Source organism: Mesoplodon bidens (genome assembly GCF_964165515.1).
Source record: "Mesoplodon bidens genome assembly, chromosome: 3".
Classification (NCBI taxonomy): domain Eukaryota; kingdom Metazoa; phylum Chordata; class Mammalia; order Artiodactyla; family Ziphiidae; genus Mesoplodon; species Mesoplodon bidens.
The window spans coordinates 20,344,249-21,497,681 of record NC_138178.1 but is presented as its reverse complement, the minus strand read 5'-3'; the positions used below and the strand labels follow the sequence as shown (position 1 = coordinate 21,497,681).

Sequence of the window (1,153,433 nt, the reverse complement as noted above, 5' to 3'; positions counted from 1 at the left end):
GTAGATTCAGTAATAAATGATAGACTGTCAGTCTCTTGAGACTTCAATTAAATATCACTTTTCATCCATATTGTTTAATTCATTCAATAAACGTATATTGAAGTGCAAGTTCCAGGCAATGAGCTCAGCATAAGAGTTACAGAGATGTATGATGTGGTTCCTGCCTTGGATAACCCTGTAGTCTAATGAGGAAAACAAAGAAGCAAAAGACAGAGCTCACAGCCTGGAGGAGTCAGGGAACATTTCTTGGGAAGAGATGATGTTGGAATGACCACGTGTGTGTGTGGAGGGGAGCAGGAGTGGTTAAAGCCCAGTGGGTAAGCTATCACGAAGGATTTTGCACATTATGCTGTGAAGTTATAACCATTGGTCATGTTTCAGGAGGGAATTACTTTTTCACATTTGCTCTTTAAAAAGAGGACCGTGGTGCTATTATGGAGTGTGGATTTGAGGTGAGCAAAAACAGTCAGGTTAGGAAACCATTGTTATCATCTGAGTGAAAATCATAGGGCTCTGAATCAAATCAGTAACAGCAGGCACAGAAAGAAGAGGAGGTATATGGCAGCCATGGAAGTGCCACTTGTGTTTGCCTTTAAGAGAGAACTTGATTGCACATCAGCTGTAAGATGTGCAATTAGCCAACTTCCTCTAGTTGCAGTGTCTCTTGAGATCTGCTGCAGGATTTGAATGGAGACCATCCTGAGTAGCCCCAGCCAGTGACCAACATGGCTACAGCACTAGTATTTGGCCATTTCTGCCCATCATGAGACTCTTCTAATGGTCAGTCCCTAGTGCTGAGTTCCCTGCTGGGTTGACTTTAATTTTGTAAGATCTGCCATGTTGTCTGAAACTTCCTGCCCAATCCTGTTTCCCCTGCCCTTTCCTTTTGTGATGTCCGATCTGCAGCACAATCCAATGGCTCTTCCCGTCCAATTCCGCTTCCTTCCCTCTATCTTTCCTAGGTGTTGCCCCTGAATAAACTGCTTACACTCAGGTCTCCAGCTCAGCATCTACTTCTAGAAAAATGCAATTGCCACGGGGTATTTGAGAAATAACTGGGAGATGGAATTGACAGGAACTTTCATTGATTGGTCATAAAATAAGTCAGAAGGATGATTCAAAGGCAAACTCAGGATCTTTGCTTGGATGGCACTTCAGTTCACTGAAACATGGTTACAGGAAGATAAGCAGGTCTGGATGTGGTAGGGTTTAGAGATGGTGAAATTGAGATTCCTTTGCGACATGCAATAGTTTGGCCACATAAGTAATTATATATAAGTTTAGAGCTCAGAAAAGAGCTCCTAAGTCTGTCTGTCTGCATTAAGGATGCATATCTTGTAGTCATAGGATTTTGTTTACCAACACTGATTGATTAATGAAGATACAACTCTAGAATGCAGTAGTTGTACAATTCTACCATTAATTTGAGTAGTTGTGATGAAAATTTGTAATTATATTGTATCACACATACCCACACAGAGAAATATATGACTTCTACAAAAGAGAGAATTATGTAGTAGTTAGCACACAGGATTTTCTACTCATTGATTGTGTGAATTAGGGTAAATATTTTCATGACTCTTTTTAATTGTAAAATAGGATCAAAATAGTACTAACTTCACAGGGTTCCTAAGAAGATTGAATGAGAAAACAGATGATAAGCCCTTAAAATAGCTTATCTAAGCTCCCATAGTGCTAGCATGGTAATTTATATAGTTCACATGTAATATACACTTGCTAAGACAGTTAATGAGGTATGAGTGAAAAGAAAAATAAGTATTTGCTGAATTCTGTGGACACAATACCCTAAATAACAAGAACTGACTTGTTAAAGTCAAAGTCTTACCTGGTTCATTTCCAAGCCAGTCTCTGCCATATCCTCTTCTGGTTGTCTAGAATTCATAGCAAGAAATGGTTCAAGGTGCTAAATCTCCCCACCTCTGCCTAAAAACGTTATTGTCAGAGAACCCATCTGCGCCCTCCCAAACAAACCCCTTAGAAATATTAAGGTCATGCACTCCATCAGTAATCTTAGGCTTCAAAGGAAATAAAAAGGTATACTTTTCAAAAAGATTAGTGGTGACATTCTTATAGAAATAATGAATGAGTCACTATCAGCTCAAACACCATTTTTACCTATAAGTTTTTATTTCTGTCACAGTTAATTAACTGAACTGTACCTATGAGTATTTTTGCAAATCAGCACCAATTATAAGGTCTTAATTTTCCTTCTAGGTCCTGTATTAGGGATCATAATTTGAATGCCAAGAAGCCTTGTGCATTTGCCTCTTTGTCCCTCTCTTAAAAGTCCAGTCTAATCACTGATGCTATCAAGATTATATCTGTGTTGCTAAATTGAGATATAATTGACATATAACATTACATTAGTTTTGGGTGTACAATATAATGATTCAATATATGTATATATTGTCAATCCATCACCACACATAGTTACAATTTTTTCCTTCTAATAAGAACTTTTAAGATTTACTCTCTCAGCAACTTTCATTATGCAATAGAGTATTATTAACTATAGTCACCACCCTGTACATTACATCCCTAGAACTTATTTGTCTTATAAGTGAAAGTTTGGACCTTTTGATCACCTGCACCCAGCTCTGATAACCACCAATCTTTTCTTCATGTCCATGAGTTCATATTTCGTTTTTTAGATTCCATATTTAAGTGAGACCACATGGTATTTGTCTTTATCTGTTTGACATTTCTCTTAGCATAGTACCATCAAGTTCTGTCCATGTTGTAAATGCCAGGATTTTTTATGGCTGAATAATATTTCATTATAGATAGACAGATAGATAACACTTTCTTTATTCATCCATCAATAGACACTTAGGTTGCTTCCATATCTTGGCTATTGTAAATAATGCTACAATGAATATGGGGGAAGAAGTATCTTTTTAAGTTATTGTTTTTGTTTCCTTTGGATAAGTATCCAGAAGTAGAATTGCTGGATCATATGGTGCTTCTGTTTTAATTTTTTCAGGAACCTCCATATCATTTTCCATAGTGGCTACACAAATTATATTCCTACCAACAGTGCACAAGGGCTCCCTTTTCTCCATATCCCCCTCAACACTTGTCATTAGTTGTTTTTTTGATAATAACCATTCTGACAGGTGTGATAGCTTATTGTGATTTTGATATGCATTTTCCTGAAGATTAGTGATGTTGAGCACTTTTTCATGTACCTGTTCGTCATCTGTATGTCTTCTTTGGAAATATGTCTATTCAGATCCTCTGCCCATTAAAAAAAATTTTTTTTTACATCTTTATTGGAGTATAATTGCTTTACAATGGTGTGTTAGTTTCTGCTTTATAACAAAGTGAATCAGTTATACATATACATATGTTCCCATATCTCTTCCCTCTCCTCTGCACATTTTTAAATTGGATTGTTGGCTTTTTTGCTGCTGAGTTGTATGAGTCCTTTATATATTTTGGATATTAATCCCTTATCAAATAGATGATTTGCAAATATCTTCTCCCATTCGGTAGGTTGCTTCTTCATTTTGTTGATGGTTTCCTTTGCTGTATAGAAGCTTTTTAGTTTGGTGTACTCACATTTATTTACTTTTCCTTTTGTTGTCTTTGTTTTTGGTGTCAAGTCCAAAAAAATCATTGCTGTTCTGATGTCAAGGTGGTCACTGCCTTGGTTTTCTCCAAGGATTTTTATGGTTTCAGGTCTTATATTCAAGTCTTTAATCCATACTGAATTAACTTTTGTTAATTAGTGTAAAATAGTGGTTCAGTTTTCCCAAAACAATGTGTTGAGGAGACTTGTCCTTTCCCCATGGTATATTCTTGGCTTCTTTGTCATAAATTAATTGACCATAAAAGCTTGGGTTTATTTCTGGGCTCTCTATTCTGTTCTGTTGATCTAAGTCTCTGTCTTCATGCCAATACCATATTGTTTTGATAACTATAGCTTGGTAATATAGTTTGAATTCAGGAAGCTTTATGCCTCCAGCTTTGTTCTTCTTTCTCAAAATTCCTTTAACTCTTTGGGGTCTTTTGTGGTTCCATACAAATGTTAGGATTGCTTGTTCTATTTCTGTGAAAATTATTGTTGGTATTTTGATGGGGATTGCATTGAATCTGCACATTGCTTTGGGTAGTTTGGACACTTTAACAATATTGATTCTTCCAGTCCATGAGCATGAAATATTTTTTCATTTACTTGAGTCCTCAATTTCTTTAATCAATGTCTTATAGTTTCAGTGTACAGATCTTTCACTTCTCTGGTTAAATTTATTCCTAGATATTTTATTATTTTGATGCAATTGTAAATGGGATAGTTTTCTTAATTTCTCTTTCTAATAGTTTGTTATTAGTGTATAGTACTACAACTGATTTTTGTATATTTATCTTGTATCCTGAAACTTTAGTGAATTATTAGTCTAACATTTTTTAAAATTTATTTATTTTGTTTATTTTTGGTCTGCGTTGCTGTGCACGGGCTTTTTCTCTAGTTGCAGCAAGCAGGGGCTACTCTTTATTGCAGGGTGTGGGCTTCTCATTGCAGTGGCTTCTCTTGTTGTGGAGCACGGGCTCTAGGCATTCAGGCTTCAGTAGTTGTGGCTCATGGGCTCTAGAGTGCAGGCTCAGTAGTTGTGGCACACAGGATTAGTTGCTCCATGGCATGTGGGATCTTCCTGGGCCAGGGCTCAAACCTGTGTCCCCTGCATTGGCAGGCAGATTCTTAACCACTGTGCCACCAGGGAAGCCCTAGTCTAACATTTTCTGGTAGAGCCTTTAGATTTTATATACATAATAGCATGTCATCTGCCAATAAAGACAGTTTTACTTCTTCCTTCCCAATTTGGATGTCTTTTATTTCTTTTTCTTGCCTAATTGCTTTGGCTAGGACTTCCAATACTGAATAAAAGTGGCAAGAGTGGGCATCTTTAACCTGTTACTGATCTTAGAGGAAAAGCTTTCAGCTTTCACTATTGAATATGATGTTAGCTATGGGCTTGTCATATATGGCCTTTACTATATTGAGGCATGTTCCCTCTGTACCCTCTATATCCTCTTTTTGAGAGTTTTTTTTTTATCATAAATGACTATTGTAAGATCATGTTTTCTAAACCCTCTGTTAGAACACATGACCTGATAACAGTATTTTGTTCCATTTAAAATGCCTATTGATAGTCTAGAAAAAGCAGTGAGTATGCTAACATATTGGAGTTTTGTGACATTCCAATTTTTAATAAATTAATAAAATAGGATATTTGAATTGAAGCCTATTCCAGTAATTCTAGAGTAAGTGGTTGTCCTAAGTATGGGGTCGATTCACTATCAATGATCCTACAATATTAAATCATTTTATGTAAATGAACTTAGAGCCTGAGTAAAAGAAATTCATGTTGTCAGAGCCCAGTGAATAATATATAAAGACACTAGTAGCAGAAAATAAGGGCTTTAATGTTGCTCATGTTGCATATTCTCTTCAAGGTAGCCCAAGTTTATTCATATTCCAATGCTGGCTGATTATTTTTTTAGTGTATATATAATTTAGACTGTAACTTAGCATTAACCTCTGCATTGCTTTGTTTCAGACAGTAGGAGCATTACAAGTTCAAATGCAAAGTTATTATATATTCTGAATGAAATACTATATCTGTTTAGCAATTCAGTTTATAGGATATTAACTACAAGTATATTCTGTGTTAGAGTGTTTCCCTCTAGCATTCAGAGGCATTAAGTTCATTCTATATGTAATTTCAGATCAATGCAGCTGCTTAATTAGCAACTAGTTGAACTAGTAGAATTGCAAAGCAATTCCATTTTGATAGTTTTAACAACTATAATAATATTTCCTACATGATTGGCTCATAGAAATGACAACTGATAGTATCTAGCTCAACTTTCCACCTATTGCAAAAATTCATTGGCAATTAGCCATTCAGCTTTCACCTCACCTCAGTGATGGGGACTTCACTATCTGATGAGGTCGTAGATTTTATGGTTTGACAGCTCCATGTTCTGGACAGTCCTACAGCATTTAAATATTCACAGTTCAGCAAATTTCTTGGCCATTAACTCTTATGGCAGAGATAAAATAACTGATGGTATTAAAATGACAATAATTTATATTAACTTAATTCCCTTTACATGTAGAGTGAATTTTATAAGAGAGAACATAAGCTGTATAAACAAAGGTTACCCTGTTTGTCTCATTCAGAAGGAAAAGGCCCCGGTAATTGCCCGAAGTATTAAAACCAACAGGCACTGCCTTCTCTACCCTATTTCAATGTCCTGTGCTTAAATCTCAGTACTTCACGCCTTTAGCTCCTTGCCTCACCCCAAAATCTGTGTCCCCAGTTTGGTGACATAACCTCTTTTGGATTGTTCTTATTTCAGGATTTGAATTTACCATTCTTGACATTATAATGTATTCTGGTTTTAATCGACCCAGCTCCTGCTTCTGCATGAGAAACTTAGGCCTTTTTCTGACCACCCTTGTAGGTAGCCTACTAATGACTTTACAAACAGAGAAAAAATTTCAAGAAATATCCAGCAAGCATATTGAAGGCAACAAGGGAAAAGGGTACATCAGCTGACTAGTCCCATGGATTATGCGTGGTGAGAGAGAGCCAATCTCACTGTTTTCATTTAAATTTGCCTCTTTTCTCTTTAAATGAGCCAACTTTAGATTGGAATTATGTAAAAGAAAGAAGTGGAAGGTGATATGTGTTTCTCATGTAATTCGATGCCCTTTATCTTTCTTAGCTGGAACTTCAGTCTCAGAAATAAAGATCAAGCACACAGCACCTTCCAACAAGTCCCACTGAGGCATGGGTGGCCCTGGAGCAGGTGGATGTCTCAGGAGATCATTATCTGGATGTAAGTACTTGAAGAAGAATGTCTGTGGCAGAGATCTAAGGAGCTCACAAATTTCAAAGTAAAGTGTTTGGATCTCTATTTGAAAATTTTTGACAAATGCTGCAAGGTGCAGAGGCAAGAATTACAAAGATCCCATTTCTCAGCTTCCCTTGCTCCCCTGCAGAGCTCTCATTGATTTCAAAGACACGTCAGGCTTGGATCAGCTCTGTGGGGCCTGGACCCAGGCGAGGAATGGGCCAAAGATAGGAAGAAAGAAAGGCTGAATAGGAGAAAAGGAAAGTTCTGTGGATGAATTTTAGTACAAAAGAATACCCCCTTCTTCTGACCCACATGAATGCTCATACAGGCGATATAAGCATCCATCATGTATTTATAAAACATGTTTCTAACAGAAACTATATCATATACAAATTCAGGTACACATGATTATGTAACACATACAGAATAGGTAAGATACATATGTTCTTTATTCAGAAAAAAGTTAACCTGAGAGAAACTTGGATAGGGGCAGTAAGGTTACTAGAGAATGCCACCATAAATCCTCGTTTGGTTTTTTTCTTTCTTACCAATGAATCATTGATTACTGTTTTTCATTAGAGAGACCATAGTGAGAGATACTATTTTATTCAAGTCAATTTAGAGCCTGGGTAATGAAAGCTCAGGAAGAGAGAGATTCTTCTGGGAAAAATGTATTCATATGAAGACTTTGGAAAATAGGTATATCTCTATTTCTTCTGTAGGTCTTAAGTTTTTAGTTTTTTACATTTAGGTTTTTTATCCATGTGGCATTTATTCTTGTATATGCTGTGGCATGGGAATCTATTTTTTTTTTTTTAGAAGATGTTGGGGTAGGAGTTTATTAATTTATTTATTTACTTTTGCTGTGTTGGGTCTTCGTTTCTGTGCGAGGGCTTTCTCTAGTTGTGGCAAGCGGGGGCCACTCTTCATCGCGCTGCATGGGCCTCTCACTATCGCGGCCTCTCTTATTGAGGAGCACAGGCTCCAGACGCGCAGGCTCAGTAGTTGTGGCTCATGGGCCTAGTTGCTCCGCGGCATGTGGGATCCTCCCAGACCAGGGCTCAAACCTGTGTCCCCTGCATTAGCAGGCAGATTCTCAACCACTGCACCACCAGGGAAGCCCCGGGAATCTATTTTTAAGTATTTTTTTATAGGTGACCTTTTATCCCAAATCATTTATGAAATAATTTCCTTCTCCCAGTAATGCACAGTAGTACCTATATCATATTCAATTACCATATAAACTTGGGTCCATTTTTCCACCAAGTGTCATTTGTCTGTTTGTCCACTCCTATGCAAATACCAAACTATCTTAATTTTTATAGCATTAAAATAAATGTTGATACATGGTAGTAAAACACACTCTCTCTCTCTCTCTCTCACACACACACACACACACACACACCTACACCTTTCTCTTCTTCAAAATTGGCTGGTATTTTGTCAAGTAAATTTAGGATCAAATGGTCGAATTCTACTAAAACTCTTTAAGGATTTTACCTTAGATTACATTTAAATTATGGAATAATTTAGAATGAGTTTTCATCTACACACTATTTAGTATTCCCACCTATTAGTATAGAATCAGAGAGACTTTTCATAGATTCCAAACAGCACATCTCCTCTGCTACCGATGTCTGCATCAGTGCACTCTTTGTGCTACTGTCGATAAGCAATCCATGTTTCCATCTAAAGTCAATCCTGCTGGTTTTTCACTCTCTTTTGCTTCATCAAACACATCTCTAGTAATTCTGTCCTTTTCCCTTACATCTCTACCAGATTATTCCCTCCAGTGTACAAATATGATGCTATTTCTGGAATCTTAAAAAGTACCTTTTCTTGACCTCATTTCTCCCTGCGCCTACCCATTTTCCCTATGCCACAAAATTATTCAAAGCATTTTTATGCCAATTCCTCTCCTTCTAATCCCCCTTAAACTCCTTTGAATCAAGATTTCTTACCAACCCACTAAAACTGATCTTGTCAGTATAATACAATGACGTCCACAATGCTACATCCAGTTGGAGTTCTATTTTTCAAGGAAAACAGTCCAATTCACCTGATTTTCAAATGGTTTGGCAAATAATTATTTATTACATGATAGTATAATCTTTTTAATGTTCCCAGCATCTGTAGAGAGTGGTTTTGTCTTTTATTTCCACTCTTCTTGTTTTTTTTTCCTTTTTTTTCAAAGAATTAGTATTTTCTTGTTGTTGATTTATTTTATCAGTTTCTGTCCTTCAATATTTTTGTTTGTTCGTTTTGCTTTCTCTGGACTCACTTTGCTATTCTTTTTCTACCTTGTTGAGTGTGAGACTTAGATTGGTCATTTTTAATCTTTATTTTTTCTAATGAAAATATTTCTATTTCTAAAAGTTGTACGTGGAACATTTTATTACTGTTAACTTCAAAATATATTCTAATTTTCAGTGTGATTTTTTTTCTACAACTCATGAGTTACTTAGACATGTGTCTCTCAATTTCCAAACATAATTTTTTTGTTATCATTTAGAAATCTACTTAATTGCATTGAAGTCAGAAGATATGCTCTATCTTACTTAATTCCTTTAAAATTTATTGAGACATGCTTTATAACCCAGCATATGATCAGATTCCTTACATCATTTATGTGAACTTGAAAGGAATGTGTATTCTGCAGTTTTTATGTACAGAACTCCATTTAGTCACCAGATCAAGTTTGATAATTATGATGTTCAAATTTTCTATATTCTTGCTTATTTTTGTCTCCTGTTCTGTTAATTACTAAGAGAGTTGTATTAAAATTTCCACTTGTGACTGTGAATTTCTCTTTTTATCTTTGTCGTCTTGTCTATTTTCGTTTTACATATTTCGAGTCTGTGTATTAGATGCCTACAAATATTATAGTTTTCTGGTAAATCAAACTTTTTATCGCTATGAACTAATCCTTTTATGCCTAATAATGCCTTTGCCTACAACTAGTTTCTTTTGGAAAAAATTAATCTATTATGTCTTTCTCCATCCTTTTAATTCAGCCTTTCTGTATATTTTACATATGTCTCTGGTAAGGAGCATGTAGTCAGATTTTATTTATTTTCACTTTGTTTTTCAGCCTGAAGAATTCATTTAAATTCTTTCAGTGCTCAATTCATTTCCATTTAATATAATTACTGACATATTTGGATTTATTTGTGCTTCTTTTTCTTTCCCCCACCTGTTCAATGTTTCCTCTTTTATTTTCCTTTTTCTTCTACCTTCTTTATAATCTATTGAGTACTTTTTTCTCTTTTTTCTGTTTTTAGTATCTACTACGTTGGAATTTTACACTTTCTTTTTAAAGAACTAACTTTTTCAGTTCATTTAGTGTTATAGGCAGAGTTCTAAGATGACCCCAATGACTTATGCCTTTGTGTAACCCCCTCGCCTTCAGGGTGAGCAGGATTTGTGAATATGATGTGACATCATTCCCATGATTATGGTACTTCATATGGCAATAGAGATTTTGCAAATGTCATGAGGGTCCCTAATCATCTGACTTTGAGTTGCTCAAAAGGGAGATTATCTTGGAGGGGAGGGAGGTGCTGATGTAATGAGTTGAGCTCTTAAAAGAGAAAAGAAGCAGCAACAAAGAAAAACATGTGTTAATAGGAAAAGGATTTAAAAGGCAGATTACTGGCTGACCTCACAACAGCAACAATGAAAATCAGTTTATTGGATTCATGTCTTCAATGTGCTGAAAAAAAGTCCATCTAGAATTCTATACAAGACAAAAATACCTTTCAAGAATGAGAAAATGATAAAGAAAAGAGATTTTTCCAGGCAAGCAAAAAGTGAGTTTTTCACTAAATTAAGTCATGAAAAAAATTCTACAGTATAAATACGGATCAGAAGTGATATGTTCCAGGTGACTAGTATGAGGTATAAAAAGGAATAAAGAATAAAGAAAATGGTAAGTTTGCAAGTAAATCTCAATAAGCATTGGTGGTATAAACCATGAAAACCACACCTTATGGCACACTAAAAATGTAACAAAACAGACTTAAAATTTATTAAAAGTTTAAAAGGTATTAAAATTGCATTATCTCATTGAGGGTAAATATATTAATCTTAAAATAGAAAAAAAGTGCATTAAACTTTTTAAGGTAATCACTAAATGTATTGGTGTTTTTTCCCTGCATAGCAAATTAGCAGGAACTTAGGACCTTAAAATAAGACAAATTAATTATTTCACAGTTTCTGTAGGTCAGGAGTCCAGCAGGTGTTAACTGGGTCCTCTTCTCAGGCTGAAATCTAAGTTTTGGCCAGGGCTGCAAGATGTGAGAGGCTCAGGGTCCTCTTTCAAGCTCACTGTCTTTGGAAGAATTCAGTTCTTGTGGATGTAGGACTGAGCACTCAGCTCCTAGAGACCACCTGCCATTCCCTGACATAACACATTCATGCCAAGCCAGGCTGCCTAACAGTCCCATCACTATTTAGCTACTAAAAGAATTGTAAACAAATGTAAAATAAACATGCAAAGAGTGGGGAAATTTAAATGATTTTTAAAACATTTTATTAACCCAATTAATAGAAATGTAAATGAACTGTTCAAATTTCTAGAAAACCCAATTCACAAAATTGGCACACAAAAATAGAAAATCTGAGTAGATGTGTATCTGTATTAAAGATAGTAAATCTGTAATTAAAATCCTTCACAAATTCAGATTTTTTTTTTTTTTTTTTTTTTTTCTTTTTTTTTTTTGTGGTATGCGGGCCTCTCACTGTTGTGGCCTCTCCCGTTGCGGAGCACAGGCTCCGGACGCGCAGGCCCAGCGGCCACGGCTCACGGGCCCAGCCGCTCCGCGGCATATGGGATCCTCCCAGACCGGGGCACGAACCCGTATCCCCTGCATCGGCAGGCGGACTCTCAACCACTGCGCCACCAGGGAGGCCCAATTCAGATTTTTTAACCAGTGAATTCTTTCAAACACTGAAGGGAGAAGTTATGCCAAAGTCTTCCAGAGACTGTAAAGAGAAAATACCATCTTGATTTCATTTTATGACGCCAGTAGAACTCTACTGGATTCTATGGCACACTGAATTCTTGACTGAGTCACTGATTGCCTTGTTGATTTGAGTGTCGGCAGCTAATAGTTCTTAGTTGAGTTCCTCTATAGGAATTCCTAGCGGCCAAAGAGAGCTACATTCCCCAAGGGCTCACCCCTCCAGGCAACTTCATGCAAGGACTGGGTTATTGAGGGGTATAGGTGCCCAGGCCCCAGACCTTAAGGAAGAATAATGCTGACAGGCCATCCTGGCCCATGAACCCCTCTGGGCTGACTGAGGTCTCTGTCATAGTGTACTCTATAACACAGTAAAATCCTCCTTTTCCCCACTCCTATTTCCTCACTCTCCCATAGGAGTTGTTTGTCTGCATGCAAATCTCTGTTTCAGAACCCTTTTCCTGGGGAATCCAATCTAAAACAATAATTTCAATATCAAAACATTAAAATGACAGAATCAGAAAGGAATCACAAGCCATTACCTCTCGTAAGTGTGAATGTAAAAATCCTAAATAAAATATTAGAAAATAGTTCCAACAACATGTAATGGGGATAATACACCTTGACAAAGCTGAGCTTCAGAAATTCGCAGTTAGGTGTTTACTATTTGAAAATAATTGATGTAATTCACTACCTTGACACGAGAAAAATTATGTGATTGTTTCAATAAATGAAGAACAATAAAGAAAAAGCCTTTGATGAAATTCAGCATTTATTTAGACCAAAATCCTCTTAGCTAACCAGTAATAGAAGTGGAGTTCCTTACTCTGATGGATAGAACCTAGAAAATTCCTGTAGCAAACATATGATTAATGGTGAAATATTAATTGTGGTTGGGAATGAGACAAAGACAGCCTTTATAACCAGTTTCATCCATCATTATACTCTGGGCCCTAGCAAGTGTAATAAGACAAGAAAGAGAAATTAAAAATATAAGAATAGGAAAAAAAAAAGAACAGGGAACATAAAATTGTATATATAAAAAAATACAGGGCCTCCCTGGTGGCGCAGTGGTTGAGAGTCCGCCTGCCGATGCAGGGGATACGGGTTCGTGCCCCGGTCTGGGAGGATCCCATATGCCGCGGAGCGGCTGGGCCCGTGAGCCATGGCCTCTGGGCCTGCGCGTCCGGAGCCTGTGCTCCGCAACGGGAGAGGCCACAACAGTGAGAGGCCCGCATACCGCAAAAAGAAAAAAAAAAAAAAATACAAAAATCTACAGATGATGTGTTAGGATTAATAAGTGAAATTGGCAAGTTTATCAGATATGAGGACTATATACAAAAATTAATTGTATTTTTATATAGAGGCAAAACAAAACAATTTTTTAAAGATTCAATTTGTAACAACTACAAAAACATTAAATAAACATATACAAGAATTCTCCACTAAAATTAGAAAACATTGCTGAGTAAATTAAAGAAAATCTAAATAAGTACCTTCTGTACCATCTTCATGAATCGGCAGACTAAATATCTCAAATTCTTCCCAAATTTATCTATAGATTTAATGCAATCCCAGTAACTCCCAGAGTATTTCTTTCTTTTCTCTTTCTTCTTTCTTTTTTCATATGGAAATTGATAAGCATATTCTAAAATTTATGTGGAAGTGCAAACAACCAAGAATTTCTAAGACAATCTTGAAGAAGAAAGACAAATAAAAAAGTGTTATGCTAACAGCTGCCAATACTTATTTTTAACTACAGTATTTAAATTACAGTGTACTACTTGGGCAAGGACACATACCTAGACACATGAAACAGAAGAGAGTTCACAAGCTGAGGCATATATATAGTCAATTAATTTATGGCAAATTGTCACTGTAGTGTGATAGGGGAAGGATAATCTTTACAATAAGTGTATGGGTCAATTGGATATTTCCTATCTGAGAAAAATATTATGAGCCCTACCTCCTATCGTAAACAAAAAATCAGTTCCAGATAGATTATACATCTAAATATGAAAGAAAATATTACCATTCTAGAAGAAAATATGAGAGATTCTCTTCATTATCCTGAGGTTGGCAAAGATTTCTTAAACAGGATGCATAAACATGAATCATGAGGGGAAAAGATTGATAAAAACGGATTGTATTAAAATTAATAGTTTCTCAAGTTGGCAGAGGAGTAAGACGTGGAGATCACCTTCCTCCCCACAAATATATCAAAAATACATCTACATGTGGAACAACTCCTAGAGAACACCTACTGAACGCTAGCAGGAGACCTCAGACTTCCCCAAAGGCAAGAAACTTCCCACGTACCTGGGTAGGGCAAAATAAAAAAGGAAAAACAGAGACAAAAGAATAGGGATGGGACCTGCACCTCTGGGAGAGAGCTCTAAAGGAGGAAAAGTTTCCACACACTAGGGAGCCCGTTCATTGGTGGAGACGGGGTGGGCAGTGGGGTAAGGTTCGGAGCCATGGCGGAGAGCACAGCAAAAGGGATGCAGAGGGCAAAGCTGAGAGATTCCTGCACAGAGGATGAGTGCTGACCAGCACTCACAAGCCTGAGAGGCTTGTCTGCTCACCCACCGGGGCAGGTGGGGGCTGGGAGCTGAGGCTTGGCTTCAGAGGTCAGATCCCAGGGAGAGGACAGGGGTTGGCTGCATGAACACAGCCTGAAGGGGACTAGTGTGCCACAGCAAACCAGCAGGGAGTCCAGGAAAAAGTCTGGAACTGCCTAAGAGTCAAGAGACCATTGTTTCAGGGTGCATGAGGAGAGGAGATTCAGAGTACTGCTTCAACGAGATTCAGAGTTGGGCGCAAGCCATGGCTATCAGCGCAGACACCAGAGATGGGCATGAAACTCTAAGGCTGCTGCTGCAGCCACCAAGAATCCTGTGTGCAAGCACAGGTTACTATCCACAGCTCCCCTCCTGGGAGCCTGTGCAGCCTGCCACTGCCAGGGTCCCGTGATCCAGGGACAACTTCCCTGGGAGAACACAGGGTGAGCCTCAGGCTGGTGCAATGTCACGCCAGCCTCTGCCACTGCAGGCTTGCCCTGCATTCCATACCCCTCCCTCCCCACAGCCTGAGTGAGCAGGAGCCCCCAAATCTACTGCTCCTTTCAGCCCCTCCTGTCTGGGTGAAGAACAGATGCCAGAGGGTGAAACACGCAGAGGGGGTGCCAAATCCAAAGCTGAACCCCAGGAGCTGTGCGAACAAAGAAGAGAAAGGGAAATCTCTCCCAGCAGCCTCAGGAGCAGCAGATTAAATCCCCACTATCAACTTGATGCACCCAGCGTCTGTGGAATACCTGAGTAGACAACGCATAATCCCAAAACTGAGGCAGTGGACTTTTGGAGCAACTGTAGACTTGGGGTTTGCTTTCTGAGTCTAATTTGTCTCCAGTTTTATGTTTATCTTAGTTTAGTATTTAGAGCTTACTATCACTGGTAGATTTGTTTATTGATTTGGTTGCTCTTTTCGTTTTTTCATATATATATATATTTTTTCCTTTTTCTCTTTTTGTGAGTGTGTATGTTTCTTTGTGTGATTTTGTCTTTATAGGTTTGCTTTTACCATTTGTCCCAGCGTTCTGTTTTTTTTTTTTAGTATAGATTTTAGTGCTACTTATCATTGGTGGATTTATTGGTTTGAGTGCTCTCTTATTTTTTTAAAAAATTATTTATTTATTTATTTATTTATTTTAACAACTTTTTATTATTTATTTTAATAACTTTATTTCATTTTCTTTTCTTTCTTTCTCTCTCTTTTTCTCTTTCTCTCTTTCTTTCTCTCTCTCTCTCTCTCTCTCTCTCTCTCTCTCTCTCTCTCTCTCTCTCTCTCTCTTTCTCACTTTCTTTCTTTCTTTTCTTTCTTTTTTCTTTTGTCCCCTCTGAGCTGTGTGGCTGACAGGGTCTTGGTGCTCTGGCTGGGTGTCAGGCCTGAGCCTCTGAGGTAGGAGAGCCAAGTTCAGGACAATGGTCCACCAGAGACCTCCCGGCCCCTCGTAATATCAGTTGGCGAGAGCTCTCCCAGAGATCTCTTTCTGTACGCTAAGACCCAGCTCCACTCAACGACCAGCAATGTCCACTACTGGACACCCCATGCCAAACAACTAGCAAGAAAGGAAAACAACCCCACCCATTAGCAGAGAGGATGCCTACAATCATAATAATTTCACAGACACCCCAAGGCACATCACCAGATGTGGACCTGCCCGCCAGAAAAACAAGATCCAGCTTCATCCACCAGAACACTGGCACCAGTCCCCTCCATCAGGAAGCCTACACAACCCACTGAAACCTTACCCACTGGGGGCAGACACCAAAATCAATGGGAACTATGAACCCGCAGCCTGTGAAAAGGAGACCCCAAACGCAGTAATTTAAGCAAAATGAGAAGACAGAGAAATACACAGCACATGAAGGAGCAAGGTAAAAACCCACCAGACCAAACAAATGAAGAGGAAATAGGCAGTCTACCTGAAAAAGAATTCAGAGTAATGATAGTAAGGATGATCCAAAATCAATTGAAAAAATTGAAATTGAAAAAAACAATTGAAAAAATGCTAACAGGAAACATATCGATCCTTCCCTTAAATGTAAATGGATCAAATGCTCCAACCAAACGACATAGACTGGCTGAATTGATACAAAAACAAGACCCGTATATATGATGTATACAAGAGACCCACTTCAGACCTAGGACACATACAGGCTGGAAGTGAGGAGTTGGAAATAGATATTCCCTGCAAATGGACATCAAAAGAAAGCTGCATTAACAATTCTCATATCAGACAAAATAGAGTTTAAAATAAAGACTATTACTAGAGACAAAGAAGGAAACTACATAATGATCAAAGGATCAATCCAAGAAGAATATATAACAGTTGTAAATATTTATGCACCCAACATAGGAGTACCTCAATACATAAGGCAAATGCTAACAGTCATGAAAGGGGAAATCGACAGTAGCACAATAATAGTAGGGGACTTTAACACCCCACCCTGCCAATAGACAGATCATCCAAATTGAAAATAATTAAGGAAACACAAGCTTTAAATGACACATTATACAAGATGGACTTAATTCATATTTATAAGACATTCCATCCAAAAACAACAGAATACACTTTCTTCTCAAGTGCTCATGGAACATTCTCCAGGATAGATCATATCTTGGGTCACAAATCAAGCCTTGTTAAATTTAAGAAAATTGAAATCCTATCAAGTATCTTTTCCGACCACAACGCTATGAGACTGTATATCAATTACAGGGAAAAAACTGTAAAAAATACACAAACACATGGAGGCTAGACAATATGCTACTAAATAAGCAAGAGATCAGTGAAGAAATCAAAGAGGAAATCAAAAAATACCTAGAAACAGATGACAATGTAAATATGATGACCCAAAACCTATGGGATGCAGCAAAAGCAGTTCTAAGAGGGAAGTTTATAGCAATACAATCCTACCTCAAGAAACAAGAAACATCTCAAATAAACAACCGAACCTTACACCTAAAGCAACTAGAGAAAGAAGAAAAAAGAAAGCCAAAGTTAGCAAAGGAAATAAATCATAAAGGTCAGGTCAGAAATAAATGAAAAAGAAATGAAGAAAACAATAGCCAAGATCAATAAAACTAAAAGCTGGTTCTTTGAGAAGATAAACAAAATTGATAAACCATAAGCCAGACTCATCAAGAAAAAAAGAGAGAAGACTCAAATCAATAGAATTAGAAATGAAAAAGAAGTAACAACTGACACTTCAGAAATACAAAAGATCATGAGAGATTACTACAAGCAACTATATGCCAATAAAATGCACAACCTGGTAGAAATGGACAATTTCTTAGAAAAGCACAACCTTCTGAGACTGAACCAGGAAGAAATAGAAAATATAAACAGACTGATCATAAGCACTGAAATTGAAACTGTGATTAAAAATCTTCCAGCAAACAAAAGCCCGGGATCAGATGGCTTCACAGGGGAATTCTAACAAACATTAGGGGAAGAGCTAACACCTATCCTTCTCAAAGTCTTCCAAAATATAACAGAGGGGGGAACACTCCCAAACTCATTCGACAAGACCACCATCCCCCTGATACCAAAACCAGACAAAGATGTCACAAAAAAAGAAAACTACAGACCAATATCACTGTTGAACATAGATGCAAAAATCCTCAACAAAATACTAGCAAACAGAATCCAACAGCACATTAAAAGGATCATACACCATGATCAAGTGAGGTTTATCACAGGAATACAAGGATTCTTCAGTATATGCAAATCAATCAATGTGATACACCATATTAACAAATTGAAGGAGAAGAACCATATGATCATCTCAATAGATGCAGAAAATTCTTTTGACAAAATTCAATACCATTTATGTTAAATACTCTCCAGAAGTAGCCATAGAGGGAACCTACCTCAACATAATAAAGGCCATATTTGACAAACCCACAGCCAACATCATTCACAATGGTGAAAATCTGAAACTATTTCCTCTAAGATCAGGAACAAGACAAGGTTGCCCACTCTCACCACTATTACTCAACATAGTTTTGGAAGTTTTAGCCACAGAAATCAGAGAAGAAAAGGAAATAAAAGGAATCCAAATCGGAAAAGAAGAAGTAAAGCTGTCACTGTTTGCAGATGACATGATACTATACATAGAGAATCTTAAAGATGCCGCCCGAAAACTACTAGAGCTAATCAATGAATCTGGTAAAATTGCAGGATACAAAATTAATGCACAGGGCTTCCCTGGTGGCGCAGTGGTTGAGAGTCCGCCTGCCGAGGCAGGGGACACGGGTTTGTGCCCTGGTCCGGGAAGATCCCACATGCCGCGGAGCGGCTGGGCCCGTGAGCCATGGCTGCTGAGCCTGCGCGTCCGGAGCCTGTGCTCTGCAACGGGAGAGGCCACAACAGTGAGAGGCCCGCGTACCGCAAAAAAAAAAAAAAAAAAAAATTAATGCACAGAAATCTCTTGCATTCCTATACACTAATGATGAAAAATCTGAAAGAGAAATTAAGGAAACACTCCCATTTACCACTGCAACAAAAAGAATAAAATATCTAGGAATAAACCTACCTAAGGAGGCAAAAGACCTGTATGCAGAAAACTATAAGACACTGATGAAGGAAATTAAAGATGATACAAACACATGGAGAGATATAGCATGTTCTTGGATTGGAAGAATCAATATTGTGAAAATGACTATACTACCCAAAGCAATCTACAGATTCAATGCAATCCCTATCAAACTACCAATGACATTTTTCACAGAACTAGAACAAGAAATTGCACTATTTGTATGGAAACACAAAAGGCCCTGAATAGCTGATGCAATCTTGAGAAAGTAAAATGGAGTTGGAGGAATCAGGCTCCCTGGCTTCAGACTATACTATAAAGTTACAGTAATCAAGACAGTATGGTACTGGCACAAAAACAGAAATACACATCATTGGAACAGGATAGAAATCCCAGAGATAAACCCACGCACATATGGTCACCTTATTGTTGATAAAGGAGGTAAGAATATACAGTGGAGAAAATCAGCCTCTACAATAAGTGGCTGGGAAAACTGGACAGCTACATGTAAAATAATGAATTTATAACACCATACACAAAAATAAACTCAAAATGGATTAAAGACCTAAATGTAAGGCCAAACACTATAGAACTCTTTGAGGAAAACATAGGCAGAACACTGTATGACATAAATCACAGCAAGATCCTTTTTAACCCACCTCCTAGAGAAATGGAAATAAAACCAAAAATAAATAAATGGGACCTAATGAAGCTTTAAAGCTTTTGCACAGCAAAGGAAACCATAAACAAGACGAAAAGAGAACCCTCAGAATGGGAGAAAATACTTGCAATGAAGCAACTGTCATAGGATTAATCTTCAAAATTTACAAGCAGCTCATGCAGTTCAGTATCCAAAAAACAAACAACCGAATCCAAAGATCACCAAAGACCTAAATAGACATTTCTCTAAAGAATTACAGATTGCCAACAAACACATGAAAGCATGTTCAATATCACTCATCATTAGAGAAATGCAAATCAAAACTACAATGAGGTATCACCTCACACCAGTCAGAATGGCCATCATCAAAAAATCTACGAACAATAAATGCTGTAGAGGGTGTGGAGAAAAGAGAACCCTCTTGGTCTGTTGGTGGGAATGTAAATTGATACAGCCACTATGGAGAACAGTATGGAGGTTCCTTAAAAACTAAACATAGAACTACCATATGACCCAGCAATCCCACTACTGGGCATATACCCTGAGAAAACCATAATTCAAAGAGTCATGTATCATAATGTTCATTGCAGCTCTATTTACAATAACCAGGGCATGGAAGCAACCTAAGTGTCCATCGACAGATGAATAGATAAAGAAGATGTGGCACATATATATAGTGGACTATTACTCAGCCATAAAAAGAAATGAAATTGAGTTATTTGTAGTGAGGTGGATGGACTTAAGAGTCTGTCATACAGAGTGACGTTAGAGAAAAACAAATACTGTATGCTAACACATATATATGGAATTTTTATTTTATTTTATTATTTTTATTATTATTATTTTTTTTTTGCGGTACGCGGGCCTCTCACTGTTGTGGCCTCTCCCGTTGCGGAGCACAGGCTCCGGACGCACAGGCTCAGTGGCCATGGCTCATGGGCCCAGCCGCTCTGCGGCATGTGGGATCTTCCCACACCGGGGCACAAACCCGTGTCCCCTGCATCTGCAGGCGGATTCTCAACCACTGCGCCACCAGGGAAGCCCGGAATTTTTTTTTTTTAAATGGTTCTGAAGAACCTAGAGGCAGGACAGGAATAAAGACCCAAACGTAGAAAATGGACTTGAGGACTCGGGGAGGGGGAAGGGTAAGCTGGGAAGAAGTGAGAGAGTGGCATGGACATATATACACTACCAAATGTAAAATAGATAGCTGGTGGGAAGTAGCTGCATAGCACATGGAGATCAGCTCGGTGCTTTGTGTCCACCTAGAGGGGTGGGATAGGGAGTGTGGGAGGGAGATGCAAAAGGGAGGGGATATGGGGTTATATGTATATGTATAGCTGATTCACTTTGTTATACAGCAGAAACTAATACACCATTGTAAAGCAATTATACTCCAAAACAGATGTTTAAAAAAATTAATAGTTTCTGTTCAAAAGACAACAATAAGAGTAAAATAGCAAACTCCAGAATGAGTAAGGTACAGTCTATACTTGTTCATGGATTTCACATTCGTGAATTTGCTTAACGCTAGGAATTATTTGTAATCCCCCAAATCAGTACACCCTGTGCTTTCATTCACAGACATGTGCAGGATGGCAGAAAGCTTAAGTCACCCGATGTGGGGATGTTCCCAATTGAGGTCAAACAAACTGTCACTGGCCTTCTTGTTTCAGCTCTCGTACTGAAATGAGTGTCCTTTTTGCAGCATATTTAGTGCCACTTTTTTTGCATTTTTGAGATTTTTCAGGTTATTTCACTGTTTTCCATGGTACCCAAGCCTAGTGTTGAAGTGCTATTAAGTGTACCTGAGCATGAGAAGGCTGTTCTATGCCTTATAGAGAAAATATGTGTTAGAGAAGCTTCACAGGCATGAGTTACAGTACTGACAGCTGTGAGTTTAATGTTAATGAAACAACAGTATATATCAAATGAGGGTCTTTTTTTAATTGAAATATAGTTGAGTTACCATGTTATATTAGTTTCAGGTGTGCAGCATAGTGATTCCATATTTTTTAGATTATACTCCTTTAAAATTATCATAAAATATTGGCTGCATTCCCTATGTTGTACATTATGTCCTTGTATCTTATTTATTTTATACCTAGTAGTATAAGAGGTAGTTTGTACCTCTTAATCCCCTTTCCCTATCTTGTCCTTACCTTTACCCCTGTCCCCATTGGTAACCATTAGTTTGTTCTCTGTATCTGTGAGTCTGTTTCCGTTTTGTTATATTCAGTTGTTTTATTTTTTAGATTCAACATGTAAATGAAAACGTATGGTATTTGTCTTTCTCCGTTTAACTTATTTTACTAAGCATAATACCCTCCAGGCCCATCTGTGTTGTTGCAAATGGCAAAATTTCATTCCTTTATGTGGCTGAGTAATATTCCATTGTGTGTGTGTGTGTGTGTGTATGTATATATATATACACGTGTGTGTGTGTGTGTATATGCCATATCTTCTTTTATTTATTTATTTATTTGTTTGTTTGTTTATTTATTTATTTATTTATTTATTTTAGGGCTGTGTTGGGTCTTCATTTCTGTGCGAAGGCTTTCTCTAGTTGTGGCAAGTGGGGGCCACTCTTCATCGCAGTGCACAGGCCTCTCACTGTCGTGGCCTCTCTTGTTGCGGAGCACAGGCTCCAGACGTGCAGGCTCAGTAGTTGTGGCTCACGGGCCTAGTTGCTCCGCGGCATGTGGGATCCTCCCAGCCCAGGGCTCAAACCCGTGTCCCCTGCATTAGCAGGCAGATTCTCAACCACTGTGCCACCAGGGAAGCCCATGCCATATCTTCTTTATCCATCAGATGATGTGTCTTTAAATAAAAAACACGTAAAATAAGGTGATGTACTAATCAGTTGACAAAAATTTTGTTACCAGAGGCCTGCAGGAACCTAACCCCATATTTCTCCCAGGAGAGGTGGTTCAGTGTTCACTAATCCAGTGCTCACAGTGACTTTACAGAGCATAATTATTACAAATAATAAGAATTAACAGTACCTGCAATACATATGCTTTAAATAGGACTCATGTACAGAATATATAAAGAAGTTTTATAAAACAATAAGAAAATGACAGGCAGCCCAATATAAACATAGGCAAAGAACTATGATAATGAAGAACAGGAACTTCATGAAGAGGGGTATCCTAATGATCAGTAAACTTATGGAATGGTAGACTGGGATATGTATGCCTTATCTCTGCTCTCTGTCCCTTAATTTTACCCACAATGATAATAATCTACAGTTTTAAATAATGTGATTGTAATTTGGTGGACTCCTAATGCAAACATACTGTGTTGTCATCACAGTAGTTTCCTTTATAAACAGTAGAAGACCATGTCTAATAAAGTCTCAACCAATATAGCAAAAGAATAAACATATAACTATAATTATCTGAAGTCAATCAAATATCACTTGATTTGCAAAGCTTAAAATTTATATAATAACTAAATATATAGGGGTTTAGTTGAGTGTCTCAGTATTTTCTCAGAAAATAATGGGAATGATAAAGTTAAATTCTTGTGCAAAAATAAATAAATAAATAAAAGAACTGGAAGATTTTAAGATTAGCAAATTCTACTCAGACCATTTTGTCAGGATTTCTTTAAATCTGCTATTTGCTTTGCTACTAATGGGTCTTTGCTTATGCATTTCCTTGTATGGCTCTGCCTATTGCAATAATAACCATAATTCACTGCCCAGCTAAAAATGTTCTCACTCCTTTGACATTTTTTTCTGGTTTCTCCTCTAGGAGTAATTCCTTCTGCTTCTGAGTTTCCATTGTACTTTTCAGACATTTAGCTCTTTCCAATCTGCTTGGTAATGTGGTTATGTACGTCTATATTCTATCTTCCACACTAGATTATAAATTCCACCCAGGGTAGAGACAATGCACATTACCTGTTTGAATCCACATAGCCCTGATCTCATACAGCAACTTAAAAACTTGAGATGTGTTCAGTAAATGTTTAACAACTTAAAGAAAATGTACTTAAATGTACAAATGTACATAAAATAACTTTTAATCATCATTTTCTAGGGAATGAAAAATAAGGTAAAGGAGGTAGGGAATAAGTAGGACAAAAGCAAACAAACAAAAATCCCAACAGCAACAGAGAATAAGCAGAACAAAGTCGACAATAGCAGTTAAGGGCAATGTGGGACCAGGTAAAGGAAATTCCTTTTTATTACACCTTTTTCTTCTATATCCAGTTCTTACCATCTCTCCTGTGTTTCTGGTTTCCCTGTTTGGCTTCCAGTTTTCACTCTGCCTTTGACTACTGAGTTCTGCTTTCCCCACTCCTCACCACCCACCTGGTTTAGGCTGATGCCTGACTGTGGCCATGGCCAGACCTCTGAATCTCTGTGCTTTCATCGTTCTCCCCAGCCATAAAGTTTACAGCCATAAAATTTACAGCCATGTTAGCTCCTTGTGTGCCCAACCATTGTGCCATGAGACAAGACACTTCCTGGCTACCTTCAGTGAGATGTTCTTTCTAAATTTTGATAGCCAACTGCCTGAAAAACAATTCTAGGTGCCATATTACTACCTGATGAAGCTATCTAATTTGGTGAAGTCAGTTGATTGTTTACCAGTAAGAATAGTCTGCCTGAAACACTGTTGGGCATTCAGAGCAATTTGAATCAATTTTCTTATGTTTATCCCAATAGATTAATACTTTTATGTTCAGCACATAGCAATAAACATTCTTGGAAGTGTTACATTTTGAACTGGATGGGTCACTGGTCTGCTTGAATAGAGAAAAAAGTACATAACACAGCACCTGGTAGAGTGCCTGAAGCAGAGGATGATTAATGCTAGTGGATGATGATGTTTAAAGCAATGTTTTTCTTTCCCCTCAATCTTGAGAAAATACAATAGCCCAATGCACTGGAAACAGCTGTTTTTTTCATGGCAACAGCTGGAGCAATGGTACCCCATGGGCAGCATCAGATCACTCCATGGACCCTGGGTTTCCCAGAAGATACTAGTTAGAGTCTCTGGCTACAAACAAAAGAAACAACATCAAAGGAAACAACACAATAGAGAGAGAGAATAATTTAATGGAGCCATCCAAATTGTTTCAAGCCCAACCTCAGAAAAATTCAGCCTTACCTAAAAACTGTGTCATACACTGATAAAGTACACATCTTATTAAAGATTCATCATCATTAGCACCATAATTACTCCCATCATCAAAGACCTGGAATGAATAGATGTGGTGCCAGGGCCAGGTGGTAAGCTTGGGGGACACACAGAGGAAGAGACACACACTAGCCTTCTTCCTGGAGCTCCAGAATCTACGCTTCTGATTGCCTTTTGTGCAGTTGCCTCAGGTTATCCCAGGAGTAGAAATGCACAAAATTTTAACTTAAAAGGTCCCAAGCAAACTTCTTGTTTTCCTTTCCATAAAGTTTCTCTACCTCCTATTTCATTATTATCCTTGTGAGCGGTACCAGCATTCACCAAGGTACCCAAAGTAGAAATGATTCTAGATGCCTCCCCATCCCCACCACTCTCATTCATCACGTTCTTTAGGTTATGTCACCGAAATAGTTCTTCTTTATGTCCAGTTGGTGCCTCCATCATTTCTTACCATTTCATGCAAATATACACTGTCTTAACCCATTCAGGCTGCTGTAACAAAAGTACCATAGGCTGAGTGGCTTAAATAGCAAACATTATTTCCCACAGTTCTTGAGCTGAGAAGTCTAAGACCAAGGTGCTAGCAGAGTCTGTGTCTGATGAGGACCCACTTCCTGGTTCATAGACATCTTCTTGCTTTGTCCTCACCTGGCAGAAGGGGTGAGAGTGCACCCTCGGGTCTCTTTTTCACTAATCTTATTTATGAGGACTCCACACTTGTGACCTAATCACCTCCCAAAGGCCCCATCTCCTAATAGAACCACGGTGGGGGTTAGGATTTCAACATATAAATGTGTGGGGACATAAACCTTCATTCTACAACATACACTTTCATCCTCATCCTCCTCCAATCCACACTTTACCAAAAAATAATAATTTCTGTTGCTAACCTATATAAACCATTGCATAAATTCCTTTGGCCTTAGGATAACATCCAAGCTCTTTTTTTTGTTTTTAACTTTTGTTTTATATCGTAGTATGGTTGATTAACAATGTTGTGTTAGTTTCAGTTGTACAACAAGATGATTCAGTTATACATATACATGTATCTATTCTTTTTCAAATTCTTTTCCCAGTTAGGTTGTTACAGAATATTGAGCAGAGTTCCCTATGCTATACAGTAGGTCCTGGTTGGTTATCTATTTTAAGTATAGCAGTGTGTACATGTCAATCCCAAACTCCCTAGCTATCCATCCTGCCTATGCTTCACCCCTGGCAACCATAATTCATTCTCTAAGTCTCTGAGTCTGTTTCTGTTTTGTAAATAAGTTCATTTGTATCATTTTTTTTTAGTTCCCACATATAAGTTATATCATATGATATTTCTCTTTCTCTGTCAGACTACTTCACTCAGAAGGACAGTCTCTGAAGTCCATCCGTGTTGCTGCAAATGGCATTACTTCATTCTTTTTAACGGCTGAGTAATATTCTATTGTATATCTGTACCACATCATCTTTATCTGTTCCTCTGTTGATGGACATTTAGGTTACTTCCATGTCTTGGCTATTGTAAACAGCACTGCAGTGAACATTGGGTTGCATGTATCCTTTCAGACCATTTTTTTCTCTGGGTATATGCCCAGGAGTGGGACTGCAGGATCGTGTGGTAGCTCTATTTTTAGTTTCTTAAGGGACCTCCATACTGTTCTCTATAGTGGCTGTACCAATTTACATTCCCACCAATAGCATAGGAGGGTTCCCTTCTCTCCACACCCTCTCCAGCATTTGCTGTTTGTGGATTTTTTGATGATAGCAATCCTGACTGGTGTGAGGTGATATCTCATGATAGTTTTGATTTGCATTTCTCTAATAATTAGCGATGCTGAGCATCTTTTCATGTGCTTCTTGGCCATCAGTATGTCTTCTTTGGAGAAATGTCTATTTAGGTCTTCTTCCCATTTTTGATTGGGTTGGGTTTTTTTGTTTTTTGTTTGTTTGTTTGTTTGTTTTTGCGGTACGCGGGCCTCTCACTGTTGTGGCCTCTCCCGTTGCGGAGCACAGGCTCCGGACGCGCAGGCTCAGCGGCCATGGCTCACGGGCCCAGCCGCTCTGCGGCATGTGGGACCTTCCCAGACTGGGGCACGAACCCATGTCCCCTGCATCGGCAGGTGGACTCTCAACCAGTGCGCCACCAGGGAAGCCCGGGTTGTTTGTTTTGATGATACTAAGCAACATGAGCTGTTTGTAAATTTTGGAGACTAATCCCTTGTTGGTCACATCATTTGCAAATATTTTCTCCCATTCTGTCAGTTTTCTTTTTGTTGTTTTTTTTTATGGTTTCCTTTGCTGTCCAAATCTTTAGCATAGTATATGAAATCTTTAATCATCTGAGTCCAAGTATCATCTCCTGCTGATCTCCACTGATTTAAATGTTATGCTCTTTTGGTGCTGAACTACTTTCATTTCCCCAAATGTTACATGTTCCAATCCTTTGCACATGCTTCACTTCTGCCTGAAATACATTCTTCCTTCCCTCACCTTTGCCCGAGGAACATCAGCTCATCTCTGAACCGATCACAGATCACATCTCTGAGGACCATTTCCTGATACCTCCGCTTCGTCCCTGTACCTTCCTGCCCCTCTACCTGTTATTTTCCACACCTCTGTGCTTGCACTTTCCCCACTCTACTTGAGTCATGCGCCAGCCTCCTCATCTATATTCTAAACTGTTTACTTGGATATTTATCACTAGCACCTCACACAGTCCCTGACATGTAATAGGTACAGAAAAAATATTTTAAACTGAATGGGATTGAATTACAATCTGATGCTAAGGGAGTGTGTACAAATAAAAAGATTCAAATGCAAAGTGCCAGATGAGGGCTGAGAGCTGCTCAGAAGAGTGATTATTCCAGACTGGGGAGACTTGGATGAGGGAAAGCATTTGATAATATCAGTGTTGTATTTCATGGGCACATATGTTCATTTCAGTCTTCACAGACATGGCAGTAAATGTGGAAGGGGCTGATTCAGAAATGCTGGGATAGTATCAGCCATGCTTCTGGTGTGTAATGTGTTCCTTAAAGCACATGGAAAGTCAAACAGTAGAGATGTCCGTGTATGCTTCTAGTGAGAAAGAAAGGTGGAAAACTAGATATTCTCCTCACAATAATTTCTCTTCTATTGTAATAACCAGTGCTCCATCCCCACCATGGACCACAGTCTTGCTCAGAGTAAACACAAACAAACTCCATGGAAGGCCATAGAGTTTCCTAGTCAGCAGTCAAGTAGATCTCTAAAGAGTAATACAGGGTAAGATATTGGGTGGGCCAAAAAGTGCCTTCAGTTTTTTAAGTAAAAATAAAAGGCACGTTTTTCATTTTCACCAAGAACTTTATTGAACAACATATTCACCCTTTTGTTCCACTACCTTCTGCCATTTTTCAGGCAGCTTCATAATTCCATCTTCCCAAATCTTTTTATCTTTTTGAGTAAAGAATGGTCCCAGGTGCCTTTTACAGTCTTCCAGGGAATTGAATTTTTTTCCATGAAAAGAATTTTGAAAAGACTGAAATAAATGGAAATCCAAAGATGCAATGTCTGGTGAATACAGCGAATGAATCAGAACTTCCCAACCAAGCTGTAACAGTTTTTGCCTGGTCGGCAAAGAAACGTGGTCTTGCATTATCCTGATGGAAGATTATGAGTTTTCTGTTGACTACTTCTGGATGCTTTTCATCGAGTGCTGCTTTCCGTTGGTCTAACTGGGAGCAGTAGTTGTTGGAATTAACCATTTAGTTTTCCAGAATGAGCTCATAACAGAGGACTCCTCCCTTCCAATCCCACCACATACACAACATCACCTTCTTTGGATGAAGACTGGCCTTTGGTGTGGTTGGTGGTGGTTCATTTCGCTTGACCCGTGATCTCTTCCATACCACGTTTTTGTACAGTGTCCACTTTTCATCATCTGTCACAACTGTTTTAAAAACAGAACGTTTTCATTACGTTTGAGGAGAGAATGGCATGCGGAAATATGGTCAAGAAGTTTTTTTTGCTTAACTTATGTGGAACCCAAACATCAAAGTGATGAACATAACCAAGCTGGTGCAAATGATTTTCAGAGCCTGATTTGGATATTTTGAGTATGTCAGCTATCTCCCGCATGGTATAGCACTGATTGTTCTCAATTATTGTTTAGATTTGATAGCTATCAACTTCAACTCATCTACCTGACTGTGGAGCATCGTCCAGCAAGAAATCTCCAGCACGAAACTTCACCACCCACTTTTGACATGTTCAGTCAGTCACAGGATCTTCTCCATACACTGCACAAATCTTTTTGTGCGTTTCAGTTGCGTTTTTACCTTTCTTGAAATAATAAGCATAATATGCCAAAAATTTCGCTTTTTTTCTTTCATCTTCAATATTAAAATGGCTACACAAAAATTCACCAATTTTGATGTCTTTTTTTAAATACACGCTGAAATGACAGCTGTCACATGCAATCTAACAAAATTGTTTCGAATGAAGTTAAAGACAACTAAGTGCTACTAGAGCCATCTTATGGAAAAAAATGAACCTTTTGGCCCACCCGATATGAATAACTTATATAAAATTAATGCACATGTGTATTATTCTATATACATATACAGTCCTCTTAGTTCAGGCTGCTTTAACAAAGTACCATAGACTGGGTAGCTTATAAACAATGGAAATGTATTTCTCACACTCCTGGAGGCTGGAAGTCTGAGATCTGGGTGTCGGCACAGTCAGGTCTGCTAAGGACATACTTCTGAGTTTCAGATAGTTGTCTTCTTGTTGTGTCCTCGCAGAGCAGAAAGAGGGTGAAAGAGCTATCTGGGGCCTCTTTCATGAGGACACTAATTCCATTCATGAGAGCTCCACCTTCATGACTTAAGCACCTCCCAAAGGCCCCACCTCCAAATACCATCGCCTTTGGAGTTAGGATTTCAACATATAAATTTGGGGGGAATACAGTCAGTCCACAACAATAGTTATTTATATTTTTTAGCTCAAAAAGCTGTATTCAGTTTATTTATTTTTTTCTACCAAGCATCGGAAGGCACTCATACAGAGTTAGGCTTTGTAAGAAAGCTGTCCCCTTCTTAGATCCATGGAAGGATGAGCATAAATGCTCCTCCTTTCCACCCAGACCCTTTTTCCCTCTACCCCTCAGACTTCTGCCTTACAGAGCTGAGTTGTCATTTGTGCTCTCCAGGTCTTACTGAAGCAAGCCTGATGCTAATTCACTCCTTAGCTGACCTAGGGAGCCAGTGTGCCTCAGCAAAGCCAGGGATATATTTCTCCAGAGACAGCACAGTCTGGTCTCACTTGAGACAAGTCTATCCCCCCTTTAGCATGACCTCAGCTTCTTCAAAACAAAAAGAACAACAGTTTAATTCTAAGGAGCATTGATTCTTTTCTGGACCTGCCTAACTTGAAAGAACCACCACGTAGCTGTCAGTAGCTTTTCTGTTGACATCAGGATTGGAGCTATGGGCTCTGATGAGATTATTTCTATTCCATATACGACTCACCTGCATTTCCATCCATCTCCAATTAAAGGGGAGTGTTTAGATTATTCCACCACATTAATTTAGTATGGAAATATATTATTAAACATTTTTATGACTATGTCTAAAGAATATACGCAGGGAGTGACTATATTTGAGATTGCATGCATGAGTCATGTAATGAATACCATTTTCACCTTGTTAAAAAGCCATGTAGGACTGGAAGTTTTAGCTAAGACTCCTACCCAGTATAGTATGTTGCATTCCCATAGTCATAGACGTATGGAGAAGCTACTTTAGAAGAGCTCAAAATAGAGAGTCTGTAAGGTGGGATGTATCCGTGCCCAAGGGGAGAGGTGGTCTGCAGATCAGGACATGAGGGACATTAGTGTCATTTAGTCATTAATGTCATTTAAGAGTTAAGAGAGGTGGACATCCAGTCTGACTCAGAATTTGCTCTTATGAACTGGGAGATGCTGCTGAAATATGTAACACACAGGGAGAGCAAGTTTCAGGAGGTAGGTGATATTTGGTTTAGAAAATGAATGGTTTGATTAGCAAAATAAATTATACCCATTTCCTAACAAAATTTATGGTTTTACAGTTAGTGTTCAAAAGACAATTGGCATTAGCTCAACGACAGTTTCATGGTAAGAGCTGACATCCAGTTATTGGCCTGGTATTGACTTCCTACTAGGGTATACACATCATGTGAAAGTAATAAAAAATACAGTTAATTGAGTCTGTTTTGTGGCCATTACATAGAATAATAAGTGTTGGAAAATATCAGAATACTTTTTATCTTGACCATAGGTTTATGAATATTTATTACCATAGTTGCATCAATCCCTATAGCTTAAAAAAATCATGTTACTGACTCAATTTATTAAGTATTTAATGATATACATAGGAATGATATATACTAGTGGCTGTTATAGGTACTTTTTTTTTTTTTGCGGTATGTGGGCCTCTCTCACTGTTGTGGCCTCTCCTGTTGTGGAGCACAGGCTCTGGACGCACAGGCTCAGCGGCCATGGCTCACGGGCCCAGCTGCTCCGCGGCATGTGGGATCTTCCCTGACCGGGGCACGAACTCGTGTCCCCTGCATCGGCAGGCAGACTCTCAACCACTGCGCCACCAGGGAAGACCCTGTTATAGGTACTTTTAAAGGTGTTGAGGGGGTGCAAAAAAAGTAAAACGTTGTCCTAAAACTTAAGTAACTGTAGTTTGGTTAGGGTTGTTAGAAGTAAATACAAGCACTGGTTTCCCATCGACACAACACTGTTTATCTAAACCTAAAGTGCTAAAAGACTTGTAAAATATGCATATCCCTTTTGTTCTTCCCTTGAAAATGGTTTTACTCTGGTAGAATTTGGAGGCTGGTAACAATCAGCTAAAAAGTCAAAAAACAAGCCTTGTCACTATAGATTAGGAAGGAACACCTGCGAACTTGAACCCTCACCTCCATAAAGTTGATGGTAGCCTTTGGCTGCCAGAGTCAAAAATCAAGTTTCAGCTTCTGGGTATATCTTCTGAGTTTCAACAGTAATCCAATATGGATTGTTCTAGCATCTGATTATTGTAGGTCTCCATCTGTGCAAACACAGAAGTCTTGACATGTTCCCTCCACCTGAAACTCTCTAATTTCTGTTCTATGTGAAAGGCACACTTCTTCAATTTTCTTGAATTTCTACTTTAGTTCATCTCTCTCTCTGTCTGTTCTCTCAAACTTTTTCACCTTCCTGTCCTGTTGGCTATACAAGTTGTACTTTTCTTGCAGTTAGACTTTTGTTAAGGTCAGGATGAAACAGAATGATTCACAATGAAAAGATAAAGCCAGGACACACGCCAGTTACTGAGCGCTCTCCTCCCACCATGCCTTTTGTCCTCCTGCAGGCTGCAGGCTTCTCTGAAGAGGTCCAAGCCTTTGTTTGAAATGCTAGAGTTCTGGACCAGCAGCTGGCATGTGTCATAATTACTTTAGAGTTGGACTATTCTGCAAGCATTGAGAAATAATGAGATTTTCCAGAAAAATTATTATTAGCACATCTTAAAGATTTAGATCAAGGTTTGCCTCTCCTTATTCTAAAGTGTTAAATATGTGAATGGTGTGGCCTGCCATAAAAATAGAATACTCTTCCTGCCAGTGTGAATGGCCCAGAAATAGATGGCTGGAAGTAAGAGCATCTGAACTGTGACTACATGCAAGTGCTGTTACCAGCAAGTGGAGTTGTTTGGGGAGTGGAAACAACCAGTCCCTGGTAGCTGAACTGAGAATAGAGGGACATGTCTCAGGGGACTCAATGAGCTTTAGAAGTCAATCATTCCTGAAGCTGTGTAGATCAACCCCTGGACTTCAGCCTCCCATCTTAATGAGGTTTTTCCAGTAGAGCTGTGGGTGGTGAAGGCTTTCCTTCATAGGTACAGTGAGGCCTACCAGAAGCAGCTTGGCCAATCTGAAGGCAGTGGAATATGATTGCTAAAAAAGTTAGTGCTCTGGAGTGAGATGGTTTGAACTTGAATCAAACTTCACTTGTCACCTACTAGCTGTGTGATCTTTTCTTGGAGTATAGTTGATTTACAATGTTGTGTTAGTTTCAGGTGTACAGCAAAGTGATATATCACATGAAAGTAACCATAGACAACATGTAAATGGTGTGCATGGCTGCGTTCAAATAAAACTCTGCTTACAAAAACAGGCATCAAGAGTTGGCCTATGGGTGGGCGGCAGTATGCCAGTCTCTGGTCCACAGCATAAGCTTACTGATGTATCAGTCCAAAGAAAATATTTCTGTTACCTGATGTTCATAGGAATGGTACCATAACAGGTAGGGAATCAGCATTCCTACTAGGCTATGTAGCCAACTGTTAAGAGTAGTAAAGGGTCTGGGGATTTTACTCTACTTGCAAGTGGTAAGTTAGCCTGACACTGTTTCAAGGATGCTAGCATAAGACACAAGATTCCTGGATCAGAAACAAAGGAAAATTTATTACTCACGATAACAGCAGAGTCAGAGCATCAACATTTCTTGTGCTGGCTCCCCAAGCCCTAATTCCCACAAAGCAATGCAAGATGAGTTAGGTAATAACTGCACATGTAGTGCATTGTATTATAGGGAAAAAATCCTGAGTTTAGAGAACACGAATCTTTTATAACAGGCAATAAACCTGCCTGACATTTGCCACTGTGAGAAACAATCACTTTTATTATACTAGACAGTAAGTATGCCTGCCCATTGCTCTGGAAAGAGACACCATCTCTATTTCCTAAGGCTGTTCACCATACAAACATCATGGATAGATAATGCAGAACAAAAGCAGATAGTGCTTCTGCCTGTAAGATGCGTGGAAATGCCAGAGACTCAAAAACTGTCTCCCAACCCCAGCCTCCCAAACCATCCTCATGTTCTTGCTGGTCTGAAATGCCTTGAGAGAAATGCAGGGTTAAAACATACATTTAAGATACACTTACAGAATTTACCAAAACAAGTATGGAAAGAATCTAGGAAATGGGCAGAAGCACTCCATACCTTTTTAATTCGAGACCCCAACTAATCAACAGAGATGAACATCAGCCCTCATTCAGTCCCGTCTCTGGAACCATATTCCTTTAAACAAGATTATGTGAATACCAAACTATTTCAATGCCACTTATTCATTCTATGTTTTTTTAAAAGTTTTACACATGTGTATACATGTTCGTATATGTGTGCACAGGTATAGAAAAGTGCCTTTTGTTTGCTTATCAAAGTTTACAAGGAAAAGGGGAAAAAATTGATATTGACCTGAAAATAGTTGAGAGGCTTCAAGTTTTAAATAAACTGACCAAAATTTCAGATATTTTTAAGAGAGTCACCTTCTCAGAGTTTTAAAATTTGGAGTCTCTAAGAATTCGAGTGATCTTGAATCACATTTATTTTTTTTCATTACTCTTAACTGTATTCCACACTCTGTATATTTCATCACTGTGACTCATTGACTTTGTAAATGGAAGTTTATAACTCTTGATCTCCCTCAACTATTTTACTCATCCCTCACCCACCTCCCCTCTGGCAACCATCTGTTTGTTCTCTGCATCTATGACTCTGTTTTTGTTTTGTTATGTTTATTCATTTGTTTTATTTCTTAGATTCCACATGTAAAATCATACAGTATGTCTTTCTTTGTCTGACTTGTTTCACTTAGCATAATATCCTCCAGGTCCATCTATGTTGTTGCAAATGGCATGAGTTCATCCTTCTTTATGGCTGAGTTATATTCCATGGTATATACATATACCACATCTTCTTTATCCATTCATCTATCCATGGGCACTTAGGTTGCTTCCATATCTTGGCTATTGTGAATAATGCTGCAATGAACATAGGGGCGCATATATCTTTTTGAATTAGTGTTTTTGTTTTCTTTGGAAAAATACCCCAAAATGGAATTACTGAATCATTTGGTAGTTCTATTTTTAATTTTTTGAGGATCCTTCTTACTGTTTTCCATAGTTGCTGCAGCAATTTACATTCCCACCAACAGTGCACAAGGGTTCCCTTTTCACCATATCCTCTCTAACACTTGTTATTTGTTGTCTTTTTGATGATAATCATTCTGACAGGTGTGAGGTGGTATTTCATTGTGGTTTTTATTTGCATTTCTTTGATGATGAGTGATGTTGAGCATCTTTTCATGTGTCTGCTGGCCATATAAATGTATTCTTTGGAAAAATGTCTATTTAGATCCTCTGCTCATTTTTAAATCAGGTGGTTTGGGGTTTTTTTTGATATTGAGTTATATGAGTTCTTTGTATATTTTTGGATATTAACCGTGATTCAGTTATATTGTTTGCAAATATCTTCTCCCATTTAGTAGTTGGCCTTTTCATTTTGTTGATAGTTTCCTTTGCTGTGCAGAAGCTTTTTAGCTTGATTAGGTTCCATGTGTTTATTCTTCCTTTAGTCTCCCTTGCCTGAGGAGACATATCCAAAAACATATTTCTCAGACCAGTGTCAAAGACTGTACTGCCGATGTTTTCTTCTAGGAGTTTTAGGATTCCAGGTGTTCCATTCAAATCTTTAATCCATTTTAAGTTTATTTTTGTATATCGTGTGAGAAAGTAGTCCAGTTTGATTCTTTTTTTGTTTTGTTTTGTTTTGTTTTTGTTTTTGTTTTGTTTGTTTGTTTTGTTTTGTTTTTTTTTGCAGTACGCGGGCCCCTCACTGTTGTGGCCTCTCCCGTTGCGGTGCACAGGCTCCGGATGCGCAGGCTCAGCGGCCATGGCTCACGGGCCCAGCGGCTCCACGGCATGTGGGATCTTCCCGAACCGGGGCACAAACCCGCGTCCCCTGCATCGACAGGCGGACTCTCAACCACTGCGCCACCAGGGAAGCCCCAGTTTGATTCTTTTGCATGTAGCTGTACAGTTTTCTCAGCACCATTTATTGAAGAGGCTCTCTTTTTCCCATTGTATATTCTTGCCTCCTTTGTCACAGGTTAATGATATAATCATATTAATTATAAGAGATGACCTATGCTATTCCCAATCTGCAATATTTGGAAATAGAGTTTTCTGTAGATAAAACTATTTGACCTAAACCAATAGTCAGAATTGGAACAAAGCCCACATTTTACATCTTCTGTTTTCAAAAAAAAATCTCACATATTTATTGCTGAACTAACCTACTAGCAAGGAGGCATAAAAACAAAGAAAAAGATAATATTTTTCCAGTGAAACATGTCCAACTGTCCAGATAGTGGTGGCTTTTTCAGTTTGATATGGTAAGATGCTAGTGACCTTGGTACAGCATGATTATGAGCCATCAAATGTGCTATTCCTTGTAAACCCACCTTGGTTCTTCTCCAGTGTCTCCTTTGGTGTTGTGCTTGATTTTATTACCAGTTTTCACTCAAATCCATGCAGAAATGGGCTGATTCTTTTTTTGGTTCTTGGCCAGGAGTTGTTTAATCCCGAAAGTCTTGTGAGAAGAGATGGCAAGGAAGGGGGCCAACCACACACTCCATGATGGCAGATGAAGGGAGAGAGGTTCAATCATTTTCTAACAGACAACTGTAAATTTTTGAAGTGCAATGCCCAAGATATTTTATTGAAGTGAAAGATGTGTTAATTTTGCTCTTGCAGTCACTTTTTAGGCCTTCATATATTGCTACTTCAGTAGCGCAGGTTCTGTGGGGGAAGCAGGATGTAGGATCACAGTCAGTCTTTTTAAAGGCACTGTGTAATTGACATCAGGGCACATATGCTATACACATGTGTAAGCAGAATGCATAAACATGAGGGCAGCCTGGTCATGGCAAGCAGAATGCTAATGGCTAAGAGCTGAAAGCAAGATGCCCTGTGCTATACCACTCCCTCCCAAGAATACATTTGTGCCTTTCTGAACAATTCACTGAATATGAGAGGGAAGGTGTATGTGTGCAAATGACAGACAGATGTAGGTACATGTGTGTTTTCACTTCAGAAGACTTTTTCCTTTCTTTTACCCATTGGCCCTTTTGGAATTGTATATCTAGAACTGGGTCATTTTTAACTTGGACTTCTGGAACTAAAGACGGCTGATTCAGTTGACAGATATTGAATTATGTTCTTTCTTCAGCCTAGACGTTTTTCAAGTGTGTCCCTCTTTATAGATGTGGACTCAAGATTCCTGGAAAATGCTATTGATATGTCTCTCTCATGCCTCATGGAAATGGGAGGGATGATTTGGCGGTGAGAATATAAAGCTGTGGCAGGCATCAGGTTTTACATTTTATTTTTACCCTGCTTGTACTTTGTTTCGCTCTTGGTAGCAGCATGATGTCAGTCACATTTAAATCAGATGAAAACCTGAATTTTTCATATTAATTAAAGTTCAATGGATTCTTTATAAAGAATACATGAAAAGATCAGCAGTGATGGGGGTGGGAGGAAAGTCACGTGGGGTGGATTTGCTGCAGATTAACTGTGGCTGACTTGAACTTCCTCCTGGGTTTTCTGGACGGATTCCAAATGTAGAAAGAGATTGACAAACAATGTTACTTTATCCTGCATGATTTTCTTCCCTGGTGAAGAGGACTGCAAAGGAAGAGGGAGAAGAAATACTTTAAATGAGTAGGGATGTAGACAAATTCATGTGTGGGTGTGGGTGCGGGTGTGTGTGTTTGTGTGTGTGTGTACTGTGGTTCTCCCCTGAAATAACACAGAACTGTGCAGGAAAAAATAGACTAACAAAGCTTCTCTCTGTGCATGTATCTCTAGCAGCATAAGACAGGCAACATGTTAAGGCCTGTGCCCCCAAACTCCCTATTCCAGCTATAACAGGTGCCCATAATGGCATCTGAAGATTGAACTAAAGTGTTACCTGCCCAAGTCCCTAGATCATCAGCATGTAACCAGTCGAATCCATCTGAGTTCAGTTGTTTATCTTCTAACTCATAAATGCAGATTTGTAAAGTATCATTTGACAAAGACATAGATAAGAGAAAAAGCAACACTGTGGAGGCATATATAGCCTTAGTAAACTAAATTCAACCTCAGAAGAAATGTGTAGACATCACTCTAATGGAACTACCTGTTACACATGCTGAAGGTTCATAAAATCTGTCCCTCTGGGTGGGAGAGATAGGCTTTGTCCCTTTTCTGGTCTCCTCCTTTCCTCATCCTGTCAGGTGTCTTCTTCCCATAGGGTTTCTGAAAAGATCATGACTATAGAATGTTCCCAGATTCTCTGTGCCCTTATAAGCTTCAGATTCCTAATGCCTAGGGCTTCCCGCTGGAACAGTTACTGCTGTTACAGTTACTGCTATGTTATTACTATTAATGTGCCTGCTTTATCTATCTGTCTTTATATTTGCCTCTAGTTAGGAAAACCTAAGTTATTCTTTTAATCTTTCACACTTTGCTTTTGGTGCACTGCATCCATCTGTGATGGTGCCCATTTCCCCACATGGAATTAATGCTTCACGTGATCCCATGATTTTGAAATCTCCTTTCTCAAGGCTTCGCTTGTTTGATCAGTTGGCCTAGCCAAAGTGGAGTTTAGGATATTCAGCCCTGAGGACACAATATATCTCTTGACAGTGATTCTCCAATTATGGGACATGCACTGGTAATAGTACACAAAAGTATGACAGAATTTACTTAGCCATTATTGAGGCATTAACAAAAATATCATAAATATACAATTATACTAATCATTTTTTAAAAAACAAAAACATAGGTTTCTGTCGTGGTGGGACTGAGATTCTTTGATATAGTAATTTGTTGATATAAGGCCTATAAAAGTTAAGAACCACAGCTCTGGTCACTGAGCAATGTGGTTTCTCTAGACCCATCCACCTCCCTTACTTAGACCATCGCATCCTCCATTTCCATTGTCCTTTTGCTGTCATATACTAGGAGGAACAATTTACCCTGTCCTTGTGTTTTTGATAAAAATGAATAACTTCCAAGGACAATGCCTCTGTGAAGTGTCTCTCCCCTGGAAACCACATACATTTACCTCTGATGCTTTTTGCTTTTTTTAATGCCCCAAACCTCCATGCAGTGGGGCAAAGGGTAAAATGACCATAGCTCTCATAATAACAAAAAATTGCCTTTTAAATACTTTATGTTTTTCATGCCTCTGTGTTGTTATAATAACACATAGTTGAATTACCAACGGCAAATAAGTCAACTATTGGTCATGTTTAATGTAGCATGCTGATATCCACAAGATCATTAAATTTGTGAGAGAGGGTTTTTTAAAAAACAAAATGAAACATGCTGTCATGTTGTATAAGTAGAGAAAACAAAAAGAAATAAAGAAAGGGAAAGTGCAATAAAGTAGGAATGTAGCTTGGTAGGGGACATGAGGAAAAAATGAGTGGCATAAATACTCTACAATCATCAACTTGGTTGAGATTAATTTTAAAGAAGTCCAATAAAAAAATCACCTGATATAAAATTTTATACATTAAATGAATAGAAAAAAAATAAAATTTTATGGTGTTTTATCACTGGCATATATTATTTGAAAAATAATATGCAAACGTATTTATTCTCTCCTTCCCTTGGTTGCATCTAACTTTTGTGCACTGCCCTCTTGGTTAGAACTTAGCGAAGCAGGCAAGTGAATAATCATAACTAAACCAACTGATACATTCTGTGGAGATAAAACGTTTTCAAATGCTGCAGGTCAAAATATATATTTCTAAGATAAAAATAAATTTAACTCAATAAATGGTTTTGTACGCTTGCTCTGTGCCTTGTCACTGTTCTAGACCAGTGTGCTCTTAGTGAGCAAAATAAGGGTTAACTTTCCAGTGAATAGTAAAATTAAAATGTGCAGAATGGATATTCAAAATGAATGTTTGAGACTTTAAAAATCATGATGGTTTGTTTGTACTGATTTATAATAAGAAATAGAAAATTTGTTTTCAAAATTGTTTTTGAATGCTCAATGATAAATTTGAATAAAGCCAGCCATCATGAATCTGCTAAACTTGCTATGAATCACAACGGGACACCAATGCCTCCCTTGACTTTCATAGTGAAAGACATGACTCACATGTTTTATTTGATAATAATTGAAGACCTTGGTATTGAGCAATTTTATTTTCTACCGTGAGACTATTTTTATGGAACGAATGCAATACATTTTATAATCCATCATTCAAAGGCTATTTTCATTTATCAATTTGAAATGTACTTTCTTTTTTAACATCACTTTTTTTTTTTTGGTAAGGAAAAAGATAGAATAGAAAAGTCTTCTTTAAAATTGCATATGCATCTTTCTACTTTCTGATTGACCAAATGAAAACATGATTTTTTATATCTTTCATTCTTTGAAAAGGGAAAAAAAGCTAACTCCTTCTCTCTTGTTTCTCTCCTACTATAGACGGAATGTTATGTCCCCTCAAAATTCATATGTTGAAATGCTACCCACCCCCTAAGGTGATGGTAATGGGAGGTAGGCCTTTAGGAGGTGATTAGGTCTTGAGGGTGAAGCTGTCATGGGAATGGGATTAGTGCCCTTATGTAAGAGACCCCACAGAGTTCCCCTCCCCTTCCATCATGTGATGACACAGGGAAAGGACACTGTCTCTGAACCAGGAGAAACCAAATTTGCTGGAGCTTTGATCTTGGACTTCCAGCCTGCAGAACTGTGAGAAATAAATGTCTGTTGTTTATAAGCCACCCAGTCTATGGTATTATATTATGGCAGCCTGAATGGACTAAGATACTTCCATTTATATATATATATATATTATATATTATATATATATATATATATAAATAGAAAGTCAAGACAGGTAATAAATTGAAGAATTCAACCCTGCTGACAGAGTACATTATTAAAAGAAAACCAAGTATTTGGGTGATTTCCAGCAAATCTACAGGAAGCCAGAAGATGGGACCCTTTTTGACGAAGCCTTCTTTACTGGCACAACTTTAAAAAGGAAAGGCTCCATCTCTCTACATCCTCTGCTCTCAGAGTGAATGATAAGCATAAAAAGACAATCACTAATAATGCAAATCACTGATTCAATGGAAATACCTGGGAAAGGAGAAAAAATTTCTTCCATTTTCACTGAAGGAGCAGTGCTCTTGGCTATTAAGAATGGAATGAACCAATTCGTTTATGAAAACTTCGGTGAGGGCCAAGGAGAAATACCTATTCTGGTTGAGGATACCACTGAATAATAATTGCAACTGTTTATTTATTGCCTACTGTGTAACCAGTGTTTTGCGCCTTTGTCTTTAATTCCACAACCACCTTTCAAATCAAATTTTACTCTCATCATGTTCGAGATGAGCAAAATAAGATTTGAAGAGGTTAAGTGATACACCCAAAGATAAACAAACAGTAATTTCTTAAGTCTGAATTCCAAAACAAAGCTTTATCTCAAAAGATGGAGACCCTTCATTGCATCATACTGACTCCTCAGTGAATGAAATCCTGGGTTAACTCATCTGGGAAAGGCCATGTTCCCTGAAAGGGCTCTACAATTTAAAATAAGGCAAATTTAATGAAATGAAAAACAGAAGAAAATTTGAATAAAGGCATTAAAAATCACTAAGCTTATTTTAAACTTATTTCTCAAAACATTCTTTGCAGTTCATGCTGAATTTTGTGGTGGGTTTTTCTGTTACACAAAATGATAGCTATAATGAGTCTTTTGAGTAAAAGTAACCCGTACGACTTGTAAGATTCTTTTAAGAAAGTTTAACATTAGTTTATATTAAAGCAGGAAAGAATCAATTGCTACCAATCTTATCCAATGAAATGTTAAAAGTCCAGTTTAAAGATGCAAATATTTTCCATGATTCAGTCTCCAGAATCTAGATATATGGAAAATATGTACTGTTTAGACAACAGGTAAATTATGAAAGTGGCCATCATTTGAATAACTGATCCTAAAAAAAGAACAAACCTCCAGATGATTCACATTTTATTGTTTAATCTGGATTTTTTCACCATAATTAATATATGAGTCAAGCCTCCCTCATACTGACTGGAAAAATACTAAATTTTTTCCCGGTTTATATACATTAATATTTAGTTTGCAAATGATATGACTTGCTTATGCAAAGAAAGGGAATGGTTTATTTTTGAAATAGTTTGATAGCTCATGGAATTTGAGAAGAGAAATGTGGTTGAACTCAGGAAAAAGTAGAATCACAAAGGATATCAGAAGTCTGTTTTTATCTTACCATTTCTGCTCCTGTCTATTTTTCCTTCTATCCCTTTCTCTCCATTGCTCTTTCCCCCTCCCTCCTTCCCCATCCATCTTTCTCTCTCCCTCTTTCCCGCCCTCCCTCCAGTAATCAGAATGCTACCTTTCATTTTCTAGTCCCTATGACAAACTCATGATGACCTGTAACACCCGAGCTGTTTTTCCTATAGACACCATCTGGGTTCTGCACCCACCTACCTCATGGAAAGGCTGAGCTTGAGCCAGCATGAGTCAGATACCCTCTTCAGAACCAGTCAGCTGTGTCTCTGTGTGCACAGGGTTATGTGTACAAAAGGTATCATAGTGGTACTTACGTGGATAGAGGTTATAAATCCCAAAATTGAGGCATAGACCTCTGAGAATGAAGTCTCATAAATGTCACTATTCTATAAGCTTCAATAACCTCTTCATTATTAATCAGGGATCGTTATCACATTAACTCATCCTTCCACTCTTCCAGACTTTAAGATGTATAGTCCAGCACTTCTTGACTCACCACAAATTAACCATCAGTTTAAGGTGAACACTGCTCGGTTCAGTTGTTTTCAGAGTTTGGACTCATGAAGCATTCCAACTGTACTTGGCAGGAGTTACTGAGTACACTTGGGGAAGCTGCCAAAATGTGCAGTGTCTTTGGCAGAAGAAAAAAACAGATGGTCCCATCAAATGGATCACGTTCATGGGCATTAAATTAGACTCAGAGAGAAAAAAAGTGATATCTGCCCGGGGAATATGTTTAAAGGGTTAAGTAGCTCAGTTATCATAAGCTTGGACATGAAGCTTCAGGAAACTGACTGTGAATTTGAGGATACCGGCCAGATTCCAGATATTAAAATGGTGGCAGGGAAGGATGTTTCATGATCTGAAACTCTACAGCAGAGTTGCTAGGGGCTAGGAAATGCTTGATAGTTCACACTGGCCAACAGAGTTAGACATGAGCAGAGTCAGTGTGAAAAAAAATCAGTGTGAATGACCACAAGACAGGAGAGCAGAATTTCTAAGGCCTAAGGTGTGCAAGCAATACAATAGGTTTCCATCAAACTCTTCAGCAATTTTAGAGCATAAAGAAAACTTGGAGATCATTCAGTCTAAACTCTTCACTTTGCAATTAGGAAACTGAAGTCAAAAAAGGGAAGCGTTCAGGGCTAGGTCTCTTAGTGACAAGGAGAGTGCTCTTCTGTCCAGTATTAAACAGGGACTTTGAGTCAGCAATCAAAAATGGAAAAAATCTGCTGAGAAAGACTGTTTTCATATAAGTTCACCCAGGACTACTTTGTCTAATAACCACTTTGCTTCTGGCATGCCTTCCTATGTTAGCAATGACAGTCATACGAGTCACAAATGGAGGAATACAACTGTCAAGCTTGGGACAGGACTCGGCCAAAAATTCAGTTTATGGTTTAATGAAGTTGGTAAAAGTTCATGTGGGGTGGTCACTTAATAAAGACACACAGTGACCTGAGCTTTAAAGGACAGACCTAACACAAGCCTCCTAAGATTAATTGATATATTGGGTTGGGCAGAGATAGCTGTCAACATCCATGCTTTTCCTCCATAGTAAAGTCACTCTGGAAAGTAACTGCCCAGCCAGGGACTGCATTTCCCCTTCATTTTGACCAGAATGAGAACAGAAATGATGTGTGTGCCTGCAGTCCAAGAAACGATGTGCTTTCTCCATACTCTTTCCCCCTGCCTGTTGGCTGGAAGCAGAGAGCTCTACAACCCTGAAGACTGATGGAACTATGAGTGGGAAAGTGTGTAGGTCCCTACTTCATAGCATGGAGGAAAGTTTTCCGTAGTCCAGAAACATCCACATTCTACTCTTACTTGAGCAAGAAATAAACCTCAATAGGACTGAACTACTGAAAAGTTGTTATTCATTAAAGCAGCTAAAATTATCCCAGTTAATACAGTAGACTATTTCCTTATGTAGATGCCATGTTGCATATGTCTGAAAATGTGTGATATTAGGTCATGTTCCTAAAGGGATATACTTGAATGAAGTAGGTCTATTAGAAATACATAACGTACAGGAGTTTCCAGTCTGAGAACCTTTTAGCTCCACCAGCATTTCTTTAGAGCTTCAGAGCTGATCTTTCTCTTTGTATAATAGAAGATAAAGTTTTATGCTAAAATAATGACATATAATTTAATGCCATGGCTTGATTCAAAGAAAATTATTCGAGTGAAATTTCCAAAGATCTATTGGGTATTACATAAGCTGCAATTTCTAACATACTTCTCTAAGTTATCACTGTTACGGCCAAAACAGCCTAATTTATTTGTGCCAACAAGAAAATCTCAAAGAAGATGACCAGGGAACTTAAATATCCCAACAAATAGAACACAGCCTCAAGGAGTATTAATATAGTAAAAGGCACACAGAATATCATAACAGGGCAGAACTCTAACAATCATCTGGACAAATTTCTTCATTTTACATAGGAGAAAACTGGCTCTACTTTTTTTTTTTTTTTTTTTTTTTGGCAGTATGCGGGCCTCCCGCTGCTGTGGCCTCTCCCGTTGCGGAGCACAGGCTCCGGACGCGCAGGCTCAGCAGCCATGGCTCACGGACCCAGCCGCTCCGCGGCATGTGGGATCTTCCCGGACTGGGGCACGAACCCGTGTCCCCTGCATCGGCAGGCGGACTCTCAACCACTGCGCCACCAGGGAAGCCCCTGGCTCTACTTTTTAATATCACTCAGCTAACAAATGATTTAAGAATTCTGAGAGCTTTGACTTTTTCTAGAAAACTATAGCTTCCACTAAGAAGCATTATATGCAATATGAATTTATCACAAATCCATATTTTCTTTTAGTTATCTCTTATCTCCTTTGCATCTCAAACTCTTTTCTTCTGCTGATCTATGTATGCAAGACACTTAAACTCACCCAACATTGACATCTTTTCTAGGGATATAAGCTTTGCATAGCAATGTTTACCTCTTAGAGTCTTCGAAGCCATTATTGGGAAGTATAACTTTCCTTTCCGCTAAATATTCCTGTGAATAATGTAAAAGCATGACTTTAGTATCCACATCACATCATAACCAAGAAAAAATGTAATGATAACACAAGAATGTGGGAGAAACTTCTGCCAGTTTCTTCTAATACACACTCTATGAGAAATGGGGTGACTTGTGCAAAAGAATTTTCCAGTGGGGCAATTGGCATTGGCATCCAGAATTCTTGATTCCATATCCTATACTTAGTTTCTTAAGTTAGAAAGAACACTAGCTACTTGAGTTCTAACCATATCATTCAATAAGTTTTTTGTTAAATAGAATGTGTTTGAGAACTGATGGTATCACTTTTTGCATTGAAGGCTCAAAATTAGTTGTAGTGGAAAAAATACTCAGTTTTGTTTAACTTCTCAAGTGAAAGATAACAAGTTCTTAACATGATCCCATGGAGAAGTAAGAGAAATCAGAGTTGTGCTTTCTTCCTCTTGATTGCTTTTCTAATGTGTTTTTTGGGGTTTTGGGGTGGGGGTTTGCAGTACACAGGCCTCTCACTGCTGTGGCCTCTCCCGTTGTAGAGCACAGGCTCGGATGCGCAGGCTCAGCGGCCATGGCTCACAGGCCCAGCCGCTCCGTGGCATGTGGGGTCCTCCCAGACTGGGGCACGAACCCGTGTCTCCTGCATCGGCAGGTGGACTCTCAACCACTGCACCGCCAGGGAAGCCCCTAATCATTTTTCTTTAAAGATTAAGCAAAGATGACTGCAGTGCTAATGCATTAAAATCTGGAGGATTTTTGTCTCTCAGGGGAAAAAAATCTGCAGTAAATTTTATGCTGGATAATTTTATTGTGTAGACACTGTGTGACACCCCTTAGGGCATGACCACATGCATGGCAGAAATAAATTACTCCATTGGCAAAACGCTGGAAAAGAATGAAGATTTATAATCTCGGTTATTGATCACTAAAATGATAGGAGTATCATTCTGTGCCAAGAGAAATTGTGAAAGAGGAGAGAAACTGACAAGAGAGAAAAGAAACTCTCAGTAATGGGAGTCACAGAAGACATAATCAGGTCTTCTTCCTCTATACAAATAAAGAAATGAAGATCATATTGAGGCAAAAAATAATTAATTCACATGACCTATTGTGGAAGCCAAATAACCCAAGAGAAAACCCCCAGACATATAGTTTAGGGTCGATAAAATCACATACACCAAAAACACATGCAGCTCTTTGTGTGTATAAGTATGATTATGTGTAGTGATTCTTAAATAGACTAAAAAGTGGTTTAAATAATAACCCCCACTCATGGTCACATCACAAAAATCACCCTTCAGGTTTACATGTATGGAAATAATGCTCTTAACTTTAAATAACAAGATGAGAGACCAGTGAAAAAGAATTTTAAAACAACATTAAGTAATGATACAAATTGAAAAGATTATAAATCATCCAAAGAACTCTGATTATTTTATAAACTCTGGTCCTAAAACTTTCTAAATTTGTATCCAAATTTTAAAAGTTTATTTAAAATACCTAGTATTGGGGCTTCCCTGGTGGCACAGTGGTTGAGAATCTGCCTGCCAATGCAGGGGACACAGGTTCGAGCCCTGGTCTGGGAAGATCCCACATGCTGCGGAGCAACTGGGCCCATGAGCCACAACTACTGAGCCTGCGCGTCTGGAGCCTGTGCTCCACAACAAGAGAGGCTGAGATAGTGAGAGGCCCACGCACCGCAATGAAGAGTGGCCCCTGCTCACCACAACTAGAGAAAGCCCTCGCACAGAAACGAAGACCCAACACAGCCAAAAATAAATAAATTTATAAAAAAAATATATATATATGGGTTTCCCTGGTGGCGCAGTGGTTGAGAGTCCGCCTGCCGATGCAGGGGACATGGGTTTGTGCCCCAATCTGGGAAGATCCCACATGCCGCGGAGCGGCTGGGCCCGTGAGCCATGGCCACTGAGCCTGCGCATCCGGAGCCTGTGCTCTGCAACGGGAGAGGCCACAACAGTGAGAGGCCTGCGTACTGCAAAATAAATAAATAAATAAATAAAACAAAAAAATTAAAATAAAATAAAATAAAATACCTAGTATTATTTTCACCTATATAATGGAAAAGAGACAGTAAGATAAAAGTGTCAGTAATTACGGTAATTATGCCATTCAATCTTCAGGAGTATCTCTCATTCATTGCTGGACCCAATCATATTCTGTTTAGGAATTTATGTTAAAGAAATTATTTGAGAGGCAGACGAAGATTTACAAACAAGGAAGTCAATTACATTGTTATTTAAGTGATAGTAGTAGTAAAAATAAGAAACTACTAAACATGTAATTGAAGGGAATAGGTAATAGCGTAACATATATAGACTATAATTCTAGTTTTGATTTAAAAAACATTTTTTAAAGCTATAATATGCACATGGTTAAAAACAAATTAAAGCAGTAAAAAACAAACCAAAACAAAACAAAAACAACGAGGTGTGTCCAGAGTGAAAAGTTAGCTTTATTTTCACTCTCACCTACCAATTATCCTCTCTAGAGGCAACTACATTCTAGAGATATTTTATTTATATACCAGAATATATATATATATATATATATATATCTCCACCTTTTGATTTTTATAAAAATCATTCTCTAGATTGCTTTTTTCTCTTAACAGTCCATCTTGAAAATCATTCATTACAAGTACATGTAAACATTACTAATTTCTCTAAGTCTTTTGAAGTACTACAATGTGCAAAAGAAAAACTAAGAAATCATAAAGAATTTGATGAACTTTCAAATGTAAACACTTCCAGTAGAGCCTGCATGTAAATCAAGAATCAGAATATAACAGTAATCAAAGAACCTTCTTTGTGGCCTCCTCCAGTCACTGCCCCCAAAGGTCTACCACTACCCTGACTTCAAATATCATAGAGGAGTTTTGTCTATGTGTGAACTTTATAAAATTAAAATCACACAGTGTATCTACTAGCTGTTGCAACATTAATGCTGCATAACAAATCATCCCCAAATTCAGTGGCTTAGAAAAACAAACAAATAATTATTCTTATTACTAATTAGTTAGGGGCTACATTGGATTTCAGACATTTTTGTTCATTTTATATCATGATAGAATAGGTTATCAGGGTCAACAAACATCTGTAAAGGGCCAGATAGTAAATATTTTAGGCTTTAGGAACCATAGGGGCCATTCTCAATTCTGACACTATAGCATTAAAGCAACGAAAGATAATACATATATAAATGGGTGTGTCTGAATACCAATAAAACTTTGTTAATAAAAACAGACAGTGGGCCAGGTTTGGCCTGTGGGCCATTGTTTGCCAGTCTCTGGATATATTAAGATTCCCCATAACCTCAAAATTACAGTGGCTTAACACAATCAAAGTTTTATTTCTTGCTCACCTGGACATACCCAATCCAGGTTCTTTGAAGCATGAAGTATGCTCATGGGCAGATTGCAAATCATCATTTTTACTATCACCATGGCAATGGGAAGCAAACATGGCTACTAGCACACTGGCTTAAAGTTACTAGCCAGAAGTGATGCACACAACTTCCGTTCATATTTCACTGGCCGAAACAAGTCACATAGCTTTGCTTCACTTCAGAAGGGGCAGAGAAATGTAATCCTCTTCTGTACCTAGATGGAGATAACGTCCAGAATATTGATGAACATACTTCATGACAACTATAGCTGTTGTTGCATCTGAAAATATGGTGAACTAAGACCCTGGGGAACCCTCACACTGTGAAACATTGGTATACATTTCTGAGTGTTGCAAATGCTTGTAACTTACCATGCCAGTGCCTATCAGTCTACATTATCTCCGCATAGTATGCCTGCATCATTATGACCCAGCATGGAGCCAGCCCCCCTCACAAAGACCTTGCTGGGGGATCTTAGCTTTGCAGCCTCAGGTCTTCTTCCAAAGCCACAGAAGGAGGCTCCTCAACTGTTCAGAAGCAAACCCCCAAAATGTGGGGGTGTAAATGTTCTCAGGGCAACCTAGGGGATAATTCTAATGTGTGTTGTGCATGGTCCCTCTGAGAGTTTCCAAAAGGATTGAACCCCTGTGGCCCATGGCCATAAAACAGCTACTTAGTGTATCCTTTATTAATGAACTCCTTCCCCTATCTCATGTTTCTTCTTCCTATTTCTGCTTCCTGGGAACACTTCTCAAATTATCTACATGCATTCAAGTAACTGTTTCATGTTCTGCTTTCATGGGAATAGAAACTAAGCCAATTAGAAGCTTACGCTCAAGACGAGATTCTAGAATTGGATCGCTTACCAGTCTAATGGCCCCCAATATATCCCTATTCTATTCATCTCTAAGGCCTATGCAAAAGAAAAATTATATGCATTATAACGAGTAATGGTGGACTACTGTAAAGTAACCAAACTGTAGCTCCAGTCTTTGCTGTTGTGACAGATAGATCACAGATTCTGGTACTTTGTATATGTGGCTATTTATATGGTGAGTGTCAACTGATATGGTGAATTATTTTCAGTATCCATAGGTAAAGACGATCAAAGCTATTTGCTTTTACATGAGGAGACTAGCAGTATGCGTTCATTGGCTTGCCCCAAGGCTATGTCAATACTCCAGCTCTCTGTTACCATACATTCTAAAAATGTTGATGAACTCGTCATTCTATAAAACATCCTTTTGGGTCACCATATTGATCATATCATATTAAAATGCCCTGTTGGGTAGATCATCAGGATCTGGATGCCCTGGAAAAGTACATAACTTTCCAGAGGGGCACAATGTACGCTACAGGATTTAGACAATTACCACTTTCTTAATGGTCATAAAATTCCATTAATCTGGGACATGCTCTGATACCTACATAAGGAAAAGGTCTAGTCATCGAAACTTAAAAAACCCTTTATCACTGAAAGAAAGAGACACCAACACAGGCTTGGTGTTTTTCTTTGGATTTTAAAGGCAACACATACCATATTTGTACCCAGTGCTCAAATCTGTGTATTGAGTAAATCAAAAGGCTGCCTATTTTAATTGCACGAAACAAGAGAGAACTTTGCCACAGGTCCAGATGATATGACCTGATAGTGCTAGAGGTATCTGTGGTGGATCAGGTACTACATAAAGCCTCTGGCTGTCTCCAGTAGGTGAGTCTTGTTTTATAATACTACAGAGTTGGTGTGAAAATGGACACCAGTTTTCACGGATGGATGGATCTATTTTAAGCTCTTTATGTTGTTCCCTTGATCAATTTCTCTATCCCTGGACCAGTGCTACACTGTCTACTGCTTAATGATAGGTCTTGCTACCTGGAAAAGCAACACTACACACATATACACATCTTATTCTTCAGCAGAAATTTCTTGGCAGACTTTGGGCTTTGAGTGTTCTATATAAATTTAAGAATCAATGTATAAGTTCCCACATCATTTCCTTTTGAAATACAGATCGAAATATCATTGAATCTATAGATCAATTTGAGGAAGAATTAAATATTTATAATACTGAGCCTTCCAACTCATGAACATATATCTCTTTATTTAGATTGTATTTTAACAAATCTCTCAGTAAAATTATCTAATTTTCTCCATTCTTATTTTGCAAAATTTTGTTTGACACTTCTTTTCCAAACATACATATTGTTGATAATAATAAATAGGGGCTTCCCTGGTGGTTCAGTGGTTAAGAATCCATCTGCCAATGCAGGGGACATGGGTTCGAGCCCTGGTCCAGGAAGATCCCACATGCCGCGGAACAACTAAGCCTGTGCGCCACAACTACTGAGCCTGCACTCTAGAGCCCGTGCTCCGCAACAAGAGAAGCCACCGCAGTGAGAAGCCCGTGCACCACAACAAAGGGTAGCCCCCGCTCACTGTAACTAGAGAAAGCCCATATGCAGCAAATAAGACCCAATGCAGCCATTAATAATAAAATAAATAAATTTATATAAAAAATTAATGGATTCATTTCCATTGTCTTCATAGACAATCATGACTTCTGTGAATAAGGGAATTTGTTTCTTTCTCATTCTTATACCTCTACATCTACTTTCTTTTCAATTTTTATGGTCTAAAGCAGCCAATACAAGCTGAAAAGATCTGGTGAGATTAGACATTTCTTAGGGATTTTTTTGAAGGTTTCACTGCTAAGAATGATATTTTGTAAAAGTGCTCTAGGTTTCTAAGAATTTTAAACATGAACCAGTGTCAAAATTAATTTTTACATTTATTAAGGTGATCATATAGATGTCTTTTTAAATCTATTAGTATGATGATTAGATTCCTCATATAAATTTAAGTTGGTCTTTTTTTTTTATACATTTTGGGCTAGGCTGTTTTAAATTGTTTTGGATATTTAATCACAGTTGAGGTTGTCTTCAAGTTTATGCTTGAAGAGTATTTTCACTTTTTACCATTTTCTGGAGGAGGTAGAATAAAAGTGGAATGATATTTTCCTTCAAAGTTTTATAGAATTCACTGGCAAAATCATTTGAGCTGGTGGCTTTTCATGAGTTTATTTTTAATACTAATTTTACTCCAATGATTATTATAAAGCCATTTATGTTTGCTATCTCTTCTTGAGCATTCTGTAATAATTTATATTTTTTAAATAATTTGTCTTTTTGGTCTACGTTTTCTAATGTAATGGCATCAAGTTGCTCGTAGTATTCTCAAATTATAGTTTAAATCTTTCCTCTATCTCTAATTATGTCATTCTGGTTACGAATCTTGCTAATTTGTAGGAGGTTTGCTTTATTCTTTTGAAGAAAAACTATTGATTTTTGAACATATGAAATATCTTCATCTTCTATTCCCTTGCTGGTTCATATGGTAGTTCTATTTTTAGTTTTTTGAGAAACCTCCAGACTGTTTTCCACAATGGCAGCACCAATTTACGTTCCCACCAACAGTGTTCAAGGGTTCCCTTTTCTCCACATTCTCGCCAACATTTGTTACTTGTGTTCTTTCTGATGATAGCCATTCTGACAGGTATGAGGTGATATCTCATTGTGGTTTTTATTTGCACTTCCCTGATGATTGGCAATGTTAAGCATCTTTTCATATGCCTATTGGCCATCTGCATTTCTCTTTGGAAGAATGTCTATTCAGTTCTTCTGCTCATTTTTAAATTGGATTGTTTGTTTCCTTTGGTTTCTAATTTTTGGTTTATTTATTGCCCTTTTTATACTTTCTTTTGGTTTATTATCTCCTACTATAGACATTCATGATTCTCAACTTCCCTCAATTTACTCTTATCCCTCAACCAAACATGTTTTGATGTATAATCTCACTTTATTTATAATTTCCTTTTACTCAATTCTAATTTTTATATTTTTATTATGATATTTTACTTAAATATGAGTTACTTAGGTGTATGTTTAATATGCAAGCATAGAAATATATGAAAATCATTACATAATCTTGCAATGGCAAAAGATTTTTTCAACATGGTAGAGAAAAAACATAAAGGAAGAAATAATAGATTTGAGTACATCAAACTTCTACATTTTTTAGTAATAAAAAGAATTCATCTATAAGAACACTAAAGTTATCTGAAAACTTGAAATATCTGAAAACTTAAAATACAAATTACAGTATATTTAATATATGAAACTCTTACAAGTCAAAAAGCACATGAACATCCTAACAGAAAATTGTGCAAAAAGGAAAACAAACTCCCTACAATATATATAAATGAGTGAAAAAAAGTCTTATTTAAATAATCTAGAAATCAGTGCTTTCACTGTATTTTATCTACCAAATTGGTAAAGCCTTTTAAAAGTAAAAATATCTAAAGAATTCTCATATATCAATATTTGAATGAATACTAGTTTAATTTTTCTGGAAGTAAATTTAGTGATATATGTAATGTATGGCAAAATCTTGAGAATTGTGTGCAACTTCTAAATCTGTAACCTTTCCTTATAAGTTTACTTGACGGCAGAAATAATACTAATGAGGAAAGATCTTACTGGCAGGAATGTCCATTACCATATTTTAAAATAATTGTAATTTATATATACAATTAATATTAAAAACATATTAAAATATTGAGCATAAATTCCCCCAAGCTGATTCTCAAAGTCCCATATGAATGAGTTCATCAACATTTACTCATAGGCTAAGCCATAAAGCTGTGGTGTACATATTGCATATAAAATGATTAAACTGTGTCTGGGTTTTGGGAATCACTATATGAGTATCAGTTACAGTTACAATTACAATTATTTCTATTTTACAGCCTTTTCATTTTGTTTATTTGCCTGTTTTATTTTCATATTTTCCCTCTACTTATTTGAAATTTAAGCTATGTATTTCCTTTTTTTTTAGTGAATATTATTGAAATTTTTCCATGAATATTTAACTTATAGAGGTAAAAGTCAAAATAAAGCCTTTCTAGAAAACAAGATTTGTTTCTAGAAAACAAGATTCTAAGAAGATTTAACTTTAATCACCTTTCTTCAGACATACATTACTATTTTTGTATAACATTTAAATTTTCACTCTTGATAAAAATTTCAGTTATTGGACATTAATAATATTTTATACAGATAGGATTTAAATTTACATATTTGTTTAGAATATTCTTTTCTTTCTGTGTTTTAAAGTTAATATCCCATTTTCTTCTGAATTAACATTGTTTTATTTAAAATGTATAGTTATTTCAATTGTTTTTCTTTTGTAACAATTCTATTCTGTTTTCCACAACTTTATTATAAATAAACTTTACATACAAAACATAGAATAATATGCATAGATTAAATGTACAGCTCAACAAATGTTGACAAGTAAATATGCCCATGTAACAATCACTCCCCAAATTTTCTTCTCCCCAGAAAGTTTTCTTCACAACTGTGGATTCTGTCATTCCAACCCCACCCCATGTAAGCACTGATCTGATTTCTATCAGCATCAGTTAGTTTGGACTGTTATAAAACTTTATATTTACAGAATTAAACTCTATGTATTATTTTATTTTGGACTCCTTTCACTAAATATAATACCTATAAGAAACATCTGTGCTCTTGAGTGTATCTTCAGTTTGCTGGGTTTTTTTTTTTTTACTGCTAAGTAGTATTCCATTGTATGAATCACCAAAATTTGATTATCCATCAGGTGTTAAACATGTTCTTATTTCTAGTTTCTGGCTATTGTGAATAAATCAGTTATTAACATCAGGTACAATTATTTTGGGGACATATGTTTTTATTTCTTTCAGTTAAATTCCTGGGAATTCAACTGCAGGGCAATTGGGTATATATTAATATATCTTTAAGTCATAGTAGAATTTGGACTGTACATTTCTTTTCTTGTAATGTCCATGTCAGACTTTTTATTACATTTATGATAGCCTAGTAAAGTTAATTGGGGGAGTGTTTTGTCCTCCTCCATTTTCAAATCTAGTTGTTTTAATAAATAAATAGTTTTCAGGTGTTCTATTTCTTCTGATGTCAGATAAATAGAATTTTTCAAAAAATGTGTAAATTTCTACCTGATTTGTTACTGACATTGAGTTTTAGATAATATTTCCTTATTCTTATAAGGTCTGGAGAGTATATAGTAATACCTCCTCTTCTGTTCCTGATATTGGTCATTTGTTTCTATTTTTTTCTACCTTTTGAAATTTATTAATGCTTGTTTTATGGCCCAATATACTATATATCTGTGACTACTTCATGTGCACTTGAAAAAAAAAGTATATTCTTCAGTTACTGGGTATAATGTTCTGAGGACAGATCTTCTATATCCTTATTGATTTCTTGTCTACTTGTTCAAACCATTTCTGTAAGAAGAGTCAGAATCTCCAGCTATATCCTTGAATTTGGTCTCTTTCTTTCTTTAGCTCTCTCAGTTTTGGTTCATTATTTGGAAGTTCTATTATTAGGCACATACACATTTAAGATTATATGTTGTCCTGTTGAGATAACCCTTTTATCAGTATAAAATTCCGCCTTCTATCTTTCTAGTACTTCCTATCTGAAAATCTACTTAGTTTTATATAAATTTAGCCTGTTATATGCTTATGTGTTTCATGGTTTTCATATGCTTAATGTTTATATCATATACCTCTGTCATCATTTTACTTCAAACCTGTTGTGTCTTATATTTTAAAGTGAATCTCATAGATTGCATTTTGTTGGTTCTTACTTTTTTATACAGCCTGATAATCTCTGCTTTTTAATTGGAATGTTTGATTCATTTACAGTTATTGTAGTTATTAATATATTTGCGTTAATTCTACCACCTTTCTACTTGATTTCTACTTGTTTCATTTATTGTTGTGCTATTGTTTTCTCTTTTCATGCCTTCTTTTGGGTAAAATACATATATATACACATATATATAATATGTATATATTATACATATATATGTATATACATATGGCCTATTCTAATGTCTAGAGAATATGCAAGAATGCTGGTTAGTATGGATGATCAGTTGTAATAAGTGTGGATTAATGTATTTTTTTTTAAGTGTTAAATTTTGTTACAACATGAAGCTAATTTACCGTTATCTCTAACTTGATTTTGTTGAAGCTCAGTTTTGGGCTTTGTTAAGGAACATTACAGTAATTTTTGGACATGGTGTTACGTCTGAGGTGTAACCATGCTAGTGTATCAGCTGAATTCCCATGGTGTTAACAAGGTTCTTCCATTATGATTAGGTCAGAACACCAGCCTTTCCTAGAACTGTGCAGTCTCTTTTTTTTTTTAATGTATTTTTAAAACATCTTTATTGGAGTATAATTGCTTAACAATGGTGTGTTAGTTTCTGCTTTATAACAAAGTGAATCAGTTATACATATACATATGTTCCCATATCCCCTCCCTCTTGCGTCTTGGTTCCACTGTCAACCTTGCAGCAGCCACTCTCTGCTAGGCAATATGGAATTTCTCCCTCACCTTAAACAAGGAACACATACTCAGGAGTCCCTCTCTCTATTCCTTCCTCCTTTTTGGCAAACTGTCATGCAAATCTGAGCTGCTTCCATAGCCTTGAACTCTGTTCTCAGCCTTCTCCTGTCAGTGAGACCAAGATATTCTGCTTTAGCTCTACTTTTCTCTGTTGCATTTGGGAGTATCTCCCTAGGTGGAGAGCTGGGGTGAATATGATGCTCTCCTCATGTGTTTCTGTTTTCTCAGATTGACAGTCCTGAGCTGCCTATGGTTTAATATCTGTGCACGGTTGTTTCATATATTTTACCTGGTTTTATAGTTACTCATGGCAGGAAAGTAAGTCCAATGGTTAGTTCTTGCATTGTGGCTAGAAATTGAAGCCTTTTTTAACAGTGTTTTCTCTTTTTGTCTCCCTTATGTATCATTGTAGATTTCTTTTTATTCATTTTTTGGATACTTCCTGAAGCTGTGGTCTCATGTTTTTCATCATGAATTAATGGGGAATTTTCATTTAAATATTGCCCCTCTAAATACTGATTCTCTTTATTCTTACCTTCTGGAACTCTTCTGATACATTTATTAAAATTCCCTACTCTCATCCAATATTTCAGCTGATCTAGGTTGATTGCTAGGTGAGGGAATACCAATACTTTCATTCCTGAGGGATCTGGGGCTTTTATTTCCTTGCCCTTGTCTTGCTGTGATTGCTGAAATGATCTCTTTACTCTCTTGTAGGCATGGAAGTATATACTTATGAGATTTGTATCCAACAATATAATCCTTGGTATATAATGTTTATAAACTAAAAGAAATATGTAACAGAGAGTATGTTCTTTTCATAAAAGCAAAATAACCAGAAATGTTCAACAGATGGTGTATGATATATACACTTTTTTTTTTTTTTTTGGTGGTACGCAAGCCTCTCACTGTTGTGGCCTCTCCCGTTGCGGAACACAGGCTCCGGATGCGCAGGCTCAGCGGCCATGGCTTACGGGCCCAGCCGCTCCGCGGCATGTGGGATCTTCCTGGACCAGGGCACGAACCCATGTCCCCTGCATCGGCAGGCAGACTCTCAACCACTGCGCCACCAGGGAAGCCCATGATATATACACTTTTTATAGTAACCAAACAAACAAAAATCTAGAAACAACCCAAATACCTACCAACAGAAGAGTGGAAAAATAATTTATGTTGTATTAACAATGGAATATTGCACATGAGTGACTCTGCATTATCTACAGCTACAACATCTACATACTTAATAGAAATATAATAGCAAGTGAAACAACAAATTTCAGAAGACCAAGTACAGCATATCATTTATATAAAACTCAAAAATAAGCAGAAATAACATTATATTCAGGAAGGACAGGATAGAAATGTTCATAGCACACCAAGCTCCCATTAAGAAGAATGTGAAGAGCCAGATACATTATAAAAATAAAATATTTAAACACACCATAGAGCTGTAGAAGCAATAAGGACTAAAGAGGGTCAAATTCTAAAGAGGAGACAAACTTTGGGGGTGAAATGAGAAGCTGAGCTTTCCGTGGAGGTAGTTTTCCATCCTGAGCATGTAAATACTAAGAATCTGGTCTTGGTCCAGACAGAGCACTACTCCTGGGAAAGGGGAAATATGCAGATTTTGGTTATTTGAGGGTTGTCCTCATACTTTCTTTTACTACTCTATGGTTTTGAATATATTTGTTTAAATGTTTACTATATTGATTGTAGTACTCTCTGTTTAAATAAATTTTGACAGTTTTGAAACTGTCAGTTGATAATATTACTTCATCTATTTAATGTGCATAATTTTCCCCCTTAATTAATTTAAATGTGATAAAATGATTTCAAGATTCTGAAATTGAGATCTCTACTTTCTAGAGGAGATTTAGTATACAGCTGAAGCAGAGGATTTTGGATCTTCCCTGGGTTCTAATATATCACATTTTGATTGAAATTGCTTCTCATTTATAGATTAATTTGAGGAAAATTTGCTCTCTATAACATTATGTCACTCAGATAGTCATCTCCTATATTATATAATTCAGTAATATTCAATAAATTTTACAATTTTGTCCAAGCAGATCTTGCACATCTTTTGTTAAGTCTATTCCTCAAGGCTTCACAGTTTTGTTCCTAGTATATAGAGGGTTGTGTTTTCCACTGGATTTTTATTGCTTAAATATAGAGATATTCTTGACTTTTGTGTATTTGTTTTGTATCAGTATCCTTAATGATCTATTAATTATAACCATTTATATGAAGAGTCTCTTGAATTTTCTATATAGATAAGTATATCATCTGAAAAAAGAAAAAGATTATTGAATTTGTCTCTTCCTTCTCAAAATATACATTGCTTAAATTTTTTCCTCTTGTCTTATTATATTGGCTAGAATCTTTTAAGTACTTGGGATACAGTTGCTAACTCATTTGAAGAAAGTTTTTCCTTTTGAGTGTGGCAATTTCATCTATTTCCATTTCCCTAGTCCCTTCTTAGTCAGTTTCTTCTTCCTCTTCAGGATGCTACATAGATGCCACTTCACGTTGGAAGTCATGTCTGATCCCTCAAGTCTCAGTTGGAACTCTCCTTTCTTTGTCCTTTCCCATATTGTGCTATACTTTCCTCATCCTTACACTCATCACTCAGGACTGCAGTTGTCTGTTAACTTGTCTTCATCCACAACAGCCTGCACGTAAACACTGAGTCTTGTTCCCAGTTGTATCTTTAGCGACTAGGTCAGTACCTGGCATAAATTCGGTGCTTAATATTTGCTTAATTGATTAGTTAATTCCTTACTATATTTTCCTAGCTTTTTTAAGGGCTGAGGTGGAACATTGGATTATTTTTTAGCCTAAAATTATAATCATTTTGAGGTTTGGTATAAGAAGTTTGGCTTATTTGTGCATAAAATCAGACCCATTGTATATAAAATATAAATATTTGCGTTGAGAAAGTTGTTTAATACACCATGCTGGGACCTCTCTGCGAGAACCTATGAGAGAAATGCCTCTCTAGTTTCTCATCGCAAAGATCTGTATTTCTCCTAAACAACTGGTTTGTTTTTATCTCACAGACAGGATGACACATGAGGCTGACTGTGTTTTCTATTGCACATTCTTTGGAAAACTTAGAAACAAATCGCAGCTTACTTCTACCAAGGGTATAGAACATTGTAGTATCTTCTTTTTCATTTAATTTCTAGTTTTTCTTTTGTATTTGTACCCTTATTTTTCCCTCACCTGGATATCATTAAATTGTATTTTATGTGGTCGAAGTATATGTTTCCCTGTAAACTACCTTACATCCTTTTTCAACCAAGCAAGGTAAAACATTATCAATAATATATTATTGAAGGCATTCTCACTACTTTAACCTGTTTTAAGTGGTGCTAGTAGATTTGTCTTTCAGCAATAAGTATATCAGTATGTCTTGCTCCTGTGTAAAATACTTTCAGTGACTTCCCATTGCTTCTAAGATGAGACAAAATTCTTAGAAAGTTGCACATGGATCTTCATGCCACCTTTTCTCAGTGCAGTCTTGACATATGATCATTTAAGCGCATCATGTCTGTATTTGACAGAACCATTCTGAAAATAAAATAGACAAATAAATGTCTATGACAATACACCAGCTAATTTTTCCATCAAAATTATAGAGTAAAACATTTTATTTTCACAATAGTGAGCATGGGGATAGTTAGTTTTATTATTGTTTATTTTATTTTGTTTTTTCCCCAATGATATGTATTGGACTATACTTGGCAAGAAATGGAAATTCTAGAAAGTGTATGTGATATTGCAGAAAATGAAGAAGGAGCAAGAGAGGGCATAAGTATCTATTGTTCAACTGTTGTCTAAATAAATAATAAAATCTTAACATTCTACACCCAATGGAACAAACTGCTATATATAAATTAACTCTAAGTTCAGGAAAACTTGTACCTGCAATCACCAAGTTTGAAGTGGCTTTAAATTAAATGAAAGTGGTAGATTATTTCAGAAAAAAAAACTAAAGAATATTTTCAGGATTCAAATCTATTTCCCCACTGTATCATCCATCCCCTTTGTTTTTCTTCCTACCGCTGAAGCAGAAGAATACTGTCAATTCTGATAAATGCAGAAAATCATGATTTGGGAAAAATAACTCTGCCCTAAAAAAGACTTTCTCACCGGTGCTTGGGAAGAAATTATGAGTTTTGTAGTGAAATGCTATATCCCTTTGCTAAAGTGCAAAAAGAACAAGTTATTTAATTCTGCCTTTGTAATGATATCAGAAAACAGAAATGTATTGAAGAGGATTTTGCAGAGCAAAATAGATGGTAGGGCTAAACTTCCTTATAAATCGATTGATAAAGATTATAATTTGAGAAAACTCAAGCAACAACTAAAACTAGTAGCCTGAAACAGGGGTGGAGTTATCCCAGTTCAGACTGGTATGAACAATTGCTTAAGCTCACCATTTGAAGCAACATTGTACATATACACTTATGTGAATTCCAGGATGTTTAATTATAAGGTACATTATACTGTACTTCATATTTACGTACTTAGTTATCCAACAAATATTTCCTCGACCTATGAAACGTGCCATAAAATCATTTCCTTTGAAATTTTATATATATATATATATGGTCCCTGCCATAATTGAACACCATGTATTGGTAGCATAGTTACATATTTTATGCATTTACATTTCTTGTCTTCTCATACAAGTTTCTCTATATGAGACAGTTTTCTAGTAAAGCTTAAAACGCAATTGTATATTTTCCAAATACATTGTCATATATTACAAACAGATTGAGAATAGGAACCTTGAAGTCTAGTTCCTTTGTATCCCTTACTACTATCTAAAACCTAAATTAAACTACATTGCCAGATAGCACCTCAGTAAGATGGCTAATAAGTTGTAATTAAATTTAATTGTGTTGTGGTTAACACCATGAGATTTTGCCTTTGGCAATTCCCTTTTTTCACCAGTGCTATCTGGCAACGGACTCCACCACTGCAATGAAATCGCTTTGCCAATAGCCTTCAACTTGCTATGTCAAATTAACAATTTCTAGTCTCTTCCAGTCCAGATAATAAATATTTGGAATCTTTGCAGAATCTGATGCCCTGGAGTAATCCAAATTGTCTTGCTTGAATTCTTTTATCCCCTCTTGTTCCATATTCCTTCTCATCTCTCATGCCACTTCTCAATCTGTCACTTAAGCTCCTCTTCTTTTGCCATCCCTGGAATTCTTCTTATTTCTTGACTTTCTCTTGAAGAGCTCATCATTCTGTGGTTTCTGTTACTGCTTCTGACTCTCATCATTATCATCTCTCCACTGATCACTTTCCTGAAAGCTAGACCAGGTCCTGGCCCTCTCCTCTACTTTGTCCAACTAAGTTCTCAAATAAACATGTCCCAAACCAACCACACCATCACTCACTGTGCAAAACTTGTACCTCCCTGCATCCCCCACAGGATGAGTTGTGCTACTCTCCACTCTGGTACCCAAGCAAGAAGTCACCCCTCCTTTCAAGCACAGAATGTTTTCTACTGATCCCATTCTCTAAATTCTGTGTCATTCTTTTCTCTCCTTGGTCAGTGTACGGATTAGAATTTCCTTGGGCTTTCATCTTTGCTCAAACTTTCTCAAAATACCAACTCTTATCCACTGATTTGTAAGGAAGATTTGCTCCTTTCCAATGTGCTCTGCAAAATCTAGCTGCCAGTTTAACCAGGTAATGTGCATTTCTGAAAAATGCACATTGTTTTTGTACATGTCTCTCTAACTTGGGTGTTCTCTGTATTTTCTGTGGCTTACAGTGTTCTTTGCTTGTATCTTGTATGCTTACTGTGCCTATCAGAGGAGCAATGTATATTTTCCATTTAGAAATAGAAATTAATATTGTCTCCCATTATAAAGTGCCATGATCCTTGATGTATCTCCTGTTCCCGGCACCACTAGTACAAGGACATTGTGTTTAATCATTTGAACCTACTGTCTTCTGGGCTCCCTTACACTTCAGAACTGAATTCAGTCTAAAAGCATAGTTCATTTTTAGCATGTTTGCCCATCTAGGTAAGAATATGGCAGCAAGATAGAAATGGCCTATGGAAGTTTAAGGCATCCTAATAGACTTTGTTCTATCCTAGGCCAAATATCAGTTTCTGAGTAGATCCCCTTGTAATCTAAATACCCAGACTAAACTGTCCACAACTCTGTGTATACTTGGTCCCAAAGAAATGATTATGAAAATCCCCTTAAAGCCAGGAATTCTGTGTTTCTGTGTGTGTGTACATTTAGAAACTCAAGTTAAACTTCATAAATTAGATAAACTTGATTTAACAATAGGAACCTGGTTCAAAAGACAACCCAAGGACAGTAGACCATTTTTATGACAGTGGAGAGACAGTTTCTGGTTATTCAGGTTTAAAGGGGTTAATTATGGTAGTTAAGTGTTACAGTAAATGTGAGCAATTTCTCAGAATTCTATTGAAATTTCTTAAAAAACATTATTGGCTATTGTAGTCATTAATACATCAGGGTCATGATATATCATTCATTAGGGAGTGTTTTGCTACCCCAAAGACAAAACAGTAAAATCACACTGAATATCATTCATTAGGGAGTCTTTTGCTGCCCCAGATTCAGAATGAGGGAGACATTTACCAAAAAGTAATAAAGTAATTTTAGTGATTTTTTAAAAATTTATTTATTTTATTTATTTAGTTTTGGCTGTGTTGGATCTTCGTTGCTATGTGTGGGCTTTTCTCTAGTTGTGGTGAGCGGAGGCTACTCTTTGTTGCGGTGCATGGGCTTCTCATTGTGGTGGCTTCTCTTGTTGTGGAGCACAGGCTCTAGGCACGTGGGCTTCACTAGTTGTGGCACGCAGGCTTGGTAGTTGTGGCTTGCTGGCTGTAAAGCACAGGCTCAGTAGTTGTGGCGCACAGGCTTAGTTGTTCCGCGGCATGTGGGACCTTCCCGGACCAGGGATCGAACCCGTGTACCCTGCAATGGCAGGTGGATTCTTAACCACTGCACCACCAGGGAAGTCCCAGTAATTTTAAAATATGCAATAAGTTCGAAAAATATTTTATTGTCATTTGTAAGTGAGAAGATAAAAATGTATTAATTTGATGCACATTAAAAAAATAAACTAACATTTCCCCTCCTGATGTTAAGTATCTACGGACATGAACATTCAAATAGTATATAACATTAAACCTATTCAAAGAATTTCTTTAAAACACATTTCTAGTAAACCGTTCAGCATATTTCTTTAAGACACATTTCCATGATTTGAAAGCCATATAAATATATATCCTTTTACAGAATTCCCTACCAATTCTTTAGGATATTTATGAAATTTATGAAGTGCTTTTTTTCCAGGATGGCTGTGAGATACGCAATAAGCTAGTACTTGGTCCCCCAGCACCAAGTAGAAACTTCTAAAGTAACAGGCTAAAGGTCTAGTGGAAACATGGGACTCAAACATTACCTGAGGCCTGTTCCTGCTCCAAAGTTGAATGTCAGGATTTTTTATTTAAGGCTAATATTCTGCTAATTGTACTCAGGTTGCACTGGCAACCATAAAAATATGCTCTCTTCTTCATTTAAAGCAGAGGTATTTAGAATACAAACCAACATGTGCTAATCTGTGCATATTTGTATTTTACCTCACATGTTCTCAGTGTGTTCTGTTATCCACAGTGATACCAAAGTATTTCATGTTGGCATATTAGTCATAAAAATGTGTAACTTTAAAATAAGATACCAAATTAAAAAAAAAAAATTATCATTCCTTTTTTTCCAGTTCTACATGTTTGTCCCTCCCATGTGTATCTTCAGCTCTACACAGCTTTCATGAACTCTTCTTTAAAAGGAAAGGATTGAGAAAAATCTCTTGAATTTAAAGAATGATTCAGGAAAATAAAATCTCTCTTCAATTAAATCTTTTGAAAAATCCATGCATGACACTTTTCAAGCCAAAGCATGGGTTGGTTTTATTGCATTTGATGCTGTAACAAAGTACCCTAATTAGCACATTGGTGTAATTTACCACTCTTCCATTAAAGCTGATTGCCTAACTACCTGGGAAGTTAACATGGCTTCTTGAATACTTGACCTGCCTTATTTTTCTCCACTACAGCTGTTTGTGGGAATGGAGCAAAAAGCATTCATTACTGATGGAAAAAAAAATTCTGGTAAAGGTTTTCATACAAGAAAATGATGTCGTTTTGCTTTGTACCTCCTCAGTCTTTTCCATTTTTAATTGGTTTGGACTTATGATGAGACCTCAAATGACAGCATGGATTCCTGGCATTCAGCTAAATTCTTACGAGTTTGGAAAGCTAAATCATGTTCATTTAATTTATATTGTTATTCATTTTGGTTTTGAAAATCTGACCTTAAAAAGTGAAGTGCATTAAAGTCCGTGAAATTAAGCTCGTAGTTGGCTTTTGGGGATTCTACAAGTTATGCAGAAATAGTGAAATCCATTGAAACGGCTTGAGGTAGGGATAAGGAGGAAATGTTTTGACAAATATAAAAACAGACAAGCAAGGGTAGATTAAATGCTATTGCATTGGTAAGAGTAATTTTCTTTAGTGTTTTGAGCCACTGGCGAAAATCCATGTACATTTTATCTTTTACTCCTTAATCACCCCACCCTGACTATGTGACATGACACATTCATCAGCATGGTACTCTTATGTTAGAGCAGTAGGATGATCTAAGGAAAATCCATACTTTAACAGGAGAAATAATGCTATCTTCCATGACAGAAGCAATGATTCATATCAAGAAGCAAACATGCAGATAATCCATACTCCATGCAGACTTGTAATATCTACATACCAAAGTAGCCCATAAAGGCCTCATGTGAAAAGAACATTTAGAAAACAAGAACAAAGAAGCTTGTTGTAAATTCTGGGTAAGCCATTTACATCCTGACAGGAGAAGGATGGGCTTAATTATCTTTCATAACTCCTCTGCTACTGACTGAGGGTCTGCTGTGCTTTAAGTAACCATTTTATTTTTGTTGCTAAAATTAAAGTGGTTTGCTATAGGAGATACCTTAGGTGAAGTTTGCAGTGGAGACCAAATTTATCTCTACGATTTTTAGCTCTTTGCCCAGTTCATGAACATGAAAAGGAACTTTTTGGTTTTGGCTGCAGAGACTTTTTACATTAATATTTCATCCTTCTTAGAAGTTTCTGGTGCTTATGGAATCTTCTTCCTGGGCCCTTCTGTCCCTTGGATTATTCTCAACACTACACCCCCCACAAAAAATGTATCAAAGGAAAAGTGGAAGCCCTGGTAATCTTGGTATTGCTATCATTCCTAGAAATTTCAGTGTTGATGAGTTAAAGGAAACGACAGGAGAGAGTGTGTCTCAGAGAGGAGGGCAGGACAGTAGGAGATGCAGATACAGTAAAAATATAAACAATAATCATAACTCTTATGGTTTTACAGATTTAGAAAAAGAAAGAAGGAAACGAAAAAAACCCAAACAGTAATCAAACCCCATCATGGTGTATCAATTAAAATGGAAGGGAATTACATGCAAATGCTTCAAATAGAAAATGCAGAATACCTTTCCACTGATGATTTTTAGTTGTCAGGACAAGTGAGACCCAAACAGCAGACAGAATGGTCCCAGCATGCTTGTTGCCTTTTTTTGTTTGCACAGTAGCTGTCAATTTCAGCCTTGCAGGTAGTGGAACCCAGCGGGAGGCAGGGGCGGGACCCAACCACGAAGCCTGAACTGAGAGCAAATTTAAATTACTGAGCCTTTTTTTTCCTTTTTTATTTTTCTACTCTGCGACAAACTGAAAAGATTCCAGCACGCTAATTTAACCACCCTGCTTCTTCTTTGCCTTTTTTTTTTTTCTTTTTTTTTTGTCTCCCTGCTTCCAGGATAATTAAAAGAGAAACCTGTAAAGGCAACATTCCTGTGACCGAGTTGGTGCTGCAACGTGCTGGTAAGAAAACACATTTAATTTTTTTTTATCTTTTTCTTTTTTTTTTTTTGCTTTTCCTTTTTAAAAAAAAAAAAAGAGCTGAAGGCTTTGTCTGTCTAATGCAGTCATAAGTGTGGCTTCCCTGCCGTGAAGGGTTAGCATGTAATGAAAAGGTGAAATTGCCTGATATGTGACCTTCGCGTCATACTTATAATGGGTAATGACAGCATCCCTATGTACCTTGATGATGCTTCTCTCTGCAAATTGATGAGTCGCCCAGTTGCAACAGGGCTAAGACTGTCGCACTATGGCAATTAGTTGTTGATTGTTTAAGGTTGGTGTTTCAGTGTCCTGTCAGGGAGAATTCTCGAGTTCTCCAAGTTACTGGCTTACAAGGGTGTCATGGGTTTTAATAGGTCCCTTACAGACCGTAACTGTTTTGTTATTTACTCGCGAAACAGGAAGTACAATAATGAAACTTTTTTTTAAGTAACACTGTAATCCTATACTTCCTTAGTCCAGATAATGAAACAGCCTAAAGTGAGCTCTGAGTAGCGTTATTTTAATCCCTTTCATCTACAACGTGTCAGGAGTTCATTAGACAGTTAACTGTGGACAGCCTAGATCATCAGGGGACCTTGAACTTGAGATGCCAACTTTATTCTCTAAAAGGACAAATTTTACTTCAGCCCAATTATATTCAACAAGTACTTCTTTATATGCTGCCTGGGACTGGTACTGAGAATGTTCTTGCCTGTTACTCTGTTATGGGGAGAGACTGAACCTAGATGGTGTGACTTTTCAGCAATCAGCTCTTCATTCTACTGTTAGGACTGATCAGATCACTTAAGCCACATTTCAAAATGCATGACTGTTGACTCTGAGATAAAGTTCCCAAGGTTAAGTCTCCTACAATCAATTCCTCCTGTGCATGTAAATTTTGTTTATGTCAGTTTGCAACTATGGTCAGTACGTTTTAGATTGCATTTGCATATTATAAAGAAAGAAGAAAACATAGAAATCTTACCTGTCTTGCAAACCAAATATGTCCTTTGAGCATATATCCATGTGGCAAACTTTGAGCTTACCCAGATGCTAGCCTCAGAAGCTGGAAGACACAGGAAAGATTGAGGTTGGTCAGTGAGTGTGCTTGGATTTGGGTCAAGAAACTTAGGAAGAAATTTTCTTTTATTGCCTTTAAAAACACATGGAAAATATCGAGGGATATTTTTGTCTGTTCTCCTTGGTTGTTTGTAGACTGTGGTAGTTTTTGTTTTTGTGCTGTTGTTTTCGGTTTTTAATAGATAAGTAAACATGTAGTGGGGAGATCGTCAAAAAAGAGAATGTAGTTTCCAAATGTCCATTAAGACCTTTTTCTAAAGAAAAACTATCCTGTGAAAGTTGGAAGATTGTATGCCATTTGCATCCGGTAAGGAATGTGGCATTCCATACACTGGTAACATTTGGTCCCTAGTCTCTATAGCTATCCTACCTAATTGTGTCATTTCCACATTTAATAGCTCTGAACCGTGCCGCCCTGTGGGTCCTCACCGATGCCCCCCAGATCACTTGAAATGTCTAAAAAGACCTTAGAACGTTAGAAAATGCCAAGTATTAGAATAATTTCTGCCTCTTACAACAAGAGAAAATACTATGGATTTAATAGTTCATTTTTAAAATCTGATTTTACCCACCAGTAACTGTCTACTAGGAACATTTCAGTTATAATTGGAATAAATTGTTGCCCGGTAACAAGCAACTAACTCTGAAGCTACTTTCCATAGAAATCAGTGACTGGAAATAGCTACAAAGAGCTAAATGCAAGTCAAACCGCAGCACTTGCATTTCTTAGTTTTTTAAGAAAATATTCATTTCTGAGTAGTTTTACTGTTCTACTTAAATTCTTGATTTTTTTTAATCAAGGTGCCTCTTCTAAGAAAATTTCTAATTGACCAAAATCCCTGATATGAAAAATAAAGGCCAGTAGACCTTTGAAAAAATTTTTCTTTCTGATTCAAAATAAGGAAGGATAAGCACAACCTCTCAGACTATGAGTGTTAACAAGATTCTGGGCTAGCAATACCATTATATGTGAAGAACTGCTCTCATCTCTTGCAGAACGTAATGTAAAATTATGGGTTTCACTGTAGGACTCTGTCATTTGAACTAGTAATCAGTCCATAATTCTACAGATTGCTGCAGTTAAAATGATGCTTCCCCGCATTAAAAAAATATTGAATAACACTGAAATTACTTTAGCGTTTCACCCGATCCATTTTTTTCCAAGAGAAACAGAACGAGTAATAATCCCAAATCCTGATATCTAAGTATACATATCAGAATGTCTTTTCTTCTTCCCTGGTTGAAGTGCTATGACATTATAATTTCAAGAGCAAAATTCTTCAGCAACGTTTCTGCATTTCCCATTTAGCTCTTGTGGCGATTGGGAATAGTTTTCACCTTCTAATTGTGCAGGTGTTGAAATAGAAAATACCTTAGGGAGAGGGTAAACACTGTCATTTTACGCACAGACATACAAACAGACAAAATTACATATGACGCTAGAATGAAAATATCCAGGCAATATGAAAGCATAAGTAATGCTTTCTGAAAATACGACGTTTGACATTTGCTCAATTCACTATAAATGTTTACTAAGTATCAACAATGTTAGAATATATGGGAAGTTGAACAATGACAAAGCCATATCTTGGTCATCCAGGGAATTACAATATAGTAGAAATTTAACTGGTGTTAAAAAAATGTAATTTGATTAATTAGCCTACAACGAACTTGACATTGTGTTAGTTTCTCGGGATCAAGGAAAATTATAACTTACTGTTTCTGACCTTTTAGAACCAGCATATTCTTCACTTCCCACTTTTGCTTCAGTTCTTCTTCTATAGTCACGTATGTTTTCTGTTTCTTGTGTTTTTATAAGATTATTACTATACGTATAGTCAATATCTGTATTTTTTCCACTGTATTAGAAGAAGCACGAAACACTAAACTGGATATCAGGAGGTAGCCATCCTAATCCCTAATTACCCACTGACTTTGTTACTGAATCTTCTTAGGCCTCTGTCTCCTCATCTTTACAGAGAGGAAGTGGCCACATCCAACAGTAAACATTTTTCAATTCTACCAAGATAAAGATGGGTAACTTCTAAGGAAGAGAAAGAGGAATGCCAGTTATGGAAGGCATTGTGGTCCAGTGGTTTAAACAAAGTACAAGAGAATTATCAATGAGTAAACCACAAGTCCTAGCCTCTGCATTTGGGCTGAGTTGATGTGCGGTTATTCCAACCCCTTGATTTCATACTGTCTGCTCTCTTCACTGACATGATAATGCCTGCAGGACTAGAGAGAAACACTGCAACAGAACAAAGGTATATAAAAAACACTGTTCCAGCCCCTATTGAAATGCTTCCTACATGGGACCCAAGAAAATAAAGACAATATCTCTCTCCTTAAAAGTAAAATATAGATCAATGCTTCTCTTAAACACATTAAAAAATTGTTATATGTACATTAGTATCCATCCCTAACACTTTAGAGTAATGAAATAATTTTTGAAAAAGTCATAGTTTACAACCTATACATTAATAATAGAAAACATATTATAAGAGTAAAATTAGAATATTTTCTAAAGCCTATTTCTAAAATATCTATCTTATATTTCCTGAGTAAATACATAAATGCTTAGGTATACTAGATACCATAATCCTCTTATTTTCTTCCCGCCTCCCTGGTTTCCTATTGTTTTTACAAAAAGAAGATGAAGAAATACATGAGATATATACATATTAGAAACTAGTTTAATTTTTTTCTTTATTCCCATCCAACTATGAATTAATCTTTAAGAAACTCAGGTTTGGAAGGAGGTAAAGAGAAGACGAGTTGTTCTTAGATTATTTCTGTCGGGAGAGTAACAAGACAAAAGGGCTTGTGATTTCTTCATTCATTCAAAATTTGTTCTTAAAGGCATTGATAGACCCTGGTTAAAGAAATAAATACAGTTCCTGTCCTCAAGAAGCTTAAAATATAAGACATTTTAAAACAAATGAACATAAAATACATCATTACAAAAGTGCTATGAAAGAAAATTTCAAGTGCTCTGACAGAAACTATGCAGGAGGCAAGTAAGATTGGCGGGCTCAGGGAAAACTGTTCTAACCCAAAGATAGAGATACTCTTTCTAAAGTGAAAAAAAAAATACTTATTCCTGTTTCCTCATGTCTTTGGGTAGTGGAATTAAGCAAGTTCTTCGCTTACCTGGAATTTTGCAATTACTCCCTGACTGGTCCCTGGTCATTTTAACACAGCAGCCTGAGTGGCCCATTAGAGATGTGATTCGTATTGTATTACTCCTCTATTCAAAACACTGCAATAAAGATACCTTGGAAACTGATAACAATGGTTGCGTCCAAGAGGGAAACATAAGGGTGGAAGGAAGGGCACAGGGATGAAAGCAAGGCTTACATTTACTGTGCACCCTTTTGCACCTTATGAGCTTTCATGTCATATCCATGTCTTACCAGTCTGATTAAATCATTTTAATTTAATTACCATTTTACAAAAATCTCTCCATGCTCTTCATGTCATTCAGTAAAAGTCCATTCCTTACAAGGGCCTATACTAGGATGAGTATATGATTTTTCATTTGAACCTGGACATTTTTGTGAGTAAAAGGTGATAATATTCATAATTACCATGGGACAACAAGCATAAAATAGAGCTGTCCAGGGCCAACAAGGGTAAACCTAACCCTACACATCTCCATGACTCTCTCACCTTCTTCTCCTGCCCTGTGTACTCCAGGCACATTCATGGACTTATACACAGAGCACACCAGGTATGCTCTGATCTCAGGACCTTTGCACTTGCTCTTCTCTAGTGCTGATCATTCTTCTTCTAGATGTCCATATCAGTTGTCTGCTCACTTCATGTTTTGCCCGAATATCACCCTCTCTGATCACCCTATTTATAAGTACAACTCACCCTCACCTTCCCTATTCTCCTTCACTGCTTTATTTCTCTCCATAGAATGTATCACCAACTACTATAGTATATCATATATTTTGCAATTTATTATTGGACTCTCTCCATTAAAATAGATGTTTTATAAAGGCAGACATTTTGTTCTGTTTTGTTTACTGCTGAATCCCTAACATCTAGATATACCTGGCATATAACAGGCACTCAATAAATATTTGTTTAATGAATGTTGGATGTTATCAAAACTGTCAATATCATCCTAATCAGTAGACTTAGGGCTATGTTCCAGGCTGAGTTCCAGAAGCTGTGTCTGAGTACAGAAGAGCAGGAGACTGGCTCAGAGATGTGGAGAATGGAGTCAGGGAGGCTCAGAAAGACAGATTCAGGAATAGAGAAGGTCAAAAACTAAAATAGAAGAGCCGAATAAGTATCAAATCCAAGGGTTCAGATGAAGATACAAAGACAGGTGGAGACATAAGACATAATCAGAGGTGACAAGAGGCAACAAGTAGGTTTCATAAGACAGATGGCAGGTGGGGGCAGTAATAGATTTCTGGTATTCTATATATGTGCAGAATTTACTAGAATGTGGACTAGATCATCTGGAATAAGTTAGATATTTCTCACACTGTACCTATGGCTTTGCTTGGATCTCCAGAGGACTTTCTTAAGGAACATCTGTAGTTGACTTGAATAGTAATGAACTGATCTGGTGATAGGCATCTAAAAGAAAGCCAAGTTTGAAGGAAGTGGGAAACATTTTACTGAGGTTGTTTTCATAACCGCATCATTCAGTCTGACATTTTCTGTGTACTTTTTAAGTAGCCCTTGAGCAGTATGAATAGCGTACCTGAGAATCTACCAGTTACAGGCTGATGTAAGCAGGTCACAGAGAAATGCACAAAACAAGTTCTTTTGTTCAATTTTGTTTGAAGCTACCATATTTGTATATTAAAACAGTCCTGTGTTCTGCAGGTGATGTTATAGGGGTATAATGCTCTCCGAATGTTCATCTTTTTAAAGGTTATTATTAAAAAGATTAAAATGTGATAGCATGCTTTTCTAGCAAGGAGATAATTTTCCAATATATGATTTTCTGAGTATTTTTATCATGCTATGCCTATTATCTAGAGGACCTATGTAATTGAGGGGTTGGGAGTAAATTCCAAAAATTCCATCTATATAAAAGTTTCCTGAGTCCCTTTGCATCAGTCCTATCCTCCACACCTAGCCTTTAGGCAACCACTGATTTGCTTTCTGTCACTATAGAGTAATCTACATTATATTAAGTTTTATGTAAGTGGAATCACATAACATGTACTCTTGTGTCTGGCTTCTTTCAGCATCATGCCTTTGAGAGCCATACATATTGTTATGTACATCAGTAGATTTTTAACTGGTGAGTGCTATTTCATTGTACGAATATATCACATTTTGTTTATCCATTTACCTGTTGATGGACATTTGGGTAGTTTCCATTTGGAAGCTCTTATAAACAAAGCTGCTTGAACATTCATATACAAGTCTTTATGTTCACTTCTCTCAGGTAAATAGTTAAAAGTGAAAATGCTGGGTCTTAGGATAGGTGTATATTTAACTTTATAAGGAAAAAACAAAGTTTTCCAAAGTGGTGAAAAAATTTTATGCTTCTATCAGGAATATATGAGCGTTCCAGTTGCTGGACATCTTTGCCAACTTTTGGTATTGCCAAGTCTTTTTCAATTTTAGTCATTTTAATGGTGTTTGGTGGTATCTTACTGTGGTTTTAATCAGCATTCCCCTGAAGAGTAATAGTGTTGAGCATCTTCTCATACGCTCATTGGCTTATTGTAAAGTGTCTGTTCAAATCTTTTATTTGTTTTTTTATTGTGCTGTGTGTTCCATTAATCCTGAGTTGTAGGAATTCTTTTCATATTTTGAGTAAAATATCTACATGGAAAATATTTTCTCCCAGTATGTGACTTTTCTTTCTACATTTTTTAATGGTGTCTTTCAAGAAGCAACATTTTTAAATTTGGATTAATCCAAATTTAACCAACGTACCATTTTTTTTTCTTTTATGGTTCATACTTTTTGTGGTTTCTCTAAGAAATCCTTGCCTGTTAGAAGATGACAAAGATTTTTCTTCTATGCTTTCCTCTATATGTTTTAGAATTTTACCTTTTACATATAGATCTATGATCCATCTTTATTTTTATGTTTGATATAAGGTAAAAATCAAGGTTCAATTTTTTTATATAGATATCCAATTGTTCCAGCACCATTACAGAAAAACTTACTCTTTCCACCATTTAATTACCTTGGACCATTGCCAAAAATCATTTAACCATGTATGCACTGAAAACAGGTAATGTAATTTCTCCAGCTTTGTTTTTCTTTTTCAAATTGTTTTGATTTTTCTAAGTTGTTAACATTTTCATATAAATTTTAGAAGTAACTTATAAAATTTTTCCTTAAATAAAAAGCCTGCTGAAATTTTTATTGGAGTTGCACTGAATATATAGTTCAATTTGTAGAAACGGCATTTCAACTACATTGAGTCTTAAATCTATAAACATTTATTTAGTTGTTTTCCATGTATTTAGTTATTCTTTAGTTTCAGCAAGGATTATAGTTTTGAGCATACAGGTATTTCTCCAGTTGTTAAATTTATCCCTGATTATATAATATTTTTGGATATTATTGAAGTGGTATTGTATTTCATTTTTAAACTTCTGTTGCTCTTATATATAAATACTATTGATGTTTGTATGCTGGCCTCCTATACTGCTATCTTCACAAGTTCACTTTTAGTTTTAGTGGATATTTTTTGCATATATATTTCTTAGGATTTTCTAAATACACTATCAACTTTTGACCAAAACACTTCATCCTTTCCAATTTGTATTTCCTTTATCCCTTTTCTTAATTGAAATAGCTAGGATTTCCAGTGAAGTGTTGACTAGAAATAGTGAGAGTGAACACCCTTCATTTGTTCCCAATCTTAGAAGGGGAAACATTCAGTCTTTCACCACAAAGTATGATTTTAATTGAGGTTTATTCATGCATACCCTTTATCATATAAGGAACTCACATTCTATTCCTAGTTGGCTGAGAGTTTTTACAGTGAAAGGGTGTTGTCCTTTTATATACTGGACATTTGATTTGCTAATATTTTATTACGGATTTTTTTGTCTCTATTCATAGAAATACTTGGCATCTTTCTTTTCTTGTAACGTCTTTGTCTAGTGTGCTCTTAGAAGGACACTGATCTCATAAAGTAGGTTGGGGAGTATTCTTTCCTCCTTTATTTTCTGAAAGATCTTGTGTAGGATTAGTATTATTTTTCTTCCCTAAATGTTTGGTAGAATTTATCAGTAAGCTACATGGGCCTGGAGTTTTCTTTGTGGGGAGACTTTTAGTTAAAAATTCAATTTCGTTCATAGATACAGAGTTATTTAAATTTTCCATTTCCTCTTAGGTTAACTTTGGTCATTTATGTTATTTATGGAATTTATATATTTCATCTATGCTATCACAATTATTGCCATAAAATGTTCTTCGTATTCCCTCATCCTCTGAATGTTGTAGTATCTGTAATAGTACCTCCTCTATCGTTCTTAATAGTAGTTTATGTTTTCTCTTTTTCAAAAATCAATCTACTAGTTTTTACTTCTGCTATAGCAAATTACCACAAACTTAGTGACTTACACAATACAAGTTTACCACTTTTTAGTTCTGTATATCAGAAGTCTGACACAAATCTCACCAGGCTAAAATCAAAGTGTCAGTAGGAGCCGCGTTCCTTTCAGGAGGCTCTAAAGGAAGATCCATTTTCTCACTCATTTGGATTGTTGACAAAATTCAATTCCTTGTGGTTATAGGACTGACATCTCCATTTCTTTGCTGATGACCAGCTGAGGGTCATTTTCAGCGTCTAAAAGTAATGCACATTCCTTGGTTTGTGGACTACATCTTCAATCTTCAAAGCCAGCAAGTGTCAGGTCCCTGTCACACTTCAAATCTCCCTTTCTTCTTCCGTCTCATCTCTTTAACCCAACTGGGAAAGGTTCCCCTCTTTTAGGGACCCATGTGATGATCCTAGACCCACCCAGATATTCCAGGACAATCTCCCCATCTCAAGATCCATACCATTAATCACATTTGCAAAGCTTCTCTTGCCATCTAAGGTCACATATTTACATGTTCCAGGGATTAGAGCATAGACATTTTTCTACCTTCTATGGCAGAAGCTTATGTATTGATTTTAGCCTTTTTTTTTCTTTTTCTAATATATACCTTTAAAGCTATAAACTCCCCTTAACCACCATAGTAACTGTATCCCACAAATTTTAACTTATTTGTTTTCATTATTTATTCAAAATAATTTTAGTTGTTTTGGTAATTGCTTCTTTTTCCCATGGTTATTTAGAAGTGTGTTATTTAATTTCCAGATACTTGGACTTTTTCTACATGTATTCTTGCTGCTGAATTCTAATTTAATTCTATTCTCATCAGAGAACTAAATAATATCATAATTTTTAAATTTTTGTGGCAAAATATGGCTTACTTTGGTGAAAATTACAAGTGTTCATAAAAAGAATGTATATTATGCAGTTATTGGGTATAGTGTTCTATAATTGCCATTTCGGTTGGTAGTATCTTTCTCATCTTTTATTTTCTTAATTATTTTTTTGTCTATTTGTTCTATCAATTACTGAGAGTACTGTAAAGTCTCCCTCCATGACTGTAGATTTGTCTATTTCTCCCCTTTAGTGTCTCTTAGATTTTGTTCCACGTATTTTGAAGCTTTATTATTAGGTGTATATATATTTATAATTGTTATCTACCACTGTTGTAAATAGTAACTTTTTTCATTTTTTTTTTTTTTTTTTTCTTTTTGCGGTATGCGGGCCTCTCACTGTTGTGGCCTCTCCCGTTGCGGAGCACAGGCTCTGGACGCGCAGGCCCAGAGGCCATGGCTCACGGGCCCAGCCGCTCCGCGGCATATGGGATCCTCCCAGACCGGGGCACGAACCCGTATCCCCTGCATCGGCAGGCGGACTCTCAACCACTGCGCCACCAGGGAGGCCCACTTTTTTCATTATTAAGTGCCCCCTTTTCTCTAGAAGTCCTTACTCTATTTTGGTTAATTTTTTCTTTCTTCTCTTCTTTTGTATTAATCTGATGTTTTTGAAAATTAAGAAAAATTTTAACTTCTGTTTATTGGTTTTCTAGCTATATCTCTCTGAATTATTTTCCCATGGTTGCTTAATTACAGTGTACATTTTAAAGTTAATATTGTTAATACTCCCATAGTACGTTTTTATTTACCTTCCTTCTTTTGAGTTATTGTTGTCCTATATATTATATTTACATACATTATAAACTCATCAATAAGTTGCATTTTTTTTGCTTTAAACAGTCATTTCTCTTTTAAAGATATTGAGAATGAAATAAGTTTATATAGTCTGAACACCTTCCTTTATATTATTTGTAGAGCAGTCCTCCTGGTAACAGATTTTCTCACTTTCTATTTATCTAAAAATATTTTAATTTTATCTTTATTTTTTAAGATAGCTTCACTAAACATAGAATTTATTATTGACAGTTTTATTTTTCTTTCAGCACTTTTATTGTATCATTGCAATATCTTCGGCTTCTGTAGTTTCTTAGTGGAAGCCGTAAACCATAGCATTCTTCACTTATTATTACTGTGTATGTTTTCTCTGGCCGAGTTCAAAATTTTGTTTGCTATCTTTGGATTTCAGCAGTTTAACTACAATATGTTTTTAAATTCTTTTCTTTGTTTTAATCCTGTTTGAAGTTTATTCAGTTTCTTGTACCTGAAATTAATGTTTTCTACCAAATTTGAGGGAGATTCTGCCATTATTTATCCAATTTTTTTTGTTTATTACTCTCTTCTTTCTTTTGGGAACTCCAATTACATATATTATAGTTTGATTTTTCTTAAATTGTTTTTCTCTCTGATCTTAAAATTGGGTAATTTGTATTTTTCAATCTTCACATTTACTGATAATTTATTCTGCCATCTCCAATCTGCTGTTGAGCCCATCTAGTTAATTTTTGAAGTTTATCAAATGTTTTAGTTGTCAGATTTCCATTTTTCTATGGATCTATTTCTCTTTTGAGATTTTCTTATCTTTTCACTCATTGATATTATACTTTCTTTAATTGTTTGAACATATTTGTAATCACTGATTTAAAGTTTTGATTTGCTAAATTCAACACCTGGGACCACTGGGAGTCAATTTCTATTGACTGTCTTTGTTCCTGTTTATGAGTCACACTTTCCTGTGTCTTTGCATGTCTAGTAATTTTTGGTTGTAAACTGAACATTTAAGATGATACATTGTTGTGACAGTGCATTCTATAGTGTTCTGAAAATTGTGCTTTTTTATTCTAATATTCAGTTAATCCACCTGGACATGAACTGCAGTATTTGCTTTCACTGTAGTATTTAGCTACTGATATCTCTGGTCAGTTCTTATGGCTTCCAAATGCTACTTTTATTAGTTTGACCTCCTGGAAGTCTCCCCGGTGCCTGTGTAATTTGGTAGCTAGGGATTTTGGCAAAGATTTTACTCATATTTTGGAGCATACCCTTTCAATGGTTTCTTTGCTTCTAGGAATTTCCTTCTAAATCTAGCTTCTATAGCCTTAGGATCACTGTTCTGACACTTTAAATCCCTGCGGCTTCAGCTTTCTCCTGGCTATGTTGTAACTGGAAAATGTATTAAGCTTAAAGAGTAGCAAAAATATATACTTTGCACCATGCATCTTTCATCTTTCAGTAGTAGGTTCCTCTCTGACCTCTTCTTGCTTTGTTGTCAGGCCCTATAGAATTTCTCCTCACCATGCATAGTTTGTCAGCCAGACACTACGGGTTTTTGGTTTCATTTCTCTGCAATTATCTTGCTTTCAGGACTTCATCTTTACATTTCCAGGTGCTTTTCCAGTGTTAAACTATAATCTCTGGGAATATTTGCCAACAAGTCTGTGTTTTACCACCACTGTTTTCTTCTGCAGTAGCCACAGCGATTAAGAACTACCTTACAGTTCTTACCTTTTATAATTATGAGGTCTTGTTTCCGAGAATAAACAATCTCCAGCTTTTGTATACTTGTAGACACATCCCAGTATCATTAAACTATTAGAGTCTTTTTGAGTTTATCCAGCTTTTATAATTTTATCTGGGAAGGGTTTGCACAACCCCTTACTCCCCCACCATGACTGTAAATTCTTTTTGTAGGCATATTAATGTATTTTCTCTGTCTGATGTCACAGGGACTACAGTATTTAAAAGGTGAGAAACTAATCCAAAGAGTAAACTGTTTGGCTTTCTCATGTATGTTAATTTAAACCTGCCCTACAGTCATTACACTCTCTTATTAAATGGCTAATACATAAACATTTCACTCATTTTAAGAGTTGGAAACATTGAATCTTATAAAAAGGTCTATAAATGAACAGCATTTAATGATATATTTTTTCTACTTTAGAACAAACTGACAAGATTCCAGCACACTAATCTATTGACTTCAAGGTCTTGTTGTAGCTGACTGTGGGGCTTCCAGTGAGGGTAGTAAGTATATTAGCTTCATATGGAAGGCAGACAATTAAGTTATCAGTTGTTTATTCTCAGGCTTCAATTTGGACCTTAAACACTGCCTATCAGAATAAAGCCAATACCACTGAAAGAAACTGGGCAATCTCAGTATCAATTTGTTAATATTCTCCCCAAAATAGATGCTATTTACAATAATTAACAAACACACATAAAAGAATATGCATTGGAGAGAACAAACAGTTCACTTGTGTCTATGAAGGTATGTATTAAAGTGGAGATCCTTGCCATTGCACTTTGAGGTACTGTTGTGTCTTGTATTGTGTCCCCCCAAAAGAGTTATATTGAAGTCTTAATCCTTAGTACCTCACAATGTGATCTTACTGGAAATAGAGTCATTGCAGATGGAATTGGTGAAGTTAAGATGAGATCATCCTGGCATAAAGTGGGCCCCCAGTCCAGTATGACTGATGTCTATAAGAATATAGCCATGTGACAACAGAGACACATGGGTAGAACACCTTGTGACAGTGAAATCAGAGATTAGATTTATGTAGCTGCAACCCAAGAAACATCAAAGATGCTGGCAAACCACCAGAAGCTGGAAGGAGGCAAGAAAGAATTACATTATACATTTCAGAAGGAACATGGCCCTGCCAACACCTTGATTTTGAACTTTTAGCCTCCAGAACTGTGAGACAATAAATTTCTGCTGTTTTAAGCCACCCAGTTTGTGGTACTTTTTAATGACAGACCTAGGATACTAATAAAGGTTCCATTGCTAGATATGTACTTTGCAAGTTTTAGTAAAGACAGTCAATTTTCTAAGGAAAAATCTTAAGAAGGAAATCCTGGTAAGGAAGGTATATGACATTGTATGATGAAGAGATGTTTGGTTGTTCCTGGTGCTCTTGAGGCTTTTTTTGGATGTAATAGTTATATGTCTATGTTTATTCATCATATTTGTTTTACAGCTCAAGGAGAATAATCATTAAGTCATTGAAGGGAAAACTGAGATTCCTTATGCTAAATTATTTGTCCAGAGTCACATACAGCAGTCACATACTGCTCTGGAAGAGCAGAAAAATAAGAGAAGCATGGCATTTTTCACTCCCAGTTTGTCCTCTAAACTATATCTGAGCCATTCAATATTAAATATCTGATATTTAATACTAACTTTTAATCATTAAAAAAGTGAACATCTAAAAGGGAAAGAGTATGAACTCAGAAAAAACAGGGATTATAACTTAAAAACAAATTTCTTGTATGCTGTTTTTAATTTTATAATAGTGCTATGTTCTGTAAGATTATCTAGGAAGATCTCTTTGAGAAGGTAACAGATTCTAGAGTGGTGTGAGAGAGGAAAGCATAGGATACTGAGGGTAATAGTATCCAAGGGCAAAAGCGCTAAAATAGCGCTGTAGCAAGAACAAGTGTAAACGAGTAAGCTATCAGCATGACTGGAGCAGAATAGCAATGAGAAGAATGGTAGGAGGGGAGAGAGGTCATACCCTGTGAGCAGAGGTTGGCAAACTTTTTCTGTAAATTGCTAGATAGTGAACATTTTATGCTTTGCAGACCATAACGTTTATGTAACAACTCAACTCTGTGCTGTAGAATGAATGAAAGCAACCATAGACAGTATGTAAATAAATCAACATGGCTGTGTCCCAATAAAACTTTATTCATGAATACTGAAATTTGAATTATATATAATGTCCATGTGGCAACCGTTTAAAAATATAAAAGCCATTCTTAGCTCACAGGTTGAACAAAAGCAATAGTTTGCCACCCCCTACTCTGGGGCATTGTAAGACATGGTGAGAACTTGTGATAAAATTCTCTGCATGAGAGGAAGTCTTCAGGAGGGCTTTGAACTGAGGAGTGACAAGATTTGATTTTTATTTTTAAAGGATCACTGTGGCTACTCTATGGATAATAGACTGTTGGCAGAAAACTCATGGCAGCAGGAGAACAGTTGGGCTAGTCCTGTAAGAGATGATGAGACCAGGACTAGGATGTTAGCTGTGGAAGTGATAAGAAGGAGGAAGCCTTAGGACAGAATTCAAAAGAAGATCTGACAGATTCTCTGATGAATTGGGAATGTTGTCCCTAACATAGAGGTCAACAGGAAAGATGGAGAGGAGGATTGACAAGATCTCAGGGTCAGAGTTTCCCAAGTAGCATTCCAAAATATAATTCAGGAGCTTTCATGTTGGAAAGGATAGCAATGGGCTACATTTTGAACAACTCCCCCCAGTTACATTTCTAGAGCCCTTTTCTGTGAACACATGTAATGACTTCCCTCTGCCTCTCTCTGATTTGGCTAGAGCAGTTATTGTTATGATCACTGTAAAAATGAAGCAGGTGGGCAGAAAGGGAGTACAGAACTCATGCAGAAGCACTCAGTGGGTTCCTCCTGGACGGTCTCATTCTCCAGTCCTCCAGTCTCATGTTCTCTGACACCTTGACCAGGACCCATACCAACTTCCCACTGCCTCACTCATATGGATGTAGATGTATCAAAAAAGGCAACATACTGAGTTACCAATGTTGCAAGTCAATTATTGGCAGAATTATTCAAGTTCTTGTGCTTGGCCAGTCCAAGAAAAAACAGTTGAAAAGTAATTTCTCTTTCTGCTTCCAGATCAACTTTTCAGGGTGGCAGCATTATCTAGGAAGAAACAAAAATGCAATTATATGATTTGAAGACCCCTTTCTGGGGAACAAGTGTAATTCAGTCAATCGGTAGAACAAGAACCAAAAACCCAATGTCCCATAAAGAAAACATTTTGCCCCCTAACTCATATGCTCAATGTACATTGTTCTCACAGGTAATTTAAGGCTAGCAAAAAATCCTCCTGCTTACTTGATAACACTTTGTTCAGATCCTGTCTGTAATTTCATAGAGAAGAAGGCTTAACTTTTAAGTAATGAACCCTTAAACTTCCAATTTTGAGCAATTAAGATCAGGGAGTGCATTTTTCTGTGAGTGGGCAGACATTTGCTTCCTTTTCTTCTTTTGTATGTTCCACTTTTAAACTGTTTAGCTCTTTGCTTTGTAGTGGTTGTTGACAATTCCCTTTCATTGTGTATACTGTAGCTTCTGAGTCACGCTGGCACCTGTTCTACTAAAGTTATCTGTGGATTGCTGCTTTCCAATACCAAGACTGATGGGGTTTTGTGCTCGCGTGAATACCTATTCCAAGGCAGAGAGTTAGTTAGCAGAGATTAGCAAGAAGCAATTGAAAAAATAACTTGGTAAATTTCTGCAAACACAAGAATGCCCTTGGCAAAGTCCCATCAACTTGATTCAATTTCATGCCATTCATGTTTGCAAGAAAAGGTTTTTTTTTAATCACTCTACATCTCTCCTTTGTGATGTAACTAATCATCCAGCCCTTCCACTCTGCTTCACCCACATAGGTCCACTCACATGGTAGGAATTATTCAACTTCATGTTTACTGTCAAGAAGGTATTTGACTTGAGAAAGAAAAATGGAGCTGGAGGAATCAGGCTCCTGGACTTCAGACTATACCCACAAAGCTACAGTAATCAAGACAATATGGTACTGGCACAAAAACAGAAATATAGATCAATGGAACAGGATAGAAAACCCAGAGGTAAACCCATGCACATATGGTCACCTAATTTTTGATAAAGGAGGCAACAATATACAATGGAAGAAAGATAGCCTCTTCAATAAGTGGTGCTGGGAAAACTGGAGAGCCACATGTAAAAGAATGAAATTAGAACACTCCCTAACACCATACACAAAAATAAACTTAAAATGGATTAAAGACCTAAATGTAAGGCCAGACACTATAAAACTCTTAGAGGAAAATATAGGCAGAACATTCTATGACATAAATCACAACAAGATCTTTTTTCACCCACCTCCTAGAAAAGAAATAAAAACAAAAATAAACAAATGGGACCTAATGAAACTTAAAAGCTTTTGCACAGCAAAGAAAAACATAAACAAGATGAAAAGACAGCCCTCAGAATGGGAGAAAATATTTGCAAATGAAGCAACTGACAAAGAATTAATCTCCAAAATTTACAAGCAGCTCATGCAGCTCAATATCAAAAAAACAAACAACCCAATCCAAAAATGGGCAGAAGACCTAAATAGACATTTCTCTAAAGAAGATACACAGATTGCCAACAAACACTTGAAAGGATGCTCAACATCACTAATCATTAGAGAAATGCAATCAAAACTACAATGAGATATCACCTCACACCAGTCAGAATGGCCCTCATCAAAAATTCTACAATCAATAAATGCTGGAGAGGGTGTGGAGAAAAGGAAAACCTCTTGCACTGTTGTGGGAATGAAAATTGATACAGCCACTCTGGAGAACAGTATGGAGGTTCCTTAAAAAACTAAAAATAGAACTACCATAAGACCCAGCAATCCCACTACTGGGCATATACCCCTGAGAAAACCATAATTCAAAAAGACTCATGTACCACAATGTTCATTGCAGCTCTATTTACAATCGCCAGGACATGGAAGCAACCTAAGGGCCCACTGACAGATGAATGCATAAAGAAGATGTCCCATATACATACAGTGGAACATTACTCAGCCATAAAAAGAAATGAAACTGAGTTATTTGTAGTTAGTCTGTCATACAGAGTGAAGTAAGTCAGAAAGAGAAAAACAAATACCGTATGCTAACACATATATATGGAATCTAAAAAAAAAAAAAAAAAAAAAGGTTTTGAAGAACCTCGGGGCAGGACAGGAATAAAGACGCAGACATACAGAATGGACTTGAGGACACAGGGAGGGGGAAGTGTAAGCTGACGAAGTGAGAGAGTGGCATGGACATATATACACTACCAAATGTAAAACAGATAGCTAGTGGGAAGCAGCCACATAGCACAGAGAGATCAGCTCGATGCTTTGTGACCACCTAGAGGGGTAGGATAGGGAGGGTGGGAGGAAAACACGAGAGGGATGAGAAATGGGGATATTTGTATATGTGTAGCTGATTCACTTTGTTATAAAGCAGAAACTAACACACCATTGTAAAGCAATTATACTCCAATAAAGATGTTTAAAAAAATAAAAAATAAAATAGGGATTGAAAAATTCTAGCCTGTGGGACAAATTCAACCCGCAGCCTATTTTGATAAGTAAAGTTTTATTGGAAAACAATCATGCCTGTTTGCTTAAAAAAAAAAAAAAAAGAAGGTATTTGAGAAGTAAGTTTGCTGCTGAAGCCAAGGACTAATCGTATGTGAAGATTGTCTTTTATTACCAAGTTGAGAACATTCATAGTGTTATGATATCAATAAACATCTCCTCTGGGAAAAGGCCATTAGCTTCAGAATCCAGGAAGAGGGGGTATAAAAGTAATCCTATCTTGCTGGTGGCCTGACATCAGTGTTTGAATGGGTATCTATGCTTTCATCCTACTGTCAAATATCTTTAACCTAAAAATTTTTATAGCAAGTAAAAATCTGCACTAAATATATTTGCTGGCATGCAAGTTTTGAAAAATAAAAGCATTAAATGCCCTAATACATAACCAACTTCATGGTGGGAAAGTATTTATTTCTCATCAGAGTGTTAACAGATTATAAAATATTTTTTTTAAATGAGTATCTTTGGATTTTCTTCAATCACACTATTTTTGCTGTGTTTTTTTTTTCTTTTAAGAGCTATGATTTCATACATTCCTCATTTTCTTTTTCATAAGGTTAGTAAACTGTGGTTGCCCCGATTTTGGCCTTTAATGTTCAGGTTCTCTTAGACCATGTTAAAAGCCCAATATCCACCCCTACCTCTGTTCTAAGTAAGGATCTTAGCTGTTCTTGCTTTTTGACCCCATTGGGAGACCAATATATTTTTTAATATATATTCCTTTAATAAATCAGAATATTTTGAGGATAAAATAATGTAATTGAAATTATTCTCAAAAAAAGAAGAAACTCCAGAAATTTAGGTAATTTAAACAAATATATTATTTTTATTTAATTTCCATAACAGCCAACTCAAATATCTGCACACATGCAGAAGTTTAGAGAAATAAATAATTTAAAATAATTACACTCATGTTATACTTTAAAATGGTGAACTACACTGTGAATTAAACCATCATGCTGAGAACAGTGACCACTCCACAGTCTTAGGGCAGCCCCCTGATTGGACATTTCTATAGCATATCCCATAACATTGAAAAATAAAAGCATAAATTCAACAAATTTAAAAATAAGATTGTTGATTCAGCAATAGTTCTCCTTGGTATTTACCCAAAGGAGTTGAAAACTTATGTCCACACAAAAATCTGCACATAGGTGTTTATAGCAGCTTTATTCATAATTGAAAAAACTTGGAAGTAATCAAGATGTTCCTCAGTAGGCGAATGGATAAATAAAGAGTGGTAGATCCAGACAATGAAATAGTATTCAGCATTCAAAAGAAATGAGCTATCAAGACATGAAAAGACATGGAGCAACCTTAAATGCATATTATTAAGTGAAAGAAGCCAAGCTGAAAAGGCTACATACGGTATGATTCCAACTACCGGGTCAGCCAAAATTTTGTTCGTTTTTTTCTGTAAGATGGCTCTAGTAGCACTTAGTTGTCTTTAACTTCATTCTAAACAATTTTGTTAGATTGTATGTGACAGCTGTCATCAGCATGCATTTAAAAAAAGACATCAAAATTGGTGAATTTTTGTGTAGCCACTTTAATATTGAAGATTAAAGAAAAAAAGCAACATTTTTGGCATATTATGCTTTATTATTTCAAGAAAGGTAAAAACGCACTGAAACACAAAAAAAGATTTGTGCAGTATATGGAGAAGGTGCTGTGACTGATCAAACATGTCAAAAGTGGTTTGCAAAGTTTTGTGCTGGAGCTTTCTCGCTGGATGATGCTGCACAGTCAGGTAGACCAGTTGAAGTTGATAGCAATCAAATCGAGACATTAATTGAGAACAATCAACGTATACCACGTGGGAGATAGCTGACATACTCAAAATATCCAAATCAAGCATTGAAAATAATTTGCTCCAGCTTGGTTATGTTCATCGCTTTGATGTTTGGGTTCCACATAAGTTAAGTGAAAGAAACCTTCTTGACCGCATTTCTGCATGCCATTCTCTACTTAAACGTAATGAAACGTTCCATTTTTAAAACAAATTGTGACGGGCGATGAAAAGTAGATACTGTACAGTAATGTGAAACAGAAGAGATTGTGGGGCAAGTGAAATGAACCCCCACCAGCCACACCAAAGGCCAGTCTTCATCCAAAGAAGGTGATGTGTATATGGTGGGATTGAAAGGGAGTCCTCTATTATGAGCTCCTTCTGGAAAACCAAACGATTAATTCCAGCAAGTACTGCTCCCAGTTAGACCAACGGAAAGCAGCACTTGACAAAAGCATCCAGAATTAGTCAACAGAAAACGCATAGTCTTCCATCAGGGTAACACAAGACCACATGTTTCTTTGATGACGAGGCAAAGACTGTTACAACTTGGCCGGGAAGTTCTGATTCATCCACAGTATTCACCAGACACTGCACCTTCGGATTTCCATTTATTTCGGTCTTTACAAAATTCCCTTCATGGAAAATATTTCAATTCCCTGGAAGACTGCAAAAGGCACCTGGAACAGTTCTTTACTCAAAAAGATAAAAAGTTTTGGGAAGATGGAATTATGAAGTTGCCTGAAAAATGGCAGAAGGTAGTGGAACAAAAGGGTGAATACGTTGTTCAATAAAGTTCTTGGTGATAATGGAAAACGTGTCTTTTATTTTTACTTAAAGACTAAAGGCACTTTTTGGCCACCCCAATATATGATATTCTGAAAAAGGCAAAACTACAGAGAGAGCAAAAACACCAGTGGTTGCCAAGGGTTGGAGAAGGGGTGATTAGACAGATCACAGAATGTTATTTAGGACAGTGAAACTACTCTGTATAATGCTATAATGATGGATACATGTCATTATACACTTGTCCAAACTCATAGAATGTACAACACCAAGAGTGGACCTTGAGTGATGATGATGTGTCAGAGTAGGTTCATCGATTGTACACATCTACCACCCTGATGGGGGAGGTCAATAATGCAGGAGGCTATGCATGTATGTGTGGCAGGGCAGCAGGGGTTATATAGGAAATCATTGTTCCTTCCTTTCTATTTTGCTGTGAACCTAAACCTACTCTAAAAAAAGTTAAGTTTATGGAAAAATAAGGTTGTTGAAGATAATGGACAATTAAAATTATAGGTAGTTTTCTTACCTATCCTTCAAGAAAAAAAGAGTCATCTGCTTTTCTCCCTTTTATCTGATAGAAGATTATGTTTCCTGGCATATAAATTGCTTTTGTCAGCAGGTAAGCAAGACTTGGATGGGAAAAACTATAGACCCAATGCTGTTTAGTCCTCAGTTACATAACGGGTTTCCACCCATCAAAAACTGAAATCAGGCCAGTGTTAGGCTCTTTTATTTATTGAAGCTTGCAACCCCAGTTATACTTTCTCCTCTTAATGTATATTACACATTTTGTACTTTTGATTTGTACCTACTGAGACTCAAACATTTACCAGAAAATTCTTAATTCAGAAGGAAGGGCCTAATGTACACATTTCTCTTTATAGCACCCAGGGCAGTTGGGACATTGTTACTATCTAATTTTAGATTAGAAAAAAGAATTGTTCTAGGAGACAAAGCCCTCTCTAAATTTACCCAAATATAAAAATTGAGTTACAGTCATTAAAGGAAAATATTTTTCAGTTTTATTTGGACTTACCATGGATATAGTGCATGAGAGAGAATTCTAAATAAATTATTAAATCCAAATGACAGAAGTGTCTGCCAGGCAAGGACTGGGGCCGTAAGAAGTCAGTAACTCATGAACACCATTGGCCATGCCTTTCCTTAGCCCCAGACATTTCTCGAAACAGACCTCCATCATTTCTTGCTGGGACGATTTCAGCTTTAATAGCATTCACAGTAAAGTGTAAATTACTGGCAGCAGCTGAGTATTTTATCTGGTTTGGGAGCAATAGGAGGGTAAAAGCACAAAGAATAGGTTAAAGTGATTGATTTTGTTTGGCATGGTTTAGTAAAACTGGAATGATTTCTTAATCTTTCTTTCTACCATACAGAGAATTATTTGGGATAAGAAAGGAAAAATTCTTTCAGCAACAATTTACTCCAGAGCTGAGGTTATTAACTTTTCCAATTTCCCTTTCCCTTCTTTTGAGTTGGTTGTTTTAGACTTGAAGTTATTGTCCCAGTCACAGTTATTCTGAAAAGGCTAAAAGTTTTGACCAGTACCTTTTCCATTTGGGTTAATATGATATTATTAAAAAATTTATCATTGGGTGAGCAAGACATAGGAAGATAAAGAAGGGAAACAATATCATTCCTTTGTTTTCAGAGCTCACGATTGTATATGATGATTTTTCCCCCTTTTAATTGTAAATTGTCAACTCAAATCTCTTGTATGGAGGAAATCATGCAAATGTTATGCTTCATTTTCCTTTTAATAACTCAAAATAATTATTCACTGGCAGAAACATGGGCTTAGCAGTACATGAAATAATACAGAATCAGGCCTCATTGCATATGTAGAAGGTCCAATTTAGGCAAAAGTTATTTCTAGCCATGAATGATTCTGAATTATGAATGGCCATGTTTTAGATGTCCTTAAACTTATTAATGTTAAGGAATCATTTTCCTATCTTTTTTAAGCAGATATAGGAGTTAGCATTATAGGAATTACTATAAGTGGGTAAATGATACAGATTTGCACGTATACTTAGTGTCTGTGAAAAAGCACTGTAAATGGTTTGCATAGTGGTTAAGTTTTTAAGGAGATGATTCCATTTTGGAAATTTTTGGTTATATTAATACCTTTCATTGCATGGGGAAAAATTCTATTTAGAAGGATAATTGTTCCTCAGTATCCCAATGCATATGGTAATTTTGGGGAACCTTATAAATTACTGCCAGTACACAAAGTGTGTGAAATGTATGTTGTGATTAATGTTCAACAGCAGACTGATAAAAACCACTCAATTTAAAGTATGAAAAAAGTTGGTTAAAAAACCATGTTTTTGTAACATTAATGTTCTGCTAAATGTTAATAAGTGTTGGCTGCAAAGGGTCAAATCAATTTAAGGAACTCTGGGTTAAACAGTGTTAAAAAGGTTACTCTACTGCAGGACTTCATGCAAACTTAAATATGGTAATAGGCATTGTGAATATTCATACCAAGTAAAAAGTTTGCGTTATTTACCACATTTACACCAAAGACAATTTCCTTCTTCAAACAACAGTGTCTTTTTTTTTTTCTATATTATGGTACTTTGACATCTTGAGGGCCTTGCTAATCCTTGACAGACTACCCCTCCAAGGGCTAGCTAATTCCTAAAGGCGGTAAATGTTCCTCCTGAATTAATTCATTCAGCTGCTATAATAAAATACTACAAACCAGGTGGTTTATAAACAACAGAAATTTATTTCACACAGCCCTGGAGGCTGGGAAGTCCAGATGAAAGGCACCAGCCTGGTCCCATTCTGGTAAGGGCCCTCTTCCTTGTTCATAGCTGGCAGTTTCTCCTTGTGTCCTTAAGTCTGGGAACTGGTGAGGGAGCTCTCTGTGGTCTCTTTTGTAAGAAGACGAATTCCATTCATGAAGGCTCCACGCTTTTTGGGCAGATGCCCAAGCATCTCCTAAAGGCCTTTCCTCCTAATTCCATAATACTGGGGGTTATGATTTCAACATACAGTCATCCCTCGGTATCCATGGAGGATTGGCTACATGACCCACCATGGATACCAAAATCCTCAGATGATTAAGTCCTATAGTGGGCCCTCCTATCCATGGATTTTGTATCTACAGATTAAGATAGCGATCTTAAAATCCCACAGATACAATCCAGATAAACAGTTTAGTAAACAGTTTGGTCAACGCTGGTAGAGTAGAAATGAGCATAAACTTTGGAGTCAAACTTGGGATCAAAGCCAGCTCTGTTTCTTACTACCTAAAATAACAGGGGACAACTTCTCCAAACATCTATTTCCTCATCCATAAAATGGAGACAATAGTAATAATCTCTCAGAAAGTTCTTTGAAGGTTTAATAAGATAGGATATGTAAAACCCAGTTCCCAGTACCAGAGAGTTCAGTGTCTATGTATGTATATACATTCAGTCTATAAATAGAGGAATGCCCATACCTAAGAGTGAGTAAAGTTTTATATCAGCCAGTTATTATCCTCAAGGTATGAAGTCATATTTATTTGCCTGTAAATAAAATCAACCAGTTAAGACAGTTTTAAGATTGCTGTCTGTGTCTTTGTTCTTGCTTCACCTTACTTTGGTAGTGAAATGAAAACAGAAGTCAAATCTTCCTAATATCAATTTCATTTTTTATACATTCCACCTACTAGGCTAGTCTCTGGACTTGTGTTTGCCCAACAAAAGAATGAAAGGAAGACTACAAAAATACAGCAAATTAAGTGATTCAAAGTATTCTATTTTAAAAAAATGTTTCTCTTGAACTCTACAAGTTGTAAAATTGTATTCCTATCAAGATAGCTTTCAACTAATATACTTGTGACTTCTGGGTGTGTCAGGAATACAAGCCATTTTGTCTATATGCAACTAACCACGTTTGTACATCTTAATGATCAAAAATTAAGTCAACTTCCAACAGGTGAAGAATCTAAAAATTAAACATACCAAATAAAATATTGTCATAAATCATACAATGCTATTCTTAAGTAGTACACCTAATAATTAGGGAGGCAGTATATCTGCTTTTCTGGATATGGGTTTTATTTTTAAATCGTGAATTCCAAATCAGTTATGAGGAAGAGGGTATTTTCCAATGGAAATATGATCCCTTTTGTTGAATTTTTCTTTTTAGATCGTTGCTTGATGATGCTTTACGGGCAGCCTATACTTTAGATCTCTTTATGTACTTTCTGATGCTACCAGGAATTGCCCTCTAGGGACACTATGACATTTCACTGGGGCATTCGAGTAATAATTTTTACATCTCTGCTAAGGGGACTGGCCTCACTAAGAGTCAACTTCTTACTCAGTCATTGATAATAGGTTTAATTACATTGACTGCCATTTCTGAGCCTTATTGCCAAGATAAAATTCATGCTGTTACAGCATAATCTTTATTAAAATATTAAAAGCAATGATGAGTAACACCAAGGACCTGCATTTATAAGGCATGAATTTACACAGGTAACATGTATTCATTTCCTCATTCAGCAGATGCTATTCCCTATAAACAGTTCTACACATTTTTATTTCAGTATACCATGTTAACCTCTTCCAATTTGGCTTGAACTGAGAAGCACCTGCATATGTATAGACTTTTAAGCTTGGGATATTGCTTTTCTACCAAACGAGTCTTTAGGTCACATTTGTGAGCAATCAGATACACAGACGTAGAGCAATCAGATACACACACGTAGGCTGGCATTCACAAAGCAATCCAATGGATAATTCCCCTTAAGAAATGAGAAGAAAAATTGTCATCCCTCATGCAGTGAGAGAAAATCATCTCTGTTGTATGTGTGGCACTGGCAGCTTTGTATTAACAATGTTCACAGTGCATCCACCTTGAGATGTTATGAGGATGAATGTGACCGTCTTTGCAGAGGGCTTTGTGTTTCTTTAGCACCTCTTCCCAGAATACTCCCAGGAGTGGTGCGGTAATTGTCACTGAACTTAACTGTCTAGGTCCTGTCCATCTCCAAAAGAGGCATAAAAGTACAAAGCCAAATTTCAGAACATCAGTATAATCAAGATGAATAGGAAGCTTATTCGTGCCAAAAAAAAAGAAAAAAGAAGTCTGAAGATTCCAATGTAGAGAAATACAGGAGAGTAAGTGAAATCACCCACATCATCATCAGTGTTTATGATCAGAAACTTTTAGATTCTATACTTGGCAGTCATGTGAAGAAGGACACCATTTTAAAATGAGTTAATTGCATCCATTAGATAATGGAATAAAATTTGAATCATAGAAATGTAGAATAACAGCATCTGGAAATTGAAGAAACCTAGCTTCTGTGGGATTATCCTCTTTATTCTCCTGGAAAGGTCAGAGAGACTCTAAGAGCTGGTAGTGGGGAATGAGGGTCCTAATCCTCTTGCAGCTAAATTGGGACTAGACAAAGCAATAAGAAAAACAAAGAACAGTAACTATGAACACAGAAGCAAAGAACCCAGGTCTTGTCATTTTCCCACTGATTAATTAAACGCAAATAAACACGGACATACATACACAGAAAAGCTTAGTACTGGCCCCTAAAATGATCTTTTAATACAATAATTTTGTTATTTATGATTTAGAGACCACAGCCACTAAACATCAGAACTTAAGTCTTTCATAATAAATTGTATTTTCTGTCTTCTGTACAAAAATAACTTACACATTTCATACCACCGCAATACTATTTTATTTATTGTTTACTCTCCTTATACTATTGTATTTTTTTTAATAATCTAGGTAAACACCCCCAGGTTTGTTGTCCTGGAGTTAGTACATTAATTTAGGAAGGAGTTGCCAGGAGGTTAAAAAACAAAAGGATTGAACAATGATGGGGAAGAATTAGTCAGCTGAAGGTCAGTTAAATTGGAAAAAGGGAGCAGAGAGGAATTATTACAAAGAACTCAAGGCACCAAGTTGATAACTAGATTGACTATGCTTTTCTGCCCCATCCTCTCCTATTCCCCCCAATATAAAATGAAATTTCCCTTTCCATGGTATATGTCCAGGATGTTCTTCATTTGGCTAGGGAATGTGTAAGCATTTTACAGTTAGAGCCATCATGGTGGTACTATTTCAGAAGCAGAGATGATTTCTCTTGTGATTTCTGGAATGGCTCTCAGAGGGCCACATGTGGGGTGCTGCAAAGTCTTATTTTGTCCACTCAAGACACCTCTTCCTGGTTTGAATTTTTAGTTTCTTTATCATTATTATGCATAGGTTGTCAGTGTCTCACGCATAGCACAGATGTAAAATCTAAATTTTAGAAGGGCCAAGTGACCATGTCAGAAATCAGAGCCTCATTAAAGCTCAGTGGTTATTTATAGTCAAAACTTCCTCTCTGATGTCTCAGCTTTAAAAACCCAAACTTCAGCCTGATTGGTTTGAGTTCCCATGGATTGGATTGGCTCTGAAGGTTTGTACGTTAGTTATCCCCTAGAAATTTCAAATCAAACACAGCAGAGTACGTTTGTTTGGGTTACTATCTGTGGGTCGTTTTTGACTGTTTTTTTCATGATTTCTATGATCCCATCCTTCTATTGGATATTATGCTACTATCCTTGAAGAAATGAAAATGCTTTGGTTCTTCCCTTAACACTGGCTGTTTCATAAAAAAACAAAATGTTATACTTTGATACATATTTGAGAAGATACTGAAATAACAATAGACTCTTTAACTAGTAAATTATAATGGAATCATTTAGAAATTATATATTATATCCACATTTATACCAAATTTATACATCATGATTAAAGGTCTTATAATGAATACCAAATGAATTAGTAATGATGGTCTTTATGCATAACCCTTTAAATTATACAAAAGTATATTTTCAGCAAATAGTCCAACATAAGAATGAGAAATTGAAATTAAGTTGTATTTGTAATACAAAAATTGCAAAATTTTTTAATTTTTTTTCATTGAAGTATAGTTGATTTACAATGTTGTGTTCATTTCTGGTGTACGGCAAAGTGATTCAGATATACACACACACATATATATATATATATGAAAAAGAATATGAAAATATATATGAAAAAGAATATATATATATATATTCTTTTTCATGTTCTTTTCCATTATGGTTTATTACAGGATACTAAATATAGTTCCCTGTGCTATAAAGTAGGACCTTGTTGTTTATCTATTTTATGTATAGTAGTTTGCATCCACTAATCCCAAACTCCTAATTTATCCCTCCCCCCTCCCTTTCCCCTTTGGTAACCATAAGTTTGTTTTCTATGTCTGTGAGTCTATTTCTGTTTTATAAATAAGTTCATTTGTATCATATTTTATATTCCACATATAAATGATATATGATATTCTTCATCTTTTTCTTTCTGACTTTTCACTTAGTACGATAATCTCTAGGTTCATCTATGTTACTGAAAATGGCATTATTTCATTCATTTTTATGGCTTACTAGTATTTCATTGTGTGTGTGTATATATATATAGCACATCTTCTTTATCCATTCATCTGCCAGTGGACACTTAGGTTGCTTCCGTGTCTTGGCTGCTGTACATAGTGCAGCTATGAACATTGGGGTGTATGTATCTTTTCAAATTAGAGTTTTCTCTGGATATATGCCCAGGTATGGGGTTGCTGGATCATATGGCAACTCTATTTTTAGTTTTTTGAGGAACATCCATACTGTTTTCCATAGTGGCTGCACCAATTTACATTCCCACTAACAGTGTAGGAGGGTTCCCTTTTCTCCATACCCTCTCCAGCATTTTTTTTTTTAGACTTTTTAATGATGGCCATTCTGACCAATATGAGGTGATACCTCATTTTAGTTTTGATTTGCATTTCTCTAATAATTAGCAACACTGAGTATCTTTTCATGTGCCTGTTGGCCATCTGTATGTCTTCTTTGGAAAAATGTCTATTTAAGTCTTCTGCCCATTTTTGATTGGGTTGTTTGGGTTTTTTTTTTTATTGAGTTGTATGAGCTGTTTATGTATTTTGGAAATTAATCTCTTGTCAGTCGCATCCTTTGGAAATATTTTCTCTCATTCTGTATTTTCTCCCATTCTGTAGGCTGTCTTTTCATTTTGTTTATTGTTTCCTTTGCTTTGCAAAAGTTCATAAGTTTGATTAGGTCCCATTTGTCTATTTTTGCTTTTATTTCTATTGCCATGAGAGACTGACCTAAGAAAACATTGCTACAATTTATGTCAGAGGCTGTTTTGCCTATGTTCTCTTCTAGGAATTTTATGGTGTCATGTCTTATATTTAAGTCTTTAAGCCATTTTGAGTTTATGTTTGTGTATGGTGTGAAGGAGTGTTCAAACTTCATTGATTTACGTGCGGCTGTACAACTTTCCCAACACCACTTGCTGAAGAGACTATCTTTTCTCCATGGTATATATTCTTGCCTCCTTGGTCGAAGATTAATTAACTGCAGGTGTGTGGGTTTATTTCTGAGCTCTCTATTCTGTTCCATTGATCCATATGTCTGTTTTTGTGCCAATACCACGCTGTTTTGATCACTTTGTAGTATTACTTTTGTAGCTTTGTAGTATTGTCTGAAATCTGGAAGGGTTATGCGTCCAGCTTTGTTCTTTTTCCTTAGGATTGCTTTGGAAATTCTGGGTGTTTTATAGTTCCATATAAATTCTAGGATTATTTGTTCTAGTGCTGTGAAAAATGTCATAGGTAATTTGATAAAGATTGCATTAACTCTGTAGATTACTTTGGGTAGTATGGCCATTTTTACAATATTAATTCTTCCAATCCAAAAGCATGGGATATCTTTCCATTTCTTTAAGTCATCTTCAGTTTCCTTTATCAATGCTTTATAGTCCTCAGCGTATAAGTCTTTCACCTCCTTGGTCAGGTTTATTCCTAGGTATTTCATTTTTTGGATGCGATTTTTAAAAGGATTATTTTTTTTACTTTCCCTTTCTCTTATCTCATTGTTAGTGTAAAGAAATGCAACAGATTTCTCTATGTTAATCTTGTATCCTGCTACCTTGCTGAATTCGTTTATCAGTTCTAGTACGTTTTGTGTGGAGTCTTTAGGGTTTTCTATATATAGTATCATGTCATCTGCATATAATGACAATTTTACCGCTTCCCTTCCAATCTGGATACCACAAACTTTTATTTATGATCTTTTTAGGATTCTATTTCTGTTTAACAGTTTTTCAATGCATGAGTAATTTTATGTAACAATGAAAATCAGAGTGCTATTAATAAAATAAGCAAATTCCAATAAATAGTTTGTGGGGAAACAGGAATCCCCAAAGTGGAAATAAACCTGTTACATTCTACTGTAATGAAACATCCATTTTGGTAAGCCAACTTGATTTATTTGTTTTTAAAAGCATTTGATAGGAGTATTTTCTTATTATATTGCCTATCAATACAATAAAGTCCTCATCCTGAAAGAATCATACAGCAACCAAAATAAATGACTAAACTAGTTAATAGTTGAAAAATGTGGGTCTAGTCTCAGACAAACTTTGCTTCAGATTCTAGGAGAGTAATTCATTCTCAGTGTGACCTCGTCGGGTTATGTAACTTCCCAGTGCCTCAGTTTTCTCACCTGAAAGAAAAATACTTGCCCCATAGACTTGGATTCAGAAGAAAATATGATGATTTGTGAAGAATGTTTAGCCTGGTGCCTGGTATCTAGATTTATTGAAACTTTATTGATTTCCTTGGCCATGTTATTATGCATTTACATGTATTTTCTCATTTAATCATCATATAGTTACTAATATCCTCGTTTTATAATTAAGAAATTGAAACACAGATTAATTGCTCCTTAAGTGACAGGTGTTATTAGTATTCCTATATTTTTACATGTTTCCAATTTTTTTTTCACTGCCTCAACATAGAGATTTATTTCTATGGGGGTACAGTATAAAGAAACTAAACATATATTTTAGAAATAGGTAATATTAATTTGAACTAGCAAATTAAAGTAGATGTTAAACAAAGGATTGCATTTAGTTCCTAATCTTTCAGTTCTTCTCCTTCGAGGCTTGGAAAAGCTACATAATAGAGAGAAAAGAGGTTTGGGGTCAAAATCCCCAACAAAGACACAGAGATGATGCATCTAAACCCCTCCCCTCCTGCAAGTGGCAAAATTGAGAGTAAGGAATGGGGATGGTAACTGACTTAACTTCCAAGCAAAGCTCTGGGAAAAATCTTCTGTTAAATCTTTATTTAATCATCAGGGAATACAGTTCAGATGCACCCCAAACACCCAGTTGTGTAAAATGCCTTCTAGGAACTCCATAATATCTCAGTGATGTGTAACTTATTTTCAAACCAGCTTTTTCACCAGAAACCCCCTTCACATAACCCACAATCTGCAGAATGTGACTATTAAAGGATAATAATAATTCAACCTAGTAAGAATGATACCTCAGCTCTACAAAGTTCCTTTCTTACAAAGAGTCTAGATCATATTCTTTATCCAGAGTGATGAACAGCCCTAGGATTTCAGAATTTTAATTATAACAGTCTAGGGTATACTTTATAGTGTAATAAGAATCCTCTCCACTGATAATTTAAAAATTAGACACATTTTCCAGTGTCTTCTCAGTCTAGGATTTATTGTGTTGATAGCATCCTATCATATTGTATTTTTTGTTAATTGTTAATTGTACTCATTTGTTAATTCACATTATTTAATCATTTCAATGACAGCCCCCCAAATACATAGTTCAGTGAGTATATAGTATATATTAGAAGTGCCCTCAATTTCATTAAATTTTGAGTTTTATATAAGCCAGTCAAGTAAAAATAACAATTGTAGTTAAAGATTATCACCTAAGCATGAGAGACCAAAACTTTCTACTAATTTTTTGGTAGTGCTTGGAATTTTCAATATTCAAAAGAAATTTTGTCATAAAATAGCCCATGAACTATTTGAGAATGATTGGCATTCATGTGTTTTCTATGGCTTGCCCTTAAAAACAAAATATGGGGAAAGTCAGCAAAATGGCGAGATTTTAGGGGCAAAGCTAACAATTTCAGTAAAATAACCTCATGAGCTCTATAATTTTAGCAAAATAACTCTCTTCCATCCATTTTTCTTACTTAAAAAAATTAATCTACATGAGTATATCATAGACTTGGAGGGGAAGTGTAGCTATATATATATTTATATAGGACATGCCATTATTTAGAGGAAACACTCATTTCTGTAAATATTTGGTACCAAGATTCATATGCCTGGGAGGAGTACAGAGTTGTTTTATGACATGATTAATGTCTTATAAACCTTTATTGGTTATCTGAAAAATCACATTTGATGATTCTTCGAATAAAATTCTCTGGCATGTCAAGGCAAAAATCACTCCTGACATATTATCAAAAAACAAAAACTATTAAAACACTTGACTTTAAATAAATTGTTCACCATTTCTTAGGCTGAAGTCCATTTGATATGAAGATGTGGGTAAGATGAGCCTTTTGTCTTGCCTAATTACCGTATATTAGAGTAGGTCAATTTTGCCTAAATTGGAAGCAATCCTATCATTCAAAGATATGGGGGGGGTGGGAGTCTATAGTTGGAAAGTTGGATTTTAAGACTTGCAAAATTATCACAAGCAGAAATCATTTTAATCCTTTATCACATGACATCTGCCAGTTATTCTAATAAGGCTGTTCTCTGGAAAATGACCTTGTCTACACTGGAAAATTTAATTATGTTTACTTTTTTGGACTTTATTCAGCCAAACACACTAGTGGATATTTACCATGGAGTCGAACCTGTCTGATGATTTTGGAAAAGTATTTTTAAAGAAATGAAAGCACCTTCCCTGTCAATCCAGAGATTATTATCTGTGTTCCGTCTACTCAGGGTGGGAGCATGCACACAGTAACTTAGGAATTATTCATACACACATACACACATTAATGTAAGAAAAAGCATATTACATGGAATAAAGTGGAAGAGGAGGAAGGGAAGGATGTAGGAATAGGTGGGCAGGTTATGAGTTAGCCCTGTGCAAGGCTCTGGGCTGAGAATGCTCATCCCTTTCCCATCTGAATACTGTCAGGTAAATAGGTTTGTCATCATGTGGAAACTGAAAAGCAAAAATTGACACAATTTGCCCAAGAAAATTAATTTTAAGAAAAGCCTACTTGGGAGTAAAGATAAATTTCAATTTAAAAGAAAGAATCTTAGAGCCCAAGATATTTCACCTCCAAAAGATGACCTCCCAAACTGAAAATGAGAAGGTCACATAAAAATACAGCATTAGTTGGGCAGATGGTTTGAAATTTTCACAAAATTAGTCGTTATTTGCTCCCTGGTGACTATTGTAAGAAAACCAATACTATTTAAATGTCTGTAGGGGGACAGGCTAAAGAAAACTTAAATCTCATCACAGCTGGAAAACCACTTGATTCCTCCTTCTCTGAGGCAGTTTATCTCCCAAGGTCTAGGTCAGAGAAACTTGCTTGGCAATGAGGCTTCCCCAGTGGAGCAAACAAATGCATCTAGGTCCTTCAATCCAGCCCCTTTCACTCACATTAAAATCTATTCAATATATTTTATTCAGTGTATTTCAAAAATTTCATGCAGACATTCAATAAATGCAGAATTGTCTTGCACAGAAATTATACTTGTTTGCATAGCCTATCCGTTCTAAAATATGACTAAATGAGGTTTTGAGCAGCGTCTGCACTGGAAATAGTTTTGAATTCATTTGGTGCTGTTTAGCTCTTAGTCTTCAATATCTTCAGGAATATAATCTTCATTCTAATCACTCTTAAAAACATAAGCTCACAGTCCTGTGTTTCCCTGAGTATGGAAGGCTGCTGGACCTTATTTCTACTCTTAGGATTTTCTCAGCTGAACTGTAAGAAGTTCATTGCCCCAAACTGCTTATAGTGATTTTCTTACTTTCCTTATGGGGTATTTGTAAATTCTTTTGGAATGTGAATTCCTATCTCTAATCTCTAAAACCAAAATGTGTTTCACAGTCGTACACAAAACTGGTGTGATCGTTTTGTTGGTTACGTAGGCAATCCAGTGAAGCCACAGTGATAAAAGTGATTGAACTAGAATTGTCTCATTCATATTTGAAAAAAACATTTGTACCTTTTTTTGTATGTTGTTTTGCCCACCACTTCTCAAGTACATCTTAATAATTTAAAACTTTTTCTCAGTTGCATATAAACCCGTACGAGCATCTTTTCATAAACATATTCAGAAGGTCGTTTTCTTCAAGCCTCTTTTCCTTTTTCCTTGTATTCCCCCATCCCACTCTTTCATCATTTTCTTATCTCCTCTCTTCCTTCCTCTCACTTCTTGTGCTATTCCATTCTCCATCCCTTCCCAGGTAATTCATTGAATAACTGAGGATTTATTCTTTCCTTTTGGAAAAGAAGTCCCCCATGGCAGGGACTGATTATCGGTGATGCCATCATGCCAGAACTTCATTAAGCACTTGATTGCCTGTCTCTAAAAAGCTCTACAACTTATCATCCATCATCACCCCCACAGGGTCAGCCTTAGTTCACCTCTTCCTCATCTCTAAGCTGTTTACACGACAGTCTAACTCCAACCTTGCTTCTTCTCATCCATTCTCCACACAGCAGGGAGGCAGGGAGCTCTCTCAACCAAACCGATCAAGCCCTCACTAGCTTAAAATCCTTTAAAAATCAAACCTCATTCGGGCATGTAAAAGGGTACACCTGCTGTGGAAAACAGGATGGCAGTTCCTCAAAAAATTAAACATAGAATTGCCATATCATCCAGCAATTCCACTCCCGATTATCTATCCAAAGGAAACGGAATCACTATCTTGAAGAGATATCTGTACTCCCGTGTTCATTGCAGCGTTATTCACAATGGCCAAAAGATGAAAGCAACCCAAGTGTCCATCAACAGAACAGTGGATAAACAAAATGGGGTATATGCATACAATGGGATATTAGTTACCCTTTAAAAGAAAGGAAATTATGACACATGCTACAACATGGATGAATCTTGAAGACATTGTACTAAGTGAAATAAGCCAGTCACAAAAGGACAAATATTGTATGATTCCATGTATACAAGAAAACTAGAGTAGTCAAAATCATGGAGACAAGAAAATACAATGGTGGTTGTCAGGGGCTGGGGAAAGGGGGAGTGGAGAGTTATTGTTTAATGGGTACAGAGTCTCAGTTTTGCATGATGAAAAAAGTTTTGGAGATGGATGGTAGTGATGGTTGCACAAAAATGTATTTAATATCATCAAACTAATACTTAAAAATGGTTAAAATGGTAAATTTTATGTTATGTATATTTGACCACAATAAAATAAATCAAACCTCACTGCCTTTAGCATAAAGCCCAAATTCCTTAACGTCCATTGGCTACTCTGTGCCCCGATTCCTCCAAGCCTTGGTCGTGATGTTCCTTCTGTCTAGAAAGTGCCACTTTGCCAACCTACCTCTGACCTTTCCCTGACAAGCCAAAACAGAACAGATTGCTGTCTCCTTGGGGACCCAATGTTCTTTGTTCTCTCAGGCCCTACAGCATTGCTACAGTAAAACCTCTGAGGGGTTCATGCTGGTATCTCCCCCAAGAGAGAATGAATGTCTCAGAAGCAGAGCAGTCTACCTGGCATAGAGTGGATGCCTCATATACATTGAACTAATGAGTGAATTTCGAACCTGTGCCATGTAGACCATTCTGTAAGAATCACTATATGTCCAGTTTACCATTTTTCCTTCAAAGGAAAGGGTTTTTAAAAAGTAGCTGTCACAAGAGAAATGGAACAGGATTTTGAAATACTGGGATTTAAAATGTTTTCCTTTAAAGTTGAATTGGGTTGATGTGAGCACTTCCATTCCTAACAATATATGGACTTTTTCTTTTGGTAGATTTTGTTACTGATCAGTAAAATATTGAGAGTGAGTAACCCAATGTCTTGACCATTGTTAAGGAAATGATCTTTCTGAGATACCACAGAATATTCCAAGTTCTCTTAATGTTGGGGCCACTTTCCAATAACTCATCGTACAAATGGGAAGATTGATACATAGAAAACCTGATAGATTTGTTCTAATTAACATCAAAAGAAGGCAATAGGTATATGATTGGGAGATTTGACATTTCTTTCTTCAGCCCGTTATTTTGTACACATGTAAAACTTCTCACCGTGATATCCTATAGTAAAGTTGTTCTCATAGACACTCAGCCAATCAAAGAGGGTTTGTTGAGTACCTATTATGTGGTCAGCTCTGCACTTGACCCTGGGGAAAGGAGGGAGGGGTACATAAAATATGTAAAAGTTCTCAATATGAGTCCATGTTCTGAAAGATTTATCATCTAAATGTCACAACCACTATCAAAGGCATCCAAGAAAAGCATCTATGAATAATCTCTGGGCTTTTGATATCCCAGACGAACATTAACATGAATCTATACATACAACACAATATGTAAGTAAACTGAACAACAGAGAAAATCAAGCTAGCGTGGGTTAGAATACCATCTGCTTGAATTATTTTAAGTTAATATTAGTCTACAAGCAATGAAAGATTGTGTGTAAAGTCTACCTTGCCCCATTAATATATATATGATATATCCCTTTGTAAACAAGAAAATAAAAAATAAAATTCACATTATGTCTGGAACATTAGATAACTATGGGCCATGTTAGTAAACAGCTGTTTGGCTTTAATATATTGCATAATGAAAGGAAAATTACCCTTTCCACTCTGTATCTCAAAATAGCCCCTGAACTAAGAACTGGTATAGAACTTAAGGTTACTAAAGTAGTTATTATCTGTTGAGGACCTCAAGGGTGCCTTGAAAATCATCCATATTTAATGCACGTTCCCTGTACTTGAGCAGGCAGCATAGTCCATGGACAAACAGAATTTCTCCACTGAATGCCTTTTGCTTTGTTCCCTTCCTTTAAAATAACAAACAATAAAAAAGATCAAAACTTCTGGCAGAGGAAATAATTATCTGCTGCTATCTGACAGCAATTAGAGGACACTACAAATGACCTTTAATTGCCCAATGTTTAAAGCAACAGGGTCCCAGTGGTGGGGGGAGGGGTGGGTGGCAGGGGAGAGTTAGTTCAGTGTTTCTATTTGCTGTGTTCTGCAGTGATTTCTTCTGTCCCAGCAGAGAAGATCACCAGTTATTTTACTTGATCCATTTTCTGACGACTGTAGGCATTTTCTCCTTATATCCACATGTACCAAGAAACAGTGGATGTGATTTAACTGAAATACAAGGGATTGTTTTTTCATTTCTGTATCTTAATAGAGTGATATTTCAGCCTGTTGGAAATATTCATTTGTCACTCCTTAAATAATAACATTTAACATTTATTATAATGTAAATAGTAACGTATTGATCACTTAGTAACAATAACAATACTTAATAGTAACATTGATCACTTAGTTTGTGCCCACCTCGTACTAATCTCTTTTCATGCATTGTCTCATTCAATCTTTGGAAAAAGCCCTATGAAGTGAATTTTGCCCAGATCTCCAATTTACAGCTAAGGAAAATGAGGCTAGAAGAGTTTAAGTAATTTGCCTAAAGCCATGCAGCTAGTAAACAGAAGAGTTACAGGGATTCAAACTCAAATCTGTACAATTCCAAATCCTGCAAACTTATAAGCCACTCCTTTCTTCTGTGACAAATGAAGTTGCTTCATCTATTTAGTAAATGCTATTGAAAGGCTATTCTATGTAAGCCTTTCATTGGCTATCTCCCACGTCTGCCTACTTATTTCCATCCATAGTACCTTCCTTTAGATTCTACCTAAGTTCCTACCTCTACTACAATAGCAGTCTCCTCATTGGTCTCTTCTTAGCTGCATGCCTGATTTTCATAACTTGAAACCTGCAAGTTGTTCTGGCTGCAATTAATGTGTTTTCACCAAGGCTTCACATTCCCAGGGCCACAGCATGGGCCCTGGCATATGGTGGGTACTGCACAAATATCTGTTGGTGAATGCAAGCATGGATGATAGATGGAAGGAAGAGTGGGTAAATACAAGCAAAATTAATGTATGGTTCTTGCCTCTAAGAAGGTTACCAGACAAAAGGAAAGAGAACACATACACTTATTCCTATAGCCCAAGGTAGAAATGAAAGGTCTTTATGATAAATACTGAAATTGTCTCATGTGAATGCCATCTGTTCCCTTTCTCTGCTTGCCCTGCAGGATCTGGAGTGTATAACACCCCTAACCACAGTCAGAGGGCTGTGATAAGAGCAAGAGGGGAGAGGGGGTGGTTGTTCATTGGAGGCAGGGGTCAATGGTGAAGGGAAGGGAGACGGAAAAAGAAAGGAACAGGGGAAGGAAAGTAATAAAGAACAGATGACGGCACCAAGGAGAAACTCTTGGGACATACCTACATTTGTGAAGCGAAGTCATGAACAGAAAGGATACAACAAAGGGACAGAGAGACAGAAATGGGAAGACACAAGGATGGAGAAAGAAAATCATCATTCATTCAGTTCGTACAAAAATATTTACTGCAAGTCTCCTAGGTGTCAGGCACTAGTCTAGGTGCTGAAAATAGAGCAATGAAGAAACAAAAACCAAAACATCTGCCCATGGAACTTACAGCCCAATGGAGGGAAGAGACACTGCACAAGATTGTTGAGTCAAATATGTCCTATGTGAAATAGTGCAAAGTGCTACAGATGAAAAATAAACCAGGAATGGGAGAGGTGAAGTGTCAGGGATGAGGGTTCTCAGCTTCTTTACAGGTGTCAGGGGAAGACCTCAGGGAACCACTGAAGCCTGGCAGGATGAAGTCAGCCATGGTGCTCTCTGTGAAAGAGCACTTCAGATAGAGGGAGCCATTGGCAGGTAGGAGACTCTGAAGCGAGAGTCACCTTGGCATGTTCTAGAAGAGCCAGGAGGCCAGTGTGGTGTGGATGGATCAGAGTGAAGGATGATGGAATAAAGGTGGGAGGGCTTCCCTGGTGGCGCAGTGGTTGAGAGTCCGCCTGCCGATGCAGGGGACACGGGTTCGTGCCCTGGTCCGGGAAGATCCCGCATGCCGCAAGACAGGAAGCTGATGGAGGGGTTTGAGCAGAGGGGTTTGCCCTGCCTTACAATTACTATTGTAATTCCGGCGACTATGATGACTATTGCAATAAATCAGGCAAGAGGTGAAGGCATGTATGAGGGTCGTGATGATGGGGGTGCTAAGAAGTGCTCCAATTCTAGATATATACTGAGGAAAAACAAGCAAGATTTTTTATGTACCAGATGTGAGGAGGGGGGATAGAGAGGGGACAAGGAGCAGGTTTGTGATATTATCAGCAGCTCATTTATGGACATGTTTGAAATGCCAATGACCTATCCAAAGGCACATTCCAACTGTACCGTTTGCAGCCCTATATTTAGGAGAACCAGGGGAGGGCAGCATTGCTGAGATTGGGGATGGAGAATGTCATAAGTTAGGAGGTGGGTGGTCAGGGCTAAAAGCTGCAGATTGGCTAACAAGGGTGAAACTGGGCCAGGTCTTTTGGTTTTGATTATGAGAGAACAATGTGAGCTCAGTTACTGAGGGCGGAACTCTGGCTGCCAGGGGTTGGGAAAAGAGGAAGAAGAGGGGAAGAAAGCACAGCCTAAGAAGACTGTAGTTGGATGAAAGGGACTAGATAGACATAGTGCGTGATGCCTTCCAATTCATGAGTCAAGACCTTTGTGGCCAGTGTTATTTTGCAGCGTGTTGCCAAGCTTCCCTCTCCTATCCCCTCTGGTTCATCACAGAGTTAATGGCTAATGCAGAGGCACACTGCTGGAAAACACCATGTAACAACAAGCCATGCAAGTGAGAGCATTCCATCCATGAAAAATAAGGAGGTAGGGATTTGCAGCTAAAATTTGATTAACTGATTTTATTAAAAAGGACATTTACACAGACAGTTATGTAACATAGTTAATGGCCTCATTTAAATATTTACTCACAAATTAGAGAAGGACTGCAGGGAAGTGGGGGAGAGTTGGAGACAGAAGAAAGGGCGGGACAAGCATACACTTTGGTTTTTTTCTAGCCCTTCCTCATTTCCCTTCACTAAAATCCAGGTGGGAGAATTCACACAGAGGCTGTGTGTCCCTTCCCAGCTCCTTTATAACCACCCCCCCCATATGAACAGCTGGCTCTTCCCCAAGCATTTTACCAATAGGAGAATAATTTAAATTAGTTTTGCTTCTTTTGAAATAGAAGACATCAGGAAGGAGGGTTAAAATTTGCTGGTAATTCATACCTGATTGTATATGGCTAAGATGAATTTGCTTAGTAGCTTGGATAGGCAGGTTAGTTTGGGGCAAAAGTGGGAACAGAGGGAAAGAATGGTAATGTAGGTCTTCTAAGGCAAAAGGGCTGGGGTGATGCTTTGCAGAAATGGAGATTCTTGATACGGTCATACTAGGCACCAGAAACCAGCACCTAGGGCAAGAGATATACATGGAAATAAGGTAAGTCAGTTATCTTTTCACTTTTGCTCTAAGTGTCAGCTCCATAAAACATGAGGATGAAAGACAACCTCACCATGTAAACTAGAAAAGGAAACAGTGTTTCAATAATATTTACTTGAGTCATGGAAACTAAACCCTGTAAATTGAAGCTTCTGACTGTCTCAAGTCTTCTCTGGGCACTACATAATAGTGATGTGTCATTCTGGGGTAGGATGCATTTTACTTTGTTGTCTGAAGTATTATTATGTACTGTATTCACTTAGTTTTTTTATAATTTAATTAAACTTTTCATTGAGATGGTTGTGGATTTACTTACAGTTGTAAGAAATAATACAGAGAGATTCCATGTATCCGTTACTCAGTCTATCCCAATGGTAACATCTTGCAAAACTACAGTATAGTATCCCAGCCAGGGTGCTGACATTTCATCACCACCAGAATCTCTCACAATGCCCTCTTAGCCACACCCACTTCCCACTGTCCCCTCCTTAACCCCAGACAACCATTAATCTCTTTCCATTTCAATAATTTTGTCAGTTCAAATAAACTTAGATAAATGATGTCACGTAGTATGTAACCTTTGGGGATTGATTTTTTTCACTAGCCTAAGTCTCTGAAGATTCTTTCAGGTTGTTGCACCTATCAATAGTTCATCCCTTTTTTTATTGCCGTGTAGTATTCCATGCCTCATACCTAACTGTATCCCAGTTTGTTGAATCATTCACTCACGGAAGAATATCTGGATAGCTTCCAGTTTGGAGCTATTATGAATGAAGCTGCTGTAAACATTTCTATACAGGTTTTTGAGTGATAATTTTTCTCTATGATAAATGCCTGGGAATGCAACTTCAGGGTTGTATGGTATTTACGTGTTTAGTTTTTTTAAAGAAACAGCCTAACTTTTCCAGATTGGCTGTACTATTTTACATTCCCACCAGCAGAAAGAGTGATCCAGTTTCTCTGCATCCTTACCAAAATTTGGTTTTGTTGTTATCTATTTATTTCAATCACTCTGGTAGGTGTGAAATGATATCCCCTGTGGTTGTAATTTGCATTTTCCTACTGGCTAATGATGAACATCTTTTCATGTGCTTACTTGACATCTGTCTATCCTCTTCCATGAAATGTCTCTTCACATTTTTTGCCCACTTTAAAATTTTTCGATTTTTGAGTTGACTTTTTCTTTTTATTGTTGAGTTGTGAGAGTTCTTTATATATTCTAGATACTAGTTCTTTGTTGGCTATGTGGTTTGCAAAGATTTTCTCCCACACTGTATAGCTTCTCTTCTCATCCTCTTAATAGGATCTCCTACAGAACAGAAGTTGTTAATTTTGATAAAGTCCAGTATATGAGTTTTCCCTTTTATGGATCATGCTTTTGGTGTCAAATCTACAAGTTCTTTGCCTAACCCTAGATCCTGAATATTTTCTACTATGCTTTTCTATGGAAGTTTTAAAGTTTTATGTGTTACATTTAAGCCTGTCATCTATTTTGAGTTAATATTTGTACAGGGTGGGACACTTAGGTCAGGATCCTTTTTTTTTTCTTTGCCTATGAATGTCAATTACTCTAACACAATTTGTTGAAAAAGATATATTTTTCCTCCATTGAATAGTGTTGCATCTCTGTCAAAAATCAATTGTGCAGATATGTGTGGGTCTACTTTGGGGTTCACTGTTCTGTTCCATTGATCAATGTGTCTATTCTTCCACCAATGTCACATAGTCCTGATTACCATAGCTGTGTAATAAACGGTATAATCAGTTAGACTTATTCTTCCCACTGAATTCTTTTTCAGAATTGTTTTAGGTATTAAAGTTCCTTTACCTTTCCACATAAATTTTATAATAATATTATCTATACGTATAAAATTTTGAAAAAAAAAACCTGTAGTTTTGATAGGAATTCCATTAAGCCTATATACCAACTTGGAGAGAACTGAGATTTTTACTCTGCTGAGTCATCCAATCCTTGATCATAATATGTCTCTCCATTTATTTAGATTTTTTATAAAAAATATTATTTTTATTTCTAATTTCAGTATTTTCTGCTCTTATCCTTATTATTTCCTTCCTTTTGCTTGATTTTGGTTTATTTTGCTCTGTTATTTTTAGGTTCTTAAGATGAAAATTTAGATTGTTGATTTCAGGCTTTTCTTCTTTTCTGATACATGCATTTAGTGTTATAAATTTTCCTTTTAGCATTCCTTTAACTGTGTCCCACAAATTGTGATGTGTTGTATATTAATTATCATTCAATTCAGAATTTTTCTTATTTCTCTTGAGAGTTCCTTATGACCTATGGATTATTTAGAAGTGGGCTGTTTAACTTCAGTGTGTTTAGGTATTTTCTTATTATCTTTTTGAAGTTGATTGTAGTTTGATTGCATTGTGATTGGAGAACACACACTGTATAATTTTAGTTCATTTATATTTATTGAGATTTGTATTATCCACATGATATGGACATCTTGGTATATGTTCCATGGATACTTGAAATGAATTTGTATTTTGCTGTGTTGAGTGGAATGTTCTATAAATGTCTATTAGGTCCTGTTGATGGATGGTGTTGTTGAGTTCTTCTATACCCTTGCTGTTTTTCTGTCTAGTTATTCTATCAGAGTCTTCTTATGTTTACTTTATATATAATGCCCAGGGATTCTAGCAGGAGGAAAAAAAAGGTACACCTGCTCCATCTACCTAGAAGCAGAAGTCAGTATTGGCTTATATCTTTTTAAAATATTTAATGTGTGAGTCAATTGTTATACCTCTTGCCACAGTAAAGTCCAGAAGAAAAGCTTCCTTAGGTTGTCCATTCTGGTAGGAAATTATCGGTTCTTTACTCTTGAGTTCTGTGGGGTTTTTTGCTTTTCACCCATCTCTTACCAAATCCTCAGGGTGTTAATGCTGGGTAGGAGTGTGTGTGTGTGTGTGTGTGTGATAATAAATAACTCAAACTCATCCTGAATCTCTACCACCAACTGATTTTGCAAAGAGTGGGGGTCCTTAATAGCCTAATATTTGATGCTCTTCAAATAATACCAAAAATGCTACCAGAAATCACTTGGTGGAGCTTGAATTCCAGAGACAGCCATCATATTCACACACTCATTCCCTACCCCATCCTAGTTTCCATTGAGGAAGAGAAGAGGCTCTAGAACTTGAAGGAATTTAGCCTTGGGAAGGACAAGTTCTAACCCTGGGCTCTGGAAAAGTGCATGCAGAGCACACTATCATTCCCCACTATACTCCACATCTTGTATGGATTAAAGTCATGTCCCGTGGTGCACAGACAAGGGATGTGCTTTGTAGACTGGACGATGGAGGTTTTTGGATGTTTGGTTTTTAGTTCATAGAATTGAACTAAAGGACTTCACTTTGAACCAGAAGGAATTCACTTCCTAACTTCAGCTGCTCCTGCCTCAAGTTTCAAGGACTTCAACATTACACTAAAATGAACCCTTTTCTTTTCTTTCTTTTTCTTGTTTCAATAACCTAGCTGTAGCTGTATCCTGATTCTATAGCTCTCTAAGTCAGAAACACGAAAGGCAACAACTAAGCCTGTCTCATACTAACATCCAGAAATGTGTCAGGGAAACCACAATTTTGAGAAGCAAAATATCCACCAGGTTTTCTCTTACACCACCACCAGTTTCACAGGCTTATTTGTTTGTTTTGTGTCTTTCCTTCCAAGTAGCACTGTGCTAAGTAGAGGAGTCACTTTCCCTGCCCTCCCATCCTTCCAGCATCCCACCCCTACTGGGAAGGAGAACATGGAAACCATTTGGCCAGATGCACAGGCCAAGCATTGTATGTTTTGCAGGACCTGCTTCACAATTGCCAAGATGAGAGAGAATAAGCAGCTACTTCATCTTCTTAAATCAATCCCTGTTTCTGCTATAACCCATTTCAGTATATGTTATAAGAAACACAGGGCATTCCTGGTTATCATCTTTTGGCAAATTTAGACCCTGAGTCTAAATGAGATAACATAAATAAAACAAGCTGGGAAAAACCAATAAATTCTGGTCCAGGACCCCTCTTTGCCTAATGGGAGTAGGTTGCTCTCAGAGTTTTAAGAGATCAGATGCAAATGCAAAAAAGTCCACAAAATGTTAGGGATTAGGCCTGGGAGTTGAACGTTCTCATAACTGCATAATCCAGAAGGTATGATATGCCTTAACATAATCCCACGTAGCAGATAGGGAGCAGTTACAGAGGAAGGGGAGATAGAAAATTTCCAAATAAGTGCATCCCAAACCCTGCATTGAAAACTTATGGCAAACTGAGGGAGTAGGGTGAAAAAGAGAGGAAGTTGTGGGAAGGGAAAGATGTACAACATTAATGTGGAATTCTTCTGAACGTCTTTTTTTTTTTTTTTTTTTTTTTTTGCGGTACGCGGGCCTCTCACTGCTGTGGCCTCTCCTGTTGCAGAGCACAGGCTCCGGACGCGCAGGCTCAGCGGCCATGGCTCACGTGAACGTCTTTGAATTGAATTTTCCTCCATCCAAATGAAGGCTGACAGTATAAAATAGCACTCTGGGGAGAAAGAGAATAGCACTAAAAATTAGCACATTCTAAGAGATCAGATATGATCTTTAATATTAAGAGCCCTCAAATTTAGCCGAAGTTTGAAGGAGTCAAGCCCTCTTCCAAGGATATTACTTAATATATTCTATAGCTTTCTGAATCAATATTAGACAGGCAAGGAAATAAAATGGAAATAACTAGCTCTCCATAGCATTTACCTTTGGTTTTATGTGTTATATAAGGCTCCAGGGGAAAGAACACTTGCAAAAAAAAAAAAAAAAAAAAAAATATATATATATATATATATATATATATATATATATATATATATATAAGCCCTGAGCAACTTAGAAATACATCCTTAAGTCTTGAACTGGTCTAAACTGGAACTCCTAGGAGGTGTCTGTGCTGTCTCACACAGACAAATCAAAAATTCATGTACTTTGCAAGAGGCAGCCAAATTGTGCATCATGTCTCCAGCAGATAAGCCTTGATGGTTGTGCAATGCAAGTAAAAGGAAAACCACTGACCCCACCAAGCAATGCACAACACTACTTGAACATGAAAATACCAGATGGATTGAAACTGACGGTCCTAATAAGCAACTTCCAGAATCTGCATGAACCTAATTGCAGAAAATCCTTAGTGCAGCTGCTTCCATTTGCTTCCTCAAATCCTTAAGCCAAACAACCTAGAGCAGAAAGCCTCGCCATGTTCTTGCACTGCCCAAGCCAGCTTTAATGTACTGTTGGATTTATCTGAACCATGGCTCCAATATTTCATGGGGAGGAATGTCAGTTAGGGATCTTAGTTGTGTTGGGGTCTAATTGCTTATATATTCAACACTTCCTTCACCCGCATGTCTTAAAAGGAAGGGAAGAAATTTTTCAATTAATGAAATAATAATGATCAAATGTCTTGAATCCTAAAGTAGCTATATGGTTGGGTAAGCCTAGAACATTCTTTCAACTGAGAAATGTGTAGTTTCTCAGCATTAAGACACTCAAGAATTAGAGGAACTGTTTAACTATATTTTCTACTGTTTTTGCCTTTGTGTTTGATTTCCCTTTCATAAATAACTTCAGGTACTGGAAGAATCAGGAGGTGGTTACACTGAGGTGGAAAGCATCGGATATCACTCCGTCTTTTTTGAGTAAACTGTTCTATTTCCATCATGCCTGCTTGTGATAGTCTACTACAGAATAATCCCTAGCCTGCTCCAGAGAATAATCTCTGAGACTCCCCTGCCTTTCTTAGACAGAGTTCATTTAAGATTAACCACATGTCCTGCCAAGCCACTATTTCAGCTTTGGTGCAATCTTGGGAAAGTGGGACAGTGACCACTGCAGTCCCACTGCAGAAAATCTCCATGATTCCTTAAAAACAAATTCCTAGAGGACTCAGAGAATTAGGTATCTTTCTCCATTTCCCCATCAGCATGCACACTGATAAGTTAGGAGATGGAAGGGACACCAGTGACCCTGCATGGATCTTGATTTGTGCTCTTTCTACAGACGAGGTCTAGCATCTGCATAGGCATTTCTACTGACCAAGGGAGAAGGTGGCTTCTGAACCCATCTGCCCTTGCCCATGCATTATACTCCTAGATGTTTTTCCCCTTTTCTGGAAAAGTAATTATACTTATCTGAACCATAATTGCCTTTAATATTAGTTCATTTACTCTTTCTTGGTTGAGGCTTGATTTAATGATGGTCCCTTTGGATGCATATTTCATCATGATATTTACTTTTTATTCACACACCACTAAGTACTATTATCATGAATGAAACTTAGACATTTTCATGGATGACAAGTCATCCTTTAATACTTGATTCAGGAAGGCAGTGGCTTCTAGTCCCTCATGCAACTATCCATCTAGGAAAAGGAGCTCTTAGCAGTGTTTCTTTTAGGTTGTGTTGTTTAGAAATGTGGTTCTGAACAACAGGAGAGTGAGGGGAGAGAGAAGTAAAATATCAAAATCTTTTTGCATTTACTTTTCCCTTGACAGAAAGTTTATCTTCCCTGAGGTGATATTTCATCCATTTGTTCATTCATTCATTCATTTACCAAATACTTATCATCACTGATAATATGCTGGCTGTGTTCTTGTCACTGGGGTTGTAGCAGTGAACAAAAAGGATGTAATCCCTCCCCCATGGGGATTATATTCTAATAGCAGTGACAGACAGGAAATAAATACATAAATAATAAATTGTCAGATAATGATAAGTTTCATAAGAAAATACAGCAATGGGGGAGTGGAGAGGGCTAAGCGGTGGGATGACCATTGTAGGTTCTGTCCAGGGAGGTGGTATCTGAGCAGAGATCTGAATAAAATAGGAGGGAGCCATGCACAGAGCTGGGGGGGTCAAACCTTCTCGAGAGAGGGAGTGGAACATGCACAAGACTTGAAGAGAGAAGGAGCAAGAGACATTCTCAGAATAGAAAGGCCAGCAGCACTTGGTGGAAAAGGGGCAGGAGAGGAGAGAGGAGCCCTGGGAGGGGGCAGCAGCAGAACATGGGGACAAACCTAAGCCTGCAGGGGAGTTTAGACCGGATTCTGCCTGAGATGAGAAGCCAAGCAAGGGTTTGAACCAGTGCGTTGAATGATCTGTTCTATGTTTTAAAGAAAATATCGCTCTGCTGTTTGGAGAATGTACTGTAAAGGAGAAAAGTAAAAACAAGAAGAGAGTCTGATAATTACATAAATAAACTCAGCATTTAAAGCCCCTGTAGCGTAGGGCTTTTTGTCTAGGGAGTGGTACATGGAATGGCAGTCAATACAGATGTGGAGCTTTCCTCCTGAGCTGGGATGCTTGTTCTGCCAGGAGACCTTGAGTAAGGTGTTTCAACCTATCTGCGCCTCAGTTCCCTTATCTATGGAAAATGAATAATAATATCACCTACTTCATAGGTTGTTGTAAGAACCTGTGAGTAAATATAAGTAAACCACTGAGAACAGACTACAGCACACAGAAAGAACCATAGAAAGCTTGCTGTTATTAACTCTATTTATTGAGGCTAATGCTTTGCACTAATAGTTTCTCTTCTCAGATTGACTGAAAGATTTTGGAAAGCAAGAACCATGTCTTTTCCTCTGACTGTTTTTTATAGAGCCAGCAGGAGATTGCAAGGGTTAGGCCTTCAATACGTAGCTATCTGTTGAGTTGAATTACCGGAACCTCAAAACAGAGGGATATCGAAATGGGTATATTCCTGAGGACCATGGGAATCTGGCAAAGTTACCCTAATTTTTCTTTTTGGTTATCCAATTTTTTATAAACTGACAAGGTCCTTGCTCCAGGGTATAAACAAAACAATCAATTTAGGAAGTTTCTGTGATCAAAGAGCACGCCTCCTCTTCATCCTCTATTCCCATGGTAAGAACTTGGCAAATCTTTGCACTTCTGATGGCAACATCTATAATGACAGGATTTGGTCCCATACCGGGAAATAGAAAACAATTTCTCTACTGCCAGTGTACACCTAACATGAGACCTTGCTTCTTCAGAAAAGCCCGGTGTAGACACCTCTGGGAACTCTTAACAGGATCAATTAAAGACAGTTTGATTTCTGCTGTTTGGCCATTCCTACCCTCCTTTAAACCACAGTTGTTTCTCTAGTTGCTTTTTGAATTTTCTTTGGCACCAGAAGATGGAAAGTTCAGCTCTCAGTCTTCCTGGGTGGTCAAATCAACACTCTGGCCTCCATCTCAGGTTTAAAAGAAATAATCTCCTGATGGTTTTAGCCTATTCCTTTATATGATGTTGCCTGTTGTCTAAAGTTGAAATCCAAGAGTTTAGCGATTGATCTGACACAATAAAAAGGGCGTGAAGGTGGTTGATGTTTTGAAGATACATCAGGTCATCCACAACACCCACTCTTTCATTTACTATTCTTTCTGTGTATGGCACAACGATAATAATCAGTGGCCATTAAACGATTCAAGTTAAGCATTCATAATGGACCAAATTCTCTGTTACCTTAACGGTTCACAGGGCACTGGAGAATTTTGTCCCTTTTTTTCCTCATAAATTGCAATGACATACCTAAGAAATGATAGCACCCTATCGACCCTAGTAATCCAAAGGCAATGGATGTCACAGCCAGATCATCCCCACAGCTAGTCCTACTAGTCCTGCTCTGTCGAAAGAGCAACATTTCCTTTATCCTGATATGATCAACTTATTAGGCCCAGAGATTTCCCTCTTCCACTTTCTGTTTCAAAGCTTTTTTAAGAGAAAGATGAAGTCAGTCCATAAGAGCAAATACTTTTGTCTGATTAAGTGAATCCTCCTTTTTCACTTAATATAAAGTAGGAGAGAGAAAAATAAAATGAAACACCAAAAATAAAAGTAACACGGAAACCTCAGTTTATCCTATGGTTTCAAGATGGTTTTAGCAGAGCTACTCACATGTAATATTTAGAAAGTTCAAATTACAGTGAAATAGTCAAGATGATAGTATCAAAAGATGTGTCATAAATCTAAATCATAAAGTATTTACCTTCTTTGAAGATTTTTCATTTTTAAAAATACAAACACTCCGATTGTACTTTGGGACAGACCCTGCCGCCTTCTAAATTAACTCCAAACAAGGGGCAAAAGTAATATATGTAAGCAGAACCTAGAATCCTTCCCTAAACAAAGCCTAGATTCTTTCTCTTGCCAGCAGGGCTCCTACTTTCCATCACCTATTCCAACACCCTAAAGCCATCCACTCCTGATGGCTGCCGTCCTGACAGCCTCATTCTTATTCTTTGCCAAGTACACAGAACCCCTGAGGGTCTTAGAAGATGTTATCCCTAGATCCTCCGGGGATGCACACAAATATAAAGTTCTTGATTGTAAGTATTCCAGAATGTGAGATGGTAAAACTCAGTTTGGAAGAGTGGGAAAGGGGACAGTTCCAGAGAGAAATGACCCTGGGTGATAGCTGTAGTCTGATCCATCCATGGAATTGGTTTTCAATCAGTTGGTCAAGGACACAACTGACCTACTGATGGGTGATGAGCAACTGGATCAAACATGCTTTTTGTTATGAATTAATAGTTGTTGAGCATCTGTATGTACAGCATCACTTAAGTGAGGTAGAGGATACAGAAAAATGACAGATAGGGTCCCCGCTCCTCCGGAACTTATGTAAAGAACATCAACCCATGAAGAAACAAGCACAGGAAGAGAGGATGGTCAAGTTCTGGAAATCTCATGGCCCAGAAAACTTCCTGAGGGCAGTGCCTTGAGCCTCAGCTGAGAGGACAAGCCTAAGCTGAGCCCCAGGAGAGAATGGGATGAACTTGTGGATTCACTGCATGGTAAGGAGAGTAGCTGGTGTGGATGGGAGTCGTTGGGGGGTGGTCAGCAGAGCTGCACTAGCAACAGAGGTACCTTTTGGGTCCCTTTCCAAAGAGAACAAATAGCCAGAGATGGCTGTATGGCTTAAACAGAAAACTAGCAAATCAAAAATATAAGTGCTGGGCTTCCCTGGTGGCGCAGTGGTTGAGAGTCCGCCTGCCGATGCAGTGGACGCGGGCTCGTGTCCCGGTCTGGGAAGATCCCACATGCTGTGGAGCGGCTGGGCCCGTGAGCCGTGGTTGCTGAGCCTGCACATCCAGAGCCTGTGCTCCGCAACGGGAGAGGCCACAACAGTGAGAGGCCCGCGTACTGCAAAAAAAAAAAAAAAAAAAAAAATAAGTGCTAATTCTGAAACTTCCATTGGGTCACCATTTGGTATGATTCAAATTATTGCTCCCCAGTAAATTTTACATTCCATTTCCTCATCAGCCAAATCACGATAACCTCTGGATGCCTGGCCAAACACAGCTAATCAACATTTATTTACAAAGACTTACAGAAGAGGTTATGTGAATGTGTAATAGCAGCAAGGACCAAAATGCTTTGCCTGTGGCATTTTGACTTGAAAGGAGATCTGAATATACAAAAAATAAAACAAAACCCACCAGGAATAGTAAGAGCTACAGAGGACAGCAGATACTGAACACGTGAAACCCCCTCTGAGCTCTGCGCAGGGATGATGAACCCTACAACAGCATCTGGTCACCTTTTCTAAACCTTGAGCTGAGGTCTTACAATTGGATTCCATATATGTAAGGAAGCTGACGTACACTATCTGTGCCGACTCATGAAATCACACGTTATGATACATACTAAAACTAGTCATTTACATACAATGACATCTTGAAAATGCTTCAACTGGAGTCACATGATTTATTGTCTAATTTCTTTGACTAAAGATCACTCATTTGAGCTGTAATCTCCTACTACTCTTGTTTTCAAACAATAATCAATAGCAGTTGAACATTTATATTTAATAATTAGGAAAAAATGAACATCATTCAAACTGGGAAAAAAATAGAAATCAAGTGACCTTGAAGGGAGCAAAGAGGATCATTTGAATTCAAAGAATTCTTTTCAGCCCAGTATCCCACTGTGCCTCCCTGATACACTATTATTATCGCTGTTCACTTCACCTGAAACAAAGAAGGAAAAAAGGGTAGCACAGAGAGAATTCATGACTACTCAAGGTCACAATGCTGAACAAGCAAGGTTGGAAAGATTTCTGAAGTCAGAAACCAGAGACTAGAGTTTCCTGGCTTTGCCACTTAGTAGCTATGTGAACTCTGATTGGTCACTTGGCCAGTTTCTCCTCTGGAAAGTGGAGATGTCATATTTTATTGATTCTGAGATAACAATCTTTTCTCATTGAACATCTGAAATGGGGAAGCATCTTACCAATCTATGGTCTGGTACAGTTTAGGGGGCAATGCTTTTTCTTACTTAGTAGTAAATGAAATATCAGTGTGCTTTAACATCCCTGGAGCTTAGATTTGACACAAGACAGTCATAATAACCAACTCTGATGAGAATCTGTGAGGGGGCTAGTAATATGGTAAGTGCATGCCTGTGGATTAGTAGACTAGGAAGGTCATGGCAACCAAGGAAACACATTTGGAGACTGGAATTTGCTAGGTGAAATATAAGTTAACTTAAAAAAAAAATCCTCACATCTTGGTCTAGTACTAACTTTTGGAACTATTAAATCTGACACCCTTCAGATACCCAGCCGCGAGTAAGGAATAGCCATTGCTCCGTCAGTGCAAACAAAACCAGTAGAAATTTCATGGAATATTTCTGTATAGTCGATTATTTAAATCTGAATTCCATATTAACTTGTCATCTTGATATTTTTGACAAGTGCACGTAAGGATTTTGACCCTAAGGAAGTTTCCAATATACTTTTACGATATAAAAAAAAAAGAAATGTAAAATACACAACTGTGTATCTAAATTGCTACTGTTTATTTTAAGAAATAAAACATTCATCATCTTAAAATTCTGTACTTCTGTACACTGATTGCTATGTGGTAAGGGTGAGGGTAGCAGCAAATTATAGTCAATTCGGCAGCACAGATAAACTGCAGCTGTTTTTGGTTCTGTTTCTGCAATATCCATAGTGGAATTCAGCATTTACTGAGAGCTGGCTTTTCTCATTTTACTGGCAAAGGAATTGCTGGCTTAATTACCCTCGGGGGTCCCATGTAAATTATGTCCATAGATCTGGAGAGAGAAGATGGCAGAAAATAAATATTCAGCTGCATAAGAGAGAGAGAGAGAGAGAGAGAGAGAGAGAAATTCACCTCTGCTGAGTATGCGTTCTCTCCCGAGTCCTCTGAAGTTTGGAAGGAGACAGTCCCCTCCCAGTCCCAGATGAATCATTAGTTCTGCCACACCCTACTCATCTCAGAACCATCTCTCTTAGCCTAGAATCTTCATTCACCAAGACCAAATAAGCCTGGGCTTGGAAGGCAGTGTTTACCTCTCCATTAATCTACCAGGCTGCCAATGTTTCCACCCTTTGATAGAACCCTTGATCTTATACACCACTCTCGCTCATTGTTTAATGCTAAAACTACTGGGAGAAATGCATGGACACATTCATGAATTAATTAAAGTGTGAATTAATTAATGTCTTCCCATGAAACAAAGACCAATCACATAATATCTAACATTTATTGAGAGTTGCCGCTTTGCCCTTGATCTCCTCCAAGGCTCACAATCACTGGGTCACAGGTAGGCGTTATTGGGAGTATTCTTAATTCAGTGACTGAATTTTGGTATAGCTTGAGGAGAATCGCACTTAGATTCAGGCATCCCAGGCTGAGTGGTAAGTAACTAGCCTGAAGGAGTAAGAGACGGAGCCAGTTTTATCCAAACGCAGGCTGACTGATCCTTGAGCCCACGCTTTTAGCCAATTGACTCATTTTTTGCGTTCCTGATATAAGAATTCTGGGCATGGAGGAGGGAAGGAGAGTCTCGTAAGAAAAACAGGAAGGCTGTCAAGGCTTTTCCATCCTGACCTCGGTCAGCTCAGCTTGTATACTAAGAAATATGAGATTGTGATATGTGACACTCTCCTGGAGTTCAGGCTGACACCCTGAGTCTGTATTTTACGTCTGAAACCTGGGTCCCTTCCTCAACTGCATTGAATGCGTCAGCAAGTGCTCATGTCAGCTTAGTCTCATGAAATTAGCCCAGTTTTAGGAAGCAATTTGGATTGGCAGCATTAAAAAGAAAATAGGTGGAAAGAGAAGTGTTGAAGGTGTGGTCTCGCTGGGTGCTGAACTGCTCAACAAGAGCTTTGAGGCTTTTCCAAAAGCGACCCCACTATGGTAATTATGGGGGAGAGGTCTGCACTGTGCCCAGAGCTCGATCCTGCTGAGGAATTATGCAGTTAATGTGCTAGAAAAACCTTTAGGAAACAGCATTTCCTTTACCAGCTTCCCAGCTGCCCACACCTGGGGTGTGCCCGTTTCTTGTGTAAATGAAACGACCTCCTTGGCACTATTGTATTTCATTTCCATTGAAAAGGTAACAAACTGTGTCATAACCACCCACTATCTCCTTGAAACCCACCCAGCAATCCAGACACCCCATCACACCTAGCATCTCTTTCATGTCACTAATAGACTAGGTAGGCTCTCAGCGACAGCACCCAGACCAACTGCTACCTTCTGCCCAAAAATGATGCTTCACCTTGTTGTACCTTCTTTATCTCTCTCTCTAATCTGATTGAAACTGTTGTGAGCAGTTGTGAGAATGTGATTCTTTCCCCTAGGCCCAGCTCTATAGCTAGAAATGGTCCTAAAACAAATATTGGGCTTTCTCCAGCCCAGGTTTCACATGGACATGTGTGCACATTATTTGTGTGTGACTGAACTATGATAAAAGGAAAATACAGGGCTTCCCTGGTGGCGCAGTGGTTGAGAGTCTTCCTGCCGATGCAGACAACACGGGTTTGTGCCCCGGTCCGGGAAGATCCCACATGCCGGGGAGCGGCTGGGACCATGAGCCATGGCTGCTGGGCCTGCGTGTCCGGAGCCTGTGGTCCGCAACGGGAGAGGCCACAACAGTGAGAGGCCCGCGTACCGCAAAAAAAAAAAAAAAAAAAAAAGGAAAATACAATAGAAAGCAGAATGGTACATTTCCATTTTTGGGGTCTGCCACTGTGTGACCTCAGAGAAGTTACTTAACTTCTCTGGGTTCTGGTCTCCTGAATATTGAGAGAGAATTGTACTGGAGAATGTTTATGCGCTCTTCTAGTATAATGATTCTATAACTCCAAACATTACAAGAGTAGGAATTCTCTCTTATTATCTTGAGCTACAAAGTATTAACCGAGACTCAGTAAAACTATTAATTAAGTACTAAGTGGTGATGCACAGAATCTAAAAGAAGCTGAATGTTTGCACCTAGTGTTTCATGGACGTTTATCTGGTGGACCTCAGAGTAGATAGAGCATGCCACAAAAAGGTAAGAGACAAACAGTGCTGTACTCAAAAGAGAAGTAGCCACTTTTAAGGACCATCCTATTAGTGACCCAAACTCCAAAGGTTCAGAAGAGGACAGTTTGGCTGAGAGGCTACCATCAAAGAAAATCAGTTTCTCCACATAGGTGGAGAAGTACCTTGCTGGCAGCCGGGCACCAGAGGTAAGCCCATCAGAGCTTTCCAAGTAAACAAAAATTTGTCAGGAGTTCAAACCAAAGAGAGTCAGGAAAGGGATGACTAAGAACCAAGTTTTAGAAAAAATAAGCAGAATTCCAGGAAACCCATCAAGAAATAAAATAACATAAAACAGGGCGATCTGAGGCTCCATATGAATACCCACCTGAGGGCAGCCTGGCATGGATTTGGGGGAGTCACGACAAGCAGCAAGCTAGGAACAGAATTTAGCAAAGTGGGATTTGCTAAAGTGTCAGGAAAGGAGTTGGGAAAGTTATTTGGCTCTTTTGGGGCAGGTTTTATGTGTTCATGAAGCAGGGCCTCTACTGATCTCTGAAGACAATTGCCTTTTAAAGGGTCAGGCTCAAGAAGTCCTATTCAAATAGGGACAAATGAATACTTGGAATAAATATTCTATAAAATTAAGATAGCCTAGTATTAGGCTAAATTTTTTTTAAAAAAAGAATTCAGACCATGAGTGAATAAGTTGGAATTTTAATAAATGAAATGACCCGCGCCATTACTTTTGACAGTCTTTGTTCTGGTACGTAAGATGTGTCTGCATTATGACCATTTAGGATAACTATAGAAGCTTTGAAACTTCACAAGTCAACACCTAATTTAAGTTCTTAGTCGTAGAAAAAGAAAAGAAAAATAATCCTGACAGACGTATCCCATAAAGCCAAGTGCTGAAAATTAAAGAATGCCTGCAATGTTCCTGTCAGGTCCCATTCTCCTCAGGAAAGCCTTTTCACAGGTGAACAATTTCAGGTTTTTCCATTGGTGAAAACCACCTCCCAGATGCTGAGTTAGGCCAGACCACAAGGCCAGTCCCGGCTTCAAAGATAAGTGAGAATGGTGAGTTGGACCCAGTTGGGTTACTTTCACTTCTGCTTACAATTAAAGCAGCAAACACTCAGTTCAAGAGATGCACATGAGGTAGGTGAGGGGGTGAGGCTCTCCTGCCCTGGTGACTCCAGAGGGTTAGAGGTGGTCTCTACAGAGCAAGGGGTATAAGGAGTCCTTCAGTGTAGATAAACCCAGAACCTCTGGCTCCTTAATACAGGTAAGAAGGTAAAGCAGGAGAGAGCCCTTCTTATCACCAGATGAGGAAGTCTGCACCCCAGTTACTGTTTTCCACTTTATAATTGGGTCATCTAAACGGTTTAGTGCACCAGGCCAGGCAACGGGCCACCAAAGTTTTGAGCCCACTTCACATTTTTAAAACAGCATGATAACATTGAACTGTCCCCGACTTGTTAAGCATTTGTTTAAAGACCTAGAGAGAAAGCTGAAATTTCTGCCAATTTTCACAGGAGCAGGAAATGGCAAGAAGAACCAGTATCTAAGCCCCTTTCGTGCCTGACGCCTGGTCCAACTTTCACTGAAGTCAACCAAGGCTACCACTGACTATCGTAGAATCCCCAGACCATGACATAACCTCATGGCAAGATTTCCAGCCTGCTGGGTCGGGGTAGGTCGACTTTCCAGAACATACTGGAATATTTTAGATTTGGTGTTAAGCACTAGCTGCCATAGAGCCAAATATTCCTATTTTCCAGTGCTTAAGATATGTCCTGAAGCTTTCACCCAGCCAGTGATTGTATGGAAGGCAAAACCCACGCTGGGTTTTAAGCTGCCAGGATAAAATGACATGCAGGGGAAAATGAAGGCACTCTGCTAAAGGCAAGGGGAAGGGAACAGGGTGTGTGTAATATGGGAACAGCAGCCGGAAAGCCAGAGCATGAGATGAGATGCAACCAGCAAGAGAAACAAAGGGCAGCCAGACAATATTTCACAAATACATTAGGAGCAAGACAAAGAAGAATGTAGACCCGCTAATTAGTGGAGAGGGAAAACAAATAGCAGATGCATCAGAAGGCCTGAGCTTTTAATACCTATTATGCTCTAGGCTTCACAAAAATGGTTAGTTCTCACCAGAAGCTGAATATAAACCACAGTAATGAGCACGTGGCAGGGAAAGGGAAGTTTAAATGGAAACCAAACAGATTAGTAACTACTTAGTCAAGCTGGATGGTTTCAAATCAGACCCTGACAAGAGCCAAAGTGCTAGGGTAACAAAACTAGCTTCTGAAATGCAAGTTCCTATGAAAAAATGCTATCGAACGAGTGGGGAGATTTCAGGTGGCTGAGTCTGAGGCAAATGCAGGGTCAGCATTGAGCAAGAGGAAGTAAGAAGTGGCTGGAAAGGAGGAGAGGAACACAGGTATCCCCACTGTGTGACGGTCAAGGTGAGTTAAAGAGATAGAGTCATCCTCCCAGACCAAGTGCAGAGGGAAAGGAAACTCAACCATCAAGGGAGTTTGGGATGAGGCCCTGGAAGTTCATGTTCCAAAACAGACCTTCCATGTCTGCAGAAAATGGCAGGCACTTGATCAAAGAAAGCAAAAGTTGAAGCCTAGGATGGACCCTGGGAAGCTGCAGGCAGAGAGTATAACATGGAAGGCAAAGGCCTGGGAAGCCAAGTTAAGGTTCAGGGCCTTTAATTTTTGAATTTATAATAGGTAAAAGAGTCGGCATCCCTATCCTGTACTATGCACTGTGCTACGTAGTGTGTATGCATTTTTAAAAATTTAATATTCTCAATAACCTGATAGGATAGGTAGTCTAATGATCTGTGTTTTATAAACTCTTAACTTCCCTGGCTCTCAGATCCTTCATGTAAATGACCTGAAGAGGTGGAGCTAGGATGGTGTGAGAAAGGGAAGTGGCCCCATTTATCTGTTTATTTGCTCACCCTAAACTGCATAATCTATACAACCTCTTTGATTTGTTAGCTAAAGCAAAGTACATGAAATTTAGTTTATTAAATGATTTTGTTATCTGTATGTAACTCACAGTGTTCTGTCAGGATGTCTATGCTACTTTTTTTTTTAAGCCATAAACAGATGTGTTACTTTAATAAAAAAAAAAAATTGAGGCTCTCCATACTTACCACATCCTTCTCTAACTAACGAAGAAGAAATGAACAGGGTAACTGGGCAGTGATGGTTCACCCTTGTCTGGGGTTAATGGAAGAGAATGGCCACAGTCCAGCCAGGGTCTCACAAGCTGGCATCATCTTAGTGAGGTCACTTTTATCTGAAACAAGGATGACAAAAATGAACAAGCCCCTCACAATTGCTGTACCATTGGCAAATATTGCTAAATCATCTCAGCAATCTCTCTTTTCAGGCCTGTCTTGGACCCTAAGAATTCTTCTCCACACACAATGCAAGATTCTGTTTGCCAAAATACTTACAGGTACTCTATGGAGTAATTCTTGGTATCATGTGTCTGGGACATCACATTAACTGTCAGTAGGATGCTTGGTGAACACGGATCCAGGAAGTAGCACTTCGTGGCTTGTTTTTTTTTTAATTAATTTATTTATTTATTCATTCAAGAAATATTGGAAATGTTGTACTCAAACAGGAAAAATAGATTTCTTTGCTGTATCACTTCTTAATCTTTGACATGCTGATTTGAATTATAAGCCTATATAAATTGGATATGGTACACAGCATTTCCCAAACTTAGGAATCATTGGAACCAGGATTGGAACCGTCTTCCCACAAAACATGGAACATCCAATAGGGCACTGCACAGTCCATATTTTTGGAAGGTCAGTAGCATATTCCTGTTGGGGAACCAGAAGTAATATGTTTCTTCCTTGGATGACATTAGCACAATGGACAGAACTACATTAAGTTTAGGACAGAGTCAGGCAAACAGAAAAGGTGCTCAATATTGAGGCCCAGACTAAAGGGTTGAAATTCATTCAGTTTCCCCTGCTGAGAATAAGAATGGATTCTAGGCTCATGGAAGGTCAAACAAGTCCACCCCTGGGAGATGAGTCAGGGAGGAGCTGGCAGTCAACAATGATCTGGGAGATAAACCCTGATAGATCCCTGCTGTCCAATTCCCCTTTTTATATGTACCATCCAGTTATTTTAGGCCACTGAGTTGTAATGCAGTTTAGTAGGTTACAACATTCTTTAGTAACACTCAAGGCTTGACTATACATACATTTTTCAATGGATATCTGGGAACATTTTTGATACTTCATTTAAACTATATCCAATAGTTGGTTTGTTTGCAGATGGCCACTTACATCCATGGTACTTCAGCTTTTATTGATTTAATAGTCAGAAGCTGGCTTGTCCCCAGAATTTGGAGGCATCTTACTATAGTGCTGTATACAGTTAACTGTATATTGCCGGGGAGCTGGTGAAATATTAACTTAGCATAAAACCAGGATAGGAGCCCCCCTCAGCCTCTACCAGCAAAGCTGCCATTTCCCAGAGGCAAAATAAGAAGTTGTTCCTTGTGGTGGGGCTGGGGACATCATGCATCCCCTTGACCTCCATCCAGCACTTATTCACGTCACAAGTATTTCTTGAACACAATTCTTCATTGACACTAGGGATGCAATCAAAGGAGACATAGCACACCTCTGCCTTCCACTGCTGGTGGTCCAGGTGCAATCTGGATGGTGGAGTGATGCAGACGTGAGATCAGAGCCTCCAACACAGCAGCTCAGGAATTATCCATAGTTTCCATTTAGCAAGTGAAAGACTTAATATTTCAATCTGGTTGGACACTCAAAACAACAAGAGCGTCTTACACCTATGAATGGCACCATCCAGTGCACGTCCTTCAGCCAGAAAAGTTGCTACAGCCCCAGAATTCTAAAGATAAACTATATGTGATAATGACTAAGGCAGATTTAGTTTCAGTTTTGCACAAATAAAAGTCATACACAAGGGCTTCCCTGGTGGCGCAGTGGTTGAGGGTCCGCCTGCCGATGCAGGGGACGCGGGTTCGTGCCCCGGTCCGGGAGGATCCCACATGCCGCGGAGCAGCTGGGCCCGTGAGCCATGGCCGCTGAGCCTGCGCATCCGGAGCCTGTGCTCCTCAACGGGAGAGGCCACAGCAGTGAGAGGCCCACGTACCGCAAAAAAAAAAAAAAAAAAAAAAAGTCGTACACAATAGTCCCGAAAGGCTTTCAAAGAATGAAGTCGTCTACAGACAGCTAGTACTTAAAATAATAAGAAATGTGGAAAGATCAAAGTAAAATAAAATGGAAGGAATAAGAAAGAACTAGAGTGCCAAAGAGTATGGGGACTCTTGGGAGACATTTTGCTTTTGAGCTAAATAGGTTTTTCAGAGAGCAAAGTTCATCATAGGCGTTTGAAAGAGTATGTTTCTTCTGGGTGTATGTGTGTGTATATGTGCCTCTGTGTGTGTGTGTCTGTGTGTGTGTACATAACTCTAAAAGAAAAATAATCTTCTCCTAGGAGATTCAGAGACCTTGAGGCTGCCATCAGTCCCTGATTAGTATGAGCACAGGGTGGACAGACTCTTGAATAGATGCGCAATTATTATTAACACAGGATTGAGATACGGGGACTGTGGCCATTGCTATACTTTGACCACACAAAACTGCCAAGTGCATTGAAGGCAATCCATGACCTTAATTTTAACTTGCTTCACAGAAGATTTTTGCGTTCAGAAATAACGATTTATGAGACAGTCCTTAGAAGTGATAGGATTTCTCTCCCTGAAAGCTTCAGGAATCGGTAAGTGGCTTTTTAACGAGATTTCAAACACTCCTTTCTATTTTCTACCACAGCAGTATTCAAATGATGCCTCACACTCTGAGAATGTGAGCATATTCCTTTGAGCTAATAAATTACTAGGATAGTTTTGAAACTTTGGATGAAACTTTAGAGTTTTTGTTCAGAAGTATAGGCTGCGTATTTCTCAAGGAGAGGGGCAATGCCTACCACTTATTTACTGCCTAGAGGCCTAGGAAAGTCTCATATGGACAACAATGTTCAGTCCTTGTGTGTGTATGTATGTTTGTGTGACTATGTGTCTAATGTCTCTGTAATGTCATTGTCCTGCCCCTAATAATGATGTGTTAGGAAAAGGTACTATACTTCTTTGTTGCTTGTCTCTTTAAAAAAAAATTTTTTTAAAGCTTTTAAAGATTTGCTTAATGGACTTATTAGGTTTTTAATCTTGTTATTAACCAAGTATACTCCCCTTTCTCCTCCAACTATCACTGCAAAGACATTATAGATTCAAAAATAATAGGCTGTCACATGCAAAACAATATTCTAATCAAACATCACTGTGATTCAATATATAAAAATTTCCCTAAAGATCTCTTTTCTGGAATTAAAACTTCAGATAGAGTTATATGGAGAAACACCACAAGCAATGTTACAAAAGAACAAGTGGGACTGGTCCTCTTACCTTTCCGATGATTCCTTGGTAAGCTCCTCTGTACACCTCTAATTATTGCTGTTTGATAGGCTTCTCTCTGTCATCTTTATTTGTCTCTCCCCCCATAATCTTTTGGGGTGACTTCATACAAAGCAGATACTGATGGCTTCTAAGCCAGCCCTTAGATCCAAACATGTATGTCCAGAGGCCTGTTGGACACATCCATTTGGATGACCAACACACCTCTCACACCACAAGTGCATTCGGAGCTCATCACCCAAAAACCCTACTCTTTGCCACTTGCTATTTTTCTTTTTACTCAGTAAATGTTTGCTGAATAATTGAATGGATGATCTTCATTAATTGCTAAATGAATGTCATATAGAAGAGAAGTACTTACTTCTACATATAATGACATAAAGAGGATGGATCCTTTCTAAATAGAGTTGGTTCTTCTACTCTTTGTGGAAATCACAGGCTAGACAAGCACTTGGGAGCCAGAATTCTGGTCCCCCAGGCAAAGAAGCAAGTCCTAAGCTAGGACCAGAGGAGGCTGTGTTAAACTTGCACCACAGTTTATAAATCATCTGTGGCATTTTGTTTTGAACCCTCCAAGCAAAATGTTATGGTTTCATCACAAACTAAAAGAGATCCAGATGTGTTTCTTTGCACACACACTTAGATCAAAGGAAAACAAATTGGTTAATATTTGGCTGATCATCTTCTACCACTGTGATACTCAATGATGTCACAGTCCAGTGATGTTTGAGGCTGTGACTCTGGCCTACTCTTAATTAACCAAGCTACAGGGTAGAATAATGTGTTAATGCATGATGCTCCTTTTAAAGAGAATATACACCATAGAGAATGTGGAATTTCTTTGATTTTTCCAAGTGAGTCCAATACTTGAGTTCTTCTAAATGATGCTTGTATTTCTTTTATGAGTCTTGAACTTCTTACATGGCTGGGGCCACAGAGGGTATTCTGGTGAACATCCAAGGAATCTCGAACAAGTGATTGAGGGCCCAATTATTGCTTCCAATGCATGACAACAGTTCTTTACAGACAGAAAAATACTGTTGCTTACATAGCTGTTCTTCTCAGGGGTTTAGACACCCTTGGGAGTAAGTACGTGGGTGAAACTGTCATGAAGGAGTCACTAGGAAGAGTCCTAAATGGCTGACCCTTCTGTGACTTGTCTCTGTAATCTTCACTCAAGAAAAGCTTTCATATCAGGGAAAGTAGCAAATTGAGTCTATGACAAATATGCAGAGCTTTTCCACTAAGTTTTGATGGGATTTTTCCTGCATTATCTTATTCAGTCTCCAGAGAAGTTAAATGACTTGCCCAAGATCACACAGTTAGTTAGTGGATGCTCTCCAATTAGAGCCTAGGCCTTCACACATGTATCTCATTGTGCAACCTCCTTAAACAAACCACCTCATTGGGTTATTTTTTTCTCCACGTACGCTATTCACTTTTTTTTAAAACATCTTTATTGGAGTATAATAGCTTTACAATGGTGTGTTAGTTTCTGCTGTATAACAAAGTGAACCAGCTATACATATACATATATTCCCATATCTCCTCCCTCTTGCGTCTCCCTCCCACCCTCCCTATCCCACCCCTCTAGGTGGTCACAAAGCACCGAGCTGATCTCCCTGTGCTATGTGGCTACTTCCCACTAGCTATCTATTTTACATTTGGTAGTATATATAAGTCCATGCCACTCTCTCACTTCGTCCCAGCTTACCCTTCACCCTCCCTGTGTCCTCAAGTCCATTCTCTATGTCTGCGTCTTTATGTCTGTCCTGCCCCTAGGTTCTTCATAACCTTTTTTTTTTTTTTAGATTCCATATATATGTGTTAGCATATGGTATTTGTTTTTCTCTTTCTGAGTTACTTCACTCTGTATGATAGTCTCTAGGTCCATCCACCTCACTACAAATAACTCAATTTCATTTCTTTTTATGGCTGAGTCACATTCCATTGTATATATGTGCCACATCTTCTTTACCCATTCATCTGTCGATGAACACTTAGGTTGCTTCCATGTCCTGGCTATTGTAAATAGAGCTGCAATGAACATTGTGGTACATGACTTTTTGAATTATGATTTTCTCAGGGTATATGCCCAGTAGTGGGATTGCTGGGTCCTATGGTAGTTCTATTTTTAGTTTTTTAAGGAACCTCCATACTGTTCTCCATAGTGGCTGTATCAATTTACATTCCCACCAACAGTGCAAGAGGATTCCCTTTTCTCCACACCCTCTCCAGCATTTATTCTTTGTAGATTTTTTGGTGATGGCCATTCTGACTGTTGTGATGTGATACCTCATTGTAGTTTTGATTTGCATTTCTCTAATGATTAGTGATGTTGTGCATCCTTTCATGTGTTTGTTGGCAACCTGTATATCTTCTTTGGAGAAATGTCTATTTAGGTCTTCTGCCCATTTTTGGATTGGGTTGTTTGTTTTTTTGATATTAAGCTGCATGAGCTGCTTGTAAATTTTGGAGATTAACCCTTTGTCAGTTGCTTCATTTGCAAATATTTTCTGCCATTCTGAGGGCTGTCTTTTCGTCTTGTTTATGGTTTCCTTTGCTGTGCAAAAGCTTTTAAGTTTCATTAGGTCCCATTTGTTTATTTTTGTTTTTATTTCCATTTCTCTAGAAGGTGGGTCAAAAAGGATCTTGCTGTGATTTATTTCATAGAATGTTCTGCCTGTGTTTTCCTCTAAGGGTTTTATAGTGTCTGGGCTTACATTTAGGTCTTTAATCCACTTTGAGTTTATTTTTGTATATGGTGTTAGGGAGTGTTCTAATTTCATTCTCTTACACTTCACTGGGTTTGATTTCAACTCACAGGTGCTTGAATTTTCACAATTTGAGACATGTCCCCTTTTTTTTATGGTCACAAAGCAAATACACCAGGAAGGGTAAATAAATTCAGGGTCTCTGGGAGTAGATGATGATAAGATGGAAGATATAAAAATAAAAGGCACACATTGTCTGGAGGGCAAAAAGAAGGCAGGAGTGAAGAGTTCATAACGTGCTCCTGGGATAGTAGACACCTTAGCCTTCCTTGCTATTGTGTGGGCAGCTAGTAGATATTGACATCTAATATTAACATGGAAGGTTTCCTGTGAAGCAAACAATATTTGCATATCAAGAGTGAAGTCTCGGGCCTCCCTGGTGGCGCAGTGGTTGAGAGTCCGCCTGCCGATGCAGGGGATACGGGTTTGTGCCCCGGTCCGGGAGGATCCCACATGCCGCGGAGCGGCTGGGCCCGTGAGCCATGGCCGCTGAGCCTGCACATCCGGAGCCTGTGCTCCGCAACGGGAGAGGCCACAACAGTGAGAGGCCCGCGTACTGCAAAAAAAAAAAAAAAAAAGAGTGAAGTCTCAAGCTTAGAGAATTGACTCTTGAGCTGAAGAAATTAATATTCTAATCTACCCCTCTTAAATAGCAGGAGACCTTGGGGATGAAGAATTCCATAACACACACCCCATGCAGGAGTCTTCAGTACTGGCCTGTGTCAGTGCTGAATTGATGTTCAGGGCACACTGGTTGTGATTCATTCCCTTTATGTACTGAGTGATGATCATTACTATGGCATCACACTCTGAAAAGACTTTTGTGCTATTGCACTTGGCAGCATTTGTTTAAGATCCTTTTTCACCAAACAAGGGAAACAAGAACACAGTACTTCACTTTTGACTCATTGGCATGGGGGGTACTTAATGAGACGAGTATATTTTGATCTTAAAAGGAAGATTTTATCCTCAAAAACTTTATCACGATTATTATTAGTTTTATTTTGATACAAGTATTTACCCAGGAGTATCTGTCATAGTTCAGCCAAGAACGGTAATTGAATGAAGAATTGATTTTTATTGCAGCTAATAAAAAGCAAGTCATTATCATTACAAATTGCCTATAATTACAATTGTCTGGGGACTGTCTTATCAGCCTGAGTGTGGTAGAAAGAAGCTAAGATGTACAATAACACATCCTCATCTATGAGTTAAACTTGTGTGCTCGTTAATGGCATGTAAATTAGCATTATAGCAAATTTAGTTCATTTCACCCTCCTGGACAGAGCCTGTCACTGGTAATGAGTGATATTTAGTAGACATGTCATTTATTAGTACACAGAGGTGCGTATAGAGTATGCCTGGTGTTGTGTTCTTTCTAGTGAGTGGAGATTCTGTCAGTCTTTCACATCAGGGCTTGGTTCATAAAATTTTAAGCAGCTGTCTTATTTTGTAACAGTCTTGAAGATTAGTAAACTATTTGCTAGCCATATTTTGGAGACCCTATATTTCTAAGAACCTGTCTTCCAACCACCGTTCTCATCTGGTTCCTTGGTGGACAGTTAATGTGAATGAAATCTACCCCTGTCCCTGCTGGAACACTAAATAATTCCAATGCAAGGATAATAAAGGCTCTTTATTCCCAGAGTCGTCCTCACTGGCTCTGAACCAGACACCAAGGCTATGCCAACATCTCCAAGCTGTGGCATAGCTCATATCTCAGGACTAGTCTCCATTCTCAACACAATGTCCAAGGCCTGTAGAAGCTGAACAATTTCTAGAGCTGCTTATCTGCCTTGATGGGAGAAGAGAGGGATGTTTCTTTTCTTTCCCTACTCACCACCCTCCCCTCCATACACACACACACACACACACACACACACACAAAGGCATATAATCCAGGGCAACTCTTTCTTTGAGTGTCGAGGGGCCCTCTCTGCCAGGCAGGTTGAGAATGCAGGAAAGGTTAAGACAGATGGGGAGGGGACCATTCTCAGTTACTGTACAACCATCACATTTTGATACCTGGTTACTTACGAAGTTGTTTGAAAACAGTGAGTGCTGAGATGGGCTAGTTGTATTGGATGAGGAAAGGTTTCTGAAACAGCAAATACAGCATGCTATTCACTAATTCTTATTAAAAGCTATTTTCAGTGTTGAATTGGTACTGTTCTTTTATCCCAGATGCAGACTAGAATGGTCTCTTTAATGTAATGTCTTCAAATTACATAGGAGTGAACCAGAGGGTGGACCTACACCTGCAGCTGATGACTGCTCTTGGTATTTATAATGCAAAATAGCTAATTAAGATTATGGTCAAGTGGTAGTTTTCTGCTGATATTAGCACAGAAAATCATGGTTGTGTCTCTATGTGCTTTTACCCTGTACAGTATCATCAAGCTAAAAACTAATGGTCAATTTCAACACCAGATCTTTCAAAAATAAGCTAGCCTTATCTTCTAAAAAAACAAATCTATAAATCTACAGGGACAGAAAATAAATTAGTAGTTGCTTTGGGATGGGAGTGGGATTGAGAGTAGGGGAGTGGAGGGAACAATAAGTGACAGCTAATGAATATGGGGTTTCTCTTAGCGGATGATGGTTAAACTGTGGTGATGATTCTACAACACTGCAAATATACTACGAATCATTGAATTGTACACTTTAAGTTAGTAATTTATATGATATATGAATTATATCTCAATAAAGCTATTAAAAATGTTTTATCAAAAGCAAACAAAAAATGCATTTGGCTTGACATCACCTACGATCATAAGTCATCTCGTAAACTGGTACTCCTTTAAGCCACAGTCTCTCAAAGTAGGATATCAGGATTATATACATCAAAATCAACTGGGGACACCTTTTTAATATACAGATTCCTTGACATTACTCTGGACCTACTGGGCTTAATTCCAGGAATCTGCATTTTACCCATGATCCCCAGGTGATTTTTGATCAACGCTGCGATTAAGAATCACTCTCTAAAACAAAATGGAGCAATTGACCAAAGTCTTTTAATGTTTTTATGATGATGAAATAACCAACACACACAACATTGTAAAACAACTATACTCCAATAAAAATTAATTTAAAAAAATTTTGTATCTATATGAGATAATGGCTGTTCACTAAACACATGGTAACCATTTCATGATGTATGCAAGTCAGATCATTATGCTGTACACCTTAAACATATACAGTGCTACGTCAACTATATCTCAATAAAACTGGAAGAAAAAATCTAAACAAAAATAATAAAATTAAAAAAAAATAACCAACACAAATAGTCCTATGAAAGGAACATGCTGTTTACCAGGCTCTGATATCTGACCTCAGATCCTGTTCTGAACCACTCTTTCTGGCACCTCTTTAGGCAGCTCTGGACTCTGACATGAGCTACTCCTGAATCTCCCACACTCGGCCAGCTCTGCCCAGTCCATAGGGCACTAGGCAGGGCTGGCTTCTCATGTAGGGTTGAAGTATCCTTATCTGTGAATTTTGCAGGAGTAGGAGGCTAGTGATTATGTTCCTTGAGTTCAATTTCTTTCTCATTTTTTGTAATAAATTTTGAATCAAAGAATTTTAATCACCGATACTGAGGTTTCCTGTTACACATTGTTTAATTGGAAGTTAATCATTTTTAGAAAGAAAATAAGGTATCAACTGTGATAATAGTTAGCACCCTTTGGTCCCATAGCAAGCCAGAAACAACTGGTGGTCACAGGAGGCCCCCAGCACGTCACGATGCCCCAACCCCTCTCATGGCATTGCAGTTGCATGAATGGCTCCACCTGCCCTTCCTCTGGAGGAAAGCAGGCAAGCAGAGAGTTGACTGAGTGTTTGGAGATCCATGCATAAAGATGGCTAAGAGTGTAGAAAGGGCACAACATTCTAAGTCTTAAGTATTCTGAATTTGCCTAATAGCCAATGCGGTAAAGGGTACTCAAGTTCCTTAAAAGACAGGCAGCATCTTTTCAACCCTCACTGTCACAACCATGATTGAGAAGTACTGGAATGGGTAAGGTCTTCTCAATAAAGTCCAGTTGATGCTACTCTATAACTCCCTGGCCATACATTTGGAAAGTTTTTAGAAATCATTTGTTCCAATCATTTAATTAAAATTAAGCCACATATCTGTTTGAAAAAAATATAGGCAGATGTCAAAAAAGTTACTGCCTATCTTTTCTTCTAGGAGTTCTATGGTTTCAGGTCTTACATTTAAGTCTTTAATCCATTTCAAGTTTATTTTGGGGTATGGTATAAGAAAAGGGTCCAGTTTCATTCTTTTGCATGTATCTATTCAGTTTTCCCAAAATCATTTATTGAAGAGACTGTCTTTTCCCCATTGCATAATCTTGCCTCCTTATCATAGATTAATTGACCATATGAGCATGGGTTTATTTCTTGATTCTCTATTCTGTTCCATTGATCCATATATATGTTTTTGTTCCAGTACCATACTGTTTTGATTACTATAGCTTTATATATAGTTTTAAGTATGGGACCATACCTCCAGCTTTGTTCTTCTTTCTCAAGATAGCTTTGGCTATTTGGGGTCTTTTGCACTTCCATACAAATTTTAGGATTATTTGTTCTATTTCTGTGAAAAATGCCATTAGTATTCGGATAGGGATTGCACTGAACCTGTAGATTGCTCTGGGTAATATGGACATTTTAACAATATTAATTCTTCCAATTCATGAGTATGGTATATCTTTCCATTTATTTATATCATCTTCAGTTTCTTTCCTCAATGCCTTATAGTTTTCAGAGTACAGATCTTTCACCTCCTTAGTTAAATTTTTTCCTAGGTATTTTATCCTTTTTGAGGCAGTTATAAGTGGGATTGTTTTCTTCTTTTCTCTTTATGATAGTTCATAATTAGTGCAGAAAAATGCAACAGCTTTCTGTGTATTACTTTTGTATCCTACAACTTTACTGAATTCATTTATTAGTTGTAATAGTATTTTTATGGAATTTGGGGGGTTTTCTATATATAGTAGCATGTCATCTGCAAACAGTTTTACTTCTTCCTTTCCAGCTTGGATACCTTTTGTTTCTTTTTCTTGCCTAACTGCTATGGCTAGGACTTCAAATACAATCTTGAATAAAAGTAGCGAGAGTGGGCATCCTTGTCTTGTTTCTGATCCTAGAGGAAAAGCTTTCAGCTTTTCACCATTGAGAATGATGTCAGCTCTGTATTTATCATATATGGCCTTTATTATGTGGAGGTATGTTCCTCCATACCTGAGGCAAAGACAACAAAACCAAAAATAAACAAATGGGACTACAGAAAGCTTTTGCACAGTGAAGGAAACTAACAAAACTAAAATGCAACCTACTGAATGGGACCTACTGAATGGGAGAAGATATTTGCATTGGTATATTCAATAAGGAGTTGATATCCAAAATAAAAAGAACTCATACAGCTCAATATCAAAAAAAACCCAATGTAATTAAAAAATGAGCAGAGGGGGCTTCCCTGGTGGTGCAGTGGTTGAGAGTCCGCCTGCCGATGCAGGGGTCACGGGTTCGTGCCCCGGTCTGGGAAGATCCCACATGCTGCGGAGTGGCTGGGCCCATGAGCCATGGCCGCTGAGCCTGTGCGTCTGGAGCCTGTGCTCCACAACGGGAGAGGCCACAGCAGTGAGAGGCCCGCGTACCGCAAAAAAACAAAAAAGAGCAGAGGCCCTGAATAGACATTTTTCCAAAGAAGACACACAGATGGCCAAAAGGCACATGAAAGGGTGCTCAACATCACTAATCATTAAAGAAATGCAAGTCAATACCACAATGAGATATCACCTCACACCTGTCAGACCGGCTGTTATCCAAAAGACAAGAAACAGTGAGAGTTAGCAAGGATGTGAAGTAAAGGGAACCACTGTGTACTCTTGATGGGAATATAAATTGGTGCTGCCACTATGGAAAATAGTATGAAAGTTGCTCAAAAAACTAAAAATACTATCCAGCAATTCAACTTCTGGGTATTTATCCAAAGAAAATGAAAACACTATTCTGGAAAGATATATGTACCCCTGTGTTCATTGCAGCACTATTTACAGTAGCCAAGATATGGAAGCAACTTAAGTGTACATCAATAGATGAATGGATAAAGAAGATGTGGTATATACTTATATATACAATGGACTATTACTCAGCCATAAAAAAGAATGAAATCTTGCCATTTCTGGCAACTTGGATCAATATTATACTAAGGGAAATAAGTCAAACAGAGAAAAAAATACCGTATGATTTCACTTATGTGTGGAATCTAAAAACCAAACCAAAACAAAACAAAACCCCAGAAATAGACTCATAGATACAGAGAACTAACTGGCAGTTGCCAAAGGGAAGGGAGTGGAGGGAAAGATGAAATAAGGGAACAGGATTAAGAAGTACAAACTTCCAGCTATAAGATAATAAGTCATGAGGATGTAAAGTAGACATAGGAAATATAGTCAATACTATTATAACAACTTTATATGATGATGGATGGTAGTTGGTCTTATTTCAGTGATCATTTCATAATGTATAAAAGTATCAAATCACTATATTGTACACCTGAAACTAATATAATATTGTATGTTAATTATAACTCAATTAAACAAAAAAGAAAAGTAAACACATCAGCAAAGATAGAGAGCCTTGTTCTTGGGATGATGATTGACAGGGAGGAACAGATTGATTTGGCATATATGTAGAACTCATTAATCTTCTTCAAGTACATTCTGGGGAAACATGGAGTTCTCTCAACAAGCTGTTACCAAACAGCACTTTTATTTACACAGTTGGAATCCTAACAGTTTAAGTGGAAATCACAAGTTAAGGGAGAGAGGCATACTCTCCTGTGATAAAGTTTTCTGTGATTATACAACTTGATATTATAAGCAGGATTTAAACAATTTAACTCTGTTGTTCCAGTTGCTGCTGTCTTAATATCTAAATAGATACTTAATAACTAAATAAGGTCAGTCTTAGCTATCACTTGTTAAATGTTGATCCTTGTCGGTTAGTAAATTTCATATCTCCTTTAGGTATCACATGTTTGTATTTCAGAAAGAAATCATTTACTTGCTAGAGATCTGAGAGCTTTCTGAGCTATCTTGGTACATCACTGTGAGATTAGATGCTACAATAATACAAAAGGCAAAAAGGTAAAATGGAGGTTTCATTTTCTTGAAGAAAGAAAGAAATCAGTCAAAATAAAACATAAATTTAGAGCAGCCACCCTCAAGTAGACACCCTCCAAATATTGATGGGAGATTCGGGCTGATGGGAATTTTCATGAACTTAGCATTTCTGGCTTTGTTCTTTCTCTGAATGCTGTCTCTGCAGATTTAAATCCATCTCATTTCAGAATGCTGGATTTGTAACTGAGAAGAAATAGTGCAGATGGCTAAATTATCCTTACTTGTTTGAAACCATGACAACTTACCATAATATAGCTTTAAACACCTGAAATTAATTAGAGAGGTTACATTTGAATGTGGAGAGTATGATTTACAGTATGGGCTTAAATACGGAGACATGTTTTGATTTTAGGTTGTCATTTATTATCTTAGCTATAAATGTTGATCAAACAAACTTTGTTTTATCTTTTGATGAAGACTATTTTAAGGGGCAGTGGAAAGGGCAGACTGTCCAGTATTTAGAGCATATAAATTTTTGAAGAACCAGAAAATTTTTTCTTATAATCATTATATAAACCTTTACTGATTATTATGGGGAGATAGGAAAGTACACTAATAATTGTTAAGTACCTTCTAAGGATCATTATTTTATTTACAATAATACTCTCTGAACTTTATTATAGGTCCTTCAAGAGCTGAGGCTAGGTCTTGTTAACTCTTCACCTCAGAGTAACTTATAAAGAAAGCACAGTCTTGTGGAGTCAGCTTGAATCCTAAGTTCACAGCTGACTAGCTGTGTGACCTTGGGAAAATGGCTTAACCACTCTGATACAGAGGGCAGATCCACAAATGAGGGAGAAATAGAATCAGAAATAATGGGACACAGACTATGCCCAGAGAGGGATAGCTCTTGGAGGAAATAAATAATTGGTTAGGGTTTAGGTGTTTTGAATCTGAGATGCTGGTGGGCCATCCAGTAAAAGATGTATGGCAGGTGGTGGGAAATTGAGGTCCAGGAAAGAACTGGAGTATACAGATATATACTTGGATGTTACTGACATATAATACTTGGATTTTTGAAAGTGAATGAGATCATGAAATTTCATTCCCCTTCTTTCAAGTATAAAGAAACAGAATAACTCTAAGGATATCTTTGGAGAGTTGAAAGATCAGTGGCAATGAAAGAAACCAAGAAAAGACAATCTGAAAATAGAAGGAAAATCAAGATACTACCATTTCACAGAGTGTTTGAATAGGAGAAAGTAGATCAGAAGATCAAATGCTTTAGAGTGATCAAAAAAGATCAGGACTGGAAAAATAAAAGGTAAAAGGTTAGGAGTAATCATAATAAGAAAAAGCAGACACTAAGTATAGACACACTTCTAAGAAGTTTAGGGGGAAAGGAGAGGTAAAAGAATAGCACCATGATTTGAGGCAATCTAGAGAACTTCTTTTAAAGTTGGGAAACCAGAATATGTTTGTTGATGGGGCAAAGAGCTCAGTGAGAAAAAAGAAATTGATTGAGAGAGTTTCTAACAAACTCAGTAGGAAATAAGGTGAGGGACACAGAGTTAGGTTAACCTTGGAAAGGAGAGAGTCTTCATCTGAGCCAGAAGGAGAAGGGATAAAGGGAAATACAGATAAATTTTATGACATTCACTAAATTGAAAATATGGACCTTATGCTTCAACTCAATTTCTCTTTCCTCACATATCTGTTGTTCTGTGCCTGTCTCCCACCCCCCCACACCTCCCCACACACACTTACCAGATATCAAGTAAAATCCTATCTTTGGGGAAAAAAATGTGTTCATTTTTAAAGAAATGGTTAACTTCAGGACACTGACGTGTCTCTTAGAAAGAATCCAGAGGTTATCCTGATACATAATTATGGTCTGAAAGAAATGATGCACTCAGAAATGGGGGCAACTTAATTCTTCCCATAGTAGGATTAGGCATCATATAGAATACTTAAAACTTGAAAGGACCTTTAAAGGTCTTCTTTATAAACAGTACAGTGTTAAACAAATCTGTAACTATATATGCACATATTATAAATGAATTAGTTTAATACCACAGAACTCCTTACTAAGGAAAGTTTTAGGAGAAGGAAAAAAAATCTATTTTCTGTAAACCAAATCTGTGATATCAGCCCTAGCATATGTTTGGAGAGATCCATTTTACCCACTTTTTCTTTTTTTGGCCACACCTCACAGCTTGCAGGATTTTAGTTCCCCAACTGGAGATTGAACCCAGGCCACAGCAGTGAAAGCGCCAAGTCCTAACCACTGGACCACCAGGGAATTCCCCCATTTTACCCATTTTTTTTTTTTTTTTTTTTTTTTTTTTTTCTTTTTGCGGTATGCGGGCCTCTCACTCCTGTGGCCTCCCCCGTTGCGGAGCACAGGCTCCGGACGCGCAGGCCCAGCGGCCATGGCTCACGGGCCCAGCCGCTCCGCGGCATATGGGATCCTCCCAGACCGGGGCACGAACCCGTATCCCCTGCATCGGCAGGCGGACTCTCAACCACTGCGCCACCAGGGAGGCCCTACCCATTTTTTAATCACTTCCTGTTCACTTCATTGGTGAGCTAAGGACTTCTGCCCTAGGGTTACAATGGTGGCTCTGGACACAGGATGCCTGATACTGGACAGAGGAGATCAACTGCAGTTTGTTAGTCACATATACTCAAAGCCTGGAGGAAGAAGACACTGCATGCCACACAGGGCCACATGGCAGTTACATTTGGGAAGAGAAAATTAGGGGCTGTGGGAGCCAGGCTTTGTAGTATCAAAAGGGTGAGGTGCCCCTGGTTCCCATGGGAGGACCTGATTGGCTTGTTTGAATAATTCCGTGGGCTGGCGGGGAACTGAAATGCACTAGTACTCAAGGATGAGCAAGAATTGCCCCTGGTCCCTTTGCTAAGGAGGGTTGTTTGGCTAGGGGACCTCATCCATAGAAGCAGGGTGGGGAGGGGAACTTGTGGGTAGGCCATTTGAGGCCCTCCTGATTTTACCAAATGTAAAGGCAGCACATAATTTTGAGCCTTACTTTTATGCCTTATGCCACACCTACAACATAAGCAAATCCGTGGAATAGTCATGTTATAATGGGATTTTGTTGGAATTTGTGGTAGCTTAATCGTTATGCTGGAGGAGGGAGGTGGGGGGACATCAGGGATGCTTTTGGAGTCTTACTGGAGTGATTCCTATGAATGATAACACTTCATGTACTTTTGGCATACATGGTTTGAGAGAACCTCCAAAGAGAATTGGCCATATAAATACCTACTAATGCTTTTGGTCTATTTTGAAATAGACCAAAGCATATCTGTAAGCATATCTTTTTTCTCTAAATGAAGTCTTCCTTGCTGAGGAGAATTTAATGAATCTCAAGCCACTGATTAGATATCAAGTCGGTTTTGTGGCTGGTAACACTCATTATTTGCTCTAATTGTGACTCCAGAAACAGGATTCCTGGTTTAACTCATGGCTAAGAGTATCATTCAGGGTCCCAGCAGGTAACACATGCCACAGTCCAGCAGGGCCATTGAAAAGCGTTTGATGGTGGATGCCATCAGAGACAGAAACCACGCCAGTTACTTTACAGAAAGAATTTAATATAAGGATGTGTTTACTGGATAGCTAAAAGAGTAAAAAGGGAACACAAATAATCACAGAGGACAAATGAGCTGCATGAAGCAGCTTGGGCAGAGGGACTATGGGAAGCAATTGAAATTATTAGAACACAGAAAATTAGAGAAGGGACCTCATGGGGCAGGAACCAGACCTCCGAGGAGGGAGCTTCCCTGGTTGGTGCTGATGGCTCTTGAGGGGGTGTGATGATGCTGGATCTGGAAGTTTTGAAAAACAAACTGGATTCTATTTTTGCTGCTACTGAAACAAAATGCCGCTGCCATAGTGAAAAAGTGAAGGTGCCATGATGCTGATAGGAACAAGAGGCAAAAACAAGAGAGAAAATTCCTTCTTCTTCTTCCAGGCTCACGTCTCCCTCAGCACAGAAGAACCTAACAAATAGCTGTGGCTCTCTCAGAGATGCACATCAGGCCCTGTGTCACAAAGCAGGATACGGGGGTGGGAGTGGGGGTGAGTTTTGACACAGAGTCAAGAGCCTTACAAGCAGCACGGGAGTAGTCAGAAAGGTTGGACAGCATTAAGGGAAACTAATGCGGTGTTTGAAGAATCTCAGGGATGGCAACAACTGGGGGAGTCATCAGGCCAATCACAACATTTGAGAGGCTCATGGAGACCCACCTACCATATGTCTATACATATTTCAAAGTTATACATTAAGCAAACAAACTATGAAATAAAATATATTCTATCCTCTTACCTTAAAAATATCATTTCATGATAACCTGGAAGCTGGCTTTGAGTTTATAATCTTGGAGTTCTGTTGGAAATTTTTGGCCTAGGGAGAGCCAGCAATCCTTGCCCCCTCAGCCATCAGCCTGTCCCCTCACTTTTCTTCCCACCCCCAGCTCTGTACTGACTCATGAAGCGGTCCCACATGCATGAGTCTGGACAACCCCACCCACATAACCTAGCTCACTTCACTCCCCCATAAGCAACTGAGCCTTAACCACTCCTTGAACCTATGGGTGAAAACACTGAGTGCATGATCGACCCAGAAATGAGGCCAGCAGAACCTGCAGCTAGGCTTGGAGCCATTTGTGCAGAAGTAATTGGAGTCCGTCGTACTCGGATCTTGATTGAGAAGGGAGCAGTGCATGCACTCCAGGTGGCATGGCGCCTTGTCCCTAAGGGACAAGGAGAGGGGATGAGGAGGGTTATAACCAAGAGGGGCAAAGCAACACCCTCTAAACCCTAATGACAATGCCCACAAGCCCTAATGACAGAACAGGAAGCCTTATCATCAGTAGGCAAGAAGGGGCAAGGAAGAGAGTGGTCACCAGAAACTAAGAGAGTCATCGCAGGAAGGGGTCATCTGACAGAGGCTGTGGCCTTCAGAGAGGACCGCTGCCAGGGCCAACCAACGCTTTGCCTAATAGGGAGGTAAGCAGAATATAAATACCCCCATCTTCACCTCCTCCTTCCCTCTGCTCTCCAGCCATCATCTCCTATTGGCTGAAAACCCAACTGGAAGCCAAAGGGTGAGAGTCCAGACAATGCAGCTCACAGAGGTCAACGTCCTGGGAAAAAAGGGAGATGGAGAAAGGCAGAGAGTGGATCTGGAGGGGCGAGCGGAGGCAATGCAGTACATCTGGTACACCAATCTCTCCAATATTAGTTTCTTCCTATGCCCAGTCCCAACTGTGTATGGTTGAACCCTCTACATCTCCCTCTCTCTCTGCCCTCCTGGCTTTCATCCATCATCTGTCACTGGAGTCTCCTGATGTCAATCTTGTGTGCCCCCTAAAGAGCCTAGCCTAGTCATGATGTAGTCAGGGGTCAAATTTCTAGCCCTGAACATTCTGAAGAAAAGAAGAGAGATGAGTAACCGTTTGGTTTTGAGACGAGATAACCTTGAAAGAGCGATGCGTGCTGAGCACAGGGGAATTATTCAAGGAAATAAAAAATGTCCAGGGAAGGAAGTTGATCATGATTACAATATACCACTGCCCTTCGTCCTACTAACTAGAAAAAAGCACATTTTTCTCTTGGTCTCTTCATCTCCTTATTAGTTCTGATTTCCATTTGTATTTTGTTTTAACCTTTTTGTTTGGGTGACATCCTTTTTTCAAGCTTTCCCAGATCTTTTTAAGACAGAAGTAGCATATAAATGTATATAATAAATAGTAGCAGGACAGTGAATGGTAATTTTGTGCAATGCTTCTCAGAGGTCTCATGGCCACTGATTCATAGCAGAATCATCCTTATAAAAAGACATGGATTTCGGGCTTCCCTGGTGGCGCAGTGGTTGGGAGTCCGCCTGCGAAGCAGGGGACACAGGTTCGTGCCCCGGTCCGGGAGGATCCCACGTGCCGCGGAGCAGCTGGGCCCGTGAGCCATGGCTGCTGAGCCTGCGCATCCGGAGCCTGTGCTCTGCGGCGGGAGAGGCCACAACAGTGAGAGGCCCGCGTACTGCAAAAAAAAAAAAAAAAAAAAAAAAGATGTGGATTTCTGGTGCAAATTCTGGGTTTCTGGGATTTGGCCCAAAGTTGATTCTCAAGAATCACTGATGACGTGGTTAAGAGTAGAGATCCCAGGGTTATAGAGTAGCTATGAGATCTAGGGAAGGTTTCTTTACCTCTATGAGCCTTATTTTCTTATTTCTTATTTAGAAAAAGAAAAAGTAACAGCAGCTCTTCTGTAGGGTTTCAGTAAATATCAAAAGAGACAGTACATGTAAAGGGCCTTAGTACCATCTTCATCTATCACCATTAGGGACCAGGGTTTAGTCTTTGCCCTGAGTTTCTGTGGAGTTGGCCACTGTGGAAGGTAGCCCTTTGCTTGACTAAATATAGAGGGAATCTCAATGGCTCTGTCAACTGAAAAAATAAATGCACAACCTAAAAGTTGAGAATTATGTTTTATTTGGCAGACAAAACTGAGGACTTAAGTCCAGGACACAGCATCTCAGATAGCTCTGAGGGACTGCTCCAAAGAGGGAAGGGAGGAGCCAGGATATACAGGAGTTTTTACAACAAAGACCAGGTGTCGGAACATCAAAAGATTACAGTTAAAGAAAACAAGATATCTCAAGTTAAGGACTATAGCACTCTTCTATGTGTGGGAAGACGCAAGAGTCTGGGCTCACTGAAATCATTCCTTTGATGTGCACCTCAGCTATCCGGGGCCAGTGTCCTGTGCTTTCTCATCCTGAGTCTCCTCAGGGTGAACCATCGGGGGTGGCTGTAATGTAATGGCTCAATGGCTGCAGCATCCTTTGTTTACTGATATGGCAGGCAACATTTTTTTCATTGAGAGTTTTCAAAAAGATAGGATCCTCCCATGCTGTGCTAATTTGGGAATTGACTCACCCATTAGGGTTTCACTCATCATAATTGCAACAGAAAAAAGTTGGGACAGGCATTTCAGCCCCACTCTGCAGATGGCAAAGGCAAGGCATGGAAGGGTACACTGCCTAATCCAGGGCTGTGTGATGCTTGGCTGCTGTAGCTATACAGAAAACTCTGGAACTGCAAGCCTTGAGAGATTATTTTTATTATTGCATTGTGCCACTGCTTTTACTCAGCTTGCATTGAGAATGCCTCCTAGTTAGAAATTGTACCACCAGGCATTAGAACTCTGTGCAAAGTCCATCACTGAAAAAGGCTGAGGCATAATAGAACACATTTGAAATAGCTCAGCAAATACACATGTTCAGTTACAGAGCATTCAAAGTAAATGACTTGGCTACTTGAAGCGGAAAGTAAGAAAATAAGCCTAGCTAAATAAGGGAATCTTTTCTAGATTTTTCTTTCTTTTCCCTGAGGTACTCAGGGATGACTGCCAGGTGTAGTTCTAGCAAATTTTAGGAAACAGATTATTTCAAGAGGTAAAGGGAGAACTTGTCTGGCTCCCTTGTGTTTTGGGGTTTTCTTTTTTGGTTTGGTTTGGTTTGGTTTTTAAGTAATATTGATACTCCATCTCTTTCCAAAAATCATTGAAACAGCAATCATTCCTCCTGCTCCAGTGTCTCAATTTTGAACAGAGTTGGTTTAAGAACCCTGCAGCTTCTCTTGCTGAAGGGTGAAGAAAGACTTCGAGGTGAGGTTTTAATTCTGTGTCACAGCCTAAATTGTTTCATTGCAAAGTCTGGGAGCGTGCGTGTCAGCACACACAGCATAATACATTGCCCCCAAAACCAAAAACCCAAGGAATGGGTTCAGTCTAATGTGAGACAAGGATGGCAGGTGTCTGGCTCTTAACACCCACATTATCCTTATCTCCTGCACGCAGTTCCAGGCTCAGGGCTCAGAAACTGAGATCCTCTCAGGAACTACTTGCTTCGGGGGATGTTCACAATAGCCATCAAGAGAAATCTCACGGCTTGCCTATTTTCCAGCAAAACATCTAAGCCAGGTATGCCTTTTGACAGAGGAAAAGGGCATTTTAACATTCCTAAAATCTAGGAGATCTGCCTCCCCGCACAGTGATTCATGACTAAAGAGGAGATTGTGGAACAGCAGGGAAGGAAAGGTTGATCCTCTCCATCCAAATTGGTGAATGTTACAAGTGGTAAACTCTTCAGATAACTTCCTGATGAACAGAATCTTCAGATAACTTCCTGATGAACAGAAAAAGAACATCTGCACAGGGAGTGCTGGGTTCCTTCCGGGGAAGGAAGAAAGTGTCCGTCTACTTCCACCCATAATTAAAACAGATGAGGCTACCAGGACTGCGGCCACTGTGAGAATCCTGGCCTCAGTTAAGTGGATGGAAATTCGTGGTACTGATGTCCATTTTCATGATTCCTCCCCCCACAATCACATACACATCCTAAGGAATTCAGTGTCTTACTCTTCTAGCCCCTTTGTGTTTATCCAATGCCCGCTGAAGTTCCCTGTTGCCCACTTAATTACCTATCCACTTCACTACCCCAAAAGACCCACACATGTGAGGCCTTTCTCAAGCCTTGCTGATGCCAGATTTATTTCCAGGACTCTTCCTAGGTTCATAAATCTTACATGCTAATTTGGGTTAATTTGTGAATAAATGTCAGTGGTTTCAAGTGCTACCTCTGCAGATCGGATTTACATCTTACTAGGATGTATACCTGCTGATGCAGGTTAACGGAAGGAGTAATGGGACAATGAACTTCACTGGAACAGGGCTGTTAAAAATAGCCACCACTAGCACTTTGCATTGATAATACTCTGGGTGATTTAATGTGTATCAAGTCATCAAACTCCCATCTACCCTATGAGGCAAATCCAGTTATCATTCCCATCTTACAGATGAGGAAACTGAAGCAGAGTGTTAAGTGACTTACTAAAAACCACACAGCCAGCAAGTGTTGACACCTGAATTCACTACAAAGCTACAGTCATCAAAACAGTATGGCAGCAGTCCCCAACCTTTTTGGCACCAGGGACCGGTTTCATGGAAGACAACTCTTCCAACGGGGAGGGGGGCATGGTTCAATGGTTCGGGCGGTAACGCGAGCGATAGGTCAGGTGGTAATGCAAGTGATGGGTAGCGATGGGGAGCTGCAGATGAAGGTTCGCTCGCTCGCCCACCACTCACCTCCTGCTGTGTGGCCCAGTTCCTAACAGGCCACAGCCCAGGTGTTGGGGACCCCTATGACACAAAAACAGACACAGAGATCAATGGAACAGGATAGAAAGCCCAGAAATAAATCCAGGCACTTATGGTCAATTAACCTATGACAAAGGAGGCAAGAATATACAATGGAGAAAAGACAGTCTCTTCAACAAGTGGTGCTGGGAAAACTGGACAGCTACATGTAGAAGAATGAAATTAGAACATTCTCTAACACCATACACAAAAGTAAACTCCAAATGGATTAAAGACCTAAATGTAAGACTGGATACTATCAAATGCCTAGGGGAAAACGTAGGCAGAACACACTTTGATGTAAATAACAGCAATGATTTTTGGATCCAACTCCTAGAGTGATGGAAATAAAAACCAAAATAACTAAACACAGGTAAGCATGGTTCCAGGGCCCCATGCTTAACTGCTCTGCAACACAATGGAAAAAGAAATTGAGGGGCATGTGGCAATAAATGAAGATCAGGCAAATGAGAACAAAGGCTATATATTCAAAGTTTTCTATAGTAAAAGAGTCAGCCATCATTTCTCATGGTTTTGCTGAAACTCAAGGGCAGGGAGAGGAGTGGAAAAGCTTTATAGAGGGAAAAAAAAAAGGGCTTCAGAGATGGAGGCTGCTTGGGAGCTGCTGTCAAGGAGAAGCTACTAGAAGTCATCCTATGTGATTGTTCAGAGGTTCATACTTGTCTTTCCCTGGTTGGTCCCAAGTTGGAAGCAGAGACAAAAATTAGAAAAGCTGTCAACCGTTGATCAAGTCCTGGTCATTTTAGGCTAATTGTTATCAGGGCTTTTTGTTTGTTTGTTTCCTGGACCATTTACTAGAAATAGTGGTCTGACTTTTTTTTTTAACGAGACTGACATGAATAGGTGGTCACTCAAGAGAGTGAGTTGGATTCCTGGACAGGTTGCTGCAGATAGGGGGTCAGGGTTCTATTTTTCACATGGTCTGGCCATTGTCGGTTTATATATTCAGTCTCTCAGGCAGAAGAATCTTGTGGAATCATTCTTTTGTCCCCAGCATGGAAGGAGGCCTCCCTCTGGAAAGGAGCCCTCTGGCTGACAGCAGATTCTTTCACCAAGGCAAGTTTGTGAATTAGGTTGGAGTCTTGATTTCTGGCAACAAGATGTCTGTTGAGTTCCCTGGTGCTGGTCTTCCCTCTAATCCTTAGTATTTGCCTGGTGGTGAGGAGCCAAGGGTCAGAGAAACTGTTGGTCTCATCCCTAATAAACTTCAGAGGTTCAAGGTCTTAGCTGGTGAAAAAGGAGGGAACAATATTCCCTTTCCACTTCCTCTAAGTTAAGACACAGATCTTAAAAGTACCACACAAGGAAACTGGAGGTATACCAACCTGGTCAACTTGCTTGGAGGACTGAGGCCCTTGTCAATCGCTGGTCACCTGCACAGCAGCCTACAGCCTTTCACGATGTTGATAGATGGCTCTGTTTTCAAGAGGACCAGGCATGTCCCAGAGAAACTCAAGTGTAAACAGCACAAGTATAAACAGCACAGCCAGCCAGTAAATATTTCTTAAGAACTAAGTCTCTGTTCATGGTGATAAAGGAAGTAGAACAGAATGATCCTGCCTTCAGAAGGTCCTCCAGTCTTTTGTGTGAGATGCCATTTTCCATTGACTAGAGCAGATGACAAACAAATTCAACACCAAGCATTCAGTGAGTTCTGCCTTGAGAAATACACAAGCCCCTAATGAGGTATGACTCTAGCTGTGATCTTATTGGCCCTTTCTAACACGAAGTGAATATGAAAGTGCTTGCACTGGGGGACCTGAATCGATTATGTACCCACACTGGATGGAAGAGCTGCCAGCATTCCACCTGGGAACGTCCCGACGTAACGAATGCCAGTGAGCAGTGTTAAAACTGGGATCTAACACGGAACAAAACAAAGGCTCCTCCTAGCCACCAAGTGAGCACAAACCCAGAAGCACATTGGCCACTAGCAATGTAAGTGAAAGGCTGATGAAGGCATGGAGTGTTTGGCCAAGGCCGTGATCTTACTACTCCTTCCAGCAGGGAGCAATTTGGGACCAGGGAAAAGGTCGCAGGAGAGCGGATGTGAGGACTCTTCTGTTACAGAGGGCACAGCAAGGACAGAGTCAGTTTGATGAAGCTGGTTCTAACCTGATTCAGTTACTACTTAGAGGAGTGGCTGGGCAATTACTTCCCTCTCTGGGCTTCAGTGGACCTTAAGCCTGACGGAGCTACATTGGTAATACAGCTGTGATATTTTTGTATAGATTTGTGTATAGACATAAAAATTGTTTTAAAATAAATTAAAAATAGTTCATGTAAAAAACTATCAGCATAACACGACTAGCATACACTAAAATGATAGCTACATAGAAGAAATATGAGCAGATGATTAAACAAATAAGAAAAAAAAAGCCTAAAATTTTGCAAACCCTTCTCACCATTAACTATGGAGATAGAGATAAAAGAGCATTTTCCTTTAGGAAGATGCACATGGAACAGAAAAGGAAGTGTAAGAGATTGCCCACCAACCAGGACTGACCTAATCTGAATATCCCTTCCAATAGCATATGTAAAATAATTATCTAATTTGAAACTCAGCTGGCAAAAAAGTGGCACAATGAACTTAGTAGTCTTTCCAGGACCCTTGGATGAGTGTCTAGGCTTCTACATCTAAAGGAAAATATTTTGTTCCAAGTCATCTTTAAGATTCTTAAGCCTGAAGTGCCTGGATTCCTAATCACTGTAATACACACACTTCTATGGGTTTTCTGTTTCTCTTTGATACACACACGGAACTAAGCAATCAACCCACGCAATTCCTCAGCTCTTCTCCAATACTTGATGAAGAGAATGAGAGACCGCAATAAAACCTGTAAGATTATGCTTTCTATTTTTAACGTAAGGATGCCCATTTCTACCTTAAACTATTCCTTTGTGATTTAGTTTGAAAACCAGACATGATCTCTGGAGATGCGTATAGGCAAGTCGTGCACGTGTGTGTGCATGTGTGTGTGTGTGTATAAAAAATGCAATTACACATCTCCACTCAGGTTACAGCGACTATTCTTAGATATAAACTTTCCACTTAATCTAGTATGGCTAGTAATCCTATAACTGGATCAAGTGGATTTCTGCCTACAATCCAAAGAAACCCAAACAAGGCTCACTTCAAAGAAATGACACCAAGTACTCTTCTCTCAACAAGAAAAAGGATGTTTTAATTAATGAAAACGATGTCCTATCATATTAAAAATTAGGCGATCACCTCCTGCAATCTTCTCAACAGTGAGCCAGGAAACACACATACACACACACACACATGCACACACACACACACAAAAGGCCACAAATAAAATGATGCTTTTGTTACATTTCTTAACTTCTAATTTTCTATCATAATTTTTTATTGGGTTCCTATTATCCTCAGAATAGAAAAAAATATATGTATGTATGTGTGTGTGTGTGTATATATCTTTTTTTTTTTTGCGGTATGCGGGCCTCTCACTGTTGCGGCCTCTCCCGTTGCGGAGCACAGGCTCCGGATACGCAGGCTCAGCGGCCATGGCTCACGGGCCCAGCCGCTCCGCGGCATGTGGGATCTTCCCGGACCAGGGCATGAACCCGTGTCCCCTGCATTGGCAGGCGGACTCTCAACCACTGTGCCACCAAGGAAGCCCTATATATATCTTTTTATGTTAAGGAAAAGTAAACTTTGAAATAGAAGACAGTGTTTTAAAAAAGAAAAAAAATGAAGTTCAGTACTTTTAGGATGAGAAAAGTAACAAAGCCACTTGAAGAGATGTTTTGCAGTGCACTGAGAAATATTAGCAGCAGATGCCTGAGTTCTGGCAGAAGCAGCCTTTAAATGAAGTGCATATCAAAATAAGGCCATGTCTGTGGTTAAAAGCATGGAGCCAAGTGGGAATACATCCGAGGAGGAGGTGTGTAATTTTGGCTCGGTTCCTGGAGGAAAGTAACAATCCCGTGAGAGGTTCAGAGAACAGACCTTGTGCTGAAAACCCTTCAGGATATAGGATGACACTGATAACAATCAGGGAAAGAAATTTGACAAGCACTTTAAAAAACGTATTCCTGTCTAAGGTACCTGGCACCAATAATCCATTCAAAATAGCTTTAGAAGCACTGGGGCTCTGTATCCAATGGCGGTTATCTATGAAATTGCCACTAAACACTAAAACCATCCCTACAGATTGTCATGCATGGGTGTTACGCACATTCGTACATTGCAGGATAATGTGGCAGTCATCCCCAAATAATCCCTATACTGCTAATTATACCCACCGAAATTTGACAAAATACAAATAGCATAAGGGATGCTTTTGTTGGCAAAGTTCAGGTAAATATCTTTTTCAAGAGTTCATTCTGATTTTGGGTACATACGGACTGGTTGGTGCAGGTTTCAGGGAGGGAGTTTTCATGGTCATTGGTGAGTTTAAGTCTAAGACACTTAGGTAGATGAACCCTGTATTTTTTAAAAAAATTTTAATTGCAGTATAGTTGATTTATAATGTTATATTAGTTTCAGGTGTATAACAAAGTGATTTAGCTATGTATATATTATATATAGTTCTTTGTCAGATTCTTTTCCATTATAAGTTATTACAAGATATTGAATATAGTTCCCTATGCTATATAATAGGTCCTTGTTGTTTAACTACTTTATGTATAGTAGGTTGTATCTGTTCATCCCAAACTCCTAGTTTATCGCTAATGAACCCTGTATTTTTTAATGGCAAACTGACCACATTATAAATAAACTGGCTATCAGCGTTTGCACGAGTCAGAGTGCCTGCTCCTCTACCCCAGCTGGCTCCATCCTACAGGGTAATGAACCAGCTCATCGGGCAGTTACACACCATGATTACTCTCTAGTCAAAAACACTGTACAGGGCCTCCCTGGTGGCGCAGTGGTTGAGAGTCCGCCTGCCGATGCAGGGGATGCGGGTTCGTGCCCCGGTCTGGGAGGATCCCATATGCCGCGGAGCGGCTGGGCCCGTGAGCCATGGCCGCTGGGCCTGCGCGTCCGGAGCCTGTGCTCCGCAACGGGAGAGGCCACAACAGTGAGAGGCCCGCATACCGCAAAAAGAAAAAAAAAAAAAAAAAAAAAAAAAACACTGTACATTAGCACAGATTTATATGTTGTAAGTAGATTATTTTCCTGACTTCTGTCATAAAAGAACACTTGACACAATCCTCCCCAAAAAAGTGAGAAATAAGAAACAAGTACCTGATAGACACTTTTTTTCCTTAATGGTTTCTTGAGACTTGATTTTCAAGGAGGCACTTATGAATAGAAATTATTTTGCGTGTACACGGGTCGGTGGGGGGGGAGAGAAACTACTTGGAGACACAAGGTTTTTGAATCCTGACTCGACTCAAACACTAGCCTATCAAGAAGTGTCCATTACAAGCTTGTCAGTGTTTTACCAAAGGTGCAGCCCCACCTGAGGCTGTGTGACCAGGCGAGCTGTGCACAGGGCAACCACAGCACATAGTAATTACCTTAATTGGTTCGACAACCATCAGAAATATGTTTGGGACAGCAGGGGATTTTATTTCTACCAACTTTCCCAGCAGAAGAGTTAACAGGAGATAAATGGTGGCTTTATAGATTTCTCACAAATAGATTCCACAGGATACACAGAAGCAAAGCACAGAAATAGGAGGTGCTACGCCTTGTATCTCAGTGTCTTTTCATTATGCATTTTATTCTTTAAGTGTATAGAGCAGTTGCCTGTCTTGTCACCAGGAGTCACTTACCCACGTGTGTGTCATATTTCTCTGCGGAAATCTCACCACTGTCGAGATTTCTCCCAGGAAATATCACTGTCTTTGTTCTTAAAACACCAAAGAGTGCAAGTAAGCTTCTAATGCAATGATTTTTTTTTTAACCCCAGCAGAAAGTTCTTGCCATGTCCATTTTTCTGAACACCGGATTCACCAAAGTGGTGAAATTATCAGGCCTGTGGTTCTCTAACCTTTATTGTTGAATAAGTTTTGTTCTGTCCTCTGTCAAGCATCTGTCATCCCACCCTCCAAGAGCTAATATTATATTATGTGGCATAGAATACAAGCATAGTGCTTAGATTATTCCCATTTACAACATATGGTGATGAAAACCATTCACAAAAGGTGTGGCTCTATTTTAAATATTACTTTTGGATTTCATTTAACTTGATTACATTTGTATTTGAAGTTCAGCTTCTGTAGAAAGAAAGGCAGCAAGTCATAGGGCAAAGAACCCCTGACCAGTAGCTGGGGGCCATTGGTTCCAGGCCTGGTTCCAGCAATAATGAGCCTATGACTGTGGACACATCATTTAATCTTTCTGGCCCCAGTTCCCTCATCTATTAAACAGACTACAGTATCTCTAAGATCCCTCCCAGCCTAACATACAACCCCAAATCATTCACTGTCCACCTCCTTGTTTATAATTCCAAATGCAAGCATGCATTTGCTGTTGTTTCTTCCTGAAGAGGATTTGTCATAACTTCATCTTTATATTTCAACTTTCCTCTTCCTAAACCCCAAGATAACCATTCAGTTTTTCCCAGTACAGAGAGTAATGCTAGTTGGAGAGATGAACTTTTCAGCTATTCTAATAAGGTTTTATTTTTAATTATGAATATATAGTCTAATAAAACCCTGACAGTAGAAATAATTTGGTATGTTTGACATTAAACTTTAAAGACTCAAACTGCAGTTATTATTATTTTATGGTTATGGGAATCACAATATTTTATAAAATTAAATATAAATAGTTTCTACCTCCCAGGGTAGATCAATAATTTTCCCTTAGCTAAAATTAGGTTATGTTTTCTCACTTCTTAGAAAAGTCATAGAAGTTTAGAAACCTAGAAAGTTTTCTTAATCTCACTTTTGAGATTGGTTTGAAGTTAGTATAGTTTTCATAAGTAAATTATATATTCCATAAGTATTGCTCATGCCGTATATTGCCTTGAATTTTATAAGTATGTTTGGGGTGGAAGGGAACATGCTATTTGTGATAATTAGTAAAGTAAATAAACAGAAATTTGTAGCTTGTACCTCTTTTTTTTTTTTTTTTTTGCGGTATGTGGGCCTCTCACTGTTGTGGCCTCTCCCGTTGTGGAGCACAGTCTCCGGACGCGCAGGCTCAGCGGCCATGGCTCACGGACCCAGCCACTCCGTGACACGTGAGATCCTCCCGGGCCGGGGCACGAACCTGTGTCCCCTGCATCAGCAGGCAGACGCTCAACCACTGCGCCACCAGGGAAGCCCTGTAGCTTGTACCTCTTGATCAACCTCATTAGAAGGTGCCATCATTCTGGACAGGGGTGAAATGCCATTGTATATTAATTTTTAGTATTTGTAGTAAGGGTTAATAGTGTTTACAAAGGGAAAAGCAGGTAGCAGTAGGAAGCTTAGATTTCATCTCATGTAGTAGAAAGACATGGACTGCATGAGGACTCCTGCTTTCTGGCTCTGTGACTTTAGGCTAATTCTATAACCTCTCTGACCCTCAGGTTCTTGTTTCTAAAATGGAGAGCTAGAGACAGAGAAGATGTCTTTTTTTGTTGTTTTCTGTTTGTTTGCTTTTCCCATGCCTGTGGGTCCTCTCTTGTTTTTTTTGTTGTTTAATTTTTATTGGAGTATAGTTTATTTACAATATTGTGTTAGTTTCAGATGTAAAGCAAAGTGAATCAGTTATACATATACATATATCCACTCTTTTTTAGTCTCTTTTCCCATATAGGCCATTACAGAGAATTGAGTAGCGTTCCCTGTGCTATACAGCAGGTCCTTATTAGTTATCTATTTTATATATAGTATTACGTATATGTAGAGATGTCTTAGGTTGTATATTGATTGGCTAGGGCTGCCATAACAAAATACCACAGACTGGGTGGCTTAAACAACAGAGATTTATTTTCTCAAGATTCTGGAGGCTGGAAGTCCAAGATCAAGGTGTGGGCAGAGTTGATTTTCTCTGAGGCCTCTCTTCTTGGCTTGCAGAAGGCTGCCTTCTCTCTGTATCTTCATGGTCATCCCTCTGTGTGCACATATGTGTCTGGTATCTCTAAAGACACAATTCATATTGGATTGGGGTCACCCCAAAGACCTCATTTTAACTTCATCATCTCTTATCTCCAAATACAGTCACATTTTGGGGGTGAGGACTTCAACATATGAATTTTGGGGGAACACAACTCATAACAAGTAGGAAACAGATTCTGATATGGCTCTCTGCATGCAGCACATTTACAGGGGGGAAAGGGAAGGTCTCAGGGACAAACCTATAAAGAAGTGAGGAAGTAGGATTGGGGGATGGGAGAAGCTAAACCATGACAGAGTCATAACAGAGACCTCTACTGACCCACAGAGAGCCCTGGAGTTAGGGTGCCCTTCAGAGGTGCCCCAAATTGAGGCAAGGGGGCTGGTTCTTTGTACTCTGATACTGACCAGGTACCCCAGGGAAGGGAAGGAGGTGTTTCTTGAACTGGGAGACTCCCTAGAGTTGAAGATCGTTCATGTGAGCCTTCAGCTTGGCAGCTAGGGGTTGAATGCCTTGGTCCTGAAAGGCAGGTAGGTAGCTAGGGTACTGCCTCCAGCTCCCACTGGAGAAGTAAATGCCAATTTCACCATCTTACAGGATTTTGATAAGGACTGACTGGGATGAGATATGCACTAATACTTAGTCCCTGGAATGTAGGAGGGGCTCTGTTGGCTTTCATTCCCTCCCATGGCCTCAGTCTGTGCATGTCCACATGCCCTTCCTTAACAACCAGATCCTGAAACAGTGTGGGGGGGGGGGTCCTGGCCTCCCACACAACTCTACTGAGTTTTTCTTTTTTCTTTATTATTTTTAAATACCTTGCATTTACAGTTTCACATCTGCAGAGCCACAGAGAAGAGCATGGAGGACATAATGCACAGTGAGCACTGGAGGAAAACAAAGGAGGAGTGAGTGGTTTCAGACAAAGAGGTTGCCTTGTATCTCTGACAGCAGGCTTTTCTTATTGGTTGATCAGTGCAAATGAAAGGCCATTGGGGAGAGCCATGTGCCTCTCCACACTGTAAAATAATACTTCATGGCGGTGAGTCCTTGGCTTGAGGACCGGTTAGGCTTAGGGAGAGAAACTAAATGGCAGCCCATTGTTACAGAAAATGTAACCTAGAAATGAATGGATGGGAAGAAATAAAGAATTTTAAGTAAAGAAAGGCCACGTGAGGAAGCAAAAGAAATACACAGTATCCTTCTGGTCTGCAGCTTTTCCTAATGGAGACCAGGAGAAAATAAATGGGGGTTTGCCCAAATATAGTTTTTCTCCCAAGGACAAAACCTCCTGTGGCCTGTCCTTCCATAGTGTCCAGAGGTGGATGCTATTTCCAGGTGTAAACTCACACCCATCATGGAAGGAAGGATAGAGTCACAAAATGCTTCAGGCAATGAAATGAAACAGTTCCTTCTGACCTGAAATGAGCCTTTGGAGTGTGGTGGGCGCAAAACAGAGTCACACCCTACGTAATGGCTGGAGAGGATAAAAGGTCACCCTAAATGGGACCAGAGATGGATCCCAACGGGAGCATTTGGCTTATTGAGCTGCCATTTCCTGTCTGACAGTCTCCATTCATTCATTCTTCATTTACTCTGTACCTCCCGTTTTAGTCAGCTCAGGCTGCCATAACAAAATACCACAGACTGGATGGCTTAAAAAACAGTTTCAGAGGCTGGGGGTTCAAGATCAAGGTACCAGCAGATTCGAGTCCCTGGTGCAGCTTCTATTCCTGGCTGACAGACGGCCACCTTCTCCTCGCATGGTAGAGAGAGAGAGAAAGCAAGGTCCCCTTGTCTCTTCTTCTAAGGGCACTGATCCCATCCTGAGGGCTCCATCCTCATGACCTCATCTAAACCTCATTACTTCTGAAAGGCCCCACCTCCTAATACCATCACAGTGAGGCTGAGGGCTTCAACATATGAATTTTGAGGGAACATAATCCAGTTCATAGCATCGCACCCCTTGCCCTCCAAAATTCAAGTTCTTCTCACATGCAAAATACATCCATTCCACTCAGACAACCCCAAAAGTCTTAAGTCATTCTAGCATCAACTCTAAAGCCCAAAGTGTCATCTAGATATCACCTAAAATCAGATAGGGGTGAGACTTGAGAGTAGTGGTTATCCAACAGCTCCCAATCTCTGGGTTATCTCACCATCCCCTGTTTGGCTTCTTAGCCCTTCCATTGTCTGTGTAAGTATTGCCCTGAATTAAGTTCCCTCTGATTATCTGGTTTGACCTTGACTCATGGCATCCTCAAAGTCACTGAGTCCAGAAATGCATCCCTGCCAACCACATATCAATGTCTGAAACTCATTTGTTACCCTCCAACATGAAATAGAAGGCTTAAATACAAGTCATACAAGGAGACCTTACAAATTAAATTATACATATGACATGCCCCCCAGCTCCCCCAGAGAACAGAATGTAGGTATTTGGTACAAGAAAAAAACAAGATGCAGTGGAGTGGGGGCGGAGGAGCACTGAAAAGAATCACAAGGAAAAGGTCAAGGAATGAAGGGGTTAGAAAAAGAAAGTGAGACATACTAAAGATTGACTTGCTTCAGAATGTGTCAAGGGCAAACTGTAGGGTGACACCACTGTTGTACAGATGTATGAAGCAATATGGCCCAAAGGTTAGGTAGGCTATATCAAAGGGTTGTAACAATTAGACAACTAAAAGTAGAATCTCAAGAGGAACAATTATAAATCTGCAGTAGCAAAAAGAAGCCTGGGAGACCAAATAGTCTGCCCTGCTTTTTGCTTTATCTATGGGGAAATTAAAATATTTTCCACCTGAAGTCTGCAGCAAGCTATGATAGCCATCCTGTCTCCATTCTGTATTGAATGCCATTTACAAAAAAAAAATTGCATTTTATAGCTTACATATCACTGCTAAGGACATGCCTAATGTACTGGGGCAGGAAGCAAAAGCATGAAGTTTTTAAACTCATGAGGGTAATTCTAATGTAATACAAAATTGGATTTGCTCGGTTGTAAATATAACCTACATATTAGCAATCTGTGCTGTGAATGACCCAGATTATGGCTTTTATAAATAGCCCTCACTGTTTGATATAGAGTATACCCTGCACCGTTTAGTACATTGAACAAGTTGAATTCTGCAACCTTTCCACCTCCCCATGTGGGTACACACATGTGCGCGCATGCACTCACACACATACACGTTCTTACATCCATCTTGAAATGCTCTTAAATGAAGATTTGCAAGTAAAGTTCAGGAAACTACAACAGTATCTTACACACTGAAATGAGAGCCTCACCTGGCTCTCCATGGTTGCTCAGACCCTAGTTTTTCCATTTCCAGACCTTCCGAGATTTACGTGATTGTGTACAGTTTCTTCTGTCTTGGTAGAGATAGAGCGATAGAAGTTAGCAGATGGCTGGAGGTAGAGCCGTGGAGATATACATATAAGTATATAAGCATTTTACTACATATGTATATTTTTTACTACATGTATATAATACATATAAGCATTTTACTACATATATATGTTGTAAATATGTGTATATAAGTACATATATACACACATACATATATAGTAGTTGACTACAGTTCAGTAGTAGTCTGTACTTAAATGTGCCAAGTAAAAGACCTGAATAAATAATCTTCAAACTACGCAGATTTTTCATGGGTCACATCATTAATAATGTAAATTTCCATGCATTCATTTTGTGTCAGTTTTTATTTTCATTTATTGATTCATTCATTCATAAAGTATTCACATGCCCAGTATGGATTGGATACCTACTGGATGGCTGCACTTGGTGCTAGTCCTCACCTTTGTGGCATTTACAGTCTGTATCTGTGCTGTCAGGTGGTATCACAGGCCACATGTGGTTACTGAGCACTTTAAATGTGAATAGTCCAAACTGAGATGTGCTGTATGTGTAAAATACACCCTGGATTTCCAAGACTTGGTACAAAAATAATATAAAATATCTCATTAATAATTTTTGTGTTGAATTGATGTTGAAGCAATAATATTTTAGATAAATTAAATTACATAGACTTCTAAAATTAATCTTAACTGTTTCCTTTTACTCTTTTAATGTGGCAACTAGAAAAGTTAAAAATACACGTGGTGCTGATGTTTAAATAATCACCCATCTAATGGCAAATTGTAATAAGTACCATGAAATTCAAATCCCCTTCCACCGCCCTCATTAAGCACGTCCAACCCCTGTCATTGGTGATTTGGGGAAGTCAGTGTCTCCTCCAGGAGATATGAAGTGCAGCGAAATAAAATGAGATTACTAGCCAGAGAAATCTGGCTTTAAATCTAGTACTCACTTGTCATGTGGACAAATTTTTAAACTCTCTGAGTCTTGATTTCCTCATCAGTTACACACCCCCCAGGATGTTAGAAGGATTAAAGATAACGAATAAATGAGTACCTAGCTCAGAATTTGATATATACTAACTGCTCGAAAATAATCCAAATTATTTTGTGTGTGTGTGTTTCATCAAGTATGCTTGGGAACAGGTGGGTAGCAGAGGACTGACTTTGTATCAGTATCACCACTGTCAACTCAGGTGGCATCGGTGGTGATAATAAGCAGTGGAAATAGTACACTGATGCAGATTAAAGGAAGGCTCTCACCAGCAAAGTTTTTTTTGCTAAGGGCTCTCTTTACCCTTCCTTGATTACACACCGTATAAATCTCCAACCCATTTAAATGGTCTACCTGGGAATTCCAAGGTAGCAGGTATGCCAATGGCATAAGAGAGATGAGAAAGGCATGAGTCCCTTTGCTGTCTACTGCCTGCCACATTCTCCCCATGTGACCAAGTCTTCCACAACCTTAGCCATAATCTTTGGTAAGTAGTTCTAGGAGTATAAAAATGTGCACTGAAATAGTTATTGAATGCAAATTTGCCATTTGATGAAGCGTTAGAAGTCTCTGATAGAGCTCTGTACTTGTAAAAAGTATACTACAAAGCCAACGTCACACTGCTTAAGGTTGACTTACCAACCAACTAATCAAGTAAAAGAGGAAATCTTGAATGAAGGCTCAATGTCATGAAATCCTCAATCTGATTTATACCTCTAATGACCCTGGACAGGCTTCCCAAAATTCAGGTTAACTTACCAAGAATAGCTTCCCTTTCATTGTAGCCTACAGCCTATCCAAAAGGGAATTTTATTCTGAATCCATTCTTTCTAAGGTATGAGACTCTCCTCTTCCTCCCTACCTTCCTCCCCTCCAAAAAGAATGAGAGGTAGGCATGAATCAAATATAGGCATAAAAATATACATGCATATTATTTTTTGAAACACAATTATTTTCCACAATATTTCCACAATATTGTACGTGCCTCTGAAACACAGTAAACTATTAATAGCAGAGAGACTAACCACCTAATGTTCTCATGGGAAAATGAGTCCAGAGGTGAACTTTCCTCCAGTGTAGACTTCTTTCTGCCCTCATGGAATTGGGGATAATGTTCTTTCAGTCAGCAGGCCCTTCTTTGATTCTCTCAATTGTTCCCTCCACTTGTGAAGAAATGGTCAGCCTCCTCTCTCTCCCACAGCCCCACATCTCCTTGTTCTCTCCCCTTCCCTGCTACCCTGGGACCCAATCCTGTGACAGACTTGCTGATCCTATTGGTGAGCATCCCAGGACATTTACCAAGCGAGGGTTTACTGGTTGCACGGGCTACCATCTGTTAAGAAGTACACAGGACACGTTGGCGTTCCTTTTTCCCTTTTATTCAGTCAACAAATACGTGTTGAATGCCTTCTTTAACCCAAGCACTGTTTCCATTGCTGAGATAAAGCAGACCCAAATCCCTTTCTTCATGGAATTTACATTTTCCCTGGGAGTGATCCTCATCTACACGGTAAATAATGAAAACACTAAGAATCTCAGATGATAAGCACTGAAGAGGAAAATAGAGCAGGAAATGGGGGCGTTGTAGGTGTTGCATTTTAAGACAGGACAGATGAGGTCAGTGTCACTGAGAGGTGGCATGAAGACCTGGACCTGGATGCAAAGGCAACCATCTTGCTCCCTCCTTCTCCTTGATTTTATTCCTTCATGAGACTGGCTAGAGAGTGATACAACCTCAAGGTTAAATCCTGCAGAGAACATCTAAGCTGCATGCTCCAGTTCCAGCATTTACCAGAGGGCTCCAAACCTACCAACATGACAAATTCAGTTCTGCTACTCATTGCCTACAATTCCCTTGGAATTTCCCCAATGTAGAGGTTATTAGCAGGGCAGGATTTGAGAATTGCTGGATTTCCAGCTCTAATAGTTCTAAAATAGCATGAAAACAACACTCTCACCCTCAGGCATCACTTTTCTCTCCATCTCCCCTAAACCCTTTTTGAGGTAGGGAGGGAGAGCAGATTCCTAATATAAAACTGTGAATTGTGACTTCTGCAGCCGGGCCTGGGTTTCTAATTCAGTAAAGCATAAAAAGGAGCAGTTCTGTGCAATTAGAGATGAATAATAATAATAATCACTTACTTTTATTGATCACTAATTTTTTTTACTGAAAGTGCTATGCTTTAGCGCTTTTCTAAAAATCTACATAGATCATCTTATTTAATCTTTACAATAATTTTGTTGGGTCTGTGCATAATTGTCTACTTCTTACTTTTGAGGAAGGAAGCATAAAGAAGTGAAGTAACTTGCAGCTGGTCATGGCAGATCTAAGACCCACACCAGGCAGTATTTTGCCTGGAATACTGGAAAGTGGTGACTTAAAAGGAAAGGTTCTCATTGGTTAAGTTACCCACACAAGCTTTGACCCCTCAAAGTTCCCGTGGCATTATTCCTTTCCCTTCTTTCTCTTCCATTCCCTTCCCATTTATCTCTTTTCCCTTCATTTCTGGGTCAGATGTTGACTTCACATCCTTGCCCGCCGCTGCCACGTTCCTTCCAGCCCAGGACCCTCTCCTTCTCAGACCCTCCAGAGAACAATAGCTACTTCTCTAAGCAGCATGGAACCTTTGGGAAGTCTTTCTCATGCTTTTTCTAAACACTAGTAACAAAGATAAAGAGACAGAACATAGAGACCTCTTCCTAGGGCCCTTCCTCCTCATCACCTTCTCTTTTCTCTCTTAAATCCTGTTGAGAAAAAGTTACCCCTATAGATAGGTATAGGGGAGGGATGGAAAATTATTTTTCCTTCTACCTTCCTAGGTTCTCCAGGTGAGGCCCTGGAAATTGGACTGACAACAGACAGGTTAACAAGAGAAAAACAACCAGAGAAATTTTAACACGTGCATCCTGCATTCACGTGGTATCTGGTGATCAGTCACTCAAAGGGAGAGTTAGCTTGGGGTCTCTCCACCCAACTTAGTCAAGGTGGTGAGGGTGGTAAGGGGGAGAAAGGGCACTTATGGAAAAGCAAGTGACTTTCTGGAAAATAAATGGGCCTTAAGAGAGCAGGTGGGAGACATGATCGTCTGTGATGGGGTCTGGTGGGGCGCCAGAGGAGGAGGTTATAGAGTTGCCCCAGGAGGGGATTTAGGAGAGTTGCGTTCTTTGGGGGTGCGGGGGGGTGGCGCTCTGCTTTTAGGCAGATAAGGGATTTCAGGAACTCAAATGCCTTCAGCTCAAAAATCGTTTTTATGCCAAATGGCATATTTTGGGGTGACGGGTCCTGGTCCCCTTCACCATGTAAATGTTCACGAAGAAGCTTCTATCCAGTAACCCAGGTGTGTGCCGCAGTGTCTCTGGATGAGGGAGAGTGCTGGTGGGCAGTCCCTCGGCCACTGGGAGAGAGAAAGGCTTACCTACTGGCCTTTTATCTCTCATTTTCTGTCTCCTCAGAGGCTACTATCCACCAGTCCTGCCTGGAGGGCACCCAGCCTGAAAAGGTCTTGGTTGAGAGATGAGGTGTCAGGATTTGTGAAAAGGAAAGAGAAGAGAGATGCTAGTAAATTGCTGATGGCCGGGTGCGCTCCCTCAGTTACTGGTCATTCCTAGATCTGTAGGTACCTTCTATAAAGGTACATTCTCAGCCCTCCCCTTCAAGGATCTCACAATCCAGATAAACCTAATCATTAATTGCCTTGAAAATATTTAACCTTCTCACTTATTGAGGTTTGTGGGAGGTGAACTGAAATTGTTGATTTCAGTGGAAACATATTACAATTACACTTTGTTCTCTAGACAAGAGTTGCTCAAGACTCGGGGCTCGATGCTATACATCTTTGGTGTTTTTACATTAAAAAGTGCTAGTAGAGGCCTTCCCTGGTGGTGCAGTGGCTAAGAATCCACCTGCCAGTGCAGGGGACACGGGTTCGAGCCCTGGGCTGGGAAGATCCCACGTGCTGCGGAGCAACTAAGCCTGTGTGCCACAACTACTGAGCCTGCACTCTAGAGCCCACGAACCACAACTACTGAGCCTGCGTGCCACAACTACTGAAACCCATGCACCTAGAGCCAGTGCTCCACAACAAGAGAAGCCACTGCAATGAGAAGCCCACACACCGCAAAGAAGACTAGCTCCCCTCGCCGCAACTAGGGAAAGCCCACCCACAGTAACGAAGACCCAATGCAGCCAAAAATAAATAAAATAAAAAATAAATAAATTTACCAAAAAAAGTGCCAGTAGAAGTGTAATGTGATATTAGGCCAGTTTATCTGAATTTTTGTTTTAAAAAAGAAACTTTCTCTCTGCCATCCTTTGTCCCCTACATTTTGCCTCCGGTATCTCAGTGTGAGATATGAACAACTTCCAAACAAGTTAAACTTGAAGGCCTACTTAGTTTCTCAGGCTCATTACCAAGGATTTAAAACCTCTCTATTCATTTGACAACAATGGTTTCCATGGCAATTACTGCAACACATGACATTCCCTGCAGCTCTGCTTAAAATGCACCAGCAGAAATGGCTACACATCAACACAGTCCTCAGGAAAAGCTAGACTAGGCGGATTTTCTTCTCACCAATGCTGGCCTTAAGAAATTAATAATAAAGGCAATCGATCATTTTGATTTCCTTGTGCAATACTGATCTTCTCCTCCTTTTATTTCAACCCATCACACCTGTGAAGACATAATTTCTTGTAGCAAATCATTTGAAGTGCATTTATTTGAAAGTGGCCAGGGGTGAAGACAAAGTGCTGACCATAATTTCCATCACCCCATTACCCTTTTCATCTGTTTGTGACTCTTTCGTCATTTCCCCTAGCCCTTTCCCCTTCTAAGGGAGACATAAATTCTGAAAGAATAAGTAGAGTGCCGAAGTGGAAACCCAGACGGAGCAGAGAATCACCCTCTACACGATCTGCCCTTCCTACCTTCCACCAAGGAAGCAAGCAGAAGGTGCACTTAAAACACACTCAAGAAATAACTAGTCAAATGAATACACAAGTCAGCGAGGGTCCCTTTTGTTGAGCACAGGTGATGTGCAGGTACCATGTTAAGAGCTTTGCAATAATCATTCCATCACAATCCTATGAGATCAGTATTTTCACCTCTGTACAAATTCAGAAATGCATGCTCAGAGAGAGAAAGAAATTTGCTTGAGATCATGCAGCCACATGAGTCAGAACTGGGATTTTTAATCCAAATTGGCCTGGCTCCAGAGCCTATGATCTTGAATTAATTGATAAAGAGACTTATTTTCTCAGGTTTGAGAGAAGATAGAGTGGGGAGAGGAGGACAATCAAGAGGTCCAGGCCATTATCTGGGTTCTGGCATAGGTCCCTGTACACTGGCTGGGACAATTCTAAGCTTGTCTCTGCAGCCTTATTCCCTCATTTTCTTGGGAAATGTTAATAGCAATGTTGACCTGCCTCCCTGGGTTATGTAACAAGAGGCTGTGAAATAAACAATAAGTGAGAGTTTTGAAATGCTAAGTGGTAGTGATGGTGATCATAAACCCACAGGGAGAGACTTATGCAAGGGGAAGACAGAGGGGAAACATACATAACAAGAATGCTTTAAAATAAATGAGAAATGCAGCTCCTGAGTCTAGCTTCTGCAAGACCTGGCTCTAGAAGAGACTATGTACGTCATTCCTGGCTGTTTCTAGTCCGGGAATATATAAGACCCTGAAAGATTTTATGCATGTGTGTTCATTTCACTGCAAGGAAGAATTGCAGAGGTTGAGGTTTCCTTTTAACAAGCATGGTAGTGATGCAAATATCAGTATCTTCAGCTTGGGAGCCCATTTGTGTAATCATTAAATAAGGAGGCACATTAGCGTCATATTAAGGTAATAGATATGCTTATCTAATTTTGCATTTACTTTACTTAGGCTAAGTCCTTAATGATGGATGATACCTCTAATTAAGGGTCGGAAATTAATGAGGCAGTTGAGGTTACCATGCTTGACTTTATGTTTAGTTAACAGAAATTAAACATGGTTGTACCTTTGCTTCGTCTTCTCCTTTTCCTACACTTTAGAAGCTATCTAAAAGAGAACTTTGGAAATAATACAGAACTGTGTCCCAGCACGTACTCACCCATGTATTTATCTGAAAAGCACTTATTCCGTACTAAGGATATAAAACAGAACCTGCATGGTTGCTACCCTCAAGGAGCTCAGAGTCTAGGCATAACCATGTAAGACTTCAACAGACATCATTTACAAGAAGGGCCCTGGGAAAATGTGAACTGTAATCTATAGAGATGTGATCAAGCTGAGACCCAAGGACTGGGGGATTTTTCAGGGCTTCCCATTCATTTATACAGAAAATAGGTAGGAAAAATGTTTCTCAATTTCCAATGACTGTGCCAAACTCTTCTAAGGACCTTCTGTGACAGTATAAAATACAGGCACTTGGGAATTTTAGCCTTCAGAAAAAAGAAGGTTAAGCAACCACATTTGTAAACTTTCAGATTGATCATTTTTGTCCCTAACTTATATAAATGGATTATAGCTGAACTCTATGTTGTCTCCAGAAGACTTTAGATTTTCCAGGGCTATTATTTTGGGATATTTTAAAAAATGCTCCTGAAAATTGATTTAGCCTCTTGGAAATAAATAACTCTTCTAGAATATATCTCTTCCACATATCCCTACTTCAGTCTTTAGTTTTTCTCAGATTATACAAGCTATAACTGAAGAACATATATGGTTATTTTGGCTTTCAGAGACCTATCTACTTAAATATACATCTTTAAATACTGGTCACATCTACTACTAAAGTAAGGAGGATCATTACAAAGAGAAGGACAGTGATCATTTAAGAGAAGATAATCTGAATGATATATGAAGGAGTACAATCTCTAGATAGATTTATTCTAAACTAAATAATAGATGCAAATAGATTTGATGAGTAAAATAAACATTCCCTCTACTGCTCTAAGGCAGTTTGAATGGAAAAGACAACTCAAGAAAAAAAAGAGGTGGGGGAGGGAGTTTATTTTAAAACTAGAGAATCATGTAATACTTCCAACAAGCAGATGAAGAAAAGTGCATTGACTTTAAAATTCGATAAAATTGTTTGAATCCCGAGTTGCCATTTACAGATCAATTAAACTTTGGCAAATGTCGCTGTTTGGGTTCCCTGGGGACGCCAACTCTAAAATAGAGATTGGCATACAGATTCATCTGGGGATGCAGTTGGTACGTACACCCACGGAAAGGAAGGGAAGGGAAAAGACAGCAGCAGGATTGGGCGGCAGAGAGAGAAGCTGAGATTTCCTGCAATCTCAGCAGGGGCTTCAGCTGGGTCTCCAAGGAGCGCTGAATCTGGGATGACCGTTCAGAATGGTCCTGAGTTTAGGTGAGGGGACCAGGCCCTTGTCATTCCCACATTGATTATCGTTGATTATTCATTGGATGGGGCCTCCCCAGAAGGGGGCCATGACTTTGGGCAGTGGAATTCCTTTCAGCAGGGGCACTAGCAGTGATCCACCTGCCAGAAGCACTTTCAGCACCTGGGGAAGTCAATTCTGGGAAAGGGGACCTGGACAGCACATCACAGTGTCTGAAACAATACACTGTATCCATTCATTCATTTATCCAACAGATAGCTATGGACCTTCTACAGTCTGCAGTTAGGGTGCCCAGTGATTAAGTGACAAACAAACCAGACCAGGTTCCTACCCTCATGGAACTTTCACTGTGGAGGATGCAGAAAGGGTTTTACAAAAAGAAAACAAACAAATGAAATAATTACAGAGTGTTAGTACTATAAAGAAAATACAGAGTGATAAGTTAGGGATTAATGAGAGATGAGACCACTTTAAATAGAGCCCCTTCAAAAAGAAAAGATTGAAGAATACATAGAAGGTAAGGGAATAGGGAGAATGAGAGCAAGCAATTCATTTGAAACTATTGACCATGAGGTAAAGGAGAGAAATGGAACCATAGCTGCAGGACATGGTGTCAAAAAAAGTCACTGATATTTTCTTGAGATGTTTGAAAGGCAAATGAGTAGAGAGGAAGGAAAAAATCAGTCAGGAGAGAAAAGATAACTGAAGAAGCAATGTCCCAAAGCAGGAATTAGTGAACTAGGGCCTGAAATCCAAACCAGCATCTGTTTCTGTAAATAAAGTTTTACAAGCCATACCCACTTGGCTACTTCCTGTTTACCACTGCTTTCATGCTACAACATCAACCTTGAGAAGTTGTGACAAAGAACTCATGGCCCACATAGTCTAGAATTTTTGCTCTCTGGATCTTTACCAAAAAAGTCTGCTGACTTCTGGTTTAGAGGAAGCAAGACAGAAGGGGATCCAGTGCAGATCTGAAGAGGCTCGCCTTTGGGTAGAGCAGGTGCCTTTCTTGGGATGTGTTGGGAGGAAACATAAAGAAAATCCACACACAGGAAGTTAGGTTGTGGGTTCAGTGATGGAGAAGAGAAAGGAGTTGCATTTTGACAGCCCCTGTTTTCTCAGTGACAAATTAAATAAGAATCTGAGAAGTTGAGAGTATTTGTAAAGAAAAGAGAGGTTTTGAAGTTCTTGATTTGGTGAATGAAAAAGCTAATTTACTACAGAAGTATAGTAGAATTTAAAGAGATAGAGTTGATTGTCCACTGGATCTTCTGGCCATAAATTTTATTTTATTTATTTTTTAAAATAAATTTAATTAATTAACTTATTTATTAATTTTTGGCTGCGCTGGGTCTTCGTTGCTGCCTGCAGGCTTTTTCTAGTTGCGGCGAGCGGGGGATACTCTTCATTGCAGTGCACGGGCTTCTCATTGCAGTGGCTTCTCTTATTGCAGATCACGGGCTCTAGGCACACAGGCTTCAGTAGTTGCGACATTCAGGCTCAGTAGTTGTGGCTCGCAGGCTCCAGAGCGCAGGCTCAGTAGTTGTGGCGCACGGGCTTAGTTGCTCCATGGCATGTGGGATCTTCCCAGGCCAGGGCTCGAACCTGTGTCCCCTGCAGTGGCAGGTGGATTCTTAACCACTGCGCCACCAGGGAAGCCCCTGGCCATAAATTTTAAGTAAACCCAATTTAAAGAAGGGACAACCAGTTAAGATGTTATAATAAGTTTATGCTTTGACATCACTTCCTCTCTTCCAACCCATAGCAGTGATAAATAACATATGAAAAGAAAAAAGACTTGGTTGAGCTTAGAAAGAAAATAATCCTCTCCATGTACTCAAAACAGAGCAGAAATGTAAGACAGTAAGTGCAGTTGAAGCTATGAGGCTACTGGTAACTGGTCTAGAATCAGGCATTGATGGTTATGAATGTGTATTTCTCAGGTTAGGGGATAAAATATGTTTCATTTCAGGCTCTCTTAAAGCTGAGGTCTGGGTGTGTGCATCAGTCAGGTTTAACAGAAGAAACAAAAAGCACTCTAGAAATTTGAAGCATAGAGGAATTTAATACAAAGAAAATACAAAATCATTGGGTTGGTTGAAGAAACAAGGTTCTTAGGCTGGATATCTTGGAATGACTTCCAGAACACCATGGAACCAGCCACTAGAGGGCTACAGCTTCAGCAGTTTTGGGAGATGTCCTAGGTCAGCAGCTGCACCAAACCCTGGACATCAGGAGAATGTTAACCAGAAACTGCTTCAGGAAAATACTGCCCTTGCTACCCAGCAGAGACAAACAGAAGCTTCAGGAAGATTGCTTCTACCTCACTTGCACTTTCCAAATCTAGCATGGGTGTACTTAATTGGCAGAATCTAAATCACATCTGAAAAAGAGTTTATAGCTTTCCAACCTCTCCAGATAAAAGGACAAAGCAATGGCAGGTGAGAAGCCAATCTAGTAGTAACCACAGTGAGGTATCATAATATGAAGGATTGCTGACCTGAGGCCTGGGGTCTTGCATTATAGAGAATTATGAATTTGTTGAGGTAACCAGGGGGAGGACAAAGTCCTCAGGGCCAGAAACTGAGTCAGATCACTTTCTGGGTCCATGAATGACCTGGTGAGATCTGAAACACCACTGTAAGACTTGGTTCTAAATTTTGCATCCAGGGAGCAGGGTAGAGGCAACTGTTAGCTTGGAACTAGTGAAGAAAAAGTGAAAAAGAAGAAAAAGAGAAAACAGAAAACCTCAACTCAAAGTGATCTTAACCTAAATTTCTTCTAAGAAAGTTAGCAACAAAATTATCAATTAGAATGCAAATTCACTCCAGGTAAATTAATTTTTTAAATGTTTAAAATATTCAAAGAGATGAATGAAAGAAATATATCAATTTTAAAAGAATAATAACTTGTGAAAGAAAAACTGGCCAAAAATAGGTAGATGTGAAAGAGATCCACTTAAAATCTAGAATATAAAAATATGGTAACTAATTTTTTAATTAATGCCCTAAATTCAAAGTTAGCACTAGTTAAGGAGAGAATTGGTAGATTGGAAGATAGTACTGAGAAATTCACCTGGAACACTGGTAGAGATTTTTTAAATGTAAACAAGAAATTAGGAAATGTAGAAGATAGCTTGAGATGCTTGGATATACAGATATCTAAAGGGAGTTCCAGAAAAAGAGAAGGCAAGAAATAATGGAAAATTAGTATTTGGAGACTTCTGAGATTTTTGCAAGAGGAAAAAAGATAAGCAGTTTTTCACAGATTGGAAGTGCACTGTGAGTATTAAGTAGCTCAAATAAAAAATAAACTCACACTGAGATGAGTAGTAATTAAACTAAATCACATCAAGGATAATGTTAAAATCTTAATAGGTTCTAGAGAGAAAAGAAAGATGACTTAAAAGAAACAGACAAGTACACTACCATCAGAATTCTCAATAGCAATAATATAATGTAGCAATAATATAATGTTTTCAGAAGTAAATGTCATGCTAGTTTCAGAGGATTGGAAAAAATAAATGGCATCAAGAATTATATGCCTAGATTGACAAGAGTTTTTTAAAAGTGACAGTATTTTAAAAATATTCAGACACATACACATAGTGTTTACCACCCACAGACCTATACCAAAACTATTATTAAAGGATGTACTTCAGCAAGAACAAAAAGTGAAGATATTCAGTTGGCGTGGGACAAAAAAAAATTCAAGTAACACATTGATGAAAATCTTGGTAAATATCATTTAGTGTTGACAGCAATAAAATAATAATAACTTAAATCCAATCACCCAAATAATGTCTTTTTTCTCCAAAACCTAGGCATATAAGCAACTCAAGTGTTGGCGTAAAAAATGCAAGTAGCTGGGCTTTTACCACATGAATTCAAGAGCAGGCAAGAGAGGCAAGGTTGGTAAGAGCATATACCAAGGAGTAATAATAATAATAGATCATGAGTGGAGTTATAAAGAGTTATTTTTAAAAATGAAGACATCTGAGCAATGGTAAATAGTGTAAAAATGGTGGGATCATTGGGAGGTCTCAACAAGGTCAAGGAAGTGTTGCGGTCAGGATGCTGGTATGGTAGGATATCAGGTTGTGTCAAAGAGTGAGTCCTTGCAATAGATTTCAGAGGCATTGTTCTGATGGGGTGATCATGGGTATGAGTCATGAGGTGAGGCCGAGGAAAATAAATTAGAAGCAAGATGTAGGAAGTGAGAGAATTCTACCATTCCTCAGAATGAGATGGGAGCGAGAATGCAGGAAAACCCAGAGGGTCAGGAATCCATCTTCAGTGAGTGAAGAGAGTGACAATGTGATCTGTAAATGAGAGGAATAAGGGGGAGAAGGAGGTGGAGTAGCCTGATGGAGTGGGGTGTCTTGAAAGAACTTGGGTGTAGCCTTGAGGAGCAGCTCCTAAAAATAATATGTTCTATTTTACACCTAAATAGTGACAACATGTACAGTGTGTTGCTGAGGTAGCGTCTGAGCCAATGAACCACACTGCTGAATGAGTCTTCTAAGAGTTCCTACTTGTAAGGCTTAAGTTATATATAAAGGGAATCCAGAAATTTATTTTTTATTATTAAGGGCAGTTTAGTGTTTATTGAAGTCCCTTGCTTTTTTTTGTTTTCTGTTTTTTTGTTTTTCTGGATGTCACTAGATTAAATCTTATGACTAAATTTTGGGATTCTTGGAAGGGATTTTATGCCTTATCTGCATTGCCTTACAATTCCATGAGTGTCCAAGAGTTTTATGTAACTATATATATTATTCTTTAAGGAAGTAATCTGTACCAAAGAGATTTGGGATTCTCTTTATCAAGGAATCTACACTCCAATGAAATAATAACAGGAAATAGATCATTATGAGTACATACACTTGAATTTTTCATTGCTTATATTGATTATATATTGATTGTAAATAAATATGCAAACATCCTGCAGTATACAGATAAAATCTATCTGTAATATAAATTTAAATCTCTAAATAAGGCTCAGATTAAACAAGGAATAGAGTATTCTGATTAATAAAGTATTTTCGATTTCACATGCTTAAAAAGTAAAGCCCTGTCTCATTCCTATAGGGGGATAGAGACCAAATCAGGGGCTTCAAGCTGTAAGAGAAGTTAAAGAACTTGGAAGGGTCAGATGACTACATATAGCTAACTGAAAATTTCCTGCCCATCGCCCCTTTCTTTAAAGTTTGTGGTTAATATGGTGGGAGAGACTACCCAGATTGATTTTTAGGTTCTTTTCTTTAGCAAGAAGCGTGATAAACACAAGTATTTGCTTTTTCAGGCCATTTTTTGACATTGTATACACTAGTGAAAGAAGAAATCAACCCCAGAAAAGGCTTCGATGCTCTTAATTAGCTAGTCAATGTCTTATTAACTATGAATTCATGTGGATAGGTAAGGGAGGCTGTGCATCTTCAAAACAAGCATGTGGTCTCCCCTGAGTCAAACTATCTGAGTTTGCATCCTGGGTCTGCTACTTATGAACGTGTGACCTTGAGCAAATTGTTTCAACACCATAGGTCTGGGTTCCTCATCTGTACAATGTAAATAAGAAAAGGGCCTACTCCTCAGGGTTCTGAAAGTGAAATGAGCTAATTACATATAAAGCATTTAGCCCAGTGGTTCTCTCCTACTTGGTGCTCCGTAGGAGTCAACTATTGGGATGTAGTTGCTTGGAGAGCCTACTTTGACTCACAATGAAAACTTGATAGCACCACAGTAATACTCTCCTTTTGTTAAATTGCCTAGTTTTCCTGGGATGCCTTGTATATTCCACCATTGTGCCCTTACCACACTATTTCCCTTATCTGGATTAACCATTGACCCTCCCTCCACTGAACTATAAAATTGACACAAAATTCAAGACGCTTTCTCTGTCTCACCCAATTCTATCCACTCTGATCCTTTCTCTCATTCCTCTTCCTCCTAACAGATTCTTATGCGACATGTACTACATTATCCTGAATAACCTACATAAAGTAAATAAACCAACACTGGAGTTACTCTTGCTGGTGGAATGTTTGTGTTGTACAGAAAACATAGTGTTGCTTAAGCATATCTGGATGAGAGATATGTTTTCATTTTAGAAACCAAATAGGAAGAGGCTATTCTATCCCCAAAGGGGTTTACAAACCCATTCCCATTACCATAGCAACAAGGAAAACTCTAATCACACCAGGAGAAGGCAACCATCAAAGCAAAGGTCTCCAATCACAGCAGAGAGAAACTCAGAGGCAGAATACTGTACTTGGAGCAAGTGCATAAGCAAAGACTAAAACAGGGGCCCTGAAGCAAGAAGAAAACTGCCTTGGGCCAAAAGTGAATGATGACAATATCATAGGACACACAGAAGAACATCTAGACTGAACTAGATCTATTCACTGAGGCTCCATGGCCGTGGGTTATTTTTTTCTTAGTCGAGAGGAACTGGAGGTGGAAAAATCACTTGGTCAACTCTTCAGGTGTTTCCAGTAGGAATAAAAAACTGTATGTTGTTCTTATCATGAAGTTTGTGTTCAGCTGTTCTCAACAAATCAATTTATCAACTTTCATGAGGTCTTCGACTTTCATACATGAGAGAAATAATCCAATGTGAGCATGTATCTGGGGTTTGCTCTACAAGACTATTTCCAGTGGAATATTGATTTACAAAGTGGGCAAAGTACCATCGAGCATACTCTAACCACAGAATACAATTGTCTTAACCAGATATTTCTCTCTGGATGTTCTTTCATTGCCTTTGCGCTTTTCACTAGAATAACTTAGGTGGCTCATGATTTGTGCATATATTTGGTCCTTCCGTGTGTCCAGACACTCTTTAGGCATTCAAATCTTTATATTAATTCTTCCTATCAAAACTGAGAATAATTTCATTCTACACTGATCATTCCAATGCTCGGTATTTTATATGTTGTTAAGGTTAATAACTTTTACATTCATTAGCTATTTATCTTATATGTGTCTTGCTTCTTCAGCTACTTTATCATCTCCAGGTCTAGGACATAGGAATTATTTTTCCTCCTTTTGAAAACTTCAAAATGCCTGCTGGTTCTCTGTACATCATAGGATATACATTTTAGTTTACTAAATGACTGAAGAAACAAATATATGAAAGAACAAACGAGTGTTGTAAGGGGATAACAAGTTTCCTCTAGGCTCTTGGAATTTCAAACTGGGCAACTAGGAGAATTCAAATCCCAACAAAATGCAGAGTGTCATGGATTTTGGGTTTGGGGTTCAAGAAGGCTGAAAATATGTAATCTAAATTTGTGAAGAAACATACATGTAAGAGCTGTTTTACTTACTGTCTTTCAATGCTCTTCACATCATTGCTTTTCTCCATGGGATGGAGGCTCTGCGGTAAAGAGGGAACGGAAGCCTCATTTTGGCTTGGTCTGCACAGATGCTCAAAGATCAATATAGGTTGTTAAATGGTTACTTAAAATAAATGTTTCATTGTGTCACATTTGTTATTGGCCTTAGAACCTCTGGCTGTTGCATAGCTTTGGGATTAGGATAAAAAGAAAACCTATAACCTAGAATCATCTTTTCCCCCCACCTTGAAGAGGCAGCATCTTTAAGAGAGGGTAAACATAAGTAGTCTCTTAACAGAGGCAGTGCTACCCCAGAATAATAAGAATATTCATCTTTTGGTGTCATATTGTTCCCTTCAGTACTATTTTTTATCTCCTCTGGGAAACATTAACTAGCTGATACTACAGAATACTTAAAATTTCCAAATATCTGAGGAAGAAACAAAATTGTTTTTGAGTGGGAGCTGCAGGGTAAAAAAGATATGCCCCAAACACAATGAGGTATTGATGGAAGGGCTTATAAATAGAATGCTGGTGGAAGAAAAAAAAAAGAGATTTGAATTACAGGAACAGATAACAAAGAATGTGAGATACGGATTGACATCTGGGGATTCAAGAATGTGTTGGAAAAGGTTACCATAAATTATGTTCTCCTGCTACACAGCAATAATAGTTGCCACACAAGAAAAGTGTATTTAAATTAGAATTTTCCCTTAAAACACTGCATCACAAAATATGTTTTCATATGAACTTTAAAATGAGAGAATGAATTGGCAAGTTTGAGGCATTTGAGAAGCTTATAATCATTCTTGGATTCATCAATATGCGGACAACCTTATGCAGAGGAAAAGAGAGAGGAGGGGCCTATTCCTTTCCCAGATTCATCCTTGTACTTTGCAAAGGTTGGTTTATTTAGTTTTACTGTTAATCTCTTTATCATGTTGGTATCTGGAGCTACTCATTGAAAAGAAGACTCCAGGTCCTATTCGTTCCATGGATTCACTCAGGAAAGACTCTAGGAAATCCTTTTTCTAATCTTCAGAGCTCATAACCTGCTCTCTAGTGAAAACAATTTGCATTTTGTCCACTTTACCAAGAAGACCACTAGGCTGAGCATTCTGGCCCCATCACTAACAAACTGTGTGACCTTGGGCAAGCTTCTTAACTTCTCTGGGCTTCAGTTTCTAAATATTTAAAATAGAGTGATGGAACCTAAGAATTTTCAAAGTCCCTGGCCATTCTGCAACTCTGATGTTAATGGCTTAATACGTGGCACAGATCATAATACACGCAAGAAAATAGAATCTAGACCCTTGTCTTTCCCAGTTTCAAGCTTTCTCCTCTTCACAGTTCTGTCTCCTGAGAGTCAGAGACAAGGCAGTGGAGATGGCTTAACAGACTGTATTCCATTTACTGTAAATATTTACTGTATGGTTGAGTCAATGGTGAATTGATCTCATAGTGACTACATAAATGCTATAGAAGTCAATAGAATTATCTGAAAATATATTGCAATTAGTAGGGAATGATTTCCATTTATCAATTTCTCTTCCTTGTGCTAACATTCATGGAAAGGTTCTAATTCTAGAGAAATGGATTTTTTTCAGGTCGCAATTACACTTCCACAGTTACAGCTCTGTGTTGGGCCTCTCAGCCTGGTGTGGTCATTCCTGCCTCTATGTCAGAAAAAATGTTTTTATAGTTTAAATGTTGGTGAATTACACATATTTTGAATTTCCTGACAAAGATGTCAGTACTTGCACATAATGATTGCCGTGGAAGATAGGTGATATTTACAAGCTAACAAATGGGTAATATTCACAAACAGAACCAAGGATGTGGATGTATTCATTCAATTTGCTAATCCTTGCTCCCCAGATATTAGTTTAAGTATAATCTTTAGCTGTAATTTGTATATTTAAAATAGTTTTAGAAGTAGCCAATTGTTTGAGTCAAGAAGCAATCTATGAAAGCTGAGTTGGAGAGAGTGCCAATTTTGATCCATTTACTGTCAAGAGGGTACCTTGAAGGAAAAGCCCGAAGCACTGGAACTTGGATTGCCCGTTGTAAATAGGAGATGACAGTCAGGATGAGAGGTGATGAGAAGACTTTGGCAGGGGTGAAAATTGCGTCAGTAGTACTCAGAAAAGCTGACACACTGACACAAAGAACAGAAAGAGACCCCTCTGTCTCCCTCCCACATTTAGGCAAACCAGTCTTTTAGTCACGCAAGGCTTCAACAAGAACCTAGGGGCAGGACAGACATAAAGACGCAGACATAGAGAATGGACTTGAGGACATGGGGAGGGGGAAGGGTAAGCTGGGACAAAGTGAGAGAGTGGCATGGACATATATACACTACCAAATGTAAAATAGCTAGTGGGAAGCAGCCGCATAGCACAGGGAGATCAGCTCCGTGCTTTGTGACCACCTAGACGGGTGGGATAAGGGAGGGTGGGAGGGAGACGCAAGAGGGAGGAGATATGGGAATATATGTATATGTATAGCTGGTTCACTTTGTTATACAGCAGAAACTAACACACCATTGTAAAGCTATTATACTCCAATAAAGATGTTAAAAAAAAAAAAGCATTGCAATGGAGACAGAAAGTTGGCAATATCAGCCATGGGCATTTCAGAGACTAATGCTGCAAAGCCATCTCCAAATTCTTTTGAAAATCAAGAAACTCTCTAGCCTGAAGATTTGGTAATTATTAAGATACCCTCACATCCTTTCACGAAGGAGGAAAGAGTCATGTATTCCAATCAGCAGAGATCCACTTATCCCTGTGAACATTTCCCTGATTCTCTATAGAACCCCTTGAAGGTCCTTTACCAATCAAATTTCATTTCTACTTGACCCAGTTTTTTTGCACACTACCCTGTGCTTGTGAATCCCAGCTCAGGTACTAAAGATATTTTAACTAGTTGGGGTAACTGTTTCTACAGCAAATTCCTGGTAAGACTTTAAATGTTTTATCAAAATGTAAATATATGGATGAAATCCATTGTTAGATACCATTTGGTTATGTGTCTTTAGTGAGGCTCTTAGTCATTCTTAGATAACCTAGGTATTAGAAAAGCTGGGGGTATTTTTGCTAATGCCTTTGAGATCTTCTTGGGCTTCAAAGCGAGATACAGGCATGGACATATATACACTACCAAACGTAAGGTAGATAGATAGTGGGAAGCAGCCGCATAGCACAGGGAGATCAGCTCGATGCTTTGTGACCACCTGGAGGGGTGGGATAGGGAGGGTGGGAGGGAGGGAGATGCAAGAGGGAAGGGTTGTGGGATCAGATGTATATGTATTACTGATTCACTTTGTTATAAAGCAGAAACTAATTTTTTTTTAAATGGTAAAATTTTATGTATGTGTTACCTCAGTAAAAAAAGAAATGGAAAAAAAAAAGAAATACATAAACTGACAATAGACAGGAAACTTAGTGATTATGGAGTTCAGGCTTCTCATTCCATAGATGATTAAACTTCATTACCTAGAATTTTTTTCCCAATCAGCTCTCCTAATCCTTTCCAATTTCAAGTAACAACCATGTTATTGTATTTATTTTGTAATTTCATCAGTATGCATATTTTCTCTTAGACTTTCAAGCAATCAATAGCATTTTGTTGAGTACTCCTCATCCTCTCTGATCTATACTAGCTGATCTAGGAGATGGAGTAGAACTATTTATATCATGGTATTTCCTAAAAACCATTAAAAACAGAAAACAACGTAAAATAAATGAAAGAACGGGGACCAGCTGATCCTGAGCTGTATTCAGCCAGTCTTTGCCTTCAACATAGAAGTATAGGATTTGGAAAGAAGAAAAGTGATGGTTTCTTTCTGTTTAAGGGTGATCAACCCACATCTGGAATAAAAGGTTCCCTCCTGGACTCTGCAGTTTAAGAGAAGTTAGACAAGCTATGTGCTCAGAGGATAATGAAAAAATCCAAGACCTTGTAACATAAAGACAGACTGAAGAATAATATAGACTTTAAAGAAGAAGAGATATAAGGGGATAGTGAAAGCTGTCTTCAAATATTGGAAGGTCTTGCAGTGCAATTGTGTGAAAGAGGATCATGCTCCTATAGAAATCTGTAAAACCTCAGTGTCTCTAAAAGCAGCAACCTGAGGGTATAAAGGAGGTCCCATCAATGCCTGGATTTTATTTCAGTGCCCCCCTTACTTGGATAACTTCAGGGTTTGGTTCCACCCTGTTTATGTCTGTGTGTCCTCAGAGTACTTTCTTTTTTTTTGCGGTACGTGGGCCTCTCACTGCTGTGGCCTCTCCCGTTGCAGAGCACAGGCTCCGGACGCGCAGGCTCAGCGGCCATGGCTCACGGGCCCAGCCGCTCCGCGGCATGTGGGATCTTCCCAGACCGGGGCACGAACCCGTGTCCCCTGCATCGGCAGGCGGACTCTCAACCACTGCGCCACCAGGGAAGCCCCAGAGTACTTTCTTAGTACTCCCCTCCTTTTTGTTTCTGCTGTTACCTCCATTGCCCACAAGCCCCATGAGGGAAGGACTTCACATCTACCAATGCTGCTGGTGGAAACGCTGTTTCTCTGCGAAGCTTGTGGTCTCTCCGTGCCCCAAAGCTTCAAACCCATTGAAATGCAAACATCAATGTGTCCTTTAGGCTTAACTGATGTTGGTTCTGTGTTGTTCTCAGTGAGGACACCATCTCCTCTCCCAATAAAGCCCAAGACCTGGTTACTGGGGTAAAACTGGAGACCCGATTCCTTTCCATCACACCCAAGGCAGCTCACCCCAAATTTCTCTTTTCCAAAAGCCCTTTCCATCCATAAAACATATATTCCTAGAGCCTAACACCTGGATCAGAGGGGCTGAGGCCAGCATCAGTTTCACACATTCAAAGTCAGGATTGAACTCTGACCAGAGCAAGCTGGGACAGATGAAGGAAGCTTCTGGAGATGCTTCAATATAAGGGAAGACTAGTTAATAATTAGGGCTTTCATCAGCTCAAATGTGCTATCTGGAGAATTGTTCCCCTGTAACTGTTCCCGTTCAAGTGTATATTTTGTGAGCATTTGTTGGAAAGAGGCCTGGAGAAGATACAAGCAGCAAATGAGTGTTTGGACTAGATAACCTTAAAGGTTCCTTCCAAGTCCAAGCTGTAGGAGTCTAACCTTAACTACTCACCTTGGACAGTGAACTGGGATGTTGGTGATGGAGACTGAGCAGCAGGGCGGTAATAACACAGGCATTACAACAAATACCAAAGGATATCACTTATATGTGGAATCTAAAATATGACACAAATGAACTTATCTATGAAACAGAAACAGACTCACAGACATAGACAATAGATTTGTGGTTGCCAGGGGCAGGGGAGAGGGGTTGGATTGTGAGTTTGGGATTAGCGGATGCAAACTACTGTATAAAGAATGGATAAACAACAAGGTCCTACTGTATAGCACAGGGAACTATATTCAGTTTACTGTAATAAACCATAATGGAAACGAATACGAAAAAGAATATATGTATATATAACTGAGTCTCTTTGCTGTACAGCAGAAATTAGCACAACATTGTAAGTCAAGTATACGTCAATAAAATAAATTTTTAAAAAAGTAACACAGAGGCTTCCCTGGTGGTGCAGTGGTTAAGAATCCTTCTGCCAATGCAGGGGACACAGGTTCGAGCCCTGGTCTGGGAAGATTCCACCTGCCGCAGAGCAACTAAGCCCGTGAGCCACAACTACTGAGACCACCTGCCACAACTACTGAGACCATGTGCCACAACTACTGAAGCCTGCATGCCTAGAGCCCGTGCTCCACAGCAAAAGAAGCCACCTCAATGAGAAGCCCACGCACCACAACGAAGAGTAGCTCCCACTCACCGCAACTAGAGAAAGCCCACGAGCAGCAACGAAGAACTAAAAGCAGCCTAAAATAAATAAATAAATAAATTTATTTAAAAAAAAAAAAGTAACACAGGCATTACCCTTTAAAAAAAAAGTGGAAAACAAGGGGTCAGGATGTCTGTAGGTCCTCTTAGTGCTGTTTCTCCAAGTGCAATGTGTGGACACTCTGCATTAGAATCACCTAGGGAGCATATTAAAATTTTAGATATGGGGGATGAGAGCTTAGAAACCACTCTTTCTTTTGGAAAGCAATGCTCTCCAATAGAACCTTCTGCAGTGATGGCAATGTTCTGTTATCTATGCTGTCCGGCACAGTAACCACAAGCCACACGAGCCTATGGAGTATTTCAAATGTGGCTGGTGTGACTAAGGAACTGAAATTTTAAGTTTAGTTAATTTTAATCAATTTAAATAGCCATGCATGGCTGGAGGCTGTCCTGTGGAACAGCACAGTTCTGAAGCCTTAGAAGAAGGAAGCTTAGAGAAAAGTAAGTTTGAGTTGCATAGGAGTAACAGTGGGCAACTGAAGCAAAAACATGAGATCAGAGCCAGGATGCAGCAAAAGTTAAAGAGAATTATAGCAGGAAGCGACCTAAAAGATCCTCTAGTACAATAGCTCATAACCTTTCTGAGGTTCGGGAACCCTTTGAGAATTGCTGAAACCAATGGATATTCAGAGTCAGTAATATATACACATACTAATTCATAGATAAATTTATATGAGTTTTCAGGGCAAGAGAGTTAGTAATCCCTAAAGCTCATCCATTGTCCCCTTTCCAAACCACAAATCCCTGTTTGGGAATTCCTGATATAGTAAAACACCCCTCCATCTATAGACAAGAAAACTAAAACACAGAGCCTCAGGACTGGCTCAAAGCCATTCATTTATCATCAAACTTGGCTTCTATTGTCTCCCTGTCTGGTCCTCTGTACATCTTTCTTTACCCGGAGTCACGTAAGCTTGTGTTTTATATGTATAGTAGAACTAGCTAAGATTTATACACAAAAGTCAGGAGTTGGAGTAAGCCCACTTGGATTATTTGGAAGTGCAGTGTTTTTTGCAGCACTTAAACATGTTCTCCTGTTTTGGGAAATGAAGGAACCATTAGTTTGATACTCGAAATGCAGGAAGAACAAGGTACATTTGATTATTTTTCCTTTCTCTTATAAGAATAAAATGTGGTTAAGATGCATCAATAAAGAGATGTCTTGCTCCTCGGTGTTTGATTAGGAGAGCGTTTTTGCAATTGATTTTCCAAGCTCTTAGTCATATAGCAGAAAGGTCCCCATACATTTCAGGAGTATTAACTGTTAAAAATAGTTTTTGGTTACTGGGTAAATACCAATTTGCCGCAATTGGAACGAAAAATTTCGCAAGACTGTTTACATACGTTGTGGAGAGAATATTAACATCATCTTGAGCTGTCTGTTGTTTGCTTGTATGTGCAAGGGGAGAAAAGCCAATGCTTAATACAACACTTAGAACTCACATCTGCTATTGTATGTTCATAAATATTAATCTAGAGAGATAATTCGCTCCATAAATTTTACAATTAGCCTTCCATAAAAGAAGTGGTTGCTAATAAAAGTAAGGCATGCTTTTAAGCGTCTCCACTGCAAGTATTTTCACTCTAACAGCTCTGAGTCAGGTCAGTCTTTGTTTAATCTCTTCCTGAAATAGACATGCTTTACACTTATTCCATCTTCTCCTTTGGGACCATAGCCTTGCAACAGGGAAAATAGGTTTCTATTCTTAAAATCTAGTTACCACCTACTTTAAAAGCTTTTTTTTTTTTCTTTTTTTCTCTAAAATACCCGGGATGACAAAAAAGCTATGCTTCACCCCCTTGGAGATGGCTCCAATTCAGGCCAACAGAAATCTACATAAGCATGTTGTCCAGGTGAAACCAACATGTTTACGTTTGCATGCTCTTCTGCATGTATTGATTTGAAGCAGTGCTCTAGTCCTTAAATCTAAGAGTTAAATCACTACCATTTAATGTCAGTCGCAAATTAGGGAAACGTTGGTCCCGAAGACTTGGACAATGCCCTCTTCTAGGAACTGTGCAGTGTTGCAGGGAAACTATTCCATTGGAAGTCAGCAGTTCTAAGTCCTAGTCTAATTGATATTAACTGGCTGTGTAAACTTGGGCAAGTCACATAATTTCTTTTTCTTTGAAATTAAGAGTTCAGCTGGATCAGTATCCACTGTATACTGGATACAGATGATACTGGATCAGTATCATCTGTCTATATAGTAGAGTCTGTTAAATGCAGATTCCTGGGCCTCTCTCCAGCACTATTAAGTCAGAATTTCCAAGGAGTAGGGCCCATGCATCTATTTTTTTTAAACAAGCTCCTCTAGTGATTCTCATATACCCAAAGGAACCAAGTGAATTTTCTATGGCAGCTGGTGAATTCAGTGGTCTTTACTATTCCTTCATTTTCTCAATGTCTGTGGTTGAAATGTTCCCATGGATTCCTGAAGGGGACAGGAAGGAGATTTCTGGAAGAAAGGGGTTGCTTGTCTGGATCATGCAAATAAAATACAAAAATGTGAGCAGAACCAGAGGTGGGCTGTGATCGTGCCTATTCACTCAAGGCTAATTCTTCACTGTGCAATGAAAATGGCTGTAAGACCGGTCAAAATTTTCTCTTGAGGCAGCCTGGAATATTCCCAGGATAGGAACTAATTTCCCTCTCTCATGCCAGCCATAGTTGATTGGTGGTGGAGCCTGGATCCCTCTGTTGTGAAGGACAGCAAGGTCAAGTCCAGGGCCAGCTAAGAAAGAGTGCCAGGATGAATGGTTGATGCATAATCAACCCCTGCTCTGCCCTTAGACCCTGTAAGAAGTCTGACACCTGCCAACTTCAGAGACCTGGATTCACAGCCATGTCACCCTGAGGTGGCCTCCTCCTCTGTCTCCACATTCACTAAAAAATAGGGACAATAAGACTTATCTCCTAAAGGAGTCCAAAGACTAAATCAATGATGTTTGAAAAGCTCATAACTTAAAAGGTAAAAAATATTAGTTCTTTATTCCCCTACTTCCCTGGAGCAAAGGATTCATATCTGATCTATCGACAGGATCTATCGACAGAGCTTCCAGTTAAGCCAGTGCCATACCTGGAAGATGAGAGGTGCTAAATAGTTACAAATGGATAATGAGTGAATAATAAAAGAAAACACACACATAATGCTTTGTGTGTCCCTGGCACTGATGTAAGCCCTTGAAAAACTCATTTATTCACATTTGCCCTTTTTATAGATGAATCATCCTAGGGCACAAAGAGGTGAAATACCTGACCCAGAGTGACCAGGTCAATAATTGGTGTTCGAGCATCCATGCTCTTAAACACTCTGCCGAAAAGCTACTGTTGGAATGGAGTAGGGGAGGGAAAGAGGAAGGAAAGGGAGTTCACATCAGCGTCAGCGAGTAGAATGAGAAGGCCACAGACCCCACAGTGGGCAAAATGCACATTTTATGTGGCCTGCGTGGGATTTAGTAAAAATTCACGGTGACGGCTGTAGGTAGGACATGCACACACCAGTTGCTTTAATCTCCCCACTCTATTGTTTTGTAACCAACCAGCTTTACTCACTTCATTCATACGTGTCCCTCCCTGATCCCAAAAGTGTCTGAGCTCGAGACCACTCAATGCAAGTAGGCAGGGCCCATGGAACCCTTGCCTAACAAGTGCCCATAGACGGTGGGGGTGAGTCCCTGTTACTCAACCCAAGGGTTCAAAACCTTCCAAATTATTTTGACTCCTGTTACTTGTGATCCTCTTCTTAAAATTTCAAGATAAAATAAAAACAAACAAAGAAAGCAAATGCTAGGGATTTATTTCCTTGTCTTGTTTCAGGTTAAGTTTCTAGGAGCTCGAAATACCCATGTATCATTTGAGTCCCAGTGTTGCATCCTGAGATTTCCAGCTCAGTTCTTTTCTTGTTCTTTTTGTTGGTGGTAGTGGTTTTCCCCTTCATTATTTTCCTGCTGAAGAGCCTGACATAGCTAAATTCAAGAGGAGAAATGAGGGCTCAGCTGATAAGGAAAAGTAGCTTCTGCCTCTCTGTGCTTTGTAGGGAAGATCCCAGGGCATGTTAGGAAGAGACATTCTCAGCCCGGAGAAAGTTCACAAGACATTGCAGCCCAAGCTCATGTTAACTGGCCCCCACTCACCCTGAGGAGGAGGAACTGGCAAGAGAGATACAGATTTCATTTTTTGTTTTGACCCAACATAAAATTTTAACTGTTGAAGATAAAGCTGTGACCCCCTTCTAACAGATTACATGTTAAAGAAGAACAAAGTATTTCCACCAGCTGAACCATCAGGTCTGCAATTGTACATGTTTTGCAGCTGGCAGTCTCTTCAGCTGCAAAACATGTACTGGTGGCCCTGTGACCCATTCATTCCCCCAAATCTCAGGGAGGCTGGAAACCCACCCCTTCACCCTGGGTCCTCTGAGTATTGCTACTGGAACTTGGAGCCACAGGAGGAAATTCGCTTCAACCTTGAAAGCTTTTCACTAAAAGGAAAAAGCCAGTCAGTGAGACAAATGACCTTGGTCTGATCTTGCATTGTACCTGACTGCTGTGGAGGCATAGGGACTCCAGCCCTGTCATTCACTCCCCCCAAACCTCAGAGGAACCTCGCAGCTCTGCAGTTCTGTGATTGGGAGGTTGGTCCAGAGGCACCACTGCTCTGTCCTGGGACACCCAAAAGCATCTGGGGGAACCGGGGCTGTCATCTTAGGATTTCCCCCAGAGCAGTGAGGGCCAGTACAGTGGTGGGGTGAGGGGGACACGCAAGGGGAAGCTCTTTGAGGGGTTGTAGGTGACTTAAGTTTGGTCTTGATAATTAATTTTGACATTTCAAACAGCATAAAAGAAGTACATCAGACACATTTTTATCAAAAGAAGTCATGGATTATGAAGGCAGAGCAGTATCACCTGTAAACCATTAATGGAACCAGGAACCCTCTGGCTGTTCTCAGGGTACTCCAGGCTTTATCACATGATTCTGAAACAGACCGCCCACCCCATTCTGGTGTGGATGCACTCCTCCTTACCTTGAAATGCCAGTTTAAACTCTCCCTGATGCTTTCAAGTTCATCAGTTTACACTGCCCCTAGTGCTTTCATCCTCAGTAACTTACTAGATCCCTACACCATTCCACCACTCATGTTAGGTAGCTGTGGCTGGTGCCTTTCACCCCCACTTGATAGGACATGAAAACTAAGGCTCGTGAATGCTTAGTGAGGACTCCAGGGCCTGGCCCAGCTGGGGAAGGGAAAGTGTCCTTTCCACCACACCAGAGGACATGAGTCACTGTCCTCACTCACTGTTCACATAAGAAAAGTTAAGACCCAGAGAAATTAGGTGAGTTATCAAGTCATTTAGCCTGTCAGTGGCAGAGAGCAGCAGGACTTCAATCCAGGTTTCCTGACTCAGAGTTTTATATTGTTTTCTCCACATCTTACTGCTTCTATAACGTTGGCTAAAGTCTTAGACCTCCCTCAGACACTAGGGAAAATGTCCTTAAGACCCTAAGAGTAGTGGGTTTGAGATGTCCCGCCTCTGGCTAGGCGGCCTTTCAGTGTGGCAGGAAATTATAGGCAGCTGAGTGCAAGCCTTCGTGGGCAGTTCAGGAACCCTTCCACACCCCCATGGAGGTGAGCTTGTGTGAGGCCACTGTACCGGGTGTTTGGTCACCTCCAGGGCTATAAAAATGCTCTTGGACTCAAAGCGTGACACACAAGGGAGACATGCAAACACTCACACACACACACACACACACACACACATATCACATACACACATCACATACACACATACCCTTCTAGAAACTCTTGTCTGGGGTGAAGGAATAGGGAGAAAAATCTTCTGAAGGTTAATTTGCTTTTTTTTTTTTGGTGGCAACAAGGGTCAAGAAAAGATTGGCTATTTGGAATCCACAGATAATCCCCAGCCCTCCCTTTTAGTCATTATTTGTTAACATTTCACAGAGGGGCTTAGGAGTGAGGCAGTGCCTAAAACCCACCCAGGAGCAAGAAAAACCAGGAACCAGAACAATTTACAAGCTGGATTATCAACCCCAACTGGAGAGTAAGTTGTGTAATAAAAGGCAGAATTATCAGCCCCAAATGGAGCTGATGAGTGGTATAATGCAAGGCAGAGTTGTGCTGAGCTATTTCATCTCTGATTCTGTCTTGATAACTTCCTTGCACTGTTACCACCACCAGCCCTGCAGGACCCCAGTGCCTTCATGCTGCTCCACTTTCACCCTTTCTTGGAATCCCAGCATAGCACCCTGGACTCTTCCTGCAAAGATCCAGCCCACCCCTAATTCCACTGTGTGCTCACAGCTTTTAGAAAACACCAAGGCATGGCCTCTCCATAATCAGTTAATTCAAAATCTTCATAAATTCCTCAGGTGGTTCTTTCATGCAGCTATATCTAAGCTCTGCACACTTCTTTTTTTTCTTGCCTTTTTCTGTTGAAACATTCATCTGCAACCCATTCTTTCACACCCCATTCCCTTCTAGGGCAAAATGCATAAGTTAAATTGTTATTGTAGACAAATAAAATTGTTTAGCCCTACTAGGAGCAAAAGAAATGCAAATTAAAACAATGAAGTAGATAAACCTTTTCATTTATCACAGGAATGATATCTTAGAATATTTTAATTCCTACTGTTCACAGGTATACAGTAAAACAAGTAGTCTCATATACCTTTAAGTGGGTATAAACTGGTGCAATGTTTCTAAAAAATCAGTTTCATCATCTGTATTAAGACCTACAAGAGCTCAAACCTCTTGACCCATACATTTTATTTCTTTGAATTTACCCATAGGGACTAGTGAAAACTGTGCAGAAATGATTAATTGTGGGAATGTTCAATATTGTGTTATTTATAATATCAGAAATGATAAATAAATGAAGTGAGACATGAAATAATAATAACGGGATGGTTCTAAAGATACCACAATCTACCCATGCTATGGAATAATAGCTAATCATTAAAAGTTATATTCATTACTTTAAAGGTGCATAACATGGGGATATGCTTTTGCTATATTAACAGGAATAAAGAAACAAGATAGAGTTGTGCATATGAGCATATATATATATACATAAATACACATATATGGAGATTTTTTAAAATATATGAAATGTTTAGTGGTTATTTCTGGGTGGTGGAATTATAGATAATTTTCATGATTCTTCTCCCTTGCATTCTTCATTTTCTAAATGTTCTGACCAAAAAAAAAAAAATCATTACTATGATAACCAGAAAACAAAAAATGCATATTTTATGAAATATTGCTGTGGAATTGGCAGTTTGATCTCTTGCCTTTCCCAGATAACATATTTGCACTTTCTCAGGAAGCTGCCTTTCATTGGGACAGAGGGTTTCCATGAGTAGAAATCTCTCTGTTCAGAGGGAAAATTTCCCAGCCTCTGGACTCCCACGGCCAGGAGTGGCTGCTTTCGCCAGCAACTCCAACACGCCTAACCCAGCATCACAACAAAAGTCTCTTCTGCACTCACTGTCAGACATAGGATTCTGACTTATTGTGTGTTTGCTAACTGTGGTCCTGTGTGTGCCCTCACGTGCGCGTGCACACACACACACCCACACACACTCTCTTGTAATTGGACATGTATTTGTTTCATTAAATTCACTCCGTCAGCAGTTTCTGCTCTAAACCGTCCCTGAGGCCAAGAGAAAAAAAAGAAAGTCAGTAATCAACAGACTACTTTGAAGTATAGAGTACCGACCTATTTATAAAAGGAAATTAAGTAAAACCGGTAATTATAACTAGCGTACAACCTTTCAACATAGTCGATGAGAAATTCAATTTGCTTAAAATAATGAGATCCTCTGGCAGGAACAATCTGTTCGTGTGCTGTTCCCAAGAGCCTGGGGATGGAAACAAACCCTGCCTGACATTTGATACTATCTGTCAGTTTATCAACTCATCTGGGGTGAGTTTTACCATGGCACTAGGAGGTTTGGCATGGAGAAAGGAAAGAAAAAAGCTCTTTTCTCTTTTCTACCCAGTGATAGGAAACCTGTTAGAAAATGGATTCAGATTTCTATTTTGAACCCTTGAACAGGTTAAATAATCTACCTCAGACCTACTTTCAGTGGGTTTAATTTAGCTACTTTCTACCCTTCTGTACCATCACCCAAACCAAATGATTGAAGTTTCTGAAGTCTCTGCTCTACTGGCTACTCACATGTTCTTTGTCTAAAATTTATCTCTTTGTTTTGTTTTGTTTTTGTTTTTCTGCTAAGTTCCTATCTTATTGAGGTAAGACAAAGATATATAAAAGTTGAATTAAACAGTGTCAACACAAACCAATATCTACTGATTTGGGGGCCTTTCCCCAGCTAGCTTAAGACTGCCTTCTGGATTTCCTACCCTCCTTCATTCCTTCATTGGCTCCAAAAGTTTTATTGGCTACTACTAAGTGTCAGCCCCTCTGCTAGATGTTGGCAGGAAAAAAGAAAGAATAAAACACAGACTGTGTCTTCATAAATCCCGACAGCTAGCAGGGAAGTAGACTCATAAGCAGGCCATTGTAAAAGCATTTGGAAGCGTGGTGATAGGGATTTTTTGGAAAGTTTAGAAGAGGTGCCTACCTAACCTAGCCTGAAGGGCCATAGGAAATTAGGATAGAAGTGTCAAGGAAGGAATAAGAAGATAAAATCCAAACTAAGTAGGAAAGAGTGAGTCAAGGTTAACCAGGCTGAGAAGAAGCACATTCCCAGTAGAAGGCTGAGCACAAGTGAAGGCAGAGAGGCAAGAATCCCAGGCCAGCAAGCAGAATGCTGTTGTTAGCCAATGCATGGCAGGCAAGGAATGGTGAGAGATGAAGGTGGGAGAGGAGGCAGGTGTATCAGTTGGCTTTTGCTGTGTAACAAACCACCCGAAAACTTGATGGCTTAAAATAACCACCATTATATTTACTCATGACTCTGTGGATCACCTAGGCAGTTCTTTGGGTCTGGGTCAGCTCAGCTAGGGATGGATGGTCTGGGATGACCTGACTCTCACATCTGAGGTGTCCACTAGGATGCTTGGGATGTTGCCTCTCATCCTGAAGGGAGTTCACTTTGTATTCTTCATGTAATGCCAAGGTGTTCCCACAGGGCCACAAGAGTGCAAGCCCCAGTGTGCAAGCATTTTTCAAGCCTTCACTTGGAATGCACTTGCTAAAATCCAACTGGCCAAGCCCGCAGTCAGTGTGGGAGAGGACCATCCAGGACATGAGAGGTGTGATATATTGCAGGCTGATATGTTAACAATCTCCCACAGAAAGGAGGACGATAATGGGTCTTGAGTGATATGACATGCTAAAGAAATAGAAGGCCATTTAAGGCTTTGAAACAGAGAAAAATTTTATATATATATTTAAATATATATATAAGCTTATAAAATTTATATTAATTATTTATATTTATTGAGGTATAATTGACATATGAGATTACATTTGTGAGATTATATTTGTTTTAAGCGTACTACATAATGATTTGATATTTGAAAATATTGTGAAATGATCACCACAATAAGTCTAGTTAACATATGTCACGAAATATAGTTACAGATTTTTTCCTGTGATGAGAGCTTTTAAGACCTCTTCTCTTAGAAACTTTCAAGTATACTATACAGTATTATTAACTATAGTCACCATGCCATACATTTCATCCTCATGACTTACTTATCTTATATCTGAAAGTTTGTACCTTTTGAATCTCTTCACCCATTTTGCCCATCCCCCACTGCCCTACCTCTGGCAAATTCTCTGTTATTGATGAGCTCAGTTTATTATTTATTCATTTTTTTAGGTTCCACACATAAGTGAGATCACACAGTATCTGTCTTTCTCTGTCTGACTTATTTCACTTAGCATAATGTCCTCATGTTCCATCCATGTTGTCACAAATGGCAAGATTTCTTTCTTTTTTATGGCTGAATAATATTCCATTGTGTAGATATACCACATTTTCTTTATTCATTCATCCTTCAATGAACAATGAGGTTGTTTCCATATCTTGACTTTTGCGATAAATAATGCTGCAATGATCATAGGGGTGCATAAATATTTCTAAATTAATATTTTCGTCCTTTTTTGGATAAGTACCCAGAAGTGGAATTGCTGGATCCGCTTGGTACTTGGTAGTTCCATTTTTAACTTTTTGAGGAAACTCCATACTGTTTTCCATAGTGACTGCATCAATTTATATTTCCACCAACAGTGCACAACGGTTCCCTTTTCTCCATATCCTTACCAATATTGCTATTTCTTGTTTTTTTGATAATAGCCATTCTGACAGGTGTGAGGTGGAATTTCATTGTGGTTTTGATTTGCATTTCCCTGATGATTAGAGATGTTGAGTATCTTTTCATGTGCCTGTTGGCCATCTGTATGTCTTCTTTGAAAAAATGTCTATTCAGATCCTCTGCCTATTTTTTAATTTCATTGTTTGTTTTTGTTTTCTGATGTTGAGTTAAATGAGTTCTTTATATATTTTGGATATTGACTCCTTATCAGATATATGAGTTACAAATATTTTCTCCCACTCTGTAGGTTGCTTTTTCATTTTTGTTGATGTTTTCCTTCACTGTGCAGAGCTTTTTGGTTTGACATAATCCCACATGTTAATTTTTGCTTTTGTTGCCTTTGCTTTTGGTGTCAAATCCAAAAATCATCACTGAGACCAATGTCAAGGAGTTTACTGCCTATGTTTTCTTCTAGGAGTTTTACAGTTTCAGGCCTTATGTTGAAGTATTTAATCCATTTTGAGTTAGTTTTTGTGTATGGTGTGAGATAGTGGTCCAGCTTCACTATTTTGCATGTGGCTGTCCAGTTTTCCCAGCACCACTTATTGAAAATACTGTCTTTTCTCCCATTGTTTAGCCTTGCCTCCTTTATTATAAATTAATTGACCATATATACTTGGGTTTATTTCTGGATTCTCTATTCTGTTCCATTGATCTAGATGTCAGTTTCTATTGTAATACCAGACTGTTTTGATGACTGTAGCTTTGTAATATAGCTTGAAATCAGGGAGAACCATGCCTCTAGCTTTGTTCTTTCTCAAGATTGCTTTGGCAATTCAGGGTCTTTCATGGTTCTTAGGATTCTTTGTTCAATTTCTGTGAAAAATGCCATTGGTATCTTGATAGGACTGCATTGAATCTGTATATTGCTTTGGATAGTATGGACATTTTAACAATATTGATTCTTAGAATCCATGAGCAGAGAATATCTTTCCATTTATTTGTGTCTTCTACAGTTACTTTCATCAATGTCTTATAGTTTTCAGTGTATAGGCATTTCACCTCCTTGGTTAATTTTTTCCTAGATATTTTATTATTTTTAATGCAATTGTAAATGGGATTCTGATAGTTCACTATTAGTATAGAAATGCAACAGATTTTTGCATATTGATTTTGTATCCTGCAACTTAACTTAATTCATTTATTAGTTCTAACAGTCTTTAGGGTTTTCTATAAATAATATCATGTCATCTGAATATAGTGACAGTTTTACTTACTCCTTTCTGATTTGGATGCCTTTTATTTCTTTTTCTTGTCTGATTGTTCTGGCTAGGACTTCCAATACTATGTTGAATGAGAGTGTCAAGAGTAGGCATCCTCCTCTTGTTCCTGGTCTTAGAGGAAAAGCTTTCAGCTTTTCACCACTGAATACAATATTAGCTATGGACTTTTCATATTTATATTTTGCTTTTATTGTAAATGGGCCAACTAGGAAACTGTGATTTCAGGGAAATCATAGACTCTGTCATAAAAGCTCATTCTCTGAAGACAGAAAGACCTGGATATGCATCTTGTCTCCACCACATTCTAAATATATGACTTTGAGAAAGTTCCTTGACCTTTGCAAGCCCCAGTTTTCTCATCTTTCAAAAGAGAGATAAAAATACCAAATGCTAGGGCTTCCCTGGTGGCGTAGTGGTTGAGAGTCCGCCTACCGATGCAGGGGACGCGGGTTCGTGCCCTGGTCCGGGAGGAGCCCACGTGCCGCGGAGCGGCTGGGCCCGTGGGCCATGGCCGCTGGGCCTGCGCATCCGGAGCCTGTGCTCCGCAGCGGGAGAGGCCGCGGCAGTGAGGGGCCCACGTACTGCAAAAAAACAAAAAACAAAAAAAAACCCAAATGCCTACCCCATAGGGTTACAGTGAGGATTATATGAAATAAGACATACAAAGCACATCACCAAAGTCTAAACTTGTGACAAGAACCCATTAAGCATTAGCCATCACTACTTTATTATTATCATTATTATAGGTTTTAAGGAGGCTCAATTGAGAGATGATCACCTAAAAGCCTGAAATGGGAATAGTAGATAAGATGGAGATGAGAGGACTGCCTTTAGAAATATTTGGGACTTAACAATGGAAGAAGAAGGAAATTGATTGTATGTGGAACTCTAAGAAGAAGAAAGACTCAAGAGAAATCTCTAGGTTTTTTTTAGCTTAAGTTACTGAGTAGACTGCTTCTAACTGGTACAGCTAATATAGGAGGAAAAGCTCATTTAGAAGGAAAAATAATGAATTGTATGTGAGGCGAATTTGAGACACCTGTGGGAGTTAGGCTGATGGGCACCCATTGGACAGATATGGTGAGTTTAGTTTCAAGCCTATGTATAGCCAGCCTTGAGATTTCATAATGTGAAAAGAAACTGCCTATATACTCTAATTATGTTTGCAGGCAAAGGGTCTTATTTTTAGAAGTGAATAGAGCCTTATTCCTCCATAAAATCCAAGCCCAAACAAACAAATGTAAGTGGCTGGAATTCCTTGTCTTGTTCACTGTTGTTCACTGTTATGACTGCAGCTTCCCTGAAGGGTAATGCAGTGCTTACTTTGTCATCCCATCAGGAGTCTCCATTGGGAGGGAGGGGCTAAGCTAGGGAAAATGCCCAGAAGCAGAGAAGACCAAAACAAGGGAAGGGGGACTTTCCTGGTGGCACAGTGGTTAAGAATCTGCCTGCCAATGCAGGGGACACGGGTTCGATACCTGGTCAGGAAGATCCCACGTGCCACAGAGCAACTAAGTCTGTGAGCTACAACTACTGAGCCTGCGAGCCACAGCTACTGAGCCCACGTGCCCCAACTGCTGAAGCCCACGTGCCTAGAGCCCATGCTCCGCAAAAAGAGAAGCCACTGCAATGAGAGTAGCCTGCACGCAGCAATGAAGACCAAATGCAGCCAAAAAAAATTTTTTAATTAAAAAAAAAGCAAAACAAGGGAAGGGAAGCAGGAATCTGGGGAGAAAGGGAGAGAATTTTCCTCCTCTAAGAGGAAAGAGCAGTTCAAGACCGATCCAAACAAGGGCATTGCAAATTCCCAATCAAATGATGAACATCAAGTGTCACCAGGTGGGAAGAAAACAAAGATGCAGCTTCGTTTAAGAACCATAGAACTTTTACTGGAAGAGTATTGGGTACCAAGTCAATTCTCTTAGGAATTCTCTCAACCCTTAATCCTTAGAACTCTGGTACAACTAGAAAAGCTCTATCTCTTCCCCGAAGGAGGCTATAAAGTCTTCCAGGCGGAAGAGATTTCAGAGGGTGAGCTGGTTGTGCTACTTTGATATCTAGAGGGCTGCCCCCAAACAGCATGTACTTCTTCCATTGGACTTAGAGCAGAGAGAAACCAGTTTCTAAGCATGCTAGTGTACAGGGCAAAGGATCTGGAAATATTGACCTACTAGGTCATTAGCTCTTAAACTGATGAAAACCATGGACATCTTACCATAAAAATTCACATTCACACACAGTTATTCGTAGGATTTGAGGACTTGTTCAAGCCTCTCAAAGGTTATCCATGGAAAAGCGAAGATCTGAGGACCCAAAGCTAACAACCTGACTCTTTTGGAAGAGTTGTTCAGGGACTGCATCAGGGCAAGGATGGGCAAGGAATGCACAGTTTCACCAGGATGTTAGCGGGAATGGCTGAGAGATTTGATAATGGCATGTTGAAAGTGGTTCCTGGAAACCATCATTCCTGCTCCATTCCAGTGTCTTGGGTGCTGAGGCTAAAAGGACTGAGCTTGGTGATAAAGCAAGGAGTTTTTTGGAACTTGAGAAAGGATCATAACGTCTACCTATAAAAAAAGAAAAAGAAAACAAAAAACAAAAAAAAACTAGCAATGCCAAATTCACATATTCATTATAATGTTTGCTTTGAAAGAGGCATTTAAGAAAATTAATTTTCACTTTTTTTGGTGGGGGGTAGATTATTGTTCCAGGGCCATCCTCCCACTCTGCCTTTGTCTCAGATTTGCACACATGGCTTGGTGTCCTTTCAGGGAACGCAGCATGCCTGGGGCTTGGGCTTGCTTTGCTGTGGTGGGTGGACAGCAATCTGTGCATGAGGAGCCCCAGTTGCTACTGCAAAAAGCGCTGGTGTCCCAGAATATCAGACAGTTCTGTGTTACAAAACAAATAGGAGCAGAGAGGATGGAGCTTATGTCCTCTCCAGCCACATCACCGCTTCCTGTTTGAAAGAGTTTGAAGTTCTCTGGTTTGGGCTCCTGGTCAGCCTCTCCATGTATGTACATTTGTCAGCTTATCATTTACCCAGTTCTCAGAGGAGAGGAAAGCCATAGTTGTAGAAGAAGTTGTGTGACTTCTTCCTCTTGTGCATTTCCCATCTTTTCTCTCTTCTGGTTGAAGTACAGCATTAAAAGTTGTGGTAATGGCAAAGGATTCGGGGATGAGGGTTTCAGCCTCTCTTGTGAGTGTAGACTTCCTCTTCCTGTGCTTCCTAACTTCTCTCAAATCCCTTCCACTAGTATTTATTCCTCCTCAGCCCACTGAAACACAGTGGTTCCTTGACGTTCATGCAAGAGACCAACTCTTTCCAAACATCAACTATTACTAAACACCAAAGCTGTGCCCCAACCCTTCCCATGTTGCAGTCACCTGTTTTGTTACCCCAGAACATCTTCTATTCAGATTAAGAGAGTATAAAGCTTAATCTCCCTCAAATCATATCTGAGTGTCTTGAATGGGTTAATCAAGTATAGAAAGATACATGTCTCCAGTATCTTACATGTTGGAGATAGATGATTTCATCTAAGGGAATGAGGGGCCCAATGACAGAATTTGCAGGCAGAAATTCAGTGAACTGTAATCATTCACACTGAACTCTGAATGATGGTATGTTTGGCAATTCCATTCTGAACAACAGGAATATGTTTAAATAAGCTGTGAGAATAGAATTTCTTTTTGTCTTAAATACCAAAAGCTCCTAGAAAGTAAACTCAAACATCACACTTTAGCATACTATGGCAAGAGTACTCAGAACTTTGGGTTTATTGAGTAATAATGATAAAGTACGCTTCCAAATCCTTTCCAGGAAGGCATAAATGTGACAGAGACAAAATCAGCCCTAAGAGCCAAGCGAACATTTTGTCTAATAACCGTTTGATATTACATGGTAATTATAATTAACTTTAAAGGACTAGTGTGTGATACACAGTCCTCTAAAGAATCCTCGTAGTTGATTCCAAGTTAATGGTAAGATTGGACAAATGGATGCAGTGAGGTGCAGCAACATTAACGGAAATGACATTTCAAGTGGCCTGATCCCTGGCCCTCTTCCACCACAATGCTCAGTGTTTTCCAATCTTTCTCGAGTGCCTGTTCTAATGACCCTGACACTTGACTGTAGATAAAGCAACAAGTTTTGCCCAATTAAATATTTTCTCTTAAATATTCCCCAGTGCACTCAAAAGAAAATGGTGTCCAGGATTAACACAAATATTCTTTTTCAATAAAACCCAGGGATGAGTTTTTTATTTTAATGAATCTAGTCTAAGGAGACTACCTTTTTGTGCAAGGTGGATATCATTTACCAATACAGTGCTTTCTAGTTAAAAAGGAACCCCTGTGTGCATGGGCGGAAAAGCATTTCAAATAATACTTTCTCCTAAACTGATGAAAACTTTGTGTCCAGAGAGAGTAGGGGTCTGAACGAATGGAGCTCTTCTAGAGCATTTCACTTCAAATCTTATATTTAGTATGAGACACTGATATGGCCAAAGATTGTGTTCTGGAACCTCAGATAGGCATGAATGAAATATGAACATATTTATTACATGGGGTCTCAGTGCCTTCTTAGGAAAGGTCCTTTATAGATTTATATCAGTCATTATTCTTTCAGAGGAGATTTTTGTATTTTTGCCACAGTTCTTCAGGGATGTGGCAGTGGGTTCTGTACAATGGCCGTGACTCATGTTGGACAGTTGTAATAATCAATATTGAAACATGAAACTGCAACACTGCAGCTAATGCCTTGCCGCATGCAGTTGGGATGTGGTGAGCGGCCCAAGTCCCTGTCCCGACAGCACATTGGTCAGGGGCCACCTGGTTCCAGTTACAGAGTCATAATGCATATGGTTATGAGGGTATCCATATCTGTGTAAATGATCATGAATGTCTGTCGATATTCAGAGCACACCATTTGGATGAACTCAACTGCAACTAAAGAATTTAGACATGCTGAATAATTTGTGGGATTTTGTCCATTTTTGACAACTTTTGAAAATCAAGGGCTGATTTTCTAAATTGTGCATCATTCAGCATTTTGCTTCTCTTCCTTCCCTGTGCCCACTTTTGGCATGGATTTTTAAGCTGATGGATGTGTTGATGAAAATCATTAACTAATATAATTTGGAAGAACAGTTGCTGTGATCTGAATATTTGTGTCCCCCCCCACCCCGCCCCAGAGTTCATATGTTGAAATCCTAACCACGAAGGTGATGGTTTTTGGAGGTGGGGCCTTTAGGAGATTAGGTCATTAGGTCATGAAGGTGGAGACTTGATGAATGGGATTCGTGCCCTTATAAAGGAGACCCCAGAGAGCTCCCTCACTCCTTCCACCCCTTCCATTGCAAATTGAGGCTGCAATGAGAAGTTGACAGTCTGCAGTCCAGAAGAGAGCTCTCACCAGGGTCCAATCATGTTGATATCCTAATCTGACTTCCAACCTCCCAAAATGTGAGCAATAAATTCCTTCTGTTTATGAGACACCCAGTCTCTGTGGTATTTTGTCATAGTGGCCCCAATGACTAAGACAACAGCACAGAGAAGTCATTAAGAACAATGGCTTTTGATGAGATTTGAATTGAAATCTTGGCTTCACCCCTTGTTCACTGTAACAGGAGCCTGTCATAGGCTCTTAACTTCTCTGAGGTTCAAGTTCCTTACCTGTAAAATGGAGATAAGGGTAGTATACCCCTCTAGAGTTATTGAGAAGACTAAATGAAATAAAGTGAAAGCACTTAGCTCAGAATATGAACTCAATACAGATTAGCAGTTTTTATGTTTACTAGCAGTAGACAGTGTCATATCACAAAGAATTTATTCTGTTTCTAAATTCCAGTTGACATCCTTAAGTGTGTCCCTCAAGAATGTAAAACCATGGGAAGGAGACAGTAGGAGAAACATGAGCTTTGAAGCTGGTAGGCATGCAAAGGAGGAAATAAAAGCCATGCCTTAAAAGGGTGAAAAGATTGTCACTATCCTCTTGGCTGCCAAACCACCTGTGACATGTCTTAATATTTTTTTCTGTTGTCTTTATTGTATAGTCTCTGCCCCTTTTCTTTGTATGCCTTAATGCTGACCTCCTGCATAAAATATACTATTAAATCCTTAACAGTTATGACCGGCTAATGTGATGTGGGCTAGTGGACACTGGCAACTTTGTCATAAGGAAAATGTAGAGTAATTCATGCCTACCAGGAGGGGGATGTGAGGAAAGAGGAAGGTGTTTCATGGTTTGAAGATATAGGATTTTGAATAGTAAGTGTTCATTTTTTTTTGTTTTGTTTTGTTTTGTTTTTGTTTTTTTTTGGTGGTACGCGGGCCTCTCACTGTTGTGGCCTCTCCCGTTGTGGAGCACAGGCTCCAGACGCACAGGCTCAGCGGCCATGGCTCACGGGCCCAGCCGCTCCGCGGCATGTGGGATCTTCCCGGACGGGAGCACGAACCCGTGTCCCCTGCATCGGCAGGCGGACTCTCAACCACTGCGCCACCAGGGAAGCCCGTAAGTGTTCATTTAAAAGTTATTTTCTCAGTCGGCATTCACAGAGAGTCAATTACCAAAATCCATTTTTAAAACTTCTTCATAGGAGCCTGGCCTATCTCCAAAGTCATTTTGAAGACCACAGTGTTGTTCACAATGTATGCAGTTACCATTCTGCTTTGTATTCTTTTAATTGGGAGCATTAAAAGGATTTTTGCTTATAGTATTTTTTAAAGAAATATTTGGATAAAAGCAGAAATGTGGAAGTTGCCTGCATGGTGATGATATTTGTAGCCATAGAAACAAATAAAATCCCAAAGTGGAAGAGGAAGCATGAAATCTGAGTGCAGACCTTTGGGAAAAACCTTCATTCAGATGATGGATAGAGAAAGAGGAGACAAAACAAATAGTCTGAGAGGGAGAAGAACCAGTATATTTATTTGACACATTATGCAAGGAATGGGGCAAAACTTGAGCAGGGGTTTTCAAACTTTTTTTTGACCCAGGTCCTTATTCTCAAAGGATTGTACTTCAAGTTCAATAAATAAACTAACAAGAGCAAACTGGAAGGACTTACTATGTGGCATTTGTAAGAACTCAAAGTCACTCGTTTAAATCTTATACAAGCCTAGAAAATAGGTACTATGATTACTCCCTTATATTTGCTTATTTTACAGATAAGCAAACTGAAGCACAGAAAGGTTAAGCAATCTGCCCAAGGTCACACAGCCAGTAAGGGGTAGATCCAGCATTTGGATCCAGAAAGAATGACTCCAGGGTTAGAAAGTTCTCTTGAAGGAGGAGGAATGGGCCTTAAAGGGGACAGAGTAGCAGCTAGACTAAGAGAAATGAGAAAGGAACAGTACAGAAAGTGATCTCCCAGCTCCAAAAAGTTCAGCCAACATCCTAGCTTTTGGAACTCCCTTTCCTCTTCATTCTTCACAACTAAATGGAGTTTTAATTTCCCTGCTGAAATCCTGTGAAAAATAATCCCACCCTTTTCATAGTGCTTCAACCCAAATTTCAAAACAAAAAAGTTCCAAGGGGGAACAGAGGGAAATGAAGACACTTCAAGTTATTGCTGCCTTGGCAGAGGGTGTAGGGATGGGGAGTGACAACAAAGGAGATGAGTGGAAGACTTTAATGATGCTGTAAACATTGTAGTGCATTTCCAGTCGGGGTGATAGGATTTAATCAGGAAGCATAAATAACTTTTGATAGCCCAAGACTCCGCTGCACAAAATGTATATATTTAAGTGGAAAACAGACACCACTCCTTAAACTTTGGGCCAGGAAAGCCCATACTGAAATGAGGCACATTTAAACTGCAGTTGATTCCTCTTCAAACCATTTTGTCTACAAGCTTTTCAATGTCTAATTTATTGCATTGTAAATCTAAGGAATGGCCCATCTGTGCTCTTTTCCCTCTTACAAACAAAAAACAAACTGATCTCCTATATTTGCTTTCTCTTAATAGCAATTTGGCTTAAGCCTTGGGTTTCTTGATTCTTGAGAGGGGCGGCTCCACCCACTGTGAGGGGCTGTGTACCTGGATTTTCTCTGAACTTCTCAAGGCATGGCTGACCGTGTACAATTTCACAGAGTCCCTGACCCCTGGCTTCAAGTCTGGACTCCTTAAATACAGGCACTCTTACTCAGGTCTGTTTACCCCCACCCCCCACTCCAAAAAAGATAATACATATATGCACCCAGGTGGTTTTCAATCATTCTAAAAACAGAATAGGACTGAATTGCTTTGAGGAGTATTATGACCCCAGTTAACCAAAAGCAGCAGGTGTTGTGACTTGAAAATCCTTTATATTTAGGTCAATTTATTTCCATTTCACAAATATTTACTGAGTGTCTACTGTGTACCAAATTTGAGATTTGGTGATGAGATTTCAAAAATTAATAAAGATATTATAATTTGGGCAATGAGTCCCCTACCAAAGCTGGAGGGAGATAAGAGAACTTTATTTCCTAACCTGATTTTCAGCTATTTTTTGATGGATTGACACTTGGTGAACACATCCATTTAAGAAAAAAATAGGCAGGCATCACAAAAGTATCCATGATGGCAATAAGAAGCTGGTCTTCTGTTTTCAACAACTTGTCACAAATGTGCCACAAAATAGATAACCCATAGACAGATAATTCACAGATTAAGTTTTCCTTTCTTTTTGTGACGAATATTGTTTGGGGGATTTGGAGCTGTCTCTAAACCACCAGACTGTACATATCAAAGAGGTTCACAAAGAAGGCATGTACATTTATATTTGAAAATAGTTTGGATCTCATTTGTATCTTTGCCAAGTAGTCATCATGCTGCTCTTAGACCAGTAGTTTCATCAAATCACACTGTAACCATGAATCTTCAACTTCATCTTCTATTATTTCTAACCAAAAGGAGCATGAGATAAATGTGTGCATATTGAAACACCTGGTAGATCTTTAATAGTGCACTGCTCGTTGGATGGAGAGTTGGAGATTGTCTTGTAGGGGGACTTAAATCTGCTTTAAAGCAATGTTAAGTGTACTGGGAAGGCCCAAAATAGTTCCATGCATCTTCTAAATGAGAAAAATAGCCAAGAGGACAATGAACAGGAGGTAGAGTTATTTTCCATATATTTTGCAAATCTAGGTAATGCATTCTTCATTCAAGCCACAAAATGACTGAACAGCTAAAGGAGTAAGACTCAGATGAAGGTGCAAATTGCTTTTCCCTTGGGGCCACTGTCATCTGTCTCTTGGGATGCATTTCAATCTAAACTATTTTGGGAGAAAGGGGAGGAAAGAAGGCCAATTATCACAAAAGCAGACTTCATCGCTAATCTTATTACCAGGAATGAACCACTAACTTCAAAAAAACTTGGAATATGTTACTGTAAAAAAAAAAAAAATCCATTCTCTGAATAAAATAAGCGTAAATGGGGCTTCCCTGGTGGCGCAGTGGTTGAGAGTCTGCCTGCCGATGCAGGGGACACGGGTTCGTGCCCTGGTCCAGGAAGATCCCACATGCTGCGGAGCGGCTGGGCCCGTGAGCCATGGCCGCTGAGCCTGCGCGTCCGGAGCCTGTGCTCCGCAACGGGAGAGGCCACAACAGTGAGAGGCCCGCGTACCACACACACACACACAAAAAGCGTAAATGGCTTTTTTTCTAATAGTCTGCTAATAAATCTCTAAGTCTTTAGTGTTACTACAGAAAGTGGTCAGATCTCTTGTTGTCTAAAGATACACAAAGTGAGAAAGCCATGTCTGGGGTATTTTCATGCCACTCCCCCCCAAAAAAATCCTGAAAAAAACTTTAACTTATAAAATTAATTTTTTTCACAATATAAATGATAAAGGTTGGAATGCTTCAGAGAGGGATAAAATTAGAATGTTGTTTAGAAGATTCACAAATACTAGCTAACTCTCATATGGTAAAACAAATTAGCTTAAGGTTCTATAGATTTAGTAGTTTTGCTAGGAAATAATGAGTCAAAAAGAAGTTTGGTCAAAAAGAAGTTTGATGGTTATGAAGCCTTGACCAAAAGGCTAAAAACTGCTGACATTTTTAGATTCAGTGGATTTACCTTCTATAGACAGAGTAAAATGACCTTTAAGAATCTTCATAGTAGTAATAATAGTAATAATAATAATTCAGTGAATCATTATAGAAGTTATGGTAAGTAAACTGAGGAGCAAACATAAGACTTATTGAATTTATTCAACTGTTCTTTCTACAAAGAGCTACTCTAGTAAATTTGGCTAGAATTACTTGTTATAGTGGGCGTCCAATCAGCAGCACAGAAGTCTTGATCAGATAATAGAAAAAAAAGATCAATTAAGTACATCTAACTTCATTATTAATACAAATGTTTTGTTCAAATTAATAACTACTGAAGAAGATACCTTTACCCTTGTATTAAAAAAAAGAAAATACCCTTGTGTCTATCCTTGAATATGTATATTTTATATCACCATTCCATTACTATCTTCCTAAAAATATTGTCACAAATAAAAACACATAATTCCAACTCTAGAATGAAGTTTTGGATTTTCCATATGATCAAGAAAACAGCTGTCTTAACAGCTGAATCACCCCTAATATGATTACTCTTTTGGCTGGCTTATTGATCAAATCTGAGTGCATGTGTTGACCCTGTGGTTTACCACATCATCAAACACGAAATCAGCTTAAAGCATTGACTGGACCACACCCCGGCCAACTTGAGCACATTGTACAAGCATGTTTACTCTGAGAAGTGTCCAGGAAATGGAGGTCATGTGTGTTCGCACAAATGTTCTGTAAAACTCTGTGCAAGAACATAGGGTCACATCAGCCACAGGAGAAACAACAAAGCCATACAGCAAGTGGAAGATCAGCTTTGGGGAGGTTTCCTTCAATCAGTCTAAAGGGCTTAGTGCAGAAAGCAAATACAATGAATTATTTGGAAGGGAACTAGAGCCTCAGGAATTGCCTGTAATCAAGAGCCAAAAGGCAAATATTTACATCATATGCTTGAAATGCATGATCTATGCTGAGAGTTCTGCCAGCGTTTTCAGGGCTATAAGTCATTTTACAATGCTGCATGTGACTCAGAACTGGAAAGCGCGGGTGTTTTGTTGTGCTCATGGCTCCTTCCCCGTTCCCCTCCCATCTCTTTCTGTCCCAACCCTTCTCTTCCCTTTAAAGGAAGTAGACATGGCTTTGGTTTTCACAGGTAAACAAAAGGGGCTACTGGGATTCACTGCCTGCGTTCAGTCCTGCAGGTTAAGACACATTTAATGGACTCTCTGCTGTACTGAGATATCTGTGTTTCAGTCAGAAAAATATGACTAGGGAGGCTTGGCCAGCTTCACTAGTCTAGGAGACCTTGGGAGGATTCAGACTGCGATGGAAAATCCACTGGACAGAGAATAAAAGACCTGAGTTTTAGTCCCCATCCTGAAACTAAAGGCAACCGCATTAAGTTTTTGAGCATGAATACCCTTTGTAAATCAACACAGTGATACTGACACGTGGTTAGTTGAGAATGAGCTTTGAACTGGACTGATTTACTAATGATAAATTGAGTAGAAGCAGACACCACGACCACTCTTCAGTCATGTGCGTGAACTTTCACAAGATGCAATATCTGTATGGCCATGAAACAGTAACCAGCATCGTATGGGGTTCCAATCAACAAGCTGGGTTCCTTGTAACATGTTCTAACCAACTTGTAAAATAAATTCTTGAGAATCTTGTACAATAAATTCCATGGGTCCCTTTTGAGCCTTTTATCATTTATTTGATAAAATGGGGTTGGGCCAACAACAACAAAGACCGGAAAAGTCTGGTTCTTCATTTGCCTACAGATGCGTGCCTTTGTTGAAGGATGTTCAGACTGGAAGATAACCGATTAGGGGTTTAGACTAGGTCTGTTAAGGATCAACTGTGTAAACTAGGGAAAGGGTTATCTCCATTTGATTTTGAAGTTCTTTCTAGACCTGAAATTGCATAGTTATTTTCATCAAAGGAGAAACCAAGGAAAAATATTACTGAGAACGTCTTTAAACACCACTATGATATTACATGCTCTCCACAAATATTCAGAAGCTATTTAATGCTGGAAGATGTTCCTTGACCAAGAACAATTTTATTTCCTTACTCAGTTTATAACCCTGTTAATACTCCTAACACTGAGATATGCAGTGAAGATCACACATCAACCCACTGCTTGAGATGAGTAATGTATGTGCTCTTGGGTGCACCTCATCATGCGTTTTTGTTCAGGTGTTTCATTTTTCACAGTGTTACATTTTATTTATGTAAAGAGAATGTTAAAAATAGGAAATGGCAGCAAAATGAGCTACCTGACAGCCTAAAAAAAATGCCTGCCACAGGAATTTTGACTTCCATTTGTAACTTGTAGGTTCAAACTACAAGTATTGAAAATACAGGTTTATTCTTTGATAGATCTCAAAGCCAAGCATGGGTAGAAGCCCCGTTCTGAAAGGCAGCAGGTGTTTTTCATTCATCCCGGTTTGGAGCCCCCAAAACACAAAGGTGTGGAAAGAAAACCATCATAAAGAAAGACAGGGGGATGCCTTAGTGACTGTTTCTCTGTTAATTTTAGAACAAGACCATCAGGTAAATTTTCTTCCTGATGTCTGCAAGACATCAGGGCAGAAGTATAAAAGGTAGGGTACTTTAAACGTAGTGAGTGACTCATTTTCAATCAGATTCAACTACTTGCCCAAGATCATTGAAAATGAGAGTGCAGGCATTTTAAAGTGACACAAGATTCTGTTTTCTTGGATACCAACAAAGGAAAGTTCTAGATGTCAGTCAAATAAGGAAAAGGATTTCTTATAACTCTGGTGACATCCTGGAAATCCATGAAATTCCACAAAAGATATTTAGTTGGGAGATTTCCAAGTTAAAGTAGCTGTTTGATTTAGAAGAAAGAGAGTATTTTTTGAACACCAGATGTGTTTACCCTAAGACAACCAGATTAATACTGGCCTGGGAACCTAAAATCATTCATCCTTAGTGACTGTCCATTACTTTAGGCAAAATAACATCCTGGACTCAGTGTCTCCCACAGGATACTTCATTAGCCCCAAAGACAAAATTAGACACTGCGGATGCCTCTGTTATTTCATCTCCAAGCTGGAGGGGTTGAATGGATCTGGAAGCCAGACTACTTCATCATCTTTAATGGGTGTCTGTGAAGGAAAGATTTAAATCTCTATCCAGGTTGAATTGGAGGCAAGAGAAAAAGATCTGGGTGAAAGGAGAGAAAATGAGGCCCAGTCTCACAGACAAAACTAACTTTTGTCCTACAGTCAGTGTTTTTCCAGCTCTTCCAAACTCTCCCTTGCCCAACCACTTGCCTAGTGGGTAGGTCTAGACTCACACCGAAACCAAAGAGATAGTATGAGTTAAGGAGTCTTGGGAAAGCCTTGATTCTCTTCCAAATATCTTCCCCTATTTTCTGGAATTCCTCAGAATCTAGCAGTGATTCCTAACTAGAACTATGTATGTATAAGTGCCTATCGGAAACACCTCAGTATCTTTTTAAAAACATAGATACAGGTACCCAGGGGGCCTCCTGAATCAACAAGCTCAGTATTAGAAATTTCAAATGCTCTGGGGATGAGGGATGGCTATGATTTATGGCCAATATTGAGAACACTGTCTGAAATGAACCAGGATTGAAAGGCATCCTTCTTGCAAATGTGATCTCCCCTGAGAGAACCATTGATCTTTCTCACCTTAATTGAACCATTTCAATCACATTCCCCTATAATTTTAGAATTGGCACAGAGTGTTCATCTAGTCCACTGTGCCCTGCCTATATCCCTGGCGAAAGAATGAAGTCCAGAGAGGGAAAATATGTATTAACCAAAGTCACACAGGTTATGTGGCAACAGCTAAAGCCAGAATCCAGGTATTTTAGTTCTGATTCAGTAAACATTCTACTTTGCCACCACCAGTACCATCTTCATCAGCGTGTTTCTGTAGCATCTATCATATGCATTATGAAATACGGTCCCTCTCCAATAAGTTCTGGTGAGGCTGGACTGAGAAAATGGTGCCAATTCCCAGAGCTGTGTTTGGGACATAGAAAATGATTCATAAACGTTTCCTTTATCAAAGACCACCGTTTACCACCTGCGTACAGAGGCCCTCTCCAGAAGCATCACAGCAGAAGGCTCTGAAGAGCTGATGAGAAGTCTGTGGTTGGAAGCCAAGAGGGCAGCCAAGAGGGGTGGGGACAAGAAGAAGAAGACGTGCAGGAGTGGGGAAGTCTAGGCAAACTCTGCCAGGGCCAGCTCTATCCCTACTGACAGAATCAGTAGATTCTTCTTACAAAAGGACAGATAGTTGGCTCCCAAAGTCTCTTTAAAGAACAGATGGGAAGTGGGAGTCGAGAACTCTATTCTAGGATGGCAGTAATCACTGTAGATGCTATGGTTTTAGCCAAATCACCCAACTGGCTTGTGACTCAGTTCTCTCCATCTGCTAATGTGCTAAAATAATGGGCCACACCATCTTCTGCACCTACTTGCCTCACAGATATGCTTTGAGGAACATTACAAAGTCAGAGACTTCAGATTAATTCGTAACAACTCAAGGTACAAGGAACCCAACTAATTGCTATTGTTAAGGGGAAATTCATTTTAACCTTTGTATTCGTTGAGTTTCTGAGGTCCTTTCTAAATGTAAATATTGCTTTCAAAGTACAATTGATCTGGGACCAATTCCTGTGGATCAATACATTTTGCTGTGCATCGTATCAATTAAGATAACTATTTCAGGCTGAAATACCCTTTGATATTTCGATCAAAACCAAAAGGCAGCAACCTTGCTTTTCTTCGGGCAGTTAGATAAGATCTATCAAAATGAATATGCTACGCACTTGACTGAGTATGCCACAACACCCAGCATTACTAATCAGAGCTGTATGTTTAAGATATTCATGGTTTAAAAAAATGAAAATATTCTTCCCAAACAAGCAAGGATACATCTTCACATTTCCTCTCCCTCAATGCTTCCTTAAAGTGGTGCCAAACAAAATTTCTCATTCTAAATTTCAGAACATGTGTGAATATGATTTTATTATGTAAGTGGCTGGGAATTTTTTTTCAGAGTTGACAATTTTTGACAGTTCATTTCAAACGATTATTGCTCCAAGTTGTTTTCACTAATGTGAAATAACTTTAAAATCTTAAATTTATCTTTAGACCGACTTACACATTCTTTGAGATGGAAGTTAAAAGTTTGAAGAAAGGAATTTTTCTTTGATTCAACTCTACTTAACTTTTAAAAAACTGCTCTTTCCTGTCAATAAAGACTTTTGTCTATATGATGCCAAAAGAGCCAACAATGGATTCAGAAAGGTCAATAAAAAATAGTCAAAGTTGGGCTTCCCTGGTGGCGCAGTGGTTGAGAGTCCGCCTGCCAATGCAGGGGACATGGGTTCGTGCCCCGGTCCGGGAAGATCCCACATGCCACGGAGCAGCTAGGCCTGTGAGCCATGGCCGCTGAACCTGCACGTCCAGAGCCTGTGCTCCGCAACGGGAGAGGCCACAACAGTGAGAGGCCCATGTACCGTAAAAAAAAAAAAAATATATATATATATATATATATATATATATATATATATATATATATATATATATATATATATATATATACACATATATATATATATATAGTCAAAGTCATAATTTAATAGGTACAAAGAGAACAAGTTAACTGGCTCACTTTTAGACCAGTTATAGTGCTTGAGAGAACTAAATTGTAAAATTCTGGGTTGAGAAAAGAGAGACGAAATTGACAACAAAGCCAACCTAGAGATTTTTGCAAGTCACTCTTGGTCCAAATAAGGCAAGCTAGAAGTAAAATCACCACCCAGCACCTTAGGACTGTATTACTTTCTTTTTTTCTTTTAATTTTAATTTTAATTTTTTTTTTTTTTTTTTGCTGCACTTGTGGCTTGCGAGATATTAGTTCCCCAACCAAGGATCGAACCTAGGCCCAGCTGTGAAAGCGCAGAGTCCTAACCACTGGAGCACCAGGGAATTTCCAGGACTGCATTACTTCCTATCTCTCAGGAATGGAAGAGTAGCAGTGAGGGTGATGAGTTTGGAAGAGGCACTCTGAATGCTCCGCCATGTTTGACTATGATCCAACTATAATGGGAGTTAGAAGGGAGAGTTTGGAAATACCCTTTAGTGGGGCCGAGTCCAGGTGTGTTTCTCTGTACCCCCTGAGTTATGGTGTACAGCAGGAGGGCACCTCACTGGCCTCATGTTGACAGGGTCAGAGCCAAGAAGGGCCCCCTACCCTACTGCACGATTTCCAATGCAGCAGGAGTCCTTCTAGGGGGCTGATCCTATAGTTGGCAATGGAGGCCCTTTGAGAGTCCTGAGCACATTGACTTATCCTAACTTCCTGCACTGAGGGACTTTAAGGAAACGCTGTGTCATCTCATTTGACATTTCCTATTTGAACTGCGAGGATGCCACCCCCAATAAACTTACCTTGGCAAAACGCTTGAAAAACATGTACCATGATTGCATTAGTAATGCCTTCTAGAATCCATAAGTCACAGACACCTGAAATGAAGACACAGATGTCATAAACAAAATTTGTAACAAAATGTCACTGAGATCACCTCAAATGACTGCCCCTAAAAATCCAACATGATTGTAAAGCCCTTTGCCTGAAAGAAGGATACTGAAAATCAGCACCATCTCTGTCCACATCTAACTTGATTTCCTGGCTTGGTTAGAGATTAATGACAATAGGGCCGGAGACACATGAGGCCCTTAAATTATATAGAAACACTCAAGCACACACACACATACACCTCTTTCCATATATGTGTGTGTATATATATATATATATATGTGTGTGTATATGTGTATGCATATATATTATATACATATATAATATATACATATATACATATAGTATAATATACATATTAATATAATATAATATCAATATAACATATTATATGCATATATACATATATAGTATAATAAAATCTCTTTATATTTCTATTTTATGATTAGCTGACTATTTTGTAAAGGCAAGCTATTTGTCAGAAGGCAGACCAGGCACAAATTCAGTGCAACCCATCATAACTGGAGGGAGGGAAGAAGTTGGGGTTCTGTATTCATCTGTAGCATCATCTAAACATGACTTCAAGGAGATCTGTTATTTCAGTCTAAAGTGAAGTTAATTTGAGGAAAAAAGAATCACCCTATTTACTTGTTATGATATTGTGTAGCAGGAACAATCTGTTGGAAAAATGAAACTTTCCCTTCAAGCCTAGTTATTGCCATATTAGGTAAACCCACCCATAAAAATGTGGCAGTGGCTTTTACCCAAAGTACCATCAGTGGTGTTTCCACAAAAGAAATAGCTGCAAAAATGACCCATTATACATACTGTATTATTCCAATGATATGACATTCTAAAAAAGGCAAAACTGTGGAGACAGTAAAAAAAAAAATCAATGCTTGCCAGGGGTTAAGGGGAAGGGACTGATGAATAAGTGGAGCACAGAGGATTTTTAGGGCAGTGAAGCTACTCTGTATGATACTATAATGATGGATACATGTCATTATACATTTGTCCGAACCCATAGAATGTACACCACCAAGAGTGAACTCTGATATAAATTATGGACTCTGGGTGATTATGATATGTCAACATAGGTTCATTAATTGTAACAAACGTACCACTCTGGTAGGGGAAGCTGTCTGGGGGAGTGGGGGACAGGGGGTAAATGGGAAACCTCTGTACCTTCTGCTCAATTTTGCTGTAAACCTAAAACTGCTCTAAAAAAATAGTCTTTTTTTAAGGCCCCATTGGCCAAAAAAAAAAAAAAGCCCCAATTTGCTTTATGGGTAAATCAAATCCAACCATACATTTCATCTTTCACTTCTTGTACATTCCCCAGAAAACAATGAAATGGTAAACTTTTCTATAGATTGTGTGCAGAGAAGAAAGAACAAAGTAATAGGGGAAAAACACACTCACAAATAAATGTGAGTTCTAATCTCAGATCTGTCACTAATTAGCTGTGTGACCTTAAGCATCCTATCTCCAAACAATTATTAAGAATTTTATGTACCAAGAACTCTGTTAGATGATAGGACGTACAAGCCAGAGAGAGAAAAGGGCAAATAAATCATTCTGATTAACAGAGACAAATCTCTGATAGAAGCAAATGACTTATTCTTCCTGGATGGAGGGGACAACGTGTGGAAAGATATAGAAGTTCTGCAACAGAAGATACTAGCAGGGGGATAGAAGGAGGTTGAGTTATGATGAGCCAACATCTCAATTCCTCAGACCTCAATTACAACATCTTTAAAGTAATTGATTTGTATCGGATGCCCTTCTTCCATGAACCCTATGATACCCTTGGTTGCTCTCATCTGGGGCCTCTGCGTCTGACCAGTTTCCATGTACTTTCAAAGCCAGATTCTTGTATTGGGTCCTCTTGACTTAGCACTTCATCCTGATGAAAAGCCTTGTTTTCTGCAAATAGAAAGGTCTTGTTGATGTCTGAGTTTCAAGGACAGAGTCCTAGGTGGACATTTCAGTCAGATGAGTGCAATTGTTTTAATTATATCATTAACATGAAGTGACACATTTAGGGGAAGATCAAATTAAAATGAGGAGAAGTAAAGCAGTGTAATGAAACCTATGGCAGATAGCCATTCAAGGCATCAACATCAGAAATCAAACTTTCTTAGCTGTTAAACTCTTAGCTCTGTAACTTTTAAAAGCAGATATTTTGGGGGGTATTTTCTTTCCCACAAATCATGAAACAAATGTCAAGTGGAATTACAAATGGTGTCCCCTCTCTCGGTACTGGAAGTAAGGGTGGGCTGCATGGGGGTGAAGAATATTACTGTTCCTTGACAACATTATGCTCAGAAAATATCAAAAAGCAAAGAGAGTTTAAAATGGGTATTTACACATAATATCCATGCATATTTACATTTAATACCATATTGGATTTAATTTTATTACTTTCTGGAAGGCAATTGGGAGAAAAATAAGCACAGTGGAATGCTATCTCTTTGGCATGCAGGATCAATGTGATAATCACATGACTGATATAAACTCATAAGAAAATGCTTCTGACATTTCATCGGAGCTTCTTAATTTAGTATTTACAATGTCTGTGTGAAATGATATAGTAGTTTATTGTTTAATTATGGAGATGGCAGAATGTAGCAGATTCCTGACTTTCCCCCCTTAATTACTATTAGCCTTCTTTCAAACTGTTGAATGTGGTATATAAGTTGGTCTAGTGTTAGGTTTTCTATTGCTTGGATTTCATATAATTTCTAATCCTCCCTGAAACTGCTTTTTAAAAAAACCTTTTCCTCTCCAATATGTGGACTTTTATTATGAGCAATAATGTAACACAGGGGTATGATTATGGTGAGATAATCACAATGCAAAATAGAAATGATGCTTTGGAGTACAATAACCTGCCCAAAATGATTATTCATCTTGCTGCTGTCCCTCAGATTTATTGCTCCTTCCTGTAAGGTGATCAGCTCTTTTGGAAATGAGGGCTGGATTTTTTTTTATTACACTCGATGTGCATAATTTTTAAATGTCATTATTTCCACCAGCAAATGTGTAATAAAGGATAAGTCAGAATGAGGGAATAAACAAATGTCTTGGCCCTCTCCCCAACTAATATAGAATTCATGAGCATGAGCTATAACCCAGAGTAATATTTGTAGAAAGGAGACTGAGTTTGTTTCTAGAGTAATATGGATTTGAGGATGTGAGTTAACTGATCTCTAGGGTTGATGAGGTTGACCAGATGTCTCCTTTCTCCTCCATTGTCCCTTAGGCAATTTTAACAATTCTTATTATGCCTTTGGATTTAACACCAGTTAGATGTCTGTTAGCATTCCTGCTCTGCTGTAGAAGGACCACCCCCCAACACACCGTTTTCCTCCAAATAAGCTGTTTCCCCATTCCTGGGACACAGGACCCCACAGTGAAGCCAGTGTGAAATATGTCTGTCCCCCAGCAGCAACTTCCATAAGGCCATCTCCCCAGAAGTTGTTTTTCTGATTTTAAAGGCAGATTTATCTTATGGGAAATTGCTCCATTTAAACAAAAGGAAACAAAAGTTATAAAATCCCACTCTCTCCAGAACTGATAGTGAGTGATTAACATTCCCCACAACTTCACAGAGGCTGCCACAAGGAACTCAGCAAGGGAGAATTGATTGAGTCACTTATTCAAGAATAAAAATGAACAGGGTGCCAGGCCTGTTGACAGGGAGAGATATGAGTCCAGCCTTATCTTCATGTTATTGCCCTTGCCAGTTGCTATCACACTATTAAGATAAAGCAGGTGACCCAGGTTTATAAGCCACTGACTGGAAGTTGGATAGTGAATTCAGGATTTTTTCACTCTGCACTGTTGGCCAGAGCCCAGAAGACAAAGGTGAATTGGTAAATGAAAAATCCACTCTCTAGGAAACAGACATAAGGCACAAATCACAGCACTTACATAGCCAGACAGATCTTTTACTATAAAGTAGTGGGTAGCCAGTGATGGGAACAGATGAAGAGGGAAGCTCTGAGAGCTTGATGATATCTCTAGGCTCAATTAGATAAGGGTTCAACTTGATCATCCTGGCTCAACCCCTGGGAGCCATCTCCCCACCAATAAATGAGGTCTGCTAAGTTCTAGTCCCTGTTATATGAGTGTGACCTATTCACTATTCTCTGTTGTAATTTTTAAAACCAATGAAGTAGAGATAAAGTATTTAATGCAATTATTGGAGACATAAGATATGGATCAAAGTACCACTGATCTCATTAATCATCGATTCCATGTTTGCCAACTGGCCTGATCACTAAAATGTATTTGTAACCCCAAAATCAATGCAGCACTTTTGCAATCATTTGTGGACATGTATAGAGCAGCAAAAAAACTTGAATCATCAGATGCATGTGTTCCCAGCTGAGGTTAAACAAGTCCCATGCCATAAACAAGTGTCCTCCTCCCAGTCTGTTTTGTGCTACATTTTTATGCTTTTCATTTAAAATGTGTCTAAAATGGCCTTCAAGCATAGTGCTGAAGTGCTATCTAGGGTTCCTAAGGGCAAGAAGGCTGTAATATGTCTATGCATATGTTAGATAAACATCATTTAAGAATGAGTTATAGTGTTCTTGGCCATGAGTGCAATGTTAATGAATCAACGGTATACAGTTAGGTCCCCTACATTCGAACCTTCAAGTTGCGTAGTTTCAAAGATGCAAACATGTGTTCACATGTCCATTCACTTAAGTTAGTTCACGTGTCTGGCATACATTGTCATGTGCGTGCATCCTCTACAAGTGGTTGTGCTTTTATGTACTTTACTGTACAGTACTGTATAGAGTACAGTAGTACAGTATCTTTATTTCAAGCCCAGGATGTCCAGAAGCAAGCATAAAAGCAGCAACAATGTAGCGAGTTTTACTGTACTTCTCAAGGTACTGTATATAAGATTAAAAATGTTTTCTTTATTTTTTGTGTCTGTTTGTTTTTTATGTATTATTTGTGTGAAAAGTATTATAAACCTATTACAGCACAGTACTATACAGACTATGTTTGTTGGGTACCTAGGCTAACTTTGTTGGACTTACAAACAAATTGGACTTACGAAGGTGCTCTCAGAATAGAACTTGTTCATATGCAGGGGACTTACTATATACTATAGGAGGTGTCTTTAAACTTTAAACACGTAACACAAGGTTATGTATTGATTGGTTGATGGAAATGTTCTGCCAAGAGTCTCCCGAGAACCTAACCTTGTATTTCCCTTAGGAACTGTGGCTCGGTGTTTGCTAATTCAGTGTTTGCAGTGACTTTTATAGAACATAACTACCACAAATAAGCCTCAACTGTATTTTGAAAAGTAAAAAGTACTAGGTAGATTCAAAGCATTTTTTTTTTCATTTCCTGTTAAGTTCTAGAGAGCAAATTCAGAACCTATTACTCAGAGGAAATCAGAGGATTCTAAGGCCACCTGTCCTAGAAATGACTCTGTCATTACATAGTGTTGATCTTTAGAAAGTCTCTCAATCTTTCTGGGCTCAGCTTGGTATATAAAATAAAGGAGTTACATAAAGGTTGCTTCCAAGTGTCAGGTTCTGCAGAAAGGCTTAATAAATGTTTGTTGAATGAATGAATGGGATTCTATAGTAATCCTAACACGGAAAATTATTCTATGTTGGTAGTGTCATAATGCAGCCAAGTCACACTCTCTTTCGGCAGAAAGAGGCTGTTATCTACCCAATGCCCTCCAAGAGAATGAGAGAAAAAATACTGCTTCTTCTTCTCCAAACTTCTCTTTTAAATTGGAAGAATCCTGGATGGGCCAATATCAATTCATATCCATCAAATAATTTCTCAGATCTCTGGCAGCTATATCTGCTAAAAGAATGAGAGGTTTGGAGATGATAGGATGAAATTATAACTTTGGGACTATGGGTTTACAAAAATGTGGAGGAGAGAAAGTTATGCTTACATAGATGGCAAAATAATAGCTAACATTTATTGGTCGCTCACTCTGTGCCAGGCACACTCTTGCAGGTTTTAACTCACTGAATACTCCCAACAGTACTATATGGGAGAAACTGTTACCCCGCCAAAACTTGGGTCTTGAGTCTGCTTGCCTGTGTGCAGTAAAGCCAATCTACTGACACCAGGTTGTGGTGAAGGAAAGTGCAGCACTTATTGTAAGGCGCCAGACAAGGGGTCCAGGACAACTAGTGCTCAAAAAGCCCAAGCTCCTGGATGGATTTCAGGAAAGCATTTTTTTTTTTTATCAGCTGTTATTCTTTTTTTTTAGATGTTGGGAAGGGGTTTATTTATTTATTTATTTATTTATTTATTTATTTATTTATTTGCTGTGTTAGGTCTTCGTTTCTGTGCGAGGGCTTTCTCTAGTTGTGGCAAGCGGGGGCCACTCTTCATCGCGGTGCGTGGGCCTCTCACTATCGTGGCCTCTCTTGTTGCGGAGCACAGGCTCCAGACGCGCAGGCTCAGTAGTCATGGCTCACGGGTCCAGTTGCTCCGTGGCATGTGGGATCTTCCCAGACCAGGGCTCGAACCCGTGTCCCCTGCATTGGCAGGCAGACTCCCAACCACTGCGCCACCAGGGAAGCCCCTCAGGGAAGCATTTTAAAGGCAAGGTGAGGGACTAGAGTCCAAGGGTATGCGATCAGTGCACAATTCTCTGATTGGTTGATGGTGAGGTAACAGGGTGGGGTCACAGAGGTTAACATAATCAATCCTCAGGCTCCAGTATATCTTGGGGCTCATGATCACCAAGTAGTTAATTTCTTCCACTTGGTGAGGATTTTAGCATCTGTAAAACAACTCAAGAAATGTGCATCAGATACTGTTATCTAGGAACTTCAGAGAGGAGCTAAAGCAGAGGATACGGGGGAGGGGTCTGTCCCAGGAAAGCCCCATAGGCTCCTGCTCGGTTACAAACTATTGTTAACGCTATTTTAGTTATTTATTTTTCTTAAGCCCTTGACTTTAATTACCTGTTAATAAAGGATAGTTTTTAAGTATTTTAGAAAATTATTATCATATCACCAATTACCATATTGGTGTGCTTTGGGCTTAGTTCTGGGCCCTATCTTATTCCCACCCCACACTGTTTCTTTTTTTTTTTTTTTAGCATTTTTGGAGTATAGTTGATTTACAATGTGTTAGTTTCAGGTGTACAGCAAAGTGACTCAGCTATATATCTCCATTCTTTTTCAGATTCTTTTCTCATATAGGTTATTAAAGAATGTTGAGTAGTTCCCAGTGCTGTACAGTAGGTCCTTGTTTGTTATCTATTTTATATATAGTAGTGTGTACATGTATATCCCAGTCTCCTAATTTATCACTTCCCCCCATATTTCCCCTTTGGTAACCATAAGTGTGATTTTGAGATCTGTGAGTCTGCTTCTGTTTTGTAAATAAGTCATTTGTGTTATTTTTTATTAGATTCCACATATAAGTGATATCATATATTTGTCTTTCTCTGTCTGACTTACATCATTTAGTATGATAATCTCTAGGTACATCCGTATTACTGCAAATGGTATTATTTCATTCTTTTTTATGGCTGAGTAATATTCCATTGTATATATGTACCACATCCTCTTTAACCATTCCTCCAACAGTGGACATTTAGTTTGCTTCCATGTCTTGGCTATTGTAAATAAGTGCTGCAATGAGCATTGGGGTGCATGTATCTTTTCGAATTATAGTTTTCTCTGGATATATGCCCAGGAGTGGTATTGTTGGATTATATGGCAGTTCTATATTTCATTTCTTAAGGAACCTCCATACTGTTCTCCATAGTGGCTGTACCAATTTACATTCCCACCAACAGTGTAGGAGGGTTCCCTTTTCTCCACATCCTCTCCAGCAATTTTTTTTTTTGGTAGGCTTTTTAATTATGGTCATTCTGACTGGTGTGAGGTGATACCTCATTGTTGTTTTGATTTGCATTTCTTTAATAGTTAGTGATGTTGGGTATCTTTTCATGTGCTTTTTGGCCATCTATATGTCTTCTTTGGAGAAATGTCTATTTAGATCTTCTGCCCATTTTTTGATTGGGTTGCTTGTTTTTTTCATATTGAGCTGCATGAGCTATTTGTATATTTTGTAGATTAATCCCTTGTTGGTTGCTTCATTTGCAAATATTTTCTCCCATTCTGTGGGTTGACTTTTCGTTTTGTTTTGTTTATGGTTTCTGTTAATGCTATTTTAAAGTGAGGCAGGTGAAGCAGAAAGAGGTTAAGTAACTTTCTGCTGAAGGTTACACAGACATTAAGTGGCTACACTGAACCTCAGTCTTCTGATCGCAGATTCTTGAGGAAGCTTAATGCTTTGTTGGGACTAAGTAACCATGTAACATGTTGGTAACCAAGTAACCATGAGTCAGAGTGCAGTAGCATCACCAAAAAGGGCACATATCTAATTTACATTAATATTCCAGTTCTATAGCAGGCCGTTCTTTCCTAACTGGTACTCAGTTTTTGTGTTGGAACCAGAAAGCATGAGGTGCAGAAAGGACCCTGGTCATTACTCTTGACTTCCATTCCCTGACTCCTTCTGTAAATCAAAGCAATCTTGAACTCTGACCAACTTACTGTCTTAATATTTCTTGATTCTGACTAGCCCTCTCAACCCTCCCACCTTCATTTAACCCCCCACCATCTCATGCTTGGGTTTCTGCCACAGCCCATGCTGGCTTCCAGGCTTGCATCTTTCCAGCCCATTATCTGTAATCCAGCTTGAGGAATCTTTTCAAAATGTAAATTTGGTACTTACAACCTTTTGATGACTCTCCAGTGTCCCTAGGCATAAACCCATTTCAAGATGCAGGACAATCTGGGCCTGTCTTTCCACCCACCCTCTTCACCTACAGCTTTGGTTCAGTGTCCCATGTTTTGCCTGGAAAGAGACTCCTTTGCACCTCAAGGCCTTTGCATTTGCTGGACCCTTGGCCTCCTGGCTCAATAGGAAATTTGCCTCATGAGATTCCACTTGCCTTTGCATATCAAGTGAACTATTGCATCACCCAGGGAGCCAACCACACATATGATTCAGTTCAGTGACCCTACCATATAAATGCAAAGCCCCCCAACCAATCCCCATCAATATAATAATTACTATTATTATGATGATGATTTAACCCATTTTCACCCTTCACTTTGTAGTAGAAAAAAAATGAAGAACAGAAACAAGGAGCAACTCCTCTAAGAATTTGAAGAAACTCGCAATGAAATAGATACCAAATATATTTATGAGAGATAGTAAAACTGAATCAAAAAAGAGGAGATCCAATATCCTTGCCATGAGAGCTAAGACGACTTTTGTCATTGAATCTTAAATTTACTCTAAGCTTCCTGACATCAGGTATAATAAGAAATAAAGTGTATTATACAAGTCACTCTATGTAGGAGAAGAAAGAAAATTGAGTCATTATTACAAAAAAACAAAACAAAGCAAAAAACACATTTTCTCAGCCCTAAATTCTAAAAGACATTTCTCACATTAGACCTGGAGGGTACTCAGAGTGGCAAAGTGAAAAGCAGAGTGCTTCCCAGGCTGACTGCATGTTGTAAGCCCTGTGGAGGTTTCCAGAAGTGCCCATTCCTAGGCCTTGCCCCCACTATTGACAGTCTCTGGGACTGAGGCCCGGGGGTCCCCATAAAATCACCGCAGGCTAGTGCATTCTCTGATTTAGATCACTCTTACAGCAGATTTCAAATGAATGTATTTTTGGTTTTGAGACTTACCATACTAACTTTTTAGTGTAACTCAGTGAAGGATTAAGCGCCTGAAAGGTGGAGTGATTCTTGAAAGACGCCAAGTTTAGGGCCATGGATTGGGAAAATAACTGAGCATTTTCAAGTTGACATAAAGATTGGTAATAGGGCAAAGGAGTGGACTCCTGGCAGGACGTGTGTTTGTGTACCTGGTTTCGAAGTAGGTGGTTGGAGCCCTCTGTATGGCTATAAGCAACCTTGGTCTAAACAGTACGACAGTTTGATGAACTGCCTTCTTTCATTCACACGGGCAACGTAGCCTGTGGAATCCCTGTGAATTATAGCACGGTTGTCTCTATTCACTGGAATTCAAAACCCATCTGCAGAGAGCATCCAGAGAAGCCCCTTCTTATTCTCCAGAGGGCAGCAAATGTGGTAATCTCTGCCGTAAACACGCATCGGAAAAGAGCTCCATATTTTGCTAAAAGTAAAAGGGCAGTTTGCAAGTTGTTACAGAGTAATCATTTAATTTACTCTGAATTATTCCTACTAATACTGTATTCTGATTCTGCAAAGAGGCTAATCTTAGCAGTGGGGAATTATGTCAGGCTGGCAGTATTTCGATGGCATCCGAGCCTCTTTCCCTTAGGCAGAGTTGGCTCTCACTCCACTTTCCCTGACCACGACTTAACCTAAAGCCACTGCAACAGGAAGTTCCCCTTGGAAACAGCACACCAGCCCCAGTGTCTTCTGGTTCTGGGAGGAAGCTTACCTGAGCCCAGGTATTAAGAAGCTGGGGGAGTCAAGACCAACCAGATATGGTGAAGGGGGAAGACATCTTGGAAAAAGAATGATGAGGAGGATAAAATAGAGCTTAAATATAAGGATTTATAATGTGTCAGACACTGTACTAAGTGCTTTACATAATTTTATCTCATCGAACGCTTAACACAACTCTATGGGATAGGGTCTATTCTACCCAATTTACTGATCAGGAAGTTGGCATGCAGAGAAGTTCAGGGAACTAACTGCCCTATGTCAGCCAAGGAGTGAAACTGACAAGCTTAGCCCAGAATCCAGGGAGGTTGACTGCAGGGTGATGTACTTAACCCCCACACCGCACCGAGAAGGTGGAGTGCCCATCTGATAAGACTCTGATAAAACTGGACTCAGCAAGTCTTTCTGGGTTGTACTCTTATCTCTGCATTTCCACTGACTATTTATCCAGTGCTTTGTGTTGTTGTTGTTTTTTTTTAACTTAACTCTGTGACTTGGAATGAGAATGAGCAGTATGTACTAGGCAGCAGCACTAGAAGAATGCCCCATGGGTGACACACAGGTCCCTTCTTCATGGGCTTTGCTTCATTTTTACCATCTCTTCTGCTTTAGAGACAACTGACATGGATCATAGCTGAGCTTGTGCACAGATTTCTACAATCCATACCAGAAATCTGCTCCCTATCACTTTCTAAATCAGAAAGGCCTTTCAGCACCTTTAATCTTTCACCTTTGCTCCAGTACGCGTGAGCCACAGAAAGTCACTGCATGTGCTTAATAGCTCTGTAATGCATTGCATTTTTCCAGTCACCTAAAAGCTTGGGTCTGCATCTACACGGTCAAAACAATTTTTGTTTCAGAACAGTCAATTAGTAAGTCTGGCTACCTTAATCAATTCACATCACATTCAGCTAATTTGGTCAATCGATGCATAATGGCTTGTAAAAATGACCCAAATTAGTGCTGCATCATGTTTTCAGCATATAAACCTAGTCCTGATGCTATTATATATGTTGATTGCAGAAAACCCTGGGGGATAGTCTCAAATCCCAATAGGTCTAGAAATCTGTGAATAACGTGCTACACTCAGATATTTTCCAGGAATTTGACAAATTAAGACAATCATTCTGGGCCAGGAGACTTTTGAGAGAAACTCCGCACCACTGAAATCACTAGTGGATGATCATTTCCCTCCAGGGAATGAGGGGAGAAAGAGCTAATTCAGGGACACAAGGAGGCAGATGGCAGGAGAAAAGGTCCTGGTTCTGCTGCTTTTGTTGTTAATAATAAAATAAGACGTCACAAGTAGCCCCATTGCCAAGTCTAAGTGGGTGACAATATTTCTTCAAGTTTATCAAAAAAAAAAAACAAAATAAAATAAACAAAATAATTTTTTAAAAGTCTTTGAACTGCCCTTTTGTCACTTTTTCCCCCCTTAAAGTTTTCCATGATTGGTTTTCAGTTTAATTAGATAGCCACTGAATAAAAATGTAAGGAAGGTGGGAGATTTTCCCTAACCCTGTAGGTACAGTATTAATAGAAGTGACAAATTAAAAATTTCCCCCATTTGGGCTTTCATCCACTTGCTGTGTTACTATTTGCCTGCCTTCTATGTATCATGACTGAGGGCAATTCTTACTATGGAAATATGGTCATAATATCCACAAGAATAGCAATAACAGCCGCTAAAGTTCATTGACCTTGTACTATGTGAGGCTGCCATTATGAATTAACTCATTTAATGCTCATGGCAACCTTTTATACGGTACTTTAGTGGGTACTAATATTAATCCCATTTTACACATGAGGCAACATTGCGTATGTTAGAAGCACAGTAATAATGTCCTATAACTTCGTAGAACAAAGCGCATCATGCTTTTCTGGGTCAGCTGGGAAGGTAGAGAAGTTTCAAAACTTCAAATCTTGAAGCTCTGAAAAGCAAGGTTTTCCCCGTAATGAAATAGCCTCAGGAAAACACCTTACTTGATCATGTATAACTCAGGCTGGGTTTAGAGAGCATCCTTGTAGAGCCAGAATCCTTGAGCTTCCCTTTCTTCACTGCATCCTTCCCTTCAGTCCTTAGCCCAAGCTCTCTGTTTGAACTTCTTATCCACTCTGTATTGAAGAAGTGCAAAAGGCACAAGGCACACACAGCACCATCCTAAGCCCCAAAGAGGACAGGAGGGTGGATCCAAGTGTATGGGTGTCACTGACCCAGCACGATTTTCTTCATTCGCTTCATTCATTTGTTTGAAGTTTCTAGCCATAGCATCGATTTTATGTGATTTTTTCTTTTCTCTAAAAATATCAAGTTGTCTGCTAACATGATTCAAGCCTGGGACAGTGCAGTTACATGTGGTTTCACCTGCCACTGGAGATATGCTTTCACCTAGAAAAAGAAGAACATTTTGGTCCTTGCTCCCAACTTGAACCACAATAAAAAGCTAATATAGACTTTTTCTCACCTTGAACTTCTTTTCCTTAAGCTGATCGTCTTGCGTGCCTGCACCCAATTGTGAAGCATGTTAGTTGCTTTATTGATTTACTGCATATTCCTAGGTTGGAGCTGCAGAATCACACCTTCTCCTAACAGCTCAGGAATTGCATCTGGGCTGTCATTCACACAAAAGGAAAGGGTTATTGTCAAGTCAAGCCTCACATATTCATATTAGGATGAATTTGTATTAGTGATAAGTATAGAGTAAATGAAATAAGACTGATCTGGGGTAGTAAATCTGCCCGATTTAAGTGAGTTTCATATGCAGTTAACAGCATGTAAATTTCCTAAATGTGATTAACAACTTCATGCATGTAAGACCCATCAGCTACTGACAAAGCTTTCATAAGGGAATGAAAAAATAAGATCACAAATAAACAGATTTTCTCGAATTCTCCCTCTAGGTTTTTGTCTTTTTGCTATAGATTTTTATTCTTTCTACTTTTTTTCCCTTATTTTAGAATTTGATATTTAATGCTGTTAAGGATTCCTATATTATTGAGTTGAAGCAGAATAATTCTTCAGCTGGCTAGCTCTGATAGCAGACGGCAGTATATTTTCTATTTGGTTTACTTCATTGACAGCTTATTAAAATGTGCTGTCTCTTGTATATTAATTTTGGAGTCCTCAAATCCTGAAAAATCAATCCTTCATCACATGTTTACAATAGAATTCTTGAGTATTTTTCTCCATCAACATCACTGATACACTGATGCCATATCAAGTGTTACAGGGCTCAGGGGGGTTTGGGGTTTTTTGATTTTTTGTTTTTTGGTTTTTTAGCATTCCCCAAACCCTAGCATGGGACTCTGAAATAAGCATGAGTTTATTAGAATCCCTCTAAGTCCAAACTCTAGGTCTCTGGCATTTAAGAAGCTACTGCTAAGTGGCTGTTATAACTGAACGAAGAATTGATCAGAGGAATACAAGTGCCAGGGACACCCAGTAAAAGTGTGTAGCTTTCCTGTACAGCCCCCCAAAAGAGCCTCATTTTATGCCTAAAAGGAGGTAAACAAATTTGCTTTCATAGGAAAATTGGTAGAGTTAGGTCTATAGGACTTCACACCTCTGGACCTTAGCACTTTCCAATAAAACCTAGGAACAAATGCATATACCTTTGAAGGGAAAGGGTAGAGTGTAGATTTTGGAGGGCTCTTTAAGGATGGTTAGAGAAGGCAGCTATGTTTCAGCCTCACTGATGTTTTTAGCTGCCGCTGTTCGGCTAATATTCCGTGAGTAGTCTCAGAATGGCCTCTTGGAGCCTCACTTTGCCCAGGGAATTTACATCCAAGAGCAGAGCAGGGGGAGAGACTGCAGGAGGTCCCTAGGGTGCGGGCCTGCAGAGAGCCCTAAACTAAAGAGCCCGTTTCGGTCTGGCACCTCACAGAGCCTCAAACCCTTTCACAGATGCCTTCTCATTTGAGCTTCACCACCTATCTCCAGGCAATCCATGATTTCAGTGGACAGTGACACTGGGTTAGGTGTCACATGTGCAAGTAGACCAGGTAGCATGAGAAGAATGTGTATAATGCAACACAGATCTGCCCTGAACCCAGCAGACACAGTCCTCTCCCTGCCTCCTTGGGTCTTTTGAGGTCTTGGAACCCTTTAGCTTCTACCCTTTGAAGGAACCTTACCTCATAACCTCTTCAAAATGGGATCCTTTTCTACTTTCTACAAGAATATAAGCTCCAGAATGATAGAACCATGGGTATGGAATTTCTTTATCACTATATTCCCAGTGTCTAACATATTATTTGGGATGTCGTGGAGGCCTAATTCTTTGTCTAACCCTCTTAAAATCAGCAAGTGCCACTTGGCACAGTCAAAAACTTTTATCACGATTCTTGTGTCTACAGAACCAAATATTTTATTATCATGTAGACTGAGCTGTTCCCATTCCAGAAAAGGAAACAGAAGGAAGGCAGAGAGAGAATCTCATTTATGGAGCACCTACCATATGCCAACCACTCTGCTAGGTCCTTTCTGTGTGTTTCACCATCCTTCCAAAAAAATGTATGAAGCACGGAGCATAATCTCCATTTTGGAGATGAATAAATCAAGTCTTGGAGATGTTAGGTAGCTTATCCAAGTCACTGGGCTAAAAATGGCAGATACTCATACTTATGTGTCTGACTATGAAACTTTCCCCTTTACCAGGCAGCCTTCTCATAAATTTGGGGTCGTAGAGAAGAAGATCCCCAGAAAAGGATTATGACTATAAGTAAGAGAATCACCTTCTAATTTTAAAGCTTCAAGAGAGTAGAGAGGACCCACATTTTTAATCCAATGGCATTAATAGGTTGTGATATGAAGATAGAATATCCCGTTTTCCCAAAGGAGTTGGTTAATGCTGAATCTCCCAATTCCTGGATTCTGGTAGGTAATTGCCCCAAACTACTTCACTACCTTAGACCTCTACCCCAAACATTCCCTGTTGATGACTTTTCTTGTCCTCTTACCCTGGTTATTTTCCCATCTGCTGAAAGTAAGCCTCAATCATTAATTCCCCACCCCTTCCCCATGGTTTTAGAAGGAAACTGTGCTCACAAATGGCACTCTTATTCCTCAGTTTACATGTATTGGGCTAATGGGTGCATTTGCTTTTCAACGTTGAAGTCCTCATATCCCCTAGAAAATCTGCAAACTGTTGTTTACTCTCCTTTTAAAAATTTGATTTCCTTAAGTTTAATTAAGGCTCCCTTCATATCATCCTAGATAAATGTCTCACTAGCATGCTTTCTGCAACATAAACTTCAAAATCATTATTACTTGAGCTGCATTCTTTTTGGATGACATAGACCAAGATACTTTGGGAATAAAAATCTCTCCAACAAAAGAACTAGTGTGTTTAAAGGTAGCAGAACTCTTCCAGTGAAATGTTTTCTAGAGGGAATGTTGGAGTGCCCAGCTTACTCCATTTCAAAATACTAATTTGAGGCATTTGTTCTAAGAATCTGGATGCACTGTGGACAATGTCACGTATGCAGTAGCTCTTTGCATAAGTGAATCATTGCAAAGCACAAATGAAGACAAAAAAATCAAGCTTTTGTAAAGCTATTAAACAATAGCCTGTTAGTTGTCTTGGCCCTGAAGGAGTTTTACCTGATGTTTTATTACTGACAAATCTGTACCGGCTATTATTCTATGTTCTCCCATTTCAAAAGTTAGATAATAAAAGAATAATGAAATAATATCTTGCCAAGCAAGATACTCCATCTGCTTTTGTTTGTTATTTTTTTTTCCCAACCCGTCGCCCACTTTCCCCAAATGCTTCCTCTAATGCAATAATTTTCCTTTAACACAGACCTGTGATTTTAATCAGCCCATCTGTGTGGCTCCATCTGGGGGAAGGGATTGAGGATTTAACGTTCATGTTCAATTCACATTTTGAATGTAAGGGCAGTCACAAGCACACAGTCACCTTCTGGAACTCAGAGCCAGCAACTGTAAAGACAAACAGTCCGCAATTCTCACCAACTTTTTTTTTTTTTTTTTTTTTTTGATCAGTAGGGGTTGTGCTAAATACTAAGCAAGCAATTGTGTATCATCTGGGAAGAAAGTGAATCCATGCACCCAGTGTCTGGATCAGAGGTCACTTGGATCTCTGTTCTACACTGACTGGTCCCCTAGCTGTAGAAAGACAGAAGCCAAGATCATGAGTGAATGTGACAGGACTCTAGTGACTAGCTGAAATCAGATCCACTCGGTAGAGACGTCATGAGATGCTATAAAACATTTTGTAGCCATTAAACTAACAGCTCATAAAATGAGTGAGATTTGGACAAGTGTAAATGTAGAATCTGTTAATTGCTCCAGAAGATCATATGGATTAGGAGGGAAGTTAATGAGAGTGGGATAAATGGAACTGGAAAAGGAATTGACTGAATATCTCTATAACACTTAAATCATATGCAATGCATTAGAATTACTGAATTGTAAGAAATGCAGAAAATATAGCTGCAAATAAAGTAACTGCAGAGATGAAGCATTGCAGCTAAGATTTCAAAGAGATGGCTCCCACTCTCCCCTTAACCCTTATTCCCCTGCACGTGAATTTGCTCTGGAGTACACAAAGTGTACATTTTTATGCCTCGTTAGATAAAATGTGTTGTCACAGAGTGACAGTTGCCGGGGAGCTCTAATTTGGAATTGCCAGTGTTATACACCTTAAAATTCTCAACTATAACGCAGAATTAAAACTCTTCTCACTGAATTTCTTTAATAAAAAACACAGCTGTGAGCATTCATTCAAATACGTACTTATCATGTTTTATTCCTACAAGTAATGACTTCCAGATCCAGCCCGACATTTGGAACTCTGTTTCTAAATGGAAGACAGAATTTAAAAAGGTACCTTTCCTCATTAGAAGCAAAGCCAAACTCATGGCAAGTCTGAACAAACTAAACTAGGCTAAAGAAAAAAAATAGTTTCAGAAGCATGTACACATATTTGGAAATTGTCATTTGGACCAGATACTCTTCTGTTTGTGCACAGAAGTGACCGGAAGTGCTCGGGACGAACCTATCGTCTCCAACCCACAAATATACTTCATATCTGTCTCTAGAGGTCATGTCAGTCTGAAGAATGTTAGCTTTAGAAAGTTCCAGAAGCTCTCAAAAAGCGAGGATACCAAACAGTCATCCCAGCACCAACCATTCCATTGAGAAATGACTTACAACTTAACAACAAGCTTAGTTAAGTTGCTTCAAAATGAAAAACATAAAATCATACTTTCTTTGAGGAGAAGATGAGGGAAGCTATAAATTCCCAGAATGTGAATGAGTGGAGATTTTGGTGAATCACCAAACTTCTTCTTTCTTGGAAGAACAACCATATTTGTCATTCAGCTCCTCTTCTAAGTTCTTAGGATCAAAATTTTCCCTCACATAGGTGAAATTCTATTAGTGAAGGAAAAATGATGTCCTACAAAATGTGAGATAAGGAAGTGGGAAAGTACCGAACAAAGATACTAAATAATGGCCAACGCTCTGGTGCAGTGCAAGTTGTGGGAAGTGGGTAGGGAACCTGGTTTGCCTCTTACCAGCTTCAAAATGCACAAAATGATATTAATGATACATACCTCTTCGTGTTCTTGTGAGGCATAAATGAAATATCTGTGTGAAACACTTACCACGATGCCCACCACCCAGCAGGTGTTCTTATTAGTTCTGTTTGTTCCCACATACCAACCCATACTCGTTCTCTTCTCCCCTTCTGCTGTATTTTCCAAAGCCAAATGTTTTAGGCTATATTCTCCTAACTAAAAACAAAGCAAGAGCAGTTATTATTTCTGAATTTATTTCAAGACAGAAATCTGATCCATACCTTCTACATGCCGGAGCAGGGCAGATGGCACACTCTTCCTTGTGGGAGATGTAGATACACAGGGTGGGGTTACAGCGAGGGATGAAATGGGTTTTACTTTCATCATCTGACCTTGTAAGTCATCACCTGGCTCATCCTGTGATTTCTTTGATATTCACAACTAGTTCTTAGGAGCCTCACATTGTACATTCTGCAAACAGAACTCCATTTCCAAATTTTCCAATAATTTTTTTTTTAAGTATAAGCTTCTACTACATGGAAGAATAGATAATCTAGACATGCTAGGAAAGGTGAGAGTAAAGGGGAGGTGATCTGCCATCTGGCAATTAGATCATTGTGAACAACGAGACCTCAAGTGCAATTTGTCTTTTCTATCAATAGTTCTGTTAGGATTGCTAACACTTAGTGAGGCTGCACTTGCCACAAAATCTCTAAACCTTCTTTTTGTTTACCTTTGTTTGTTGATCTTTCTTTTTTATTTATTTATGTATTTATTTATGTATTTATTTATTTATATGGCTGTGCTGGGTCTTAGTTGCGATACATGAGACCTTTGTTGCGGCATGTGGGATTTTTTTTTTTATCTTTCTTTTAAAAATTATTTCAGTTGAAATGAAAAAGGTATGTAGTTTGAAATTCACAAGGTGGAAAGGAGGTCTTCTTCCTGCCTCTGAGCCTAGTGTTCCAAGACCGGCCTCTACAGACAACCATTATTGCCAAAGCTCTAGGATATTTTTCCAGAATTATGCTCTGTGCACACAAAGGTACAAATATATACACCAATAAGAGCATAAGATACACACCGTTCTGTGCCTGAACCTTGCATTTCTCACTTAACAATATACCTTGTAGCTTACTCCGTATTAGCCATACAGAGATGCCTCATTCTTTATAAGGGCTGCATAATAAATATCCATTGTATGAATGTACCATGCTTTCCCCTAAACTATTTCTCTCTATGAGCATTGAAGTCATTCTTCAATCTTTATTATCATCATCATTATTATTATTCTTTACTATAGGTACTGTTTGGGGGACTATACTTGGGCCTAACTCATTTCACACTAGTGTGAGTATATCTGTAAGATAAATTTATGAAAGTTAAACTAATGGTTCAAAGACTATGGGAAATTCTTCTTGAAGGGTAGATATTACCAAGTTAATCCTATAGAGGGTTTATCAGTTACACCATCAGAAATGCAGGTGAGTTCCTATTTCCCTACATCCTTATCAACACTGTCTGTAGGCTGTTTTGGTATTTGCCAATCTGTGAAAATAATGTCTCAGTATAGTGATTGCTTGCATTTCTCTGGCTTGGTATCTTTTTGTATGTTTCTAATCCTTTGTATGTACTTTATTTCATATCTATTGCTCATGTTTCTCTTGGATTGTTGGTGTTTATGATGATTTATATCTTTTTATATTAAGTATAATAATTCTTCATCATATGGGTTGCAAATTTTTTAATGTTTGTCATTTACTATTTGTATTTGATTTTTTTAGTCACATAGAAAATCTTTTTATTTTTATGTAACTAAAATTTTCATTTTCATGTCTTATATTTTCTGAGGTTTTTGTCACATTATAAAAACCTTCCATACTCTGAGATTATTGTTTTTTCTAGTATTTTAATTTTAGGATTTTTTTTTTTTTTTTTTTTTTGTGGTACACGGGCCTCTCACTGTTGTGGCCTCTCCCGTTGCGGAACACAGGCTCCGGACGCGCAGGCTCAACAGCCATGGCTCACGGGCCCAGCCGCTCCACAGCATGTGAGATCTTCCCGGACCGGGGCACAAACCCATGTCCCCTGCATCGGCAGGCGGACTCTCAACCGCTGCGCCACCAGGGAAGCCCCTAATTTTAGTTTTTTAACCTTCAAAAATTTGACTGCTTTACTGTGTACATTTGTGCAAAGAGTGAGATAGAGGTGTGATATTTTCATGATACCTATCCACTTGTTATTTAATGAACATTACATCTTTTCCCACTGACTTAAAATACCATTTTATCATATATTAAGTCCTTACATCATTTGGGCTTATTTCTACTCTGTTCCAATTATCTGTCTGCCTATTTTAACTGTCTGCCAGAAACAACAGTTTTTAATTATTATAGCTTTATAATACATTAGTAAGTGCTAAGTCTAGCGTACTCCCCATTTCCCTGCGTTTCTAGAATTTTTTTGGCATTCTTATGTTTATTTTACTGTAAGTACTCTGTAATAAGCTTGTCTTGATATTTAATTAGATCACATGGAATTTACAAATTAACATCAGATTCTTAAATCTCTGTAATACCATCTTTTCTTATCTAAGAACATGACATGCTTTTATATTCATTCAAGTTTTCTTCTGAGTTCTTTAGTAATGTCTTAAAATTTTCTTTATATATATTAGGCATGTCTCATTAATTTCATTCCTAAGCATGTTCTGAATTTTGGGATGTGAATGTAAATAACAAGTGTTCTTCTACCATACATTTGTATTTATTGTTCATTGTATATTTGGTTATTCATTTTGTATATTAATTGTCCAGCAGACATCTTATTGAATTATCATACTGTTTGTAGTAGTTTGTCAGCTGATTCCCTGCGTTTTACAAGTAAATAATGTACCAACTGCAAATATTCCTTCTTAATGTTAGCTCCTGTTAGTCACAATAAGATAGGTTTTGCTGCAGTACTAAACATCCTCAAATTCTTAGAGGTTTAGCACAATCAAAGTATATTTCCAGCCCAGCCAAAGTCTGCTGTGGATCCAGGTCATTCTACAGGACAGCAGTCCTCCATGTGTAGCTCGGCACTCCAGGTGGTATGACCCTTATAGCACTTTGACATTAACGCATGTTTCCATGGAGATCATGCAGCAGAAGAGAGAGACAAAGAGTGGGGTATTGGCAATTAAACCCAGTAGGCACATGTATCACTTCTGCTTACATTTCATTGTTCAAAGCAAATTCAAATCCAAGGGGTAGGGAAGGTTAATCCTGTTGCACCCCAGGAAGTAGAGGCGATTTGAATACAATGCAATGTGCCTTCTCTCTTAATTCCCTTGGCTCAGTTAGCAAATTGTTTTTCCAGTTGCCCCCAGCAGAATTAGCTCTTCATTTATTTATCACCCTGAATGTTAAACAATTTACATGTGAATGATTCAAAAAATCATTTTAAATCTTGCTGAAAGAATCATTATTGAAGTCCAGTTCTCAAATATATTTGAGGAATGATCCCAAATATGTTTGAGAACATATTCCCTTTTTCTGTGGAAGGTCTCCTGTATCAGTTTATCAGTGTTTCTTCCAGGAGGTTATGACACATTCTAATCTTATCCACTGTAGGGTTTATATCCTTGAACGTTCCTTCCATGGTTTATCCCTTTAATTCTAGATTAATTCTGTACCTCTGGGAGGAGGAGAGAGACTTCTTTCCTTTAAGTACCATGTGTTATATAAAAACTTTGTTTTTAAAAGATGTGCATAGAAGGGGAATGAATGTATGTGTATAAATATATGTATCTTTACCTTCTCCATCTGCTGGCCTCAAAAGCCACAACATCAAAAGTAAACATATTCAAGTTGTCTCTAATCAGCAAAATAAAAAATGTTGGCATAGGAGAGTAGCTATACTGCATGCCTATGAAAAGATTTTTAGCCATTATTTTCTTCAAAGTCTATCCCAAAACTAGGTAATCACTTGATTGGTAAACAAGAATACCATCCCTGTGACTTGCAAATCCTTCCTACTGGTTGGGGTGGTGACTAAGATAATATAATTTCTAATAACTCATGTTTTCTTAAAAAGCCTATTATCTTTTTGGAAAAAGCTTTCCATCTTCCCCAGACCCATTTGGGTCCATCTAAACAGAAATATATTGTGACAAATATCCTGAAGAAAAGATTATTGGGCAGAAATCTTTTTCAGATAAGAAATATATCAAAGAACCTAAAGGAATTAATTTTTAACATTTCCAAAGTATCATCTTTTTTAAATTTTATTTTATTATTTTTTATACAGCAGGTTCTTATTAGTTATCTATTTTATACATATTAGTGTATATTTGTCAATCCCAATCTCCCAGTTCATCCCACCACCACCACGACCACCGCTCCCCCGCTTTCCCCCCTTGGTGTCCATACGTTTGTTCTCTACAACTGTGTCTCCATTTCTGCCTTGCAAGCCGGTTCACCTGTAACATTTTTCTACATTCCACATACAGGCGTTAATATTCGATATTTGCTTTTCTCTTTCTGACTTACTTCATTCTGTATGACAGTCTCTAGGTCCATCCACATCTCTACAAATGATCCAATTTCATTCCTTTTTAAGGAAGAGTAATATTCCATTGTATATATTTACCACATCTCCTTTATCCATTCGTCTGTCGATGGGCATTTAGGTTGCCTGCATGACCTGGCTATTGTAAATAGTGCTGCAAAGAACATTTGGGTGCATGTGTCTTTTTGAATTATAGTTTTCTCTGGGAATATACTCAGTAGTGGGATTGTTGGGCCATATGGTAATTCTATTTTTAGTTTTTTAAGGACCCTCCATACTGTTCTCCATATTGGCTATTATCAATTTACATTCCCACCAACAGTGCAAGAGGGTTCCCTTTTCTCCACACCCTCTCCAGCATTTGTTGTTTGTAGATTTTCTGATGATGCCCATTCTAACTGGTGTGAGGTGATACCTCACTGTGGTTTTGATTTGCATTTCTCTAATAATGAGTGATGTTGAGCAGCTTTTTATATGCCTCTTGTCCATCTGTATGTCTTCTTCAGAGAAATGTCTATTTAGGTCTTCTGTCCATTTTTTGATTGGGATTTTTGTTTTTTCATATCGAGCTGCATGAGCTGTTTGTATATTTTGGAGATTAATCCTTTGTCCATTGATTCATTGGCAAATATTTTCTCCCATTCTGAGGGTTGTCTTTTTGTCTTGTTTATAGTTTCCTTTGCTGTGCAAAAGCTTTTAAGTTTCATTAGGTCTCATTTGTTTATTTTTGTTTTTATTTTCATTACTCTAGGAGGTGAGTCAAAAAAGATGTTGCTGTGATTTATGTCAAAGGGTGTTCTGCCTATGTTTTCCTCTAAGAGTTTTATAGTGTCCAATCTTACATTTAGGTCCTTAATCCATTTTGAGTTTATTTTTGTGTATGGTGTTAGGGAGTGTTCTAATTTCATTCTTTTACATGTGGCTGTCCAGTTTTCCTAGCATCACTTATTGAAGAGACTGTCTTTTCTCCATTGTATATCCTTGCCTCCTTTGTCATAGATTATTGACCATAGGTACTTGGCTTGATCTCTGGGTTTTCTATCCTGTTCCATTGATCTATATTTCTGTTTTTATGCCAGTACCATATTGTCTTGATTACTGTAACTTTGTAATATAGTCTGAAGTCAGGGAGCCTGATTCCTCCAGCTCCATTTTTTCCCCTCAAGATTGCTTTGACTATTCGGGATCTTTTTTGTCTCCATACAAATTTTAAGATTTTTTGTTCTAGCTCTGTAAAAAATGCCATTGGTAATTTGATAAGGATTGCATTGAATCTGTAGATTGCTTTGGGTAGTATAGTCATTTTCATAATATTGATTCTTTCAATCCAAGAACATGGTATATCTCTCCATCTGTTTGTGTCATCTTTGATTTCTTTCATCAGTGTCTTATAGTTTTCTGAGTACAGGTGTTTTACCTCCTTAGGTAGGTTTATTCCTAGGTATTTTTTTGTTGCAACGATGAATGGGATTGTTTCCTTAATTACTCTTTCTGATCTTTCATTGTTAGTGTATAGAAATGCAAGAGATTTCTGGGCATTAATTTTGTATCCTGAAACTTTACCAAATGCATTGATTAGCTCTAGTAGTTTTCTGGTGGCATCTTTAGGATTATCTGTGTATAGTATCATGTCATCTGCAAACAATGACTGTTTTACTTCCTCTTTTCCAATTTGTATTCCTTTTGTTTCTTTTTCTTACCTGATTGCCATGGCTAGCACTTCAAGAACCATGCTGAATAATAGTGGCAAGAGTGGGCATCCTTGTCTTGTTCTTGATATTAGAGGAAATGCTTTCAGTTTTTCACCATTGAGAATGATGTTTGCTGTGGGTTTGTCGTACATGGCCTTTATTATGTTGAGTTAGGTTCTCTCTATGCCCATTTTCTGGAGAGTTTTTTTTTTTATCATAAATGGGTGTTGAATTTTGTCAAAAGCTTCTTCTGCACCTATTGAGATGATCATATGGTTTTTATTCTTCAATTTGTTAATATGGTGTATCACATTGATTTGCGTATCTTGAAGAATCTTTGCGTCCCTGGGATGAATCCCACTTGAGCATGGTGTATGATCCTTTTAATGTGCTGTTAGATTCTGTTTGATAGTATTTTGTTGAAGAATTTTGCATCTATATTCATCAGTGATATTGGTCTGTAATTTTCTTTTTTTGTAGTATCTTTGTTGGTTTTGGTATCAGGGTGATGGTGGCCTCATAGAATGAGTTTGGGAGTGTTCCTTCCTCTACAATTTTTTGGAAGAGTTTGAGAAGGATGGGTGCTAGCTCTTCTCTAAATGTCTGATAGAATTCACCTGTGAAGCCATCTGGTCCTGGGCTTTTGTTTGTTGGGAGATTTTTAATCACAGTTTCAATTTCATTACTTGTGATTGGTCTGTTCATATTTTCTATTTCTTCCTGGTTCAGTCTCAGAAGGTTGTACCTTTCTAAGAATTTGTGCATTTCTTCCAGGTTGTCCATTTTATTGGCATAGAGTTGCTTGTAGTAGTCTCTTATGCTGCTTTGTATTTCTGTGGTGTCCATTGTAACTTCTCCTTTTTCATTTCTGATTTTATTGATTTGAAGCCTCTCCCTCTTTTTCTTGATGAGTCTGGCTAAAGTTTTATCAATTTTGTTTATTTTCTTAAAGAACCAGCTTTTAGTTTTATTGATCTTTGCTATTGTTTTCTTCATTTTGATTTCATTTATTTCTGCTCTGATCTTTATGATTTCTTTCCTTCTACTAACTTTGGGTTTTGTTTGTTCTTTCTCTGGTTCCTTTAGGTATAAGGTTAGATTGTTTATTTTAGATTTTTTTTGCTTCTTGAGGTAGGATTGGATTGCTATAAACTTCCTTCTTAGAATTGCTTTTGCTGCATCCCATAGGTTTTGGATCATTGTGTTTTCTTTGTCATTTGTCTCTAGGTATTTTTTGATTTCCTCTTTGATTTCTTCAGTGATCTCTTGGTTATTTAGCAATGTATTGTTTAGCCTCCATGTGTTTGTGTTTTTTATGTTTTTTCCCCTTTAATTTATTTCTAATCTCATAGTGTTGTGGTTGGAAAAGATGCTTGATATGATTTCAGTTTTCTTAAATTTACTGGGGCTTGATTTGTGACCCAGGATGTGATCTATCCTGGAGAATGTTCCATGTGCACTTGAGAAGAAAGTGTAATCTGCTGTTTTTGGATGGAATATCCTATAAATATCAGTTGAATCTATCAGGTCTATGGTGTCATTTAAAGCTTGTGTTTCCTTATTAATTTTCTGTCTGGATGATCTGTCATTGGTGAAAGTGGGGTGTTAAAGTCCCCACTATTATTGTGTTACTGTCGATTTCCCCTTTTATGGCTGTTAGCTTTTGTCTTATGTATTGAGGTGCTTCTATGTTGGGTGCATATATATTTATAATCGTTTTATCTTCTTCTTGGATTGATCCCTTGATCATTATGTAGTGTCCTTCTTTGTCTCTTGTAACATTCTTTATTTTAAAGTCTATTTTATCTGATATGAGTATTGCTACTTCAGCTTTCTTTTGATTTCCATTTGCGTGGAATATCTTTTTCCATCCCCTCACTTTCAGTATATATGTGTCCCTACTAACACATACATACTGAATGTGTTATGAATGTGTGGGTCTCTTGTAGACAGCATATATATGGGTCTTGTTTTTGTGTCCATTCAGCAAGCCTGTGTCTTTTGGTTGGAGCATTTAATCCATTCACATTTAAGCTAATTATCGATATCTATGTTCCTATTACCATTTTCTTAATTGTTTTGGGTTTGTTTTTGTAGGTCCTTTTCTCCTCTTGTGTTTCCCAGTTAGAGAAGTTCCTTTAGCATTTGTTGTAGAGCTGGTTTGGTGGTGCTGAATTTTCTTAGCTTTTGCTTATCTGTAAAGCTTTTGATTTCTCCATTGAATCTGAATGAAATCCTTGCCAGGTAGAGTAATCTTGGTTGTAGGTTTTTGCCCTTCATCAGTTTAAATATATCATGCCACTCCCTTCTGGCTTGTAGAGTTTGTGCTGAGAAATCAGCTGTTAACCTTATGGGAGTTCTCTTGTATGTTATTTGTCATTTTTCCCTTGTTGCTTTTAATAATTTTTCTTTGTCTTTAATTTTTGTCAATTTGATTACTATGTGTCTTGACATGTTTCTCCTTGGGTTTATCCTGCCTGGGACTCTGTGCTTTGTGGACTTGGCTGGCTATTTCCTTTCCCGTATTAGGGCAGTTTTCAACTATAATCTCTTCAAATATTTTCTTGGGTGCTTTCTCTCTCTCTTCTCCTTCTGAGACCCCTATAATGTGAATGTTGGTGCATTTAATGTTGTCCCAGAGGTCTCTTAGACTGTCTTCATTTCTTTTCATTCTTTTTTTGGTGTGTGTGTTCTGAGGCAGTGAATTCCCCATTCTGTCTTCCAGGTCACTTATCCATTCTTCTGACTCGGTTATTCTGCTATTGATTCCTTCTAGTGTATTTTTCATTTCAGTTATTGTATTGTTCATCTGTGTTGTTTGTTCTTTAATTCTTCTAGGTCTTTGTTCTTTAATTCTTCTAGGTCTTTGTTAAACATTTCTTGCATCTTCTCGATCTTTGCCTCCATTCTTTTTCCAAGGTCCTGGATCATCTTCACTATCATTATTCTGAATTCTTTTTCTGGAAGGTTGCCTATCTCCACTTCATTTAGTTATTTTTCTGGGGTTTCATCTTTTCCTTCATCTGGTTCATAGTCCTCTGCCTTCTCATTTTGTCTATCTTTCTGTGAATGTGGTTTTGCTTCCACAGGCTGCAGGATTGTAGTTCTTCTTTCTTCTGCCCTCTGCCCTCTGGTGGATGAGGCTGTCTAAGAGGCTTGTGCAGCTTCTTGATGGGAGGGACTGGTAGAGTAGAGCTGGGTGTTGTTCTGGTGGGCAGAGCTCAGTAAAACTTTAATCCTCTTGTCTGCTGATGGGTGAGGCTGAGTTCCCTCCCTGTTGGTTGTTTGGCCTAAGGCAACCCAGCACTAGAAGCTACAGGCTCTTTGGTGGGGGCGAATGGTGGACTCCAGGAGGGCTCATGCCAAGGAGTACTTCCCAGAGCTTCTGCTGCCAGTGTCCTTGTCCCAGCAGTGAGCCACAGCCACCCCTGCCTCTGCAGCAGACCCTGCAACACTACTTGATGTCTGGTTCAGTCTCCTGTGGGGTCACTGCTCCTTCCTCCTGGGTCCTGATGCACACACTACTTTGTATGTGCCCTCCAAGAGTGGAATCTCTGTTTCCCCCAGTCCTGTCGAAGTCCTGCAATCAAATCCTGCTAGCCTTCAGAGTCTGATTCTCTGAGAATTCCTCCTCCTGTTGCCAGACCCCCACACTGGGAAGCCTGACGTGGGGCTCAGAACCTTCACTCCAGTGCGTGGACTTCCATGGTATAAACGTTCTCCGGTCTGTGAGTCACCCACCCAGCTGTTATGGGATTTGATTTTATTGTGATTGCACCCCTCCTACCATCTCAATGCAGCTTCTCCTTTGTCTTTGGATGTGGGGTATCTTTTTTGGTGAGTTCCAGTGTCTTCCTGTCGATGATTGTTCAGCAGTTAGTTGTGATTCTGGTGCTCTCACAAGAGGGAGTGAGCACTCATCCGTCTACTCCACCATCTTGAACCAGTTTCCCAACATACCATCTTAATGGCCAATTAGTCAGAATTTTTATTCGAGTTATTCCCTTCTGATCAAGAATATATACACAAGAAAATATCTGTTTTTAAAAACTCCGTGCATGATCAAAACAACATGTAATTGCTACTTCACTTGACTTACGTTGTAATAGAGCTAATATTTGGCTTTTCAACCTGAAATAAATACCTTCCTCTCTCTTCTCTTCTGGTTGTGCCATAATTAACACCAGGGAAGCACACATTTAACTATATATGACAGATATTTATTTAAAATACCTCCTGCTGCATATATTAACATTTTTCTTTCTACTTTTTAAAGTAGCCTTGAGTTCAGCAATAAAATCAGATTACATTTCTATTATGTTAATAGCTTCATGCTAGTGCAGAATATATCAGTTCAGAGGAAGTCAGTGAGTTACATTACAATAATTGTGTTTACCGCATGGGGCAATTTAAATAGGAAAAAATGCTATGGAAACATGGCATCCTCAGTCTCCCCTACCATCACTAAGCATCAACATAGAAGTCATATCCAAGCCCATTAGCAATAATCCATTAGATGCATGCCCAACAGTCAGTTGCTTTCTGATTTTTGAGAAAATGGAAATCGCCATTGCTTGAGTCTTAACCCTAACATCATGGGGTGAATAATTTAAGCAAGTCTATGGTTAAAAAGACCTCCCAGGTGAAGATAATCTGTAAGAGAGATTATGAGGGTGAATGGTTCAGCAAATCCTGAAAAGCTAATGATACATTTGCATGTATGGCAATGAAATCATTAGAATAAGGAGAAATAAGGGCTATTTTCATATTAGTATATAAGTTTGAAAATACATCTTTCCCTAGGGATTATATAGGTGGAATGCATAAATAAAATGTGCAAATCAAAATATTTTTCAAGTTAGGAAGTACGTCAGATATGATAATTGCATAGGTGAGCCCCTCTGGGGCTCAGAGAGGTCCAATAGTCACACAGCTCGTAGGCAATTGCACTTGCATTAGACCCCGGTGTCCTGGCCCACCTAGATCCCCACCCCTGGTAAATTATTAAGGGAAAGGTATGACTGTTGAAGTAAAGTCTGCATCCTATAGGGATTTACTATGTTCCCTCAAAACATAGTTTCCCAGAATCCCAGGCACAGAGACATTCAGGTGGAGGTCACATATTTGTCCAGTGAGGACTGGGACTAGAACCCCATCTGGGCTTTCTAGATCCCAGAACAGTGCAATTTCCCCAGGACTGTACTATCCCCCTTAGTGGGGATAAGTGACCTTATGGGGGGATGAGTGATGTTATGGGGTCACGGCTTCTTCCCCCTGGGTCCTGATGTGCACACTACCTTGTGTGTGCCCCCCAAGAGTGGAGTCTCTGTTTCCCTCAGTCCTGTCAAAGTCCTGCAGTCAAATCCTACTAGCCTTCAAAGTCATTCTCTGGGAATTCCCCCTCCCATTGCAGCAGTGTTTCTCAGAGCAGGAGGAAACACTGGCTGTGGTAACAGGTGGTCAGAGAAGAACCTGGTAGCCATCACCCCAAAATCAAAGAACATATTACTTTTAGAACCCTGATACATCATCATTTCAATGCGCCAAACACCCAGCAAATATAGCTTGTAAAACTATCCTATTCCTCAGTGGGCATGTGATCACAGCGGTTATCTGAAACTTTCCGAATTCACCTTTCATCTGAACACTGAGTCTCAAATGATTTGAACTTGTCGTGGGATCTGTGCTCTGCTCATATTAACCTGAGTAGAACATTCCTGGTCTTTCTTAGTCTTTTGCATCAGAAGCTTCTTTGTTGCAGCTGCATTAAATTTCACAGCCTGAATAGGGGTAAGCAGAATTTCTGGGGTCCTGAAAATAAGCATCATATTTATAAAGTTTAATAATACTTAAAAATCATACTTCTTTAAAAAGAAAAGAAAACTCATAAGATTATTATGTATGGTTTCCCCTTTAGTCCAATTGATGAATAGTTCATCATACACAGAATCTTGAGAAATATTCAGTTTAATTAAGGGCACTGATATGGATAGACTGGAGTATCTTTAAATATTGTAAGCAATGTTGCCAGTGACTTTCTGGTACCCAGAATAAAACACCACCATCAGGCTGTTTCTTTTATTTATATAAATTAATGGAAGCAGATGAATATCATTGACACCTGATTACTAAAGGGCCCGGGCTTCTATAAATCCATGGATCCTCTTGGTTTCTGTATCTGAAGTTCTGCTGTAAGTATCCTCTGCTCCAAACCTATAGTTAATCTGACCAACAAAGGCTTCATTCATTAGCAGGTTCCTATATGAACCCATTCATTCACTCATCCATCTGTCTATTCATTTATACATGAGGGGAAATGGTAATATTGTGGTGTAATAAGAGCTTGGAACTGTGAAATAATCTGTACAGTATCTACTGGAAGTTCATGCATATCATGAGTAAGATTAGTTCTAGATTCTCTGAGTCATTAATGGGAAAACTTTTTATGGAAATGCCTGTTTGGGCATGAATGGTCATTGCATTCACCTCATTTGGGAGGGCATCCATTGCTACTATGACACATAGTGTTCTGGAAGTAGGTACTCACTAAAGAAGTTGTAGTAGAAGTGTATGATGAAGAGCACAGTTGCCTAATTATAGCATCTGCCCCAGAGCAAGTCAAGACCTACTGGCAAAGGAGCAAATTCTCCACTCTTTCTGGACCAAATCGTTTCTCCAAATGCAGAACTTACCTCAAGACCATGAAGAGTTGATTCCTCTGCCGACTGAATTTCTTCTCGAACTTTTCAACCTCACCCTGACTAGCAAAGCAGAAATCCCTTCATGACACTCAGCGAAAACAGAGCTTTGCTAGTCCCACAGTCAGGGAGGCCCTGAACTGTCCAGACCCTGTTTCCTCACCTCAGAGTTTGAATTATTGCATACATTTAATTAACATTTCTTCCTCCAGGATTCTATTTGTTTCTTGGTTTTGTTATTTCTTTTGAAAAAAAATCCAAAAGAAAGCTTTTAATATCCAACTGTAGCTACAACTTTATGATCATAAGAAAACAAACTAAGACATATCCTAGAAAACTGTGCAGTTGTTCTGGATTGTGTGATTAGCATGGACATTATGAAATTCTTTCTAAGTAATTGAATACCCTAAGTGTCTTGAGTATTTTTAATAGCAAATATTACCATCAGCTTATGGCATATGGTCCTGTTAATTATGACAAAATAAATATTTTCAAATCTGGACTATACCACAAATTGCACTATACCTCTTGTGATTTCCCTCTTTGGGTACTGAAATAGTGGTTGCAATTTACAGGGCTTATGCCTTTTTGCAAACATTCCTATTTTTTAAAAAATTAAATATAAAATGTAAAACATACAAGGGCTTTTATAAATGTCAGAGGAGACATCTATTTTCACAAAGCATTGATGCAAATCATAAGTTCACTCTTTTTTATCTTTACCATTTCCACTTGGGCCTTGTTCAAACTATACATTGCAAAAGTCTTTAGCATAGATGAATTTTAATTGCTGTGATACATAGCCTTTAAAATCCTTCGGAAACATTATTGAAGTGATGAAAGAGCTCTGGGCAGTCTCCAGCCTACATGTCACAATGTTTTCTGTTAGTATAGTTACTTGTTGGGGCATATAATGACCAAATTTTAAAATAAATCTATTTTGTTGGGGCAACTAATTTTCCAGGAGTTAACTTCCAAATATGAGGACATTCCTGTTGCCTAGACCAAGCCAGTAAGATTCACTACAGACAATTATTGAAAGTAAGACTGGGGGAAGAGATGGGGTTAACGTGATCAGACTCATCTCTTATTAATCCTCCTGTGGATGCCACACTCCCACAGGAACAGCTTCCATCCCTGGAGTAGGACACACCTTTGTCTTTGTGCACCTTCTTCTTGCTACCTGTGATACCTTCTGCCTCCTTTTTGTCCATTGGCCAAAGCTTGCTCATTGTTGAAGCCCCAATTTAAATGTCACCTCATCCAAAAAACCTTTCCCGATCCCTTAATTAATTGCCCCTTCTTCTGGACTCTCAGTGTGCCATTTCCACCCCAATTTCACACTGTTTTCATTACGCCTTTATTTATTTTATTTTTGCCATTATTTGTATATCTTTCTCTCCAGTGAGATACAAAACATACTGAGAAGAAAGACCTTGTCATATCTTTGTATCTCTGTGCCCCTAACAACATTTTGACCATATCAGGTGTTCAATCAATGCTTGGCTTCAATTGTTTTTGCAGTTCTGTGAAGATATTGTTCTCTTTCTCATCTCTCTGCCTTTGTCCATATTGCTGTTCCCTCTGCCTGGGATACCTTCTCCCAAGTCCTACTTCCTTCTCAACCCAAATCTCTTACTCAAGCATCAAGACTTCTCCAGTTGTCAGGTCCCTGTAGTAAGCTTTCTCAGATTATCATCACCCTCCCCTATACCAACAATCAAGAGAGATCTGGGTCTCTGCTCTGCACTTCTCAGATTATCAGATTATCATCACCCTCCCCTATACCAACAATCAAGAGAGATCTGGGTCTCTCCTCTGCACTTCTATAGGAATCTCTATTTCCTCAGTCATGGCAGGGGTTGCGTGATTCTGTAATGACTTGTTTATAGGATGGTCTTAGTAGTCTTGTAAGTTTCTTGAGGACAGGAATCATTTCTTGTATCTCTGAATTTCCAAGATCAGCTTAGTAGGCACTCAGTAAATATTTGCAGAATGAATTTGGCAGATAAATCAAAGCATCTTACTGTCATTCTTGTGTTATTTTCTAAAAATGAAAGGAAGGAAGGAAGGAATGGAGGGAGGGAGAGAGAGAGAAAGAAAGAAAAAGGAAGGAAGAAAGAAAGAAAGAAAGAAAGAAAGAAAGAAAGAAAGAAAGAAAGAAAGAAAGAAAGAAAAAATATATTTAATTGACTTAGGCATACTACAAAATCCTTTGTTTTCCTTCTACTGCTGCTATTCATTACATAAGTATATTGACCCAGTTATGGCAATAGACAGCCCACCTAGGAGTCATCTGTGTTTTCTTCCACACTTTGCCTGCCATCCAGTCCATCTACTTGGCTTTGAGGAGCAAAGAGATTCCAACTGGCTAGAAGTCAATTGCATGAATATGATATACCTTCTTTAAGGAGAAAGAAAAGTTTAAAAATCTCTAAATAGAATGTAAACTATACTGTGGAGAACTTGTGATGCATTAGTCATAGTCATATCTTACTGGATATTCTGGATAAATATAAAATTTCACCAGCTTCCCATAGTCTGAGCTCATCAACAACACTAATAATATTTTTATTGGGAAAGAAGCTTGGAGTAGTGGGCACAAGCATATGTTTTGTAAACAGACAGACCAAGGTTTAGATTGTATAACTCTATTTCCTGGTATGGCCTTAGGCAAGTTACTTAGCCTCAGTTTCTTCATCTGTAAAATGGAAATAATATACTACTTGATTACATTGTTCCTAAGAAGTAAACTTCAAAATATATGTCTATACTTGGCACAGTGTCTAGATTATACTAAATATTCTTTTCCTTCTCCCTCTTGGTAGAGTGCTAAAGAATTTTTAAAACATATTTCTCATTATCTAAGTTTTCTCTCTCACATCCCTCACTTCAACCCCCTGTTATCATTTTTAGGTAAAAGTGGGCAAAAATACATCACAGTTCAGCTTGGTAACCCTCAGGCTGTACTAGGTGGGTCTCTCTCCTTGTTCTCCCAAAGCACCCTGTGTTTTTTGCTGTCATGTCATTTTTCACACTGTTTAAGCTTTCAAACTAGATCATAAACCCCTTGAGAGGAAGGATCCTGCTTTTATTTCTGATTCTGAGTGCCTTGTAAAGACCTGACAGGATATGGTCAGTAAATGATTGAGTCCTTCCTTTATTCAATAGTCAATCAAGACCATCCTGGAATAAACAAGGAAACAGGAAGTCAGCTGCACACAGACTGAGAAGCAGAAAGGGGTGACTCCCTTTGCCTTGGCAGGGATATTGGTGAGAGTCCCAGGATCATTGGTCTTTCTATTTATTACCTAAGCCAAGTTTTTCTCCCTTTCACACAATTATTGCCCCGTCTCTTGTCACTATAGCGGTAGAGTGAAAAGGGCTTCGGACAGGTCACACCAACCATCCTACTCAGACTCATTTCTCCCACAAAGCTCCAAAGCCTAACTCAGATGACCTTACAATTCACATTACCCAACAGACAGAGTGTTCTATGGTCGCCTGCATTAAATCATGATGTCACAACCAGACTGAGGATGTCTTTCTAGCAAGGAGCAATAGGAAAAATGAAACAAGGGAGAGAAACTGTTTATTGAAATGCAAATGAATCCTTTGTGCCTGTACTTTAGCTCTTTTGAAAAAGAAAATCTGTTAGAAGATAGCAGTATTGCCTCCCCTCATCCCCCACTTGCTTATCTCTACAATGTTATAGGGCACAAATACTATGAAAATATGTAAGAATTTTGGAGAGGAAATACTTATCTTGAAAATGCGTACTTTCTTTAAAAATAGCAAATGGAACAGTAAAAGGGCCCAGAAGAGTAAATTAAGATTGGCTCAAAAATCATTCTTTTTTCCCAATGGGTCCGTGGACAGCAGGGGTGCAGGTGGAGCCCTGCCCTGTCCTGGATTCCACAGGAAGCCAGTGGCAGGGGTGCAAGATATGGTCCCCAGGCCTGGCAGGCCATCTGACCCTGCGGCTGTCACTCCACATGGATTGCCTCTCAGCCAGCCTGGCAGCTGCTGGCCGTCTTAAAGAACAAGGACATTCCTCATCTGCATCCCTGGTAAACAGCAGTTGTGAGAATTGGAGCTGGCACAGCCCTTTGAGTTCTGCAGATAAGAAAGTTCTCTTGAAATGTAAAATATCAGAAAATGTTTTAACCATCACAAGGCTACATCCACTGCAGTGCTGAAGAGGGCGAGCAGAGGACATATGTGCGTTTCAACATCCCATTTGAGCACTTTGCACAGTCAGATTTCTGACACTTACATAATCCTGTAAATGTAAATTTTTGGAAAATTGGACCATAGAGTTTTAAAAATATTTTCATGGTTTATACCTGACCCCTTTGTCTAATGCTCTCTTTTATTAATCCTGGATCTTAAGGAATAACATGTAAGTATTGATCCCCATGGAGTCCCTTCTTTTAGAAAAGTGAACACCGGGAGTTTCCTGTAAACCTACCCAAATTCTCCTGGACCTGAAATTGAATATCACTATTTTACTTTATGACTTTATGTTGTCTCTGAAAACTCTAAATTACATCAGTCTTAAGTGGCAATTTTTCCATTTGCATTTTGAACATTTGACACAGTTACAATTTAATGGGTAAACTCATGTAGTCCATAGTCAGAAATAATCTCTCTCCCCTGTCTTCCAAAAGATCGTTGCATGGACATTGTCTTAGCCTGGAGGTAAAAAGTTAGGATTATGGACATCCTCCCCTCACTGCCCCCCAAGCCCAGGCCTTGCTTTGTTTTCTACCAGGTGACAGAAGAGGTTTACCTATGGCTGAAAACACGATGCTGCAATTTAGGCTTTCTTTACAAAATCATGTCTCCTCTCTACCACCCCATGATAAATAGAATCTGTACTGCCTGACACTTGTGAACAATGGGTGAAATGGATATTAGAAAAATCTCATTTATCTTCTGCTTTATTTCTTGATAGGGGTCCTTGTCACTAGGGCTATTGTGTGACCAGCCCTGGAAAGGGCATCTCATTAGTTTTTCTTATCAAGATAGCAAGGTCCTTTTAAACTGCAAAGCACTTACATTTTAGATTCAATTAGGAAACCGCCAAGTGTGTGTGTGTGTGCACGCGTGTGCTCACGTGTGTGCGTGTGTGCACTTTAGAGCTTCTGCTTTGAGACACAGCAGTGTTGGATTTATTCTTATGGACTAATGTGCACCACGCTTGAAGCCAGCAGCCTGGCACAGTGAACCATGCACTGAAACTCCAGGTCCACCTGCACAAATGCAGGCTGATCAACTCATCTTCATCTGGTCCCACGGTTTTGCATGAGACAGGATCCATCTGAGCCAGGTACAGGGAGCAGAGAAGCCATCTGGTTATGGAGGGATGCTCGTGGATTTCTGTTCTGAGATGATTTGTTTCAAAAATCAAACAAAAGCCCTTTTTCAGCTCCATAAGCTTCCAAAGGGTTCACCTTGGTTGTCCCGGCCCCTCTCACACCGCAGGCTCTTCTGACAAGTGCATTTTGGAAAGTCTCACAGTTACCACCCGGACAACTGGGAGAATGTCAACAAATCAGCCGTGATTTCGAATATGTCACATGGAATTCAACTTTTTCACATCATTTCAAAAATCCTAGTGACAGGCAGATGAAGTGGGACAACTGGACATCAGGGCACTGTTGGGTAAATTTAGCTGACAGACTAAGAGAGCACTCCTCCCCACCAGCAGCTGTGAAAACAAACCGAAAATGAAAAATCCCGGCAGGGTTGTGAACGGTCTCCTGGGGATATTGGCCTCTTTTGAAAGCACAGTGATCCTTTTGGGACAGTAGGATGCCATGTAGCTCACTTGTTATGTGCATATGGGAAGCTATTGGCTGGCAATTGAATCCCGCCCTCCTGGTCGAGTGCTATTGAATCCCCTCTTGTTGAATGGATGTTTCGGGGAGAAGGTCCATTCACCTGCCTTGGAATACGGTCACCATGCATGATTTAGGCTCATCACAATTGTGACAAAGAAATGATTTGCTTATATGATATCACTTCTATGTGGAATCTAAAAAATAGTACAAATGAACTTATTTACAAAACAGAAACAGACTCACAGACATAGAAAACAAATTTATGATTACCAAAGGGGAAGGGGGGGAAAGGGATAAATTGGGAGTATAGGATTAACAGATGCACACTCCCCTATATAAAACAGATACACAACAAGGATTTATTGTGTAGCACAGGGAACTATATTCAATATCTTGTAATAAACTATAATGGAAAATAATTTTTTAAAAAGAATTTGGATATATACATATATATGTATAACTGAATCACTTTGCTGTACACCTGAAACTAACACAATATTGTAAGTCAACTCTACTTCAATTAAAACAGAACCATATTAAGAAATTACTATCAATTACTCAGATGCATATTAGTACATGTTTAATTTTCTGATTTGTTTAAGCTGGGGAAGGGCAGAATATTAAGTGATAGCCTGGAAGAGAAATTAATAATATTAATAAAATTAATGATATTAAATCCTCTGAAAATTAAAAAAAAAAGAAAAGAAAGAAATGATTTGCTTGATGGTGGATAAGTTTCTGGAGTAGCCTGTTCACTGTAGATCTCCTGACAAAGAACAGGCACTCCATACATTTCTTTTTGAATGGATGAGTGACTACTGAATGGACACTTTCTTTCCCTGATTGAGGCAACTCCAGTCTGAGATTCCAGGAGTGCGCCATGTAGGTTACAAAGTCCTGGTCCTGGCTTTGTGCCCTGCTGGCTGGGACGGGTGGTGGGACCCTGGCGGGGCCTTAGTTCATTCTCCTGTGATGAAGGGTGTGAACCAAAATCTCTCTATGAGATGCTCCCATCCTAGTCCCCTGGTTAAGGATCCTAAGAGCGTGACCTCTTACTTCCCTCTCAATGTGCAAATTCTAAGATAAGAGCTAATACATGCCATTGCTAACAATTTATTAGGCTTGTGTTGGTCCACTTTTCCCTACTAGACAGGGCATGTGAGGCCACCTGAGTGTTCTGAGCACCCACAGATAAAGGACCACAAAAAGTGGGAGTCTTGAGTGAGGACAAAAACAGAAGTAGAAAACCACCGAAACCAAAATTCACCTACTTCATTAGCCCAATGGCCAATCAGTAAACACCCACAAGTAAAGGCAAAGTACATTCCTGGGAACAATGAAAACCACAAACCCAAAGGAAAGCCACATGAAATTGATGCAAATTCCACAATTTTCCCATAAAACATGGGTCTCTCACTTGTCACCCCTCCTGAAGAGTACTGGGTCTCCTGCACATTGACACTGGGCCCCTTACCTTACTCCTACACTATTTAACCAAGTCTCTTTCGATTGCTACAACACTTGATAGTGTTAAATATTATAGGAGTCACATCCATCTTCATGCATAATTAAGACATGGATTAGATGCTTTGAAAATGAAAATCGCTGCTACGACTTCCGAGGCTAGAAAAAAAAATTATCCAAATCCAGTATTACTTCCTGAGTTTTTTTTCATGGAATATTTATGACAAGCTGTGATAAAATATTGAACCAGGATGTTCTGACTAGAAACAGGTGCCATGGAGGGGCCACATCATTATGTGGGACTTGGCTAGCATGCGCTTGCCAAGAGCCTGTCTCTAATACTTTAGATTTGCTTTGCATCTGTTTTGGCAGCTCTGCTCTTTGAGTGCTAAGAGCAAAGATGCAGGGCCCAGAAAGGTGAGCTATGTGCCCCACATCAATGATTTCTCCCTGTCCTTCAGGGAGCTACACGTGTCCATCCTGGCCAGTCCACTTCAGACTCCTCGTTGGTGGGAGCAATGATGAACTGAAGAACCTATCACGTTTCCGGCCGTTTACTATCTCTGGGACTTTACAAATAGGGCCATGGGGATATGACTGACTCTCCTCTCCCTCCTGGATTCAACTGTCATTTCTGAGTTTGACCTGGCTGCTCCTTCTGTATCTCACAGCTCAGCCCCTACCCCTTCCCACCTGTCATGGCCAACTCCTCTGGCCCCATTTCCCCTTCAATCTAAACCCTAAACTTCCTTCAGGGCATGGCTCAAGCGTCAGCTGCTGTGACACCTTTCTTGCTAACTAACGCTGGTCTCTGAGGTTCCCTGTCCTTTGAACCCACTCTTGACCCCACCGGTAAGCATGTTATGACTGCCTTTACCTAAAGGCTGCCTTTTTTTTTTTTTTTTTTTTTTTTTTTTTTAATTTTCCTTAACTCTCAGTACTTAGAGATGCAGGATGGTGATAGTGTTTTTTTTGTTGTTGTTTTTTTAATTTATTTATTTTTGCTGTGTTGGGTCTCCATCTCTGTGCAAGGGCCCTCCCCAGTTGCGGCAAGCGGGGGCCACCCCTCACCACGGCACGCGGGCCCCCCACCACCGCGGCCTCTCCTGCCGCGGAGCACAGGCCCCAGACGCGCAGGCTCAGCAGCCGTGGCTCACGGGCCCAGTCACTTCGCGGCACGTGGGATCCCCCCAGACCAGGGCTCGAACCCGTGTCCCCTGCATTAGCAGGCAGACTCTCAACCACTGCGCCACCAGGGAAGCCCCAAAGGCTGCCTTTTGATTGGAATGCTTCTGTGTGTTTTTAACAAGTTTAGAACTATTTGTAAATGCAAATATAAATGTGGGTAGGTGTATATACGCTGTCTACAAGAGACCCACTTCAGACCTAGGGGCACATACAGACAGAAAGTGAGGGGATGGAAAAAGATATTCCATGCAAATGGAAATCAAAAGAAAGCTGGAGTAGCAATTCGGGCTTCCCTGGTGGCACAGTGGTTGAGAGTCCGCCTGCCGATGCAGGGGAGGCGGGTTCGTGCCCCAGTCTGGGAAGATCCCACATGCCGCAGAGAGGCTGGGCCTGTGATCCATGGCCGCTGAGCCTCTGCGTCTGGAGCCTTGCTCCTCAACGGGAGAGGCCACAACAGCGAGAGGCCCGTGTACCACAAAAAAAAAAAAAAAAAAAAGGAAAAAGAAAGCTGGAGTAGCAATTCTCATATCAGACAAAATAGACTTTAAAATAAAGACTATTACAAGAGACAAAGAAGGACACTACATAATGATCAAAGAATCAATCCAAGAAGAAGATATAAGAATTGTAAATATTTATGCACGCAACATAGGAGCATCTCAATACCAAGGCAAATGCTAACAGCCATAAAAGGGGAAATCGACAGTAACACAATCACAGTAGGGGACTTTAACACCCCACTTTCACCAATGGACAGATCATCCAAAATGAAAATAAATAAGGAAACACAAGTTTTAAGTGATACATTAAACAAGATGGACTTAATATTTATAGGACATTCCATCCAAAAACAACAGAATGCACTTTCTTCTCAAGTGCTCATGGAACATTCTCCAGGATAGATCATACTTTGGGTCACAAATCAAGCCTTGGTAAATTTAAGAAAATTGAAATCATATCAAGTATCTTTTCTGACAACAGTGCTATGAGACTAGATATAAATTACAGGAAAAAAGCTGTAAAAAATACAAATATATGGAGGCTAAACAATACACTACTAAATAACCAAGAGATCACTGAGGAAATCAAAGAGGAAATCAAAAAATACATAGAAACAAATGACAATGAAAACACAATGACCCAAAACCTATGGGATGCAGCAAAAGAAGTTCTAAGAGGGAAGATTATAACAATACAATCCTACCTCAAGAAACAAGAAACAAGTCAAATAAGCAACCTAACCTTACACCTAAAGCAATTAGAGAAAGAAGAAGAACAACAACAGAAAACCCCCAAAGTTAGCAGAAGGAAAGAAATCATAAAGATCAGATCAGAAATAAATGAAAAAGAAATGAAGGAAACGATAACAAAGATCAATAAAACTAAAAGCTGGTTCTTTGAGAAGATAAACAAAATTGATAAACCATTAGCCAGACTCATCAAGAAAAGAAGGGAGAAGACTCAAATCAATAGAATTAAAAATGAAAAAGGAGAAGTAAAAACTGACACTGCAAAATACAAATGATCATGAGAGATTACTAAAAGCAACTATATGCCAATAAAATGGACAACCTGGAAGAAATGGACAAATTCTTAGAAAAGCACAACCTTCCAAGACTGAACCAGGAAGAAATAGAAAATATAAACAGACCAATCACAAGCACTGAAATTAAAACTGTGATTAAAAATCTTCCAACAAACAAAAGCCCAGGAGCAGATGGCTTCACAGGCAAATTCTGTCAAACATTTAGAGAAGAGCTAACACCTGTCCTTCTCAAACTCTTCCAAAGCATAGCAGAGGGAGGAACACTCCCAAACTCATTCTACAAGGCCACCATCCCCGTGATACCAAAACCAGACAAAGATGTCACACAAAAAAAACTATAGGCCAATATCACTGATGAACATAGATGCAAAAATCCTCAACAAAATACTAGCAAACAGAATCCAACAGCACATTAAGAGGATTGTACACCATGATCAAGTGGGGTTTATCCCAGGAATGCAAGAATTCTTCAATATACGCAAATCAATCAATGTGATAAACCATATTAACAAATTGAAGGAGAAAAATCATATGATCATCTCAATAGATGCAGAAAACGCTTTCGACAAATTCAATACCCATTTATTTTTTAAAAAAACCCAGAAAGTAGGCATAGATGTAACTTACCTCAACATAATAAAGGCCATATATGACAAACCCACAGCCAACCTTATTCTCAATGGTGAAAAACTGAAACGATTTCCACTAAGATCAGGAACAAGACAAGGTTGCCCACTCTCACCACTGTTATTCAAGATAGTTTTGGAAGTTTTAGCCACAGCAATCAGAGAAGAAAAGGAAATAAAAGGAATCCAAATCAGAAAAGAAGAAGTAAAGCTGTCACTGTTTGCAGATGACATGATACTATACATAGAGAATCCTAAAGATGCTACCAGAAAACTACTAGAGGTAATCAATGAATTTGGTAAAGTAGCAGGATGATACAAAATTAATGCACAGAAATCTCTGGCATTCCTATACACTACTGATGAAAAATCTGAAAGTGAAATCAAGAAAACACTCCCATTTACCACTGCAACAAAAAGAATAAAATACCTAGGCATAAACCTACCTAAGGAGGCAAAAGACCTGTATGCAGAAAACTATAAGACACTGATGAAAGAAATTAAAGATGATACAAACAGATGGAGAGATATACCATGTTCTTGGATTGGAAGAATCAACATTGTGAAAATGACTCTACTACCCAAAGCAATCTACAGATTCAATGCAATCCCTATCAAACTACCACTGGCATTTTTCACAGAACTAGAGCAAAAACTTGCACAATTTGTATGGAAACATGAAAGACCCCGAATAGCCAAAGCAATCTTGAGAAAGATAAACGGAGGTGGAGGAATCAGGCTCCCTGAATTCAGACTATACTACAAAGCTACAGTAATCAAGACAATATGGTACTAGCACAAAAACAGAAAAATAGATCAATGGAACAGGATAGAAAGCCCAGAGATAAACCCACGCACCTATGTTCACCTTATCTTTGATAAAGGAGGCAAGGATATACAATGGAGAAAAGACAGCCTCTTCAATAAGTGGTGCTGGGAAAACTGGACAGCTACATGGAAAAGAATGAAATTAGAACACTCCCTAACACCATACACACAAAAAAAACCTCAAAATGAATTTAAGACCTAAAGGTAAGACCAGATACTCTTAGGGGAAAACATAGGCAGAACACTCTATGACATAAATCACAGCAAGATCTTTTTGACCCACCTCCTAGAGTAATGGAAATAAAATCAAAAATAAACAAATGGGACCTAATGACACTTAAAAGTTTTGCACAGCTAAGGAAAACAGAAACAAGATGAAAAATACAACCCTCAGAATGGGATACAATATTTACAAATGAAGCAACTGACAAAGGATTAATCTCCAAAATTTACAAGCAGCTCATGCAGCTCAATATCAAAAAAACAAACAACCCACTCCAAAAATGGGCAGAAGACCTAAATAAACATTTCTCCAAAGAAGATTTACAGATTGCCAGCAAACACATGAAAGGATGCTCAACATCAGTAATCATTAGAGATTTGCACATCAAAACTACAATGAGGTATCACCTCACACCAGTCAGAATAGCCATCATCAAAAAATCTACAAACGATAAATGCTGGAGAGGGTGTGGAGAAAAGGGAACCCTCTTGCACTGTTGGTTGAAATGTAAATTTTTACAGCCACTATGGAGAACAGTATGGAGGTTCCTTAATACTAAAAATAGAACTACCATATGACCCAGCAATCCCACTACTGGGCATATACCCTGAGAAAACCATAATTCAAAAAGAGTCATGTACCAAAATGTTCATTGTAGCTCTATTTACAGTAGCCCAGACATGGAAGCAACCTATGTGTCCATCAACAGATGAATGGATAAAGAAGATGTGGCACATATATACAATGGAATATTACTCAGCCATAAAAAGAAACGAAATTGAGTTATTTGTAGTGAGGTGGATGGACCTAGAGTCTGTCATACAGAGTGAAGTAAGTCAGAAGAGAAAAACAAATACCATATGCTAACACGTATATATGGAATCTAAAAAAAAAAAAAAACAATGGTTCTGAAGACCCTAGGGGCAGGACAGGAATAAAGACACAGACGTAGAGAATGGACTTGAGGACACAGGGAGGGGGAAGTGTATGCTGGGACGAAGTGAGAGAGTGGCATAGACATATATATACACTACCAAACGTAAGGTAGATAGCTAGTGGGAAGCAACCGCATAGCACAGGGAGAGCAGCTCAGTGCTTTGTGACCACCCAGAGGGGTGGGATAGGGAGGGTGGGAGGGAGACGCAAAAGGGAGGGGATATGGGGATATATGTATACTTGTAGCTGATTCACTCTGTTATAAAGCAGAAACTAACACACCATTGTAAAGCAATTATACTCCAATAAAGATGTTAAATAAATGAATGAATGAATGAATGAATGAATGTGGGTAGGGTTTAGCCACCACATTCCAAAGCCATATTTCTATAGCTGGCGTGAGCTCTTGCTTATGAGAAGTTAGATGACCTATCAATAAACAATGATAACACATCATTACGACCAGCATTTGGACAGTGCCCTGCATTCACTCAGTGCCTCCATCAATAACGCTTCTCACACTTCTCCCCCGACAAGACGGATGGATGTCTCAAGGGCATGGGAGTACATCCACAAAAGGGAGGCAAGCATAAAATATTTTAAGTCTCTTGCTTTGCTTTAAGATTTCATGTGAATTTTTTGTCTTCCATGATAAAGCTTCCTGTTTTCTATTTTATTTTTTTAACCATTTTTTTAATTGAAGAATAGTTAATTTACAATATTGTATTAGTTTCAGGTGTACAGCAAAGTGATTTAGTTATTGAATATACTTCCCTGTTCTATACTGGAGGTCCTTGTTTTTTATTTATTTTATATATAGTAACGTGTATCTGTTAATCCAAAACTCTAAATTAGGAGTTTGTTTTCTATTTTAAAACGTTTTAAATCACCATTTAGTAAAAGTGCTAGTTCCAAAACATCCCATGGGTCTGCAATACCAGTTTGCAAAAAACTAGAATGCCATTGAACTCGATCCCTGTCGTTACTCTGTAAAGAGGTGACACATTTGTTATTAATTCATTGTTAGAGGAGAGAAAATTGATCCTCAGCTTGATTCACTTCCCTGGGTCACAAATTAGTGACAGACAAGGATTTAAGTCCAGATGTATTAACTCCAAACCTCATGTAAAAATGTCTTTGCCCCTGAAGAAGCTTGCAGTTTCACTGCCCTAATGATATATGAAAGTGTGTTTTATCCATCCCCAGCTACCTAGAAGCAATGAAGGAAACCACCCACTGCCCAGGCACTGCTCCCCCAGGCCCATGTTGATTTTCTCTGCTGGAAACCTTGCACCCAGCTCTCACTCTTCTGCAGCCACATCCAGCATGCAATATAAAAACCCAGGGGAAGCTCAGCATCCTCCCTGTATACTCATGTATCATAGCTCGCTGGAGCTCTTTATTGTCCTCCTTATTATCATACATCTGCCCTTTTTTTTACTAAACTATAAAGTCCTTGGACATAGGGGACCCCTTTTCTGCATCTTGGTGCATTTCCTCACTCTGCTCAGTGTCCGGCCTCTCATAAGCTCTCTTCTGTCCTTATTTACCAAATGAATGGACTACCTTCCTAGTTTCCTGAAGCTGGATGGGGAGAGTTGGAGTGGGTAAAAAATGTACCATTTCCCCAAAAGCCAAAGCCCAAGAATAACTGTGACAAGATGCCAGTCTACAGCCTTCCCTCTCTCCTGTATGTAGTGGTAGATCGCGTTCTGGAAGTAGCGTTCTGTAGCTTAAATGGGTCAGGTGTGTATTTTGATTTCCTCTTACTGCCTACTGAAAATTATTTTACGCTTTTGTAATTTGTTTCTTAATATCCAAGATGATTGACCATGCTACCCAGCAGCCTGAAGGAAAACATTCTTAAATGTCATGATTATTTATCCGGAAATACTTGAACAATAGTATTTGAAATTTGATGTTCTCAAACATATTACTATAACTGCTTTCCATTTTGATTCAATGAGTGAAATAAGGGGAGGGAATTGAGCTGCTTACAGGCTATTCTCTTTCGTATTACTCCTCTTTTCTCCCCCAAGAGCCCTGGAATTGAAATGTTGTTATGTGTTCCTCTCCTTGTCTTATGATATATGGAGACTTCTCAAGGCTTGAGATTTCAATCCTGGATTTTCTGCTGGTAAGCTAAGACTGATTTCCCATCTCTTTCTCTTTGAAAGAGGTACTGTGTCTAAAGAAACCATTATCCTCTGACATTTTCACTCTGGTGAAACCATGGATCATTGTAGATAGTCCTACACATACTTACACACTCTTCATAGCCATGTCTTTCATTTTCTAAATGACCTAACAAATAAAAGGTAACTACATATTCTGAATACACTCACCTTCACAATCTTAGAATAAAAAAGCAGGTCCATTTTTCTATTGGAAAGGTTGGAAACAGCTCTTAGATGGCAGGGTGTGTCTTCTCTTTTATATTGACTCAAGTCAATATTACCAACTATTTTCTCTGGAAAAAAAAATTAGCTGGACCATCCCCAAGATTGTTTTTACATGTTTATATGTTTCATATACAGATATATCCTATAGAGAGGGATATATCACCAGATACCACACAACTTGTCTTAGACAACAGTTTACATTCTCAAGCATCACCTCTGTGTAATAACAGACTTGCAAAGCAGATCCTAAATTTAATCTACAGGTGTAATGATTCACGCTTCCAGAAGACGTGAGCAGATTCCCATAACCTCAGGTATCTCTGGTGTTCCCAAAACACTGGGTCCTGACTGTACACTTCCCAGCACTGTAAAAGCCCCAGCATATAGTGTAGATAAACCCAAAATCTGGGATCATGCGCACTTCCTTTCAGAGATCCTCTGACACCTGAGACTGTGCCTTCAAATTCCCCCACACTGTGGTAGTCCATCAGCTCACTTCTGCCACCTCCACATCGATCTCTGCAGGGGAATGATTTAAGGGACCATTTAGATCAATGCCTCAGACAGCCCAACAAAGATATCCGCCCAGCCATAATCTACTCATTCTGTATGGAAAGACTTGGGCTTAGCTCCAAGAACTCCAATTGCATTGCAAGCTGCCGAAAACTTTCAGGCTGTTTAATGCTCAGCAAATGCTGTTCCCGAATCCAAGGAATAATAAAGAACAATGCAAAGTACAGCCTTCTCCCTTCATAGCATCTTATTAAAGTCTCAATTTGAGGCAATAAAAGGAAACTGAAAACAAAAATATAACAAACAAAGCAAAACAAAAGCCCCCCATTGAAAGCATTGTGAGTGTTCAAAGCATTCCCTTGTGTAGAAAGAGCATGCAAAGAGCATGCAAAGAGCAAGGCATCTCAGTAAGAGAATCAAAATTATTTTCATTGAGCACTTTCAAACTTTTGCTATCCACCTTACTTCCAGATTAGTAAATCTATTCATTTTGCTCAAACTCATAGTTAAAAAATAATTACCATAATTTTTCATAACGTTGAATATATGCACATCCTATGCCCCAGAAATTCCAATCCTGGATATAGTCCTAAAAGTACACACAGCAGACCATGTAAAAATATACATACAGCATTACTGATAAGAGAGAAAAAAAGGAACATCAGTATCCACTAACAGGAGAATGAATTTTTTAACAAAATGGAATACGATACAGCATTTAAAAATGAAATAGCCCCTCACACTCTCTAGGATTGCTGTAATCAAAAAGACAGAAAATAATTAATGTTGGCAAAGATGTAGAGAAATGGGAATCCTCATACATTGTTGATAGGAATGTAAAAAGGTACAGCCACTTTGGAAAACAGTCTGGGAGTTTCTCGAAATGTTTAACATAGAATTACCATCTGACCCAGAAATTCCACTCCTAGGTAAATACCCAAGAGAAATAAAAACATAGGTCCACACAAATAGCTTATACATGAAGGTTCATAGCATTATTTGTAATAGCAAAAAGTGGAAACCATCCAAATGTCCATCAACTGATGAATGGATGAATAAAATGTGGTATATCCATACAACAGAATTATTATTCAGACAGAACAAGGAATAAAATAACTGATATTGATACATGCTACAACATGAGTGAGACTTGAAAATGTTAAATGAAAGAAGTCAGACACAAAAGGCCAAATAATATGTAAGTCCATTTATTTGAAATGTCCTGAATAGGCAAATCTATACAGACAAAAATTAGGTTTGTGGTTGCCTATGGCTTGGTGATGAGGAAGAGTGATTGTTAATGGGTACGGAGTTTTTTTCAGGGAGGAATGAAAGAGTTCTAAATTTAGACTGTGGTTGTAGAACACTGTGAATATAGTATAAAAAAATGGAATTTTATACTTTAAATGGGTGAATTGTCTGGTATGTTAATTATATCTCAATAAAGCTATTTTTAATTACAAAGGAAAATATGAAATAGAGGTGAAGTTATCACCATAATTAATTCCCACAGCATAATGTTGAGTAAGAAAAACAAAAAGATGCATGTAATATGATTCTAATTACATAAGGTTTAAATATAGGCCAAACAATCCTACATTAATATTAAGGACATATCTACATAAATAATAAAAGAAGGGCAGGAGAAGGAAAGTAGAACGTGATACAAGATATTCATTATAATATCCTTTTGTCTTTTTAATTTTTTTGTGCAATTTTGTAACAAAGATATTGATAACTAGCAATGAGCACATTCATCCAGAAGCGTCAGCTAAATTGTTTTAGGCTATGCTTTGCCCTATTATAACCTTCTGCTCCCATCAGGTTTACATTGAGTTGTAAAATCATAGAAAAATTAAATTTCCCATGATTTTTTGGTTGCAACCTTGATATCCCACTTTGGGAGGAAATTAGCAATGTATTCCCACACTTGCCCCATAAGATGTCCAGACTTCAAATTATTAGCAATATTCCCCTGTTGAGAAAGGTTACTTAACAATTCCTCTCTGATGATGTCTTTTCTAAATTCCAAATATTGGGTCTTTAAAAAAACCCTAATACATGGTTAGCTTGTGGGCCACTGGGATCATTGTGCCCTCTTTTTTGCTCATTTATTTATCCCAATCTTCTGCTGCTTAGAGCCTTAGGAGTGTTGAAATATATGTTCCATTATAGTTTGTCAAACAATTGCCTTATCTTTTATCTTTTGACCATACCTCCACTCTGAGATTATCTTACATTTCAAATCTGGAATCAAAGATAACATTGACATTTTTATAAGTACTATCATCCATTAAGCTATTTAATGAATATGCTTTCTTTTTATTAAGAAAATCAGTATAAATCTGGACATTCTAGATCTAGGACCAGATCTCCTACAGACTATCTAAGCAACTTTGTGCATCCATCCAATAGAAAACCAAAGTCTTGGCCTGCTGGCCAATTTTTATAAATGTTTTTTCATCAAAGTATTTTTGATCAGCTCAGTGCTTTGTGACCGCCTGGAGGGGTGGGATAGGGAGGGTGGGAGGGAGGGAGACGCAAGAGGGAAGGGATGTGGGAACAGATGTATATGTATGACTGATTCACTTTGTTATAAAGCAGAAACTAATTTTAAAAAAGTATTTTTGACCTATTTTCTGCATTTTCTCAAATTTTCTGCATAGAGAAAGACAAATTCAGAGAGTTTGACCTTCTAAAAGATATTCTCTATTGTTACAGCTTCTGAATATATGAGTATATTCCGTATAGATCTTTTTGCTTCTTTTTCAAGTATTTAACCTTTTAACTGGCCTGATAGAATTTGCTCTTCACAAAGTCTAGATAGTTATTATCCAGATTGTGTCATGTTCTAGGACTTTGTACATCTTGCCAAGGTAATACAGAGAAAAGGCCAAGGTCTTTTTGAGAATGGTAGGATCTTCAAGGGAGATGAGGTTTGAGCAGCATCACCCCTAGCATCTTCCCTAGGGGTGATGTTGAACTCATACATCGATGTTGAACTCATACATCAATCTGCATTACTGTTTGAGGTGCTCAAAGTAATGAAAGTTCACCAGAATCATGCTTAAAAATGAAGTTTGTCTTCTGATTATCAGGAAAACCAAGCATAAGCTACCTTGTCTCTTGTTGCAAAATGCTGTTCAAATTATTTTTATTGAATATAAAATGACCTCAAGTGCTTGATAATAAGGGTTTTTGTTCTTTAAGATCTTCTTGACCCATCTAATCCCTCAATTCATGAAGAAAACAGGAGCATATTAAGGAGATCGTGGCCTGTATACAAATAATCTGTCACTGTTTTCATAATGAGGGAACCTTCTCCCAGCCAGGTTAGTCAGTGAATTGTTTGCTCTTTAATAAAATATTTATGTTTCCAAGTCTAAACTGCCCTCAGTGTTGCAATATTTAAAGGAATTTCAAAGTGAGTAATTACAAGTAAGTCCCATGAAAGTAATTTTCCTTTAGCGATTACCTATTCTGTCAAAACTCTGAAAATAAGAAATCCATGCTCTCCCTCCCCCTCTCCTTCCCTTCTTTATCTTCTCTCCAAATCCCCTCCCTTGTAATGGTGATTAAGGATAGAATCCATCTTGGGCAAGATTAAGAAACTGGTGAACTTCCTAGTTCAGACCTCGCTGGGACCCTTGCAATGACTTCAAGGTTATGGCCTCACCTCCAGTTCTCAATCCTTCCAGCCATCCTCCCCGCTAACCAGAGCTCGTTCCCTGAAGCTCAGACCTAAGCCTGTCAGTGTGAAGCTTCTTGTGCCTTCAGCTCCAGATGCCTCTCAGTGCAAGACTTTTCCCTCCTCCCAACCAGCTTCTCATCAGCTCAGTCCCAGCAACCTGGCCTTTCAACTACACTCAGATTCACCAGAATGGTCTCTAGGTAGCTCACATATCATCTGAGGTAGGCTGAATAATGCCCCCTCCCCAAAGAAATCCACAGGCAACTCCTCAGAACCTGGAATATATTATTTGACATGTCAAAGGGCACTTTGCAGGAATGATGAAGTTAAGGATCTTGAGATGGGGAGATTTTCCTGGATTATCTGAGTGTACTCAATGTTATCACTAGAATGCTTCTAAGAGGGAGAGGCAGGAAGGCCAGAGGGAGAGAAGGCGGTGTGATGACAAAAGCAGAGAGAAACTAGGAGACATGACAATGGAAGCTCAGGTCAGAGACTGAGAGATTTGAAGATGCTACCCTGCTGGTTTTGAAAATGGAGGAAGGGGCTATGAGTCAAGGAAAGTAGGCGGCCTCTAGAAGCTGGAGAAGACAAGGAAATGAATTTGATCTTTGACTCACAAAATCAGATTTCACCGGTAATTGTTGTATCCTATTATACTGGGTTGCTAATCTGATAAAGGAAAGTGGTAATGGATGATCCTGACTTAAATGTATCACCCCTCCCAGATAATAATAACAGTAGCAAAGTATGATGTTACAGCAACACTGCAAAGTAAGTATTGTTATCCCAAATTAGAAATAATGACGTGGAGGCTCCAGAAAGATGAGCAAATTGCCCAAAGTGATAGAACGTGTCTGAGGTTTGCGTAAACCCAGAGTCCTCATACTGTCTCTTGCCCTCATCCTGCAGGACCACACTGTCTCTTGTGGTTTTCTAAGGACTTGGTGTCTTATTTCAGGCATCACCTCCTTTGGGGGGAAGCTGTTCTTAGCACCCCAGATGGATTTCCCCATCCCATCCATTCAGCATCCCCTGTGCCTGGTACAGTACTTAGTTCTACCACTGTCCATCCATCTATCACTGCAATAGCTACAATCAATTCCTTTAACATATTCCTCGAGGCTGAGAAAATGCCTTATCTTTCTTTATATTCCTCGCATCTAATTCAGTGCCTGTGATGCTGCAAACTACAAATGTTTGATAGAATAAAATGAATGAACGATGGAACTTCTTATAGATTTGCTAATAAAATGTCATCAAAGTATGACCCATTGACATTCATTTTTAAAAAGCAATCTAGTGAGTCAATTCTCCCCCACCCCACCCCAATCCCAAATACACCTAAAGTACATTGAACCCAAATGCAACACTCTGTAGAAAAGACACATAGAGATGCTAAAATATTACAACCAATCACTCTGGTCCGTCTCTGGGCTAACTTTGTCATAGTCCCTGTGTTCAACACAAGTTCATGATCAAAGTAAACAAGACAGAAAAAGATGTGTTTTTCACATCTGCTCTTTTTTAAATTGAGGTATAATTTACATACAGTAAAATGCTCAGCTCTTCAGTGTGTTCTTCCATCAGTTGTTTTTTTTTTTTTTTTTTTTTTTGCGTTACGCGGGCCTCTCACTGTTGTGGCCTCTCCCGTTGCGGAGCACAGGCTCCGGACGTGCAGGCTCAGCAGCCATGGCTCACGGGCCCAGCCGCTCCGCGGCATGTGGGATCTTCCTGAACCGGGGCACGAATCCGCGTCCCCTGCATCGGCAGGCGGACTCTCAACCACTGCGCCACCAGGGAAGCCTCTTCCATCAGTTTTGATGACTGCAAATCAAGGCACAATGTTTCTATCACCCCAGCAATTCCTTCCTGCCCCTTGTCAGTCACTTTCCTGTTCTCCTCCAAAGTAACCACTGCTCTGATTTCTATCCTTCTGGATTAGTTTTGTCTACTCTAGACTTTCACTTAAATTGAATCATATAGTGTATACTTTCTGAACCCGGAATCTTTCACTCAGCTTAGTAGTATTTTTGAGATTCACCTGTGTTGTTGCATGTAGCAGTAGTTTATACTCTTTATTGCTGGGTTGGATTTCATTTTAGGAACACACCCCAGTTTATGTTTCTACTCTTCTGTTGATGGACATCTGGGTTGTTTCCAGGTTTGGGCTTTTATGAATAACTTTGCTATGAATGTTCTTGTCCAAGGCTTTTTGTGGACATATGTTTTCATTTCTTTTGGATAAATACCTAGGAGTGGAATAGCGGGTTCACACTGTAAATGCGTATCTGTGTTTTACCTGATGGATTATATATATATAAATATTAGAGTGTTCAAGATATGTATAAATTGTTGTAATTGTCCTGTGAATGTTAGTGTGTTGCAATAGCAGACTTAGTTACCATGTGTCTTGGGTCACATTCTCTGGCAGTAGAGGCCGAGACAGGGATTCTTGTGGATGTGATCTGTTGAGATAATGCTTGTGGGAGAAGCATGTTAGGGAGTGAGGGAAGCAGGGTGTCACAGGGAAGAAGCTAAGCAAAGAGGTGGTTTCAGTGAAGCCCAGCGTCATCTTTATCCCACAGAAAGCTCTGGAGCATCTCATGTTAAGGTAGGAGAGCTGGGCCTTTGTATCCACACTTCAGACAGTCTTTAGCTGAAGACAGCCCTCTTCCAGGGGGCAGAGTTTACCTCCCAGGCATTTCTTAGTGGAGGTAAAATGGTGAAGGGGACCTGGTCGGGGTCCCAAGCATCCTCTCTCCCAGGCCAGCCACTAGAATACATGAATTCTCTCCATCCCACAATTTACTGGCAACTTGTTTAGGATGGGGCAATCCATACAAAGAAATGCATTCAGACATTACTCCAAAAGACTCACCTCTGTGGCCCAGATCAGATGATTCTAGATGAGGGTTATCTGCCCAGGCTTAGAAGACTTGCATGACTTCTCAAGGAGTAAAATGCCAACAGTGGCTGCCACTGTTAACCTTGTAACCTTGCACTTCAGGGATGGTGTGGCTGCTCTCTGAGGTCTTCCAGCCCTGACCTCGCTCTTAGTGGTAGCTGCCCACCCCTGCATCCTGGTGCTTCGGTCACCACTTGATATCATAGATTTGTAGACTCGGCAGGCTTGGCAGGAGTATGAGGAAAGACAGGTTCCTCTGTGACCTGAAGGAAATTTCTGTGACTAAGGAGTCTCATTTCACACTAAAAGCTGACCCCTCCTCCATACACCTGGTCTTTTGAACAAGTGGTATCTCCCTTTGAGGGACATTTTAATCCTAAGTTGACAGAATGAGTATACAAATGAAGGACCTACTGTACAGCACAGGGAACTCGGTTCAATATTATGTAACAACCTAAATGGGAAAAGAATTTGAAAAAGAATAGATACATGTATATGTATAACTGAGTCACTTTGCTGTATACCTGAAACTAACACAACATTGTTAATCAGCTACACTCCAATATAAAATAAAAAGTTTTTAAAAAATGAAACAGAATAGGTCACAAAATGGCCAAAAAAATAATTTCTCTTCTTTCTGGCCAAACCAGCAATGGTGGGGGAATTGATGGGTAAAGGGGACTCAGGAACCACAGAACCACAGGTGATCTTTTGACACAATAGCCTTGCTTTCCGATGTGTCAATTGGAGTATTAACCACTTGTCAGCATATTAACCACTTGCTGGCAGAGAGAAGCATCACTACAACATCATAATGCATCCATGGCAACTTGATGTCAAGATGTCTTTCCGTGACCCTCGTGGCACTTTGTGTGAAGAAAGCCCCATTCCAGCTTCTCAGTCTGCAACAATGCTGTTCTGGAGGGGCTCATTCTCAGCAATGTAAGGAGCTATTGTTCCACTTTTTGGAAATAAGATGGTGGTGGGAACAAGAGCTGTTATTGCAAACTCATTGTAGTTTATTATTTCCATCAAAGAGAGAAAGCAAGGAAGTCCTCAGGCAGGCTTAGCTGAAATATTACAGGGGCTAAGAGGTGAACTTGAAAAACCTTTCATTTTAAGCTTGCAGCTGCTGTGTGCACTGAAAATCCAGCGAGGAAGAACTTCCCCAAAAACAACCACCACGAAATTGAGCAATGTTTATTAATCTTTGGTTATTTCTCTCTGGTTGTTTGATAGCAAGCGGCCATAAGTTCATATCTAAGGGAAGAGTCTTGTAGGTTACAACTCCTCCTCAGCCTCCCCCCAAAAATAAAAACACAAGAAAAATCTAGAGGATCGTATGGTGATGAAGAAAAAGCCATCTTCAAGAACCCACTCACAACTCCTTAAATGTTGGTCCTTCTTGGAGTCCTATGATGCTGATTTTGGCTACTAAAGCCATTCAATTCATTTGATAACTGTGACCCAAAGAATATCTATGTCAGCAGCTGACCCAAGGGGAAAACAGACAGGAAAAATACCTAAAGTTCATTATTTCTCATGTGATGCACAGTTATCAGAAAAGAGAGTACTACAGTTTGTGGATACAGGAAATTACATGGTAAGATGATAAGAAAAGTGTGCGTTGGCTAGCCCATTGAAAAGCTGACATTATGTTTGAAATTACTTATTACTGATGTCATGGACTCATGTGCCTGGCCCTGGATATCTATCCTTTCCCTCAGAGAGGAATCCCCAACATGCGGCAGAAATATGATTACATTTCCAACTCTACAGTAGCGACCTGTTATGGAATTAGAGCACAAAAAGATTCTTCAGCATGTCATCTTCAGTTTACTACCACTAGTTAACCTATTGGAACAAAAGAAATCCATTTTGTTAGAATTAACATTTTGAAAGCAATATTGACTTTGAAAACTTACATTTGTTGAGCCTTCTGGAGCTTATCTCAAAGGACGTTGAACTCTTAAAACAAATTAGGTTAAGGATAAAAAGCCATTGAAGATAGATGCCTATTAACATCCTTGAAGTTTCTGAACTCGCTCAAAATCTGGGTAAAAGAGAGGTAGGCAAAAGCACAAAAACAGTTTTGGTGGTCCTAGCCAATTGCAAGCTGAAGATAAATTTTCAGCAGCTCAAAGGGGTAGACACGTTGATATAATGAGGGTAACAACAACAGTTACCTCTTGAGAATGAGTTGAGGCCAGAAGTGAAACGATGACTCAATTTCAATATTCATCATAACACATTTTATTGCAACCAGTTTGGGGCTCAAGTTTTAAAAAAAAATTGAGTGCAGAAATATAAACACAATATGATGTAAAACAAGTTCTGTGATGAAAGGGGAAAGATAATAGAGGTGATTTACCCTGGGGAAGTGAAGCTAAAAAACTACCCTCAGAGCAATCCTTGGGTGTCTGAAGCAATAGTACAAAGAAGATACAAAGGAGATTTTCTCTATGTTTGCAAAAGATCTAGCAAAGTGAATGTGCAGAATTAGAGTCTGGCTAGAAATTGCTGCGGGTCCTTTTTACTTTAGCACTGGGATGGGCTATCAAGGAAAAGCGTGGAATCTTAGACATCTTTGAGAAGAGCTAGAGAGAAAACAAACCAGGATAGAAAATCATCTGAACCGTCTGCCTTCAATTCTGGTAAACACAAGAAAATGATGACAATTCTTTTTTTAAAACTTTTTATTTTATATTAGAGTATAGTTGACTAACAATGTTGTGTTAGTTTCAGGTGTACAGCAGAGTGATTCAGTTATACATATACACGTACCTATTCTTTTTCAAATTCTTTTCCCATTTAGGTTGTTACATAATACTGAGTAGAGTTCCCTGTGCTATACAATAGGCACTTGTTGGTTATCCATTTTAAATATAGCAGTGTGTACATGTCAATCCCAAACTCCCTAACTATCCCTCCTTCCCACACTTCCCCTCTGGTAACCATAAGTTCGTTTTCTAAGTCTGTGAGTCTATTTGTTTTGTAAATAAGTTCATTTGTATCATTTTTTTTAGATTACTCATATAACGATATCATATATTTCTCTTTCTCTGTCTGACTTACTTCACTCAGTATGACAATCTCTAGGTCCATCCATGTTGCTGCAAATGGCATTATTTCATTCTTTTTAATGGCTGAGTAATATTCCATTATATACATGTACCACATCTGCTTTATCCATTCCTTCATCGATGGACATTTAGGTCACTTCCATGTCTTTGCTATTGTAAACAGTGCTGCAATGAACATTGGGGTGCATGTATCCTTTTGGACCATGTTTTTCTCCGGATGTATGCCCCGGAGTGGGATTTCAGGATCATATGGTAGCTCTATTTTTAGTTTTTTAAGGAACGCAATTCTTGCCTCGTCTTCATGGTAGCCGCCACATGTGTGTGGTTTAGGGGAATCTATCTCCATATGCATATCTTACACTTGCATTCTTTTCCTTCCAAAGTTGGATGTGAGTAGTTTTAAAAATGATTGAAATAGTTCAGACATTTTTGCAATTGCAGAGAAGGGTCCACGTTAACTGCACAAACTAAAGTCATCATCATTCCAACAATCTGATTTAACCAAGGAAAGTAACAATGCCAACAAATGAAGCCAGTGTGAAGCCACTCAGCACTGTGGTACTGGATTAATCATGTTGCTCTTTGAGAATGTAAAGCTTTTAATCATGTAGGGCTGCAGTCTTTGGTGAAAATTCATGGGCACTTTATGGGTTTATTTTGGGCCCCAGGGCCCCTGTGCATTTCTTTGTACTAAGTACAATGAAAACCTGTTAAGGGTAAAGGATAAAAATTAATGTCAAAGTGAATAAAGGAACTGAAAAGGTCAAAACTTGTTCCTAGGGCCAAGGAATACGCCTGCCAGTGGAAAAGACCATGGAAATAAAAATTAAATAAAGAGCTTATGCCCATAAATTTGTGGAAGTAGCAAAATTGCTGCAAATTGGCTTTCCAATGGCTCTGCATTACAAACACATAATATGCATAAGAATATATTATGGCTATATGTAAACATATGTATAAGCAGGAGATAAATTTTTATTTTGTTCTTGTAATCCAAATACTTGAAATATCTATTTAATTATCTGGCCTGAAGAAGACAACAGCAGTCCCTCTCAGAAGGCCCATGTCAACCCTGGATACATATAAATGCCTCCCAGTAAGTATATATATATATATATATATAGAGAGAGAGAGAGAGAGAGAGAGAGAGCGAGAGAGAGCGAGAGAGAGAGAGAGAGAGCGCATGTAAGCTGGAGTTACTGAATGCATTCCCCAAATTTCCAGGAGCCTTTTTATTTTTATCTGCAGGAGCCGTATTATCCTTATGGATGAATGGTTTATATCTATATGTATGTACATGTGTGTGTATATATATGTATATATATAAGTATATACATACATATATAAACCTACCAGCAGACACTAAAATTTTGATATCTAATCAGCACCCATTTTGTAGTGGAAAATACATGTAATACTGATATAAAATATATATATATGATTCTATTTATTTGTTTAATCCCAACTTCAATGCATCACAAATTGGTTTTAAAAGAGGGGTGATGCTATAATTTCACACATCATTTATCATTGAACACTAGGATTTAGGATAGTTCGAGAGATAGGGTAGGATACATCAACATCTCGCAAACTATTCCTAAATATTAAGGTCCACAGATAGCTCATTTGATAGAAAAAGGTCATAAAATTCTAAGAAAAGAGGGAAAAAAAAGGTTCTACAAAAACTGCGTGTGCAGTTTGTCTCATATAATCACCAGTGATCAGTGGTCCACAAATGCAGCCATTGTCTGTGAAACCTAGAATAGTGTTTTGCCCATCCTGCCAGGTCCGCATGATATTAATGGTGGGGTGGTTTTCTCAGTAGGCTCCCTCCTGCTCCCTGCTTACACAGGGGAGAAAATTCTTCCATTGGCTCTGTTGCCTCCCTGGCTGGGCTTTCAGGCATCTTAGCTTTCGTTTCTTCCATAGTCATTACCTGCATTTCCAAATCTACTCGTCAACCTGACAGTACAAACCCATTCTCTCCAATGGGGCCCTCAGAGCATTTACCTTGCCCTGTTCCAGGTGAAAAGTCCCAGCCAAGCACCAAGGACTGGGTGCTATCTGTAGATTCCAATAGTCAAGTCAGTTCTGGGTTGAAGGGCCTACATTGGCTCAGTGTCTCCCCGGCGGGGAATGAGTCAGGGGAGGACTGTTCAGTGGTCAGTGCCCAGCACAGCTCCAGGCAGCCAAACACTGGCAGAAGCTCTGCCTGCAACCTGTACATGACCTCTGGCAATCTTCACCACGTCTGCCCCTTGAGCATCATAGAAGAAACCAGGATGGGTCTCAGGTCGTGATGGGAATAACAGATGAGGAGGAAAGGAAAGCCTTGAAATGACTTACTTCAGAAACAGCCAAAATTCCCCCTTGAGGGGGAGGGTTATGTGCCAGCAGGAAAGAGTCTAATTCACTCTGTAGCCTATTCTTGGGGTTTTTTGTGTGTACATGTGTGCACATTACGCCACAGCGTACATTGATAAGCCAGCCACCCTCCAAACTAAATCTGATGGAGGGATGAATAACAGGAGGGAAAATGAATACCCATTCTGGGCAATCAAAAAGGTCCCTGTTCATTTGAAAATGTTTTAAGATGTCAGGTTGAAAGGCGCCAGGCTAGTTGAATAAATGAATTGGTCCACAGGCATTACGGCTATGGCAGTTCTGGTTATTATTCCTCAAAGAGGAATTTTGACTTTTTTTTTTAAGTAATGCAATAGAATCAGGAAAAGTGTCTGGGAGTCAGCTCCCTATTTTAGTGACAGCCTATATCAGGGCATGTTGTGAAAATAGACCAAGCATTTGTTTTAGAAAAAAATAATACATTCATAATGTGTTACTGCATTTAGTTCCTTCCAAATAAATAAAAGCGTACGTGTGAGTGGCTGTAGGCTAGTGTGCTCAGGTGTTGACATATTGAAATGGAGATGTTTTTCAGCACCGAAGCCCACAGGAATAGTTGCCAACCTGGTCACAACTCTAAATGGGTGTTGAAATATTTCCTGTAACTTAAAGAGCATATAAGCTGAGTTATTGAATGCGTTCCCCAAATTTCCAGGCGCGTTTTTGTTTTTACCTGCAGGACGCATATTATACTTATGGATGGATGTTTTAAACACTCTGCCATGTGTGGGTTTATGCAAATTCGATTTTTTCAAAGGTGCCTCTGTTAGGTGCACATGCGTTAGCCCCCCATCTGCTGGAACACCTGGGATCAGGGCGCAAGGTGGGATCAGGTCAGAATGAAATAAAATTGAGCCTTTCTGCTCTCTAGGGGCATAGCTCTTACCATTTTCCAGTCGGAACTATTCCGGGCATCTCAGAATGGCAGTTCATTTTAGCTTTTTACTCTTAAACCAACCCCGTGATTCTCTGCACACCCTCACCCCTGAAAAGACATTAACTGCTCAAATAATGTGCCCCAAAGAGACACAGATCAAAATGGCATCCATGCCAGTTCTTTACTTTTCTCTACCATATGAAAGGATGAATGGACAATTCAAGCAAAGCACCAGCTTAGAGGGAGAGGCTGAGATACCCAGAGATTTAGAAGGAGCATTTCTATAGTTCTGTGGATAGTTTCCACCATTAACATTTTTATCAGTTTTATTGTAGTATAGCTGACATCCCATAAACTGTACAATTTGGTAAGTTTCATCATGTGTAATCATCTCTGAGATCATCCCCTCAATCAAAGAAGCACCCCAGATTCTCCTTGGGTCGCTTTTTAGTCCTTCCCTCCGACCCCTCCCTGCATTCCCCAACCCCATCCTACAACTTATAACCTTTATCTGTTAAGGAAGCCAAGCCAGTTGTCCTATCAGGATGGTTTTGATTGGTTTCTTCTTCCTGGTGTCATTTAGCTTATTCCTCTCTCTCTCATGTTTCCTATAAAGTGGAAGGTGTATTTAGAGGCTTCATGGATGCCTGTTAAGCATTTTTGGCTAAAAATAACATATGTATTTCATGAAGCATCGTATCAAAGGCACTTAATATCTGATTGACCCAAATATTTCTATTTTACTCTCCTGATACCAGCTTTTATTTGTTGTTGTTTTGTTATTTTTTTGCTTTGCTTTTAATGATATATTTTCTTCCTTAGAAGTTACATTTAAGAAAATTTAGGTTAGGTTTAAGATGAATCTTAGTTGAGTTATAGTTAAGGGAGTTTTAATGTTGCCTCTATTACAAAATATGTTTATATCCACCCTTATTCACTCCTCACTGTGAAGAGAGGCAGCTTAGTAGTGATTTGACAGCAAGAGGTGTGGATTTGACTTGTGGCTCTCTCATTGAAAGCAGTGTGGCCTTAGACAATTTGTTTTTTTTTTTTCTTTCTCTGAGCTTCAGTTTCCTCACCTGCAAAATAGAGATGAAAATGTCAGCACCAAATACATGAAAGGTACATTATATTAACCAAAAGAGATAATATATGGGTTGATGTTCTGTGAAGAATAGAGTTCTAATCAAATAAAAGTTATTATTATTCTGATGTTTCTTTGAGATAAGAAGAAATCCTAAGTAATATATTGCACACCTAGAGAAATTGAGACACAGAGAGAGCAAATGACTTACAAAGCTAGGGAACGGAGCATCATATTCTTGGCTCCTACCATGGCAGTGGATCCTGGATTTGAAATTAGTGATGCCTCACTAGAGCCAGGACCCCAAGACATAGAAGGATAATAGCCTACAGCCCATCACATGCTATCACTCTCAAAATGCAATCTGCTGGATTATGTATTTTCTCAGGAACCCCCACCTAACTACCATTGCTAATGCCAACGCTTCCAAGACATCTTCACTTATCCTCACAAGATATAATTTTCTTTCCCTCTCCACCCTAGACAATTTCACCTAAACTCCTCTGAGAGATTCTACACATTTTTCACAGTATTATTGCTACTTAAGATTGCATGCCTCTTGCAGGCAAGGACTGAGTCATCTACATGCCTTAAACATAGCATATACTCAACATATGTTTGTGAAACTAAATTAAACCTTAAAGAGTTTGAAGTTAGAGTAATAATGCCCTAACTGATTGGTCAGCCCAGCTGTGACTATTAGACAAAACAGGTCACTTACCCGAAAGCAAAATTCTGATTAAAAATTGATAAACATTAAAATAAGTTGTTTATAATTTAGCCCTTAGACTTTTAATAACTACAAATGCCAAATTTAAACTTGAGGAATAAAATTGAACCTGCCTTTATAATCTGTCATTATTCTAAGGGCTAGATGAGCTAAATATTTAACCTTAATTGCCTTCATTTATTAACAGTATAAAGTATTTTAATATAGTCTGAAAAGAAAAGAAAAAGCAGACTAGCTCAGCTGTTCATGGTTTTATTTGACAGCTGTAAGGTAATGATGACTATGACAATGTATGGTCTGGGGAAAAAATCTGCCAAAATTATTCTCTGGGGATATTAGAATATACATTGACACGATGTTAATCAAATGCTTTGACAGGTCACATCATTTACATCCTCAAAATTAAATAGGAGCCAAGTAAGTACCATTTATACGATGGCCAAATAGGTCCTATGGCTTGTGGACAAGGTCACTGGGTGCAGTCTTTTCTACTGGGTCACAGAATGTGTGCTGCTCAAGGTTCCTGGCATTAAGCACATGAATTATATGGAGACAGTGGAAACCAACTGCCCCTTTTGGAAGCTTAGAAGCAGTTCTGACTGATTAGGACTGGGCTACAGGACAAAGAGAAAATTAGTGTCTCTCGAAGATTCTCCGAGACCATCAATCAGAATGACTTGGGTAGTTCTTGAAAATGCGTATCACTGGGGCCCCAACACAGAATACTGAATCAGTATCCCTGGAGAGGGACCTGCCTAGGAATCAGAGTTTCTAGACAAGTTCCACTGAATGGTTGTTACACATGCGGAAATTTAAGAGCTGCCAATAGTGCGTCCAATGGATGTAACAGGAGGTGATGACAGCACCCCCCCGCCCAGTGGTTTCTTCCCTTCAATCACGATCTTTGCTTGGAAGCTACCTGGCATTTAGTGCTTTATTTAAATGGCCCGAATAAGGCTCACTCCTCCGGCTTTGGGGGAATCCTAACTGCTATCTGCTAAACAATGAAACTGGTTGCCACGAGGTCAATTTGATTGAGTTGCTCAGTTGGCCAGAACAAGCCACTAATCGATGAGACTGGCCTGATTATTTAGGGCCATATGAACAATGGAATCAGATGAAGCCAGGTAATGCAATTACCAGGAATTGACTTGTGACAGTCGATCTGGGTGACTTTTAAAAGGCAGTTACTTTAGAAGACGACCCAGTAAGTTCCTGTCTTCGGTCTCTACATATCCCTCTGTCTGAGCAGACCACTGATGGAGGAATGTATCGAATAGCAAGATTCTGCTACTTTGGTGTACTTTGACTATTCTACTGAGCTAGTGGCCAGCCAGCTTTATAATCTTTTTCCCTTTGTGATCTATAACTGTATTATTTTGGGAGAGATAACCATGTTCCCAAGAGCTAGCAAAAATTTTTCCAAACTGTGTTGATTTTTAGGTTATTTTCAAAGGTCAGTAAATTATATCTGATACTTTAAGAAGTTAAGTGAATATTTAAAATTGTTTTACCTTGCTGTGACCACATTATATGTCTATTTTCAAGCTATAATCAGCTTTGTCAGACACTAGGCAGTGACGACTGCTAAAGAAGTTCAGTGATCTGGCTCTAAGGAGGCACGAGCTTTGGTCTTTCTGTGTGGCAGTGATCTTTCTACGTGACAATGTTGCATCCATTGTGTCGGCAGGCGATGACTGCAAAAAGGACAGAAACTGGGGCTGAATGGATCTCGATGGGTGCAGGGGACTGACTGTTGATGGCTTTGAATCTGCCTTGTTATCAACGAGTTTAGAATTTTTTACCTAGGCACACATTAGTCCCAGAACTGGAGAGGTGCTGAAAAGGGGAGAGAAATCCCAGTGCTCATCTTTAAAGGAAGTTACAATTCACTGTTATGATCATATGTGGCTCTACTGAGTAGCTGAGATTTTAGTCCTTTGATCTAACCTATGCAGATGGGGTTTGTTCTACTACAACTAAGTAGAACAAACAAGATACATCACATACCCCATTCCAACATACACATGTAAGCAGTGGGACAGAATTTTCAAGACTCCAGAAAATGGCAACTAAAACAAATTAAGATCCATATTCTATTACAAGACCACAAGAATTGTGATCCTTGAACAACTAAGTGACTTATTTCTTCATGAAAAATAAATAATAGTCCTTGAGTAACAACTCTAAGGACAAAATGGCAATCTTTTCTTTAGCTGAATGCTTTAGCTGTTAAGCTGGACCTGGGGATGGTTCTATAATTTGCTGGAAGGAGTCACAGAACTTGTGAAAGCTGTTACACTCACAATTATGGTTTATTACAGTGAAAGGACAGAGATTAAACTCAGCTTAGGGGAGAGGCCCATGGGGCAGGATCCAGGAGGGTTCCAAGTGCAGAGCTTTCAGCCGTGCTCTCCCAGTGGAGTTGTGTGGACAGTGCTTACTTCTCCCAGAAATAGTGTGCAACAAAACGTACACAGTGAACAACTGTGAAAGCCCACCCAAGCCTTGGAGTCCAGAGGTTTAACCGGGGCTCAGTCATGTAAGCAAAGTTGGTCACCTGCTGAGCTAACCTTTGTCTCCAGCCTCTCCAGAGGCTGAGTTTCTACTGCATGGTCCAAGCTCCCCATGGGCTAGAAATCAATTGGCAGCATAGATTATCTGGAGCAAACCAAGGCCCCCAGGTAAACGATGACACTCTTATCAGGCAGGATATCCCAAGAGCTGAGGGCAAAGGCCAGACCTCTCTTTGGGCAAGGTTAATCCTTTACTGTACATATGTGAATATATATATGTTATGTGTATATATCTTTTCATTAAAAATATAGTTTGGGTATGTCTGTTTTTGAACCTCATAGAAATGCTTCATATAAATCGTTATATGTATATACTTATATGTTGTGTTTCATTTCTTTCAAGATTTCTTTTTTGATTTATTCCATATTGAGTTAATGTTCTAGATATTCTTATCAAATATTAAGGAGAGTCTTGAAATCTTACTATAAAATAAAATGTGGATTTGATAGGTAACTAAAATCCAGCAATGAAGCCAGCCTAGAACTTACTGCACAAACAACTGACTCCATTTGTTCATGACTTTCCCCCACATAGTCTGTGTCCTAGAGGACCCCAGAATGAAATACAGTCACTTTTATTATTTATTTATTTATTTATTTATTTTTGCGGTACGCGGGCCTCTCACGTTTGGTACTGTATATATGTCCATGCCTCTCTTTCGCTTTGTCACAGCTTACCCTTCCCCCTCCCCATATCCTCAAGTCCATTCTCAAGTAGGTCTGTGTCTTTATTCCTGTTTTACCCATAGGTTCTTCATGAAATTTTTTTTCTTAAATTCCATATATATGTGTTAGCATACGGTATTTGTCTTTCTCTTTCTGACTTACTTCACTCTGTATGACAGACTCTAGGTCTATCCACCTCATTACAAATGGCTCAATTTTGTTTCTTTTTATGGCTGAGTAATATTACATTGTATATATGTGCCACATCTTCTTTATCCATTCATCCGATGATGGACACTTAGGTTGTTTCCATCTCTGGGCTATTGTAAATAGAGCTGCAATGAACATTTTGGTACATGACTCTGTTTGAATTATGGTTTTCTCAGGGTATATGCCCAGTAGTGGGATTGCTGGGTCATATGGTAGTTCTGTTTGTAGTTTTTTAAGGAACCTCCATACTGTTCTCCATAGTGGCTGTATCAATTTACATTCCCACCAACAGTGCAAGAGTGTTCCCCTTTCTCCACACCCTCTCCAGCATTTATTGTTTGTAGATTTTTTGATGATGGCCATTCTGACTGGTGTGAGATGATATCTCATTGTAGTTTTGATTTGCATTTCTCTAATGATTAATGATGTTGAGCATTCTTTCATGTGTTTGTTGGCAGTCTGTATATCTTCCTTGGAGAAATGTCAATTTAGGTCTTCTGCCCATTTTTAGATTGGGTTGTTTGTTTTTTTGTTATTGAGCTGCATGAGCTGCTTGTAAATTTTGGAGATTAATCCTTTGTCAGTTGCTTCATTTGCAAATATTTTCTCCCATTCTGAGGGTTGTCTTTTGGTCTTGTTTATGGTTTCCTTTGCTGTGCAAAAGCTTTTAAGTTTCATTAGGTCCCATTTGTTTATTTTTGTTTTTATTTCCATGTCTCTAGGAGGTGGGTCAAAAAGGATCTTGCTGTGATTTATGTCATAGAGTGTTCTGCCTATGTTTTCCTCTAAGAGTTTGATAGTGTCTGGCCTTACATTTAGGTCTTTAATCCATTTTGAGCTTATTTTTGTGTATGGTGTTAGGGAGTGATCTGATCTCATACTTTTACATGTCCCTGTCCAGTTTTCCCAACACCACTTATTGAAGAGGCTGTCCTTTCTCCACTGTACATTCCTGCTTCCTTTAACAAAGATAAGGTGACCATATGTGCGTGGGTTTATCTCTGGGCTTTCTATCCTGTTCCATTGATCTATCTTTCTGTTTTTGTGCCAGTACCATACTGTCTTGATTACTGTAGCTTTGTAGTATAGTCTGAATTCAGGGAGCCTGATTCCTCCAGCTCCGTTTTTCGTTCTCAAGATTGCTTTGGCTATCCGGGGTCTTTTGTGTTTCCATACAAATTGTGCAAGTTTTTGCTCTAGTTCTGTGAAAAATGCCAGTGGTAGTTTGATAGGGATTGCATTGAATCTGTAGATTGCTTTGGGTAGTAGAGTCATTTTCACAATGTTGATTCTTCCAATCCAAGAACATGGTATATCTCTCCATCTGTTTGTATCATCTTTAATTTCTTTCATCAGTGTCTTATAGTTTTCTGCATACAGGTCTTTTGTCTCCTTAGGTAGGTTTATTCCTAGATATTTTATTCTTTTTGTTGCAGTGGTAAATGGGAGTGTTTTCTTGATTTCACTTTCAGATTTTTCATCAGTAGTGTATAGGAATGCCAGAGATTTCTGTGCATTAATTTTGTATCATCCTGCTACTTTACCAAATTCATTGATTACCTCTAGTAGTTTTCTGGTAGCATCTTTAGGATTCTCTATGTATAGTATCATGTCATCTGCAAACAGTGACAGCTTTACTTCTTCTTTTCTGATTTGGATTCCTTTTATTTCCTTTTCTTCTCTGATTGCTGTGGCTAAAACTTCCAAAACTATCTTGAATAACAGTGGTGAGAGTGGGCAACCTTGTCTTGTTCCTGATCTTAGTGGAAATCGTTTCAGTTTTTCACCATTGAGAATAAGGTTGGCTGTGGGTTTATCATATGTGGCCTTTATTATGTTGAGGAAAGTTCCCTCTATGCCTACTTTCTGCGAGGTTTTTATCATAAATGGGTGTTGAATTTTGTCGAAAGCTTTCTCTGCATCTATTGAGATGATCATATGGTTTTTCTCCTTCAATTTGTTAATATGGGGTATCACGTTGATTGATTTGCATATATTGAAGAATCCTTGCATTCCTGGAATAAACCCCACTTGATCATGGTGTATGATCCTTTAATGTGCTGTTGGATTCTGCTTGCTAGTATTTCGTTGAGGATTTTTGCATCTATGTTCATCAGTGATATTGGCCCATAGTTTTCTTTCTTTGTGACATCCTTGTCTGGTTTTGGTATCAAGGTGATGGTGGCCTCGTAGAATGAGTTTGGGAGTGTTCCTCCCTCTGCTATATTTTGGAAGAGTTTGAGAAGGATAGGTGTTAGCTCTTCTCTAAGTGTTTGATAGAATTCGCGTGTGAAGCCATCTGGTCCTGGGCTTTTGTTTGTTGGAAGATTTTTAATCACAGTTTCAATTTCAGTGCTTGTGATTGGTCTGTTCATATTTTCTATTTCTTCCTGATTCAGTCTTGGCAGGTTGTGCCTTTCTAAGAATTTGTCCATTTCTTCCAGGTTGTCCATTTTATTGGCCTAGAGTTGCTTGTAGTAATCTCTCATGATCTTTTGTATTTCTGCAGTGTCAGTTGTTACTTCTCCTTTTTCATTTCTAATTCTATTGATTTGAGTCTAATCCCTTTTATTCTTGATGGGTCTGGCTAATGGTTTTTCAATTTTGTTTATCTTCTCAAAGAACCAGCTTTTAGTTTTATTGATCTTTGCTATTGTTTCCTTCATTTCTTCTTCATTTATTTCTGATCTGATTTTTATGATTTCTTTCCTCCTGCTAACTTTGGGGCGTTTTTTGTTCTTCTTTCTCTAATTGCCTTAGGTTCAAGGTCAGGTTGTTTATTCGAGATGTTTCCTGTTTCTTAAGGTGGGATTGTATTGCTATAAACTTCCCTCTTAGAACTGCTTTTGCTGCATCCCATAGGTTTTGGGTCGTCGTGTCTCCATTGTCATTTGCTTCTAGGTATTTTTTGATTTCCTCTTTGATTTCTTCAGTGATCACTTCATTATTAAGTAGTGTATTGTTTAGCCTCCATATGTTTGTATTTTTTACAGATCTTTTCCTGTAATTGACATCTAGTCTCATAGCGTTGTGGTCGGAAAAGATACTTCATACAATTTCAGTTTTCTTAAATTTACCAAGGCTTGATTTGTGACCCAAGTTATGATCTATCCTGGAGAATGTTCCATGAGCACTTGAGAAAAATGTGTATTTTGTTGTTTTTGGATGGAATGTCCTATAAATATCAATTAAGTCTATCTTGTTTAATGTGTCATTTAAAGCTTGTGTTTCCTTACTTATTTTCATTTTGGATGATCTGTCCATTGATGAAAGTGGGGTGTTAAAGTCCCCTACTATGAGTGTGTTACTGTCGATTTCCCCTTTTATGGCTGTTAGTATTTGCCTTATGTATTGAGGTGCTCCTATGTTGGGTGCATAAATATTTACAATTGTTATATCTTCTTCTTGGATCGATCCCTTGATCATTATGTAGTGTCCTTCTTTGTCTCTTGTAACATTCTTTATTTTAAAGTCTATTTTATCTGATATGAGTATTGCTACTCCAGCTTTCTTTTGATTTCCATTTGCATGGAATATCTTTTTCCATCCCCTCACTTTCAGTCTGTATGTGTCTCTAGGTCTGAAGTGGGTCTCTTGTAGACAGCATATATATGGGTCTTGTTTTTGTATCCATTCAGCCAATCTGTGTCTTTTGGTGGGAGCGTTTAGTCCATTTACATTTAAGGTAATTATCGATAGGTATGTTCCTATTCCCATTTTCTTAATTGTTTTGGGTTCGTTATTGTAGGTCTTTTCCTTCTGTTGTGTTTCTTGCCTAGAGAAGTTCCTTTAGCATTTGTTGTAAAGCTGGTTTGGTGGTGCTGAACTCGCTCAGCTTTTGCTTGTCTGTAAACGTTTTAATTTCTCCATCAAATCTGAATGTGATCCCTGCTGGGTAGAGTAATCTTGGTTGCAGGTTTTTCTCCTTCATCACTTTAAATATGTCCTGCCAGTCTCTTCTGGCTTGCAGAATTTCTGCTGAAAGATCAGCTGTTAACCTTATGGGGATTCCCTTGTGTGTTATTTGTTGTTTTTCCCTTGCTGCTTTTAATATGTTTTCTTTGTATTTAATTTTTGACAGTTTGATTAATATGTGTCTTGGTGTATTTCTCCTTGGATTTATTCTGTATGGGACTCTCTGTGCCTCCTGGACTTGACTATTTCCTTTCCCATATTAGGGAAGTTTTCAACTATAATCTATTCAAATATTTTCTCAGTTCCTTTCTTTTTCTCTTCTTCTTCCGGAACCCCTATAATTCGAATGTTGGTGCATTTAGTGTTGTCCCAGAGGTCTCTGAGACTGTCCTCAGTTCTTTTCATTCTTTTTTCTTTATTCTGCTCTGCAGTAGTTATTTCCACTATTTTATCTTCCAGGTCACTTATCCGTTCTTCTGCCTCAGTTATTCTGCTATTGATCCCATCTAGAGTATTTTTAATTTCATTTATTGTGTTGTTCATCATTGCTTGTTTCATCTTTAGTTCTTCTAGGTCCTTGTTAAGTGTTTCTTGCATTTTGTCTATTCTATTTCCAAGATTTGGGATCATCTTTACTATCATTATTCTGAATTCTTTTTCAGGTAGACTGCCTATTTCCTCTTCATTTGTTAGGTCTGGTGGGTTTTTATCTTGCTCATTCATCTGCTGTGTGTTTTTCTGTCTTCTCATTTTGCTTATCTTACTGTGTTTGGGGTCTCCTTTTTGCAGGCTGCAGGTTCATAGTTCCCATTGTTTTTGGTGTCTGTCCCCTGTGGCTAAGGTTGTTTCAGTGGGTTGTGTAGGCTTCCTGGTGGAGGGGACTAGTGCCTGTGTTCTGGTGGATGAGGCTGGATCTTGTCTTTCTGGGGGGCAGGTCCACGTCTGGTGGTGTGTTTTGGGGTGTCTGTGGCCTTATTATGATTTGAGGCAGCCTCTCTGCTAATGGGTGGGGTTGTGTTCCTGTCTTGCTAGTTGTTTGGCATAGGGTGTCCAGCACTGTAGCTTGCTGGTCATTGAGTGAAGCTGGGTGCTGGTGTTGAGATGGAGATCTCTGGGAGATTTTCGCCATTTGATATTATGTGGAGCTGGGAGGTCTCTTGTGGACCAGTGTCCTGAAGTTGGCTCTCCCACCTCAGAGGCACAGCACTGATTCCTGGCTGCAGCACCAAGAGCCTTTCATCCACACGGCTCAGAATAAAAAGGAGAAAAATTAGGAAGAAAGAATTAGTAGAAGAAGAAAGAAAGAAAGAAAGAAAGGAGGGAGGGAGGTAGGGAGGAAGGAGAGAAGGAAGGAGGGAAGGAACGGTAAAAAGAAAGAGAGAAGATAAAGTAAAATACAATAAAGTATGATAAAATATAATAAAGTTATTAAAATAAAAATAATTATTAAGAAAAAAAACGGATGGATAGAACCCTGGGACAAATGGTGGAAGCAAAGCTATACAGACAAAATCTCACACAGAAGCATACACATACACACTCAGAAAAAGAGGAAAAGGGGAAAAAATCATAAATCTTGCTCTCAGAGTCCACCGTCTCAATTTGGGATGATTGGTTGTCTATTCATGTATTCCACAGATGCAGGGTACATCAAGTTGATTGTGAAGCTTTAATCCACTGCTTCTGAGGCTGCTGAGAGAGATTTCCCTTTCACTTCTTTGTTCGCACAGCTCCCGGGTCTCAGCTTTGAATTTGGCCCCGCCTCTGCATGTAGATTGCCGGAAGGCATCTGTTCTTCTCTCAGACAGGACGGGGTTAAAGGAGCAGCCGCTTAGGGGACGCTGGCTCACTCAGGCCGGGAGGAAGGGAGGGGCACGGAGGGCGGGGCACGCCTGCAGCGGAAGAGGACGGCGTGACGTTGCACCAGCCCGAGGCGCGCCGTGCGCTCTCCCGTGGAAGCCATCCCTGGATCCCGAGACCCTGGCAGTGGCGGGCTGCACAGGCTCCCCGGAAAGGGGGCGTGGACAGTGACCTGCGCTCGCACACAGGCCTCGTGGCGGCGGCAGCAGCCCCAGCGTCCCACGCCCGTCTCTGGGGTCCGCGCTTTTAGCCGCGGCTCGCGCCCGTCACTGGAGCCCCTTTAAGCAGCGCTCTTAATCCCCTCTCCTCGTGCACCAGGAAACCAAGAGGGAAGAAAAAGTCTCTTGCCTCTTCGGCAGCTCCAGACTTTTTCCCGGACTCCCTCCCGGCCAGCCGTGGCGCACTAACCCCTTCAGGCTGTGTTCTCGCCGCCAACCCCGGTCCTCTCCCTGCACTCCGACCGAAGCCCGAGCCTCAGCTCCCAGCCCCGCCCGCCCCAGCGACCGAGCAGACAAGCCTCTCGGGCTGGTGAGTGCCGGTCAGCACCGATCCTCTGTGCGGGAATCTCTCCGCGTTGTCCTCCGCACCCCTTTTGCTGCGCTGTCCTCTGCGGCTCCGAAGCTTTCCCCCTCCGCCACCCGCAGTCTCCGCCTGCGAAGGGGCTTCCTAGTGTGTGGAAACCTTTCCTCCTTCACGGTTCCCTCTCACTGGTGCAGGTCCCGTCCCTATCCTTTTGTGTCTGTTTATTCTTTTTTCTTTTGCCCTACCCAGGTACGTGGGGAGTATCTTGCCTTTTGGGAGGTCTGAGGTCTTCTGCCAGCGTTCAGTAGATGTTCTGTAGGAGTCGTTCCACGTGTAGATGTATTTCTGGTGTATCTGTGGGGAGGAAGGTGATCTCCGCGTCGTTCTCTTCCGCCATCTTAAGAGCAAGTTTTTAAAATAATGTTTGCATAGAGTATCTTTCTCAAATTAAAGGACTGAACCTAATTACCTGTGTTTTTTTCATCTTTAGATCTGCAGAGCTTGAGAAGGAGTGATCGAGCCACACAGGTAAGAGCTTGCCTCTTTTGCAGACTTAAGATGGACAGCTTCAAGATACCTGCTGAAAAGGTAGTGATGGTGGTTAACTCACGTGAATTTATTTTCAGGTTTTCTGCTTTTTCTGCTTTTTGGTGTATGAACATTTCTGTTGTTTCTCTTTGGATTTTTCTCTTCTGGATTGTGTTTACTGTTGAGTGTGCTCCATCACCTGTTTGGAGCACATTTATATCAAAGCTTAGTTGTTGTTGAATATTGACATTCCTGTATGACTGTCTGATTTCGGATTCCTATACCGCTATTACTTTTGGTTGTTTGCAATGTGTTTTATTTTGTTTATCCAAAACATCAGCTTCTTTTGAAAAAAAATTGCTTTGAATAAGGTTATTGGAAGAATATATAGAAAATTAGGGCTATGAGGATAGTTTTGAGGTTGGAAGCAACCAACAGTATGCCAACGCCATCACTCTTGAATTGACAAAATGGCATACCACACCCAGTGACTCTCAGTGTCACATTACACCTGTTCATACCACTCAGCAAGAATTTGTGGAAAGAGATTATAATCATCTTTTTCTTATCTGTGATTTTAAGGATCAAAATAACAATACTCAAATTTAAAAGGATAATTAATTCTCCTTCTTAAATAATTGAACACAGGGGCGCTGTCCCCACTGTAGCGTTCCTATATCCAGACCTCGTGAAGATTTATGCACTGCCCATTTTTCAAGACAGCCTGGGAGATGCACTGAATGAAACTAATCATTCTCAAGTCATCCTCATAGAAAGGCTATTCAGCATCCTTTTCCTTCTTCTCTTAGGTTTTAAAATATCATTGCAATTGAATATTGATAAACTCTGGAGCATTGTTACTGATAAATGATTTCTACAAATAGCAGTTTCATTCATTGGAGCTTTTTAATTTGTTTTGGCTTTGTTGGTTTTCATGCTTGTGTCTTTCATTTTTTTAATACATTCCATTTTTCTGTTTCTTTTCGAAATTTTAATCCAATTACCAGCCCTGTAAACAAGCATTTGCTGCATCTCCAGTAGGTGCACTGAACTGTGAGTGGAAGTGATTTCTGATTAAAGACAGGCTAATTTTCAAGGGACAAGAGGAGCAAAATGCAGTGAACTGAATAAAAGAAAAATGGATAATACCTTGTTAGGAGACATATGGCACAGAGTTAGAACACAGATGGAAAAGGGAAAACTTACTTATTAATCCTCGAGTACATATGCATTGCATGGATAGTAGTTGTGATCTGGGTCACATATGTATCTGCTTGGTTATGAGAGGGAAGCTATTTCCCACACTTTATTGCTTGGGAGTGTTCAATAACATTAGATTAGCTTCTCTAATTGAGAGGGTGACAAAAAGCAATTTAGAACCTGTAAAGCCCTTGAGTTTTGTCAGTGGGGCCAAAAGCATATGCCCTTAGGCAAGAGCATCTCCAGGATTTCTGGATTTTTGATTTCTTATCCTTCTCCTCCTTTCTTGGTTCCCTTTCTCCACCCTTTTTTTTAGAACTTCTGCCTTCATGGCCTTCTACTCCCACAAAATAATCTCACGAATTTCCTGCGCCTTGAAGTATGATTAATAACATCTTGGGAGTTATCTGTTACAACCTTCACGCTGTAACAGGCTGTCATGTCTGAGGATCAAAAGAGGCACCACTGATGATGGAAAATTATGTTTGTTTTAATATGAGACAAGTTGGGCAAACATAGGGAGTCACTGGATCATCACAAAGCCCCTAAAAAGTGGGGGTCACACTACAGAGTGGCTTGATCCTCCATCAGTGTGAAGGCTGACCATGATTATTACCTATTCAAAGCAGAGGCAAGGCAAAGTGAGTTTGGAAACTAGACGTCACTGTTTTCTGGCCCTATTCTTGCCAGGCATCTGAGTGATGGTGTGAGGGGCGGGGATAGTAAGCCCTTTGCATTGGCAGAGGGTTCAGTAGAATAAAGTTTAAAAATCACAGCTAATGAGTACTTCGTCATGTTAAGCCACCTTCCATCACAAGAAGAGAGCATCCTGTTTTGAAGCTCCTAAATCGGAGAAACAAGATTTATAGGCTACAGAGTCTTCAAGAAAACCGGCAGGCACATAATAATCAAAGCACTGGAAGCTACTTCACTGAGAATTTAACCACTACAAGTTAAGATTCCTCCATAATAATGAATTCTCTTTTGTCAAAGCAAAGCTCATAAAGGCAGGAGACTAAATACAAATGGCCACCAGAGACCAAAATATCAATTTTTCGAAGAAAAGAAGAGCTTGAAAGGGCTGTCAGAGCAAGTTAAATATAATGGTGCAAAAATAGTAAACTCTTAATTTGCTCCATGTGTCGTGTGGATTTGAAGAGCCTCTGGAAATGGGGAGTCCAGAGGTAGATAGATCAGCTCAAACTTTGGCCCTGGCCTCCTCTTCTCAGAGGCCAAAGGATACTGTATCAAACATCTGCCTTCTGATGGTTTCATGAAGCATAGTCTGCCTCTACTTAGTAATGCAGCTTAACATATTTCTTTCGGTGCTTTGGGCAAACATTAAATCATAAAACCTTGCACAGTATTTAAAAGACATTTAGCTGCCAAATGATGAATAAAATGGGTGATTTAGACACTGAAATCCAAAGCTTGATGTCATTTTTATCATCTCATTTCATTATACTATAAAATACAAAGCTGTAATTAATAATGACAATGACAATCATACACCATATATTCTGTAGATTCACTTCTAACACTAGCAGAATGCATTTCAGACAGACTGTATAGCCCCTATATAACTAACAAATAGGGCTTTTGTCTCAGGGGCCAAACCTAAAAAATCAAATGGTCGTTTAAATCCTGACTTAAATATATGAGGCTGACTTTGTAACTCAGGACCCCTGTTGATAAAGCAGACTTTTGGAAACAGTCTGTTTCCTAATAGACCAGGGGCACTTGCAAGAGCTAGATAAAGAGAATAAACACAAATAAGACTTTAGTAAATAAAAACTGACTTTTAGAGGGTGAATAATCTAGTTTGGTTTTCTACATTGATCAAATTCACTGAATAATTGCTTAGTAGACCTCTTTCTTTACTTGAAGAGTCAGAGGAAAGAGACCACTTCAGAATGGAAATATCAGGGCAAGGAGTCAATTACCTTCTATGGTCTTTGTCACCCATAATTGTCACAGGATTCGTTGTACACCGTGGCTGAGTCATCAGGACCCTGATGTGACGGGGAATTTTATTTGCATTTCTTCCGTCAGCATGGTGACCGTATTGTGAGAAGTTGGACTTCATTGTTGACAATAGAATTTGATTCTTTCAATCTGTTGATAAGATTGGGGGAGTGTTTTACTTTGCATGGTCCTATGCTATTTGCAGATTAGCTGGCAAGGAGTTTGAAGTTATCACCATGAAAATCTAAGTCAGATAACTTAAAAAGGAAACTTAACTGCTGAAAAAATCTTAACTTTCTGGGGGTGTGTATGTGTGTTTCGTAACCTCTTGTTAACTCATCCCTTCTCCAGTCAAGCAGGGCCAACTCCTCATCGTATCATCAGGGCTGGTCTGTCCTCTGATGACTGGTCCTGTGATGTGACTTTCTCATCTTCCTGTATCTGTGGCTCTGAGTCCGCCCTCATTTCACATTCTTCATTAAAGCTTAAGTAATGGTTTTCCTGCCTAAATTCTTGACCTCTCATAATTGTATACTCCTTAATCCTTATTTCAGAAACCTGGAACACTCACCTCTCATCTATCTTGGTTTTATTTTCCTAGATCTGATCTGTGCCTGAGGACCACTGCTCCCTTCCTATCCTCAGCCCATGAAAGCACCCTGTGCTTAAACCCCATGGCACCTCTTCCATATCAGTATTTCACAAGAGTCTATTATAAGGTCACTGCACAGATGGGCATAATTGCAAAGCACTGATGCTGTGGATCTGAGAGGATTTTTAAATGGATACCATAGTCTATGCCCAAAAGGACTGCCATAGAAATACTAAAGGTTAACTTTCCTCCACCTCAGATTTGCTACTGAAATTAGCAGAGCTCATTTGAGAGATAAATTTGCTCTTTAAAAATTTATTTCCTCTGCATTCATTTTCTTTTCCTATAAATGGGAACCTGAGATCTCATAAAACTGAATTAAAATTATCAAATACTATTGAACCAACCTAATGAAAATTTTAACCAAAAGTCATTGTAAATTACGTATGTGCTGTACTGAGAACACAAGCCTTTGTAAAGTAGATATTGTTCTTATGTAAACTCCTAAATGGAGACTTTCTTGAGTAAATTGCTTCCTAATAACATCAGAGAGTCATTGGCTGGGTAAATATCTCCCTGGGGCATTCACTGAGATTCTTGAATTTAAATGTTCAATAGAACTTCATATTTGTCACCTTTACTAACGAGTTTTTCTTTATGAAATCATTAGAATGAAAAAGTTAAATTTTGTGTCTAATTTCTAGAATTAATGCTCTTTAAAAGACCTCAAGGGCTTGAAATTTGTCTTGCTGGAATGCAACATTTACATAATTTCTATTGCCCCAACATTTACACTCCCCAACCCACTGTCAATTTGCTACCTGAAGCAGGAGGGAAAAAATGATCAGAACAGCCAGAATGTCTGGGAATTTCTGCTAAGAAGACCAATGGACCTTCTCAAAGGACCAGATAGTAAAATCATTTCTTCCATTCTAACTTGTGATCCAAGCATCTAAAATCTTTATAGTGGTTATTTCTAAGCCACACATTCCCAACAAGTCCTACTGTGGAATTGTTGAAACACCCCATTCTGCAGAACCCTTTAACATAGAAAATGAAATGCGTGCTTATAGACCAACCTGAACTGTTCTTCCACATATGGAGCAGCACAGCAATGCCAAGAGGTCTCAAAGATGCCACTCCCATGACCATACTCAGAAAGAAAGATGCAAATAGATTATAATAATTGTTTTCCTGCCTGGTCCAGATCCTGCCCAGGCTACTCCTGTTTGTGCCTAAATACATTCCCAAATTTACAGGTGATTTCCTGCCACTAAGCCAATAGTATATTTGCTGCATGGCAATACAGAGGACATCCTGAGTGCAACATGGGGAATTCAGTGCATTGCTCCCCGACCACTAAGTGATCACGACACCCCTGTAAGATTTATAGCATTTAGCTGCCCTCAAAATTGAACCAACACTGTAAGACTAATTGATGATGATACAATTGGTACCCTTCTGAGTGCCATAATTTTATATCACCTTTGCAATATATCCAGTCAAAAAAGTGTTTTTAACAAAATCTTAACATGAAAAATTAAAAAGAGTACTTGAATAAACTTCATATTACTGTGAAATGTTTTTAAACATAGAGGCTAAAGATACTAACCAAAGTTACTCAAGGATGGTTTTATGCCAGTGAATTTGCTCCTGAGCCAACACCCAAGAAGACATGCAAATCACCACGACACAAGACAGACTTGCCGAAGACCCCAGATTAGCAAATAATTGAGCACGTACCCCAGCCTCTACAAAGAAAACCTTATGTTCAGCCAAATATTTTAAACAGAACTGAAAGTTGCTTCCACATTATGCTACAGAGTCATTGAAATACATGTATTCTAACAAAATTCTATATATATATGTAACATTTTTCTGCTGAATTTCAAATCAAATCAAATATGAATGAAATCAAATATGAAATCCCACAGAAAATAGTTCCCAGGTCAATTCACTCAACAAGTATAAGTTGAGAACAGATTCTAGTGGCAGGAGTCTGAGAAGACAAGATTGAGAATGAGGATTAAAGAGTGACCAGTTCTGTGGAGCGGTAGGTGTGATACGCACACATAGGAACCATAGTCATATCATTTCTCCACTTTCTAAACTCTCTCTTCTTCTTCCAATAAGAAGAGACCACAGGGATTTCCTCTAAGACCACAGGGATTTCCTCCAAGACCACAGGGATTTCCTCCAAGACCACAGGGATTTCCTCCATGCCAAAAGATTCTCTGACCTCACATGAAGTTTCCAGAACTTTGCAACTTTCCCTCTTTTGACTGGTTCATTGCAGAGTCTGAGTTGCAGGTGTCACCTTCTAGTGTATCATGTACCCTTATGTCTGTAAATCCCCTTACAGGATTGAGGCTTAAATTATACAAAGCCAGTATGTTTCCTGCCTATTAATTGTGTATGACTCGAATTATCTATATATCTTATTTATTGAGTTATCCATATCTGTGCTAAAGCAGTACACTACATATGATGTACTGAGTTGCCAAAATAAAGGTAGAAAAATAAGTCAAGAATGCCCACCTGTTCCCATCAAGCATCCCATCCGTACATTCTGGTTGGCAATCGTGCAGGCCTTAAAGAGAGAACACCTGGATGCAATATCCCAGCTCAACCTCCTTCAAGCTCTGTGCCTTTGGAGAAATTTTCTTTTGTTTCAGTTTCCTTTTCAGAAAAATGGAGAATCACAATATTTCCTATCTTTCAGTGTGATTTTATGAATTGGATAATAAAATATATTTAAGATGCTTGATATCACGACTGGGACATGCTATCATGACATCCTGACTTAGAACAAGGTGAAAGAAGTAATTGTGCACCTGGAGCAAGCATCCAAGCTGAGTTTGGGGGGGAGTTGAGTATAACACATGTTTGTAGAGCGTCCTAAATAACAAGACGGGAACACCAAGGACAAGGCCTGGGAATTGCCAACATGGTAGTGACTTTTTGAAGGATATTTCTGATGGGACAGAGGTGTGGAGAATCGGTGATAAATCACCAAAGCAGCTCTTGGATGACAGCTGTCCACTACAAATAAGGAGGACCATGGCAAACCCATCTTATTAAAAGTGCTCCCAAGCACTGCTTAGGGCAAGGTGTGAGAATAAGGAGTTATATACAGACCGTCTCTGTAGGCATCCACAGAGGGTTGACATGGCAACCCCAAGCCCTTGCAGCATTATCAGTCATTTCATTTCATAGATCCTAGAAACTCAGCTACTAGGACAGTCAATTTATGGTGGAATATTCAATTTAACTGGAAAATGGCTCCAGGAGAAGATCTTAAGCCCATGGAATTGATTCGTGGAGCTCGGAGTGGTAGAACAGATCTCCGAAGCAGGATGCTCCTGTGACACGATGCATTTAACTGACTTCTCTGCTATAACATGTCAATAATAATACCTCCATCTCTCAGTGTGTGGGGAGGATTAAATAAGAAAGACAAAACATTTGAAATTGCTGAGCAAAGTCTTTGTTGCAAAGTAAATGATACACACATGTAACTTTCCATTTTTTGTTCTTCCTAATTCCTTCTACTTTATAAAGCAGAAATCCTACATTTCCCCCAAATTATATATCCGTTAGTTTTCAGGATAACCCATGCAAAATATGAAGCAGTCTTCTCAGTAAACTGCAGGTCTGGGCTCTGGTCCAGGAACATGCTTGTCAACAAAACCATTTTGGGCACGACTGCTTCCCAACTTCTGTTTTATTCTCTCTCACTTAACAGAAAAGTCTGCGATGAAAGACTTCTCATAGCATCCATCTATTGATTATCATGAGCAAGCAGCCAAAGACGATACAAAAATTAAAGAGCCATTTGCACACATACCAACACGGAAGGAAGGGTTGTCTGGAGTCATTCTTTTCAACAATACTGACATAGAGTAATCATCATCTTAATCATCACTCTGGATTATAAAATTCAGTAATGAATTCTGTCTTTGCAACTAGCTTGCAGGGTGGCTTTAGGTAAATATATGTAATATGCTGGTTAATTGGTTTATATTAACATATGTAATAACTATTATGTATATATAATATACAATTACATACTAGTAAATTAGTATATATGTTATATATATTATACATCTACCATGTAGTATATAAGATATAGTATATACATTATATATTAGGGTATTATATACACTAGTATATATCTACTACATATTATAGTAGATGTCTGCTATACTGTATTATATATCTACTATATACTATAGTAGATATATACTATTACATAATATATAGTATGTAATATATATAGTATATATGTATATATAGTATATATATATGTATATATATGTATATCTTATTTTCTTCACAATACAATGCCTCACTTTCCTCACAGAGACTTTTTTTTTTTTTTTTTTTTTTTTTTCTTTTTGCGGTATGCGGGCCTCCCACTGTTGTGGCCTCTCCCGTTGCGGAGCACAGGCTCCGGATGCGCAGGCCCAGTGGCCATGGCTCACGGGCCCAGCCGCTCCGCGGCATATGGGATCCTCCCAGACCGGGGCACGAACCCGTATCCCCTGCATCGGCAGGCGGACTCTCAACCACTGCGCCACCAGGGAGGCCCTCACAGAGACTTTTTAATGAGCAAATATGCTAGAAGATGCAAAAGGTCCTTTGAAAAATTAATATCCCAATTAATTATCCCAATTATGCTGCACATTTACTTATGTATGAACATGTACACATACACATCAAACTTACCAAAGAAAATAATACATGTTTTGACGACAACTCCATTTAAGTTTCTAATCACTAAATGAACTAACATGATCATAATTATTCAATCACGGTAAAAGAGAATTTCTATAAAACTTCAGGGTTTCAGTACAATTTGTCAGTCCCGTAGATAAGCTCATTGATAGCATACTTCGTTCTGACTGAGGCCTGTGAGCCGGGCAGTGTGCTAGGGATGGGATGGAAGCAAGGGTGAGTGATTCACATGCAGCCCTGTCCTTGTGGAGATGGACAGTTAAACGTTTGGTAAATAATGGCACAAATAGATGTATAATTGCAAATTGGCTCAGTGCACTAATGGATAAGGATAGAGCAAATAACACGGGCATGGGACCTAATCATCAAAGTATTCCCTGAGGAACAGACATGTTTCCAGTATCTGAAGGGTGATTTGCAGTTATCTAGACAGACAGCATGGGGTGGAGGATGGAGAGAAAGGGAGAGGGTGGTCTTTTCCAGGAGAGGGGGTCTCCGATGTCCTGGCTGAGAGGAGGGAGCATTCTACCCAAGGCAGGAGGGCTTGCCTGGCTGAGGGACTGTGAGAAGGTCTGTGTGAGGGGCGCTCAGGAAGCAGGAGGGACCAGAGCTGCCAGACAAGCTGGGATCTCCTGGGGCCTTGCTGACTCTGTCAGGGATGTTGGTCTTTGTTCTAAGAGCCATGGTACACTTGGGGTGTATTTCAATTGGAGTGAAGAGATTTGTGTTTTCTAAGTGACCACTCTGGTGACCAATTGTGAAGAAGAGAATGGGGTCTTCAGAATATCTTCCAGACTTCATACCCCTACCTTCATCTTAGGGGAAACTGGTCTTATACAGAGAGAAATGGCATCTCTATACCTAAATGTTGACTTTTTCCTTTTTTTAAAATTTTTGTGGAAATATAGTTGATTTACAATGTTGTGTTAGTTTTAGGTGTACAGAAAAGTGATTCAGTTATACATATACATCTTTTGTACATTCTCTTCCATTATAAGTTATTACAAGATATTGAGAAGAGTTCCCTGTGCTACACAGTAGGTCCTTGTTGGTTATCTATTTTATATACAGTAGTGTGTATATTTTAATCCCAAGCTCCTAATTTATTCCTCCTCCCCCTCCTTTCCCCTTTGGTAACCATAAGTTTATTTTCCATGTCTGTGAGTCAAATGTTGGCGTTTTAATAATTCCAGAAAAAAAAAACTCCAGTCTTTACCTTAAGCTGGAAATATGGTGCCCACAAGAGATCTGAAATTCCCAGACAAAAGGTTTACTCCTTTGGCTTAAAGTCTTTATCCCTATTAAAATGCTAAAAAAAAAAAAAAGAGAGAAAGAAAAAGAAAAAAGAAAGGAAAAGAAAAAACAGCCTAAGAAGTAGCACATAAACCCCATCTGTATGATAGTATGAATCAATCATTGAATCTTTTCAAGGGAAGAGGTTTTGTTTAGGAAGAGATGGAATAAAACCCAAATATAGGAAGATGGGTGGGATGAAATGGGTAACACCAGGGAGACAAAGAGAACCCCAAAAACCACATTCACAGACTTTACAATTTAATCTAATCACTCCCTTGTGTGAGAAAAGTTTGCATGAAACCCCCAAATCCCAAGTTCCAGCTTCATCATGGCTTCTGTTGTACCTCAACTTGAGGATCCAATCCTGATGCCTCCCTTTTTGCTACTATGATGAATAGCAATTGTGAGGCCTAAACTTGGATTTATCAGTGGCACTCAGGTATAGCAACTCATAAAAGCTCAAAGTAGTATTTGCATTTTTCCTGGAATAGAAAACACCAGGCTTCCAGTTGGAAGCCCCAGCCAGAGAGGAAGAAGGCAGGCTGCAGTAAGCATGTGAGGAGGAGGGCGTCTGTGAGCCTCCTGCCAACGCAGAGGCAGATGCTGCATCCCAGCCCGCTCAGAGGGATTAGACAGACAAAACCCAAACACAGAAAGAGATGCAAATATCCCCAGGAACTGGGATAACTCGGAGCCTCAGCTCCAAATGGCAATTACTGGAAGTCTCCAGAGCCTGGTTAAAAATAGATATGCAGGTTTCTTTGTTCACATGTCAGAAAGGGTCATCCCATCAAATCAGATTCCCTTCACCCTCTTTTCACCCAATAGCTGAGTTGTCAACCGTTTGCAACTGTAAATCTTGGTTACAGTACTGTCACAGGGTCTAAATTAGCATGCGCCCTTTCAATTCTATTCAAATACCATGGTTTCCAGGTTTTCACAGGACGTGCATGATATGGGGATGCACATACACATAATAAGTGTAAACATTGCTATACCCAGGTTCCTCCCCCACCCCACCTCCAAATAGCCTCTTTGTGTGCAGAGAGAGAGAGAAAGAGAGAGAGAGAGAGAGAGAGAGAGAGAGAGAGAGGGAGAGAGGGAGAGAAGGGGCAGGGAGCAGTCTCATGTTGCCGGCAGGCAGTTAAGGCAAACCAGGAGTTAGGACTGGCTGGAGGTGAGGACAGCCGCATCTGATCTTCCTCTTCTGCGGCCACCTCACTTAGGGAGCTTTAGAAAGTCCCTCACACTGCAGCTTTCCTCGTCTCCATACTTAGGCAAATCCCTCACTACCCACCTTTGCCCAAGAAATACTGTACAAATGAATTAGATTTAGTCTGAATGACTCATGAACTTCTGCTAAAAGTGCTTAAATTTGCAGTCAACTCCAAATTAGACTTGGTAATTGAAGGAGCCGCGGTACAAATATGCCCAAGCAACAGACAGTCTAAAAAGTCATTTTGACTTGATTCTGGTAGGCAGTGTTTGATTTTTGAGGGGAGCAGTGGATTTGCTTCCCTAATTAGTTTTCGCTTGAGCAGGTATCCAACTTGATTCTCTTCCGTGAGCCCTGCCTGGCTTAACACAAAAGGATACAGAACAAAAAGGAAAAGACCAAAATGTAAATTTTGCCATTGAAAGAGGACATATGTCCATGCCACTCTCTCACTTTGTCCCAGCTTACCCTTCCCCCCTCCCCGTGTCCTCAAGTCCATTCTCTAGTAGGTCTGTGTCTTTATTCCTGTCTTACCCCTAGGTTCTTCATGACATTTTTTTCCCTTAGATTCCATATACATGTGTTAGCATATGGTATTTGTTTTTCTCCTTCTGACTTACTTCACTTTGTATGACAGGCTCTAGGTCTATCCACCTCACTACAAATAACTCAATTAAAAAGCAAATATTAAAAAAAAAAGAGGGCATAGCCACAAAATAAACAATTTGCAAATTCTTAGTTAAGTCTAGGTTTATCTCTACAGAGAGGGGTAGTGGTATGCTTAACTTCTTATGCTTGCCAGAAATTTCCTTTTCACTTGACTCACCCCTTTATGTGTCTCTCAGCTCTTGAGTCTTTAAAATTTAACCTGGCCGAGGAGCCTCCACGCCACCCCCAACCAACCCAAATGCACCCCTGTAATTGTGTTCATGTTTAGGACATCTTAACCAAGCATATTACATCTCTGCAGTAGTTCCTTCCACAGATAAGCGAGCATTTCAGGAACTAGTCTACCCTCTAAAGACTGGTCCAGATCTTTTTTTTTTTTTTTTTTTTTTGGCTGTGTTGGATCTTTGTTGCTGAGTGCAGGCTTTCGCTAGTTGTGGTGAGTGGGAGGCTACTGTTTGTTGTGGTGCACGGGCTTCTCATTGCGGTGGCTTCTCTTTTTGCAGAGCACAGGCTCTAGGCACTTGGGCTTCAGTAGTTGTGGCTCTCGGGCTCTAGAGCGTAGGCTCGGTAGTTGTGGTTCACGGGCTTAGTTGCTCCACAGCACGTGGGATCTTCCCGGACCAGGGCTCGAACCCGTGTTCCCTGCATTGGCAGGTGGATTCCTAACCACTGCGCCACCAGGGAAGCCCCAGATCTATTTTTGGTGACGAACAGAATTTCTTAGAGCTCAGGTAGACCTTTCTTTAAATGTAAGCAATTTTATTCCCCTGGCCCTTTTCTAGCATAAGTTTTCTTCCCCGAAATAGGTACAAAATAAAAGCTCCTGTAAAACCGACTCTGCTGCAAACCGTTTATGGTGTTTCCCCAAACGGGCCATCCTGTCCTTTCTGATAGCTCTCAGCAACTCTTCTGTCCCTGGTGGGCCCCAGCCTAACCTCCTCGGAACCTACAGGCATATTGTAAAGCAATGTCTTTTGTTTCCTCACTCTTTGCCCTCCAGATCCCTTTGAATGGCAACTCAAAATTTACATTTCTTGATATGTTTTGAAAACTGTTCTTAACCTTTCATGTATGTTAACACATTTAATTACACATCTATGGATGGATACCTTTATTAACCACATTTTACCTAGTAAGTGGTAGAGTGAGAATTCAAACCCAGCAGGCTGATTCCAAGACCCATGTTTCTACTGCACACCTCCATCTAACAGTGAGACGGTCCCCTGTCCTGGAATCTACACTTATCCTAACTGCTGTGGCTCTACTAAGGACACAGTATAATACTGACAAGTCAACACAAAAACACAGCTGTACGTGGGTCCTTTCAACTCTCAGTGGTCTCCCAATGGCTCTCTATCATCAATTAAGGCAGAATGTCTGCACATGGGGTTTGGTGTGTTCAAATAGCTCCCCAGGTGGCTCGGTGGACAGCCAAGGTTGAGAACCATTCATCAGGATTAATAGAAAGAAGAGGAGGAGGAGATGATGGGAAAATGATGGGTAATAAAAATCTAGGTGCATTAGATTCTGAATCCCAACATTACCCCTGGGCCTGGGTACCATTCCACACATAAAAATGTGTAGCCATTTCTCAGACAAGAGAGACTTGCATGTAATTAAGTTGGCCCTCCTTCTTTCTTGAAGGGAAAATCGTAAAATCCTAATCAATTCATCAGTAGGGTAAATGAGGAGGTTGGATAAAAGAACATACATGAGCTCTTTTCTACCTTGAAAGATCTGTGATTGCAGAGAAAAACGTGAGAGTAACGCTAAATGGCAACCTTAAAATGTCTTTTTACCTCTGTTCCTCATTTTGCATGTACAGTAGACCTTCCATCGTCCTCACTTCAGTACTCTGTAAGCCAGATAATTATTTGCAACCCCCTGCAGTCCCAAAGCTATCTCTGAGCAAAGATGTAATGTCTGAGTTCTATAGTAAGATTTCTGATTATCAAGACTTCATTATTTTTGTGAAACGAGCGACGATACGTTTATACCGAGGTACTGGAAAGGTTTATCATAGACTGTTAAGTCTGAACGACCACTGTCAAAACAAAGGGATGCAGCATAGTGTGTGATTTTACTTTCCTTGACTCTTGTCTGTCTGTTTGCATACCCACTCATCTGAAAAACTTGGTAATTCACAATGGGGCTCTCTGTCATTAGTCTGAATTAGGAAGTTTCTACTGTGTTTTAGAAACCGAGTTGAAGTCCTCAGGAGGTGAAATGCTTGAATATACCTAAATGATTTTCATTATTGTAACTCAGATTTTTATTAAACATGTATTACTCTTCAGAAATAATGAACAATAATATAATAATTAATAACCAAACCTACATCAAGGGGTACTTTATGTCAAAGTAGAAACTTAAAAGACTAAACCATCAGCCTCTCTGGCAGTGGAGGATAGTTTCTGGTCTCTCTGAGACCTTTTTTGCTGCAAAGTTTGGGCTGAGTTTACTCCCAGGGAGGCACACTGCTTTCTCCTTCATCTTGCCATCTGCATTGATGTCCTGCCGTATCATGTCTATTGGATCCCAATGTATGCTCTTAACCATAGAAGTAGAAGTTTTAATGATGTTCTTAGTAGTATTTAAGGGTGAGAGAGTGCCAGTATTCCCGTTAAAATATCCCCCCCGACCATCCCAGCAGACATGAAGCAACTTGTATAAGAATTTTTTTTCTCTTTTCTTTCTCCTCCTATGCATCCAACCCACTTCCCTTTAGACACTTCCACAAATGAACATAAAGTCACAAGATACATTTGTGAAGCTCTCAAACTGTGTGAATGTGTGAGACCCATTTTCCTCTCCCTTCTCTGGCTCAGCATCCCTGAACTCACAACAGTGCAGAAGTCTGGCTCCCTCTCGTAGGAAGCTGGAAGAGATCAGGGTGAGACATTTCTTTACCAACGGGGTGACTCTCAGAAGCATTTGTATTTAAAACATTTGATTCCAATTTTGGAATGAAAGGCTGTGTTTGAACTTTAAGGTGAGACCAGGGGAGTAAGCGTCCTTCTGGGTAAAGAAACACCACCTGAAACTGCACACCAAAATGTAAAGTGGAGCCTCAAAATCTCACTTACTCATTTAGCACTTAGGAGGTCAGAAAAGAATATGAGTTTGGGCTCATTTCTTTCCCCCAAAAGCTTCTTGGATTTCTCTTGTCACCCACCTCCCTGTGGAAATCAGAATGAACTACTTTTTTTTTTATTTTAATAAATCTATTTATTTATTTATTTTTATTTTTGGCTGTGTTGGGTCTTTGTTGCTGCGTGTGGGCTTTCTCTAGTTGCGGCAAGCAGGGACTACTCTTCATTGTGGTGCACGGGCTTCTCATTGCAATGGCTTCTCTTGTTGTGGAGCACGGGCTCTAGGCACATGGGCTTCAGTAGTTCCAGCGCGCGGGCTCAGTAATTGTGGCTCTCGGGCTCTAGAGTGCAGGCTCAGTAGTTGTGGCACATGGGCTTAGTAGCTCCGGGGCATGTGGGATCTTCCCGGACCAGGCATCGAACCCATGTCCCCTGCATTGGCAAGCAGATTCTTAACCACTGCACCACCAGGGAAATCCCGAACTACATTTTTTTAGTAACATTTTATTGGAACAGAGTCATTCACTTATATATTACCTATGGCTGCTTTTGGACTGATATAGTAGAGTTAATTAGTGGGTCAGAGACCATATGGTTCACAACACCAAAAATATTTACTCTCTGGTCCTTTATAGAAAAAGTTTGCCCTCCCTTAGAGCTTTTTTAAATTTTTTAAAATTTTTATACAATTTTTAAAAGTTACTTTCTGTTTACAGGTATTACAAAATATTCCCCATGCTGTACAGTACATGCCTGTAGCCTGTCTTACGCCCAGTAGTTTGTACCTCCCACTCCCCACCCCTGTCTTGCCCTAGTTTGTTCCCTATATCTGTGAGTCTGCTTCTTTTATGTTATATTAACTACTTTGCTGTATTTTTTTTTTTTTTTTTTGAGGTACACGAGCCTCTCACTGTTGTGGCCTCTCCTGTTGCGGAGCACAGGCTCCGGACTCACAGGCTCAGCGGCCATGGCTCACGGGCCCAGCCGCTCCGCGGCATGTGGGATCCTCCCGGACCAGGGCACGAACCCGTGTCCCCTGCATCAGCAGGCGGACTCTCAACCACTGTGCCACCAGGGAAGCCGTGTTGTATTTTTTAAATGCCACATATAAACAATATCACACAGTATTTATCTTTCTCTGTCTGACTTATTTCACCTAGCATGAAGGATGAACTACTTTTAACTATTGGAAATTTCCTTCATTTGCTAATCATTCTAGGTGTTCTCTCAGTCTGGAGCTGTCTCGTCTCCTCTGTCCCTCCCTCCCCACAGCATCCCTGACTCTTTCAGCCTCATCTTTCAGGGCTCAGGTCAGGTGACTCTTCCTCCAGGAAGCCAAGCCTGGGTTGGAGTCCCTTCTATGTGTACTTTTCCCAGTAGTACTTAACAAATCATGTTGCTTTGATGGAATCCTCCATGTAGACCGTACAGTCAATGAGGGCGGGAACGATGTTTGCTTATTCACCTTTGTTCCTAGTACCTAGCATAGTACCTGGCACAAAATGCTTGTTTAATGAAAGAGTGGGTGAATGAATGAGCAGATGGATGTCAGTGATGCAGGGTATGTTTGCATCATTTTCTCTCCCTGTTCATATCACTACCCTTGGTCCAGACATCTCTCCAGCCCATCTCACCATCCTTGGATCCATCCATCAATGTCCACCTTTCACAGTATCTTAACTCAGAGTGTCTACTGTATGAAGGAAGGCCCCCAGCCTTCAGAACACTTGAGGATGAGAAGGAAAAGGGTGTGTAGAAATAAAAACGATTTGCCAAATAGGAGAATCTGGTAGGATGCATGCATAGGCCCTCATATTGTAAAAGGGAAAGCAAGACCCGAGGGTTTCCAAAGAGCCAGATGTGAGTGTCAAGTGGTAATAATGATGTTGGGGGAGGGGAAGGGGAAAGGAAAAGAAGGGGAACTAGCCCATGGAATTAGGGAATCAAGAGAAAGTAGTGACATTGGCACTGATTAGAGATATAGGAAAACTGAGCCAGTGAAAAAATTATATATTAAAAACTTGGATTGGCTGGGTGGATGTAACACAGATCGCATTGATCTGTATAAATTGCTTATAAATTTTGCCTAAACATGATGCAGGACAAGCATAATTTTATTTATCAAAAGGTACAAGTCAGTGTTTATCCTTATGGTCAGTCTTCTCTTGTTAGAATGACAAACCCAACACATACAGTTTTTTCTTCTTTAATTATTTGTGCATTTAGCTTGGTCAACTCACAACTTTAAAAATCTTGGGAGAGCTCTGTGACTATCTATGCATATGTCAAATTCTCTACATCATTAAATGTTTTAAATAACTGAAATTGGCCTTATCTAACTAGATTACCCCTTGAGGAAGACAGTAATAGTAGCAACCAGCCAAACTTGTCTCTCAGGATTTACCTTTAATTCATCTGAATTCAGTTCAACCAAAACTGAATGAGTACCTTCCATGTAACCAATCGCGGAAATAGCAGAGAGGAAACTCTTTTCTCAAGTCTCCTTCTCCAACTAGATCTTTTAGGAAAACTGAGCCCAAACTTAGTTAGGGCCAATCACGTAACCAAGATGTCAAAGAAATTATCAACCTATCATCAACCTCAACCCATCTATCTCACCGGACTGGACTCACAGACTTTGGAACACTGCCCTCTTTCTCAGCTTCTACTTTGACAGTAATAAAAGTCCTGGGCCTCAGTGTGGACCCAAAAGTGGAAAGAAGGTGCCTAAGTCATATTAGCAGGTTCTCAACCAAATGTAACTAACCTTTAGTGACTTCTGACAAGAGGAAGCAAGAGGGCAGATGTGTTAAAATTCTCAAGCAGTCCAGAATCTTTTCTTAGGAAGATTACTGTTGAGCAGGAAAAGATCTTAAAGATACTCAATTAGATCCTGTCCGATTAGGTATTAGGAAACTAAGATCCGAAAACTCAAGTGAATGGTCACACTACTTAATGGTGGAGTCAAGAATAATACTCAAGTTTCCAGATATATAGTCCTGTGATCTTTCTTTATCTAGATTTTATAACTTTAAACTTTGTCTTACCAAAACTTTAGGCAGATAGATTTGCCAGTCACCCAAAGATTCCTTCTCTGTATATCTCCTACTGATTTGAAGGAGAGAAGATAAAACAGAGGAAAATACCAAAGCTCAGAAAGTCTTTAATATTAAAAGTAGGAGAACAACTATTCCACTGAGACTGGCCTACAACTCAGACTTTTATCTTCTAAAAACAAGCCAGTTTTTCAATAGAATTCAGTCCTTGAAATAAACACTAAAATCATGAGCTCTGACTTTTGGGGTGGTTGGCTTTCCCCCAGTTTGTCAATCTGGGTTAAATATTCAAATTCACTTGAAATGCTGGCTCTTTGAGTACAATTCTCTAGTGGAAATACAAATAATAACTCAATATTAAGGGTGCTAATTACAGAACCCAGACTCTATAATCAGTGAACAATTTGGTCTAGAAATTCTCCAATGGAGTGTGTAACCTCAATCTCCAGACACTTTATTAAATGTCAGCAAACGCCTAGCCATCTGATAGTATCCGGGGCTTTTGATTCCATAGGCGGGGTGAAAATAGATTTCTTTGCTTTATTTAAGGTAGGAAATATTGGTCAGTCAAATGAAGTTAATATCCGATAATGGAGAAATGATAGTTATCATTAAATACTTCAATGGTGACAATGTTAGATGCATTCCTTATTAATCTAGAGGCAAAATTAGAAAACTTGTGTAAGTACAGGAAGACAGAGTTTTGGTTCATGTAAAGAAAACAGTCCCCATCAGAGCTGGTCAACAGTATAAATGACCACCTATAAGAATCTGTGAGCGATTGGTCACTGTTGAAGCAGAAGCAGACCAGTTAACCATCTGTCAGTGGTAGTGTATGTGGGATTCCTGCATTGGGTAGAGAGCTGAACAAGTGACCTCCTTTACAATAATTTCCTTCTATTAGCAGACATGGTCCAATTCAGACTTTATAGATTGATTTTAGTAAGTTTTACATTATTAGTTTAAATCAGCTATTACTAAGCCTCTAAATATGTACTTTGCTAGACCCTTTACAGAGAGAACTTCAGGAACATGGACCTTATGAACTTAAATACACACACACAAACAGGGAAATAGGTAGGATTCCACATTTTATGCTTTTGGAGCTGATTTGTGGGAGAGAAGTCATGACAACACTGAGTAGTTGAGGCAGGAAGCAAAATCAAAAGGCATACAAGAGGAAACATCCATTGTTAAATAAAAATTTTCCTGTTGCACAAAAATATTTCGTAGCACTGCTTCAGTCCACAAGCTGAGAAACACAGGATCATGTTTAGGTACTATAATTGTAGACTGAAAAAAAGAAAAGCACAACGTGAGAGTTGTGAGTTAAGTTGTATTTGGGGCAAAATGAGGACTATAGCCCGGGAGACAGCTTCTCAGACAGCTCTGAGGAATTGCTCTGAAGAGGTGAGGGGGAAGTCAGTATATATGTGATTTTATGGAGGGGGTACATGCAGTCAAGCACACATTGTGGCAGAAGGTTACTGCTAGTCACAGGAAGGTTGTTGGTCACAAAGAGCAGATGTCTCCGTTAATGACCTTGGTGCTTTTCTAGATATAAGAAAATGCAAGAATTTGAGCTCCTAAAATCTTCTCCTGAAAATATCTGAAGGCTTGTTCTGCCAGTTTTCCCAGAGCACAGAGGGCCTGATTCCTGATTTCCGCCCTGAACTCCTTTTAGGGTGTGTTGAAGGTCAGCGACTGCAGTGGCTTGTGACTTCATCCTTGTAGAGGCAGATGGCAAGTGCCAATTTTTGGTTGGCATAATGTGTAGTTGGCATATTTTTGGTTGGCATAATGTATAGTTAGTTAAATAACTATATAAATAAAATCTCAGAACTAGAAGTCAGTCTAGAATCCCATCATCTTGTTTTACAGATGAGGAGATTGAGGCCCAGGAAGGTAAAGGACTTGCCCACAGCTCATGGGATGATCGTGGTGCTGAGGGATTTGGGCACTGTTTCTAGCCAAACTAATTCATGTATGTAAGGGTTGATGTCTTGGGACACAAGACAATGACACTAAATGAACCTGTAGAAGGAAATGCAAACAAATGACTTGGCACATATAAAATACCTCCAAATGAAAACAACAAAAGCTATGTCAGTGTGTGTGTCTCCAATATTCCCGGAGAGACAACAAAAGCTATGTCAGTGTGTGTGTCTCCAATATTCCCGGAGAGACAAGAACTATTTATTGTAGAACCCCGTGATAAGAAAAGTCATTGACTCAAGAAAGAAAAGGAAATCATAGGAAAAGGGCTATAGATTATTCCATTTTAGAGCTATTTCTCTTGTTTTCCTCTCTTTTTATTAACTCTATCTCATTGTGAGATCTTGCCTTGGAGTCTGATATAAATGGTATTATTGAGCCAAGAATAATGTCAAACATATATGATTGAAATAATATACTGAGAATGGTTGAACATTATATTTAAGCTAAGAAATAATAGTCCTATTAGCTTATCGGTATTCACCTTGACCCTTACACACACACACAAACACACACACACACACACAGGCTAAATTTTTCTCTAAAAAATGAAGTCATCATTACATAAACTCTGTAAAGGCAAAGGCTATTTCTGGCCTGTGGTCTTTAAGCTGCCTGCCCTTGCAAGGTATTATATATGCAATATATGCTTAATAAATACTCGTATGTGAAAAGGATGATGATGATAACAACCTTTGCCGAATGCCAATTACAAGACATACAGTCAAAGTTTCATGGGTCAATACATCAGCAGAAAGGAAGCAGCAAATGGAATTAAAATAATGTATCTGTTTGTTCATTGTTAATGGCTGCTATGAATTTGAATTAGGCCAGTAATTGCTTCCCTGATATGAGAGCAAAATGCCAAGGTAAAGACTGTAATTAACATTCAGAAGGAATATAGGCCCAGAGTGTGGGGACTCTTTTGAAAAGAAATCTCTAGTTTCCTCTGTTCCTCTTCCAAATCTCCTCCTAATTTCTTAGCATTCTTTTCCCTCAGTTCTGTTTTTGTTATTTTTGATCCCTCCTCGCTTTTAACTCTTGTCTCCAGTTTTGAAGCTAGAAAAATTCCTATGTTTAAAGACTGCTACTTCTTTTCCATGAAAAGTTAGGAATAAGAAGTAACTGCCTCACCAACAATAATGGGGGGGTCTTGATGAGGAGAACATGGAAAGGCCTCTGAGATACTCAATTTTAAAAATAATGCTTATTATCCAAGCTCCTCTGTATCCAAGGGGAGGTGAGCTGTTTCCTTTTGTCCTATCTGATCATCATTCTATAGGGAAAGGACAAGAATATGGCCAAACATCTTATGTCCAAAGAAAACCAATTGTCTCAGTTACATCCATCGAGAATCAAACAATAGCTATTATAATAAATTTTAAAAATCAAGCACTCAAGGGTTTTTTTTTTTTTTAAATTCCTATCAGTTGAGATCAATTAGTGATCTTGTACTCCTTGGAATGTGATTGCTTGATATGTCTTAGAATGTCCTCCATTTTTCCTACAAATCTCAGGGTTCTAAAAGGCAGATCAGCCTTTCCAAGGGAAGCTGATGGCTTGGTGCTTGGGTAACACAGCTCAGAATATTTGCTTTGTCCATTTCCTCCCCTATGGCTCCTCACTTTGTGTTGGATTCCTCAACCTCATAATGATGTTTCGACTCAGGATTCCATAATACACTTAGGAAAACTCACAGAACCCCGCCTGCCACTTTGCAAGGACTCAAACTCCTGTGGCACTAAAAGAATGTTTTAAATAACAAACCAAAACCAGTTTTCCTCTCTAAGAGATGGAACATAAGAGCAGTATTTTTGAAACAGAACAGTGGGAAGAAAAATGCATTTCTCAAAGTAAAATCTTCAGGCAGGTTGACATTGTTACAATCATAAAGTGGGGTAAAGAAATGGATTTGAAGCAAGAGACTTCATCATCTGGGGATAATTAGTGTCCCAGGCAAAAATTTGCTAAGGCCAGGATTTCATATCACTAAGTAGGAATAATTACAGGGAAGCAGGAAGCACAGCCTAATCATTGAGCATCTCTGATTCAAGATGCATATACTGAGTTTATACTGCACGGGTACCACTGTCTTATAAGCATCACAGGGTCCAGCAGAAGTATGGTATTGATCTGATAATATGATTAAGGAAATAATTGTCTGGTTGAAAATCAATTACACTGGCTACCTACTAGCCAGTGAGCCTAGAATCTGAAATTTTTTTTTCATTTTTGTTCCTCTCTCAGAATGACTTTAAAATGTCAAGTTTGTCTTAGGAGCAGTAGGGGTTTCATTTGCAATATCAGCACCATGAAAACTTCACAAGAAATGCTAAAATGCATTAATGGAATCAGTAGAAAGCTATGGGCATTTTATGTACTTCTTCTAATGGAATACCTTTCTCATTTTCTTTTCACAAAAGTGAGACAAATGGCATGAAACCGACACACTGATGTTGTTATATAATGGTAAAACAGTCAGGAAAATGAACTCACAAGATGGTACACTCAATTCATTTGAAAATTAAGTCTAAGGCTGAGAATTAACTATGGTTTTTTAGAGTTTTCTTTATATGAGAGTTTCTCAACCTCGACAGTATTGATATTTTGGGTCAGATAATTCTTTGCTGCGGGGGACTGTCCTGTGGATTGTGAGATGGTTAGCAGCATCCCTGGCCTCTACCCACTAATTGCAGCAGTAGCCCTCAGTGTGACAACCCAAACTGCCTCTGTCTCCAGATGTTGCCAAAGGCCCCCTGCTTTATATGGAAACCTCCTCATTGAGAACCTCTGCTTTGTATTGACACCTAAGAAACAGCAAGTTGTGTGAGTTGCTGCTGGCCATGAGAGCAAATTTTGGATTCATTGCAACACAGTTGCTCTAAGTTAAACCAAGAAATGACATAGTCCAGGAACTATAACATTACAGAATTTATATATTTTTTTATTGCGGTCTAGTTGATGTCCAATATTATGCAAGTTTCAGGTGTACAACAGTGATTCACAATTTTTAAAGGTTGTACTCCATTTATAGTTACTATAAAAGATTGGCCAAATTCCCTGTGCTGTATAATAATATCCTTGTAGCTTATTTATTTTATACAGAGTAGCTTGTATTTCTTAATCTCCTACACCTATTCTGCCCCTCCCTGCTAGAATTTATATTTTTATTGTGTGACTCATGAGTTTCTTTTCTTAAAAAAAAAAGATGCATGGTGTTGTGATATCCTGGTCCCAGGGTTGCCTTTCTGAGTCACAGTGTAGCCTCTGCCACCTGTATGCCGACTTCACACCTGAACTTCGCTGAGCAGAGACCACCTGGAGCTTTTGCTCCAACTTGTACTCCTGGGGGTTAGTTATAATGACAAACCGTGTGCACCGTGAGAATAGAGGGAAAGATGAATGTGTTTATTCTACCACTGGTTTACCTCCTGGGAGGATGTTTACCTCTGGATTTTCAAGGAAGAGGCCACAAGGGGAGTATGGAGCCCAAGTAGTCCTCAGCTTTTCAAGACCTTTATTTCCCTGTTTATAAAAAGTTTGGGGATCTTTTTCCCTTGGACTTCTCTTGTCTCAAAAGATTTGAGCATGTCTCTGTAGTTTGATGGAGTTCCTTGGAGATTGGTAGTACATAAACACGAAGAACTGGAATTTGTCAGAACAGGAAAAGTGCATCCGTCACCTTCAATAGCAGGTCAGCTCAGGCTTACGTTGTAGGTCATCACCCAAGTGAATCCATCAGGGAAGATTTGCATCCTCACAAGATACAGGAATTTTCAGAGTGAATCATTCTTCCCTAATGTTTCAGTAGCACTTGCCATGATGGACTACATTCTTTTTCTCTAACTATTTATTGTCTTGACTTCCGTAATATATATTTGCCTAATTTTCCTACTATATCATAGGCCCTTTTTTTCTAAGCTCCTTTACTGGATCCTTCTTTCTACAAAACCTATAAATAGATCAGTGTTTACAAGACCCTGTCCTCAGCCCTCTTCTCGTTCTGCTCACTCCTCCTGTGTGATCTCATCCAATTGCACAGTTTCAAATGCAATTCATGTATCAGTGATGTATCCCACAGCCAAGATCACTCCACTGAGTTCTGTCTTCTTTCATCCAACTTGTACTTAGCATCTTCTTCTCAATACACATGAGCATCTCAAAATTAACATGGCCAAGGGACAACCACTGACTTCTATTTTCTCTCCCTCAACCCCCCAATCCTCTCCAGAATATTCTCCAATCCAACCACTGCTCACATTCTCCACTCTTATATCCTAGTGCAAACCACCGGCATCTCTCACCTGGATCAATGCAGTCATCTTTGAATTGTCGCTCTGTCAACAAAGTATTTCTAAAGCTTTCAATTCTTTGCTTTCCATTATACTTGGGGTGAAATCCAACCCTTATTGAAACCCAAAAGACCTCCAAATCCTGGCCATCACCTCCCACCACCCCTTGCCTCGCCTACAGCACAATTGTCACACCGACCTCACTTCCGCCACACAGCACTTCCGGTGTGTTTTGATGAAAAGGTCTTTTTGCCTGTTTTCCTTTGTGTTCGTGACACTCCTTCCCCATATCTCTGTAAGGCGCCCTCCAGTTATCATTAAGGTCCCAACTCCAGTGATACCTCCTCAAAAGGCCTTCATAGCCTGTTCAAACAGCCCCACCTCCTGTCAACCAAATAATACATTTACCTTTTTTATCTTATCCATACTGTCTATTCCTGAAATTAACTTGTTTGTTACATGCCTATTATCTATTCTTATGGCTAGAATATATGCCCCTTGCAGACAATGACTCTGTTTTGTTCATTACTGTATCCCTGGAACCTAGAGAGGTACCTGACACAGAGAAAAAGCTAAATAAACACTTGTGGGCTGGCTAATCCAAACAGAAGGGAAAACCCATGAAAAGTTAAATGCTTTCTAATAAGCCAACTACTTGGTTCTGTCATGTGCCTGCCGACCAACAGAGTATCTTTATCCATCTTGAGATCTGCAGAGAATCCCAAATTGCCCTTCAGTGATTTTAAAGCCCAAATATGAACTAATCAGGAGAACTTCTGTTTCTGGGTAGCTTGCTTCAAATTCTGGTATGTCATGCAATTCTGCTTTCACATTTTTGCTTACCGCTTAGACCCAATGATGCCAGAATTCTTTCTTTCTTTTTTTTTTTTTTTTTTACAGTAGGTCCTTGTTGGTTGTCTGTTTTAAATATAGCAGTGTGTATAGGGATTGGGATGCCAGAATTCCTAAGCAACTTAATCAAGAACAGAATGAGTCATTGTGAATGAATCGAACTAGCACCGAAAGGAAATAAGGGTATAGATGCTTTCAGAGCAATGGGATCAATACAGGACTCTTCTTTCAGGCAGTGTTTAGATGGTGATTAAAATTGTAACCCCTCCCAAAATATTAAACATCTTTTGGCCACTAGAAAATATGAAATTTCCTTCAAGAGTAACCTTTAAAATCGAAGCAACTCTCTGAAGCTCTTCTTTTTTTGCATTTACACCACTATTATTTTATCTATAATTACTTTGTTATTACCCACATCATCAGAATTATCACTGGTAAAAGAAATTTCCATCTGGAAAAACAAAGCAAGCACGCAATACAGTGACCAATATTGACCTGAAATATAAAACAAGATGGTAGCTGAATGATAACTAATTAGAGACAAGCCATCAGAATTAGGGAGCCCTGCTAGTTAGACATATTCAGCTTCAAAAGGAAAAAAAAGGTGTGAACTAGGAGGGAAAGAAATCTCAGAATCTACCTTGCATCTTTCCGCAGTTCCGCGATTAAATGAAATTCACACCAATTGAGATCAAGGATGCCTGTAGGCTGACACAATAAAAGAAGGTTATATGTGCCCCTATGACATGCTGACAGAATTACAATCATTTCACTGCTAGAAGGACAGGGAATTTTTGATGAGTTCTTACAAGCGATATCTTTTAATCATAGGGAATATGACTTCTCCAAAATATAAAAGAGGGCATGTTAAAATGCTTTTTTTTTTTTTTTGCATCCCCATGCTTATATTTTAATTGACAAATAATTATGTTGGCTTAGCCCTACAGTGTGCTCATCCTTTTCTCATTCCCACACCATACAAACATAAATATATAAAAAGTCATATAAAACATAAGAAACTCTATCTTATTAAAAATATAGCTTATATTACAAAGGGGTTTTATTTCCTCCATGTAAAAGATTCATTATTGGGTGACTTTATAAAGAGCTCTCCTGTGTTTTTAATTGTTTGCTTAAGAGATTATTATTAGACCTAGATGATAAAAAGAAGGAATTTTAAAGTTCACATTCCAGAAGCCATAACCAATTGAAGAGCTATCAGAAATAAAAATAAAGCATCTCTAAAATCATTAAAGATGTCGATAGGAAAGTTAACATTTTAAGAATTTTATGAATCATTTTAAAGAACAAAAACATGATATAAACAGGACAATTGGTAGTTAACCAAAAGCCATGAAGGAAAGAAAATAGACCCTTTGCTTTTTCAGTAACTGGAACGAAATAATCCTTGATCAACACCATCTCCATAGAATTTTCAACCCTCCAGCCTCCAACCCATAAGCTAGATTATCAAATTGCATATAAGAAATAAGTTTACAGGGCTTCCCTGGTGGCGCAGTGGTTGAGAGTCCGCCTGCCGATGCAGGGGACACAGGTTCGTGCCCCAGTCTGGGAAGATCCCACATGCCGCGGAGCGGCTGGGCCCATGAGCCGTGGCCGCTGAGCCTGCGCATCCGGAGCCCATGCTCCGCAACGGGAGAGGCCACAATAGTGAGAGGCCCGCGTACCGGGAAAAAAAAAAAAAAAAAAAGAAAGAAGTTTACATATATCAAAACTCTTTGGTCAGTATTCAGTAACCTCCTTTTACTTTCAAATTGCTAAATTATGTTCTTGAACAAAGGTGATTTAATATTCTTTTATGAAAGCAGCTTTTTCAATGTTTACTGCTTACTACATTTATAACAAAAAGGCTTAAATCATCGTTCCCTTTATTAATCTATGTTATGTAACATTGTGGGTTCAGATAGCGGGTATAAATCACCGTCATGTTGTTCTCTGAAACCAAACATAACTGACACATTAGCCAAAAAACTCTGGTAGAAAACTTGGGGCCTGGGACTGTATTTTGGTTCCATTACAAAACCATCATTTTCCTTAGCAGTGAAATAATTCATCCATCTGCTTGTCTTAAGGAGTTGCTATAAGGATAAGATGAGCTGAGTTATCTGAAAACTCTCTGAGAAGTATAAATAGCTGTACACACAGCCAATAGAAATAATGATATAACACTAGTATGTCATTTGCATTTATCAGCCACAGATGATTAGAAAGTTACCCCATGGTGTCCCTGAAAGATGAAACCTTCTGGCAGGACCTTCTGAAATGTCCCCATCTGTGGTAAAGGGTTACTTCTCTTCCATGTGACCTGTTCTTTTGATATCAGCAAGAGTTGATATAGTTCAGATATAGTTTGCTCTGTACTTTAAAAAACAAACTTCATTCCCCATTAGTTAGAAAAATTCTACTTGAACATCAACAGAAATCATGTGGAAGGAAACAAGAATATACCAAGCTGATTTTCCTAGCTGACCCACAGATATCATCATGGATAAAAATTCTGTCATCCACGGCACTCGAGAGCAATTTTGATCAATGATGTTCTACTACTGTTCCAAAGGTCAAATGGTTCGTGAAAGTTCCATCGTAGTATCCATGCTTACGCTTTGTAAAAGTTTTGAGACTGATCTCTTAAAAACCAGTTCTTTTTTGTTATGGTTACTGTTGTGTTAGTAACACTAACTGATTGGGTCAGTTAGTGTTACTTTCAGTTTATTGCCATGCTCTTGTCCCTGTCTTCATTTGAACCCCAGGTGGGCACCATATCTGAGTATCAGAAGGCAAAGTGGTCAGTGCCAACCAAAGCATAGGCAAAGATGACCTGTTGCTGGAGTAGTCCTATCCACGGCAATGTTTTTTACTTTTTTTGTTTTTATTACCACACCCAAAGTTCGTACCTAAATCTCATGACCCAGATGCTTTAATTATGCTGAACATAACTAATCAATACCAGCCAAATGCTCCCATAATTTAATAGAGCAGATAAAGCCTGGATGTCTAACAGATAAGGATAAATCATGTGGGCATGTGAATCACAGTTTTTATCAGAGACTCAGTAGGATCATAATGTATTCTTTCAATCTGCACCAAAGGTAGTAGCAGGAAGCTATTTTATAGATTTCTTGGTAATCTGAGCTGATGCTATACCTGTTACAGGACTCTTCCAATAAAATAGAAACACAGCAGGATAAAAAAAAGATACAAATGGTGATTTTATAACCGTCAATAAAAGCATGACTCTGTAGTAATGGAAAATTTGTTCATGAATTGTGAAGTATCGGTGGCTCAGTTGGTGTGGTAATAAAATAATTTGTGTTCTGCCATTGGAACTTTTTTTAGTGTGCCAGGATACACCTTTATTTACTGGTTTTTTTCTTCCCTTTGAGAGAGGAGTCACCAAAGGCAATGAAACTTATTAAGAAAATAATGTATCTTAGTCAAATACAGGCGCCTAATCAAAACAGCCTCTTGAATGGCTTTTTAAACCACTTTATAGGCCATTACTTTTATTCATGAAAGAAAATTTCAGGCCATTATGTGAAAAATAAATTTATGTTTAGTTCTCTCCTCTCATGCACATGGGAATGAACCATTTTATGTATAAAATAGTTAAGCTCAGGCCTCCCAAATTAAGAGCTTTCACTACTTGTTAAGTCATGTGTTAACCTACAGGAAGCAAAATGCAAAAAGATTGAATCACCATTTTATGTGATAATTTAAGTGGGAAAAAAAAGAAGGCAAAGAAAAAGGAACCAGAGTCATTTGAGGGACGAGGGCAGAAATGATATAGTCTCTTTGATCCATCAGAATATGTTCTATCCACAAGATTCATCCCCAATCCTCTCCAAAGGGAATTCTGTGCTATTTTATATGTTTCTGTTAGTGTCTTTGTGGATATTACTTGGCTTGGAAACTTTCCTCACCCTCACCTCTCCTCAGGGTTCCTAAATTATTATAAATAATTAAAATAATGGCAGAATCCTGTTTCCTAGTGAAGCTATACTGTCAAATTTGTGAATTATGATTATTCTCCCTCAGTGACAAGGTGTATTTGTTTAAATTATATGACTTCATAGTTGGTATTAAAGACAGGGAGATAAGATCTTTATTATCTCAAGAATATGGGAAATGAACCCTCAAAGGGTAAAGAAGCCACTTATAAATGATTTCTTGCCTAACAAAACCAATCCAATTTTCTTTAAATTTCTCAGATTTTAAATAAACACTCCTGAGAGCCATATTTGAGAAAGTAGGTTCTATGTTGTTCTTAACAGGAAGCAAAAGAACACTAGGAAATTTGAACCCAGGACACATCTATTCTGTCCTCTCTCTTGCCCTTCTGGTGACTTCCCATGAGTCTAGGATGGCTCACCCATCATTTTTATGAGATGGAAAAGCTTGGCGTACCCAGGGGCACAGATCACGACGATGCTCCTATCAAACCGCTTTGCATTCTATGGGGCTGGTCAATATCACGTTCCCGTTAAACTGTTTGCTTAGCTCTTCTTCTTTTCTGTTGGCAATTCCCCCTCTTCTTTCACTGGGCTGGTCTCAGAGTGAGGTTCGCCACGCAGATCCAGCCCGGCCAAGGGCATAGGAACAAGATAAAAAGCCCTGCAGCGCAGCTGGTGTTTGCAGGGCCCTTGGAAGTGGAGCAGGAGCAGCCCTGCCTTACTACGTCTGCACAATGCACATAGTGTTAAATGTGCAAATAGCACCAGAGTGCAGGCCCCGTGCTGCTGCCTGCTAACGTTGTCAGGCCAGAACTCACCGGTTCTCGCTCAAGGGAAACCCTTGGTTCATTTTCCCTCCCTCAATTCATTGAGTGGAAAAACTGCTTTATGGGGGGCTTGCCATACCCCTGCTGAAAAGTTGGGCTGAAACCTAACTGTCACAGGGGTGTCTCTTCCAGGAAGCCAACCGAGGTTAGGCCACCAAACACCAAACCTGCGTACCGATTGCTGTGTCCTCCACGCACTTGGGGAAAGAGCCAGGCCAGCAGGCTTCCCGGAAGCACATGGCAGTGAACGTGTCACCCCGTGGCAGTGAACCTGAGCACCCTCTGCACCAACTCCTCAGACTTCTTCAGCCCAAACATTTTAAGAAGCAAAGATAAATAATTATTTAAACATTCTCATTGATTCTGAGGAAGCCCAACTTTGTTCCAGAATAATTAGTTACTGGAAACTTGATATTGCTTTTGTATGTTGTAAGGCAGTGGTCAAGGGCTTCCTTCAACGCTGTGAACTACGTGGTAGCACTAGATCCAAATTATCTGGGCTTCTTTCCTGACCTTATTATCTAGCTATGTGACCTGCCCTCTCTGTACCTCATCTGATCTGTAAAGGAGGAATTAAAGCAGTACCTACCTCATAGGGCGATTTGAAGGATTGTTAGAGGTAAAATAGTTACCATAGCTCCCAGCACGTAGTAAGCGCTCAATAAATGTTAGCTGTTGATTCTGCTTGGATGGTGGGGATTACAGCAATCCATAACCTAATTTGAAAAGGACAGAAGCGGTTGTTTTCAGTCCCACGATAGACATCAAATTACTCACAGGTTACAGACTTATTATTGGCCCTTTCACCTGCCTGAATTTCATCATTTCTTGGTATCTTGTTCAGTCCTAAAAGGATACAGTTTAACACAGTCAAGTGGATCCAGTCAGGCTGCTTTTCATGAATGGGGGGAGGAAATGTCAGATGGGAAGTACTGGTTTATAGTCAGAGGCCCTTGGGACTCTGGTTTACCGCTGAGTAGGACATGTGGCAAAAACACATTAATAAATAGGAATCATCAAAATTCTATGAAGCTCATAGCCTTAGTTTAACAAACAAATTTTTAAATGTAATTATATTAACTATAGAATACCAGGCAAATATAAGGGACTGTTACCATCTTCAATAGCATGTTCCTTGCCCACAGGTAATTTGTCTGCTTCCCCCTTGCTTTTTTGAAGCTGCCGTCAACACCCTTTGTCTTGAGAGAGTCCCCATTGCCAGCACCATCTCTCGGAAACCTCACAAAATGATATCAGAAATGATTACATGAGAGCACATATATAAAGCTGTTAATAAACAATAGGACAGCTTCCTTAGATGCTAGATCCCTTCCCTAATTCTTGTCTCCACCTACAGCTGTTCCCCTATGTAGGGAGAAGGAATGGCACAGAATCTGGAGTGCAAGGATTTTGAGAAGAAAGGGGCAGTGCCAAGGATTAGATCATCCTAGCTATAGTCAATGTTGACTGGATGTTCTTGGTTCAAAAAATAGAGAATTCAGAGATACCATGAGAAGCTTAAGAGTACCACTGGGGTCTGTTTATCTAAACTTCTTTATCTAAAGTAACCTTTGTTAATCATGAGTCCAGTCATGTGATCGGGACTCAAGTGATCTTTCTTCTTCTTTTACTGGTTATAATGTATTGAGAGCCTCCCATGAGCCAGGCACCATACAAGACACTCTGTATATGCTAGTTCTCATCCTCACACTTGCACTTGGGGTTACCTGTGGTCCTTGGCATAGAGATGAGGGAAGGGCCTTGGAGGGGTTCAACAGCCACCCAAGCTCACACAGGTGGTGAGTAGCAGAGTCTGGGTTTGAACCTGGGGCACAGAAACCGAAGCTCTTCCCCCTTGCCACAGCGCCTCCACTGACGGACTGCTAGCTGTTGTTGGACCCATACAGTCTTGGTGGGCACCCATTGTGCGTAACCTGGTTGGGTTCCTGCCTGAGATCAGTTTGCGGCCCCCTCCCACAACTGAATTCAGCATCAAATGCACGGCAAAGTCAGCAGATATCATACCTTAGGAAAGTCAGTTGGAGAAAAAAAAAATGAATGCAAATTCTAAAACTATCATTTAAAACCCTGCCAGATGTAACACAAAAATATTCTGCCTGGTAACACAGATTAATATAATAATTAAGCCGTGTTACACATGTAATGTTTTAGTCAGTTTAGTGTAGGTAAAGCACTCCTGCACAGATTGCAACTTCTGCTCAGAGACTATAAACATTTGCCTTTTATGAGTTTTTAAAAGCATATCTTATTTTAAATTCAAGACCTTAGTGTCACATACAACTGCATTTGATGAAAAGTTATTTCTGCACCGTTTGCAAAGGGAAGCCTAACACTGGGTTTTGGCAGAGGTTTGGAAGTAGGGCGAGGTCAGTCTTTCAAAGTAGCCAAGTAGATCGAGCTTGAAATATTAATCATCTGTTTACCCATACTTAATGCATTTTACTCCTGTTCATCTACACAGAAATCTCACTTGGAGTTTAACAGCAGTCTATACCCAACCATCAAATATTTAGTGTCTGTTTAGGAAAAGTAATTGGTAGAACTCAAAGCTACTATTTGTTCTGTTTGATTAAAGTTTACCAAGTGGAAATTTTGGAACAAAATAATACATCAGCATTCCATACCTTCCTCCGTTTATCAATACCGCACCTCCTTCTGATCCTTCTTTGCATAGTCCTTTGAAAGTGGAACACAATGAATATTTTCTTGAATTAAATCTTAATTTCTGTAAAGAATTTGCATTTCCCTGCAGTGGCAGATGTATCCTTCTCAAAATTCACTCTAGATAAACTAATAGTATATCCACTTCTCACTACATATTTGCTTTCTCTACAGAGTCACTAACCATCATCAGTTATAGCCAAGAGCAGCATTCCTCCTATTCTTAACACATGCTGTAGGTTCAGAGTTTGATGAATGAAATAATGAGCATCCTCATACGTACAGTGAGGATAATGGAATCCACCCCACCCATTCAACAGGCTGTTTCAATGATTAAACAAGTCATAGTCTAGGGAAGCATTTAAAATAGTAAAATGACATATAAACATATATTCTTATTACTATGCCAGCCTTTGAATAGTGGTGCATAGTAAGAAATATTTGAAAGAAGTTGAAGGGTAGGAAATACCTGTAGGCTCATAAAAATTTGCATAGCTTCAATAACCTTGTTCCGTAAAATAAATTAAACATTGGCATGGTTTTCTCAAAGCCTGAACTGACAAACTGAAAACAAAGAAATGCCCTTTATTTTCTCCTCTCAACTCTGACTCAGAGCCCAGCTCTCTTAACAGAAATGTGTTTCTAGTTAAACGTTATTTTTTCAAGAATAGCATTTTGTAGCCTATTGCTTAAAAGGCATCAGTGTAACGAGTTTCAAAGGGGAAAAATTCTGCTATGTATGAACCATGAATGACACCTGATTTACAACAAGCAGCCATCCAGTGATGACCAGAAAAATTAAGAATAACTCGTATGAGTGAATCAAAAGTGCTCACTCTATTTCCAGAAGCAAGCTTTAGCATATCTTTTTATAACTATCTTGATTATCTTGACTTGGGCAAGGTGAAGGCAGCAGTGAGATTTTGGGACTGGACAAGCTAAGAGATAATGAAGCAAGGCACTTCCTGTTCTGACCGGGAAATGATCATTCTCTTCCTCGATGGTGGGTCCTGATATTAAACTGATTTCTATTCTTCTAAAAGGAAATGCTATAGTGTTAACTGCAAAATTGATTCCTTCCTCATAAATCTTTATGCACTATGATATTCATGGGTTTTGTCTTTTCTCTGAATTTTAATTCAGTGGTATCTATGAGGAACAAGACCTTAGATCCAGTTGTCGTCAACTGAAAGCACTAAACATTCCCTAATTTTTTTTTTTTTTTTTTTATGTGACCATGGGCCTGTGTCTGTGCTTTCCTCAGGATGGCTGTTCTTAGAGTTGTTACAATGGAAAGCATTCCACGATGAGTATATAAAAATGAGTATCGCTGTCTCAAAAAAAGGTCAAATATTTCTTGACTTTTGGTAAGCTGAAATAAGAGAGATTTTGGTCTAAAAGATTTTCTAAGCAATGTCCCCAGCATCCTAGAAAGGAAATTCTCAGTGGCTACTCAAACAGATCCAGTAAAAGAGAGAGGATCGGTCTGAGACTGGTAAAGACAGCGTTTGTGCAAGTGTGTCTTCAGCTCTTAGTTAATTATTATTTGAATAATGTTTGAGCTGCTGGAAATTCTTCCAGGGATTCCAAACAACTCACCAATTAGCACTTACCTTGAAATGTGAGCTATTTCTCTGAAGCTTACTTAAGCCATCTAAAGTACTGCTACATCTTATGTAGTCCCTCGTTTTTTTATAAGCACAAAACCTGACTTCTAACCTGGAAAATAAAATTAATGACATTAAGGAGGATACCAGAATCGAGCTTAGAGAACTCAGGGAAGCACCACCAGTGTGTCTTTCTGGGAGGAAGAGGAAGGGAATTCTAAAGGAGGGGAAAATTAAAAGCAGTAACACATATTCCACCAACAGCCAATACATTTGAAAATGATTTATTGTAATTACTTAAACTCACATCTCATTGGCAGTATTCTTCACATCTTGGTCGGATAGTTGCTCTAAATACCACTGGAAGGGTAGTGAGAAGACTAAGGGTTGTTTTTTTCTTCTTAAAGCAAACACGATATTTGATTCTTAAAGGACCAGTAACATCACCTATTGATCTGTTAAAGCAATGTAAAATCAATACACTGATATATTCAGTAAATGAAAATCTGCATTCCTCCCATTTGTGTCCCAAGCTCAGCCCCAGGGTGGCTGACTTAGCACTGCAGAAAAATCAAGGCCCCATCCTTGAACTTTACAACCATGGTAAATCACCTCGTCTCTGTGTATTTTCACTATAAGTTCTATCCCTTTTATTTTGAGTGAAAACAAATCAAAAACAAAGATAAAAATGTCTGGATAGTAATGGTGACATGTTTTTAACCCCAGGGTCATCTCTTCTAGGATGTACAAATTTGCAGGAGTCATTTCACCTCTCCAGAGGCCTCAACTGCCTCAACTAAAAGTTAGATTTATAGTTTAATCATGGATTGTTTAACTCCTTTGTGCTTTAAAAGTGCAAGGTTACACTACAACCTTAATTATGTGGATTTTGTCATTTACACTCTTCAGCATGATGTTCATACTGAAAAGGTATTAATTGTTCATATCTTTCTCTCAAATCCTTCCCTCCTATAGATGTTTCTAGCCCATAAGTTTCTGTATAAATGGCTCCAATAGGCCCTATGGAGTTGATTTAATGGTTGATTCTGTCGGGATATTTATAAGTGACAATGCTTTTGATATAAATTCAGAAAGCTCTGAGGGAGTATGATTTTTTTTTTTTTTTTTTTTTTTGCGGTACATGGGCCTCTCACTGCCGTGGCCTCCCCCGTTGCAGAGCACAGGCTCCGGACACGCAGGCCCAGCGGCCATGGCTCACGGGCCCAGCCGCTCCGCGGCATGTGGGATCTTCCCGGACCGGGGCACGAACCCGCGTCCCCTGCATCGGCAGGCGGACTCTCAACCACTGCGCCACCAGGGAAGCCCCCAGGAGTATGATTTTTAATTTAATCCTAAAATGTACAAGACGGCAGTTCTACTTAAAACATATGATCCTGATTAGTACAACTAGTTTTCAACTCCTGTTTTCTCCTGCTTTGGAAACATGTTCAATTTCAGCACTAACTTCTGTGGATTATGCTTGGGTTTCTTTTTGCTTTTACCAGAATTTCAATTCTTAGCTCAATTATCGACTGTAATTTCCCTAAGGGTGGATTTCTTTCTGTATTACTGAAAAATCAATTTTTTGCTTCTGGATATGAATTGAAAAGTGACTCTAATTAGCTGCCACTAGCAAGAATAATAATAATAACTACATTGGTAAGTGCTTACATTTATATAGGGTATTCTTTCTATCAGAGTAGCATAGAGTACTTGTCTGATGGGGTGATAAACAAACTGAAACAAACTGAATCAAAGTGATTGATTCCATCACCTGGGGTGAAATGTAGTAACTATTAAATAGTCTACAGCAGTACAGGATTGAAGGTTGAAACACAAAAAAGATTTCCTTCTTTATCGTCTCATGGAATGTATCTCTGCTGTTAGTAGTCCATCTTAGACTGCCAGAGAAAATCCCAACTTGCTTGTAATAAATTTCATTTCCAGTCATTTGTGTTCCCACCTTGGATACACTATTAAGACAGAGTGTTGAAATGGGACAAGCGTGGGAATAGAGCCAGATAGACCTGTTCTCTGATTCTGTTTCTTCCACTTATGAGCTTCCCAACTTGGGCCAATCATACAACTTCGGTGAGCAGCATTTACCATCCCCATGTGGTAAATGCAGGATGTCATGATGACTCTCTTGGCAGAAGTTATAACCATGAAGTGTTATACAATATTCCGGTCGCCTAGTATATACTTCAGTACTCCACACATGATAATTCCTCAGAGAGGAAAGTACAGGATCGGCATCCAAGACAGAGTGGGACTGTGGAGTGTTTTTACACTTTGATTGGCAGGTCATTGTCTACACATTTTCTGTCTTACTAGTTGGTCCCTTTCTTGGTCTCTTAGTTAGAGAAGAGACTTTTCTTCTGACATTTTTTGTCTACTCGCATTGTAGTTTCGGGGTTGTCACTTTCTACAGTTCCCAGTTGGGGATATTTGACGCATGAAGAAAACCCAGGGGACTTGCCGCCATAGTGTTGATCAGGTTCCAAGGAGCCTAGCTGGGCTTTCTCCACCTGTTACTCTTCTTATGTCTATTTCATAAACTTAATGGCCTAGTGTTTGGCTGTACTTAGCAGGAGAAATGGAGAGAAATGTGTCTACACCATCTTGGTCATGAACGTGGAATGCAGATTTTCTGAATTAATGTTTTTTTAAAAAGATTTTTTTGATGTGGACCACTTTTAAAGTCTTTATTGAATTTGTTACAATATCGATTCCGTTTCATATTTTTGGTTTTTTGGCCGCATGTGGGATCTTAGCTCCCCGACCAGGGATTGAACCCGCACCCCCTGCATTGGAAGGTGAAGTCTCAACCACTGGACTGCCAGGGAAGTCCCCAATGTTTATTTTTGTCTTTTTTTTTTTTTTTTTTTTTGTGGTACGCGGGCCTCTCACTGTTGTGGCCTCTCCCGTTGAGGAGCACAGGCTCCGGACGCGCAGGCTCAGCGGCCATGGCTCACGGGCCCAGCCGCTCCGTGGCATGTGGGATCTTCCCGGACCGGGGCACGAACCTGTGTCCCCTGCATCGGCAGGCGGACTGTCAACCACTGCGCCACCAGGGAAGCCCCCCAATGTTTATTTTTGAAAATACATCTCTAAAATATTTCCCTAGCTTCCTACCTTTATAAGCATCCTATATAAAACATAATTGAATCTTTTATCATTAAGAATAATGCTATGTTGACTATCATAACTGCATAGTATCGTAGATGTAGATGCTGTAGGGGATTCTCCCCCCACTATAAGATAAATCCTAAAAATTGCTTTCAGACAAAAATAAGGTCCCTATAATAGTTAAATCAGTTGCTTCCATTGTCCTAAGCTACTGTTTTAATGCAGCCACCTATCCAACATTATTAGACTTTTGTACCTCCTTCCCAATATTCCCCACATCGTTTCCAAACCACTCCGCCTTGTATTGATATTGAACTAAAGTCCTAGCTGGCTTTATAAATCCTCATCATCAACAACAGAGAACACCTGCCCTTGATGGCTTAATAAAGAAAAACAGGGTGCCATCTTAAAGGTTCCTTTATGGTATACAATGACCTGGTCAAATAGAAAGCATTTTCTGTTTAATCCAATTCATTTTTATCGAGCACTATAATAAGCCAGGCACTGAGCTTCTAGGGACACAAAGATGAATAAGATCCTCCCTCCCCAGGTTGCTTATAGCAGGGGGAGGAGGAGGTCCCACCCAGTAAGGACAGGTAGAGATGGCGTGAGTAATGCTGATGGGCTGGGAGAAGGGGGATGGGGAGAGCCTCTGACTAGAGGTGACCTTTGAGTTGGATTTTGAAGTATGAGAAGAATGTTTTTGTTTCAGTAAAGGGAGAGAGAAGAAAATACAAGCAGGAGCACAGGGGCTTGAAAACACCCAGAGGAGCCCAGTGCTTGGCCCAGTGGCTGCTGCGCTGGGGACTCCCAGCAGATACTCACAGAGCTTTTGATTTAAGTTTGCATGGTGAATAGGAGAGATAGGAGAAAGTTAAAGGACTTTTGTGAAACATTTCTTCCATGTCATTTTCTATTTTATTAAGTGCCTTTGCTGTTTGATTTCTTTTTGCCTGCCTCTGGTATGCAGTGATAATATATGCACGTTGCAAACTCCACAATGTGAGAATTGACTCTTTTAGGAAAGCATCCCATCAGTAGGCTTCTTTCTCTTTTTAAACAAAACAATCATAAGAACACGAACTGGTTAAATTACTTTGCCGCCTCTAAATGTGGAATCTAGTTGAGTTCTGGAGGGGAAAAATAATTGATTGCCATAACAAGGTCTACTGCTAAAATGAACATATGTTGTTCATAATGTCACTTTCTAAATCAATGAAATTATCATTATAGAACATGTCGACAAATTAGACATGTAAAGTGCCGGCTGTATGTGGGAGAGATGTAATTTGGCTCCATAAAAAGAAAATTAAACAATAAAATATCAATGACAGATGTAGTTAGCTAAAGGTTTTGAGGTTTAAATACCAATTTGTGGGGAAAAAATTGTGCAGACAAACTGAGGGTACCAGATAAAAATACCAGTCTTCACAGGAGAGGAAAATTCAGTCTTTTGATCAGATGTTCTAAGACCTTAGCTGTGCCCTTTATTTAACAGATGAGTCTACAGACAAATTCCTAACTTTTCCAAATTCAAATAAAGTAGGCTAGTGATGATAAAAGAAACAAAGCTAATCAAATAATTAATTCATGTCTCTGATTTGAAAGATATAGTAGATTAGGTTAGATTGGTGAAGCCATGTTCTCCAAACCAGGGCTTCTTCAAGTGGAATTTGTCTTATGTTTCATTCCTTAGAAAGCAACATGTCAAAAAACCCCCACAGGTTCCAATGTATTTCTAGTTGTGGTTAATTATTTCTAACAGCATCATGGAATTATATGAGTCTTAAAGATAAGTATGAAAAATAATCAACACAATTATTGATGATAAGCTTACTGTTATTACTATTACAATAGTAATAATAGTAAAATAAGTGAAAATTAATCATCTTTTATACTCCAATTAATCATCTTTTATACATTGGTTATTCCTAGTGGGTCTCAGACTTTCAATGTCTGTAGCTGGAAAAGTAGATAGACCCAAACTTTTCTCAGCATTGAAACCTGGGACAGAGTAATGACATATAAACCGTAGAAAACACTTGATGACGGGCTTTACAAGTCTTCAGCATCCTGTATAGATTAAGACAGGAAACATGACATATACCAAGATTATAGAAATATTTTAAAATTTCAACATCAGTGAAATTTACTAAGGGCCTTCTCCAATCTCTTGTGAATCCTCTACTTTTTCCCTCCTCTATGTCCCCAATCTTAGGAATCAAGAGTGGGTTCATTATTCTCTCTCCTAGTGTTTAGCACAGTACTCTGCACATAGTAATAATTAAATAAATACACGTTGAAACAATGTACAGATGATTAGATGCAGAAATGAAAGAAGAAAGTTTAAAATATTTCCCAAGTGAAAGCCATTCATCCTGTCCATAAAATAATTCTGCCTCTGCATGTGTGAGGGTTGTAATCCTGGCCCCCACACAGTTGAGAGGGGCCACCTGGATGGTAATTCCACCAATCAGTTGTAAGGGGACGTGGCCTTGGTCACTACCAGGCTGGCCCAACTGGTTGCTATTGTGAGACACAGCAGAGCGTTCTTTTGCTCTCTCAGCTGCTCTATCAGCCTGAATCCCAGGTTAATTATAATAAGCAGAGTCCCCAGCTAACTTGCAGACATAACACATGAGTGAGAAACAATCTTGTCTTATTCCAAGTCCCTGAGATGATCCTGGTTGGTACAACAGGCAAAGATATAATATTAGGCTACTAATATTTCCCAGGAAATGTTGCTGCTCCTATTAAAATGCCACATGGTATACATCTTTGCAATCATCTCAACTTCACTCCCAATCTCCATCACATTCCCAAAGGGACAAGTTTGATTAAACTTTAAACATTGCAGTAGTCCATACCTGAAGATCTTCCTCCAGAGGAAAAACTCTTTTCAGAGTGGGCTACTACTAAGGAGACAAGGATGACTCCACAGAAAATTACACACACACACACACACACACACACACACACACACACACACACACACACACACACACACACACACACACACACACACACACACACACACACACACACACACACACACACACACACACACACACACACACACACACACACACACACACACACACACACACACACACACACACATCTAAGCAACTTCATTCACTATCTTCTTAGCCAAAATAGAAAAATAAGATGATATACATAGCTGGATTACCATGGTCATTCAGGTAGATATTATTTTCTGGAATTTTCATGTCTAATGTTATTGGATGGATGGTTCCATTATATTGCACACAATATAATTAATAGAAAAAATGGCAGTTATATAAAGTAGGAAGAAACGAGGATCTAACATAAATGACATTCCCTTCTGAAAGTTGTGGATAGAAAACTTCCCCAGCATCTGTTATGGAAATATGGAAACTGGTATTTTTAAATGCAGTGTGAAATGTAAAATAAGAGATAAAATGTGGTGAGTCCATATTTGAGGATCCATGCTTGTCAAAATAACACTTCCAAAAAGAAAATCATTTAGAAAGGTTACCCCTCGGAATACGGCCACCAACAGTGCTACTTTCAATAACTGGTGTATTTAGTATATCCATACAACATTCAACCCTACCAACCTACAACCCCAGGAGGAAAAGAAGAAGAAATGTACCAATACAAATAGGTAACCTTCAGACTGAGTGAAAGGAAGCATATTTCTGCAGGCAGTTTGGTATTGGGGAGCCCACCCCCAAACTCACCATAGAGAGAAAGAAGTTATAATGGGGATCAATTAGCTGGCAATGGAAATTAAGAAGGAGTCATCAAGCAATAAGAAATGTGATGTTGCATCAAGTAGCTGTCTCCTGGAAGTTAACTCTAGGACCATTTTCTTTATTTTAAAGAGTAGTGGGAGTTCCCTGGTGGTCTAATGGTTAGGATTCGGTGCTTTCACCCGGGCTTCAATCCCTGATCGGGGAACTGAGATCCCGCAAGCCATGGAACGTGGCCAGAATTTTTAAAAAATAGCATTACAATACAATCCACTAACAGTTCATCAAGCGATGAAGACCACACTCTTCAGGGAGAAGAAGTGGGCCTAAAGGATGCTTCAGAACCTGCATTCTACTCGCTCACAAGTACAGTCGAAGCCTAGGCTTATTCCACCTGTCAATTTCTCTTAAGAGATTTACTATTCTTGTTTAGATCTGCCTATAACACGGCCATAATCACATCCATAATTTATATTTTTTTCTTCAAACTTTCCCTCCTTCTACCTGTCAACAGAGATAAATCTTCCATCTGCAGTCATCAAAGAAACAAACTTTAAACATGTAAAGAAAGTGTGCCCAGAAGAGGCAGCAGAAAGGGGACAGCCTGTGGAATCCTTCACACCTGAGACTTTAAATCCATCCAGGGATGGCCCCAGATTTGATGGGACCTACAATTTAAATTGGTAGACACTTTTTAAGAATGATACAAAATTACAAAAAACAAAAGTCTCTCTTGAGAATGAGAAATCACAGGAAATTAGAAATTTTATAAAACCTTAAAAATCCAGAAAAACAACATGCATATATTTATTAATAGCTGTTTAACATATCTCAGTAATACCCTTTTTCCTATATGTTTTTTGGCTGCATAGACTTTAATCACCTTTGATAGGATAAATAATCTTGTGTTCTTTTTAATGAAAAAAATGGAAGGGTAATTCCATCTTCCAGAATGACTGACCAGACACTGATGGTGATTGTTATTATTACTGTGAGATCTTCCAACTTCACAACTTGTCATCGGTAATAGCATACACACGTTTAGGATTGTTGTTAAATTTGGGGGAAACTCTTCAAGCTTCTTTCCTATATGAACTGTGAGATTTGGAAGAATTTTCTATAGCAGAGCTTCACAACTCTACATTTCACATTTTGTTTTTCTCCCCACCTCCCACACAATTCCGGTGCAGGGTGCTATCAGGACATATTTGTGTCACAACTGGACCTCTGCACCAGTATCATCATGTCACAGTGCTGGCTGGCTTGGCCAGGTGGGCATAGGAGCAGCCCTGGAAGCCATTCCTAATCCAGAGCCGCTGGCAGACTTTTAACCCATCACAGAAGTAACCATCCACATAAATGTATAAACCGCAACATAACGTCCCCTTAGCTAGAACCCAAAAATCTGTGGGGAAATATAATGGAATACCATTATCAGGAGGGGAGGGAGGTATGACAAATGAGAAGGGAATATGAGTGGGGAAAATGCAGCTATCTTAATCCATTGGGATCATAATATCTCACTTTTCCAATTTTTTACAAACTTAGGACACTTTGTAATAGGGTGACCAACCATCCCAGCTTGCCCAGCACAGTCCCAGTTTTAGCACTGAAAGCCCTGCATCCCAATAAACTCATTAGTCTCAGGGCAACCAGAACAGTCTGTCACCCTATCTTATAAACACATTTCTGGGGCACCTACCAGGGCCTTGGAGGGGCCGTGTGAGGGAGGGCCATGGAGCTCAGCCTCATGGTCCACCCGCCTCGTGGTCAATCTAACTCTAGTTCTACACCTTATCCTGAGAGTTATTAGGGTGTGACATTCGGCCATTCTTTATATTCTGAGTTTCTTTCTCTTTTAACAGTTGTAAAATACGGTTGCTTGAGAGGATTGTATGAAATTATAAGCGTCCTGCACAAAGTGGGAAATCAACCCTTGGGAATTATTGTTACAGACTATTTTTAACATCAGGACCCAGATGATTTCCATGGTTACTTGTCTTCAATATTTTAATGTAAAATCAGTGATGAAATATTAAAAGTTAAATTCTGAATTTAACTTTAAGCCAACTTTTCAGAATCTCATCCATGTCATATTTTATGAACTATTTCTATGAAGCCGTATGTTATGAAAAAAAAGTCACAATTAATTTTCTATGAATTAGCAACTCAGAGAGAGGAACAGTGATATGCGTTATACCAAAAACAACTTTGCAACTAAAACCCGTGGAATTAGTAGTTTGAAACGGGACCTCATGAGAAACAGAAAGAATTATCTGGAAGAAAACTAGAGTTGAAGACAGAAGAATATCTATTTCATTTTACACTATCAACATATTCCCTTGATAATTTCAGTGTTTAATCACCATGGCATCCAAGAAGTTTTTTTCTTATTTTTAACTGAACTCTATTCTGCCCTAACATGGACCCACTTGTCTTATTTGCATCTTTATGGTGATAAAAATAAAAAGGTCATCATTTTCCTCAGAATATTTCACATCGTTTTGGACAATTATTGTCCCTTAGCCTTTCCTAGTCAACGTTAAACAACATTGTGTCTTTACAGCATTTATGAGAGAGAAGCAGTATGTCAGCTGCAGAATAGCTTACTTTACACTCTCTCTTCTGTGCCTAATATTCAATAATACTCAATACATACTCAACCGATAGCCAATAAACACCTTCTAAATGAATACGCCAATAGCTCAATGTGTGAATTGAGAGAGGTCACCAACTTCAATGGACTTCATCATTCTCCTCTTGAAAATAAGGAAATTAGATTGTCTTGAGCACTCAGTCCAGCCCTGAAATTCTGCCATCTTAGAATCTATTTTTTATTCTTCATCCTGGATTCTTTCTGAGCAGCCAAAACAAGATATGGTTTGTATGTTTGTATAAAATAGGATCTGGCCCAATATACTGGCGAGGCTTTATCCTTGCCTCTTTTGTTATTTTCCTATAAATGTTCAACAGACCTGCTTGCTTTTGAAATAAAAGTGCTAGGAATGTAGTCCACTCGAGCTCAGAATTTTTGCTGCTGAGATAATTTCTATTCATTTTTACCCATCTCCTGTTTTTTGCATACCTGGTTACAGAGATGTATTAAGAATGTCAAATTGGCAAAGTTTGAATATGTGTAGATCAGCCCCTGATAACAGTTCCAAATAATACAACTTAAGAGAAATATATTGGGGGTTTTGTTTGCTTGCTTGCTTGTTTGTTTTGGTTCACAAAGCCATACCTATATGGTGAGATGATGGAGTTGGCAGCTGCGGGAGACGGCGGGGGCGGGGGGGCGGGTAGAAGAAAAGAAAAAGAAAAACTTCAGGCCCAGTCTTGTCAGCCCTCTTAGTAGCCAAAATATGCTGACCATCAATTTTGCAGGATTCAGTTAGTAAGATTGATTCAATCATTTTTAATAGGAGATCACCAAGACCAGTCTGTTCAGTAGTTTCACATGCGTGTTGACCAATAATTTCAATCATGATGACGTGGCACCCTGACATACCAGTTTCTAATACTCTATGAATTGAAACAATCACTGTGCCTTCCAAATGGCACAACTTAATCCCGCAGAGAAAATGGCTCAAGTGGGATGAGCGGCCCCTATCTGTGTAATTATAAATTATAAATAAGTAATTAAAGATTAATTCTAAATCTCAGTAGGCCCTAAGATGGATGGGCCATCTGGTTATTCCTGAGATGCTTAAAAAGCATTGGTGCTCATGTGTCCCAATCAATGATAAGACCTTGTAGAGAGGAAAAATGCAAGAAATCTCAGGGTTTGTCCTTTAATATATTTATTTATTGGTCCCATCTAACTATTCCCTAAACGTTTAAAAAGTTTTCTGATGGGTCTGTTTAATGGCTCATATACTGTTCCTATAATTCTTCTTAATGCTCATTTTTGAAAAGCTATGAAGATTTAGGAGATTCTACTACTTTATATCAGCCCTTTGTCATCCCAAGTGTGATAAACATCTTTGTATGAAGAATTACTAAGTCACACACCAAAAGATAGATCTAGTCTCTCCCAAAGAGTGATCTCTGAACAGCTCTATCCGATGTTCCCTTATTTTCTCCTTATCCTGGGTAACGTATTTGCTGCCAGGATTCAAAACCAGCAGAAAGCTGTCAGCTGTCTGGGAGCTGTTACTTTCATCTCCCCACTGCCCTTCATTTCAATGCGGTCCATTGTGTACAGCAGACAAGTCTGGGTTCATTAGCAGAGTCATTCAGAAAGCCTTCAGCAGCGGGGAGGTTCTTCCCATCCTCTGCCCCTTCCATCTGCCACCAAGCACCCACCTCCCCACCCCCCAAATAAATCATCCTGGCACTCCCTCTTCTCTTTCCAGTCCCAAATTCTGCATTTCCCCACCTGATGGCAAGTCAGATTAGCATAAGAAAGAATGGTAGATCATCTGTCAAATCACCTTTTGATGTGGATGACCTCAAGCCAAGGTCAATAGAGAAAGAGTCAGCTCTAATCTAATGGACCATTTTCAGAAATGAAATATGGCACCCATCACATGAAGCAGATCAGGCCTCTCCCCTGCAAACCAGTTTCCAGGGGCTCCCATGACACTGGGAAGAAAAAGTGAGCTCTTCACACCCTGCACAGTTGGTCCTCTGCCCACCCCACCAACATCCTCTTAGACCACACTCCCTCACCCTGGCTACGCACAAGTGGTATAAAGAAACGGCACGCTCTCGCTGATACAGGCTGGTTGCACTCGGAGTTGCCACAGATATTCTGGAGATCTGATTTGCACTATGTGTCAAAAGCCTTGCTGTACATATTCTTTGACCCAGCAATTTCACTTCTTGCTTTTTATCCTAAAGAAACAATCGGGCTTCCCTGGTGGCGCAGTGGTTGAGGGTCCGCCTGCCGATGTAGGGCACACGGGTTCGTGCCCTGGTCCAGGATGATCCCACATGCCGCGGAGCGGCTGGGCCCATGAGCCATGGCCGCTGAGCCTGTGCGTCCGGAGCCTGTGCTCCGCGGTGGGAGAGGCCACAGCGGTGAGAGGCCCGCGTACCGCAAAAAAAAAAAAAAAAAAAAGAAAAAAAAAGAAACAATCAGTACACATGAACAGATCAATGTTCTAGGTTAGAATGCATTGCAAGATTCTTTACAGTGATTAAAAGTTGAAAACCCTCTCTACGTCTACCAAAAAAGAAGTTGGTTAAATATACAGAAATTCATTCATATTTCTGAACCCATTAAAATTTGTCTCCTTAAATGTGGAATGTGCATTGTGACTTCCTTCTAAAGAGTATAGTATGGAAAAATGGGGAAAAGAATACTTTTACAGTGGAGAATCCTGATAACACCCTAGCCAGGTGATAAATGTCGGTATCAACATGTTGATTTAATCATGTTGGTGCTGGTGCTGGTGCTGGTGGTGTATATATATATATATATATATATATATATATATATATATATATACACACACACACACACACACACACACCCTTGACATGGTGGTATGAGGATGGCACTTTACCTCTATAACCTTCCTCCCAAAAGTCCATTACCTCAATCTTATCTTGAGAACAATATCAAATTCCAATTGAGGGGCATCCTACAACGTACCTGAATAGTACTTCTCCAAATTGTCAAGGTCATCCAAAATAAGGAAAGTCTGAGAAACTGTCAGTGTAGAGGAGCCTGAGACATGACAAGTAAACGTAATGTGTCCTGAATGGCATCTTGAAACAGAAAAAGGAAATTGGGTAAAATCTTAAAAAATCTGAATAAAGTATGGACTTTAATAATAATGTATCAATATTGGTTCATTAATTTTGACACAGGTATCGTACTAATGTTAATAGTAGGAGATGTTAATAGTGAGAGAAACTGGTTGTAGAGTATATGAGAAATTCTCTGTATTCTTTTCTCAATTTTCCATAAATCTAAAACTCTTCCAAAAATTAAAGTCTATTTAAAAGGGAAAGAAAAATGAGGCTGTAGATGTATATGTAGTTACACGAAGTGTGTTAATAATTTAATTTTAAGTGAAAAAAGTAGATCATCAAACAGATCTAGTGATTATAACAAAAATTATATATACATGCACATGTATCCATAGTTTATATATCTATAGAAAAATCTGAACAAATGAACATTAACATATTAACAGTGGGGTGACAGGTAATTTTTTTTTTCTTTTTTACTTATTTTCCAATTTTTGACAATGAATTCTTGAGTATTAAAAATTTTTTAGGTTGGTTTTTGTTTATTGCTTTATTCAAATCTTCTGAATGTTTAGATATGCCAATGTTAGCTAATGATCAATGCAACTTCCTGAAAATTGCACCATACTGGGGACGTGGAAATAGGAATAAATTTTGTTGTAACTTGTATTGCTTTTTAAAAATCTTTTTAATTTTAAATAATTGTAGACTTACAGAAAAGTTGCAAAAATAGAATTCCCATATACCTACCTACATCATTCAGCTTCCCCTAAAGTTGACATGTTTTATAATCATAGTAAAATGATCAAAACTGGGAAATTAACATTGATACAGTACTGTTAACAAAACTCTAGACCATACTCAAATTTCACCAATTTTTTCACTGTTTCCCTTTTTCTCTTCTGGGAATCAATCTGTGACCTCAGGCTGCATTTCGCTGTTAAATCTCCTTAGTTCACTCCAGTCTGTAAACGCTTCTTAATCTTTCCTTGTTGGTCTCTGAACTTGACATTTTTGAAGAGAACTCTAGTTATTTTGTAGTATGTACCTCATTTTGGGTTTGTCTGATGCACTTTGGAGGTTATGCACTTTGGCAAGAACATCACAGAAATGACCTTGCCCTCCTCAGTGCTTCATATCAGAGTGTCCATGAGGCTGATATGCCTTTTTACTGGGGAGGTTAACTTTGACCACTTGGTTAAGGTGTGTCTGCTAGATATTTCCACTTGTAAAGTTACTGTTTTCCTCTTGAAATTCCTTATCTTAGGGAAGACACTTTGATACTATTCAAATATCCAGATACCTCCTTAAGCTTTTGCCCCCTAATTTTAGCATCCCTTTTGTGTCTCTTGTCTGCAACAACTATTACTGTGTCATCTGATGGTGATTTTTCTTTCATTCTTTCTGTATTTATTAATTGGAATTCTTAAGGAAAAGACATTTCTTCTTCTTTATATAAGTATTTATATCAGTATGAACTCATGCCATTCTATGGGTTATTATCAAATACTATCATTATTTATTTTAAAATAAAATATAAAAAAGATAAACATATCAAATTGTTCAAGACTTTGCCATTAGGAACTTCTTTGGGTTGACGTGTCTGTCCTTTAAATGTGCCCTCCTGTCTTTTGGAGCCATTGCTACTTTATGGCATCACAAGATGTTCCAGGCTCCTCTTGTATTTCTCTGTGCCAACTCTAGGATCAACCATGTCTCCAAGGAGCCCTGGTCCCCTTTGTTGGAAAATGTTGTTTAGAAACAAAATCTAGACCCAAGGTATGCTATTAATACTGGAAAACCATTGCCTCTAGGACCTCTGAGCAGACAGAGCTAGGAAATACATGTGTGTATACCAACCCACACATATACACAAACACCTACTTTTCTATTAATATAGCCATCTATCTGTGTAGATAGATAGGTAGATAGAGAGATAGATTCCAACCCAACACCACAGATTCATTTTCGCCTTCCTTGTTTATAACTTCTCTCTAACAATGTAAAAACCTAGTCCTCATTATCTACAACGTAGGTACTTATTTATTCAGTCCTAATATACACATGTAAAGCAGTTTCAGAATTGCTAACCCATACCTCTGTAACAAATTTAATAACTGAATTAAACTCTAAACATATTAATGTTTTCTCATATGTTTAAGAGCCTTTTTATATATATTTTACAAATGTTCTTTTTGAATCTTTTCCCATTTTTCTATTGTGTTTTGATCCTTTGTCTCTAAGTTTTGGGGTTTTTTTTAACATCTTTATTGGTGTCTCTAACTGTTTAAGAGTTCCGTGTACAGTAGGGATGTTCGCCCTTTGTCTGTGATATATGTTGAAATATTGTCTCCCAGTTCATTCGTTGTCTTTTGATATTGTTTATGAAGTGTTTTTGCCATGTGAAATATTTTAATTACATCATCAAATTTATCAATCTTTTATTACCTCTGGATTTTAAGATAGTTATATAGCCTTTTCCTACCCCGAGGTTAAGGAGGAATTCACCCATATTTTCTTCCAATGCTTGTATGGTTTCACTCTTAGATTTATAACCCTAATCAAGTTAAGGTTTATTCCTGTGTATGGCCACACATCCCTTTCTCCATCATCTCTTTACAAGAATATGTTCACTCGGGTGAAATCAAATTGGAAGAAATCAAGCTAACAGAAAGGTGTAGCATTAAATTAGCTATGGAGAAAGAGCAAAGCTTTAACTTGAAATGGTTAGAGCCAAAGCCACTGCTTATTGTGGCTTACAGGATGGCTTGGTCTCTACCTGCCTCCCTAGCTTCATCTCTCCATGACCGGGACAATGTCTTCCACCACAGCCAAGCTCTTGTTCCTCCCTGGAAATGTACATAAAGGCAAGATCTATGATCTCTATTAGCAAAAACTAAGAGTGGCAGCTTCCATCAAAGGAGGGATTCAAGTTTGTAGTCTTTGAGGTTGGAATCTTAACTTCGGGGTGAAACATTCTGAGTTACATAATACGTGTTTCTGCCTTTGCTCTCATGGTATCCATTGCTACGTTCAACTTCACAAATACTTTTCTGTGCCCAAGACTGTTTCCATTTCTGGGTAAATGGTGAAGAAAATGATCTTGCCTCCCAGGAATTTTACCTCCTTGTTTAGAAGATATTTCCACAGTTCACAGATTCTTCTGATCCCAAAGTAATGTTGACAGTCTTTACCCAAAAAAAGTCCCTCCAAACCTAGAGAGTTCTTAAGGATACCCCTGTGATTTAGTGTGTGAATGCAGCTAGAAGTCTCCATTGGAATGAGAGATGGCCTTTAGAGGCAAAGCAAGCTTCCTTAGATTGGAAGAAATGGGAGCATTTTTGATGAAAACCAAAAAAGACAAGTTACAGGTACCCACAATAATATAGTTTTTCTGCAAAGTGTTTCATGTTCTGCAACCAGCTCAAGGACTGCCCTTTGAGAAACTGAGAATAGCTCTAATCTCTAAACGGCTACATAGCGTTGGGCCATTTTCTCCCCTGATGAGAAGACACCATCTGCCCAAACTCACATTTGAGGATTCCCTCTGACAGGCAACTTAGAAGTGCAATGAATTTTTAATTGGAAAATACTGCTGTTCCATTTTGTCTATTTCCCACTCATTTATTTAGTGCCCAAGCAGTATCTTTGTCTTAGTGATGTTTCATTCCTGTTGTTTATTCCACACCTGAAGTCATAATCTTCTTTGTGACATCTTAAACCATAAATGGTTGCTATGGAAATGATTAGAATATCACACAAAGGATTATTACCTTTGGTTGGGTACTATCCAGACCATATAAACTCTTAAAGACATTATTTAAGACAAATGTTCCAGCGAGAAATTTGGGAGAAAATAGATTTCTGGAAGCATAAACCTAGCGATACAAGTGAAATGATTCCAGTTCAGCAAACTTGGTCATCTCTAGTAATTCCAGAATGTGGAATATCGAGGGGAAATTTTTCTTAGTAACCCGTTTTCCTTCTTCACATTAATTGTTTTTGACACAGTTTTTATAATGTATTTGTTTGTAAGTGGATCTTTTCTCCAAATTATTCAGATAAGACTATATCACAAATATCTGAAAGAACAAAAATGAGCCAACGCTGCTCAAAGAAACTCTAAAATCTCAAGTGCAGATAAATAAGTACAAAACATCAGCTCTCTCCACCAACTATATATTGGGAATGGCATTAGAAGCCACAATCTCTTCTAAACACATAGTTTTTACACTATGTGTAAAAGAAGGCACATAGTGTTCTTCTCTTTGAGTTTAAAAAATATCAATGCTATTTTGCATCCTAAATCATTCAAATGCATATAATTTCAGTGCCTAGAGATGTTAGGTGTAACTATTCATATTTGCAAGAAACAAGAAGACATCTTTTGGTTATAAATTAGCAATAATAGTACATGCAATTTAGTACTTGATATACTAGTGCATTTCCAAAGTGTTTAAAGAGTACTTTTCAAAGCATTTCCCTAGGATATATATTTGTTCCCAATTAAGGAAAAGTTGGCATAAGTGATTATATTGACCCTATGGTACAATAGCCATCTCTAGCCATGGACCATCTCTGTGGGTGGCACACATACCCCGTCCCATCCAACCACGTATGTCCTATGCTCCATGTTAATTCCCAAAAGCCTATGTAATGAGAAGACGTTGCATTTTTTTACTTCAAAATATGCGTTTATATCTATTATGCTAGTAAAAATGATTCCACTCTTTTTATTTAGCAAGCATTTGTTTTTTTTGTTTGTTTGTTTTTTAAATTGTTTATTTATTTATTTATGGCTGTGTTGGCTCCTCGTTTCTGTGGGAGGGCTTTCTCTAGTTGCGGCAAGTGGGGGCCACTCCTCATCACGGTGCGCGGGCCTCTCACTATCGCGGCCTCTCCTGTTGCGGAGCACAGGCTCCGGACGCGCAGGCTCAGCGGCCATGGCTCACGGGCCCAGCCACTCCGCGGCATGTGGGATCTTCCCGGACCGGGGCACGAACCTGTGTCCCCTGCGTCGGCAGGCGGACTCTCAACCACTGCGCCACCAGGGAAGCCCTTAGCAAGCATTTGTTGAGTGGAGGTGTACCCTTTCTAGTTTGACATTTAATTGGCCAACACTGCCATGATTTTCTTTTTCCCTTGTACTCTGACTATAAGATCAAGATTTGTAAGTCACAGAGAGGCTTTCTACCAAGAGGAGGGATCTTTTCCTACCTGAGTGAATTCTCTACCTAAATTGGAAGCCAATTAGCGGCCTTTCCTAGTTCCATTTTACCAACCTTTCCTGGTATACAGGGTTCATACATTGGGGCTCCCAAAACAGCCCACTAATAGCCAGACTTCCAGGAAGATAAACAGAGCAGCAAGGCTCAGAAAAGCCGACTCAGAGTCATGAATATGAGTTTATTCCTGTGGGAAAAGCTTCTTCCATAAAAGATAGGCAGAATGTGCTTGCTGTCAAATCCATCAAAACCATGCCACGTAAAGCTATAGAAAAAAAAAACTCTGGTAAAAACTGAAGAGACATTTGCAAAGAGACCTGTTTTACAGGCATGGCCTATTTGTGATTTTTTTTTTTTCAATCATCACTCAGCAAGCACAGAAAATTTACAGAATGGGGGTTAGAACTGGTGCCAGATAACACTCTAGTGGTCAAAGCTGCTCCATCATCACCTTAATTTCTTACTAAATTATTTTCCTTTTTTTGACTCACATCTCTTTTTATAGTATTCAAGGCAATTTTCTAGTCCATGTGAATTTGTTCAATCTTTTCTCCTATGTAAACATTTTACATAGGAGAAACATTACATATCCATGTAAACATTTTTACATGTTCATCCAAATTTTTCCCTTCGCCTGCACCCCTACAGAGCTCTCTTTGAAGTGGAGAACTTGGCAGGTCCTTGCTAGCAAAGCAGCATGCTTCCTCCTGGGGTTGGAGATGTGTGTTGTGTTTAACCTCCTCCTAACTGGCCTGTCTGCCAACAGTATAATTTTAAACCAGTTCCGTTTTCCTCCAGTGGGTATATTTATCTCCACAAAGACCACCCATCTTTGTTCTGCTTCACTATTTATGGTTTATTTTCTGCTGGCCTCTGTCTGATGGAGGATGATCCCTCTAAAAGGACCATGGAACTAGCCAGCTGTCAATATTCCCTGTCTTTGACATTGATGTAGGGATCTTTAGGTGAGTCGTGTAACCCTTGGTAATTTCTCACTGCTTCTGTACTCAAACAGGGGTGATCGCCTGGTCTGCCCACCTATTTTGTGCTATCAGAGGGCAAAACATTTTTTTAATATTGTCTGCATCATGTTGATATTATTTCCTGCCCGTTGTTTGGATTGGATGACATAGAGACGGAAATGAACACTCTAAAAAATAGTGTCCTTATTTTGCATCTGTGCCTGATTATTAATTCCCCCAACTGCTTAACTTTTGCCTGTGCCATTTCTCATTTTAACTTGATGGCCTGTCCAGGGCATGAATCCTGCTTCACCTAAATCTTACCCATTCATCTACGGCCAATCAGCTGCCTTACCTTTCATGCTTTCTTTCACTCTCTTACTTTTAAATCTTGCAGCAGGATTTGTTATTAGGAAAACTTAATATTCTGTGTTCTCTGAGGGCAACAGGCAAATCTGCAGAAAACATAGATAACAGATAACAGTACTGAACACTATTTATCCAGACTTTAAAAATCAGATGTTTATTGTTAAATTATGCATTTATTTATCAAAATGTGCTATCATCATTCTTTTGGTGGATGGAGAATATAAGAATTTGACTAATGCTGGCAGCCTCTTGGAAAGATGCTGCATCAAATAAGCCAAAAATGAGACCTAACCTAGATTGGGGATTGATTAGCTACAGGATGCAGAGTTCTAATTCAAAATTTTAGAAGTTTAAGTGAGTCATTTTAACTTTAACTTCTGAATGAGGCCAAACCCAAAAAATAAGTTCCAATGCATGTTGTTAAAGAGGGAATTCTCATTATCCTTCAGCTATCTCTCTCCCTAAAGCTGAACAGAAGCCAACAATCACGATGAAGCAGTTTCTTGATGTTTTTAAACCTGTTACTAAATCTTTTAGACTTCAGAATTGAAAATGTGGATGATACTGGTTTTAGAGTTGCTATTCTTAATAAGAATTAATAAAATAAAATTATTATATTATGAAATTATTCAAATAATAATTTAAATATCTCAAACGTACCCAAAATGGGTAACTGCTATATCACCACTGAATCATAATTCTTAGTAGTCTTACAAAGCATCACCATGTGTGAAACAGAAGTGCAAGAGAAGTAATGGTTGTGTTAATTTCCATGTGAGAGCTGGGTAGCATCAGAGTGTAGCACCTCCAGAGGCTATGGTTACCTTGAAGTAGACCTGCTTAGAAGCCGTTTGAATTTATCAAACAGTAATCAAGATTTTTTCAGAAGTAGAATTATTTCAGGAAGCTTTGAAAAAAAATACTGAAACAGTTCCTGATGTTGCCCAACTAGGAAAAGATCCGTCCTTTGGGAGTCCATAAGCTGGTGGACCTATAGATGGAGACTATTCTAAGTTATCCCTACACCACCCTGGGGTGATAGAGCCTAAGGTCGTGTCTCTTTCAACAAATATTCCTGAAGGGTCCACTATGTGCCATGCACTGTACTGGGCATTGAGTAAAACACTGTAAGTAAAATAGATAGGGTGGTCCTTGCTTTCTTATAGTTTTCTGTCTAGTGAGGGAGACAAAGAATAAACAAATAAGCAATTAATAAATGTATTTGCAAATTATGGTAAGTGCAGTGAAGAAAATGAAAAAGGCACATTGGGAGAGAGTGATGGGTGTCATAAAACGTAGCAGATGATTAGACCTGAAGTCCGAGAGACATCCAGCTTTGTGAAGGGCAACAGAGAAGGGGGGAGGGATACAGAACAAAAAACTACAGCCTAGATGGGTGCTTGGAGAACAAGAAATATTGGTATAGTCACAGAACTTACAGAAGGACCTGTGGCAGGAGACAAATCAAGTAGTGCCTTGTAAGCCACAATACGAAGTCTGAGTTTGTATTTACAATATTTAAAGTGCTAAGTGCAAAAGGCAGTGTTGTTTTCAAAAGAGAAGTAGCAGGATCCTTAAATGCGTTTTAAAAGTCTGTCTGAAAGCAGTCGACAGTAGAGGTAAGAAGACCAGAAAGAAGGACTTAAGGTGAGCTGACGGAGGGTTGGACCATGGTGGCTGTGGCAATGGAGGGAAGTGGACGGATTGGAAGTGGTTCTGTCAAGGAAGCATCAGGACTTGCTTAGTAGGGTGAGGGAGATGAGTGTCAAGGGCGATTCCCAGCTTTCTGGTTTGACACAACATGTGAATTATGGCCCAACTTGCTGAGATGGGAAGGAGAGAGAGAGACAGGTGATTTTTTAATCTGCTCTATGAGAGATTCATGACAGTTATTAAGAGTTCAGCATGCCGGCATGTTAGGTTTGAAATGCCCATAAGACAGTTGAGTGAAATGTTAAGTACATACTTGGATATTCAGTTAGCAAATTTTTATTTAATACCTACTATGTGTCATACACTATTCTATTATGACAGAAGATAAGTGATTCTGGATCTAGAGGAAGTTTGGGCTGGGTATAAAATCAACTTAGAGCTGCTATGAGCACTGGCTTCATTACAGAAGGCATGTTCTGTAATGAAGCCAGAACATGCCTTCCCTTCTCTGCCTCCCTAATAGACCATCTCCTGAGACACATCAAGATAAGCTGAGAGTTACCAAGTACTCCTAAAGAAGGAACAAATCCAACAAATTGTGGATTAAATGGCACCTGAGTGACTGGAATCAGTTGACTTTTTTTTTTTAATAATCAGTGTGCAAAGAATATTACCATGTATTTATAATAACGAGATATTGATACAATCTAAATGACTAACACAGAAGGAGAGATTTATAATAACGAGATATTGATACCATCTAAATGACTAACACAGAAGGAGAGATTAAATGGCATACATTTGTAAAAAGGAATGTTAAGCAGCCATTGTAAATAATAGTGGTTTTTTTGTTTGTTTGTTTGTTTGCGGTACGCGGGCCTCCCACTGCTGCAGCCTCTCCCGTTGCAGAGCACAGGCTCCGGACGCGCAGGCTCAGCAGCCATGGCTCACGGGCCCAGCCGCTCCGCAGCATGTGGGATCCCCCCGGACCAGGGCACGAACCCGTGTCCCCTGCACTGGCAGGTGGACTCTCAACCACTGCGCCACCAGGGAAGCCCGTAAATAATAGTTTTGAAACATATTAAATGGCATGAGATAATATTTCAAATGTATAAGTGAAAAGTAGGCTAGTGGAACACACTTAGAGCATATCTCAGTCTTCTTTAAAGATTGAAAGTAATATATGCATAGAAGAAATAAAAAGGAAATGAGTCAAAATGTCAATTAGACTTATCAATATGTGGTAAGATTTAAAGCGGCTTTCATGTTTTCTCTATGCTTTTAAGTATTTTTTAAATGTTTTTATAATGAACCTACCCTCAATTATTGGTAAGAAGGAGGACCATGATGGGAGGCACTTTGGGGAAATAGGTGGAATAAGTAGATACGACCCCTACCCTTAAGTTAAATGTATGGAATAGGTATATGAAAAACAGGCTTGTTACTTCCCCTTAAGTCACTGAAAGGATCAGTGCTCCCGTTATTTATAACCAGTGTTTCATATGGAGAGAATTCATGGGGAAAACGAACCAGAGATCTGGGATATTCTCAACAAGGGAAGACAAATAAGAGAACGTGAGAAATTGTCACTGTTAATTAACATCTATGGCGCACTAAATGTGCGTCAGGCACTCTTTTTTTTTTTTTTTTTTTTTTGCGGTTTGTGGCCCTCTCACCGCCGTGGCCTCTCCCATCGCGAAGCACAGGCTCCGGACGCGCAGGCTCAGCGGCCATGGCTCACGGGCCCAGCCGCTCCGTGGCATGTGGGATCTTCCCGGACCAGGGCACGAACCCGTGTCCCCTGCATCGGCAGGCGGACTCTTAACCACTGCACCACCAGGGAAGCCCTATGCCTTTTTTAACATTTAACTAGAAAAGCATAAGAAGTTACCTATTTCAATGATGAAGCAGAAGCACTCTTTTTCTGTTCTTTAAGATACTAGAGGAGAAATGAAGCCACTAGACTGGATTCAAGTGATAAATACAAGTAAGCATGATCATTAAAAAAAATGGCTTTAGAACAAACTCTGCTGTCTTAGAATTTGATGATTTAAGAGTGCTTAGCCCCAGGTCTGTTTTCATTGTTCATGGGTTTACATCCAGATTCTTTAGATCTCTTTTCTTAGGCTTCAACTATTTTTACCAAACTTAATCTCTTACTACTTTGCAGCCCCAGCTCTCTTTGCAGATCTGAGTCCTACTGGTTCTTTGAAGCCCCAAACCAGTCTCCCTGTGACTCCAAAGCCTCTCCTGGTTACCAAAGCCTTAAATAACACCCTCTTGAATTCCTAAGCCACAAGCTATCTGCTTCAATCAACTGACAATAAGAATATACTTTGTGTATTGTTAGTTATTATTGCTTTTTAAAATTTAGAGGCTTTTAAAAATAGATTATTTGCTTCCTGTGAGCAGAGACCATCTTCACTGGGTTCAGAGATGTTACTAATCAGTAACTTCAAATATATTCCAAAGTTATGTCTACAAAAGACCAATAATGAGATGAAAACTTAAAAGAGAACAAGGAAAAAATGAGTGATAAACTATAGGCTTATAATCTCAAAATATCATAAAAATCCTCATATTAAGATCTATCATGAGTAACATAATTAATTAATATAGCATTTTATCATTTTACACCAGATATCTGGAGTTAGAACATGAGGGGTTTTTTTTTCCATTCTCCTATTTGTCTTCTATTGCCTCTTCTATATAGTATACCAATATTCCAATTATTTAGGTATTATTTAGGATGACTCTGGCTGCACGTAACAGAAAACCCAGCTGAAATTGGCATCAACGATAAGGGCATTTATTGGCTTAAAACATTGGAAACCTAGGGGTTGGACGGGTTTTATATTTTTCTTAATGTGCTGGCTCTGCTCCATTTGCCTGTAATTCATCTGGCTCTGCCCTCTCGTGTGTGCTGGCTTCCTCCTTGGATTAGTCTTGATAGAGCAACCATAGCTTCATGACCAATGTTTGCACAGGACAAATCGTCCAAAGGGAAAAGAGGAAGGGGCATTTTCATAACCTTTCCCAAAACATCAAGAAAGCCCTCTCCTAGGATGATTCTGCAGTGATGTCTATGCACCATTTTGCCAAGTTAGGTTAGGTGACTCTTCCTGCAAACACAACTGAACCAATCCCTCTTGGAGCTGTGAGTGTGTTCAAATTCACCTGAGACACCTGAGCTGAGTGGGAAATAAGAAGGGACCTCAGCAAAACTGGAGTTCTCTTGGGAAGAAGAAATGAGAGAAAAGATGCTAAATAGACAATCAACAACCTTCACTCCAATTTTCAAAAAAAAAATCTCTTCTTCCCAAGTAGATCCAAAGCATACCTTTCTAATGACCAACTCTGTTGTTTAGTATGAATATATATTGACTTTGTTAAATATAAATTTCTCCCTGGGCAGAGTCTGTGTTTCCCACAGTAAGTTCATAGGTATATTAATGGGGGAAACTAACTAGTAAATATTTAATTATTTTGGAAGAATCCATTTCATATGACATCAAAAATAATTTTTCCTCTGTATTCTGCAAACCTAAAATAGTTCCAGGAACATAGTGATTCACCAAGAATACTGATGCTGATTCTCTCCATTTCTATATATTTTCTTTTAGAAAAAGGCTATACTTTGCAGGTCATTTAATATTCTGATGCAGAAGACCTTTCAGAGGTGCTCTATATTTAAAAGTGTTAAAGAAAATTTAGCTCACTGATTACTAATGGTGAGGTTATCTCTCACTATTGCCATGATGGCTTTTGGTAGTAAGGAAATTTCATTTTTATCATTTTATTCATAATGAATACAATAAGAAAATACCTCTGCTTGTAAGCATTGGCTTAAAATATCTAATATTCCCATTATTAGATATTTGAGTTAGAATTATTATGTTTGGGGTAGAGTTTATTTTTTTCTCCTGGTAATAAAAGCACTCTCATAGTTTTCAGCTAGAGATTTTATCTTCACTTCTCCTAAAATAATACTACAGTATATTAAATCTTGATTTATAAAGTCTATCCTATGTCACATAGATTTATTCCATATTTGTTTAGTAATTTTTCCCTGAACATCAGAGGCACCTCAAAGGAAGTAGATTCCTATTGAATATTCTCTCTGATATGTTGACTTTCAATGGCTTAGTTATATTGATTCAATTAAGTTAACTGGTGACAATAATCATATTTCTATTGATTCCTTCATTTTTCTTTTCTTGAATTACCACTTTATTAAAATTCATTTGTGATTAGTAATTTTCTAAGAATCATTGTCCTAGAATAATGTGAATATCAAGACCCTATAAATCAGATTGACTTAAAGAATCAATAGTTTTTGTTAATCACTAGACAAAAGGTCAATACACATAACTTAAAAAAAAACACTTCTATGAGGGCTTCCCTGGTGGCGCAGTGGTTGGGAGTCTCTCTGCCGATACAGGGGACACGGGTTCGTGCCCCGGTCCAGGAAGATCCCACATGCCGCGGAGCGGCTGGGCCCATGAGCCATGGCCACTGAGCCTGCACGTCCGGAGCCTGTGCTCCGCAATGGGAGAGGCCACAACAGTGAGAGGCCCGCGTACCACAAAAAAAGAAAAAAACTTCTATGAATTCACTGAATTCAACAATGGCAATAGTAAATACACATACATACATGCAAACATGCGTGTGTGTGTGTATATGTAAACCAAATAGACAAATGTATGGAAAAGAGAGAGGAATGATTAAGAAACATATGAAAAGATATTCAACAGCCTAACAATAAAAAGTAATAGCAATGAAATCAACTATGAGCTATTTTCTAAAAGTGTAAGAATAATCTGTCCTTAAACATATAGTTTGAAGAGATTGACTATATGCCTGTGATATGAAACAGTAATACACTATGGCAAATACTCCTCCTTTTAAATATTTTATTTATTTATTTATTTATTTTAATAGATCTTTATTGGAGTATAACTGCTTCACAGTACTGTGTTAGTTTCTGTTGTACACCAAAGTGAACCAGTCATATGCATACATATGTCTCCATATCCCCTCCCTCTTGAGCATCTCTTCCACCCTCCCTATCCCACCCCTCTAGGTCGTCGCAAAGCACTGAGCTGATGTCCCTGTGCTATGCTGCCGCTTCCCACTAGCTGTCTGTTTCACATTCGGTCGTGTACCTACGTCCATGCCACTCTCAGTTCGCCCCAGCTTCCCCCTCCCACCCCATGGCCTCAAGTCCATTCTCTATGTCTACCTCTTTATTCCTGCCCTGCAACTAGGTTCATCCGTACCTTGTTTTTATTTTAGATTCCACGTATATGCATCAACATACACCATACACAAAAATAAACTCCAAATGGATTAAAGACCTAAATATAAGACCAGATACTATAAAGCTCTTAGAGGAAAACATAGTAAAAACACTCTTTGACATAAACCACAGAAAGATCTTTTTTGACCCACCTCCTAGAGTAATGGTAATAAAAATCAACAAATGGGACTTAATTAAACTTAAAAGCTTTGCACAGCAAAGGAAACCATAAACAAGATGAAAAGACAACCCTCAGAGTGGGAGAAAATATTTGCAAATGAAACAACGGATAAAGGATTAATACTCCTCCTTTTTTAAGCATAAAATGAAAGCAGTACAGAGCAAAATAGAAGGTAGGATTCTTGTCCTTATTTTCCTGCCATTGAATCTGTTACAAGATGGTACATTTTATATAGTTGAAAACTTGTAAATAATTCCTCCATAATGAAGAAGCAAAGTTTGTAAACTTGGCCCCTTGTAGAATGGAATTGTTGGAGCCCCAGGACTTTCTCTCCATTTATTGATGGATTCAGATGCCTACACTCTACCTGTAAGCACCTCCAATAAAGTGTTGTTAGCCGCTGAATGATATTGACACAGCCATCAGCAATCTGAAGATTTTCATTTTGAACTGTGGCATCCTGAAATAAGTTGAAGCAGAAATAATATCTCTGTGTTGAAAGATTTCAAATTCCTTTTATTGATAGGTGAAGTACAGGACTAGAGATGAGTGACTGAAGGATGATTTGAGAGGGCAGAAATAACCAGTGGACTGCTGCCTGCGATTGTGGAAGGGAAAAACAAGAGGAGGGAAGAGAAGCCAGCCGTGCTCTATGCTGTTTTGGTGTATTAAGCTTCAATTCACCTTAGGCTCTTTATCTACTTTTCATCAGGTTTGCCTTTCTGCTTTATTCTCTTCAGAGCTCTAGGAGGAATTATCAGTAGCACAACCCTCTGGCAACACTTAGTGGGAAACCCTGGGAGGTCGGCAATCTGAGCCAGTGATTACAGTGACATCTTCCTGCCTGGACCAAAGATAGCATTCATCATCATTTAAGTAGACACACGATGCTGCTAGACAAAACCTCAGCCATGGATTACATCAGTGTCCCATAGGGAGCCAGCCTTTGTCCCAATGTCTACATGGAGTAGGAATCTCAAAGCTGGATCGTAAGACTCTTGCTAGAACTTCCAGGAAAATTAATGCACTAAATCAATTGGTTAATTATCCGTGTCACTGACCTTGGTGCCTTAATGAGAAAAGAGAACTCATATACTGCATGGCTGTAAACAATTATAACATGGCATTCGTTGTGTAACTGGCAAACTTTGCTACATCTAAGTAGTGTGGAATGAAATAAGCCACCCCATTCAGAACAAGTGCCTCCCCTTTTTCTTCCTTTATTTCCTACATTTCTTATTCCCCTGACATTTGCCTCACTCAGTTTCCCTAAGATCAGTACAATGTGTCTTCTAACTTCGTCTTTTGATTAAAACTGCCTTCGTTGAACAAAGCTACTCAGATAGCGTTCTCTGTCTCCTGATTGGCAGACAGTCCTCTGAATGTTTATAAACTTCCTAAAAGCTGAAGTTCTCTTTGGTTGGCACGGATCTTTGCTTCACAGTGATACGAGCTAGCTAATTTCTGATTGCTTCGTAACACAGTTCCTGCCATCCTTTGTCTCAATCTGAGCATAATATACAAATTCATCACTGAAGTCAGATCCCAAAGGCATAATACTCCATGAAACCAGATGAAATAAGAGCATATAGATAATGATGCCACACCCAACACACCCAGCCTACAATAAAGCAGGTATCAGTGAGTGTTGGCTGAACTCAGGGACCTCACTGGGCAGCCAACCACGGCTCACCCTGGGCCTCACCCCCAGCTCAGCCACAGGGCCCACCAACACACAGGAGAATTGCCATTGTCATAGAAGTTTCTTCCAGTGGTTGCATAAATCTCCATGTTTATCTTCCCGTCCTCACCAAAAATAAGATTATCAATATCAGACGCCAAGTGTTTTCCTAGCTATAAATGTCCATTGGAAAACCACACAGAGAGAACAAATTATATTCTTGAAAAGAAAGTACTATTTTTATTAGGAATAGCCAGGTTTGTATCATCTTAACCATTGCTCTCCTAATTCTTAGCCTTTTTGCTCTGGCACATCCAGACCTCCTCTTTATCCCTGCAAACATGGGATTCTAGGAGAAAATCTGCTACTGTCCTTCGGATTCTCCACAGGGTACAGACTGACACTTAGGGAAGAGATTCTGCTACTGTTACTTGGTTTGGTATCTGATTGTGTAGGAAGAGGCAGCCATTTCATGTGGTCCTTCACTGCATCCATTCGTTTGATAGATCATTATTTATGTATTCACTAAATAGCCCATACCTTGTATGAGCCATGCGTAACTTACAAGATGCAAGGAATTCAGATGGATAAAATTTACAGTCTGATATGGGAGATGGTCATTAAATATAATTACAAAAGCAGAGAATTTATGATGCCTATGATTCGAGCTGTAATGGAGAAGCACAGGGTGCTGTGAGCACACAGCCACCTCATCGCAGGACTCAGGAAGATTTCCCAGGGGAACTGACATGTAAGCTGAGTCCTGAGGCTCTATAGAACTTGTCCAGGCAAAGGCAGTAAAAGGCCAAGAGTGTTTGTAGCAGAAAGAACAGTGTCTGTAACAGTGTTGAGGAGGGAAAGGGCTCTATGTGTGGGAGGAACAGAAAAAAAAATTCCGGCAATGCATCTTGAATAAGAAAGATCGACAAGATAAGGCTAATGATGTTGGCAAAGGTCACATCATGCATGACTTTGTAGGGCTTGTTAAGGAGTTTGGATTTATCGTGACAGCCATGGGAAGTCATAGAGGAATTTGAAGCTGGGTGTAACACAGTATAATGAGCATTGTAAAAGATCGCTCAGTGCTTTATGGAGTATGAGTTGGGGTGGTGGGAATTAGAAGGCTGCAGACCAGTTCTGTCAATAGTGTTAGTATTGTGATGATCTGAATTAAATAACAATAGAAATGAAAAGAAGTAGAGAGCTTCCACAAATATCTACAGGAATTGGAATTGATTGGCTGAAATTGATGATTTGGGGATATGGGCAGGGAGGTGTAAAAGATGGCTCTCAGGTTCTGACATAAGCAGTTGAAGGAGTGGTGGTGTCATTTTTATTTTATTTTATTTATTTATTTATTTTTGCGTTACACGGGCCTCTCACTGTTGTGGCCTCTCCCGTTGCGGAGCACAGGCTCCGGACGCGCAGGCCCAGCGGCCATGGCTCACAGGCCCAGCCGCTCCGCGGCATGTGGGATCCTCCCAGACCAGGGCACAAACCCACGTCCCCTGCATCGGCAGGCGGACTCTCAACCACTGCGTCACCAGGGAGGCCCGTGGTGGTGTCATTTTATAGTTTCAGGAATACATGAGAAGGAATGAATCTGAAGAAAAAGATTATACATTAATTTTTTGATAGGATAAATCTGAAGGACTTGTGTGAATTCAAAGTGGACTTGACACTAGGTAGTCAGAGGTATATGTTGCGATGGTTAATTTTACGTGTCCATTTCTCTGGGCCACAGGATGCCCAGATATTTGGTCAAACGTTATTCTGGGTGTGTCTGTGAGGATGTTTTTGGATGAGGTTAACACTTGAATTGGTAAACTGAGCAAAGCAGATTCCCCTCTTGAATGTGAATGGGCCTCATACAATCAGTTGAAAGTCTGAGTAGAACAAAAAGGCTGACTCTCCCACAAGTAAGAGGGAACTCCTCCTGACTGTTGAGCTGGAAATGGGTCTTTTCCTGCCTTTAGACTCAAACTAAAACATCAGATCTTCTTGGCTCTGGAAACTGTTGGCTTTCAAACTAGACCATTGGCTCTTCTGGTGTTCAGGCCTTCAGCCTTGGACTGGAACAAAAAGAACAGGAGAAACATCCCATCAGTTCTCCTGGGTCTCCAGTATCAACTGCAGATTGTGGGACTCCTCAGACTCCATAATTGCATGAGCCAATTCCTTATTTTAAAAAAATCTCTGTCTTCAATATAGATATAGATATAGATGGCTGTATTTCTCTGGAGAACCCTAATACAAAAAATATCTGATTGGTGATGTGAATTTGAAAAGTCTGGGCATATAAGTAAAAAATGAAGCCGTTGAAACTGATGAGATGACCTAAAATTGGGAGAGAGAAAAGAGATTGTGAAACTGAGCTCTGCGATCCAAACTTAGAGGTTGGGTAGTGAAAAATGGTCCAACAAAGGAGACAGAGAAGGAATGACTAGAGAGGTAGGAGGCAAACTAGGAGACTAGGGCATCATGGAAAGTAGGAGGATGCTGCAAGAAAGGGGTGAACAGGTGTATTCGGTGAATTTAAGGAGGTGACCGGGCAATACTCACTGGGTTGAGTACTCTGAAAGTCAGTGCTTGTAATGGTGTCTACTCATGAGTTGTGCTAGCAGTGGCCAAATGGAAGTTCAAGGCATGGCTTAGAGGTGACGAAGGAGAGACATTGAGCAGGAAATTCATCTGAGAATTTGGTGTAAGAGAGAGAATTTGAAAAAAGAGGAAGAGGACGGTAGAGGAGGAAAAATAATTTCCCCTCTACCCTTCTAGGTTCTTGGCTGGGACCTTTGTAAGAAAAAGACAGATTAACAGGAGGAAATCAAATTTAGTGACATGTATACCTCCTGTATGCATGGGAGAGGCCCAGGAAAACTGAGTAACTCCCCCAAATAGTCCAAGCCATCATCTTAAATACTATCTTTAAGTAACGACAAAGGAAAGATGTTGTGGGGTGGAGGAGGCCTATTAATGGGTGGTGACCGGGAACAGCACAGTAACAAGTAAGAAGGGCAGACCTAGGTCATTGCCTTCTCCATTGACAAGAGTTTCTAGAGATTTGTTCATCTTTCTCTTCCCACTACAGAGAGGAAGACACGCTTACAAACTGAGATTTCCCTTATCAATGTAGATGTTTCCCACAAAAGGATAACTTCTACTCACTTTTCAAAGCCTTCCCTGTTTCTGCTATTTCTTTAAAATAATCACCCTAAAATAATCCTTATGCCAAAAAAGGCATTTTCTAGGATGATGAATTCTGCTCCCCTTCAAAGAAAGGCAGCTAATAGCAGGAGAAAGTGACACATAAAAACCATTTCCCTTCTGCGCATGGTTTCTGCCATTGTGTGGTTAGTCAAACTGTGTGACTATTTTTTGTGTGTGTGTGTGTGTGGTACGCGGGCCTCTCACTCTTGTGGCCTCTCCCATTGTGGAGCACAGACTCCGGATGCACAGGCTCAGCGGCCATGGCCCACGGGCCCAGCTGCTCTGCAGCATGTGGGATCCTCCTGGACTGGGGCACGAACCCGTGTCCCCTGCATCGGCAGGCGGACTCTCAACCACTGCGCCACTAGGGAAGCCCTGTGTAACTATTTTAAATAGAAATAGGCATGAGCCTGCCAACAGAGGGTCAGCGTGTCTTTACTAGGCAAAATATAAGATCCAGCTGGAAGGGAGAAGGAGGAGGATGATTAAAAATGTCAAACAGAAGGAGACTGTCTCGTATAATACTTATTTGTGACAGGTAAGTCAGTCCTTCATATCACCTGAACCATGGAGAATTGTGCTATTGTATTAATTACTCTCTTTAGTGACTCTCTGAGCTTTGGACTATTTAAATTCCAGCATGAGAGGCACCGATCGATCTGGTATTGTGGATGTAATGAATTAGTATTTCACGCTGTGAGGCCGCCTGAAAGAGTTCTAAATGGTACACCACAGACGAGCAGCACCCCATGCTTTTAGAGTTTATTCAGCCATTCTTTCCCATTAGTAACGCAGCAACTCTGGGGTCATATAAAAATTCAGAGAGGAAGAAAAGGAAAGTGGGTGTCAGTGGGACACTTCAGGAAGATGAATGTGTTTTGCTGTAAGACTGTTTGTGATATACTTTTTTTGTGCACATTGACAATACAACCCCACTAGTTCACATCTGAAAGGGAAATCATGTGTCCTTTAAAAATTTCAAATCAAAGCTGCTTTGAATGGGATTTTTTTAAAGCCGTAGTTTCCACAGAAACTCTGTTTGGCAAATTGACAGGGATCTCATCAGGTACCTTCATACTTGGTCATGTCTGCCCGCCTGACCCGGGGTCCCACATACATAAGAGGTATAAACAACACGCTCATGGCAAAACATTTCAAAGCTCCAACACAATTGTTCATGAAAACCTAATCAAAGAACAGAAGGACACTGTATGCTGCATGATGTATCCTCCTAGAAGAGGCAAAGCCAAGTTCTCCAACAAGAGGAATGAGCCTGGTGATCAGTCTCTGAAGGGGAAGGCACCAGACCAGGAGTTGATGTCAAAAAAAAACACACATCACAGGGCCCCCTTTTTTACATGTCTCAAAACCTTACTTTTCCAATCCTTCTAATTTCTTTTTAATAATATTATAAATCATCATGCCAATACTTTACTTGAAAATTTCTTGAGTTGGAAAACACAGTCAAGAAGAAAGAGTGTCTCTGGGCACATCTACCCCAACCCCACTGCATCCTAAACATCTGTTTCCAGATCTTTGTACAAACTAACCCTACGTCAAATCTCTGCATTCTTACTTAAATTCTGCCTGGGCTAGACTTCCAAGAAAGCAGGGCCTGAGGCGAAAACTTCTATGTAATATTTTATTAAGGAGTACAATTCCAGGAAAGCAGGATTAAGGGGAAAAAAGGAATGACAAGGGAGAGAAGTGAGACCCCATCCAAAGGAAGCTTATCATTACCAAGCTGACCACTCCTGGGGATCCAGTGTCACTGATGGCTTGATCTCGTGGGAATGACATCCAAGGAGCTTATACGAACCTCAGACCATGTGTCTGGGGAAGGAGGAAGGTAGAATTTATCTACCAGCTCCCACTTCCCATTGGTGAAAACTCCCTTTATGGGATAACTGCCCACACTTCTGAGTTGCACAAACGTGGCACTGGGCAGCTCTCAAGGCCTCTCTTGATTCCATTCTTAGAAAAATAAAAGGCCAAGGGCACCAGGCAAGAGTGCCGGTGCAATGGCAGAAGGTGAAGCTGGGTTGTGCCTGTGTGAAACTGGCCAGAACCCAGGCAGGGCTGGTTACACAGCAGTGGGTAGGTCAGAGCCAGTGGCCCAGGTCCCAGAAACAGTGACTGTCAGACTCGTCACTCATGCCCTTGTATTGTGTTGAATTCTGCATTACAGCTGGGGCTTCATTGCTGTAAAACAGGGTGCCCTGAGAGGGGATATAAAACCAGTCAGTCTCAGAGTTCCCTTCAAGGTAGTAGCCAGACTCAATCTCTGAGGACTTAAAGTTAAAAAGGTGGATAAAACATAGTACCAGCCCCTCTCCTGCGGTTGGTTTTGAAGCCATGGCTGCTACTCATCCTCCACCACCCCTTCTAGATTGCCCTTCTGCTTGGCCAGCCCTGGGGCTCACCTGTGTTGCTTACCAGAAGGGCTGACCAGACCTGCATCCCTGAGGGGCTGGTTGTCTTCTCCTTGTTGTCCATTTCTCATTGTCACTCAACACCAAAGCACCAAGAGACTCCAGAAAATGCCCTGGATCCCAGACACGTTCTCCCTGCCTCTTCATGCAGCAGTCTCCACCTCCTGATGACAGGATCGAGCTGCCAGTTGACAATAACTGCTTTATTGGCCTCTGGCCCATGGACCTGAGAGACCAAGTGCCCCTGCAGAGGTGTCCCACTCCCCAGTCCTGGAAACCAGAACTTCTAATCTGGTAGAAACTAAGAGTGCAGGGACAGGAAACACAAATTCCGGAACTTGGTCATTGAGTGATGGTGCGAGGGGCCAATCCCATTTCATCCCTTTGGTTCCCAGGCTCATGTATTTTAGCTATTGAGAATGTATCAGACTCTTAGTATGAAAGACACGTATACTAACATATAGGATCACACGCTGACTCGTAGGATGTCCTCCATGAGCTGGTGCCTTAACTGAGCCTCTACCAGGCCTATCTGTTGCTCCATAGGACCAGCTCTTTCTGGGTGATGAGTCGTGTGGAAAAATGAGAGGACTCTCTTGCCATGGGCCCATTACTGCACTTCCTTTGTTGTAAAATGTGTCTGAGATGATTGTATGGGCTAGATCAACAGGTTGAGGCCTTGAGAAGAGGGAAGGTGGACCATAGATGGAGAATGTCTGGGTTCCGAGGAGAACAACCTGCAGTCTCCATCTTGATGGAGAGGGTCTGGTGTAAGTGACCTGCACAAGTGTCCAATGGGGCTCCTTGGGGAACAGTGCATGTGAGGGCTCAGCCTTGGTCTCTGCTTCTGGGAGGCTTGGGTATTCAGCAGTAGCCATGGATCAGTCTAGTCCTCCTGCCCCTCTGGTGAATGAGAGCCTCCACTTCAAAGATCTTCATGCTTTGTGCCCACTCATGTACTCATCCATATGTGTCTCCACCAGACCGTCTTGTCCTTTCTTCCAGTCTTTTTCCTTCTAAACCCCAGACCAGCCAACTAATTCACTTGTCACTACCAAAAGTCCATAGATATCTGTATCTCAGGCCACTTCTCCACCAGTACAACAGGAACAACTAAGTGTACTGCCAGAAGTTCTGTCTTTTGGGGTTACACTTGATTGGGGCTGAAATGTAGCACTGGCCCAATTTTGGCCAACACCAATATATAGTACTCACCTATCAATGAACTATAAACAAGTCCCAACACATTCAGCTGATCACAAGCAATCCCCTCCCCACCCACCATGATGATACCTGATGTTATAGGTGTACACTGAAGGACAGACATCAGTCCTTCAGAACCAGACGACAAGGTAGACTGGGCCACCTGTTCATGTAATTTATTCATGTCTTCTGGATCTGCTTAGGCCTGATTCCAAATCAAGAGGCTTCCAAAATGCCATCATGAGGGTGTGTTTTCAAGGGTCGCTACCAACTGTCTCATCCTGGGTCCTCCAGAAAGCAGAACCTGGAATTGAAACAGTAATAATAAAATAAATAAAAACATATATGTTACTACTGTATTTGGGAGTACAGTGCAAGGGAAGCAAGATGAGGGAAGGAGGGGGGAAGCAGAGAAAAAGAGAGCACCTCTCCAGAATGTGTTAGCAAGGAGACCACTGTTCAGTATTCAGCATGATTCATTACTCAGTCTCCTGGGAGTGTCTTTCAAAGGGCTGCGTGAATAGTTTCCTCTTTGGACAATCCATCTGTTTGGAGTAGGGGGTAAGAATTTATCTGCCAGCTCTCATATCTAGTTGATCAAAGATTTGCCCCATAAGGCAGTTTCTCCCAGTCTTCTGGGGTTGCATGTGCTGATCCTTGAATGGATGTCGTGGGCATCTCTCACCTCAGCATCAAAATCAAAGCCCCAGGATGGGGGATAAAAGGTGATGTGGTAGGGACATGGGGCAAAGTGCTGGTGGTTGAAGCTCCATGAATTTGGTTGGAGCTCATGAAGAGTTGTTTGTTGAAGCAACTGCTGGGGAGCGACAGGTGACCAAAGACCCTGGAAACCAGCAAGGTCAAGAGGATCCCAAGAAGGGGCCTCTTTCCACCTGTCATTTCCCTTCTCCAGATCTTGCTTTTTCATTCCTGATTTTTGTTTTCTACTAGAGTCTGTATTCTTACCAATAGCCATCATCTGTAGTGATAGCAACGCACTCTTCCCTCCATCCTTCCTTCCACCCACCAAATATATGCTCTACCGTAGACAAAGGGAATGTTTGTATTTTTTTTTGGCAAAGGGAATGTTTGTATTTTTTTTTTTTGGCTGTGTCGGGTCTTAGTTGCGGCACATGGGCTCTTTGTTGTGGTGTGCGGGCCCTCTAACTGCGGTGTGCAGGCTCCAGAGTGTGCAGGCTTAGTTGCCCTGGGGCATATGGGATCCCAGCTCCCCACCCAGGGCTCAAACCCGCATCCCCTGCATTGGAAGGTGGATTCTTTTTTTTTTTTTTTTGCGGTACGCGGGCCTCTCACTGTTGTGGCCTCTCCCGTTGCGGAGCACAGGCTCCGGACGCGCAGGCTCAGCAGCCATGGCTCATGGGCCCAGCCGCTCCGCGGCATGTGGGATCTTCCCGGACCGGGGCACGAACCCATGTCCCCTGGCATCGGCAGGCGGACTCTCAACTACTGCGCCACCAGGGAAGCCCTGGAAGGTGAATTCTTAACCACTGGACCACCAGGGAAGTCCCAGCAAAGGGAATTTTGGACTTCTTCTCACTTCCCGATTTTTCTGTATTTTCTCTTTTCCTTTTGAGATTGTCTCCCCAAGGTATCCTTCAGTTCAGTAAAACAGATATTTATTTTAAGCTTATTAAGAGTTTGGCACTGTGCTATAGAATAAGAATATAGGGATTAAAGATGTACTTCTTGTCCTGCTAAGCTTACCTTCTATCAGCAGGGACAAGACACAAAAGTGGGACACTTCTCCTAACCTGGAGGACCAACCAAAGTTTCCTGGAAAAGATGACTCCTGAGCTGAGTTGTAAAGGATGGGTAGGAGGTCAATTCAGCAAAGAACAGTAGGAGAGAGTATCAGCTGATCAAGGCACAGAGTCTGAAACGAAGTGCAATCTGCTCGGTCTCACTTTCCCATAAAATGTGATGCAGTGACTGGCTGGTGGGTAGCAGATCGTGGGAGAGCTTTCACATCATGACAAGGGAACAGGCGTTTATTCAGTAAGTGACGTCAATCCATAGTAAAATCTTAAGCCGAAAGGGCAGCAATCAGAGTTACTTCTTAGATACATTATTCTGGCTGAAGAGTAAAGGATCAATTTATAGCAGCAGGGAGATTAATACTAGTGTTACTACAGTTGACCAAGCAAAGGATGATGCAGGTCTGAATCAGTAATGTAGTTACAGAGGGTTAGAAGGAAAGAATTAGGTTAGAATACATTTAAGTGGTAACATCAGCAAGATTTCATAATCAGTTATAGAGACGGAGGTAAGCACAGTTATGCTGGATAACTTGAAGGTTTCAGACTTGGGTTTCTAAGAGGACATGGTACAATTAGCTGGGATTGAGAATATAGGAAGAGATATAGGTTTGGCAGAAAGATTATGCAATTAGTTGTGGATAGAGTAAGATTGACAGGACCATGGAACATCCAAGTGAACGTATAGAAGGAAGCTAGGGCTAGAAATGTTGGGAATCATCTGTATGGGTTTGGTGGTTAAAAATATAAGGATATATGCTTTCACCTAAGGTAATTCTCTGAATTGAGGGGGTGAATGGACCACAGATATATTCTTAACTAGGTCAAATGTATAAGGAATGGGCAGACAAAAAGAAACTCACAAAGAGAAAAAGATGGAATATGGAGAGAAATAAAAACAGGACCCACCAAAGAGTTTTGAAGGTCAGGAGAGAGTAGAGATGCTGATCATGTACAAGAAGAGAAATGCTTGGTTCTCTGAAAAGAAAGGAAGATAAGTAGGGGCCCAAGTCCAGATGTGGATAAATTTGATGTTGGGGTTGTCGGCTGGATGGCCCCAATTTTCTGCATGAAGTAGGGAGTAGTGAAGGTTCTGAGGGACGTGAGGGTTGAGTGGGTGGCTTGATGAGAGCAGGGCAGGTGTGGTTTAGTCTCTATGTTAATAGGACAAAGAGGGAGCAGGGTAAATCAAAGGTTGATGAACAGTCTTGAGATCAAGCTGCTGTTGTAAATCCTGACTTAGGGTGCCATTGCACCATTTCCGCAGCGGTGCACAGCAGCTGGCAAACAGGAGGGATGAAATCAAAACATGAGGCAGATCCCACGCTGAGATCTGGCAGGCAAGGGGCACTAGAGAATGAGGTTACAAAGTAGTTGAAGCAGTTGGTCCAGGTTAGTAAGGAAGGAGTTTGAGGCCAGTATGAATTTAGGAAAGAACTAAGAAACTATGAAATAAAAGTATGAGACCAAAGAGAAGTTGTAATAGGCGTGAGGTTGTGAGAGAATTGGAATTTTAGATTGTGGTCAGAAAATCAAATAAGAGTTTAAGATCATTCTTAACTGGACATGCTCCCCCTGTAATGCCACACCCCTCTTCCCTTACCACACCCCACCCCCAGCCCCATTAGTCCCAGCCCAGATTCCTCTTTTTTTCTTCATGAAGTTGTATTCATCCTGTATCTCATGCTTCTGAAACCCAGCGAAATGAATTAGGCTAATCTGCTGAACTAATTCATGATAAGATATTGATGGCTGATGACTGCTTGATATGTTATCCATCCCAGAAAATACTCTCCTGATGCTAATGACTTAAAACAATGGGTCTAAACTAGGGAAGTAACAGAGTCACCTGTCGTGCTATTTCAGTAATAAGTGCCCTCTGGGCTCCATCCTAAGAGATTCTGATTCAATTGCTCTGTCATGAGAACGAGCGGGGGAGCATCTGAATTTTTGCAAACACCTCCAGTAAAGAGGTAGGTCAGTGGAAAAGTGAGGAATAGATGAGCCTTTTTCTAGCTCTTCAAATTGATAACTTCTATATGTAATTAACTTTGGCAGTTACTCTTTCTGTCTCTCCAGTAAGCTTTGCTGTGCCCCATCTTCCAGTTTTGTATCCACCCCTCGCCCAATTTGTAGTAACCTAGGCAACTCTGTCCTTTTCTTCTGGACACAATGAAACGTGAACTAAGCAGAGCAAATCAAAGTCTTTTTCTGAGATTCAGAAATAGATTGGAAGCCGTTGTTTACAGTGGTGTTGCTAATTTGGTGTAAATCTCAGGTCATTGATGGCCATCTTCCCAGGTGTTGGTAGGACTCTGCCTACAGAATGAAACCAAGCAGAGGTAAGCAAAAATGACATTTGAGTCCCTATTCCTGTCACTGATTTTGGCTCCTGAAATTCTTCCTTCAATCCTGTGTGCTACCCAGTATCCTTCCCAGCTATGGGATCCAAAAATATCAATTTCAGTCACTTGCAACTTAAAAAGCCCTTGTTGATTCATATATGGAAGGGAAATTCTTCCTCATATTTACATCAACCTGTCATTCATTTCTCGGGGTTCATCTGTATTAGGAGGAAAGACTCTTACAATTACATGACTTACACAAGAGCAGGACAGAGCGGCCCCTCATTAATGTGACTGACCAGCAAGAGGGAAATTAGGGAGAAGGTCTAGATTTGTAGAATGTATTTTATGAGAAGTATTATTATGTTCAAGAACAAAACCAACTGGAACTAGCATAAGAGTGCCCTGCGGACCTGTTTTTAATGAATGAATAGGAAGGCTGTGTGGCATTATAGTGAATCTAGAAACTTGCCTTTTTTTTTTTTAACATCTTTATTGGAGTATAGTTGCTCTACAGTGGTGTGTTATTTCTGCTTTATAACAAGGTAAATCAGCCGTGAATATACATATATCCCCATATCTCTTCCCCCTTGCCTTTCCCTCCCACCCTCCCTATCCCACCCTTCTAGGTGGTCACAAAGCTCTGAGCTGATCTCCCTGTGCTATGCAGCTGCTTCCCACTAGCTATCTATTCTACATTTGGTAATGTATATATGTCCATGCCACTCTCTCACTTCGTCCCAGCTTACCCTTCCTCCTCCCCATGTCCTCAAGTCTATCCTCTATGTCTGTGTCTTTATTCCTGTCCTTCCCCTAGGTTCTTCAGAACCTTTTTTTTTTTTTTTTTTTTGAAACTTGCCTTCTTAATCTTGGTTTTGCCACTATCCAGAGACATGATCTTGGATAAACCTTCTGAACTCTCTATATTTAGTTTCAGCTGTAAAATATAAAATATGTGATTCTAGATTTTTTAAAAAATCAGCTTTAAATTGTTAAATATAAATTATATAAACATTAAATAATTTTTAAATGTTTAAAGTTGCATAATAGTTTGGTCCCCATGCGAATGCTATCTCTTTTATCTTTTTATATTTTTTTAATTTGCTAAGCAAACCTTTGTGATACACATGCCATACACTTCAGCCTGGTTCCAGTCTGAATGTTCACAAATTAGGGTCTGAATCAGTGAGCTTGGGATGGACCCAAGTGAACAGGTGGGACTAGCACTGTCACAGGGGGAACTGGGAGAAATCTCTATCAACAGCCAAAAGCTGTAAACTCACCATTGCTTCTTATTCTTCCTTAGGGCAGAGCTATAGAGGAGACGCTCTGGATTTCCCTTTAAATTGTCCCTGTGAGATAATTAAACACAGATCCTTTATTTCCTAGGAAGTCTCCCATATGGGTAAAAGATGTGAAAGATCAAGGCAACATATGTGAAAATGTGTCAAGTAAAAAAGAAAACTCGCATATTTGAACATCTTAAAAAATCAAGATAAAAAAGAGAGTGCCAAGGGAGTCATGAAAAGTTAGCTCTAGGCCAGAGACATGTTGCTTTTAATTTCTATACAGTAGAAGAAATTTTAGCGCATGAATCACATTTCATTAAAAGGTATACCTTTAAAGATTTATATTATCAAATTTGAATGGGGGAGACAACAGAAGGTAGTTTAAACTGTCTGAGACATGCTGATTTAGCACTTATTCAGTAAACAGGATCGACTACTGGCTGCAATATATAGAGAGAGCATCTCTTTAAACACAAATATGATGTAGATTTCAAAGGAATATAAAACAAAGGAGAGAAAAATAACTCCCCATTTTTTTATAGTCACCCACCTTTTAAGACTATTCTCAGTCAAGCCTTATTTTGTGGCGTATGCCTAAGCAAATGTCTCTAAGCAAGTCACTTGAGGCATTCATATGTATGCAAGTAAAGGCATAAAACCTGAAAGTGAGAAATTCTCCTGTAACTTTTTTTTTAACTTACTCTATATTTAAAAAATTTTTTTGTTGAAGTATAGCTGATTTACAATATTGTGTTAGTTTCAGGTGTACAGCACAGTGATTCAGATATATATACATATATGTTCTTTTTCAGATTCTTTCCCATTGTACCCCATTTTTGGGAAAGAGCCCAGCACAGTAGCAGCAAAACTAGAGAAGGGTCAAGAAGTTTGGGGCATGGAGGATGTACCCCACTTACTTGGGCACAGTGATAGTTGGGGTCAAATTCACAGGGAAGATTTGCAAGGAATCTTAAGTAAATACACTGACCTGAGAGAGGAAACCATCCCACCTGGAAGGGCCAGGGAGGTGAGAATGAGAGGTGTCTCAGTGCCTCTCTGCACGATGTCCAAGCACACACATGCATGGACAGACAGCTCAAGCATCAGGGGACTGTCCTGCTTCCAAAACCTTAGTCAATCGTAAGCTTCCAGAACTTAAACCAAGGCTTAGAAAAGGGAGAGAAATTATGAGTTAATTGAGATTTAAATGAGAGCTGCCCTGGCAAAATGGGAGCTTAAAAAAAAGCAAGTTAAAGAACAATAAAGACATATTTCTTGCACACTTGAGTTATGAACTGAAATTTATATTGTCCCACTTATTCCTCTGAATACTAATCACCTATTTCCTTGTTTGTCTGTCTAACTAGATTATAAGTGCCTTGACTAGAGCATAGGATCTGGCTAATAATGAGTGATAAATTTATGGGAAAAGAATAAATAAATGAATACATGTTTCTGAACCAAAAATGAGTCATCATTAAGAATCCTGAGAATTTCAGTCAGTTGGGGAGAGAGACAATGATTCAAGTCACTATGGAGCAGTGTGTTCTAGTGGAGACACATATACAGGGCAATGGGAACACCAGAGGGAACAAGTAAAATTCTTGCTAGGAATCCAGGAAGGCTTAATGGAGGAGGTGACATCTGAGCTTAGATGTGAAGGTAGAAAACAGGTCTTACCAATAGGATCTCACACCTGGCTTAGTTCATGAAATCGCCCAATTGTAATTTGGATAGACACCATCTCTGCTGAGGGTCAACGAGAAAAAAAAAAGATGGATGGAGGAGGGCACTGAGTGTGGATCCCAGGAAGAGGCATTTGGAAACTGCCTTACAAGATAGTGTACATTTGACCGAGTATGAGTTGTTCTGTCTTCGTTCACCTTTTTATCACTACCTCCACTGGGTCATCCCTTTAAAACCTACATCTGTATCTGGGTGACAGTTCACAAACTGTGTTCCTGTGACCCTCCCATGTCATAAAATGTTGTAAAGTTAAAGGAGTAGGTTAGATATTCAGTTGCCAGAAGTATTTAGGCTAGTTTTGCCCTATTTTCTCTGCCATTGTCTTTTCCTACATAGTCAGTTAAGCAACTACTACGTATGATTAGTGTGGAGTGAAGAATAAAAATTCTTACTCTACTCAGGGTCTGTCTATCTGTCCTTTGGTTTCGCTCTTTCCTTTCTCTCCTTCCTGTCCTTCCTCCTGCCTGTGTCCCCCTTGCTTTGTGTGGCACCATGAAGCTTTCAACTAGCAAGCATGACTCCCAGCTCTGCTGGTCCAAAGAGAATGATCAGGACCACCCAGCCCAGTGGTTCTCACACTTCAGTGTTCATCACATTCATCTGAGATTTTTTTTTTTAAAGTAGAGACTCATGGCTTCATCTCAAGGCTTCATTGAATTCAAATACTTGGGGGTGGGACCCAGGCATTAGTATTTTTAAATGTTTCCCTAAGAGATTCTAAAGTACAATCAAGCTGAGAATCACTGATCTAAACTTTCTCTTCATACCTTAATTCCTTCTGTAAAATGCAGTCATGGGTCTGAATGATATTTAAGAAAACGGTCAACTTCCCAGTGTATGACATCCCTTCCAAAGGCCCATATTGGTGGATCCCTGGGGGAAGATCTGGTCAGGACTGGGAGTTACAGAGGACGAGAGGGTGAAGCTGGTTGCCAATAAGATGGGAAGGGAGGGAGGGGTGGATTCTGACAACTTTTCCATCCACCTTTAGGCCTGATATTTCTGATAGCAGAGAATTTTGTGTTTCTGTTCTGCTTTGTCTTCTGGGTTTGTTTTTTTTTTTTAATGGTTCCAACACATGCATTTTATTTTTGTTTTTTTTTAATTTTTATTTTATATTGGAGTATAGTTGATTTACAATGTGTTAGTTTTAGATGTACAGCAAAGTGATTTAGTTATACATATACATATATCTATTCTTTTTCAGATTCTTTTCCCATATAGGTTATTACAGACTGTTGAGTAGAGTTCCCTGTGCTTTTGTTTTTCTCAAGAAGGGTAACCCACACTTCCTTTGATGAAAGTGACTTTTAAGTCATATATTTGGACATCTGATATGACAAATCTCTGGACCTTTTGCTTATTGTTTGTTTTATCTTAATATAGAGTCTAGAACAAAACAGCCATTCTGTAGCACTTCCTGATCCCACCCCAATTCTGTGCATGTGAATATCTGGCAAGAATAAGATAGAAGATTCTTGAAGGCACTTATTCTGGACATTTTTAATAAGAGGATAAAGCCGCAGTGCTTCTCGATGTTGCCAGATCAGCAGTACAGCTTGGTGACTCTACAGATCTATTCCTTTCCTGACCTAAGTACGTGTTTTTTTTTGAAAACGGAGGGAAACACTTCAGAAACCAAGGAGCTCAAACATCTGTGGCCTCCACTATTTGCAAGGGTTTCTGTGCCTGACACCCTTATCTAGAACCTACACATCAACACAGCTCTAATTAGTTTCACTTGTCAATGGGCATGAAGTTGGGGTTATCACAGACTCCGAGTAACTGTTCCACGTGGGGCTTTGCGGGTCTCAAGAAGCAACACGTCTTCTTAATCCAACTCTACTCTTCTTGAGTCACAGCAGAAACACCAAGAAATCAAGTGAATCCATCGAAGAAAGCATTTTGGAAAAATTTACCTACTTACCAAAAAAGCCAGTCTTCCGTGTTCTCCCTTTGCCAATAAACAGTACCGATTATTGGCAATAAACGGGAAGCCCACATAGTGGTAGTGTTAAGTTTTACTCAGCATCTCATCTTGAATGTTCTACTTTCTGGGGGAGAATGTATTCACCTTCCTTTGCCTTCTTGCGGCCACACCATTCACGTTCTTCGTGACGTCAGCTCAGTAAATCTGAGGTTTCCCAGTCATCACGCCTCATCATCTGTGATGAATCGGGCTGGACCCCTAATTTATTTGGGGAGAGAGCAGCAGTCATGGGTGGAGATGGATGACAGAACTCGAACCACGACTCCCCCTAGGTTGTGTGGCCCCAAAGTGTGTCATTAAACACTCTGATTTTAAATTTATTTAGTAAATCTAAAGGGCCACTGTGAGGATCGTGAGTGAGAGTCTCTGGATATGTTTTATCAACTTATATATATATATCCTACACATGTTTAAGGTACAGTTCTTATCTTTTTTCAGAAAAACTAAGAAATCTCCTTTTATGAGGGGTTTTCACAATTTCTGATTAGTAAGAACTTCTTTCAGTTGGCAGAAAGTACATGTTATGGGCTAAATTGTGTCCCTCTAAAAGATACTGAAGTGGTAACCCGCCATATCTGTGGAAATAGGGTTTTTGTAGGTGAACATGTTAAGAGGAGGACATTAGGGTGAACCCTCATCCAAAAGAACTGTGTTCTTATAAAAGAGGGAAACTTAAATGCAGAGACACGACATAAAGAGAGAAGACAACATGAAGACACAGGGAGATGACAGCCGCCTACAAGCCAAGAAATGCCTGAGGCCACCAGAAGCTGGGGCGACACCAGGTGTTCCCTCTCAGTCCTCAGGAGAAACCAACCTCGCCGACACTGTGATCTCAGACTTCCAGCCTCCAGAACTGTGAGACAATAAATTTCTGTTGTTTAAGCTGCTCTGCTTGTGGTATTTTGTTACGGCAGCCCCAGGAAACTAATACGTTATTATTTCCGGAAGACTTGAAGTGCCCTGCAGCTGAAGTTCTAAGCGAGAGTCTTTTCAGTCTCCGGCAGGGGTTGTATCTCAAGCAAAATAAGAACTGGAGGTCATGATCTCAAACTTGCTGCCTTTGGATCAATGTTTCTGGGGTCTTAAAGCTCCCAGCTAAGGTTGAGAACCATTGGGAAAGTGTAGGTTCTGAAGTCAGCCATAAGTGAGCTGAAACCACTGCTCCACCATTTAATGGTCGTGCTACTTTGGGCTTGAATTTATTTCCTCATTTGTAAAACAAGATCAGTAATACTACGTGCTTCATAGTGTTTTCTGTGAACATTAAAAGAGATAAATGCATGTAAAATGTTTGTACCATGTTGTTATCAAGAATAAAAATGTCGTTTGAACAGGGATCTACTGTATAGCACAGGGAACTATATTCAATATCTTGTAATAACCTATAATGGAAAAGAATCTGAAAAAGTATATATATATATATATACAAACATATATACACATGTATATGTGTGTGCGTATATATATATTTATATGTATACATAAAACTGAATAACTTTGCTGTACACCTGAAACTAACACAACATTATAAATAAACTATACTTCAATTTAAAAAATTTCCCTTCAGACTGTCTACTTAGGGATTTCTGGTTATGTTGGGTGTTTAGAAGGGGCAATATAAAGGACCCTAAGCTATCACATGACAAAAGCACACAGTTGGCCAATATAAAACTTAGGTCTTTACGATGAGAAGTCTTTAATCACACCTTGTGACTCATCTGGGAGGGAAAAAAAATCCCTATAAAGGGTTGCTTCATCTAAAAAGAAGTTACAGAGCAGAAACCCTTGAAATATTTCTGCATTTTTCGGTCTGCTATGACAAGTGTTTTATACTCTGTGATTCAACTCAAAGAATGGAAATCAAGTTAGCAGAAAACAAATGGCCTAACCTTGTTTTCAAGAGGTCACAAGGAAGTAAGGAGAGGATTGGGGAAATGCATTTCCGTACTGATCAGGGAGTCTGCCAGCTCACTTGAAAGGTGCTACAGGAATAAGCAACATTCTACGATTAAGCAAAGTGAAATCATAAACATAGTGAATTTAACCCATCTGCACCCTCTGCCCCTACAGGGAATATTTTCTACCTCTTTTGGTCTTTATTTGCGTATAAGGATTATGTTATTAAAACACACACAGACACACACACACACACATTAAAAGAAAGGCTATAGAGTAATCTACCCCCATTTTCATAGCAAACTCGTCATCTCAGAAAACCATTTTCGAGTTTTCAAGTGAGTGATTTGTGACACCTATTTTGTAGAGAGAAAGCACGGACAAAACGGGGCAAGAAATACATTATGTGGATTGTGTTATAACTTTAACATGTGTTAAATATTCAGTTATAAAAAGTTCCCCCTTGCATTTGTAATTATAAACTGACATATTCATTTAAACACTGTCAACAAGAAGTCAGAATTCTCACTTTTTAATGCTTCAGTGGGAAGAAAGCCCTTAAGGTTTGATATCACACATTTAAAAAAAATTCTCATTTTAAAGGTTATAGCAAGCCTTTCTTTGAAAATGAATTACACTATTACACTATTTCCTGGTCCAATAATGTCAGCCTAATAGCTAGGATACACTTGTTTTTATGCTATACTAATTTGAACAATTTTCATTTTCTCTTTTTATTTAATACTTTACAAAATACAACATGCTTCCAATAAAATAGAGGAATTAGAAAAAAACAATAGCTGGTTAAAAATGAAATCCATATCTTTCTGTTTTCCCAATTTTCATAAAATTCAAGCTTTATAAACAAGACAAATGGTCAAACAAGCTTGTTTCCAAGAAGCCTCACCCTTTAAACATAAGATACCCGGACAGGGAGGTGTATAAAGATTACTGTGTGTGTGCAGCAGTGATTCTGTAATTAATTTGTTTTGAGCTTTGTGAAAAGCATTCTTTGTCCTTATATAAAGAGAGGGCTTTGTAGTTGTTGACAGTTATTTTATCATAACCCTCAATCTACTGAGCCTATTATATTCTTTTTTCCTAGATTGAGTACTGAACTTAGTGCTACATTCCTTTTGCTTTTTTTAACCCCCTTTTGTAAGGTGACTATCCAGAAAAGCATGTGCTGAGAGATGGCACGGCAGTGCTAACAAACCTTAGAGCTTTCTTTTCTGTTTTAAAAGCCATGCCTCTCCAAACAGTTATGGACTGTCCTAATATTTGAAATAATAAGACACTTTGGCCAGTGAACTGCCAAAATTGGACCATCGATGGTCTCTACCACTAGATTAGAAAATTGCTTAACATTGCCTAACTGTAATTGAAAAGGATGGATATGATTTAAAGGAGAAAAGAACGCAGTTGAAATTATGCCAAAAATGATTAGGGTAAGCCACAAGAGAGTGAAAAATGAGACAAATTTTTAGACCCCTGTTTTTGAAAGAATTTTCCAGCAGCTTACAAATAATGATTTAAAAAAAAAAGAAAGGAAGGAAATAATGATTTCATAAATAAGGGCATTATCTATAACCATGTAGATAGGTGGACATATTTAGACATACAAGATCAGAGACAAACTTCAAAATAGGACCCTTCATTTGTTTTTTTTAACTATATCTCCTAAAAGGATTACTAAAGGGATAAAATAACATGAGGAGGTCATAGTTTACTGATTATAAAAAAAATACATGGAGAGAACTTAGAAAATAGAAAAGGTATGAAGAAAATAAAATTAAAATGATTGAAATTATGCTAATAACTGTATTTTTGTGTATTTCTTTCCAGCTTTTGCATTCCTGTACATAAGTGTGATTGTTGGTAGTCACAAACCTGAAGCTTCTCAATGTGTTTTGTCTGGTCCTCACAGTGTGTTATGAAACATACATGAAATCTTATACACTGTGTGTGTGTATAATCTTAAGTCAAATGAAGTTTAAGAACTGACATTTGGGCTCAACTCTGCCATGGCAAGAATAGATTGGGTGGGACTCCTGCCCTCAGAGGGCTCCTCTCTCCTGCTAGCCACACTCCCCACTCTGAGTGCTCTTCCTTAATGTGATGCTGAATTTCCATCGCCGGTAACTACACATCCTTACAGTAGAGATATATTGTTCTGTGCCTGGTCTTCAATAAGAGTGGGAAAAAAGAAAGATGGACGACAGAGGAAGGAAAGATAATTGCAAAAGAAAAAGCTAGACCAAGTAGGCTGAATGTTTTCGGAAAATCTGGAGAAAGAAAGATTGTTGCATTTTCGTAGGGGTCTTCTTTTCTAGCTTTACTCACTGTGATACTTCTGTGGACTTTTGGCAATTAAGTTTACAATCCCTGGTAGCAAAACAAAATATTGATAATACATGATAGACAACATGCTATGCCCTGCCTTTTTCTCTTATTTTATTTTTAAAGTCTTTCAAAGTTATTCCACCAAAACATGGTTTTAATGGCTTCATAATATACCACCTTATAGTTATAACATTGTATGCATATATATATTTTAATGTACCTTAAATTGCTGGACATTTAGGTTGCCTCTAATAGTTTATTAATATAATTAGTACTGCAATGAATATCCTTCTATGTAAATCATAAAAACAAAAACTTTTAGAAGTGAAATTTCTGAGTCAAATGGTAGGAATATTTTTAAAATTTTTGACACGTAATTCCAAATTGCCTTCTGGACAACAATTTAAACATTCACCAGCCATATAGCTATATATAAGTGGGCTCTTTTAATTATACCTCATTTGGCCATTACATATAGTCATTTAAAGGTATTTACCAGTTTGATGGGTAAAGCACTGTATTTTATTTTACCTTACATTTCTTTGATTCTTTCAGAAATTTTATATGCATATTTTCAGTTGAATTTCTTCTTTGGTACATTTTCTGTTTGGGCATTTGCCCACATTTTTTTCTATCATTGTATCTACAGAGTTTTGCTCTGTTATAAATGCATATATGTTTCTTAACACATTTTTTTTTTTTTTTTTTTTTTTTTTTTTTTTTGCGGTACGTGGGCCTCTCACTGTTGTGGCCTCTCCCATTGCGGAGCACAGGCTCTGGACGCGCAGGCTCAGCGGCCATGGCTCACGGGCCCAGCCGCTCTGCGGCATGTGGGATCTTCCCGGACCGGGGCACGAACCCGTGTCCCCTGCATCGGCAGGCGGACTCTCAACCACTGCGCCACCAGGGAAGCCCTCTTAACACATTTTTGACTGGAGATATATTACAGCCACAGGCGTTAGTTTCTGCAGAAACCCCCAGTCAATAATGTGTTAATTTGTCTTTCATATTCTAATGTTACGTATGATGTTTTTGATAAATGGATTTTTATGGACTCAAATGTAAAACTTTAATTCATATTTTTTATAACTGCTTTTACTTAAAATTTTTCCTTTATAATTACCTAAAAACAGAGAAATTATCAAGACAAAGATTCGTCTCCCCTATATTTTCCTCTAATTTTCTGTGGTTTCACTTTTTATATCTAGTTCTTCAATCTGTCTGGTATTTATTTTGGTTTCTGATACAAATTGAGGGTCTGATATTTTTACCTCCATAGAGGTCCCACTGTTTTTTCAAAAGACATTACTTCAGTAATTATTCCAGTCTCTCTGTTACATTTTCACCATCATCTATTAGTTTTTCTATTCAAGGAATAATATAATACTGAGGGCCAAATTCTGTTCCAGTGATGCCTTTGTTAAATTTTGTGCCATTGTTTGTGCCATTCTATCATTGTTGTTGTCTAGATATGTTTTCTTTCCTTCCTACATTTTCCCCTTTGGGAATATCTCCTTCATAATTGTACTTACATGCATGTAGGTTTTGATTTATACATGGCAAACAATAATTCCCCTCTGGACTCTGGAAATGCTTGTATGGTTTTTGTTGCCTACACACTCAGAGACTTTTGATCCTTTTGTAAGCTCTTGTAGAGTATGTATAAATGATCCATAGATGAGGGTTAGAGCTGGGGTTGTCTTCTCCTATAAAGGAGCAATTCAGGGTGGATGTTTACAAAGGAAAGTACAAAGGCAACTGAGTGGTCATTAGTTATATTACTATAGAGTTATTTAGAAAGGACACTGAAAGAAGTGGTTTCTAAAGGGAGGTGAATGGATATTCAGTGAATCTTCAGTGATCTAAGAATAAAATGATGGTTTCCACCTTCTGTCTTGATCTATAAATTAAATATGTTCACGGGAGAGTTTTATTTAAATCACAATGCTCATTAATTGTCCAGTTGAATTACATTTATGATTTGAAAAATGCTTTGCCCTTCTTTCTGATGGTCCATTAGAAGATGCCCCTTAGGTTTGGAATGAGAGGGTGACTGGAAAACCAGACCACTTGGTTTCAAATTTTGCTTCTGCCGGCTACTCGCTACAGTCATCATTTACCCTCTCTGAGCTTTAGTTTCCTCATCTGTAAAACGAAGATAAAAATAGAGTTTGCCTCATAGGTTGTTATGAGGATTGAGTGACTTAATTTTTGTACATCCTTTAGAACAGTGGCTAGGACATAGTAAGTGCTATGTGTTTATTAAATTAATATTCTTTTCCATTTTCACTTCTAAGCCCTTCTACTTATAGCTATGCCAACTGTTTAGTGATTTAAAACACTGCTCAAGCACACTAGGGGAAATTAACTACATTAGGAACCCTTCAAAATATTTTATAATCTAAATGATCTTTTGGGGAATACATTTGGATTTTCATATACTGAGATATCTTAAATTGTAGCAAATCGACAGTGGTGATTTGTTTTCCTTTCGCTATCGTAGAATAAAATAGGAACTAGAGGAAGCAATTAGAAAGGTGTCACAGGCAAGGACTAATTTCCAAACCTGGCAGTCAACAAAGAATTATTTTCAATGAAATCGAGTCCCACTTTTTAAAGCATGAGTGTAATTATAAATGATTTTTTAAATTTCTCATTAAATGGTGACTTTAAGAATGTTTGGCATCCGGTGGCTAAGTTAATTGATTTTAATTTTTTATGTTTTACTAGAATAGCTTATTTTTTATTAATTAATTAATTAATTTTTGGCTGTATTGGGTCTTCGTTGCTGTGCGTGGGCTTTCTCTAGTTGTGGCGAGTGGGGGCTACTCTTTGTTGCGGTGCACAGGCTTCTCATTGCAGTGGCTTCTCTTGTTGTGGAGCACGGGCTCTAGGCATGTGGGCTCCAGCAGTTGTGGCACGCAGGCTCAGTAGTTGTGGCTCATGGGCTTAGTTGCTCCGCGGCATGTGGGATCTTCCTGGACCAGGGCTCGAACCTGTATCCCCTGCATTGGCAGGTGGATTCTTAACCACTGTGCCACCAGGAAAGTCCCAAATAGCTTATTTTTTATCTTTTCATCAACAGTATAAATGGACATAATTTCCATTTGCCTTAGATCATATATGGCTTGGTTCAGTACAGGTCCTAAAACTATTCTTTGAAAGTCTGTAGATTTTGTTTTTTATTGTTGTTGAATACTTTTCACCAGTATTCCTCAGACTGTGAAAAGCAGACCAACGCAGGTCTGTGGCTTGTTTGTTTTTTAACAATTAGGAGTAAGAGTTTGGATATGCATAGCAATTTTACAGAGTAATTTTATATCTATTAATCCAATAATTTTTAAAATTGGGGTTTATACTTTGTATGATTCTGCTTTATTTTTTTCTAGTTGTTCAATTTTATTGTATTTTACAAAAATACTGGTCTACAACATATTGGAAATTAAAAAAGAAAAAGAAAGGAACATGGTGCTTCAGCATGGTGAAAAGCCTTACCTAGTTAGAAAAATGGGAAAGTGCTTTGGCATGCTAATGGATCATTTGATTGCCAAATAAACACTTTATGCAATCAATCAATTATCAATCAGTATTTTTTGTAGTTACTACTTTGAATTAAATTAACAAGTTATTAAGTATTTAAATCTGTGTCTTCAAGTAAATTTGTTGCACACTTAATTCCACGTAGGTCTGCTGTTTTTAAGTTGGGGATAATACTGGGCAGCTTATCTTTTTCTCTGATCCCTAGGCGGAATTCCTGGTTAGGCAGTCCTTCATAAGCAGAAGTTGACATTGTTTCATTGACTGGAAACTTGACACTTGTGTTTGACTTTCTTCTAAAACTCAGTTTTGCCTCTTAAAAAGCAGTGAGGAGTCCTGTCTTGAAGCACACAAACACCAGAGTAATCTGAAATTGCCATTGAAAGAAAAAACAAAACCGAAAAAAAGATAATAGGATCAACGCTGCAGGTTTTATTTCCTGGCCTGAGCTACAGGGACTGTCTGAACAATACATCTTTTTTCTGGGCATCCCTTTGTCCCGCTTGCTGGGAGCCGTGAGTGCTAACAAAGCAGACTGGAAATTAAAAGAAGGACATTACACAGCTTTAAAAATCACATCTTCTGTGGCAGTACAGGAGTTAAAGCTTGAATTTTTTTTTTTTTTTTTTTTCCCCACTCTATGGCCAAATTTGGCCTGTGATGCCTTTGAATGGCATGAAAAGCTGCTGGCTGGGTGTGAGTCTTCTCCCCTCTCTTCCTTTCTCACTTTTAAAATATGCCTGGCAGAGAGTCAGCCCTCCCCTCCCCCTGCTTTAATCCATTTTGCCCTCCTGTTCAGCTGACTAAGAAAGACTCCAAATGAGAAAAAGCATTACTTCCCAATTTTTAAGAGGACTTTTACACCACTAGAAAATATTCAGTACATATGTAGACCCTGAATAACACATTTGGTCTTTCCCTCTACTTAGCAGGTTTTGTAGCTCTCTCTTCAGAGACCCTTTAGAATTTTTTTAGTTTCCATAATAGCAATTTTTTTTTAGTGTCCCATAATAGCAATTCTCCAATCATTGATGAGGGACCAAAACACATATCTTTGTTCATAGACTTTTCATTGTATCAGGTGTTCGGAGCTAAACACAAAAGCACTTGAAATTCCATTAAAGTTACATTCATTTCTTAAAAAAAAAAGAAACCCCCACCATCTTTGGAAGTTGGTCTCTGTAGACCTTGCTAATGTAAGGATATGTACAAGACACATTTTACGTAACTGAAGATTAATAGTTAACTGTTTCAGGTGCAGATTTTGTACAGTAGGAGCTGATGCTTGCTGGGTGCAAAAACAAGAGGACACAGCAACTGTGTTATCTGCCAAGTCACTCTGTATAAAATAAATATAATATAGAGATGCTCCCAAATTTTACAAAATGTCAGCTTTGGTGCTTCTGAACATATCAATGTTACCAACACTTAAAAGTGTAGTCAACTTGCCAGTCTTGAGACAAGAAGGGTGCCTGGCACTTTCTAATTTCCAACATTGGAAGATACAGGCATTCTCGCATCATATCACTGCTTTGTTGAGAAAGCAACCTCAAATGGGGCTTTTTATGTTTGACTTATAATACATAAGACAGTAAAGATGCTTTAAGAACATTTCAGTAAATGCATTTTGATGCCTGGTTGTCAGGGAGGAAGAAAACTTTCCTCCACCCTTCTAGGTTCTTCTGGCTGGTCCAAGAATTTAATTAACATGAAACAGATTAACAGGAGAAAATAGAATTTAATTCTGCATGTATGGGAATTACATGTACATGAGAGGGTCAGAGACAGAAAAGTAAAATGAGGCTTATATGCCATCCTGAGCTAGGGAATGGGATGGGGCCTGGGGCTTCCAAGGACAGGAGGGCCATTCACAGGATGATAAGAAGAGCACATGTCTGGTAATTAGATGTTTGCCCTGCCATATAGATGAGGCCACTTAGATAAAATGTATCTCTGGTAATAATTATTTTTCTAGGAAAAATCCCCAATTTAAATTCTTCTAGGTAGTTGAAGGATGGGCAGTAGTGTCTCCTTAGCTTGTGGGGTCTTGATTGCCTTTAACTCAAAATAATCCACATCCTAGGGAGGCCTGTTCTGAACCCCGACATAGCCAATGACATCAGGGTGCCTTTACAGACCTCATAAATGAAAACTAATCATCACAGTGATGTTGCTCTTTTTATTTAAAAGTCAAATCAATAGCTAGTGGCAAGCAGCCACATAGCACAGGGAGATCAGCTCGGTGCTTTGTGACCAACTAGAGGGGTGGGATAGGGAGGGTGGGAGGGAGGGAGGCACAAGAGGGAAGAGATATGGGGATATATGTATATGTATAGCTGATTCACTTTGTTATAAAGCAGAAACTAACCCACCATTGTGAAACAATTATACACCAATAAAGATGTTTTTAAAAAAAGTCAATCTAGCATACGGTTGCCAGATTTAGCAAGTAAAAAGGACTTATTTGCTAAATAAATCGTGAACTGACACAGGACTTAAAATGTCAGTTCAGATAAAAAGCAAATATTTTTTAGTATATGTATGTCCCATGCAATATTTGGAGGGGGCATACTTATGCTAAAAATTTCATCCTTGTGTCTCAAATCCAAATTTAACAAAGAGTACGGCATTTATCTGGTGACCCCTGTCTATCATCATTGCTATGAAAACAGTGCAAAGCTGGATCCAGTTTCCAGGGTCAAGAACAAGAGCTAGAGTCTCTGAGTTCATTGCATCCGCCAACTTGAAAACTCTGGCACATCACCAAGACCATGGAAGCTTCTTCTACAGAAGTAGAATGTATTTCCAATCAGTCATTTCAGTTTCTTAAAGGGAGAGAGAGCACCAACATCCGAATTACAGGGGTCCCAGAAGAAGAAGAGAAAAAGAAAGGGACTGAGAAAATATTTGAAGAGATTATAGTTGAAAACTTCCCTAATATGGGAAGGAAATACTCAAGTCCAGGAAGCACAGAGAGTCCCATACAGGAAAAATCCAAGGAGAAACACGCCAAGACACATATTAATCAAACTATCAAAAATTAAATACAAAGAAAAAATATTAAAAGCAGCAAGGGAAAAACAACAAATAACATACAAGGGAATCCCCATAAGGTTAACAGCAGATCTTTCAGCAGAAACTCTGCAAGCCAGAAGGGAGCGGTAGGACATATTTAAAGTGATGAAAGGGAAAAACGTACAACCAAGATTAACCACCAAGGATCTCATTCAGATTTGAGGGAAAATTAAAACCTTTACAGACGAGCAAAAGCTAAGAGAATTCAGCACCACCAAACCAGCTTTACAACAAATGCTAAGGGATCTTCTCTAGGCAGGAAACACAAGAGAAGGAGAAGACCTACAATAACAAACGCAAAACAATTACGAAAATGGTAATAGGAACATACATATCGATAATTACCTTGAATGTAAATGGATTAAATGCTGCAACTGAAAGACATAGACTGGCTGAATGGATACAAAAACAAGATTTGTACATATGCTGTCTACAAGACACCCACTTCAGACCTAGGGACATATACAGACTGAAAGTGAGGGGATGGAAAAAGATATTCCATGCAAATGGAAATCAAAAGAAATCTGGAGTAGCAATTCTCATATCAGACAAAATAGACTTTAAAATAAAGACTATTACAAGAGACAAAGAAGGACACTACATAATGATCAAGGGATCAATCCAAGAAGAAAATATAAAAATTATAAATATATATGCACCCAACATAGGAGCACCTCAATACATAAGGCAAATGCTAACAGCCATAAAAGGGGAAATCGACAGTAACACACTCATAGTAGGAGACTTTAACACCCCACTTTCAGCAATGGACAGATCATCCAAAATGAAAATAAATAAGGAAACACAAGCTTTAAATGATACATTAAACAAGATGGACTTAATTGATATTTATAGGACATTCCATCCAAAAACAACAGAATACACTTCCTTCTCAAGTGCTCATGGAACATTCTCCAGGATAGATCATATCTTGGTTCACAAATCAAGCCTTGGTAAATTTAGGAAAATTGAAATCGTATCAAGTATCTTTTCCAGCCACAATGCTATGAGACTAGATATCAATTACAGGAAAAAATCTGTAAAAAAAAAAAAAAAACACATGGAGGCTAAACAATACACTACTTAATAACCAAGAGATCACTGAAGAAATCAAAGAGGAAATCAAAAATACCTAGAAACAAATGACAGTGAAAACACAACGACCCAAAACCTATGGGATGCAGCAAAAGCAGTTCTAAGAGGGAAGTTTATAGCAATACAACCCTACCTTAAGAAACAAGAAACATCTCAAATAAACAACCTAACCGTATACCTAAAGCAATTAGAGAAAGAAGAACAAAAAAAACCCAAAGTTAGCAGAAGGAAAGAAATCATAAAGATTGGCTCAGAAATAAATGAAAAAGAAATGAAGAAAACAATAGCAAAGATCAATAAAACTAAAAGCTGGTTCTTTTTTTCTTTTTTCTCTTTTTTTGTGTGGTACGTGGGCCTCTCACTCTTGTGGCCTCTCCCATTGTGGAGCACAGGCTCCAGACGTGCAGGCTCAGCGGCTATGGCTCACGGGCCCAGCCGCTCCGCAGCATGTGGGATCTTCCCAGACCAGGGCACGAACCCGCATCACCTTCATCGGCAGGTGGACTCTCAACCACTGCGCCACCAGGGAAGCCCAAAGCTGGTTCTTTGAGAAGGTAAACAAAATTGATAAACCACTAGCCAGACTCATCAAGAAAAAAAAGGGAGAAGACTCAAATCAATAGAATTAGAAATGAAAAAGGAGAAGTAACAACTAACACTGAAGAAATAGAAAGGATCATAAGAGATTACTACAAACAACTATATGACAATGAAATGTAGAACCTGGAAGAAATGGACAAATTCTTAGGAAAGCACAACCTTCTGAGACTGAACCAGGAAAAAATAAAAAATATAAACAGACCAATCACAAACACTGAAATTGAAACTGTGATTAAAAATCTTCCAACAAACAAAAGTCCAGGAGCAGATAGCTTCACAGGCGAATACTAACAAACATTTAGAGAAGAGTTAACACCTATCCTTCTCAAACTCTTCCAAAATATGGCAGAGGGAGGAACACTCCAAAACTCATTCTATGAGGCCACCATCACCCTGATACCAAAACCAGACAAAGATGTCACAAAGAAGGAGAACTACAGGCCAATATCACTGATGAACATAGATGCAAAAATCCTCAACAAAATACTAGCAAACAGAATCCAGCAGCACATTAAAAGGATCAAACACCATGAGCAAGTGGGGTTTATCCTAGGAATGCAAGGATTCTTCAATATATGCAAATCAATGAATGTAATACACCATATTAACAAGCTGAAGAATAAAAACCACTTGATCATCTCAATAGATGCAGAAAAAGCTTTCGACAAAATTCAATACCCATTTATGATAAAAACCCTACAGAAAGTAGGCGTAGAGGGAACTTTTCTCAACATAATAAAGGCCACATATGACAATCCCACAGCCCACACCGTCCTTAATGGTGAAAAACTGAAACCATTTCCACTAAGATCAGGAACAAGACAAGGTTGCCCACTCTCACCACTATTATTCAACATTGTTTTCGAAGTTTTAGCCACAGCAGTCAGAGAAGAAAAAGAAATAAAAGGAATCCAAATTGGAAAAGAAGTAAAGCTGTCACTGTTTGCAGATGATATGATACTATACATAGAGAATCCTAAAGATGCTACCAGAAAACTACTAGAGCTAATCAATGAATTTGGTAAAGGAGCAGGATACAAAATTAATGCACAGAAATCTCTTGCATTCCTATACACTAATGATGAACAATTTGAAAGAGAAATTAAGGCAACACTCCCATTTACCATTGCAACAAAAGAATAAAATACCTAGGAATAAACCTATCTAAGGAGACAAAGGACCTGTATGCAGAAAATTATAAGACACTGATGAAAGAAATTAAAGATGATACAAACAGCTGGAGATATACCATGTTCTTGGATTGGAAGAATCAACATTGTGAAAATGACTATACTACCCAAAGCAATCTACAGATTCAGTGCAATCCCTATCAAACTACCACTGGTATTTTTCACAGAACGAGAACAAAAAATTTCACAATTTGTATGGAAACACAAAAGACCCCGAATAGCCAAAGCAATCTTGAGAAAGAAAAATGGAGCTGGAGGAATCAGGCTCCTGGACTTCAGACTATACTACAAAGCTACAGTAATCAAGACAGTATGGTACTGGCACAAAAACAGAAATATAGATCAATGGAACAGGATAGAAAGCCAAGAGATAAACCCATGCACACATATGGTCAGCTTATTTTTGATAAAGGAGGCAAGAATATACAATGGAGAAAAGACAGCCTCTTCAATAAGTGGTGCTGGGAAAACTGGACAGCTACATGTAAAAGAATGAAATTAGAACACTCCCTAACACCATACACAAAAATAAACTCAAAATGGATTAAAGACTTAAATGTAAGGCCAGACACTATCAAACTCTTAGAGGAAAACATAGGCAGAACACTCTATGACATAAATCACAGCAAGATCCTTTTTGACCCACCTCCTAGAGTAATGAAAATAAAATCAGAAGTAAACAAATGGGACCTAATGAAACTTAAAAGCTTTTGCACAGCAAAGGAAACCATAAACAAGACAAAAAGACAGCCCTCAGAATGGGAGAAAATATTTGCAAATGAAGCAACTGACAAAGGATTAATCTCCAAAATTTACAAGCAGCTCATGCAGCTCAATAGCCAAAAAACAAACAACCCAATCCAAAAATAGGCAGAAGACCTAAATAGACATTTCTCCAAAGAAGATATACAGATTGCCAACAAACACATGAAAGGATGCTCAACATCACTAATCATTAGAGAAATGTAAATCCTAACTACAATGAGGTATCACCTCACACCCATCCAAGTGGCCATCATCAAAAAATCTACAAACAATAAATACTGGAGAGGGTGTGGAGAAAAGGGAACCCTCTTGCACTGTTGGTGGGAATGTAAATTGATACAGCCACTCTGGAGAACAGTATGGAGGTTCCTTAAAAAACTAAAAATAGAAATACCATAGGACCCAGCAATCCCACTACTGGGCATATACCCTGAGAAAACTATAATTCAAAAAGAGTCATGTACCACAATGTTCACTGCAGCTGTATTTACAATAGCCAGGACATGGAAGCAAACTAACTGTTCATTGACAAATGAATGGATAAAGAAGATGTGGCACATATATACAATGGAATATTACTTGGCCATAAAAAGAAACAAAATTGCATTATTTATAGTGAGGTGGACGGACCTATAGTCTGTCATACAGAGTGAAGTAAGTCAGAAGGAGAAAAACAAATACAGTATGTTAACACATATATATGGAATCTAAAAATAAACAACAAAAAAAAATGGTTCTGAAGAACCTAGGGGCAGGATGGGAATAAAGGCGCAGACCTACTAGAGAATGGACTTGAGGACATGGGGAGGGGGAAGGGTAAGCTGGGATGAAGTGAGAGAATGGCATGCACATATATACACTACCAAATATAAAATTGATTGCTAGTGGGAAGCAGCCACATAGCACAGGGAGATCAGCTTGGTGCTTTGTGACCACCTAGAAGGGTGGGATAGGGAGGGTGGGAGGGAGGGAGGGAGATGCAAGAGGGAAGAGATGTGGAGATATAGGTATATGTATAGCTGATTCACTTTGTTATAAGTCAGAAACTAACCCACTATTGTAAAACAATTATACTCCAATAAAGATGTTTAAAAAAAAAAAAAAGGGAGAGAGAGACCTTACCGGCTTGAGGAGAAGGAAAGAGCTGGCAAATAAGAAAAAGAAAAATCTGTAACAAGCAGAAGGGGAAAGAATCTTTATCAGGAAGTAACAGAATTAGGACTGAGTAAGCTTGAAACAAAATTTTCTAAAATAAAAAATAAAAAAACCATGATAATTGGATTCCTAGGAATCAGAAATTAGACAAACATAGAATGAAAAAAGAACATAAAATGTTATTTTTTTCCTTAGCAAGGTTGTGTTATTTCTGTTTGTTTTTTTTTTTTAATTCCTGACTATCAGGAAATTAGACATTTTCTTGGGAGTTGAATTTCCTGAGACATCATACGTGTCTTTCTGAAGCTCTGTTCAGTAGTTGGTCTAACTTCTGACTGATGGAGAATGCTTGTTTTCTTTCTTTGGCTACTTCACACCCAGGTGCTTCTTGTTTCTCTATAACATAAGATCTTCACCTTTGGCTTCTAGGTCATGGCCCTCAACCCATGAAAAGTCACCCGGGATGCTATATGACTGGGGTAAATTAGACACTTGCTGACTATCAGCATTTCCTGCCTAGGTCTGGTGTGAAATGCAGATTCTTTGGCTCCTGCTCTTGTCTCTTCACTGGGATTCTGTGGTTCAATTTCTTCGCAGGTGACTCTAATCACCATACTCATGGAAACCACAGTCTCATAAGGTTTGGGGCTGGAGGTTTTATTTGTTTGGATGGAAGAGGTCCAAAGGGGGGGTTGCTTTTTGTTTGGATTTGGATTTTGGTTTTAGTTTCTGTATCTAAGAAGAGGGAAGGATATTGCAGAAATTTTAGTTATATGAAAAGAAAAACTACGAGTCTTGTCCCTGGTAATAGTGGGACAGTTTAAGAATGTTGCTTTATATAGATGACGTTCTTTTTTAACACATAGGGACCATTCAGAAGAGCCAACCATTGAAGAGTCATTATAAGCAATAAAAAAATAATTTCATTTTTTAAAGGCATCAGTTTATCAAAATACGAGGAAAAGAACCCAAAATTAGGGCTTCCCTGGTGGCACAGTGGTTGAGAGTCCGCCTGCCGATGAAGGGGACACGGGTGCCCCGGTCCGGGAGGATCCCACATGCTGCTGAGCGGCTGGGGCTGTGAGCCATGGCCGCTGGGCCTGTGCTGTCCGGAGCCTGTACTCTGTAACGGGAGAGGCCACAACACTGAGAGGCCCGCGTACCGCAAAAAAAAAAAGAACCCGAAACCAAATCTTGTAATTCATACAGTGACATGGAGGAAAATTATATTTGGGGGCAAAGTTTCTCAACACTAAATTTAACCTTTGAGTTTTACATATAGAAAGTTTATTGTTGCTTTTCTTGAGCTAAAGATGAATAGTTGGCCAAGTTTTGAACAGGGCAGTATCTTGTTTGTTCATTTTTACTGGTCTCCCTCATAGCTGAAGGTGAATGAATCTTTCTGATGGCCTTTTTCTTAGTAGGCAATGGATCCATTTGATGTAAAGCTGTTCAGAATCAGGAACAGAATGCTTAGGGGAGAGAGGAAAAGAAAATTCGCACTATATACAGCATGGAATTAATCTCCAGTGTATGTAAGAAAACACTTGTTCCTCACAATTAGGAAGATAAGAGCAAAATCTTCAGCCTGTATTGGACTCAACACAGCCTTTCAAAAGATTGTCTATCACCAAATACTTTCAGGAAGTGTATTTCAAAGCATGTCCTCCTGAACGCTACGGTTTCCTAGGGGCGTCTTAGAAGAGGAAGCAGGAGCCTCATGCAAACAGTCTTATCCACCCCTAACCTGATCCCAAACCTAGTCCCACCCCAATACAGATGCACCCTACTTGTGTATTCCTCTCTGCTGGAGGAAAGGAGTGCCCTGTGTGGTTGATCACGTGGGGTCCACGTGGGGGCGTGGCTTCTGGGTACCACACCTCCCCCTGCTGAGGACTAGCCCTGTGAACCCAAATTTGCATGCCCAAATGTCCTCACCTGCATTAACAAAACAGTGGTGCTTCTGGTAACTTACTTTGTAAACAACTTAGTCACAAGGGCTGAACAAGCTAACACACCTAAAGAAATTAGTCCCAGTAATAAACTTTCACTAGTATCTGTTTCTGCACTTGGACTTGGGACACGGTTTCATCCAAAGGAAAGTTTCTACTGCCTTTAAAAAGTTTTTGGAAGGACTACTGCTTTAAAACATGATTTAATAATTGAGGAGCATGCTTTTGTCCTTTTGTCCTTTTGTCCTTTGGCAAAAGCCAAGTCCCTCCTCCTTTTCACCCATTAACCCTGAACTCCAAGGGTTAAGGGTCCATTCCCCCTTCTTCTCCAGATCTGAATCTCAGCAGCAGAGCAGTGGGTTAATATATAAAAATGATGTCATTGTAGTCACAGAAACTATTTCATTATAATCTTTTGTTTTTTCCTGCTAACTTTCTAAAGGGAGAAACAGCTTATTAATTATCTAAGCATTTGGAACCCTTTGCAGGTACATGTCCCACAAATGCTATTATTATCACCCACATTTGGTGAAGTACTTGGGGATTACAAGTGTCATGTAAATGTTTACGCATTATTATACTGCGACCCAAGATCCACAGTGGGACAGCAAAGACAGCCCAGGAAGGAGCATGAAGCCCCAGAGAGGCAATGTTTTTTGTAAAAAGTATGAAATTCTTCTCTTTGTTTAGCATAAGGAGAGTTGTACTTCTGCGGAGAGTCATTTACAGCCATTAGGGAAACTATGTATGACTGTAAAAGAGACAGCTGAGGGTTTGCTGCATATTTTCAAATAGAAGGGGGTCCTTCAAGAAAAGGGTAACAGGGAAAGGATTTAAAATGCTGTGAGGGGCATTTCGAGTTGACTGAAAGAACTTCCTGACAGTAAAAGCAGCATGCTTCCAACAGCTGTCACCACATCTTTCCCTCTGGAGACTCTCAGGAAAGAAGAGATTCTTTTTCTTGGTAAGCTCAGCCTAAAGGCAAGAAATTGGAACCCATCCTCCTGGCTGACCATTTTAAGTAGTAAGGTCACTGCAGAACATTGAATGGCACTATGTTCTCTTTAAATCTGGACTCAGCTTGTGGGGAGTGTCTTGGTTGGTGCCAGTGTGTCCTTAACATCCCCTAACACTCACTCTCTACACTCTTTTCAACCGAGACAAAAAGATCTAGAACCGGCCATGTGTCCAGGCACAACAATCATTGTTTTGTTAGACCAGGGAGGCTGATTTCCATTTATGGTGATGGTCTTAAAATTACCTTCTAAAGTAAGTGCAGGAAAAAGAGGAATTGGATATAAAGAGAGTAAAGGTCCTATCAAGTAAAGGTCCTATCATGTAAAGCTCATGTGGCATGCAGGTGTCAGGAAAATCTGAATGACCTGGGAGGTCATGGAGACCCCTATGCTAGGTGATTTCAAGGTCTTCTAATGCCAGGATCCTGGGAGGACAGGGTGGGGAGGGGTTTCAGTAGTGGAGTCTTACCTAGAACCTCAGAAAGCAGGAAAGCATATGCTATGAGGCAGTGCTTACAAAAATAAACCCGTACAGTCACAAAAAACCTACATCAGCACACAGACCAGTCTAGAGGAAAACAGTTCTGCTCTGGATATTGTTTTCAACATCTGCTGTGCACGGTTTCAGACGATTGTTGAAAGGATGTTCAGTTTTAAATAAAGGACAAAAGATATACAAGTTGAGGGAGAAAAGCCCACGCCCTTTTCTCTTAATGCTTGGAGAGATTCTACATTTCCCCCTCTTCACATTCTTTTAAAACACGAGAAAGAAAGAAAGGAGGAGGGGAAAACAGTGTAACAAATTCCTGCCAGAAAGCACACAGTAAATTCTAGCTTGTTAGCAGGCCGGTTCCAAATGATTTCTAAAAAACAAATCCTCACAGTCATGTAGTTACAGCCTCTGAGGGAAGCTGTAAGCCCAACGCTGGTGTCCCAGAACCCAAGCCACCAAAAAAAAAAAAAAAAAAAAAGGGAAAAAAGAAACCTAACCGGTCTTCTGACAGGAATATGAAAGCAAAATCTCACGAGGATGCCCCAGAGGAGGAGAAAGCTGCAGCTTGCAGTAATCTGTAAATGATTGCTGTTAAAGTCTAGAGGCTTCAGGCTTGATCTGTTTGTTCCAAAAGCAAGCCAAGGAGGACGGTGTTAATAAAGAGAGATTTAACTGAGAGCTGTGCTTGGAATAAAGTGGGCTACAAAAAGGTCAAATGTGATCAGTTGGCGCAGATTACAAGGGCTTTAAAAGGTGGTGTGGAGAAATGAGCCAGGGCTGGGGAGTAATCTAGCGCAAGATTGATTAGGCCGTGGGCGTGGAGAAAAGCCAGGACAAGTGCTTATCAATCCTAGAAGGAGGAAGAGCCGAGCGTGCAGGCGCCCGGTCGCTCCGGGCCTGAGCCGAGCAGCCGGCGGCCGCTTCCTTCCCCCGCATCCTCTCCCCGCGCCCCCTCCTCTCGGGACTGGATCTGCCTTCGGCCGCCCTTTAGACAATGGTCTCCTTAATCTCTGACTTGGATCCACTCAAAGACTGGAAAGTTTTAAGGTAGGCCTGCTTTTCTTTCTCTCTCGTCGCTGTTACCGTTCACGGCCAAGTGCTTCCCCCGCCCGCACCCCGATTACGGCGCGTGGGATGCTGCGTGCAGTGCCAGGGGTGGGTGGCAGGGACCGCCGGGTCTGCTTAGCGGGATGCTCCGTGGTGATGCGGAAACAACTTCCAGCGGATGTGGAAAGAGGGGCGGGAGAAGTCCTCAGTTTCACTCCCTCAGGGGAAGGCGGTGCATTTTAATGAGAGTTTGTCTTACTGGAATGATTCCTGACATTGGCTGACTCAGGGAGCCAGTTATACTTAGTATTGCGTTCCATGGGGCGCTGAATCCGTCAGAGGGGATGTGGGAAACTTTCTGGGACTTCAGATAAAAAACCGAACTTTCCAGAAGACTATTCCTTCACCTCTTTTAAGAGGGTCTGTGGAAACGCCGTTTCCTCCTGTGACCTCTCCTCCCCACCCCCAGGCCTAATTTGGAAAAGCCGGTCGTATAAAAACTCAGCTGACCTCGGAACGGAATGAGTAGAGTTTCTGAAACAAGGTCGTTCTCTGAATGCACCTGAAAAGGTGAACTCAGACCTCTTCATGAGTCAGAGACCCAGAGAAATGAGAACCCAAGGACCTCAAAGCGGCGAAAGTTATTGCATTTCCTCCACTTGGGTCTAAGCTGACTCCTTCCGAGTTCACAATGCCTTCCTAGGTCTAAGTTAATACTGAAGGGTATTTCCCAGCCAAAAGCACTTTGGGCAATTTTTAAAATACAAAAATGTTAAATGGAGGAGTTTCTATGAAAAGTGGTTTAACAACAATGGCATGTTGTCCTGAATACCTACTCCCAAACATGATTCCATTGGAACTAAACCAAAACCCAAAACGTCACCTCTTTTTCCTGACATCTTGTATTAATTGCCAATTACTTATTTTCCTGAGCCTGCCTTAGTTTTTTTTCAAATTGTATTATTTTTTAAATTTATTTTATTGAAGTATAGTTGATTTACAATGTGTTAATTTCTATGGTACAGCAAAGTGATTCAGTTATACATACATATATACACATATATATTCACATTCTTTTTCATATTCTTTTCCATTATGGTTTAACACAGATACTGAATATAGTGCCCTGTGCTAGACAGTAGGACCTTGTAGTTTATCCATCCTATATATACTAGTTTGCATCTGGTAATCCCAAACTCCCAATCCCCCCCTCTCCCACTCCCCCTCGGCAACCCCAAGTCTATTCTCTATGTCTGTGAGTCTGTTTCTGTTTTGCAGGTCAGTTCATTTGTGTCATATTTTAGATTCCACATATAAGTGATATCATATGGTATTTGTCTTTCTCTTTCTGACTTCATAGTAAGATAATCTCTAGGCCCATCCATGTTGCTGCAAGTAGCATTATTTTATTCCTTTTTAGGGCTGAGTAGTATTTCATTGTATATATGTACCACATCTTCTTTATCCATTTATCTGTTGATGGGCATTTAGGTTGTTTCCATGTCTTGGCTATTGAAAATAGTGCTGCAGTGAACTAATTTGAACTAATTTGATTATTTTTAAAAGCAACCACATGATACAAAAGAGCAAATAAAAGAAAAATTGGCCACTATCCATCTTATTTTCTTTTAAAAAATTCTTGCATCTTGCTTTCTAGAACTTCACGTGTATACATGTTATATAATATGTGTCATTTTATAATCTGCTCTTCTTCCAGTTAAATATCAAACACATTTCCATGTTTCTGCCTCCCCTTCATAACTATAATTTTAATGACTAAAACAGCATCATGATGTTGATGTACATTGTTTTACTAAATTACCCTGTTGGTTGAAAATTTAGATTGTTTCCAGTCCTTGGTTTATATGAACGACGACTCAGAGAGCTATACCTTTCTGCTTTCATTAAATAATTCCCAGGATTTCTAGATGAAAAGGCATGAATGTTTTATGGGCCTGTCAGTGATACTTTCTTCTTTTTGTAGGTTTAAATTTTATTTTTAATTGAGAGATGCTAAAGTACTTCTGTACATGTCCTTATGATGCAGCTATTATAATAAATTTCATTCTTTAACTGGATTACTAACCTGTTTCTAAAATTGAAATATTTCTTAAGCATGCTTTTTAAAAAATTGTTTTGGGTGATTAACTTATTATTGCACAAGTGGATAAGGTGGGCCCCAGCTCTAAGAACGTGTGTAAGATTACAAATCTTTAAAAATGTTGCCTTCAAAGGCCTTTTCAGATAATGATCCCTAGTCTTAACACACTTAGAAGCCAGTGGTAATGTTGCCTTTCCCCTAAATGTGTCTCTAACATAAGTGAAGGTTATTTTATGGCTGGAGTAAATAAAGCTTCACAAACTTGGACTGGGAAGACCTGGGAAAGAGAAACATCTTCCCATTGACCTCTGGGTACACTAAGTTCGTTCTCGCCACACCTCTTCTTGGCAAGTGTTATTCCATCATCATTTTAACTGTGTAATTCTTTCCTGCAATAAGGAATTATGAAGTATGTAGTGTTTAGGTGTCGCATTTTAAATTCCTTAATTGTTTATAAATCGGGCATCAGCTTGGCTAATTCTGATTCATGGAACCATTCACTCACCAACACTAATGCTCTGTCCGTTACAGACACACCTTGTTTTAATGCTTTGCTTTATTGTGCTTGGAAGATATTGCCTTTTTTTTTTTTTTTTTTTAAACAGACTGAAGGTTTGGGGCAACCCCGTGTCGAGCAAGCCTTTTGGTGACATTTTTCCAACAGCATTTGCTCACTTCATGTCTCTGTGTCCCATTTTGGTAATTCTTAGAATGTCTCAATTTTTTCATCATTATTATACTTATTCTGGTGATCTGTGATCAGTGATCTTTGATGCTACCATTGCAAAAAGATGATGACTCGCTGAAGGCTCAGATGATGGTTAGCATTTTTTAGCAATTAAATATGTATATTTTTTAACGTCTTTATTGGAGTATAATTGCTTTACAATGGTGTGTTAGTTTCTGCCTTATAAAAAAGTGAATCAGCTATACATATACATATGTCCCCATATCTCTTCCCCCTTGCCTCTCCCTCCCACCCTCTCTATCCCACCCCTCTAGGTGGTCACAAAGCACCGAGCTGACCTCCTTGTGCTATGTGGCTGCTTCCCACTAGTAGCAATAAAATATTTTTAATTAGGTATGTACCTTGGTTTTTTTTTTATAAATTGATTTATTTATTTTTGGCTGTGTTTGGTCTTAGTTGCTGCGCGGGGCTTTCTCTAGCTGCGGTGAGCGGGAGCTACTCTTTGTTGCGGTGCGCGGGCGTCTCATCACAGTGCCTCTCCCATCATGGTGGTCTCTCCCGTTGCAGAGCACAGGCTCCAGGCACACAGGCTTCAGTAGTGTGGCACGCAGACCCAGCAGCTGTGGCTTGCAGGCTCAGTAGTTGTGGCGCACGGGGTTGCTCCAGTTGCTCCATGGCATGTGGGATCCTCCTGGACCAGGGATCGAACCTGTGTCCCCTGCATTGGCAGGCAGATTCTTAACCACTGCACCACCAGGGAAGTCCCTGTACATTGTTTTTTTTAGACATAATGCTATTGCACACTTAATAGATGACAGTATAGTGTAAACATACCTTTTATATGCACTGGGAAACCAAAAAATGTGACTCAATTTATTGCAATTTTCACTTTATTGTAGCGGTCTGGAATCAAAACCGTAATATCTCTGAGGTGAGCCTGTGTATGTGGGAGAAGGAAAGATATAACATGATCTTCTAAGTGGGATAATCTAGCAGGAGACTGAAGATGTGTATGCTGATGGCATACAGGGTTGTATGTGATATGATTTACGTCAATAAGATGCTTTTCAGGGCTTCCCTGGTGGCGCAGTGGTTGAGAGTCCGCCTGCCAATGCAGGGGACACGGGTTCATGCCCCAGTCTGGGAAGATCCCACATGCTGCGGAGCAGCAAGGCCGGTGAGCCATGGCCGCTGAGCCTGCACGTCCGGAGCCTGTGCTCTGCAATGGGAGAGGCCACAACGGTGAGAGGCCCGCATACCGCAAAAGAAAAAAAAAAATGCTTTTCAAATCCAGAGGTGGGAGATCCTATTATAATACTGCTACTGCCTTTGTCTGATAACAGGTGAACAGAATGCTTGGTGTATAACACGGAAAGGCTTTCAAACCTGCCTACCCTGGAATATTTTCAGATGTTTGCTCCAGTTATGCAGCCTGGAGTTCTGCCAAATCTGCTGCTCTTGAAAAGTGATTGCAAGGCACATTTTTTGAATCTGCTTACACCCTAATTTAGTGTTTTAAGATATGATCTGAGGGTGGGATACAAGTTCCGGTCCTAAACCTTTGTCGGGCACTGTATATTTAGCATCACTCCCTCCTAGGTCCATTTTGTCAAATGGAAAAAAAAATCCAGGTTGGGAATCCTGCTGTTGGCTGTTTTAATTCCTGTCTACCTCAAGGGGCATAAAAGAAACAATTTCCACCAAAAGACATGCCAACAAACTTGCAACTGTAAGACTCCCCTCTTGACCGTTGGGAAAGCACAAACACAAAAGCTTCACTCAAGAGAATCAAAATCAGCTAAATCAAGAAAAAATAGTCTTAGTACATAGAAGATGAAAAAGGAAATGACAAGGTAGTAGATGTATGATTAAAAGAATAAAACAAACCTGCCAATCTGATTCATATAAGATTTCATGTTCATCGATACCACTTGAGGGAAAGCAAGTCATAAAGATGACTCAAGTTCAACAGGTTGAAAACGGTACCTGTTCTCTCCCCTAAAACCTGCTTCTTTTTTGGTGTTCACAGGCTTATAAAACACACCACGTAGGTATCTGGCCAGGTACTCAAATTGGAAAGTTGGCATCCTCCCTCATCCCTCATTTTCCCTCCTAATTACATCTAAACTATCACCAGCTCCTGATGATTTCAACTCCTAAACATCTCCTGCCTCCCCACTTTTCTCCACCTTTCCTTGCTGTGTAGTCTTGTTTTGCTCAGAACTCCGTACTACCGCCTAAATCTCCCTGCTTCAGTTCTAGCTATCATAGTCTACTTCTCACAGAAGAGGAATGAAAACACTTAAAAGCCATAAATTGGATCATGTGATGTTCCTTTTTAAAAGCCCTCCCTTTACTCTTCAAGTAAAAGCCAAGATCCTTATCCTAACCCACAAGACCCCGTCTGACCTTGCCCTTGACTACCTCTTCAACCTTATTTCCTCCTTCTTTCCCCAGAGCCCACGTTGCTTCAGCCCCTCTGGTCGGCTTTCTCTTCCTCGAGTGATCCAAGCTTACTTTGGCTATAGAGTATTTGCAAGGGGCTCTCCCTCTCCCTGCCTGGAAATCTTCTCCCTCGATGTTTGCAGGGCAAGATGCTGCTGTCATTCAAGTCTTAGCTCAGATGTCACCTCCTCAGTGAAGCCTTCCTTGATCCCTCAATTTATTAAAAAAAACTTTTTGTTGTTGATGTGTAGTTAATTTACAATTAGTGTTAGTTTCAAGGGTACAGAAGTGATTCAGTTATACATATATGCTCTTTTTCAGATTCTTCTCCATTATAGGTTTTTACGAGATACTGAGTATAGTTCCTTGTGCTATATAGTAGGACCTTATTGTTTATCTGTTTTATATTCAGTAGGGTGTATATGTTAATCCCAACCTCCTAATTTATCCCTCCCTCCCAGATCCCTTAATTTAAGGCCATCCAAAAATCACTCTTCAGCATTTCTCACTGATAGGTTGAATCATATAAAATTGTCAATATTCAACTACTGTAGACCTATAAAAATTACAGTTTCATATGGTTGAACTAATATTCTCATTATAGCACTTATCAGTACTTGCTATTTTTATATGTGCTTATTATTTCTCTTCACCATTAGAATGTATAATTGGTGTGGTTAACTGGTATGGTTAACTGGTGCCTAAAATATTTCCTGGCACATTACAGAGAATGAATGAATGAAGGATGAATGAATGAATGACGTGGTCACCGTTTGTCTCCCTCATTGACTTTATACTCTATGAGGCCAGATTGTTCATACTCTAATGCCAGTATTTACCACAGGAATGGTGGTGGTGTCTTATGTGGAATGAATAAATGGATGAATGAATGAGTGACTTGTAACTCCCCGTTCAGTAGTTCTCTGTTCACTTCCTCCTTTCTGTTCCAGTCAGCAAAGTGTCTGGATTTGATAACATGGGAAAGTTTTAAATTCTCTGGGGATCTGATAGATGACTGTTATTCAAGCAGAATTCTTTCTCCCTAAGACAGTGATCTAGATCAGGGGTTGGCAAACTTCTATAAAGGGCCAGATAGTACATAGGTCAGTTTTCGCTGCCCACACAGTCTCTGCTGCAGCTACTTAGGTCTGCCATCCTAGCATGAAAGTAGCCACAGGTAATATGTAAATGACTAAGGTTGAGTGTGAACCAATAAAACTTTATTTACAAAAACAGGAAGTGGGTGGGATTTGGCCCAAGGGCCATAGCCTACCTTTCATCTGTTATCTAGGCTAATGATTTGACCAACAAGAAATCGTTTTGACAGATAGCTGGAAGGATGTTGTCAAATCTCATGGCAAAGTACATAATCATGAACTTACCTCCTTATTGGGAAAAAATATTTTAAAGAGCCTTGGTCATATTTCACAGATCAGAGATGTTTTCGGTCATGAGCACTTGATCTCACAAAGATGATTATAGTCTGGAGGAAATTTATGGCTCCCCAAATTCTTTAAATGTTTGGGTGAGCCTTCAGGCTATAACAAAATACACTTTTGCCTGTTCCCTTACTGTGTGTGTGAGAAACTCCCATTAATGAGAACAGCACATGTTGATGGAAAAAAATTGACCAAATCCTGACATGTTTAAAGTCAGTGCTTGGCCTCGTTTCTTTCTGTTTCGTTGCTTTCTCCAGCTCAGTTAGGAGATGTTTCCCTTTCACGTGCCTGATAAATCTCCCAAGATGAATTCCAAACTCACGGAGGAAAGCATGCTGTGTGATTTTGAATGAATGCCATGTATAGATACTCTTCAGCTCACGTTACATGACATCTTGGAGGCGCTCGGAGTGAGGAGAGTTTACGTGGAACTCTCTTGGTGTCCAGTGAGAGCAGGCTGGCCATCTGAAGATCAGAGATTAGTCTTCTTAGAGGATGATAGAAGAATTATTAATGCTTTCTGTGTGCCAGGCATTATGCTAAGAGCTCTGTATTTAATATCTCATTTAATCTTTGCAACAACCTTATGAAGTAGGTGCTGTCTGGTCATGGCACCTTTCCTTGGTATGTTGGTAACTTAATGAAGCATCTTGCCTTAACTATGCCTCAGATGGGAAAAATTTGCACCGTATCATTTTCTCCCCCCACTGGAAAGTTTGAAGAATCATGACCCAGTTACTACTGGGTTCTTTAGAAAACCTTTGCAGAGCAGGGGGGACGTAGGCTATGAAAACAGAGTTATATCCAGTAATAATTCTTTTTTTTTTTTTTTTTTTTTTTTGCGGTACGTGGGCCTCTCACTGTTGTGGCCTCTCCCATTGCGGAGCACAGGCTCCGGACGCGCAGGCTCAGCGGCCATGGCTCACGGGCCCAGCCGCTCCGCGGCACGTGGGATCTTCCCGGACCGGGGCACGAACCCGTGTCCCCTGCATCGGCAGGCGGACTCTCAACCACTGCGCCACCAGGGAAGCCCCAGTAATAATTCTTTAAGTAGAGAATTATATGTTTATAAAAATGAATACAAGACCTGGGCCTTTTAAATAATGTATTATATCAGAATAATCTACTCTTTTTCACAAAGGGTGACTAATGTAGCACATTACCTTAATAATAACAGAGTATTATAAGATCACATAAAAATGTAAAGTAGAGAAATCCTGTTATCTATAGGTTGGAATGCTACTGCCAAGGCTTTTACATCTCCTTCCAGCACTCAAAAGAAAGCAAAACACTAAAACACCCTCAGGAGTTGTTTCCACTCCACTGACTCCAATAATCAGCAGAAAAATATTCACTTGACAATTATTTTGTTCCCCATCCTGAACGGGTCTGTTTCCCTAGTGGGCTGGACCAGCAAGGACAAACCCAACACATCCAGATCCTGTGAAATATCTGTTAGGAGAAACACAAGAGGAAATCCCTGTAATTGGGGGAACGTCTCCCACGGGTCAGAGACCACAGGGAAGTTATTTTCCCAAAATAGAGGAGAATCACCTGGCACTTTTATTCCACTCTTTGGGAAGAGAATCTGACACTTACCTCTCTACACTCCCCAAATATGTGTTCAGACTCAGAGTTCCCGAATACTGGCATCATATGCTATAGATTATAGTATAAGGAGCGGACTCAGTGTGTAGGTTTCACGTCTGTTCCCACATGGAGTCCCTGTGTTTACCTCCCCTTTCTGTTTTAGTGCAACAGGAGAAGGCACCTCAGTAGATCAACTAATCACTCTCCTTTCTGCATCTCTGTGTTAAAAAATCTCCACTACCCAAACACCATATTATTCACGAGGACATGGTTTGTCTCTCTTGTTTACCACTGTGTCTCCAGCAGTGCCCAGCCCTGATGCAGGTTTGATACTTATTTCCAGCAAGGATGTCTCACTAACCCTCTCTCCCTGGCTTCCACCCACCCATCTCCCACCAGGAAGGAAGGTTTTCTTCCCCTAAATGCTCATAGCCCTGAATCTAAACCTTAGATGCTCCAATGCAAGTGCAGATTTTCTACTTTGTAATATTTATGTATATCTTAGTTCCATTCCTAGACTGTGAACTCTCAAAAGATAAAGGCCATGCCCCATTCATCTTTGCATCCACTTGCATCCTTAGTATTACCCGACACCGCATTTTGCCCAGCCAGGATTTGAACAGACATCCACACATTCCTCATTTGTAAGATGAGAGATTGAACCAGATTATATCTAAGGATCCCTTTCTATAAAATTATGTGATCAATGTGAGATAGAACGAAGCACTCTCCCCCAGGACCCTGAGTCCCACCTCTGAGCCATACCGTGCATCCTTTCCCTATATTGTTGAATGTTTCTCCCAGCAAAACAATTCTCTTTCTATTGATCCACATATTCTTTCAAGGCTCTTTTACTCCCAGTCCTTCTGTAGAGTTGACAGACTAAAGTACAAACCTGTTTTCAGATGTTCTGTCTCGAACTAGGGCAATAATGTAAATCAGCTGTTCCAGGGATGAGTTTTGCTGACACGTAGACATTAGCAATCATAGGACCAGTCCTGTGGGGCTGAGTATTGCAATTAATCTGGGTTGCAGGTGTTTCAGTTACCCATGGCTTTGGCACGCCCTTTGTTTTTCATTGCATTAGTTTTTCATTCTTATAGAGACACAAATGTCTAAGCCAGAAAGAATTGTAAGAGGCCCCTGGAAACAGCAGTTTTCTCTATTTTGTCATGTTTCCCGGTGAGTAAGTGAAAGATTTTGTAAACTGGAAAAATGTTGCCCTCATTTAAGTTTGGTATTTACAAATGGAACTTAATGCTTCTTCTGAGGCTTGGCACATGATATTTTTTCCCACCATCATTATCATGATCGTTACTGACCACAACAACCATTACTGAGTCCCCGAAAGCTGGGCTGTTCTTTCCTTCCCCATGAAAACACATGTGCTTCAAAGGTTTGTTAACCTAAGCTTCTGAAGGTAACTTTGCCTGATAACCCTATTCACATCGACCGACCACTTGCTTCATTAGAACTTCCTTAACATTTAGTTACCACTCTACAGAGATGTAGTTTATTTGTTTATTTATTTTTGGCTATGTTGGGTCTTCGTTTCTGTGCGAGGGCTTTCTCTAGTTGCAGCAAGCGGGGGCCACTCTTAATTGCGGTGCGCGGGCCTCTCACTATCGCGGCCTCTCTTGTTACGACGGAGCACAGGCTCCAGACGCGCAGGCTCAGTAGTTGTGGCTCACGGGCCTAGTTGCTCTGCGGCATGTGGGATCTTCCCAGACCAGGGCTCAAACCTGTGTCCCCTGCACTGGCAGGCGGACTCTCAACCACTGCGCCACCAGGGAAGCCCCCAGAGATGTAGTTTAAATAACTATTTGGAATGTGGGGTTTTTTTGTCAGGTATCACTGACATATAACATTATATTAGTTTCTGGTGTACAACATAATGATTCCCTGTTTGCGTAGATTGCAAAATGATCACCACAATAAATCTAGTTAACATCGATCACCAAACATAGTTACAAAATTTTTTTCTTATGGTGAGAATTTTTAAGATCTACTCTCTTAGTAGTTTTCAAATATGCAATACAGTATTATTAGCTATAGTCATCATGCTGTAGTTTCATCCTCGTGACTTATACATTTTATAGCTGGAAGTTTGTACCTTTTGGCTCACTTCATCTATTTGGCCACCAAGCCCCCACCTCTGGCAACCACCAATCTGTTCTCTGCATCTATAAGCAGTTTGAGTTGTGGGCTGAGGTGTTTGTTCTTTTAAGATTCTACATATGAGATAATACAGTATTTGTCTTTCTCTGTCTTATTTCACTGAGCATAATGCCCTCAGGGTCCATCCATGCTGTTGCAAATGGCAGGATTTTATTCTTCTTTCTGGCTGAGAATATTCCATTGTGTTTATATACCACATCTTCTTATCCATTCATCTACTGATGGATGTTTAGGTAGTTACCATGTCTTGGCTGTTGTAAATAAGGCTGTCATGACATGGGGGTGCATGTATCTTTTCCAGCTAATGTTTTCATTTTCTTCAGATAAATACCTAGGAGTGGAATTGCCGGATCATGTGGTAGTTCTATTTTTTATTTTTTGAAGAACCTCCATACTGTTCTCCATAGTGGCTGCACCAATTTACGTTCCCACCCACAGTGCACAACGATTCCCTTTTCTCCACACCCTCGCCAACACTTGTTATTTCTTGCCTTTTTGAAAATAGCCATTCTAACAGGTGTGGGATGATACTGCGTTGTGGGTTTGATTGGCATTTCCCTGATGATTAGTGATGTTGAGCACCTTTTTATGTACCTGTTGGCCATCTGTATGTCTTCTTTGGAAAACTGTCTTTTCAGATTCTCTGCCCACTTTTAGATTAGGTGAACTTCCTCAACACTGAGGCCCACTATGGTGGGTATTTAGGTGTTTATGAAATCTACACATTTGAATGACATAACAAATGTAGTTCTTTTACACAAAGATGGAAAGCGAGATTGGGTACTATTAAATGACAGTATGCCTAGGGAACCCAAGAATATTTGGATCCTGATGTAGATGACAGCCACCTCTCGTGTACAAGTTTCCAGAGGGCCTGAGGATAGAGGGACCAAGATGAGGCCCATCAGTTTCTCAACCAAGGATTTTAAAAACCATTTGTTTGGGAATCCTGGGGTTGAGAGAGGGGAGCTGGAACATTCTATGATACTTAGGGAGCCTCCCCTACTGCCAATTCTGCCAAACCCAAACCCTCGTGGCCTGAGAGAAACAATGACAAACTGAAGCAAAAGCAATAGTTTGTAATTAAATGTAGCATTGGCTCAAAACTCCTATGTATATATTTACATAAACCTAATGAGTTGGGTTGGACTATGTAGAACACCCATTTTTCTTCCCTGATGTAATCTAGCTTCTTCCATGTAACTTCTGCTCTGTTTCTCATTGAAACCGCAACTTTAGTTAGGAATGTTTCTGCTGCAGGTTAATCAAACACTGAATATTTCGTCTCCATTTTACAGGGGTCTAAACCAAGGGTTGGCAAACTTCTTTCGCAAAGGGCCAGTTAGTAAATACTTTTGGCTTTGCTGACAAACCATATGGTATCTGTTACAACTATCCAGCTTTACCATGGTAGCACAAAAACAGCCAGAGACAATATAGAAATGAACGGGCATGGCAGTATTCTGATAAAACTCTATTTACAAAAACAGGCGGTGGGTTGGATTTGGCCCACAGGCCATAGTTTGCCAGTGGCCCATGTATGCTACACTGAGTTTTGGACCTTTCAGAGCCAAGGCAGCCTGCACAGCAGTAGGGAAATTAAACCAGAGAAAGCAGCAAGAGAGAGTATGTTTCCCCAAATGCTATGTGCTGAGCTGGCTTAAGCTGTGCTTGTCTTTCTTCCCTGGGAAGAAGAGAAAGTATATGAGGAGTGAGGGAGGGGTGGCTGAACTGTCTCAGACCCAGGGTCACGTTTTACTTTTGCTACATTGAGGCAAGAAGCAAAGCATCCTTTACCTTTAAAGGAAGGTCCAGCACTCTTACCCACCTGTCCTTTATAATGACCCGGAATCTCATCATCCAAAGGAACTCATCCCTTTGGGGAAGGGGGCCAGATGATGAAATGACACCAAGGAAGGGAAGAAAAGAAAAGAGGATCTTGAAAAACCTGCCCAACAAGCATTATAGGAATCTGGGGAAAGAAGGCAGCTGGGATAATTGATTGCCCAAAGCCCAAGAGAGTCAGTCAGAAAGTGACTTCTGGAGAAATCTAACATGACGCCTGGTGCCTTTGGTCTGTATCCACTGTTGCTGTCTTCATCACCACGGAATTGCCCTCTTCTTTAGGATGTGGCTATGCATTTTATTATTAAACAAAAGTAAAGCTCTCTTACACACTGAAGGCAGGTTGAATACATGCGTGATCATAGCAAGCAGAGAGATTTAGCATCTCATAGAAGCCCACGTTTCCTGCTTATGATGGATACCTCTTTGCCCCCACCATGATGGGCCATTCATCACAATCACTGCAGAACACACATAGCATTTTTCAAGAGATTTAGGATTAAGAACTGGCCCCAGGGGCTTCCCTGGTGGCGCAGTGGTTGAGAGTCCACCTGCCGATGCAGGGGACACGGGTTCGTGCCCCGGTCCGGGAAGATCCCACATGCCGCGGAGCGGCTGGGCCCGTGAGCCATGGCTGCTGAGCCTGCACGTCCGGAGCCTGTGCTCCGCAATGGCAGAGGCCACAGCAGTGAGAGGCCCTCGTACCGCAAAAAAAACAAACAACAACAAAAAAAAGAACTGGCCCCAGGCCAAATGAAGTACCACAGCTTCCTCTAGCGTGGGAAGCCTCTTCAGAGAGATCAATCGGTTATAGCTTACTCTGAATTTAGATTAATATGATATGACATCCAGGAATTTATGTTTTAAGACTTACTTCCAGTTATGCAGCATGGGGAGTGGGGTGGGAGTGGGGACAGGAGTATTCAGGAATTAGAAGTTTGTTGAGGATTTCTGTGCCCCAGGGGTTCTGTCTAGAAGACCTGAGCCGGGAGCACTGGAGGGTGAATTGAGTCCCTTCCTGGTTCTGAGAGCTCTCTCCACTCTTGAATCTCACTTAATAAATTACCACTTCACAATAAATTGCCCTTAAATGACTAGATCGAAAGTGTCAGTTCCTCTTGGCAAAGAGCTAGAATGATACGAGAGAAGACCACTGGAGAGGGACGTGGTTTGAGGCAGAATTTCTTTCTTAAAGACTTTAATTACATTTATAACTTCTTCTCAATAGGCAGGAAACCCTCTTGAGTGCCGGCCCTGCCCGGGATCGAATCAGGCTCCCTCCCAGCACGTTGGCTTTGTCTTTCCTCCTCCCCGCCTCCCAACTGTCCCCTCCTGGAGCAGGAGGCAGATTTTACCTGTGGGCACCTGGCATTGGTGATGACAGACAGAAAGTGGCAGGAAGGAACAAGCGCTACGCAAGGCATCATTTGCTCAATTAATATTTCCGAAGGAAAGGAAGGGAGGGTCGTTATTTTCATTTTTGAAAGAGGGGTGAGTATGTTTGAGGAAAACAGTGCCTGAGAACTTGGATTTTTATCTAAAATTTAAAAACCAGTAACTGAGTTGGAGAGTAAAGCCCTTTTCCCTGCTTTCCAAACTAGTTTTTGCCTTTCTGTCTTCTCTCATGACAAAAGGCAGGTGGTAAAGGTGGTTTTCCATTTATTGAACATATCTTAAGCAGAGCTCTCAAAACAGAACTAGCGTGTTGTGCTTTTGAATCCTGTTTTTAAGCTCTGTCTGCAATCAGGCAAAGCTCTCTGGAGGATAAAGCTATATTAAGCTTTAAATCTCTAGTTAATTTTTTTTTTTTTTTTTTTTTTTTTGCGGTATGCGGGCCTCTCACTGCTGTGGCCTCTCCCGTTGCGGAGCACAGGCTCCGGACTCGCAGGCTCAGCGGCCATGGCTCACGGGCCCAGTCGCTCCGCGGCATGTGGGATCTTCCCGGACCGGGGCACGAACCCATGTCCCCTGCATCGGCAAGTGGACTCTCAACCACTGCGCCACCAGGGAAGCCCTCTAGTTAATTTTTGTTTGTTTGTTTCCATAAAATTGGTTTCCTTGTCTTTTGCTTTTTCTCTGCAGGTCACCATTCAGTAAATCAGCAGAATCACCAGTCCTCTCAATGAGCCCATTAGTTAGATGGGGATCAGAGAGAAATATTTTGCATATAAACTTCAAACACCATAAAGCAGAGAAAGAGAGAGTAAGAAGATTTGGAGCCCTTGACTCCAAGTTTCATAGCATGGGTATTTCGTCCTGGTAATTAGTTGAAGTCCCTTTTGATCATCATTTCTAATTTTTTGGCAATGTTTTTTCTTTATAAAGACTGTGAATGTTTTTTTAACTTGTCCTAACACCCTTCTCCCATGTAGATCTTTTACTTTCATTGACCCCTGCAACTGAATTTGATCTGAACTTTAACCTCCAAACTGTAAAATAAAAGTTTGAACCTAATCTTGAGGAGATAAATTTCTGCATTTGCCATTGGTAGGCACAATGGCTTTTGTTAATGAGAGTTCAGATGAGGAAAAAATAAACCCGTTCTAGAAGGTCGTGGAAAATGCCCTCATGTTTCACAAATCCATTGATTTACTTTTTTTTTTTTTTTTTTTTTGCGGTATGCGGGCCTCTCACTGTTGTGGCCTCTCCCGTTGCGGAGCACAGGCTCCGGATGCGCAGGCCCAGCGGCCATGGCTCACGGGCCCAGCCGCTCCGCGGCATGTGGGATCTTCCCAGACCGGGGCACGAACCCGTATCCCCTGCATCGGCAGGCGGACTCTCAACCACTGCGCCACCAGGGAGGCCCCTGATTTACATTTTGATTTCTCTTTATATCTGATTTTTTTAAAGAAAATAATTGGAGACAAATGGTAATTAATTTTGTGTTACAAGGTGATTCTGAGAGCTGCCTCTCTGTTTCTGACTTTAGATAAAACTCTGTTTTTAAAAGTATTTGCTGAAAACCTAATCTACCTGATTATAGCAATCAAGATGTTTCGGGTATATTGAGTGTATTTTGTAAATGCACAGTTTAATTATGATATTCTTTGTGTCCCTTTCCTGTAATTATTTTTCTCTGCATTATGCACATACTGAATAGCCATTGAGCTGTCTGTAAGGGGAAAAATGAATAAGTGGAAAATTAAATGTCCAGTTAAGTAGCAACAAGCCTCCATGCAGATATGGAAAACAAGTCATATCTTAAAAATACGGTCCATTCTTCTGAAGAACCTTGGATAAACAAACTTAGTATGATGCTAATCATCTGGTACTAATTTGCTGCCTTGCTTTTCCATTAAACTCTCCCCAGGTGACTCCATATAACAATTGGGTTTAGTAGATTCCAGATTCAGGTAATGGATTAAAGTTAAGCAGATATTCTTTTAAAAAGACAGCATGTAACAAAAGTCTGTACTAGAGTCTTCAATGTGAAAACCTCTAGTGGAGGAAAGATAAGCTCTGTTAATTGGCACTCTTCTGCCCTTCCTTAAGAAAGACAATTGGGAGTTGAAAAAGGAAATTGGAAGTCTGTAGGTCAGAGTTATGTGGCATCAGGAAATCAAACAGGCAACTTGGAAACTGGTTCCGGAAGTTTCTGGATGGTACACAACAAACATGGCAGGCGGTCGAGGAGGAGAGGTTGTATGAAGTGAATGGATGCTTGTCGTGAGTCAGAGCTGAAGAGAAGGAATAGACACATCTGTCTATATTAGGTTTTCTTTATCCTGAATTATGGGCATGAACACTGTTCTGGAGTGAGATCATGAGGTTGCTGAGCTTGCTCCACTCCTCAGCATTTCTTGTTCTCATTTGTTCCTGGGGCCTAACATGTAGGGGGAGAGAGGGCTTCAAAGCAAAATAGACCCGAGTTCAAATCCAGTCTGCCACTTAATAGCTCTGTGACCTTAGGTAGGTACTGACTCTCTGAGGTAGTATTACCCAAGCAAAGTTCATGTGCCCCACACACAGTGAGGCCAAAGAAACAGAAATGTCAGAGTTTGGGGCAGAGAAATGTTTATTGCAGGGCCAAGCAAGGAAAACAGGTGGCTCATGTTCAAACACCCCAAACTCCCCAATGGTTTTGTGGGAATAGTTTTTATATGCAAATTTGGGGTGAGGGCTACAGGGTATGTGACTTTCTTCTGATTGGTTGGTGGTGACGTAGCAAGGTGGTGCCCCAGGAATCTTGTGCTCAGCCAGAAGTTGCCATCCTCCACCTGGGTGGAGGTTTTAGTTCTGCAGAAGAACTCAAAGATATTGTTATATATATTCCTTGAAGAGGAACCAGGACCCTGCCCCATGGTGCACTGTTGTTTCTTGACTGCTCCTCCCTTGTTCCTGCATTCCCTCCCTTCCCTGATTAGCAACTGTTTGAATCTGCCCTTTGGAACTCAGAGAAGGTCAAGGAGGCTGAATGAAACCTATTTCCTACAAAGAAGAAGCAGGGGACACAGAAGGAAAGGCTTTTGTGCCAGAAGGGCCCCACAGGGTCCTGCTGGGTTTCAGTAGCCTACCTTGAAGGTCTGCTGTTAAACTCACAGGTCATCTTTACAAAACCTCTGGCACCTAGTTCTCACTCACTCAATCAACTAACAAGCTAGTGTGCCTATGAATCTCACTTATACAGAAAACCAGACACTTCTGATCTTTCTGGTGTTTACTTAGGGGCAAAAAGAATTGCTTAGATAGCATCTGTTCTGAAGTTATATTTTGAGACTGTTAGAAGAGAGCAAAATTTGCCACCCTAAAATGTATCTCTTTGGCACTCAAGATTGAGCTGAAAACAATCAAGGCCCAAGAGACTCGGGAAGAAACTCTGACCTTCCCCCTAACTGCCTAGAAGAATTTAGATGGAAGGTCTGTTCCCAGAATAGAGCTCTCACCAGAGTTATCTGCAAAGAATATGGGTGAGGTATGGTGGGGGAAACTCTGCAGGCTCTAGAGATCAGAGCCCACCCTGTGTCCCGTTTTCGGTGCAGGCCCAGCAAACATTTGTTTACCAAACATTTGCTTTTCCTCTCCTTGTGAATTGCCTTCCTCCCCTTTGAAGTCTCAAAGCCCCACCCCCAACATCCTCTTTTGCCTTTAGCTAAAGATGGTATTTAAGGTGAGGGCTTGGGCCATTTTGGTGAGTTGCTCATTTTTCCTGGGTCTCTCTGGTGCATACATGTTATTAAACCTTTGTTTTATCTTCTCCTGTCAACCTGTCTTCATGTCAATTTAATTTTTAGACCATCTGGAAGAACCTAGAAGGGTGGAGGAAAATTTCTTCCTCCCCAACAGTATCAAGCAAAATTCTAAGAGGCAATCGTATGTCATTGGTTTTGTGTAAATAAGCATTCTTGAGACCTGTAGAAACGCATTCAGTGACCCTCACCTCTGTTCTTCCAGAACGCAGCAGCCATGTTGCTGGCATGGGCGGACTGATTATCGGTACCAGGTGCCAAGAGCAGAGGACTCACGCAGCCCCAGCTTCCCAACTGCTAAAGGTGTACATCCAGAAGGAAGGGTTTCTCCCTAGATGGCACCAAACTCAGGTTTGGCCATTTGCCATTTGAAAGCCAATACTCGAGAGACAGGTGATGATAGAAACGGAAAGATTGCTTTATTCAGCAGGCTGGCAACCTGGGGAGATGGTAGACTGGTGTCCAAAAGCCAACTACAAAGATTCTGCTTGACCATGAAAGTGTTTAAAGAGACAGTCATTTGGGGAGGGGGTCCGAGTCTTCATTATCTTTTACTGTGTGCAGACTTTATTTTGACTGGTTGGTGGTGAGGTGCTCCAGGAATCCTGTGCTCAGCCGGAAGTTACCATCTTCTCCCTGGGTGGGGGCCCTTGTTCCTACAGAAGAACTCAATGATATTATTATATATATTCCTTGAGGAGGAACCGGGACCCTGCCCCATGGCTGCACTGTTGTTCCTGACTACTCCTCCTTAGTTTCTGCATTTCCTCCCTTCCCTGATAAGCAACTGTTTGAATCTGCCCTTTCGAACTCAGGGAAAGTCAAGGAGGCTGAAAGAAACCTATTTCCTACAAACAAGAAATTTGTACCCAGAAAGGACTTGTACCCAGAGGGCCCCACAGGGTCCTGCTCCATTTCATAGAGATGAGGTTCATCTTCCATTGAAGACATGATCATAGAAGATACTTACTTACAGAGGTAGCCTATTTCCTGGGGTCTGCGGAAGGTCCCAGCCTTCATGGAAGGCTTCTTCCATGTGGAGAGTTGAACTTCTTCTGAACCAGGGTCAGCTTGGCCTGCTGGGTAACTGTTTCCTGTGGTAGAGGTGTGCTTGGCTGATACTGTTAATACCATATCACCAGACAGACAAAACAGGAAGCATCCAGCACAGTCACATGGGAGGAGCCCAAATTTGGGCTACTTGTGATTGGGTTGTTGAAGTGGTTGCATAATCCCCGCTAAATCCTTGACCTCCCTAAGCTTCTGTATTCTCATCTATAAAATGGAGGTAAGACCCCTCCTATATACCTCTCCAGGCTGTTGGTTATTCACTTTATAATAGTACGAAGTATATTCAAAATTACTCCTGCTTTGACTTACTTTTGGTTCTATTTTAAATTTTATTTGGATTTCTAAAATTACATTAAAAGGAGAATGTGAGATACTTACGTTTATCAAAAGGGAACATTTTGTTTTGATCTGATTTGGTGCAGAGCGTGCATTCTCCAGTTCACACCCACTGTCCTTGGTCTCTTAGTTGACTAGTTGACGCCACCTTTTCTGGGTCATTCCTGGACATATTTGAACTTGCACTTCTTCTTTATACCCACCCCCTTAACACTGCAAATTTACAAGTACCTATGCGTGGTGACTCCCAGTGTCAACTTCTCTCTTGAAAGTATTTTGTATATTCCACAACCCACCGGGGTATGCTATAGAAATCTAAAAAAGGAAAGTCTATACCTTATCCCTAACTGGATTCATTTGTCCAGCTCTATTCTCAACTTTAATCAACGACTTTATCCGTCTCACTGTTCTTTCACATTAGGAACCATGGGCTTATTTTTTATTCACTTAGTCTGTTGTTATTCAAATGTTTATTACCTAACACGTACCAGGTTTTCTGCTGGAGGAAGAGAATTCAGTGGTGAGAAGAAACAGACCTGGCCCCTGCCTCGTGGAGTTTAATGTCTAGTCAGAGAGGAAAACATGAATGAGATAACATGAAAATAAACACAAAATGGCGCTTGTGTGGATACAGAGATATGGAGAGCTATGAGAATTATATAGGGGTCTCTGACCTGGTTAGGGACATCAGGAAAGGCACTCCTATGGAGTACTTAAGGTGAGATCAGAACATGCTGTAGGACTTAACTAGCAGCAAAAGGTGCTAAGATACATTCTAGGCTACGTTGAGGGTTTTGTTCTTTCAACCTCAGCGTAGTGGAAACCCCTGAGATTTTTCAACAGAGACAGTGCCAGGAAGAGATGTACATTTCCAAAAGTTCAAGAGGAGAACAAGTATGGATGTGGGAAGAGCACTTTGGAGGCTGTTGGAGATGCTCAGGGCAGAGATGACAGCAGCTAGAGCTAAGACAATAGCAGTGGGAATGGAGATGAGTGGCAAATTCAAATGAGCTTTAGGAAGTCAAATCTAAGGATTTGGAGTGATCTTGCATATAGGGGTGAGGGGGGAAAAATATCAAGGATGACGTGTAGATTTGTGGCATGGTGGGGGTGTTTTACTGAAGTTGAATCTTGCAAGAGAACCAGATTTGTGGTTGGTTTTGGACAGCTTTGGTCCAACAGTGCCTCTAAGATACCTAAGAAGACATCTCAAGCAGTGAGTTGACCCTATGTATCTGGAATTCCAAGGAGACTAGTGGAGAGATCTATATATAGTTCATTTGTGTAGAGGGGGTAATTGGATACATCTGTGATGGTTGAATGCCTATATGTGACATTGGCATGGAAGGAAAGAGGACCTAGGACCGAGGCTTGACAAATGCCAGTCGTCAATGGCTTAGCTCCTGACCCCACCACACATCTTTAATTGTCATTAATTATTTCACTTTCTCCTCGGAAGCATCTCCTGAGGTAAGGTCCTTCTCAACTTCCTTAGTGCTTTGGCCATAAGTGAGGTCTTCAGTCTTCTTTTCTAATGCTTTAGATTCCAGCAGGGCTCACTGCCACTTTCCTTCCTGACTGGAGCTTCTCACGGAGCTACTGCGGTTATCTTCTTAGACAAGTGTGATCTTGTTTCTCCCCTACTCAGAAACCTCAGGGGCTTTCTGTTCTCTCCCAGCACCCTGTTTTTATGTCTGCTGAGCAAGAATCACATTGTATTGTCACTACTTATTCCAAAATCTGTTTCCTTGCTGGCTGGGATGCAATAGACTTTCTGGTAGAGGGGACCAGACTTCACCCACATTTGCATCTCCAAAGCCTGGGAAAGCATTTGGCATCTAGGAAGCGTGCAGTGATGTGAACCCTGCTGCCATCCGACCTTCATTTCCTTCTGTACAAATGTAGATACAGCTCTTTGCCACTTACCTGCCTCGGAGGCACGTTTTTCTACAAGGGAAGGAATCTCCTTACTTTAAGGAGAGGAGTTATAAACAATGCTTAAAAGAAGTGCTAGGTTCCACATATATGTGTTAGCATACGGTATTAGGATAGGGAGGGTAGGAGGGAGGGAGACGCAAGAGGGAAGAGATATGGGGATATATGTATATGTATAACTGATTCACTTTGTTATAAAGCAGAAACTAACACACCATTGTAAAGCAATTATACTCCAATGAAGATGTTAAAAAATTTTTTTTAAAAAACGAGTGCTAGTAACACATGCAATCATGTGTTTTGAAGTCAATAGGCAAAGTTGCTTTACTGGTTTAGGCATGACATTATTTTTACTCAAAATAAAATGCTCTAAAAACCCCATTGGAGGGCTTTCCTGGTGGCGCAGTGGTTGAGAGTCCGCCTGCCGATGCAGGGGACGCGGGTTCGTGCTCCGGTCCGGGAAGATCCCACATGCCACGGAGCGGCTGGGCCCGTGAGCCATGGCCGCTGAGCCTGTGCGTCTGGAGCTTGTGCTCCGCAACGGGAGAGGCCACAACAGTGAGAGGCCCACGTACCACAAAACAAACAAACAAACAAACAAAAAAAAACCATTGGATTACATTCCATAGATTAGTTATGTGTGTTCAGTGAGGAAAAGTTCAAACGTCCATTTGAAGAACCTCAGGGGAAAAAATGTCTCTTTAAGGAATTAACTACCTATACTTGTATGTAGACCTGATTTACTATTTTATTGTTTTTCTGCAAATGCATGTTCTTTTCCTACTCTCTCTTCATATGAGAGAGAGAGAGGGAAAGAGAGAGAGAGAGAGAACATGTTTTTGAATAAGTTTGGAAACTGAGTCATTTGGAGTTAAGAAAATTAGATATTTACTTATTACAGATTTTTATTTTTCATCTTGATTGGAGAGCAACTGGCTGGCCCTAACAGCTTGCCTAGGATTGATGCATTCCAAAGAATCTACTTCTAATGAAAATTTCTGTACATTTCAAAGATTTTCACTTGTAAGGCAATGATGGATGCAGATAAATCCAAAATGAAATTTTTAGTAATTATTTACTTATTTTGATAAGAGCCTGGATACACTGGGCTCTTAAAAATAGGATGTTTTCTTGAGATGGAGCAAAAAGTCATTAAAAATAACATATGTAATTCTATTCTTCTGTTGTTTCCTTGGGGAAAAAAAAATACCACAATCCAGAAAGCACTTTTTAAAGCTTTTTTTTTTTGTCATAGAAACATAGAGAAAAAATATATAGGTATGACCTGTACCCTCTAGAGTTCTAGTTAAAAATAAATGTAGAATGAGCCTGTAGTTTAAATTACATATCATTAAGTCAAAATCCAATATCTGAGCCCTGTCTCCAAGCATTTTAGTTGCGCTAATTCTGCATTTACAGACTTTCCCAGCACAGTCTTATGGGATGAGTGGGGAAGAGTAAGGATCAGAGCTCTTGCAGGGATGGAAATTGGTTATAGGACTATAATCCCACCTGGGTAATAGGAATGGGGAGTCGTGATCCATCTCATGCTTTGACCGTTCAGATTTAGATCTCTCTTCTCTGCGCCTAATGCTTTTTAGTCTATAAGCAAAAGAAATAAAGTGAGGGACTTAGTTAACTGAGCTGTGTATATATATGTGTGTGCATGCGTGCGTGTGTGTGTATTTTCCTGCAGACAAAAGAGTGGAGTGCTTGAGTTACGTTAAATGTATGTGAAAACCATCAAACAGTTTTATTCATTTGAAAATACTGAATGAAATGTGGTGGAGATCATAGAATTAATAATAAATCTTTTTCTAAGTATAGTATCAGCTGCCATTCGAATAATCATACACCAAGCCCTATCCTAAACATTTCACAGCTGTTCTCTCGTTTCATCCTTGCAACAACCCTATGAAGCCTAGGAAGCAGATATCATTACCATCCCCATTTTATTAATGAGAAAAACAAGGCACAAAACTTCCCCAAACTCATACCATTAGCGTGCACCCTTATTTCAGATCTTTTGACAAATGACGATAATTACATTAAGAAAAAAAGCATATTTTGATATAAATTAAATTATATATATTTATATTTTTTATGTATTAAATTACGTATAATTATATATAACTAGATAGCTAGATAGATATAGATACAGAGTATTACTAGAGGGATCTAGATCTAGATGTAGGTCTTATACAGAGAGAGGCGGGTAGCATCGAGGTCCACCACAGCTAAGAGGTAAAAGTTCATTTTCCTTTCAAATACTATTTTGAATTTGTTCCTCTTATACAAATAATCGCAGTTATTAAAGTTTAAAAGTAGAAAGCTAGCATATTAAAACCCATGTAAGAATTTTATTAAAACACTCTTTTATCACCTAAATAACAAGCTGTGTTATACAGGTCAAGCACACTCGGGAATGCTATTAATAGCGTGCAATGGTTATTATTTATTTATGTATGTATTTGGATAGACAAGACAGAGTTTTCTAGAATTTTCCATCTGCCTCATCTCACAGTATTTGTGACCTCTCAGTCATATCCACAGCCCCCTCCCTTGAAGTTCAAACGCATATCTGGAACCTGAGATAGTCCCCCAAAACTCTGAAAAAGAATAAAAGTGAACTGAACTGGAGGCGTATTTGAAATCCCCGTCAAACCAGCTTGAGCACACACCTCAGATATTCCCGTTTCCTTAACCCCACGTGCCTTTGGGATCATAATTATGCACAGATCATAATTATGCACAGTGTCTAATTGGAGCATTAACACTCTTAATGTTAAGCCTTACTTTTTAATAAGAATGCCAGTGTAAACCCACTTAAAATAACTCCTTTTTAAAGCCATGTCAGAAATATTTAGTCTCTGTTGCCCAACAGACTGGGAGGGGACCTCAGCCATAGGAGGTCAGCTCAGATCTGTGCCTCTATGGTCAGGCTGCCAAAATCCATAAGAAAACGTTGAGAACAATGAATTGTAAGTTGAAAGTTTTAACGCTCATGGAAAGTTGTCTCCAGCACTCACCCACACCTCTTTTAGCCTCTGATTACAAGGGAAGAATCAGGGGAAGAGCCTGGCCTGGGCCACCTAATGGAAACATTTCATCAGGCGGTGACCTTTGCATGTGTCATTGTTTGTCCTCTCCGCTTTCTTGGGCATACTGTTTTAATAAGTGTTTGTAATTTTAATCTGCACAAGCATCTTAATAGTTTCCAAAGAGACTCGGATACTCATTTGAGCTGTTTTACAATTGGAAATTGGCATTTATTTGGAGATGGCTCTAATAGGATCATTGGCTTCAACCTCCCTGGGGTTCCCCCTGTATGATTTCAGTGGGTCTCTTTCAGGAAAGATGCCAATGTTTGAAGCTTTCAACGGTGATAGGAAGATTTCTGCGTTCCTATGAAGTTTCATAGTGGTACAGTTAATATTTGCACATGTGTTTAAATATGCCTGGTATTTTTGCTTTGTGGCAGTAAATCCTTTATGAATTATGTCACCTATTTAGATATCGAGAGCATTTGTGTACCTCTCCACTAAGTCATTTGACATAACAACAAAGAACACAGAGGACATTTACCTAGCTAGAGATTTCATGTAAGTCACTCAATCTATCTAAGCTCCAGTTTCCTTATCTGTAAAATGGTAAACTTAGACCATATCATCTCTGATACCTGAAGCTCTGATTATATGATGCTTGTAAACCCATCTTCAGGTTATGAAGTAGGTTATTGATACAAAGATATTTTAGTAACGATAATATTATCTACCTCAAATGAGCCATTCTCAACACCAGGAGCCATACTCAGAACTTGAGGTACAGTCTCAAGTACAGTCTCTAATATTAAACCTTACAGATTCAGATTGAGGGGCCGTATAGGCAAACAGATGCCAAGGTCATCACACCATAAAAGGTTTGGTTTCTAATAAATTAAAACCTCTCATTTGAACACTCATTTATTATTAAAATAAAACAGCTTACTCCTACTTTCACTGAATAAATTTCATGCAGATGTTTCACTAATACTAATTGGATGGGGGAAAAAATCGGTAGTCTTTCCAGGGTACCCATTTATCTTGAGCTGGTCCTCCTTTGAGGAAAATGATTATTATTGACACTCGACAGGTAAGGAAACCAAAGAGCATGGAGGCTGTGTAACCTGCTCAGTTATTCATCCAGCTGGGGCCAAGATGGACTTCACACTGAGAGGACTCATGTTCTCAGTGTTGTGACATTTAGCAAATAAAAATATAGGACATCCAGTTACATTTGAATTCCAGAGAGCATCAAATAAGTTTTTAGTATTAGTATGTCACAAATGATGCATGGGACACACATATACAGAAAAAATTATTAGTCATTTATCTGAATTTCCATTTTAACTGGGTGTCCTGTATTTTGATTAGGCAGCCCTACCTAAGGACAAAATTCCGTAACAGAATCTGGGTCTCTATGCTTTGGTAGATGTATTGGGGATGAGCAGAAGACCCCATTGCTGAGAAGTTTGAAATCCAGATGATGAAACTGATAAAAGAAATAGAGTGAAAATCCACAAGGGCACCCGAGTAGCCTTAGGAAATAAAGGACTCTTGTTTTTTTCCTTCTTTTGGATTTTTATCTTTGAGATCTAGAATTTGCCCTGCTGTTGGCACAAGGGCAATTTGTGTAAAGTAATCAAGAGAAGCAGAGTTACAGAATTTCAGTCTTGGGAAGTGGATGGCTTTAGAATCCATAGATTCAGATCTCTTGTTTTATTGATGAGAACAAACTCTTCACAGTCACAGCTAGTGTGGACTAAAATAAAATGACCTAACACCCTTCCCGAGGACCTTCCAGGGAATGGCGAGTGAAGGAACATTCCAGGTGACATAGAACTAATCAGACAGGACTAAATAATCCTCTGGCTTCCTGGAAATTTTAGTGTGATCGAACTGTTTTTGTAGATAATTAAGTAGGGAATCCTACTATCCTGACCCATATCCCTGGACCATGTGGCATTTTCTTCTCTATTTTACAAACATTTTTATCTTCTCATGAACAGGTGCTACTGTCCACCCATGAGTGTTCAGAAGCTAAATGCCTAAATAGTGGCTTATCCAGGGATTTTTGCCCTTCTTCCCTCATTTTACTAACCTGCTAAGAATTATTTCATAACTAACACTCCTCTCATTAATGCCTTTTTCTGAAGATAGGGAAAAAAGAAAAAAATAAATAGAATGTAAATCATTTATCTTTGCAATCTGACAACAGACCACTTTGGAAAAGCATTAAAGAATAAAAAATGTTTGAAGAAATAGCTAAACAGGGTTTATCCGTTAATTTACTAATTTATCATGTCCTTGACCCTAGTACCAAGGATGATCTAGAATAGATGTGGATATGCTAGGCCTTCCTTTAGGTATGGAAGTTATTCATGTAATTACAGTAATTATTTACTTATTAAAACAGAATTGTTTAACAGTACTTTTAATTGCAAGTCAGTCTCTATTCCAGGAAACCTGCATCTTTGTTCCTACCTAATCATTGACAAGCCATAGACATTGATTGGATATATCACATTCTCTCTGAGACTCATTTTAAGATCTATAACATCCTTAGACTTCTAGAGAAGGTTCTTTCCAGAGATGACTTTCTATGAGTTAATGATTTTGAAATTTTGAGTGATTGTAATCAACTTGTGTACTAGAAGCATGGATAGATAGGTAGATAGGTAAGTAGATAGATAGATAGATATAATTTTTTTAATCCTTAATCATTTTATAGAATCTGGATTTAAATATCTTCCAGATTAATTTACCAGAAGTTAATCCAAGGGAATTGTTTTGTCAGACTTGTAGGTACAGCAGGCTTTGGGGTGTAAAGTATGAGGACTTGTTCAGGTACCTTTCCAAGGAAGGCTTTCAAAATGTACTTCTGCATCTCAGCCTTCACCAGCCAACATCCCCAGAGATAAGAAGCAAAAGGGAGACACCAAGGGGACTGGGACACAGGTGAAGGGCCCATGGTGACCCTGGCAGAGCTGAGGCGGTTGACTCTTGGCCCTGCAGAAGTTGATTTCTGTGGATGTGATACATCTGTTCTCATGGAGTCCCCCAGCATTTTCAGTAGTTGGTTAATCGTTGGAACTGATGTCACAGCATTTTAAACATACAACTGCATTTTCTAAAATCCAGCAGGAACCACCTGTATCCATTGGCCAAGTTCTATTTGTTTCTCTCCAGCAACACTTGTGTGGTGTTCTATCATATTAATAGACTTCTTTGTCTGCCTTGCTTCAGTGTAGAAAGTTTATTGAACTAAAGTCAGTTGAGGGTCAAAATACAGAAATTTCTGTTGAGTTTTATAAGACCCCTTTCTTAACAATGCATGGGTGATGTACAATAATGAAAGTCTCTGCACTTGGATACATAAAAGCAATTGTTTAGCCTAGGCTGTGAAAAGATTTCCAAAGGGCAATACAAATTGTGGACTACTACAGCCGTGGATTAAAAAAAAAAAGGTCAACAGGAAGTTATTGTAGAATTACAGTAATAATACAAACAGTATGTATAGCAGATTGTTGGAATCTGCGTTACAATGTTATCATAGCTATGTTATAGCAATAGTCTTTACTTCAATGCCAGTCTGTTTCCTGAAAACTTAAAAGATATATATAACATAGTTCATGTAATATGTCACTCCATAATGAAGCCAAGATTGACTCCTCATTTTATGGTATTCTTCCTTGGGTCCTTGAAGGACTTTTTTAGTTTAATAGCTTACAATCCACTCCCTTCTTTCCTTTTTACAGAACTTCCCACTCCTGACGCCCTGTGGGAAAAACTAAGGAAAGAAAATAAAAGGACTGTGGGAGAAAATCAGTAGAAAACAAGCCCTCTAAACCCAAGAGGCTTTCTTTTCTTTTTTTTTTTTCTTTTACATAGAGAATATTCACATAAAGAAAATAAGAGATTTACAATTCCCATAATTTGGCTAGAAGAAGCACACAAGTACATACTTCCTGTGTGTTAGTCATTTGGGGTTGCCTAGCTGCAAAACACAAATATATTGCAAAACTGTTTTTTCATCGCTATCATCCACATCTGTCAAGGAATCCACTCCCTTAATTTGTTTCTCAATGTGTTAAAAACAGTAGACGTCATCATATCAAATTCCAAATTTCTGATGACTCCAACCTTGTTTAACTCTACGTTTGATCCCCTATCTAGCTTCAATATTGGGCTTGTCTGAGGCTGCATGAGAGAAAATTGCCTAAAATAAACTAAAAGTACTAGAAATGGGCACTGGTGATATACAGGAAAAAAGAAACAAGTTCTTCCAGAAGCCAATAGAACAAAGAAAGAAATGTTGTTCTATGCAGAGATGAATTAAATTCCCAATTGCAAATTTCAAGTATGTTAGCATTATTCTAGAACAAACTGCTCCAGTGTTGACTTCTGATGGTATAATGAGTATTCTGAGATACTTGAATATGATCCCAGATTCCCTGGTGTTTACATCCTGAGGGTTGGCTAAGGGTCATGGCTAACACAAAGGGTAGTAAAGGCACTTCTGGAACGGGGTTCACAGAGCCACTTCTGTCTTCCTGTGCCATGTGGTTGGCACAGGCCGATGTGCACAGCTCCCTGCAAAGGCCCTCAGCCCAAAGAGGTGATTCAGTACATCCTAAAGGGAGGCGTTGAAAGAGAATGAGAATGTGATAAGCTTAGTTTTCTTGGTTGTTTCCTGTCCGCAGGATAGGGATATGGAGAAGCTCTTCATTCCACCATGTATAAGGGCACCCCTGATGTTGCACTTGAAGTCTGACATCTACCTGGGCAACCTGTCCTGTATCAGTCACCCCAAGAAAAGTTAGCACAGTGCCTGGCACATGGTGGGTATTTAATGAATATTTGCTGAGCGAGCAGCACCTGGGGGTGATTTGTACAAATGGGTTCAGCACAGGGATTCTAGAGCTACTGGCACATAGATGCGAATGTGCTTGGGGCCTCTTGTAAGATCCCCAGACATGGGGATCACCCCTAGCACAAGAATCTTTGCAGAAACGAGGAAATAGTCAAGGTTCTTCTTTTTCAGTTTCTCCTTGGACCTCAACATCTTCTTCTTCTTCTTTTTTTTTTTTATATTTATTCATTTGGCTGCATTGGGTCTTAGTTGCGGCACACGGGATCTTGTGGCGCGCAGGCTCTTCCTTGCAGCGTGCTGCGGGCTTCTTTCTAGTTGTGGCTCACAGGCTCCAGAGCATGCGGGCTTAGTTGCCCTGCGGCACGTGGGACCTTAGTTCCCTGACCAGGGATCAAACCCGTGTCCCCTGCATTGGAAGGTAGATTCTTAACCGCTGAACCACCATGGAAGTTCTGGACCTCAACTTCTTGATGAATGCCATTTTAAGAGTAGAATAAAGCAGAGGGTAACCCTTTCTAGAGTAATTATAGCATTGTGATGGGCGTGTGGGTGAATCAGTTCAATAAAACATTTATGACCAATGAGCTGACTAAACATAGTATGATTCAAGATCAAGGACCCAACCTGATTTCAGTATCTTCTCCCTAGTTTCCTTGATTATAGTCTTAAAGTTACTTCTCTCCTCCCCGATGCCTTGTTTCTAAAGTGGAAATACCATAAATAAACAATCTCTGAAAACCTGCATTCAATGCCCTAAAATTGGAGGGAAAAGAAGGCGCAATTCAAATTTAGCCTGTCACTAAAAACAGTAAAAAATGAGATGCCTCGGTTATAAAAACTAGGTTTCTCAACTATCTGGGAATCACCCCAGGACACCATTTTGCAGTTCTGTATGTCAGGTGTATCAACTGGCAATTTTTGAAGTTTTTGAGCCTAATACACACACAGAAGGGTATAAATGGATATTTTAAAATGTGAGTTCTATGAGGCAAAAGTTTTAGCAGACAGAAAAAAATGAAGTCCCTTCGTGCTTTGAGGATCTGTCCTCATGCATAAAACTTTTGTGTGATGCTTTATGTTTACGGTTTGTCTTTTCTCCAAAGAGCATTATGTCTTTTCAGAATTATGGCATGTAGCCTATTCTAATCAACCTCGTTAATGTAAATGAAGCAATAGCAGACATAATTCAAAACCACCAATAATTTCAAAGGGCATTTGTGCTTGATTTTGGAATGTACATGGTATTTTCCCTTACCAGTTGTGTTCATTAGACTGATGTTCAATTTGAACTCCTTTTCCAGAGCACACAGCAACCGACAGTATAAAGAAACTGCCAGGATATCTCCTAGGGCCAGGATGAGGCCAAACCAAAAGAAAGAACTCTCTGTAAATAAGCTAAGAAGTGGGTAATTAGAAGCAGGAAGCATTATCTCATTTATTTTCATACTGTCCCTTGAAACTAGGTAGGAATATAATCAAGGATTTTGAATCATGAAGATCAAGGGACACATAGGAACAGAGCTGTATTAGAAAGGCTGAGGGGTAGGTTGGGATGTACAGGACCACCTGGCAGGTGCCATGCCCATGCCATGCAATGTGTGTTACCTGATTTTAATTCTTACAACAACATGAAGTTATTATCCTCATTTTACAGAGGATTCCAAGAACTGGAGAGGTTGATCAATATGCCAAGCACACACACCTAGGGAGTGGCAGGGCTAGGAGTTATACCCAATTTTTTACTTGACCCCCAAGCCTTTCCTCTTTCCATAGGAACCAAGAAGCTCACTGGACATCTTAAACATCACATGGAAGACAAAGGTTTAGTTTTATGTGGATTCAAATAAAATTATAGCATTCATTAGCAGCACAAAAGGAAACCTAATATATTTATGGTGCAGATTCCTAATAGGCAGACTGTTCAGGATGCTTTTATCCTGCTTCCTCTCCAGAAGCCTTGTCTCCATGATTAGCCAACGTGTCTGCCCAGACTTGACGCCTTAGAATCACCTTTGTTCCTTCTCCTCTCTCGTCTCCAACTACATCAAATCAGTAACAAAATAGTGTCTCTCTTACCTTCTTAATGTCTCTCACATTTGCATTTCCCCACCCTTTGTTTCCCTTGTATAGGAGGCTGGAGTATAAGTCAAAGATGAGATGCCTGGTCTATTGCATCATCCTCCTGACTTTGCTTTGTATCTTGAAACTACATATACCTTGTAACAAGGTTCATTTTTAAATTCTTGAGTCCTTACCAGGCATCAGACCCTGAGGTTGTATGCCAGGGTAGGCAAAACAGGTGTAGCCCCATCCTTTTGGAACTTATGATCTAGTGGGGGAAATAAACAAAGATATGCAAACAAATTCATAATTATAAGACCATAGAGCTTTAAAGGATATAAATAGGGTGCTGGGATAGAGAACAGTGAGGAACCTACTTCAATAAGGTGGCCTGGGAAGACCTCTCTTAAGAGGTGATATCTAAGCTGAGATGGAGCTGATCTTGTAAAAGGTCAATGGTGAGATTGCCAGGAAAGTCAACAACAGGTGAAAAGTCCCAAGAAGTAAATGAACTTGTCTGGCTGCAGAATGACATGAGGTAGAAAAAGTGAGCATGCATCCAGTCCTACAAGGCCTTCTAGTTCATGTCAGAGAGTTTGTGTTTTTCTTCCATGTGAGATGGAGGCCATTGCCAATAAAGGTGGTTGTATGATGAGATTTATATTTTAGGTTCTGAAAGAAAATCAGGTGTGATTGAAGTGTAAAGAGCAAGGAAAAATGTGAAGCAAGGTGAGGCCAGAGGTGGAGATGGGGCAAGAACGTGCAGGGTGCATTAAATTGTTGGACTTTTATCCTCAGAGCCACAGGAAGCCACAAAAGTATTTTAAATAGAAGGTGACTTGAAAAGATTTGCTATGACAGAGAAAAAGGACAGAGGTAGATAAGAGAGGAAGGATAGACAGACCAGTTAGGAGGCTGCTTCGGGGGTTCATGCAAGAGATAACAATGGCTTAGACTAAGGCAGTGGAGAAAAGGGGACAAATTTAAGGTAATTAAACTTTAAAATTTGTATTTATTTTTAATATTTTTTTCTTTTGTAATCAGAGAACTTACAGTAATATCTACCCTCTTAGCAAAATTTTTCCAACTTTACTGAGATTTAATTGTCATATAACATAGTGTAAGTTTAAGGTGTACCATGTGTTGATTTGATACAGTTTTATACTACAAAATGATTACCACTGTAGCTAGCTAACACCTGCATCATGTCACATAATTACCATTTCTTTTTTGTGGTGAGAACATTTAAGATCTACTCTCATAGCAACTTGCAAGCATATAATACAATATTATTAATTGTAATCACCGTGCTGTGCATTAGATCCCCAGAACTTACTCAGCTTATAACCAGATAGTATTGTTACATATGGGCCCTGTATTGTGCAGTAAATCTCCGTCATCTTGCATAACTGAAACTTTGTACCTTTTGACTGATACCTCCCCCCCACCCCCCGCCCCTGGTAACCATCATTCTACTCTCCTGTTCTATTATTTTAACTATTTTAGATTCCACATGTAAGTGGGATCATGCAGTATTTGTCTTTCTGTATCTGGTTTATTTCACTTAACATAATACCTTCTGGGTCCCTTATGATTGTGCAAGAAATGGCAGGATTTCCTTCCTTTTTAAATTGAAGTCTAGTTGATTTACAATGTTGTGTCAGTTTCAGGTGTACAGCAAAGTGATTAGGTTCTTTTTTTTCAGATTTTTTTTCTGTTATAGATTATTACAAGATATTGAATATAGTTCCTTGTGCTATATAGCAGGACCTTGTTGTTAATCTATTTTTATATATATACAGTAGTGTGTATGTGTTAATCCCAAACTCCTAATTTATCCCTCCCCACCTTTCCCCTTTGGTAACCATAAGTTTGTTTTCTATGTCTGTGAGTCTCTTTCTGTTTTGTAAATAAGTTCACTTGTATCATTCTTTTAGATTCCACATATAAGTGATATCATATGATATTTGTCTTTCTCTGTCTGACTTACTACACTTAGTAGGATAATATCTGGGTCCATCAATGTCGCTGCAAATGGCATTATTTCATTCTTTTTCATGGCTGAGCAGTACTACACCTTCTGTATCCATTCATCTGTCGATGGACATTTAAGTTGCTTCCATGTTATGGCTATTGTAAATAGCGCTGCTGTGAACATTTGGGTGCATGTATCTTTTCAAATTAGAGTTTTTGTCTTTTCTGGATATATGTCCAGGAGTGGGATTGCTGGATCAAATGGCAACTCTATTTTTAGTTTTTTCAGGAAGCGCTGTACTGTGCTCCACAGTGGCTGTATCAATTTACTTTCCCACCAGCAGTGTAGGAGGGTTCCCTTTTCTCCACACACTCTCCAGCATTTATGATTGTAGACTTCTGACCAGTGTGAGGTAGTACCTCATCATCATTTTGATTTGCCTTTCTCAGTTAGTGCTGTTGAGCATCTTTTCATGTGCCTGTCGGCCATCTGTATCTCTTCTTTGAAGAAATGTCTCTTAGGACTTCCTTCTTTTTTAAGGCTTAACAATATTCCATTGTATGCATACACCACATTTTCTTTAAGGTAATTTTAAAAAGTAAAATGGACAGAACCAGCTAATGGGTTGAATGGGGCAGGGAGAGGAGGAGGTGAGGAAAAGGGCAGAATCAAGGATGACCTCTAGGTTTCTGTACAGAATTAAGAACAGGATAGTGCTGTTTATGAAGATGTGAAAAACTGGGGCATGATTTGAGGAGGATGCATGGAAGATCAAGAGAACAACTTTGGACATGTTAAATTTGAGGTAGCTCTTACATAACTCAGGCATCCACACAGACGTGTCATCTATACAGCGGTATTCATAAGAGTGGAACTCAAAGAAGAATTCTGGGCTAGAGATATAGATTGTGAAAGAAAAATCAAGCAGAAGGAAATAAACCAAGCCATGGGAATGCATGGGGTCAAGTAAGGTGAGCCTACAGAGAAAGAAGAAAAGGGAGAGAGAGGTAACTGGAAGAGCCCCATCACTTAGAGGTTGGATAGAGAACGAAGAACCAGCAGAGGAAAGTAGCCAGAGAGACAAGGAGAAAATCAGGAAAGGGTGGAGGTCCAGAAACTGATAGAACACATTGTTTCAAGGGGGAGTAATCAATACCAGAGTTAAATGCTGCTGAGGAACTAGAGCTGAAACTAGCAGTGTGACCATTAGATGTGACAGCTCTGAGGCAGATAGTGCCCAGGGGAGTGGTGGCTGGGAGAAGCCGTTCGGGGCTGGACTGAAATGGGGGGAGAGGACAGAAACACAATGTGTGCAGGCAAAGCACTGCTTAAAATCCCTATTTAATTCTGTTACTTCTTTTTTTTTTTTTTTTTTTTTTTGCGGTACGTGGGCCTCTCACTGTTGTGGCCTCTCCCATTGCGGAGCACAGGCTCCGGACGCGCAGGCTCAGCGGCCATGGCTCACAGGCCCAGCCGCTCCGCGGCATGTGGGATCTTCCCGGACCGGGGCACGAACCCCTGTCCCCTGCATCGGCAGGCAGACTCTCAACCACCGCGCCACCAGGGAAGCCCTAATTCTGTTACTTCTTTAGTGAGAAACTTTGCATGGCTCCCTACGTACTGCCTGTAACATAAACCCCACATTTTCTAGCCTCTTTGCCAACTTGTCTTCCATCTGAATACTCCTTTCTGGTCAAATTGAACTAATCCTATTACTTTTTTTCCTCTCCACCTCTGCCCACATATATTCCTTCGCCAGGAATTCCCTGCTCACTTCTTTGTGTCCCAGCTCCTACATGGAGGTTTTCATGATTGCCCTGATCTTTCCATCCTCTGAATTCTCATAGCACATTCTGTCTGTAACCCCTGGTGTGACATTTATCAAATACTGCTTTTATTCATTTTATCTTTCATGTCTTCTCTTACCAAAGGGTCAGGACTGCAATGGACATTGCTTTTAGCATTTTCCCAACACAAAATCTTACATGCACTGGTACACGGTATTAACTATCTGAGTGGTGGGGACATTTTCCATTCACTTCTTCCTAACTTTGGAGTTGGCATCAAGGAGAACACACTTACCCACACACCTCCCTAGATGCCTTCTGGAGGAAAATTACTGACAGTGTGGTTTTCCTACACTGGAGTGTAATGACAAGACCCTGATCCAGTGACTACGTTGTGTTTTGCTGTTAATAACTTATTTTTTTACTTTAGAATAGTTTTAGATTTATAGAAAAATTGCAAAGATAGTACAGTACAGAGTTGCCATATACCCCACATCTAGTTTCCACTATTATTAACATTTTATATTAGTAAGGCACATTTGTTACAATTCATGAACCAATATTGATACATACTATTATTATTATTATTATTATTATTGCCTAATGTTCATACTTTATTTAGATTTCCTTAGTTTTTGCCTAATGTCCTTTCTCTGGTCCAGGGCCCAATCCAGGATGTCATATTACATTCAATCATCATGTCTAAGGAGACTAAGGAGTCTTTTCTTGGCTATGAAAGTTTCTCAAATGTTCTTGTTTTTGTTGACCTTGATAGTGTTGAGGGGTACTGGTCAGGTATTCTGTAGAATGTCCCTCAATTTGGATTTGTCTCATATTTTTCTCATGACTGGGCTTGTGGGGTTTGGGAGGACGAACAGAGAGATAAAGTGCCACCATTCTCATCATATCATATCAAGGGTGCATACTGTCCACATGGCTTGTCACTGTTGATGTTGACCTTGATCTCTTGGTGTCTGTCATGTTTCTCCACTGAAAAGTTGTTTATTTTCCCCCCTTTCCATACTTGTGCTCTTTGAAAAGAAGTCACAATGTGCAGCCCACACTTAAGGAGTGGAGGAGATCTCTGCTCCACCTACTTGAGGGCAGAGTAGCGACAAAAATTATTTGAAATAGCAGATTTGTCTCTTGTTCCCATTTAATTAGCTCTTAAACCATTTTTTTCTATCAGGATGGACTCATGGATATTTATTTGTTTGTTTGTTTGTTTATTTAGCTAGCGGTACGCAGACCTCTCACTGCTGTGGCCCTCTCCTGTTGCGGAGCACAGGCTCCGGACGCGCAGGCTCAGTGGCCATGGCTCACGGGCCCAGCCGCTCCGCGGCATGTGGGATCTTCCCGGACTGAGGCACGAACCCGTGTCCCCTGCATTGGTAGGCAGACTCTCAACCACTGCACCACCAGGGAAGCCCATGGATATTTATTTTATACTTTAGATTATAATCCAATACTAACTTCTTTATTTTGTTGCTCAAATCGTTTCCGCTTTCACCATTGGGAGCTCTTTCAGTTATCTCCTGTATCTCTTTGACATACCCCATCCTTGCAGGCTTTTTGGTTTGTTTGTTATCTTTTGAGTACTTTCTTGCTCAAAAACAAGATGCTCCATGTGCATCTTGTATATTTTCTGCCCGAGTCCTAGAAACACCCTTTTCTCTAAGGAGCCCCAGTTCCATTTATTGGAGAATGGTATTAGAAACCAAGATCAGTGTACTAGGTATGCTCAATACCGTTGGGTTGTCATTGCATTTAGACCCTCTCAGGTGACAGAGCAAGGAAGTATGTGCATGTGTATTAATCTCTAATATTTATATACAAACTATTGATATGAATAGTGAGCTAAGCATAAATTCATACTGATATCTCCAACTCTAATCCATTACCTCCTCCCCTTGTTTATCTGCAAATTCTCACTCTAAACAGTGAGATACCTGGCTCTCAGCTTATGCCATCCATTTACTAAGGTGTTCAATTTCACAAGTATAGTGATTTCAGCATGTTAACCCATACTCATATCCCATTGGGAAGCAACTCTATCAACTAGAGTACAGTGCCTATGGGTACTTTCTTTGCCTCTAGTCTTACAGACTCCACTCATTTCCAGAGTTACTTGGATCAAAATCTTTTCCCCCCGTCCCCTTTGGTGAAGCTGTTTCATATGTTTGAACTCTCAACTCCATCCTGGGATCCTAAATGAGCTTTTTTGAACTTTGCATAAATTTTGGTTCACTCTTTGTGCTGTAAAGTTCTAAGGGTTGTGACAAATCCAGCATCATGTATCCACCATCACAGTATCATACAGAATAGTTTCACCACCCTAACATTTTCCTGTATTTCATCTATTCAACCTATCCACTCCAATCCCTGGGCAACTACTGATATGTTTAATATCTCTAGTTTTGGCTTTTCCACAATGTCATATACATAGAATAATATGTATGTATGTAGCCTTTCTAGAATGGCTTCTTTCACTTCCAAATAGGCAGTTAAGATTCATCCATGTATTTCTATACCAACTTGATAGCTCATTCCTCCCTATCACTGAATAGTATTCCAGTATATAGGTGCACCACAGTTAGTCTATGAATTCACCTGCTGAAGGACATCTTGGTTGCTTCCAGTTTGAGGCAATTACAAATAAAGCTGCTGTAAACATTCATGTGCAGGTTTTTGTGTGGGTGTAAATTTTCATGTCAGTTGTATAAATACCTAGGAGCATGACTGTTAGGTCATAAGCTAATTAGCTTTGTAAGAAACTGCCAAACAGTCTTTCAAAGTTACTATACCATTTTTTATTCCCATCAGCAATGAATGAGAGTTTCTGTTGCTTCACATCCCACCAGGAATTGGAATCTTCAGTTCTTTAGATTTTAGTCATTCTAAAATATGTGTAGTGGTATCTCATATTTTTTCAATTGGTATTTCCCAAATGACAAATGATATTGGGCATCTTTTCATATACTTATTTGCCATATGTATATCTCCTTCGATAAGGTGTCTATTCAGATCTTTTGCCTGTTTTTTAATAGTGTTGCTTGTTTTGTTGCTGAATTGTAAGAGTTCTTTGTGTATTTTGATTACAAGTTCTTTATCAGATATATGTTCTGCAAATATTTTTTCCCAGCCGGTGGCTTGCCTGTTCATTCTCTTAATAATATCTTTCTCAAGCCAGAAGTTTTTAATTCTAATAAAGTCAAAATTATCCACTTTTTCTCTCAGATTGTGATTTTCATGTTGTATCAAAAAAAAATCCTCATCAACAAACCTAAAGTCGTATAGATTTTCTTCTGTTTTCTTTTAGAAGTTTCATAGTTTTGTATTTGAGTTAATTTTTAATGGAAGGTATAGGTTTGTGTCTAGATTCATTTTTGTGTATATGAATATCCAAATTTTCCAGCACCATTTGTTGAAAAAGTTATTCTTTCCCCATTAAATTGCCTTTGCATCTTAAAAAAAAAAAAAGAACAGTCTGTTAACTATATGTTTATGGATCTATGTCTGGGCTTTCTATTCTGTTTCATTGATCTATATGTCTGTTTTTTCACCAGTGCTGTACTATCTTGATTATTGTAGCTTAATTATAAGTCTTGACATTGGGTAGTATGAATCTTCCAACTTTGTTTTTCTTTTTCAATATTATTTTGGCTATTAAAGAACTTTTGCCTTTCATTATAAATTTTAGAATCAGTTTGTTGATATTCACAAAATAACTTGCTGGGATTCTGACTGAAATTGCATTAAATCTGTAGATCAATTTGCTAGCAATTTATGTCATAACAATATTGAGACTTTCAAACCATGGATACAGACTGGTGATTTAAAACTTTGATTTCTTTTATCAGTGTTTTGTATACAGGCCTATATTTGTTTTGTTAGGTCTATACTGAAGTATTTCATTCTGTTTGGTGCTATTGCAAATAATTTTTTTTTATTTCAAATGTTCATCATTCATTGCTGGTATAGAGGGAAAAATGACTTTTGTGTACTGATCTTGTGTACTGCAATCTTCCATACTTTTTGATTGGCTCCAGGAAATTTTTGTAGATGCTTTTTGATTTTTCTACATGGACAATCATGTCATCTGTGAATAGGGATGGTTTTATTTCTTCCCTTCTATTCTGTATACCTTTTATTTCTTTTTATTTTCTTTTTCCATTAGCTGATACTTGTAGTATCATGTTGAATTGGAATGGTGAGAGAGGATATCCTTGCCTTGTTTCTAATCTTAGGGGAAAGGTATCCAGTATTTCACAATTAAGAGTAATGTTAACTGTAGGGGGTTTTTTTGGTAGATGTTCTTTATCGAGTTGAGGAAGTTTTCCTGCATTTATATTTTCCGAGAGTTTTTTTTTTAAATCATGAATGGGTGTTAGAACTTTGAAATGCTTTTTCTGCATCAGTTGATATGATCATATGATTCTCCTGCTTTAGCTTGTTGAAATGGTAGAATACATTGATTATTTATTTATTTTTAAAATGTTGAACCAGCCTTGCATAACTGGAATGAGTCCACTTAGTCATGGTGTATAGTATTTTTATACATTGTTGGTTTCAATTTACTAATAATTTTGTTAAGGATTTTTGCCTTTGTATTCATGAGGAATACTGATCTGCAGTATTCCTTTCTTATACTGTGTTTTTCTGGCTTAGATATTAGGATACTGCTGACCTCCTGGAATGAGTTAGGAAGTGTTTCCTCTGTTTCTATTTTCTGGAAGATAATTGAAGAATTGGCATTATTTCTGTCATAAATACTCGGTAGAATTCACCTGTGGAGTTGCCTGGACCTAATTTTTTTTAAAGATTTTAAATTGATTAAATTTCACAAATGATGACCCATCTTTAACTTCTGATATTGGCAATTTGTGTCCTCTCTTTTAATTCTTACCTGGCTAGAGGTTTATGAATTTTATTGATCTTTTCAGAGAACCAGCTTTGGTTTCATTGATTTTCTTTATTGTTTTTCCTATTTTCAATTATTGATTTCTGCCCTATTTTTTTTTATTATTTCTTTTCTTCTCCTTGCTTAAATTGTTCTTTATTTAGTATCATAAGGTATAAACCAGTTATTGATTTTTAGATCTTTCTTCTTTTCTATTATATGCATATACTGCTATAAATCTCCCTCTCAGCACTGCTTTTGCTGCATACCACAAATTTTGTTAAATTGTATCTTTATTTTCATTTAGATCAGATTATTTTATATTTTTATACATATATTTTTTAAGTTTATGTATTTATTTCTTTTTGGCTGCGTTGGGTCTTCATTGCTGCTTGCTGGTTTTCTCTAGTTGTGGCGAGTGGGGGCTGTTCTTCATTGTAGTGCGCAGGCTTCTCATTGCGGTGGCTTCTCTTGTTGTGGAGCACGGGCTCTAGGCACGCAGGCTTCAGTAGTTGTGCCACACAGGCTCAGTAGTTGTAGCTCGCGGTTTCTAGAGTGCAGGCTAAGTAGTTGTGGCTTGCGGGCTCTAGAGTGCAGGCTCAGTAGTTGTGGTGCACAAGCCTAGCTGCTCTGCAGCATTTGGGATCTTCCCAGACCAGGGCTGAAACCTGTGTCCCTGCATTGTCAGGTGGATTCTTAACCACTGCACCACCAGGGAAATCCGAGATCAGATTATTTTAAAGTACTCTTGAGACTTCTATTCAACCCATGGCTTACTTAGAAGTGTGTTGTTTAATTTCCAAATATTTGAGGATGTTATGGCTATCTTTTTTTATTTTATTTTTATTTTATTTTATTTTTTTATTTTATTTTATTTTTTGCAGTTATGGCTATCTTTTTTTATTTTATTTTTATTTTATTTTATTTTTTTATTTTATTTTATTTTTTGCAGTACGCGGGCCTCTCACTGCCGTGGCCTCTCCCGTTGCGGAGCACAGGCTCCGGACGCGCAGGCCCAGCGGCCACGGCCCACGGGCCCAGCCACTCCACGGCACGTGGGATCCTCCCAGACCGGGGCACGAACCCTCGTCCCCTGCATCGGCAGGCGGACTCTCAACCACTGCGCCACCAGGGAAGCCCCATGGCTATCTTTTGATTACTGATTTAGTTTAATTCTGTTGTGGTCTGAGAACATACTTGGTATGAATTCTGTTCATCTAAATTTGTGATGGTGTATTTTATGGCCCAGAATATGGTCTATTTTGATGGCTGTTCCATTCGAACGAGGCAAGGAAGTGTCTTCTGCTCTTGTTGGATGAAGTAGTCTTCTTTCTGTCTTTCTGTCTTCTTCATCTATCAGTTACTGACAGAGGGGTGTGAGGCATTGACCATGTCTTGATCTCTGAAACAAAATCACTTCCCAACACTGAAGATCCAAGTTCTCTCTGGTCTACCCCAGTCGTCTTTCCATGAATTATGAAAATGAGTATCCTTGGCATTAGATTTATGAGAAAATAGGCTAACAACAACTTGTGGAGGATATTGTAGAAGGGAATCATGAATCATGGCAAAATTGAATTAGAAGATTTCTAAGATCCTTCCTACTCTGGGATTCTGGATTCTCTTAGTGATATTTTGACTTGAGTTTTCTACTTCTTTGTTCCCATTTTTTTTTTTTTTTTTGCGGTACGCGGGCCTCTCACTGTTGTGGCCTCTCCCGTTGCAGAGCACAGGCTCCGGACGCACAGGCTCAGTGGCCATGGCTCATGGCCCAGCCGCTCTGCGGCATGTGGGATCCTCCTGGACCGGGGCACGAACCCGCGTCCCCTGAATCGGCAGGCGGACTCTCAACCACTGCGCCACCAGGGAAGCCCCCCATTCTTATACGTGCCTCACAGTCCTGGTATTTTTGTCCTCAGTAATGAAAGTTCTCTGTTAAATGAAACCTCATCTGTGACTTCTGACCAACATATAAAAGTATATTCATTGAGGGACCTAGTGGGTCAAATATCTTTCTAATTTTTTCCCTGAGATCATTCTTTAATAAGAAGTGTTTGTCTTAAAACATTCAAACCAAGGGTAAAACAGTTTATACCACCCTGTGAACCAGATAAAGTGATAAGTCTGAAAAAGCTGAAGAAAAATAAGGAGTCTTTATCAATGCTTCTAGCCAAAACAGTGATCCTCTTGCTACCTTCCCCTGATATAAAATCATTAAAAAAAAAAAATAGAACTCTCTACAACACCTGAACTTGGAGACACCTGAACTTGGAGACACCTGAAATTGTATAGTAAAGAAGATTTTGCTAAGTGGGGAAAAGTAGTGCAGGGAGGACTTGCTCTACTGCTGTTTGCACTTTTACCCCCAGAAAAATGATAAGCCTGAGGAAACTTTGACAAATGACTCTTTTGTGATATTTGTAAATCAGTTGTGCAAATTAGCATATGTCTTATACCTAATATTAGAGAAGTTTCCCAAGCTTCTCTCTAGGTACTCTTTGTTGGGTTTTCTTGGGATTCTCTGACCTTAGGAAATTTTAAGTATGTTTTAGGTCCATGAGGAAGGGGAGTTTTATTATGTTTAATGGAAAAATCTGGCACAGAGCCTGATCTGTGTCCTGACAAAGGGACAGAAAATTTGCAATCAGAATTGTCTTGGAAACTCAGGAAAGCACAGCTGCTATTTATTGCTCACCTCTCCCACAAGGACTTCCCTTTGAGAAAGAGCCTTGTAACTATTCATTAGTTCTCAGAGCTTCGTGTTAGATGGATGAATGACCAGAATTTTCATTCCATTTTTGTAGACAAGAGTGAGAAACAGCAAGGTTTTAATTATTTGCTCAAGGACAGGATTGGGTCTTCTAATTCCAGTTCCTTTTCACTGCCTATGCAGTTTCATAGCCTGTAATATTTAAATTACTGCTTAAATGTTTTATTTAATGATGAGTGGCTTTTGCCATCATAGATGGGAAATAGCTTTGGCCACTTTCTTGCCTGACTAACTGGAGTCTCTGAGAGGGTAGGCTTATTCTTAGAGGGCCTCAAATGAGAAATCTGTTCTAAACATGTTTCCAAGTGTAAATGAGCTTTCATAAAAGGAGAAAGAAGGGACTTCCCTGGTGGCGCAGTGGTTGGGAGTCCGCCTGCCGGTGCAGGGGACGCGGGTTCGTGCCCCGGTCTGGGAAGATCCCACATGCCGCAGAGCGACTGGGCCCGTGTGCCATGGCCGCTGAGCCTGTGCGTCCGGAGCCTGTGCTCCGCCACAGGAGAGGCCACAGCAGTGAGAGGCCTGCGTACTGCAAAAAAAAAAAAAAAAAAGGAGAAAGAAGGAAAACACAGCCCCCATTTCCTGTCCATTAGCCTTCAGCTCATTGCTCCAAAGAAAATGGGAGCTGTTTTTGTAAATAAACCTATGTTATCGTGATAATATCTGTGGAAACTCCCTAAAATTTTTAAATAAAATAACAAAACACAACACACACACACACACACAGAGTTGTAGCTAAAAGCTTGCCGTGCATCTGTGAGCTGTTTCTTCCAAAAGAAAGGCAGTGCCTTGGGAAGAGGTGTCAAAGAGGAATTCTAAAAGCAGAAGATAAAACTGGATACCATCTATGCATTTGGTTCAGAGATGAGCAAATCATTAATTCAACAGAGCAAGTCAAGATGTCAGTGCATCCATGTGTCTCAGTTTTCCCATCTGTAAAATGGTTCATTGACCTCTGAGTCCCCTTTTATTGTAGACTTTTGTGATTTGAACTATCCTTCCATGATTCCTGAGTTCAAACAAGAGCAGACATTTCCCCTGACAATATTCGGGACCATTTACAGCAAGGACTTCGTCCCTCCTCCTCTTCTGTGCAGACCTGGCATTTTCATGATTAATTATATGTAGCATGGCCCTTTCCTTTCCCAGTGTTTCAGTATTGTTTGCCAGCTTCTTCATGCTTTCCAGGACCTGGTTGTTCCTGGAGCTTTTTTGCTGACAGTGAGATTTTTCCATTCACTGCCCAGACTCTTTCACAGATGTTCCCTGTATCAACAGAGCAGCAGCTGATGCCTGGTCAGTGAGAGTCTACGGAATTTGCTGGTGTCTTTTCATCTTGGCAAATATCATTCAGATAAGCAAATAACTTTCCAAAAAAATCCCAGAAGAATTTGTGTATGTGATAGTTTCCCTGTCACCTTCTTTTCAAGAACTTGTCTTCCCTTTGATGTTTTTATCACTGGGGATAAAGATTTAGAAGGGATCCATAAATTGCAAGAGAAAGCAGTAATTGCCTTCTGAGTTGAGTGTAATATGTGAAGCCAGTGTGAAACCCTGAATGGTCCAGATCTGTAATGGATGCTTTAGACCTTGAGTTTACACTTAACGCAAAGGAGAGAGACCCCCTTGTAGGCATGCCTGCAAGCAGAGTGCGGTATATTATGAATCTCAAGATCAAGCTCTGTTTTGCTGAAATGAGTTTTGAAAACAATCTAAAGAAAAGTTATGTTTTCCTAAAATAAAAATTGAGTTTGGGCACCAAACTGTTGTACATGCTGGTTAAATGAGATTTGAGCACTTCCAAGTGATTGCAGGTTTTGGTTTTCTCTTTGTAATTCCCTCTTGCAATTTCCCATACCTGCTCGCCTAAGGTTAAGAAAGATATATCTGATGTGATTTCTTTTATTACCTATGTATTGGATGTACAATTTTGATAGCTAAGTCCATTATTAACCTTGAAGAAGGTGGTCTAAAAAAACTAAGCAGTACCTTAATATTTTTATTTGCATGAGAGGTACATATATTATATATAAACAAAAGTGGAAGATATAGTAATATGTAATAATCTGTTACATATAAAAATATAGTTATATATTATATAGAAGTATATATTGTATAAATTTACTTACATATAAATTTATATATATGTGTATAAATATACCTATATATAGATACATAAATACATATGTAATGCATATAGATATGCATAAACTTATATTTAAATAAATGTGTATATAAGTAAATTTATATAGCATATACCCCTATATAATAATATGTAATTATATTTATATAGCATTTTATTACATATATCTTCTATATAGATAGAGATAAATTCATCTATATATAGATATATTGTATCTTCTACTACCGATATCTATATTTATATCAATATAGATAAGGATATAAAAATGGAAGAAGCAAAGCATTGCATGAAGTGCAAAGAAAACTGTATGCTAGTCCTGTCACAAGGATAATTTTAAAATGTCATTTCAGTTCTCCCTGATTTCTCATCAGTCTGTAAAATAGCAATGATACCATCTGACCTACTTACTTTTTAAGCTCAAATGAGAAACTGTTCTAGGAAAAAAATACAAATGAGAAGTCCAGGTGTGTCCCTCTGATGCGTGTGCGTGAAGAAATGCACCTTTGTTCTACTACAAGCACCTCTATCTGTTAACATTCACATGATTCGAAGCAAATAGAATGTAAAAAACAAAAATCGATTCACATTTCTAAAAGGGAGGATGGCTTTCATGTTGGAAAAGCATCATTATAGAATGACTTTCAATATCAAGTTCAAGTGAATGCAAAAAGGTTTCCATTTTCAGGAGCGTGTTGACTGTAGAAAGCTGAGTGTGTAGTTTAAAGCAGTGCCCCCCCCCACTGTGCAGCAGAAACACCTGGGCCCCACCCCCAGAGATTCTGACTTACTGGGTCTCAGCTGACACCCAGGTATGGTGTAGTTTTATGCATCTTTGGAATTCTAATGGGCAGCCAGATTTTATAGCGTGGTTTCTGAATTTGAAGATACAATATTTAACATACATCCAGGAAAAAGTGACTCCGTTAAAATGAATACAGTCAAGTAAATGTTATAAGCATTCAATTTTAACCAGAAGGTAACTATCATAGAACATATATATAGGACAGTCTCTTTCCCTCCCACCTCCTTTATCTCTCTCACTCTCTCTCATTTCTCTTACCCTCAAGGTATACAAGTCCATCAGATAACTGGAGATTACAATTTCCTGCTATATTGTGCATATCAGTTCAGATTAAATCCTTTGGAGGAAATTTCATTTCCCTTTCCTATATGAAATTGCCCTTTTAAACAAGTGCGTTTTAGGTAAAAGCTTTTCTATTTGATCTGTTCAGTACCTCTTTATTGCAATAAAACTAGCGTGGTCCTGAATACGTTTGAATGCTCTTGAGTTATAGGGAGTGAAACCATTTTGTGCATCTCATGTTCGTGCTGATACGCCTTTCCCCTTTCTATACTGCAAGCTTTAAAATTAGCAACATTGCCTTGAATATTGAGGCGGGATTGTTTTATGTAGCACTCTCTTTAAAAGCATGACACGTGAAACTGAAAAACTGCTAAAAATTAAGAATGTTGCTTTTCACCAGAAGATGCTTCATGGAAAATTAAAGTTTGGCTTCAGTTTATGAATGGGATTAAGACAGAAGTCTTTAATTAAAGCAGTTCAGAGCCACGCATAACAGAAGGCAGGCTGTGGCAGGAGTTCTGTTTTTTCCTGCTCCCAGGGAGGCTCCCATAGTGTTGCAGGATTTTGCTGGTCTCTTCCCTGTAGGGTAGAAGGGGAAGTGTTTGTTTTGGCTTTCGTGTGCCCTGGGTCATCCTCCCAAGCCAGCTGGGGAGGCCAGGAAGGGACATCAAAAGATTCCCTATTCCTATTCTTGCCTCTATCAACCAAGTAAACTGAAAAAGCCACTTCGTTTGTCTCTGTCCAGTTTCTTCAACCATCTAGAAAATGGTGATTATAGCCCGGGTCTGAGGGGGAGTTGGAAAGGGGATGCCGCCATGTTTTCGGTGGCGTCTGAGTCCCATGTGTAAGGAGTACCCCCCTTCTGCAAGTCCATGCCTGTGGCCTGCTCTCACATAGTCTCAAAGAGTGATTGCCCAGGGGTGGGGGGGGGAGGGGAAAAATCATGAAAATAACCTGTCTGCTATAGACTGAATGTTTGTGTCCCCCACCCAAGTCATATGTTGAAGCCCTAATCTCCAATGTGATGATATTTGGAGGCAGGGCCTTTGGGAGGTGAGTAGGCTTCAGTGTGGTCATGAGGGTGGACCCCCATGATGGGGTTAGTGCCTTTATAAGAAAGGGAAGAGACCAGAGCTTGCTCTCTTTCCACTAAGTGAGGACACAGCAAGAAAGGAGCTATGAGAGGCTCTCACCAGACACTGAATCTGCTGGTGCCTCGATCTTGGACTTCCAGCCTCCAGAACCGTGAGAAGTAAATTTCTGTAATTTGTAAGCCACCCAGTCTCTTTACAGCAGCCTGAGCTGCCTGAGACAGTCTCTATCCTTGATAGAGACTCTATCCTCTATCCTTGACTCGCCATTATTCTTCTGTATTACTGTATTACAGTCCTTAATTACAAACAAAATCTGCTTTGGCTAATTTTTTTACCCTGTATTTTTTTTGAATAATTTCAAACTTGCAGAAAAATCCTAAGACTAGTTCAAATAATATCATATATCCTTTCCCCAGATTTCCTCTCTCTTAACATTTTGCCATATTTGTTTTATTGTTCTTTCCATACATATTTCTTTCCTGAATCATTTGAGAATAAATTACAAATCTGATGCCCTTTACTCCTGAGTTCTTCAGTGTATATTTCCTAAAGATAAGAATATTCCGATACAAAAAAAACCCAAGAATATTCTGTTGCTTAATCATAGTACAGTTATCAAAATCAGGAAATTATTGTGAAACAGTATTATAATACAATCCACCTCATCCAGGGTTGTCTAATTCCTCAAATTGTCCACTATATATATAAATATATATATTATATATATTATTAAATATATATTTATACATGTTTATATACACATCTAAAGAAATTGATCTATTTAAGCTATACACACACGTGCGTGCACGCGCACACACACAGCTTTTTAATTTTTATTATTGTCTTTTTAAAATTTTTTTTGAATTTTATTTTATTTTATTTTTTATACACCAGGTTCTTATTAGTTATCCATTTTATACATATTAGTGTATATATGTCAATCCCAATCTCCCAATTCATCCCACCACCACCCCAACCTGCCACTTTCCCCCCTTGGTGTCCATACGTTTGTTCTGTACATCTGTGTCTCTATTTCTGCCCTGCAGACAGGTTCATCTGTGTCTTTTTTCTAGGTTCCACATATATGCGTTAATATGCAATATTTGTTTTTCCTTTTCTGACTTACTTCACTCTGTATGACAGTCTCTAGATCCATCCACATCTCTACAAATGACCCAATTTCGTTCCTTTTTATGGCTGAGTAATATTCCATTGTATATATGTTCCACATCTTCTTTATCCATTCGTCTGTCGATGGGCATTTAGGATGCTTCCATGACCTGGCTATTGTAAGTAGTGCTGCAATGAACATTGGGGTGCATGTGTCTTTTTGAATTATAGTTTTCTCTGGGTATATGCCCAGTAGTGGGATTGCTGGATCATATGGTAATTCTATTTTTAGTTTTTTAAGGAACCCCCATACTGTTCTCCATAGTGGCTGTATCAATTTACAGTCCCACCAACAGTGCAACAGGGTTCCCTTTTCTCCACACCCTCTCCAGCATTTGTTGTTTGTAGATTTTCTGATGATGCCCATTCTAACTGGTGTGAGGTGATACCTCATTGTAGTTTTGATTTGTGTTTCTCTAATAATTAGTGATGCTGAGCAACTTTTCATGTGCTTCTTGGCCATCTGTATCTCTTCTTTGGAGAAATGTCTACTTAGGTCTTCTGCCCACTTTTAGATTGGGTTGTTTGTTTTTTTAATATTGAGCTGCATGAGCTGTTTATATATTTTGGAGATTGATCCTTTGTCCATTGATTCGTTTGCAAATATTTTCTCCCATTCTGAGGATTGTCTTTTCATCTTGTTAATGGATTCCTTTGCTGTACAAAAGCTTTTAAGTTTCATTAGATCCCATTTGTTTATTTTTGTTTTTATTTCCATTACTCTAGGAAGTGGGTCAAATAAGATCTTGCTGTGATTTATGTCAAAGAGTGTTCTACCTATGTTTTTCTCTAAGAGTTTTATAGTGTCTGGCCTTACATTTAGGTCTTTAATCCATTTTGAGTTTATTTTTGTGCATGGTGTTAGGGAGTGTTCTAATTTCATTCTTTCACATGTAGCTGTCCAGTTTTCCCAGCTCCACTTATTGAAGAGGTTGTCTTTTCTCCATTGTATATTCTTGCCTCCTTTGTCAAAGATAAGGTGACCATATATGCATGGGTTTATCTCTGGGCTTTCTATCCTGTTCCATTGATCTATATGTCTGTTTTTGTGCCAGTACCATACTGTCTTGATTACTGTAGCTTTGTAGTATAGTTTGAGGTCTGGGAACTTGATTCCTCCAGCTCTGTTTTTCTTTCTCAAGATTACATTGGCTAAACACAAACACATTTGTGTTTCCATATAATTTGTAAAATATTTTGTCCTAATTCTGTGAAAAATGCCATTGGTAATTTTATAGGGATTGCACTGAATCTGTAGATTGCTTTGAGTAGTATAGTCATTTTCACAATGTTGATTCTTACAATCCAAGAACATGGTATATCTTTCCATCTGTTTGTATCATCTTTGATTGCTTTCATCAGTGTCTTATAGTTTTCTGCATACAGATATTTTGCCTCCTTAGGTAGGTTATTCCTAGGCATTTTATTCTTTTTGTCGCAGTGGTGAATGGGAGTGTTTCCTTGATTTCTCTTTCGGATTTTTCATCATTAGTGTATAGGAATGCAAGAGATTTCTGTGCATTAATTTTGTATCCTGCTCCTTTACCAAATTCATTGATTAGTTCTGTAGTTTTCTGGTGCCATCTTTAGGATTGTCTATGTATAGTATCATGTCATTTGCAAACAGTGACAGTTTTACTTCTTTTCAATCTGGATTCCTTTTATTTCCTTTTCTTCTCTGATTGCCATGGCTAAAACTTCCAAAACTATGTTGAATAATAGTGGTGAGAGTGGGCAATCTTGTCTTGTTCCTGATCTTAGAGGAAATGCTTTCAAGTTTTCACCATTGAGAATGATGTTGGCTGTGGATCTGTCATATATGTCTTTTATTATTGTTGAGGTTGGTTCCCTCTATGCCCACTTTCTGGAGAGTTTTTATTATAAATGTGTATTGAATTTTGTCTAAAGATTTTTCTGCATCTATTGAAATTATCATATGGTTTTTATCCTTCAGTTTGTTAATATGGTGTATCAGATTGATTGAGTTGCATATATTGAAGAATCCTTGCATTTCTGGGATAAACCCCACTTGATCATGGTGTATGATCCTTTTAATGTGCTCTTGGATTCTTTTTGCTAGTATTTTGTCGAGGATTTTTGCATCTATGTTCATCAGTGATATTTGCCTGTAATTTTCTTTTTTTGGTGACATCTTTGTCTGGTTTTGGTATCAGGGTGATGGTGACCTCATAGAATGAGTTTGGAGGGTTTCTCTCTCTCCTATATTTTGGAAGAGTTTGAGAGGGATAGGTGTTAGCTCTTCTCTAAATGTGTGATAGAATTTGCCTGTGAAGCCACCTGGCCCTGGGCTTTTGTTTGTTGGAAGATTTTTAATCACAGTTTCAATTTCAGTTCTTGTGATTGGTCTGCTCATGTTTTCTCTTCTTCCTGATTCAGTCTTGGAAGGTTGTACTCTTTGAAGTATTCGTGCATTTCTTCCAGTTTGTCCATTGTATTGGCATATAGTTGCTTGTAGTAGTCTGTCATGATCCTTTGCATTTCTGTGGTGTCAGTTGTTACTTCTTTTTCATTTGTAATTCTATCGATTTGAGTCTTCTCCCTTCTTTTCCTGATGAGTCTGGCTAATGGTTTATCAATTTGGTTTATCTTCTCAAAGAATCAGCCTTTAGTTTTATTGATCTTTACTATTGTTTCCTTCATTTCTTTTTCATTTATTTCTCATCTGATCTTCATGATCTCTTTCCTTCTGCTAAGTGTGGGGGGTTTTTTTGTCGTTCTTTCTCTAGTTGCTTTAGGTGTAAGATTAGGTTGTTTATTTGACATTTTTCTTGTTTCTTCAGGTAGGATTTTATTGCTATAAACTTCCCTCTTAGAATGCCTTTTTTTTTTGTAAAAAAAGTTTTTATTGGGATATATTTTATTTACAATGTTGTGTTAGTTTCAGGTGTACAGCAAAGTGAATCTGTTATACATATATCCACTGTTTTTTAGATTATTTTCCCATATAGGCTATTACAGAGTATTGAGTAGAGTTCCCTGTGCTATATATAGTAGGTCCTTATTAGTTTTCTACTTTATATATATAGTAATGTGTATATATCAATCCCAATCTCCTAATTTATCTCTCATCCCCCACCCCATTACCCCCTGGTAACCATAAGTTTATTTTCTACATCTGTTACTCTATTTCTGTTTTGTAGATAAGTTCATTTGTAGCCTTTTTGTAGATTCCTCATATAAGCGATATCATATGATATTTGTCTTTCTCTGTCTGAGTTACCTCACTCAGTAAGACAATCTCTAGGTTCATCCATGTTGCTGTAAATGGCGTTATTTTGTTCTTTTTCGTAGCTGAGTAATATTTCATTGTATATATGTACCACATCTTCTTTATCCATTCCTCTGTTGATGGACATTTAGGTTGCTTCCATATCCTGGCTATTATAAATAGTGCTGCAGTGAACACTGGGGTGAATGTATCTTTTCAAATTATGGTTTTCGATGGATATATGGCTTTTAAAAATTGGATAACTTAAGTAGCAAGGGAAATTATTAAATAATATTAGGTAGTATGATCATCTCCAAAAAAGGCTAGACAGTCACACTCTGAAGCTACATAACTAGGAAAAAAAGCCCAAGCAAAACACAGGGCAAAAAGAAAAACCAACAGTGCAGCACTGCTCAGTACGTATACTACTTGGGGCTGAGTTCTAGAATGCTGCTATGGCTGCCCATAGAAATTCTTTGAAAAGTGAATTGCTGATACATGACCATCTGCTTTGATTGTTCACCTCTGAAACTGAGGCCTTCAGAGCCATGTCTGATTGGTAGAACCTGAGTCACATGCCTTTACCCCAGCTGCAAGGAAAGATGGGAATGCAAGTTTTCTGGTTCTTTATGGGGATTTCATAATGTGGAAAATTATCGAAGTGTAGGCAGGGTATTTGGGGGTGTTGGACAGCCACAAAAGATGATAGTAGCAACACCATTTACAAAGAGTAACAGTTAACATTACTGATTATGCTTTATGTGCTAGACATTCTTAATTTTTTAAGTTTTTTGTAAAGAATGTGGCATGCATACCTTAGCATCAGAGAATTTACACTGGGGAGAAAGCATACAAATATGCAGAATGCGGCAAAGCCTTTACTCCATGTTCACGTCTTAAGCAGCATCAGATAATTCATACTACAGAGAAGCCTTACAGATGTACAGAATGTGGCAAAGCTTTTAAATGGCACAAAAGGTTTACTCGACACCATAGAATTTATACTTGTGAGAAAACATACAAATGTGGCAAAGCCTTTTAGACATTCTTTTAAATACTTTGCTTTTTATTGCACTGAATCCTCACAGCAACCCAGTGAGGAGGGCAGTATTATTGTCCCTAGCTTATAAATAGGGAAACCAAGGCACGGAGATATTTAGTAAGTTGCGCAGGATTACTAACAGGGAAGAAGCAGGAGCCAAATTCATTCCATTCTTAACCTTTATGTCTTCCTTTTTCAAATACATACTGGAAAATAGTTTGGCAGATTTTAATAAAATTCAGCAATTGCATTCTTGGGCATCTATCCCAGAGAAATGAAAACTTAAGTTCACACAACACATGTTCGTAGCAGCTTTTGGGTACCAGACTTTCCCTCCCACCATAAACAACAAATGATGATGGAACAATTAGATGTGTGTATGCAAAAAATGAACTTTGATCCTCATGCTATATTTTTAAAAATTAACTCAAAATATCACAGGTCTAAATATAAAACTTAAAACTACAAAACTTCCAGAGAAGACATCAGAATAAGTCTTTGTGGCCCTGTGTAGGCAAAGGTGTCTTTTTTTTTTTTTTTTTGTCGTATGCGGGCCTCTCACTGTTGTGGCCTCTCCTGTTGCGGAGCACAGGCTTTGGACGCGCAGGCTCAGCGGCCATGGCTCACGGGCCCAGCCGCTCCGCGGTCTGTGGGATCTTCCCGGACTGGGGCACGAACCCGTGTCCTCTGCATCGGCAGGCGGACTCTCAACCACTGCACCACCAGGGAAGCCCAGCAAAGGTGTCTTAGCTATGACTCTCAAACACTGATCCAAAAGTTGATAAATTGGACTTCATTAAAACAAAACAAAACAAGACAAAATTCTTCTCTTTGAAAGATATCATTAAGAGAATGAAAAGACAAGCCACAGACTGGGAGAAAATACTCACAAATCATATCTTTGGTAAATGAATTATATCCAGAATATATAAAGAACTCTCAAAATTCAACAATAAGAAAACAACCCAATTTTTAAAAATAAGCAAAAGATTTGAACAGGCACATCCCCAAGGAAGATATGTGGATGAATAACAAGCACAGAAAAGATTCTCAACATCATTAGTCATTAGAGAAATTAAAACTAGAATGAGCTACCCCTGTACATAGATTAGAATAGCTACAGTTAGACAACTGACAATCTCAAGTGTGGGTGAGGATGTGGAGGAACTGGTATGTTCTTATACCACCGGTGGGAATGTAAAATAATACAGTCATTTTAGAAAACAGTTTGGTAGTCTCTTAAAAAAGTTAAATGTATAGCTGCCATCCGATGCAACAGTTCTACTCCTAGGTGTTTACTCAAAAGAAGGGAATTCGCATTTCTGTGCAAAAATGTTCATGGCAGCTTTATCTGTAATACCTCAAACTGGAAACAACCTGGATGTCTTTCAACAGGTGAATGTTTAAACCAACTGAGGTACATCCATACCATGGAATACTCCTCAGTAACAAAAAGAAACTAACTGTTGATTTACACAACTTGGATGGATCTCAAGGAAATTATGCTGAGTGAAAAAAATCAGTTCCAAGAAGTTACAAGCTATATGACTCCATGAATATAAAATTCTTGAGTTGATAAAATTATAGAAATGGAGAACAGATTATTGGTTGCCGGAGCTAGGGACCGGAAGGGGGAACAAGAGAGGTTTGTGATTATAAAAGGACAACACAATGAACCCTTGTAGCGATGGAACTCTCTGTATCTTGACTGTGGTGGTGGATACACAACCCTGGACACATGTGATAAAATTGCATAAAACTAAATATACATATATAACAAGTGCATAAAAAATTGGTGAAATCTGAATAAGATCCATGGATTGTATCTGGATCTATACCATGATTGTGATACCATACTATAAGTTTTGCAAGATGTTAATGTTGGGGGAAAATAGTTAAAGGGTAAAGGATCTCTGTATTAGTTCTTTATTTATTTATTTATTTATATTTTTGGTTGTGTTGGGTCTTCGTTGCTGCACGCAGGCTTTCTCTAGTTGCGGCGAGCAGGAGCTACTCTTCGTTGCAGCGCGTGGGCTTCTCATTGCAGTGCCTTCTCTTGTTGTGGAGCAGGGGCTCTAGGCGCGCAGGCTTCAGTAGTTGCGGCACATGGGCCCTAGAGTGTGCGGGCTTCAGTAGTAGTGGCGCATGGGCTCAGTAGTTGTGGCACACGGGCTCAGCTGCTCCGCGGCATGCGGGATCCTCCTGGGCCAGAGATCGAACCCGTGTCCCTTGCATTGGCAGGTGGATTCTTAACCACTGGGCCACCAGGGAAGTCCCTCTGTATTAGTTCTTATAGCTAAATATATCTACAATTATTTCAAAATGAAAAGTTTAATTAAATTAAAAGATACACATGTATCTCAAGACAACAGCATAAGATGAAATCCCCTTATTCAGGTCTTCAATTTCCAAAAGCTGACATTGGAGGCAGGACAGGAGACATATAATTTATTTTTATGGATCCTTTTTTAGGACATGGGATTAACATTTCCATTTTACTTGGGCACAGGAGGGTTTGTGCACATATGTTACAACTGTTCATCATTATTTTAACTTTGTCTTTTCTCTGTTTATCAGTCCTGGATTCTTAGTTGCAATAATAAGAACAGACTTAAATTATCAGGCTATTATAAGCAAAAAAAAAAGAAATTTAGTGAAAGGATCTGGGGAGCTCAGAGAATCTACTAGAAGGCTACAGAACAAGTTTTGGAAATGAGCAGAAACAGAAGCAGCTCTGGAGGTCTAGGAAAGGGAACCACATAAATAGAGTGGTCTCATGGTAGGAACAGGTGGTTGGAGGCCTGGTGGCTGGGAAGAATGCATGCCAACCTTTTTTAAAATAAGAAATGATGAGAGATTACATCTATTTATTTATTTATTTTTGGCTGCATTGGGTCTTCGCTGTGGTGCGCAGGCTTCCCATTGCAGGAGGCCTTTCCTGTTGCGGAGCCCGGGTTCCAGGCATGTGGGCTCAGTAGTTGTGCCACGCGAGCTCTAGAGTGCAGGCTCAGCAGCTGTGGTGCACGGGCTTAGTTGCTCCACGGCATGTGGGATCCTCCCAGACCAGGGCTCGAACCCGTGTCCCCCCGCACTGGCAGGTGGATTCCCAACCACTGCACCACAAGGAAAGCCCACGCCAAGTATCTTTCAGTCGTAAGATCACTTGCTTATGGGCCAAAGTCCAGCCTACAAGGTCTCTCACTGAAGGACTTATGTCGCTTCCTCCTGGCCATACAGAGACAATGAGAGCAAGGATCTGGCCTTCTTGGTCTCCTCAGTGAGGGGCAGACCCCTGAACTTAACATTACAGTCAATTTCCCGCAGTGTAGGAGGGGAAGCTCCCCTAGAGGAAATCAGGAAGCCACTGGGGAGGAGAAATGAATGCTGGGTGACCAGATGGTGATAAACGTCAGTCTCAACAAGGGTGTTACAAGGGAGAACAAGACTTACACATGTGCAGAAGTCAAGGGGGAGTGGTATTTCAGAAGGCCTGGGAAGGCAGCTTTTCTACCTTCGCAATTCCTTCTTTGTATACTTTCTAAAATCCCATCATTTGGGAATATGTTTGTGTTAATCATTAACCCTCATTTGATAGCTCTTTTAAAATGTGCTTTCTCCTGGTAGAGCCAAAATGCCAAATCACTGAAATATTAGTATCAGATTTGTCTGGGGACACTTAGAAGGGCTCTGTGTCAACAAAAGGGGAGAACCTGGAATGGGGAAGTTAAAAAAGAAGCTTATGTCTGCTCTGATTTTGTCCAGAGCTGTCCCCACCTAAGGAACGATTTAGGGGCAGTGTACCTGTTTTAGGTGCTGTCAGACCCAGGATGTGAAAAACTACAAAGCAAGGCAGAATCAGGAGTCAAATTATGTACATGCTGTGACTACTAGCAAAATGCTCAGCGAAACCTGCAAAGGGCTCCACCTGCATGACCACTTTCTCTAGAAATGAGTGTACAGGGACCAGTCAGCTAAAAGGCCCCAGGTAAATGGATTCAGTTCAAACATAACCCAAATAAACCCCAGAGTCCATGTGGCCTGTTTCTAGCACAATAGCTCATTCAGAAAAACATAGTCCAGGAACCAAAGATATTTGCTGGCAAAAAGAATTCTAGTTCTATTTGCCTTTCCCTCGAAAATATTAAATGGACTGTGTTTGGTTCATAACCCACATTTCCCAGAACCTCTTTCCACATTGCTCTGTCCTCTCCTTCTTTACTACACACCAGACCTGAGGACACTGTCTTCCTCTTTCAACTCTCAATCAAAAACCCACTCTCACCCTTTTATATATAAACATAAAAACATCTGAATGCAAATCAGATACCACCACCCCTCTCCTCACGCCCACCCTAATCTCCTACCTGATTGCCTTGATCTGCTGAAGGTACTTGGAGGACAAGAAGAATAAAGTGCCTTTTTCACCCATAATAATGTTTGGCCGTGTTACAGAAGGATTGAATCACACGTGAGTGGGCAGGAAGTGGATTCCAGGTGAAGAATTATAGACAGAGTCCAACTGTTAAGCATTGGTGAGTAAGTTCATGTCCCCAACACAACGAGCATGTAACTCGTCCAAGCAGACAAAAGTCCATCTTCACCTGCCTGGAAACTTCACCTTTGGGTCCTAAGTGTAGGTCCACCTGCCTCTCTCTGGTTCCTGAATTGTTCCCACTTTGTGCCCCTGGATTCCAGTCCCGGTGAGAGTCTGTGCGTGATGCGCAAGCTTTCTCTCTTTCCCCAGCACTCACATGGAGGGTCTTTGGGCCCCTCTGCACATCAAGATGTCCATTAGGCATCTAGTCTCCCAGTCACTTCCTCCAGCCTTGTAACTCCGAGGTGCTTTTGGCATCCCCATCTGCAAGTGTGATCAGGTGTAAAAGAGGATGTGATACCAAAGTGACACTGCTGTCACCTAGGATGGACTTCCTGCAGCTGACATGAGTACACACAACAGCAGTGCACAGCCTGCTCATCTAAATCCATTGGCACCTGGGGGGAGAGCAGAGGATCGGGGCTCTGATAACAGCAAATACAGTGCCCTGTCACCAAAGTCTAGCAGAGCATAGAGAGATTTAATCCTTTCAATATCCCTGGCACATAAATCCTACACAGATTGTGACTTTAAAAGGTTTAGCTACCAGACTAGGTTACAGCCTAAGTTTCTCACACACACAAAGAAAGCAAGCTTCCCATTCATTGTGCTCCAGAAGGTCTCAACAGAAACGAATCACGGTGATTAACTTAGACTGAATTATTCTCCATGACAGCCGTTCCCAAAATTTGTTCCACAGAATACTGGGATCACTGGAGGTATTCACAGGCACTGATATTCAGCATTAATTCCAACTTTATATTTACTGAGTTCCTACTATGTGCTAGGCATGATTCTAGCCTAGGAGATCCATTAATGAACAAGAGGGACAAAAATCAGGAAAAGTGGTAAGGAGATCTCAGTTTGGGAAAACTAAATCTAAGAGTAATTCTAGTAAGAGAATTTGGAGGAAAAAGGAACTAAATTATTAGACTTCTTTGGTGAGTGATATCTAATGTTGGCTTCCTAGTTAGTTAATCTTTCCAGAGAATTTAAAATTTCTAAGTTCAAGACAGAGCTATATGAGCCAGGATTCCCACTACCTAGAAGGAGAGAAGGATAAATTTAGTATTTCAGTGACAACTAAGGTTAGCATATTAATTATATTTTATTTTAATCCTCACATTAACCCTATCAGGTCTATTATGTGGGTATTAATCCCATTTTATATACAAAAATTCCATTGGGTTTTCTAACTAGGAAAAAAAAAAACAGAATAGTAATGTTTTCTTTTTAAAAGCAACCATCTGACCGGCACCAAAACCCAGAATTCATCCACAAGTCATGCACACGTATTTTTGAAAAATCTTTTCTTTGGTTCCTCTGGATACAGAGATCCTCAAAAGAAAGTATCTGCATAGTGGAACAGAGAGATTAAATGTTTAAAGGCTTGTAATTTAGGAAGAAAAAAATGACTCCCTTTTGACCAAAGATAAAGAACAAATGCTTTATCATATTTACTGTTCCGCTCATTCAAAGCATTTGATCAGACAATAAATAATGAAAATAGTCATTCCATTACATACTAATTTTTACTTTATTATTCTGACTTTATTAGCATTCTTACTTTAACTCTGAATTAATAGATAAAATTCCCCTTCTCCTTATTAAGGCTAACCCCTCTACTTATGCACTGAGTATGAGTTTACATGTATTCTCACTTTCTCAAAGAATTTGCCTCTGAAATATCATTCTCTGAAGCATCACCAGATTCCCCCTCTTAATTGGATCATTCCTGTTGGCATATAACATTGCTATACTATCTTCCATCTTCAAACAAATGAACAAATAAATAACAGTCGTCTGGACTTCTAGTTTCACACATGATTGGGAAATTAGTATTGGACTTGCCTCCCCCCCATCATAAACAATTAGAATATTGGGGAAAAATCTATAAATCAAATTTGTTTGGATATTGGACAACAGGCATCACAGGATTCTAATCCCTTAGAGAAGGGAAACAAGTGAGGTAAGTCCCATGATTACCCCAGATTTCTACCTGGTGGCACTTTCTGAACTGCAACACAGGAAGGGATACCCAAGCAGAGAAAAGCAGTATCAATGAATGGAGCACAAAAAGATTTGAGTTTGAAGAGGCTTAGGAAGCTGGAATTGAGCTCCAGAAATCCATGAAGTTGCCTTGAGTCTTTGGCTGAATTCTAAGCTTCTCATGCGCTGGGTGAATCTCCACAAGGCTGGAATAAGAACAACCAGGGATTCCACAAACTAAAAAATTTACAGAGCTCTCAGAGGATGGGAGATGTTTGAACTCCAACCAGATAGAATGGAGAGACTTTGTTGAACACCCAAACCATTCGAAAGAGATCCCAAAAGGGTTATTTCTTAGTAGCAGCTCTAAACTGGCCCTGAAGTAAAAGCTACTGTACATTCACCCTAATAAAGCTAAAAAGCAAATCTCAGAAGGATTAAGCTGCCCCACAAGTAACTTAGCTGCCTGCCAAAACACACTTAATGGAAGACAACAGTGTAATATTAAAAATGTCCAACATCCCATCAAAAATTACTAAGTGTACTAAGAGGCAGAAAAATGTAGCCAAAAGAAAAATCAGTCAATAAAAAAAGACTCAGAAATAACAGTGATGATGAAATTATCAGGGAAGGACTTTAAAACAGCTATTATAAATATTCTCAAGGATTTAAAGGGAAACATGAATGTAATGAGCAGAGAAATAGAATATATAAAATACAACGAAAGGGAATTTCTAGATTTGAAAAATACTCTTTCTAAGTTTTTTTAAAAATCACTAAATGGGCTTATCAACAGATTAGAAACAATAAAAGAAATATTAATGAACTTAAAGACATAGCAACAGAAATTATCCAATCAGAAAGAAACTCAGAATAAATGCTGAAAAAAAATGAACAGAGCCCCATTGAGCCACAGACAGATTTCAAGTGGCCTTAAATGTAATTTGGAGTTCCAGAAGGGAATGAGGGCAGAATAAGTAATTGGTGAAATAATGACTGAAATTGTTCAAAACATGATGAAAACTACAAGCCCACGGATTCAAGAAAATCACAAACACGAAGCAGGGTTGGGAGGGATGTGTGAGGTCTCTCATCATCCAGTAGGGTAGCCCTGGCTTGTTTAAATGATACAAGGAGTTACAAGAGAGGGAAAACCCCAATGTACAACTACTCTCAAGATTCTGCTTATGTCCCATTTTCTAATGGCCCACTGGCACATCAAGTCACATGACCTGGGCCAGATTCAAAGGCTAGAGAAATATACCCTATTTTTCAATAGAGTCATTTCAAACAGACAGGCATAGTGAGATGGAAAGAATGTGTGGCCATTTGCAATCTACCCATCACTCCATCAGAGAAGCCTTCCTGACCATCCTGTTTAAATATGTTTCCTTCCATATCCTATCGCACTCTATATTCTTGTTTTATTTTTCTGCCTAGCACTTATAAGTAATCAAAATTATATTAAATATTAATTTATCCATTCCATTATAATGGAGTATTCTGACATTTTTTCTTTTCCAGTGCATAGTACTTGGTCAATAAATAGTTGTTGAATTAATGGGAAAATGCAGGAATATATGTATTTTCTGAAAAGTACATAGGATATACCATCTCTGCTTTTCAGTAAGTCGTTTAAATAACATTATCTTTTTAATTCAATTAAAAGATTCAGAAAGCCAGAGAGTTTATAAACTAAGAAGGAATGTACTTTTGTCTCACAACTCTTGCTAAAGCACTATGTGTATAGGTATAATTTAATATTAGGTTTGGGAAACAGCTTTCTTTGTCTTTTGTGCAATTTTTATATACCTGAAAGGTGCTCAATAACTAACAGATAATAAGTAAATATTTATTTTTCTTTGAAGGACTGATTTTCACACAGCAAATTCAAAATCATGAGCAGATACTGTAAGAACTGGACTTTCCAAGGAGTTGTGAAAATTATGTGACTTTTTTTCTTTTCATCCTTTTTTATTAGGGAGGGACACAGCTATTCATTTATTCACTTGGCTTTTTTTTTTTTTTTAAGATGTTGGGGATAGGAGTTTATTAATTTATTTATTTTTGCTGTGTTGGGTCTTCGTTTCTGTGCGAGGGCTTTCTCTAGTTGTGGCAAGCGGGGGCCACTCTTCATTGCAGTGCGTGAGCCTCTCACCATCGTGGCCTCACTTGTTGCGGAGCACAGGCTCCAGACGCGCAGGCTCAGTAGTTGTGGCTCACGGGCCTAGTTGCTCCGCAGCATGTGGGATCCTCCCAGACCAGGGCACGAACCCGTGTCCCCTGCATTAGCAGGCAGATTTTCAACCACTGCGCCACCAGGGAAGCCCTATTCACTTGGTTTTGACTGCAAATGTGACTTTAAAGACCTGAAAGCAAGTCATTAAACAATAAAAAACAAATTGCACATTCCCTTAAAACGTAATCCTCAGACCAGGGCTTGGTTGAAGGCTCAGGTTGGTCAGAGTGGTTGATTTTTATTACCCTAATTATAATCTAATTTTCGGATTTATTGAAAGTGATTCAATGTTCTTAATTCTGTTGGTCAAGAGGCTAAATGGAGGGAGTGTTAAGAATCCTTCAGAACAGAAGGATCTGACCATTTTTCATATTATCTACTTTGCTAAGCAAACACGAGAATGATGAGTAGCCTCCATGGTATGACCTGTTATCTGGTCTGACAAGAGAAGAGGAGAGAGATTTAGAGAGAAGATAACCCAATTCTTCAATTTATAGTATTTCACACAGAACATTTTTTCTGGTTAATCCACCATTCTGTCAAATAATCACACACATACACCTTTTTGAACTAGCCAGAATCTTTGATTCAGAGAGCTCTAAATACCTGCCTGGCCTACTTAGGTCTATTAGTTAGACCGTATATTACACTCAGATATTTCTGATTCTTATAAGAATTTTTGAGATTTTCAGCATAACATAGAGGTTTAAGGTTTCGATTTACCTAGGAGTATAAATGTTATTATCTATTGTCAGTAAAATAATGTTTGTTTCCTCAGATAAATTCCTAACTCAGTAGTTCTCAAACATTTTGGTTCCCATCCTTTTTTACCTTTTTAAAAAATTTTGGTGATCTCAGAGAGTATTTTTTAATATGTGTTATGTCTATCAATATTTACATTAGAGATTAAAACTGAGAAAATTTTAAATTATTCATTCAATATAATAATAAATCCATTACATATTAATACTTTTAAAGGAAAATGTATTATTCTTTGTTAATTTTGTAAAATAATTTTACTTTCAAAAAAGTTATAAAATGGCATTATTTTACGTTTTTGCAAATCTCTTTAATATCTTATATAATAAGACAACTGAGTTCTCATGTATAGCCCTGCATTCAGTCTGTTGCAATATCACACACCATGCAGCCTCCAGAAAATGCCAACAGTGTACTCATGAGAGAATTAGATGAAAAATAGCAAATAAAGTCTCAACATCATTATGAAAACAGTTTGATTTCACAGACCTCCTGATAAGGCCTCTGGGACCCACAGCCATCCCCAGGCCATACTTTGAGAATGTGTGTCCTAACCAGTTCAAAGAACTTCTGTCTCTGACCAGAGTCTCCTGATGACAATTGTATGACTCATAAAAAAGAAATGAAAAGTTATCAAAAGTATGAGAAAGAAGTAAATTTTATTCCTGTGGTTTCTTTGGCAACCATTCCTTTGGCAAAACTTGATTTTAATTCAGTTGATAAATTTTATATGATGAGACTTTTACATTTTGTAAACGAAAAATATATTTGCATGGTCTTGTAAAAATAAATGATCCCTAGAATGTTTCTCCGCTTCAAAAGGCGCTGTAGGTAAATCCATCAAAAGAGTTAGCCTCTATAGCCGCTTTAACCACCAGCCAACAACTCTGCTCTCCCAATCTCTCTTCTTACCTATAATCCTGATATCTTGCAAGAATTGGAATTTTTTTTTTTTTTTTTTTTTTTTTTTTTTGTGGTACACGGGTCTCTCAGTGTTGTGGCCTCTCCCGTTGCGGAGCACAGGCTCTGGATGCGCAGGCCCAGCGGCCATGGCTCACGGGCCCAGCTGCTCCACGGCATGGGGGATCTTCCCGGACCGGGGCATGAACCCATGTCCCCTGCATCAGCAGGTAGACTCTCAACCACTGCGCCACCAGGGAAGCCCAAGAATTGGAACTTTTTGCTTTCAAAATTATTTTCTAAAATATTTTAAAGTGAAAAGTGTTCACTGGAAGACATGATCAAGGCAGATAAAAATTACTTACATCCTTGAGTTTGTGAAACTAAGATGGAAGATAATTAACATGCTCAAAGGTAGACAAAGGCCCTTGACTCCATAACCATTAAATAATTAGAAATAATATTTAAAACACAAGAGGTCTAATAAAAGGAATTAGCAGCGTGAACCTATTTTCTTTTTTACCTTCATTGTGGCCAGCTCTCCAAAATGCTTACAGTTCGAGTTCTTGAGCCCTTTTAATAAAAATAAAACTAGCCCTTTGTATTAACATATGACTTCTGTCTGTGAAAGTATACTTCTTTGGAAATGTTAATATATAGCTTGCAAGGCTGTAAGACCAGATGGCAGTGAGTAGGGGACATTTAAGCATGTAATGGCTCTAATATCTGTGCGTTCTGGTTACTAGCTGTGAACAAATTATCCCCAAGCTTAGCAGCTTAAAACAGTCATTTTATTTTTCTCACAGTTTTGTAGGTCAGGAATTTAAGAAGGACTTGTCATTGCAGTTTTCACTTAGGGTCTCTTGTGTTGGCTGGGCTGTAACATGATCTGAAGGCTCGACTGGGTTGTATTTCCCATTTGGTTCCATCATTTGCCTGGGACTTGTTGTAGGTGGTTAACTGGAACTCAGCTGGGCTGTCAATCAGAATGCCTGTACATGGACTTTCTACTATGACAGTTTCAAACTTCTCATGTGGCACCTGGCTGGTTTACCCCAGAACAAGCATCTTAAGAGAATTAGGCCAAAGCTTCTCACTCAGCCTTTACTGACACAGCCCAAGAAGTCACTCAGCATCACTTCCATTGTAGTCTGATGGTTACAAGAGAGTCATTATGGTCAACCCAGATTCAAGAGAAGGGCATATGGACCCTACCTTTCAATGGGCAATGTGTTCAACAGTTTTCAGACATGCTTTAAAAATCAACACACCATGTAAGGTTGAGAGTGCCTGCTTTAATATTTCGAATGACGAAAAATATTTCCCATGGTGACTATGTAATATTGGTAAAATTCATTATATCTTTACTGTAATTAAAAATATTCATGATCACATGAAAACAACTTATGTTCAGAATTCTTATTTTAACTCTGTTGAAATTGCTGTAGTCTGTGTAAAGGAAGCAACCTTTTTCAGAAAACAAATTCTAAGTAATTCTTTTATTCCAAAGTTAATTTGTTAAAAGCTGAAGATTGCTAAGCTGTTGATAGAGTTACTGTTAAATTAAATATTGTTGTATTAGAAATTGTTCAGATAAGCTCTGAGTCTGGAAACTATTGAGAGAGGGATGGTTTCACTCTTTTGATTGGTGAAAATGTGAACATAAAGGAAAGATTTGTATATTCTCAACAAAGCATTGACAAATAGAACTGTACTTTCTATATGAAAGTAAAAAGGGACAGAGAAGAAAACTAAAAAGAAATCTATACAGACTCACAAGCATTTCAATAGTGGGCAATAAATGAGGGAGGCAAAAACCTGGTTCCCAAAACTAAAAACGTCTATCCTGTAAGGACTTTGGATACTGGTTTGGCCTAACAGCAAGAGTTGAACCAGATTCAGGGCAGTTTAACTACTGAGACAGAATTTAGGGTGAGTTAAAATGGAACATTCTAATTTAAGACTGAGAATTAGAACAAAGTTAAATTAAGTTGAAATTCATAGTAATTTATAGAGACAATATGATACTTCTCTTTTATTTTAGATGCAAAGATTTTATGTCATAAGGAAAAGCTAGAAAACAAAACCCTATATGAACTTCAGATTAAAAGTCCCCCTTTACCTTTTGCCTGGGTTAGGGCTGTCTGTCACCTGTCACCTCCTGTCTACTCTCCATGCCTTTATCCTTGGTAGCAAAACTATTCTTTTAAAGCCTAAGTCAGTCTCAGAAATTTCCAGGTAGAAAGCAAAGGCCTTATGATGACCTCTGAGGCTGAAAAAGGTCCACGTGTTCTGCCGCCCCTCCCACCACTTGCCTCCTTGACATGTTCACCCACCTGCTCAGCCCCTCCCTGCAAAGTTCTCCTGGGACACTCTTTCCCTCCCTTCCTTCGGAGAATGCCATAACAAGTTTGTCCGACAGACGGTTGAACACTTAGGTCTAGAGATCAAAAGAGAGTTCTCATATGGAGATCCAGACCTGGAAGTTGTGAGAACTGGTTTCATAAAAGTAGAGATCCATGGAGAGAGGGCATCATTAGAAGAGAAAAATTTATAAAGATAGAACCTTGAGGAGGAGCTCTGGTTTAAGGGGTCAGTAGAAAAGAAAGAAATAATATATGAAGAGATCTGAAGAAATGAGAGAATCATGGCAGTCAAAGAAATACAAAATTCTAAGAAATAGTAGTGACTGGGCAACAGTATCAAGTTTTTCTCTGCTTAAACTGGGGAAGACGAAGAATAGGACATTGACTTGGTAGATGAGCAACTGGAAAGTTATCCATGGAGTTTGAGATCATTTCAGTAGAGCCAGTTACTGAGACCACCCAGTTGGGGTGTTCGTTATACATATTATAATGATAATAATATCCGAGTTAGTGTTATTTTTCTCAGGTATTATTCAGCTATTCCTATCAAGACCTAAAGAAGGAGAGAGACTAAACCAATCTAGAGTTGGGATTTTCTTGTCAAAGAACAAAACATATAACACCAAGGCTTTAAAAAGATACAAGGCCAACTTTATTTCTTCCAGGCAAGAAAACATACACCAGTGGAGAACACTCTGAGTAGTTAGCTAGAAAAAAAGAGGTCATTAAATATTGGTAGTGGGATGATTTGTAATTATTATGCTAATTAAAGGATTAAAAACTAGCACTCTAGATAGAATGGAATGAGCCCATAGGTCTGTACAGGGTTAATTTTTTAAAGTTTCACTGCATTATTAGTCAGGAAAGAGATTTCAAGTAGGTCCAGTAAAAGTCTGGTATTCCAGGCCACTCAAAGTTTGTTATCAGCCCCTGACGTTAGAACCAGTTGTGATAAAACACAGCACTCCATTTTGATACCTCTAAGGCAAGGGTTTCTGTAAGTAGAGAATTTTCCCTTTGTGCCATGGAGATGAGAAGGAAGGAGGGAAAGACAAAAAAAATGACACCGGTGGGGGACCATGGAATCTAAGCAGAGTAAACAGGGAAGTGAAGACTAGCTGAAAGAGAATGCATCCCATGTGTTGGGAATTAGTTCTTCATCCACTTGAAGGGCGATTTCAATGGGGCTCTTTAAGCAAGCAAGCTGGAAGGAGAGGAGGCTGTGATTAGAGAGTGTGGTGCATGAACTTGTGATTTCAGATGTGATGGCAAAGTCAAGGATGTGATGGCAGGGTGAGTGCGGGTCACTAAAGGCGATGGTCAGAGCAGACCTGAGAGCCAGAGTGCTGGATGTGTCATCTGCATAGACTTTAGAGGTCCTTACGATGATGGCAACAGTTAGGGCAATAAGGAATGTTGGCACCAGCTATGGTGAGAGGTTGGTGTAGCCAGATGCCCTGAGCCTCAAAGTGGCAGTGGTTTTGCAATGGTCTGGAGAGAGCATGGGTGAGCAAGGAGGACTCCATACCCCCTCCCAGCTAGGGAGAGAGAAACGTTTTCATTAGAGTCGCATTAACACTCACATTAGCCTTCCGAGGAAGGCTTTACGCCAATTTTACTGATGGGAAGATGATATAATTTGTGTTACTTTCATGTATGTTAATAGCATGTGCGAAAGTGCTAGGCATCTACTAATCGGCATCAGTTTATGATTTAATTTCTTCCAAGTCATTTTACATTTCTTACCTTCCAAAACCCTTGATGTTTCAAGTGTCCTGGTTCAAAGCCCAGCTCTGATGTTATTAGCTATGTGACCTTGGGCAGGTACTAACTTTACTAAAGTTAGTACTTTACTAAAGGCAAGTACTTGACTAAAATCTCTCTCAACCTCAGTTTTCTCATCTGTCAAATGGGGCTTGTGAGTGAGAAGTAGATATTTGTGTAAACATGTATTGTAGTTAGCACACAATAAAAATTCACTGAGTGAAAGGGTAAAAAAATGTATTTATTAATCTAAATATACATGCATGTGCGTGCATGTACACACACACACACACACACACACACACACACAAAATCTCAGTATTCTGGCTCTGCCACCAACCATTTTTTTGACCCTGGGCAAGTCATCTTAAATCTGGGCAGTTTCTTCACCTTGTCACCTGTTAGGTCTCAGAGGAGAACTAAGTCGTTTCTCAGTGTAGTGCATGAGCACATCATGCACACTGCTGCCATAGGACTTACTACAATCATTTTTGTACTTCTTGTCTCCTCTAGACTGAGTTCTTTGGGAGCACAGACTATATATTACTTAGCTCAGGCTGCCATAACAAAATACCATAGACTGGGGGGCTTAACAGAAATTCATTTTCTCATAGTCTTGGAAGCTGGGAAGTACAGGATCAAGGTTCTGGCCAATTCAGTTCCTGGTGAGAGCTTTCCTCCTGGTTTGCAGACGGCTGTCTTCTCACTGTGCCCTTGCATGATGGAGAGAAAGATAGTGAGCAAACTCTCTGCTGTCTCTTCTTATAAGGATGCTAATCCCATCATGAGGGTCCCATCCTCATGACCTCATCTAAACCTGATCACCCCCCTCAAAGGCCCCATCGCAAAACACCATCACTTTGGGGGCTAGAACTTCAACATATGGATTTGGGGAAGAAACAAACATTCAGTTCATCACAGACGCTTTCATCTCCAGGTCCACAGGATTCCACATGTCATTTTTCCCTTGGGGAATGCTTGTTGAAATTTTAAAGCCTCTTCTTCTCCCCAAATTCTATCATCTAGAAGTAATGGAAAAAAATACATATCCACAATAAAGTAGTTTCCCCTTATATAAAAATTTTAAAACTTGCATATTTTCAAAATCTCATAGTGTGTTGTTGTTTTGATATAGCAAGCTTAAATTGCTGGGTCATGGCATATTCATTTTTAAAATCCATTTTAATAAGTGCCCTTGGAGGGAAAAATGAGGAAAATTATTTTTCCCTGTTAGGTAATTCTCATTCACTCAACAGAGTAACTGTTAAACAGAATTCACCACCTACCTCACTTTTCATCTGGTCTCAGTAGGAAATACGGTCTGTTTCCTACTGTATTCAAGGGAAAGTATGGAAGGAAGCTGTCTAGTGACTAACATAACACCTGCAAATGCCTGATGGGATTATCATTGAAGCCCCCAGATAAAGAATGTCACCAACCAGAGTTCAAGTAGAATGGAGGTTTTGTTAGTGCTTTTCTTCTGTCTCAAAAATATCACTCCGCATGTTAACGCTAGTTATTACATATTCATCTCTTCTAATTCTCCCCCAACTAAAATATGTTCAATAGAAACAGAATAATCTAACATACTTCTAATTTTAATGAAACTTTTCAAGTCTATATAACAATTCTGAAAGCGAGTCACGAAGAGCTTTATTACCCTTATAGTCACATCTTAGTCATTCTCAATACGTTTTTATTGCATGAATGGAAAAAAATATTTATCTAGTTTAGCATACTAAGTAACAGCTCAAAATTCCCAGGTTTGCTTTGCCTAGCAGATAAAATTTTTGTGTCTTATTTCAAACTTACTAGGCTGAAATCCTTTGAGGGTTGTGTCTTCATTCATATTCCCAGTAACCTTTTCTTTCTTATTGTGCTAATTTATTAATTTTGTTACTATAAAGCAAAATGAGGGAGAAAGAAAAGTGCAGGCAGTATTTGAAAACTGAACTGAAAAAAATCCCAAATAGATAAAGTAGGAGGCTAACCCTATTTTGGCCCTAGATTGTAATATATCAGCTATATCATTGGGCAAATTGGGGTGGTTAATAACCTTTTTTTTTGAGTGATTAGTTTATTTAGCATTCCTTTCAGTGCCAGTATTATAGTGTTTGCAAATTGAAGGCAGAAGGAACATGTACACTTGGGGGTGGATTTCTGGTGAGTAGCATGGGTAGCTGGGCATATTTTCAGGGGCCATGGGGAGTTCTTATCCTGACTTCAATTGCTCTTCACCACAAGCTCACTGAGAAGGAAGATTAAACTATGCCAGTTTTCCCCTTCTGAAAATAATCTTTTCACAGTTAATCCTTTTTCCAATTCCATAGCCGTTATAGGACCTACATCTTCACATGGCTGAACTTTGCTTACTTCAGCTTGTTTTGTTGCCTTTTCCCTTCAGTCTTGGAATGTTCTGGCATCGGAAAGAGGGAAACGTGTGTCTTCACATGTAATAAATTACTTATCCTGAATCCAACAGTTGTGCTTCATGCATACAATAAAAGTAGGATGAAATAATCTTCCACTCATGCCCTTTGCAGGATAAGGCATAAATTCGGAGACATTGACAAGAAATGCACAAAATTAAATTCTCTTTCTCGTGGAAACTGTGTATAGGGACAGCATGGGTGGGTAGTTGTGTGCTGGTAAATATTTAATACCCACTTTCTGGGAAACAAAGGCTGCAAGTTTCTATACTGTAAATATTCCAGCATGGCCAATGTCAAGCTACAATGTGATGTCACTGAGCAGAAATATAGAAAGATGTACACGGTCAGCTCTCATGGGTGGGTGTAAGTAGGCTCCCCACACCTGGATATGGGCAAATAAACCTCAGTCTAACCCTCCCCTGTGAATCAGCTTCCCATCCAGGGATACTTACAAATGACTGCCAACTGGAAATATTAATTGGTTTGGATTTTTAAATGTATTAGTTTTTAAATATTTCATAAATAAAAGCTTTCATTACTAGTGAGGTTATTAAAAAATACAAGCACAGCAAATAATTCAATAATATTCTATTTTTGGGTCAGAACTTACCTCTCCAGCTTCCTTAATCCCTTCTCTTGCATGGTAATCTTTTAGACCTCAAATGTCTGCATCTTCTTTCACTCCTATTATCAGCTCCCTCCCCATTTCACTTCTTTTCCCTGCACAGGCTAAAATCCATGGTCCATTGGTTCAAATAATACCTACCAAAACCCACAGCTATCTTGCTCTGTCTTCCTTCCTCACTTGCTGTTTAAAATTGCAATCCAAGATCAATCCGGTCAGAGGATTTTTCTTCTCTTAACTGGACAACTGAGTACAGATGGGGAAAATCCCAGCCCCTGGCAAATGGTATTCTTCAAATTGATAGCTTACAACATCAGCTTGGCCTTCAGACATGTCCGTGAACTTCCATTGGATTCTGTCTCCAGTTACATGTATCTGATATTCCAAATGTGTATCCCTTTCTTAAACCTGCTACCTCATCTTCTTCTCTTTCTTATCAAATGATATTGCTTCCAAACTCTCACCTCTCATTTCTTACCCATTCAGTCTGGAAACTTATCTATCATCTCACTTATTTTTTGGTCTCTTTTCTGCCTTCTTCCTGTCAAAGCCAAATTCCTGTATCTGTGTTTTGGTACCTGTTCCAGTTATCTGTTCCTAGTTAGCATACCACCCCCAAAAGTAGTGGCTTTAAAACCATGCATTGTTATTTCTCGTGGTTCTGTGGGTTGACTGGGCTCAGCTGGGCATCTCTCGCTGGGCCGTCTCATGTAACTGAAGTCAGGTGTTGGCTGGAGTGACCATCATCTGAGGTCCTGATGGTGTGAGGTATCCAAGATGGCATACTTGTGTGGCTGGGAGCTCAGCTGGGGTGTGACTAAGGCACCCACATGTGGCCACTCCATGGGGCTTGGGCTTCTTACAGCCCAACCTTGGGTTCTGAGAGAGAACATACCAGGGGCAGATACTCCAGAAGGCACGAAGTTAAAGCTACCAAACCAGTTAAAGGTCGTGCCCAGAAATGACACAGTGTCCTGTCTGCTGTGTTCTGTGGGTCAGAGCAGTCACAGAGCCGACCAGATGCAAGTGAGAAGAGAAATAAGCTCTACCTCTTGATGGAGGAGTAGAAGGGCCACATTGCAGGAGAGCTTAAGGGATGGGAGGTATTACTGTGGCCATCTTTGGAACCTACAATCTGCCATAATACCAAAGCTCCTAGTTTTCATTTTCTTCCTTCCCGCTGGCTCCTCTACTGCCTTGACCTGTAAGCAATCTCATATCTCTATATTGTCCAAAAAAAAAAAAAGTGTACAGATCAACACACTTACGATATGTGTACTTTGTGTACATTATACTTCAATAAAACATTTAGAAAATGGTAAGAATTTGTGGCTCACTGCTGGCAAAGACATCATATGCATTTTTGGTACTAAATTCATTATATGTATTTTGAGTACTACATCCAGTGCTTGGTATTGCCCCAAGCTTAGCACCTTTCTTTCTAGACTAGAGAACTAATTAATGTTTACCACACATACCAAAGTCAGAATGTAATAATAACACATATTAATATCAGAATAAATAAAACTACCACATATATCTCTACCTGTATCTCTACATCTTTAACCCATCTATCTAGCAAGGAAGGCAAAAATTTTCCATTTTTCCATGCCTTACTTTCTTTTTTTTTTTTTTTTTTGCGGTACACGGGCCTCTCACTGTTGTGGCCTCTCCCATTGCGGAGCACAGGCTCCAACCGCGCAGGCTCAGGGCCCTGGCTCACGGGCCCAGCCGCTCCGCGGCATGTGGGATCTTCCCACACCAGGGCACGAACCCGTGTCCCCTGCATCGGCAGGCGGACTCTCAACCACTGCGCCACCAGGGAAGCCCTTGCCTTACTTTCTTTAAGAGTAAAATGAGATAATAAAGTGGTCTCTTAACTTGGATGTGGAGAGATTAGATCAGGTGTAGAAAAGGTTTTATGGTCTAGGAAGAGAGAAAGTTCATGTAAATATAAGATATTCAATTTCTATTTTACTTTCAATGAAGTTAGCTAAAATAATATCCCTTACAAGTTGACATAATGGTCCTGTATATACATTTTAGGATAAAATTTCTCTTTGGCCAGACAAGTAGGAAAAATCACTTTCTAAACCCTGGTTTTAGGAAAATGACAGACCATGCAGTCCTTGGCACCCTCCATCTTTCCTTCTGTGTGGTGTTCATTCTCTCTGACCCCTCCTCCACACTGCATTCTTTCACCATGCCTTATTACATAATGTATCCCTTAAAAAATCAACTATTAGTTATCGAGATAATTTTACCTTGATGCCTAAATATATTAGTTGTCCCAGGATATGTGAATTTAAAATTTCTCTATAATTATAAGGTAGGTTTTTAAAATTCATGTTAAAGCAGTTAGGGCATCAGGGCACAAGGAATAAGGGTCCACAGGAAAGGCTCATCTAATGGAAACACCAGTGAAGCCCTCCGTGTGACTCTGCTTCTGTGATTTCCAAACTACCAGTAAATCACTGAGAAGCTTTAAGGAACTCATCCAAACCACCCTTATAGGAACCAGTCAGGTGTACTGATTCTCAAGGTAAACCCATTTCAACAGTGAGTTTGTATAGATATATACCATATATATATCAAAGCTCGGAAGCCGAAGTCAAATTAGCAAAATCCCTTTTACAAATTTTTGAGTTTCTTCTTATTTCCATTTTGAAAACTGCAACCCTGACTCCATGGGGTCCTTTAGCCCATTACCTGCCCAGCCTTCCCCAGCCAGGCATCAGCAGACATCTGCTGTATCCCAGGTAAGAACCAGAGTGAAGTGGCAGCCATGCCAGCCCGAAAGCAGTCTCCAAACTGAAAAGTGATTTACTGCCTCTTTTTCGTTAATGTATCTTGGCTGCCTCCAGCTCAGTTATTTTTCTGTAGACATTACTGAATTCAGGAGAACAGTGGCCTGCCGTCGACAAAAGGCAGGGTACACTCTACCCCACCCCCAACTTGCAGGGAAGAGCAACTCCCTGCTATTGTGCCATAAATAATTTAAAAATCTCTTCCAGGCAACACAGTCAAGATGCAGATTTAATTTATTCCCTGGGAGGACTAAAAGTGGCTCTATAAACCTAGTTCACAGTCAAGCTGAGTTGGGGACACTAGTTCCTTTCAAGATGTGTCACACTTACAGAGCACATGCCCTTGGGTCTTGCACTGAACTCCTTGCAAAGAATGGTTGTGTTGTTTGGTTGATTTCTTTTTCTTTTTTCTTTCTTTTTTTTTTTTTTTTTTTGCTTTCTTTTGTTTTTCCTGGGTACTCACCACTAAAGAAAGAAACTTCATTCCACAACAGAAAGGGAAATAATACTGATGGAAATGCATGGCATTCTGCAGATCTCTCAGTTCACAGGAAAATGTAGGCACAAATTCTAATGTTGTTGATTGGTGATTGTTTTGTCTTTAGACTTTCTTTAGAAGGTTTCTTTTTTGAAACCTACCTGTGACCTGACGTCTGGAGTTGTTGTTTCACATTACACAACCTGTGAAGCACACCTAGTAGGAGCTACACCTTCTTGGCTTTTGTTAGTCTTAATCCTAGCAGGAAAAGACAGACAGACAGAAAGAAAGAAATACAAACTCAGATGGTTCAAAGGATTTCTCATGAAGGACTGTTGGGTGTGCAGCCAGCAAGGGATGTGGAGAAACCCAAAGACCAGAAGCAGAAGGAGGCGCCAGGAGCAAGGAGAGGAAAGAGGTTCCAGAGAGGCAAACACGCCAGAAACTTGATAACTCAGCCCAAAGCTGGGAGCGGCAGGAAGCAATCCCTCCATCTCCCTCTCCTTCCGTCCTTAGATCTGCTGTCTCATTGGCCCAGCCCAACAGGGAGCAGCTGCCAAGGGCCCCTGGGTGGGGTGCAGTCTTGGGATTCAACCTCCCAGAGCCCAGAGGGACATTTGGATTGGGAGGATGGAGAAGAGGGACATACACAGCTGAAACATACTGGGGTCACTAGTAACTACAAAATTGAGTATATAAAATATATGTAATATTTAATAGATATATAAATAAAAATTTAAATTTTATTGACATATAGTTGATTTACAATGCTGTGTTAGTTTCAGGTGTACAGCAAAGTGATTCAGTTATACATATACATATATCCATTCTTTTTCAGATTCTTTTCTCATATAGGTTATCCCAGAATATTGAGTAGAGTTCACTGTGCTCTACAGTAGGTCCTTGTTGGTTATCTATCTTGTATATAGTAGTGTGTATATGTTAATCCCAAGCTCCTGGCATATCCCCTCTTCCCCCACTTCCCCTTTGGTAACCATAAGTTTGTTTTCTATATCTGTAAGTCTGTTTCTGTTTTGTAAATAAGTTCATTTGTAACATTTTTTAAAATCAGATTCCACATATGAGTGATTTCATATGATAGTGTATATTTTAAAGATCTTTTGGCCTGCCTTTTAATTCCACATTTTAGAAAATGCTTCATGTTTTTCGTGTGAAGTATTTCCTTTTGGAAAGCATTTTTCTGCTCTTCCTCCCTCCCTCACCTTTCAGGATCAGGGTATTTGCAAACTATGCAGAGTATGGCTGGAACCTTTTTGACAAGTACTTAGTAATACTCAAGCTTTGTTTCGCAAGCCTGGGTTGCTTGTGAGTGTATTCCTAAGGAAGTTTGTGAAGTTTTGCTAAGACTGTATAATTCAGAGTCCTGGCCTGTCCCTCTGACTTCTGAGGTGATTTGAGGAAGTAACTTAACTTCTCAATTGTTTCTAAATGTCTGAAACACTGAGAGAAGAAAGTCACTGCAGAAGTTCAAAGTCATAGTCATGTTCTGCTAAACGCTTTGCAAAATTTTAAGTAAAAATTTCCAAATACTGAAAAAACCATTCCAAATAATGTGTCATCTGATTCACTTCCCACAGCTGTCAGCTGACTCCAAACATTTATGGTTCCCATTAAGAGCTTAGAGGAACAAGATAAGGGTTACTTCTGGTCCATCTAGACTGATAAAGGCCTGAGGCTGTACTGACTCTACCATAAACATGGGAAATAAACCCACAGAAACAACAACAAAAAAATGCTAACAACATTCTAAAGGCTTTTCCTTAACCTGGTAGACTTTTTTGGCTTTAGAGGCACATGGGATGAGAAAAGGAGAATTTCGTCCTTTTGGTGAAACCTCTTGCTATGGAGGATTTGTAACATGTAAAATTACGTCATTTCTGGGGTGATGTTTTGTGCTTGGTATTACACACACAGAATTTGGGGAGACAGCACCCTCAGTTATAAGGATTCTGAGGTCCCATCTCACAGAGTGCCTGTTCCAAGAGTTTCTGGGTGACCCTTCTTGGTGGTTAAAATAAACCACACACTTAAACCTTTCAGGTTTCTCCCTTGCTCATGTTAAGTCAGCTCTCCTAACTCAGTGGGTATTTGGGTAAATGTGCACACATTGACTCGTTGGCTTATGTACACACATAGATTGTAGCAAGCTGGCCAGTGTAATATTTATGCTTGTACTTTGAGCTGCCTAAGATTTTGTCATAAAACCTAAGGCTGCTGTAGGGGAGAGGGCAAATAAAACTTTCATGACTTGTATACAAAATACAAAATGTTATCATGAATATTTAATAAAATTTGCAGCAGTCAATGAGCAAAATCAATGTTTTTTAATTAAGTTATTCATTTGTAATACAACCTGTACCTTGTTGGGTATTAGCATGGAATTTAGCAGGTTGAACTTAAAATAAATAAATAAACTTCATTTGAGCCCTCGGAGGCAATGGTATTAGTAATAAAACTATTAATTGGTTGCCTTTTCTTTGATAAGCAAACAGGGTTTCTTCGGGGACAGTATCTTGTATTCCACAGTGTTTTATGAGTCTCAAGCTGGATGCTGTCCAAGGTGTTTCGGAAGATGAATTGCGGTTCAGAGTGTTTACAGCAGGTACCTGCCTGCTTCTAGCCTATTGTCTGTTCTCACTAGGTCTCTTTTATTAGGAATTGGGGCAGCTGAGGGGTGGAAGTGTATACAACCTGAGTGCGTTTTTGTTTTTGTTTTTTTTGTTTGTTTGTTTGTTTTTTTTGCGGTATGTGGGCCTCTCATTGTTGTGGTCTCTCCCGTTGCGAAGCACAGGCTCCGGACGCGCAGGCCCAGCAGCCATGGCTCACGGGCCCAGCCGCTCCGCGGTATGTGGGATCCTCCCGGACCGGGGCACGAACCCGTGTCCCCTGCATCGGCAGGCGGACTCTCAACCACTGCGCCACCAGGGAAGCCCTGTTTTTGTTTTTGTTTTTGTTTTTTGCGGTACGCGGGCCTCTCACTGTTGTGGCCTCTCCCGCTGCGGAGCACAGGCTCCGGACACACAGGCTCAGTGGCCATGGCTCACGGGCCCAGCCGCTCCGCGGCATGTGGGATCTTCCCGGACCAGGGCACGAACCCGTGTCCCCTGCATCGGCAGGCGGACTCTCAACCACTGCACCACCAGGGAAGCCCCTGAGTGGGTTTTTAACCAAGGTTTGAAGAGTCATCAGATGTTAAAGAAATTAGCAGTAAACCAAAGGCTTGGGAATCCAGCCTCCTCCACCTTGCTCTGGAATATTCATTTTTCTGATCTGTCATCTCTGTCCTGGTCTCCTTTCCCTGAGCCCTCATTGCTGGTTGTCAGAACCTCCCTCCTTTGTCCAGCCTTCCTCTGAGGGTGTAGAAGAAAGTTTGCTAGAAGCCAAGTTCCATGCACGTGCTATGCTGTTTTTCCTTATGGCCATTCAAAATACAGCTTGGTTGGCATGATGTTAACCTCTAGCCTCTGTACATCCCCTACACCTAGCTGGCATCAATAACACATTGAAATTGCATATTAAAAATCCGCTGTGTTTACAATACCTTTTACCCAGACTACAGAGAAAACACCTTGTCTATATTGTACAACTGTGTCCTTACTTGTTAACCATGAGTTGAAAAATACACAGACCTCTGAGGACTTGTGACAGCAGCTTTTTGCAGTTTAGAGCAGAAAGGGACATTTTTTTCCATTTACCATAATCATTAAATAAATACAAATTATTGATGTAGTTTCTAAATGCAAAAGGAAATTAAGTACATATTATTATTTATTATACTGTTGGTTAAATTTGCCTGATAGGGACATCATAAAATCCCTGAAATAAATAAAATAACTGAAAATGAATAAAAAGTAATATATATTGGTAAACTGTAGTGTATAGAATTTGAGGTTAATTTAGTAACTTCTAAGGAATAAGCCAAATGAGATATGCATCTTGATATATGTTCAGATTCATTAATAATAATAAATTGATGGTGCAAGGGACACAGTAGATTTAGCAAGACAGCCACAGGAAAAGGATTTAATTTTGATTTGTTTTAAGAATGTTGAGAAGTAAATATCAGATATAAACTGGATTTAATTAGAATAGATCTAAGATGATTTCCTTTTTAGAATTATCAAGAACAGTTGATATAGACCCTTTGGGGGTAAGGAAAGTATGGGAAGAAAGTGTGCTAGCTTATATTATGCTCAACTTTTTTAGTTGTTTATTGAAATTGTCAACTTTATTGCTAATATTTCACTGATGGTTGATTCTTTATTTCTTCAATAGAGAATTCAATTTAAAATAAAACCCGATATTTCATCTGAAAATTTCAATTCCCACCACAAATATAATTCAATTAAGCTCCAAATATTTCTCTTAAAAACACAAAATAAAATCATTCTTTCTACATATGATATTTCTGCTCGGTTCCAAAAGGATAAAAAACTGCATTTGCTTAGTTTTGGTTCATCTATCACTTTGTACATTTTTATGGATTTTTATGTGTAATCACATTTTCAGGGGGGATTTTTATATAGTCTGCTCCATTTCTGCAGAGTTATTATCTTTCAGCCTTAAAATTATAAAAATTGATACACAATCTGGTTTCTCTCTCCTTGGGAAAGTGATGGGGAGACATTCATCATTCACTGTGACAAGCTAAACTCACTTTGTTTACTGTAGTGAAAGATGACTTTTATTCTTGTTTCTATTTTTTTCCCCTTCTTACTAACAATGGTGGTGGTGATCAGAGTGGCTCTGATGTGTATGCTGAATGGGAGTTTGGGGATAGGCTCTGTATTTCTAAGCCTTGGAAAGAATCAGCATTTTTTTCCCCTAAAAGCTCAATAAAATATGTGACTTAAAAGGAATTTATAAAAGAATTCAGACTTCCATCTGCCTTTCCTGTTGAAGCCACTCTCCATATATCTCTTCCCCCTGCCTCTCTCTACCAATTTGCTCTTTACAAGATGACTGCTCTATCTGACATAAAATGCTGCCTTTTTCACTTAACTATGCAATAGCCGCTCTCTGTACTTCTGGGGCAGATTTAATGGTGCATTTATATTCCATCCATACTTGAACACAGCAAGAGCAAACCTACCCACAGGAATCATAAGTACTGGTGGCATTTGTGAGGATCTGAAAGCTTTGCATACAGCATTATATTTATATTTACCTGAGCCATTTCAAAGTGTTATCATTAAAACACAGCTGTGCTTCACAGTATCAGCTGGCCATCGGTGAGGTTTAGAATCATTTTTATGCCTCTTCCCTATGGTTTATGTTGAGGCTCATTTTAATCTCTAGGATGGAGCAAAGGGCCATATAAAAAAACCTCACTTACATCAATCTCTTAGAAGAGAACAAATGTCAGTTTCCATTTGATTACCAACTGGAGAAATGCCTTCTTCTAAATTGAGGCAGGGGAAATGCCAAGTGGTAAGAAGCAGGGTGATGTTTTGGAAGAGAACCCTCACAATGGGCCAGTCTGGTGAGATTTTATCCAACCTTACAGTTAAATGCTTGGAGACAGGGTCCCCAACTTGCCCGAAAGAGTCCTGCTACTGATTAGAACGTAGGTGCATAGTAAGAGGCCTCTCTGACTCTTTCCTTTCACATAGAGCAGACTCTCACGTGCATGGACAAGTACGCCCACCACTAATGAGATGTGGCGAAAGGTGCTGCATCTGTTGAGGCTGATCAGTTTTTTTTTTTAAGATTATTTATTTATTTATTTATTTGTTTGTTTATTTTTGGCTGCATCGGGTCTTAGTTGTAGCACGTGGGCTCTTTGTTGCAGCGCGGGCTTCTTTCTAGTTGTGGCGGTGCTCAGTCTTCTCTCTTGTTTTGGTGTGCGAGTTTTATCCCTCTACTTGTGGCATGGGCTCCAGAGCACATGGGCTCTGTAATTTGTAGCTCGAGGGCTCTCTAGTTGAGGCGCGTGAGCCTAGTATTTGTGGCACGTGGGTGTAGTTGCCCCACAGCATGTGAGATCTTAGTTCCCTGACCAGGGATTGAACCCACGTCCTCTGCATTGTAAGACAGATTCTTTACCACTGGACCACCAGGGAAGTCCCAAGGCTGATCAGTTTTAACGCAGTTTGACCACTCTGATTTTCTGATGGTGGCAAGACGAACTTGTGAAATACGCACATGGCTCTTCACGGACCCCCGCCCTCCATGTGTATGTTGGGTTTCCTGCTCTATGGAATGCACCTCCACTCAAAGGATTCATTCTCTTACATGCTCCTGTGTTTCCTTCCTCCTGCTGAAACTTGCTGCCAGGAAAGAATCACCATCCTACAGTTCTTTATACGAAGATGAAATTTCAGATGTAAATTAAGAGACACTTTGTAAAGCATAGCAATGTTTGGTCACTGTGCGTATGTGTGTGTGTTTGTGTGTGCCTGTGTGGTAGTCCTTACCTAAAATTCCTGAACTCATATTTCCTCTGCTATGAATGGTATCTGGAATGTTTCTTTCCACTACTCTTATCTAGAGCAGTTTTACATTCCTTTTAGAAGATTCCTAATCTAGTATGTGTCTAAAAAGTCTCAGATATGGCTCCGTGAAGGTGAGCAACTAAATGTAGACTGTGGATAGGTCAAGAAGAGGCCACTTGGGTGATCTGGGCAGGCAGTAATTCAACATTCCTTCATCCCAATCTTCAAGACAGTGACTAAAAATTTTTTGAATGGATGGAAGAAACTCTCAGCTACCAGGAATTTGGGGAAGGAGAGTTGGTAAGGCTGGGAGATAATGAGGGAAATGGAAGGGTTAGATAGGAGGGAGCCAGTTTACTTCTATCCTTAGTGGCAGTTGGATAGATCCTTCATTCATTCACTCATTCATTCATTCACCAATTCTGCTTCATTCATTCATTTACCAATTCTGCCTATTACATTCAGCAGGCCTGGCATAACCTCTGGCATGCATCTCTTTTATTCCTTCAACTAGAAAAGACCTAATTTTCTTGCAGGCTGAGCCAAAACATGCCAATAAAGAAGCACTCTTCCAAGATAGAAAATTCATAGACCAGAGGGGATGGCTATGTAGAAATAAGACCAACAATGCGTCACTGGGCTGCCCTGCCTTCACAGGAAGCTGAGGCCATCCAAAAGCTTGAGATGGCTGCCATGCCAGTGGGAATTTCCCCACTGTACACAGAAATGACTACCACCCCCTCCACCTTCCAATGGGAGGAGCCCAGAAGCCTCCCCCCACACCCAGGGTGACTATACTGGGATCCTTTGTCCCTAAACTAGAGGGAAGAATATTAATTCCGATGTTAACATCAATCATCGTGGACCCAAGTGTCGCCCTTTCCTCTCACTTTGAGGGTTCATTCTCCTGGGCTAATTTGGTGGCCAGCCAGAGATGGGATATAAACCACAGAGCTTTCTGTGGGTCTCTGAGCCCTGAGAGTTACTGTCCTGAAGGGGGAAGACGTGGACCAACACGCCCTGTGTGAACCAGTTCCCTTCACTGAAATGTCGCATCTAACCTGTACTTTTGTGCTACACGTCTGTCTGCTCACCTCTGCAATGCTGAGATTTGGGGCTTTTGTGCCCTCTTTGAGTAAAATGGTACTTAACGATCTTGTAGTCAAATGTCCAACGGACAGACTAGACAAGCAGCTCTGCCCTTGAAAGCACCTCCCACGGCTGTGCGGATGCCCTCAGCTCTGCCTGAATCCTCTCAAGACGGTGGTGCTTGCTACCAGACCCTCCCCATCTTGGGAGAGAGCGGGCTTTCTGAGTAACAGTATGTAACTGCTTCTGGAGAAGAGAGTGTTTGTTTCCAATTAGGATCGAGATCACACAATTGTTTATGACAGAAATACGATTTTCTTTTCCATAAATACACAGATGAAAGGCATTGTACTGACTACAGCTTTATCCTAGCATCTCCTGGTCTCTGTCATGCTCTGGGTGAAGGTCAAGGTTGAGGGAAGTGAAGAGCTCTGACCACCCTCGAAGGCATGGCCTAGAAAAACCAATGAAGATTTTACCTTTACTTTTCACATGCCGGACTCTCAGGGCATTCCTCTTTGTTTTGGCAAGGCTGCACACGGGGCCGTTAATTACTTCTCTCTTTATATATAGGGGAATAACTGGGAAGAGTGTACCCACAGGTAGTTATCCTTTAGGTAATCAAATGGGAAGAGTTAATTCCAAGCCTGCACAGCAGTGGACTCCCTCGTAATGGAAAGTAAACAGTGTGTCACTTTTCTAAACAGCCGAACATCTGGAGAAGAGGCCTGGGGAATCCAAGTCCGTGCATCTAGCAAGGAGAGAAGGGCGATGCCGGCAGCTCCTGTTTCTCTCCAAGCACCCACCCTTCAACACTTCTCCTGTGTGTAGAAGGAGCCGTGCCACACTCTGGCTAATAGTCTTAAATGCAACCTGCTTAAACCCAGACTAGGAACTGCATTTAGAACTTCACTTTGGCCCATGCATTTAAAAAGGAAGTTTAATTGTTTAGATCTGGGTTGTCGCAAAATTCATTCTTGACGTTGTTCGGTATTGTAGATTCTCAGGATTGTACATAAAATATGGTGCTTAATTGACCAGTACCCTCCAAGGAAGTCCTGTATTTAAAGTGTTCTGAATGGGTAGGTAGCAGTTCTATTTGAAAAGCTCTCTAGGAAGAGTCTACAGGGTGACTGTCTAAATCTTTTGATACTGAGTTCAGGAATCTCTCCTTCTGCCTGATCTGAACTCTTCTCCATCAAACGTTACCCCATTACCTTGTGTCCTTACTGCCTTCTACGTGGCAGTAAATGCTGTCTCTCTCCAATTCTCCTTCATAACCGGTAATCCTGTTCCTAAGCCTCCTCTTCACCAGAAGAATAGTTCTGATGTTTTCAAATAGTTGTGCTCCCCCTGCCCGCTGCCTGCCACCTCGCCACACACGCATTTTGTGGACTTTCTTGTCTAGTCTGACAGTAATGGCACCGCAGAGATGACCATCTCCCTAATTAGAAAACCTGACATCTAACCTCCTGAGAAATCTGACACAGGGTGAATGTGAGCAGTTCAATTTTCCTTTTTAAATCCATTTAGCACATATTTATTCAGCCTGCTAAGTAGAAAAAAAATGTGCTCGATCTAATGGGAGTCAGGAAGGGTAAGGTAAGGTTCCTATCTTCAAGGACCATAAATCTGAAGTCTGTGAACAGCCAAATAAAAGAGCATAGCAATGAGTGAAGGGGTGGCCCAAGGCAAGGCAGTTCCTTGGATTGGTTCCTACATGTTCTGTGGAAACTGTCAGGGGCTGGGCAGATCAGGGAGGATCAACATGGAATTTAGGTTTGGAAAAAGTCAGATTTTCTTCCATAGCTCCTGTTAATGGGGCATACGTTGTGGTTTGTGCTATCTTTACAAGCAGCTGGAAAGATAAATGCACTTAGATTCTAGGCCTGAATATTCAGATCAGAGAGACAGTAGGGGTAAGAAATGTAGTCTAGAAATTCTCTGGCTTCATTGCTTCGGATGGTCAAATAAAGAAGGATGCTGGGGAACACATCTCCTATCCACATCCTTTTAGGAAACTATGGCACTAACCTGAGAGGCCCTTCGAATGGGATTTGGGGTTAAAAAGACACTGGTCGTACTCTCTACTACTGAAATATGTGGGGCATCTGGATATAGAGGGGTGCAATTTCTGAAGCGTAAACAGCAGACGGAGGGAGAAATAAAGGAAGACGTATAATGTTATACAGTGACGTTATCATTCAGAGAAGCTGCAAGCAGGCTGAAGCCGACAGAAGTAGAAATAAGTGTCTCTGTTTCATGAAGGTGGTGAGGAAACAGATGCCTTGGAAAAGGACGAAGTGACATTTGCTCCCTACCTGCCTCACACAGATCTGAATAACACCTCCTGTCCAAAGGGTGACGGTCAGGGAATAAACTGGGGCAAAACAATGTGTCTTTGGGGCCTGAGAGGGTTGTGTGGCTTTTCAGGACTGAGAGACAATTCTCACACAATACTAATTTCAATCACAGTACTTCTGGTGTTTTTAACCTAGTTTATCCAGTATTAGATCAACCAGGTGATGATCGTTGGTTTAAGATATACAGATAGATATTTTTCATCATTACTTTTGATCCCATTTTACCTAAAGCATTTTTTACACCTGTTTATATAATCTATGAATTAATAGATTATGAAATATATAAGCATCCTTACCTCTTGGTGGCAAACCCTGTGAATTCTTGACTTCGGATTCTTTTCATATATAGTCAATGTGATTTCCCGTGATTTTACTTAGAATATTTTCACGTCTCTCCTCGTAAGGGAAATGTCTTTACATTTTTGTCCTTCTCTTTTAGATTCTGATAGTAGAGTTTTGCTACCTTCACCAAGTATACTAGTTATATTTTGCATTTTTCTGTATTGTGGAACAAATCATAGATAGAATCTGATCTGTTCCTAAAAGCGTTTTTTTCTTTGTTTGTTTGTTTTTAAGGTGGCGGGTATAAGGAAAAAAAAAACAACAAAAACCTCACCAGTAAAACTGTTATGAGAGTCCAAGGTTGTTTTTTCCTACTTCTTTTTAGTTTTCATTCCCTTTTTTTCCAGCTTTATTGAGGTATAATTAATAAATAAAATGGTAAGATATTTAAAGTGCACAGCCTGATGATTTGATACATGTCTACATTGTGAAAGGATTCCCCACACTGAGTTAATTAACACATTCATCACCTCACATATTTACCTTTTGTTTGTTTTTTGGTGAGGACATTAAAGTTCTACTCGCTTAGCAAATTTCTGTTACACAGTACAGTAATATCAACTATGTCCCCATGTTATATATTAGATCCTTAGACCTTATTCATCTTATAATTGAAAGTTTATTCTGTTTTACCCATCTCTCCCTATTTTCTCCACCCACCCCAGCCCCTGGCAACTACTTTTCCACTTTCTGTTTCTAAGAGTTCAACTTCTTTTCTTTTTTCTTTTTTAGAAAAGGAGTATTTTATTTATTTATTTATTTATTTATTTATTATTATTTTTTGGTTGTGTTGGGTCTTCGTTGCTGCACGCAGGCTTTCTCTAGTTGTGGTGAGTGGAGGCTACCCTCGCTGCGGTGCGCGAGCTTCTCATTGTGGTGGCTTCTCGTTGTGGAGCACGGGCACATGGGCTTCAGTAGTTGTGGCACGCAGGCTCAGTAGTTGTGGTTCGTGGGCTCTAGAGCACAGGCTCAGTAGTTGTGGCGCACGGGCTTAGTTGCTCCCCAGCATGTGGGATCTTACCGGACCAGGGCTCAAACCCATGTCCCCTGCATTGGCAGGCAGATTCTTAACCACTGTACCACCAGGGAAGTCCCTAAGTTATTTTTTTAGATTCCTCATATAAGTGATACCGTGCAGTATTTGTCTTTCTCTGTCTGGCTTATTTCACTTTGCATAATGCTCTAAAGTTTCATCTATATTGTTGCAAATGATCGCATTTCCCTCTTTTTATTTTATTTAAAAAAATTTTTAAACATTTTTATCCCTCTTTTTAAAGGCTGAATAATACTCCTGTGTGTGTGCATGTGTGTGTGTAATATCATCGTTATCCATTCATCCATCAAGGGACACTACTTAGGTTGCTTATAAATCTTGACTATTGTAAATATGCTGCAGTGAACATAGTGGTACATATACCTTTTCAGATTAGCATTTTCATTTTCTTCAGATAAATACCCAGAAGTAGAATTCCTGGATCATATGGTACTTCTATTTTTAGTTTTTTGAGGAACTTCTGTACTGTTTCTCATAGTGGCTACATGAATTTACGTCCCACCAACAGTGTGCTAGGGTTCCCTTTTCTCCACATCCTCACCAGCATTTGTCATCTCTTGACTTTTTGATAATAGACAACCTGACAGGTATGAGGTGGTATCTCATTGTGGTTTTGATTTGCATTTCTCTGATGAACAATGATGTTGAGCAACTTTTCATATACCTTTTGGCCATTTGTATGTCTTCTTTGGGAAAATATCTATTTAGGTACTTTGCCCATTTTTAAAAATTGGGTTATTTGTTGATAATTGAATTGTATATATTCCTTATATATTTTGGATATTAACCCTTATCAGATACGTGGCTTGCAAATATACTTTCTCTCATTCAGTAGATTCCATTTTTATTTTGTTGATTGTTTCCATTACTGTGCAAGAAGCTTTTTAGTTTGATGTAGTCCCACTTCTTTATTTTTGCTTTTGCTGCATTTGCTTTTGGTGTCAAATCCAAAAAATCACTGCCAAGACCAAGTTCAAGGATCTTAACCCTGTGTTTCCCTCTGGGAGTTTTATGGTATCAGGTCTTCAGTTTAAGTATTAATCTATTTTTGAGTTAATTTTTGTGTATGGTATAAGATAGGAGTCCAGTTTCATTCCTCTACATGTGACTGTTGATGGTTTCTTTTGCTCTGCAGGTGCTTTTTAGTTAGATACAGCCCCACTTGTTTATTTTTGCTTTTGTTGCCTTTGTGGTTTTCATTTCCTCGATTTACTTTTCTCCCCCAAACAATCAGTTCATTAATTGATTTCTGAATTTGTTTTCGTTTTTGCTTGCTATAATTTCTGCTATTCTCTTTTCTATCCTTCTCCTGTTTTCTCATCTTTTTCTTACTCTCATAATTTATTTTCATTCATTGTTTAATAAATCTATCCCATTTGTAAAATTTTATATCTTGTATTTTAAAATTTTTATTCTCTAATAGTTTGTAAAATTAAAAAATTTTTCTCTTTAATCTAATGTTACTTAGACTTTTTTGTTTTATTTTGTTTTAGATTTCCAAGTGATCTGGTATATTTGCTTAAATTTTCTCACTTCTGGTTTTATTGCATTATGGTCAGAATCTAGGGCATTTACAATTCCTTTTTTTTTAAAGGAATTTTTTAAACGTTTTGATAGCCTTTTATTGGATCATGATTTTTGCAACATTTCCTGTGGCTGCTTTGTGCAATATAAAGCTGGAAAGAGATATATTTATTCAATTTTATGATATTGAAATCTTTTATCTTCTTGATTTTTAAATTTTTTTACCTTTAAAAGACTGAGAGAGATATAATTCTCACAGAATTTTGTTTTTGTCCATTTCTCTTATTTCTAAGTTTTTTGTTTATTGAAATGCTGTATGAATTGTCATCTATGTGTGATAATTTCTTAAAGGATTTTAACTTTTAGTAATGAAAATGATGATCTTTTTCATTTAAAGTTTTTTGTACTGAATTCAGATTTACCTTCAATTATTATTGCCACCACTGCTTTCTTTTGATTTGTGGTTGCCTGATATGTATCAGCTCATTTTTCTTTCTTTCTTGTTAGCATTTACCTGTTGTTTTGTTTCCCTTTAAAACAGCTTATAGTTGGATTTTGCTTTTAACACATTCTTACAGAGGATTTTAAACTTTGTTCAAACATTGATTTTCTGTCTTAACCAAAATGTTTAAACAAAATTCTGTCATATTATTTTAAACACTCCATGTTTATATACCTTACCCTTTCTATAATTATATTTCTTTTTTGCTTTTATTTTTTTTCTAGTGGCGAGAAAGGCCCATTTCTGAAAGGTAGAAGAGCTTTACTTACTGATTCAAGAACCATTATTTTAATTCCTCCTTAGGTATACTGAGAAATTTAGAGTGATTTTTACTTCTCCCCATCACCTTCTGGCTAATATTATATGATACAGAATTCCAGATCCTGATTATTACTACTTTATAATTTTCACTACTCAATTGTTAATTGTTACTGTAAATAGATTTTTCTTTCAAAAATTATTTTCAACATTCATGTTTAATTCTGTAGCTTTATTTATAACTATTATTTGAGTGTAATTCTGTTGGTTTCACTTGTTTGTTTACTCACCACAGTCCTTTTACACCTTGACTTTCTCATGCTTAAATTCTTGCCTTTGATTCCTCTCACTTATAACTGGAATAGATTTGCATAAATTTTTAGAACTGGTACATGGATTATATATTTTCAGAGACATTGCATATCCAAGCAAGACTTACTGTTGCCTTAAAATCTGAAAACCATCTGGCTGTGTACAGAATTCATGAGTAATCACTTATTTCCTTCAGAAAAGAAGTTCGGCTTAATTTTTTTTTCTAGAATTTGCAGTTTAGAAAGAGAAGTTTGAGCAAGGGAGGCCCTCTTTTATTAAAATATCAAATATTTTAAACCACTGTCCAAAGATTAGTAAATTAGACAAAGGTAAATCCGCCATCCAGATTTAATATAATGAAATACTTTTTCATATATACTTCAGATCTATTTCCTTTTGTTAAAGAAAAAAACGTTGAGTTAGCTAAATTCCCAATCTAACTTTTGATTAGAACATTTTTCTTTAGTCTTTACATTTTAAAAGTCTTGGTATATGTATAGGTATGTGTCTCTTTACATTTAATATTCTTTTCTGGAACACAGATGAGTTTTTCCTATTGACTCATTTTTCTTAGTTCAAGAAAATGTTTAGTGAATTTTTGGTCTATTTTTAGATGCTACCAATTGTAATATACATTGTTGATTTAATTATATGTGTATGTATATACATATATGTGTATACCCATATATGCATTTATGTTTATATACATATGTTTGTATAAATATTACACATCAATAAGATGATAACCTCCTGCTTTCACAGCTATTAAAAAGTCTGTGGAAGAGGGGAAACTGTCTTGGCATCTTGGAGATGTGGCATTATGTATCCTTTTTTTCTTCCTTTCAGGTTTCTTTCTTGGGAAGGTGAATTTGCTGTATACAGCATTATCAGTTTTTTTTATTTGATCTTTTTTACTTATTTGATCTTTTTTACTTATCATATATAGGATCATTTTCCTATATATGATCTGGTATTCTTTTCTCAACATCAGTGTGCTTTTCTACATACTGTTAATTCTCTTTGTTCGTTGCCTTGAATACACATTTTCATTTATTCTGGCATTTGTGTTTCTTACATGAATGTCTTCTCTGTCAGTTGCCTTGTCACACCTTGACCAGATCCCCTCCCCTCTAATATTTTAATCTCTTATTACATAAAATCCAGGCTTCCTTGATATTTTAAGAAAACACAGAGGTCCATAGTCTCTAGTTTCACATAGTGATAATGCTGATGGTGATGATGATGATGATGACAGTGACAGCAAACAATGGACATCTACTTCGTCAAGGGTGTCATGTGTATAAATTCATCTAATCTTCATACCACTTGGTGTTGTTATCCTCATTTCATAGTTGAGGAATCTGAGTCCCAAGAGACTAAATAACTAATAGATGGGAAAGCTAGGATTTTAGGCCAGAAATTTGGCTTTCAAACCCCTACTGTTAGCCATGAAATGGTCCTATGGGCACATGCTGTATTAAGGTATACATCCATTGCGTCTACAGGACAGTGGATCCTTTCTTCTATGCTAGTGCTTCTTTCCACAGAGCCCCCGCCCCCATTACATATTTGTTTTGGTTTATTGTACTGATTTTCGAACAAAGAAAATATTTTCTGTACCCAGTGCTTGCCTGCTGACAGATTCATCTCTCAGAGTCCACCTGGTGCTGCCACAGTTCCCTTCTCAGATCTGAAGCTTGGAAGTGTGTTGTTAGGTATATGCCTCATAACATTTCTGCTGCTTAACAGTCATTTATCCAGTATGATTCTACTTTATTGAGTTTCAGAAGTCTAGGCACAACTGGATATTATTCCTTCTTCAATATGATCCGCCTATTTTGCAGTTGGGGCCAGTTTCTCCCAAAGCTTAGTGATGTTTCAGTTGGTAGCTTTCTTTGCTAGTCCTGCTGCACTTTTGCCTCTTTCAATGTGTTTTGAAGAACATTGCAGAAGAAACATGTAAAGTGAATCAGGCACAGCTGGCAGATCACCATCGTACCTCTGAAGAATACAGTCACTGTTACCGTATCCATTTATTTGGCTGGATTTCCCATTTCCCCCAGAATGTTCATCAATATGGAGGACTATCTATAGCCCTTAGAGGATAGTCTATAGAGGACTATCTATAGATCGGCTTGCATCTTCTAATTCGTGCTTTCAGTCTTGTCTCTTAAAACGAAACCATTAGCAAGAAAAGGAGAGTTGAAAAACTCAAATGAAGAGGAGAAGAGAGAGAAGGAAGAAAGAAAGCACAGAATCTGTGAAGTGACCCCACTGCTGCTTAAACTGCTCTAGAAGAGCAGAGTTGAAATGTGGTTTCCTTCAGAGTTTGTTTTCTTAAATCCATCCCCACTCTCATTACTTGACCACAAAGGGAAAGTGTTTTGTTGTCACTCAATTACTTGCCTGAAGAAGGAAGAAAGTTTATATTGGCTTAATCCTCATTTATTGCTAGGAAAATGTGGCCTCTCTTTCTCAAGAAATTCAATTCGTTATTGGAAAATCCCACTGCTGACACAAACAAATTGAATTATTCCATTGGGTTTTATTGCTCTAAAAAGCAATTCATTCATTGATGAGAGAAACTGTATTACTAAAAGGAAAAAATTATACTTAATGGCGAGGATGCCCTATGTGAATTCTCTCCCCAAAGATTTTCTTGTGATTTGGGCTCTTGATAAATAAATAAAATGCATTTTATTATGCTGCTGTTATTATTTATTATTCCAAAATTTGAAACAGTGAATAATACCCATCATGTTCTGGATGTGAGGTTAAGTTTTGGACCCTTTGCTTGCCCCTTCAATGCAAGCACAGGCTAAGTATACTCTGATACATGATCTTGTCATGACTTTAGTATAAAGCTCATTTCCCCCCTAGTTTATAAGCTCTGGTTATTGGAGGATGACAAAAGTGCTTATTGTCATTCTCCCTGACTCTTGAATTGTTAGTTTTACACTTTTTAATTAAGATAAGATAACACTGGGAGTAAAAGATAGTTTACTTTCATTTTTATGATATTTTAATAGGCCATTGTAAGATACCCACCAATACGCTGTCATTTGCTAACCTAGTAACAGACACATTCAGCCTTCCAGAGATAGCAAGCATGTCTGTCACTTTCTGTAGGAATGCCTTCAGAAAGCTTTGCAAACCTAAATACTGACTAGAGGAGCAAAGGTATATTAAAAACAAACAAACAAAAAAATACTAACAATAAATGAGACTATGTTAACTGAACTTCATTCTGTTTATTTCTGGCTTTAAAATTTCCCCAAGAGGGCTTCTCTGGTGGCGCAGTGGTTGAGGGTCCGCCTGCTGATGCAGGGGACACGGGTTCATGCCCCGGTCCGGGAGGATCCCACATGCCGCGGAGCAGCTGGGCCCGTGAGCCATGGCCCCTGAGCCTGCGCGTCTGGAGCCTGTACTCCGCAACGGGAGAGGCCACAACAGTAAGAGGCCCGTGTACCGCAAAAAAAAAAGTTCTCCTAGAAATTGGGCATTTAAGAAATAAAATTTGAGAAGTACAGCATTTTTCATGATCCAAAATTTCATGTCCTCCTTTATAAGAAAAAGAAAAATGTTTTCTTCAAGCGATAATGTTGAGAGCCCCTGGCATCTCTGCGGGGATTTCTGTTTTAAATGTGTGTTCTGTATACAAAGTGGCCTTCTTTGTTCTTTCCTCTCTGTAACCATTAGTCACCATGGATGCTGCTGCCAAGAGTAGCATTTTGAGGTGCTGCTGAGATGAACTGTATGCTCCTTGTCTTGCATCATTCACAGGGGTCCCTGGTAGGCTAGCGACACTGTGACTGGAGGCCATGGAGCGCCTGCCTCCACGGGGCTGGTACCATTTCTGGCCCTGGCCGCTGTGGTCGAGGTGACATAAGCCCAGAGGCATCTAGAGAAGACGCATGGGGGCTAGGGGGAGTGGAGGAGATGGATAGGTTAAACCATATCAAATTGTTTATATTTGACCATTCTTTTTACCTACAAAAATGGCTATTTCATATGGTTTAACCTAATACATTCCCCTCCTACTGCTGGTGTTAAAGAGATGACAGGGGCTAGGCGCTCTCATGATTTCCCTCCCCCTCCCCCTCCCCCTCCTCTTCCTCCTTTTCTTCCTGTCTGGAGTCATTTGGGATTGTGATTTAGGAATTGGCAAGGAACTCCAATCTTTCTCTCCTTTTTCTTTCCATTATATTTTTTAAACAAACAAGCCTGGAAAAAACAGCCAAAATTGAATAAACAATCATCTTAAAGGTCCTCTCCAAACTTTAAAACTCTGTAACAGTGACTCCACAAAAAATAACTGTAGCTAAGTTGGATTTTACTGAGAGCTGGAGCCGTGTATTTCCCAGCGGCTGGCTTTGGGTGGGACCCGTGCATGCCTGCCATGGGCAGAAGGGAATGTGGCCACCCAGAAGGTGACGAGTGAAGTTTTCCACCCCAGTTCTGTACGTGACCCCTGCCCATTGCTAACGCCACCTTCTCTCACTCTGAATCTCCCATCTCCCTCTTTCTCTTATAATGACCCTTGTGATGACACTGGACCCACCTGGATAATCCAGGATATTCTCCCACCTAAAAACTCTTAATTAAGGTTTTAATTGGCAAGGTCCCTTTTGCCATATAAAGTAACATGTTCACAGGGATCAGGGCATGGAGATCTTTGGAGGGTTATCATTCTACCTACCATATCTTATGATACCAGAAAGAATTCAATCTTCCCAGGTATTCTAATGATCTGGACAGATGGTCTCTTTTATATATATATATATATATATTTATTTATATATATATATATATATATATATTTTTTTTTTTTTTTTTTTTTTTTTTTTTTTTTTGTGGTACGCGGGCCTCTCACTGTTGTGGCCTCTCCCGTTGCGGAGCACAGGCTCCGGACGCGCAGGCTCAGCGACCGTGGCTCACAGGCCGAGCCGCTCTGCAGCATGTGGGATCCTCCCGGACCGGGGCACGCATCGGCAGGTGGACTCTCAACCACTGCGCCACCAGGGAAGCCCCTCTTATATTTTTAAATCAGCATTCTGTCCAGGATCATTTACCTGCCTTCCCTTCTTTCTTTAGGTGTTTACTGAGTCCCTGCTAAGTGTCAGGCACCCGTTTTAGCCCAGGTTAGTGATACCAAGATAAATCAGGCAACCATCCATCTCCCCTTTGACTGGTCCTTCAAGACAGAACTGTTAGAATGTGTTTGTCACCCCACTTGGTATTCCGTGGATGAGCCTTCCATCAACACATTGGAGTATCATTATGATAGGACACTTATGGAACATTTCAAAATCCCGAATTCTGGCATAGTGCTGGCAGAGGGGCTGCCCTCCTGATACTTACACTTTCTGGCAGATGAGACTGTTGCAAAGAGATGCTCAGGTTAGGGTCTGACAACCAAATGAGCGTGAAACATTTCCGTGCATTAAAAAAAGAAATGAGTAATGTGTTGACATTATTTATAAGTTGTTTGTGGCATGCCAAGCAAGGAGCTGTCACAGGAGTTGCATTTCTAGACTGGGTGGGATTTGGGGGGCGGGGTGGGGAGGGCACAGATTTTTGTCTGGGTGTCACAGCTTCCTGAATTTTCAGTTGAGAACGGATGCCTCAGCAACCTCTCTTAAGCCTTAAAGCTCCCTCTCGCCAGGTCTAAAATAACCAGGCACTGGCAGAAGCCTAGAGCTATTCCTTTCCAGATTGGTAGCATTGTTATTTTTCCTAAACTCCACTTGTGGAATGTTTAATGCCAATCCAACTTGCAAAGCCATCTGATAAGAGCACATCATCCTGTAAGCATTTCTGACAGCCAGTGTCACTGCATCTTTTTTATCACCCTCCTTTTTGCAAGGTATCGCACGCTAGGTTCAACTGTGATTAATCGGGCTCTCTCACCATTGACTTCACTGGGCTCCAAGAAGATTGTGGCTGCTGATAGATCTCATGTGATAAGAGCTGTGTTATGCAAGGCAGGCATTTCACTGCATATTATTATGATGGCCTGGTAATTTGCAAAGTTTAATTGAATTGACTAGGCCTCTTGTCTCATTGATTTTGCTAGGCTTCTGTAGAGTGAGCAAAACAAATACTTATGGGACTGAAAGCCATGTGTACATGATAGAAATGCAACTGTTTGGCTGCTCATATATATATGTGGAGCAACTTCCAGAGTATTATACACACTTTGAAACGGTTTTTCTAGGTGACTTATTTTTTTTTCTTAGAAATTAATACATCAAAGTTTCTGGTGGAACATGAAGTTGAAAAATTAAAAATTGTCTAGGAACAGTCTTGGAGCAAAGACAAAAGTGCAGTACTTCCTCTGTTGCAACTTGTGATGCCCCAGTATGTATATGGGAGACTGTCGTCAAGTTGTATATGTGTGTGAGACTTATGGATGAAATGGCAAATAATTTGGGTTACTCAATTTCTAAATGGCAAGAGAGTTAAGTGGTAAAAAATAAAAAAAAAAACACCTTGGGTTTGATGGGAGCCTAAACAACATTCTTTCAAGGCGTGAGTTGCTTACTGGAAACATTCCGAAGGAAATTTAATTGTGCACACACGGTATTAAGGGGCGCGGAGAAGGCTTTCCTTTGAATTGAAGTCTGTTGGGAAAAAATTGGGGGGGAGCAGTTTCAATTCAAAGCCTAACTTCCAGCAAAGCTAAAAATTATCATTTGTTTATAGAGCAGCATGCAATCTTAAGGACCAGTTAGATAAATGAATTCTGATGTTTATGAGGGTAACAAGTGAAGAGCAGAGCCTTTTATTTTAAAGAAAATTTTCTTCCAGGTAAAGAGAGAAACAAAGCTCACCGACCACCCTCCTTCAGCAGCTTTTATCTGTGTTCCTTGAATGCGTGACTTAAACTACACTGCAAAGCCTACAACCCTCAAACTTGACCTTTTTCATGCTTCCATGTCTTTGCTTGAGCTTTCCCTCCACCTGAAATACTCTCTTACCTAAACAATAAGACCTAGAACAAAGAGTCATCACCACCTCCCGTCAAAATCGGGATCTCTTTTCTGAGGTCCACCAGCACGTTGCACATACTTCTTTTCTAACCAATTCATTGTTATTTATCTACAACATGGTCGGTCTCCCAGCACCCCCATAGATCGTGAGCTGTGACCATGTGACATTGACCTTTGTATTCCTGCCCTGTCCAAGCAGATCAGAGCCTCTCAGTGAGTGCTGGTTCTGTGATTGAATGTATTTGTGCCCAGAGAAGAAACACTAGCCAGTCAAAGGGACAGCCCATCACCCTCCTCTACTTCTTATCTACGTCAAGAATGTAAAACTCTTGAAGTAAAATCTCTCTGATGAAGAAAGCAGAAGGTTGTGGACCTTAAAATCCTCTAATATAACATGTTCATGTGGGAAGATCCAACAGAGAAGAAACTAAACCGAGGGGATTTTCACTCTGAAATCCATGGATTTGCTTTTTTGTTGTTTTCACCTCTTCCCAGTAATTCCATGTGATGGAGGCATTTTGCAAGGGTTAATCTACACGTTATGAAGTTTCAAAGAAATCATATACTATACTCTCCTTACAGGGCCCTGGGGTCTTTCTTTTCTAGGCAGCATGGTACAAAACAGGGATAAATAAGCTGATGCTTACCACTGTAGGTAATTCTTCTTTTTTTTTTCCTTTCCTTACTTTTCCCTCCCTCCCTCCCTAACTCCCTTCCTTCCTTTCTTCTTTTTCTTTACTTTCTGGCCATACCCAAAGCAAGGGTGCGTTACTGTGAGTGGTTTCTTCATTAAAATCAGGTTAGAACATACTCTGACATAACGGGAGAATCTCTGGAAACCAGAAACGTGCAAGATCCAGGTGATAAGTTTTATTTCAAAAGACCTCCAGTGTTCTCTGGCCCATATCCATCTGACCTTGGCTTTCTAATAAAAGTAATGGGCAGATGTCCAGATCTAGTCTGCACTTGAGCCCTGATATTAGGAACTCAGTTTTGCCACCTCCAACCATCTAACTGCTGGGCAAGAAAGCATAAAGCACCCCGTGGATTTGCAGCGCAATAGAATAACAGAGAGAGTTCCAAAGTGACTGGTTCTGATTCTGAGAGAAATAGCCCACCCTCAATAATGGCTTGAAGAGACTAGAGTCTTTCTTGTGTGTGATAAATTTGGGACAGTGACAGCTAGGAGAGTCCTACATAAATGTTGATCAATCTTGAACTTCATCTTCTAGCCTGAACTCAGAAGTATGCAGATGAGTGAGATGTGAAGTATGGGGTCAAAGTAATGAAAAGGAGGGTTTATTTTTTTTTCTAAATCTCAGCTTAGAGAATTTTAGTGACTTACAGATGTGCTTAATTCTCATGACTTTTTTTTTTCTCCTGTTTCAAAATGAGAGTAAAATTAATAGCCAAAGAGAATGAGATAAGGACATACCAAGATGGAAGAGGATCCAATTCACTATTGTCCAAATTTCTGGAAATCAGTGGTATTTCCGGGAGCTTTATTGCTAGGTCTGGAGTGCTGAAGGGTGCATTGTCCCCATCACAGAGTGTGAGGTAGGGAGGAGGGATTACAGATTCAGAGTCTGAGGCCATGGAACTGCCCATCCCCTCTGCCGCTCATCAGCCGCGTTCTACTAGGTCAACTCACAAGACTGGGGGAGCTCCGGGGGTGGCACGGAGAACGTGCTTTGAAAACTGAACAGCACAGTAGTATGACATTCAGTTGCTCGTTATCACAACTAATCCTTGAAAATGTTGCTTTATAATTTATGGACGTTTCCACCCGCGCTGATTCCCACAGATGCGATTTTGTTTACTCTCTGTCCATTGGTGGAAAGAAAATGCCTTCTGAAGCCCTAAGTAGCTCTCTGCCTGGGAAGGTAGGATGTTTACGGAGAGCTGTGCACTTTGGTTTTGGTTGCTTTGCCTGTCAGTGTGCAAGGCGGTATTTTCTGTTTCCACAATGGAAATGAGAGAGGAAAGCGACGCAAGAAAAGAGCATCGTGGGAAAGCTCAAGGCTCAGTGATTTTCTCTTTTGTTTAAAGTTATTTCCAGAAGATTAGACCTACATGCTTTAAGTCCAAAGAAATGTAAATAATTGGGGGATGATCTGTTTGGAATTATTCATACTGCTTTTCCTACACATTAGTGTGAACAACTGGGAGTTAATTTTGTTCTTAGCCCTCTTCTGATATAAATCCTTGGCCAAAGCAGGTCCCTGGGGTGAGAAGCAAGCAGCCCTTAACTAACCCTGAGTGTCAAACTCCATGGAAGAATTTCTATTCCTTCCTCTAAAAGAGGATTGCAAGAATAGCTGATAGTGATAAGTTTAAAGTAGAGTTAAACTTTTGTTCTTAATAAATGTTTTGGTTGCAAAAAAAAGAAGAAGAAAAGAAAAGAGTAGCTGGTAGTGTTGGAAATTGAAAACCGGAAATGGCAAAATCCAAAAATTCATCATCAATCATAATAATAATAGGCAACTTTTTTTGAATTTCTTGTACGTGCCAGATGCAGTACTAGGTAGTCACATATATCAGCTCATGTAATTTCACCCTTACAACAACCCTGAAGGTATCTATCATACTTCCCATTTTTCAGATGAATCAATATCAGCTCAGATTGTTGACATAACTTGGACAGCTTTTAAGAGACAGAGGTGGGACTCCAACCCAGATCCGACTTCAGGCCTTAGTTCCCTCCACTCTTCTGGGTGCTGCTTCGCTATTTATTAGCTAGATGAGCCGGATGGATGGATTTACAGAGCTCCAGGCCTCAAGGTCAGATAACCTCTGGCTTCATGTCTCAACTCTGTCACTTATTACTCCAGAGCTCTTAGAAGAGTCCGTTAATCATACTAAGCCTGTTGTTTCATCTGTAAAGTATTGTTAATATTGGGCCTTCAATCCTCATAGGATCGTTGGGGAGACCAAATGACATCAGCATTCTGAGTGCCACACAGACATCTGGGCTTCTTACGACTCTTGCCTGTTGAGCGCTATCATTAGCAAGGCTTGTTCTTAAAGATGTGTTTTTTGTTGAAGGTTTTATATTATTCGAAGACATGGACATTTATCAAGTAGTCCAAGCCATGACAGGCAATAAAAGCTTTATGTAATTAGAGCCCAAGTACTTATAAACTCTGTGATCTTCATTGCTTTTTACTGTTTTCTTGAACTCCACTTGTGAGAGCAAGGCACATCAGTAAGAAAGTAAGTGAATAGCCAGGATTTGCTAAAAATCCAAACAGCTTCTAAGGTATTTCTAGGGTCGCAATCAGAGGCTGTTAGAGCAGGAAGTCTCCCTGGGGACCACAGACGTCAAATCAGACCCTGACCACAGACGTCAGGTTGCTTCCCCAATGAGAAGCCTTGAACCCAGGTTCCTGGAGCTCAGCCCTTTCAGTCGCGTCCCCCCATGTTTCTGTCTAGACCTCATCATCTTCTTCATGTCATGTTGAGTGCACACTGGCTTTCAGAGTAAGAGCTCTTCACATCTCCGTCCACATGGCAAGGCACACTTCTTTGTTCCTCTGGATGGTGTTTACTTACAGTAAATGGATTCATTTTTAAAAGACTTCCAGCCATTGGACTTCCCTGGTGGTGCATTTGTTGAGAGTCCACCTGCCAATGCAGGAGACGTGGGTTCAAGCCCTCGTCTGGGAGGATCCCACGTGCCGCGGAGCCACTAAGCCTGTGCGCCATGACTACTGAACCTGCGCCCTGGTCTGGGAGGATCCCACGTGCCGCGGAGCCACTAAGCCTGTGCGCCACGACTACTGAGCCTGCGCTCTAGAGCCCACAAGCCACAACTACTGAGCCCACGTGCCGCAACTACTGAAGCCCATGCACCTAGAGCCGGTGCTCCGCAACAAGAGAAGCCACCGCAATAAGAAGCCCGCGCACCGCAACGAAGAGTAGCACCCGCTCGCCGCAGCTGGAGAAAGGCCCACGCAGCAACAGAGACCCAACACAGCCCAAAATCAATCAATTAATTAATTAATTTTTTAAAAAGTTAAATAAATAAAAGGCTCCCAGCCACAAAGGCTGGAAATAGAAATTTCAGATTGTTTCAAAATGTTCCCCAAACAACCTCATTCATGGGTTTTTTTTCTCTTTTTCTCTTTTTTTCTTTTTTTTTTTTTTTTTTACTGTTGTCATTTGCCTTCTTGCGTAACGGCAACATAAGTCACAAGGAGACCTGAACCATCTAGGACGCATAGTGAACTTGAATTAGCCATTCCCTTGAGCCACCTTCAGGCTCTGCAGATTGCCCCAATTCGCCCGAAAACTGCCAATCTCACTATTAAGTTTTGTCTGGCCGCCAGGGAGGAAGGCATTGTGTAGCAACATGGAAGATTGAAAGCACAGAAAGAGGACTTTTATGGTTACCGTTGAAGGAAAATGTTGTGTTTATGGAGGGTTAGGACTGATCCTAATCTAGTTCCTTACTCTCAGGAGGAGGTAATCATACTTGGAAGGGGAACAGAGGACATGCCAGGAAGTAAGATGGAGATATCATTTTCATGGTCTGTCTTTTCTTAGGATTGTTTCCTCTTGATTGTTTCCTTTCTAGCAGTGGCTCCTTTGGGGGCATTGTGGATACACGAGAACAGAACATTCTAAAGTCCTGCTTTGAAGCGAGGATTAGAATGAACTGCCCTTTAAATACAGCAACAAATTAATCCAGCCCAAATCCCAATGAGAGGGGTCAGTCAAATTCTTCTTACTTCCCAGATGTGGGGCATTTCACACAGAGACACAAGAGAGGATAAATTACTTGCTCAAGGCCACACAGCAAGTTACTGAGCGGCTTGGAAGCAATTACACACAGAGAAAAATCTTAATTATTGGAGGCCTAAGATGATAGAAGTGTCATGATACCTGAGGCATCCAGCAGTTCCTCTGCAGTCCGAGTGGTTGCCATATCAACTGCCATGAGTTGGGGAGCAACCCGCTTAAAGCCCAGAGTTAGGCAGGAGCAGAATGTAAGATTTATGAGTGCAGAGCCGCGTCTGCCTTCCTGTAAAAGGCTGCAGGACCTAAAACTGTGGCCTGGGTCTACTACGCAGGGTTCCCAGAGCAAACCGAGTCTGCGAAGGTAAGCACCAGACGTGCTTTATGATTTCTAGAACCAAAGTCCTTGGACCAGAATGGCTGTGTTAACTGTAACAGTAATGAATGTGGGTCAGAACCTTCAAGATAATTCGAACAAAAAATGTTTTTAACCTGATTCACACAGGGCAGAGAAAGTCCAAGTGATAGATTTTTCACTTGGGGCCAGGAAGAATTGGAGGTAATCTCAGAAGTATACCTCTTTGGGCCCGGAGGCCAAAACTTGCAGCTCAAAGAAGAGGTATAATGTGAGCTTTAAAATGGATTATAAAGAGCCAAATAGAATAAAATTGGGGTCTGAGTAGAAGAGTTGATAACATGTTACTGGATTTCCTGAGATGAATCATCTGCCCAGTCCAATAGCACCAACATGATGGTTTTAATGTAACGTCTAAAATTGCTAAGCTTTGATATTGTAAGTAGCCTGACCACATAGTGAGTTGCTAAGAGTAACTTGATTTTGCTGCTATTGTTCTAAAGTGGATCCTCTTTATCAAAGTCACAGATACACGGGGCAGTTTCAAAGATAATGTGAAAATTCCTCTTTGCAGTTACTGGTTTATATCATCAACTTTCAGTCATTCCAATAGGTCTGGTTATAAGCAGTTGGTTATAACTTAAGAAACAGATGATTAACTAGAAAGCGTAATCTACTGTGATCACCTATAAAATGCACCACCTGAAAAAAAAATCTGTGTTAAAAGCAGGCAGTCTATGAGGCTTAATGTTTTTAAATGACACTAAGTCAATTCCCAAACTTATTCTACATGCTACCCTACGGTGAGTCCCCTTATCCTACCATGTGGTGAATCCACTCGGAGGATGAATCCACTGGAAATAGACTATGATTTCATACTCTCTCAAGTTAGAAGCTGGAAAATGTCTGTCCATTGAGAAACACAAAGCTCCATTTTTAAAGAATGTCTCCTACATTGCTCACCCTTATAGTCCCCTGGCAGTATCGTGAAATAGAAGTAAAAACACTAGCTAACATTTATTGAGAAATGAAGGCTAGTTGCTGTGTGCCTGGCACTGTGCTGAATGTACTGACATCTGATACCGAATTTAATCCTCACAAGAGTCCAGATTTATCTACATGTTTCAGGTGAGGACACTGAGGTGACAAGGTGAGGTAACTTGCCAAGGTCCCATGCGGATGGGGACAGAACCAAGATTTGAACCCAGGTGGTCTAACTTTTGACCCACATTCTTTTTTTAAAATTTATTTATTGAAGTATAGTTGATTTACAATGTTGTGTCCATTCTACTGTACAGTGAAGTGATTTAGTTATACATATATATACATTCTTTTCATATTCTTTTCCATTGTGGTTTATCACAGGATATTGAATATAGTTCCCTGTGCTATACAGTAGGACCTTGATGTTTATCCATTTTATATATAATAGGTTTTCTTAATTATTTTTATTTTTGGCTGCATTGGGTCTTCATTGCTGCATGCAGGCTTTCTCTAGTTGCGGTCAGTGGGGGCTACTCTGTTGCAGTGCGCGGGCTTCTCATTGCGGTGGCTTCTCTTTTTGCGGAGCACAGGCTCTAGGTGCGCAGGCTTCAGTAGTTGTGGCTCGCCGGCTCTAGAGCACAGGCTCAGTCGTTGTGGTGCAAAGGGTTAGTTGCTCCGTGGCATGTGGGATCCTCCCGGACCAGGATTCGAACCTGTGTCCCCTGCATTGGCAGGCGGATTTTTAACCACTGCACCACCAGGGAAGTCCCTATATGTAATAGTTTGCATCTACTAACCCCAAACTCCCAATCCATCCCTCTGCCAGCCCCACTTTGGCAACTGCAAGTCTGTTCTCTATGTCTGTGAGTCTGCTTCTGTTTTGTAGATAAGTTTATTTTGTGTCATATTTTAGATTCCACATATAAATGATATCGTATAATCTTTCTCTTTCTGAGTTACTTCACTTAGTATGATAATCTCTAGGTCCATCCACGTTGCTGCAAATGGCATTATTTCATTCTTTTTTTTTTTTTTTGCGGTACGCAGGCCTCTCACTGTTGCGGCCTCTCCTGTTTCGGAGCACAGGCTCTGGACACGCAGGCTCAGCGGCCATGGCTCACGGGCCTAGCTGCTCCGTGGCATGTGGGATCTTCCCGGACCGGGGCACGAACCCGTGTCTCCTGCATCGGCAGGTGGACTCTCAGCCACTGCGCCACCAGGGAAGCCCTTCATTCTCTTTTTATGGCTGAGTAGAATTCCATTGTATATATGAACCATATCTTCTTTATCCATTCATCTGTGGACATTTAGGTTGTTTCCGTGTCTTGGATGTTGTAAATAGTGCTGCAGTGAACATTGGGGTGCATGTATCTTTTCAAATTATAGTTTTGTCTGGATATATTCCCAGGAGTGGGATTGCAGGCAACTCTATTTTTAGTTTTTTAAGGAACCTTCATACAGTTTTCCATAGTGGCTGCACCAATTTACAAGTGTAGATGGTTCCCTTTTCTCCACTCCCTCTCCAGCATTTGTTATTTGTAGACTTTTTAATGATGGCCATTCTGACTGGTGTGAGGTGATACCTCATTGTAGTTTTTTTATTTGTTTGTTTGTTTGTTTTTTCCGGTACACGGGCCTCTCACTGTTGTGGCCTCTCCCGTTGCGGAGCACAGGCTCTGGACACGCAGGCTCAGTGGCCATGGCTCATGGGCCCAGCCGCTCCGCGGCATGTGGGATCTTCCCAGACCGGGGCACGAACCCATGTCCCCTGCATCGGCAGGCGGACTCTCAACCACTGCACCACCAGGGAATCCCTCATTGTAGTTTTGATTTGCATTTCTCTAATAATTGGTGACACTGAGCATTTTTTTCATGTGCCTGTTGGCCATCTGTATGCCTTTGGAGAAATGTCTACTTAGATCTTCTGCCCATTTTTTGATTGGGTTGTTTTTTTGTTATTGAGTTATGTGGTGACCCACGTTCTTGTGCTGTCTCCTAACATCTTTCGTGGACTTCCTCTGTAAAGCTATTTTCTTAAGAAAGAGATACTAGTCATTTCGCTGTGAATTTTATAATATTACCCACCCTACAGATTTTAATCTTAACTGTAATTGTGACATTGAAAGTTTATTTTCCAATTCAAGAAAATTCAGCTGGAGGGTTTCAGCTTCTGACCAAGATGGAGTAATAGGGTAGGTTTACCTTCCTCTCTAATGAAACTATTTTTTAAAAGGCAAAACATTTTTTATAAATAGAGTAAAAAATTAAATGTATTTGGGGGGAAAAATCTGTCTGCAAAGCACTGGACACCAGACAGTGAAAGACAGTGATCCTTAAGAAATGGGAGGCAAATAAGGTAAACTCTGAATTGTCCTGGCTTACTATCTGGAGAGATTTTTCAAGCCATGGCTCAGGGTATGGGGCTAGGAGGAGCCTAGTGGACTCTCTGTGTTGAGGAGACAAAGCTGAGAGCCTAGGAAAACCAAGGTGGCTAGAATTCACATGAGTACTGGAAAGCAGAGAGCTATGTAGAGAAAAAAGTACAGACATCACCAGAAGGTTCCTCTTGAGTATCAGCTGAGTACTGATCAGCTTATGTATATGAAAAAACTACTGGAGGCTGGGGAAAGAACCACCTAAGTGGTTTAGCAATAATAGTGCCTGGCATTCACTCTTGGCTGAAAATAGTGCCTTTTCCCATCAGCCAGGCAGAAACCCTCAAGATTCACAGGGCAATGGATACAGTACATAAAAAGGTCTTAATGGGAAAAATAAGCTGTAAGCACAGGGAATATGGCCAATATTCTACAATAACATTAAATGGAATATAATCTATAAAAATATGGAATCACTATGTTGTACACCTGACATTAATTAATATTTTAAATAAACTATACTTCAATAAAAAATAAACTGTAAATTGAGCAAGACCCAACTATATGCTGCCTGCAAGACATGCACTGCCTATATAAAGATATAAATAGGTTAAAAGTAAAAGGGTGAAAAATGATACACTATGTGTACTGGGTTGAATAGTGTCCTTCCCTCCCCAAATTCATATACACCCAGAATCTCACAATGAGACCTTATTTGGAAAGAGGATCTTTGCAGATAAAATTAGTAAGATGAGAGCATCCTGGATTAGGGTGGGCCTAATAAGAGGGAAGGAGACACAGAAACACAGACACACACAGGGAAGAAGGACATGTGACAGCAGAGACAGAGACTGGGATGATGTCGATGCAAGCCACAGAGTACCAAACATTGTCCACAGCCACCAGAAGCTGGGAAGAGGCAAGAGGTTCTTCCCTAGAGACTGCAGAGGAAACACAGTCCTGCCAACCCCTTGATCTCAGACTTCTGGCCTCCAGAACTGTGAGAGGATAAAATTCTATTGTTTTAAGTCACCTAGTTTCTGGTAATTAGTTATGGAAGCCCTAGGAAATGAGTACAGATTTTGGTACTGGGAAATGGGGTATTATTGTAACAAATACCTAATAATCTGGAATTAGCTTTGGAATTGGGTCATTAGTAGAGGGTGGAAGAATTTTGAGGTGCATGACAGAAAAGGCCTAGATTGTCTTGAAGAGATTGTTAGTAGGAATATGGACATTAAAGGTGATTTTGGTAAAGGCTCAGAAGGAAGTGAAGGCATGTAGAGAAAGCTTCTATCATCTTAGATAATCCGTATATCATCATGAACAAATATGGGTAGAAATACAAAAACTCAGGTGCTTCTGGTGAAGTCTCAGAATAAACATGTTATTGGACACTGGACGAGAGATAGTCCTTGTTATGAAGTGGTAGAAAACTTAGCTGAATTGTACTCTAGTGTTTGGTAGAAAGTAGAATTTGTAAGCAATGAACTTGGTTATTCAGCTGAAGAGACTTCCAACCGAAGTGTGGAAAGTGTGGCCTGATTTCTTCTGTTGCTTATGGTAAAATGAGAGAGGAAAGAGATACATTGAAGAAGGAACTCTTAAGCAAAAAAGAACCATCATTTGATGATTAGAAAGTTCTCAGCTTGTCTAGAGTGTGCTCTGGAAACAAGGCCAAGGCTGTGGTTGGACACACCTTCACTGACTATACTAAGTGTGTGACTCATGGATCCAACCAACCATCCCAGCAGAATCCAGGAATAGAGATGGGGTTATCTAGGAAGGATCTGTAGAGAACCCTCCTGTGTAATGGTTTAGATACCTATGGCATACGTAGGAGACCAGCAAGGTTTTTAAGAATGTTGTATTAGCAGAAACACTGACAGCTTGGACTGAAAGGAACAAAGACAGAATGAAATGGAAGAAGGCTGTCAGATGTCCTGGATTCTATAACAGAAAACAGGCTGATAGAACTACTCAGCTAGAAACATGCCCTGCTCCTCAAGAATATGGACGGATTCCTCAGACTCCAAGGATGGAACTGCAGACACAGAGGTCAGAGAGGCAGACCCAGAGGAGGGGCCAGTGGGGCCTCTGTGGGCTCAGAGACAGAGGTTGATGAGATCTCTGCCAGCCCAGAGGTAGGAGCTGGCTCAGTCTTCATGGGCCCAGAAGGTACATTATTTTTGCCCTGCTGGAATACAAACTTGTTTAGACAATAATGACCCTTTATTCCTTTTTTTTTTTTTAATGGAAATGTCTATCTTATGCCTGACCCACAACTGTACTTTGAAAGCAGATAACTTATTCTCTAGCATCATAGGCCTACGTATAGATAGGAATTTTCCCAGGATGGATCATGCACAGGATCTCACCCATACCTAATTTAGATATTTACATATAAATATATGATGATATTTGGAACTTTTTTGAAACGATGATATTTAGCGGGGATTTTGGATTTAAAGTTAATGTTGGCATGGGTTAAGAATTTGGGGTATGTTGAGATGAGATGAATGTATTTTGCATTCATGGAAGTGTATGGATGTGAATTGGGGGGGTCCAGAGAGCAAACTGTAATGGGTTGAATAGTGCCCCCCCCACGAAAGCATGTCTACCCAGAACCTCAGAATGTGACTTATTTGGAAATAGGATCTTTGCAGGTGTAAGTAGTTGAGATGAGAGCATACTGGATTAAGGTGGACCCTAAATCCAATATGACTGGTGTCCTTGTAAGAAGAGAGGAGACAGAGACACAGACACAAATGGGAAAGATGGACATGTGACAATAGAGGCAGAGACTGGAGGGATGCAACTATAAGCCAGGGTCACCAGGATTGTTGGCAACTACTAGAAGCTAGGAAGAGGCAAGGAGCGTTCTTTGCTAGAGAGTTCAGAGAATGCATGGCCCTGCTGACATCTTTATTTTGGACTTCCAGCTTCCAGAATTGTGAGAGAATAAATTTCTGGTTTTTTAAGCCCCCCATTTTCTGGTATTTTGTTACAACACCCCTAAGAAACGAATACACCATGGTAACACTAATCAAAAGAAAGTTGGAGTGCCTCTATTAATAATGAGGATATTACCAGAGAAAAATAGGGTCATTTGTTGATAAAGGGGTCAATTATCAGTTTATCAAGAGGATATAGAAATCCTAAACTTTTATGCATCTAATAACAGAGATTCAAAATACATGAAGCAAAAACATAGAAGAAATAGACAAATCCACAATAGTCAGAGATTTCAGCACTCCTCTCAAGAAATGATAAAAACAAGTAAACAAGAAATCAGCGAGAGTTTAAAAGATTTGAACAACACTTGAACCAACTTGGCCTAATTGACATTTATAGAACATTACACCCAACAACAACATTCATATTCTTTTCAAGTGCATATGGAACATTTATAAAATAGACCACACTCTGGGCCAGAAAACAAGTCTCAATGAGTTTAAAAGCATTCAAGTGGTACAAAGTACACACTTTGACAAAATAGTATTGAATTAGAAATCAATAACAGAAAATCTCTAAATATTTGAAATGAAAATAACATACTTATAAATAATCCATTGGTCAGGTAAATCAAATGGAAAATCAGAAAGTATTTTGAACTGAATAAAAATAGAAACACACCCTATGAATATTTGTGGAATGCCATTAAAGTGGTATTATGAAGACTTTTCAGCACTAAATTCTTATATTGGAAACAAAGTCTCAAATCCATGAATTCAATTTCCACATTAAGAAACTACAAAAAGAAGAGCTAACTAAGCACAAAATATGTAGGATAAAAGAAATAATAAAGATGAGAATGGAATAGAAAATAGAAAAACAACAGAAAAAGTTAATGAAACCAAATGCTGGTTCTTTCAGAAGATTAATAGAATTGCTAAACCTTTAGATAGATGGATTAGGGGAAAAAAGGAGACTTAATTTACTAATACCAAAAATGAAAGATGTGACGTGATTTGAGTTTCTACAAATATTTAAAGGAAGAATAATGAATACTATGAGCAAAATTATGCCAATAAATTCAAAACTTAGATTAGGGATCTACAAACTTTTTCTGGAAAGTGTCAATGAGTAAAAACTTTAGGCTTTGAGGACCACATATGGTCTTGGTCACATTTTTTTCAATCTTGAAAAATGTGAAAAAAAATTAGCTTGCAGGCTGTGGGCCAACTGCTGACTTAGATGAAATAGACATATTCCTTGAAACACACAAATTATTAAAGCTCACTCGAGGAGAAATAAATACAGTGGGCCCCCCATATCCAGAGATGTGGAACCTGTGGATATGGAGAGCCAACTGTACTGTGCCATTTTATATAAGGAACTTGAGCATCCACACATTTTGGCATCTGAAGTGGGGGGTCCTGGAACTAATGCCTCATGGATACCGAGGGACGACTATAGCCTGAATAGCCCTATATCTAATAAGAAATTGAATTTGAGGTTAAACACTTTCTCACAAAGAAAACTCCAAATCCAGAAGGGCTTACTGGTAAATTCTACCAAATATTTAAGGAAGAAATAGTAAAATCCTACCCAAAATCTCCCAGAAAATTATGAAGGAGGGAATACTTCCCAACTCATTCTACAGACTAGCATCACCCTATTACCAAAACCAGACAAAGACACTACAAGAAAACTACAGATCAGTACCCATTGTGAACATAGATGTATAAATTTTAAACAAACTTTTAGCGTATTGAATCCAACAATGTATAAAAAGGAAAATTCATGATAACCACGTGACTTTTATGTCAGGAATGCAAACTTGTTGCATCATCTGAAAATCAACTGATGTAATTTTCCATATTAACAAACTAAAACCATCTAATGCATAAAAGGATTTGACAGAATTCAACATCTATTCCTGGGTAAAAACATCTCAGCAAACTAGGACTAGACAGGAACTGCCTCAATCTGATATGAAAAATTAACTGCTATTATCATACTTCATGGGGAAAGACTTAATGATTTTCGTCTAAGCTCAGGATCAAGACAATGATGTCTGCGTCTCCACTTTCATTCAACATTATACTGGAGATTCTAGCCAGTGCCATCAAAACTGATATAAAAGTGCAGTATAAAGGACATCTATATTGAAAAGGAAGAAGTAAAGCTGTCTATTTAGAAATGATATGGTTGTCTATGTAGAAAATTCTATGGCATTTACATAAAACTACTAGAACTAATGAATAAGCTTAGCAAGTTGACAGGATATAAGATCTGTATATGGGACTTCCTTGGTGGCCCAGTGGTTAAGAGTCTGCCTTCCAATGCAGGGGACATGGGTTCAATCCCTGGTTGGGGAACTAAGATCCCACATGCTGCAGCGCAACTAAGTCCCTGTGCTGCAACTACTGAGCCCGCATGCCTCAACTAAGACCCGAGGCAGCCAAATAAATAAATTAATTTAAAAAAAAATAAGATCTGTATATGAAAGTAAGTCATATTTCTGTATACTACTGTTTATTTTTTACTGAAGTATAGTTGATTTACAATACTGTGTTTCAGATGTACAGCAAAGTGATTCAGTTATATATATATATATATATATATATATATGTATTTTTTCCAGATTATTTTCCATTATAGATTATTATAAGATATTGAGTATTGTTCCCTGTGTTATATAGTAAATCTTTGTTGCTTATCTGTTTTATATATAGTAGTGTGTATTGTTAATCCCATACTTCTAATTTATCCCCCCCCCCACTTTCTCCCTTGGTAACTATCAGTTTGTTTTCTATGTCTGTGAATCTATTTCTGTTTTATAAATAGATTCATTTGTATTATTTTTCAGATTCCACATATAAGTAATGTCATATAATATTTGTCTTTTTCTGTTGGACTTACTTCACTTAGTATGATATTCTCTAGATCCATCCTTTTGCTGCAAATAGCAATATTTCATTCTTTTTAATGGCTGAGTAATATTCCATTGTGTATATATACCACATCTTCTTTATTCATTCATCTTTGATGGACACTTACGTTGCTTCCATGTCTTGGCTACTGTAAATAGTGCTGTTATGAACATTGGAGTGCATATATCTTTTCAAATTAGAGTTTTTGCCTTTTCTGGATATGTTCCCAGGAGTGGGATTGCTGGATCATGTGGTAACTCTATTTTTAGTTTTGTAAGGAACCTCCATACTGTTTTCCATAGTGGCTGCACCAATGTACATTCCCACCAACATTGTAGGAGGGTTCCCTTTTCTCCACACCCTCTCCAGCATTTGTTAATTGTAGACTTTTTAACAATGGTTATTCTGACCGGTGTGGGGTAGTACCTCATTGTAGTTCTGATTTGCATTTCTCTAATAATTAGTGACATTGAGCATCTTTTCATGTGCCTGTTTGCCATCTGTATGTCTTCTTTGGAGAAATGTCTACTTAGGTCTTCTGCACATTTTTTGATTGAGTTTCATGAGCTGTTTGTATATACTACCATTTATGATACCATCAAAAATATTAAGTGCTTTGGAGTAAATCTGATAGAAGAGGTGAAAATCTATACAGTGAAAACCACCAGACATGCAGAGAGAAATTGGAGAAGACCTAAGTAAGTGGAGAGAAGTAATACCAATTCATGTGTCAGAAGACTCAATATTGTTAAGATGTCAATTCTCTCCAAATGGATCTATAGTTTTAATGCAATACCAATCAAAATCCCAGCAGGCTTTTAAAAATAGAAATCAACTGACATTCATGTGGAAACGTGAAGGGCCTACAATAACCAAAATAACTGTGAAAAATAAAGAACAAAGTTGGAAGGCTAATACTGCATGGTTTCAAGACTTATTATCAAGCTGCAGTGATCAAAACAGTGTGATATTGACAAAAAGACAGATAAAGGCAACAAAATACACAGCCCAGAAGGAGATCTATACATATATGGACAACTGGTTTTCAACAAAGATGCAAAGACAATTCAGTAAGAAAATGATAGGTTTCTCAACACATGGTGCTGGATCAATTAGATATCCACATGCAAAACATTAATAAATAAACTTTAATCCTTGCATTGTACAAAAAGAATTAACTCACAATTATCATAGGACTAAATACAAAATTTAAAACTATAAGTCTTCTAGAAGAAAACATTAGAGACAAATCTTTGTGACTTTGGATAGGCAAAGATTTCTTAGATACAACTCTAAAAAGAGTGATCTAAAAGTTAGTGATTGCATATATACAATGGAATATTACTCAGCCATAAAAAGAAATGAAATTGAGTTATTTGTAGTGAGGTGGATGGACCTACATTCTGTCATACAGAGTGAAGTAAGTCAGAAAGAGAAAAACAAGTACTGTATGCTAATACATATATATGGAACGTAAAAAAAAAAAAGAAAAAAATGGTTCTGAAGAACCTAAGGGCAGAACAGGAATAAAGACGCAGACGTAGAGAATGGAGTTGAGGACACGGGAGTGGGAAGGGTAAGCTGGGACAAAGTGAGAGAGTGGCATGGACATGTATACACTACCAAACGTAAAATGGATAGCTAGTGGGAAGCAGCCACATAGCACAGGGAGATAAGCTCGGTGCTTTGTGACCACCTAGAGGGGTGGGATAGGGAGGGTGGGAGGGAGACGCAAGAGGGAGGAGATATGGGGATATATGTATATGTATAGCTGATTCACTTTGTTATAAAGCAGAAATTAACACACCATTGTAAAGCAATTACACTCCAATAAAGATGTTAAAAAAAATAAAAATAAAAAAATAAAAGTTAGTGATTGGACTTTAAAAAAAATCCTTCTGTTTGAGGGAAACCATGAAGAGAAAGAAAAGAGAAGTCACAGACTAGGAGAAGACATTTGTAAATTATGGATCTGATAAAGAACCCTGAAAATGCAACAAGAAAACAAATAACTAAATTTTTAAAAAACTGGACAGAAGATTTGAACAGGCACTTCTCCAAAGAAGGTATAAAGATGTCAAATAAGTATGAGAAAAGATGATCAGTGTCATTAGTTTTTAGGGAAAACCAGATTAAATCTACATTGAACTACCACTATACGCCTATTAGAATTTCTAGGCTAAAATTAAAAAGACTGATCATACCAAATCATGGTAGACGGAACTTCTGGGACTGTCATATACTCCTACGCTCCTGGTGGGTATGTAAAATGAGACAGTCACCCTAGAAAACCGTTTGGCAGTTTTCCTAAAAAAATTAGATATACACCTACCATATGATACAGCCATTCCACTCCTAGATGTTTACCCGGAGAAAGGAAATCATACAATGTCCATATTAAGATGTGTACATGAATGTTTTTAGCAGCTTTATCTGTGATAGTCAAAAGACGGAAACAACCCACGTGTCCATCAAGAAAAGAATGGATAAACAAACCGTGGCACATTCAGGGTATTGTGCTCAGCAATAAAGAAAGAGTTACTGATACAGGCTACAACACGTCTGAATCTCAAAATAATTACGCTGAGTAAAAGAAGCCAGACTAAAAAAAGTAATAGTGTATGATTCTGTTTATAGAAAATTCTAGGAAATGCCAGCTAATGTGGAGTGATAGAGAGCAGATCAGCGGTTACTTGGAGATGGAAGGAGGGACGGGAGGAAGCAATTACAATGGGGCGGAAGGAAACTCCTGGGGTGGATGGGTATGCTCACTGTCTTGTTTGTGGGAACAGTTTCATGGGTATATACATAAGTCTGCTGTTACCAAATCCCACACTTTAAGTATACTCAATTTATTGTGCATAATTATACGTTAGTAAAGCAGAGATGAACTCTTCCTAAAGGAGGAGGAGAAGAAAGGAAAGGAAAGGGAAGGAAGAGGGGGAGGGAGGGAGGAAGGAAGGAGAGGGGGAGGGAGGGAGGAAGGAAGGAGAGAGGGAGGGAGGGAAATTTCGGCTCTCAGGGAAGCAGTCTGGGAGGCCAGGTTACTGAGAGGAAAGAATTTCCTTGAAGCTCCCCAATATTTCCCAATCTGAGTAAGACTGGCCCTGATTTGCCATATGAGCTACCAGACATGTTCCACTGGGATGTTTGTTCAGATGGTTCCAGTAACATTTACTTTCTGCAACTTGTCTGTGATATCTGTGGAATATCAGGGTCGCACCTGTCCACCCTCTTAGAAATAGCTAAAAACTTTCTTCTCCCAGATGTTAGATGAAAAAGTGAAGGACTCCACATAGAACCCAGGCCACAGTTATCATCTCGGACTTATTTTTTCTATTAGCAGAAATACCTCCTCACTTTCTACTTAACCCTTACCGCAGAGAATTCTGTTCATTACAGAACTTTCCAATAAGCAAGCCCGATTTAGGAAGATGCCAAGTTATAAGGCAAGCGAGAGATGGATCATATTCTTTACCCAGCGTCCCCAAAGGGCTCTTTTAAATAGGAAAGCTTTCGGAGGACTTATAAAGTTGATTTAATACATGCAAAATTGGCTTTGCATGCATTTCACGAATCTCTCTACATGCTCTTAAGCCAGCCTGACCGGGTGGAAGTAGTTTTTGCATAAGCAGCCTTTTCTGTGGATGGGCCCCTCTGGTCCTACGTGTCCCCACCGCATCACCCCAGGCACCCCCTGGCGGCCGGTGATGAGGGCGACCTGGACCCGAGGCGCCGAATTGCGCCTGCGTGCTGCGGAGTCGCGCCTGCGTGCTGCCGAGCCGCGCGCATAGGGGCCTTGGGGACTTTCCTGGCGCCCCTAGCGGACCGGAGTCTCGCTGTTGGTAGGCGACGTGGGCTCCTTGTCTCCCTTCTCCGGGCGGGTAGATCGCCAGGCCCGTGAACGCCCAACTCCATGAGCGACCCGCTGGCGCTGTGGCTGAACCTGGCCCAGAGGCAAGCGGGGTAAGTGTTCCCTGTTGGCCCGGCGGGCGGGCGTCACGAGTGGGATCACGTGCAGAGCCTGGTGCGCTCCCGCTCTCCCCTCTCAGACCGACCCTGCACCCTCGCTTGCCCGGGAGCTGCTGCCCAGGAAAGGGCCCTCCACCCTCGGGGCCCTCGGGTTGGCTGCACGGCCCTTAAAAAGAAAAAAAAAAAAAGTTTCGTGTGTAGAAGTTCTTTGCCCACCTCTCCTTTTTCTTCAGAGGTCACCACTTTTACACCTCCCGTGCGTCCTCCCAGGCCTATTTCTATGCCTTTCCATTCTCAAACGGACCCATGGAACGTCTTGTTCTGTTTGTTTTTAAAATCAGCAGCGTTAAAACCCAACGTGTTTTTCTGCAGCTTATTCTTTTTATCCTTCGATATACATTGGAATTCTATACATTTTAGAACTTACAAGGCTTCCTGGTTCTTTCTAAAGGCTCCATGTTCGGTCCACAGTGTGGATATAGCACAGTTATTCCATTGCCTTATTTGTGGGCATTTGGATTATTTGGGTAGCACACAGTGCTATGATGAATTTCCAAGGCCTTATTGTGCATTGGGCGGGGGGCGGTGGATGCCCAGAAGTAGTTTAACCTTCAGCCCTAGACCTGACCCTGAGAAGTACCGTTTGACCCTCTTATTTACTCTCAAAACCTCCAGTGCATTCAAATCTTTTCCACAGAAAGTACCTGTCTAGAACCAGTAAGATAAAAGTTGATCTATTAATAAAGTTGGGGAGTGAAACTTTTTTCCTAGATCCCCGTTTCTCTCACTTCGGCCATTAGATTACTATAGAGATCCACCCAGATTATCATCCTATTTTTGGTGTCTTTTGACCATGATTAGCCATGTGTTGTTTTGTTTTCTTGTCTTAATCATTTATTATAGGGTTGGACAGGCCTGGGTTCAAATTTACTTGACTTCTCTGAGCCTCAGTTTCCTTCTGAAAAATGGATATAATGATAACTAACAGTTGTGGAGAATAGAAGGAGGAATTTATGTAAAGTGCTAAGTGTTCAAAACTATAGTAAGAACGTGGTCATTGCTGGCTGTTGTGGAATAAATGATAAACTCTGAAGTGTTAGTTGCGTCTAAATCTATCTCAGTATTTTGAATACTGAGGGGATTTTTAACAAGAGCCATGTCTCAATGTATTAGCATCTTTGATACTAATAGTGTGTCTCAAGGATGTGATTGCTATTTATTTACCTCCACACAACTACACTTGCCCTATTTAGGCTTATGTTAATTGCCTTTAAGTTGGTCTAAGTTTCGTAAGGTGTTAGATAATCTCAAGGTTGTAAAGGACCTTAAAAGATCTGTTCCCACTCTCCGCTCCTGATTCCCAGGGGCACAGACTTTGTCTAACAGTTTATTTCCCAGGACAGCTAATTCAGCCAGATAAGTGGTGAAAATATCCTTAATTTCCAGCATGGTATTACCTAATTTTCTTCTAGCGTCAAAGTCATTCAGGTGATTAATTTTCAATTATTCCCTACATAAATGGGAAGGAACTGCATCTTCATTGATTCAACGTATTCAGTTTATTGAGCACTTTATAAGAGCCACTGTCCATTCTGGGTGCTGGTGATAGAGATGGACAGGAGCCTGTCAGTCTAGCGGGGGAGGCAGTGATAAAGTGTGTTTGAGTTGGAGTCTAGATTTATGAAAAGGTAGCATTTCACTGATAGTAATTAGTCACTGATTCTGTTTGGCTGATATTGACCTTGTGCCTCATGATTTACTAAACCAAGAGACAGATTTGTCACAATCCAGGGACTTCTTAGTTTGGGCACTGCATAGTTGAGGCACTGTGTAAATATGCCATAAATAAACAAAGAGACAGTGTTCTGTCATATAGAACTAGTGAACGTATCTTTCTAACATAAGCAACTATTTTTTTCCAAAAATCCTGAGCAAGAAAACAGACTCTACAAAGCTAGCATTTCTTTTTTTTTTTTTTTTTTTTTTAATTAAAGGACACACACACACACAACTAAAAGGGGAAATTGTTATCTAGCTTGGAGCAGGCCCTAGAGCTTTAAATCCTAAAACCTTCCATTTATACCAATAATACATATACAGCTATATGGGGTGAAAAAGGTTAATGATGGAATTTTTTAAAAAGTATGTTCCATTGACTATAAATGGCAGATCTGACAGTTAAAATGAAAATTGTTCCAGAAGAAACTTTAGTCAGATGAATTATTTGAGATGTTATAAGGATGTATAATTATATTCTTCACCTTGTAAAAAAAAGTTTTATTACACATGTACTTTTAAAGAACAAGTAGAGAAATAAAAGCTGTAATTGTTCTTAATTATAGCTAACTGTAATTGCACTCGATTGCAATATGCTGAATATCACCAATGGCTAAAGAAATCCTGGCATACAGACAGTGCACCCACATTCATGAGATGAGGTATAGATTTATGAATATTCTCTTATCTATAATTTAGCTCTTTTACTGTTGATTCCGTTTCTGTTGGTTTTATTTTATTTTATTTTTTTAGTGATTGTAGAGATATAATTGTCATCTGTGAATGTGTTGAAGGTTGGAGATTTCACATCTGTGAATGTGTTGAAGGTTGGAGATTTCAAAATCCCCATCGCCACAAAAAAGGCATATTGGCAATTGTTAAAGGAGACATTTGGACATGAGCCACCACGATTGAATACACAGATTTGAATTTCCAGAGGTAGTGATGAATACCACATTTAATTTACCCAGCAGGGTCCACGAAGCGACCTGGAAGATGTGAGGGATCTAAAACAGCCTGAACTACCCCTCTGTGGACAGCTCTCAGAGTCATGTTATTTCAAATGGGTACATTTAAGAAGGGTGAACGCATCCTGTGAACGGGAGAATTTTCCTCTCACTCCTCCCTTTGTGCTCAGAACTCAGATGGAGTTCTGTGTTTCTGCCCAGACCTCCCTGCTTGCCTTTATAGTCAGAAGGGCCGGGCAGGAGCCCCTGAGTTGACTGTTTGATCACAAACTCTTGAACCTCTTAGAGCCTCACTTTACTTGTCTGCAAAATGAGGGGTTGTAGCACCATCCTGTTCCTCATCCACGACTGTATCAGGGCAGATTGAAAAACAAAATGCAGGGAGATCAGCTCGGTGCTTTGTGACCGCCTGGAGGGGTGGGATAGGGAGGGTGGGAGGGAGGGAGACGCAAGAGGGAAGGGATGTGGGAACAGATGTATATGTATGACTGATTCACTTTGTTATAAAGCAGAAACTAATTTAAAAAAAAAGAAAAACAAAATGAATACACCCTTGGACACTACTGGAGAGAAGAAGTGAGTTCTTTAGCTTCAGGAGAAACAGGCATTTTATTATGTACTTACTATGGCTACTGTTCTGAAAAGTAAAAAAAATAGAAAACCAACAAAAAACCAAGATTCCCCCAAATCACATCAAAACAACCCTTAGTACTTTTCAGTGTCCATGGATGGCTGCTGCGAGCCTTCCACCCTATAGCCAGAGTAAGCTTTGACAGAATTTCTGGTATATTTTTTTAATTAAAAAATTACTTATTCTAATTTAATTTAAAACTTTAAAATTACTAATTAAAAAAAATTTTTAATGCCTTGGCCTTAGACCTATTCCTGACAGCAGGTTGGAGGCCAGGTCCATGTAGAAGCACCCTCTGAGGTGCTGGCCTTTTGGACACTCTGCACCCCAAACAGAAGCCTGTCTATCTGGTCCTTACTCGGGCTATTGGGTGGAAACAAACAAAGCCAAGAGGCCTGAGCTCCAGCTTGCGTTCCTCAAAGCCCGATAGCCCCCAGTGCCTGGCACGGCTTGCGGGGCCTGTCTGTAAAGCGGGGGAGGAAGTAATTGGACTCCTAGCCAGTCTCCAGCCAGGGGTCCAAGAGCTGGTGTAACCCATCTCTCCCCCTTTTTTCAGTACGTTGCTCCATCCACCATGGAGTTTGACTATGGCTGTCAGAATCCGCCACCTTCTCCTTCTTCTCCCTCCCTCCCCCCATCCTCCCTGTGTCCTTGGTCCTCTGCTGCCCTCCCCCAGCCCAGGACCCATTCTGGGCAAGCCCACAGTGTCCTCCTGCAATCTCTCACATCTTTCTCTGACTGGGCAGTGGCTTTTGTATTTCAGATTCTTGGAAAGGACAGCATCTGTAAGACAAAATATCCTTTCTCTTGCTAAAGTCTGTTTCATCAGGCAGGACTTTGGTGTAATTATACTGATGAAGTCGCTCTGGATTTGTTTTCCCAAAAACCTCCGCAGAAGGGGATCATCATGGAATAGGGGCGGATAAAATCTCATCCTGCTCTTGACACGTAGGCATGCCTGCTTGTGAGAGTTTGTTGCGATGGCTTCCTCACTGGATGGTCAGCCTTGTGAGGGAGGGGTCCATGTTTATTCATTTCACACTTCATCCCCAGCACATAGTAGGAACTGTAGAAATATTTGTTGAACCAATTAATAAATAAAAGCTAATGATAAATGCTAATGAACTCAGTGCCCATACATGTCAATTGATGGATTAGGCCATTAGTCAGACATTACAGTGCAGGCCAGTATTTGCAAATCCCTCTTTGATCCAGAAATTATCAGGAGTGGGGATGATTTTCTCTCATTAAGAGGACTTATTGGTGATATTATGTCTCTGGGAGCTAAGAGAGAAAAATTAGGCTTTTTGTGCACAATGGGCCTCCTTTTAAACTGATTTATCAAAGGAAAAAACATTTTCAATTAATAATGTGGGGGGCATATTTTCCCTTAAGAAGCTCACTTACGAACTGCAGTACAGCTTCGGGCCCAATGATAAAGCAATATTAAAGGCAAAGGTCTTGTAGTAACCTGACACCCTCTTCCCCTGGTAGAAGCTGAGTGTTTGAAGTATGGCTGATTCAGGTTCTTACTGGATCATAACATTTAACCGTGGTGGATTCACAGAGCAGAAAGAGTATGATGATTAAGAGGTAAACCTGTGAGTGTGGAGACATAATTCTCCTCCTAATTCCACCAACAAAGTCCAGGACAGGCCTCTTCTTCTCAGGTGCATTCCTGAGCTAAGTGTCAAGATGACATTTTTGAAAGAAGAGAAGACAAAAGCCCTTTACACCATCACCCAATGACAGAAGGGATGGCGGTGCTGTTTGAACAGTGGCCCGACTCACGGGGGTGACAGTTGGAGCGCCACGGTATCTGTGGCAGATTTGATTAAGAGAAACCTTGGGTGATTGTGTTCTCAAGGCCCCGTGAGCACAAGAGCACAGCCAGAGGCACACATTTGTGGCTGTTTTATATGAAGAATACTAAAATAATCTGAGGAAATCTGGAGCCAAATCCAGTCTTAGCAAGGACTCTACATAGGACTGGCCTATCCAGAAAGAGGCTGGATATATCAGTGATTAGATGAAGTTAATCTTTGTGCAGCAAGTCTTCTGACAACCCACATGGCATGTGTGCCTGCTGCCAGGTGCTAGTTCCCCATAACCTCCCCGTATGACCCTGTTTCCTAAGGATTCGGTGGGCAGAAGTCCCATCTCCCCTGCCCTCAGCCTGAGCTAAATACCAAAGTGAAATAAAGAGAAACTCTACCTGGTGGACTTAATTCTTTAAAACTCAGGCATGGAAACTAAAAAAAAAAAAAAAAAAAAAAAAAAACTCAGGCATGGGAGGTTTAACCCCTGGGAGTGCAGGCTTGGCAGAAGGAGCTTGGAGTGGTACCGCTCATGACGTTGGTCTGCAGGCGGGACCACTCCTGTGGATGCTGCCGGCTGACATTTCATTCATTTCCACGCCGGAGTGGATTTGAGAGGCTGGCTGGCCTCTCTAGTGATGTGAAGTGTCTCTTGTCGAAACCTGCAGTTTTCTAAGTGACTGGCTGAGTTTCTGTAAGGGTCTCGTCTCCCCTTTTAGTTTGTCAGTATTTGGAATGTACAGGTCCATACTGTCTATCATTTTTTTAAAACCACAGCATCATCTTGTATTGCCTGCTCCATGCACTGGGTGCCAGTGAATATTTGCCGAAAAGAAGAATGAAATGCAGTAGTGCAAAGGAAAGAAAGGGACTTAAGAAGGGAAGGTGGGGATAGAAGTGGTTGTGTTTCACGCCTTCACATATTCCTCAGAGAGCCCTCTCTATAGAAATAGCCCCCCTACAACGCTTACTGTCAGGTACCATCTCCTACCTTGACTCATTCTTCTTCATGGCATATGCTATGTAAGACAGTGATACATATTTATTTGCTCATTTGTTTTTTGTCTGTCTCCCCCTTCCAGATTGTAGTTTCCAACAGTGGGGCCATTTTTTGTGGCTGTTCTTTGTTCTAGTGCAGAATCCAGAACAAATGAATGTATGTAAAATATAGATATATCAGGTCTGGTAGATACTGAGCAGCAGTGTAGCATAGTGACCACAAGCATGGGCTTTGGGGCCAGAATGCCTGGGTTCAAATCCTGGCTCTGTCTGTCACTAGCTGTGTGGCCTTGGGAAGCTGTTTAATGTTTTTCTGTCTCACTTTCCTCATCTCTGTTGTAGTTGAATCATAGTAATGACTTCATGAGGCTTTTAGAAGGGTTAAGTGAGTGAATGCATGTAAATGACCTAGAATAGGGGCTGGTATTAAATAAGTGCCCAATTAATGTGAGCTATGGGCTCTGTGTGTGTGTGTGTGTGTGTGTGTGTGTGTGTGTAGATTTCACCATGGGAGAGTAATTGCTTGGGTTTACACACACACACACACACATATTTTAATCATGGGAGTGAAAATTGAGGAAGGATAAAAGTGGAAGGGAAGAAATGAAGGACCAAACAAAAGAGAAGAGAAATTCAGAGAAAGGACTGGAAAGAAAGAAGCTGGGGCAGAGGGAAGGAGCAGTGTCTTTGGGCTTTCTTTACCCAAAGAAACGAGAGAAGTAACGTTAATCTCTAAGGTGTTTTAAATTTCCCAGACCTAAGGTTTACCATATAGGAAAAAAGTTAACTGTTCTAAAATGATATATGAATATTTAATGATGCCTTGAAGCTAATCTTTTTATCTATGTATTATTTGGAATTAGGTGCAACTTTAAAGACCCACAATTTGCCCCAAGCACCGGGTGACCAAAAAAAAAAAAAAAATGAAGAAGAAGAAGAAAAATAACAAAATCTGCTTGATTGTGATACTTTCACCCTTAATTGAAGTAAAGAAAACCTCACTCCTCCTACAATCAGAACATTAAATCATTTATTTGTAGGACAGGCAATAAAAAATAAGGTATTTTAACATTTTTTTTTAAAGTCTTTGTACTTTTAGAAGAATTGGAGGTACCATTGGAGACAGATATTCCAGGTCTTAAAAATATTTATCATGCTGACACACAATGAACAGGGGGGCTCTCATGTCCTCTGTTTTATAGTTGTCAGCTAATTTTGGAAACTGGCAAACTGCACAGAAATAGATAGCTCTTGCTTCAACACATCCTAAAAAAAGAACTGTTTGCATAGCTCAGGAGTGGGATGGGATAGGAGAGCATGAGGAAGAGCACTTTCAGACAGCTAAGAAAAGTTGGTATCATTCTGTGCGCCCTGGCAAATGTTCTGCACATTTAAAATTAAAGTTGTTTTTAAGGAATGCTAAATAATCTACAGAAACTGTGTAATACACACGGGACACTTGTCTGCTTTTGAAAAGTACTTGTCTCTTCTGGTTTTTGTTTTTGTTTTTTCCTTTGATAAAATGGAATGTATAGCCCAACGTCAAATTTGCAGAAAGCCTTCCTGTTTGTTCACATCGATGATTGATCCAGCAACTCTAGATCAAAGGGAAGCATTATTATTCCATTCTGGGACTTAGAGACCCCACGAGGCAGAAGGAATTGCTCAAGGATATGCAACCTATCAGAAACCCACGCCCTCCATCATTTTGGTCTATTTCTTAGCCCCTAGGTCAATTCTGTTTCTCGAAACATATGACTTTGCTTTGTCATCTTTTTCATCACTGTTTTCATTCAGTTTTTAGCATTCCGCTCTCTTCTTGAAATCAGATTATCTTGGTAATGACAACTAAGGAAAGAAAATTAGAGCAATTAAACTCCAGATATTGCTGTAACAAAACAGGCATTTTAGAAAATTAAGAGACTGGAATTACCTGCCAGTAGACAATGTTTTGGGGTTTTTTTACTTTCTGTTTATTTATTTATTTGTTTTTAAACATCTTTATTGGAGTATAATTGCTTTACAATGATGTGTTAGTTTCTGCTTTATAACAAAGTGAATCAGTTATACATATACATACGTTCCCATATCTCCTCCCTCTTGCGTCTCCTTCCCACCCTCCCTATCCCACCCCTCTAGGTGGTCACAAAGCACCGAGCTGATCTCCCTGTGCTATGCAGCTGCTTCCCACTAGCTATCTGTTTTACATTTGGTAGTGTATATATGTCCATGCCACTCTCTCATTTTGTCCCACCTTACCCTTCCCTGTCCCTGTGTCCTCAAGTCCATTCTCTATGTCTGTGTCTTTATTCCTGTCCTGCCCCTAGGTTCTTCAGAACCTTTTTTTTTTTAAGATTCCATATATATGTGTTAGCATATGGTATTTGTTTTTCTCTTTCTGACTTACTTCACTCTGTATGACAGACTCTAGGTCCATCCACCTCACTACAAATAACTCAATTTCGTTTCTTTTTATGGCTGAGTAATATTCCATTGTGTATATCTTTGTGCCACATCTTTATCCATTCATCTGGCAATGGACACTTAGGTTGCTTCCATGAGACAATGTTTTATGGTTCTCTTGCTCTCGGTATTTATTGCGTGTCTGGTATGTGCCAGGCACTGAGTATTCAAAATCTTGAGTAAGACGTGACCTTTGACTTTGAGGAGCTTTCACCAGTAGAAAATTGAAAAGTATTCACCACTTTATACTTTACATAATATCCTTTATTGGGGTGTAAACACTTGGAAAGAAGGATCAGGATTTAATTTTTCTTGGTGCCTCTGAAAGAACCCGGCACAGTTCGTATTGAAAGTATTATAAGTGTTTGGTGAATATGTTGGATAAATAAATATCAGTGATGCAGATGATTTATGCTTAGAAAGTAATGTTATTAATGGACATTGCAATCTATATAAGTTCATTGGAAAAAGCATGGTCTTTATGGCATCTTTTTTTCAGTGGACTTTATTTTTTAGAGCAGTTTTAGGTTTATAGCAAAACTGGGGGGAAGGTAGAGCAATTTCCCATATGCCCCCTGCCCCCCACCCCACGCATGGCCCCCTACATTATCAACATGCCCACCAGATGGTGCATTTGTTACGACTGATGAACCTACATTGACACGTCCTCATCACCCAGAGTCCATAGTTTACATTAGGGTTCACTGTTGGTGCTGTACGTTCTTTGGGCTTGGATAAATGTTTAATAACGTGTGTCTACCAGTATGGTATCATAAGAGTAGTTTTACTGCCCTAAAATTTTTTCGTACAGTATCTTTAAGTCCTCTCAATTGGGTTATGAAGGAACATTATCTAGATGAAGCATAGCGTATTATATGCTACGTTTATTTTCCTCAAGGGTTTCTTTATAAAAGGTATAAATTCATGAAAATGTGAATAATTCAGATGATTTGTTAGCAATAATAAAGAGGTAAAAATGATCAAGTTATTATTTTAAAAACTCTGTGTTCTGATGATCTCAAAAGTGGCAATTGGTTGGTGCATCCTTGCCTCATTGCTGCTGCCAAATACAGTGGTTCTTTCTTTGTATTTTTTTTTAAATCGTGGAGCTACGTGTTCTAATGGAATCATCAGGTTTTTTTGGTAACATCTTGTAATTTAAACTGTATTCACTCATTCATTTATGTTCACCAAAAATTACTTTTCCTATGAAGTAATGTCTGTCATTGTAATGTAAATTTTTGAGAGCGTGGTTGTATAAAACATAAATTTTCCCACGCTGGTACTAAATATGTGGAAAGCATAACTTTTTTTCTAGCATTTGTCTTTTACTGTAAAGGCAAGGACGATGCCTTGAGTCTGTGGATGAGAGGAATTCTGCATTGTCTTTTGTGTATAAATCACACCTATAATTCACCATCTAGTAATTTCTATTTACTTTTTTTTTTAATAAACTTATTTCTTTATTTTTGGCTGCATTGGATCTTTGTTACTGCATGCGGGCTTTCTCCAGTTGCAGTGAGCAGGGGCTACTCTTCATTGCGGTGTGCGGGCTTCTCATTGCGGTGGCTTCTCTTGTTGTGGAGCATGGGCTCTAGGTGTGCGGGCTTCAGTAGTTGTGGCACGCGGGCTCAGTAGTTGTGGCTCGTGGGCTCTAGAGTGCAGGCTCGGTAGTTGTGACGCACGGGCTTAGTTGCTCCACGGCATGTGGGATCTTCCCGGACCAGGGATCAAACCTGTGTCACCTGCATTGGTAGGTGGATTCTTAATCACTGTGCCACCAGGAAAGTCCCTCTAGTTTACTTTTTAAGAGGAACAAGAACTTGGAGAAACTTGTAACAACCACGTCATTTTTCTCCCCAATATTTATAGTTGTCTTGTCCCTAGACCTAATCTACCATCAGTTTTTCTTAAGCTTGTTGACTGAAAAAAAATGCACAACCTAAAAGTTGAGAATTGTGTTTTATTCGGCAGACAAAACTGAGGACTTAAGCCCAGGACACAACCTCTCAGATAGCTCTGAGGGACTGCTCCAAAGAGGTAAAGGAGGAGCCAGGGTATATAGGAGTTTTCACAACAAAGACCAGGTGTCGGAACATCAAAAGATTGCTGTTAAGGGCTTCCCTGGTGGCGCAGTGGTTGAGAGTCCGCCTGCCGATGCAGGGGACACGGGTTCGTGCCCCTATCCCGGAAGATCCCACATGCCGCGGAGCGGCTGGGCCCGCGAGCCATGGCCGCGGAGCCTGTGTGTCCGGAGCCTGTGCTCCGCAACGGGAGAGGCCACAGCAGTGAGAGGCCCGCGTACAGCAAAAAAAAAAAAAAAAAAAAAAAAAAAAAAAAAGATTGCTGTTAATTAAAGAAAACCAGATATGTCAAGTTAAGGAAGTTAGCGCTTTTCTGTGTATGGGAAGACGCAAGAGTCTGGGCTCACTGAATTCCTTTGATGTGCACCTCAGCTATCCGGGGCCAGTGTCCCGTGCTTTCTCATCCTGAGTCTCCTCTGGGTATATCACCGGGGGTGGCTGCAGCTGGCTGACTGCTAGATGGTGGGCATTCTGTTTCTCCTGAGTTCCGTGAGGGCGGCTGTAACGTGATGGCTTGATGGCTGCAACATCCTTTGTTTACTGATATGGCAGGCAACATTTTTTCACTGATAAGCTACTTGTCATTTTTAGTTTTTCCAAAGAACCCAACTTAGTTTTCATAGAAACGAGAACTTTTCCGTACTCCTATTTCATTGGTTTCACATCATGTTTAATTAAAGAGTAGAATGAGTCCTAACGTAAACGGGTGGGGGAACAAACACAACATACTCCTGGTGAGTGTGCAAACTTGGGTGATGGGAGCAAAGTGAAACAGGCGCTCTTGAGGGGGCTCAGCCACTGTGTTTTTCCAAGAGAATGGAGATTGTTGGTTAATCCAGGACGGTTTTAAAACGGAGGTCAGTTGCACACCCTTGGGCTCTGTTGCTCTGTTGCAGTGGTTCCCCACCGAGGGCAGTTTAGCCCCCAGAGGACATTTAGCAATGTCTGGAGACATTTTGATTGTCACAGTCTGGGAGGGGGGATACCACTGGCATCTAGTGGGTAGAGGCCAGGGACGCTGCTAAACATCTGCAAAGCACAGGACAGTTCCTCACTAGAAAGGATTATTTGGCCTAAAATGTCATGATAGTGCCCAGATTGAGAAGTACTGCCTTACTGTGGTTTAATTGGATTTATTATAATATAAGTCCAACGTAGTTTTAAAAGATACCAGGGGGACCCATAATATTTAAATATGTACAGTCTGGGGACAAAAATAAAGAGTTAGAACATTAGAAAGAAGGGAAGGTCATTGTACTTTAACTCTGGGATGCTGCTGTTACTGTGATCAAGCTCTAAATATAGATCTAACCCTCGAGGTCAACAAGAAGGTCAGAATAGTTCATTAATTCATTCCTTACAATCTGAACAAATACTGATTGAGTCCTCATGTGTGTTGGTCTCAAGTGATGAAGTGATAAATAATAATATAGAATTCAAAAGGTATTTCTGTTGTGATCCATGTTATAAAGGAAGACTAGAGGGAGGGGTGCTTCTTAGCTGGGGGGTACCCACAATTCCAGATTCTGTTTTGAAAGAGAAATTTCTTAGGCAGGTACTAAATTCTTAGAAGAGTTGAATACATGTGAGGCCTTCAGCTGTGTAGTGGACAATGCTTTCAAGTACGGTTTTGTTGAAGGAATGGAAACATTCTCTCGAAAGCCAATAGCAATGAAGGCTGAAGGTTTAATATCATGTGGTTATTTAGGAAAGAACATTTCTATGGGAGCTGAAATTATAATCACTTATATTTTTAAGGCAGCATGGCTCCAGGGGAACCAGCATGTCCCTAAAGTACCCAGGTGCTGTCACAGACAATAGGTGAGGGGGAGTTCTAGAAACCGGGAGGAAGTCCTCTATTTGGATCGACAAGATGAGTATGTAAAGACAATGTGAGTTTCAAGGTGAGATTCTTAACCCAGGGTTGACATATGAGCTTTCAGAGGTCCACGACAATTATAACTGTACACCACATTTTGTGTATATGTGTATGTGTGTATCTTTTTTTCTATGTAAGATGTTTCTATCTTTAATGAGATTCTTTTTTTTCTTTTCTGTTATAGTTTATTACAAGATTTTGAATATAGCTCCCTGTGCTATACATGGGACCTTGTTGTATATCTGTTTTATATATAGTAGTGTGTATCTGCTAATCCCAAACTCCTAATTTATCTCTCCCCACCCCTTTCCCCTTTGGTAATCATAAGTTTGTTTTCTATGTCTGTGAGTCTGTTTCTGTTTTGTAAATAAGTTCATTTGTGTCATATTTTAGATTCCACATATAAGTGATATCATATGATATTTGTCTTTGTCTGACTTACTCAGTATGACTATCTCTAGGCCCATCCATGTTGCTGCAAATGACATTATTTCATTCTTTTTTACAGCTGAGTAGTATTCCTTTGTATAGGTATATATCACCTCTTCTTATGAGATTCTTAAAGCGATTACATGACATGAAGAATATTATGCACCACTGTTCCTAAGAATTATACCTTGCGTCCCTCAGTCTCAAGTTAAGCCCTCCTCCACTTTTAGAATATCTCAGCAGTAAGGCCCCATCTCCTCTTCCTCCTCCTTGCTTCCCATTCCTTCCAAGAACACATCTGTAATCGAAAGATAAGATACTGCAATTAGGAAAAAGTAAGCTCTGAAATGTATCTCTGGTCGCTCTTACTCACGTGCTGCAGAGCTTCCCTCAGTGACATATCATTTGTGCCGTTTGAATTGTCATAGCATCTGCCTTCAACCATACCAACTGGTCTGACGTTACAACAAAGAAATGAAGAACAGCAATTTGCTACTAAAATAATTGGATTTTGTGTTGTACGTGTTCCTTCATAAACCTCAGGTGACAGAGATCAACAGGAAGACACACCCTCCAATGAATTCCTTCTTAAATGATTCTTGGAAAGAGAGTACAGTGTGCTTTGTTTCAGTGGAAAACATCCAAATGCAGTTTGCGACTCTTTTCCCTCCTATTTTCCTTCTGTATGTCGTACATTTTAAAATTTGAATGTTTTAAACTCAGTTGAGCTCTACCACCAGAAAGCAGAGGCAGATATTTTGCATGTGTATAAAATTTCCTCGGGAAGTAACCTTTGAAACATTTATGGGAATTAATCAGAAATGTGATGAGTCAATTTTAAATTTCTAAACAGCTGCATATACAGTGTCCTCTGGACCCATATGATTCCAGAATGCCCTGGCGCATTGGATTATGGTTTTATTAAACACATTTTTATAATTTACCAAAATAAGCTAATCATGCTTATCTTCTTTTTCTTCCAGAGAGACAACCACAGAATTAGCTGGAAGTCTACCAAGGTAAGCAGCACACTTTGCTTATTCTGTACATGAGTTCTGATGCACCCCCTGACAGAAGACCTGTGTCGCCTTGGAGAGGTCTTCTTCACTTTCTCTTCCTCATGTTAGATTTTAAGACCTCATGCTTCACCATATAGATGCCAGAAATGGTGTATGAGTCGCATATAAGTGATGTAACCAAGAGGTAATGAGGTTGATGTCCACATATGACTTAGAAATCATTCTCATTCCTTGGAAGTTATATCACATGTACCCATAAGTATATTGGAGCTATTTTCTCCGCAGAACTCATAAACATGCCACTTCCTTTATTGTATTCATGGTTATTGGTAATCTAAAGGCACATTGAATCGTTTTTTTCTTCAGTATATTCATTAGTAGTATTGTGTTCAAGTATTTATAGATGTGTGAAAATTTTGAGCTTCCTCTAGAGAACTTACATCATAGTTTTGATGATATATAAATGCATTTGTAATTCATATCATCATTTAAATACCTGGTTACTGTCTCACCAGGGAAAGAAATCAATATATAAATTGATCGATGTCTTTAACATATTTTGGATATCTTATGTCACTATATGAAATAAGAGATGATTGCAGGATGCCAATTATAGACAACTAGCCATCAGAAATGATTACCACTGTTTATTAGAAGAAAGGAAAAAAAGAAAGAAAGGAAGTGGAAATGTTTTAAGAGATATTTTCCTGGGCATCACATACAGCACCTAGTATTGCGCCTGAGTCCTTGAAGGTGTTTGGTAACTGTCTGTGAATGAATTAATAGGGCATAGGGTTTTGCCTGGGAAGTGTTGGAAACAGAAGTCAAGAGAATCTCAAGAACCAGAAAAAGAAGAGCTTACAGAATATGATGATGAACAGCACTAGGGAATCGGGGGAGGGTACATATTGTCACCATCTGTTCCAAGGGATAACATCCCAAAGAAGCATTTCAACCACGTGCTAGTTTACAGGGTTAAAAGTGTGCCTGTGTTCTGGTGTACGTGTCCCAGCTGAGTTCGTTTGTTGTGGTGCTTTCACTCTGGAGAGAGTCCAGTGTGAAGACCGAGGCGCCTTGTCATTTTCTGGAAGAGAGAGAGTTGTGTATCTGCCCATGTTTGTGGTGCAGAAGTTAATCCCCAAATAATGGAATGAAGGATGACTTTTAAACTTTTCTAGAATGGCTAAGGAGTGGGCCACTCGTGTGTTGTCAGATGAGACCCACACGGAGCTGTAATCACGCAGATAAAAATTACTGAGATGTCCGCGAAATCTGGTGTGCACCCTGAGTTCTATTAAGTACTGTTCTGTTGTGAATACCAAGTGGCAATTCCCACAGTCACCTCGAATGATCTTCTGTTGTAGCTGGTTTATTACTGGAGGGAGTCCGCTCCCTTCTTGAGTTTTGTGGGAGGTATTTTAGGAATGAGCCTACTTACTGTTTTTTTCCATGAATTTTTGTTACTCTAATATTGCATTGTGTTGAGAATAAACACGACACCAATCCCAGTCTAACTGCAGTGTGCATTCATTGAAATATATGGTGGCAAGGGCGTGAATATGTCAGTTATTTCTCAGTTATTCTTCTAATGTAGCTTCAGGTATTCTTTTGACTTCCTCTGGGGGCAGTTTGGGACATTATCCATTGACAATTCTTTCCCTTCTTCACATTACCATGAATGTGATTATTTGATGATGAAAACTTCTCTTGCCATCCAGACTATTTCTTCTGTTAGCGTTTGTTTGTTTTACAGTCTTGTAGAATTCAATCAGTTGTTCAACTTTCAGCCTTTTTTTTTTTTTTTCTGATTTCTTCAGCCTGTCGCTGGGAAAGTGCAAATGAACCCTGGAAAACCTTGGTGCATTTAGAGCAAGGCACCTGTCATTAACTCGGTTTGTTTGTTGGCTAATGATTAGTGGAACATGACACATTGGGGTTTTTATCCTTTTAGTTATAAAAGTGTGCTTATGCGGTGACATCTAGGAAAAATGGAAAATTGCAATTCAGCCAACTGCCAACTTGTGATATGTGGCTGGAAAGGAAGACAGTGGTGTTTTATAGCAAGTTTATGCTTCGGTTTTCCTTGGCTTTGACTGTCTTGAAATTTTCTGAAAGGCCATTTATAAATATTGCACAGAGATGGGGTATTTCAACTTTAGTTGCTTTACATAGCTGGCCACTGGATGATACTATTCTGTGAATATGTACAAATCATACAGAAGTGGATTATGTATTGGTTGTTAAAAATGCATCGAGGTTGAGATGAGATATATGTACAAGGTACTTGAACAGACACCTGGTTTGTCTTTCATTACGATTGGACCTAAATGTGTCTATGAATTCTTGCCATTGCTGAAATTAAAGCCTGGTAATAATATGTCACCAGAAAAAAATTAGATTATATGAACAATTTGTAAAGCATTGTAATTATATTATAAATATTAAAACCGATGATCTTGTCAGGAGTAAAACAAATATTTAAGCTGGCTACATGTTCCGCTCATGCTGTCCTGTTAATCATGAAGTGTTCTGGCAAAGGGATGTATGGGTCCATTTTCTTGAGCTGTGGAGAGGATCATTTTTAATCTTACATATGACTCCGTGCTTTATTTTGCTGTAGCAAAGGACAATTGTTTTTCTCCATTGCAAGCATGCCTTTCAAGACCTTTTTCAATGGTGCAAAGTTTTTAGTTTAGGTAGATGTGTTTTAATTAAATCATGGTAAAATCCCAATTGTTCAAATGGAATGGAGGCACTAAATTAGTTATGATAAGCTGGGGTTTTAATATAAAGGATGACTATACAGAGGAAAACTTTATTTTGGATAGCAGAGTAAAGGTGTAAACAAGGTGTATATTAACAGAGGTTTTACTGTTATCCTGCAATGTTAGTGGCTGTTTTTGAAAAAGAGAGAGCATTTTAATTCCTTAAACATAGTCTACTGTTTCTCAACATAAACAATATAGAAAATACAGCTATTTAACAGACCTTAATAGGAGCATCTTACAGACTACAGTGGAGATTCATGAGCAGTTTTTAAAGCTAAACACACAGAAGTCAGGATGCTCTTTGAAAAACATTAAGTATTGGTAAATGAAGCTTACAATAATTAAATATGTAAATAAGATGTGATTTTTTACTGGATTTTAGCAGAAACCAGTGGAGGCAGGGGCCAAAGATTAAAGTTATAAAAGAAACACTTAACCTTTTTTCTTCTATTTTAATCCAATAAGTTGATCTTTTTTCTATGCCTCCTCAGAGGGGGTTAGGAAACAAGTATTCATTGGAAGCAGTGGAATACCCAAGGCCTAGAAATCACTGTACACCATCAGATTATTATTTGAGCTTCTCTACCAAGAAGTTAGAGCTACTTGGTTGGTGTGACTCTCAGAGAGAAAAGTCATGACGTGGCAGTTTCACTTACGGAGTTTTGGTCTTCAGTTATTGGTCTTTGTTATCTGAAATTTGAACTCAACAGATTCCATGCAGTGGGAGGGCAAGACTGAACTCTCTGATTGACCAGATTTCTCAGTCATGGTTATCACTGGTCAGGTAGCAGCAAGGGGAAAATGTGGAGACGAAGAGAATCAAAGCAATCTCTGCCAGCTCAGCTCTCCGTTTGTGCTCTGTGGGTTTTCAGCTAGGTGTTCACTCCCCTGTGGGGGGCTTTCGTAGGTGACAGAATCTCGTATTTTTCGTTGTCCTCAATTAAGGTGCTATCTTCTGAAAGAACTTTAGAAATTAGAAGATGAGAATGTTGGTGACACCAAAAGCAAAGGCAACAAAGCAAAAATAAACAAGTGGGACTACATCAAACTAAAGAGCTTCTGTACAGCAAAGGAAACCATCAACAAAATGAAAAGGCAGCCTATGGAATGGGAGAAAATACTTGCAAATTATATGTCTAATAAGGGCCTAATACCCAAAAATATGTAAAGAACTCACACAACTCAATAGCAAAAAATCCAACAATCTGATTTTTTGAATGGACAGAGGACCTGAATAGACATTTTTCTAAAGAAGACAGACAGGTGGCCAACGAACGGGTACATGAAAAGATGCTCAACGTCACAAATCACTGGGGAAACGTGAACCAAGACCACAGTGAGCTACACGTCATATCTCTTAGAATGGCTCTTATCAGAAGGGCAAGATGTAACAAGTGTTGGCGAGGATGTGGAGAAAGGGAATCTTCATGCCCTGTTGGTGGGAATGCAAATTGGTGCAGCCACTATGGAAAACAGTATGGAGGTTGCTCAAAAAATTAAAAGTAGAACTACCATATGATCCAGTGTTACCACTTCTGAGTATTTATCCAAAGGAAGTGAAAACAGGATCTCAAAAAGATATCTGCACTCCCATCTTCATCGAAGCAGCATTCTCAATAGTCAAGACATGGAAACAACCTAAGTGTCTGTCAGTGGATGAATGGATAAAGAAGTTGTGGTGTATACATACCCTGGAATATTATTCGACCATGGGAAAGAAGGACTTCTGCCATTTGTGACACCATGGAGAGAGCTTGAGGGCATTGTGCTAACTGAAATAAGTCAGACAGAGAAAGACAAATACCGCATGGTATCACTTCTGTGCAGAATCTGAAAGTCAAACTCATAGAAGTAGAGAGTGGAAAAGTGGTTGCCAGGGCCTGGGGCTGGAGGAAATAGGAAAAAAAAATGTTGGTATATCCAGGCCAACCTTTTACTAAGTAATCTAGAACTGATGAACATTTCCTATCTTCTTTATAATCCCTAAGAAAGAACAAGTTTCTCAAATTCCTGGGACCCAGGTCTGGTGCAGTTTGATATTTACAACATCTGTCATTTATTCATTAATTCAACAAAGGTGCATCGAACGCTAGCTGTATGCCAAAAATGGTTATAGGCTCTGTGGTGGAAAACAAACTGATCATCATCTCTTCTCCTAAGTAGTGTAGTCTAGTGTAGCAGATACAGATAATCACAGTGCTAGGTGAACAGTGTCTAATGCCATAAGAGAGGTTGCAAGTCATATAAATAAACAAAAGGCGCCAAGGGATTTCAGCAGCAAGATGGGATACCCCTGATTGGAGGAAGCGAGGACAGCACCCTGAGTCAACCTCCTGAGCAGGACTTGGACAGACAGGTCAGGTTTGAGCATGTGGAGGCGGAGGGGACTGTGTGCTCCACACAGAGAGAACATCGTCACCCAAGGGGAGGTATGCAGGGACTGTGTGCAGGGAACAGGAAGTGGTGCCATCTTGTTGGATGGAATGCAGAGGCAAGAAGAGGTGCTTGGAGGATCACTGGTTGATGGGAAGGCTTTAGACACCAGTTTGAGGAGCTATTATTCTCTTTGATACTGTTCATCCAGGGAGTGTTCAAAGCTGTTGCTTACAAAGAGTCATCTCGGCAAATTGATGGAATGGATTTGGGGAAAGAAAAAAAGGGTTGACATTCTCCACATGGGACCCCGTGGTACTCCCAGAACTTATAATTCCTAGAGCTCCCCGTCTCAGATTCACTATTTGGCTAACAACAGAAAACAAGCCTTCTGGTTTAAGTGATTATTTTCCAAACCTTACACTGCCCAGTTTCCTGCTTCCAGCACCCACCATCGTACTGCACACCGACCCTGAGGCCACACTTGCAGTTGGTAAGAAGTATTCTTCCTTGCTCCAACCCCCACCTCCTAATCTTTTACAGTGTATCCCCCACTCATAGTCTATGACTAAATTCTTTCCTGCATGAATCTTTCTCTTACAGTATCTTTATTATTTTTCCCAGGTTGAATCCATTTAATAAAAGGCACTGTAGCAGTATCAGGGTGGAAACTGCATATTGAGTTTGTAGCTATAGTTCAAGAGATCTGAGAAGACCCAAGGTTAATGTGGTGCCCTGGCGTATTCTCTTCCTCCTCTGCCATCCTCAGCATCTTGGGTATGATGTGCCTCATGCTCACAAGATGACTGCCACAGCTCCAGCCATCACATGGAGACACAGCTCCAGCCATCACATGGAGACATGACCACATCTAGTGAAGAAGGGCATTTTTTTTTCTCATGTATTTCTATTTTAGGAAAGAATTTCTTGCCTATGCCTAAGCTCTTATGGAGGGGAAATTGGGTTTCTGGTATTGGCAGCCTTTATAATGGGAGTCATGTTCTGCCATCAAGAAGAGAGGAAGGAGTCAGGGTAGGGGGAAAATGGCTTTATGTATGTAAGGAGTGGTATCTGCCACAAGAACTCTTCTCTCACTTAACCCTCAGCCTATTCCAGCTGGGCTTCTGACCCTTTCATACAGTCCCGGTCAAGGTCAACAGCAACCTCCATCTAACAAAATCCATTGGCCGGTTATCTGTTTTCTTATTTGGTCTCTCAGCTGCACTCAAAGTAGGGACTTCTTCCTTCTCCATGAAACACCTTCTTAGTTTCTGACAACAAATTCTTCCAGTTTTCTCCCTCTCTTGCTGGCCGGCCTTTCCCAGTCTGCCTGCCTGTTCTTCCTCCTCTGCTGGACTCCACGTGCTGAGCTTCCCAGGGCTTCCTTTGGCCATTTCTCTCTTCACTTGTAGAGAGGGTGTGGAGAGAGATGTCACCAAGTCATCTTTATGAGGATAGTTCCCATTTTCACATCTCCAGCCTCAACTGCTCCCTTGAGCTTCAAATCTGAATACCCAGCTGTCAATTTAACATCTCTTCTTGGATATATAATCTTAATTTGATGTGACCAAAGAGAACTCTTGAATCCTACCCCCACCCACCTTACCACCATGCACCCAACTGTTCAGACAAGAACTCTTGAGTCATTTATATTGCCTCTTTTTCTCATACTTAGCAGACCATCCATCAGTAAAGCCTATTGTCTCAACCTCCAAAATTCATCTTTAATTTGGCCACTTTCTCCATCTCTTTCTAAGCCATCATAGACACCCACCTGCACTATTAAAATGGCCCCTAACTGGTCTCCCCCTTCCTCGTTCGCAAACCATGCTCCACACGGTAGCCCAAGAGATCTTTGAAAAGTCATCAATCAAACCACATTGTTTTTGGCTTCAAATTGGGTAATAGTTTCCTCTTGCTGGGAATAAAGTCAAACAGCATATTTCGGCTTACAGGGGCCTCCGTAGGCTGCCTCTGTCTACCTCTGCAGCCTCATTTCCTCCTGCTCACCCTCTCCTTTACTTTGTTCTTGACATACTGGCCTTTCTTCCCTCTTACTTCCTCAGAGATCCCACCTCTTACCACCCTGTTCTGTGTAGTCCTCTCTACAGCACAGTTACTCACGGTCACATCACCATATCGTATTGTTCATACAGCACTTGTCGTTGTGTGTTCATTTATTTGTCCATTTATCTATCTTCTGTTCCCCTCCCTTCATCCCCAGAACAGAGTCTCCTTTGGCTTTCTTGTTTATTCCTCCATTCACAGGACTCCCAGCAGAGCTGGCAGCCAATAGATGTTTGAATGACTGTGTGAACCCCCATTTTAGAAGAAAGTTGAGGACCAGTCTCTCAGTCTTTGCATTTCTTCCTCTCTCTACTGGGAAGTCTCTTGTCATCTCCCAGTTCTTTTTCTCCCTCCCCAAACTGTCTCTCACTCATTCTTCTAGACCAGGGTTGGCAAATTATAGCCCACAGACCACATCCAGCCTGTGGCCTGTTCTTATAAATATTTTTATTGGAACGCAGCCAAACCCCTCTATTTACACATTGCCAGTGTCTGGTTTTGTGCTACAAAGGCAGAGTTGAGTAGTTATGGCAAAGACTGTATGACCCGGCAAACCAAAACTATTCATTATTTACTCTCCGGACACATCTTAGATGCCTTTTCTCCTCTGAAGGTTTCTCTGTCCTGAAGGGCTTCATGACTCTTCTATTAGTGTCCAGAGTCTCCAGTGCTAACTCCTATCCTAGTATCTGTATCATTGATAACAGAGTTCAGTGGAGGACTTTTAGACCTTCTCCACTAAGTAGGACATGCGTTGAGATCTTACCAGTATTCATAGTCTTCCCTCAGTGTCTAGCAGTGCCTGGAACATAGTAAGCCCTTAGTAAATATTTACATAAGTCTTTGAGTGAATGGATGTTTGGATGCATGAATCAACGTTTGAATCGGGAAGTGTCCTAGTCTGCTGGGGCTGCTATAACAAAATACCATAGACTGGGTGACTTAAACATTTATTTCTCACAGTTCTGGAAACTGGGATGTCCAAGATTAAGGTGCTGGCAGATTCAGTGTCTGGGTGAGGTCCAGCTTCCTGCTTTACTGTCTGCTGCCTTCCTTCTGTATCTTCACCGGGTTGGGGTGGGAGGAGGGGAGGAGGGGAGAAGGGGAGAGAGAGCCAGCTCACTGGTCTCTTCTTGTAAGGGGTCCCCATCATGAGGACCCTAATGACCTCATCCAAACCTAATCACCTCCCAAAGGCTTCACCTCCTGATTCCATCACACTGGGCATTAGGGCTTCAACATATGAATTTTGGGGGGACGCATTCAGTCCCTAAGAGGAAAGGAAGGAAGGAAGCATTGAAGAAACCTCCCAAAGTAACAGTCTTAGACCAGATATATGATTTCGGCCTTCCATCACCCTTCCCACTCTGCTCACTGCATTATACGCTTGGCACTCAGAAAAATGCATCTTATTGGCTGGGAAGTTATTAACCTAAGTTTGACTGTTACCAGGCTGTTCAGAGATGTTGCTGTTGAGTCTCTGTTAGCACAACGGTTAAGAGATTGGGCTTTGGGCTCAGACATGCTTCAATCTTTTGTCTGCCATTTCTTAATCGTGTGACCTTGAGTGAGTGAATTAATATCTCTGTCTCAGTTTTTCACTTGAAAATTTGGAAAAATTACAATACCCATCATAGCGTCCCTGTGAAAAGATAATCTATATAAAGTGTTTAGCCTGACACCCAGGGAGTAATCAATACATGGTAGCTCTTAGAGTGGTGCATTCAAAGGGAGCTTTGTGCTCGTTATTTGGGTAGTGCCTCTGTCAAGACAAGATGCCTTGTTGCATTATAAGAATCAGCCTAGTGAAGTGATTCAGCACATATGCTCTGGAGACAAACTCCAGAGTGTATTCAAATCTCTGTTCGGGGGCTTCCCTGGTGGCGCAGTGGTTGAGAGTCCGCCTGCAGATGCAGGGGACACGGGTTCATGCCCTGGTCCGGGAGGATCCCACGTGCCGTGGAGCGGCTGGGCCTGTGAGCCATGGCCGCTGAGCCTGCATGTCCGGAGCCTGTGCTCCGCAGCGGGAGAGGCCACAACAGTGAGAGGCCCACGTACCACAAAAAAAAAAAAAAAGAAAAAGAAAAAAAAAAATCTCTGTTCAGCTCCTTACTAGGTCTGTGATCTTGGGTAAATTTCTACACCTCTCTGTGCCTCATTTTCTTTATCTGTAAATTGGGAGTCATAATAGGACCAGTTGTTCTGAGAATAAACTGAAGTGATAGGTGTAAAGTGCTCAAAACAATGCTTATTTTATTTTATTGTAAGGAGATTAGAGTGGCATCCTAGTCGAAATTTGTGATGGGGAATATGAAGGAATATTAAGCCATAGGCCATAGAAACCTCTAATTCAGATATTAATTATTCAGTGGCTAGATTTTTGCCATGCTATGGATGATTATTGATTTAAAGCAAAATGTCCCAAGTATTAAATATAAATTAATTAAATTAAATATAAAGTTCCCCTGACCTTGCTATAATGTATGAAAATAACAATTACCCAATGAAGTATATATGCAGATATTGCCCATGTGTCTTGGGCAGCTCTATCAGGAACATGGTTTTCATTAATTCTCCAAATAACCTAAATCAAAACATTTCATTCTTTATGGATGTAAATAAGAGTCTATAGTGAGTGAATTAAATTACATTTGTTTTATAATACAGTGTTCTGATGTGTAGCAGACTATCGAAGGAACGATCTTTACAAGGAAAACTTTAGAATATTGTTAAGTTACTCACTGCATGACCTATTTAAATGGCTCAGATTCTTCTTGTTGTAGACTGCATAATTAAATTTTAAATGGAACATGATAAAGAAGTTATACTGGTGATCTCAAGAGACTTCGATACCCTATTTGGCTTTTTATAAGAGTATAGCAAAGGCATACTTTAAAATTTAATAAAGGCCTGCCCTAATTTTTTTCCCTTTTTGATTTTCTTTATCTGCTCAGGAATCCAAAGCTGTGCTACATTATCCACAAGTGTTACCTGAAATAAATGATGAAAATAAAAATTCTTTAAAGCACATTTATCCCAATTTGAGAATTCCATTATTTGCGCATGAGAGCTTTTGTGTAGCCATTGAACTCCTTGAAGATAAAACCTGCCATTTCCCGAATTTGTCACCATAGAGAATTGGGGCTTTATTCATTCTTGGAAGCATTCATATCTTCAGAGCTTCCAGAGCAAAGGGGTACAAAATGGATTCCGTGGAAGCTATAATTTTGCAATTGGAATTCCTTATTTGCTATGTAGAAGTTGCACTTCTTGAGAGAGTTGAAGGGAAAACACACACACACACACACACAAACACAAACAAACACACACAGCCTGTTGGAAGAAGGGCTAATGCAGAGTAAAGGAGAATTCCTGGGTTGAGCATCCTAAGAGCTATTGGAGCCTCTTGGGTAAAGAATTTTGTTTCATAACCTTCCATAGTTCATTTTCTTTTGTATTAAAAGGGATGCTGCCAAGATAAAATTATATGTTAAATAAATTTTTCTCATATTTACTTAATACTTCTTTGTCGTATAAAGCATATTAGGAGAAACGCTTCTCTGTCTTCCCTAAAGGATTTCAGATTTTGCTATCCACTGAGCTTTGACAAAACACCAGGTGCGAGCCTTTCTCTTCCCACCTGAAGAAGGTATAAGGTTTTTATTATACCTTCTTAAACATTTGCCTCCATCAGTGTTTGGAATGTTCAAGCTCCTAAGGTCACGTAAATTAATAAAATTGATTCTCATTTATACATGCATATTCTTAAACCTTGTAAACCTTTCTTTTCAGATTAGGTTTTGTAAATGTTTCTATTATGTATTTCCCTTTGCCTTCTTTCTGGTAAATATACAGATTTCCTTTTGGGCCCAAACTACTCACGCATCTGATGTTGTTTTCATTTTTCAAATAAGCGACATTAAACTCACATATCGCTATATAAAACCAAACTGAGGCAGTGACACAGGCCATCCTTAACCCTCTGCTTCTCATGCTTTTGGTGGGGGAGGAAGGATGGAACGTCAAGGAATAATGCTGAGCTACATAAAGGATGCTAAAGAGAAATCCTTATCAGGAGCATGATTACCCAGTGAATAAGTGGAAATTCTGCTTTACCAACACAGTACAACATTTGAGACCCTCTCTCAGTCAGATTCAGACCTATGAAAATCAGGTGAGCATCTCCAAGAGTGACACCTGGTGGCCTGTAACTCATTATAATGCACCAAGTTCCCTTTCCAAAGCAAAGGGAAATCACTCCCAAAATAGGCTTTCAGTGAAATAGGTTTCTGTGAATAGTTCACAATTAAAAAAATATATTTAATGAACAATGAAGATGCTTATGGACATAATAAATTATGAAACTTTAAAATTAATCTGTCGATATTTAACAATATTGTTATTTCTAGTTGCATCACCGAGCACCCATATGAACAGTGAACAGGGTCCTATGGAGGATGCAAGGTACGATGCATCCCGCTTTTAAGGGGTCGTACAATGACCCCTGCTTTTAAGAACAAAAAAATTCTAAAAGTGGAAATTTGATTTATAGTAGGAGCAAGTATGTTCTTCACTAGCTCTCCATGCCTAGGACAAAGTCTGTCACGTGATAAGATGAAAAAATTTCTCCTGAATGCATTAAGTATCATATAAATTGACCAAATATTTAAGTTTGGAGGAGAGCGAGAACATTTTTTGGTAAGGCAATTAGAAAAATCTCACCATGAAGGATGTAGATCTGGGAAAAGACACAGCAGTAACAAAGCAAAGAGCGAGGAATGTGGAGTTTTGAAATAGGGATTCAGCCAGCTGGTTTCACCTGGGTGGTTTTGTTGAGAGAGTAATGAAATATGAGAGAAGTAGGTAGAAGCCAGCTTGCACACTTTAAAGGGATAGAAGAGTTTTCCTTTTGCTTTGTTTTGTTTTCAGTGAGCCATTGGAGGTATTTGAACAGGGTGAATGTATGATTCAAAGAGTATGTGAGCACGGTGACTCTGATGGTGTCCTGCAAAATGTATTATTCTGGAAAGAGCAACACCAACCCATAAGCTCCGTGACGACTAGGACCAAGTCCATTTTGTTCATCTCTTTTATCCTCAGCACCTAGAACAGTGCCTACAGGTGCTCAAATATCTGCCAAATGAATTAATGGTAAATGGGAAATGAGGATTTTTCCAGGTAGTTCAAATGAGGATAATAAATACATGAACTAGACTGGTCTTTGTAGAAAGAAAAAAAGCAGTGATTGATTACAGAAAATATTGGGAAAAACAAATCAGTATTACTTGCTGAAACTCAGGCAATGAAGGAGAAGTTTCCGGTTTGTCTTGCTTCCGGTTTGGGCATGTCATTGGTGTCACCCATCAAACCCAGTGAGAGAGGTCTGGAGAAGGCTTGTTGGGAAATGCAGGGCTAGAAAAAGGGTTGCTTCACATTGAGTTTGAGATAAAAGCCAAATATTTAGATGAGCATTTCTGGTAGAGGGTGAGGGACACTTGTGGATGTGGAACCGCAGGTTTGAGCGTTGAGTAATAAAGCGTCTAGGGAGTTGCTTGCATAGAAGTGTAATTGAAGTCATTTTGTGCACACATGGGTTTTGTGGTTGTCTGTCACAGTGACATCCTTTGCCATATTAGGCAAGATGCAAATTTGATTTGGAGTCCTTGAGGGCAAATGATGCTGAAGCAGAGATGAGTGTAATACTCAAATTGTTCCTAATTCATTCTGGAAATTTCTCAAGAGAATGAAAAAAGGAAGTTCTCTGGGGGGTGACTTACGTATAGACTATGCTTTCCCTTTAAATGCCTACCTCAGTTGCCATCTTGGTCCTGACACTCACTATGAAAATTCGGTACCTGGCACTCCTGGAGGGGTTGTGTTGGTGGCAGAATCCTATATGCTGCCTGCTCCCATTTGGCCTTTCTCATCTTGGCCTGGTGTTTCTGGACTAATTCCATCGTGTCTGGAGTTTGATCCTCTCTAGGTTCTTGCCTGAAGCCCTGGCAGTTGACCATGTTCAGTTGAGAAAGTCCTATCCAAGTTCAACTTCCGTGATGGGGGATTCGTTTAGGGATGCTTTGGGACAACTTTAGGGACAACTGTTAAGGGAAAATAGGTCATAAAGGCAACCTGGGAGCTGGTACAGCAGATCAGCCCAGGGGTTGTTGAATCTTGTAGATTTTAAATTTTGTCTATGAATGTGTGTGGCCATTCAAGCATCCTACAGAGATGCTTGTGAAGGTGAAAAAGTTATGTTTCTGTTTCGAACTAGAGTAAAGGACAGTAGTACTTTAGAAAATTGGGAAATGAAACCCTGAAAGGAACTAAGGATGGGAGAGCAAGATAAAGTCAGAGTAGCTGTTGTGAATTTTCAACCCAGTGACTGCAAACGTTTATGTATTTTATTCTTCTCTCTTCCTCTTCCAAGCTCTCAGTGGATCCTTTCCCTTCTCTGACCTATGTGTGCATTGTAGTTGACTTTGGTGAAGTAGAAGGCAGCAATAAGACCTTTAGAAGGAACAAAGGTAAAGAATTGGTTGCTCTCACTCAAGCAAAAAAAACTAATTTTCCAAAAACTTTTTTAAAATAAATAAATGTCTTTCCTAAAAAAAAGAAGAAGAAGAAATTACTCTCAGTGGAGCAATAATCACATTTTAACATAAAAATTGTCCAAGGTCCCAAAGTAATATCTGCATAAGAATTGTGCAGATATTCCTATGTGAATGTTCTCCCCCACCCACCACCAGCCCTGTTAGTTTTTGTACATCCAATGGGAGGACTTTTGAGTAGATGGAACTTATCTTGTGTCACCTCCTGGCTTTACAGATGAATAGACTTGGGCATCAGAAAGCTGGAAGCTAGCTCTCACGACCATGCTGTCTGGGCTTGCTGGACAAGTCGATATTCGCTTGGTATGGATGGGGTCCATGTTCATTTCAGGGTCTGTTCTTGGGACCATAGACCTGGAACCCCTCTAACTACTTTCTGAGACCTTTTTCCTCTCACTTCTCTAGTAAGTTCTCTCTGCTTCCACTATCTGCCCCTGGGGACAAAATCTTCATTTCCAGTATCTTCATCATAGCCTTGTTCTAACTAGATGAAAGCCAAGTGCTGAGACCTGGTTGATGCTGGTTATATAGGGTGAACAATAGTGATTCTCAGATTTTAATGTGCATGTAAATTACCAGGGAATTTTTATTTAAATGCATATTCTGATTTAGTTAGCCTGAGATAAGACCTGGAATTCTGCATTTCAAATAAGCTCTCATAAGAGATCTGCTAATTCTGGTCTTCAGACCACCCTGTGAGTAGCAAGGGACTACACACCCACCGGCCACATCTTGTTTGAAAGAAGTACCAGTCACTTTTCAAGTTCTACATCTGTATCTTTAGGAATATGATGCTTTTATTTATATTATTCTCCCTTATGTCTGGTTGGTTTGTTTCCTTTTTGAGAAGATGCTACAGAGCATTTTGCAGACTGCCACTGCAGGAGTAATTTCTTTTCAAACTCTGAGATACTATAAAACCACTGTAGAAGCCTGTGGATTGAACTATATAAAGGTAATCTTATGTTATCGAGCCCATGTGAGTTTAGGATACAATATCAATCAAGATTTGACTTTCAGTTCTGGGTTTACGACAAGCAGCTCTCGTTGAAGGAGAAACCAGAAGTTTGACTATTAGAAAGTTTTTATTTTACAAACATGAAGTCTTATTTATGTCAAGTAATTGAGTTCCCAGATGTTGTCATTCTGTATCAGTGACTGTATAGAGTGTCAGCCTAGGTAATATGAGAGAATGAATATATACGTATTCATGTTCAAGCGTCAGCCTCAAAACTACAGTCAATTCACAGGTTATCAAGCTTATTGCTGGAAACTGACATTTATTGACTGTGCCAATGTTAAAATTGTCTTTGTTTTATTTATTCCATGTGAAACTGCGAAGTGCTCTAGAGGCAATATTACTTACTTCTCTTCTTTCCCCTCTATCCCCATCCATCCTATCCACTTTACTAAAGTAAACTGAGGTGTCTGGATATAGCAAGCTAATTTGGGATGACTCGAGAGAGATACAGAGAGAGAGAGATAGGTAACACTGAATATTCAGAATTCAATAATGAAAAATAATCACTTTAGTGAAAAGCCAGCTGTTCTTTCTTTCCTAATAAGCATGTGATGTTGATGAAAAATAGCATTCACGTAAAGTTTACCAAGTAAGATTGGTTTGATTCAGGCAGGGTATTACATGATTTTGCAGAATAGGAAATGTTATTTAGGTTGAGCGAAAAGCTGAACAGTCCAGCCAGTCCCAAAGACCCAAATACCAAAGGATTATCTTTAGAGAATGAAAAATGCTAGTGCATTATATGTATGGCAGCACATGATAATTCATTCAGAGAATATGCCTATGTTTTCTATGTCCTTCAAATTTCATTTGAATGAATGCTTTATGGATTTCTGTGACGCTTGGGGACATGTTAAAATACCACTGCAAACATACCAGGCAACTTAGGTTTAGATAATTCTCGATTTGAATTATTATAGCATGCTGCTATTTTCCTACTTGGAAAAAAATAGGAGTTTCGTGACAATTTGGAGTTACCTTTCTGTGTCTCCCCTATGAGTTTGTACAAAGCAGACCCTTGAGACATGGATTGGAGTCCAAGGACATGAGGGAGTAAGGAGGGGAGGCGGGAGGGGAGACAGGAGGGGAGGACAGCCAGTGGACATATGTCCAGGAGTGTGTTGCTGCCTGGGCAGCGGGGACTCAGGCCCACTGGGGCCCTATGGAGCATTATCCCACCGAGGGGCAAGCAACCTGCTGTATGTTCCATAATGCCTTGTCCTTCATTGGTTGTCCTTCAATGGTTGATGCCCCTCAGGGAGAATTTATTCGTGGGCACTTCTCTCTTCCCCACCCTCAGGCCAAGCACTCCTAAGGCCAGAGAAGACACACTCTGAAAGGCAGAAATAGGAGGAATCCATAGGCTTCTACACAGGATCTGCAGGTGACCCTCAGGACAAATTAAAAGCAGGGCATTGACAGTATCTGTCTTATCAGTGTGGTCACTGTTGTATGCCCAGCACCTTTTCCAGTGTGAGGTACCTAGCAGATGCTTACTAAGTATTTATTCAATGAAGGAAGGAAGCTAGGGAGGGAGGAAAATGCTTGACTCAAATAGGATGGGAGGTATCTCCCTTCTGACTTAGGTCTCCAAGCTAATATCGAAACGTCATGCTTGCCAGATTTATCATGCATGAGGAGATGGGATAAGAAAAGGTAAGCATGAGAGAGCAGACAGCGCTGTGTATCGACTACCTCAATTCCAAAGGCTGGCACTCAGGGACTTCGACTTTTAACAACAGTAGTTATGTTATATCCACTTAACTTTTTAAAAGATTAACAGTGTGTTTATCTTTGATTGTTCAGTATATATGCATTCCTAGTTATGGGTGAATCATCGAAGAGCTGCGTGGATTATCCGTGCTACGTCCTAGATGAATAAACAGGGGAAATGACTTACTTCTTGGTTGTGGGGTGACCGGGGGACCCCAGGTTTGAGGTAGGACAGCATATGCCCAACATCCAGACAAAAATGGAAGAATTACCTTGGTCACCTGGATGTTTGCAGATAGCCAGCGGCTTTGTTTACATTCTGCTAACATATTTGAACGAAGAGTACAGCATTCAGTAAATCACACAGATATTTCCAATACATGGCAGTAAGCATAGGAATATCTAGAAATAGCATGTGATTACTTGCATTTATTATTCTAATCATTTTCATTATGCAAATAGATAGTTATCACCTGAGAGTGTTTCTCTTTAGCTAAGCGTGGACCTGAATGTGTATATGTGAATGTAGTGTGTACATGTTGGGAGGAAAGTTAGAGGGAGGGACTTCTCCCAAAAATAAGTGGAGCGGTTTTGGGGGTTTTCTTGTTTGTGTTTTTTGTTTGTTTGTTTGTTTTTAGCTTATTTGGTGGTTTGGATCATCTGTAACTTTTGTAACACTCATGATTGTTCCTTGATTCGGTGAGTGTCAAAACCTCAAAAGGCCATATTCTCTACCAAACAGCCCTCTCTAACTATGACAAGCGTGTGAACTTGATAACTTAGAGTCAGAGTGCTCTTTTGTCCCTTTTTCTGGGCCCTGAGTGATGTTGTTCTAGATAAATCACATTAAAGGAAAAAGGGACCCTTGGGAGAGTGGCATCAAGCATGCAGAGCTTCACTATCAGCAAAGGGTTAATGAGTTAGAAATACTTAATTCCTTGCCAGAAACATGAGCAGAAAGCGCTTGGCAATGATTCCTTTCTTTTTTCCCGGAGTCATGGGAAAACGGGCTACAGAGACACTGGAGCCAGCGTGGACCCAGAGTACTGAAGCATCTTCCTGCCCCCAGGAGCTTGAGGCTGCCTCTCTCTCCGGGCCTCCCATGGCCCTGGAACTGGGTGGCAGGCCAGTTACCGAGTGGTGTGGGAATTCAGCCCATAAACACTCGCCGCCTTCTAGCAGGACGCCTAGCTCCTCCTGACAATTTTCCTCATACTGATGAATTGGTTTAATTTTTGGTTGGCAATGGTGGTAGTTACAAAGTAAATTCACCCCAGAAAAAAAAGGGTATTTGGGGAATTCATTAATGCTAACACTGCACTTGGATGCTAGATTCACTTTCCATCTGCCCAAAACAGCCAAATAAAACAAGGAAGTGACACCAAGCAAATGACAACTAATTATCTCCTCCAATTATTCTGCTGGGATGGTGGGAATTGAAGGATTCTGAAGGTTGTTTTCCTCGTACCGTTAACCTCAGAAATCAAAAGTCAAGTGACCATCACTAACACCACATGTGTCATTGTGTTTGAATTTCAGCAATGTATTTCTCTATCTTCATTCTGATTTAGGAATGAGAAAAAGAAATTGTCTTGGATGTGTTTCTTTCCTACTCTTGAGCCTGTTTTGATGTAACAAATTTCCCTATAATTTAGCAGCTTAAAGCAACAGACATTTGTTATCTCAATTTCTCGAGGCAGGAATCTGGGCCTGGCTTAGCCGAGGGCTCACATTTCAAGATTTTCTCACAAAGCTATAATCAAGGTTTTGGCTGGGGCTGCAATCTCATACAAAAACCCAACTGGGGAAGGACCCACTTTCTAGCTTTCTTACGTGGTTGTTGGAAGGATTCAGTTCTTCCAGCCCTTTGGACTGAGGGCTTAGTTCCTGGTTTGCTGTTGACAGGGGCCTCCCCCCGCTTTCTTGCCATGTGGGTCTCTTCGTAGGGGAGCTGACGTCCATGGCGGTGAACAAGAGCGAGAGTAAGATATGGCCAGCAAGATGGAAGTTGCAGTCTTTTTATAACCTAGTATCATAAGTGATCTCCTATCACTGTTACTGTGTTCTCTTCCTTGTAAATGAGCCGTAAGACCCAGCCTGTGCTCAAAAGAGGGATTATACAGGGGCAGAAATAGCAAGAGGTGGGGATCATTGGGGGCCATGATAGAAGCCGCTTACACAGATATGATTCCAAATTGCAGTTTGATGGAGAGTTATGTTTGCTGCAGTTACATGCTGTTGACAAAGTCAGTTATTTGTGGTGATGTGGATTGATGCCTTGAGGGTAAAGAAGAAAGAAATCATAGGGCTAAGCAAAATGTGATAGTTATTTCTTTGGTAACTGAAAATTGTCCCACTATGGCTAAGAAGGAACCAGGGTTCAGGCCCAGGGTAAACTCAGGGTAGGACCCTATGTCTGCTCTAGTGCATTATGAGACAGGTATCACTGTCGAATGACTACCTGTGAGGGCAGAACTCCCACATGGGCTCAAGGAGAAGTTGTTTGAGCTCTGATAGGAGAAGGGCCCGTGGATCTGAGACATAGAGAGATGGTGGGAGCGGAACCCTAAATGTGCACTTCGTACTGGAATAAGCAGATTGTGAAAGGGAGAAAGCGTCACTTATTTAGGACTGGATGTGGAAAGATTGGGGGTGCTCTGGAAAGACTTTAGAGACCTGGAAAAAACAGTTCTCAGAACACTAGTCTGTCACCTACCCAGGATGGCTCCTGAATGGGTTGACTCTGCAGCCCGACCACCTGAGGGTGAGTGGGCCGTGGCCTGAAGGGTAGTGTTCTGTCTACACAGGAGAAGGGGAGCTTGGTCTCTACTCACCATACAATAACATAACAGCATGTCTTGGGCACACATTGAACTGGATGTCAGGAGTCCCTGTTCTAGTACTGGATCTGTGTAGGTGTTAGTGGATCTGTCTGGGTGTTCCTGGGTCGGTCCAGGTGTTACTGGATCTGTGTAGGTGTTACCGGATCCATCTAGGTGTGTGATTTTGAGTGTCTTTAGTCACTTTGCCTCTCTGGGTTTAGGAAGCTGATTTGCAGAATCAGGTAGAGATTTGCCCTCCCCCACCCCGCCCTGACCTACCAAACCTTAAAGGGGTTGCCAGAGACTTATGAGTAGCTCAATCCAATTCCATGTGAAGACACTCCCGTGCACGTAGCGCTTAGTCTCTCCACAGTATTTGATACCGTTGACCACTTCCTTCTCCTTGAAAAACTTCTTCCCTCAGTGTAGATATAATTTCGGAAGTCATTACCAAACAGTTTATCTTTGAAGCACGGGGGCATATTTGACCCGGGGGAGGCGTGTTGCAAGCAGAGAGTGGAGGGCTGCATTAGCACCTCAGTAATTACGTGCACCAGGGAACAGGTGAAGAAGGTGTATCCAGCAGAAGTACTGACCTAAGAGGTAAGAAGGTGGCCAGATTGGAGTGGATTTAGCAGTGAGTTGCAAGTGAGCAAGTCCAGAAGATTCATTCAAGAAGCTCAGCTTCAGAGGGGACCAGAGAGAGGTGGTGGTAGCTGGTGGGAAATAATGAACTTGAGGTAGGATGTTTCTTAAAGATAGAAGAGACTTACACATGTTTAAACGCATAGAAGACGTCAGTAGAGAGGGTGGGGGAAAGGGGTGCAGTCCCTGGGGAAGTAAGAGGGCGTGGGACCCAAAGCACAGGTGGAGGGTTAGCCTAAGAGAAGACAGCCAATGCCTCCATTTAAACAGGATGGAAGGAAGAAAAGGTGTGTGTGGATTCAGATCAACCTGTGGGACTGGTGGCATCACTGGGTCTCCTAGACATTCAACCCAAGAGCAGACAGGAGCTGTAGGGACATGGCCAGTGGCCCAGGAGCAGGGGATGCTGTTAATGAGCCTGCCAAGGGGCAGGAAGAACAAGGTTGGAGGGTGGTGGATGGAGACAGCCGACGGCATTTGCCTCCGCCCGCCCTGCCACCGGTACTTCGGCAGAGGGAGGAGGAGTTGTGTGTGGCCGTACAGACAAGAGAAGAGGGAGGGGATGAGGGGAAGGAGTTCCTCGGGCGGCCAGGAAGGGAGCAGTGCAGGCGGGCAAGTCAGGGAAGGCTTCCTGGAGGAGGTGGGACTCGGAGCCTGCCCCTTGGAGGATGGTCAGGACTCAGGTGTTCAGGGGAGGGAGGAAGGCAGGTAGCCATGTGTGCTGAGAACCTGCTCCCTGTCTCATGCTGTCACCTGTCACCTGTGTTCCCGCAACCTTCTGTCAGAGAAGTGCCAAGACTTTCCTGAGGTCTTTGGGCTGGTAGAGGAGCAGCCAGGCCCTGACCTGAGGACGTGTGTCTCCGGTTTATACCGCGCGCTGCGTCCCGAGGGCTGTGTGGGCAAGGGGAGAGCGTGGCCGGGCTGGCCAGAGCAGCTCTGACGCTGGAGAAATCCCAGCCCAGGTGACAAAGCACCGCTGGTGAGCCTGGGAAGCTGCCGATCAGAGGTGGCAGAGCTCCGGGAGCTGCTGTGTGCATCTGAGTGGCAAACAGTGTTGGTGGTGGTCACTGGCACTCAACCCCGCAGGGCCGTGGGCACCGCACACCTGACATCCCCGAGGAGGCGACGCAAGGACCTGTCAGCAGCCTCAGCAGCTGCTCCAGGATGCGAGCCCAGGAAGGTGGCAGTTAGCTCTGCCAACAAATCTCTGACGGGGCTGTTACAGTATGTTAATGTGCTTCTCCAACAATGTATTTCCAGCACCACTTTTTCCCCCTGCTGGTTTGATTGAGAAAATCATAGCAACAGAAAGTGCAAGATTTATCCAGAGAGCATAGCAGGGGGTTGGGGCGTGAGCAGGGAGCCCCCCTTGGGAGGAATTTACCTTTTAAAACTAGAGGGGGAACAGGTGCTCTGGAAATGGCTCGTAACTGCATGAGGGTGGGCACGGCCTTCCTGGAGGGGAAGGTTACTCAGATTAACAACACTGGGCTGAAAATGATGGCATCCTGGCTGTCATTAGAACAGGTGGCTGTCATTATGGCCACACGCTCCTAGTGGGAAGATAATACAGGGGGAGAAAGATTTATACCGGCCCCAGAAAGATGAAATTGCACATAAAGGAGGAAAAAGGCAAAAAGAGGGCCGACTGGGGGAATTTCTCACCCCACAAGACAGCACGTGATTCTCATTAATGGTGTAGCATTTCTGGCTCTTTATCCAGAGGGTTATATTACCTACAGCGCTTTCATTTCTTTGGGCTTATTCAAGTTTCATTTGGGAAAGATTTTTGGGGGGGATGTTTTTCTTCATTTAAGAGAGTAGTGAGTATAAAAATGTACTGTATATGACAAAATGTACCCCCTTCCTTTTCTGACAAATAACGTTGGCTGCCCAGTAGACAGTGGGAAATCCAGAGTCGGCTCCAAATAATGATGAGGCCATACAGGGGTGCTGTGTGAGGTTACTGATGGGTCCACGAGTCCTATTTTCTTCTGAAAAAGATGAAGTTTGTTTTTTTTTTAACGGTGAAGACTAAAAAATTGTTTTAATGTAATAAACACTTATATGGTGCTGATTATTGCCCGGCACTGTCCTAAGCATCTTATAAATATTCACTCTTTTAATATTCACAATAACACTTTTAAGGAGTGTTATTATCTCCATTGAGAGGTGAAGCATGAGGAGGCTAAGTGACTCATCCAAGGTCACACAGTTAGGAAGTGTGGAGTTGGGGTTCCTGCCCGAGCAGACTTGCTCCAAAGGCTACTGACCACTGCTATACCCTGACTACCCTTCACACATTTTTTGTTCATTTTCAATTTCAAGGGACATTTAAACTACTCGTTTGTCCCATCTTTCTGGGTGAGAATACATTTTAAAATCTCAGCGTGTTAGACATTGATGGTCTAACATAGCTACATTGACGGTGGGAAAGATATCAGAATGGCACTCGAACTTGAGCAGACAGTGGTGTTTTCCATTTCACGAGGCGTCTTTAAAATGTGCAGTACGTGTCGCAGGCAGACCTTCAGAACCCTGCTCTGGTAGCTGTGTACAGTCGGGAGAGGTAAGGTACCCATTGAAATCCACCAGAAGTGCACAAGCTCTTTCTCAAAAACAAAAGATCAACACAGAGTTTCAGATATGCATACATGCTTATCATAGCCAGCCCCTTATGTATGGCTTAAAACCCTACTTTTGGATGCACGGTTGGAAGGATCTTTCTTTGGAGATCCTGAGCACATCCTTCCTGGAGATTTAGAGCTGATTGGGCACAGATGGGAGGCAGGGTAATTCACCCTTTTCCTCCCCGCTCCCTGTCCACTAGTTGACACAAGACATGAACACCTCTTTTGCCTTACAAGGCTTAGCCAGATTGCCAGGCAATTACCTTGATTTATGAGGGCAGGAGGAGAAGGAAGCGGGAAACATAATTGTTAAGTGAGGATAGTCAGATTACCACGCCTGTAATTTGTAAGTTATTTCATGTTGCCTGGCATAGCTAACAAGCACATTGTTAGGTATCTTATTGCCTTTGTGTCCTTGGTGCCTTTCTTAGAACAGTGCCTGGCTTTCAGTGTTTAAGGAATAAAGAAAGTAATGAATAAATGAGCCGTTAGCACCTAGGTACCTAACACTTAGCACTTAGAATACTCCCTTTAGATACCTGAAGTCATTCAAGAATGTCTTCAACTTTCTGCTTTCAAGGTCATAAGTAATACAATGGGACAAATATACACATCTGTAGCACAGATGCATAAGAGAAATATGGCATTTAGAGGAGAGAGAAAATGGGGGAATAAGAAAATCTTTGTGAAGAGGGTATTGGAGAAAGCTGGGAGAGGCTTGGTGGGAGTCTAAGGGCAGGAGGCAGGGATGAGCAGGATGTGGTAGAAAGTTCACAAGTCCCCTGCCTTCGAGTGTTAGGTGTATACAGGTTACAAAGGGAATAATAAAGCTAAGATAGGTATGACATACAGTGGGACGTGTGACTGCCAAGCTGCAGCATTTGTGTCCGGTACCCCAGGCAGTGAGGGACGGTTGAAGATTTTGCAGCAGAGCTCACAGCTTGCCTTTGGCAGGGTTGAGCTCTAAGAGTCCATAGCGAGGGGCAAACCTGGGAACAGAGTGAGCTGTTGAGAGGCCATCAGAATTGTCCAGAGGAAGGGAGCCAAACAAAGGTGGCGGCAGTGGGACTACAAAGAAAAGATGTCTCAGGGGCGTCATTTAGAGGAATCAGAATTAATTTGGAGGAGAGCAAAAAACAAAGGAAGAATGAGTTACAACTAAAAATCTGAACCAGGAGAACTGGGGGTCAGGAGGAAGAGTGGGTGTGGGAGGGGAGCTGCCCAGTTGAGTTTGCTGGGATAGGACATAGGGGATTGTAAGTTGCACACTTGGGAGTTGGAGAGGTGCGGGCGGGAGGGACCGAGCTCAGGGTCACCTCCATGGAAGTGACGGTGGAAGAAACGACAATGAAACAGAACCCCGAGGGAAAGTAAGTGAGATGAGGTATTCGGGGATGGCTTGGACACAGTCAGGTCAGCAAGAACATGAGTCATTAATGTTTTGTGAGCACAAGACGGCCAAGAACGGAAACTCGTATTTCCTCATTGGTGACCAGGATTGATCCCCACCCTCTCCAGCCCCTGCAGCCCGGGGGGACACGTCCAGGCAGCCTTCAGAATGACTTCTGGTGGGACAGTGGCGCCTGCTGACCCCCCACTGCTCAGTGCCAGTAGAGTCCGTTTTGGGGTTGTTGGAATTCAACGATCCTCTAGCTGGTTTCCCTGCTTCCAGCCCAGAACTCCTTAGCCTCTTTCCAACACAGCAACAAGAATGATGTTTTTAATATAAAATGCATATCATGCCACTCCACCCCTCAGACTCGCCAGACTAAACGCCACAGCCCTTCTGAGCATTTCCAGCCCTCTGCCCGGAAGCTTTGCCTCAATGCAGCTCCGTCTCTGGGGTCTTCTAGTCACTGGACTGCCTCCCACTTCTCAGAACAGCATTCTGTGTGTGATGCAAAAGGCCCTTTGGTTTAAGTTCCGGCCCTTTGACTTTCTGGTTCATGAACTTCCCAAACGCCATGTCTCCGTTCCCAGTGCTCCCCAGTGGCTCAGGGAAGCAGTGGACCTATCCGTTGACTTGTCCATTCATGGGGCCGCACAGGCTGCTGAGTGGCTTAGGAATCGTCTTGGACAACACCCACGGAGCCCCCAGAGCTCGGTCAGTTCCCCAGGGTCAGTGGGGTGGGCCCGTATTCAGGGCAGAAGTAGATTTTGGATCCATGATTTCCTTTGTGAGTATACACTGTGTCCTGCGTCATTCACTAAGGGCCACAAAATTGACACACGTCAAAAGGCAGCATCAGACATACCCCCGAGGGAGAGTTCAGTACCTGGTTGAGGAACTGATAATAATGATTCATGCTCCGCTAAAATCCTTCTAAACACAGTGTTTTGCCAGAGACGCTGGTACCTCCCAATAGTTCATTTTCCTGACTGCCTTCTTCATTAGATGCTGATGTGTGATGGGACATGGGGTCCATGGAGTCCTCCTCTCCAACTGGAGAAGCTTCACGTGAAGAGAGCTCATCTCTTTTCCTTATTCTTCTCTGCCCTCCCCACCCCTTAACACAGCACAGAAGACCACTGACTGCACAGTCTAAGTGCCTGGTGCACGAGGCCCTTTGTGGCCAGTCTCCGCCGGGCTGTAGGTGAAGGCACATGGCATATACAGTGGAAATTAGCCAGATGCCTGTCTCTGACTTGATTCTGCTCACACCAGGCTGATGCTCCGAAGGGACGAGATTTAGTATGGAGCCAGGATTCTGGCTGCTGCAGTGCCCACTTCTCTCAAGTCTACCTGGGGGTGGACCTCTGCTTTTTACCAGAAACCTAGACCCATCAGACCGTGTAAAGAGAAAGTGGGCCAGTTAACACACACAGAAGGACTTTTGGGAACCAGTTCCAGAGCATAGTCTGTCTGTGCCTTCTTTGGTCCGCTGGTCCTATAATTCCACGTTCTAGAGCAGGCCTGCAACAGACCTTCCCCCCAACTAAGGCTGTGTGCTCTCAGCTTCTCCACCACCAGGAAGTGAGCTTCTGGGCGTTTACATCTTGCCCTTAAATGTATCCAGAGTAGAAGCAGGAAATGGAGTAGCCTCAGGAGGATGCTCTGTGAACTGGGCCCAGAGCTCCTTGCCCTTGAAGGGAAGGTTTGAAGGTCCCTAGACTTTGGGGCTGCTGCCAGAACCTCATGCTGTCTTGTGCTGGCACAGAACTTGATGTTCGGTTTTATCAAATTTCTTATACATTGTAGGCTCCAATCTTTTCTTCCTCCCACTGAAATAGCTGTTTTCAGAACATTTCAGAGGACCTTGAGGATGTTCGGGAAACCAGGGCTAAGTGTGGCTACTAAGTCTTCGGTGGGAGAAGCTCATTCTCTGTCCCAGACTCCACAGCTTCCTTTCTGCCCTTTCCTGCACACATCCCTAAGACAAGCAGACTCCCTTGCACAGAGGCCATCCGTTTTTTCCCTTCTAAATCATGGACTCTTGCAAACTCTCCGTGGTCCTTCTTACTGGGGTCAAACCCCTGTTCAAACTCACTTCCGCCTCAGGCATTGGCTGGCTCTGGCTTCCAGCACATATCCTTAGTGGCCTCTATACTCATCTTAAAGATGCAGGGCCTGCTTATGGACAGAGCAAAGAAGGAGCAAGTCCTTTGTGTGTCCCAGATACTACCTTGACCTGAGTGCCCCAGAATGAACACGCGCACACATAGTAGGTGGAGCTGGTATTTATTCAGAGAATTAGAGGGGGAGGGGGGACAATCTTGGGGGAGGAGAAGGAAACCAGGCTGAAAAGTATTTGGCATGTGCTGTATGGACTGAATGCCTCTGTCCCCCAAATTTTACATATTGAAATCGTAACCCCCAAAGGTGATGGTATTCGGAGGTGGGGCCTTTGGGAGCTGCTTGAGTCGTGAAGGCGCGGCCCTCATGAATGGGATTAGTGCTCTTATAAAAGAGGCTTCAGAGAGCACCCCGCCCCCACCAGCCTGTGAGGACAGAGGGACAGGTGCCAGCTATGAGCCAGGGAGAGGCCCTTCATGAGAACGTGGCGTTGGCACCTTGATCTTGGACTTCCAGTCTCCAGAACTGTGAGATACAAGTTCCCATTTCTTGTGAGCCACCCCGTCTGTGACTTTTTGTTACAACAGCCCAAGCAGACTAAGACAGCATGAGAAGCCCCCCCTCCCAGAACTTGAGGGTCCCCCCAGGGTGTCCCCTCCTTCTAGAAGCCTGCCCTGTCCAGCCTTCTCCAACTTCATCTCCTCCCATGTTCTCGCTCGCTCTCCTTTAAGCTCTCTCCCACTCCCAGAGCCCCTGCCTTTTCTGGAACAGCCTACCAGTCCCCAAACCCTGCCTGTGTCATGTTGACTACACAGCTTCCCAAGCAGGCTGTGACTCCACAGGGTCTCTCCCAAGCCTCGTTTCACCGTGTGGACAGAGGGGGGATGCTGGGGGACAAAGTGGAGGACAGGACAGTGTGGATAGGGGGATGGCAGGAGGACCCTCCCTCAGAGTTGCAGAAAGCTTATTGTGTGTGTGTGTGTGTGTGTGTTCTTAAGTCCCATATAGAAATTCAGACTCAGTTCATGCTACAAGGATCCGTTTCTAGCTGAAAACCCTTGCCTAGTCTGTGGAAGAGAATCACATTCTTTAGGTTGACAGATCTTTGAGTTTTTTTTAATGCCCAAAGAGCATTTGTCCCCTTTCTCACCCTGGCTTGCTTGAGAGTCTTCTCTGATTGCCTCCCTCCCCTCACCCCTGAGTTCATCCCATGGCTATGGGAGGGGGTTGGGTCTCTGGCCACACTTGTGCCACTTAATTGGTTTGCAGGCAGTGTGCCTCTGCCTGGCTTTTGTGTTCTTGGGCAGGGAGGAAAGCTTGAGCTGGGAAGGGCCATGATTTGGATGTTACTAGGAGGACACAGGTCACGAGTGGGAGAATGGTGACTTTAGCCCTTTAGGACCGGCTGTTCTGTCTGGGGTCCCAGTAAACACTGGATCTGAGCCAGTGGGGCGAGTGCCTTAAACTAGTCAGGATTTCAGATAGCGGCCTGGACAAAAGGCCAAAGGAACCATGCGATGTTCCCTTCAACAGCAGCCACTGCAAGAGGAGATGGGGGTGGTCTTTAATATTCTCTACATTTTATGGGGGAGGGGTAGATGTATGATTCCTTTAATCGTAGGATGCTCCCGGGGGCTGCCCTGCTCAGGGGAGAACGGGAGAAGTACAGGGGTCTCAGAGGGGATACGAAGAGTGACTCTTTCTGTGGTTTTTCTACCGCTGCCACCCTCTTTGGGAAACTGGAGACCACTTATTTATTTATCACTGTTGCGTATAAAATCGTAATTCTTGTGATTACATTGCCTCAGGGCACAAGTACAAAGCATAAAAGTTCTGTTAAAGTCCGTAAGACAGAACAGCAGCAGCTATCAGCACGTATTAAAATATCTACTGTTGAATGTGTCGTATGAAGGTAGGTCACATGTGGCGTCCTACCATCCAGGCCTGTCCCAAACAAAAGCAGGATTTCCTTGAAAAACACCTTGTAAGTGAAATTTGAGACTGGTTAGGTTTTAGCTTGGTGGGGTGTGTACGTTGCAGGGGTTACTTTTGCAATAGTGTCATGGTAACTCGTGAACATGGCTCATGTCCCATTGGCGACCCTCTCTGTTTCCTGATCTACTGTTTAGTGAGATCCTTGGTGTCTATAAAAGCCAGTTACCAAAGCCATCAGAACAAGCCGACTGGAACTCATCTTCAGTACCAGCCTCCTGTCTCATAGCTCCAAATAGTCAAGCCTGACGTTAATAAGTTTCTGTTCAGTGAATAGCCATCAGCTAAAGAGAAGGGTGATTGGGTGGGTGAGCGTGGCTCCATGCTATTTTATTCCTCCGAGGACACTAGCTTTTTTTTTTTTTTGCGGTACGTGGGCCTCTCACTGTTGTGGCCTCTCCCGTTGCGGAGCACAGGCTCCAGATGCTCAGGCTCAGCAGCCATGGCTCACGGGCCCAGCAGCTCCGCGGCATGTGGGATCCCCCCGGACCGGGGCACGAACCCGTGTCCCCTGCATCGGCAGGCAGACTCTCAACCACTGCACCACCAGGGAAGCCCAGGACACTAAGCTTTGAAGGGTGAAGACCACAGCCCTCCCCAGTCCCATGCCTTCTGTTCAGTGTTTCTAGTTCAGCTAATGTCCCCTGCTCAACAACAGCCCTTTCATTTTACCTCCTGGACAAAGAGGAAAGAAGGCAGCTCCTGCTTTTCCATTTCAATCACACCCCAGTCACCTAAAGAGAAGGGGGGGTGGATGAAGAGATTATCTCCCATTCTGTCACACACACCTCCAAATCCCGTACCTTTTCCCAGCAACCCAGATGTGATAAAGCCATGGCCAAGCCAACAGACTAGCACCAGAGAGGAAGGGTGTTCTGCATGAAGAGGTATCTAGGGCCAATCTCCAAAATGCTGTGGGCTTCTTCCAGTGACAGTCTTCCCCTTGCTCTTTCGCGCTTTGGGCTTCTGGAGTCGTCCCACCGGCCACAAGGAGCCTTCAGCCCTACCGTCCAAGGAAAGGAGCAAGAGCAGAGGGCAAATAGAGCCAGGTGGCCCCAAGCCAGAGTGGTATCGTGGTCGTGCAGGGAGTGTGGCTGCCCTCAGCCATGGGAGTGGAGGCCCCAGAGCTGCTCTGTGGGCATCCAAGGGGAATGTCTTCGGACCTATTCAAATGTCAGGAGATAGCAACAGGGAATCTACCCTGCCAGAATTACTGTCTTGGTTGTACGTTCTGAGGGAAGAGCCATGTCATAACAAATTTTAATCCTCACCTGTTGAAGTTCTGCAGCTATTAGGTACTTTTCTCATCACAGTTGTGTGCTCAGGACCAACTTGGAAAAGAGCCAAACTCCCATCCCTTTGAAAAATTTGGTGTTGGACTATATACCCCTGTTGGGAAGGAAGAAATTTTCCTCTACCCTTCTAGGTTCTTCTGGCTGGTCTGAAAATTAAACTGACATGAGACAAATTAACAGGAAAAAGTCAAACAAAAGTTTAATAACATATATACATGGGAGAGACCCAGGAAAACTGAGTCAGTCACCAAAATGGCTGAAACCCTCACCTTAAATATCATCTTCAGCTAAAGACAAAAGAGCATGTTGTGGGTAGGGGCTTGGGACTTCATACAGGAGGAAGGCAAATCACATAGAGATGGAAAAGCAAATGCTTGGTAAACAAATGTTTGCTGGGCCCTGCAGAGACAATGGGACACAGAGTAGAATTTTAACCGACTTTGCTAGATCCTTCCCTGTCTGCACACCTAGTTTATACTATAGTGATCTATGGTGATGCTCCATGCCTGGACCAGGTCCTCTGTCTACATTGTTTTAGGTGGTTAGAGGGGAGGTTGAAGGTTCTTCCTGAGTCTTTTGAGCCTTGACTGTTTTCAGATTGAAATAATCCACACGCCAAAGAGACATTTAGGTGTGGCACATTTTGCTTCCGTACACTCTCCAAGAAGGAGCTACCATTGCACACAGCTTTGTGGAGAAGGAACTCATTAACAGAGAAGGAAGACAGTGAGGGAAGGAAAAGACAGGAGTTGGACTCAGGGGGATAAAGGTGGCAGGGCATGAACCCCTGGGAAGAGGCCTTCACAGAGGAGTCCCAGAGTCTCTGCATACTGTTCCTTTTTCTACATAAATATTTGAACACTTATCTATATATCTATATCTAGCTACCTCTATTTATAAAGAATTAATGAGTGTGAGGTGGTCCAGAAAAAAAAAGGAGTACAGTTATTTAAGTGGCTAATTTAAAGTTAGTTTTAATCAGACAATTATATAATGTAATTGTGGCCCATGGCTTTATGAGAGAAAAGTATAGTTTAAAAAATTAAGCCAAGATAGAGTGGAGAAGGGATGCTCTGATGCTTGTTCCCCATTTGGTCCACGTGTAATTAAGTTGGCTCATTCTTCCTGTAATCAGGCATCCAGAATGATCTTTAGATTTTTAAAGGGCTCAGGTTTGGTGGTCGTAAACGATGATGCTGGAGAAAAACAGATGGGCGAGTGGGTTTAGATTGTCTACATAATAGAAAAACAGTAATAAAAATGCCATCACCTACATATTGTGGGAAGATAAATGCAATGCTCATCACAGATGAGTGGGTAGTCTCATTCTGTCCTCCAGCCATAATCAATTATACATCATTAACAAGACACAAAATCTTTACTGATTAGCCTTTATGATTATACTGTTATTGCACAGAGGCATTTAAAGCATTGGCGATAAAGGAGATTTGATGCCCCAAAAGAAGAATCCTCTGGAAGGAGGGAAAATATGACCCCACGGCTCGTGCATCTTCAGAGATTTTCACCCACTGTTACCATCTGTAATTTTTAACTCAATTCACTGTGAAGATTAATATTTTTAGCAAGTGAGTGACAACTGTTGAAAAGAGGAGAAGAATATTGAACTTTCACACCAGGAAAACTGGAAGAAAGTCAGCTGTTGCAGTTATCGAACAAGAATAATTGTTCATTTTCTCTTTGCTTCAAATCTTCAAGGCTGTTTTTTTCTTACCCTACATATCATGTCTTATAAATTGTTCTTCTCTCAATGTAAGAAATAGAATTCAGCCAATTAAAAAAAGAGATCCATACCTTACACCGGGATACATTTCAAAGGGATCCAAGATTTAAATACAAAATATAAAACAATAAATATATCAGAAGAAACCGTGGGGGAATTCTTTGATAACATCAGTGTGGGGAAGCCTTTTTGAAACCATGATACAAAACCCAGAAGCTATCAAAGAAATGTTAGATAAATTCAACTCTGAAAAAAAAAATTCTGCATGGCATACTGACAAAAACAGACCAAAATAGCAATAAGCAAAGTCAAAAAATAAGTGACAAGCTAGAAAAAAAAAATTTGCAATTCATATCACAGACCAAGGCCTGCTATCTCAAATATGTAAAGAGCTGCTATAAATCAAAATGACGAAGTCCAACCAACCAATGGAGAAATAGGCAAGGATATGAATAATCATTTCCCAGAAAAGGGTATTCACATTTTCCTAAAACGTATAAAAATATGTCCAACTCTACTCATAAGGTAAATGCCAGTTAAACTACAATGAGATAATACTTTTTGATTATCAGATTGGCAAGATCAGAAAGTTTGACAGGAGGTTTTGTTGATGAGGGCATGAGAAACAGGCTCTCTCCCATTGCCAGTGAGAGTATAAATTGGTACAAAAATCTGTAGAGGACAGTTTGGCAATTTCTAGCAAAATGACAAATGTACAAACCTTCTGATCCACCAATTCCACCACTAGAAGTTTATCCTACAGATACATTTGCATGAGGAGATTTATTTAAAAGTTATTCATTCCTGCATTGTTTGTAAAAGAAAATGCAAGAAAACAACCTAAATGCCCCTCAGTGAGGAGCAGGTTAAATTATGAGACATCAATCCAGTGGAACACTGTGTTTCTCTAGAATAAAAATGAGGATGTTCTTTACGTACTGATTTGGAAAAATCCCCAAGTTATATTGTTAAGTTGTTTTTTTTTAAAGCAGTAATATGTAGCAAAGAATACATAAATGTTTTGTTCAAAAGGGAAAAAAACAGATGTATTCATTATTTTAAAAAGATAAATCATCATTCTTAGTTCTTAGAAGATTAACTGCTGTTCCAAAGGCTCCAAATATGCAGCACTTCTCCTCTTTCTATTATATTTCCTTCTGGTTTGAGCAATCTCTGTAAGAGTAAGGCTACATTTTTTAAAGCATCATTTATCAGTTGCCTCTGGAACTTCCATAGATTCTCTTTAAACCTCAGAGCAACAGTTTCAGAAAGATGGTATTGTCTCTATTTTACAGATGAGAAAACTGAGACTCAGTAAAGATCAGTAACTCACTCAAGGTCATATGGCTAGGAAATTGCAAAGCTAGGGTTTGAACCTAAGTCTGTCTGGGCCTACAGCTTGTGTGCTTCTCGCTCAGCCAGGCTGAGCAAGCGTGCCTTGCCTTTTGCATTTCACGTGAAATGATGAAATTCTGGCTGTGTATGAGGATCCCCCACGGACTTTGCAGCTTCCTAGGCCCCATCCTAAATCTGTTGATCCAACCCTCTGGAATAGAGCCTTTACACGTGGGCTTTTCACAGCTCCTTGGATGAGCCTGATAACACGGAGCTTCAGAACCACTGCCCGCATTCACTCATTTCATCCCCAGATGACCATATGAAGTAGGTACTGTCAGTTTCCCCATTTCACAGATACGGAAGCTCAGGCTTAGAGCAAGAGGTTAAGTAATCTGCCCTGATCACAGGGCTAGTGATGGGGTGGGGGCTGAGATTTAAGGCCAAGAAGTCTGGCTCCTGGACTCTGATCCATTACACTACATTCTCAGCCACACACCATGCTCGTATCCAGTAATTGCCGTCATAAGACAAGACATTGGGATATTGTTATGGGGCCGTGCTGGTGTATGTGTGGGCTGAGGCGAACCGGACCACGGGGCTTCCTTCCTGTTACTCCTCAAGAAACCGAAAGTGAGAGAGGCAAAGAATCATGATAGTTTAAAGTCTCAACAGAAGTCCCTGCTTCCTTCTGTGTCCATCACTGCAAATCAAGTCATCATTTGGAATTGCCCAGACCTAAGTTAGGAAAGATTACACTTGTTAGAAAGAGATGGGGAAGAAAGGGCAACTGATAATCCATTTGCCCTGGCTTTTAACGTTGTCTTCTGTGGGTGAATCAGTTTACAGATATTTTTATAGCAACATCCTTCTTCCTTTTTTTCTTCCCCTCTCTGTTTGATGGGGAGCTTACCAAACATCAATACTGAGTTATTTTACTTTATCGCCGCCACAAAACTGCCCTTAATAAAAAGTGAAAGAAAGAAGAGTGAAAGCTTATGGTTTTTCCACTCTATTTCTTCAAGAGAAGCCTGTCATCAAAGTTTTAGGGTTTTAAAATTTTAAACCCCAAAGTTTTAAAATTCTTTTTGGAGAAAATGGTTTCCTGTCATGAGCAGAAAATGGTTCTGGTGCTCTTTTTACTTGTATTTCTCTCCCTTTTTAGCAGTTCCCTGCCCCCCCAGATGGTGGCCATCAAGTGGGCACAACCTTGGGAGTAGCCCACACTTGGATCACATCCTACTTCTGCCTCTTCTACGCAGTGTGACTGGAAGCCAGTGTCTTAATCTCTCTGAACCTTGGTTGTTAAACTTCTGTACCACAGTGTTAAATAATACCTACTGGACAGGACTGCGAGGCAGGTGGTTCAGTGAACCACCATTGTGAAAGCGCTCACCAGAGTGGCCCACACGTACTAGATGCCTCTTACACCTCAGATCCTCTTATAATGAAACAAACTGCTTCCTTATATCTCGACGACCAGCCCCAGCTCTGTTCTCTGAGCACTCAGGATCAAGTGCAGAACCCTCCGCAGGGCCGCTCCCAAAACATTTAAAAGCAGCCACCTTCTCCCCCGAATCCTCCCCTTGCTTCAGTACTCTGGAGTTTTGGCTTCTCCCCATATGATAATTCTTGATCTCTTTATTATTTAACCAATTTTTCCACCCATTCACTCAAACTGGTTTATTATGTATTTGCTATGATCTGAGGTCCTGGTTAATTTATTGAAAGAAGGGTACTACTAGTAATGGTACATTAGTGCTGGGATAGAATTAGCATTCTTTTTGTGTGTATGTATCCTCAGGGACTCACTCACTCACTGAAATATCCCAGAATGCCTTTTGTTTGAATGTAAAAGGATGGATTGATTCACCTATGCAGCGATGTGAGTTAAAGCCAGAAGAAACCCACTGGAATTAACCAGGTTGTGCTTTCAACAACTGCTCAGGCCTAGTGGATTGTGGAATAGTCCTTGTTGTGTGTGTCTCTTACCAGAAAGGAACGAGACAGATCACAGGTCAAAGTCAGTGAGTGACCCCTTACCTGAGGAATACTTTACGTGATGATTTCTGCTCTCCCTGCCTCAGTAAAATGACTGATGATTGCCTGAGTTTTCCAGCTTTTCACTATTCTAAATATTATGATTCAGCAAAAGAGTTCATAGCTGGTGGATAGAAACTGGTTTGGAGGTCCAGAGCAGACAAAAATAAGCTCTTTACTCACAAACGGACTACATTTTCCTTTAGCCTTCCACATGTTTCTCAATGGAATCATGTTCGTCACACCATGCTGGGGTGATGTTACCTGAAGCTAAACACTAGAATCACTTCCGATTGTTCAGAAGAAAATAATTTCATCACAGTCCTCCCTCAGTGTCCTTGGGGGACTGGTTCCAGGACTGCCCCCCTACCCTGCGGGTACCAAAATCCACAGATGCTCAAGTTCCTTATAGAAAAAGTATTTGCATATAACCTATGCAACCCTCCTGTATACTTTAAATCATCTCTAGGTTGCTTATAATACCTAATACAATGTAAATGCCATATAAATAGTTGCTAGCGTGTGACAAGTTCAAGTTTTATTTTATGGAATGTTCTGGAAAAAATTTTTTCCTAGTATTTTCCATCCATGTTTGGTCAAATCTGCAGATGAGGAACCTGAGAATACAGAGGATACAGTTGGAGGGCCCACTGTATTGTTAGTGTTGCTGTTTTGGTTTTCTGTTTCAGAGGAGTGTTAGGACTTCAGGAATGTTTATGAAGTGTTCGGTAGGCTGGAATGAAGTAGACAGATTAAATGAGAATGATTCTTTAGGAGTCAGTAATTGAGCCTGGCTGGAAGCTCTCCTTCATCAAAGAAATGTGTAGACCAAAAGAAGCATGTGTCTGTCTCTTTGTCCATCTGTCTAGAGAGGAGGGTGTATAGAGGGAATTGAACCAGTTCAGCAAGAAAGGAAAACTTGTTCAAGCATGAGGGAAATGTCTCACTGAAATCTGTGCTTGGCTTCTTCCCAGAGATAGTGCTTCTCTTGGGCTTTGCAGCTGAATTCTCAGGGATTTATCCTCAGAAGTGCCGTGCGTACCAGTTCATCTGCTTCTAGAAGGAACCACATTTTAAAGGGGGAAAATAGAACAGACAGTGGAGGCAGGGTGACAGAAGTGAGAAACCCAGCCATCTGCCCGAGATATTTTACACCCTAACCCAAGGCTCTCTGGAGCAAGCACATGGAACGTGGACCATCCTGGCAAAACTGGGCGAGAGGGCCTCTGTTTCGGAACTGCCCTGTCCACCATTTTGAAGAGTCATTTCACTGCGCTGCCTTTCAAATCTGTTAGAAAACAAACAAAGAAGAGAGGGCCACAGTATCACCACTGTGTATGTATGTACTGTGCTTTGTTGGCCTACCAAAGACAAAGCCAACACATCTTTCTAGTACCAAGAAGTCCCCAATGCAGTTTAATACTGCCCTGGACTGAATGTTTGTGTTCCCCTCCAAAATTTGTATGTTGAAGCCCTAACCCCCAATGTGATAGTACATGGGGGTGGGGCCTTTGGGAAGAGATTAGGTCGTGAGGGTGGAGCCCTCATGAATGAGATTAGTGCCCTTATAAGAAGAGACCAGAGAGCGAGGATCTTGCTCAGCCATGTGAGGACACAGTAAGAAGACAGCCCTCTGCAAACCAGGAAGAGAGCCCTCACCATGAACTGGGCCCCGTGGGCACCCTGATCTCAGACTCCCAGCCTCCAGAACTGTGAGAAATAAATGCTTGCTTAAGCCACTCAGTCTATGGTATCTTTGTAATAGCAGCCCAAGCTGCCTAAGACAGATGGACTTCACAACTATGCCCTTTTGTATATCAGTCATCCAAGTCATCCATTTCATCATGGCCCACTAGTTTCTATACGACATAGTACTTTTCATCGGAGTTGGGAGTCTCTGTTCACCTTCCAAAAATATTTACCAAGCATTTAAAATACTTTGAGTTCTGCTCAGAAGAAAACAAATGTTAAAAAAAAATTATTACATGCATTTTACAAAGGGAGACAGATAAGGCTCCAAGCAGGTAGTTTGTCCAGCATGGAGAACCAAGCTGGGATTATAGGAATCTCCTTGAATTTCCAGCATGTGTTATTTCAGGGCAATTCTACCATCTTCCTAAGATCGAATATTACATTTTTCCCCCTCGGGTATTTCTGGTCCATCTGCAGAAAGTGCTGTCATCACATAGGTATTGCCTGGCCTTTTCAGAGACATAGAATGACCCCAAACCCCAGGGGAAGTTACCTTAGATTATTTTCCTCTGTAAAAAGATGTTTCCTGGATGAAAAAGCATGAGGTGAGGCAAACTGTTGTAGCATTGAATTATCGTTTTCCTTTTCAGTTAGCACCAGGAGCTGTCACCTTGTGTGACCCAAACTGAAAAAGGATTAGCATCAACACACTTTTATTCCAACGCAGTGGTCATCAACGTGCGCATGAAGCTGGTCAGGATTCCGGCTACAGGCTCCAAAACTCTCCAGCCACTCAGGATAGCTTTAAACTGCAGTTGGATTTCATAGCCAGATACTGAACTTCTTAGCAGACTTTTCAGCTGGTGGCATGCTCCTCCTTGAGGATCCTGGGGCTCTGGAAACGTGAGAATTTTACAACTGGAAAGCTTTCTGGTAAGAGGGCTGCAAGAACAGTGGTGGAAGAGCGAACGGAAGGAACTTGTCCTTCTCTCTCCATTTCTCCCCATGTGTAACGTCTGAGTCTTCTTTCCCCAAACCGTTATCATTCAAACCAGTGGAAGCCAGCACCTCTTGAGGCATTGAACCAATGGACCACCATGCAATGCAAAAAATCCAGCTGATTGGAATTCATGTTTTGCCTAGTACCTACCCAGTAGAAACAGTATACAGGCAGACCTTGTTTTTTGCATGTCGCTTTATTCTGCAGTCTTTTATAGAATGAAGGTTTGTGGCAAGTTGTCAGATGATGGTAAGTGTTTTTTTAGCAATAAAGTATTTTTAAATTAAGGTATGTGCATTTTTTAGACATAATGCTATTATACACTTAATAGACCACTGTAGTGTAAACATAACTTTTATATGCCCTGGGAAACCAAAAAATTCGTGGGACTCGCATTATTGCAGTATTCGCTTTATTGCAGTCGTCTGGAACCGAACCCTCAATATCTCTGAGATATGCCTATGTTGTTAAAGCTAGTTGTTAGAACATCCTGTCAGGTGGAAACCTCTATTAATTGATATAACCATGCTTCACTGGGCATAGTGAAAATTGAGGTTCAGAATGCTGACCTAGAGGCAATGAAATATTCTGAAACACCTTGAACCGTCAGAGAAAGATTAAAATATGTTCAGTGTTGTTTTAGCGTTAAGTGTATTTTATTGTGTTCCATTATCTTGCAAATTGGTAATGCATACCTAGTATTTTTGGTAATACTCTATTAAACTGAGTGCTTGACACAATCCCATTTCCTAGCAGAGACTTCTTGTTACATGTCGCTGGTTGTTTTGCTCAAGGCAGAGTTAGGTGGTTGTTATTTTTTATAGGGAACCTAATAGGCATGAGCTAGAAGCTGCCTCCTTTTTCTTTTTAATTGGGCATTAGCTTTATAGATTTAAATACAGTAGGCACATTTTAGAGAGAGATATTGTAACTAGTTGTGCCCTCAGCCAGACAACTAGCTGCTCCTAATTTCTGAAAGTTTGGCATCCTCTTTGGCTAATGGGATTAAAGGAATCTCTTTCATTGCTCTAATATCTCTACCTATTTCTTGAGCAGCTGCTCAATGGGATTTGAATTCCAAAATGATCCTTCTTACAAGCAATTTTTTAAGGCCTGAGGAAGGCCAAAGAGTTAATTTGGAATTGAAAGGGCTCTGTTCTTTTCCCTAAAAAAAAAAAAAAGAGAGAGAAGAGGTAAGTTCTTTAAGTAGGTGAGGGGATTTGGAGTAGGGAGATAATGATCTCCAGGTTTAAAGGAGACCCAAAGGAAAGCTGACCTCATTTTATTGGCAGAAGATTACACTGTGTATTTATAGTTTGTGATATTGACTTCTTGAAGAGAAAAACTAAAAATATATTGGGGGATGTTAGTGTATTAAAGAAGGAATGTGTGACATTCCCATCCAGGTAAGTTTCTTCATATGACTAATTAAACAATGGTGCCAGTAACACCAAAGATTTAGTTTTAGTTTTGGGTTTTTTTTTTTTTTAAAGATGTTTGAAGTTTTTTCCACATTATTCAACTTGGGCCTTTTAAGTTAATGTTTCACTGCCTTCCTGCGTATACTTTTTCTCTTTTTTTCCCCTCAGATCCTTTTTTTTTTTCAATCAGATATGGATGAAAAACAAAAATTTAATCTAAAATTAGAAAAGGCTCTTTCTTCTCCCCCATTCTTAACCCACAAGCCCCATGGAACCACATGATGGAGGTTTCAGAAGAAACAAGATGGGGTGCTGGGTACCGCTCCCACCGGCCCACTCTGCCTCTCCTTTCTATTGTCACACACAAGGCTTTGAAGAGCTCTCAGAACCACTGATTGCTGTAGGATAGGCCCATCATTCTGCCCAAAGAGGCTGCCGTGCTTGAAGTAGCAGAGAAAATATACCTTGACAGGAAATCTTTTTTTCAACAACTAGAAAATGAGGAGGTGGAGGGAGGAGGGAGATGATAGGGGAAGAGGAGGAGACAAAATTTACCATTTCTTCCAAGCCCTCCAGAGGTCATGCAAAGCCTTGGCTCATGCCAAAGGCAGCTCCACGCTGTTGCCTGGCCTTCTGATCCCTGCATTCCAAGTGTCACATCTAAATCAAATGTGAAACACCATCTTTGTCAGTCAAGTGGATTAAACTTCCCGATAAGTAAATTCTGTTTTAAGTCTACACTGAAAACCAGTGTCCTTTCTTTTCCACACTTGAAGTTGTCATCTTTTCCTCTGTCCCCTTTATGGGGTCTTTAACATTTTCTTGCCATTGAGGGTTAGAGCTTTTCCTTGAAATTTGTCAGATGTGTACGTACAAGCAGTCCACGAAGCTGAAAACGGGAGAAATTGATGTGAAGGATTGTTGGAGGGCCTACCCTGGCGAGCTTTTGCCTGACAGTGTGAGGTCTCTGCATAGTTTCCTCTAGGTATGGATCTCTAATTACAAGTCCATTATGTCCTATGTGTGTTTTTAGCGATGAATTAATTACTCTTGGGAAAGCGTTTAGTCACTGGTTTTTTAAGAAAATGATAAGGTAGCTCGTGACCTGGACTTACGTTATGACTTTTGGGTAAGAGTGCTAAACTGAAGTCAGAGTGAAGCTTGCATGAAGAGGTAAAGGTGCCCACTGAAGGTGAAGAAAGGGGTTTGTCCTCCTGATGCTATCACCCTGACCACGGTGAGCGCAACCTCAGTGCAGCAGCGAATTCTCAACCTTTCCCATTCTAGTACACACACCCCCCCCTGCAGACTTCTCATGAGCAAGGCTCTTGACTTCCCACCATGTTGACAATTGTCAAAAAAAAAATTCAGCAAGATTCTCCCCTAGACCAAAATCTAAATTCTAATACCATATGCTCCCACTCAGCCTGAAAGCATAAATCAGAATCAAGGGGATATTAGACTAGACATCTTCCTTAGCATCCTAAAGCACAGTCAGTAAAAAAAGAAATAGCAACATTTGGATAATATGACTTGGCAGTTATTGGACAAATATATAATTAAAAAGTTTGAAAACTGTAACATTCCTTTACCTTACTAGGGAAATTCTAAAATCTTTCTTTGGGGCTTCTCTTCCCCCACCCTAACTACAGATGTTAAGGGTGAATTTAATAATGTCTGTAAAAGTGATTTATGTTTATCAGACTCTAGCACTAAAGAAATTGAAGCTATTTGGACTGATGTTATCAGTGATTGGGGGTAAAGTGACCACTTTTTGAAGGTGATTTAACATTTCAAACCTTTATGATGTCATTTGGTGCCCTGGAAAAGGTAATTTACTAAATGGTACTTTTGTAACTTAAAAGAATTAATGATCATCAAAAGTGAGAAAATTATTCCTTTTTCAGTTTTAGGATCAGGTCTATAGCATTGTATGTGAGGCCATCCACCTTTCAAAGGGATTTGATTTTATGTCATTTCAGTGACTTAAAAAATATATCATCTGAAGAGCAAAAGAAAGCCTGGGGCTTTTGATTTGTCTGTTGTACATTTTCAGACACGTCTACAGAAGGAATAAGAAAACAGACTTTTTAAAATTTTAAACTGAATGTGAACCTTCCCTTCTCTTATTGTCATTTGAGAATCAACAAAACCATTAAGCCTCTCATGCAAAAGCTGATGCAGCTCTTTACATCAAACAATAATAATAATTACAATAATAACAGGTATCTACCTTTCGTATAACATTTCAGACTTTACAAAATACTTTGCCATCCCACTATCTCGCGGTGTCACTTGCGAATTAGCTATGAAGAGCTTTTTTATCTTTCTGGTCAATAAGGAAAGATTTTTAGCTGGGCATGAAAAAACTCTCAGCTTTCACAGAGGTAGGATGCTGGCATGGTTTACTGAGAAAGGCTGTGGAGCCATCATTATCTCTGATGATGAAAGCAAAGCACATTTAGAGACATGATTAAATTTGCCTCTAACCCAATTCTTGGGGTCGAGGAAAAAGGCTTTCGCTACTTTTTTCTCTTTACTCAAAGAACAATCCACCTTTCCATCAATATTAATTATATACTCATAAGGCAAATATTGAATCATATCCAAAATAAAGTACAATAAATATGGTCCCACTCTCTTTTTTTAGATTTATTTTATTGAAGTACAGTTGATTTACAATGTTGTGTTAATTTCTGCTATACAGCAGTGATTCAGTTATACGTATATATATAATATATACACATTCTTTTTCATATTCTTTTCCATTATGGTTTATTACAGGATATTGAATATAGTTCCCTGTGCTATACAGTAGGACCTCGTTGTTTATCCATTCTATATACACTAGTTTGCATCTGCTAATCCCAAACTCCCAGTCAGTCCCTCTCCCACCCCACCTCCCCCTTGGCAACCACAAGTCTGTTTTTTTTTAAATTTATTTTATTGAAGTATAGTTTATTTACAATGTTGTGTTAATTTCCTGTCCTCCTGTCTTTTTTTCGTTTTTGCTTTTTTTTTGGCTGTACGCGGGCCTCTCACTGTTGTGGCCTCTCCCGTTGCGGAGCACAGGCTCCGGACGCTCAGGCTCAGCGGCCATGGCTCACCGGCCCAGCCGCTCCGTGGCATGTGGGATCCTCCCGGACAGGGGCACGAACCCGTGTCCCCTGCATCGGCAGGCGGACTCTCAACCACTGCGCCACCAGGGAAGCCCCTGGTCCCCCGTCTTGATAGCCTTTTGTACCATTTGATTTGCACACATTTAATTATTTATTGTCCTATTAGTTTTCTGTTAATTTCATGTTTGTAAATTTCCCCGACTTGACTGAAAACTCTTAAAAGACAAGACTCATTCTTGGAGCTATTTTTGTACTCTCCACAGGATTGTTACATACAGGACACTTAAAACAGTATAATTGACCCATGATTGATATAATCCCAGCCTAAAGATAGTAGATAGAGAAGATCAATGGTTTCCAAACTTGAACATGGATCAGAATCACCTGGAGGGCTTGTTAAAACACAATTCTGGGCCCACTCCTGGAGAGTCTGATTTAGGAGGCATGGAGTCAGGCTGATAATTTACGTTTCTAATCATTCCTAGATGATGCTGATGCTACAGGTCCTGAGACCACACTTTGAGGATCGTTGCATTAGATTCATGTTTAGTCTCCTCCAAATTGTATTTGATGATATTTAAGATCTCTACCAATGTCTAATTGGGATTTAAGAGCACAAAGCAACATTATTCATAGAAACAAATGTAGTCAAGGAACTCACTGCTAAACCCATAAGTTAAAAGACCTAAAAGAAATCAAGCTGAGCTCCCAATATATCAGGCTATGAATGAGTAACTCTAACTGATTAATGATAATGATAATTTTCTAAATGAGGATGTATCCCACATCATTAGCACAGCTATTACCCAACTTATGAGTGGATCATATCCCACAGTTTATTTGGAGTCTGTTGTTTGGAACTCAGAATGTGTTTTGCCATAGAAGAATTGTGAGAAGCAATGGTAACAAATGTCTAGCTCATAATTCACCCAGAGATAGTTGTAAGAGTACCACGGGTCCTAATCCTGGGTTTCTAAAGGGACAAGTTTAGGATGTACAGCTTTCTATTACCACCAACTGAATAGGGTACCCGGATAGAAGAGCGAGGAAGGAGGTGGACATTCCATTTTGGACATGTTGAGTTTTCTTTGGCCCAGCCAGGTGATGGCCACTATGCACAGCATGATGGGTATATCCCCACCTCCACTGCAGGCACTCACAGATTCCATTTGCCCTCCTCCTTTTGTCAGTCAGACAGTGATTGTTGCAGGGGCACGGGGGACTGATGGTGCCTTTCTTCCCCAGCTGGGTCAATGAGCACAGCACAGTGGGGCTGAAGAGTCCAGGGAGAGCTCCACGTCCATCTGTGGTATAAACCACTGAGGATACTTCCCGGCCTTTTTTTCATAATCCCTGTCTTTGCTTCTGGAGGTTCAGCAGTGGACAGGTCTGCTTAGATATTTCAGCACCTTCCTCTATAGCTCCGCCCCCTCTCTCTCCTTCTCCTGTAGGCTTCCTGATCTACCCCCAATGCTTCCCTTTCCCTTTTCTTATTCAGATTTACAAAGGATGTACAGCTGATAAAGATGTTTGGGGGAACACCCATTCACCGACATTTCAGGGGAAAACCCACATCACCTGGAACTGGGCAGGTGTTCTACGTGAAGAAAGCAAAAGTCTGGGATTAGGGAATTGAGGAAGTGGGCAGAGGACAGGACCAGGTGACCAGAGGTCCAGATAGTGCGTCTGTGAGTTACCATCAGTCCTGTAGCCCCGTATCACTGCGTGAATCGCCTCAAAACCTGCGTGGGACCCCAGGGGACAGCGGGTTTGGTTCTCTGTCATCTGGGGGGTAATGGAAAGGAGCAGAAGAAAGTCATCATTACTGGCAAATCAGACAGAAAGAGTATTTCCTCTAGCCACCTGACTGGCATTGTTTGGGGTGAAGCAGAACAGATATTCCAGTTGGCCATTTGTGAACCAGGGAATTCCCGAGTAAACACACACACACACACACAGTGTAATGTCTGAATGGATTTCATTGATGACCAATTCATACTTCCTTACACCTGATTTTGCATAGAAGTATAGACTGTAGGAGAGTCGGGATACTTTGAGAAGGAGGCACCAAGAGGGAAATAAATGTGCCAGGATTTCATTAGGAGAAAATGGGACGGAGCCAGAAAAGGCTGAGAGAGTGGCTAAACTGCAATGCATGTCTGACCCGGAGGGAAGGCAAGGTTGGTGGAAGCGTCCCAGACCTAAGTGGAAATGCTGGGGAGTCCTTGAGTGAACCTGACCCCCAGAGCCATCCCGTGTCTCCCAGGAACAGACCTGCCTTAACATCCCTCCTGTGCTCAGTCTGTGGCTGGGAGCAGTCAGTGGGACATGTGATCTGGAGCACACGTGCTGATGGATTTCAGAGCCTGGCGGCTGGAGACCCTTGGTCACGTGTGGCCCCTGTCGTGGGCGTTCTGCCAGGTGGGTTTCCTCCACATAAACCAATAGAGCGTCCAGGGTCAATGAAAATTGTGCTTTGCAGTGGAAATGGTGTGATATTGGTTATTTAAGCCCCCCTCCCCAAAAAAAAGAAAGGAAAGAAAAGAAAAATGCTTCATTATCTTCAGTACTTCGAAAGTAGAGAGTGGAGACCATTAAAATCTGCCATGATCTGAAACTTTTACTTTAAGCCTACAGCTTCAGCCTGTCTGTCCCTCTGGACTGGTCTTAAGAGCTGGTAACAGGAGCAAAATGATCTGCCTTGGCCTCATTTTTCTCTCAGTGCTTAATGAAAGGGCAACAAAATGCCATGGAGCTGGCAGCTGGAGGGGTGGTGGGGGGAGGGGAGGGCTGGAAAAAGCACCAACTGAATAATTGCTGCTTCATAGTTAAGAATTGCAATGCATTCTTTTTTTGATTGCTAAAATTTTCATTCTTTTGACCTAGAAAAAAAATCTTGGCCTTTAAATGTGGAGCACCTAATTTTTCATTTTATAAATAATCTGTGTTCCATTCCACTGGGTGGAATGCATGATGTTTAGAATACCAGCTGCCACCTAGCAGTGTTCCCAAAGTTAAATATACACGTATCATGCTGTATTTAAAATTATGTAAATAATTTGCTTTCTGTGTCCTCTGATGTCGAACTGGAGAAATAAGAAGCCACTATTTTTAAAACCCGACAGGTATTGGGGGTTTTTTTGTCTTTTATTTATTATTTATTTATTTTTTAACATCTTTATTGGGGTATAATTGCTTTACAGTGTTCTGTTAGTTTCTGCTGTATAACAAAGTGAGTCAGCTATATGTATACATATATCCCCATGGGTATTGTATTTTTGATGCTGTTTGTGAGAGGTGTGGGTGCAGAGAGAGCAGGATTTCTTTTTAGATAACTTTTGAAAAGCTTAACTAATGCAAAGCTTCCCGTGATGGTGCAGCCATATTGTATTCTAACTGTAGGGCACTTCACTCCCTGTTCTTTTAGGCTGAAAATAATGTGTCACAAAATGACAACCTATCCATGGACTTTGCTTAAAAAGTGATTAAAAACCATTCCAGCATCAGAGTGGGGCAGTTGCTTACTGTTCAATATTACTTTTCTTAGTAAAGAATACATAGACTAGGGCTTCCCTGGTGGCGCAGTGGTTGAGAGTCCGCCTGCCGATGCAGGGGGACACGGGTTCGTGCCCCAGTCCGGGAGGATCCCACGTGCCGCGGAGCACCTGGGCCCGTGAGCCATGGCCGCTGAGCCTGCGCATCTGGAGCCTGTGCTCCGCAACGGGAGAGGCCACAGCAGGGAGAGGCCCGCGTACCACACACACACAAAAAATTGAATACATAGACTAAAAGTCAGACCCTATGGTTACTTATAAAGTTGCTTATTGTATGGTTAAGGAGATACAGTTCTAATGACTGGAGTTCGAATTAATAGCAAGATAATGATTCTAAGAATAAAAGACCTTTTTTTTTCTTGTTCAGAGTGAAAACACATTAGCCAGCTCTAGTAATACACAAAGGAGATGGACAAAGAGCTTGGTTTCTCTGAGAGGAAGAACAGCTAAGATTATGATTATGATGACAGGTGGATTCAGGGACAGTTTCAAAATGGGGGACTCGGGTGAACCCCAAAAGGCATGAAGTGAATTCCAGTAAGTTGTAGGCTAGGGGTGGGCATTCAAGGGAACAGAAACAGTGAGGTGTTTCAAAGAACTGTGACTCGGAGGGGCTTCCAGTATTTCAGGAAGGTGCCTTATCTTATGTGAAATGGAGATTTAGCCGTTAAGATGAGCAAATGGTGGCCTGTAGATCAACCAGTCTATACTCTTGGTTTACGTAATAATAATGAACAAACTACAAACATTCCTATTTTGCTACACACACAAAAACACATGCAGTATTTCATGCTGTCTGTCTCTCTCACACACGCATACACACGTGCACACACACACTTATAGGCATGTTCTTTCCTTCACTTTGTACAAAAAGGACGGAATGGCCTCTCTAGTTCTGTGCTTCAGAATACATATCAGAGATGCATTTCCTACAGTTATATATCTGAAGTAGTATGTAGTTACTTGAGGTCTGTTTATATAAGCTTTTCCCACATAAGTGGAGACATTATCCTTAGATGAGCTTAATTGTGGCAATGAAAGATATATACGTTTAATGGTCCTGTTTTCAATAGGGTGTTGGCTGATGTTTGTGTCATGGGTTACCAATTTGTCGCCTAATAATTGTCATTTAAATACTTCTTTGGGGTCTTCCCTGGTGGTCCAGTGGTTAAGAATCCATCTTGCAATGCAGGGGATGCAGGATCGATACTCCACCTGGGAACTGAGATCCCACGTGCTGCAGAGCAACTAAGTTCACACCACAATAGAGAGTCCTTGTGCTGCAACTTAGGAGCCTGTGCACCACAACTAGAGAGGAGCCCACGCACCGCAATGAAAGATCCCGTGTGCCGCAACTAAGACCCAATGCAGCCAAAAATAAATAAATAAATAGATAGATATTTAAATACATGTTTGGGGCCGGGAGCAACTTTCCCCAGCTGCTGACACAGACTAACAATGAGATTTCATCAGGCAACTGAGTGGGGCAACCTTCTGATTAAAGCAACATCTCTAGAACAGAATAATTTCTATTTCTGTTATTATTTTTAATATGACTTTAGCTAAAGAATTGAAATGTAATGTTTAGAGGAAAACAGCTGAGAAGTTTCTGTTTATGCCATCTGCTTAGAACAAAAATGTTTTGCCGAAATGTCTTCTGAATACATCCAAACCCTAGTATTCATGCCTTCTCTAAAAACAGGAGATAGCTAGCGAGTTCTTAGTTCGAACTGCACAGAAAAGAAAACCTCCTAAAATACGTAATTGTTTTTCAGACTATGACCCCAAATACTGATTATTTCATACTTTTTCGTGGTAAACAGTAATCACCAAGAACACACCCACTTTCTTATCTAGAAAAAGATGTCATTCCAACAAGATGGAAACTATAATTTGTTCAGGTCTATGACACACTTCTCGTTCCAGATTCTGTTTTTTTTTTCCCCAATAAATTTATTTATTTATGGCTGCGTTGGGTCTTCATTGCTACGTGCGGGCTTTCTCTAGTTGCGACAAGTGGAGGCTATTCTTCATTGCGGTGCGCGGGCTTCTGATTGTAGCGGCTTCTCTTGTTGTGGAGCACGGGCTGTAGGAGCACGGGCTTCAGTAGTTGTGGCACGTGTGCTCAGTAGTTGTGGTTCGCAGGCTTCAGAACGCAGACTCAGTAGTTGTGGCGCATGGGCTTAGTTGCTCTGCGGCATGTGGGATCTTCCCGGACCAGGGCTAGAACCCACGTCCCCGCATTGGCAAGAAGATTCTTAACCACTGTGCCACCAGGGAAGTCCCCCAGATTCTGTTTTTGCATCAGCCATTTGACTCAACTCTTAGTTCCAGATTAGCAAAATGAACCACATGCAGTTTTTCCACTCACGAGATTTTCGTTGGTTTTGTCTACTTACACTTTTCAGTTCACTGAAAGTCAACTGTGTGTTTCTTCACTCTCCTTTTCTTTTTTTTTTTTTTTTTTTTGCGGTACGCGGGCCTCTCACTGTTGTGGCCTCTCCCGTTGCGGAGCACAGGCTCAGTGGCCATGGCTCACGGGCCTAGCCGTTCCGCGGCATGTGGGATCTTCCCGGACCGGGGCATGAACCCGTGTCCCCTGCATCGGCAGGCGGACTCTCAACCACTGCGCCACCAGGGAAGCCCTCCTTTTCTTTTTAATAGAACATTTGAGGTATGTGACTTTAGAGCTCAGGAATCAAATAATAAAATGGGCCCCAAATTACAGGTGAACAGATGGACGGAGCAGGTAGTCATTAAGGATCCTGTAGTCAATTAGACATCCCATTACATGGAACCACTGACATCCAATGAGAAGAGAATTAGCTGAAAATGAGGAGTGCTAGAATTCCAGTCCCAAATGACCTTGCTTGGGCACACTCTGTCCTCTAGTGTCGCCACACCTTTTATTCGGGCTCCTTGGAATGGCTTTCATTTCCTGCTGCTTCCAGCCCCAAGTCAAAGGCCACCTCTTGTAAGGAGTCTTGCCCAGTCTTTGTCCTCCCACTTAGTACTGAGCCCTTCCTCCTCTGCCTTCCCTGAGATGGTTACTTTTATGTGAACCCTTCCCATATTCTATCTTACGTCTGGTTCCTTTCCAGATCTTCAGTCCCATGCTCCAGCTCATCCCTTTTACCTCATTCTCACATCCCATGTATTTTTGGCTTCTCTCTCTCTCTGGTTTTGTTTCCTTTCAGCCTATAAATTTGTACAAAGCTCACTCATCCTGAAATGTCCTATTGATGCTACATTGCTATCCTGTGTGTCTTTCCTTTCAAACCCAAGTCTCTTGAAAGAGTCATCAACATGCACTGTTTTTACATCCTCACATCTTCTTTATTAGTTAATCCTTGTCCTGCCCCTGTCCTTACTGCTGCACTAAAATTGCTCTGATAAACGTAATCAGTGACTTGCTACTTGCTAAAATGTAGCCTTTATTGAGTCCTCACATATTGGATCTCTCTGTGGTACTGATATCACAGGCAATTTCTTGTTTGGGGAAACTTACTCCAGGTTTCCTCAAAGTATGCTCCAAGGAACATTAGTTTTTGGGAATCTGAATAGGTTTTATGTAAAATGAAGAGTTCCATGGTCAAATAATTTTAGGAAGCTCTACATACTATTATCTTCTTTAAAGACTCCCACTGAAAATTAGCAAGCCAGTGTTAATCTGTAAAACTCATCTTGGTATAATACCAGGAATACCCTTTGGGAAATGGTGCCCCTCAAACTTGATTCCCCCCATTACTGTTCTTTCCTGGTTCTCTCTCTCCCTCTGTCTCTCTCTCTTTTTTTGCATTTCCTAACATTCTACTTGGACCCTCTACTCTTCTTTCTAAATGTTCTCTCCTTGGTGAGCTTGTTCTCTCTGTGGTTTTAAATATCTCCTACATATGGATGAGTCCCGGTCTAGGTCTCCAGTTATGAACTTCCCATGTTACTTCAGACCCACATATCCAAATTTCTACCCGGCATTTCCACCTGGGTGTTTCTAGATAACTTTCTTCACCTTCATGCTACTCGGGCAATTCAAACTCAACATGTCTCCAACTGATACGAGTATTCCCACTCCTACTCCTCATTTTTGACCTGTTTCTGTCCCCGAGTATATGGTATCCGTGAATGGCACCAGTAGAGCCCCCCTCACTGGAAAACGTGGGAGCAGAGCTGACCTTCCCTGTGGCTTTCTCCCAGTTCAGTCGGCACTACAAGACTGTCCCAGCAGGGTGGTCATGGGATGGAAAGCTGTGAACAGAGAACGGAGAGTTCCTTTAATGGCAAAGAATATAGGAACCTAGGGAGGGGGTTGGACAAAGAAGAAGACAACAGACTTCTGCCAACCAGCGGATGGGGATATGACTTCTGGGCCCCAGCACCCCAGGCCATGCATCTCAGCAGGGCGTCATTCCACTAAGTGGAAGAATTTTGCCTGTGACATTTTTAAAGGGTATTAAATCCTGGCACCCACTCACGCTGGGCTCTTCTGGAGACCGTGCCTATGAGCCTGCCTACTCACCATGTGGAAGAGGCCCAGCATGAGTGGGAAGATCCGTCACCAGCTCTTTAAGGACAATCTTGATATAAAATTAGGACAGTTTGACCCAAGTTTTCTTCTTGAGTCCCTGGGTCCTGCTGCCTTCCTGATTTGGGCTTTCACTTTTCAACTCCATTTTTAGTGCCTTCCACACATGTCATTCTTATTTTCTAATGAGGCGTACAGGGATTATAGGGCAGGCTAGATAAATGCAACTTCATGGACTTGGGATCAGACACACCTGTGTTTAAATCCCAGCTCTCCTATTTCAGCTCATGAGACTTTGGATAGGGCACTGAGAATGCTCTGTCAACTGCATATAAAAATAACCTACCTTGTAGGGGAGCCATGAGGACTGAATGAGATGATTCACATTCAGTGCCGTGCACATGGCGGCCATTCACTAAACGGTGGTCACTCTCGCTTCATATGTTGCACTCGCCTTTGTTTTTCCGACTGGGTTTCTCCTGCATATGCATTCCTTCACCAGTACTGGCAGCTCATATATAAATAATATAGCTCGTGACTCCACGAAAATATTCTCATCTGCATTAAAAGTTTTCACATAATTTCCTAAGTGCTGGGAAGGTGTTAAGAGCGAGCAAGCCTGAAATTCAATACTTAGATAAATAAAAAGTACAAGGTATTTAGAGTCTCCCTAAGATAAACCAGATTTGGGTTATAAAGCCTTATTTGAGTCTCTCAGATAATAAAAATCTATGAAATGTAATTGATCAAACTCAAGGAGATGAAGAGTCCTATAGACTCCCCTGGGATTTGAACTTCATGCTTTAAGCAGCCTAGGCATAGCAAACCTGAGGCTTAGTGTACTAAGCTCTGCCCTCTGGCTATGTGATTATATATAGCAATTTTCTATCATTGAAAGGAGAAGAAATGCTTTCTGAATTGCTGTTTTCCGTGGTCCCACCTCTCAACTGTGGTAACTAAGTTGAGTTAGTTATAACTAATTTAGTTATAACTAAGTTATACCGTCTTAAAGGAACAGTGGGCCCTGCCTAGTCAAATGCTCATGAACCAAGACTGAAATTAATTTCCAGATCACAGTGTAGTCGAACTTTGTTTTTACCATAAAGGCAAAGCGGGTAGTGATTTTACAGTGCTCTGACTCAAAAATTTATCTTCCCCTATTGGCAGAACTCTGTCTAGATATTCATTTGAAAATGAATAATAGTCACTTGTAATCAACAGTGGATAGAGGGTGAAGAAGAAAGCCAGCAATTTTTAGTTTAAATGGTTACTAAAAGCACGATGGTGTCTCTCACCTCCTTTCTAGCTGTGTGACATGGTACACATTGTTTTTTATTTTCCCCAAGGAAAACATTCAGGGATCAGAAGTTCAAAGACTTGTTCTCTAATGGCAGGTCCACAAACTGAGCAATCAGTTTCAATATTCCTTACCTGTAGAGTGGGAACAAGTATCTAACTCATGGAGATCTCAGACATGAATTTGTTGTGAGGAGAAACATTCATAGGTGATTGACTAAGAGGCATCTGATGTCATTTTAAGCTAACATTTTTGCATGCTTCCTAAAAATGCCAAGCAATACCATACATGCATTCGAGTATATGGCAGAAGGCAGATCCCATATACTCTGTTTTGCAGATAAGGAAACATGGGCTCCTGGTGGTAAATGATATGCCCAAAGGTACCCAGTTGCCTACTGAGTGAGCCAAGTCTAGAATGTGGGTCTTCTGCCTACCGTCTAATGCTTCTTCTGAACATTGCAAGGCAATGTGGAAGATGGAGTTTGTGTCTGCATTTGTCTTCATGGTGTCTTATCTCATGTCAGGCTTGGGGATTCTTTTTTACTTTGAGCTGTTTTACCCTTCTCCTTTCCCACGCCTTTAGTTTCAGGGAGGAGGACTTGAAATCACCTTTCATTTGTTCCCTTTTCCTTCTTTTCTCTTTTCTGGGTTCAAGACCTGGTTCCACTTTCTAGTCCCAAGTTCCTAATCGGTCAAATGACATAATGCCTTTAGTGAAGCTTTGGAAATTGCAAAGCGCTTGTAGACATAAGGTCTTGAATGTCATCAGCACAATGACTAACCTTGCATTTCAAGCCACAGTTCCATGTTTATTTATATGGAATGTCATTTTCCCTTGCCTTGTAGGATCTGGCTTCTAGAAATGTCCCCTCTCTTCCCCCCTTGAGGGAATTCCAGATGCAACCCTGGGTCTCTCTCTGGACCCCCATCATGTATGTGCCAATTCTTATCATTTGCTGTGCATTTTCTAGAAAATTGTTCTTCTGCCTGCTCTGCTCAGCCATAGTCCTTCCTGCGATCCCCATCATTGAGTGATTTTTGAGTGCAGATCCCACCTACATATCTGTGTCCCGGAAAGGTATGCCAGTTAATTGTCTTCTGTCAGAGCATTGCCCTGATTTGGACCAACTCTTGACAGCTTCCAAGGGCAAACACCTGCAGAAACCTGCCGGGAGCCAGAGGTGGATTCCAGAACCTGCACAGTGTCTAATGCTCCTTTTGGAAGTTGAAGTAAGGAGGAAAACTCATCGATCCTTCCGGAAACTGTTGTGGAAAAGTGAGGGGAACCGCAGCTCCCCCCAAGTGATTTTTTTTATTCAAAGGGGACAGCAAGAGCCTAGAACATCTGTTGTTTCAGATGCACTGACACAGATACTTAGGGATGCGACAGGTCCAATGGTGTTTGTGTGGTATTTCCAAATGCTCTGTCAGCAAGGACTACTTTTAGTCTCCAGGGAATATTGTACATGGTAGACTCATCGTTGGCATCTGGCTGGTTCATATGTAACCACCGAAATCTTTCAAAACAAAACTGTTGCAAAGGATATTTAAACCCAGAATGTCACTTGGGAATAAAATGTTCCCTTCTCTAACTATCTTTCCTAGTGTGAAAATGTACAAATTTTAAAGATTAGGAGTCGATTTGGATATTCTGAAGCCCCAAAATGGAAAGAAAGCCTTATACTGAATGTCATCCCCTTCCGAAATTATTGGGGGAAAACTTTGCCATTTTTTTAAAGGAAATGTAAGAATTTTGTCCACTCTCTTTGCTGAGCTTATTTGGGTACCTCATTGCCTACTTGACAGTTCATTGTCATGCGCCCTGGAATTAGATTGGGTTCAAACTCTGCCCCCTCTGCTTCATAGCTGTATGACCTTGAACATGGTATCTGACTTCTCTGGGCTCAGAGTCTTCCTCTGTAAAATGGAGGTATCAGTAGTTCCTCATCTGCTAGGATTTTTGTAGGAATAAATATCTTGCCTATAAAGAGTTAAAACCAATGCCTGTGCAGTAAATGTTTGATAAATGTTGGCTGCTATTTTGTTATTACATGGAAGTAGATGTACCAAAAGAAAGTATAACTGTTTTTTGTGGGGGGGCGGGTTTCCAGAGAAAGGTGGTTAACATCAAATGAGTCTTTTCTGAAGTTGATAGTAGATTTACAAAAATGTTTCTATGAAATCACTGTACTTGACTCCTATTGAAATTATATGACTCAAGAATCAAAAGGGGGCCTTCCCTGGTGGCGCAGTAGTTGAGAGTCCGCCTGCCGATGCAGGGGACACGGGTTTGTGCCCTGATCCGGGAAGATCCCACATGCTGCGGAGCGGCTGGGCCCGTGAGCCATGGCCGCTGAGCCTGCGCGTCCGGAGCCTGTGCTCCACAGCGGGAGAGGCCACAACAGTGAGAGGCCCGTGTACCTCAAAAAAAAAAAAAAAAAAGAAAAAATCAAAACAAATATTTCCAGGCTTCCTAAGATACCGGTTTTACACGACTATTCAGTTATTCAGAAAACGAATATCCAGTTGGAACCTAATGCTTTGCCAAAATCCATCTGTGTCATACTTTAACCATTTCACCTCCTTGTTGCAGTTCTGAGAATGTAAGTGTTGGGGGAGAAATGGTCCAATGCTAATCAGACATGATTTGCTTCTTTTCAAAAAGCTGTGTTAAAAAGTAGACTAGCTCAGGATTTTTTTGTTTATATTTATACTTTTTTTGATGACCTCGATTAGTGGCAAATTAGGAAGGCAAGCACTGAAGCATTCTTGATAGCTTTTCTCATAGGTCTCTGAGATAGTTTGTGTATTTTCAAGACATAAAGGTGATAGGTGATTGGCAACTACAAGCTAATCAGCATCCAGAATGACTGACTGAATTTGAGCTCAAAAGTTGTACCCTGGGCTTCCCTGGTGGCGCAGTGGTTGAGAGTCCGCCTGCCAATGCAGGGGACACGGGTTCGTGCCCCGGTCCAGGAAGATCCCACATGCTGTGGAGCGGCTAGGCCCGTGAGCCATGGCCGCTGAGCCTGCGCGTCCGGGGCCTGTGCTCCACAACGGGAGAGGCCACAACAGTGAGAGGCCCGCGTACCGCAAAAAAAAAAAAAAAAAAAAAAAAAAAAGTTGTACCCTGCATGCCCAGAATGCAGTCAAAACAATTGGGAATATTATAGTAGCTTGTGAATGGAATACCAGAGGGATATTTAGCAACTGTCTAAGAAGAGGGGGGCAGGAAGAAATTGGCAAGACTCAACAGCTACCAGTGATGTTGGAGACTGTTACCCTAAGCCTGGAAGCTGAATATGAAGAGAGGAGAAAAAGATTGATGAAAACAGAAAGGGACCATTTGAAAAGCCTAGTGTCCAAACAGTGTCATTATTGCTGATGCACACGAGGAAAATTGACAGAGATATTCATGAGCAAAGAGAGACTCATGTAAGCATATTTCATGCCTTTCGAGAAGTCAGGAACGAAATAGTTCTGGCTCCTTGGCAGGACGCAGTTCCTGATGACCGTGTAGCCCGTATCCAGGAGTCCAGGCTTCTTGTTTTCCAAACCTGGAAACTGTCCTTCAGCGTGCAAGTTGTAGCCAGTTCTCTGCCTTTGAAGTTTTTCCGTTCACTTTCTGGCCCCAGGTTTGGCCACCATTTTCCAGGAGGAAAAGTGGCTGAAACACAGCAGCCTGAGAGCAAGCAAAGACCAGGATGGAGCATATTTGGGGTCCCGCCTCCACACCCATGTTTTGCTACAGTGATCGTTTCTCTTCTCTTGGCTCCAGGCAGGCACCTTCCATCTGTCCAGATAAGATGAGGCCCAGAGAGTCACTGATCAGCAAACTGCAAATTGTAAATCCAAGAAGGCACTTCAGGGGAGAACCATTGGAATTGCTTAAATAATCATTGATGATAATAACAATTATCATAAAAGTCATGTTGGATTGTAACTTTACAGTTTGCCAAGTTGTCAGCTGAAGAACAAGTCAAACTTTGTGATGCCTGGAAATGCACAAGTACATCAGAATGTATTTGGTAAAGCTACTGAAATGGGGCAAAATGGAGGATTGATAATAATAAACAGAAAGAGGAAAATTGTGCAATTGTAAAGATTTTAGTAACTATGTTTTGGTCCTTTTTTGATAAAAAGAGATTATTTTTTGGTGGCCTGGTGGTTTTAAGAAAGTGAAAGAGCATTGTTTTTAGGGAGAACATTGGAAGCATTTGTAGAGGCAAAGCAAAAGGTGATAACTAAGTAAGCCCTTGGCAAACCAGGACCCTAGTTCCATAATTCAACAAAAAGGCATCTGACTTTTTTTTCTGATAAGTTGCTAAAAACAGAGGAAAGACAGAAGAATACAAGGAGAGAGAGAGAGAGGGAAATTGTTATAGCTTCAAATGTCAAAGAACAGTAAAGTAGTGGAGCAATCCAGATTACACTTAACAGAGTTTTAGGTGTGCATACAGTGTTGATAAGTACAGGCACCATAATGTACAGCAGATTTTTAGAAGTTATTCATCTTGCACGACTGAAACGACACCCTTCGGGCGACTCTCCATTCCCTCCTCCCCTGAGTCCCTGGCAGCCACCATTCTGCTCTCTCCTTCCATGAGTCTGAATATCTTAGACACCTCTACCTGTAAGTGTAATCACACAGTATTTGCCCTTCTGTGACTGGCTTATTTCACTTAGCATAATGTCCTCAAGATTCCTCTGTGTTGTCACATATTGCAGGATTCTTTTTAGGCTGAATTGTGCATGTATGTATTGTGTGTGTGTGTGTATACTCACACATTTTCTTTACCCATTCATCTATCAATGGACATTTAGGGTGTTTCCGCACCTTGGCTATTGTGAATAATGCTGCAGTGAACCTGGGAGTGCAGATATTTCATTGAAGTCCTGATTTCAGTTCTTTTGGATACATACCCAGAAGTGGGCTTGTTGGATCATATGGTAGTTCTATTTTTAATTTCTTTAGGAACCCCTGTTTTTCATAGCTGCTGTGCCTTTTTCCATTCCCAGCTCTAGTGTACACGGATTCCAGTTTCTCCACATCCTTACCATCCCCTGTCTTTTGTTTTCATGATAATAGCCTCCTAAAAGGTGTGAGGTGATACCTCATTTTTTGATTTGCATTGTCCTGATGATTAGTGACGCTGAGCACTTTTTTTTTTTTGCGGTACGCGGGCCTCTCACTGTTGTGGCCTCTCCCGTTGCGGAGCACAGGCTCCGGACGCACAGGCCCATCGGCCATGGCCCACGGGCCCAGCCACTCCGCGGCATGCAGGATCTTCCCGGACCAGGGCACGAACCCGTGTCCCCCGCATCGGCAGGCGGCCTCCCAACCACTGCGCCACCAGGGAAGCCGTGACGCTGAGCACTTTTTATGTACCTGTTGACCATTTGTTCTATGTCTTCTTTGGAGAAACGGCTATTCAACTCCTTAGCCCATGTTTTAATCCAGTTATTCATTTTTGGTTTGCTATTGAGTTGTAGGACTTCCTTCTGTATTTTGGAAACTAACTCCTTATCAGGTATATGGTTTGCAAATATTTTCTCCCATTGTGTAGGTTGCTTTTTCATTCTGTTGACTGTGTGCTTGGCCGTGCAGAAGTTTGGGGGCTTTTATCTTACACCACACACAAAAGCCAACTCAAAATGGCTTGCAGACTTAAACATGGGGCCTGAAATTGTAAAACTCCTGGAAGTAAACGTAGGGGAAAAACTTCATGACATTGGTCTTGGCGATGATTTCATGGACCTGACACCAAAAGCACAGGCAACGAAAGCAACAATAGACACAGGGGACTGCATCAAGCCTGGTTTCCATTTTATTTTCTACTTTTTCCAGTGTCTCTGCTGGTGGCCCTATTTTGTTGCACTTTCCAGTTTCTCTTCCCAAATCATTGAGTTTTACCTTTACAGGTGTGCCTGTTTATTTAAAAGAAGCTGTGTTTTTTTTCCTTTTGCTCCCAAGACAGTATCCATCTTGTTTTACAAGGAATGTTTTCTTCAAAGGCCTTCTTGGATCTTTGACTCTGGTGTGCCTCTATTTGGACTCTGTCCTATAAAGTCTACATTCTCTGTGACCTCACTCTCTTACTTATTACTTAGCTTCCTCTGCTCAGCTGCACTCGCCATCTGGATGGTTCTCAAAAACCACCCACTAGACTCAGGAACCTGCATTTGCTCTTCTAATGGCTCATATTCTCTCTCTCTCTCTCCCTCTGTTTTTACAACAAAGATGGTCACAAAACCCTGAACTACTAGTGCATGGGGACTGTGGGTTTGTGGCACACCAGGGCCCTCATGACACGTCCACTGAATTCCCAGAGCTGATATATATCAGGTGTCCAGTAAGTATTGTTGAATGAATGAATGCTCCCCACGTGTTTTATTTCCTTCTTCTCATTGGGTTTCCACTTTATGATATAGACTTCTATAAAATACCTCTCATCAAAGGTCTTTTCTCTGTAGTCATTGTAGCTGTTGGAACAGTGGAGTATGTTGGAAGGCTGAACAGAGAATGAGCTCCCTAAATTTCACCCACCTGTCAAAATATTTATTGGCTTTTACCAGGCACTTAGCAATCCTCTATTGGTGCTGCATTTTGAGAGCACTGAAAAGTAATAGCTGGAGGAAGTAGGATGCATATAGTCTAATATATTCAAGGTTGGAGAATTGGCACCTACAGTAATTTGCACAAGTTCATGAGTACTTCAGAGGTTGGCCTCTGTGTTTTTTAAATACCAAGTTTCTCTACCTGTTTTATAAATAACAGAGGTATATGCATAGTGGTCTGTTGTTCATGCCTGCATTATCTTCACAGAGACTTTTAGAAAAAGTAGGTATTTTGAACAGTGCTGGCCATGGCTACTCCCCTTTCTAAGTCATCACTGATTTTACTACACTAACCCTTTCCCACTGAGATATTATAGAAATAATAAGAATAGCTAACGTTTGGGTGCATGTTCTCTGTGCCAGGCATTGTGCCAAGGCCTTTTGCATGAATTTCCTCATTTAATCCTCTCTGTTAGGCAGGTAAAATTATATTTTTCTCATCTTAGAAGTGAGAAAACTGCGATCTAGGGGGACCACTCAGGCTTTGAACTGTGGTCTGTCATATCTGTAAGCCTGTGCTCCTAACTGCTTTGTAGGTGACCTCCTCTACTTCCTGGTACCCTGGCCACCCCAAATTCTCTGGCAGCTGGGGTCACATAGAAATCGTAGGTGGAGGTGTAGGAGGTCTTACAGTGACCCAGATTCCCCCCTTCTCATGCGTGTGCCCGATGTTACATTTCTAAACTGACAAAGGAAAACCAGCACCCAAGCTCACTTGGGAAATGAGTCATTAGCTGCTACAGAAATGTATGAACCTGGCCCTCTTGGGGGCACAGCGGAGATTAATCAAGCATATGTGGGTCCCCTGGAGAAGAGGTGGGCAGACAGAACCCAGCCCTGCCAGCTTAGAGGCCCAAGAGGAGGGGGGTGAGGCCAGAGCAAGAAGGAATGAAGGCCAGGCAAGAGCTTCTCATCAAATCAGTGGATAAGTAAAGCTTATGTAACACTTCTTTACTGCCCTGTGCTTTCAGCTTTGATCGGAAGGGAGGAAATCAGTTCTGTGTCCAGACCAGATTCCTTTTATGACTTCAGGCATATTTATCCAGGCAACTTGAGGATTACATTTTCCCACAGCTATTTGAAAGCTAATTAATTCATCAAGCACTTGCCACTTTTCCCATTCTTGTTGGGAACTACCCCACAGCTTCAATTTCTAAAATACTTTTGGTTTTGAAGTGACTTTCATTTCTCTTGGTCCACGAGAGCTTTCCTCAATTTTTTTCATATTTGAAATTTATGGGAATACTGTGCTTCTAGATTTATTCATTTAAACTGTCAGAAAGTATGTTGTCATATGCTGAAGAAGTCCCTTACCCCATCAGTTTGGCTGTATTGATGGGGTTATTAACCCTTTACTGACTTGAGGACTGCATCATAACCCAGCAGGTTAGCTCAGGGATTAATTTTTTTAAGTGATTTAAGCCCTTTTTTAAATTACTTTTTTCCGGTTTTTCAGAAGGCATATTCAGACACATGGGCAGCTTGTACGAGATGAATTTATTAAATAAAATTAGTGATACATTTGAATGATGTTCTTTTTACTTAAATATCATGCATTCCCACATAGTATTATGTATACACATCATAGCAAAATAAACTATGGTGTGGTTTATTAATAAACTATGGGTGTGGTATTCAGTACGTACTTAACCTGTACCTAAGTTGACACATCCTCCCTAACCTAATGGTTTACGTGGTTGACTTGATTAGGGACTATGAAAAAATGAAATTAGCCTTGAGAACCAAAGGACAAACACATGGTTCTTCTACTGGACCCAACAATTCAGTCTCCAATTTTTGCTGAGTTTCTGTGGAAGCCTTATGCTGTGGTAGGTATTATTGAAGATACATACGTTTTAATGCAGGTTTTGAATCTTGGCCTCAGTGATTTAAAAACCAGCATTTCAGTTGCATGTAACCGCTAAGCTCAATTACTGAACTCAGGTGGAAAATGGAATACTCGCTTATGGGAGTTTGATTCTTTTTTGAGACCTCAGGGTGGAAGAGATCATGATAAGGAACAATAACACTTATGGAGTATATTATGTGATAGGTTCTTAACATCTGTTCAATTATTTTATCTTGCAAACGTTCTTTATCCCCAATTTACAGATGAGGAAATAGGTTCAGATAAGAAATTTGCTCAAGGAAACAGACAGATGGTCATTGAGGCAGAATTTGACTCCAAGCTGATGTCTTACTCTAAAACCTGTCTTCGGGGCTTCCCTGGTGGCACAGTGGTTAAGAATCCACCTGCCACTGCAGGGAACACAGGTTTGAGCCCGGGTCCAGGAAGATCCCACGTGGCGCGGAGCAACTAAGCCCGTGTGCCACAACTACTGAGCCTGCACTCTAGAGCTCACAAGCTACAACCACTGAGCCCACGTGCCACAACTGCTGAGCCTGCACGCCACAACTGCTGAAGCCTGCACACCTAAAGCCCATGCTCCGCAACAAGAGAAGCCACCGCAATGAGAAGCCCGCACACCTCAACGAAGAGTAGCCCCCGGTCGCGGCAACTACAGAAAGCCAGCATGCAGCAATGAAGACCCAATGCAGCCAAAAATTTAATGATTAATTTATTAATTTAAAAAAATAAAATAAAACCTGTCTTCTAACTGGTACATTTCATGTCCAATCATAAAATATAAAATTAAATAAAGTTTTGATAGCTTTTTAATATGATCAATGCAGGCAGCCAAATAGAATAATTAAGAGTCTAAAATAGCTATTTTGCGTTGACTGTTTGGCTTCTTTAATTGTCTACAGTTATGAGTTAAATGGATAATTGTAAAATCTCTAAATTACTTCAGGTTATTTGGACATAAGCCTGACATGGTTTTATTCTGACTCTAATTATATTTAATTTCATATCCCTGATAGCTCCTGTCTGGTGGGTATCCTGGAGGAGAGGGAAAGGTACATTTTGAGGATGTCTTAGGATGTGTGTGTTTAGTAGTCCTTAGAGCAGGACAGGTGTGTCACCCTTTAAAGAAATTTTGTTCAGAAAAGTCAGGCTTACAAACAAATACACTAGGAAGTAATTATTTGCTTATATAAAACAACTCTTCTCAAAGAAATTAACCACAAATTTCATCTAATTAGTAAGTATATTTAAAATATTATTTTATAAACAACAAGATGCTACTGTATAGCACCGGGAACTATATTCAATATCCTGTGATAAACCGTAATGGAAAAGAATATAAAAAAGAATGTATGTGTGTATATATATAAATATAAAACTGAATCACTTTGCTGTACAAGCAGAAACTAACACAACGTTGTAAATCAACTATGCTTCAATTTTTAAAAATCTAAAAAAATATTACTTTAGGGCTTCCCTGGTGGCGCAGTGGTTGAGAGTCCGCCTGCCGATGCAGAGGACACGGGTTCGTGCCCCGGTTGGGGAAGATCCCACATGCCGCGGAGCGGCTGGGCCCGTGAGGCATGGCCGCTGAGCCTGCGCGTCCGGAGCCTGTGCTCCGCAATGGGAGAGGCCACAGCAGTGAGAGGCCCGCGTACCACAAAAAAAAAAAAATATATTACTTTAATATATGAGTGTGAATTGCACTTCTTTTTAGAAATGTATCTTTTCTCCTAAGGGAGGCACATCTGTATCTTGAATTGATCGAATGTTTGTCCTTCCATAAAGCACAAGACACTTCTCTTATGTGATCTTGTGCATCCTTTTAATAATTTTAAAAGCAAATGGGGGACTCCCCTGGTGACGCAGTGGTTAAGAATCCACCTGCCAATGCAGGGGACACGGGTTTGATCCCTGGTCCAGGAGGATCCCCCATGCTGTGGAGCAACTAAGCCCATAACTACTGAGCCTGCACTCTAGAGCCTGCGAGCCACAACTACTGAGCCCATGCACTGCAACTACTGAAGCCCACGTGCCTAGAGCCCATGCTCCGCAGCAAGAGACGCTGCCGCAATGAGAAGCCCACTCACTGCAAGGAAGAGTAGACCCCGCTCGCCGCAACTAGAGAAAGCCCGCGCGCAGCAACAAAAACCCAATGCAGCCTAAATAAATAATAAATAACTTAACAAAAAAAAAAAGGCAAGTAGGGACTGGTACAGAGATGAAGAAAGATACGGGTGTAAGTTCACCGAGGTTTATCCTAATGGCTGATATTTCAAATCTTCTATCACTTCCGGAGGAAATATGATAATATGTTGCCCCCACTCCTTTCCCAACTTCTGAAGAAGCATTTTGACTGGGAATTAGGTAAAATTTATTCTCCATATAAGTGAAGATGTTTAAACTGTAATTGTGTGCAATTTGAAAGAAATATTCTTTCAGTGGCATGAAGACTGACCTACTCAGGAACATTAAAACGTACAGAGGTTCACACTTTTGTGATAATATTTTATCATTTTGAAAACTTATTCTTAATAGACCCTCACTTTGCATTTCAGTAGTTTCATTTTCTTTAACAACCATTAATAGCTATTAGAGATAAAAAAAATAAGGCTTTATATAGATCATTAAAGTACACGTAAGTAATTTGTAATTGACAATTAAATCAGCATGGCAATGCATTATCGTAAGTTTGATAGATCTGCCTTTTTTAATGTACTAAGAAGAAAGGGCTCCTTTGTAAGGCATCCCATTACAGACTATTCTTGAGTTTTAATTGATCACAAAGAACACATTGTCTCCATATATGTGCTTGGTAATCATCTTGTACAAGTTTCCTTTTGTGAGGATTTGGAGGCTGTGTGTGGGAGTTTGGTTCATGCTAGAGGCAGTGTCCTTGGTGAAATTTGGAATTAGCAGTGACCTTTAAACCTTTCTCTTTGCCATTGTCCTAGTAAGTAAGATAAAAGAGTTAGAGCTTTCCACTTGGAAAGTCCAAATTCCTCATTTTCTCTTTCCTTCTCCTTTTCCTTCATCTCCCTAAGGACAGATGAATGAATGTGTCATGAGGCTGGATCTCAGTGTTACCATGACGATGGCCACAGAGATGTTGGGGGGTTCCTGGGCAGCCAATGGGCATTGACCTTACCCTGTCAAACCATAGAGGAAGCATGTGGGCTATGTTTGTGTGTAAAATTTGGACTCTTCTCCCCTTCCCCCACCCCCAGGAAATTTGTGGACTTATTCCTAGGAAATTTGTGGACCATCCAGAAATTCCAGTTAAAAGAGTTTCTATGTTTAGATTAAAATACGGAAACATAACTACATTTGAGAGGGAATTCTAATCATTGATATATTTTTTTTCTCAGATGGGCCTTATTATCATAGATAATTGATTAATTCCCGCTTTTCTTTATTTCCTTATACCATACAATAACAATGAAATTTATCCATTTAGTGTAAACCTTAAAAAACAGGGCACGTTCTCTATATTTTAAACTATGAGAAAAACAAACAATCAAAAGATTCCTCTCTATACAATTTGCTAGATTCTGAGATAGGTCAAGATACCAATAGGGTTTTTTCCCTGTAATATCTAAGAAAGATATCTTATAATATGGACGTAGTCAAGTTTTATGTGGGTCTGATTAATCTTGTAGAGATTTATCTGCTTCCTACTATTATTTAATTCATAAATTTTGTAGGATTTCATGTGAGATAAATGCATCACATTAGAAGTGAAAGAGAATGATGGGTGCTTTTTAAGTAATTTTAAAATTATTGAAATTACTTAGATATTGGTACCCAAATGGTAGAAATTAAAATTTTAATTTAACTAGGAAGGAGAAAACTGTCTTGTGTAATCAGATTGAGTATCTTTACACTATAGAATAGCTCCATGCACACAACAGATACTCAGTGTTTTTTAAAAATTAAATTGAATTAATGAATTAGAGGAGTTCAAACCACAGCTGAAGTGACCATGGCACAACTGTAAGTCAACCAATCTCTCCAACTTCCCTGCAGACTCTCAGGGAGGAATGTGGGAAGTGTCAGCATCAGAATCACAATGGTTGTGCTCTCCTATTGACAAATATAATGGGTCTATATGAGTGTATTGAAGAGGGAACAGTGCACTCAGAGAAGACCCCCCCCCTGCGGACTCTCCCCAGTAGTAGGAAGGCACAAACCCAAAGCGTAATGGATGAAAATGTTAAGAGAATGCTGTAGAAGTGTATAAATTGTTTATTTTATGGGAAGAAGCTGAAAGTCACGGAGAGATTTTCTGAAGGTCAGCCATGGACAGCCTTCTTGGCAGCGGTGATCTTTAATTTTCAGATCCCGCCACCTCAGTTTGATTCTGCTATTTGAAACATGTTTCAAGGTATTAATGAAAGAATTAAGATTGGCAAAGCCATAGAGACTCCTGATTGCAGAAAGCAGGCAGCAAAATGGCTGATAACTTTAAAATGTGTGGTCAGTCAGTAGTGAAAATGTAACTGATCTTCAGAGATATTTTTTTCCATTTCTGGTAGTGTGCTAAAACCTCACTAATTCAAAACAGTCTTTCCTAAAATTGGAGAATTTCCCAAATAAACTATATTTGTAAATATTATACTTAAACTAAGGCATACATATACTACTTAGTTGAATTAAGTATGTTAAATGAAAACAAATGTTGTCACAACAGGGCTAGAGTACACGTATTTCCTAAACTTTAAAATATCAAGTTACGTCATTTACTTTTTAAAATTGTATACAAAAGAATTACGTATTCTTTGGGATTTCTAGTTAAGATGGTGTTTTGACTTAACGGCCCTTGACGTAATTCAAAGATACGAGTACACGAAAAACAAAAATCCATCCTCCACAAGCAATTATGGTTTTATGCCAGGAATAAAAAGATGTTTTCATTTGAGAAAAATCTGTTAATATAATACAAGATCTCAGTAGGTCAGTAAGAAAAAAATGATCTCAGAAGATAGTCAGTAAAATTAAACCTTTATTCCTGAGGTTGGGGGTGGGAGTGGGGGAGTGTGAGAAAACCAGGAACGCAGAGGAACTTTTAAAACTTAATAAAAGACAACTATCTTAAACCAGCCCTTGAATGAGAGGTGAGCAAGGGTGCAAATTATCATCACTCATTAAATAATGTTTTGGAAGGTTGGATCATAGCAATAAGATGTGGAACTGAAATACTGATATGCCAATTCCAGTTAGGAACACAAAGATAAAAAGTATGTCATTTGCTCATGAAATGCATGTTTATGACTCTGATCATGAAACAAGATAATCAACTAAAAATCTCTGAGAATTTAAGGAGAATGTAGTAACAAATGTTTTAACTCAATAACTTTACGAAAAGTCGGTAGTAACACATGTGGAAACTATTTGAAGAAAACATTAATTCTCCCTGATAGAGAAAGAAATTAAGATTTGAGTAAATTTAGAGTTTACCCGCGTTTCCAAGTGGAAGGAGCAAGTTCTGTAAAGATGTTAAGTTTTCCCAAAGAAATCTAAGGTTTCAATTCAGATACACATCAAAATCTCAGTAGAGGGCTTCCGTGGTGGCGCAGTGGTTGAGAGTCCTCCTGCCGATGTAGGGGACACGGGTTCGTGCCCCGGTCCTGGAAGATCCCACATGCCGCGGAGCGGCTGGGCCCGTGAGCCATGGCTGCTGAGCCTGCGCGTCCGGAGCCTGTGCTCCGCAATGGGAGAGGCCACAGCGGTGAGAGGCCCGCGTACCGCAAAAAAAAAAAAAAAAAATCTCAGTAGAAAATGTTTTTGAATGGACAAGATTATTCTAAAGTTCAACTTGAATTTCCCTTTGCAAGAAAAGAGTACTAATTAGGGTAATTGGCATTCCAGCTGTTATAAAACACATCTACCAAGTGTTCCAACTTAAAACAATGAGGTACCAATGTAAGAAATGAGAGAGAGATTCAGTAGCACTTAACCTAATACGTCAACACATGCATCATACCCCAAAAACCACTGGGAAAAGAATGAATCACATAATAAATGATAGAGGTAAAACTGCCTATTTGTAAAAGAGGGAAAACTCAGGTTGAAGTTTATTCTTCAAAATAATTCTAGATGAATAAAAGTAAAAATAAAAACCAACAGAATACAAAGGTAAAAAGCTTAACCTACTTTCAGGGCAAGGAAAACTTTTTATGTAAAAAATAAAAGTTTAAGGGAAATTATTGAAATAATTATGTAAAAATTTTAACTCAGTACCCCCAATTTTTTTAATTGAAAGCAAGGTAAATGATGATCTGGGACAAATTTTTTTTTTTTTTAATTTATTTTTTTTTTACGTGGGCCTCTCACTGTTGTGGCCTCTCCCATTGCGGAGCACAGGCTCCGGACGCACAGGCCCAGCGGCCATGGCTCACGGGCCCAGCCGCTCCGCGGCATGTGGGATCCTCCCAGACCGGGGCACGAACCCGCATCCTCTGCATCGGCAGGCGGACTCTCAACCACTGCGCCACCAGGGAAGCCCTGGGACAAATTTTTAAATCCTTTTTTAAAAGAATTAAAATAGAGAAATATATAGAGAAGTGCTACAGCTCTATTCAGAAATCACCAGTTTATGACTGAGGCACAGAAACTGATCTTTCAGAAAAGAAGACAAATGACAATAAACTTTGGGGAAAATATTTATCTTCATTAGAAAGAAACACAAATCAAACAGTGACATAATCTGCTTCACTCATCATGTTTACCGACTTAAATGAGAGTCAGTGTGTTTGAGAGATTGGCAAACCAAGAACTCTGGTCTTCTGGGCAAGTATCAACTGTTGCAAATCTTCTGCAAAACAATTTGGTAATTTGTGTTAAGACTTAACTTAGTTTTCGTCTCTCAGAAGAAAATCAGAAGTGCCCACAAACATTCATGTTTCAGAATTTTCATCTCAGTGTTATGTATAAAAGTGAAAACTTAGAAACACTGCTAATATCTAATCTTACGGAAGTGGTTAAATAAGTTGTGAGACATCAGTAAAATGAAATAACATGCAATCCTTGGAAAACATTTTTTCAAATATTGTTGGGGAATTCCCTGGCAGTCCATTGGTTACGACTTAGTGCTCTCACTGCCAGGGACCCAGGTTCGATCCCTGGTCGGGGAACTAGGATCCCACAGGCCACATGGTGTACCAAAAAAAAAAAAAAAATTACTTATGGGAGAAAAATAGCTCATATTTTAAAAAAAGGATTAAAAATTATATGATCAATACACCCCCATTTGTATATAAAGAGATGAAGTATATGTATTGAAAATAACTAAAAGGAAATGTACCAAAAGTTAAACAATTATTTTTTTCTAGTCAGATTTAGGTGACAATTTTTCTTCTTTATACTTTTCTATATTTCTGGGCAATATTGTGAACATGAATTGCTTTTATAATTATTAAAAAAAATAAACATTATTTTTAGGAGAGTCACATTCGATGTCCAAGTTATCCCTAAATCTGAGTTAATGGCATCTAAATTAAGAACATTTTAATAGTAAAGTTTTAATGGTATAATGTTATACGCTCAGTGGGAATTCAGTATATTGATAAGTATCATTTGTAGCAATATGCTAAATATAGGCTCAAAAAAAGGCAATTATTTCCCAGAGATAGTTAGATAAATAATTGTTATAAAACAAGTTTGGCTTCAGCCTGAAATAGCCTGGAAGTAGGATTCAGTAAGTTGCTCACAGATGACACGACTGACAGGCTTTTCTCTGTATGTCAACGTGGTTTGGGTATTATTTGGGGCAGCTTGTGTTACCAGTGGCTTTGTACAACCCTAATGGGCTTGCAGATGTTCTGGCATTGAGCCTTCATTTATAGAAATGGGGGTGAAGTGCATTCAGGTGCTTACGGCATCTTTTTGAGGTTCATATGTGTTGTCTGGTTGTGCGTGTGTGTTGTTTTGGTGTGTGTGCGTGTTTTCCTATGAAATATTCCTTTTGAAGTTCAGAGCTTAGGCAGAGAAGCATGAGTTTAGCGGGTGTAACTTTTGAATGAATTAAATGGCAGCTTTAATCTCACGTTCTGATTGACACGAAACAAAATGCAGACTAGCTCTTTGTTCTCCAAAACACAGTGGAATGTATGCATGTGTTTCTGTGTTGGATGTGCATGAGTGCACACGTGTGCACACATGCACATGTGTATATGTGTGTGCACGTCTGTGGGTGTGGTTTGTTCAAAGGAAGAAAAAAATTTGAAAAGTGCAACCACAGACTAATGCATTTGGCATCCTTCAAACTGTGTCTTGCAAGGAGCAATTCTGATGGCAGGCCCATGCCACACACGTTAAGGGAATGTGACAGTGGTCTCTGTTGGGAGGACTGCTGTTGTGCAGACCTGCTTACATCTCCCAGGTGTGCTGGCCCAGGCTGCATAGACCTCTGGTGACCAGCCTGAGAGCTTCAGATATGGTATCACACCAGTCTTTCAACAATAACAAAAACCAAAAATGATCAACGGGCCAGGGGTCTGTAAACTGACCGCATCAGGTTAGATGATTACACAGAAACAAGTTTACCTGAAGGAAGAATAAGAAAGTTTTATTTCCCAGTAATTTTGTTTTCTTGATTTTTTTTTTTTTGGAGGTGGTTCAGGCTTTTCATCTTTTGTCAATTTCCCTACTATACATGGCTACAGACAGGCACTGTGGCTTTTATTGCCAGCTGCCCCCAGAGAGTCATGAGAGTTCAGAGTAGGAAAAAATACTCTTCAAAGATACTGGAGTCACATGGAACCTTTGATCATCTGAAAATTAAAGGCAGCTAACTTTGTATCGCATGATTGTGCATGGACCACGTTAGGCTGACACTTGCTTCCACACTCACTCCCTCCTTTCCATCCTGTCCACTTCTGTTAGTTTCTCCTTACACGGCACACCCCTTGTGCCATGCGTCTCCCCATTCTGGTTCTTTGATCATTTGGTCATTTATTTATTCTAGGATACAAAGAACATTTATTGAGCACCTACTATCTATCAGGCGTCTTAGCAGGCACCGGAGAAATGGAAATTATCATAATGGTCCCTAGTCTCAAGGAACCAATGAAAAGTAATTTACTAGTCTGTTGCCGCAACAAGGCTGCATACAGATGATTCTGCAGTACAGTGGTTTGCAACAATACACATTTACTCTTACTCTATGAGTCTGTAGGTCAACTGTAGCTTGGCAGATGTTGGTTGGGTGACTCTCTTTCAGGCTGTGATTCAGCTGTGCTTGGCTCCAGACTGTGGGTTGGGTTCAGATCTTCTCCATGTATATTCGTTCTGAGGCCCAGATGGAAGGGGCAGCAGATTCCCTGGGGCATGCTTTTCTCATGGCAGGCCACAGAGCGTCAACACCCAAACTACACCACACACGCACATTTAATATAATGCTGGCTAAAGTTTCAATAGCTGAGGCAAGTCACATTGTCAAGCTGAATGTTAGTGGAGTGGGGAAATATATTTTACCCACTGTAGTGCACTGAAAGGTCACATGATAAAGGGAGGGCATGAAGAATTTGCAAGATAATCTTATCTACCGCACAAATTGTGACATTAAAGTAATATCTTAAATGGTACAAGGTGTAGAGGAAGTATAGAGAAGTATCTCAGAGGAGGGGCACATCAGTCAGGGTTCAACTAGAGAAGAAGAGCCAGTAGGATGGATAGTTAGACGATAGATAGATAGACAGGTAGGTGGATGATGGATGGATGGATGGAAAGATGGATGGATAGATAGATGATGGGTGGAAAGATAGATAGATAGATAAATAGACTATAGATAGAGTTTAGATGATAGAAGATACATGATAGAAGGTGGATAATGGATGGATAGATAGATGATAAATGATGGAAGGATGGATGGGTGGATGGAAGGAAGGAAAGAAAGGAAAAAGATGGATAGATTGATTGATAAGTACATAAATAGACGATACATAGATGGCAGATAGATACATAGTTGTTACAGGGATTTGACTTTAGTAGTTGTGGCAGTAGGTTAAGCAGTCTCTATAAGGCTTTTCTGCATCGGGTGCTGGAACTTGACATCCACAGCCAAAGAGTCAAGGAGGAAAAATGGGTGTAAAGTTGGAGCAACCAAGGGCAGGCTAGAATGCACAAACACTACATACTACATGTTTGTATTCAAGGATGGACTAAAACACATCAGTTCTTGTTGCCTCTGCCTTGGGGACCTTGGGGACAGAGGTAAACACACACACCTGGCACAGAGGTCAGGGACACTCAGGAGGATCGGGAAGGCAGAGCTACTGCTTCTCACCAAGGAGGCGAGTCAGTACATCAGCAGCCATGTGTCCAAGCTGCAAAATGACTGCCTCTTCCCTTCTGGCCTTCACATCTCCCAAGACTCTTCCTTGTGGCTCACTCCAACCAGAAATATTTTATTAAAAAAAGAAAGAAGTGAATTCTGGGAAATGTAGTTCAGCCTGGCTGAGTCAACACATTGTAGAGCCATCACAAGGGAAATCTAATTCCACTGCTGGACACAGTGAATTAGGAAATGCTTTCAGGGAAGGTGATGTTTGAACTGAATCTTTAAGGATGAACAGGAGTTACCCAGGAAGGAGGAACGGCAATTGAGGCAGACACAAAGTATGAGAGAGGTAAGACTCCAGAATATGGAAGGTCCTGGTGTGGAAGCCAAAGCCACCAGGAACACACCCACAGTCCAGATTGGGTTTATTTAACTTGCAACAGCAAAGGAGAATACACACCAAGGGTATGATGGAGCATCTTAAGAAGAGGAGGTCGGAAGGGGTTTATTATAGAAATAGGGCTTATGCACATCCTGAGGAGGTGTAAAGGCAGTGGAAGCCAGTTCCGGATTGGGTGTTTTCAGGAATTATTGGGTATTGTTATGGACTGACTTGTGTGCCGCCACCCCCCCGCCACATTCATGTATTGAAGTCTTAACCCCCATTCTCTCAGAATGTGACTGCATTTAGAGAGGGGGCCTTTAAGGAGGTAATGAAGTTTAATGAGGTCTTAAGGTTGGATCCAATAGCACTGGTGTCTTTATAAGAAGAGGAAGAGACACCAGGGATGCACAGAGGAAAGGCTGTGTGAGGACACAGTGAGAAGGTGGCTGTCTGCAAGCCAAGCAAAGAGCCCTCAGAAGAAGCCAGAGAAGCCAAGGAAGCCAAACCTGCTCACACTTCGATCTTGGATAGCCAGCCTCCGGAACTGTGAGAAAATTGATTTCTGTTATTCAAGCCCCCCAGTCTGTGGTATTGTTGTGGCAGCCCAAGCAGACTGATACAGGCATCTTGGCATCTCATCTAGAGAGCAGGAGGATTAAAGCAGAGCTCGGTCGTCACTGGTGCATAAGCAGTCGGAAGATGGGGATATTTTGTTATTTTTGTACCTGCAATGTCTTTGTCTTTCTCTTGTTCCACCATGATCTCAAAGTTTGATTATTTTTATATTCTGTAAGAGTTGTTTATGTTTAGTTGGAAGCATCATGGCATACCTGTCAGCTACCAGTTGCCGGAGTTGTTTTTCGCTTTCTCATTGGCATATTCGGAAAAGGATGCTCATTTACTGACCCAGAAGTTACACTGAATCTTCATTTCTTATGATGTGGAATCCAGATTCTTTTGCTCCATTAACAAGATTCACAGGCTGGCCTCCCTCTTCCTTGTTTCTTTTATTTCCCCACATTTGTCAATATTCATGCTCTTCTAGTCAGACTTTCTCTCCACTGTCTCCTACGTAAACTCTTCTCATGCTGGTTCCCTCTGCTTGGGGCGAGCATCCTCACCCTTTGTCTCCACGTCCTCCCCAAATGCAAGCGTATTCTTCAAGATGCCCTCAGGTCTTATTCCTCTCATATCACTCCAGCCAACTCTTAACCTCTCCTTCCTTGGAACTCTTATGGCTGACGGAACATCACAGCAGTAGGCCTGATATTGTTCTTTGTGTCATGTAAGTTCTGTCTTTCTAACATGATTATACATTCCCTGACTGCAGGGGCCATGACTGGTACCCCTTTTGAATTCAGCTTTGGATAGCTAACATGTCAGTCCCTAAAAAAATTTAAAAAATAACTGGGACCATATTATGACATCTGGGTATCTCCTTTGCTGCTGAGATGATGTCCTTTCCTTATTCATGGATTCAGCCATCCAGGCAACAAGTATTTTTTGAGTCCCTGTTTTTCTGCTTAGCACTTCATAAAACCAAGTCCTGTAGGAGATGCAGAAATAAACCTGGTGAGAGGACGGGGATAACTGGGAGAGTTTTGCACATGTAGGAAACAGCATGAACAATAGCATAGAGGCAAGAGAAATTATATATGTGAGGACCTGAGAAAAGTTAATGGTGCAAAGAATGTTGTGTGTTGGCTGAGACCACCCGCGAGAGGAGGTTGGAGATGTGCAGGTGCCTTGTGAACTGTATTATGCGACTTGGACTTCATCATGGGTCAGGGGGAAAGCTCTGATGGGTTCTAAGCTGGGGGCAACTAATGAGCATATTTTGGTATCAGTGACTGCTGAAATGTATAGCGTGGGTCAGAGATTCCTTAAAAAACTGGGAGAGCCTGAATTAGGAGAGCATACATGGTGACAAGTAGGTGGGTTCTAGAGAAAGTCTTGTTCAATTGACTCACTGTCTCCCTGGCAACTTTTACTCACAAGCACTCTAATTCCTGTATATTTATATTCATCCAGTCATGCTTTGGTTATGGAATTAAAAACGGACACAAGGCTTAGTTGAAACTGGGTTTAATTGCATTGGATCTGTTCGCTCTGTGAATATTCAGGGAGCACTTGTGGGTCCTCTCCTCTAAGTGTGTGATACTTCACTCAAAAGTTTAAAACCATTGACCCCGGAATATGCTCTCCAGTTCTAGAGTGTATAGTTCCTTATAACTTTTGGAATCCTAATCTGGCCAAACGCACAGCTCATAAACGACTTCTGCTGTTGCCTTTTTGAGCTGGTGGATCCAGCCAGCCTGTGGAAGCATACAAGTTTGTTCTGCATGGTTGCTTTCCTCTTCTGCAAGCTGGATGCAGCCCCTCTTCCCCCTCCCCTCCCTTCCTGGTTTTTTAGTTACACCTTCAAGGAGATGGTGACGAACAGCAGGGCACTTTTCACTGTCATCTCAAAGTCAGGGCAAGTAGATGGATGTTCAGCTCGAGTCAGCCTGGAGCAAGCAGCATCTGCTCCAGGACCTCTTCCATCTCCCCCTCCCCATCCCGCCCCAGCGAGTATGCAGGTGTGGAAGTAGCCTGCTTCCTTAATTTAAAATCAGGCTGTCTTTTAAAGTTATTGCCCCAGTTCCCAACTGATTCCTGAAACTTTTTGAATGTTCCTGGCTCTGATTTGCACTGCCTTGCTTTTTCATTTAGCATCTAAACAAGTAATTCATGATCTCATATATGGGAAGGTAATTTAAAACCTCAAATGCATATGTTTTCTCTCTCCAGCTGGGTTTAAGCTCCTTGGTGATGTGTTCAGTCCTCTCTTTCACTGGAGCATCTTTCTTTGCCTCCTCCTCAAATTTTGGTTTGCCTGGGGTTCCGGTCTTGGGCAGAAGCCCAATACTCCTCCCGGCCAATCTCATCCACTGCAGTGGTTCTAACTCCTCTGCTTGGAAGACCTGCCTGCAGGCGTCTCCAGCTCATATTATCCCCAGTGGAATCGGTTATCTTCCCCCTCTACCCTGTTTGCTTTTTTGGGTTTCCATTCACTTAGCAATGTCAGCGTTTGCCAAAATTTCCAGGTTAGAAAACATCAGAATTATCTTTAACTCGGCTGTTTTCTCCATTCCACCCATTCAGTTGTCCCTATAGTGATTCTACCACTAAAATAGCTTTTTACCCCTTCTTCTCTCTAGATACGTACTGCCTGGACCACGGAGGTCAGTGAAAAGAGCTGAGCTTGCCCCCATCTCTGCCAGTATCACTGCACTTGTTGGCTTGGGCCTCTCTTGACCTCCCAGGCCCCAGTGTCCTCATTTGCGTGATGTGGATGATAATAGCAATTTACTGAATTGCTCTGGTAATTGAGTGATTTCATCTTACGTGGAGGATCTCAAGCCCAGCTAACAGGCAGTGGTCACGAATAGAAGACCCATCTCACAGGCCACATGGCCTCTTAGCTGTACAGCAGCTCTCCTGCTGTCCCCCTGACTCCACACTCTTCTTTGTTTTCAGGTCACGCTCCACACTGAAACCAGAGTCATCTTTCTAGATCCAGAGCCGTTTAAAATCTTTCATCGCTTTCGACGGCCAGGTTTTAGTCTGGGATGCAGTGTCCTTCCTCCCTCAGCTTGGGGCCACTCTGTGCCTCATCCCCATTCCCCTTTGGCCTCTAGGAACTTTCTCTTGACGATCGTGACTTAGTCATGTTCTTCGTGCATTTCCGATACCCACCATAACAATATTTAACTGATGTAACAGGAATAGAGAGGTCAACATCGCGTTTCGTGTTGATCCCTGCAACGTAAAACAAAATCGAATTAATACATTTTTGAAATTGAGGAGGCATCTCATTAGGAACTGCCTTGAGAATGTGTGGGTGGCCTTTAATAGCATTTACTGTTTTGTTTTTAATAACAGGCGGAGGAGGAAACTTAACAAGGGGATCACTTGCTGTAAATCCCTGGGGAATCTCAATGAGCTGAGCAGGAAGTAGGGCAGGACTACACTGGGCGAAGGGGATAACTTACCAACATATATAAAGAGTTAAATACAGGAAATAGGTCGACTGAAAATGAATGAAGCCAAAATTAGATTGACTTCTGATGCTTGCTTCCTGCCCATAAAGACACTTGTATTTTCCAAGATACCCCGCAAATCACCCTCGAACTCCCACTGCTCTTAATTCTGAAAGTTTTGTCTACTCAGCCGTTCCTCAGTGCCTGGTCCTACCTGCCTGCAATTTGTCAACTCCCAAACTTCAGCGTTGATAGAAAGTATGAGCGAAATGTATCACTTTTCGTTTTATTTTCTGTGCACCCATATAAATGGTGCCTTAAAGTTTAAAAAATATTAAGACAACAAGCTGATCATTCCATCTCAACGTATCTATCAACTTCTTAAAGTCAGAAACACAGCCTTCTGCATCTTTCTGTCCCTCTCAGGGTCTAGCGCAGTGACTGTCACGGTTGACTGTGGTATCAGTATTTCATAAGTCATGTCATGTAGTGACACTGAGATTGGGTCACTCAATAAGAAGAATGCTTCACAAAGAAATTCAGCTGTTGATCAAAAGTTTATTAAGTGTCTGCCATATGCCACACATTGGCCTAAAGTGGTGATAAAAATGGAGTGAGTTCTTGCTTTAATGCAACTTGGGTTCAGATGGAGGAAGGAGACAATAAACAGGTAAATAAGTAGATAATTTCATTTCAGAGAGTGATATATAAAGAAATGTAACATTTAAAGCATCTGCATATTCTATGAGAGCGGTCGTGGTAGTTTCAAAACCATCTTTCCCAGACCATCTGGGTTTCTCTTTCATTTCTGTTTCACTTCATCTTGGTCCCACCTTCCCATCAGGAAGGCTACCTGCTCTACCCCGGTCTTTATTACGCTTGTGCTGTTCACTCCGTATGATTCCCTAGGATCAAAACCACTAAGAAAGATGGATCCCCAAGTGCACCAAACTCTACATGGCCATCGAGAAGACTCATGGCTAATAGTCAAGTTACAGAATCTCTGGGATGTGGCAGCCTGAGCAGACAGGCAGTTGCATGCATGTGTCTGTCTTTAAAAATAGAAATAATAAATGTGGCCCATTTCCCATGCAAATGTTAATGCCTAACTTACATGTATTCACCTGTAGCCTTCTCAAGATTTCCCATATGCCCAAGGGTGGCCCTCGGCAAAACATTAGGCCAAAAATAACCACTCTGTTGTGTACATGTTATTTATGAAGTCATATGAGTTCACAAGCCAAAGTTAGTTATTTTATCAACGGGGCTACTTATGGTAGTCCATTTTCATGGGAGATCCTTGACTTTCTTCTCTTTGTCTTCAACAGACCTTTCAAACCTACCTACACAGAAGTAGATCTCCAAACCCACTTTGTGGTGTCTGTTTTCATAGCCCCTTGTGTCTGTAGTAGGCAAGTTATTATTACTCTTTATAATAATAAAACCTCTTAAATTTATCTAGGGCTTATTTTCAAGTGGCTTCTTGGAGCTCTAAGTACTTTATGGTTTATTATTTACACCTACTCATTGGTAAATATGTTGCTTGATCATTTTAAGGGGCTTTACAATTACGCTTGCCGATTACTCATCCCCATGCCCCAGTTCTAGAAAAACATCTCCATTTTGCAAAGAAGTGCATCATTCCACGGCTTGGAGAAGGAATGTCCATGTGGAACGTGGGACCCTTGGGTTGGTTACAGGGATAGCTGCCTTCTGCTTGACTTGGTGGTAACTTTGTGAGCCCTCAAGTGAGAGGAACTCCGGTTACATAGACCCTCAGATCACCATCAAATCCTTTCTTTGCTAAGGCTGCTATGGTTTTATGTTAAACCAACTGTCAGTTTTATGTTTCAGGTAGTGGTTTGTGATACTTATATCCTTGGGGCTTTGGAGGTCTTTCCCCTCAAGGCAGGAGGGAGCACAGGGTCTGGAAGCACAGGATTGTTCCATGTTCTATTCATTCTGGCTCCTGTGTGCAGATTTCACTGCTTTGCCTAATTCTGCCCATAGAGACCCTTCCTCCAAGGCTGACAAAGCTGGTCAGAGGAACTTTGTGTCTTCTGCTTGACATTGGCCCTGGGTGGAAATCCACCCCCTCACACACAGACTTAACTACTTTACTGTGCACCTCCTACATGTCATGTGCTGAGTTTGCTGCAAACCCATTTCTTGTAGACCTTGGTCATTTCTTCATGTTCACTTCACAGACTCTGTGTGCTCTTTCCATCTTTCATAACAATGTGGTATGTTTCTTAGTTAAACCTGGCAACTCTTGGTATCTGCTATGGTCTGAATGTTTGTGACCCCCAACCAAATTCATATGTTGAAATCCTAATGACCAATGCTATGGTAGTAGGCGGTGGGGTCTCTGGATTAGGTCATGAGGGTGTCATGCATGGGGTTAGTGGTCTTAAAAAAGAGACTGCCAGAGATGCCTTGTCCCTTCTACCATGTGAGGACACAGCAAGGAGGTGCCAGCTATGAACCAGGATGAGGGCCCTCACCAGAACTTGACCGGGCTGGTGCCTTGATCTAGGACTTCCAGCCTGCAGAACTGTGAGAAATAAATGTTTGTTGCTTATAAGGCCCCCACCTCTGTGGTATTTTGCTGTAGTGCCCTGAGTGAACTCAGGCAGTATCTGAAACCAGCAACTAAGTACATTTAATATCCTCGGTGCCTCCATGTTTCAGGATGGTTCTTTTACGATGGGAATCTGAGAGGCAGACTAGATTTTTTTAGTGCCCCATCCTTTTTATCAAAGGATTCTGTACTGCCAGGCCCTAATCTCTAACATACTTCATATCATACACTTCCACTGAAATGGCATTTTCCACTACTGTTGCAATGTAAATATCCAAAGGCAAAGACCAGGCATAGAAGGCAGAAAAAAGTTGGAGCAGTTATGGTAGCATTTGGAAATGTAGCTTTTTATTCGAGAAATTATCTACAACATAAAGAAATGCACATATCATATACCTTTAAAATTTTTTTTAGGAATCTCATATCTAGGAAGGTCATGAGATCTGGCTGATTCTCAGCTCACCCCCATACTTCCACATTGCTGTACCTCTCCACTTTTTCCCTCACCAAATTTGCATTATTAGCTAAACATTTAATTTCTACAGTTAAAAAAAATCTTTTTGGATATAGAGGGCATTGAAATAAACTAAGTTTTCATTATTCTTCTTTGCTAATTACTACTGTAATCCTCATCCTCTTAAAAAACTTTCCCCAGGGCTTCCCTGGTGGCGCAGTGGTTGAGAGTCCGCCTACCGATGCAGGGGATACGGGTTCGTGCCCCGGTCCGGGAGGATCCCACATGCCGCGGAGCAGCTGGGCCCGTGAGCCATGGCCGCTGAGCCAGCGCGTCCGGAGCCTGTGCTCCGCAACGGGAAAGACCACAACAATGAGAGGCCCGCATACCGCAAAAACAAAACAAAACAAAACAAAAAAAACTTTCCCCTACAAAACAAATTTGATAATAATCAGGATTATTAAAAATTAATTCCTACTCTAGATGACCTCAAAAAGAAATTGGTCTCCAAAAGTGCTTAGTCTGTCTCGTTTCAACTCAAACTGTATTTGAAATAAAGTTTTGAAAGGAATTGATAAATGCTAGTAGCCCAGACATAACCTTTCCATCAATTTTTTAATCATTTACTATCTATCCTCTAAGGTAATTAACATCACTTTAGGAAGGTGTACAATAAACACTACTTCAAAGCCATGCCTTCCCGGGTGTGTGTCTGTCACCCCTGGGCACAGTGGGGTCGCTGGGTTGCATCGCCATGCAGTGGAAAGAACATGGGCCCAGGGTTGGTAGACTGAGTTCCCAAGCTCTGTCATTGTCTACCTTCTGTGGGCAAGTTGCTCATTGTTTCTGCACTTGAACTTTTAAAGGTGAGCAGGTAACAGAACCAGCTGTGCCCACCCCAGAGTGGTGTAGGGATTCATCAGCGAAAACGTGAAAAGGTCTTGAAATGTGAAACACTATGGCAGGGAAGGACTTCCCAGTGTTGTGAGCTGTGCCAGTGGAATGCCTGAATTAGAGTAAGAAGTGTTCCCCACCCCCGATATTTGTTAAGGAAGCTACATAAAGGAATATTGAAAATAAAATTCTCCCCGAAGTCCCAAGAGTTAAAAACAAATTCATTTCTTTATTTAACAAATAGTTATTAAGGATCAGCTAAGGGAAGGTTATTCGATTGAGTGGATTAAGAATACAAAGATTGATCCAATTGGATTTGGAATCAGAATTCCTATACAGTGTGACACGCCTGCCTTATTTCGCTCATCTTTCTATCCCCACGTTCAGCACAGGCAACTGGTGGATGTAAGACCCCCGATCTGTCATCCTACTGGCGTTTGGACAAGTACTAAACTCTTACCTCAACAGCTTTCTCATTACTTAGGTCCCTAGACTCAGAAGGAAGTAGAAGGAATATAAAATATTTAATGGTTTGATTCCATCCCAGTCCTTACTGCTAGGGATCCATAATTCATTTCACTAGAGGAACAGCCCCATATACTGCAGCCCTGGCTTCCAGTGTTAAGAATCTATTTATGGATGAGCAAATGCATTAGTGCTACGTGTTAGTACTTGCCTCATAGTTTAGCCCTGTTAGAAATTGGATGGAAGTATTAAAAAAGGGCTTTGTGTTGGAACAGTGTAATTTTACTTTTCTCTGATGGACAAAACCGTGGCCCGTGTCAGGCCACTCATTCCACTTTTTATTAATATTTGCACTGGTGGAACACACCCAGTTTCATCACACGTGCTTCTGGTGCTTTAAAATATATGAGCATTTGTCGCCCCCATTTAACTGCTTGGCAAAGAGAGCTCCAGAGAGGTAAGGTGACTCCTGCCTCAGCACAAGTCGCTAGGGAAATGGCTCAAACTCTTTCTCTCTCTGCAGTGTCTGGGGTTCCAAACTCATTTACATGACGTTGATCTTGCTCTAAAAGAACACCTCAGGGACTTCCCTGGTGGTCCAGTGGTTAAGACCCTGCGCTTCCAGTGCAGGGGATGTGGGTTCGATCCCTGGTCAGGAAACTAAGATCCCACATGCCTCGCGGCCAAAAAAAAAGAAAAAAAGAGAAATAAACGGATACTTCAAAAAAATAAAAGAACACCTTAGATTGTATATAGTATCTTTCCCTGGCAAGGTCATTCATTTTTGTATATTCACTCTCTAACTTTTAGTTGCTATCATGAAGGAAGGCAGTGTAAAAATGTGCTTGTTTTGAGGACAGAGCTCTTGCTTCATTATTTTACCCCAGTCAGGTTATTCATCATGTGGTCTTCCTGCCATCTAGAAATGGGGATGGGGACTGCTTTCAGTCACCTTTGGTTGTTGTCATAAACTAAGCGCGATTACTGTGCAGTAACCCTGAAAGCACTTTCCTCGCCCTCCAGAACATCTCCATTTCCTTAGCTGTGGGCCAAGGCTAAGTTCAGAGGTCACAGGTCAGAGATCTAGCAAGATATTGGGGTATATTCAAGATCTCCAAATGGGAGGGTAACGGAGCATGCCATTTATCTTCCCCGTCCCACTATTATTCCCACAAGTGTTTTAACTCCAGATTATTACTGAGTTGCACGGTTGTGCTGATGAGGACAGGTGAAGTGTTTTGAACCTGGGAGTGAGGAAACCAGTGTTCAGTGATCCAGATCTGTTTCGGGCTGTGTTCTGCATTGTTCCCATCCAAGCTGAGTGCGCTCTTGGCTTTCCGGTCAGCACACACCTCCAGAAGCAATGCCTTAATTTGCAGTTTTGGACAACTGACTGTTCGTCCATAGCATCTCATCTTTTCTCTGTGTGTTTAACTTGCTCTTTTACTTGGCTAATCTGCATGGAATTCTTCTAATTCCAATAAGCAGAAGGACAGTATGTATTTCCTTGGCTAACTGTGTATGCTGTGCCCGGTGTGGATAATGAAGTAGGGAAGCAGATTTTTTTCTTATTTTGGAAAAGAGCATCTAATTGGTCTTTTGAGGCTGATGCTCCAGTGTTTATTAGGATTTCAATATGACCAATCTTTGCATCGCCCACCTCCTTTAGAAGTCCTGCTTCAGGTGGATGATGCCCTGAACCTCCAAGAACTCCGGGGCTCACAGAGTTAAAATCTTTCCAAGTCCCCCAATCTCTATCCTATGCATCCTCAACCCCCTTAGTGGGGCTGAGGGTCTTGACCTTGTCACTCTGCCTGAGGACAAGGGGAGAGGAAGAGATGAATCCAACTGTGAATTCAGTGTCCCAGAAAAGAGCAGAAATCCTTTTTAGCACCCTGACATACCCACATCTTCTGTGAGTCATCTGCGATGCTTGCTGACAGTGGATGGCAAAGAGAAAATGTGAACTTGGTTTTGTTATGAAATGTGTAAGACAAAGAGGGAAATGAGTTATTTTCCTTTCCAATTTCTAAAGATGGTAATTAGGAGAACTCACACCAGCCAGGCTCAAGTGAATGGAAGCAAGACCCCTATAGGCAGTGCAGTGTATTAATGTACAAATATGCTTAGACAACATAACTTGTCAGAGAGGATTATTTCTACTTAGTGGATCTGCAGGAGCCCCTTTGCTCTCCCATTCAGAATTTGACTAGAGAAAAGAGTGGGGAGAGAAGGAGAGGGAGAGAGAGGGAGGGAGAGAGACGGGGAGCGCACATTAGTGAACAGCTACTGTGGCATTGATGTTGGAGCGCACTTCTGAACTGGCTTTTGTTGAGACTATCAGTGTATCTGTGCAGAAAGCATGCGCTGTCCCAAATCCGCTGTTACTATGAGAAATGAAGAGCTGCTTTTAAGGTATGTTACTGTGTTCTTTGTTTTAACATATATCGCGCTAGTTTCCAGAGCTGGCTGAGACAATCACCATGCCCTGAATCAAGTAGCTTCCTTATCTTAGAAGGAAAAAAAAAAGAAGCTAGAGAGAGAGAGAGGAGAGGGAAACGATTTCGAGACGAAGAGATTGGGAGAAAGAGAGAGCATGCAAGAGAAAGGAAAAGGACTCCTGTGGACGAGTTATATTTGCAGGAGTTGCCTTTTGCAAGCATATCATGTATTTGCTCTCTGCTATTTGTGCACGGCTAGTGGATAATTTTAAAGGCTCCGAATCTGGCTCTGGGTTTGCCTTTTCCTTTGCAATGTCTAAGCCTCTTTCATTATTATGCACTCTACATGGAATACTCAGCGAGAAAGGAGCTAAGGAGACTCCATATTAGACTTGCGTTCCAGATACCGCTCTAATCTGGACTTAGCCTACCTAAATAGTCCTCCTGTGTTACCAGGTTTGGATCACTTTATCCTGTTTGCCAAAATGTGTACCTGTTTAAAGACTTCTATTCATGCATGGCGTCCTGGGTCCCTCTGTATTGAAAGCAAATATTTGTTTCCTGCATCTGTGTTAGGGTCCTACCGCTTACCAAGAATGAGCCACCTTTTGGGAAGCAGAGAAGGAATTACGATACAATTGGCATCCTGCTTTGAAAAATGTAGTCTTTTGTTTATTTCCTAGCAGACATTGTAGCACTGAATACATCTATGGGTCTGACAATGGGACCCATTGAACAATGGAGCTGTCAAACTAGCTTAATGCATGTCTGGAGCTTTTTTTTTTTTTTTCTTTCTCAACACCCTTTTATCTGCTTTAATCTTGTTTGTATAGACTATACAAATTGAAGAGCTTTTAGGACTGCTTGTTTGTGGTTTTGTGCTTTTAAAAGATTTAATATCTGCCGTTCATAGGGCTTTTTGCATTTTGCAGCTATGTTGGTTGGATTAAGTTAGAGATTTATTGCTTACCTCTGTTAACTACAGAAAGAAACTCACTGATTGAGACTGCTTGTAACACTATTATCATTCTGGCAGATACCTTGTTATCAGACATGCCTCTGCAGTATTTAATGCTTGGGATTTAAAATTTGCCTATTTAGTGGACTTACGGAACATAGCACACAAGAGAAGTTAAGAGGTATATTTCTAATGTTTAAGTAAATTATAATTTCTAGTGTCTGCCTCCTCTTTTGGCCCCTAGGTAGATAAACAGTTTAGAAATTCAAGGACAAGTGAGAACTTCCACCCTTCTAATTTTGGTCACCAACTGTCATTATCTAGCCTGTTAAATTGTTAAGTTGAAGGTGTCTGTGGAATGTATCCATTTTTGATATATGATTATGTGCTCATAAAATGCATTTCTATGCAAGGTAAACATTTCTCACATCTTCAAGAATCTTTCCTTTTATAACATAAGCATTGGTTTCTCATGTGAAAACAGTGAGACTTCAAAAAGAGAAAATGGAAAAATCTGTTGCAAACTTCTCAAATATTAAAAACATTTTTATTCTCACATTAGATATAAAAGAACTGATCCTAGAATATTAAATGGTAATTGATCTACATGAAAATCATGTCACTAAGGTTCGTTTCCAGAAAGAATATATCTTTTCTAACATTTTAGTGTTTTGCTTTAATTAGCTGTTTCTGCCAGAGCAGTATATTGAAAAATATTAGTAAATTTATAGAGATTAAGGACCTAATTTTTAAAAACAGAAGGGAAATCATTTTAAAGGGTAAATTTTTAAAAATAGATGTATTTAGTTACAAATATTTCTTCTTGGATTATATTGTGTTCAAATTAATGATGTTCTCAGTAAACAAGGAACAAAATGTATTCCTTATAAAAACAGTTGTGAAACATTAACTATTTTTTAGAGTTTGGACATGCATTTCAATTTTTTAAACTTAAGTTGAAATGTTATATTTTATTCAGAATTATGAAAATTAATGTTGCAAGCTCAATAAATTGCCTCCTGGAACATAGATTTTCTATTGACAATATTTTCAGAGTCTGGCTGGACCCAAAACATATCTGTAGGATAATAATGACTTCTTCTTAAAGACTTCTTAAAGACATTAATAATAATGTTTTTAAAGTCATCCATTGTGAGTAAAGTGGATTTTATGATTATGTTCTCTTACTTCCAAAGGGATCTGAACTGCTCATTCCATTGGGTATGCCAGTAATTGCTTTTAGGATGAGCTCATAGAAGGTAATGGGTGAAGCTTTATATCTGAAACTGGCCCACTGTTACCAGCACACCTAGATTCTGCATTCATGGGAAATTTTTATTCCAAAACAAAGGTCACAAAGCAATTTTTTGTGGCTTGGGAAAAAAGGAATGTCCTGTGTTCCCCTGCTGCCTGTCAGAAGCACGCTGAAATAAAGAAATATCTTGGAAACCTACACGTTAAATTTTTGACTAAATTATAATCATTTACCTGTGATCTATTCACTTAATTCCTGGGTGATCATATTGGGTCCAAGAACAAGGGAACTCCCTTCCCTCTTGTGCTTTTAACCCATTACCAGCTTTCAGAATTCCAAGACCCCCCATTCGTCTGACACGCAGCTATCTTTTCCTTTAGCCTGATGGGGAAGTAGGAGATGGCCGAAGTTGGCAAATTTGTCTACATCTATTTCCATAACAGTAACAAGATATGTACTCTGTATCCTGCCATCAGCCTCTATGTGGGATGATTCCCTTCCAGGGTGACCTAAACAAATGTCAAAGTGAATTTTAATTCTAAGCCCAGACTTGTAGAAAAGGAATAGCAAAAGAGTCAAACTGGGAAAATGGCTTCTTTCAATAGAGTTGCAGTTGCACCCCAGGAGTCCCTTCACACAGGAGACTCAGGAATACATAGCTGTGTTCAGCAGACCACAGGCTGAGATCTGTAACCTTGACGTATCAATAGTCCTTTATTTGTGAAAATGAAACCTCACAGTTTTTCTTTTTCAGAATATGAGTGTGTACAGTTGCAAAATATCCCTTTGGGGCTGAAAAACAAAGAAAGGCATTTGATTAATATTCATATCTAGAACTTTAGAGCAAGTGCAGATTGTGCTGGGACACCCAGGAAGTCATTCGAAGAGTGAATCAATACTAATTATTGCAATCAGGGCGGTTAATTAGGTGAAAATGTGGCTGATGGAAAGTTCACTGCTCGCAGCCCTGGAAACACCTAGGTTGATGAAAAGAAGGTAATATACAAAAGCAAGAGTGTTAGGTGGGAATGATGGTTCTGTATTTAAGGGGTCAAAATCTGTCGATGAAAAACATAGCTTGATTTGGTATAATCGTGGCAGTGAGGAAAGTAGAAATATCCAACTTAGTTTCTGGTGTAGAGATTTCAGTAAAAATCATTAGCAGAATGCAGTTTGTTAAGAAGCATCTCCTGTGGCTCCACAGCATTTATCTGCCCTTCCTCCAGCGGTAACAAGTATATTTCACCCAGTTGCAATAACGCCTTAGATCATCTTGATTAGCCTTCCTTGAATTTCTTTCTACATTTGGTAATTCCTGGGCAATTTGTTGGCGGTGGGGGTGGGGTTGGGGGGCAGGTTCTCCTTTCATCAAACTACTGTTGCTTCTCTCTTGGTTATTACCGGCTTTGGGAATTTTTCTGAACTCGCAGTGACTTTCATTCTGTAGGAAAGAAGAGGCAGTGGTTTTTGGAGATTAAGATCCGTGGCATTTCACTTAACTGACATGGGGAAGAGGGTGTCAGAGGAAGGAAAGCTTATGTGAGGTTTCAGTGTTGTAGCCCATTAAGAATTGAAATGGAGTGTCCTAGAGCTGAAGCACCTTTCTGATCCCATGGTACCCATCTCCAGAGGTCAGACTGAGATGGAAGCTAGATGTACATGTAAGAGAGAGAGAGAGAGAGAACTTCTACTCAACTCAGAAATGTGCTGGTTAACCCTGATTTGGGGTGAGATAACCCTTTGTTCCCAGACGCAGCCTTCTGCTTCATGCGATATTGTTAGGGGTTGTTCCATGCAGGTATGTTTATCTGATCCATAGCTTTCTTCCGACTGTGACAGATCCCAGCACATTTTCTTTTATGTCAAGACCGTCACAGTTAACGGGGAATGGCATCTGTGGGGGGAGGGTGACATGTGTTCCCAGGGCAGCTCAGCTGTTCCCTCACCTCTTTCCACGTTGACCCGCCTGTGATTGGCTGCCTAGGGTTGCGATGAATCACTGCAGTTCAGGAAGCAGGACGTGCCAGCGTGCCCTAGGAGGAAAACAAAAACCAGAATTTTCCTGCATAATCATTCAGTTCAACAAACTTTGTTTCCATGGACAAGAAGAGCGTGAGGTTTGGAGTTATCAGGTTGATACACCTTCAGTATCCATGGCTTTTTGAATCCCTGGGTTGAGAAAGGTTGCAGCTGGAATCGGTAAAAATTCTGTGTTGAAACTTAAGGATGGCATTGCTGGCTTCCAGCTGGTGTGTGAACTGGTGCGAAGGGGCACTGTGGTACCTGGTGCAGGAATGAATCAGACTCTTGTCATGGCTCCTGTAAAGCTGCCCATCTCAGTGATTCAGGGGCCGCAGGTCCTCCTGTGGTGGTGTCGTCTTTGTCATGCCTTGCTTTTTGAATAGCTTGGTTTGGGACCCCAGCTCTCTTTTGGGTTCTGTGAGATGGCTTCCCCGTTCATTCAGAAATGATTTAGGAAGCGTCTCTGTGAATGAAAACGCACTGAGTTAGTGATGGGTGGCGTGAGTTCCTGGTGGTGGCAGTTAGGGTTCATTTTAACTTTCGCTTTGGAAACTGACTTGATCAAAAGGGATGGAGCCCTCACCCGCAGCCCCAGGATGCTCAGTGCCTGCCTTGCATAAACTGTACCCTTCCTCTCCCCTGTGGGTTAGGCTGCTGGCCTTAGAATCAGTGAAAACTTTAATGCTACAAGAACAATAGGATTAGGACTGGCTTCCTCTTTTGCTTCCCATCTGCCAGTTCCAGATTTAAACAAAGATCAGGGAGTGGGAGTGTTATGATTAAAGTAAGGAATAAATCCAAAATTTATTGACAGTCTACTCTCTGCCGGGCACTAGGTGATCTCTTTTCATCTTGTATAATTTAATCCTCACAGATACCCGAGAGTTAGTAGTAGTTATGTTATTCCCATTTCAAAGATGAAAAAAACAGACCAAAAGAGGGAAACTGGCCACACAGCTCATGGTGGAAGGGATTCTAAGTCACGACTCAGGCCAACTCCTTCCCTGGCCAACTTAAGAGTACAAATATTGTATATTTGACATTTGAAAGTTGTAGTGTCCTCCAGTGCCACATTTCCGCGGTGCACTGATTTGTGCATGCCTTCTAGTTTTGTACGGAGTAAGCTGTACAGTAAGAAAGGGAATCACAGTCGTTTTTGCTTCTGAGTTTGTACAGATCCCCTGCGTATGCTCACTGGTTCCCCTTATAGCTCACGAGGTCTTTGAATTAAAGCACCCATGGCTCACTTTTCTCAGGCTTTAATCTGTATAATGGGAACGCATGTTGGAGGGAATAATAGAGAAATCTGATGCATGATGAAATTGAAATGTGACTTCTAATCTGCATAAGGGGCCAAAATGTATCATATTGTAATCAGAACCAACCAAGCAACAAATATACTATGTGACATGATCTTTTCTCGTTAAGAAGCTCAAGACAGTCGTGAAACAGAGAGGGAACAGTGGGTAAGAAGGTATCAAGTGGTGTATAATGAGGGGAGGGGGCCTTGAAGGATGGAAGAGGGAGCAGGAAAGGGAAGTTGTCCTTAGAACACCCCGGATTCGTCTTTGTTATTAAAACAAAAAATCCTTAATTTCATCACCTTTCTTCCTCAGACCTCAAAGTCATTCACATCTCTCCTCCTCTCTCACTTTGCCATATTCCTATGAAATAGTGCAAATGTAGCTGTTAGCCGCCACCAGACAGTATGAGAGACTAAGAGACTGGGCAACATAAAGGTTTACACCCAGCCATAGTGATAAGATAAGATAACACATTTCCACTTAGCTTGGGTAGATTGCCACACCACTTTTCCATGAAGATTTTGGGTAGTTCTTTTAAGAGAAAGAAAAAAAGAATTTTTTTCCCCTAACGGACTTTATGGGAATGAGCATCAAAAGCAAATTTAAAGAAAAAGTCATTTGGGATTTTCAAAAACCTGTGTCGTAAGCTAAAAATAGTTAGAGATTTGAACCATATTATAGGGAAAAAAATAAATTTCCTGTGCTCAAAACCTTAATGTATTTTCAACCTACATGTTACTTTAATAGCTTGGTTATGTAATTGCTGTAGTAATAATTAGGTTAACACCTCGTACCTCTCATCAGAGGATCGTGGTAGATTTTGATTTTTCAGCCATCCATCCCTACAAGGAAATGATGGCCACGCACATGCAAAGGTCTAGATGATGAATCAGAAAATTAAATGACGTGTTCCCAGTGTCAGTCCACTCTTTGACAGAATCAGGTGCAGAATCCAACAGGTTTGATTCTTAAATCTTATCATCTTTGTCACTCCGCTTGCAAGTAGCATTTGCCTTACGGAGTCTGATCTGCATCCACTTTGTCAGATGACTTCTGATCCTTGGAAGGAAAAGCTCTTTGACGGGGATCCATCATCATTGTGGGTAAAGCAGATTCATGTGTTCTCTTTTACACGCAATCCAAGCATTTGTCTCTTTAATCCTTCCTCTTCTTCAAGATGTATTTGTTTAGAAGAAGGAGGGACATTGAGGCCAGTGGTGCTTTCATGCCTCCGGAGAGTCCCTCTCAAGTCCTGATTTTGCTTCTCGCCAAGATCAGTCTCAGACAACACCCTCCCCCCGCCCCCCTCCCCCACCCACTAAGTCTTAAAACTTCCTTTCTGCCCCCACCTGTTGCTGCTTTCTCTCTAGACCTAATGTTATGCCTACTGCTATATCCACCCAGCTGTCGCTGCTCAGCTGCTGTGTTTCATCAAACAGTAGTTTCTCTTTTTGAAATTTACAGCATGTGACAGTAAGATGAGAACTTCTGGCCATTTGGGGAAAACAGTTCTTGGGGGTGGTGGGTGTTCAAGGGCAGATTGCCAGGGAACTCAAAACCCCACTCTGATAGGTATAAATTTTGTTCCCACCGCCAGGCTGGCACCAGATAAAGCTACCTGATACAGTTTGAAAAATCTCAGTATCTTCAAGAGGCTGCTGGGACATTCCTTCAGAGGTTGTTTTTTCTGAGTGCCTTTGTGTACATATCACCAGGCCAACCTTTTTCTCCTCCCCACCCTTTCTCCAATCTTCTCTTTCCCAATTTTCATATATTTACTCACTTCATGGGACGTGATCTTCCATCCTCCCCCTCCACCCTGTAATGATGTCTGGAAAGGAAGCACCCCAGAGACAGCTGTTCCTAGTTGAGAACTCAGCCTTGGTCGAGGCAAACTTGATTTCCCTGACAGATGAGCCACCAAGACTTTTCACTTTTGTGGTCACCTGCCTCCTCAGACCCACAGCTGTGGAGGAGACCGGCTGGCATTGTCTGGCTTTCGTTTGAGAGAGAAAGAGGGAGAAAGAAAGAGAAAGCTGAAGGGGGAGGGAAATAAGGCAGCAGGGGGAATAATGGAGAAAGGAGGAAAAGGGAAAGGCAAGGCCGAGAGGGAAGTGATAGGCTGGTTGGGCTCAGGGTCTGACAGGTCCACAGTATTAGCATTTCATCCCCTTGGAATGGAAACTTCTGGAAACCCTAAAGGGGCATCTCATTTCCGAGCACGAAGGTATGTATACAAAGAACCCATCTTCCGTTGGAGGGTCTCTTCAGAAGGGAGAGAGATTCACCATTATGTCTTTTGGCTCTATTGAAAACAGATTCAGAAAAACACAAGATTGCAAAAAGCCAGTAGCAGCTGTTCTCAAGGGAGAGCGACGGCTTAAAATTCCCGTACAAATGTAAAATCAGAGTTTAATAACGATGTCATCTTTATTGGCGTGTGACTTTACTGAAGTCGTTTTAGGAGTGTGATAAAGTCACCATTCCAGAAGCTTTCAAAGTTGGGGGGGGTGTTAAATAAGATCATTTTAAACTTGATTGGTGATATAAGTATTTTTTAAGGGATACCTCTATGGAGCTAAGAAAATATAGATGTATAATGTATCACTTAAGGATCTATTTGGGAATTTTTTAAGCACATAAAGACACTTGTTTATTTTTACAAGTTGCTGATGAAACTGGGGTAAGCCAAGAACAAACACATGACCGCAAAGTCAGATACTTTCCCAGGTACTTCAAATTCATGTGGATTTCAAACTTATTGGCTGGAAAACGCCCAGTGCTGGGAACCCCCCGCCCCCGCCTTCTAGGGCCTGCCTTTCTTGCTCCAAACAGCTCTCAGTACACTGGGTTAAAAAAAAAAAAATGGAACAGCTATTTAATAAAATTTGAATTTGAAAATGTGATGGGGAAAGATGTTTTGGATTCTAGTTTTTAATAAAGAGCCAGGAGTGAGGGGAGAAAAACCCTTTTGTGAAGGTGGCTGTTTGAGGAGATGGAACAGTATTGGTACATCTGTAGTTGCATGGCCGACTGTCTACTGCTTTTAAAGAGATTGCAACCTGTGACATTATGCATAGGAATAATTAAAAAATGGAAATTTGTCACAAAATATACAGGGCTGTCTGCAGGAGAAGAAAATTAACTGTTGGGTTATAAACGTGCATCACTATCTATCAGACTCCAGTCTCTAAGTTATGGTATAAACTTTGTGCAAAAATGTTGAAAGATCTATAGTCAGGGGGCTCTATCCTGGTTCACTGATGAAGGTGGGTGATAGGAGTAGGATACCTTCCATTCGAGCAGTGTGACTCCATTTACAAACACATTTATTAGCATTCTGTTTCTATGGAGAGGTTTTTGGTTTTTTTTTTTTTAATGCCAGTGATAATTCAGTGCTCAAACAATGACCACTGGAGAAAACTCAGTTTGAGATGAGGCATGGGTGTGTGTGTGTGTGTGTGTGTGCGCTGAAACAGCACAGTGCACCCAGTTGCCTTGGAAGGCCTCATATAAAATGAGGTCATTCAGAAACTTTCCCTTGAAGTGCTTCCAATTCTTGAATTGCCTTTTGTTTGGGAAATGAATAGCAAGTTGATTAAAAAGAAAAAAAAAATAGACAATTAGGGATGGTAGGGGGATGGGCTTCGGGAATAGCTTAAGGTTTTTCTACAGTGAAGCTAAAATGGTGAGGAAACTGCATTGTTCCCAGCAGCCCCGTCCCTAGGGATGTCAGCACACAGAGGTGTCACCTACCAGGTCAGGTCTAGGAGGGGGGCTCGCTTGTGGCCTCACCCCCTCTCACTGCTGTTGATAAGATCCTTGGCTATAAAATAGCTTCACTGAACCCCACGTGTTTAGCAGCGGCCCAGACGAGCTGTCTGCAAAATAATTCCAACTGCCAAAACAGGATACCTGATGGCTCGTTACGGCGTGAAAATTAAAAAAGGGGGCCCCGTCGAGTTTAGATTTTTCTTTTCCTTCTGGCAAAGCAGTCAGATAAGAAATTGAAGCTTTTCATCAGGTGGTATTTAGTTGGGTGTTTTTGTTTTTAAGCTCAAGAGGTTTTAAAATTTGTATTTTTAAAAACAGCTCTTGTGTAGGTGCTGTGATCATAGAAACAAAACCCTATAGGGTGTGTGTGTGTGTATGTATATTTTGTTTCTCTCTGGCACCTAAATTAAGTGCCTATGCAATCACTCTATTATTTATGTATTTGGCAGCCAAACTGTTTCAGCTCAGCTACATCCAGAAGCTTTCCTTGGTTCCCCTCGTCACTGTATTTCATGTTAGAGTTTTCTTTTATATCTGACCCTGGTTTTGCTTCTAACTTTAAATGGCAAAAGCAAATGTGCTTTGAAAACTCTGGGACTCACTGTAGTTGTTAAATAAGGCAGTAACCTATGCACTAGTAATTCTTTCTCTATGACCTACTTACATACTTCTTCACCCTCCTTATAGTATGATTAAAAGCTGCTTTGAATCCACTATTGCCTCAAGGGATTTGAGCCTAGAATTTAACAAACTGCTGAGAAGGCTTAAGTCAGTAAGAGGCCTTCCCTACAGTGTCTCCCAAATAATTCACATGCAATTAAGGAGAGAATAAATATTTCAGAAGTCTATGTGTTAATGATGCTTCTTCTACCTTATAGAATGTAGATGTACATGGAGCTTCATTCCATGGCGGATTTGAAAATATTTTCCTTTTTGATTAATGCAGTTGTGTTTTGCTTCTGTTCTGGAGGCCAGTTCTGTTAGTTCGTTCTTCAGATAGTTTTATTATAGAGTCAGCTGCTTATATACATTTGGGAGTTATGTAAATAATGTCTAGAAAATCATGAACTGTCAAGGTTGTCTCATTTATCTGGCTAATTACTTTATTAAGGTTATTGAAAGACCAACAAAATTCTTATAATTTCAAAGGCAGCCTGCAGTAGCTAGGGTCGGGAAAAAATGTAGCTTAGTATTATTAGGAAAAGTTGGGGCATTTGGGGTATAAGAATTGATTTTACCACACCTCTTTTTCAGTTCTTTATGAACCTAGCCCTGACTCCTCAGAAAGGCAATATTTTCAACTGAAGGTTAGTCCTAGCCCTATATCTGTCTTGGAATTAGAACCATCTTGGTCAAAAGCCAGATATGTTGTTCAGCTGAAGAAGGAAATCAAGTCAATTAAGTATGGACTTAATTGAATACACCAGGCCTGTTATTCCAAATTGCTCAATGCAGCAAGCCTGGATTTACAGTTGATATGTGGATTTAATATTGGTATATAAATATCCATTTGTCTTCACAATCTCTAAAGATGATCAATTCTCATTATAACACAAGAAACTGGTGAGAAAAGATGAAAACAATTTTTTCTCCATGTTGTCTGATACATTTAACACCACGTGATACAATTAACTCCACGTGACTTAGTTTAACCCTCTTACTACTGTGAATACACCCCCAAGTGTGATGTCATTTCAAAATAAAATTTAAAGTGATGATTAATAAAAGAGGCAAACTATAAGACTTCTGGTTTGCAATTTATGAGGTTGCTTTAGAATGTGAAATAGGCCACAAAGAAGTTTTACAGACTGGTGACTTTGTGAAAATTTCAGTTTCATCTAAATAACGAAGCAACAAAACAATGATGAGAGTGCCAAATTAGAACATCACCATATAAAAATACTTTTAAGAATTTTCACAAGTCACTTGGGAAAATTAAACTCCCTTCTTTGTGAGAATTCTGCCCTATTTCTCAAGTCCTATTAGTAAATCGGTCACAAATCTTAAATGAGTATTTAAGCTTCATGGCCATTACAGACCTAACACTCTTTTCATGAAGCCACACTGTTGGTTTTTAAATCATTGTATTTAAGTACTTCGAAATGACCAACTTGTGATGTATCGTTTTAAAAGAAAACGTGCTTTATCACTATTTTAGTCCCGTGTACTTCTTAATGTTTTCAAGATGATACAAAAGAAAATATAATCGTGCAGAGACTGATGAATCTTTCTCCTTGTATAGCACGGAAAAGTCCGCAAATGTCACTTGGGCCGTTTATCTGATATTTACTTTGGCTCAACCACGAATGCTATTTCAGTTGAGTTCATACACTGGCGAGCACAGCCCACCGAGGAGCATTTAAACAACCCCCGTGATGATTCGTCTCTCGTGGCTTCAGCTGGGGAGTTTGGGTGCGCTCGTGGAGTGCACCGGCCTTGGGCAATACGGTGGTACTAAAGCCACGACAAGCGGTGGCTAAGTCGGGCCTCGTGCCAGGCTCCTGGAAATAGGGGACCGGACAGAGTCAGCGCTGGGGACAAGTGTGCGTGTCTGGATGCTGGGGACCCTAGGCCGGGGGGCGATTTGTCCAGGGGGCGGTCCCTCCGCCGCCTCCTCCCCCCGGGGGCCGGGCGTGCGGGCCCGCAGGGGTTAAGCGGCGGCGCGGCGGGCACGGAGCTCCGCCCCCGGTCGCCGCACCTGGCGCTGGGCAGCCCGCGGCCCGGGCGCTGGCTGTCGGCGGGGATTGGCGGAGAGCCGCGGAGAGAGAATGTGACAAGTGCCGGCTCGGGCGGCCGCCGCGGGGAGGCCGCGCGCACCTGTCCCTGCCCGTCTGCGCCGCCCGCCGCCGCTCGGCCGCGCGCACCGCCGCCCCCCGCGCCCGAGCGCAGAGCGCGCGCCGCGAACATGACTTCTGCCTTCAAGCTGGATTTCCTCCCGGACATGATGGTTGAGGGCCGCCTGCTAGTTCCCGACCGAATGTGAGTTTGGCCGCCCGGCCGCCTCCGGGTCACCGGCCCGGAGCCCCGCGGAGGGAGAGGGCGGGCTGTGGCGCTTCTGCGCCCCGGGGGCGCGGGGGGTGGCCCCGGTTCGGCCGCGCCCTGTGGTTCGGAGCCGGCGCTGGACGCGGGGTGGTGGGAGCGTGTCTGGAGGAGCGGCGGGGACCAGCGAGCGGGGCGCGGTGGCCGGGGTGGGGCGGAGAGCGTGGACCGGCGAGCCGGACGCGGGTTCCCGGGGTCTGGGCTTGGGGTCTGGCCCGCGGGGACAGGCGAGCGTGGCGCGGCGTCCCAGGGTGGGGTGCGCGCGTGCACGCTGGTGTCATTTGAAATTCGGGGCTGCTGGAGCTCTCGTGGCCCATTTAAAGATCCTTTCTTACCAAATTGCTCGCTTCTCTGACTTACTCTTTGCAAAGATTGCTTTCCTAGGATGGGAGAGTGGAAGGAGGGGAGAAGAAAAAAAAGGGTGGGGGGGAGATAATTATAAAACATGAAAATAGCCAGGTGTACTCTGTTGAAGAAATTAGTGGTAATTTTTAGGTAATCACGGTGATTTGTCTGATATGCAGCCTATAGTCTAATAATTAATGTGATTCTGGTTGTTTTACACGTCGTCAAACTAGAGTAGAGAGTTTATTGGGAGAAGTCAAGAGCTGGGATTCCTGAGGAAGGGAAAATATGCCTAATTTTTCTTGGGCTCGTTAGTCTTGATAGGAAAGTTTCTCTTATCAGCTGGGTCACTCTGAAGGCAATGGGATCTGCTTGTATTTCAGGAGTTGTTTGAAAAGACGACCTAGAAGGTTGTCAGGAGTGGGTCTGAAAGGTCTGTGTCAATTTCAGACTTGGAATATATACAGTTGTCTCTTGTCAGGCAAGAAATGTGATAGTGAATCTAGGCTACAGTTAATCGAGTGAAAAAGGGACTGCTATCCTTGGTAAGAGTACGTATAAAATGCTTCCTATTGTACGCACCCTGAGATAACATTCATATTCTTTTTGGCACTTTGCTCTATCCTGTGCAATTTTCAGGCCATTCTGAGCTTTATGATCCATTTCCCTGGCAACTAACTTTCCCCTACGGTGCTAGATTCTTTTTCTAGGATGTTAAATGTTATGAGCTGAGAGATTCTTGAGAAACTCCGCAGTGGCCAATTATTTGAGCCCCTAGGATTTGGGAGGAAAAAAAAAAGCTGGGGAGAGGGATGAAAGTCTGTTAAATGTGAATTGTCCTTCTAGTTGGTATTAAGAATGTTAACTTGCTTTTTACACATGATCAGGTTCATTGTCCCAACTAAGATAATCAGATAATGTAAATTAAAATATTGAATTTCCCTTTGGCAGTTTTCTCTGTGAAAGTAATCTTGATTAGTAGTGTTCCCATGATATTTGTTTTGAGAGATCTCTGTCCTCTCCCCCCTCTTAAAATGGCTATCTGTATAGGCGTTTATTACATGTTTGCACATTAGCTAGTTTGAAAGTTCTGTGTTTTCTCCTCTGTAAGAGAGTTGGGGCCGAACCAAAAAATTGGCTTGATCGTGGTTTTGAATGATGGTCGCCTGCTAAGAATACTCTCTGAATGTAAAGTGTTAATGGCCTCTGAAAGATGCTATCTCTTGTCAGTTAAATTATTAATTATGGAAGTTTAATTTGTCCCTTTCATTTGGTGGATGAATGTGGCTCATTCAAACTGTTTGCTCTGAATAGAGCCTTTTTGTCTTAGTGATGGAGTCTGCTAGACAAATCCTAATATAACTTCTACCCACTTCTCTTCCATGTGTTAGTTATTTTGGAATCAAACTCAAATTGTTTTCGGTGTTTCTCAACTCTTGCTTAATTGAACCTAGAAAAAAAGAAAAACAGAGGATTTGTAAATGATAACTTTATTATTTGTTTCCAAGATAATGATTTTATGTTTCCTTAGCCCTGAGAATACTGTAGCATGTTTTCCAAGAGTTTGTAATTAACTCACGTTAGAGACTGTCTTTGGGGAATAGGAGTGCGTGGGAAGGAATGTGATAAGTTGAAAATGCTTCAAACCCACACGAAGTATATCTTATCACCAAGATAGCTTTGCAGGTTTATTGTTTTCTGGACCGGTGGTTGTTTATGGTATATTGCCATTCGGACTAAATTGCCGTCAGCTAGATTGTTGGCCTGTTCCTAAAAGGAACTTATATAAAGCACAGGGCTTTTCTGGTGCTGATTTTCTAAAGCAGTAGAACATATTTTCAATGACGTTTTCCCACAAGAATATATTAGATAAGTTTGCAAGATGTAATATGTTTGAGTCCTCAAGGCAGATGAACAAATAGCTTTTGAGGTAAATGATTACGCTTCATGGCCCCATGAGCCATCAAGTGTTTAAAGAGCCCATATCGTTTAAGGCTCTGTAGTGGGTATAGAATTGTTATGACATAGGCTTCAAAGTCTTGGGGTTTTAAACGTTCAACATCAAAACTGTACATGGAAATGGACCTTTTAAATAATCTTAACTATCAAAGGTTTGTTGTCTTTGTGTTTAGAATGTCATTTGCAAAAAAGCGTAATGAAATAGAATGTCATTTGCAAAACATAATGAAAATAAAAACAACTGATATTTTAAAAATTCTGTTTTAAACTGGGGCACTTGGTTTTGGACTGGAGTCGGGGATGAGTGTCTTTCTTTGTTTCACCTTTTGAATGATCGTATGTATGCATTGGGCTTTTTTTTAATGTTTTTGAATTTTTACACAAATTTTAAACAAAATCTAAGACATGCTATCTTGGAATTGAGAAATTACAGGTGGAAAAATCTATGAATGCACCTTTAAACATGTTAGTTCAGATTTGTGATGTTAGAATAAGGTGCTGAGGAGAAGTTACCAGTAAATTAATACGAAATCTTATTTTCTTCACATTCGGTGAGTAACCTTACTGACAAGGAAAAAAAGTTATCCTGAGTCAACTTGGTGCATTAACCTTTTTGTTGAGTCCTCCCAAGTTGGGATAACTGGAAAGATGTCTATCAGGGTCTAATTAAACTGGACAGCAGTTCTAGGGACATAATTGTTAAAGTTGAAAGAGGCTTTGGAGACCATCTCACCAGACCTCCTCGTTTTATAGATGAAGAAGCTAGTAGAGGGGCAATGGGACCAGTCCAAGAAGGCAGTGTAATTACTGTTTCCCTCTCCCCACTAAAATGAGAAGAACGTGAGTCATTCATTGAATGCCTGCTATGTGCCAGGACACTTTACGTACGCTGTCATAGTAGATATGCAAGGTGGGTATTGCACCCACTTTACAGGTGATACTTAAAGAGATTACATTCTTGCACATGCCATGTAGGCAGTAAATGGCAAAGCTGTGGTTTGCTCGTGTGTGTGTGTGCGCGTGTGCATGCGTGTGTTATATAAATGCATGTTTATGTGTTGATGAGGAGAGAAGAGAGGACTGAGTTTTTGTTGGGAAACCATAATTGTCACTTGAGAATGATGGAGCACTATAGGAAATACATATCACCGATTCAGGATTGACTCTCTAATTTGATTCAGTGAGTGAACTGATCACTCTCTTGTTTGATTCAAATTCACACTGTTATTCCATATGCTAATGAACTAAAGAGAATATACTTCAATTAAAAACTTTTTTTTGTTTACTGAGTACCAGCAAGATGAAGGTCAAAGACATTGAGTTCCCTTTTTTTTCCATATGGCATTTAAAGTATATTTAGGAAATGCCATTACCAATAATAAAATACAGCACTGAGATTCGTCACCCGATTCCTTGATAGACATGAGAGGAAATTAAAATGCAAAGACTCTAAAAGAAGAGCTGTGTATATGGTTCTTAAAGGAAATTTTTAAAGAAGCATTTTCAGGTGGGATTTCTCAGTGCCTATCTCAGTATCAGCTGCTTCCTGAAACGGAAAACTCCTCCCACGTTGGCATTTTAGAACACTAATGTTATCTTTGATCTGGGTTAGAGGTATTACTGTAATCGTTGAGTATTGCTATTTAATTGTAATTTGCTGGATTGAGATTACTCTGGCATCTTTTGATGAGATGCGGTGAGCTGGGAGGAATAAGAACCTTGCTAGACAAGATGAAAAGAAGATAATATTTTCAGGTATGAACCCAGTGGTTCATGGGATCATTAAGAATGTTTTCCATCTCCGAGTGGTTACGTCCTCCCCCCACCCCTGCTCTCACCACTATAATAATAGTATATTTGGCCTCTGATAAAAGACTGCAGTTTCCTTCCTTTTTTTACATAAATCCCCAGACTTTTCATTTCTCCTTACTCTTACCTTGTGGTTTTCTTACAGGTTCAACACTCATTCCCTTCTCATGAAAAGACGGGTAATAATCTGATAAACGTGATCATGGTTGAGGCTTATATGTAGACATGGATGATGGGGGGTGGGGGGTCTGATGTCACTGGAGCAACCAACCCCACAGCTGTTTATACTACCAGTATCTCTTATTTGCATTTCGTTGGAAAACCTGGGTATTTTCAACACATTACAGGGAGCCCCATGATAAATCAATAAGTCATTGATGTCTTTCACTTCCTGCGCTGAACCTCCCCCAAACTTTAAAAAGTCTTTATTTCCAATTTAGAGTGTTAGTACTGGAGGGTTTTGTTTTTTCGGCGGAAGCTTGCATTTTTGCCTTGTGTTGGTGGATTAGGCCATCACGAAGAGTTAGCTATTTCTCAGTGTCATATGTGTTCTACAAAACTGCAGAAGGGGCGGGGGGAGGCTTTGGAAAGTACGAATGATTTCCAGTTCCTTAGCACCTCCCCGTTCTCGTGCCCTTGTGTGTGTTTCCACTATCAGGGAGCTGGTGGGGAATATAAGGAAGCCGGCAACGGTGCTGTGCTACTTGTGTAGCAGTGCAGAAAATGTGTTTTTATTTTTCCTTAAGAAAAAGCTCTCGCTGAACTAAAAGGGAAACGGAGCTGCACATTCCGGGGAAAACCTTGGTGGGACACAGAAACTAATCAGCGCGGTAAATGTGATGCTAGCAGGTAATTGTAAAATAATTATCCCCCTTTAGCATCATCACCGTTTAACTGTGCCATCCAGTATTCTCATGCTCTGAATCTAGATGTGAAGGGATGGAACGCCCCCCCCCCCCCAATCTCCTCCTGGGACTGTCTTTTTCATTTACTGTGAGCTTTAGACTCTTCCCAAAGGACCTTAAAAAGAAAGGGGGAAACATACAGGGGATTTTCAAAAGCTTCACTCTGCCCATTTGTTCTAAATCACGACAGAAAGTGATTACTCCAACTAGTTTTATAGAAATACAATTCCACTTATGTGGTTGAAATGCTTTGTGAGCATATTTGAGATTTACGCTTTCACAGTGCTACCCCCGGAGTTTTATGAACAGTCGGTTTTATGAACTGCAGATTGTATATTATGTTCAGATACTGAGAGTGATGCTTTAAAATCAGCTGATGATTTAAAATGGAATGCTAATAAATATGTAATCATATGGCTCTCAAAATGACAGATGAGTACAAATTCGGTTTTTGGTTAAATTTTAATTACTCCATTTGAATGAATGCCTCAGAGCCAACTAGCTGGCAAATTACTAGACCCATTTTTTTTTTCAGTTTTCCCTCCTAAATATGCATGTAAATTAAGTTTAGGCTGCATTTAGATTAAAATACCATTTTGGTTTATTATTCTCAACTTTTCTGCCGGACTTGTATGGCCTTTTACTTAAGGTCAGATTTTAAATAAAGAAACCTGTTTGAAAGAGACCTCGGTTTAAATGATCTGTGTTCCCTTTACATCAGCAGAAGGGTAAGAGACAGATAGATACAGGATTCCTTTAATAGTGATAGTGCTTCAAAAATGGGGTACGTGAAGTGTTTGGATTTTAAGCCTTAATAATGAAAGAAGTCAGAGGTTTGTTTTCTCGGGGAGATTGTTGATGGCTCTGTCATGACCATGGAAATCAAGTTCCCCCAACCCAGCAGCTGCTTTGTCTGAAATTTATAGGCTCAAACAGGACTGAAGATTTCCGAGCTTCACAGATGATGGTGCTGACTCACTCCTCAGAGAGAAGGCAATTAATTTCAGCTGATTTCTTTGACATTTGACATCATTTTTAAACAGCTTTAAAAAAAAATTTTTTTTTGAGTGTCATGGGAGTGAATAGGTCTTCAGCTTCCATACTAGGATCGAAAATTCTGTTTTTATGCTGAAAGGCTTAATTTTCATGTCTTTTCAGAAGGGAGTTCATAGCTGGACCTGGGCTCATTAAGTTTTTTTTTTTAATTTAAATTTGTTTATTTATTTTTGGCTGCATTGGGTCTTCATCGCTGCATGCGGGCTTTCTCTAGTTGCTGCGAGCAGGGGCTACTCTTCATTGCGGTGCACGGGCTTCTCATTGCGGTGGCTTCTCTTGTTGCGGAGCATGGGCTCTAGGCGCGCAGGCTTCAGTAGTTGTGGCACATGGGCTCAGTAGTTGTGACACACGGGCTTAGTTGCTCTGAGGCATATGGGATCTTCCTGGACCAGGGCTCAAACCCGTGACCCCTGCATTGGCAGATGGATTCTTAACCACTGCGCCACCAGGGAAGTCCCGGGCTCGTTGAATTTTAAGGTGGTATTTTAGATCCTTTTCCTTGAATGATGTCTTCCTATCTCCTGGTCTCCCCCAGGAACAGGAAAGTTGTACCACATTTATGTGACACGAAATCAGTTGGTCCTTTAGGCTAAAAGAGGAAAATAATTTGTCATTCACCTGGCTGTAAATGTGTATACAAAATGTGTGCACACACATGTATATATACGTATGTATGTAAATATAGGTGAAATGTATATATGGAAAACTAGCTTGGGCATAATTCCTCACTTTCTTAAAATATCTTCCATTTAATGGCCTTTGGCTCTAAAAGTTAGGAAATACGTGTACAATGTAACATGTGTTTAATGGATTCTTACGTTCATAACTGAAACGTTTAAGATTCAAGAAGGTTTATTAACATCTTGACCAAAGATGTGACACTGCTAGAAGTAGTTCTTAGGACTTTGTTTTGACTCTTTGGCCCAGAACCTCAGAGTAGCTTTTGTTAAAGGACAGAAAAGAGGTTCACTGTGATGGTCCTGTCATACTTTCTGGGTAAAAAGCTGAGACTCTTCCCACCCAGTTGAGTGGCTTTTCTCTCCTTGCCAAAAAGTCCCCAGACTTAGGGACGTTTCTCAGTTGCAACTGAGTTGTTGCTACTGTCAAGACCTTATAGGTTTCAAGTAGGAAGAAAGAAAGACTCTTCACAGAAGCCTGACAGTAGGCCCTCCACTGATATTTTTTCGTGTAGACACGCTGGTGCCCACCAGACCAAATTCCTCACCTTGTGCTTCTTGCCTGCTGCCGCCATCTTGTATGGTCCATACCATTATCCCATAGCTTCCTACTGCTGTTGAAAGAAGAGCTCAAAATTTTGATTGTGTCTAGTGGGACTCCAACACATCAGCTGAATATCTTAAAAAGGCTAAAGTTATGGGAGATCTATGCAGCTGTAAGGAGGTAAATTGGTGTAAACCTTCTTCAACATGCACGCACACCTCTCACCCCGTTGTTTTTTCTCTGTGCATCTCCAGAGTAGACCTTGGGTGTCACACAGGTGAAGCAAATGCAGGCCGAAATCTGACATTTCATTTTCTCCTTGGAAAAAAATCTTTGGGGAATAACAAAAGTGAAAGATAATAGGAAAAAGCGTAAGGAAGGAAAGCTTTTGGTAGCGGATTAATGGATATTCATTTTGTTATGCTTTGACTCGGCACTCCTGATTCTTTGTACCCTAACCCAGACTTCTTTAGGTCATCAACAGAACAGCTCTTCCTGAAGTTTTCTTTCTGCCTTTCCTAGGTTTTCCTGATGTATATCTTTTCTGTTCTTTTATTTGAATCTTCTCTAAAATTCAGTGGGCTTCTCTAAGCCCCATTCATTATCCCTCTTCTGAGCAGTTTCCTAAATTTCAAGAGAAGGGGCCACATCCGTCCACAAGAGAGACAGTTCTCAGAACCACAGCCTTGAGAGGGAGGACAGCGTCCAAACACCTTGGTCATCACTTGCAGTAAATTCCACTGGCACAGCTGTGTGTTTCTGTGCATAAAACTATATTTTGACTTCCTAGGCTACAGAAGGGGTGTTGAGTTTTCTGGTTGGGCAGAAGGGCACCATATTTCGAATGATTGACTTTACGGATGTCATTGTCTTGGCCTGCTCTATTTGGCTCTGCTGCAGCTGTGTTTTCCTTCTCAAAATTGTCACCAGGAGGCCTCCAACTGCAATTATTCCCTTCAGTTCGTGCTTGTAGCATTCTTCCTTGTGACTCCCGTGGTCCACCCCACCATCTTGCCTGAGCATCAGGATTCACAGGCAACACGCAAGCCCTGATGGCTGGTTAATACGACTGGCAGCTCCATCTCGAGACAATAATATTAAGTCACCTACATTTTACATTCTAATGCGACCTGTCAGGGTACTTGCGACCTGTCAGGGTACTTCTTTCTTTTCACAAAAAGCCCAGATTTTCCTCTTTTTTTCTACTTCTCTCTTCCTCTTCGACGGCAAAAAGTTGCTGCCAGCATCTACTGACGGGCAATAATATTTCTTCCGTTTCTGTATTACTAGAGCACTTCCGAGCAGGTTTTTACTTACTTCTGGTGTTTCCAGGTCCCTCACAGAGCACCGTGTTGAAGAGGAGACTTAAAGACAGAGCATTTTTTTTTTTTCCTGTTAGTTGAGCCCCTGCCACAGAATCTTCTTTTCTCTCAGGAAGATTTTAGGAAAGATTGTTCTTCGTATAGAAACCATTTTATAATTCTTTTGGCTATGTGTGAATTTTAACCTTGAGTTAGAACTTCCTCACGGGTCGTTTCTGCTTGTCAGGGACGCTTGCCCTGCGTCGAGATCTGCTGTGTGTAGCAGAATGGCATCACCAGCGACATGGCTTTATGGTCTCTCCAGCAATGCGTTAGAAGGTCATCCTTGAAGGCTAAGGGTCCTTTACTAAACAAGAGTCTCCTGCCTTCTCCTGGCTTGTCTTCTGACTTGTTCCATGCCCCCTTCAAGTCTCAGGTGACTTGTCAAAATTCCTCATCTAGAAAATAAGTATAATAAGATACGCTTCTTACCTGTGCCCCAGAATTATTGTGAAGCTAATGTCGGGAGAGGAGTTAAAACCTAAATATTTTACAGCTTTGTGGTACTTGAGATCGACTGCAAGTTCACCTGCCTTTCCTGGGAGAATGAAACTCAGGGAAACTTCATTACAGCTGACCAGTTAATGTTTTCTCCCTCAGAACATTCATGCTTTAAAGTCTCAGCCAAAGACCCGTATTAGCAGTATGGCTTCCATATAGACCTGCAGAAAATGCTCCGTCCCCAGGACCACATTAAGAAGACGGACTTTTTTTCTCTCTCTCTCTCCTCTTTCTGCTTGATGATTGAGAAATAAAATACAGTTTGTGTTCTAACTGTGAACTCGTGGTCAGACCTTGCATTCTGGGATGGGGTGAAGAAAAAAGCAATATCTCCATCCCGGTATCTCCATAAATGCATTTGGAAAAGCCCATCTCTACATCAGCTGAAATAGATCTTGATTTTCTTATGGGAGGTGACTCAGCTGCCCCATAGGAAGGCTGCTTCTCACATGATGCAGAAACCCAACCCTTAAGAAAACAATTTCAATGATGTGAACGTGGAGGCGAGTATTGTAGACCCTGCCACCTGCTGGCCTCATTAGGTGCTCAGGCCACAACATGCCAGGAGAGTCTCTGAAGGAGGAAAGGACTTGGAAGAGGAATCAGTGATTTTAGGAGTTGGCACAGTGGGTGGAGGTGTGCATCCCGCCACAGGAGTCATCATAGTTACTGTTTTTCTGCTGTACTATACAGGCCCTTCTTCTCCTGACATAGCCGGTAAGGTCCTTGAAGTCCTGAGAAGCCAGAGCTGCTACAGCTAGTGTGAAGGTTTGCTCCTAACGTTTTAAGTCACTTGATTGATTAAGATCAGACATGATCAGATTCAGTTGGGAAGCTCAGAGCCTCCTCTGAGTCCATTAGCTGAGGAATGTCCTCCATGGTGGGCCAGAGGCCACGCAGCACCCACTCTGGCCAAGAGAGTAATGTTGCTTGTGAGACACCGCCCCGCCCCCCAGGCCATGAACGTGACCTCCCAAACCAAGAATCCCTTGCCCCTGTAGCAAACCACTTTGCGCTAGGCTGAACTTGGGCACTATCCGAGATGACGGCTGTTTCTGACATCGTTGGGAGAGGAACATGAGGTCTGTGGATGAAATCTGGCAGAATCTTTCGAGAGGGGTCTGCCTCGCAGATACTACAAATGTTTCTCTACAGATTGATGAGTTCTTTGTAATTGGCACATTTTATCTTAGCGTCAAGGACGTCTAATTGACTTTATAGGCAGCCTTTCAATTGGGCCAAGATTTTGTGTCCACCTATCATAAAAAGTGACCAAAATTAGACCCTTGTCAGCCTCAGGAGCCACAGGATGGCCTTGATCTCGCCTCTGACTGTGTCTTGTTTTTTTCAGGTCTACTCAGAACGTGATACTTCTGATCCAAATTGATTTTGAGTTGTCTGTTCAATAAAATAATGTCTACCTAGAAGCCAAAATATGTTTTCTGGTGTCAACAAAACTGTAATTCTTTGACAGTGAAATACTTCTTTTTAGTATGTTTCTCCTAATTCTGATTCCTAACGCTTTAAAGGATGTTGCATTCCTGTGGGTACGCTTTCTGAAATGTTTTATGACATTTGCTGTTCTTGATTTAGGGTATACTGTGGGTCAGCCATTAAGCTAAGGGATTTGTATAAATTATCAGTAATCTTCAGAAAACTTTTGCAAGGTAAGTTGTATTGTTCCAATTTTGCAAATGAGAAAAGGGAGGTTCTAGAAGGTAAAGGCACGTATCTGCATCCATTTTCAAAGCCTGAGCTCTTTCAGCTGTGCCACCTTCCATTCTGGCCCAGAAGGTTGCTGTGTCTTTTGAGGGATCCCCAGACCCTTGTATGACCATAAACAGGTTGAACTTCTAGATGTGTTGGCGAATTGGCAGCTGAATTTGTGGATCCTGAGTATGAAATAGTTTCTTAGCTATGACCTAATAATAATAACCTGCTTTTTATGTGCTCTTTCACATAAATTTCTTGATTTTGTTTCATAGCCAGACCAATTTCTGAGTTTAGAAGGCAAGAGTGTTGTAAAAGTTGTCAGAAGAAAGGGGCACCATAGCAAAGTCAAGATATCTTAATGCTAGAGGTAGGGTCTTACTTACAGCTGAGATAAGGAAGCAATTAACATTGAATGTTAAGGTGGCTCCTTATTCTTCATTTAAAAAGATCACTGCCTGAAAGAGAAAAACAAATATCGTATGCTAACACATATAATATGGAACCTAAAAAAAAAGGTTCTGAAGGACCTAGGGGCAGGACAGGAATAAAGAGACAAATGTAGAGAATGGACTTGAGGACACAGGAGGGGGAAGGGTAAGCTGGGACGAAGTGAGAGAGTGGCATGGACATATATACACTATCTAATGTAACATGGATAGCTAGTGGGAAGCAGCCACATAGCACAGGGAGATGAGCTTCGTGCTTTGTGACCACCTAGAGGGGTGGGTTAGGGAGGGTGGGAGGGAGATGCAAGAGGGAGGAGTTTTGGGGACATATGTATACGTATAGCTGATTCACTTTGTTATACAGCAGCAACTAACACACCAGTGTAGAGCAATTATACTCCAATAAAGATGTTAAAAATAAATAAATAAATAAACTTTAAAAGAGAGAGAGAGAACTGCCTCTTCCAGGAAGAAGTTTCTTTGGGGGATTTCATTAGACACCTGGCATCCCACCCTGCATTTACTTCCAACTTCCTGATTTTTGCATTGATTTAGAGGAACACCTTTCTCAGGGTGCCTCCAGCCCATAGCGTGCCTTCTTGTGAATTAGAATAAAGCTCTTGGGTGGCATTCGGTCCGCATTGTCCCCCTCATGTGGTGACTTGCTGCTGTGTCCTTTCTACAGTTACTTGCAGTTTTACCTCCTCCTTCATAAATGAGCCAGAGGGGTCGGCAGTAGAATAAGTGTCTCTGAACATGATAACACATGGATTTTAGATGATTGACAGTGGTGACCAACTCAGCCATGGCCCCTGGTCCCTTTCAAGTGTCAGTACACCTTTGACCTTTCCATAGCATTTTGCTCAAGTGCATAAACATTTGATGGGACTCTGGGTTTTCAGTAAATCAGAGATGTGCGTTTCCTGCGTAGCTATCCAGAGTAAAGGAACGGGCAACAGAAAAGTTAGTGTAGAATTCATGCCTGGGTTGGTCTAACCCACACCACCATTTCATACCAGATATTAGCTTGTCGAAATGCCTTTACTCTTAGCAGGAGACTCGCGTTGTAACCTAAGAGGATGTGACTGGAGTGGAGTTTTCGTGCCCCATGTGCTTATTGTATTCTTGCTACTGATGCAAACATTATCTGTAATTACATTTTCAAGTGAGTGAAAATTGCAGGCTTTGTTGAACAAAAATACAGCCAAAGAATGGAATGTATATCCACTCCACCCTCATTATAAGGCTTTCAGAAATCAAACTATAAGGCCCAATGCCGTGGCTTTTAACAACATGATACCAACTCCATTCTCTGATGTTTGAACACTTCGTCAAAATGCTGGGTTCCCAATGATGATCATAAAATTGGAGGAGAATGTTGTTCCTCTTTTAGTACTTTGCCAGCTCCATTGTCAGCGCTGTCACAGTGACAGCGCCTCTCCCGAATCCTCTCTTTCCAGGATGTAAAACCGGAAACCACGATTTGATTTAGATCCAGGCATGGTGGGCCAAGTTGAGGGAGTTGGTTGAGGTGAAGACATTGTTGCCTTCCTGGGACAGATACTGTTATATCTGTACAACATTACATTGTCTTAAAGCAGCCTCACCTACCACCTAGGGTGCAATTAAAAAAAAAAAAGATTGTCCCCATGGGGACCTACTGCAAGGTAAACTCTTACCTTGGTCTTAGAGCCTGGCCATGGGACGAGGAAAACATTCTGGCCAACCTTGCTCTTCTAGACACAGGATAAGACGCCATGTCTAATTTCAGTGAGAGCTTAAACCACGTGGAATTTTAAAAAAGAGACTGACACGTCTGACCTTAGTGTTTTGCTCATCGTTGATTAGCATCTGAAAATCCAGGGAACCCATGAAATAGAAAATGTTCCCTGGTTTTTGGGTGGAAAGCAAATGGGAGGAAGAAATTATGGTGACGTTGTTACTGTTAATTTGTTTATAAGGCATTAAACTTGTCATTTTCATGATGGTTCACAAAATCACAGCTCACTCTCTAGGCCCTAGTAGAGTTCAAACTCTTAGCAAAACTAAAGAAAAAAATCATTGTGATGCTTTAATCCAAAAAAGGAGCAGAACAAATACTTGAGTCAGGCTGCTCGGAAAACCCACCGACCTTTCCTGAGTCTGTCGAGTGCTGCCCTTTCAGGTAGGACCCCCATGTCATCAAAGAAGGGTTTATGTAACAGGTCATAGTTAAAGTGTGGACAGTTGAAATCCATTTAGTTCTGGTGTATACCTGGTGAATTGGATGCTCCCGTGTGTGTGTGTGTGTGTCTGTGTGTGTGTTTTTATATACATATACACACCATATATGTATGTTACCTTTTCTGACATAAGTTATACGGTCAAACATGTGTACAGTTGTATTTTGCACAGAACACTTTATACTGTAATAATAAAGTTACGTTCAGTATTTTTAACACTCATGGAGCTGAAATGAGATAATTTGAAGGTCCAAGTAAAGGGCTTTCTGTGTAATACAACGCATCAACAAGGGGGGTGTGTGTGTGTTTCATTTTTTAAAATGTAAAGGGATTGTTGTAGCTGTTGACGCTTCTTTTGCAGCGGAAACTGTGAGACCTAGCCAGTCTCCATAATATAATTGCCCGATTGTAACGTACAAATGAGGGCAGCTTAATTTGTGTATTTCATCCATTCTCTCTGTGGATTACAAACACTCCTTCATGTTCAGCAGCACACTTTTTTTGACAGGTTATGTGTTTATATCTGTAAGTGCCTGGGCTTCCAATAGCTTGGGTTCTTAACAAATCAGCACAACGTACTTTAAGAAGTGTAATTAGCCTAGAATCAAAGTTAATTAGCTTTTAAAGTTGTCTGATTCTCGGGGTTTCCTGTTTGCTGCTCCAATAGCAAATTGATTCCATTGTGGTGTAGTAGATAGAGCGGGAGCCAGGAAGTGTGTCGTCGTTTTATAGTTTGTCCTGCAGATTGAATAGTTAAAATTAAGTTGGACAGCTGAGGAGTTGAGGATTTATGAGTCACAGCTGACCTATTTGGCTGAATTGATCAGTTGTTCTGTGGAAACCACCTAAACATTTTCTGTACTGAAATCTGTTTCTTTTTTTTTTTCTTTTTATAACTCTGAAATTCCTGCTAGTGAACAAGAGTTGCAGCGTGTATTGTCAACCTCAACACAAACATTTGAAGTCTCACAATGTACTGCCTGTTCTTGGTGTTACAAAAATCTTCTAGAGTGTTAACAATGGTTCATATTTTAAGTTAAACATTTGGTTACTCTGAGCTTTTGTCTATCACTTTGTTTCTTTTTCTGGGATATACTGGTTTAAGATGAAGAAGGCTTTGCACTATTTGCTTTGGGCTCTGTTAGATTAGTAAAGGATTTTCTTGTTGGGAAATAAAAATTTAACTGTTACATCTTTCTGAAGACCTTCGTATATTTTGGAGATTAATCCTTTGTTGTTTCATTTGCAAATATTTTCTTCCATTCTGAGGGTTGTCTTTTCAACTTGCTTATGGTTTCCTGTGCTGTGCAAAAGCTTTTAAGTTTCTTGGTGAGTGGGAAGCTGCTGCCTAGCACAAGGAGATCAACTGGATGCTTTGTGATGACCTAGAGGGATGGGATAGGGAGGGAGGGAGAGAGACTCAAGAGGGAGGGAATATGGGGATATATATATACATAGAACTGATTCACGTCATTGTACAGCAGAAACTAACACAACACTGTGAAGCATTTATACTCCAATAAAGATGTGGGGGAAAAAAAAAGACCTTCGTTCAGCATCCTGTAGATCAGATGAGGGAAATATGATATTGCCTCATCAATTTTTTTTTTTTTTTTTTTTTTGCTATACCTAGATCCTTCCTAGAAACCTTACAAATATAACTAAGAACACTAAGTGGAAGAAACATGGTCTCTAGGTGGTGATGTGCATGTACATTTATGATCTTGGCCATTTGGATTGTAGAATCCAGGCAGGCTGAGAGATGGGGGAAAACAACAGGATTGTAGAATCCAGGCAGGCTGAGAGATGGGGGAAAACAACATGAACCAAAATCTGTAATATTGCAGTTCTTTCCCATCTAAAAAAGCTGCAAGAGTAATATTGCCTTACCTACTCCATTAGGTCTAAGTGAATCAGGTATGATCCACAGAAATAACTGTGCAAGCAAAGAAATCTGGATTTTTATCCTGTCGAACCTTTTGCTCCTTCAACTTCCTTTAGACAAAATCTTGATTTTACTCTAGATCTAGAATCTCGAGAGCAAGTAGGCATGGAGAGTGAAAATAAGCTGATGGCATAGCAGCCACTTAACTGGTGCTCCAGATATGACCCCCAGGTTGGAACTCAAAACACAGTGCGTATGTGTCCTGGTTTGCTGAGATACTCCCAGTTTGTATCTATCATCCTGGCGTCATCACTAATGGCATCCGCCTTTCACTCTAAAAAGTGTCCCAGTTTGGATGATAAATTACGTGGCCCCCCTTCTCATGTCTGATCCTGTATCACTAGCTTTCTTAAATATAAACATGTTTGCCAGCTTTTAAAAGTCTCTACATAGGACTAACCCAAACCTTTGCACAGAAAGGATTATCCATGCTTTGAAACATTCAGAAAAAGCAATTTCTAGCCTCTTTCTCTGACCCATTCCCTTACCTAAAGTTATTCAAAATTGAACAGAAGTTTCCTCGCTGTTTTTAATGTGTTAGTACCCTGCTGGGCACCTTGGGACAAGCTAGCTCATTAACTTATGTTTCTTTCTAACCAGAATCTCTTGTCCTGGGAAATTCCCGTGGACGGCTTTGTCTGATCACCCTTCCCCCAGCACATGGGTTCAGTGTTTGAGGACCCTGAGACCAGATTTACAAAGCTGCCTTTCCCTTCAGTTCCGTTAAATTCATGAAATAACTTTGCCCCATTCTGGAAAGCTCAACTAGGTGGCTCAGTTCTGCTAAGATTCAGCTAGAGCGTGACGAGGGCCAGAAAATGATCTGATGGCGCAGGCTTTGCTTGTCCTCGCGCTGCCCGTGGTGAGACAGTAACAGCCGGAGCCCAGCCAAGGTATTAAGGATGACCCCAGGGTGCCCACCTATATTTTTTGAATTTTAATCTCTGGTATGCTTTTTTGTCCTCTTCCACACTAATTGGTCTTTCTCCTTCGGTGCTGGAACTTCAGAGGATTTGTGCAATCTGTGTTTAAAATCGATTTCCTGATTTTTAACATTTATACCCAGCTGTTTGTTATTCAGTGCAGCCATCAGCATCCGAGTCTCAATGGACCATGTAATGTGCAGCTGTAGCCAGATGTAATGCTTCTGCTCCCTAAATGTTTCCATTAGAAGCTTAGAGAGGCAGGCTAAAGACTGCTGATAACCAGGTTGCTGGCATTAATTTACCCTCTGGAGCTACACACATTCTGCCTGGCAATTGTATTTCACGACCAACAAGCAGAGCAGTGTTTGCAGGCTTCATCCCTGGTAGTAATGTTGACACTGTATATATCAAGTACATCCACACTGATATGAAAGGTACTTGTACCGCTAATTCAGGCGGCAGGAAGCTGTCTGATCTGCATGCATAAATACTCTGGAAGTAAGGTTGCTCTCAGGAAACGTCAGCCAGGATTCATATCAAACCTTGGCCCAGATTAAAATAGGTTCATAAACTAGTCTCTTGAAGAGAACATTTCTTAGGAAAAATCATTTTAGGATCATTTCTCTGCCGTCTATAGTCAAACCTTGTTTCTCATTTGCGTTTATTATTCAAATCTGTGTTTCCTTTTGTATTTGTATGATGTATCTTTGTTTAGAGGCTACAGCTTCTACCAAATTTAATTACTTCCCTCGGAGGCTTTAAATTGAGGGCAGCTTCTATTAATTGTTAATTACATTCCCCTGCCATTTACACAGCAAAGGTGCAGTTACTAATTGAGGGTCTGTTCTGTACAGTGATAAGCGACTTCTTCAGCCTCAATATTTATGTTTCTATGGGGACCGATTTTTATTTCTCTAATCTTATCTTTTATTAAACATAAAAGTAGACATTCCAGTGATATATTGGCCATTCCTATGATCCAGTGTTGTTGTATATCTCAGAGAAATACATGGGAATCATATTTGACTCTGTGTTGCCATCTGGTGGTGTCTTGATCTTTTTTAGCCTTCTTAGACCAGTTTCTGATGAGAAGATGGTACCCCAGGGGGTCTGTTCCTTTCTTAGTTTTACCCCACAGCCTCTCTGGGAATTTAAAATTAGCCTCATTCCCCACTGGTGGCTGAGGGAAGCATCAGTATGGCTCAGTGTTCTTTGTGTCATTAAGTACGCATCGCATGTCTTCTAGATATTAGGCATCTCGCATTACTCAGTCTTTGATTCTCAGCTTGTCGTTCTCAACCTTCCTTTTCTAGATGGCTTATATCCTCAACTAACCTGTCCAGCCTGACTGGAGTGGGGGGAAACTATGTCTCAGCATTTGATCTGGGTTTCTATCTGGGTGTCCTTTGGTGAGCAGTGTTTCTGCCTCAGTGGCAGGGCTTCGAGTCAATTGTGGGAGCTGGTGGATGGAGTCCGTCTGCTCGGTGTTGGCTACTTCCTGAGTGAGAACCCTTGAGTTGGCCGCAGTTCCATTTCAACAATTTATTAAGAGTGGCTTGGTAATTTACTGAAAAAACAGTGAGAGTTGTTTGTTCATTTATTTATTAGACATGATATTTCACAAGATGAAGTTACCTCCCAGCCCAGGCTGTGTTATTTCATTTTTTACTGACATTTCCATCTCCTCTTTGAAATGGATCTGCCATAATAGTTGGTTTTCGTGTCATGATGTGCTTCTGTTCCATAGCCCCAAAACTTTTTTTTTTTAAATCATAAAGGTAGAGAGCAAGAAAGAACCAAGCTATAGGTTGAATTAATGAACCGGGCAAAGTGAAAAGCATTAAATCCTTCGTTATTGAGGAGTTTAGGTTTATAGCAAAACCAAAGTGATGTTAGTTTGTGGGTTTTAGTGGATTTTGTCAAAATGCTTGACAGTGGGGAGGGGGAAGGGTAAACTGGGACGAAGTGAGAGAGGGGCATGGTGATATATACACTACCAAATATAAAATGGATAGCTAGTGGGAAGCAGCCATATAGCACAGGGAGTTCAGCTCAGTGCTTTGTGACCACCTAGTGGGGTGGGATAGGGAGGGTGGGAGGGAGATGCAAGAGGGAGGAGATATGGAGATACATGTGTATCTATAGCTGATTCACTTTGTTATAAAGCAGAAACTAACACACCATTGTAAAGCAATTATATCCCAATAAAGATGTTTAAAAAAAAATGCTTGACAGTGCCTAGACCTCCAGTAGATAGCCGTGCTAAGTTAGAAATGTACCATCTCTGATAGCAAGAGATGCCAAAGGCAGGCATGTGTAGTGCTTTCTGTCCCTCAGCTGCTAGAGGTGGCTGCCTGTGGAGGGACCAAGCCACACTGGGCAAGGAGGAGCCTGGGTCAGATTGGGGCATGGGCGGGGAACGACCCACTTCAGCCTCATTGGAGAAATGAGTTCCCTCTACCCCACCTGCATTCCGGCTTCTCTTTGTGAAATCCTCTTGCGTCTGGCCTATATTCTTAAGGAAAAAAAAAAAAAGCTTCTAATTCTTAGAAAGAATGTGTGGAAGGTGATTTGCACTGTGTTACATTGCCAGGCTGTGCTGGTGAAGGTGTGTGGTGTGTGAAACTGTGGGACTTATTAAGTTATTGATACAGGAGGGTTGTCGACTTAGGCAAGGTGTGAAGATAATCCTATTAGAAAGTGATTACTCTTCTACCGGAAATGCATTCAAAGAGTTGTGGTGCTGGGACGGAAGGACTCCTGACAGAATTTCTGGGATCAATTCACTATTACGCAGTACACAGCCACCCACATGAATTCTGGAGTGAAACAGAATATCCACTGCAGCACTGAGTTTGTACATATTATACCCATCCAGGTAGAGATCACACATAAATTACAAATGGAGGTGGGGTTCAATGCTCTTTCTTAAGGATTTTTTTTAATTGAAGTAGAGTTTATTTATAATGTTAATTTCTGCTGTACAGCAAAGTAATTCAGTTATACGTATATACTTTTTCATATTCTTTTCCATTATGGTTTATCACAGGATATTGAATATAGTTCCCCATGCTATACAGTAGGACCTTGCTGTTTATCCATCTTACATATAATAGTTTGCATCTGCTAATCCCAAACTCCCAAGGATTATGGTTTTAAAATGTGCTATAACCTTTTGTATAAATGTCCCACATAAAACTCTTTTAATATTTGGAACCCCCAGGTATGGGCTTGAAATCAGCTAATTAATTAGGCTAAATTATACAGGTTGGGTTCATCTTTATTAAAGCATTTCCGGCAGGGATGAAACTCCATTATTAAACGTGATTTTGGAATTAAAACTGGAAAGCTTTACAGAATCTTGGAAATGGAGGGAGGGGTAGCACCTTCGGTGGGAAGCCGACTGCCTTGCTCTCTCATTCCATCCCCCCCCCACCGCTGCCCCCCACAGCCGAGCACCCCGTACTCCCTTGGCATCCTGTACCTGTGTGCCCGCAGCAGCATCCTGAGTCCTGTTCCGTCTCTCCCATTAGACTATGGCACCCTGAAATCAGAAACCAAGATTCAGTGAGCTGATGCCCACAGCACCTAGAACTTCATCCAACTCAGAGGAGGTGAGGGCGCACCACATTACCTGAAAAAGGAAGAAGCGTCGAGAACTAACATTGCTAGGATTGAAATGAACTGAGCAAATTCTCCTGGAGCTCCTGCCATAGGCCAGGGTGTGGGACACACAGGCAAAAGCATGTCATCGGAGCTGACATCGGCACTTCCTGAATTCCTTGAGTTCAGACTCTTAGGGCACCAAGCTGAGTGCCCTTAAAACTGGACTTCAGGGCTCTTTGGCTGTAGACTTAGTCATTGACCTCTAGAGGCACCACTTTGCCGTATTTGTCCAGGTGTACGTTTGAGTCCTTACTTAAGTGTTACGAACTTCTAAATGCACGTTATTGAAGAAAAAAAATTTAAGAATCACAAGTTTGTTTTTAAAGCTTTATTGAAAGCCACTCAGTGGAAATCAGTGGAAAATAGGTGTTAAGTGTGCTTCATAACTCTGGTCATTGAAGTAGGAACTTGCATACCAGTTTTTCAGGCTAGTTTCATTACAGAATAAGAGATAATTATATATTTCCTACCTTTTACACTTTTATGCCAGTGCCCTGGAGGAGACCACAGGCCCAAGCAATTCAAATATGCAGATAGAGATTTTTTTTAATCCCTTATGACTTCAGAACATAATATACATTGAGGGGCTGGGGCAGGGAAGATGGTGGTATTATTTTCTCTATTATGATTTTATGAAGCTAATATTATTATGTCACCTCTGCAGAAAGGAGCTCAAAGACATTCTAGGGATCGGGAAGAACAAAATGTGTTGATCTGGGCTATTAGAAACCAGTTTTTAGTTGAAGATTTCCCATTTTCTGGGAGTTCAGTGTCTCTTAGGAAAATGTAAATTTTGAAAAAATGTATCATTTCCATGTCCTTGGCAAGGGGACCAGGTGATTCTAAGGGAAACAGGGGCAGGAGGAGGTGAAAGAAATCCCATGCCAGTGCAAAGCAGAAGGAAAGAGTGGCATTCCTGTATTTAACCGCGTCTTCATGATGTTCTCTGTGCAAATCGTCTCCAACAATATGGAGATAATTCAAAACAAGCGTTCACAAGACTCAGACACAGTGTTTTGGAGAAGAAATAAAATAAGTTCTGTTCTATAAACACACCAACTGATGGTTAGTGCTTGATAAGATCTTAATCTGCTATAATAACATTTTCACATCTGATAAATTGCATCATATAATCGAAGTAACAATGGTTTATAGGAACTTTAAAGGTATAATTTGTATGGAATTTTAATCACGGAGCAACAGAACAGTGAGCCACCAGGAAAAACCTATTTTATGCTGTATTTCCTGTGTTGTAGCTTATTGTGTTGCAGCTTTTTGTCATTCTGGTCTGGTTGGTCACTCCCTTTTCCCTATATGATGATTTTAATTGTTGTTTCTTGGCTCAGGCAGGCATTTAGTAAGTATTTGCTCTGTGCCAGTGACTGCTTTAGGTGCTGGGAGAACCCTGCATCCTCAAGTTGTAGCCCCATTCATAGAAACAGTGCTTTTTTTACTTGCCTCCTATGTTGTGAGTTCCCTTCTTCCATCCATTTCACCTTCTACTGTGTAGAGTTTTCCATGATCCAGCTGTGTTGCACCTGCTGTTTACCTCCATCTCTGTGATAGGTTATTTTAGTTGCTCTTCTAGACTCCTGCCCTTGGTAGTGTCTTAGTTCTGGCTCTTCTAGCAAAATACCACATACTGGGTGTGTAAACAACAGACATTATTTCCCACAGTTCTGGGAACTGGGAAGTCCAAGATCAAGGCACTGGCAAGATTTGGTTCTTGATGAGGGCTCTCTTCCTAGTTTGCACACAACTGCCTTTTTGCTGCATCCTTACATGGCAGAGAGAAGTTCTGATGTTTCTTCCTCTTCCTGTAAGGGCACTAATTCTATCATGGGGACCCATCCTCTAATCTTATCTAAACTTAATTAGCCCCCTAAAGCTCCACCTTCAAATACTTTGGGTGTTAGGGCTTCAACATATGTATTTGGTGGGGGATACAAACATTCCATCCATAACCGATAGTGATACTACCAAGACATAGAAGCAGACCTGAAAAGAGGTGGAGCAACCACAGTCTATACTGCTAAATAAGTGGGATAGAGTTAGGAAGGTGATAGTATAACACCAAGGCCCATTAGCTATGAATAGTGGTTCACTATTAACACACATTTTTGGGGATTTCCCTTTCACACTTGGAGCCGGAGCACTTGGAAAGCCATATCAGAGGAAGTTCCTAAACCCTCTTGTTTCATGAGGCTGAGAAAATAACATGAACGTTGCAGGTGTCGATGGTACTGAGATTGTAAGGCTTTGTGTTAAAAATATGACTCGTACTTCTTAGTTTTCTTAACACATGTTTAATTTCTGTTCAGTCAAGTTACAGGAACTTTTCTCATCCAGTTTTCCAGATCATTTTCTTGACAAAATTACCTTATGTAAAGAGATCTCTCTGGACCCTTTTCCATGATGTTTACGCAGTGTGATCTCTGTAATCCAGGACATAACAGTAATCCCTTTAAAATTGAATGCATCCCAGAGATCTTACAGTATTTAAACTGATATATTTGGATGTTCACAGCCCTGTTACTATATATAAAAAGAATTCTGTCAGGGTTTTTTGGACTTTCGTATATTTGGTGCATGCCTAGCTATACCTTTCTGAGATTAGTTCCATTATCCTCTATCTGGTTTTCACTAAAATTATGTTATGATCTCCTTGGGGACACAGTTATGGGTACATGGTTAGCAGGATAGACTAGAACGTTTGTGACGAACTGTTTTCATCAGAAATATCAGAATCTCATTAGTAAAATGAAATGAAAAGGAAAGCTGGGGGCTTAGCGTGGGGTTGATATTTCAGGAAATTACCAAGAGGTTGGTTTTCTGTTGGGGGAAAAAGGGAAATTTTATATTTATGACCTGACCTTTCGTATATCTGTTATTATTCCACAGTAGACACTATATTTAATTCAGAGCTTTTGAGAGCATGGAACCATTGCTGTAAGTTGAATAACTTTTAACTGGGAAATCAAAGGTCCAGGTTCTTTGGAAGCCAGGGTCATAGTCAGGGTGGGAATGAGGACGCAGTTGGCAGGCATCGTGGCCGTCCCAGGGTACAAACGATCTGACAGTCCCCCTGGACTTCCAGGACTCACACTGAGTTTCTCCTAACAATAGATTTCAACCTGGATCTTTTTTTATATGAGAAACTGTGATTGGCTGTCACCCCCGCCCCACCTGGCATCCCCCAGTATCGTCTGTTTGGTTTGGTTTCGTTTTACTGAGATAGTCACCCTTCTGAAGTGTGTGATTCAGTGGTTCTTAGTATATTCACAAAGTTGTGCAACCATCATCACTGTCTATTTTCAGAATTTTCATCACCTCCAAAAAAAAAAAACCCTACCTTACCCGTATTGATCACCTCCCAGCACCCCCTCCCAGTCTGTGAGCCCTGTGCAACCATTCATCTGCTTTCTGTGTCTCTGGATTTGCCTATTCTGTACATTTCACATAAATGCAGTCATGCAAGATGTGGACTTCTGTGTCTGGCTTCTTAGCATAATGTTTTCAAGGTTCACCATGTTATAGCCTTTATCGGTATTTTATTCCTTTTATGGCTGGGTAGTATTCCATTGTATGGATAGACCACAGTTTATTTGTTCATCAGTTGATGGACATTTAAGTTGTTTTGGTTGGTATGAATAAGGCTGCTATGAACATTCTCTACAGGTGTTTGTGTGAACATATATTTTTAGTTCTCTTGGAGATACGAATAGGAGTGGAATTGCTGGGTCGTAGGGTAATTCTGTGTTTAACTTTTTGAGGAATTGCCAGACAGTTTTCCAGAGTGAATGCACCATTTTGCCTTGCCACCAGTAGCATATGAGGTTCTAATTTCTCTACATTCTCACCGACTTTTGTTATTGTCTATTGCAGTATTGTTCTTAGTTATGTTTATTTTGTAGATGAGAAGTATAGGATATAGAAGGTAAGAGTCAAACCCTCAGAGGGTCATAGGTAGGGCCAGGGATGGGATTTGTGTTTCCTGATCATAGTCACTATTTTTCTACCACAGTGTGTTTTAGGAAAACCAGATGTGGAAAAATAATGATTCTGGAATCGATCTATTTTTATATCCCCACCACAGGAACAGAGCGTTCTATTTCTTCATTATCCAGTTGTGTGTCTCCAACCTCAACCTTTTCTCTGAACACTAACCTTAAATAGCCAGTTGCTTCCTTGCCTCTCTCCACCTGGGTGTGTACTTGGCATCTCAGACTCGGCCCAAACCAAATTCTTGCTCCCCTCCCCATTCCATTCCCCATCTCACTGAATGGTACCCAGCTGCTCAGGGCCAAACCCTGAAATGCTTCTGAACTTCTCATCCTCTCATCCTCCACATCCAGCCCATCACCAAATCCTGCCGGTTCATCCCATAGTCACGTCTATTCAGGCCCCTTCGTTGTCACTCCCTTGACCAAACCACTGTCATCTCACCCAGACATCCTCTCTCACTGGACTAAAGATCTTGCAGATCCCCTGGTCGACGCCCCCCCCCCCAACAATGGCTTCTTTTCCAACCTAGAAAGAAATCGAACATCCTTACACTGTCCTATAGCCCTTGATTGCCCCACACCTCTCAGTTCCTGCTGTTTTCTCCTTGGTCTACTCTAGCCATCCAGCTTCTAGCTCTTAGCTGTCCTCCGAAGATGCCAGTATATGTTTATTTGCTTATTTGTTTATTTTCTGTCTACTTATTGGGATGTAATAGCCTGAGATCGGACTTAGCACGTGCTGGGCACTCAGTAAATCACTTTTGAATGAGCAGGTTATTGTATTCTTCCTGGCATCATTCAGAATCGTTTTGCTGTCAGCCTGTATTGGGTGAGCTTTTAATCTTTCCTACATTTTGCAAAAAGACTTCCCTATAGTCGTGTATAAATTTGTGCAAGCCTTTCCATAGCACAGTTCCTTCGTATATAAATTTGCAAGCATACTGGGCAGGTGCTTTGAGACCTTATCTGAAAAATGTTTTCTGCCGGGCTTCCCTGGTGGCGCAGTGGTTGAGAGTCCGCCTGCCGATGCAGGGGACATGGGTTCGTGCCCCGGTCCGGGAAGATCCCACATACCGCAGAGAGACTGGGCCTGTGAGCCATGGCCGCTGAGCCTGTGCGTCCGGAGCCTGTGCTCCACAACAGGAGAGGCTACAACAATGAGAAGCCCGCATACTGCAAAAAAAAAAAAAAAAAAAAAGTTTTCTGCCCCAAGTACCAAAGATTATGATTATGTTGTCCTTTTTATTAGTCAGGCTGGTTTTAATACATTACAACAGTATGGACCCTATTAGCCAAGTATGTGATCATCTCTTTGAATTATATAATACCCTACGATATAATATTTTAATGTAGTAATATCTTATTACAGTGCTCCTGCTGATAAAGATCTCACTTATATGCACATAGAGTTCTAGTAGTTTTTTAATAAACATCCAGGGGTGAGAATCTGCTGTTGAGAATCTTGTCTAAAACATAAGATACCAAACAGGATATCGATAAAATATATCCATGTATGTAAGCTGAACATGCAGAGTTTAATTCATTCATCTTGCTGTGTTGCACATCATTCCTTAAAATTCCACATTGTTCAGGTGCCTTTCAACCTTCCTTTCGTCTGTTTATTCCATGTCATGTAATTGCCAAAAATAAGTGGGGCTGATATTAACTTTGAAGATAATGTTCCAGTGCCTTCCAGTAGACTAAATAATTCAAGAGAGTATGATGCAGCGGGGAAGAACTTGCTTTTACAGTCAGGTTTACCTAAATTTGAGTCTTGACTTTAGTCCTGAACGCACTATGTACTGATGAGACTGTCTCTTCTAATCTGCGATTTCCTCATCTGTAGGAATGGAATGAGTAACAGTAGCCACTTGCTGAGGTTGTGTGAGAGTTAAGAGAGATGATTCATTTCAAGTACCCGGCTCCTAATAAGATGTGCAGTAAATGTTAACTGCACTTATTAGTACTATTACTATCTTAAAACATTTGCACACTCTGGCTGAAGAAATAGTCATTCTAGCATCGCTTTGCTGAAGGATATCAGGCAGAGTAGTAAAAAGGGCTTTAAATAGGGCAATAAAATGCAGATATATTCCCTTTGCTTCCCCTCCCCCCCCCACCAACTGTTATCTCATTCAGCTCCTGGAAAAAGAGAGCCGGGCTGCTGCTAAACACAATGTAACAAAATAATACAGAAAGAGACCACCTTAAGGTAACATATATGTTTATAGCCTATTTCGGGAACAAAAATGGATCTTTCTGTAGCAGCGGCTCTGGCCAGGACACTCGGAATAACCATTAGCTTCCGTGCTCATTTAGCTGTTATAATGGGAGTTCACATTTTCTCCCTCTTCTTAATCTAAGCCTCTGGGGGTGGCGATGAGAGAGCAAACCCAGAATTGAAAACGCCCCGGGTTTGTTTTTAAAGGCAACGACCTGGTCACGAAGAGTCTGCACATGCGGGGAGCCTGCCCGAGCTTTCCAGACTTTCCGCTCGGTTCTGATGTCCAGCTGCTGCTTAATGATTTCATGCCTCCTCAGCTAGACTGTCTGCCGAGGTTCTCAGACAGAACCGTACCCCAGCAGCACTGCAGGGCTTGATGGAAACCCCGAAAGCCCAGCCCATCCCCAGACTTTCTGATTCAGTGGTCCAAGGTGGGGCTGAGAATTTGCATTTCTGACGAGCTCCCAGGTGTCGCTGTCGCTTCTGGTCAGGAGATCAGATGTGAAGCCCCGCTGCAGGCAGTCGGAGACCTCCCCAGGCTGCCAGCCTGGAGCTGGGTACAGGGTATAAACTCAGTAAATATACTTGTTGGTTTGCTTCGTCTGAGGCCACTGAGGTGAAATATAAAAGGAAGATGAAGTATATTAAGGTTCTCATTAGTTGCCCTGCCTGATTCTCATTAAGACTGTCCTGATTTCTTTTATGTCCTGGGCATGTGGGCTCAGTGCTCATTTTCATGGCTTCTGGATCCCTGATGTGCTGTTATTTTCAGCTAGTCCAAGGTTCTCCTCATTTCCTTTCTCGAGTCTCTCTAGACAGAACAGTAATCATAGACATCGGAAGGAATCCTGAGAACCAGTACGTGCATGAGAATTCTTTTACCTCCCAAAGAGCTTCTCTAAGTCCCTTGTCATCCATCTCATTTCACTGGTCCCTCCACCCCCTTAATCGAAAGCCAGAGCCCTGGGCTTGTGACTTCATTTTCTAAGATTTTAAATTTGATTGAAAGTGCCTTCACTAAGCTAAGGTTTGTTGGAGTCCCTGGGGAGAGGAAAATGATTTATAGGGAAGTGGTATAAAACCAACTGGACTTGTAGAGGAAGGATTGTTTGGAATTATATTGCCAAATTCATTGTTTATTTCTGTCTCAATTTTCTGAGTGCGAGCACTTGGGTATTCCTTCACCAGAAAAGAATTTTAGGGGGTGGTTTTGCACATCCTTTAAAGTTCTATTTGAACATCAACAAATTTTAGAGGAAAGTGATGTTTTCCTTCAATAAAATAGAAAAAAAAAAATCTGTTTCAGTTTCCACGGACCCATTACCACTTACAAGGGAGTCTTCTGTGCAAAGATATTAAAGACCTTTAAATATCTTTTCCACTGAGTTTCTGAGTATAATTTTCATTCTTTGCTTTCAGCCAACACATGAGTTCAGGTTTTAGATTAGTGTTTTGCAAAGTAGGTTCCGTGGAACACTAGAAGGATGTTATATGGATGAAAAGGATTCAGTGGCAAAAGTAAAGCTTAGCAATCACAGGTTTAAATAAAGTTAAACAAGTATCTTTAATTCTTTATTCAAGACTAATCTTTAATACGGGTTTTAGGCCTTGTAGATATGGGAGAGGGGTGTTTCTAGACTCTTCGACATGGGAGCTTTTGGTAGAGTGTCTTATGGCATTAGTGTTATTCACAACAGACTTCGGGGAGTACTGTGTGAACATTGTACTATCATCATTTTGGATTCCTAAAGAAGCCTCAGGGGTATAAGATATAGAAAGCTGGTCTTCTGTGCGGATACCAGTGACATAATTTTGGTTCCTTTTGGAAGCAGAAAAAAATTTTAATTCTTTTTTAGAAAATTTACAGTACTAGAGATCCTGTTTTTCAGTAATTCTGTCACTACTGACGGCCACAGTGCCTACACTGAATGCTGATTTCTGGTTAAATTTTCCTAGAATGTAGAAATTTTCATTTCACATTGTTGATATTTAGACAAAATCCCACTGCCCAATACATCCGGCATTCTATTGCTAAATGTAATTCTAGGGTGAAATCAGGCAGAAAGGTCATGGTTTTTTCCTCCCCTCCCAGATGTCAACTTCCAAAATCATGGAAAAATCAAGTTAATAGTCATTTGAAACTCAGTCACTCATAATTTATTTTTTTATTTATTTATTTTTTTAATTTAATTTTATTTATTTATTTTTTTTGCTTTATAACAAATTAAATCAGTTATACATATGTTCCCATATCCCCTCCCTTTTGCGTCTCCCTCCCACCCTCCCTATCCCACCCCTCCAGGCGGTCACAAAGCACCGAGCTGATCTCCCTGTGCTATGCGGCTGCTTCCCATTAGCTATCTACCTTACGTTTGGTAGTGTATATATGTCCATGCCGCTCTTTCACTTTGTCACAGCTTACCCTTCCCCCTCCCCGTATCCTCAAGTCCATTCTCTAGTAGGTCTGTGTCTTTATTCCTGTCTTACCCCTATGTTCTTCATGACATTTTTTTTTCTTAAATTCCATATATATGTGTCAGCATACAGTATTTGTCTTTCTCTTTCTGACTTACTTCACTCTGTATGACAGACTCTAGGTCCATCCACCTCATTACAAATAGCTCAATTTCATTTCTTTTTATGGCTGAGTCACTCATAATTTAAACAAGCCCACGAAGCCGTAAGTTCACGTGTAAGAATTGTTTCTTGCTGGTTTGTACATTTCCAAGTTCATTGTTCTCCCTGTATCCCTCCCACCAACACCCCCCAAGGCTGTATTGCAGTTAGCAATATGCTGTGTGTCACCCCATTTTCTCAGTCCATAGGAAATGCCAAGGAAGTATATTTTGGGCTTTGGAGGCTATTAATCTCTGAGACACTGTCAAAGGGAAGTTTTATAGCTGTAGGACCCACAAGAGAAAAGTTGCCTTTTTGTTTCCTTTGCATTTGGGCTATTGCCACTGTTTAAAAATTGGCAGTGAACAGGATGTGCATTTTTAGTTGTTGCAAGATCCCATATAGACAGGTGGTGAGAGATGAAACCACACATAGACTTGATAAAGAGATGGCTGGCTTTCTGAAGATAGGGCAGTCTCAGTTATTTTGTGCCCTTCAGCTTTTCATTTCAGGGTGGGCGCTGGTGACAGCGAGTGTTCTAGTGCCACCCATCCTAGTTTGCTGTCTCATCCCCACCTCCGACCACCCACACATGCGAGGGATATTGGCATCTGGGAAGAGTTAGATCACCCCCATTTGACGGCAATATTATGCTTGTTAACATCCACCGAGCTGGGAAAACACATGCGTAAAACATGGAAGGTAGAATTTAAAAACGTTGTCTTCTTCCTCTCTTCTCCAGGGGCCATCCAGACTTTTTAACGTGATCTGTCACAGAGCACTGGCATTTTCTGTTGCAGCCAATCTGGTTCTTATTCACTGAGTGTAATTACGAGTGTAGGTGTTATGAATTTGTTGGTTAAAAACCCCCAAATGCACATAAATGTGTTGCGTGTAAATGTTCTAAGTACAGGATACCTAATTTAAGTGAATGACAGGGAGCACGACATTGTGGAATTGTCAGGAAAACAGAAATTAGGTATTTCACAGCCCTTTCTTTGTCTCTGCTTGCTGTCTTCCTGTATTGGAAGCCAGAGAAGCTACAAAGTATGTACAGGATTGAGTGGGATCTTGGGTGTAACCTATTACCATGAAAAATTGGCAGGGAGGAAATCACTTCTTGTTTTCTGCGTGTGCTTATGTAACCTTGAACACACTGTTCTGTTAAAAAAAAAAAGTCTTTACTTTTCCCTTGTTAAGAAAAAAAAAAAAGAGAGATCAAACTTCAGCCTTATTTTTGAGAGCTGTACTTGTTTGTGTGCCTTTTTAATTGTTTTTGAAACTGCATCTGTGCGTGCTCCCTCCCCCAGCCCCCAGCTTCCCAAATGTTGGGTTGCAGATGTGAGCCTGGCCGGCAAGTCCCAGCAGCTTGACTTTCAGCGGCATTTTAATTCTTTGGAAGATGACAGTGTGCTCCAGTGTGCTGGATCCCATCACCTCTTCACTACCGAGTTCTAATGTTGACGGGGTTATGCTCGGCTACATGCCTTGCTTGTATCTAATCACTTTATGGCAAACAGGATGGGGAGAGGTTAAGGACACAGCTATGAGACTGGACCTATGGTTTTCCCCAGCCTGGGTCACTCAATAATCCGCCTTTATTTGGTGCTTCTCATTATTTCCTTTCCTTTTTCTCTTCCAACTGGATATTTTTCGGGTCTCTCCTGTCCTTTGCTTTCATTCTGATCTCCTCCTTTTTCGTTTCCAAAACAATAAAACTTGCTGGATCATCTTGTTTCTGCATCCCTCCTTTCCTCGTACCATGCCATGCTTCCAGTACATCCTTGGACTCAGAATTTAGCATAGAAAAAGGTCCTTAGGGAACTGGTTCATTATGAGGTCTTGCCTGCCTCCTTCAGGTGGTGGGTTTTTGTTTGTTTGTTTTGCTTTGTTTTTTGTGTGCACTTGGGTGTGTGTGGGGGGGTGGGTGATCAACGTGACAGCCTTCACAGACTGTCTCACCGCAGTTTGGAGAATAGGATATGGTAAATGGAACTTGGGAAGGATGTGAGATGCCCTCTCGGATGTCCGCAGCCCTACGTCCCCACAGAGGTGTGATGACCTTGGCTGGACCCCCTGCCACCAGTGGCTCAGGAGCCCGGAGGGCCTACAGAGGCAGCTGGCACTTCAGCGGCGGCCTCAGGACCTGGGACTCAGCCAGGCTGCTGCAGCTGCGGTTCCCCTGGGATTCCCGACTAACAGGCCTCCTGATAAAGGCAGGGACCCGAATGGGAGAAGTTCATGAGCCACAGATGATGTATTTCTCTGAGAACAGAATGTTGTCTCTGTCCCGAACTCTTTGTCCCTGCAGTTTTCAGAGAGAAATCCAGTGGAATGGGCTTAAAAACATCCTGCCTGCGTTGATCTCATTGGAATGGTGAAAGAAAACGCAACGTTGTATTTTTTTCTTTTCCATTCTGGTTTATCCTAGGATACTGACTATGGTTCCCTGTGCTGTACAGGAGGACCTTGTTGTTCCCCATTCTGTATATAATAGCTCACACCTGCTAGCCCCAACCTCCCAGTCCTTCCCTCCCCTGTTCCCCACAGCCCGCCCGCCCGCCCTTGACAACCACAAGTCTGTTCTCTATGTGAGTTTGTTTCTGTTTTGTAGGTAAATTCATTTATATCCTATTATAGATTCCACATATAAGTGATATATGTTTGTCTTTCTCTGTCTGACTTACTTCACTTAGTAGGATAATCTCTAGGTCTATCCATGTTGCTGCAAATGGCATTATTTCATTCTTTTTTATAGCTGAGTAGTATTCCATTGTATATATGTACCACATCTTATCCATTCATCTGTCAGTGGACCACTTAGGTTGCTTCCATGTCTTGGTTATTGTGAATAGTGCTGCAGTGAACAGCAAGGTGCATATATCTTTGTGAATTAGGGTTTTGTCTGGATATATGCCCAGGAGTGGGATTGCAGGATCATATGGCAACTCTATTTTTAGCTTTTTGAGAAACCTCCATACTGTTCTCCGTAGTGGTTGTACCAATTTACATTCCCACCAACAGTGCAGGAGGGTTCCCTAAAAGGCAACATTTAAAGACCACCACGATCCATTGTTTGGATATCACGTGGGTCTTGGGGTTCAGGCACTTCCGGGACATACACAAGATGGTTGACAGGACAAAGAGGCAGAAACTGGCGAGTAGGAGACTTTTGTGTTATCAGAACCTGGCCTTTCTCGAGCCCAGGATGCTGGGTCTCATTTGGTTCTGCTGGACTGGATCGGCTGCTGGGGGCACTCTCACTGCCTCACAGCTGTTTGCAGATGCTTCGTCTCCATCATAGTCCACCGTTGGCTTTTTCTTTCGTATTGGGTTGAGCATGTTGTTCTTTAGAGTGCATGTCCCATCAGTCCTCATCTCTCTGTCCCTGGACCCTTTTGCAGGGTGCTTTCCTCCCAGCATGGCCGGATCAGTCATCTTAAGTCCGTCTGCTGCTTCCCAGCACCCCTGTGCTTGCCCTCAGCTCTCCCACGGCACTCAGAGCTCTGCAGGCTGCTGTCCCTCTCTTATCCATCACCCCTCTGCACCCACTAAACCACTTGCCAGCCTCCCTGCCCTGTCCTGACTCCTTCAGCGGAAAGCTCCTAATAGCGTGGGCAGGACAGCCCAATAAACCGCCTGTGTGTGCGCGCGCGCGTGCACACACGCACGCACACACACACACACACACACACACCACCACCACCCCCCACCCCCCCGCACCTACTTCCCACCATCAGCGGCGAGACCTGGACACGTGAAAGCAGGATAAATACGCTGTGATCTGCTGTCCCCTTCTTTAAAGCACAGGGACCCTCTTAAATACAAGAGCTGGGGTATCTGGGAGTGGTAAGGATTCAGAGCTGAAATCTCCATAGGCTTTGGTTTTTCTTAAGAGAACTGCTCTTGAGGACTTCCCTGATGGTGCAGTGGTTGAGAATCTGCCTGCCAATGCAGGAGACACGGGTTTGAGCCCTGGTCTGGGAGGATCCCACATGCCGCGGAGCAACTAGGCCTGTGAGCCACAACTACTGAGCCTGCGCATTTGGAGCCTGTGCTCCACAACAAGAGAAGCCGCGACAGTGAGAAACCCGCGCACCGCAATGAAGAGTGGCCCCCGCTCGCCACAACTAGAGAAAGCCCACGCACAGAAACGAAGACCCAACACAGCCAAAAATAAATAAATTAATTAAAAAAAAACCTTTATATATAAAAAAAGAACTGCTCTTGAAAAGGTTAGCCTTTTAGAGCCTTCTTAAAAGAAAACTTGTGATGGGTTGCATAGGGGCCACACGATGATGGGGATGCTGTCTTGAAAACATCCTTTCTGCTTCATTTCACACAAAATGCCTATGTACATTTTGAACATTGCAAACAACTGATACGTATTAAGTTCTCTTTCAATTATCCATTTATATATTATTTATGGAAAATACTTAAATCCAGCAGGGTCCTAGCTTGTATTCTTTTGGTTTGCCTCTTCAATTCATCTGGCTGAGATAAAACATAATAACCTTAGCAGTACGTGTTTATGAAAGTCAGTTGGGACTTCCCTGGTGGCGCAGTAGTTAAGAATCTGCCTGCCAATGCAGGGTACACGGGTTCGAGCCCTGGTCTGGGAAGATCCCACATGCCCCGGAGCAACTAAGCCCGTGTGTCACAACTACTGAGCCTGCGCTCTAGAGCCCGTGGGCTACAACTACTGAGCCCATGTGCCACAACTACTGAAGCCTGCGCACCTAGAGCCCATGCTCTGCAACAAGAGAAGCCACTGCAATGAGAAGCCCACGCACCACAACAAAGAGTAGCCCCCGCTCGCCGCAACTAGAGAAAGCCCACACACAGCAATGAAGACCCGATGCAGCCAAAAATAAAATAAGTTAATTAATTAATTTAAAAAAAAAGAATATACGTGCCTCTGGACTCAGCAGTTCTATTTCTTGGAATTTATCTGAAGAAAATAAATAAACTTAAAAAATCAGATGATGCCTTCCCGATCAGATACTGCATTTGAATTATTTATTTAGTGTATATTAAGTACCTGCTAAGTGACAGGCATCACACTGTGGGCTAGGGGTTCAGGATAGATATGGTGACTGCTTTTCTGGAGCTTACACTTGAGAGGAAGGCAGATATTAATCAAATAATTACACAGATATATAATTCCAAGCTAGTTTAAGGTGGACAGACAAGGGATCCAGCTGAATTGTGGGTGGAGCTGGTCCAGGTTTTACTTGGATGAAATGTTTAAGCTTCAGGTAAAAGATCTTCATGTTGTCTTCTATACAGGATTACCCTGCAGTTTCATGACCTTAAGTGCTTCCTAGACTTTGAAGATTTCTGTTCTCATGTGTGTTGCGTCTGTGTATTTGTTGCTGCTATCAGTGCTTTTTGCTTTGCCAGATTGGGTCTGTAGACCATTTAGGGGAAGTCGGAGAAGACGTAGCAGTAGAGATCATTACCTTTTTTCAAAGACGTTGCAAAACTAGTTCAGATAATCTAGCCTTTAGTTACTGTGATCCCACCTTTCTTGATCCAGACACCCAAGAGAGACTTTTCTTTATACTGTTAGCAAACTCTATGTTGTTTGACCTGAGAAATCACCAGATTGCCAAGTACTGAGGCACCTTCCTCAGGAGATGATCGTTGTTGCAGGGGTCTTGGGTTCTGCCCCGTGGCTTTATTGAATGGGACTTTTACCCTGTCCAGGACCAAGCAGTGCCATAATAAAAAATGAAAAACTAACAGCAGATAGACAGAGTACAATTCACTTACCATAACTGACTGGTCTTGTTGATGGTTGGTGTTTCTGTGGATCCTTGTGTCTCTGGCAGTTAGCCTTGTTAGGGTCCTTTAAAAAGAAAGCTCTTTCACAACCAGTATCTTGCTTGATCCAGGCAACAACTCCATGAATTAGATAGTCCTGTTAATATAGTGAGATTCACAGGGAGAACTTGTAGCCCAGGAAGATGCAGTAAGTGGATCCAGGTGGTCCAGCTAGTAAAGTCACAGAGCTGAAGTCTTCTAATGTCAAAATCTAGTATTTTCCACATGGGGACACATAGCCTCTCCATACTAACTCTTTAGAGCTGGTTACTGTCCTTAGAGTGAAATCCCACATGATCTTATTTCACTTCTCTCCTGACTGGAGCCTGAGTTACTTTTTTTTTTTTTTTTTTTAATATTTTCTTCTTTGGGACTTTCCTGGTGGTCCAGTGGTTAAGACTCTGTGCTGCCACTGCAGGGGGAGCATGGGTTTGGTCCCTGGTCAAGGAACTAAGATCCTGCATGCTGCATGGTGTGGCCAAAAAAATGTTTCCTTCTTCTTCAATATAAGCTTGTAGTGTTGGGTTTACTGCTTCAGAGATTTTTATTTTATGGAAAACCAAGGTCACATAGCACAGTGTGTTGTATTCTCACAGGTTGGAGGAGTCCTTCAGAAGAGTCCACTTCATCTGTGACTTTAAATTATCAGCCACAAACCCTGTAATTATGTGACACATTCTCTGGAAATTTGTATTATTAATTATTATTATTACAGTCACTTTCCCAACAAAATGTCACACAAGAGCATTCTTTTGTTCCTTGGATCAACTGTCAATTAGTTTTTCCTCACTAGACCATCTCTTCGGTTACATAGATGGCTTCTCTGGTCTTGTTCAGATCCTTTCCCTACAATCACTGCTGGTCTTTTCTTTCACCTGAGACCCATCCAAGGAAATAAAATACATTTAAACACATTCAAAATCCATTTCAACTACGTGTGGTGGCTGGATTAGGAGGAAGTATCTCACGGTGTTATCTTTTTCTTGTCCCTAGGCTAACATAATTGTTTTTCTTTGGCATCAACAAATTTCCATCATTTTTGTTCCAAGAAACACATGTTTAGAAAAGACTGAACCAGTTTCTTTGCACATCCGGACTCTGCTCTCTCTATCAGCTCATCTTGAATTTACTTTTGGCAATTTTGTTTATAGTTTTTGATAGTGATAGTATTATAAATAATGGAACTATTGGATAATTTGGAAAATAAAGACAAGCAAATACCCATTTTGATACAGCCTAAACATAGCCGCTATGAATTTTGATGCATAATGCCAATTTTGATGCTGATATCTTTAGAAAGCAGCAAATTCTTGGACTTGACTCCTCCAGTTGTGAGGTGTGATGAGAAAATGTACGTACAACTGTTAATGCAGAGCCTGGTACACAGACCTTGTACAAAAGATGCTTCTTAGGGGGATTCTTGCAAAGCTGGTGCATGTTTATACAGCTGTGGTCCCAGGGTCCACAACCATGCCTTCCCTTCCATTATGCCTTTCTTCACCAAAGCTTTGATCTTTCGTCTTTCCTTTTCTTATTTTACCATCCCATAGTTACTGAGATATCGTTAGGAAGAGGTTGATATTTAGGGCCGTGGTTCTTAGACGGGGAGGGACACACATAAGGTTGCTAAGATTTTATTTTGACAAGGAATGGCATTAAAAAAATATCATTGGCTTTCATCATAATTTTTAAAAGAAGTAGACAGTCTCAGTGGGTATTAATAGGACTAGCTTTTAAAGTAATTTCAATTTTTGAAAAATCTGTACAGTGTCCTAATTGCTCTCATTTCACCATGGACTGGAGGGAACTCTATGAGCTAACACTGCCTGGGTGAACCATGAAAGTCAAATGAAGGTCAGGATAAGAGAGTAAAGATGCTGTTAAGGGATGATTGTAAACTCCCTTTTCTAGTGTAATCTATGAGATGTAAATCCATGGTCTAGCTGTAGTAGATAGTAAAATTGATTGAATTGTTGCTATTACCATAATGGTCCTAACCTGTATTCCATGTGTTCATATATCATTTATGCAAATTTCCAGTTGCCCAGGTTAACTGAAAAAAGTATTGATGGGAAAGGTGTTGAGTCTTGTTTCATCTGTCTTTTCTCCCTGGATGCTTTATTAGCACAGAGTGAATATAGCTGAAAGATACGCATTCACACAAAAGAAGTAGGTAGACTCTACATGTGTAGAATGCTTTTAAAAGTCCAAGTTGGTCTGTTATTATCCTGTACTTAGTACTACAATTTCATCATAATCAGAGCACTTTATAAATAGGACAAATTCCTGTTTCTACCGAGCTTCTGAATTGGAATAACTGAAAGAAAGGACAATGTTTGGCTAACAAAACATAATCATTTTATACAGCATAGTTTTAACAGATACAGATATGGCCAGCTCACTCCAGTGCATTTCTCCTTTCAAAATGTTCCTTGTCCTCCGTGAGCCCTGAGTAGGCGAGCGGGATAGATGTACTGGTCTTAGAAGGTTGTTAAGATTTGGTCTAACCCTGACGCTCTGTGTAATGGGTTCTGGAGAGGAAAAACAAAGCGTTTTTGATAAACCTGACCTAGTTTTGATCCCAGTTGCTTCCCCAAACCCTTGATAGCACTAGAAAGCATGGCAGACTCCACGAATCCAGGCAGATGCCAGCTGCCCTCCTGAAAGCTCCGGCCTGTGAATTTTTGCTTTCGTTCCTTTTCCCCATCTGGTGTGTCGCCTGTCCAGCCACTTCTAAAGGTTCTTTCTCAGTCCCAAATGCTGTATTATTTAAATCCCATCTACCGTACTCACTACAAGCAAGGCTGAAATCTGCTTCTGTATTTGAAAATGAAGCTTTAAAAGCAGCCAGGGGAGTCACACGGAAGAGTAATGGTTTTCTGACAATGGCCTAAATCCAAGAAGTGCATTTAGAAGGAGTTTTTGTTTGTTTTAGGCAGAATTGGTTTTGTTTGTCCAATGAAAATGGAGAATGCTGAATTCCTGTATAGATTAAAAAAAAAATCTCTGTAGGAAACTGGAGATTTTTGTTATAGGTAGAAATATATGTGCACCATGGTACTTTATATTCCACAATTCTATAAAACTATTTAAAACATTTTATAATCACAGGAACAAATTATTCTGCATATCGAGTATGTCCTTTCACACTCTATATTATTTTATGGTTATTCTATAAATGGGGCCTTGTTGTTCCTATAGGATACGAATGGTTAGAATTAATGGTTAGATCTTCCTTTTCTAAAATGCAGAGCTTGGGATGGGTGGCTAGTAGCATGCTCTGTAGTTTGTAATCCATCGGGTTATAATGCTTTATTATACTTGTTCAAACTTCCCAATACTGTGACAGTCTCTGTACAAGATAAAGAGAAGTGTAAGGTGAGATTAAAGCATAAATTCTATAAAATGAACTCATGATGCAAAATGAGAGAGAGAAGGGGAGAGAGGAGATGCAGTTGGATCTTTGAGAAACCTTCATGCAGGGAGGGAAGGTATTTGAATTGTACAGGAAGGGAGTCAAGGGTTATACATTGTATGAGTAAGAATGAAATGTTTGCCAAGTGTGCTGATTGACTTCTTGATAGAAGCGTCACAAAATGTCTAAGAGGAACCGGGGTTGGAGGATTCAGTTTCATTAACATCGTAGACCACTAATCTCCAAAGAGGTGATGAAGACTCTAAGAGCCAGTGCTAGAAGAAAATCATGCAAGCAGGACATTCCAATCAAGGAAGCAAGATGAGGGGTCTGAAAGGCCACAGACATTAAAAATGATTGTAGACTGAAACAAAGAAGAAACCCAGAAGTCCTAAGACTAGGGGAATTTTGCATACATGGAAGGGTGGGGGCCCTTCGGAGTAAATCAGGCTCCTAACCACACCCTTCTGGAGGGGGCCTCCCCTGGGAGGAGGGGGGTGGTCCTCACTAGCTGGGCGAGGTATCAGTCTCCTGCTGTCAGCTGAATCCCAAAGGTGGGCCCCGGGGAGGCCATACTAGGACAGTTAGCACGCAGCCGCACCAGCAGACTCTGGTGCCAGCTGTGTAACAGGGAAGCGGGCTGCCCTGATGAAACATTGATCTCCAGAGGCAGCAGATCCAGCCCTGGAAAGAACAAGAGGTCCCAGAACTGACTTTCAGGGAGATGCCAGCAGGGCCGGGCTCTGAGAGGCGGCGGGAGCGGGCTGCCCGCCCAGGAAGGGGATGCAGGGTGAGCTCTCCCCACTGCCCCAGTTCTGGTGCTCTGGGAGTGGAATTCTGTGCCAGGGGGAGCAGCGGTTTCTGTGAATGCCTTAAAATACAGCCAGGTAATCCTGGAGGAAATTTTCACTTTGCTGCATGTTAATCTAGAGAGAACAGGAGAAACAAGTTAATGGCATGATAAACAGCTACTCACCATGGCACTCCTAGAATGAATTCCCTGGGCAGGGCCTTGTGGGGGAGGATTTCATTTAAATGTGTTAATCATTAAAGGCCAGTGCTTGGCCTTTATGGATACAAACGCTAGTTTTGTGCTCAAAGCCATTGAAATATTATTCCTTTTTTTTTTTCCCCCTAACGAAGTTCTTGAAGCTTGCTTATAAGCGTGAGGCCCTAACTAGGGATGATGATTGTCAGGGTGTTACTTGGGGACACAGGAGCCTGTATTCTTTTTTTTTCTTTTAATATTGGAGTACAGTTGATTAACAATGTTGTGTTAGTTTCAGGTGTACAGCAAAGTGATTCAGTTATACATATACATGTATCTATTCTTTTTCAAATTCTTTTCCCATTTAGGTTATTACAGAATATTGAGCAGAGCTCTCTGTGCTATACAGTAGGTCCTTGTTGGTTATCCATTTTAAATATAGCAGTGTGTACATGTCAGTCCCAAATTCCCAATCTATCCCTCCCCCTGACGCTTTCCCCCTGGTAACCATAAGTTCATTCTCTAAGTCTGTGAGTCTGTTTTTGTTTTGTAAATAAGTTCATTTGTATCATTTTTTTAGATTCCGCATATAAGCTATATCTTATGATACTTGTCTTTCCCTGACTTACTTCACTTAGTATGATAATCTCTTAAGTCCATCCATGTTGCTGCAAATGGCATTATTTCATTCTTTTTTATGGCTGAGTAGTATTCCATTGTATATATGTACCACATCTTCTTTATCCATTCATCTGTCGGTGGACATTTAGGTTGCTTCCATGTCTTGGCTATTGTAAACAGCGCTGCAGTGAACACTGGGGTGCATGTATCCTTTCGAACCATGTTTTCCTCCAGATATATGCCCAGGAGAGGGATTGCTGGGTCATATGGTAGCTCTGTTTTTAGTTTTTTAAGGAACCTCCATACTGTTACAGGAACCTGTATTCTTGCCTATTTCTCCAAGGCCCAGCCTCATTCCTCTAACCCCTGTTATCACAAAGATGCATTTTAAAATACAGCATCCAGTGAGATCCTGTCATTTGCTAGCAGTCCATCACAAGAAACAATTACATTTAGCAAGACTAATTCTGCTTTTGACTGTTAGCAAGATGCAAGTTAAATTAAATGGAATTTTTCTTTCCTTCTCTCTTTTTTGGGTGTTGGTCTTAGATTGCCTGGGAATCAAAAGGGGACTGCACAAAAGGAAGATCCTTTATTCTCAACCAAATGGGAATATATTATTTGAAGGAAAAAAAAGCATCTAGATCTAATGTTAAAACCCTCTCAACCTGGAACCCCCGGAGAATTCAGCATGCCCTGGTTAGATTTTAGTATTTCAGCGCCGTGCAAAAGAGCATAAATAAAACACAAGACCAGGTTAGCCTGAGCTCAGCCGTGCAGTAGCATTTTAAGTACTGTCTGCAAATTGTCCTACAGGTGGAATCTACCCAGACCTCCTGTGTGTTTGTTTGATGGAAAGTTTTAAAGTTTCATTGCAGTGAGTTACATCATGTTTGCTTCCCATTTTACTCCTGTTGGTTTTAAGAGCTCTGTTTTAATGCGTTGTATTAAAGGATAAAGCATTATTTTTCAACCATCCATGTAAGCCAGTGGGTGAGGCATTGCTTCCTGTATTTCACACGTGAGAAAATAAAGCTACGGGCAGGTGAAATGATCCCTTCAGGGCCCGACACCAAGGAATAGAACGGCCCCTAGAATACAGGCATACCTCAGAGATATCGCAGGTTCAGTTCCAGACCCCCGCAATAAAGCAAGTCACATGAATTTTTTGGTTTCCCAGTGCATATAAAAGTCTGATAAGTGTGCAATAGGTCTATAAAAGGAATGTACATACCTTAATTTAAAAGTACTTTCTTGCCAAAAAAATGCTGACCATCTTCTGAGCCTCCAGCGAGTCGATCTTTTTGCAATGGTGACATCAAAAATCACTGATCACAGATCACCAGAACAGATAGAATAATAATGAAAAAGTTTGAAATATTGCAAGAATTAGCAAAATGTGACACAGAGACATGACATGAGCAAATGCTGTTGGAAAAATGGCAGCGAAAGACTTGCTCGATGCAGGGTTGCTATAAACCTTCAATGTGTTAAAAACCAAAACACAGTATTTGGGAAGCACAGTAAGGTCAGGTCTGCCTGTCTAGGTGTTCTGACCCTCATCCACTGCTTTTTCCTTTTTATTACAGGGCTTTGCCACACAATAATGCTGTTTTAATGAATCAGCTTAAAATAATATGTATTCTGATCCTTAATGCGTGATGATTTGATCTGAATCTCATGTCTATTTCAGGATGGCCATCCTGTGCTTGAATTTCTTAGTCTTTCCAGTGAGCTTAATAATGTGGCCTGCCTCCTAAGGATGGGATGGGGTTGGAGCCATTTTACTAAAGTGAAAGCAGATTGTTAAGAGCCCACACTAAGCTGGTGCTCTGGAAAGTGGGGCCTTTCCCCACCACGAGGGGAAGTGTTTTGCTTCTGTGGCTGAGCCTGTTGGAGGGAGAGCTGGGGTGAGAGGGTGAGAACATCCCAGGTGACCGCTTTCATTTCTCTGCATCAAGGATTTGCAACCTTGAAAAAAAGGCAAGAAGCCCAAAGAAAAGATCTGAGCCACGGCAGTAAGCACGTGGCCTTATAGGTAAGCTGTCGGGACAGAGGAGGGAAAGCTCAGTGAATTCCATTGGCCCCGGGAAGCATGGCCCCGGGCACCGCAAGAGCCTCCGAGTGGTACCTGCACTTAAGGAAGCTGAACTCCTCAAGGCCTCCCCAGCCCATTTTATTGAATATGTGATGTCCCTACAACGTGCGACCTTTCTGTCTCCTGACAGTTTGCCTAAGGCAGGGCAGAGAACCTTTGCGTTATCTGCAAATAAACCATTTGCATTTATCTGATCAAGTGCAAGTTTCAGCTTTCAGAGGCTCGGTACAGGTACTCAAAACCAGCGGACATGGCCGTGGATCTTTTTCTCAGATTCTCTTCCTTTAACAGCTTATCTGAAATGCTCACCTTTGAAATGAGATGTTTGTGCTCAAAATGGAAGAGGAAGAGAAGAGAGATCTAGACCATTTCAGGAGAGGGCTGTTGACTCCCTGTGAAGGGGCGAGCACAGGAATTGGAAGACTCACGTTTCACTTTGTCTTAAGTCTCTGAACAACAATCGTGGTGGTTTTCCTTTCTTATACTTTAGGTAAGATGGAATCCACCTGGTAGCTGAATTCCGCCCCCCCCCCCCCGGGTCCAGAGGGAACCTCCCTCACAAGGCCTCCAGGATAGACGGCCCACCGGACCCAGGGACCCGTGGACAAGTGATGCCTTCGTGATCGAAAGGGCGTTTTGCACTACCGCCCCAGTGCCAGATGTGGTCATTACAATTGGCTCATTTCAGGAGAAGCATAATTTGGATGTATTTTATACGGTGGGGTTTCTTCACGTCCTAATGTTCTCTGGTTTCATAGCCTCGGATCTGCTGCTTTGAGCTCTCTCCTTTGCCTGGAGTTGGAGTCTTCTTCTTGGATGTACCTGGACATAGAATAATTAGGGACGTGCTCCATGTAAGGGGCGGCGGGAGGGGCTGCCTTTTTCCATGTTTACTCCCGTTTGAGATCTGTGAAGTGATTGGAAATCGTTCAGGGAGAAATGCTGATTTGAGATGGCCTGGCAGCCACCATAACACTTGTGGCTTATCTATAAAATCTAGGCACAGAAACGTTTAAACCTCAATATTTAAACTGTAGATTTTATTTATCAATTTTTATTTATGAGTTTTCATTTGAAAGCATCACTGTGTGCCAGACACTGTGCTGAACATTTCTATTTGAAAGTCACTTGGGATCACACTTTAAGTTAAAGCCTCAGATCTAAGGTTTACTTTTTTTATTTTTCCTTTGGCTGTGTTGGGTCTTTGCTGCGCACGGGCTTTCTCTAGTTGTGGTGAACAGGTGCTACTTTCATTGCGGTGTGTGGGCTTCTCATTGCAGTGGCTTCTCGTTGTGGAGCACAGGCTCTAGGTGCGCGGGCTTCAGTAGTTGTGGTACGTGGGCTCAGTAGCTGTGGCTCTCGGGCTCTAGAGCGCAGGCTCAGTAGTTGTGGCACACGGGCTTAGTTGCTCCGTGGCATGTGGGATCTTCCCGGACCAGGGCTCAAACCCGTGTCCCCTGCATTGGCAGGCAGATTCCTAACCACTGTGCCACCAGGGAAGCCCTAAGGTTTACTTTTTGACTTGATAGTAAATAAAATGTTTTAGAAAATACTTAGCGATTTTAAATTTGAATATTCCAGTTCTTTTGGTGTGTTACACAAGTATGGCAGATGTCCTTTAAAAGGGACACTACTTTTTTCTTTTTTGCTTATCAATATAGGTAAAACATTATTATATAAAAAGGTTTAGATTTAAGAATTCAGTGTTGTGTAGGTAAGTGGTTTTCATTTTTGGCTACACATTAGAATCACCTGGGTCATGCTTTAAAAACTGATACTAGGCCATCTGTATGTCTTCTTTGGAGAGATGTCTATTTAGGTCTTCCCATTTTTTGATTGGGTTGTTTGTTTTTCTGATACTGAGCAGCGCGAGCTGTTTGTATATTTTGGAGATTAATCCTTTGTCCATTGATCAGTTTGCAAATATTTTCTCCCATTCTGAGGGTGGTCTTTTTCATCTTGTTTCTGGTTTCCTTTGCTGTGCAAAAAGCTTTTAAGTTTCACTAGGTCCCATTTGTTTATTTTTGTTTTTATTTCCCTTACTCTAGGAGGTGGGTCAAAAAAGATCCTGCTGTGATTTATGTCAAAGAGTGTTCTTCCTTTGTTTTCCTCTAAGAGTTTTATAGTGATATGGACATGAAGGAGGGAAAGGCGGGGTGGGATGAACTGGGAGATTGGGGTTGACATATATACACTAATATGTATAAAATAGATAACTAATGAGAACCTGCTGTGTAGCACAGGGAACTCCATTTTGCTGTACAGTACAAACTAACACAACATTGTAAAACACCTATACCCCAATTAACAAAAAAACCCCACTGATACTAGGGTCCCACTCTGACCAGTTAAGTCATCCTTTCTGAAAGGAAGAGCCTGAATATTTGGGTTTTTTTAAAGTGTGTGTGTGTGTGTGTGTGCACGTGCGTGTGGGGGGGTGGGGTTGGGATTTGTGACTTTTGCATTCTGTGTAGATAATGTACTACAGCTCCCAAGGAGGTGTCCATCCCATGGAGTTGTATTCACTGAGTTGAAGTACAGGAAGCCATTCATTGAGTCTGTTCAGCACATCCTTTGAGGGTCTCCTCTGTACCAGGTCTTAGTCCCTTCCTCCTGGAGTTTATATTTCTTGGTTCTTGCCAAAGATGATTTATTGTCTTGTCACTGCCTGAACATACCACTAACAGGGTCCTTTGATTTCATTGATCAGTTTAACCTAATTCTTGGGTCTGGGCTTGGTGGTCAGAATCAGTCCATAGCGCTTGACTCTTCTTCTGACTTGTGGATTTTGTTTCTCCTCCCCCATATGCAGTATTTTGGATTAATTCACCATTTACAGCAAGTTACTCTCTACCTGCACTCCCCTCAGGACTGGCCATGTAACCAAGGAATTGTATTTGTTTGCCTGGTATAAAAAGACAAATAGTACATTGCTTTTATTTTTCAAGAACCTTAAGCTTTAACGTTAAAATCAAACAACATTTCTTGGTTAAAAAAAAAATAAGAGTTTAATACTGTGGAAGTAGTAGGTAAGCAAGTGATATCAATTAAATGATAATGATTCAATTTAAAAGTAAACCCATCATTCAAGAGTGAAAGAGTTTGAATTATTCAGGATTTTGAATTGTTCTGCTTCAAACCGAGTATAATGAACACAGTCCCTTGTGTATCCTGATACCAATATTTTTATCTCTTCCCCACCCCCCAATAACTATCTAAAATCTTGACATATAGAGCATGAACACCAGAGATAAAATGCACATTCAATTAGTCAGAGACTCCTAACTGACCCAAATAGCAGTTCATTCATGAGGTAATGTGACCTGCAGTCATGGAGATGGAAGTGTGTTGCTTGAGCCAGGGTAAGCCTGGCATAGTACAGACTCTCCAGTGATCAGAGAATCAACAGAAATTAGCCCAGGCAGAAAAATACAGCAAAAGCTATGCAGACCTGGTCTCAAGTCCAGGAATATTTCTTTCTCGAGGCGTGTGTATCATTTGTCACCTGGGCTACTCCTGGTAATCCTTTAAAGCTCATCTTTTTTTTTTTTTTGCGGTATGCCGGCCTCTCACTGTCACGGCCTCCCCCGTAGCAGAGCACAGGCTCCGGACACGCAGGCTCAGCAGCCATGGCTCACGGGCCCAGCCGCTCCACGGCATGTGGGATCTTCCCGGACCAGCGCACGAACCTGTGTCCCCTGCATCGGCAGGCGGACTCTAAACCACTGCGCCACCAGGGAAGCCCAAAGCTCATCTTTTATTAGCGTGAAGTGCCTTGGTGTCAAAGGACTTGAGCATTTAAGCAACTTACATATTTTAACATTGGTTTTCTGTTCATAATTTGGGAATCACAGTTTCCATTAAAGAAGGTTTCCTGGGGCTTCCCTGGTGGCGCAGTGGTTAAGAATCTGCCTGCCAGTGCAGGGGACACAAGTTCAAGCCCTGGTCCGGGAAGATCCCACATGCCATGGAGCAACTAAGCCCGTGCACCACAACTACTGAGCCTTCGCTCTAGAGCCCGCAAGCCACAACTGCTGAAGCCCGCGTACCACAACTACTGAAGCCCACACACCTAGAGCCCGTGCTCCACAACAAGAGAAGCTACCACAATGAGAAACCTGTGCATCACAACGAAGGGTAGCACCCACTCTCCGCAACTAGAGGAAGCCCACGCACAGCAACGAAGACCCAATGCAGCCAATTAATTAATTAATTAATTAAATCTATTAAAAAAAGAAGGTTTCCCCTTTGGAGATGGTCGATGTATGCTGGGATTTTGGGGTGTTCACACGTTGGACAAGCCACTGCCGTCACCAGCACATCTGTACCTCTCCTGGAAAGTAATACTCTGCATGGTGTATCCAAGGGTACATTTCTTAATCAAATGATTCCTTTTGCAAAAATGTGAGATTATCTTTTTTTTCCCTTCAGCTTTCTTCTAGTAGATTTGACAGTAAGTTCCTACATTGCTGAAGCAGCATTCCTTACCACTGAAGCTATTTCAGATGCTTTTTGGAAAGAGATGGGAAGAAATAAATTCAGTATACCGGTTAGTTTACTGCCCGGTAAACAACTCATGTGATGGTTTCTGGGATCATTTGATTTATAAGGGGCTTCGGTAGTAGTTTTTGATAAATTCATGTCACAGTGGAAGAAGGGCAAGGGTGAGCTTTTCCTCTTCAACCCTTAGGGAAGAACTTAGGGGAAATCTAAAATATTAAGGTCAGGACTTATTCACTCAGCAAATGTTTATGGAACAGCAGTGAACAGGACAGACAAATCTCCCCACCCTGTCAGAGCATGCAGTCCAGTGGTGGAAAGAGAAAATAGATGCTAAATGTAACAAATAATTTACATGAGAAGGTATTAAGTGCCAAGGAGAGAAAATAAAGCAGGGCAGGGAGACTTGGGAGCAGCAGACCGGATGGGGGAAGGCTCATAGTTTTAAATTTATTTATTTGTTTATTTTTGGCTGCATTGGGTCTTCGTTGCTGCGCCTGGGCTTTCTCTGGTTGCGGTGAGCGGGGTCTACTCTTTGTTGCCGTGTGCAGGCTTCTCATTGTGGTAGCTTCTCTTGTTGCGGATCACGGGCTCTAGGCGCGCAGGCTTCAGCAGTTGTGGCGCGCAGGCTCAGTAGTTGTGGCACACGGGCTTAGTTGCTCCACGGCATGTGGGATCTTCCCGGACCAGGGATCAAACCCGTGTTCCCTGCACTGGCAGGCGGATTCCTAACCACTGTGGTACGAGGGAAGCCCAAGGCTCGTAGTTTTAAACCAGATGTCAGAGTGGGTTTCATCAAGGAGCAATTACTGGAACGAAAATAGGAAGGAGGTATGAGGGTTCAGCCAGGTGGTCACATGGGGTGAACCACCTGGACAGAAGGTACATCCAAAGGAAACGACAGGAGTGTGCCTGGTGGGTTAGAGGAAGACCCAGAGGCTGGTGTGGCTGAGCCGAGGGGGTAAGGGTGGTCACAGAGGCCCAGACCACGTAGGGCCTGGCGGGCCTGTACGGACCAGGGTTGATTTAAGTTCCATGGAAAGCCTTTGGAGGTGTTTGAGCTGAGGAGTGATTGGTCCAGCTTCACTATGTGTCTTAGCACCCATCTGATGTTTGGCAATGACTTCTTTTTTCCCTCAAATTTCATATCTTTTCTGGAACCACAAGCTCCTTCCTCCATTCCTGAAAATTATAATGACGACAGCTACCATTTACTTTGTTGGCTAAGCTGCCAGTGACTGTATGTGGATTAATCCCTGTGACCCTCACAAGCTGAAGCAGTAGACGGTCTCATCTCCCTTTTCTAGGTAAGGAAACTGAGACTCAGAGCATAAGGGACTTGCCCAAGGACCCGGGGACACACAAGTGGCAGAGTCAGTCTTCAGGCCTGGGCAGTTTTCTCCTGACTCCTGGCTCTTAACCACAGTGGTGAACACCCATGCCCTCCCCTTCCTGCCTCATGCCCAGACCAGCTGTTCCACAGCCCACCTAGTTGTCACCCTCAGGCCCCCTCACCCTTCTACTCCCCAGACCTGGTTGGCTGAGGGACCATCCAAGGCACCCTTGGTACACACCTGGGTAGCACTACATGTGTGTCTGCTGGAGGTTGTGACAGGAGACATTGTTGCTTTTGTCCGAGTCATCAAATTACACTGGGATTTAATCGAATTACAATCTCCCAATGTATTATAGTATCATTTCCCACGTGCCAGCTGGTGGGAGTGGGGGGGGACAGAGACCCGTCTGTGTATAGTGGACATGGGACCCATAAAACACACACACACACACACACACACGCACGCAAGACCACTAGTGTAGATGTTGCTGAGCTGTAAGCACAACAATTACGGTGACACTCCTGATAGCTACTTTTGCCAATAGGTGGAAATTACAACTCGGGAGTTGAATTTGTGGCCTTCACTCCTATTTCCCTCCTACATCCTGCTGTTAGTCACTTAATGTCATGCTAACCTTTTTATGGCTGTTAACGATGTCATCTCATGAATTCTGTTTTGCATTTTGCAAGGCAGAGCCCAAGCATCTAATAGAAATGTATGAGACCAAGAAAGTTCTAAGGAGGAAGCCATTGTAACTTCTTTTCAAGAGCACGTACATGTGTGCACACTTGACAGATTTAAAAACAGGGGACTTACTTGAAGCCATTAGATTTTATGGGAACAAGCATTATGATAGCCAGTGGAAATATACTTTTCAGGTGCTGGTAAAAGGCAAATCTCTCATTGGGGAGCTAACTCTCTGAGTTTTCTGGGGATGTGAGATGTGTGAGATCCATAGCCCATTGCTGGTATTAATATATTGGAGCTGACTTTTTGTTTTCTAACAAAAACAAAAGTGCTGCTCAGTCATGTGTGGCAGATATTCCATTTTTAAATAAGATTCTACACACAAGGTAGGGAGAGTACCAGCTTTACAGAAAAAAAATTTTTTAATCTATTGATTTAAATTGAGTCATTGCTCTTCGGACTATATACCACCTAGTAACTATTGTTTCTAAGGCAAGAAACTTGATGTTCTCTGTGGTTGTAAAGGAAAGAGAACATGGCCCCCTCGTGTATGTTTCAGGGGGTGAAATAGATCACAGGTTTAGAGTCATATCAGGCATGAATTTGAATCTCTTTTTTCCTGCTTATTGGTTCTGTGATCTTGGGCAAGCTAGTTCACCTTCTGAATCCCAGTTTCCTGTCTATAAAATGAGAACACTCATATTCACTTTGCAAGATGTTGAGAATTTCAAAACCAAACAGAGCACTACATGTAAACCACCTGCCCCCAGTAGGTACTCAGTAAATCTTCCCCCTCACTGTTGTCAAGGATCATGCAGTCAGGGGTGTGGGGCGAAGGGGAGAATGAAAATATATAATAATCTTAAAGGGAAAGATTATGAAACAGTTCAGAAATTATGGGCAATTACAGTTATTTCACAGAGTGTGGGGAGGAAAACAGAACTGATTTGGGATCTATTTCCCTAACATCCCTCTTGAGAACCTACTGTGTGCCCTGCTTGATTCCAGGTGCTGGGGATCGAAATCAGACAGGCTCTGCCCTCATAATCTTCACGGTTTTGTGGGCGAGCAGACATTGATTAAATACTCATACTAATCAGACCAATCAGTGGCACATTGGGACTGAGCCAGATGGAAAGGCAGTTTATTTTAACTGAGATATGATACTCAGCATAGAAGGCAAATCAGGGAATGTGAAGCGTGAGGCAACTGGGCTGGAAGGTTTGAATCCCGCTCTTCCTCTTTCCAGATGTTTGACCGTGGCCTTCTCTGAACCTCAGTTTTGTCATCTGTAACATGGAGGGAATAGACCAACCTCATACGGCTGTGTTGAGGAATAAAATTGAGATAAAGCATGCTGGGCCCCTGGTCCAACAAAACGTCATGCCCTCCACAGCTTGATGACAAGAATCAGTGCATGTCCCAGCGGGGGGCTTGTACAAAACAAATGTAGACAAAGTGAGAATATTTTTATATATTTGAGTCATAGAACTTGGAAGCTTGTGATTTGAAAGACTGTTTTAGAGGAATAATTTCCAGCCTCTGTGCCCCAAGCCCCTGAGGGAACTGCAGAGTAATTAGCAGAAGTCCTAAAATCCTTGAGCACACCATGCATTATCTATAGAGGTATATGTGTGTATGTGTGTGTTATAACATTTGTCCGATCCATTTTGTTGCTACTTTGAGCAGTAAAATAATTTTGAAACATATTACTAAATTGAAAATACATCCTTCTGTGTATTCTCAGTCATCAGGTACCAAAAGATTCAACTCTCATCACATGAGGGAGCAAAAAACGTTTTAAAATATGTTCAAAAAGGGTAGGAAGTACTGTGCAAGGGAGTGTGGAAAAAACAGCCAAAGATTGGAAATTACTTAGTGACTTTGGCTGCTAGCCTGGTTCTCCGTTCTTGGAAAGTATGTCAGCTCCATTCTGAAGTCAGATGTCATCATTGAAAGGAACACCTCCATTCTCAAAATATATTGGCACTGCCTTAGGAGCAACATGGAATTAAAGGGAAACATTTCCAGCCGCATTCTGGTTGGTGTTCTTTAGTTTCCGTAACTAATATTTGGCGTGGAAATATGACTCACTATTCTTTGAAACAGGCGAAAAGATGCCCTCCATGTCCTGCAGTCACTCTGTGACCCGATGTTATGGCAACACTAGTGTAAGCAGAGACAAAGCATGCAGTACAAAAATATACCCAATGCAGTTGAGAGAGACGTGGCCATTCTGTGCCCCCAAAAGGCATGAATCATGCATCACAAATCAGGGTGATCACATGGGCACCGCTTTGTTTGAACCTCTGTGTAGGAAGACACCCATTTCTTTAGTAAAGTCTCACTGGTGACCTTGCCCAGCCATAAGGTACTACGGGTCATTCTTATGTTCAGATATCTAAAGCAAAACAATCTGATGGTCTCTAAGTGGCATTAGCCAGTAGTTCATTTTAAGTCCCATGTTTGAATTTTGGAGCTTATTTTCTCCTTGAAAATGGTTTACAGGTAGGGTCCCCATTGGGCTACAAAAAAAAAAAAAACCCCTCTTGGACTCAGAAAGGAACCAACCGAAAGCTGTTTTTGATAATATTCTAGTTTGCTGCTGTTACTGTGGGAAGATGTTCCTCTGTCCTGATCCCTTGGCCTGAGAAGTGAACCACCTTTCCCCTTGTCACGTGGTTGTCCCCTCCTTCTTTGGCAAGTACATCGGAGTGGCAGAGGTGTTGGGGGAGCCCCCAAGGTGTGCTTCTGCATTTGTAAGGGGTGCTCATAAGTCATCTGAAGACATGCTTTTATTCCTGTAAGGAATAGTGAAAGAAAGCATAATGCCACTCCACCGTATTCCTTCAGCATTCAGCTCATCTCTCTCTCTCTCTCTCTCTCACTCACTCACTCACTCACTCACTCACTCACACACACACACACACTTTTTTTTTTTTTTTTTTTTTTTGCAGTATGCGGGCCTCTCTCACTGTTGTGGCCTCTCCTGTTGCGGAGCACAGGCTCTGGACGCACAGGCTCAGCAGCCATGGCTCACGGGCCCAGCCGCTCCGCGGCATGTGGGATCTTCCCGGACCGAGGCACAAACCCGTGTCCCCTGCATCGGCAGGCAGACTCTCAACCACTGTGCCACCAGGGAAGCCCCCACACACACTTTTTAAATAGAAAAAAGTTACTGCAGGTCAGTATGAGAGTTGCTCAATGGAAAGATTATGCTCTATGATACAGCACCTCATTAAGGAGTAAACATTGACTAGGTGTGGAGTCCCCGTGTATAAGAAAGACGCGGTCAGGAAAGTTGGAGGGAGATGGTAATTTGAGCCTCAGGAGCAGTCTGTTGGAGTGTTTTATTCTATCTGTCAAGACCTTTAAGAAGCTCAGAAGAAGGCTGTTGTGTAAATAAAGGGGGTTATTGCTGTGAGTCTAAGTATTGATTCGAATGTCCAGACTCTAAAAAGTGAATATATTCTCTCCTTTGTTTCTGTTTGGCTTACATTGAAGAGACCTGTCTTTGGGGGATAAAATATTTGCAGCGAAGCAGGTGACACCCAACGGCAAGGATGAAATGGAGTGAGAAGCCGTAAGAATTCTTAGGAATAAAGAGTGATATTGATAAAGAAGCCAGGCAAGCAGATACTATGAAATGATGGCTAGAAACTTTCTAGGCAAGAAAAAAGTACTAGCATGAGAGCAACATCTCAATTGACCGAAATCTTTAATTTACTGCTAACATTAACATCTCAGAAGGAGCAAAGCAAAAAATCTTTTCTTTTTTCTCCCTGTTTTTGTTAAAAGCTTTCTTTAAAATGATGCACCAGTATACTTTTTCAGTGTGGGGCAACCCTGATTATTTCAGAACATAGGTTTTAAAAAAAAAACTCTTTTTGAGTTATTCAGAAAAAAAAGTCATGATCCCTTGTTTTTTTGTTTTTTGTTTTTTTTTTAAAAAGGCTAGTTAGATTGCTGATAGACATAAAAAACAAGTTTCTTTTCTTGAGTAGATGGAATATTGTCATAGATGGAGCAAGCTTGTTAACAGTATGGACTGAGCTTAACTAAAGCAGGCTGACTCCTGCTTGAGGTAGAATATTCGAGGATACAGAGAATGCTGTATGGGACCTTTATCGTATAATCTGAAGAGATAGTCAAAGAGTGCAGATTTAGCAACAGGCAGAAAGGGCCAGAATTTTATGTTTGGACAGTAAAGAGAAAAGGCAGAGGCTGTGAGAGTCCATTTGCCCTGCAGGGAGGTAGCCTTGATATACAGCAGGAGCTGGATAAATGTGGCTTGAAGGTTATAAATGTGTTGTGCTGGTTTCGTATCTGCAGACACATCTGGATCCACGGCTACTTTTCAGTGCTTGGGTGTTTTCTTAGGTGAGAGCCTTATAACAGTGTTTTACAACCCAGAATTAAGTAGTGATTGATAACCAGGAAAACTTGAGTTAACGATGTAACATGTAGCACCTAGCATTCTCTCTCAAGGGAACCCTGCTCTAGCTGAAACTGTGTTTTAGCCTCTCTCTCAGTGTTTGCTAAAATGATGTGGATTCATTAAGTAAGAGCAGATGAGACAGGAAGCATTGCTTGGCTCGTAGGCATTATCTGTGTTCAGCTTCCTTAAGCCTGAGGAAATTTTTAATTACCTGGTTTGAGCCCCACAAATCAAGGCATTGGTTGTCAGTAGTAGAATTTCAGGCTTACAGGGGTTTGACCAGAGGAGAGCTTGTCTTGCACATCTGACTTGGTTATTGGGTAGCATGGAGCTTTCCAGAAAGCAGGTTGTAGTAAACGAGAGTCTGGGCAAGAGGTCTTGGGCTTGGAGATCAGATCTGCCTTGGAGTTCTTGCTCCGTCATTCATGGCTCTGTGACCTTATGTGAGTTGCTGAATTTTTTCTGGGCCTCAGTTTTCTCACCTATAAAATGGTAATTTCCCAAGTCCTTTGCAGTTTTAAAAAACCATTAACTCTGAGACAAGTTAATGTCTCCTGGGTGAAGGCAGTTCAGACAATGGCTAGGGTTAGCATTAGAAATACCAGATTGGTTGTAGAAACAGTCCGTGAAAAGATGGGAGTGATATGTGAACATAGAAGAGCAAAAGGCTTCTCCTTGGCTAGTTTTGTTTTAATCGAAGTTTTTAATCATGATGACGACTGTTAGTATTTTCTTCTTTCTTTTTAAAGCCAAATTCACGTTAAGTGGACAAATACTACACTGGAAAAAAAAATCCTAAATCATCCCAAGTGGGTCAGTTCTGATTAGTCCAGTTTTTAACGTGTTCTTTAAGGCCTTTATAACTAGAGACTTGACACCATAAATGAGAACAAAATATCAAAAGTAATTAGGTCAACCTGTTGGCATTAGAAGCTTCTGTCTTCCAAATATGCAGTGGTTAGTGTGTGTTCTTCTGCTTCCTGGAAAATGATGCAAGTCCTCTCTGCCCTATAAAAATATGTATTATTAGTTCTGTTAGCAAAATTTAAAGTTGAAACTGGAAAATCGTTAGTTTCAAAGTTAGCTGTTTATTGCTGAGTGTGTTAAACATTCTGTTGCTCTCAGAATTGAAAGGCCAGGTGGCCCTCTGGACAGATGAATTATGAACTGTTCCCCCATAATCTTTACCATCCAGTACACAAACATAAAACTGATTTCACTTTTATGGACTCCAGTCCCATAGCTCTAGAAGTTACTGTGTGAGTAGAAGAAAAATTTGGAAGACAGTAGTCTGATTTGCAAACTGCTACATCAGAATTGAGACATAAATCATACTTACAAAAGCATATGAGGAGTTTTGCAACCAAAGTCCAAAATAGTCCTTGAGAATAATGTACCAAAGGGAATGGAAAATACAAATTAGTTTGGGAAATGACCTGCTTAGGTTGACTAGAGCAGACCGTTTTCTGCTAGTTCAAGGTCATTCCCTCTTATAGGCCTTGATGGCTCATCCGTGTGAGTTTTGAACGCTTTCCCTTGGAGGGCACTTCCACAGTCTAATAGCTCGAGGTATTTGAAAGCTTCTTTAAGACAGTCAGCCTACATTTTCTTTTAATTTCCTCTTCCAGTGTCTCTGTAATTGCTCTTTCTTGTATTATCCTTAAAGGAGTTTGTGGGGAGTGCGTGCAGTGGGAAACAGAGTTTAGTGTTTTCTTCTCGGGTGCTACAAATTTCACCTTTCATAAACTTATGCTTTGCTCAGAGAAAATGACTACAAAGAGAATGAATTTACTGCTTTTCCAGGGCTGAACAAGTTCTGCCCATAATAAAGATACCCGTAGAGACCAGCTTGAGCCTGAGTCCTGGATGATAGAGGTTGCCTGAATATATTTTTTCGCTGGCCTCACTTGAGTGCTTGGCCCTATTTCTACAGCCGCCAGCTTCATTTATCTCGAACCTTCTTCCTCCCTGAAATCTCCATCTTCCAAACTCAGTCCATACCCCCTACACATTTACTACTCAGAAAGTCTGTGCAGAAATGTAACAGGACAGTGTTACGTACCCATCAGAAGCTTGCTGAATGCATAATGATACCAGATCACCAAAGTGGGTGGTTCTGTCTCTTCATGCACTGCCTCCAAAAATTACAAAAATAATACAAACCGTTCTGTGTTCTCTTCTGTATTATGTATTCTTGACCTCCGTGGGAAAGACTGTAGACCGTGGGATGCTCAGTAGATAGGATCTGGGAGTGATGGTGCTCTTGGGCATGTCCACGTCTTTCAGAATCATACTCCTCCCATCTTTAGTGTAAATGTGATGTGATTAAAGAATTAAATAAGCAAACACTTTCAGACCAGAAGAGAGTTGTTTTACAATTGATTAATTCACTTGAGCAGATCGCCACCCCCTTTCGGCTGTTATTTGCATACCGTGTGTACAGCTGAGGTGCAAGAGCCTTGCAGTCCTTCATGAACTGAATGTATAAAACTACTCTTCCTCCCGTATTTTACCTCCCTGCCCTCTCTGTGGTTTTCAGGATACTCTTTGTACTTATTGGCCTAGAAGTAAAAACAAAAACATTCTTAAACTTGTTCAGAATGGGTGGAGAAGAAGGCATTTGGAAAAAACATGTAAATTTTATTAATGTTTTAGGATCATCTTAGAGTCCTATCACCTAAGTGATCTCTTATTCCATAATTTCTTTATATTCTGTCCGCAGACTTTGATTTTAGCATATTACCAGCTTTGAGGGTTGTTGTATAGCTGTCCCCTCAAAAATGTGGGGAGACTGCAGATCCGTGGAGTTTAGCTATTCAAAATAGAATGAGAAGTGGTCACTTAGCCCTCGAGTCAGCTTTTGCTATCACCTGGCTGCATCATTATGTGTGGTCAGAATTATCATGATACAGTACAAACAGCAACAGCATTTACTAAGAAAAACCAGATCACTGTGGGATCAATTAGTTACTCATCATTTGTGCAACTCATAACATGAAGAAAAAATGAATCTGGCTGAATAATCAAGAGTTAAACCACTGTTAATTGCTCCCAGTTTGTAAATGTCTTGGCTGTATTTGTGAGAGCTGATAAGGTAGAATGAAAAGGGTTTGCACTTGTCAGACACTACTTCAGATGCTGGCTTTGCTACTAAGTGTCACCTTAACAAGTTCTTTAACCACTTAAGTTATTTCACCATCTAAAAAATAGAAATAACATAGGCTTATTATGAGAATTAACTGGGGTAATGTATAAACGGTCCCAGTAGGGACCCGGTTCATGTTAGTTACCTTTGCTTTTTCTGTCTTTGTTTAAATAAATCTGTATATTTACAAGTCTTTCTACTAACATCATTAATGGATTATTTCCTAATCAGTGCCCAGTTTCTGACCCATAATGATTGCTCAGTAAATGTTCGTGGAACGAGTGAGTGGATGATGATGTATATTTAGTGAGGTGTGGCCATTATTACTTCCTCTATTAGACAGGAAACATGGAATTTGCAGTTTCCCCAAGAAAATGGATTCACTGCCTACACAGGCATCTAGAAATGTACAGCCCTTGTAAATTTCAGGCAAAGCCAGTATTAGATGAACGTTCCAGTATGTATTCACCATTACCTTCTTCTCCATCAAACACTCATTTTGTGAAAATATAATTTGTGCATGGCACTGAGCCTGATATTGGAGGACCTCTTCATTGTGTCTTGCAGAGGGAACCTCATCTATGTGCTTAATTTAAGTCATGGGATAAGGAGAAGGCAGTGCTCCAGAGGTGGAGGAGAATGGTGACCAGCCTTTGCTGGGATAGCCTTTCATTGGAATCAAAGTCCTAATATTCACTTATGAAAAGAAGATTGTTTGAACTGTGATTTGATCCATGTCTGTTGTCATTAGAATTAAGTCTAGCCAGCTGTCAGTTCCCAGAGGCAGGCGGCTGTAGTTGTCTACTGCAGCATTCTCCTGTTTTCAGTTTCTAAGTTGGCTTTGTTAGACTAGAGTTAGTGTGGTATTTATTTGAAAAAAAAAGATAGGTGTGTGTTTGTTGAACTTCTCACATGTTGCTTGAGCATCCATTTCATAGGAATCAAACTTTTAAAAAATAAAATTATGCTTTAAATTTAAGGGGGCTGATTTTAGAGGAGGGGCAAGCCCAATCTTGTAATAAACTCTTTAGCACAGTGAAGAATTACTAATTTACTTTTTGTTCTTACAGATGTGATTTTCCATATAGAGGGGCCTGGTCTCATGTTAATAGGCATCAGCTAGACAGTAAGATGCTTTGAAGAAGATAACTTTTACTGAGCGATTTCCTATTTACTAGGTTGGCAGAAAGACCCAATGGGGAAAGGGAAAAGAAAGCTTGCTGGTCAAGATGTCTCAATCTCAGTATCATAATTGAAAGAGTACCACTTGAAAATTCAAGTTGAACTAGCATCCAATTTCACTGTCTGGATTTATATCAGTCTGAGTCACACCTGGGACAATTCGAGTTTAAACACCTGGCTAAAAAATGTTAGGATAAGAGCATTTCCATTCCCAATAGAATTTGTTCCCAGGAAAGATGGAAATTCTACATCCGGACCCCACTTCACTATTTTGGCACCACTGGTTCAAATACTAGCCAGAACCCAGAAGGGTTGAGATAGAAAAAAATAGACATGTTGGAACCTCTAAAAAGCTTCTCATGGAGGATTCATTTAGAAATAGATGAAAATTTGAACACGGGTATTTTGATTGATTGATTTTTTTTTTTTTTCCCCCCTCTCTGAAGTGCTTGATGGATTATCTTGCCCAGTCTGGTAAATGTGTTGCTAAAGGGTTTCCAGTGTGCATCTCTCAGGAAAGAAAGGCTTTCAGGGCACGTTGGTCATTTACTGACATATTTTCTCTAGATTCTGATTTCTCCATAATATTCATGCTTTCTTCTATACATTTTTAACTGATGGAAAAGAAAAACAAAATAAGCTTTATTCTGGGGCCAATAGCATACCACCCTGCCCTACTTTTCTTTCCCTGGAGGGACTTTCAAATTTGCCTGTAACTTTGGCCAGTTTATCACAGAATGGTCAATATTCCAGTGAACTGGGGCCTGGGACTCTGGATTCCTTGTTTCTGGTTGGAGCCAGCGTTCTGTGGAGGAAAGGAATAAGGAGGGGAACACAAATTTCAGACTCCAGTCCTGTCCACCCCTTTACCCACCCTTCCCTCACTTAACCCCCATTCCTTTCTCAGAGTTCAGAACTCTAATTACTCCCCAAAAGGCACACCCCAAAATGATATCCAGCCTCTAGCTCCTCCCAACAGAGGGCCCTAAAGAAAAGCTGTGCTGTTGCAACCAGTGGGCCTATCTTTTGTTGAAATAATGGGAGAGATGAACTCATGACCTGGCCCAGATGGTGACATTCCTCTCCAAACTCTCTTCCCTCCAGTTTTTCTAGATTTCCAGGTCATTCAGCTGTTTATTCAACTACAGGGTATTGGTGGCTGCTATGGGTAAGGCGATGTGCTAGGTTTCCCTGCAGAGTGGAAAACATGGCGGCCTAGGAGTCACAAAACGAGAGTTCCAGGTTTCACTTTGCTATGAGTGGCTGAGTAACTAACTGTAAATCTCCCTTCCTGCCTGGCTGTCTCTCCTCTCATCTGTAAAATGAAGTGGTTACTTCAATGAGTTCTGAGATCCCTTTCAGTTCTAGAACTGCTATGATTTTCTGATTACAAATCTCTCGAGCCAGTTATTCACATTTCCAAGTTTAAGCTGAAAACGAAATTCTTTCCACTCTTGGCCTGAAGCACATGGCGGCCTATGAAAAGTTCCATGGTTTGAGACTTGGATGTCTCACCCGTGATACAGTAAACCTACTGACTCTAAGATGCTTAGTGTAAGGCAGAATCAAGGGTTGGAGAGAGAAATGAAGAAATCATCCTCTTGAATTTACAAGTGGTACAGTTCACAAGCAGTAATTTCGGCTTTTAAACTGAAAGTCAATATATTGCTTAAAAAACTAGCCTATTCTCTGTTGGTGTAGAAATCTCTGACCCTACCTGATAATTAATTAACAGGTCTCTGGGAAAAGGATATAAGGAAAAAAAATATTTTCTAAGTTCTGCCAAGAGAATATGGAAATTATGGTCTAGAGAGTATAAACCCCTTCAACGAACGGTCATTATCGTCTGACTGCTAAGGTCATCAGACGATAGTACATATGCTTTTAAGTAAACCCAATGATCCTCTTAATATCATTATGGAAATGCAAGCTCCAGCACATTAAAAGTATTCTATTGGGACGCTTTGCTATTCCTGTATTTTGCAAAGTGTGTTTTTAGAGGCTTTGACTTGTTAAAATTTCTACAAATATATACCCTGTGGAAATATTATTCAAAGGTACCTTTGTTAGGGTTTCCTTCTATTCGTATAAAATTTCAGGTATATTGAATTGAATTTTACATTTACTCCTGGGGATGTTTCTCCCCCTAAGTAACAAAAATACCAAGCGTGGGACCTAAAGGCTTATGTAATATCATCACTGAAGACATTTGAGGTCATTTTCCAATTCTATATTTTATCGATAGGAAAACTAGACCCAAAGATATAAAGTGCCCAGACCAATATCATACTGTTGGTTAGTGACTGACCTAGGTCTGGAAGCTAGGCTTTTTCACTCCTGAATTGGGGCTCACCCATCACACCCTCATTCTGCCCATTGGAAAAAAAATCTGGGAACTTACAGTTTTGAAGCAGTGTATCAGAATGCCATGAATCTCTAGCCCAGGGGATCTCAAGTACCTTTTGACTGACAAATTGTTATTTAAAAATAATAACAACGGCTAACATTTATGAAGTTCTCCTAAGCCCTGGTATGAGTATTAATTCATTTAATCCATCAAAACCACTTTGTGATATTGGTACTGTTATTTCCCCCGGTTTACAGATGGGCCATTGAGGCACAAAGAATATACATATGGGCAGGGGTGCGCATTGCAGAGTAGGATTCTGATGCTGGCAGGCAAAGACTCCTTTGCCCTTAGCAGGTCAGTCTGCTTCCCCTAAATGGGATCTGGTCATTGGGAGCCTTTTGTCCCTGCCTCCCATCTGCCTTGTGTCAGGAAGCAGTCTTTGTAATTTCTTATTAACTGTGAAGTTGGGACCATACAGAAGCTATACCGCCGGAGTTTCATTTGGATCCTGGATCACTGTTCCATTTCCAGAGAGGCATAGGGCACAGAACTGTCCTGCATCAGTCCAGACATTCAGAACAAATGTATGTTGGCACCACAACCATGGTTTTGCCATCTGCAGCAGCCCTGTAGCTGTAGGGCAGGTCCACGGAGGAGAAAGTATTGAAATAGCATCTCTCTGCTTGAGCAAGTGATTGAAACTCCCTGAGCATTTGCAGCCATAGCACCCATATCTTTCCCTCCACCTAGGCTAAATCTTGACTTTGGGACAGGACTCTTAGTGGACAGTCCATGCACCCTGGAGGGTATGAGCTAAACACTCCCTACTTGGGTCTAAAGCAGGATGGGGACTAGACTGCAGCATCATTATAACAAAAGGGGATCATTGGAAGAGGCGGGGCTGAGCTGTCCCCAGTATTTGGTAACATTGAAAGAGCTTTTCTCCTCTTCCACAATTAATCCATGTCTCCGTTTGCACGTGTGAGAAGAACTCCTGACAGCACCAACAGCACAACAGGAGAATCGCCCAGCTTGAGCAATAAATCTTCCTAGGCATTCAGCAAGTGCCACAGGGCTCATTAATCTTGATTATTTCCCATAATAGATAACTTCACAAATCAGCTATTATTCCTAATCATGCACATAAAGATAACAACGGACGGGTAATAGCTTCCTGCGTGGTGAGACCAAAATAAAATTTCATCTAAAAATGTGTTTCTGCACATTCCAGGGGAAGGTGTTTTCTGCCTTCTTAAAGGGGCAGCAGGAGATGGGGGAGCAGCCACTGAAAGAGAAACTGATTGTCACGGGTTGGGTCTTTAAAAAAAAATAGGTGTGTTTGATTTTCTTGGAGATGCTGGCTGGCTGCGTGTCGCTGTATCACTGGGAGGTGGGTTTGAGAGACATTGGGCCACGGGAGAAGAGATAATTGTGCAGTTCCAGCCTCTAGAAGGCGCTGGAGGAGAATACCCAGGAAAAAATAGAAAGCACGGGGATGATATCTTGTATCTGTGAAGTTCACATTGGGTTTTCAGGATTTTTGCTGAGTTGGGTGAATTGCTTTACATCCCCAGACTGCGTTTATCACCACAGGGACGCTCTTCAGATGCCAGCTACCAAGCAGAATGAATAGTAATAGAAGGGTGTATGTGTGATGAGACATGGGTTTCCTTCATGTTGGGAGAGTGCACAGATGGTAAAGTGTTTTGAGCACGTGACACTAGGTTATCTTAAACCTAAAAACTCCCAGGTCTTTGGCAAGGGGCAAAAACACGTATCTAATCGTGCTGGGAAGAGGGCTCACTAAAGTCACCCAGGTGAAGGACATTAGCAACCAGCTCCCCCTCATAAATGATGCATTTCTGGAGGCATCGCTGTTGACATGGGAAATGACTTTATTAGCCTATAACGACAAGCTGCACCTGTCCATCATTTTATTATCAAAGTGCCAGTGCATTTCAGCAGGGCCCGGAATGAGACTCATCACATTTATGATGGGATTGGACTCCACATTATTCAGTCAGTAGGAATAATTGACCTATCACAACAACACATGCCCACAGAAACAGGGGCATATAGCCTTTTAACCCAACCAGATGCTGGATGGCACTGGCTAAAGTCTGTTCTTCTCCAGGCACCTTAACTTAAAATTTCACTCTCAGCTTCTCTTTTTACCTGAAGGGAAGTTGTTCTGCTGTCCCAGAACTTGCCAAGGAGGATCTGGAGGTGGTCCTTCCCATGGCCTTGTACTTTATTCGTATTTATTAAACGTTAAGGAAGAAGAATTTCCAGACCCAGTGGTTCAGCGATTTCCTGCCAGCAAAGTCTGTCTTTCTGATACAGTCACAGAAATGACAGAGAAACTGAATGCCCTTTATGTGCAAGGCCAAGTATTAGGCACTGGGACGGAGAGATGTCCCAGACGTGCTCTCTGCTCTTGAAGAATGAGGCGGTCCCATGGAGGAGACAGGATATGAAAACAGACTTTTGTACAAGACGAAAGGTGTGCCAGGGTGAAGGTGGTAACCAGGTGCTGAGGACATCCGGCGGAGGCGGAGCTGTGCATTAAAGGAGGCATCACTTCACAACCACATGCCTATGGAGAGGAAAAGACACCGCGGCAGAGCGAGCAGCATGAGCAGGGCAAAGCCAGGGGAAAGTGGTGGCCATCTCCCTGTGAAAGCAGTGAGAAATGGGAGGTAAGACAGAGTGTCAGTGGAGGCCAAATGAGAGAGGACTTTGAATGCAGGGCTAAAGAGTGTGGATTTTCCTCCGTACACATTGGAGCTCTATTAAAGGGCGTGTAGCAGCAGGGTAATGACATGGTTAAACCTGCGGTTAAAAAGATTAGTATTAATTCAGCAATAGACAGAATCCATTAGAGAAGGAAGAGCATAGGAGTGGAGCCCTCGTGTGTATTGCTGCTCAGCTCGACTCTTAAAATGACCATGTGTCTCAGCTGGGTGGATGGATAAGCTGAGAAGACAAACGCCCTGAGCAGCGGGGGGAGCCAGGCTGAACTGGTGGTTTTGTTGGGTATATCAGTTACCTATTGCTGCATAACAAGTCATCCCAAACTGCGTGGCGTAAAACAACCACATCACTGTGGTTGGGAATCTGTGGGTTGGGAATTCGGACAGGGTATAGTGACGATGGCTTGTCGCTGCTCCATGGTGTCTGGGGCCTCAGCTGGAAAGATTCAGATGGCTGGCAGTGACACCCTGGGCTGAGGATGGGAATCATCCCCAGTTTCTTCAGTCACGTGTCTGTGTCAAGATAACTCTGGACACTGGTTCCAGTGGTCAGGACAGCATTTAATTAGTGTTACACTATTGCAGTAGGAAAGAGAGTTCAGCATGGACGGAACTTCACTTGGATTTGTACAGAGCTCATTGCGTGTTAGTGACGGAGAGTGTAGGAATGGAGAGGGAGTAGGTAGGGGCGTCGGTAGAGTTAGGGATGTGTAAGTTACAGCGAGCAGGAAGGAGGGTTTTGGTGCACGTGAAACCCATGTGGGTTTGCTGAGTTGCACGAAGGAAGTTAGGCTGCTACCCTCCCCCAGAGGCCGGGGTGTCCACAGAGACCCTATCTTCAGGTGTTGGCTGGAACAAACAGCACATTCTTTTGGCCGCCCTGACCTTTCTCTGATGGGCACTTTAAGTGGGAGGGGGAGGGGAGGGTCATCCTAGGGACACGGTCTTGAGCTGTTAGAAACACTCCACAGAGTTTGTTCAAGCCTTTATCGGCCAGGGTAAGGCCTAGTCGAGGAAGGGCTCAGAGGAGCCTGGCCCGAGTATGGGCAAGGAGAGATTCTTTGTCATCTGACGCGTAGGATTCGGTTACTCAGAAACCAGGCTGAGCTGGAGACGAAGCACATACCTGGCCTCTCCACACATGTTGGCGTGGCTGCCAGGCGTTCAGAGAGGGAAGGAGAGCTTCTGTCGAGGGTGTTCCAGTACAACCAGGCCAGAGCTGCACAGTCTTCTCCAGCCTCCCCTCGAAAGTCAAACATTCCCTTGGCTGCAAGAAGGTCATTAAAGCAAATCCTGATTCAAGGGGAGAGAACTGGGCTCCCAGTCTCGGTGGATGGAGGTGGCGAGGTCACACTGCAGAAGAGCAGCTGGGGCGGGGATTCTGACTGCAGTCACCTTTGGGAAACGCAGTCTGCGGCAGAATGCTCAGCATTCTCTGCTGATCTGGGAGCAATTCGAGGAAAGGCTAAACCAAACATGGAGGCAACACCCCTCCCCCCGCAAAAGGTTTTGTCTCCCCTGCACTGGCCTAGTAGCTTCTGAACTCATTTTGTAAAATTTAACCTGTAGGAAAAACCCATAGAAAAATGGAGAAGGGTAAGCAGTAGAATTCTCCTGAATAACCAAAAGTGAGCTTACCACTGTCAGGACTTTCTCAAATTCTCCATCAGGCGAAGAATGAATGCGGGTCAAAGATTGATCTCATCAGTGAGGATACTTGTAAGGTGGTCATGGAGGTTTAAAGAGCATTTGAGGAACTTTGTGTTTATAAGGCATTTAGAAAAGAATATTAGATTAAAATGTCTTGATTATATATTGAACTGATTAATTTCCTAGACAACAGTACAACCACAAGCTTTGGGGTACTCCTTTCAACTGGAGGTAAATCTAGAAATTAAACTGTAACTTCCAGTCAAATAGTAAATAGCAAAAAAAAAAAAAAACCCGCACACATATTTTCTAGAGAATTGACTAATCCTTGGCCTGTTAAACAGTGCCCCACTGTGACAATTTAAGGACATGCTGTACTCCCTCCCACCTTATTTGTAAGTTTTAGGTCATTTTTCTTAACCACACAGTTTTCAAGTTTTTCCCCTCAACTTTTTTCAAAAGTTTAAAAAAAATTAACACAGCTTTCATTCAGCTCCCTTCATCAGAGTGGTCATGATGACCAAAACAGAGTCAGGCTCTTGCCAGGGGGTCTTGTGGATACTGCTTCAGCCTTTTGCACCCTAATTTCAGGCCATGTCACCTTGGATTGATAAATAAATACTTCAGCCTCACAGCTGAACGAATGTCCCTCTGCACACACGCGCATGTGTGTGGGACCCACATATCTTATTTGGCAGCCATCACTGAACTTGTGACCTCACTTTGCACTTCTCCGTTAAAAAAGGAGATGCATTTCCTGGCATTTTGGATGCTGCCCAGTGTGATTGTGTGTCTTTCAGTGTGTGTGACAGGAGGCCATGCTTCCTGATTGACATCATTCTTAATTTTCTGTTCTGTCATGGAATTAGCATGCCAATGGATGCAAAATGATGCGGTCACTTGTAATTGTCTTCTCTAGCTTTTTTTTGTTTTGCGTCCACTGGTATGTTCATTTCCTTGACAGAAGGAGGAGTTAATGCTGCTGTCAGTCATTTCATGGGACACTTGGCCTGTTCCGTCTTCAAGTCTTCAAAGGGTGCTTCTCAGATGACAAGAGTTTGGTGTTTGGGAATTAGTCAATGTGCAGATTCCAAGAGACTGTTTCCGGGATTGGAGCTTAGTCTTAAGAGTCCTGACAACCAACATTTGTTTGAACCTCTGGGTCCCTCTGTCCTCAAAAAAGGCACTGTGAAATTCACATGGGAATCAATTGTAATTTATTTCAATATTTAAATAAACACATGCTGCACAAACCAGGCATGTGGAGGAAGGAGGGGGTGGGGGGAGGAGGAGGAAGAACAGTATCAGAGATGTTACAAAATCAAACCAACAGCCACAATGCATATCCCAGCTTTATAATTTTAACAAATCACTACCTTCATGTCATCAAATTGGGGTATCACAGTGAAACTGTTCTAATGTGTCAGGCCAACTTTTAAACAAACCTGATGCTAATAATAATCTCCATATACAAAATGATTGAGCAATTTTGAATTTACTAGGGAACAACTTTTTTACTTACATTATCCAGGCCCTTTTTCTTCCCCCAACCGAATCAGCCAGTCGATTCAGGTTCACTTGGCCCAAACTGTCAGTGTGGTCACAGCTTACCACTCATTTCTTTTTTTTTTTTTTTTTGCGGTACGCAGGCCTCTCACTGTTGTGGCCTCTCCCATTGCGGAGCTCAGGCTCTGGACGCGCAGGCCCAGAGGCCATGGCTCATGGGCACAGCCGCTCCGTGGCATGTGGGATCTTCCCGGACCTGGGCACGAACCCCTGTCCCTTGCATCGGCAAGCGGACTTTCAACCACTGCGCCACCAGGGAAACCCACCACTCATTTCTTGATCGCTGTTTTACAGCTAGAACCCCAGAATGGCTTATTAATAAGGTCATCCTGTGATAGAATTATGGTAAGCTCAGACTCCTTCTCTACCGCTCAGACTAAATGAGCTCTTCTGAGGTCGAGTCCGTATTTTCCATCATTGTCATGGGCAATTAGTAGCCACTTGCAATTGGTTACAGTTCATTTCTGCTAATGGTATTAGGATGAGAGCCTACTGACCACATGATAGTCCAACGGTTCTCAGACTGGACGTCCAAATGGTAGATTGGAGGCCATTTCTTTTTTTTCAGGTCAGTTTGGAGAACTCTCTGCGGATTCCAGTGCTTTATTTGTACTCCTGTTTATGCAAACGTGCCTTTATGGCAGATTAACTCGCTGGAGACCCAGCAGCCCGACTGAATCGAATTCCAGAGCATTCACTTTATGCTAAGTACAAAACAATGACAAAAACCTCCTGTTATCCTAGAAATCTACGGTTCTGTGTTACTCTTCTAAAATGCCATCGTTTCTAAGAGTAGCTTAGGAAGAAAAGTGTGTCAGGGTCAGCGTGGTTACGGAGAGTCTGGTTACTAAGCTGCCCGTTTGTGGGCAAAGAGCCACATTGTTTTTTGAAACCACCTTGTCTGTCTCCTCCTGATTCTCATTATAATGAACTTGGGGATGTTTAGCAGATCAGGTGACTGAATGTTTTCCAACCTTCTAAATACTGAAGTGGGAGACAATAAAGCTTCCATAGCAACCAGGCTTTTCCTGAAAACATGTTCTCTGGAAGGGGGAAAAAGCACCAGGAAAGCAAGAGCCATGTCTCTGTATTAAATACATTCTGCTGATTGATTTTTTAAGGTAAAAAAGAGAACGTCTCAAGCACTGTGTGATAGGGCTGCCTGCAGTGTGTTCATGCCAGGGTGTCTGTCATTTGGTTTCTGAATCTTCACTAGGCAGCCTCTGTCCCTGGCAGATAAAACTTAACCATCAGATAAACATATGTGAGACTTGCTGGTCTAAACTCCTAGAGTAGGGATGCTGGCAAGCATCCTGGTGCCAGACCTTGAAGGATACACTGCACTTGTTTTAATTGAATATCATTTTGGACATTAATTAATGTGTCCATTCTCATTTCCCCAAATGGCAAATAATGATGTGTGAAAACAGTATAATTACATTTTGATATTTTGGGGTAGAGTCATAACTGGATTCGATTTGCTGTTGATCTTGGCAGTAATTTATTCCTATCAAGCATTTAGCCTTTTTAATGGTACTCATGTTCATTTTCTGTTTCTCTTCTTAATTCTGCACCGAGATCGGCACTGGCCCCAATACGTTGCCCTGTCATTCTTGGTACAGCGCATTTGCAAAATGGAGTTTCTCCCTGTGCCAGTGGGCCAAAAACTTTTGAGAATCTCAACCCTAAGAGAAGCTCACCCATGCAGACAGGGACACTCACCCATGCAGACTTACTGACCAGAGTTTGTGACTTAATTCAAATGAGAATCCTTGCTTTTTTTGGGGTGGGGGGCGGCGGTGGGGAGAGAGGAAGCAGCAGACTGTCTGGTTGTCTGCAACATGATTCCAGAATATGTCATGTGGATTGAGGTCTCCCAGCACCGTCAGAGTTGCCATCTGTGATGGCTCTTGCCCACATTTCAGCTCCCCACTATCCACTTATTTTCTCCATTCGCTTGTGATGGTTTACCTGTAACCAGGATGCAGCCCAGGCACGTTTTAATCCATGCCTTGCAGAGGGTCAGGGCCACTGGGGTTTACCAGAGGCATGTAAACCTCCGTCTTTTGCTCACATTTTAACTGTGACAAGGCATTGTCAGTTGGAAATAGCCTCCCTGCTGGGGGAAGGGCCTCATTGCCTTTCAACTTGAAAGAGGTAGTGCTGGAATTTTTGTTTGGAGACCAGAAAAGGAGAGTGAGAGGCAGACACGTGATCCTCCCCAGCAGGAGAAGCAGGGCTGTCAGCGTTCATCATCACTCATCACGACAGGAGACACTTTGAAATGAAATTCGTACAAAACAGGAGACCAACACTTAGAATCGGAGGAAAGTGATGAAACCCCTTGTGAAATTCCCTGGTGAAAAAGGATGCATATCTTTTAACTGATCTGCAGAGTAAAACTATTTAAAAAAAATTTTCCTTGGTAGCCACAATGTGCTTTCACGTTTTGCCATATTTAGTCTATACTGTCTTAAAAGTATGTCTGGGCATCTCCCTCACACTCTTGGATATTAACAGCCCCTTTTATCTCCTCTTGCCTTTGTGCTGATATCAGATCTGATTTTACAGACAAATAAGTAGCCTCCTATTGACCTGCATTTATGCGAAAGGCATTAATGCACCAAATGCGGAGGAGATACATTTACTCCTAGCTCTAAACAACCAAGGCTTAAATAATGCATTCCAGCAAGGTAATTTTAATAGAACAGCTTTCTTGAGAAGTGCTGTGTTATGAATGGATGCTGCATTTAAAATATCCATTTTGTTGCCTCTCTCCTACTAATTACATCTTTCTTTGTCTTCCCTCTCATTTGCATCCCTGAAGTGCCAGAGAGGGAACCTGGTGGGTGGTTTTCCCTGTTGCAAATCCTTGTATTTAGGAGCAGCCCCTGTGCTGTTGACTTAAGCCCATTTCTGTTCAAGGAAAACTACCTTGCCAAGGAAAAGATGCTCGTTAATTGCTACATCTAATTACAGAGAGGAATAAATCACTAAAAACAAATTAAGCATCTTAAATAAAATGGAAAATAAAAGCAGTTAACAATCAAAGAGGGGGAAATGCTGCCATCTCCCAAGTCTGGTTCCTGGGCTAATTGAAGGCTCCGTGGAACCCCTTTGCAAAAAATTAGGCCAAAATGAGTCAGAAGCAACTTGAGATCCAAGCAGTTCTAACCGAGGATCTCTTGGAAATGAGGAAGCCACAGGTAGCCCTTTCCCTTGGGTCCTGTAGGACCTACTCACCCTCTTTTCCTTCTTAGCCCAGGATGATGGAGGTGACTTTCAAATCACTGCAGCCCTATTCTAAATAAACTGGAAACTAATGAGAATTTTATACTTGACCTTAATCTGAAGAGGTCTGAAATAAGCTTATTACTAACCAAATCCTTCCTCTCCTGCTTGAATTTCTTTAGTCCTAGTAGCTTGTGTCTTCAAATGCATGCCAGTCTACTGGAGTTTAAAGCCATCAGTGAAATGAAGTTTTTAATCACTGGTTCCAGAACACGTGGTCTGAGGAGTATTTGTTGTTTCATGCACAGTTCTCCTGATCCAGTTTGAACTTGGCAATTTCCATATTTCTCTATCCAGTGCAATTTAGTGATTTAGAATATCTCCTATAAATATCCCAACAAAAGCAGGGCTGGTGTTTCCATGCATTTTCATGATGTGCCTATGGGTATTGTATAAAAATCAGGAGCATAAAGAGAATTATTTCATTGAACTGTTAACATAGGAAACTTGCCTTTAAAAATGTTTATATGTCATCTTTTTGACTGAAGATCCATAAAGAAGTGCCTTTTGCTTTTCAAGTGCTGTGTCTAATCTTGGTAGAGATGAAGAAAGGTCAGAAGGTTTTAATTTCTAGTTGGGAAGGTTTAGAAGAGTGGTAGGTAGGAGATGGAAATCTAGGAAGATGAAAATGCCCAACAGAATGACCTACTTCATTCTTTTCCTTTACCTGGAAACTCTTGACTCCCACTATAACAAGTTCCGCTGGACTCTGAACCCTGGGACCAGGAGATTGGAAAGAGTCCAGCGTTCCGATTCAGTGGCTAGGTCTCAAGTCATCTGACTGACTGTCTGGACCTTCAGCCTCAGTTCTGAAATCTGTCCCTACCTCTCTTCTTTGTGACCAGGTGCCCACGGGAAGCATGTCCTGTTCTTCCATTCCTGCTTCGAGGATCCTGCTGGGTACCTGGGTTTCTCTGGGGTTTCTGATACTATGTTCCCCTGCTAGGGCCACCCCCTCACAGTGGTCACTCTCTGATCAACTGATAAACTCTGCTACCGTAATCACCTGTGATGGGCCTTCCCAAATTGACCACAAGTGGGTCTCTCTTCCAGCCTCTGGCCTTCTGGGGTATCACCCCTCCTGCCACCTACCATGAGATTCGAGCACACCAAGTCACATAAAGCTGGGTGTTGTCCTTCAGTGATTGGGCTTCAGTTGTTCAAGTGAACACTCTCCAGAGGTGATGAGGTCTTGACAGTGAACGTGGAGTTTTCGAGTTTTGTCTTTTGGAAGGGCGAAGAGTATTTTACATGCCTAGATTTTAGGTTGAATGGACCACCAAGTAGGACTGTGATAAAGAAGCTGGTGAGTAAAATGGCCTTTGCTGTGGCCGGAGACAGGCCCTTGGAAGCATTGCCTTTTCTTAATGTGAAGCGTCAGCATCCAGGGTGCTCTTGCCTCTGGCTCCACTTAGCAAATAGAGGGATGTGTCTGATTATTCCTTCTGCTCTGCCCGCTTCACACCCGGGGTCAGCATTTGGACTTAAGCTCAGGCCCCAGTGTCCTGGAGAGAAATGAAGAAGCAAGCCTTGAAAAAAAGAATTACAGAGGAAGGGCGGGGAGTGGACTCAGGAGAGAAGAGAGAAAAAAATAGATGAGGAAGAGAGTGAATAAGGAAATGACAAACACTGAAAGCCCCCTCTAGCCCTTTAGAAAGGAGACTGTTATAATGATTCTCTCTCATCAATTTTTTTTCTATTTAAGACAGTTCATTATAGGTACAAATATGTATATAATGAGTATATTGTTTTCTCTGTGAAAATAGGAAAGGCCCTGCTTAGAATTTTCTGTTGGATCTTTCTCTTCTGTGGTTGGGGGCGTCTGTCTACTCATCAGTGGTTAATCCCTTTGAACTGATGGACAGCTGATTTGTCTGAGGCTGGACTCTGCCTGGCCAGGGGTGAGAGCAGACAGGTTGCCCACACCTGTTTTCATCCCCCTGGTTAGAGAACAGTCCAGGAAGGGAATATGTGAGGTTGGTTTCTGTTTAAAATGCAGATAACGGACAGAATTGTAAATAGGGTTGTACTAGGTGAAACACCAGGATGACTTCAGGTGAAAGTTAGGCTAGAGAATTCGGACCGTCCTTCTGCCGACAATGTGACAGCTCTTTACCACCAGCCGTCCCATCTCATAGGACCTGCAGGTGTGTGTTAGTCAGAAGGAACTGTGTGAAAACCCGAGGACTGTGTGAGGTGTGCCCTGATGAGGAAATGAATACCCTCACCTTTCCAAGCAGCAGGATGGAGCCCAGGCAGCTCTGCTGTTCAGTAAAAACGATGGAGAGCCCCCATCCATCACACTGGACAGCGTGGTGTATCTGAGGAGCAGAGAGCTTACACAGTATACTTGGCAATAAGTCCCCAAAACATTCATATTTTTTAATAATATTTTTGAAGGAGAAAAACCTGCTTTTCAATAAATTCTGCCATGGCTTTCCTCCAGATTTTAGTACTCATTTCAAATTATCTTAGGGTCAGTTTTTTTTTTTCTTCTCTTCGTTGGCTCTTTACTAGGTTTCTGCCGAAGACAAATACATTTCAGAGACAAATTTTAAAAAGAGGACTAGCTTATGGGCGTAGGATTCCAGATTTCCTTCTCTTTCTGCTTTTGGGTAGTAGTGAGAGAGTTAACACCAATGTATTCAATTAAATTTTACTGAACTTTTGTAGTTGCTGTTACTCATGGTTAGGGAAGATTATTTCTCAACACAGTCCTGTGTTATTACCCCTATATATTTGGCTTTTCTTCGTGGAATATCTTATTTCTCTTCACTGCTGTGTAAATGACAGTCTTTCTTATAAATGGTAGGTTGATACCATTTTCAGTGGTAGAATTCTGAGTTTATTATATGTTACACAGCCTGTTACGGGAACTCTGTGTTCCTACTTTTTTCAGTACACAATGTATATTTACAATGCAGAATGGCCCAGGGTCAAAAAGTTGGTGCTGGGGACTCTCATATGAGGGTGATGCTAATTGTAGTAAATCTTCTCTCTTCTTCTCCATTCATAAGACGTCGACACGTTATTCCTAAGTGGCATGGGGCTTTCTTTGTGCAGGGCTAGATTGGAGTTGCTAATAAATCAAGGTGGATTATACTGTCTAGAAGAAGGGAACTTTCCAAAGTCTGTGAAATTCATCCTTATGCTGGCAAGGAAAGATGACACTCAACCCCACCTTCCATTCTTCACACGCCACCATCAGTTAAACATTAAATCTAAATCCACAAATGAAATAATGTACAGGGTTTTCCTGCCCAGAAAGAGGTTCCGTGGCATTTTATAGCATGAGACCTTTTTGGAGCAGAGAAGAGTACCCAGCATGCAGAGCCATTCACACCCGGCGACCAGCACCCTTAAGGGGCCAGAAAAAGCCAACTTTCTTTCTGTGGTGGTTGAAATGAGAGGTGTCAGATACCAGCTGTCTGGTTTTCTTCTCTTCCTTCTGGGAAATGGAAGGTTTCGTTCAATGGAACAAAGTCTACATTAGGATGTAGATGGCGAAGTGTTGGAAAACCTGGCAAAGAGAAGGCACTTGCGCCACTGAATACCTTTGGTGCTGTCTAGTTTGATTGTGAGACTGTTACCGTTTCTACACTATTTTATTTCTGAATCTTGCATTTCTTTTAATTGGACATTTGAGAGACACTTAGAAGGGGAAATCGATACAGCACTGTGCTGGATTTGGGTGGAGGGTGAGAGAGGGAGGCATGGATGTTGGCCCCAGGGTGTCTTGTGTACTTGAATGAAAGGTGGTGGTAGCCAGGTGGAGAGCTAGTCGCTTTGGGGGAAAGATCAGGAGGGTTAGGTTTTAGGTACACGGAGAAAGTAGCAATACTTGGAGACATCCAAGTGGAGATGGCACATCAAAGACTGGATGTCCAGACTTGAACGTCACAGGAAAGGCCTGGGTGAAGATGCAGATTGTGGCTGTGTGTGCACAGGAATCATTTCAGACGTGCATGTAATGAGGTTGCCCAAAGGCTGGTGAGAGGAAGATGAGCCTGCACGGGAGACAGAGAAGGAGGAGCCCAAGAGGTCGGGGGCAGGGGTGGGGTTCCAAGACAGCGTGCGTCACAGACCCCAAAACAGGAGAGCGTTTCCGGGTCAGAGACAGTGACAGCCTCGGGAATGAAATGCGCGGCTTTCTCTGCTAATTCAGGCCTAGTCAGATGTTGGCAACATCATAATGTAAACTGCTTTGTAGAAAATCAGCTGTGCTGTCTACATAGCAAGGATTCACCCTTTCCAGTTGGCTGACTGGTATATTTTTACCACTGTGACACGCGAGAAAAACTTCCAGCCTCTACATACCAAGCATCATGTCTCCCCGGCCTGGAATAATTTTGCTTTAATATCATCCTGTGGGAAATGAATCTAGTTTATTGCTCCATTCTTTCTATCTTATATGGGGTCATAATGATCTTTCCTTTCGTTGACAATTTGGATAATGACAGGAAAATAATCATGATTGCTGAGGTGTCCTGATTTTATAGCATATATATATATATATATATATATATATATATATATCTCCTTTTTCCTGGGAGAAAACAACAAACGCCCCTAATAAAGTGATAGTCGGATTTAATAAATGTATTTTTGAAAAAGTGTTTTTGCTTCCACATAGAAGCAGCGGGGCCCTTTATTGAACTAATTATAATGGTAGGATTATTGATAGCGCTACTCTGGTTTTGAGTGGAGGAGTAGAAAGAACTGGGCCTCCTTCGGTTTTATTTACCGCACTGAAGTTTCTGACTTTGAAGGTTTGACGCTCGCTATTAGATCAGACTATAATCCAGTGACTCCACTGCAGAAGCAGAAATAAATTCATAAAAATAGCCATGGTTGTTTACTAAAGCTTTTCCAGTCCATGACAAAAATAGGCCCTCAGTAGATTTCAAGATATTTCCCCCAATATGCCAGTTTTAAAATCATTGATTGGAAGAAAAAGGCATTAACTGGTTCTTTTTGGGGGTATGAGGTAAGTAAGAATTTTTAAATATCTCAGCAAACCTCGGTTCCTGAAGTAACTTTACTTTCCCTGTGTAAACAAGTTTTGCTGTCATGAAGATAAAACAAAGGCACGTGCTGTTGATTTTTTTGGCAAAGTTAAACTTTCTCTGACTCCTTCCGCGTGCCTTATTTTTAACTAAAGAGTTTTAAGGTTTTGAAATACATAGATTTTCCTTCTAGCATCAGAAGCAGTTGCCCTTAAGTTCTGTGGGGGATGTTTGCTACTTGTCTCTGAAACTCTGTGCCCGATTTCCCGTCCAGTCCCAACTTCAGCCATGCTTGTGGCTTTAGACATCGTCCATACTGTGGGTATTTCCCAATCTTTATCGCAAGCCCCACTTTTTTCTTGAATTTCAGTAATTTTCTATGGGAAATCTCTACCTATTTGTTCCACAGACAGCCAAATCCCATGTAAAGTAGAACTCCCCTCTGAATTTATTTCTCCCCAGAGCTCTTATAAAAATCACCCAAGCAATGCATCAGAATCATGCTTAACACCTTTTTCTCCCTCACTCCCCACAGCTCATAAAACCCTCAGTTCTATCAGTTTTTTCTTCCTAATAAACACATGTTAAAAAGTCAGTCCCCTTCTATCCATCATGCGTGGACAGGCCACCTCTCCCTTGCACGATTGCAGAAATCTCTTCAACCACCCTCCCTGCCTCTAAACTAAAACCCGGTGCCAGCATGTCACTCCCTACTCAAACTTCTCCATTGCCTCCCCCTTGCTGACTGGATGAAGTTTCACCTTCTTAGCATGTCTGAAGGGCACTTCACAGTGAAGCTCCAACCTACCTTTTTCCAACGGCTTAGTTGGCAACTTGCATACACTCTTCACCTGGCTACACAAAACCATTTATCAGAATGTGAAAAACTCCACATCTTGTCGCAGCCAATCCCACATCATGCTTCCGTCTTTGAGCTTCTGCTCGTCATTCAAGATTCAATTCAGATATAATGTTCCCCTGATGGCTTCCTGTACTTCCAGAGCTAAATTTTTCCTTTCTTCTGTTCCCGTGACATTGTATAAGCTTCTAGTGAATACATTTTTTGGGTCTATTTTTATTAACCTTTACAAGAGGCTTTAGAGCCTAGTGCTTTTTAAAAGCACAAGCTTGTAGTGAGGTGGATGGACCTAGAGTCTGTCATACAGAGTGAAGTGAGTCAGAAGGAGAAAAATAAATACCATATGCTAACACATATGGAATCTAAAAAAAAAAAAAAAATGGTCATGAAGAACCGAATAAAGACGCAGACCTACTAGAGAATGGACTTGAGGACACAGGGGAGGGGGAAGGGTAAGCTAGGACAAAGTGAGAGAGTGGCATGGACATATATACACTACCAAATGTAAAACCGATAGCTAGTGGGAAGCAGCCACATAGCACAGGGAGATCAGCTTGGTGCTTTGTGACCACCTAGAGGGGTGGGATAGGGAGGGTGGGAGGGAGGGAGATTCAAGAGGGAAGAGATATGGAGATATATGTATATGTATAGCTGATTCACTTTGTTATAAAGCAGAAACTAACCCACCATTGTAAAGCAATTATATACTCCAATAAAGATGTTAAAAAAAAAAAAAAGAAAGTAAAACACACTTCTGAGACATATCAACCAATTGCAGTTTATGGATTTTATTATTTGGACCTTATTCAAACAAACTGTTAAAATCTTTTATAATCCAATTGGGGAAATTTGAACAGTGACTGAGTATTTCATGATGATAAGAAATTACTATTAATTTTTAGGTGAGATAATGACACTGTGGGTATGTATTTAATGATAAGCCCTTATCTTTTAGAGATCCAGGCTCACGTATTGATAAAAGACAAATGACGGTTAAGAGGTCCTTCACAATACCTCCATGGCAGATGAATCGAAAGTGTTGAACCTAGGGAACTGTACATGAAGGTTTATAACAGTGGTGTGTTTCTTGTCATATCTGTTTGAAATTTTCCAGCCTCAAAAAATTTTTTTAAAGTTTGAAAATAATAATTCAGATTGTTAAAAAAAAAATTTTTTTAAAAGCACAGGCTTTTGAATCAGATAAACCTGAGCTTGAGACCTCATTTCACCTTGAACTAAGTATGATGCTCAAGTTATGTGACCTCTGTGAACTTCACTTGGCTCATCTGTAAAATGGGAATCATAGCCGTACTTTTCTCAAAGGGTCATCATAATTACCCGAGATAAATGATATAAAACACTCGACACATTAAAAACTGCCCCTGGTATATGTTTATGTGTTATGGTGGTGGCTGGTGCTTCCAGATCGTGGGCTCCAATAACTGGTCCTTAGTAGAAGTCCAACGAATAGTCAATGAATAGAGAACAAGTGGTAGATTCACATGAGTGTAGTTTGGTTGTCCCAAAGATTAAAAAACAAAAAAAAAACCTCTTCTAGGATGTGATATGGGATTAGAAGGCTAACAGATTATCAAGTATTTTAAAATTTGGATGAGTGAAATTTAATAACCCCTGAATTTATCCTCTCCTGAAATGTGAGAAATTCAGGTTGTGCTCTTCATAGTTGTTCAGCCTGCTTTTATTTTATTCAGCAAAGCATGAGAAATATTTAGATAGAGAAATATGGACCATATCACCCTTTTCCTCTTAGCATTTGGCCTGCAGCACTGGTCCAATTATTACTGATCTTGACTACTGTTCGTATCATAACGTGTTTAAAGTTCCATAAATTATGTCAAGTTGGAGGAAAGTAAATTTTTAAAGGGTTTATTCTAGTATTTCTAGCTTATTTGCTCATCTTTTGCCATGTGCTATAAACTACTATAATCCTTTGGATGATGAAATTTTAGAATCTTCGGATAAATTTTTAAAAATCTGCGTTTCAGCTTCCAGGAAGCTTCATACAACATATTTGATGAGGTTGACCTCATGAACTTAACATATTTACCAGGAATATGAGCGATAAGAAATTACCTTGAGCTAAGAAAAAAATTCACCAAATGTACTAAGGGAAAAAAATCGTTAAACGCAAGTGACAGTGCATTTACCAGTAATGCTCTTTGGGGTCGATAAGTATGGGAGTCTCATGGGGAAATGATAGGATATTCAGAACCTTAGCATCGGTGTGTGTCTTTGTGTCTAGACTGGCTGTGTGGCGTGTGGCAGACACAGGTGACTTAGGACTGTGGACTCTAAGACGCTGCAACAGATTCCTGATGACAGTTTTGTAATCTCCTTCTCTGAGGGTCCGCAATCAAAGAATGAAAACGCGGGTTCAACTGAAATGTAGTTGGGGCCAAGCCCTTTCTTTCCAACCCTAGGATTTCATGATGAGCAAAATTAAAACAGTGATGCAAATCCACATCCGGATGGGTTATGTGATGGGGAGTAAAAACTTTAAGTCCGGACGAATCAAGTTATCTCCTAATTTCCAGTGGGTGGAAAATAAAAATAGTCCTTTTTACCATCAACAGTGGTGATTAAGGGCACAGAATCTGGAGCCATGCCATCTGGGTTTGAATCTGGCTCTGCAGCTTCCTTTATTTGTGAGCTTGAATTAGTTTACTGCTTGGGGCTCTGTTTCTTCATTGGTAAAACGGAATAATTAAGTGCCCATCTCAAAGAGCCATTGTGGAGATTAAGTGAGATAACGTGTTTGTAAAACTGTAGCACATTTCCTGGCACAGAGGAAGAAGTGGGAGCTGCCGTTGCTGTTACCTTTCTGGATGAGTCAGCCCGGATTTCGTTTACTTCCGAAAGGCCAGTGACCTCTGGTGACATCTTCAGCCCCTGCCTTTTCGGACATCCAGTTGTATTTTTCAACTGCCCACTGAAGGTCAACTCTTAATTTGCTTTTGAGCTCTGCCTACCTGTGTGTGTCCATAACCTAATTCATTTTCTTACTCCCCACTCTAAGTGTTCTCTTCTTCCCATAGGACTTTACCAGTAAGTCACTCTCGGCTCTTCCCGCTCTGGCACACTGGCCGCCTTGCTGTTCTGCAGACACCTAAAGCATGTCTCTGCCCCAGGGCCTTTGAGCGTGTGCTCTTCCCTTGGCCTGCAGCGTTCTTTCCCAGATACCATCTCGCTTGGGGGCTCCCTCACTTGATTTGGATTTCCTCTCCAAGGTTAGGTCTTTATTGACTCCTCTTTACACTGTTACATCTGAGTCACACTCTAGCCGCTACCCTTTTATAGACTTCTTCCTTACCATTGCCTGACTGATAGTATGTTGTTCCTGTACAGATCCTTTTTGATGGGAAAAAAATATATCAAAACAAAGCATATCTAAGTAGTGTCTGAATTCTTTGGATAGAACATTGTTACTGGGTACCAGGGTTTTCTATTTCAAAGAGTTGACATAGGTCCTAGTCAGTCCCACATGTGTACATTAGCAGACGTGTCCTGATAATTTTGAGAAGGCCACTTTGTAGACAGACGTTAAGTAAGAAAGAAGGTTTAAACTCAGAGCTCAGTCATCCTGGCACTTTTAATACTAGTCCTAAAACATAAGCACTACCTTCATTTCTGTGGAACTGTGGGAAAGGGACAAGAACCCAGCATCCTCAGAGCATTTGAAGTTAAGCTTTTAAGCAAAGATGAGAAAATTAATAAACGACACAATGAAGGGATGCTAGGTGGAGCGAAATGGTTCCTCAGTGGAAGAAGATGATACCTGGGAAGGGACCGGGATTGGCATGAACAGTTGTATCTACTTTGAAGGGGGCACTGGCCCTTGGGGACCGTGACCATCCAGCATGCAGGCTTCTCCTCAACTCAGGCTGACTCTCCGAAACGTGGTCCTGGAACCTCGTCAGCTTGAATGTCTTCCAAACACAGAAGGACTGGGCGCCTTTCCTGTCCCTGCCCCTGCCCCATTGCCTCTGCCGGTTCTGGTCCATTCCGTGGGGCACACAGCTCCTCCAGAAGTGCCCCTTGAAGTGGGCTCATGCTTGTTTTAAGCTCAGACTGACACTGTTTTCATGAGTCCTGTGATAACCAGTTTACCATGTGGCTGCACAGCAGACCATCCTGCCTGGAAGCGAGTGGCCAGCAGCAGCAGTCTGGGTGTACAGCAGGGTTGGGTGAGGCCTGCGGCAAAGCTGAGGGCTCGCAGCTGCTTCTGTGGGAAGGCAGCCCAGGCGGTTCAGGCAAAAGTGGTGTGTGGGGCCTCTGTCTCATATTTTTCCAGTTTCCCAGGAGAACCAGGAATCCAGACTGGATGCAAAACCTAAACATCGGCAGCTAATTCCGTAACATTGTCTACACTGGATTTGACTTGTGGTCCACCAGCTTGTGACCTTTGTCCTCGAAAACAGACTTTTCAGTTTATCCATGCTTTACTCCCAGGGAAAGCATTCCAGGTCATCAAGCTACTCCCAGACAAGAAACACACGCACACACGCACACACGCACACACACACACTTCTGAGCTTCTAGGCATCTCTCCCACCCACCGATAGCCACCTCACTGTTCTGAGTGTGAGCTTGTGAGTCTAGGCAGCCAGCCTGTCAGAGGCTATAGGAACCTCAGCATATCCAGAGAAGGGCTGATTTTAGTTTGAATCTGCAACTTCCTACAATCTCAAGCATTTCCTAAATACTGATTGAATGTCACGCTCTATTTTAAGCAGACACATGTTTCTAGAAGTTACGATATCTCACTTCTTTCATGTGTCCTCTTTGGAAAGTCTTTTAGCCTGGTGTTTTGGCTTTTTCGCCCTTGAACATGTCCACATTCCACTTTTCACAAGGTGCAAGAGACACCCCCCCCACTCAGCTGGCTTCCTGCCCCCGCAGCCCCCCAGTCCTTCCCATTCAGGTGCCCGGAGGTGGTTCATAGCGTCGTTTCCCGCATTCATGGCGCATCACCGTCATCATCACGCCATTCAAGGACCCTCTTGTTTCATTCTGTTTGCCCCCTTCGCCCCCGTCCCCATCCCCTTCAGAGGTTACCACTGTAATGCATTCAGCATTTCTTTAGATGTATGTGTGTCCTTGAAAAATATTTACCTGCATGAATGACTCATAATATACATCCATGGGAGTATAGATTGCGGTTCCTTTTTTTCTTTCAGTCAGTGCTGCTTTTAGAGCTACTTAGGTTGTGGGTATGCATCTTATTCCTCGCTTCTGGCTGCCACGTGGTATATACCATCCTGTAAACTTTCCATGGCTTTATTTATTTATTCCCCTAGTACTAGTCACCCGTAGCTGCCTCCAATTCCCAGATATTCCAAATCCTGCTCCGATGAACATACATGTCCTTGTATGGTGCTTTGTGGGCGCGTGGCTGGTGGGTTATTTTTCTCAGGATTGCGGGGCAGGAGCCCACTTCATTTCTCCACGTACAGGAGATTGTTTGCCAGAAGGATGGATCCAGTTCCTTCTCCCAAAGCTGTGAACAAGCCTTGCTGTCACCCTGCATCTACATGGGGCACTGTGTTACTTTCTGGCTCTAATCTGGTAGCTGTATCATTGTCCTTTTAACTTGCATTTCTCTGATTACTAGTGAGATCAAGCGTCTCTTTATATACCTCTTAGCCATTTGGATTTTTCCTTCTATGAATTTCTTGTTCATATTTTACACACATTTTTCTATTGCATTTCTTTTTTTTCTTGTTGATATCTTGTGTAGTCTGGATATTAATCTTTTGTTCATCTTTAGAGATGGAAGATCTCTCCTGTCAGTTTGTCTCTGGTATCCTTTGTTGTAGGCAGATTCATCCTTTTCCTTTATGAGTTTTTAAAAAATCATATTTAAGAAATCTTTCCTCGTCTCAAGCGGTCACGAATATTTTCTAGTAGCTATTTCGGTTTGCTTCGTGGCTGCACTTTATATCTAGACCTTGACAGCATTTGGAGGGGAGGTTTGGGGGATTTGTTTTGTTATGGTGAGGAGGTATTGATCCAACAGTTGCTCTCTGTGGTAAATTAGTTTCTGTAATACCATCCCCTAAATAATCCATCTATTTCCCCCTAATTTGTGTTGCTACCTGTATCATGTAACAAGTTACTACCTATACACGGGAACTGTTTGAGGACCCTGATTCTGTTTCTAGAACAGCAAACAGACTTGGGTATCTTATGTACCAGGAACCCCAGCACCCCATGCACCTGGGGGTTAGAGTTGGAGTTTCCATCTAGAATTACAAAGCTGAAAGGGCCTTTACATGTAATCTACTGCATGCTCTCATTTTCACATGAAGAGTCTGAAACTTCGAGGTCAAAGTGCTCAGAGCCCCGTGCCAGTGGCAGACGCGGGGCTGTGACCAGGTGTCCTCAAGCGCTGCCCCAGTGTTCTCTGAATTAGCCCAGGCTGCCTCCTGCCTTTCCAGGGGCAAAGCACGTTGGTTTTTGGCCTCACTTTCTACTCCTCCCTGTCACAGTTTCGTGGGTTTCGAGTGACCTCGTTAGGTGACCAACAGTTTCACTATGTAGGCTGGTTATTACCCTTAACTACTGGGTGCAGATACTTTATATTTTTCTCTCGTTTTCTCCCTCCCTTCCCTCCTCCCTTCCTTCCCAGTCTAGGAGGCAAGGCAGGCTGGAGAGCAAAGATGACAGGAATGGCATTTCGGTGCTTTGCAATTTTAACATGTGTCTCAGAAAAATTAATCTGACCGTCATTCCTTCTGAGATGCACTATGTCTTTAGATGCATTACAAAGATAAGCTTCTCTGTGAAAATCTCTCTTTTTCTTTCTCTCTCTTTCATTGAGTGGAACAGAAAAAAAAATGCTATGGAACAGAAAGAATTGTCAGAAGCCATTCAGCCTCTTGAGTGTTTCCCCATCTTCTCCCTAAGTCTGGGGCAAACCCTGCTCAGGCTCCTGCATTATCCTGTTTCTCCTCTCCTCGGGGGGAGGGGTATAAAAAGGTTACTTCGTGAAATAGAAACAGAAGCACTTGAAGGGGAGGTAACATCCCGAGGCAGAGAATCAGAGGGGGGAGAGAGGCTTGGGTGAGGCAGGAAGGCAGCCAGTATGATCTTGACCATGATCTCTGAGGTCACAGCCATTCTCAGCAGTGCACCAACGAAGGGCCACGTCTTGCAGAATACCAGAGGCAAGCGTGCCAAAGGGAGAGCGCCATGGAGTGCTGTTTCTACTCATGTCCAGGATCCGTAAGCCTGATCGTGTAACCCCTGAGCACTTGGACACCTTGAGCCCTGCGAACAAGGCAGAGAGGCCCTTGGAAATGCAGCACAGCCCCATGGATGTGCAGCCAGGTGTGTTGGGAGCTGGGCTGGCAGATTGGAAGATAACGTGCCCAGCCTCTCCCCAGGCTCCTAATCATTTCCATGATATTGTCTGCTTCTGAACCCAGAGCTGTCATCTGGAAGTGATTTGCAATCCTTTGATGAAATAATAATATGTAGCATTTATTAACGGAATGATTTTTTCCCCTCAGAAATCTTCTGGGCCTAATAGTAATCTCCATCTTTCTGCTGGGTGTTTTATTTACTTCCTAAATGTCCATGTTAAAGATGGGCAAAATGACCTAACAGAACTATTGCACAACTTACCTATCTGCTAGCTAGGTCGTCTCGCGATAGCTAAAAAGATAGTAGCCACAGACTATTCTGATGCTTTTGTAAATGATGAACGTTCATCAGTGTAGTTAAGGCTGATTCCTAAGAAGCAGCAGCTTAGTTTTCCTTTGCTCCACATTCAGTGGAAGCTGCCTCATAAACTAAGGAATTTTTTTTCTTCCCAGCAAAGCCGAACAGAGTTGTAAAGGAAAGCTATTTTCAATTATAAAGACGATTTATTTTTCTTTAAATGGGAAACTGTTCCTGGTTTATGGCTTGAAGAGGATTCTAAACGCTTGTCTGACTGATGGGAAAGCGTCCTCTCTTTCACTAACCTTCTGTCATAGAAGTTATAGATGAAACATTATCAGCATCATAGGAATGAGTCTTACTGGGCTGTGTCTGTAATACAGTCAAAATGCCCTGAGTTTATGGTAGAGACATTGGAACTCAGAGTGTTTCCTTAGGCAATTTGAGAACAAGTCAGTACCTCAGACAGTAATACATTTTAGAAAGCCACCTCTCATATAAAGCAGTAGAGTTTGCATCTTATGAATTTGGTGGACTTACAGTAATCAAACATTTGGGGTAGGAGAGGCCTGTTCTCTGACAAGAAGAGTCAGTGCAACCTGTGTGGTAAGCTTGGCTTTTGTAAAGCAAACACGCTAAGAATTTGGGGGATACCCCAGAGTAGCTTTGTTAAAGGTCTACTTACCTGTTGATTTCTTGTATCCATTTTTGGTTTTCAAAGGGGCCTCCTCCATATTTGCACCTTGAAATATACATGAAACACCGGTGGCAAAATTTTAGAAATGTCCCGTATCCATGCAGATTCTTAGCTGACTCTCTTCTCCAAACCACATTTTTTATTAGATGCTAATGTCCTTTCAAGAAAATCTCACTTTGTAGGCTCTTCCATATTCTTCTTCATCTCACCCATGGGGATAGTAAGCTTTTTCATTTCTTTAAGATATATAGCAGGAAATGGAAAGCATCCAATCATGAACCAGGGATGCATACAGAATGGGTTACGGGTTGAGATGATGGGTTATTTGATACAAGAAAGAGAATCAGAGGCTACAGGAGTTGAAGAAAGATGAATACAAATTGATGATATCCCTTTTGAAGTATGTGTGTGTATCCCTAACTCTGACTTTATCCACATACACATGTGAATTAGAAGGACTAGAGCTGTTAGTTGAATCAACTGTTGGTTCCTCAGTTTTCCAGCTGGTAATGGAAGTGAAGGTTTTGAAATGGGCTATATTTCCTGCTTTTTGTTAGTTTATTATTTTTTAAGAAGCGAAGGAAATAGTAGATGTGGTGGATAGCCAGAGAGATGCCTTTATGTTTGTTTAAGGGGAAGGAATTCAAGTGGCAGTAAACTACAGACAGCAGTATTTATTGGGGGAAAAGCAATAGTAATAACCAGTTTTTCTGTCAGCATCTGGGAGGCAAGCAAAGTTTGGGCAACAGAAGTGATATATAGACAAAAATAAGGCTAGTGAATATGAAATCATGATGGAAGGTAGTTTTGAAACGGAGTCACAATAAGTAAAAGCATTGCATTTCCACATGTGTGGCCCATATCTGAAGCCTCTGCTGCAACTGCAGAAATACTTTATTTTCTTACCCCCCTTATTTGGAAAGCCAATGAGCAGGGAAATGCAATTTTCAATTGCTCAGTCAATCAATACCTTCCTATTTCAAAATATAGGTGATTTTAACTTGCATTCTAACCTAAATTTAGGCCCCGGTGATTCTTTTCAAGGTAATACGAGCACTTTATGTGTCTTGGGAAGTGTTTCCAAAAGGAAAACTAAGGTTCTGTTACACTCAGTGTTACAATGGCCTTTTCAGGTGTTTTAAATTCAGTGAGAATAGCGTCATCAGCATCATCATGACTTTTAGTATAATTATCACCACTAGGTGGTGTGTGGGGAACTGGGGGCATGGACCACGATGGGATCCATTCTCCTGGATGCTGTTACTAATTGGCTGTTAGGGGAATATAGAAACGTATCAGACAGTGGAGGAAAGGGGATGGTAACATCCAATGGACTTCTCTCATTAATTAAATGTGTGCTGGGTGTAGAGGGGTGGAGGTAACCACGGCAGGAGACATGGCCTTCCATATGTGGGCCTGTAAATAGATGTGGAATACTGAAGCAGGGAAGTGATGTTTACATGGTATAAATGTCCTGTACCAGAAGCAGGGATTTATTTTATTTTATTTTACTGAAGTAGTTGATTTACAGTGTTGTGTGGATTTTTTTTTCCTGTACAGCAAAGTGACTCAGTTATATGTATATATACACATATATGTATTCTTTTTCATGTTCTTTTCCATTGTGGTTTGTCACAGGATATTAAATATAGTTCCATGTGCTATACAATAGGACCTTGTTTATTCATCTTATATATATAATAGTTAGAAGCAGGAATTCTTTAAACCAGAGACAGAAAGGGTGGAGCTGGATTCTTAAGAATCACTTTTTAAATGTGATGGTCTGTCTTGACCTGGGTCCCCAGCCAGGTCCCTTTGTGCCCAATTCAGGGTCCTGGTTTGTCCCCTCCATGCAGCCATCCCAGGAACATTAGAAATGAAATCCAGGTTATGGATTTGACAGGCGTCATTTTCCAGGAGCATCACTTCTTGATTTCTTCTTTCTTAAAGTGATCTGGATGGACATTAGGGAATCTCTGCTGTCAGAAAACGCACTGGCTTCAGGCTCCGTGTGTAACATCTTGTGTCTTGACTTCCTCTAGACTGAAAATAGAAGTGGAAGGAATTATGGATGGCTCAGTTACAATAGTAATTGGGCAAAAACAGCTCATAGCAAATCCAATTCTGGGAAGCACATCTATGCTCTGATTATCGCGTTCCTCCCTATTTTTCCCGCTTAATTTTTAAAAATGTGATGTAAGAGCTCAATTAAGGATTCCCCATTTCTCATTTGTCTTTCTAGTCCTAGCGCTTAGTGAGGGGCCCAGTGCACAGAAAATATTGAGAGTAAAAACAGTAAATCAAAAGAGAGTGAATAATGATCAAAATGACCTTTAAAAAATATGTATACGAAAATCCTAGTCTCTTAGTGTCCACAAGAATCATAGGCCAATGATATTTATGTAAAATACCAGGATAAAACAGATGGGAAGGGAAGTTAATAAGAAAAACTAACAGCGTCAGTAAATCTGTAGCATGTTGAAGGCAATTTGACCGTTTCTGATGTTGTACCAAATCTTTTGATAATACCAGATTCGGATTTGTCACAAGTCACTTCGTGGCTGTTGGAAACTAGCTGACACTCTTACTTAGCTTACACCCTCATTGACTCATAATCAGAGGAGGACTTGCAGTTAAGGCACGTGGATGGAATGTCATTGCGGCCAAGCACTGCTCTGTGTGTGGAGTTGAGCTAGTGGATGGTGGCAGTGGGTTTTGAAAAAGCAGAGGTTCTTAATAAGTGACTCTAGTTGTCATGGGTGGGCAGCGGCCCTTTCCTTCTCTTGGCTTGAGAAATTTAAATGCATCCTAAGGTCTTAGACCTCACAAAGATGTTTATACTCTCAAAATACCATTTCCCAGTCTGAACACCCACAGCAGAAAATGCAGTCATCTTGGTAGAAGGCATATACTTTTAAGCTCTGATTAGCCAAAACATATAACCAACGCATCAAAATTGTATCTGCTTTTTCTTTAAGGTCATCAATTCCATGGGTCAATGACTTTATATACTGCTGTCCATTTTGTATCACCAGTGGGTTCCCAGCAGGTAGCCTGTAGCTTCTGGCACGTAGTAGAGACTTAAGAAACATTTTGGAGTGGTTGAATCCAGTTACACACCTAGAGAGTAAAAGTGGCCCTACATCAACGTGTGGAGACCTGCATGTTGCCAATTACCTGATATGCAGATGAACCACGTGACTTTCTGGAGGTCCGTGAACTAGAGCAGGAAGATGTATCTAGTGCATACAAATGCAGTTTTTTCAGCTTTGTTTTGATGAGGAACATTAATTCAGACAGAGTCAGAAGCCTCATACTAACGGATTTTTAATGGGTTAAAAGAACGTGTGTCTTACTCAGCTTTTTATATCCAGCCCAGCAGCTGCCGAGAACCAGACACGGCAGGCGTTGAACAGATATTTGTTGGGTTGTTGAAAAGGGGGAGGGGGAGGACCGTATTGGATCATTAAGAATCCTTGCCCTTTCTCACATGGAAAAGAAAGGACTTACTTGCCCTAGGAGGGAGCTGGGTTTGTGAGTCACAGGGACCCATTCTCTGTGTCTGCTGAAGGGCTGACAGATCCGAAGTACATTCAGGGACCTACTTGTCCCTGTAGCTGTTCATCACTGTTGAATGGCTCCGGTGGCAGGCAGCAGTATTCTTAGAGAAGCGAAATGGTACGGAATTTCTTCATGTACAGAACATTAGCTGATCCCGTGACTCAAAGCTACTCAGAAAGTCAGAGCTGACACTCAACTGAGCTCCAGAGGAAAAACAATCGACCTAAGAAACAAAACCCCAAAATGCGTGATGAAAATACAGGTAGATTTGAGTTAACGCCTCACCACTGCTAATCCAGTTTGGTGCTGCCAGTGGGATTAAAAATAGAATTTTCATAGGAAGCGATTTTATGTGTCTCGTCACCATATCGTGGAGTGAAAAACAGGTTGATTTTCCACATCTTACACCACCCTCCTTTGAAATATACCTGACATTTGTGCTCTGAGAGTTGGTGTGTGGAGACAAAGCAGGAAGGACCTTTTTCCCCTGTAGCAGCCGGCATGGTGCTAGTATATCCTAGTCTCCAAAAGATAAACACAGGAAAAAGCAAGTAATTTTTTTTAACATCTTTATTGGAGTATAATTGCTTTACAATGGTGTGTTAATTTCTGCTGTATAACAAAGTGAATCAGCTGTACATATACATATATCCCCATATCTCTTCCCTCTTGCATCTCCCTCCCACCCTCCCTATCCCACCCCTCTACGTGGTCACAAAGCACTGAGCTGATCTCCCTGTGCTATGCGGCTGCTCCCCACTAGCTATCTGTTTTACATTTGGTAATGTATATATGTCCATGCCACTCTCTCACTTCATCCCAGCTTACCTTTCCCCGTCCCCGTGCCCTCAAGTCCATTCTCCACGTCTGCATCTTTATTCCTGTCCTGCCCCTAGGTTCTTCAGAACCTTTCTTTTTCTTTTACATTCCATATATATGTGTTAGCATATGGTATTTGTTTCTCTCTTTCTGACTTCACTCTGTATGACAGATTCTAAGTCCATCCACCTCACTACAAATAACTCAATTTTGTTTCTTCTTATGGCTTAGTAATATTCCATTGTATATATGTGCCACATCTTCTTTATCCATTCATCTGTCAATGGACACTTAGCTTGCTTCTATGTCCTGGCGATTGTAAATAGAGCTGCAGTGAACATTGTGGTACATGACTCTTTTTGAATTATAGTTTTCTCAGGGTATATGCCCAGTAGTGGGATTGCTGGGTCCTATGGTAGTTCTATTTTTAGTTTTTTAAGGAACTTCCATACTGTTCTCCATAGTGGCTGTATCAATTTACATTCCCACCAACAGTGCAAGAGTGTTCCCTTTTCTCCACACCCTCTCCAGCATTTATTGTTTGTAGATTTTTTGATGATGGCCACTCTGACTGGTGTGAGGTGATACCTCATTGTAGTTTTGATGTGCATTTCTCTAATGATTAGTGATGTTGAGCATCCTTTCATGTGTTTGTTGGCAATCTGTATATCTTCTTTGGAGAAATGTCTATTTAGGTCTTCTGCCCATTTTTGGATTGGGTTGTTTGTTTTTTTGATATTGAGCTGCATGAGCTGCTTGTAAATTTTGGAGATTAATCCTTTGTCAGTTGTTTCATTTGCAAATATTTTCTCCCATTCTGAGGGCTGTCTTTTCATCTTGTTTATGGTTTCCTTTGCTGTGCAAAAGCTTTTAAGTTTCATTAGGTCTCATTTGTTTATTTTTGTTTTTATTCCCATGTCTCTAGGAGGTGGGTCAGAAAGGATCTTGCTGTGATTTATGTCATAGGGTGTTCTGCCTATGTTTTCCTCTAAGAGTTTGAGAGTGTCTGGCCTTACATTTAAGTCTTTAATCCATTTTGAGCTTATTTTTGTGTATGGTGTTAGGGAGTGTTCTAATTTCATTCTTTTACATGTAGCTGTCCAGTTTTCCCAGCACCACTTATTGAAGGGGCTGTCTTTTCTCCATTGTATATTCTTGCCTCCTTTATCAAAAAGAAGGTGACCATATGTGCGTGGGTTTATCTCTGGGCTTTCTATATATGATCTATATTTCTGTTTTTGTGCTAGTACCATACTGTCTTGATTACTGCAGCTTTGTAGTATAGTCTGAAGTCAGGGAGCCTGATTCCTCCAGCTCCGTTTTTCTTTCTCAAGATTGAAGAGCAAGTAATTTTTTAAATGGCCATAATCCTATGGGATGGCATGAGTCATTTCTCAGATAAAGTCCTTTTAATTGAAAGCTCTACAGTAATGTATTTGAATTGCTTCTCTGCAAGAACTGGAGACCACAGAAATTTATAGATCATCCTTCAGAAGATCAAAGGACCAGGCCGTATGCAAATTAACTGGCAGTAAACGGTCAGGTCTCCTCCAAAGCAGATCCTTTGCAGCACTCTGTTCTTCGAATTACTTTTTGAAGCTTGATGATTTTTAAGATGCAACAGTTCCTCTGGTGAGTCTGTTAGGCTTGTCAATGTGTATGTTTATTCACCTACATACCATATATATAAGGCCTCCAAGGCTTGGGGGTCTATAACTAAAGACTGACCAGCAGGGTTGCAGGTTTCAAGCCAGATGCACTAGCACAGCAGGTGGTGGGGTGCCCACTTTGGCAGAACAAGTGTCTTTCTTGGATCAATCCATGTAATTGTTTGATAAAATTTGTCAGTGGTTTTCCTAGCTTTGTGGGGAGAAGAGTGATCCTGGTGAGTCTGGGGAACACATTGGATGCTGAGTCGTGATGGCTTTGCTTTGAAAATCGATGAGAGAGTTTCTGTGTTCCTGTCAGTCATGTGGTCAAGAAGGGTATCGGGATGAGTCCAAGGAAACTTTTAACAAGGTAATAGGGAGGTGATGTTTCTTTATTAAAAATTCCTCAGAAAGTTGTTTATGCCAGTTGGAGAAGAACCTGCGACATCCTGGTAGAATAATTGATTGAGTTAACCAACACATATACAGCATTAATTATATGGCAGATGTTATTCTGAATGCTTTACAAAAATTAACTTACTTGATCTGCATAATAATTACATGAGGTAGGTTCTGTTATCACCTTCATTTTAAAGATAAGGAAGCTCGGGCCCAGAGAATTAAGTACTACTCCAGGATCACACAGATGGTGATGGCAGAACTCGGGCTTGGATCTGGGTGGTCTGGCTCAGGACTACAGGCTCAACCCACTGAGCTACGCTTCCTCCAAGTCATACGAGGCGCAATTTGTGAATCCCATTGACAACCAGCCCTAGAGCCCCTCTAACCCAGCATATTTTACTCCTTTATATCATCTCTCTCTACTCACCTCTTAAGACCATTAGGAGATTTTGCTGAACACCAGGCATGCTGGTTTAGAAGACCTGTCTTTGAATGCTGACATCTAGTAACCATATGGCTTGGGAAGAGTCACCTGAGTGACTCTCATTTGCCAAATGGGTACAGTGAGGTCACAAAAGTCAAAATGTTCTGTGCATGCAAAGCGTTGTAGAAATGGGCCAGGCGTCATTCCCAAAGACAGGCGGTTCTCCGATGATGGCAGTGCTCAGGGGGGTCTCATTCTTTTCCTGGATTTCCAGCTTTCCTGTTACTCCCTGCCAGTTCTCTGGAGGCCACCTGGAGACCCGGGTGTCACTTGAGGTCATGCTGTACAACCTTTTGGTGGTTTCTGTTTAACTCTTTATAATAGTCGTGATCAAAACGAAGACTGCGGGTGTGATAGTGTCATGAAATGAACATGATCCCTGTTCACGTTAAAATGGGGGACAGTCTCCATTCCAGGTGATAACACGTTGGCCCAAATACTTTTAAACTGGATGACTCTCCAGAGGGTGCCTTGGAGCGGCCCCGCCACTGACCCCAAGCGATGCCATGCTGGACCTCGCAGCCTCGGGCTCTGGTTGAATGGCGTTCATCTCTGCTTCTGGTTCTGATCTTGTACCAGCTAACTCAGGCATGCACAGCATGATGGGGCCGTGTCACGCCTCACAGCCCTTTTCTGTGCTGTCCTTTTATACATTTTTTATAAGGCAGAATGTATTCAGAGCATTCTGCCTCAAAAGGCATTTTGCTCTGATGGCTGTACAGAAATGTTTATTCTCTGGTTCTATGTTTTTAAAAAACAAAAGGGTAATCACAAGCATTTAATTGTCTTCGATGCTCTACAAATAGTAATTAAAAGCTATTTTTTTTGCAGTTTTGCAGAAGTATAAGCCTGTCTGTGAATGAAATAAGGTCTTGTGTCAAGCCCGATGTGCCCAGCAAAGGGGATGTATTTTAGCAACATCCAAACCCAGGGCTTGTGGCCCAGTTGCATGATAAGTGAGCCCCATTTAAATGTGTGCTTCTTCCTTACTCCTGTTCGCCATCTTAATCCAAGGTGCAGTGTAGTGTTTTCACAATGTTGCCTTCTCTTATTTCTTGTTTTCACTGTGAGGGTCATGCCCCCCGCCAAACCATATTCATCTCTTCCATTCCCGAAGCTTTGAGGCACAGCACTCCTAAAATAAGGTACTTCTGTTAGGAGATAAGTATATTCAAGAAGTAGTTTGCAGTGTCCCCATTTCACAGAGAGAAAAACTGAGGCACAGTAGCCCCTGATTTTTGTATAACATTAGAGCTAGCCAGTGGGAAAGCTGAAGTTACGCACTTTTGGATTCTTGGCCTTGGATTTTCCCCACCAATTGAACAGCTTCCCATTTGTATGTCCAAGAGCAACGTTAAACCAGCTCCATGCCTTAGCTCATCCTGTCCGAGGCTGAGAAGATCAAAAGCTTGTCATGTTATTTTACAGATCAGGAATCAACTGCTCTTGTCCTTGAATCACTTGAGCAGGAGACAAGGAGGTCAGCAAACCCCGATTCTATTTTGGTCCTGACCAGCAACTGGTTGTTTGACCTTTTGCAAGTCACGTAACTGCTCTGTCACTCTCTGTGAAATGAGGATGGAGGAGCTCTGGTCCCCTACCTGTCTCCGAGGGTGACTTTATCAGGAAAGGTGAGTGGAGATGCTCAGAACAGGCTGCTCAAGGCACTTGCCTGGGCTGCCCTCCGGTTGACCAGATACATAAACAAGGCTGAAGCTAGATGGGAATCCATGATTTTTCAATAAGAAGATGTGCCAGAACAGCAGGGTCGTAACCTTGACACCTTCCGTCTCCCTGAGTTAATGAAGGTGTGATGGTCCAGAGGTGTGATTTTTTTTTCCCCTGAAACTTGCAATATCTTGAGTAAACTTGAACAGGTAAATTTAGGAGGGTCTGATAAAATAGGGCAATAAATCGAGCTGGGGAAATTCAGTGGACCTGCTTCCTGAAAGTCAGGTTTTCTTTTACCTCCACCTGTCTTCCTTGAGGGACAGTTGCTGTCAACCAGCTACCAAGCACTTTCTTCATAGACCCTTTCATAGCACTTTAAAAAAATTGTTAAAGAGAAAAAAAATTCTATTAAAACACCAATCAGATTTATGGTTCCCTCTCACATAATCTAACCATTAACAACCTATCAATTTTAGGAGAAATGTCGTGTTCAGAAATGTCATGTTTGTACTATAAATCTTTAGTTTCTTTTTATTGACAAAGTTAATATACTTTAATATTTAAAAGTTTTCTCCATAAATTATATTTTAAAAACCCCAAACCCCAGTAAAGAAATGGGCAAGGGATACAAATAGGCCTTTCACAGAAGAAGAAATGCCAATGGCTAATAGATGCATGAAGCTGCTTTCAGCATCCGTAAAGATCAAACAGGATGGGTATATCTGGGTTCACATCCTGACCAAGCTACTTACTTGGCTGTTGGATTTTTTTTCCTCCTCTTTTTTGTTTATTAAGGTATTATTTACATGCAGTTCGGTTTAATGAATTGTGATCATTGTATACAGTCATGTAACACTGCCCCAATCCATTTTATTCCTTTTTTATGCTGCAGTTCACCAGCAGCTAATTTTCCCGACCATGCAGAATTTGGTTGGAGCCAGGTACGCTGCTGATTCTACAGGCCAAGGGAGAGGTTCGTTCAGGTCAGCAAACATCCTTTGAGCCCTTGTGTGTCGGGCACTTTTGCCAGGTGCAAGGGATACTGAGTTCATGGAGTTTCTGTACCTATAAGTGTAAGCCATTGCAGAAGGAACTTGTGTGTATTCAGTCGTTAATTTACATCTTGATGAAGGAAAGGATATCTGCTTACTAGTGCCAGGGAGCAAGATTTCTCAAGGGCCCAGACTTTGCACACTCCCTGTGCTTCTCCCTTCAAGAAGAAAAACTTTGCTGGGTTTTGCTCCAGGTTCTCCATGTTCTAACAGGATTTCATTTCCGTGATTTCATCATTTTGAATAAGAGGAAATTTACCAAGAGAAAATCAGACTTCAGATGTCCTTCATCCTGTTGAAAGACACTCTCACTGCCACGTCTTTGAAATTGACATTCCTGTAAATATCAAGCATCTCCAAAGACCCACCGCCAAGTACCAGATTCCACTCTTCAAAAAGCAGAAGGCAAATGGAAAAGCTCCATTCAGCCAGGAGATTGGAAGAGGCTGTGCTTTCACCCTTCCTGCATCTGGAGCCTCTTGATTCATCCTCCAGCCTCCCCACCCCGTCCAACGCCTCCATCCACTCTGGTGGGTGGGCTCTTGATTTCCTGGATGACTATCTGGGAAAGGAAAAAGGCCATAGCCAGACCTGCAGCAGCACTAGAGAGGGCGCCGAGGCTCTTACAGATCCTTCACTGGCGCTCCTGTCTGAAGCCTGCAGTCCTCGAAGTGCAAAATTACGGCAGGTGCAGTTCAAACGGTGCACAGATTGGCCGACCAGTGCCTCTCGAATCAACAGCTTTTAAGCATGTCCATCTGCAGAGGCACCAAGAGCTTGCAGGTAGCTGTGCCGCCTGTAAATGAGCTCAGAGTCTATACAGTTTCTGTGACTTCGCTGCCAAGGCGTGTTGCTGTCGGGGACAGAAATCGCCGACGTGACCCAGATCTGGTACGAGAAGTTGTGAAGTCGACACAGTTGGACTTTTCAACTCAATGCTATTTTTGCAAATTCAGAAATAATAAAATTCCCACCAATTTCCAGGCATAGAAAACCAATTTCTCCCTTGATGGGTCCAATTACATGGTTGAAATAAAATTTTAAGACCTATCTTAGCGTTTTCTGAGGCTGGCCCCTCTCTGCGGGCTTGTGAATATATACACATGTCAGATGTTTGCATATTTGTAGGTCTGGGCTGTTCGTGTGAAAGGAATCAGGCAAATTCTGGTAGAAGGCAAGCCATGAAGCAGCATTTTGTCCCTTGGGGCCCCCATCATTCCTTCCTCCGCCTCTGCCTCCCCCTCCTATTCCTTCTTCCCTTCCTCCCTCAACAAATATTTGAGGCCCTACTAAGTGCCAGACTCCATATTTTACCAGGGATGTAAGAATCAAAGAAAACAAAGATGGCTTGTGCTGTCAAGGAGCTGATGGTCAAATTGAGGCAGACATTAGTCAAATAACCACAAAAATCCGCATAGATTACAAATTCCAGTGAGCACGATGAAGAAAACGTGCCCAGCGCTGAGAGGTTCATCTTCCTTTGCTGCCTTTGACTTTTCACTTGGGGGAAAAATGCTTGTGCTGTTTGTTTCTGAAGGAAGGGCTTTTCTAACACCATCTTTTGGGAGGTCTTATGCTGAGTACGTAGAATCCAGCAGGCAAAGAGAAATGCTCTCATGACAGGGATGCATGCCTTTCATGGCAATTATTAGGCCTTTTACTGAGGAAATTGGCTTCTCAAGGAAGGGCTCGTGCAGACTGATTGGGGTGGGGGGGTGGGCGGTGTTTTGTCCAAATTTGCCACATCACCATATGGCCGAGCATGATGGCAGAATGTGGGCCCAGTTTAAAAGGTCTGGTGCATTTCACATCCAGGCGAGATAGTCCAGGCAATTACAGCATCTCTGGGAACTGCCTTTGGTTTCCACCCTGCCTTCCATCATCTTTTTTAAGAAAGCCACTGAATGGAATGTTCTTTTTTTTTTTTTTTAAAAAGCATAGCATTGTTCAGCATTTGGTGCAGGGTCTTTGGAAGATGGATCTCTGCAGCAAGGCCTGGGCTTGTAGACCTGGCTCCTTTCTGAATGTGACAGCCTGTCATCCCAGTACTGGGCATAACAGTCTTGTTTTGCAGCTTTACTCACTCAACTATCTTTTTTTTTTCTTGCAATAACAATGGCAACCATTAGAATAATATAAACCACTTACTAATCAGTTTAGTAACCAAGGACAGCTGCTTTACACAATACAGAGCCAAATTAAGAAGGCTTTTATGATGTTCAGAAATTGCCTCTTAGACAAAGTCAAAAAACCAAGCGGGGGCTTCCCTGGTGGTGCAGTGGTTGAGAGTCCGCCTGCCGATGCAGGGGACACGGGTTCGTGCCCCGGTCTGGGAAGATCCCACATGCCACAAAAACAAAAACAAAAAAACCAAGCGGTAGAATCAGTTGACTCTTTGTGCCAGTTTGCACCCAGCTGTCCCCTCCAAACAGTGACTGCCGGATGCCACCGAGTTGTGGTGTTGCCAGATGTCTTCAGAAAGTCGTACTGTTCCAGAACCTTCCTAACTTGACAACTTGTGGGAGAAATCAGAGCCCTCTTTTTCCCTCCTCTTAGATTTGCTCCTTTGAAACCATGAGGAATGGTTTCAAGTGGTTGACATCAAGCAGTTGTGGGGAATAAATTGTCTCATGCCGATGTGTTAAAGCTTTATTTGTATGTATCAAGTAGGGAGGATGGCCAAGCTCAGTAGGTCGCAAAATGTAATTTTCTGTCCCCAGGAAACTTACAGTCTTGGACACAAATACAAGAAGATATTTTAGAGTCAGAAATGGCTGGCATGGCAGTAAATAACTGATCTCTGGGTGCTGGGAGCAGTGCCCCTCAGCCAGTAGAAGGTGGGCATCGGGGCATCTGTACTAAGACCTAGTAGCACTAGGTGCTCCTGTAAGGTCTGGGGCTGAAAGGTACAACTTTGAATGTCAGTATCCCCTGAGTGGCCAAGAAAAAGAAGAAAAACGAGGGCAGATCAACTTGACGTCTGGAGTTTCCCATTTTCCCCTGCTCCCCGAGTCTCCGGTTCCGGATGGTGGAGTGAAAGGCACAGATGTGAAGGGTGGAGGCATCTTCCACAACCAGGAAGATCCTCGGTCCCCACAGTGTCCTTGTCCATAAGGATATTCTACAAGGCCGCCTTCAGGTACATGAAATGAGCAGTTTCAAGGCCACGCACCTCCATACACGTTGCCAAAGCTTTGTAGACCGTGCTTTCCATCTTCAAGCATTTTCGATCAGCCCTTCACGGTTATCATTCCAGACACTGTTTCTGTCCCCCTCGTGCAGCAACTGTAAAATCCATACTCCATCAGTTGTAAACATGGAGTTGAGAGTAAACAGAGCTGTGACTCCAAGGCAGACCTGGCAGGTTGGGGAGCCCAGCCCAGCCCAGAGGCTGGCTTTTGACTGGTGGTGAAGGATAAGAGTTTGGCAGTGACACTCGGTGATGTCGCTGGTGCTGAAAACCGTATTGGGGCAATTCCTTAATGTTGTGGGGGATCCTTGCTCTTCGTGGAGAAGAACCCGCTAGTTCCATCGTGTGAGACGGCGGCCCGCCTTCTCCAGTGAGAAGGCTGTGGACAGTGATAGATCTCAATCTGAGTGTACTTCTGCCAGACCTTAGTCTTAGTCTCTGGTGAAGCACTTCTAACGAAGCTGAAAGACATGGAAAAAATTTGGAAGCTAATATATACAGAAACCTGAAGATGTGTCTTCTCTCCCTTCCCGCCCTCCTTCCCTCCCCCTCTCTCTCTCCAAATGCTGAAAAATTAAAGATTTCTGTGTATACACACACCTCGTGTGGTCATGCTTGTTATTCTTGATGACTTTCCTGTGAAATGTGATTGGTTCCAACTGTTTTCATGCCTGTTTAAGAAAACGATGGTATCACTTAGCTTCTTTATTCCTAATAAAGGTGGAAATGGGTTGGGATAAAAGTTGCTCCGCTGAAAAGAAATTGCAGTGCAAATACGCATATAATTCACTTCAGGTGTTTCATATCTAGAACAGAAACTGATTCAGCATTTTAAAATGTGACATTAAAAGGCAGTGTTTAAAATTTTCCAAAATTTAGTGATCATTTATGTCGGGCGGATAGGAAATGTGATAAAGTATTATCACTCCTTTATTCATTCATTTATTCACCACAGCTTTGTGGATGCCTGCTCTGGGCCAGACACTGTGGTAGGTTCTGGGTATATCAAGGTTCCTATGATACTCTTGGTCCCTGCTCTCAAGGAGCTTACAGCCTGTCACCGTATATGAGGTTTCAAAAGATATTCAACAGCTTGAAAATCCCTTTGATACATCTTCATAAATTCCTCTTCTAGTTACTTTTTTTAGCTTTGGACAACATCATATTCCCCTCGGATTCACATACGTGCATTTTAAAGAAAAGCATGCGGTGGTTTCTTATAGACTAGGATGGAGGGGGAAAATGCTGACCGGAACTTTGCATTCTTGGGAAAACAGGTAGATGCCAGAGAAGCATGGGGTGGAATTTCCCCAAGTGTTGCATGAGATTGTTTTACAAGTTACTTCCATCTAAATGGCTTCCTTTCTAATAGGAACCACTTAGCTGGATCATTAAGGATGATGGTTTCAGGTTCCACAGACTCGCTCTTGAAATTGACCTGATCGGTGGTGGAAATGACCAAGAATGCACACAAACGTGGGGTGAGGACCTCAGGGCCCCAGCCGAGCGCAGACCATGAAACAGCAGATTCTGCGCAAACCGACCACTGAGCAGAGAGGCTTGGGGAGGGGAAGGACAGTCCTGTCTCTTGTTGGCTGTAAAGTTAATTTGCTCAGACATACATCTGGACTTCTGTAAGCCAGGTATTGGGATGATTTAATGACCTTTGTTATTTATAATGTGGCCGTAGGGGGAAGCCCCTGAGTAGGAGACATGGATACAGAGAGGCAGGTTTAGGATGGATAATTTGGTGAAGAAAATGAGAGTTTCACATGAGGAACCGAATGGCTGAGAGGATAACTCAGCCTTCACAACTCAATTTTGAAGACTCCTCCGGTGAGAGATTGAGTTCTTCCGTTCACTCCCTTTTTTTAAAAAAATATTTATTTATTTTTGGCTGCACTGGGTCTTCGTTGCTGCTCACAGGCTTTCTCTAGTTGTGGGAATAGGGGGCTACTCTTCACTGTGGTGTGCGGGCTTCTCATTGCGGTGGCTTCTCTTGTTGCGGAGCACGGGCTCTAGGCACGCGGGCTTCAGTAGTTGTGACACATGGACTCAGTAGTTGTGGCTCGCGGGATCTAGAGTGCAGACTCAGTAGTTGTGGCGCACGGGCTTATTGGCTCCACGGCATGTGGGATCTTCCCGGACCAGGGCTCGAACCCGTGTCCCCTGCATTGGCAGGCGGATTCTTAACCTCTGCGCCACCAGGGAAGCCCACTCTCCCTTTTTTTAATAAACCGATAATCTATTATTGAATAATGTGCCACTTTAGTTTCGAGTTGCTCTAAAATGGCACAGTGGTCCAGAGTGGATGCTGTTCAGATAGCGACGGCAGCGTATTGTCACCCTGCCTGTCACCTCTCGGTTTTGCTGCACCACCTCCTCACTTCGTCACTATAGCCTTAAATCCCTGCCGCCCCCGTTCAAGTGTCGACTTGTTTCCTAAAACTCATCTGTACGGTTTGTTTCTGATGTCTTCCTTGGCAACTTAATTTACATGTCTGCTCTTTTTCAAACAGGGTCGTACTCGGCGCCACCTCTAATTTCCCGTTTTTAAAATCGCAGCCTTTGCTGGGTTCGTGCAACTTCTACCAATGCAGACCGTTCATCTCATTCCTCCGTCAACACCCACTTATAATTTTCAGTATATTTCCTCAAATTTTCTTTCCATCTCTCAGAATAAGATCTTTCTGTCCATTGGACAGAAAATGGGAACTCCTAGGGCTCTGGTGGCTTGCGCCAGTTTACACCACCTCTGAGTAAACAGAATGTCCTGTCGAGAAAACAGTGGATGGAAGGTCCACTCAGTGATGGAGACCCATATCTCAGAAGAAAGGAATACCTGCACCTAAATTTCCAGTTCTCCATTCGTTCTTTATATCCATCATCCTTCACAGCTTTTTCTCTCATAACCAGGGTATCTTTCCAGAGCCCCGTGCCTCCCCGCATCTGTGAAGCACCTGCTTTTTCTCTCTCACGTGACTACTCTTATGTTTCAAGATTTCAGCAGTTGCCCAATAGTATATTTAGAAAAATATTGTCAGCCCTTGCAGAGTGGGTTATAATATTAAGCAAACCAGGAGTCCAAGAGCAGTTTGGCATATCTCTAGAAATTTCCAGATAACTTGATACATACAAGTAGATATGCAAACATGTGTATATGTATTTGTAGTTATATACAGGGATCATCTTTCCAACTGTTTTCTGGAAAAAAAAAAAAAGGAAATGCTGGGGATGTGTATTAAAAAATTCTCTTTCCCTTGGTTAATTTTGGCTCCAGCTAATTAATATTCTTTGTACAGAGTTGTGTGAAAATCAATGATGATACACAAAATGGAACGTGTTAGTAAGAGAATGGAAGAAAATGGTCCTATCTCAGCACGCAGTGTGTCTTTGAGGTTTGACGAATTTCGTGATGTGCCCATTGTTGGCAGTTAGCATGTTGCATTTCCCACGGCCTTCTAATCATCTGAGCATTTGCCTCCGCCATTTATTTCATACCCCAGGGAACGTTCTCTTCAGTATCAGTGCTCATTCATACTTCCAGCCATCTTTCCACAAACACATACTTTATGCCAGCGTTGCTGCACCTCAGAGTTTTCCTAATGCTTAAACCATTAGGGGAACAAAACTGTCTCGTGAGGTAAATCGCTCCTCCCTCCTCACTCACCTGGAAGGTGTGTTTCCTTACGCTGCTGCCCCTCGGCACTTTATTCTTCTCAGGCACTGATCTCTACTTTGTATTAAAAGTTGAGAGATCTGAAGTGTATTCAATATATACCTATATATCTTCATATATATATATATATATGAAGATATGTAACATGTATTTGTATGAATGGCCTTGAGTTCTGAAGTGTAAATAATTTTCATATTTCTAACTAGATTACATATTTTGAGAGTGCAGTGTATTTTTTATTCTTTATTCCCCACAGCATTACTAGAATAATCTTATACGTTTATATATATATGCACTGCCTATGTGTATTTGTATATGTGTATTTGTGTATGTGTATGTACTTGCATATGGGCATTTGTATTTGTAAATGCTGAACAAATAGTTGCTGGGTGAATGAGTATTACTGCAAGCTAGTCTGTTTTTAATCCACTAAATGTCAGAGTTCCTTTTTTTCTGCTCTACCCTTTCACTACTGGTTTACACAAACTAGAACTTGAAACTCAGAGCAAGGTGATCCATCCAATGTTAGAAATGTGACAGACCCATAAAACTGCATGTTAGCACATTTGCTTATTAACAGAGAGATAGTCAACAAACACCCAAGATGAACTCGGCCGTCGTTACCTGTCTGTTGTGGTATTAAACCAAAAAGTAATGTACAATAAATGAAAATAACTTGCAATCAAATTGCAGTTCCACTGAAAACAATAAAACAGCTTGAAAGTTTGGATATTTGACTTCTTTGAAAACTTGGCAGGACAGTAATTGAGTAACCGAGTTGGGTATAATGTTGACATGATACCTTAGAAGCCCAAGGAAAAGAAGACAATTTTGAAGATCATGATGCCCTTTAAGCATGTTCTGAAGGAAGCCAGCTCTCATTTGTTGAGCTCCATGGAGGATACGCTGTACCAAGAAACATGGGATCCCCTGGGGCTTATTATGGACATTGTATACTTGGTCATTGAAGAAAGAGTATCATGACATTTTTGTGGAACTCTGCCCAATTTTAAGTTCTCAGATTCATCATCCCAGCTGAAAAGAGGTTCCTCTTAGCTGCCAGGGGTTATCTTGCACCTAACAGACCTGTTCTGAAAGCTGACTTTGATGCCCAGTCTTCATAACTGGTTTGTAAAGTCCAAAAATATCAAATAACAACCAGCACAAATTTTGTGGATCAAGAATCGTTCGCCATTCTTGAGGCTCAGGCCCCCTCCCCTGCATCATCTTTGTCCTGGGTTAATATGGACTCATGACATAGGATGAGATACTCTCAGCTTTGTTGAGGTTGCATAAAATGTTACAGATGGGCTACACTTGGCAGCTAGTTGTAGCTCAGTTGTCAGTTGGCCTTGGTGATATTTTCTGGGAAAAAGAAGTCTCCAGGCTGAAAGCAAGAAGGTGATTTAAAGGATTGGTCCAACAATCTAGTTTTGTAGCTGGTTAGTCATAAAAGCTGGCATTCTCAAAGCACTGGCTTTCTGTTAATTCATAGATAAAACTTAGAACAGGTTTTGAGTAATATTTTGGATGGATATTGAGTTTTATGTTTTGTATTCGTGGACAAAACTCTAATTTTTTTTAAAAAAGTAGAAGGCATGTGGTTTTTCAGACTTTTTTTTTTTTTAACAGAAGGTACAGTTTATGTTCCTGTGCAGATCTGTGTCCAATTTAGTTATCCTCAGGTTATCCTGTTTTATCCAAGTCCCTTGCCTCTCTCCTTCCTGCTTTGTTTTTAATAATTCACTGCCAGTTAAATATGTCCATCATTGTGTAGTCAAGAACAAGGAAGAAAAAGGAAAGACGGGGCTTCCCTGGTGGCGCAGTGGTTGAGGGTCTGCCTGCCGATGCAGGGGACACGGGTTCGTGCCCCGGTCCAGGAAGATCCCACATGCCGCGGAGTGGCTGGGCCCGTGAGCCATGGCTGCTGAGCCTGCGCGTCCGGAGCCTGTGCTCCGCAACGGGAGAGGCCACAACAGTGAAAGGCCTGCGTACCACACACACACACAAAAAAGTAAAGATGATCTCCGTTACTTCTTGCAAAGGAGGTAGTTGTTTCTGAAGATCTAATATTTAAAATAAGCTCCTAGGTAGATTTTAATTATGGTTATCTTCTCTATTTGTACCAGTTTTTATAAGCAGGTTAAGCTTTTAAGAGGGCAAAGGAGTTATGCAAGAGGGTAGACTATCAAGGGAAGGAAATCCGGACATACTTTCCTCACAGTGAGGCTGAATTGGCTCAAGAGCACGGCCAAGGAAGGAAAACAAACCAACTTCATAATGCAGCAAATGTGGGCCATCCAGGTGGCATCTTAGAAACCCACCTGATCCTGAAGACTCACGGGAGTGTGTATTAAACAGTGACGGGGCCCAATGAAATTGTCTTTGTGTTATAAATTTTCAATTGCAGGAAGTTACAGCTCATTCAAGATCTAATATCCATAATCCAGGCTGACAGCAGCAAAGTCACTCCACCGGCAAAAGACTGAAATAGGAAGTTGTGCTAACTGCCTGCCTCGGAGGAAACGTGACGCGGTCTCAGCTAGACCCATATCCATGGGGTGTCGTAGAACACAGGAGAACAGGGCCACCAAGGACACCTTTAGGTCTTTGTGAATCATGCATCCAAAATATTGGTCATCTGTACAGTGACATGTGCTTTGTTCAGGCACCAGCAGACTTTCTGAGCCTCACAACAAGACAGACGAGGATTCTGAATAATTTCAGAGGTGGTACTGGTGATTCCTTGTATCAAACGCTCAGTATAATGAAGGTGGTGGCAGAAATGTTGGGCTAAATTGAGTGATGAAAATACAGTTAGTTAATTAAGAAATGCTGTTATGTTGGAAAGTATAAAACTGGAAGGATCCTAAAGAAGACAGCTGGGCTACATGTGTGCTCTCTTCTAGAATTCCAGTGAGGTCTTCATCGTCAAGTAGGAAAGAAGGAAATGTAGAAGCCTAAGGAAGAAGGCGAACACATCTCCTTTCCCCTAAAGAGATCCTTGAGTGCACAAGGAACCGTGGAAGAAGAGGGCAGCCAGATAAAATAACAGGCTTTTGGAGCCTTGAACTGACAGAGGTCAATAATTTAGATTTTTTTTTTTTTAACTATCAGAATCTAGAAAGCTACAGCCACTAAGTGCCCTTCATTCAAATATTGATCCCCTCATTCAAATACCCACGATTCAAATGTTGACCTTTCTCATCATTGAAATACTGATTCTTTGATCCAACAGCTTCTACTTTGGGACTAAGAAGGACAATACAAATACAAGGTTCTTCGCGTTTCACAATTTAGAGGCCTGTCCAATGATGCTGTAATCAAAGGTGACAAATATTGATCACTGTGAAAGGGAGGTCTTGTTCATATATGTACAAGATATAGAATATGTAATAAATGTCTGAACAAAAGAGCAAACATCATATTCCTTAAAAAACAAAAGGGAAATAAGTGTGTCAGGCTCCCCTAAGAGACATTTATATCACTACCATCCAGTATCATTAACCCTGCTTTGTAGAGGAAATCTGAATCTCAAAAGGGCCAGGCAACTTCTGTGCTGATTATTTCCCACCCTGTAGCACCTGCCTCACCTGGAGCACCTGCCCCACTTGTAACATCTGCCCCTCACTTCGCTTTTGTCTTCACACACCCAGTGTCTTTTCCCCAAGGGTCCAGTAAAAGACACAGCCTCCTTACAGAAGAGGAGTAATTCCTTAGGGCTGAACCTGCCAAGGACTTTGAAATCTTTAAAGAATGCCCCCTCCCCAGGTTAGCAAGTGTTGAACAGAGGCTGAAAAATTCAATATTTGCACAACAAATCTTGTATTTTCACAGTTGCCTGTCACAATTAGTTTCTCTGTGTATTTTCTGGTTACAGTTGTATGTGATTGGATATTTATTTTCTGAAGCGCATAGAATTACTAGCATAGCGATACTTGCGTGTGTTTGGCTAAGGATGTCAGTTACCCGTCTAAAGAGAGATGAATACCACTGTCCTCCCCTCTCCCCTGCCTGAATGAAGGGCATGTTGCAGTCAAGCCCAGCCTTGAAACCAAATGAAAAGGTGCTGCCCTGCAGGAGAGCTTTTGCCTCTGCCCTTTCCCAGTGAGCGTACAGGTACTGTTCAGAGAGCTGTGTGTAGATCCCACAGATCGGCTTATTCATAGTAAAAAGGTGTGGTGGGTTTGCTCTTGGACGCTCTGGAAGCACCAGTGCCGAAGGAGCAGGTAGTCAAGTGTTGCCTCAAAAAACGTGTCCCCCCAGGGCTTCTCTGGTGGCGCAGTGGTTGAGAGTCCGCCTGCCGATGCAGGGGACACGGGTTCGTGCCCCAGTCTGGGAAGATCCCACATGCCGCGGAGCGGCTGGGCCCGTGAGCCATGGCCGCTGAGCCTGCGCGTCCGGAGCCTGTGCTCCACAGTGGGAGAGGCCACAACAGTGAGAGGCCCGCGTACCGCAAAAAAAAAAAAAAAAAAAAAAAAAGTGTCCCCTTGGGAATTGGAGATCACCACAGGGAAGGCTTTCAGTAGAACTGGTTCTTACCTGACCAAAGGTGTGAGGCATTGGTTTGATTGGGCATCAGTGTGGGTCTCCCATGTTCCCTTTCAGCATCTCTCATTCTCAGAGTCACCCACGGGTGAGCTGGTCCTCCATGCTAGGGGCTGTATGCCTGCTTTGTTTAGACTTTCTAGATACCTGCTGAGGACTCACCAAGTGAACACTTGTTTCTAAGTTTCTGTGCTTCTGTTGGCAGTGGGATCTGAAAGGCAGAGCAGGAGGAGAGAATCAGGAACGCATGGCTCACGTGTCCTTCCTCAGTGCCTCCACCCATGCAGAGAGAGTCCCCCTGGTGGGAGGAGGTGGGGAGATCTGGCCGTTTCCTTTTAAGTAATTGAAGTAACTTTGGCCAGTGACCCCAGAAGATATAACCCAAACCACAGTGCCCAGCGTCAGTGCTGTTGGAAATCTTACATTCTCACGTGATCCTCAAATGCCAATTCTTGCAGCTTCACAGAATTCTAATAGGTTAGGCGTTTATATAGACTGATGCTTTGAGGGGTGGGTGACACCATGGGAAGACTGGAATCCCTGGTCCTGACTCCCATGCACTTTCCTACGCCAACCAGTTGTAGTATAATGTGCTGTGATATTATTTTAAACATTCTCTTAGCTTGAAATACTGCCTAAATTTTTTCCCCACAGTGCCCTTGCTGTCTCTGTGCTTGTTTCAAAATAATTTATATACAGCTTCCATATTAACCTGTACACCTTTTTTTTTAAGCAATTTCTCCCTTCCCTGACATGTCTTTTTTGGGTACATGACATGAAGTAGTTTGGGTCAGGAGCTGGGACCAAGTGCATGGCTTGTACATTATGTTTCTTTTGGTTTGTCCAAAAAAAAAAAAAAAAAAGGACTTATGTTTTAAAAAGGCATTTCTTCCAATTTGACTCCACAATAGCTCACAACTTAGCAAACAGATTTTCTAAAATGAGAATTAATTTTATCAATGCCCAAGAAACATGCTCCAAGAAAAACCCTGGCCTTTCCAAGAAATGTTATAAACATCCATAGTCATTTTTTCCTCCATCTCAAGGGAAAATAGAACCTTAGGTCACAGAGCAAGGGGTGCTCTAAGCTGCTGTGTACTTCTAAATGTTCTCGTTTATCTTTCCTTTATAAAATTCATCATTATACTGCTCCCCTGAATTTTGGTAAAATAGCATGGGTTCCCCTGACCAAAGACCTTGTGCAGAAGTCCTGGCAGAAGCTGGATAATGTTGGTGCTTGTCTAAATTTGGTCTCAGGTTTCTAAGTACCAGCATCCCTTGGGGCAGGGGTATGTAGATTCCAGGATCTCCAAATCTATAGAATCAGACTCTCTGGGCATGGAGCCTGGTATTCTGCACTTTTACCAAGCTCTCGGGTGATTCTTGGCCCTTTGAGAACAACTAGATCCATTCAGCAAATATTCATTATGGTCTGTAACGTACCAGGCACCTCCTTATTAGATCCTGAGAATAGAAAGACTCACAAAAACGGATGCGGAGCCTGAACGTGTTGCTTTATACTTGTTTAGAAATGTGACGCAGCCTTGGATGGTGAGGTTCAGAAAGATGCCTGAAAACCTGGAGCTGACATGTTCAGTCCATCAGCCAATTAGCCAGTATTTATCCAGTGCGTAGGGGAAAGGCACTGTGCTAAGCACTTCAGGTGATGGAGAGTGTAACATGGTTTCCAGGCTTCCAGGAGCTTCCAGTCTGGTTGGGAGAACAGCATCTGAAAAGTTAAATAATAGGAGAGGAGTTGATTAATTCACTACTACAAGGAAACCATCATCTAATGCATGATTAATCTCTAAGTGAGTGATACTGACAATAACTATTAATGTCTTAAGTGTCACTCTTTCTTTCCTCTAAGTTTCCTTCCATCTGGATTTCTCTCCATCGTGAGTCCATCCTACATCTAAAATTCCTTTTAGAAAAATTTAATGTATAATTAGATAGTCACTAAAAAACATTTCATACTTCACTGTAGAATGTTTGGGATTTTTGAAACAGACTACCTCTGCTCAGATCATCCTGCTGATTTAAGATTATCCAGCTGTAAAGCAAAGGTTAATTACCTAATTATGTAGAGTTATACTCAGATAAAATAGACACTTTTTGATTCTCAAAATGCTACCTAGTTTGAATATGTGTATATATGTGTATATACATAGGCATGGCCTATTTGTATGAGTGTGTATATATTTACCTATGTATATATTACACATAAACACATATGAAAAATCCAAGGAGATGGAAGACAGGCTTGGAAAACGTGTGATTCCAGAATACATTAACTCAACTGAAAGTTATGATATAGGAATATTTTGATCATTTGAGATATTAGAGATTGCTACGGGTTGGCTTTGCAGAGGAAACTGGAATATCCTCTCTTGAGAATTTTGAAAAGGCCCGTAGATTAGAGTGAGTTAGAAATGTTCTGTGTACTACTCTCCAGTTAGGTCTCCTGGGATGGCCTTGCTGTGATTTGAGTACCCCAAATTTAAGGCACATTTTGGGGAGTTGGATGCTTATAAACCCCAGAGGGCAGAGGCTGTATCAGTGCAGTGGTTTAATACTTTTAGAGTCAAGATGGTTCTTAACAGGCTCTCTCCCTTTTCTGTGTGGCCATGGGACTTAATTCTTAGACTCAGTTTTCTCATCTATACTTATCTAAGAGGGATATAGAAAATATTAAATAAGTTAATAGATGTTAAGCCCTTACCCAAAGGTCTGGCATAAAATTAAGCTCTCAAGAAATAGGAGCTCTGATTATTCTCATTGTCGTTTATTGTTTGATAGAAGGATCCACTGTATATTTATTTATTTGCCTTTCTCTAAAAAAGTCAGACAAATTAGGTTCTACAAAATAACACACTGGCCTTTTTCAACAACCAGTTCTACGTGTATTTCAGCAGGTGGGAAAACTTTTTAAAATAAAATTATCCATATTCTTTCAGTTATCCAGAATCTTGGAATTGTGGAGGCAAGCTTCAAATGTGTTTCCTTGTGATCTATACCCAAAGGAGGGTATGACTTTACAAATGCGTTATTTAGTAACACATAGTGCATATACCCACCAGTATACCATCCTCAATTTAGGATGATAAAAATAATTGGAACGGGGCTTCCCTGGTGGCGCAGTGGTTGAGAGTCCGCCTGCCAATGCAGGGGACACGGGTTCGTGCCCCGGTCCGGGAGGATCCCACATGCCGTGGAGCGGCTGGTCCCATGGGCCATGGCCACTGAGCCTGTGCGTCCGGAGCCTGTGCTCCGCAACGAGAGAGGCCACAGCAGTGAGAGGCCTACGTACCTCAAAAAAATAATAATAATAATAATAATTGGAGCAAAGTTAGCAGAATGTGAAGCTGTCCTGAAGCAGGATGTAACAATTCCCATAAAAGAGGCCTGGCAATATTGACAGTAATGATGTTGGGATTTTCACTTCCCAGCAGCTGGGGTTTCTTGGAGCTGTTTACATGTTCAATATTAGAACATTGCTAGAAGATAAACTGAGACACAGGATGGAATCACCTTTGTCCTGAGGCTCAGGCCTAGGACCCAGAGGGGACCTGGCCATTCTGGATGACATTTCCCAGGTGGACCACCTGGAGCTGTCAACGAGCCAGGCCCAACTTTGAGCTGAAGCACAGGGAACTTGTGAGAAGTCAGGCGGTTAAAAGCCACGTGACTCTCACATTGCTTGTCCTGTGTTTCTTCCTGGAGAGACTTTATTCACTCCACAGACACATGTTCCAAGAGCATAGAATGTTCAGGATTGTGCCAGGTGCATGGTGGTTACCGGAACGAGCCTGACCCTCAGAGAATTTATAATCTAACAGAAAGCAGTAGCCTGAAGACATGCTCCCAGATTTCTATTTTAAAAAGGTGTGGGCAGGTGTCATCAGCTGCCTTTGAATGTGTATCAAAACCTTGTCGTTTTTCTTTGGGGCACCAAGATACTAAAATGTGTTCAGACCATCTCTTGAGAAACAGAGCTATGTTCTTCCTCCTAAACAGTCTATAATGATTTAAGACGGAACCTTGGGTGCTGTGGTCGAGAAAGGCCATAAATTATCAAGTCTAAGTGAAAGGTAGTGCTTATCGTGTAACTCGAGCCTGGAACGTATTAAAGGCATTAAGTGCAATGGTATGTGACTGAACTGATGGGAATTAATGTGTAATTACTGTTTCTTACAGTATGGTTGTAGTGATTATGGTCTATTTATTCTATTTTCCTTTGGAAATACAGTATAATGTAATTATAATTAATAACTCTAAAGATAGGCTCAATTACTTAAGTCATGAAAATGAATTACCATCATCACATCGAGAATTTTTCAACCACCCCGTATAGAGTATCTACAGAAACAGTAAATGCTTCTGAGAATATTACATGTAAAGAAACTGAAATGAATAAATACTGAGTTTACAGTGAAATCAGTACAGTTTTAAACAATGAAAAAAATTATCAGAATTTTGTAGTTTGCTGTTACCTTTAAATCCTTTTAGATGTTTTGTGAATCTTCACCTTTTAGTTTTAACTATAAATTTTTAAACTGTAGAAATTACATTTCTAGAAAGCTTGTCTTGGCAAAATGTAATTTAAAATAGTTTTAAAACCATGAGACAAGAAATCCAGGATTATTTTTGAACCATTAATCTACTTTTTGAGAAATATTTTTAAATGACTAAAAAACCTTTCATTAATATTAATGGCATTATGTTCTAAAAGGGGCCATATTAATGTTTCCTTATAAATATTTCAGTTACTTTTTAAGGATGAAACTTTGATGCAGATTATGTGATTTTTATGTAAAAAGGAAGCCTACAGGGAAGAACTTCCGATCACCAAAGTTTGTAAGTTATTTCATTGTAGTTCATATGTATGTTTTCCTGTTATTATTCTGGTAGCTTCTTTAGGGTGCAGTGACTCCATGGGAGAGCTCAGAGGAATCCTGAGTCTTCTAGGTTATAAAACCTATCAGATCTTTACCTTTTTCCTCTTTCCTCTTCTCTGTCCTCCCACCCCCCATATCTAGTTCCTTATCCTGGGAATTTCATTCAAGTGCCTATCCTTTATCCCCCTTTTCCATCCCCAGCCCCCCAAATTAGGCCTCATGGTTCAATTATGTTTTATTCAACAAACCCCCTTTCAAGTCATACACACCAGTCACTCAATGAATCCTTCCATTCTGCCTAATTACTTCACTTCCTCACCACCTTTAATTTCTCATCAGTGTTCTTTTTTAGGAGGTTAAAGTCAGACATGGCTTCTTGGGATTTTACTTAAAGTAGAAATAAAAACAGACATTTCCAGTTTTTATAGGGTGGTGAGCCTAACATATTGATATCTTGGAAAACAGCCTCACAGCTTAATCAATTAATCAGAAATGCTGAACAGTAACTAAACTTGGCTTAAAAGAAATCTAGTTGGTAGGTTTTCACTCTTCCCCAGTTGTAGGAACCCAAAAGGTCAGGAATCACATTCTTATATTTTAGAGTTCTTCTTCTGATGAGGCTCCGCTTTCTGCTACCAAGTACACATCTCCATGAAATACTGCAGACGTGGAATAGTCTTCCCTTCTACCCTGGTCTACCGTTTAGCCTCAGACAGGTCTCTTAAGTGGTTATATTCACTTTGACGAGATGCATTTCATTGTATGAGAACATATTTTTAATCTTTTATTATTATTATTATTATTGGCTTCATTGGGTCTTCGTTGCTGCGTGTGGCCTTTCTCTAGTTGCGGTGAGCGGGGGCTACTCTTCGTTGCGGTGTGCGGGCTTCTCATTGTGGTGGCTTCTCTTGTTGCAGAGCACAGACTCTAGGCATGTGGGCTCAGTAGCTGTGGCACGTGGGCTCAGTAGCTGTGGCTTGCGGGCTCTAGAGCACAGGCTCAGTAGTTGTGGCGCACAGGCTTAGTTGCTCCATGGCATGTGAGATCTTCCCGGACCAGGGATTGAACCCGTGTCCCCTGCATTGGCGGGCAGATTCTCAACCACTGCACTACCAAGGAAGTCCCATATTTTTAATCTTAAGAAATATTTTGATATGTTGCAAAAATGTACAAAATACTCAATTCTTCTGTCACGTAGGTGTAGCTCTTCGACATCTAATGTCTTTGCATGTGTTTAATTATAATAATTTTCTGGAATAATACCCATCGCTTATTTCCATTAAAAAAGAGTTGCTAACTTTATGTTTTTTAAATTCATGCACAGTCATTCATTCAGTACAAAACCGTCCACCCTCGCCCTGTGCCAGGCACTGTGCTGAGCTCTGGGAATGCAAATCTGAGGACCTGATCCCTTTGTCAGGCAGCTATCTACCCTCGGGGCTGTGTATGTGGTGTATGGCATTGCGCACACTGCTTCCTAACCTGTTCAGGAGCTAGGGACTGGAGTGGGAGAGAGGAGTTCTCTGAGGAGTGTGTCAAAGGCAAATAGGATTTGGCCGAACGAATGGAGCTGGAGCACAGTGGAAGAGTGAGTTTGGTCTATATGGGACCAGCAGGTCTGGAGCAGACTTTGAGGGGCAGAGTGGTGAAAGAAAGGCTCTGGAATTAGCCACGGACTAGCTCCTAAAAAGCCTTGATCTTCCCGAAGAGTTTGGAGCTGGAGCAACAGAGGCAGATTCACATCCTTAAAAGATCCCTTTGGGAACCAAATGGTGAATGAATTACTGTGTCCAGATTAGACAGCCCTGGAGTGGGGGGAGGGGTACAGAAGCAATGGGCCTTGGTTCCTCAGGCCCTTTGCTGTTGACTTTGAAGTGCAAAATAGTTAATAATTGCATATTTATTTAGATCCCAATGTGCCTCCATAGATGAAGTTGAGAATCCAAAGATCTGTTGGACCTGGATCCTGCCCTCAAGATGCTTAAAGAGTCAAATCAGAAAGATGATCACATAATGTATGGTATAGAGTGTTTTAATCATTTGCAGAGGACTGTCACATTCAGTATGTCTTTTGAGACTTGAAACAACTGTGATCTGTCACATGATTACAGACAACATTTCATTAGTGAAAGACTGTACCCTAGATTTCTCCATGTCTTGTGGGCCTATTTAGAAGCAGTGGAGCTCCAACTCCAACCAATACCTTTGGCCCCATAGCTTGTGGTCTTGCCACTATACCGGACTGTATAAATAATAAAAATCCAATAATTAGGTAACTATATAAGATGAAAATATATGGGATACATAAATTGTGATTATTCATCAGATGGCTTATGTAGACAAAAACTATGTGGTGAGTTTGGAGAAGAATTAATTATTGTGTGTCTTTCTTTTTTTTTTTTTTTGCGGTATGCAGGCCTCCCACTGTTGTGGCCTCTCCCGTTGCGGAGCACAGACTCCGGACGCTCAGGCTCAGCAGCCATGGCTCGCCGCTCCGCGGCATGTGGGGTCTTCCCGGACTGGGGCACGAACCCATGTCCCCTGCATCTGCAGGTGGACTCTCAAGCACTGCGCCACCAGGGAAGCCCTATTGTGTGTCTTGAATGGTAATTTGCTTCTTGATGGAGTAGGAAGCTAATTCTGGGCTACAGAAGTGAATGAAGAAAGGAGCAGAGGCAGAGGACGGGATAGAAAAGTTTGTGCCTGAGGGTTCTTGTAGGGGAAATAGGGAAAGAACTGGAATTTTCAGTTGGATCCAATGGTGAAGAATTTGAATGTCAAGATTAAAAGTATATGGGCTCTCCCTGAGAGAGTGGTGACCTCAGGGGCTTATAAACACGTAAGTAGGAAAAAAGAACTTGGCAGTGGTGCGTGGAATGAATGGGCAGGTGAGATGGAAGGTCAGGTCGTTTAGGAAGAGATTACAGTAAAGCCAAGGCATGTCCTCCCTCCCCTGGGAGAACTTCCTTCCACCTGCTTCTTCATTCCTTCTGTTCTGTCTCGTGTTTCTTCTTTTCTGTCTCATGTGCCTCTAATTGTCATGCATGCATTCCACGTTTCTTCCGTATTTGAGATGATAAAGATATTTCCCTTAGCCCGCCGATTCCTAAGGTGGTTCTGTCTGTCACTTTTTTGTAATCCTGACATCGAGTTCAATAAACTATTTTGATGCTTTTTAGTAATTATGATTCCAGTATAGGCTTACCTCATTTTATTGTATTTCGCTTTATTGCACTTTGCAGATAATGCATTATTTTTTAGAAATTGAAGATTTGCGGCAACCCTGTGTTGTCAGACGACAGCGTTTTTTGAGCAGTACATTATTTTTAATTAAGGTATGAACATTGTTGGCTTTTTAAAATATATTTATTTATTCATTTATTTATGGCTGTGTTAGGTCTTTGTTGCTGTGCGCGGTCCTTCTCTAGTTGCGGTGAGTGGGGGCTACTCTTCGTTGCTGTGGGCGGGCTTCTCATTGTCGTGGCTTCTCTTGTTGCGGAGCACAGGCTCTAGGCGCACAGGCTTCCGTATCTGTGGCACTTGGGCTCCGTAGTTGTGGCTTGCGGGCTCTAGAGCGCAGGCTCAGTAGTTGTGGTGCACGGGCTTAGTTGCTCCACGGCATGTGGGATCTTCCCGGACCAGGGCTCGAACCCGTGTCTCCTGCATTGGCAGGTGGATTCTTAACCACTGCGCCACCAGGGAAGCTCTGAACATTGTTTTTTAAGACATAATTGCACACTCAATAGACTAACAGATGTATTGTGAACATAACTTTGATGTGCACTGGGAAACCAAAAAATCTGTGCCACTCGCTTCACTGCAGTATTCACTTTATTGCAGGGGTCTGGAACCCAACTGCAGTCATCTCTGAGGTGAGCCTGTGTCCTGAAATTTTCAAACCCTTGAAATGCTAGGTACTTGGAAAGAAACACATTCACATCTTTCCAGGTCCTAGGGACCCTACCACTGCAGCTTGAGGTCTCAATTCTTTTTCCTTTCTCTTCACATTACCTGTTGGCCTGGCTGACTTACTCTCCAGCCAGATAATTCTTGCCCTTACTGTGTTGCTACCTTCATCAGCATGTAGGATATCTGCGTTTGGAATGATTTTCACCCCAGATGAATCAGTTGGAAGTTTTCTAATACGCATGTCGCTTTTTTTTCTCTTCTTCCCTTATTTCTCATGTGTTGCATCCCTCACATTGGTTACCTTAGCCCCGTGCATACCCGGCAGTATTTCATGCTGTTTATTCCCGAGTTCAAAACCCCCATCTAAGGCACCAATCTAGGTCTTCCTTTAACCTTTTCAGTGCTTTGCCGAACATCTCTTTATATTTGGAAATCTCTAGAAATAGATTTGCATATATGGTCATCTTTTTTTTTTTTTTTTTTTTTTTTTTTGCGGTATGCGGGCCTCTCACTGTTGTGGCCCCTCCCGTTGCGGAGCACAGGCTCCGGACACGCAGGCTCAGCGGCCATGGCTCATGGGCCCAGCCGCTCCGCGGCATGTGGGATCTTCCTGGACCGGGTCATGAACCCGTGTCTCCTGCATCGGCAGGTGGACTCTCGACCACTGCGCCACCAGGGAAGCTCTATGGTAATCTTTTATTCAACTATATTTCTCTTTGAAGGCTACCCCTGACTTAAAAACAAAATCAGAGTAGGGGTGGAATGTCTTTACGTTATTCCTCAAAAAAGGGAAACTATTAAATAAAATGCACAGACATGCAGGAGTCAGCTCTTTGAATAATACAGTATAGCCACAGCACTGCCATATGCCAGTGGCATCCCTGTATGGACCAGGAGAGCTCCTTACAGCATTTCCAGTGTTAATGCCCAGCTGCGTGTAACATTTTCATTTTCAGGTTCACCCTCTAGGCGTCTGGTTGGTGTGCTTCATATGGGCATTATCTCGTGAAAATGCCACATTTCCTGACATTGAAACAAAGTTTCAGTGTAATTGCCTCTGAAAGACAGTCTCAGCTCTGCGTTTACAGCTCAATACCTTGCTTGTCTATGGCAAGGTCGGAAAAGCTGCAGGCATGTAAGAGAAGAAGAAAAAACATCTGTTCCCCAGGCTCATAGTGATTTGTGTATTTGGGCAAGGAGGCAAAATATCCAACTTATCGTTTGATGTTGCATTAATAGATTTAGCTGTGGGATGTCATCTGCTCAGGACAGAACAGAGTGCTACGTGCAGAGTGTTTACTCTTTGGCTCCACAAATGGGCAATATGTAGTTTCCAGTAGAATCATCCTGCTTGTTTTACTTTGTTCTCCAGACTCCTTTGTTAGTTTGATCTTGAGCAAGCAATTTACAAAGGAAAGAAACTTGAGGAACAAATTTACAGAAACGTTGATTGATTTTTTTTTTTTTTTTCTTAGAGCATCTTCTCAGCCCTCTCTAACTGTGAGGGCTTCATAGGGATGTGCTGATTCGGAGGCCGGGGAGTTGAAAATACACTACACACCAAGGCTCCCTTGTTGATTTCTGTGTTGAAGCCAAGGCAGCTTGATAGAACTTGAATTTGACTAAATCCAGCCACTTAGCGAAACTGTCTGCATCCCCATCCCCACAATGCAGTAGCCCAAGGTAATCTGCTTGTCAGGCACTTTCCTTTATGATCCCAGCAAGTCCCACATTCTGGAAGCAAATGTTGTATTTACCATAATCCACGAAAGGAAAAAATTGCCCAGGCTAAAAATACGAAACAGAACAAATGTAAAACATTGCTGCCACTCCAGTCCTGTAATTGGTCCATAAATGACTCTCTGGCATCTGTGTGGCAGAGATACTTTTATGTATCATTGAAAGAGCTGGCTGTGCTTCAGATAGGTTTGCGTGGGCATCTGGATGCATAAGCGGCTCTGCAACACATTTTGTGCTGACCAAGCAAATAGTGGCAAGTTGTACGTAGGACTCCCATGTTTGCAAACGCTGTTGCCTAGTGAGTGATTACATTTAATATGAGAAACAGGTAGAATTGTTCACCCAGAACCAGTTGGTGGGGTGGAGATATTAAAGGCTTGAATTGCTCGGGGAAATCTGTATTCTCAAATCAGTTACTGAAGAAGGGTGGGGATGCTGAGGCAGGAAGTAGAGAGAGGAAGTGAGCTGTGGGGAGATGCATGGTGACTGCAGAGAGAGGGTGGTAAACAGCGAACTCCCTTTAACCTAAAAGTGGAACAGCCACAGCTAAGCCAAGTAGAAAACCCAGGCAGGCCTCTATATAGTAAAAAGAAGTTGTTTATTTTTCTTTCTAAAGCATCTTTGTCGATATTAGTTAAGTTATACTTAGCGTTCTGGGTGCTTGGGGTGTCATGGCTCTTATATACTGCTATTCACCTTGTATGAGAAAGTTATTCTTTATTTATGCATTTTTCCATTTTCCAGATGTTACTTAAAAACTCAAAGAACAATGAGAAGGCACCTACACTCTTTCCGCGCGTGGTTTAACATTTAAAACAGCTCCGTCAATCCTCACAACAGCACACGGGCCTTGTTGCATTCATTCTGTAGCTGAAGGACTTGGGTAACTTGCCCAACCAGAAGGCTGCAGAGCTGGGATTTGAACTTGAGTCTGGCTATCATCAAACCCTCCCTCTTTTCCATTGATTACACTTCCTAGAAACGTTTTGTAGTATTTTATAGGCACTCAGGAAAACAATCAATTATGAATGAATGAATGATTCAGATAATGGTCCCTTATTAAGTAGTGTTTTACATGCATTCATAGGGAGGAAACATTTTTGTTACAATCTAAACAAGGAACTTGGTTTGTTTTCCCTTTCCAATTTATTATTATCCCTTGTGTGGCCTGTGCATCCATCAGGTCACAAGTGCATCCTTAGCTGGCCGAGGGAAATGAAGCACAGAGTGGATGGGAGAAGAGTGTCTGGCTCTGTGCACCACATTCCATTAGTCCCCGCCGGCCACATAGTCATGTGCTCTGTCTGTCTCTGGATGGTTGCTCTTCACATTCCTGAAGGAAGGAATCTTTCCTATCATTGACTAGGTCTTTTCAGGATTCTTTTCCTTCTGAGGCCAGAGGCACCTGATTCTCCATGTCAGTAGATAACTCATCTCCCCTTTACAGTCCACAGCCGCAACCCAAAGTGTGTTGATCCATGTAGTAGTATCTTTTCCTGATCTCCCTGACATCCCTTAGGTGAAAAAAATAAAGCAGTTTAGCAGCCAGCCCAGCCCAGGGCCATGGCAGTGAAGTCAGACCTAGGTTGGATGTGTTTATTTAAAAGAAAAAGGTGGACCCAAAATGGTAAATGTAGCTTTACAATTAGTATTCAGCTTTACAAAATGGTATTTCAGATTTATTAATGCCTTAATAAATGTTACTAGAAGTCATTAGAGTTTAAGGTCAGTACCTGAACTAAGAGATTACTGTATTCTAGTTGTTTATCCCATCCATCCATCCCTCCATCCATGCATCCACTGCCAATTCCTTGTATGCGCCAGGCTCATTGCTTAAGCACAGAGATGCTCTAGGGTGATGACCATAGGAATAAACAGGAGGTGATGGATTCAAGTGAAAGTAGTACTTGAGACTTTCAGGTTTTTGCTTTTGTGAAGGAATGATACCTTGGGGAGAGGAATCGCAACTTTTCATTTGCTGTTAGTGAGGAATCATCACGATGCCAGCAGTAGTGGTACCGACGGAAAACTGTTGGCTGGCCAAGTCAGAAAGGTCCCAGTTTAGCTGATTGCTGAATGTTTAAAGAGCTCTCGTTTTGAGATTGTTAGCTTCAGAGGCAGAAGTAATTAAAAACCAATGCTACTTCCCTCCTTTTTTGTTTCTTTTAATATGATGGGCCCCAAGAGCTTCTGTAGTCATTAAAAAATAAAAGGCTTGTGCAAAGCTTGTCCCCATAAGCCTTTTTTGAGTGTGGCCCCTGTGCATACAAATCAGGATGTCTGTTAATTAAGTAGGGTAAGCCTGTTAGAACGATTGAGCTCGGTGTTTCGTAATCACATGTCAAGAAACGTGAGGAAGTGCATTTCTTTTGCGTGGAGTGTGACTCTTAAGTTACAGAAACATATATAATCACTGTTTGCTGATTTTATTAGGAGGAAATTGCTCTGATTGTCCTTATCTCCATGGCATAGCTGGAGAGTTCAAGTTACTGCGTCACTTGAAAATTTATTTTTATGAACACCTGACCACAGTGTGTAAAACTGCCATGTAGAGTCATGCCCGGCTGTCACACGTGGGGAGATGTCCTTCCTCCCAGCCGGAGAGTGGTCACGGTGGCAACCTAGTGGCTTCTTTTCCTGTCGAGAGCCACACGTCAGAAGGACAATTGGCCTGACAGTGTCAGAAATAGTGTACAGGTGTTAGGTTCAAATAAATTTTACATTAAAGGAGGACTAGAACTTAGCACCGTGGGAGCTGCCAAAAAACACCTGCTCTTGTTTATTTGCATAAGTTAAGCAGCAGTGAGACTGGACCTGGTATGGCAAGGACTTGGTTTATTGAGAGACTCCAGTGCTTTTCCTAAATGTTCATTGAGATCCCCTGTATTAAAACTAATAGAGTGAAAGGTATTCCCACCATCCCCAAGTCGATATTTTTAGCATCAAAGAGAACCCTATACCGTGATGCATTGTGTTTCATTCAGATTTTGCCAAATGTGGTCCTGGAACTCATTTACACAGCATAGAACAGATGGAGTTGCTTTTGCTGACTGGTTAGAATAGGCAAAGTCTAAATATTAGAAGAGAATTTTGCCCAATCTGCTTCTTTCTCCTGTCTTTAACCAACAGAAATATAGGGCTATAAATAATTGAAGCTGAGACTCATCTAGCAGAAGAGACATACATGAATTTTAATAAGAGTCTAGGACAATTGATACTTTGGCTGGGTGGCAAAATGGTACACTGTTGATGTCTTGGGTCAGAATAACATTGTGTCCTTTCTGATTCCTGAGATGCTTGGCTTCCTAAAATGGCCATCTTTATTTAGATTAAGGACCCATTTAGAGTAGTTTTAATAATGTATGGTTTCACACATAAGTGATTCCATAATTTATTTCACCCTTATTCTCCGTCAGGGTTTTTTTTTTTTTTTTTTTTTTTTTTGCGGTACGCGGGCCTCTCACTGTTGTGGCCTCTCCCGTTGCGGAGCACGGGCTCCAGACACGCAGGCTCAGCCACCATGGCTCATGGGCCCCGCTGCTCCGCGGCATGTGGGATCTTCCCGGACTGGGGCACGAACCCGCGTCCCCTGCATCGGCAGGCTGATTCCCAACCACTGCACCACCAGGGAAGCCCTCTGTCAGGGTTTTGAATGTTGGTGTTAATTAAGAAAAGAGAAAAAAGGCAATATCTCCCTCCAGTCAGTGAAGCCAGTTGCCCTTGCTGTTAGCGATTGTTGTCTTAAAAACAACCCCAAAACAGCCCTAGTAACCTGTCAATAATGACCAGTTAGTAAGTCAAAAACTGGCTTCATAAATCTTACCATTCCAGGTTCACAGGTGAACTGACTCCTAGCTAGAACCCACTTATCACGAGTGACCCATTGACCAGAGGGAACCTTCTGCTGATTTCCAGTCCCTCCCACCCACAACTAAATTATTAACCTGCGTATTAAGGAGATTGCCTGCGTCTTCATCAGCTGGTGCAGCTTGACTTTCCCACACAGCTGGACCCACAGATCTTGAGGTTTTAGGGCACCTAGATGAAAATGCCACAAGAACAAATTCTTTCTAAATACAGTACACATGAAGATGAGCCCTGTGGCCAGACGAGGTGGGATTTCCAGATGCAGTGTCTGAAATGAACACCAAGGGTTTGAACTTTCTAAGTGTGGCTTCAGGACACCTCTGGCATTCCTATTATTTCTGGATCTTGCCATGCTCTGCACTCACAGTCCCTGTGTGAGGGGGTGGAACGTTGCCAAGCTGTCCACTGACTTCACGATGCTTTAGGTTGCTAGTGAAACCTCTGTGTGGAAGCCTCAGAAACAAGCTGCTGTCACGGCATGTGTGGGGTCATAGGTACGTAATTAGGAAGTTTCCTCATCATCTTGCCCCCCCTCGCCATGTGAATACCCTCCGTCCTAAGGTGTCCATTCACTCAGGTGTATACTGTCTCGTCAGCGGATTTCCAAACAATTGCCTTTCTGCTGTTCAGTATATTCACAATACTGTGCACGCAGGAAACCTCACACAGTTCTGTTTCCCAGGGGAAATGTGATTTCCAGAATTGGTACCATATGACCCAGGGAGGGGAGCTAGAATTGTTTTCAGAGCCATTTGGGTGATGGTTTTTAATATTTTTGTATCTTCCTGCCCTTGATGCATTTTTGGGTTTCAGTATTGGTAGTGTTTCTATTTTGTTGTCGGTTTCAGTAAGATAAGACATAAATCTTTCCAAGTAGTCTTGCTTTCCCTCATTCTGCCTTATAGAAACAAACCCACCAACAGATCGTGATTTTCAAAGTAAACATGGAGCTAAAAGCAAGATCCCAGGTATCACACCTTACATGGTTGTCCTCTTCATTGTTGGGAACAGTTACTAACTCCGTGCATGTTTCCAGCATAGTAAAGTGTGTCCATTTTCATATGAACATGATGCCTGTCATTCCAGGTCCTGGAGGAACTTACTGTCCATTCTGCATTGTTGGAAAGGCTTCTTTCAGGGTCATATTTTAATAATTCCATTGATACAGGAATTCCTCTTCAATTTAATTGGATTTGATTGCCTTATGCCATTGTCTAACAAGCATACAACCCTAGAATCTAAAAGATACTTTTAATACTTTGCAAATCATGGTTGCCTTGCAGATCAGCCAAAGCTGAGCTGCCTATATGTAATCAAACCTCTCAACATTCAACAACAAGAAAAGCCTAGGTAGCAATTTGTTTTCGGCTTTCAGTTCTGAACTCCCTTTTAAAGCTGTGCCACACTCGAATTATCATCTCCTATTTATTTCCCACGTATATAACATCCTTCTCCTCAAGGAGTCTATTTAGCAAATATTGTCAATTCTGGAAAATTATGATTGTAATTTTGGTTGCCCCAGTTTAGAGCTGTCATTTTGAAATTGAAGAACTATCGTAATATGCTTTGTGTTGTTGTTCTTAAAGATAACAGTAATTATTCAACAATTTAAAAATACCCGCAGTAATCATTGTAGGTGACTTTTCAGCTTCTCTCTTTGACTCCCCAAGACCTTACAAGAGTGATGTGAAGTTGTGAAAAGTTTTACCAGGGGAAAAAGTAAATGAGGAGTCCTAATCATGAACCCTGACAGGGTAAGGATATTTAACTAATGAGACAAAGGCATGCTGTTTATAATCTCTGTTTCCATGACCACGGATGTTTCCTCACCCAGTTTTTAGTAACATAGTATTAGGATTTGATTTACAACTGAAAAGTTTTCGATCTCAAGTCCCACAGTCCAAGTTGAGTTATTAAATTTAAACCTCATGACTTTTCCTGTATACCCCCTGGATTCAGAGGACCACTTTGGCCCTATTAAAGAATTATATTGCTAGTGTTTTGGGTTTTGTGTGCTCTTGAATTGTTTTTCCTTTCATACCTTTTCATATCATGGGTGGGATAACAGGAAAAGAAACCAGGGAGTATGAGAGTACGTCACAATATTATAGAGGTTTGTTGTGGTGGTTGATAGTTTTTGGCTTGTTTTGCATAATTTTGCCTTGAGGTAAGGATACATTAATTCCTTGCAGTGGAGTGAGGTAGAGAGGCTTCTGAGCTCTGGAATCCTCTATCAGCTTTACCACTCCTGCAGATGTACCATGACGGATGCCCGGGGGACACTGTGTACGGGACCCCTGACTCAGAGAACCAGCTTGGCCACAAGAGAGCTGAAAGATCTTAGTGCCTTGTGAGCTAAGCCTTAACCTAAAAGGAGGCCTGAGGCTGTTTCTTCTGGACCCAACCCTGACTTGAATCCCTGGGTCTTCACATCCTCATGGTGAATTCAGTTAGGGAGGAAAGAACGTAGGGAACCTCTTAGGAAACTCAGGATTGCCTTTCTTCTCAAAACCAGAACATCTGGCTTAAGCCATTCCTGGATCTGCCATGCTAGATCTTTCAAAGCTGGGAGTGGGGGGCAGCCCTAGGGCCTTCGGCACCAGCCATGTGGAGTTAAGGGAGCATTCCAAAGAGAAAAATCAATCCTCTCTGGGGAAACAGGCACTTGTAGCTTCTTCAAAAGCTGCACCAAAAGTTCCTACCCTAGCACCATGGCCCAGTTATATCCTAGACCTTAGGTTTGACGCCATTAATTTTCCTCCTGAAGAGAGGAGCTGGGAGAAGGGAGAGGAGTTACGAGTGGTTAAGGAGCGTGCTATGGAGTCAATGTTTCTCCCCCAAAATTCATACGTTGAAACCTATCGCCCAAGGCGGTGGTATTAAGTAGATGGGGTCTTTGGGAGGTGATGAGGTTATGAGGGTGGATCCCCCATGATGGAATTAGTGTCCTTATAGAAGAGACCCCAGAGAGCTCCCTCACCCCTTCTCCACTGTGTGAGGCCAGAGGGAGAAGCGGCCACCTAGGAACTAGGAAGCAGGCTCTCATCACACTCCAAATCTGCGAGTACTTTTATCTTGGACTTCCAGCCTCCAGAACCGTAAAAAATAAATGTCTGGTGTTTATAAACCACCCACTATGTTGTATCTTTGTTATAGTGATCCAGACAAAGACAGGATTTCAGCAGCCAGCTGTTCCCAATGCAGAGGTGTAGCAAAAAGCGTTGCCTTTACCCCAGCAAGGCATAGTTGTGTAGTCACTTCAAGAAGGACCAAACTTTGGACAGAAGAGAACATTGTGGCACCTTATTCAAGACCTTGGATGTTCGGTTGTACAAGCTACTAAACAATGAGAAGTGTGAGGGCAGGGGCAGTGTCTTACTCATCATTGTGTTCTGAGCACAGTGCCTGGCACTCGATGAACAGCGGTTAAATAAATGAACAAAAATATGGTGGAATGAATCAAATAATAATGGGCACTGTGGCAGGGATTGTTCAGAGAGCGTGAACTGTAAAGGAGAAGTTTATATGTACCGGTCTTTCTTGTGTCTTCCTGGAAAGACTTTGATTTGCAGAATTGTTACTCTTTTAACTTTTCAAGGTCCTTGAGGATGTTCATGAAGAAAACATACAACTTTTGTTCCATTCTTAAATCATCTTTTCCAAATAAAAGGCAACTTATTTTTCCTTCCGTTTCTTTTTATGGAATCTTACCTTGAACTGTGCTGTTGTTCACCATCTCGCTGTCTCCATCTGTGTACTCGGAATGCATCCAACTTACATAAATCCATAGTTGTCCTTTTTTTGTGTGATCTGACAGATACTTCCTGGTAAGGTTTCAGTGGCACATGTTTGGCTGTAGACTAGTCAAGGATAGTTCTGGATTCTGCATTCTAGCAATCCAATTCTAGTTATCCAGCAACCTAGGGAGGGCAGCAGGAGAGGGGGATGCATCCATCCAGTTACCATAAGGCTGGTTGTAGCATATGTCTCTGAAGCTCACAGTCTGTCACCGTCAGACTTAGTGAGTTGAGCTCTTTCTTAGCTTCCAGAAAGGAAAGGGATTACTTTAACCACATTTTAAGAAAAAATTCTCTCCACTGCTGGATGAAGTAAGGCATTTCTGGATGTCAGCTAAAGCATCATTGAGAGCCATGACTGGTGCCTCATTTTCCCAAGAAAGCAGTGGTTCCTTTCTTTTTTCTTGTTCAAGTTGACCCACCAAACTTAAGCCACTCCAGAGGGGTCTCTCCCTGCTCTCTCTTAAATGTAGATAGATCGATATTTAATTTTTAATATTCTCTCCCAGGTTTTTTGACAGGTTCTACATATGCTAATAGAAATAAGCTTATTATTTGAAGCGCAGAGCTGCTTGTCACCGAAGCTTCATTAACACTGTTATCACTGCCTGACATTTATCTTATAATTTTCTAGAGCTGACTGTTGTGTCTCCATGGAAACCCAAATTGCAATTGAAACAAGTACGATAATAAAGGCATCCGCCGAGATTGACAGCAAGCAGAGCCTGGTTATGTTTTGTGATGGTTCCTTCAGTAGCTACAGCTCGGGATAGAGATTCTGCACTTGGGGCGTTGAGAATTCACTCTCCCGAGTCCCGTGTCCCACCTGGCTCCACGGAGACGGGCAAGTTTACCGTGACCTCCCTGGTTCTCGTGTTAGTAATTAGGTCGCTCATTTTGACTGTCATCCTCTCAAGGCGTTATGAATATTAGATGTAATATTAACTGTGATCCTCTTTGGATCCAAGAGGAAATTCTTGCTGGATGCTTTTGACACTGTGCAGTGTTGGCCTTACGCTGGCACCTTGTGGTGCCCAAATGGATCATTTCTGGACACGGGGTCAACGCCAGCTTTGTGTCATGTTTTCCCCCTTGATATCGAGGAACCTGTGCTCTTTTCAGTTCATGACTTCCCATCAGTTCGGTTGGTGCTTCAAAGCAAGGGATCATGGAACTGGAGTGGGTCCAGAGTGAATTAATCTGAAATTAATTTGATTCTGAAAGACTCCATCTGGCTGTGTTTGGGAGAGGCAGTTAGACAGATATATAAACAAATGATCATCTGTATTCATTGTGCCAGATGTAGTGTCAAAAAATGAAGAAATGGCTTTTAAAAAAAATCAGCTATGGGGAATTTTGATATGATATTCAGCCTCGTGGAATAACAGCCTTTATAATTTTGCACATAATCCTATTTCTGTTCTTATTTGTTTAGGGCGTTAGAGCTGATGGTGTGTTTTTTTAGGGAATAAGCAAATTAAATGTCAAAGCCTATTTTAATTGGTGATTTAAGATGCTAAATGGAATTTATGACATGCTGAGAGAGAGAGAGAGAGAAGGCCTGTAGATTTCCGAATCAGAATGTGGTGTTTGGTATTGATTTCATCTTAAGAAGTGATTTAGAGATTTAAAAACTAGCAAAGTGGAATGTCATTTGGACTTTGTCTTTTGAAATGGAGTTTTGTAGCCTGACAAGCCAGCATGTTGTCTCATAGGGAGACACACGAAGAGCTGACATGCATACAATTCTGGAGGTCATCTTCGAGTAATTACACAAACTTGGCAAAGTTCTTTTTCCATTGCTTTAAGCAGACTATCAGAGAGGCACATGTTTTGGATTGCTATCTAGGAATTTAGTGCAGTCCCTCTAAAACCTGTCATCACCTTTTCTTATGTTGGGACAGAAAGATCTAAAAAATTCATGGTTAGTCCCGTGAATGATAACACAATCATCTATTATATGGGCCCTTTATTTCTCATTTTCAAACCTCAAGCATCATGTTTTGTGATGTCTTGAAGAGAAAGAATTAAAGTTGGCTGCTTGGTCAGGGAACAAACATAATTTACTTTGGAAAAACCAACTCCCACAAGAGAAACAACTCATCTCTGCCCCAGTCCTCACCCACCTCTCTCACTTCTCCCAGCCAAAAGACAGGCAGATAAAAATCGAGCAGAGGGCTTCCCTGGTGGCGCAGTGGTTGAGAGTCCGCCTGTCAATGCAGGGGACACGGGTTCGTGCCCCGGTCCGGGAAGATCCCACATGCTGCGGAGCGGCTGGGCCCGTGGGCCATGGCCGCTGAGCCTGTGCATCCGGAACCTGTGCTCCACAACAGGAGAGGCCACAACAGTGAGAGGCCCGCGTACCGCAAAAAAAAAAAAAAAAAAAAAAAAAAAAAAAAAAAAATCGAGCAGAATACTTAATAAAAATTAATACACCCCCCCCAAAGTCAAAGCATCTCAGCAAAATCCGTTGCTGCATGTGATGACAGCAAATTAGATGGTCCACAGATTTTGAGTTTTGATGCTCACTGCTGTGTTAGAATGAGAAAGTAAAATCTCAGGTACCTGGAGCGCCCCCAGGGAGGGGAGTCAGTCTGATTAGCTAAGTTTGTAGTAGAGTTGAAAGCTTATCCTTAAGGGCAGTGATTCTCTTTGTTCTTATTTGGAAGGAATTCTTCCTAACAATAAATTATATATTTCCTTGCGTTCTTAAACAGAATTTGTTGAGCATAATGTGACCCTGTAGGTGAGACATGATAGTCGTTACACAAATTAATCATTCTGCTGGGCGGCTGTCCTTGGGAACTCCTAGAGAATGTAAGTCAGCCCCAGCTACCTACCAACATAAAACAAGAAATCTTTGAGTAAAGGATTGGGAAGCTCCCCCAAAGGGCTTAAGGGGCATAAACATCAGGCCAGCTACTTTGTGAAATACGTTTTGACTGCTCTGGTGTCCTTTTTTTTAAAAAAAAAAAAAAGTTTATTATTATTTTTTTTCTTTTTGGCCACGCCGCGCAGCATGCAGGATCTTAGACCCACACCCCATGCATTGCAAGCACGGAGTCTTAACCACTGGACCACCAGGGAAGTCCTAATGTCCTTTTTTTTTTTCTTTTTTTGGTATTCTGTTTTTGGCATTTCACAATCATGAGTTGAAGGCATTATCAGAAAAAAAGAAGTACATCTGAACCTCATAAATGGCAAGTGCACAGAAATACACATCTTTGCTCACAAGTGGATTCTGTTTTCTGATCTAAACTATGGTCATTAATATGACATAGTTAGTTCTTATTAACTGTCAGCTTTTGATTTTCCAGATCAGTGGAAGGAAACAGCAGCATTACTGATCTCCTCTGCATTTATCTTCCAACCTTCTACTGCTGGCTGCATCCCTGAGGCTGGCATTCAGTTTAAGTTGTATTCCTTGATTACACATCATTTATGACTGAAGAAGGTAGGCCAGAGGCAGGTTGAGGAAAGAGCAGCCTGAGATTAAATTTTGCCATTGATAAATGATGAAATGAATAATGAATGGACAGGTGATCAATATTTAACGGAAGCATAGATAGAGTTCTGAATACGAGGGCAGCACAAAGGTCAGTGAAATCTTGGTCCTTTAGTCCAAAGTAGGAGAGCCCCCGGAACGGTTTTGCAATGATTTTATCATCAGAATAGTCAGAGTTAGGACGGTGCCTGCACCAGGACAAGTGGACCCAGTGGGCATTTCAGGGAAAACAGGCCTGACTCAGTAACTCGTTGGTTATAGGTGTATTGACCCCCAGATTCAATACAACAGGTCCAGATGGGATAACGTGGTTCTTTATGATCGTAGTGACGGATTGTGTACTGTGTGATTTAATGTTGACAACTTTTAAGACTTCTCGCTGTATTAAATCTGTTCATTCAGAAAATATGCATTGAGGTTATACTGAGACTGAATTCAAGGCACCGTGCTGGCCTTCTCTGAATGCCTTATTTAGAATTGTGCCCTGGCACCCAACCCTTCCCGTCTCCCTCTCCTGCTTTATTTTTTCTCCACTGAAATGATCTCTTTCTAGTCTCTTAGAAGATTTACTTAGTTGGCTCGTTTTATGCCTTGCTCTAGAATAGCAGCTCCATAAAGGCAGTTTTACCTGATTTGATTCAGTGTTTTATCCCCAGCACCTTGAATAATGCCTGAATGGTGGGGTCACTTGAGAAATGCGTATTGAGGGAACGATTAAGACATCCTTGTCCTCAGGAATTTCACAGTCTCACCATGTGCCGAATTGGGGGCTCAGTTAGTGATAGTTTCCATAGGTTCAACAGTCAGAAGAGGGGTGGGGTGCAGGCCAGCAGTCACTCTGTCGTGTGCGTGTTCTGTGTAAGACCTTATTCCTGGTCTTGGATCCGGGGTGGAGCAGGGGGCAGTTTGAGGCAGTAAGAAAAACGGGGAAGTTGAACATGAAACGCAGCTGGAGGAAGGGGAGACGGGAAGAGGTTATTTGTAAAGGTGCTGAGATCCAGGTGGTGCCAGAGCCTTCTGCCAGCTGTCGCTGGAGAGGGTCGGATGGGAGGGTTGATCAGACGAGACCAAGGAGAGTAATAGTGAGTGACAGGAATGCTGGAGCGGGGTGACAGCAGAGGCGTTAGTCCAGAGGCCAGGGTGAAAAGCAGAGCTGGAAGGGCTTCGTGGATGGAATGGGCTTCCAGTTGACAGCCTTGGGAGCAGAGGTGGGACCCTGGGCTGTGCCCTGAGCTCAAGGGTCAGCAGTGCGGGTGACGGCCGTCCAGCCATGGGTCCGCGTGGCACTCTCTCCAGGTGGCTCAGGTCCCCTGTCTCGAATGTATGCTCCGTGGGATGGGAGACACCTGTGGCCACTTCCTCTCCAGGCCCAGCTCCCTTTCTGCAGTGGTTTTCGTTCAGTCTCACTACCAACTTAGGGATAGCTTATCATCCTGTGGCTCTGATTATTGCAGATTCCATTGGCAAATTGGACCACGAGGATGTAGCGTGGTTCACGATGCTGAATGCCAGTCCCTGTGGCCAGATGAATCCCTTCTGGCTGGCTGACGGCGGGCCCGTGTATACTGCTCTCTTCTGGGCCTTAGTGTTCTGGGGTTTGATTCTATATTGTACATATGGCTGACTCTGATCAGTGACTACTAGTGGCTTAAGGGCATAAATTACATGTTTCAACTCTCTCTCCTTCAAACCCAGCACCGTGGGACTTCCCTGCTGGCGCAGTGGTTAAGAATCTACCTGCCAATTCAGGGGACACGGGTTCGAGCCCTGGTCCAGGAAGATCCCACGTGCCCCGGAGCAACTAAGCCCTTGTGTTACAACTACTGAGCCTGCGCCCTAGAGCCCGTGAGCCACAACTACTGAGCCCATGTGCCTAGAGCCCGTGCTCCGCAACAAGAGAAGCCACCGCGATGAGAAGCCCGTGCACCTCAATGAAGAGTAGCCCCTGCTCGCCGCAGCTAGAGAAAGCCGCAGCTTCCTCCCCCCCAAAAATAATAAATTAAATTTTAAAATCTTAAAAAAACCCCAGCACCATGCCTGACAAAAGGCAGGTCCTCAATAGCTGAGTAAGAAAAGGGCTTTGTGTGCAAATAACCCTTGGGGGCGGGGCGGGGGCAGGGGCAGGAGTAGGGGTTGAAATCCCACAAAGGTGAACCATCCACTTTCACTACCAGTATTTCTTCAGCGGATGGAGAGTGTTGTGAATCCGTCCTGATTGCTTTCTTTCTCTTGCATAAGTAAGTTGAGGCAAAATATTGTAGCCAGCAGTAGAAGCAGGAGTTATGTGTTTTGAAAAGCACAGTTGCTAAAGCCCAGGTGCGGGGTACCAGGAGCTGTGTCGTCACTCTCAATATACATCCCTCGTTTTCATCACTCGCTGCCGGAACGTGAATAGCGGAGAGACATTTTAGGTAAAATGAGTGTTCGGTTTGGGAAGTTTGGACCAGTATTGAGTTGTCTCTCACACCCGTCTTCATTTCATAATGATTCACGGGTTCAGTTACTTAACGGAGGCCAAGCCAGTGTCTTCTCCGTCATTCAGGAGGGCCAGTTGCAAGTGCTTGCCCAAGCAAACAGGTGAATTCTGCAGCATTTAGTGGTGGGCAGGTGAATCAGCCTGGGGGCACCTAGAAGGGGTGTGCGCCCCGAGCAAGTGCACCCCCTCCCTGGCCACCATTGGCTCATCTGTGCAGGGGGGGCAGGAGCGCTGACCTCGGCCCTTGGAGTGGGAGGATTAATTAACGCGTGCTCCAGCAGCACTTGGAAAAGGTGAAGCCTGATATAAATCTTCTGCGTGATGATTATTTCCCTGTTGCCATTTCTAAAAGTTCATCTAAAGAACTCTCCCGTACAAATACCTTCTGCTCTGCAGTCCACGGAACTATTTCTGATAAATCACAGAAGGAGATGAGTTCCCTGGGCGGGGGCTGTCTGGAGCTGATGCCTGACTGCCTTCCCAGCGAGGGCTGTGTGTGGTCAGCCTTCAGGTACCCCCTGGATGCCTCCACATTTACTTCTTTGAGGGGGGTGGGGTTTCTGGCTTTTTGCTTTTTACTCGCAGTCAGGTTGAGATAAGCTAATGTTTCCCCTTGGTGAGCCCAGACACCCGTGTTGTGAGGCCTTTTCTGAAGGAATGATTTCCTATGAATCAGGGTTACATTTTACCCCGGTAATCGGATGGATAACTTTTAGACCTGCATCCAAATGCAATCCTGCGTTAACTCCAGCCGTCCAGTGGAAGGCCCATCACAAATGTGTGCTTTCCTGGTCATCTGCGAATGAAATCGATGTGCTATCCATTCTTAATAAATTCTATTTCTTTTCAAATTTTGTCAAAGCCCAGGGATGAAGATGTTACATGTGTGCGTACTTACAGGAAACTTGAACTTTTCTTCAGAGGAGCACAAACTAATTTATTTACAATTTGACCATTTGGAGAAAGGCTTTGCCTCCTTCAGTGACTTAGGGTATTATTTGATCTGTTGAATCTTCTGTGAATTCACCAGCTGATCTGCAGAAGTCTCACCTCCAAGTTTGAGGGCCCTGTCCTGTTACCATTCTATAAACGGTGGAGACATGACTCACAAAACTTAGGCTGCATGTGAGAAATTATATCCCTACCTTCCAGGTAAATACAGGAATGGCCTTGGTTTCATCATCTGATTGCTGAGTAAACTGATATCCGGAGAGTTTTGTTAGGTCTACCAGGATCTAACACCAGGACTCCGCCGATGGAGATGCACCTGGATCGGTGCAGTGCAGAGGTGCCGTGTTGAAAGGCAGGCACAGGAGATCGAGGTGTTCTTCATGGTGACCCTGAAGTGGTGTGTTTTCAAAGGGAGCTGCAGTTCCCAGAGCTCGAGGTTGGATGACAGCCAATGCCTCTTCTTAAATGGAGAGGGTTAGGTTTAGAGTAGAAGGTTGCAACTCCGGAGCGGGGCCCCTCTCTGATCCCCAGAGAGTAGTGGAGTGACAAAGAGCTGGTGCTGTACCCCTCGCACCACGTTGCCAATCCATCGAGGAGAGAATTCTGTTCTTAAATAGTAAGCAACAACCACAGGGATAGTGTAGAAGGCTGTTAACGTGACTGAATTTCACACCATCCCCTCGCCCGCCACCAGGCCCATCGCCAGGTTCTTCCTGCTTGTGCCTCCCGCAGCTCAGCCTTGGAGAGTTTCCTGCGATCACCACACAAAGCCTGTTTCTTCATGGGCTATTACTTAAGTACAAGGGATATTTTAAAATGGTCCCCGGACCCTTTGAAAGAGCGGCCTGTCTGCTGACTGCCGTTGAGATACTAGGAAGAATTGGCGCACACTGAGAGAGAGGATGCTCTGGCAGAAGCCCTGAGCGACCAGCCACTCAGCCACTCGCAGAGTTAGAGAAACTACCAATCAGATGGGAACTGTTGTGTCTCTGTTTTACAAGTGAGGAAACTGAGGTACAGAGTGATCACATGATTAGCCTGGGATCCCACAGTTGATTTAATGCTGAGCCAAGACGAGGACCCGGGCCAGCCAGCCCACTGCCCGCTGACTAGCTCTCGGGTGACTCAGGCATTGGTGTCATTTTCCTGGCCCTTCATTTCTGTTTTCCCAAAACAACTATCTGATGAAATGTTTTGGTGAATCTCAACTCCTATTGGTCTTTAAAACAAAACAAAACAAAACCTACTTATATTTGCATTTAGAGCTATTTAAGGTTAAATTAATTCAAGTAAAATAAAACTTAAAATTCCATTTCTCAGTTGCCCTAACTTCATTTCGAGTGTATAGTAGCCACATATAAGTTGTGGCTACCGTGTTGGATTGCGCAGGTTATAGAACATTCCCATCATTGCACACAGTTGGCAGTACTGATGCAGGATATTCCAAGGACCAAAGTAAGATGGATTAAAAAAGTGTGGGAGTAATAAGATTATTTGTAACTACCAAGGAGATTAGCTGTCTTTTATGCAAAAGTTTTCCAAGACAAGGCATCTTTTTGTAATGTTTTCAGGTTTGTATATCTTCTGAAGGTGGCATTTTATGTCCTTTTTTTCCACTTTTATAAAATTACTTATAGCCACTTGGTGTTTCTCATACCCATTTTGTAAGTTTGTTATTCTTCCTTTTGTATAGATAAGGGAGATGGAGATGTAATGCAGAAGGTTGCTGTCCAATGAGCAAGATAAAAGAATAGAGATATCAGTTCTTTTGTTTGCATTCTCCAAAAAGAAACCTGCATTCACTGGACCTCATAAAAGCTTGTGTCCTGGAAATAATAACAATAATAAGAATACATTGAATCAGTTATTGTAACATCTGTAATATTTTGCTGCCTAGAGGAACCTCAGAAGATTTTGCATATCCTCTGTTGGTCTAGTTCTCTTTGCTCGAAAATAGAGTAGGGAAGTAGGTCAGTGCCAGTGCTGAAAGCAAAGAGTAAGCACCGTCATTTTTCTCCCCCCAGCATCATTATATTTTCGTCTTGGCTCTGAGACTAGTACCACCAGTGCCTGCTGGCTGAGTGCTCTCTAACTCGTGGTCCAATTCCATATGGCATCTGTCCTGGAGGAGCCTGATAGTTGGCACTTTGCCAAGAGCACAAGCGGAATTGGCGTCCAGGATAGTATTGTAGCTTGTAGGTGAGGTCCCAGCAGAAGAGGTATGGCTTGTGTCTCGGGCCTGCCAGTGGCCACTGAGTCCAAGGGAAACATCAGCCGAGAGAAACCCAGTTCATGGAATATTAAGCAGTAACCACTGGCCTTCATTTCATACTGTGTCCGGATTCTGCAGACACCTCTTCTGAGGGGTGTGACATTGAAAAAGTCACTTTACCTCTATGACTCTCGATTGCTTCGTTTCCAAAACAGGGATAATAATTTCATCTTCTTGGAGCTGTTGTGATGCTGTGTGTCCTGTACCTGGCAAAGTTTTCTGGCAAAGAGTAGACTCTCAATAAATATTTGAATTTGAACCTAATTCCTGGACTGTCCTGGAGGCTGAGGATGGCTAGGGAGTGCGGAGAAGGGAGCTAGTCTAATTTTCTAAGCCCGAGATCAGATTCCAGTAAATGGAAGATGTTACTGAGAGTTAGGGTATCTGTTCCCATAATTACGCCTCTGTGTAGATCGAATTGGTTTGCTGTGGCCTCTGGCAAGTACCTCGAAAGGTTTAACTGTTAGACACATGATTTCTGGCTTCCTTAGAAGTGTCAGCACTTGCAGCCCCATGAGGACAAAAGAAGTCAGTAAGTCTCTGGTAGAAATGAGTATCAGCTGGGAAGAAAGTTGGGAGTCCAAAGAAGGAGGAGCTCTCACACATTAGAACAGAGTTACCCAGGCTGCTGCAATACTGTCAGCATCCAGGGCATGGGATTCAGCAGCACAGGGGTCATCCGTGGCGTAGGACCACTGATGCTTTGATCTGGAACCTGTGCTGTTGTTGTTGATTTGGCTGCACTGGGTCTTTGTTGTGGCATGCAGGCTCTTTTAGTTGCAGCATGTGGGATGATCTAGTTCCCTGACCAGGGGTCAAACCTGGGCCCCCTGCATTGGGAGTGTGGAATCTTAACCATTGGACCACCAGGGAAGTCCCAGATCTGTTATTTTGAATTTGTGTAACAGCTAGACATAGTTGGATTTACTTAAGGGACTGCATGCTCTTAGCATTGGATGCAAATCTTTGGAACATTTGTTTGCAAAATGGGCAGGTAGTTGGGAAAGGATGCAGATATGGATGAGAGGTGCTCATCGATGTGATCCGGTGGGAATAGAGAGGGAGGCAGTCAGTGGAGATGGAGACACGTTATATGATTATGGAGAAAATGTGGGTTGTAAGGTAGCCTTCATGGACTCTTAAGTTCAGTACTTTGCACCCTAATTCCAACACAGAAAGAGGAAAGATGCATATGTGTGTTCCTAATAGTGCCACCTCTTACTTGGCAGTGTGATTCCAGGGAACCAGTAGGTCTTGCTCTTGGCCTTGACTTCTCATAGATTTACCATAAGCTGTTCACTCTCAGCCCAAAGCAGACCTGATACAATATGTGGCCACGTGATGGTTTAGAAATGTTCCGTGCTCTGGAGCCCATTAGGCCCAGGTTCGAATTCTACTTCTGCAATGTATAAGCCAGTAATCTTAGAAAAGGAATTTATTTCTTAGACGTTTGCATCTGGAAAATAATACTTTCTCATAGAGCTGTTATAAGGATTAGAAATAATGTATGTAGAGCATCTAGCATGGTATCTGGCATATAAGTGCTGGCTGAAAGATGCCTATTATTATTATCATTACTTAGGATATGAATTGTGTTTGAGTCCATACTATGAAAAAATTTGGATTGAAAAGTAGACTTGTGATGGTCACTCATTTCTAGTGCATCACAAGTGCACAGAAAAGATGAACAGCGGAAACAGCTAACACTTATTAGACACTTACCCGGGGCCACGTCCTGTACTAAGCACATGACTATATGAGGTGGAGTCCCTTTGTTACCATTTTACAGATGAAGAGTCTGAGGCCCAGGGCGGCACAGTTAGGAAGTGGTAGTGCCAGGATTCAGACCCAGAGCCCCAACACTCCTCTGCCTCAGGGTACAAGAGATCTAAAGGCACCTGTGAAGGATGGCTGGTGGGGGACAGGGATTATAAACATATACTCATCAACATAAAGACCAAAGGGCGTAAACCCTCTTTGCAGCGTCCCTTACTTTATGCCCCTCGGTGAGTGTGTATTTTTTGAGAAAGTAAAAATGGCCCCTCATTTGGAGACCCATGAATGCTTGCTCTAGGTATTCAGACCAGTGTGCTGCTGCCTGACCCCTCAGTTGTCTTAACCGTGCTTTGTGCAGAGGAGATGCAGGAGCCCCATTTTTTGAACTTCCTTTCTCTGTTAGCTGGGACCTGTGGCAACGCCTTCCTCTTTTCGTTCTAGCTGCTTGTCAACAGCGGTAACCACAAGCCCTTCCTGTCCCAGAAATAAGTCTTGCCACACTGTCAGCGAGCTGTGAATGCTACATTCCGTTCTGCGTGGGCCTTTGCCACCTCCGCCCTGCCCGAGCCGGGCTCCACGGGTTAAAGTGTTTATTGAATTCCCAGGGGGCGATTTGAAAAGCAGTAGAGGTGCACAGGAACGAGATTAAATGCTCGCACTCTAATCTAAGCAGGCATTGCATTACACCTAAATCGTTGAAGGAAGATTTTGTGCTCAACATTGTATTCAGCAGAACATTTTTTATAACAATAAGGTTGATTAGAGAAAGCTCTGAAAGTGCTTCAAGTTAGTCTGATTGTTTATCTCAAGGATTAAAAAAACAGCGTGGTAAATTGGGGGATAAGAAGTAGAAATTGAAGGCAGGACCTAGTGAAGAGTATTTGCCATCATTTTCCTCTCGGGATTAAATTGAATTCAGGATTTCTCCTTTCCATAGGTTTTAAGTTTGTTTGTTTGTTAGCCATCAGTGTCTTCCCCCCACCAAGGGCTCAGGACTAGCCTAGTTTCACAGCAAATTTAAGGTACTCTGATGGGTTTTGATTGAAATAAGGAAGCCTACTTAAGATCTTGGAAAACCCTCTTACTGTTACCCTGAGGCTACAGTGAAGTGACCATTTGCAGTGGAGTTTTAGTCCATGTGGCCCTTTCTTTCTGCCTCTGGGCTGGAGGCTAGGGGTTGAGGGACAGTCGTGGACAAGGCTCTGTAGGTTCTTCGTCTGCTGAGTTTAAGTGCATTTTACCGTATTTTCACAGGCTGGGAATCAAGAGCACAGTACTGCAGATGAATGCTGCTTAGGGCATTCAGCCTTTCGCTGGGCAGAGTAGGTGGGTTTAGGGTGCATTTGGGGGGGGGGTATGCGGGGGAGACAGAGGGTCTGTGGTTTTGCTTTACTGTATACTGCAGCTCAAACGGGGTGGGGGGGCGGAATCCAAGTAAAACATAAACACTTTCATCATCCTTTTACATGATGGTGACTGGAACTGCACGTTCTAAACAAGCATTGTCTCTTTCAAATAAGGGTTTTGGGAAACAGCATTAAGGAGGATTGATACGTAAAGCTTATGGTCTTGCTCAAATATTTACTGAAGCTAGGAGAAGAAAAGGCAGACTTTCCTCTTTTCTCTCCCAAACGTATGGTTGTTTAGAACTCAAGTGCAACATCTGGATGTCAGATATACAGAGGGCAATTTACGGAGTGTGAAAGATTTGAAATATTCAGTGTCCTTTAGCGGGAACTCAACTTTCTGGGACTGGTTTTGTTTTTTTTTCCTCCCGGCACAAAGCAGGCAATTCTGAGATCGCCTTTGCCTCTCTGAATTAAACCCTTTGTGCCCGGGTCCCATAAACAACGTGCTTTTAAAATGGGAGCCCCCTCCCCGCCCGGGCCCTTTTCTCCAGCGTGGGCAGCCAATCGGCTGCACCCAGCCGCATTGCTGGAGCACTTTCCCTTCTGAGCAGCAACAACATACTAATTTGATGCACACATGGATGCCTCGCGCGCTCTGCAAATTCATCACCAGCATCTTGCATTAGTCATCTGACGGACTGCCTGAGTGTTTCATTTTCTTTTCATGTGACTTTATTATTACCACCTCTCTCCTCTCTTCCAAAGACCTCCCAAAAGGGGTGGAAGGGTGGGAAAGCCAGCAGAAATCCAGCCCCGCCTTTCTTTCCACGCGAGAGCCAGTGTGGGGGCTGATAACGCTGTGGATGCTTTTTGACGGCAGCCTAGCCAAGCGAGACCTGCTCTTAACTTGCAGCTGCTTCCCGAGCCGGGTTTCAAGATGTCCACGCCCCGGGTGACAGCCGGCAGGGCGCCGCCCGGGGTCGGGCGGCGATACTGAACAGCAGCCTGCAGTGAGAGCTCTCACCGCTGCCGCTGAGGAGCAACCTAATGGTGCCTGTGCTTTGTTTTAGTTCATCACGTTTCCACGACTCATTAGGCACTTTGCCCCGTGCTCCTCTTCCTCCTCCTTCCGCCTCCCCGCCCCCACCCCCGATTTTCTGTCTTCCTGTCCCTCACCCTGCAGCCCTAACTCTGGCTCCCGCTTCCCTTTTTGACAGTAACGGCACAGCCAACAAGATGAACGGCGCTTTGGATCACTCAGACCAACCAGACCCAGATGCCATTAAGATGTTTGTCGGACAGATCCCCCGGTCCTGGTCGGAAAAGGAGCTGAAAGAACTTTTTGAGCCTTACGGAGCTGTCTACCAGATCAACGTCCTCCGGGACCGGAGTCAGAACCCTCCCCAGAGTAAAGGTACAGATAGTGGGGCGCGCGCGCGCGGTCAGGGGCGCGCAGGGCGCCTGGGCGTCCCGGGAATCGCGGGAGGGAGGAGGGCGAGGGAGAGCCTCCCGCTACCCCTGTGCCCCGCGGCCAGCCGGCCTCCTCCCCGCGACCCCCCGCCCGCCTGATTCCCGGACAGGTGGACCAGATGGCCTGGGATGCGGGGAGGGAGAAACGGAGCGGGGGCGGCGCGGCCGCGCCTCCGTCCGGGCGCGTGATTCCTCCCTGAGGTCACTTTGTAGGCAATGGCTTGCCTCTCTGAGGAACAGAGCTCTTTCTACCCCTACCTTTCTGTTACTGCCCACGTAATTACAGCTGCATTTCACTTTTCCGTAAGCTGTGGGGACCTTGAAGTACCTTATAAACAGTGATAATCACTGGTGTAAGGAATAAAGGGTACCCTTTTAGGAGGGACATTAATTCTTGGGGTCTAAATGGAGATCATTAAGTGAAGTGTGCCTTTGGGGGCGGGAAGTAACACCCTAGTGGCCTGAAATAGTTAGCACACCTTCAAAAATGCCTCTGGTTTACGCCCTTAGCAGTGGTAAGATTCACGTGTACAATCTGGTGGCTGTGACTGCCTCCATTTTAAGATGAGAGTGATTCTGCAGGGGTGGGTACAGTTATTAAAATAGAGGCCGGAAACCTCTGTCCAGGTTGAAGCTTCTGGGTATTGGAGTCACCTTTTGTAAGCCCTTTGTAGACTTCAGTTAAGATATCTCCTCTGCTGCTACCATTTGGTCTCTGTCCATGTTTTAACCTCGCTTTAGTAATTTTGTTCTTTTTCTGGTCTTGATCTCTTGGTTTCCGTACCCAGGGCTCCTCCATCTCTTTGTGGGTCTCACAGTTGCTGTTTCTCTGCCCCTTGGTATTTCTGTCTGGCCTGTTATTTTATTTCTCTGTTGCCTCTCACAAGAGCCTCCTGCAAGCTCATTGTTTGGCTTGTACACACACTTCAGTTGAGCATATGAACATCAGCCCATACTACTCTCTGAGCCTCTTCTTCACTGTCAAGGTGAGGGGCTAGGACTTAGTCATTGTTAAAACTCTGATGTTCTCTGACTCTGAGAAACGTTGGTCCATTTCTTGTTCCCTGTAGTTACTGAGGTCTGATAGGAGTTTTGGGAACCTTTTAAGAAATTTTAAAACCCCTAGATCATATCTGTTTTATAAAGGTGAACAGACATGCCTGTGTTTATAGGACTGTCCTTTTCTATCTCAAAACCTATCATGTAACACCAAGAGTGTTTTCAAAAGAAGATATTTAAGAATTTTGTCATCACATACTTGACTGTCCCATAATTTGAAAAATGGAAAATTAGATATTTAAAAATCAAGAGGATTAAAAACATCACAAATTAGGGCAATGCTGGGACTCTTTATTGATCATATTCCTTAACTCTTTACCTACGTGTTTCCCAAATGGAGAAGACCAGAATTGGTTTTAATACTTTCACCGTATCCAAAGGCAGTATAATGAACGGGCTGAAGCTCAGGACTTAGCAAAGAAGGGCCTTCCCACCATCCAGCATGGCACCCACAGAACACTAGGCCAGAGTCAGTAAACCAGTGCTTGAGAGCAGTAACCACAGTTCATCCTTGACTAGGAAAACGTGCCTGCAAATTTCAGTTTATTCAGCATTTTTCAAAATGACTTCTGACATAATGATCAAAGCTCATTTATCGTTACGATGCCTTGTTACATGCGTTTTAGCTTTTGATTACTCGTGTCCTACTTTAGCCCAAAGGACCTTTCTCTAAGTCAAGTAAATGCTTATGCCTGGCCTGGTTCTTCTACCATTTGCTCTCTCTTCCCCGGTGTTCCTCTGGTTAGTATCTTTACCAGGCCGTATTTGTGACTCTGTATTTTAACTCCATTCACTAGGTCTTACATCTAACTTCATTTAAACAGTTTGCATCAGCTCAGAGTCTTGGAGGGAAAGGGAGGCCTTGTGAGGGAGTTTACTTTTTTTGAGCCCATGCTGCGTACCAGGCTCTATGTTAGGAGCATTGCATAGTTATCTCATTTAATTCTTACTGGAATTCTGAAAGTAGATGGCATTAGTATCGTTTTGCAGATGAGAAAACTGAGGATCACAAAAAGTTAAGAGATATAGTTCAGGTCACCCAGCTAGTAAGCGGCAGAGTAGAAATTTGAGCCCAGTTCATCTGTCTTCATGGGCTACTCCATCTCGCCTCTCAGGGAGATGAGGCCAAAACCTGCCTTGGTCTGCTGTATTTCAGGGTTGGGTCAGAGCCCTTCTCCTTTCCCTAAGGGTTCCCCAAGTGAAAGGAAGGAATTTCACCCTCCAAGAACAGGGTTGATTTGGCTTCTGTCTTTGTCCTTAGTTTTTATACCCCTGGCTCAAGATTGTACATCTCTCCAACTCATGGTATCATGGGATGGAAGTTACAGATGAAATCATTCAAATCTTACCATTGGAAATATAGGTCAATTCCCATTACTGTGAACTCCAAGTCTCACATCAAATATTGCTTGAAGTACATGGACTGTCAGCCAAAGCTTGAAAGGGTTTTTGTTATACAGACATCTCTGTTGTAACGGTGTTTGTTGTGATGGGATTTGTGCTGTATAATGACATTCCTCTCGGAGGATTACAGCCCTTAGACACTTACGTGTAGAGATCAAACACCACCACTTTCCTTTACACTGAGACCTATGTGTGCCATACATCATTTGCCTGTTCATAGATAAGATACGACCCCACGTTTACGTTGGTTCTGACTATCAACAGAGTAAAATTATCCTGTTTTCCCAGGGCTGATGTCAGAGCCTCAGAAATTAGAAATTTGGAGGCTCTCTCTAAACATGGTTTAAATTATCTAAGGCTTTTAGGATGGCCTTGATTCGTTGCCTTACTGACATCAGCGGTTCCAAGGAAAGAGAGAAAATCAGGCTGTTACCTAATCCAGGTGAATTAGGTTTTTCCTGTCACTTTGCATTTGATGTTCTGTTTAATCTTGAGGCCTAAAAACATTGCTCTGTTTTTGAAAGTATCCTTTAAGAGTTAGAGTCTAAGCTATCTGCTTCTTCTGTCACGTAAATACATGTGTTGATCAAGCAGCCTCAGCAGCTCTGGGGAGCCTGGCTCAGTAAACCATCCCACCTCCGAGGACCTAGGGAAAGTGTGTTTTATTTAGTGGTTATTGGTCAAGTCTAGATAGGAATATATACTACTTAAAAGCATGGCTTTTGAAGTCAGCAAGCCTTGATTCAATTTCTAGCTGTACCACTTGCTACATGTTGGCCTTGGGCATATTACTTAAACTCCCCTGAAAATGGAGACAGTCCTCATAGGGTTGCTGAGATAGTGAAATCACATGCTTTGCACAGAACTGTACTGTGGTAGGAGCTCGCTATTGTGGTGGTGGTGATTACAGTCATTAGTATCATCACTGCCCCCAAGAACTTGAAATCTAATAGGGACAATGAGGTAAATATACACACAGGTAACTATAATATAAAAGAACATGAGATAAGAGTAAGCAAGAAAGAGATGAGCATATTTGAGCTCTGGAGGTTCAGGGGAGGAATGAATAACTTGCAACTATGGAGATGGGAAAAAAATGGCATTTTTACCAAGTCTTGAACAAAAAAAAAATACGATTTCAGTAAGTAAAGACAAGTAGACACACTGGCCTGTTTCTGGTGTGGAGGTGAGAACATACAGGGTGGGTTCTGGGAACTCTGAGTTCTCCCAGAGTTCAGAGGAAATGTGAAATATAGGAAGTGAAGGAAGTGGGGAAGATGAGGAGGCTTAGAAATGAAGACTGGGGCCAGTTCCTTTAAGACTTACTTCTGAGGCTAAAATATTCGAGTTTTATTTCTTAGACAGCAGAGGGTCTGTGAAGGTATTTCAGCAACAGGGAAGGTGGCCAGGAGCCTGGTGTCACATGTCAGGGAATCTGTGGAGCCTGGACAGGATGCTGTCGTGGCAATGGAGAGGGAGGAACCAGGTGACACAGACATGACCATGGTGAGAGGAAGAGGACTTAATAACTCCATTGGGGCAGTGACAACTGGGAGCTTTGGGCCTAACTGGGAGGACTGGGGAAGCAGTCAGCAGGTGGGAGTGGACAGGGAGAGGGGTGGTCAGTTCAGTTTTGATCGCTCTGAGCCTGAGGTGCCTCAGAAGAGTCAAGCAGGATGCAGGCCAAGGAAAGCCAGCAGATTTGATGATTGGAGGACCTGGGAGCATTTCAGAAGGATGGGGAAGGTCGGGAGAGGGATCGTGTAGGTTTCTGTGCGGGGCTATGAGTGGATACTGCCCTCTCTGGGAAGTCAGAGCATGAAAAGAAAGAGACCTTAGATGCAGTGCTTTTTTTTTTTGAGCCAAAGGTAAGAAGATGGAGCAAAAAAAGATAGTGCAAGTGCAAGGAAGGTGAAGCTCAGGATCCTTGAAGGGACGAAAGGAGTGGCTGAAGAGCACATGTCAGCGGATGGAAGGATGCTTCATTCGAGACAGTGGGGCCTTTAGCAGGAAGTAACACCAGAGTGAGTCTCGGTGTAATGAGGGAGGTAGACACTCGGTCACAGATGCCCTTGGACTTCTCAGGAGGCAGTATGTTTCTGAGAAGTCTGGGTGAAATCAAAGACGTAAGAAAAATGGTGTAAAATGATTGTTTTGGAAAATCCAATAGGGGAGAGAACAAGGGGATTATTCAACAGGAGGGTGCAGTTACCCCTACGTTGTGTCGATTTTCAGCGGGCCCTGGCGGTGTGGTTCTCTGTCCGTCAGCGAGTGAGCAGGGAATGTCGGGCTGGAGATGAACAAGAGAGATGTGGCTGAAGATCAGGAAGGGTATTCAGTGTGTCAGAATGTTCACTGAAGCTGGTAAAGATGGAGGGTAGCTCGGGTCTTCTGGAGAAGGAAGGGTTGGGGGCTGGAGGTGGTGAATGAGGCACAGTGGAAGGGGTGGCGGGTACGGGGATGGGGTCCCGTGACACCAAATTCAAAACCTCTAGGCAGTAGATAAATTGTGTACCTTGGATCATCACTCTTGAGGTTTCCATTTTAATCAAAATTATACCTCAGGATCCCAGCACCCTGAAAAAACCTACCCTTTCATGAATGCTAGTTATACTTTTCTAAGTTTGAACGCTTAGGTATTATTATTCTGATTTTACTGGAAGGAACTCTGCGGAGCCTGTGCTGAGTGACCAGAATAGTCATCTGACATTTGAGATGGGAGGTAGAAGCAGACCCTCGACCCTAACCAGTGCCTTGCGCATCACATCTTTACTGTCTCTCTTGGGTGATTTCTCAGCCAAAAGAGAACTAGGAAGGGGAAGTGGCTTGTGTCGACTAGCGCTCTGTGCCACAGGCCTGAAGAACAGAACTTCCTTTTTTCTTGAAATGTGCTTGGGGGCTGTGGCCTAACTGCCGTGCAGCTGCAGCCCTTCCAGCGCCTTGAGTCCAGAGTGGGTGGAACAAAAATCACATTCACAGCTCCTCGGGGAAGGGTGATTACCTTTAAGTTTCAAAGGAGCAGCTTTTGCCCTTTCATCTCCTGTCTGGGCAGCCTGCAGTTGGGGTGACGCCAGGGACAGCCCTGGACGGCGGTTTGCCTTTGGGTGATTTCATCCTGCCCTCCTCCCTCCACCCGTCTGAGGCGATGACAGAATATGAGTCGCTTCTTTCCTTCCCAGTGCCCTCACTCCAGCCTTCAGGAATTCATTCACAAAAAGCTAAGCTCAACCTCCTCTATCCCCAGTTCAGCACGACGGCAAAGTTGTCCTGGAGGGTGAGATGCGATGACCGGGGGACGAACAGGGGAGGCGAAGAGGAGGGAAAGAAGGGCGAAAAGCACCCAAGCTAATTGTCCTCATTTCAGAATCTGACAGGACAGCCCTCTGGGCTCTGGCAGCATGAGAGCAGGCCCTGGAGTCGGGGGACCGATAGCTGGTGTTTATTATCACAGATGAGTCTGGAGAACCAGCCTCGATCTCTGTGTCTTTGCAGTATTGATAATACCTACCTCTGAACCGTCATACATGCTCAGTGAAAGGACAAAGGTGGATGCTGCTGGTAGAGTCCAAGGAGAGCTGATAATCTTACAACCTTGATGATTCTTCACAGTGTGAAAGGCTTGTAGAGAGCACCTCTGACCTTCTTATTCAAGGAAGAATATTGGGGGCGGGTGGGGGGCTGGGGTGGGAGTGGAGAGAAGCTCATTTTTGTGTTTCTTGCCTTTGCTTTCTTCCCTTGAGTAGTAGAAATGCACTTGGAGCCAGTTTATTTAAGCGCTGTCCTCTTGAAATCAGTAATTGAGAAAGAATTTGGAACACAGGAAGATGAACCAGTTTTACATTTTTAACGCACACAAGTCAGGGATAGGATTTCTGCCCTAAATTTCTTGCGTACTAGGGTGGCTGCCCGAGATTGTCTGGAACAGCCCGAGTTATGTTCGTGCTGCCTCGGGCCCACAGGAAGGATGCTTTCACCCTGAATTAATTTTTTTTTTAATTTTTAGTTATTTTATTTATTTATTTTTGGCTGCATTGGGTCTTCATTGCTGCATGCGGGCTTTCTCTAGTTGCGGCGAGTGGGGGCCCCTCTTCAGTGCGTTGCGAGGGCTTCTCATTGTGGTGGCTTCTCTTGTTGCGGAACACGGGCTCCAGGCATGTGGGCTTCAGTAGTTGTGGCTCGTGGGCTCCAGAGCACAGGCTCAGCAGTTGGTGGCACACGGGCTTAGTTGCTCCATGGCATGTGGGTTCTTCCCAGACCAGGGCTCAAACCCGTGTCCTCCGCACCGGCAGGCAGACTCACAACCACTGCACCACCAGGGAATCCCCTGAATTAATTTTATGTTAACAGAAACCGCTGTGTAACATATTGTGACATCCTTTTATCCTTTCATTGTTGGCTGACCGAGATCTCGCAGGATAAACCTAAAATGCAGTCAGAGGCTTTATACTCATGAAAGCAGGGATCCTTGTCACACCCTTGGGAGAGGTGGATTCATCAGTTATAGCATAGGGTTATATTTTTAAAAATTAACAACTCAAGTTTTTGAAATGGAGTTTTAAATTATTTTGGCTTATGCAGGCCACACCCATGGAACTGACTGAGGTGAATGCGAGAGAAATGTGAAGTGAGCCTTGATTAAGTTATAGTGAGAAGGACTCCCTTTAAACATCCCATACTCTGTGCTGAGAGATTGGGCTGTGCTTGTCTAGCTCAGCCTGAATTTCTGTTACTTAAAGGGCAGCATCTACCCTAGCAGGTGGTATCTGTCCTGGGTACATTTTGGTCCTTACATCTCTGGAGGGAAAAAAAGAGGAAGAAAGGGCAGGAGAGCGATCCAGAGGAGACACAGAGCAAGCCGGTATCAAAGAAGAAATGAAATTAACCTAAGGTTGCTTCTAACCAGTTTGTTTTCTTCTCTGTCTGGGGCGTCAGCTGGTCCCCAATCATCTCGTCCCCAGTAGGTTTGCATTTCTGGAATTAAAGTGGCAAAAGAATAAAGAAAAAAACAGGCTCTGGACAAAAGGAGAATGGGCTTTTGGGGTAGAAACTTGCCATGAACAGTAAATCCAGGGTTTCATGCCTTCTGTTTGTTTGAATCCCTGCAACACATATTAGAGGTGGACTGAAAAAGCCAAGTCTAGGTGATATCACAACTCCCATTTCCCACAGACGCATTGATAGTTTGCCTGCCTGGAGGTCTTACTTGCCTTTTTATTCGCACCCAATGAGATTTCTCCACATTAGAGATGCTCCACCGTCTGTTACGCAGTTGTACCGTTCTGCGTCACCATACTGTGGGTTGTTATGAAATGTCTTTGGAAATGAGAAGTCCAGTTTCCTAGCCAGAAACGGAAGTGCTCCCTCTGGGGTAATGCTGCTAGGTACTCTGCAGTACGTATGCATTGCCTGGGAGTGGCCTTAGCATGACTCTCTTCTCACTTTCGCTCCAAGGACACCAGGTAGTCGGGCCATCAGGTTGAAAGGGTGACTTTCTTCCGTCTTCAATCTTGGCTTCTAATTAAAATTTACAATCAACTATAGTCATGTTATACTTTAGAAGTGTTCAGAAATGCTAACATTAAAAATATAAATAAAATCACTACATACCTTATGAACCATTAGCTTCATAGATAATCCATTATCTTTAATAATTCCAACCATGGTAAAATGTGCCATGCGGTTAGCACAGTTAGCTCCTTTTTTTTAATCTTATGTTCGTAGATTCTTAAGACTGAATTTTCACCTTGGACCTATGGCCCCAAATGCTACCAAGATTTGGGCATGAGATTTTTATTCCTTGTCCAATTTCACTGGTCCTGAAACAGTCCATGCTCATGTTTTCCTATCTGATATTGGCTAGCCCAAACCTCTTACTGGAACAGCTCTCCCTCTCTTTGGACCTAAGTACGTGTGATGGAAAAAGGAACACGGGGAAAAAAGGCCTGTGTGGAATGATGGATTATGATCATGTGGATTTCACAAGCTCCCTTTTCACTGAGTCACACAGACAAACACATAGGTGGCAGGCAAAAAAGCAGGTTTGCTGTTAATGGAAAAAGGAGTTATTTGGCTGAACAGGGGCAGGTTATAATGGTAAAAACTAATGGGTCCAGGAGAATCGGGATGGCAATTTAAAAGCCACAGAAATTGATATTAGGATCAATATTTTTTCACTCTGTATGTAAATGACTGAGAACGATGTTCCCGATATAGTATCCACGTCCTGCCATCAATTCAGATTAGAGAAACCCAACTGGAGAAATATACTTCGGGCAGTGATCAGTTGGAAGAATAAAGGAATATAATTTCCCCCTTTCTATTAGAGGATCATAAATTGGAATTAGAGAAGTGAATCAAGAGAGTGAAAGAGAATATCCACCCATCACCCTCTTGAAGTGACCCAGAATCTGATCGTTATAAAACGTTTTGGGGTGTGTTAGATGTTTGTAGGACACGTTCACAACCTACATGTGGATGGAGACCTGTCTCTTCAAAAGCGTCTTCAGCATCCTCTGTGCTGTTTCATGGTCTCTTGCCAGCCAGGTCTTGTTGCCTTCTTTTCAGTTTTAGGTGAAAAAAAAAAAAAAAGCCCCACAAACTCCCTTTAGTTTAATGGAAACCACATCACAGATGTAGAGAGAGACCTGGTCATGGGGAGGGGGAGGGGTGTAAGAAGCAAGGCTTCCGACAAGTTAATGGTCAAAAAAAGGCCCCCAAATGCTAAACATTCCAAACGCAGGTGCCAGATACCAGGTTTTAAGGAACAGGTAATTCACCACTTTTCACAGAGAACTTGTTCGCTCCTATATAGGCCACAGTGCCTCATGTGAGGAAATGTTACTGAAGTTCCATCAAGAAGATGGACGCCTTCCAGAGGCAGATCAGCACGAATCACAAAGGTCCTGGAAGGTGCGCCCATCTGGAAAGGTCCTGGAGGTTAACTTGAAAGACCTGAGAGCGCGGAGTCACAAGAATGAAAAGAGAGAAAGGCTGGAGCCGAACATAAAAGGAGAGATTGTGCTCTCCAAAAGAAACAAAGAAAGTTAGAAGAGAATATGATTGAAGCTTGGAAGATGCTAAAGTGCAGAGTGAGGCTATATATAGATAAGCTCTTTCAATTAATGCTAAACCACAGGATTCTGGGGCTTAGACTTAAAATGTTGGCACGGCAGGCCAAGTGTAGAGTCGGAGCCAAACTTTTACACAGAAGAGGTGGTGAACTTAGAGAAAAGGATGGAAGTTATGGAGAGGGTGGGGGGCAGCTGCTTACGGCAGTCCTCCCCCCCAGGAGTGGCCCTCAGGCTGGCGCTCCCCTGGGGCTTCATGCCTCCCTCTTTTGTAATGGGGATATTTGGACCTTAGGGTAACCTTGAAAGCCCCAGGTCCCATTTAAAGTGGAATTTAACCTCGAATAGAAAAGATGAAAGACGTGGCCCAGAAAACTAGCCACGTGTTTACCAAAGGACCTGTTACATGGCAATAAATGTTCATCGGCACCTACTGTGTGCAAGGCCTTGTGTTTAGTGCTGAGAACATAGGGATGAACAGGCCATGTTCTGGGCACCACAAGGAGAGAAAGCATTGAATGTCATTAAAGGGAGGACTGCCCAAGTCGTTTAGAAACGTCCAGCCAGCCTGGGGTCGTCAGTGTCCACTTGGTGTGCGTGTGTGTTGTCCCTTTCGGAGCAGACGCCCAGGAGGCCTCGTGAGCAGAGGATCCTGTGCCGTTCGTATAACAAAAGTGAAGTGAGGGCTTCCCTGGTGGCGCAGTGGTTGAGAGTCCACCTGCCGATGCAGGGGACACAGGTTCGTGCCCCAGTCCGGGAAGATCCCACATGCCGCGGAGCGGCTGGGCCCGTGAGCCATGGCCGCTGAGCCTGCGCGTCCGGAGCCTGTGCTCCGCAACGGGAGAGGCCACAACAGTGAGAGGCCCGCGTACCGCAAAAAAAAAAAAAAAAAGTGAAGTGAGAGTTTTGGGGGACCCCAAGTTCATGCGAAGGTAGAAGTCTGAGGGTTTTCCTTTCAGTTCAGTAGTGCACCTCCCCAATGGGCCCTTTCTCTTCAGTTTTAGTCTTCTTCTTTCTTCTCCCTATAGGGAGCTGAGGGTGAGATTAGCCTAAGTTTTACTCAGTCAGCTTTTCTGAGGGTTCTCTGTTAAATCCAAGGGCATGCAGTTTGCAGCTTCCTGTTGGCATAACTGAGTCAGTGGTCATGCAGCAGCTGGTCCTTGCTGTCCCCCTCAGTGTCACACTGTTTGGTGCCAGGTCCTGAAGACACAGCTGGCCCCTACCTGATGGAACTGTTCAGTACATCCAGTTGACACGAATGAGCGACTGATAGCCTGACCCCTCATGGGAGGTGTGTGTGTACACGTGTCCCGTGTACAACACACACACACGTATGTTTTGAACTTTGTGGTAACTCGAAGTTTATTTCTTTGAACACCGTTTCTTCAACTGTACGTGTATTGCCTGTGAGGTAGACTTCTGAGGAATAAATTATTTATAAAATATTGGCTGTAAATCGCATCGTGCAGTGCCTGGTGTAGGCTGGGGACTGAGTGAAGCATGTAGGTAGTGTATGGTAGGTGGGGGAGAAGACAAAGATGAGAAAAGAGCACAGTAACGGGTTCTTGATTTTGTTAAACCTGTGTCTAATAGGAAGGGCTGTTTTAAACCTTCTGATGCTTCTTTCTCAGTGAGTTTGCTGGAAAGTACTATACACAATTTACACCTGCATTATGTGGGGAAAAAGAAGGGCGTGACAGCGTGAGACAGGGGATGGGTAGTCAGTAAAAACCAGTGATCTCTGGCAAAAGAGGGTAAAATTCGGTAAAACAAATATTTGCAACTTAGTCCGATTTTAGAGGGTCTCCTACGGATTTTAAACCTATATAGTTATTCAGAATTCTGGATCCTAACATGCCCGGTCTTGAGGACAGCAGACTCTTTCAGAATAATTCTATGTCTGATTATCTTGCTTTGGCCCTGGTTCCCACGGACGTTCTATAGTAACTACAGGCCTCACGTCATAACTGCTCAGTACATTGGACTGTGTTTAATATTGTACTAGGCTTTCTGTTTGGGGGTTTTCAGGTTTGGTTCGGTTTTGTCTTTGGCACTCAGACCTTGCCGTATGATTGGTTCAAATTTGATGTTGCATCTAAACTACCATCAATAGGATGTTACTTTTGAGCTATTTTCAAACATTTATCCCAGTGCCTTCACTCTTTTTTACGCAGCCTGTCTTGTTTCCAGCGGCACTCAGTTTTGAAGATGGTTGATTGGCATTAGAGGGGCATTTTGTGACCAAAAGTGGAATAAAGTTGCCTGATTTTCATGGCAGGAATCTCTAGGCATCCTGGACTAACCATCCTCCAGGAGGTCATTTTCACACAGGGGCTAGTTCTTAACCCACCCCCACCCACTACCCAGAATCACCACTTGTTTCAGAAGCCTGTAAAGGGTAGCTCATTTTGCACATGACCCTTAATTACCATTAAAGTAATTATTAGAAGAGTCACCACTTTGAGAAGGAAATAGGTGTATTAGCTAACGTGAGCTTTCATGCACATTAACACCTCTCTCTAAAAAAATTATATTCCTGGGGCTTCCCTGGTGGTGTAGTGGTTGAGAGTCCGCCTGCCGATGCAGGGGACATGGGTTTGTGCCCCGGTCTGGGAAGATCCCACATGCCGCGGAGCAGCTGGGCCCGTGAGCCACGGCCGCTGAGTCTGCGCGTCCAGAGCCTGTGCTCTGCAACAGGAGAGGCCACAACAGTGAGAGGCCCGTGCACCTCAAAAAAAAAAATTACATTCCTAAGCCATCTCTTATGTGGGACCTACATTCTGTTGAGTAGAGAAGTATAGTAGTAATGGGTACCAATGCTGAACAGGTTTTCCTAGCATGTTATATAGTTCATGCAACCTAATCCAAGATGTCAGGCTCTTATTTTTCACTTTCTGTGTTGCTGCTTAAAGGTTTTCTACATCAGGTTGGTTGATGTTTGTTTAGTTGTTGGGTGTTTGGTTTTTGCCGGTTGATGTTTGTGTGTATGAATTTTTAAAAAAGAATTCCTGGTTACTAAAGAGAGGATGTGAGCAGAACTGTTTGCATGAGTTATGAAAAAGCATTGCTTAATTTATTCACTCTGCTGCTGTGCTGGGGAAGCACTTCCGTTAGGCTGGGAGGAAACAGACCAACTTCATTTCACTCTTGAGACAGAATCAAGTCCCTGAGCGGCCCAACAGCAAATAGGGCTTTTGTTGCTTTAATCCTCTGACATGTCCATGCGTCGTCCAGGTAGACGGGACCTTTGGAGGGTAAAGGACCAGTGATCTTGCCCTTATTTTAGCATCAGCCACAACTTGTTCATGTGGAGCGAGAATGCTAGTCAGTCCCAGGAAGGTTGAGGAGGACTGTTCTCAGCATCCTCTGCCCCAGACATAGTCCCTAATTCACACTGTAACCAAAGCTGAGGAGACGGTATGGCGGGGACTGTCATCTCTGCCAGCCCCTGACTGAAGTCAGCATGTCCTGGGGCTGGTCTTAGAAGACAGCCACCATGTGGCTGCATAAGACAAAACCCAGTTTGGAAAAACGTTGCTTCCCAGTAGGATAAATGAGACGGCATCTGAGGCGGGGGTCGAGGTGTGTTGTGAGGGGCTCGATGGAGCCATAAACAAGAATACACCTCTCAGAGCCACTGCCATTCTCCCTGTCCCCTGTGCCACCCAGGAAGCAACCTGGTTCAGCAAAACAGGAAGATGCAATTCCCATGCTCCATCCACTCTCCTCTTGGCCAAGCAGGCTGCTGAGTGTGATGCTCTCTTTGTGGAGGGGCCACCTGTCTAATGGGAACTGGATTGTGACCACCAGTTCATTTGACAGAGGCCGCCACACAGCTGCCAGATGGTGACAGTCCTTAGCTGTTTTGCAAGTCCAATGTGGGTCACGTTCCCCTCTGGAGGTAGACAACGGATGGTTCCCTCCACCCAGCCCACGTGCTTGCAAAAGGCCGGGCTTCCAAGAGCCAACCAAGGCTTTGCTCTCATCTCTTTGAAGGTAGAAAAAGACTTAAGGAAATGTAATGAATAAAGACACATTTTTTTAATCGGCTTGCTGGGTTTTCTCCTCTCTTCCTAATTGTTCTCTAATCTGTACTTAGGAGCACGGTGTTGAAGTGGGACATGTCAGGCTTTTACGCCACAGATTAAACTCCCAGGCAAATAAAATTGTGACAGCTTAAGAGGCAGGGAAGAGTCTCTGGCCACTGGCAGAGTTTGATTATCCAACCTGGACTCAGGAGTAGTCAGAGGGCCTGCATGTTGCTTCAGGATGCCCTGCACGCAGCTTCAGGATGCCCTGCCGGGACGGCTCAGCAGATAGGAGGGGGACCTGCTGCATCAGCTGAAGAGCTGCACGAGGACATGTACAACTACTGGTTAGACGGCCCTAGCAACACAAAATTCTGTGTCGACCCATAGCCCATCACGTGTTTGCAATGAAAACGCTATATTTTTAGAACACTTCAAAGTGAGGAAACCGTTAAAGCCCTATCACATCCTCCCCTTGCCCTCCGGCCGCTTCCTCTGCACCCCCCAGGAAAATCGCCCCCATTTTCTAGAAGAGGAGCCAGAGACAAAGATTAAGTGCTACTTTGAGCAAAGCTGATGATGCCAGGGAAAATTGCTGATCTCGTCTTAAAAATCTAACACATGCTTTGGGGTTGTTGTTCTAAGGCTTCCACTCCTTTTACCTACACCATGTGGGTTCCATATGACCTTGAAACTAAGCCTTAATATTGCATGTGGAGTTCAGAAGACAACTCGGTCTCCCATTTTCTTTCGTGGCATTCATTCAAATAATAATAGGCATATAATACTGTCTTGTAAAAATCAAAGCTCCAGGCACACTTTGAAAATCTTTTAGAATTTCTAACACTTCTTTTCATAAGTGTCTTTCATGCAACTCGCTGAAACTGCTTGTTAGCAGACTATATCTTTTGTATCTCTGCAATTCCCGTGCCTAGCTCAGTGCCTGGCATGGACTAGGCAATCAAAATTAGCTGTTATCTCTTTTGGGCCCCACGCTGACTTAGCCATTTTTACAGAGTTACTGCTGAGAAGCAGAGAGATGTCATCATGTTTTGAGAGCCTTATGTGCTAGGCAGTGTGCAGTGTACCAGGGATACAAACACAAAAGGCATGGCCCATGTCCATGGGGTACTCAGAGTCTACAGAGGGGTGGGGTGGGTGCACAGGGGCTGTGTGTGTATGTGTGTAGTGGGGAGAGAGCCTATAATATTCTTCCTTTTTTCCCCTAAAAGCTCTCTGACCAATTAAAGTTAAGAACGACAGCAGTGTACAAATAGGGGGAGGGACTTCTGAGTTGTCCGACTCGTATGGCACCCTGCCAGGTACGTGCTCAAAACCAAGCCTTCAGCTAGGAAAGCTTGTCAGGTGTTGGGAAGAGCTGTGCCCACCATCAGTTCTCAGCACTGTTCCAAAACAAGAAACATCCACTCTGTCCCCACTCATCCCCAAGTCATCTCTGTCCACACCCCCAAATTCACAGGGCTTGGGTGTTTCTTAGATGAGGCTATGTTTATTAGTCCATTTATGGTTCTCAGTCATTTGGGGCCGGAAGGAAAGAAAAGTAGATCAAGTAAATGAAAGCGTTTTACAAATTGTCCAACTCCACTTGAATGTAAGGTGTGATGCTTAGGTGTGTGTATTAGGTGTGCTTTTCCTGGTTTAGGCTGATCGCCATGGAGTGTTTAGCTGTTGTGTACTCTTTGCCTGCAAAATAAAATGCCACCTTGCAGTCAAACGCTGTGGAATTGGATGGTGGTAGAACAAAAAGACAGCGAGGTGCAGGGGTAAAGAACAGGCCTTGGCCATTGAGTGCCTACGTTCTGACCCCCACACACACCTTTTTTCTTTGTGTCACCTGATGCCTCCATGCCTCAGTTCCCTTGTCTGCAAGATGAATAGGGCTGTTATGCAGGTGCAGTGAGACCATACAGACAGAACACTAACAACAACAACCAGCACGTAGTAAGCTGTTGTCCTTCCCAGTCTACTCCAGATGAGAAAACTGAAGCACAGAGAGGCTAGGTGAGCATCACAGTCCAACACGGTCTCCCAGCAGCACCTGTGCATGCAGCCTACATTCAAAACAAACTGGCCTTTCAGTAAAGGCAGGATCAGTTCTCAGTAGTATTGACCATAATAGTAACAACAGCTAGTATTTATGCAGAGTACTTGATATGTACCAGCTCCTACACTAAGGGCTTAATATCCAGTATCTTGTTTTAACATATATTCTCCCAACAGTCTTTTGAGGCAAGTACTATTTATTGAGCCCATTTTATAGCAAAGAAACCTAAACTTACAAAACAAAAACATACGAATAAGTGGCAGACCGGGAATTGAAGCCTAAGTAGTTTGTCTTTGGAGTCCATGCTCCTAACCATTACCCTGCCCTGCTTCCTGGGTTCCTCCAGCACTCTGGATGTGCTTCTATTCTTGGTACTTACAATTACTAATTATAAATTGTAATTGAAATTATGTTCTTTTCCCCCAAAATGTGTACCCCTCTGGAGTGTGAGTTGACTTTGACAGCTCTGTATGCCTACCACTTGGCAAAGTGTGTCGTATCCAGTGGGTGCTTAATAATGTTTGTTGAATGGTATTGAATTATTTCCTGAACACTCCTTGGATATCGGCTCCCATGCCTTGAGTCCTTCCCATTTCCTCTAACTAGAAGTATTATTTTTTCTTTTCCCAATTCCGATTGTTCATATTCTGGCCTTTCAGAGTCTAGTGCAAATACCATTCCATCCATAAAGGCTCCTTCTGGACACCCCATCAAAGAGTAATGTCCACTCCACTGAAATTTGTATGGCATTGTGGCCCCCTCTCCCCATGTGCATTGCTTTCTGTGTCACGCTGCAGTAGGGTTTTCACTGGTCTTAACAGAACTTGAAGCTTCTGGAAGTCAGGAGTTATTCAAGTCAACTGGTATACCTCATAGAACTTAATACAGTGCCTTAAAACCGTAATGAACACCGGTTGAGTGAGTGAGTGCAAAACGTTCAAGAGAAAGGGATATTTTCCCCACCAGGTGATGCTACCTTTTTTGCTTCTCTTTCTTTTCATGGCACATTGAAATAGAGTGCCCCAGCACATTCCCAGTTTTGAATCAGCTGGTGGGCAGTCTGTGGAGCATGAAAAAATATTGTTTCAACTGGAACAATGGAAGGAAGAGAATCATTTTAGGGTGTCACTGTAGTGTGAAAAGCTTTGACATTTGAAATAAGGAAGGAGAAAAACAGGTCACTGTGTAGTTGGGGTCTCTTGCCAACAAAGACTTGGGCACGCTCTCCAAGCACGGCGGCGTGCTCACCTGAAACCCCGCCAGACTTACAGATGTTTCCTTTGGCTCTGGTGTGACGAGCCACAGCGAGTTCTCAGGAACAGTTCCATTCTGGCAGGGATGGATTTAACAGGGAGTGGGGCAGCAAGCAGAGGAATGACTTCATAGGTCTCCTCCGTTCCGAGTCTCTTAGATCCTGTGGTGTGCATTGCCATTTCCCTTTGAGTGTTCATACATCACTTTATTCACTTAGTGCCAACACATACACAACCTTTTTATGAGGCTATGAAAGCTCCACTTAGCTGAGCGCATTTTTGGAACTCTCTGATAAGTTTTACCTCTGGTTGTGATCCTAGAACTTCCCCAAAGGTCACACGTAGGTGAATGGAACTCTTCCAGACTTGCGTTTTCTTCCTTCAAGATTATGACACAGAAGAAAATGTATCCACCCAAGGGGAATGAGGGAGGAGTACGAAGTTGAAGAAAGGGTGGAGAGTCCAAAGGCTGTGTTTCTTGCCTCATTTCTACTCCCGGGTTTTAAACTGCCCCTTGGAATGAGATGACCTAGCAGCATACAGCATGTCCAAAATGTGAATTCACCCGCTCTTCTTGGGTAATCCGTTGACTATTAATGGTGCCATCTTCCTTCCTCTCAACTGGTCTCCAAATCTTCACCTTCACATCCACATCTTGTGAATTTGAGTCTTTTGTGTTCTCAGAGCTATTCTCTCCATTCCTACTACCACTACTATTGGTACTGCTTTCTTAGGATATTGCAAGTAACCTCTCAAATGGTCTTTTCTTCTTAACAGCTTTGTTGAGGCACAATTAATATACAGTCAACTTCACACACCGGAAGTGTAAAATTTGATAAGTTTTAACGTAGGTGTACACCTGTGAAACCGTCACCACAATCAAAGTAACAAACATATCCATCACCCCTAAAAATGTAGGCATCTTCCTTAGAAATCCCATCCTCCCTGCCCTGCCCTCTACCACTGATCTGCTTTCTTTGTCACTGTAACTTTCCATTTCCTACAATTTTATGTAATTGCAGTCATACAGCGTGTGCCTTTTTTGGGGGGATGGGGAGGCCTGGCTTCTTTCACTCGGCATAATTATTTCAAGATTTAATATCACCAGTTCACTTACATCGGTAATGTACTCCTGTTAATTGCTAAGTAGCATTCCTTTGAACGAATATACTGCAGTTTTTCAGTTCTCCTGTTCATGGGCATTTGGGTGGTTTCCAGTTTTTGATGATTAACAAATGAAGCTGTTATGAACATTCATGTTACAAGTGTTTGTATGCTTTTGTTTCTCTTGGCTAAACATCTAGGAGTGGAGTGGCTGAATCTAATGGTAGGAGTATGTTTAACTTTTTAAGAAACTGCCAAAGTGTTTTCTACAGCAGTTGTACCACTTTACAATCCCACCAGCAGTGTAGGAGTTTCAGTTCCTCCACATCCTCGCCCACACTTGGTGTAATCAGTGTTTCTAATTTTAACCATTCTAATAGGTGTAGTGATGTATGCCATTGTGGTTTTAATTTTCATATAACTAAAGATGCTAAGCATATTTTTATGAGCTTATTTGACACCTGTATATCTTCTTTGAACTGTTTGAATCTTTTCCCAATCTTGAATTGGGCTGTTTCCTTATTGTTGAGTTTTGAGACTACAAGTCCTTTTATCAGATCAATGTTTTGTGCGTATTTGCTGCCAGTCTGTGTCATGTCTTTTCATGTCTTTTCATTCTCTTAATAGTATCTTTTTAAGAGCCAAAGTTTTTCATTTTGGTGAAGTGTTATTAATTTGTTCTTTTACTGATTGTGCTCTTGGTTTTGTATCAAGGAAAACCTAACTCACGGTCACAAAAAAAGCGATAGTTTACTTCCTTTCTAATGTAGGCACTTTTTTTTCCCCTTGCCTGCTTGCTCTGGCTAAAATCTCCAGGTCAGAGTTGAATAGAAGTAGTGAGAGTGGACATCACCATCGTGTTCTTGATCTTAGAAGAAAATCATTCTGTCTTTTACCATTAAGTGTGGTGTAAGCTGTAGGTTTTTCATAGATGCCCTTTATCAAGTTGAGAACATTCCGTTCTCTTCCTGTTTTGCTGAAAATGATTATGGAGAATGGATGTTGGGCTTTGTCAGTTGCTTTTTCCACATCTGTCGAGGTGATCATATGGTTTTCTTTTTTAGTTTGTAAATACTGTGAATCACATTGGTTGATTTTCAATGGTAAACCAGCCTTGCATTGCTAGGAGATAAACTCAACTTGATCATAAGGTACTCAACTTGATCATAAGGTACAATCCTTGTGTTCACTGGATTCTGTTTGCTCAAATTTTATTCAGAATGTGTACAACTGTATTCAGAAGGAAGATTGTTTTGTAGTTTTCTTTTAATTTCTTTAGCTGATTTTGGTTTAATGTAATCCTGACCTCATGAGTGAGTTAGAAAGTATTCCCTCCTCTTCAGTTTCCTGGAAATGTTTGTTAAGTTGTATTATTATTTTCTTAAGTGTTTGGTAGAATCCATCACCTAAGTCATCTGGAGCTCAAGTTTTCTTTGTGAGAAAAAGAAGGTTTTTAAGAACAAATTCATTTTCCTTAGTGTGTGTATAAATCTGTATGTACTAAATATATATTTATATTTTTTTCATATAAATGTACCTACAGGCCTATTTAGGTTGTATGTTCTTGAGTTTCTCTCCTTTAGAGAATGTCTGTTTCATCTAAGTTGTCAAATTTATTTGCACAAAGCTGTGTATACTATTCTTTTATCCTTTTACTGTCTGTAGACTCCATAGTGATGTCATCTCTCTCATTTCTGATTTTAATAATTGGTGCTTTATCTCTCTTTTTTCTTCATATGCCTGAAAGTGTCTCAGTTTTATTTGTCTTCTCCAAGAAGTAGCTTTGGTTTTATTGATTTTCTTCGTTGCTTTTGTTTTCTCTATATTATTGATTTTCACTGATTTTTATTACTTTTCTTCTATTACCTACTTTGGGTTTAATTTGCTCTCATTTTTCTAGTTTTTAAAGGTGGAAGCTGAGGTCATTGATTTGAAATCTTTCTTTTCTAATGATCATATTTACTGGTATACAGTTAACCTAAGTACTGCCTTGCCTACATCCCACAAGTTGATATGTTGTGGTTTCATTTTCATTCCATTCAGAATGCTTTCTAATTTCTTTAGATTTCTTCTTTGACCTGTGGTTATTCAAAGTGTGTTATATGGTTTCTGAATATTCGAGAATTTTACAGAGATTGTTCTATTATTGATTTCTAATTTAATTTTATTTTGGTTAGGGAACATAACATACCTTGAATGGCTTGCAGACTTACAAATTTACTGAGACTTGTTTGCCCTATAATATGGCCTATCTTGGTGAATATTCCCTGTGCACTTGAAAAGAATATGTATAATGTTGTTCTTGGACCGAGTGTTCTACAAGTGTCAGTTTGGTTGATGGTGTTGTGCAGAAGTACCCTTACTGATTTTCTGTGTATACTATCAGTCAGGCTATTGAAATCTCCAAATATTATGGTGGGTTTTTCTATTTCTCCTTGCAATTCTGTCAGTTTTTGCTTTATGTATTTTGCAGTTCTGTTATTTGGTGCATAAATGTTTAGAATTTTTATGTCCTGGGTGAACTGATTTATTATTTTGAAATGATCTTTATTTCTGGTATTATCCTTCGCTCTGAATCTATTTTGACTGATGTTAATAAAGCCGCTCAAGTTTTCTTTAACTAGTGTTATAAAGTGTATCTTTTTCCATTCTTTCACTTTTAACCTATTTGTGTTTGTATAATCTAAAATGCATTTCTTATAGATAGCAGACAGTTGGGTCTTACTTCTTTCTTAATTACTGTGACAAGTTCTACCTTTTAATAGAAGTGTTTACATAATTAATATTTAATATGATTGTTGATAAAGTTGAGTGTAAACCTGTCATTTCACTGTTTACTTTTTATTTCTCTCATCTGTTCTTTATTCTCTTTTTCTGCCTCTTCTTAAGATTATTTTTATTCTGTTTTATCTCTTTTACTGGCTTATTAACTATCAAACTCTGTTTTGGTATTTTAGGGGTTGTCTTAGGGTTTATAGTATATATCTTTACCTTATTACAATTTACCTTCAAATGATAGGGTAAAATTTCACATATAATTTGAGAATCTTACAGTAGTATATGTCCATTTTTCCCCCTCCCACACTTTATGCTATTGTTGTCATAATTTTGGTTTTACATATGTGGTAAAGCCCACAATACATAGTTATAATTTTTGTTTAGGTGGTCCAATTTCTTTTAAAGAGATTTAAATAATAATTTAAAATATCTTACATATTAACCCATGTAGTTACTGTTTCTGGTGTTTTCCATTCCTTTGTGTAGACCCCTGTTTTCTTCTGGTAATATTTTCCTTCTGATGAAAGACTTCATTAACATTTCTTATAAGGTAGGTCATCTGTTGTATGTCTAAAAGCATTTATTTTGCCCTTGTTCTTGAAATATATTATCACTGGATATAGAATTCCATGTAGACAGATTTTTTGTCTTTCAGTATTTTTTTTAATTATGTTTTCCAGCTCTATTGAGACTTAATTGACATAGAATGTTGTATTAGTTTTAGGTGTAGTACATGGTGATTTGAAATATGTATACATTACAAAATGATTACCGCAGTAAGTTTAATTAACACACATCACTTTGTATAGTTATAGTTTTTTTCTTGTAATGAGAGCTTTTAAGATTTACTTTTAGAAACTTTCAAGTATGCAATACAGTATTAACTAAGTATAGCCACCATGCTCTACATTACATCCCCAGAACTTATAACTGGAAGTTTACCTTTGACCCCCTTCACCAGTTTCACCCACCCTCCAGCCCCCGTCTCTGTCAACCACCAATCTGTTCTCTGTTAGCTGTGAGTTCATTTCTTTCATTATTTTAAAGATCCACTGTTTTCTCAACTTGTATTTTTCCTGATAAGAAATTTGACATCATCTTTACTACCTTTGTTTCTCCATATGTGAGTCTTTTTCCCTCAGTCTGCTTTTAAGATTGTCTCTTTGTTACTGGTTTTGAGCAACTTGATCATAAAGTGTCTTGATTTCGTTTTCTTCATATGTCTTGCACTTGGGCTTCATTGAGCTTCTTGGATTTGTGAACTATAAGTTTTCATTGAAATTGGAACTTATCCAGCTCTTCCTTTGTTCAGATATTTCTCTGTCCCCTTTTTCCCTCCTCTCCTTTGGGGACTCCAGTTACTCATGTATTTGGCCACGTGAAGTTGTCCAGTAGCTCACTAATGTGCTTTTCTTCTTCTTTTAAAATTCTTGCTTCTTGCCGTGTTTCACTTTGAAACACAGTTCACTCACTAATCTTTTCTTCTACAGTGTTTAATCAGCCATTAATCCCATCCAGTCTCTCTCATCTCAGACATAATAGTTTTTTAATCTCTGTAAGTCCATTTTGGGTCTTTTTTATACCTTTCAAATCTTTACTAACCTTTTGGAACATACCAAATACAGGGATAATAACTATTTTTAATGTCTTTTTTAATGTCTTTGTCTGCTAATCCTAACATCTGTAGTAGTTCTAGGTTGGTTTATTTTTATTTTTATTTTTTTGGTTGCACCGGGTCTTAGTTGCGGCAGGCGGGCCCCTTAGTTGTAGCATGCGAACTCTTAGTTGCAGCATGCATGTGGGATCTAGTTCCCTGACCAGGGATTGAACCCTGGCTCCCTGCGTTGGGAGCGTGGAGTCTTATCCACTGTACCACTGGAGAAGTCCCTAGGTTGGTTTAAATGAGTTGATTTTTCTCAGGACAGACTGTGTTTTCCTTATTCTTTGCATGCCTGGAAATCTTTAAGTACCAAGATACTCATACGTTATGAAATTCGTCTTGTTGGATGCTAGATATTTTTGCATTCCTTTAACATTTTTGAGCTTTGTTCTGCAGTGCAGTTAAGTTAGTTGAAAGCAATGTGATCCTTTTGAGTTTTGCTCTTTTGATGTATTAGGCAGGTCTGAAACAATACCCAGCCTAGAGCTAATTATTTCCTACTTCGAAGGTAAGGCTTTCCTGATTTCTCTACCCAGTATGCCACGAATTAGGAGTTTTTCTAGTCTGGCTGTTGGGAACAGCACTGTTCTTAGCTTTTAATCATTTTGGATGGTTTTTCCATTTCTGGTCTTTGCTGGTTTCTTTTCCCACGTAGACTGATCAGTACTATACTGAATACTCCAGGGACGCTCTGCAGATATTGGGGGTTCTCTCTGTGTAGCTCCTTCCTCTCCATTACATTTCCTTGTGAATTCTAACTGACTTGCCTCCCCCGGACTCTCAGCTTAAATCAGTTCAGGATGTCTACCACGTTCTACCTGGCTTTCCTCTCCCTGTAACATAGCCTGGAAACTCTTTCGGGACGTCAGCTGTTTTCATCCTGGAAAGTTACCATCTAGACCAGAAGCAGAGGTCTGCTCTTCTGGATTATATTTTTTATCCCTAATTTTTTTCTCAAAATGCCTTCCTTTGTATCCAGAGAAGTCACAATACTGATTATGGTACATGAACATTTAATAGCACCATATAGCCTAGTAAATAAAGCCCAGATTCCTTGGCCATATTTTTCATGTCTTATGTAAACCGTTCTGTGTTTTTTCTATTTCCTTTCATAATTTCCATTCCTACAGATCTGTTCTTTATAAGGTGGAATCCCTGTACTCCATGTCTTTCTCACAACAGCCTGCCTGCCTTCCAGACCTGCCATTTCCTACGAAGTTTTATCAAATTTCCAGGTTGAAAATAATCTCTTCTTTCTCCAAACTCCTATAAAGACTTATTTGTGCCTCTTTTATTCAACCTATCACCTTCTAATATGTAGTAGCTTATTTACATACATGTCTTATCTCCTCTATCTATAAATCCCTTGAGGAAAAGTTTCCTGTCTCCTACAGATGCTCTTAGAAATAATACAATGTGTGCATTTTAAAGCGATCTGTGAATGTCCATTAAACACACATTTATGGGGAATCTTGGGAATGAACACTGAACAGGGGTTGATGAAATTTTAACCCAATGATAAAGAATATCCTAGGTAAAAATAACTGGGGAGATTGAATGTCTACAGAATGCTTCAATCCACTCTTAACTTAGCTGATATAACCTCTTCCTTCTCTGTGTGTCGGCCTACAAACAAGAGGTGCCCTTGTCCCTTTGAAAGAAGGACTCTGAAGTCAGGGATTTTTATATCACTATCTTTGTCTTCCCACAACCCAGTACTGTACCTGGTTCAAGAAATAGCTGTTTAATCACAGCAGTAACTCCCAATGGGAGGTCCTCTCCAGAGAATTAGTCTTTTAAAAAAAAATTCCACAAAGTAGACTGGACCCTGGATGTGGTACAGAGAGCTTTTGTCTTCCAAAATCTGTCTGAAATGCTGTAAGCATTCAAGGAAAGAGAAAGCACAAAATTAAATTCTGACGCCCTGGGTTTTCTCTTTTTATAACAATCCACTGAAATGATTCTACTTATACGAGGCACTTAAGAGTAGTCAGATTCATAGAGACAGAAAGTGAGGTAGAAGTTGCCAGAAGCTGGGGGAAGGGAAAATGGGGAGTTGTTTTGTGGGTGCAGAGTCTCATTTTGGAAGGATGGAAAAGTTCTGGAGGTGGATGGTGGTGATGTTTACACAGAATTGTGAATGTACTTAATGCCACAACCAATACTTAAAAATGGTTAAAATGGTAAAGTTTCAGTTACATATATTTTGCCACAATCTAAAAGAAAAAAAATACCCATTGGAGGTCCTGGTCATGTTTATGAAAGAATCATAGGTAAATCTGGGTTTAAATTCCAGTACCAGTACTTACTAGCTGTGTGAGGTTGGGTAAGCGGCTTGCCCTCTCTGAACCTGTTTTCTTACCTATAAATGGGGCCTAAAGTATTTAGAAAGTGCCTGGCCCAGCCTGTAACATAATGGGCACTCGCAAATGTTTGTCTTGTTCTTCCCTTTTCAGCATTCTAATGAATGTCTTCTTACTTTGAAATTCCTGCCCTGGTACAGGCTTGGAGAGTGAAGGGGGCAAGGGTAGTGGCTTTGGAAAAGGCAGAGTCCTCTGGACCAGGACTCTCCATGGGAACAGCTCCCAGCTGGCAGTCTCTGACCCGTCAGGGGGCACAGAACAGGGACAGCACCTCACAATCTCAATTCACCAAACGTCTGGAGGAAATAAGAGCTCGGGGTAACCCTCTGCCTCCCCTTGTTTTTCATTTTAGTGAGGACTCCCCAGGATATATACCCCCAAGCACCCTCATTTTCAAAGCTTAGATCGTTCCCAAATCAGCAGACTTGGCTTCTTTTGTAAATAAAAAATAGTTTTCTGATGTTTCGTTAGTGTTTAGACGTCTGATCAAAGCAATTATCCAAAGTGTGAATATAGAGAAATAAATCTCCAGTAAAAGAGGAAGGAGGCTCTCTTTCTCTCCCACCCTCCCCCACATGCAGATGTCCTGGCTCTGTGTCTCTTCGATCTCTCACAAAATCGACAATCCAGGGAATTTTCCTGGGGAGGAGCAGCAGAGTCATCGTCCCTTGATGGGTTGTACTGTTTGCCCAGAAGGGCCAGTTAGTAGTGAGGGATTGTCATCGGCTCCCTTCCGGCCCCATGTGCCTTCGTGTAAGCTCGTCCATCGCTTGTAAGGACCGGCTGTCCCGAGTGTACAGCTGTGCCCCCTTGGGCTGTGATCTTGTCAGAAACTCACTCACACTGAGTAGGGCGCTGATCATGGTTTTCATGGGGCTCCAGCACAGCCCCCACATGCCCAGCTCCAGGCACTGAGGAAGAGCCACCCACCGAATGAGGACCCCTTAGTCCCGGCAGGGTTGCAGGTGAGATGCAGGTAGTTAGGAAGACCAGCCACACGGCTGGGTTATTCTAGCAGTGGTGTGGGGCCCCAGCTGGTGTTGCTGCCCAGTGAGCCACTTCTCCCACGCTGAGGAGCCCAGGGGCGGAATGTGTCATCCTCATCCCCACGGTCCTGCCCGGCCCTGCCACCTGCTACGGCGGGCTGACCGTTGGAGGGGCGGCTGTGTCACCCACTGACGCCCACAGACTAGATGTTGGGGGAGCTGGGATTCCACGGAAACCAAGCACTCTGCTCTTGAGCCTCTCTAGCCCCATCACAGCACCCCCATGACAGTCTCCTGAACCCTGACAGGTGAGCCCTGTTATTTTGGAAGGGTGTCAGGGACTTTGAGTTCTGATCCAGACTTAGAATGAATCTCCTGTGTGACCTGGAGTAAACTGCCCGCTCTCTCAGAGCCCTTTTCACGAGGTTGATAGGTTTGCAACCCCCCTGTGTGTATGTTAGAATCACCTGGAGCGATTAGGAAGCAAAAGCACCAGTGCCTGCCCTCCACCCTCAGGAAAGTGGACCTCTTTCCTCTGCAGAAGGGCCCGGGCAGTGGCTAAAGATGCCCAGGGGATTCTCACATGCAGCTAGAGTTCAAAGGACCAAGTTAGACAGGGCAAGAACACTTTTGAGACAGTGGAAGTCACTCCGTTAACTTAATTTGGTGTTACTGTCATTACATTTTCCACTCATTTTGGTGATGACTAAGAATTTTGACCCAACCGATGTAAAGATACTATGATCATTCATGACCTGCTTTGGTTTTGTGTTTCTTAATGTTGCTTCCAACACCCAGTGCAGACCATTTTTGAGTGAGAATTAGGCGTTTCACTGCCCTAGACACAAACACCCCCAAATTTTGAGCCTCTCACCGCGCTTGCAGTGACTTTTCTGTGGAATATCATAATAGCCCTTCCCTGGGAGACCGTGGTCTTACAGTGGACTGGGAAAGGCGTCTCCACGCTTGGGATTCCAGGAAGCCCTCGTGCTTCCCAGTTGGAACCCCCTGAGGCTTCTTCACGGAGACAGGTATCAAACATAAGGGTAAGGGAAGAAATGGTTTTGACGGATGTGGCAGTTAACTTCAGCCTCGAAATCTTCCAAGGAAGGGTCTGCAGGAAATCACAGGTTTATGTGAATGTGAAAAGAACAACTGGAAAGTTTCACAGTGGCAAGATAAGTGCCATAATTATATTTAAATGAGTGCAGAAGAAAATCTCACCACAAACTGCATTAACTAAAGAAGGTTTTCGACACTGGGGTATAATTGAATTAACATTAGGGTCTGTGTTCGGGCTAGTGCCTCACTGGTTCTGCTTGGGCCTGGTGCCCCCCTTCAGCAAAGCATTCCTGTTTGTTCCACTCAAGGACCGGGGTGGGCGTGTGGATCAAACCCCCCTAATGGTGAATTTTTAGCAGAAGAGATAACACCTTCTGAGGGTCTAATACGGTTTGTGCTGTGAGGAAAAAAAAATGCAGGTTTAACAGAAAGAATATGATCTTTTAAGGCACTGTTTGATTTCACGTGTGTTTGTATTACTTTGTTGAGGGAATCACTTTTCCAAAAAAATGCTGTAACGCATGTGCTTCTATGGGGCTTTACCGTTACAGATTTATAAAGTATTAATTCCCAGTATAATCCTGGGAAGGAGGCTGTGAGGTATCTAGTCATCCTCATTTTGCAGATGAGAAAACTGAGATTTACGGTTGACATAACGGTCACATAGCTAGAAATTTGGACCTTCGGGGACTGGACTCATCTTAAGACTCTCATTTTGTGCTTTTTCTGTCTTATAAATTTTCACGTGGTTTTACTTTGAGCTTTAAAAAGTAAGGATTTTTAAATGGAGTTTTCATTTTGAAGTGAAAGCATGAGAAAATTGAAAAAAACTTTTCACATCTTCACTGGAGTATAATTGCTCTACAATGGTGTGTTAGTGTAACAAAGTGAATCCGTTATACATACGCATCTGTTCCCATATCTCTTCCCTCTTGCATCTCAAAATTGAAAATTTTGAAATAAGAAAATCAGCCTTCCTTTGCCCAGTAACCCAAATATGTCTCCACCTTTGCATTCATCTAACTCTTGAGAATCGTCAAGTCCTTTTCCTGCAAAGGGCATCCTGAGACATTCAGGATCTAAAAAACCGATCATGGACAGGTAGGAAGAAAAGTAAAGCAAGCTGCGTTAAGAGAAACTGCCTGGATCCTTGAAATAAACTCTTCCTAACCACCACCACCACCCCCACCACCCCCGCCACCCCCGCCTTTTGTAATTATTAGCAAAGATCAATGACACCATAATATATTATGCTGTTTTACTAGGAATACATTGTTGAATTTTGATAGATACTCACTGAGTCAGATAGCAGTTTCTGAACCCCGAAGAAAGTGACATGGGTTGCAGACACCCATAGGTATTATTTACCATGGAGGAGTTCAACTCAGTTTTTATTTGCTGTCTGTTTCACAGCAAACAATACACCATCATTTTTTATGGTGCCATATGGGTTATAAAAATACTGATGGCTCTTTGCTGGATGAGTCATAATCTCAAGAAGGAATGGAGGTGAGCTTTGATCTCAGTGGCCTCTGCCCTGAGTTATAATTTTCAGTGGGTCACTTTTAGGCATGCTGTGCCATTTGTCTCATCTGGATATAAGGGGGACAATAGTGCCTTTCCCTGCACAGTTCAGAAGGAGCTTTTGAAGTGCCCTTTTGGAAGCCATAGAAATCTATGATTTTTATTGTCAGTGTTCCACTCTGAACTTAAAGTCACCTCCTATCACACCTCTATCTAGGTGTAATAATATCTCTCTTTCTATTACAACCGAGTAATGTCACACTTGGCACTTTTACTGTCCTTTTCCTAGAATATCCCCATAGTGCTCACTAGGAGTGTTAACTGCTATTTGCCTCCTTTTTTCTGCACCGGAGAGAGCAGAAACACACCGGGCACCGAGAGATTTCGTGTGCAGTAAATAGGCAATTCTGAACAGCAACAAGTGAAATTCCGGCATTCCCTGACCCCTGCTTCTGTGCTTTTTCTGCATCGGGTCACAGGGCTTGGTAGCCATGCTTAAGTATCATTTCTTTTTATCCCTTCCTTTTTCCTAATCATCACACTTGGTTCTACCTCTGCCACACCCATCCAGGCCAATAGCAAAGCATACGGAAAGCAGTGTCATCAAGGAAAACAGGATAGGAGCTAAATCATGTTTAAAGTTTTGGCTGGCGTCAGATTGGAATTAGGACACAAGTTAATTCACCATTACCTAGGTACTCCAAACCAAGCTCAGCTGGCAGGCCTTAGCACCCCAACTCTGCACTTGCTAAAAAGTGGAGAAAAAGGGAGCCGCGATCGCGAAGACGATAAACAGCCCGTTTCCAATCCAGTAATATTTTACATGAACTGGCACTGGTAACCATATATCACTTATCTTCTGAATCTATGTTTCACATCGCCTCCGACTTGAGACCAAGTACAGTACAGCTGTGCCAAAGAGTGGGTGGAAAAATAGCTTTATTGTTAACCTGCGTTGAAAACATAATGGCTTCTCGAACGTCTTCATTCACAGATGTTGTCCACGGCTATTAATGCTCTTCCTTCAATGCGGCAGATTAGAGTTTTCGTGTAAACCTGCTCTGCCCACGTCTGTGGGGCACCCGCACCTTGGGGAAAAGCATTAGCCCCTCGAAAATGGCTTTATCCTTTCCATTTCCATATGGTTCGAATCCATAAGTGGGCTCTTTCTCTTGGTTAGCAGTGTGTGATCATATACACCCATAAAGGTGTCATTTAGTGTCATGTGGACCCGTCATCCCATGGCGACCCTGCAGAGCCCGCGAGCGTGGTTGGCCTCCTTGTCGAGGACAAGAAGGGATGGAGAGCGATTTCCCGAGAGCCGCTCAGCTTCTGCAGCCGCCAATCCAGGTTTATAAACAAGCAAGTTTAGACACCCTGTTTGATAATAACTTCCATCTGCAGAGGCCCCGTTTCCACATCATCGTCACATGTGTCCCCCCCATCACGGCCCTGAGAGTACACATGGTGGGGCTGGCGTCTTGATGGTACACCGAACGGGAATCTGTGATTGGAGGTGGTCAGGGACTTGCCCAGCTGGGAGACGGGGGACGAAGCCCACCGCCTTGGACTCAGGCCAGTGGTCCTGCTGTTCGACCAGGCGGACGGCTTCATCCAGGGGCCTCCCATCGCCACATGGGACACCTCTTTTCTCCTGCATCAAAAAGGCTTTGTGGTTTTGTAGGCATCCATTGTCATCTCAAGTCCTGGTTCCCATGAAATGAACAGATACTGGGGTAGCAAAGCGGCCCTTATCAGGTGTCACAGGGAAAAGAGAAAACAAAAATCACTCTCTGTATTCTCCAGAATCCAGCTTGGCGTCCAGGTTGCATGATACCTCCAAGGAAGGCAGTAGTAGCATTGATCGGCTGTCTCTCAAAGAGCCACTTTGCTTTTAAACAATGTAAAGTGGAAGAAACACAGACTGGCCTTTGGACTGTCGTGCTTAATATGCTGAATAGAATCTTGCTTCTGTTTGACTGACATGGTCAATGGCACAGTGGCGGGGGGCAACTCTTAAAGCTTTATTCCCAAGTGGGTGTCTGATACTTAGGCGCATGTGCACAAAATCTGTTCCTGCCTGCTTTATGGGTAGATATTTTACTGCGGATTTTAATTCATGCCTTTACGAGGAATCTTCTGTATCTTTTTGATGCTGACAGTTTTATTAAGGCTATTTCTTTAGGTTTTGTTGTTATTACTCCATTAAAAATGTATTGTTGTGGCAGCTTTGAGGCGGTTGCAAAATACTCCTTTTTTTTTTTTTAAATACACAAGCTGGATTAAAATGTACAGTAACTGTCACCTGGTAACCAGACCCCATATAACTATGTCACCATTCGCCAGTGATTTATTGCTTTAAATTGGAATCAGCTGATATTTGATTCCACAGTTTTGAACTCTGCAGGGTTAATCTGGAGCCCTCTGGTACACATGAAATAGTTTTATCTGCTGTTCTAAGACTGATGAAACGTTTAAAAGATGGCTGTGTAATCAGTCAGTTATCTCTCAGTGTTACAGCTTATTCCGCTCAGCAGTGTACAATCTCCAAAATAATTATTCTGCTGTAGTTAAAACATGGGAGCCGAATGCAGCCACTGATAAAAACTGCATTCACCAAGTCCTTTTCCAAATTGGATAGTTCTATTTTGTTATCTTCTTAGAGGGAAAACATGCGTTGTGATGGTCAGACCTCCTGGGAACTTGAAAGCTTAGGGCAAGGCCTGGGAGACAGAACACTTAATCTATTGTCAGTGGCTTTTTCTACCTTTGACCTTTTGTTTTCAGATAAACTTGATTAGACTAGACTTTCATTCACTCATCTGGATGTAGGTAGTCTCCTTGGAAATAAGGATACTGATTCTTAGAGTTTTCTTTTGTCCTAAAAGCAGTCAAAAGATATCTAAAGTCAGGAGGATTTGAAAAAAAAAAAAAAATTCCAGACCGGTGTCCCCTTTTTAGCATTCTCCTTTCATCACCATGTACTGAAGAAGACCTGAAAGGGAAAGGTTATTTGGTCAGCTTCAGACCTAGCATTTTCTGCAAAGCTCATCTGAAGGAAAAGCATCATAGATTTTTTTTTCATAAACTATGTAGTCTGTAGGGATAATAACTCTGTTTACAAAGACGTTTGCAAAAATCCATAGACAACTTATTGATGTTTCGAGGAAGACCCAAGACTCAGAATAAAATCTTTTATGTAACGGTCTGCCGATGAGATTACACAACCTGTCTTTGAACTGAAAGTAGAATGTAAGTTTTTCAGTTCATGAGAAAAAAAAAAATACAATGAATTAATTGTATTTGGGGCACTTCTCATCTCGTGGCCCAAGAACAGTTTCTCTGTTGGGTGAGGAGGGGTGCCTCATGGATAGGGGTTTGTAGAGGTGGGTGAGGTATCATGTGTGGTCGTATGGTTGGTTTTTTTTTTTTTTTTTTTTTTTTTTTTTACAGGTGAGAGATTATCAAGGAAGAAATATTAGTTTTCTTAGAACCCAAGAATATTGTCTCTGGCGCCAACCTCTTGAAGTGGGGACTGTGAGAAGCCATTTGGTTTAGAAGACAGTGCAGGATGCTTCCTGTTTGTTTCTGTGATGATTTACTCTTCCTGATTCAGTTGCTCATCGCCTCTTGGCTGCTTCTTTCCCTCTTGAATATATAGTAAATCACTCCCAAACAGACTCCTGTCCCTCCAGAAACACTTCTTCTGTTGTTACTTGAACATGGGCCCCACATTGTATTGCTACCCAGCTAGATGCGTCAGAAGTAGATGTCAGGCTTGCACGTAGAACAGGCCCGTATGTTACTGCACTGTCCAGAGTCTGCACTAGACAGATGGGGCCTGGAGAGGCGGATCGATGGGTGTGGCTCCCCCCCCCTTCTGGGTACGCCTTCTTTGAAAAATATATTTAATTACACAGAGTCTATTTCTAGTCACAGTTAAGTGCAGGCTCTCCAGACTCCACTCAGCTTGTCTGTTAGGAGGCGGAAAACGCCATCAGTATTTCAAAAGCTGCTGACAGGCAAGAAGTTAGGCTTGACGACTGGAAATGTAGAATTTTCTTTTTTTTAACTCTCCCTACCATCTCTGCATGGCTTCCCTAAAGCAGTACTGAGGAAGGCTTAACATAGAGCAAGGGGTATGATGAAGTCTGATGAGATAAAACCAGTCAGAGTCTTCAGGCTCCAGATAACCTAGATGTGCCCTGATTGGATGGCCTGCATTTCCCACCTGGGAGCTTTCCAGCACAGCCAGCGCCCAGAGACACCCTGGCATCGATGTCGCGAAACTGGGTCGTGGAAGGTGCATTCCAGAGAATATATTTTAGGGCAGATCTTCCAGGGACAGCTTTTGAGGGACCTTCCAGATTTCTAGTTGTGGTTGGAGACAGTGAATGATGTTCAAACGCACCCAGACTTTCCAGCTATTGCCTTGGCGGTCCTGTGAGAGGTTTGGGGGGTGGGTGGAGCAAATGAATTCTTTGGGGCCACTCTAGAAGCTCTAGAAGTAGTTTGCAAGAACCTGTTAGCCTATATGATTTCCATGCTGCCTACAAACTGTTCAGGAATCGTGTTTCCGTGTAGGTATCTCTCATGTCCAACCTCACCTTCACCTCCGTTCGAAGTACTAATTTTTCTTTGTCCCTCTATCACAATGCTAAAAAACTCAAAGCATCTTCTTAGCACAAAGATACTTAGTATTCTGTATACTTCTTTAGATTCACATGAACTCTCAACCAACGGGGATAAAGAAAAGAGGTGAATTTATTAAATTTTTAAAATACCTGTTCCCTAGATTTTTGTAGGCTACACCTTGATATCGCATATATTCGGTTTTATGTGGGCATGTGCTTATTTTTGTGAAATTTTTTAGAGGGATTTAAAACAATTGCAGATCTACCTCGGCACCAAAAGGACTTGGAGACACCACTTGCTAGCCCATAACTCAACCCAGGAAAATGGTACAGGAGATGGCCTCCTTCCTCTGCCAACTTGGTCCAGACCCCTTGAGACCTCTCCAGGTCAGATTTCTGTACCCATCTGCACAGCAGGCCCTGCCTGGTCCCCAGACTCACTTGAGATGCTAATAGGTTGGAGAAGCAGTAGAGGGAAGGGGTGGGCGGATAAACCTGAATTGCTGGATCAGCGCTTTGAGAAGTGGCAACAAAAAGAAGAGAGAAAAGGTTGAAAGAGGAGACAAAAAAATAACTTGTGTTCGTGGACTAAATCTCACCAACAAGCAGATGAAATTAGGAATCATTTAGGGATGTGGATTGAAACATGTTAGACTTTCCTATCAAAATTACATCCTCCTGTGAATCTAGTCAATTTTGCCAAGTGGTTTGTTAAAAAAAAAAAAAAAGTATTCACACCACAAAGCCATTAAATCCGGTTTAAATGCATCACTCGCTTTATCCACCTGGTTTTTCTATAGCAGTCCACCAACTTCTAATTTTCTGAAACCAAATTCTAAAGCACACTCACTTCGATCCTTCTGGTGTGTTTTTAACACAGCTCCTTTGGTCAGGACGCCAACAATGTGCTAAAGGTGTGGGCCGAAGAGCACTAACATCATTGTCCTTGTTTCAACTATATTTATATATATATATATATATATTTCTTTTTTTTTTTTTTTTTTTTTTTTTTACCATTTGACATTGTAGTAATCAGGAGAGGCTCAACTCCTATAACAGATAGGCCTAAAAATGTATTAGGACTCCAAACACAGAAGTTTCTTTCTTGCTCATGTCAAGAATCCCTTCTGGGTGTTCTGGGCTGGTGGCCGCTTTCCTCCACGTGGCAATACAGGGAACCAGCCTTCTTCACCTTGTGGCTCGGCCTTCCCCTGGGTTTGTTGCTGCTGCTGCTGTTGTCATTTGCCATGTGCATCCATCCAGAAGGAAAGGAAGGAAGATGTGGAAGACTTATATCTGCTCTGTTAAAAGGCCTGGCCCTGAAGCAGCAAGTATCACTCCACTCATGTCCCCTTAGACTGTATGTGGTCACGTGGCAAGAAGCCAGCCCACGTGGCCTCACCCTGCCCTCTGCTGCAGTCCTGGCCCCGTGGGAGGAATGGATTTGGGTGGGCAGCTGGTGGGCTCTGCCACAGGTGGTGTTTCCCAGGCTCCCCAGAGGATAAGAATCGTGGGGGACACTTGTACAGATGGCCAGGCCTTGCCCTGAAAATCCTGATCCCATGGGAGGACCCTGGGTTGGTTCCAAGGAATGTATAAACAAGCGACTACGATCTTCAGGCAAGTTTGAGAAACACTGTTTTAAGATGTAATTGGATGTGGAAAGGTATTTTGTACATTTGTTGCAGTCTTAGGCTGAGAATGCCCTGTTGTAAGGAGACCCAACTCCTGACACCCTTTAGTCTTTGGATTTAGCTACAGGCCTCGCTGTATAGACAAGATTATACAGTGACTCTTGCGTGTAATACTTATACACCTGTCCAAACCTGAATTTTTCTTCAAATTAGCCGATTGCGTCACTTAATTGATCAAGTTCACCAGTCATTTTGACACATAGTTATTTTTATGGTTTATATCAGCTACTTGGAATATATCCATTTATGACAGCTCTTTAACACATAGTTCACTGTCTAAGACTGACAAGGAAAGAACTCATTGGAGTTTTTTCCCCCTCCTGTCATAATGTTGAATCCTTTAGAAACCTACCATCATGGAAATTAAAAGTATAAATATATTTGACGAATAGTGGTTGAATTATTTATCAGTGACCTCGGTCCAAAAATGAAGGCTGGAAGGCTGCTCCACCCAGCCATCCAAATGTTCCGGAAGAGTGACACGAGATATGGGGAATTCCATCGGTGCTTTCCATGGTGCATTTGAATCCTACACTGCCTTCTCCACGCCACCCAGCAGTGAAGTGGCCACATCCCTTTCGACAAAGTGGATGTGCTCGGGGAATTGAAACCAACTTTAGGATTAGTCTAACACAGTTATATCCAGGAAGGTAGCTCTTCCTCTCACTAACATAAAAAGTATTCCAGGACAGTACAGTCAGTGAAAAGATATTTGCAGTGGCCACTATTTTAATTGCTTGAGTTACTGATCTGCTCATGATAGAATAAAATTGGGAACTAACTACGAGACCCTTAGTGGTGGGAGAACATCTCTTGTAACTACAAAGCAGTATTATTATCATTTGTTATCTGCACAATTAGGGAGCAATAGCGTACAGCAGAGGCTTCGCCCAGACCAATGATCTTTGTTGCCTAGAGCCTTTTAGCTCTTTGCAGAGTGTTTTACAACATGCCTTTCTTCCTGCCCCCACCTTAATCATCGTGTGTGTTTGTCTGAAATCCAGACGAGCAGTAGCCCTTCAGTTCAAAAGGGGCTAAAGACTTGGAAATCCATCTTCATCCAGTCATCAGAGGATGGAATGGGAACCTACGGGGTATTATTTCCTTTCTCCTTTCTTCTAAAAGTTTTAACAGAAGAGTAAGTGTCACTGGCAAAGATTGAGGAAAACGAAAGTTCTTAGATCAAATACTACTTAGCGTCTGTGCAGGGTGAGGAAGGCTGATAGATGGCATGTTATTCTTTTTTTTTTTACATCTTTATTGGAGTATAATTGCTTTACAATGGTGTGTTAGTTTCTGCTTTATAACCAAGTGAATCAGTTATACACATACATATGTTCCCATATCTCTTCCCTCTTGGGTCTCCCTCCCACCCACCCTTCCTATCCCACCCCTCTAGGTGGTCACAAAGCACTGAACTGATCTCCCTGTGCTATGCGACTGCTTCCCACTAGCTATCTATTTTACGTTTGGTAGTGTATATATGTCCATGCCACTCTCTGGCTTTGTCACAGCTTACCCTTCCTCCTCCCCATATCCTCAAGTCCATTCTCTAGTAGGTCTGTGTCTTTATTCCTGTCTTACCCCTAGGTTCTTCATGACTTTTTTTTCCCTTAAATTCCATATATATGTGTTAGCATACGGTATTTGTCTTTCTCTTTCTGACGGACTTCAATCTGTATGACAGACTCTAGGTCCATCCACCTCATTATAAATAGCTCAATTTCATTTCTTTTTATGGCTGAGTAATATTCCATTGTATATGTGTGCCACATCTTCTTTATCCATTCATCTGTCGATGGACACTTAGGTTGCTTCCATGGCCTGGCTATTGCAAATAGAGCTGCAATGAACATTTTGGTACATGACTCTTTTTGAATTATGGTTTTCTCAGAGTATATGCCCAGTAGTGGGATTGCTGGGTCGTATGGTAGTTCTATTTTTAGTTTTTTAAGGAACCTCCATACTGTTCTCCATAGTGGCTGTACCAATTCACATTCCCACCAGCAGTGCAAGAGTGTTCCCTTTTCTCTACACCCTCTTCAGCATTTACTGTTTCTAGATTTTTTGATGATGGCCATTCTGACTGGTGTGAGATGATATCTCATTGTAGTTTTGATTTGCATTTCTCTAATGATTAATGATGTTGAGCATCCTTTCATGTGTTTGTTGGCAATCTGTATGTCTTTGGAGAAATGTCTATTTAGGTCTTCTTGAGTGAAGCCCAGTGGCTGCTGATCAGCCAATGTGTAGAGTTTTCCATAACCTTGAAAGCAAGGAGATATTTCACCTTTTCCCTCTGAAGTTTTCAAGGGAGAGAGTCTCTGGCAAAGATGAGTCTTCTCTCTACCTGCTAAGAATGAGCAGTTAACTCTGCTGCTAAATATTAAACACATCAAGGCAGGGACCGTGTATTATATTTTTCTTGTATCCGTCATCAGTTAATACTCACTTGATTTCCTGAGAAATGGACAGCCACACTTGCTATTTATCTGGGTTGAGATTTAGAGCAATGAGGAAGCACGGTGTTCTTTTTTTTTTTTTTAAACACCTTTTTTTTTTAAGTATAGTTGATTTACACTGTTGTGTTATTTTCAGGTGTACAGCAGAGTGATTCAGTTATACACACACACACACACATTCTTTTTCAGATTCTTTTCCATTATAGGTTACCACAAGATATTAAATATAATTCCCTGTGCCATACAGTCGGTGCTTGCTGTTTATCTATTATATATATAGTAGTGTGTATCTGTTAATCCCAAACTCCTAATTTATCCCTCCTCCCCCCCTTTCCCCTTTGGTAACCGTAAGTTTGTGAGTCTATGCCTGTGAGTCTGTTTCCATTTTGTAAATAAGTTCATTTGTATCATATTTTAGATTCTACATATAAGTGATATATGACATTTGTCTTTCTCTGTCTGTCTTACTTCACTTGGTATGATCATCTCTAGGTCTTTGTCAAGAGTGAGATTGGGGTTCAGGCTTTGCAAATCCAAATACTTCCTCTCTGTGCCTTGGTTTCTTTTGCTGGAGGTAGGGACTTAAACTAGATGATTACTAAGTCCCCTTTCCATTCCGCTCTCCAGTCCAAGATTTAAATTGGATCACAGTCAAATCTGGACCAGCCCTTGTGGAAATTACAATGCAAGTGAAGTTTTTTTGTTTGTTTGGTTTTGGTTTTTTTAATTTTATTAATTAATTTATTTTTGTCTGTGTTGGGTCTTTGCAGTGCGAGAGCTTCTCATGGCGGTGGCTTCTCTTGTTGCGGAGCACGGGCTCTAGGCACGCGGGCTTCGGTAGTTGTGGCACGTGGGCCCAGTAGTTGGGGCTCTGGGGCTCTGGAGTACAGGCTCAGTAGCTGTGGCGCACGGACTTAGTTGCTCCGTGGCATGTGGGATCTTCCCGGACCAGGGCTCGAACCCGTGTCCCCTGCATCGGCAGGTGGATTCCTAACCACTGTGCCACCAGGGAAGCCCATGAGTGAAGTTTCTTTTTCCCCAGCCACCAGAGTTTTTCCATGGCACTATCTCATGCCCCAACCCTGACATTCTCACTGTGTATACTCTTATCAAAGCCTGTAGCCAGAGATTGATTTATACTCTAGTATAAATCACTGGAAAATAGATCATAGTGTTGTTTTTTCCAAGGAATTTTTGTTTTAATATAAATCTGAGCTTCAAGCCATAAAGATGAAGCCCAAAGGAGGAGGGCCAGGACTTGGGGAGATCTCAGTGGGGAAAGGGGCATGTAGGGTTTACCTGCGACAGCCCGGTTTTCATCTGTTGTCCCAGAATAATGACTAATATTCCCCCTCCCACTCTCCAAATTCTGGATCACTCTAGAGATAGAAGAAACCTTTACAGTACCCCCAAAATGATATCAGACAATAGAAGGAAGAAAACAAGCTACCGTTCCTTCGTGTTTTCCGTGTGCCCAGTTCTGAGCTTGGTACTGTGTATACATTAACTGACTAAATGGATCGGTCAAAATCTATTTCACCTAACCATCAAACCCACAGCTACCTCAGGTCAGAAATTGACTGGCTCTACCAGGGTCACTTCTCAGAAAATGGATTCAAGAGTATTGCATGGACCGTCTTCATCACCAGTAGCCCAAATCAGAAAGACTCATGATGCATGAAGTCTAAAAGGAAACCATATTGCTGTGAGGCGAGCAGATGGGAAAAGGCCCTGAGGACAGTCAATCCATAAGTATTTCAAAAGCACCTACAAGCACAACTTCATGTTGTGCCTTGTGAAGGGGGCCAAGGAACCTTCAGAAGTGGCTCCCTGCCTTCAAAGGTGGTCCTTAGGTGGCATGATAATGAAGTAACAACTGAACCACTATAGCAGGTTCACTGTAGTTCATCAAGCAGGCAGTGACTTTTTTTTTTCTTGTGTCTTATCATTGTGTGATGGCAACTGTCAAAATGAAATCCAGCTGCTGGGAACCCCTTTTTTCAGGGGATGCCTAAATCTGTCCACAGTCTTCCTCCTCACATGTCCCTTCCTCTCCTCTCCTGATCCTGACATTTAGAACCCCACCTCTTCATGCAGAGCCCAGGATCACTGCTCTTTTTTCTTTTCCCCCTCCCTGGTTGCTGTAAAGTACAGGAAAATGACAGGTCCGTGGTTAAAGTTTTATAGTAATGAAACCCAGGTATGCTCATTAGACAGCCACAGGGTTTATTTCACATAACTCACTGTTTTAGGGAATTTTTTGCCTCCTGGGGGAGTACCATCAAGTGTACAGTTGGGGGTAATTCTGTTGTACTCTGAAAAGGAAAGTCCTCAAAACGATTCCATTAAAATGGATTGACCGTTCAGAGGCCATGTAAATGGATGTCCAGGGTCCTCAAGGGCCATGCAAATGGGCGGACTTGGCCAGTTCCAAGTAATTACTTCAGAAAGCAAGACAACAAAATCAGTTCCAAACCCTGTTACCGGGTGTATGGTCATCACTTACAAAAGAGGCTCGCTTGCCTCCCTTCCATCCAGAGGCCAGCGGGGAGCAGCATGAAGCTGTGGCTGGCATGTGAATGCTGCCTTTCTGTACCTCGGGGGCTTTTTTTTGTTAAATCATCAGGATAATGCTGACTGTCTCTCACCTGCCTTGTAGGGAACCTGCACAGGGTCTGTGTGGGCCAGGGACTTTATGGAGGAACGTAACAGATTTACGGTGGGCAATAATCTCTAACGTTTATTAAGCACGTCAGTGTATATACCAGGATCTGTGGTCTATATACATTTTCATAAATTACCTTGTTTGATAACCCTGGGATAGAGCTGCTGTTACCCCATTTTAAAAGTAAGGAAAAGCAGCTTAGAGAGTTTCAGAAATGTGTCCAACACCCAGTCCACCTGAAGTGCTAGGAAAGGGCGACTGCTTTATTCAGCAAAGCGTTGTGAGCAGAGCAGGGAGGGAATATCCAGGGCCACTTTGAAACCTGTCATAGCCTCTGCCCTGAGAACTCTGGGACCAAGGATGCTTGCCTTTTATCACTAGAACATCAATTTATACTTGGCTACAAAAGTGCATTTCTTATATGATTTCTGCTGTTCCAGGCAATTTGTAAAAATATCTCCCTCCTCGATCTACATGCACGTGAAAGATGCCTTAGTTTTCACGGGAGTGGGCGAGGCAGTTACAATGCCCATAAATATAGGCTCTCTGGAGCCATCTGCCACAGGAAAAGTCTAAAATAAGGACAGATCTTTACTTGAGCCAACGTACAGGTTCTATAGCCAGTGAGTTTGCCTCCATTTCATTTTGACCCGTAAAGATCAGAATGAGGAAGTAAATATGACTTTCCTCACCCCCCCATAACAGGAAAAATACCTTGGCTCTAGTCTGGATTGAAAGCCTCTTATAAAAGAGTCCAGCCCCACCTAGAACAGGCCCATAAGAAGTTGGAATACCAGTGATACCACTGGTAAGTGCTAAAGTGCTGAGCTGTATTTTATTCAAGCCGACATAAGGGGTCTGAATGTGTAGACTTGGCAAATACAAGTTGCCCAACCATCAAAGCGGGACAGTGAAGTTGAGACTTAAGAGAGTGGTCTGGCCAGGAAGCATCTCATGGCCCAGTGTGCTGAATTGAGAATCACAGGAAAATGACCCTCATTGCCACCAGACTCCTAATTATAACGCCATCCTGTCCCCAAGAGAACGCATACTACACAATAACCTTATATTAGAAACTTCTTTTTAATGAGGTCCCTCGGTGCTTTTGAAACTAAATCCTTTTTAATTGGAACTATCTTCTACCACATTTAACCCTGGGACACCTTCCTTAATCTATGTCAAGGTATCTTGATTAACTCAGCCTGAGGCCTTGCTCAATCCTCTGGACCCTTGGAGAAGAAGCCTTTGCTGCCATGCCCCCTAGAACCCTCTCTGCCACCAAGACTCGTGGGGGACTGACCAGCCCAGGAACTGAAGCCAGACACACTGACTTGAGGGAGACCACCCAGTATGGCCTTCCTGTTGGCTTCTCATGTTCAACCTATTTTCTTCTTACCTTGAAAGAAAAAATATAGCCCTCCCTCCTACTGTAGAATTAATATTTTAAAAATACAAATTAGGGCTTCCCTGGTGGCTCAGTGGTTGAGAGTCTTCCTGCCGATGCAGGGGACACGGGTTCGTGCCCCAGTCCGGGAGGATCCCACATGCCGTGGAGTGGCTGGGCCCGTGAGCCATGGCCGCTGAGCCTGCGCGTCCGGAGCCTGTGCTCCGCAACGGGAGAGGCCACAACAGTGAGAGGCCCGTGTACCGCAAAAAAAAAAAAAATATATTATATATATATATATATATATATATATATATATACAAATTAATCAAATCCAGAGTTTGCTTATTCCCTTGCATTTCTTAACAAAGGAGACTGCTTGCCCTCTGCATTCTGTCCCCATGACTCCTTGGCAAACACGCACGGCACCGCACCATAAACTCACCTTCCAATGCTTAGAGCAGAGTGGGAGCCTCTAAGAAACAGCTAAGTGCAGTGATTGTCCCATCAGGGGAAAGGGATGACCTTAAAATTCTTCAGATACTTTTACAGCTATTACACTGAAATGGTTTAACCTAAGTGGCTTATTTCAGAGGCCCAGGGAAAGGGGAAAAAACAGATCCCAGCAATTTTGCCCTTGATATCTTTTCGATCTGTGTCCTGCAGTTGTTGGGATTTACATAATAATTGGTGAGGAAGTATTGCAGTACACACAGATCCATGCACATCCCTCCTGGTTGCTTTCCCAAAAAGGCTTAAAAATGTGGTAAATTTAATCTAGGTCAAAAAAAAAAAAAAAGGAAAAAAGAAACTCCATTTGCCTGGCAGAGGATTTGGAGAGCGTGCCTCACTTCACAGGGCCAGGGAAGTATCAGGAGATGGTTCCTTCAGGAAAAGTCACCAGGGCAGATTGTGATCTTGTGGCCAATTAACCGACTGTGGTCCCAGCATGTCAGGTGCGGAGTCTCAGGAAAGGGTGCGGGGTTGCACAGAGCCCCGTGAGATCAGCACTCTCTCCCTGGTTGAAAAGTTGGCACTGATTTACTGTCTAGGGGTCCTCCTGCTGGGGACATGAGTCGGGGTTCTTGGAGGAGCATAGGATCTGCGCCCCAGGCAGCCAGAAGTCATAAGCACAGCTCCTGCTTTGTCAGTGAAATTTCCTGGGGATTCCCTTGGGATTGCAGTTGGTGGGCCAAGCAGTGGTGTCTACATAATTCAGGTACTGAAAGCAGAATGACGGCTCCGTCTGCTTCCTAGGTAATGGCCAGATGCTATTACTTTTTACATCAGGGTGCCCATTATATGAAACTCTATAAAAATAAGCTAATTGGATACGGTTTCATTAAAAGTTGATTTCTACAGTATGTGGCATTTGTATTGGGTAGCTGTTATTCTCGCTCTGGAAGTCCCACTTTTACATAGAGAGGGGGAAAAGTGCTTTGTCTTAGAGAAGACTGTTAGAAGTTTAAAACAGGAGAGGTTTGGGGTGTAAAAAGACATTTTCGTTGACATGAGAGGAGGTTGAAGCAGTCTTGAGGATCCTTCAGAGGAAAGCAGAACCTATCAGGGGTCGTTCATGGCAAACTCTCCTATGATAGGCATTAATTTTGAAGGTGGCTGTGAACCATTAGTGATGTGGATGGTTTTGCCTTTGCTCTGAGCTACTTGTGTGATTGTGGGCTTTTGGCTAACATACTATGGGAGGGGGATGGAGAGTTGGGTGACTCGAGTTAATTAATTGTAAAATTCTTTGATTCTATGGAACAGGCATAGAAGCCAAGAGAAAGATGACAGGTTAACTTCCTCTAATTTTATTTTTCTTACTTTTGAGTTTAAAGCAAAAAAAAAAAGGATGCAAAACAAAACCCTTTCATCTTCTTGCAGGTTCTTACCATTTAAGGAATTTCTGCTTCGCTGCTTTTTAAAATTCTTTTCCTTGATATCTCAGTTGATATCATTACAGCCACCTTGGTGCAGCATCCAAGTTCAGAGGGGCCACGATAAGGAAATCATACTAAGGAATACATAAATGTGTTTAGCAGCCAGGGGACTGAATTTTATTTTATTTTTTTTATTGAAGTGTAGTTGATTTACAGTATTGTATTAGTTTCAGGTATACAGCAAAGTGATTCAGATAGAAAGATAGATAGATAGATAGTGACTGATGGATGGGATGGATAGATAGACAGAGTTCATAGGCAGATAGATAGATTGATTGATTCTTTTTTAGATTTTTTTCCCTTATGGGTTCTTACAAGATATTGAATAGAGTTCCCTGTGCTATACAGTAGGTCCTTGTTGCTTATCTATGTTATATATAGTAGTGTGTATATGTTAGTCCCATACTCCTAATTTATATCTCCCCACACCTTTCTCCTTTGGTAACTGTCAGTTTGTTTTCTATGTCTGTGAATCTGTGTCTGTTTTGTAAATAAATTCACTTCTATTATTTTGTAGATTTCACATATAAATGGTATCATGTAATATTTGTCTTTCTCTGTCTGACTTCACCCAGTATGGTAATCTCTAGGTCCACCCATGTTGCTTCAAATGGCAAAATTTCATTCTTTCTTATGACTGAGTAATATTCCATTGTGTGTATATGTACCACGTCTTCTTTATCCTTTCATCTTTGATGGACACTTAGGTTGCTTTCATGTCTTGGCTGTTGTAACCAGTGCTGCTATGAACATTGGGGTGTGTGTATCTTTTCAAAGTAGAGTTTCCATCTTTTCCAGATACATGCCCAGGATCATATGGTAGCTCTAACCTTAGTTTTCTAAGGAACGTCCATACTGTTTTCCATAATGGCTGCACTGATTTACATTCCCACCAACAGTGTAGGAGAGTTCCAGGGGACTGAATTTTAAATGCAGCTTGTGACATCAGTAGCATTACGTGTTAAGTCCCATCTTACATTCCTCTAAAGCAAGCCATGTTTTGAGGACAAAGTAGAAAGAATAAAGAAAGACCTAGGACCATGGAGGCCCCAAGTTAATAACAGTGCATTGGATGTGGTTTTTAACCGACAGTGCCAGTTCTTTTGGGGGGCTGGATTTTAGGCTGAGGAAGGGGATCCATCCGTGCTTCTCCAGGGGACCAGTTTGCCTCCTGAAGCATCTGTGTTCTTTGGAAGGATGGCATTTTGCCGTTGTCCTTTTCCTCAAGAGTCTTGAGGGTCATCTTCTAGACCCCTGGAAGGCTACTTCTTTTTTTTTTAAGGTCAGTGCTAAGTTTACTTTAACAATTTAATTCAGGGGATTTTTTGACGGGGTTTTTGAACCTTTAACTGCCTTGTAGAAACTGAAAGTCAAAGGTCTTGGCAGTGGGTAAGCCCACGGTTGCTAGTCAAAACCCTACTTAGCATGTGGGAGATTCACTTGAGCACAAAGTGCACCACTGAGATCAACAGCCTGCAAAGAAGCATGAAATTCTCTACATAGTGGCTGAGTTTGGGGGAGAAAACAGATGATAAGGGGAAGCAACGATGAGAAGTCCGTTCTCTTTTGACTTAAACTGTGCAACTGACTCGACACGAAGCCAAGATCCCAACTGCAGTTGGACTTGTGTAAAGGAGGCACTTGCTTTGCTTGCAAATGTGTAGACAAAAGAGAGCTTCATTCACAGAAAGAAAAAAAAACGTAGCAGGTTCAGTCATTTAGCCTCGCAGGGCCTTGGTCTCTTGATCTGACGGCCTCTTAGAATTCAAAGGCAGCCTTTAAAGGAATTTGCAGTTTACACCATGGTGACCCTGTTGCTGTCTTGAATTCAAATACAGCTTGAACTCAATCTCTCTGCCGGGGCTATTCCTTTTTTTTTAAAGAAATAAATACGTACAGGGTTCAATCAGCACATGATTTTTCTGTGGTTGTTTTCAAGTGTTTATCTGTGTAGGTTTTGACAGTGATGCAGATTTCTTGTACAAGATGTTGAGTGACCTTGAGGACGTGGATGACCCCTCTTTATACCCCAGGGACAGAGTTGACGTGGGGAGACAGGTGTCCACGTACACAACACCAGAAGCTCCGAACTTGAAGTACTTTTTATTTTACCAGCTTGGCCACAGCATTGTGGGAAGTCATTTTTTCACCTTCTCTCCTCTATCCTCAAGTTGTCTAGTTGTTTGTATTTCAGAAAACGTTCCACAATTTCCCATATTAAGATATTACTGAAGAGTTGCATCAGAAAAAGTATTAACAATCGGGACTAAAACGTTCCAAAAAAGGCCCTTTCTCCCATTTATGGGAGCAACCTTTCAAGGAGAGGGAGCTGGTGGCTCCAGGAGAATCGTGAGGAATGTTGCACTAGACCAGCCATACGTAGGGCTGGCTTCCTGTGCCATTGAGAGTGTAATTGTTGGCATGTGATCTGAAATTTCTACCCCACAGTGGACAAGTGACTATTTCAATAATTGCAAACCTTTCAAGTCACTGACCTCCCATCTTCATACCTGGATTCTTTAAAACAAACACACAGATAGAGTAAAAAACTACCATGCTGTCCATGTTTTAGAGCCAAAGACTTAAAACTGTCTTTTTATAAAATGGTGTCCTCAGAGCATCAAACCTTAGTTTCCTTCCTCCCCAATTTGGTAACCTCAGAGAAGTTTCTTGAACAAGTATGGTGTCAGTTTTCTTCAGGGCAGAACTAATTTTAAAATCTGATCTCGGTACCATTCTCTTGGGCTGTGTCTACACCGCCCTCCACATGGAAGAATGTAAATTAAGTGCTGTGTGACTCAGGACAGGCCATGATATAAACTGGTTATCTCTACATAAGTAGTGCATTTTTTCCCCTGTATTATTACCAAGAGTTTCCAAGTTAGGCTTTCCAAGAGAAACAGCTGTGGTTTGAAAAGATTGGTGATAATCCAGATGGTTTCTTTTAGGATAAGTCTCCTTGATCATTTAAAATTAAAGTCTTTCAGTAAAGTTGAGTGTCTTCTTGATGGCTTTAAATACACTAGTGTGTGTGTGTGTGTGTGTGTGTGTGTAGAGAGAGAGAGAGAGACCATTGGCCTGTCTTCTTTGAAACAGCAGAAACCTCATCACAGTGTCTCATATTATTCAGCAGTGAAGCCAGCAGAATACCTGAGGGAACTTTTTATGGCAGCAGAAAATATTTGTGAGGAAATATAGTCAGACCCCAACTACCCTATTTGGAGTAGGTAGCTCTTGGCGTCTCTGAGAATTACCATTCTCAACTTACGGTACAAGATGGTCTAATCATATCACACAGTTATGATCCTGATAACACATTGCTTTACAAGCTGAACATGGGCAGCCAGATTGCTGAACTTGCCAACTTGTGGGAATCGGGGCCATCAAAAGCTCCCAGTCCCCCTGATTCGTTCCCTGGGTGCCTCCTGACCATCCAGAGATGCCCACAGTGAGGCCTCATGCCGGTGGCCTTCACAGTGGGCACTCTGCACCCAGGACCTTTCTCTCTAGACCTTCTTTCCCATCCAGACAGATCTGTCTTAAGTGGCCTTCCTAGGGGTCAGCCAGGTGGTCAAAGTTGAGCCGCAAAATGAATTCACAGGGAGATGGTAATGGCCAGTGAGCTTTCATGTGATACCCCCTGCAGTATGTAGACTCAGCAGCATCTCTTGGGGTTCAGTGCAGGAGTCATCACTACGTGGGCATGTTAGGCTCTGTATAGGCCTGAAACACTGATATTTGGTTCTGGAGTCACCTCTCGAGTTTTACCCCTAACCTGTTCTACCTGTGAATTTAAAGAGCCTTGGTGAGGAATAAGGGGATGGGCCTGATAAACAGACACGCAACAGATGGATTTTTTTATTTTTTGCTCCGAAATCCAGAGCTCTTATTAACACAGTGAATTGTTGAAACTCTTAGAAAGTGAGATGCCACGAAGTCACCTGGGCGTGGGACATCATATTTATCTTTTCCTAAGCTGGCTGCTGCCACTGGCAGAAACTCCAGAGCCAGCGGATAAAGGTGGCAAGAATTATAAAGTGCGAGTGCTTATGAGACTGTGTCAGACGGGTAGCGTAGAAAAATGTGAAGCCGCACAGAGCAGAGACAGGAGCGCTGAGCCTGGCTGAAGCATTCGGCTCCGCCCATCCCCGGAGTCCCCTGGCAGGTGGCTTCCCGTCTGTGACGTGGAGCAGGCCTTGCTCTGTACTCCACAGGCAGCAGGGAAAGCGGATTCGGGGAGCGATGCTGATACCGGAGGGGTGGTCACCTCGGGTGCACGTCGCAGCCGCTGACCATTGAAGAGTGCCCGGGGCTGTTGTCGGCGTTTAACCACCCACCTTACAATGATGTTGGAAGCAGAGCCTGGTGGAGGAGGGAGGTCTGTCCCCCGAATCAGACTGCTGGGCCATCTGGTGTTGCAGCTGACCTGCAAACGAATCTGGTAAATTGCAGACCTGAGTTACAGCTGGTGCAGGGAAATCTAAAAGCCAGGTGGTTCCCTTAACAGCTGTCCATCCAGTTAGGGTAGGCAGGAAAGAAAATTCCAGCCCTGTTGCACCTCCATGGGTTTTCTAGGATCTGCAGTCGCTCCCTGGCCTTTTGCCATGATGATCACCATCTCAGGGCAAACATTAATGATATTTCTCCCTTCCTGTGTTGAAGTGATCTCTGCAGGTCAATGAGTCTAAGATTTTAAGTGAGTATGTCAAGTGATTGACTACTAAAAAAGTCTGTGGTGGTTTAGCTGGGAGAGTACTCATAGAAGCAAGAGTCTGTGAAACACATTCTTACTCTGGAAGTGTCCAGACTCATGTCCCATTGGGGGAAAAACACAAATGGCAGACTCTAAGATGAATGTTGAAATTGGGAGTATTTCTACCGCAGATTTTCTGATAACTTAATGAAACATTACTTTTATTAAGTCAATTAGTATGCATGCTGAATGAAGTGCAAGACATTTTTAGCCAAGAAAGGGAAGGAATAATTTTTTTTTCCCCATATGCGGGCCTCTCACTGTTGTGGCCTCTCCCAGGGCGGAGCACAGGCTCCGGACGCGCAGGCTCAGCGACCATGGCTCACGGGCTCAGCCGCTCCGCGGCATGTGGGATCCTCCCGGACCGGGGCACGAACCTGTGTCCCGTGCATCGGCAGGTGGACTCTCAACCACTGTGCCACCAGGGAAGCCCAGGAATAATTTTGACTGTTAAAAAAAAATTTATTCTGAATGAAACCCTTGGTTATATATCCATGTAGGGTTTTTTTTTTTTCAGGGGGAGGGAGTGGTAGGCAGACCTGGGTTTTTTGTGTGTGTGTTTTTTTAATAAATTTATTTTATTTATTTATTTTTGGCTGCATTACATCTTTGTTGCTGCACACAGGCTTTCTCTAGTTGAGGCAAGTAGGAGCGGTGGCTACTCTTCATTGCAGTGCGTGTGCTTCTCATTGTGGTGGCTTCTCTTGTTGCAGAGCAGGGGCTTTAGGCACGTGGGCTTCAGTAGTTGTGGCACGAGGGCTCAGTAGTTGTGGCTCGTGGGCTCTAGAGAGCAGGCTCAGTAGTTGTGGCACATGGGCTTAGTTGCTCCACGGCATGTGGGATCTTCCTGGACCAGGGCTCCAACCCGTGTCCCCTGCATTGGCAGGCGGATTCTTAACCAGTGTGCTCCAAGGAAGTCCCCAGACCTGGTTTTTATTCACTGCTTTAGGGGTGATGCAGCTAAAGTAACTCAGGTATAGAGGAAGTAAGTTATTTTCCACTGAGTCATTCAGGAACCGAATGTGTGAAACCGAAAGAAGTCTTGGGATGAGCTTCCCCCAGATCCCCTATGTTGGTGCGAGTGGTTCATTGCATGAGGGTGCCCAGCTGAGGCTACAAGTCAGGGCAGAAATTCAGCCCGAGCTCTACTCACTGAGCCTTGGGACTCTGCCCACCTGGAGATGGGATACCTCCTTCAAAGGTCCCAAGTTTGCTTGCCAAGCATGGTGCCTGTGGAGCTGAGCTTTTGGGTTGGGAGTCAGTGAGCAGTGAGGGGTTTAGGCGTATCACCAGTGGTGTCCAGGGTACTCTTCTACGTATTACAGTAGAACTAGAGCTTCGAGGGGCATGTTCTTCCAAGGTCTTTGTTTAGATGGAACTAGAGTAAAAGAGTTCAGAGCTATGCACAGTTCAAAGAGGATCTGTAGTGACAAATCCCTGATTTCACCTTGTCGGTTGCATAATCAGAGTGGACCCTGGATGAAATTGGAAAGAGTTCGAGGTTTGGAATATCCTTCCATCTCCCTTCTGTCCATGAAGACTCCTCTCTGTATTCTTGCCCCTTTTCACCCCCATCCCACGCTGCTCAGACAGCAGCTTCAAACTTGCCCTTTCTCAAAGCAAAACAAAACAAACACAGAAACCACCTTCTGTTCACTAGGAACCTTGTTCAAGAGGGAAACGCTTGAAGTTGCCAAATTCAAGGTGTAAATAGCTAGGAACAATTACATATTACCTTCCTCAAGGGTAGCATTTTAATACTTAAATAACAAATGAACTACACCTTCCCAGTGGAATTTCAGGCCATGGGAAGTGGTAGGGATTTTGTTTGGGTGTTTAAGGCAGGAAAGGATTCTCTATTCCTGAGACCACTATGTGTTGGGTCCACAGTGGCCCAACAACAAGATTCCTTCAGTTTACATCATCTTTATTCTTCGTTGCTTTTATCTTATCATGTGTCATTCACAATTTCTGTTCCCTTTGTCATTACACTGTTCTTTTAGGCCGACCTCAACTTTTCCTTCTTAGCTCTGAGCTTGGCCAGACTGGCATTTGTTTTCCTTCTGCTGAGATCATTCTTCCTTAATTGCCTTCTTTCCAGGCATGCAAACTGCCTTATGACTTCTATTGCATCCGAAATCTTCTATTTTTTAAGTATCACACCCTCAAAATCTACCTGCTTGAAAGCATCAGATTTTGTACCTTCGATTTTGAAGTTGAAGTTCAGAGCATCCTCATTGCTTACCCAGAAGCCAACCCCATAAGCCCAGGAGAGAGAAAGGAGAACTTACCCAGAGTCTGGTTGTAAGAAGCTTTTGGATGACAGAGATGATGGCTTTCCCTGTTTTTCTTTTCTTTTTAATTTTACTGAAGTATAGTTGATTTACAATGTTGTATTAATTTCTGCTGTACAGCATAGTGATTCAGTTATACATTCTCTTTTTAAATATTCTTTTGCATCATGGTTTTCTTTCCCTGTTCTTCTTTCTGTATCAAGCCTAGGGGAATATAATTTTTCTTCCTCTTAAAGTGATTACGATGGATACTGGAAGCTGGGACTTGACTCTGCTGTTTAAAATCATTCCTTGATTTGAAGCAATTCCTATAGCTTTTCTGGGCTTAGGTTATGCCACTGAAGCTGGAAATCACACATTAATTTGATCAGTTCAGGAAAAAAATCTACCACCTGGCAGCATGGCCAAATGAACTCTGGTCAAAGAACTCAGATAGCTGAAGTGGGAAGCTCATATAAAAAGGAACACTCTGTCTATCTGTGATTCTTTAAAGACACTTCATAATTTTCGTATCCCTCCATCATGCAAATGATAGACTTTAAGAGTTTCTGATCCTTGGAGGCATGGAGTTTTTTAAATGCCGAGGAGCTATGATCATACTCTCCTTTGTCCAGGAGGTGGAGGTCTTACATATTTAATCTCAGTAGACTCCAGTGAAACCAAGTATTTGACAACAAGGTTCCAAGTTTTCTTTTTCCAGATAAGGAGGAAGCATATGCATTTTGGAATGTTGTATGGATGGTATTGTACTTCATTTTCTTCCTTTGAATGAGTTTTTTTTTTTGGAAAGTAGATGCCAGTGTATGATTTTGAACCTTTGATGGTTTGTGGTGCCAACTTCCTGCTCTCCAGCTGTGCCACGTTTCTGCTGTTCTTGGTCTTACTTACGTCATTCCCCTAAATAGAGCCAATGTTGATGCCTTAGTGCTGTGAGTTTCTCTCATGCCAGTTGCTGTACTTGGCGTTTGAGGACCTCTCAAGGCTCTCTCCATCTCTCCAAGCATTAGGATAAGGATCAGGGTGAAATATGTACAATCTGGGTGACTGCATCTCTCTGCTTTTTTTTTTTTCCAACCCAACCCATCCAAGGCAGCCCAGGTCAGAGGCAGCATCTTTTTTTTTTTTTTAATTTCCAAAGTTTTTTTCCCTTTTTTCTAAGCCTGATTGTGCTAAGAAACTATATGCTAATTAATAGATAATTAACCGGTATCTTCCTCTGGTTTAACCACATATGTTAACCAGTATATTTAGATACAGGTTGAAGAAGGGGTCAGCCATCCTTTAGAATGCAGAAGGAATGTAAACAGTTTTCAAGACCATTTTCTTTGGTGGAGGGAGTTGGGTGGGAAGAGGGTATATGCTGGTCTCTCTTGGAGGGGCCTTCAGCCTGGACTCCCATCAGCTCTGAGAAACAAGGAATCAAGAGGTTACCAGTTGACATACCACAGCTGTATTTAATATACGGGACAGAGTCTGCAAACATGTTTCCGCATATGCCCACTGCATCATAGCTTACTTTCTCAACTGGTTAAAATAGAGTCTTTCATTTCAGCGAACAAACATTGCGTGTTTCATGTATGGAATTTTGCATTATGTACTATGGTGGAAATTAAAAAGAATAAAGCACAATCCCAGCTCCTGGGGAGCTTATCATCCAGCTGTCTAAACCTTGGAGTTGAGAAAGTGTTTTAAAAGGGTGACTGACGTTCTAGAGATATTCTTTAAGAAAATGATAGTCGATGTAAGTTTCTGCCATTGTGCTTGTGATTAAGCACTTCGCTGGGTGCCGTGGGTGCACCGCCAGTCCCACTAACAACCCACCCGCCACCTCCCGCCCTTGTTCCTGAGCAGCTGGATTCCCCGTAGTTGGTGCACAGTTCGGAATTGACTCCCCAAAGTGGGGAAAAGCTAATACATATGATTTAGGATGAAAGGCGCTGTGTAAACGCTTGAGCTGTTATTCCTGTTCCCGTGCACTTTATTTTTAAATTGTGCATCCTTTTAAGTAGATGACTCGTTCGCCCCAGTCTCCATTATATCGAAGCAAAGCATTCACAGAAATTTCTAAAACCTTTTCATTTCTCTCTGTAGGTTGTTGTTTCGTAACATTTTATACAAGAAAAGCTGCACTTGAGGCCCAGAATGCACTGCACAATATTAAAACTTTACCTGGGGTGAGTCGGTTTACTTTTGTACCAAAATCACTTTATTGCTTGAAAATGGTCCTTTCAACTGAAGGTTCTAGTGATGGGCTGTTAGTGCCAAAAATGACTTTGGGCTTTTGAGGAGGGTGTGCTGACCCCACCTCCCGTCCCCCCCTGCAGCAGCCAGAGCAGCTGGCCAGCCCCTCAAGAAACGCTGGCATTACCGCTGACAGAAAGACCTCTCAGAGAGTATGTCCCCTGGTTAGAAAATCAGAGTGACCCCGCTGGCTCACAGTGGCTGAAAAGAGGACTGGGTGGGCTGCAATTTCCAAACGGGGGGAAACTCCACACACACACACGCACAAGAGGAGCAAATGGAAAAGGAAAAGCTTTTACTCACCAGGAGCCTCTTTTCAAATTTAGTCCTTAGATTTTTCTTTTGAAAGGACAAAAATGTACCCTGCACAGCCATCATATTCAGTCTCCTAATGGTTTCTAAACAGTCAGTGGTGGTTAACAAAGTCAATGTTTTAATGCCCAATTTGCGGCTTCATGTCGATAGAGAACAGAAAATACAAAGCTTCCAATTTTTTTCCATTTCCTTCCCAGTAATTTTGGATGCTTGGTGCCATTCACTGGAAATGAACTGCTGTGGGCTATAGCTACTTCATCAGGATACATGGTTTCTGGGGGCTATGACAGCTTTATCCAGTGTATGCTGGTATAAATTTCTCTGTGCTGTTGGGATACCGTCCCTGTTGACTCAAATATCAGGGATGAGTTAACTTAATAGCATAACGATTTGTGTAGGTGATAGTGAAGAACCTCTGGTAATCAGTGCTGTGGTAATGATTTTATGGAAACCTGGTTTGATAATAGTAAAAGAAAGAAAACATGATGTCCCTAATGTTTTCAGCGTATAATTCTAACTTCTTATCTTTCATCTGTCGTGCTAACCTGTGTACACAAGTCATTTGATACCCTGTCACCCCCAGAAAAGATAGCATTTGTTTAATTCACCTTAGCGCAATTGAAAATTGTATAATATTTTAGTGACAAGACAGTCAGTGGAAGGTTTTCAAAACATTAGCTTCATAAGAACAAAAAAGTAATAAGTTATGAACCTTGGTCTCAAATCACACCACTTCGGTTTTCCCCTTTTTGTGTGAGCAAATCAGAGAGGCAGTGGTTCAGAAAAGCAAGTGTGATACCAGAATTCTCCCTCCCAATTCAATTTAGCTACTTCTCCCTGAAACTTCTAAGGTGGTTTTTAGTAACGGAGATTTTACTGTGTCTAAGTGCTTTGCCTAATGATTTTTTAAGTATCATTTCAGCTTCATTCTCTGTATAAATGGAATTTTTCCAACGTAAATTCTAGGAGGTTGCAGCGTTAGGTTACATTATTGAACAAAGCAACCAAGTTAAATATTTACTGGCAACAGTGGAAAAAAAAATTTTTTTTATTTCCCAAGCTCCTAATCCACCCCAAAACCCACTCGGTATTCCTTCTTTTAGAAAGAAATACTTTACAGTAATCAGTGTACAAAATCCCTTCTAGGTATGTTTTTAAAAATTACTTGATGATAAATTGTTATTTAGCATTTAGGGTGTATAGAGGCCACATCACATCCTATTTTAAATTAATGCAGAGCTTGGTTAATTTGAGTTCATCACCTCCACTAGGAGGGACATAGCTCTTAACATGCAGTTTTCATACATGAAGATGCTCCCTAGAAACCCGGAAGTAATCTGATGAATGGGCCATGTTGAAAAACCTACAAATGACTGATGAGTTTGCTCCCATTTGGGACATCTTACTCTGACCCTCTTCTCAGCAAACAAATAGCATCTTCTGTATTAAAAAAAAAAAAAATGTTGCCCATGTCTCTTTTTCACCTTAAAAATTCTGCATGCAGAAGTCAGGGATGGTGATTTTGGAAACCCATTATTAAGGACAAGAAATCTGGGGTTGGAAAAGATGGTTCGTGGATTGTTTTCGGCTTTCTTTTTATCCAGTTCAGTTTCCTATGCCCAATTACTTGAGGTGGGTTAAATGAAAATTTTGAGAAGTCAGGTCTGATTTGTAAGCTCCTAGCCTTCACAGTGCACACAGTATTGCTACATCTGCCATTTCAAATTAGGTGCATGGGAACAGAGTTCCACATCTTGCATTTATGTATTGCTTTATCTGATCAGCATCACCCTTAACAGCTCCAGGAAGAACATGAAAGTGGTTTCCCGTCAGCTGGGAGCTTTGGTGGGCAGGAAGAAAAGGGACCAGCTAGAAGATTAATGCATATTCTTGGGGGAAAAATATTACAGGGTGCCTTTCTGTTTGATTACAAGCCTTGGAATTAGTCAACATTTCCATAATTCTAAACCAATATACACCTGTTTTCCCACTGTGATGTGAAGGAACAACTTAATTTAACAGAGTCCCTGCTGTGCTAAATCTCTCATTAAATACCAAGTGAGTTCGGTAATTTAAAGTTGTAACACTACTATTTTAACTGGTTGCCTTCATATTATGAAATTAATAAGAAATTAATGATGCACTTTGCCATATGCCTTCACTTTCTTTCTGAATAAAAATAAAAGGGATAAAGAAAAATGCATCACCAGCTGATACTTTAAAGCTTTTCTGGTTGTAATCATTTCTCTTGTGGATAAAATCCATTAAAAATGTACTTGCTGCCTTTTTTTCTAAAGTGTCCACAACTTTCTGTTTAAAACAAGATCAAATAGTGCTGGGTGTTTAGTTGGAGGTTTTTTCCCTATTTAATTTTCTTTTGCAGTTGATGTGTTTTGTCATAATGGAACTTTTCATCACACAACCAAACTTGGTGAATGTTGAGAGACTATCATTCTTGAGAGAAACAAAGAACTTGGTTAGTATGGGAGAGGAAGAAGACGTGATAGGATGTTCATTTATGCAGTTGGATGTGTCTGCTCTCAGATTTTTATATAAAGGCACCCTTCCTCCCATGTCATGTATGGATTATAGAGACCCTTTCTGTGGTGAGGTATAGGGCAAAGCATCTGGGCCTTACTTAGCAGTGCAAAGTCATTAAGGACACATTTCTCAAGCCTGTCTCTTACCATGTGACAGAAAGACGCTGGGTCTTACATCCTCTGAAATGCTCAACATAAATCCTAGAAATACACTATTAGAAATTAAGGGAGAAAATTCAGGAGCTCAACACAGGGAGCAAGAAATGAGCTTCGGAGGGTGGGGAGGTCCTTCCCCTGGTTTGATCAGGCTCTGCTCTGCAAACAGTGGTTTGACACATAGGCAACAGATCAAATCTTAGGCACGGTGCCGAATTTATTGCTGACATTTCATTAGGTTAACAAATCACTCATGATAATCGGGTGCCTGCTATGTGCCAGGCAACAAAGCTATACAGTCACACATGCGCCCTTGAGATCCCTAGTGAGTCTGTAACCACGTCTGCACAGAAAGCAGAGCTTGATGAACCACTGGCCTTGGTACCAACTTGTTAGACTTTCTCCACAGCTGAGCCATTTGCGTTCGTGGACAAATCTTGATTGCCCGTCCTTTGACGACATAGCCAATCAGGCTAAGAGATAGCTTCCTTTGTTTAGGGTTTCAGGCAGGCACAACCTCACTGGTAGAATTATTCAGTAGAAATATCATCGTCTGACATTGTGTTTCCGAGAGAGAAAACCCTTGTGAAGGCAACTTGCAAGATTCGTTTTGTTTTCACTGACCTAATTTAGCTTAATTAAAAAATAAAATAACGACCTCAGCGGAGGCACAGGAAAACTACCACAATCTCTTCAGTAATCAGATGTCAGGGCCAAATAGCCCTGTGCCAGTGACAGCACTAGGCCTTATGCCATTCTTTTTTTCAAGGTCTTCACACACACTGTTTCTAGCAATAAGGCTTTTTGATTGAAAATCTCCAGCAGTATCGTTAGAGCATTCACCATATAAATTAATTTAATTAAGGATGTAGTGACAGAGAGGAATACAGGTTTGAAAAAGCTCTTAAATTTTAACAGCAAGGAGGCATCAGAATCCAAATGTCTTGTAAAATATTAACTGCAAATTTCTTCCAGCCATTTTCTCCAAGTCTGCCTTCCTCCTTTCTTTTTAGAGTCACTACCAGTTTTATTAAATGCAGTTTATATTAAGGAGTTACAGCCCTAAGAGCACATTTGTTTAGAGCACTCCATGTTAGCAGTGGCAGATGGGAACGACACATAGATTTGAGAGATAAAGACAAATGGGCCTGATCCAGCAGGAAGAAGCTGTAAATAAAATGGCCTCTTGGGCCACGTGTGTTCACCCACATGACGTGAATGACCCCCTTCCTGGCTGGCCCTTTGTGGGTTGGCAGTCCTCCCCGGCAGCCTTTAACACAGCTCTCCATGGGATAGTTCCCCTGTGTCCTCTAAGAGAGGAATGCTAGGGCTTAATTTCTTTCAGCAGAACAGCAAAGGCTCTCACTGGGACCACATTCAGTTTGCCCATTGTAATGCTTTTTGAGGTACTCATTTACTCTGAACCACCTCTTCTGATTATTAATATGTATTTAATGCCTTTGTTCTCAGAGCCATGATGATTATTTTATCATTATCATCATCATTATTATTTCTGTCATAAAAATCTCTCAAACCCCATCTCTTCATGTCATGGAAGTTTCCCCTGAACCATCCCATTTGAATCAAAAAGAAGTGTTTTTCCTCAGGCACCTTTTATTTAAAATTGTTAGTTGATTTACAGTGCTGAGCCCATCTCTGCTGTACAGCAGAGTGACTCAGTTACACCCATATAGACATTCTTCTTTTTTTTTTTTTTTTTTTTTTGCGGTACGCGGGCCTCTCACTGTTGTGGCCTCTCCCGTTGCAGAGCACAGGCTCCGTACGCACAGGCTCAGCGGCCATGGCTCACGGGCCCAGCCGCTCCACAGCATGTGGGATCTTCCCGGACCGGGGCACGAACCCGTGTCCCCTACATCAGCAGGCGGACTCTCAACCACTGCACCACCAGAGAAGCCCGACGTTCTTCTTTTTATATTCTTTTCCATTATGGTTTATCATAGGATATTGAATATAATTCCCTGTGCTAGACAGTAGGACCTTGTTGTTTATCCATCCTGTATATAATAGTTTACCTCTGCTAATCCCAAACTCCCAGTCCTTCCCTCCCTTAACATTGTAAATCAACTATACTTCAATTTTTTAATCAAATGAAAAAAATTTTTTTTAAATCATTAAAAAATTTTTAAAGATTGTTAGGAAAAATAAAAGTCAAAACATCGTTCTGAACAGATTTGAGTCCTCAAATTCACGTGCCGTGTAGGACATACAGATATTCATACCTTCATTCGGCAGATATTTATTGCATTTTTATGGTTTGCCAGGCACCATCCTACGTACTGGGGACTACAGGAGCTACTGTGATATTTATAACTAAATCTTCAAAAAACAAAGCCAGCCAGTGTGCTTATGTATGTTTGATGTTTAATAAATAACTCTTGGTTATTTAATGCCTGAGTGAGTTAGTTTAATAAAATACCTCTAGAGGAGTCAAGTTTTATTCCAAAAATGATCATTTTGCCCAAACGCTCCAAAATGTAAGATGCATGTAGATTTGTGATTCCATGTGTATATAATGATAGTTTGTTTCACGTATAGAGATCTATATATTTACGTATATCTCTGTATACTTACAGGATAGGTAAACATTCACACACGTCCACATGTGGATATCAATTCAGTCAAATAAATACAGGAAGACATAGCAGAAAACCTCATTTTGTGTTTGGCCTGCCCACATACTCTTCATTGCAGTGTAGTCATCTTTCTGACCTTTGACTTCATGAACTGTATAATTCTTCACGTTGGTAGGTTGGTTGGTTTTTGCTTCGATTCAGGATCATGGCTGATTCATAGCGCATGTGTGAGGGCACTTGACAACTGTCATTTAATGATGGTAATCCCTGCCTTTCCACCTTCTTAAGAGACGAGTAGGTGCTGAATGAGATAATGTATGTAAAGCTTTCCGAGCCCCTGAAGAAATGGGCTTGTAAGACGTTGTTTCCACTTGACAGTTTCTGTAGGCAGGAAGTCTTCTTGGGTAGCAGCCCAACAGATAAAATGTATTTGCTGGGGAAGAAATCAGGACACCTTGATTTGGGTGTACATTCTTCAGACTTACTTTTGCAGAATTTGGCCAGGGCTGAAATGTTTGGCCTTATAGGACTGCCCCGAAGCAGCTATTTCCCTGCTGTGCCTGTGTTCTTTTACCCTAATACTCAGTCCTGCAGAAATACAAGCTAAACAAACGTAAACCTTTGCTGTTAAGATGACTTTTTAAAGGCCTGTGGTGGAGAGCGCCACCGTGCGGCCGTGGAGGAGCTCCTGGGAGGGGTGGGCGCAGAAGCCCCTACCCACCTGCGGAGCCAGGCCAGTGTGAAGAAGGGCTTACTTAGGGTGTAGAACCGGCCCCAAATGGGTCTCAGCCAGGTGTGGCAGGGTTGCTGGTCAGCTCGTTGGTTTAGACCCGAGAAAGTTGGAGGGAGGAAGAAATCCATGGCCTGGTGCTTCCCAGTCTGCTGGCCAATCCCAGGGGATCTGGAAAAGTATATTTTAGTACTTCATAAGAGGCCATTGGTATATATAAAATAGATCACTAATAAGGACCTACTGTAGAGCACAAGGAACTCTAATCAGTACTCTGTAATGACCTGTATGGGAAAAGAATTTTACAAAGAGTGGATATATGTATATGTATAACTGATTCACTTTGCTCTACCGCAGAAACTAACACAACATTGTAAATCAACTTTACTCCAATAAAAATTTTTTTTTAAAAAGGCAGTTGGAAACTGTCCATTTCACCCACCGTAAAGTTTTACAATGCCACCCAAATAGTGGGCACCTCTGCTTTGGACTGGCAGACAGTTCAGTAACTTTGATTGGCACTTACTGATGGATGGCTTTGATTACCTAAAATGAAAAACCAGTTACTTTTAAAATATGGCCCTCTCCCTTAAGGAAGCCTAAGGGAGAAGACTCATGAGGGGTCCTTAGTGGTGGCGAGTTGAAAATGGCTGAGGCGGGCAGCCCAGGGTTAAACTAGGAGCAGCTGCACCCCTTTCTGGTAACAGAACTCAGTGGGAGGCCTTCCAGTTTTGTTTTGCAAGCAACATAGTCTCAGATACCAACCTAATTAATAGGACGGTTCTGAGGGCTTATCAGAGCCAGCGTGCGTGTGACCTAGCACGGGCACCTGGCCAGATGTGCGTTGTCACCTGTGTCATGGCTTAAGGAATGTTGGTCTCTCACAGTAACAAGTAAAGGCACGAGGGGATGGATGGCACAACGGCAAAATTAAGTCATAGTTAGAATTTAGAGTTTACCATCCCTCTGTGATATGTCAAGATTCAGTTGGGAATATTTGGTTCACGTACACAGATCTCATTTCCCACCAGGTTGATAAGATTTCATTCAAGACAAGAATGTGGGGAAAAGCCATGAATTTGACGAAAGGTCTGGATGGAATTGCAGAGGAAAGGATTATGACAGTCAGATGAAAGGGGGAATTTTTAAAAAATAAAGTTGGCAAAGAGTCCAAATTCTGTCTTTAGAGTATGCAGTCTCCGTGAGAATGCATCACCCAAAATATGACAGAGCTTGACTCTTTCACGTGTGAGCTGAGCCCAGCTCAGGAGACCATCCAGTGGAAGTGGGCTGGCCAGTTCAGAGCCTCCAACTCTGGGCCACCAAAAAGTGTATGACGTGGGGAGGTGTGGAGAGAGTTCGGCCAGGAGCCCCAAGGTCCTTCCCCAGCCACCAAGAAACAGAGAGTGGCTGAGCTGGAGCCAGGGAGGCCGGCATAAGAGGGATTCTTGGAGCTCCACTGCTGGGCCGGATCCGGTCTGGTTGGGCGCAAGGGAGGCAGACCGGCCACTGGGAGGGAGGGGGGCAGGGATAGAAGCTTCACGTGTCCTCTGCTTGTTGTAGCCGTGGACCGTCACGGTACACAGGTGCTCAGGAAGCGTCCTTAGGATTCTGACATAAGCTATTAAAGTTGTTCTGATAATAAAGCAGCATTTCAGGACCATATCATTCCTGCTCTCACTACCCACAAGTCACCGAGATGAAAGGATGAACAGGCAGCCCCTGAGGGAGGCTGCAGAAAGGGGCACCATGACCGCTGTTCTCTTTTATCTTTGTCCTCGTTATCGTTCCTGGCCCTCGATACCTCCCATCAGTGCTCAGAACGCATATTCACGCTGCCACCCCTTCCTCCGCCAGCACTTCAGAACACTCAGGAGTCCGTCCTTTCTTCATTCAAAGAAAGGAAGTGGTTGGACTGGAATGATTCTTATTAGAGTCCATTCCAGTCTTGAGAAAGTGTTCTTGGCCTTCTATGCATTGGCTACATTGGTGGCCTATTGAATTGAAGAAAACCTATCTAGATAGATAGGTAAGTAAATAGGTAGGCAGAAGGTAGATAGATGCCTCTGACTTGACTCACTTCAGGTGTGGCTTAGTGACTGTAGAGGACTTGGTACAGACACATCTGGACCATCCAAGGTGTGGCGCTCCACTTTGAGATTCTCAGCACATCTGCTTCCCTCTGCCCTCTGGTTGAGAACCAGCAGGGGGCTCAGCAATCATGATTCTTCCGCCAGGGGACAGAGAAAGGAAAGGGAAGGCAGTGAATGCCATCAGGTCGGTCTGACTCCTTGCTTCCGGCCTTGGTTTCACAAGGGTGTTCAGCCTGACGAGGCTCCAGGATTACTGGTGGATTTCCTTTATCTGTTTGGTCACTGTCGCCAGTCCACATGGATAAGTGAGCCTGTGTTTGTAGATGGCTTTCTGGTGTTTATTTGTTTTCCCTCCTAAAAGCATTTTGGGTGATGTATCGATAACATTCACCTTGTTATACGGAGGACACGGAGGCTCCAGAAGATTAAATTAACTTCTCTGCCCTCCCCTGGCACAGCAGTGACAGAACTAGAATTAGAGGTCACAGTCGGTCAGTCTCCCCAAAAGCTTGGCCTCCTGACAGGGGATTTTGGCCTGATGCTCCCCGCCTCGGAGGGAGCAGGGTGCATGACTCAAGGGGCCAACACAGCATAACAGTGAAAATCAGTACAAGGTGACGACTCTTTGTCGGCGGCCCAGGTATCAGGCCCCCGATGGAGGCTCTCGGGATGCATACTTTGCGTTGTCACCGCCGCTCCACGAGGCATGTGTCATCCAGCCCCTTTGCTGGTGAGGAAGCTGAAACTCAGAGAAAGGGAGTGACTTGTCCAGGGTTGTACAGCTGGTAACCGGGAGTTGACAGTCAGATTCAGACCAACATCTCTGGCACCTGTAGACTTTGCACCCCACGGGTCGGGGCAGAGGCTTACAGGTCCTAAGCCCCATTGGGCCCCCCTGTTTCAGGGGACCTCCAGCAGAAAGTGTGTTCCCGTCCATGGCTTCACTGATAAGCTCCAGATGACCACCGTGGCTCCCCGTGCAACCGTCCTGGAAACAGATCTGAAGCCTCAGCTCTCCTGCTAGCCGTGCCGCACGGCGATCTCACCTAAGGGCCAGAGTGCCTGGGCCCGGGCTTTCCCTCCCCAGCAGCCGGCCGGGCACCCCATCTGCAAGTCGGTCCTGTTGCCACAAGTTGGGGCTCCAAGGTCCCCTGTAACAGTGGGCAGGCGAGGCAGGGTTTGTTGGTAACCCAGGTACCAGGTGACTGGCACCAGGCCCTCTTAAGAGGGAGCCGCAGATCAGAGGCAGTTGTTATGTCAAGAGGAACCACTTTGCAAAATGATTATAAATGCAGCACTTTTCTCCAGAGGAGTGTAGCTTTACCAACATCAGCTCATTAACATTCAGGTTATTAGGGTTCTCTTCTTTATCTGCATCCCCAGGCTCTCAGTCCCAATCCATAATCTGCATTCTAATGTCCTGTCTCCATCCAGCTGGCCTCCCCACCCTCCCCCATCTCCGGGCTCCACGTCCAAGGGGGGAGGGAAGGTGCGGGCCTGGGCTCATCTGCGAAGAGTAAGCAGAAACCCGATTACGTGCCGCCCAAAGCATGGGGCGGCAGGCTGTGGCCTTGGGAAGCAGCTCGGAGGGGTTCCAGCCCAGCCTCCCTCCCCCGACCCTGCGGCCCCGAGGAGACCTGGGGGCCTTTATGGAACCATCAGACTTACCCTCTTACTTTATGCATGAGGAGCCAGGGTCTGGGGGGCGGGGGGAGAAGTCTGCAAAACCATCCAGGCGCCTGAATCCTCTGCTTCTGAAAACGAGGGACCAGACTCCCCGCCCCCCACAAGGGCACTTAAATATGCAGCAAACGCCACGGACGGGGTTGTACATCCTCCCTGAGCAGCCTCACCGAACGGTCACTGCTGTCCTCTTGGCCACGGCAGGTTGAGGGCAGGGAGACTAGGTCAGCGGATGCTTTGCCGTGGGTCCGGGGGGGCTCAGATGTCCTTCTCCCTCTGTCCCCATCCAGTCATCTGCTCTGTGCTCCCCCTTTGTCAAGAGGCAAGTTAGGATCAAAGGCTGAAGCATCGTTGAAGATATTAGGGCAGTTTATGTGGTTAATTCTGTCCAGTCATCACGCTGTGATTTCTGTGTTGGTAAGAATGTGGCTAAGTGGATGACTGTACAGGCTTAGACTTTTGTCACCTCTGCCGCTGTCTTGGTTGTGGGAGCGTGTGACCCTGGACGTGTGGTGTTCTGAGACCAGGAGTTCTGTGCTATCTAGGCCACCGATATTTCTATGTTACTGTCCTCCATCAGGGACAGGAAGGACCATGTAAGAGCAAAGAACAGGTTCCCTGCAAACTCACCTCCATCCCTGGAAGGTCCATGGGGTATGTTTCAGGCTGTCCAATTCCACGTGTTATGCACTTGCCCATACATAGACTGTATCGTCATTTCTTCAGAAGAGCATATATTGATATTTAAATACATGCCAGGAAACTGTGCCAGATGTTTCGCATTAAGCTGTGTATGGGGTCCAGGGTACATTTGATGAACAGTCAACAAGCTGTGTGGATTAGGAAAGAGAAAATTCATTGGTGTCCTTGCCTATATCCTACATCTTAGGTGTAAAGTCAGACCAGTAGTTGTTAGAACCCCAGGAGGAGTAGGTTTCTAGCAAATTTTGGTTGAGTAAACCTTTTGTCTGTGTGCCTGATATTTTTCATTGGCTTTCAGAATTTAGATAATTTTAGCCAAATAATCAATGTTCAATTAATAAAAATCATAGTAATAGTGAACTTTTATTGACCACGCCATCTGTCTTGGGCACAGTGCCAAGGGCTTTTATATATGGCTGAGCTCATGTTAATGATACAATACTAGGTAAATAATTAGACAGTGAGTAATAATTTGTTTTCTCACTCTGGTTGCCTTTTCAACTCGAAGTCCATCACTCTCAACCCAAGAAAGTTTAAGTAGCTATGGCTATTCGAGAAAATCTCTGTGACAAATCAGTGAATATCTCTTATGGCTAATAATTTCCCTCCTCCAACTGAGCTAGATGCAGGTTAGATGGGAAAGACAGCTGGCAGCTAATCTCAGGTGAGCTTCTCCTTGTCATCTTCATCCATTGCTAATACCTGGTTTATGATTTACTAATATTTATAAGCTATCATTTAAAGAGGAAGAGGAGTGTTAGCCCAGATTTCCGTGAGTTCTAGCTTACATTTCTTCTGCTCATGGAGGCATTAACTATAATCACAACCCCTAAAAAAATCTCACAGATACTGTTGAGTCATTTATCAGAGAATCTTGATCACCAAGTTACTTAAATCACTCCTGAGTCAGAGTTGCCACGTAAAACCCCTGGAGGTCATTGACAAAAACTATCATTAGTAAGGAAGATAAAAGTAAGAGCCACAAACCTAGGAAATCCATGGCGAATTTCAGTAGGTTTCTGTTTATTTGAATGTTGTTCTCTGGGTCATTAGAGGAACACAGGGCATGTGGAGGAAAATAGACCAGATCTGATCATAAGTGTTTTTAGAAACAACACCGTCCAACCCCCTCACTTTATGGTGGAGGAAACTGAAGCCCAGAGACGTTAGGAAGGTCACACAGCCACTTGGCGGAGGACGTGGGACAACTCATCTCTCCCAGCTCTGCCCCTGTTGTTCTTTTCAGCACCTCATGTCCCCAGAACTTCTCTCCAAGATGATGCCAAAAACATTTTAAAGAGTCAGAAATTCAGAGCCCAGAATACCAGTCTGTCCGTGGATGATACTCTGTGATATGAGGTGACTGAACATGGCAATTCCTTTTCTCCTTTCCATTCTCTGAGAAAGACCCAGAGAGATAATGATAATATTCTTCCTGGCCATTTACCTAAAATGATAGATGAATGAGATGAATTTATAAAGAATGGAAGAAGAAAAAGGAAAGTCTTTAACCTTTAAGTCCATTTGCATCTACAGCTGGCGCAGTGATTTGTAACCCTGGCTGCACAGCAGATCCACCCGGGGAGCTTTAGAAACTACACATGCCCAGGCCACACCTCAGGCAAATTAAGTAAGAATCTCTCGAAGCTGGGAGCCCAGCATCAGTATTTTTAAAGTTCTCCCAGCGATGGGCAGATTTGAGAACCGAAGCTGGGAGAATGAATCATCTTCAGCCCCCAGGGACGGGTGGTGGCGATTAACTGTTTCCTCCTTCCACTGTCCGTCCGGATGCTGGGAGCGCCCTTACGGGCTGGTTATCCTCCCACAAGTACAGCATAGCCTTGCTACTCAAAGTGTGGTCCATCAGCCAGTGGCATGGCCATCGTCTGGGGACGTGTCAGAAATGCTCTCCAGCCCCGCCCCAGAACTGCGTCTAAACTAGACCCCCGGATGATGCATATGCATAGTATGTAAAGTTTGATGCTTACTCACTGGTAAGAACAAGCCTCACCCGTGCTGCTCTGGGAATCTATCGCAGTTCCCTTCAAGATGCTCTGGATGTGTGTGCATACACACCTTTTGTCTGTGCTGAATTGATCTGTTGGCTCATCTGAGTCCCGGGTGCACCAGGATGACCTGACTGTCCAGGTCAGGTGAAGAAGGAGATAGAGAGGTCACTGGCCAGAGGAGGGGATCCTTTGTCCTCCAGCATCCATGTTTCCGGGCACCTGTATTTTTCTATCCCATCAACACTCGAAGACCTGCCGGAAAATCTCCCATGAATGGGACTTACACAGAATTCATGCATCCCAGACTGGAAGGGGATGAGTGGAGTGGGTGCTGTCTTAAGCCTAGTTCTATTCTGAAGCAAGAAGAGCAATTTCTGCCACAAAGAGTTAATCTGTAATACTCGGCAGCCCGGCCCCACCTTGCAGGAACCATAGTCTCGTAGAATCCCTGCTGCTTCATCATTCGTGGACTTGAAATGCCTTCCCAGGAAAGCAGAGTGCTTGCTCTGCTGTTTCTCTTGATAAGCCTGAGAGACGAAGAAAGTGTAACCACCACCCGAACGCTAGGGGTAGAGTAGACTGTCTCCTAATAAGAGGTGCTTTATGTACTTTGGTGTACCTGTACGTTTCCACAGTTTGGGAGGCTTAAAAGGAAGGTCATCTGCCCTACAGAGTCATTGTGAGATTTCCTCTTGAGTGAGTTCTCGTTTTCCATCCATACTTACAAATCTGGAGACGTCTTTCACATTTGGGTTTATTCCTAATCCTCAAACATCCTAGGTAGCAGTCTCTACGCACAGGGTCACTTGTTGCTACATAAAATGAAAACCACGACCAGCCTTTCCCAAAGTCACAGCTGTCTCTTGTCAGACCAGCATCAAAGCATGAACTGTGGCTGGTTGGCCAAAGAAGCAGTCGGGAGTGGAGGGAGGAGCCAGGCCGGAAGGGAAGCAGGTGGGACAGGACGGGAGGTGCCCAGAGGAAGAAGAGTTTGGTGCACCACCTGCTGACGGTGGATTAGACCCGAACAGAAAAGGCGACCCAGAAGGAGAACATGCGATGCAAGAGGAAAACCACCAGGCTTCCTCTGGACCTGCCACACACACCTTGTGCTGTCTGTGTTTACACAGGCACCTGACTAGCTCTTGAAGAAGAGCTCCCATCAGCTGGGTTTGTATACAGTTGATACATGCACTTCCATGCTCACCTTCCTCTACCCATCTTTATACTTGAGTCTGATTAGAGCTGGATTAATAGATTTGAGCTAAAAAAAAATAAATGAAAAAACAGAAAAACCCAGCTTCTGCTTCTTCATTAGGCAGTTTGGAGGTTCATAACCCATACTGTTTTCTCACCAGTGCTCACTGCTCCCTGAGTCCCATGAGTTGAGCCCCCTCGCCCTTGGTCTTGGAAAGAAGCCAGTAACCCAGTTGACCAACCGTGAACTTCTCTTACCCTTTGGGAAGGAGAGGAAAACAATGCTAAGGAGGTTTCAATCCTTGAGACAGTCTGGTCGCACCTCCTGAGAGGTGCCCCGATGAGGTAGGTCAAGGAGAAGTTCTCTGTATTGATTTTAAGGACACACCCTTGTATTCTTCATCATTTGCATCACAGGTGAAAGCCACTCACAGTCACGGAAGGGAAAAGGAAAACAAAGAACACTCTGCATACAAGTCAGGGCTCCAGTAGGACGCAGGTCTTTCAAAGGAGGCTGTGCCAGGTGCCCAGCTCCCAGAATAGCATCCCAAGGTCTCGTATGAACGGTGACCTTCAGTCTCTTTGGCAGCATTTGGTGGGACAGATGTTATAGTTTGGATTCTTGGGGCGTATTCGTCAGCATTTTATCTTGACTCTCTCCTCTAAACATGATAGGCTCTTTGAGTTTTATGGAAATGCAGATATTCAGTATTTCCAGTTAGGTAACTTTTAAAAGCTTTACTGGGAACGGGGAAATTTAGCTGCGACTTCAACAAAATTCTAAATAATGAAAGATAAAAAATACACCAGCTGGCTAGGCCCAATACTGATTTATGAAAGGAGAGGCTATTTTACAAGATGAAAGAGTTCTGGAGACGGATGATGGCACAGCATTATGAATGTATTTAATATTTCTTAACTGTAGACTTAAAAATAGTCCATATGGAAAATTTATGGTCTTTGTATTTTACCACAATAAAAAAAAATTGGGGGAAAAAAAACGAAAGGAGAGGCTGCATCTGGCCTAAAGCTTGGAACATTGAAGAAGCTGGATCAGAGCAGAGCTGAGTGTAAACGAGAATGGAAAGGCATCTCAAGCCGCGTGCCTTCCCAGTTCCTCATCACACAATGAAGAGAACTTTTTAACAACACACTTATGAAGACATACGTTCTTCCTAACGATGGCAAGCAAAGGACTACGCCTTAGACATCGCCACACCCTAGGGTCGTTTTCTCCCACTGTCACACGTTCTCATGGCTTTCCTCTACCTCCTGTAGGCTACTGGATCCCAAATCTTGACCTTGACATAAGACTTTTCTGCCTAGCCCCAAACCTGGACATTCAATGTCTGTAATTGGAAAGTTCCATCCAAATGACCCACAGGAAATTCCAAAACTGAAATCCTCTCCCCTCCACAAGCCAAGCCCTCTTCGTATGTCACCTACGTGGATGGGCGGTCCAACCAAGACAAGTAGCTGAAATCATTCTCAAGTTCTCTCCTTCCTGTCCCTCCCCTTTCCTGGACCCCATTTCTAATTAGTGAGGAAATCTGTGTTCTACCTGAGAAGCAGCTCTGGAATTTTGCCCTCTTCATCAACTGGGCCTTATCCATTGTCATCACAGCTAATAAAAGCACAGAAGAGCTTAGGGGAATTTTTGAAGTTATCCCTCTAAGAACTACACTCATTAGTCCTCCAAGTGCTTTCCTGAAGGTGAGCGGATGGGTGGAATTACCTTCAGGACGCTGCGGGCTACAGGTTTCCCTCAGCCGCTCTGGGAGTATGTGAACATCGTTGTGTTGTGTCTTCTGGCAGAAAAAAAATGGACACACATAACTGCCGAGTCTTGAGGGTGACATGGGAACTCCAAACCGTGTCCCTTCCTCTGTCTTTGGCTTCTGTTTACACACTGTGTTCCCACTGTAAGAACACAGTCTCAGGCTTCCCGGAAGGTAGAAGTAAATACTCCTGCCTTGTGATCCACTGTGGTCTGTGCTGAAATTCACCCTCCCACCTGCTGTATTCTGTTCCCCTGACGGCTTGTGTATCAGTCTCTCCTACACACAGCTCCAGATTCCTGGAGAAGGAATGTTCTCAGAGGCCGCTGTGATGCTGCTATGGGCGCCAACTCCACAAATGTTTGTTGGATAAATGAATTCCCAAGGAGGTAGCTTTTATTCATAGACACTCACAATATCAAACAATCTCAAGAGTTCTTTGCAGACTAGTGGGGTGCAAGTAGGAGGGGGGTATGTAGTTTCAGCTCTTTGGTTGTCTGTCGCAATCCTTTGGGTCACGTAGACCCCTGCCCTACAAACTAGAAGCACAGGGTGAGACATGGACTCAACAACGCAATGAGTTTTCTGATATGATCCTTGCTTCGAATATGAGTTTCCTGGGGCTTAAAGAGACCAAGTGGTTTGACTGTAGGTACTTAGCATTGGCAAAGCCAAGGTTCAAACCCAGACCTTATGATTCTGAGGTGTTCTTTCCACTACAAAACAAGCATAAAGCAGCCTGGGTTTCCCAGAACCTCATTCAGTACAGCACGTCCGGAGAAGTAAGAAACCATCAAAGTAGATTTGCCATTTCACAGATCGAGTGTCAGTGAAGGGTTCTTACTTTATTTCCTTAGGATAAATTTCTCCCATATTCTTGTCTCATGGATCCCCTTTCTGAGTTTACCTTTGCCATTTAAACTTTGGTCACATGCTATATATTGAAAGGCCCAAGCCTTGAATATGATCTCTAGAAGACTGAGCTTCAGTATAAGGTATTTATAGAACAATCAAACTGTCATAATTTCCCTAAGCTCTGCCAACAAGTAATTTCCAAAGTTGGTAAATGACCTCGCACATTAGAATAGAAGGTGGAAATCAAAACGAGACAGTGATATTAAGCTCAAACTCATAAAGAATTAGCAGCGCTGGAGGATAGATCTTCATTTGGCAAAATATCAACCAAAGTTTAGTACCACGGCAGAAGATGAGATGAATAAATATAGCTGCTAAAAACAATATCAAATGTCTTGCTCAGATGTTTAATGGATTTGCATTTTAAACATGGGTAATATGAAATAGCCCTTAAGGCATGTTTTTCAAACTTGCCGTCTATTTTTAGTAGGAAATTTTTTTTTAGCCAGGTCTCGTTTGTTTAAAAAAAGAGAAAGATTTAATCATTTTTGCTTAAACATCATTAAGAAAGGAAAATTACACTAGTTATCTCCTTTCCTTCACTTAAGTCAGTGCAAATCCCAAAGGCCATGGAGGTAGTTCAATAAATAAATGGGAAGAGGCTGCTGAGTGAGGTATGGTATTTATTTGTCTGTTGTAAATGAAGTTGTCATTCCTAAGCCAACCAAATCATGCATTTTTTATGAGAGGTTGCAACTTGCAGGAGATGGAAATGTTAGACACTAATTAATAAACGTGGCTGGTAAAGCAACTCAGACAACTCAGGACTCGGAAACTAAGCTGCAGCAGCAGCATTAGAATACAGAGTTCAATGGTGCTTTTCTTTTGATTGGATGAAACGCCTCTACCCTGTCAGAAGGTTCAAGATAAGATACAGTTGGCTTAAATATTCCGAGTTAATTTTGAACCAGAGGTTTTAAAGATTTGCTTGTTTAGAGGGGCGTTGTGGTGGTGGCTTTGGTTTGCCTTAGAGTTGAAAGGAAACTGGAGATTACTGGATAAAGCATGCTGATCTTAACAAGCTACTAAGAGTAGATAAAAAGTGTCTTGGGTTGCACACGAACTGCCCATCAACTCCACGGTTGGTTTAGAGGGTAGTGTTATTTTACATCATCAAGTTGATGTTTAATTGAACTCATACAGTTTGTAAATATTGCAGATGAATTACTGGAAAGCTCTCCAAGCCTGACAAAGGAGGTAGCCCACATAAACTGAACGTTTAGGGCTTCTTATGAGTCATCTGAAATGAAGATAATACAGTTCCTTGCTATGCAGTATAGGAGGTTGCACTGTATGAAACTGTCACCATTCAACCATTGTCAATCTACAAAAATGGCAGTTTCACATGATCAACCTCATAACTTGACATATCGGTGTTTCTGTGTAACAGATATAAAGCGGTTATGTAGGTGCACGGGAAGGGTCGTGATGCCTTTTTGTGGGTGAGCCTATGGCAGAAGTACCAGGGAGAGGGAGTTCTCCAATTTGACTGGAAGAAAAGGGAAATGTAGAGCAATGATGAGAAGTAAGCCTGAAAAGGTAATTTGGAGGCAAAGCATGGAGTTCCTTGAAAGAAGACAGGCCAAGGAGCTGGAATTTAATTTGGCAGATAATTGAAAGTTTTTGAACAGGACAGAGACATGATTACACCTGCTTTTTCGTCGGATTAAATAAGGCAGCGGTGTGTATGATGGTCTGGGAGACAAGGACCAGAGTGCATGGAGACCACTGCAGGAATCTGAGTGAGCCGGAGTGAAAAAGAAATTTGGTGGAGACAGATCTAAAGTGAGAATTCCAAGAGGCAGAAAAGTAAGCCAGTTTAGCCAGGGTATTGGTTCCATGAGGGGCCTGGAAATGCAGACCTGGCGGCTGCTCCCATCTCTGAGATGATGCTTCTTTAGCACCAAGTTCAGCCCAGCACCAATGTTTCCAGTGAATGACCAAAACCCAAGTGCAATGTGGGCAGTTTTCACTGTCCAAAGGATATTTCCTATGGGGACGAGGCAGGGGTGTGGCTGGAATTGAGTAGAGATAATCCTAGGAAGCAGTACCAGGAATTGTCAGGAACTGAGTTGAGTCCTGGGAAGGGGGTGGAGAGATCGGGGGAGGAAACAGCCTCCCAGTTTGGCTAAGATTCCGAACTGGGTACCAGGAGTCTGCAGGCCCAGGGGGCCCAGGCAGAAGGGCCAGTTAAACAAAACGGGCATGTGCACCCAGAGTGCAGGTCAGCGAGGGAGGGGCGGTGCCATCCGCTCTCCAGTCTGCAGGCCTTGCTTTCCCCCAGTTCACAGGGTGTTGAGAACTGGGTAATGGTGACCACCTGGAAACAGCCAGGGTTGGGGAGGGAGGCATCACAAGCCCAGCGGGCTGGGCTCTGGTTTAGGCCAAGGCCGTGTGCAAGCTCAGCACGAAGGTGGTCATGATGGGTCGTGGCTAATGTCCAAAGGACCGTTTATGTTTAAACCAGACTCACTTGTCTTAAAATACGAGGTTATACTAAGTTTGTGGCCTGAAGAACCATCATATGGGAAATGTAAGGGAAATACCAGATCATTAAATCACTCCTCCGTGGCCAGGTCAGGCACTGTTATTTTAGTGTGTATTTTCCTGACTCAATTAGGGAGTGTGTCTAATGTAACATCTGGGTAGCATCTGGAAGAATAACTCTTGGAGCATCCATCGTTGATTTTGGAAGACAGTTCCACAGTCAGAATGAAATCATGGTTAGAAAGGATATCTGTATATTGTAAATTTTGGCTTATTAATCAGGAGTGGTTATACTCTAAGCGTCACCCAAAATCCTTGTGTGGTCTTCTGCTGCGCTTGTGATTGTCATAGTATTGCCTGAGCAGCACTGTAATCCTACACACCTCTTCTTCCATTAAGTCTTTCCACTTCCCTCCATTTTCAAAATAGTTCTAGACCCTCCAGTCTTCTGTCATTAAAACAGGTAGATCTAAACAGAGGATTCCGGAAAAGCTAAATGCTGTCGTTCAGTTTTAACTAGTTTTGCTTTGCTTTTCACCATATTTATTTGGGAGCTCACCTAATTGGATCATTTGTTTATTCTATCCCAAAGATGCAGTGACAGAGGGAAGAACCAAAATCTTACCCAAGAAATTGCTTTCTGTTTACAATAATACTGCTAAACACAGTAATAATACCTTCTACTGAAATCACAGGTAATTAGGCACCAAATCTGACTAGAGGTTTAAAAAGTGTCATAGATTTACCTCTCTAAGTAATATAATAGTTCCCAGAAAATTAAAGTAATAAAGGATTAACATTCTTCTTAAATAGCAATGCTTCGAAAAGCCTTACGCTTGCTTTTTGTTATGACAGCTATTTTTCATTCACGTTCCATGCCTCCTATTTTGAGCCTATTCATTTTTCTTCTCATTTTAAGAATAAATAAAGCAAAATGGAAGCTCGTGTCATTATTTAGTATGAAAACACAGAACCTAATTATAGCTAATGAGTATAGTAAATGCCGGGCCGTACCTCCTCTTGTTTGTATGTGTTTTATGTACAGAAGGTAACATAGGCTGAGTAGCGAGGACGCCAAGTTACAGATGGGGTTGGGGAATGCTGTTTGACAGCTGATTAGAGTAATCTGTCAGAAATGATGACTTAATCACCAAAACAGACTCCAACTCCCCTCATAGAATTCCACCCAGAGTAATCTAATTTTCCTGCAATATTTTATTTTATTTATTTTATTCTTTTGCCAGGACTAAATGGTTTCACTGCTTGACTTCTCCCCTCTAGTTTACCACACGATTGTAACAGAAATGTAAATAGCTAGTGTCATTACAGCAAAAAAAAAAAAAAAAAAAAAAAAGGCTGCTTTTGGAGCCTGAGAAGCCAAAAGCAGACATATAATTCTGGGTTCTGTAGGTTGTTTTCCCTCACTGGGTTGTTAGTATATATGGAAAAAGCCGGGAGCAGTATTATCTATATACTTCCCATGTGACCAAGAAAAGCTGTTCCCTCTAGTATGTTCTCTCAGCTTTTGAATGGGACCTTTTCCTTTTTCCCTCAGGGAAATCCTTTTGCTTTGTAAAATAATAATGACAATGATAATGATAACTTTACTGGGCACATATTATGCAGGCAGTGCTTAAGCATGTCACATGTATCAGTGGCTATTAGGAAGAAATAGTCATTTATTTCCACTCTAGGCTTTTTCCCCCTGGCTGTGATTTGCCATGGGAAGATAAAGGATCACTTACGTTTCTTTGTTATTGTCATATTCAAATGCCCTTTTATTCTTTGCTTTGGTCACTTTTATAAAAATATACATCAGCAAATATTGGTTGAAAGTTTTCTGTGCACGTACTCTGTTAACTTAGTTAATAGAGACGCACAAAGGAGCAATTTGGAATAGTACTGTGACTCAAGGCACAGATGAATCCCATACACTGCTTCCCTCAAGGAATCTGCATCTTCAGAAGGCGACTGTCTACTCAGTGCCATCCAGAATTTCCAAAGCAGTATTCAAATAAACAGGCATTGTACAATCCAGTCAGTTAGCATAAAGCCAAATACCGATGCCTATTGTTGTAAATGCTGACTTATCCAATAAGTGGTCTACACTTTGATTCATTTTATAGATTCCAGTGTACGTTTTTGCACTAACAGTTTGTGAAGAAACCACAAAATGTAGGATCAGTTAATGTCAAAACTCTTATTCTCCTCTCGTAGAATAACTGACAGCTAATTTTGCTTGTTATCAGTTTGTTTCTCATCAACATAGGTATAGAACATTTTGGATAACTTGGCCCATGAAACAAACCTCTGAGTCTAATTCCATTTTGCACGTCTATTTTAAATGGCCTGAAGGGATTGTAGAAGAACTAGCATTTAATCTGTCTGGATTAGCGCATATAGTTCCCTTGTGGTCAAATGGGACATAGATTGGAGCTATACTTTCCTAATATAGCTGTAAGGCTGTTTTTTCTTTGAATCGTGGCAGGCTTGTAAATTTTCTTTCCTTCCTTTTTCATAGAGAAAATCTAGACAATCTTTTTTGTTCTGAGGCTATTTTAAAATATTTTACTTCCTCTTTTCCAATCTGGATGTCATTTATTTCTTTTTCTTGCCTCATTTCTCTTGCCAGGACTTCCAGTACTGTGTTGAATGGAAGGGGCAAGAGTGAGCATCCTTGTCTTGTTCCTGGCCTTAGAGGAAAGGCTTTCCGTTTTTCACCGTTTAGTATGATGTTACCTGTGGGCTTGTCATGTATGGCCTTTATTATATTGAGGTGCATTCCCTCTGTACCCACTTTATTGAGAGTTTTTTTATCATAAGTGGATGTTGAATTTTGTCAAATACTTTTTCTGCATCTACTGAGGTGATCATACGATTTTTACCCTTCATTTTGTTGATACAGTGTATCACATTGACTGATTTGCAGATGTTGAACCATCCTTGCATCCCTGGAATAAATCCCATTTGATCATGGTATATGACCTTTTTAATGTATTGTTGAATTCAGTTGGTTTCTGCTTGTCTGGAAAATTCTTCATCTCTGTTTCAATTCTGAATGATAACTTTGCTGGGTTGAGTAGTCTTGGAAGTTTTTTTGTTTTTGTTTTTCCTCTCATCACTTTGAATATATTGTGCCACTCACTTATGGCCTGCAATGTTTCTGCTGAAAAATCTGCTGATAGTCTTATAGGGGCTCCCTTGTACATAGCAAGTTGTTTTTCTCTTGCTGCTTTTAATAGCCTCTCCTTGTCTTTAACTTCTGACATTTTAATTATTATGTGCCTTTGTGTGGCTCTCTTGGAGTTAATCTCATTTGCAACTCTCTGGGCTTCCTGGATCTGGATGTCTATTTCCATCCCCAGGTTAGGGAAGCTTTTAGCCATTATTTCTTTAAATAATAATTCTTGCCCTTTGTCTCTCTGTTCTCCTTCTGGGATCACCTAGGATGTGAATGTTAGTCCTTTTGTTATCCTGTAAGTCCCTTAAGTTATCTTCATTTTTTTTCATAAAAACTCTTACTATTTGCAGATGATATGATATTATATAGAGAAAACCCTGGACTCCATCAAAAAACTGTTAGGTCTAATGAGCAAAATCAGTAAAGTTGCAGGATTCAAAATGAATACACAATAATCTGTGGTGTTTCTCTTCACTAGTAATGAAATATCAGAAAGAGAAATTAAGAAAACAGTCCCATTTACAGTTGCATCAAAAATAATAAAATACCTAGTAATAAATTTAACCAAGGAGATGAAAGACCTGTATATAGAAAAGTACAGGACATTAATGAAAGAAATGGAAGAAGACACAAATAATTGGAAAGGTATTCTGTGCTCATGGATTGGAAGAATTAATATTGTTAAAATGTCCATACTACCCAAGGCAATCTACAGATTCAGTACAACCCCTGTCAAAATTCCAATGATAATTTTCACAGAAACAGAACAAACAGTCTTAAAATTTGTATGGAACAACAAAAGACCCCAAATAGGCAAAGCAATCTTGAGAAAGAACAAAGCTGGAGGCAACATGCCCCTTATTTCAACGTATATTACAAAGCTGTAGTAATCAAAAGAGTATGGGATTGGCATAAAAACAGACACATAGGTCAATGGAACAGAGTAGAGACTCCAGAAATAAACCCATACATATAAGGTCAATTAATTTACAGCAGAGGAGCCAAGAATGTACAATGGGGAAAGGACAATCTCTTCAATAAATGGTATTGGGAAAACTGGACAGCCACATGCCAAAACTGAAACTAGACCACCGTCTTACACCATACACAGAAATTAACAAAATGGATTAAAGATTTTAACATAAGGCCTGAAACTATAAAACTCCTAGAAGAAAACATAGGTAGCAAGCTCCTTGACATAGCTCTTGATGATGATTTTTTGGATACTGACACCAAAAGCAAAGGCAAGAAAAGCAAAAATAAATGAGTGAGCCTACATCACGCTGAAAAGCTTCTGCACAGCAAAAGAAACTATCAACAAAACAAAACGGCAACCTACTGAATGGGGGAAAATATTTGCAAATCATATATCCAAGGGATTAATATCCAGAATATATAGAGAACTCATAAACTCAGTAGCAAAAAAAAAAAGTCTGATTAAAAAATGGGCAGAAGATCTGAATAGACATTTTTCCTAAGAAGACATACAGATGGCCAACGGTCACATGGAAAGATGCTCAGCGTCACTCTTCTTCAGGGACTGTCACCTCACCTGTTAGAATGGCTCTTACCAAGAAGACAAGAAATAACAAGTGTTGGCGAGGATGTGGAAAAAAAGGGAACCTTTGTCCACTGTTGGTGGGAATGTGAATTGATGCAGCCACTGTGTGCAGCCACTGTGAGAGGTAGTGTGGAGGTTCCTCAAAAAATTAAAAATAGAACTACCATATGATACATCAACTCAACTTCTAGGTATTTATCTGAAAGAAACAAAAACATTAACTCGGAAAAGATACCTGCACCCCCATGTTCACTGCAGCATTAGTTACAGTAGCCAAGATATGGAAGCAACCTAAGGGTTGGGTGGATGAATGGATGAAGAAGTTGTTTCATATATAAATATGTATGTATGTATATGTATATATATGTGTGTGTGTGTGTATATATATACACACATATATATATACACACGTATATATTTATACACACACATACACACACACACACATACCATATAATGAAATATTATTCAGCCATTAAGAAGAATGAAATCTTGCCTTTGGGCAACATGATGGACCCTGAAGATACTATGCTAAGTGAAATAAGTCAGACAAAGACAAATACTGTATGATCTCCCTTATATGTGAAATCTAAAAATTAAAAAAAAAAAAAAAAAGCTCATAGATACAGAGAATAGATAGGTGGTTTCCAGAGTCAGGGGGTGAGGGGTGGGAAAAATAGGTGAACTGGGGGGATTTTTATTGTTTTTTCATTTAAATAAGCTTTTAAAATATGTATTTCTTATGTGCAAGTGAAATACAGAAAAACATATATATACACGTACACATGTATGCTACACACATTCATATATAAGTTTCCAGTTGGAAAGTACCCTATAGATTGAGATGGTCATTACGTCTAGTCTGGAAAAGGAATTTTGGTAATGCTCTCGGTTCTTAGAAACCACCATTTCACAGCACAACTGTCTGGATATGCTAGGGGTGGGTCGGCATGGAGGAGTGGCTGGGGGTTTATGCTCCAGCCCGAGACAGTCCCACGAATCCCGGCTCCACTGCTGACTTCCTGTATGCCTTAGCCAAGTTCTTTAATCTCTCTCTGTCTCCCTCCTTCTTTCCCTCTCCCCCCACCTTCCCCCACCCCTTAAGTTCCTCATTCACATCTGTCTCAGGGCTGTCGTGAGAATTAAATTAGTTAGCATATACATAAAGAGCCTACAGCAGTGCTTATTTATTAGCACAGGAAAATTGAGAGCACAGGGAAGATTTCCTCAGTTTTCACCAAAATTGCCTAAATTCTCCACTTCACTTAACAAGTGTGGCAGTGAGCTCCAAAACCAGCTTCGTCCTGATGATAAAAGCTGGTTTAGACCCATCCAACACATGACTTTTGTCATCTCTGTTCGTTCAGAGGCGTCACTCTACTAAAGGTGCTTTTGCAAGTTTAGCGATGTCACCCATTTTCAAAACTCAGAGAAATTCAAAAGTCCTTATTCAATACGATAAGTCAACATGCCTAAAACTCCCTTTGTTTCTTCCCAGTCTCCTTTATGCAGAGCATAAAAGACAGTGAGGGAAATGGCAGAATTTCCTACCTAGAGAAGTAGGGGAGCCTCTGTAGCTTTGGGAGTACCTTATGGTCATAGAAGATCCCTTGACAAGACACACACTTTCCTTTTGGGGGACAGCGTGCATCCAGTTGGTGGCAGTCCTTTTGAAACTTATTTTTGCCCATTTACAAACTTTTTTGAGAAAAATTCAGGAAGCATGGGTGCCTTTGGTATCTCACAGTCCACTCTCCAACAAGATACCAAGTATCTTCTGCATGAGTCACATCTGCATTGTCAGGGAGCAAAAGGAAAATCCCAGCTCGTCTCTCCTGGCTGGAGTCCGTTCATTTTCTCATTTGGTTGGCGTGTGGCTCTTTCATGCATCCACTTCTTCCCTCCCCCTCTGTTTCTCCCTTTAAATATTTTATGGGCAGTAAGCTTATAGCATGTGCCATTACGGCTGCTCTTTCTAGGTGTCAGGATGGGTTTAATAAGGATATGCGTAACAGAGACGCCGTAAAACCCATTTCGGGTTAAAAATGGCACGTTTTATTGAGTCTCATGTTAAAGGTGGTTAACTCATCCATCGGTGATGGCTGGAGTTAAACAAGTTTCAACATGCGTTCTCCTGTGTGTGAGAAACTGGCCAACTCACCTTCACCCAGGTCTTCTATCTTCTGGCCTCCACCTGGCTTAACACTGGCTATTTGAACTCAGAATCTCCCCCGTAGCCATCACAGGATTGAGGCAGAGAGATCTGGAGAAATCTCGCTGACTTGGTAGACTGTGCGCCTCCAGAGAACCTGATTCGTGGATGCTGGTGCTTGTGGCCCAGCAGCGTCTCTGTCGCTGGGATGTGATGGGACTCGTAACGGGGCCTCTGCAGCTCCCTTCACGTGCTGTCACCCCCACAGGCTTTGGGGGATGCCTTTGCCCCACAGCTGTGTCCTCACCTTCATTTCCCTGAGCCACAGCTGGGCCCCCGGGTCACGCATCCAAGGTAAACGCGTTCAGGAGTGAGAAGCAGCAGGTCCTATCAGCAATAGGGGAACTCAATTCTGGGACCCCATGTGTATGTGGCGGAGAAGCAGAAAGAGGGCCAGAGGCCACTCACTCATCACTAGGAGGCAGGGTAAAGGGTGAGGCTTGGTGCTGGAGGCTGGTGGCCTGCATATGGTGAGACCCTAACCAGACCCCCGAGAAACGGCAGCTCAGTGGGCTCTAGTCACAGTGCCCTAAGCATGTGATTGAAACTGAATACACAAATGGAAGCAGAAGTAAACCACCGATTTCTCCGGAAGCTGCTTGACTCCAGTACCTGCCCCAGAGGGAGGGAGGGAGCTCTTGCAATTCCCCCCCTTCATTAGATTTCCTTTGCTTTTTGTTTGTTTAATTGAAGTGTAGTTGATTTACAATATTACGTTAGTTTCAGGTGTATAGCAAAGTGATTTGGTTATACATATATATGTATGTATTTATATTCCTTTTTTATTCTTTTCCATTATAATTTATTGCAAAATACTGAATATAGTTCCCTGTGCTATACAGTAAGTCCTTGTTGTTTATCTATTTTATAGATTTCACTTGCCTTTAAATAAGTAGGGCTAAATAGAAACCAACAAGTTACCCAGTACCTTACTGTTGAACATGAGGCAAGATGCCATTGTTCTGTAATAAAATGCAAAAGAAATTCACGTACAAAGAAATCTTCAAGGAAATGGGTTTGGAAGGCTTTCTTCATTGAAACGTAAGCTTGATGAACTCTATTAAGTCAAATGCACTGCCAGGAACCAGGATCTGTTTCCAAAACACTTGATTTTGCCTCCCTGGGACAGGCCCTCTGCCATAGGGGAGCCTGGTGTAAGACAACCAGAGCCCTGTTGTGGTCAAAGTTCGCTCCAAGGGCAGCTGAGTTGAACTCAAGTCTTAGACTCACTGCTGCTGTTTCTCCAGCCCTCAGGGAAGCTACCCTGTCAGTGTCACAGGCCGGAGGTTATAAAATGCCTAGACTCCTCTGACCAAGTAGACAAATCATGATAATACAGACCAGTGAAGGTTTTCTCAGACCCAGCTGATCCAGTGTGATGATAGAGTCTCACGTTAAAGGTAGTTAACTCATCCATTGGTGATGGCTGGAGTTAAACAGCATCAGTATAATTAACTGCATTAATAATGCAGCCTCAGTATAATTAACATATCTCTTAACATATATACAACGGAATATTACTCAGCCTTAAAAAAGAATGAAATACTGCCATTTGCAGTGACATGGATGGACCTAGAGATTGTCATACTGAGTGAAGTAAGTCAGAGAAAGACAAATACCATATGATATCACTTATATGTGGAATCTAAAAAAAAAAGGTACAAATTAACTTACCTACAAAACAGAGTTATAGATGTAGAAAACAAACTTACGATTACCAAGGGGGAAAGCGGGGGGAGGGATAAATTGGGAGATTGGCATTGACATATATACAGTACTATATATAAAATAGATCACTAGTAAGGACCTACTGTATAGCACAGGGAACTCTACTCAGTACTCTGTAATGGCCTATATGGGAAAAGAATCTGAAAAAGAGTGGATATACATATATGTATAACTGATTCACTTTGCTGTACACCTGAAACTAACACAACATTGTAAATCAACTATACTCCAATAAAAATTAATTTAAAAAATAACATGCCCCTTAGGAGACTCCTTGGGAGAATTCTTGAAGAGGATGTGCTCACTCGCCATAGACAGAAGGAGGAGGGATCCAGCCCCAACCCTCAACTCTGAGGGTCCCTTGCATCTGGTGGGACGTTAGGAGATTGGAAGGGTGACGGCCAAGTTCTCGGGCCCTTCCTCCCGTTGCTGCCATCGCCTGGGACCTCCCCGCCCCCAGCCAGTGCAGAGCACAGTGCGGACCTCTGACCTCCGGCCCCTCCAGCTCTGGTATTGGAGGCGCCAGTTCCCCGTCATGACAGAAGCACTGTTGACAAGCTTCAGTTCTTGACACCATGGGGGTCACCTTCAGTCCTTGAGGAAGGCGATGAGCCTCTGGCTGCCAAGCCAGGGCAGTTTTGATTCAGGGCTGAGATGTGCATTGTTTTCCCTGTACTTGAACTTCTCCGATCCAGGGATGTATCCCTCGCTGTTGGCCTTGTCATGCTTCATTTACGTTGTGTTTGGTGAATGATCTCTGGCGACATCGATTGCCTCCTCTGTTGGTTAGCATGTCCCCTCATCATTCTTCAGGAACAGCATGACTTAGTTTCTCTTACTCTGTTCCTTCACATTTGTTGTTCCTTCCCTGACATGCCCTTCACTCAAGTCCTGGTTAGCGCCCTTCAAGATCTGACTTGACCATGGTTTCAGCTGAGATGCCTTCTTGCCGTTCCTTGGACTGTGTGGGGTGTGTCTCTTCTGAGTTCCCACACTGCATGTGGGAAATGGCTGGTCTGTGTGTCTCATCCTTACGTTACATACCTCCACCATGACCAGAACCCTTTTTCACCCATTATTCCCACCATGTATCAGATCATCTGGTCAAAGCAGAAATAAGCGAATGCGTGAGTGGTCTTAGCATCCTACTGGGTCAAATCTTTGACATCCTTTCCTGTTACAGGGAAAGAATCCCTGTATTATAATTTGAAAGTTTAAACTAGAATACCCCTTCCTTTACAATAACTTCCCTACTCTGCTCAACAAATCTCCCAAAGTTCTTGGTATCATGAGACTTTGAGGAAGTGACACACATTATGAGAACGACTCCTCCAAACCATGTGTTTTTTTGTCTTCCTTGACATGTACGTCCTGTATCTGATCAGGAATTTGTAACTCAGATGAACTGTTCCTGGTAATGAGCCATTCTTAATACAGTCCTGATTGAATACCTCTCTCCAAGAAGGTCACGCACGGCGCTTTACATACATTATCTATATTGTCTTCAGAACATCGCTGGAGTAGGGTGACCACCCATTCAGATTCACCTTGGTCTGACAATCCAGATCTCTGTGAGGTTGACTTTTTTCCCCTTCAGAGCCCCAGAAAGACCGAAAGAAACCAAGTTCAAGTCCGCAGTGGGCATAGCTACCACTGCTAAATTCCTGAGCCTTCTGGATAGTCTTAGGTCAGAATCAGAGCTCATTCTCTCAGCAGCAGCAGGAAAACCCAGAGTCAAGTCTTCGTGTAACACCCGTCTTAAAGCTCCATAGATAAAGCATGATGCGAGGGCAGAGGAAGATTACTTTCACCCAAGGGGATATTGCTGGTGCCTTCAACTGAGTGTCTGTCTGGTGCCTGCAGTGAGTGAAGCCTGCAGTTCATCATCATAGGCTCATAAGTCCAAATCCCGTGTTGGGCATTCTGCAGGGAAGCAATGTGGTTTGGGGGAATCGGCCCTGGATTAAGAGTAGGCAGCTTAGAATTCTGATCCCAGCTCTGTCATTAGCCATCTGTGTGTCCTTAGTGAAGTCACTTATTCCCTTCAGACCCGTACGTTGAGAGCATTTGATGAAATGATTCCCAGGGCCCTCTGCAGCTTTAGAGTCGAATGATTCTGTCCTTACTGCTCCCAGGTTTCCTCCTCCAGACCTCCGTGCGTGTCACAGATGGATCTGAATGCTCACGACACTCTCTCTGTGCTGCTTTTCTGATGCTGGTCACCGTCTTTTCTCCTTTATATATGTACCTATCAACGACCATGTTGGGTCAGCATCTTCCCAAGGGCAAGAGTCCTCCATTTCAATTTTGTGTCCTATATATAACGTTGGTACAATTATCTCTTGTCTCCTATCCCTTGAACCTGTGAATCTCATTTGACTCTTTTCAGCTCATTGACCTGTTACAAGTCTTTCCTACCTGGAAAGGAAAGACCCCATCCCCATCCTCCTCCCCCATCCTCCACCGAGCCTCCTGTCTTCCCCACTTAGAGCTAATCTTCTTGAAATAGTTGTCTGCATTTCTCATATCAACTGTTACCTTTCCTGTTACTCTCCCGCTGCCTACGAGCTGGCATTCTGGCCCCTACCACCCAACAGAAACTGTTTTGATAAACTCCCTTAAAAAAAAAAAATTTGTATTGCCAAACCCAGAAGGATACTGGGGCGTTTTCATTGTAGCGTCTAAGAGCACTTGCTCTGACCATCACCTTGTTCTTGAAACTCCCTGCATGGCTCCAGTGGGGCCAGCTGTTCTGCTCCTGCTTCTCTGGATGGCCCTTTGCTCTGTCCCTCTTAGACTCCTCTTCCTGGCTGTTCTCCACAGTTCTGCCCCTGGCTCTTGTCTCTCTTCACTCTGCATTTCCCTCTCTGGACAGTTTCAGCCACGCCTGGGGCTTCCGCCACCTCCCAGAGCTGTCCCAACAGCTCGAAACCCACATTTCCAACTTCACCCCAAATGCAGCGTGTCCTGACCTGTGCCCATCAGTCTCTACAGCCCCTCCCCAAACTGCTTTCTCGTGTTTTCCCTGTTTAGGCAGTTGTATACAGGACACAACGTTACATATAGGACACAGAAGTGAAATGAATAGGCAATGATCCCACTACACATTTAGTTGTCCAGGCCTGGGGTTCCGCTGCCCCCTCATCCCTACAACCAGCCAGTTACCTCTGAGGTTTAGACCTTCCCTGCTTTACATGGGCTGTTGCAGTAGCCTCTTAACTGTTCTCCCTGCCTCCTGTGTCTCTCTTCTACCATCCATCCTCCATACTGCAGCCAAAAATGACTTTTTCAAGGATGCAGATGGGATCTCGTTGCCTTGCTCCTTAAATGTTCTATGCCTGATCGTTGACTTTTAGAGGAAATTTCAGCTCCTTAGCACGTGGGATCCTCTAAGGCCTGGATGCTGGCTGCCCTGGCAGCCCCTTCTCGTGCCTTCCGCCCTCACACTGTGGGCTCCCTCCAGGAGGACTGAGGGCTTTCTCACCACGGTGTCCTTGTGTGGGGTCGTCCATTCGTTTCAAGGGCCACCCCCTTCCTCTGCTAGCAAGTCCAACCAGCCCTTAGGACTCAAAGCAGATGGGCCCTTTGCCAAACTCCCCCTACCTCCCTCACCAGGCAGAATGAAGTATCTGCTCCCCTGGGCTCCCACAGCACCTTTTCTTAAAAGGCCGGTCTACTTACTGACTCCTGAGCATTCCATTCTCATGCTAGTCTCTTCTCTACGAATTGAGCATGTTAATGAGTGGAGTGGGAATACAAGTAGACCCCACAACTCTAGGCCTGTGTTCTGTGCATAAGAGCATCTTGCCTTTGAGAATAAACGAAGCAGCTCTGAATTATTCAGCCTCTTGTCCCCTGATACTGCTCCCTCTTACCTCTTCCTCGTGTGTTGAAGACCCTGGCAGGCATTAGGTGCACGTGGTCTCAACCGCCTGATAATCATTTCCCATCATTTCAGTGCCAGAGCCAAGTACCATTCCCCTTTCATTTCAATTAGATAAAGCCCAGAGCTGTGGCTGGCAAGTAAGGGAAGTCCACTGGGGAAATTAAAGGTTCAGAGAGAATAGGGCCCATTATAATAAAAGCATTTGCACAGCCACTGATTCCATCTACCCTGTGGCTGCGATGTTCCTTGGGGTAGGATGAAATATGAAGCAAGAGAACCCACGAAAGTCATTTGAGGAATTTATTTTAATTGGAAATGGTGGCAGCTTTCTGTGCTCTGCAGATCTTCACATCATGCACGGTGATGTGATTGGCATCGTTTAAAGAACCGTAGAGCATCTTGTTCTGCCACGATGCGGGCTCTTGGTTCCCCTTTGTTTCAGGCGCTTTCTCCTCCTACGTATGTACTGAATGTGATCGTAAGCCCCTCACTCCCGCTTTTCCTCCTCCCGCCCTCTCTCCTTCCTTCCATTCTTTCGGTGCCTCTGCATTCCTGTTTCACACTTTGTGTTTAATAAAAATGGGATAATGGCGCCTGGGATGGGATAACTGGTCGACCTTCAGATTACTCAGAACTCTAAGAAACAGCCATGCAGCAGACATAGAACGGCCAGAAGAAAAACAGATCATCTGTGTTTAAATTTGTAATAATACAAAATAACAATAACTTTTTTTTTCTATGCCCCATTCATTAAGCACATCACATGCATTTTCTCAGGTAGTTCTCACGGCCCTACTATGCAGGGGTCACCTCCATCTCGCAGATGAGGAGACTGAAGCTCAGAGAAGTTAAGACGCTTGCCCAAGGTCACATAGTTGTAATGAATGGCAGAACCAGAATTACTTGTAAGATCCAGGCAGAAACCATACCATGAATGGCAGGACCAGGTTTTGAACTTGAGCCTGACTGCAAAGCCCACGTGTTAAGATACCATGTCACAGCACCCCGGGACTTACAAGTATCCTGTTGCTGAGCATCAAACACATGCTTGCATTTTAAGGTAGTTCATTTTAACTGTGAGAGGTCTCATTATTTACGTGCCCTTATAACAATATCAGTAGTCGTGTTGAATAGCATGGGATTTCTGAGACTGTTGAACACTTGTTCAATCTGCCTTACTTTCTCACTTTTCTATTTTTAGATGCATCATCCCATTCAGATGAAACCTGCAGATAGTGAAAAATCAAACGGTAGGTGGTGACTGACTGTCTTCCTTTAATGTCTGTTCCTTTAAGTGAAGATGTGAGGTGGGGGAGGGGGCGGGAAGAGCTGGCCCCCGTTGCTGTTTCTCTGGGGAAGGCAGAGAGATGTGCTCCAGGAAACCTCCATTGCGGTGGGTACCTCGCCCTCCTGCCTTCTGTGTCTCTGGGGTAAAGACCTGTGAAGATGCTACAAGGAATGGCTTTCTGTGTCCCTGTTTGGGGTTTGCTCTGTGTGGCCACCCTGTGGCTATTGTTTACCTCCTCTGACAGCAGCTTGGGCACCTGATGGGGAGGGGTGACCTTATACTATGCAGAGAAGGTGAGTGAGAAGGGCATCGCCCACCAAGAATGCGGCTGTCTTCCCCCCCGCCTTTGGTCCTCTGGCTTTGTGACTGTCTCACTGCACTTTTCTCTAGGTTGTATCCATGCATTTGCATCCACATTCATTGAGAATTCCATCAGCTGATTAAAGAAGCATATAATCAGTGCAAAAAAAAATATATATATATATGCATTTGATGAGGTCGGTGAAATAATTGAGACTTGCCTCTCCAACACACTGGAGGGTTGCTAACCCCATTTCTCTCTGAAGTTTTTGCTCCCACTTCTGCAAACCTTCTGTCCCTGTTTTGTTCTTTGGACTGGCTGCATCGCATGTTAAAGGAATCGTCTACCTTCCTAGACCTCAGCCCTCTCCTGCCCCACAAGACTGACATGGTCAGCATGGCCGCCTTCCTCCGGGCAGCTCTGCACCTCATTAATTAGTCATGGAGCAGAAGCCGTACACTTAGAGATCTGCGTTCTCTGCCAGTGTAAATTACGGCAGGGCTCTGCATCTCTCCACGAGGTATTTTCTTTTGCTAATTGTAGTGCATCCCATTTTCCGGCCCCATACACTAGACAGTTTCTAAAGAAATTCCACATCGTACGGTGGTGTCTGTCGGAGAAGAGATGTTGGTGCTTTCCCCACCATCTCCTCATCAGCCACACGCTTCTCTGCAAGTCTAACTCCCTTTTTCCCACAGTACTTTATCACAGACATGGCGTTGACTGTCAGAGGGTCTAAAATCCACCCCTGCTTTGTTGTGGGTCTTGGTCCAGTCACCTCATTCCTTGACTTGACAGTTATTCATCGATTACTTATTGTGTGCCAGGCACGTTGCCAGAGGCTGGGACTGCAGCAGTGAATTTTTAAAAGAAGAAGAAAGGGACACAAAAGACACTGTCCCTTACCTGCTGGAACTCACATTCATTGTCACTGGTTTCAGTATCTAATAATCACTTAAAGACCAGACTTTAATCTCCTCATTCATAAAATGGGAATAATGCTAATTGCCTCTCATAGATGAGCTTTTTTTTAAGACTCATAGAAGATGTTTGTGACCGTGCTTTGTAAATGTTAGAACACTTCTATAAGATGTTGGTCAGTGTTCCCTGGCCTTTAGGGACCTTCGCCGAGTGTGTCTGCCCAGGCAGAAGGCCATCTCCCTGTGCCGATTTGCTCCAGGAGTGCGTGTTACAATCTGTTCTCTTCCTCCTGGGAGAGAGGCAGGATGGATCTAGTATTTGTGGGGTGAATTCCATCAGTGAAGGTCATCCTGGCACATCCAGCCACCAGGAGATGCTCTCTGTCCTTTGGCCCCATAATTCTCCAAACCGTGTCAGGACATGGGCCATGGGATCAAAGTCTGCAGGAGGGGGTTCGTCTGAACCCTAGGCCGCAGTGATAAAAATGTGACAAAAGAGGGCTTCCCTGGTGGCGCAGTGGTTGAGAGTCCGCCTGCCGATGCAGGGGACACGGGTTCGTGCCCTGGTCTGGGAAGATCCCACATGCCACGGAGCTGCTGGGCCCGTGAGCCATGGCCACTGAGCCTGCGCATCCGGAGCCTGTGCTCCGCAATGGGAGAGGCCACAACAGTGAGAGGCCCACATACTGAAAAAAAAAAAAAAAAAAAAAAAAAATGTGACAAAAGAGAGAACCGAGTTGGAAATGTCTGACTTAAAATACCCAAAGAGTTGAACCGAGAAAGGGTTTCTTCTTCTGCATTTTCTCCTGTGCAGGTGCGAACCCTGACTGTCCACAGGGTAGCTGCCGGGAGGGCTCAGAATGGTCAGCTGCCCTTGCTGTCCTCTGTCTCCTGTGGACACTGAGGGTAGTGTTTGCTTTGGATCTAAAACCACAGCAACAGAATCAAACTGACGTGGGCACACCCCATGTTGCACGATCTCAAAAGCCAAGCGGGATTGGGCTCTGTTTTACTAAGATGAGCAAATACCTAAAAATGCCATTTTTCAGGAAGCGCCCCAGGGTAGCAGGTGAAATCTATTTTGAGGAGCCCGGACTTGACCCGGACCCTGCACTTATTGGCTGTGACCTTGAGCAAGTTGTTTACTAACCTCACCCAGCCTCCGTCTCTCCCGCTGTAAGAGGGGCTCCGGAAGCCTAGTCTGTGCTCTTCCTGTAAGGCCCGCCTTACAGAGTCATCATGTAGTTAACACCCACAGAGCTTAGCGTAACACCTGGCACGTAGCCTGCGTGCAGTCTGCTCCATTGGTGGCGTAGCTCCAGCCGGTTGAGGTAGTTGTTTTGGTGCATCCTGAGAGCAGAGGCCAGCCCTTCCAGCCTTGGGCTCTTCCTGCCAAAGCTTAGATCTGTACACCTGAAGGAAAACCCCCAAACCTTCTTGCTGGGCCGGCTGTCCCTTTGCTGGCAGATCTACCTTCATTTTCTGAATTTCCAGTAAAAAAGAAAAAGTCAAATAGTGTAAATGGACCAAAAGCTGCTTTGAAAGAGCTCTTCTTCACGGAGGCTCAGAGGGACCCCCCCACCTTGCATAGCCATGAGCAGACTTCAGGGTTGTCCTTGGACCTGATTGGAAGAATCAGGAGAAAGGTATCATTTCCCAAAGCCAGGGATAAAAGCTGCAAGCCTTTTCTGATTTCACATGACATTTTTAACAGGTAAGCATAGTTTCTGCAGCTCAGAGAGCACCAAGATTTCTTTGGCTCAGATGCTCGAAATAGCTCCTGTGCTTGTGAAAGAAGTATAACGAGCTCTAATTGCACTTTTTTTTGAGTTTGCTGACATTTATGGATGACACAAAGGACTCATCACAGTGAAACAGTTACTCTCTTCATTATCATTGTGTTCAGATTGCCCGAACTTCGTATTTGCTGAGCAAGACTCATCACAGATTCATTAGTGATGGACAAACGAATTCCGGAAAAGCAATCACTCTTGTAAGCTTTTGTCCACGCAGGGATTCTGACAAAGCCCAGAAACGTTAGTCTGCTGTATCTGCCCGGCACTTTACTCTTTTACTGAACGGGCTTCTGAAATCTCCATGGCTTCCTAGAACCTGCCCTTCCAATGGCTCTGATTTCAGCTGCAGCTTCTAGCACATTTATGTAAACTCCTAGCATCTTCCATTTCTTATGCTTCTACTGTGCCAGGTATCCAAAAAACGGATCCTCCTCTGGGTTGGCAATACAATGTCAGGGACTTTGAGAAGAACACACTGAGTGTATACCCAGATTTCCACAGCACCCACCTTTTTTTGGTGATTTTTCCCTTACACCTAGTTGAGTGGATGGCACAGGAAGGGCATTGGAGGAGGCGTGGATTATTTCAGGGACCAGCCACACTCACACACACAGTCACTCTTTTATCATTCTCTCTCTTGTCGGAGGGCCTGTTTTCCAGCTTTTAATCTTCTGTCACTGTGCAGAAAAAGCAACCAGCCGTGCGAGATTGAAAGTGAAAGGCAGTTGCTGGGTCTAAAGTCGGTCCAGCAGTGGGTGACAAGGAAGTCGTGGCGGTTGCCTTTGGTTCTGTTTTTGGGGTCTCGGGGGCTGGAGCCAGTGTTCACTGTGAGGTCACACTTCTGACTTGAAGGATTATTTTTGACTCTGTAGGCAGAGTACCAGGTCCCTCCTGCTTTAACCTCCAACCTCACAGCTTGTCAGGGTCCTTAGAGCCTTGAATCCAGAAATGCCATTTAAGACCGCCTCCACCCATCTCTTTCCTCAAGGCCTCCGAAACCCCCAGTGGCTGTGCATCAAGTTCCGAGCTCACAACAGGCAGGATGACCCGACGATGTCATCCTGGGGAGGGCAAGGCCTGTAGAGATAGGAATCCAGGGTGTTCCCTTGCAGTCACTTGCTGATGTACTAGAAGATGAAGAAATCATTTTGAAATTCAAAGTAGAGAGACCCGTGGATTCGGAGGCCGTAATTAAATGCCATATGTTAGCACTAACACATTGAAAAGTTGTTAATTAATTCAGGCCGCCCCGAATCCAGGTGTGACTTTGACAGACTGTACACCGGTGTGTTAGCACAGACTTACAATCGGGGGTTTTAAAAAATGAAGTTTCTAGTCCCTGAACTTAAAAAAGTCCCCACTTATATTTAATATTAACCCCTTCTCATTTATACCACGGAAGGGGAGCTGGCAGTGGTCACTGGTATGAATCCACTTTCAGTTCTGCTACTGTTACTGACGGCAGCAACCCTACCTGTGCAGCACGTGGCATATGAAGTATTTCCCCTCATTCATTCATTGGTTATCCTAAAGGAAAACAGACTTTTTCTTCAGGGGACAAACACCTTGTCTTTTCTTTCTTTTTTTTTTTTTTCTTTTTTTTTTTTTAGTTCCCCTAAAGCACTTAGCAGAATACTGTGAATATGGTAGGTTTATCTAAGCAATTGGCATTCTTGTGGATTGAAAAAACTGGTGAGATACTTAACTGCCCATGAATACTTAGGAAAAGCCCGCCAGGAAATTCATCAAACATTGATGAAAAAGTTAAGTGATTTCAAGATAATTAAGTTTATTTAAAATGTTGACAAAGCTGTTTAGCGATCCTTAGAATGGGGATCCTAGGAATAAAAATTTTCACTGGAAGATCGGGAAAACTCACTGAGAGGAAAGCTGGATATTTTTAGTTATTCCCATTTTGCCATTAAAGCAAACAAGGCCCAACTGTTAAAACCACAGAGCTACTTTGGCTCGCAGAAGGTTGCCAACGTCCAGGTTCCTTTATACATGCACACACGTGCCAACACACACACACAGGAAAGGAAGTTAGCACTTTCAATAGCATATGGATGGTGCAGATTTTCTTTTCTTTTCAGCTGATACTTGTTAATGAAAAAAGTGACAGTTATCTTTCATCTCCCTGCCTGAGTTTACCCCTTCATTGTGCCGAGGAAGTCAGGATTTCTTCGTAAATGGTTTCCATTTTTTGTAAATCCGTCTTAGGGAAGAAGTCATACTTGAGCTTCTCAGGGGCTGCGCATTTAGTTGACTATAGCATCCCGCACCCTGAAGCTCAAACCCTGAAAATTGTCTTCGCTAAATACCGTCATGATAGGTTTATCAGGGAAACCAAGGACCAACTGGAACTTTATCCTTTGCTTTTGTTTGAAAGAATGAAAACCTGATTCTTCAGGATAAGAAGAAATACAACAGAAATTTTTTTCTACTCATCAAGGTGTCAGCCATAGCTTCCTGGGGTAGGAGTCCCAGAGATGAGGGCAGGAAGGGATCAGGGCGGGGGGATCAGCCCCGTTTCCGCCAGTCCCATCCATTCCCCTTCTGCTTCAAGGGAATGCCATATGCCCTCAGGGCCACTGGAGTCCTCGCATGCTGAAGAGTCTGGCGTTGCACTGGAGGTCCAAGGCTCCCGTTGGAAAGAAAGCACCTCTTCTGGGGCATCTGATGCTTCTAATTCTTAGACCCCAGTGCCAACACAGCCCTCAACTTACTATGCTTTCACCAGTTCCTAGTAGATCATTGGTAGTCCACTTACTCTGACAGGAGAAAGAAGGACTTCTTAAATTTAAAAATCTTCATCTGCATAAAGCAACTGGAGTCTTCAGGAGCCTCTGCTGAGGAATCAGAGCCAGTGACACCCACTTTCTCCTTGAGGAAGCTCAACACAGGCGGTGGCCCTGGACCACCTGTGACCTTCCTTCTGCATCAAGCCCCTCTCTGCAGATGAAGCAGAAAATGGTCCATATTGTGCTTCAATCAGGCTGCCTTCCTCCGTCCACCACAAAGACAGTCCTTATTCATTCCTGACTCTGCACCTTGTCCGGTTAGTATGTGATGCCCCCAGCACACTACCAGTCCATCCAGACCCTGCCCGTGCTTCTTAAAGTCTGATTTCAATTCCACATCTAACGTCAAGCCTTTCTCAAACTCTGGTACCTGATTCATAGTTTACAAGGATTGTGTAATTGTGGTTTTCAACCTGTATTCTTTGGAGCCCTCGTTTCTCTGCGTTGTCTTGGGAGCCGCCACCAGTGTGGAGAGAGAGGCTGGGTAGAAAGCGATGCTGAAGTCCATGTTCAAGTGCTTCATTCAGTCAAAGCATGTAACCAGGCTGCCTTCTCTCCACCACTTGAGAGAGAAAGGAAAGAGAAGAGGAAAAAAATTAAGTTGAAACCTTCATTCTATGGATGACAAGACTGAGGTCCCCAGAGGTCAGCTCGTCCTCCAAGGTCACCCATCACCTTCATGGCAGCTCTGGAACGAGGACCAGGGTCTCCCAGTCACAGCACTGCCCTACCCTCCCAGCCTCATCTGCCTCCTCTGGACTTGCCAGAAACACAGGAGAGTGAGCAGAACCCTGGGCTGAAGAAGGTACCAGATCCTGGTGCAGGTTAGGCCACCTCCTTGTAGAATGATCCTTGGCCAGATCCTTCCCCCTGCTGGGCCTTGGCATCTCTTTAGAGTCAGACAAAACGTCTTTCAAGTCTCTTACTTCCGGCCTGGGATTCTACAACTAGGAGCTCTTAGCCCCTCAGCGCCACCCTTGTCCAATATAGTAGTCACATGCAGCTTTTAAATTTTAAATTAGATAAAATTACATCACATGAAATGTTCACTTTCTCGATCACACTAGCCACCTTTGAAGTGCTCAGTGGCCACACATGGCTTTCGCTACTGGGGTGGACGTCACAGACCAAACTTTTCCTCGAGTTCTACTGGACGGAGCTGCTTCAGAGTAAACGAGTCTCTATTCCATTATAGATCTTCCGTCCCGGCTCCTGGAAGACACAGACCAGGGATTCTGACTTAGGTACCCGAAGCAACTGGCCCTGGCAAGTCTAGAATACACTCTTGCCAGTTAAATGATAATCAGACACTTACTGTCCAGAAAAAGAGTAAGAGAAACAGAAATAAAAGCCAATTAAATAGCAATGACAAGATTATAATACAGATATAAAATGATCCCGTAAGCTAGGACTTTCTGAAGTGCTGGTGTAGCCGGCTATCTTTCTTTCTTTCTTTTTTTTTTTTTTCTAATTCTAAGAAATGGATTGAAAGGAAACATGGGAAATAAGCAAGACTTCTCCCTGAGGGCTTCTAGGACGATCTTTTGTTCTCTCTCCTACAAACGGCTCCAAACACTGTCTTGAAATCCATAATAATCGTGCCTTTGAGGCTGAGTGTAGGCCAGTTATCCTGAGCACAAGCATGTCAGTTTAGGGAAACAGACCTCCCAGGTCATCAGAGGTAAACCTTCCCTAGTCTTTACCCGCTGACAGCTTCCAAGGTTAGAATTTGCAGGTTGTTGCCCTGACGCCCAAAAGGCATTTCTGTTCATCAAGAATCCTACCTCCAAGTGGGCAGAATAGCATTATTTCTTCCTTGTTCTTTTTTTGGTGATGGGTTTCACCCTGAGATTGGGGCCACCCTGACATGATTCTCAAATAACTGCAGCCCCACTCACTTGACTACAGTTGCCTTCAGCTTTAGTTGTAAGGTGCAGACCACATGTGCTGGCCTGGGTAGGGCTACATAGCCAGTGCTACGGACAGAAGGCCCCTTAACCAGCTCTCTGGAGAAATTCACATCTCTCCTGTCTCCTGTTCTCATCTGGACCAGTGGGGACAAAGCTATATGAAATCAGGGAAGGAGAATGTTTTCTTCCATTGAATCCTTTGTTAAAAGTTTTGTTTATCAATTTTCCACTATATCTGTTTCTGTTATTTTTCCTCTCCCGATCTTTCTCTTTCGCTGTCACTCAAGTTAAAAGAACATCTACCCCCCAAAAAAAATCAAATTAAAATCTGTATCCCAAAATATCTCTATGGGACAGTAGTATTTAGCAGTTACTTAGAACTTTAACATTTTAGTAAACATATTACTGTTTCCAAATGGGGGAAAGGACTTAAAAACAGTGTTTCGTGTCCTTTGAAGATGTTTTATTGATAAACAAGCTCCCAGTGTTGGAATAGGAGCCGAGATGCCGAGCAAGGGTGGGGAGAGCCAAGACGGCACGTGTGGAGGAGGAAGGTGGCCTGGGTGTCTGAAGAGTTAGCCTTGGGACCCAGTCGGAGGTGGTGATGACGTATTGATTACGAGGAAGAAGGTGAAGTGGCCTTGGCTCATTCATTATTTCTCTCTCCTAGCTGTGGAAGACAGAAAGTTGTTCATAGGAATGGTTTCGAAGAAATGTAATGAGAACGATATCCGGGTGATGTTCTCTCCATTTGGCCAGATAGAAGAATGCCGGATCCTCCGGGGACCCGACGGGCTGAGTCGAGGTGAGTGTGCTCTCTGCAGAGTCTCTGCCCTTAAGTGCTAATTGGAGCTCTGTGTCCCAGTCAAGGTAGACGTAGCTCCCACATGCAGCAAGAGGTCACCCTGGGATACGTCCTGCGGGACGAAGTTATCCAACCCAAACTTTTCACTCTAGCTGGAATGATCACCTTTTATTTCTCAAGTCAGGAAGGTCCTAGTGGCAGCATATTAGCCCAGGTTATCACTGTCAGACGAGAGGCCCACAGGCTGCCCTGCCGTTACACATCCCTTTTCAGTCTCAGATTGAAGGAGCTTTAGGAGGTATGAGGGAGAGATGCGGAGGGCGAGAGAAAATGTTTGCTGCTCGCATCTTAGTCTTCAGGCTTTCTGCTTGTGCCTGGGAGAATGTTGAGCGTGTGGGCCTCTTGACAGAGAAATAAACCAAGAAAAAAGGCCCCTGTCCCCGCATAGTGTAGGTACAGACTCAGGGTAACGTAACCAGGCCTGTCTCAGGGCGTTAGAGTTTTATGGCAAAGAGCAAAGCTCCGGGAGTCCTAAACACAGGGGTCCATTAAGTGACAGAGAAGTGACTTCGTCCAGGAGAAGATTGTAGGTTCTTCTTTGTCACCGTGATAAGAGGCAAAGGCTGGGCTTCGAGCGCGGATGAAAACCAGTGTTTCCGCGAGCAGCCACACAAGGTAGCTGGAGATGACTCTCTTCTGTCCACATTTACCTCCCCCTCTGACGGACCCACACGCCTCCCTCCTTAAACCGCTTATAAGGCTTGTCACCGTGTTCCCGGCCATCTGACTGGTTTCCTGAGTCAGCCCAGGAGGCCCAGGGGAAGACGCACATGGAAAACACATTTCTCCATTCTCGTAAGAAATCTGTCTTTTTGCAACACAGAGAGGATTTCATTCAATTGTAATGGGGTTTCCAGGGCAACTTCCACAGGGCCAATTAGAAATGTCTTTACATTCCCCATGTCTGGTTCTGGGACTGCACTGCCCGCACCCCATGTTGAAAGAAAAGGTTAAGCCTTAAGTATCAAGGCACTAGTTTTCATTCATCTCCCTGGTCTTACGTAAACTGAGCACCCTGGGAGGAAGAACATTTGTTCTTTTGACTTTTAGACATAAAGCTTCATGATGTCAACTGCTAGAATCGAAGACACAGGGAACAAAAGTTTTCCACCTCCCTCCACCTCCAAAGCCCTGAAACGGAGGTAATCTCGAGGAAAACTAGGAGGGGGAGGAATGACTCCAAGCTTGTGATCCCTATATTTTCTTCTGAAGGTGGTTTTTAAAAAAAAGAGGAGGAGGAGGCCTGGAAATGACACTTAACACTCACGGAAAGATGGGAGTCTAAAAGCTGAGCAAGACATGATGTTGAGTGGGGTCCCTAAACAGCAGACCCAGTGCCTCAAGCTAATCTGTCACTTACCACGTGTGCCTTTACCAGTGTCACCCAAAATAGTTCCTTGTCCTGGGCACCCTCATCACCTCTGGTTCCCATCCAGCCTCACAGGCAGAAGGATACCAGGATTTCTATCCTGGGTCCCTCTGTGCCATCCTGGAGATACGCACCAGGAGAGCTTATCATCACATCTGATCCAGGAGAGGTAGATAGGTAGACAGACCAGGAGAGCGAATACCACGGGAAAAAGCAGTGGGGCTGAGGAGGAATTAAGTAGGCAAGAAAGACAAAATATTTTTGCGATCCCTTCTCTGCTGCCAATTTAGTCATAAGCACCACTATTCTCTCCCTGTGACTATTCTCAGTCACAGCTTCCATGTTATCATTGCACTTTTGCATTTGCCAAGGTGTACAGCATGGAGAAAGAACCGATAGGCACAGGGAAATGTATAGTGCCTTAGAGGTCAGTGACCCTGGGGCCCAGTCCCAGAACTTCTCCTGACATGAACCACGGGCGTGGTCCATTCACTTTCCTATCTGTGCCCTCGGTTTCCACACTTGAAGGTGGCAGCAGGTCTAAATACCTGCCCTGCTTCTCTGATAGGTTGTGATTAGCTACTGCCGTGGTAGGTGTTTTGTAGAGGCAGGCCATCCATAGTGTTTCACAGAGACCTTGACTATGAGGTAGGAATGCTGGACTTCTGTTTTCCCTCTGCTGATTTACAAACTGATTCTCTGCCTCCATTTCTCCATCTGTCCAGTGGGGACAGTGATGAGGAGCATTGGTGCCTAGAGATCCTTGAGCATATGTTAGCTATTTTTGCAGATGAGATTTTTTAAATGGTCAAAACTTTCATAGGAAAGGATGTCAAGACACTGTACTTGATGGGAGAACCCGACCAATTCCATCTGCCATTTGGTTGATGAACCAGCACTTGACACCAGAAGCAGCCTATTTCTGAAACAAGTGATGGGAGCACTTTCATCAATATTTTATGCAACTGCTGGTTCAATGTAAAGACTAGAATCCTCCTCCCTGCCCACCCCCTTTTTCTTAACAGAAAAATAATTTCTGATTTTCTGGCAAACGGATGAGAATTCCCTGTGGCAAAAAAGAAAATACTCATTTATTCTCATTTGTTCTGAGATATAAAGACAGACAGTGTTGCATTTTTCAATTAGCAGGAACCAGGGACTCCTGGGTACTGGGGACTGCTCCTAAATCAGTGATTTGTTGAAAGAACAGTTCTCTTTCATGCTACTCTTTTGCTTTCATTAAAGAATTGTCGTTTTCAATCCAATATTAATAAGTGTGGCGCTGCAGATCAGGGGCGCTCAGCATTTCTGGTCTCCATGCCTGTTGCTGGCTCAGCTGTTTACAAAATAAGTAAAAATGAAGTGAAATGAAAGCTTGGCTGCTCTGAAAAGTACCTTGTAATACTAAACCAGGGTATAAATTAGTCAGTAGGAAAGGATTTAAATCGAACCATTTGATTATGATGAGGGAGAGGTGCCCTTGAGTGGTGGTTCACTTTTTTGTTTTTGCTTTTGCCCAGTTCAGCTACAAAAAGGAAGACAGAGGAGGCAGTTAGTAGCCCTGGGTCCCCAGCAGGCATCTCATGTCGTTCATTCTCTGCCACATCAGTAGTTGACATTCCTACCTGGCAGGTGTTAAGCTGAGGTTCCTCCAGGCTGTTGATTCAGTACCCCTGCCCCACATCAGAGTAGTGGGCTGCCAGGACCCACATCTTTGTACCTATTTATCCCTGCTATACTTTCAGTTAGAATCACTGTTTTTTTTTAAAAAAAAAAAGAAAAAAAATCATGATCTACACATTGGCAAGAAAGACTATTTTAAAAGTCCCATAGTTATTCACCAGCACCCAGATCTGTGCCATGTTTTAAGATGGGACCTCTCTGCCCCATCCCACTGGAAAGTGTCACGCCTATACATGGACAGCACCTGCCAAGCCTGTTGAAACCACTCAACAAACATTAGGACTCTGCTTCACTTTACGCTGTATGCCCACATCTAAACGTGCATTTTTCCCCCTTGGGGGGCAGTAACCCATTCTGCCGTTTTTTTCTGATTTGGAAAACCTGGTTTGAGATGCTTTCAAGCCCCTCATGATACTCAGATCCTTCTACAGTGGCAGATCCACCTCTCAGGCCCGCTGTATGAGCCTTCATTGAGAAAGCAAGCCAGGGTAGCACAAGCCCACACGTGGCAAGTGAAATGAGATGTTTGCTCTCAGAATCAAAGCTTGAGGCTTCTGAGCCAACATATTTACTGGACAGTGTCACCTTAGCATGTTGATTTCCTGAAATACACATGTTCTCCCTTACCCACAGTCCCACAGTCAGATTAGACTATTTGGGTACAATCTGCCAGGTTTGCTGCACCATAGCAACTGAATATCTGTAACTCAGAGACAATGAAGGGGTTGATTTCATTTTTCTTTCCCATAAACTTAAGTCAAATCTTCACTGCCATTTAAGGTAACTTTCTGCTAGTTTAAGAATATTCCAGCTGTGTTTATGGTGTTCCAGCATTCTCCTGCCAAAACCTTTGACAAATGAATTGGCGGTATCTTCAGGGATGTTAGCGACCACAGACTGGATTTAGCCATTAAATCCTCATTTATTTTCGTTATATCTGATCAGGATATTGGGAGAGGGCTTTTGACTTTTAAAACATACATGGAGAGGACTCAAGTTTTGATCGTGACATTTTAGTCTTGCCCACGTGGTACCCAAATGTTCAGATATGTGGAAACCTTTATCAGATGCCCCCTGGGTTATTAAATGCATCTTGTCATGCTGCTCTGGGTACAATCTTCCAGCCTCATCTCAGGGATGAGATTTTTGCCAACTGTTAAGTCCTAGTCTGCACTCAGCCTCAGGTGCCATGAATGAAAGATCTCTCCGTGCCAATTTTAAATAAACTCACCCCGTGTTGGGGATTGCACATTAGAGTATTATTTTTGATGCTCCAATGTTATAGCATATGTTTAAACCCTGCCATTGCTCAAAAGATACTGAGAGGAAAAATTGGCTGCATTAAGATCTTTCTACAGCTGAAGAGGAATTTATAAACAAGTTTTCCATAGGCTGAAATCTTCTCAGCCACACAAGTTATTTTAAATTATGCTTCCTTCAGTTAAAATATAGCAGCTGTTGCTCCTCTTTCAAAGAAGCAGCAGAAAAGCAAGAGACCCTGGCATCATTGTATGTGCTTTTAAAAGTGCCTCTACTTTTTTCATTACTTTCTCTCTCTCTCTCTCTCCTCCCTTCTTTTTGATGCAGAGCAAGAATTCATTTAGTTCTCTCAAAATTCTCATGTAGCCTAGAGAAAAGGTAGAACACCTGAGTTAAGATATCCTTTCAACTGAAATGACAAGTGTAATAGCTGGGTTCCAAAATCTGCTCTGTGACAGGGCTCTGTGCTTTCCTTAGATCCTGTCTGTAGGAGGAAATGACTTTGAGAAACCTTTCCCCAGTCAATCATTTATCTATTTTAGCAGCAAGAAGACAACCTCACTGAAATAAGAGGAATTCAGCTCCTTTCATTTCTATGAGCAATCTCTGACACTCTGAAAGTGGAGACAATAAATAGTGGCAAGCTAAATCACAGGTTGGACACATTTACAGAGGGAATTTTTGCCTTTTTTTTTTTTTTTTTTTTGCTATTATGTATTTGGAAGCTTTGAGACAGTAATATATGGGCTATCTTACCCCACCCCCAAAATTGTCTTGGTACCTTTATTGTCTTGGTACCTGTATTTTTTTTCTCCCAATCTAAGTTCTCCAGCATTTTGGTCGGTCACCAGCATGCGCAACAGTCTAGAACAGTTGAGGGCTGACCCTATAAGATCAGAGCAGTTGTCCGTCAAGACCCAGTAGACTCTGCTGTACCCAGAAGCCCATCTCTAGAGAGAGAAGAGGACAACTGACCTAAGTCATTTCTGTCCAGCGGGAAGTCATCTGGCTGGTTTGTAGAAGAAGCCAGCAGCCCATTTTGACTGTAGGAGCTTGTGTCACCCTACGTTAGTGAAAAGCGCAGATTTGAGGGCCCACCCCAAAGCCAGTGTTTTCAGTGGTGCTGAAAAGAAAATGAAAATCTAGCCAGGACCTCCTGTTTTAGAGAAGTTACAAAGGTTAACTGGCTACCAACCCATATGGAACATTTGGTTCTGAAGTTCCTTAGCTTCATCCAGAGCGGCAGAAGAGAGTGAATCTTTCAGCACGTGCTCCCATTTAATAAATGACAGTAATTTTCTCCCTTAAGTAATTGAACACAGCACCCAGTAGGGAACTTGACAGAGCCCCTAGGAGGCAAGTTCTCTCTTACAGCACCACTGCCAGTAGAATAAAAAAGTTAAAGGAGTCATCAGATTTGTCAGATCATTTTTTGGATGGGATGAGGATTGTATAATTAGAAGCATCAGTCAGCCTTTTAATTGCAGGTTTCATAGAGGAAGGGGCAATGGTTCGAGTTTATAGAGAGATCATTTCATTGTTCTCGTGCTAAGACTTTTCTTTTGAGACCTGTTAATTGCTCGATTTTTCTCCAGAAGTTACTTACAAAAGGTCTGCCTGCTCTGAAATTGTGGTAAATGCATAAACTCTGCCTTATTGATTTTTGTTGACATTTTACTTTTTTTTATGCATTCTTAACCTCCGTTTAGAAGCTGTTGGTTTGGCACATGCTCCCAGATAATAAGAGCAAGCAAAATGAATGAAACAGGCTTCTTGACTCTTAAAAGCAGAGTTAGTGGGGCTTCCCTGGTGGCGCAGTGGTTGAGGGTCTGCCTGCCGATGCAGGGGACGCAGGTTCGTGCCCCGGTCCAGGAGGATCCCGCGTGCCGTGGAGCGGCTGGGCCGGTGGGCCGTGGCCGCTGAGCCTGCGCATCCGGAGCCTGTGCTCTGCAGCGGGAGGGGCCGCGGTGGTGAGGGGCCCGCGTACCGCAAAAAAAAAAAAAAAAAAAAAAAAAAGAGTTAGTCTGGGCTTCCTATGGCCTCAAATATGCCTCCATTAGATGATTTGCTTGTGCCTCTACTGTAGCCTCCAGACAGGAAATGAAGGGACTTCCCCGGCGGTCCAGTGGTTAGGAATCTGCACTTTCACTGCCGAGGGCACAGGTTTGATCCCTGGTCTGGGAACCAAGATCCCGCAAGCCACGCAGCACCAATAATTTTTTTTAACTTTTAAAATAGAAAAAGAAAAATCTCTTAGCGTTATTTCCTCTGTTAATAATACCAGTGAACATCACAATCTTCAAGAGACACTACTTTGAAACAGATGGTAAATTTGGGACTCTGTCATTTTAGAGCTGAGTCTATTTCAGTATGGAGCCAGCAGAGGTCCTGTTGTAGATCTCACACTGTCTCACACACATCATCTGGATGCCTTAGAGAAGGCTGCCCAGCTGCTTCTGTTGATGACAAAAGCCACAGCCACGTAGGTACAGGCAGCATGTTGAAACAGTCAGCTTCACCAGCTGCTGTAACGTCAGAAAAGCCATAGGAAATAGCTTGGCATTCTTAGTGAGCTAGACGTCGGGCTTCAGTGAGGACAACTTAATGGAGGTGAATGAGATGAGCCTCCCATGTACAGAGAGCTTTTGTGTATTAAAAATTACAGCATGATGCAAAAAAAAATGCATTGACTTATTTTCATGACTGGTTGTTGTTGTGCTTTGGGGGTAGTGGGAAGGCATTGCTTTCTCTTACTGCTGTTTGATTGAAAGGTGCTAATACAGTATTGACTTGATAATCTCACCAGGTACCCATGCAGAGCAAACAAAGAAAATGTGTTTAATGGCTCCCACAGTGACTCCCATACACCAAGCCACCCGCTGGTTGTTTGGATGTAGAATGTTCTGTTTGGCTTCCCGGCCACAGAGGCAACCATCTCACGTGATTGGTGCCAGAATTCCACTTTTGTGCACTCGCTCTGAGATGACAAGCTTCAGCCCCTCAGTGTTTAGATCTGCTTCACTGGGAAATCTTTTAAGTAGTAATAATAATAATGTTTTCAGGCAATTGAGTGGAACACTAAATTATTCTCTGATACCTAAGTTCAAACTGTGCAAGGCTAAAGAAGCTGAAAATCAATGCACTTTTAAAGTCATTAGAGATCATAAGTGAAATAGTCAGCGTTGCTTTAGCTAAGCTTTTAGTGTGCCGTGGTATTATTATAAAATCAGCCTGAATCTGCATTAATTTCACAGTCTTTTTCTCTGAGAAGCCCAAGGGTGCATGATGAATAAAATGTAAATTTCAGAAGGCAGTGCTTTTATTAGTGGAAAGGGCAGTGAGCCATGTAGCTGGAGCAGTGACCTGCATGGTAGCCAACACTGCTACAAGAAGCAGCAACAAGCAAGCACTGTAGATTCTAGTTATTTTACAGCTGGGGAAAAAAATAGCCATGGAGAGTTCTGTGGGTCTCAGGGGAGACATTCAGAGAAATATACATTGTCTTCTGTATGTTACACTTGAGGTGGAATTTCTGATAAGAATCCACAGGTCACAACCTAAAGTCTTGAAGGTTTGATACAAATAAGAAATCCAGTGCAAATGTTTAAATTTTACTTCATATACACCGTTGACTATTCCCAGAGTAACAGAGCATTTGCTTTTGTTCTTCATTAACAGTTACTAAGTAGTTTGTACAGGATTTGGGTATATTTGTTTGCATTTGAATAGCATGAGTGTATTTTTATACATACATCTATTTTTTAACTACCCAGAAGAGGTGAGGTATATTTATTTGCTGACATTTCGAGCTGTTGGAATCTAGTTGCTAATTTGCCCTGGGTGTGAGGATTTTACTGTTTGCTGCTTAGAAATCAGGGCTCATGTTTGAAATACAGAGCCAGAATGGGTAGATGCCCTAAGTCAAGATAGACAAGGAGAAAATGTAAAATCGCAACTTTTTATTTTAGAAAATGCAAACTAGGTCTTGCGCATTTCAAATCCCCCCCATCCCCCGTGGCTTAAAAAAAGAAAGTACCCAGTGTCCTTCCCCTGGACTCCATTTAAAAAATAAATAAACTAATCCATCAGTAAATCTTTCTGCTGTGGTCAGATTAGCAGGTCAGCACTGTAAGTAAAAAGCAACACGAGATAAAAACCAAAGAGAGAAGTTGTTGATTTCATGTACTACTGAGAACAGTGTCGTCCTGTGGCAGTTCTCGTAGACTGTGTTGGTTTAACAAGCGTCCAAACCTTTTGTCTTGTTGTTTTTTGTCTTTCCTGCTCCCTGTCCCCTTGTTTCCCACAGGCTGTGCGTTTGTCACATTTTCTACAAGGGCAATGGCACAGAATGCAATCAAAGCCATGCATCAGTCTCAGACCATGGAGGTACTGTATCATCTGCCCTTTCTTTGTTTTCTTTGTGCAAATGGTGGGGAATGGAAAGCAATTCTCTCCTGTGTGGATTGTTCACATGACAATCACAGATGTAAACTTTCACCATCTCTCTCTCTTCATTCATTCATATTCCTTCTACCTTAATCTCTCTCCTTCTCCCTCTCTCTCTCTCCCTCTCTCTCTGAATTTTCCCCCTGATGACTGGAAATACACTTAGTGTAAAACCTTCCACTTGCTCTACGTTCCTTTTTGAGCCTTTTATTGCAGTGGCCCCGGTCCTGCTGTGTAAAGTTCATGATGCAATTTAAACCGAGCATCCTTCTATACCTCAAGGATCAAGTACGTTCCCCAGCCCCAGGGGTGGGATGGGTTGAACATTAACAGACCCCATTCCAAATTGCAGCTGGCCCTGTGCTAAATCACAGGGTTCTTTCATTTCTTTTTTATTTTCTTTTTAATGCGGGGTCAAGTATCTTTAATCGGGACAAACAGAATTGTTTTTGCATCAAGAATGTTGGAGAAAGTTAAGATTTCTCCCACCTCATTGAACCAGTGCAAATGTTCACGTATGAGAGTCCCCCGAGAAATTAGATTTTCCCCCTTACTAAAAAATGAACAATAACCAAGAAACTCAAAGGCTCAACTGTGATCTCCTAATGAGAGATAGTGGTTTTCGGGGAAGAGAAATAGGCTGGCGTGGGTCCACAAATGTAGACAATGGCTCTGTACTTTGAGTCTGTGATTCGGGTCATGGCCTTTCAGAATTTTGCACAAAAACATTCCAAGAGTGATATGCTGTTACTTATTCTGTATTGTCTGATAGAATCCTTTGGGAGTGCATGTTCTGCTGTATTATGTAAACTGTATCTTTGTGTATGGGTGATCTTTTCTGGAGGTGGCTTTGTAGTGTTACCTGAAATTACGTTTTTCATCTTTTGAAAAACAAAATTGTTTTCAGTTTTATTTAATGTGCCACAAAGTTCTTTATTGATCGTTTGAGCTTCTTTTTTGCCTCCACTTTTGGGGGGTTTTAATTTTTTTTGTGTTCATTTGTTTGTTTTTTGCAATGCTGCATCTCCCGAAGCATGCCGGGAGCTTAATGATCTTTATGGGTCTTGTTTTGTGGGCAACCTTTTTCTAGGGAGCCAAAGGGTGGGTGGAAGCGGGGGGTAAAGAGTGTGCATGGCATTGTCATTAAGTGTTTACTGTACTTTTCTGAGTTTTGATATCAGCATTGCAAAGCCTATTGTCTTTTTCGAACTTCCTTTTGACTTCAATATTCCTAACATATCTTATATAATCACTGTGTTTTCCTTTCAGTGCAATGCATTTTTAAGACACTCACACCCCCCTACGTGAAGGCAAGCTCAGGTGAAAATCGGCCACAATAAGAGAGAATTAGCAGGATTTGAAATGTCTAGGAATCCAGTCTTGAACAACATGCAGTCACACACGTGATCATGTTTTTGTCCCCTCCCCCGGCCCTTTCCCTTACCTTGGGGGGCTCCAAGGGGAGATCAGCCTGGTTTCCAGCTACGTATCAGTCTGGAGATGAAATGAAAGTACTGTTAAGAAAAAGGAAGTCTTGACCTGTATTTATTATCTTCCATATATATGTGTTTCATTCTTAAAGATTTTTATTTCCTGTAATTGAGTGATTTGTACCTAAATTGGTCTCACCTTAGATGATTTTGTAACCTCAATTCTTTCAGCTCTGTTGGAAACATTGCCACCCCAGTTCCTTCACCCAGGGCCCCCCGCCCGAGTGGGAGGTCTGTGTTCTCCTGGGTCCCTACGGAAGGAGAGCACGAGAAAATACAGCAGAACTGGGTATGAACCCAAACCAAGAAAATAACAGGCTCTCAGAGTGAAAAGAATTTGCTGTAGAGAAGGGGGCATATTTATTCTTCAGAAATCCTTGATCCTTTGTTAATACTGCTATTATCAGAAACCAGATTTGATGCACTTGTTTTTAAATCTGGACATCCATGCTTAATCAGAGGAGCCCTCAGACACTTAAATTTCTTGCTTAATTCAAAAATATTGACATTTAAACAGAAGATTATATATTATGCAGTCTGATTATACTTGTACCACTGCAGTTTGTTTTCTTTTTTTGAATTCATTACATTATTTTCAGGACTCTGGCTTACATCTTCCACCAAGATATATGATCTAAGAGATGTGAATTCAAATTGATGTCACTGTTAAAGTTTAAAAGGACATGTTATTTTAAAAATCATTAATCTTTATATGGTACCTTGATTTTCCCACTTTCCTCCAATCTCTCCCCACCCTGTTTTCCCCTTTCGTGGTTTATACAAGTCATTTTGAACTATAATCATTGGCCTGATTTTCTGCTTTTATATCATTTTTTAGTATTTAAGGAAGAAAAAAGCCAACCGTAAATGAACTGTTAGGAAGAGATACTATAATTTGTTACGGGACAAATTTGATACAATAACAACCCTTTCCATGCAAAACCCTTGCTGTCTGTAATTTCCATCTTCAGAGTGGTTTTGCTGTCTTTAAAGTGATGAAACGCTGAAATAACGGAGCAGATGAAGAACAATGAAGTATAGATTTTTTTAAATGGTGGAAATATTACTTTTATGCAGTTTACTGACTCTCAACATCTGTGCCGTGACTGTGACTCCCAGAGCTGAAGACCAGTCTGCTGGAGGTTCAACACCCAGTCACCTCACTTTTCTCACATGTTGGGGGGTAACAGCAGGCATGATAGCTTCACATATGCATAGTTCCATCCCCAGTAGCTACCCAACGTGATAAGAAAAAAATGCAACTCTGTTTTCTAGGAGAAAGAAAAATAACCCAAAGGGAAGGGAAAAGCTCATTTAAATAGGAATATTAAATTTCTGGGAGGAGAAGAGAGAGGTCTGTTACCATGCTGAGTTTCAATAAGAAGTGGGTTTTTTTTTAATCACTTGGGTGGAATTAACTTCTTTTTATCTCAGCAAAATTTCACAGCTTTAATTGTGATGGAATGTTTAGCAAGCTAAACAGAGAGGGAAGAGAGTTGGTTTCTGCTGAGTATTTGCCAAGTGGCGAATGTTGAAAAGGTGCTTTCGAAAGGAAGTCCTCCCGCCTGAGGTGTCAGGCCCTTACTTTCCCTAATGATTTTCTCCGTATCAGACATGAATTGGTCCTGTTATATAACCCTTGGCCATTTCTCACTCACTACCTCTGCTCCTGCCTTTTAAAGGAAATGAACACAGAAGCTCCTAGAACAGCGAGATTGATTAGGAAAAGAAGCTAAGTAGACATCTCCTCCTGCCATTTGAGATGTATCTCCTTGGACTAGAATGCTCCTGATATCTTCTTTTTTGATTTGTTGTAGCTCCTGGGATTACAGCTAGAGTAGATGTGATGCAGAAGGAGGAGAACCCCTTCTGAAAACATGGGGACAGTGACATTGGTCCATGCCTGTGTCCCCTGAAAATCTCCTTCCTTCATCCATGTTCCTAAAATGAAACCCACTTCTCCCGATTATATTACTGGGTCGGTATGATTCCTACAGTTCCAAAGTTCAAAAGTACTTAACATTGGAAAGAGTGGGAAAAAAAGACAGGAACGACAGGCATTTTCACTCCCATGACAGCATTTCATTCCCCTCCTTTGTCCCCTGCTCACACGTGGAAACAGGCAGACACACCAGGACAAGTCCATCTTTCAGACAAGCGAACCCTGAAGCTTAATTAAAGAACAATGATAAGGTCTCTTGTCTCTGAGGAGGTCCTGGGATGGTCGAAGGAAGACCCATGAAGAGAGAAGGCGAGGCAGTGTAATAATCAGAGCACGAGCACAGATGGCTTCATCGACCACCAGAGCCCCAAAAGACACCAGTGACAGGATGTGGAATTTTCTGTTGATGGTACTATTCAGAGAAGAAGAAGGACCATCAAACCATTTAAACACGAGGCCAGACCATCCCCCGTGCTCCAGAATAGTTCAGAAAGCTAGGCCCCGAGCTGACTGAGTGTCCTGAGCGGAGTGGGCCAGGCTGTAACCCCCTCTCCACTTTCCGCTGTGTCTGACCACAGGGCTGTTCTTCACCGATTGTGGTGAAGTTCGCGGACACTCAGAAGGACAAGGAGCAAAGGCGCCTCCAGCAGCAGCTGGCGCAGCAGATGCAGCAGCTCAACACTGCCACCTGGGGGAACCTGACGGGTCTGGGCGGCCTCACCCCGCAGTACCTGGCGGTAAGTTCTTGGGGCGGGGGGCGGAGCATGTGGTCCCCAGGAGAGAGGAGCACAGCCTGTGGAGCTCTTACAGGCTCCTTGGGCCCTAAGTGCACCAAAAGCTCATCTTCAGGACATTATGAATGCCGGGAAATGCCTGAAATCAGTGTTGATGAAGAATATTTTTCCAGGTGAAGCCAGTGAGCTTAGGAACAGGACTCTTCATTCTAGCCGCATGGAGGCTGAGCAGGGTCCCACGGGGCTGAGGGTCTAACCAGTGTTTCAGCACAAACTCCAGCCTTGGCAGGGGTGCGGCACGCGTGATAGATGATGATTTAACGGCGCTGAGGCAGCCATGGTTGGCACTCTCACCACCTCCCTGCTCGGTCCATTCCACATCAGGACCTCAGATGGAACTTCCCTTCACTGGGTCCTCCCAGTGGAGCGATGTCAACTAAATTCAAATGTTTCTTTATCTATTTGAAACCCAAAACTCAGATCCTGTTTCAGGCCAAATAGACCCAATTCTTTAACTATCCCTTACATTTCATTGTTTCTAAATTTTCACCTCCTTGTTTTTTTCTGTTGTGCTGCCTGTTTTACTTTGCCAGTGTCTTTATTAAAATGCCATAATCAGAAATGTGAGACACTCCTCCCAGGAAGATCCAAACAGCATGAGCAGTGACCCCTATTGTGGACTTTAAAATATCTTAATGTAGCTTGAGAGCAATGGAAGGCAGCTTGTACTCCTCTAAGGTTTTACTTATTTTTACTTGAACTGCTGCTAAAGCATGCTACTCTACCCCACTTTTCTGCTTTGGAACCTAAATGCTGGACTACACATTATTAATATAATTTCATAGTGTGCCTTTGGACCTTTTATTCTAGCCTGTGTGTGTGTGTGTGTGTGTCCATCCGTCCGTCCATCCTTCCTAATTCTGTCCTGACATTTGAACTGTCCCTCTCAGGATTGTATGACCCATTCCATACTTTGTAGCAGAACCAATACTGTTCTGTAAAACAGTCCTTCCTGTGACCTTGAAAGGTAAGGTCACCGTGCTTCTACAAGTGAGGAAAGGGAGAGGCTTAAGGGAGAAAGGCGGGGAGGAATAAACTGGGAGATTGGGATTGACATATACACACTACTATATATAAAACAGATAACTAATAAGGACCTACTGTATAGCACAGGGAACTCTACGTGATACACTGTATTGGCCTATATGGGGAAAATACCTAAAAAAGAGTGGATATATGTATATGTATAACTGAATCACTTTGCTGTACACCTGAAACCAACACAACATTGTAAATCAACTATACTCCAATAAAAATTTTTTTAAAAAAAGGTTATGTAACTTTACCCAAGGTCATGGCACTGGTGGTCAAGCAGGATTTCAACCCTCCATGGGTTCTCTCCATCCGGCGGGGCTGCTTCTCCAAGGACAGATGTGACTCACATTCCTCTTTTATCCACCCCACCCCACTGCCTGTTGGTGTCTGCCATGTAATTGCTACTCAAGACATGTCTGGATGCCTTGCTGGAGAAGCATGCCTCGCCTGTCTTCCCCTGAGTTATTAATACAAGCAGTGACCAAGTTTGCTGTCACCTTCTAGCCATTTCTCCATCTTATCCACAAAGAGATAAGAGATGAGAGATTTCATCACACATCTTGCTGAAATCTCTATGTGCTCTGCCATATCTTTTTCTTGGTCTATCGGTCTAGAAACTTTATGAGAAAAAAAAATGAGTCTAGCTGAACAATCATTTATTTTTCACAAACGTGTGTTTTTCGGTTGTTCACAGATCATCGCCTTAAGTACAAGAATTTCTATCAGAGATTGATGTCAAACTCACCTTTTCATAGTTTCTAAGAATCCAGCTTCCTGCTCCACCATGTCTGAAAACCAAGACACATGTGCCTAGCCCTGGTCTCCTGGACCATCTCCCATGCCCCAGGGCTCACAGAAATCTCTAGCACATGTTTCTTTGATCACATCTGAAAATTATTTCTGAACCCTGAAAGAGAATTCATCCCCACCTCATTTATAAGGACGTGTTGTTACACGCCCTGAACTACGTTTTCCCCTGCCAAGGGCTTCCATTCTTTCTCTGCCAAGTTTGCTCCACCCCTTTCGATTGGAAGCCCATTTCTCTGAGAAGACCCTTGGCCTTTAAGGCATCCCCTGCCTCTGTGTTGAGGGTAGATTCTGACCGTGGCTCACCAAAGAGTGGTTGTCAGTGGGAAGAATCCACGGAAGTAGTTTAATGACACTCCAGGTATTGCCACTTACTAATCAGTAAAGATTATTAATTCCTCAAAGTATCTTCAAAGCTAATTTAACTTGACTAAACTTTAATTTTTTTAAATATCTAATATAGGAGAGAGTAAGGGCTTGCAACCACAAGAGAATGGGAAACCCAAGAAATCAAGCCAAGATAAGGGATTTCTCTCTGTCAAAACGGATAATTCCTAGCTTCTTCCTCTTCCTCATTCCGTGTGTCTCTGTGTGTCTGTGTGTAAGGTCTAGGGAGTATACTACCCTGAGTCGAGAAGGATGAATGAAAGTTGCAGACATATGTCTGGGACCTGTTCATGTTTGGTTTTGTCTTTTTAATTTTATTTATTTTTTGGTTGCATTGGGTCCTCGTTGCTGCGTGCGGGTTTTCTCTAGTTGCAGCGAGTGGGGGCTACTCTTCGTTGCGGCACGCGGGCTTCTCATTTGCGGTGGCTTCTCTTGTTGTGGAGCATGGGCTCTAGATGTGCGGGTTTCAGTAGTTGCAGCACATGGGCTTCAGCAGTTGTGGCATGTGGGCTCAGTAGTTGTGGCCACAGGCTTAGTTGCTCCGCAGCATGTGGGATCTTCCTGGACCAGGAATCAAACCTGTGCCCCCTGCATTGGCAGGCGGATTCTTAACTATTGTGCCACCAGGGAAGGCCCACAGCTGTTCATGTTAATCCCCATAGGGATTACATTAATCATTGTAACCAAGACTGAAGTTGAATCAGCCACCGATATTCCACTCGGTGCTTTTAAGTCAATTGCTAGATGCCCATTTCTGAGTCACATCCAGTTGTAGAGTTTCCTTCTTCTTAAGCTGAGGAGACCTACCATTACCTGGCGGAGGGGCAGTGCTCTCCGTTAGGTTTGCAGCACTCCAAACAAATTCCGAGAGCTTGGTTTTTAAATAGTGGATTCATCTGGTTCCTCCTCAGCTCATAGTACCATAGCAGTTTTTTAATAATAAATTTGTTGAATCTATGCTTTTAGCATCCATGGACTTTTGAGTATAGGAGATAACTCCACACTTGACCCCAGGTACAAACTGCGGCTGTATTGATCAACCAAAAGGAGAATATCAATAAGCCTAGTCAGACACTTAGTATAGCACCTAAGTTAACCTATAATTCAATTGATGTGGATGAATAAAGGAGTGCTTGCGAACAGTAACCACATGCCTTTACCTTGTGGTACCCACCGTTTCTATATGGGGGATTAAATGTATTTTTGGAAGCTCTAGGGACAAAATACAGAGACCTTTTCACAGCTGTCTTCATTTCTTTTTTAAAAGATGCTGATATATCTATAATGCATAGCATCAACATATGTAGCACCAGATGCTTCTGAGTTTTGACAAGTAGTATGTTGCTCTCTGCCAACGAAGACCATCTTAAAATGGGTGACCATTGTCTTGGTCATGAAGTCACGATAGTGACTCTATGGCTGCAGATACATACACTTAACATCTGTAGGTGTTACAGTGATTTCTCTGTTAGCCCAAGAGTCAGTGAATCTATACCTCTCTAATGAAGGTTGTAGGACACTGAGCTGTGAAGGAAAGCGGAGGAGACCTAGGGATGGACTGCGATTGACAGAGATGAGTTATAGGAACTACTAGGCTCCAGAGAGATAGCATTAGTCACGCCATGTTGGTTCCCATAGATTTAACACCTGGTCATTAAAAAGAGTAAATTGATGAATTGTTTTAAGGCAGCTACGTTATTGAGTTTCCCCAGTGTCTGTGTTTCTTAATAGAGATTAGACATTAATATGGATTTATAGCCCCAACTCTCAGAACCTTCAGCCCATTAACAGGCAGCAGCAACCAACTATGTAAATGTAAAGGGAACTGGACGTGCCCTCAGTGGACTTGGGAAGTTCCCTTGACAGCACATTTCCAAGCTCCACTTCATTTTGACAGTACCTTTCTCTTTTCTTTTGCAGCTTCTGCAGCAGGCCACCTCCTCCAGCAATCTGGGTGCATTCAGTGGCATTCAGCAAATGGCTGGTAAGTCATGAAGTGAGCCTTGCCTTTTGACCGTGCTGTTGTCTGAATTTGGGATGGGTTCAGAAGCTGGGGAAAAGAAGAACAAAGGGTAACTACCCGTCCTAGTTGCTTTCTGGCTTAGGTGTTAAAATTAGAGTCAGCTGCTCAGAAGTTGATCTTCTAACTCTGGCATCTCCAACAGTTATGAGAAAATTTGGGGGGCTGAGAATTCCTGCACAGTACCCTCCAGAGTTGTGTTTATTTTTTTTTTTTAATGGGTTTGCTTGCTGGGGGATTTCCAACAAGATTCCTATATCCAGGGCAGCTGCCATGATTGACATCCCTCTAAAATTTTAATAATAGACAGTCAATAATAATGTTTTGACCTTCGTAATGAAAGCCAGGCTTGCAGGCCTATCTCTGATACCGTTTGCAGTCCCTTGATAACCACAGACAATTAACAGGGTGCCTTTTTTTTTTTAACTTCTGAACCCCAGTTGACAGAATTGTGCATCAGAATCTTTTATGGGAAAGTAGAATCTTTGTTCTTGAGCAAAATCAAAGTGGGACTGGATTTGAAAGCCGGCTCATCAAGGATTTCTTTTTATTATGAGCTGTGTCAGTAGTAACTGAGGGGCAGTGATTAGTGAAAGGTCAGTCCTGCTGTGTCACCTTCCAGGCTCACATCCTAACCCACACCACGGGGCCAGGGAAGGCAGCCTGCACAATGAATCAGAACACAGGTGCCAGGAACCTGCCATGAGGAGCAGTGAGGAAGCTTCTTCCTTGCTTCATTCTGAAAAGATTGGGGAGCGCAGGCGAGGAGAACAGGTTTTTGGCGTATTAGAATCGAGCACAGTTTGTTTTCATCAAGGACACCCTGAGTCAATGAAATGAACCCAGGATATACAGAATAAAAGCCTGATTTCCTTATCTGTCACTACAAAAACTCCTTTTTTTCTCTTTTCTTTTTCCCTCCCACATGCATATCCTTGTGGGGGTTTTTTTCCTTGTTTCACTTTGAATGGATCTGGAGACACTTGGAATGAGCACACGTAGATTTCTGCTCCTATATGTCCAGTTGTTGTCAGCCCAGCCTTTCGTGGTGGCCTCCAGGGTTAATGGTAACTTGTCTGATGGGACATAACTCGCCTACAGTAAAAACAATGCTCAGTTACCCGTGGGGCTTTAAATCTCCTGGTACCCCCAGCTTGTTCTGTTGTAATAACACTTTTGGATTATTACGGGAAAAAAATACATGTTAAAATAATAAGTAGTGAAACCATTCAGCAGAATGTTGACGAATACATTTGGGGAAGCTGGCCTTGGAGCTGAGCATCGCCTTGAACAGTTGATTTATTTTTAGTTCTGTGAAGGGGATTGGAGAGACAGAACTAAAATATTCAGTTTTCTACGTTTTAAAAAGAGAAAACCTTCCAGATTGCAAGCTCTGAAAGAAATGCTGAGATTTGTTGCATTTTCCACCAATGCAAGATTTGTTTTTCTTCTAATCGAAGGGACCCACCCAGATCCAGAATTAGAGTCTTTCCTTAGAGGAAGCCTCAGGCTCTCCCGTTCCCACAGTTGAATTATGCAAAGAAGGTCACTGGGTCCTGAGGCTATTGCCAGGCATGTCTTCTCGGGTGGACGGAGCGCCTTGTCACTCTTCATTAGGCCACAGGCGCCCGTGGCTCGCCAGGTCAGGTCAGGATGGTAACATGTGCACGCCGTGTGCTCATTTAAAAACGGAGGGTATCTGGGAATCACCTTAGAAGGTGCATGGGGCAGATGGCTAATTTAAAGGTGGTCTGTAAATGCGCTCGGCTCTCCAAAATATCCCTTTCTCGAACCTTCGGCATTAAATTGAGCACCGAGGCTGCCCAGGCTGTGCATTCGAAGGCCGAGTGGCCTATTTTCCACTGTCACCTCGAGTAGTGAGGACCAAGGACGTGGATGTCAGGGTTCTGTCTGCTTGGCCATTTCTATAACAAGTACCCTTCATTGCTGTGGAAAATCAGGTCTCATCATCCCAAGTGTTGGAAGCGTCGTGGTTTGGGGTATTTTTTTTCCACCAAGTGCTCTTGGCCCCCTGCTCTTTCATCTTCTCCCAAGAGTAGGGCTTAACTTTTGTCACCACCAGTCACCTAAACCAGTCTCAGAAAGTGGGTGGATCATAGAGGCCCCTTCTTGGAGGACGTTTCCCCAGAGCACCGACTTGTGGGGGGGGCCCTCTTCCGCGTTCCCCTAAAAACCCTCTCTTCCTTCCCCTCCTCCCTCACCTCTGAATCACTGATGCTCCAAGAAGGCATGGCCTCGGCCCTCACTCCGCTAAGTGGCACTTGTGACTGTTTTTGCGTGGATGAGTAAGTAAATTTATAATTTGGCAGGTGCAAATTTATGTGTTGGATACAGTCCCAATGAAGCTTAAGTGAAATACCTGGTTTTTTAATTAAGAAATTTGACTTTAGCCCGATGTCTAAGCCACAGACCATTACATAACCTAACGACTGTATCTTCATGAATGAGTTGTCAAAGATTTGGGATCAGCGAGTTGGTACAGCGTCGTACGTGTTACACAGCGCGTGGTATTGACATACACGGTGGAAGCAACATGAAGGAGCCCGAGAGGTGGTTCATCCCAGAGCACCCCTGGGCTTACGATGCTGGTGAGTTGAGTGAGATTGTGGCAGAGTGAGAGCGGGCACCTCCACAATTCAGACGCCACGTTCATGTCCTCCAGGGCCAGAGAATAAATTCCACATGGAAAATTCGAGTACTGCTGCTGAGAGCACCATCACCAAAGAGTGAAATATCATTTCGGAAAACAATAATACTGTGTTGTGAACAGCTCTCAGAGAAGAATGGTCTGTCCTTCAGGAAATTGAGGTGTCTCACTAGAGTCTAAAATGTCTCATTTGAATGAGTAAACATTTTCTGTTTGAGGAGAAAATAAAAGAAAGCTGGAAAAAAACAGAAAAAAAAAATTAGGAGGCGACAAGTTCCTAAGTGCTTACATCAATAAAATTGAATGAGACATCAACTATACTTCTTTTTTCAAAAAAAAAAAAAAAAACTTACCATTTTCCTTTCAAATTGAAAATAACTTCAGACGTGTTTTATGATTTTATAAAAGGGAACCTTTACTAAATCTGAAATTTAAAAAGCAGAAAATAGATTAGTAAGGATAAAATTTTTATAAGCTGACTGCTTTTATGTGCATCCTTCAAGTCGATTGATTTTACTTTCCCTCTCATAACTTCTGATAAAAATGTGTCCATTTCTCACTCAACTGTGGTATTCCATGAATTTCTGAAATCTCAAAAACGTGGGGGTCTGTGTTCAGGCCAAGAGTCTGGATTTTTCCTGAAGAAGAAGGAATTAAGGGGAAAGTGGCTTTCCGGTTTTTCACTTCTTTATAACAACTATCATCTCAAAAAAGCATCGTGTTAGAAAAACAAGGGTAGTATTGCACAAGTTTGTTTTTCACAGAGCTTCTTGAAATAATCGTGGGGTTTATCCTCACAGCACAGCCAAGGACAAAACCACTACTTGTTACTACGTAACAGTTGGGAAAACTGAAGTACAAAAAGTTCGAATAAGTTCTGTGAGCCCAAGGACCAGGCAATGGTATTATATGGATTAGGATACAGAATTCCCAAATATCAAAACGCTTTATGAGATAGGGACCATTAGCATCCCATTTTACAGGTGGGGCAACTGAGGCAGAGAGAAGTTAATTAACAAACTTGCCCAGAGTCACTAAGCTAATAAATGGCAGATCCACATTACAAACTGGCCTGATCCAAACCCCGAGCTCCCTTTGGCCCCCGAGATGGTCACACAGCGCTCCGCGTCTCCACAAATCCAGGTATGTTCTGTCAACATGAGCCTCGGTGACTGGTCTGCACAAACGGTTGAAGAGGCCAAATAACAAACGACCCTGAGCCATCGATAAACAGTGCAGGAGAACCCCAAAACTGCTCAAAAAGCAGCAATTCTGAGTCAGCCACAGGAAAACCTCCTCCTTTCACTCTGGACAACATTCCAAATTTATTAAGAGGGGGTTGTTTTTTGTTAGGGGGAGTATTTTTCAGGGGTGAGGGGTTGTTAGTAAGAGATTACAGAGATTAAGAAGCGATGGCCAAAGAAGAGCATCTTGTGATAAACAAGGGAAAACTGCTTCCCTTGACTTCTGATATTCAGGAAAGCTGGTAGTAATTCGCTTCCAGAATATCTGGCCTAAGTTTCCAAAGTCACAGTGAAATCATAGAGGGCAAATATTTTCCCGAAACAACAACATCGCAACTACTTTACCTATTGGAGATCCCCTCCCAGCAAAGGCGGGCTTGGAATGTCTGTGACGAGCGGAGAAGAGGGAAGACTTCGGCAAAGACTGTGCATTGGAGGCTGAGAACCTCACGTCAGGGACACACTTGGGAGGTGTGCAGACTGGACCCACGAAGACCCCAAGTTCTTCCCACAGCCAGGCAGCCTCCGCAACCCACACTTCCTGCGAAAGTGCTAACAGGCCTTCTGAGAATGTGCCATTACCACCCCCATCTGTCACTTTTTAACAGACCTGATTGGCAAGCGCTTGTAACAACTGACATCTGTTCTCGCTTATTGAAATGCAGATGTATGGTAATTGCTCCGAACAATAAGACAGAATTACCTAAGGTGAACATTAAATTAAATTTTCATGCTCTTCTCCTTATAAATAATTTTTTTTAATCTTAAGTTTCAAGTAGGCATAATGTGCATCTGTTTGGCACATAATTTCTTCGTTTGGAGAAGGGTTTTCTTTTCCTGAGTAATGAGTGAAAAGTTGAAGCCCTGTATGCCCCCAATTTTTTTTTTTTTTTTAGCCCTCTCGATCTCGGCACACTGTCGGATTTCCTAAAACTCATTTAAATGTTTTGCATTTCTCGTCACCCAGATTGTTGCCCCTGGTTTGACGGGTGCCCATCCGAGCAGCGTGCTTTGTGAGGTTAAATGCGGGGGTTTTTCTTCTCAGAGAAGAGCTATTTGCCAAACCAGAATCAGCATCACACACCCACACACCCCCCACGCCTCCCGTCCGGTGCCCTTTCAGGATCCTCGTGTGGGAGGAGCCGCGACGAGATGGGCTGGTGGGTGGAAAAGCAGAGGCGCTGTGGAAGGAACGGAGGAGGAGGACAGGACGGGGTGTGCTCACAACAGAAACAGACGGAGGAACAACCAGAAATGTGAATTCAAAGTCAGCAGAAGCAGACACCCCTTCTCAGACAGCCTGGGGGGCCCAGGACTGGCCGGGCCCTGGTGGGTAACTCTGCCCGTCCAGGGGCTGAGTCTGCAGCAGCTGGAGGTCTGGAGAGATGGTGTTGTGGGACCCGGAAAGCCTGGTACAGTCGAGGAGGTAGAGGATGAAGTTCGGGGTGTGTCCCCACGAAGCTTCCGAGCTGCTTTCCCAGCGTGGGACAGACGCCTTTCCCGGCAGCAGCGTGGCCCCCACGCCCCTTCCCTAAATGGGAGGGGAGGGGAAGGGAGGGGACACGTCCACACTACAGGTGAGGGGCCTCTGGCTCTGGGAACATCCGGGGCGGGAAGAGCCAAAACATCCGTCAGCGAGGATGTGCGCTGCTGTCGGTGACGAGTCCAGAGATTCTGCCCCTCGGAAGTCACCCAGGCTCTCACGGAACCCCAGATGTACCCCTGTGATGTGCCGACGTTAGCAGTGCTCGGAAGGCCCGGGAGTGGTGCAGGGGTGTCCTCCCTGGGAGGGTTTCTTTCTGGGGGGATGGACTAGAGAATGAGCCTCGGGCCTCCACCTGGCCGGACAGAAAGACACCGTGCAGGGAACAGGTGCCTCTGTGGCCCCGTGGCCCACGTCCAGGCACAGCGAGACCCACGGGAGGTGGGCAGGAGCACCTGTCGAGGCCCCACGTGCATGCTGCCCCCAGTTTCCTAGCTCCAGCCGTGGCATGGGACCTGCCCTGGTGTCAGCCACCAGCTTACATGTTCTTGGAGAATCTCTAGTTGGTTTTGTTTTCTTCCGTTGGCTTGACTGTGTATACATCTTGGTTCTGAGGGGGAGAAAGAGCCCTCTTCTTTCATCCTTTTTCTGCGTTCTCTGCACCATCCCTCCCGAGCTCTGATCTGTTCTCAATTCCTCTTGTCGCCACCACCAGCCCCAGGCCTCTCGTTCGATGGTTTTCTACCAGGACTCACATCCATCACTTTTAGGCTATCTAGAGGCACTGGACGTCCTCCAGCTTCTTAGGATCTGCTGTCAAAAAAGCGCATGCATCATACACATGCTTTTTCGTAAAACTTCAGGGAGCTCAGAGACCCCCCCATCATATGTCATCAGGGGAGCTCCAGTGAAGAGCCCCTGAGTTAAGTGACAAGCAGGAGGGAAGCCGCCACGTGACCCGCTCAGTGTTCAGAAGAGGGTGCGGCCCACCGTTCCCCGAGGATGCGTGGGCCGGGGTCTGTGATGTCTGGATTCTGAGCATGGAGGGGAGAGGAAATGAGGGTAAGAAACTGAAGGGTCGATTGAGTTCAAGACAAGATCTAGTGCCTGGTTAGCTGGGTTCTTAGCTGCTGACGCAGAGCACAGGTCCAGTTCTGGGCCCTCTGGGGCTCAGGTGCCCGGAAGCCAAGCAGGGGCACCACTGTACACGCGTCCTTGGACCCTGTGCTTCTGCTAACCAGGACCCACGCGTGCTCATGCCAGGCAGCATCCCTCACCCACAGCCGTTCTCTGCTGAGATTCCGTCAGAAGGAGCAAGGCTGTGACGGGCGAGTGTTAGGAGCCGGTGGACGTTTACATCTGATGTCCCGGCCCCTTTCCTGTGAGGCCCTGTGTGCGTCACCCCTTCCCTCCTCTCACTGCCTCCCCGTGCCCCCCACACACTTCCCAGGTGGGAACCCAGAGGGACAGAGGCACAGGTGTGGGGAGGCCCGGGGGGCAGGGAGGGACCGGGAACCAGCCTCCTGTCCCCAGGGCTCTGACCTCCCTTGTTCTCTGTGGCACGTAGGACTGCAAGAGTGCCAGCGTCACGTGGGTTTGTTACAAATACTAACTAAGCGTGATTAGCGTGTCCGGCACATGCTTTGTCTTTGGTACCATTATCCTCATTACTGGGGGGAGATACTGTTGTGATTATTTTCCAGCTGATAAGAGTCTGCTCTGCCCTGGGAGTTGTTCTTTAGCTTCAAGTGTACGAAGCATTTACTCTCTTTACCCTCGAGGTCCGTTCAGTTTTACACCTACTTCACAGCCAAGAAATCCAAGAGGCTGACAGTTAATGTGCTCAAGGCCAGGGAGGCTGGCAGAGGGTAGGCCGCGCCCGATTGGAGCCCAGATGTCCTGGAGGCGGAGCCCGTGCTGCCTCCAGTAAACAGGGTCCTTGTCACTGTTGTCACCAGCAGGGAGAGCTGTGCCTTCCAGGCCCGAGGAATGCAGGACAGGTCGAAGGGAGGAATGTCGGGGTCAGGGCTGGGAACAGGACTGCACCCAGAAAAGTGAGCAGGAGAGGAGGGGGGCCTCCCGGAGCCAGCACGGAGGACCAGGAAGGGACAGACTGGGAGGCCGGCTCGGCCTCTTCAGCGCCACAGCCGCCCGGCGCTCCCCTGTCGTCTTCTCATCCCTGTCAAACCAGAGACGCAAGACGGAGGGGATATGGGGATATATGTATATGTACAGCGGATTCACTTGGTTATAAAGCAGAAAGTAACACACCATTGTACAGCAATTATACCCCAATAAAGATGTTACAAATAAAAAACAAACACCAAAGACGCATGAGAATGAGCTTCTGGATCCAGGCCTGTTTCCAGTAATGGACCGGATTGCCCCCAGTCCCTGGCTCCCCTCCGTTCTGGTTTCCAGCAGCCTCCTGGGGCGGGTAATGTCTTGTTTTCCCCACTTAATTCTGGGTGCGGCCCCTGCTCTGGCCTGTCGCGGCCACGTGGCAACGGTTGGCTGGCCGGGCGGCACCTGTGGGTCCTGCTGCTGCTTCTCTCCATCTAACACTCCCCCTCCTCCTGCGCCCCCCCCATTCCTTCAGATGCTGGGGTCACCACGGCCTCTCCTTCCCGGCTTCATCTCTGCTTCCTTTGGTCTGTATTCTCCCCCTCAGTGCAGTGCGGTGGCTGGACAGAGTTGGCCCTGCCCGGTGTGGCGCCCCAGAGCCCGGCCTTGGCAGTGGAGGCGGGGAGGGGCTGAGCGGGGCAGCCCCTCAGGGGTGAGGGGTGGAAGGGGACACACAGGGAGAGGACGGTGGGACAGAGAGCCCGAGTGTGGTCGGCGGGACTCCGGGACAGCGCTGAGTGTCGGTGGGTGAGATGAGGAAAACGCACGGTCCTAATAAATGTTTGTAGAAGGGATTAATTAACGGTTGAGGGAAACAGTCAATATTTGAGGCTGTTGGTAGATACTAAAGAACTAAGAACAGAGAAAAACCTTGTTTGGGTCTGTAGACAGCGCTCTTTTTTTTTTTCTTTTTTAAAAATAAATTTATTTATTTTATTTTTGGCTGCATTGGGTCTTCATTGCTGCATGCAGGCTCCCTCTAGTTGCTGGTAGTGGGGGCTACTCTTCATTGCGGCGCATGGACTTCTTATTGTGTTGGCTTCTCTTGTTGTGGAGCACGGGCTCTAGGCATGCGGGCTTCAGTAGTTGTGGCACACGGGCTCAGCAGTTGCGGCTCATGGGCTCTAGAGCACAAGCCAGTAGTTGTGGCACACGGGCTTTGTTGCTCTGCAGCATGTGGAATCTTCCCGGACCAGGGCTCGAATCCGTGTCCCCTGCATTGGCAGGTGGATTCTTTTTTTTTTTTTTTTTTTTCTGCGGTACGCGGGCCTCTCACTGCTGTGGCCTCCCCCGTTGCGGAGCACAGGCTCCTGACGCGCAGGACCAGCGGCCATGGCTCACGGGCCCAGCCGCTCCGCGGCACGTGGGACCCTCCCGGACCGGGGCATGAACCCGCGTCCCCTGCATCTGCAGGCGGACTCTCAACCGCTGCGCCACCAGGGAAGCCCCGGCAGGTGGATTCTTAACCACTGCACCACCAGGGAAGTCCCAACAGTGCTCTTTATAGCAGCGTGGGATAATTTCATGCTGTGTGTGGCCCTGTTCATTCATCTTCCATGGAGCCACCCATCACCTACTATGAGTGAATGTAGCCATGTGTGTGCGTGTGTGTGTGTGAGTGAGTGAATGTAGCCGTATGTGTGTGTGTGAGTGAATGTAGCCATGTGTGTGCGCGTGTGTGTGTGTGTGTGAGTGAGTGAATATAGCCGTATGTGTGTGTGTGTGTGAATGTAGCCATGTGTGTGCGTGTGTGTGTGTGTGTGTGTGTGTGTGTGTGAATGTAGCCATGTGTGTGTGTGTGGACTTGAAAGCGAACAAGGCATCTTTGTCCTCAGGGAACTTAGCATCTAGCCGTGAAGGTCAGCAGTCCGTACAAACAATGTGAAAGCGGGAGGTGGTGAAGGCAGCAGGAGTTCGGAACAGCGATGGGGAGTTTACGGATAACGTGCAGAAAGTGCGCGTTAGACACAGACTGTCATCACCCTACAAGGGAACGTGCCTCGGCCTCTGGAGGGTCTGTGGGGCTCTGACCCAGATGAGCGGGCTGAGCTCCTTCCAGCCCCAGAATCAGGCCGTGGCTCCACCAGGCAGGCCAGAGCAGGTGCCCCGGGGGACCCTCCGGCCCAGGCCGAGGAGGGTGCTCGGCTGATCATTAACCGTTGCCAGATGTGCAGACTTTAACGTCGGTGCTAAACCCTCCTCTCGTCTGCACAGCCGCCTGTTGGTAACGGTGTCTGGTCGACTGCGTTACGTCCTTAGCACATTAGAGGGGCCGTGGCAGCCAGGCAGGTCCGTGCTGGTGCACCGCACACACACGCACGCGCGCGCACACACACACACACACACACTCCCCCCCCGCCCCCCGCCCAGCAGCATCACCCCAAGCACGGCCCCTGGTCATGCCAGCATGAGTGCGTTCAGCTTCTTTCAGGAGCTGCCCCCTGGGTAGGGGTGGGAGGGGGAGTGTCCGATGGGGTCTGCACTCAAGCCCTGTTCCCCCAGCTCCGTTTTCCTCAAGCAAACCTGAAAAATAGGCCCTGGGCTTTTTCCGCTCCCAAGGTCTCACGAGAACCACCGTGTCTGACCCCTGATCTGAGGGGAGCAGAGAGCTTTGTTCCCAGTGTCCCCTGCTCCATGGAGCGGGGTCACGTTCACAAGATGCCCCCAGTGCTTTGTCCTGCTTCTCAGCATCCCCAGGAACTACGTGGGTTTGAGAAACAGGTGCCGGCTTTTACCGTAAGCCACGGGACTGGGTGCCTCCTGCAAGAAGGTGGTATATCATTTTGAGCAAAATGAGAACCCATTTTGCAGCATGGACTGGGGGAACTCTTTTCTGAGTAGAAATAAGTCCTGAATGAAGCAGCCAGGACGGAGGAGCAGGGTAAGTGAGCCTGGCAGCCGGGCTCTGAGCCAAGCTGAGACAGGGCTCCACATGGTGGCCGGGGGCTTCGCAGGTGTGTTGCTAGAACATTCTCTTGCCCCTCCATCCACCCCCCGTCCCCACCCAGCACTGTTGTTAGACCACTGTCTCCGGTTATAAAGCAGGTTATGTTTGCTCAGCAGCCATGTATTGAGTACCCAGATTTGAGACATAAGAAGAAGGTAAAATTAAGCTGATGACTTAAGTCCAATATCTTTCTGTATAAAATTCCTCTATATGAGGAGAGGACCATTGTTTCCTGCTTCTTGAATGTACGTGGGGGTAAAGTGAGTCATGGAAAAAGACTTTGTGCAGAGAACCTGTGTATTGAGAAACAGAAGGAGGGGGAGAAAAGATACTAAAAGTGTACACAGCACAGGCTCCAGGCCCGAGCCCCCCAGGGCCTGCCAGCACCCCTGTGACGGATCAGCCCCAGACCTCTCAGCAGAGTTTCCTTACTCTCTGCTATTCTTTTCTTAATTTTCGTTAGCCCTCGATTCATTCTAGTTAAAAAGTATTTCCTCTTTCAGATACAAATACGTTTAAAATGCAAACACAAATATTTTACAAATAAAAATATTATGGCACTGCCACTTTTTTTCATTCTTTTATTCAGCAAACATTATTTGAGTTCCCGCCATGGACGCGATTTCAAGTTCACATTCAAAATAAACCTGGAGAGAGAAGTTCAGGGTCGATAATAATAGTAACAGCAACACTAGTTGCTGACGTTTATTGGGGGCTTACATCGTGCCAGTTATTACGCTGGGTGGTCTTCATTCATCGAGTTATTTAATCTGCACAACCACCATGGTAGGAAAGGTACAGTAACTGTTACCACTGACTCAGGAAGCAGGAAACAGAGAGGTTAAGAAATTTGTGCAGAGTCACACAGCCGATAGAGCCAGAAAGCTGAATCAGTGCAGCTTCAGAGCAATAAAACATCATTTCTTCCGTAATACCTCGTACGTGTACCTGTCGAGTTTAGGGATGGAGAGTTTCCCCTGAAACTCCAGCTGTCCTAGCCCGGATCTCAGTTTCTTGACAGCCACGAGGTGGAAGGCCCTGCTGTCCATGGTCCACGCAGAAACCTGTTGCTTATCTTTAAGGATGACCTGCGCAGCCTGGGAGGAGGCGTTGGGAAGAGGGTGCTGGGTTGGCACAGGCTGCGTGGGGACACATGAGTCCCCAGGGCAGCTGGGGCGGAGTGTGCCATCCCGGAGCTCACTGCCCATGTCCCCTGCCCTCTCATTTTGGAAACAGGAGAAGTGGGCCTATTGCTGACGTTGCCTCTCTCTTCCCCTCCCGCAGGCATGAATGCTTTACAGTTACAGAACCTGGCAACGCTGGCGGCGGCTGCAGCCGCAGCCCAGACCTCAGCCACTACCACCAATGCAAATCCTCTCTCCACCACGAGCAGCGCCCTAGGAGCCCTCACCAGTCCCGGTAAGGGGTCATCCTGCCTCTGGGAGACAGGACACGGGGTCAGTGCCAAGTGCAGGGTGGACGCATCCAGACCGAGCCGGGCACCAGGCTTAATTGCCTATTTAATTTCCATTTTTGTTTGCCTGTTTTTAATTTATTTTGTTGTTGTTGAAGTATAGTTAATTTACAGTGTTAATTTCTGCTGTACAGCAAAGTGACTCAGTTATACACACATATACCTTCTTTTTTATATTCTTTTCCATTATGGTTTATCCCAGCTATTGAATGTAGTTGCCTGTGCTGTCCAGTAGGAGGACCTTGTTGCTTATCCATTGTGTATATAATAGTTTGCATTTGCTAATCCCAAACTCCCAGTCCATCCCTCCCCACCTCACTCCCCTTTGGCAACCACAAGTCTGTTTTCTATGTCTGTTGGTTTCTGCTTTGTAGATAGCTTCATTTGTGTCTATTTTAGATTCCACATATAAGTGATATCGTGTGGTATTTGTCTTTCTCTTTCTGACTTACTTCACTTAGTATGATAGATAATCTCTAGGTCCATCCATGTTGCTGCAAATGGCATTATTTCGTTCTTTTTTATGGCTGGGTAACGTTCACCACCTCTTCTTTATCCATTTCTCTGTCAATGGACATTTAGGTTGTTTCCATGTCTTGGTTATTGTAAATAGTGCTGCTGTGAACATAGGGGTGCGTGTGTCTTTTAAAGAAACAGAGTTTGAGCGTGTGTGTTTTTATCCTCCAAGGATAAAAGGAGAAAAAAGGTTTTGCGGGGAGCCCACCCGGGTATTGACTCTCGCCCATTCGTTTTGTTCGAAAAACGTGCCGTCGCTTCAGTCCTCGCGAGGTTTCCCCGTGACGAGGAGCCTCAGTCTCTCAGGAATGCTCTTTTCTCCTGTTTTTTATGTTGTTGTTGTGGTTGTGGTTTTGGTTTGGCAATTCAAGAATTCTCTGTTAAATCTCAAAATCCCGAATCATCTTCGTCATGATATTTCACACCAGCGCCATCCTTTACATTTGACTTTCAACACCGTGGCCTAGAGGGGACCATCTTCGTTGTTCCTTTGTGGTCCCATTCTGGGCCGTGTCATTTAAAGTGTTTTTTTTCTTTCCCCCCCACCCCTTAGAAATTCTTTTGCCTTATTCAAAGGCAGATGCCGTTTTCTTTTTCATAGGAGCCAGACATAATGTGGTTGCTTAGACACCGGGATTTGTTTTTTAAGAAGCGTTTTGCTGGCTTGCCTTCCTCTCTGTGTTTTCTGGGCCTTGATGGATGATCTCACCTTCTCCTCTGGTACGTGGAGGAGTTGGCCTGAACAACTTACAAGCCCCCTTCTAACTGGAATCCCCAGGGCCCTCTATCGGCTGCTCCCAAAAGATGAGCTAACTGTCCAACACGCTTTTATGTCATAGTGTGGAGATTTCTTTCAGAAAAATGGAGAAGGAAAGCTACAGCACCTGGCAGACCAGCTTTGTTAAGGCTTCCAACTTCAGGGAGCAGTGAAGCTGCCACAGCCCTTGATTTGTTTACAAAACATTGTGTTTCTAACACATTTCCTTCTGAGTACAGTTTTGAGGGAGAAACCTAAGAGATGTTTAGGAGAGGCTGGAAGTTGTACCCTCCACCTCATCTCAGAGCAACAGCACATGGGACGTTGCCTTCATTCTTGAAATGTCTTCAAAAACGTACCATGACTACATGGGGGCCTCATTTCATGCAACAGATAATATTCCTGAGACATCAGCTTTGTTGTTTTTTTCAAGAGATTAAGTTATAACTCTAATGCAAAACATAAACTGGTTATTTAAATCCTTTTTACGACATACACATTTTTGACATGGTATATTCCTGCTTATGAAAAATAATAGTGATTTTTTTTCTTAAAAACAAATATTTGACCTCGCTAATGTATCTGTTTTAGAAATCAGCTTGAAGAGTGTTTTTTAAATGAGAATTATCGTCTCCCTGTGAGGACTATGAAAAGATTACATTAAACCAGCACAGACTCCGTACACCTGAAACTAACACAACATTGTAAATCAATTCTACTCCAATAAAAATTAAAAAACAGCACAGAGCATTGTACATGCATTTTATACATTTATACATGGATCTTTAGTCAGCAGCTGGTATTTTTAACTATATTTTGTTTGGAGTGAAACAACTAAACATCCCTCAAAATCTGAATGCTTTTTTAATTGTTCATATGAAAAGGAAGAAGATGGGCTTTTTTTTTTTTTTTAAGAGAAAGCAGTATTGACTTTATTTTGGCAAAAGTAAATGATTGTAATGTTTCCAACCTTGGCTTTCAGCCTTGATTCCCTTGTATTTAGAGTAATCAGCAGAAACTCACCACATGGTTGGTAACAAGGTGGAGAAAAAAGAAAACTCTTTTTTCTGTGAAGACTTTTCCTTATATGGCAAGGAGCCAGAGTCCACCGTTTGGCCCATCAGCCCTTAAAGAGTTTACTATTGTCGTTACACTGAAATTATTCTGCTCTTCCAGAAGTGACCGTTCTCGTGATGGACGTTTGGGTTAAGGGTACGTGGCCTGTCGTTTGCTTGGCAAGGTTCATTCAACTTTACGAAAATATATTCTTCCTTTGTGATATCTGGGCAGGACTGTGCCCAGGACATTCCAGAGAATCAGAATTGATACTTGAACGTTTTGTTCTCCTTTAAGAAGGCTCACGGGTTTAAGAAGCCAAGTGCAAAAGTGTCTGTCAGCTGATCAGTGTCATATTGTAATTGACAGCTAGTGCTTTGAGCGTCTGTATCGCCTTAGGCCCTGGCCTGGGTGCTGGGGACCCAGCAGTGAATGGATATGTACACTCCCCGCCCCCGGGAGTCTCCCCATCTGTTAGGGGAACTCGGACAATGAGCAGTCGTGTGTGCCATGTGTGTGCCAGGCAAGCGCTGTGAGCAGAGAGACCGGGCAGAATAAGATGGAGAGAGTGGGAGGGGTTGAGGAAGGCTTTCCCCCCCTGGAAAGGTGGCGTTTGAGCAGAAACCTGCGGAAAGTGAAGGAAGCACGTAGATAATCCAGAGAAAGGGTGTCCAGGCAGAGGACAGAGCAAGGACAGGCTGTGAGGCAGGAGGAGGCCTGGCACGATCACAGTCTCACGTGGAAGGCGTGGTGCTGAGCAGCAGTGGAGGGAGAGGTGAGAGGTGAAGGGTGAGGGGTAAGAGAGAAGGTCCATGTACGTGGATCCATTCCATCCAGTATGGTCAGGAGCGCAAATACATAGTGACCTTCTTAAAATGCAGGGCACTCAAAACAGCCTAAGAAGATAGCCAGAATATTTAAGGAACTTGAAACATATTTGACCATTTTCAGCTTTTTCCTGAGACCTGAATGAAAGGGAAAATGTGTCCTGAGATGCATTTTCTTTCTTCCCACCTCAGCCAAGCGTCCTTCCCTCTGCTCTTAATGTGGTGTCCAGCCCTTCCGGAAATTCTGCCAACGGAGGTGTCAGGGAGAGTGGTTTCTCTCTTCTCCGTTGAGGAATGCTTTGCATAAGAGCTGAAAGTATTTGATTAGAATCCTGAAGTGTAGCAGCAGAAACGATTTAAATCTACGTTTCAATTATTTTTCTTAAGTGTAACTAAAAAAAATCTGGCGTTTAAGTGCAAGTAAATTATTTGTCTAATTTCCATCAGGGACTCTTTCAAAGTCACAGGAAAGGTGGTTAGTAAGAATTCATGACTCTCCACTTCATCAGAGCAATTTCCCAGGAAATAAAAGGGATAGAAAGCTGGTCCCAAGGCCAATGTGTTTTTTTATTTTCTAAATAATGAAAAACAGAGCTTCCAGTTGAACCGTGAACCAGTCCATTCAAACTGTAAAGTGAATCAAAGCTTCAGCCCACCCTCCTGCACAGGCCTTGTTTTCACCCTGTTTTTAAAGATAGATGTCTCTTATGCTTCAGACAAATCCATCTAGAAAGTAAAGGGACAACTCAGTCCTCAAAACTATTAATTTTTTTAATAATTGTAAATTTATCATTTCTATTTTGCATACCCAGGAACAAGCTCCCTTACAGCATTATTATAAATGATTTTAAACAGTCTGTGCTTTAAGACATAAAAAATTGAGCATTAATTTTAAAAAAATAAAAATCCCCTTTGGCAATAAATAGGTTTCTTTGTCTCCTGGCCCTGAAATAAACATTAAAATCATCTCAGTTATTTTGGTGATGAAATGATTCAACCTTTGAGAACATTTCTCAAAGAAAGCAGAGTTAAAATTAAAACATAAAAAAAAAAAAAGAAAAATATCTCAGTTGCCCATGGTTAGAATAAGTGTTTCTTGCAATTATCATATGGTAGGGAATAAAGTTAGAAATTAAATCATGAAAAAATAAAAACCAGGTAAATACATATTATGCCTTTAATGAGTTTCTCTGAGGTCTTTTGAAGCCTAATTTAATCGTGTTTCGTGTCTTTCATTTTGATATGATAATTTTTCCTTTGTTTACTTCAATCTCCTATTTAGTTAATTAATTCTTGGATCATTTCTTCTTACCCGATTTTCAACCTGTTTTTGAGGCATGAGTCTCGATATTGGTATAAAGAGGCAAATTGTCTGTAAGGCATGTGGCTAGGTCTTAAAGAAAGATAATAATATCTGTCTTCTACCCAGCTTGTAGATTTGTTGCCTTTGCCTGGTAATTTTGAGAACTTGCGCAAGAGGGTTATCATTACCACGTGCGAACATTTCTCTGGCATTTTCTGTCTGAAACATAATGTTGCATTCATGTACCACATTATTCCACTGACCTTCTTCTATTTTCTTTCTTTTTTTTTTTATAAAAGGATGTTTTAAAATTCTCCAAAATGCTTCTGTAAGTGCACTCAGTCAAGTGAACACTTCAGGATAATAGATAATTTCTATCGACAGTAGAAGGCATTTTAAAATGCTAGGGAGCATTTTTCCATTCCTACCATTGGCTTTTCACATAGTTTTCACTCTGAAGTCTAGGCAGTATTTTTTCCCATCTTCAAGACGTGGCCCGCCTCCTTGCAGGCTGTGAAGCTCCCCTGTGGACTCTTTGAGGGGAACAGAGACACCGAGGGTGTTTCCATGGGATTCAGACCTTTCCCGCGCTCCTCACATAAGGAGGGCCAGCAAGTGGGCCCCTCCAGTGTCACCCACCGCTATCACCAGGCTGGCTGAGCTCTGGGGACCTGGAAGTTATCCTCCGAGTCATCCCAGAGCCCTTCAGTGTTACAAGAGGCTTTTGTTCCCCCCACTAAGTGTCTCTGCATGTGTGTCACACAAGAACTCGCATCGTGGGAAGAGATGGATTCACAGGCAGACCTAGCCCACATTCTGGAGCCTTCTGCTAGGCAGGGCAAGTCCATGAAAATGAGTTGGGCCTGCACTGCCCCGTCCCAGCCGTCAAATGCGGGGGCAGTGGTATCACGGTGGAGTCTGATGGGGCCGGGAGAGAGGCGCGGACAGACAGAGGGCGCTGGGGGAGGCCATCTCCCCAGGCTGCCGAGTGATGCCACGACCTCGGGGAGTCTGAAGCCGACCTTCTTCCAGAAACCTGTTGTCCCCGCCGCCTCCCATCCCCGTTGAGACACCCTCCCCCTCTCACTGACCCAGGCTCAGCCAGTGAAGTGACCTTTGCAGCCAGCCTCTGGTTCACTGTCATCTCATCAATCACCGTGGCCAGTCGGTTCTCTCTCTGAAACGTCTTTTTTCCCCTCCCACTGACACCCGCCCTGGGTGCAGCTCCCTTTGTCCCATCAGTGCCGCCACCAGCTCCATCTTGCCCACTGTTAACAAAGCCCACAGCTCGGTTCAGACACTTTCACGCGGTTCACTGTGGTCTCAACTAGAGCAGGACAGACTCCTTAGCATGGCCTTCAGGGAGCTCCCTGAGCTGCCTCCATCCTTTCTCCCCAGCACTACCGCGGCCCCCCAGCCCCCAGCAGCCTGCCCTCCAGCGGCATCGGGATTCTTCCTCCCCCGAAACACACTGTCGGCCTTCTTGCCTTTGTTAAACCTACTGGCTGCTCTGCCTTGAATATCTTCTCTCCAGTTTCCTCCTGTGAAAACCTCCTACATCACTCCTTTATTACAGTGTCAGTGGTTGGGAAGATTCATGAGTAGGTCTAAAGTTGATGTTTTTAATGCACATTATAAAAAGTGTAGTTTATACTGCTTTCCATAGATTAAGCAGCAGTAAAAAAAAAATATTTTCTAGTAATTAATAAAAAGTGCTTTTAGTAGTCTCATACTTATCTCTTAAGAATCAGTGCAAATGTCATCTCCACCATGAAGCCTTCTGGAAAGAATTAATTGTTTCCACGGTGTATTTCTGATATAAATACGTACCTCATTCTAAACCTGGGTCACACGCAGGCTGCTTGGTAAGGAGCTGTATTAGAAGTTCCCTGAGGGCGGACTGGAGGGAACGAGGAGCCGTTGAGCAGGGAAGCAGTGGTCCATCAGTGCCTCAGGTCTGCCCTCCTGTACCATCATACTACGTTCTTCTTACTTCTTCTAAAACACTTATTTCCTTCGCGGGCTGGTTGTTTGGGCGCTTGTCTCTCACCTTCTAGATAGTAAGTCCTGTAAAGTAGGAACGGTTTCTTTACTCGTAACCCCTCTTGCATTTGGAACAGTGTGTCATGCACAGTGTCATGCATACTTCAAGTGTTACTTCAGTTGAACAGCAAGTAGAAATGCTGGAAGAGAAAGGTTTGAAAGCCGCGTGTTCCGTCTAGCTCAGCGCACGCGTCCCTAAGAAGGACCCTGAGTCTTTCATGGTGACGTGTGGCAGGGTCCGCGCCCCTGCCTTACCACCAGGACTTGGCTCTTGAGTAAATCCCAACATAGCCGCACCTGCCAGGTGGATGTTCAGGTCTGACAGGTTTCTGAAGAATGAATCAATACCAATGCACATTAGAACAAGGTCATAGAAAGCAGGGTTTTCATTCCAATAAGTTTACGAAGATTGGCTTTCAAAACATTCTGATGTCGTGATAAGTAAGAGTCTCAGGTCAGATAAAGGGATTTCATTTGAAAAGAACCATCTCCTCTGATGTGGGCTTTTGAAAGACCATCCTCGAACGCGCTCTTAATTCCGTGTGCTTCGCCAGCCGCCCTCAGGTGGGCCTCCACAGGGTCCGTGAAGCAGGGTCCCATTTAACTTTGGGGGTACTTTTTTCCTATGCTGCTCTTCAGCATGTTATTAATTCAGGGATCCATTATTCATTTGAAAATTACCTGGGTCTCTTACCTGCCCACGTTTCCCCTCAGGCCTGTCTTTTCTCATTGCTTATTATCAAGCAAGTGAATCTCAAGCAGTCAAGTTTTCCCCTTCGTTAGCTACACTTTAAAGCGTCGTAATCAAGCAGACACAACTTGGTTTTTAAAATCAGCTACTTACTTGTGGGGTTGAATCCGTCAAACAGCCTCACATCCTCATTGCTACAGAAAGAGAATGGACATTCCATTTTTTGCTTGTTTTTTGTAGGTTTCACCCCTTTGTACTTTTTTTTTTCTAGAAGGTTTCCACATGTTAACTTGTTCTCGACATTATGGGGCTCGCTTTATTTTCAGCATTGCTAATAGGATTGAACATTATGTAAAATGTTCCATAAATAAAATGTCACTAGAGTGACTATAATTTCCTGATATATTTTTTTCATTCAGTCAAGAAATACGTATTGAGCATCTACTATGTACCTGGAATGATTCCAGGCATTTGAAACACATCAGTGGACAAAGCTGACCTAACTCCTGCCCTCATGTCGTTTATATTCTAGCATTAGCTTTTTAAAAGACATATTGACTAAATTCCCACTGTGGTAAAAGGATTGGGTTTAGTCCTTAAATATAAACTATAGCTTCTACACCCTTTAAAAAATAACTTTTCATGACCAACTTTTTTGTATACCTTATGCTAAAATTTTGTGAATTAGACCAAGGTGGGGAAAGGAGAGATCTTTCTCTATTTTCTTCCTCTTCTGTAAACTGTACCATTTTTCTATACACTTAATGCAACAAAGAGCTCTGAGAATAGTATTCACATTAGATTAGATTTCGTAAGTGGCAAAACCAGGAAAAAGAGGAAAGTGTCCTTGGCACTTCTGCTCCGTGGCTTCTCAACAGAGGCATTTCATGAAAAGCAAATATTTCAAACGTCCTTAGGCATTTAAAACATAATCACTGGGAGTGGTCCATCTTTCCAGTAAATGCTTCTTTATTTGGCATTGATCATTCTGCTTCTAGGGTTTAAAAAAGAAAAAGCATGCAAAACCTCCCAACTGGAGTTTTGACGGCCCCTGCATGTGCTGGGCGTTTTGATGTGGAATTACCTTTAAATTTCCCTTACCATCAAGGAAATGAGAAGTCTGTTGGTCCAAATAGCAGAACTGCAGCTCATTGTCTCATTCATTCATTTCCTGAGCTGCCAGAGTCATCTCAGCGCCTGCCATCAGAACAGCTTCGCACGGTGGCCGGGCTGCCCTGTGCAGTCGATGAGATGCTCCTGCCCTGGCGCAGTCTCTTAATAGTCCTGAGCTAATTGAAAGCTTACTAAAGCTGCCCCGCCGAGTGGGTGACGATAACGTATGGTCCTCCCCTTTGCCGCAGAGCTTGGATTTCTGCAAGCTTGGCCCCGGGGGTGGACACATCCCATCCTTCATTCGTAGGGCTGTCACTCACTCAGGACTTTGGTCCTGCGTTGTTCAGGGTGCACTTTTTCAATATTTTTAGATAGGGGCTCTCGTTCTCCGCGTGTTTGCTTCAGTGGCTCTGGAGGCTGTGCTGTGTCCGTGATTCAGTGTAAACATTGCCCTGCACAGTCTCCTGCATCGTGTGCAGGTCCACGTCACGGCCCCTTGTGAGGTGTGTGTGAGCTCAGAGGCGTGTCTTCTCTACAACGCAGCCACTCAGGGAGACTCCCCCACCCCCCAAATTATCTGTGTTGCTGTCTGATATAACCATGTTATCATTGCTGGCACTAGTAAAAGCATGTATGGAGTGCTTAATTGTGTTTTATAGTAGATGGAAAAAGCAACAAAACTTGACTCTAGACACAACTTCCCAGAGGCTTATGATCTAAGGTCCATGCTTTAAGACTTAAAAGCAGCAAAATATAAGTGCTTCATTTGTATGTGGCTTAATCCCTTAAACTGGATATAGTGGCCACATGCAAAAAAAATAAGCAAAATGCCCCAGCCTGGACTCTTCTGGTTGAAGAGCAGGAACCAGATAAGGCACAAGGTGTCACTGACAGCAGAGATTCTGTCTTGAGGAAATGAGGGTCACTTTTAACAGGAGAGTTGGCGTTGGAGCCAAAATTATAAGACAAATAGGATTTTGGGAGGTAGAAATGGGAGATTTATCAGATGTGTCAAGCGTGAGAAAACACAGAAAAAGCATTGAGTCAGCAAAATGGAAATGCATCTCACTTTTCACCAGCAGGAGATGGATGGGAAATAGGAAGCAGGGAGGGAGGGCCCTGAAAGCCGTGGCTGAGAAGCTAGAACTTCCTCTTGCAGGCAGAGAAGAGCCGTGTAAGGACTTTGAGCGCAGGAGTGTCAGTGATGGCACTTGGGTACCAGTTGGATGTGAGCGAGACAAAGGGAAGGAGTTGAAGATGGACGTGTATTGAGCTTGGGGACCAGTAGGACAGCGCTTTCATTAGTAGAGAGAGGGCAGGCGGGAGCAGGAAAGGTTTATAATGGAAGGTGGTTTGGTTTTATACACGTTGAGCTGAGGCGCATGTGAACTGGCCTTTCCTTTAAATACATCCCCAAAGAAGATGGGTTCCCTGATCCTCGACCTTGCCCTGGGTCAGCTGCAGGGGCGGGGAGGTGGGCAGATGTCAGCCAGGTGGGGCCTGGTGGGATCATTGAGCTAGAATCACCAAACACAGCAGAGCAGGGGCCTGGGGGGTGAAGCCTTGGCTGAGGACCGTGTTTGGGGACAGTCAGGAGGAGCCAGATGGTGGGAAGGGAGCTCCAGGGAAGCCTGGTATCCGGGGAACCAAGCAGGAAGGAGATGAAGGTGAGCGCAGAGAAGAGGCATTTGAGTTTCGCCACTGGGCAGGCGGTTCACCCCCAAGTGGCCAATCACTGCAGCGGTGGCGGGGATGTCATGGTTCTGGAGGCCGTGAGAGGAGGGCGGATGTGAGCCTGGAGGCGGGAACTATGTATTAATATATGACACTTTCATGAAAGTGGTTTCTTTTACAAAGTCTAGCAGGGTCAATAGGAGGAAAAATTTTAAGATGGAGAAACGTAAACATACTTCTAGATTCAGGAGGAGGCAGAACAGGGCAGGAAAGGCAGAGGCCAGCGAGAGGTGAAAACTGATGGACTGAAGGGGACGGAGGTTGGACGGATGGAATCAAACCCTCTTCTCAGCCTCTTATGTGGCGCCTGGAGCTGCGTGTGTGAGGATCTGTCCTGCGTGTCCCCAGCCCCAGGGCAGCAGCCCCCGTGCCTGCCTTCCCAGCTGTCCCAGGATTAGGTTATACACTAATGTACGGGACAGGGCACAAAGCCGTAAAAATGTTCAGTAAGTGGATGGTGTAGCCTTAAAAGAGGGAATGCCTTTGCTGCTGAGACATGAACAGGAGGAGGTCAGGATTGGGGAGGCTACAAGATTTGAGACAGAAAGGTATTCACATCATGCATAAATCAAGAATTTGAATTTAAGTGTCTAGGGCTAGAAACCGAAAAAAGTTCATGCCCTGGGCAGAGGTTTAAAAACCAGTTAATCTAAAGAATGTGATAGAGGAATTACAGTTTCATTTTCTTTCTAGAGTGTGTGGACATCTTGACCAAGAGCTGAAGGACTGTGATCTAGAGCAAGTCATTTCATCTTTCTTTGTTTAGTTTTCTCCATCGTGAAATGGAATTGTCCACTTTTACCTTTATTGAACTATTGAGGGAATATGTATATATAATGCATGCTATTGCTTTTTTTTTTATAAATTTGTTTATTTTATTTTTGGCTGTGTTGGGTCTTCGTTGCTGTATGCGGGCTTTTCTCTAGTTGCAGCACGTGGGGGCTACTCTTTGTTGCGGTACGCAGGCTTCTCATTGCGGTGGCTTCTCTTGTTGCGGAGCACGGGCTCTAGGCATGTGGGCTCCAGTAGTTGTGGCTTGCGGGCCCTAGAGCGCAGGCTCAGTAGTTGTGCCGCACGGGCTTAGTTGCTCTGTGGCATGTGGGATCTTCCCGGACCAGGGCTTGAACCCGTGTCCCCTGCATTGGCAGGCAGATTCTTAACCACTGCGCCACCAGGGAAGCCCTATTGCTTTTTTTTTTAAGACATTAAAGTATCATCTGGGAAAGATGATTATTTGGGAGTGACACTAAATTCTGCTCCTCTGGACAATAAGAAACTAGGTTAAAACTGGAATAAGATCCAGTGGTATTTTTTCTCTGAACCTTTGCCTTCAGAAAACAAGTATCTCCCCACCCTTCCTAAAAATATTAGAATATAAATGCAGGGAGTAGACCCTTTCCTTACTTCTTTCTGCCTTGGGGCTTAGCTGAAGAAGATGGCAGTGAACTTCAAATTTGACTTGATGTTATAGAACCAACACACCTGCTTATCAAAGACAAAATGCTCTATTGGATTAAGTAAAGCACAATAGCCATGGTCGGACCCGTTTCCTTGTAGCTGTCACCACTGAGAGTGAAGCCCTCGGAGAGTGGTTTGCTTTTATTTCAGGCAACATACTGAGTGTGTGCTCCTCTGTGGTCGGTCATTTGCAAAGGAAACCACCCAAGTAGCTGAAGTGCAGCTCATTAGCATCTCGGACCTTGAACTCTGCCAGGTGACCTCTTGCCAACCTTGGGGTCCTGTTATCGAAAGGAAGATCTGCCCCCTTTCCGGGACAGACCAGGATCCAGCAGGTCTTCATTAACCTCCCAGTGACATGCACGTGCTTTCCACAGAAATCCGTGTTCCTCACTTTTTCTCTCCAGAGTCCAGAGCTTGGTCAAATCACCCCATTTCATAATCAAAAGGAGTCTTCAAGATCATCTGTCCAGGTGCCTCACTCATGATCCAGATGAGGCAACAGAAGCCTGCAAGGTTAAATGATGTGCCCAAGGGACCACAGGTTGTTAGCCGCAGCTGAGGGGCCACCACTTCTGCCACCCCAGGAAATATTCAAAAGCAGGAGCTCCTGGGGACCTGGAATTGTATTTCTGAGTTCCTTCATCCTTATAAGGAAATCACCACGATTTTTCAATTTTTGTCCATGACCATCTATTTTTTAAAAAAGCAAATATCAGGGCCCAGCTATGGGGAGGCATGTACTTTTATTTTGGTAATTCATAAGCAAAATATCATTAGAAGGGGAAACAGGTCCAATTTTCCCTTTCCTTTGCTCCATTCCTGTTTGATCCATACAGGCTGAGTTGATGTCAATATAAACCGACTGTTTCAAGCTCATGGCCCCAAATTACACCTTCATTCTTGTGTCCCTCTTCATGGGACTGGGGAGGGTACTGAAAACAGGCAACATGAGGCGGTACCTAGGTTGTTGACAACTAATGAAGTAGATTCTTTCTTAGAAACATCACCCAGTGACGGCTCCAACGAGCACTTGTTAAGTGACAATTAAAGTGAAGAAAACAGTGGGACTGCAGTAGATGTGAAGAGATTGATGCTGCCCACATCCGTTTCCATACCACTTTCTCACCTCCAGAAACATTTACTGTCATAGAATAATGCTCAAAAAGGACTCAGCGTCCCAGCAAGGGTCTTTCTTCCTCGGGTCCTTCAGACTCAGAGTGTTCCTCTGGCCCATCTAGAGAACCAGTAATGACTTGTCTGGCCCAGCGTCACACACACCAAGTTGTTGACTGGTCTCCTGGTGAGTTGGAAGTAGGTTAGTGAAGGAAGAAAGTGATGCAGGTGTTTATGGGGTCACGGACGTGCCCATTACAGATCGTCGGGTAGTGAGATCAGAACACCTTGGAAGCTTTCAACGCCATTTTCTAACCCAGACAGCCACCTCCTGCCCTGTCATCCCTCCTCTCCTCACCCCTCTCCGCACCCCCCAAAAAAAAACCTTTTAGGGAATAAATTTAAAATAAGAGGTGTGGTTATTGTGGGATAATTAGACCCCTTAGAAGAGGAGACACTGTTGTTTGGTGAATCCCCCTTCCGAGCATCCAAGCTCGTGTGACGCAGAGCGGTGACCACAGGCTCCGCCGTCCTGAGTGTGTCTGGTCGATGCAGGCAGTTTTCTCTGTTTGCAATTATTTTATTTATTTCCTAAACTACAAAGCCACTGTGCTTACACCGTCTCATTGGTCTGTGGAAAGTGTTTTGTGGACGCACTAAAGGCAGACTCTTGGCGTCCTCTATTAATGTTGTCTCGTTGTAGCTTTTTTAAAATCTTGCAGTCCAGGAAAAGTGGGGAGGGGGTTAATAGGAGGAAATTGAGGCACTGGGTTCCTAGAAAGCGTGGTCCTTTCAGGGGCAGACATATCCAACACAGGGCCTGCCAGTGCACCGATACTCTTCCATAGTTTTTTACCCCTCATTCCTACTTCCCAGCATCTGTTCCCCTGTCTTATCACAAACCCAACCTCACCTCCTCTTGGCCTCTCACCTTCTCACACCCCAAACTAAATTCTGCACCCAGCCTGGAGGGAATCTGGTGATGCTACTCGCAGACACCCCTGAGATTGGTGGGTCCCAATCTTTAACGAGCAGGAGACGCACCAAGAGGGCGTGTGAATTCACAGTCCTGAGCCTCACAACCGGCGGGTCTCAGGGAACGTCCAGGTGACTGCGATGCAGGAGACCCTTGGCTATACCTTCTTCCCATCCAGCGTGTGTGGTTCCTGCGCCGTCTAAGGACATCGTGGTCCCTTCCTCCAGAGACAGGATGGTTCTGACGCAGTGGCCCATGGAGCAGCCCAGCAGCCCTGGGCCGCAGGTCAGAGGGAGTATCCACCACGCAAGGCTGGCCTTTCCCTTGGTGATCGTTTCCCCCACGATCCGGCCATTTGGGATCTGAGTTGCATGCCTCTCCTGCTCAGAAGAGAAGGTAGAAGCCTGTGATGTCTTCAGCTCGATGGGGCTTGTGTTTGTGTGGATCCCTTGGGTCTTCAGCCTCCAAACAGACCTGGGGTCTCAGGCCTTTCAGTGATGCTGTGGGCAGAGGGGCTGGTCCCCTTCACTGAGGGTCGAGTCCTCGTTTGCCCCGCCGGGAGATGCTGCCAGTGTGTGTTCAGTCCTAGGGGGAAAAGTAAGAGCTTTTCGGACCTTGGTTTATTGGACTCGGAGGCCACCAAGCCTAGCCCCGGGGTCTGCCGAAACCCCCGATACGTGACCTTGCGGCAGCCTCTGCTTTCCTGTTCCCACAAACGGGAAAGCTGGGCCCGCTGTGCAAGCCAGTTCTTCCCCGCCCCGACTCTGCCCCTGTCGGCCGCCACCGACTCGCCCCCGCTTGGGTCTCTGGAGCTACAACGACTCTCTCTCTGTGTCAAGACCTCAGACTGTTTCTTCCCTTAGCCTTCTCCTGTCTAGGCTACATTTTACCTTTCTGTCACCTGTTTGTCTGTCAGCTTGGCCTTTAGGCCAGCTCACCCTCTTCCGGACCCTCTCAAAGCTGTACCCCCAGATGGAGTCTCCTGAGGACCAGCCTGATGATAAAGGCTGGAGAACTGGTCATGAGCTGTGCAGCCGCCTCCCCGGGGGAGAAGATGTTGAATCTTCAGGTGTTGCAAATTGATGTGAAAAGAATGTAATCCCTCCTTGTGAGAAAAAATCCTCCTAGAGGCCACTGACTCCCCTTGGCTCCCGGCCCCTTCTCCCATCCTCAGAGCTGCTGTGTCTTTGTGCTGCCGTCTCTCTGGTTCTCTTTCCAGCCCCCGATAAGAACCCTTGTGTTTACATGGGCCCCACGCAGATAATCCAGGAACATCTCCCCATCTCAAGGTCAGCCGAATCACAACTTTTAATTCCTCTGGGTCATGTAACCTGACATGTTCCCAGGTTCCTGAAATTAGGACATGGACCTCTTTAGGGGACAGTAAATTCTGCCTACCTTAGAGAACAAGAGTAGTGATTCTTACCTCCCTCTCTGAACATTGCCCTGGAGACCAAAACAAACTTAGTTTATCTACCCAGTCATGCAGAAGTTAGAACAAAAAGAGAACAGAGAGTGGGAAGGCCTTTCTCAGGCACCTGTTGGTCTCGTATTTCAATTCAGGGTCCCCGACTCTGGCCCGGAGGACATCAGGGCCTCCCGAGTCTGTGCAGTCAGATGAGTCACCCTTGTCCCCAGAAGGGAAATCAAGGCCGCTGGGGGCTGGGAGAAGCAGAGACCAGGGGACGCTTTCCTGGGAAGTGAAGCAAAGGTCCTTTCTCTCTGGAAAGCTGAGAAAAAGAGAATAAGCTTTTATCTCTGGCACAAATAAACATAAAAAGAAAACAAATGGAACATCTTTTAAAAATTCAGGTAAGATTAGGCTTGCTTGTTATACTGGTTTAAGAAAGTTTTCCAAACAGCCCTTCTCGCACAGCTGTGTGTGTCTTGCTGTTTGGCCCCCCGATTGGCCACACAGCTGCAGAGCGTCCCGTCCTGTACCTCCGCACCGTGTGCACCACGCACACCCCTCCGCTTCCTCCTCCTCTTCCCCAGCCAGTGCGTGCGTTTCCTGGGAGGACCAACTGGAAATGAGAGAGTATGTGTGAAGGACTTACTGGTGTAAGAGAAACAAATCCTTGGGCTGAGGATATGAGTGAGTCCAGTTCTCAGCTCTGTGCTGAACCAGACGTTCTTCTGGGGGCTCTTCTAGCTCTGGTTCCTCCTTCCCTTCCTTGCTTCTCCTTCCTTCCTTCCTTCCTGCCTTCTCTCCCTCCCCCCTCCCCCTTCTCCCCTCCCTCCCCCCTCCCCCTCCCCCTCCCCCTCCCTCCCCTTCTCCCCCTCTCCCCCTCTTCCTACCCCTCCCCTCCCCCCTCCCCCTCCCTCTCCCTCCTCCCCTCCCCCTCTCTCCCTCTCCCCTCCCCCTCCCTCCTCCCCCTCCCCCTCCCTCTCTCCCTCTGCCCGCTCTGTCTCCCAGCACAGCAAGGGACCAGATGACCTGGGCCCTCCATCTGTGATCTGCAGTTTTGACCTGAGTCAAGAAGCTCTTCTAGACACATCATTCAGCAAGGCACACCCTGGCTCTGAGAAGAAAGCACCCATCTCGTCACTTAGATTAGGATGGGTGTTTGGGGATCCCTGAGCTTGGAGTCTTTCCGTCAATGAACTGACCTGGTCACATGAACAAAGTGATTCCGTAACAGGCAGAGATGTACTTCCTCACCGCCAGTCTCCCCCTCCCTCTCCAGCACCCCACTCTCCCCCTCCCGCAGTTTTTTGTTTTGTTTTGTTTTGTTTTTTATGACTGCGTTGGGTCTTCGTTGCTGCGTGCGGGCTTTCTCTAGTTGCGGCGAGCAGGGGCTACTCTTCATTGCGGTGCGCGGGCTTCTCAGTGCAGTGGCTTCTCCTGCTGCAGAGCACGGGCTCTAGGCGCATGGGCTTCAGTAGTTGTGGCTCGTGGGCTTAGTTGCTCCACGGCATGTGGGATCTTCCTGGACCAGGGCTCGAACCCGTGTCCCCTGCACTGGCAGGCGGATTCTTAACCACTGCACCACCAGGGAAGCCCCTCCCCCTGCAGTTTTTTCATCCAAAGGCACAGAACTGCATTTCCATGTGAGGTCATAGACACATGGCTCTGGTGTGTTGCTTGGCCATTTCACTTCCTGGCTGGCTAGCTGCTCAGAACCTCTTTGGACTGCTTGGTGGTCTTGAGCTGGTGGTACAGCAGGCGTGGAACATGGCGTGTGACAGGGCCTGTCCTCGCTGCCCGGGAGCTGAGGTGGCTCTGCTTCCCACCCACCTTCCTCTCGGCCTTGTTGTGCGGCCTCTCCTTTGCGTGGGGCAGCCTTCGACTAAAGGAGGTGCTGTGGGCAAAGCTGAGCCAACATTCATTTACCAGTGTTCCTTTGGCGTCTTGTAAACAGTTTAACTGAGAAGGCGAAGGATACAGTTCTCAGTGGAGACGGAAGGGAATTTTAGGTGGGCAGGATGCAGTTACCCAAGGCAGCATCCTGCCAGTCTGCCAGCACAGAAATAGGAAGATATGCGTGTTGGTGGCATTGAATATGTCTCTGTCTTTTGCGTCTAGGGGCTTTTCTCTATCGTGTGTCTCTTGAATATTTGGTTTTGAGGTATTTGATTGAGATTGGCTGTATGACAAATTTGAGTTTTCCTTTTGCTTTAAACAGATTGTTTGCTAGAACTCAGAAGGTTCTTAAAGGCAGCTAGATACATAGTCAAGATATCTTTTTCAATTTAGACTCAAACTGGGCTGAATTTTCATTGTATTGTCCAAAGCACTGGAGCATGTGGAGTCTTCTCATTTTAAGGCAAGGTACTTAGTTCAATTAATCTCATGTTTGATTCCTCTCCCTCCTATTTTCACCCTCTCCCCATCACTCTACTGGGACCATCCAAGAACAGCACAACAAGAAGTCAGAAAACTACAGTGCACTCTAGCCACTCTGCCTGGGTTTTAAATAAATAGAAAAGCAAGACATAAAGGGACCTCTCACTTGCATGTTGTGTCTTTTTTTTTCTTTATTGGAGTGTAGTTGATTTACAGTGTTGTGTTAGTTTCAGGTGTACAGCAAAGTAATTCAGTTATACATATATCCATTCTTTTTCAGATTCTTTTCTCATATAGGTTACTACAGAATATCGAGTAGAGTTGCCTGTGCTATGTAGTAGGTCCTTATCGACTATCTATTTTATGTATAGTAGTGTGTATATGTTAATCCCAAACTCCTAATTTATCTCCCCTGCCCCACTATCCCCTTTGGTAACCATAAGTTTGTTTTCTATGTCTGTGAGTCTGTTTCTGTTTTGTAAATAAGTTCATTTGTATCATTCTTTTAGATTCCACATATAAGTGATATCATATGATATTTGTCTTTCTCTGTGTAACTTACTTCACTTAGTAGGATAATCTCTAGGTCCACCCATGTTGCTGCAAATGGCATCATTTTGTTCTTTTTTATGGCTGAGTAATACTCCGTTCTATCTATATACCGCCTCTTCTTTATCTGTTCATCTGTCGATGGACGTTTAGTTGCTTTCATGTCCTGGCTGTTGTAAGTAGTGCTGCAAAGCACTCAGTCTTAACTATAGCCCCACTTTGCCTCCAGTTTTCTGCTCTTAAAAGAGAACAATGAAATTGTGACAGTGTGTTGTTTACAGCCGTAGCCTCATTTCTCAGCACCTGCCGGGCCAAGCTAATACACTTTATCTGTTCTTCCTCAGGATGCCCATGCTAACCTTCGTGATCCCTCTCCTGCCACCACCGTTTAGATACAGGGCGACCCCCGCCAAGGGGTGGTCAGAGGATTAGAGACTCATGAGGTCTCTGCGGTAAATGAGGCTGAAAAGTTCACGTTACAGAGACTGAGGTGATAAGGCCCTGTCGTAGGTGTTGGGTCTCCAGTAGCTATGAGGAATACCCCACATCAGCATGCTGACAGGTCACGTGAGGCTTCTAGGAACGTGGTGGCGTCCCTACTGATAAGCGACCTTCTCCAGATAAGCGACCTTCTCCAGATTAGCGACCTGAGGGCGCGGGTACCCACCCTTCTCCATCGTTGCTGCGAATGGCACCCGGGTCTGGGGGCCTTTTTGATGACAACAGTAGCTTGTACGTGTTTCTCAGATGAGTGCCAGAGAGCATGCTGACCCAGGTACTCAGTTTACTCTCCTCCATGCCTCCACAGGTTGCTTCACGTTCATTTCCTGTGCTGTTGGAGGAATATGTCATCTCCTCACCCTGGTCCTTTCCATTCCTTTCCCTTTTCTTAGATCTGAATGAAGAGTCTGAGGGAGGTCAAGAAAAACAGAGCCCTGAATAAAATAAGGGTTTTCTGCCAGTCACTGCACACTGGCCCTGGAATTCTTTCATGAGCTACCAAAGACAGATTTTCATGAAAGTGTATTAAGGTCCTTTGCAATGCAAGCAGTTGACCCAGTTTTCTTTCTCTCTAAAGTGATTGTCAAGTCTATGCTCTCTCATTCTAGTCTAACCAGTCCAGCTCTATGGTTGCTGTTTGCCTGGTATATACTTTTCCACCCTTTTACTTTCAACCTGTTTGTGGCTTTGAATCTAAAACGTGTCTCCTATAGACAGCGTAGACAGATCTGGTTTCCTTTCATTCTTTGAACATATTTATAGTGGCTGCTTTGATGTCTTTGTCTGCTAAGAACAGTGTCTGGGCCGTCTCAGACTGTTTCTGTTGCCTGCTTTCTTTCCTGTGTGGATCACACTTTCTCATTTCTTTGCACATCTCATAATTTGTGAACAACTAGACATTTTATTCTGGACACTGATCCTCCCTGCTCTCCCCCACCAAACCCAGCTGCTTCTTGTTTGCTCATTTGCTTAGTGACTTAGCATGTGAAGTTTATTCCCCTACAATGTGCTTCTGATGGCACTCCTTAGAGAACACAGCCTCAAGCTGTGAGTGACATTCTTATATTTCCTTTTTTAAATGGCATAATTCTTCCAAATGGCTCTCTTTGAATGCCTTTCTGCCGGATTGCCTGTTCAGTTTCTGGCTGGTCTGTTTCTATTGCTATCCCACCCAGCCTCCATTAACTTCTAGTTGTTTAATCTGTTATTTTTGACCCTGGGCATAAATGGCCACCACAGTCGGATTCTGTTAAAGTCAGGCCCCTCCATACGGAAAGTCTTCAAGGCCATTCCTTGAAGCTTGCTGTGACCCCAGGAATACTCTTCTTATCTCTCTGTTTCTCTGGTTTTCTCTGTTAAACTTCCGGGCGGTCTACCATTTTGTTCCTCTTAATGGCCCACCACCAAAATATCTATTGTTTTCCATGGTGCCTTAGGCTTGAACTTCCTCGCACTGTGTTCCAAATAAATTCATTCCTCTTAGGTTAGGTTATGGAGCTCTCTGTTCTTGTGACCTCTCTCTCTCTCTCTCTCTCTCTCTCTCTCTCTGTGGGCAGACCCTCTTTGCCACTGCCCTGGAGCTGAGGGCAGGGACAGCAACCTGCTTTGCTTCAAGCAACCCCTGGCCTACAAGAGGGGTGATGCAGCAGGGCAGTAGCACCTGCTCTTCTCAGCTTGCTTCTCTGGGCATAGAACCTCCCCCCAGAAGCAAGATGGGATGAGGGTAATTGGGCCCAGTATTCTCCGTGTGCTGTGCCTGGAGTTGAGCTTCCACCCTCTGAGTACAGGCTGGTTTGAGGAAAGGACTCGACACTTCTTGACCTGCAGTAGAGTTTCTGCAAAACAGGGCCAGGGAAGAAGGATGGTTAGAAAGGCCAGTGGTCTACCCCTCCCTAGGAGAAACCATCGCTATAGTTTGGGAGCTGAAAAGAGCCCCCATCTTCTTGACCACAACCTCCTGGGGTAGAGCTTCCATTACGCTGAGCTTGGGGGAGAGGAGGAGCGGGGATAGCACAACCTGCTGGTTGTGGCTCAAATGTCACAAACTCATGCTCTTCCTACTGAGATTTAGTCAGTTTTCTTTTTTTTTTTTTTTTTGCGGTACGCGGGCCTCTCACTGTTGTGGCCTCTCCCCGTTGTGGAACACAGGCTCCGGACGCACAGGCTCAGCGGCCATGGCTCACGGGCCCAGCCACTCTGCAGCACGTGGGATCTTCCTGGACCAGGGCACGAACCCATGTCCCCTGCATCGGCAGGCGGACTCTCAACCACTGCGCCACCAGGGAAGCCCTAGTCAGTTTTCTTGAGAAAGAAATTTCTTGGGACTAACCTGGTGGTCCAGTGGTTAAGAACCCACCTTCCTATGCAGGGGATGCGGGTTCGAGCCCTGGTCGGGGAACTAAGTTCCCACAGGCGCGGGGCAGCTAAGCCCATACGTGGCAACTACAGAGCCCGTGCACCACAACAAGAGGGAAGCCCACGCCACAGCACAAGATCACGTGTGCCGCAACTAAGACCTGACACAGCCAAAAAATAAAAAAGCAAGCAAGAAATTTCTTTTTCTTTGAAGGATCTTATGATACTTTAACTCAAAAAAGCTCCCCCGCCCCGCAACCCACGGGTGGTGTATTCATGTTGTCGTGTATTTTAGCTCTAACTTGGTTTGGTTTGGTTTGAATTTCAGTCCATTGCTATTTTATATAGCATTTATTTAGGTATGCCCATATATTTACCACATCCTTATTATTCCTCCTTCTTTCATCTGGGATCATTTCTCCTTTAGTTTGAAGTATATTCAGTAGAACTTCAGTTAGTGAGGGTCTAATGGTGAAAAAGTATCTTAGCTTTTGTGTGAAAAGTACTTCTTTATTTTGTCCTAGTTTATGAAATACATTTTTGCTGGATATTCTAGCTTGGTGGTTAATTTATCTCAGCACCTTTTACTAACTTGCTTACATTATAACTGTTTAGATGTCAGGTACTGAGATGTCTAATTGTGGTCTTTTGAGGGTTTTTTTTCCTATCTGGTTGGTTTTTTTTGTTTGTTTGTTTTTGCAGTACGCGGGCCTCTCACTGCTGTGGCCTCTTCCATTGCGGAGCACAGGCTCCGGACGCACAGGCCCAGCGGCCATGGCTCACAGGCCCAGCCGCTCCGCAGCACGTGGGATCTTCCCAGACCGGGGCACGAACCCGTGTCCCCTGCATCGGCAGGCGGACTCTCAACCACTGCGCCACCAGGGAAGCCCTCTGGTTGTTTTTTAAATCTTCTTTTCTTTGATGTTCTGCATTTTTTGCTGTGGTGCATCTAATTATGTATTTATTTTCATTTTTCCTGATTGAAATTCACTGGGACCTTTGAACATGTGGATGTGGGAGAGGATCTTGTATCAGTTCTGGGAAATTCTCAGTCATTAACTCTTTACATATTGCCTTCTCCCTGTTCTCCCTTTTCCTTCAGGAACTTCAGCTAGACATATGTTAGACTAGTCCATGTCCCTTAATCTGTTATCTTTTCTTTCCCAGTTATGTATAATCTCCTCAGGTCTGTCTTCCAGCTCACCAGATTCTGTGACTGTATCTAATATCCTGTTAAACCTGTGTATCCATTGTATTTTATATTTTGATTGTTTTTTCACTTCTAAGACTTTTATTTAATAATTTTATCAGTATACTTGGTCATTTCTTATATCTTTTTTTTTTTCATTTTCTACCCTTTTTTTTTTTTTTTTTTTTTTTTTTTTTTGTGGTACGCGGGCCTCTCACTGTTGTGGCCTCTCCCGTTGCGGAGAACAGGCTCCGGACGCTCAGGCTCAGCGGCCATGGCTCACGGGCCCAGCCGCTCCGTGGCATGTGGGATCTTCCCGGACCGGGGCACGAACCCGTGTCCCCTGCATCGGCAGGCGGACTCTCAACCACTGCGCCACCAGGGAAGGCCCCCACCCTTTTTAAATTGTGCAAACATGTTAAATGTACCTCCATTCTATTGTTTGCTAATAATTCCAATATCTGAAGTTTTGGTGGATCTAAATATGGTGTCTAACTCTGTCTCTGCTGCTTCTTACTCTTGGTACTTGTGATTTTTTTTTCTTGTGAGCTTAACTATCTTGGAACCTTATTTCTGAGAATCCTTTGCTGAAAATGGGCCTTTTCATGGTTGACTTATAGCTGATTCTGCAGGGTGCTGGAAGACAGTACAAGCTAGGGACCACTTTAAATTGCTGGCTTGAGCAGTTTTGACCAGTCAGATAAAGTTGGTTTGCATACTGATGTGAGGGCTAGTTGGTTATATATTATCAGAGGGAAATTCCCCTTGCCATACTCCACACTAAGTTTTGAGACAGGCAGTTTTCCTTACAGTTTCTGAAGTGAGAGTATATCTTGTTCACTGACTGTTTAGCCTTTTAGTGTTCCAGACTTATTGGTGGGGAAGTCTCTTCTTAGATGCTTTACCTCAGGTGGGCCCTAGGCTTTCGTGTATTTCTTGCGTACTGGGAAGCTTTGAGAACTGAAGCTCAAATTTATCTGGTTCACCAAATGCCCTTAAGGGGAAAGCTACCTTCAGTGCTCTACTTACTTCTCTGGGTGCCATCTTTCACTTACATCATTGATTTCTGAGTATTTCTTACTAAATGGTCAGTTATTGATGCAATTTAAAAATATTTTTTAAAATATCTTATTAAGCATTTTAGTTTTTTTCAGTGGGAGAGTCTCTCTAGTAACCTAGACCACCTAACTGCCAGAAATTGAAGTCCCCCCACCCCGCTTTCCCATAGAGAAATACACTTCTGTTTGACGTCAGTCTACATGTGATAGCTCTTAACAGACTGTTGTGCCTGTGAGTAAGGGGTAAAAACTATCCCTAAGGCATGTTCTGATTCTAAGCCAGTAATAAAGGCCTGAAGAGTTTTCACACAGTTTTAGGTGACACCAGGGAAGAACTTCTAGAATGGCAGTATGAGGATATCTGTGGACTTTTTCCCAGTGAAAGACCCATAACTGGTGAAAATTATTTAAAAAATCAACCACTTAAAAGTGTCTAGAAATTGTCCTAAGCATATACACCAATGGAGAAACATTCTAGAAAATGTTCTGGCAAAGAATAAAGATAATGTTAACTTTGATTCTTGTAAGTTATGTGTGACCTAACATTTTTATGGTAATACATAAGAAAATAGAAATATTAAATATTACCTCCAAAAAAAATATTACCTCCAAATATTAAATATTACCTCCAGTGGTAGAGGGGGAAAATGGAATGTGGAAAAAACCAACAAGTAATCCTAAAGGTAGGCAAGAAAGAAGAGAAAAAATGTAATATAGGCAGGACGTATACCACAAAATTTAAATAGTTCTGCTGGAAGACTATCAAATTATTAGGCTGTATTCTGTTTTTGAAAACCTGTTTATATATTGATTATAAGAGATAGAGCTAAAATATAAACAAACAAAAATAAAAACGTGGCAGAAGATATACCATGAAAATAACAAAAGAAGGGCTGGTGCTGCTTTTTTTTAACATCATATAAAACAGACGTCAAGGTAAAACTAGAAATGAAGAGATCACCACAAAAAGTTTATTTCAACAGAAGATACAATGATCTACAAACATCTGTGGAAGTTGTAAAGTAGCTTCAAGAGGTATTCCCCCAAATTTACGTATTTGCATGGAGTAATTGGCATCACCATAGTGGAGGATTTTCACGTGCTTCCCTCAGTAACCGACAGATCAAGCAGACAAAGAAATGGGACTTAAATGTAAATGCTCCTGATTTTTTCAATTTATTAAGAAGAAATTATGAGTAATTTTATACCAATATAAATTCGAAAACTTCAGTGAAATATACAGATTCCTAGAAAGCTATAACCTTAATAAAACTGATTCAAGAGGAAAGAGAAAAGTGGTTTGGGGTTTTAAAAGAAAATGTCCTCAATTTTTAGAGTTGCATACTGAAGTATGTAGGGATAAGATGGAAGTAGAGTGGTTCTCAAATATTCTAGAATCTGGATATGAGTTTGAAGGAATTTGTCACTATCGTCTCTTCTTTTGTGTGTACTTGAAAAGTTTCATAACACAAAAGGACTATAGAAACATTGACTTGATTGTGTATAATTTTATTTTAAAACGAGAAAGAAAATACATACACATTATGAGTCAGAAGCTAATGCCATACATGGGCAGAAATGTGACAAGGTGGGGAATTCATTTTTCAGACATTTGATCTAGCCTCACCCAGAAGGAATCCCAAGCAAGGTGCATTGCAAGCAATACTGTGTGGTTTCTGAAGGCACAGCAGGAATGAGCTCCATCTGGGCAGGAACATTCCAGCAGGATGGACTGAAGTTCTCGGCCATCCTAGAAGGAAGTTCACATGCTCACAATGATTCCACAGCTAGAAGTGGACCAAGCGCCACTTTTATCAGTGGTCAGAGTTTCGCTTAGCTTTTATGTCTATCACTGGGATAAAGTGAGATAATATATGTGAAAAAAGTCAGCAGACTATCAAGCTATACAAATGTAAGATACCTGAAATGTTATTTACATTGTAAGTGTAAAAGGGATTAGGGAGGACAGCAACTTTGGAGAACATTTTAGTATTTCCTCAAAATGGTAAACATAGATTTATCATATGACCCAGCAGTCCCACTCCTAAGTATGTCCTCAAGAGAACTGAAGACATATGTCTGCCCAGAAACTTGTGTACAGATGTTCACAGCAGCATTATCCATAATAGCCCCAAAGTGGAAACAATCAAAATGTCCACAACTGATGAATGAATAAACAAAGTGGAGTGTTTCCACAGAATGGAATATGATTCAGCAATAAAAAGGGATAAAGTACTGACACGTGCTACAACGTGGATAACCTTGAAAACATTTTGCTAAGTGAAAGAAGCCAGGTGCAAAAGATCACATATTTTATGATTCCATTTATATGAGATATCCAGACTAAGCAAATCCACAGAGACAGAAAGTAGGTCAGTGGTTGGCAGTGTCAAGGGAGAGGGGAGAATGTAGAATGAGTGCTAATGAGTATGGGTTTCTTTAGAGGGTCATAAAAATGTTATAAACTTAGTGGTGCTGGTTGTACAACTCTGTGACTATACTGAAATCAGTAGATGGTATACTTTCAAGGAGTCAATTTTATGACATGAATTATATCCCAATAAAGCGGTTATTTAAAGGGGGAAGGGGGGAGGGGAAGGAGAGTTCGGACCAAAATGGTTTTATCTCGTATCACTCTCCGCTTCTATAAGCACCACTACCTGGGTCCTGAAGTCGTCTGTCAAACCCAGGAATTTTTTTTTTTTAAGCTTCATTGAGAAAATGCCAAGTCTGAAGCATAAGCAACATGAAAGCCAAGAAACGCCATTTTACTCCCCCTTCCCTCCCCCTTTTTTGTGCGGGTCATTAGTTCAGAGGCTTCCAAGGTGCGGCTGGTGAAGGACCCACCACCCAGGCGGACGGGCTTCCTATCGTGGACTGTCGCCTACTAACCAGCAATGCACATGTTCGCTGGCTGGCACAACAGAGCTGTGATGCTTTTTTTTCACCAGATCTCAGTGTCACAGTTGCCACAAGGACAACCCCATGTCTTTCACACCAAAACCTAAGCCCAACTCCCAGACTGCCCATGGTTGAAGGCTCCCCGGCTCCGTCTGCTGTGATGGAGACAGACTACTTCCCGGGCCAGCTGGCTTTCACTCATCCTGTGCTTTCTCTCCCCGGTTCCCTGTCTGTCTTTTGTTTTGCAGTGGCTGCTTCAACCCCCAACTCCACTGCTGGTGCGGCCATGAATTCTCTGACCTCTCTCGGGACTCTGCAAGGACTGGCAGGGGCCACTGTCGGACTGAACAACATTAATGCACTAGCAGGTACCATCGCAGTGAGCATCTGCTGCTCTGGTGGACAGCCTCCCCCCAGATTCCCCCCAGACAGTGGTCAGCCAGAGACGACCTGAAATGTTACGTCACGGGGAGAGCTAAAGCTTGGGATGGAGGAGCAGAAGCACGTGTTTTGACAGGCGTAACGCTGCCTGCCTCTGTTTTGTCTCCAGAAATACCCCACCCTCACCACCCCAGTCTTTTGTAACGTGCAGACTGTGTATTTAGCCATAGGTCTCTGTGGTTGACAGGTATCTGCAGGTTTCGAGGGCTTTGGTTTGGTTCTAGTTTGGTTCCCTTCATCTGAGAGGAGGAAGTGTGTTATAAAAGAAAAATCAGTGGGCTAGAAATCAGGACGCATGGGGCCAGCTCCCAGTCACCTGCAGGAATCTGAGGCCAATCACTGCCCCCAACTGGACTTCAGGGTCCCATCTGAAAATTGAAAGTTCTGGATCAGATGATCTTAAGGGTCCCCTCCAGCTCTAAAACCCAAAGGTTCATGGCGATTATACAGGAGGAGAAATGAGGCCTTGGAAAGCAGGTGGCTCCTGCGAGGAGCCACCCCGCAGGTACCATCTGGAGTCTTTATCAAGACCCTGGAGTCAGGGGTCACCCTACAGCAGTGCATCTCCTGAAGGCCCCATTCCACTAACGCAGGTTGAAGCAGAGTGAGGCAAATTGCTTACAGAATTACTTAGCTCTGAAATATACAGACTCACCAAAGCACTCTGAGTTCTGTCTACACAGCCTACCCATTTCCGGCATTCTAGATCTGTGGGGAGAATAGTGCCCGGCCAGAGGATGAGTCACATCTGCGGCTCGAGCTTAGCCTTGGCCCCCCCAACTGGGGAAGGTCCTCAGTCCACAGAAGGGACACCTCAGTTGCCTTTCGCTCAGCTTGGGCCCGCACCCCTACCCCATGCCTGAGAATAGCCACATCCAGAAGGACCATGACAGCCTGACTCAGGGACCTAATTACCTACCGGGCAACCCAGCCTCTGCCCATTTTAGGCATTAAGAAAAGGGTCCTTGGCAAGTTGCCTTATTTTAAACCATGATTGACTAAGGGTACAGTTTTTAAAGGGTGATCAAGCAGTACAGCTTTTTTAAAAGAAAAAAAAAAACCCAATAATTCTATATTTTCAAATCCCAAAAGAATACCTTGCAATTTGTTTGGTAAAGGAAGCACCCAGAACTCATCCAAATGAAGACTAACTTTTATAATCCAGATGAGAGGATAAGTCATACATTTAGAGGTAGGAAATGTGTTCAGGTTTTATTAAATCCTTTTATTCCGATGCTTTGGGGAAAGCAGCCATAACCTTGGACTGAGTTTTATCTGACCAGAGGCCAAAAAGAGCAGACAAGAAAAAGATTTCTTTCCTTCCCGACCAGATAGCTGTTGATTAGCAAGCACGTGTTGAATGAAGTGGTGGCCGCGTGACAGCAGAATGTTTTACTCCAGTGAAGCTGCCTCCAGCTGCCCTCCTGCCAGCAGCCCTCATGGCCTTGCCTCCTGTTTCTGACCTTGTTCTGCAGACGCTCCAACTCACTTGTCCTTCCCCTCGGTTGCAGACGTGTGTTTGCACACATCCCTTCATGCTGCTTCTCTTGCCCCAGGACCTAGTTCCCCTAAAACAAGGAATTTGATTTGATCGCCTGCCTGTCCTTGGTCTGCACAGTAACAGGCCAGTGGGAATGGCTGTCCTCCTCAGCACGTGCTCATGACTGCTGTGTGTTGTCTGTGTGGTCCCGCCTCTCTCCATCCTGTTCTGTTGTCCTTTGTGGGGATTTTCCCCTCGTTATCATGAGCGACTGGAGAGGAACTGTGTGGAATGGCAGAGAGACCGTGAGTAGTCCCTGTGTGGGACCTGTGTCACTCCAGTTCTGCTCCTGGCAAGAAAAACAGCCTTCAGTTGTTTTGTTTTTTAAATTCTTTGCCATTGGGTTAATGTAAGTACATATAGGTCATGGGAAATTAAGACTGTTTCTAGTTTCAAGTAACCCCTACTAGACAGTATGAACCAGAAAAATGTTTAATCAAACCAAAAGTCATGCACAAAGAAAAATACATTCCTTCTGATTGGGTAAATTACCGTCAGAGCTGTTTAACAGTCCCGGCACCGGCTTGGAGCTAAGATTTGCTTTCTCAAATACTGAGAGAAAACCTTCTAATATAGAGTGTCCTCTTTCAGACCGTTCTTCCTTAACAGACATGATGATGCTACCTGTCCTACTGGATGAGAAGGTAGTCAACAAACGGTTACCTGGACAGAGGCAGCTCGACAAGTATTTGGCCACAGCTTCCATATCATCACCGTTTCCTCCCCCACTCCACCCAGAAGCCATTACTTGCTACCATAAGGAGAGTTTTCTGGTTTTCTGAGTAAAGCCACCTCTTTTCCATGGACAAAGGAGCCATGGAGAAAAGTAGGTAGATGGAATCCAGTTAATTCCCAAACTCATCCTGGGAGAATTTGACTGCCTTCCCTGCCAGAGGGCCTCTCAGCTTCCCACAAGATAAAGCTCCGGATGGTAGACAAGTAGCTGAACCAGACTGTTTGAGCTTCATACCTTTGGTTTCCTTATACACTCATAGAAGGAGGGACTAAAAAAGGACAGCGCTGTAAAGCTTAAAAGCGGAAATCAGCAAGATCAGAAGGAAGCAATGTGGGCAATTCACTAGCAGAGCTTTCCCTTCTGGATCAGTTGAGGGTTCTCCAGGCAGGCTTCATATACTAATAGCTGAACGAAGATGAAGAAAATATTTTTTGCAGTTATATCCACCCAGGAATCTGTATCTGATTTTGTGCTTAAGTGTATGTCAAGTGACATCCTTATTTTTCCTTTTTTTAAATGAGCTAATTCTTCCAAATGGCTTACCATATAGTGTTTAAAGTTATGGATTATCTGCATATCACCAGCCACAAATGCCTGGTGAGTAGTGTTTATGGAAATATTTTATGTAAAGGAGAGAAAAGATGCAATGCTTTGGGCATAGTGTTGCGATGGCTTGTCACCCTTGGTATGCCTTGTGAAATAACTGTTTTAATCTGTATTATTGGAATATATAAAGATACATGTAGTTAGGTACATATACAAGCACATACAACGTCACAGACACTTGTGACCATATTATTAACACAGGCATGAGTACAAGTGCCACTAATTGTATATATTCATATTCATCTACCCTAATTTTAGACATTTCTTAGACCTGAGTCCTCATTATCAGCTTGTAGCTTAGAAGGATATATCCCATCTATACCAAAGAAAATTTATCCCAGCAAATAGATACAAATCTATGAGAATATATTAATACATTCCTCACTTTGGCCCTTTCTTTATTTGGTATAAACCCTGGCCGAGGGGTGTGCAGATACTGTAGTTGGCTTGTGGCACTGCGCCTCCGACTCTTTTTTTCAGCAGCATCTTCATGCTGGCCACGCCAGATGTTCATGCTCATCTTTATGGGTGGGTCCTTCTAGGTCATTTTCACAGGTTTACTCGATAGTCTCCATCAGGGAGGACCTGGGAGAGCGGTTCAGTTAAAGCACGCGGTAGTCTGGACGCGCACTAACTTCACTGCTAGACTATTTGCAAAGACTTTCCCTCCCTCGTTGAGGTTTGCCAGTCCATTTGGCCTTTTCGAAGAAAGCCCTGTTCTTTTAAGGGGAAGCATTTTATTCAGCTAACCTTCTTCAAACCTCTGTTTCGACTGTCCAAAGTGTTTAGATGGAATCAAGTACCAGCAGCTGAACTGACAAATGTTATGTTCAGTATAATGACTATTTAATACAGAATGACATTAGATCATTGATAGGAATAACTCTCAAAAGTTGAAATCTTCCTTTGATGGTTTTTAAGATTCTGCCTGGTAATCAGTCACCTGGTCTACCTTGGCCGTGGTAAACACACACCTCAGAAAAAATTAGAACAGACTCCTTCATAAGAAACTTCAAGCAACGTCAGCAGGACCTCTGCTGGCCACCACCTTTTGAGCTTAGTTGGTATCTGCTAGAACTGCTTGAAATCAATTTCCTTTTCAGGAAGCTGGCTTTCCACGTTCATGGCCCCCAGGCTTTCCTTGACACTCCAGCCCCACCCCAAACGTCACCTGAGGCCCATTTCTATCCCCTCAAGTCCCCCAGGGAGAACACCAGATCTGAGGCTCCATGAGATCCCTCTATCCTATCTTGTGTGTAGTCCTTTTAATCTAAGAGAGGAAGGTGTCAGAAGAACAGAAGCATGATGGAGTAAGTAGCACACTGCCCCCTGCCCTGTGTCCTGTGGATGGCAGGGGAATGTCGAGGTGATTCTGGTATTTGATTCCTCTATAATTTCTAAGCGTCCTTCTCTTAGTTGTCCTCTATTCTCATTAGACTTACAATTTTTTTTCAATTAACCACCTTTGCTATTTTAACATTCTTCATCAATAGCCCTAATTCCTTCAAGATTTTCATTAATGTTTTCACTAAGTTCTTCCCATAAACAGATCTTTAAAAAAAAAAGAAGTCTTCATCATAAAGGGAACTCAAGGCAATTATGTCGTCACCTCTTCCATTTCCTGAGTTTATAGAAAAGTTCACACTCTATAAAGTATTACTTGTTTTGAGTCATATTCAGGGAAAAAGTGACACAGTCAACAACCATAATAGAGCAAAAGGGTAGCCAGGAGACAAGGAACAAAAGTGTGCTGGCCGTCATCCAGTTCACATGGGTTAATAGCCAAGATCCAGCTTTTCAGACACGGGGTCACTTCAGTTGACTGAAAAACATGGCATGGGGTGCTCTCATTGGCAGAAACCCCAGTTCCACGGGCACTGATTTATATTCAGGCGTGTGTGTCTGTGTGTGTGTCTGTGTGTGCGTCTGTTTGCTGCTGAGAACAGCCCCATCCCGTTTCTAGCCTTTCATACTGAACAAGCAGCTTCAGTTAGCTAAACCGAGGGGAGGGAGCCGCATTTTTCCTGCACCTTTAATTCTTCGTCAGCAAGGCTCTCCCTAAGGTCCTCATCCCTGACAGCATCCTTCAGCTGTTGAGGAAGCTGGTCAGTGGAACTGGTGATTCACTGGTTTATTGAGTACAGAGCTCGTGCTCTCTGCCATCTCCTCATCAGATACCTTAAGGGAGAGTTTCAATCCTGTCCTTCCCCCTCAAACCCTGGGGCCATCCCACGGCTCCTCAGAGAGCCCAGTAAGTGGCTCAAGTGCACAGATGTCGCAGGCCTCTGCCACTAGTGGTTTCTTACATGCTCTCAAGCTCTAAGCGGCAGAAGCCTTCTACTTCAGAAAGAGAACCCCAGTCCTTACCAGCAGTGCTGCTGGAGCTCAGATGCACTGGCTCTGTAGTGCCTCGGTGAATTCCGTCACTGGCCTAGGGAGTGAGGCTTACCGTTGCTCAGGGGCTTGCGGTGGTCGTCTGTGTGTCTGCCGTTATTACAATTTGTCACTTCATGGTTTTGTCTGTAAGTTCCTGTTGGTGTAATTGGTGTGCTCGCTGCATGCACTTGCTGTCGTACTTGTGTCAAATGATTCTCTAACTTCCTTTGGAAAGCACTAATGAAAAGTGCTGTTTCTCTTCTCTATTGTTGGGTTTTTTGTAAAGTTGCTCAAATGCTCTCAGGTATGGCGGCTCTGAATGGAGGACTTGGCGCCACGGGCTTGACGAATGGCACGGCGGGCACCATGGACGCCCTCACCCAGGCCTACTCAGGGATCCAGCAGTACGCGGCCGCGGCGCTGCCCACGCTGTACAGCCAGAGCCTGCTGCAGCAGCAGAGCGCGGCCGGCAGCCAGAAGGAAGGTATGTGTCTGGGCCCGGGCCGGAGGGCAGCGTTCGCCCCCAGAGCAGAGCTCCAAGGAACTTCCACCGAGCCACTGTCCTGAGAGAAAGCAGTTGTTTTATTTCTCCTACTCATGTTCGTTTGGATTTTCGTAAAGAAATCCGACAGGCCCTTTCAGTCTTCTTTCCTGTCGTATTTAGCTTTACTGTTCCTCTCCCTGTTCAGGTGGAGTCCTCACCCTCTGTGCGCCATACGCCATTACCTAGTGATTGCTGCCATCAAAAAATTGCGGGGAGCACCCTCTCCCGAATCAGCAGGGCCACCTCTCATTTCTCCCCTCCCATACAAACTCCTCGTTAGAGGAAGACGTGGGTCGATGCAGCCCCCTGTGGGCTCGGCCCAGCTTTCCTGCAGTCCATGTCCCCCGTGATGGTGGAGCTTACCTTCTTAGTCCGCGATGGTTTCCAGGTTAATGAAAAAATCCACTCTTAGGTTTGACTCAGTCTCGGTGTAATCAGGGGTCTTCTGGGGAAGCAAGTAAGTGATTGATCGCCTTGCTTCTCTGCCGGTAAGGCAAAATAAACATCAGGAAGTGAATGCTAAGAATAAATGAAAGCTAATTATAAAGCAGTTAATGAGCTGGCCCGAATAGGGAGGGCTTGGCTCTTTCTTTCCTCCTTTTGGCTCCTTCCTCCTTGATTGAAATTGCTTTTAAAGCAGAATCTGCACTGTGATATTTATTCTCTTTCTGACTTGTTTTGAACACAAGAAAAGACGTTAGAATAGGGAAGTACTGCTGAAGATGTTTTTAAAATTTCTTTCCCTTCTCCTATATCCTCACCCCATAGCTCCAGACTGGTTTTTGTCTGAATATTTTGACTTTAAACATGGTGTCCTATAAGAAATAGAAGGGTTTTTCTTTTTAAGTTGGGAATTGTAAAAGGGACACAGCTTTAAAGATACTCATGTGTGTTTTTGTGGGGTTTTTTTCGGTACGCAGGCGTCTCACTGTTGTGGCCTCTCCGGTTGCAGAGCACAGGCTCCGGACGCGCAGGCTCAGCAGCCATGGCTCACGGGCCCAGCCGCTCCATGGCATGTGGGATCTTCCCAGACCGTGCCCCAACCCATGTCCCCTGCATCGGCAGGCGGACTCTCAACCACTGCGCCACCAGGGAAGCCCATGTTTTTGTTTTTTTAAAGAAAGATATTTTTCTGTTTATTATGTAACAGCATTAAAAATGGAAGATAGGGCTTCCCTGGTGGCCCAGTGGTTGAGAGTCCGCCTGCCGATGCAGGGGACGCGGGTTCGTGCCCCGGTCCGGGAAGATCCCACATGCCGCGGAGCGACTAGGCCCGTGAGCCATGGCTGCTGAGCCTGCGCGTCCGGAGCCTGTGCTCTGCAACCGGAGAGGCCACAACAGTGAGACGCCTGCGTACCGAAAAAAAAAAAAAAAAAAAAAGGAAGATAGTTGAAAATCTGAGTTTCATTCTTTCAACTTTCTCTTTCCTCTCAGCTGTGACTGTTATTGTTGATTTTTTTTAACTTGCACAACTGTTCAGACAGCTGCGTTTTCCCCAGGCGTGTGGAGACCCCATGTCATAAATACCTCGGCTTCCCAAAGGAAAGCCTGTATTGAGGTCCCTGTGTCTGAGGTCTGACTACCACGGTGACAGATGAGGGTGGTGGGAGGGATCCTGTCAGATAGCCGTGTCCTCAGGAGAGACCGTAAAAGCCAGTTCCCCCACTTGCGTCTTAGAGAGTGTTGGTCACTTCTCCCTCACCCAGCAGGGCCTCACAGGTTATATGGTTTATATAACCTGGGCCACTGAGAAAACATCTGTCACCAGCAGACTCGAAAGTCAGTAGGTAGCTTAAGGAGAAAGTCCGGGCCCGGAAGTTGCTTCACACCAGCTCACTGCCCTAAATTTCTATGCCTTAAATTTTAGGCACTGCTTGTGCAATAATTAATCCTCTGGGATTAATGTAAAATAGTTCAAGATAAATACTGCCTGCTCCAGGTTATTTATATTTAGGTATGTGGGCTACCAGCAGCATGGGTTAGTGCTTGATGGTGTTTCAGGTTTGTTCAGGTCTTTTTAAATCATCTTCCATCTTCTCATATGTCTCTTCTGATCACCTTCTTCTCACCCTGTTAACCTGTGCTCAAGAAATTTAAACTGTCTTAACATTAGCTTAACTAAAACATAATTTAAAAGGCAGGTCATACTGAGAAGCAAAGGAAAGACCCCATGATGAATTCCACTACTAAATAGAGTCTTAGATTTTCTACTCCTTAGTTCTGTTCTTTAATCAAGAGAGTTGAGTCAATTTGATGTATTTAGTCGTGTACCCTGGTATATATTTTCCGACTGGAAAGTGAACCAGTCTGGCCTTGTAAAGAAATGGTTTTAATATTTTCCCCAGCTAAATCTTCTGAAGGGTTATGGCATCCCTACAGATCTAAATTCAGGCAAGCTGACCACGTTTCCTGCCATTCCTGAATATCCTCTGAGCTCTTTCACACCCTTCCCATCTCCCTCTGTTTGCAGGAGGCATGTCACACACACAGCATTAGGTAGAGCCTCCAGATCCCAACTGGCGGTCTGACACAGACACCCCCAGTGCTTTCTGCTACATCAGGTGACCTATGAGAAATATGAACATGAACACGCAGCCAACTGGGACCAATGATACAACTGAACGAGCTCTAGCAACTTAGTCACGTATACTAGAGGTCTGAGGAATGTGTGGTTGGTCAGCAGGTTTTTACTGAAGGGAGACGGAAGGAAGACACCTAGGTTGAACCCTCAAAAAATTGTTTCTTTACCCTTGGTGTCTATGGCAGTAGCCTCCTTCACTGAATATTAAGAGGTTTTCCATACCAAGTCACCTTTTTCTAATTTTAGTGTTAATGACTCCAGCAGTTTGCAAAATCCAAGTATTTCTTGGTGATGAGGAAAAAGACAGCCTCCTTGGGTTTACCTTCTTCCCGTTTTCTTAGTCCCCTGTCTGGCCTAGATACGTTCAGAATGCACTGCATTCGAGAAGGCCAGGACTATCCAGGCATAGCCAGTAATCTGTCATAGTGCATTAAAATTGCATTTTCTCCCCAGGCTTCAGGAGGTGAGATGACTTCACAATTCCAATTGGGCCCCATTAATCCTCATTTGTGCATTTGGACCTTCTATTTAGAAGGCATATGCAGTCTGGGCAGTACCAGATCTGCCTGATAGACAAACTGCAGGGGATGCATACGTGTAGTGGCCCTCAGAACACCCACCTCCAGTGTTTTGGTTTTCCATCTATTCATATTAAGTTTTGACTATTTAAGAGTTGTCTTTTTTTTTTTTAAACAAAGAAACATCTGGGTACCTAACCCTGTAATTGTGCCCCTTTAAATACAAACTGTGTCTCTTGCACTGGAACATGGCTACGCCCCTGGAAATTGTGAGCAAGTACAGAAAATTAAAGTGGCCACGTTAACACTTAAATAAGAAAGAAATGCTTCATCTCTGTGGCTTCAGAAATTTGCCTCAAGAAGATTTCCTTGTGAAAAGTCCCATTCATTAGAATACTTTTTTCTTTTATGAGTGTGTGTGTGTGTGTGTGTGTGTGTGTGGTTTGACTTTTCTTCGCAGAGATGTTGACCCCTTTTATTTTTACAAAGTTCTTTCCACCCCAGTTCTCCTTCTCTTCGGCCCATGCAAACACTCACCCCCCAGCCCCTGGGGCTTCCCAGTGGAGCAGGCAGTCCTGGTTCCTTCCTGCGGGAGTCAGTCAAGGCCCCGTGAACCAGCTGCGTGGCTACTTCACTAGTTTTATGAGCTCCCTTCCCTCCCAGACACCATGCCCAGAACATCCTAGAGGCATCCAGCCCTGGGGCCTCCCCAGAACCATCTGGGGAAGGACCTGCAACTCCCCCAAGCCCCCTCTGACCTGGAAAGCATTCTCACCTGTGACATATTAGAAGGTGATGACCTGCTGTACTCATTGGGATTCCCTCCTTTCTGCTTCCTTTAAGCTGCAGCTAGTTCTTCTGCAGGTGGCTAGAGAGATGGGAGAATGAAGTGGAAAGAACTTACGAGCGCTCTCCCGTCCGGTGTAGCTCAGATCGCCCCTGCTCTGTCCTCGTTCCTTGTATTTCTGGAAGTGGTGGTGAAGAGCGAAGAACCAGGCTTCGCTTACTCTCTGACCAGCTTGTGCACCTCATGCGCTCAATTTGCAAGGCTAATTCCCAGTGGTGTCTTTCCCATCACAGTTGTGAAACTCTAGCACCTACTTTTTCCTGCCTTGACTCGTTGCCAGTCATTTCTAAGAAAGATGACTATTAGACCGTGTGTTAAGAGATCTGCCAAATCAGAACTGGATGGATAATTAGGTAAATGATTGAGAGATCCAAGCAGCATTACTGCTATATTCATTACTTCTAAATTGCTGCAATTTGCTTAGAATACACAGGACACTGTATCCATGAGAGAATATATACTACGTACTATAAAACATGGCCACGTGGGAAAAACCCACGCCTGCATTCTCCTCCCCGACCCTACCCCTCGTTGGCCACCTTCACGCCCAGGAAGACTGAAGATACGTGCTCACGCGCAGTAAGCAAATGCGACCCACAGGTTATAGATGAAAAGGAAGCCATTCTTAACCAGTGTCTCTTTGGAAGTCAGGAAAATGTGAAGGACGACCCCTGTCCTAAAAGACATACCAGCACTGGGCTTGTATCCATCTCTGTATGAGGGAAAGCCACGTGCTTAGCCCATCTGTTGTTAAAGCATTCCTAAGAAGAGGCTTTGGGAACTAATAAGTGCAGAATACCTTACTCTGATGTTTTTTTTCCCCCCTCTTTAGGTCCAGAGGGTGCAAACCTCTTTATTTACCACCTTCCACAGGAGTTTGGAGACCAGGACATCCTGCAGATGTTCATGCCTTTTGGAAATGTTATCTCTGCTAAAGTCTTCATTGACAAACAGACCAATCTGAGCAAGTGCTTTGGTATGCAAAAGAAACCCAGCTAGAATATACAGTGCACTGCCAGTAAGGAGTCATGGGAAGGAAAATATAATGGCCAATATTTTAGATGCCAGGATAGGGCTTTCAATGTGTGTGGTGGTTCCAGGTTGTCTGGATCCATGTAAGCAGACTGGGTCAAGTCATCTCATCAAAAAGAGAGGAAAGACCTGGGAGAAAGGAAAGATCTGGGAACTTCAATGCCCGTATAGTCGGCAGTGCTCTATGCTGTACTCAAGGGTCTTACTCCCTGTAACTAATCACCTGTCACAGTTGACCAGCAGGAGTCTCTTCGGGCCCCCAGTCTGAACCACAGGCTTCACCGGATGGAAGCAGTTTACAGACTGCAGTGTAGTTGAGACTCCTGATACAGAACACACTGCAGACACTTTGCCACAAACTCCATACCCTTCCAGGTCCACTAGGACTCAGACCCTGTGGGTGTCGGCAGCACATTGTATTGGGGGCTTATTGTTCAGCATCAGGATGTACATAGAAACACACTCACCAATGCACACACCTTCACAGTAGGGGTGTGCTCAGGCCATGCCCGACATTGCAGCTCCTGGAGCCCAGGGATGGTGGCTGGTTTAGCTCATGGTGACATGAAGTGCTGCGGTGTGCTGGGATGCTGGGATCTGCAGTGGCTGCCCGAGTGGGTGGAGAGCGCAGGAGATGCAGGTGTTCTCAGGACACTGGACATCCCATCTCCTCGGTGGCCTGAGCTGTCACGGTCTCCTTCCTCAAGCAGCCTGGACTCTGGCTCCCTGGGGCGTTTTCGCTCCCTGAGAGAGTATGGCAGGCTCACTGCATGCCCTAATGTTTTACAGAGGAGGAGAACATTCATTAAATCTAGTTCTTGTTTTATTTTTTGAACCCTTGTGTTCCCCAAAGTAGTTTAGAGGCTAGAATGTTCAGAGTATATATATATTTCTCACTTGGCAAGTTCTGGCCCAGTTTGAGATGTAACATTTGCTTTAACCACTCCTCCCATTTAATGACTCACATTGGTCATAGGTGCTAAGAGTAGCACAAAACAAAATAAAGTAGAACAGATGTGGGCAGAGGAGAACAAATAGAAGCGGACACGGTGAAAAGGAAAGCATCAAAGGAAAGGTGGGGACGGCTCTTGCAGAGGCACAAACTCAGACTTGGCGCTCGGCTGACTGGCGACCAGCGGCCAGTCTAAAGAGAGCGCTCTGGCTTCTGACGCTCCACTCGTGTAACGTCCTTCTGACTTCCGTGCTGTCACCCAGCAAGGGCTGAAGCCTCTGTTGCTGGGGGAATTAGCGTGTCAGCCATTTCCAGTCACTGTTTTTATCCAAGTGGAAAGGCTGTTAGCCTGAACCCATTACAGGTATATAAACGCCCTTGTAATGGTTCATGAGAGAGTGAAGTGGAAAGTAAGCTGTTATGTAGGGTGCGTGCGTGTCTCAGTGAGGGCTCCCCACTGGGAGCTTCCCTGAACAAGGCTTCGAGCCGGACATTCATAGTCTTCATGGCTAAACAATGTCCTGAGCTTATTTGGAGATTAGAAAAAGGATTGTAGTTCATGGTTTGATTTTGAGAAAATATTTACTGTCTTGAAAAGAGATTATATCAGCCCCCAAACTGCTTAACCACCGTGTTCATAATAATGCATCAGACAGTTTTATTTAGTGATATGCACTCTGTTTTCAGTTTTTATTAAAAAAGCTGTTAACATCCCATACGTAGGTGTCTCGGTGAGACAGCCTAACTTCTTGGGGTCCCAGGTTTGCTGGTCATAACGTGGTACCCCATTCTTCATCCTAAGCTCTTGGCCAGGTTTTGTTATCCACTCTGCCCTTGACCCATTTCCAGTCTTCAATCATCTTGCTACCTCTGGATAAGACGTAGGAGGAAAGGAGAAAATCAGCAAAAATCTTAGATTCAAGATCACATTTATTGGGAATTTAAATTTAATAAAAATTTAAATCACCGTTTTGCATACAGGCAGCCTATGAGAAGCTATTCTGCTTATACTGTATGCCTATTTTTATCAGCTGAGAACTCTGCTAAAGGTATATTTATGTCCCTTTCTTCCTCCTCTAATTTGTAAAGGAATGTTCTCCTTAGCTTTATACTTTAATAGTAGCTAGATGGAGAACTTGGTATAAAACCTTCTGAACAGTGGATGGTCAGAGCTGAAATCCAATCAGTATAACTTCCTTTCAACAACAAAAGTAAGTAGGGACAACACTTATGCACTAGCATTAACTAAAGAAACTTTTGCATGTAACCCCTGCCCCCAGTGCTGAAACAAAACTATGTGGTCAGAATTCTGTTTCTGGGTTTTGGCAGCGCCTGGGTGGTCGTCAGAAGCGTCTGAGTGTTGGTACAGAGAAAGGTGGTGGGAAGTATGTCAGGATGGCTGTGAAGCCCTGAGCTGTTTAGACTGTTTATTCCCCAGGACAGCTGGGGATACAAGGTAGCAATTTCCATTCCGCTGAACTCACTGGAGCTTTGAAAATGGAAGTTGAGATAGGGAGAATGGCACAGCATTTCCCCTGGGCCCCTAGGTTTCTCTCAGTAACAGCTCCAAGTAGTAAAAATCAAGTACAAATTACTCTAGAGGTAATTCACCAACTGACCCCGTCCTGTATACATGGAGAATTGGAATGGAAACAGTCAGGGTCTTGGGCAGCATACGGGTTATGCAGCCCTTCCCTCAATTATCCTGCTTTTAAACCTCACCTGGTTGGGGCATGTGAGCCTCTGGGGGCCCTTGAAGACCTAGACTATTTGTACCACTGCTTCTAGGAGCAGCACTTACTGATGTACCTGGAGGCTAGTTCAGGATTCTAAGGGACTTTAAACACAAACAGGTTTGACTGAAATCAGTAAACAGACTAAACTGACTCAATGTTTGAGATTTTAGCCTTCTGCGGAGGGGTTTTGTTCTCATGATAGCAAGTTACCGGTCCAGCCAGCTTCTCCACTGCTTCTCAGTGGCTGTTTCCAGCGTTGCCCCTAAAACATGACCTGTAGTCCGTGAATCGAGTAGAGCTGACCCGAGACCGCAGGCTGGGCACGTGGCACTTAGCATCTGCAGACACCCTCCTTTGCTCCCCTGCCTCTCCATCTTGATTCCCGCCCTCCTTCCGCTTGTGTCTTCCAGGTTTTGTTAGCTACGACAATCCCGTGTCTGCGCAAGCTGCTATCCAGGCTATGAATGGCTTTCAGATTGGCATGAAACGCTTGAAGGTCCAGCTGAAGCGCTCCAAAAACGACAGCAAACCTTACTGATCCTAACCCCAGAGGCTCCCTGCTCTTATTTTAGCTTTCTTAGGGTAAGTCCCACGAGCCAGCCTGGGCTCAACAGGAAAGGCAGAGGAGGACCACATTGCCAACTTTTACCAAGAGAGACGGTTATTTTTACAATAAGGCCTCCATTACCCCCACCCGGCCCCCTACCCAGTTCGCCATAAACTCGGCTACCTTGTTTCTATCGAGTAAACTCCTCCTCCACTTGTACCACTGTATTCTCCTTTGTTTTGCAATTTGAATCTCCTTTTACCTTTTTTGTTTTTTGTTTTTTTGCTTTTTTAAAGAAAAACACACACAATAAATGACATCTTAACAACTTAAAAGGCAAACAAAGGCTAACGTGCAATTCTAACTCTGAGACCCACCCCCACCCCCCCCACCCCGTGCCCCAGAGCACTGCCTGGAGAATTCGCCCCTCCTGCCCGCGCCCACCCCCCGCAGAGGGGCGCCAGCTGTTCACAGAGGGTAAGGTGGTGGCCTAGCGCGAGAGAAAAGCCAGGAGAAGCACTTAAAAACAATACAAAATGTCTTTCCACTACATTTGGTTTGTTTTAATAAGTAGGATTTTATTTTAGTGTTCAAAGAAACATGACATTTATTGGTCAGATTATTACACTGGTTGTCTACTTTGTTATTGTTTTATTTTAGTTTTTAGAAAGGATTAATGTAAAAAAAGATTTAGAGATCTGTTTCTTAAAGCTACAGGGTTTAAAAATTAAAAATGAGTGAAAATACTTGATGTTTCTTGAAAGATAAATTTAATAATAAATAAGTAATACATAAATACATAAAAAGAAAGCCACAGGCCTGTAAATTTTATTTGTAAAAAAAGCATTTCTATTTTTGTACAAAATTTTTACTGCCTCAGAAATAATGGAAGTTATTTATTGCCTATTGTTAACTTATTGGGTACCTAAAGAGCAGCTCTCTGTGCTAGCCAGAGCCTTCTGAAGTAGTCTCTAGAGGAATCGTTCTAGGAATGGGCTTTTTTTCACCGTTGAACCCTAGGCCTCAAGTCCATGCTTTATCCTCTCGGTGTCTGTATCTGTCTGATGATTTTGTTCGTAACTGCCATGATCTAGTTTACAGTTCAGTCGTCTGACTTTCCCCATCTGTTACATTCGTTGAAACTGGACCCTCTCCCCATCCTTTGCCAGCCCCTCACCCCAAAACACCCAGAATCCATCCCCTCTCCCTCTCCGGATGGATTCTCTTGGGTTCCTTTGTGCTGTGGATAAAGAGTGTAAGAAATGCAAATTACGTGGATGGCTCGTAGACTCCCTAATGACCTAAAATTTGCATTAGTTTTTCTCCTGCACCCTGAAGAGTGATTTTGTTGCTGCTGCGTAGATTCTGTGTAACTTTTTACTCTCCCTGTTTTCTCCCTAGACATCTTCATGCCCGTTAGTTCACCGTTTGCCTAGCATGTCCCTGTGGCGTCTCAAAAAAAAGTTTCATCGTCCCGTCATTGTTTCTGATGTCTTTCTGACCTCACATCATATTTGGTTCTCCTACTGACCTTTGATCTAGTTTGACCTTTGAAATTTGCATGTGACCTCATCTAGCTATGAATTCTGGGAAGTCAATGTGAAAAACATTGCTGCATTCATGCAAGACTGAAATTTATTATTACACAAATTAATAATAGGAAAAAACCTGTGGCAAAAATGTTTCTTTTTTTTTTCTTTTCTTTTCATAAAACAGACTTGAAAGTATTATACAGGGATTGGCATTCTTCCCGGTCACTGGTAACAATAGCAATATGTGTCCAGGGACACAGAATGTTGGTTTCTAACAGACTACTTCCAAAAACAGTTTGAGAAAAAAACTGTCTGATTTTAAGTCTCTAGAGGTCTGTAATAGTTTTTACATTTTTCAGGCAGTGTAAAGTTTTTTGATAAGGCCATTTTAGGTGGCTCACTTTCTCATTAAGATATATATATAGAACCACTTTTTGTAGATTAGTATAAGAAAAATATTTACCCTGTTTTGGGGCAAATGCTACCTATTTGTGTCACCTTTTGCTGAACTGACTCACAGTTAGACAATCCATGGTTTAATGCACATGAAATTACCTATATTTTATACTGTTTCAATGTACAGGAGAAAGGTTACTGTAAACTGTGTTACGTTGGTGCTTCTGTGAATTAAGTTGTGGTTTCATCATGAGTCTTATGGTCTTAATGTTCTTTGTTGATAAGACAAGTTTAGAATTGGTTTACTTAAAACAAAAAAGAATTTCAAAAAAAAGTTGTTTGCTTACAAAAAATTTCATGTGAGGGAAAAAAGAAAACCTATTCCAGAGTAAGTTTTGTGTTGGCTTGTAAAGCATTGATGTCATTTTTTTTTTTTTGTGGACTATTTAGATGTGTTTGTGTTCAGCAAAATGTGATTTTTTTTTTCTTTTAAAGAAAAAAAGTGAAAATATATAGTGCCAAATTCCAAAGGTACTTCCTTCCTAGAGCTTCAGTGTGTTTCTTGTGAGAAGTAATTTGATAACATGGGTATTTTATTATGTGTTTTGTATAAATCCCTAATATTTAAAAAACAAAAAACAACAAAAAAAGGTTAAAAAGTTTGTTAACTTGCTATCCTGTGGTCTTGTTGCCTGAAATTGTTATTGTTTGTTATTTCTCTATGATGTTTTTTGTAAGACATTGTATAAGTGCCCATGTCTCACTTTTTTAACCACTCTGAACATCAATGCTGTGACGGCAACCTCACAATGTATTTTCTTCATGATATATGGAAACCTCTAAGGTGAGAAAGTTTTGAACTTTTAACCCTTTCTACCCAGCGCTATCTGGAATGTTAACTTTTTACGCTGTCATCATTTTCGTTTGTTTTGGGGTGTTTCTAATTTGGATTTTTTTTTCTGCATATATCTTTGAGTTGTTTCTGTCTTTACTACTACTTTATCCTTTGGTTGAGAGCCAAAAGAAAGGAAAAAAATACACTTTAAAAAGAGTGTACTGGAGAAACCTTCTGAGGGGAACAGTAGATAGTCAAGCACCTAAATAAACCTTAAATTCAGTATGCTTTTGAGATCAGGTTAGCGGTATGTTCCAGTTTAGAGTAATTTCACAAACCTTCCAGTGAAACGGCTTTGTGATGATGATGGGGTAGTCTTTTGAGGGATTTTTGGTTTTGTTTCTTACATATTCCCAAATTAATGTTTCTTATCAGCCACTGTGCAGCGGATACCTCTGAACAAGCCAGGTGTCTGGAGTTAGAAGTTGACAGTCCTTGTCCCTGCCTTTTTGTTTCTTTTGAATTGAATGCCTCTAAAGGGGACTGACCATCACAGGCGAACTCAGTCCATCACAGTTACCAACCAAACACCTAGCACCCGTTCCGGCTGCCACTTTCTAAAGCGCCATATTTCTTTGACTTTCACTTCACGTGAGCAGGTCTCTTGCTGTCCTGACAAGCCCCAGAGTCATCCCACAGTCCCAAAACACACTCCTGCCTTTCTGGAAGCTTCTCTGTCTCTCTAATGGAGTTCAGAAGCTGCTGGCTCCACTTCCTTTCTCCTTTTCCCGCCCACCACCCTGTTTGGTTTCGTATGTGTGTGCATGCGATAGCCCTGGGATGGAAAGGACTAGCCTCTAATGATGCAAAAAAAAAAAGTCTCCTTCTTGCAGCACATGCACTTACCATGGAACGATCTGTACTATCCTCACCCGTGTTTACTACTGCTGGGGCCTTCCTTCATCCTTCGAGGGCTATTTTGTACTTCCTGCAGCAAGCAGCTGACTAACCGAGGTGATCACACTTGGCTCTCTCGTGGCGATGGTAACGTGGTGGTGCACAGAGACATCCGTAAGAACACAAGACAACACCACCTGAATTCCCCAGACTGTCTCATTTAGAACCTCTTGTCAAGTACACATAAATCTGAAACCATTTTTTCCCATTTCTTCACTGAAGCCAGAAGCGCTCTGGCGCCCTCCTCCCACTGCCTGCACCTCCCCCAGAGGAGCTGAGTGCGCTTGACAAGAGGCTGGGGGGGGGGCACTTAGAGCTGAGTGTTTATTCTGCAGGCAACCAAGACAGACTGTACTGCTACAGGGAAAGTCCTTTTTTTTTTGGGGGGGGGGGCATGTTTCATTGCTAAAAAGATAACCCTCCTCAAAGACAAGTTGTCCTTTTCTTCACTTTCTCTTTTAATACCAAAAGGAAAAAGCTGCAAGGGTGCAAAGGGCCTGTGCCAGAAGAAAAAAACAAACACACAGGGAAACTGCTTTTTTTAAAATCAAGTGTAGACAGTAGTCATTTTTAAACTAAATTAGAGAATTGTGATCAAATGGCAGTCCTCAAAGGCGTAACAAGTTCATCTTTCTTTCACCATAGGGGTTATAGTTCTTTGGCTTGTGCTACTCTGGACTCATTTTACTGTTTCTGTTTTTATTATCTTAAGTGCTAATTAACAAGAAGAAATAAAATTTTAAAAAAACCTGTAGTTTCATTACCTTTTTGAATAATGTCATACAAAAAAAAATGTATTTGTGTTTTTTTGTGCTGTGAGAATTGTTGTTTGTAGATTAATAATATCATTTTGTTTAGAATTACAAAATAGTTTTTAAATATTGTCTGAGAAAAGCCAAAGTTAATGCAACCTAGTGGAAAACTGTAAGACCATTTGAGTATTGTTTCTGTTATATTGATGCATTTGGATTTTGTTGTTTGATGGAATTTGAGCCAAAAAAAAAATACGCAGGCTTTCCTATTTCTACAACTGATTGTACTTATGCATTTTGTACCAGTGGAACTTTTTATACTGGAGATTAAAAAAAAAATGGAAATTTTTGTGGCTTACTCTAGTGGGCCCCCTGACAATGACTGATTTCAAGTTTGATTTCTGGTTGATAGAAAGAAAGTTGCTTTTCTTTTGAGAATTAAAAACTTTGGCTTGATTTCTTTTTTCCCTTTGCTTATATCTAGCATTAGAATTTTGTCTTAAAATACAGCGGTAAGTTTCACTTTTTATTCTGTATTGTGCAGTTACACAATAAGGTAATTAGATTTAGAAGTACTCAGTCACTTTAAGTGGATAAATGTATTAGTTAAAACTTTAGGGGTTTGCTTTTTTGCTGTTTAGATCAAAGTTTTTTCTGATTCCTCTGTCCTCATTGTGAACATAACCGTGTAGTTGAAACAGTCAAACTTATTTTTGTAACGTATGTTATTGTGTGATGCAGTTTTTTGCTTCTGTCTCCAATATTAAACCATTTTCCTAATACTTGTTTCTCTCTCTGAGTGTTGTATTGTTGGTAGTCATTATATGTTGGTGATACATCTACACACCTCACTGTTTCACGTATGTTTTTTTTTCTATATGTTGTGTAATAAGATACAGTCGATTCCACCTAAGTGAATATCTGATTTGGGGAAGGGGGAAACTGCACACCAGCCACCTCTAATTTATGTACAACAGCCTATTTTAACCACTGCTTCCAAGATTTATACTTATTTCTATGGTCCACCTACAGAGTTGGATTTGCCAAGACCTTAGCTGGTCTTCTAACCACACTGGTATATTTCACTTTCTCTCTGCCCTCTCTCCCCTTCCCTTGGGTATATGTATGCAGTTCTTAACACTCATTAAAAATGGCTCTGCTTTGCTGCATAACCTTCAGCAGGGAAGCAGCAGAGCTGGGGTTTCTTCTGCCTACCCATGAGTCCAAAGGCATATCATTACCATCAAACTCTTCTCAGAAACCAGTCACATTTTTTAAAAGAGGTGAGCTCTCAAGGGAAGAAAAAATAAACTTACTTACCTGGTGAATAGATGTGAAAGGTGTTAAATTTAAATCTATGCGTTGCCATCAATCAATAGATATGTATAGAAAAGTAATTTAAATTATTTATTTTTAGAGCTAACTGAATCCAGGAGCAGCTTTAATTATTAAAACTAGTGGAAGAGCAAAGAAATACTTGCAAGGGCTCAAATGGAAGCTCTACTCAGTCTGGTGGGATGGGAGGGGGGAAGAGGTCAAGTTTCTCATGCCCAAGTCTTCATACCATAGCATCCGTTTCCAAATGAAAGCCAAGAAGGCCATATGCATCCACACACTCCTTCTGGAATGAGTGTACATTCTGTAAAAAGCCTTGTCCCCCACGATCGCCCCAACCCCAGCTAGCAAAAGGAGAGCTAGAGAAGCAAACCACTCCTTGCATGCCCGCGAAAGCTGGAGCCACAGGCCCTCCTCCCTCTTCTGCCCACCTCTTCTGCTCAGGAATCTGACTGCTCTCCAAGTGCTCTTACAAGGTTCCATTGACGTCTGCTCTGATCTCTCCCTCCAACTCTTCAGACGCACAAGCTCTGTCCGACTCAGGCCACCCAGCACCGGCAGCCTTCCTCTGGCCGCCAATGAGGTTTTCCCTGCAGGTGCTCAGGCTCCTCACCCTCCGGTTTCAGCAGCCCCTCTGACCCCTAGACTGTCTTTTCCAGTCGGCTCAACAACAGAGGGGCCGGGTGAGGCGGAGGGAAGGAGGCTCTTTCCCCCATAGGCCGAACACCTCAGTGAAGTAACTTCCACCAGCTCTAAACCTGCACAGATGAGAGCTGACTTCCTGCCAATACTTCTGCTTTAAATCTCATCAGAGCCTTCATCAGTTTGCCTCTGAAAACCCACTGCTTACATTAGTGGGAAAAGACGGCTATGGGTGTGATTTCTTTTTCTTTCTTGTATGTTATTATTTGGCGGGGGGGGTGGAGGGTGTGAGGGAGGGAGAAGGGGGTAAAGAGGGTGATCGATTCTTTCCAAGATGCAAGTGTTTACTTTTTAAATATTTAAGTCATATAAGTATATAGGTCCACCATTTGGCACAAGGCAAAATACTCATGCTAAGTAAAAGAAGGGAAAGACAGCCAGATTTTTTTGTTGTTTTGCAAAAACAACACAATAATTCTCCAAAGAAGGGGACAAAAATGCTAGTTCCCTTAAGCACTTAAGACTGTAAAGTTTGTCCCTGCCTAAATTCACACTTACCCTTTTGATTCTGTAAAACACCACTGCAGTGTCAGCAAGGTGTATCTGCTTGCCATACATGGACCACCTTGGGAAATGACAGACCTGTCAACGTCTACCTTGCTGATGGAAGCCACATATCTGCACAGCCCACAGCAGTTACGAGCAATCTCGGGCTGGCACTCTTAGCTGGCAGGCTAGGAAACACAGTGAACATTAATGTACTGTGAATCGTTCCTGATAAGTGAATAAAAACATTGTGACCAAACAATCAGCTTATTCACTTATCAGGAATCGACTGTTCTGCTAATTCGCTGTTTTTGTTTTTCATCTCTGTTGTAGTTCACTATTTCTGCTGTGTTCTGTTTTCTCCTCTCATGCTTGGGCAAAATCACTGGGAATATTATCTTCATGTGACCATGAAACGTTTATATCAAGTGAAAATGATATCTTAACAAAATCTATGCACTTGCTATCAGGAACACAATACTGGATGTGTCTTATATATATTGAACTATATAGTACTCGATTTCTTAAATAAAGCTTAAGAAAGGATTCTTGTGTGTCAAGTTAATGTGATTATTTTTCAAAGCAGTGTTTCTAAGGGGCATTTTTGTTCTTTTCTGTCTTGAGTGATACAGGTTATTTTTCATTAAAATTATAATCACTGGCTTTATGACTTAATATTCAATAAATTGACTTTGGAAACAAAATGGAGTGGGGGGAAGTTCTTCCTGGTGCATTTTAGCGAGAGTCATCTGGAAAACCATGCCCTTACTGGTGGCCCTGGCAAATCTCTACCCAGGCGCTGAGGGCAGCAGAAGAAAGCAGTCCCTTCACCACCAAAAGACACCTGGAAAGCATCCAGAATCTGCCCTAACCTAGAAAACCCAACTGCCTTTCTAAATGCGATCGATCTCTTTAGGCTTAGAAGAAAGGAGACGAAAAAGAAAGGCAGATCCAAGAATAATGCTGGTCTGCACCGAAATTTTTCCAAAATGAGATGACACTAGAACCATACCCTGCTGGAGAGCAATGGCGGGTCTATTCAGGACTGCAAAATGAGAGAAAGCAAGAGAAGGGGTTTGATCACTCAGGATGAGAAGGGTAAAATTTCAAAGCTATATGTGAGAGACATCCTGTAAGAGTTGCAAAGCTTATATGGGAGGCCTGCTGCTTGGTCCTTTGAAGGAATATTTTTGAAATTTTTCCTACAGGCCATAAGTCTGAACAGAATGGCATTTCCTGTTAGGTTTTTTTGCTTTGAGGTTTTATGTTAGATTTGTTTTTCTTGCTTGATGTTTGATTTGAAGAAAAAGTCATAAACTCCTACTTGCAAAATGGCACAGGCATCCTAATCCTTTATAAAACAAATCTTAGTCATCCCTGATAGCGAGGGACAGAGAGAGACAGTTAATGAAAATTCCCAGATAATCCAAAATTCTTCGTCCAGTCTCTGCCTCCTCCCGCCCCAAACCTCCTACTCATATATTTGTCACCAAACCGAAAAGTTCTAGTGAAAGTGAGAGATGAGAGAAATAGCCAAGGGTAGCAAAATGAAAGGGTCGAGATAGACGTGCTTACTGGAGCCCATGCAGTTTGAGGCTGGAGTTGAGGTTCTGTTTTTAAAAAGGTTAAAACCACTGGTCTACATGAACTGGGCTCGGGTGTCGAAGAGTTGGTGGCCTTACCTTGAGCATCAGTCGCATTGCTAGAAAGAATCCTCTTTGTGAAAAAGGACACCTCTGAGGCAATAATGGGAAGAAGAGCTCTGAGCCTCAGGGAAGAAAGGATGAACACCAACATGCTCCGCTCTCGGGCCCGCAGCCCCGATTCCATGGTCCCCCACTCCGGAACTCACCAGCCGGGGGCTGCGTGCTGGGAGACCAGCTCAGAGCCACAGCTTGAGGGTCTGAGGGTCTGTCAGGCGGGAGCTGCTTTAGGGGGAATGCACCATTTCTTTGAGCCTTTCCCTACTGGCAGTGATGCTGCCTGACACCAACTTCTGCCTGCCCACATCTGAAGGATATTTTTTAAAATAAAAAATATATAAATATGTATATTACATACAAAAATATAAAAGACATAGTATGTGTTCTGCAACTGATCAAAGCCCCAAATAAAAGTCCCCGGCTTTGAGAGGCTAGTTGACCCCTCAATCGCGACGCTGGTGTTAAAGGTAGGGAAAGTATCCAATGCTTAGGCATACTCTCTGGAGCCACGCTGCCTCAGTTGGAATGCCAGCTCTAGCACTCATCACCCGTGTAACCTCTCGGTGCCTTAATTTCCTCGCTGGCAAAACGGGCATAAGAATAATACCTACTGCAAGGGGTTGTTATGAGGATTAAGCCAGCCAATACTTACAAAACGCTGAGATGAGGATCCATCACACTGTAAGTACTCAGTAAGGTCAACCAGTTAGTAGCAGTGGTCGCATCTACCGACATGGTGGGCTAAGCTCCCCTCCACTGGCCTGGGCTATTACTTTCTCCTGCTAGGTATGCACTCAGCCATCCCCAGAGAGCCCCACAGCTCTCCCTGGGTTCCTTGAACAACCATGGACAAGGTCTGACCAGAAACTGCAGCTACTCCAGCAGACATCTCTGCACCAACAAGCTCCAGGACAGGCTTTTCCCCTCGTGAGAAACTGTACACTAGAGGCATACCCACCCTTAGGCTGCCCTAAGACTTGGGGAACAACAACTAACTCCATCCTCAGAAAAGGAAACTGATTCCTCACTCGAATCCACCCCTCCCTACCTTTAAGTATTATATTTAGGTATCTCTTACCCAAAAGAAAAGCCCAGCCGTCCAGTTTAGGTCCTATGTGGGAATGACAAAATCACCTGGAGGTTTGCCTGTAACAAGCCTGTAGGTTCTATGCCCTTCCAAGGCAAAGCTGTGTCCTCAGTAGCAACCAGAATCTATAGGTCTTTGACCACCTTGGGAAGAGCAGGGGTCCGAGCTCAGAAGCCTGGATGGAGCCAAGCAGAGAGCTCTCTAGACCACGTCACCCCACCCGCAGTTTAACCAAAGGTGCTCTGCTTTTGCTTGTTTTATTTATTGGTGGTCCCTGCAGGATTTTATTTAGAAACACAATTTTGTTACTAAAAGCACAAAAGGTTAAAAACCACTGCTTTAGAAGAGGGTGACTCTGAGACAGGGCCACCATTACCTAAGCCCTGTGACATACATTATTGTCTTTGGAATCAGTCTCTCCTTCCTTCTCCTTTCCTCATCTCTCTACCACTTCTGTGTTCCCATAGTTCACCGCCTGTGAGACATCATGACATTCACTATTTGCTGTGTGTTGACACGCTGCTTACGTCTTTTCTCCCAAGCTAGACTGTGAGCTCTTTGAAGGAAGTGACCGTGTCTCATTCATTGCTGTATCCCCAGTGCCTCAACACAGTGCCTGCCATATAGTCAGTGTTCAGAACTGTTGGATGGACGGATGGGTGGATGGATGGATGTAGCAGGTGACCTTGCTAGGGAGGGAAGAGCATTCCTTATGAAATGGACAACTCAGGAAATATTTGTGGAGAGAAGTCTGACGATGGGATGGGATGAGGATGGTGGAAACTGGTGGCAGAAGTCAGGAGCCACTATGGGAGGCCTGCGGCACAGATGGGGGTGAGGAAGAACACTCAACTGCTCGTGCGTCCCAAACATGCAGGCTCTGCTTTGTTGCCACAGAGCTGATCAGCTACTGGGTCCTGAGTGGAAAGACATTCCTGCAATTAGGTCAAACTACCTTGAGTACAACTGTCATCTTTTCTTAAGCTAAATTTTGTACCCTCTCAGGAATATTTTATATCTAGGGACTGTCCCTAGATATATTCTTCATATCTAAGAGGCCAGACCACTGAACTGAGTACAAATCAATAGAAAACTAAGATTAGAGGCACTGGATGCTAAGGCACTCCTGAGAAGCAGGTCAATTCACGTCCTCCCAGCTGCAGCTACTGTTCAGCCTGCCAAGTTAGTGCCTGGAGCAGGATGGGGCCCGGGCCAGCCCACAAGCAATACAGTACAACTAAGTCATTAGCACAGCCTTGAAGGCAAACAGTCCATGCTGCTGCCAGGATGCCACGTAGCTCCAGGCATCCAGGAAATGCACTTGAATACAAGTAATGTGTCCCAACTTGTCAACAGCTACCACAAGGATAATGCATAATCCACTAATCATTCATTGGTTCAAAAGACGTGTACTAAGCAGCCACTCCATGTGAGGCACTCGGGTAGGGGCTGGCAGTGCAAAGAAAAGTAATACATGGCCCTGTCTCCAGGACTTTGCCTTGATTAGCGTATCTGCCAAGTAAGGAGAAACCCTTCAAACCAGCAAGAGCAGATGGTCCAAACAAAACCCTCTCTCCCCACGGTGGACACTGTATCACCACAGCACCCACACAGGACTATGTGCTGAAGAGCCACCAACAGATGGCAGCTGTTTCAGACTTTCTAGTCCTTCAGTGAGCTCAGTGCTACTCAGACACAATGTCTCCCCGGCTAAAGCTTAAAGGTCTGTCCTAGAGAAGAAAGAAAGACACTGGGTGATGGGGGTGGAAGAGCTGGGAAAGTCTTCTCAACACCAACGTCTCTACCCAGGGCAGAGCTGAGCAAAGTGGCCCTACGTGCTCAAGAGTCGTGTTTCCCAACTGGCCATCTATGGCACATTTTTAGCAGTCTACAGAATGCGTTCCATCCAATAACTTTACCTCTTTAAAAACTATGACCTGAAACAAATGGGAGCCTTCCCATCAAGGAGTACAATGCGGCAGGGAGGGGACTGGTAAGGGGAGACACAGCCTCGGCGGGAATGAAGGATGGGCTATGGCATGAGAAAATGTCCTGCAGAGCTGACGGTGCGGTCACCATCCACCTGGAGCTCCAGGGTCCCAAGCCCAGAAGCTTGCTCTCCACCCAGCTCCCACCTTCCCATCCCACTGTGAGTGTGTTCCACATTCCAGGTTCATCTTCCCCTACCGGGCTAGACATACCCCTACTCCTAGTATCCCCTTCAGCCCAGTCACGTATTGGCTAGAACAAACCAAAAAAAAAGAATATTTGTGAACACCTTCTTAAAAATAAAAAAAAAAAGAACAAACCAAAAAAGGAAACACTGAGGACTCTGTCACTAAAGAATATGATAGGAGTGACATGACCTAGAAGGTGACATAGGTCATTCCTGACTTCACTCCCTGTTACAAGAAGAACAGCTAGCAACTACCTTGGGCAAGACACCACTGAGAGACTCCTGGGGACAGAGTGCGGCTGCAGCCCCCCACTCCCCACCACCACAGAGAAGACGAACTGCAACAGAAGGGGAGGGAAGCAGCCACAGGCGGACCACATGCCCCTCCCCCAGACCAGAGCAGCACAGCACCACGCCAAGAGCTCTTCCCAGAGCCTCCGGTGCCTCCGGTGAGAAAAGAGAGCCCGGGGTGACATCCAGCCTCCCTAGCACAATAGGTCACTTTGTGGGAGCCCCAACTCCAGCTTCACCCCATAGGAATCATGGGAATCTGTGAGGCTCAATCACAGGGAATCTGATCATGATGAAGAAGTGGGGAGGGGGTTCCAGCAACCAGCCCTTGGACCTTGGCAGACCAAGTTCCTACCTGCAGAACCTAAGTAGTAGTCCCTACCTGTGGCTTTGCTCACCTGCAAAACCAAGGTGGTGGTGCAGCGTGACCAGAGAACTCAGCAAGGTGCAGGTCTGCCTGATTCAGGTCCTCATATGAGCTTTGCTGGCCCTGGAGGCTGGTCTGCTCACACCCAGGCAGAAGAGCTGAGTCAGCCCCACCTGCCGTGGAGGATGGCTCCTGCCCCCTGCATCCCCTCACCAGAAAGCTTGTTTGGGAAAATTTGGGAATTGCCTGAAGTGGCCCCACCCAGTCTCACCCAGGCAGGAGAGCTGAGTCATAGCTCACATGCTGCAGAGTACGGCCCCCAGCCCCATGTGACAGAAAGAGCTGCAAGAACACCTGGAACCTGCTGCATAACCTAGCAATGCTTGAGCCAAGAGGCAGGTAGGCAGAGCTGATCACCCCCAAAGCAAAGCCAGTGTCCCGGGACTTCCCTAGTGTCACAGTGGTTAAGAATCTGCCTGCCATTACAGGGAACACGAGTTCAAGCCCTGGTGCGGGAAGATCCCACATGCCAAGGCGCAACTAAGCCTGTGCACCACAACTACTGAGCCCGCATGCTGCAACTACTGAAGCCCGCATGCCGCAACTACTGAAGCCCGCATGCCTAGAGCCCTTGCTCCGCAACAAGAGAAGCCACCATAATGAGAAGCATGTGCACCGCAACAAAGAGTAGACCCCGCTCACCACTAGAGAAAGCCCATGTGCAGCAACAAAGACCCAATGCAGCCAAAAATAAATAAATTTAAAAAAACAAAACAAAAAAAACAAAGCCAGTGGCCCTGTTCAGCCAGGGGACCACCTGGGGCATGGGTTAGCTTGCACCAAGACCACAAAGAACCTTAGCAGCCTTGGAGCTGCTTCTGTTGTGCCCAGACAGAGAAACTAATACATAGCCCCACTCATGACTGAACACAGCCTTCATCCTGCCAGACCAGAGAATCTTACCAGAGCACGCAGCAAGCTGCATAGCCCACCCAACAGCCCTTCTTACAGTGACACCTGAACAAAGAGCACAGCCCATGGCTTTCGCTCTATGCAGAGCAAAGTCTTGGCATCACCTGACCAGAAATATTCAGTGTACACTCTTGCCTGATTCAGGTCCTCAAACTTCAGGGAAACTAATTCTTAGCCCCACCTACTGCTGAGCATAGTACCCAATCCTGACCATCTTAGTAAGCCTGACCAGAGAATCCAGGCAACCACAAAGCCCATCCTACAGCCTCACTTGGACAGGGAACAAGCTAGCAGTTCTATCCAGATGTTCTCAGCCAGTGGCACACACCCCTCACCCCAACCTCACAGTTCAAACAGTTGCCTCACCAAAATCAGACCTTATAGCAGGCCCCACCTGTCCAAGGATATTACCAGCAGACATGTGTAAAAACCCAAACTGAGCTAATGATAAAAACTATCTCTACCAAAGCAAACCTGCAAAATCTGGAAAAGGAGACACCAACGTAAGGAATCAAGGATTATTAAAAAATCAGGAAAATATGATACCACCAAAAGAAATTAATAAAGCTCAAATAACTCACCTTAAAGAAATAAAGACCTACAAATTGTCAGACAAAGAATTCAGAATAATCCCCCTAAAGAAGTTTAGTGAAATACAAGAAAATAAAAACAACCGAATGAAATTAGGAAAACAATGTATTAACAAAACAAGAAGTTAACAAAATGAGAAGTTCAACAAAGAAAGAGAAACCATCAAAAAAGAACAAACAATAAAATATCTAGGAATAAACCTACCTAAGGAGACAAAAGACCTGTATGCAGAAAATTATAAGACACTGATGAAAGAAATGAAAGATGATACAAATAGATGGAGAGATATACCATGTTCCTGGATTGGAAGAATCAACATTGTGAAAATGACTCTACTACCCAAAGCAATCTACAGATTCAATGCAATCCCTATCAAACTACCACTGGCATTTTTCACAGAACTAGAACAAAAAAATTCACAATTTGTATGGAAACACAAAAGACCCCGAATAGCCAAAGCAATCTTGAGAATGAAAAACGGAGCTGGAGGAATCCAGCTCCCTGACTTCAGACTATACTACAAAGCTACAGTAATCAAGACAGTATGGTACTGGCACAAAAACAGAAAGATAGATCAGTGGAACAGGATAGAAAGCCCAGAGATAAACCCATGCACATATGGTCACCTTATCTTTGATAAAGGAGGCAGGAATGTACAGTGGAGAAAGGACAGCCTCTTCAATAAGTGGTGCTGGGAAAACTGGACAACTACATGTAAAAGTATGAGATTAGATCACTCCCTAACACCATACACAAAAATAAGCTCAAAATGGATTAAAGACCTAAATGTAAGGTCAGAAACTATCAAACTCTTAGAGGAAAACATAGGCAGAACACTCTATGACATAAATCACAGCAAGATCCTTTTTGACCCACCTCCTAGAGAAATGGAACTAAAAACAAAAATAAACAAATGGGACCTAATGAAACTTCAAAGTTTTTGCACAGCAAAGGAAACCATAAACAAGACCAAAAGACAACCCTCAGAATGGGAGAAAATATTTGCAAATGAAGCAACTGACAAAGGATTAATCTCCAAAAGTTATAAGCAGCTCATGCAGCTCAATAGCAAAAAAAAACAAACAACCCAATCCAAAAATGGGCAGAAGACCTAAATAGACATTTCTCCAAAGAAGATACAGACTGCCAACAAACACATGAAAGAATGCTCAACATCATTAATCATTAGAGAAATGCAAATCAAAACTACAATGAGATATCATCTCACACCAGTCAGAATGGCCATCATCAAAAAATCTAGAAACAATAAATGCTGGAGAGGGTGTGGAGAAAAGGGAACAACACTCTTGCACTGCTGGTGGGAATGTGAATTGGTACAGCCTCTATGGAGAACAGTATGGAGGTTCCTTAAAAAACTACAAACAGAACTACCATATGACCCAGCAATCCCACTACTGGGCATATACCCTGAGAAAACCATAATTCAAACAGAGTCATGTACCAAAATGTTCATTGCAGCTCTATTTACAATAGCCCGGAGATGGAAACAACCTAAGCGTCCATCAACCGATGAATGGATAAAGAAGATGTGGCACATATATACACTGGAATATTACTCAGCCATAAAAAGAAATGAAATTGAGCTATTTGTAATGAGGTGGATAGACCTAGAGTCTGTCATGTAGAGTGAAGTAAGTCAGAAAGAGAAAGACAAATACCGTATGCTAACACATATATATGGAATTTAAGAAAAAAAATGTCATGAAGAACCTAGGTGTAAAACAGGAATAAAGACACAGACCTACTTGAGATTGGACTTGAGGATATGGGGAGGGGGAAGGGTAAGCTGTGACAAAGTGAAAGAGCGGCATGGACATATATACACTACCAAACATAAGGTAGAAAGCTAGTGGGAAGCAGCCGCATAGCACAGGGATATCAGCTTGGTACTTTGTGACCGACTGGAGGGGTGGGATAGGGAGGAGGGGAGGGAGGGAGACGCAAGAGGGAAGGGATATGGGAACAGATGTATATGTATAACTGATTCACTTTGTTATAAAGCAGAAACTAATACACCATTGTGAAGCAATTATACTCCAATAAAGTTGTAAAAAAACAAAAAACAAACAAACAAAAAAAACAAATAGAAATTCTAGAGCTGAAAAATACAAAAAGTATCTGAGGAATTCAATAGAGAGCTTCAAAAGCAGACTCAACCATGCAGAAGAATCAATGACCTGGAAGATAAGACATTTGAAATTATCCAGTCAGAGCAAAAAGAAAAAAGAATGAAAAATAGTGAAGAAAGCCTACAGACTTATGGGACACAATGAAAAGAAACAATATTCACATCATGGGAATTCCGGAAGAGAAAGAGACAGAAAGTATATTTAATGCAATAATGGCTAAAAACTTCCAAACTAAACATCCAGATACAACAGGCCCAAATGATCCCAAACATGGTGAACCCAAAGAGAGCTACACCAATACACATTATGATTAAATTGTCAAAAGTCAAAGACAAAAAAGATTTTCTAAAGCAGCAAGAAAAAAGAAAGAAGTTACATACAAGAGAACCCCATAGGACTACCAACAGATTTTCTTAGCAGAAACTTTTCAGGCCAGAAGAGAATGGGATGACATATTCAGAATTTTGAAAGAAAAAAATTGTCAACCAAGAATACTGTCCTTCATAAATGAAGGATAGATAAAGACTTTCCCAAAAACAAACAAAAGCTGAGGGAATTCATCACCACTAGACCTGCCTTATAAGAAATGCTAATGGAATTATTTGAGTGGAAATAAAAGAACACTAGTTAACATCATAAAGACATAAGGCAATGTAAAACTCACTGGTCATAGTAAATATATAGTCAAAGTTAGATTTTGTAATGAAAAAATAGTGGTACATAATTCACTTACAACTCTAAAAGTTAAAAAAAAATAGTAAAAATAACCAAAACTACAATGATCTGTTCTTAGTTACACAATATAAAATATATGTAAACTGTAACATCAATAACCTAAAATGTGAGGGAGAGAAATAAAAGTGTAAAGCATAGGAATTCTACTGAAGCTATGTTACAAGTTTAAATTTGGGTATTATAATTTTAAGATATTTTATGTAAGCATCATGGTAACCGTAAGTGAAAAAACCTGTAGTAATTACACAAAAGAACGTGACAAAGAAGTCAAAGCATAGTGATACCACAAGACATCAAAAAAAGACAGCAAGATAAGAAATAAGGAACAATGGACTTACAAAACAACCAGAAAACAATTAATAAAATGGCAATAGTGAGTCCTTACTTACCAATAATTATTTTAAATGTAAATGGATTAAATTCTCCACTCAAAAGACACAGAATGGCTGAATGGATAAAAATAAATAAATAAATAAAAAACAAGATCCAATGATATGCTGCCACAAGAGACTCACTTTAGCCTTAAAGACACACAGAGACTAAGAGTGACTGGATAGAAAAAGATATTTCAAGCAAAGCATAACCAAACCAAACCAAAAAAGGGTAACTACAGTTTTATCAGACAAAATAGACTTTATTTATTTATTTTTTTTATTTATTTATTTTTTTTGCGGTATGTGGGCCTCTCACTGTTGTGGCCTCTCCCGTTGCGGAGCACAGGCTCCGGATGCACAGGCTCAGCGGCCATGGCTCACAGGCCCAGCCGCTCTGTGGCATATGGGATCCTCCCAGACCGGGGCACGAACCCGTGTCCCCTGCATCGGCAGGCGGACTTTCAACCACTGCGCCACCAGGGAAGCCCCAAAATAGACTTTAAACTGAAAATAGTAAAAAGAGACAAAGAAGGCCATTATATGATGATAAAGGGGTCAATACATCAAGAAGATATAACAACTAAATATTTATGCACCCAACACCACAGCACTTAAATATATAAAGCAAAAACTGTAGAAGAGCTAAAAGAAAATGTATGGCAATACAATAATAGTTGGGGACTTTAAATACCCTACTCTTAAAAATGAACAGATTATCCAGACAGAGAATCAATAAGGAACCAGTGAATTTGAACACTATAGACCAAATGGGCCTAACAGACATATATAGGACATTCCATCCTACAAAACAGAATACACATTCTTCTCAAGTGCACATGGAACATATTCTAGGATAAACTACATGTTAGGCCACAAACTAAGTCTTAGCAAATTCGAGAACACTGAAATCATACCAAGTATCTTCTCTGACCACAATGGTATGAAACTAGAAATGAATAACAAGAGAAAAACTGAAAATTTCATAAAAACATGGAAATTAAATAACACTCTTCTAAACAACCAATAGATCAAAGAAGAAATTAAAGGTGAAATTTAAAAGTATCTTGAGGTAAACAAAAACGGAGACACAACGTATCAAAACTTACGGGATGCAGCAAAAGCAGTTCTAAAACAGAATTTCCTAGCAATAAATGTCTATATTAAGAAGCAAGAAGGATCCCAAATAAACAACCTAACTCTATGCCTTAAGGAACTAGAAGAAGAACAAACTGAGCCAAAAGTTAGCAAAAGGAAGGAAATAATCAAGACTAGAGCAGAAATAAATGAAATAACAGGAAAACAATCAAAAAGATTAACCAAACTAAGAATTGGTTCTTTGAAAAATAAACAAAGTGGACAAACTTTTAACTAGACTACTCAAGGAAAAAAGAGAGGACCCACCCAAGAAAATTAGAAATGAGAAAGGACAAGACTTCCCTGGTGGTCCAGCAGTTAAGAATCCGCCTTCCAATGCAAGGGACGTGGGTTCAATCCCTGGTTGGGTAACTAAGATCCCACATGCTGTGGGGCAACTAAGCCCACGTGCCACAACTACAGAACCCATGCACTCTGGAGCCCACCTGCTACAACTAGAGAGCCCACACGCTGCAACTAGAGAGAAGCCCGCATGCCGCAAAAAACAGCCCGTGCGCCACAACGAAAGATCCCACATGCTGCAACTAAGACCTGACACAGCCAAAAAATAAATTAAAAAAAAATTTTTTTAAAAGGAAATGAAAAAGGAGACATTACAACTGATACCACAAGAATACAAAGGATCATAAGAGGTTACTATGAACAACTATATGCTAGCAAACTGGCCAACCTAGAAGAAATAGAAAAATTCTTAGAAACATACAAACTACGAGTTTGATTCAGGAAGAAATAGAAAGTCTGAATAGGCCAATTACTAATAAGGAGATTGAATCAGTAATCAAAAATACCCCAGTGAAGAAAGTCCAGAACCAGATGGCTTCACTGGTGAATTTTACCAGACATTTAAAGAAGGCTTCAGCCAATCCTTCTCAAACTCTTCCAAAAAACCAAAGAGGAGGGAACACTCCCAAACTCATTTTACAAAGGCAGCATTACCCTCATACCAAAGCTAGAAAGGACACTACCAGAAAACAACACACCAATATCCTTCATGAATATAGATGCAAAAATTCTCAATAAAATATCAAATCAAAAAGCACATAAAAAGGATCATTCACCATGATCAAGAGGGTTTTATACCTGAGATGAAAGGATGGTTCAACACACACAAATCAATGTGATACCACATTACTAGAATGAAAGAAAAAATCATATGATCATCTCAATAAATGTAGAAAAAGCATTTGACAAAATTCAACATCCATTAATGATAAAAATTCTTAACAAATTAGGAATAGAAGGAATGTACCTCAACATAATAAAGGCCATATATGATAATCCCACAGCTAATATCATATTCAATGGTGAAAGATTGAAAGTTTTACCTCTAAGAACAGACACATGACAAGGATTCCCACTCTCACCACTCCTACTCAACATAGTACTAGAAGTTCTTGCCAGAGTAATCAGGCAAGAAAAAGAAATATGAGGCATCAAAATTGGAAAGGAAGAAGTAAAACTGTGTCTATTTTCAGACAACATGATTTTATATCTAGAAAATCCTAAAGACTCCACCAAAAAAACCTGTTATATCTAGTCAACAAATGCGGTAAAGTTGCAGGATACAAAATTAGCATGCAAAAGTCATGTAGCATTTCTATAACATCAAATTATCTGAAAAAGGAATAAAACAATACTATTTACAATAGCACTGGAGACAATAAAATACTTAGGAATAAATTTAACCAAGGAGGTGAAAGATCTAAAATCCAAAAACTACAAGACACTGATGAAAGACATCAAAGATAACACAAATAAATGGATATAGATCCCATGTTCACGGATTGGAAAAATTAATATTGTTAAAGTGTCAATACCACCAAAAGCCATCAACAGAGTCAATGCAATCCCTATCAATATTCCAACGGAATTTTTTAGAGAAGTAGAAAAAACAATCCTAAAATTTATATGGAACTAAAAAGACCCTGAATAGCCAAAGCCATCCTGAGAAAGAAAAACAAAACAGGAGGCATCACACTTTCTGATTCCAAGCTATCCTATAAAGCTATAGTAATCAAAGCAGTATGGTACTGGCATATAAACAGACAAATAAATAAATGGAACAGAATCAAGAGCCCAGAAATAAACCCAAGCATATACAGTCAACTAATATTTGACAAGGGAGCCAAGAATACTCAATGGAGAAAACACAGTCTTGTCAATAAATGGTGCTGGGAAAATTGGATAGTCACATGTAAAAGCGTGAAACTAGACCCCTATCTTATACAATACACCAAAATTAACTCAAAATGGATTAAAGACTTAAATGTAAGACGTGAAACCACGAAACGCCTAGAAGAAAACATAGAGAAAAAGCTCCTTGACATGGATCATGGATCCAAGGATCATGATTTTTTAGATATGACACATAAAGCAAAAGGAACAAAATCAAAAATAAGTAAGTGGGATTATATCAAACTGAAAAGCTTCTGCACAGTGAAAGAAACCATCCACAAAATTAAAAGAAAATCTACAGAATGGGGAAAAACATTTGTGAACCATACATCTGATAAGGGGTTAATATCCAAAATATATAACCAACTTATACAACTCAACAGCACAAAAACCAATAATCCAATTTTTAAAATGGGCAAGAGGCCTGAACATTTTTCCAAATACAATATATGAATGGCCAACAGGTACATGAAAAAACATCATTAGTCATTAGGGAAACACAAATCAAAACCACAATATCGACTCCTGCCTGTTCGAATGGCAATTATAAAAAGACAAGAAATAATAAATGCTTGATGAGGATGTGGAGAAAAGGGAACCCTTGTGCACTATAAACTGGTACATGTGGAAAACAGTATGGAGGATTCTCAAACACTTAAAAATAGAACTACCATATGATGCAGCAATTTCACTTCAAGGAATATATCCAAAAGAAATGAAAACACTAACTCAAAATGGTATCTGGGGACTTCCCTGGTGGCACAGTGGTTAAGAATCCGCCTGCCAATGCAGGGGACACGGGTTCGAGCCCTGGTCCGGAAAGATCCCACATGCCGTGAAGCAACTAAGCCCGTGCCCCACAGCTGCTGAGCCCGCGTGCCACAACTACTGAAGGCTGTGCGCCTGGGGCCCGTGCTCTGCAACAAGAGAAGCCAACGCAGTGAGAAGCCCACGCACCGCAACGAAGAGTAGCCCCTGCTCGCCGCAACTAGAGAAAGCCTGCGCACAGCAACAAAGACCCAACGCGGCCAAAAACAAATAAATAAATTTATTTATTTAAAAAATGATATCTGCACCCCTATGTTCACAGCAGCATTATTTACAATAACAAGACATGGAAACATCAACGGCTGAATGGATAAAGAAGTTGTGATATACATACATACATACATACATACACACACACACACACCATGAAATATTATTCAGTTATAAAAAAATGAAAAAATCCTGCCATTTGCAATAACGCGGATGGACATTGAGGGCATTATGTTAAGTGAAATAAGTCACACAGAGAAAGACAAATACTGTATGATCTCACTTTTGGAATAAAAAAAAACACCATTCATAAAAGAGATCAGATTTGTGGTTACCAGAGGTGGGAGCAGGGAGGGGGAAATGATAGTCAAAAGGTATAAACTTCCAGTTATAAGAAGAATAAGTATGAGGGATGTAACATACACATGATGACCATCATAGTTAACACAGCTGTATGGAATCAATGAAAATTGTTGAGAATAAATCCTAACAGTTCCCATAATAACGAGAAAAAAAGGGTTTTTTTGCTGCCTTTTTATTGTACCTATATGACATAATGGATGCTAACTAATCTTACTATAGTAATCATTTCACAATGTATAGAAGTTGAACAATTATGCTATACACCTTAAACTTATACAGTGATGTATGTCAATTATATCTCAGTAAAACTGAGGGTAAAAAAAGAATGTGATAAATATAAATATATAATATTCACATATATTATTACAATAGTCCAGTTTAAAATTTGGATAATTTATTAAGTTACAATGTGGTATGAATTTGGAAAAACTGATCTAAAGCAATGTTTTCCAAATTACACTGCACAGACATTAACCTGCAAGATAAGTAATCTATGGGAAACAATAGGGTTTGGTAGCTGAGATGTTGTGAGAAATGCTGTTAACTACAGCCTCCTCTTGGAAATTCACAATGTGTATTAACATATGAAAAGCTCCAAGAAGCAAAGATCCACCTATTTAAACTTGCTTAACCCAGTGTTTATTAAATAGGGCATTCATTCTTAAAACTCTGTATCATATAATACCTATTAAACTGAGGGAAAATATAGTGTGATGTCATTGGTTCAAATCATGTCAGGTTAAGCACATGGCCTTTGGAACAATACTGCCTGCATTTGAATCCTAGCTAGCGCTCCCACTTATTAGTTATTAGTTTCTTCATCTATAAAATGGATAATGATAATACCTACCTACATGCAAAGTATTTACAGCAGCACTGACAACACTATAAGCACTATATAATGTTGATTAACATCCAGCAGAATGAGTGTTCTAAGACACACTTGGAGAAACACTGGTAGAGAATCGAGCCCTTTAGAATTCTGGGGCTCGTGTCCCTCCATGGGAAGATTACCAACTCGCTGGAAACAGGGCTATATAATTATGACACAGTATGTTACGTACTGAACAAGGAGCAAGTGAGGACTCTAGAACCGAGAGTAGGGACGGAATAACATTTCTAATGGTGAGGGACGTTTCAGGAGAGAATCCACAGCCAAATCGACAGACATCCTAAAATGCGTGTAGGATTTCACCAAGCAGAGAGGTGGAGAATGATAGCAGCCAAGCCCGGGCCTGGCTGGGAATCCGTAAGCAGCCTGATCTGACTAGAGTGCAACCTAAGTTGGAAGACGGGGAACGCACTGGAAATGAGGTTGACATTAGATTGTTAACAGTCCTGTATTCTAAACTAAGGACCTTGAGGTTTCTTCCACAGGAATTAAGGAGCACAAATGTTAAAAACAACCAATCAACCAGGGAAGGATCAGAGGATCAGTGTGGGAAGTGAGCTGAAGAGGAAAAGACTAGGCGCAAGGATAGAGAATAGTTCAGGTAAGTGGAGAAGAAAAGAGCAGTCAGACTAGAGGACGGGAAAACAGGTTTAAAAGTACTTCAAACCTAGCAAAATACTGGGCGTGATGTCTAGAGAAAGTTTAGACATGGCCAAAAAAAAAAAAAAAAGAAGACGAAAGAAAGAAAATAATTAGGTGTGAGGGATGAAAAGGCCAAAGGTGGTGGCAATATCCCTGAGATGGACACAGGAGGAGGAGCATACCCTGGGAGGGGCTGTGGGTTATCAAGCAGGTTCATGTCATGCTCAAATCTCTCCTGGTCTTGATCTCAGGAGGCAGGGCCAGAGACAGATGTGGGAGACATGAATCTGGGTGGTCATTAGTTAAGGGGATGGTTGGGCTCACCCTACAGGAGCATCAAAAGGAGGGAAAGGGGCCTGTCCTGTGTCAACTGAAAAATAATACACAACCTAAAAGTTGAGAGTTATGTTTTATTCGGCAGACAAAACTGAGGACTTAAGCTCGGGACACAACCTCTCAGATAGCTCTGAGGGACTGCTCCAAAGAGGTAAAGGAGGAGCCAGGGTATATAGGAGTTTTCACAACAAAGACCAGGTGTCGGAACATCAAAAGATTGCTGTTAATTAAAGAAAACCAGATATGTCAAGTTAAGGAAGTTAGCGCTTTTCTGTGTATGGGAAGACGCAAGAGTCTGGGCTCACTGAAATCATTCCTTTGATGTGCACCTCAGCTATCCGGGGCCAGTGTCCCGTGCTTTCTCACCCTGAGTCTCCTCAGGGTGCATAGCTGCGGGTGGCTGCAGTGTGATGGCTTGATGGCTGTAGCATCCTTTGTTTACTAATATAGCAGGCAACATTTTTTCATTGACACCTGAATAAGATGCAGGGGTTTTATTTCTCCTGTCCCCAAGAGGAGATCACCGTGGGGACTCCGGGAAAGCTGGGATGTAACGTCTTGAGGCTATATTCCAATCAAAGCCCATTTGCCTCAGCCGCCTTCCTCCTCTCCCCAATTGATGACAGAAGCCTGGGATTTCTAACAGGTGGAGCCAGTTCCCTCCTCCCTCTTCCACGCGGGCCAGGGGACTGTCGAGCTCCACACTCAACCATGAAACTCTACGCTTGAAATGGCTACTTGACACAGGAAAACAGTGACATAGCTAAATGTATAAGCCTAGACATTTTCAACATTTATTTCATTACCAGCTATCGTGCTCAGAACCCTCACCTTACCCCTGACACGCTTCAACACCCTTATCCCATCCTTGGCTTAAGTGGACACCCGAGCTTCACTTGGGGGTAAGGAAGAAGTTCAGGACGGGTTAAGGGTCAGCAGTGTCTGATATGCACATTACCTGGTAATAAAAAAAAAAGAAAAAACTTCATTTTTTCCTTTTTGCCATGCCTAGGTCAAAATGGCTGCCTCAAAACCAGCACAAGAAAATATCCTACCTGGAGCCGTGATTCTACCCACACCTGGACCAGCCGAGATCTCTAGTAGGAGGAGCTCATCTGACCAGCTGCCTTCCCTCTCTGACAGCTGAAAACTGTACCAAATGCACATCAATCACGTCCCTCACTGTGTGAAGGACCCATTCTCTTCCTGCTGACTTTCCACTTTGAGGCTAATCACCCCAGCCAAGAATAGACATCTGCGGCAGTGTAACCCTGAAAGTCCACAGGGTCACGGCTTGTCGTTTTGCTCGCAGGCTCCGAGCACCCAGACATCTCTCTGCCAACTGCTGGAGACACTAGAGCATCACCCTGTACCAGGAGCAGGGCCCAGACCAGCGCCACCACACTCCTCTCGGGTTGCACCTGCCATCTGCTCTGATCCCCCCCAGCGGGGAAGGGCTCCCTCCCTGCTCCAAAAACCTGCTCCCTAACAAGCTCCACTTAGAACCTGAAGCCTTGCATTCCACAATTCGATACAAGGTGAAAAGGCAACGATCCTGGAAGCGGTTCCACAACAACGCACGGTTCCACCTGGAAGCATGAATGGCCCTTCTCTGTGAGGTGATGTAATCGAATAGGATGGAGAGCCCGAGCGCAGGAGGAGCGAGGATGTGGCCGGGGGGCGCGGAAGACAAATCGCTTCTGCCCAAAATGTGACCTTGGGCGCCTCGGCTATGTGCCAGGCATTGCACTATATTGGTTCTATACACATTATCTCATCTCATCCTCAGAGGGACCCAACGACGGGGGCATTACTGTTTCCATTTTAGAGGGAAGCAAACAGTTTCAGGTGTTATGTGTTCATTTAAGCCCAAACAGCCAGCAAACGGCGCAATAGTTCGGTTCCGTGGTTTCCCTGATTACCATCTTGGCGCACAGGTGATAGAACCCTCAGGAGGATCAGGAGGGCGAGTACGCTTCATCCCCTGGTGGCTACAGGGGCACAGTCCACTGTCAAGTGCAATGGAAACAGTGCTCTGCTATATGCAGGGGGCGGGAGGAGATGCTCCCGCCCTGTCGTGTATCTGCCAGCCCAGGCCCAAGGGTCACTAGACCGCAGCCTTGAACACCGCAAGCGACAACGTGGAGACGGAGACACCCTCCCGGCGTCCCGGCCTCCGCAGGCCAGCATGGTCCCCACAGCAACCCCAAACAGGCAGGGCAAACGTCCCGGACCATGAATTCGGGTGCGCAAGACCCATTATTGGTCTTCCCGCTCCCAACCTCTCATTTGGCCCTTGTTTTCACCTTGAATATCATCAGTTTCAGGTTTCCTAGGTAGACGCGTATATTAGGTTGTGTTTGCGCCGCTTTGCTCAGGCTCTACAGGCCGAGTCGGCTTACCTGGTGGTAGGCCAGGAGTGAACTCCGCGCAGGCAGCCTCCTTCCACGTCCGCGGGAGCCGGTCCTTGACCTCGCCCTTCAACATTAACCCCGGCTCGGTAGTGTAGGTCCCACCGTGCCTGGGGCCAACCCTGGAGACAGCACTCACCTCCTTCCAGGTCCGCTCACCCGCAGGGCCGCGAGGAACCCTGGGACATCGGGTCTCTGGCGCATGGCACTCTGGGAGGGGACGGGGGCGGGGTGGGGAGTGGGCGGGGCCGACACGGGCCACGCCTTTGTCCCGGTTTCCAAGCCGCAGCTGCTGCTGGGTACCCCAGGGTATCTGAAGGCGCTGTAGCTCTGTGTGGAACGCAGGGAGGCGCGGGAAACAGCTGCAGGCACTATTGTCTCTTTCCTCCCTGGATCCAGCCCTCTGTTCTTTCCCCCGGACAGTTTTCATCTTCCTGGTGTTTCTGTTTTATACTAAACCACAGTTTTTAAACTTAAAAGCCAAGCATGTTACTTTCATTCTTTGATTTCACTTTCCTTTGGGATAGGGTTGCCAGAGAAAATATAAAACACCTATTACATCTGAATTTCAGATAAATGTCAAATAATTTTTTAGTGCAAGTATATCCCAAATATTGCATAGAATATACTTATACTAAAAAGTATTTGCCATTTATCTGATTCAGATTGAACTGGGTATCCTGTATATTTACTTGCTAAGTCTGGCAACCCTATTTTGGGAAAGGCCTGTTTTCTGTTACCCTCCATCAGTGTAGTGCCATGGGGTACCAGGTGCACGTGTGTCTTTGTGAGAAGCAAGATCATGTTAATATTTCACAATATCATCTTCCCACACAAATAGAAATGCACACAACAGGGACATTTTATCTGCAGGATACTGTGAAGAATTTACTTGGAACAAACAAAACCGTCACGTCCTATATAAGTTAGGAAGTGCAAGTACAGTTACCGCAACCTGCTCTCTTGTAACTGTGTTTCAGTCACGGACATTCAGACCATGCAGACACAAGGGAATTCAACCAAATAAAAGTCAGCAAAGCTCCAATGCTCCCAGGTCACACACATACACACTGTGCTTGTTGAAGCAAGCAGAATCGCAGAGTGCTCTGAAGTCAGGTGTTTCCTCTTTGTGTGAACCTGGACAAGCTACTTCTCCCTACACCTGAGTCAAGGGCGTGGCATGAAAATAAACACACTACAATATTAACCCTGATGGTCAGAATTGCTGACTGAACTGAAGTAGTGGATGTGACACTTTACAAGCAATTTAAATCCACTGAGACAAAAGAATTTACTGTGCTTACACACCTTTCTCAGCAATGTCTGAGTGAGAGAAGGTGACTAAGTTGGGACATTTCTAACAGGTCATTCATAATCACAAAGAGCTGGTGCTCGAGGATGTCTGGGCTCAGCCTCCTGTCTTTTGCCCACCACACCCCTTAGTTCTAGAGGAGCCTCTGCCCTAGGACTTGGGATGGGCATCCAGGAAGAAAAGAGGGGCTCTGAAGGAAGAGACAGGAAACCTAAAAGACATGATGTGCTTTTTCCAAAGACGCACCCAGAGCCAACCTTACCCAACCATCTCAGACCCTCCTGTCACTCCTGCATCTTCCCTCCACCAGCGTGATTAATATTCCTTCCATTTCACACTCCACCCTCGGGATCCAAGTTGCCATAGTCACAAGCAGCTGCCTCCTGTGTGATAACACTGTGACGGCTCACAGGCTAACCTGGACTCCAAAGCCATCTTCACCCTCTTTCTCCTTTCTTTTTAAGTGTGTGTGTGTATGTGTGTGTGTATACTCGCGCATACGCCCATGTGCAAGAGTTTTTTTTAATAAATTTATTTATTTTTGGCTGTGTTGGGTCCTTGTTGCTGCACACAGGCTTTCTCTAGTTGCGTCGAGCGGGGGCTACTCTTTGGTGCGGTGTGCGAGTTTCTCATTGCAGTGGCTTCTCTTGTTGCGGAGTGCGAGCTCTAGGCAAGTGGGCTTCAGTAGTTGTGGCACACAGGCTCAGTAGTTACGGCTCACGGGCTTAGTTGCTCCATGGCATGTGGGATCTTCCTGGACCAGGGATCAAACCTGTGTCCCCTGCATTCGCAGGTGGATTCTTAACCACTGTGCCAGCAGGGAAGTCCCCGTGCAAGAATTTAAGGAAGAAAAAAACTTTGGCCTTGAGACAAAGGTTGATTTTTCTTGGGCTTTCTTTGCCTGTATTGCTGACGTAACCAGGGACCATCCTAGGTTTAAGTCTATCGTGCTCCAGAAGAGACTCGCACAAGAAATGGCCTTCACATCCCACCCTGGGCTTTAGACCTGACTTAAGGTCCCCTGGGCAGTAAAGGACAACAGCAGGATATTTTTTAAATCTGTCATCACCTAGGGCCTCTTTGGCTCTTTCAACACAGAGAGTCACCGGGTGAAGGTGCCCCATGTCCCCCCTCGGCCCACGTTCTTCCCCACAGAAGAAGAAAATAGACACAGGTCGCCTGGAGGACTCTTCAGGGTCAGAAATATCCCTTTTCATTCCATTGTCTCTGGAGCAACAGATGCTCTAAAATGGGCATAACTAATAAACATCTTTACACATCTTCCCTCATTATCAGAATATTCTTTAGTGGTGTTACCACGATGACCCAAACAATCCGTGAATGAAGCTCTTCTTGAGTTTCTTGTGTGTGCCCAGCCTTATTCTAGGAATTGTAGGCTGATACATGGAGCAGGAATAGCGCCTGCCTTCAAGGAGCTTACAACACTGGACGGTCCCACGCAGGCATCCATCCACATGTGGAAATTGATCTAGTTAGTGGGGGGAGGGGCTTCCACCACCCCAGCCCCACCATTTCAGCCACCTTGTGTCCCAGCAGATTGCAGCTTGTGATGGCTGGGGCAGTAAGGTCATCAGTCAAAGAGGGCTCTGGGCAGTGGAGCACTTGACCTTGGGAATAGAGTGGAATGGAGGGAGATCTTAGGGGACCCGCACCCTGAGCCTCCATGTGCCATATTGATTTCCACTGCACTTCTTCTGAGGCATAAATTGCTCTAATTCTCCTTTCTTCCGCCCCTGAGCTTCTCTTCATTTCTCCCAGAGGATGCTGAACTTCCAATTCAGGTTTAGAAGGCAGGAATGGGGCAAACAAAGGAAGAAAACTTATTTCAAGTCCTGTTTTGTTTCTAACAAGACTCTTGACTTGAAAGAGCTCCAAGTATTGGGGTGGGGGGCGGTGAAGGGGAGGGATAAGTATAAGGAGTCCCAAGGTGGTGAAGCATCCTTCTTGCTCGGAACTATAGGAAACGTCCAGGTCAAAAGCAAAGCCAGCCCTGGGGGCGCAGTGGCTGAGAATCTGCCTGCCAATGCAGGAGACACGGGTTCGAGCCCTGGTCTGGGAAGATCCCACATGCCGCAGAGCAACTAAGCCCGTGAGCCACAACTACTGAGCCTGCACGTCTGGAGCCTGTGCTCTGCAACGGGAGAGGCCGTGACAGTGAGAGGCCCACGCACCGCGATGAAGAGTGGCCCCCGCTCTCCGCAACTGGAGAAAGCCCTCGCACAGAAACAAAGACCCAACACAGCCAAAAATAAATAAATATAATAAATTTATTTTTTAAAAAAAGCAAAGCCAGGTTGGAAGGATGAGCAGAAAAACCACAAGACAAAAAGCAGTAGCAGTCAACCTTCCTTAAGCAAATGTTAAATACACTTATTATAGCAACAAATAATAATGCAGTATGGAGTGTACATGGTGTAAACACCTTGAACACAATTCTAATTTTCTCTTTGCTTCAAGAGCCACAGATTGTTATGGCAACAAAACAGAAAAAGAGATCACAGTATTAATTTGATATCTCGGCTTCATTTGTTCCACATTTGCAATACAACACATGCATGATAAACAACCCGGGGCTGAGCCAAAGCAGAGGAAACACTAAAACCACAGAAGGGCACCGTGGAGCACCCTCTCAGCCTTGACTTTTGTTAAATAAAAAATAAACAATAATTTTCTACAAAGAATAGCAGTTCGGTTGCCCACATAATTTGCTATTTGATTGAGAAGCAGATAGTTCCATTCTTGCCAGCCTGATGATAAAAGGGAAAATGGGAACAGGCAGCAGAGGGTCATTCAGGAAGATCTCCACTACCAGTCTGGAGCTGAGGAAGCTTGGCTGGCCTGGCTCTTAGCTCTCCACGTGCCGGGACCCCCACTGCACACCTCCCTACCCCCACCCAGCTCCCTTTTTACTTTGCAGCCAGAGTGATCTTCTCAGAACAAAAATCTGATTCTTTGATGTGGAGATAAAGGAAGTCTCATAAATTGCTGGTGGGAGTATAAACTGGTAGCATCTTCCTTGGATAGAACCTTGGCAATATCTAGTAAAGTTGAATATTCTCATGACCTATGACCCTTCTTGAGTATAGAACTTTCAATATTAGATGCTTTTGCCCATGTCTCCAAGGACACATGCCCAAGACTGGTCATTCCAGTATTGTCTACAGCAGAAAAAAATTAGAAACAACTTAAATGTCCATCAACAAGAGAGTAGGTAAATTATGGATATGTAGTTATAAAATGGATTACTCTTCAGTTATTTCAAACAAATGACCTAGAACCATATCTTCAATGTGTATGTATGATATCATTTACACAAAGCTTAAAAACTTGTAAAAAAAAACCATATAAAGTATATGGATCTACAAATATGTGGTTAAAAAAAGAAATACAGCAACATGAGAGATCACGCTGGTTTAGATTTGACAGTTGGAGAAGGTTTTCTGAGGAAATATGCTTGAGTGACAGGAAAGGGTCCAGTGCTGAGATAGGGGTGGGAGCCCAGGGTTCTACACAGCCTGGGGTGTAAGAGGCTTCCTGGAATCAAATCCTGCTTTGTCTGCCAGTTACTCACTGTGTGACCCTGGGCAAGTCATATAACCTCTCTGTGCCTCAGTTTCCTCATATGTAAAACTGTAATAATAATAGTACTTACCCCATAGGGCTGGGGTAAGAAGTAAATATGCTGATGTGTAAAGTCAGAACAATGTCTGGCACATGCTAACAGCTATATGACGGGGTGCAACTACTTCTTTTCCAGGTAGAAGAAACAGTAAATTCAAAGGCAGGGGGAGGGGGAGAAAGGATGGGCAGTAAAGCGTTGAGTATTCATATAAGAGCAAGAAACTCATGTGAACAGAGCAAAGTGAGCAAGGCAAGGTGGATGGTGGACGGCTCTGAGGTTGGAGATCAAACCCCAGCAGGCCTTAGAGGATATGGCAGGAAGCTTGGATGTTATTGCATATGCTACTGCAGAGATGTAAACCATGGAACAATGTGATCCAGTGTGTATACTTGAAAAATATGACTCTCACTCAGCAATAAAAACAAACTGTCAATACTCACAATCATTGGATGAATCTCCAGGGAATTCTTCAAAGTGAAAAAACCAATCCCAAAACGTTATACACTGTATGATTGCATTTCTACAACATTGTTGAAATGATAACAGATGAGGGGTTGCCAGTGTTTAAGGAGGGGGTGGGGGAGGGAGGTGGGTGTGGCTGTAAAAAGGCAACACAGGAAGAGTATCTGTATACACATGTTCACAGAAGCATTACTCACAACAGGCAAAAAACGGAAGCAACCCGAGTCCATCGATAGAGGGATGGAGAAATAAAATGTGTATATGCATACAATGGAATATTATTTAGCTTTGAAAAGGGAGGAAATTCTGCAACATGCTACTGCAAGTAGCATGAAGACATTACACTAAGTAAAATAAGCCAGACACAGAAAAAGACAAATACTGTAGATTCCACTTATATGGGGGTATCTAGAGCACTGAAATTCATAGAGACAGAGAGTACAATGGTGGTTACCATGAGAGTGGGGAATGTAGAGTTACTGTTTAATAGGTACAGAGTTTTGGTTTTGCAAAAGGCAAAGAATTCTACGGATGGACGGTTGTGATGGTATCACAACAATTTGAAGGTACCTGATGTTGACTAAATCAATTTATCTAGACCACACATGCCTCATCTATAAAAGGAAAAGATTAAATTAGACCAATAGTAAGGAATGACCAAATCTGTGACTAAAGAGGGCATACACCAAACAATACACATTGTGAATATTTATGCATTCATTAATTTCTATTATCAATTTTCTACTTACTTATTTCAATAACTCTTTGGTACAAAAAAGATTTAAAGCTATTGGCAACCAACATATAAAATAGAGCAACACGACAAGAATTAGGAGTGGGTGAGAGGGAAGAAACAAAGGCAATGGTAAACAGGAGGAGGAGATAAAATGCTAACAAAAATGAGACTAGAACAAAAAACTAAGTTCTATATCCTTGCTAAAAGCAAGCCCAAAATTGTGCTCTGAGCTGCCTAGAAGCCAATGGGAAAAGGGAAACTTATACAGACCAAAGAGTAAAAGCAAACCAATCACTCAATTAAAAAAATAATAATAATAAATAATAATAAAAAACTGGACAGTATACAAAGATAAGACAAGTAAATTCTCTTGAGGATCTTTTCGAGAGAACAATGTTTATTGCAATGATCAATGTCCTCCAAAGCTTCCTTACTGGACACACAGCAATGAGTTCCTTAGGACTTACAGGCTGGTGGCATCACATGAATGTGAAACTCAGTAACTCAGGAAGCCAGTGCAATAGCCTTCGGGTATACAGCTCTCTGTGGCTCAGGCTAAATTCAAAGAATTATTTTAGATGATCTAAATGTATGGAAGGACTACATGTCTTTCAGTGATCTTCACTTAATACTGTTTCCAACTAGTTTCTAGATATCAGATAAAAACATTCCTGTCAAATTTTCTTCTTAAATTCATCCCAAATAGTAAAAGGAAAAAAGTCAGACATATGGACTGCATTTTTGATGAAACTAAAGAATCTTTGTAACTTAGAACAAAATGAAGGCAAAAAGCAGATGGAAATGACCAAGCTGGGAGCAGGGATGTCATACCTAAGAGCCTACAGTGGCGAGTTGGGTCCAGAAAAAGCAGATTTGCCGTGAAGCCCAGGAAGCCTCTGGATCTGGAGGCACAGGTGGTGGAGGGGGCATTGCAGGGAAAGGGAAGAAGTGGAAGCAGGAAGGTCGTTTGAAAGTCAGGGGAAGGAGAGCTCAGCTCCTGACCCCACCCAGTCCCACAACCATCCCCCAGCAGTGCTAAGAGCTTGAACCAATTCACAGGTGCCAGGCATGAGGAGGGTGGCGATGGGTGGTCCCGCGACCAGACTTAGGGGAATTCATTTAAGGTTTGCACACAGACCGCTGAGACAATTAGCTCCCTGCTCCTTCCCAGTCCCAGAATGCCAGCAAACAGGGTTACACTCCCGGTCAGGAAACTGGAGGAGTCTTCGCTAAAGAAATGGAAACACCCCCAAGAACAGTAAGACCCAAAGGTAGGAAAAAGCCTACGGACCACCCCTTCCTCTTCCAGTACAGCTCCCAAAACAATTAACAAGCCCCACCTGTGCACACAGGGCTCCAATCAATTTCCTGTGTCCACCTCTTAACACGAATGAATTTTCAAGGACCACCAGGCCTGGGAGGAATGTCTTCCATGTGAAGGGGGGACACCAAAACAAACAAAAACGGAAGTTGGAGAAAACAATTTCAAGCAATAGAAAGGAAAAAAAGCTGCCTATAAATAATATTCGCAGCTGGATAAGGAAAAATCTAAACAGACGACAAAATCATGCAGTTTCTAACTCCAGGAAAAATAAAAGTTGAACAAGAAATGAAATACTCTCCTGGTGCGTTAGTTGACACGGCACTGAACAACACTCACGGGGTCACAATACAAGATATGGAAGAACAAGGACAACAAAAAATGTAATTTAACCAGAGAGGAAAGGAGAAGACAGGTGTCGGAAAGCAAAAATCCTCATCTTCCACAACGCTGACGAATCACGATATAGGATGCTTATGTGACTTAGGAATGGGGCATTAAATGCTAAGAAAAAACAGTAAAAAGAATGAAAAGAATGCTTTCACGAAGAGGACAGGATGGAAACAGGGACCAGAGGATTCTGGTTTTTTCTGATTTGACTCTTTGGCACCATTAGGTTGTTTGACTATGTGCATCAGAGAAAATGAAAGTTGATTTTAAAATTTAATAGCTCTCAGTCACAGGTGAAATGTGTTAAGCGATAGTCCGAGCACATTACATTTCTGAGGCTTCACCTATTTGATGCACCCAGTGAAGCAGGAGTCTTGTGTTATCACAATCAGCGGTGGTCTTGGGCTGAACACGTGCCTTGTAGCACTATGCCAGGAGCTCCGTGAAGACAGGAACCGTGCCAATTATGTCCACTTAGCACTGACCGCCATACCTGCCAGGCTCAGTAATAATAGCTACTTTGTTGTTGTTTACCTCTTCCCATGTGCCAGTCACCAATTCTAAGCCCTTCACCTGTAGGAAGCCACTTAATCCTGCCAACGCCGAACAAGACAGCCACGACGGTTCTCTCCCACTTAACAGGTGAGCCAACCAAGGACGGCAAAGGCAAGTAATTCATCCAACGTTGCCGCCTAGTAAATGGTGAAGCCAGGATTTCATTCCAGTCTGAGACCCTCCCTCTCAATGACTGTGAGCTCAGTAAATACCTGTGGAGGGAAGATAGCTCAGCCGAAGGCAGGAAGGAAGAAACAGTAACAGGAAGAAAAATGAAGAAGAAAGGTCCCCTCTCCTGAGAAGATAATTTGGAATCTGATACAACACGGAAACATTAAACTTCCACTGGAGAGAGCGGGAATACAGCAACGTTAGCCTGGAGAAACTTGGAAGCGCCTCTACTCAAAAGTTGCTTCTAGACTATGAACGCCCAGCACCCACAGACTGGCTGGCTTTGTGCGATGCTGCTTCCTGGCATCCTCTCCAAAATCACCTCGCAGCAAAATGTAGCTGCAGGAAAGAAGGCGACTCACTGCACAAGCAGGCGGCTGGTATGAGGAGGCGCAGGACAGAGAGCCTGACCTTGTGGGACGTGCCATCCAGACCTGAAGACAACCTCTGCATGTGTCATCCAAGGCTTCCCACTTGAAGGAAGGCGTCAACGCACCAGTTATAAAGCACCACGTCTCTGCCCCGCCCCACCCGCTACCCTAAGGCCTCCACAAGCCCAATACCCCCCCACCTCACCCCCCACCAGGACCCCTCTCGGGCGTTCATACACGCCATCCTCCAGCCACCGTGGCCATTTCCCACCTCTCCTGCTCCAGCGCCAGCTGCCGCCAAAGGTTGCAACGCTTGTGTCAAGGTTACTGCTGCTCACAAACTCCCACTTGTCACTCCCCGGGTGCCGGGCGCTGAGGGACGGTGGCAGGCGATATTCGGTGCTGCTTCTCCGCCCGCAGCTCCCAGGTCCTCCAGCACAGACTCCTCCTGGAACCCATCTCTCACTAGCCGCAGCGCCCACCTTGTCCCCAGCGGCCACCCAGACTCGGCAAAATCACTTCCTCACTTTCTACTGGCAGCCCCCATTCTCGGGATTTCAGCCCAAATCCATGCGGCCTTATTTGCATATAGACCCCACCTGTGTCCCCACGGCAGGCCTCATCTCTGAATCTAGCCTGGGATAACGGCCCTCTTTGCTGATTTTTTTCCTCCTTAGTTCCTGGGGCAAAAGACCCCTGGGAATAATTCTAGGAATGATCGGGAGGAAAGGGGAACTGAGGGCAAAAACAGACTCTCCATTTGGGGGAAAAGGGGCTTTTGCCCGGCTGAATCTGCCAGAGAACACTTCAGGGAAAATGTCAGACGTAACAACCTCAGAGGAGGATGGGATCTGGAAGGTAGCAGCCCAGGGCCTTCCAGGAAAGCGGGGTCCAAGGCGGGGGTGCGACAGAGCATGTGGTACCCAAGTGCTCAGAAGTGGGGAAACTGAGCCAGAGGGACGTGTGGGAAAGAATGAGACAAGGCTCCAGATCTTAGACCTTGAATGGCAGGTCAAACAGCTTGAAGTTAAACAAAACACCAATCCTAGGAACCTCTCCTACAGCTCTGTTCACACATATCCTGTGGCAGAGGGACTCCAAGGATGCTCACATGCCTTTCCAACCACCTTCTCCCTTGCCTTCCTCTACACTTGAGCCTATAAAATAAATCCATTTCCAGCCTCCTTTAAGGCTCAGATTTGTTGCGTGACACAGTCTGGCCATTTACATGGAGGTGGGTTCCTGTAGAAGGGTTGCCTTCCATAACCCCCCCAACACACACACACACACACACACACACACGAACTCACAAGAGCAGAAAGCCCTTGGCTTTAGCCTTTCACCTTCACTCTTCCTCCTTCCTTGCTGAAATATAGAAGATCCTGGAGCTGCAGCAGCCATCTTTTCACCAGGAGGACCAAAGCCATACACTAGGATGGAAGAACAGGAAGAGACAAGAACATCCTTGAGCAGCCCTGGAAACCTCCAGACTTCCTGTTACATTTAAGAGCAAGAAGGAAGGGGACTTCCCTGGTGGCGCAGTGGATAAGACTCCGCTCGCCCCGTGCAGGGGGCCCAGGTTCAACTCCTGGTCAGGGAACTAAATCCCACATGCATGCCACAACTAAGGAGCCCATGTGTTGCAACTAAGGAGCCCTCCTGCTGCAACTAAGACCCAGTGCAACCAAATAAATAAATATTAATTTTTAAAAAAAAGAAGAGAAAGGAAGGAAGAAGCAAGATAGGAGGGAAGAATCTTGTTTAAGCTATTATAATTATATTTATATTTAATTCATATTTATAATCTATAACTTAGAGGAAAATGCATTCCCAGACACTGGAGGATCATTTGTAATATCATAAAATGGGAACAGTTGCTATGGGAGTGGTAACGTAAATTATGAGCCATCTCACTATGGAAAACTACATAGTGGTTAACAAGGATGACATGAACACACACATATAGAGAGACATGGAAAGATGTCTACAATATATTGCCAAGTAAAACAAACAAATCAGCAGAACAAAATGAAGTTTTGACCCATGTATGTGATTTTAAAAATTATATGTGTGCATGTACCTATATATCTATAAGTGTATAGATAAGAGAAGAACATACACCACCTGTTAGCAATGACTATTCCTGGGCTTGTGGGAAAGCAGGGTTGGGCTGGGGGTGAAAAAGGGCTTTTGCTCTTCATTCTATGCTTCTGTGGGGAAAGTAGTTGAAAAGTACAGTGTTAGTTTGTGCCTTTCCCTTTGGGTAATTAAGTTCTAGACTTGCTAAACATGAACAGATGAGTGAAACATCTTGGAAGACCATCCTCTGGATGTCTTTGACTCTAGAATTCCAAATGTCCTGTGTGACCTCCCATCACAGAGAGAGACAGAAGGTTGTGTGGAAGGGGGCCCACCGGGACTGCCATGTTGGTGGCATTACTGCTGGGCTTCTGCTCCCTGGAGACCTAGAAATGGAATTCTTGCACCCCAATCAAATAAGCAACTGGGCCACCCAAAGAGTAGACTGTGTGACATCCGGAATCTGCCGAAATGCCCTTGGCCCACTTCAGGTGAGGGACTCTCCACAGCCCGAGCGAGTCTGGCCCACACAGCCGGCTGCCCATGCTCCCCGGGGACCCCAGCCCTACCCCGCCGCCTCCATAGACCTGGGGTCTGAAGCAAGAGCACCCCATCACTTCCCCACAGCACCAAGGGGTCCTGGTTCAAGGGCACTGGCTTACTTTAGCCTTCTGGGCTCTGCTAAGTGCGGGTCTGCCGAACGTCACTAGCAGGGTGAACGGATGCCACCTGTGAATTACACAGCTGCTGGTACGGATAACTGCTCTGTAATCTACACCATCATGGGTGTGAGGGAGAGAGCGTTTTCAACAGTGGCTGCGCTGCATGTCTGAGGACGCTCACAAGACCGCAGCGCCCTGTGGACAGAGCGCCAGCTGGGCGCGTGGCGCCCCATGCTGGCGCGAGCACCACGGGGTCCAGTGGGGGAGAAAGGATCCACGCACACACGCGTGCAGGGAGCTGACCAAACCCTTCCGAGGCATTAGGTCAGGGGAGTGCAAATTAATAACAGCACACACAGGGGATGAGAGGCGGGGGGCAGACGATGTCATCTCAAAGATGGCGCGAGGGTCTGCTGGAGAAGCACAGGACTCATAGGATGGGTCCCTGCACAGTGCCTCGGAGGCGGGCCTGCCTCCGGGTAACCGCTGGCAGCCTGGCGCTCACTGGAGAACAAGGGGGACCACACAGTCCTCTCCTACTGGGATTCCCGCCTCTGGAGCCAAGTCCCACTTCAGTCCAACCCTCCTGCTGCTCGACATTCACCAGCCACCCCCTGTGGGCCCAGCCCCGAGCCGGGCAGACGCGGATGGCAGCTTGGGGCTGAGCCCGGCGGGGGCCACAGTGGGGCTGTCACTGGCTGAGCAGCTGCCGGGGCCGGGGAGCAGGGGAGGGACGACTTACACCACGAACAACTGGGCACCTGTGGACGGTGAGCTGGGTGGGGAAGGCTGCACACAGAAGCATCCCTCCCCCATCTTCCAGTCCACCAGGGTGGTGGTCGGAGCCCGGACTGCAATCCTACCATCTGTTGCTGAGGCTTGGTACCAAGACCAAGGTCCCCCCTCTGATGGCAACCTTTGGCTTTTGCAGAGGCTGAAGGGTCCACGGGAAGCATGTGATGGGGAGGGACAGAGGCGCTGGGGGCACTAGTTGAGGACATAAGCACAGGGGACCACTGCACCTCTTCGTGGTGGTTCCAGAGCCCCCCAGGAATAACCCCCCACCCCCTCTTCCTCCCCAACTCCTACCCCATCTCACTGACCCGTCTACCCCTGGCACCACCAGCCCCTCTCGGCTCTCCCCTCCCCTTCTCCAGGAGGGTGGGGTGATGCCATTGGCGAGGGGCCCTTGGGGGAGCAGCGGATAGAACTCCCTCACCGTTCTCTCTCATCCTCTGGCCCATCTGCCACCTGCTTTCCCCGCCCACCCACCAAAAGGGTGCTTTTAAAAGGAATCAGCTTAAAAAGGGGGAAAAAACCCCAAACCCTCCCAGTAACAAAGAATCATATAATTACTTTGCAGCTACTTGTCCTTGGTAATTCGACGCTTGTGTTGCTATAATTACATATTCCGTAGAGTTAGAGAGTCACAGTTCTGGGTTGGTCCATCGGTGACATCTGCAGTATTTTCAACTGGAAAAAAAAAAAAGTCGGGGAGGGAGCCTGGCTGATGGAGCTGCAGACCCAGGCATGGAGGGGGAGGGGTAGGAAATGTTGGACGTGGTGCAGGTGAGGCTCTGGGTGGGCGCTAGGGGGAAGGACCGAGCAAGTTTTTCTCTCATGCCTGCTGTGTGATTGGTCTGATTTATCCAGGAGTGCTCAGGGTCTGTGTGTGAAAACTCACCCCCTTGCCGCACGTGCAGTCCGCTCAGACTCAGGCCCGAGATCACCTCTGAACCGGCTCTCACCTTCGTCTTCATCGAGGCTGCTCTCTGCTTTGCCCTCACCTGCACCCCTGCCTCCACTGTCCCCCATGTTCATCTGTTCTCTCAAACCCACAGACGATCTTTTTTTTTTTTTTTTTTTGGCCATGCCACTCGGCTTACAGGATCTTAGTTCCCCGACCAGGGATGGAACCCGGGCCCCCTCCAGTGGAAGCGCAGAGTCCTAACCACTGCACCACCAGGGAAGTCCCAAGATGATCTTTTTAAAAAGGTGAATCTGATAGCATTCCTTCCTGCCTGGCATTCGCTGACTTACCGTTGCCTTCAAGAGAGCTCCCGCATGGACCACCGGGAGGTCTGGCTGCCCCTGGGCTCCAGACCTGTGTGAGGCTGTGTTGGAGGTGAGATCCCCGGGGAGCAAGGCTGAGGTCAGAGCAGGCCTCCCCCGACAGGGAAGGCCCGGGTCCAACCTCTCATGGCTGCACCCTAGTCTCTCTCCCCGGTGGGCGCGGGAGCTGCGGCACGTAGCTCTCCGGCGGGACTGGAGACTTAGTCCTTCCAGCCTCGTCTCTTCGAAGTTGGTCCAGTGTTTGAGAACCAAACTCCTAAAGATGGAGAGAGTAACAAGGATGAGGGAGAGAATGGGCTGCCCTTGGCTTCTGAGACCCGTAAAAGCGACACAAGTGACCCCGTGGTGTGGGAAGCGGGGGTCGCACCTCCCCTCCTGCTGGAACCAAGTCAGGCTCGGGAGCCCAGGTATCTCAGGCTGCACCGTGTGAAACGATCTGGGGGCAGCAGGCTTTGTTTCCCAGGCGCCGCAGAGACGCGCCGGGTAAGCGCTGCTGCGGGTCCCTTGCCAGAAGCTTGCAAAGGTTAAACACACCCCAAATACCAGGGGTCCCCGCAGTTTGGTCCCTTGTAACTGAGCAAACTGCACTGGGACCTCTGTCAACTTCTGCTATGTTGGCACCTGTGCCCCAGGGCAGCCGAGCGGGTCACGGCCAGGTGGGCACCCCCACCCAGCTGCTCAGCCTTCACCTGTGGAGACTGAACATCATCCAGTCTTGGCTCAGGAGGCCAGGGGCTCTGGGATGTCCACTGACTTTCTGAACTTATGGAATGCACTCTGTGTCCCCACCCCTACTCCCTGGGGAGTGTGTCGGTGTGGGTGGGAGCAGGAAAGATGGGAAGGGGCAGGTCAAGTCCTCAAAGCATTAATTCCCAGCACCTCCGCCCTCGCACACCCTGCCCTGCCCTGCAGAGCCTTCCCCCTCGGGACCCTCTGTCCCCAGCTGGATCCTCCCTCCAGCTGCCCTCCCCTCCTCCTTTCCCAGCAAGTCTCTGAACAGTCCAGTCTTCTCCTTAAAAGAAAGAAGGTAATAGCTGTCCCTTAAGAACATCCTGTATTAGTCTCCTGTTGCTGCTGTAACACGTCACCACGAACTTGGTGGCTTAAAAACAACAGAAATGTCTTTCTCACAGTCTGGAGGCCAGAGGCCCAAAGCCAAGGTGTCAGCAGGGCCACCCTCTCTAAGGAAGAACCCTTTCTGGCCTCTTCCAGCTTCTGGCAGCTCCTGGCATTCCTTGGCTCGTGGCTGCAACACTCCCATTTCTGTCTCTAGTCCTCACACGGCCGCCTTCTCTGTGTCCCTGTGTCCTTTTCTGTCTCTTATACGGACACTCTCATTGGACTCAGGACCCACCCTAATCCAGGCTGATCTCATCTCCATCCTTACCTTAACTGCATCTGCAGAGACCCTATTTCCAAATGAGGTCACATTCTGAGGTTCCAGATGGACATGAGTTTGGGGGGCTCACGATTCAACCCATTCCACCTACCACGTATGCACATCATGCTGGATGTTTACCTCATTACCCGGTCGACTTCATGGGCCGTGCTTCTCACCCTCACATTCAAAAAGGAAATTGAGGCTTGAAGAAATGGATTGAATGGTGGCCACCAGCATCCTTGCTTGTGCCCCTCTGCTGTGTTGTAGCTAAAACGGAGGCCTTCCCTGGGATGGTGTCCACAGCTGGGGAAACGGCTGGGCCCTGACCACCTCTCTCGGCCACAATCCCAGGTCTGCGACTGAAGGGGGACAGCTAGCTAACAGCCCAAACTCCGAATATTATATAAACCAGGACAGCCAAGAGGCAGAGACCGTGGAGAAGCCGACTCAGAGTCAGCCGTCCTCGGCTAGCTAAGTAGGGCAGACTCCGTGGAGAGGCTGTGGTCAGAAAGGTCTGTTTCTTTGTAGAGGCCGGTGGCGAGGAGAGGGCATCTTCAAAGGTTCTCCTTGGTTCCAACAACCATTGAGCTCGACTATGTGCAGGGTGCTGTTTTTCAGAGAAAGCTTTAAGCAACGGCCCTTTGAGCTTTAAAGAGGGGTCAGTCACCTGGTTGCCATGCAGAGAGCACAGAATTAGAGAAGTAGAAGCCACGGACCCACCCTCCAAGCACCAATGCAGAGGCACGGGGGAAGGGTGGACAGGGATGCTGATAAGGAAATGGATGGAGAACAGCCCACAGCGACCATGCAGAAGAAAAATAAAATTGGGCTCAAACCTTCCCCATGAATGAGCTCTCAAGGATAAAAGGGATGGGCAGAGTTGGTGAATAAAAAAACCCCTGGTATCTGGTGGTAGGCATCAGGCCACATGTTAAGCATTTCTGTCTTCATCTGCATTCCTGGGGTTCACTTCGGGAACTCAGGCAGGCTCAGTCTCATGTTCTTGGGGGGGAAGAATTAAAAGTGCTGCAGCCTGGAGAACACCTCTGTGAATGGCTGAGCTCCAGGATGGGTGAGGATGGGTGTGGCCGGGATGCCTGCAAGGGTGTAAGGGCAGCCTGAGCAGCACAGAGAACAGCTAGCAGGAAGCACCCCCGCCAGAAGCCAGGTCTGGTTGCCAAGAAGCATCTTTCTTTGAGTAATGGTTCTAAAGGGCTGAGCATCTCTTGAGGAAGCCAGACACCACTTCCTGCATTTTCCGAGGGAGGGAGAGGGGTTTCTAGAGTTCCATGATTTTGTCCTCTCACAGACCCCGTGGAAATTCCAGCATTTCATTTTATTCCTATTTTAGAGAGAGTAAATGGAGCTTTTGAAAGTTTAAGTAATGTCCTCAAAGTCACATGGCTGAGAAGCGGCAGAGTCTGTGAGACCCCAAAGCCCTGGTCCCACTTCTGCCAACGTGTGAAATATTGGCCTCACCGGGGGCATGTGACCAAGGGCCCAGCCTTCTTGGATGGAAACAAAGGGACCAGCTTAGTGACAGTGCAGAGGGACTTCAGTTTCTTCATGGGGTGTCATGAATTGATTTTTTTAAAAATCTCATGCAGCATTTAAATTCATTTCAACCCCAAATAACAGTACCATGAGGGGCTAAAGAAACTGAGAGTGCAGGAAACTTCTGTGGAGGGAGACAGCTCCCAACCTGCTGGCTGAATAAATCAGAGGCTGATGCACGGCTGGATGTTCTACCCGGGTTTTGCATTCGTGAAAATTTTGCTGAGGTGGCAACACACTATCTGACAGATGAGGAAATGGATTGAGAGAGGGAAACTGATGTCTCTGTTTTCACAGAGAGTGACAGGCCCCGGGCCAGGATGAAAACTAGGAACCCCTGGTCCCAAGCCCCAGCCTCCACAAGCTGGTTCCTGCATGCCCGTGATCCCCCTCTCGGTGTTGGTTTTAATTCAATTCAAGGGCAGATTATATATCAAATTAACTTGACCCTGGAATGATAGTAGACACTCAATAAAATATAAAAACATAGACGTTTGGAGCTGGATGGGACCCTGGGGGTCACGGGGCCGGTGGTTCTCAGCCACTGTGCACATTTGAATCAGCCACAGGAATGTGAAAACGGGGCAAGTGGATTGGCCTGGGCTGGGCCTGGGCATCCGTCTACTCTAAAGGCTCCTGATTTTTTTTTTTTTTTTTTTGCGTTACGCGGGCCTCTCACTGTTGTGGCCTCTCCCGTTGCGGAGCACAGGCTCCGGACACACAGGCTCAGCGGCCATGGCTCACGGGCCCAGCCGCTCCGCGGCATGTGGGATCTTCCCGGACCGGGGCACGAACCCGTGTCCCCTGCATCGGCAGGCGGACTCTCAACCACTGCGCCACCAGGGAAGCCCAAGGCTCCTGATTTTATAGATGAGGAATCTGACTGCCACCCAGTGCCCCCACCAGCCCCTAAAGGATTTGAGGACAAGAACATCACATCCCCTTGGGAAATGTCTGTCCCTTTGGAAACTGGACTTATTTTGTCCTGGAAGAGTGAAAAACCACCACGGAGGACTTTGGACACCAGGGCTGGGGCATTTGGAGTCTACCCTAAGGGGAACTCAGGGCTCTTCGGGCTTTTTAAGAGCAGTGAGACCATGCAGCCTGTGTTGAAGGCTGACTGTATCAGGGAGGCCAGGGGACAGAGGGTCTGGGCTCAGCGCTTTCCAAAGGCAAGGGATGGGGCTGGGAGCTTCTTGGAGCTCTTTGTTCAGCCCCGTGCACTCCTATCAAATTTGAAAATTGGGGCCTACCCAAAGGCTTATTATTATTATTGTTTTCAGTCTTTTTCAAAGACTTAAAGGCATGAAAAGAAAGGGAGCGAGAGAACACAAAAATGTGCATCCGGCCAGAGGGAGCCCCGTTTGGCAACCTGAAATCTCTGTTTCTCGTTAATTAGAGAAGCTGAGAAATCACCCTTCAAAAGCTGGCTTTTCAACCAGAAATGCCAACTGCTCAACCTTCTGTGGGAACCGTGCCACCGGCCCCCTGGATGGCCCAGTGCCCTGGCCACACGACTGAAGCGTCCACTCTCGCCACCCCAGCCTGTTAATTGCCGTGGAGAGGGGCCCCCGCTCGCCCTCTTTATCTGTCACCTCCAGGAGCAGGGCTGTCCTTGTGCTTCTCCCAGAGCCAGGCTGGCGGAGTTGCCGCCCCCCCGAGCCGGTCGCTGGCAGCCGCTCCTCTCCTGCTTCCAGGATCTGGATCCCTGTCCGGCTCAGGGCTCACACCCTGGCTGGCTTGGCTCCAGCCACACTGCCGAGCACAGGAACAGCTGGGGAAGTGGCGCTGGCAGGTGGTGGCGTCTCCCGGAGCTGGACCCGCAAGCACGGTGGCCTCCCCTCCTGCTCAGCCGCGCTGGGGTGGTCGGAAAGTACAGGGCAGCCGCACGGACAGGGAAGGGGACCCCTGGACGCCAGTCTTCCCACAATGAAGGGCTGTGATGCTGTGATTTATAACAGGAAATATAGATTTGGTCTTAGTCCCTGCTCCTGGCACAGAGCTCCCAAAACCCTTGGGATTACCTACGGGAGGAGAGCCATAAAGGTGTCTCTGTTATGTGAATAGGGTGCCTGGAGGGTTGGAAATTCCAGTCCCTCCCCCGACCTCTGGGGAGCGGGGCGGAGCTGGGGTTTGAGTCAATCACCAATGGCCAACAATTTAATCAGTCGCAATGAAGCCTCCAGAAAAACCCAAAATGACATGGTTTGGAGAGCTTCTGGGTTGGTGAGCACATACAGATTTGGGGGAGACCAGCCCTCGGAGAGAGGATGGAAGCTCTGTGCCCCTTTCCCCGTGCCTTGCCCTATGCATCCCTTCCATCTGACTCCTGAGTTAATCCTTTTATAATAAACCGGTGATCTAGTAAGTAAAATGCTTGTCTGACTTCTGAGCTGCTCTAGCAAATTAATCAAACCCAAGCAGGTGGTCGTGAGAATGCCCACTAGACAGCTGGTGGGTCACCGGTGACAACCTGGACTTGCAATTGGCATCTGAAGGGTGGAGGGGGGCAGTCTTGTGGGGCTGAGCCCTTCATCTGTGGGATCTGACGCTGTCTCCAAGTAGTGTCAGAACTGAGTTAATTGCTTGGTGGTGTAAAAAAAAAATTGCTTGGTGGGAGAAAAAAAACACACCCATGGGAATTGGTGTCAGAATCATAGGCAGGAAGCAGGGTTACTTCACCTGGAGAAGAGACAACAGAAGGACAGACCTTCGGGTTCCCATGAGGACTGTCGTCACCGTAGGAGGACCAGAATGACGGTACTGACCCCCAGAGGTGGAACCAGGCCCTCCGGGTGGAAGCAACAGAAAGACAAATCTCCTGGGACAAGGGTGTGTGGCTGCCTCTGGACAAGGCAGGTTCCCAGAGGAAGGTAAGGGGAGGATGCCAGGTACGAAGACAGGGGTGTCAGAAGGCTGGACTCCACCCGCCCCAGAGGTCTCGGGGGCTGCCCCAGCAGAGGGAGTGCACCTGTCTGCTCCGTGGAGGGGAGGGAAGGCGTCAGAAGGGACGGATTCCACTCACAATTCTGCAGCGAATTTGTCGACAGTGGGATCTGGCAAATCACTTAACCTCTCCGAGTCTCAGGCTTCGCGTCTGTAAAATGACAGGTCTCGGAGAAGATGCCCTCCGAGTCATTTCCAATCTTCAGTGCGGCAGTGCCACCCTGCACCCACCCTCCCCCCTGTCCTGTGGCCAGAGAGGGGTTTTTGCAAGGTAACCCCAAGTCAGGAAGCGTGTGTTCATTGTGGGGCTGGGGGGGAGGGCACGGAGAACTGTTTATATCATAATAAGGTCAGGGTTATGCTAGTACAGAGGCTCTGAATCTCAAATGTGAAACTGATGAGGACTTTGGGGAGAAATCACCCCCTTGCAATTTGCAATGGTCCCGATTGCTTTTAGAAGCTTAAAGAAAGTAAGAGGAAAAGACAAGTCTCCCCGAGAGCAGAGCATCCCCACCGCAGCAGAGTGGACGGTGTGGCTGGCTCACGACTATATCCAGAGGCAGCGAAAGCTCACAAGATGGCGGAAGAAACTTCTCAAATCCTGGTGGAGGCTGGGGGTGGGGGTGGAGAAGAAGGGGAGGGGTCTTGAGGAAAGAAGGAGTTAAAAGGGCAGAAAAATTGTGTGGGAAGGCAAGAAGTAGCTACTAAGGCAGAGAGGGTGCCGCACGCTGGCCTAGGGGGTGTCCACTTGGCACCATCCCAAAGGTCTGAGCCAAGATGGCCAACTCCCGGAAGATGCAAGGATGCACAGTTGCTAGCCCAGGACTGGGGGTTGGAGGGAGCATCTAATGCCTGAGTTTCCTTCTAGTCCCACCTCTGAAGTTTAGATTTCTCACAAACACCTTAAGATGAATGTGAACATCCTTGGTATCTCCTATGCTCACGTGTGTTCGCTTTAAGGGGATGGTGGCCAAGTTGGCCACAGCTAAGGGTGTAGAGTAAGTCCCAATCCCCAGCTGCAGTCAACCCAGGCAAGAGAGTCATCTTTACTACGGGCCATGAGTCACTTTCAATGGCTGAAAAAATAACAAGGTGGGTCCTTTGGGCTTTCTCCTACCCACTCTGCTTCATATCCTGGCTGAAAAGGAGAAAAGTGGGAGAGGCTACCATCTTGGATCTCCAAACTTTGCTGCAAGGTCCCTCTGTGCCTCAATCCCATTTAGGGTCCCACAGAGCCAGAGGTGGAAGCTGCCAAGCTGCAGAGCTGTTCTGGCGTCCAGGGGTGTGGTAATGGGGTCATGGCAATGGGAATAGCCTCTCGGAGTGAGAGGGACTTGGAATGGGTAGCTGGAACCTTGGTTCTGGAATCAGCTTGGGAGGTGGGTGTGAGCGCTCTGCTCTTGGCCCCAAATTTTCAAGCAAAGATGTCTTCCAGAAAGGGGAGGCAGGTCTGTTGGAGGAAAGAGTTCTGGGAAAATCCAAAAGCTCAATTTCTTACCTCCTGGCAGAAAGGGGGTGAAAAGACCCCTAAGTGGGAGGTGAGTTTGCAGAGCTCCATGGACAAGGCAGTAGAAGGGGCAGAGAAGCTGGGAAGGTTTATCCAGACCCTCCGTGTGACTCAGCCAAGCGTTTGCTAGAGACATTCATGGTGTCAGCAAAAACCTCAGGCTTCGTGAAGTGCCCAAGGGCCTTCCAGAACCTTCAGGATTAGTCTGGGTGGGGGAAGAGGAAGGAGAGGCCACAGGAATTTTGAAGAAAGAGAATAACACTGCAAGCTCAAGTCTTAAGAGACTAAAAGAGAAAACGTCACAGGGAGAGAGGTTAGCAGCTGCCCCAAACAGGGCGGGAACAGGACCTGGGGCCAGGCCCAGCTCATGGCTCCACCCTCCCACTTCTGGTTCCCATATGAATAGGGTGGTATTAAAGGTGAGCTGTTTAGAGCCTCTGAAATATCTTTGGTGTTGGAGGAGATGTTAGTGACAGGTCAGAACAAGCTGGACCAGGCTTTGGGGAGGCTAGAGCTCCCCACAGCTCCCATTCCCAGCTCCCTGGCTGGCAGGGCCGGAGGTGAGACAGGTGCCTATCAGAGAGGGGGGGACATACCTGGCAGCGCCAGAGGTTAGGTCCCAAGATGATATTCCTCTGGTCCTTCCCCAGCAGCATCCAACCCAGGCTTCACTGCAGGATGCAACAGAGTTCGGCCTCTGATGCAGGTCCAGGACAGACACCCCTGCAAGGTACGTGGTGACAGGGCAGGAATTCGGGGGATGGCCTGAGGGTAAGAGAACTCATGCTGCACCTCAAAGGCCTGGCAACGTGGCCCAGGTTACTGGGACAAATTCTCATCCAGTCCAGTGTTAACCCATTATTTCCACAACCTGGTTGAATCAATATGCAATGACACTATGGCTTCTGACCCCTGCTACTCACGCCCACCTCCGAGGGTCTGGGGGGCAGGGTTGCAACGTTTCCAAGGCAACCGTGCTGGTGGGGAAGCCTCAGGGATCCGGGCCCAGGAGACTAGCCTGCCGCAGCTTAAAGGGTTTGCTGTCCATGGATGGGATGGGGCTGTAGGAGCAGGGCGTGCCCTCACTTGTTACAAGACCCTGGAGTGCTCAGTAGTGTAAGGGACCACATTAAGAACACCCAATGAACGGCGTTACACGGGAATACTCAGCTTGGTTAAAGTGCAGAGAAATGGGAGGAGGTGAGGTCTGAAATTCCAACTTATGCTCAACTGTGGGCGGGGGCCTTGCACACCCAGCTAAGAGGTGTGGGCTTTTCCTTGGAAGCAACGGGAAGGCCCTGAAGGCCCTGAAGGGAGGCAGGAGGGAAGTGGAATCGGCTTCCAGATGTGTGCTGGTAGTACCTCTTCCTCCCTCCAAAGGGCCCCTCTTCCACGCTTCCTCTACATACCAGTTCCTGCCCCAGCCAGCTTTCCAGGTCAGTGCTTGGCATCCAGAGGGTATTAAACAGGATTTCCTGAGCACATTAATGGACAGTGTGATGTTTACTGGAATCCAAAGGGAGGGAGTCTAATGAGCATTAAATATGACATGACGTTTACAACTGCCAATTAAAAACTCAGTAGTGAAATACAAATTATTATTTTTCTTAGGCAGAGACATCTCTTTGAAATAAATATTTTGATAAGTCACTTATGGTGAATGACACGATTATCAGAAATGATCATAAAGCGGCCTTTTAAAATGAAGGTAGGTCTAGTTAACCCTGTCACTCTTTGTTTCACTATGGTCTGTACAGAGTTTTCTGCAAGTTTGGGAGTGGAGGCTGGGCAGGGCTGCTCTGCTTGTCATGAAAGAAGAGAGGACTGCCACCCAGGTTGGGCACTTCCTGGGGACAGGGAGATAGAAAAAGATTTTCGAGAAGTGAAAAACACCTGAAATGGATCTTTAAGCAGTTTGCTGTGATGTAAACACCCACACCGCCTCCCTTGGAAGAGCTTCTGGAAATCCTACTAAGCAGACTTCTGCTCTTACGTGAGGGGATGCTTTCTGACTTCTACTCCCAAGTTCATGCAGGATCGAAATAGAGGCCGTTCCCACAAATGCTGGCGCCAGAGGACGAGGGACAGCTGACATCTGGCACCAGTGGATGGACCATGAGTCACCTGTGCTGGACGTGCCCTGAAGACAGTCTTTAGGAGGAGACAGGGCTGCGGAGAGGCAGGCGGTGGATGTGAGGATAGGATGAGTCCATAGGCGATAGAGGATAGAATCCACTGGCCCTGTGACCGGTCAGCCATCAACACCAGCACCTGCTCGCATCCCTGTTTTCTCCATCTGTTGATGATCTTTGATTCTCACAACTCAGCAGGCAAGCAAGAGCACGGGCAGGAAACCAAGATGACAAAGACTCAAAGGAAGTTTTGTCAGGGGAAAAAAATAAATAATAATAGGCTTTCACACCAAGCACTGCTCTGGGAATCCAACTGTTCGCCCTGTATTCGAAGTGTATATTTACTAAGAAAGCAAAAATAAGCCAGATAAAGGCAATTGAAACCCTCCCAGAAAGAAGCTTCCCCTGCTTGTACCCCGCCATCACGTCGCCCTATGACTCTCCCGAGAGTGGTGCAGCTAGCCGCAGAAATGGAAGGCTGTAATTAAAGGGAGACTGGCTGGTGCTGATGCTCAAATTAAACTCCTTTAAACAACAACAACATTTTTAATAAAGAGAGGCCAAACTCAGCACGCTTTAGTCATTACTGTAGCACTTTTCTTCCAGGAGGGTTAGCAAATAAGAAGTATAGGGCCTTGAAATTTTGATCAAGCAAAGTGTTTTAAAGGGTTTTATTTCCTCCCTGTTCATTAAAATTGCACTACTGTGATTCTATTCTGTATATAAACTAGATACACACACGCCTGCTGTGTCACTTCTACCAGATGAGGACAATAGGACCCTCCATAGGAGCTAATATCTCTTTGAGGATCTGTTGGGGAAAAGCCATACATATAAAAATATAAATGAAAATGGCCCCATATATATATATATATATATATATATATATATATATATATATATATATATATGTAAAGATACAAAAAAGTGCTTATTTCCATCGCTAGGGTATGGTTTTAACTTGAGAACACATAAGAAAAATACGTTTATTAGGTCAGAGAAACAGATCTAGACTTGGGAATGTGACTAAAAGGAGACTGGAGGCCTCTCACCTGATGGCTGAACCTGGGAGGAATTGAACCCCAGAGCCTCAGACGAGAGAAGGACCCTGATTGCTGCAGCCTGGAGCCTTCTGCTCCCAACACGGCCCCTCCACTTAGGCCCAATGACTAGAAAGGAAGTGAAGAAAAAGAGAGAAGCAAGAGGAGAGGAAGAGAGAAGCAGGCAGGAGAGAGAAAAGAAGGATGAAAAGACAGAGGGAACGATTTCAAGGGGCCTTTGGTCACAGTAAGATAAACCATCTCAAGCCACTTAAGAGAAAAAGAGGGATGTGCTATAAAGACAGAGAGGTGATTCATGGGAATCCACTCAAGTGGGCCTTGGGAAAGTTCTAGAACAAGGACCTAGAAGCTCTTCAAGCACCCATGTCACCCCCAGGCTCTTCCAGCTCCCCACCCTGCTCCTCCCTCTGCCTCATTCCGTCTCTCCAGCCCCGCACCCTCCACTTCTCAGCCCTCAAAGTTGTACACGAAGACCTGCCAGTTCTTAGGATCATACACGTATGTCCCCCACACCCAGCCGCATGCAGAAGCCAGCTGGCCATCTCTGAATCCCAAGTCCAACCTCCCTGGGGTGAGAATTTGATTGGTCCACACACGCCCACCTCAGTTCAATACTGCAGGGAAGGGTCACATGATGCAAATGTGGGCCAGAGCCCAGCCCTGGGGCAGAAGCAGGGGGGTTCCTAGGATAGAGGGATCACCCTAAAGGTTAGGTGAGGGAAGGCTCCAGAAAGTGGGAAGGGGGGGACAGAGACACCTGTTTATCCTCCTGTTCTCAGGAAGCGTGACGCCTCCCTCCTCAGCTGTCAGGGAAAGAAGAAACCGGGTCTAAACACAGGCACACTGAGTTATGTGTCATGGAACCTTCTGGAATCCTTCCCCTTACGCCTTTGCCTCACTCAATAGCTACCAAACAGGAGCAGCCTGTTGGATCCCTTCTTATTCCAGGAAGACCCTGTGGAAAACGAGTCAAAGGTGAAGACTGTCTTCCTTGCCTCCCTTCCCAGAATTATCTTCCCTGTTCCCATCTTACCCTAGTGCCCTCTCATTACTTCCCCAAATGCTACACCATTTCTTGTAATAATATTTTTAAATTAAAATTTAATAATATTTTAAAATTTTGCTTTCATTTCACTTTACACCTAAACAAGAAGCCATGCAAAGGATGTAGACAAGACCAAGGAGGCAAGATTCCCCATCACCTTCCTCACACCCAACAGGTACACTCCAAATCTGTGGTCAATGTAGCTTCTATGAAGTGGGCAGTCTTCCAGCTCAGAGGATCATCCTATTAATACTTTAAAATCTGTTTGCTTGTCACTATTCAGTTGGTCATGCAACCAATACTTACTGGTATGTCTTCTAGATACCAGATAATGTGCTAAACACTGGATACAGCCATACAGGACAAACACAAGTTTCTACTCTCATAGAAGCTTAATGACTTGCCAGGAACACAGTCATTGAAGAGTAATTCCACACATTAGAAGCGTTGCAAAAGGGAAATCGAGGGTATGGGAAGAATTTATGAGGGTGAGTCAAGGAACGCCTCCTTGACTAGGTGAAATGATGTAGACTTGCAGCTTATGTATTAGTTTACGAGGGCTGCCATAACCAAGTGCCACAGGAGGGGTGGCTTAAATAATAAAACTTATTTTCTCACAGTTCTGGAGACCAGAAGTTCAAGATTATAGTGCTGGTGGGGTTGGCCTCTCTCTCTGGCTTATAGGCATCCATCTTCTCCCTGTGTCTTCCACATGGTCTTCCCTCTGTGCCTGTGTCCTACCCTCCTCTTTAAAGGCCACAGTCATACTGGATTAGGGCCCATCCTAACCACCTCATTTTAACTTAACCACCTCTTTAAAGATCCTATGGCCAGGACTTCCCTAGTGGTCCAGTGGTAAAAAAATCTGCCTTACAATACAGGGGATGCAGGTTCGATCCCTGGTCAGGGAGCTAAGATCCCACATGCTGGGGAGGGCGGGGGCAACTAAGCCCATGTGCCACAACTACTGAGCATGCGTGCCTCACCTAGAGAGCCTGTGTGCCACAAAGTACAGAGCCCACGTGCTCTGGAGCCCACACGCCACAACTAGAGAAAAAAAAATCCCACACGCCACAACTAGAGAGAAGCCCGTGCACTGCAATGAAGAGCCCGGCCATGCACGGCAAGGAAAGATCCCACATGCCACAATGAAGATCCCGTGAGCCGCAACTAAGACCCGATGCAGCCAAAAATTAAATAAATAAATAAAATATTTTTTTAAAAAAGATCCTATGGCCAAATACAGTCTCATTCTGAGGTACTAGGGTTTGGCGGGCGGGGGGGACACAATTCAGTCCATAACTGCCTGTTCATTGCTAGCCAGGTGCCCAATCTTGGAAAGAGCCTTCTAGAAAGAAAACACAGCTGGAGAAGAGCAAGGATGATCATGAAACGTCTAGTAAATCAGGTTAAATACTTTCGACTTTAGATCTTAAAGGTGACCTTGAGATCCTTGAAGGAAGAGGGACGTGACAAACCGCAGGTTAGAAAGATCATTCTGGTTTCACTGTGGAACATGAATTGGAGGAACAAGATGGGTACGCGGAGACCAGGCGCTGTCGACAGTCCAGGTGGCAGGTGAAGGGGACTCAGACTGGAGGAGACCCCTAGGTCTGGGGAGTAGTTGGGATGTGACTATAAGCTGGGATGGAGGCAAATGCTGAACAGAGCCCCGGGAAGCACCGATAGTTGAGGATGAAGGGAAGGCAGTAAAGAGCAACCAGAAAGGTGCCAGGAAACCACAGAACATGTGGTCACCAGAGCCGGGGACCGGAGTGCCCCTAGCAGGGAGGGGTCAGAGGGCAGAACTGTCCAACAAGGGAGGATGGGGAGTGGCCATTGGATGTATTTATTTGGAGGCCAGCGGTGCCCCGGGTGAGGGCAGTTTCAGGGGTGTGGAGGGCTGAAAGATAAAGGTCCATGGGAAGGGGAGGTTGGGGGACAACCCTGGAATATTTGGGCTGGGGATGCGAGGAGAGGGAAGGAATCACAGCTGGGAGGTTAGGGATCCCAAAGGGACATTTTCAGAGGGAAAAGGTTGAAACACACTTGAACGATGTTGGAAAAGAGCCAGTAGAGGAAGAACATCAGATCCTGAGGAGGCAGGTGGGAATGCTGGCCTTGGGAAAGAAAAGGGGCGATTCTTCCATCTCAGTGCAAATGAAGCAGGAAACAAAGAGCAATCAGAGCCTGTAATCAAAGCAATGGCATCCCAGCCAAGAGGTGTGTGCAGGGGAAACACGCAGTAGAGGGACACTCTGTGTAGATTTTGGATGTAGACAGAATGGATGAATTAATAAAGAATGAACTGAAGAGTGAATACCCAACGCATTTGGCGACAGATGTACGAATCAGGCCTGCTCTTTTTTTTAAAAATAAGATTTGTCCTCAAATTGCCACCTGTGCCCCTTGGCGGTTCGGTATCTAGACTAGCAGACAGGAACCATCCCATTACCCCCTGGAAGTAGGCCACTGAGCTACCCACAGACAAGCCAAATCTTTTCTCCAGAATATTTTGAATTAACTATAAAAGCTGGAGGCGTGTGATTAAGCCCCTAAAGCTGCAAACCACAGAGTGTGCAAGAACGGTTGTCTGGGCCTGGATAATTTTAAGGGCCATTGTTATGAGCGAAAACAGCAGTCAGACCTCCAGTGAGCTGGGTCTTTCCTCCTCCATCCTTGCCTGGGGCCCCCTCAACAACCCTGCAGGTCCTAGATGTGCCTGTGACCGGACAGCCCACTCTGTGGGCCCCGAGGTCAGGAATAAAGCCCCTTGTAATAACTGGTCCATTGAATTTCAAACTGAATCACCCTCCAAAGGCCCACCTTCTCCAGTTACGGGGCTCATTAGAGCTCAGGTAACGTAACAGCTCCTCCTGCTAATGGCGCATGAGCAAGTGAAGGAGAGAAACCAGCCCCTCTACTACTTCACTGAAGAGAAACGGGAAGGAAACGGTCATTGACTATAGCCCCGAAGTTTTTAGTGTTTTGGAAGAACTTCCTACCACGAGTGATCTGGAGCATGAAGAATGGATTCACTGGGAGGCTGTGGTGGTTATAAGCAGAACAGACATTCATCCGTGCGTCCTAGTGACCGATGTCCAGCGTTCTGGAATTTGTCATTCTAGAAGTTTCCATGGCTAGTCTCACTGGTAGGAAGGAGGCATGAGAGATCCCTGGAGCCAGAAGAGGTCTTCAGAAGCTGTGGGGGCCGCATGCCAGGAAAAGTGACACCTCTGGGAGGTGCCTGGTTTGTGCTGACTTGTCCTGCTTGAACCTCAGGGTCTGGACAAGGACGTGCTTTCCAGGGACAGTGAAGAATTTGACAGCGACTGGACAACTGGAAATACAGTGGAAATCGACCAAGATGTTCCTAGCATTCAGCGTGTGGCATTTCCTGGGCCAGGACTCCACTGGTACCTCTGCTGGGGGCCACGAGAAAAGGGAGCGCCCCTTACCGCCCTGCGGTCTGACCCTGAGCCCCAGCCGGCCTCCAATCATGTTCACTTGCTTAGAAATCAGCTGACCTTCAGAAAGTGATACCTAATAAGGAAAAGGACTTGAATTTGGGGGTTCCAGGCATAAGAAAGCTAAGAGTAGCCCCCTAGTTCTGTGGGGACCGACTAGAGTTCCTTAAAGGATGACAGCAGATTGGTTATCACCACAAATGAAATGCATTGTCAAGTGCCTGGTGCACAGAAGGTGAACGGTTTCTACCTGGACCTGTTAAAATCACTCCCACTAAATTGAATGGAAACAAAGGGATCATGGCTCCAGGGCCTTCCTAGCCCACCAGGTTGGGAATCATTTCCCACAGGCGAATGACATCAGGAAAGAAAACTGGGATTCCTCAGCCAGATTCCACTGTAGTCCCAGATCTGTGCTTCTTGCTGTCAGTCTTAGCTGGGAGGAAGCTTTGGGGCCAGTTGAAGACCCCAAGCAGTGCAGTGGCCCACCTGAGTCCCCTCTCAGCTTCCCATCCGTCATGAAACCTGCAAAGGGATTGCCAAGAATCCCAAGAACCTGCCATTTTGAGTGTCCCAGACAATGGCAGAAGAGGAAAGGGATGGGGGACACCAAAGTTTCACAACCCAATGGCCTTGGCCAGCCCAGGCACGTCACATGATGGGGGAGCAAGAGCGAGCCATCACCATGGCAACCAGAAGGACCACAGCTGGGGTCCAGGAGGGCCCTGTGACTCAGCCATCTCTCCTCCTGGGCCAACACCAGCAGATTCTTACAGGTTTGCCAGGCAGGGGAAAAGGGGGCGTGGTCACTGAGAAGAAACTCGACTAAGGCCTTCCTCCTCCTGGTCCCTGGTCCCACCCACTCCCACACTTTCTGCGTCCTTGCCTGCCAGGGAGCGAGGGGCAATCTGTTTCATAACCAATATGCAGGTTTTGAATGCCTCCCGTGGGGAGGGCTCTGGGCTCTTCCCCAGTGGGACATGGGGCAGTGGGGACAACAGACTGAACACAACCTATGGAATGCAAGGCAGAAGCCCATCAGGGTAGAGGAGCCGGGGAACCCGAGGAGGGCATGACTGATTCTGCCTCGGAAGATGCCAGAGACTTCACAGAGGAGGTGACCTCAGAGCTGGGAACACTGAGCAGCTCATTAAGAACTGGCAGATGATACAAACGAACTCATTTACAAAACAGAAACAGACTCACTGACTTAGAGAATGAACTAATGGTTACCAGGGGGGAAGGGTAGCGGGGAGGGATAGTTAGGGAGTTTGGGATTGGCACGTACACACTGCTCTATTTAAAACAGATAAGCAACAGGACCTACTGTATAGCACAGGGAACTCTGCTCAGTATTATGTAACAACCTAAATGGGAAAGCAGTTTGAAACAGAATAGATACATGTGTATGTATAACTGAATCACTTTGCTGTACACCTGAAACTAACACAATGGTGTTAATCAACTATACTCCAATATAAAATTAAAAGTTAAAAAAAAAAAAGAGAACTGGCAGATAGTCCTCCTAGCTGGGCTGGGAACACTTCTCAGCTCCCCAAGGCAGAAGAGCTTGTCAGCGGTCAGGGCCTGGCTCCCAGGAGCCTGGGTCATGCCAGGCCACATTCCTGGCTGCACGCGGATGGGGTGTCAGGGGCTTAGCTTCCACACGTGCTTCCCACTCCTTCCTGCCCCGATCCAGCTCCAATTCACCCATCTTTCCCTTCCAAAAATGCTTTGTTCCTGCACCACTTTTACACCCTCACTGCACCAAAATTACCATCCTACTTGAAGCACATTTTTAAACATATACAAAAGTAGAGAACATAACTTGATGCACCTCTGTCACCTAAATCCAACAGTTTTCACCTTATGGCCAGTCGCATTTCATCCATAATCCTACTCCATTTCCCCAACCTCCACCCCAGACAACATACCATTTCATCTGTAATTATTACAGAAATTATCCCCCAAAGGTCAGAGTTTTCTCAGCACATCCGCAAGACCCTTCTCATTCCTTTAAAAAATATCCATTTCCGAATATTATCCAATATCCAGTCAGCGATCCCACAGTTGGGATTTTTCAGACTGCATCCCCAAGATTTCATTTGCTGTGTTCCCCTGTCCCTTGACTTTTCTGTAAACGGATATTTAGACCTAGAGACTCCGTGATTATTTTTGGCAAAAACTTCAAAGGCAGTGGTGTTCCTTCCATCAGCAGGTGCACAGAGTCTGGTCAGTTCTTTCTGTGATGTTAACAGACACTGATGCCAGGTCCATTCATTCCTTAGAGGTGGTCACGTGGTGATGCTCTAATTCTGTAACTCCTGCATTTATTGGCTAGAATGCTTCTAAAAAGGAGAAACTTCATGGGAAAACAGAATGAGTGCCCGATTCTTCCCTTCTTATACCGGTTTCCCAAAGATTGAATTGCTTCCCTAACCTTCTCCAAAAGTGACCAAGGAGCGCTTGATGTTTAGCATTGCTATAAAGGCTTGGATTTCAACATATCTGATGTATTTTAATCCATTGCAATCAATCCCTTGCAGTTATCGCTGTAACTGATGTCTGAACTGCCTCATCTTTGCCTAGTAGGACTTTCGCTCCTGCGTGCACTCTGACAGTTTCCATGCTTTCTGGGCTGACAGGATTGTCCAGGCTCATCTTGTACATTCATCTCACTCTTGTTTATTTCAATAGCAGGTCCCCTGACCCCCACCTCCAATCTGTCTGTGTCTTCACTGCAGCTAGATTCATCTTTCCTCAAATTAATTTTAGCCCTGTTTCTCTTCTTGGGAGACAGTGTGATACAGGCAACAAACAGGACCTTTGGAACTCGGGAGAACTGGGTTTGAAAGTTGGCCACATCAACTACAACATATGCAGCCCTGGGTGGTTACATCATCTTCTGAGCCTCAACTGCCTCAATTGTAAAAATAGGAAGCATAATACCTTACCTTACAGGATTATGGTAAAGACTAAATAAATGTAAAGCACCTGGTTTAGAATTCTGCGAATAGTAAGTACGTGTCCACATTCCTTCCTTTTCTTCTTGTTCTTTTTGAGAAATGTTAGTGGTTCCTAGTGCCCCTCCCGTCATGCAGACTTCCAAGCCCCCTTTCCTCTGACCCTCGATGCCTGTGCTCTCTACCCACCTCCACTCCAGTCCCGCCAGCCTGCTCTCACCCAAGCTACTAGCTCCCACACCAATCTTTATCTACACCGACTCCCCAGTCTTAAATGCCCCACGCACTTCTGCTTATTCAAACCCTACCTGTCTGTGAAGACCCAGCTCAGGTCCTTCTGTTTCCCCAAACCCTTCAGACCTCATACTCTTCTCATCCCACAAAAGCTTGTCTGCCTGCCCACAAAAGCAAGTTGGGAGGCTACAGTCTTCCGTAGCCATTTTCACCTGCCACCTACAAGTTAGGACAGAATACACTTCAAGAACAGCTGTTTCTGAAGCTGGACTGGTGTGTACACAGATCCCTGGGCACCCCAACTAGATGTGGGACCGTAAGTGTGCAGGACCAGCTAAGGGTGTGCACGTGTGCGTGCTTGCATGCATTTGTTAGCACATTCATGTGTGTGCACATATGTAAGTGCGTGTGTGCATGTGTATACGTGTGCGTGTGATCAACACCCTGCAGGAAGCCAGGCTCCCTGTTGTCCTCTCTGACTCAGAATCACTGGGAGTCCCTGAGGCTCTGCCCTGCCCTCAGATTTCAGCTGGAACATGGGAGGGCCCTGATTTTAACAGAGACCCAGTAATGGTCTCCTTGGGGGTCTCACTTTTCCAAACCAGGTATGACTCCATCTGGAGCAAGGAGAAGAGCCATAAATGACTAGAGAAAGCTGCCCTGTCCAAACGTGGCAGCCAGATCTGAAACCAAGGATGAACTCAGCACAGAATTTTTCAGTGGAAGAACCAGCCTCTGGAGAAGCAGCGAGTAAGAACACTTAGCAAGATGGCCTCTCATCCCCAAGACAGGATGACCCCACCCATCGACTTGGCCAACCGTGCCAAGGCATCACAAAACCCGGAGAGGAAGCTGTGACACGCGGTATCCACCTACAGGCCCTTCCTGGACCCCAGAGTCTGTCCCAGGACGGAGTCGCTGCTGTGAAGAATGAAAGAAGAAAGCGTGTTCCAGGTGAGAGACAAAATGGAGCTCCAGGGTGGGTGCAGAAGCCCTAAGTGGGCTTTCCTGGGTCTTTCGGGTTTAAAAGAAATGCCTGCCCCTTCCCTCAAAAGGTGTTGCCCAGATAAAAGGGGTTTAGCCAAAGCAGGGTTCAAAGCTCAGCATAAAAAAGCAACAGTGATTTAAGCAATAAAACCAGAATTTCCCTGGAGGGCTGGAGGGGCAGGGGGAGCCCTGGGATGAAGGGAGGGGCTGGCCAGCACCCCAAGAAGAAAATGGCCAGTGAGGAGGTTCCTGGAAGGCCTGGCTGGGGGGTCCCTTGGGACAGACAGGGCCACATGTTCAGTGGTCGCCTGTCAGCTCTGTCATGATCCCACCCCTGCTGTCCCGAACTGTCAGGAAGACGCCTGGGCTGATGTTCCCCAGGGGATGAAGGAAGCAGGCAGAATCCCCAGGCTGGCAGCTTTGTGTCCAGGGGTGTCAGAAAACAGGCTGACATGTGGCCATCTCTGGAGCAGAAGTGAGACAACCCCCAATTATTCCAGAGGAAAGTGGCCTTTGGACTGAGCGGGGAGAGGCTGGGCTCTTTCCACAGGGGAGTGAAAATGGAATCTCAGGTTGTTTAATGGGGTGTTAAAGGTGTGGTGTCACTTCCCCCGAAGGGGGTGGGGCGCTTGGGGACATCCCAGCAGAGGCAGGCTTCTGGGTCTGCAGATGCTCACTGGTTAAAGGCAGCTGCGCTGGGGGAAAGGCTCTTCAGGACCGGAGGATGTGTGGCCCTGCCCTGCCCTCAACTCTCTTCCAGTGCTCGTGGAGGGGCGTGGAGAGCAGGAAGGTGGGCTTCCAGAGAGTGCAGCAGCTTGTTAACCACCAAGGGCCATCACAGAGTAACATTTCATAGCACTGCACAAAGCTCCAGGCTGTGTTCCAGCAAAGGCTTGAAAATTCCAGGCCCGCTTCCTTCACAGGCCTGCCACAGGAGCGGCATCTGGGGGTGTGACAACGTGGGCTCTGCCCCAGGCCTGCAGGACATTCATTAAGGGAGGTCTGCCCTGGCCCACCCTCTGCCCACCCTCCACGGGTCAGCCTGATTGAGACGGACACTGGTGCACGAGCCTTTACAAAAAACCCTATGAGCCACTCTCTATTCCTAACATATGAATAGACTGTGTTCTTGTGCATCTTTCTGGAACAGGTCATGTGTGCAGGCTCTCCTTCCATGGCTTGCCTTACGTGGGTTTCTCAACCCAGGCACCAGACCTACCTAAAAGAGGCAGGTGCCCCCGGGTCAGGACTCCTGGAGGCTCTGACCACAGAATTCTTAGAGTGCCTCTCTCCACTGGGAGCTGGAAATCCAAGCTCAGAATGGTCAGCATAGGGCACTCCCACTGGGGTCCCAGGAAACTCTTTATTGCCAGCTTGCTTTTTTATTTCAATTGGGTTCTTTTTTTTTTAAGATTTTTTTTTTGATGTGGACCATTTTTGGTCCAAAGACCATTTTTAAAGTTTTTACTGAATCTGTTACAACGTTGCTTCTGTTTTATGTTTTCGGTTTTTTGGCCGCGAGGCATGTGGGATCTTAGCTCCCCGACCAGGGATCGAATCGGCACCCCCTAAACTGGAAGGAAAAGTCTTAACCACTGGACCGCCAGGGAAGTCCCTCAATTGTTTTTAGATGAGCCAAAGGCCAGGTCCCTTAACTATTTGCTCGAGAAAGCTGTCCTTGTCCTGGGGAATGGACCTCACAAATGATCACACCCGTTCCCTGCTTCTAGCCCGGGGGGTGGGCTCAGAGAGCCCCAGAAAGAGCCACCTGCCTCCTCAAACATCCCCTGACGAGGACTGGGCCACACTGACCCCTGGAAAAAGGGCAGTGACTGGGATGAGGCAGTGAGGCATCCCGGGGGCCCAACTCACGGGGCAAAACCCCCAGGTGGGCAGCTTGGGTGACTACCTAGCCTGCCTCACCCTGGTCGCTGCTCTGCTTGCAAGTAATCCTGTCTTGTGTAGGATAATTTGTAGGTTCTAGAAGTCTCCCCAGACATCCATCTCAAATTCTCCTGCTTCAAATTGAATAAGGCTTGTAGCTCTTGTGGAGAAAGAGAGGGACAGAGACTGAGGGACAGAGACAGACAGAGACTTACAGAGACAGGGAGACAGAGAGATGCCCCTGGTCCTGCCAGATGCTCTTTGCATTACCCTCAGGCAGTTTTCTCCTCAACCTCACTTTCCTTATTTTTTTTCCAGCCTGATCTCTCCACATCTTTCAAGCTCTGCCGGTGGGATGAGCTCCATGGAATGTCCCACAAGCATCCATCCCCCTCGGAATGCATTCCATTTTCCTTGTAGCTGTTTAATCCTTTGAGTCTCCTCCCTCATTCACTCAGCGCCCACTGGGTTCAAAGCTCTGGACAGGGCCCTGGGGCTGCCAAGAGCAAAGCAGACTTTCATGGGCTCTTCCTCAACAACAAAAAAATCTTTAAAATTCCATTTTATGGCTCTGATGGTACAAAGGTGAATATATTAATAATATATACGACAACATTTTCTTCAACCTAAAAGCTCATTTTTTTGCTTCTGAAAACTAAAAGCCGCGGGCCCCTGAGAGTATCACGGGTCCCAGGCACAGTGCTTCATGGGGGATTTGGCCATGGCAGACGGTCGCCAGACTCAGAGCTGCCAGTCTGGCTCACAGTCAAGGATGTAAAGTGGACCATCCTGGGAGCTTTCAGAAGCCCTGTAGCCCAAAGGCACTCAAACAACGACATCAGAACCTCAGGATGGGACCCAGACACCAGTATTTTTTTAAAGCTCCCGGTTGATTCAATGTGCACTCAAGGCTGTGAATTAGTGATTCTCAGCCCCAGCTGCCCAAGAGAATTATCTGAGGAGCTTTTTTTAAAAGCCCAGGGAAGAGAGGTTGTGCATCCACGTTCTTAAAACCCCAGGGGATCCCCCCCCTGTAAAAGGGTTCTCCTTCCTTTGCCGGGCGGGGACTTGTATGTGCTCACCATTGTCACAGACTCCGAATTGCAGTTCTCTGCTGATTCTGAATAAACCCTCTTTGCTGGAGAAATATCTGGCTGTCTATTTGTTTCAGGTCAACACCATTAAACAACAACTCCCCATTCTCCCCACTCCCACCAGCCCCTGGCAGCCACCATTCTGCTTCCTATCCCCATGCACTTGACTACTCCAGGTACCTCATGTAAGTGGAATCCTGCAGCATTTGTCCTTTTGTATCTGGCTTATTTCCCTCACAACGTCCTCAAGGTTCATCTATGTTGTAGCACGTGGCCGAATTCCCTTCCTCTAAGGCTGAATACTGTCCCATCATGTGTACAGACCACGTGTTCATCCGTGGGATTTTGTCTCTTTCATCCACTGCTGCATTGCAGTGCCTAGAACCTTGCCGGCACACAGGATACGTGTTGAAAGACTGCTTTAAATGAAATAATCCATTACAAGCACTTCTTTCCAGCACACGGTAAGCCTTCCAAAAGTATTAGCCATTGTTGTAATTAGCCATCTTCATTCTAGATTCATCCATGTAAACAGAGGGCAGCTCTCAGTACTGCCAGGAAGCAGTGGCATTTCCTCAGGCCACCCCCATGGGCACACACAGAGAGAGGCAGGAGAAGTCACAAGTTAGAGCTACATGTCGCTGGTGCCATGGATCTTGGGAGTCAGAACCCTAAGTTCCACCAGCTTCTGCCTGAGGAGGCGCTCCCTGCACCCAGGCTGGTCCCTGCCATCTTGTGACCTTCTTCTGGGAAACACAGAGGGAGGAGGCCCTGGTGGCTGCCCTCCATCGGCCTTCATCATTCTCAGGGTCCCCTGCTTTCCTCCCAGATGAATGACCCCTTCCAGGAAGGCCCAGAGCAGCATGCAGCCTGGGTTGGCACCTTGTAGACAAGAGCCAGTGAGAGATGATGGAGGCATCCATCATCCAGATGATGGAGGCATGACGGAACACGGGCCTCGCCCCCTCCTGTGTTACGCCTGCAGGAAACCTGGGGATTGAAGTGGGTCATTATTACAGGGAGAGAGAAGCCCTCTCCACTTTGTCTTGGAACAAATTCCAGGAGACTCAGATCATCCATCCTGAAGATGGTCAGCCAGCAGCCCAGGGCCACCTTTCTTGTCACTTTCTCACAGCACAGACCCTGGCCCCATGATGGTGCCACTGCCTAAGGTCTCTGTTCCAGCTCGGAGGGAAGCTGAAGGCTGGTGAGGGGTTCCTAGGGAGGGCAGGGGTCGTGGGGCACAGGAGCGGGGCCGAGGTGTCTTTCCACAGAAAACTCCAGAGCCTTTCACCTTCTGCCTGAGCCTCGCAGCCCAGAGTTTGATGGGGGCAGCTCCGTCTCTCCTGGCAGATCCAGATAGCTCGCCCGGCAGTCTTTTGACATGAAGTAATAATTGTCAGAGAGGGTCAGGCTCCAGCAGCTGAGAAAACAACAGAGTGACCCTTGCAAGGCAAGCAAGCCCTGCAGAATCGGACACAGCCCATTAACAGGTCAGAGGACCTACCCCCACTGACACCTGCAACGTCGCTGCCGCATCAGGAAATGTGATGGGAGAGACACCCTCTGTGCAGTCACCTTGATGGGGTGTGTGCCAAGCTCTCCTTCTGAGTGACTGTAACACCAGAATAAAAACACAATAGAAGGCTGTTCACGGGTGTTTCTGCCTTAATACAAGAGGAACAACTAACCACAGGAATTTTGGAGATGACACAAAAGCACACTGATGAAATAAACTGCCCATAATTTCATCCTTAAGAGATGAGAGTTGCTGCCTCTATGTCACAGAGTCCTTGGATCTCTGTCAATGTGTGTGTGTGTGTGTATGCATGTGCACACATGTATATTATGTGTATGTATATGCACATACATTATGTTTATGTATGTGTGTATATGTATGTATGCATATTATGTATGTGTACGTGTATTATATGCATGTATATATATATATTGTGTGTAGTGTATATGTGTAGGTATATGCATGTACATGTGTGTATGTGTATGTCTATAAATGTGTATTGTGTGCATGTATATGTATGTATGTGTTAAGTGTGTGTATATTATGCGCATATGTGTACATTATTTGTATGTGTATGCATACGCATGTGTCTACGTGTATGTATGGGTATATATATGTGTATGCATGGTATGTGTGTATATATGTGTACACATTATGTATATATATGTGTATGTCTACATGTATATGCATATGTAAGTGTAAGTGTATGTATGTATATTATGTGCATGTATATGTTATGTATGTGTGTATATTATGTGTATGTATGTGCATATTATTTGTAAGTGCACATGTATGTGTATGTGTAGATGTGTATATGAGTGTATACTGTGTGCATGTATATGTACATATACGTGTGTGCATTATATGTATACATATTATGTGCATTTATGTGTGTATATTATGTGCATGTATATGTAGGCAGTTATATTTTTATGAGGACACACTTTTATTTGTAACAAAAGTCAATCACCAGGATAAGAAAAGATGCTGTGAGATCAGGGCATTTTGGTATTTAAAGCTTTAAAAATGTTTGTAGACATCTTTAATATATTTCTATAGCAGCATTTTCCAAACTGTGTTCCACAAAACACACACATGAATTAAAATAAAAGCTGGGACCTGCTGCTGACCAGCTAGAGATTCTAGGGCACACAGAGACCCTGAGAAACCCTGTAGCAAAATCTGTTAAGCATGGATTACCCAGCACCGTCAGCCATGGACCACCTTTCTTCATGAGACCACTGATCCTTGCTGGTCTGCGGGATAAAGGGAACCATCTTTTCTCACACCCTTTCCTGAAGCCGGGGTCCAATCCTTTCCAGTTCTCCTGGGACTGAGGAGGGGCCAGTCCAATATCACTGGGGGAATTCTGAAAGCAAAAGGAGAGGGAAAGTGGCTGAGATTCTATGTAACATAATACTTTCCCGGCACATTTCCCCAGCTCCTCCTGGGCAAGGGGTGAGGCAGATGACCGGAAGGGAATTAAAATCATTGGTTCTCTAATACACTGCCTGACCTTTGACTCACTTTCTCACTCTCACCAAAACATGGGGAAGGATGGGAGGGGGGTTGACAGGCAGTGGGAAAAGGAGAAGACATTCAGGAATCTTTTTTTAAATGAAGATCTTCACTCTTTTTTCTTGCTCTTTTTTTAAAAATTAGGATTACACTGTATTGACTGCTTTTGTAATCTGCTTTTTCACTTAGTATATCATGAGAATTTTATCAGGGCATGAAATAGTCTTCTAAAACACAATTTTTAATTACTTCATATAATTCTATCTTGCAGATAAATACCATGATTTTTACCCAGTGTGCCAGATATCAACTGTTTGCCTATTGGATCCAAATTCACCCTTCAGCACCTGCTCTGTGATGAGGGTCTGTGTGTACCCTCAGCATTTCTCCTTCACTGTGAGAGCAATGCTAAACTTTGTCAGAAGACAGCGTGAGAGGGACACTGCAGGAAAAGGCCAGGTTCTCTTCCCACATTCCAGGGTGCGGGGTTTGCTCCTTTTCCTTTCCGTTGCACTGTCGGTTGTGTGTATGCACACGCACGTGCACGAATGCCCAGTGGTGCTCTGCCCTAGCACACAGGCAGCCTTGGCCCAGGCTGGTGACCACCCAGCTGCAGTGGGGACACTGCTGTGCTCCCCCAGCCTCACGTGGGCAGCAGTGCCTTGACCCCTCTGTGCACCCACCTATAAGCTCCCCTCGCCTGTGCTCTAGACACAGGTTCCTGCTGCCCAGGGACATGGGCCAGTTGTGGCCAAGGCCACCAGTGGACTTCCGTCCCAGCCAGTGACCCCCAACCACACCTGCTTGGACCATGGTGAACCCCCTTCCAAGTGTGCCCTTTCTTGGTTGTCTCCCTGCCCTAGGGAACCCCTTAGAGCTCTCTTTCCATCTTTATGGCCGCTTTCCTATCACTGCTGAATAATTCCTTAGAGTTAACTTCCCTTGTTCAAATTATTGTGTGGTTTCTGCCTCCTAACCAGACCCAGATGGAAACATCCAGCAAGGACAGTGCTTTAGGCCTTGTCTTTGAAGTGTTTTCTTTAGAAGTTGGGCAGCAGGAAAGGTTGGAGTGAAGGATGTATTTACTCAAATGGCAAACGTTTACCCAGGAGCCCTAAGAGGGCTACCAGGTCCCAGGACAGGCAGCCAGAGAATAGTGATGGTGACATTGCTAAAAGCCTGTCATGAGAACCAAGTCCTTAATCTTCACGACAGCCCCACGGGTGGCACTAAAATAAGCCTAGCAAAGGAGGTGGCTGGTGCTTTCATCAGGAGAATCCGAGGTCCAGGCACATGGGACTCACTGGCTAGTCTACAAAGGTAGCGCAAGGCCAGACTGGAACTTCCAGGAGATGGACGGAAGGATCGAGATGGATTCTGGGGGGGCACGTTTTGCACACAGGAGAGGAGGCCCCAGGAGAGCCCGGAGAAATGGTTTCCATCTTCTGTGAGCTCTGTGTGGATTCATCATTGGCTGTGAGACAGCCTGGCCACCTGGAAGAGTCAAGCAGCATGCCCTCCCCGCTACTGCTGGGGGTCAGGCAGGCTCTCACCCAGCTCCTGTGAAGAAAGTGCCGTTTCCACTGAAGGTCCACATGCCTTGAGTCCTCCCTCTGCTGTGGGTGTAGGGGGCTGTGAGGGCTGTGGGAGCAGCAGTGGTCCCCAAGCTTTGCACCTCATCATATTCCAATGTCTCATAAGCACTTCATGTTGTGTATTTATTTATCAATTAAATATATTTACTACTGTTCCAATCACAGTGTGCACGTCATAAAGCATACACCCAGTAGAAATGTTTAGAGAATAAGACAAAAATAAGTACAGAGCAAAGTTCTAAAATTGTCCTCCTGCGTTCCAGTGAGTCATCCTGACCCCATATGCCACCCGAGGTGCATGGTCCCCACTTTGGAGATCTCTAGTTTCCAAGACGTGCTGATCCCACAGCAAAGTCCAAGTTAATTAAAGTTACTTAAGCCCCTGTGATCTCTGCTTTCTGCTTCTTCTCCTCCCCCATGAGGCCCTCCCATCCCAAGAGTCCACATTAACAGCCCAATTTTCCCATATTTAAAAATGAGATTACATCATCTCTTACATATTTCTTACATGTTGCTTTTGCTACTCTTTTTACAAAAATATTTATTTGTTTATTTATTTATTTTGGCTGTGCCAGGTCTTAGTTGCAGCATGTGGGATCTTTAGTTGTGGCATGCGAACTCTTAGTTACGGCGTGCATGCGGGATCTAGTTCCCTGACCAGGGATCGAACCCGGTCCTCCTGCATTGGGAGCACGGAATCCTACCCACTGGACTACTAGGGAAGTCCCTTTGCTACTTTTGAAGAGTCCTCCAAATTCATACTGCTCTATGAGTTCTATATATTTAATGGCTATATCACATTTAGTCATGTGTGTATGGGGGTGATTTATTCAACCATTCATGAAAGTTCACTTTGCTTCTCTTTTGTCACAATGAACAATCCCATAATAAACATCCTTGTATGAATACAAAAAAAAAAAAAAAGAGTTACTTAGCCTGTTCCTGGGTGTCCTTGTTGCATCATGACCAGTCAGCTCTTCCTTTCCTTCAAGGAGACCAGGCTGCACACCTAGCAGGGGTGAGAAGGCTGGTGAGAAGTTCTCCCAATCACAGTCCTGGGCGCAGTCTCCTAACACAGGACACAGGCATTTTAATACCTGTCTCGTAGGGTTTGGTGCAGATGAAATGAGATAATGCATGCGAATCACTTAAAAGAATAACCATTGCAAAATAGCTATTCACTAAGTGGTAGTTGTCTGTTATTATCTCATGTCAGGGCAGTTGGGGGTCTGCATTAGATCAGCCACCCAGAAGAAGGGTCATCGCTCCAACCAACACCTCACGAATGGTCTGACCTAAATCAAGAGGTGCGTGTTGGGATTCTGAGGGACAGAAAATGGCTATTTCCTAGACAGCAGAGATTTAAGGAAAAGTACCCTGGGGTGAGCTCTACCCCCAAGGACAGGCTGGGTGTGCCAGAGACGGTTAATTGTACCCCAGTATCTATTTCCCCCTTCTTCCTTGTAGTCATAGAACCCCTTGAATTCCAGCCGGGCACATGGCATCCTAGTTAGAAATTACGTTTCCCAGACTCTTTTGCATTCAGGGGTGACTATATGGCTAAATTTTGGCCAATGAACTGTGGGCAGGAGTGATCTGTGCAAGTTACAGGTTGCTTTTTTTTTTTTTTTTTGCGGTACACGGGCCTCTCACTGTTGTGGCCTCTTCCATTGTGGAGCACAGGCTCTGGACGCACAGGCTCAGCAGCCATGGCTCACGGGCCCAGCCGCTCCGCGGCACGTGGGATCTTCCCGGACCAGGGCATGAACCCGTGTCCCCTGCATCGGCAGGCGTACTCTCAACCATTGCGCCACCAGGGAAGCCCCAGGTTGCTTTTATAAGGAAATTCTTTGCACTCCATTTCCTCTTATTCTGCCTTGAAGCGACTAAAATGCAGATACGATGGAATGATTCAAATTCAACGCCACAGTCAGAGGAAACAACCTCAGGGATGGGATAAGCAAAAACAGGTGAGGACCCGGGATCCCTGGTGACCTTGAAGAGCAGAGCTGCAGTATCCCTGGACCACTTCCCAGCTTCTACTGAGAAGGAGATATGATTTCAGCTTCTTTGAGCACCTGTCTTCTGGGATCTTTTGTTACAGCGGCTGTCCTGTATCCTAATTAGTCCTGAAATTGGTGTTGGAAGGGAGGTGCTGCCATAACGTAAACTAAATTATACAGCATTGTCTTAGCAGTGGGGTGGCAGACAGTGAGAAAGTCACACAGCAGGCTGGAAAGCAGGTGATCCGTGTTATGTGGCAAGATATTTGGCAAATCAGTTGCCTTCAGTAACTTGGAAGCAGATCAGGTATGTAAAGAGCCTGTGTCTCTAGCAAAAATAATTTTAGAACATTCACAACATGGATCATCTGGCTGTGCCTTGATACCTTTAACAAGGGACAACAAGAGAGACATAAAGTCAGGTGTGTTTGCAAGCAAAGATGTAGGGATGTAGCTCTGCGACAGAAAGGCCACTCTGCCTGTGGCCTGCAATCGAAATTGACCAAGTGGCTGGAAAAGCCAGCTGCTTCTGTCACCAACAGCAGAGTCTCCTGGCGCAAGCTCAGAGCCTTTCTCAAAGGCCTCCTGTGGAGACTTTTCAGCCAGACAACAGGATCCAGGCTAGAAGCAACAATCAGATTAAGGATGTTGCTTTCCACTCAGACATTTCAGGTGGCTTTAAGAAAGCCACTGTTAAAACGAGGAAGAGGAGGTTGGCAGTGTAAACCCTTAAATAGAAAAAGACCTAGGGGCAGGCTTAAGGCCTGCATCCCAAAGAGATTTTTGAGTAGATTATTTTGTCCATGGAATGAACCAGAAGCAAATAGACTGAAAGCTTACTAAGTCTGGGGCAATTTATTATGGTTCATTCCCTAAAATAGCCCTCAGATCCCCAACCTGCAGCAGTGGGGGCCTTCAGCTCCTTTGGCATGATGTCAGCATCTTTGATATAACCTCCTTACTTTCTGGTAAATTAGATAGTCTGAGCTCATCTTGGAATAAGCCTCCCAAACTTGGAATCAGCTCTGGTTCCTTTTGGCAGGAAATGGTTTTAGATATTCAGATACTCTGATTTGTGCTCTGGGGGTGTTCATTGCTTTCAAACCTCTTTATTGGACAAAACCATGAAATACTTTGAATTTCATGTTCATGATATATGAGTTCATACTAAAGTTTTCAATTCAGATTCAGGACTGTGGGATTTTTACTTAACTCATTAATGGACATCTGTACTTCTTCCTTTATGCTGCATATTCCAGTCCTAAAAAACGTCAACCAAAGAACTGCTGTGCTTTATTCCACAACGTGCACACAACTGCTCCAGAATAAAAATGCCTAACACCACCACAAACAGGAGTCACTGAATACAGTTTTTTTTTTAATAAATTTTATTTATTTATTTTTGGCTGCGTTGGGTCTTTGTTGCTGCGCACAGGCTTTCTCTAGTTGCGGTGAGTGGGGGCTACTCTTTGTTGTGGAACGTGGGCTTCTCATGGCGGTGGCTTCTCTCGTTGCAGAGCACAGGCTCTAGGCACACGGGCTTCAGTAGTTGTGGCACACGGGCTCAGTAGTGGTGGCTCGCGGGCTCTAGAGTGCAGGCTCAGTAGTTGTGGCACACGGGCTTCGTTGCTCTGCGGCATGTGGGATCTTCCTGGACCAGAGCTCGAACCCGTGTCCCCTGAATTGGCAGGTGGATTTTCAATCATTGCGCCACCAGGGTAGCCTTAGTTTTTCAAAATGTTTTACAGTTCTTTTTGTCCTCAGAATACGGCCCGACCAGGGACGTAGAGTCAAATGATTACATTTTATAGTCACCTGAAATAGTTCCTTTCTGGATAGTTACTCCAGTGGTTCAAGACCCAGTTCTGCTCAGTTGTTTCATTTTGCTCTCAACATTTAGGAAGCACACTTTGAAATTTAATTTTATGCCATCGGTATGTAAAATATTTTCATGATTCCCAAGGCAAATATACAAAACAAGGTGAATTTATTAGTAGACTGACCTTAACATGTGTGGGTCCTGGGACAAGGTTACAGGCAGAGGCCCACATTCTATGTGGACATGTATTTTAAAGTAATAAATCAAGCCAACAAATTCTAAAATAGAATATGTCCCATCCTCTTCTCAGAGAAGCACTTCCTCACAGATATGGAGGCCAATTTCCAGGTAGAGTTCCTGGCTACTTAGAGCTCCACACTGGAACGTGGCGGCACAGGACAGCCTGCTGCTCACTGCCCTTCCTGGTCCCATCCGCCCCCCACCCCGGCTTCCCCATAGCTCAGGGGGCCTTGCACACACACACGTGGACACACCAGCCCTAGTCAGACTTCAGGAGGACGGACCCTGAGACGGGGCCCTTGAAGTGGGCTTGGGGCCGCGTGGGTAGGGAGTTCCAGAGTCCTGTGATCTAGAAAGGAGGGTGTTGGCTCCCCGTAACTCAGCCCACGGGGTCCTCACCCCCGGGCCTGGGCAGGGACTCCTCTCACCCAGGCCCACAGGCAGCCCTGACAGATAAGCCAAGCATCTCTCCCTGTCCTGCAGCCCTGCAGTCTTCGGTTTATCGTTCCAGTTTATAAATAGAAGCACATTTTATATGTAAATAGACTATATCTTCACACACACATATTTACACACAGACGTCCTACCCTGTGGCTGGGGATGGCAGGGAGAGGACAGGAACCCGTGATCACAGATCTCCTCCCCGCAGATAAGGGCCCTGCTGAGCCCAAGCAGCAGTGAGGCCACCAGCGGGCAGCAAGCACGGGGAGACCGCTTCCCATCACTTTGGGATGATTCCGTCAAAGGAAGCAAATACGACTTTAATTCACATTAACCAGTAGGAAAATACAGTTTTCTCCGTGTACCAACATAAGGCAAATTCGACATAAGAGACACAGATTCAGTTCAGCTCCACTGCCTTGAACCGATCACTGGCCTGACCAGCCTCTCTTTCCTTCGCGAACGCCTCACGTGATTACGCGCCCCCGCCTCTCCAGGGAGCGGGACCATGAGAAGGAACCCGGGTCGTTTGCCCCACGGCCGTCTCGCAAGCTACCAGCTCAGTACCACCCTTTCTGTGTTGATCCGTAAGCCCCATGTTGGGAAACCGCTTTACCTTCTTCAGCTCCATTTCCCCCCAGCTCTCATCCAAGATGAAGAGGGTGCTTCACGGGCGACAAGCTGCCAGCTTTCTACCGAAGCCCTGGGTCCTCAGCCATCGGCGAGAGAGGCTTAAACTCTCCCTGCTGAAAGATGATGAGGGAGGAAATCAGAGAGAGTGGTAGCTTAATGAGTTTACAGTTTCAGTTCTACAAGGTGAAAAGTTTTGGAGATCTGTTTCACAATAATGGGAATATACTCAGTATTACTATAAATGGTACTGTTGAAAATGGTAAAGATGGTAAATTTTATGTTAAGTGTTTTTTACCATAATAAAAATAATAATAGCATAAGACACACACACACACACACACACAAAGACAGGAGGATGCACTCCGAAAAAACCAAAAATCAGCATCCGAGACGCGAATCAGTCCATGTGTCTTTTCTATCACTAAAAAGGAACTGGATTTGGCATGGACACCCCTAGGGGACAAACGAGTCCCCTCTGGACACTGCGGTACCCGTCGTGGCCGCCAGGTGGCCTGGGGGGTCGGAGGGAACGCTCCTCTCCAGCCAGGAAAGCTGAGAGAATTAGGAAACCTATGAGCCAGTCCAGAGTTGTTTTTGTAAATATAAATAAATAAACATATATATTATTTAAAACAGAGTAAATTTTGGGCTTCCCTGGTAGTGCAGTGGTTAAGAATCCGCCTACCAAGGCAGGGGACATGGGTTCAAGCCCTGGTCCAGGAAGATGCCACATGCCGCGGACCAACTAAGTCCGTGTGCCACAACTACTGAGCCTGTGCTCTAGAGCCCGCGAGCCACAACTACTGAGCTCACGTGCCACAACTACTGAAGCCCATACACCTAGAGCCCGTGCTCCACAACAAGAGAAGCCACCACAATGAGAAGCCCGCGCACCGCAACGAAGAGAAGCCCCCGCTTGCCACAAGTAGAGAAAGCCCACATGCAGCAACAAAGACCCAATGCAGCCAAAAATAAACAAACAAAATAAATAAATTTATTAAAAAAATACAGGGTAAGTTTAATTTATAAGAACAACGTGGTGTCAATTCACTAAGAACTCAACCTCTCATAAACTACCACCTAACCTTGTCTTGGTTGAAAAACTCTGATTTTTTGTAGAATTAGGAATATCAGCAGCAACACTCACTTTGTATCAGATCTCTCATTAGCCTTACGGGAAAGAGGCCTCCCTTTGGCTCCCTAAGTAATAATTAGCAAAGCTTTGCTGGAGGTTCTTGAAGTCTCTTTCCTGAGAGAAAACCAACAGTCCCTCTGTTATGGGCTCTTATCCTCTATCCTTTGTTTTCTCGCCATTTACATAATTTAAAAAAAAATCTCCATGAAAGCATGGCAGCCAGAACAACAAGGTCCTACTGTATAGCACAGGGAACTATATTCAATATCTTATAATAAGCCATAATGGAAAAGAATATGAAAAAAATATATATATGTATAGCTGAATCACTTTGCTGTATGCCAGAAACTAACACTACACTGTAAATCAACTATATTTCAATTTAAAAAAAAAAAAAAAAAGCATGGCAGCCAGGCCAGGCTGCCATAACCCTCTTCATGACCAGCTACCCAATCAGGAAGAAAGTTCCCTTGGTTTCCAAGGGCAACCGCCACTTGGCCTTAGCTCTCTAAGTTCTTCTCACAAACCACCGCTTCACTAGGATTGAAGAGATTTTCTTTGTTCAAGAAGGATGTCCCTCCTTCGTACCTTCAACTTCATCCTGAAACCTCGGACCAATCTGCTTCATTTCCTTTCCAAATATGCAACTGTTTTCAACGGAACAGCTGGTAAACATGCAGGCCTCAGCAGTCTCCTCTCAACCGGCAAGTGAAGGTCAACCCACAGGGCTGCTCGGCCAGGATGTTAATAACATCACTTGTAGAAACAGCTTTTCTACATGAGACAGCTGGTAAAAAGACCCTGTTGGCTCAAGACGGCATCGTAAATGAATCTCAATTGGAGGTCCTCTGCGTGGAGATGTGACTGAAAAGTAAGTCAGACGAAGCAACTGTTGTAGCCTCCACACCCTCCATCCTCCCTTCTTCCTCTTTTCCGTGGTGGCCACATGCCCAGCACCAGATAACCATGACAATCCTGTTCCCCAACTTCCCAACTTCTCTTGCAACTAGGGGTGGCCCTATGATCCACTCTGGCCAGTGGATCCAAATGGAAGTAAGTTGAGAACATTTCTGGGAAAACTTTACTTTTCCTATTAAAGGGATAGACATGGCTGGTTTGACTCCTCACCTCCCTTCTTTCTGCCTTGAATTCAGACATGATGTCTGGAGCTATAGCATCTGTTTTGCAACCAGGAGGCAAAGGAAAAGCTTGGGTGACCATCACGGGTTAGGCGAACCAGGGGCAGCAAGCCCTACCTCTGAACACCTGCTTACATGAGAAAAGTATACCCAAACGTGTTCAAGCCGCTTAAGCTGGCTTTCTGTTCCTTGCGACTTCACGCAATTCTGAGTGAGATACACCATGCCTGGCATACTTTCCACTAACTGCTGTCTCTGAAGGAATCTAGAGCTGAAGGAGCAGCATTTCTGCTCCCTCTCTCCACCTTCTCTCCTTTGTAGGGCAAACTCATAAAAACCCAAGCTGGGTAGATGAGACTGTGAAATTCTCCAATTTGACCCAGGGTTTTTTGTCACTGCCAGGTTAAATGGGTGATGACTGATATCCAAAGAAAGTCATGGGACTTTATGTCAAAGATGTTAAAGGACCTGCCCATTCCAAAGCCAGAACATCTGCTCGCTGGGTGGGAGGGACCCTCCCTGGAGCCAGAAACTCAACCCTGACCAGGTGTCCTCATCAGAGGGACAGGAGGGTCCGTCCAGCCACCCCTGATGCATCCACTTGGCAGTGCCACAGGCCAGAGGAGCTCTGTGTATGCAGAACACATTTGAACGGGGCCTGAGTGGGTTATTTTGAAGAAATCCTCAATACTGCCTGGTTCTGGCAGCCTATTCAGCACCAATTCCTGAGCTTTAAGAAAAAAGGTGGGAAAAGGACCTGGAATGTATGTGGCATAATCATAGACACGCATGATAGTTTTGATAATAATAACCTCCGAAGGGGTCAGGCCAGCATTATCATTAATCCCATTGAACTGACTTTTGACACTGAAGCTGACGGGGTCTCTTGCCTTGGAGTCCCCGCTTCCATGCCGCTCCTCTATATCACAGGACATTCACCCGGACTCCCTTCCGCCACCGCAGCAAGGTGCTCACCAGGCAGCCAGGCTCCAGGGCGCCGATGGGGCAGGTTTACCAGCAGCAGGATGGCCGTTCTAAGCGGGGTGGCATCCTCTCCCTTCAGGCTGCCCAGTGAGCGAGCTGGGCCAGGATGCCCCAGCCTGCTGGTTCCCTCTGTCTTCCTCTCGCCTGCGGCCATGGGCACCCCCATCACTGCCACTTCCTCTGGCGGCCATGCCTCGACATGGGGCACTGGGTCTCTGTTGGAGACGCTCCAGCAGGCAGAGGAGGGGGTGCCCCGGCACGAGCATTTGGGATGAATGTCATATGGACGGTGTGGGCTGCGTGGGCCCTGTGTTCAGACCTCCAGCTGCCAGTACGACCACCAAGGGGCGTAGCAGAAGAGCAGACCCACCTTAGTGAGGTCCAACTGAGCTGAGGGGCCTCTGTCCTTGGTGGGAAGAGAGATCTCTTCTGGGACCAGCAAAGGTGTTTTTGATTCTGGTGGGTGATGCACATGAGGAGACCTGACTCATGAAGTTCCATCTGTGGGCCTTGGCAATGTCGATTCTAGTCCTTTGTTTCTTTTCATCTTTAAAATTGAAAACAAAATTAAAAAGGGAACCACAGGTGTATTAGACTGCTAGGGCTGCTACACCAAAGTCTCAGTTTAAGCCTGGAGGGCTTAAACAACAAACACTTATTGTCTCCCCGTCCTGGAGGCTGGAAGTCCCAGATCAAGGTGTGGGCAAGGCTGTTTCTCCTGAGGCTTCTCTCCTTGGCTTGTGGATGGCCACCTTCTCCTGTGGGCTCACACGGTCGTCCCTTTGTCTGTCTTCTTCTCATAAGGACCCCAGTCATATGTAATAGGGCCCACCATACTGACCTAAGTTAACCTCAGTTGCCTCTGTAAAGACCCTCTTTCCAAAAACAATCATATTCTGGGGACTTCAACATATGAATTTGTGGGGAGAGGCGGGACACAATTCAGCCCATTACACGACTCATGTGATTACACTGGCCCCACCCAGATAATCCAGGATAATCTTCCGATCTTAAGGTCTATAACCTTAATTATACCTGCAAAGCCTCTTTTGCCATAGAACACAACCCAGTTACAGGTTCCAGGGATTAGGACGTGGACATCTTTGCGGGGAGGCCCTTCTGCCTTCACCATTGTGCCAAGTACTTTACATATATTACCTCACTTGTATATGGCCAGATTATCCTACTCTCCCCGATTCCTAGCTGCAAAAACGGAGGCACAGAGAAGCTAGGAAGGACCCCAAATCCCACAGTTGATAAATGGTGGAGAATGTGCTTCAGCCACAGCCTGACTATAAGGCCTGCCCGTTCTAACTGCCGCCCAGTACGGAGTCTTCAGCCATAAGGGTGGCTGCAGTTCTGGAATCTGAGGGCTACTCTCCCCCGGCATAGAAATGGGGCAAAGGGACATGCCCCTCCTCTCTCACCCACCAGCCTCCCCGAGGCTGCATGGTCTGAACCCCTCCCCTCAACACCGGTCTCCCTGAGTCTGTGCTTCTTCCCTCGAATCCGCCCACCACAGCGTAGCCAGAGCCACGGTTTAAATCACAGATCTGATTCTGTCACCTCTCTGCTTAAAAACCTTCCACAGCCCCCCAGTGCTCCCAGACTTCTATAGTCTGAGTGTGTCCCCCCGAGATCCAGATGTTGAAACCCTAACCCCCAAGCTGATGGTATTAGGAGGTGGGGCCTCTGGGGTGATGAGGCCATGAGGGTGGAGCCTGCATGGATGGGATTAGTGCCCTTATAAAAGGGATCCCACAGAACTCCCTCACTCCTTACACCATGTGAGGATGCAGGGAGAAGATGCTGTCTATGACCCAGGAGAGGACCCTCACCCAACCATGCTGGCACTTGATCTTGGACTTCCAGCCTCCAGACTATGAGAAATAAATTTCTGCTGTTTATAAGCCACCCTGTCTGTGGTATAGACTTGTTTGCTATGACAGCTAAGACAAGATAAAGACCAAAAGCCACAATATGCTTTTTTTGCTGGGACTCTTGATTTAAAGCTATGAAAACCCAATGCCACTTCAGAAAACAGTTCGGTAATTCCTCAAAAAGTTAAACACAGAGTTTCCATATGACCCAAGGATTCCATTCCCAGGCATACACCCAAGAGAATTAAAAACATGTTCAAACAAATACATGTACACACATGTTCACAGCAGCATTACTCACATGTTCACAGCAGCATTAGTCACACTAGCCAAAAGGTGGACACAACCCAAGTGCCCATCAACGGATGAATGAATGAGCAAAATGTGATATATACATGCAGTGGATGTTATTCAGCCATAAAAAGCATCAAGTACTGATACATGCTACGACATGGATGAACCTTGAAAACACTGAGTTTTCAAGTGATGAGAATATAGACACAAAAGGTCACATACTGTATGATTCCATTCACATGAAGTATCCAGAATAGGCAAATCCAGAGAGACAGAAAGTTGATTAATTGTCAGTGGCTGGGTGGGGAGGGGAAGGGAATAACTGCTTCATGGGTATGAGGTTTCCTTCTGGGGTGATGAAAATGTTTTGGAACTAGATAGAGGTGGTGGTTGTACAACATGGTGAATGTACTAAATGCCCCTGGATGGCTCACTTTAAAATGGTTAATTTTATTTTATGTGAATATCACCTAGGAAGGAAGGAAGGAAGAGAGGGAGGGAGGGAGGGAGGGAGGGAGAGTGGGAGGGAGGGAGGAGTTTATTGGCTCACGTAAATGTGAAGTTGAAGAAAGCGCCTCAGCTAAATGAGGGACTGAAATGGTACGATGGGGGATTTCCATCATTGTGTCACCTTGTCTCTGATGTGCCTCAGCCTGCACTAGACAGGCAGGGTGACAAACCTTCAGCCTCAGACACCTGTGCTCCCAGCCCAGAACCCCAGCAGAAAGACACAGCCCAGTTGTCTTCATATCCCTGTGGTCTAAATAATCAGCGAACTCCACACACACCCAATATGCAATAAGGGAGAAGTTTGGGGGCTGTGATTTCTTTGAGGGTTCAATTTCTTTAAAGGAGGGGAGTTTATTTTGGACTTTCATTTCTCAGCAAAAAAGGGAGGCATAATATTGGTCAAGATCTAGTTGGAAGAAATCGGCCACCATGATTATCTGAATGGGGAAATTTAATATTAAGAACTGTTAACTAAAACTATTAAAAGGGGTATAAGAGGACTGGAGGGGGTCCAGCAGTAGCAGGTGCAAAAGGCCTGACATTGTCTGGTGGAGGGAGAGTGGACACAGGGAACAAGGGCTGGGAGGGGGTCACCCCCAACCAGGGCCAGGACTCCCACCTCTTCAGGAGACCCTGCCCGACAGGGAGCATACAGCCAGCTGGAGAAGCAGCTCGCTGCAGGGGGCAGCTGTCTAGGCTCTTCACTGAGGAACAACAGCAGTGCAGGGCCGGAACCCGGAAGGGAAGGGTCTTCCTGGCCCCGTGGGTCCATCTGTTGCCCTCTGTTGAGGAACCCTAACATTCCTCCAGCCAGCGAAAGAGAACATTCCCCCAGCCAGCTGGGGTCCAGCTCCAGTGTCACAGGCAGAGCAAAGAAGGATGGATTTGGGGCTGAGAGATGATAAACTAATAACTGAAACAGGGGATTTCATTGGTTGGGGCTTTCGTTTCTCTGGTGAAACACAAATGGGAGCGGGCCCCTGTTCTGGGCGTTGTGTCTGGACAATTGATCACCAGGGTCTCTCCCTGGTTAGGGAGGTGGGCATGGAACTGGGCGTGGGGACTTGGGGTCTGATGTGCAGTGTGCTCTTGGCTTTATCTGATGTCCATTCTGACCTGTTTTGGGGACACGAGCTGAACTTCCCACTGCACTGATCCTGCAGGAATATGAGGGGTTCGCAGAGTAACACAGAGGAGGGAGTTCTCGCTCTCCACCTCCCTCTAGAGGGTGGGGGAGAGGGGTTCTTGCCTGGCTTTGTGCAGCTCAGGCTGGGCTGTGGCTGCTGGAGGAGGGGTCACTGCTCATCTGGACACCCCGGGGCCCTTCTCTTCAGGCTCCGGTGGGACAGGGTCGATGGCCGAGCCTGGCTGCCGTGCTCGTCTCTCTTCCCTGCTGCTGTACCTGGTGTGCTTTGCTTTGCTCTCCTGCATGAGGCACCAGGGTAGAAGGGGATAAAATCCCCTCTCAAGGTTGTGGCTGCAGGGGAGAGAGGCTCCTGCTGAGTCCACGCCAGCTTGGTGGGACAGGGCTGCACAGCGAGACCTGCGCTCGCCCAGCCGCTGTTACAGTGGCACCTGCTTCCCCGTACGATGGCCACCCCCTCGATACGGGGCAGGCAGAACAGGCTAAGACAGGCCTGCTTGGTCCTGAGCTCTCTTCACCTGATAATGCTGATGAGGGTCACCACAGCTATTCAGTAGACCCACTGTCAACAGACCCGGTCTTGAGTCTAACACGCCTTGCGAGGGTCAGGCTGGAGAGTGCTTGCACTGCACTTGGAGGATCACGCTTTGCATCCAAATCCCAACAGTGCTGCAGCAGATCTCAGAGGAACCTGTGATCCACCGGATTCAGTATGATAGATCACACAAACTTAGCACACGCCTAGCACTGAATCTGGCACAGAGTAGATCCCATGGACGTACGCACGAATTAATGGACGTTCAGGAAAACCCGTGGTGCTGGGCAGCATGTGCTCAGGTTGTGTTCAAGAGCTAAATAAAAGAGGAAAATCTAATCCTTCATCCATCATCCAGTCGGAGGGTAAACCGATCACTTCCCCAAACAGCACTTCCCTTCAACAAACAGTGGCCATAAAAGCAAAGGCTCTGAAGCTTTAAGAGGCCATAAAGCCTTTGGCAGTGGTGCAGGGCTCTGAGAACACACACATGAATAAATTAAAACCCAAAGCTGCCGCGGAGACACAGCCACTTCCAGAAGGACACTGATGAACAGACTCTGAGAGGAAAGAAACACGGACCACAGCATTTAACGTGAGCCAGGGGCAGCTGCCCGCCAGGCACCCCGGGGCCCCCAGCCCTGGGCCAAGTTGGCAGCTCCCGTCCAGCTGAACAAGGGGCTTACACAGCAACACAAAATCGATGCCACTGGTTGGTCAACCAAATAGCGACCTCACCGAACGACTCTCAGGCCACAGATGCGCTCCTCTGAGAGGGGAGAGGACGATGATCAGTCTGGGGATGCAGACCCACACTCCCTGAGTTACCAAGTTTACAGTCAGCCACCAAACAGAGTGCTCCAGGGCGGAGAGAACCACTAGTGCAGGCTCCTCATTCAGTGACGGACGAGGGGAGGGCCCTTCACGTGGAGAGCCTGACTCTGGACGCTGGATTTCTCTATTGAGAGCCGGCCACCAAGACCAGGCAGGCCGCCTGCACCAAGGTTTCATCCTCAATTTAAAAACATTCTTTTCCCTGCAGACCTCTGAGCGGGGACTGAAAAGAATTCCAACGAGGCCCTTGGTGTCAGACAGAATTAATATGACTCATCCCTCTTGCTGGGTCTCGGCAGGACACTTGACACCCAGACCACATCCACTCAACTCCTTTCCCGGGACTGGGTGTCAAGGCTGCGAGCTTGGTTAAGCTCCGAGGAGGATTGGCAATAGAATTCGAGTTGAGGGTTTTTTGTGGGGGGGGGGGCAGTTCTTTTTCTACCTTCTTTTCACCTGTAAGTAGAGTCCAATCAACTGCTCAAACACGCATTTTTTCCAGGGCTGAAAAAGTTCATACAAACCAGGACTCGGGGGAGACTGGACACACAGAGGCCCCATTAAAGCCACTGAAGGAGACAGCGCTTGGCAAACAGTTCCAGCAGCCTGGGGTGGTGGAGGCATGTAACAAAGAGCAGGCAGAGTGAGGAACGGCCTCACTGGACAGTCATCCTAGGTTTCCTGAGTATTTATTATGTGCCGACGCCACGCTGGGCAATGAAGAACAGTTCGGGGCAAAGAAAAGACTGAGAGGCCGTTTGAAGGCAGTCAGGCCCTTGGAAGGATGGACCGTTATTCTCCGAGCCTGTCTGAGGGCCGGTCAAATCCTTCACCTTCCAAGTAAAGAAAACGAGGTACAGACACAATGAATTAAATGTAGCCTTTCCAAGAAAATAATAAGTCTGTGCTTGTTTCTACATCACAGGAGTATTGTGTCTGGAACCCCCTGATTTCATCTGGGTTCAAATCAGCCATGGGACTGTCTTAGTCAGCTCGGGCTGCTGTAACAAATATATCAGAGGCTGGGTGTCCTAAACAACAAACACTCATTTCTCACAGTTGTGGAGGCTACTGATTCTGTGTCTGGTGAGGGCTGCTTCCTGGTTTGCAGATGGTGCCTTCCTGCTGTGTCCTCACATTACAGAAGGGGCTAGAAAGTGCTCTGGGGTCTCTTTATAAGGACACTAATTCCATCATGAGGGCTCCACCCTCATGACCTCATCACCTCCCAAAGGCCCCACCTCCTGATACCATCACAGTGAGGGGTTAGGATCTCAACAGATGGATTTTGGGAGGACACAAACATTCAGTCTATAGCATGGACCAAGCAACATGGCCTGAGGACCCCTGATGGTAGACAGAAGGGGCTCTCCTCATTTTTCGTGGGTGTAGCATTCTTCGTGGGTGTAGCATAGAAGTCTGGGGTCCTGCAGTATCTTTTTCTACATCAAGCTAATAGAGACCTGCTATCTTATTTTTTTCACAGTTATACACTTTTCCCCAAATGAAAACCTCTTTCCTTACTACTAAATAATAAAACTTACATTCTTAAACTTCTCCCCTTAGTCCAACACTGTACCAAATGTTTTATATTTAACTCTCACAACACCTCTAAGGGGTTGGCATCCCATCTTGTGGATGAGGACACGGAGGGTCAGAGAGATTAAATTACCTGCCAAAAGCCACATAGCTGGCCATGATCCAGTCAACTCCCAACATGTATGCCCCTTCCAGTATTAGCAAAACTCTTATAGATTTACTGGCTGCACACAAGTGGGCTGTCATGACCTCTTCCACGGCGGTGGGAGCAGATGGAACAGATGAACAAACTCTACTCCGCCAACCCTTCTCTGGCCATGGCTGCTCTCAGAGACGGGGCCGGGGAGCAAGTGCTGCTCCCTCCTATGGACAGGAGGCGGGGAGCTGTTTCCAGCAGGGGCTGTGATGGGGTGGTGCAAGCCCCCTCTGGCTGCCATGCACAAAGGTGCCTCAGGCCATGGGGCTCTAAGGGACCCTGAGATGGAGGGATGATGGCCGTGGCGGCAGCAGCCACTGCCCCTGGCATGTCACAGGCTCCTTGCAAATGCCTGGATTCAGGTTCAGATGGGAACAGAAATGAGACACCTGAGTTGATCCCTGCATGCCTCCGCCAGGGTCCATCTGGTCAATCAGTGAGCTTACTTCATAAGGTTCTGAAGGAATGAAATGGAGCAGCACCTAGAATGACACAAGGCTCTAAATGACAGTGTGACGTGTTCATTAGTGTGAATACAACTGCACTCCCACTAGTCAGGGTCCCCACCTCTTCCCCATCAGACACAGACATCCAGGGGCTTCAATTCTTGGCCAAAAGTTTAAGAGCGGTGATCTTTGTGTAAGACATGACTAAAGTATATCCAACAAACTAATCACACACCATCCTTACTGAGAGAGAGAGAGGATAAAAAGAATAGAGGTGGAGGCGTGGGGGAATCCCTGGGAAAGAGTGAGAGGGGGTTTTCTGAGGATGGGCCCCTGTCTCTTGGTGTGGGAATTCCCAGATAAGTTTAGGGATATTAGAGGGAAGTTTCCTTGTGGCTTTGGAATCTCATAGTGGTAAAAACTGGAAGGACTTTGAGGAAAGTGTCCATGAAAACTTGAAGAGCCTTGAAAAACTGTTTATAGAAGCATGACTGTCTTTGAGGTGGCCTCAGGTAAGGGATTAAAGAAAAGGGAAAAATCTTACTGGAAGTTGTTATGTAGTAGAGGCAGAAACTTTACCAGCCCTGTTGCCTTATAAGGAAGATAGAAAACGTACCTTATGCATGGGGTGGTCTAGCAAAGGAGATGGTCCAAGCAGAGTACTGAAGAGTGATTTCTTCTTGCTGCTTCTGGTAAAAAGTGAGACGAGAGAAATGAGCTAAAGGCAGGACTGTTAAACAAGAGAGGCAGCACTTCCTGGTTTTGAAAATTCTCACCTTCTCCAGATGGCAAATGATGTCAAATTTAAAGGGCTCTTAGGTAAAAATCAAGTACAGGGCACCATCAGGAAAATCTGGTCTAAAGATGAACCCAAGAGTGTGACTGTGTCTTAGTTGGCTTGGGCTGCCATACAAATAACAAATGCCACAGACTGAGCACTTCAACAACCCTGTCCTTTCAGGGCATATATTGGAGCTATTTGCAGGTGAAGCTTTTTTTTTTTCTCTAATGGAGTGAGCCCCCCCACCCCAGTGAGATTCACAGGTCATCCACAAGGTTTTTAAGAGAATTATATTGGAAGAAGCATTGACAGCTTGAGCTGAAAGGGACAGACAGCACAAACTGAAAAGATGTCTTTGGACCCTGAAACTTGTACAAGGCAGAAGCAGGCTGAGAAAACTACACAAATACAGGAAAAGGAAGGATGACTCAGAGGGTAAAACCAAAAGCCCGCAGAGTACATCCAAGAGCTGTGGAAAATTATTCCCAGGAAATGTCAATTTGTACCCTACTGGATTTCAGAATTGCTATGAACCAGGGACTTCTGTGCATCCCCAATTTCCAACTCTGTTGAACAGGAGGGTCTTCAGTAATTATGCTATGCTTGTCCTATTATTGCAGATAACTTGTCTCTCTAGTTCACAAATTTCAGACCTGGCTTTGAGGATTCAAGGAACTGCACCTAAGGAGCCTCAAGAACATCTACACCTAATTTGGATAATGAAATTCTGGACTTCAAACTGATACTCTACTGCACTGGGGGCCTTGGGAGAGGCTAAGCACATTTTGTGCGTGGGTAGGACATGAATCACTGGGGCACAGAGGGAGGATGTTGGTAGCCAGCCTCCAAGACTGCCCCCAATGATCCCCATCCTCCAGTACTCTTGCCCTTGTGTCACCTCTTCCCACAATGAATAGGACTGACTAATGTGACCAATAGGATGTAACTTCTAGGTCTTAGCAGACGTTGTGACTTTCCCCTATTCTCTCCTGGATCACTTGCTTTGGGGGAAGCCAGTAGCCATGTCATGAGGAAACTCACGCAGGTGTGTGGAGAGGTCCCCATGGTGAGGACGGAGGCCTCCTGCCAATAGTGACCATTGGCTTGTCACCCACATAAGTGAGTCATCTTGGGGAGCAGACCCGCCCAGGCTCCTACAGTTGGCTGCAGTCCTGGCTGACTGCAACCTCATGAAAGAACCCAAGCTAGATCATTCTACTAAAATGCTCTTCAATTCCCAACCCACAGGAACTGTGTAACATAACAAATGTTTATTATTTGTTTAAGCCACTAAGATTTGGGATAGTTTGTTACCCAGCAATAGATAACTATTACAGGATTGAGATGAGCACGTCAAATACTTCATTCAATTCATTAATGAATGATGGAAATAGTAATATAATTCCAGGAACACTTGGGGAACTTGATATTTATAGCAATTTCATAAAGGACTGTTAGAATTTGAGCGCTAGGTTAATACAAAATCGTACAAAACTGGCTAATGCCCTAGGGAATAAGAAACTGAAACCTTTGGGGTTATCTTTTTGAGTTAACACTGAAATGACATGCCATCACCTTTTGCCTCATTTTAAAGTTTTAAATACTTTTCCTTAATAAGCAGGTGTGGTCCAGGAACTGAGAAAGGGAAACCCCCACTTGACTGGCTGCTTCGAAGGAGAGGGGGTCCCGGTAGCTGCTGCCACCCCAGCTGAGACTGCATGTGCGACGTGGCCTCCCTCACCTCTGCTCAGAGGGGACAGAAATGAATGGGTAAAGAGGGCAGATATGGCCGGAGTGGAGCATGGGCTCAGAGAGCTGCCAAGGGTAAACAGCATGGGACTATATAGACTTGTCTCAGAGCAGCTTTGGCAGGGTAGGTAGGAAGGACAGGTGGAGAGGGAAGGGGAGAAACAGGATGCCCAAATAGAATCCCAGTCCCTAACTAAGGTTTGGGGGGGGTTGTTTTGTTACCTTTTAAAAATCATCTTAAATATGTAAGCAGTATTTACCTAGTCAAAAGAAGAAATTTGAACTCACCTTTGGGACAGACTGATTCTTTGTTTTGGGAAGAACTATTAAGTGAACACTTGATTATGAAATATAAAGCAAATATCACGCTTCTTGTTGAGTCTGTTGGTCTGAATGCACGTGTTTGAGGCTGAGAAGCTCCATATTCTGTGCGGAGTAAATGGCAGAAACAGAATTGTTCCTGAAAAAGAATTGGTGGGCTAGGGGCTAAGGAATGCGTTTGCAGTGGCTGTACCTGCAGCCTGCAGGTGGCACATCTGCAGGAGGCCAGGCTGGGTTGGAGAATTCTATCATAAAAGAGAGAAGAAAGTCCAGAGTAGGGACCTGGGTAGCTTGCTGTCTCTGTCAGCCTTTGGGAACTCTGTTGGACACGCTTGTTTTTTAAGGCTCACGTTGGAAAATCATGTTCTAATGGACCTTCTTGTCAGGTACCAGAAGGCAAGGGAGCATTCCTGAGGCTAAGGGTGGGGGCGGGGTTTATCTCTCAAACACAAGGGCCATTTCTGTTGTCAGTCATCCTGGGGAGAGGCTGCTCTTGAGACAGGAAGTGAGGATTAGGCAGGCTGGCCTCTGAATGCAGAGACGGGACATGCACAAAGCCCTCCCAGGGAGGAAGTGGCCCCTCCTCCCCATGAGGGTCACCTGGCAGCAGGTGTGGGGGGGGGGCTCTGTAAAGGACCCCCAGGACAGACCCACCTAGAGGCTCTAAGGGAAGTCCCAACCAGTAGGGTTATCTGTTACCTGTGCTGTACCTCCTTCCCCTTCTCTCACTCATGCTCGTCAACACAGTCTGGTTCCTGTTGTGGTGCCAGAATTTAAGGGAAAAGCCTGTTCTGTACCTGAAACGCAGGGCTGAGTGCCAAAGCTAGCGTGTTGGTGAGGGCAGCAGCCTGACAGGGAGGGACGGTGACCCAGCTCAGTGACAGAGGATGAATAAGACACCACAATGCCAAATGTGGACGCTGGAGAGATCTCAGCATTGAGGGGCTGGACAGGGAAGGGACCCAGATTAACAATCCACAAATTGACAAGTAGCTGTGAAATTCACAGCAAGATGAAGTGTGGCTTAATTTGTGATCACAGACTGTTGAGACCTGGCCATGCGGGCTATTGATGAATGAGACAGAGGACAGATGATGGTAGATAGGCAGGCAGGTAGAGAGACAGGTATAGGATGGATGGATGGATGAATGGACTGATGGATGGATGGATGGATGGATGGATGAATGGACTGATGGATGGATGGATGGATGGATGGATGAACAGATGGATAGGCAGGCAGCTGGAAGATAGACAGACAGCTGATGTATAGATAGATGGAGATATAGGTATAGAATGGATGGTGAAGGAGTTCAGAGGATGTCACCCCAAAATATGCCACTCAGGCATACTGATTCTTTTGAATGAAAGACACTTGAGAAATAGCAGGTATAACAAGGGCTCTCTAACCCTTTTTCTTCCTGAAAGCAGGAGATAAACTCCCCTGTGAAAGGTGTCCTCCCTGTACCGGGAGAAAGGAAGATATTCTTGTCACCAGAGATGGGGAATCTGAGGCTGAGAGATCTGTACAAGCAAACCCTGTTCAGCCAACCCTTATCTTCAGCCAACCCTTATCTTATTTCACCATTTACCACCTCTGGCCCAAACCCCTGTGTCTTGTCCATTCCTCACAAATGTATTGTTTCTTTGTCTAAAAGGTATAAAAGCTTTCTGCTCTGGTTGCTTCTTCAGGTCTTCATTCTCTTATGAAGGCTCCTATGTACATGTAACCGTTTACTAAAACGTGTAAGCCTTTCTCCTGTTCATCTGTCTTTGTCCATTTAATTCTTAGACCCAACTGGAGACCTAAAGAGAATAGAGGAGAATTTGTCCTCCCTTACAGTGGATAGACAGATAATGACGGATAGATAAACAGATAAACAGATATAGGTACAGGGTGGATGGACGGATGGACAGATGACAGATAGAAAGAAAACTGCAGAGGAAACATTTATTTTTATTAACTTCCTAAAATGTGGACAAGCACAAAGAAAGGACATGAAAGTGTAAGTGAACAGGAACTCCAGAGTACAAATTACTTACTTTTGCTTGTCACACTCCGAGAGGAGTTTTAGAAGCAAAATTCAATGGTTCCCAATTTCCCCTTTTCTAGATTATCTGTGATGGATACTTTTCTCAGCAATTTCACCCAACACCAACCAGGAGATTGAAACTCAACAGAAAATAGAACTCTAAGAGCTAGAGCTGGCCGTTTCTGTCCCCTCCGACATATGGAATAACAGGGAGCGGAGGAGGTTGTCCGGATGGGCCGAGGGGAAGGCTGGTCCCTGCAAGCTTCTCCTGAGCCCCCCACCCAGCCGTGTGGGGCCTTCTGGGTGGCTTCTTTGTCCCCACGCTTCTCATACCCAAAGGGAAGGGCATGATATTCTGCCTGCTTCCCTAGTGTGTGTCAAGCAGCTCAAACAGCTCTTTGAAAGAATGCGGCTATTTGGGGATAAAAAACTCTATATGCAGGGCCAGCTACTGCCGCTTCGTAACAGGACTGGGTCCCCGGAAACACGAGAGGCAAATCGGTTCTGCTGGGGAGCCGGAGAAGGCTTTTGTGATCCAAATGGAACCCAGTGGGCAGTTGAGAGTTCTAATCCTCTGTGAAAGGCCCCTGTGGAAAGTGCACTCATATGCAATGTGCATATTTTTCTCTACAGAAAGCTGATTATCTACCATTTCCTGGAAACAAAGAAAAATTACTTGTAATTATTCTAGACTGAAAAAACAGCGACTTCTGGAAGTTTTCCACCTCCTCTCCTACAATGCCCGTTAATAGATATGAGGAGGAAATAATACCACGTGGATTCAGGGTAACGCAATAGATCAGAGCATGAGTCACGTCTTAAGAGGAGGTGGGCGAGGAGGATCTACCTTTAAAGAACTCCAATTAAAGCAATTACCACCGTTACCAAAATTACTGTTTTTAAAAGACTGAAGTCTTCTATTGGAGAACGAACACTTCAGAATGCTGTGGGGAAGAAAAACCCACATGACCAGCACTATTAGGGAGAACAAAAGGCAAGCATTGTTTAAACCCAGTTACTTAAATCCTCCCATGCCTCCATTCCTTGGTGGGAAGTCACCATTCCTGAAAGCCTGTCATACTTTTTAAGTTTTCAAAGAGCTGTCAGCAATATTCCAAGGGTGGGAGGTAAGCGCTGCTGAATGTGGCGGGCGGGTCGGGCACAGTGATGGCTCTTGCCTTCTTTCTCCTCCTGACAAGGTCGCATCCTGGGGCTTCTCGTTCTGGAGCAAGGAGTGGATGGACCACTGCGGGGGTCTGAGATTCCACACTCAGACTACACAATTACAGGTGCACGAAGAAATGATAACAGGCAGGGCTGGCTGGCTGCCCTACAGGGGTACGGGATGCTGGAAGGTAGTCTGGAGTCCATCTAGGTAACCTTTGTGCTCATGGCCTGATGCTAGAAAAATCTGATCGGGGCTTTGATGTTGGTGGGGACGCTCTCAAATGATGAGGAGAAGGACTGTAATTTTTTTTTTTCAGTGTGCTGCAGATGGGTATTTTTTGTAAAGTATCCTAAAAATGAATGACTCGAACATGAAATACCAAGCAAAGAAATAAAAAATGTAAGCCCCACTACTTTGGTATTAGGTTCAACAGACATAAAAATTAATCTGTCCAATTGCCAGAAAACTTTCTAAAAGCTTACTCTCAATTTCCGTACTTACCCCACTGGAGACCATCAGGCCAAAGGCTGCACTCCAAGTAGCTCTGATCTAGGACAGTGTATCCCAAAGTTGTTGCTGGAAAACTAAGTCACCCAAGGTGATCATGGGAACATGGTTCCAATGGTCACATAAGAGGTGAAAATGCTACCTGTGATTTTGGACATTCACAAGGCGTGGTGGCGTGTTAAAGGCTCCGAGAAATCCTGTTTCAAAAAAAGGAAAAAACTACTTTTATTGAGACTAGTTTTCCAAATTTATTTGCTCACTTTCTCTTTGTCTCCTTTTTAAGTTTGTTTACTTATGAATTTATTTTTGCATCATACATGCAACATTTGCCAAATTACATTCCACCATCACACACTAACAGATGTGGGTCTGGGGTCTGTCCCCATGGGAATCTGCCCAGCCCGAGACACTGAGAAATTAGTCATAATGCTGGACCCCAAAGTGGAAAGTACCCCAGCCTCAGCGAGCCTTTGCCAGCCAGTCGGCCCCACAGTGGTAATGCCTGGACCCAGTTGTAGACGGCGCCAAACGGTCCAAGGAATTGCTTCTGGTGAAACTCAGGTTCCTCTTTAATTGTTTAGCTGCAGCAACAGATAAGAGCTCCAGCTACTGGCACTACTCCATTTTGGCAATTGCCTCACACGTTGGGACACGGTGGCCTTTAGCAAAAGTCTGTGCATGGAATAAACTCAATCAAGTGTAAGGAGACTACAGGTTATCCTGGGAACTCCAGGGTACCAGTTATAGTAACATGGTTTATCCTTCCCCGGGCTCACTCAAGCTAGGCCCAGAATGGGTTTTCCTAATTAGCTGGCATCAGGCAACCATCCCATAGTGCAATCAATGTCCTTGCAGGAGGCTTTCAAACACCTCTTGGAAGTACTTTGAATTCACTAAGACTCCCAATTCCCCTCTAACAAAACAATTATCTATAGTCCGATTTCCGCACATAGAACCCCAAGTGCCTTCACACTGGGGACAGTAGCGTGAGAGGTCTGGTTTTGCCAGGACTGGTGTCACTACTGGCTTTAATAGTCATGGAGGCAGCTGGCCGATCTAGTTGGTTCAGAATATTGCTAACTCTCAAAGACTTGGAATTTTCTGCTGTTGCATCAAATCAAAAGCACAGCAAAGTCAAGGTCACTTTCTTACCTACCAGTCAATCTCCTTACTGTTTCCTAGCTCTATTTTGTATCCCTGTGGCATCAACTACTTTACAATCTACTCTGATATATACCATCCTGAGTCACAAAAAAAAAGTATTTCCAGGCCTGGGGGTTTTCCTGGTAATGACATCGACACAGTATTTAGTCTCAGAAAACGTAGCCACTTGCCTGCACGTCACATCATCCCTCACACATCTGACACTAATCGCCAACCACCGCAGGCACCGAGAAACTTTCCACTGAATGCCTCTTGTATAATTAGGAGGGTATAATTATGAGGTCCCCAGACCATGTCACAGGCTTCTGTGTGGTTATAAATCATGCCAGCAAATCCTTGGATTTACCTCCCAGAAAAAGGTGGAGTCTACTTCATGTCCCGTGAACAAGGGCCAACTGTGGGCACTAGCTTCTGACCATCAGACTGCAGCAAAGAGGAGGCTGTCTGTCCCCGGAGCTTCCTCCTGGTTGTTTCTCTCTCTGGGGACACGTGGCTTTGGAACCCTGAGGTGTCACATAGGAAGTATCGCTGTCGTGAAGACACCACGCTGGAAAGACCCTGAGTGGAGACCCCAGAGAGAGAAATGCCGGAGGACAGGGAACTCCACCTACTCCAGCTCAGGCGCCACACGTGGGAGGGAAGAGCCTCTGAGATGTCGCTGGCTGCTCCTGAATTGTGAGAGATCACAAATCATCATGGCTGGTATAAGTCACTCAGTTTGGGGTGATTTGTTACTCAGCAAAGAGATAACTAACATACTTCTTAAATGGGTTACAATTGGAGCTCTTCCCACTTCTCTTTTTTTCAGCACACACTGCTGACCTCCTTAGGACTCTCCCAGCTGGTAAGACTCTCCCAGCTAGTAGGACTCTCCCAGCTAGTAAGACTGTCCCAGCTAGTAGGACTGTCCTATAGCTAGTAAGACTCTCCCAGCTGGTAAGACTCTCCCAGCTAGTAAGACTGTCCCAGCTAGTAGGACTCTCCCAGCTGGTAAGACTGTCCCAGCTAGTAAGACTGTCCCAGCTAGTAGGACTCTCCCAGCTGGTAAGACTGTCCCAGCTAGCAGCACTCTCCCAGCTGGTAAGACTGTCCTATAGCTAGTAAGACTCTCCCAGCTGGTAAGCCTGTCCCAGCTAGTAAGACTGTCCCAGCTAGTAGGACTCTCCCAGCTGGTAAGACTGTCCCAGCTAGCAGCACTCTCCCAGCTGGTAAGACTGTCCTATAGCTAGTAAGACTCTCCCAGCTGGTAAGACTCTCCCACCTAGTAAGACTCTCCCAGCTGGTAAGGCTCCCAGCTAGTACAGAACAACAAAGCACACCTGGTCTCACAGATTAGGCTTGAACTGTCCCCCGCCCACTCCCCCCGCCATCACTCACACCTTGCTTTATGCTGCTCACCTCAGATGCTGACTCATGTTTTCACGTTTCTGTTTTTGATGCTTCTAGTTATGAAGTTGCTCACCTTGAACGCTCCGTGCCCCTGGTTTCCAAGCTCACTCTCCCACGCACCCACCAGGCGCCCGGTAGATGGATGTACCCCACCCCTGGGTCCCGTTCCTCGGCCTCTCCCCTCACAGGCGAGGAGCATGGTCAGTCCAGGCTGTGGCCGGCGCCTACAGGTTCCGCAAGCTCACTCACTCACTCACTCAGTGTTTACACGGCATCTGTGAGGCTCCAGGGGCAGAACAAAGCTGATAATCTCTCGCCAGGCCATGGGACCAAGGAGAAGACTCACGTCTTCATTAACAGTGTGGCGAGCCAATACCAACCATGGCCGTGCAGTTAAGACAGAACAATCAGACGGGAAAGATCTATGTTGCTGCCGCTGCTGCAGGAGGTCTTGTCAGACTGTGAATGGGCACAGCTACCCACTGTCTTATCTCTACAATGGAGACGGTAAGAATGCTGTCGTAAGGACGAAATGGGACGATTTCTGTAAGATGCTTTGCCCAGTGCCCGACACGTAGGAAGAGCTCAGCAAACGTAGGCTCTTCTTAGTCTCATTCCATATTATCTCAAGTTTAATATGCCCAGTGCAGAGGTCCTCACCTTCCCCCTGCTTTTCTCACATGCTCCCCACCCCAGTTCAGGGCACATTATCCTTTGAGCTACAGCCGAAAAGAACCCCCAACACCTGCCGTCATTCATCTCCTTTCCTTCACTCACATCCCACATCCAACCCAATGGCAAGCATGTTGGGTTTTGTCTTTAAACTGCATTCAGAACCGACCACTGCTCGGCCCCGTCCAAGCTCTGATGGCCGCCCCCCTTTGCTCACAGCTGAGAGGTGCTAACTCCTCCGCCTGCTGCCACCCGCCCTCCACACGCCCTGACCCACGCCTTAACCAGCAGCCAGGAGAAATCCTGCAGTAATTTCCCATCTTTCTAACGACCTTGTGATCTCATGATCTGGCCCCAGATCTTCTCTCTCGTCGACTTCTCAGCCCCTCACACATTCTTGGCTTCAGCTTCACCAGCCCTCCTGTTCTTCCTCAAGTACACCGGCCACTCCTGCCTCAGGACATTTGCACTCGCTATTCCTTCTGACTGAAAGACTGTCCTCCAAAGACCTAAATGTCTGGCTCCCTCAGCTCCTTTCAGTCTATTCTCAAAGGTCAACTTTTCCGGGGGGGGTCTCCGTTGACCATCCTGATTAACATCACAACCCCTCCCAGCACTCTCCTCCTCTCCATGCTTTGTTTCCCCACCAGCTACCTCGCTTATGTGTTGGCTTTGCCTTGCTGTTTCCCCCACTGGAATGTGAGCCCCATGAGGGTGTGGATTGTTGTTCACTGCTCTATTCCCAGTGCCCAGAAACAGTGCCCAATACACAGCAAACACGCAGTAACTGTTCACCGAAGGGAGGGAGGGAAGGAAAAAGGGAAGGGGATACAGTGCACTACTTCTTTGCCTCAAACGACCTAGAAAAAAAAAATCCAGGCTGATCAAGTGTGGAGCCTTGCTTGGGTTCTAAACTAGAATGGAGAGTCCTTTTACTTCCTTGGCAGGGAAGGGAAGTACTGCAGCCCCTTGGATACCTGTCCCTTCATCTTCCATTTAGCGCCGGTACAGACGAGTCACCGTTAGCTCGCGGCCCCCACTGCTGCTGCTCTTAGGCATCCTCCCCACTGTATATGCGGGAAGAGGCAACTTCTTTGGGTGAAAGTGTTTGCCCAAGGTGAAGAGCAGAGCAGGGCTCGAGGTCAAGTCTTCTGGGGATGCTAGTTCTCAGGGAGGCCCCGTGGCCTTACGGAGGTCAGTGACAAGTCCCCGAGTTAATTCACTCCCATGCTCGCTCCCAGAGGGGTAAACATGGATGGTGCACATTTCCTGGCTGGGCCAACAGCTTGACAGAATAGAAAGCGTGTTGAGGTGGGGGTCATGGGATATGGGCTTTAGTCCAGGCTCTGCTATCAACCAGGTCCAGAAGCTCCATGACCTGAAGGAGACCAGTCACAGCTGCCACAACCCCATGAAATAAGTCACTGCTCACCTTCTCAGGAGGACACCGTCCAGATGTCTCCATGAGGCCCCCAGCATGCTTGGGACAAGAGCCTTACAAGTAATTGGTGGGAGGGAAGCAGGAGAACAGGACATTTGGTGGTGATACCCGTGCTTCATATACAATAGCTTTTTCCTTCTTGACTTGTTTTCACTCATTCATTCAACAAATGCTTACTGAACATCCATCCAGGTAACAAAGGCACATTTACAAAGGCCCTTACCTTCCGTGGGGACCTCATTTTCTGGGTCTTTGCCTCCATTTCTTTCTTTCTCTCTGAGCTCTAACCCTCATGCTGCTCCCTGGAGTGAAGCCTAGGACCTCTTGGGCAAGAAAGGTGTTCGCTCCTGTGCCAGATGGTCAACAAGAGTGTTCTCTCTGGGGAAGTGACAGGCCTCCAAAGGCCCAGCTGACATCTGCTGCAGACTCCACAGTCTGTAACCCCATCGCATGACAAATGGGTTGGGTGACCTGTCTCAGTGTGGACTTCAAAACATGCTTTAGAAGGAAGCGGGGGGGTGGGAGGAGGCAGGAGAGCAGACACTAAAGACTTGCGGGAAACAAACGTGGCAGGAGCTCTGGGTTCTGAAGAGATGGGGCTGTCAGAGTTGCCATCGACCACATGGCAGGAGGCCCAGGCATAGCAGGTGGCAGAGACACAGCCTTAATCAATAGCTTCTGTAAGGAATTAGGTGGGTTATAACTTCCAACCTACAGCTTGGCTTAGCTAAACTGCATTATCTTCCCTCTCCAGAGTAACATACACAGAAGTGAATGAGAGTGGGTGTCATCCACCCAAGACCTGCAGCTAAGTGGCCTGTTTGTGCACACAGTAGGAAGAAAAACGATGTGCTAAGGAGAACAAGTCCACAGGCACCTCCTCCGCTTGCTGGAGCTGCTCCAGGAGATCCCCGAAGGCAGCATTTACCCTTTTCCCTCGAGAACTTGCTGAACTGCCTTCTGGAGATGAGGACAATCTCCAACAGCCAGATGAGAGCCTTCTGAGGGTCTAGACCTGTGAGATAACTGAGGTCTGCAAAGACGTGGAAGAGCAGACACCCCACTATCTCATGTATGCCCATGAGCTCCCGAGGCAAACAGCTTGTGCTTATGCCAGGCAGCAGCCTCTGGCCCCCTGGCGTGGGAGTGACGGAGCCTGGGAACCTGAGCTTCTCCCCGACGGCTCTCCAGGGGCATCTGGTCTTGATCCTCGTCACTCACAGCGTGCTCCCCAGTCTAGCAGCACTGGCATCGCCCAGGAGCTTAAAAGGAATAGAGATCCTGAAACCCACGGAACCAAATGTGCATTTTAACAAGCTCCTCAGGCGATTTCCACACACATGGAAGTTTAGGAACCGGTGACCCGGGTAATGGATGGTACAGCCCAACCTCCAGTTGAAACTCACCCTTTCCTCAAAAGTTCTGCATAACTTAGAACTGTAAGAAGAGTGGGGCCTCTGAAAAATCTAGGCCACTGGGTAGAGACTCATAACTGGGATCTGACACCTTTATTTAAGTATAAATGTGATGTTGAGGATCTCAAGAGAAGTGATACCAGGTGGGAAGAGTCCTAGATACGGGAGGGGGACAAAGCAACAGGAAGGGTGTGAGGGACGTAACGGCGAACCAGGCTTTGTAATTCTGCCGAGAGCCCAGTGGGCAACTTCCTTCGTGGACCCCGTGGAAGACGGTGCCCCCGCTGCAGGGCCAGGCACCATGGAGCCTGGAACACTGACTAAGCTAGTGAAACCTGCCACCCACGAAGCTGAGTCCAGCTGTACCTCTTTAGCGAGCTTCGGCCAGCAAAGCCCCTTCCTGACTTTTACGCCGACATCCAACTTCATGACTTCCAAACCCACCACTGCCCGAGTCAATTCTAGAGGCCCTGGGGCCCCAGAAAGCGCATACGGGAAAACCCTGCTGAAAGGAAGTTCACAGTGTATGTCACAGGCAGCCTTGAAAGCCCAGCTGAATGACGGATATTTCATCTGATGGCCTTTGGGAGCCACCCAAGGTTTTTAAAGCAGGACAAGGACATAATCTAAGCTGGGCTTTAATGGTACGATTTGAGATCGTGTCTTTGAGTAGAATGTTACTGCAGGAATCCAGCAAGTGTCACTGAAGACTTCAGCTAGGAATTTTTGTTTTTTACTTGGATGTGTAGTGAACAAAATATGACTTTATTCTGATAAACACTTATGGGCACACAGCAGACATTCGGTAACACTGTGGGATTCAGGGACCTCATTACACAGGCCAGTCTACACAGTGATGCAGGGAAGACTTCAGATTTGTTGGGCTCTTTCACCCATATTGCCATTTCTTGAATATTTGTACCAGGGTTGGTTGGTTGGCTGGTTGGTTGGTTGTTCAGGTAACTAGGCTTTATCCTCCTCTCGCTCTCAGGCTGAGTGAGGGCTGTCCGGCTGACGGCAGGGGTCACCGCAGTGCCCACCTTCCTCCTTTGGATTTGTGTCTTCAATCTGCTTTGGGGTGGATCCGCAGCAGGGAAAGGTGAGGTCTGGTTCCTGCCCAGTCGTGAGACCTTGGGCAAGTCGTCCCCGGACAACTTTGGGCTTGTTTCTCCATCTGGAAACTGTTCATCACACGATGCAGGGAGCTTCAGGAATTGCCTGGCCCGAGTCCACTGGGTGTGGTCTGTCATCCTGAGAGTTTCCCCAAGAGCACAGTGTTCCAGCTCTACCACTCTACGTGTAGGACATTAGCTTGGTTAGTCAGCCCGGTTCCTTCGGGCCTCCTGTCCTCGGGTGAAGCTGCCAGGTGACTGGATTCTGGGTGGGTTAAGTTGTCCCTGCTTCCCTCCAACACACTTCATCATAAAAGAACATCTGGCTTTCTTTGCATGGGTCTTAATTTCTTGTATCAGTTTCAATTAGGTTCTAGTTTTCCCTGCTTCTCTCAGCTTATCTCAGGCCTAATTCAGATCCCAGTGGGTTTTTTTCTTTTTTAGGCACTGTAAAGATATCCCTTCTCGGGACTCAATTAAACTTACACACTCCATCTGGTGTTACAAGAGCTGTTTCAAGCCTGGATTCCTTCTCTGAGGTTATTTGCCAACAACCCATCCATAAATTAATAGTTACGGTATGTTTATTAGTTTCTAGACTTCTAACAGTATATTGATTCTGCGCAGAAGCTTAGCATCTGGTTTAGCTAAAGAATTTAATTTTCTACAAACCACGCAATCTAATTTTATCATCTGGTACTCAAACACGAATTCAGTGGCCTTTAAATGCTGATGTGTGCACCATGGCCAAGCCACTTATCGGGCTTCCCCAGTCTGCCATAACAATGTGGGTGTTTAAAAAAAAGGAAGAAAATAAAGGTCAACATAGTGGATTTTTAAAAAGGCTAACTACATTCAGTTTAACGGACTGTCCATTTTTCTGATTTATGCTCTTACTTTCTTCTTTTTCACCTGTGTAACAATACTCTTTAGAATATTTTCCTTTTGGGACTTCCCTGGTGGCACAGTGATGAGACTTCTTGCTCCCAACACAGGAACTATATCCCACATGCATGCCGCAACTAAGAGTTCGCATGCCACAACTAAGGAACCCGCCTGCTGCAACTAAGACCCAGCACAACCAAAACAAATAAATATTTTAAAAAATGTTTAAGATATTTTCCTTTTAATACATTTGATAAAATAAAAATGGACAGTTCTATGTACCTCAAATTTTGTAGAACATTTTCCTGATCCATGAACTCCAAAAGATAGGCTATCCCAGGCGAATGGAACATCCAGTGATTTTAAAAAGATGGGCCAAGTCCAGGTTTAAAACCTCCTCATCTCTTTCTGGAATCAATAAACACCCGCCATTGTTTCTGATGGGGCTAGCGGGGAAGAGAAGACAGCTTCCCACACAGGCTTTGAAACAGAAGCAAGTCCAACATCGACTTACTCAGCCGGAAGAGACTAGCAGGGATTGGACTCCCCCTTGTTTCAAGGCCTTCCTATTTCTGAGTTACCTGCCTTTCAAAAAAAACTATTACTGCTTTTCAAACTGTCACTCACTGGGCATCATTTGACCTTTAGCTTCGATGTGAAAATAAACAAGTGCCCTTTCACCCCAGGCCACACCAGCCTCAGACAATCAGGGTGTGGCTTCCAGCAGTGCTCTGGGCTCGGGGCTCCTGGCCTGTGACCACCTGCTGCGTTTCAGGGCTGCCCCTTCTTCTTCCGCCAACTCCCCACCTGAAAGAACAGGAAGGGAAGCAGCAGGACTGTTTAAGGGGAGGGCATGGCACTTTGAGGGCCTCTCCATGGAGGATGGGCACTTGCTGAGTTCCACTGCAAGCCCTGTCAGTCTCGTTCCTGGTTAAAGCCTTTAAACGGTGACCCAAGTGGAAGATATCTGCCCGGCCTCCCTCTCACCTCTTATCCCTACCGACCTGGGACATCCCTCCATCTTTAGGGGTCTTTACCCCTCCTCATCACCCTGTCTTACTTCAATGTGGCTCCTTCTTACGTCCCGGGTGCCTGCCCATCCGTTCTAAAACCTTCTTCAGAGTCTGTCTGTCCTCAAGGCTTCGAACCTCGTGTACATAGAACTTCCCTGGCCCTCCCAAACCTACGGTGAGTGACCCCCGACCCCACCACCCGATGCACGACCTTCAACACCACAATGCCATCTGCTTCAAGGCTGGCCTGACGGGGAGGCAGAAGCTGGAAAGTCAACCAAGGGCTACGTGAATGCTGTTTGTAGCATTGTTCACTGAGCAATAAATCAGACATCTTCCCATGTCAGTACATATCAGGCCATCTCCGTATTTTTAAAGGGTGAACAGTGTTAGTGTTCTTTTATATGGTTACACCCTAATTTAACCTATCCTCTGCTGATGGACGTTCAGGCTACTTCCAGTTCTTCTTTATTACAAACAATGGTGAAACAAACATCCCTTTACATCCACGTGTATTTCTGCTCTTGGAAGTCAGCAACTTGAACTGTTTGTGCCATATTTGCTACTCTGCGTCCTCTGCTCCCAGGCTGTCCTGCGAGGGCCCCTCATCTCCCACGGCCATGAGCCGGTTTCCTCGGCCCATGACTGCACCGACTTCGCTGCCCGTACAATTCAAGCCGCATCATTTCTCACGAGCATCACCTTCGTGCTTGTCGTTATCACAGGGGCCCGAGCGCACTGGGTCCTCCTCCCTCCTGGTCCCTGCCACAGATGTGGGTCTTCATTTATGCTGGTAACAAAGAATTAATGCCAGCCTTCCCCACACAACCGTCCACTCCTTGATGCCAGGGACCATCTGGTCTTGGCTCACCACTGTTTTCCTAGCACCCGACATGGTACCTGCACAAAGCAGACAAAGAGGCCTGGGCTCGGGGCACCCTCCCCTTAGAGTTTGAAGCAGAGCCCTTTCAAACCCTCCTTCCGACCTCCAGAGTTTGCAGATCAGAGAACCCAGGCCTGGGGAGGCCCAGTGACCTGCCTGGAGCCACACGAGGGATCTTGGCAGAGCTGACAGCCACATTCAAGCCTGGGCTTTCTGGGAGCCACGGTTCATCGCTGATCTGTGTTTAGCTTTCAGAGCAGTGAGGCTCTGCACCGTCCGCGCACGGCGACTTCGAGATCACACCCCCTTAGTGCACTGCACAGGCAGCAGAACTCAAAGAACCGCTCTCCAGGGTCAAGGATGTCCCTGGGCGGGACGTGAGAGCTTTCCTCATGCAGCCTGCTTTGTCTTCAGATTATGCTGATTTGCCTCCAAATTAAAGTGGGAAGTCTGAACTACAGAAAGGTTAATCATTGGTGTTTTAACCCCCACGAATACAGAACAAACTGGAATAAAACCACAGGCTGGCTGGTAGAGGTACTTGAGTGTTTGAATGGTCAGAACTACCCTCTAACTGGCACTATTTCCCCCATGTAAATCCACCCCTCCCAGCCCCTCCCTCCACCCACCCTTCTCTGGAGAGACTGGCATCCCCGCCCATGGGTGCCAACCTGGCCGTGGCTCTAGGAGAGACAGCAGATGACGGCACCGACCCCCAAACTGTCAAACCCCAATCGTTTCTTTAGTCAAGGCAATGGGCCTTTCTGCTGCACTGAGGCCGCCGACCATTTCCTCCTTCCTGGGACCCCTGCCCCCCTAGCCAGGGCCCCTCCTCTCCCATCGACCTGTGCCATCCCTCCCCCCACGTGTCGTGTCATGTCGTGTCGTGTGTGCCTCTGTGCTGCTCACGAGACTCTCAGCTCCGTGAAGTCAGGGTCCACACCCTCCTGGTCTCTAACGCCCAGCTCCGTGGGGTCGTGTGACAACAGGTAACATTCCACGTTACTACCGCGTGACGACGCTACGCTGGACACTTTGCACAAGTCAACTCATTTAATCCTCACAACTCCATGAAATAAGCGCGACAATCTCCATTCTACAGAGGAGGAAATGGATCACATCAGGTCCCCGAGGACACAGATGCTGTCGTCCTGCTACTTCACGATTTCCCAGAATCGACAACAGTGGCCTCCGTGGATGTCGACTTCAAACTCGAGTCAGTCTGACTCCGAAGCTCCGTCTTCAATCACTGGGCACCTGGGTACTGCGGAACCAGTCCAGGACTGTCTCTCCGAGTCCTTCACACCTCCTTCCCTGGGGCACCTCTTAACTGTCAGTGACCCCCCTCAGGCTCTCCCATCCTCAGCTCATCTTTTCCCGAGGCAGGTGCTCTCCTATGACTTGATCCTTACATGCCGGCAAGTCCAAATCTCTCTGGAATTTCCGGCTGCCCATCAGACGGCACGATCTGTCCGTCCCCTATTCCTCAGATTCTACACGTCAAAACAGAAGCCATTTCCTCACCAAGCCTACACCTGCTCCGTCTCCTGAATTCTTTTCATCAGATTGTGACCCCACTATCCACCCCACTGCCCAACCTGGGAACTGAATCAACCTTGAGCCTCCTCTCCCCTCAACAGTACAGAATGAAGTGTAAGCACACAGGCTCTCAAGAACACAATTCTATTCACAAGAGCAAGGAAAATAAAACACTTAGGAACACCTTTAACAAAAGAAGTGCTAAGGCTAAAGCTATAAAACCTTGCTGAAATTAAAGATCAAAATGAATGAAAAATAAATTAAAAACCAAGTGAAAAATAAATTAAAAATCAAAATTAAAGGGCTTCCCTGGTGGCGCAGTGGTTGAGAGTCCTCCTGCTGATGCAGGGGACACGGGTTCGTGCCCTAGTCCAGGAAGATCCCACATGCCACGGAGCGGCTGGGCCCGTGAGCCACGGCCGCTGAGCCTGCGTGTCCGGAGCCTGTGCTCCGCAACGGGAGAGGCCACAACAGTGAGAGGCCGGCGTACCGCAAAAAAAAAAAAAAAAAAAAAAAAATCAAAATTAAAGATCAAAATAAATAGTCTATGTTTATGGATCGAAAGACCCAACATTTTAAGATTCCCAAGTTGATCTATAGATTCAACAGGTTGTTGGTTTGGTTTGGTTTTTGAAGAAACTAATGAGCTGATCCTAAAATTTATATAGAAATGCAAAGGACCCCAAATAGCCAAAACAACTCGAAAAAGAACAAAGTTGGAGGATGTACACTTCCTGATTTCAAAACTTAAAATAAATATTTATATATATGGTTAATTGATTTTTGTTAGAGGTACCAAGGCAATTCAGTTGGGGAAAGCAGTCTTTTAAACACATGGTGCTGAGACCACTGAGTACCCACATAAACTTAGATCCTTACCTCCCACCTTATACAGTAATAATTCAACACAGCTCACAGACCTAAGTGTAAGAGCTAAAACTATAAAACTTCTGAAATAAAACATAGGAGAAAATCATTTGTGACCTTGGGTTAGGCAGAGAGATACAATACTAAAAGCATGATCCATAAAGAAAAAACCAATAAACTGAACTTCATTAAAATTAAAAACACTCACACTTCAAAAGACACCATTAAGAAACTGAAAAGACATGTCACAGACTGGGAGAAAATATTTGCAAATATGTCTTATAAAGGACTTGTATCCAGAGTATTTTAAGAACACTTACTTTTCAAAAATAAAACCCAATTAAACAAGTGACCAAAGATCTGAATAGACATTTTACCAAAGAATATACATGAATGATTCATAAAAAGATGAAAAGATGCTCAACATCATTTAGCCATTTGAGAAATGCAAATCAAAGCCACAATGAGATATCACTTCACACCCACTAGAACGGCTATAACCAAAAAATATAAAACAACAAGTATTGGTGAGGATGTGGAGAAATCAGAACACTCAAACATTGCTGGTGGGAACGTAAATGGTACAGACACTTCGGAAGAGTGTGGGAGTTTCTTAAAAAGTTAAACACAAGCTTATCATAAAAACCAGCTATAGCACTGCTAAATAAATACATACCCAAGGGAAGTGAAAACAAGGCCATACAAATACCTGTACATAAATGGTCACAGCACCATGTGAAAACAATCCAAATGTCTATCAACTGGTGACTGGATAAACAAAATGTGATACAGCCATACAACAAAATACTATTCAGCAATAAAAAAGAAAGTAGTTACTAATACGTGCTACACATGGATGAACCTTAAAAACATTAGGCTAAGTACAAAAGAAGCCAGATGCAAAAATCCCACATATTATCTGATTCCATTTATATGAAATGTCCAGAAAAGGGAAATCAAAGAGATATAAGGTGGATTAGTGGTTGCCTGAGGCTGGGGGTGGGAATGGATATTGCAAATGGGGACAAGAGATCTTTTTGAGATGATGGAAATGTTCTAAAATTGGTCTGTTGTGATGGTTGCACAAGTCTGTAAATTTACCAAAAAATCACTGACGTGTACACTAAGATGGGTGAATTTTATGGTAGGTAAGTTATACCTCCTTAAAACTGTCGGTGGGGGTGAGGGAAGCACAGGCCCTAGATTCAGATTCAAGTCTGGGCTCTCTTACCTACCAGCTGTGTCACCTGGGGTAAGTTACTTCAACTCTTCGTGCCTTAGTTTTCTCATCTGTAAACCGGGAATTAGAGTCGTACACACTTCAGAGAGTTATTCTGAGAACTAAGTGAGTTAATACAGGTAAAATGCTGAGCACAGTGCCAGATGCACAGCAAGCATTCAGTAATGTTAGCTACTTTTCTTAATTATTGTTGTTACACTCAACCAATTATCAGGTTTTCCCAATTTTACTTAGTAAACAGGTCTCAAGTTCATCACCTTTTCTTCGTAACGTCTTCCCTGGCATTGAGCTCTGAACCACCTTGTAGACAGAACACCTGCAGCAATTGTCTTAACTTCCCCCAGGCCTGCACCCCTGCATCCACCTCCACAGGCCACAAAAGGCCCTCTAGGACCTGGTCTCTGCAGACCCTCCCACCCCATCCCACACGCACACCAAAGCGAGAAACTTCCCCCCCCACACCACGCGGTTGCTCGTCCCATCCCCTCTGTACAAACGCTCCCTTCCCCTCCCTTTAGTCCATCTACTCTGAGAATCCTCCACACAGGCCCTCCCCCACCCTCTTGAGCTGGGCCTTTCTGTGCCCGTAATAGTCACCTGTGCACATCCCGCCCCCAACACTGAATTGAGACACAGATTACAAAATGTGCCTCCTATCTTGAAGCGTGAACCTAGCACAATCCCAAGGCAACTAGTACACTGTAGGTGCTCAATAAAATGCTGACCGGTCAAGTGGACGACCAGGATATGCAGCATCTTCTCAGCTTCTCACGTGGGGAAAATGCACTTGGGCTTCCTGACAGCTCAAGCCTCTTTTTAGCCTGTCACTTAAGGAAAGTGACAGAGGTTGTCCAGGAAAATGGAAATCCTCGTAAGGCTCTACCTATTTGGAAGAACTACTGTAAGACATAATGAGAGAAAGTACCGGGTCAGGCCACCTTCAGCTGAAGCCACTGCTACTTTCCAAAACTGCCAGTAGTTCATGAGCATTTACAGAGATGGCTGGTAATGTTAGTCTTTCCAGTGGAAATTTTCTTAACTTACCTGAAATCAGAGTTTCTAAGCTCTGAAACTGATCTGTTAAGAATTTTTAAGACAGCTCACAGTGGCAATATACAATCAATTTTTAAAAAAAATTTCCCCAGTTCTAACGAGCAGCAGGGGTCAAGATCCACTACTATGAAATCTAACATTTGTTCCTCTATTTTTCAGGGTTCTTATTGATAAAATGGTGGCAATTATGCTTATATTTACGGAAACTGAAAATCCTTCTGAAAGTACAATTCATACATAAATGTTAAATGGAACCCTTTCTTCCTATTCTCAATACCTTAGGTCATTATAAAAGTAAAGTTTGACTTATTAAAACCATCTGGTCAATAAGTGTTAATATCAATATTAGAAATGAAATTTAGGGCTTCCCTGGTGGCACAGTGGTTGAGAGTCCGCCTGCCGATGCAGGGGACACGGGTTCGTGCCCCGGTCCGGGAAGATCCCACATGCAGTGGAGCGGCTAGGCCCGTGAGCCATGGCCGTGGAGCCTGTGCTCCGCAACGGGAGAGGCCACAACAGTGAGAGGCCTGCGTATCGCAAAAAAAAAAAAAAAAAAAAAAAGAAATTTAAAATCCATTAAAGGACAATTAAAACAAAGAAACAGACTGCCAAAACCATAGTCTTAATTAACCCACAATCAAGCGCATACTAAAACAAAGGTGTGAATCTTAAAGATAACTGAGCTGGGACGAAGTGAGAGAGTGGAATGGACTTATATACACTACCAAATGTAAAATAGATAGCTGGTGGGAAGCAGCCGCATAACACGGGGAGATCAGCTCGGTGCTTTGTGACCACCTAGAGGGGTGGGATAGGGAGGGTGGGAGGGAGACGCAAGAGGGAGGGGATATGGGGACGTATACGTATAGCTGATTCACTTTGTTATACAGCAGAAGCTAACACACCACTGTAAAGCAATTATACTCCAATAAAGATGCTAAAAAAAGTAAATAAATAAAGATAACTGAGAATAATATTTCCAGAAGATTAAGCTGTAGATCCTCTGTGAATAAATCCCTATTTGTGGAGATGGAATGCTTTTCTCTAATCATGAAAATGAAAAGAAAAGGGGTCTTAGCAAAGTATTGACTAGGCGTCATTTTTGTGCTTATAGTATAACGAGCCCTGAGGGAGAGATCTGAAATGACAACAAATATAAAACTCCATGTTAAAGTGACACTGAGTATGACATAAATTTAGTATAAGAATCTTCTTAAAATGAAAAAAAGTTCAAACAATCACATCACATCCTGTAAACAACCATTTTTCTTCTCTGGAAATGCTCCATTACCTGAATCTCTCTTCCTTCTTTTGAGAAACATCCTGTCATTGACAGTGAAGGGGATCGGGACCCGTCACCCCAAAATATGCCACTGGGCAATAAAAACGATTCTTGAGCTGAAGGCATTTGAGTTTCTGAAATCCCTTATCTGCCTAAAAGCAGAGCGCCACCCCCCTGCACCCCCAAAGAACGCAACTCTCCTAAATCCCCTCCTGGGGCAACTCTATAACCTCCTCTTCTGGCGCCCCACCAGACCCTGTCACAGACGATCATGTCTCCCACCTGCTCTCTGAAGGCCCATTTATTTTCCAGAAAGTCATCTGCTTTTCCCTAAGTGCCCTTTCTCCCCCTTACCACCCTCACCCCTGCCTTGACTAAGTTGGGTGCAGAGACCCCAAGCTAACCCTCCCTTTGAGCGACTGATCACCGGATACCGCGTGAATGCAGGACGCACGTGTTAATGACCTTCCAGTTGCTTTTCTCCCGTTAGTCTGTCCTTTGTCAGTCCAATCTACAGGGCCTGGATGGAGAACCTAGAGGGCAGAAGGAAGAAGAATTTTTTTTCCTCCCCTGCAATACCAGGGTGTCTGATTTGACAGCTATGGCTATCTCCCAGCTCTCAAAGCTATTTTAAAAATCCTGTAAGCAATGTAAGCACCTGAAAGAGTCGAAGTTTTAAAACCCTTTGAGACACTGGGTCTAAGTTTCTTTAACTTTTCAAACTAAATATTAAAATATAAAAACTATATCAAAGTGCTTACTGTGTTAGGCAAAACTGCTATGAAGAAAAGACTTAATAGTGGCAAAATAGTTACTCATGTACCTGCAGTTAAAGCAAAATCAGTCTCCACACCATGAAGGTCCTCACCAAATGTTTTTTATAAATATACTTAGCCTACTTTATGAATGTTATTTCATCTTTTATCATTATTTCACTATTTATCTTTTATTAAAAGATAAATTTGAAAGAGTAAAACTGTACGGTGGCAAAATGACTCTGAATTAAATTTTCCTACTTGAAAAACTAACAGATCTACATTTTATAACGGGGGAAGACTGAAAATAATACCTTATCACTATTAACAATGGCTGATTAAATCAGATAAAGGGCAGGTGATGCGGTTCTAAATACAGAACTACTGGAAATTAGTAAAACATATAACATAGAACTGTGATACATATAAAGTCATGTAGGCAAATGCTACGCAGCATCTACTCAGTTAGAAAGGAACTAGCTTTAGAAAAATCAGAGATGCCATCTGAAAAAAGCACATAAAAGACACAAAACAAAATATACTTATTTAGCATGTTAAAAACAATCACATCAAAAAAAGTATACAGATAAAAAAGTCATAGGTGACGTAAGAAAATAGTGTGTGCGCATATATTTTTTGCATATATATATATATATATATATAAATCTACAGTATTTACCACTGTTGATATATATATATATTTTGGAACAGCTCTGATGCTGCTATCATAAACTAAATTGTACAGCTTGGTTTATTACAAGTCACAGAATCATGGTTTAAAATTGGAATTCACATCCCCAGCTACAATTTTATATACATTTATTTCTAAGCTTCCACATGATCTGAACCAGGAACCTGGTGGATCGGAGTTTCCGTGCAGTGTTTGGCTGCTAATACACTGCATTTGTTTTGCCATTTAATAACATCATTACCAAGTTGATTAAAATTATATTAGGCTCATTATATACATAAAAATATTGTCACATTCACTAGCGAAACAAATGTTACTCTCATTTTAAAAGACATACTTCTGTACCTTGAAAGCTTAAAGCCCCAACTTGCAACAAGAAGAACCATCAATGTTAGGTTTTCTATTCCCTATTGTTCAAATAGGATCAAAGTAATGTTGAGAACAAGCTCTCCAGTGAAACCCAAAGGCATACTTTCTTGGAGTGCCCAAAACTTGGTCAGTGTTTTGGTCACTGTAGTGTAACAGAAGATTTTGAAAGACATTGCTGATTTGTTACCATGAACCTGAATTTTTCACTGCAACAACAACAACAAAAAAGATTTTTGAAAGTATGAGAGTCACGCTATTAAAAAAAACAACAACAACAAAAAACCCACCAAAATCTGAGGTTCCTAGTAATAATTAGGATCATTTTTTACAATTTTACACAGCGATAATTTAATGGCCTACGAGCAGCAATATTCACTGACTACATTCTTTAAAGAAGAGGGCCAGGAAAAGATCATGTAAATGCCTCCCCAGGGCCCTCTGCAGGGAGACTCCACAGTCATTTAAGGGGCAGAAGAGAGAAGTAACCGTATTGTTAATCTTGCTTTCAAATGAATGTAAAGGAATCTGTTCTGCTGCCCCGTGTGAGTGCTTGATGATCAGTAACTTGCAGCTTCTCCTGCTGGCATCTGCCGGAGGGCTGTGTGTACACTTCCTGGGCATCTGGCAAGGAACACTCTGCTCTGAGCTTTGCGAGGGTCAGACCAGAAAAAAGGGCACAGACGCACAAAAGCTGATCTCTCGGTGAACACGGATACATTGCGCGCTGCACCTTTGGTCATAAAATTAAACTGCCCCGATTTTAAGCACCATTAAGTGGTTAGCCTTTCTCTCCGATGTCTTTAATTTTCAGATTGAAAACTGAATGAGCAATTGAACGAGAAAGCTGAGCATTCCGTGAGATGCTGAATTAAGCCAGGGCAAACCCTCAAGTCAGTTTAGGACCTGGGTTAAAAATATAAGGGGAAAAAAAAAACGTGACCAAAAGACAAGGTAGGGAAAAGAAGTAGAATAAATTATTCCATGGATCTAGATGAAAAGTAGTTGGGTTTTTTTTTTTTAAACATTTCTTTAGCTCTGTGTTCAAACGTGTATGCGTAGATGCATATAGTATCTATTAAAAGACACGTACACTACACATAGCCTTAAAAATATTCTACAGTTTTTCAGTGCTTTGTATCACTACTCAAAATAGAATGGACTAACAGAATACAAATATTCAGATTTTGGAGAAAGATATAAATGAAACTGTGCGTGCATCCCTAAATACTATTGCTATGTTTCCAGGTTAAATTCTTTTTAACAGGTTCAGTGATGATGCAAGTTAAAAGCTCATCTTAAGCAGCATCTAGGTGGGGATGAAATCACTTCCATATATTCTTATTACTGACAAACACGAGAATTGTGCGAGTTGTTCACAACTGTATAAAATACTGCTTTGGCAATTATCAACATAGCAATGTAGGTTTCATATGGTTTCTATTCTCTCGTCTGCAGCAAGTACAGATCAATTCTCACAGCAATACTGATTCCTGGATAGAGAGTCCATCCCGATTCCTGTAGTGATATACTGGAGGCGAGGGCCCTGAATACTGATACCCAGATGAACTGGCATCTTCCAGAGCTGGGGAAGTTCGATACCGCACTGGACTATCTACTGAAACTGCAGGGAGGGTGTGGTCCTGATAGGGGACGTGTTGAAAGGTGGGGTATTTGGGTAAACTGCTTAAGTGGCTACGGTTGGCATCACGAGTCCACGACTGTCCGTGCATCTCCGGTCTCAATGCATAACCAACTTCCGACCATTTTCCGTTATCTGGCAAACAATCCACTGGAGGAAGGAGGAATTTCCCATTCTTTGGTGACCCTGAATTGCCCGAAAATCCCCCAGCACCAATATCAACAGGGAGAACTTCTATTCGACTGGACGGCTGAACCAGAGGAGTTGGGCGGCTGTAAGATTTCTCTGGAGAAACATCAGTTGAAAAAGTAGAACCATAAGGTCTCCGGGAAGGATTCACTGGTGTCCCGTGGGGAAACGGTGGAGACACAAAGCTGCTGTTAGCAGCAGGGATGCGTTTTGGAGAACTGCCCTGGTAAGTGGGGGGGTCACTGTAAGATGGGGGGTGCACCGCCCCTCGATCCTCCCCATCTAACTGGGATGGATATTTTGCATAACTCGGAGGCTGTATTTTAAACGTAAACATGTTCGGGGTTCTAGATGGACTGGAGCTGGGCTCAGCGTGCCTCCTTGGGCTGTGAGTGTAGGCCGCACCCATGGGGCTCTGGGAGCGCGCCCTCTCCAGCGCCTGCTCCAGGGCCGCGCTGGCTCCGTCCCCGGGCACGTTGTCATACTGCGAGGCGGTGGAGCCACGCTTCCCTTCGTCCGCATCCAGCACCTTCACCTTCTGCCTGACGCTGGGGGCCCGCAGATCAGCGGAACCGGGGACGGTGACTCTCGGTGTGGGGTGTGCGGCCCGACTTCGGCCTTCAATGGCATACTTTGCGGTTTTCTCAATAGCTGAGATATCTGACGGCTTATTCCATTTGGGCACAAACTCCTTCCTGATGTGTGAAGTGGCGTTGCTATTCTGGTTAGCGGCTGCGTGGTTATACTGCCTGGAATTGTCCTGTGGACCCGATGGAAGTCTCCTTTGAAAATCCACCTCTTCTTTAAGCTTTTTACTCTCCTCGTCCACCGACTTCCGCCGCAGCTGCCGTGCCCTCTCGGGGGTACCTGTTCTACTTTGATGGGGAGGGGAATGCTCGTGGGCTTTGTAAGGTGACGAGCCGCTCTCTCTCCTGCCGTCCAGATGTGGACTTGACCTGCCCACACTTCTCTGTCCGTTGCTCAGGTGACTGATGCCAGCTGATTGAGATTCGGGGGGAAGTTGTCCCAAAGGTTTCTTTGGAAATTCATCCTCTTTACCTAAAGGGAAAGATCAATTCATAAGTGACATAAGTGCATGAATAAACGGTATCAAATGTAAGAACTACATCATGAATAACTGCTTACTTTTCATGTGTGCACTCAAGCACATGCATATACGTACACAGACACACAGAGTTTTAGTGGCTTAGGAGAAGCATTTTTTAGAGAGATTCATACTAAGGCATACCAAAACTCAAAGTCTTATTACGCAATGTGCAGATGGGAAAATTTTATAACCTTATGAGTAAGGATCATACAATTGTGTAACATATGATTCTTATATTTTGTTAAGAGAGTTACCTGCTTTTTCATGAATGAGAAGCTGATATTCTCATTTCTATTCCTAAAACAATCCTGCAGGTCAGTAGTTCAGTGTCTCACCGCTACATTCCTTCCACTTAAGCATACCTCAACGAAAACAGTTCTGGAATCTCAGTAAAATGGTTCTTATCAACCTCAAGCAGGTCTGCCAAGTTTAAAAGTTAACTGATGACCAACTGTGGTCTCCAAGTTATCCCCAAATAGCTTATTACTATTCTCTCAAGTACCTTCCACCGTATACAAAGAAACGGCATTCTCTATTTCCAAATTACTACCCTAAGAGGGTCCTACTTTAAATGCAAAAGAAAAGGGAAAAAGAATAAAAAAGAAAGAGAAAATCATATTAGATACTTTTTGTTTTACCTTTTAAATAACTAACATGGGAAAACTAATGAGGAATTAAAGGAACGTGCAATAACTTGGGCATTTTGTAAACAGTGTTTAAAACGATCCACAATATGGACTCCACTAAATACCATCCTGAAAAAAACAACAGACTCCACTTGTAAAAATTCCAAGGTTTAAGATGTATGGGTTTTTTTGTCTTCTATTACTACAAAACCATACATTCTCACTTAAAAATAAGTCCTTGCACTCTTCAAATGCTCAGCCACCCACCCACCTAACAAATGTTTCCTGAGGAAAGCCATGAGCCCACCAGCTGTGAGCAGGCGGACACCGCCTCGTTTTTATGTAGCTTACGGTCTAGGTGATGATAACTGTATTATTTACCCACACACCATAATTTTCCTTAAGATGTTAAACTAATTCAATGAGCTTTTCTTTGGGAGGGGAGGGGGCAGAGTATGGTGGCAATGCGATATCCTTTAAATAGTGAAGCCACCAGAGTAAGAATTACGGAGCTAAAGAGACTTTATGCTTTTCTAATTCAGTGGTCTTGGCATAATCCACAGGGTTCCTGCATCGTTCTATAATAAAGACGTTTTATGATATATGGACAGACTATTTTAAGTGATAACCCAAACTTGAAAATGCTTGTCATTGAGAAAAGTTTTGTTTATGAATGTTGCATGTAAAATAGTCTGGAGCATTCCAGTTCAGCCTGACTAGCCTCATATGAAATATCTGGAATTGAGGTGAGAAAGCTGACTCGAATGCAGCCCTAGTCCAGAATATTCACAAGTAGTCATTCAGCCTGTCAGGTTAAAAACGAACAATAAAAATAAAATTAAAATCTATCTGGTGTCCCCCAAGTTTTTATCAGCTCTACAAGTAGTTATCCATTTAGTCCCAAGGAAACATGAATTCCTTCTTTCCTGTAGGAAAATAACCGCAACAAACACAAATTATCTGGAAGATATGATAGAAAACCTGAATGCAGGAATTTTCTTTTCGCCTCCACTCTGACAACTCTCTAAGCGCACAACACAGTACTCGGACTGGCCGACTGATATTCCATCACATAATAACATCAGCCTTTTCAGGCTGGCGTGTAGGAAACCTGATGGAAAACATAACCACTAAAAAGAAAAGGAAAACAGTGGCTCCTGGAGAGAGTGCTCATTCATGCCTGCGAGACGCACGTTACAGGGACAGACAGGATCAGCTGTAGAGATCCTCATGCTGAGCCCTCCAAGCCGTCCCACGTCCCCACCACTCGATGGCTCCCGGCAGCCTGCAGAGAGCCGCCAACACTCTACTTCCCATGAAATCATTCTAAATGTTTCTAAAAATTCTCCACAGCGGTATTAAAAAAACAAAAAAAAGAAGAACAGATTTCAAGCCGCCCGGCTGCTGCAGGTCGCACGCCTTCTCCCTAGAACACCGTCAATCAGTGGAAGCCTCACCTGCTTCTCTCGGCCCAGACCCTGCATTGGGGTTTCAGTCTTTATCAATTCACAAGTCACGAAAACAGTTGCTTGAAATTAGGTTTTTCGAGGGTTAGCTATCTGCTATGGTTTAAATGTCTGTGTCCCCCTAAAATCCACGTTGAAACTCCCCAGCGTCACCTCCATGTAATGGTGTTTGGAGATGGGGTTTGGGAGGTAATCAGGTCACAGGGTGCAGCCTCGTGATGGGATTAGTGCTCCCACCCTCTCCACAGTGGAGTAACGGACAGGGCCACCAAGAGAGGTGGGATCTCCTGGGTTTTTCCTCCCCCCCACCAACCGCGGGGACTGCAGCCACAGGTCCCTCTGAGTTGTGGTCGACAGTGGGGTGAGGAGTGGCCCTGGAAGAGCAGGAGGAATGCCCAGCTGGAGAGGCAGCGGTCAGACAGGGGCCTCTGGACCCTGCACGGGGCAACCCACCTCCTTCTGCTGTCACGCCTGCCCAAATGCACCAGAGGGGGTGACACTGAAGAGGGAAGGAAAGGCCGGTACCTGATTAATGTGAGTGACGTGCTGGGCAGGGCCTGGCACGTGTAGGCCTGGGACAGAGCCACACGCCCTGTGTCCTCTGAGGTGGACGGGGCACCAGAGCAGGGGGCGAGTCACCAGAGACTAGACGTTTGCTTTTTCTCTTCTTCAGCAAGGTCTGTGTCTAAAAACCACCTCCTTGTTAGGGGCTGAATTGTGCCCCCTCAGAATTCCTATGTTGAAGCCCTAACCCCCTGAACCTCAGAAGGTGACTGCATTTGGAGATAAGGCCTTTACAGAGGGGACTAAGGTTAAATGAAGGCCGCAGATGGGCCTCTCATCCAACATGACAGGTGACCGTATAAGAAGAGGCGATGTGGACAGAGACACACACAGAGGAAGGACCACGCGAAGACACAGTGAGAGGGTAGCACCTAAAGCCAGGAGGAGAAGAAACCAACCCTGCCCTCACCTTGATCTTGGACTTCCAGCCTCCAGAATCATGAGAAAATCAATTCTGTTGTTTAAGCCACTGTCTGTGGTGCTTTTGTTATAGCAGCGCACAAGGACTAAGACACTACCCTTCAGTCTACATCCTAAACCTCAAAACTGATTTGCTTTACTAAACACAAATTTTACGGGTTGCTTTTCCTGTTAGTGAAAAGTCACATATTTCATTATTTATGATCCTCTGCTTTTATGGTTCTAGGACATTTTCAATGTCAACAATGTAATGAAACCAACTACAGTAATTAAAATTTATTTTAGGGGCTTCCCTGGTGGCACAGTGGTTGAGAGTCCGCCTGCAGATGCAGGGGACACAGGTTTGTGCCCTGGTCCGAGAAGATCCCACATGCCATGGAGCGGCTGGGCCCATGAGCCATGGCTGCTGAGCCTGTGCGTCCAGAGTCTGTGCTCCGCAACGGAGAGGCCACAACAGTGAGAGGCCCGTGTACCACACACACACACACACACACAAATTATTTTACAAAACCACGTCAAAAAGACAACTGAACACAATAAATGTGGAGGGTGGACACAGGCAGTAACAGACCCACAGGGGTAACTCGAGTTCTGTTACTTCACAGATTCTTGTGATTTCCTATGGAAACGCAGACATTCATCTGTAGCTACTTACTGATGCTGATGCTGTTAAAGGGCATCTTTGTAAGTGTGGTACCCAGAAGTTAAGCAATATTCTAGGTTTGGAGTAACTGAAACGCAGTACAGTCGGGTTTAATAAGGGACTGATGCAATGGAAGAAACTTTTTAAGAACACTCTACAGTGGTGGTGGGAGGGAGAACATGAGGGGGAAGAGGTACTAGGGGAGAAAACTGAACATCACGTCCTATTCCTGTATTCTAATGTCCACAGATTTCCATCCTGAAATCCTTTGGATACATAAAAGGTCCGTATCAGTAAAGACTAATAGGACACAGGGTAAAAGGCAGGATTACAAAAATAAGGCACATATTTCTCAGGAGAAGGAATAAAAAAGTGAGAAGGAAGTAATGGACTGAGGTGGTAATTTCATGCCTGAAACAAAATGGAAAGGTACGTGTCATCCATACAAGGGAGTTTTAATTTTTCAATACAAAGGGTAAGAAAAGTACTCACCTTACACTTAACACTACTTTATATTCAAGTCAATACACAAATTTCTCTAAGGAAGAGACATTAATATTCTATGCATCTACACATTATATTAGAATTAAAAGAAAATTTTAGCATGTTCCATTTACTGAATGGTCAAGAGGCCAAAATCCACACCGGGAAAAAAAAAACCTGTGACTGTTCTAAAATATCAAAAAAGCAGCTTCTTAAAGTTCTTTCATGGTAGCCCATAATACATTTCCCTTTCACCTTAGCAGAAGATAACCTACTTAAAGTGCAGTCCTACTTATTTTGCAGACCTTCCTATAGCATCTAAAATATTAACAGAATTACAAGTAAGGTTTTGACAAAAAGTCCACTCATTCATACGTAATTAATGTGAATTAGAGTAACGACATACATTCAAATAGTACCAAAACATAACGGTTATAAATACCCAAGATCTACGTAGCTATGAAACTAGATATAGCAGGGTTTGGAGAAAAAAAAAAAATCCAGTGCAGACAAAAGGACGTTGCGTCTAATTAATTCCTGAATGTCAATCTCTCACTAGGAACTAGGATTCTGTAAGAGGTGCATGGTGGATACCTCGACTGTACAAAGACATTTAAAGGATATGGTCTCTTTGCCCCCATAAAGATTACCAATAAGCATGGAAGAAAGGAAAGTAATTTGAAAAAGGCAGTAGACAAGGATATAAGAAGGAGCCTTCTAAACTGGAAGTGCTTAAGAAACCTAATTCTTCCCAACTTTAAGGACAGTAATGCAAGTTAGGCAAGGAGGCCTTGCTTGGTAAGGGTAAGCTTATCCCCCGGTGCCAGGGCCGGGCCGCAGTGCTGGGAACAGTGCCAGGCTACACCTACTGTCCATAGTGACCTGGGACCAGGGAGCAGGGTAGGGCCACCAGCAGTTGCTGACTGATGACACACGGACTCTGCCACGTCCAGTTTATTCCTGTAAGTGACCCAACCCCTCTGAACAGGGCAGCTCCTCAGCGATTCAAGAGCGAGCAAATGTGCACTTGCTGTTGGCATCTCTAAGGGTCCTCAGGGCCACCGTGACCGTGGGAAGGGCTGTCTCTCAAGAGGAGGAGTGAGAAGGGGGTGGGAAGGAGAGACCAGAGGGGAAAAGAGGGGAAAAGAGAGAAAGAGGGGAGAGGAGGAGGGGAGGGAGAGGACAGGAGACAGAAGGAAGGAGCGTGGAGGGCAGCAGGGCCAGGGAGGCCCACGGTGGAGCATCGCCCCCCGGAGGCCGCTGGGGCCCGCGCGCGTCTGAACGGGGACCTGCTCCTGTTTCTCAAAAACTGAGCAAGGGGCTTCCATGGTGGCGCAGTGGTTGAGAGTCCGCCTGCCGATGCAGGGGACACGGGTTCGTGCCCCGGTCTGGGAAGATCCCACATGCCGCGGAGCGGCTAGACCCGTGAGCCACGGCCGCTGAGCCTGCGCGTCCGGAGCCTGTGCTCCGCAACGGGAGAGGCCACAGTGGTGAGAGGCCCGCGTACCGCAAAAAAAAAAACAAAAAAAAAAAACTGAGCAAGGCCGAGTCTCGGCAACCACAGCACCAAAACCCAAGGGCCCTGCGCCTGGGGGAGCTGACCTCTGTGTGTAAGTACAAAATCAAGAAGAAAAATCTACCCAACGTCCTTGTAAGGCGATTCTTCTGTGAAGATTAGTTATTGAACTTTCCCTGAGCTGAAGCTGTACTAGGCAGACCCTCCAAGAAGTACATATCGTCATATTTTCATATGCTAATAAATATCCTCTGCCCTTTCCCACAAAAGTAGATCCAAATATCATTAAACATTCTTGTACAATCTCTTCATATACACCTTAACCTACTCGAACTACCTGTCCCCCAAAACACACACCGCTGTACTTGGCCTTTGGTTTAAGTATCTCCTTTCACCCCTAAGCAACTGAGTCTAAAAGATTCAAGCATAACTGATGTCAAAACAGATGGCTATAAACAGGCAATAAGTACTAATAAATATTATCCACACTTTCATTCTGGACTTCTTTTCGGTAGACATAACATTGTTTTTGCTCACCCCACTCTAGCTCCCTGCCTAAAATTGTGTTCTTCCCTTCTTCCCCTGAAAACCAGGAGTTTAAATGATATTTTTCACTAGTGTTCCATTATGTGAGTGGTGAGTATTTTTATGCCAGTGCCAACAATTAGACTACTCTGCTCAAAAAAAAAAAAAAAAAAAAGGAACTATAGCTTGATATATTTCAGGATAAATGCAAAAATGCTTATAATTTTTTCTTAAATAACTTTTTTCCTTGAAAAAAAAAAAAAAAAAGAAAAGCCACCGAAAAGAATACTCCCAAGCATCCCTAAAGAAATACGGGAAAGAGAGTCTCAAGCCCCTTTGGGCTGGTCCATCTCTGATCTTACTCAGGTCTCTGTCACCACCCAGTGGACACCACACGCAACTACAAGTCTCACAGACTGCCTCCGAAGACATGAGCAGCTTTCTGCGCCCAAGGAGAGACACGTAACTACAGGAAAGCGCTCTCAATGCTCTTCCCTGTGAGCAACTTTCTACTTTTAAATTTCAACAACAGAATACATGTACTCTGACTGTTCTAACGGTTTTCAGTGAGAAATGGTGGGGGCCACTGTCAGGAAAATTCTTCTGGGACAGAATCATCTTATTCCTTTTTCCAGATTAAATATTAAGTCCACTTGAGGTTTCAAATATTGTCACAAAATTACTGATTTCAAATTTATATCTGAAAAATAGAGCAGTTTTATTTCTGTTTAATGTACTATCAGCCAGAAGAACATACAATTCAAACACTATTACAGCTTTCAACAAGGTGATCAAAAGAAATACAGTATGCTTTCAAAATTATAGCTATGATAGTTTTAAAAAATCCAAAAAAATTATTGTAGTTAGGCTCATAGGCTGGACTTTCTTTCTAGCAGATTAAACTTCAAAGATAAGGGAAGCTGAAAGGATACAATTATTTAACACATTTATTTTTATAAACCTATTTTAATGCCACATAAATTCAATAGATCTTTGTGAAATAACTTAATTTTTAAAACCTGTACTGTGTGTTTCCTAGGGTTTCAAGTCACAAACACAGTACAAACTGCTGTGCATGTGTAACATCAGTTTCCCCTATACAAACAAATAGAAGTGAAAACGCACTCAAACCCTCAAAAAGTGAGACAGAACACATAACTAAACTGACTTGTCTGTGTGTGCGGTCGAGATACAGAAAGGTTCCATCACCTCCAAAAACTGCCTCCCGCTAACCTTTTGCAGACGATAGGTTTTTATATCCTAAAAAACACATTATAGCTTCATTTGTTCATTAAAAAATATCGATTGAATGCCTACTCTATGCCAGGCACTACCCTAGGTGCTGGCGACATGAAGACACGGTCATGGTCCTCCAGGAACTTACTGTCTAGTGCAGACATCAAACTAACTGACACGGGGGTAACGCCCAGTGAGTGAGCGAGTGTGGGGACAGATGCACACACGGGGCACGGCACGCACGGTTCCAGCACAAAATACCGGTGACCAAACTCTGCGGCTTTGGGGAGGCGGGGGAGTGGCCGAGTCTTCAGGAAGGAGACAAGGCTTAAGCCAAGCCGTGTGCACTCAGCAGGGTGGACCGGGTCAGAGGCCCCGGTGGTGCGGAGCCCCCTCACCACGTTCCCCCTTAACCGCCAGCATGAGCAGAGCAACATCAACCAGTGTTCCCGTTGTTATTTATCCACCCCTCTCCTTTTATCCCCACCCTACTCTCCATCCCCTTTCTACCATTTCCTAGTAAAAGATCTTACAAACGACTGATACCAGGTTTCCGTATGTGTAAGATGAGGACGAGTACTTTTTTTTAAAGTTATTTTAAGGATTAAATGAGACAGTGCATGTGGTATGTGGCAGAGAGCAAGCATTCAATACATACTAGCTGCTAGTTAGATGCTAAATCATCCCATTCCATTACACAGGTTTTGACATTTTATTCTCGTGTTTAAATAGTTCTATTATATACATATATTTTTTTCTTTATGTGTCTTTTACTAAAACTTGTCTTAAACTCTTTTTAAAAGTAGGCAAGACATTTATAAATAAATGTTGGAATAGCAAGAATATAGTTTATAACTGCTGTTCCAAATACATTCCCTGCTACAGGAAAGAATTAGTAGAAAAGGGACATCATCACACTGCACGAGAAAGGGGTGACCTTCCAGAGCAGAGGTGATGGTCTCGCAGGGCCCAGGCCCACACTCCATTACTGCTGTGACGGCTTGTTTTCTAGTGAATCCTGAAGACCCAGAACAAACCTCGGAGAACACGGATTAGACCCCTTGCAATTAAATAACTAAAAGCAGAGCATCTTGGTTTTTAGCAAAGGTGTGTTCTTAAAACTTCTTTCTACTGTGATCTCTCCACATTTTCTTTTTTTCTCTTCCACTCACCCGGTATCACCCTCCATCCATCTTCCCCCATTTATCCTGTTTCTAGCTCTATTATGACCCTATCCACACTCTATTATTATTGTGTAAATTCTGTCTCTCCTCTGTGCACCCTGAGAGCAAGAAGCACGTCTTTCTTTTCAGTTAAATCCCCAACAGAGCACCTAGCAGAAAACCTAACAGGTGGTACTGGAAGATGTTTTGAAATAAGTGAATAACATATATTATTTATACTGCAACATACTGCCAAGAGCCCTGGATCAGCAGTCAGGAAACTCGGACTCTAGTGGCAGCAGTTATGCTGTGTCTGCAGGTTCTGCAGCTTCAGAGTTAGCATTTTAGTATCAGTTTCCTCTTCTAGAAAATGGGACTTTTACTTGCTCTGTTACTGCGTATGGTTCCACAAAATGAGATGATGAAAGTAAAAAGCGCTTATTGTTATGGTAGCTTAAAGCACCATGGTCACTTCTGTTGAAATAACATTATTTGTATATCAAACTTCCTAAATTTAAGTAGGGACTCTATTAGGAGAGGCAGATTTAATTAATATGTTTATTCAATTTTTCTTAAAATCGAAGATTTTAAGAAATCTGATTTACATGATGTCATCACAAGTATGCTGCTGTTTTCAAACAGAAATGGCCCATGTTAATTAACTGCACCGTGTCTTCCAATCTTAATTGTAAGTTACACAATAAGAGTCTGGCTATTTCCTTACCAGGTTCTGGAAGGTCTAACTTTGCCCGCTTTAGTTCTACCATAGAAATCTGGAGCTGCTCTATTACAAAGTCGTCTTCGAAGAAAAAATCCTTTGCCAAGGTCTCCTGAAGAAATTCCACAAGTTCTTCCATAGACAATTTCATAAGATGTTCTGAGAAAGGATGAAAAAGGTAAACAACAGCTACTTTAGGTTGAGAATATAATGTATTCTATTCTGATGTATGTTTTTAAAAGGGCACAGCACATAATTTATACATGGCCTTGTGAATTTCACCGAAACTGAGTAAGACGAACATCTTTTCTGATATTAAAGCAGTCACAGAGAAAAGCAGGTACCCCTGGGGGCTTGGGGACAGGCAAATGCTGCTAAATACCTTCTCGTTGGTGTAAGAATAACCGGACCTGGGTATTAATATTCCCCCAGAGCCACCCAGGATGACATGTGCGCTTTCTGCTTCACTGATACGGAGCTCCAACTGCTATAGGCACATCCACTTCTAGGTCTGCATTTTAACTGCCTCAGAATTTCTCAAAAATCTGGATTATTAATTTTATTTGTATTTCTATTTATGAAAAAATTCAAATTACAGATACAAAGCAGAAAGTAAAAATCAGCTAAGATCCACTACCAGCCAATGACCTACAAGCAGATGTATGTACACGTGTATCAATTTACAAAAATAAATGATACTCTCCATGTTATTCACCTCCTTGTTTTTCCCCCACTCGATGGCGTACATCACTGATACCTCTCACTTCAACAAACATGATTTTATACCACTATCATTAACTATGTAAGAGTCCATTGTATTGTACGGTCTATACTTTACTTAATTGGTCTTCTGATATTGGGCATTTAGGTTGCTTCTAATTTTTTTTTTACTGTTTAAAATCACTGTGTGATTTTTTTTTTTTTTTTTTAAGTAACAATGTCTCTAAATATTGGTAAGGCCATCAGGGAAAAAAACAAGAAAAAAAATCTTACGAGCTTCAGCTAACTATTGGTCCAGACAGTTTTTGAAGGTTTATATGGTGAAGGAACTTCATGTAAGTCCTTGAGCTGTGTCTTCCTAACAAGAAAAAATACACAGCAGCAAAGGTTTTCCACAGCTTATTTAATCTAATGACATGGTAGGATATAAACTAACTGTTATGCTTAAAGTTTATTTACAAAAGGTAGAGAAACTTTTTACTTGTCAAAGTTAAGTAAGAGTCTGAAGTAAAACATAATTTAAGAGGAGGAAGAGAGCTATAGGGAAATATAACATCATGTTTTTACTTTCTCACTGCTTAGGGAACATTAAACTAATAACGTTTAAACTAACTAATGTAAACTAAACTAATGATGTTTAGTACACTAAGAGTATGCTTTTGCTCTACATTTTTGTCAGCTCATAATCCAGAAAGAGAGAAAAGAAGTAAAGGGGGTGAGAGGAGAGACTGATTGATTGATTGATTTCCTGTGGTTATGATAGACCCCGAGTCTTGGGAGATAATTCATTGCCAAATTGTTTCGTCTTGGTGCTGTGGTTTGCGTGTTGGAGGAGCGAGGGAAATGGACCACAACACTTCTGAATCCTCTTCTTTCAGAGTAAACTATACAGTCGTGGATTTAAAGTTTCATTCCAACCTAGAATTTGGATAATCTGGTGCTCCTGAAGGCCACGCTTTTCAAGTAAGCAATCAAGCAATCTCATATCAAAGTAGCTAACACATTCTTAGAACAAAGCCAAGCACAGCAGGGAGAAAAACTATAAAACATGACCCCAAGCACTCAATTAGCTTATAAGTTATGGGGGCAACTGAAGAGATGATCATTCAAGAACAAGATAAGATGCAGAGTATACAACAAACGTGAACCTAGGCTGTGCCCTAGGCTGGAAGTGTTGTGTGAGGTTCCAAAGCTTCTAGTGACTCTCTTCTCTGCATTGTTACAAGAAGAGTCACCAAAGTTTTAAGGTTGGGTTGAGACTTTAAGACGAATAAGGTTCTTCATATTCATAAAGAGAAACTCTCATTCCTTGACTTAAGGAATTCCTTGACTTAAGGCACAGCATACCAAATTTACAGAGCCCTTGAAATATTGGAACTGAAGGCTTTTAAAAGCCTTGTGTTACATTTGGGCAACTGTGGACATGGACTGTACTTGCTTCAGAGGCCGCAAAGCAGCCAAACAGGGAGATGAGCTGGAGGTTCCCCATCTCTGGTCTACGGCGTGGGGCTGGATGCTTTTTTCCTGGGTGAAGGACACAGTAAAGAAAAATGTCCTCACTAGCCCTTTTAGCTAAGGGGCCTGGCTTCTTTGGTCTCTCCCTTTTCCTACTACAAACCTGAGATTCAGACCAATGAAAAGAAATAAGGGATCCCCCGTGGAAACAAATAACTAACAGGAATATTATTATTAGTGAAACGTATACACTGCATTCCACTGAAGTGTGAAGATGAAAATGATGTAGAGAAAAAAATCAAAGACGTTTTCCAATGTAGTAAGCTTCTGCTCATGAGGAAGAACCAATGAAAGTAAAGTGCCAACTGAAGATAATTTCACTGATTTCCAAGAATTTTTTAAACTCATTACTGAAAGAAAATGAATTTGAATTTGGGTGGGTAATGAGAAATCAAAGTTAAAACAAGGCTAGATTTTTGTGAAATCTTTATAATTAAACATTTTCTTACTTCTGTGTAATTTTAAGATTGTGTAAGACATAGCAGTAAGAATTCGTTCTCCTTCAAAGATATAGATGTCCCATATTCTGAGGTTTAGTGTAAAGGGAGTCTACAATTAAAACAAAACAGAAATAAGATTAACAGTTTGCCCTTGGCTGGTATTTGTAATTTTATGATTGGGCTTTGTAAATAAATACTCACCCGATCAAGGAAACATTGAAAAAACCATTTCATTGTGTAAAAACTTGTGTAGATTTCTTGAGAATCCTGGAAAAAACAAAGACTTCACAACTTCTGGATTGCAGCACACAAAACATGACAATATAATACTAAAAGTTAGGCAGGTTTCTGGAGGTAGCTGTCACAGCTAAGCAAAACCAGTCATTACAAATCTCTTTCGTGCTGGAGTAGTTCCACTTCTTCTCTCCTGACTCCCTCTTCTCCCTCAATTTTACTTTTGAAAATCACCCTGAGAATAAGCCCTTCATAAGATAGGATTGTAATACAACACTTTGCTTCTCTTTAATATATTCTAAAGGGACGTATCCTTGCTTTACTAAATTACCGTGTTTTACAGGACAGCATGTATATGGTTCACTGAGGATGAGTTTGTGTGACCCTTAAAATATCTTAGTGTGATTACAAAACCTCCCAAATCACTGAGAAATCACACATCCTTAGAAACTATACTGTTGGGATATGTCAGCTTCAAAGTTTGATTCTATGAGTTAGGGCTGTGATGGTTCATCCGTACTAAGTTTCACAAATCTAACATCCTTTGAACAACTGGGAATTACAACTGCTCAGTAAATGACATGGACAAGACTATAAATCAATAGGGTAACTGGGACCAATGGCTGCACTCAAGTCTTCTAGCTTTATTCTTGGTGTAGGTGGGTGTAAGTCAAAGTCACATCTACCTACCAAGTGCTGCTTAAGCTTGGACAAAAATTTATTCAGTATTTTTTCATGATGTTCTTGAAACCTCAAGAGTTTGGGAAAACCATGGACAAAAAATCCTAGAATATAAACATAAAAACAATACTTCATAAACAATACCAACAGAAATCTCTATTTTAAAGTGCAACATACTTCTTTCATCTTTTAACTGTCAACAACAACAAGAACAACGAACCCAGTAATCACCCAGATATTTTTCCTCCCCTTCAAGGAAACAATTGTGTATAAGCTTTGGTTAATGAAACTTACAGTCTAGTATGTGTTTGCTAAGGATCTTCTATATTCTTGTAAAAGTATGAAAGAGGGCAGAATATTTCTGAATTAAAAGGGAAACTAAGAAAAAATGGAAACTGAGGCCATGTATCAAGATTATCTGTTCTCTTGAAGTACTGGGTCATGTCTTATATGTACACATTTTTATAAGTTATTCTAATCTTGATTACTTATTTTGTTTTACCATTAATACATTACATAACAAACATTTTATTACCCTTTTCAGGCTTACTCCAGTACCATGCCAAGGTTATTATCACTTTTTAATCCTTTCTATAAGTGATACTTAACATCAGCTAAAACATACGGGTACTATATGATCGATGTTGATATATTCTATCCCAACTGATTATACAATATAATCTATAAGATTTCTAGGAAGTAACTGTAAATGGGTAGTATTAATTTTGTGTATTTAAGTCATGGAACTTTACATCTATTTTCATTCGAAAATTTCCTTTCAGATATTCTATATAATCTGTTAAAAAGGATGCATACACAATGAATTTATGATTTATCCACATTGGCGTTTTCCAACCTGGGTTCTACTTAACTTCGAAAGATGTTACTAAATGTTCTGTTTTTAAAAGAATCCAGGAGAAATACTGTGTGTTATATATACCTTTCTTGCCTATGTTCACAAGGCATATGAACTTCTGAATGTTTCTAAGTTGCTTTATGGACTAAACAAACCTGGTTTTCTTCGTTTAGCTCATCTCCCAGCCTTACTGGCTCTTGGAGTCCATTTTTCCGCACAGCACACCTGTTTCCAAAAAGTGAAACTACGTCCCTCCAAGAACCCAAGGAACACACTGCTGGGAAACACAGCTTTATAATCTGCAGGGAAGGGCTACTTCTTAGCTAATTCTCCGCTTTCTAAGGCGCGTGTAGAATTTCCCAGACAGCAACTTCCTCCTTAGTAACACTGTCCAGTGAAGTGAGTCCATAAAAAATCCATGTCTCTCTTTCTGTGCCACTTTCATGGTCAATTTGATAGGAATGGGAGTTGGAAGAATTTCAAGAAAAAGTCTGATTTTGAAAAAGGCAATCCCTTCAGTAATACACAAGTGCTCAAGGGTGCTAAGATACCCAACTCTGCTTCACTTTTCAGTGGTGTCCCAGACTTGATATTTTAAATCTCATTTTCTTCAGCCCTCACTTTATTCTACACATTTGTAAGTGATACCACTTTTCACATAGGAAATGCAAAGAACTGAGGTAACCTTCAGTTATATAACTTCACAGGCACACCTTGAAACAAATATCTCTACGTACAAACTTACCCACAATAATGACCTAAACTGCTTTGGTAATGTATATGTTAGGATAGTAAAGTTAATACTGCTTTATAGATTAGACTGGTGACAATAATTACTGAAAGCAAGCTATCAGGTTTGTTTAAAAGAATGAATTTTCTAAAATTGGGCGGTATTCCACATAATTACATACTGCTTAAACCGTAACATTCCACTGTACTTCAAGATATATCAGCAACACCATCTCAGGGTAAAGCAAAATGAAGACTGATAAGGAAGAGTTATTCTTCTTCAAGATGCCTTTTGAAATGATACTGTCTATTGGATGGCAGCTCAATATAATGTGTCTTACTACTGGAGTCTCTTTATGGGATGTAAAGTGACCAGAAACAGTTATCATGCAGATAGTATTTATTTTTTAAAAGATTCACAGGGAACACTGAGGGAGAAACAGACAGACAGACAGACAGACACACACACACACACAATGCCCCCACAATAACCATATGGTTAGAATGTGAGATTTAATAAACTATGGACTATGGAAGGTCATACTTTTGAAAATTTAAAATATTACTTTAATATGTGGCAGGTTCGCTACCACATAGAGCTTTAACATTCACAAACAGAACTAAGATGATCCATTCTCAGAGTGATTAGTGTTAAAACTGTTTTTAATTTGGTATTATCACACTCAGTGGCACTGGGAGAATAATTTTGCATTATATGAACAAATGCCACTTTTATTTCCAAGAGAAGCTGCAATCCAAACTCTCGCAAGTAAAGTTTACTGCATATGCTTGGCAAATATAACGAAAACGTTATTAAAAACCTTCTTCTAACTTGAAAACCAAAAAATTATGCACGTTTTGAAATATTAAATAATAAAGTGCCCAGAATATGTTATCAGCCTTTTTACTGTAAAATGGAGTCAACTTTAAGGCTGAAAGAAGTGAAACACACACATGACATACAAAACTACTTAATTACAGTGTACCTTTCCTTTAAACACCTAAGTGTTTCTCAATTAATATTCTTTGACAAAGAAGTATACATCATAATATCCAGTCAATAGTAGACATTTCACTGAATGCATGACTGTCTAAAAGTTTTGATCAAAAGCTCTCAATAATTCAGTTTTTCCTAAATTCTTCTAAACGTAAATTAGTTTCTCCTGACTGGGCCAAGTAAGGAAAGAGTTTTAAAATGTCAACAGTATACTTTGTAGTAAACACGAAGGAATATAAATGTGAACAGAAAAGTTTAGAAATAGAGAAGAGTTAAATAAGAAACTAGTAACAAACACTAATGAATTAAAGAAGCCCCTAAACATTTTTTTGGACTTAACCCTACCAAGCATCTTCCAAAGTCTGACTTTGTTTGAATTTGCCTTTTTCTCCCTCCCTTGTTTGTTGCTGATGATCAACTATGGGGTTTTCTTACCATGCATGGCATGTTTGGGGCCCGAGAACAGTTTGACCAGGGCCCAGAAGGCATCTTCTTCATTCATATACATGAGGAGTAAAGCTGTGATCTGGCTCATCCCCTGACAGTATCCAACTTCCTAAAGAGAAAATGAGCACAGAGAAACTGGGGGTTTTCAGATCGAATTACATGTACATGCACATATAAAAAACTGATGTAGAAAATAATCAGAAAATGCCTAAACACATTATCTAATGGAAATTCTATAGAGGAATATTACAATCTCAACAGCACTGAGCCACATACTATCAAAGAACGCACCTGGTATTGGAGAATAAATGAAGAAGTACAGGCAAGTTTAACCTGCGCGGATTTTACTGAGCCCTGTTCAGTACCATTACACCTTCTGTAAAGGCTGTTTATTTTTCTGTTTTGTGTGTGGTTCTCAGCTCAATAGTCCTCTTCTTTGCTCAGATGCTGGCAAATTTCTCTCCTCATATAGTTCCCAAATTTGCTGTCTTTTCTCCTCTAGACTTCTGGACCCTTATACAGACACATTGTGGGGTACCTATCCAGCCTATGCTCCTTCCCTGAGAACTGCCCACTCCCCCCAGAATCCCTGCTTATAACATGGCCTTAGAGATTCATGTCTGTGCCGTGTGAACCAAAGCTGACGGAGCAGAGGACACCTGGCCCCAGGGAACCACTAATTGGCTGCAAGACTAATTTACTAATTTCTCTAAGAAAAATGAATAAAGCCAGAGACTGCAATCCGATGGTGGTATGTACTTGAACAGAATGCTCATGCTGAGTCCATGGGTGCAATACTAGCCTTGGAAAACAGATAAGCAGACAAAGAAAGCAATCTGGAGAGAGAAACAGTGGAACGAACAGTTCCCAGAGACAATCAGAATTACCACATGGCCACAGAGTGGAAGAGAGAGAAAGGGAAGCTCTTCTCACTGGAGGCTTCTCACTCTCCAGCTCCAACCCCCCTGAGCTTCATTTCTATGAGAAGTCCCTGTAATCAATCCCTTTTTAACTTGCCCTTATTTGACTGAATTTCTGTCCCTTGTAACTTAAAGGTTTTGAGTATAACAGAAATGATACACCCCAAAGTTCAGGGTGTCCTTCCTGGAATCTAGTCAACAAGCATTTATTTGGCATCTACACTGGTTTCGACACTAGTTGATCTTTCCCCCCAAATCTCTCTCCCCCCAGAGTAATCAATGCCTTAAGAATAACATGTTCTAATACCGAAAAGCTTAGTTTTGGCCTACTCCAGGAGACAGCAAGTAGGTAATATGGTCTCCCACCTGGACCTCACTGAATAAATGAAATGTGATCCTGAAAGGCAACCTCCCCGGGCAATGAGGAGTCACCACGAGTCAGGCAGAAGTTAACCTAGCTACAACTTCCTGTCCTTCTAGCCTGCTCATTCCAGTCCTACTTGCTTAAAATAAAAACAAGACAAACAGCAACACAAAACGTAACAAAACAGTCTGGAGAAAGAGGGGGAAAGTGAGCTTTGCTGTCATACTGTGGTTTTTCCACTTCCCAACCAGCTCTGCTCTAAGACACCAGGGGGGCCACAGGAGCCTCAAGAAGATCCACAGACACCTGGAGACCATCCAGTCCTGAGATGAAGCAATGCAGGCCAAAAGGGCCTTGTCAGGAGGGAGGCCCAAAGATCTCCTCCAGGTGCTCAGAGCACAACTCAAAAAGCTGTGGGCAGGCGTGCTCCAACTTACCGTATTGTAGATAGAATATGCAGCAAGAACGTGGAACAGGGATTGCTGCCTAGAAAAAGAAATTTACATTGAACACAATTTAGTTTTTTTCACATATTTTTAAAATTATAAACTTAAAAAAATAAACAAGTTTGACTGAAGATAAACAGATAATCCAGATTAAACTACTACTATAATAAGGAAATGATCCCCGAGCTCAAATTTAAACAATACGGTCTAAACTTGAGGCTAAATTTGACAGAAAGGATTTATAGCAAAAAGCATGAAGGGCTTCACAGTTTCTTCAATGTGCTCCCCTCTTTCACTGAACTACTCTCACTATAGAATCATCCCCATAGAAGGAGCCGGCTGGACGGAGCTGCGGACTGGCCTTCTGAAGACTCACTCACACTGCCAGCTCCGAGAAGTACCTTGCAAGGGGAGGCATGTCCCCCAGGAGGCGGTATACACCCGAAATCAGCCTCCAGCACCAGCGTTGCCTCTCCCAGGATCCAGGGGTGGGAACGGGAGTGGCTCCACACACCGTTACCTCTCGGGTCCACTAACAACACGCTTGGCTCCGCTGCTCTAGAGGTCCTGGCTCCAAAGAGAGGAATGTCCCCACCAGGAGACACAATGATTCCACTGAACTGGAAGCCGAGATGGCCACCCGGCCACTCTGGGCTCCTCATGCCTCCGAATCAACAGGCAAAGAAGGAGGTGACTGTACGGACTGGAGGGACTGATCCAGACCACTAAGGGGAAGGGGGTGCTAGGACACAGTGGACGTAAGCAGGAGCACGTCTAGAACACAGAAGACACTTAAGGTGCCTCTGAGTATAACCAAACCCTGTGATTAAAGTCAACAGATAACCTCCACAAGCAAATTCAGGCAGGACTGCTAATGGTCCAGACTCTTCAGGAATAAAGGTTTAGGTCGCCCCACCAGGCAAAGAACCACGGCCAGCCAGGGCACTTGCTGAGGGCAAAGGGAATATGGGGTGGGTAGTGGGAAGGTAAGTAACCAACCAGCAGTGACCACGTGCCCAGTCGCAGAACTGCTGACTATATCTGTTTTGAGCATTTCCTTATTTTGGTATCAATATGTTTGTGTATATATTTTAATGTGTTTTCTTCCTTCTCTTTTCCTTATCATCTAACGTAAGATGTTTAATAGTTGACTTTATATCACAGAATTTAGGTTACACATATCGACGCAAAAAGAGTAAACACTGCCCAAGGGCACTGCATCTTTTCGTGGGGAGGGGGTTAGCACATTTTCAGTCTTAAGTAGAATAGATGTACCATGTTAGGCAAAGCATGCCTTTATCGTCTTTATGCGGAAATTAAGTTGACAAGGGTGGACTGTGATGGTTAGCTTTACGTGTCCACTTGGCCGGGCTACAACCCCCAGTTATTCAAACCCTAATGTAGGTGCTGCTGTAGAAAAGGTGCTTTGTAAATGTCATTAAAGTACACAGTCAATTGACTTGAAGTAGGGGAGAGTACCCGAGATGATCTGGGAAGCCCTGGGTCAAGCAGTCAAAAGGCCGGAAGAGCAGATCTGAGGCTTCCCTGAAGGAGGGATTCCTCCTGTGGACCGCAGCTTCACTCGCGCCCACCCGAGAGCTCCAGCTGCCCCTCCTGACAGCCCGCCCTACAGATCCTGAACTTGCCGAGTCAGTCCCTGCAACTGTGTAAGCCGATTCCCCACGATAAATCCCTTAGTTTACATCTCTTACTGGTTTCTTTTTCTCTGGTTGAACCTTAACTGATACGGAGGTCAGCAAAACTGTACCTTTCATTCCTAAACTGTCATAGTCATTTCATTTGCGTATTTCCCATTATTTTAGTTTCACCTTTGCGTGGAGTCAAGGGTCTAAGAATGTATTTATTGCTGACACGACTCTCAAAAAGTAACACAATCTCTCATTTCTTTTCTAACACTTTTAATAAAAGTATCTACCATATATTTAAGAATTCCCAGATCATAAAATGATTTATAGCAATTTTATAGCACCTACTATGTCAAAGGTTAAAAATTTAAGTTAAATTAGCTCCTGAATTGTATACAATATGGAACAAATGATTCACCAAAACTTAAACCCTTAGAATTGGCATCAAAATTATCGTCTATACAAGACATTCCAAACACTGACATTTCAAATTGATAAAGACTATTTGTAAATGCTATTCATAGTTCATAATACTAAACTTTACTTACTTCACACCGTATCTGTCTCTAAACATGATATGGTCCCTAAATGTGCGGTTGACATCAAGGTCTATTTGTCTGATATCAGGTGAACAACCCCGTGCTCTGTGTTTTAATTTCTGAAGAGGAAAAACAGGGGAAGAAAGCACATTGTTATGGAAATCGGTTGTCAAAAAGCCTATGACAAATGGTAAAATAATTCTCTTTAAAAAACTTTGACTTAGGAAAGCCATTTCCATGGTTCAAAAATGAAAACAATATGAAAAGGTGCACAATGAAAGGTTTCTCTCCATCCCCACCCCCTCCTCTCCCTCCTCCTACCCCCTCCTCTCCCTCCCATCCTGCCAGTACAGTTAGATTTTCATTTTGGATGGAGAGCATTTTGGAGTTTGTGTTCCTAAGACTCTTCACAGCTGAGCCATGCAGTTCACTATGCCTCCTTTCTTCTTTCTAGCACAATGTTCTTGTTTTCCTTGGGGCTTATCATTGCCTTGTTTCTTGATTTGCTTCATCTTCTACATATGCGTCACTAATTCAATCCAAACTCACCTTAAGTTGCATCAACCTCTCCTGGTGCTATTCTAACAGAACAGGCACCCTCCCTGCAGACCTGGCTTCCAGAGCTTTTGGACCCGCTACTGAGTGGGGGTCTCGGGGGTCTCCCTTCACCATCTGCTAGGCCTTCCTTTGCTTGGGTCCCCTGTCTCCTGCATCTCACATCTTTCTTGGTTTATTCCCTTGTTCTGGAGCAGCTCGTCCTCCAGTAGCTCCTGTGAAAGGGCGTGTGGGAGATAAATTTTGTGACACTTTGAATGTCTGATAAATTATCTTCTTTCTTAGCTATTTGGCTATTTTAGAATTCTAAGTCAGAAAATATTTTTGCTCAAAAGGCACCGCCTTCACTGTCTTCTAGCTTCCAGTGTTGCCATTCTAATTCTTCTTTACATGAAATCTATTTTTTTCCTCTCCAGAAGCTTATAGGAGCTTCTATCTTCAAGTTTAGAAACTTGCAATTTCTGTGCTTGGCTTAGATCTATTTTTAGCCACAGGTTTGGGCACCTGATGGATCTTTTCAATCGTAAAAACTCACTGATTTGAGTTTTGACTTCACAATCTATTTTCTGGGAAATTTCTTCACTTGTTATTTTCAAACCCTCCTCTAGAATTTTCCATTTCTATTATCATTTTTTTATATTCATAAGCTCTGCTGTTCTCTAATGTTCCTTTTATAGCATCCTCTACTTGTTTTATGGACACAATATCTCTTTTTATCCCTCTGAAGACCCCAGCAATAGCTCTTCCGTTTTCTTCTTGCTGTATAGTTTGTTTCTCACAAATTGCTTTTTCTACTTGTTCTTATTTTCCATGTTAGCTCCTAGCTCCTCTCCTCACTCATATTTGAAAGAAGACATGAGAAAGCTGATGGAAAGCGCTATGTGCAGACGTGGGGCTTCAAGCTCTGTCTTCACTGTAGAGTGATCTGGCTGGTTTCACTGGGCTTCCCGTGAAGTCAGGAGTTTGGGGGGTATTTTCTTGGGCTGGTCAGATTCCTAGAGAAGACTCTTCTGAGTTCCTGTCAGGAGGACAAGCGTCTGGCTGTCGTTGTTTTGTTCTGGGAGCCGAGCGGAGGGAAAGGCAGGACTGCCCCAAATCCAGGCCATTCCCTCCCTCTGTGCTCTCCTCCACAGGTCTGTGTCCGCTCCAGCCCACGGGCCTTCTGTTTCATCCTCTCCAAACGGTAACCCACACCCTGCCCCCGGCTCGTGCAGGGGTGGGGAGCAGGTGGGGGCACTCAGGGACTCCAACTGCTTCTGCAACAGACTTTCAAGCACTTCTACTGTTTTCAGTTTCAATTCCACTTCCAGAGGTACCTGGAGCTGGCAATTACAAAGCCTACTGGGGATTTTGAAATATAAATCAGGTCCTCCTCCGGTTTTCTCAGGGTTGCTAAAATTACTAAATGTTTGTCTGAATTCTGGTCTCCAAAAATTGCCAAGGGCTAGCTCTTCTCCCATTTTCTTATTCCTTGCAGTTTTTGTCTTTTTAAAAAACCCTCTCTGCTGTCAATTAAGCAGCATTTCAGGGGGAAAAGAACAAAGTGAGTATGTTTAACCAGGTGGGAGATTAAAATTTATATTAATTTATACTTAACCAGATTTAATTGTAATTAAACATCTATATACATGTGTTATATTGACCTATTTAACATGTACTGGAAATACATATTTCTGTTAAAACCAATTCTCGTAAATATATATAAACATAACTGTTAATTCCTGACTTAAGCTAAAAGTGGAAAAAACAAGGCTGCCTGGAATATGTGTATGTATGTTAAATGTTTTGTGAGGATGTGGGTTTTGTGTTTTGAGGTAGGAGCTCAGAGAAGGGCAGCTTCTGCAGCTTTTAAAAACGTGAGCACTTCCACAGGGTTTTAAAACACTTCAGAGTTCTGAAGACCAAGGAAGATATTTATACTATTGTACTAGAGAACCGTACAACCACTAAAATAGTATTGTATGCTACTTCTGATAAAAGTTGATCCAAGAGACATTACAAAAATTTAGGTTTAAAAAAATAATCTTTACATATTTATTCTTTAAATATCTTTAAAAAAAAAAAAAAGGCAGTCGGCAAGCAAAGAGGTTTCAATTATTGTTCCGCAGGCCCCCTGGTAAAAGATGAGGTATCAAAACACAGAAAGGAAATGTTTGACAAGACATGATAAAACATGCTTTAAAATAAAATTTAGTTGAAAGGGAGAAAAACACCCAAAGACATCTATAATGTCAATTACTCTAGAAAACTTTTCCTGAAGATGGCGGTGTGGGAAGACGGGAGTTAGCATCTCCCCACACTAAGGCACCTGCCGGCTGCCGGTGGGGGACTCTGACACCTAAGGAGACGGGAGGACCACCAAAGTGAACCAGTAGGACGCAGAGGGACTGAGGGGGGAGGAGAAGTGGAGGCCAGACAGGATTGGCGCCCCTGAGGCTGGGGAGATCAGGAGAGGCAGGCAGGAGGGACTCTCCAGGAAGAGCAGGAGGGGAGAGGAGCGGAGGGTGATCACCTGGCCCACACGGGCCGGGGAGCCTGCTGAGCTCCCAAGCCGGTATCCCCCCCTCCAAAGCCCCCTCCAGGCCACGTAGGTGCTGGGGGTATAGGAGGGAGGCTGGGGACATCAGGAGAGGCAGGCAGGAGGGGCCCTCTGGGAGGAGCGGGAGAGGAGCGGAGGGTGATTGCCCTGACCACTCAGGCATGGGGAGCCTGCTGGGCTCCCAGGTGAGGTCCCCTGCCAGCTGAGACCAGGGGCGGGGGGCACACCTGGGCCCCTTCTGTTCCTTGAGCCTAAGCCTCACCCCTCACAGCCTTTTCCAGCCCTGTGGGTCCTGAGCATTGGCCCTGCCCACTGCCCAAACCTCACCCTTGCTTAGGCCCTGCCCTCCACAGCCAAGGCCTTCCCAACCCCCTCTTTTATTTTTTTTTCTTTCCCCTCCTCCTTTTTTTTTTTTTTTTTTACTATTGTGGTACTGATGTACCGTCCGGTTGTTGATTTATCTATACTTTTATTTTTATATTCTTTCTAACATATCTGTTAGTTTCCTAGACTAATTTTATTTTTTTACTTTGTTATTGTTCATTTTTTTTTTTGCAAGGATTCTTCAATATATACAAATCAATCAGGGTGATACACCATATTAACAAATTAAGGAATAAAAACCGTATGATCATCTCAATAGATGCAGAAAAAGCTTCTGACAAAATTCAACACCCATGTATGACAAAAACTCTCCAGAAAAAGGACACAGAGGGAACCTACCTCAACATAATAAAGGCCATATATGACAAACCCACAGCAAGCATCATACTCAATGGTGAAAAACTGAAAGCATTTCCACTAAGATCAGGAACAAGACAAGGATGTCCACTCTCACCACTCTTATTCAACATAGTTTTGGAAGTCCTAGACACAGCAATCAGAGAAGAAAAAGAAATAAAAGGCATAAAAATTGCAAAAGAAGAAGTAAAACTGTTTGTTACTGTTTGCTGACGACATAATACTATACATAGAAAATCCTAAAGATGCCACCAGAAAACTACTAGAACTAATCAATGAATCTGGTAAGGTTGCAGGATACAAAATTAATGCACAGAAATCTCTGGCATCCCTACACACCAACAACGAAAAACCAGAAAGAGATATTAAGGAAACACTCCCATTTACCACTGCAACAAAAAGAATAAAACACCTAGGAATAAACCTGCCTAAGGAGGTGAAAGAGTTGTACTCAGAAAACTACAAAACACTGATGAGAGAAATCAAAGATGACAAACAGATGGAGAAATATACCATGGTCTTGGATTTGAAGAATCAATATTGTGAAAATGACTATACTACCCAAAGCAATCTACAGATTCAATGCAATCTCTATCAAACTATCAATGGCATTCTTCACAGAATTAGAACAAAAAAGTTTATAATTCGTATGGAAACACAAAAGACCCCGAATAGACAAAGCAATCTTGAGAAAGAAAGACGGAGTTGGAGGAATCAGGCTCCCCGACTTCAAACTATACCACAAAACTACCGTAATCAAGACAGTATGGTACTTGCACAAAAACAGAAATATGGATCAATGGTACAGGACAGAATGCCCAGAGATAAACCTACACACATATAGGCACCTAATTTACGACAAAGGAGGCAAGAACATACAGTGGAGAAAAGACAGCCTCTTCAATAAGTGGTGCTGGGAAAACTGGATAGCTACACATAAAAGAATGAAGTTAGAACACTACCTAACACCATACACAAAAATAAACTCCAAATGGATTAAAGACTTACATGTAAGATCAGACACTATAAAACTCTTAGAGGAAAACATAGGAGAAATGCTCTTTGACATAAACCACAGCAGGATCTTTTTTGACCCACCTCCTAGAGTAATGGAAATAAAAACAAAAATAATCAAATGGGACTTAATTAAACTTAAAAGCTTTTACACAGAAAAGGAAACCATAAACAAGACAAAAAGACAACCCTCAGAACAGGAGAAAATATTTGCAAATGCAACAACAAAGGTTAGTCTCCAAAATATATAAACTGCTCATGGAGCTCAATATCAAAAAACGAACAATCCAGTTAAAAAATGGGTGGAATACCTAAATAGACATTTCACCAAGGAAGACATACAGATAGCCAAGAGGCACATGAAAAGATACTCAACATCACTAATCATTAGAGAAATGCAAATCAAACCTACAATGAGGTATCACTTCACACTGGTCAGAATGGCCATTATCAAAAAATCTTCTTAGAAACCATAAATGCTGGAAAGGGTGTCGTGAAAAAGGAACCCTCCTGCACTGTTTGTGGGAATGTAAATTGATAAAACCACTATGGAAAACAGCATGGAGGTTCCTTAAAAAACTAAAAACAGAACTACCATATGACCCAGCAATCCCACTACTGGGCATCTACCCTGAGAAAACCATAATTCAAAAAGAGACATGTATCACAATGTTCACTGCAGCACTATTTACAATAGGCAAGACATGGAACCAACCTAAATGTCCACTGACAGATGAGTGGATAAAGAAGATGTGGCACATATATACAGTGGAATATTACTCAGCCATAGAAAGAAATGAAACTGAGTTACTTGTAGTGAGCTGGATGGACCCAGAGTCTGCCATACAGAGTGAAGTAAGTCAGAAAGAGAAAAATAAATACCGTATGCTAATGCATATATATGGAATCTAAAAAAAAAAAAATGGTACTGATGAACCTAGTTGCAGGGCAGGAATAAAGATGGAGACATAGAGAATGGACTTGAGGACATGGGGGGGGGGGAAGCTGGGGCGAACTGAGAGTAGCGTCGACGTACGTACACGACCGAACGTACAACATAGCACAGGAAGGTCGGCTCGGTGCTTTGTGATGATGAGCTAGAGGGCTGGGATAGGGAGGATGGGAGGGAGGCCACCTAGAGGGAGGGGATATGGGGACATGTGTCTGCATATGGCTGATTTGCTTGGTTGTGCAACAGAAACTAACACAGTACTGTGAAGCAGTACTCCAATAAAGATCTATTAAAAAAAATTACTCTAGAGGACAAAGAAATTCAACATAAAAAAAGACCTCATGACAAAAACAAAGCCCAGTTAAGCAGGTAAAAAATAATAGAACAGAAAGATTATTTATGTCCTAGAATGGTTACAAGCCAATGTGCAGAATATAGGAAATCAAGCATATTTCTTATCTTAAAGGAGGTGTAAGCAACTTCTAAGGTTACTCTGAGATTGGGTGGGTTAAGATCCATGAGTGTCACAATAATAAAGAATAAACATTTTACTTAAAAGAAATAGGAATGTAATGAACCTATAAACCTGAGAGCAGAAGTACAGTGGAAAGTATCTGGATGAAAAACTAGCCATTTCACTGTGGGTTTGGCCACCAAGATTACTAAGCCTTGCTAAGGCTGCAGGTGAGGTTGTTATCCACTGTCACTGGATCTCTGCCATCTGTGAGATACAGCACTGTACCCCAGAGAGACAGATGACAATGAGATACAATTAAAAGAACAGGAGAAATAGCAGATAAGAGCACTGGCTCAGGAACCAGGACAATTACACCATTTGAGGAAAATCTTAGTACCAACAGATTAAGAAAAAGTAGTTTTATTCCCATTGAATTTCCCATTTCAGGACAGCAATTTATACTACTTTTGCAAAGAGAGGGTAAAAGAAAGTAACTGGGAAAGGAAGACTTGGTTAAATGCTAGAGGAATGTCAAGTAGTAAAAATAATGTTTATGATAGCGCTGAAAATTATAAGCTTGAAAGGATTGGTGGGCAACTCACTCCTTTTCTTGTTACTGTATACTGGATATACAGTAACTGGATAATTTTATTCTAGGTAGAAAAAGCCTGGACCACAGTTCTAATATTAGCATGTGTACTGGGTTGAACAGCATCCACCCCAAATCCCTGTCTACCTAGAACCTGGGCCTATGACCTGATTTGGAAATAGGGTCTTTACAGACGTAGTCAAGTTAAGAGGAGGTCATACTAGATTAGGGTCGACCCTAAATCCAATGACTAGTGTCCTTAGAAGGTGAGACAGAGACACACACAAGGAAAGGCCACTTGAAGACAGAGGGAGAGACTGGAGTGATGCAGCCTCAAGCCAACGAGCACCCGGGATGCCGGCAACTCCAGGATCTAGGAAGGGTCAAGGAAAGGTTCTTCCCTAAAGCCTTGGGATGGAGTATGGCCCTGCTGACACCCTGATCTCAGACTTCTATCCTCCGGAACTGCAGGAGAATAAATGTCTGCTGTTTTAAGCCACTCCGTTTGTGGGACTTTGTCATGGCAGCCCCAGGAAACCAAAACAGCATGCTAACTAACATTTTCTTCTTTATTAATTAAATAAATATTTACTGAGCACCCACCATATGAGAGGCACACTGTACTAGGGGCTGGGGTTAGATTTTAAATATTTCTCTCAGATATCATTTTTCAATACTGGTTCTAAAACTATGACATTAAAGGCAAATATCTAATCAACCATCTAAAATAATTTGAAACTCTAAAATCCTGAGACAAAACTCATAATCTGTGCAGGGTCCAAACAACTAATTTAAAAACTCTTTACATCATAAAAAACAAGTAACTGTTTTTTTTTGTTGTTGTTGTTTTTTTGCGGTACGCGGGCCTCTCACTGCTGTGGCCTCTCCCGTTGCAGAGCACAGGCTCCAGACACACAGGCTCAGTGGCCATGGCTCACGGGCCCAGCCGCTCCACGGCATGTGGGATCTTCCCGGACTGGGGCATGAACCCACATTCCCTGCATCGGCAGGCGGACTCTCAACCACTGTGCCACCAGTGAAGCCCCAAGTAACTGTTTAAATTAACCAATATTTATTACATCTTTTTAAAATTTTATTTATTTATTTTTGTCTGCATTGGGTCTTTGTTGCTGCGTGCGGGCTTTCTCCAGTTGTGGTGAGCGGGGGCTACTCTTTGTTGCAGTGCGTAGGCTTCTCACTGCAGTGGCTTCTCTTGTTGCGGAGCATGGGCTCTAGGTGCACGGGCTTCAGTAGTTGCGGCTTGTGGGCTCTAGAGCACAGGCTCAGTAGTTGTGGTGCACGGGCTTAGTTGCTCTGCGGCACGTGGGATCTTCCCAGACCAGGGCTCGGACCCGTGTCCCCTGCATGGGCAGGCGGATTCTTTTTTTTTTTTTTTTTTTGCGGTACGCGGGCCTCTCACTGCTGTGGCCTCTCCCGCTGCGGAACACAGGCTCCGGACGCGCAGGCTCAGCGGCCATGGCTCACGGGCCCAGCCGCTCCGCGGCATATGGGATCCTCCCGGACCGGGGCACGAACCCGTATCCCCTGCATCGGCAGGCGGACTCTCAACCACTGCACCACCAGGGAGGCCCGGCAGGCGGATTCTTAACCACTGTGCCACCAGGGAAGCCCTATTACCTTACATCTTAATGAAATTTTGCTTATTTATACATAAATATGAAAGTATCAAAAGAGCATTCCAAAGCCCCTTTTATAATTGGTGTTGGGTTTAAATTACAAAAAATTTGTCTTTATTTCAGTTATTCGGTCTTATTCTATATATATACATTTTCTGAGGAACAGGTTTCAAAGTTATTTTTATTTTTATTATAATTTGTCTTTATTTCAGTTATTCTATCTTAATTTTTTCTATTTATATACATTTTTTGAGAAAGATTTCAAAGTTTATTTTTAATTTTTTAAAATTTACATTTCCTTGTTTATTAGTGACACTGAACACTTTTTCTAAGGCACAAAGTTATTTTTAGATATGTTTCTTATTCCTTTCAAAGGTCAATGTAAAATTTAGGTTTAGAAAGGGTATAGCTGAGATGACAAGGAGGTAAATTTAATGCCCTGACTAATTTACAGAAAGCATTACTGATCACTGAGTGAAACGTTTAACTTTTTATAAATAAAAAATAAAACCTAGAAATACTGTAACAATCTTAGGGGAAAGAAGAAGAAAACAGTCAATCATACACAGACAGCTGTTGGATAAACTGAATTCTGCTGTTATTTTCCCAAAAACTCTAAAAGTGACATTGTAAATCTCTTTATTATTAATACTACATTGCAAATGAGTAGCTACAACCAGGTGTTAGTCAATTTTCCTGACAAATATGCCCCAACATTGACTGATCGTTTCAAAACAACAGGCTGGCTCTCGGTACTCACATTATATAGGTCTCTGGTTTCTTCCTTCATTTTCGGGATCTCCAGGAGGAGGGCCCAGACTTCCCCTCTGAGCTGGAGTGGGATTCCTTTGTAAATTCTCCTATGAAACTTATTAAAAGAAACATAAATTGAAAGTTACAAACTGACAAAGCTTAGACTAGTCCCTTAAATCCAACTAATGAATATTTGTTAGTCTTTTCTTTTCAAAGGATTCCTGATCATTGATACAACTTAACATGGCACATTTGGATCCTCTCATCTCTGCTTTTCAGATCCGAACAGGGAGGCATATACACAGAAAGCATAGAATAAACAAGAAAATGTTAAGCATGCCCAGTACATTAGTTATTTTCATACACTGCAAAGGTGTTCCTTCAGGGGCACGAGAGCACAATCAGTGCTGTTCTTTAAGTTGTGAACATCTGACTTACACACTCCCCATTGATATGAGTAACTAGATACACATTTTCTTCTTTTTCCCTCCTACATCTAAAAGGTTCCAAATAGCAAAAGGGTTCTCCTGTGTCAAAGTGCCTTCAAGGAGGGTCGAGTCTCTCTAGAACCTTCTATCTCATAACTCAGTGTGACCTACAGTCTTCATTCAGGTCCACCCCCACCCCCCAAACACACACTCTCCCCCTCTTCCCTCTCCTCTTCCCAATTCTGGAGCGTTTCTTCAGGAAAACCTCTGTCCTCTTCTTAATGACATTGATCCTATCTGACCAGACAAAAATAGTGATAAATTGCCATCAAGAAGGAGCATCATCACCTTTGAATGAAATTAGGTATAAATCATCAGCATCAATAACACTTTGGGTCCTTGAAAGTACACTGCCATCATTCTAAGACTCTTAAGACTCACCATACCTCTCCATCTTCTTGTAATTATATCTTTTTTCTCAAGTCTAATTACATATTCAAAATAACATATAAACTTATTATGCTCATTACAACGTTGTGCATAAGGAAACTTTGAAACTTAAAAGTAGATGAAACTTAAAAGGAAATGATTAAACAAATTACGGCAGAAACTTCAGGAGCGAGATAAGAATAAGTACATAGTTACCTTTATGATCAAAATAATATATTGAAGTAGTATGGCTAAGAAAATAAGATGCAAGTTCTAATAACTGAGATGTTGACGAGCTATGAACTAAAAAGCAGAGCTTCAACTTCTACAATTATACTAGATTTTTTAAAATGAAACCTTTAGTAACTAAATTATGATGTAGCTTTAAGAAACTCTGTGATTTTAAATCAGTGACACTATAGAATAACTTTTCCTGTGGAACAATGAATATTGTGAAGTCGATTCAATTAGATAATTACATACATAATTTCAGTTTTGTTCTCTTGGTATAAACACAGTAAGTCTCAAATTTGAAATTCCAGCAGACAGTGACTAGAAACACTGAAGTTTTAACTTATGCGGTAGATGTAACTGGAAGAATATGTACAGAAAGGCTTTGTATAAACTAGACTCTGCTTCTTCAACAGTTCCCATGTACTAAACACTTACCACCATTAATTGCAAACTGAGTGTGGTTTAAAAAAAAAGTGAATTTAAGATTTACTTTCCAAAGAAAGTTTATCATCTATATTCATTTCAAAATTATGATAAACCTTTTAAAGGAATATCATCCACTAAAAGTAACTTCAAATTATCTCCTGAATTTCTAGAGTAAGGATGTTAAACTGAAAGCAATTAATATGAATACCAGAATGTGGGAATTATTGCAAATGTGAAAAGTGAAATTTTGATAGTCAAGTAAAACATGATGGCGGGTAAACAGATAAACTTTGATGGACCTGAATGTCCATTAGACGGATGTTTTTCAATGAGTAAGATAGGAACCACATGCATTTCTTATACTGTATCACTTACAAAGGTTTTGGACATTATTTACTGCTTTCATTCAATTCTGTATTCAACAACTGTACATAAATTACCGTTCACTGTTTATCCTAAAGTTAAATCTAGATTTAGAAAAACAAAACATTAAATTGCCATGACTCAATGAAGAAGAAATAATAGAAAGATTTCAGGTAGAAATAAAAAATTAATGGTCCTAGTGTTATTCCAGGGATAAAATGAAAAATGAGGCATGTCTAGAAAAGGCTCAAAAAGAAACTCTGATGCACTGTCATTAACATCATCAACAGTAACAGTTAAAACCAACTTTTATTGAGCGTTTACTATGTACAGGAAACTGTTTAAAACTATTTACATATGTCTCATTCAATGATATTAATAATTCTATGAGATAGTATTACCCCAATTTTACAAATGCTGACAGCGAATCACAAAAAGATTCAGTAACTTGCTCAAAGACACACAGAAGATGTTACCAGTTAGTAGAAGATACTGATTTTATATTTTATAAAAAGCAAAGACCATCTTTCTAAAACCAAGGTGTCATGTAGTATATCTACTGTCCTGCTCAACTGGACTTACTAAAATACATGGAATGGAAAATATTAATGAAATTGAAGAGCAGAAAGCGTTAAAAATAAAATTATAAAATAAAGTACAATTGTAAAATAAAATAAAATGATACCCAAAACCCAAAAGGAATATAAAAAGGGATGTATGTGGATTCAAGCTGTGCAAGGTAATGAAATGAAACACGTATACAAAGTAAGATACAGCAGAAAAAGAATCAAATTATGAGATTTTAAAATAAGCATTTTAAATTATAGTTACTATTTCTCAAATACTTCTACTGTTACATGACAGACTGACACTGTGGTTACAGATCTTTCCTCACAAATTTTCAACTATTGTAGAAATTCTGGAAATTTTGTAAAACAAAGTAGGAATCATATCAAAGCACAACAATTATAATAAAATCTGCTTATTCTCCAGAACAGTAGTACAGTTTTCATCTGTTGAGAATCTTTCAATTGACAAAACAGTATCTCACACTTTCTAGGACAGCTCTGTAATGTCAGCAGGGCAGGTGCTACTCCAGTTTAAAAGGAAGGAAATCAAGGGACAAAGAAGTGGCCTGCCTAGGCCAAGAATTCCATCTTCCTGCTCCTGCTTCAGGATATTTCTGCCAAATCACACTGCCCCTTAGAGGCCACAACTTTATTAAAGTAGTAGAACTTATCAGTAGAAGGGGACAGCTGGTCATCCCAACTCAAAAGTGAACAACATTCGTTCATTCATTGTTAACAGAAACTGTAATGAATTTCTGCTTTGTGGCCAACGCTTACTAGGTACTATGGATACAAACTTGAAAAAGTTCTGTGGAGTGGGAAGATAATCGTAGAATCATATAATTATAAACATAATCCTTTGTAATAAGGTCACATATGTTAATTCCTATCAGAGCTGAGTATCACACCCTGAGGGGCAAGTCATGATAGAGACATCACCCCCACCAGAGGTGGGTCAGGGTGGTAATGGGAGAATGGCAGGCGCCATGCTGTCTAATCTGGGGGAGTGATTTCAAGGGGCAGCTGGCCCTTACGGAACAGACGCGAGATTCTAAGGGGAACCAGAAACAGTTTAGGGATAAAGGTGTTGGGGGCAGGGGCAGTGAATCTGCTGTGGTGGTCACTTCTTTATTGGTCCAACACCAGGGCTCTCATCCCGAGACTATACCAGAGATACTATAATGGAGGAAGCGGGGTGAGTTCTGCGGGAGAGAGTAAGGAAAGATTTCCTTTAGAGAGGATGACGACAAACTCAACATGAAGGATATGCAGGAATTTTCCAGGAAGGAGAAATGCGGGTGGGGACGAGGGTGAGGATAGTGATAAATCAAACAGTAATAGCAATGTTAATAAAACCAGTTACACTAACTAACATTTTATGGTTATTTATTAGGAGCCGAGATATGTTTCTAGATCAATGTATTCCTCGTAGTATTTTTACATTCCTAAAGAGGTAGGTACTATGCTTATCATGTCCATTTTACAGATGAGAAAATCAGGTGTAGAAAGGTTTAGTAATAAGCTCAAAGTCACACAACTAACTAATACACTGTGGAAGAAGAACTGAAATTCAAGTAGTCAGATTTCATAGATCATAGTCTGAACAATCATGATATATACAGAACTTATATATGTTAGATTTTAATATTTTAATATTCCAATTTGAAAAGTACTACCTTTAAAATTCTGTTACAATTTTACTTTATGGGTATGATCTCTGTTCACTTGCCAATAAAATCAAGCGGTCTATTTCAGTCACACAGATACATTTAAAAATCCATGAACTAAAAAAAAAAAAAATTTCCATCAACTGACCTAATGTTTTCAACACGTCTTTCTAACCTTACTGGTTTCAAAATAGTGATAAATGTGCAGTGCACGTCAGCATGGCTGCGAGTGAGTAAACTTTTCAGCCCAGCAAGTTTGGCTCAGTTTGGTGGGCTTTCAAAACTGCAAGTGAACTCCAGGCGACAAAAGTTTACTCTCTGAGCTGCTTGTGCTCTTCATTGCCTTCATTTCCTTCAGTCGACCCTGCTCCATTGGTCCCTTCGTCTCTGTCTCCAAATAGGCCCATGTCTCCTGAGTCTGGATCTGAAAGCTTTAGAATCCACAAGGCCCCAAATGCCTCTTATAACCACTTTCTATTTCCTTCCGGCCTTTTACTGACAAATACCGAAAGGGAGAGCTAGCAAACAGATGGTGCATCTGGACGTAGCATCTCTTGCTTGCCACTAATAATGGCCTTGAGAAATTTATTTCTAAACATCGTGCCTCCTTTTTCACATCAGTACAATCAAATGTTGGCTAATATGAGTCTGTTAGTTACCTGACGAACAAAGGTCCATTCAGTTATCTAACCAGAAAAAAAATGTTTCTCTGTAGTGGGAACCCTGCTGTGACAGAGCTTAGACACAATTCTACAATGGCTATAGTTAAATCAGGATGGCCTCTACTTAGCAGAGGTAACGTCATCTCTTCATTTAATAGATTCTATGACTATACATAGGGGGCAGTCACTGTGAAAACACAGGCAACCGTAATGGCAACTACTTTTCATTAAATCTTATATTCTAAAAATCCAACTATTCTTATCAGAGCTATGTATTTTTATTTCAAGATACTTTTAGATACTTCTTTGTACTACTACTACGTAAGTAAGGAGTCTGTTGAGAGGAAACTTGTACCTCCCTTTGGAAGAGAAGAAAAATATATACTACTTTTTAACTTCAATGCAACTTAAACCTGGGTATGAACTGACGACGGCAGCATTCTGTTAGAAGGTACGTGTTCTACCTCACGCCAGATGGACCATATATATCATCAAATAATTCTAGCATTACAGCTGTGAGAAAATACTTTAAAATTATTCATGAAAGGAAGAGCTCCACTAAAATCCCTCTTACTGGGAAGTACATTAGCCAGAGTTGCTGTGAGCATAACAGCCTAGTAGAATGCTCATTTTTAGAGGCTTATATACTTTCAGACATGTATGAAGCCATACAATTCTACAAATATTTTATTGAACTGAAGCTGAGACAAAAGTGTAGGTGCAACGCATCAAAACTGATCCTGTAATTAGCACTTGAGAGACCTTTCCACAAAGATGTCAGTCAGGTGAAGTAGTTGTCAGTTTTAGGCCAGTCTGAGAAGCAGAGTGCTGAACAAGAGCACAGGGGTCATGACCAGCATCCTACCCTGAACGGATTCTTCTGGAAGCACCTTAATGAAATCAGCAACCCAGAAATGAACTTACTCCTGATGAAAATAAAATAGTAAGAGTCTAATGGAATTCAAATAGGGATATTTAGGATGCTCAAAAAGAAGAGTGATGTTATTCCTGTGAGATACCCCATGACAAAAAGATTTTCATGGTTGAATAATTGTCATGCAATTTAAGGTCCCTCTTGAAAATTTCTACCATGTTATAATATTAAAGATGATGAGGCATCCTGTAGTAAAGAAACCTGCTTACCTCGGTTCAGCTTTATCCCAACTTTATTTAACCAGAGAGCCCCTTTCTCATGTAATAATAAACAACACTTACTGACACATATTAAGTATCAGGCACTATTCTTTGTGCTTTACAGGAATTAACTTATTTAATCCTCAAAACGACTCTGTGAAGGAGGTTTTGTGATTACCCCCATTTTACAGACATGTAAACTAAGACAGTAAAAGGTTAAATACCTTCCTCCAGGTCACACTACCAGTAATGCGGCAGAGCTAGGGATTGAACCTAGGATAGTCTATTGCTTAACCACTAGGCAACAATGCTTTTGTGTAATACCCGTTAGACCCCAAGGAACTGCTGCTCCCTGGAATTCTTGTTGGTAAAGGCTGACACACAACAATGTATATCTATGTAAAAAGGAAAAAAATATATATTGCATGGAAAAAAAGTGTGAGGAAACAGACAAAAATCCTAACAGTTAACTCCGTGTTTTGCTGTAGGATTATGCAAGATTTCTTTTTTCCCTTTAAATATTTTTTACTGCCCAACCTTCTTTCAAAAAACTGATAGCAGTAGTCAACCCTACTGAATGCTTACTATATGCGAGGTGCAATGCCAAGCGCTTTATATGCATGAAATCATTAAATCTTCATCGCTTTGAAATGGGTATTGTTATCTCCACTTTATAGATGAGGAAACCGAGGCTTAGATGTCAGCAGTTCTCAAGGCATGGGCCATGAGGTCAAGACTATTTTTGTAATGATACTAAACCATTATTTGCCTCTTTCCCTATGTTGACTTTGGCACTGGGAGCAGAAAAGCCATGGTGGTGAAGCCCCTGGCACCTCAGCACAAACTGAGGCAGAGGAAGCACTGTGCTGGCAGTCACTGCATGTTTTCCTCACAGCTTAAAAAAGAGGTCAGTTCGCTTAGGAATGCCCTTGACGAAGCAGTATAAACTATTAATTTCATTCAGTCTCAATCCTGAATACACACACGTCTTATTAATATTCTGAGCGATGAGGTGGAACGCACACAGAGCAGAGTGTCGGCCTCAAGAAAGAGCATTTATGAAATAGTATGAATCGCAATCTGAACCAACTGCTCTGGTCACGGACACCGTCATTACTTGAAAGAACGACTGACCAGCCAATCGTGGTTGTTGACACTGGGTACTTAGCAGACATTTTTCTCAAAAATAAATGAAGTAAGCCACTTTAAGGAAAATACCTGACAGTATTTTTGCCCCTGATAACATCTGCCCTTTCAAGCAAAAGTTAGAATTTTGGAAAACTTATACCACTAGGAACTTCACAGCTTCCCAATATTTAAGGAAGAAGAGTAGGAATTAGTAGAAATTCCTACTGATTAGATTAGTAGGAATATTAATAGATGTATGCATTTTTACAAATTGATTCAAAACAGCACAGTCAATGCGGGGTAAAAAGATCTGGGGCGGGGTGTGAGGGTGGTCTGCTAGACGCTTTAGGACAAGGAGATGCTCCTGCTTCATGGAAAGCTTTCAGAGGCCAGGCCTCTCTCCTTCTGAGCAGGGAGACGGGGGGATAAGAAGCCTGGAACGATGGCAATAATCCTGATCCCAAAGGGAAGCCAAGCTCAGCAGGAAGCCGACACTGAAGTAGGCAGAGAAGAGAGATAGAAAGATACGAAATCACAGGCACCGTAACCAAGCGGCGGAATTCAATCATCCCCGAAAGCCAGCTGACCTCTGGACTGTCCGCCACATCCTCTCAATTCCTGCAACCCATCTGAATTGGCTATTCTGTGACAGCACAAAGACTCCTAATTTGAGGCATTCCACTCAATTAAATTACACTTAAAATTAAGAATATGAATGTAATACTCTTATAATTAAAGAGGAACTTTTACTGGGAAAATCCACATTGTATTTGTATAGTTTCATAAGGAAGTAACATTTTTAATTACCTTTTCAGTGTTCTTGTATTTTTCCCATCCTTTTAGCATTTTCAACCATTTAGTAGTTCTTTCAATTTCCAGGTGCTTTTGCTAAAAATAAAATTGAAATTCATTGTTACTGTTTGTTTCAGGCTTCTTTTACTTACAAATTACAAAAAAATGTCAAGGAAAATGCTGCTGAAAAAAGGACTACTAAAAAAGTTATGCTATACTGGACAGCAAATATCCTAACTAACTTTTTTTTAAAGTTGGATAATTGATGACATTTGTGTCAACAGTATCCCCTCGCTGAAGTTAAGACACGTAGGAGATGCTCCATTGGGACAGGTAAAGAGAAAGGGATCACTTAAATTTTCTAACATTTTAATCACTGAAAACGCTGGGTACTCTACAAATTTAAGCCAAAAGGAAATTTTAAAACAGTCTGAAATATTTTTATGAAGCATCAAAAACACAACTTCAAAATTCCATTCTCTTCTTTCACATTTTACCGATTTCTGGCATCTTAATGTTTTCGGTGACAAAGGTGGTTTTGTAAAGGAGAATTGGGTATTACTGGGGGGAGATCATCATATAACTAGCACTATGTTAGTGAAAAACTGTACAAAAATAAGTAATAGTTGCTGCCCCAAGGCAAGTTCACCGTCTGCTAAGGGCACCCGACATGGAATATGCAGTGTTGTGACCTAGAGGCAGAGACGGTGACTCAAGTCCTGTGGAGGGAGCAGCCAAACCCACCCAGGGGCGTCAGAGAAGGCGAGTATAAATGAAGGACTGGAAGAGGGTTAGGGTTTTTATCAAGTGCAACATGGGAAAGAACACTCCGAGAAGCATGGACAGATATACTTCTTCAACAAGGCGGCAGTGTAGGGGGTAAAAGAGGAACCATCTGGAGCTGAGGCTGAACACACAGGCGGGGGTCTTGGCTGTCACACTAAATTAAGATTTGGGGCAAAGCTGGGAACGGGGAAGGTGGTAGAGAAAAGGCTTCTTCTGCACTTCTTTGGTTTCAAGGAGAAGGGGTATTTTTCCTAAGTACTCGGGTGGGCTCTCCAATCTCTTATTCACTCCTATGGTGGTAGAGTGACTTACTTGATTCGTACATTTAGAAAAAGAACTGGGTGTGCACAGCCCTCTGTCTCTTTACTTTGGGAACCCAGCTACCGTCAGAAAATCCATTTGTACTCTGTCCTTTCAGGCAGGAAAAAACACCCTCTTCAGCCAAGAAGTCTGGGTGACCCCTGTGCCCATGACCAGGTGAGCAAGTCCTCTCTTCCGGGGGCTCAGCCTAGGAGGCCCGTCGCTGCCGCACACCTAACCTCCTCCCCCCTGACTACTCCATCTACGAAGGCCGAGATGTTCGCTGCTTTCCCACTGCCTGGAACAGAGCCCGGCAGGGTCCACTCCTAATGATAACCTTTTCATGAGAACAAAACTCAACAGGATTCTTTCTTATGAGTGAGCTGAGATTCTGCTATTTTGTTAATTCTCCTCGATCCCAGCATTGTCTTTTCAGAAGGCCTAAGTGTATTAAGTGCATCTAAAAAGTAAATGAAATGGAAGACTACACAGGAGAGAAAATGGTTCTGAGGATACATTTTATGCTCAAAAATGTATGCTCGTTACACCCTTATGAGGTAGGTATAATCACCCCCATTTTACAGATAAGGAAACAGAGGCACAAAGGGTCTAATCAACTTCTCCAAGTTCCCGCATCTGGCGAGTTCAAGGCCAGGCAGCGTGGCCCCAGGACCTGCGCTCGAGGCCGCCATATCTCTTGCCTCCGCCATGTCCCCGCTCTCGCTGGGGATCACAGTTCCTGGATGGAAGCAATAGCTCCTCATCGACGGTCTTCAATCCAGCCTCAAACAGGCAGACGGCATAGGCCCACCATCGATATTTTTAGATTCAAAAGAAGCATAAAATCCCAAAGAAAGTCCTGAATTTAGGAAAAGATTCTCACCAATCAGAAAACTTTTATGAAATTTTATTTTTAGGCATATCCTTAAAACTCTTTAATTACTTCTTTACTCTTAAAAATTTTGATGGGTTTTTCATAACCAAAGATGATCACTTGTGAGCAAAAGATACTCTGTTATGATTCTCGTTTTTCAAAAGATTAAGCATATTGTTAATCGGCTATACTCCAATATAAAATAAAAAGTAAAAAAAAAAAAAAACAAACAAACAAACAAAAAAAAAGATTAAGCATATTCTTCATTATATTATTAGTAATAAAATCTTACAGATGGTTCCAGAAATACATTTAATTTTAAAACTCAGTGGGGCTCTGAAATCTAATTAATGTTTCTGCTAAATGTGACTTTAGAGAAGGCCAAGCTGTGAAAAATTAAGATTGATCTAAGATGCCATTTGGTACTTTCTTGTTCTTCTGCACATCCCCCCCAACTTCTTCAAAGCATAATCCCTTTCTCCACCAACAGGAAAACACCAAATAATTCAAGCCCATCCAAGAGTACAATAACATACACTTTGCCAGGAAAAACCCTGCTGAGATCTAGCAGGTCTCTTGCTATCTTTCATTTTTATGGCTATTAAATTGTCAATAAATCACTTTAAGAAATAGCTATTCTTTTCTTTAAAGGCACATTTTTGTATTCTAATGCTCATCATATATATAGATTATTTTAAATGCTACACATTCTCACATGCAAGATGCACACAATTTTCAGAACCATTAAGTATACATTTCTTTCCCCTACAGCAAAAAAAAAAAAAAAAAAAAGGAAAAAAATATACTTCGGGTAAAGCTCCCAGGCTGTAGGATTTTAAAATTATACATCAGTAGTTCAATCAGGTTTAAGTGTTAACTCCGTAACTCTGCCAGATCAACTACACCAGACTTGCATGCACTCATGAATCTATAATAAATGGATACAATATACTTTATCAGCAAACATGCTATAGCTTAACAACTCCAGAATTTATTCTGAAGTAAGAAATAACTGAAAACACATGTGACAAATGTAAACTTAAATGCTCTAGAAAAACAGGCTAAGGAACATCATCTTGCCATGGACTCAGTAACACCAAAACAGACTAGAATATAACAGCAAGTTAGAATCTCACCCAGAAGTTCAGCAGATACTTCAAACTCAGCACACCCAAAACAATTTCCCTAAACATGCTGCTATTACCCCTCCCTTTCCTACTACGAATTAGGAGCATCACCACCCACTAAGTCAATCAACCTAGAAGCTTAGGTTGTCTTCAGTCTTCCTTGTATCTTCTTTCCAACCCAACCTACACTCTGCTGGTCCCATCCACTTCTGCTTCCATCACATCCTCTGCCCTTTTTCTGTCAATCCTCATCCCTAGATGAGGGCAGTAACTCCTCACAGGTAGCCCTGGATGGCTTCAAGCCAGCCTCCACACTGCTATGACCTTTTAAAAGTGAGTCCCAGCTTAAAATCTTTCAATAGCTACAAATAAAGTTCAAATCTCTACACGGTTGGCCCTTCACAGTATGGCCCAAACTCACCTTCTAGTTTCACTTCCTGCTACTTTTATGATCTGGCCACCTTGAACTATTTGTCATTCCCAACACACAATGTATTTTCATGCCTCTCTGACCAGTGTTTGCTTTTCATCTGCCTGTGATGCTCTTCCTCACCATCATCTGGCAAAACCCTCACGCACCCTCTCAAGACCCAGTCAAATGTCAAAGGTTCAAAACCTTTTCCAAATTCCTCCATCCTCCAGGCAAAATAAACTGTCTCTTCAGCATTTCCTGGCGTGGACTAAGGACTCAGTTGGCCTGAGTTCTGCCCCTTATCTGTTTCATTTGGGACAAGTTACTAATCTTTCTGTATCTTAGTTTCCTTATCTATAAAATGAGGATTATTATGATTATTGTTATAGCACCTAACACCACTTGTGTTCTAGTTGGTCTAAATTCCAAATATTTATTATTATTATTATTATTATTATTAAAGGATGAATTCCTTGAGTACAGGAACCATATCATATACTCTTCTTTTAATTTCATCACCTAAAACTGTGACTGGTGTATAAGAAAAGTTAAATAAACATTTTTAAACATAATTTACATCAGGAGAGACAAGCGAACAATACTATGAAGCAATTATGTAATAGCATTTTGTGGTCTTGGAAGCAGAGGGGTGGGAAGGAGAATGAATATGACTAGACCGACCAAAATCCTAAGTACTTTTGATAGCAGTTCGATCACTATAATACAGAAGTAAACATAAGTGAAGTACAATAGTATCTCTAATGTAGCATAATAAAGATATGGATCGGGGCTTCCCAGGTGGCACAGTGGTTGAGAGTCCGCCTGCCGATGCAGGGGACATGGGTTTGTGCCCCGGTCCGGGAAGATCCCACGTGCCGCAGAGCGGCTGGGCCCGTGAGCCATGGCCGCTGAGCCTGCGTGTCCGGAGCCTGTGCTCCACAACGGGAGAGGCCACAACAGTGAGAGGCCCGCGTACCGGAAACAAACAAACAAAAAAAGATATGGATCATTCCATCATGTTGGCAACGCTTTTCAAAGTGCTGCTAAAATGTGAAACTACTGATGTTAGGAATCTATACAAAGCTGATATTAAATAACTCTGTTGCCTTTATACACTGACATCTTACTTCTCCCAATTTTTATTGAAATATTTCAAGCCTAGAGAAAAGTGGAAGACCAATACACCATATACTTATATATGCTTCACCAAAATCCATCAATTATTAACATTTTGCCAGATTTAATCTATTTATATTAGGGCTTTTTTTTTTTGCAGGGGGTGGGGGGCACTGATCTATTAGAAAATCTCAGACGTCGTGAACTCTCCAAATATTTCAAGTATGTAACACCTAAGAACAAGACACATTATCCTACATAATCACAGTAAAACTATTACACCCTTTCAAGAAATTTAAAATTGGTCCGTTATTTGGTAATAAATGGTCCATATACCAAACTGCCCACTTGTCCCAAAATCGTTCTTTAAAGCTGTTTTTCTTTAGGTGGGTGGGGCAGGGGGATTCAGAATCCAACCCTGGAACATGCATTGTCTTTACTGGCACATCTCTTAAGTTCCCTTTGCTCTAGAACAGTCCCCTGGCCTTTGTTTGTCTTTCATGATGTTGACTTTTGAAGAGTCTAGTCCACACTATCTGGCTTTGCCTAACTCTTTCCCCTAGATTTTGGTGGGACTATTACACAGGTGATTTTGTGTCCTTCTTATGGCATCACATCCAGTGACAGATCATGCTGATTTGTACCATTATCAATGATACAACTTTTGATCCCTTGGTTAAGTGGTATTTGCCCAATTTCTCCACTAACTAATAGAGAAATTCCTTTGTGTAACTGATAAGTAATGTGGGTGGTGCACTTTGAGATAGTATGGACATCCTGTTCCTTAACAGCTCTACTCAGTGGTCTTCTCATCCACTATAATCTCTGAGTCAATTCTGATTCTGATGGTGGTAAAATGGTTTGGTGGATTTTTTTTTCCTTATGATTCTTTCTATATTATTAACTGGTATTTTTCTATTAAAAAGTTTTTCCTTTCAAGTCCCTCCCCATTTTTAATATCACTAAGGTATAAAGGACTATTTTATTCAATGTGTTATAATCCATTATTATTATCATCATTATTCTTTTTGAAGCTCAAATTGCCCCAAATTTGGCTGGACTGCCTTTTATCTGGTTGGAGATTTCCCCTCTTCAGGCAGATCCTTTAGACATGACCGAATCTGGCGCAATATAATTCAGGCTCACTTTATACGTTTTTCTATCCTAGACCTAGATCATCCATTTCTTTAAAGAAACAGTGGTTCTTTTTAATGGGGAATGGTATTCCAAAACTAAGATCTGGGTACTAGATGTGCTCATCACTGAAATTTTTAAAATCACATAGGAGACCCTAGTATAAGAAAATTCTACTCCCCTGAGAACGTCAGAACAACATATATCAAAAGGAAAATGATGCAGAGGTCTTAATCTCCATCCTATATTCCCTTTGTTGTTTCTCCATTACCTCCACTGATAAGGAAGTCATACAGTGTTGTATACTCTTCCCCAGGAGCTGTTTTCAGGAAAGGACTAAACTTCCATTTGAAGTTTGCAATCTGATACCTGATCATCTTAAATTCACATCCCCTCTGAATCAGGACTGGCCCCTCCTATTGGGGTAAGGAGGATATAACGATTAAAAATGGGACCAATATCTTCTTTGTTGAGATCACTCAACCTCTAGTGATCTGAGACGATACCTTAATCCTATACAAGACCAGTTGAATAGGAAGTATTTAACAACTGCTGCAACACCCACATAGTATGAAGTTGCCTTGCATTGGGTCCAGTGCTCCTCCCACTAGTAACATGATTTATAAGCTAGATAGTAAAGGCTACCCATATACACAATGCATGGATGGATATTAAATAGCCTTCTCTTCTAGAATAAGAAGTCTTAGAACTTTACTGAAGTTCAAGTCTTCAGATGTTTTTTTGAGTATTAGGATGTGTGACTGAGGATAAAGCTGATCCAAGTCACGCACACCTAGACCTCACCAGCAGAGGTCAGGAGAGGATAAGGAGTGTAAGAAGCAAAGAGTCGTGTTTTGATAGAATAATTATATTGAAAAGTCATGTATTTTGAGCAAGATGTCACACCTCATAAAATTAAAATATAATCTTTAGGGGCTTCCCTGGTGGCGCAGTGGTTGAGAGTCTGCCTGCCAATGCAGGGGACATGGGTTCGAGCCCTGGTCTGGGAAGATCCCACATGCCGCGGAGCAACTGGGCCCGTGAGCCACAATTACTGAGCCTGCGCGTCTGGAGCCTGTGCTCCGCAACAAGAGGAGCCAAAATAGTGAGAGGCCCGCGCACCGCAATGAAGAGTGGCCCCCGCTTGCCACAACTAGAGAAAGCCCTCGCACAGAAACAAAGACCCAACACAGCCATAAATAAATTAATTAAATAAATTTAAAAAAAAAAAAAAAAAATATATAATCTTTAAAGATCTGAAAAGGCTCCAATATCCTTTTAAGCCATTCAAAATACTGCACTGCAAAAAGGAATAGCTGAATCCATGAAAATTCATAGCTTTACATATCCTTTCCTCCTTATTAAAAACATCAATAAGCTCAAAGAGACAATATAATCCATTATTAATAGTGTTCTCTGCAGAGTGAATATAATAAGTGTGTTTGTTTATTTGTTTCAGTGACTGTCTGGGGGAATCCAAAGCAGTCTGCAAATACCAACACCAATCCTCTTACGAGGGACTGCCTTCTACACCGTTTTAAACCTTATGTAAAAAGAATACACTGGCAAAGCTGGAACAAAAGCCCCGATGACTTGACTAGGCATCAGTGTACAAGTCTTCTGGAACGGCAGGCAGGAAGCACACGTTGCAAGTGGATGCTCTGTGAAGATTGATGAACACTTGTACACTTCCACAAGGCTATCATTTCCACTGATTTTATTCAATGCCGCATATGAATATGTAGAACTTTTTATTAGTTTCCTAGAAATGGCAGACCTTGGCCATTAGGACTAGGCCATCACTGAAGAACATATGAACTAAACTGAAACTTGAAAAATTGGGGGAAATCCTGATAAACTAAAGTTTCCAGCCTCAGACTGCTTTGCATGGGTCTAAAGTTCTCATTCCACTTTAAAGAAACCAACTGGGCCACACAATATGAGTGCAGTTTATAGACAAGGGTAGGATGGAGTCTCACTCAGCAGCCCCAGAACCCCCGCTCCCAGTAAAAGCCCGACAAGGGAATATAAAACTATGTCTTATGTTAAATTATTAAGGTGTGCGTATCATTTCATAGTGATTCCCTATTATATTAAACTGTTTAGAGTAAACAATCCATTAGTTATAACTTTAATTGCATTGAATAAGAGGTCTTTTACTGTACAGGCAAATCTCTTAAAAAAAAATTAAAAACAAACAACCTTCCTCGAGCATGCAACCTCTAACTAGGTTTTGTCTCGTATTTCTTCTTTCCTTCACTGTCACATTTCTTGAATCATCTACACTACTGGTTCCCACATGTCTGAATTTTCTGGACCAGGAATTCGTTTTGAAAGGGGAAGAGAGGTGGCATTGGAGAGAAAAGTCAATAGTGGGTTGCCAGATTTTTATTCTGCCAAATATGGATATCTTTTGTTAAAAGGCACCTTCCGACTGTTGTCTCCCTCATTTCTCAAATAAAGCACATTGTCAACATTTGAAAGGACAAGCTCCGCCAACCTTTAAATTCGCATGTTTAACGACATAACACAGTCTATGTTCACCTGGTCGTTCACTCAGCCACCATTTATTAAATAAGCACGCACTATGTGCCCTGCTCTAGGTTCTGGGGATACAACAGTGAACAAAGCAGATGAAACCCCTCTCCTAGAGATTACATCCTAGAGAGGAAACAGACAAAATAAAGATATAAGTAAAATATTTAGTAAGTGAAACAGTGTTAGTACTAAAGACAGAAACAAAGGAAGGAGGGGGATAGTTGACATGCAGGGGGGAGGGAGTTCCCAACGTAAGATCTGAGATGCCAGGGAGGGTCTTATTCCAAAGGTGGCGTCATACAGTAAATACCTGGAGGAGATGAGGGACCGCGCCCTGTAGCTCTTGGGGGGAGGAGGAGGGGCTCCCCAGGAGAGGAGGCAGCCAGGCAAAAGCCTGAAAGAGGGAACATGGTGGGCTAGTCGGGGAACACTGAGGAGGCCAGTGGGTGAGCAAGAGATGGGAGCAGGAGAGGAGAGACTCACGGAAACCAGTCACACGGGGCTCTGAGATCATTCTAAGGACCTTCCCTTTTACTGTGGATAAGCTGGAGAGCAGGCAGGATGTTCCCATCAAGAGTGACATGCTCTCTCTTATTTTAACAGGATCATCCCGGCTCTTGTGGTGAACAGACAGGGGAACTAGCAGAAGCAAGGAGCTGGAAGCCCCAGAAGAGGTTCCAGCAGACCAGGCAGCAGAAGCGGGGATGCTGAGAAGTCATCAGACTCTGGACACACACTGAAGGCAGAGCTGACACATGAGGTGTGGGGATGGTCAAACACAACTCAGAAGTTTTTAGACTGAAACCTGGAAGGGTGGCGCTCTCACTGGTTGAGATGGGAAGTTTGTTCACAGATAGATTTGAAGAGAATAACAGAAACCCCAGTTTGGACATTTTTTAGACATCTGAGTGTATGGAGTAGGCCAGACACTAAGTCTAGACACTGAAATGCACACACAGTCTGGGGGTTGGCATTTAAAGCCAAAAGACTAGATGAGATGACCGAGGAGGAGATCCAGACAGGAAAGAGAAGTTCCAGGCCTGAGCCATGGGCTCAGGATAAAGTCATGAGACGAGAAGGAACAAGTGGAGGAAATGGAGAAAGAGCAGCCAGTGAGGAAAGAAGAATATGCGGAGAGTACGGGGTTCTGAAGGCCAAGAAATGGGAACGTATGAGAGTGAGAGGCTAAGCAACCACATCACATGCGCGGGTGGGTCACTGGGAACTGACTACACGGTGTGACAGTGCAGAGATAAGAAATAAGAAACACGAAGCAGGCACATCGGCTGGGCAAGGCCAGAGAAGGAGGTACTGGAGGTTTGAGAGGGAATAGGAAGCTGCACTCGTTAAAATGGGAGCAGAAATTCACTAGGAGGAAACGGTATGATGTCCGGGCAGCATAAACATCCAGCTGAGGTTTGTGATCATGGATGTAAAGTAAAACCAGTCATCCCAGTTGGGAGTCTTTTCCCAGTTGCACTGAGCCGCTCAGGTGCAGGCGCTGCAGAGGCACAAAGTTCAGCCCAGGAGAAGTGGGCAGGAGGGGGGAGGGGGCGGTCCCAGCCTGTGGCAGAGCTGAGCTGGGAAGAGAGGGGAATGAAGACATAACGGTTGTGGGATCCAGAGGGTCCACGGATTAGCCAAGTCAGGGCACTAACAGAGAGAATGGCCAGAGAGGACACAAGCAAATCCCTGTGTGCCCACTTCCACGTGGCCTGGTAGAAGCTCACCAGGGGCAGAACTGGTAGAAAGCGCCGTCACTTCCTTCTCCCGCATCCCTGGGCCGCAGGGGCCCGCCTTCTCCACCAGCACCACTGCCGGGCACTCTGCAGACACCTGGCCCCTGAAAGCCACTACCACTTCCCACTACTGTGTCGCCTGACCTGCCTCTAGTCACGGGATGAACAGCCAGCCTCTCAGAGCAGAAACTGTGCCGTATGTGATCCTGATATTCCAGGCTATGGCCTTGATTCTAGACCCGTGCTTGATATATAGTTGCTAAGCAGTAATACAGCTTTATTAAGAGGAAGAAATTTCTTTGCCCAAACATCAAGGTTATGACACAGAATCAGGCAGTCACAAGAGAATTTAACCGCAGGAAGTACCTATAGGGCTCTCTACATGGTATATGTAAAATGGCACTTTTTATCCAGTTATGCTACAGTTCTAATTTTCAGGAAATTTTTTATTTTAGAAAGATTTTCTAAAATATTTTCCAAATTCCAATTCCAATTTTACCTCCCTTGTCTGAAACCCAGCCTCCTTCCCCCATCAAACATAAACAAACTGAGAGTAATCCCCCCGATCAATAGCCTCCCTCTCAATTCATAAATTCTACAATTCATTTTTAGGTACATAAAACAATGGAGAGAGGGATGGAGACTCTGAGCAACCTTAAACATTCAATCGGTGGTTCTCATGCACACCCAGCTATGGAGTCAGCTCCCCAGCCAAGTGGGAGAACCACTGAGTTACAAAAAAAAACTGATGAGTTTACTATATATAAGACTTCTAAGTCTTTAAAATGCAAATGTACTTATTTGACTACAGCAAACTCTTTTTGTTGTTGTCTGTGGAAAATGTGATTAAAAGCTCATGGCACAATTATGTTCCAAAGAGCTGCTGGTCTGGACCACGGCTTTAGGAGCCACACGGTGCTTGAGAGGCACCCGTGAAACTTTTACACCTTAGGGGCCCAGGCTCTCGCTGCTCCCAAGCTCTGTGCTCTCACCAGGCCCGCGTCCTGAGGCATCCTCGATGGAGAACTACCTGTCCACAATGCACTCTCTGCTAACGCCTACCTCTCCTTTTTTCCAAGTACCTACCAGAAGTTCCATAAAATCTAAAATTATTTCACCATTAATTTAATTACTTTCTTACAGTAAGAAACATGAGGGTCAAATTCTAAGGATGACTACAGCACTGACATATAACACGGCACTCACAATCACAAAGGTGGCAGGTTTTATTCCTCTGATGAACGTAATTCCCCGGTAACTGTAAATAAACGCAGAGCTGGACTTACCCGTTCCATAGCTGCATTATGATATGGGAGCTCCTCTTCGCTGCAGAGGAAAAACAGTGGATGTGAAATAGCTGAAACCAGAGCAAACTTGAAAAAAATTATAAACCTGGAGGTAAACATGATGTACAACCATTTATTTATCATCTCAAGAGCTACGTAAGCTTCCATTCCACCGAATTTAACATAAGACAATGAGCTATTCTGCAACCACGTCCCCTGTCTTCAAATCTCTAGACACACTCTGTCCAGTCCAGTCATCTCTTGTCACAGGTGGCTGTTTAATTTTAAATGTAAATTAAAATGAAATAAAATTAAAATTTCAGTTATGAGCATCACTAGCCATGGTTCAGCTACCATACTGAACAGTGCAGATATAGTGAGAACACTTGCACCACTGCAGAAAGTTCTACTGGACAACACTGCTCTAGTCCAGAAGTCAACAACCTTTTCCTGCAAAGATAAATACTGAATAGTAAATACTTTAGGCTTTGTGGGCCACACAGTGTTTTTCATAATACTCAACTCTGATGTCGTACAGTGAAAGCAGATATTGACAGCATGTAAACAGAGTGTGGTTTTGTTCCCATAAAACGGTTACAAAAATAGGTGGTGAGCTGGACTTGGCCTATGGGCCATAGTTTGCCAACCTCTACCCTAGACCATCACCTCCACTTTCTGTCTTCAACTATAGCCTGTAACAAATGATTGTTCAAAAAAATTAGTATAAGGAAATAAAACTGCCTCCCATGGATTTATGAATTAAAAAGAAAACTTCAACTTTTATTCTGTAAATAAGGAAAGCTTCATTTGTCAAAACTTCAATGGGAATAATTTTTAAAAATGTAAATATAATAAAAGATCAAATCCAGTTCTCTGATACAGTAATTTTGTGATACCACCTCCAATATTAAACATTCTGAGACTCTTGAATTAATTGTCAGTAATATGAAAACAATGTACTATCTGTAAACAGTGCTATGTGCTTTGAGTTGCTCTATCAGTAGTACTGATGTTTTGACAAGAACTATCCATATTTTTCCCTTAGTTTCCATTGACACCAGATAATAACACTTTTAAGAGTATGATATGTTAGTGTTCCAGAGTCCAACGTTTTCGAAAGCACTCTTTTGCTACTCTGGAGAGTCCTTAGGTGAAGCATCAAGCTACAGCAATGAAACTGACCAAAAGGTGTAAGAGCCAAGAGAGATCTCAGAGAGATGATAGTCCAACCCCTCATTTCACAGATAAGAAAACTAACATCTTCACTCAGACACCATCACTTATCCCGTACAGAGGTGTTCAGCACTATCTAACCCAGTGGGTTCAAACGTAGGTAAGTACCTGTCTTCAGACTGTGCGGGAGTATGTGAACAACGGGCTGAGAAACCAATTCTCAAGGAAAAGAGTATCTGAGGATTAAATATAAGGTTTTTTTTTTGAAGTGCCTACTCACCTTTTTTTTTTTTTTTAAATAGCTTTTGTTAGGCTCTTAGTCTACCTTTCCCTGCTGAATTATAATCCTGATTACTAGTAATGCATGAATTACCAGTGATGCATGAATGGCACCCATCCATTCTTCATTTACTGGCAGAAGAAGGCCTGTCAACACTACTGGAATGTACTTGCTAGGTGATTAGGTCAGCAAGGACATCTTGAAAGAATAAGAACATCTGGCAACCTCTGTGTGCACCAACAATGGTATTTCTGGGGTGAGTGGGCTGGGCTGCCCTGGGCAAGAGCAACCTTCTGTGCAGCTGATTTGAGCAGATCCTGACCTAACACTGAACACTGAACATTCCTAGCTGCAAATGAAGTGCCAACTCTGGCTGCCACCACAGGATAAGTTCTTCAGTGTCCTCCTATTCACTAAGCAAGACTAACAGACCTAACTGTGCCTGTTCTCAACACTGAATCAGAACCAAGTTTTGCACACGTCTGTGGAATGGTGCGAATCATCTGCTCAGGCTACATGGTCTGTGCCAGGCAGGTCCTACCCCCGCCTCTGGCAACCACCAGTATGTTCTCTACATGTATGAGTTTGGGTTTTTCTTTTTTTACATTTCACATATAAGTGAGATCATACAGCATTTGTCCTTCCCTGACTTATTTCACTTAGTATAATGCCTTTAAGGTCCACCCACGTTGTTACTAATGGCAAAATTTCCTTCTTTTTTACGGCTGAATAATATTCCACTGAATATATTCACCACATATCCATTCATCCGTTGATGGATGCTCAGGTTGTTTCATGTCTTGGCTATTGAGAATAATGCTGCAATGAACATGGTGGGTACAGATACCTTTTTGAGTTAGTGTTTTCATTTCCTTCAGATACATACCCAGAAGTGAAATCGCTAGATCAGACAGTAGTTCTGTTTTTGATTTTTTGAGGAACCTCCATACTGTTCTCCATAGTGGCTGTACCAATTGTCATTCCCACCAACAGTGTACAAGGGTTCCCTTTTCTCCACATCCTTGCAAAACTTGTTATTTCTTGTCTTTTTGATGATACTCATTCTAGCGGGAACAAGGTGATATCTCACTGTGGTTTTGATTTGCATTTGCCTGATGATTAGTGATGTTGAACACATTTTCATGTACCTGTTGGCCACCTTCTTTAGAAAAATACCTATTCAGATCCTCTGTCCATTTTTTTTTAATTTATTTATTTATTTTTGCTGTGTTGGGTTTTCGTTTCTGTGCGAGGGCTTTCTCTAGTTGTGGCAAGCGGGGGGCCACTCTTCAGCGCGGTGCGCGGGCCTCTCACTATCGCGGCCTCTCTTGTTGCAGAGCACAGGCTCCAGATGCGCAGGCTCAGTAGTTGTGGCTCACGGGCCTAGCCGCTCCGTGGCATGTGGGATCTTCCTGGAATAGGGCTTGAACCCATGTCCCCTGCATTAGCAGGCAGATTCTCAACCACTGCGCCACCAGGGAAGCCCCCCTCTGTCCATTTTTCTATTGGATTGTTTGGAGGGGTTTTTTGGCTAGAGTTGTATAAGTTCTTTGTATATTTTGGATATTAATCCTTTATCACAGCGGTCCCCAACCTTTTTGGCACCAGGGACTGGTTTCATCGAAGACAATTTTTCACGGACGGTGGTGGGGGGATTGGTTCAGGTGGTAATGTGAGTGATGGGGAGCAGCAGATGCAGCTTTGCTCACTTGCCTGCCACTCACCTCCTGCTGTGTGGCCCAGTTCCTAACAGGCTACAGACTGGTACCGGTCCGAAGACTGGGGGTTGGGGACCCCTGCCGTATCAGATATATGATTTGCAAATCTTTTCTCCCATTCAGTAGGCTGCCTTTTCATTTTCTTCATGGTTTCCTTTGCTATGCAGAAACTTTTTAGCTTGATGTAGTCCCACTTGTTGTTTGTTTGTTTGTTTTTACTTTTGTTGCCTTTGCTTTTGGTGTCAAATCCAAAAAATCATCACCAAGACCAATGACAAGGAGGTTACCACCTAATTTTTCTTCTAGGAGTTTCATGGTTTCAGGTCTTATGTTCAAGTCTTTAATCCATTTTGAGTTGATTTTGGGGTATCGTATAACGTAGTGGTCTGATTTCATTCTTTTGCATGTAGCTGTCCAGTTTTCCCAACACCATTTACTGAAGAGACTGTCCTTTCCCCTTTGTATATTCTTGGTTCCTTTGTTATAAATTAATTGACCACATATGCATGAACTCTAACAGATCTATGTGTCTGTTTTCATGTCAATACCATACTGCTTTGATTACTGTAACTTGTAATAGAGTTTGAAATCAGGAAGCATGATGCCTCCAGCTTTGTTCTTCTTTCTCCAGATTGCTGTGGCTATTCTGGGGCTTCTGTGGTTCACACAAATTTTATAATTGACTGCTCTATTTCTGGGAAACACGCCACTAGAATTTTGATGAAAACTGCATTAAATCTGTAGATTGCTTTGGGCAGTATGGACATTTTAACAATATTAATTCTTCCAATCCATGAGCATGGAATATCCTTCCATTTATTTGTGTCTTATATTTCATCCATGTCTTACAGTTTTCAGTGTACAGGTCTTTCACCTCCTTGGTTAACTTGATTCCTAGGTATTTTACTCTTTTTGATGCAATTGTAAATGAGACTGTTTTCTTAATTTCTTTCTGATAGTTTGTTACCAGGGTATAGACATAAAACTGGTTTTTGTATGCTGATTGTATATCCTACAACTTTACTGAATCCGTTTATTAGTTCCAACATTTAGTGGAGTCTTTAGAGACTATATAGACAGACATATCATCTGCAAATGGAGCCGGTTTTACTTCTTTCCTTCCAATTTAGATGTGTTTTACTTCTTTTTCTTGCCTAATTGCTCTGGCTAGGACTTCCAATATTATGTTCAATAAAAGTGGTGAGAGTGGGAACCCTTGTCTTGTTCCTCATCTTACAGGAAAAGCTTTCAGTTTTTCATCATTGAATATGATGTTAGCTGCAAGCTTGTCATGTAGCCTGTATTATGCTGAGGTACATTCACTCCATACTCATTTTGTTATGAGTTTTTATCCTGAATGGATGTTGAATTTTATAAAGTCTTAAGACCTCATAGATAGAATGTGATCCATTCATGAATTTTCTTGCATTATTGCTCCATTTCTAAAATCTTTCATACAAAATCTGCTATGTGCTCAACACTGATCTCCAAAGAACTTTTCCTCTTCAAGTCTCTGTGTTGGCATACACTCTTTCACAGCCTTCCAAAGAGAAAACAGGGAACTGTGCCTTATCAAGAGCTATACACAATGTATATACACACACGTAAAACACTGTGGCAGCCTCAGGCACGATGGCTAGCATGCTGCAGGAGTGTACTAATGTTGCTGAATGAATGTATGAAGGGAAGGATGAACGCATGCCTGCATTCCTGTATGCATCTTTACCTTGCCACCTAAATATCCTCCAAGTAGAAGAAAGGGAAGACCAAAATCTGGGTGAGTGCAGTGTTCCGTTAGATCAGCAAACTACAGTTCCTGAATGAAAACTGGCCATCAGCCTGTTTCTGTAAATGAAGTTTTACTGGAACACCACCATGCTCATTTATATATTGTCTATGATTGTTTTCAGGCTACCATGGTAGAGTTGAATAGCTGTAAGAAAAACAATATGGTCCACAAAGCCAAAAAGTATTTAATATCTGCCTCTTTACAGAAAATGTTTTCCTACCCCTGCTTTAGAAAACGAAGGTTTGTCGTCTAATGGAAAGAGGCACCTAGAGACTGCTTAAAGAAAACACCAAGCTGATAGCAAGAGGCTACACCTTGTAGAAATACACAAAGTAAAAACAACAACATAGTCATCACTGGAAACACAGGGACCTTAGCTGGATCTATTTTCTTTTATCTGCTATTAAGCTTAAAAGAATACTAATTAGAGTGTATGTGCTTGTAATTTCTCAATAGCTCAAATGGAGTATTTCTGTAACTATGAGATAAACTTTCATTTGGAAACATAAAAGTTAACTTGTGAAAATCAGTTATTCAATATACTGACTAAATTTTATTTCTGATTTTGTAGCAAATTTTGCCTGAGTTTAGATTTACTCTAGTCAAAATTATTGGATGGGTAGAAAGAGTTCTCAAGGCCTCGTCATTAAAACAGATATTCTTTAAAAACAAAAACACCATTATTCCGGCTTACAAATATTTATATAGTCACATTAAACTACAGACAATGTGCTAAATTTTATAAATATACACATTTTGATAAGTAGTTGAAAATCTGAAGCTTGGTATTAATTTTATCTTTATTTTTGAAACAATTTCCTTCTAATTCTTCTACTAATAACTTGTGGCCTAAAAGCATTATCTATGATTATCCAAATACCAAGCATTCTTTGTCGAGCAGACTGACAGTGACTATTTTTGAAAAAAGTGTCTAAAGTTCAAATACTGAAAGTTCTCTAAGTTCTTAAATAAGCTCGATTTCTCCGTTCTCCAGATACAAGTCCATCATAGTCATGCAGCTAGGGACAGCTCCCCATTTCTGCGTACTAAACAAAGACGACCCTGTTCCAGCATCACGCCAGGCTGGTTTGGCAACAGTTTTTATATTTATTGTGAAATCTGTTATAAAACCAAGTTAGTCCTATACTGTATTTGTTAATTACTGTCATCCTTCTCCACACAGCATAACAAGTAATTTAAGTTACAAAAACTGTAATTAGACATTAAGTCAGCAGCCTTCAGAGAAGGCTGCAAAGTTACTTTGTACCATTTTATTGACCTTGACGCTTGAAACCCATGTTTATCACAGAACCAATCAGAAATTACAAAGAACTAAGACAGCAGAAAGAAACGCTCTTGATCAAGGTGTGACAGGGAGCAACATCTAAATGCCTAGGTCAGGTGACTTTATTCAAGAGCACAAAAAGCCCCAGCAGCAACCTTGGGAGAAAGTGTCTCACTGAAATGAAGCACTGTAACAAAAATCAATGACTTTGGTGAAATTCAATAAAGCCTAACATTACACTAAAATCCATTTCTATGCTTCATTATTTTTATTTGTGCTGCCTGCTTTAGGATTGCACCATGGAGTTAATAAAAAATTTAGGGGGGCAGTATGAGGACTGGTTGGGCTTCGTTTTCAAAGACCGGTGAGCTCACCAGTGGGATCATTTCAAACAGATCCCTCTCCTTAGGCACTCTTCTTTCCCCCTTTAATTTTCTTTCTAGGCATTTCGAAGAGCTTCTTCGATGTTTCTCTTATTAAAACTACAGAGGCAGGGGCTTCCCTGGTGGCGCAGTGGTTGAGAGTCCGCCTGCCGATGCAGGGAACACGGGTTCGTGCCCCGGTCCGGGAAGATCCCACATGCCGCGGAGCGGCTGGGCCCGTGAGCCGTGGCCGCTGAGCCTGCATGTCCGGAGCCTGTGCTCCGCAACGGGAGAGGCCACAACAGAATGCAGAAGGTCAGAACTCAGGCTCTGCCCTGAGGCTGCCACGGTCAGTTCCCCAACCCGACATTTACTGCGAGCGCAACCTGGGCAAGTTGCTTGACCTCTTTGTGTTTCAGTTTCATCTAAAAAAAGACAAAAAGAGTATCTATCCCAAAGAAGTTTTGAGAGGAATAATCCATGTTAAGAGCTTAGAACAGTGCCTGGCACACAGTAAGTGCTCAATAAATATTAGCTAATATTATTAAGGTAAATCACTGACTGGCTTTTTTTTCCCACTAGAGCCAAATAGACCTCAGCACAGAGGTAAAAAGAAACATTGAGTAACTGAGTGTGATTTTTAGATTGTAGACACAGACTAGGCTCTTGGGCCAGAACTTAGTTGTTTCAAGCAATGAGAAAAGAGAATTTAGCTAATTCCTAGACCCTTCTGGAATGCACAGATTTTTCATACATATCTTTCCTATATTAGACCATTTTATGATAAACACATCCTTTGTAGTGGTTCGCGCCCATCACAAACACTTGGGGAGGTCAAAATCAGCTGAGTTTTATCCTACCTTCTGAATCAAAATCTGGGATATAACCCAGATATCTATTTAAACAAACAAACAAACATTTTCCAACTAATTCTAATGTGCAGGAGATTTTGGGACCCACTGATCTTGACACTGCTAAATGCTCAAAGTGTCCTTCCAAACATCATTCACATACCTCAGATCTGCACATTAACCCACACAAATGTAAAATCATTTCCTGTCATATTTGTGGCCAAGTTTGATTTACTTAAAATAAAATAAAAAAAGCCGAAGTGGGGGTTTCCCTTAGGGACAGTATTTTCATCACAGTTACACACTGCTCTGTTGGTCTGCTGAAATTCAAAGTCTTCTAATTAGGAGAACATTTCAGATATGCTGATATCATTAGGTAGCATAATGACACCTTACGTTTGTCTAGACCTGTATGTAGTATTCTATCAATTTATTTCTTCAAAGCTTCAAGTACCCCTAAGTGTTAATGATTTCTGTTTCACAGATAAGGCGTGAAATAGTTAACTGAAACCAGCAAAGCCAGAAGAAGAGCACACATTCTAACTCCCAGAACTGTTTCTGTTTGTTTGCTTGTGTCACCCTAAGAAAAACATGATACAACAAAATACTTTCTAAATGAAAGAAAACTGAACAGAAAGGAAAAAGAAGGTCTGAGTACTATAAAGTTACTGCTATGAACTCCCTAAGAAATTGTATTCCTCCTTCAAAATTTAATCATGTATCATAAAATAAAAATCCCTGGCTTCTTCCTCTTTATAATAAATGAGACTGGGAAAGGATAAATGTGAATAAGTAGTAGGTTAATCACTAAATTGTACGGAACCTTACAAACTACAGAGATGCAGAAAAGTCTCCAGCCCATGGGAATCTTACTAAACAAAGCCAGAACCAAACAGGCAAATTCACATCATTTCAGGATGTTTTTAAGAGTCAAAATCACTTTAACTACTTTACTTTATAGCGCTCTAGACCTCTCTCGACTCCTTACATAACATACTCAGGATAAATGGAATTAATCTTCAGAAGCAATAACATGAATACATTTCCCACCATAAGGAAGATCCGTGGCATTTCTTTTCATTGCTCATTTTCAGGCTGCAGGATACTAAAGTTCTAACTGCTAATTATTTTTAAAATGCATTTACATAAAATAAAATGTTTTATAATTATTTTTGAAATACAAGTTGTTATTGATTTCCACTTAATTCTGCTAAATTATTAATATAACTCATTCATTGCCCTTAATGTTCTTACTAAAACACAATGAATATTAAAGACTGTATTCTTAACTATAGTTTAATTCCAATCACAGAGGTTAAAGATGCCAGGAATTTAATTTAAAAAGCATGTTGCAGGATCAATCCTGGAATCTTATTCAGAGCAATGCTATTAAAAATAAAGAAAATCAATGAAATAGGAGACCATAGAAACATAATTTTATTTTTTTTTGTATTTTTTTAATTAGTTTCTGCTTTATAACAAAATGAATCAGTCATACATATACATCTGTTAGAAACATAATTTTAAAAGTTAGCTTTCAAACTATGCAACTTACTGTAAGAAGCCAAATCTATCCGTGACTTTGTAAACAAGGTAATCAGCATCTTCCCAAGGTTCAATCTCTGCACCTTCTCGTCCCTATAATAGGGGACAAAGAAGGGTGTTATTGGGAATATATAAAACTGAATAATTTCTTTAAAAAGAACAAAAAAGACATTTTTACTAAAAATGAGAGCTGGAACTGAGGCATTATCGATCCTAAATAACTTAAAAAAATTCTGGCAATAATCACTATTTCTTCGATACAAACTTTGGAAGACATTAAGCTGTGATCAGACCTGGGTTCCTATGAGAAACAGACTGGGAAAGAGGGAGCAACGGAGGACAAGAAGCCACTCAAGAATGAACCGCCAGGGCTTCCCTGGTGGTGCAGTGGTTAAGAATCCGCCTGCCAATGTAGAGGACATGGGTTCGAGCCCTGGTCCGGGAAGATCCCACATGCTGTGTGTGCCACAACTACTGAGCCTGTGCTCTAGAGCCCGCGAGACACAACTGCTAAGCCCGCGTGCCACAACTACTTAAGCCCACTCTCCTAGAGCGCATACTCCACAGCAAGAAAAGCCACTGCAATGAGAAGCCCGTGCACCGCAACAAAGAGTAGCCCCTGATCGCCTCAACTAGAGAAAGCCCGCGTGCAGCAATGAAGACCCAACGTAGCCAAAAATAAATAAATAAATTTATAAAAAAAAAAAGAATGAACTGCCAAACTTGAAGGCTTTAGAATGAAAACATCTTAGAAAAAAGTATGTCTTGCTTTTTCATGCTAACTTCTCAGAAGAGTAGGCTACCTACTTTGCCTCTCTTCCTCTTCACTCCCAGCTCTACTGGCCCTGATTCTATCCTTGCCAAGATCAAAACCGGCCTCCCACCGTTAGATCCCGTGGACACTACTCTGGCTTCCTCACCGAGTGGATTTTTCCACTGCGCTTGTCACTGCTGCTCAGCCTCATGACACCATCGTCTCTTGGTTCTCCTGTCCCTCCCCTACTCTTCTGTGACAGCTTCCTCATGGGCTGCCCCCACCAAGTGTCTGTGTGGCCAGAGCTGCATCCTCAGCCCACGGCCCGTCACACTCCCCTCCTGAGCTGTGAAGCAGCACTGATTAGAGCAGGAGCCCCAGGGCAAGAGTCTGCACTAATCCCTCATGTTTCACACTTAGTACCTGACTGTCTCATGGATGTTTTTATAACTGCCTATTCATGTGTTCTCTGAGTAGGCCCTGAGCATCTTGTGGGCAGGGACCCCTTGTAACTCACGTTTGTACAGTGAAACCCCAAGGCCTAGCATGACACTTGGCCTGGTCACTAAGTGTTAACTGCATGAAAAAAAAAAATGCACGTGAGCATGAACAACGATGGTTCTATTGGTTTTAAATTACTTAAGCAGTTAAATAAATTAATTAGGTTTTTCACGGACTACGTTAAAACCTAATCATAATAATGGGAAACGGTGTCTAATGTTCCAAACAACCAACTTAAAAAGAAACTCTGGGAACATGATTGTTAAGTTGAGCTCTGCCTGTATGCCTCCCTGGAAGCAGGGCACAGTCCAGATGGCCTTCTATAATTTCATGTTCCTGTTATTCTCGTAAATAATCAAAAATAACAGATATGAAATTACATCCAAGTGATATAAATATAAAACATGACATTTATAAATCATGGCTACAACTCATTATAGATCTCAAGAGATAAGGTAATAATAAGGATATATGTAAATTGTCAACAACTGTGATTTTCTAGGGCATCAAAAATGAGATTCCAGGGCTTCCCTGGTGGCACAGTGGTTGAGAGTCTGCCTGCTGATGCAGGGGACACGGGTTCGTGTCCTGGTCTGGGAAGATCCCACATGCTGCAGAGTGGATGGGCCTGTGAGCCATGGCCACTGAGTCTGTGCGTCTGGAGACTGTGCTCCGTGACAGGAGAGGCCACAACAGTGAGAGGCCCGTGTACCACAAAAAAAAAAAAAAAAAAAAAATGAGATTCCATAATTAACTTAAGGATAAAATGCTAATGGAGATTATACATCATGTATAAATTCAAATTTTCAGATCCATGTTCAATTTTTAACATCACGTATCCATTATAAATAAAATGGGTATTCAATTCCATATACTAATATATTAAAATATTTATTGAATACCTAGTATGAGCCAGAACTATTGTAGGTATTTAGGATACAAGAGCAAATCAAACAAAAGAAATTCTTACCCTCGGAGAGTTTACATTCTAGGACGGAGAGCAGACAACAAAGTATAATATAAAGTATGCTGATACGTAAATGCTATGGTGAAAAATAAAGAAGAGAAAGGGGATAGAGAGAGCCAGGGGGTGGAGGGGTGTATTAAACAGTGTGGTCAGAAAAGATTTCACTAAGAGGTAGCATCTGGGCAACGAAAAAGAGGAGGCAATAGGGCATGAAGGTATCCAGGATACAAGTGTTCCAGGAAGAAGAAATAGCCAGTGCAAAGGCCCTGAGGCAGGAGCAAGCCTGGAAGAAGTGTTGGAAGAATAACAAGTGACCAGAGTGGCTAAAGCACAAGGAAGGAGGGAGAAAAAATACAGAGATGAAGTCAGAGAAATAAGATGACTTCAACAGTCACGGGAAGTAAACAAACTGCTGCTGTAATTTAAGCTCTGCAAAAAGGAACTCCATTTCTATTTATACTTTTGTAAATAAAAATTACTCAAAGAGTAAATATGAATACTTACTCTGTCATATTTAGCAACTATTTCAGCTCGCTCCTGGGCAAGTTTGACTGCTACATCCTGGTTTGAATCTGTGGAGAGATCAAATTTCAATGAACTGTTATTTAAAGATTTATAAAGTTAATTAATTATAAAACTAAGATAAAACAAATGAAAATAAAACAGTAAATCAATGCTGCCTAAAATGACAAACCAGCAAAATCGAATAAAGTATCTGTAATTATAACTTTGAAATATCAACATATCTACCATTTCAATATTACAATACCATACTCAAAAGAAAGCAAATTTGTTAACACAGCATTAACTTAGGGGATAGGGTAAATCTTATCCCTCAAGAGTTAATTTTGGATCTAGTTTCATAGAAATAAATATTAAAGTAAAACTGGAACTGAGAGCTCTAAGTTTTCAGATGAAATCCACTTAGGTAGATGATGAGAAGAGCATTCAAGAAGGCTTTTAAAATTTAAGGTAATTTGCTCGCAAAATAAATCAGTGCAAGATAGACTTCAGGAGTTAAAAAAAATATTTCTCTGACATGATGAATATAATCATTTCTTCATTTAGCCTCTCAGGTCTCCCTTATCAACTGCCCCAACTACTATTATAATCTCCAGTTTTTTACCACAATACAACCACAAATAAAGTTTTCTTTCTTATTATCACCAGGTTATCTTTCAAAAACGTTAAGTCTGATAACAAGGTCAAAACATGAAATAGTGTGGATATGATTACACACCCCAACTACCATAAATAAAAATAAAAGATCAATGACAGACTGTATAAAAGGCACCTCTGATCAAGAAGAAAGACAAGCATTCCAGTGGAAACTGGGCAAAGGTCATATGCAAGAAATTCACAGGAGTAACAACAGCAGTGACAACTCTGTGTTCCGCACAGAGTGACCGGCAGATAATAAGATACTGCCAGCATCCGATACTGCGGAAAGCACTTTACATGCCTTATCACACTTAATTCTCACAACGGCACTTTACTGTATTAATTCTATTACACAGATGGAAAAAAAATGAGGTTTAGAGATTTTAACCAACTTGCCTAAGGTCACAAAGCTAGTAAACAGCAAAGCTAGATTCAAATCCAGAGAGCACTGACTCCACAGTCCATAATTTTAACCACTACTTTATAAAAAAGACACGAAAAAGGATGTCCAGTTAAAGATGGCAGATGGAACACACACTTTTATATCCATTCCTCCTAAAACCCCAGTAAAATGACAATATAGGGATTCTTTAAATCCTTGCCCTGAGTGGCCCAGCAAATGGAGGTTCCAGAGAAGAGGTGAGGGTAGGGTTAAAAACAGGGAGTTGATTAAAGAAGTCAAGTCCCCGAGAGTTGAAGGGTTGTGTGTGTGTAAGAGGTTGAGTGAGTGCAGGGAAGAAAACCAAATCCTCACCCTCCAAAGCAGGAAACCATGAGATAATGACTAAATCTGCAGAACAGGAAGCGGCAATATAGCATGGTATCTAGCGCTTTGGAAGTAAACGGATAATGAACCAGCTGGGAGTGGAGAGTGATTACTTCTTTGGGGTGGGCAGCCCGGAGGGAGGGGTGTGGAAGTCAGCTTATTTTTCAAAATAAGTTTTACAGGCTGCTGAATCTTTACACCAAGTACAGCTCTGATAAAAATAAAAGCTAATTTTAAAAGCCAAGACATGGGGGAAAAAACTCAAGTCATCAGAAACTAAGGAAATACAAATTTTAAAATACCACTTTGGAGGGGGATGGACCTAGAGTCTGTCATACAGAGTGAAGTAAGTCAGAAAGAGAAAAACAAATACCATATGCTAACTATGGAATCTAAAAAAAAAAAAAAAAAAAAGGTTCTCATGAACCCAGAGGCAGGACAGGAAAAAAGACGCAGACACAGAGAATGGACTTGAGGACACGGGGAGGGGGAAGGGTAAGCTGGGACGAAGTGAGAGAGTGGCATGGACATAGATACACTACCAAATGTAAAATAGCTAGCTAGTGGGAAGCAGCTGCATAGCACAGGGAGGTCAGCTCCGTGCTTTGTGACCACCTAGACGGGTGGGATAGGGAGGGTGGGAGGGAGACGCAAGAGGGAGGGGATATGGGGATATATGTATGCATATAGCTGATTCACTTTGTTATACAGCAGAAACTAACAGAACATTGTAAAGCAATTATACTCCAATAAAGATGTAAAAAATAAATAAATAAAATAAAGGGACTTCCCTGGTGGCACAGTGGCTAAGAATCCACCTGCCAATGCAGGGGACATGGGTTTGATCCCTGGTCCGGGAAGATCCCACATGCTGTGAAGCAACTAAGCCCATGCACCACAACTACTGAGCCCGTGTGCCACAACTAATAAAGCCCGTGTACCTAGAGCCCGTGCTCCACAACAAGAGTAGCCACCGCAATGAGAAGCCCACGCACCACAACGAAGAGTAGCCCCCTTGCCGCAACTAGAGAAAGCCCGCACACAGCAACGAAGACCCAACACAGCTAAAAATAAAAATAAATAAATAAAATACCACTTTGCACCTATCTCACAGTGACGAAAAAATGCATTGATATTACTCAATCTTGATATAGTGTGGGGAAATCTGCCATTACTTATGCTGTGGGTAGACCTACAAATGTATAAAATCTTTCTGTAAAGCAACTTGATAATATGTATAAAAAATCTTAAAAACAGGGACTTCCCTGGTTGGCACAGTGGTTAAGTCTCTGCACTCCCAATGTAGGGGGCCCAGGTTCAATCTCTGGTCAGGGAACTAGATCCCACATGCATGCCGCAACTAGGGGTTTGCATGCCACAACTAAGGAGGCTGCCTGCTGCAACTAAGGAGCCAGCGAGCTGCGACTAAAGAGCCCGTCAGCCGCAACTAAGGAGGCTGCCTGCCGCACAGGCAGACCGGCACAACCAAATAAATAAATAAATAAGACCCGGCACAACCAAATAAATAAATAAATATTAAAAAGAAAAAAACCTTAATAGGTAGAGACTATAGCCCAATAAATACCCACATAATAGCAAAGTGCTGTCTATATGTTAAATAGTATTAAGGACAAAAGACACAAGAAAAGTTTCCTAAAGTAAAGAAAAAAATAAAAATTTTTTAAATTCTTAAAAACAGGCATCTCCTTTACCCAATAATTCCACCTCTAGGAATTTATGATAATGAGATAATCAAACAAGCACAATGTTGTTTATAATAGTAGAATGGAATTTGTGAATTTCTTAAAGTTTATTTGGGAAAAAAAGTTTATGTCACTGCTTTTTTCAGACTACAAAGTGTCAATATACTATCCTTTGAGGGAAATGTGAATAAATAACAAATGGTTCAATAAAATAACAAAAATACAGGTTAGTTGTTCAGATTTTCACAGTTAACTTATACATTCAGAAGTCTGGGATACTCAACTCAATTATACACATATTTATTATCCTATTTTAGACATATGAACCTTCATCAATTCCTTTTTCCCTCTCCTGTTACCCAGCTTTAACACATTACACTTCTACAAAAGGGTAGGGAAAGCAAATTAACAGAAATTAAACTCAAACTAGGAAACTTGGCTACTTAGTAAATTCTATATCCATCACCCGAACAGCTAAGCATGAATTTCTATGGTGATTAGGCCAAATCCAATAAATGAGTGCTTTCTTTCAAGTATTTTATACTAGTACTTTATTCCTGCTACTAGTCCTAGGAGTCTCAACTATATTTCCAACTTAACAATGAAAAGTTTAAAAGTGTAAAGGCAAGAACTGGAAACAGTATAGAGTTGGGAAGTGAAGATGCAAAGTATCCCAAGAAAACATCATTGTGGCAAACTGTAAGATACAACGCTTTACATGGGTCGTCTCCAGTCCAGAGATTTCCAGAAAGGAGACCTAGCCAAGTAATAGGGGTTGTACTGGAATTGGATGAAACTGTACCTAATTTTACGGGAATAAAATGATTAGCATGATTAGAATAGTTGACTCCAAATCAAGTCAGTACTAATCTTTAAATTCCTTTAGAAAGTTCTTATCCTTGTATTTCCTGATGGGGAGAAAATTTTGTAATGTTAATGAATGTAAAAGAGAACAGAGTTAAAGTCAAACTAATTTTATAAAATATAGCCAAACCTGCTTCTTTGAAGAGACTAAATAGAAATGCCAATCTTTCCCAACACCAAGTCTAGAGACATTATTTAATAATCTGCATTGTGAAGCAAGCATCTTTCCAGTAAGAAGTAGTGTCCTTATGCAGAATTCACTATCATTAAATTATATTTCATACTGTCTGATCTACAGTTGAGAAGTTTATTAAGAATTATAGTAGAATACTCCCTTTGGTTTTGTTCTGATTGCTTATTTAGAAATTCCACTGCAGAACAAAGAGTTTGCCCTATAAACACTGACCACAGAAGGTATCAGGCAGCTGTCTGTGTCTATGCAAGTATGCACCGACTTCCAGGCACCTATTAAAGGACAAAGGCTGTGTTCCTGGGCACTTGTCATTATCAAACAAGAAAGCTATCACAGTATCCAAGCCAAATTAAATCTAATTATCTTAATTGACTTTACATCTAATATAACAATGTTTCAAAGTATAAGAGGCACATTTTAAGCAGTAAGGATCAAAAGGCATTTGGATTAAATACTCAAGTATATAGAAAACATCTCTGGGCACAAATGTACGAAGAAAACGACAACCAGAGCATTTTAAGAGGACCTCTAATTCCATTTAGACATAAAAACTTTAAAGAATCAAGCATCCACCTGAATTGTAACTTAGTATCACTAAGTTAGCCCCAAATTGTAATGAACAATTCTAAGTTACTAAATTTTAAATTCAATGAAACAAAATTGACAGACCATTTTTCCTAGTATATGTTTTGACAGATGAATGTAAATAAATATATATTTCAATTTAAAAAGTACTTTACCCTTTGTTAGATAACCAGTCTGGCTTTGGGAATTAACAACAGCTTCAGTCCTCATAGAGTAAACTTATCTCTTCCAAGATTCCATTACTGCTTTATAGTTTGCAAGCACACCAAGAGTGTTAGGTGGTCCCTCACACATTCTGCAACAAACTGAAACAGAAAAGCGGAAGGCAGCTCTACTTTAAACTATTTGTGAAACAGGCACAAGAAAGAAAAGGTCTGAGATATATTCTAAGGGGGAAAAAAGACCTTGGTGTGGTTACACGCACTACAGATATTCAAACAAAGATGATGTTTGTTGAGGGTAAAAACATGCCTTTCAGGCTGGATCCCAAGTATGAACCACACCAGCCTACACCCAGCATTCCATCTAGTAACAAACAGGGGCTTTGAATATGCCTTAATCTTGCACTTCAAAATTAGCCACATTCTTACTACTTTTAATAAAACTTGTCTTGGAGCAATAAAGAAATTTTTTATTTAAAACATTAAAGCTAAGTAGGAATACTCTTCTCGAGTACATTTTATAACTTAATTTTAATGATACTTTTTAATGTGAAAGTTTCAGCCCCTGTTTCAGACACTAAGCAAATGCACACTAAATTCTGGAGGGTTTTGGAAATATTTAACACACCACACATACACAAGTGAAATAAATGTTTCATGAAACAAAATGCAGAGCTACCGCAGGGTGGCACTGGGAAATGTCCTGTTTATTCTTTCCTTCCCTTCACTGTTTCCTTCTTTCTTTCTTTCTTTTTTTTTTTTAAAGGGTTGGAACCTACAATATGGCAACTACTTTGCAAAAGTGACAGCCACCTTAGAGGCATGATTATGAACATTAATTACACTTAACTGGACACTAATGAATTACGTTTACACTCAGCTTAAGCCAGGTGTAACATTCAATACAGGTAAAAGATGTCAGAAGCTTAGAGAGAGGGAAAAAGTTCAAATCATAAACCAAGGAATGAGAATCAGACTGGCATCAAATTTCTTATCAACTAGAAGGTAATGAAGCACTTATTTTCAAAGTTCTGAGAAAAAAAAAATTATCATGAGCTTGGAATTCTATACCAAGCTAAACAACTGATTCGGTATGAGGAAAAAGTAAAAAAAATGTTTACAGATATTACAAGGTGGGGTGAGCTGAAGAATGACTCCCCAAAATATGTCCACATCCTAATCTCTGGAACGTGTGGATGTACCTAATATGGCAAAAGGAATTTGCGGATGTAATTAAGTAAGGATCTTGAGATGGGAAGGTGACCCTGGATCGTGAAGGTGGGCACAACGCAATCACAGGAATCTTATGAAAGGCAGCCAAGAAGGTCAGAGGAGGAAGTAGATGTGAGGATGAAGGCAAGAGGCTGGAGTGATGTGAAGAAAGAAGGGGCCATGAGCCAAGGAAAGGAGGCGGCCTCCAGAAGCTCAGAAAGGCAAGGATCCCCATTCTCCCCTAGTGGCTCCAGAAGGAATCAGCCCTGCTGACTTCAGCCCAGTGGAACTGATTTCAGACTTCTGGCCTCCAGCACAGTAAGAGAATCAATTTTGTTGTTTTAAGCCACCAAGTTTGTCATAGTTTGTTACAGCAGCAAGAGGAAACTAATACAATGATTCAGAGTTTACTGCCTAAACAATGTTTCTTTGACAAAGACTCTCTCCTTGTCCAAACTTTTAACGTCTTCTTTACTAGGTCTTGAGTCCTGTTTTAGCCTGCCTAGCCCAGCTGTAGCAAAAATCCTGCTAAGTCAGGTCAGTGAGAGTCCCCCCACCCTTGACATCTCTTTGCTCTTGATATCTGGTCAGATTCCTCATCCCCCACCCCTGATATCTGGTAACACTGGCCTGCCTCTACCAAGAATCCTGTTAAGTTGGTTTAGCAAGAATCCCATCCTTGAAGTCTCCTCTTAGTAATTTTCTATCCACCAAGGCCCTCACTCGACTGACTGACTATAAATCTCTTATTTATAGGGATTTCTTTATTGTTTTAATAAGTGTCAGAATAATTTTTTAACAGAATCAAAAAAAGGGGTAGACACAGGATCCATGCAATCTCAGGAAGCTAACTGTGTAGTTGCCTAGAGAGTGACTAGCCTGCATTAGAATAGGGAATACAAGGTGTCTTCAAGAAGAAAGTGGATTCTAGGCAACATGTAGATCACAGATATTATTAGCGATACAGTGAAAGCTTACATATGAAAGACACCAAAAAGAGGATAAGAAGACTATTAGAAAATTCAGAACAAACAAAGCAGAGTGATAAAAGTCATGGTCAAATATGAAGCAATGTACAAAGGGGCATGGCTATGAATTTGATACATATGGGAAAAGTGAATTCATCTGACCGTGACACTTTCAACATTAGGATTATATTTCCTTCCTACATACTTCATCATAATGTTTGAGACTGAAGTAAATTATGTTGACTACTGACATTGTGATTATATAAGGATTTTATTGGCTTTTAATGTTCATAACCAACTATATACAAAGTGTCTAAAATTGAACTCTGATCTGCACACTTCCACACACCCCACTCCAAACTAAGTCCCCCCTTCCTAGAAGCAGCCACCGTTATCTCCCAAAACTATTCTCCACACTATACAAGGATCTGCATGTATGTATGCACATACACATATATTTAAATGTCCCTTTTCTATTTAAAAACTAGAACCATTCTATAAATAATTCTAGATCTTACTTTTTTGCTTAACAGTACATCTTTGAGCTTATGCATATCAACACCAATAAAGGCTTAGCAACTAGTTCTTGCAGGGAAGAAGTTTAGGCTGTGAGCCCTGGTTTGTGGCATCTGCCATTTTCTATGCTGCGAATATTCCCACTGTGGCAGCCAATTACCAAGGTATCAGTGTGATGTCACCAAACGCATATAGTTCAGGCTGGGTCCAATAAATCAGTGGATCTACCTCAACCATTTTTACAGCTGTAAAGTTTCCCAATGCATGAACGTAATTTATTCAACTAGTCCTTTCTTAGGAATTCGAACTAGGATAAACTAGAGAGTCAATTTGTAATGAGAGTTAAAGATGAAACATTATGAGGTAAAGAGCTTAACAGGTTACTGTAACCAAAGGCAAGCTGAAAAAAAAGAGGAAGCAGAAACTACCAGTAAGCTGAGAAAAAGATGCTTCAGGGAGGAAAATGGTACTCAATACGCAGAGCAAAGCAGAGTCACCATCAGAGAGACCTTTTAGCCTAAAAAAAGAAAAGAGAGAGACTAGCCCGCCCCTGAGCTGCTGCTGTGGTTGCTGGCTTTCCTTTCCTGCTCAATGCATGCATACAAAGCAAATGTTTTTTCCTGAAATTATCTGAGTAAATTACCCATGTCTATAATTTGAGTTCTTTAATTCCATCTCATCTTTCAACCAAGAGAGGCCCTAAGTGTCGATGGTGCCTAAACAATGTTTCAGTTATTTGTGATCGCTTTCTTAGATGGACTATGATACACCAATTATAAAGTTTCTTCTAATGATAAAATCTTAAAAGGCACCATTGCTAAAAACGTCAGCATTTATTTTGCCATGCTCTAGATCCAAGGCCGAAGGGAACGCTCAGAGGAGAAATAAGCAGAGTTAAACAAATCAACATCAAAACACAACTAAAAACAAAATAAAGGAAGGCACACCAGTCACAAGAGAACCTGAAATACCACTTATTTTAACTGGTTATTCTGTGAGAGATGAAATTCAATACGGACACTTAAAAGTGACGTATACCCACTCTCCCCGCAGCAAAGTTTATGACTGGAGTAGCATCCCAGGAGAGCTTCACATCCTTAGCCAAAAGCTCCACCTGGTGGTCCTGTGAGCACGGATCCCAAATCTCCTGTCCCTTTTACCCTAATCCATGCTCCTGCGCCCTCCAGCACAGTCCCACCTCCACCTCTCACAGCTCGGTTAACTCCACCTTAAACAAGTGTCTCATCAAAAATGTACAACCTCAAAAACCCATTTCTCTCCTTCTTCCTTCCCCCACTAGAGTAATAATCTCAGAAAAATCATTTGGCTTCCTTCCCTCTTTCCATGTTAACTTGGAAACAACACAACAACAAGATTCTGATCACAGCTGCATTTATAAAAATAGTGTAACTAATCACGATCAAGGAAGGGACAGCCAAAGGCTGAAAGTTAAATACAGGAAAGAACCAAAGCCATAAACCCAAAAGTCCTCAGAAATGCCCCACTTTCCACTTCAAAAGAGCCACACAAGCTTCCACATACATCTTCATACTCCTCTGGTAATATGCATTGTCTGATACAATAAAAGTGTTCAAACAATAAGCCTAGGTGCTCTTCAATTTTAGCTTTTGTCAGTGTAAATATGATTTATACCTTTCCATTCAAAATACTTCTATTATCTCACTAGCAGCATGATATCAGCATTTTCTATTATATCATGTTTTCATTTTTAAATTTTTCATTCAATGTGCAGAACACATTTCTTCAAACAAATTCTTATATAGAAGCCCAGCTTTCAAGCAAGGCTGAGGAGAGATGAAGCAAAGTCCTCCTTGTGTTAGCACGTTTGTCATCTACTGCTCAAATGAGTTCTCTTCCAACAGCTTCCCAACTGCCATCGCCACCTCCCTTTCATAGAGTCCTCTCAATTCTCCAGGCCCTTCTCTTGCTTCTACAAATAAAAAGATTAACATTTTATAATTGGTAGTTTGTCTGTATGTTGTTTTGTTTGTAAGCATATATATTTTAAGACCTGTAAGAACAGGACACATCTCCAATATTTTAAACATGGAACACCCAGCATCGGGTAGATATTTAATATTTCTATAACTAATAAAATATTTTAAATCATAATTTTTTAAATGAATTTATTTATTTATTTTTGGCTGTGTTGGGTCTTCGTTTCTCTGCGAGGGCTTTCTCTAGTTGCGGTGAGCGGGGGCCACTCTTCATCGCGGTGCGTGGGCCTCTCACTGTCGCAGCCTTCTCTTGTTGCGGAGCACAGGCTCCAGACGCACAGGCTCAGTAGCTGTGGTGCACGGGCTTAGTTGCTCCGCAGCATGTGGGATTTTCCCAGACCAGGGCTCGAACCCGTGTCCCCTGCATCGGCAGGCGGACTCTCAACGACTGCGCCACCCGGGAAGCCCCTTAAATCATAATTTTAACAACAATTCCAGGGAAGGCTTCTATTACCTGCTTCCTGAATTCTAGAAAGACGAGAAACAAAATAATTTTAAAGTCCTACAATTACTGACAAGGATTCATTATAACAGGATAATTTTCTTCCCCTAAAATTTAATCATGACTACAGACCTACTAGAGGATCCACCTTACCAATGCCCATTGCCATAAAGGAAGAATTGGTTACTGGTAGAACTGGCCTTTAGATCTACTGTATTTACCATCTGTTACCCACAACAATTTATTGAATATACTTACTTCCATGTCACTTCTATTAAACTGTAATCTCCATGAACAAAAGACAGTATCTCATTCATCTTCGTATCTCTTATATCCATCACAGTGCCTGGCACACAGTAGTTGCTCACTAAGTATTTCTTTTGAAAAATTACTCAAAATTAGTTACTAATGTGAATTATTCAACCAGGTAAACACAATATATCAACTTATTTTTTTTAATTTTTTTTATTTTTTTTGCGGTACGCGGGCCTCTCACTGTCGTGGCCTTTCCCATTGCGGAGCACAGGCTCCGGACACTCGGGCTCAGCGGCCATGGCTCACGGGCCCAGTTGCTCCGCGGCATGTGGGATCTTCCCGGACCGGGGCACGAACCCGTGTCCCCTGCATTGGCAGGCGGACTCTCAATCACTGCACCACCAGGGAAGTCCTCAACTTATTTTTAAAATTAGATTTATAAGCTATTTTCCAGATATAGCTTTACTGCAAAAAAAAAAAAAGAAAAAGAGAAAAGAAAATATATGCTTCTGCTAAAGATTCTTACTTTTCTCATACATTTTATTCTGTTTTTTTTTAAGTCTATTTCAAGGTAGCATTTGAAATATTATTAGGACTCAGACATGAGAAGTCACAATCTATTTCTGATGAGCACTTCTGATTATTTGCAAGACCTTCATATCCATTAAGGAATGAATGAATACATGCATGAATAAGTGTATGTATGTACTATGTGGCTACCGGAAGATGAAAGAAAACAGAGACTTGTTTGTTATGTCTGTGTTCCAACCTCACACTTCCCCTTTTTCCAGCTCCCCAACCTACTCACAGACCATCACTGTCTCACTTCCTTTACCGGAAGCTCCGGCTCACTCAGCTCCGTGTGCCCCCATCATGCTTCAAGCCCACGTGGAGGGCCTTCAGCTAGAGAAACACTCCCAACTCCCTCCAACTCTTCCCTCACTCCTCACTCCTCACTCCTGGGGATGGGCTTGACCGAGCTCCTTGCTTTCTCACCCAGCCACCCTGTCGCTGGGCACATCCCTTCTGATATCCTCTCCATGCAGGAAAGCACCTGCCCTGATAGGAGGCCTGGGGTTGCTTGGCTGTGCTAGTCACCGGGTGGGTAAATCTAAGTCAAGAGAGGCTAATAAGCCCTTTCCACTTCAGATCTAACGTCATGCCCTCCAATCAGCCAAAAGATTTTGCTCTCCATCTGTCAATGTCTCCTGTGTTACTTCTCAAAAAGAAAGAGCATTACTACTGGTTCCCCAGAACTCCCAAAGTCAGACTAGTAACTCCAACATTTATGTGTAAGATGATTCACAGAGGAAAAGGATATGAAGTGATGTAACAATGTTTAAATACCATTACTACTAATGAGAAACATAATTATTACTTGTTGAATGTGAGTTTAATTTCCACATTTGGCAGCAGGGTTGAATGACAAAATTGCCAACAACAGACACCTAGAACCAAGACAAGCATATGAGTCATTTTACTCACTTCAACCTGCCTACAGTTGCTGGCAAACTCAAGACTAGACCTTAGCAGTTTTTCCAGCAGCATGAGAGCATGATTGTAGTAATAGATGACACAAGACTGGTGTGTAACAACTCCTTGCTTGTGGATACTTTATAACCTGCTTAGTGCAGGTTTAATAGGTACCAGACATTTACTATGCATTTACTATGCATAAACTCACATAATCCTCATAGCAACCTACTCTGTTAGTTTTATGACCCTCCCTAGTTTACACACAGGGAGCGTGATGTTCGAAGAGGCGAAGTGATTCAGGTCCTACAGGAAGTAAGCGGCAGAGCAGAGTCCGGCGCTCTGACTTCAAAGCCATTTCTAACCGCCACACTATTTGTTAAAGTATAAGTGAGTGATCTTTTTCTTTTCTTCTCACCTCTGCTAGGCCTTACATTTCTTTTCTTAGAAACAAATCTATTTGGGATTCCTATGAATTTTAACAGTTGTGTTTTCTGGGTTCCAGTAGCCTTCCAATCTTATCACACTAAATTGTCAATTATTTGTGCAAAATGGAGACCAATGGTGTTGTGTAGAATCCAAGAACCATTTATATAAAATATTCTTTGTGATCATAACCTCCTCTATTACATTTTAAGTGGTGTATCAATACTTTAGGATAGTAACAGGAAATGATCAAGAAACAGGCAAAGGGCTTCCCTGGTGGTACAATGGTTGAGAGTCCGCCTGCCGATGCAGGGGACACAGGTTCGTGCCCCGGTCCGGGAAGATCCCACGTGCCGTGGGGCAACTAAGCCCGTGAGCCATGGCCGCTGAGCCTGCGCGTCCGGAGCCTGTGCTCCGCAGCGGGAGAGGCCACAACAGTGAGAGGCCCGCGTACCGCAAAAAAAAAAAAAAAAAAAAAAAAGAAACAGGCAAAAAAAAATTGACAGGATAATCACAAAATTACTGAAGTTAAACTTTACTAAAATACTTTATGCTTTTAGTAGACACTAAATCAAATGTCTTCATGATTAATTTCTATGATTACAGAAAGAATTCTGTTGAATCCACTTCATTTCCTTAACTTTCACAACTCTTTCAGCTCATTCGGAATTGTAAGTATGTACAGTTTTATTAGTTACAAAAAAACTTTGTGTTGAATTCAGCCCAATGGGTATTAATAACAAATGATGCAATTACAGCAAATTCTTGTAGACCAGATATAAGATAAAGAGAATTCACAGACTGCTCACCCTAATAGCAAATAACTAATTCCACAGATAGTTTGGCAAGCCTTATTCTCAACCCAAAGGTAACTTTTCTACTCTTTAAATCAAAAATGCAAATATGTAAAAACCAAATTGTGCCCTAAATGACACATGAAAACAAGAACTAAGTATTACCTACAACAACTGAGTAGCAAACAGGAAGAACTGCATTAATACATAAATAAAAGTATGAGCTATGCAAGTATTTGGTCCCCAAATGGCCCTTAGGTTCAAATTGGAACATAAGGCCATCAAAAGCCAGCAATGTGGGATACAATAAATTTAAGTGCTCATATCACACTGAAGCTGTCATTCATTCAATCATTAAAAAAGAGAGACAGGGCTTCCCTGGTGGTGCAGTGGTTAAGAATCCACCTGCCAACGCAGGGGACACAGGTTCGAGCCTTGATCCGGAAAGATCCCACATGCCTCGGAGCAACTAAGCCTGTGTGCCACAACTATTGAGCCTGCGCTCTAGAGCCCGCAAGCCACAGCTACTGAAGCCTGCATGCCACAACTACGGAAGCCCACACGCCTAGAGCCTGTGCTCCACAACAAGAAAAGCCACCGCAATGAGAAGCCCTTGCACTGCAACAAAGAGTAGACCCCGCTCACCACAACCAGAGAAAGCCCGCGCACAGCAACGAAGACCCAACACAGCCAGTAAATAAATCAATAAATAAACCTTTTTTTTTTAAAAAAAGAGACAGCTCTAAACTCTTGATACAACACCACGTAACTCTCACAACATACAACACACCTCACCTAACAAATCCTAAGAACAGGATCTATACATATTACACAACAAACATCAAAACTGCTATACATACAGGGGTAGTCATTGATCAGGAGTCCAGATGCATTAAGTACCAACAAAGAGCCAGGCTCATAAGTAATAACTAGCACTTATTCTGCACAATCTAAAAGTCTTATGTATATTATTTCATTTAATATCTTCACATCTAAACTACGAGGTAGGTATCATTATCATTCAAGAGACAAGAAAATTGTTAGGTTAATGAACTTGCAAGGATCACACAGCGTTGAAGTTGCAGAATTGGCATTCAGACCAAGACAATAAGGCTTCAGAGCGCTCTTAATCACTCTATGTGGTCTTTGAATAAATAAAATAGCAAGCAAATGAACAAAGGTTTATCAAGAGGATCTGTCAACAGGTATCATCAAAGTAGCATTAAACAAGGGCAAGAGGCCAAGGAAATACCCTCCAGCCAATAGGAAGCCAATGTGTTTCTGAAGAGAAAAGAGGCCAGAAAAGCTGTGGAGAAATTGAAGATCACTCAGGAAGGAAGAAGAGTTTACCCTGCCTGTTAACAATGCACACTTGTTTGCTGAGCTTTTAATACCCATTAGGCACTGTGCTAGGTGTACAGAAAATCTCAGTTAATATTCAAACAACCCTACTATCATTTACACTTTGCAGATGACAAAAATGAAACGTAGAGGTCAAGCAACTTGTCCAAGGCTAAATTACCGTCAGAGCTCAACTCAAACCCACATCTGAAAGGCTCCAAAGTCTGTGTCCACCTGCCCACTATGCTAGAGAGAGAGAGAGAGAGAGAAAGAGAGAGAGAGAGAGAGAGAAAATGTGTGTGTGTGTGTGTGTGTGTGTGTGTGTGTGTGTGTGTGTGTGTGTGTGTGTGTGTGTGTGTGTGTGTGTGTGTGTGTGTGTGTGTGTGTGTGTGTGTGTGTGTGTGTGTGTGTGTGTGTGTGTGTGTGTCTCTAAACTAATAAGGTCTACACTACCTGGAAACTGGTGCACAGTCACCAGGAAGTGGGTTAGTTGACTCCAGTGTGCTTGAAACTACTGTTCTTGTGTTTCCACAGTGAATATCCTACTCCAATAAAAAGAAAAGTCTTCCTAGATCTGAAAATGATTACTTTCCAAAGTTACTTATTCCTGTACACTTTCAGATACCCAAGCTTCCAAGGTTTCACTCCACTGATTCCATAAAGCTGCCATAGAGTTTTAAGGATATAAAATGCATTTTCACAGTATCTGATTATTATAAACAAGGAAGCAAATTTTTCTAAAGTTTAAATTGAGGCAGCTAACTATTGTTTTCATATACAACTAGATACAATTATACAATTAAGCTTTTTTTTTTTAATTAATGCTTTACTAGTTACCAACTGCCAGACCCTGGGCAGGAAACAAGAAAGCAGGGGCTCCGCACCAATCGCATCTTACATGGTTTTTCATTCATACTGTCTATTCACTATAATCCAATCCTGCACCTTTTTTCTTTTTTACAAACTCTTTCAACCATGTCTTTATTTTTTTCTATATACAACACATGATGTTCTTCAGAGTAAAGATTCATTAGCTCTAAATTATATCAAACTTTCAAAAATAATATTCCCAACACATCTCCTACTGGCAATTTGTAGTATATAAACATTGTACAAAGATTTCAGTATTTCCCAACAGATACCTTAATAAAACAAAATAGACATTGTTCACCAAAGCTAAAGAAATGGGTAGTGAATTTCTCACATCATTGTTTCAATGGTGGCACAGATGCTTCACAAAACATCCACTTACTAAAAGCATTCTATCAATCCAATCTGAATATCATCTTGGAACATAAATGTCCATAATTTAAAGAAAGATCAAACACCTTCACAAATTCTTAACTCTTGACTTATACAAATACCAAAATATAAGTAAAAGCATTTTCAAGCTGAGTTAGAGAAAAATCAGCACAGTAGTACACTAATATTTACCCTATCTTCAATAAATAACCATCTAGGACCAAGAAACAAATCTTCTTCATTTTTGGCATTTTGTTGGTTACCAGCAGAATAGGTAATAAAGTTTCCTTAGCTTTACCCTTGGACAAAATTTGAAAAATTGGGAAAGTAGGCACAGTGTATGTAGCCATGTGTTTATTCAGCAGCAGCATTGATGGAGGGCCAGCCAGGTGCCCAGGACCATGGCGTGGAACGAGCCGGTCGGGGAGCCTGGCAAGCAGCGGGGAACTCATGCCACATGGCGACAAAGGCTGCAGGAGAAGGACACGCCATGCACTGTGAGAGCAAAACAGAGAGAGCAATCGAGGCTGGCTGAGTGAGTCGGGGAAGGCCTGAAAGAGGAGGGGATCGTTCCTGTGACAGCTCAGCTGTACTGAACAATGCAAAATATTTCCCTGGTCTTGAAACTCTGCCTACATTGTACACTTTGCCCTCGGTTCTTCTCCTTCCTCCCTTGCTACTTTTCCTCAAATTTTGTGTTAATTCCTTCCCTTCTGTCTACTCTTCGAAGACGAGGTTCCCCAGGATTTGCTGTCTAGGATTTGCCCCAGCTCATCCTTGGCATTCGTCAGTTTTTAACATTTCAGTTTCAATACTGGAGCAAGTTATCCTAAAGGCCACGGCGTATAACCACCAGCAGGTCCCTGAGGTGTGAGTGTGAACCAGCCCATGTGTGAGTGAGAGAGCTGGTCACCTGCTGCAGAGGGAGCCCCACTGCCTGGCCGGCGCCTGTCCCTATGCACTGTCACCAACACACCAAATCAAATGGGGCGGGGGGGAGGGGGGGTGAAGAAAAACTGAGCAAAACAAAAAATTGAATGGCTTCAAAAAGAAAACAACCTGGCAATATTTTGGAAGTACTTCTGAATTGAGGGGACTGCTACAGTAACACAGCATGAGCCCCTCTAGAGGTGACCCACAGAGGTCTTAACTGATGGATCTCACCAGAAGTGTGCCAGCGGAAGCCTACAGTTATCCCAACCCCAAGCACCAAATCATCAATCATCAACAAACAAACAAACAAACAAGCAAAAACACCATGAACAGAAAAAAAGACTGAAATGAAATGCACCAAAATGGTAACATTTTAACCTCTGAAAGGAAGAAATAGGAATAATTTTATTTTTTTTCTTTGCACTTTTGTATTTTTTGAATGATCAATAATAGGCATATACTACTTTTATTATAAAATATGCTTTTATAAAAATATAAAGATATAATATTGATATATGTTAGAAAAAAATGTTTTTTTAATTTTCCAAACACATTTTAAGCTTTTTAATAAAAGAGTATGCTGACTGGAAAACAGACTTGCTCCTCAGTTTTTTTTATGAGGTTTTAGATGAAAAGCTATGAAACAATTTTTGAAGAAAGTCATCTACAGTCATCAAAATGACTCTGCTCTATCTCTATGGATACCTAAATTTGAAATATCTAATAATCAATCAATAATGAATATAACATATTTGAGAAAAATAGCAGTAGTAGCGTATAGATTTCCAAAAGAAACTTGCACCATTACATTCAAGATTTAAAGACAAAAACAAAACAGTAGTCTTAAATGCAACTGACTGATGAGAGAAAAGGGGAAAGAGCTGCCATTAGGCTCCAGGTAACACCTTGTCTGGAGATCCTGAAAATTTACATTTAAGGTTTCTTGACAGTAACCTATAAATCCCATTCCCACTCCAATGCCTCACCCTCAATTTAACTCAAAAACTTATACACAGGTACAATCAGGTTCTAAATCATTTTATTTACACAGCAGCCAAAGAATAAAACTCTTCTAGAAGTCATTAAATGGGACAAAGCCTCTTCCAGAATACTGTAATTGATGAGTTATGCCAATTTCCACATATGCCAGGAGACTGACTATAAAAATACTTTTTACATAAAAGACCTGCCATCCTTCTCATTGTGGAAAGTATTTCTTAGAAAGCACTATTACCTACTCATTGAGTAAACTATCTGAAATTACAGAATGAATTTAGAACAGTAAACCGAATTCCTCTTTTATGAGTAAATAAGCATGACCAACTTCACAATGCAGCAAAAAAGATTGGAAACGACATAAATGTCCATCAATTCAGCTGCTAAAAATCATGAAGCAATATTCTGTACTGATTTGATTTGGATTCATCTCCAAGATATACTAGAGGGGGAAAAAAGGCAAGGTTCAGAACAGTGTGTATAACACACTACTGGGGTCAGGGATGTACATAAATACACAAAGTTAACGGCGGTTGTCCTCGGGAAGGTGAGTGGAAAGGACACTTATCTCTCACTGGATAACCTTCAGTACACCTTGAATTGTTTACCATGTACATGTGCCACCTTATCAAAACATAACACGTAAAAGTTTTAACAACTGTAAAGATAATGAAGAGGAGAAAAATCCTTCCTCAGGAAAAGGCTGAAGAGTTACTACTGCTCCAACACAGCTGCTTCTGCACAAGCAGATGGTCCCTTATTTTAGTCTCCAGAGACCACTCAAGTGCAAGGCCACCTCAGCTTTTCCTGATGGAATGGATTCACCTTCCAGTTGTCTTTACTGCTCTAAAGGAAGGAAAGGAAGAACAGAAATTCAAAGAGATAGAAACTACTGTCAAATGCAAAACTTCTTCTTTCCTGTGATCAAACGAAAACCAATGAATACTTTGACATCCAGCAGCCCATGCAGGCAGGGGGCCTGTGTCAGCGCAGGAAGAGTTGATTAAGGGTCTATATTCTATTTTCTCGGTATATGGCTAGAAAACTAGGCCTTCTACCACAATAATCTGTAAAAGGATCAGCGCTTTACTGAGAACTGCAAAAATTAAACAAAGGATAATACATTACATTTTATGCTGTTTAGGGCTGGTTCACATACTTTAAAAATAAGCACAAGCCAAATAACAAAACTGACAGGAGAATCTGCCTCAGCAACTCACACTACAACTTTCCTATCAGTTTACTTACCAGAGGGGATTTTTACTGCAGACAAATCTGGGTGGTTTTGTAATGGATGTCGTACACCAGGGGGTCCCCAACCCGCCCCGCCACCCCCACCCCCACCCCCGCGGACTGTCTGCGGCCAGTTAGGAACCGGGCCGCACAGCAGGAGGTGAGCGGCCGGCAAGCAAGGGAAGCTTCACCTGCTGCCCCCCGTGGCTCACATTACTGCCTGAACCATCCCCCACCCCCCACCCCGCCCCGCACTCGGCCGGGGAAAAATTCTCCTCCACGAAACACTATAAACTTGCGTTTATAACTTTTCTGAAATGCTTTTAAAGCCCTTTAGAGGGTATTTTTTTCATTTAAACTCATATCTTCCTTATGACACTGATCTTGCCAACTGCATTTTTGCCAACTGCAGTCCTTTTCTAGAACATAACTTTAATAAACTTGCTGACAAATAGATTACATTGTAATCTGTTGTGAATGGCAATAGATCACTGTGAATGGCAAGTTACTTTAACTGACTTCTTTTTTTTTTTTTTTGCGGTACGCGGGCCTCTCACTGTTGTGGCCTCTCCCGTTGCAGAGCACAGGCTCCGGACGCGCAGGCTCAGCGGCCATGGCTCACGGGCCCAGCCTCTCTGCGGCATGTGGGATCTTCCCGGACCGGGGCACGAACCTGTGTCCCCTGCATCGGCAGGCGGACTCTCAACCACTGCGCCACCAGGGAAGCCCTGACCATTTTTAATACAACCAATTTAATGGGTTCTTTGGTTTCCAATAAACCCATCAATGCTTTGACAACTTCACAGACTCACTAGTGCAAAGCTCTTTGCAAGTATTGAGGAACACAGAATATTGAAACACAGTATCTGCCCTCAAGATGTTTACAACCCTGTAAATGAATAAAAGTATCCTTACCCTAAGAGATGTGTTCCGCAGCAAGGAAGCAAGGCAAAAGTAACAATCCTTAAAGTGCATCACACCCTCTACAGGGGACAACATCGTTACTACACAACTTAAACTGTTTCTAACTAGACCAGAAAACTACATAGCATTTAATGAACTAATTCTAAGAGGTGATGATCTAAAGATAGAACAGAGTTTTGGTGAGATCATTCTTCTGTTTACTTCAATATTATAAATGAGAGCCGATGTGGATTTTTCTTCTAGGAGATGCCTTCAGTTTGACTTATGTTCCTCGAGAAATCTAAGCACATCTAGAAATCAGAAGCTCAAACTGCTTGGCACTAGAAAAGCCAACAGAAACCAAAGTTAATTGCCTACTTCCCTTCAAACCCTATCAAGCACCATAAATCTTGTGGGAAATGTGGTTATCTTTATTTATAATATGCTTTAGAAAAGGCCTTCCTACTGAATTATGTCTGGAATGTGTGTATATACGTAAACACTCACAAAAACCCTAGCTTTCCTAAAATCTACAGTCAGTAATTTCACAAAAGTCTTAATAAATTAAAGTGAAATCAATATTGTTTCACAAATTAGTCCATATACCAGTAATTTTACCCCATTTTTAAAATCCAATTCAACAGAATTCTTAGTAACTTCTCTACCACTTATTATTGATGTAAACTTGGGCCACAACCTGTGTGAGCTTCAGTCTCCTTACCTGTACAAGAGATACACGGTGATAAGAACAAGCGCTTAGCTAACATTTACTAAATGTCTACAACGTGTCAGGTACTGCTCTAAGCTGAGCATAATGTTCTAGGCATATATTCTCAAGCAATGATCATATGTAAACTCGAACAACCCTACGGTGTAGTCACTATTATTATCACCAAATTACAGGTGAGGAAAACAAAGGCATTCAGAAATGTCCAAAGGTCTCACAGCCAAGTGCCAGAGCCCAGACTGTCGAGAATCCAGAAGCCATAATCTAAATTAAGATACAGCTGCCTAAAAATTGTAAAAATCTCCTGTGCAACCTGTAGAATTCTTGCAAACATCCCATTTAATCAGGCTCATAAAAGCATTCCAGAACTTTTAAGTGCCATATAAACATAAGACACAATTATGAATAAAGTCTTTAAGACAAGATTGAAAAATTGATTGTGTAGGTACCTAAGTAAAAATCAAAATTAAAAAGAAAAGTTAAAGGGATTAAAGGGAACATCAAAGTGTATCCAGCTCAACCTCCCCCAAATGATGACCTTCCCTCTATAACATTCTTAATAAGTGGTTACTAAATGCAGTGACCTTCAATGCTTCCAGAGATGAAATCTCACAAGCTCACAAGTCATCCCATTCCATCTTAAAATGTTCTAATTATTATTAGAAATGTCTTCCTTTTAGTTCTAAACAAAATTGGGCTTTTGCACATGACAACCCATAAATACAAATCACTGATATATTCACACTGCACACATGACATTTTATTAAAGTCCCCTTTGAAATGTGACACCGAAATCCAACATGACAGCCCAGAAAAAGTCTGAGGTAAGGAGGACAACAGCTCTATTACTGCCCTTGATCTGCAACCAAACCAGGCTGGCAAGTCAACGTAATGGGCTCCAGTTTAGCATATAGGTAACATCTCTCAACCTTCTCTTAGGAGCTGTCTCAATTGCAATGTAGAGGTTGACATTTTATCTTTTTTTAGTCAAGCTTTTTTTCATTTTGGTCCACTATTCTAGCCTGTAAGATCTTTGTAAATCTCCATTTCATAATCGTATAAGCTCTGTCAACTCTGTACCCTCCTCCTTCCATCATAAATCCAATGATTATAACTGAATTTTTATTCTAGCCACCAAAAAGCTGTTGAATAAGCTAAGACCCTAGCACACACTGGCAAAGACCTTCACTCTGATATAAATAAATTACTTTCAACATGATCCATCAATCATTATAAAATCCTTACATGACCAATTACTTCTAGTCTATGGTGGCATCATAGAAGACTTTATCACATACCTTTCTAACACCCAAATAAAACCTATCTCTAACATTTCCTTAGGTGGTCTATTCAGTGACAACAGCAAAGAAGGAGATTGCATTAATTTATTCTTATTATACCCAGAAAAGCTCCTAAAGATCGCTTCCTTTTTTTTTTTTTTTTTTTTTTTTTTTGCTGTACGCGGGCCTCTCACTGCTGTGGCCTCTCCCGTTGCAGAGCACAGGCCCCGGACACACAGGCTCCACGGCCATGGCTCGCGGGCCCAGCCGCTGCGCGGCATGCGGGATCCTCCGGGATAGGGGCACGAACCCGTGTCCCCTGCATCGGCAGGCGGACTCCCAACCACTGCGCCACCAGGGAAGCCCAGATCGCTTCCTTTTAAATGCATTCATAAGCCATTATTTAATAAAATCAAGCTAGAATTCTGATTCAAATTATCATGAAACTCAATCATTTCTAATTACCAGAGTCTCACCTTGCTCCTCTCTGAGTCCATTCTTCAGGTACTTTCTCCATGTTTAATTACCCTTACAAGACTGTTCACAATTACTACAAAACCGTCCAAGACTATATTACTCGACTTATCCTAAAGACCTGACTTAAAGGGTGTTACCACCTTCTAACCTACATTGGGCTTCAATTACGTCTCATTTCTGTCCATTCCCTTATCTGTTTGAAGATAATTTTGCTTTGACAAAACAGAAAAGCAGTTGGATGCAAAAGAGTCTGGGACTCAGATGCTCTCTCTCTCTCTCACGTTTACACAACATGACCTGCCCTGAACAGCAAGCCTATCTGGTCATTAGTGACCTTCAGGTACCAAATTATGCTTCTTAAGATGTTTTTGACATGCTCCACACTATTCACAGATGTCAATTCATTTGCGCTTGATCCTTCCTGACATTGGTTTTGTAAGTACCTACTACTCTTTTCATTCATTATTGGTTACAAATCTTTTCTTCTACCTTTCATTCAAGCCCTTGAACTCAAAGAGCACCTTTAAGCAGCTACTTCATTTTGTGTAAATTCCTTTATCTTTTCTTTCTCATTAGAATCAGTAGCCACTGTAGATTTTTCTTTTATTGATTCAGGTCTCCTTTTAGAGTCTGTGAAGATAAGCAAGCCCACCTTCACACTAATATTTTTCTAAATCACTTTCCTAAAGATAATCATATATCATAACTGGTTACTGAACTTTCTTCCTTAGAACTTGACAGATTCTAAGAAGTTACCATCACTTCTACATTACCAACAAACACCCCCTCATTAGTTTGAATTAGCCCTGAAAAGCAGTTCCCTTCATTGTTCTTATAACATCCTAAAATATATACTTACCAGTAAGAATACAAGATGGATTTATTTATATTTGAATAAGCACTGTTGTCAAGCTTAAATTCTTGGTGAAAGAAGATGGTTACAAATGATAGCAAAGTCTCATAGTCTAAATGATTCAATGGGGAAAAGACAGTCTTTTCAATAAATGGTGCTGAAATAACTAGGTATCTATATGGGGAGAAATTAATAAACTTTGGCCCTTACCTCGAACAGTACACAAAAATTAACTTGAAATAAATCACAGATCTATATGTACGGCAAAAACTATGGGACTTCTAGAAGAAAACACAGGAGAAAATCTTTGTGACACTGGGTTAGACAAACATTTCTTTTAACTAAAATAAGCACAAACTATAAAAGAAATATTTATAAAATAGATCTCATTAAAATTAAAATAGAGCATCAAAGCTAAAAACTCAACTTCAAGAAATACAGTTAAGAAAACGAAATGCAAGCCACAGATAGCGAAAATATTTGTAAAATATCTGCCAAAGAGCTTGTGCCCAGAATATAAAAAGAATTCTTACAATTAAATAAGAAGATAAACAGCACGTTTTTTAAATGGGCAAAAGATTTGAGACACTTAAAATACCAAGCACATATCTTAACAAAGAAGATATTCGAAGGGCCAATAAGCATATAAAAAGATGCTCAACATCACTAGTTATCAGAGAAATGCAAATTAAAATCACACTGAGATCCACAACAGCTAAAGCTAAACAGATGAACAATACCAAGTTCTCAGAGGGTGTGGAGCACCGAGAGCCCTCACACAGGGCTAGTGAGAAGACAGAATGGTACAGCTCCATTAGAAAAGAGTGGAAGTAGCTTATCCCATATGACCCAGTCATCCAATTCCTAGTTATTTACCCAAAAGGTATTTACCCAAAACAAAAGCATAGTCATAAAAACTTTTATGTGAATGTTCATACAAGTGTTATTCGTAATAGCCAATGATGAGAAACAACCCAAATGTCCATAAGTTGGTGAATGGATAAACAAATTGTGGTTAATCTCTACTTTGGAATACTACTAAACTGTCGGCAAAGAATGTCCTGATTTATCAGTAAATGAAGGATGTTGCGGCCATCAAGCCATCAGCCACTGCAGCAGCCCCCAACTGTGCACCCTGAGGGAATTCAGGATGGAGAAAAACAGGACACTGGCCCTAGCTAGTTAAGGTGCATATCAAAGGAATGACTTCGATAAGCCCAGACTGGCTAGAGGTGCTTGTTTTTTCTTTAATTAGCAGAAATCTTTTGATGTTCAACTACCTGGTTTGCTTCAAAACTCCTACATATCCTGGCTCCTCACTTACCTCTTCGGAAGAGTGCCTCAGAGCGACCTGAGAGCCTGTCTTCCGGGCTGAAGTCCTCAGTATGTCCACTGAATAAAACATAGTTCTCCACTTTTAGGCTGTGCAATTTTTTTCAGTCGACAAAATGATACAAAGGAACACATTACTAATACATGCAATAACATGAACAAAAGGAAGTCAAACCAAAACACTTCATAGTGTACAACTCCATTTACATGAAATTCTAGAAAACACAAAACTATAGTGACAGAAAGCAGATTAGTGGCTGCTTGAGGCTGGTGGCCAAGGCAGAGAAACACAAGAAAATAAGAATTTTTAGGATTCTTGATGGAACTTTTCTATATCAGGATATGGTTGGCTATGTGACTATATATAATTACGAAAATTCATCAAGCTATGCTGCAAATGGATTCATTACACTGTATGGAAACAATACCTCAATAAATCTGAAAAAAAGATTTCATCATCTCACATTTTTAACCATCACTAATCACTTTAAATTTTATCTTTATTACACTGTAACTTCTTTCTGTCTTTTGGAGAACCTCTAAATTCATGCCCCAATTTGTTACTTCTAGGCTGTTATAAAACTCAAGTAACTAAATTTATGTGAACAGTACGAAAAATAATCACCAACAAGCTCTGAGTGAGGGCCTGAGCCCTCTCTAAACAGCATACACGAGTTTAATGCACTGACTTCATGGCATCTACTTGGGAAGTTATTAGCTTCCTTCAAGGCTTTAACTGACAGCCCATAAAGTAACCTCTAAATAAAGTAAAGGATCATTATAATAAGAACAATGATAGCAGTTGACACTAATCATGCCCCCTGGGCCAGGTATCACACAGATCAGCCGCAGCTATTTATCCCACTCTCCACCATTTGCAAGCAATACTCCAACCCACGCAGGCCTTCTTTCAGTTCCTAGTAACCCCGCCACCACCCCACCTCTGTTTTTTGCGTCAGGACCATCGAACTCCAGCCGGAGCTCTCCTCTCTATGCTGACTGGCTGACTCCCGCCACTCTTCCCCTGTCAACCTAAGAGCTACCCGTTCAGGGAGCGCTCCCTTCAGTGGTTCTCTTATGGTGCCTTGATATCTTCCTTGACAGAAAGTACCACAACTGTAAATTATTTGTTTGTTTGCTTTCTGTCTTCTCCACTGGACCCAGAGGTCAGTCCATGTCATTTTATTTTCCACTGTAAACCAGTGGTGATACAGTACCTGACACCAAACTGATGCTCACTAAACTTACTGAATGACTAACAGAATGAACGAGAACTTCCTAATTTAATCCTAATCAAAACCCTAGTGACATAGGAACCACTGCAGACTTAGTGAGGGTGACACTGGCCATTACACAGCCATGAGGTGGTGGTGCCACAAATCACACCCAGGCCTCTCAGTCTCCAAATCTTGGGCATCTAACTGTGTGTTAACATCTGTACGTAGTTCTATAATGGATTGTTTAGGTCTATTCATCTAGTCTTAAGCTATTGGTCAGCTCCTATCACAAACTCAAGGACTGTTCAGATTACTTCCCTGGAATTTTGTTTGATCAAATATTCTTTGAAATAAGTGGGCCAGCTCAATTGTTTTTTTTGTTTGTTTGTTTGTTTTATGGAGATTTTTTCTTTATTGAGAAACTTAAGACTTGGGTACATCAAATAAAACCAGTTTCTGGGGGGAAAAAATCAAAACTCACAATAGAAAAAAAAAGTTAACACTGTTTGGGCCATATCAGAACCCAGAGAATATATTCTTTTAATTGAAAAATTCTAGGTGCTTCATAATTGACCTTTTGATACAAAATGACCTATTAAATTTGCAGTTAGTGGTTCTTGGTGTTGAGGTCCACAGGACAAGCTAGGACGTCTTCAAACCTTGAGCTGAATTCCATGAGGGTTTATTTGGCTTGTGAATCGGTTTGTCCTTGTCTAAGAGGTAGCAGCAGCAACAGCGCCCACCTTCTGGGCAGCTTCTTTCTTGGCATGATGAGCCTGCAGGACCGCCACAGCTTCATCCACCTTGGAGCGGAGAGACTCGGGGGACTCCAGCATGTGCAGCAGCTCCGAGTTGTCAATCTCCAGCAGCATCCCCGTAATCTTCCCAGCCAGGTTTGAGTGCATCGTCTGGATGAGCGGGAACAAACGTTCACCCAGCATCTGTTTCTGTTCCTGCGGGGGTGCTGCGGCCAGCATGGAGGCGGTCAGCGGCTCCTGCCCCTGCACGTGGACCACAGGCTGGGGTGCCTGCAGGAGCTGGATGGCGGGGTGAGGGCTGCGGACACTGGAGGCGTACTTGTAAGGTGCAACAGCCCGAGGAGCAGCGGCAGCAACAGCGGCACGAGGCGCTAGGCTCTGCACAGCTGTGGGAACACCTCCAGACTGGCAGCTGTCAGTCAGCCCTTGCTGGGCGGCACCAGCCCCACCAAAGTCCATAGCCAAGCGGTCCGGGCACTCAGACCCGACTCTCTGAGCGGTAGTAGGGAGGCCACGAGAGGCCGGAGCATTACCAGTTGGAGCCAGATGGCAAAGAGCTGGACGAGGCCCAGACTGGCATATAGCACTTGGCATTCCTTGGAAGCCTTGAGGTCTCCCACCTTGCTGCCAGCGTGGATTAGGCCTCATCTGTGCTAACTGGTTAGGTGTGTAATATGGAGGTCTTCCCTGAGCCTGTGGAACTGCTGGCACAAAGTAGCCCCCAGCTGCAGGCTGGAACTGATTTAAGATGGCATTGGCGGGGAGCGCTCTCATCCCGGCCACCCGCTGCATATATTGGTTGGTCAGGTGAGCCTCTCTCTTCTTTTCTCTGGGCCAGGGCGACATACAGTGGCTTGGAGCCCACGATGCGTCCGTTCATCTCCGTGACTGCTTTGGTTGCCTCTTCAGGGGATGAAAAGCAGACAAAGCCAAACCCTTTGCTTCTCCCATCCTCCAGCATCACCTTAGCACTGGTGATTGACCCAAAAGGAGAAAACTCCTTCCTTAACTTCTCATCATCAATGGTGTCATCCAAGTTCTTAATGTAGAGGTTCACCCCCTGATACCGACTAATTCTCTCCTGTTTCAGCTGTTCAAATTTTCGCTTTAACTCGGCCTGCCGTTCCACTTTCTTCTGTGCACGGCCGACGAAAATGACTTGCCCACTGATTTCTTTTCCATTCATCTCCTCCACGGCCTTATTGGCATCCTTGTGTTTTTCGTAACTCACAAAGCCAAAGCCTTTGGATTTCCCACTGGGATCTCTCATCACCTTGACACTTAGAGTCTTACCAAACTGGCTGAATAGCTCTTTCAGACTCTCATCATCCACCTCTTCCCCGAAGTTTTTGATATAAACATTGGTAAATTCCTTAGCTTTGGCTCCAAGCTCAGCTTCCTGCTCTTTTCGAGACTTGAATCTGCCCACAAACACTTTGCGGTCATTGAGGAGCATGCCATTCATCTTCTCGATGGCCTTGTCGGCAGCCTCCTGGGTCTCGAAGTGGACAAAGGCATAATAACCCTTAGAGCCGTTCTCATCACACACCACCTTGCAGGACAGAATGTTTCCAAAAGCAGAAAAAGTATCATAAAGTGCCTTGTTATCTATAGATTTGTCCAGGTTCTTGATGAAGACATTTCCCACGCCAGATTTTCTCAAAGAGGGATCCCTCTGAGACCACATGATTCGGATTGGCTTTCCCTTAATCACATCAAAGTTCATGGTATCCAAGGCCCGCTCAGCGTCAGCCGGCTGCTGGAAGTTGACGTAGGCATAACCCAGGGAGCGGCGGGTGATCATGTCGCGGCAGACCCGGATGGACAGCACAGGCCCCGCAGGACTGAACTTTTCGTACAGCATGGCCTCGGTGACGTCCGAGTGCAGGTCACCCACGTACAGGGAGGCCATGGGGTAGCTGCTGGCCGCAGCGTTCATCTCCCCAGCCCACAGTACTCCGAGCCCGGCCAGGAGGACTTCTTAGGGGGGGCCACACAGGACAAAAGGGGCTCCGCTCCGAGCCGCGGCCCACAGGTGGCAGTGAAGCTCAGAGAAGCTGGAGTCGGCTCCGAGGGCCGGAGAGGAGTGCGGGGACGACTCGGACGAGACTGCCCAACCACAGACAAAAGGCTCTCAAAAACAATATGGCCCTCCCTGGGAGTTTGTTAATTTGCAGCTGTCCTGGTCTGGAAGCTCCCAATTTCAAAAAATGAAAACAGGGACTGTCCTCCAAATTACAAAAATTCTTCCCGAGGCAACCCAGTGGTGCCCACGGCGGCCTCCGGAACGTGCGTTTCTCTATAAATATAGGCCTCAGGCTTCCGGCGGTTTAAGATTACAGCAACCCGGGGAAGAGGGAAACCAAATATTTGTCGGTGCCGACTCGGCAAGCCCCGCGCGGCAGGAGCGCTCAACCGCCTCCCACGCCGGGCCGGTGAAGGGCAGCGCGGACACGTGGAACGCGGAGGCCGGCGCGCGTGGGGCGAGGGCGGCGGGCGCGGGGCTGCCACGCGGCGCGGCCGAGCGGCGGGCTGAGGCGCGTGGACGCGGGCGCGCGAGCGGCTCACCACCGGACCGACGGACGGGGACCAACGAACGCCCAGGTGCGGCGACGGCGGCGACGGCGGCGGGCAGGCCGGAAGCGTGCAAGAGTGACTTCCCCGCGGGTTCTCCGAGGAGGATTCGCTCTTTTTTTTCTTTATTTATTTCTTTCTTTTTTTAAGATTTTAAAGCGTTTTCGGGTTTTTTTTTTAAATCTTTTTCTTTTTTTCCCCTTCAGGCTGCTAGGCCCGAAAGCTGCGGAGAGACGGGCCAGCTCAATTGTTGAGCAGAAATATTTACGAGACCTGATGGTACTTCCTGGAACAGGCTTTAATTGGGTACAACTAAATTTATAGTACATTCCCAACAACAGGTGCATATTTTCACTGAAGTAAACGATACAGTATTTATACATTCACCCTATTAACCGCAGAGCTTGCTGTCTCACGGCTCTTACACACGACCAGCTCTCACCCTACCGTACTTCCTGCCAAGACTAAACAACAAAATGCCAGCCATCGTAAGCAAAAGGCTTGAATATGCCTAGAGGCGTGGCATATACACACCAATTAAGACAAAACAAAGGTTATATTCAGCAATGTGAGACTTACTACAATAATTCTATTCATCAGGAAAAAAAAAAAAAAAGCCAGAAAAAGAACAGCAGAATAAAAGGGTTCTGAATGACAGTGAACTTGAACAAGTGAGTCATTCTTAAGTGTATACCTCAGAACTGTGAACAGATACTACCGTAAGTCCTAAGATGCTAATTATAATCTCTGTCAAAATAAGGAAATAATGTTGCTTTATGTTGAATTCCTGTTTTCAATGGGGTTAGAGTTTTGCCACCTACATTAGAACCGTACATGGTTTTAAGACTAGTTCCTGAAATACCATCTATGGAGAGGGGCAGGCAGGGAGTATACAATGGAATATATGAGGATACAATAGCAACCACAGGTTTGGTAAAGTTTGGTAATATCCTTTAGGGTGGGAATACGATACAGAAATTCTTTTATGTTGGTGTAATACAATTCACATTATGCAGAGAATTCATTCACACCACGAGGAAGCATGCCGATTAAACATACTCTTAACTTTAAGTAATGAAACATTTTTTTTTCTTTCAAGAAACGCGGGCTTCCCTGGTGGCGCAGTGGTTGAGAATCTGCCTGCTAATGCAGGGGACACGGGTTCGGGCCCTGGTCTGGGAGGATCCCACATGCCGCGGAGCAACTAGGCCCGTGAGCCACGACTACTGAGCCTGCGCGTCTGGAGCCTGTGCTCCGCAACAAGAGGCCGCGATAGTGAGAGGCCCGCGCACCGCGATGAAGAGTGGCCCCCGCTTGCCACAACTAGAGAAAGCCCTCACACAGAAATGAAGACGCAACACAGCAAAAATAAATTAATTAATTAAAAAAAAAAAAAAACTCCTACCCCCAACATCTTCTTTAAAAAAAAAAAGAAACGCTTCCTAATTTACCTATTTCCACCAATAGCATCACCATGCCAGACCCTAAGTTCAAAAGCTTAGAGTCATTTTTCACATATCTTTTTCTTTCACCCCTCTACATGTAATTTCTCACTCATTTCTGAATATTGTTTTTCAATCATTCCTTGCTTTTTTCATTTCCCCCACTACCACATTAGTCTACAACCATATTTTGTTCGTGGAATTATATTTGTTGAATGAAAAGAATACGCTGTTACAAGACAATGTCCAGTAATTCCCAGGTATGGTCTATTGGGATCATTTGGTAGGTATGTCATAAGTAACTTGCCAAGCATAACAACACCTGAATTCAAATCTCTCCCTGTAGTAACATTCCTCTGACTAACTTGGATTTCCATGTTTCCTTGTGCAGGAAATAAAGTGATGGCATTTGGGCAACTATGCCAGATATAACCGATAACCTGTCCACAAGACTACTCACTCAGGTGAATGTCTCATTATATATGTTACAATTATATAAAAGACTGAAAAACAACAACAAATTGATCATATTCAATATTTTTGAGCAAACTCATCTGGCTCTCAGTTTCATAGGTATAACCAACTGAAGACCTAGATTTTTTTATAATCCTTGCATAAAAGAAGGCAGCCTTGGGGGATCATAATTAGAGAATCTTAAAAGAATTCTAGTGCAACTCCATATCCTCAGAAGAACTTTTAACAGACTACTAAAGCTAAAGCATATAGCTCATTATCAATTATGGCTATCATTAATTATACATCACATTAAATTTGCTGAATAGTTTGTTGTCCTTCTACAGTAAACTTCCTGCATGCTGTCTTCATGCTCACTCAGCTCAGTTATTCATTCACAACTTCATTCAACATATTAGAGAGAAACTTGAAACCATCTGCTTGGTCAAAACTAGACAACTTCTTAGTAGTAGGAAAGATTAAGGAATAGTCACCAAAAAAGATATGTGGAGCCCAATAGTACAAAGCCAGCAAGTATGATACCCAATGTGATACAACAGCAATTAAAATTTGTTACCATTTTTAATACCTCTTTATGATATAACCATAGCAACTATGGATGGATGGTAAATCTACACATTTCTCTAAATATATTATACTTAGCAAAGGAAATTAAAGTGCTGTGAATAACACTCCACTTCAAATAAAACTTATGATTTTAAAAGCAAATTTTAAATTGACTTTCTGCCAATGTTAAATTGAAGTCACGGGGCTGAAAGTCTGACTACAGTGAATTTAAAAGAAAAGTGGAAGAGGAGAAATTGAAGACAGTGAGTACAGACAACTCCTTGGAGGAGATTTACTGCAAAAGGGAAGAGAGAAATGGAACAGCTGCCGACAAGAGGAGCGGAGTCAAATTAAGTACTGTTTCATCTGATGAGAGAAGTAACAGCACATGGTATAACGATGGGAATGATGCATTAGAGGAAGAAAACTGAGGACAAGAGAAAGAACAGAGAGCTGAGTGAGCAACGTTTATGAGCGTATGAGGAGAGAGAGCTTAGTGCACAGGAGGGGGCTAGCTTTACGTGGGAGCAGACGGCTCACGTGTGGCGGGAACCGGCAGAGTCCATGCGTTCAGCTGATGTGATGGAGGAACTGCCAGGGAGTCTGTTCGTCTGTGGAAGCAACATGCTTCAAGTTTCTCAGTTAAAAAAGGAGATGATAATCAGCTGAGAATTGATATGGTAAACAGATGCTGAAGGTTTGAGAAAGGCAGGGGAACTGAGAGTCACCGATACGAATGAAGTAGGAATAATATGGTATGACTGCCAGGCAGCATTAAAAGCCCACCTAAAGTCCATGATCAGGAATTTAAAGTACAGCTATTCAGAGGTGGTGTATTCTCCAGCCACAACCAGCTGCACAGGTGAAAGCAAAGTGGGTGTAAAGCTGGCTAGAGCCTATTGGGAAGAGGTCAGATCAGCCACCAAAACCACTCTGAAGCCCTGGACTCTTCTTCCCCTCTTCCCCTGCCACCCCCTCACCGCCCCCCCCCGCCCCTGCCTAAATTCCTCTTCTACAGGGATAAGCGCTAGAGCCCCTGTACAGAGGAACACCATCATCTCAGGGGCTCCTTTACCAACAGGGTTCCCTTGGGTCTCTCTCCTTGTCATCACTCCCTCTGACATCAAGTTCTCCCACGAGTGATCACATCCTTTCCCAAAATGATGAATCCTGTCTATGTCCCTCTACCCTGTACTACCTAGATGCTAAACTCCTATCCTGATTGCTTTCCGGATGTCTACACTGGGTATCTACAGGATAAATCCCAATGTATCTAAAACAACCCTTGACAGTCTGGTCCTCACCTGTGGTTGTGGAATTCCAAACACATCTCCTCAAACCACTGCCCATCCACGGACTCCATAATCAAGGCACACTGTATTTCTTCCCCAAACACACCCAGCCCTTTAACAACCCCACACCTCTAAGATTATCACATCTAATTCACCTCATTAACTTTATATAAACTGTAGCCACTTAATCCTAAACAAGTTGAAAGTTACAGCATACTGAAGTTATATATAAATACCTAAAGGACTCAAAAAGATCTACCCCCCTCAGCTACAAATATAGAGCAAATACAGTGAATTTCTTCTGGAATTCTTTTTTTAACAATGTCTAAATTCAAACAATGTCTAAATTCAAATTCTTTTTTAACAATGTCTAAATTCAAACAATATTTTGCTTAATATTGGGACATGTGTTGTAACTGTCTAGATGATATATTCAGGTCAACTACTAACATTATTTTTTTTTAACCTACTTCTGAAAAAAATCATGAAAAAGCAATACAAAAAAAACATGAAGTCAAACTTCATTACATACTTAGAATCATGACAGTACAGTTTTCAAAATATCTGAAATAAGAGGCTGCCAAATCCCCTAAGCTAAAGGTCCAAGTATGACAGTGTAACGAAGGATAAAGTCCCCCGAAGAAATAGATTTATGTGTGTGTGTACCTACAGGTACTGTATAGGCAGTATATATAGTACAATATACAAACTAGTTTTTCAGGGACTTTCTGAAGATTATAAATAAATCTGTAAATGCTTTAGGATTCTTTTTTAATTAATTAATTTTTTTTGGCCGTGTTGGGTCTTCGTTGCTGCACATGGGCTTTCTCTACTTGCGGTGAGCAGGGGCTACTCTTTGTTGCAGTGCACAGGCTTCTCATTGCGGTGGCTTCTCTTGTTGCGAAGCACAGGTTCTAGGCACACGGGCTTCAGTAGTTGCAGCACGTGGGCTCAGTAGTTGTAGTTCACGGGCTCTAGAGTGCAGGCTCAGTAGTTGTGGCGCACGTGCTTAGTTGCTCCGCGGCATGTGGGATCTTCCCAGACCAGGGCTCGAACCCGTGTCCCCTGCATTAGCAGGCGGATTCTTAACTACTGCACCATCAGGGAAGCCCCAGGATGTTTAAATTAAAGGAAACATTTACTGACCCAAATAATAACTTCTTATCTTAAAAACACATGATCATGGAAATTACTATTTCAAAAATATCATAAAAATAAGGATATGGCTGATTTAGTCCTTTTTTGAGTACAATAAAACAGCAACTTTAAGATCATTTTCCGCACCACTCAGGAATCCAACATCCAAAGTGAACACAACACAGTGTATTCCAAGCACCACAGTCAGATTTTCTATAGCTTAGAGAGTTAGGATCACGCTGGAGAAATACAAAGTCTCATTTTGACCTCAAGTATTAGAGTTTAATGTTTATGGAGCTACAAACATGCATATCACCTAAGTAACATTACACTACAATAATACACGGAAATACCATGCATTAAGCCCAAATCTACTTCGCTTTCTTAAACAATACAAAGTACAACCTAAATCTTAATCAAACATCTTATAATCACAGATATTGCAAACTGATTATGAAGAGAGATGACTGCTTCCAACTGGGTGGGGAGGGGAGCCCCTTCTCACTCCCGATCATGAACACCAGTTCCACCACCGACCAGCAATTTGATCTTAACCTCTCTCAGCCTCATTTCCAATAAGGGAAGACTGAGACACCACCATGACATGTAAGGTTGTTTGAAGGATTTAACGTTGAGTCTGTTGATATAAAGCAAGCAGTATTTGCACACGGCAAAAAGACTGAATGACAGACCTATAAAATATTAACAGAGATCCTTCCTGAGTAAGGAAATAACAGAGGATTTAAAAAAAATTTTCCCCTTGTGTGTTCTGTGTTGTTCAAGTTTTCCACACTAAGGATAATAATTCTATAAAAATAAAAGGAAAAAATAAACTGTTTTGTTATAAAAAAGTATAATACATTATGCAAATCTCAAATTTCACATTATCCTCCATAATAAGTCACTATTTGAATACTGTGGGCCAGATACATTACACAAATTTTCTCCACTTAATCTATGAATGTGTCAACTAGGCATTTATATAAAATATGTACTAATATTAAGCAAAATAAGCTTTTAAATGTAAGAAAACTGAGGATCAGGAAGGTCACTTAGCTAAGTACATGACAGAGCCAGGATTCAAACCCCAGCCTGATGTGTATGCACTACATACTATGTTACATGGGGTTAATTATTAACTTGTCAGCAAAGATAAGAATCATCTTACCATTAAGGAACAGAAAGAAAATCCAAATGCTCAGGGACTTTTTTCCTATATAACCCTGTCCTAAAACACCCTATCTCCTTTCCTTACTGCTGTAATAAGTTTCTCTAAAAGAGTGACACTGATGGGTTATCTGCTTTTTAAACATCCCTAGGTTTAGCAAACTTCCTGTATCAAGCCATCTCAAACAACTAAAACACAGCTGAAAACAAAGGTAAACAAAGAAGAAAAAAAGAGCTCTAAACAGTAAAAAAAAAAAAAAAAAAAAAAAGATGTTCAAATAGCAGTAAGCTAAAGTTCATGTACTTTACCCACAAAGTCTCTCAAAACCTTCATTCAGAACTAATTGATCCTGTTTTTATTCAGAACTATTTTTAGACACAATTAAACCAGGTTGCTGGTTGCTTCATTCCCAAGTCAAAGAAGATTACAGCAGAAATTAGAAATAGGAAGAACTGTTAGAGGCAGATACACTGATAATACACAAAAAGTACAGCCTGCCTAAGAAGTCAAAGTTTAAAAATTTATAAGGAAGTGTTAAAAATCATTTAATCTAAATCTATTGAGTATATTTAAGCAGTCCTGACTATCTCATTAGGACTTGAGTGACTAAGAAAAAATATTTAGTATACTATATGCATAAAAGGCAAAACAAGACGTTATGCAGTTTCATCCAGAATGGTTAAAATATAAAAGTATGTGCTTCAAACATCCAAAAAAATCACATTATACAATACTTCATTTCCTAATTGAACAGTTACTACAGGCTTGTAAACTATTCAAGCAATACAGATGTATATAAAGAAAAGTGAAATCTCCTCCTATATTCTCCCTTCCCAAACCCACTTCCCACTGTTAATGTTTTCAGTGTTTTTCAATAAAGTCTTTCTCTTCTGCATAGGCCAAAACAGATATAATCATACCACACACATACACACATGCACAAGAACACATACATATGTATCGGAGGGCGGGCAGTAGAACCATATTATGCATAATGTGCTGCTGTTTTTTATATATATATATATATAGTGTGTGTGTGTGTGTGTGTGTGTGTGAGAGAGAGAGAGAGAGAGAGAGAGAGAGAGAGAGATGCGGGCCTCTCACTGTTGTGGCCTCTCCTGTTGCGGACCACAGGCTCCGGACGCGCAGGCTCAGTGGCCATGGCTCATGGGCCCAGCCGCTCCGCGGCATGTGGGATCTTCCCAGACCGGGGCACGAACCCGTGTCCCCTGCATCGGCAGGCAGACTCTCAACCACTGCGCCACCAGGGAAGCCCTGCAGTTTTATATTTCATGGCTGTTTTCCAGGTCTATTTACATAAATCAAGCTTATTATTTTTACTGGCTGCCTGTACTGTACTCCACTGTATGGATATACCATGATGTATGAGCCTTTCTCCCACTGACAGACAGATAATTTCTAGTGGTTTGATATTATGTAAACAACACTACAGCGAAGATCTTTCTGCACATATGCAGGGACAGCATTTCTACAGAATAGAGTCACAGATTTGTACTGATGGGCCAGATGAAACACAACCTTTAATTCTGAAAAAGAATATCACATTGCCCATCAAAAAAAAAGTATACCAATTTGTTCTCTTACAATGTGTTAGTACCTCTTACATAACACAGGGCTTCAGGGTCTTAGGCACACATGACATTTCATATCTGCACTCTCCAACAAACTTTGCTAGTTGCCTATGCTATATTTCCACATCTTCCTTACTAAGAGAACCCCGTATCTTTTCAGCAAGAATGTTTCAAGTAAAAAACTACTTGCTTCCCAGGCCCCTTTGCAGCTGCTGATAGCACGTGACATAATTCTAGCTGACGGTTTAAGGAAAAGTTTTTGCTTCCCTTCTGCAGGTGACACTCATTCTGGATTTCCTCCTTTCCTTTTTCTTCCGGCCTGGCTCTTGCACCCAAGTATGGAGAAGCAGCAGTTATCTTGCCAATATGAGGACAAAGATTGTGTGTGACTGAGGAGAAAAATGAAAAGATCTGGGTTGCTCAAGGCATTTCTTGCCCACTGTACCTGCCATACTAGCCACCCTGGACTGTTCCAGCCATTCTGCCTGCTTTTAAATTACTTGCATCTAAACATAATTCTGACAATAGTTGTCTGATTATCAGTGACATTCAAAACCCTTTCATATGTTAATAGCCATTTGTACTTCTTCCGTAACTTGTCTGTTATATCTACTAAATGTCCATTTGGTTGTCTCTTGATCTGTAAACACAGAATTTTATAGAACACAACCATATGGGAACTAATTTCTCAGTGTCTCAGTTTTATTAGGCATTAGTAAATAAGTTTTGGAGAAATAAAAGTATTGGTCTTTTGGTAGTTTCCTGAAAAACTAGACATCTACTTATCATTCAATCCACCAATCATATTCTGGATATTTATCTCAGAGAAATGAAAACTTATGTCCACACACAAAAAAAACTGTATATGAATGCCCATAGCAGCTTTACTTGTGTTGGTCAAAATCTTGAAAAAATCCAAATATCCTTCAATGGGTAAATGGTTAAACAAACTCTGGTACATCCATACTATGGGATACTACTCAGCAATAAAAAGAAACAAATGATTGATATATGAAACAGTTTGCATAGACAGTGGCAGGGGGTGGGGAGCCAATCCCCCAAAGTAACATATTATTACATTTATATAATATTCTCAAAATGACCAAATTATAGAGACAAGAAACAAATTAGTGGTTGCAAGGGGTTAGAGAAGGGCAGGGAAGGTGAGGGGAGTAGGGTTGACTATAAAGGGGTAGCTTTGTCAGTGACAGAACAATTCTGTATCTTAATGGTGATGGTGGTTACAAGGATCCTACATATGTGGTAAAACTGCATAAACTACACACCACACACACACACACAAGTGCATATAAAACTGGTGAAATCGGAATAAAGTCTGTGGGTTGCATCAATGTCAGTATTTTGGTTTTGATATTCGACTATCATTCTGTAACATTTTACCATTGGAGGAAACTGGGTGAAAGGTACACGGGACCTCTCAGTACTATGTTTTGCAACTTCCTGGGAATCTGTAGTTATTTCAATTTTAGTATATGTGCTGCTGAAGCAAGCAATGTAATTGTTTCAAAACTTTAAAAGTATTTGGTCCTATTTTTGAAAACCCCATAATCAATAAACCCTTTCTCACTTTTCAATGTTCTCCCAGCAGAGTCTGGGTAACCTTTCAATTCCACTCCAAGCCCCTCATTTTCAGTCAAGGTTTCACATGACAGTCAGAATGCATGAGAAAGTCACCGCTTCTCCCACCCAATTCTGTACACAGACAACTCCTAGACGCTGAGAGTTCAGCCCATGGGACTCCAGGACTATCCAGTACAACCATTCCAAAAGTCTGTCTTTGATACTTTTTATTGTTCACTTTAAAGAAAGATAAGGGCTCTCACAATTATTTAAAATGTAAAGAAATATTTAAATGTTCTAAAGTAGTAATTTATTAGATTAGCCTAAATCACATTTTCAAAGTATAGCTTCTATATTGTATCAGATGTCTTCTGGGTAACTGCAGTGATGAAAACAGCAGATGTTCAGGTAACAGTCATTAAAAGTTCTCCATAACTAAGCAACATAATGACCTTTATTAATCACTGCATCTGGTGTCTGCCAAATGGGAGAGAAACAATACTTAAGCAGTCAATTTTTAAAGGGTAACAAGTTATCTGAATGAAGATATTGCAGCACTTCTAAATTACATTTAAATTATATCAAGACAGTGGTACAAACAGTTAATTCCAAGTAGCATTCTAAGCATAATAAGTCACTGTAAACCTAATTGTTCTCTAGAGAATGTTTATAGTATCTACTGGGGGCTTCCCTGGTGGCGCAGTGGTTGGGAATCCGCCTGCCAACACAGGGGACATGGGTTCAAGCCCTGGTCCGGGAAGATCTCACAAGCCGTGGAGCAACTAAACCCATGTGCCACAACTGCTGAAGCCCGCACGCCTGGAGCCCACGCTCTGCAACACGAGAAGCCACCGCAGTGAGAAGCCTGCTCACTGCAACAAAGAGTGGTCCCCGCTCGCCGCAACTAAAGAAAGCCTACGCGCAGCAATGAGGACCCAACATAGCCAAAAATAAATAAATACATAAATTTATTTTAAAAAAATCTACTGGGCAGTCTGTTTCAGTAATAAAATAATATAAAGTGAGAATTGAGTCCTCTCAATAATTAGGTAACTGATTAAGTATACCAATTACCTATTACCCATAGGTGTATTCATCACTTTGATGGTAAGCTACAGAGAAACAAATACCAGACAAGCTCACAAACCACTGCATTCTTCAGAATTCACTTTTCTCCAAAATGATAAATGAACTGTGGTCCTTGTCCTCAAGAAGCCCACACTGTAATGAAGCCACAGCACTTTGAAAAGTAACCAGAAGTACCATGTTATAGGGTAACAAGTAGTGATATATGCAGAGGGAGACTCTAAATCATTCCCAAGTAGAACCTGGTGCCTCTGTCCTACAGTTCCCAACTATCGCCCAGGCCACCTCCAAAAAACCCAAGACCACAACACAGAATAATGAATCGAAGTCTCTAAGATGTCTGAGTATCTCCAGTTACAATGCAAGACCATTTATGTATGAATTTTATTCACATTACTGGTTTTATAATATCCACTCTTTTCTCCTTCAACATAATACAAGGCAACTTGCACAACATAAATGCAATATATGCAATACAGTACATGCAATCCAAAATGCAGCTATCCATAGATAATTATGGATTTGCCACTGATGTTGTTATATATTAAGCAACTAGTAGTAACAAATGGGAATTCTGTATGACCTTAGACCACAAGCACACACCATTCTATGGTAAGAGGTTTAGAGTTTTTACGCTTTTTTCCTCATACGGAGAAAATAACCTGTTTAAAGTGAAAAAATACCTAATTGTACCAAATGTCATTATATAGAAACATAAAAACTAAGTTTTGCTTTTTATAATACATGGTACTTTTTTTCCTCTTGAATGACTTTTTTTCCCTTTGTTACATTCATGTGATAAGCATTTGTGTATAATCAGGAAAAACACAGAAAGAAGCAACAAACAGCAGACCAAAGAATATGGGAGATAACCTAAAGAAATGAGTAAACCAAGATAAAATCAGCATCCTTTTAGAAAGCATCATCCAGAAAATCACCAAATTCGTCACCAAATGGTGCTTTACACGGCACCACCATGCTGCAGGGTAGTGACTACCATGGTGAGAACCACTGTCCAGACCCCTCCCCACTGAGACAAGTACAGCCCAGTAGCAGAGTCTTAAGAGATGGAGCACATTTCTGATGCTGACATGACAGATGGTAGAATGGGTTTTGAATCCCTTCACTTCAGAGATGACTTGAATGACTGTGTTTTGATATTAAAAGAAATACTGATTGCATTTCAAAAACAGAAGATTCTTTTACTCAACCTGAACATATCCTGAGCATTTACTAAATGCACGGATAATACTGCTACACGTTCTGGGAGAGCTTATATACCATTTGAAGAGATGAAACCACCACCATTAAATATTTTTAACAACAAAGGCAGTGATTAACTGAAAAATGGAACAAAGGGCTAGAATTGGATGGCAGTGAAAATGAGTTGGGAAGGGCAGGCTGGAATTCCCAAAATGCCTGACAAAGGAAACTGTGCTTCACCCTGAAAGCAGTGGGCACTCCCAATGAATTTTTAAGCCAGAGTGCATGACAGAGACATTACTCTAAATTGCGGCTAAATATAAAAACTCAAATACAAAAAATTATCCAGGCAGGTTGGTATATATAAATTTTTTCTCAAAAGGGCAATAAAACACACATAAAAGACAAAAAGATAATTACTACACATTAATACGTTATGAAGCGTAATAAATCTGAACACGATGAACATTTGTTTATTTAACAAACACATACTACGTGCCTGGTGCTGTTCTAAGCACTTTACAAATGTTGACTCACTTAATCCACATTAACAACCACAGGAGAACTTCTGTCCAAGTCTACATATGAGGAGACTGAGGCACAGGAAAATGAACTAACTTGCCCAAGGTCACATGACCATTCAGGAAACAAACCCAAGCAGTCTGGCTCTACAATCTATCCAGTGCTGTCTAACAGAACTTTCTGTGATGTGGCTGTTGAGCACTTAGGATGCGACTAGCATGACTGAGGTACTGAATGTCTTATTTTACTTAATTTTAATTATTTAAGTTTAAAGAACCACATATTAACGGCTAGTGTAGCACACTGGACAGAGTTCAGACTCTGCGCCTCATTACAGCAGAGCACTGTATTACTGACAAGCAGGAGAGGAAGGCTAGTCAGGGGGTCCACTGCATTCAATTTTTAAAGTTTAAACAATTCAAAGAAAACCTTTCCAATAATTTAGTTTCAAGCAACAAGGGATTGCAAAATTCACTCTTGACTTTTGAAATTCTTCACCAAAGTTAAGACAAAGATACACTGGCTCTATGAGCTAAATAAAATGGACCCATTTTTCTTTAAAATAGTATTTAAAACAAGGTTATTAAGATCTGTACATACAAGTATATTTCCCTGAAACAAAGTTTTGATAAAACTTTTCTCAATTAACTTTGCCCACAAGACACATACAACTTTGACGTCCAATATTACATAGCTAAATTTAAAGAATAAATTCACTGATTAAAGTTTTCCAAGTACAAATGAACCAACACTACAATAAATCTTAATAAACATCAGTATATTGAATCTGACCATTGTCCACAGAACCCTGTACACTGTCTCAGACATAAACACCTATAAACAAGCTATCAGCCATCTAAGTGATCAGCAGTGCAGCATCAACAAAAATAACAATAATAAAGGTAACAAAACCAACAAAAATATTAACGGCAGCTTACATTTAGCCCTTACTAGGGGCCAGCCACTGTGCAGGGTCCTTCCTATGCCTTATCTCAATCCTCACAACACTCCTGTGAAGTACATACTATTATTATCCCTACTTTTCAGATAAAGAATCTGTTGCACAGGGAGGTTAAATAACTTGCCAAAGGTCACACAGCTAGTAAGTAAGTGAGTAGCAAATCCAGGGCTGAGACCCAATCAGCCTGACTGGGTATCCATGTTCTCAATCAGGCTCCCCGTGCTGCAGTTACTCACAGAGCAGTAAATTGTGGGAAATCTCTAAAAGCTCTTCATAATTAAGCCAATTACACAACCCAATTTACTCTGTGTATGTGTTTGTTCAGAAAGAGTAGATGTAGGCAGGCAGGCAGGCATTATGAATTTGATATTTTAATCTAAGAGGCTACCACGGAAAAACAAAAATGGCTTTAAGAAAACCAGTAGAATATGAATGTCAGGGCTATATGAGGTCTTAGGGAACAACTCATCATATAATAGATGGAAAACCCTGTGACACAAAGACACTCACCGACCTGCCCAAAGTCGCACGGTGGTATGACCAGATGACAGGTTTTCTGGCTCCCAAATCATCAATGTCCTGCCCACCATATTACTGTAATGGCCACATGTCTGTTTTAACTTGGGATACAGGCTACTCCTCATTAAGACTGCCCAACCCCAGCACCGAACAAAGTACACTGTAATGGTGTTTGAGGTGCATTTAAAAGACACTTGTTTTTTTAAAACCACATTGGATACCATACTACTCAGGATTGCTTTGACCGCGAGTAATAAACCAAGAAGTCTAGCAATAAGTCAAACAACTAAATGCAGTACACTAGATGCTATGACTTCAGTTTCTCAAGCTTAAACAGTCAACATGAAGCAAAATATGGGTACAGTTTAAACATAAGCTGAAAGCCATTTTCTATCATACCATTACAAAGTATCTTAAAGGGGAATCACACATTTCTCTGTCCATTGTTAGGTTATTAGCTATAATATTTCACTTATCTAACGATCAGTTTATGACAATCTCAACTATCTAAAACACAGCTAAAAAACAGAATGGAAACAAAAATGTTCAGTAAGCCAAAACATTATTTCAATTAACATTTATTGGTCAATTTAATAAATATAATCATAAGGTACAGTAGAATTTTAAACGTGTACTAATAGAGGCAAAAGCAAAATACTAAGAGAATACAAAGAAAGGAATGATTAATTCTGACTTAAAAGGGCAAGAGGAGAAAAAGATCAGGGAATGCTTTTTGGTGGGGGTTGGCATTTGAGCCTTGGAGGCTGATCTGTAAGGACTATAGTCACTGGAGAAGGAAGGGAAGGACTTGCCGTCCTGATGGAGCAGCACATCTGGGAACCAGCAAGCATTCTGGTGTCGCTGGCATAGAGGGTGCATGGGGAGATCTAGTTAGTGATCATCACAGCTAGAAATATAGGTGAAGTCCCAATTCCAGGTTTTATGGCAAATTATTTCACAAAATGATCACAGACAGCAATGGAAGGATGGAATAGAGAGTTAAATGACCACATACCACTGACCAGTCTTCTCACCTTCTCCCATTATCACCTTAAGAATATTTCCAAACTTCCTCACATGTTTGGCACCTGAGCTCCCCTCCACTATTTATTTAGCTTGAGATGCTTACACACTCTCTTTTCCCCCCTAGCTTTTATGCATCCTTTGATACTTAGCTCAAATGAGGCCATCTGTCACTGCACCAAAGAGTTTAATCCCCTCATTCTCCTAATTACCAAATCAGGGCCAGTTCCCCCTTTGGGTTCCCACGACACCTCGTCTACTACAACACCTCTCATACTATTGTAATCATTGACTTTTGTCTCTTACCACCCCCATAGGAGTTCCTTGAGGATACATCTCTGTACCCTTTCATCTAAGATGCAATAAGTGTTCGATGCATGTGTATCAAATAAAATAAATGAGGAGGCTATTTTAATAATCTAGAAGAGAGGTGCTAAGGCATGAAAGTGGGAATGAAAAGGTTAGGACAGATGCCAAAGCTCATATGTTTTACTAACAGGACAGACTTTCAGGGCTTCATTCTAAATCTACTCTTATTTAAAAAATAATTTTGATAAACATGGTCATCAGGTTTTGTAACCTACAAAAAATTGTTTCAATAAAGAACCTGAATCATTAAGAAATGAATAATTTATATTTAGCATACTTCTATTTAGCCAGATAGAGAAACATGTCATATTTTCAAAACATTTTTGTCCAAATAAACACGAGGCCTTTAAAGGAGAAAACCAGGCTTCTTACTAATACAAAGTTACGATGATTACATTTGTGCCTTATGTACATCTGAATAGACGGTAGGGTTTTACCTCTGGTCTACTCAGTGAGGTGGTTCCTTCCCAATCTAGTCAAACTTGGCCCTGGAGATGCAGGCTAACCAGGTCATTCAAGACAAAAACTGTTACAGTTTATTTTTCCATTTAGCACAGAATCACTTATCCCATTCCTTTCCCTAGTCCACAGACTAAGTTGCTTTAACTCTGCACATGATGACCTCATGGCAAAACAAACAACTCACTATACTGCCCTGACTATACAAATACCTCTTAGACTAGACTGTATTAACAACCGTATATTCTTCCATTCATTCCTTCACTCAGTAAATAGCTGGGATCTACTATATCCCAGGTATGGGCAGAGATCATATCTTATTTTGTATCCCCAGTGGTTAGCAAAGTGTCTTCCAAATAGTGGACACCTGATAAAGGTGAACAAATGAGAAAATGATGAATGAACAAATGAATGAATACATATACATGCATATTTGACCCTCCATCCCATAACTTTTCCAAAGACCAGTTATCCTTTGCCTAGTCTTCCAAGGCTGTACTACAAAATATCTCTTCCTATCCACTTCAACTACTCACAAACATCAATCATTTCCAGCAGTTACCACAACATCAGCAGAATAGAGTGTGGATCCACAAGAATTATCCTTCAAATAGTGTTACTAGTTCTCTCCCTTTCTTATAGTGCTAACTGTTGCAAAATTCTAAGTTCTTTAAAGAGCATTAGCATGAACTCTTAGCACTGTATTTCACTAAGTTCTGGAAGGTTGGGATACTTGATTAATGTTTCCATTAAGTGACAAAGCAATGATTTGGCAAATATTTTGAAAATTTTAGAGAAAATATTCATGAATATTCCATAATTTCTCTCTTTCCCCAAAATAATTCTTAGCCATACCCTTGGATCTTACTTAAAATATATTAAGTTTGTTTACTATCTCATACTAAGGAAAACTGATGAAAACTTCTCAAACCATTTATCATAATTATTTCATCCTCAATTTTGATACTTCCCCTCACAAATCAATTTTTCCATACTAATACTAACGTGAATACAATACTTTGAAATGTTGCTCTCTCTGCAGCCATCCAAATTCATACTATATTTTAAATAATTGAGTTAAAAACTCTCTTCCTATGGGCCATTGTTTTATACTTGTCTGTAGGACTTTACCTTTCTCAAGCAGTTTATCAATGTTAAAAATTGGTAAAATATAACATTACTTTGCAAAAAGACAAAACTAATAGTAAATATGTTTGCTAAATGATTAGAAACACCATGAGAATGGGTTTGAAAAAAACAAGCTTCTAAGAAATATGTCTATGTATAAGCTGCCTCTGTTTTCCCTGGTCATGGAAAATTCTGTCTGAAATATAGGGGAAAAAAGTCTAAGAGCAAAAACCATTCTACTACGTTAGTTAGTATCTTTTAGTACTATTTTTCCTATATTCATATGGCATTTCCTGTCAATATGATTACATTATTTACGTGTGTATGTAAGCATTATGAAAGGCAAGAAGAATATTATTATTCTTTCCCCAGGTATATTCCAAGTAACTATGATTATGACTGAAAACATATAAACTAGAAGAAACATTCCAATAAAAAAAAAATTCTGACTGTCTGTAAAGGTCAAACTGTATGAATCTGACATTTTCAAACAGATTGGGATTAAATTAACTGATTTATATTCTCTTGAAATAGTAAAAGCGAAAAGCTTTTTTAAAAATGCCTAATTGTTAGAATCCTGCTAGTCAGAGATAGAAACAATCTTTTGTTTCAGAAGAAAGTGAAGTAGAAAACAGGAGGTAAATAATTGTAAAATATCCTAAATAAGACTAACACATTTTCAAAGGTAAATGACAATAGTTGCTTTGCTTTGTGAGATGCTTTTTTGTCCATTTAAATACCACGTTCTTCCATAAAATCAGAACAGACAAGAAGATTTCTAAGGTTTCTTACAGCTGTAATATTCCGTATACATGTTACAATATTATTTAATACCATTACCCTAAATCATTTTACATAGGACTTGAGGAATCTCACAAGCTTCACTTTAAACACAGATCATATCAAGTTTTTAAAAAAATCCAAAGTACTCTATATTTTATATCATCTGAGGTATGCTTACGCTAATCATACAAAGACAGAATGCTATATCTTTCATATGAAAAGGCTGGTATATAAATTTATCAACTGACTGATTTTAAACCCTAGATTAAATTAGTGAAATTGCCAGTATTATAAAATTAGCTGCTGGCCTACATTTCTTAAATTAATTCCTGTTATTTTGGAGATTTACTATTTCAAATGCTTAAAAAGAAAATATACAAGTATTTCTTCAAAGATGTATCTGCATTAGTTCGTTTTAAGATCTGTAAGTCAGGCATGCAATTAAAAAGATTTTGAACATGTATTCCAGCATATCCCAAACTGTCACAGGCTATAAATATAGGACTATTTTAAATACAAACAGTGCTGATTAAACATATATCATGGACAGAAAAAAGCAATTATTTACTGAAAAAGGTAATAAAATCTATCCTTCTCTCACTAAATTCATATTTATTACTATTATTTATCACTTATTCACATAAATAAGAACCATCTAATTCTTTTGCTCTGCTATAGGCAGGATCCTAGCTTGTTCTCTTCTGATTTCTGCCATGAACATTTATATTTTAAAGTTAAAAGAGAAGAGGATTAAATAGATTATTCTTCTACCTCCAAAATAAATAATGCGAGAGGATCCTTACAGCATGAAAAGTACTGCCGCAGCAGATATGTCGTAACCTCTCCTCACTCTTCGTACCTTGTAATAAAATGAAATGCTTCTAATTTGTGGTTTAAAAACAGTAATAATGAGGCATGTTCACAATTATGTCATTACCTGATCCTCCTCAGATACTGTAATATATCAGAAGAGCAAAAGCACACAGGATAACTCAAACTCCTTTTTTATAGCTGCTCTTTAGGTCGATATTCGTAAAAATCTCTAAGTGCCTTAAAGTGCTCTGATTGTTCATCCTGATGCTGTTCCTACCTTCCTTCACTCTGGCTGCTTTTTGCCTGGATGGTGTCACCAGCTCCTTTACAATCTGCAAGACTTGAATCATTGCTAGTTAACAAGCCAAAGGTTCCAGCTGCTTCCTCCAGGAATCCAACAGGTTTCATCACCGCGAGCTCACTGCATCTCTGCTTTCAGGAAGCTCAGGCACAAGCACAGTTCAACTCCAGAGAAGTACATGCTCTGCTTAGCTCTCCCTGAAGGCTCTGAAGCAGTTAATAAGAAACAACAAAAGGATGGGTTGCATCTTCTTGAAATGATGGATTCAAAGTGATTTTTGCATATGTGAAAACCACCGTCCTCAAAGTCCAAAATGTATGACTTTGCAGAGCATTAACAAGTTATAAACAAAGCAAAACAAAACATGAGTAATTGTCTGTTAAAGCACTAAGCACAGCGAAAACATTTTCTGACAAAAGTCACGACAGGAAAAATAAAGTGCTACGCTATAAATTCTCATATAGTAGATTGCAGATGCTGTGTGCAAGTTTTTAAAAACACACTCAGAAGCAGTCAACCAAAATACCCTGCACTGTCAAAGCCCTGATACTTTTTTCTAATTTCTCAAAAATCTCATATTTGAAATACAGAAAATAAAATGTGGATAAAAATACAACTTTATCTTGCTAACTCCAAGCTCCCAGATCTGCACAGAAGAAATGGTACCTCAAAAAATATCCTAAGGATTCACTGCCCTCCTCCTCACACATGCCCCTGAGGTTCTAGCCCCTGAAGAGAGGTCTCGGTCCTGCCGCACGCGGGAAATCCCCAGAAGGGCTGTAAGTGCATTGGTCTCACCATCAGAGGCGTGGGCCAGAGACTTTCAAATCAAGTATAACCATATGATTTTTAACAGTCAAGCTGCAACCATGCTCAATTAATATTTAATACTTTTGTCATGTGTTCTATTTAGCACATAGCAGCCCTTTTCAAAGTAAACCTACAGAGTTAATTAAAAGAGCAAAATGAGCTTCAGGTTCACATTGTCAAATGTTACATTTACTAAAGTGATTCTTCACCAGCAAATTGTTCCTCTTACTGTACTGCTGACCTTCCTAGTTTTCGTTCCTTCCCATTTACTGATATTCTTAATGTATCATAAAATAATAGATCCCAGAGCAAATCAAAGGCAGTTCCTCTGCCTCCACACAGTTAAAGACTTGCTTGTTATTTTACCATTTTTCAATTGGACAACTGAGGTACATGGTGAATCAACTATGGTTGGAAGTAAAACACAGGATCCAAAACCCAAAGGCTTCTGCCTTCTATGACACCAAGTCTCTTCTGTAAAAATGTACAGTTTTGAAATTCAGGGTAAAGTTGTCAGCTCTTCAAAGAAGAGGTGCTATAACATGCGCATATATATCTGCTCATAATGTATTCTCCATATGGGTGTTAACTGAAGACGTAAGTGCTACAAATCCATGATGGTGAGAAAATATTTGCAAATGGAAGACAAAACACAGCAATTATCCTAACTACCTATTATCTTGAAAGAGTTTGTTTGTACTTGCAAACCAAATCAAGAGTTCAGATGGGTCAAAGACCAAGTTTTAAACCTCAAATCAAAACTGTGTTTTTCAATGAATCCCTTTGAAGACCTGAAATAGACAAATCAACATTTAAGTCAAACCCTTCAAATCAAGTTCCCCTAATTCTTTCTAGCCCTTGCCCCATTTCCTAGGGCAGTTCTGAACATGAAACAGGTATTAAGTATCTACTGGCTTTATTTTCCAGTTCTTTGCATGTCCAGCTCCTGAGAAATTACTTCCACTTTTCCGGGAAAGAAATTATGTTTGTGAAAAGTACTTTCTGGTAGCTTTGCTTTCTCTCATAATTTTTCTCTTTCCATGCAAGGGAGGGGATATACAGGACACCATCCTCTCAGTCAACTCTATTTTCCATATCTGATCAGTGAAGAGAGGAATATCTGTATTCATGTTTCCATAAATTTCAAGTATCATAACTCCCTATTCTCACTGATATCAGTATTGGTTTTGAAAATGAAAATCATATAAGGATCAGTTTGAACACACTGGTTCACCACTGTTAGCCCTTAACTTCTGCTAACCTACCAATAGCTTTTTCTTGTTTCTCTCATTCGCTTCTCATGTTTTTATCACACATTACATCAGTAAAAATATCTGAGCATACATTCTAATATATGGAACTGAGCTGTACTCTAAAATGTCAAGATCACGAAATACAAAGACAGACTGAGGAACAGTTACAGACTAGAGGAGAGTAAAGAGTCGGGATAACTAAATGGAACACACAGTTCCGGATTAGGTACTGGACCAGAAAGGGATAAAGGAAAATATCTGACATTTTGAGACAACTGGCAAAATTTGAATACAATCGGTAGATCATCAATATTAATTTCCTGACTATGACCATTCCAAGGCAGTTATGTAACAGAATATCCTGGATGTTAGGAAATACACCCTGAAGTACTTTCGGGTAAATATCAATATATTAATTTAGTCTCTGATGGGTCAAAAATAATATTTATTAGAATGAGAAAGCAAATGTGGTAAAATGTTAACATTTGAGAAATCCAGGTAAAAGAAGATAAGAACTGTTTATGTTACTCTTGCAACATTTTCCTACGCCTGAAACTATTTCAAAATAAGTTAAATTCTGACTACATATCCCAATATATGCATTATTTTTTTGTTTAAAAAAGATATGTATGTGTTCATATTTATACATGTTTAAATCATACGAAACAATAATTTAAAATGATGAGGAGGTAAATAATATAAGAAGAATTACACATTTGTATATAGGCTGTGTTTCAGTGAACTCTGTGTATGTATGTACACATTTACCTAACTTGCACGTGCATTCTCATACTGGCTTCCTTCACCCCAGAGATCATTCTGAACCCTCCTGTAAGGCAAGTTTGGGCTTACTCTGGCATGGTTAGGCTTAAAGGAATTAATTTTGCCACTAAAACTGATCTGCTGGAGGAGATGCCTGAAGCAGTGGTCCTCCACTCCTATCCCTTTACACAATCTCCCTTCTCCCATTTTAGGAGAAAAAGGCCAACCCTCACCCATCTTACTATGGTGCAGAGCTCCAAAGGGTAAAAACATGGCAGGTGGGGGACACAGAAAATTCAGCAGCTCCTTTGATCAAGGCACAAGAAGTAACATCAGCCCATTCAACTGATTAAGATACATGAGTTTCTAATAAAGTATTTGTTTATAGTGAATATCAAAATTTATCACATGTTTGTTGTTTTGGACCAACTGCATTAGGATGAAACTCTGGGAGGAAAGTGGAATTAATGTATAATTTCAGAAAAAAAAGAAAGTATGTAAAATCTCTAGCTACTAAGGAATAGCCTGTTCCTTTTTATAGACGGATGACACTGGGTATCAAACCACTGTGATATTTAAACCCTACTGTATACACTTACAAGAGGGATGTAACAGTTTTCATCTACTTAATATTTTTCCTCATTGGGCCTCTGGCACAAAGAATTGGTTTAATCATAGTCCTTAGCTCTTATCATTGGTCCATGCATGGCCCAGTTTTACTTATCCACTTAATTATTTAATCATTTTCAATAATTTAATAAATGCCACAAAGCAACCACCCAGACAAAAACTAGGACGTTAACAGTAATCTACATTTAACCTATGGTGCCCCAAAACACGAACTCAGCTCCCTGCTTTCACCCCAAAGTAAGAATCATCCTGAATCCAGCAGTTATCATTCCATTGATTTCCTTTATGTCTATCTATATTTTATTAAACACACACACACACAATCCTTGTGTTCCTGTTTGGTTGTTCTGAACTTTATAAAAAGGGCATCATATATTTTTTTTTTTTTTTTTTTTGTGGTACGCGGGCCTCTCACTGTTGTGGCCTCTCCCGTTGCGGAGCACAGGCTCCGGATGCGTAGGCTCAGCGGCCATGGCTCACGGGCCCGGCCACTCTGTGGCATGTGGGATCTTCCCGGACCGGGACACGAACCCGTGTCCCCTGCATCGGCAGGCGGACTCTCAACCACTGCGCCACCAGGGAAGCCCAAGGGCATCATATTTTATGTTATGTTTGGGGAATTATATTTTTTCTTAAAAGTAATTCTATTACATTCTAGACCAGTGGTTCTCTATCTTCAATACATACTGAAATTACCTGGGAAATATTTTAAAGTATGATGCCTGGGTCCATCCACAGAGATTTTGGCTTCACTGTCCTAGGGTGCAGCTTTTAAAAGCCCCCCCAAATGATCCTAACATTCAGCCAAGGTTAAGAACCACTATTCTAGAAGAATGACACAGGAAAAGCTAACTATATGTGGATAAGTAAACATGAAAGGTACAAAACGTTAATGAATGCCCTATTGCCATTTATTTATACATACATGAGGGGAAAGAGAGAGATGGGTGTATGAAGGAAAGTATCAAAATGTTGCCAATGATTTTTCCTCTGAATGGTGGCATTACAAATATTTACTGTCTCCTTTTGCTATACTTTTCTACAGAGAACACATTATACTATCAGTACTTTTTTTTTTTAAAGGGCATTACATTTTGGTTTTTTAAAAATCTATATCACATCACCAAAAAAGATATATATAGAAAACAAATAAGTATACGAACAGAGGCTCAACATCCTGTGTCATTAGGGAATTTCAAACTAAGACAATCAGATACCACTGCACATCTCTCTGAATGGCTAAAATCAATACACTGACAACATCAAATGCTAGCAAGGATGTGCAGCAATAGGAACTCTCATCTATTGCTGACGGGAATGCAAAATGGTGCAGCCGCTTTGGAACACAATTTGCTGGTTTCTTACAAAACTAAATATACTAATATAATATACTAATATGATCTACCAATTGTGCTCCCTGGTATTTACCCAAATGAGTTGAAAACTTACGTCCACACAAAAACCTTTACAATTGCCAAAACTTGGAAGCAACCAAGACGTTCTTCAGTAGGGGAATTCTGGATAAACAAACTGTGCTACATCCAGGCAATGGAATATTATTCAGCAATAAAAGGAAATGAGCTATCAAACACAAAAATACATGGAGGAATCTTAAATGCATATTGCTAAGTGAAAGAAGTCAATCTGAAATAAGCTGCATAGTAGATAATTCCAACCACATGACATTCTGGAAAAGGCAAAACTATGGAGACAATAAAATGATCAATAGTTGTCAGGAATTTGGGAAGAAGGAGAGAAGAATGAATATGTGGATTTTTAGGGCAGTGAAAACTACTCTGTATGGTATCGTAATGACAGATACATGTCATTATACATTTGGCAAAACTCATATAACATATGACTCAATGAGTGAACCCTAATGTAAACTATGGACTTTAGTTAGCAATAATGCTTCAATATTGGCTCATCAATCGCAGTAAATGTACCGCACTGGTGTAAGATGTTAATAACAGGGGTATGAGGGAACTCTTGGTACTTTCCCCTCAATTTTTCTGTAAACCTAAAACTGTTCTGAATATAATAGTCTTTATAAAAAATTACAAAGGAAATCTATATTTTTTTAAAAAGAGACGTATATTTTCTTTTTTTATTTTTATTTTTTTTTTTTTATTTATTTATGGCTGTGTTGGGTCTTCGTTTCTGTGCGAGGGCTTTCTCTAATTGCGGCAAGCGGGGGCCACTCCTCATCGCGGTGCGCGGGCCTCTCACTATCGCGGCCTCTCTTGTTGCGGAGCATAGGCTCCAGACGTGCAGGCTCAGTAACTGTGGCTCACGGAGCCAGCTGCTCCGTGGCATGTGGGATCTTCCCAGACCAGGGCTCGAACCCGTGTGTTCTGCATCAGCGGGCGGACTCTCAACCACTGCGCCACCAGGGAAGCCCCGGAAATCTATATTTAATATATACTTAATCTACATCCCACTCTTCAGACTTTAATACAAAGATAAATCCAAAGAGTACAGAGTTTAACGAGAGAGAGCGTGCTTAAAACAAAAATCCTAATTGCCTACATACATGAGAGATCCATGTGGCCTGGAGGACAAGGAATATTATTATAATTGCCCTTGCAATGGGCTGCCTGCAAACAGTTGTGAGCTACTTCTTTTTTTAACAGAAAAATTCTTACTTCAATCTTGTTTCCTACATTTGTATTTTTGTTATACATAGCCACCCCCAAAACCACTAACTTTTGGCTAATCCCCAAAACCGCTGATTTACTTTTCCTTCCCATCACTTCCAAATCCAGCATTCCCAGAGCAGACACAAGGGAGAAAACGGGTGAGAGAACAAGAAAGACACGACAAAGAGAGAAATGCAGCAGGCTGGAAATACAGCACTCTCTACTCCTATTTGGATATTTCAATTTGTGCCATTTTCCTTTCTCTAAAGGAGAATACAAGGCAAAAATCAACTTCTTTCAGATGAAAAGGGATCAAGAACAGGAACTGTATGACAAATGATATAAAGAAAAAACAGCTCAGCAGAGGAAAGAAATCTTTTCCCACCATTCCTCGCTCACCAAAAAAAAGAAAAAAAAGAAAAGAACAGGAAGAGAGAAAGAACAAGATTGGATTTGATCTCATTTGTATTCTTTCCCTCATTCATTTAATAAAACCATGAACAAGTTCACTGGAGCATCTTTCTTGGCTCTAAGTGAAAAGAAGTACAAGAGAATCCATATATTCTAAAGCAGAATTATATTACTATCCATAAAATTAGTGCTATAGATACTTCAAACCAACTCCTTAGAATCTTAAAGAACTGCAAATTAATTTAACAAGGTTTCTGCTTGCTTCTTTTTTTCAATTTACATCTTTAATAGTTTTTCTCTTTACAAAAAGAATGCATGTTCACTGTAGAAAAAATATATATCCAAAAATAAGCCAAAAGAAAATAAAAATCTCTCTTAGGCCCATTATACAGAGATAAGCACTACCAACAACCTTTTAGACTTTTCATGTACTTTTTGCTTGCTGATTTTACAAAAATGAGATAACAGTATGCATACTCTTTTGGAACTGATATGTTTTCACACTTCTGAATATTTCATCATCTCTTTCATAAAATAAACACGGACCAGGATATTTGCACTGTGCTCTGTCCACAAAATTTTTTGATCAAATGAATAACAACCCAGCATCTTTTCATTCTTGGCAATGATTTAGATTTTTTTCTACCCCATTTTCAGAAAACTTCTTTGGTTTTCCTGGAAATATATTTCAGAATTAAACTACTGTCATTCTTTTTTCAGAACATGTAGATAAATGAGAAGAAAAAATGTGAGAGGCCACACTTCTTGTGACAAAAATAATCTGTAAATATTCAAGATGTCAGTCGGCCTGCAGATAGAAAAACACTATTGAATATTAAGCTATAAACCACTTCCAACTGGTTTCCTCTTGGGTTAATAAACCAGTTAATACACTTCACTTCTTTGTCATTCTACTTTAATTGTAAGGCTGAAATATAATCACTTTGTTCTAGAATTTTGAAAATCAATCTCTACAAACTCATCAATAGAAAATACAACATATATTGTTTATAAAAAATAAAAGTTTTACATTTTTTCTATACCTAAAAATCTATACTGTTTTCTGCCCAAATAGTGCTCCTAATAATTCACACTGGGCATTTAAAAATTAACATTATCAAAAGCTCATCAACTATCTTCACAGATTTTCATAGAAAAAAAGGAAAACAAAACAAAGAAGATATGAAGGTAAATGTCCTGAAATTGTAGGATGTGGTAAGAGCCACAGAATAGGTGTTTATGGATGTTGATATTATCCTTCTTTTACATAATCTCCAAGTATATTAGATACAGTAACTGTTTATGAACAAAGTATCTGTATTAATGTAATTAAGTTAGCAATTCTTTCAAAACCAGTTTTTAAAAATATTTTACCAAAGGGCAATTCATTTTACTTATAAAAAGCAACCAAGAAACTGCTCAACTGTGTAGCTCAGTGGAAACTGTCATAAATATGTACAAAATATGCTTTACAAGCAAGGGAAATACAAACATGTTATCCCAATACATCTTCACAAATTCTTAATGTACTGATTGTACACCGTAAGTGCATGTTAAAGGCAATAAAATCTTGTTCATCCATACAAAATATATTACGCATCTAGTATGTATGTACAATACCTAGCAGGTACCTAGTAGATACAATGCCAGTTGCTGGTTATTACAGGGGTCTGATCAACCTCCTTGCATTCTTCCAAGAGAAACTGGCACTAAACACATAATTACACAATTCATTACTGAATTACAACTGAGATGACTACTGCAAGTAAGCACTGGATGACTGGAGCATGTGCCCTTAAGTGGAAAAACTGTGTGAATTAAAGGCCATACATAGTACATTATAACTGAACATATTCCAATTTCTGAATTACCACATTTTTAATTTTTAAAGTAAGCTTTCCTTTGTGCAGAAATGACCTCTCTTTTGACTTTCCCAAGCTACATGCAGATGAATGCACAGATATGGAAGGAAAAGAGACTTTCTAGTCATAATAAGGAAATTTAAATATGACTTTATTTTCAAAATCAAGAATTCAAAGAAAACACAGTATCCAGGCAACCTGACCTACTCCAGATTCTAACAAAGCTATGAAATAACATAATTAGTTTTAAAAAATTCATTACCATTAAAAAGCACACATTAAAAATCATTTAAGTATATGTTTATCTCTTAAAATAAATCATAACTCAATTTGGAATAAATCATAATTCATTATAACATCACATTTAAGATCAAATAGTTCTATGTAGGGAGATATATATATACACACACATAACGTACAAACATAAAGACATAGGGATTTCTATAGAGTTCATAAAAGTCCTTGTGTACATAAACACAGCAGTCTCTTCAACATTCAGAAAGATCTTTCCAGCGTTTCCTCAATATAAAATCTGTAATCACCATAACACATTAACCACAACAGGGAAGGAAGACCATTAAGAGAGTCCTTGACAGAACAATACATTGAGCAAAACTGATCCATGGTACCTATCATTCTCTGCTCTTCCTCCCTTTCTGAAACCTTTTTCCACCTCTGCCTTTTCTGTATACTGCGCATTCTCTCTCCTCTGACCATCACAAAATTACCCATGTTCCAATAAACATAAAAACTATATTGTTTCATAATACATTTTTGGAGAGACAAAAAAGCATCATCCAAGGTTAAAAATCCGTGATTTTTCAATAAGCATTTTGGAAGAAAAGACTATTTTAGAAGGATATGATGCAACAGAAAATGTAAACAGTGAGCACATGAAAAAAGATATCCTAACAATGCTATACCTCCTGAACACCCATTAGGATGGCTGCTATCCAGAAATAGAAAATAACAAGTGTTGACAAGGATGTGGAGAAATTGGAACTCTAGTACAATGCAAAATGGTGTGGCCACTGTGAAAAGCACTATGGCAGTTCCTCAAAAAATTAAACACAGAATTGCCATATGATCCAGCAGTTCCATTTCTGAGTATATACTCAAAAGAACAGAAAGCAGGATCTCAAAGAGATATCTGTACACCTAGGTTCATAGCAGCATTATTCACAATAGCCTAAAGGTGGACACAAACCAAGTGTCCATCAACAGATGAATGAATAAACAAAATGTAATCCATATAGTAGAATATCATTCAGCCTTAAAAGGTAAGGAAATTCTCATATATGCTACAACATGTCTGAACTTTGAGGACATTATGCTAAATGAAATAAGCCAGTCACAAAAAGACAAATACTATATGCTCCCCCTTACATGAGGTACCCAGAGTAGTCATATTCCAGAGACAGAAAGTAGAATGGTGGTTGCCAAAGGATGTGGGGAGGGGAACATGAAGTTGTTTAATGAATACGGAGTTTCAGTTTTGCAAGGTAAAAAGAGTTCTGGAGATTGGCTGCACAACAATGGGAATATACTTAATGCTACTGAACTGTACACTTAAAAGTGGTTAAGATGGCAAATTTTACATTATGGATATTTACCACAAATTTTTTGGAAAGTTATCCTGTCTAAAAATCAAATATGCAACTGAAAGCAACAGTATAATGTCATTTTGAGCCTACTGAGCTAGTCATGGTGAAACTGATATCCTTGTACATCAATTGCCAGAATCACTGTAAATTGATGTAGTCTTTTAAGAAAGACAGGAAGAACATTTCAATACTACAAATCTACAAAAACATTTCAATACTATAAATCTAGCCTAAAGAATTATAGTTGTTTTTTTTTTTAAGAAATAGGGCAAAGTCATCAATGATATTCATTTTGAAAACATTTTTAAAAATATGAACCATCATTGGGCTTCCCTGGTGGCACAGTGGTTGAGAGTCCGCCTGCCAATGCAGGGGACACGGGTTCGTGCCCCAGTCCGGGAAGATCCCACATGTCGCGGAGCGGCTGGGCCCGTGAGCCATGGCCGCCGAGCCTGCGCGTCCGGAGCCTGTGCTCCACAGCAGGAGACGCCACAACAGTGAGAGGCCCTCGTACCACAAAAAAAAAAAAAAAAAAAAAAAAGAACCATCATAAATAACAAAAAAAATAATAGGGAAGTAGTTAAGTAAGTTACTATGCATCATTACCTTTAAGGAATATAATTATGAATTCTAAGTATAAAACACAATTATGGAAATATGACAACACTCTAAACACAATTCAATGTTAGAAATCCAAATATAAAATTGCATAGACACCAAGAGCCCAATTATATCAAAATATATACTATCTGGACAATACCAGAGGACCATATGCAAAAAAGCAAACGAGTGGGGTTACCAATGACTATTCCCCCCCATTCCCAAATGTATTTATTTTAATGTTACAGTTATACTTTAAAACAACAACAACAAGAGGGGATTAGAGAAAATGAAGAGAACAGATTAGTTTAGATGAGATTAGGTAAAATTAAGTATAAAATGGAGGCAACAGTAGGGTGTTTATCTAAAGTTACCAATTTAATCCCCTCCAAACACCTACTTCTACCAATGCTAAATTTTCCTTAATTTCTTAATCTCAATCTCAACCTCTTAACTCCAGATCTTCGCACATGTTCCTTCTGTTTAGAACTCTCTCCCCCTTCCTCTTCACTTAGCCAGGCCTCATCTGGAATATGATTTCCTAAGGGTAGTCTTCCTGCCCTCCCAGAAGGAAGTTCCCTGGCTCCTGCAGACACCAGCTTCCCTTTTTGCGTTAACAGCGCTGCGGTATCTGTCTTCCCCACTAGTTCTGTGCTCCATGAGGCCCAGGGCCATGTTAGTCTTGCCCTTGTCTATATCCCCAAAGACCAACACAGCAGCAGTGCACAGGGAGGTGCTCACTAAATATGTTAGTACTAAAAAGAAAACATTATTAATATTTATTCTAAATCATACATTCTCTTCCTTAAAATTTGTTTTAAAAGCAGACTCAAACACCACAACTCTTAAAACATTTTAAGAAATTAAGTTATAGCATCACCTGTCTCAATGTTGTCTAAAAACAAGTTTTGAATCTCTTATACTTTGCAATATTCTGTCAATTTTCTAGCTTCCAATATACCTTTCAATTATTAAACTTTTAAGAATTATAACTATAGATGGTAAGTATCCTGACATTTCACATTAAATTTAATATAACTCATAAAAACCCAATGAGAATCAGAGTCTTGATACTTTCATCTATTTTATTTTTAGCTAAAGAAAATTTATTAGGACAAAGACAAAGAAGCACCAGGTTATGGGGAGGGCTAATCTTTAGTGAAGCAAATTCAATTTATATATGAAGAGCTGCAGCTGCTTTATTGTTATTAAAAAAAATTAATTCAATAGTGCTATACCTTACATCTTCATAGTACTTATTCAAGAGCATCTTGAGATTTTCGTCAATGTAATTCAAAACAGGAATCATACGGAAAGGAATTTCTCTTGATAAAAGCTAAATGTCTCCTTTCAAGGTCATCTCACATTCTAGAAAATATTTCATTGCCATTTTTCTCAAGCCTTTGCAATAAAAGCAAAACAGAAACTAGTAAAGCAGAATAATAAATCCTGTTCTTATATAAGAGATTTGAATCCTATTTCAATTAAAGAAGAAATGGGAAATTTTTCTGTGAAAGAACCAAATGGGAAGGAAATGGAGAGATCACCACGCAGTCCTCCTGTCCCTTCCAGACAGCTTCCTGAAGGAATGCCCCCAGACCAGTCACACATGCCAGGACGGATCCCGGGAGAGGAGCCTCAGACAGTCCTAACCTGAGGGACACTCTGTGAAAGAACTGGTCTGTATTCTTCTAAAACACCACATCATGTGAGATAAAGAACATCTGAGGAGGGGGCTTCCCTGGTGGCGCAGTGGTTGAGAGTCCGCCTGCCGATGCAGGGGACATGGGTTAGTGCCCCGGTCCGGGAAGATCCCACATGCCGCGGAGCGGCTGGGCCCGTGAGCCATGGCCGCTGAGCCTGCGCATCTGGAGCCTGTGCTCCGCAACGGGAGAGGCCACAACAGTGAGAGGCCCGCGTACCACAAAAGAAAAAAAAAAAAAAAAAAAAAGAACATCTGAGGAACCTTCCAGATTAGAGGAGACTAAAGAGACTCCACACTAAACGCAAGGCGTGAATTATACTCAGCTGGACCCGGCACTGGAAGGACAGAATTGTCATAAAGGACATTATTGGGGAAACTGTCAGCAGTGAAATAAGGATTGTAGACCAGATAAACATAATTTATCTTTTTGATAGTTTTACTGCAGTCATCTAAGAGAGTATCCTTATTCTTGAGAACTACACACCGAAATACATGATATATGCAACCAATTCTCAAATGGTTCCAAAATAAATAATGTGTATTTTTTAAGTACACATTCAGATATTTAAAAATAAAATAAAGAATTGATCCCATGGAAAAAATAAAGTTGGACTGGGTGGGAAGGAAGGATAGAATTTCACGATATCAGAGGTAGAATTTCACCTGCTGAGAACAGATATGCACTAAACAGAAAAAAAATAAGAAGGAAAATTCTGTAGACCTAGAAGTTATTATTGTCCATCAGAATGCAGCTCAGCATTGAGCTAGGAAAGCATAGCCTTTAGGTTAGACTAAAACCTGATAGCTAAAATTTTTTTACATCACATTTTAGGGGAAAAGAGAATAATGACTCCACTTTTAAAACACAAGTCAACATTTTAAAGTATACCTTTCTTAAGTGGAGAGTTACTTCTACTAAGTAATCATTTGAGATCCAAGTTCCTTTTAACACAGTCAGTTTGGGTACCTAAAAAGTTGGGGTGGGGTTTTTCTCCAGTCCTGGGCAAAGTTCCCCATACATATAGGTACATATACCCATAGGTACATATAGGTACAAAGTTCCATGAAAGGTCTAAGGCTGATTTTTTTTTTTTAATCACAATGGCCCTATTGCCTCCATGTGTGGTAATGTGGACCAAGACTGTGTGCATTCTTCATGGCAACAGAGAAGGATCTTTCCTAACCCAAAAGAGAGTACAAAGAAGCTATCTCTTTAGTTAGCAGTAAGGAAACCCCCTTTCATATAGCTTCTAGGTTACTTCTACCACCAGAAACAACATTTTTTATAATAAAGCATGCCAATGAAATATTAATATATCTTGGCAATCATATTCTAACAGTCTGAATCAATCATTTGGCATATAACCTTGTATTACTGCAGTTAAAACAATAAATTCAAGCAGGTTGAAAAATCAAATTCAAATTCTGTTGTGCCATAATTGTCACAAGGAAACAAGTTTGTAATATTCTTCCAACACTGGTAATACCTAGTTCCTCCTTTCCTGGTACATATACTTACTTGATCTATATCTACATATCACAGAAGGAAAGAACAGAAAGTTATTACCTAAGGAAAATACAAAAGACCAACTACTGTAGGTTTACATAAAAACTTAATACATGTTTGCTTTTCAAATTTCTTTTAAGTTATAGTCAAGAAAACATATTTTGCCTTACTTTGCATTTATTAGAATATAACAAAGTTAACCAGTGAGGAGATCACAGTACTTTACTATATAGTGTCGAAAACTTTTACCAGTGCATCCAATAAATTCCAGTTCTGTTCCATTCTTCTAGAATCTGAAACAGGCAACTGTACTTTTAAAAAGACATTTCAATTCCAAATGCCTCACAATTTAATATAAGATATGAGTGTATGTTAGTATCTGACCATAATCTTTTTACATCCCACTGTTTAAAGTTTAACACCTGAATGCTCCAAATGTGTAAGCAGAAAGAAAAATGTTGCAATTCCAGGGGTACCTAGGTAATGCCAGCAGAAGTCAGCTTCTGAATTTAGGGGGGAAAATAGCACTCCACTACCATCTACCTATACAATGACCACCATCTTTGAAGTTAAATAAGAGATAACTCATAAAAAGTTTTCAGTTCCATTTGGCCTCCTAACTTCTGGACCACAATCATGATAGAAACCTATACAACATTTCCTTTTTTTAAAAAAAAATAACCAACTATGGCTCAGTGCTGGAAGTGGGAGTGGGAGACTGGGGTAAGGGAACCTGGGAAGACTTTCTCGCTATATTCTTCATCCTTTCAGCCCAAGGCTTTAAAGAGAGGCTAGAAAGAATTATAACATAATCACTTATCTATCTCCAAAAAAAAAAAAAAAAAAGTAACACCAAAATATCATTTTAGATCAGTTTTAAGGGAGAAAGATCGAGGCTAGGAAATTTTAACATCAATTTCACATATCTGGGAAATGAGAAGACAACTATACAATGATATCCATCATATACACTGACAGGCTCAAATTCTCTTAATAGAAAATGTCTATTTGACTAAATGCAAAAAGTGATAATATACAGCTGTCTAGACACTATTTAAAAAAAACAAACTGATGTTAATTATATGTAGATATATTAGTTGTAGACCATATAACAAATATCACTTACTAAGTTGTTTTCCATTATATGTCTTTTGATAAATGAGAAATACTAAAAGTCACACCTATAATATTTTCATATAGAATATATTAGAGAAGTTTTTGTTTTTAGATAAGTTTTTGTTAAAGAGATATGAAAATTTTCAAACCAGTACACCAGTTCTAATAAAATGAATTCAAGAAAAAATTGTAAAACTCAAACTCTATTTTCTGAAATTAATGTCCTTTTCAAGGGGATTTCTCTCAAGATTTCATTAAATGCATACACGCCAGTATTTAAAATGCAATTCAACTTAAATTTTCTTTTCTTTAATTTCTGCCCAACTTCTGAGGTACACAGCTATTCCATAAAACAGGATATACATCTAGATAGGCTATTGTTAATAGAGAGAAGATGTAGCCAGTACTTAGGGAAAGTCCTATCTTACTTGTTGCATGATTTTTTCTATTTAATAAAAGACTCAGAAGAATCCTTATCCCACCACTCAGGGATTTAGTAATCTCCTCAGTTATTTGTAACATTATCTGCTCTAACAAATGTTAAAGTGTTCTTCACTTCAGCATCATCTCTTAGTATACCGCTCCAACAAATGATGATATTTACTCCTACTCTTATTAGAAAGCCACAAATACACCACATCTCAAATTATTCGCTGCCATTACTTTTTCCTCAGATAAAAGAGAAATATTTCATATCCCGAAGTAACCTCAGAAAACTCACTCCACTATTTAGGCCAAAGGGCAGGATCAAACTCTCCCACACAATAGATTCACTCCTGGATTGCCCAGTCAACATCCAAAAAGACTCTCTTAGGAAACATTTCGTATAATTACTTACAGAGCAAAACTTTTCCAAAGAAAGTGAAATAAATACAGAAGTAAAGATTAAAAATTTTAATAGATTAGATAAGCTTTATTTTTTTAACTTAAAATTTGGGAAAAGAAAAATAATTAGTACCCTAAATTATCACTTTTGGGTTTTGGCTTTTTTTTTTTAACATATTCCATCAAAATAATCATCTAGAAATTGTTAAGCACTGCTCTTTTTTTTTTTTTAATAAATTTGTTTATTTATTTATTTTTGGCTGCGTGGGGTCTTTGTTGCTGCACGTGGTCTTTCTCTAGTTGCGGCGAGAGGGGGCTACTCTTCCTTGTGGTGCGTAGGCTTCTCATTGCGGTGGCTCCTCTTGTTGCGGAGCATGGGCTCTAGGCATGTGGGCTTCAGTAGTTGTGGCACATGGCCTTAGTTGGTCCACGGCATGCGGGATCTTCCCGGACCACGGCTCGAACCCGTGTCCCCTGCATTGGCAGGTGGATTCTTTTTTTTTTTTTTTTTTTTTAAAGAAGATGTTGGGGGTAGGAGTTTAGTAATTTATTTATTTATTTTTGCTGTGTTGGGTCTTCGTTTCTGTGCGAGGGCTTTCTCTAGTTGTGGCAAGCGGGGGCCACTCTTCATTGCGGTGTGCAGGCCTCTCACTATCACAGCCTCTCTTGCTGCGGAACACAGGCTCCAGACGCGCAGGCTCAGTAGTTGTGGCTCACGGGCCTAGTTGCTCTGCAGCATGTGGGATCCTCCCAGACCAGGGCTCGAACCCTTGTCCCCTGCATTAGCAGGCAGATTCTCAACCACTGTGCCACCAGGGAAGTCCCAAGCACTGCTCTTTAAACTACTCTTGCTTTTATAATCTCCATCAAAGATCTAAAAAATCCATTTTAAATGACAGCCAGACTTTAAATATAACAACAACTTTTTTGCATCTTTGGCGCCATCTGATAAAACAAAATCTTTAACAAATCTGATAAATGCTAAACATTGCTAAATATGCATTACAGAAAATTAAGACCAATTTAAGTACTGAAAAAGGCTTTTTGCAAATTGTAATAAAGTTAACAATTCACAATGAAATGCAGAGCATAGCAGCATCATATAACACATATTCCACAAGACAAATATTTGGCCTCAGAACTTAACAGAATACATAAAAATTGAGACTAAAAGCTGAAAAACATCTTAAAGCATCTAACAAATTCTCTTGGTCTTACAGTAGGAGCATCCCAATTCGTGTGTCAGGATGTGCAGAGAAACTGATCCCTCGGCCCGGCCTGAGGTGTCAGAGCTGGTAGCCTCCAAGCCCCAAACATCTCCATCAGTTTATCTCACATGCTGTACAACTACTACCATGTCCTACATGGTTCATGACGTGGGAAGGGTTAGGAAATCCTGCAGAGCTAAACGCATCCAGACATACAAGTATCCAACCTTCCTTGTAATCTCTAGAGAAATACTGAAAAAAATTTTAGTTACCCATCAATCTCACCCAAATCTAGGTTTGGAAATTCTATCTTTAATGACATGTCTTCCTATTTTTTTAACCTGTACCATGCTTCTCCAGTAATTTTTACAAAAACAGGAACTCTGATATACTCAGTTCCCTCCCACCTTTATGAAAACTCACAACCCCATAGAAACTGCAACATGGCACAGACCATGACAACACTCCCTAATCTATGGTTCCAGTTCTCTGCTTGAGAATGATTTCCATCACTAAAGAAAATCAAGTTGGCAAGAAAGAAACTCAAAGTTTATTTCAAAGGGAGCAAGGAAAGGGCTGAAAACTAAGAACAAAACTAGGCAAAGCAAATACTGCCTGTAACCCATCTTTTTAATTTATGTCTAACAAAAATGTCTCTTTGTCAGAGTAATTTTTCCAGAATAAAATCTTAAGTTGTTCCCCTAACTGAAGTCCCTCAATAGTTCCTAAGCCCTGAGGTATGAAGTCCAAACCTCCAGAAATGTACACGACCCGGACCCTGATTTCATCTCCTCCCCAGCTCTATATTCAGAATGTTCAACTACTCAGTAACATCCTTGTATGGTCAAACCTTCATGCCTTTCTCACAGTGCTCCCCTACTTGGAATGCTTTATCCTACACACACACTCTTTTCATGGGAGCAGCTCAAATTTCAACCTAAGAATAATAACACATGGAACAGCTACAGTTACCACATAGTAAGGATGTCACTTAGAAACAGTCAAATCCATGCACTATTTACTGAGCATCTACTGAGTGCCAGGAACTTAGCACTAGGAATAAGTCTTTGCCCTCAAGGAGTTTACAGAATAGATGAAGATGAGAGTAAACAGGCCGCTGATTTTCCTGGAGGACGACAGCTACTAGAGTGAGGCAAACAGCATGCTCTGGAGGCGCAGCCCCATGGGGCTCACCTAGCGAGCGAAGTGGTCATGGACGATGGGGAGGAACTCTAGGAACCAGGGGACTAAGCAGAAACTGAGTTATTTTTACATCTTAAATGTGAAGTAAGGATTTGGGACTTCACTGTAATCCTAGTGGTTAAACGCCCAATGGCATTGTTCATGCTTTGCAGCTCCCTTTCTTCGCAACAAACACAGAGAAATTACAGATAAAATATGAAGACAAATGACCAAAAGGACATACCTATGCCCCCAAACATGTTAAACATCTCCACAGATCAGAAATCTAACAGGAACACAAAGTATGAGCTGCGCTGAAGCCAGGAGGTCTGCTGAGCTCTGGGCCCCAAAGCAGGAAAAGGCAGCAGGCAGCTGATCCTCGGGGATTAACTATGGGTTGATCGTATGGAGTAACAAGGGCTCCACAAGGGCTACGAGGGTCAGTAGCCAGGCTCTTTGCTCAAAACCAGGGACTGGGCTGGCACTCTTCCTTGATAGGAAACTAGACTGAAAAAGACTTCTGCTAACTGTACTCAGGCTACAGCTTAGGAAGCGGCTGACCTAATGCCAGCTGCCTCAGTGACTGAATCTGTGATATCCCCAACGTCACCACGGGACCGGGGCTCTGGTCCACTAACACAGACCTGATTCTGATCTGGGAACTCCAAAGCCAGGCAGAGACAACGGCAAATCTTCTAGACCAGCAGGGGAAATCACAGAGACAGAGACACACACACACGCGCACACACACACACAGGAAAAAGAAAAAAGAAACTCCCATCAGAACTTGCCTGCAGAATTACAGAACATGATGAAAACACCAACAATATCAACAACCACGACATAAACTCACTGCAGACAAGACAAAAATCATCAAATGATCTGAAAAAGACTTTAAAATCAGCATGTAAGAGATCTTCGAAGAGATAAAGAAATAACAAAAGAGCCAAAAAAATGTTAAGTACAAACGAGCAGAAATGAGAAATGAACTAGTAGATATAAAAAAAAAACAATTAAAAATCTTGCAAATGAAGTGTAACCATTGTAATTTATAGATAAATTGTTGGTGGTTCCGATACGTATCTTGGTTGCCTAGTAAGCCATCCCTCCCCCTCTGCTTTCACGCTCACAGGGCTCTGAGTTTTAGGGGGCAGTTGTGTTAGACACCAAGATTCAAAAATCAAAGACACCCTGTATTTGTCCTCAAAGAACTTGCCATCTGTAACAGTGATGCTACTAGACCACTAAGGTTACAATGCAGAACAAAATTTAGTTAAATTTCCAAAAAAGGTAAGCACTTTTTAAACTAAAATGTTCTTAGTGTTCATGAAGTCTTATTACCATCTTTACTAGAGTTGGCATTCTATGATAGGTAAACATTCTCAGAAAACTTCATATGAATGGAGCTGACATAACCAAAGGTGCTTCTTTCCGAATCTGTATTTGAACTCATCTGGCAACTATCCTTGTTTATTCAAAGCACACCACCGAAAAAGTAACCCACTGAAAAGTCTCCAAAACCAAAGACCACTACTTGCAATATTACTTTTAGTAGAAAGCACTCAAAGATTTCACAATAACAGCTTCATTTTCACTTATCAACTGCCTGATTATTCAAACTGATGAGAAAAGCGACTCTATTCCTATTAAGGTAAATATAATCAATATAAATAACGTGAAAAATTTTAAACTCTCTAATATTATATTCCAATAAGAAAATGCTCACTTCATCCCAAAGTTTCCATAATCAAAAACCTGTACTCTAAAAGTACATCAGAACTGTCATAGGATCCCAGTCAGGATTAAATCTTAATTCTTTCCTCACTCTCTAAAAGTAAACAACACAAAATAGTAAAATCCAGTTCTCCTGTTCACAAACAGAAGTGGAAAGGAATGACAGAAAATATTACATATACCATCCCCTCACAACTGAGAAGATAAAATCCATATCAAAAGATAGGTCTATAGGATAGACTTGGTTCCTTGATCCATCAAAGACATTGATAAAGAGATTTTTCCTTTTTTTGCTTAAATATAATATTAACCTATGTTACCCAACGATTAAATTTCACACAATAAAACCTCTGCTAATTATGGTCAACTGTGATTTTTTCGCTCTTCATATTTCCAAAAAGTCATTTTCCAATGGCTAGTCAATAGAAAAGTTTAGATAGTAGAACTAAACCAGCCAAGAAGCTAATGACACAGATATCCTCACCACACCTAACTTCTTAGAATAAATCAAACATCAATCTCCTCGTTTAAATAGAGGCAAATGCACAGTATTGGGCTGAACCAAGATTATCCAATCTCTGATGAAGTGACATAATTCCAACCTGAACAGTAACAAATTTTTTCTTTAAGTACAACACCGCAGATGCTCCTGAGAGGACTGAAATGATACACAGGAGGAAGGACACTTACCCATGACTGGAGATGTCTTTGTACGTGGTCCCGATCAGGCACTACACCCAAATCTGCTGTCCAACGTTTCTCAGAGGAATACATGTCCTGGTCAGAAAACAAAGAGAAAGAAATCATATTTTCTAAAGGTCAGTGTTTAACGTTTTCTAAAAGGAAATAAAAATAATTTGCTTATAAAAATTTTCTATTTCCAAAAGAACCCCATGACGTCATCTAAATATAAAAAATTACCAGTCTTTGGAATATCATGGTTCTGCTCCTATTTTCCTTTTTCTGTTAAGCCATTACCTCAAAAGCAAATAGTACGTCTAAAGGAGTTACCACACAGAAACTTATTAACAGGTCCCCTTTATCTTCAGTCCCTCCCCATCCCACCCCCTCATAAATAAGTCATAGGAAGAAAGCACTCCATTTGGGGTAAATTAAGCATATCACACCTGCTAAATGTATTCTGACTGCACACAGGTGATTTATATACACCATCAAATAAAGATTACCAAAGTTATTGCTATGGACTTTCCCTTATAATGGGCATTTTCCTCACAATAAAAGTAATATGGTTTCATTGTTTTAAAAAGCTGGAAACAGCAGCAAAGTAGAAAGAAAAGAAATTCTCCCACAGTACAATGCCACTACATCTACCCAATCACGTGGGGCATATCTCCTTTCCAGGAACTTTCTGTACATATTTTAAAAATACACTTTATAAATACTACATACAAAATTTTGTATTTGGTTCTTTTGAGTATAACGTAAAGCATCACCCTGCATTATTATAAATACAAACTTAACCCTTTGCGAAGATTTCCATTATAAATCTTCCTCTCTTGATAATATATTAAAGAAAATGAGGCATAAAGTAATACTAATGCTACATTTAAACATAACCACGGATGCACAAATGCCTCCCCAAACCTAATATATGAAATTTCACAAATAAGGTAACATCAGATTCGATACAAAATTTACACTTGTGCTAAGTCATGTGTAGCTGCCTTCATAAACTGATAAGCTACTTCTTGCAATCACCAGAGGCGGTGATTACTTTCTAGATCCATTAAGAAAATAGCATAATACCAAGGACCTCTGCTTCTGAAACAGATTTCAGTTCAGGAACCATTTTTTGAAGAAATAATGCTTGCCCCATCTATAAAACATCTCTACTCATACTGTGTAATATACAAAAGAAGGATAAATTCACCGAATGGAAATTCTGGACGCCCAGCAGGGTCCACACGCTGTAATTAGCAGTGGCCTATCTCCGCCGGGCTACCGCATAATCACCTGGCCCCCACCCCACATGCCCTCCTCTTCGTCTTGCAGTGGATACTATTAAATGATTTCCATTTCCAGATAACCCAATTATCCCAAAGAAAATGAGAAGCTATAGGGAAAATTCTAAAACAACACATAATCCACGTAACGAAAGGTTCTCACCATGAATACACTTTCTTCCTGGCGCTTCGCCGAGTCTATTAGACTTGTTTCCCGGCCAGGAGACTAGGAGGTGGCGCACGCTGCCCCGAGGAAAGCACTGACAGGTGACCGAGGACGGGAGCCCCGTGTCACAGAGACACAGAGGAGACTACCCGCTCAAAGGGACCCCGAGAGCTCACGCACAGCTCGCTCACACCTGTGGGGTCCTCTCTCTGCCCAGGGACTTCTCTCTTTGTTCATGATTATATCAAGTTTTTTTATCTTAATTTAAAATTCCTACATGGCAACATCAAAGCACTTTGTACTAAGTCGTGCACTCCTCCTACCCACAGTTATAAACTGCCAAATAAAAACTTATTCAAGGACTGAAGTTCCTCAGATATTAGGAGTTTTCTCAGAACTAAAAATAGTAACCTCAAAAAAACCAGGATAATAAAACTTATAAACACTGGATTTATAACATAACTATCTGAGGTGATAAATGTACTTGACAAATATGCAACAATGCATGAGTTGGAATTAATGTCATGGAGTAGTTCTTAGAAAACATATTTTTAAATTACTTGTAACTGAAGTCCTATGTTCAAGATTCTTTATGCTCATCACAGCTTTGAAATGCAGACCCTCCATCCCCAAGTAGGTGGTTACCAATTCTTTTCAGCAATGAGGCAGTTCAGAAGCACAAATGATAAAACTTTCAGATTCCCTTCCTCCTCCTCAAAATGCTACCACCTGGACATACGAAGAAGAAAGAAGAAAAATCTTACTTGTTGTTTTTCACATCATCTAAGAGGGAAAGAGTACTGTCTTAAATCCAGAGTTTCAAATAAAAGGCGTTATCGGGATATTTCTGCAAAATCTGGCCTTTCAATGCATTTTCCAGGAACTTGAGCCACTGCTGTTTATTTTCAGCAAAGAATTTATCCTCATGCTAACCTACTATGGGTTCTTTCAAGTGGCTCCTCCAACTTTTGTGATAACGCTTGATATGCACAAGTGGTAAGGCTACAGCAGGCCTCCTTAGGCCTGCTGACACCCATCCTGACAGGGAACTCAAGGTCCAGTTAAAGGAAAGAAACTCCACCATATCCTTTTCTTTACTGCAGGCACTAAACATGACCTAAAAATAATTCCTGTCACTTTTTTTAATATTTATTTTTATTTAGTTTATTTTATTTATTTGGTTGTGCTGGGTCTTGGTTGTGGCAGGCGTGCTCCTTAGTTGTGACTCACAGGCTCCTTAGTTGCAGCTTGCCGGCTCCTTAGTTGCGGCATGTGGCCTCCTTATTTGTGGCATGCGAACTCTTAGTTGTGGCACGCCTGTGGGATCTAGTTCCCCGACCAAGAATCAAACCCGGGCCCCCTGCATTGGGAGTGCAGAGTCTTATCCACTGTGCCACCAGAGAAGTCCCTCCTGTCACTTTTAGTCAGTTAAAACCTATGGAAGTATTTAAAAGGATTTCTGGTTTTATAACACCAGATCATCTATTCTAAAACTAGCTCAACAGTCCCACTTTTAATTATTTTAAAACTTAAATTTAATAGAATTATAAACCACAACATACAGTAGCACATTCTATTGTTTCTAATAATATTCTGTCTGGAGATCAAATTAACATTAATTTATTTCATTGTACAATAACTTCTACAAAGAAAATACACAAAGATTCCCAATCTCTACTAAAAGCTAATGTAATCTCCATTTTTAATCTCATCACAAATTATAATTTTTAAAAATCAAATTTAATCTTGAAGATATTATGCTAAGTGAAATAAGCAAGTCATAATAGGACAAGTACTCTATGATTTCACATATACGAGGGACCTAGAGAAGTCAAATTCACACAGACAGAAAGTAAAATGGTGGTTGCCAGGGGCTGGAGGAACGGAAAATGGGGAGTTAGTGTTTAATGGGTGAAGAGTTTCATTTTGGGAAGATGAAAAAAGTTCTGGAGATGAATGGTGATGGCTGTACATTAATGTGAATGTACTTAATGTACCTGAACTGTACACTTTAAAATAGTTAAAATGGTAAATCTTATGTGTATTTTACTACAATAAGAAATATGAATATAAAAAAATAATCAGTTACCTATGGTTTCAAAAGAGTAAGCAAATCCTGAAGTAACAGAAATTACAAAGAATTTAGACTTTTTAATTCATAAATATTAAAAAACAACTGCATGTTTCTAAAATATTTGGCTATAAGAGAAAAAGAAATGTCTATGTGAGAAATAGCTAGGACTCATTATTTAGATTTTTTTTAAAATCCCTACAACTAAATTACTAACACACGCTCCTGCTAAATCCAGGAGGATTTACCTATTCCCCCAATACCACCATTCACTATGATCTCTTAAACTCATTTGGTTTATTTCCATCCATTTTCAAAATACTTTTCCTTCTAAATACGTGTATACTTTTTCATTCATGTGCTCTTGTATACATAAAATACTTACTGACACCAAGAAGCTGAAGATGATGTGCAAGACTTTAAAAACTTTACCCACAGTTCTATTTTTATCTTTTAGCATCTTTAAAAATTTTGTAGAATAAGGACAAAGTAATTATTTAATTAATTCTTTCTCATAATTTTTAATTTCATGGTCAGTTTCTATTTAAAGAATTCCCACCACTCTGCTATGAACTTTCCAATGTTTATCATTCAAGATAAGTACTTCACTAACTAATATAATAAAGCTGTAAGAGACTTCTCTTTCTGCAATTCTTGTGTCCAAACGGCTTGAGAACCCTTTTGCTATGTGACACCTAAAAATGCTTGATAAAAATATAAGAACTATCCTTTTGAATGCATAGCAAAGCTCACAAGCAACTAAGAGATGTCCTCAGAGACCAAAAAAGTAAACAGGAGCACAAATAGAGAGTGGTAGGTGGGCAATGATGCCAGCAACTGCTCTAGAGGCACTGACAATCCCCCATAACCAAGCTATACTGTCCAATACTGAGCCACTAGCCACATGTAGCTTTTTAATTTTAAATTAACTTAAAGCATCTAAAATTTAAAATTCAGTTCCTTTGTCACACTAGCCACATTTCAAAGGTGACTATTGGCTATCATATTAGCACAGATATATAATATTTCCATTATCATGGAAAATTCTATTGGATAATGCTGAAGAGCTTTCAGTGTTAACAGTCATGCATGGGACAAAGCAAAAGCTTCATACTACACAATATGGGAAGTCACACTAAAGATAAGCACTTAAAGCCTGGTCCCTGAAGAACTAAATCTTCAATAAAAAAGAATAAACTATGAAAAAACAATCTACCACAAACGGAGACTAGAGAAAAATTCTCCCCTGAATCTAGGCTTATTGGTGTTTTGGGAGGAGAAGGGGAATATTCCCCGGAAGTTTGTAACCAAAACCAACCTTCACACGGGTATCAAGTTCAAATTCATACTACTTGTACATTGTGAAAATCTCAAGCCTAGAAATTAAGTGGCCCTGGGTTGACAGTGTCCTCAATTGAAATTCTTCTCTGGGAGAAAGCACTCTTAACCCCACAGATAAACTTACCATAAAAACAAGTTCAAATTGTAAAACTAAGGATAATAAGCAAGATACAACAGAAATCAGTATATAATTCACAATTTTTTTTAAAAAGAGGGTACATTAATGTTTCAAAATAGTAACTGAAATGGAAAATATGAGCAAAAAAGAGGGCAGCAGATTTTTTAAAGAATCAAGTGAAAAAGAGGATAACTAAAATTAAACCTCAATGGACAAGTTCAGCAAACTGGATACTGCTAAAGAGAGAATTAACAAACCAGATGATGGACCTGAAATGATCCAGAATGCAACAAGACAGATTAAAAAAATAAAGGAATATTAAGAGACGTGAAAAATAGAATAAAATATCTAATATGTATATCTAATTGGAATTTTAGAAAGAGAACAAAAAGAATGAGGGAGAGACAATATGCAAAAAGAGAATAGCTGAGAATTTTCCTGAACTGATGAAAAACAGTACTGCACAGATTCAAGTTCAGCAAATTCCAAGAGATATAAATTTTTTCTAAAAAAAAAGAAATTGACACCTGGAGACATCATGGTGAAACTGCAAATCATCAATGACAAGGAGTTCTTAAAGCCAACCAGAAACAAACGTCAAACTGCTTACAAAGGAACAATCAGACTTGACAACTGATTGATCAACTGCAACCATGGAAGCCAGAAGACAATAATATCTTCAAAGTTCTAAGAGAAAATAACTGTTAAGCTATAATTATGTACCCAACTCAGCTAAACTATCTTTTCAAGAAAACGGGCAAAATAAAGAAAATTTCAGACCCAAACTGAGGGAGTACACTGTAATCATTAAGGATGCTTCCAAAACTGTAGTTCACAAAGATGGAAAATGATGCCAAAAAAGAAGGTCTGAAATACAGGAAAGAATGGTGAGAAAAGAGGATTGTAAAAATGAGTAAATGGAAACAAGTATTAGAGGTATAATTTCTAAATTAGGAGGTATAAAAACAAACCTAAAATACTGAGCAAAAGCAGCATGTAATCTAGAAGGGAGATACAGGAATGGAAACAGTCCAAGTTTCTTATGCTGTTTTTCAGAAGGAAGATGTGGCAGACACTATCTTTTGTTCATATGTCTTCCATCACGTGCTGTCCTTGCCGTGGCTTCCCTGGGAGTGGAGGATACTCCCCACTTCATGGATTTGAGGGTCTGGCCACATGACGTACTGGAATGTGAGAACTGACACTGTGCCAGTTCTAACTGGAGGCTTTAAGAGCACTGCGCTGTCTGTGTTCTCTTGTACTCAGACAGTGCATCCCAGTCACTGCTAGTCCCAGAATCAGGAGATACCCAGCACACAACTGAACCCAACCCACAGGTTCTAGCCAAACCCAGCCAACCTAGCCACACACAGCAGAGACTGCCAAACCTGTGAGCTGGAAATAAATGTCTGTCACTGTACATCACTGAAATTTTGCCGTAGTTTGTTACCCAGAATTATTACAGCAAAAGATGACTAATACCAAGGTGAAAGATATTAACTTTATATATTCTTTTTATTATTATTTATTTATTTATTTTATTTATTTTTGGCTGCGTTGGGTCTTCATTGCTGCGTGTGGGCTTTCTCTAGTTGCAGCAAGTGGGGGCTACTCTTGGTTGCAGTGCGCGTGCTTCTCATTGCAGTGGCTTCTCTTGTTGTGGAGCATGGGCTCTAGGTGCGCAGGCTTCAGTAGCTGTGGCAGGCGGGCTGTAGAGCGCAGGCTCAGTAGTTGTGGCGCACAGGCTTAGTTGCTCCGCGGCATGTGGGATCCTCCCGGACAAGGGATTGAACCCATGTCCTCCACACTGGCAGGAGGCTTCTTGACCACTGTGCCACCAGGGAAGCCCAAAGGTATTAACTTTAAATGCAAATTAAATTTGTGGGTATTAGTTTTACTAAAAAATTTTACTAAATTTGTGAACATGTGCGTATATATACATATAAAAAACTACAAATATACTGATACATATGTGTATACACACACAAAGTGATACTATTTATATAAAGTTTAAGAATATGCAAAATTAACAATGTTTTTTAGGAACTGTACATATGTAATACGACCATAAAGAAAAGCAAGAGAATGCTGGATCCCAGAGTTTCTGGGGACAGGAGTAAGGTAGAGGAGGAGTTGTAGGGAGGTGTGAGCCAAGAGGGCAGTGCTGGCATTCTACCACTTAACCTGAGGGAGGGGACAGTACAAATATCATTCTATTACACCTTACATAACATTGCATATAGTCCTTTGTATGAATATATTTTTTAATATGAAAAAGCAAAACTTTTCCAACAAAGTTCAGAAATGATTATAAATAAAAATGACAACATATGTAAGTAATCACATGTATAAAAGAGCTAAATGCATTTACAATCTTAAGCCATAATTAAGAGGTAGAAAGAGTTGTAGTGACTCACATTCTTTTTTTTAAAGTAATTTATTTTTTATTTTATTTATTTTTGGCTGCGTTGGGTCTTCATTGCTGCGCACGGGCTTTCTCTAGTTGTGGCGAGTGAGCGCTACTCTTCGCTGTGGTGTGCGGACTTCTCATTGCAGTGGCTTCTCTTGTTGCGGAGCACGGGCTGTAGGTGCGTGGGCTTCAGTAGTTGTCGCACGCGGGCTTCAGTAGTTGTGGCACGCGGGCTTCAGTAGTTGTGGCTCGCAGGCTCTAGAGCGCAGCCTCATTAGTTACGGCACACGGGCTTAGTTGCTCCACAGCATGTGGGATCTTCCTGGACCAGGGCTCGAACCCGTGTCCCCTGCCTTGGCAGGCGGATTATTAACACTGCACCACCAGGGAAGCCCTGACTCACTTATTCTTTAAGAGAAAGAGACAAATACAAGTGATAGCCAGGTCCACTATAAAATGCAAGAGGGAATTTACGTGAAAAGACTGATGATTATACATTCTCCAAACAGCTCTTTGGCCTTCCCAAAGAGCTGTGTCATTTGTGCATCTGCTCTCAGCTATCTGATCACTGAAGATTCTGATCTCACCTTCACAGCTGTATAATACAAGTTCATTTTCTAGTAGAAATTCCTAGATCCTGTTTTGCTGAATTGCCATGCATTGAACTACCATCCCAAGAAAAAGCTTAAGAAAATTGTCTTAATTGAAGGATTATTTGTAACAGGAAAAAAAAAGTATAAACAACTTAAATGTGCAACAATAAGGGACTGACTAAATGAATTGTTAATGTACATGTAATAGAGTCTCATGCATCCATTTAAAAAACATCGCAGAGAAATTTAATGACAGTGAGTGAATGAATGCTCTCCAATGTGCTTTGTGCCACTTTCTCACAATCAGCAAGAAGTATCAGAAATGATGCCTCAACCAACTTAAATGTATTTCCCCAAAGGCTTATAAACCAATACTTAAAGAGATTAATGTTCAATTTTTAAATTTAAAATGAACAGATAATATAAAAATTTACTATTCATTCAATAAATATTTACTGAGCAGCTATTATGAGCCAGACAGTGTTCTAGGCTCTGGATACACAGCCACGAATAAAACAAATACCCCATCCTCGTGGAACTCACATCCTAGCAATTCTAGTACCTTCCCTTCTTAATTCAGATGCACAGTTCATTAGTTCAAATAAATATGTCAGGGCAGATTCCAGGTAATGTCTTCTTATGCCAGATGAAGAAAACTTTAATTAATATTTAAAGTCATTATTCATTGACATGGATGGTCTCACCACTGTACTTTCACAATTCTTGAGCTTTCTATAAAGAATGCTCTTTCTGCAGTTTACACCCCCTGAAACACAATGCTGAATTCCCATGGCTCTCAGTATTTTCCCTGCTCAAGAGAAGTAAAGCAAATCTTCTATCACAGCTAGAGTAGAAGGTTTATTTACCTTATTCACTCAACCAACAAAGTACTTCCTGCTAATAAGATCAGAGAAGGAGATGGGCAAAATGAGAAATCCTTCGGTTTCCTAGGCTTGTTTACACGTGTATGTTAATGAAGCATCAGATAAGAACCAGGTCTGATTTCCCCTTCTACAGGTAGAATTTAAGTTAGGTTTCCAGAAGGACTTATCGAATTCTAGTAGCTTTACACTGGTCAACGCGCGTCAACTTCTAGGTATTCAAGAAAACAAATGTCCTTCCCAAGGCTTCCTTTCCTATCTCAGCTACAGAGACGCAGGGCCTTTCAAAAGCAGCTTATAATTTGCTTACATGTCACATTTGCCTAATGTACTTGATAGATCCTACCAGAACTAAGCATAATGCCTGAGGTCTACAGATAAAAGCTAAAATGAAGGGTACAGGATCTCTGATTTTCAGGGGCCTGGCCTCATTTAAAAAGTCAGTTAAAAATTACATACAGCTAAGTATAATATAAGCACTGCTGCAGACACTATGAGGACTAAAAAGAAAAGCAGACAGGATTCCAGGCCCAACTTTAAGGAATTTACATCTAGTTGGATTCTAAACACAAGAATATATCCATCCATCCATTCAATAAATACTAATTCAGCTCTACAACATGGAAAAACTTCTCAAAAGGCTTGAGATACAGCAATCGAGACAAACCTGATCCCAGCCACCCTGCCTTTAACAGAACATAGGACAAAAGTCCTAAAGAAGATGGGAGTCAAGGGCTTCAGCTCATGCAAAGGCCTTATACTGAGTTAAAATCAGTAAATGTATGGGCAAAAAAATGTGAATGTATACAGGTGAAAAAAAGAAAATTCACGTAGGATGTCAATAAAATTGGAATTCAGCAAGCTGATGGCAGAATGTAACAAAATCACTCAACATACAGCAAGTCCAAGATGAAAGTGGTCCAGCTCTGCCATTAACCAGCTCTAGGAATGTAGATCAAGTCACTTCACTTCTCTAAGCCTTGGTTTCTTTATCCATAAAATGAGAAGTTAGCCTTTTCAACCTGGCTACCACTCAAGATTGTCAAGGGATTATGCATGACAAAAAAAAATGCTTTCATAAACTAAATATCTCATATATTTGACACATGCATAAGCATGGATCCATTTTTGGTCTTATTATAAAATAAAGGAGTTGAAACATAATTTTTAAGTTCTCTTTCTAGCACTGTAGGGTTTGTGACCTAAAAAGTAATTTTAGATCAATGGATAACTAAGAAAGATTCTAACTTCCTCAGCATAATAACTAGACTCAATTAATAAATTATTGCAATAAACCAAGTATGAGCTGGAAAAAACTGGTCTAAAATGTTGGTCATGTTTTAAAAAGGGGGGGGATGGCAGATTCAAAGGACACTTGGAAGAAAGTCAAAATGACTACTAACAGTGAAGTAATTAAAGGTAATCCTAAATTCAAAGGGAGAATCCATATGATATTATTTTGGCAATCCTCAGTGATGGCAGATCATCAACTTTGTAGGAAAAAGTTTTTGTAAAAGAAAAATACTGGGCTTCCCTGGTGGCGCAGTGGTTAAGAATCTGCCTGCCATTGCAGGGGACACGGGTTCGAGCCCTGGTCCGGGAAGATCCCACATGCCACGGAGCAAGTAAGCCTGTGCACCACAACTACTGAGCCTGTGCTCTGGAGCCCGCGATCCACAACTGCTGAAGCCAGCGCGCCTAGAGCCTGTACCCTGCAACAAGACACACCACCGCAATGAGTAGCTTGCACACCACAATGAAGAGTAGCCCCCGCGCGCAGCAACAAAGACCCAACACAGCCAAAAAGAAATAAAATAAAATAAAAAATAAATAAATTTATTTTTTAAAAAATAGTGAAATGCCTGGAAGGGCATATTTCTTTAAAAAAAAAGAAAAGAAAAGAAAAATATTTCCCAAGCAAGTCTGGTGAAGGAGCTTAGAATTCAAACTGATCATAACATGTGATATAAATTGATGTTGAATAGGGTTTCATATCTCTAAAAAGCAATTTCTAAAAAGAAATTTCTCTTCAGCAACTAATGTAGTCTACTAATGGTAACTAATTGGAATACATAATTCTAAAATGCTGCTTTCAAAATGAGTCTATTACTTCACATGAGTCTATTACTTATTCTACTTAGCCTCTATTTTCTAATAACTAATCATTAGCTGGGAAAGTAAAACACAAACACATGAAAGTTACATAAAAGACAAAATAAGGGACCTGCATTTCCGACAAAGCTAAGCCACATATTACACACCAACCTTCTTAAAGACAAAAACCTAGACCAAAAAATATATATATAAATGTATATATAAAGTATATTTTTTAATTATTAAAAATATCAGAGGGTAAAAATTGGTACAACCACTTTGAAAAACTGGTAGTAACTCAAAGAACTAAATATTTATCTACCTATTACTCAACAATTCCATTTCTAGGGATACTTCCAAAAGAAAGGAGTCCATATGTCCAACAAAATACATGTATAAGAATGTTCATAGCAGCTTTATTATAACAGCCCAAAACTGGAAATAATGCAAATGCCTATTAAAAGTAGAATGGAGAAATAAATTGTGATACATTCATATGTTAGGTTACTACTACGACAGACAGTATTTTCCAATAACAGTCACTGCAATATTTCTCGACTCACATGTTCTTCCTGAATCTTGCATCTCTCTCATCAACAGGTTTCTGCTCTCTCTAAACCTGGGTCGGTTCCTAACAGGTGACCTAGCGTCCATCTGGCTCTCCACATCCCCCCCTCCCCGGGCTGCATGTGCAGGATGACCGCCCTGGGAACCGGCCACCACCCAGTGACGAACTCAGGCCACCTAAGATGCTCTATCATCAACCACCAGCTGTGGGAGCAAATGTTCAAACAACGTTAGGCCCAGCCTTCGAGCCGCCCTACTTGAAACTAAATGAAGCAGAGACAAGCGTTGCCCAAACTGCAGTTTTGTGACAAACATAAATGTTGTCATTGTTTAAGTCACTGAGTTTTGAAGCAATTTTTTTTGAGGCCACAGTAAACTAGAAAAAGTGCAGAGCAATAAAAAAGAAACACTAATGCTACTTGCAACAACATAGCTGAATCTCATTGATAATGATACAATGTTGAATGAAACAAGCCAGACCAGAGAGTACATATTGTATGATACCATTTTGACGAAAAACTAGAAAACTTCTATGGTGAGAGAAAACTGAGTAATTGTTACTTGAGGCAAGGGAGGAAGGTGTTATGGATTGGGAAGGAGTGTGACAGAGCCTACTTCGGTGGCAAAAATATTCTATACGTTAAACTGGGTGTGATTATATACTTAATTACATTTATAAAAATTCTTCAGGGTATACATTTAAGATTAGTGCATATTATTATATGTATATTACACCTTAATTTTTTAAAGGTGGCGAGAGGTGGGGCAATCAAAGAGCTAACAAGATAATGAGGAATTACCAGCCACAGTCTAAGAAGAGGAATCCAAAATGGGGACCATGGTACCCTGGGGCTTCTTTCCTCCTGGAAATGTTTGCCCAATCAAGGGAGGTGCCCGAGAGGCTAAAATGCACTTAGGCAGCCTTGCAAGCTAGGAAGACAACATGTCAGAGCACAAGAGCCACCAAGGGAGCCATCCCCTGCTTTGGAATAAGACTTCGAAAAGCTGAATTCCAGAAGAAAGAATAACACAAAAGTAAACTAAACCAGTCTTTGCACAGACGCCAAAAAACAATCTCAATTTGGATCAAGGTGATCCTAAGTGCCTGGCAAAAGCAACAGAAAAATCCTTATCTAAATCTATAATTACTTCTAGAAATAATTTTTCAAATACAATGAACAGTACACAATCAAAGATGAGCAGGCATACAAGGAGATGAGACTCCTTGAGAAACACCAGACGACAGAAAAAACCTGCAGGACTCTGGGACAGTTACATGCTTACTCTGTCCACAGAGATACATGCAAAGCTTTAACATTTTGATAGGGAATTAGTAACTATAAAAATGGCATAGCAGATTTTTAAAAGAAGCAAACTGAAATTCTAGAATGAAAAATACAATAACCAAAATTAAGAACCCAGAGAATGAACACATTTAAGACCAAATTAGACAGAGATGAAGACTAACTTAGTAAACCGAAGATAGGCCAGAAGAAAATGTCCAGAAAAAAAGAAAAAAATAGAAAACGTAGAAGACAGGTGAAATACACAGAGGAGTCAGTGAGACCTAACACTGGAACCGAAGTCCCAGAAAGATGAAGCATGAGAAATGGGGAGAAGCAATATTTTAAGAGATGACAGCTGAAAACTACCCAAGACTGATGAAAGACATCAGGTTACAGCATTAACAGGTATACGCCCAAGCAAGAAAAGGAAAGGGGGGCCGGGGGAGGACATCATCTGAAATAAAATCTGAAAGACAAAAAGAAAATCTTAAAAATAGCCTGAGAAAGAAACAAATTACCAACAAAGTGAGAAACTGCAGCTGCTTCTCAATAGAAACAAAGATTATAGAATAATCTCTTCTTCAAAGAACTAATATATAAATATATGTATGTATGTATCTCCAATGTAGAATTCTATACCTAGCAAAATGTATCTTTCAAGAATATAGGTGAAATAAAAACATTCTCAGATAAACTAAGAGACTGAAATTTTTTCAACACTAAATCCACTCTAAAGAAAATACTAAAGGGTATTCTGCAGGCAGACGGAAAATTGTTTCAGAAGGAAGGTCTGTATCACAAGAAGGAATAAAGGAAAAGAAAGGCAGTAAGTCTAACTAATAATGGTACAAAACAACAGAAATAGGTCTTTGGGGTATAATGCATATATGCATTTAAAAACATGATAACAATGAAATAGGTTTAAAAAATAGGAAAGAAATTGACTTACATGTTTTTAAAGGCCTTAACATTATCTGGAAAAAGGGTGAAAGTCTCAATTAATGCTACACTTTGATAAGTAGAGAAAAGATTAGAGTTTCTTAGGCAAATACTAAAGGAACAGTAAAAGAATATATAATCCCCAGCTAATAAAAAAGGAGGAAATGGAATAATTATTTTTTAAAATCCATCCAAAACAAATCTAGAAAGAGAAAAAAGGAACATGGAACAGGTGAGATGTTTAATTTTTAACCATTAATATCAAGTTATCTGCCAATTCATTTTTATAAGAGCCATCAGCAAAATACACAGAAATATCTAGCCCCCACTCACACACCTAAACGTTGTAAACTTTAACCTCCACATCTATTCCATTTTTTTCCATTGTCACTGACTTTTCAAAGTCTTATTTCACCTTATCTTTTCTTATGTAACTGCAGATATGCTAACAAGCATTAAAACATCCAAAAGCCAAACAAAAAGAAACAGGAACAAAAAATCCAGAGAACCAACTGGCTTATAAATGCTGCATTAATTCCGCAATAAAATAATTTGCCATTACTGATCTATATAATAGTACTAACCAAAATTAATGTATTAAGAAGCTTAAAATGATATTCTTTCACTTATTTCATGAAAAACATTGCTCTAATATTTTTTAATTCACTTGTTAATTCAGTGAAGGGAAATCCCAGGATAAAATTAAAACTTTTTCTACACTACTATCAATGTCAACAAGACACAGGTGCAACATATACCTCTATCAGAGAATAACTAAATAATCTCTTCAGAGCCAAAGATACTTAACCAAACAAGATATGAAACTCCAGAGTCACTCTTGAGCTTCCTATAAGCAAATGAAACTACCTGCCACTTACTAATTTTTTTTTTTAATTTTACACTGGATTGCTACTTGTATTTTGTGAGGAGGAGATATTTTAAATAAGGGGGGGTCTAAGCTCTTCCAAGGGAAAATACTATCAAAATTAAATCAAAACACTATACTGATATTATACAGCATCTCGCTAAAGAAAATAAAAGAACCTTTTATTTACCACTTAACAGATATAAGAACTATCAAGTAATCGGTGCCAGAGTTATAAAAGTAGACACAAAGTGTGCAGACTCATCTCCAGTCTAGCGAGGTGAGAGTCATCGAGACTAACTCCCTTTCTACAAAGGCTGAGCCACCTTTGTTTTCACCTGGTTCAGATGATGCGAGCACGGGGCCAAAAGCCTACCTTCTCTCCACAACTAACAGTGGTGGCGTATGTGCCACAGAGGGAACTAACACACAAGCCTTCTCTTCAGGGACCGTGTACTCAAAGTATCCCACCCTCCCACTTGCCCTTTCCACCTGCCATCTTCTCCTCATCCTTCAGGTCTTACCAGCCACTTCCTCAGGACAGCTTGCCCTGCCACTCCCAATCAAATTAGGTTCCCTGGTGGCAGGTTTTACAGCTCCCTGTACTTTACTTCAAAGGACTGATCCCTCCTGTTGTTGAAAACAAGGTACCTAACACAAGGTCATGGGTACAATAAGGCACTCAAGAAATATTTGTTGAATAAACAAACAAGTGTGAATTTATGATCCCCCCCAGAATTTTACAAAGAAACAAGCTTTAAAAAATTAAGTTATCTGCATGAAATACCATAACCTGGAAATGGCAGAGACCAGCTGAGACTCCAAGTCTGTGACTCTAATTCCCGTGCTCTAATGCCCATGTACTATAAGGAAGTGTGCTAGAAGTCAGATTTCTTTCAAATGAATATTATTTTTGTATTGACTTCCACTGTAAAATTGAGACACTTTCTATAGGAAAAAAAATGAGACACTAAATATAAGGAAATCATATCTAACAACGCAATATGCCTTTCAAAAATCACACTGAAGGGACAAACTATACCTTTCTGGTAATAAATGGTCTGAGTATTGTTGGTGTAGCAATACCATTGTGCTAAAACGAAACAAGGATGGTTGAAGTGAAATTGCAAACATAAACCAGAAAATGTAATCATTTGCCACTTTCTAACTGAAGCAGCAATTCTTAAAGTTTTGGTATTGTGGCTAAGTTTTTTTTGCCAGCTTCAAACTGCCTTAACATTACTAGCATTTACAAATCAAAGTAATTTTGTTTCATTTCAGCTTGCCACTAGCTTAAATTTACTGGCCTCTTTTTCACCCATCTTCACTAGCTACAAAATGTAACAGTAACCTGAGAGAGATGCGAACATGAAGGCAAAGCCTGACGCACAACCTCTGCCTGGCACTGGAAGTCCAGCTTGGATCTGCCAGGAAGCTGTCTTGGTTCCCAAGGATGACCAGCCAATTAACAGATGGTGCCAAAGCCGACACTTCTACTTACTGGCTTGTTTAACCAATGGCAGCTGTCCTCCAGAGGAGCTATTTCATGTCAAACAATGTTATAACTGGTACTGAGCTATTCTCACCAGAAACAAGGATGCCAGAGAGTCAGACAGACTAGCTAAAAACAGTAAGTAGGCACCAACAGCAAGACTCAGGGCCCAAGTTCTTAATGTTTGGGAAATGATGTTTCTTTGAATGCCCTTGTGACACCTCAGTGATTCTTTAAATAGGTAATCAGCAAAGGAATTTCTGTTAACTCAGAATACCTGTACTTGGAATTAAGGCTCTGGTTTTCCTTTCTAAAATAATTTATACCTTTATTAGGGTAGCTTTTTTCTCATATTTTGACATATTTCAGTTACCTATGTGGAATATAACAAAGGTCAACAACATCCACTTTAAGTAATAAACTAGACTATGTTTACAGACTGTACTATAAAAAACCCCAGCAAGCTCAGAAACGTTTTTCTTAATTTTCGGGTCTGACAAAGTGAGAAATAAAAGCAAATAAACCAACTGTCCATTTGATGCTGGCTAATTTGATTCTTGTTAAGATGACTTCACAAAAGAAAAAAGTACCCTGACTTCCCTGTAACAGAACTTCTCATAGATTCAACATGTGAGGGAGTTGGCCAGGGTGATATCTAAAGTTTTGTCCAACTTCTCTGTGCTGCGAAATATTAAATATCTATCCCAAAGACTTACTTCTATTTATAAATGGATTAATACAGGCTTGAAATCACTTTCTTCCAGCAAACAAAATATTTAAGACCGTGTCCCCACTGTTTTTCTATGTGTCACATTATTTCCAATGACTGGGTATTGCCCCAATTCAAAACTCCTTCCCAGTCCCGTAAGGGACTCATTTAACTCAGGTTGAAATCTACTGACTAAAAAGCATCCGTGGATTAAAATGAAGGGGGGGCAGACTTGAATCTTCAATTTCTAGAAATGTCCACCCGTGGATTCATAGACTCTTCACATTTCTTGGCATTAAAATACCTGCCAGTAACCATGCTGCCGCATCACAACTGCCGCACCAACACCCGGCTGTGAGCTCCAAACTATTTTGCAAACTCTGCAAAGGCGCAGAGATTTCCAGCCTCTCCAAAGCCCTCATTCACCCCATCCTCCTCTTGCCTAGTCGAAACGAAGTCCCGCGGCAGGAAGGCAATAATTTAAAAGAACGAAGTTTGCCTCAGTCCTGCCCACTTGGACTCTGGAGGACGCAACTGAAACTTGCAAGGGAGACACGTCTCCCGGGGACCGAAACTTGCTCGGGGGGAGGGAGAGGCTGCGGGTCTCCCCTCCCCCCGGACCTGGCCGACCCCCGCCCCTTCCAGAGCCCCCCTTCACCAGTCGGCAGGTCCCCTCCCGCGCCGGCCCCGCCAGACCCTCCCCGCACGCCCCCCTGCGCCCCCTACCCGGCGCCCGCCAACCTGCCAATCATACCCGCAGCACCCTGCCGTCCAGGTTCCAGGGGGTGGGGGCCAGGGCGGCCGCGCTCGTTTCCGGAGCCGGCCCGGGCCCCTGGAGGGCGGGGACGGGGAGCGCTGCTCCGTCCACCTCCCCCGGGGCCGGGAATGGCGGCGTCCGGCTCCCCGGGGCCAACTCCGAGTCCCTGCCTGGAGGAAACGCGCCGAGCCCCACCGCCGCCGGCCCCTGGCGGGGGTAGAGGAGAAAATGAACTTACCTCCGGACGGTCCCGTCGGCGGAGGCAGCGTGGGGAGTCCCGGGGGCCCAGGAGGTCCCGGCGCGGCGGCGGCTACCGCAGTGCCCTCCGCCCCATTGTTTCCCTTCCAAGAGGATCCCGGCGAAGCCGAGCCCTAGAACCAGGAAGTTCCCCGGCGCGACACCTCCTGCCGCCGCTATGGAAACGGCCCCCGCCTCCCAGGGCGGCTCGCCCGGGACCCCGCCTCCACGCCACCGGCCCCGCCCGCCTCACGGGCCGCTGCCTTCCGACGCCGCTGCGGCCGCGGCCGCCGCCATCTTGGGGCGGCCCGGGCGGCCTCTTCCCGGCGGCACGTGCGCGCCGCTCCCGCGTTCCCGCCGGCCGCGGGGGCGCGCTGCCAGGGCTGCCGGGTTCGGGCGCTGTTCCCCCGGATGCGCGGCCAGAAGCGGCGCCTGGAACCCCGAGGGAGGGAGGGAGGGCCCGGGCGGCACTGGAGAGCCAGGACCTGGAGCAGGGCTTCGAGGCATTGCACGAAAACGACCGGCTTCAGCTGGTGTCAACTGGCAGGTCGAGGGATGGACGTGTTTCATTCCTGGCTCAACTACTGACCAGCTGTCAGGACCTTGGACACTTTAATTTTCCCTATGCCTCAGTTTCTTCGTCTGTAAAGTGGCATAACAATAGTACCTGCCTCATAGGGTTGTTACCTGGAAGCAAGTGCATGGTACTTAGAAAGTGCAAAATTATCATTCATTCAATAAAATGGCACTGCTTCTGACAAAAGTCACATTTCTGTCTTTTTCCAGGAACTTAATCTAAGTGTTCAAATCAGCACCACTTTAAATAGGCTACTGTGTAAGATCCCATTGCTGCTTGAGACTTCTGAAATGCTGATCTTTTGTCCCATATTTCTCTAGGTCAGCTTTCCTTTTTTAGATCATGGAAATTGTCAAGACTTTTAATCTCCAGAATCGTCCATCAAGAGGTTCCATAAAAAGATGAATGATGTAAACTTTCCAATACTGTAATTAGCTGGCAGTTAAATGATTTATTCACGAGAAGCTAGCAAAGTTAGGGCGTGCAAATAACTAAAAGGCTTCCTGTCCTTGATTCCAGGAACTAGAATTACTAAAGCTGGCAGCTCTGCACGGTGGCTATTATCTCTCTTTTCCAGCTGCTGAAAACTGACACCAAGAAATTGGGTGCTGTGTGCACTATGGGAGAGGAGGGGAGGAAGGAGGCAGGGTCACGGCCTCTTCCAAAGGATGCAACCTTGAGAACCGTGCATAAGCTTAGGTCTCAAATGGTCTCTAAGGCTTCTCCTTCTAGCTCACAAATGTGATCTCCTTTGTACACTCTTTAAGAAAATACAATGTATATGCTTCCCTTTGGGTCTTCCTACATACATTTAAGCCAGGTTTGTGAAGACCAGTGTTTAATGATCCTGATCCAAAAATAGTGGGACTTGCATGGCGGTCCAGTGGTTAAGACTCCACGCTCCCACTGCAGGGAGCACGAGTTCGATCCCTGGTCAGGAAACTATTGATAAGATCCCGCATCCCACACGGTGCAGGCAAAAACAAAAACAAAAAGCAAACAAAACAAAGCCATAAATAGCTTGATATATGAAATAAATCGGGGTAAAAACAGATCAGGAGCTGGCGGGACAGCAGGACATTGGTAACTTTTTCAACACCCAAACACTTCTCCAAAAGTCATGGAATGCTCTGATTAGCGATCCCCCAGCTTGGGAAATTTTGAATTTCTGAAAGGCAGGAGCCCTCTCTCATATAGCCTTTTATCCCCCACTGGACCAGCAGATTGCTTTGCACATGGTAGGCCCTCAATAAACATTTATTGAATTAAATCACCATATTTGTGG

General features: G+C 41.5%; 2 protein-coding genes, 1 long non-coding RNA gene and 1 pseudogene across 10 annotated transcripts; 1 reads left to right on the top strand and 3 right to left on the bottom strand.

Annotated features, from left to right (window-relative positions):
* The first annotated feature begins 376,165 nt into the window (after positions 1-376,165).
* On the top strand, positions 376,166-901,036 carry CELF2 (CUGBP Elav-like family member 2). 4 transcript variants are annotated; one of them, XM_081226997.1, is made up of 15 exons: positions 376,166-376,362; positions 502,515-502,550; positions 731,903-732,099; positions 784,426-784,508; positions 817,544-817,592; positions 826,029-826,163; positions 834,842-834,921; positions 838,992-839,150; positions 843,357-843,420; positions 855,207-855,341; positions 881,575-881,694; positions 887,330-887,509; positions 892,348-892,491; positions 895,646-895,817; positions 897,184-901,036. In XM_081226997.1, exons 1-14 carry the CDS (start codon positions 376,310-376,312, stop codon positions 895,771-895,773), a joined length of 1,563 nt encoding a protein of 520 aa, XP_081083123.1. In that variant the 5' UTR covers positions 376,166-376,309; the 3' UTR covers positions 895,774-895,817; positions 897,184-901,036. The 4 variants fall into 4 exon arrangements, with proteins under 4 accessions (XP_081083123.1, XP_081083124.1, XP_081083125.1 ...); XM_081226998.1 differs by lacking the exons at positions 376,166-376,362; positions 502,515-502,550 and adding an exon at positions 595,914-596,019; XM_081226999.1 differs by lacking the exons at positions 376,166-376,362; positions 502,515-502,550 and adding an exon at positions 731,461-731,735.
* On the bottom strand, positions 395,735-400,269 carry LOC308613457. The gene is made up of 3 exons (XR_014015256.1): positions 400,206-400,269; positions 398,689-398,778; positions 395,735-395,805 (listed from the first exon to the last, which is right to left on the bottom strand). It is a non-coding gene; the product is annotated as an uncharacterized lncRNA (long non-coding RNA).
* A 101,501-nt stretch (positions 901,037-1,002,537) lies between the features above and the next one.
* On the bottom strand, positions 1,002,538-1,151,768 carry USP6NL (USP6 N-terminal like). 4 transcript variants are annotated; one of them, XM_081229207.1, is made up of 16 exons: positions 1,151,573-1,151,768; positions 1,133,772-1,133,858; positions 1,070,859-1,071,008; positions 1,065,936-1,066,003; positions 1,063,220-1,063,302; positions 1,054,207-1,054,246; positions 1,042,910-1,042,990; positions 1,035,070-1,035,177; positions 1,025,835-1,025,944; positions 1,023,632-1,023,680; positions 1,021,899-1,022,019; positions 1,018,891-1,018,985; positions 1,018,168-1,018,233; positions 1,017,976-1,018,075; positions 1,015,298-1,015,450; positions 1,002,538-1,005,882 (listed from the first exon to the last, which is right to left on the bottom strand). In XM_081229207.1, the coding sequence occupies exons 3-16, from the start codon at positions 1,070,911-1,070,913 to the stop codon at positions 1,004,468-1,004,470; spliced, it is 2,544 nt and encodes an 847-aa protein (XP_081085333.1). In that variant the 5' UTR covers positions 1,070,914-1,071,008; positions 1,133,772-1,133,858; positions 1,151,573-1,151,768; the 3' UTR covers positions 1,002,538-1,004,467. The 4 variants fall into 4 exon arrangements, with proteins under 4 accessions (XP_081085333.1, XP_081085334.1, XP_081085336.1 ...); XM_081229208.1 differs by lacking the exon at positions 1,070,859-1,071,008; XM_081229210.1 differs by lacking the exons at positions 1,070,859-1,071,008; positions 1,133,772-1,133,858; positions 1,151,573-1,151,768 and adding an exon at positions 1,113,210-1,113,297.
* On the bottom strand, positions 1,091,978-1,094,439 carry LOC308613860 (polyadenylate-binding protein 4-like; annotated as a pseudogene). The gene has a single exon. The product of its transcript is annotated as a polyadenylate-binding protein 4-like (transcript).
* Positions 1,151,769-1,153,433: the final 1,665 nt, after the last annotated feature.

Coding starts and splice junctions, on each gene's coding strand:
- CELF2 (XM_081226997.1), top strand. CDS start 376,310: ATGGTCTCCTTAATCTCTGACTTGGATCCACTCAAAGACTGGAAAGTT. Junction 784,509..817,543: donor ATATTAAAACTTTACCTGGG/GTGAGTCGGTTT, acceptor TTCTATTTTTAG/ATGCATCATCCCATTCAGAT. Junction 826,164..834,841: donor ACCCGACGGGCTGAGTCGAG/GTGAGTGTGCTC, acceptor TGTTTCCCACAG/GCTGTGCGTTTGTCACATTT.
- USP6NL (XM_081229210.1), bottom strand. CDS start 1,113,282: ATGATTCAAGTCTTGCAGATTGTAAAGGAGCTGGTGACACCATCCAGG. Junction 1,018,986..1,021,898: donor CCCCAAACATGCCATGCATG/GTAAGAAAACCC, acceptor TTTATATTCTAG/GATTTTTTGTCCATGGTTTT. Junction 1,018,234..1,018,890: donor CCAAGCTTAAGCAGCACTTG/GTAGGTAGATGT, acceptor TGTTTTTTCCAG/GATTCTCAAGAAATCTACAC.